Genomic DNA, 1153433 nt, shown 5'->3' with positions numbered 1-1153433 from the left:
AGCCTTAAACTCCCCTTTTTCCACATATAAGTCACCCCTAAGGTATGCCCTAGGTAAACCACAGGGCGGGGTGCTGTGTAGGTAAAAGGTAGGACATTTACTTATGTATTTTACATGTCCTGGTAGTGAAAAACTCCTAAATCTGTTTTTCACTACTGTGAGGCCTGCTCCTCTCATAGACTAGCATTAGAACTGGTCACAAGATGCTTGAATCCTCTTCAGGTGGACCTGGTTTGGCAGTTCGGCTGGACTGCTCCCATTGGGAGCAGGGTCAAGACTGATTTGCATATAGCTGGGTCCGAAATGGGGTGACGTGGCAAGCAAAATAACGATGGATCAAACCCAGATCTGTGATTGGGGTGAGTGTTTGAAATGTTTCAATGCTGCGTCCATCATTTTATTTTATTTTGTGATATTGACTTTTAGAAAGTGGGCATGTCTCTGCACTTACTGCCATCTGTGCCTTACAGCCTGTCTCCAATCCACGTCTGGTCTGTGCTGGTTGACAGCTCCCCTTGTGCATCCCACCCATACAACCATAACCACATGGCACTCAATCACATCTACATTCATCTGCATACTGAGAGGGTCTTCCTGGGCAGGAAGGGTGGAGGGCCTCCCACTTCCATTTCAACGGCCAGTACCTGCCCTTACACAAAGGACTGATAAACCCCTCACAGGGACACTGGCAGACAGGAGTGGGCTGAAAGGGGAACTTGTGCACTTCAAAACCACTCTTTGAAGTCTCCCCCAATTCAAATACATTCTTGGGTATATAAACTGGGTCTCTTACCCCAACAACTCAAACACTTCTGAACCTACACCTGCACCCCGTCAGAGGAGCTCCCTGGCTGCTCAAAGGACTCATCTGAACTGCTTTGCTGAGAAGGCCTGCTGCCCTGTTGTTGCCCTGCAGTCCTGCTGGTCTTTGGCTTTGCTGAGCAGCCTTCCCCCAAAGTGCTCCCCAAGAGTTTGGATTGAGCTTGCCTCCTGTTTATGAAGTCTCAGGGTCAGCAAAGACATCACATTTTCAGAGAAACTCCCTGTGCATCAAAATTCGATGCAACGTCTGCCGAAATCGACCCGTAGCCTGCATTGCGACTGAGTAATCCCCACACAGCTGACCGGCACAATGCAGCCCAACTTTGTGACTGGAAATTTCGATGCAGCACCTGCCTTGCGATTGACAAATTTGATGCATCGCCTACTGGATCAATGCAGCGCCTATGTCTTCGCTCAGCACGTCAAGGATTTTCACGCATCATCCCTGGGCATCAAAATATCCTCGCATCGCAGTGAGGAAACAAGACTGCACACCAAAAAACAATGCAAAGCCATTGCAGTATCAAAAGAAACAACGCATCATCGGTGCAACGTCAGAAAATCAGATGCAACACCTTATTTTTCCACACATCTCCTCCTCTGCAGTCTCCGTGCATTGTTATTTTTTACACACACAAGGTACTGTGTGTAACAAAGAGATAACTGGTTCTTTTTAAAGGTTAAGGTGGTCATTACAACCCTGGCGGTCGGTGTTAAAGCGGCAGTAAAACCGCCAACAGGCCGGCGGAAAAAAAAATGGAATTACAACTGTGGCGGAAATCGCCAACATAGACAGCCACTTTAACACTCCGACCGCCAAGGCGGTAGAAACAAACACCGCAGCGGTAACCGCCAACAGACAGGCGGAGGACAATGTACTGCCCACAGAATTACAGCAGTCCAATCCGCCACCTTTTCCGGGGCGGATTCACCGCGAACAAAAACACAGCGGAAACAGGACTTGGAAGGGAAAAAGCTCACCTCTACACACCCCACGAGGAACCAGGACGCCATGGAGCCGGAACTCCAGATTCTACCTGCCTTTGTCTTCCTGCTCCTCTACCAGGAGCACGAACGCCGGCGGCGAAGACCACGGTGAGTACTGTACCTACGACACAGGGGAGGGAAAAAACAGTGACACACACACGTAACTCGCAAAACCCCAACCCCCACCCTCACCCACGACAACACACACACCAATACATCATGATACATTACAGTTACACCCCAACGCCCCCTGGAAGAATGCAAGGACAAAAGGAAATGAGTCGAATGATTGTAATATATTCAAATACAGTAATCAAAAATATAGCAAGATATAAAGATATGTACACAATAAACAAATATATACACCAAGAATACAAGTCCAAGGTATTCCACCATCATACTCCGTGGACCACTGGGCCCAAAAGGCATGGGCGAAGCCCACACTCAATACCCGATCAAAACGGAGAGAACACTGTTGGGGCATCAGATAGAAAAAAACAGGCACCTCAGGGGGAAGGGAGGGGAAGGGGGGCACGTCAGCCAGATGAGTGCAGGGACGCCAGCTCCACACGGGGGCTCCATGCCCACTGTTCAATCCTGGGAAATGCAAAGCCACAGTCTCACAAGTCTTTACAGTGGGTGGTTTGCCCACTGTTCAATCCTGGGGAGTGCAAAGCCACAGTCTCACAAGTCTTTACAGTGGGTGGTTTGCCCACTGTTCAATCCTGGGGAGTGCAAAGCCACAGTCTCACAAGTCTTTACAGTGGGTGGTTTGCCCACTGTTCAATCCTGGGCAGTGCAAAGCCACAGTCTCTCAAGTCTCTACAGTGGGTGGTTTGCCCACTGTTCAATCCTGGGGAGTGCAAAGCCACAGTCTCACAAGTGGATAACAGTCTCCACGGATTCTGGAGGGGGCATTGTGCCCAGAGTGCTTCATCCTGCCAAGAACAGAGGTAGTGGATGCCTTTCTCCACTGGTTCTGGAGGTGGCTTTGTGCCCAGAGTGCTTCATCCTGCCAAGGACAGAGGTAGTGGATACCTTTCTCCACTGGTTCTGGAGGGGGCACTGTGCCCAGAGTGCTTCATCCTGCCAAGGACAGAGGTAGTGGATGCCTTTCTCCACTGGTTCTGGAGGGGGCATTGTGCCCAGAGTGCTTCATCCTGCCAAGGACAGAGGTAGTGGATGTGAATCTCCACTGGTTCTGGAGTGGACTCTGTGCCAGGAGTGCTTCATCCTGGCCGTGGCGGCCTCAGTAGCGTCAGAATCATTGGCGCTCACTGGCCTACGGTGCTGCTGACGGCGGTGTCCTGGGCAGCGGTTCTGCTGGCGGCGGTGTCCTGGGCAGCGGTTCTCCTAGTGGCGGTGTCCTGGGCAGCGGTTCTGCTGGCAGCGGTGTCCTGGGCAGCGGGGCTGGTGACGGCGGTGTCCTGGGCAGCGGGGCTGCTGGCGGCGGTGTCCTGGGCAGCGGTTCTGCTGGCAGCAGTGTCCTGGGCAGTGGGGCTAGTGGCGGCGGTGTCCTGGGCAGCGATGCTGCTGGCGGTGGTGTCCTGGGCAGAGGTTCTGCTGGCGGCGGTGTCCTGGGCAGCGGGGCTGGTGGCGGCGGTGTCCTGGGCAGCGGTTCTGCTGGCGGCGGTGTCCTGGGCAGCGGGGCTTGTGGCACTGGTGTCCTGGGCAGCGGGCTGGTGGCGGTCTTGTCCGCTGTGCAGATTTTCCCAGCCTTGCCGGTTTTACTGTGCCCCTTCCCCACCTTGGATGGTGGCACAGCTGTCTCCACACTCCCAACTGTACCCCTGGGAGCGGCTTTGGTGGCTGATTTCTTTCCCCTCTACCGCCGGGCACTGGCAAACTTTTTATGCTTTACCAGTGGGGGACTGTCCGTGCTGTGGCTCCTTGCCACACTGGCTGCCCTGCTGCCTGGCACACTCCAGAAGCTGGTTACTACTGGCACCACTAGTCCCGCCGATGTTGTGGCTGAGGTGCTGGGTTGGGACCTGGAGAGTCGGGCCCTAGGAGACTGAAGGGGTGGGGGAGTTGAGGGAAAGAGGTCAAGGCTGGCCAGGAAAAGTTTCTTAGGAACACTGGGACGGGTAGCTGGAGGGGGTTTGGGAGTGGAGGAAGAGGTTGTGGTTGTAGGAGGTGTACGTTTGCTGACTTTGGGTGAAGGTGCATGGGCTGGAGGCTGTCGTGAGATGGATGGCTGTTGGGTGGGTGTGTGGCTGCGTTTGTGTACCTTGGGAGGTGGCCTCACAGACACACTGGGAGAGGACACAGGGGATGTGTGAATGGTAGTGGGGGTGGTGACTGCACGTGAGCGGGGTGTGGTGGTAGGTGTGCTGGTGATGGATGTAGTGGCTGAGGATGTAGTGCATGCAGGTGTGAGTAGAGACGAGACAGGGAGGGAGGAGGAAGACAAGGAGGAGGGGGACACAGTGGAGGCAGTGGATGTTGGTGTGTCTGCATGTGTCTGATGCTTGCATGAGTGCCTGTGGGATGTGTGGTGCTTATGCCAGAGCTTCCCTTGTGTGTTGAGGTGTGTGCATGTTGGTCAGATGGTGTGCTTGGGATAGGCTGAGGTACAGGGGTTTGGGTCTGGGTGGAGGAAGTTGGAGGGGGGAGACTAGAGACAGGGACAATGGCTGCCATCAGTGCTGAGGCCAGAGTCTGAAAAGCTTGCTGATGGGCTGCCTGACCAGAGTGAATGCCCTCCAGGTATGCATTGGTTTGTTGCAACTGCCTCTCTACACCCTGGATGGCATTCAAAATGGTGGACTTCCCAACAGTGAGGGACCTGAGGAGGTCAATGGCCTCCTCACTGAGGGCAGCAGGGGTGGCAGGGGCTGAGGTGCCTGGGGCGAAGGAGATGCCCACCCTCCTGGGTGAGCGGGCACGGGACACACGCTGAGGGGCTGCTGGGAGGGCGGTGCTGGTGGGGGGGTGGCGGCTGTACCTGTAGATGCGGGGGCACAGATGGGCCCGGCCCCGCAATGGAGCTCCCATCAGAGGAGGAGTCCGTCTCGCTGGTGTCAGCTCCTGTCCCTGCCGTGGAGCTCCCCTCGCCCTCCGTCCGACTGGTGAATTCAGACTCCGTAGTGTCGCCCTCCAGGGCCATGTGGGATGCAGCTCCCTCCTGCTCCGGTGCCACTGCTCCTCCGCCTGATGATGCTAATGCACACAGGAACAGGGAGACCACAAAAAGGGGGGAGAAGACAGAAGAAAGACATGTTGAGTGCATGCAATGCCCCCTCCATTGGCGGACACTACAGACACAGAAGCCCCTTGCACTACGCCGCGCACTTGGAGTTCCCTATTCAATCCCAGGGACATGGGTTACAAGGCTATGGCTGATTGCTGCACACATGGATGTCACAGGAGCCTGACTAGGTGTAGTTGGCACTGTACACAGGTGGGGTGGGGTGCCACAGGGCCTGCCTTAAGAAGGGTCCTTGCCTACTATACTCACCCTGGTCTAGGGGAACCCACAGTCCACCTCCCCCACCCAGACACCTCCAATGCGCGCTGAATCAGCAGAATGAGAGTGTACTCACCCCCTGGTGGCTGCTGTGATGCCCTCAAGCGCCCATCCAACTCCGGGTACGCCACCGCCAGGATCCTGAATATCAGGGGGGTCATGGTGCGACGGGCACCCCTCCCACGTTGGGAGGCCATCCCCAGGTGGGCCTCCGCCGTCTTCTTGCTCCAGTGGCGAATGTCCTCCCATCTTTTACGGCATTGGGTGCTCTGTCTGTGGTAGACCCCCAGGGTCCAGACTTCCTTGGCGATGGCACACCAAATGTCCTTCTTCTGGTGGGCGCTGACCTACAGGAATAGTACAGGGGAAAAAAGAGAAGTTATTACCGTCCGCACTGTCACAGTCATTGGCCCGCATCCCTACCCTTGCCATGACGCACATGCACTCACCGTCGTTTCATGCACGCCTCATTCTCACCCACCCCTATCTTTCATCCACACCACTCCAAACAGGCATTGCCCATACAGCATGCTCACAGTATACTTACCTGTTTTTTCTGGAGGACCGTAGAGTAGCGTGTACTGGGGGAGGACCCCATCCACGAGTTTCTCCAACTCCTCCGTGCTGAAGGCAGGGGCCCTTTCCCCAGACACACAAGCCATTGTCTGTTCCAGACTGAGGTCACAGCAGCACTTGCAGTGTAGGTCCTCTCCTGTTGAAGATCAGGTATCAAGTGAGTGAACAGAGAGAAAATGGCGGTTACGTCCGCGGCGGTGCGTACCGTCACTGCCGGCGTACATCGTCATTGGCTCCTGGGACCCATAGGGTCCAATGTTAACCAATTCAGGATTGCGCCGCGGTCTTCGACCGCCTACTTCGACGGTGTACAACGCCAGCGCAGTTACCTCATATCCTCTTGTCCCACTTTACAGGTCAGGCAGCTGACATTTCATGGGTCCACAAGGCATTATTTTGGACTGCATCACACATATCTAGGTCTTGCCTAAACACTCATACAGACATATGTCGATTTGCTAATATTTTCAGAGTAAGCTGTGTTTATGTACCTCAGAGTTGGTTGACTCTCTGCTCGCTGTTCTCCTCCATAGGCACCGTCCGCTGGGGCATGTGAGGATATGGCGGCATCCTCCGGTGTACAGACCACTGGTGGACCTGCTGACAATGGAGGAGCGACATGTGATCATCACCCACAGACTTGATCTTGCCACAATCCAGGAACTGTGTGCCCAGTTGGAGCCAGACCGGATGTCAGCTATCCGCCATCCCACAGGAATCCCCCCTCAAGTGCAGGTGCTGTCATTACTCCATTTCCTAGCAAGTGGGTCATTTCAAACTACAGTAGCCATAGCATCAGGGATGTCCCAGCCTATGTTTTCCAACGTGTTGTCCAGAGTGTTGCCTGCCCTGCTGAAACACATGCGGAGCTACATCGTTTTCCCTCAGGTGAAAGATTTGCCTACAGTGAAAGGTGATTTCTATGCACTGGGATATATCCCCAACATCATTGGTGCCACTGATGGGACACATGTGGCCTTGGTCCCCCCCGCAGGAGTGAATAGGTGTACAGAAACCGGAAGAGTTACCATTCGATGAATGTGCAGATGGTGTGTTTGGCAGACCAGTACATCTCCCATGTGAATGCCAAATTCCCTGGCTCGAGCATGACGCTTACATTTTGAGGAATAGCAGCATCCCTTATGTGATGGGCCAACTACAGAGGCACTGTGTGTGGCTATTAGGTGAGGACATGGACCCAATACAGTGTGAATAGTTGTCTGGGGATGTCCCTATGAGTTAGTGTGTGTCTAACAGTTGTCCCTCGACATTTGCAGGTGACTCTGGTTACCCCAACCTGTCATGGCTACTGACCCCAGTGAGGAATCCCAGGACAAGGGCAGAGGAACGCTACAATGAGGCCCATGGGCAAACTAGGAGGATTATAGAGTGGACCTTCGGCCTCCTGAAGGCCAGGTTCCGGTGCCTCCATATGACAGGTGGTTCCCTATTCTACTCAACAAAGAAAGTGGGCCAGATCATCGTGGCCTGCTGTATGCTTCACAACTTGGCTTTGCGACGACAGGTGCCTTTTCTGCAGGAGGATGGTCCAGATGGAGGTGTTGTGGCAGCTGTGGAGCCTGTGGACAATGAAGACGAGGAAGCAGAAGAAGAGGACATAGACAACCGGAACACAGTGATCCTGCAATACTTCCAGTGAGACACAGGTAAGAAGACAACATGTGATTTAATTCTACTACCTCTCTACTGTCTGGCATTTTCAACCAGTGGATGGTCACTGTGTTGTTACTTTCCCTTACGATTTCACAGATGTGGGTCCCACTGTGTGACATCTGCTTTGTTTCCGCATGGACTAGAGCTGTGTGACATAGGTATGTTGACATTACATTTGACAAAGCATTTTGCCACTGTAATTGCTAATACACAATTTCGAAATCACAGAGACTCCTCATTGTTTTGTGAGTTAAGGCTGTTTATTTAAGTGCTCAATATTGGAGGGTGTTGTAAAATGGTCAGGGGTGATGGTGGAGAAATGTCCATGGCAGAGTCCAGTCTATTAGTCTCACAGGTGCATTGTCCAAAGGGGCCTAGGAAGTGGAGCTGGGGCAGTTTAAGGATGGACAGGGTGACAAAGTGGGACAAAAGGATGACAATCAGGGTGGTCTCATTTCTTGGCGGGGGTCTTGGCACTGTTCTCTGTCTTTGTCCTGGATCTCAGGGACCGTTTGTGGGGTGGTTCTCCATCTGCAGGGGGTGGGGTTCTGGTGTGGTGGTCCTGTGGCGGTGCCTCCTGTCCACTAGCGCCGGCGGAGGTGGTGGGCAGTTCATCATCCAGGCTAGTGTCAGGGGCCCTTTGTTGTGCCACAGTGTCCCTCCTGGTGTTCACGAGTTCCTTCAGCACCCCTACAATGGTGCCCAGGGTGGAATTGATGGATTTGAGTTCCTCCCTGAACCCCAACTAATGTTCCTCCTGCAGCCGCTGGGTCTCCTTAAACTTGGCCAGTACTGTTGCCACTGTCTCCTGGGAATGTTGGTAGGCTCCCATGATGTTGGGAGAGGGCCTCGTGAAGAGTGGGTTTCCTGGGCCTGTCCTCCCCCTGTCGCACAGCAGCCCTCCCAGTTCCCCTGTGTTCCTGTGCCTCTGTCCCCTGAACCGTGTGCCCACTACCACTGCCGCCAGGTCTCTGGTGTTGTTGGGGTGGTGGGTTAGCCTGGGTTCCCTGTAGTGGTGGACACACTGCTGCTTGACGTGTCCTGGGAACAGAGGTATGGGCCCGCTGGGTGGGTGCTGTGCTGGTGTTTCCAAAGGGGGGAAGCTCTGTAGTGGCTTGTGACAGTGTGAGGGGAAATGACTGTCCCGAGGTCCCAGATGGGCCGGGCTGGTCATCTAGATCCAGTTGGACAGAGCTGCTGTCATCACTGTGGGCCTCTTCTGTGGGTGGAGTGGACATATCTGGACTCTCCTGTCCGGTGACGTTGGGTAGGGGCCCTGCAGGGGTGTAAAAGCACGATTATTGCATCTGTGTGTGCCATGGTGTGCAACGGGTGGGTGGCCGTGTACCCCAGTGCTTGCATTCCTGTGTAGGACCTTGTGTGATGATGGGTATGTGCAGTGGCCATGTTTTGGTGATGGGTGTCCATGCTTTGGTGTTACATGCAGGGCTTGGGTTTGGGATGTGTGGTTTGTGATATTGGGACATCTCTGAGGAGTTGGAGTGATGGGGTGAGGGCGAGGGTGGGGGTATGTGATGGCATGCAGGTAGGGTGGGGGATGAAATAGTGAAAGATTTGACTTACCAGAGTCCATTCCTCCAGCTTATCCTGCGAGGCCCTCAGGATGCAGTATAGCAAGACCTGCTCCTCCCATAATGTTAGTTGTGGGGGAGGAGGTAGGGGTCTGCCGCTATTCCTCTGAACCGCAATAGGGTGTCTTGAGACCACAGAATGCACCTTCCCCCGTAGGTTGTTCCACGTCTTCCTGATGTCATCCCTAGTTCTTGGGTGCTGTCCCACTGCGTTGACCCTGTCCACGATTCTTCGCCGTAGCTCTATCTTCCTAGCTATGTTGGTGTGCTGCACCTGTGATCCGAATAGCTGTGGCTCTACCCGGATGATTTCCTCCACCATGACCCTGAGCTCCTCCTCAGAGAACCTGGGGTGTCTTTGCGGGGCCATGGGGTGGTGTGGGTGATATGTGGGGTGGTGTGTGTTGTGACGTGTGTGGTGATATTTAGAGGTGTGTTGTGTGAGGTGCTTGGATGTTGTGTGTGTGATGGTGTTGAGTGCCTGTGAATGCTAGTGTTGTTTTGGTGGTGTCTCTCTCTGGCCTTCAGTCACAATTGTGGTCATAAGTGTTTGTGGGTGATGTGGGTGTGTGTTTTATATTGTATTGGGTGTGTGGGAGCGGTGTGTGTATGTGTATCAGGTGTGTGTATTTCGATTTGTCCAATGTGGTAGTGTTTTGTAAATGTGTGTGTATTTTGAGCGTGGCGGTGTGTACCGCCAATGGAATACTCAGGGTGAAAGACTGCCACGTGGATTCGTGGGTCTTGATAGTGTGGGCATATTCCTGTTGGCGTGACAGTGGAGGTTTTGTTATCGCCAGTTTATCACTGACCTTTGGTGTGGCGGACTTGTGTGGGTGTCTAGATTTTGGCGGATTCCGGGCTGTGGGTCATAATGAACGTGGCGGAATTCCACGGTGGTGTGTTGGCGGTCTTCTGCGCGGTGGTAAGCGGCTTTTACCGCCAATGTTGCAATGACCCCCTAAGACTCTTTTAGACCTTTTAAAAGTGATATTTCAATTTGTGCTTATTGGATTTTTGTCGTTTTGACCCTATGTTATTCAGATAAATAATATCTGTTTTTCTAAATCTGTGTGGTGTATTTTTGTGGTGTGTTCACTGTGTTACTGTATTATTTATTGCACAGATACTTTGCACATTGCCTCCTAAATGAAGCCTGACTGCTCAGTGCCAAGCTACCAGAGGGTGGGCACAGGATAATTTGGATACCCTGGCTAGGAATGTTGGCCCCTACTTGGAGGAAGGTGCATACCTCTGCCAACTAGAGACGCATTTCTAACACTAGCATTGGGTCTGCAGCACTTATTGTGCGCCCACTTAAGTATCCCTTTAAGTATGTCCCAGGCCTGAAATTGCAACCTGTGTGTGTAGGTTTTAAACTGCCATTTCGACCTGGTAAAATAAACCTTTTAATGAATAGCTGGTCCCCAATAGTGATCCAGGCCGAATGCACACACCTTTATAGTTCTTGGGCTTCCTGTGTAAACAGTCTTCAATCCTGATTCTTGAAAAAGATAAACACTTCTTTGATATGGCATTGATGCTTTTCAGTCCTTTAAACACTTTATTGAAGACAAATATCAGTTTCAATCCAAATGTTGCTCCTCACTTGTAGAATAAAAATGTGACAAAGTGACAATCTTTGTACTTACTAACAGTTATATCCAAGACTCAATGCATTTCTGGAAAAACCCTTTGTCAGGGGTAAATATAAAGAAAGTAGGAACATAAAGGTGTTACGCCGATATTCTAAGTGTTTCTCCATGCTTTAAAGCATACTCATTACATTGGTGGCAACAAATGCCCGTGAACCACCTTTTGAACCATAGTGAAAGTGGTACAACAGAAGCAAACAAAACCAAAGGAAAGATGAAGGCTCAAGTGAGATGCCAGTCACCAAATGAAAAAAGAAGTGAAGAATGGTACGGTTCAAAATTTTGTGGAACACACAAATCTGAAAAGTATATCTCCATGCTTTAAAGTGTGCTCATTGGTGGCTTCCATACAGAAAGTACACCTAGCTAATAGCTGTATGATCAACCGTTTAACAAAGTAGTGCAAATCGTAGTGAAAAGTGATTGAACAGAACCCAGTGAAAACTGAACGGCCAAAGAAGGCTTAAATGGAGCGCCCATCAACAAATAGCTATTGCATTCCCAGGAGGTGTGACTGATTGAAGTGTTCTAAGTGATTCAACATGCAGTCCTAAATAAATCCTAAATGCTGTCCTACTCACAAGAACGGCCTAATACAATCTCATCAAGGTGAGTAATTAGCGGGACACTTAGGCCCATATTTATACTTTTTGGCACAAACCTGCGAAACGCAGGCTTGCTTTAAAAAGTATAGCACCGGCTAGCGCCATTCCTAGACTCCGGCTGGGTGCCATATCTATGGAATGTCACTAGCCGGCACTAAGGCCCTGTTACTGTCCTTGGAAAGGACGCTAACAGGGCCGGGGAGGCGTAGGGGGAACCAGGGCTTGTTTAGAGGTAAAATAAATTGCCTCTAAGCAGTGTAGCACCATTTTCTGGCACACAAAACCCATGGACATGGCTCCTGCCTTAGTAAAGACAGGAGCCATGTCCACTACCCCAATGGCCATGCCCAGGGGACAAATGTCCCCTGGGCATGGCCATTGGGGCCAGAGCCTTGCAGGGAGCCCCAAGTCAGGGCCCCCAAGTGGTGTTGGGAATGAAAAAAATATATACTCACCCGGACTTACCTAGGATGGGTCCCCCACCCTTAGGTGTCCTCCTGGTGTGGGTGGAGGTGGGTGGGGGTGTTCCTGGGGCCAGGGAAGGGCACATGTGGGAAATTTCCATGGTCTCTGACCATGGAAATCTGCCTACAGGTCCCCCCTACACCTGCCCAGACCCAGGCGTTAAATAATAGCGATAAGCAAGCTTAGCACCATTATTTAGGGCCTCCGTCCCCCTGTGCTGGATTTTAGCATGGGGGGTGTAAGGAAATGCCTCCTTGGCATGGGCCCTGATGCCAGGGAAGGTTTCTAAGGGCTGCAGCATGTCTTATGCCACCCTGGGAACCCCTCACTCAGCACATACACACTGCTTGCCAGCTTGTGTGTGCTGGTGGGGAGAAAATGACCAAGTCGACATGGCACTCCCCTCAGAGTGCCATGCCAACCTCACACTGCCTGTGGCATAGGTTAGTCACCCCTCTAGCAGGCCTTACAGCCCTTAGGCAGGGTGCACTATACCACAGATGAGGGCATATGTGCATGAGCAATATGCCCCTACAGTATTTAAGCAAAACCTTAGATATTGTAAGTGCAGGTTAGCCATAAGAGTATATGGTCTGGGAGTCTGTCAAACACGAACTCCACAGCACCATAATGGCTACACTGAAAACTGGGAAGTTTGGTATCAAACTTCTCAGCACAATAAATGCACACTGATGCCAGTGTGCACTTTGTTCTAAAATACACCCAGAGGGCATCTTAGAGATGCCCCCTGAACACATACCCAACTTCCAGTGTGGGCTGACTAGTTTTTGCCAGCCTGCCACACACCAGACATGTTGCTGGCCACATGGGGAGAGTGTCTTTGTCACTCTGTGGCCAGGAACAAAGCCTGTACTGGGTGGAGGTGCTTCTCACCTCCCCCTGCAGGAACTGTACCACCTGGCGGTGAGCCTCCAAGGCTCATCCCCTTTGTTACAGCGCCACAGGGCATCCCAGCTAGTGGAGATGCCTGCCCCTCCGGCCACTGCCCCTACTTTTGGTAGCAAGGCTGGAGGAGATAATGAGAAAAACAACGAGGAGTCAACCCCCAGTCAGGACAGCTCCTAAGGTGTCCTGAGCTGAGGTGACTCTTACTTTTAGAAATCCTCCATCTTGTAGAAGGAGGATTCCCCCAATAGGATTAGGGATGTGCCCCCCTCCCCACAGGGAGGAGGCACAAAGAGGGTGTAGCCACCCTCAGGGCCAGTAGCCATTGGCTACTGCCCTCCCAAACCTAAACACACCCCTAAATACAGTATTTAGGGGCTCCCAGAACCGAGGAAGATAGATTCCTGCAACCTAAAGAAGAAGAAGGACTGCTAACCTGAAGCCCTGTGGTGAAGACTGAGACGACAACTGATTTGGTCCCAGCCCCACCGGCCTGTCTCCCTACTTCGAAGAAAACTGCAACAGCGACGCATCCAACAGGGTCCAGCGACCTCTGAAGCCTCAGAGGACTACCCTGCATCTATAAGGACCAAGAAGCTCCTGCGAACAGCAGCCCTGTTCAAGAAACTGCAACTTTCTGCAACAAAGAAGCAACTTTAAAGACCACACGTTTCCCACCAGAAGCGTGAGACTTTCCACTCTGCACCCAACGCCCCTGGCTCGACCTGCGGAAAACTAACACTACATGGAGGACTCTCCGGCGACTGGGAGCCCATAAGTAGCCAGAGTTGACCCCCCTGAACCCCCACAGCGACGCCTGCAGAGGAAATCCAGAGGCTCCCCCTGACCACGACTGCCTGTAACAAGGAACCCGACGCCTGGAACCAGCACTGTACCCGCAGCCCCCAGGACCTAAAGGAACCGAACTCCAGTGCAGGAGCGACCCCCAGACGACCCTCTGCCTAGCCCAGGTGGTGGCTACCCCGAGGAGCCCCCCCTGTGCCTGACTGCATCGTTGAAGAGACCCCCGGGTCTCCCTATTGATTCCTATCTGAAACCCGATGCCTGTTTGCACTCTGCACCCGGCCGCCCCTGTTCCGCTGAGGGTGTACTTTCTGTGCCTGCTTGTGTCCCCCCCGGTGCCCTACAAAACCCCCCTGGTCTGCCCTCCGAGGACGCGGGTACTTTCCTGCTGGCAGACTGGAACCGGGGCACCCCTGTTTCCATTGAAGCCTATGTGTCTTGGGCACCTCTTTGGCCTCTGCAACTGACCGTCCCTGAGCTACTGGTGTGGTAACTTTGGGGTTGCCTTGAACCCCCGACGGTGGGCTACCTTGGACCCATCTCTGAACCCTGTAAGTGTTTTACTTACCTGTGAAATTAACATTTACTTAACTCCCCCAGGAACTGCTGATTTTTGCAGTGTCCACTTTTAAAATAGCTTATTGCCATTTTTGTCAAAACTGTACATGCTATTGTGATTATTCAAAGTTCCTAGAATACCTGAGTGAAGTACCTTTTTTATTTGAAGTATTACTTGCAAATCTTGAACCTGTGGTTCTTAAAATAAACTAAGAAAATATATTTTCCTATATAAAAACCTATTGGCCTGGAATCATTCTTTGTGTGTGTGTTCCTCATTTATTGCCTGTGTGTGTACAACAAATGCCTAACACTACCCTCTGATAAGCCTACTGCTTGACCACACTACCACAAAATAGAGCATTAGAATTATCTATTTATACCACTATCTTACCTCTAAGGGGAACCCTTGGACTCTGTGCACACTATTTCTTACTTTGAAATAGTATATACAGAGCCAACTTCCTACAGGGGATAAATGGAGCAAAAACCATATCGTCCTTTTCCGGACAGGAACGCCTACCTTGCATCTCATTGATGCCAGGTAGGTTTTCCCCTCCAGAAAACGACGTAAACTTCATTACTTTGGCTCTAGACGTGTTTAGCGCCAAAGTATAAATATGGAGTTAGGTTTGCGCTGAATTAGCATAAAATCAAATGCCGCTAACTCAGTGCAAACAGAGTATAAATATGAGCCTTAATGCTGATGTGTCACAAGAAGCTGGGACTTGGTAATTCCCTTACCGTGAATGTCATGCTAAGAAGCGACGCACAGGTCCTGGTGGACAGAGTATCTGTGAGGTGGTTCAAAAGCAATTAAGTAAAAGCCACCACAAACGTGTTTAAAATGTAAAAACAAAATACCTAATTGGCCAGTATCTTGACCCAGCCAAATCCAAAAACGTTACCAAACGTACGTTATAGCGCCATTGTATTTCAGATGGTAAACAGTCGTCCGTGTAGGTGACAACTGATGACAACGATAAAGTGATACTCAGTATTTCAAACTACATAATTAGTGAGACGCGAGGTGACATTTCCCGAAATGTCCATTAACACGCTGCAGAACCAGAACCGACACCTCAAGTGCCTTCTTTTAAATGCGGCTCAACCTTAACCGAACGGTAGTGCTAGTGCAAGATAAATAGAAAACTGACTAACGAATAAGAAATGGAGTGCTAATCATAGGCTAAAGAAACCAATGGGAAGCAACCAAATATCGGGAACACAAAATACACAATTGACAAATAATCCTTAATTGTTCTCAGGCACATTTCAACCAAACTTTTACATATCACGCTCCAAAAACCTCATGCTTAAAATAAACCATCCATTCATTGTTTCAGGTGACGTGCTTTGCCCAATGTAACACAATACCACATCATTTGATGGTGAGTTAATAATTTTGCACTCTTATATATCATAAGAAATGCAAGCACTGTATTCTCACCCACCTGAGTGTGGGGAAGCCCAGGAAGCCCAGGAAGGATCGCGAGAGGAGGGGCGGGCCTCCTTTGACCTAAGTGCGTAAAGCGCTCAGCCGCTTTCCGCTGCTGCTTCCGGGGACTGTATTCTCACCCACCTGAGTGTGGGGAAGCCCTGGAAACCCAGGAAGGATCGCGAGAGGAGGGTCGGGGCCTCCTTTGACCTAAGCACGTAAAGAGCTCAGCCGCCTCCCGCTGCTGCTGCCGGGGACTGTATTCTCACCCACCTGAGTGTGGGGAAGCCCAGGAAGGACCGCGAGAGGAGGGGCGGGGCCTCCTTTGACCTAAGCGCGTAAAGCGCTCTGCCGCCTCCCGCGGCTGCTGCCGGGGACTGTATTCTCACCCACCTAAGTGTGGGGAAGCCCAGGAAGCCCAGGAAGGATCGCGAGAGGAGGGGCGGGGCTCCCTTTGACCTAAGTGCGTAAAGCCGCCTCCCACTGCGCAGGACACGCGCGGGCGCACCCAGGTGAAGCCCGGGCCAAGGGCGGGCCCATCCTGTGCCCATCGGGGACCGGAGGAGGCTGGTCTGGGCCCCGCCACTTACGTCTGCAGCAAAAGAGACTTGCCTCTGTCATTCATGAGACCCCAGATCATTCTACACTGAAGTACAGCATATGGCCACATATGGATACCATTCAATTTGAGTAGTATTGTTCATCCCTTTACAGTTGCTACTAATAGCACACCTCTTTCACAAGCTCCCCTGCTGTTTTACCTGGTGGCTACTATCTGAGGGCTGTATTCAAGCAAGCATCTCACTGACGAGGGGGACGCTGCTACCACCCAGAAGAGGCTTGGCAGGCAGGGCCAAATACTTCAGTTACAGGATATTCAATATACAAGTAAGGGAATTATCTTTTTTCCTTGTGTTTTGTATTTATTGATTCTATGATTACCTGTTATTATGGGGAAAAGAAAGGCCGTAGACATACCTGTGCAAACTAAGGGAACGAAAATAGCGAAAAAACGCCAATGTAGATCTCTGAATCCGGGTCCCTCGAATAGGTCAAACCCACTTGATGAAATAGACCTTCTACTCGAAGAAGTTGAGTCTATACTAGGTACACAAACGACAGGGGTAAACAACCCGAAGAAAGGTCCTCCTAAGGATAGGAAAATCCCGGAGATATTTAAAAAGAAGGGGAAGAAGAACCCTCCAGATGCAACAACAGAGGTCGACGGGAATGGGGGCCAGCATACTTCTAGGAACCCCACTTCAAGCCCTACATGTAGTATAATAAGTCCTTCGGTATCACAGAGGGGTTCCCCACTCGCGTCACATACACTGCCTTTCATTCCGTTAAGTCCGGTGATTAAGATGGCTCCAAGTTTATTGTGTACCATTTGTTTCAAACCATTGTCGGTAATAGAGGAATTGCCCGCGCCCATGAGTGTGCCCAAGCCTGTAGCCGGAATATCCAATCCTAGTGTTACTCCACTGACTTCCCAGCTCGATCCGGAAGGCATTGAACCTGTAGCTAGTACAGCCAACCTGGCTAGAGTTCTCCAGAGAGTAGATAAAGTCAAGGGGTTGGTTCTAGTACTAATTGATCTTATGAAGAGCAATTTTGTGCACCAGCGTGGAAGCAATTGCACCTGTCAAGGGGTTCGCGGGGCTTGTGGGGAGGCCAGGGGAAAAGAAGTATTTTCCTCTACAGTCCCAATTATGGGGGCTGAGGCAAGGGGTAATCTTGATCTCCCCATTAGAGGGGGACAACTTTATCAGGGAGAGAAGACCACCGTTGTGACCCCTCAAAAGATAATCTGAGACACAAAGGGAAGCTTGAAAACGTACCCAGATACAGAGATCGTCAAGGAAATTGGGCAAGCAATTCAAATGGTGACAAAGCCAGAGGTAGGATTAGCGGATCTGACCTTCCGGAAATTGATCTTGAGGATAGTTCCGCGCAATCCTCTAACAGGCCATACAAAACCTCCTATAACGACAAATTTTCCTCCCGTAATAACACTGGGAATATAGTTAACACAGAACAGGATTGGGGCACAAGCTGTGGGACAAATAAAATCTATTTGACTGATGTTCCAAAATTGTCGCCAGGGTCGGTCGAGAACCAAGTCTCTTTGACTAACAAAGTTATACACTGGATACGATCCCGACGAAATTGCCTCTCTGTAATTCGTTCTGATATAACATCGGCCGAGAGAAGTAGTATCCCAGGAACCAATCTTAATACAATCACTATTTAATTTGAAGATAAGACCTTGGTGACTCATTTAATGGATTTTGACTCTCGTACCTGCTCGAACAATGTGACAACCAGGGTGGGGATAAGATCCACACTGGACCCACTTAATCTTAGACCAGATGCGGGATCAGATGGATTGGATGTCTTAACTAACTCCCGTGGAGGCGCCTTATGTATGGCAGCTACCGACCTTTGGTCATTGCCTGATCTTGTGTGACTGGCTATCGAACCAGTGACTCATGTGGTGGCCTGCTCTAAGGTCCCACATTCCTAGGGGAGTGATAAGTTACCATCATTAGACACCCGTAGTAACAATCTGGTTCTGGTGGATGCTGGCTGTTTAACTTTGGCGATTAATCAAGGCAAATGTACGCTGAAATTTGTGTACTGGAACATTGCAGGTTTGGCTAAGAAATTGGACGACAGTGAATGGGCTATTTTTATCAAAGATATAGACATTTGCCTGTTCCATGAAACCTGGGTAGAGGATGTTATGAATATAGATGGATTTCTTTCATTTAGTGTTCCTGCTATACCTCCAGAGAAGGGGTTGGGCCGGGCTAAAGGTGGGCTGCTACTACTTTTAAATAAGAATCTGCAGTGTGACTATCAGCTTTTGGAAATTGACACTGTTGATGTAAAAGCTATGTGCATCACATTCAAACAGGGTTTATCAATTGTTATCGTTAATGCTTATATAGGATCGGTTTCATGCAGTTCTGGGTCCCGCACTTTGGCTATTTTGTCCGAATTTGTAGAAAGCATTCACCCTTCGACTATTTTAATTATAGCTGGAGATTTTAATTGTACATTCAAACCCTCTACCTTTATTAGTGGCCTAACTGACGAAGAAGATGAGCTGTGGGGGATCCCACAATTATCTACTACTCGGCCCTGTAAACATTCTCGTGTGGCCATGCAATTAGCTACACTATGTTTAAAACACGGTCTCAGGGCTTGCAATGGCAGAACACCATCTGATATGAATATTGCACCAATGTTTAAAAGGGGTATGTCTATAAGTACTATTGATTATTTTTTGGTTGATGTCAGGTGGTGGCCTTACCTGGAAGATATGAAAGTAGAAGTGAGTTGCGATAGTGATCACTTCCCCCGCTTCTTACTTTGTCCGGGGAAATGTTCAGGAGAACTCTAAATAATTATGTCACCATGGTTCCGCCACTATGCTGGAACAATAACTTTACCAAGATTACCTGGCCAAAAGTGATGTCCAACCCATATCAGATTAGAGCAATATATCAAACTTTTTTTAAACAGCTTTGCTGAGTATGAAGACCAGGCTGTGGAAAATATTCAGATTCTTAAAATACATGACAACCTGGCTATTCAGCTACAGGGGTTTTTCTACAAAGTGAGACGGTCAAAGTCCTCCGAAGGAAAAAGGGCATGCAAGGGATGGTTTGATGAGAGGCGCTCCAGGGCAAAGTCTAGGCTAAAAGCAGCAGTAATGTCTGCTCTCAGGAGGAGATCAAACAAGCCAGGTCTACATACAAAGGAACCCTGTCCAATGCGAAAAAGCGGTGGGAGGATTCACTGTGGCGGGAACTACTAGATGCCTCTAGAGAGAAGAACAATAAGCATTTTCGGGAACTTTTGTCCAAAAGAGAAAATGGAGGCAAGAACTGCCTAGCAATCATATACAACCTGAAAGCTGGGTAGAGCATTTTTCCAGCCTTTATGCCCTACCATAGGGCCTAACTGACACCAATGTAGTCCATTCTCTACCAATGTTATTGGATCTGAACCCCCGTCTGCCCCCCCAAGAGGGGGTTCAGTGTGCCTTTAAGGGTCATCTTATCTTTAAAATAGAAGAAACCCTTGAGGCTATAAACAGTTTAAAACCTGGCAAAGCACCCGGACCAGATAAACTTCCTGGAGATCTCAATAGATCGGAACCAAATATCTGGTCCTGGTATATCAATGCCATTTCAAACAGTATTGATGCAGGGGGACAAATCCCAGGTACCTGGAAGGGGGCTGAAATTATACCAATCTATAAAAAAGGAAATGCTAATCTTCGAGCTAATTACAGGCCAATTAGCCTTATAGATAACTTACAAAAGATCTTTGCTAAACAAATTTTACAGAGGCTAACTAGCCCCTTTACTATTTACTCTATTTATTAATGAAGTAGTGAAGGCCGTGACCACATGTCAGAACGATGCCCCTTCCTTGAATGCACAAACAATTCCCATTCTCCTCTTCGCAGATGACTCGCTTCTTATTTCAAAGACACCAATGGGGCTGCAAATCCTTGTTGATTGATTTAATCTATTCTGTAGCGATCATGGGTTGGAGGTTAACATCAACAAAACTAAACTGATGGTGCTATCTAAAGGTCCTTGCAAAAGATGTCCTATCCATATTGATGGAGTCCCCCTAAAGGAAGTTAGCTCCATAGACTACCTGGGAGTCAGGCTAACTAGTAAACTATCATGGGAAGAGCAGATCATAAAGAGGGCAGGGCTGTTACAACATAGGGCTTCATCTATGCTGCGCTTTTATCAAAATTCCTTTACAAAAGCTGTATCCCCAGCAATCAAAATCTATAAAGCTAAGGCACAAGGAGCAGCCCTGTATGGAGCGGAAGTATGGGGTTCTTCCAATTGTAACAAGATCTCAGTGGGGGAAAATAATTTTGCAAGGGCCTTGATTGCGTGTCCACACACCACACCCGTGTTCCCATTATTCTCAGACTTGGGGCTAAGTCGAGTAGCAGATTTAGTTACCCTAAGACCCCTCCTTTATTGGATTAGGATATGGACTACCCCTGAATTAGATATATATAAGACTTCACTACTCGACTTACTAAAATGTCAAAATGTTAACACCCTCCCTTGGATTCGACACGTGTCTCACTGGTTTCGTTTGTTGGGTCTGGGTGATTTTTTGGAAAATCCCCATAAACTAGAGAGACTTCATAAAAATGTTTTAAAGTTTACTTATTGGTCTTATGTCAGGGATAACTATATAACTTGTAAAACACATGTTCGTTTAACCAACTCTTTTATTGATTTTAAATGGTTTCCAAAGTTTGAACCCTATCTGGACATCATACCGGATTTGCAGGGTAAAGGTTTATACGCAAGGTTTCGGTTTGGCTCTCTGCCCCTGATGTCATTGATTCACAGTTGGGGGCTGATTAGTCTCTCTGACATATGCCCTGCCTGTGGTGGTATTTCTGAAACCATCGAACACTTTATGTTCTTCTGCCCAGCATATGTGATCCCGCAATCAAAATGGATTCACAATACTTGTAGGGCTATTGGATTTAAAAACTGCTCCTCGGCTTTACGGGTGTTAAAAAGTCATAATTCAGTTGATGTGACTCTTGCAGTAAGATAGTACTTAGTGGCAGCATGGCGCATACTTTGCCATTTCCAAAAAGCAATACAAGGTTCCATATAATTGATCTAGATAGGTTCTTAGAGTTTTATGTGTAAATTTGATCTTACCATCTGTTTTAATGGTTTTAAACTAATTCATAGATGTTATAGATGTTGTATTTAAAAGTGATCGTTCATTTATTTATTATTTATTGTTCTTGTTGCTTTTATGGTCAATTGATCGAATAAAGCTGATGATGATGATGAAATGCAAGCATTGTGCTGTGTACATAAATCCACTGTTGATACCAGGATTGTTGTACTTTTGTAATATCACCTGTTGATACAAAAAGAAATAGCACGACAATCACACATTGCACAAGGTGGTAAACTCCTTGTTACCCGATGTGTATGTATCTTTCAAACCTCTATGGTCAGTGTACCCCAATGTGTCAAATAGTGGGCAAAGAAAAATCAGATGCAAAAGTAGAAGCAAAAAAACTTCAAAAAACATCAGTGTGTGTCTAGCTGATTTCCATGGCCTATGCAGTATGCCCAAATGTATCAAATAATGTGGCAAATAATAGTTTGATACAGCAACAAAACGTCTCTATGATGAAACATACAGTATCTCATTTGTTAATTTTAGTACAGTGTATTTGACGAAAACTAACACCAACATGTGTATATACTAAAAGAAGCTGCTGCAGGGGTGAAAACCCTATGGTATCCACCATGATGAAAAATTGAGAAACAATTATTCTGTATTAGTCTCTGCATGTAGAATCAAAACCATGCCATCCAAACATAGTATTCACTTCACTAAAAGCAGACAATTTCCAGTTTATCGTTTAGGCCCTGAGGTGAAAAAGTATCACATTTCTTGATCTAATAGGTTTCTCGTTGAGATAAAAGTTTATGTACCTTAATTTCAGGATTTGCTTTTATCACCTCCTGAACTTGAAAACGCATTTGTCCTATGTTGTGTATTTGTACAAGCCAGTGTGTGCCCAGACTGGATTTTTTGTTCTTGTTCCTATGATGCTTTTGTGTTCAGTTATGCTTACTTTAATCTTCCTCTCAGTTTTGCCAACGCACTTCAGATCGCAAGGACTTTTGATGCTATATATGACATACTGTGTCTTGCAGTCTGAGGAATGCCTCAGTTTAATGGATTGACTTGTCTTCGGTTGAACACAAATGTCTCCAACTCTCACATTATTAAAGTGCATGCAGTTTTGACATTTTCTAGTCCTGACGTGTGCTGCTGTCTTCAAAGTTTTCCTAGAACCCAGAATCTCCTTTAAATTTTTTGTTCGTTGATAATGCAAAAATGGATTTATGTTGAAACAGCCCATTGAAATACAGCTCAAGATTGCAATAACTCCCTAAGATGGTTGATAATGCGTTTGTTGGCCTGAGATTTGGTGGATAGTTTGGAAATAAATACTGGGCGTGCAAGTTTATCAATAATATTATTTTGCAGGTGACTCATACGACCGTTCCATTTTACACCGTCAGTGAATGTTGAATTGCAATTTGTATTCTTCCATAATCATTGTACAGACCTCATTGTCTGAAGTGGTCCTCTTGATGATAAGAGAAACTGAGAAAATGGTAAGTGCTGTTTCAGTGACTGAGGATGAAAACTATGAAAAAGTAAAGAGTTGTTGTTAAATGCTTATATATTAGGATACTTGTATGATCACATTTGTGTAGAAAAGTGTATTACAACATACTTTTCAAAATAAATTATTTGCAGGCTGGTACCCTCTTTTTAAATACATAGGTCCCCCCTAGGGTAGGCCCTTAACAGCACAGAGTGCAGGGTGTAATTTATTTAAAAAATAGGATGTGTGACTTTACATTTCACATGCAAATTCATTCTTGACTACTGCAAGGTCTGTTTCTCCCTTAGGATATCATTATAGTTATCTTGTTGCCCTTAATAAGCTATAACTTCCAATTGGGAACAGGTAAACATTTCATGTTTGGTGTCTTTGGAATTGTAATGAAAAATCCTATTTTATAGTGGAGCCTGGTTTATGGTTACAAATATGAAAACGCCACATTTACAAAGTTGGCATTTTCCTGCCTTAGCCATTTAGTGCTTGCAGCCTGTTTCTGGGTCACATGACTGAGCGTAGTTGTGTAATCCTCTTAGACAGCCACACTCAATAAAGAGCTTGGGTGTGTGATTCAGCCATACTGACAGGATGAGAGGGCGGAGTTCGGCACATCCATACTTACACCTGAATAGGCTGTGTCCTGATTTCAAACAAAGGATTGCATGGCTCCTGTAGTTAATCTGCAGCCAGGACAAGGAAGGAAGGAAATGTGCATTTCAAATGGAAACCACTAGAAGCTTCTCTTGCTTCAAAGGAGGTACCAGGTATAAATATTGAACATCAGACACCAACCCTTCAGTACACTTCTACAACTATGGAAGACTCTGCCAGGAAGACAGACAGTGGTGCTGCTGAAAAGACAGCCGCTCTGCTGGACTGCTGCCCTGAAGGACTGCTGTTGGCTGTGCTGACCTGCTGCCTTTTGCCCTGGTGCCAGGGTGAGAAGAACTGGACCTGTAACCTAAACCCAGGACCACCAGAGTGACTCTAAGGGCTAGTCTCTTGTAGCCATCACCTGGACTTTGCAACTGTGAGTCCTGCCCTGTCAAGTGGTACCACCCCAGTCCTGGACCCTTGAAAGTGGAACTGGGGTTCTCTGACAGCCCATCTGTGGATCAAGCAGAACCAATGCATCATCTCTGCTGCAACGCTCAAGCACAAATAAAACCGATGCTCTGCTTTTGCTGCAAGGATTTTTCCAGCGCAAGGACACCACATCAAAGTCGCAGCCCACAGCTGCATGGGAACCACCACTGCTCAATGCATCCCTGATTCAGGCCCTCGCAGTGGAACCCTCTCATCGAAAGCCGCCTAAAAAATTATGCAGAACTTCGCATCTCACACTCCTCAGTCCCCTCAGAACCAGCTGGTGCGCAACGCATGCTCGACGCAGGACATCACAACGCAAGCTTCCCACATCAACAGCCTCCTCAACGATAATGCAGGACCTCACTTCACATCCTTGCAGATCCCCAGAACTGATGCATCTCTTTAGCTGCATGACGCAGCCTTGACAAAAGACCTCACAACGGTCCTCAACCAGGATTTAAAATACTTTTGTTCAGCGGCCCTAACTGGGTCTCTGTAGCTGGCCTATGCTCCACTGTGGTCAACCTGAACTTGTGACTTTGCCCCGGTGTGGTGTGACCAAATATCCACAGTTGCCACTTTGTGCTTTTTGGACGTATTTGCACTTACATCTTTAAACCTGCAAATCTCAAAATGTACTGATTAGATTTTTGATCTTGTTTTATTTATTACAATTTAGCCATTTTTTCTAATCTGTTTTGGGATGCATTTTTTGGTGTTTTTTTCACTTTGTTACCTTTTGAAGTGTTGCACATATACTTTATACATTGGCTCTGAGTTAAGCCTGATTGCTCTATGCCAAGCTACCTGAGGGTTGAGCACAGGTTAATCTAGGCTTTGCTTGTGACATCACCCTGACAAGGATTATGGTTCTTGCTTGAGTAGGATTTCACCCACTCCACCATTAATCCACACACACGTACATGCATTTATTTTTTTAAGGCGAGATTGAAGGACCAATCATCGGCCATGGCGAGGAAGTGGCAAATTCAAAGGAAGAGGAAGAAGAGATGAGGCAGAAAGAGAGACAAGTATAGACGAACAAGAAAAGATGACTCGGAGCAACAAAAGATATTGAAAGACAATAAGACAGTTTTGAATTTATCTGACTGTTTATTGGATGAATAAAATGAAAAACAATTGTCACTCGGATTATCATTTTGTGAAATGAACAAATTTGATTATGTACAAAACAGAATAGAGTTTTTTCTCTTTGTGAGAAAATTAGAACTAATGAAGATTCCCAAACGTAAAGGTGAAAAAGCGAAATTGGAAACTAGAGGAGATTTAACTCATGTTGCTTGACGTATACATGAATTACACAATGGAAAGGTGGATGAAATAAAATATAGTGTAATTGATGGAATTAATAAAGACATAAGGGGAGGCAATAGAGAGAAAAATGTAAGAATTTTGGAGTCAAGATACATATTGAAGTTAGACACTAAGAAACCTATGGGTTTAAATAGCAGTGAAGAACTGTATATACATTTATAAATATACAGTTAGGGTGAAAATAAGTAATAATAGTTCAGTGATTGGCAGTATACCATCAACGCTCATGTTAACATTTGTTACCATATCACAATGTAAATGAATTAGTAAATATTGCTGTTAGAAATGGGGTCTTTGGTTGGCAGTCAGGTTACCCCCTATCCAAGCAAGGACCCTCACTCTAGTCAGGGTAAGTCACACACAATCTAAATTATCATGTGCCCGCCCTCTGGTAGCTTGGCACTGAGCAGTCAGGCTTAACTTATCAGGCAATGTGTAAAGTATTTGTGCAATAAGTCATACAATAACACCATATAGCACCACAAAAATACACCACACAGTGTTTAGAAAAATGTATAATATTTATCTGGATACTTGCAGGTCAAAACGATCAAAGATGCAATAAGAAAATGTAAAGATATCACTGAAAAGTAATATAAAGTGTCTTAAGTCTTTTAAAAGCAAACAAAGTCTCTTTCAAGCACAAAGTAGCTGGTTTGAGTGAAAAATCTCCGCAAGGGGCCGCAGAGGGGGAGAAGCGTGGAAACAAAGGGGTGTGCGTCGATTTCTCTGGCAGCACACCGTCGATGCGTCGTTCGGTTTCCACGCAGGGACGGTTGGGAGGCGATTTCTGGCGCTCGGTCGTGGATCCTCTTCGGGTTGCGGGGTTTTCAGACGCCCCGGGGTCTGTGCGTGGAATCCTGGGCTTGTTGACAAGCTCTGCATTGTTCCGGTGGGCGGTGCGGGGAAATTTCTCCCTCACGGCAGGCGCTGCGTCGATTTCTCCTCTGGAAGTTGGGCGGCGTCGTCCCAGGTCCACTGTGCGTCAATCTGGTGGCCCGTGTGTCGAAGTTCTGGTCACACCGCAGGCGCTGCGTCGATCTTTTCCTTGCAAGGTCGAGCGGCGGCGTCCCGGTTCAGCGTGCAGTGAATTTTTCACCACGGAACAGGCTGTGCGATGTTTTTAGCAAGCTGTGCGTCGAATTTTCGCCGCACAAGGAGTCCAGTTGCAAGAGAGAAGTCTTTTTGGTCCTGAGACTTCAGGGAACAGTAGGCAAGCTCTATCCAAGCCCTTTGAGAGCACTTCTTCACCACAGCCAGGGGACAGCAAGGCAGCAGGGCAACAGCAAGGCAGAAGTCCTTCATAGAAAGCAGTCAGGTGAGACCTTTGAGCAGCCAGGCAGTTCTTCTTGGCAGGCTCTGGTTACAAGTTTCTTCTCCAGGAAGTGTCTGAGGTGGTAGGGCAGAGGCCCTGTTTTATACCCAAATGTGCCTTTGAAGTGGAGGAGACTTCAAAGAGTGGCTTAGAAGTGCACCAGGTCCGCTTTCAGTTCAATCCTGTCTGCCAGGGTCCCAGTAGGGGGTGTGGCAGTCCTTTGTGTGAGAGTAGGCCCTCCACCCTCCCAGCCCAAGAAGACCCATTCAAAATGCAGATGTATGCAAGTGAGGCTGAGTACCCTGTGTTTGGGGTGTGTCTGAGTGAATGCACAAGGAGCTGTCAACTAAACCCAGCCAAACGTGAATTGCAAGGCACAGAAAGATTTAAGTGCAGAGAAATGCTCACTTTCTAAAAGTGGCATTTCTAAAATAGTAATATTAAATCCAACTTCACCAGTCAGCAGGATTTTGTATTACCATTCTGGCCATACTAAATATGACCTTCCTACTCCTTTCAGATCAGCAGCTACCACTTCAATAATGTATGAGGGCAGCCCCAATGTTAGCCTATGAAGGGAGCAGGCCTCACAGTAGTGTAAAAATGAATTTAGGAGTTTTACACTACTAGGACATGTAAACTACACAGGTATATGTCCTGCCTTTTATCCACACAGCACCGTGCTGTAGGGGTTACCTAGGGCACATCTTTGGGGTGACTTATATGTAGAAAAAGGGGAGTTTTAGGCTTGGCAAGTACTTTTAAATGCCAAGTCGAAGTGACAGTGAAACTGCACACAGAGGCCTTGCAATGGCAGGCCTGAGACAAGGTTAAGGGGCTACTTAAGTGGGTGGCACAACCAGTGCTGCAGGCCCACTAGTAGCATGTAATCTACAGGACCTGGGCACATACAGTGCCCATTCCTAGGGACTTATAAATATATTAAATAGTCCAATTGGGTATGATTCAATGTTACCATGTTTAATGGGAGAGAGCATATGCATTTTAGCACTGGTTAACAGTGGTAAAGTGCGCAGAATCTAAAAACCAGCAAAAACAGTGTCCAAAAAGTGGAGTGAGGCAGGCAAAAAGTTAGGGGTGACCACCATAAGGCTGTCAGGTCTAACAACGGCGATTAGCCACATAATGAATATAAATTGTGAAAAATGAGTAACCTCAACAAAGAAAATGAGATGTTATGCAAACAATATGGACATTCACCTTGAGGTTATGATTCAACCGATATGTGTATTGGAGCACTATCTGGGTTATTACATTTATGTTTATGTTCGAGTTGAGATGGTGTCATAATGAAATGTAAACCATGGTAATTCCATGAAATAATCGAACTTAGAAGGTACATTGTAAATTGTGGTTATGAGTTAACCGGCAATAGAATTCTATCCATGTCATTATGTTCTATTCGGGATGAATTGGTTTTATAAACGAAATGTTTAAGGTGGCAATTAAATGTAAAAAGCGTGCACATACTGTGAGAATAATCATGAGATTGGGAAGTTTTAAGTAACAATGTTAAACTTAGTTAGTCTGGAATTACAGAAGAATCGTTTGTTACGATGTATGCCTAAACCTAATCATGTGTCATAAATAGTGGTTCCAATATGGTGACCACCAGGTTGAAAAAGGCAGTAATGCCGAAACGCGTTCCTTCATGTGTCGAATAAATGGATGTTTAATTATTTTTCGTCTGTGGAGTGCCGTAACCTTGTGTATCAACGAAGGAAAGTGGACATATATATATATATATATGTTTGTCTGTATATATATATATATATATATATATATATATATATATATATATATATATATATATATATTTGTATGTATATATATATATATATATGTGTGTGTATGTACATTTATATATATTTTTTTACATAGTTTTGGTCACCACTTTGTAGTTTTATTCTTGAACCTCAGATACTTCCTAAAACATTTGAGTGAGGGGGGAGAAATAGAGGGGTCCCAAAATGCATTTTCCCATGTAAATACCCATAGGAATTTCCAGAACTGTGTGAAGAAAATTACACCAGTTTTTTTCAGAAAGCTAATTGTGTGTTTTTTGTAATTTGGTGTAAACCTATTTATTCATTTTTGTGGAATGAAGGTTCAAAAGTTATTGATATTTTTCCTTTCAAAGTTCAAGCTTGAACAACCAACCACTAAGCAACAGGAAGCACCTATGCCGTGGCGGCGGAAACCCTCAGCCCCATGGACGTCTCCGTATACGGAACCGAGGAGTCAAAATATATATGAGACCAAGAGAGTCAGTCGCACCTAATCATTAGAGGCAGACCAAACGACCAGGGAACCACAACCAGACGCTGACTGCCTCGTTGCAGATGCTGAACCAAGATCACAGGTCTTTGCTCAGGTATGAGGGCTGATGTCTCCACAGTGATTCTAATAGGCAAGCTAGAAGCTTAACATGCTGTGCTCTAAATAGAACAAGCAGAGGGAGAGTAGAAACTGTTAGACAATATGATAGCTTTGTTCTTATGTTTTACTCTCCTGGTGACTATTACTATCCTACTGTGTTGTATCGTTCTGGTTATTGCGGCTCACGCCTTAATATCTAAAATACAGTCGTTTTATTAAAAAACATTATATAAAACTTATACTGTCTTTGTCATTTGTATATGAGATCATATTGGAAATAAGAGAGTTGGTTTGGATCTGAGTAACCACGACTTCCCTGAGAAGTTCCAAAGATGTCATGCGCTCGGCTGCCGAATCATTCCTTCCACATGGGAGAAATGAGGCACTGCTAGTTAGCCGGAGCAAAAACCGGATTTAGGGTGACAGAGTTCTTTACACGTGGGTCAGACTCAGTCCCCCACACCGTTATAGATCCTGCTACCTAGAAATCCAGTAGTCTCATTTAGAATAATGAGAGCCCACGCGACATGGCATTGTTTCTGATGAAACGGATTTCTAACGGATTTGCAATATTATACTGTCTATGACGGTTTGTCTAGCTGTAGAATCCAATACTCCTGCAGTACAATAAAGAGAAAAAATGCAGCAATCTGCTTGGTCGAGAGGCATTTTTTTCTGTCTTTGGTATTGTGGAAACAACCCTTCCCACAATATAAAGGAATTTGACTGACTGGCTGCATCAACAGAGATAGTGTGGTCGCAATTACAGGAAACAGGGACTCAGTCCTGTGTCCTGAGATTAATGGAAAAATGACCTAAGTGGAGAGGGTATGCATATCCTGACCCCAGGCCATGTGGGACGATCCCTGAGTTCACTCTAGGGTAAATTAAAAACTTTTCATGCTGTGGGTCCAGAATTACTCTCACTGGACCCAGCAGGACCTGTAAAGTACCATGGTACTCTTGCAGGACACAGCGCAACCCTACTGTGTGCTCTTGTAGGAGTTCTATGGCTAAAAAAAAAGAAAAAAATAGAAAGATGAGGGGCAATTTCCATTGGGGACGTTAGCTACCCTCACGGTGGTTAGGTAGCTGTGAGGGTGTTGGTGCAGGGCCTGGCTGCAGGCCAACCCCATGCCACACACATAGCCAAAGGACGTGGACAACAGGGGGCTGGCCATTGACACGGGGTAGGATGCATGAACTGGCTTTGGGCCAGGCCCCGCAGATAAACCCACACTACACACGGATAAAGGCCAATGTCAGTACACAGCAAGGCTCTGGCCTCCTATGGGGTGTTGTGCACAGGTTCTAGGCGCTGGCCAGGGCCTGCATCCAACCCTCCACTGTGCAGTCAAAGAGGTATGCTTATTGAGAAAGGTAGGTGAATATGATTTAAAAAAACTCCAGAAATTCACTGAAAAAATGGAAGGTTAAAGTGACGTTATGATAATAATATGTAATTAAAAACAAACTGGAAATGCACTTAAAAAAATAACAAAGGTTAAAGTGATAGTAAATTTGGGCCTGGTGATAAAATAAAAACTACTGTTAAAAAAAAAAAAAAAACAATCACCACTCATAGTTTACAGAGCTAGCTATAATTTCGCCCCTGCCATGCATATTCTATTACTTCACATATTACATCAAATATTACATGTTAAATGAATGATGTCATCTCAAATTACATCATTGATTAAATTACTGATGACATGATACAGTCACTGTGACACCATCTAATAGAGTTTTGGCCTTGAAATAATTCTACACCCTACGGGTTTGGACAAATTTCTGTTCACCTTTCAGAGATAACCCACTTCACATTATCCACAATTGTAAGGTAAATGGTTGACAGGTATACATTTGCCAATGCAAACACACGTTTTTCCAAGCCTTATGGAGTACACTACATAATATAGTAAAATACGCTACACAAGTTCCTGAGATGGGCACAGTGGCATACAACTTAAGAGCCATGGTTACAACACCAGTGAGAGATAAAGCAATTCCAAGTGGAGACCCAAACATTCTAAATTATTCACCAATCTCCAACACCTCAAAATCTTCAGGGAAATTCTGGAAATAAACATCCACAGTTTATAAACATCCTCCCTACATAGAAAGTGTCTCTAGCACACATTAAAACAATGTAATATGGTCACATGCCTTTATATACACTCATCAATTATCTATTGTGAAAAGGTTGGCACTTCTCACAGAACTTTTTGAACAGGCTTTGGCTTTAAGCCTCAACCTACAGTCAAACATAGCTCTGCAGCCCAGTTCGAAGTGCTGAGCCTTTATCTTGTTTAACAGGAAGTAATACTTGCACCCTTAACCAAGTGAATTGCAAACGGTACAACACATTCCTTTCAACAGGCATAATTATTTATGCTTGCACTCAGGGCTTACCATTATTTCCATGCTATGGATCCACACATGTACACTCAGTAACTGTATGCTGCATATGCCAATGGTGTTATCAGTGATATCATATATGATGTCATTTGAAATGTCATGAGTGCAGTCATCAATGTCATTTGACATGTCATAAGTGATGTGAAATGCGATGTCATAAGCAGTGCATGGCGGAGGCACATGGTATAGATAGGTCAGTAAGCTATACATGATATATTTCAGTATTTTGTTTTTGTTCTAAAACAATAGTTGTTATATTATTACAAGGCCTAAAATTCTCATAGCCTCCAAAGCTTCCCAATATTCCTTCACACCTTTCTCCTTCTGACCTCCCTTCCTGTTTTCCATCTCTTATTGCAATCCCCTCTCTCAACAGGTGGGTTCAGAGAAGGTCTTTCAACTATGGACCAAATACTCACATTTTTACATATTGTGCATATGTTTAGCCCTGTGAAAAACTGCCTCTCTACATAGGCTTTTTAGATTTCATCTCAAGCACCACCTTTGGAGAAAGTTAACAAATATGGGCAATAATACAGCCCTTCTGCCCTTAATACAACTTTTGTATACTGATACCACCTTGCAAGTCAGACTAACCCAACAAGGGTTTTTCAGTAAAAAAAATCCACATTAGGTATGGAGTAAAGCAAAGGTGTCTGCTGGTCCTGCTCTTGTTCTTCTTGTATATTTTTGATCCTTATGAGGAAGTAAAAATGGCCATGGAGGATATCCCCATGGCAAAAGGTTAGAACCCCCGGAAAACATTACATTAACAAACGTACATGACTGGGAACAGTGTCTGTAATGACTTTAGGGAGATGATCACACTACTCAACCCTCACCACCTGTAACTCCCTTTCACTCTTCCTCCCTGCAGGTATTGTACCACCTCTCACCCTTCCATCTGCAGCTCTCCTCCTATTACCTTTTCTATAGTTTGATGTTCTTCGCCCTTTCGCCTCTCTCCCCACAACGTTTTTCTTCCCATTTCCTTCCACTTCTGGAACTATCTCTTACCCTCTAGCCTCTCCTCCTGCAACTCTTTCCTCCACTTTCGTCTCCCCTTCACCTAGACATCCTCCTCACCTCTCAGCAGAAGCACCTGTTACCACCTTGCCACTTATCTATTGTAGGTTTCTCACTTCCCTGTCACATCTCCCTAATCACTGCCTGCAGTTTCTCAAAGCACTACAGAGCATCTTCTCTAACCAGGCGCTGGTGGGATGGGGGTTTAGACAAATGCTTCAGGTATCCAGGGTGCTGTAGGAGACTACCATATGTGTTTTGAATATGATTAACCTGAATGTTTCCAATTAAAACTTTTAGGGGCATATTTATACTCTGTTTGCGCCGGATTTGCAAAACTAACTCCATATTTATACTTTGGCGTTAGACCCGTCTAGCACCAAAGATCTTGGAGTTTGCGTCATTTTTTTGCGTGGACACCTTCCTTGCGTTAATGATATGCAAGGTAGGCGTTCCCTTCTAAAAAATGACTCCGAGGCATGTGCGCCGTATTTATACTCCCGGGCAAAAATGACGCCCGGGAGTGGGCGGGTCAAAAAAAATGACGTCCAGCCGCTTTTGCGTCATTTCTTAACGCCTGGTCAGGGCAGGCGTTAAGGGACCTGTGGGCTCGGAAGGAGCCCAGAGGTGCCCTCCCATGCCCCCAGGGACACCCCCTACCACCCTTGCCCACCCCAGGAGGACGCCCAAGGATGGAGGGACCCATCCCAGGGAACTTAAGGTAAGTTCAGGTAAGTATTTTTATTTTTTATTTTTTGTGGCATATGGGGCCTGATTTGTGCCCCCCTACATGCCACTATGCCCAATGACCATGCCCAGGGGACAGAAGTCCCCTGGGCATGGCCATTGGGCAAGGGGGCATGACTCCTGTCTTTGCTAAGACAGGAGTCATGTCAATGGAGGGTGGGAGTAAAAAAAAAATGGCGCTAATCGGGTTGAGGAAGATTTTTTGCCTCAGACCGACTTGCCCCATTCTTTGACGCCCAAGCTCCATTTTCCCCTACGCCGGCGCTGCCTGGTGTGGGTCATTTTTTTTGACGCACACCAGTCAGCTCCGCCGGCTAACGTCATTCCATAAATAAGGCACCCGCATGGCGCTTTGGAATGGCGTTGGCCGGCGTTAAATTTTTTGACGCACAACTGCGTTGGCGCAGTTGTTCGCCAAAAAGTATAAATACGGCCCTTAGTTTACTGTTTTTGAGCAAAAATGTATTTGGTCCCACAATGGACAACATCAGGTAAAGGTGTGGCTGTTAACCACGCTCCTGGCAAATACTAAACTTCTTTCCAATCAGAGATGGCCATGTGTAGAAAATTACCATATTTGTGTGATCCAGGCCTGGCCTGGATTTTTGCCCTATCCTTTTTTTCACTGGCTGTAGAACTTTGTTCACTTTCCCACTGCTAACCAGTTGTAACGTTCCCACTTTTAATACGGTTGAATCAATTTGTCCCTAATTAGCAGATTTATCTTGCCAAAAATCACAGATATATGGTACAATGTCCAGGGCCCAGCAGTTTAATGGCAATAGTGTGTCGAAGCACTTGTTGTGCCATCCACTACAATGGAAATGCAAACATGGCTTAAGGCCAACCACTGTAATCTGACTTGTGCAGTGTAAAATCTGCAATTGGAACTGTCAATATGAACCAATTTGACCAGTCTAAACCTTCCTTTTGAATATTATTAGGTCACCCCTAATAGGCCTTGTAGCCACAAAGGCAGGGTGCTTAGGGCACACTTGCCAAGCCAATCCAACAAAGGTGCGTTACCTCTTAGCTGAGGATTCAGGTCTCTCCCACTCAGAATTTCTCCACAGCAGCAAATCCCATTCAGCAGGCCCTCACAGAGAAGGTATCCAGCCTCGGAGAGCCCTCTTCATCTACAACCTGCAGCCTTACCCCACTGAAGGATTCCGAGCTCTGAAAAATCAACTAAGTGTGAACACATAAATCTTGACTGGGTAAAGGCACCAAAAGTATATGGCTGGCAAGAGAACTTCCCAGGATACATAATTCAAATGTCTCTTGCTCTAAGTTTTACCTTCACAAACCAATGACTATTCAGCCTTGTGGAGCCCTCATTGTCTGTTTTGCCATGCTGAAGATTTTGGGATTCTATTTTTGAGACCAAGTCCTAAGGTAAACCTTCTGTCCGGTTTGAGTGTGGTTTCTGTATCTGTTCTGCGCTCCATCGTAGTCGGCCTCAAATTGCACCTACAACGCACTCTACAAGTTGATCATGGTTGTCGCTTCACACTTTCTGATGCTATTGTTATTTAAAACAAAAAAAAACTCATACCCCCATTCACCTTATTGGATGTTTGTTATCATTCTATTTATTATAATTTACTCTGTTTCTCTAATTCTGTTTGGGGTTTTTTATTGTGTTATGTTTTGACTTTATTACTGTTTTTGTACTGCATGCATGCTTGCTTTACATATTGCCCTAATCTAAGCCTGTCTGCTCCATGCCACAGCTACCTGGGTGTTGAGCTCAGGTTAATTTCGTGACATTGAGGGTTGACCCCGACAAGGTTTGTGATTATTGTTCATTATTATTACTGAATCATTGTTGGAACCTGAGGACCCACACTGATTCTGTATTGGAACCTTGAGACCCCGGCCTAAGCAATTTTGTTGATTTGAACTATAAAATTATTCACAAAATAACAGAAACAAGTATTCATCAAACAAGTACACAAATTATTAAGTATGCTATTTAGTTCATAAACAAATATAAAAAAGCAAAATGTTATTTTAATGGGAAGGTTGGAACTTTTCTAAACGACACTGAGGCCACCAATTGTCAATAATCTATTCTGTTTGATGCAATTATACTGCTTCCATATATCAATATGAGGATACCAACTTAAATGTTAGCCTCCTACTCGACAGCTCAGTCATTCAGGGTCGACAAATGGTCCCTCAGAGGCTGCCGGATGTCCTTCAGACGCAAAGCAGGATGCTGCAGAGAGGCATATATCTCACTAGTTATATCGTAGCAAATGAGGCTCTGAAGCCATGCCCACACCGAAGGCAGTGTCTCGGAACCCCAATGTAGAGCTATTTCACGCCGCACCAGTAGACGGGCTCTGGCTGCACAATGTCGAAGAGGTATAGCAATATTCTCCACATATCCCAGCAGCACCATCAGGGGATCAGGGGTAACAGAGGTGCCCACCATCAACGTCACTGTATTGAAAACGTTCCTCCACTTCACCACTTGTCGATGTTAAATGAGCAAAGTCTGCATTTTCTACTTTAGATTTCAGACATGCAGAGGATTCAGAGGGGTCTATTTTTGCTAAGGTACTAGGTGTTACATAAATTCTATGGAGAAATTTATACTGTAAATGTTTGTGTCTATGATTAAAAGATACTTTGCGTGTTTGGAAACAATAGTACCATATTTTATCAGACAGCTGATACCCTAAGTCCACCTCCCATGCCTCCAGCTCCCTCCGATCCTGAACGGGGAGAAGCTCAAGGCATGCGTGATACAACTTGGAAACCATCCAGTGCCGGAATCTGCTGTTATAATTAGTGTGACGGGTGGGAAATCTGAGGGTGCCAATGGGTAAGTAGGCAAAAGTGCCTGTAGTGTGCTCTGCAAACGGTGGAGGACAAAATGATCCATGTACGTGGCGGATTCAAAGCGACTGTCCTCCATTCGCAAGAATATATGATCGTGCGGAAAGAGATCACCCATAGTAGAAATCTGAACAGAGGAAAGCGTATGTTGCACCAGTTTCTCCGCCAGAAGGGGGAGCTAAGGATTGTTACCCAACTGGAATGCCATTGAGTATAGCAAGCTGCAAGACAGTAGGTTCAGTTAGTGGGCGCACGTCTAAAACGTTGTGGTCAACAGATGGACATCTGTAGGATCCAGTGGGTGGGCAGATGGGAGCAGCGACTGTAATCGGATAGGGAACACAGAATCTCTTTCTGGTATCGCATATGATAATCGGACATATGGATGGTACCAACAGTACGCATAGTTGCATGGGGTAGCTAGATAGTATAACTGAAAATGGTGGCCCCCAAAACCCCATCGCTCATACGGGAGTGTCAGTACCTCCCAACGCATGTGGTGCGCTTCCCACCCCAAATTAACCACGTCAAGGAGCTCTGTAGTGTAGTGAAAAATGTACTGGTGAGAGGGATCGGTATGTTGACATATAGATATATAAAATGTGGAAGTACTACCATTTTAATTAATGCAATGCGGCCAGCCATTGATAGGGGAAGGCGGATCCAGCAGTCCATCTGTATATTTAATCTGTCCATTGCAGGACCATAATTTAGTCTAAGTATATGTTCCCTCTCTGGGTGTATAGAGATACCCAGATATTTAAACTGTCCTCATGCCAGGAGAGAGAGAACTCACAGCCCACTGTGGTAGTTACCCCCGTGAGGGGGAAAAGCTTGGACTTATGCCAGTTACTGTACAAAGTCTTTCCTAAATGTGACTCAGGCATTTAGGAGATGCAATTACCACCAACTTGAAATCAGTGGTAAACAGATGCAATTTAAAAAAAAAAACACCCAAAGGTGCTTTTAACCAGGTGTAAGTACTGAGACACTAATGTCTTCAAGTCACACCTTAATGCTGAGATGTAATTACATTCAGTGTCATCGAGTTCAAACCAATGGCACAGTAGATGGGGCCTACATTGAAATCAGCAGCTGATTTTAGCTGTTTTCCTGCAAAATTAAGGCACTGTTCCTGTTTGCATTGTGTCTTTCCAGTATTGGGGGTACATTGATTGTACAGGCATACAGTGCTGGTAATTGTCGTGTTGGAGAAGATTTGTTGTTCTCTAAGGTGGGACTCTGAAGGATGCTGCCTCATGGTCTGCTTGGATCCTCAAGCAGGACACAGACCAAAACCTTTGGTGGTTATAGTCATATGGTGCTCACCTACCCTGAGAAATGGAAGATAGAAAAGTGAGAGCCACGGAGGGGTGCTGCACAAGCATTAGGAATGTTGTGGATGGATGAGTGAATTTCTGGACAGAGTTTGCATTGTCCCGTAGGCTCTCATTATTCTAATGAGACTACTGAATTTGAGCGACAGAATCGTCTGCAGTGTGGGCGACTGAGTCTGAACCCACTACAGGTGACACCTGTTGGTCAAATCCGGGTTTTGCTCCGGCTAACTAGTCAGGCCTCATCGCTACCCAAGAGCAGGGATGATTGGGCAGCTGAGCGCATGACACAATTGACTCCTCAGGGAAATTGTGGTCACTCAGATCGCATCTATTTCTCTCAGTTACATTAGTCTCACGGATACAAGGACAATCAGAGGCTGCATATGTTTCAATAAGGTTTTTAATGAAGCAACTGCATCATAGATACTAAAGCATGTACTGCAATAATTAGAACGATGACGCATGACAGGATTAGAATTGTGACAAGGAGAGTAAAGCATAAAAATAACGCTACCATATTTTCACTAGAGTCATTAAAATAATTCCTACCTAGGCTATATTAGAGCACAACATTTTAAGCTCTAGTTCTGCCTTTCAGGTTCCCCTGGGATGACATCATCCCCCATATCTGAGCAAAGGCCTGAAGTCTGCATAAGCAGATGTAGCAAAGCGTTCAGCAGTCAGCATACAGTGGTGGTCATCTGGCTGGAATCTCCCTCTAACGTGTATGGGACAGAGAAGTGTTTTTATAATAAAACAGCTAATGTTCTGAGAAAATATCCCTACCTAAGGATGTGTATGTTTCTATGAATACCAGAGACAAAGTGTTACAACGTTTACCGGCAATCTAACTTGTAAAAAATGTCTCGTTTAAGAAGGCAGTGCTGGCCTACGCAAAGAACAGCTAGACAGAGAGAAATAAAACAAGACCGCAAATGTGGCTATTGTTAACATAATAAACAAAGCTGAAAAAAATATATATAGGTTAAAGTGCACAGCACCAAGACTAGAGTGCTAAAATAATGTGCATGGAGCTATAACTAAAAGGGCTACACAACAGCATCATTGCATGTTTGATGCATTAGCAGTGTCTACCTTGAAATGGGCTGCTCTCACCTAGATAAAGGAGAAGAGCAATGTCTCAACCAGTGAGTTCTCGGGTCCGGGAAGAAGCTGAGTCACCATGTGAATAAAACATTGCCAGGAAGTTGGTCAGCTGAGAATGGGCTAACATCCCCCCAAGGAAGGAATGAAACCCTCATGAGAACACGGTAGAAATGGTAGCCATTATAAAGTCAGGCTTCCTCATTGCGAGGTCATGCAAGACCAGAGGTGATTTTGAGGAGATCTTGAAGGAAGACTAGTTGAACATTCTTGGAGGCAGGCTGTTCATTACTTTCAATATATGCACAAATATAGGATGTAAGTTAATTAAGCGAGATGGCAGACATCTTAAAGTCAACTTCATGTTTAAGCCCAAACATGAGAAATAAATATTTGAAGGACAATAAAATAATCTTAAAGGAAAGGAAAAAAATATCTATGGGCATTAAAAGGAGTAAATAACATACAAAAAACCTTTGAAAACTTAAGAAACATAGCAAGAAACACACTGCTTGGAATGTCTTAACTGCATGGGAAGCATTTACCGCTGTTTTAGTGTAGTGCATTAGGCGTCAATTCCAGATGCCTGTGTCTTGCAAACGTCAGAGTTCTCAAAGGAATAAATAAATAAGTACATAAATAAATAAATAAATAAATAAATAAGCAGCACCTCACAGGGCAAAGTCAAAGTGGACATGTCAATTAAGAAAGCAAAGCTATCTGGTGAAGGGCACAAACAAACAGCAAAGCTACAACGCACGTCCTGTTATGAAGAAGCTTGCAGCTATCCTGAATGAATGATAGCCATGCCAAGTAAAGTAGTGAAGGGGGCACCCAAACAGCCACTTCGGCAGAAATAGAAGTTACAAAGCCAGAAACTAAGTGCAGGTTAAACTAGCTGCAAAAGTAATTATGGAAGGAAGGGTCGAAAAAGAAGACATCCAGCAAACAAAGTGCTGGCAGGCTGGCTACGTGAACTCATCTCTCCGCATAGGTGATCCACAGAGACAAGACAAATCTGAACCCAGACTGGGCAGGTGTAAATCCTTTGAAGAGCAGTAATTTTCAGTATCATCGAAAAAAAAAGATAAAGAAACTTGAGTTCACAAAGGTGCTAAAATTGTAGTCACAAAGAAACTGGTTCCAAGGGACTATTGCGGTGTATGCCCTTCAGTTGTGACAATCAACGCGACAACTTTATGTGAGTTGTGCCAACCATTGAAGTAGCAAACAATGGGTTCTGTGTGACAGATTGCCATCAGTGGTGACTGAGCAACAAATCAAAGAACATACTTCAAGTAACAGCATGCCATTACACTGTACAAACATACCGGAAGACAGAAGATCGATAAACTTGACTGCCTCCCGTCCAGTGCTTAATTTGTGCTTGTTGTTTCCGGCGCTGAGCACCGGCACTTATTTTTGAGGGCCGGGGCTTTGTCTTTTGCCTCAAGCATTTGCTGCGAGCAAAAGACACACATGGGAAAGACGGAGGAAGGAAAAAAGGAAAAAGCGTCACAATGGGAGAAAGCAGAACGCTGCAAGAGTGAACTGAAGGGCAGGCGGTGGTTTTAAACGAATTAAAGAGGCCCGAGATGGCTTCAGTATTACGCTGCTTCAGTATTCAGTGTTCACACATTTAACTGCAGCAGCCGCGTGCTTCAGAGGAGAGCTCTGAGAACCGCCACTTTTCTACTTACAAATTAAGCACTGCTCCCGTTAAAGTGCAACCCTCAGTCCTGTAGGCCAATACATAGGCTTTGTGGCCCGGAGGCGAGAGGATGACTTTCTGCTTCTGATCGCCGAGCAGAATTTTTTTTACAAAGTTCAAAGGTCATGTACACTTTTCGGTCTTAACATAAAAGTTATGGAGGAATGCTACACAGTGAACGTGGCATGCCAGGAACCGAGTTAATTCATATAAGGTTTTTGGATGGGTTGAAATGTTTAGTACATGCACAAATGAGTTTGTAATTAATTGATAACAAATTTTGTGAGGTTCAAACTCGATAAGCTGTGCAAGTGCGAAGCATCAGACTTTGATGCAAGAAAGAAGTAATATCTCGATCACACTCCAAAAAAACACGAGACCAGGACAAAAAAACAAGGAAGTGTGATGGCATGGAAAGGTCTCAGTCAGTAATGAAATATTAGAGTGGATCACTTGGCACACATTGCGATCATTCAATGATGGTCTCACCAGGAAAGGAGAATGAAAAAGATACCTGGTCATCGAGGGACCATGCTAAAATGTTTTCAAAGAATCCTATGTCACTTGGAAAAACAGTCCTCGGTACAGGTGTTAAAAAAGAGTAGATTCCGTAAAAATGGCATGGACAATAGTTACCCGGCAGAAGAGATGAGGAAACAAGCTGAAGCAGACCTATAAATACAACCAGACTCAGAACACCTATTAAAGGGAAGGGAACAGCGAGGCAGTGTTTAGTCTCACAAAAAAAGAGAACAGAGACAAGGCCTGTGCAACCCAATTAAATAAAGCTCATCATCAATGTCAACACAGGGATGAGGAAGGTCTTTATTTTGTCAGACTTGAGCAGAATTTGCGAGCTTTAAACTGCATTCCTGGTCGATGACACATGTGAATAATTGAAACAAGGAAAATTTCACAACATTTTGCTGGACCAACTGAATAATAATTATATATTCACACCATGTCATGGTCAAGAGAGCCTTCACATAGGAAATCACTTGAAGACACCTCAGACAAAGAACACATTTCACCACAAACTTATTAATCACGAGAATCACTAGTCCCGGCATAGTCAAGAAAGGCACCTGCAGAGATCCACTCATGTCCAGAGAGCATTGTTCTACAAGTTGATGGTTGGGGCAATTTAAACCACGCACGTTAGCACACAACGTCAGTTGGAGCCACACAAAAGCCAGAACTTCACACCATCCCCAGTGAATGTATTAGTTCATCTTACTCATCCAACTCTACCTTCACAGGAACAGATGCATGGAAAGGCACCTAGGGCCATATTTATACTTTTTGGCGCACAACTGCGCCAACGCAGTTGTGCGTCAAAAAATTTAACGCCGGCTAACACCATTCCAAAGCGCCATGCGGGCGCCGTATTTATGGAATGACGTTAGCCGGCGGAGCTGCCTGGTGTGCGTAAAAAAAAATGACTTACACCAGGCAGCGCCGGCGTAGGGGAAAATGGAGCTTGGGCGCCAAAAAATGGGGCAAGTCAGGCTGAGGCAAAATTTTCGCCTCAACCCGATTAGCGCCATTTTTTTTTTACTCCCAACACCCATTGAAATGACTCCTGTCTTAGCAAAGACAGGAGTCATGCCCCCTTGCCCAATGGCCATGCCCAGGGGACTTATGTCCCCTGGGCATGGTCATTGGGCATAGTGGCATGTAGGGGGGCACAAATCAGGCCCCCCTATGCCACAAAAAAAAAAAAAAATACTTACCTGAACTTACCTTAAGTTCCCTGGGATGGGTCCCTCCATCCTTGGGTGTCTTCCTGGGGTGGGCAAGGGTGGCAGGGGGTGTCCCTGGGGGCATGGGAGGGCACCTCTGGGCTCCTTCTGAGCCCACAGGTCCCTTAACGCCTGCCCTGACCAGGCGTTAAAAAATGACGCAAAAACGGCTGGACGTCATTTTTTTTGACCCGCCCACTTCCGGGCGTCATTTTTGCCCGGGAGTGTAAATACGGCGCACATGCCTCGGAGTCATTTTTTAGACGGGAACGCCTACCTTGCATATCATTAACGCAAGGTAGGTGTCCACGCTAAAAAATGACGCAAACTCCAAGATCTTTGCGCTAGACGGGTCTAACGGCAAAGTATAAATATGGAGTTAGTTTTGCGTCGGAATTGCGTCAAAAAAAACTACGCAATTCCGGCGCAAACAGAGTATAAATATGCCCCCTAATGTTTTTCTGTTTTAGTGGGAACAATTTTGTCTCTCTTTAAGAAGAGAGAGATGTCATGCCATGAGAAAGTTACTTAGATCCTGCGGCTTCAAACCCCCAAGGTCCACAGGCACATTTTCAATGGTCCACACACAGACACTCTACATCACTCAGGGATTTGATATTAAGTGTTGGGAGCATGCATTCCCGAACAGGGCTGCACAGGGGAGGCACGAGAAGGACAATTTCCTGCAGTGCAGTGAACTGCAGGAATGAAAGATGAGCCAGGATGAACTCCAAAACTTTATCTCCAACACAATCTACACACCCTTCCCAGGTGGTTCACTGCTGTAGCTCTTCACACAACAGGTAGTACCAACTGCATAATAGAACCAGAACCCTCAGAGGTCCCAAGCTCCTGATTCTTGGCTTCCAAGAACACAACACTTTCTCCTTCCCTAAAAGAAAATGAACTGAACCTTTTCTCCCTCCAACCTATGCCTGTTAAGGACTATACACTTTAAACAAAATATCTCAGAATTGACAACCTGTGAAGCAACCAGCTAAGTAGACTCTGATCATAAAACTAGCATAAAAGGACTTGCAGAGCTGCTCCAAGGTGCCAGCATAATGAAAACTACAAACTGTGCAGCTTTCTTCCACAGAGATGCATGGGTAGGATTTCTCAGCCCCCCACCAAGGACTCAGCAACTCCACCAATAGAAATTAGAAATCCAATTGAACTGCAAGTCATGCAGAACCAGCTGAGCAATATTACACAGAAAGTATTTCTGGTAACTATTAGACCCACATGATTAGTTCAGGAACATAGTGGAACACCAAACCCTCGCATCAATAAACAACTCACTCAAAAAAGCAGCACGAAACAGGAGAGGTTCTTTGAATCTTTTTTTAAAATCCTAATCTAGTGCATACAATCTTAACGTAACTACACAGGATGCAAAGAGATATGCATAAATGCATGGCATGTCCAGTGAAAGCAGCAAGAGCATTTATATATTTATAGTACGGTTAGCAAGTTATTTGCTTTCTAAAACCCTAAAGGTATTTCTGTGCTAAATTGTAGCAGAAACTGTTAATAGCAAGTCCACTGTTCAGAGTTTCCTAAAGTGGATCGCACAGCATAACTCTTTTTATTATGAAAATAGCAACTCAGCTATTATCTACCATAGATGTGCCTGGGAAAGAAAAACAGTGGTAGGCTAAAGGCTACTTTTTTGCACTGCTCCGGGCTCTCTGGGTGAGGCTGGCTGACACTGCAAACTGGTGTGCCCTTTGGCTTGACAGTCCTCACATTAAGTCCAGGGGCAGCTCCTCCGTCAGGGAGGAGGAGGGTTGCACCCCTGCCAGCAGTGGCAGCTGCAAAACGTTTACCAGAAAACAATAATAAACTGAGTTTATTATCGTTTTCTGGTAAAGGGGTGCTGTTTCCCCCTTCACAGCGCATGCATGTTTGGCCAGCCGTCTCGGGCTGGCCAAGCACACATATGCACAGTAGGCTCCCTCCAGCCCAGCAACACAGTTGCCGGGCTGGAGAGAGCCTGCACAGGCTCCCAGTCTGCCTGGGAGCGCCATGGCTGGGCTCTCCCAGCCAATCCGGACTCTGCTCTGAGCAGCGTCAGGATTAGCTGCAGGGCAGGCTGGATGCCTGTGCCTGCAGCCTGTGACGGAGGACAGGAGTGGCACTGCAGTGAGTGAAGGTAAGTGGTTGTTTTAAAGAAAAATTAAATGAATGTTTATTCCCCCGTGCACTGCCCCGCTCCTTCCAAGCCCCGCAAGCCACTACGGATTAAGTACCTCTACCCTTTGATCAAATACATTTTCTAGCATCTGATGGTCAGTTTTATCTTATGTTTATAAAACAAAACAGCAAATGTAGACAAAGCATCAATACGACTAAACCAACATTAAATATGTCAGCCTACATAGTAAGCAGACTTGATGCCAACATTTCTGCATGCCTAAAAACTTCTCAATTTCTAAGGAGAAATACTGTATAAGAAAACGAAAGCAAGCACATGATGAAAATAGAAGTCTTAAATGATAACTGTCACAGAGTTATTGACACATTGTGCTACCCATGTAGGCAAGCACTTCTGCAGCCCACATAGAGATAGTGCCATATAATTTTTTTTTACACTGTAATACAGTAACAACAAAACGTATACTTAACAGAAAGAAATATAACAATAAGAACAAATTTAAGAAAAAAGATATAGGCTAAACTACTATATCTTATTGTACAAGAATGAAGGGGTAAAGCAGAAAATGCTCAAGAACAAATAGTTATAAATTAAATAATGGCAATATGTACTAAGAGATAACGGCAAATCAAAATCACCCTAGGCAACAAAATAATCACTCATTTTCCTCACACATGTAGCCGTACAGCCACTTAGGGGGATTTATTCTCATTATTGGCTAACTCTTCGGGCGAATCTGGTCCTGTTGAGAGACTAGATGATAAAAAATGTTTCTTTCACTTCTGGACTCTGAAACACAGTCATCTGATTCTAAATTCGTTTCCCTGAATGAATCACTCTCAGCATGTTTCCTAACAATATGTTCACCAGGAGAATCAAGTCATGACACTATTTTCAATAATCTCAACAAAGATCTAGTCATAGATGAGCTGTGATTCGCACTGTGAAAACAATTTTTCCAGCTTTGCCAGGATTGCCCCATTCAACCGCAGAATGATTAACATCACTCATTTGGACTACATTTTCCCAAATTTACCCACCTCCAAAGGATCCAAAAATTGATTCTCATCCTTCAACACGCTGTCTGGTTTCTTTACTTTAACCCACTGCCCACACAAATTGAGCTGTGGTACCTGACGATGGTGCATATTTACAAGAAAGTGGCGAATCAGTCCTGATGCACCACTTTTCTTGCGTTGCCCCTGACCCACCTAATGACACCATGGTTGTGTCGTATTTACAATACGGCACACCGTGACAGTGGTTAGTACAACAGCTTCAAAAATGTTATTGCTATTGTGGTGCTTTGCTATGCTAGCATCCCAAAATGTTCACACTAGTGAAGCAAACCACAGGGAGGACCTATGATTAAAATGGGTACATCATTTTAACACCTGCTCTGAGCAGGCATTAAAAATGCAGGAAAAAATGTTGTAAATGACACTGCACAATTTTTTTGGACCTCCCTTTTGTCGAAACACCCCCGCCCCCTTACATACATTATGCCTGCCACAGGCATAATGCGGAGCAAAGGTTTACAAAGTGGCACAACGCTAAAATGACACCACTTTGTAAATATGGTGTGGGAGAAAGGCCTCCTTAATGCTGCCTTAGTGTAAAATAATGATGTTAGGATGGTGCAAGTTGGGGCTAGGGGATGTAAACATGCCCCTATGTTTCTCATCATAGTACTGTTTGTACTTCATGCGTTCCCTTAATTCGGTCCTGCACAACATCCCTTGGCTGTTCTGGACTTCTGCTTTACACACTCACTAGGCTACATTTATTTTTTTTATGATCGTCCCCTCATGACTTCAAAGGAGAAAATCCAATAAAAGTCATCATTTGTTACCCTGTACATCCACACTGTTTTGGCTACATCCCAATTCATATTATGTTTGGAAAGCTAACTGCATAGCATACATTAAGACATGGTTATAACTATCTATAATGCCTTTTCCACTGGGGTGGTTTAAAGAAGTAGTTTTGTGTGCAACACCCACTTTATCCAGATAATTCCTAGCCTTGTGGGTCAAACATTGGACTCTATTATCACTTAAATAAACAGAAGATAATTACTCCGCCATAAATACATTGTTAGCAAAACTAAATCAGAATATGCATTATCCCTGTCATATACACCCGGGTGTAGGAAGGTGGCTTTCTTCTAGCATGGTTACCCCCATTTTCTACCTGTTTGTCAGTGTTTGTCAGTGTGATTTTACTGTCTCACTGGGATCCTGTTAGTCAGGACCCCAGTACTCATAGTTTGTGGCCTATATGTCAGTGTGTTTTACTTTGTTGTCAGTATGCTTGACTGTGTCACTGGAGTCCAGCTAACCAGAACTCCAATGCTTATGCTCTCTCTGTTTCCAAATTTGTCACTATAGTCTAGTGACTCCATATTCCAATCCAGATTGGAACACTGGGCCCCCTTTTAAATCCCTAGTATATGGTACCTAGGTACTCAGGGCATTGGGGTTCAAGGAGATTCTTACGGGTTGCAGCATTTCTATTGCAACCCATGAGGAGCTCATACAAACACTGCTTCAGGACTGCCACTGCAGCCTGAGTGAAATAGTGCACACACTATTTCACAGTCATTTCACTTCACCAGGTAACTTATAAGTCACCTATGTGTCTAACCTTCAGTTACTGAAGGCTAGGTGCAAAGTTACTGTGTGTGTGGGCACCCTTGCACTAGCAAAGGTGTCCCCACATTGTCCAGGACCAATTTCCCAGACTTCGTGAGTGCGGGGACACCATTATAAGTGTGCACTACATCTATGCCAATACATATATGTAGCTTCATAATGGTAACCCCGAATATAGCCATGTGAGGTGTCTAAGATTGAGAAATTGTACCCCTAATCCGATTCTGGTATTAGGGGGCCTATTCCATGAACCCTGGGGGCTCCACCATGGACCCCCAGTACTGCCAAACCAGTTCTCTGAGGTTTCCACTGCATCCCCAGCTGCTGCTACCTCATAGACAGGTTTATGCCCTCCTGGGGATTGAGCAGCTAAATCCCAGAAAGGTAGAGCAATGCATTTCCTTTAGGAGAGGGGTGTTACACCCTCTCCCATAAGAAATAGGTGTCACAGGCATGGGAAGGGTATCCTCCCAGAGCCTCTGGAAATGCTTTGAAGGACACAAACGTGCCCTCCTTTCATAATCCAGTCTACACCAGTCCAGGGACACCCAGTCAGCTGCTCTGTCGCAAAACTGGACAAAGGAAAGGGGAGTGACTACTCCCCTGTCCATCACGACCCCAGGGGTAGTGCCCAGAACTCCTCCAGAGTGTCCTTGGATTCCAAGGTGTGGGGACCCTCTAGGAGCATCTGAGTGGCCAATGTCAGCAGGTGATGCCAGAGACCCCTCCTGATAGGTGCATACCTGGTTAAGTAGCCAATCCCCCTCTCAGGGCTATTTAGGGTCTCTCCTCTGGGTGTTTCCTCAGATTCAGTTTTCTAGACTCCACCAAGACTCCTCTGCATCCTTTGCTTCAGCTTCTGACCGTCAGATCAACCACAGACTGCTCCAGGACCGCTGTAACTTCAACAAAGTATCCAGGAAAGGCTACTGTGACCCTGCAACTTCAGCTCCAGCCAGCAACTGCAACAGTTTCCCGGTTGTTCACGCTCTGAGGACTGCCTGTCTTCATTCTGCACCAGAAGGACCGAAGGAATCTCCCGTGGAGTGACACAATCACTTCCCTGCTTCAGCAGGCACCTCTCTGCAACAACAACCGGTACTCTAGGCCTCCTCTTCTGTTGACGTGCGTGATCCCTGGAACACAGGTGGTACACCGAAGTGACCCTGACTGTCAAAGGTCCAGCTGTCCAGATTTGGTGGAGGTAAGGGCTTGCCTCCGTGGGTGACACAGTATGCCTGTGCACTGCATTTTCTGCAGCTCCTTGGCCTTATGTGCACTTTTTCCAAAAGTCCTTTGTGCACAGCGTAGCCCAGGTCCCCAGCACTCTATCCTGCGACGCTCAGCTCCCTGAGTTGTTCTCCAGCGGCATGGGATCCCTTGGTGTAGTGCAGCGACGACCGCATTCTGCAACTCCTTTGTCCCTATGTTACGGAACTCCTGTGGGTGCTGCCTGGTCATCTGAGGGCTCTCTAAAGTGCTGAGACCCCCTCTGTCTCCTCAGTCTGAGTTGAGGCACCCAGGTGCGTCCTGGACCCAGGTAGCGCCTTTTCCCACCAACTGCGACATTTGCGTGAGCCAAGGCTTGTTGGCGGAATCCAACGATGAAAACCAGCCTGCATCCAACGACTCGACGTGGGACATCTCTTGCACCAAGCAGGAACCTGCAGCTGTCTTCTTTGGTGCTTTTCTGCTCTTTTCTTCTAACCGGAGAATCCACTTTTGCACCTTCATCCGGGTTAGAAGGGGCTTCTGTTCTTCCTGGACTCTCCATTGACTTCTGGACTTGGTCTCCTCTCTCCACAGGTCTTCATGTCCAGGAATCCATCATTGGTGTCTTGCACTCTTGCTTGGTTTTTGCATAATCCTTTATCACGACTCCTAGTGTGTTCTGAGGAATCTTGCTGTACTTTACTCCTGTTTTCCTGGGCTCTGGGGTGTGGTATTTTACTTACCTTTGGTGGTTTCTTACACTCCCAGTACCCCTCTACACATTACACTTGCCTAGGGGAAACCAACATTCGCATTAAACTATTTTAGTATATGGTTTGTGTTGCCCCTAGGCCCATTACAATCGATTGTGTTTTCACTATTTGCACTGTTTTCTGACTGTGTACTTACCTGATTTTGGTTACTAGTGTATATATTGTGTATAATACTTACCTCCAGTAGGAGTATTGCCTCTAAGATGTTTTTGGCCTTGTGTCACTAAAATAAAGTACCTTTATTTTTAGTAACACTGAGTATTGTCTCAGCACTGTGTGACTATCGTGGTATTGCAAGAGCTTTGCATGTCTCCTAGTTCAGCCTTGGATGCTCTACTACAGCTACCCCTAGACAGCCTAAGCTGCTAGGCACTGCCTACATTTCACTAAGGTGGATCACTGGACCTCGTATAAGGTGTAAGTACCTTTGGTACCCATTACAAACCAGGCCAACCTCTCCCACGGGGCCACTGCAAAAATGAACAATTAACATAATAACATAATAAGGAGGAATAGATACAACAATACTGAAAGCAAGCACTCCTACGGATTCTTGAGAACAATCTTTTCAGACGTAGACAGCTTCAAATTTCATGATTTTTCTATCAACCATATGACGGTTCATGCGCTCCACCACTAATCCTTCAATACGAATGTCCCTGTTAGTTGTCACTGTCACAAAATGACTGTCATGACCTAGATCCATAATACGTATCTTCATAGCCTCTGGTGGCAGTTTCTAACCTTGCATTATCATTTGATTCACCCCAGAGGGGGAAGCAGCCTGAAGAACGACACAGGAACAACGAGGATCGTTGTCCACGAAAGCAGAACAATGCTTTCCTGAACAACTAACCTGTTTTCCTCTGCCTTGACCATGCATGTCTCAAACAACGAACAAGCGTGGTTAAGGCAAAGGAAAACAGACTCCGGATCGAAGAGGACGAGGTCAGGTAAGTGGGGCTGGGGTAGGGTTGGATGGGTAGTTATAGGGGTGGGGTTGGGGTAATTTTAGTTTTTAGGGGAAGGGGCGGGGTAGGTGGTTGGGGTAATTTTAGTTTTTAGGGGTGGAGTGGGGGGTCTCTGTAGTTTTAGGAGCTCGGGTTGGGGTAGTTTAGGTTTTAGAGGCGGGGTATATTTAGGGTTGAGGGTGGGGGCTCAGTGTACTTTTAGGTATTAGGGGCGGGGTGGGGATCGCAGTAGTTTTAGGGGCGGGTTGGGATGGTTTTAGGTTTTAGTGGTGGGGTGGGGTGGGGGTCTCAGTAATTTTAAGGGGAGTGTGGGGGGTTGGGGTATTTTTAGGTTTAAGGGGCGGGGTGGGGAGCACGGTAATTTTAGGGGCGGAGATGGGGTGGTTTTAGTTTTTAGGGGCGGGGTGGGGGTTGGGTAGTTTTAGGTTTTAGGGGCGCAGGTTCAGGGTAGTTTTAGGTTTTGGGGGTGGGGTGGGAGTTGGGGTAGTTTAGGTTTTAGGGGTGGGGTAGTTTTAGGTTTTATGGGCGGGGTGGGGTGCCGGGTAGTTTTAGGGGTGGGGGTGGGGGGTCGCAGTAGTTTTGGGGGCGTGGGGGTCAGGGGGTGTCACATGCTGGAACTATGCATGCCATTCCACACATGCCATTCCCAAGAATGCCTTTACAATGAAAAATCATTGTTAAGGCATTTGTGGTAAAGGCATTAATGGTAACAACATGGTCGTTGTTCCGACCATGTTGTTTTAGGCATGCGTGGGTCCAGCATGCATTGTTATGACATACATTCCCCAAGACACAGAGACTTTTTAAGGCAGGGGAAAATAGGGCTCTGGCCCTGGGCCCCCAGACTTACAGGAGGCCCCCTAATAGAGCAGCTAGAGTCGTGCCTTGATAAACCTAACTAATTCTTAACCAGCTCTCCTAAAACACAGTTTTATTTTTAATGTGGGTAATGTGTGAAAGTCCATAACAAACGTTGTGGTGAGAAATATTGTGTTTATGTTTCATGATACATCCATAAAAGTTTCTTTTAGCTCAAAACACGGCTTCACATATGAGAAATTCGAAGGTACCACATAGATTATTTGTGGTAATATTAGTTAGCTGCTGCTTTGTTTCAATATTAAACGAACATGTCATGAAAGAGCTAAAATTGGATCATAAATTCAAAGCTGTTCTGAACAGGTGCCCCAAAAAATATTTAGCCCCTGGCCCCCAAAATCCTTACGATGTCCCTGCCCAGAAAATGCATTCCACACTTCTCAAAAACATTCCTAATGATTTGTTCAAAACCTTCTTACCATGCCAACCTTGAATAATGTATGATAAAATGTCTTGTAACTTTGCTTCCTTCCAATGATCCTCAGCCCAGTCCGCCCTTCTTAATGCAGGATGTCCTGAATCATGTAAACATGTGACAATTGTTCCACCCCTCATTCATACATCATTCTAACTGTATCAAAATCTGCAATTGCACTGCCCTTTCCAGATACTTACACAACTTTGAGATAAATCTTGCAAGTGCAGAGCCATGGCAATTCTTGCAGATGAATGCATTCTCTCTTTGGTCATCAAAATATTCACCAGTGGTTTATGATCACACTATACTGTAAACAGTTTGTCCTACACAAACCCTCTTAAAGTGCTCAAGAGCCAACCAAAGGCCAAGGTCACCGCGCTAAATCATACTTTGCTTTAGTGGGAGACAATGAACATGAAGCATATAGTATGATACAATTCTTTCCACTTTTATCAATCTAGGATAACAGTACCCCAAACCCTTTATCACTTCCATCAGTCGTAATGATACATTTGTCTTCACGATCAAACCTGTTGAAGGCAGCAGCATTTAAAATTGCATCTTTGATATTCTGACACTCATCAAACCACACAAATACAGATTTATACTTCAAAAGCTGTCTAATATTCAACTTTTTGCAGAAAAGCAAGGAACATAATTAGCATAAAATTCAACTATTCCTAAGAACGCCGTCACCTCATCCTTTATCTCAAGCAAAGGTGCTTAAGCAATTGCACACCCAAGAGGTGGTTTAGCTTTAACATTTTCATCACCAATCTTAAGTCCCAAATATACTCAATTTGGAAAACTCAAATGAAAGGCCCTTATTCCCCAGAATGCGTAGTACCATACCCAGTCTTCTGTAGTGCTGAAGAGCTAACACAAACAAGTATGCCATCCTTGAAGAATGTGATACCATTCCTTTTCCAAAGCAATTGAAACATAAGCCTTTCAAATACTGCTGCGACTGACAGATGCTGAGCCAAAAGGCATCCCTACAGTGCTTAATTTGTAGATAAAAAAGTGCCGGTGCTCATAGCCCTTCTCTTAAATACGCGGCTGCTGCAATGAAATGTGCGAACACGGAATACTGAGGCACCGTAATCCCAAAGCCATCTCGGGCCCCTTTAATCCATTTGAAACCACTCCCTGCCTCTTCAGCTCACTCCTGCAGTTTTCTGCTTTCTCTCATTGTGACGCTTTTTCGTTTTTCCCTTCCTCCGGCTTTCCCATATGTGTCTTTTGCTCGCTGCAAATGCTGGAGGCAGAAGACTAAGCCCTGGCCCTCAAAAATAAGTGCCGGTGCTCAGCACCGGAAACAACAAGCACAAATTAAGCACTGCATCCCTATAAATTGACAAAATAACAGCCAGAGTAATGAAAGCAGTGTATTTATTGATGCTTGGATGAAGGGAGAACTTGTGACAAGTGGACGACAAGTCTATTGATCAGGGCCACTTCGCACATTTCATCATGGACTACGTTACAGCAATTTTCAACAATGGAAACCTAGTGACAGTAATGCTGTTGTTGAGGTGTCAAAGATCGACACAACTTCAGTTTGCCATTGCTGTGTCTCACTATAACCAAAAAAGAAGTCTACTCAGAAGCCTCAATTGGTTACATGGTGTCTTACTCTGCAGATATGTCATTCCACAAAAGCATAGGTATGTTCCTGACTTTAAGTACCCTTGGGTTAGTACAGTTATTCAATCTAATTTCAGATTGGCACCCAATCAGTCTTCCAATAGAGCCGCTGAATATGTCAAGAACGTTCTTTAACACACTTGTATCAGTAGTGATACCCTCACATAATTAGAACTTGTTCCCTTCTATTTGGGTCTAAGATGATGTGTAGGTTTCCTTGATCATGCCAACCCCACAATGACCTTTCTTCACTATGTACAAGGTTTTCCATTGCCCATGTGTTTTTAAATTTAAAGACTAATTATTGATATTCCAATATTAATGGAACATACTGGTTTGGTTTTTCAAGTATTCTTGCTACTCATAATCAATACAAAATTCTCTTTCACACTCATGACATGTACACCCACTTACAATTTCTCCTCACACTCCTCACACACTTGTTACTCATCAACACACTTTACTCCTCCTGCATACTTTGGCGAAATATCCAGTAGCACAAAACATGCTATATTGTTGCCTAAATGCTAGCTAAAACTTGCTATGGACTATATGATCCCTGTTGTCACACCTAAAACCTGTGAGTATCCCTAACCTAATGTTTATGTTGTTTCCAACTCTGTGTTAAATTACTTCTTCTACTTTCATTGCTGACAGTAATTTCCCCAATAACATCAACAACATCACATTTAGATTCTTGCAAAATAGCTAAAGAACATCTACTCACAAATGTAGTCTTTCTTTCAATAGCCACAATTCTTTTCAGCCCTGAGCCTGTCTCAATTAATCCATAAAGGTTCTTGAACTGATTGATCATATGCATGGATGAATACTTGGTGCCTTATTAAATCTTCCTGTAACTTAGCAAACTTGCAATCTCAGGTCAACTTTCTATAGGGGGGGTCAAGAAGTCACCATCAGATTCTTTCTATTCCTGCTTCTACTGGAAAAAATTTACCTAGTGGTTCCAATGCATGCTGTGGAGCAAAGTACTTATCAAATCCATTCACAACTCAGTTAAATACTTTTATGTCACCAGTAACCCCACTCTTGGGTGATTGTTTGGACACTTTAACTCCTCTTGGCTTAGAGCTATGTAGAAAAGTTATCTTTTTCTGCTCAAGAGAGATATAATTAGTTTTATCAATTGCTGACAAGTAATTCAAAGAGTAGTTCTTCCATTTTGGTCACTTCTGGCATGGTTTCCCCCCAGCGGGCCAGAAGGCTTGAGATGGACTAATTGTAAAACTTTGTGCACTTAAGCTTGCCAAATTCAGTGGACTTATTTAGTGTCCAAGCTTCTTTTCCTCCCCAGTCTCAGTTCAATAAAAATCGCACCATTTGACGACAAACCATACACACTAGAAGGGAGCTTAGTTATTTCACCACCACCTGCGCAGTACTTTCCATATTAAAATCGATTCACTCAGCACACTGTTAACACAATACTAAAATAAAGAAAACACTCCCTAAATTGAGCTGTAATGTAAGAGAATGGCAATGCTAAACAGAAATGCCTTACTGCAATATAGGAACTAAAACTGACACCCGACTAAAATTGCCATCAGATATCGCACTTTGTTTCCCATACAACACGATCCTTACTTACAAAAAGATGGCAGAAAGTAAGGGCCCGCATCATGACCCTGCTGCTTCCTGAAGTCATGATCACCACCAAAAATGATGACATGCAGCATATCAAGAGTGTATCAGTGTCCTCACACTAGCGGCAGGTTTCCAATCTCAACCCTCAAATCTGGCCAACTTTAGAGATTTTCCTCTACTCTCATACACAGGATACATATGCTGGAGTAAGTAAAAAGCCCAACAGCACTGACACCAGTTTGCTGAGACTGTCAACTGTTTGCCACTTTCTCATAGACTAACAGATGCAAACCATCACACATTGTCCAACGGAGTTCGTGAAAACCTTTTGTCACGTTTGTAGTGTAGTAAGTTACAGGAATTAATCATGAGGCAGGGTGAATTCTTCAAAGTTATTTCCCATACAACCTTCACATCTTCCCCTGCCAGATCACCAATGCAACTTGTTGCACAATGCAACCAACCCAGGTAGAACTAGAATCCCCACTGTGTTCAGGCTCCTAGATTCCCAGTTCCATGTTCCAAGAACACAAACCTCTCCCAAACGTAGAGGAACAATATACAGGCAAGGGGACTAACAATGAGGAATAGACCAGCACCACATCCATTTCAACCGGCTACTACAATACAGAGTTAACACAAGTAGATAGTCTGGTTCTTGCCAGTTCGTTCCTTCAGTTTACATTCTTTTGTCTGATCTTTTGCTCCCTTGCTCTCAGCATATGTCCCATACAAGCTTGACCTTGTCACCTTGACTTGGAATGACCACTGTAGATCATGGTGCCAGCCACTCCCAAAGGCAATGTGTTAGCTGCTTAATCAGGCAGTCTTCACTGGAGGTTTTAGGTGAAGAATTGCTGATGCAACAGCAATGGCTTCTGTTACAGGACAACTGCACCCAAACTGCCTGAGGAAAATTGTTAGGTGATGCAGCCCAAGAGCAGAACCTGCAACCCGAGTACCTTGTACCACGAGGCTCTCAATTCTGATGAACAGAGCTGCTCCTAGCCCAACTGGGATCAGGAGATCCCTAAATGTACTATAAAACATGCAGCAAGTAATCATTCTGGAGGTACTGAGAGAACTGCTGCCTGATTTTCTAGTTAGTGAGTGGCAAGGGTTACAGGAGCTGATGTTGATTGTATGTGTGCATGTGCAAATATGTCAGGATTCAGACAAGACAGTAGAAACAAGGGAGTTGGAAGTTCTGGAAATTGGTCCAATGGAAGCTTGGATGGGCTTGAAACTAGACCACTAATGTCCCTTCTGGCTCATGCACAAATTTCTAATGAACTGTTCAGCTGCATCCTCAGCCCTCCAAGGGAATCCTGGTTAGCTCTGGGTGCACCATCATCTTCTGCTGAACCCAGTAAGCCTTTTTTCATTTGTTATTTGTTCTTTGTTACTTAGCTGTATTTTTTAGAACTGGGATTTCTAACTGGCAGTGGTTTGAACCCCATCAAAGGAGGGACCCTCACTCAGTCAGGATAAGGTGCGACACAGCTAAGATAAACCCTTCTCAGCCCCTTAGTAGCTTGGCCCAGCAGTCAGGTTTATCTCAGAGGCAATGTGTAAAGTATTTGTAGACACACACACACACACAGTAATACACTGAAAATACCACACAAGTACTCCGCACCAGTTTAGAAAAATAGCCAATAATCATCTGAATAAAACAAGGCCAAAACAACAAAATTCCAAAATACACAAGCAAAGATATCACTTATAGGAAGTTGCAAAGAGTCTTAATCCAGAGGACTCAATGATGTTCTCATTTTAACACACAGTACCTGGGATGCGTCAGAAACAAAGACGATGCAGAGCGCAGAGGAGGTGACGTGCCGGAAACCAAAGTGATGCGTTGGTTCCTCACTGTGCAGGGGAGGTGATGTGTCGGTTCCTTACTGACAGGGGAAGTGATGCATTGATTCTCTCCTCGCAGGAGAGGTAATGCATGGGTTCTTTATTGGCAAGGGAGGTGATGTGTTAGTTCCTTACTGACAGGGGAGGCGATGCATCAGTTTTCTCTCTGCAGGAGAGATAGTGCGTTGGTTTCCGGTCCCGCAGCTTCGGTTAAGTGTGTGGCACGGAGTCAATGTGATAATGACACCCAGGGACGATGTGTGGAAAATCCAGACTCACAGTGATGTAAGAGCCACGGTGGAACAGACGCAGAGTCGATCCTAAAGGCGCTGTCTCGATTCTTTCACCACAAAGCAGGCGCTGTATCAATTCTTCTGCTGCAAGCCAGGCAATGCGCTGATTTTCAGCCGTAGCATTCTGATGCTTGGATTTTCTTCATCATGACACCAGTTTCCACTTCCAAGGGCCCAGAGACTGGATTTGGCACCACCTGGCAAGTCAGGACTTTCAGCAGAAGACTCCAGGCACTGGTAGTTGAAGTCAAGGAACAGGAGACAGGCTCAGGTCAAGCCCATGGAGAACCTTGGAAAGCAGGATGTAGAAAGCAAAGTCCAGTCCTTTCACTCCCAGGACAGAAGCAGCAAGCAGCAGGCCAGCAAAACAAAGCAACAGGCAGAGCTGTAGTTCCTCCTACAGCATTTAGCTTTTCTTCCTGGCAGAATGTCCTCAGTCCTAAAGGGTTCTGAAGTTGTGGTCTCAGAGTCCCACTACTCATACTCATTTCTGCCTTTGAAGTAGGCAAACTTCAAAGGAAAGTCTTTGAAGGGCACAGGACCCTGCCTTTCCTGCCCTGACCCCAGACCTACTCCATGGGGCTGGAGACTGCTTGTCTAAAGACAGACACAGCCCTATAAAGGTGAAAGTGTCAGCTCCTCTCACCACTCTAGCCCAGGAAGACCCATCAGGAAATGCAGGACAACACTTCAGCTCCCTGTCTGTGACTGTTTAGAGTGAATTCACAAAGAGCCCAACTGTCGTTCTGACCCAGACATGCAGTCCACAGCCAGGTAGAGGCACAGAATGAGTGAGCAAGAAAAGGCACACTTTCTAAAAGTGGCATTTTCAAACCTACAATTTAAAAGCAACTTCACCAAAATATGTGTTTTTAAATTGTGAGTTCAGAGACCCAAAACTCCATTACCCTTCTGCCTTATCTTCTTGAGTTCTTACGCTAACTGTTAAACCATCATATATACATTATTGTAACCCTAACTAAGCCACATTTCTACCCTGACCAACACAAACCATTAACCTTTAACCATAATCATAAAATACCTTGCATTACACCATCCCTTATTTGAACCATAACCCAAACCAAAGCCCTAAACGTAACTTAATGCTAACATAGGAATGTCATGTCTATGATCTATTGGAGCACTGTAATTTAGGGCTGGAAGAATACAGAATGAGAAGGATCAATCAACAGCTCTGAGTGGCTTTATAAGCACCTGCTTCCGACAAATGATAATACATACATGTGCCACTTTCCTTCCCTCCATAGGAACATTGCTTCTTGCTGCAATTGAGGGCCAGGCTAAGGAAAGATGAGGTAGCAGCAAGGTAGCGGGTCCAGCCGCAAATGACGGAGACTCTTGTGGCCTTCTGCTAGCTGGTGCAGAGAAGAAAGATGAGGTAGAGGTGTTTGTGGCATAGCCGACATCATCAACACCAACCAGCCACCAACCTCTACTGCAGCCCAACCCCTGTTAAATCCCCAGTGTTTCACTTATCTTCACCACTTCAAACCATATTCTGAGGAATATTTCAGACAGACTAGCAAACATTGAGCAAAGACGTTTTATTGTTTATGATAGGTGGCTGTTTGGTGATGGATCAACAGTCATGAGCTGCCAACATACTGGGAACTGTAGAAGCTCCCACCAACTGGGTAGGAGGGCTTAAGATTCAACCAGGTGTGGCGGAGACCACCAATGCCCACCCTTTCAAGAGTCAATATTTGTATATGAGATTAATGAAGATCAGCTAGTGTGCAACCTACTACAATCTATTACCACCCAGCAGCTTGTTCTGAGATGGCCTCATCAACCAGTGAACTTTATTGGAGGTCCTACGTTCCATTAACTGGTAGAGATTCAATAGCATTCTTCCACAAGTGGAGGACCAACTTAAAGGAGGACTACAGGGTGCACCAATTGTGGAGATTGTGCAATCCCATCGAACAGGTGCTACTAATCAAACAGAAGGCATTGTAATCAGTATACTCTTTGGATAGGAATGGGATTAGCTTTAGCAAAACAAGAAGGGATGACCATGGGAAGCAAAATCGAAAATGGACAAGGTGGAGACCTTGTTCATGACTTTTTTGGCCAAAGACTTAACCTGATGCCCCTACCAGGCTTAAACAGAAAATAACAAGATGTCCACATCTTTCTCTAAGCTCTTTTGCTAATCACCCTAGAGAAGAGGGCAGAAAGGCCATAAAACCCCAATGGGTTTGATGGAGCGAATATACTAATATGAGAAATTTCTAATGATTTGCGTATACATACTAATGAGAAATATTGATAAAAGAAACTAATTATTGAAAATACGGTGTAATGAGTAAAATGTGCCCACGGGGAGTGGTCACCATGTGTGTTAACAATGCTAAAATAATGAAAAGTATTAAAAATTATGTATTAATATGTCATATTTGAATGTATAATCTATGTTTTATGATTCTTCATATTCTTAATTAGCCGAACTAGAGGCCTGGTCGGCGCTGGGCCTTGCTTGCTTAAACGCGGAGACGCGATGAGCAGCCGAGGACTGGAAATGGCAAAAAGGACCTTGAACTGCACAGAGTTAAGACGGGCTCTGCTAGAAATTTCTGCAAATGTACCAGAGGACAGGAGATGATGAGAACATATTGATACAATTATGTGTAGAGTAGGCTAAACGTACTTTCCCAGCACTTGAACAATAGAAGCACTGACTAAAAGACTGTGGGCAACAGTTTCGTTACCAGAAGAGCCGGATGATGTTCTCATCGACAGAAGGACCAATCATATTAATGGAACTTGATGCTTGAACCGACGCAAACAAGTGGTAAACAAAAACTATGGGTTAGAATCATAACCCCTGATGAGGTTGACCAATTAGCAATTTGTGGGACGGACTGAGAGACCCTAATAAAAAATCATGACAAGGGAAGGAAAATCAGAGCGGACAGGCGAAAGTTGATGACGTCAGGAGACGCTGTCCGAAGTGCTGATAATTGGGCTTACTCTCTGTGAGCCTGATACTTGCTGATGACGACCTGGAGACGAGACTGACTCGTTGCTGATCTATCTTGGATAGGTAGCTATAACAATGAGACTGACTAACGTGTGCTTTTTCTTCTAGGTACCTACTGGGCTGTTTTACAATGTTTTTCTCTCATAGAAAGATTTTTCCAAATTGATGATTTTTGCCTAAATTGTTTTCGCATGCAGACCCACATGCTGATGCTAATTTGAGTTAGGTAGGCTGACAAGGGTGACTTAACAGTGACGGTTGACTGACTGACTTGCATTGCTGAATTATTTAAAATGTAAAAAACTTGTTGACTTTTGTTGATGCTCGTTTTGTTTATCAATGATTCATGGTGAATAGTTGTTTATGATGCTAATAAAGTTTGATTAACAATAAAGTCGAATAAAGGTTTTTGATTAGAATTGTAACTAATAGGGTATAAAACGATTCATCTTTTTGAGAGTCAGGGTATTTTCTTATTAGATAGGGCTTTCCTTCGTGTTACATTGTTGATTATAATGTCTATTGATGATCCATTGGTTACTGCTTGACTAGGATACTCCATGCGATCCAAAAGGTTAATTGACCTATACGCGTCCCGTTGTAAGTTTACTTACTAAGGACTAGACGCGCTAGCAGTTTTTGGTAGCAGCTTGATGGTTGGTTTCCTTGGGGAACTAGTTAAGTGGTGACTAGTGGTTATGGTAGTAGTTTAAGTTAGGTACAGTTGTTTGAACTTTTTATGAGATTTGAATTTTGTTTTTCTGAAATGGCAATGGTAGCAAAGATGATGTCCCCTTAAACCCAGAAATGACTTTCCCAGATCCTGGATCCCATTGATAAGATTGAGTATGTTCTTGGCGTATTTTAAGAAATTATGAGATTAGTAGGTTGCGCTTGCACAGGCTTAAGCAAATCACAGGTGAATTGTGATGTATGTGAGGTAAAAGTAGGGAGTCTGCGTACACCAGTTAAGGGCTAGTAGGAGTGGGTGTACTCCAAAGTGTGAGAGTAGGGAAGTCGTCGAACTTCATATGTGTGTGCTCAAAAATTGTCCACGTGTTTTTTGGTGATGTACGGACCCTGCGTGGTCTAGGACTCCAGAGTATATTGACAAGTGTAGGAGACACTTGGTTATATGTTGTAAACTGTCTGGTTTAGTAGGTTGATCGGGCATGGTCAACAAGTCGGATTGAATGTTAGACGAGAAAAAGAAGCTTTAACTGAGATTTGGCGAGTCCTATGTGCAACAGGACAGACTCATTGATCAGTTAAGAGTAAAGTTTGCGGGTCGAATTTTACTTGCGAATGTGGGGGACCGAGAAGGAGGAATAGCTAAAAGAGCAAGAAAGAGCCATTTGTGTCCCTTCCTGTAGTAAACCGGCAGGTTTGTTTAGTTATTATTTGGTGAAGGCGCTCACAATAAATTGCATTAGTTGAGTGAAATCGACTTGAATAGGACAAGCTGTAAGACTTTGTCAGCCGCTGTGTGTCAGTGTTACGTGGGATAGGTCGGTTAGTGAGAACAGCTGCAACCGGAATGGCAGCCATCCGTAAGAGGCAATTGGTTGAGCAAACGAGTGAAGGGAATCTTGGGAGTAAAAGTAATTTCATTTATTGAATTAGTAGTACACAAAACAGGCAAAATGAAGTTTTTCAAGGCATTTAACAGTGCAATGAAGGGTGATTCTTACATCAAAGCATCAGTGGGGGAGCCAACCCGCCCAGAGGATACTCCGGCGCATCTTGTGATGACAGAGAAAGGCATAGCTTCGTGTCTTTGGTTAAAGCAATGGAGTAAATTGACTAAGGATCAAGGGACATTAGCTTTTCCGGCGCATGGAACATTTAACTTGAGAATTGTGGACCAGTTTCGTTTATCATTGTAAGACATGAGGCCGTTACCAAAATCGGCACAGTTTGAGGCTTTAGCAGTTTGTGAGCTAGTGGCCAGACAGCAGCAAGAGCTGAAGTTCAATAGAAGGATGAAGAAGGTAGAAAAGAAACTAGCAGAAACTAGATGGGATTGGGATTGGGAGCAGAAGAGATGGAGGATGGCGCTATGAAAGAGATTAAGATGTTTCTAGCAATCACAGAGGGTGATGGCTCAGATAAAGGGGATAGTGCCAAGGAAGAGGAGAGTGAGGAAAAAATGAAAAGGAAGAAGTCTAATGTGGATGATGATGACTCTGATATCGAGGATCTAATTACGCAGTTGCTGAGAGACAGACCTCCACCTATGACGACCTATGCAGGGGGTCCGGGAACTAGTGCTACAGCCCCTCCTGCTACTCCTGGAACATACCAGGGAGTCGAGGGAGCTGGACAAGCAGAAGGAGGACAGTTACCAGGAGCAATACAGAGTACACCTGTCGCAGGAACCAGTGCTGTAGCTCCGGCGCATGCACATACACCTTCAGTAACAAGGGTTTATCCAGATGTGTCAATTTTTGAGACTGTTTCAAATATCGTAGTGCCGAGAGAGCAGGTGCTTCCGAAGCCAATGTTGGTTCAGACAGACCTGACAGCAATGTTATTACCCCCAGCACAGATGCAGGGTATGACGAAGTTTACCCCATTGACAGCGACTTCGGTGGATCTCACACCAGTTATGAATCAGGCAATGGGAGTACCACTCACACAGGGTGCAGGTGCTAGGGCAGCCCCAGATGCAATATCGCTACCAATTACTGTTGGTCCAGCGGTACCTTTATATGCGCAGAAGAAAACAGAAGCAGGGGAACAGGCTGAGATGTCACAGAGTTTGGTTGAGACCTGAAGTTGGGCAGATGATTAAGAATCATTTGATTTGGTGGCAGGCAAAGCCGATTGATGAGGTGCTGCAATATGCTAAATATTGTAGTGATGAGATCGAATTGAAACAAAAGAAGTTGAAAGAAAAAGCAATGGTGATGCAGATTAAGGCAGCACAATCAGGAGTACAAGGAGCCTTAGTGCCACCGATGCCGCCGCAACAGAGAACTGTCATGTTTCAACCTCAAGTGAGGGGTAGAGGACGCGGTATGGATATGATGCGTGGTCCAGATCTAAGCACTGTGGTTGTTCAGAATGACATGCAGGGCATGAAAAGGATGTTGCCATGTCATTTGTGTGGAAACGTGGGACACTGGAAGCGGGAGTGCCCATTGATGGTGCAGGAAGGAATGGTTCAGTCAAGTGATGTTGTTGCAGCTCAAACTGTAACAGAATGAGGGGCATTGTTCTGAATGCTCAAAATCAATGTCAGAATTTCTTGCCTGTACAACAGTTGCAGGTGCCTCGAGCACAATTTACTTCTCTAACACCAGTACATAAGCAGGTTTCTATGGTGCCTAGACAGCAAATGCACATACCCCAAGCACCGATGGAGCAGCACAAGTTATGCTTACTCAACAGGTCACAGGTCAGGGACCAGACAATAGTAACAATACAGATGAGTGACAGTTCAGACGAAGGAGCTTGCATTCTTGCTGCAGCCCTAGAGGTACATCAGAGAGGGCCTTTTGTGAAGGGAAAAGTAATGGGACATAAGGTCTCGTTCTTGGTTGACACTGGAGCCACGCGCTCCACAGTGAGGAGTGTGGAAGTACCGAATTTACCCCTTTCCAGCAGGACAGTTCAGGTCGTGGGAGTGAAGAATAGGCAGTTAACAAACCCTATTACAGAACCAGTGAGAGTTGAAAATTGGAAATTATCTGGGACTGCATAGATTTGTGGTGTGTGACTCAAGTCCTGTGTCCTTGTTAGGCAGAGATTTATTGTGCAAGACCAAATGTTCCATAAATTGTACAGATGCTGGGATAGAAGTCCAAACAAATAGTGATGATGAGGAGGTACAGGCGTCGGCCATGGAGCTTAATAATGCTTATGAAGAATACCCATTGATTGAAATTTTTCCAATGTTCACTATAAAGGAGTTGCATGAAGACCTGCAGGGAACAGTAAAGGAGAAGGTTTGGGATTTGACAGGAAAGGAAGTGGGATTGATCAAAGGAGTGGAACCTATTGAAATCACTTTGAAGCTGAATGTTGAGTTTCCGAAACTTCCACAGTACATCATGGCACAGGATGTGATGATGAAAGTGGCGCAGATAAATGGAGATTTCCTAAAACAGGGAGTTCTAAAGGAAGTGTTGAGCAGCCTATGTAATTCACTGATGATGGGACTGAAAAAGCCATGTGGGATGGTGTGGGTTGTGCAGGACTTGCGAAAAGTGAATGACATGGTGGTTAAGTGCTGTCTGATTGTACCCAATCCAGCAGTGATACTGTGAAAGGAAATGCCTCCTTGGCATGGTTACCCCCTGACATTTTGCCTTTGCTGATGCCAAGTCATGATTTGAAAGTGTGCTGAGGCCTCCTAACCAGGCCCCAGCACCAGTGTTCTTTCCCTAACCTGTACCTTTGTTTCCACAATTAGCACACCCTGGCATCCAGGTAAGTCCCTTGTAACTGGTACCCCTGGTACCAAGGGCCCTGATGCCAGGGAAGGTCTCTAAGGGCTGCAGCATGTCTTATGCCACCCTGGAGACCCCTCACTTAGCACAGACACACTGCTTGCCAGCTTGTGTGTGTTGGTGGGGAGAAAATGACAAAGTCGACATGGCACTCCTCTCATGGTGCCATGCCAACCTCACACTGCCTATAGGCGAGATAAGTCACCCTTCTAGCAGGCCTTACAGCCCTAAGGCAGGGTGCACTATAACATAGGTGAGGGCATAGGTGCATGAGCACTATGCCCCTACAGTGTCTAAGCAAAACCTTAGACATTGTAAGTGCAGGGTAGCCATAAGAATATATGGTCTGGGAGTCTATCATGCATGAACTCCACAGCACCATAATGGCTACACTGAAAACTGGGAAGTTTGTTATCAAACTTCTCAGCACAATAAATGCACACTAATGCCAGTGTACATTTTATTGGGAAATACACCCCAGAGGGCATCTTAGAGATGCCCCCTGAAACCATACCCGACTTCCAGTGTGGGCTGACTAGTTTTAGCAGCCTGCAACACAACAGACATGTTGCTGGCCACATGGGTAGAGTGCCTTTGTCACTCTGTGGCTAGTAACAAAGCCTGTACTGGTTGGAGGTGCTTCTCACATCCCCCTGCAGGAACTGTAACACCTGGCGGCACCCCCTTTGTTACAGCAACCCAGGGTACTGCAGCTAGTGGAGTTGCCCGCCCCCTCCGGCCACGGCCCCACTTTTGGCGCCAAGGCCGGAGGAGATAATGAGAAAAACAAGGAGGAGTCACTGGCCAGTCAGGACAGCCCCTAAGGTGTCCTGAGCTGAGGTGACTCTAACTTTTAGAAATCCTCCATCTTGCAGATGGAGGATTCCCCCAATAGGATTAGGGATGTGCCCCCCTCCCCTCAGGGAGGAGGCACAAAGAGGGTGTAGCCACCCTCAGGGCTAGTAGCCATTGGCTACTAATCCCCAGACCTAAACACACCCCTATATCGAGTATTTAGCGGCTCGCAGAACCTAGGTAACTAGATGCCTGCAACCTAAGACAAAGAAGGACTGCTGATGTGAAAGCCCTGCAGAGAAGACGGAGACACCAACTGCTTTGGCCCCAGCTCTACCGGCCTGTCTCCCCACTTCAAGAAAAACTGCAACAGCGACACGTTCCACAGGGTCCAGCGACCTCTGAAGCCTCAGAAGACTACTCTGCATCTAAAAGGACCAAGAACTCCTGAGGACAGCAGCTCTGCTCCAAAGAAGAAACATCTTTGCAACAAAGAAGCAACTTTTAAAGAACACACGTTTCCCGCCGGAAGCGTGGGACTTTGCACTCTGCACCCGCCGCCCCTGGCTCAACCTGCGGAGAACCAACACTACAGGGAGGACTCCACGGCGACTACAACCCTGTGAGTAGCCAGAGTTGACCCCCCTGAGCTCCCCCAGCGACGCCTGCAGAGGGAATCCAGAGGCTCCCCCTGACCGCGATGCCTGGTAAAGACTCTGCACCTGCAGCCCCCAGGACCTGAAGGATCCGACCTCCAGTGCAGAAGCGACCCCCAGGTGGCCCTCTCCCTTGCCCAGGTGGTGGCTTCCCCGAGTAGCCCCCCCCCCCTTGCCTGCCTGCTTCGCTGAAGAGACCCCTGGGTCTCCCATTTGAATCCTATTGCAAACCCGACACCTGTTTGCACTCTGCACCCGGCCGCCCCCGTGCCGCTGAGGGTGTACTTTTTGTGCTGACTTGTGTCCCCCCCGGTGCCCTACAAAACCCCCCTGGTCTGCCCTCCGAAGACACGGGTACTTACCTGCTGGCAGACTGGAACCGGGGCACCCCCTTCTCCATTGAAGCCTATGTGTTTTGGGCACCACTTTGACCTCTGCACCTGACTGGCCCTGAGCTGCTGGTGTGGTAAATTTGGGGTTGCTCTGAACCCCCAACGGTGGGCTACCTTGGACCCAACTTTGAACCCTGGAGGTGGTTTACTTACCTGCAAAACTAACAAACACTTACCTCCCCCAGGAACAGTTGAAAATTGCAGTGTCCAGTTTTAAAATAGCTTATTGCCATTTGTGTGAAAACTGTATATGCTATTTTGCTAATTCAAAGTTCCTAAAGTTACTAAGTGAAATACCTTTCATTTAAAGTATTGTTTGTAAATCTTGAACCTGTGGATCTTAAAATAAACTAAGAAAATATATTTTTCTATATAAAAACCTATTGGCCTGGAATTGTCATTGAGTGTGTGTTCCTCATTTATTGCCTGTGTGTGTACAACAAATGCTTAACACTACCCTCTGATAAGGCTACTGTTCGACCACACTACCACAAAATAGAGCATTAGAATTATCTCTTTTTGCCACTATCTTACCTCTAAGGTGAACCCTTGGACTCTGTGCATGCTATTTCTTACTTTGAAATACTGCATACAGAGCCATCTTCCTACATTGGTGGATCAGCGGTGGGGTACAAGACTTTGCATTTGCTGGACTACTCAGCCAATACCTGATCACACGACTAAATTTCAAAAATTGTCATTAGAAACTGATTTTTGAAATTTGAGCTATTTTTCTAAAATTTTAAAAGTCCTGCTAGGGCCTTGTGTTAGTCCCTGTTAGCATTTCTTTTAGAGTTGAAACGTTTTGTAAAAGTTTGAATTACGTTCTAGAGATAGTTTTAGATTCTTAAAAAGTATTCCAACTTTTAGAAACATAGGGGGTCATTTTGACCCTATATGACGGAAGCACCGCCAACAGGCTGGCGGTGCTTCCTGGCCTATTACGACCGCGGCGGTATTCCGCCACTTTTGCCCCAGCAGTGATAATCCGCCTGCTGCCCAGGGGATTACGAGTCCCCGACCGCCAGCCTTTTTCTGGCGGTATGAACCGCCAGGAAAAGGCTGGCGGTACGGGGAGTCTTGGGGCCCCTGGGGCAACTGCACCCGTCGCACGGCCGCAACACCGCCGGCTCCATTTGGAGGCTGCTTCCATGTTGCGGCCCACATCCCCGCTGGGCCGGCGGGTGGAAACTTGGTCTCTGCCCGCCGGCCCAGCGAGGATGTCCAAATGGGCACCGCGCCGCGCCGCCCGCCAAAGTTGTAATGACCCCCATAATGTCTAATGCAGAAGAGATAGTGATGGAACTCAACCTCACCCCTTACCTGCATCTTAGGATGTCAGAGTTAAGGTCTCTCTGCAAAATCAAAAAGATTAAAACTGGTTCAAACCCTACCAAAGTACAGCTCCAGGAGCTTTTGGCAGAGTTTGCTAAAAACAACCCCTCTGATGATACCTTCCCAGAGGGGGAAGCTAGTGATGTGGAGGAATTCCCACCTCCAGTCCTAGTTAGGGAGACCAGGGTTTCTCCAACCCTGTCTCCACAAGTGATAGTCAGAGAAGCTGCTTCTCTCACAGGAGAGTCCAGCAACTCTGGAAGCATTGAGGGCAGCCTCAATGAAGAGGACCTCCTGCTAGCCAGGATGGCCAAAAGATTGGCTTTAGAGAGACAGCTCCTAGCCATGGAAAAAGGGAAAGACAAGAGATGGGTTTTGGTCCCATCAATGGTGGCAGCAACATAAATAGGGTCAGAGATTCTCCTGACATGTTGAAAATCCCAAAAGGGATTGTAACTAAATATGAAGATGGTGATGATATCACCAAATGGTTCACAGCTTTTGAGAGGGCTTGTGCAACCAGAAATGTAAACAGATCTCACTGGGGTGCTCTCCTTTGGGAAATGTTCACTGGAAAGTGTAGGGATAGACTCCTCACACTCTCTGGAAAAGATGCAGAATCCAATGACCTCAAGAACGCTACCCTGATTGAGGGCTTTGGATTCTCAACTGAGGAGTACAGGATTAGGTTCAGGGGGGCTCAAAAATCCTCGAGCCAGACCTGGGTTGATTTTGTTGACTACTCAATTAAAACACTGGATGGTTGGATTCATGGCAGTGGTGTAAATGATTATGATGGGCTGTACAATTTATTTGTGAAAGAACACCTGTTAAGTAATTGTTTCAATGATAAACTGCATCAGCATCTGGTAGACCTAGGACCAATTTCTCCCCAAGAATTGGGAAAGAAGGCGGACCATTGGGTCAAGACTAGGGTGACCAAGACTTCCACAGGGGGTGACCAAAATAAAGTAAAGAGTCTTCTATAGGGCCCCAAAAACCTGCTCAGGAGGGAGGGTCCAAAGCCTCTTCACAATCCAATTTTAGGTACAAGGGTAAAAACTTTGATCCCAAAAAGGCATGGTGTCGTAGCTGTAATCAGCAAGGACACCAAACTGGAGACAAGGCCTGTCCCAAGAAAGGTTCCACTTCTAACTCTACTCCAGCTAACACTGGAATGGGCAGTCTCCAAGTGGGATCAACAGTGTGCCCAGAGCAAATCAGGGTTCACACTGAAGCTACATTAGTCTCTGAGGGCGGGGTGGATTTAGCCACACTGGCTGCCTGGCCCCCTAATATGCAAAAATACAGGCAGCAACTCTTAATTAATGGGACAAGTTTAGAAGGCCTGAGGGATACAGGTGCCAGTGTCACCATGGTGACAGAGAAACTGGTTTCCCCTGGTCAATACCTGGCTGGACAAACTTATCCAGTCACCAACGCTGACAATCAGACTAAAGTACATCCCATGGCTATGGTAACTTTAGAATGGGGAGGGGTCAATGGCCTGAAACAGGTAGTGGTCTCCTCAAATATCCCTGTAGACTGCTTGCTTGGAAACGACCTGGAGTCCTCAGCATAGGCTGAGGTAGAACTTAAACCCCATGCAGCCATGCTGGGTATCCCTGGACTGGTGTGTGTCAAGACAAGGGCACAGTGCAAGGCTCAGGGTGAAAAAGTGGTGTTGGAGCCTGGAAAAAGGGTCCAACCTTCCAAGAGAAAAGGAAAGAAGACTGGGGAACCAGCTTCAACACAACAAGAGAAAGAGAACCTCTCTTCCCAAGATGAAGTTCTGCCCTCTGAGGGAACTGAGTCCATGGAGTTAGAACCTTATCAGGTTGAGCTCCTAGGCCCAGGGGGACCCTCAAGGGAACAGTTGTGTAAGGGGCAAGAAACATGTCCCTCTCTTGAAGGCCTTAGGCAGCAAGCTGCTGAAGATTCCAAAGGAAAAATAACAGGAACACATAGAGTCTATTGGGAAGATGGACTCCTTTACACTGAGGCAAGAGATCCCAAACCTGGTGCCACTAAGAGAGTGGTAGTGCCTCAGGAGTTTAGGGAGTTCATTCTGACCTTAGCTCATGATATTCCTCTTGCTGGTCATTTGGGACAGACGAAGACTTGGGAGAGATTAGTCAACCATTTCTATTGGCCCAACATGTCCCAGAAGGTAAAGGAGTTTTGTGTCTCCTGTGCCACCTGTCAAGCCAGTGATAAGACAGGTGGACACCCAAAGGCCCCCCTCATTCCACTTCCAGTGGTGCGGGTCCCATTTGAAAGAGTGAGTGTTGACATAGTGGGTCCACCTGAACCTCCCACAGCCTCAGGGAACCAATACATACTAGTAGTAGTGGATCATGCTACTAGATACCCTGAAGCAATTCCCCTTAGGTCGACTACTGCCCCTGCAGTAGCCAAAGCACTCATTGGTATTTTTACCAGAGTGGGATTTCATAAGGAGGTGGTGTCTGACAGAGGTACCAACTTCATGTCAGCATACCTGAAACATATGTGGAATGAGTGTGGGGTGACTTACAAATTCACCACACCATACCATCCACAAACCAATGGTCTTGTAGAAAGATTTAACAAGACATTGAAAGGCATGATCATGGGGCTCCCTGAAAAACTCAAAAGGAGATGGGATGTCCTCTTGCCATGTCTGTTTTTCGCCTACATAGAGGTGCCTCAGAAGGGAGTAGGGTTTCCCCCTTTGAACTTCTGTTTGGCCATCCGGTAAGGGGACCCCTAGCTCTTGTAAAAGAAGGCTGGGAGAGACCTCTTCCTGAGCCTAAACAAGATATAGTGGACTATGTACTAGGCCTACGTTCAAGGATGGCAGAGTACATGGAAAAGGCAAGTAAAAACCTTGAGGCCAGCCAACAACTCCAGAAGATGTGGTATAACCAAAAGGCTGCTATGGTTGAATTTCAGCCAGGGCAGAAAGTCTGGGTTCTGGAGCCTGTGGCTCCCATGGCACCTCAGGGCAGATGGAGTGGCCCTTACCCAGTGCTAGAGAGGAAGAGTCAGGTCACCTACCTGGTAGACCTAGGCACTAGCAGGACCCCCAAAAGGGTGATCCATGTGAACCGCCTCAAACTCTTCCATGACAGGGCAGATGTGAATCTGTTGATGGTAACAGATGAGGACCTGGAAGCTGAGAGTGAACCTCTCCCTATCTCCTCTCCACAGACCCTAAAGATGGATCAATAGATGGAGTGATCTATTCAGACACCCTCTCTGGCCAACAGCAATCTGACTGCAGGAAGGTCCTGCAACAGTTTGCTGAGCTCTTTTCCCTAACCCCTGGTCAGACACACCTGTGTACCCATGATGTGGACACAGGAGACAGCATGCCTGTCAAAAACAAAATTTCCAGACAGTCTGACCAAGTTAAGGAAAGCATCAAGGTGGAAGTCCACAAGATGCTGGAATTTGGAGTCATTGAGCACTCTGACAGCCCCTGGGCTAGCCCAGTGGTCTTAGTCCCCAAACCTCACACCAAAGATGGAAAGAGAGAGATGAGGTTTTGTGTGGACTACAGAGGACTTACTTCTGTCACCAAGAAAGATGCCCATCCCATTCCAAGAGCAGATGAATTAATTGATAAGCTAGGTGCTTCCAGATACTTAAGTACCTTTGACTTGACAGCAGGGTACTGGCAAATCAAAATGGCACCAGGAGCAAAAGAAAAGAAAGCATTCTCCACACCTGATGGGCATTATCAGTTCACTGTTATGCCCTTTGGTTTAAAGAATGCCCCTGCCACCTTCGAAAGGTTGGTGAATCAAGTCCTTGCTGGCTTGGAGTCCTTTAGTGCAGCTTATCTTGACGATATTGCTGTCTTTAGCTCCAGCTGGCAGGATCACCTGGTCCACCTGAAGAAGGTTTTGAAGGCCCTGCAAGCAGCAGGCCTCTCTATCAAGGCATCCAAATGCCAGATAGGGCAGGGAACTGTGGTTTACTTGGGACACCTTGTAGGTGGAGGCCAAGTTCAGCCACTCCAGCCCAAGTTCCAGACTATTCTGGACTGGGCAGCTCCAAAAACCCAGCCTCAAGTCAGGGCATTCCTTGGCTTGACTGTGTACTACAGGAGGTTTGTGAAGGGATATGGATCCATAGTGACACCCCTCACAGAACTTACCTCCAAGAAAATGCCCAAGAAGGTAAACTGGACTGTAGAATGCCAACAGGCCTTTGACACCCTGAAACAAGCTATGTGCACAGCACCAGTCCTCAAAGCTCCAGATTACTCCAAGCAGTTCATTGTGCAGACTGATGCCTCTGAACATGGGATCGGGGCAGTGTTGTCCCAAACAAATGTCAATGGCCTTGACCAGCCTGTTGCTTTCATTAGCAGGAGGTTACTCCCAGGGAGCAGCGTTGGAGTGCCATTGTGAGGGAGGCCTTTGCTGTGGTTTGGTCCCTGAAGAAGTTGAGACCATACCTCTTTGGTACTCACTTTGTAGTTCAGACTGACCACAGACCTCTCAGATGGCTAATGCAAATGAAAGGTGAAAATCCCAAACTGTTGAGGTGGTCCATCTCCCTACAGGGAATGGACTTATAGTGGAACACAGACCTGGGACTGCCCATGGAAAATGCAGATGGCCTTTTCAGGTTGTTCCACTTAGAAAATGAAGACTCTCTTGGGAAAGGTTAGTCTCATCCTCTTTCGTTTGGGGGGGGGGGGTGCTGTGTAAGGAAATGCCTCCTTGGCATGGTTACCCCCTGACTTTTTGCCTTTGCTGATGCCAAGTTATGATTTGAAAGTGTGCTGAGGCCTGCTAACCAGGCCCAAGCACCAGTGTTCCTTCCCTAACCTGTACCTTTGTTTCCACAATTGGCACACCCTGGCATTCAGGTAAGTCCCTTGTAACTGGTACCCCTGGTACCAAGGGCCCTGATGCCAAGGAAGGTCTCTAAGGGCTGCAGCATGACTTATGCCACCATGGAGACCCCTTGCTCAGCACAGACACACTGCTTGTCAGCTTGTGTGTGTTGGTGGGGAGAAAATGACTAAGTCGACATGGCACTCCCCTCAGGGTGCCATGCCAACCTCACACTACCTATAGGCATAGATAAGTCACCCCTCTAGCAGGCCTTACAGCCCTAAGGCAGGGTGCACTATACCATAGGTGAGGGCATAGGTGCATGAGCACTATGCCCCTACAGTGTCTAAGCAAAACCTTAGACATTGTAAGTGCAGGGTAGCCATAAGAGTATATGGTCTGGGAGTCTGTCATGCACAAACTCCACAGCACCATAATGGCTACACTGAAAACTGGGAAGTTTGGTATCAAACTTCTCAGCACAATAAATGCACACTAATGCCAGTGTACATTTTATTGTGAAATACATCCCAGAGGGCATCTTAGAGATGCCCCCTGAAACCATACCCGACTTCCAGTGTGGGCTGACTAGTTTTAGCAGCCTGCCACACACCAGACATGTTGATGGCCACATGGGGAGAGTGCCTTTGTCACTCTGTGGCTAGTAACAAGGCCTGTACTGGGTGGAGGTGCTTCTCACCTCCCCCTGCAGGAACGGTAACACCTGGCGGTGAGCCTCAAAGGCTCACCCCCTTTGTTACAGCAACCCAGGGCACTCCAGCTAGTGGAGTTGCCCGGCCCCTCCGGCCACGGCCCCACTTTTGGCGGCAAGGCCGGAGGAGATAATGAGAAAAACAAGGAGGAGTCACTGGCCAGTCAGGACAGCCCCTAAAGTGTCCTGAGCTGAGGTGACTCTAACTTTTAGAAATCCTCCATCTTGCAGATGGAGGATTCCCCCAATAGGATTAGGGATGTGCCCCCTCCCCTCGGGGAGGAGGCACAAAGAGGGTGTAGCCATCCTCAGGGCTAGTAGCCATTGGCTACTAACCCCCTAGACCTAAACACACCCCTAAAATTAGTATTTAGGGGCTCCCAGAACCTAGGTAACTAGGGGCCAGATGTAGCAAAATTGCAAATTGCGACTTGCAATTTGGGAGTCCTTCCGACTTGCAAATTGCAAGTCGCAATTTGCAATGCAGAACGGTGTCTCAGACACCGTCTGCGAGTCACTATGGGGTCGCAAAGACCCACCTCATTAATATTAATGAGGTAGGTCGACTTTTGCGACCCCATAGCGACTATGGGCACTCGCAAACATGGAGGCCTGCTGTAGTCAGCAGACCTCCATGTTCGTGACTGCTTTTAAATAAAGCCGTTTTTTTTTTTTTTAAGTGTAGCCCGTTTTCCTTAAAGGAAAACGAGCTGCACTTAAAAAAAAAAATGAAACCTTTAGTTTCGGTATTTTTTCAGGGCAGGTAGTGGTCCCATGGACCACTACCTGCCCTGAAAAAATAATTTGTGGTCCATTCACAAAGGGGAAGGGGTCCCATGTGGACCCCTTCCAATTTGCGAGTGGGTTACCATCCACTTCAAGTGGATGGTAACTGCAACACCATTTGCGACCGCATATGCGGTCGCAAATGGTATTGCATACCACTGCGAATCGCAAATAGGAAGGGAACACCCCTTCCTATTTGCGATTCGGAAATGCATTTCGCGAGTCGGTCCCAACTCGCAAAATGCATTTCTGCATAGGAAACTGCGATTTGCGACTCGCAAATGGCATTTTTTGCCGTTTGCGAGTCGCAAATCGTTTCCTACATCTGGCCCTAGATTCCTCCAACCTAAGATGTAGAAGGACTGCTGACCTGAAAGCCCTGCAGAGAAGACGGAGACACCAACTGCTTTGGCCCCAGCTCTACCGGCCTGTCTCCCCACTTCAAGAAAAACTGCAACAGCAACGCGTTCCACAGGGTCCAGCGACCTCTGAAGCCTCAGAGGACTACCCTGCATCTAAAAGGACCAAGAACTCCCGAGGACAGCAGCTCTGCTCCAAAGAAGAAACATCTTTGCAACAAAGAAGCAACTTTTAAAGAACACACGTTTCCCGCCGGAAGCGTGAGACTTTGCACTCTGCACCCAACGCCCCCGGCTTGACTTGCGGAGAACCAATACTACAGGGAGGACTCCCCGGTGACTACGACCCTGTGAGTAGCCAGAGTTGACCCCCCTGAGCCCCCCCAGCGACGCCTACAGAGGGAATCCAGAGGCTCCCCCTGACCGCGACTGCCTGCTTCAAAGAACCCGACGCCTGGTAAAGACTCTGCACCCGCAGCCCCCAGGACCTGAAGGATCCAACCTCCAGTGCAGAAGCGACCTCCAGGTGGGCATCTCCCTTGCCCAGGTGGTGGCTTCCCCGAGGAGCTCCCCCCTTGCCTGCCTGCTTCGCTGAAGAGACCCCTGGGTCTCCCATTGAATCCTATTGCAAACCCGACGCCTGTTTGCACTCTGCACCCGGCCGCCCGTGCCGCTGAGGGTGTACTTTTTGTGCTGACTTGTGTCCCCCCCGGTGCCCTACAAAACCCCCCTGGTCTGCCCTCCGAAGACGCGGGTACTTACCTGCTGACAGACTGGAACCGGGGCACCCCCTTCTCCATTGAAGCCTATGTGTTTTGGGCACCACTTTGACCTTTGCACCTGACCGGCCCTGAGCTGCTGGTGTGGTAACTTTGGGGTTGCTCTGAACCCCCAACCGTGGGCTACCTTGGACCCAACTTTGAACCCTGTAGGTGGTTTACTTACCTGCAAAACTAACAAACACTTACCTCCCCCAGGAACTGTTGAAAATTGCAGTGTGTCCAGTTTTAAAATAGCTTATTGACATTTGTGTGAAAACTGTATATGCTATTTTGCTAATTTAAAGTTCCTAAGCGAAATGCCTTTCATTTAAAGTATTGTTTGTAAATCATGAGCCTGTGGTTCTTAAAGTAAACTAAGAAAATATATTTTTCAATACAAAAACCTATTGGCCTGGAATTGTCATTGAGTGTGTGTTCCTCATTTATTGCCTGTGTGTGTACAACAAATGCTTAACACTACCCTCTGATAAGCCTACTGCTCGACCACACTACCACAAAATAGAGCATTAGAATTATCTCTTTTTGCTACTATCTTACCTCTGAGGGGAACCCTTGGACTCTGTGCATGCTATTTCTTACTTTGAAATAGTGCATACAGAGCCAACTTCCTACATACTGTTTCAGATTCCTTGTGAGGCAGAGTGGTTCACGGTGATTGACTTGTCACAAGGTTTCTTTTCGGTGCCACTCCATGAGGATAGTCAGTTTCTTTTCAGTTTCAAGTTCCTAGATAAAATCTATAGCTGGTGCAGGCTTCCACAAGGGTATACGGAGTAAACATCTTTGTTCAATCCGATTCTGACGAAGAATTTGGAGTCATTGGAATTACCCTGCCAATCGACTCTTGTGCAGTACATTGACGGCTTATTGATTTCCTCCAGAACAAGGGACGAGTGTAAGCACGACTCGATTGCCCTGTTGAATCATTTGGGAGAGTTTGGACACAAGGTCTCACCTGCGAAATTGAAGTATTGCCAGAAGTCTGTCAAATACTTGGGTCATCAAATTGAGAAAGGGCTGAGAAGAATTTCCCGATAAAGGATTACAATGATTTTGCATAGAAATCCCACAACTTCCCAGAAGGATGTGCGCATGTTTTTGGGATTGGTAGGGTACTGTAGACAATGGATTCCGAATTTTGCTGAGATAGCAAAACCCCTACAGCAGTTGACACACAAAGGAGTTACAGATCCCATTAGCCTAGATGAGGATCAGATGAGGGCTTTCACTGAATTGAGAGAGAGTTTGTGCAGAGCTCCAGCGTTAGGAATGCCTGATTACACAAAGCCTTTCACATTGTTTTGTCATGAACGTGATGCTTGTTCTTTGTCTGTTTTGACGCAGGTCAAAGGAGGTGCTTATCGCCCAGTAGCTTATTTTTCAGCTACCATGGACCTGGTTGCAGCAGCTTTACCAGGTTGTCTGCGAGCAGTAGCCGCAATTGGTCAAAGTCTTTCCCAATGTGAAGGGATGATCATGGGATACCCAGTGACGGTAATGGTACTACATTCTGTTGAGATTTTGCTGACAAAGATGAAAACACAACATTTGATGGGGCTAGACTGACAAGGTATGAGACGAGCATATTGGGAGCTCCAAATGTAACTTTGAAAAGATGTACAGTGTTGAATCCAGCAACATTATTGCCAACTGAGACTGTTGAAATTGAAAAGAAGGAGGATATAGAACATGATTGTCTTGAAATAACTGAGTTATGTACAAAGCCTAGACCTGATATCAGAGATACTCGATTAGAAGAAAATGATCAAATTGTCTTTGTTGATGGTTCATGTCTTAGAGATGGAACGGGCACTTTGAGAGTGGGATATGCTGTATGTACTATTACGGGAACCCTAGAAGCATCTTGGCTTCCTGGTATATATTCAGCACAAGTTGCAGAACTGGTGGCTCTTATTAGAGCTTGTTATGTTTCCACCAGGCTGCGAATGACAATATACCCTGATAGTCAGTACGGATTTGGAATTGTTTATGATTTTGGTCAATTGTGGTCGCAAAGAGGTTTTATGACCTCAAGTGGAAACCCAGTACGAAATGGTGACAGGATAAAAAAATTACTGTATGCAATTCAAATGCCTGACGAGATTGCTGTGGTAAAATGCAGTGCACATCAAAAAGCGCAAGATAAAATTTCCTTGGGAAATGGGTATGCATATCAGGTTGCAAGGTTTTGTGCCCTGAACTCTATATCGTTTAAAGACAAGTGGGAATTGATGCCAGAAGAAGAGACCAGTTGTACAGGTTTTGCATTGAAAATAATCGATACTCTAGAAGAATTAAAAAACATTGCAAGAAAAAGCAGACAAGGAAGAGAAAAAGCTGTGGGCAAAGCTGAAGTGTGTACCGAGACCAGATGAGATCTGGGTATCTGAGGCGGGTCAGGTGGTATTGCCGAAATGGCTGCTGACTCAGATGGCTCGGTATTACCATGGTCAGGCACACATTGGAAGAGATGCCATGAATAGGCTGTTCAAGGTTCATTGGTTCAATCCAAAATGTAGGCAAGCAGCTGAAGCAGTATGTCACAGATGTGTGATTTGTCAGCAGTTAAACGTAGAAAAAGGGACAGTGGTAAATCTGAGCCACATTGGAAGAGCAGGTGGACCATTCAGCAGAATGCAATTGGATTTCATTGAGATGTCCGCATGTGGTGGATTGAAGTACGTGTTGGTGATTGTGTGTGTGTTTAGTTATTGGATTGAAGCATACCCCACAAGCAGAAATGATAGTCTTACAGTTGCAAAGTTGCTACTCAGAGAGTTGATACCAAGGTTCAGATTTCCGATCTCTTTAGAATCAGATAGGGGGACACACTTCAATAACAAAGTGATTTAGCTGTTATGTGCAGCACTAAACATTGAACAGAAGCTCCACTGCAGCTATCATTCAGAGGCGTCAGGACTCGTAGAGCAAATGAATGGTACTCTGAAATCAAGAATTGCCAAAATGTGCGCTGCCACAAATCTGAAATGGCCGGACGCATTGCCTCTAGTGTTGATGTCAATGAGAAATATACCTGATAGAAAGACAGGGCTGTCCCCACATGAGATTCTTATGGGAAGAGCAATGAGGTTGCCAGCAATACCAGCCAATGCTCTTGTCAATATTACAGATGATATGTGCTGGACTACTGCAAGGGTCTAGCTGATGTGGTTCGATCTTTTTCTCAGCAGGTACAAGCCGTTACCCTGCCACCTATCCATGACCCAGGTCGCAATCTAAGAGCAGGAGAATGGGTTGTGATCAAAAAGCATGTGCGAAAGACTTGCCTAGAGCCACGTTGGAGAGGTCCATATCAAGTGCTGCTGACAACTACAACAGCTGTGAAGTGTGCAGGTTTGCCTAACTGGATACATGCGAGCCATACAAAGAAAGTGGTGAGTTCTCAGGATCATGAAGAAGTGTTGTTGAGGACGCCAACAGCAGCAAAACAAATAACTCTACCTGAACCAGAACCGGAGCAGGTCGAGTCGGAATTAGATCCAGACTTGGCAGAAGAAGGATCGATCACCCCAGTAAGAGACGAGGGTGCGGAAATTCAGGAGACAGAACGAGAAATCAACCCGGCAGAAGTGACAAGAGATCCATGCACAGGAGAGGTACTCACAGATGCAAAGAGGGCTGAATCGCAAAGAGACCAAGTGGCTGAGCCTGAGGGGGAAAGAGTTGAGACAGGTCAAAGCCAAAGTGATCTGACTCCTCCTGAACCCATTGCAGGTCCATAAAGAGAAGGCACTACAGATAAGGTGAAGGAGAAGAGTCCGATCTTGAAGAGATTGTTGACAGAAGGGGCAAGAAAAGGAGACCACTGGCCTGAATCTCAAATAGGCAAGAAAAAGGGCTTGGTTATAAATGAGACAATAGAGGAAGAAATAAACACCACAAAGAAAGACAAATTGAGTGATGGAGAACTGACAGGAGAAAGGAGATTGAAAAGAAAGAGAGTAGCAAGTCGAAGATATGCAGGAACAGAGTGGGCATATGCCGCAACAAGTGATAGGCAAAACGAGTTTATGTCTTTTTGCTTTGACAGAGAAGTTCTGAATCAGTATTTTGATGCAACCTGAAGGAGAAAATCAGTAGACTGAGTCCTTGAGCAAAAGAAAAAGAAACTGAGATTATTTATTTTACCGGAAGAACCACTGATAGCCTGATATGACACTTAGAATCCCAGAGATGACTAGCTGCTAACTGATTTTTGACAAAGGAAGAAAAAGGTGTCTTGTTGTGTGAAGCAGAAGCGTGAAAAAGAAGTATATTTTTTATTTTTTTTATTTTTGTGTTGCATATTAATTAAGAGTTAAATTCTGCTTTCTGATTCTTTACAGATATTGGCTAGATTAGATAATAACATTAGGAACATTAGGTATTGTAGATATTTGAGTGTAGGAATGGCGATTGTGTGTGGAATATTTTTTATAATTATTGTGGGAATGTCAGTTCATGAGATGAGAGAAGGTAAATTTACATCTGTACTTGAGACTACTACACTAACAGCTATAGAGAGGTTTAAACTGGATGAGCAATATTTGCATGATAATACTGACGCAAAGGGAGAGCTGTCTTCTAACGTCTTTTATCGTCTATTGAGTGAGTATGTGGAAATAAGGGATGCACAGGATTGTCTTGTGTGTACGCAAATACCTTCCTCTGTGGAAGAAGGGGTCACTTACCATAGTCTACCTCTGACTTACGGTATAACTTGTAGTTTGCTACTAACTCGATTCTATAATCAGGAGTATATACAATATTTTTATTCAAATTATGACGTGGTATTTTCTTTTGTTCCTATAATTAGATATTTGAGTAAGATAGCTAAGGATCATGATATAGCATTAGTTAGAGGATTCTTTGAGCCTACACTGACCTTTGGCACGGCTTATGCGCATCATAACAATTTAAATTGCGTATTAACACCTATGGAAAAGAGCTTTATTGGGCATACTGATGACAGGAGAAAAGCACTAAAATAGAAACTAGAGAAAGGGTTAGAGAAAAGAACTTACAAGAATGATTATGCTTACACTGCTATTAAAACACAAGGGAAATTAGCCTTAGATGCATTGCACGTGGGAAGCTTTGTATATATAGGCCAAAATCATGCACTGACACTTTATTTGTGGGAACGAGTGAATGTAGGCATCTGTTTTTGTTTCAGAGTAAGTGGACATTTATGCTGAATACTGAAGACCCTGTGATTCCTGGAAATTATTATATTTGTGGACCTAATGCTTATTACCGTCTTCCTAGAGGATGGTATGGGACATTTTACTTGGGAATAGTTTTTCCTAAGATTTATCAAATAGATGATTTGAAAAAGATACCGAAATTGACTGAGTTACACCAAATGAGACAAAGGAGAGAGACAGCCTCTGTAAACTTCTGCAGCAAGGCAAGAGTTCAGCAAGGCAGCAGGCCAACAGCAAGGCAGCAGTCCTTTGTAGAAAGCAGTCAGGTGAGTCCTTTGAGCAGCCAGGCAGTTCTTCTTGGCCGGATGCAGGTTCTGGTTCAGGTTTCTTCTCCAGCAAGTGTCTGAGGTGGTAGGGCAGAGGCCCTGTTTTATACAAAAATGTGCCTTTGAAGTGGGGGAGACTTCAAAGAGTGGCTAAGAAGTGCACCAGGTCCCCTTTCAGTTCAATCCTGTCTGCCAGGGTCCCAGTAGGGGGTGTGGCAGTCCTTTGTCAGAGCAGGCCCTCCACCCTCCCAGCCCAGGAAGACCCATTGAAAAAAAAAGATGTATGCAAGTGAGGCTGAGTACCCTGTGTTTGGGGTGTGTCTGAGTGAATGCACAAGGAGCTGTCAACTAATAATTCCTTCTGTAGGAGTTATATTGAATGCAAATCAGATACGAAAACTATCACCAAAGTAGATAATATGTTAGCCAATTTTACAGGTGCTATACTTTTACTAAACACTGAGTTAGCTGCGGACAGAGCTATGACACTTCAAAATAAGCTTGCTTTAGACATAATATTGGCGAAGGACGGAGGAGTCTGTAAAATGATTAATGCAAGTCACTGCTGTTCATATATACCTGAAACCGAGAAAGAGATAAAAGATTTGCTTACAAATTTAACTAATGCAAGTAAGAATTTGAAAGAACTGAAGGAACCAGGAGTTTGGGAAAAGGTTGGAAATGGATTTGTAAATGTGGGAAATTGGTTTAGTCAAATTTGGGGTGGGATTCTGTGGGAAATTGTCCAAGGAATATTAATTGTGATCATTGCTACATTAGGATTGTTAGAAATGGGGTCTTTGGTTGGCAGTCAGGTTACCCCCTGTCCAAGCAAGGACCCTCACTCTAGTCAGGGTAAGTCACACACAATCCAAATTATCCTGTGCCCACCCTCTGGTAGCTTGGCACTGAGCAGTCAGGCTTAATTTAGAAGGCAATGTGTAAAGTATTTGTGCAATAAATCGTACAATAACACAATATAGCACAACAAAAATACTCCACACAGTGTTTAGAAAAATATATAATATTTATCTGGATATTTGCAGGTCAAAAATGATAAAAGATGCAATAAGAAATTGTAGGGATATCACTGAAAAGTGATATAAAGGGCCTGATTCCGACTATGGTGGGCGGCGGAGGCCGCCCGCCATAGTCCCGCCTACAAATGACCGCACCGCGGTCAAAAGACCGCGGCGGCCATTCTTACATTTCCGCTGGGCCGGCGGGCGCTCTCCAAAAGAGCGCCCGCCGGCCCAGCGGAAATGCCCCTGCAACGAGGATGCCGGCTCCGAATGGAGCCGGCGGAGTTGCAGGGGTGCGACGGGTGCAGTTGCACCCGTCGCGTATTTCAGTGTCTGCTTTGCAGACACTGAAATACTTTGCGGGGCCCTCTTACGGGGGCCCCTGCAGTGCCCATGCCATTGGCATGGGCACTGCAGGGGCCCCCAGGGGCCCCGCGGCACCCCCTACTGCCATCCTGTTCCTGGCGGGAGACCCGCCAGGAACAGGATGGCGGTAGGGGGTGTCAGAATCCCCATGGCAGCGGAGCGCGCTCCGCCGCCATGGAGGATTCTCCCGAGCAGCGGAAAGTCGGCGGGAGACCGCCGACTTTCCGTTTCTGACCGCGGCTGAACCGCCTCGGTCAGAATGCTCGAGGGAGCACCGCCAGCCTGTTGGCGGTGCTCCCATGGTCGGTGACCCTGGCGGTCACCGGCCGCCAGGGTCAGAATGACCCCCAAAGTGTCTTAAGTCTTTAAAAAGAAAACAAAGTCTCTTTCAGGCACAAAGTACCTGGGTTGGAGTGGAAAATCTCCGCAGAGGGCCGCAGAGGAGGAGATGCGTGGAAAAATGGTGTGTGCGTCGGTTTCGCCCCTTCACACACGGTCTTGCGTCGTTATTTTCCACGCGGGGAAGACATTACGTCGATTTCCGGCTGGCGGACAGTCTCATCTGTGGGTCGCGGGATTACCAGATGTCCCGGGGTCTGTGCGTGGAATCCGGGGCTTGTTATCCGGCTGCGCGTCATTCCAGTGGGCTGTGCGTGGAATTTTATCCCTCACGGCAGGCGTCGCATCGATTTCCTCTCTGGAAGTCGGGTGACGTTGTCCAGGCGGGACGTGCGTCGAAGTTCCAGTCGCACTGCAGGCGTCGCGTCGATCTTTTCCTTGCGGGTCGAGCGGCGTTTTTCCAGATCCCCGTGCAGTGAACTTTTCACCGCGGAGCAAGCTGTGCGTCAAATTTTTCGCCGCACAAGGAGTCCAGTTGCAAAAGAGAAGGCCCTGTTTTATACAAAAATGTGCCTTTGAAGTGGGGGAGACTTCAAAGAGTGGCTAAGAAGTGCACCAGGTCCCCTTTCAGTTCAATACTGTCTGCCAGGGTCCCAGTAGGGGGGGTGGCAGTCCTTTGTCAGAGCAGGCCCTCCACTCTCCCAGCCCAGGAAGACCCATTGAAAAAAAAAGATGTATGCAAGTGAGGCTGAGTACCCTGTGTTTGGGGTGTGTCTGAGTGAATGCACAAGGAGCTGTCAACTAATCCCAGCCAGACGTGGATTGTAAGGCATAGAAAGATTTAAGTGCAAAGAAATGCTCACTTTCTAAAAGTGGCATTTCTAGAATATTAATATTAAATACAACTTCACCAGTCGGCAGGATTTTGTATTACCATTCTGGCCATACTAAATATGACCTTCCTACTCCTTTCAGATCAGTAGCTACCACTTCAATAATGTATGAGGGCAGCCCCAATGTTAGCCTATGAAGGGAGCAGGCCTCACAGTAGTGCAAAAACGAATTTAGGAGTTTTACACTACCAGGACACATAAACTACACAGGTACATGTCCTGCCTTTTACCCACACAGCACCCTGCTCTAGGGGTTACCTAGGGCACACATTAGGGGTGACTTATATGTAGAAAAAGGGGAGTTTTAGTCTTGACAAGTACTTTTAAATGCCAAGTCGAAGTGGCAGTGAATCTGCACACACAGGCCTTGCAGTGGCAGGCCTGAGACAAGGTAAAGGGGCTACTTAAGTGGGTGGCACAACCAGTGCTGCAGGCCCACTAGTAGCATTTAATCTACAGGCCCTAGGCACATATAGTGCAATCTACTAGGGTCTTACAAGTAAATTAAATAGCCAATCATGGAGAAACCAATCAACAGTACAATTACACAGAGAGCATATGCACTTTAGCACTGGTTAGCAGTGGTAAAGTGCCCAGAGTTAAAAAGCCAACAACAACAGGTCAGAAAAAATAGGAGGAAGGAGGCAAAAAGTTTGGGGATGACCCTGTAAAAAGGCCAGGTCCAACAAGGATTATGGGGGGCACGTAAATTATGGCAGAAAATTAAATTAAATAGGGCTAAATATGATCAGAGGAGGGAAGAACAACCCAGAAGAAGAATCTATAGGGAAAATGTAAGGAGAAGAGATCAAAATGTAGCTGAAAATTATTTGTAAAATGATTGACAAGGGAAAGGTGTGATGACATATTTAGTCATCAGAAGAGGGACTGTTCGAGCGGATATACTAATATGAGAAATATCTAATGATTTGCATATACATACTAATGAGAAATATTGATAAAAAGAAACTAATAATTGAAAATAATGTGTAATGAGTAAAATGTGCCCACGGGGAGTGGTCACTATGTTTGTTAACAATGCTAAAATAATGAAAAGTATTAAAAATGATGTTTTAATATGTCATATTTGAATGTAGAATCTATGTTTTATGATGCTTCTTATTCTTAACTTAGCCGAACTAGAGGCCTGGTCGGCGCTGGGCCTTGCTTGCTTAAACGTGGAGACGCAATGAGCTGCCGAGGACTGGAACTGGAGAAAAGGACCTTGAACTGCACAGAGTTCAGGCGGACTCTGCTAGAAATTTCTGCAAATGTACCAGAGGACAGGAGATGATGAGAACAAATTGATACAATTATATGTAGATTAGGCTAAACGTACTTTCCCAGGACTTGAACAATAGAAAGCACTGACTATAAGACTGTGGGCAACAATTTTGTTACCTGAAGAGCCGGATGATGTTCTCATCGACAGAAGGACCAATCATATTAATGGAACTTGATGCTTGAACCGACGCAAACAAGTGGTAAACAAAAACTATAGTACGATGAGTTTGACCAATTAGCAATTTGTGGGACGGACTGAGAGACCCTAATAAAAAGTCATGACAAGGGAAGGAAAATCAGAGCAGAGAGGCAAAAGTTGATGACGTCAGGCGACGCTGTCCGAAGTGCTGATAATTGGGCTTACTCTCTTTGAGCCTGATACTTGCTGATGACTGATGACCTGGAGACGAAGACTGACTTGTTGCTGATCTATCTTGGATAGGTAGCTATAACAATGAGACTGACTAACGTGTGCTTTTTCTTCTAGGCACCAACTGCGCTGTTTTAAAATGTTTTTCTCTCTTAGATCCCCACATGCTGATGCTAATTTGAGTTAGGTAGGCTGACAAGGGTGACTTAACCGTGACGTTGACTGACTGACTTGTATTGCTGAATTATTCAAAATGTTAAAAATGTGCTGATTTTTGTTGATGCTCATTTTGCTTATCAATAATTCATGGTGAATAGTTGTTTATGATGCAAATAAAAGTTTGATTAACAATAAAGTTGACTAAAGGTGTTTGATTAGAATTGTAAATAATAGGGAATAAAACGATTAATCTTTTTGAGAGTCATGGTATTTTCTTATTAGATAGGGCTTACCTTGGTGTTACATTGGTGATTATAATGTTTATTGATGATCCATTGGTTACCTCTTGACTAGGATACTCTATGCGATCCAAACGGTTCATCGACCTATATGCGTCCCTTTGTAAGTTTACTTACTAAGGACTAGGTGCGCTAGCAGGTTGATAGATGTGAAAACCCTCTGAATCACACATGATTTGACTGAGGCATGCCAAACACTGCCTGAGGGCAGAAAGAGAGCTTAAGGTGCATCAAAGTAATGAGCACAGTAGTGGATACAGACCTGAGCAGCAGGTACAATCATTGTAAGAGAATTCACGTTATTGGTGATGGAAACAAGTGGTGATTCCAACAATTCTGCTTGTTAAAAAATTATTCAGTGTCACAACCTTAAATGAGGATCCTTTCGACAACATGAATCAGCATAATGCTTTTGCACGTCAATGAAAGGGGAAACGTCAGTGGATAGTAAAAACAATTATCATCAAAAGTACACTAAATAATGAACAAAGGAGATGTCTTGCAGAGAAGAAGCTTCCATATTTTCCAAATATAAAAATTGTCTGAGTAATATGAAAACTCAGTTTTGGTGAAAATAGTCAATGTGTCCCAACTCTGCCACATTCCTGGCATGCCACAGAATAGTACACATAGTCAAGACTATCCTTAATGGTTTGCTGTTTGAGGATAGCCCATTGGCAGTAAAACAAACTAGGCGACAATGCAGGTGACTTTGCTGTTTGGCCTTCTCCTAGACAGGTTTGGTGATCTGATTTACATGAATTGGAAGAAGGAATTAGGGAAAATTGTGAGAAAGACGTGGATTTTAGTTGCCTGCATGAGCCAGGAGCATCTTCCATAGAAGGAATAGACTAGCGTATTCAATTGAAGTGTTTATTACTTTCCACTGTTCACACACAATGGACTTAAATAACCTGAAGAGAATCTCAAGAGTTTTATATAAGTGAAAATGTAACATAGGGAATGCATATCATCCCAATATATTAAAGAACAATACTGTCTCTGGAAGAATGTAATCTGATGGATGCACCTTCTCACAGAGGCCCAATTTTAGGAATATTCTCCAGGTACAAAAGTGGACCTGAAACCTTTTTTTCCAGAAATAGGTAATCGGTTTGCTCCAAGCATCTCCATCCATGGCTCTACCCATCAGTTGTGCAATACTGGAGTGTATGACACACAAACCGGAGCATTAGTGTCAGTTACTGTTTTTACACTCAGTATCGATACAATCCAAAGGTGTTTTATCTAAGAATTTCCTCACATTGTTGACAGTGATTAGGTTAAGTGCTTTCTCCTTGGACACTCAATACCACTTAATTTTACTCTATGCCACTCTACTTTATGCCACTCCACATAATACTACCCTATGCCACTCCAATCTATACCACTGTACTCCACTCCACTTCACTCTATGCCACATTGTGTTCTGCACTACTCTATGCCACTGTACTCTACGTCATTCCACTCTAAGACACTCCACTCAACACCACTCTACTCCACTATGCACAACTCCATTAGAGGCTACAAAACTCTACTCTATGCTACTCTACTCTGCGCAACTCTACACCACTCAACTCCACTCCACACAATGCCAGTCCACACTATTCCATTCCATTCTACTCTATGCTACTCCATGCCACACCAATGTATGCCACTCAACTCTACCATGTAACTCTATTTCTCTCAAACCCACTCAATGCCACTCTATTCTATGCCACCCTAATCTATGCCACTCAACTCTTCTCAGTCCCACTCCACTCTAATGTACTCCACTCCATTCACCTCTGTGCCACTCTGCACCACTCCATAAGACTCCACTCTACTCCACTCTGTGCCACTATACTACTTGCCTATTCCATGCCACTCCATTCAACTACATGCCACTCTACTCTACACAGTATCACTGTATGGCACTCTATGCCACTCTACCCCACTCTTCTTTATGCCACTCTTCTGTGTGTCTCTCTACGCCACTCTACTTTACACCACTATACCCTACAACACTCTGCGACACTCAACTCCACACCCTCCGCCCTACTATATGCCAACCCACTCTATGCCATTCTTATCTGTCACTCTGTGCTACGCCATTCTACTCTATGCACTCATGCCACTGTATGCCACTCCATGTCACTCTACACCACTCTATTCCACTGTAGTCTACTCTGTACCAATCTATGCCATTCTATGCTACTCCACTCCATTGTATGTACTGTTTACACCACTCTGCACAACTTGAATCTAAACCTCTCTGCTCGATGCCACTCAACTCTATGCCACTCCACGCTATTCTACACCACTCCATGCCAACGTGCTCGACGCCACTTTAAGTCATTCCGCTCTACTCCATGTCATTCTACTCCAGACCCCTCCACTCCACCCCACTCTATGCCACTCCGCTCTATGCCATTTCACGCCACTGCTCACCACTCTACTCTGTGACACTCTACCCTACTCTACTCTCTGCCACTCCACTCAACAAAAGGCCACTCTAAGCCATGTCACTCTATTTAACTCTATGACACTCTGCTTTATGCCACTCTCCTGCATGCCTCTCGTGTGCCATTCTACTCTAAAACACTGTATGCCACTTTACTCTATGCCACTCTATGTCACAGTACTCTACCTAACTCTTCCCTAAACCACCCCATGTCACTTTACTCTACACCACTCCATGCCACTCTAGCCACCCTACAACACTCCATGGCCTCTACTCCACTCTACCCCACTATATGCCATTCTACTCAACACGCTCCACTCAACTCTACACAATGCCAGTCTACACCACTCCAATCTGCTAAACTCTGTTCCACTCTGAGGCTCTCTACTCTAAGCAACCCCACTCTATGTCACTCTAATATATGCCACTCTACACCCTCCACTATACCCCACTCCACTCTATGCCACTCCACACCACTCTACCGTACACCACTCCACATCACTTTACGTCATTCTATGCCACTCTATGCCACTTTACTCCAATCTATGCCCCTGTACTCACTCTCTACCACTCCATGACACTCTACTCCATGTCACTATATGCCACTTGACCTTACTCCATATGCATCTATTCAACACCATTCTACTTCACTCTATCCCACTGTACACCACTCCACTATACACCACTCTACTGTATGACACTCTAGTCTATCCCTCTCCACTCTACTCTATATCACTCCACTCTACTCCAGTCCACTCTACTCCATGCCATTCTACTACACACCACTCTACTCCATGCCACAGCACACCATGCCCCTCTACTTTACACCAGTCCACCACACACAATGCCACTCTAGGCCACACTATGCCACTCTACTCTATGCCACTCTACTGTATGCCTCTCTATGGCACTACACTCTGTGTCACACTACACTGCTCTATGTCACTCCACTGTACTCCACTCCACTGTATGCCACTCCACGCCACTCTACCCTATGCTATTCCAGGCCACTCTATGCCACTCTAATTGAATCTACTCCACTCTATGCCACTCTACTCCACTCTACACTACGCAATGCCACTCCACTATACTCTATGCCACTCCACACAATGCCACTCTTATCTATGCCATTCCACTCTACGGTACGGCACTCTATGCCACTCTACTCTATGTAGCTCTACTTTATTTCACTCAAATCAACTCTATGTCATTTTATGCCATTCTACTCTACACCACTACATATTATTCCACTGTACTCCACATCATTCTACTCTATGCCACTCTACTCTACGTCACTCCACAACACTACACTTTATGCCACTCTACTTCACTTGATTCTCTGCTGCCCTACTCCACACAATGCCAATCTATTCCACTGTACAGCACTCTACTTTATACCACTCTACTGTAGGCAACTCTACTCTATTGCACTCCATTCTACTCTATGCCATGCTACTCTACACCACTCCATGCCACTCCATCCTGCTCAACTTGACATCACTCCACTCTATACCACTCTACTCTACACAGCTCCACGCCACTTCACTCCACTCTACGCCACTATACTCCACTGTACATCATGCCATTGTACTCCATGCCAATGTATTCCACACAACTCTACAACACTTCACTTGATTCTGCAGCACCCTACTCCACACAGTGGCACTCTATGCCACTCTATTCCAGGCCACTCCACGCTACTCCTTAACACTATATGACACTCCACTGTATGCCACTCCATCCCACTCTATGCCACCCCACTCCATGCCTCCCCAACGTATGCCACTATACTCTATGTCACTGATCTACTCTATGTACCTCTATTCTATACCACTCCACCCTAAGCTACTTTAAACCACTCCACTCCACGCCACTCCCTGCCATCCTACTCTGCTCCATTTTAAGACAGTCTACTTCACTCTATGCCACCTACTCCACTCAGTGCCACTCTATGCCACTCGACTGTACTCTATGCAACTCTACTCCATACCACTACAGTCAGTGCCACTCTGCTCTAGGGGTGGGCAGAACTTATGGAATTGCGGAGTTACATAAATGCCAAATGGAAATAGGCACGTCACTCTGCTCACAGAAGTGATTTAGAGGCAGAAGCGTGTTCTGTGCTGAAAAATCAGCCCAAAAGGCACCACAGGGTGATCTAGAGGTTGCAGCTACTCAAGTTAATTTTGTTACCACTTGAGCAGATTTTCTACTCGAGCAGCAACTTACTGACCGCAAATGGTTGAGACCACCCGCAACCTCCTGCATTAGAAAAATCTCACTGGATGTCCTCCTAGGAACCAGAAATCACAGTAGAGTAGGCCAAATCTTGCTTGCCAACTTATTGTCCTCAAGCCGCACATGATAAAAAATTCTCCCATGTGGCGATTGGTGGATTTTGTCCAGAAGGCTGTGTTAATCACCAAATTTCCACCAATTCCATCGGTGGAATTGGATATTTATCCCATCCCTATTCTGCATTACTCCACTCTACACTATGCGACTCCAGTCTCCTCTACACCACTCTACTCTCCTCCAATCCACTCTACTCCATGTCCCTCTATTTTCATGCCAGTCCACTCATACCAACTGTACACCATTCCACTCCACACAATGCCACTCTATGGCACTCTACACCATGCCACTCTAGGCTACTCTACTGTATGCCACTCACTCTATGCCTCTCTAGGCCACACTAGTCAATGCCACTCTACCCTGCTCTATGTCACTCCACTCTACACCACTCCACACCACTCAACTCTATGAGACTCCATTCCACTATGTGCCACTCCACTCCACTCTATGCCATGCTATGCTACTCTGCTCCACTCTACGCCACTCAATGCTACACCTCTCTACTCTACACCACTCCACTCTATGCCCCTCAACACAGTACCATTGTAGGCCACTCCAATCTACCCTACTATATTCCACTCTATGCCACTCTGCTCTACCCCATTCCACTTACGTGATGTCAATGCTTGTTTTTATAACATATTCAACAAGGAGGAAATAGTGCAATACTGTAAAGCTCTGTTCTGATGCAACACCCACCTTCTTACACCAAGATGGTTTATTCTGGCAATATTATGGTGATTTAATTTGTGGGTGACATCCTCTTGGACTTCAAAGTTGCCCTTGACGTCTATACTGATACAGACACCCCCCACACCCCTTTAGCGGGGAGAATCTATACTACAGCAGAGACTCCCTTCTTAAGGTGGATGTTTTATTCTGATGCAGAGATCCAGCACCAAGCCTACTTTCTCTCTCACAAAAATATCCACACCAGCCACCAGGGCATTATCAAAAGCCCCAAGGACCCCTCATCATCAGATGCCTAAATATTTGGGATTGGGATGGGATGTTGATTGTGATTGGAATGTTGACACACTTAGTACAGTCTTTCTTTTGGATGTGGGGTTTAGCTAAAAGGAAAACTCCAATGGCTCAGGCTTTGAGGTCCACAGGGAAAGAGGGAACCACAGCACAATCCTTCTGCATCCTATGCCATCAACAAAAAGGCAGGAGTGGACAACCGAGCTGTTGTTTCAACATGAAATGTAACACTACTGCCTGAAGGAGATGTGGTGGTCAAATTTACTCTTAATACAAGAGGAGGGACTGGGAGATTGATGGTCCAGTGTACAGTCTCCCGAGACTAACTATAAGATAGAAAGGTACACTGTTCCAAAAAAGATATAAAGTGTGATAAGAATGCAGGGTCGGAATCAGTCAGAGATAACAGTGATATCAGGAGAGCCCTCAAACACCCAATAGGATGACAAGCTTCATCACTGGGCTATCTCCTCGTCAGACCGGTGCTGCAATGTCTGGTGGACCACCCCTAAAATCGGGATGGTGCTAAACCATAGGCAGTTTGCCAAATTAGGGTCCAATAACCAATAACGTTAACTAAAATGATGGACCCTCTTTATCAACCTTATGGCCTTTAAGATCTGGAGCACCAAGATCTACCTTTCATTCCACAGTAGAAATATGTGATGTTGTGAAGCTAGCTGACTCACAGTGTTGCATAGTTTTTTTCAACTACATGAGATTTAGTGCCTGTACAGAAATGCCACTTTTTGCATGTTGAACTCCACATTTTTGGACAAATGCTGCTGGTTTTTCAACTCTGAGAGTCTCACCTGCTAACTAGACCTCAGTGCCAGTGTTCTAACCCCATGCAAAGTCTATTTCGAATTGGATACACACAATCGGCAAGGCCTGACTTACTTATAAGTACCTACTACATGGTGTAGGAAAGTACCATCTTGCCGGGCATGTTACCCCCATTTTTCACTGTATATATGTTGTTTTAGTTGTATGTGTCCCTGGGACCCTGCTAGTCAGGGCCCCAGTGCTCATAAGTGTGCCTGAATGTGTTACCTGTGTTATGACTAACTGGCTCACTGAGGCTCTGCTAACCAGAACCTCAGTGGTTATGCTCTCTCATTTCTTTCAAATTGTCACTAACAGGCTAGTGACCAATTTTACCAATTTACATTGGCTTACTGGAACACCCTTATAATTCCCTAGTATATGGTACTGAGGTACCCAGGGTATTGGGGTTCCAGGAGATCCCTATGGGCTGCAGCATTTCTTTTGCCACCCATAGGGAGCTCTGACAATTCTTACACAGGCCTGCCACTGCAGCCTGAGTGAAATAACGTCCACGTTATTTCACAGCCATTTTACACTGCACTTAAGTAACTTATAAGTCACCTATATGTCTCACCTTTACCTGGTAAAGGTTGGGTGCTAAGTTACTTAGTGTGAGGGCACCCTGGCACTAGCCAAGGTGCCCCCACATTGTTCAGGGCCAATTCCCCGGACTTTGTGAGTGCGGGGACACCATTACACGCGTGCACTACATATAGGTCACTACCTATATGTAGCTTCACAATGGTAACTCCGAATATGGCCATGTAATATGTCTATGATCATGGAATTGCCCCCTCTATACCATCCTGGCATAGTTGGCACAATCCCATGATCCCAGTGGTCTGTAGCACAGACCCTGGTACTGCCAAACTGCCTTTCCCGGGGTTTCACTGCAGCTGCTGCTGCTGCCAACCCCTCAGACAGGCATCTGCCCTCCTGGGGTCCAGCCAGGCCTGGCCCAGGGTGGCAGAGCAAAGGACTTCCTCTGAGAGAGGGTGTTACACCCTCTCCCTTTGGAAAATGGTGTGAAGGCAGGGGAGGAGTAGCCTCCCCCAGCCTCTGGAAATGCTTTCATGGGCACATTTGGTGCCCATTTCTGCGTAAGCCAGTCTACACCGGTTCAGGGACCCCTTAGCCCTGCTCTGGCGCGAAACTGGACAAAGGAAAGGGGAGTGACCACTCCCCTGACCTGTACCTCCCCTGGGAGGTGCCCAGAGCTCCTCCAGTGTGCTCCAGACCTCTGCCATCTTTGAAACAGAGGTGCTGCTGGCACACTGGACTGCTCTGAGTGGCCAGTGCCATCAGGTGACGTCAGAGACTCCTCCTGATAGGCTCCTTCAGGTGTTGCTAGCCTATCCTCTCTCCTAGGTAGCCAAACCCTCTTTTCTGGCTATTTAGGGTCTCTGTCTCTTGGGATTCCTTAGATAACGAATGCAAGAGCTCATCCGAGTTCCTCTGCATCTCTCTCTTCACCTTCTGCCAAGGAATCGACTGCTGACCGCGCTGGAAGCCTGCAAAACTGCAACATAGTAGCAAAGACGACTACTGCAACTCTGTAACGCTGATCCTGCCGCCTTCTCGACTGTTTTCCTGGTGGTGCATGCTGTGGGGGTAGTCTGCCTCCTCTCTGCACTAGAAGCTCCGAAGAAATCTCCCGTGGGTCGACGGAATCGTCCCCCTGCAACCGCAGGCACCAAAGAACTGCATCACCGGTACCTTGGGTCTCCTCTCAGCACAACGAGCGAGGTCCCTTGAATCCAGCAACTCTGTCCAAGTGACTCCCACAGTCCAGTGACTCTTCAGTCCAAGTTTGGTGGAGGTAAGTCCTTGCCTCCCACGCCAGACTGCATTGCTGGAAACCGCGACTTTTGCAGCTACCCCGGCCTCCGTGCACTTCCGGCGGAAATCCTTTGTGCACAGTCCAGCCTGGGTACACGGCACTCTAACCTGCATTGCACGACCTCCTAAGTTGTTCTCCGGCGACGTGGGACTCCTTTGTTCGACTTCGGGTGAGCACCGTTTCACACATCCTCGTAGTGCCTGTTACTGGCACTTCTCTGGGTACTACCTGCTGCTGAGAGGGCTCCTTGTCTAGCTCGACGTCCCCTCTGTCTCCTGACGCAATTTGCGACATCCTGGTCCCTCCTGGGCCACAGCAGCGTCCAAAAACCCTTACCGCATGATTTGCAGCTAGCAAGGCTTGTTGGCGGTCTTTCGGCAGCAAAACACTTCTGCACAACTCTCCACAGCGTGAGGAATCCGTCTTCCAAAGGGGAAGTCTGTAGCCCTTGTCGTTCTTGCAGAAACCTATGCTTCTACTGTCCAGTAGCAGCTCCTTTGCACCCACAGCTGGCATTTCCTGGGCATCTGCCCATCTCCGACTTGCTTGTGACTTTTGGACTTGGTCCCCTTGTTCCACAGGTACCCTCGACTGGAAATCCATTGTTGTTGCATTGTTGGTTTGTGTCTTTCCTGCAGAATTCCCCTATCACGACTTCTATGTCCTTTGGGGAACTTTAGTGCACTTTGCACTCACTTTTCAGGGTCTTGGGGTGGGCTATTTTTCTAACCCTTACTATTTTCTAATAGTCCCAGCAACCCTCTACAAGGTCACATAGGTTTGGGGTCCATTCGTGATTCACATTCCACTTTTGGAGTATATGGTTTGTGTTGCCCCTATCCCTATGTGTCTCCATTGCATCCTATTGTAACTATACATTGTTTGCACTGTTTTCTAATACTATTACTGCATATTTTGGTATTGTGTACATATATCTTGTGTGTATTTGCTATCCTCATACTGAGGGTACTCACTGAGATACTTTTGGCATATTGTCATAAAAATAAAGTACCTTTATTTTTAGTATATCTGTGTATTGTGTTTTCTTATGATATTGTGCATATGACACTAGGTGGTACTGTAGGAGCTTCACTCGTCTCCTAGTTCAGCCTAAGCTGCTCTGCTAAGCTACCATTATCTATCAGCCTATGCTGCTAGACACCCTATACACTAATAAGGGATAACTGGGCCTGGTGCAAGGTGCAAGTACCCCTAGGTACTCACTACAAGCCAGTCCAGCCTCCTACACATGGTACCAGGGCATGTGAGGCAGAGTGTCCACTTAGGGCTATAGGTGACACAAAATGTCTCTCAGCCTGCCACTGCAGACTGGAAGGAAAGTGTTCCCACTGTCCGTTCGACTTTGTCATTTAACCTAATGGGAAAGCCACCCTGCCCCTTAGCCTTATATGCAAGGGTCTTGTAAGGAAGATCTAGAGAGCCCTTTGGCAGGGACCTGTATTTTGCTAAGTTAGACATACATAGTTCAATATATCTCAATAGCAGCACTTCCAAATTGTTCTTTTGCTGTGGGTAAAGATGGTTGCCCTATTGGCTAACTCAGGGTTACTGGGTGGTATCCCCACCTGGCTAACTTTTGACACAGACTACAAAACTGCGTCATGTGAGGTATCAAATTAACTGCATCATTAAATGCTATCAAAATTAATGTCACTATTAATAGTTGGCCACTTTTACAAAGGTGACCACTCTGTGCTGTGGTTGTCCAGCAGCCTCACAAAGCCACACACATACAGACAGCTTTACAACCACCTGGGGAGAGGGGTGAATGTCTCCCAGGCTCAAGGACAAAGGCAGTGCTGCAGTAGCGAGGTGTCACCTCCTCTGCCAGGATGGCCACTCAGGAGATTAGCCTGGAGGCATGTTACATAGGCGAAGCAGCCTCTGATGGGCCACCTAGCCCAACACCCCTGAGCAGGATGCCTTTTGCCCTTGTGGACAGTATGGAGACAGGGCCAGATGTGGGAATCTCACTACAAAACTGGTTCTACCATGGGTGTTTTGTCCCCAGATAGCCACAGCTCTAAGGTGGGTTACCTTGCTCCTCACGACAGAGGAAGTGTTGTGCCATCTTGAAGGGAGCAAGAATGTTGCATTCTGCGATAACTAGATGTCACACATCACAGAAACTTTGTCACTAGAAAAGAGGGTACCCAGTAACCCACTGGCTAGTGACCCTGTGTCCCCCTTAGGGCACTTTCCTGGGATAAATATGGCACATCCGGCATACTGACCCTGGGTACTCATGGACCTGGGAAGAGTAAGAGAAGGAGACCACGCTGCACCTGCTGGAAGAATAAAATGTGAAATTGCGATGCCATATCGACTGCACCTGCTGCACCTCAGGCTAGTGGAATTTGGATCCTGCTATGTATGTTTAGCTTGGGGAAATGCTGTTCCCCAGCCCCAGTCCGAAGTAGAGACTCCGAGGGGCATTTGGCTGGCCCCCCGGAAGAGCACTGGGGACATCAAAGCTGAAGGAACAATCTCTGGTAGCCACTGAAGAAGTCTTGCCGCTACCAGATGCTAGGCACACCCAAGGACAATTCAGAGGTAGCCAAAAGGTCTGCTGGAACTGTGGGCATTGGTTGTGACCAGATTTGTCACTCGTGAACGACCCCAGCCTCCAACAAAGATTTGCACCGTGACCGATGTGTTGCAAAAGTGCAAGGTCTTCATTGGCAGCTCTTGGAGCCACACAAAGAGGACTTTGTGGGAATCTGAAAACTGTGGCTAAAGTCATCCCCACTCACCTGTGGACCAAGACTGGCATCACTTTTGTGGACTGCACAACATTTGGAACATCCTTGAGCATCTTCGAGCCTGCATCCCTCAACATCAGGACCACTTCATTATCGTCTATGGCGGTCATCCTGTGAAGTTTAATTCTTGCTCTAAAAATGCTATGGTGGTGAGGTAACTGTTCACAGTATCCTCTCTTAGCCCATGCACCCCTGTCCTGCTGGGCTTGGTCACCCAACTTGGGCTGGAGTTGCCTAACTAACTTTTCCAACTAGTCAAAAGTTTCTAAAGTTTTTCTTGACCAATGCTTGTTTGCAGTTGATGCTAATGTTATTTATTTCTTTAAAAATCTATATCTTCAGAACTCTCCGGTGTATTTTGATGATCAAGGTCTCTGAAGATTCATAAAAGCTGAATCTATTTTTTGAATCTAGTGTCTTATTTCTTTCATGTTGTGTGACTTTCTTATTCCATTCTTTGATGTTGTTAAATGCTTTAAACTTTTTTCCTTTGCTAAGTCTTACTGCTCGCAGCCACAGTTACCCAGGGTAGAGCTTAAGGTTGAGTAAACGTACCTGACTGGACCCAAGATGGTATTTGTGAGTGTACTGCATGGTAGGGCTATCTAGCCATACCGTATAGTACACCCCAGATCCTCAAAATGACACTTCGTCTGCACAGAGGGCTGTCATTGAAGTGTGTTTATTGGTGCTGCTTGGCTGATGTCCCCTTCCACCACTTTGAGTCCTCAACTCACCAGGTAAAATCCCAATCTGCAAGTATCCATCCACTGAAGCCTTGCATACTTCACTATCCTCCTTCCCTGCTGTACTCTAACTTTGTAGCATTTGCTTACAGTTTTCAAATTTTTAAGGTGATGCATATAATTTTACAGATCCTACTCCAGACTTGATTACATCTAGCCATCTAACTCCAGTCAGCCAAGATAGCATTTAATTCCTATTCTCCTACCTCAAATGTCTAGGCTACTGCAGTAAATTTTATAGCTAGGAAGAAGCCCTAGGATCTCACTAAAATATAAATCTCTACATCGGCTCCCAGCCAGCACTTTGTGTCATTTTTAAGAACATCTACCTCATTCACAAACACGTTAACTTGATGACCCATAATTCCTCAGCAACAAACTACAATTTATCACTGCATACATGTGGCAAATTCTTCTCAGGCTTGCTTTATGGCATTCTCATTATACCTAGGGGTGAGCAGAACTCCTTTGACTCAGCAAAATTCTGCAGAGTTATATTGAAACAGCGCAAGATTCTGTGGAGTTCGTCCAAAAAGCATTAAAAATGCACGCCACGCTGCTCACACTGCAATAATTTAGCTCCGGTAGCGCGAACACTGCTGAAAAACCAGCAAGAATAGCACAATATTCTGCGCAAGAGCACTCAGCCATTCGAGTTGATTTTGCTGCGACTTTAGTAAAAAATATACTCGAGCAGCACCAAATCTACTCGAGAAGCAGGCCTGTAACTGCGACAACTGTTTTTTTAATTATGCAGATGGTGATGATGGTATAAAATGAATCCGAATTTTAGTACTCACTGAAAGCAAGTGTTGGTATATTAACACACTATTGTGGATGCTTCCACCTAGGAACACTGGAATTTTGTGATTCTGCATACCTGGGATTTTTGTGCATAGTTATTTATAGTAATTGCCATTAATTAGTACACCACCACTATATGCATATATATTTTTTTAAAACAGCCCCTCATCCAACAGCAGCCAGCTACTGCCCCCTATTCCACATCCTCACAGAGGCCCTTTTATAGAAGGTCCTATCAGACCAATTGGCCCTAGAAGCTCCAGTGCACAGCTGGAGCCAAATGACCCCTGTAGAATGAGCATTTAAATTGCATGAACAAGTTCCATTAAAAATAAATCAGTCCTCATATCAGTAACAAATAGGAAAAACAAATACCAACATGGTATATAAATGTAACATATGTTTGCAGAAATCTAGAGTGATGGCCATGGCATAGCTTGGCCAGTAAAATTGGCCAAGGGGCGCATGGGGGGAGAGCTTCAGTTTCCCAGCAATCACGATGGTCTATCTTATTAAAACAACTCATATGACAATCAGGATATGTGAGGGGCTTAAGGAGCAGTGGAAACAGATAGGAGGGCGGAATGTTAGGGGCACTAAGACACATTTTTTATTAATCAGCACCTTTAATGACTTTAACACAGAGAGAAGAGAGTTTGTGTGTGTTTGTGTCAGTGTGGGCATCTAAAAATCGTAGGTGAAATCCGACAGACACTACATCACACCGACTGAAAATCTTTGAAGCCAACTATTTACTGCAGAATATTTTTTATGAGGGTGTAACACCCCAAACATCCCTCATGAAGTTACACCCCTGGTGATGGCTTTTGTCTGCGGACAAAGAAAGGTACTAGTCCAAGTTACAAATTGACTGAGGAGAGTGCACACAGAACTGTTAACAGGACTTTACAAAACTCAAGGATTGTATTTGGCATATTGGTTGATTTCCGTGGTAGTACAAATAGCTTTATGCATGCTTGGCAGTGTGGGTTTTGATCCTCTTGGTTCAAACAAGAAGGAGAAATGTGGTAGTTCTCTTCTTGGCTCCCAGGTGGTGTGATAAAGAAGTCATATCCCAGCGTTATGGTCCTAGAATACCGTGGCTTAATTATCATTTACAGAAATATTGCCCAAAGGAGTTAATAATTGAAATTCTAAAACTGGTGAAATTATACTTTTGTAAATGAAATGTAGGACACAGTATTTATATCAGCCAGTATTTCTGTCTACTGCATCCTGACATACAAGTGTTATTTCATCTGTTGCTGAATTGATGTAACGTTTTGTGACCCTCCCCAAGTTCTCATAGGTTCGGATACAGAGGACATGTGTTGATTCTTATTATCTGTGAGGTTTTTGTACATTTGTATCCTCATTCCAATATTGGCCCATGCAAATTAATGTTACATCTAAAGCCTGTCACCAAACCTGGGTGTGACCAGCAAAGCTTGTGTTACAATTAATGCATAAATGTGTAGTGGGAGGGTGTGTGTTTGCTTGTCTGTCTCCCTGATCAAGTTTAATAGTCACTTCCCTCATCCTGCTTTCTCCACCATTGGGTGTGTGATTTCCTGTCCCAGTGTTCTTGTTCATTTTTCTTAGAGCAACCGCTGGTTTCTCTCAGTAGGGGAATCAATGCCCTTTTATCTCCATGTTTGTAATTGGCCGTGTCACAGTGAGCAGATGAAAGTAACCATACCCATGGGAATTTCCTTTTTTCCCTAATTCTAATGGGGCCAGAAACTGCCACTACTGGTTAAATTGAATTAAGAGGTCACTCGTAATGAGGGCCATACTGCCTGTGGATCCCTTGTGCTATGTTCTGGGCATTCCCTGAAACCTGAGCTATGCACTCTCTGTCTCAGTCTCAGTGTGCTCCCTGTCCTGCTGTAGGTGTCTTCCTGGTAGTCCCCTGTAAAGCGAAAGGCATGGCATAGGTATTTCATGGTGCAGTGAAGGATGTCTATGAGAGGGGTCTAGAGAAGGGTAGTTTTGATGCACACTTGGCTGCATTAACAGACTGAATATAAGGTGAAGAAAGGAGGTGGAAGATGCTGGTGGAAATGGAGTCCCCGACTATCTATCATACTTAGACTGCATTCGAACAGTTTTTCCCAGGTTGGATGCGGGCCCCAGGTTGAACTAACAGATCCAATCTCGGTAAAGCAGGGTGTGAGGCAGGGGGTGTGTGCTGGCCCTAACCCTCTTTCTTTTATATGTTAATGATTTGGTTTCCCAGTTCGAGAAATTTGAAGGTGATTCCCAGCGTCCAGTTGGGGTTAATGTCCCGGCCCTACTGTTTGCAGACAACACACTTTTGTTATCTAAATGACCCCTAGGGTTCCAGAAGCTTCTGAACTGCTTTGGGTCCTTCTGCAGGCAGAGGGGGTGGAGATTAACCTCAGCAAGACTAAATACATGGTCTTTAACCCTTGCCTAACATCCCATTCTAACCTAACTCTCAGCGGTGTAGCAATGAAGAAAGTACAAGTGTTTGACTATTTGGGGGTTATGCTCTCTGAACACTTCAACTGGTCACCACATGTTCAGATGTATAGCAGTAGAGCAATACTGTGGGGACAGTTTGAGGGCCCAGTATGGTACTTTTTGTCCGTCTGGTGACTCCTGCCTTACAAATCTATAAATATCAAGCCCTAGCCGCTACTTTGTATTGTGGAGTACTACTGGATTTTCAAGACACTAGACCCTTAGAGATAATAGAAAATCGCTTTATGAGGAGTTTAACCAATCTACCAGCCAGTACCCTGCTTGTCTCGCTATGGTTAGACTACGGTCTTAGATGTATTAACAGCATAGCTGGGTTAAAAATGCTGTTGCATTGGCAGAGACTTTGGGTAGTCCCAGAGCTTATGCCAATTCATAGGGCACTAGAAGATGTTCTGGGGCAGCTCGGAGCTTGTAAGATTGCTTGGCTTCGGACCATCAATGATCAACTGGGTGAGGTTGGGTATGAGGACCTCTGGTCCTCCCCTATGGATGCTATCTTAGACTCCAAGTCAGAGTTAAAAGATGCCTATTGGCACCATAGTGACAACTCAATTCTATACTCTCGAAGGGCTGGATCTCTCACTGAATTCTTCATGGAGTTTAAAGTAGATTACCATCTATAGGCATTCTTTGAAGAGATTGAACCCACCCTTGAGAATTCTTTATATAATAAATTTTGCATGGGGACCATGCCCACTTTCTCCTTCACAGCCTGTTGGAAACATTACCCTTGTGATTATGACACGTTCTGTCCGTTCTGCTCCCTGGTGGCGGAAATGGCTGTGAATGTTGTATTTTTTGTCTGTTACATCAAGGCATTAGATCTTACCAGTCTGCCTCAACATGGGTTTTAGGAATTTTAGAACTGCATAAAGAATATTAAGAAGTGACACTAGGCAATGTATCAACTTTGCTGTCTCTCGATTTTTTATGTGTATGTGGAGGCTTAGGCTGAAAATGATGTCTAGTTGATGGACTGGGTTTTTTTTAGGCTGCCATTTTAAAACTTTTTAACTGTAACTATAGACTGCCCGTTGTTTTAAATTTTGCTAAATTTGTATTGTTATGCTATGCAGCTTTGTATGATAGTTTCTATTAAACTAAATATCTGTATAAATGATTTTATTGTCTTATTTATTTTTGTGTACTGTCTTTTAACATACTCTTTTGTGGCACTGTGCCGAAATAAAGAATATTAAGTAGGTATATTACTTACTGTGCTGCTTCGAACATCAATATTAGGAAACTTCTTGTTGATGTATTTGACTGAAGATTCCATTATCTTCTCTGTGAAGAAAAGAGGTTTGGATTTGAGATCTGAGCATGTCTGAAAAGGAAAAGCAAAAAAAGTTAGTGGTGCCCTATCACTATTCTATGAAGTTGTTTGTTATTGAAATAAATCAAGTCACAAGAGATCAAAGTTAAACGAAGTAGTGAAGAATTATGTGGTGCCAAACAAGGAATCTTAATCGAAATCAAGTCACCAATTTATGACTGAGTGGAAAGTTTCCAATATGTGAGGTAAGTATGAAATCTAGAGAAGAAGCCACGGGAAGAATGTCCTTCACAAGAATATCTCTATGGTGAAAGAAATTGCACCTCAGCATTTTTCTCTAGATGTAGCACTTTTTCCAAGTATTAAAGGATTTTCCATTTTCCTTTAGCACTAGATGAGGGACTGGAGGGATGTTTAGCCCTTATCACAGAAGTCTCAAACACCGTAATCATTTCAGAAATCAGTTGTAATTATGTTGTCATCCTAGAAGGATTAAGGATTGATTGGATCCTTCAGTACTCAAATCTGTCCCCTTGCCTGACACAACCTATCATTTAGTTGATTGGTGCAGACATCTCTGAATCACAACTTCTTTCTGAGTCCATGAAGGCTAGGAAACAATTATTGAGAAAAGACCTTAAACATTTAAACACAGTTATTCATTTCATCATATTTAATTTGCTTGTTTCAGGTGATTGAAATTTCAAAGCTCTCTCATTTCTGGCCAGTGTAAAGATAATTGTCCCTACAAGTGAAGCAACATTTTGCTACCCCTTCCCCTGTGAATAAGTTCATATTTGGCTATTTCATTGTCGACTGGAAAATTGTTGGAGCTTAAAACTGCAGCATGAAGTTTCAGAGTTGAATTGCCAGTGGAAGGAAGGGTCCAAACCTCTCACTCTGACCATCCACTGTATTCATCTCCCACTTACACTCTAATGAAACGGTTATGACTTGGATATACACTGGTGCAAAAACAACTGGATTTTCTTAAACAATGCAAACTCGTGAGGAAGAGATAATTTTCTGTTATGGACCTGCCACCTCAAGAGTAATTTGCTGCTGTTGCATCTGACTGGAGAGGATCGCGAAGACTTGCCATCTTCTTCTGTACCCATTCCCAAGAGTTTTAAAGTAAAAGGCCAGAGAAGTAGAAACAGTAGGTAATAACACTGCTTCAAAAGTGATAATCTATCACAATTTGAAACAGCTGGTACTGTACTGTAGTTGCATTCATACAGCAGTTCATATCGGTGACGAGGAGCTGAGATGCAGTAACAGAAAGGCAGCATGCTGCACCATACAATGTACTTGTTTGGATGCACTTTGAGCTGCAGTGTGGTCCATAAAGTAAGGGCTATGATGTGCGTGATATCGTGATGGTGCCCTTGCCATGCCATTTGTAGATATGCTACGTCGACTATATAAAGAACTTATATCCAGGTTTCCAGTCGACAACACTAGATGTTAGGCTGCATGTTTTGCTTATGAATGTTGTGTTTGTGAGCATTTCAAAATGTATGTGTTGGATTTATTTTCTTTAACATTTATAAACTATACCAAAGGTCTTTATTTTTTTTTAAACGGCATGTTTTAGTCACAGCATGTCTCAAATCTTTATTTTGATTTTGGTGATTCAGTGTAGAGAACACAGATGGGTGAATTTGGTTCCCCAGATGTATGCTATAGATGGTACACGATATGTATTGATGTTTTGATAACATTGAGCTATTTTCAAATACTTAATGTAATTCCACCACTACCAGCTCTTAAAAGAAGAAGCAGAATGTATAGTTTGGATTATGGCATGGGTATTTAAGATCAATTCGTTTGGCTCGGCACGTGGGGATTCCATGTAAATTGGAAACCTTTGTTTTGTATTTTTTTAAATAAAGGTGCTCTGATGACATTATATATATCATACTAAATTCACTCAGGCGACGGTACATTTGCAAATCACAAACAGTATTTACATTTTCATCCAAACGGCATGTTTCAGCAGGGCATCTTTTAGTGGGTAACTGGTATTTAGTTATCAGGAGGATAGCATGCCAAAACTTACAAACGTTTTTTTTTTGGTTGTCTCTTGTCTCCTGTTTTCAGATTGTTGTGTTCTATTGCATGTGAAAGTAAATGGGCTTAGCTGATACTACATTCGGTGTAGATTATTTTTTCATAAAAGCCGCATGTGTCAGTCATGACTTGTCTCTCTATTTTAGTATTTTGGGTAATGTATTTCAGTTGTTGAATAAACAGCATGTCTCAGTTATGGCATGTCTCCAAGATTCAATTTTATTTTGTTTTTGTCGGGAGAGTATGCTGAATCTTGAGTTTGGCTCTCCAGTGGATAGCAGTAGATGTTATGTGGAATGTATTGCTTGTTAATGTTGTACTTCTGTGCATTTAGAAATGCAATGTGTTCAGTTAATGGCATTTGGTAATTTCTTGTGTTATATAATGCGGTATGTAAAGGCTGTAACGATTTATTTTGTTCAATATTTAACTCACAATACAGTGCCACATATTGAGTCTAGCCATTTAAACGCTTAGCTGCTCTCTAAATTCAACATTTGTGCACATTTTTAGGAAGACTTTGATGGTGTTAAGAGACTTTTCATTATAAAAGAGTTTTATTGGTCTATGAGGGCGTTTTCATTGTGGGTGGCGCATTCCCCCATTCCCTACCTGCCCAGAACAAGCAATAAACTAGCTGAAGATGGGGTTTATCAGATTGACGGTCAGGAAGACAAGGGGAGGGATTACGCATACACACTTTCTCTTTTCCAGCATTTTTGTTTACAATTCGTAAGTTTTTAACTTCTCAGCAACGTGCTCGCCCAAACTGGAAAGCTGTTGGACAGTTCCATACAGTTTTTATATCCAAAAAGGGCTGCTTTCACAGCATTACATGTGCCACCAATATACTGATTTAATCGCACGCCTTCCAGTCCTTAAATAAATGTTTAACTTCAACTTTAAATGTGGAATAACTTTGCCATTTGTTTTGAATTGGGTTGGAAAAGGGAGAGTAACACAATTTCCCTTCTCAAACGTTGTAAACTCAGGATGTAAACCAGTTCCACAGTCTGCAACTCTATTCTTTATGTTACATCCACCTTGCCAAACCTTTTGTATTATATTGTACTATGTTGTGGCAACATAGTAAAGCTTGTATTTTGCATCTTGCGTATAAAAAGGCAATCTAAAAAAGAAAGCGTTTTGAAATAATTTAGTGGCTGATGTAAATATTATGTTATTTATGGGCTTGGTCTGTTGTGCTGGGGTTTTGTGACAGCATTGTTAGTTTTGCAGTTATAGCTTATGTTATATTGTTGTGAAAGCAGGAACATATTTCACATAATATAAAAATACGTAACTGAAATGCACCAACGCAAGCTGTAAATAAACCTGAAAGCAGCAACCTATATTTTAAAAGCTGTATGTTGCACCGCTACTGCAATGATGTCATATGTGGCACAGCTACTAGGATGTTCAAAAAAAGGTAAATGGAAGTGCTTTAGTTGTATGCATGGCCACTGAAATTAAAACAAAATTATGAGGCAGGGATGACCAATTTATATGGCAAAAAAGTCAAGTTATGAATTTACAACGTCAATAGCTCTCTCACAAATGCTAGACCTATTGCATTGCAATGCTTGCCTTCCATTTTTCTGCCATTCACTGACTCTAACGTTTTGTTTTTTGTTTTCATTACTTCTGTCAAGATTTTATTTCATTTGTTTTCTAGACACGTGTTATTTTGCTTAGTTAACAAATCTCTCCACTTCTTCTGTGCCATTGGTAGAACCTTTGTTCCATTCAAAGTGTACTGATATCATTCAAGACACGTTCACCAGTTGTAGTATTTTAGCCAACACATCTTTTCTTGCTGTACTTGTAGGCTTAGAGGCAAGACTAGCTGGTGTTCCCTATGACATGGATCTGGCTGGCACATAACAATTATGCATTTTTATTCCTCTGCCATGCACATTTTTCCAGTGCGTTCGTTCTGTCAGCTCTTTATTCCTTACTAGCTTCTCACATTTTCCTATTTCCCTTACGTGTCTAAATGTGGCCAGTGGCTTTATTTGTAGCAGATTTCAGAATATCAGTTTACGTTGGCAGACCTAATACTGACATAACAAAGTCCCCTGCAGCCCCGCAGTGCGGGGGAGGGCTGTGCTCAGGGGGCCTCCTCAACACAGCACCTGGCCTGAGTGAGGTTGGGGGGTGGATTTTATGATCTTTGCAGGGGACCCCCTCCAGTATTCATTACGCCAAAGGTAAAGGTAAGGTTGAAGGAATTCATGGTTTAGGTGTCCTTTCAGCTTTTTTTTCTGAACCAATAACGAACTGCTTTCTGTCAAAGAAAGGAGTGAAGCAGGAAATTGAGCTTCTTGTTGTTTGCATCATGGTGAAACCACAACATTTTGAACTGAACCCATTGTGTAATGCTAAAGTCGGCAAATAACGAACACACAGTTAAATGCAATATGAATATTATCTTTGCATATTTAGATTAATCCTTATTGTTCCTGTGTATTTCAGTAGTGTTATTTTATTTAAATATTGGATAACTAAATTTTATGAGATAGTTAATTAAAACGACTGAAAATAATACAAATGCACACACCATCAACGTATATAAAACAAAACAATTACTAATTCATCGATAAAAGTTGGTAAAAATCTGGGTCTCGATGACAGAAGCCATAAGCAAGTCTCAGGTTTGAGTATAAGTAAATTAAAAGGATAAAAGATTGATACATCTGTCTAGGGGTTGATCAGTGATGATCTAGTTTCTCAGGCCTCTTAACGATAAAGTGCATAGAGTGAAATAATGTTTAAGACAAAACTAAAAGCTAATTCATCTAAGTAAGGGGAAAGTGTTTGGTTACCAAACCTCAATAAAATGAATTTAAAAAGGTTGGTTAAAGCAGAGAGTGCCAAGGTATTCTAAAAGATGCCTGTCAAGGATTGCACAAAAATTACATATAATGCCCTGGGGGCTCAAAAGGATTTTTGTGCCTCTGGGTTACTGCTCTATTACTTACCGGTAATCTTCATTACTCCTGGTCCTGTTGTACTCACTAAGTGGAGATAGCTATCTCTACGAGAAAAAAAGAACATGAGGAATGCTGGGATATCCCCTCCCCAGCCCCTCCCACTGGTAGTACATAAGCTGTACTCGCCCTGCATTCCTCCTGCACTACCAAGCCCCCAACAGAAGGCCTGCAGCACGGGAGAGTGGGAGGGGCGTGATGAATGGGACGAGGACAACAGGACTAGGAGTAGTGAAGATTACCGGTCAGTAATAGAGCATTACCCAGAGGTCCCTCTAGACCTTGTCCCATTCATCAGTAAGTGGAGAATACCCAAGCAGGCAAAACTGGCCTTCTGAAAACCAGACAGAGCCAACACAACACATCAAGGAGGGAAACCAAACAAAACACCACAGGAATCCCAAAAAAAGAGAGACCACAGACCACAGACCGAAGACCAAGGTCAAAACAGAGGCTGAGGGCAAACCAGAAATGGAGCGAACTGGCCACACCCAGGGAGCAGAGGAAGTGCTGCCAGCAGCCCAGCAGAGCACAAGGAGAGGCACAGATGACTGAGCCCGGAAGACTGTAACCAGCCATGGAAATCAACGCAGGAGCAAAATCCCTTACCAGAGGAGGAAGACCAGACACTACAAAAGCACCAAAGCACAGCCAGGAAGAAAAAAAGGCTGACCGAAGACACCCAGAGACTGAGAACCGAAGGCCGGAAAAGGACGCCTCGCAGGCAAAGGAACAAAAAAGAGAAGAGGGGGACCCAAGTCCCAGGAATGCCACGGACCCTCAGCCCCCAAAACGTAGAGAGGGCCAACCAAGAGAGCACTGAAAAGAGAAAAGCGGAACAGCGGTACCCCCCAAAGACACACCATAGCTGAACCAAAAGGCAGGCAGACCAAAACCCCACACAGCAACAGCCAGAACGCAGGGAAGCTCCAAACACTGCAGTGCCTGCCAGACAACGACCAGACGAAGAGCCATCGTGGGAGCAGAGTGAAGGGAAAGGAAAACCGCGAAGGCCACCCACAGGCAACCCAAGGGGACTGAAAAAAAACCTACCGCCGAAGGAAACCATGAACAAACAAATACCACCCTGAGCACATCCCAGATGCAAGGGCAGAAAAAGGGCAACAAGGCCACCTCGGAAAAGTAGCCCAACAGACATCAGGGCCCGGGGGACCGACAGGACCCCCACCCCAAGGAACCCCTGCAGACAAAGGGCAGAAAAGAGAGAGAACAGATAACCAACAGCCCCTGAATGGCCAAAAAGAAACACCGTCACCCAGGAGACCGAGCGAACCACCATGGCCGCACCACCCAAAGAAACCCTCCAAAAAGGGACAATACCAGCCCGAAAACCCAAGCAGTGCGATAAAAGGTAACCAAGAGAAGGCCCAATGAGCCTTTCAAGACAAAGGCCGTTAGGTAACCTCCCCAGACAAGAAACAAGCAACCACAGTGAGAAACAAGGTCTTACCGGACACCAGTAAAACCCTTCACAACAGAAAATCCGAACAGGCATCACAAGACGCCGAAAACAGGTGGAGAGAAAAGAAGAACCCCAATGGGTAAGGAGAAACGAGCCACCAGCTGAAAAAACAAAGTCATTAGGAGGAACAGGACACCAGCCAACAAGACCCCAAGCCAAAGCCCAGAAAGAAGGCCCCAAAAACTGTGTGGAGAACCACAGGACAGCTGGCCACAACCAAAAGCAGTATGAGAACAGGGACCACAAACACCCGGCCCAGGAGCCACACACAGCAACAAGCCAGGGGACCAGATAAGAAGGAGCACCACCAGCAGGACCAACACACCAGGCCACAAATTGAGCAGAGACCGATACCCGAACACTCAAAAAAGCATCCGACCAAGCCACCCCAGTTGGAAAAGCATCCCGGCAAACGGGGAAGGACATTTGCAAGAGTCCCCATCCTGAGAAGACACAGGGTCGACCAGACAGAACAACATAGAATGGTCGACCCACCAGAAGAAAAGAGCAGAACATCCAACCCCAAACCAAGGCAGGAACAAACCAAGAGGAGGGGAATACAGAGAAAAATTAACCCCACGTGGAAAGGGCAGCAAATGATCCCTGGAGGAAGGGCAAAGAGCAAAGCACACCCCAGATGCGTCAGAAGACAACTTGACCCCAACAAACAAAAAGACCAGAGTCAAGTCATGGAACCAACCAGGACAACAATCCACTGCACCAGCCCCAACAGAGGGGCAGTACCCCATCCCGGGTGCGGGAATAAACAGAGAACAGGACACAACCCCAGGGCACACAACAATCACCACCAGTGAGCAGCCCTAACCAGGAGAAGGGAAGGGCAAAAGAAAAAAAGGGGAAGTAACATTCCCAAAAGAACCCGAATGCCCAAAGAGAGACCCAAGAAAAAAAAAAAACATCCAGCAAAAGAGGGCGGGACAGGGATGAGCAAGAGACAGGAGGGATCCCAAAAAATGCCGAGGGACACAAACAGACTAAGGCAAGCATCAGCGGGGATCCAAGGCCGCAACCACCAGGCACGACCAACCCATCCCGCCAAGCGCAGACTGCACCATGCCCAGCACGGGAGACCCAACTGAGGGGCCTGGAAGTAACTAAGGCACCAGCAGAAAGCACAAAAAAGAAGCAGGATATAGAGAGACCAGCAGGAATCCAAAAAAAACAGACCCGAATGTGCGAGCAACAGGAGCCAAGGGCCCCAAGCAACAGGGAACCACCCAAGCCATAGGGAAAAACCAGGCAAAAACCAACAAAACTGGAGGCAGCAGAAACAGGCAGCAGCGTACGGGCAGCAACAGAAAGGCAGAGGACTGTGAAGCACAATAGGGGAAAAAACATGGAACAGAACCCTAACACCACGAGAGAGGGCCGTAGAATGCAAATATCCAGAGCAACAACCGGCAATAGGAAACAGGAAGGAGAGACAGCTCCAGAACAACCAGAGGGAAAGGAGGGGAACAGAGAGAGACCCCTGAATCCCTGTCTCACCCCAATGGTCAAGGAAATGTACAAGAAGGAGCAGGCAAGGGACGCAGCCCAGCCTGCCAAGCTGACACCACACAAGGGGCCTGGCGGCCGGCAGCCTCAGAGGACACAGGGATCCTGACACCGGAGGCCACAGCGCCGAACAAAATGCAGGTCCAACCAGACAGCAATGTGCATCTGGAAACAGCGCGAACGCAGGGACAAAGGAGCGTGTCAGAAGGATACTGTCATGCGAATGGGTGGGCAAGCGATGAGTAGCCCCAAGCCTAGAATAGGGAACAAAGAAAAAGACCCAAACCTGGCTCCACAGCAGCAAAGACTACAGCACCAAACAGAATGCCACCACCGCGCCCTCTGCAGGGGCTGGGCTGCCGAGCCATGTCAAGGGCCCAAAAGGAGGAGAGCCACCACCCGAAGATAGAAATGAAGGAGCACAAGCAGACCAGACCAGGGTGACCGCCGTCCCACCAGTAGAGGTACCCAGACTAGCACTCACAGTGGGGATGGCAACAGATGGCAATTCCCACTTTGCAGAGAACCGGGCCCACAAGCCCAAAAGACACAAAGACACACAACACAGACTCAATCCTGCAAGGGAGGAACCGCAAGCAGAATTAAGACGCTGCTGGAGACAGCACTGCGGAAAAAAGCTAGCCTCCCCCAAAAAACACAGGAGGAGAAGCCCGATGTGGGGAAGCCAGGGCCAGGAGCATGCCGGAGAGGACCCTAATCAGACACAGACCCGATGTGAACAAAGCAAATGGCTGAAACAATCACACCTGCATACAAGGTGTGGGGTCGGAACTCGAGCAGCCCAGGCAGCCTTGTGAAAGAAGAGTGCCAGACACAAATGCCACCGTCCTCCCAGAAGGCAAAATTTGCCAGGGAAGGGGGCACCCCTGTTGCACTTCCATTCAATTAATGTGCAACCCTATCATCTGTTATCGGGGAGGAAGGAGGCCAACTGTGCCTGAGCATAAAATAAGGATTACCGAAAGGAACCACCAAGGTCAGCCTGCCCCCGTCATTCCTTGAGGGCAGATCTCAGGTAATACCACAGCAGCTTACGTAAAAAAATGAAAACAGTGCAAAGAAAATAGAGATACCCCCTGACAGTACTAACTCCAGGAACCGATATCAGCCAGGCCGGAAAGCGCGGTTTCTGCGCATTCACGGCCACACTCATGTCATTAGCCGGAAGTCAGGCAAGCACCATGCCTCCAACTCTCACCACACGTCACCTGGCTGCCCAGCTGGCCAGGAGATGAGGAAATCAGACTGGAACCGGACCCACACCCAACCACAGGCGGGCTCAACAACATGACAACAGCAGCCGAAACAGCCGAAGCGGCAGGAAGGAACCTGCAGGCGCACAAAAAACACCAGCAGCAGAACTGGAAATGTGCGGCAAGCCAGCCCGCCCAGAAACAGAAGACAGGCAAGTCCCTGGAGTCCTGCAGCACAGCACAGCATCCAGCCACCGAGCCGGCCAGGAAACATGCAAAGCTATGCCTCGGGACACTGGAACAAAGGCACGCCCAGAGGCCCCTTTGAGGCATTCAGTAGGCATGATAATGTGAAGGACAGAAGCGACATCTCGTAAAGACCAGCAGACCAGAAGGAAGCAAGTCCATAACAGCGGCGTCCAAGCCCAGCAGGTACAACACCCTCACTTCCACGTCCTGTTGGAAGACAGAAAAAAAGAGCAGGAGGAATGCTGGGTGAGTACAGCCTCACTGGCAGTGGGTCCCTTAAATGTCCAACTGCCCAGTTTATTGTTTTTTTTCTGAAATATTACAATGTTCCTTTTTTAAGCATTTATAATCAAGTAATTGGAGTTGCTATTGTATTCCAGACCATTTAGCAGCATTGTAGTCCAACACCTGTCTTGTTTAATACAACAGTATAATCAACATAATGTTGAATTTGCATTGCCTGTCCACATAATCGTGGTGCACATGATCTATTGTTCCTAAAAGCTGATCTGAAAGCTGCAACACAAAGATTAACAAGCATTTGCAATGCAATAGGTCTTGCATTTTCTTGAGTTAGAGCTATTGGCATTGTAAATTCATAACATTGACTTTTCTTGCCACATAAATTGATCAACCCTGCCTCATAATGTCATCTTTTCCTGCCATATAATTCCAGTTGCCCAGCATTTAACTAAAGCACTTCCATTTACCTTCTTCCTCAGGAGAGAAATCGGATGGGGCAGAAAAAGAGATGCAAAAGGAATACAACAGACAAAAGGAAGAAAGACAAGGGGTCACAAAGAAAAAAAAGAATGAGAAAATGAAAACACAAGAAATAGAGCAAACATGTGAGACAAAAGAAAAAAGGGAAGGAAGCTAGTGACCGAAAGATAAAGAGGAAAAAAATTATGAAAGAAGTGTGAAAATAAAGAGAAAAATTAACATTAGAGAAAAAAAGAACCAGCGCATGTATGTACTGACACATTCCCACGGACACAGAATGGGAAAAACAGTTTAAAACTTCAGGTCCCAACAAGCAACTTGTGGCTTGCACACAGACGGGAAAAAGAGGGATTTATTGCAAAGCGTGAATTAACAGGTAAAGATAAGAAAAAAAACAGAGAAAGGAAGGAAGAAAGATCTAATAAAAAAGTGAAATGACGCATACCAAGTCAAATGAAAGAGCAAATAAAAAAAAGAGAAAGAAAGAATGAAGGGAAGAGGAAAAAATAGTGAAAGAAGAATACCTGAGGAAGACAAAACAGAGGAACGAAACAAAGAAATAAATAACCAAGGTTTTTAGAAGTTTGAAAGAAGAGGCAGGAAGAGGAAGAGGGAAATAAAAAAAGGGAGAGGAGTAGAAATAAACAGTGGAAAGAAAGAACAAAACTGTTAGCATGTGGATTTTAAGAGACGGAAAGAGAAAAGTGGGGAACAAATAAAACATTGAGAATAAACAGAGTAAAGGAAAGAAAGGAGTGAGATAGGTGAAACAAACCCTCTCAAATAAAGACAGCAGCTAAGAATAGATTTATTTGGCTCCCCCCATGTCCTCAAACAGACATCAGAGTGTGGAACAGCAGAGGGCACTGCAAAACTGAAGGAAGTGCATTATCAGAGTTGTATGTGAACCCCAATACAGCAATATTGGGGCACTTCAGTTCAGAATTGGGGGTCTAGACAGAGCTGTGTCCCTGCCCCTGTGCTGCAATAACAGAAAGGCAACGGGTGAGGAATGAGAAATGGAGCGCAGTGTAATTCCGGTATTGGAATAATGGGGCGCTGCAGGTTAGGGTTGAGGTGCACTGCGAGAGTTGTATGTGGGCTGCAGTACTGGAATAGTAAAGGGGAACACAAGGTCAGAAGTGAGGTATGTTAATGGAGCTATGTGGGAAACCTGCCATGCTGCCGAGTGTTAGCCTGGAGTTGCCCTTGGGAAGATGCGAGTGTGTCCCAGTATGGGAGTGGCATTGCCTCTGAACCACAGAAGTGAGGATTCCTGAACAGCGTGTGTGTGAGCCTTAGTACTGAGAAAAAATGTGCAATGAATGTTAGAATTTATGGATTCTGGCAGAGCTGTGGTGGTTCCCATCAACAGTGGTTTTGGATGTTAGACTTAAGGTGCACTGGCTGAGCTGTGTTTTGCACCTTTGGGTCCAGTATTGGCTTGGCACTGGGACTGAATATTAGAATTAAGCTGCTGTAATGTAACTGTATGTGAGCAGGGTCCCAGTATAAGAAAGTAAGTGACCTCGCTGGGGTACAACTGAGGTGTACTAATGGAGCTGCGCCTGAGGTCCCAGTATTGGAACAGCAGTGTGTACTGACTGTAAGAACGGAGGTGCTCTGGCAGACAACGCGTGTGGGGTTCTGGCATGGCTGACGGGCTTGAAGTATGTGAACTGAGGTGCCTTGATGGAGCTGCGCCCGAGGTCCTAGTACTGAAACAGCACTGTGTACTGACTGCAAGAACTGTGGTGCTCTGGCAGACAACGTGTGTGGGGTTCTGGCATGGCTGAGGGGCTTGGAGTGTGTGAACTGAGGTTCACTGATGGAGTTGCGAGTGAGATCCCAGTATGGAGCAAAAGTGGCACTGTCTCTAAGGATTGCAGAGCCCTAGTAGAGCTGGGTGCCTAGGCCACAAGCGATTACAAGTGATCCTCTGCCCTTGCACTCAGCACCAAGAAAATCCAAGCTAAGGAAGGGCAGTAGCCAGGCAGCTGAGGGAGGGTGCAGAGAGCCCACAAAGACCAAATGTGACCTAGATAACAACCTGATTTATAGCCTTGTTTACAGCTAAGTTCAGAGCAAGAATGCTCTGCAAATAAAGCAAGCTTCCCTGGACAGGAGCAGAAATTAAACTAAAAAAAAAAAACACCAAACAGATAAACAGGACAAAGTGTAACTATAAAGTAGTTGGTCCCTGCTCTCACACAAAAGAAGGAAGGACAAAGAGGCATGACTGACCACTAGCAAACAAGGATTTTTAAATGACACTGAAACTAACAATTGAAATAGCTGGAGGCCCACAGAAGAAGTATACTTAAAAGTATACAAGAGGTCGTACGATTACAACTTAAAAAAGAAAGGGGGTTAACATTAGTGGTGGGTGTAACTCACATAATTCCATGTAGCAAAATCATGCAGAATTATCCAAGAACTCCGCAAGATACTGCAGAAGTACGTAAGAAGGACTAATTCTGTGTTTAGCGATATTTCTTAGCGCAAAAAGTGCCACTTGCATCCAATTGGATGTGAGCATGCATTTTGAGCTACTAAATAGTGCTAAATTCAACAGAACACGAGTAGCAAGTGCAAGCAGCCTCTCACTCACACTATAAGTGCTCATGGGATATGATTTTCCCCAATTTACTGCTAGCACTTAGCCCTATTTTCTTAGCAAATGGACCCTTGTATCCAAAATGGACATAAGGCTGCATTTTGCGCTAGGAAACAGTGCTAAATGCAGCAGAACACAAATAGCAAGAAGCCGCTCAAGGCCGCTTAAGGTGCTCTCGCAGTAGGATTTTTTCCCCAAAGTACTCTTACTTACACAAACAGGAGTTATTACACAAGTATTGGTAATTCCATGTCAAGGAGTAATGCAGAATTACCAAAATTACCCCAATTACTCCAGGCTAATCAATATTCTGCCCAGGCCTAGTTAACATACGCCCCTACTTAAGGCCTCTGTCTTTTTTCTGGGATATGGTTGCTATTTCCGAATTTCATGCATTGCTAGGTGTCATGAGGCGATTGCTGACTGGCAACAAGAAGCCTAGTAGGGATTCCCCAAAGATCTAACTTACTCAAAAGCAGATTTCCGTTTATGATATTAAAAACAGACTGGAAGTCAATACAGCGGGCGTAATATGGGAAAAAGTCAGGAGTAGTGTGGATGTCAATCAGAGATGCAAGGTGTATGGTATTATTGATTATTCCCCCATCGTCATTCATCTAAGAAGACTTGAGGTCTTCCAGTAACTATGTAATTTACTATAAGACATTAACATCAATTAATGCTATCATTCAATAGATCTTGGGGTCAGAACAGGATACTTTCTTATAAAAAGGAAGTAAGATGGAGTCTAACCATGATTCTGGAGCAATAACTGTTTTGTAATGGTTGTTGTGCAGAGGCTGGGCACCCAGAAGGGGATGTTATATTTGAAAAGGTTGGATTGAAAACTGTTGGGGCCTGGTGACTCAAAACACCTGCTTTTTTTGCAGCACTGCTAGACAAGCACTGTAGATTCCCCCACAAGATTGTTGCACATGAGTCACTCAGATGCAACAGCGCCAGATCGAATGGCAGCAAGCAGAGCAGAAACTATAACATCAGGAGAAAATTAGGCTTGCAATTTTTGAGCTCATTACTGGTTCCCCTACAGCACTGAAGTCAATAAGCAGGAAAACATATAATCCATTGTTGTATACAATTGCTCCGGATGGTATATTTCCCTTTGGTCATGGAGAGAAGGCAGAGAGTAGATTATGCTAGGGTGAGGAAGCAATGTCTCTCTCGGGGACTAGTGATGTGAAGTTACTTATATTTAGTACGTAACAGATGTATTCATTTTCGAAAGCCCAGGTGTTTACTCGTGGAGTAAATGCCACAAGAAAAATGTTTAGAGGGTGGTTGCCTGGACCGTGAAGTGGCCCAGCGTGGTGATGATGAAAGCACAGGTATGGTTGTAGAAGGTGTGTAGATCTTTGGCTGGTTGTTGGGAGTAATACATTGTGCGGATATTTTTGGGTGTGAAAATCAGGATGTTAAGGTCCTGATTTGTCAACTCTTGGCACCAGTTGAAATACATCAGAAATGATTCAAACCAGCACAAATGTGAATTGGGTTTACTTTGCAGTGGAAAACGTGTATTTATGTTGGAAAAATGCATACAAGTGTACACTGTAGGGCTATGTACTACTTTGCACTAGTTTGCCAGGGTTTCCATCACGTGGACTTTCCCAAGCTACTACCCTTGATTTTTGACACAAAGCATACTACTAAAATTGCAGGTAGAACTTTACACTTAAAAATGTCTCCTTGAGGCAGGCGCAAAAAAGAATAGATTTATTTTCTCCATACTTTTCGAACTTTGCATTCATGGCAAAATGTACATCAGACATACAAAGTTAGAAAAGTTGTAAACTATATCTAAGCATGGCATTTTGTTCTGGAAATATAGACTTCCAGGGAATAGCGTATGCTAGCAAACACCCTTGCACTATGGTGCAAGGAAGCCTAAGCTGTGCCAGCAGAGGGAATGACAGCAGCTGTACCATATCTTTGTAGCCATGGCACTGCCCGGCTGTCTCCTTTTCATGCAACTTGTCATTTCTAAGTAAATCTGGTCCGTATTCTGATGATGTGGTTACTGCAATATTCAAATACAGTTGCCCTATAGCTCTGGCTATACAGCCAAATAAATTCTTGGGCGGTGGTGTTTCGAGGCACAGACTGTTAATTCATGTCTACTACTATAAATCTTTTAATTTACCTGCTAGCATTCTTCCTAGAATATGAATTGTTTCAAACAAAACATCAAAAGCAGATGTCAAAGTATGCAATATATATATATATATATATATATATATATATATATATTTTTTTTTTTCATAAAACAAATCCATTCTTCTACTTCCTTTCAATAAAACATGCATTGGCAAAGCTATAGGTCTCGCATTTGAAAGATGTTAGCAGACCTTTTGGCTTTGTCAATGTTTGTTGCCGATGATGAACAGTATCAGCAAAAAGTAACCAACATTCACACTTTTTCATTTATTTCCTTTTTTTTGCAAACGTATGCAATAGACCATAAACGTGTAAAAGTAAACAATAAATAAAATGTAACTTGCCTGCTGTGGACGTAACGGTTACGACCTGCAACCGTACCTCGGAGGAAGTGCTAGCGCTCCCCGAGGGCCTTCCATCCCCCTCCCCTGGGCAGGGAAGTAAGGCGATCAAGCTGCAGAAATGCCCACAAGACACCAGGGACTTTGTTTACTTGAATTTAAACAATAAAGGGGAGCGACCATTGGGCATGAGTCACTCCCCTGGGGGGGCTTTTTTTATTAGTCCTTTTCTGACCCCCCCGGGACCAGAGTGACCTATTTATTTTAATTAGGCCGGACTGCCCCAAGGGGGGCAGAAGCCACTTGACACCAGGGATCTATTTTTTTTATTTTTTTATTTTTATTTTTTACACACAGATCAGCCTATTTTTTTTAGGCCAATCTGCCCCAAGACGGGGAGAAACCACTAGACACAAGGGATTTTCTTTTAATGTTTTTTACATCAATTTCACGCAAGGGGAGCGACTCCTTATGCAAGGGTCGCTCCCTTGGGGGGGCAACTTTATTCTAGGCCATTTGTGCCTCTCTTGGGGGCAGATCGGCCGATTTTAATTAGGCCAATCTGCCCCCAAGTCAGGGCAGAAACCGCTAGACACCAGGGATTTTTTTGGCACCAATTTCACACAAGGGGAGCTATCCTTTAGGCAAGGGTCGCTCCCCTGGGGGACAAATTTGTTTTAGGCCATTTCTGCCCCCTATTTCTCTTAGGCCGATATGGCCCCGGGGCGCAGAAACCACTTAAGTACTAGAGATTGGTGTGTGCGTGTTTTGTTTGGGGGGCTGCAGCTCCTTGGGCAAGGGTCACTCCCCATGGGGGGACTTTACTGTTGGCCATTTCTGCCCCCCTTGGGAGTAGATCAGCCTATTTTTGTTAGGCTCATCTGCCCAAAGGGAGCAGAAAGCCCACCAGACACCAGGAAACGATATGTTTCGAAAAAAGAGGATGGGGGTATGGCCATACCTCCACCCCAAATAAATGGGGACAAAATTGTCCTGCCCACCAGTGGGCAGATGGGGCAATTACCCACAACCCACCCCCCAGGGGGCAGAAAGCCTACTAGGTGCCAGGAAATTAAAAACAAATATATATATAGTGGAGTGGTGGCTACCAACCAGTATGGGCATGGTTATGCCCCCACCCCAACTGAAGGAGGTAACAGTGTTTCATCTCTCCCCTACCACTAAAAGATCTTATCCCAGAGGCAAGCAAAAGGACATTTGATTATTTTGGGGTTTGATTTTACATTTGGGCCATGAGAGCTTGGCTAACTCTCAAAATTGTCCCACTTGGAATGGTGAGGGCTGCACCTTTTGGACTTTGGGACACTGCCATCTAGAAAAATCTGCGAGACCTCGACACATCTGAAAGCTAAACATCTGGGTGAGTCCAGGGTGGTGTGCTTCACATGCACCGCACCATTTTCTTACCCACAATGTTCTGAAAACCTCCAACTTTGCTTGAAATCACACATTTTTTTCATATTTTTGTGATGGAACCTTCCGGAATCTGCAGGAATCCACAAAATTCCTACCACCCAGCATTGTCGCATCTATACCAATAAAAATTCTGCCCTACTTGTCAGCCCAAAAACGTTTTTTTTTTCAAACTGCCCTTTTGGACCCGCTTTGGTTTCCCCTCAATTTCGACATGCTTTTGGCTCTTCCCTGTCACAGGCACTTGGCCCACCTACACAAGTGAGATATCCTGTTTATTGGGAGACTGAGGGGAACGATGGGTGGTAGGAAATTTGTGACAGTGCAGTGATCCCACAAAGAAATGTGGGGTAAATGTGGTTTTTTTTTTAGCTAAATTTGAGGTTTGCTGAGGATTATGGGTAAGAAAACACAGGGGATCCATGCAAGTCACACCTCCCTGGACTTCCACGAATGTCTAGTTTTCACGAATGTCTGGGTTTGGTAGGATTCCCTTGATGGCTGCAGAGCCCAGGACCAAAAACGCAGGTGCCTCCCCCTGCAAAAACAGGTAGTTTTGTATTTGATAATTTTGATGTGTCCACGTAGTGTTTTGGGACATTTCCTGTGACGGGCACTAGGCCTACCCACACAAGTGAGGTACCATTTTTATCAAGAGTCCTGGGGAATGCTGGGTAGAAGGAAGTTTGTGGCTCCCGTCAGATTCCATAACTTTGCAGCACCAAAATGTGAGGAGAAAGTGTTTTTTTGCCAAATTTGGAGGTTTGCTAAGGATTCTGGGTAACAGGACCTGGTGAGAGCCCCACAAGTCCTCCCGTTCCGAATTCCCATAGGTGTCTAGTTTTAAAAAATGTATAGGTTTGCTAGGTTTCCTTGGGTGTCACCTGAGCTAGAGGCTAAAATCCACAGCTTGGCACTTTCCAAAAAAACAGGTCAGTTTTCTTTGGGAAAATGTGATGTGTCCATGTGGTGTTTTGGGGCATTTCCTGTTGCGGGCACCAGGCCTACCCACACAAGTGAGGTACTATTTTTATCGGGAGACTTGAGGGAATGCTGGGTGAAAGGGACTTTGTGGCTCATCTCAGATTCCAGAACTTTCTATCACCAAAATATGAGGAAAAAGTGTTTTTTTTGCCAAATTTTGAGGTTTGCAAAGGATTCTGGGTAACAGAACCTGGTGAGAGTCCCACAAGTCACCCCATACTGGATTCTCCTAGGTGTCTAGTTTTACAAAATGCACAGGTTTGTTTGGTTTCCCTAGGTGCCGGCTGAGCTTGAGGCCAAAATCCACAGTTAGACACTTTTGAAAAAAACTTCAGATTCCAATGTAAAAATGTGATGTGTCCTTGTTGCATTTCCTGTCGCGGGCATTAAGCCTACCCACACAAGTAAGGTACCATTTTTATCGGAAGACTTGGAGAAACACAGAATAGAAGAACAACTGTTACTGCCCCTTGTCTTTCACTACATTTTTTCCTTCCAAATGTAAGTCAGTGTTTAAAAAGGACGTATATTTGAGAAATGGCCTGTATTGCACATGCTAGTATGGGGACCCCAGAATTCAGAGATGTGCAAATAACCACTGCTTCTCAACACCTTATCTTGTGCCCATTTTGGAAATACAAAGGTTTCCTTGATACCTATTTTTCACTCTTTATATTTCACCAAATGAACTGCTGTATCTCCGATTTACAATGAAAACCCATGGCAAGGTGCAGCTCCTTTTTTGGCTCTGGATACATAAGGTCCTTGATGAACCTACAGGCCTTATATATCCCCACAACCAGAAGAGTCCAGCAGATGTAACGGTATATTGCTTTAAAAAATCTGCCATAGTTGGAAAAAGTTATAGAAGAAAACATGGACAGAAATGTTTTTTTTTTTACCTCAATTTCAATATTTTTTATTTTAGCTGTTACTTTCTGTAGGAAAACCTTGAAGGATCTCCCTTGCTGAATTAAGAATTTTTTCTACTTTTCAGAAATGTTTAGGAGGCTGAAAGCACAAAAAATAGTAAAAATGGGGTAGGACCCAGTAAAATCCCAAATTTTGTTGAAATTGTGGTCTGCCTGTTTCTGAAAGCTTGGAAGATGGTGATTTTAGCACCACAGACCCTTTGTTCATGCCATTTTCAGGGGGAAAAAACATCTTTCTTTTACAGCCCCATTTTCCCATTTTTTAAAGAAACAAAATTTTAGCTGTATTTTGGCTAATTTCTTGGTCTCCTCCAGGGGAACCCAGAAACTCTGGTACCTCTAGAATCCCTAGGATGTTGGATAAAAAGGACGCAATTTTGGCGTGGGTAGTTTATGTGGACAAAGGTTAAGAGGGCCTAAGCGTGAACTGCTCTAAATAGCCAAAAAAAGGCTCGGGCCCTGAGGGAAAAGGCCTGGCAGCGAAGAGGTTAAAGGTGGCATGCATATATTTGCAAGCATAAAGTCAATAAAAAATGACACATTAAAAAAATCAGCCATCACAAAAATAAATAATAAATTAAATGAAAACAGAGATTTCTAGCAGTTTTGGCACTAAAATGGACTGCTTTCTAGGTGTATTTGCACATAATCAAGAACAAGATGCTGTCATTCACTGTGAAGAGAGCCAATGGATAGAGAAGGGTGACCGAAGAGCCCTCTACATATACACATATAATTTTTTTAATGATTTTTTGGGGAACCATAAGGCTGGTGAAACAGCTAAAGCTGTATGTAGGCCAAAACTAAAACAAAATGCTTGTTGCCGATGCTCTTCAGTATCTCAATTATTTTGTATTTTTCATCCACCACCAGTCCTCAACTGAGGGTCAAGATGGGGCGGGGCCACTGCTGCAGCAGGGAGGAGTTGTGGGGTGGCTGTGCTCTTAGGTTTAAAGTGTGTATGTCTCTTTGGCCGGCTGTCTTGCGACAGCCAGCCAGACATGCTTTAAACCTCTTTAACCCAGCTTTCTTAACAGCTACGATAGAGAAAGCACAGGTCTCCAATGCTCTTGGGAGTGTTGAAAGAGGCCATTTCCTCAAATCCTGGTGCTTCTCTCATGCTGGTTACCAGCATCAAAGCAACGCCAGAACTAGTTAGGGGAATTTACTGGAGCCAGTGGAGACAGAGTAGAACAAGGACCGGAGCTAGGAAGATGTCATGCAGCATGCGAGGTAAGTGGTTATTTCTTATTAACACTCACCTTCTATTCATGCACCCACCACACAGTTGTCTGCCCCCCTCCTAGTTGCCAGCTGCCACTGGTGAAAAGAGCTGCCAGTTAACAAATTGCAGATACCGACTCTCCTACACATAAAAATAAAAATGTAGAGGGATAGGGAGCAAAAGAAGAGTGAGGGAGAGTAAGTCAATGCCAAAAGCGACACTTCAGGGAGAGGAGGGGGAGCAGCGGAGGATTTAGAGTGGTTCTGAAAATAAATGCAAGAGGAAAAAATGTGGAACATGGAAGGGTGGGGAAGCAAAGGACATCCTGGTGTAGCAACAAGGAGAACAAAGGTGAGAATATGAGGAAGCAGACAAGCGACATTCAACCACATGTGAACACATAAACATTCATATACTTACGATCAGACACTGATGCACATCAGACACCAACACACACCACTGGCACCTACATATTCTAAAAGAAACCATGCTCCTTACCAGATACTGTGTACACCTTCACTCATGTACATATTCATCTATACATATATATTATCAGATGCTATGCAATCATTAGATACCAGGCACAATATGGTAGAGTTTAGCACCCAATCAGATATCCATGCTTATTGTCAGATTCCCTTCCATGGTATCTCACACCTACACATGTTGTATCTTAATCACTTACACACACCCATCAGGCTACCATTCATGTCATCAACTCCCACACACCTGGATACTATCATATCTAACCAGACATGTTTGCTCAACTGATACCTATGCACACATTCAGACTCCCTTGCACCCGATAAGCATTCACACACACCATGAAACCGATATGAACAGGTGATATAAGGCATGCATGTTTTCAGATTCCTATTCTCGTCATCAGACAGGCAGGATTGCCCAGACAACAGCCAGCAGTTCATATGAAGAAAGAAAATGGGTTGATGCATTTTGAAAATGCAGCCAGCATTTCAGTTTCATTATGCATGCATACTATCATGCACAAACATCATGTAGTTCTACTGTGTATAGACATCAAATAAAACAAGTATTGGCAAAGTAAATTGGTCTGGCCTTTCACATAGCTACAATAACCCAAGTAGTTACTAGATGTCCCTTTTGAGCCAGAAGAGAAAGTAAGACATCTTTAAAAAGACTGCAGTCCTTCAGAACTTTACTAGATGTCCCTTGTGAGTCAGAAGGAACTTGCACTGAAGGTACAAGGAGTGTTGTGCATGTGGTACCTCGGAACTGAACACTTGGCTGCAAAGTTAAAGCAGTCTCTCAGGAACTCACTTCTCTTTCCTTCATGTGTCTCTCTGTCTGCTTGTATCAACTTCATATTTTCTTAAATGGGATAACTCCCATACCTCACTATTCATTTTTAGGTCACGTGTAAGCATTCAACCTCATGTATACTTTTAGTGTACTTCTTACGGCTTAAAAGCAATTTCATGTGTTGTTTGTGGTGTCCTTCAAAAATTCTTGCTCGCTAGTGGTCAGTTCTGCCTTTTTCTCTCTCCTTTTTCTGTTTCAGATCAATGACCAATTCCTGTATTATTTCACTTTGGTTTCTTTATCTATTGCTGTGACAGACTATTTTTGTTGTTTCTTTGGTGCTCCCCTTTCACTGTGGGTGTTTTACACTGGTAGCTGCCTGCGTTTTATTGCAGCATTCTGTTCCTCCCATCTCCTCCCATGTTGCTGCCATTTGATTTGACTTTATTCCAGTGCTGTCCTTGATTACTTCTGGCTCCTGAAATAAGCTTATTTTACAAAAGAAACACCCATTAGTTTAGCTCACTGCTCACGAAAGCCACAATATGCCCTTTCTGGTAGAATGTAGCTAAACCTAGAAGCAATGATGTGAAACTTGCATATTCACACATCGCTTCTCGAGTCTCTCTCTCCAGGGCCCCTCCCTTTCAGCACTCACAACATCACACACAGGGCATTGCTTATCTCCTTTATTGGGGCCATACATCTTCTCAGGCATCTCTGCTTGCAAGGCAAGAATGCTTGCAAGATATTCCATTTTGTTAAAATAAAAAGAAAATACTTTTCCAGCCTTATTTTCCAATTTCTGGTCAGACGATTACACAGCGCAAGGTAGTGCAGTCATCTCATCTGTCCTCAAGTGCTTGTGATTTCTGATGCTCTATCAGCCTTTTTAACAGCACAGTTTGTTGCAAATTTAGCAAAGCGCTACATACAGTTAATATGGTTGATTTTGCCTCAGTATGTTCCAAATTATATTTATGGTGCTTTGTTGCTAGCTGGCACTCTGTGCATGTCCTGGTTTGTTTTTTTATTCCTAAACCTAGATTGATTTTAGTATTACGCACTCGCACCTATAGCATTATTTTTACATGGCCTTTAAATGATTTATGTGCTATAAAATGTATGTGCCTTACTGGCCATTAAGTAATAGCAGATTCTTATGTATAAGTGGTAGAAGTACTTTCCCCGCTTACATTTCACTCATTTTGACTTACTTTACTGGCCCTTGTCAAATGCAATACTACACAATCTAATGCCACACAATTCCACACCACTCAACATAATTCCAGTCCACACAATTCCATTATACACCACACAATTCCAAACCAAACCACATAATTCCACTCCACGACACACAAGTCCACTACACACCACATACATCCAATACACAGCTCAAAATTCAACATCATGCCGTATAATTCAATGCCACGCGACATAAATCCCCTTCACGCCACTCCACAACACATACCACTCTACATAATTACACTTCATGACACACAGTGCCACTCAACATAATTTCACTACACCACAAAACACATGATTCATATCCACATAATTCCTACACACATAGGTCCACTCAGCGCCACACAATTCAAAGCCAAACAATTCCACGCCACACAATTCCAAGCAAACCCACATAATTCCATTCCACACCAAATTGCAATCCACCCAGTATAATTAAATTTCATTACACGTAGTTCCAATCCAAGCCCCTCCACATAAATCCATACCATACAACATAATTACACTCCAGTTCTATTAAATGCCAATGCTCTGAATATCAAGGTTGCATACTCTTGAATCCACTCCTGGCCACTGCCAGTCACTGTGTGCCCCTTTAGCTCTCTTTTGTGAGTTCCTGCTTTCTTTCTTTGTGAGTTTTCTATCTTCACTTCCTTGTCTTTCCCCTTTTTGTGATTTTCCCTCTCTTGCTTGCTGAAAATGTCTGTCCACTGGCAATCAGAGGATCAAATTAAGCACTGGGTGCTGCCCCTCATTCATGAGTTCTGTGCATCCCCAGTGCCTTAAGGTCTCATTCTGATGAGTTGTTAAGTGTGTGTGTGTGTGTGTGTGTATATATATATATATATATATATATAGAGAGAGAGAGAGAGAGAGAGAGAAAGAAAGAAAGAAAGAAAGAAAGAAAGAAAGAAAGAAAGAAAGAAAGAAAGAAAGAAAGAAAGAAAGAAAGAAAGAAAGAAAAGTGAAAGTTAAAATACAATTTAAATCATGGTTACTAAACTACCTAAATTGCAATTTATGGTAGTTGATAAAGTGAAAGTTAATAGCAGAGGAGGGACCAGGGAAAAACAACTACAAATATTAGAATCAAGATATATTCTACATGTTGATACATTGATTCCACAGTGATTAAATTTGGATGAAGAAATGGCAGTTCATTTATACTGTTTAAGTGACATGATGCTATTGTCTTGAATCTTTGATTCATTAGGTAGTTTAGTAATCATGATTTTAACTTGATTTGAACTTTCACTTTTCTTTTTTTTTCCAGATCAACTCTTGGTATTTTGGACAAGCGTAATTCAGAGCCTGCACGTTCTTAAGCCCACTTGGGCGAGGTTATAAATCATTGCCATATTCATAGTTGATATAGGGTACTAAACCCATTACGGCAAGACATTATTGTATTTGCTAATGAAAGTTTATAAATGTTTAATGCATGTTAACTAGAAGATTGTGATGCCTTCTATCTTAGATTAATGCAAAGATTATGCCTAATGATTGTAAGAGTCCAATCACAACCTATGCAAAGATACAAGAGATGTATATTGTGTATTAAGAATAATAAAAATTGATTATAAGGTTACAGTGATTGGTTTTTGGTTGTGAATATTTAAGAAAACTTCCTAAATTTATCATTTTTTGGATGATGCATTATAGTATTTTTAAAAAGAAATTGTTAGGCACAGGCAGTTAGTCATGATGATATGCTTTGGCTGTTTAATCAAAACCACTCAAAGATGGCACCTATGTGAATTGATACTGAACTAGTCCTTTCACTATTTTCACTAGATTTTGTATATATGCATGATGGTCACTTTACTCCTGTTACCAGTGACAAAGGTCTGTTGAGTCTGAAACGCGTCGGGAGAGGCTTCATTAAAAAGCACCTTTACACTCATAAGGAGATTTGGGTGATTCTTTTCTTGCTGGGAAAGTGTGCTTTATATTTTATATATATATATATATATATATATATATATATATATATATATATATGAATATATATATATATATACATGTATTTGTGGTTATGTATATGCCACCATTCAATGTCTTTTTAAGCTCTCTCATGGCTGGAACTTTTTTTTACAGCTGAGAGTAGTTTGTGTTTTAAGGGCCTTGTTTGTAAAGGCATAGAAGTAGGCCTACAAGGCCTGTAAATATGTAAGGCAATACGCCCTCTAGGGGTTACATATATGGTTATACTGCATATCTTTCTGCCATTGTGTTTTTGTGTAGTTAGGCACATTGGGGGCTGACTATATGGTTACATGACCATGATTCCTACAAATGTTATTTTCATAATGGTGCCCTCTAGTGGCTGTTCTTAACATTACAGTCAAGATACTACAATATTTGCTGCACTCGGAAGCATGCCCCATAATGTTTGCGAGGCATTCCTTTTATAAATCATTTTTGCCCATATCTTACCGTGTGGTGCTCCTAGGAGAATTGGAACATGATCTAAATTTTCAGCACAACACACTCTGTCTATGGCATCTCTGGGTCCCTAGACGAGGTTGGGGGGGGCAGCAAAATAATAACCCCCACCCCACCAGTCAGTGTCTTTTTAAGTTCTCTCATGGCTAGAACGTTTGTTTTATATCTGGGCGTAGTTTGTGGTTTAAGGGCCTTGTTTGTAATATTATTCTTGTAGGCCTGCTAGACCTGAAAATTGGTAATGCAAAATGTCCTCAAGGGGCTAAATATATGATTACACTGCATTACATTCTGCCATTCTGTTTTCGTGTGGTTATGCCCTTTAGGGGCTGACTATATGGTTACATGACCATGATTCTTACAAATGTTATTTTTATATTGGTGCCCTCTAGTGGCTGTTCTGAGCATTACAGTCAAGATACTACAATATTCCCTGCACTTAGAAAATCGCCCCATAGTGCTTTGTGGGACATTCCTTTTACAAAACATGTTTGCACATAACTCACTGCACAATGTACTCTGTCTAGGTCATCTCCGGGTCCCCACACTAGATTGGGGGACCCCAAAATAATAATATGCAAAATATGATAAATAATGGCAATATTTTTATTTTTTCCTGAAGATAGAGTAAGAAGGTAAATAGAAGTGCTTTAGTTATATGAAGGGCCACTGGTATTATGTGGCAGAGAGGACCAAATTATGCGTCAGGGTTGACCAATTTATGTGGTAAGAAATGTCCAGTTATGCACGTACAATGCCAATAGCTTTAACTCAATTAAAAATGTGTGATATTGTATTGCAAATGCATGTGTTAATTTGGCTGTGGGTTTCACTAATGTATATATATATATATATATATATATATACAAATTCCTTGAGTTGATAAAGGAGAAACCACACTCCAAAAGTTTCTGTTTTCAAAGCTTCTTTATTTCTGGGCTCTGTTTAAATCAAACTTGACACAATGTTGCCCAACGCGTTTCGCTTAATAGCGACCTTGTTCACTGGCATTTCCGGTGATGAACCCTTTCTTCCGTATTTATATCTACAATTTTACACCCTTAAAACCAAACAAATATTAACTTCACCTCTTCATGTGTGTTTCTAACTAATAAATAACCACGTTATTAACCTACATGACTAATTATAAATTCAAAAGTGAACTAAAATATCGTTATTACCCCAATGTGTGAATTCTGCAGTTATCAAGATGCGAGCAGCGCTTTATTGGAAGAGTGGGGAACACATATCTTGGATTCTTCAAAAGGATAAATTGTTATCTTGATCAAACATGCAGAAATAGCATTAGAAAAATTCCAAAACCAGTTAAAAAAGCCTGGAACAAGAATTGGGATATTTAACATTAACTGAAGAGGAAAGCAAAATTAAAAATAATTTGAGCTTAAAAATACAGAAACATGAGGAAATTGTGATCACACGTAAGCAATTTAAATTTCACATAAATAAACAGGACTATGAGGAAGAACGAATCTTTACATTTGCGAGAAAATTTCAGGGTGCCAAACAGAGAGAACAAATAGTTTTGTCTCAATCGGACAAATTGGAACATTCAAGCATTGAATCCTTATCCACAAACAATGATACAAGTGAAAGCGAAGATGGATGTACAATAACACAAGGACCCACATCTACCCTTTTTCTCCTTTATCAACTCAAAGAATTTGTTTGTGCATTACAATGGCATGTCCTACCGTAAACCTGCACCTCCGTGTAAAGAAGGGCGCTGACACACGGCAACTTGGGACAAGAAATTCAGCAGTTGTAGATCGAGTTATTTCAAGTAACTATGACTCACAGCCTAAGGTAACTATAACTCGCCACCCTGCCATGCACAGTTTTTTCTTCAATAATTTACCTTCTAATGTTTCATTAATATTTTCATTGAAGTTATAAAAGTTGTCATGAGTGCTGTAATATCTGGGGTGGCCCCCTCACTTATATTGCTTTTTGCCCCGGAGAGGTGGAGGTCCCTGGGGCTTCATACAGCCCCAGGAGGGGTGATCCATGTGGCCCCCCTCATTTTTAAGTAAAAGTCCCTGGGAGGTTGTGGTCCCTGGGGCCTGGGGAGTTCGCATGGCACCCCTATATATTTACTTTATATGTAGTCCCGGGGAGGTGGTGGTCCCCGGGGTATAAAAAAGCCCTTGGAGGGGGTCCGGTGTGCCCCCCTCCATTTTTTAAGTGAAATGTGCGCGCCTTCGGGGCCTAACAAGAGCGGGAAACAGCAGTCGTTTTTTTTCCTTTGTAATTCACAGCGAAATTAGTGAATATTAGCAAGTTTCACTGTAAAAAAAATTTAAAATGTTTTTTGCCTTGGCATATTCCCACTGGGACTCCAGGACCAAAGCTAAGGAGTTAGAGTATTCGCACCCTGACCCTTTTTCTTTTTTTTGTTGTATTTTATTTGTGACTCATCCGAAGCCAAGTCCCAAAATGGTTGCCAATGCTTTCTGGTGTGGCAGCCAAAAAGATCTCTGCATGAGATCGGGAGTATTTGTGAATTCATCACAACCCTAGATATGCAAGTTTGGATTTACTCAAATTTCTCAAAAACTACTGAACAGATTTAAACCAAATAACAAAAAGCATGCTTTCTGGACCAAGAGCAACCTTTCTGCCAAATGTGGTGTCATTCTGTTCAGCAGTTCAGGATGTAGTCGTGTTCAAAATCCCTAAGGGAATTAACATGGGAAACACACTCTTTTTTTACCCCCTTTTTCTCAGCCCCGCTTGACAGATCACCCCAAAACCTTCCATGTACGACAAGATCCTAGAGGACACTTTTGTTGGAAAATTTACTGAGATACGTCAAACCGTGTCAAAGATATAGCTAAGTCAATAAACACTTTTCTATGGAAACTAGGTCCTAACTATGTATGTATATATATATATATATGTATATATATATTTATATATTAAAACAACCTGTCATAAATCACACACGGTGCACACAAACTTCCAGTGCTAGTGGTAGGAGGTAGACCAATCCTCCTCAAATTATAATTCCATGGAAAGAAACAAATGCACTCAGTTTCACCAGAAAATTCACAGTGTTTAATTCACGCCAACAAACACCAATGTGTTTATACTCCAAAGAGTCTTGTTCACGGCTGGTGAGTCCTTTTTCAATATTCATTAAATGCTACCACCACAGTGAGCCCATAATGAGGCATTCTAAGACGTAGTTTGACAAATTAAAATACACCCAATAGAGAATCAAGAAAGTTAAACTTAAATGCCATAATAAATCAAACCAACTAGGTGAAAGCATACACCATTCCAATAACACAATCTTTTGCACTATACAATCTAATTAATCAAAATTGCAAAGTATCTTCAGATCCATCAAACCATAAATCAGCCACTTATGTGTCTTGATTAGATATATAGTCCACATTATGTATATATCCTTCTATATGACCATTTATGTGTTCTTGCAATGGAAGCAGCTCTCATTGTAATTTCAGGGGAGCATGCAAAGGCAGTGTGTGCATCTCACACAACATCACTAGCACTCAAACTTAAACATAACTTGTTGTATCACTTACAGCAACAGTGTATTCCACTTCTCCCACAGGTAACCTTGCCAATGTCACCATGGAGAAGATACCAGAGACTGCCACACCCCCTCTGGATGAAGGCCCCAGTGAGGACAACACCCCTGGATGTTTGGACACTGACAACAAAGCTGGCCCATCAGGGACACCTGGTCAGTCAACAGCTGTCAGTCCCACCCTGCCACATTGACTCCTCCCAGCCCTGTAGCTTCAACATCTCAGGAAACAATTCGCCCCTAAACCTGTTTCAGAAGGACTGTTACATCCATTGTGTGCCCCCAGTACAAGTACCTGAGTCTCCTCTTGTCACCCCTGACAATGATGGAACTGCCACCACTGGGAGTGGGCACACTGTGCCAGGGGCACAGGCACGTGGGGGAAGGGTGCGTGGGAGGGATGGTGTGGGCCAGAGGATGGGGACTCAAAGTGACAATAGTGACCAGGAAACCATCTCCCAAGACTTAAGTGCCTACCAAAATTCCCAAGGCATGATTGGCCGGGTACTCAGTATGATGGGGGAAATCCAACAGCTGCAGAAGGACAACCACCAGGAAGCCATGCAGCAGTGGCAGGCACAAAATGCCATATTGGCTTCCATTGCTGGAGTGCTGAGGGACATCAACACTACCCCGAGTAGGTCTGCCACACAACACCAGGCCTCTGCCACTATTAATGAGTCATCAGCCTCTTCTTTAACATCTGCGGCTGCTAGTGGAATGGAGGCACTGCCAGGGGAAGGATATGCCTCAGTCACCCCACCCTCTGTAGCAGAGGAACTCCCCCGCAAAAGTAGACGTCCACCCAGACATCCAGGAGGAGCAGATGCCAAGACCAAACACACTTCCAGGAAGTGAACCTCTCCTGATTGTTGCCCCTTGTGTGCCACAGATACATCCTGTTGACAGATTTTTTACCCAACTCCATTTTCCTATGGTGCAAGGACTTGTGTTTCCAAATGGTGTAACAGCTACCCTGATGATTTCATTCACTATGACTGAACCATTCACTGTTTACTTTCTATTATCTCAGTTTCAATTCACACATATTGTATAGCACTCCCCAATAAATACAACTTACTGTGTAAGTGTCATGTATAAACCATGTACAACTGTCATGTATGACACCTCTTGTCGCGGTCTGTTCCTCTGTAATGTACAACCTTTGTTATGGACATCACATGTGTACTCTGTAACCAGGAGACTCATTACATTGGGATTGTACCATACATATAATCCAAATCAGCTGTATTGTACATCTCCACACATTTATTAGTAGACTGGCAATCAGTAGATAGAGTAGTAGTGCTGGTGACTTCAGAATGTCAGCTTCGGTGTCATGCACTAATAACCCACAGGATACATAAGTTATGGACATGTCAGTCTTTCTACAAGGCAGGAGACAAACAGATTGGTCCTTTGTATCAATGGGTAAACCCCTATCACATACCACAGCTAAGTTTTGTAATATTCATACCCCATGATACAGACAGATATCAGTACTGATGCCCCAGTCCTTTCACTTACCATGGTCAGGTACCTGTTGGCCTGCCACTTGCCTATGTCAGTCCTCAGAGACATGTACATTGGCTGCAAAGTATTAACACACTGATAGCGATGTACAAGGTAGGTCACATACAGCATAAAACATTATGATGGTAGAGGCTCTGGTACAACTTTTTTCATGTGTCAGACACATACGGACACACACATGGTACAATTTGAGCAATTCCAGTACCAGACAGCTAATCTTGTAGGAAAAACACACTTCATCCCAGTGTTCTGACAGTCTGGCCATATACGTGACACTCCACATACTCATGCTAATCAGTACCTGGTTTCATCCATGACCAAATCTAATGTTGCCTTCAAATCCCATCTGCCTTTGACACTGTCTGTGATTTGCCATTGATGATGAACCAAACAGAAACTCTGCAAATCTGTGAATGTCAAAGCTTAGGGATAGGACATAATTGTAAACATACTTCTATTCTGATTAGTCATTTGTACAAGTGTGACTTTGTTTGTGCAGTAACAAGCCATGGCACTGTATATGATACTGTTTAGTTCACAAGAACAACTTACAATCAGCATGCATACCTTATTCATTGGCATTGGAGCAACCACAATGATATGCCAGGCATCAACCACAAAATGGAATCTCACTTTTAAGAACACATCACATGCCTTTAGTCACTTGAAGTACTGATTGATGAGATCTGCCCTGATGTCTCCAGCTTCATCTCCATAAGGTCCATCTTCACTTGGCAAATCTGCATTTCCACCCACAGGTTCAGCTGGCTCCCCCTCATCTGGTATGAATGGTATATGACATCTCAGGGCAAGGTTGTGGGGCATGCAGCAGGCAACAATAATTTGACATACATCTTTGGGTGAGTAGAGCAGGGCTCCTCCGGATTTGTCCAGGCTGCAAAATCTTGCTTCCAGGAGCCCAAAAGTCCGCTCTACGACACGCCTTTTCCTTTTGTGGGCCTAATTAAAGCAGACTTCCCCTGGCATGGTTGGGTACCTCACTGGTGTCAATAACCAAGGACGGTTTGGATAGCCAGAGTCACCTGTAAGGAATAGGTAAAACAACACAAACACATATCTGCGACATGCACATTTGTGATAGCAGGAGAAAAACTTTGCAGGCATGTAATATGTGACTTACCAACGAGTCAGGCCCTCTATGTCTAGAGTCGTGTAATCAGCAGTGGGATATTGCTTTTCCGCATGATGAAGGAATCATGGACTGATCTAGGATACTTAGCACATGCTTGTGAAATGTACTGGTCTGGCAAACACACCACTTGGATGTTGATGGAGGGGTAGTTTTTCCTGTTCCTATATATCTGTTCATTGGCACTGAGGGGAACCAAGGCTACATTCGTGTCATCTTTGGCTCCAACCACATGTGCAATGTGCCCCAAAGCATAATACTCAGCCTTCACATAGGCCAAATCCGCACGTTCAGGAAACCTGATGTAGCTGTCCAGGTGTTTCAACAATGCAAACGGTACAGCCTTCAAAACCAAACTGGATATGGGCTGAGACATCCCTGCAGTTAGGGCCACTGTATTTTGAAAGGACCCAGTGGCCAGGAAGTGTAGCACTAACATGACTTGAACAATGGGAAGTATGCTAATGGGATTGCAAATGGCAGGCATCAGATCTGCCTCCAACTGATGACATAGATCCATGATTGTATGCCTATTCAGGCGATATATTTGTATAATGTGTCTCTCTTCCATGGTGTGCAGGTCTACTAGTGGGCAGGAAACAGGAGGATGTCTCCCTCTCCTCATGCCAGGGTAACTATGTCAGACAGAAAGAGATTTTAGGTGAATTTTACAATGTACACATAATCAATATGCTCATATACAAGTCACGCATATCCCCATATGTCAGATGAAACATATGACATTTGATGTACAGCATATTGCTATGCATTCTGCATCAGTTCCCTTTGATGCAGAATCACTAGAACCTCAAATGTACTTTTCCTGCATATATATGTGACTGGCAGTTTTTGATAGTCCAACCTAGTTTACATCTGAGACATCTTTGTAGTGCCTATACTGCACTGATGTAGCTAATATGCTGTTGGGTATAGATGTTAATTTCCTTTACTAGCCATACCTCTTTTACAATGCTTTTACTACTCACATGCGCATTGAGACTACTAAACATGTAAGCAGCACTTAAAACATGTTCGTACTATATAGGTTTTAGTAAATGATGCACCTTCCATTACTTTCACATACATATAATTGCCTCAAAATGGCAGCTGACTGACCTACTGTACTGGACATGAGGAAGTGAGCTAACTCTGCCGGCGGATGTCGTCATAGGGGTAGGTGGTTACAACTGCAGTAGACATTGCCATTGAGACACATTGCTGCCTTTGGCGGACCTGGGCTAATGGCAACTGCCACCGGCGGTGACGGTCATGTATGTGGCAGATGTGACCGCCATCTTTAGCCGAATCCCTCACTTGACTCCTGACACTGCTGCCAGCAAGCCCTCCACTACCTGAGCTGATGTGTGCTGCCTCTGGGAGCTATCATGCCATGTCCTGCAGGTGATAGGGCCCCAGCCTTCACTCCAAAAGAGTTGGACAAGCTTGTGGATGAGGTCTTATCCCTGTATGAACAGCTATATGGTGCGCCAGAGGAGCTGGTGAGTCCAACGGTATACCAATGTGTGAAAGGGGGAGTGTATGATGGTGTACATGTAATGTGCAGTAGAGACGGATTGGGCACTCATGTGTGGGCTTATTGACATGTGCATATGTGCTTTGAAACACATACAGTAGTGATACATGGTAGATAGTGTGTGATCTAACTGCTTCTATACACAACATAGGTTGTAGCATGTCCAACAATAATGGTGTGAGAAATATTAATAGAGACATACCATCTTATGGAGAATCATGTGACCTGGTCATATGTATCTAGCTAACACCTGGTACTGGTCATGCATGTTGTATGTGTGACTCCACTCACACAAGTGCTGGTTGCAGATGGAAAATTGGGAAGGAGTTTGAACTGAGAGGAAGGGAATGTTTGCTTACTTGCGGTGACAGAAGTGTTCTGACCACTTGTGTAGGTATGGTGCATGTGGACGTAACTTGCTCCTTTTGTCTATGTCATCCATGCAGGTCAAGGCCAATCAAAAAAAGGGAATCTGGCGTGCCATCGCCAAGCAAGTGCGGACCCTGGGGATCCATAGCCGGCGGACCACCTACTGTAGGAAGTGGTGGGAGGACCTGCCCGGAAGACCGCAGAGGCCCAGTTGGGGATGTCCTCCTAATAATTCATGAGTTATGAAGTAGATGTAAAGTTCATGTGAGGGTGTTCTCTCAATTTGATAAATCAATCGGCATACTTGCTACACTTACTCATAGGTGTGAAGAGGTGTCCCCGTTGTTAAGTGTGGACTATACATTGGCAAATGTGATGTTTAATCAGGGTGGACATCCTTCATGAAGAAAAGCAATGTGGTAATTCTACATTCCTAGTGCAAGACATCATTGACATGTGAGTTCAGACTATTTGTACCATGTACATGGTATTGTGAAGGTAAGTAGCTAGCCTGCTATTCCCTTAGCCAATGTATTCTAGGCATGCTATGTAGGGCAGGACATCTCCTATATAGGTGAAATACACACAGTTTTTACCAACATCATGTACGCATTGCTAAATCCTGAATTTCCTTGGATTTGTGATACAAGTTTGGCATTTTAGTATTTTCAAGTTCAGTTTACAGTGACTTCATTGTGTAGCAGGTGTTGTACTTAACATTTACATGTTGGTGGGTTGTAATATGTTATCAGTCAATTTTTTTGGACTCTAGCTGTACGTCTTAATCATGGTTACTTGAGAAGTTGTTGTGTCAGTGTAACTTTACTCCAAAGATATAAGGTTACTCATGTCTGAAGTGCTGATGCTGATGTAGGTATTTTGATATTGTTAAGTTGAGGTTGACACTCATCATGATTAGTATCACTTTATGTGGCCTTCATGCACACAACAGGCCCATTGTATTGTGTTGGCATGCTCCCTGGGGTTGTTTGTGGGTAAATCCTGAGTGCTAAGTAGGCCACTATTGCTGTACATGTTGTTGTTTACTATGTGAGAATGACTAAGATGAGTAGTTGTTATGAACCTTAGCAAAACACTATTGATACATGTGTTGTGGAAATGTGTCAGAAATCGTTTATACTCCAAATTTGGATACTCAAATGGAGTAGGTGCATCTGTGGTCTTTGCCATTGTGAGTGTTATGGACACAGTTACATGTTATGAATGTGATTGCTAAGCAACATGCTGTGTTGTAAAAGGTATGTGATGAGCTAACTTTAATAAAACATGACATCTGGTAATGGACTGAGCAAGAGTAAATTTGGAGTATGTCTGATTTTCAAATCAAAGTTCACACTAACTCCCATTGATGGGCTGTTGTTTCACAGTGGAGAAGTGTGGCTCAATGGTTAGAGCAGCAGACCCTGAAGCAGAGATCTGGCTCAAGACCAGGGTTCAAGTCCTGCTTCGGCAGGTCTTGGGCTCAATTCCCCTTGACCAGATAATTCTCGCCTCGGTGCCTAATCTAATTCATGGGTCCCACTCTGCAATTCTGGGCAATAGCTTGCTTAATCTCCACAACGGCCCCAACAGCACTTGGATGCCTGGCTTCACCCTGGGGGTGCTCAGGAGTGGGCGCCTCACAGGGAAAAGCCAGGAGGGGTTCCATAGCGGTATGAGTACAGCGCCTTGAGACCCTAACGGGTGAGTAGTGCGCTATACAAGTGCTAATTTACATTTACAGTGATGCTCTGTAAAGGGACACACTTTTTATGTTGACAAATCATCTTGTGCAAGAATAGTTTGATTTATTGCTGGACTGATAAGGTGGTGATGTAGTGGTCACATAGTTGGCTTATGTTGTGTATGACATTGTTGTCATATAGGGCTGTGGAAAGTATGTTGTTGTGACATGATGTTGGTTCAAAAAGGAGATGGGGCACAGCCAAGTGGGAAAGCTGCTGGCCACAGGGCTGAAGTCATGATACCACTGACACCGAGGGACCCTCTGGCCAGGAGTTCGAGGGGAGTGCCAAGGGGGAGACAGGATCCAGTTCTTCATCTTCAGAATTCTCCTCCAGTGGACACTCCCTGGCAGTGGCAAACCCATCTGGGACCACTCCAGCACCATCTATGTCTGCCCCCCCTCTTACTACCCTCGCCCTCCCTGTAGCTACCTACCCAGTTGGCCATGCCCGCTCACCCACGAGGGTGGGTGTCTCCTTTGCCGCAGGCACCTCTGCCCCTGTCAGCCCTGCTATTGACCTCCTGAGGTCCATCTCTGTGGGTCAGTCGACCATCGTGAATGCCACCCAGGGACCTGAAACTCAGATCCAACAGAGTAATGCATTCCTGGAGGGCATTCCCGGTGCACTGACTCGCCTACAGAGATCCTTTCAGGCTCTGGCCTACAAACTGATAGCAGCTAGTCACCCTTGTCTACCGTTCCCCCTCCACCTTCCTCTTCCCAAACCCAAACCCCTCTTCCCTGTCCCAGCCAAAGCACAAAGACAGATAGGCATGCATCCACCTCAACATCCAAGGGTAGAACAAACAAACATAACCACCACAAGACACACCACTGGCATGCACACAAGCAACATTCAGATGCACACACAGCAACAGTCAAAACCTGCGCTGACACCCCCACCACCCAAGCATCACTGACAGCACACCTGACACACCTGCAGACACCACACCAACAATCACAGATCCAGCCGTTACCTCAATCCTACGCCGAGACAGTACCACAGCATACCCTCAGACATCCACCCGTCACCACACCCACAGACACACCAACCACTGACACACCTACATGCAGCACATCCACCATACCTTCACTCACCCCACCCCACCAAAACAGACAGTCACCCACCCACCACGGCACCCCAGCACCTCCACCCCCCTCATCCCAAGACACATAAACACCCTCACTCACCCAACAACCACAAACATACCTTGCACAAACATACACCCAACACATCCACACCAACACCTCAGACAACCACTCCCTCCAAACCCTTTTCCCATGACTGTCCCTGTGTAAAAAATATTTTCTTTCAGAGTTTGACCTCTTCCACACTCCTCTCCCACCCTGTTATACCCCTAAACATGCAGTGTCCCTCCCCAAGTCCAGCCCTTCCACCTCCAAGACCTCCCCTGCCCCCCTGCAAGTACCCATGTCTCTCACCCAGCCAAGAACTCTACCCCTCCCAAAAGAAAATCCAACCCTCCTCTGAACCTAAAACAAAGCCAACCCGTGCCCCCAAGCCAGATCACAAAGGCACCCCTCCGAAACCTAAACCCATATCCCCCCTCTGCCATCCACCCCTCTCTGCCACTCACCCCAGATAACCCCTGAGGTGCCTGTTTGCCCCCTTGATACCCCTACCTTTGGAGGTTACATGGCAATCAGGAGTAAAGTTCGGGGCACATATCTGTGCACTGTGTGCATCAAGACTTCAATATATATAATAAATAAGTACCAATCTGTTGTTGGTTTACTACGCACATCTTTGTCATGCATTTCTTTCCCTAGTATGGAGTTATTCCTGGCTGACATTATTTCTGTGCCTTTATTTGTGTGTGTGAGTTTGTGTGTGTGTGGTGCTTGTGCTACCTGTGTTGTTTAGCCAGTATATTGGGGTCTGTGCAGTGCTTTTGTCTAACAGTGGTAGGGTGTGTGTTGTGTGATGGACATTTGTGTGTTCGAGACATTTTGTTGTGTTGATATTGAGTGGTGTTTGTGTTTACATGTGTTTGTTGGTGTTTTGTGTGGCACTGTGTGATTTGACTGTGTGCGTGTTTTGTGCATAGTATGTTGGAAACGATATTCTGGCTAAGTCGATCGGTAAGTAGTATGGTTGTGTGACTGTGGGTGTTTGTTTTCTGTTGGTGGTACGTTGTGATTTATGTGTGGTGTGTCCCTAAGTAGTGTCCAATGTGGGTCCGTGCCAGGAGATTGGAGTTGACGCGGTTGTGTTGTAGTTGTGAGGTGTTGTGGTGTTGTGTGGTACTGTGGGTGGGTGGGTGTCCCGGTGCAGCGTTTCCGTGCGTAAATATGTGTGTTTGTGATGTGTGTGGGTGTGTGTGGTTGCTGTAGCATGATTGTTGCATATGTGTGATTGTGTGTGTGACTGCATGTGAGGGTGTGTGTCAGTGTGATGATACATGTGAGTGTCACCCTTGCACCCCCTTTCCGAATGTATGTTGTGTAAATGTACAAAGATTGACAATATATAACAGTAACAGGTATGTATGTGTACTTATGGTTGCTGTGGTCGTCGCAGATTACGAAGTCTTTGTGTGAGCAGGAGCAGCAGGATGACGTGTAGTTCTGGTTCCATGGCAGCTTGGCATGGTTTCTTGAAGGTGAGTGTCTCCTTTTATGCAGTTCATTTCTGCCTGGGTTTCCGTGGCAGTGCGACTGCAGTGGGAACCTTGGTGGTGTGCAACCTCGTCATCTGTCCGGCAGGAACATGGTCTCTGCCAGCCTGCAGGTGCCTACCATCGTCTGTAACGGCCAGACCGCAGTGGCGGTGCCGGCAGTGCTTTGGCTGTATTCTGTTGTGAATACCGCCATGGTCATAATATGGCGGTCTTCTCCGCCAGCCTACTGGCAGTACGACTGCCACCACCAACATTGCTGTCCTAAGGCTGCAAAAGTCGTTATGAGGCCCTCAGACACTAATGCACCTACTCAAACCCACTCATAGACTCATACATCCACTTTCAGACCCACTCAGGCACCCACTTACACATCCACTAACAGAGATAGGCCGTGTGGCCAACCTACGCTGCATCCAGCCAAAGGCCATTCGTGGTGCGGGGTTGGGTGGTTATAAGGGCTTTGCTGCAAGGCCAGCCCTTAAGACCAAACCTCGCTGCGCACGGCGGGTGTTGGAAGAATGCATAATAATTGAAGTTCCTTTACGTTAAAAAAAATCAAAATTCTCAAAAAAAAACAGGTTATAGGGACGCTATAGTTAGGTTCTGAATTTACTCATACAAAACTACAGAAATTCAGCAGTTATGGTTAAAGTTCTTTTAAGTAACTATAACTTGTGCCCTAAGGTAACTATAACTTGTGCCTTCGTCATGCACAGCTAATTACTCCACATATTATGTCATTGATGAGATCTTGTATGGCATCTTTGATATCACAGCAACGTTTGCAATAACATTATTGATAAGAAAACTGTGCATTGCAAGGCGCAAATTATAGTTACCTTAGGGCATGAGTTATAGGCCCTCAGTACAACCATGGCGGAGGGCGGTAAAGCAGCGGTAATACTGCCAACAGGCCAGCAGAAAAAAAAATTGAATCACGACCATGGCAGAAACCGCCAACATAAACAGCCACTTTAACACTCTGACCACCACGGCGGTAGAAACAAACACTGCGGCGGTAACCGCCAACAGACAGGTGGAGGACAAAGTACCACCCACCATATAACAACAGGCCCATCCGCCACCTTTTCCGGGGGGAACCAACACTATCAAAAGAACGGCGGAAACAGTACACAGAAGGGAAACCACTCACCTCTCGACACCCAACGAGGAACCAGGACGCCATGGAGCCCGAACTACACGTCCTGCCTATACTGGTCTTCCTCCTGCTCTATCAGGAGCAGGACAGACGCCGTCGACGACCACTGTGAGTACTACACCTACAACACAGGGGAGGGGGAAGGGAAAAGAGAGTGACACACACACGCAACACGCAATACCCCCACCCCCCCTCACCCACACCACCATACACACAAATACATGCAGCAACATTACATATACACCCCTCACCCACTTGAAGAACGCAGGGACAAAATTAAATGATTGTAACGATTGTAATCATGAAACATTTGATAGTGAAAGTTCAAAATTCAGTATATACAAATATGTACACCAACTACTCAAGTCCGGATAGTGTACCAATCATTGTCCGTGGACCAGTGTTCCCAAAATGCATGGGCGAAGACCACACAAGATACCAGACTCGAAACGGAGAGAACACTGCAGGGGCATCAGATCAAAAATAAACAGGCACTTCAGGGGGAAGTGAAGGGGGGCACCTCAGCCGGATGAACACACAATGCCACTGCTGCACGAGGAGGTTCCATGCCCATTGCTGTATCCTGGGGAGTGCAAAGCCACAGTCTCTCAAGTATTTCCACTGGGTGGTTTGCCCACTGCTTTATCCTGGGGAGTGCAAAGCCACAGTCTCTCAAGTCTTTCCAGTGGGTGGTTTGCCCACTGCTTTATCCTGGGGAGTGCAAAGCCACAGTCTCTCAAGTGGATAACAGTCTCCACAGGTTCTGGAGGGGCTTTGTGCCCAGAGTGCTTCATCCTGCCAAGGACTGAGGTAGTGGATGTATCTCTCCATCGGTTCTGGAGGGGGCTTTGTGCCCAGAGTGCTTCATCCTGTCAAGGACTGAGGTAGTGGGTGCCTTTCTCTACTGGTTCTGGAGTGGGCATTGTGCCCAGAGTGCTTCATCCTGCCAAGGACTGAGGTAGTGGATGCCTTTCTTCACTGGTTCTGGAGGGGGCCTTGTGCCCAGAGTGCTCCACATGCAGTGTGGCCGGTCCCATTCCCTCACCTGGGTGTGTGTGCCACGAGATTGCCTAGGAACAGGTAGCATGATACGCCATGAAGGCAGAGACATACCCCACACTGCTGCGGCTTCGCCTTCCACCTGCAGGTGCAAACAGTGATGGAAGTCATGGCTCATGGAAGCTGGGCAGGGTCCAGGAAGTCTTCTCCAGCCTCGGACGACTGACCACTGGGGATGGTAGCCATGTCAGCGGTGGTGCCACTGTCCGAGCACGTCGCGGGGCTGGTGGCGGTGCTTGCAGCGGTGTCTGTGGCAGCGGTGCTGGCGGCGGTGCTGGCGGTGGTGCATGTGTCAGCACCTGTTGAGGGACAAAGCAGGACGTCTTCTGCAGCCTCGGATGGCTGCCCACTGGGAAAGATGCTGGGGACTGTTGCTGAGGCTGCAGACGTGCAGGTGGCAGTGCAGGTGGCTGTGCAGGTGGCGGTGCAGGTGGAGGTGCAGGAGGTGGGGCAGGTTGCGGTGTTCACCGCCGTACAGGTTGGTGAAGTCGTGGACAGAAGGGGTGACACTAGTCCCTCAGTCGGTACCACCGTGCCCTGCTCTTCTGGTATTGTCCCTTCCCCACCTTTGATGGTGCCGCAGGTGTCTTGCCACTGTCCCCTTTTGTTTTGGTGGAGCCCGTGGTGGCTGGTAGGTGTGGCTTCTCCCTCTGGGATGTGGGCACCTTCTTCACCTTGGCAGGTGGCGGAATGTCCTTGCCCTCGCTACATGGCACACTGGCAGCCCTGATGGGTGGCGCACTCGATGACCCCGCAGTTGCTGGCACCACTGTGCCTGGGGATTTGGTGGCTGAGGTGCTGGGCTGGGACCTGGAAAGCCTGGCCCTAGGGGGAGGTGAAGGGAAGAGGTCAAAGTTTGCCAGGAAAAGTTTTTGAGACACACTGGGACGGGAAGATGGAGGGGTTTGGGAGTGGAGGAAGAGGTAGTGGTTGTAGGAGGTGTACGTTTGCTGAATTTGGGTGAAGGTGCATGGGCCGGAGGCTGTTGTGAGGTGGTTAGCTGTTAGGTGGGCGTGTGCCTGCGTTTGCGTACATTGGGAGGAGGGCTCACAGACACACTGGGAGAGGACACTGGGAATGTGTGAATGGTAGTGAGGGTGGTGATTGCACGTGAGCAGTGTGTGGTGATGGGCCTGCTGGTGATGGAGGTAGTGGCTGAGGATGTAGTGCATGCAGGTGTGAGTGGAGACGAGACAGGAAGGGTGGAGGAGGATGTGTAGGAGGGGGACACAGTGGAGGCAGTGGATGTTGCTGTGTCTGCATGGGTATGGTGCCTGTGTGAGTGTTTGTGGGATGTGTGGTGCTTATGTTCACTCTTGTCTGTTGATGAGTGTGCATGCTGGTCTGATGGTGTGCTTGGAATAGGCTGAGGTACAGGGGATTGGGTCTGGGTGGAGGAAGTTGGAGGGGGGAGGCTGGACACAGGGACAATGGCTGCCATCAGTGCTGAGGCCAGAGCCTGAAATGCTCTCTGTTGGGCCACCTGTCCAGAATGAATGCCCTCCAGGTATGCATTTGTTTGTTGCAAATGCCTCTCAACACCCTGGGTGGCATTCAAAATGGTAGATTGCCCAACAGTGAGGGATCTCAGGAGGTCAATAGCCTCCTCACTGAGGGCAGCAGGGCTGAATGGGGCAGGGGCTGAGGTGCCTGGGGCGAACGAGATGCCCACCCTCCTGGGTGAGCGGGCACAGGACACATCCTGAGGGGCTGCTGGGAGGGCGGTGCTGGTAGGGCGGGTGGTGGCTGTACCAGTTGATGCAGTGGGCACAGAGGTGCCCGCCACCACAAGGGAGCTCCCATCAGAGGAGGAGTCGCTGTCACTGGTGTATGCTCCTGTCCCCGTCGTAGAGCTACCCTCGCCCTCCGTCCCACTGGTGGCTTCAGACTCCGTAGCTTCACCCTCCAGGGCCAAGTGGGTTGCAGCTCCCTCCTGCTCCGGTGCAACTGCTCCTCCCCCAGATGATGCTATTGCACACAAGAACAGGGAGACAAAACAAAAAAGGGGGGGAAAGACAGAAGAAAAACATGTTCAGTGCATGCAACACCACTACCGTTGGCGGACACAACACACAGGGAGCAGCCCTCTGCACTAAGCCAACACTAACAGTTCCTAGCAAATTCACATGCCCATGGGGTACGAGGCCTAAGCCCAATTGCTGCACACCTGGAAGTCACAGGAGCCTGGCTAGGTGTAGATGGCTATTACCACTACTGGGGTTGGGGTGCCACAGAGCCTGCCTCACAAGGGACCTTGCCTACCAAGTTTGCCCTGGCCTAGGGGAACCCACAGACCACCACCCCCACCCAGACACCTCATAATGCACACAGAGTCAGATGAATGAAAGTGTACTCACCCCCTTGTGGCTGCTGTGATGCCCTCAAGCGCCCATCCAACTCCGGATAGGCCACCGCCAGGATCCGGTACATCAGGGGGGTCATTTTACGACGGGCACCCCTTCCACGTTGGGAGACCATCCGCAGCTGGGCCTCCGCCGTCTTCTTGCTCCAGCGGTGCAGGTCCTCCCACCTTTTACGGCAGTGGGTGCTCCATCTATGGTAGACCCCCAGGGTCCGGACGTCCTTGGCGATCGCCCGCCAAATACCCTTCTTCTGATGGAGGCTGACCTAGAGGAAAGGTACAGGAGGAAAGGAAATTACTCACCCGTCCGGACCGTCATACTCATTGCCCACCAGTTCCCACCCATGCCCTGACGCACATACACTCACCATCTTCACATGCAGGCCTCAGCCCCCGCCCCCATGTATCTTCCATCCACACCACTCAAAACAGGCATTGCCCATGCAGCATGCTCACATTGTACTCACCTGTTTGTCTGGAGGACCGTACAGTTGCGTGTACTGGGGGAGGACCCCATCAACCAGTTTCTCCAACTCCTCCGAAGTGAAGGCAGGGGCCCTTTTCTAAGACACTGTAGCCATCGTCACTTCCAGACACAGGTCACAGCAGAACTTGCAGTGTAGGTCCTCTCCTGTTGAAGGTCAGGTATCAAGTGAGGGAACAGTAAGAAAATGGCGGTCACGTCCACGGCGGTGCGTACCGTCACTGCCGGCGTACATCGTCATTGGCTCCTGGGACCCACAGGGCCCAATGTTAACCAATGCTGAATTGCGCTGCGGTCTTCGACTGCCCACGGCGACGGTGTACAACGCAAGCGCAGTTACCTCATTTCCCCTTGTCCCACCTTACAGGTCAGGCAGCCGCCATTTCAGGGGGCCACATGGGATGGATAAAAACTGCGTCACACCTATCTGGGCCGGGAATACAGACAGATACCGACACATAGCGATTTACCAACGTTTCAGCAAATATCACATTGTGGTACCTCAGTGTTGGATGACCCTCTGCTCACTGTTCTCCTCCATTAGGCACGTCTGCTGGGGCAGGTGATGAGATGGCGGCATCCTCTGGTGTACAGACCCCTGGTGGACCTGTCGACAATGGAAGGGAGACACATCATAATCACATACAGACTTGATCGTGCAACAATCATGGAACTGTGTGCCCAGTTGGAGCCAGACCTGATTTCAGCTATCCGCCATCCCACAGGAATCCCCCCTCTAGTGCAGGTTCTGTCTGTACTCCATATCCCAGCCAATGTTCTCTAATGTGTTGTCCAGAGTGTTATCTGCCCTGCTGAAACACATGCGCAGCTCCATCGTTTTCCCTCAAGTGGAGGATTTTCCCACAGTGAAAGGTGACTTCTATGCCCTGGGACATATCCCCAACATCATTGGTACAATTGATGGTACACATGTGGCATTTGTACCCCCCACAGGAATGAACAGGTGTACAGAAACCGGAAAAGCTACCATTCTATGAATGTGCAGATGGTGTGTTTGGCAGACCAGTACATCTCCCATGTGAATGCTAGGTATCCTGGCTCAGTGCACGATGTTTAAATTTTGAGGAATAGCAGCATCCCTTATGTGATGGGGCAACTCCTGAGGCACCGTGTGTGGCTAATAGGTGAGGCCAAGGTCACAACACAGTTGACATAGGTGTCTGGGTATGGGGTTGTCACTAAGGGTTAGTGTGTGTCTAACAGTTGTCCCTCGACATTTGCAGGTGACTCTGGTTACCCCAACCTGTCATGGCTACTGACCCCAGTGAGGAATCCCAGGACAAGGGCAGAGGAATGCTACAATGAGACACATGGGCGTACTAGGAGGATTATAGAACGCACCTTCGGCCTCCTGAAGGCCAGATTGCAGTGCCTCCATCTGACAGGTGGCTCCCTATACTACTCACCAAAGAAGGTGTGCCAGATAATCGTGGCCTGCTGTATGCTGCACAACCTGGCTTTCCGACGCCAGGTGCCTTTTCTGCAGGAGGATGGGCCAGATGGTGGTCTTGTGGCAGCTGTGGAGCCTGTGGACAGTGAAGAAGAGGAGGCAGAAGACGAAGATGTCGACAACTGAAACAACATCATCATGTAATACTTCCAGTAATACACAGGTAAGAAGATGTAACTGCTTCCCACATCTCATACTATTGTTGGAACTAGCATAAGTCTGTCATTTTCACTCAGTGTATGGACCCTGACTTGTTACTTTGCCTTTCCATGTCACAGATCTGGGTCCCACTTTGTGCCCGCTGCAATGTTTACTGCTGGCCTACAGTTGTGTTATATTGGTATGTGAACAAGTACATTGACATTGCTATATTCCAGAGGTTTTCCAATTACAAATTTGTGAAAGCACAGACAGACTCCAGATTGTTTTGTGATTCAAGTGTGTTTATTTCTGTGCAAATACGTGAAGGGGTGTGTGAAATGGACTAGGGTGATGGTGGAGGAATGTCCATGGCAGAGTCCAGTCTATTTGTTTCACAGGTGCATTGTCCAATGGGGCATGGGAAGTGGAGCAATGGCAATTTAAGGTGGACAGGGTGACATAGTGGGACAGAAGGGTGACATTCGGAGGGGTCTTATTTCCTGGCGGGGGTCTTGGCAATGTTCTCTGTCTTGTTCCAGGATTTCAGGGACTGTTTACGGGGTGGTTCTCCATCTGCAGGGGTGGGGTGCTGGTGGCCTGTTGTTCCTGTGGCGGTGCCTCCTGTCAACTAGCGCCAGCGGAGGTGGAGGGCTGTTCATCGTCCAGGCTAGTGTCAGGGGCCTGTTGGTGTGCCACTGTGTCCCTCCTGGTGTTGAGAAGGTCTGCCAGCACCCCTGCAATGGTGACCAGGGTGGTGTTGATGGACTTCAAGTCCTCCCTGATCCCCAGGTAGTGTTCCTCCTGCAGCCGCTGGGTCTCCTGAAACTTGGCCAGTACCATGCCCATGGTCTCCTGGGAATGGTGGTAAGCTCCCATGATGTTGGAGAGTGCCTTGGGGAGAGTGAGTTCCCTGGGCCTGTCCTCCCCCTGGTGCACAGCAGTCCTCCCAGCTTCCCTGTTATCCTGTGCCTCTGTTCCCTGAACTGTGTGCCCACTGCCACTGCCTCCAGGTCCCTGATCATCCTGTGTTAGTGGGGTTGCCTGGGTTCCCTGTAGTGGTGGACACACTGCTGATTGACTTGTCCTGGGGACAGAGGGATGGGCTCGCTGGGTGGGTGCTGTGGCGGTGTTTCCTGAGGGGGGAGGTTCAGTGGTGGTTTGTGACTGTGTCAGGGGAACCGACTGTCCGAGGTCCCTGATGGGCCGGGCTGGTCATCTTGATCCAGGCATTCAGAGCTGCTGTCGTCACTGTGGGCCTCTTCTGTGGAGGGACTCGATATGTCTGCCACCTCCTGTCCGGTGACGTTGGGTAGGGGTCCTGTTGGGGTGTAAATGCATAGTTATTGTATCTGTGTGTGCCATCTTGTGCAATGGGTGAATGACCCTCTACTCCTGTGCTTGCATTATTGTCGTGGCCCTTGTGTGATTGGTGGAGAAGTGTGGCTCAATGGTTAGAGTGGCAGACCCTGAAGCAGAGATCTGGCTCAAGACCAGGGTTCAAGTCCCGCCTCGGCAGGTCTTGGGCTCAATTCCCCTTGACCAGATAATTCTCGCCTCGGTGCCTAATCTAATTCATGGGTCCCACTCTGCAACTCTGGGCAATAGCTTGCTTAATTTCCACAACGGCCCCAACAGCGCTTGGATGCCTGGCTTCACCCTGGGGGTGCTCAGGAGTGGGCGCCTCACAGGGAAAAGCCAGGAGGGGTTCCATAGCGGTATGAGTACAGCGCCTTGAGACCCTAATGGGTGAGTAGTGCGCTATACAAGTGCTAATTTACATTTACATTTACATTGGTGATTTTGGGGCATGAGTGAGTGTCTCTACTGGACATGCTTTGGTGATGGGTGTCCATGCATCGGTGTTACATGCAGGGCTTGATTTCGCAATGTGTGGGTTGTGTTAGTGGGGTATCTGTGGGTTGTTGGGGTGATGGGTGTGAGGGTTGGAGTATGTGAGGGCATGCAGGTGGGGTGGGGGGGATTTAGTAGTAAAGATTTGCCTTCCCAGACTCCAGTCCTCCTACTACTCCTGCGAGGCCCTCAGGATGCATGATCGCCAAGACTTGCTCCTCCCATGTTGTTAGTTGTGAGGGAGGAGGTGGGAGTCCACCGCCAGTCATCTGTACAGCAATCTGGTATCTGGATACCACGGAACGTACCTTCCCCCGTAGGTCGTTCCACCTCTTCCTGATGTCATCCCGTGTTCTTGGATGCTGTCCCACTGTGTTAACCCTGTCGACAATTCTGCCCCATAGCTCCATCTTCCTTGCAATGGATGTCTGCTGCACCTGTGATCCGAATAGCTGTGGCTCTACCTGGATGATTTCCTCCACCATGACCCTGAGCTCCTCCTCAGTGAACCTGGGGTGTCTTTGAGGTGCCATGATGTGGTGTGGGTGATGTGTGAGGTGGTGTCTGTTGTGATGTGTGAGGGGATGTGTTGGTTTGTGTTGTTTGAGGTGCGTGGATGTTGTATGAGTGATGGTGTTGTGTGTCTGTGGATGCTGGTGTTGTGTTAGGTAGTCTCTCTCTCTGGCCTTCTTTCTGAATTTTGGTTGTAAGGGTCTGTGGGTGATGTGGGTGTGTGTTTTATATTGGATTGGGTGTGTGGGTGTGGTGTGTGTATGTGTATCAGGTGTGTGTATTTTGAATTGTCCAATGTGGTTGTGTTTTGTAAATGTGTGTGTATTTTGAGCGCGGTGGTGTGTTCTGCCAATGGAATACCGCGGTTGAAAGACCGCTGCATTGATTCGTGGGTCGTGATAGTGTGGGCGTTTTCCTGTTGGCGTGACGATGTAGGTTTTGGTATCGCCAGTTTATCCCTGACCTTTGGTGTGGCGGACTTGTGTGGGTGTCTGTATTGTGGAGGATTCCGAGCTGTGAGTCGTAATTCCTGTAGCGAAATTCCGCTGCCGCAACAGTATATTGGCGGTCTTCTGCGCGGCGGAAAGTGGGATTTACCGCCAGGGTTGTAATGAGGGCCATAGTTACTTGAAAGTAACTCTTAACTATAACTGCTGAATTTCTATGGTTTTGTAGGAGTAAGTTCAGAATCTAACTATAATGTCCCTGTACCTTTTGGTATACATATATTCACTGAAAAAAACAAAGTTTAACGTAGCGTTATAGTCAAGTGACATTTTCAGTAATAACGTAACATTTTAAACTTAAAACAAACACTGAAATTCACCAATTTAACTAAAACCTGCGCCGTAAGGTAACTTAACTTAAGGTAACTATACCTCACACACCCACCATGCACTGCTTGGGCTCCAAGGACTGCATCTCCCAGGACAAAATTCTAGAAGGGGGTACCTCTTTGAACCTATCAGGCCCCGGGGACCACATCCCCTAGGGCTGAATTAAGTTATTGAGGGGTAGGGTGGTGTGGCCTCCTCTCTGGGCATTATTAGGCCCCAGGGACTCCATCCCCAAGGGCCAAATGCAATGTTAAAGGGGCCTGCTCACATCCCCCTGGGACACCATTTTCCATTTTTTTTGCTGCAATCCTGCAGTAGTCCCATGGGATTGCTGAAAAACCTGCAGATTTTTTTTCATTTTGCCATTTCTGGCCCTTGGGGATGTCTCCCTGGGGCCTGTAATAGCTCAGGGAGGGGGGGGCATATACCTCCTCCCCTTAATAAATTGATTTGGCCCTGGGGGATTGGATCTCTGGGCCAAAAATTGCCTGGGGAGGGGAACTGTGCACCTCACTCCCCTTAAATATACCCGGCCCCGGGGAATGGGGGTCCCTGGGACCCTAAATGGGCAGGGGAAAGGGGCAGGGGCCCTACTGACGTCCCTAATATATATTTTATAAAATGGCAGCTACTGTTTTTTTTTTATTACAGCCGCAGGGGATGGGGTCCCCGGGGCCTATAAAGGCTCGGAGAGCGGGCCAAGACCCCACCCCCTTTTACTTACATTTTGGCTCCAGGAAGGGGTTCCCAGGGAATAACTAGGCTCAGAAATGGGGGCTGTGCGCCCCTCCCTTCATTAATTAATTGGCCTCGGGATGAGATCGCTGAGTCCTATTAAGGATCAGGGAGGGGGGGTGCATGATCCCTTTGCTTTTTTATTAAATTTGGCCCAGTGGATGTGATACCCAGGGCCCAAAAAGGCTCAGGGGGTTATAAGCCCCCTTCCTCTTTTAAACAAAAAAGCCCCTGGTGATGTGGTCTCCAGGGCCTATTGGATTTGGCCCAGGGGAGGAGTCCCGGGGCCGAACAAGGCTCAGGTAGGAGGGCCACATGCCACCTCTCCCTTTAGATTCTGGCCCAAGGAATGGCTTGGGGCGGGGGCATGCGGCCCTCTCCCCTTTTTATTCTATATGGTCCCTGGGAGTGTGGTCCCCATGGCCTATTAATGCCCAGGGAGGGGGGCCTACGCCCCCTATTAACATATATGTTTTGGCCCTAGGGAATGGAGTACCCAGGGTCTGGAGAGCAATTCCATGCTGCACACTCAAAATACTGTGCGCAGCATGTGGTTGGCAGTCTGCTAGGGGTTAGCCACAGGACGTGGAGGTAGGCCAAGCCCTATGACCAACCCCCTGTTGCGTACCGCCAAAGGACTGGGACTTGACTGCCTTGAAGGAGTAGGAAGCAGGCCTTAGCTTGCAAGACCAAAGGCCACGTGGATCATGGCGTTGGCTGACTCCAGGTGGCTGCCAGCAGGAAGGCCGGACACAGGGCCTCGCTGCAAGCCATGCCCTGCGGCCAACCCCACATGTGTGGTGAAGGCCGTGTGCAGAATGGTGTTGGCTGCCACCAAGTGGGTTGGCCACAATGCCTGTACAACTACCTGTGGTGATGTCATAAATGATGTCATAGAACATGTCATGAGTGACGTAACATGTGACATCATCTGCAGTGCATGGCGCGGGTGCAAGTTATGGGTATCTCTGCTAACTATAACAGTAGAATTTCTGTGTTTTGTTAGTTCAAAACTTTAATGTTATCACTGACATATTCACCTAACTATAACGTTACTTTACCCTTTGTTTATGAACAGAAAAACGATATACTCCTGTTTAATATAGTGTTCTCTTTCAGTTGGTGCTCCTGTCAAAGGCACACCCCACCTCCCAAAATCATGTTGTCTATGTTGTCCAAAAGCATAGCGCAGGATAAAAACTGACATGATTTGACCCTCATGGTCTTAAACACAATATAAATGTTGGTAGATAGGTGCATATCAGGCTTCCAGGGTGAGGTTTTCCTTCTTTGAGGATACCTCTGAGCTCTAAACAAAGGAAAGGTCACACATGGCCACACAGGATGTGTACTGGCATCACACAGTTCAGATATTCCAACATACCACATCTGTTTTCAGGCTTGTCTGTGGTTTAGGCAAGCCTTGTCGCTGGATGCATGGCTGGACTGGGAATAAAAAGCAAAAATGTTCAAAGCAGCCTGTTAGTCCTGGCATCCTTGGTGTGGTTTCTTCTAACTTTTTGCCGTCAGACCTCGTGTTTTTGCTGACTTCATCTTTGCTGGCCTTGTGATTCTGTACACTTTACCACTGCTGACCAGTGTTAAAGTGCTTGTGCTCTTTCCCTACAACTTGGTAACATTGGCTCATCCCCAATTGGCATTTTTAACTTACTTATAAGTCCCAAGTAAAGTTTACTACATGGCCTGTAAATTAAATGTCACCAGTGGGCCTGCAGCACTGATTGTGTCACCCACTCAAGTAACCATTTGAACATGCTCAGGCCTGCCATTGCAGAGCCTGTGTGCAGTTTTGAACTATCATTTTGACCTGGCAAAGTAAACCATTTGCCGGGCCTAAACCATCCTTTTTAATTTAATAGATATAGGTCACCCTTCGGTAGGCCCTAAGCAGCCCAAGGGCAGGGTGCAGTGTTTTTAAAATGTTGGACATGTACTGGTGGTGCAAAACCCTTAAACGTGTTTTTCACCATTGCAAGGCCTATCTCTCCCATAGGTTAACATTGTGATTACCTTCCTCCCTCCCCTCTCTCTAGAGCTTTTGTTTTCCATTAATTTTCAGTCTAGTCTCTCTCTCTATTCTTCCTGTCTGAACTCTCTCTCTCTCCCAACCGAAGCTTCTACTGTGCTCGCTGTAATTAATCTCTGGAGCCGGAGAACGTGAGAGGGCACAAGCAGCCACCATACCCTTTTAAAAATGAGTAGCTTAATATATTTTTCCTAGCTCTACTGACACCTGAAGATAAGCTTTGTGTGGTCTACTTTTCGACAAGTACTTAACAAATTTATGCGTGATTCGTTCAAGCAGTCCTGAAGCCAACCTATTCAACATACGTACAAATGTACTTGAATGACTGATCCCAGAAAGAGACCTAGGGCCATATGTACAAACACATTTTCCCATAGACACAGAATGAGTAAAACCCTTTGGTACATCTGGCCTCTAAAGTATTTGAAGACAAACAAACCTTTTGCTATTAACAATACTCTCTTTACCATAGGTCCTTAAGGTATTCAAAGAGAAGATCGGAAATTGACAACAGCCACCTGAGCAAGGAGGCAGGCCACGGTATTTAAATAAAGTAATTTATCTTTCAAACAGACATGTCACAGGCAGCTGACTGTAAAATGTCAAGATGGAACAGTCATATCTGGTTTCTCATGCTTGCCAGCAGGTTATGCAAATTAAGATTTTAACGACCTCTGACATGGGAAAATGGGGTGAATCAATATTAGGTGATTGGTTGGAAATTGGTAACTATTCAGGACAGTTAACAATAGTTTAACTCAACAGTGTAAATCCATGTATGGTGTTGTTGGCAAAATCAGACACTCCAGTGCAGGCTTCTCCAACGAGTAGGTTGGGAGTTACTGGTAGCTCTCCACCTTCTTGTAAGTAGCTCTCCCGTGTTCGGCCCCACCGAATAAATTCGATGTTTCTCCTTGGTTAAATTAATTTATGGATCACAAAAATAAAAAGTGAAGCCGATATTTGGAGAAAATGGATGTCTTCAATATTTTACAGCTGATATCTGAGTGATAAATCATGCAATTATTACCTTAGTGTGAGGGGCATTACAGCAATGGATGCTATGTATTAACCATGTAGAGGCGTTCCAAATTTTAAAAAGCCTTTTTATGTTACTGATGCCACCCTCCCTAATGCACCAAGGTGATCACTGTTAGTAATGGGGTGGCCACTTATGTAATCTTGTCTGACATGTCACAAATAAAACACTTTTAATATCAGTAGCTCGAGATGATTTTCACTAAACATAAGTCGCTTTCATTATGGAAAAGACTGGAGAGCACTGCTCCAGTATATTTATACTTTATGATTGCAACAACCAAACACACCTGGTGTTTGTCGCAAACTGAATCGTTTTAAACTTTTTTAGGAAATAATGTAAATAAATATGCAAACATTTGTAGTGATATCATTTGGCCCCCTTAAATGTTGAGCACAACACAAATATACTGGCAGAGACGATTTATATTGAGAAACAATCTAACTGCGTGCTTTCAATCAGCAGATGACAACAGAGGTACAGAACTGGTCTTCTGTAATTTTGGTGTCAAGGTATTCTTATTTTAATTCAGCATATTGCCAGACAATTTCCAATTATGTGACACTTTCTTTTCCAAGCCTTATGCAATAACACTTTGAATGAGAAAGCCCGTGCAGCCCTCCTATTCAGATTTAATGTTATTCTTGAAACACCACTTTCAATAGCAGGGCTGCTGACATTTTACACCAATGCAGAGTTCTAGAGACCTTTGGCTCACGATCTGTTATTAGTCACATCAACATGTAATGTTGCCTAACGGATTTCCCTCATGTTAAACATGAATCAGGTCCTACCTTGTATCTTTGATTCTGATCTCAGTGTGAAGTGGTGAGATTGCTACCACACGTGCTGGTTCTGCTGTTGAAGGAGCTCCAGCTGAAAGTGATATGCATGGTGTTGATGCCCTAACGCCACGTCTGTCAGGTCCATTCTCAACTTTGAATGTATTATCATATCAGTCTCATGGGTTTCACACTACTTTTCAATTGGGACACTACTGGCCTGATTTAGAGCTTGGCAGACGGGTACTCAGTTACAAACTTGATGGCTATCCCGTCCACCCATTAAATGTTTCATAAAATATAATACACTTGTGACAAGCTGCAAAGCCCACGTTTGAGATAAAGTAAGCTGTCCGCCAAACTCCAAATCCGGCCCTAAATTTTAGAAGCAATTATCTGTATTCCAGCCTTTGCTGCTATTCATCTATACATTTAGAATTCATAGAATTCATGCAAGCAGGGGCTGAGAGTTCATTACAGCAAGATGATAATGTAAATAAACATACAAATATACATATAAACGCCCAGTTAGATACTACCTTCTGAAGAATAACTCTGAGCTTGTAAATCCTTGTAACTAGGCCCTACAGAAGAAGTCCAAGATTCCCTCTCACTCTCTTTTCGTCTCCACCTTCTTCTCTAATCCACTTACCTTCTTAATATTGTACATACGAATCAAAACACCTTTGCCTCTGTCGTTGAGGATGGTCATCTTTTCCGCCAATTTATGCTGGTAAAACGATGTAAGAGACATTATCGGCTATTTGAAAGACTGCTGTACCATGCATTCACTTCCAAGGCAAACTGAAGGACTCTTGCCGATTCTGAAATCTTTTACTTTGCAGAAATGAGGACGTCCGCCCCAGAAATAGAATAGGCAACTTCCTCCCTGCCACAGTTGGTGGTAGTACACTACTGATGGCGTGGATTGGAGAATAGCACCCCTGCTGCTCAGTGATGTCATTACCTTCGGAGTTTCCAATTGGCTGCCGAAGAGAACGCCAGACCACAAGGGTATCTTCAACTTGCTGCTTCCTTTATAAAAAAGCTTCGCTCAAATGCTGTGCTTGTAACCATGAAAGAGGAAGGGGGCGTCAAACGAACTTCCTTTTTCTGTAGTTTCTGGTTTGTAACTGTAACTTTGTTCTGTCCTTGCGACGTCGGTAATGCATTTCCAGCAAGTGCAACCCTTAGGATGCTTAAACCATAGCTTCTTTCACCAATATATGCAAATTGAGTAGAGTCAAACTAAAAAATAAAAAAGAAATGGTATATATCTTAATGCAGAATACTTATCATGGTGTTTTACGTTATAAACATATAGTGTAAACATTTCTCTAAAACACTATGTTTAAGTCACTGGAGACCCGACTATGACTATTGGAGTTATGAATATACCACTCTAAGCAATCGGCTAAGTGGGCCCAATTTTTCAAGAAGGTGCGTGCTACACTCACCTATTTGACCCCATTATCATCCTTTTACATTATGACCTGCAAAACAAATCAGATAAATAGCAGCAATAGGGGTAACATGAACCATTGTTCAGCATTGGTTTTACATTGGTTCACCTGCATATTTTAAAACGAAAAAGACACTGTCGTTCCCAAAATAACGATTCTGTTTTAACTGTGCCTTTTTAGTTAAACCGAGCCTCAGGAGTAGAGTAGGCTTGCTCTCGATGAAGAGGATGTGAGAGTTTTTCGTACATTTATAAAATTGTACATTATTAACATTGTACAATATGTGGTTTTACACTCGAAGTTACATGTGTACACTTAGTTGATGTTATTGCCTTGAAACAAATTTGTTATTACTTGTTAAAGTGCCTTTTACTGGCGTATGCTAACTTGGCGTCAGCTAGGCCTCAACATCATCCTGTTCAAAATTGATGTCTCCCCCTGCAAATTGAACTATTATTATTTCTGCAGCCCTCAGTCAAGTGAAGGCATGTTTATTGCCGTTGGCGTTGCTATTGCTGTTCTCGTATAAATCTTTCGATCATGGGCTTAACAATTGTTGAGCTCCCTCAAGGTCCATCTGGCTAGCTCACCGCGTTTTATTAATTCACATTAGTTCACTATTGTTCTATAACTAGTCCGTCTATCCATTTCTGGGTGACATTAGCATAGAGAGGTTGAACAATATAGATGTAAAGGGATAGTGCTTAGATGGTAAGGCAATATGACTTTTAAGAAAACTGTGTTCTGATTTGCTAAAATTTTAATTTTTGTGCACACACCATGATGATTTAGCGCTTTCAATGTTAGTCAATGAGAACATTTCCTATATAATCCCTCAAAGTTGGGGGTGAGGCAGATGGCTTTCCGATGGTATTAGGTATGCTGATCCATTTCTAATTGATTTTGCTGTGAATTTGGGACTTTGAATAATTTTTGACTTTTCCTCTGTTTATATAATTTCCCTATTGATAAAAGCCTTCATAACAATGAATTTATGCATCTGCTTTAGAATTGTTTGTACCACCTTTTGGATTTTGTAATAACTCTTCGTAAATTTTCTATTTCTGTACTAGAACTCACTCGTTGAGTCTGTCTTTACCTAGTTGGCTGTATTTTGAAATGCTGTTAGGTGCCTTATCTTGGGACACATTGCCTAATGAAATTGAGGTTGAACAATGCCCCTGATTCATCCACCTTTTGGTGTGTTATTGAGGCAACATTTTCAGGGTGTACAATTTTAGATGTTCACTGTGCATACCAAATTTTAGTGGCAGAGGATGGTTGTGCGAGAAGAACATCTTCTATCTGCTTTAAGGATTTATTTTTGCCCTACGTTTTTGTTGCAGTGGAAAATCCACCTTCCTATTTTCCATCATCCTCTGGATTTTCATAGTGGGTTATTTCCTGGACGGAATGAGTCTTGTAATGGAGAGTGTTCTAGTGTGCTATTAATGTAATAATGCGGTTTGTGTTGAATGATGAATTGTTATGTTACATGTGAGTTGTTTTTTTGGTTATATAATATTGATTCTGGGTTCAATTAATAGTTTAATCACTGGACTTCGATGCATTTGTCTTATTTGTGATTTGTGTTGAAGCAATTTCGTTTTTTGTTCGTTGATTTGGTAATCAGATTTGTTGAAATCCAAGATATTGAGATATTATTATTATTATTGAACCTGTCTGCAGAAAAGATAAAAGGTGCTGCGTTCAGAAAGATTGGGATTTCCTTTTTACAAATTTTCTTTTCAGGTTTTGAGTGTCTAATTTGAATTAATGTTATATATTCTTTGTTGTATGGGACTAAACTACACTAGCTAGAGATTGATTGCCTCTGTTTGGGAGTCTACTTTGGTGTGAATTGCGCTTGACAAGTGGCACGGATGCACTGGTCTAATTTCTATTGAATTTGAGTTTGTTTTTGTTTAAAATACAGGTTTCTTCCTCTTTAGGTGTGTAGTGAATCCTAGTTTGTTTTAATGGGATAACAGGAGTTAGCTTAGCCTTTGGCTTGCAGACTCGTGCCCCCGAGCCCTAGTGACTTTTAACCTACTTAGCTTGCTCTGTCTTAGATCATTTATTTAATTAATTCTTCTAAGATGGCTGCCTTGTTTATAGTTAGACCATTTTGTTTAGATTTATGTTATCAGTGCCACCACGCTAAGGCATCAACTCATGCAACAAAGACAAACAAACTGTAGGTGCTCACATTAGAAATTAGCGTACCAAGCATGCTGTGTTATCTATTGTTTTGGAACAACCTACGTCAGGGGTCCAAGTAGATCTGTATAAATACATCACACTTTAGACAGATAATCAGAGGGATTCCGACCAGATACTATCGCTGCTATCGATGCTGCTCGCCGCCTTGACACTGACCCGGACTTCGTGTTCCATCGGAGTCTGAGCACGAGATCTAATTCCAAGGTAACAAGGGTTCGGGGCTCCTTCCTGGGACATGGCATTGGTAGATTAGGTTTAACATACCCAACTCCCCTCTAGGTAAAAGGTTAGGCCTATTATGGTAGGGTATTAGGACATATCACACACTCAATGTCTTTCTATGTTATTGCAAGATGGTGGGGGTCTTTATAATCATGACCCTTGTTTTTACAATTCTATTTCTTGCACTGTTTATTGTCCTAATCATTGCAGCCCATGCGATTTACCGCAGATTGCAGATTATATTAAATAAAAACTATTGAAACATTACTGCATCTTCGTTATTGCCTGTGTTTGGTTGAGACATGATAGATCTGTGAGAAAGAGGTAATCTCCCTTTAACCATGACACTCCCTGAGATGTCATACTTCTGAGTCCATGCGTAAATGCTGCCACAAATCACCTTTAACTGCTTGGGTTTTTGGTGAGGTACTGCTAGTGAGCTGGAGGGGTTGGGACTACAGTTGCGACTTGTTGTAGGATAGGCATAGTCGCCTACAAACATAAGTACTGTCATCCTTAAACCAGCAGTCTTGCCCAGAGCAAGAGTCCAAACTACGACAGGTTGATTAGACAAGTGTTATTTTGTTTGTGTGGGTTCAGTGAAGAAATGTCTGTGTTTTGTTTTCCCATTCACATAAAAAGCTGGCTTGGGGTTGGGTAACTAACATGAGGAGCCTCAATGGGATAGGTGAGACATCACCACAGGTTTTCGCTATCATTGGTTGGTCGCTGCCGAAGTCACGCCGTGATTGGTTGACCTTTGGCCTAGCCACACTGGGATTGGTTAAGGATTCATTTAGACAGTGGCTAGAGAGCATGTAGGATAATATGGAGAAATGCTAGAGAAAGTATATGGTAGAGAGAGTAAGAGTTTTCCCTGCAATAGTTAAAGAAAGACTAGGCAAAAGAAAACTGATTTGGGCGAGAAAAAGGAGAGCCAAGAATGGGATATAGATAAGAAGTATAACTTTCTAAATGATCTTTTAAACTCCATGATCTTTAAACTCTAGACCTCCTCCATACATTGATATTATACAGAGACAGGTGCAGGTTTCTGCAGTACCTGATATGCATGTAGCATGAGAGGGTAAAAGTGTACGGGCACATAGATGTTCAGTTACTTACCAGTAATCTTCATTACCCTCATTAGGGTTCCTCCTCCCAGTCCTTACCAAATAGGTTTGATCCCTCACAGGCAGCTGTAGCACAGAAATCCATTTTCTATCTTCACCCTTTTTTTATTTAATGACTCCTCCCCCTGCCTCCTCCTCTATGTTACCAAACAGTGCCAACCAAGGTGCAGCCAGGAGCGAGGGAAGGAAAAGGACTGGGACAAGGGGGACCCCTAATCTGGGTAATAAAGATACCGGTAAGGAGATGACCATTACCCCCCATGGGGTATTCCTCAGCCCAGTCTTTACAAACAAGGAAGTAACCAAGCTCAAATAAAACATGGTGGCACCAAAAAGCGGTCTGCAAACAAAGTTTATTCATTGAACTCAAATAGATTCACTTAGAAGTAGTAGGTGAGACAGCAGCACCAAAATGACCATCAAGATTGTCACAAACTGATAGACGGCAGTGGGTAAGGAAAGTATGAGGGGATGACCAAGTGCTTGCCCTGCCAATTTCCAAGAGGGAAACACCCCCAATCTCCGCCCAGGAAGTGGACACCACCCTGGTAGACCTCCCCGGTACATCAGTTGTTCAGGTTGTATGTACCTGCCCTTAGAGTCTTCTGTCTCATCTGCATCATCATCCAACATTTGACGCTTTGCAGGGGCATCCTTCTACTTTCAATCAAACAGGCCAAACCGTCACACACGGACAACCCCTCGTGGAACAAGTAAGCATAACACCATAAAAGTATATCTGAAAGCAATAGTAAAAAAGTTTTAAAAAAATCAGAGTACCTTAATTCGATTCCCTCAGGAGCCAGACGACTAATCCTCAATTCCCAACCCAAGCTACTCGCAACAAATTAGAATCTCATTTAGAGAACCCTGGAAGGGGAAAAGGGAATGGGACAAAAAAGATTGCCTCAGTAGGTTCGCTTCTTCTTTCAGTTTGGACTACGTGACTCTTCTATATTGTCCTTAAGGCAAGATCTAAAGAAATCACAGTTACTAGGGACACATATTCTTCCTTTAACAACTATAATTTTCAACCATTAATTAATGTCTTTCTTCTTTTAAACCTTACACTCTTTACCTGCATATCCTGAGGAATTTGCCTCTCTCTTTCTCTCAACTTAGATGTGAATGAATTTATGGTAAGATTACTTGCAAGGCTTTTGATATCTTTTTGATATATATATATATATATATATATATATATATATATATATATATATATATATATATATATATATGTATATATATAAATGTATATAGTCAGTTTGATGTTTGGTCTTGAAATATTAATGTCTCTGTAGGCAAATAATATTAGTTCATATCTTGCCTTACTTTCCTTTTGTGAGATGGTGTTGCTATATATATAGCAATATATATATATATATATATATATATATATATATATATAGTATTTATTCTGTCATTAAACTTGGAAAACTGGAATTCTTATTACTGTCTCTTTAAACTTCCTTGTATGTCGCAATACTCTTTGAACAAGGCTTTTCTTATTTAGGTTTTCATCAAAACCTTTGAACACGTCCTTTACAAGTTTGTAAAATATTCCTTATAGTGTACAATTCTCAGAATTCAACCAACTAATCTTTTTCCAGACTTCTGCTATTTGCTCCAACTCTTAGTTTGTTGACTCACTTTAAAGCATTTGACTTGCCCTCCTCAAGATTACACCGAAATTCTAAGCGCAATTCTTATTTTTCTGTGAAACACTTAGAAAACATCTCACTGTTGTCACACTGTAATATTAATTTGAGACTTACTTAAAAAATCGTTTCAAATCTTGAACAACAACGTCTTCATCGGCACTTTTTACCTCAGGGGATAAGCACTCCAAAATACTGCTGCCAAACTCCAGTCAGGGCTCAGTTGAAGTGTGCAGCGCTCCAGCAGCTTGCACCTATTCTACTCTTGAGCTTGGCAGAGCAACACTAGAAGGACAACCAATGCCAGCTCAATCTGACGGCCATCTTGGATTCCTCTTTAGCTGCAAAACCTATAATACAACTCAACACAACAGATTCACATGGGGACGATGTCTCTGCCAACGTTGATATTTGCAAAAATACAGATAACTTGCTCTTTTCCTTCTCCTCACTGAAGTCAGGGCACTATAGATTTGGGGGGTCTTGACAGAAAATGAACTAGCATTGTCACCTGCACCATGACAGGAAACAAATCAGGAGGAGGCAGGTGGGAGGAGTCGTAACATTTAAAAAAAGGGTAAAAATAGAAAAAGGTTCTCTGTGCTTTTGCTGTCCGTGAGGGTTCAAACCTCGTTGGTAACGACTGGGATGAGGAGGACCCCATGAGGGGATAATTTACAGTGTTTGCAGTAGTGGGTGCCTCAGCGGGTACCCTCTCAGAGAATATGTTGATAATTTTGCCGATTGCTTGTATAGCTACTACTACAATACCAACTCCGGTTTCTAATGACTTGTCTACTACTGTCTCCTGTTGAGCCTCCTGAAGAGAGGGAGATTAATATTGGACTTTTAATGATTGAATTTTGAGAAATTTTAAAGGAAACAGTTGACTTAAATGGACTTATAATGAAGATGAAATAATGTACCTGGTCAGATAAGCAGCAAGTGTGATGCACATGATAAACTTGAGGAATTAGCTGAGGAATGCGAGGTTGATATCAGCAAAATGAGGAGGGTACAGAGAAATTACAAGATGGATTTGTGTAAAAAGGGGATAGAAGAATGGGTTTTGGTGACTTTATGAGCTCACATTAAGGTTCTATTAAGGAAACTAAAGACTAGAGAGTTTTGCAGAAGTACGGAGAGAAGTGGAAAAATAAATGTATTACTAAAAAGGAAGTAAAGATGATTGATAGTGATTTATAACTAGAGACAGGGTTAGAATTGTGTGAGAGAAACACATGGAAGAAATTGTGTGCATGTGCCTTGGACCAAAGGTGATCTTTATGTCTTCACAATGAAATTTCCAAAACTGAGAAAAGGTTCATGATTGGTGATGATTTTGAAAATGCTTTGGAGTGACCTGTGTATGTCATTTGAGATTATTGCCCCTAGTGATCTATGGACCAAGTGTAAGGTTGTTGTTGCTTGATCAATTGGGGAAACGGCTAGAATTGCACCTAATAATGCTACAGCTGAAGTAATTGCTGACAAATATAGAGTAGTGATGGATCATTTGAAAAAGAAAGTGCCAGAGAAGGAAGTGAACTGGGCATAGATCATGAGCTACACAATAGCCAAAGGAGCCAGCGCATGCCTATTATGTGAGGCTTATTCTGTGACGTAGCAGAAATCAGATGATAGGCTCTGGTTCGGATTTTGTGACAACTGACAATTCCTGAATGAATGTAGTGCATCTCATGCAAGGTGTGAAAATGGGAAATTAGGTGGTGCAGATGCAAAGTCATAGAGCGGTTGTAAATAATTCTAGAATGAATGGATATATCCATTTGCTGAAGAAGAGCACTGCTAGTTATTGCTGGTTATATCTGAGACAAAATTAGACACTGGAAGTGGGTATTTAGGCAGAATCTAGATCAAATCCAGAATGATTTTGTTCCCCAGATGCAGTGGAATAGAAAGCAAATGTAGACACAAATTTCCACAGCCCAACAGAGTCCTCTGTCTCGAGAATGAAAAACCAAGGGCAGTTTGATATGAATATGCCTGTATCTCTGGGTTGCAGCAAAACATAAGAAATGTGTTGCCTTACAATTCATGGTACCAGCAGAATCCCAGAACTGATTATGAATAATGTTTTTCTTCAGGTTTCATGAGAGTCTAATTCGCAATGCCTAAGAGGGGAGGAAGCCTACATGTTTAGTGTTATCTTAGAGGTAGACCAAAGTGGCCCATATGTAGACAGTGATGTGAACAGCAACCCCGTATAACTCTCAATTGATACTGGTGCTACCTGCTCTATAGTGCCTTCTGTGGAGCTTCCAAACCTCCCTTGACTGGGAAAAGAAATCCAAGTTGTAGGCATTAGCAACCAATTGATTGCTAATCAGGTTGTGGCAGATGACCTGCTTAAATAGGGTCAATGGAAAACAATCATCAGTTCATATAGTGCAAGTCAAGTCCTGTGAATCTCCTTGGGAGAGGCTTGCATTGCAAAGATAACCTGTATGATTTATTGCACCCCCGATGGTGTTGCCATTGAAAGTTAAGACGAAGACTCAGTAGTTAAGATTAAGTCACATGATTCAAGAGTTCAATTATTTCCAATTCTTACCAAGGATAGCATACCTTTGGATTAAATTATTTCCAGTTCTTACCAATTATTTCCAGTTCTTACCAAAGATGGCATACCTTTGGATTTAGGGCACTCAGTCAAAGAAGAAGTATTGGATTTTACAGGTAAGGATAGAGGGTTCATAAAAAGTGCCAAACCATTCAGAATTCAGGTTAAACCCAACGCGATTGTTCCTAGAATTTAGCAATACAAACTTTCAAAAGAAGCAGAAGAGGAATAAAGCCTATTGTAGAAAATAATAGAACAAAGTATTCTACAAGAGGTGCTTGGTAGTCCTTGCAACTTTCCAATCAGACTAGTAAAGAATCTTAAGAAAGCAATCCAAATAGTGATCCTATATTTTCCGGTGGTACCAAAACTTGCTGTAATATTGTTTCAGACTCCTGCAGATGCAGAATAGTATACCGTCAATTAATTATGCCAACCGTTCTTCTCTAGTCCTCTGTATGAGGATAGTAAATATATTTTTTGCATTTCAGTCCAAAATAAAGTTCTTGGTTGGTGTTTTGTCCTGGTACAGTCCATTAAAGACCAGCTTGTGGCATCAAAGACAAAGGAGGACTGTAAAACTGGATATGATTGCATTTTCTAATCACCTTGCTGACATCAGTCACAAGGTTTCATTTACAAAGATGCAGTATTGTAAAAAAAAGTATTAACTTGGGCATCATATTGATAAAGGAGTAAGAAAAGCCTCAAAAGAATGTGTTTTTGCAATTCTGAAGATGTTTTCTGTAACTACACAGTGGGAGCTAAGGAGGTTCCTGGGAATAGCTGGCTATTGTCACCAGTGGATTCCAAACTTTTCCTTGACTGTGAAGCCTTTAATGAGGCTAACAGGTATATCTAAGACCATTTGATGACAGGTGTATGAAGGGCTTCTGAGAATTAATAGAAAATGTGTGTAATGTACCTCCTTTCAGAATGCTTGAAATTTGAAAATACAGTTTTCAATTATTGTAAGAAGATTGGATGCTCATTATCTGTCCTTTCTCAAAAACATGGAGGGGTTATAACAAATGGTGCATACTTTTCGGCCATATTAGATCCAGTAGCTGTAGCTCTTCCTGGTTGCCAGAAAGCAGTTGCAGCTGTTTGCATTGCAATTGAACAAAGTGAAGGAATTGTAAGGGATATATGTTAATTGTGTTTTTTCCACATTCAGTGAAATGTCGGTGCCCACACTAGAAATCAGCACATGAAAAACAGCAGTCTGAAAAAGTATGAGCAAGTCATACTAGCTGCTAGAAACATCTCAATCCGAAGGTGTAATTCTCTGTATCCTACCACACTGCTACTTGTTTCAGACAGCAATGAAGACAATCTCAATGATGAAAATGATTATGAACCAGACAATGACTGTGTGAATGTCACATAATTATGTATTAAAGCAAAACTAGACATCAAAGTTGTTTCTCTCAAAATGGCTGATATTATTTTTATGTAGATGATTCATGCCTGAGAGACTATTGTGGAATACTGAAAGCTGCTAATGTAGTTTGTTCCATTTCTGAACTTGTTGTCATATCTGCCTAATATAACTTCAATAAAAGTAGAAGAGCTGATTCCACTGACAGAGCTTGTTGCCTTACAGGTTATTTAAATGCGACAATTTATGTAGCCAGCTAATAAGAATTTGGAGTGGTACATGATTTTAGGCAGTTGTGGTCAGAAATGGGATTAATGACATCCTCTGTTACTCCAATTAGGAATGTTTCCTGTATTCTTGATTTTTTGTGTTAGAAGCAATACAACAACCAAAATGGATTGCAGTAGTCATCATCATCATAACTTTATGTTGCCCACCGGCCATAAAAGTACAATCATCCAGCATCAGAACATTAAAATGATTTAAAACCTCACATAAACATCTAAAAGCCCAAGAGGGCACACAAAGAAAGTTAATAAATCAAAATTCTTAATATAAAATATATAAAAAAGAGCAAAACATATGCATATGTATATAAAAGGGAAATTCCAACCCTAAATTAATCCATCATATCTAAGTTAAAAAAATAAAACAGAAGCATTACATAATAAAGGAAAACCAGATCCGTGCCCATTTAAACATCAGCCAACAGCACGGTACACAAGTAAAACCCTAACCTTGATCTGAAAGTAGATAAACAACCCCTTAAGATCTGTGTCTCCATATCTATGCTAAAAACCGGGAGACAGTAAATACAATTGGATATGCCAGATTTGTTTTAAGTATTCTAAGAGCAGTTCTACAAGCCCTGGTACCCACATTTTGACATATCAGTAGAATCCAGGCCCCCCTATGAGCCAAATACCAGGGAAAAAAATAACAAAATATGTTCTAGGGATTTCTTGGTCTCAGGGTATATGGGCATCTTGTCTCTGATGAAGAGGAAGAGCACTGCTACTTTGCCATAAACGATCGGACTGGCATTATTCCAATCTGGAACTTAATATACAATACTCTAGCAGCCGGAGGCTCAATAGCATCCATATATTCCCCAGTGAGTAGAAGTCCTGGAATTCTAAACAAAACATAGTCAAGGGACCCACTCTTGCATGTCTATATAGTTCTTCATCTATATGTCTCTAGTACATTCCCTTTAGCTAGTCCTCAGATAACATACAAAAAGACTCATAAAGGGTGAACCTTAAGTATTCGAAGGTACTAACCTCTAAATGGACACCATGTAATACTGGGTGAGACCGAGTGGTATAGCAGGGTTTAAAACCATATACTTAGTTTTGCTTAGGTTGATCTCAAGACCCCTCTGTTTGCAGAAGACACCAAACTGATAAAGCAAGTTTTGAATGCCCATACGGGACTTCGATATCAGTAAAGTGTCATCTGCAAACAGTAAGACCTGGACCCTCTTGCCAGCCAGGCTTAGGGCATCATGCCTACATTGTTCCAAAAAGGACACCAGGTCATTAATAAATAGCAAGAATAGGGTAGGGGCTAACACACACCCCTGTCTCACAGCCAAGACACTGGAATGAAGTCAGTCAATTCCCATTACCTCCGGGATCACTCACATGAAGGCCAGAAAAATGTTCCACCCAGGCACAAGCCATTATGTTACAGGATGATGAGGCATTGAATGATTGACTCCTTTTAGCCAAAATATGCCAAGAGGAATAGTGATCATTCCCTTTCACTGCAAAAAGTAAAGCCTCCTAATAGGCCATTTCATATATTTGTTTAGATTTTGCTATTGTAGCCTTATAAGAAGCCCTAGCTGTCTGAATAGAGGCTCTGATAACGCTTTTTAATAGCGGCCATCAGAAAGCACCTAGATGACTTGCAGTCCTTAGTGTACCAACATGGCTCATGAGACATTTTGGGGAGAGACCCGGCCTCTTCCAAAAAAAGGTTCCTTAGGGAGCAAAACAAGACATTGTCAATGGCTTAAACAAATCCCACAAATCTACTCAAAGAGAACTCACTTCCAAGGCCATGACTGCTTCCACAACAACAATAAGAGTTTCATGCAATTGCTTCTGAACAATACAGGAGGAAGCAATGGTACCTCACTTTAGTCTGTGGCAATTGCTAGTTAACAGGAGCCTCCTATTAAAAGGCTCCTGTTCGTATGGAGAAATAAAGGATCCTGCCAAAGTAAGTGACAGAACCAGGGCATTATGATCATTGTCCTGTCTCATCACCACCTTCTTGCCTCCACAGCCTTTTGTTCATCAGAATATAATCTATGCCACTTGTTCCTCCTAGGCGGTTAAAGGTGAACTTGCCATCCTTGTCTGAGGGGTCCTCCCGTTACAGGCTCTCAACCCATTATTAGGAGTAAAAACATAAATTCACAAGGTGGCCACCGACCATTTTCTCACAGAATCAAGCAATAACACAGGAACACTCCACACTTTGGGCCTCATTACAACATTGGCGGTAAAAGCTGCTTACCGCCGTGCAGAAGACCGCCAATACACCGCCGCGGAAATCCGCCACAGCTATTATGACCCATATCTCGGAATCCGCCGAAATTCAGACACCCACACAAGTCCGCCACACCAAAGGTCAATGATAAACTGTCGAAAAAAAAACCTCCACCGTCACGCCAACAGAAACACACCCATGCTATCACGACCCAAGAATCCATTCGGCGGTCTTTCAACCGCGGTATTCCATTGGCGGTACACACCGCTGCGCTCAAAATACACACACATCTCCAAAACACCGCCACATTGGCCAATTCGAAATACACACACCTGATACACATACAAACACCACTCCCACACACCCAACACAATATAAAACACACACCCACATCACCCACAAACCCCTACGACCAAAAATTATTGACGAAGGCCAGAGAGACTGCACAGCATAGACAACCCCACCACACAGAGGCACACAACACCATCACCCACACAACATCCATGCACAAAACACCACACACCACTACACATCACCACACTCATCACCACATACACCACCCCACACATCACCTACACCACCCCATGGCACAGCAAAGACACCCCAGGTTCTCCGAGGAGGAGCTCAGGGTCATGGTGGAGGAAATCATACGGGTAGAGCCACAGCTATTTGGATCACAGGTGCAGCACACCTCCATAGCTAGGAAGATGGAGCTATGGCGAAGAATAGTCGACAGGGTGAACGCAGTGGGACAGCACCCAAGAAATCGGGAGGACATCAGGAAGAGGTGGAACGACCTACGGGGGAAGGTGCGTTCCGTGGTCTCAAGACACAACATCGCGGTACAGTGGACTGGTAGCGGACCCCCACCTCCTCCCCCACAACCAACAACATGGAAGGAGCAGGTCTTGACCATTATGCATCCTGAGGGCCTCGGAGGAGTCGGTGGAGGAATAGACTCTGGTAAGTCAAATCTTAACTATCATATCCCCCACCCTACCTGCATGCTATCACAGACCCCCACCCTCACCCCCTCCCCTATCACTCCAACTCCTCACTAATGTACTAATAACACAAACCACACATCCCAACACCAAGCCCTGCGTGACACAACAAAGCATGGACACCCCTCACTAAAGCATGCCCACTGCACATACCCATACCACCCCCCCAACGATCATCACACAAGCCCCCACACAGGAATGCTAGCACTGGGGTACACGCTCACCCACCCATTGCACACCATGACACACACAGATGCAATAATCATGCTTTTACACCCCTGCAGGACCACTAACCAACGTCACCAGACAGGAGGGTCCAGACATCCCTACCCCACCCACAGAAGAGGCCCACAGTGATGACAGCAGCTCTGGCCAACTGGATCCAGATGTCCAGCCCGGACAATTGTGGGCCTCGGACAGTCGGTTCCCCTCGCACAGGCACAGCCCAACACAGACCTTCCACCCTCTGGAAACACCAGCACAGCACCCACCCAGAGGGCCCATACCTCCGTACCCTGGACACGTCAATCAGCTGTGTGTCCACCACTACAGGGAACCCAGGATAACCCACCACCCCAACAACAACAGGGACCTGGGGGCAGTGGTGGTGGGCACACGGTCCAGGGGACGGAGGCCCAGGAACACAGGGGAACTGGGAGGGCTGCTGTGCGACAGGGGGCGGACAGGCCAAGGGAACCCACTCTCCACGAGGCCCTCTCCTCCATCATGGGAGCATACCACCACTCCCAGGAGACGATGGCTACGGTCCTGGCCAAGTTTCAGGAGACCCAGCGCATGCAGGAGGAACAGTATTTGGGCTTCAGGGAGGAACTCAGAACCATCAGCTCCGCCCTGGGCACCATTGTAGGGGTGCTGAAGGACATACAGAACACCATGAGGTACACCGTGGCACTCCAAGGGGCCCCTGACACTAGCATGGACGATGAACTGCCCACCACCTCCGCCGGCGGTAGTGGACAGGACGCCCCGCCACAGGACCACCACACCAGCACCCCACACCCTGCAGACGGAGAACCACCCCGCAAGCGGTCCCTGAGATCCAGGAACAGGACAGAGCACGATGGCAAGACCCCTGCCAAGAAATGAGACCACCCTGATTGTCATCCCACTGTCCCACTTTGTAACCCTGTCCATATTGGAACTGCCCCAGCTCCACTTCCTATGGCCATATGGGCAGTGCACCTGTGAGACTAATAGACTGGACTCTGCCATGGACATTCCTCCACCATCACCCCTCATCATTTTACCACCCCTCCAATATTTAGCACTTCAATAAACGCCCTTGAAGCACAAAACAATCTGGAGTCAGTCTGTGGTTTTGAAAATGTGTATTAGCGATGACAGTGACAAAATCCGTTCTCAAATGTAATGTCAACATACCTATGTCACACATCACAAGTCCATGAAGAATGCAAGCAGATGACACACGTTGGTAACCACTCCTGTGAAACCGTAATGGAAATGTACAACTCAGTTACCAAATACTGCTTGAAATTGACAGACAGGATAGAGGTAGAAGTGTGAAAGTACTTTTAGTAGGCAAGAAAGTGTTCTCACCTGTGTGTCACTGGAAATATTGCTGGATGACTGAGTCCCTGTTGTCAATGTCTTCTTCCTCTGCTTCATCCTCATCACTGTCCACAGGCTCCACAGCTGCCACAACACAGTCATCTGGACCATCCTCCTGCAGAAAAGGCACCTGGCGTCGCAAAGCAAGATTGTGAAGCATACAGCAGGCGATGATGATCTGGCACACCTTCCTTGGTGAGTAGAATAGGGAACCACCTGTCATATGGAGGCACCTGAACCTGGCCTTCAGGAGGCCGAAGGTGCGTTCGATCACCCTCCTAGTCCGCCCATGTGCCTCATTGTAGCGTTCCTCTGCCCTGGTCCTGGGATTCCTCACTGGGGTCAGTAGCCATGACAGGTTGGGGTAACCAGAATCCCCTAATAGCCACACACGGTGCCTCTGGAGTTGACCCATCACATAAGGGATGCTGCTATTCCGCAGCATGTAGGCGTCATGCACTGAGCCAGGGAACATATCATTTACCTGGGAGATGTACTGGTCTGCGAAACATACCATCTGTACATTCATCGAATGATAACTCTTCCGGTTCCTGTACACCCGTTCACTCCTGTGGGGGGGGGGGGGTCAAAGCCACATGGGTCCCATCAATGGCACCTATGATGTTAGGGATATGTCCAAGGGCATAGAAGTCACCTCTAACAGTAGCCAAATCCTCCACCTGAGGGAAAACAATGTAGTTCCTCATGTGTTTCAGCAGGGCAGACAACACTCTGGACAACACGTTGGAAAACATAGGCTGGTACATCTCTGATGCCATGGCCACTGTTGTTTGAAAAGACCCACTTGCTAGGAAATGGAGCACTGATAGCACCTGCACTTGAGGGGGGATCCCTGTGGGATGGCGGATAGCTGACTTCAGGTCAGGCTCCAACTGGATACACAGTTCCTGGATTGTGGCACGGTCAAACCTGTAGGTGATGATTAAATGTCGCTCCTCCATTGTCAACAGGTCCACCAGCGGTCGGTACACCAGAGGATTCCGCCATCTCCTCACATGTCCCAGCTGACGGAGCCTAGGAAGGACAACAGCGACCACAGAGTCAAGCAACTCAGAGGTATGTGCCCACAGCTACACAGAACACGAAACATAATCCAAAAAGTTGTCTGTATGTGTGTTGAGTCCAGGCCTAGGTATGTGTGACGCAGTTGAAAATGAAGCCATGTGGGCCCCTGAAGTGGCGACTGCCTGACCTCTAAACTGGGACAATGGGATGTGAGGTAACTGCGCTGGCGTTGTACACCGTTGCGGTAGGCGGTCGAAGACCGCTGCGCAATGCTGCATTGGTTAACATTGGACCCTAGGGGTCCCAGGAGCCAATGACGAAGTGCGCCGGCGGTGATGATACGCACCGCCGCGGACGTCACCGCCGCGGACGTCACCGCCATTTTCTATCTGTTGAATCACTCGATACTTGATCTTCGACAGGAGAGGACCTACACTGCAAGTGCTGCTGTGACCTTGGTCTGGAAGAGACAATGGCTCGTCGTCTGGGGAAAGGGCCCCTGCCTTCACTGCACAGGAGTTGGAGAAGCTCATAGACGGGGTCCTCCCCCAGTACACGCTACTCTACGGTCCTCCAGACCAACAGGTGAGTACACTGGGAGCAAGTTGTATGGGCTATGCCTGGGTGGAGAGGGCTGGTTGTAAGAAGGAAGGGGGCAGAGTTTAGGGAGTATGAAGGACTGTGAATGCATGTGTCACATGGCAAGGGTAGGGATGTGGGCCACTCACTTCGATGGTGCAGTTGCTAATGACTTCTCTTCTCCCCCTGTACATGTCATGTAGGTCAGCGCCCACCAGAAGAAGGATATTTGGCGTGCCATCACCAAGGACGTCCGGACCCTGGGGGTCCACCAGAGATGGAGCACCCACTGCCGGAAAAGATGGGAGGACATTCGCCGCTGGAGCAAGAAGACGGCGGAGACTCACCTGGGATGGCCTCCCAACATGGGAGGGGTGCCTATCGAACCATGACACCCCTGATGTTCCGGATCCTGGCGGTGGCCTACCCTGAGTTGGATGGGCACTTGAGGGCATCACAGCAGACACAAGGGGGTGAGTACAACATCATTCAGCTGACTTTGCACGCAGTGAAGGTGTCTGGGTGGGGGAGGAGGGCTGTGGGTTTCCCTAGGCCGGGGCGAGTTCCGTATGCTAGGCCCCTCCGTAATGCAGGCCATGTGGCACTCCACCCCACCTCTGTAGAGTGCCAAGTACAGGTATACATGCCCCTGTGTCATCTATGTGTGCTGATGTCCACCATAGCCATGTAGGCCATATCCCAGGAACTGCATCAGTAGATCCCAACAGCGCGGCGTAGTGCAGGGGGCTGCTGTGTCTGTATTGTCCGCCAACGGTAGCGGTAAGCCATGCACTCAACCTGTCTTTCTTCTGTCGTCCCCCCCCTTTTTGTGCTCTTCCTGTTCTTTTGTGTATCAGCATCATCAGGCGGAGGTACAGTGGCACCGGAGCACAAGGGAGCTGCATCCCACACGGCCATGGAGGGCCACAACACGGACTCTGAATACACCAGTGGGACGGAGGGCGAGGGGAGCTTCACGGCAGGGACAGGATCAGCAACCAGCGACACAGACTCGTCCTCCGATGGGAGCTCCCTTGTGGTGGCGGCAAAATGTGTGCCCCCCACTTCTACAGGTACAGCCGCCACCCCCCCTACCAGCACCGCCCTCCCAGCAGCCCCTCAGCCTTCGCCCTGTGCCCGCTCACCCAGGAGGGTGGGCATCACCTTCGCCCCAGGCACCTCAGCCCCTGCCCCGTCACCTCTGCTGCCCTCAGTGACGAGGCCATTGACCTCCTCAGGTCACTCACTGTTGGGCAGTCTACCATTGTGAATGCCATCCAGGGTGTAAAAAGGGAATTGCAACACAGTAATGCATTCCTGGAGGGCATTCATTCTGGTCAGGCTGCCCTTCATCGAATCCTGCCATCTCTGGCCTCAGCACTGATGGCAGCCATTGTCCCTGTCTCTAGCCTCCCCCCTCCAACTTCCTCCACCCAGACCCAATCCCCTGTACCCTAGCCTATCCCAAGCACACCATCAGACCAGCCTGCACACACGTCAACACACAAGGGAAGCTCAGGCAAACATAAGCACCACACATCCCACAGGCACTCACGCAAGCATCACACACATACAGACACAGCAACATCCACTGCCTCCACTGTGTCCCCCTCCTCCTCGTCTCCCTCCTCCCTCCCAGTGTCGTCTACACTCTCACCTGCATGCACTACCACTACAGTCACTATGTCCCGCACCAGCACACCCACCACCACACCTCGCTCACCTGCACTCACCACCCCCACTACCATTTACACGTCCCCTGTGTCCTCTCCCAGTGTGTCTGTGACGCCCCCTCCCAAAGTACACCACGCGGGCACACACCCACCCAACATCCATCCACCTCAGAACAGCCTCCAGCGCATGCACCTGTACCCAAATCAACAAACGTTACACTTCCTACAACCACCTCCTCTTCCTCCACTCTCAGACCCCCTCCAGCTACCCGTCCCAGTGTTCATCAGAAACTTTTCCTGAGCAACCTTGACCTCTTTACCCCCACCCCCCCTCCAATTCATATGTCCCGTACTAGCACCTCAGCCAAAAAATCTCCGGTACCAGTGGTGCCTGTTAGAGGTATGTGGAGTGCACCGGGCACCAGGGCAGCCAATGTGACACGAAGCCACAGCACAGCCAGTCCCCCCCCTGTGAAGCACCAGAAGTTGGACAGTGCCCGACGGGATAGGGGGAAGACTCCAGCCGGCAAAGCCGCTCACAAGGGTCCCGGGGGGACTGTCCACTCAGCCGTGACTCCTCTCAAGGTGTGGAAGGGGCAGAAGAAAGCGCCAAAGTCTGGGATGAGCAGCACGGCGGAGAAGCCCGCCATCATCCCCGCTGCCCAGGAGGCCACCGCCAGCCCCATCGTCAGTGGCCAGGAGGCCACCACCAGAGTCAGTGCCCAGGAGGGCAGTCCCATCCCCGCTGCCCAGGAGGCCACCGCCAGCCCCATCGTCACTGGCCAGGAGGCCACCTCCAGAGTCAGTGCCCAGGAGGGCAGTCCCATCGTCACTGGCCAGGAGGCCACCGCCAGAGTCAGTGCCCAGGAGGGCCCCGGCAGCCACAGCCCGCTGGGCAATGAGGGACCGCCATGGCAAACACCGCTGCACATGTCAGAGACAGCAAAGTCAAGCACCGCTGAACAGGGCAAGCACCGCTGAACAGGGCAAAGACCGCCATGGCATGCACCGCTGAACAGGTCAGAGACAGCAAAGTCAAGCACCGCTGAACAGGGCAAAGACCGCCATGGCATGCATCGCTGAACAGGTCAGAGACAGCAAAGTCAAGCACCGCAGATCAGGGCAAGCACCGCTGAACACGGCAAAGACCGCCATGGCATGCACCGCTGAACAGGTCAGAGACAGCAAAGACAAGCACCGCTGAACAGGGCAAGCACCGCTGAACAGGGCAAAGACCGCCATGGCAAGCACCGCTGAACAGGGCAAGCACCGCCAACTCAAGCACCGCTAACCCATGTGCGGCAGGGGCAGTGACGGAACTGGGACCGTCACGGGGAGAGTGATGCACTCTGGGCACCAGTCCCACTCCAGAACCAGTGGAGAACAGCATCCACTCCGTCTGTCCTTAACAGGATGAAGCACTCTGGGCACCAGTCCCCCCTCCAGAACCAGTGGAGAACAGCATCCACTCCGTCTGTCCTTAACAGGATGAAGCACTCTGGACACCAGTCCCCCTCCAGAACCAGTGGAGAACAGCTTCCACTCCGTCTGTCCTTAACAGGATGAAGCACTCTGGGCACCAGTCCCCCTCCAGAACCAGTGGAGACTGTTATCGACTTGAGAGACTGTGGCTTTCCACTCCCCAGGATTGAACAGTGGGCAAGCCACTCACTGTAGAGACTTGAGAGACTGTGGATTTGCACTCCCCAGGATTGAACAGTGGGCAACCCACCCACTGTAGAGACTTGAGAGACTCTGGCTTTGCACTCCCCAGGATTGAACAGTGGGAAAGCCACCCACTGTAGAGACTTGAGAGACTGTGGCTTTGCACTCCCCAGGATTGAACAGTGGGCAACCCACCGACTGTAGAGACTTGAGAGACTGTGGCTTTGCACTCCCCAGGATATGGCAGTGGGCAACCCACCCACTGTAGTGACTTGAGAGACTGTGGCTTTGCACTCCCCAGGATACATCAATGGGCATTGAGCCCCCTCGTGGATCTGGCGTGGTGCTGTCATCGGGCTGAGGTGCACCCCCTTCCCTTCCCCCTGAGGTGCCTGTTGTATTTCTATCTGATGCCCCAGCAGTGTTCTCTCCGTTTTGCTCAGGTATCGTGTGTGGGCCTCGCCCATGCATTTTGGGCCCAGTGGTCCACGGACATTGAATGGTGCATTACCTGCACTACTAATCGTGATGTATATTTTGTTTAATGTGTATATATATCTGTATATATTTGGTTACTGTATTTTGATATATTACAATGGTTGCACTCATTTCCTTTTGTGTTTCATTCTTCCGGTGGGTTTGGGGGTTGTTACTGTAATGTTTGGATATGCATTGGTGTGTGTGTTGTGGTGGGTGAGGGTCAGGGTGGGGGTGGGGGTGTTGTGTGTGTGTGTGTCCCTGACTTTTGCCTGCCCCCTCCCTTATGTCGTAGGTGCAGTACTCACCATTGTCTTCGGCGCCGGCGTTGCTGATGATCGTAGAGGAGCAGGAAGACTATCGCAGGGAGTATTTGGAGTTCCGGTTCCATGGTGTCCTCCTTCCTCGTGGAGTGTGTAGAGGTGAGCGTTTTCCCATTGAAATGGCTGTTTCTGCCGTGTTTTTATCCACTGTGAATACGCTCGGAAAAGGTGGCGGATTGGTAGGTTGTGATACTGTGGGCGGTACTTTGTCTCCCACCTGTCTGTTGGCGGTGACCGCGCGCTGTTTGTCTGTACCGCCGTGGCGGTCGGAGTGTTAAAGTGGCTGTCTTTGTTGGCGGTTTCCGCCACGGTCATAATTCCCTTTTTTTTCCGCCGGCCTGTTTGCGGTCTTACCGCCGCTTTAACACCGTCCGCCAGGGTTGTAATGACCACCTTTGTCGTCCTCCTCAGAAAGAGAGAGGGTGTCAGTACCAAGGGGTTCAAAACTACAGCTAAAGACACCGGCCACAACCATGTAAACAACAACAGGAAGAGTTGGAAGGTAGGTTTTAACTGCATCAATAGCAGCTAAACTGGTCTTGCTACCTTTGTGCCTACAATAGACAGTAATTAAACATATTGTAACCCCATCAGGAAACTGCACAGTTGCACACAATATGTCTGGTGAACCATGATCAATGACCTTAGAAGTGCATATCAGAGTGTTTTTTAACAGACTGCAAGGCCCCCCAATGGCCTACTCCTCCAGGATGATAGAGCAGGTTGATCTAAGTGTCAACACCAGAGCAGTACGCGCTCTATTGGCGACAAAAATGCAAAAACCCAGCACTCTCAAAACAACTAAATTTATGCATTGTGCTGATATGTTGTGGTTTAACCTTTTGCATTGCAGAGTTCAATCCTGAAAACTTATTTTTAAAATGCTTACAAATACTGTTCCTTTGCAATGTATTGCTGCAGGTTTTCAGAGTGTGTTAGGGTGTGGCCCCTTTCCAGGGCCTTCCAGAGACTTTCCCTGCAACATGCCTGGGCGTGGTTCTGGGCTGGGCCAAGACTCTATAAAAGAGAGCCAGCCCAACTCCCAGTGCTCATTATTCAGAGGTCCCGGTGCAGAGCAGCAGCTTCTTCCTGAGCTCCTGTCCCGGTGGCCTATTTGGATCTTCCAGTCTTCTGCCCTTCATCCTTCATTGGTGATCATTGTTCCAGGCGGTAAGACGGTGGTTGGGCTGTCCCGACACCGTTATTGAGATTTTTCATATTCTTGGTTTAATTCTTAAATGAGTAACAGATTAATTGCGCGCTACCATTTCTTGACATTTATATGGTAGTTTACAAATAGGCAAGACGCGCGATTTGTTTCATAAACGTTTGACTTTGTTATTCATTGCGTACTACCATTTCTTGACATTGGTATGGTGGCTTAAGAATCGGGAAGACGCGCGATTCGTTTTATGGTGTTTAAACATTGTTGTCCATTGCGCGCTACTATTTCTTGACATTTACATGATGTTTTACGAATTGGCAAGACGCGCAACTCGTTTCATGGGGATTTAACTTTGTTGTTCATTACGCGCTACCATTTCTTGACATTTACATGGTGGCTTAAGAATCAGCAAAAGAAGCGCGATTCGTTTCATTGTACTTTGATCTTGTTATTTATTGTGAGCTGTTATTTATTGACAGTTACATCATGTTTTACGAATTGGCAAGACGCGCAATTCGATTAATGATGATTTGACTTTGATATTCATTGCATGCTACTATTTCTTGGTATTTTACATGGTGACACTCGAATCGGCAAGACGCACGATTCTCTCCTCAAGTTTATTTCATGTTGTTTATTGTATGCCACTATTCTAAGATATTTATTATGTAATATTCGAGTTGACAAGTTATGTGATTTGTTTACTGAATCCATATTGTGTTATTCATGGTGCACAATCCTTTTATGGTGTTTACTATATATATATATATATATATATATCTGCAATATGCACAATTTGTGTTGAAACATTTTAAGAGTACACAGAAGGCCAGAGTTTCTAGATGCAATATTGTATGGTCCTAGTATACATTCTCAAAACAGGATTTATATGACTGGTTTAAAATTTAGTCAGAATGTTTTTCTGATTCTCATGTAAAGGAAAGTACTTGAATAAGAAAGTTTTCATTTAATTAATCTTGATTCCCCTACAGGTATCCAGCCATCTTGAAACTTAGTCATTTTAAACTTAACTCTTAGATTGTTCATGTTTTCAGAGTGACTAGGCTTAGAATCATAGTCTAGTATTGATTTCAGGAGATATAATTTTCATATTGTGTGTTCTAACCTTTTTCTTACTACAGGTCTCCTTCCCAGCTGTTCCCTTCCTAATCCCCTCTTCCCCTCTTAGACTCTCTCAGTCTCTGTGATTTATCTATCAGAGTCTTGGAGCTGTTCAGTGGTGGACGTGTTGGGAACGTGCACAGACCCCGAGGATCTGGTGACTCTGACAGAATAGTGAGCCCACAAATTATTATCCTCCTGGCTTGTGTATGTTCTCAGCATGGCCACGCTAGACGAGTTAGTCAAGGCTATCACCCAGCTCCAAGCAGAGGTGGTATCATCCAAAGAATTGACAACTAGCTTAGCAGAGAGAGTGAGTCAGTTGCAAGAAAAGGTAGAGAAGAAGGAACAAAGTCCCACAGGTGTGTCTTGGCCAGGTACTTCTTCTCAGGCTTCTGGAAGTAATCCGATTTCCCTAAATGTTCCTTCTGCAATTCCATTAGCTTCCCCAGAACGTTTCTCAGGTGACCCTTTGAAAGCGCAATCTTTCCTGGTTCAAGTGGATCTACACTTCACCTGCAGACAAAATACTTTCCCTGATGCCCAGTCCAAAGTAGCTTTCTTGTTATCATATCTGTCTGGGGATGCAGCTACTTGGCCAATTCCTCTTGTGCGTAAAAATAGTCCCTTGTTGTACAAATGGAGACATTTTGTTCGTGAATTTGAGAGAGTTTTTGGTCGTAGAACTGTAACACAGTCAGCAGATCATGAATTATTAGACTTACGTCAAGGGAATCAAGATCTAGTGTCGTATTTAGCCAACTTTAACCGGCTGGTTGCCGAGACATCCTGGCCTGAAGAAAAACAAGCGGTCTTGTTTTACAAGGGACTCAAAGAGGAACTAAAAGATATCTTAGCGCAAATCGACGCACAACCTACAGACTGTCAAGAATTAATAAATCTTGTCTTGAGACTTGATCATCGTTTAGCAGAACTAAAACAAACGCGCAAAAAGATTGAAAAATATTCATGGCGCGTTCACGATAACAGAGACTCAAGAACTCCGAATGAAAGAACGCAGGAACCGATGGAAATTGGAACCATCAGAAGACCTTTGACCAAAGATGAAAAGGACCTACGCAGAAAAAATGGACAATGTCTTTATTGTGGGCGAAAATGTAATTTTGCCAAAGATTGTCCAATCAAACCAAAGAACAAGCAAGGTCCAGTTCAGAAGGTTGCAGCCAATGCACCAGTCGAGTTGGAAAAACTAAAACACCCAAGATGCAGAGGAGGTTTGCTCTTGGGTGTCACCGTGGACCCTTCACGATCTAGACATCTTAAACTGGAAATAAGAGTTCAGGTCAAGAAAAAGATCTATTTAAAAAAAGCTCTAGTCGATTCTGGGGCTACTGGGAACTTTGTTGATGTCCAACTGGTTCGTGCATGGGGGATCCCATGTATTGAAAAGAAGACCCCAGAAATCATCCAGGCAGTCGATGGAAAACTCTTGACTGGAGGTCCGGTAACTCTTCAGACTATCCTCTTATCGATGATTTGTGAAGATAAGAATCAAAGAAAGAAACATAAAGAGAAAATCATCCTTGACGTGATCCATGCTCCCCAATATGGGATTATCCTCAGTTTGCCATGGTTAACTCATCACAATCCGGAGATCAATTGGGCAGAACGAAAAATCGTGTTCTCATCTACGCTATGTAACGAACAATGTCTCCAAAAGATTCAAGTACCAAAAGTTTGCAACTCTTACATAGCTACTGCGGCGGAGAAAGAAATTCAGCTGCCCAAACAGTATTCATCTTACAAAGATGTATTTGATGAGAAAGGAGCAGAGACTCTACCTCCTCACAGATCTTATGACTGTCAAATTGATCTAGCCCCAGGTGCGATTCTTCCCAACTGTCGTGTATATGCCCTGTCAGAACATGAAAATCAACATTTACGAAAATACCTAGATCAATTTTTGGAGAATGGCTTCATTCGCCCCTCTAAGTCTCCTGCAGCTTTGCCTTTGTTTTTTGTTCCAAAGCTAATGGAGAACTTCGAACTTGCATTGACTATAGGGGTTTGAACAAAGTCACCATCAAGAATAAATATCCTTTACCCCTAATTCCGGTCTTATTGGAACAAGTAAAGAGAGCAAAAATCTACACGAAGCTTGACCTTCGAGGTGCTTATCATTTGGTCAGAATGAGAGAGGGTGACGAATGGAAAACAGCGTTCAAGACAAGATATGGCCTTTTTTAATACACCGTCATGCCTTTTGATCTGTGTAATGCTCCAGCAGCATTTCAATTTTTCTTGAATAACGTTCTTAGAGAGTACCTCAACATATTTGCCATAGTCTACATCTATGACATTTTGATCTACTCAGACAATGAAAACGAACATGTCCAACATGTCAAGAAAATTCTTGCAGCCCTTCGAAAACACCATTTATATTGCAAACTAACCAAGTGTGAGTTTCATGTTACCACAGTTGAGTTTTTAGGGGTTATTCCTACCCCTCAAGGTATGGTGATGGCAGAAAAGAAAGTAAAAGCCGTATCTGATTGGCTCACCCCAAAGACTGTTCGTGATGTACAATGTTTCCTGGGGTTTGCAAATTTTTACCGGAGGTTCATAAATCATTTCTCCCAGACAGTGGCTCACATCACTAAGCTACTAAGAAAGAAAGAAAAGTTTGTATGGTCCCCAGAAGCTGATCAAGCCTTCTCGACTTTGAAGAAAGCTTTCTCCACTGCCCCAGTCTTGACTCATCCTGATGCGAATCAACCTTTCATAGTGGAAGCGGATGCTTCAGATGTAGCAATAGGAGCCGTCTTATCACAATGAAATAAAGACACTGGTCAACTTCATCCTCTAGCTTATATGTCTCGGAAGTTGAACGAAGCCGAACAGAACTATGTCATTGCTGAAAAAGAGCTTCTGGCGATTCGGGACGCCTTTAAAGAATGGAGACATCATTTGTTGGGTGCCAAATACACTGTCACAGTATATACTGATCATCGTAATCTTCAATTCATGAGTTCCGCCAGACTTTTGACCCCTTGGCAATTACGCTGGATGCTTTTTTTTGCCGAATTTGATTTTGTAGTAACCTTCCAGCCTGGTAAAGATAATCGCAAGGCTGACGCCTTGTCCCGTCAACAGTCTACCACGTTGCCTTCATTTCAAGCCTCCAGAGCTATCATTGCTCCTGACAAGGTTCTATGTATTATAAAAACTGAAGATTTCTTTGAAGAAATTTGCAACTATTTCACTGTTGAAAAATGGCAAACATGGGCCTAAGCAGATCCCAAAAGGTCAATCAAGCAAGGTTTACCCTTTCATGACTCTCATTTGTTCGTACCCACTACCAAACTTCGCAAAATAGTGTTTCATTGGTTGCCTATTATACCTACGGCAGGTCACCCAGGTACTCCTAAAACTCTTGAACTGATCCAATGCTATTTTTGATGGCCTATCTTAACAAATGATGTAAAAGCAATGGTAAACAACTGTGAAGTAGGGCTCGCATTAAAACAAGTCATTCAAAACCAAAAGGGTTGTTACATCCACTTCCAACCCCAAGTCGTCCATGGGAGCACATTTCTTTAGACTTTATTACCGGTCTGCTAGTGGTTCAACAGCATTCAGTAATTCTGGTGGTAGTAGATAGTCTCACGAAATATGGACATTTCATCGCCTGTAAAAAATTGGCCGCTTCTAGTGAATTGGCAACTATTTTACTGAACAGAGTGGTTCGTTATCATGGACTACCAAAGGTTATCCTCTCCGATTGGGGGTCACAATTTTCCTCCAATTTCTGGAAGACACGGTGTAAAACACTCCAAGTGACATCTACGCTATCTACTAGTCACCATCCTCAAACAGATGGTCAAACGGAGAGACTAAATCAGACTTTGAAACAATAACTACGTGCCTACGCTGAAAAGGCACTTCATTCTTGGACATCTATGCTCTGGTTAGCTGACTTAGCTTACAATAACTCTTTCCACACTTCTATTGGCGTTACACCCTTTTTTGGTTTATTTGGCTATCATCCTGACACCATGCCCATCACAATTCCTCAAGAAAGTTCTCTTACTCCAGCTGTGTCAGAAACCATTCAGCATTTACATCAAACCCAGAAACTGATTCAACAGCATTTAGAAAAAGCCAAACAAAAATATAAAAGGCATTATGACAAGAAACATTGTGAGGGACCGCAATATCAACCAGGTGACAAAGTGTGGCTTTCCACAAAACATATAGGCCCTCATTCCAACCCTGGCGGTCATAGACCGCCAGGGTGGAGGTCGCCGGAAGCACCGCCAACAGGCTGGCGGTGCTTCATCTGGCAGCCGCGGTCGCCCAGCCGGGTCCGACGGTTTCCCGCCGGATTACCCCCGGCTGGGAGAATCCTCCATGGCGGCGCTGCAAGCAGCGCCGCCATGGGGATTCCGACCCCCTTCCCGCCAGCCTGTTTCTGGCGGTTTTCACCGCCTGAAACAGGATGGTGGGAACGGGTGTCGTGGGGCCCCCTAACAGGGCCCCAGCATGATTTTCACTGTCTGCATAGCAGACAGTGAAAATCGCGACGGGTGCAACTGCACCCGTAGCACCCCTGCAACACCGCCGGCTCCATTCGGAGCCGCCTTCAATGTTGCAGGGCCTTTCCTGCTGGGCCGGCGGGCGCTCCCTTGGCGGGAGCCCGCCGGCCCAGCGGGAAAGTCTGAATGGCCTCCGCGGTCTTTTGACCGCGGAGCGGCCAATTGGCGGCGCCCGCCGCCCGCCAATGTCGGAATGACCCCCATAGACTTCAAGAAGAAGCACATGTTTAACCCCAAATTCATAGGTCCTTATACTGTCCTTCAGCAAATCAATCCGGTGACCTATAAACTACAATTGCCCAGATCCTTACGGATTCATCCAGTGTTCCACACTTCCCTCTTGAAAAAGGCAGCCCAAAAGGTCCATCCTCATCCAGCTCCTGTTCTAGTACAAGGGGAAGAATAATACGAAGTCAAGAAAGTGTTGGATTCTAAACTGAGAGGGCGTAATCTATGGTACTTAATCTCATGGAAAGGTTATGGTCCTGAAAGTAACTCATGGGTTTCCGCATCTGATGTTCATGCTCCAGTACTTGTGAGATGCTTTCATCGTCTTAATCCGAGCAAACCAGGCCCTAGAGCGCGTCTGGGAGAGGGGAGTACTGTCAACACCAGAGCAGTACGCGCTCTATTGGCGTCAAAAATGCAAAAACCCAGCACTCTCAAAACAACGTAATTTATGCATTGTGCTGATATGTTGTGGTTTAACCTTTTGCATTGCAGAGTTCAATCCTGAAAACTTATTTTTAAAATGCTTACAAATACTGTTCCTTTGCAATGTATTGCTGCAGGTTTTCAGAGTGTGTTAGGATGTGGCCCCTTTCCAGGGCCTTCCAGAGACTTTCCCTGCAACATGCCTGGGCGTGGTTTTGGGCTGGGCCAAGACTCTATAAAAGAGAGCCAGCCCAACTCCCAGTGCTCACTATTCAGAGGTCCCGGTGCAGAGCAGCAGCTTCTTCCTGAGCTCCTGCCCCGGTGGCCTATTTGGATCTTCCAGGCTTCTGCCCTTCATCCTTCATTGGTGATCATTGTTCCAGGCAGTAAGACGGTGGTTGGGCTGTCCCGACACGTTATTGAGATTTTTCATATTCTTGGTTTAATTCTTAAATGAGTAACAGATTAATTGCGCGCTACCATTTCTTGACATTTATGTGGTAGTTTACAAATAGGCAAGACGCGCAATTTGTTTCATAAAAGTTTGACTTTGTTATTCATTGCGTACTACCATTTCTTGACATTGATATGGTGGCTTAAGAATCGGCAAGACGCGCAATTCGTTTTATGGTGTTTAAACATTGTTGTCCATTGCGCGCTACTATTTCTTGACATTTACATGATGTTTTACGAATTGGCAAGACGCGCAACTCGTTTCATGGGGATTTAACTTTGTTTTTCATTACGCGTTACCATTTCTTGACATTTACATGGTGGCTTAAGAATCGGCAAAAGAAGCGCAATTCGTTTCATTGTACTTTGATCTTGTTATTTATTGTGAGCTGTTATTTCTTGACAAGTACATCGTGTTTTACGAATTGGCAAGAAGCGCGATGTATTAATGATGATTTGACTTTGATATTCATTGCGTGCTACCATTTCTTGGTATTTTACATGGTGACACTCGAATCGGCAAGACGCACGATTCTCTCCTCGAGTTTATTTCATGTTGTTTATTGTATGCCACTATTCTAAGATATTTATTATGTAATATTCGAGTTGACAAATTATGTGATTTGTTTACTGAATCCATATTGTGTTATTCATGGTGCACAATCCTTTTATGGTGTTTACTATATATATATATATATATCTGCAATATGCGCAATTTGTGTTGAAACATTTTAAGAGTACACAGAAGACCAGAGTTTCTAGATGCAATATTGTATGGTCCTAGTATACATTCTCAAAACAGGATTTATATGACTGGTTTAAAATTTAGTCAGAATGTTTTTCTGATTCTCATGTAAAGGAAAGTACTTGAATAAGAAAGTTTTCATGTAATTCATCTTGATTCCCCTACAGGTATCCAGCCATCTTGAAACTTTGTCATTTTAAACTTAACCTCTTAGCTGCTGGGCCTTTTCCCCCCCAGTGCTGAGCCCTTTTTTGGCTATTTGAGGTAGTTCGCGCTTAGGCCTTCATAACTTTTTGTCCACATAAGCTATCAACGCCAAATTTGCTTCCTTTTTTTCCAACATCCTAGGGATTCTAATGGTACCCAGAGTTTGTGGTTTCCCCTGGAGGAGACCAAGAAAATAGCCAAAATACAGTGAAAACTTTGTTTTTTCCCAAAAAATGGGAAAAAAGGGCTGCCGAAGAAGGCTTGTGGTTTTTTCCCTGAAAATGCCATCAACAAAGGGTTTCTGGTGCTGAAATCACTATCTTCCCACCTTTCAGGAACGGGCAGACTTGAATCAGAAAACCACATTTTTCAACACAAATTTGGCATTTTACTGGGACATACCCCATTTTTACAATTTTTGGTGCTTTCAGCCTCATTCCAGTTAGTGACAGGAATGGGTGTGAAACCAATGCTGGATCCCGGAAAGCTAAACATTTCTGAAAACTAGACAAAATTCTGAATTCAGCAAGGGGTCATTTGTGTAGATCCTACAAGGTTTTCCTATAGAAAATAACAGCTGAAATAAAAAAATATTGAAATTGAGCTGAAAACAACAGCCATTTTTCTTTATGTTTTACTCTGTAACTTTTTCCTGCGATGTCAGATTTCGGAAAGCAATATACTGTTTTGTCTGCTGGACTCTTCTGGTTGCGGGGATATAAAGGGCTTGTAGGTTCATCAAGAACCCTAGGTACCCAGAGCCAATAAATTAGCTGCACCCTGCAGTTGGTTTTTATTCTATACTAGGTATACAGCAATTCATTTGCTGAAATATGAAGAGTGAAAAAGAGGTATCAAGAAAACCTTTGCATTTCCAAAATGGGATCAAGATAAGGTTTTGAGGAGCAGTGGTTATTTGCACATCTCTGAATTCCGAGGTGCCCATACTAGCATGTGAATTGCAGGGCATTTCTCAAATAGTCGTCTTTTTTACACACTCTCTTATATTTGGAAGGAAAAAATGTAGAGAAAGATAAGGGGCAATAACACTTGTTTTGCTACTCTATGTTCCCCCAAGTCTCCCGATAAAAATGATACCTCACTTGTGTGAATAGGCCTAGTGCCTGCAACAGGAAATGCCCCAAAACACAACGTGGACACATCCCATTTTTTTATAGAAAACACAGCTGTTTTTTCCAAAGTGCATACCTGTAGATTTTGGCCTCTAGCTCAGCCGGCACATAGTGAAACTTACCAAATATGTGCATTTTTGAAAACTAGAGACCTAGGGGAATCCAAGATGGGGTGACTTGTTGGGCTCTGACCAGGTTATGTTACCCAGAATCCTTTGCAAACCTCAAAAAGTGGCAAAAAAAAAAGGTTTCCTCACATTTCGGTGACAGAAAGTTCTGGAATCTGAGAGGAGCCACAAATTTCCTTCCACCCAGCGGTCCCCCAAGTCTCCCGATAAAAATGATACCTCACTTGTGTGGGTAGGCCTAGCGCCCGTGGCAGGAAATGCCCCAAAACACAACCGTGGACACATCCCATTTTTTGACAAAACACAGAGCTGTTTTTTGCAAAGTACCTACCTGTAGATTTTGGCCTCTAGCTCAGCTGGCACATAGGGAAACCTACCAAACCTGTGCATTTTTTAAAACTAGAGACCTAGGGGAATCCAAGATGGGGTGACTTGTGGGGCTCTGACCAGGTTCTGTTACCCAGAATCCTTTGCAAACCTCAAAAAGTGGCTAAAAAAAAAGGTTTTCCTCACATTTCGGTGACAGAAAGTTCTGGAATCTGAGAGGAGCCACAAATTTCCTTCCACCCAGCCTTCCCCCAAGTCTCCCGATAAAAATGATACCTCACTTGTGTGGGTAGGCCTAGCGCCCGCGACAGGAAATGCCCCAAAACACAACGTGGACACATCCCATTTTTTGACAAAATACAGAGCTGTTTTTTGCAAAGTGCCTACCTGTAGATTTTGGCCTCTAGCTCAGCCGGCACATAGGGAAACCTACCAAACCTGTGCATTTTTTAAAACTAGAGACCTACGGGAATCCAAGATGGGGTGACTTGTGGGGCTCTGACCAGGTTCTGTTTCCCAGAATCCTTTGCAAACCTCAAAAAGTGGCTAAAAAAAATGTTTTCCTCACATTTTGGTGACAGAAAGTTCTGGAATCTGAGAGGAGCCACAAATTTCCTTCCACCCAGCATTCCCCCAAGTCTCCCGATAAAAATGATACCTCACTTGTGTGGGTAGGCCTAGCGCCCGCGACAGGAAATGCCCCAAAACACAACTTGGACACATCACATTTTTTCATAGAAAACAGTGTCCACCTGTGGATTTTGGCCTCTAGCTCAGCCGGCAACTGGGGAAACCTAGCAAACCAGTGCATTTTTGAAAACTAGAAACCCAGGGGAATCCAAGATGAGGTGACTTGTGGGGCTCTGACCAGGTTCTGTTACCCAGAATCCTTTGCAAACCTCAAAATGTGGCTAAAATAACACGTTTTCCTCACATTTCGGTGACAGAAAGTTCTGGAATCTGAGAGGAGCCACAAATTTCCTTCCACCCAGCGTTCCCCCAAGTCTCCCGATAAATATGATACCTCACTTGTGTGGTTAGGCCTGGTGCCCGCGACAGGAATAGATCACACAACGGTCAATGTTGGTCCTTACGTGAGGCAGCTGTTGACCTTGGGGTGATCCATTCCTGACACAGGCACTAGGTGTAGGCAGTCAAGTGGGGTAGTGTTTTTATCAGGACAGGTGAGGAGTCACTGGGTGGTAGGAATGTTGTGGATCCCAGCATATTCCTGTAGTTTGTGTGACAGAAATGCAAGAAAAATTGAGTTTTTTTTCAACATTTCAGCTTTACAGGCTATTCTGGGTAAGAAAACTTTGGGGAATCCACACAAGTCACACCTCTGTGGACTCCCCCGAATGTCTAGCTTCCAGAAATGTTTGGCTTTAGTGTGTTTCTCAATATGGCCGCCGAATCCAGACCAAAAACACAGGTGCCTGCCTTACAAAACCAGTTTGTTTTGCCATAGATAATTTTGATGTCTCCACAATATGATTTGGGGAAACCACACACATATTGACAAAAGTGATATATATATGACAGCCAACCACCTGAAACTCAACTCAAGCAAAACCGAAATAATCCTCTTTGGCCCACACAAAAACACCTGGGACCCCCCATGGTGGCCCACCACGCTAGGCCCTGCACCCACCCCCGCCAACCACGCACGCAACCTCAGCATCATCCTAGACTCCTCCCTCTCGATGACCCAACAAATCAACGCTCTCACCTCCTCATGCTTCAACACACTCCGTATACTGAAAAAAACATTCAAATGGATCCCCACAGAGACCAGAAAAACTGTCACTCACGCACTCATCAGCAGCAGGCTTGATTACGGAAACGCCCTCTACGCCGGCACCACTCTGAAACTCAAGCGCAAACTACACGCATCCAGAACTCAGCAGCACGACTCATCCTCGACCTCCCCAGACACGAACACATCTCTCCACACCTCAAATCCCTCCACTGGCTCCCCATTGACAAAAGGATCACCTTCAAGATCCTCATCCTCGGACACAAATCACTCCACAACACAGGCCTTGCCTACCTCAACGAGAGTCACCTTCCACACCCCCCCGTTTTCAGATGGGGCCGACCCCCCCAAGTGAAATCTCTGGCGTCTAGTGGTGTTTCCTGGCCCCTGATCGCAGCTGTGCTGCGATCGGGGGCCAGGAAACACTTTCAGAAGGCCTCGTAAGAAAGGGGAGACTCTCCCCTTTCTTACGAGGCCTTTTGAAAGTGTTTCCTGGCCCCCCGATCGCAGCTGTGCTGCGATCGGGGGGCCAGGAAACCTGAAAGTGTTTCTTGGCCCCCGATCGCAGCACAGCTGCGACCGGGGGCTAGGAAACACTTTCAGGAAGGCCTCGTAAGAAAGGGGAGACTCTCCCCTTTCTTACGAGGCCTTTCCGAACGTGGGGAAGGCCGTTTTCCCCAACGAAGCAGGAAGCGGCCGCAGACGTCACAAAGGGGCGGGTGGGGGGTGGGGGGGAGACACGGAAGCTTCCGTGTCTCCCGGGAAAAGAAAAAAAAAGAAAAAAAATCCTCGGGTGCAATGCACCCGAGGATTTATTAACACCCTCCCTGGTGTCGGCCACTGGTCGTGACCTGCACCAGGGAGGTAGTGCGGGCGTCGGCCAGTGGCCATCGCCCGCATTTAAGGGGTTAACTCTTAGATTGTTCATGTTTTCAGAGTGACTAGGCTTAGAATCATAGTCTAGTATTGATTTCAGGAGATATCATTTTCATATTGTGTGTTCTAACCTTTTTCTTACTACGGGTCTCCTTCCCAGCTGTTCCCTTCCTAATCCCCTCTTCCCCTCTTGGACTCGTCTTGGAGCTGTTCAGTGGTGGACGTGTTGGGAATGTGCACAGACCCCAAGGATCTGGTGACTCTGACACTAAGCTAGCAAACCTGTGCCGGAAGCGTGGTAAGATGGACCAGGTTTCCTGAAACCTACATACGTCATGTTGATCCACAGAATCAACACTCTCCTGACAAGCTAGTTTATTACTAATTCCTGCAAGATTCCAAGAGACCAACTTAGTTGGACATCCAGCTCCAGGCTCAGGGTCTCTAGTAGTAGATGTACCATGGGACACTATTACATAGGAACAGGAACTAGAAGATGCACGTGAATATAACATATTATCAAGAAGAGCACTAGAAGCATTGAGAATAAAGGAGTCATCATCAACATGAATCACCAAAAAAGCACCCAAACGATCTTCATTTTCTTCTAGGCTGGGTGTTAGGGAGACCCTCTGCTGGACCAAAGGTTGCATGAGTCAATCATTAACATCAAGATCGGAAAGAGGCAGGAATCTGTTGGAGGTGGGAATGGGAGTAGCTCCCAGATTTTTTTACTTTCTAGTCAAAAGACCTCTTTTTTTGCCACGTGGCCACGGGAGTGGAATAGGCCAGGCCTATAAAAATAGCCCAGTGAAACAATGCTCATGGTAAGACCTAAATTAACAGCCCTGAAGGCAGATTTAATCAGATGTTGTGCCAGTTCAGGGGCCCTACAATTAACAACACAATTCCCCTTTAATGACTTTGAAGATCGACCAATCCATCTGGTTCTCCTTACAAAAAGAATATTGTTATACTTCGAAGAATTGAAAGCAGTATTCCTTGAGAGACGATTGTTTTACAATTCCCAACATGTCTCCTTCTAATGGGATGGAGGGGGGGAATACTCCCACCACCACGTATGGTCTAGATTCCGGTAGCAAATCCATAGGGGGAAAGGTTGTAAAGATGGAAGCTGTGGTGGGGATTTGTTTGCAGTATTGACTGCTCTTTGCCTAAACGACTCAACAACTGATAACATCATTGTACAAATTGGACGTGGATCAACTGCCCCAGTGCTGGCAACAACAATTTAACGGTGGAAACAACTGGGGCATTTGCAGAAATAGTCTCCTGGGTTAAATTACAAGAGCTGGACATGGAAGTGGGGCCATTTGTGGGCTTAGACTGTGCATGAGGTTGTGGTTGCGTGATAAGGGCGGGCAATGATAAATGTTCCAGTTGGCAACAAAGAACCCAAAATAGCTCCTTCCAGGGAAGTAATTCTCTCCACGAGTGGTGCAATTGCAGTAGACATTAGACTTTAACATGATCCATTGGGGCCATCCCATGATGTACTAGAATCCAGCCCATCTAGTATTGCCGCCTAGCACACAATGGAGGGGGGAGGAAAAAGAGAGTGACACACACACAGGCAACACACAACACCCCCAACACCATACACACAAACAGATGCAGTAACATAACATATACACCCCGTGCCCCTCAAGAATAGTGCAAGGACAAAAGGAATTGATTAAAGTGTTTGTAATAAGATAAAATACTAGAAAATCGTGCTTAAAAATCAAAACAGTATATACATATATACAAATGAAGGGACACTGCCCAGTCCTCAATGTCCGTGGGCCACAGTGCCACATCACAAAGGCCAAGGCCCCACTTGACTCCTGCAACAACACGGAGAGAACACTGCTACGGCATCAGGTCAAAAATACACAGGCATCTCGGAGGTTCAGGGAATGGGGGTCACCTCAGCCGGAAGATGGTACAACACTACTGGTCCTGTAGTGGACAACATGCCCTCTGCACTGTCCTGGAGAGTGCAAGGCCACAGTCTCTCAAGTGTGTGGTTTAACCACTGCTTGGTCCTGGGGAATGCAAAGCCACAATCTCTCAAGTGGGTGGTTTGCCCACTGCTTGGTCCTGGGGAGTGCAAAGCCACAATCTCTCAAGTGGGTGGTTTGCCCACTGCTTGGTCCTGGGGAGTGCAAAGCCACAGTCTCTCAAGTGGGTGGTTTGCCCACTGCTTGGTCCTGGGGAGTGCAAGGCCACAGTCTCTTTAGTGGGTGGCTTCTTCCACTGGTTCTTGAGGGGGCCTTGTGACGTGTGTACTTCATCCTGGCAAGGATGGGGTGAGTGGATGGCTTCTCCACTGGTTCTGGAGGGGGGCCTTGTGCCCTGTGTGCTTCATCCTGGCAAGGAGGGGGTGAGTGGATGGCATCTCCACTGGTGCTGGAGGGGGCCTTGTGCCCTGTGTGCTTCATCCTGGCAAGGAGGCGTTGAGTGGATGGCTTCTTCGATTGGTTCTGGAGGGGGTCTTGTGCCCTGTGTGCTTCATCCTGGCAGGGAGGGGATGAGTGGATGGCTTCTCCACTGGTTCTGGAAGGGGCATTGTGCCCTGAGTGCAAGGTCACAGTCTCTCACCTGGGTGTCAGACCCACAGGATTTGCAGGGTCCAGGACGCACTACGGCCCATGAAGGTAGGACTACACACTGCCCGCCGGCAGTGACGGCTGCTCAGTGGTGGCAGTGGCGGTGCTGGTGTCAGGGCTGGCAGTGGTGGGGGGAGACGCCAGCCCATCCCCTGCAGCCTCGGACGGCTGCCCACTGGGGCTGCTGCTGCTGGCAATGGTGCTGGTGGCGGTGCAGGCAGTGGTGGGGGGAAGCTCCAGCCCTTACCCTGTAGCCTCAGATGGCTGCCCGCTGGGGTTGCTGCTGCTGGCAGTGGTGCTGGTGGCGGTGCAGGCAGTGGTGGGGGGAGGCTCCAGCCCTTCCCCTGCAGCCTCGGACGGCTGCCCACTAGGGCTGCTGCTGCTGGCAGTGGTGCTGGTGGCGGTGCAGGCAGTGGTGGGGGAAGGCTCCAGCCCTCCCCCTGCAGCCTCAGACGGCTGAACCGCCAGGGTTGGTGGTGGGGGCTCAGAATCAGTTCCAGCACCAGGCCTCCTGTCCGTCCTGCCTCCAGGTTCAGGCCCTTTGCCCTTGGCAGCTGGTGGTGCCTCCTTGCCATTGGCAGCTGGTGGTGCCTCCTTCCCCTTGTCCTTGGCAGCTGGTGGTGCCTCCTTGCCCTTGCCCTTGGCAGATGGTGGTGCCTCCTTGCCCTTCCCTGCAGCTGGTGGTGCCTCCTTGCCCTTCCCCTTCGCAGCTGGTGCAGGCACACTGTCAGCCCTGATGGTTGGTTCCCTGGAGCCCTCCCACCTGCAGTAGCTGCCGACACTACCGTGGCCATGGACTGGATGGCTGAGGTGCTAGCCTGGGTTCTGACCACCCTGGCCCGACGTGAAGGATGGGAGGGTAGGGAAGAGGTCAATGGCAGAGAGGAAAAGCTTCTTAGGGACACTGGGGCGGGAAGAGGGTGAAGGTTTGGGAGTGGGGAAGAGGGAGTGGTTGTTGGAGGTGTATGTCTGCTGTGTTTGGGTGCAGGTGCATGGGCTGGATGCTGTTGTGAGGTGGATGGCTGTTGGGTGTCTGAGTGCTTGCGTTTGTGTACCTTAGGAGGGGGGCACAGACACAGTGGGAGAGGACACTGGGGACATATGCATGGATGTGGGGGTGGTGACTGCCAGTGAAGGGTGTGTAGTGCTAGGCATGATGGTGATGGGGTAGTGGATGAGGATGTAGTGCATGCAGATGTGAGTGGAGATGCTACTGGGAGGGTGGTGGACGAGGAGGAGGAGGGGGACACAGTGGAGGCAGTGGGAGTTGTTATGTCTGCATCTGGATATTGTTTCTGTGAGTGCCTGTGGGATGATGTGTGGTGCTTGTGTTTGCCTGAGCCACTCTTGTGTGTTGTCTTGGGTGCATGCTGGTCTGAATGTGTACTTGGGATAGGTTTGGGTTGAGGGGAATGGGACTGGGCAGAGGAAGTTGGAGGGGGGAGGCTAAAGACAGGGACAATGGCTGCCATCAGGGAGGAGGCCAGAGCCTGGATTGATCTCTTTTGGGCCGCCATGTCAGAGTGAATGCCCTCCAGGAATGCATTTGTTTGTTGCAAATGGGCTGCCAGCCCCTGGATGGCATTCACTATGGTTGACTGCCCCACAGAGATGGATCACAGGAGGTCAATAGCCTTCTCACTCAGGGCAGCAGGGCTAACTGGGGCAGGGCCTGAGGTGCCTGGGCCGAAGGAGATGCCCACCCTCCTGCGTGAGCGGGCACGGGAAACTCGCTGAGGGGCTGCTGGGAGGGCGGTGCTGGTACGGGGGATGGCGGCTGTACCTGTAGCTGGGGTGAGCACAGAGGTGTCCGCCACAACCAGGGAGCTTCCATCGGAGGAGGTATCACTGCCCGAACTATCCCCTCCAGTCTCAGCCGTGGTGCTCCCCTCGGTCCCACTGGTGCCCTCACTGTCAGTGGATTCGGCCTCATGGACCCTGTGGGATGCAGCTCCCTCCGTCGCCACTGCTCCTCCGCTAGATGATGCTAAAGCAAATAAGGACAGGGTGACAAAACAAAAAGGGGGGGAGACAAAGGATACACTTGGTCAATGGCAGCAAAAACACCACCGTTGGTGTACCCGACACACACACACATAGAACAGCCCTGCGCACTAGGCAATGTACCACCAGTCACAATGCTAGTCACCGGCCCATGGACAGGAATACCTAACACCAATAGCAGCATACCTGAGACCCACAGACCTCTGCCCAGTAGTGGATGCCAACTAGCTTGGTTGGAAGTGGTGTTCATCAGCCCCTGCCCAACATGGAACCTACCCTGCAATGTCCAGCCTGGCATAGGGGCATCCACAGACCCACATCCCCCACCCAGATCCCACCCCACCACGCGCAAGTAGTATATTTGGAAACTGTACTCATCCCCTTGTGGCTGCTATGATGCCCTCAAGCGCCCATCCAGGTCCGGATAGGCCACCGCCAGTATGCGGGCCATCAGGGGGGTCAAGGTTCGACGGGCATCCCTTCCTCATTGGGAGGCCATCCCCAGCTGGCCCTCCTCCGTCTTCCTTGCCCAGCGTCTCAGGTCCTCCCACTGTTTGTAACAGTGGGTGCTCTGCCTGTCGTAGACCCCCAGGGTCCACACGTCCTTGGCGATGGCACGTCCTATACCCTTTTTCTGACCGGCAGAAAAAGATACATTGAAAAAGGTATCAGTCATACCGTCCTGCCTGTTACACTCACGGCCCACCATGACCCTCACATCCCCTTGTGCATAGACATTGCCCAACATACATACATGCATCACGCTGCCCAGAACCCTTCCATCAACCCCCCCCTACACAAGGCCTTCACACACACCACTCCATACAATCATGCCCCATGCATCGTGCTCACAGTGTACTCATCTGTTGGTCTGGAGGCCCATACAGCATTCGGTACTGGGGTAGGACCCCATCCACCAGTCTCTCCAACTCCACAGCGGTGAAGGCAGGGGCCCTTCCCCAGTGACACGAGCCATGGTCACTTCCAAACACAGTTTACAGCAGCACTTGCAGTGTAGTTCCTCTCCTGTTGAAGGTCAGGTAGCAAAGGAGTGAACAGATAGAAAATGGCGGTCACATCCACGGCTGTGCGTACTGTCACCGCTGGCGTACATCACCATTGGCCACTGTAACCCATGGGGCCCATAGACAACCAATGAGCTGTTGCACGGCGGTATCCGACTACCTCCTGCAACGGCGCAAAACGTCAGCGGAATTACCTCATTTCCACCTGTCCCTCCAAACAGGACATTTCGGGGGGGCAGGCCATGGCACCTAAGTGCGTCACAATACACTTAGGCACCATTTGGGCCTATCCAACGACATACTATTACAATCACAACATGCAATGCAGTGTAGTGTTTGGAAATGTGGAATACTGACCATCTGCTCCCCGTTTTGCCCCCTAGATTACAACCGCTGCGGATGAATAGGAGATGGAGACATCTCCCCGTGTACAGACCGCTGGTGGACTTGTCAACAATGGAGGACCGTCCTCACCTATAGACTTGACAGGGCCACAATCACAGAGCTGTGTGCCAACTGGAGCCTGACCTGATATCTGCTATCCTTCACCCCACCGGGATCCCCCCTCTTGTGCAAGTCCTATCTGTGCTCCATTTCTTGGGAACTGGCTCCTTCCAAGTGACAGTGGGCTTGGCAGCAGGAACGTCACAGCCAATGTTCTCAATAGTGCTGACTAGAGTGTTGTCTGCCCTGATTAAACACATGCGCAGCTACATAGTTTTCCTCCATGTGGAGGATTTGGCCACTGTGAAAGCTGCAATGGGACATATCCCCAACATTATTGGGGCAATTGATGGTACACAGATTGTATTTGTCCCCCCCTGGAGAAATGAACAGGTGTTCAGAAATCAAAAGAGCTTTCACTCGATGAATGTGCAGATAGTGTGCCTGGCGGACCAGTACATCTCCCATGTCAAGTATCCTGGCTCTGTGCATGATGCCTATATCCTGAGGAATAGCAGCATCCCATATGTGATGGCTCACCTCCAGAGGCACCAGTGGATGTTGGTGTATGGTGTGGGACCTAAGGGTTAGTGTGTGTCTAACAGGTGTCCCTTGATAATTGCAGGTGACTCTGGTTACCCCAACCTCTCATGGCTACTGCACCAGTGAGGAATCCGAGGACAAGGGCAGAGGAATGTTACAATGAGGCACATGGGCGAACACGGAGAATAATTGAGAGGACATTCGGCCTCCTGAAAGCCAGGTTTCGGTGCCTGCATCTAACAGCTGGATCCCTGTGCTACTCACCCAAGAAGGTGTGCCAGATAGAAGTGGCATGCTGCATGTTGCAAAACCTTGCCTTGGGACACCAGGTGCCTTTTCTGCAGGAGGAGGAGGAGGCTGGAGATGGGCGTGTGGCAGTAGTGAACCCTGTGGACAGTGCAGATGAGGAGGCAGAGGATGAGGACAACAGAACAGCTATTATACAACAGTACTTCCAGTGACACACCGCTAAGACACTGTAACTTCACTTTGCATTGACAGTTTTGTATTCGACATTGTATATGGCAGGCAGATTCTCCCACTTCTATAGCCACTTACTGTACCCTTTGGCATCTCTATTTTCAGATATCTGTGCCCCACTCTGGCACCTGGTGTGTTGACTGCAGCCAACTACAGGTCATTCCTATGTATACATTACTGTACAGTTGTATTGCAGTGTATAAACCATGTTAAACGAATACATAGTTCAATCATTTGACATACTCCATACTTTTATTTTTTCAAAGGGTGTTTATTTAAGTGATAAGAGGTTGAAGGGGATGTGCAAGGGGCTGGGGTGATGATGGAGGAAAGTCCAGGATAGAGTCCAGTCTATTTGCATCACAGGTGCATTGTCCAAGGGGGCATAGGAAGGGTAGCAATGGCAGTTCAAGGTGGACAGGGTGACAGAGTGGGACACAATGGTGACAATAAGGAGAGTCTTATTTCCTGGCAGGGGTCTTGGCAATGTTCTCTGGCTTCTGCCTGGATCGCAGGGACCGTTTTCGGGGTGGTTCTCCTTCTGCAGGGGAAGGGGTGCTGGTGGCCTGTTGTTCCTGTGGCGGGCCTCCTGTCCACTAGTGGCAGCGGAGGTGGAGGGCTGTTCATCGGTTTGGCTAGTGTCAGGGGCCTATTGGTGTGCCACTGCCTCCCTCATGGTGTTGGCCTTGTCAGCCAGCACCCCTGCAATGGTGACCAGGGTGGTGTAGATGTTCTTCAGGTCTTCCCTAATCCCCAGGTATTGTCCCTCCTGCAGCCGCTGGGTCTCCTGCAAATTGTACAGTATCTGGCCTATTGTCTCCTGGGAATGGTGGTATGCTCCCAGGATGTTGGTGAGGGCCTCGCGGAGAGTCGGTTCCCTGGGCCTGTGCTCCCCCTGTCGCACAGCAGTTCTCTCAGCTTCCCTGTTGTCCTGTGCCTCTGTCCTCTGAACCGTGTATCCACCGACCCCAGGTCCCTGATCGTCCTGTGTTTGTGGGGTTGCCTGGGGTCCCTGTAGTGGTGGACACACTGCTGATTGATGTGTTTTGGGGTCAGAGGTATGGGCCCGCTGGGTGGGTGCTGTGCTGGTGTTTCCTGAGGGGGGAGGCTCTGTGGTGGTATGGGACTGTTGCTGGGTAACCGACTGTCTGGAGATCCCTGATGGCCAGGTTGATCATCCAGATTCAGGTGTCCAGAGCTGCTGTCATCACTGTGGGCCTGTTCTGTGGGGAGACTGGATGTTGTTGGCACCTCCTCTCCGGTGACGTTGGGTGGGGGGCCTGTGGGGATGTAAATGCAGTGTTATAGTTTCTGCGTGTGACATCTTGTGCATGGGTGTGTTGGCCTGTATGGTTGTGATTGCCCTGTCAGCTTTGCCTTGTGTGAGTAGTGATTTTGTGGGCTAGGTGATTCTCTCTAATGGGCATGCTTTAGTGATGGGTGTCCATGCAGGTCTGGGATGGGGGTCCATGCATTGGTGTTAAATGCAGGGCTTGGTATTGGGATGGGTGGGTTCTGATGGTGGGGTATGTGGAGGTGGTGCAGTGATGGGAGTGAGGGTAGGGGTGGGGGTTTGTGATGGCATGCAGGTAGTGGGGGTGAAAGTAGTAAAGAGTTGGCTTACCAGAGTCCAGTCCTCCTGCTACTCCTGCTAGGCCCTCAGGATGCAGTATTGTCAAGGCTTGCTCCTCCCATGTTGTTAGTTGTGGGGGAAGAGGTTGGGGTCCACCGCCAGTCCTCTGTACAGCTATCTGGTGTCTTGCAACCAAGGAACGCACCTTCCCCCATAGGTCGTTCCACCTCTTCCTGATGTCATCCCTTGTTGTTGGGTGCTGTCCCACGGCGTTGACCCTGTCCACGATTCTCCTCCATAGCTCCACCTTCCTAGCAATGGATGTCTGCTGCACCTGTGATACAAATAGCTGTCGCTCTATCTGGATGATTTCCTCCACCATGACCCTTAGCTCCTCCTCTGAGAACCTGGGGTTCTTTGTGGTGCCATGGGTGTAGTGTGTGTGGTGTGTGTGAGGGTGTCTGGGATGGTGTTTTGGGGTGTGTGCTGTGAGGTACGTGGATGGTGTATGGGTGATGGTGTTCTGTGGCTCTGGTTCTGTGGGTGCTCTTGGTATCTCTCTCCCTCAGTTGTCAATGTTTTTGAGTCGTAAAGGGTTGTGGGTAATATGTGTGTATGTTTTATAGTGGTGTGGGTGTGTGGGTGTGGTGTGTGTATGTGTGTCAGGTGTGTGTAGTTTGAATTGTCCAATGTGGTGTAGTTTTGTATGTGTGTGTGTATTTTGAGCGCGGCAGTATGTACCCCCAATGTTTTACCACGGTTGAATGCCCACCGCAGTGATTTGTGGGTCATAATGCTGTGGGCGTAGTTCTGTTGTAGTAACGGTGTAAGTTTTGGTACCACCAGTTTATCACCGACCTTTGGGATGGCAGACTTGTGTGTGTGTCTGTATAGTGACGGACTGCTACGTGTGTGTCATAATATGGGTAGCAGTAAACCGGCGGCGACGGCGGTATGTTGGCCGCAGCCAGCATGGTGGTAAGCGGTACTTACCGCCAATGTAATAATGAGGGCCTTAGTGTTTACAATACAAATACAACTAATTGAGGGGTAATTATTGAACGTTCTATACTCTTAGCAACATCAATTGTTTCTAAAAGAGCAGGAGTACGTCATGTTAATAAAGGCTCTTGAATCTTTTTTTTTTTAAAGCAATAACAAATAAATTGATCATATATATATATATTTATATATATATATACACATATAATATATATACACCTAAATTTGATCCACTGTTTTGAGCCAGGCCTGTCAGCCTGACAGAGGTGGGCCATATCTCATGGCCTGATGCATGCCTCCACTTCTCACACCTTCTAAAACTGGTGGGAACTTATGAAAGAGAAGCCCTGTGGGTGGGTGTTTGTTATTGTTGGGCTTTCGTGCTGCACTGTCTCGGGATCACAGAATTCAGTGCACAGGTTATAATGCTGCAGGCTGCTTTTGATGCCTTCATTTAATGGTGGATGTTTAAGGGCCGAAAAGACTATGGCTTAGAGCTTTTCTAAAATGTGGCCATCATATTAGCATTGGCCAAGTCCATGCCCTATTTTTTGCCCTAGTTTTATTAATGAAAGGACTGTCAAATCAATTAGGAGTCTTAACAAGGGATTTGATAGTGTAGGATAATACTGGGTTAATTCTCTTAAATTATTGGCATAAAACATCCATCATTTACGTAACACAATTGACTTAGTGGCAATCTGCTGTTATCCTGTGGTGGCTGGTTTCCTGGATGTTGACAAAGCCTCCACCTGGTGAACTTGGAACTTTTATGGCTTGTCTTAGCTCAAAAGGGGTTCTCATTCAATTGACTGTGTTTTTCACAAATGTCTATGAAGGACATAAGGTGATTCTGATCATAAGAAACAGAGGGACTACCTTGATAAATATTACAAGTAGGAAAATTAAATGATGATGATAATCTTTCAATTGTGCTTGACTGCATCACTGAGTTTAGTCAAACATGTGAATTTAAAATAAATATAGAGAAAACTAAGATTTTGTTGTTAAAAGGGAAAGAATTTCTGATTTCAGATGCACTTGGGACAAAATCTATCAATCTCCCTGTCAGATAGCATAGGATTCAGGTGTGTTCCGAAGTTGCAGACCTAAATTATAAGCCCTGTCATTAAAAGTAAATACAATTAGTGACTTGACATCTTAAATGTCTTTCTCTTGCTGGAAGGATTCATTTTGTGTTGACAGTCAGCCTCCCACAATTTCTATACCTCTTTCAATATAGTCCATGCTTTTTTCAAGAAACGTTTCCCAGATTTTGTCACTAGCTAATCTCTTCTATAATGAAATTCATTTAGGCTTGTAAAGTCACAAGAGTAAGTAGATAAGCCTTGTCACTCAGTTTTAGACTGTGGCTTGACCCTCTCTCATCCTCTCCTTATCTTCAGTGAAAAATAAAACCTCGACTTGTTGAAGCCTATGTCACAGGGTATTTTCAAATTATGAGGGGAAATCATAAGCTAAATAAATTGGTTTTTTTCAATTCCAGCTTTCTAATTGTTTTTAAAAAAAAAAGATGCAACATTTTAAAGGATTTGTTCTTTATATGAAATTCTCTTTGGAAACCTGGAAACACACCAGGTTGGCATTTGGAATAATCCCAAACTGCTAGAGGTTTTATGTTTTGAACAGGGGACTACAGAGTTACAAGCAGGTGTCATAATTTTGGATCAGTTTATGGGCCTGATTACAACTTTGGAGGAGGTGTTATTCCGTCCCAAATGTGACAGATATACCACCAGCCGTATTACGAGTTCCATAGGATATAATGGACTCGTAATATGGCTGGTGGTATATCCGTCACTTTACCGTCACTTTTGGGACGGATTAACACCTCCTCCAAAGGTGTAATCAGGCCCTATGTCTTCTGGTCATTTGACATCATTGTTGAAGCTGTAGCATCAGTTCAGAGTCCCCAGGAATTTTTATAAATATTTGCAGCTACATAGTTTGTGAGGTAGTATACTTCAATTAGTCTTGTAACATGTTTGATTATTCATCTAACAGGTTGGGCACCCAAGGCTTTACTACATAATCCTAAAACTACACTCTTCAGGCAACATGGAAATTTTAAGAGCCTGATGAGTTGAATCCAATATAGATTATCAGAAGAGAAATTGAGAGTTTAGCATCTCTTTCTGAAAGGGATAATGAGAAGCACTAATCTTTGCTGAAGTCAATATACCATTATATTGGCCTTTAGGTTGTCTAAAGAGGATGTATCTACAACTGACCAGTCTTTGCTGCTGCTGTAATCAGCTAAGGGTATCTAGGATTATACGTTTTGTGTGCTCAGCTTTGGTCCTATCCAAGCAATGAATTCTTAAGGTTCTTAGTGGAGCTAAGGGAAAGAATGAAGCCTTCCTCCTACTAACAGTATGCCAATGCAGGTATGGATTAGCAGGGCTTGTTGACTGTTGGACTGGGCCCTCTCTGCAGGGTCTCCCTGGATTTTAGTTTTCCTTTGCTGAACCCATTTTCGTTGGCTTTTAAGACTTTGTGTAGTTTTTCCCTGCTAATCATTGTTAAAGTTCTTGTGTTGTCCCTTGAAAAACATGGTACTATTGGCCTACATCTGATTGGTACATTTATTTTATTTGTACACGCCTAGTATATCATACTACATGTACCCAGGGCCTGTAAATTAAATATTACTAGTGAGCAGCGGCACTCACTGTGGCACCCACTAAAAGTAGCCTTTTAAAGCATGTCTCAGGCCTGCCACTGCAGCATATTGTGCAGTTTTAAACTGTCATCTTGATCTAAACCTTCCTTTCTAATACTTTTAAGGTGGGCCCTTGCCACTCATAGGGCAGTATGCATGATATTTAAAAAGTAGGACACATACTCGTGTCATATGTCCTTCCAGAAAACCCAGGAAAGGAGGAAGGTAAGACAAAGGGGGCATCCCCCACTCACAGGCTTGCATTGGGGATAAAAGTGACACCTTCAGAACTTATCATTAGAACAATTCTGGATCTGTGGAAGATTCAGAAGAAAGACTGCCCTCCTGTCTGAAAAAGGAACACTGGATCTGCGTGCTTTGATCTGAATCTCCCCAGAAGGGACTCCAAGTGTCAGTTGTCTGGCCTCCTGTTTGAGCAAGAGGGACAAAACAAGCTTTTAGAGGCTCCTCCTGCACCTACCCAGCTGACCAGCACCAACTGGACCTGCCTGTGCCTTGCTACTGGACTCTGCTGGAGTGCGGCACGATCCCCAGCAAGGTCCATCCAGGTCCTCGAACTTTCCTGGCAACAGAGAGTATTCTTCCTGCCCCAAACCTACATGTTTTGAGTTCAAGACTCGTTGCGACCAAAATAGGCTCCTCGCATCACCTGATGACCATCTGCGATGCCTGTCAATGAAATACTCCAACGACGATCTGCTCTTTGCATCTGTTCTGAAAACCATTGGCAACAGCAACAGTCCACTTTGACCACAAATGCAAAGTTCCAGCAATGGCTGACTCTTCGTACCTCAAAGAGACCTTCCGCAATGTATGATTTGCTCTTCGGGCCAACAACAGTCTCCTTGCAATGACTGCTAACACGAAACTCTGCAGCAGCTCCCCTCGCGGCTATGGACTCAACAAAGGTAAAAATCGAGACCAGAATGAACCTGGTTCCTGTTTCTGATCCACACACCATTGCGATCGGCCTGAAATTGTGACTTTGACCCAGCCCAGCTTGGACAGATATTCACAATTGTCTTTTTGTGCTTTTTGGAACCATTTTCACTGTAAACTTCAGAAATTCATCACTCTGTAAATCTGGTTCTTCTGATTGGATTTTGGTTGATTTGGTATCATTTTATTTACTAAGATTAACTTTATTTATCTAAATTGGTTTGGGATTTTACTTGTGTTGTGTTTTCACTTTATTTCTGGTTGAGTCCTGCATAAATACTTTATCCACAACAACTGGTAGTAAGGAGGGACTAGCAAGGATGAGAGGAAAAACTAGGATACGTCTTCCCATCTAAACATGTCCCACCAAGTGGTATCTTATTATACAGGGTATTGACCCTAACAAGGCTCAATACTTTCTTATGTGTTTGTTAGACCCTCACACACCCTATTGGTATCATGCTTCATCATCGGGTCTCATCCTGGCCCCAGGAGCGACTCCTCTGCTATAGCAGAGGTGTGTCACCCCTCCCCCGACCAGCAGCCACAGCTGCAAACTTTTTAAAATGAAACAATAACAAACAATGTTTATTATCGGTTTTTATCATTTCATTTTAAAGGGGCGGGCCATGGAGGGATTACAGCCATGGAGGGGAGTGTAGAGAACCACTCCCCTCATTAAGCGTGTATGTTTGGCCGTCCGTCTCGGGCCGGCCAAACATACATGCGGACAGGGCTCTCTCAACCAGGCACTGTGTTGCTGGGTTGGAGAGAGGAGGCCCAGGCTCCCGCTCTGCCTTGGAGTACCCAGCCAAGGCGTTCCAGCCAATCATAACCCTGCCCTGAGCAGTGTCATGACTGGTCGCAGGGCAGGCCAGGAGCTTGTGCCTGCACTGCAGCAGAGAGCCGAGGTGTGCTTAAGGTAAGTTTGTTTTAAAAAAATATTTTTATTTTATTTTTGTTTTGTTTCCCCCGCCACTTTGCCAAGCCGCGACTGCCTGGCCCCTAAAAATATGACGGGCCGAACATATTCCAGACGGCAGTTTGGATATTCTCCTGCCCGGGTCTTGGAATAAAAATACCTTGGAACACCTTGGTATCTCTTTATGCTTGATGCTCCTAGTATGATTAAAACATAAACAAAAGGGGGTGCCTATGGAGATAATGATCCTACACTCTGCATAAAAGTTGTCATGTTGCAGCCCTAAAGTAAAATGGCCATAAAATCCACGGCTTTAATCAGGACTGGATGAACTATAGGCCTCATTATGACAATGGCGGCAAATGCCGCCTACCGCCATGGCGATAGCCGCCAACATACCATCGCCGGGGCTACCAACCGTCCATGGAATTATGACCGTAGCTGGAATTCTGCCAGAAGGCTGGCAGAATTCCAGCTACAGTCATGGCGGCAGACGGCAGTAAGGTGGCGCTGCTGCCAGCAGCAGCGTCACGCCAGCAAAACTCCACCTACGGTATCATGTTATATGATATGGCCTGGCAATGTTTTGCTGATGGACGCTGCTGCTGGCAGCAGCGCCGCATCCCGTCTCCTGCCGGAGGACCCCCTGCAAGCAGGTAAATTGGGTTCTCCGACAGGAGAGGGGGTGGGGGGTGTTGGGTTCATGAACTGTGTTTGAATGCGTGCATGCACGTGCACTGCGTGTGTGCATGAGTGGGTGTGTGTGTGTACGTGCATGTTGTGTCGTGTGATACATGTGTGCCTGGATGTATGTTCATGAGTGTTGCTGTGAGTGTGTATGAACGTATGCATGCATGGGTGAATGTGTGTATGGTGTGTGTATGGGTGTGTATTTATGTGCATGTATATGTGTATATGTGGGGGGAGTGGGAGGAGGTGGGGAGGGTGGGGTAGGACTCTGGGGAGGGGCCAGGGGAAACCCCTATCTGCGCCAGGGAAGTAATTCCCTGGCACTGATAGTGCCTACCACCATGGTTTCTGTGGCGGTACAGAAACCACATAAACCATGGTGGTGGGTGGGGTCAAAATGCCATGGGGGGGCCTAGTGACGGCCGCCGGGCTGGAGACTGTAGTCTCCAGCCCGGCGGTCGTTACCGCTGTGGCGTTCGGTGTGTTAACTTGGTGGTTTGGCTTTGGCCAAACTGCCAATGTCATAATAGTGGAGGTATGTACCGCCAGCCTGTTGGCGGTAATACCTCCACTATTACACTCACCGCTGGGGTCGTAATGACCCCCTATATGTCACAGAAAGTTTCATTTAGAGAGGTAATTTAACCTAACACTATTCTGTCAGGAGAAATGCACAACATAGTTCATAAATAGGAGGCAAAAGTCAGAGTTGCCCTTTCACCATGACATTCTCATCCTTGGTCCCTGGGTTCTCAGGATAATATGCTACATAGGAGTGGTGGGGACATGCACATGTAGTCACACATTCATCTAGGGTGTCATGTCACCTGTAGCATCTAGTTGGGTCCCCTCACCTCCCCCATGATCAATCATATTTTTTTCTGTGCTTCATATCGATTCTGTTGGGAATCTGTTGCAGGAAAAGCTGGGTCACTGGGATGGCGCTGATGATGATTCTTATTATTTTTATTACTGCCTAATTTGCACTCCGAAAACAGCACTATTAGCACTCCTTGGAATTGTGTAATAAGATATAACATGTAATGCTTTACAAATATCCATTTTATGTGGAATAACTTTAAATTTTAATTTGCCAACAAATGCCTTTTATTGCCATATGTCTTGTGTTTAGTTAATAGCTATTACGTTGAAGGAAACAGCAGGTTATAACACATGTGCATGTTTAATTTTAAATAAGAGCAATGAAATATGTACTAAGCATCCACTACAGACCTGTGCTCTAGAGGACCTTAAAATATTTGGTCTATCCGTTTTAATGTATTTACATATCATTAATTGTATTGTATTGATTTTTTGTGTTTACGTTGATTGCTTGCTTCTTCCTGTATTCTTGTGTTAGAAAAATAATGTTGATATTATGTATTGGGTAACTAGAGACCATTTATTTTCATCAGCTTTCTATTTAGAAGTTGGTATGTATTCTAGCAAAAGAAATCAATATACAAAAATGGAGGTGTGTTGGACATGATAACGTCTAAATATAACTACAGTTAGAGTGAAGAAAATAAAATATTGACTTCCAAAATATTACATGACACTTCAGCAAATAGCGACACATAATTTCAATGGCCTCATTTAAATTGCAAACTTCAAACAGGACACAGTTGACAATTTCACTGAAAAACTGAATCACATCTCCAACAATTTGGGGTCCAGAGGAAAGGCGCGGGTTATTGGGTCTTAACCGTGGTGGTTAAGGTGCCTGTTTCAGGTGTCCTGGTGCCTGTCGTACTATGTATTTACAAAGACAGCCTAGTACACGTACGCTTCCTGCACTTGACTCTCATGATAGAAAGCAGGCAGAGGTTTCTCAGGAGGTAATTTGGGAGCAGAGACTCAGACCTCCACTGTTAACAAAGACTCAATAACATGCTGTCTAGCCTAGTGCTTGTCTTAGAAAAAAGAAAAACATTTAAATTCCATAGCAACATGAAATACTACATACACAGATGGGTTCCGCTAAGGCATTCTGCAACATTACGGGCAAACACAAATTCTTATAGTTCTCACACCACCAAATTGCCTTGTTGGGTGGTGGTAGTTCCAATCAACACTCCACAAGAAGTAGCACAGCAACTACAGCTCCCACCCTACTATAGTGACCAGTAGTGCAGGAAAACAAAGCGTCAGAATTAGCTAATGTGTGAGTTCTCTACTTGGTTCATGCACGTAATCGCTAAATGCAGGGAGCCATAGGTCAGTTCATTTCATGTCTTGCAATAGAGTTTGTTTCCTCTTCAATATGCAGTTTTAGCACAAGACACGAGACACAGTTTGACAGTTTCTACACATGGCCTCGTATTTTATCTGTCCGCGCAGATGTGGCTCAGTACTACAGTGGTTGCCATGCACCATCCCTGTTAAATGAGCAGTTTTGTTATCAGCAGTGTGAGGGCCCTGCTTCTCAGATCTCAGTGAAGAAAGTAGCCCAGCGGGTTTGGGTCATTTGTCTTGCATCTTCCATGCCGTCATGAGCGGCTCTCCTCCACGATAGTGATGATGAAGTCTCAGCCTATAGCACATTGGCAGTGGACAGAATAGAGTTCTCAGATAATGGCAGAGATGCCAGATTGCATACTGATACTGTGGTATTGTTGCTTCAGCCAGTTCATCAAATTAATCATGGAGGAAGGCCTAGAGACCCCTCCCAGGTGGGCACCCGTCACACTCCTGAATCCAAGTTAGCTTCTGCTAGTCGTACCATATTCCGAAAACATAGCTTGACAGTCTCTCCTCCTGCAGGGCTTCTAAGCATAACCCACAACCACAACTTGTCCAGCAAGTTGTGCAGACATCAAGTGATATCTCTCACCTCTTAGAGTCTAGTTGTCATGCAAACACTTGCCCTTGATCACAGCAGCTCTGCAAATACTCTGTGAATCACTCCCTTTTTTAGTGAAGAAGAAATTATAACTGGAAGAAAATGGGATGATATGGACCCTACCTTTGTACTACTTTTCCCAACAGGGGTGTTCCTCCACTGTCTAAAGTTGTGGAACCAGTTTCTCTTTCAAATGCAGACACAGCTACAATATAGCTCTAAATAATGGATTTGCATTTTGTGATGTTATGTATATTTTGCTCAACTTTGCTGGAATTTCTCGTAATAATGTGAAAGCAAATTATGCAAATTTGACATACCCTTGGAAGTCATGATGCAGGCTCCAAGCAGAAGTTTCTCAAAACATAGACACAGTGAAGTAACAGTTAGGGGAAACAAAAGAGCAGACAATTCCTAGTAAGTTCCTCATCCTTAACAGAATTTGCTAACTCACCCCTCACTCCCCTGCTATCAACTAAATTACATTTCTTAGGAAGTACTAATCAGAACTTCACTGATAAAAGTGTCAAATAGAATTTCAAAAGATAGTCATGTCTTCACCCACCTTCCATTCAGTGTCTGGATATCTTCCCTTCACCTCAAGAAATGCAGGCAATGCACTTCAGTTGTGTCCCATTCTCCACTGTGTGCCATGTCAAACCAGTGGCTTTCCCATATGGATCCCATTGGTCCCAGCACTCAGACTGTTACCAAAACACATAGCATTGCTACTATATACAGCTTGGGCCATAAATCAGCTCTTGGAGAAAGGGTTATACAGTTCATCTACAACTCATTGAAAATCTTTCTGGTTTCAGAAGAAAAAAAAAGAACAGCTCTCAGAGATAAAAGCAGCCTCAGATTTAAACATTTTATTTGTTACAAATAAAAAGCAGGCTCAGATTTAAACATTTTGGGGGTTATTCCAACTTTGGAGGAAGTGGTAATCCGTCCCAAAAGTGACGGTAAAGTGACAGATATACCACCAGCCGTATTACGAGTCCATTATATCCTATGGAACTCGTAATACGGCTGGTGGTAAATCCGTCACATTTGGGACGGATTACCACCTCCTCCAAAGTTGGAATAACCCCCTTTATTTGTTTCAAATAAAAATGAAACCAGAAAAGGTTTGGATGAATTGGATTGCACTGTCACCAGAGCTGATTTTTTAAACATTTTATTTCTACATATGAAACTGAAACCAGTAAGGCTTTTGGTTGAACTTTAGATGACCTCTATAACCCTTTCTCCAAGAGCTGATTTATGGCCCAAGCTATGGGCTCCTCATATTTCCCAAACCAGCAGAGCTTTCTGCAGAGGCCTGTGTAAACAGAAAAACACTTAGTTAAATCAAATGAAATATTGTGCAGCCTTGAATTCACTGGAAACAAACACACAGTTGCATTTCCTCTCCTTTTCTTCACCCACCATGTGCAATGATAAGGCTGTTTTTCAGTGAAATAGAATGCAGCTCTCTCTCTTAACTTTGCTTGGCTGTCCCCAACCAATCAGTGTGAAAGTGTGTTTTACAAAACTGAAAATATGTTGGTATGACTGAGGGATGAGGAATGAAGAGTATGGATGATGGATGAGGAGCAGGAATGATGACTAAGGCATGAGAAGTAGAAATGATGGAAGATGGAAGAGAAGTAGGAATGAGAAGCAGGGATGAGGGATAAGAAGTAGGGATGATGGAAGATAAGTGGGGATGATGGAATAGAAGTAGGGATGATGGAAGAGAAGTAGTGATGAGAAGCAGGGGGGAGGAGTAGGGACGATGGAAGAGAAGCAGGGATGATGGATGAGAAGTAGGGATGATGGAGGAGAAGTAGGGGTGATGGAGGAGAAGTAGGGGTGATGTATGAGAAGTAGGGATGATATATGATGGTGGAGAAGTAGGGATGATGGATGAGAAGTAGGGATGATTTATGATGGATGAGAAGTAGGGATGATGGATCAGAAGCGTGGATGAGAAGTAGGGATGAGAAAATTAGGATGTCCTAAAATGGATGCTGTACAATTGTACTAGCTTCAATAACAACTCTAAGCTTGAGGTCAAACAAACTCCTGGGAATGACTATAGAGCCAAATTACCAACTGGGGATAAAACCCAAAGCCAATTAAAGATTTCAGGGGCTGTGAGGACTTCTCAGTCACACCCAAAATGGCCGTTACAGTCTCTCAATTGGCAGCAACGTTCCCAAGCATTGTAAAATTGAAGCCAAATAGTACGTTCATGGCAATAAATCAAGGGTGGGCAAGACATCAAGTAAGTTAAGAGCGGCAGGTGCCCCTGACCCAAGGGGCCTCCCAGAAGCTCTATTAAAATCTGACCTGTGGTTCTGGATGCCGAGCCCAACATCATTCTTTGTAGAATCTTTCCTCACCAGCATGGCCTCGGGTAGGTGGAGAGGGTCCACCTTGCTCCCAATATATATGAGGGAGGCAGACAGTCTCCTGAAATTGATTGAATGATAGCTTTGTTCGGCATGGAGTGGAAGTGTTTGCCTTTCTTTTAAATGAGGAGCTGGAAGCTTGGGCTAAAGATGAGCAGCTGATCCAACAGTTTCAAACTGGGTTTCAAAAGAATTGTAACATTCAGGATAATTTGGTGACCTTGACCTGTCTAATCAACAAACCCTCTCCCTCTGTCTGCTTCTTTTATTGATTTTAAGAACACATTTGACAACATCCTAGGAGGCCAGCTATTTAATTTTAAAATAGGGCTGCTCAGAATGAGATGCCCAAGCAGCCTGAACCTTTATTTTTTCTTTCAGGGTAACGACAATCAGTGTGCAAGGCATGTCTACATCATTACATTAAAGTGAAAGTAAAACCGGGCAATGGACTTGTTTTACTTTCATAGCATCAGTGCTCGGGGACATATCTCGGCTCCCCGAATATTGACTGGGGTGGGAGGGGCATAGTTGGAAAGTGGAGAATTCCCCATTTCCAGTAATCTCTCTGCAGAGTGGGACACTGCTTGGGGATAGCCATAGGAGAGCAATCCCCAAGCAGGGATAAACCCAGTAGACACCAGTGATATTGGGGGAATAGTCCCTAGGGCAAGGGCTTGTGCTTCCCCCACCCCCATACTGTATCAGTCTTTCTGCCCCCCTGGGGAGACAGGTAGGGGTAATTACCATTGATATGCCCCTTGGGAAGCAGAAAGCCCATTATACGCCAGGGCTGAATAAAAAAGAGATATAGGGATGAGGGGTGGCTATCATGGATAATGGCCATGCTCCCACCCCCAAACAAAATATGTTGGCAGTCTGTCTGCCCTCCCCAGGGATCAGATGGGGGTGATTACCTCCTATCTGCTCCCTGGGGGTAGAAAGCCCACTTTCCACCAGTGGCACATACAACAGGCATTGGTAAAGCCAATAGGCCTCGCCTATGCAAGAGCTATTGGCTTTGGTAATGTGTTCAGCCATGTTGTACACCAGTGTGGCTGCTATGAAGCATGCCTAAAAGTTAGTGGCGTGGAATGGGTTGGGGTGGGGTGAGGTAGATTAGAGTAGGGTGGAGGGGGGTAGAGTGGGGTCAAATGGAGAGGGTGCGTATTGGGTTAGGTTGGCGTGGGTAGATTGGAATGGGATAGATTGGAGTGAGGTAGATTGGAGTGGGGAGTTGTGTAGACTGGCATGGAGATTGGAGTGTGATAGATTGAACTGGGATAGATAGGAGTGGAGTGGGGTAGTTTGGGTTAGATTGGAATGGGATAGATTGCAGTAGGTGGATTGTAGTCGGGAAGGTAGGAGTAGGTTAGATTAGGGTAGATTGGAGTAGACTGGAGTGAGATATATTGAGGACAATTGGAGTGGATTATGGTGGATTGGGGTAGACTGGAGTGGGGTAAAGTGGAGTGGGGCAGATTGGACTGGGGTAGATTGCGTAGATTATATTAAAGTACATTGGAATGGAGTGGGAGTACATAAATTGGGGTAGTTTGGAGTTTAGTAGATTGGAGTGGAATGGGGTGGATTGAGGAGAGTGGGGTAGACTGGAGTGGTGTGTGATAGATTGGGATCGGTGGGGTAGATTAGAGTGGGTTATGTTAGAGTGGAGTAGTTTGGATAGAATTGGAGTGGGGTAGATTGAGTGCAGGAGTGGGGTAGATTGAATTTGGGTAGACTGGGGTGGAGCGAGCTAGATTGGAGTGGAGTTGGGTAGATTGGGGTAAACTGGAGTCAAGTGGGGTATATTGGGTGGAGTAGGATAGACTGGGGTAGAGTAGAGTGGGATGTATTGGGGTAGATTGGAGTGTAGTGGGGTGGTGTTTATTGGGAAAGAGTGGAGTGGATTGGGCTAGGTTGGATTGGAGTGGGGTAGATTGGAGTGCAGTAGGGTAGATTGGAGTGAAGAGGAGTAGACTGAAGTGGAGTGGGGTACATTAGGGTGCAGTGGGGTAGAGTGAAGTTGGGTAGATAAGAGTGAGGTAGATTTGGTGTATTATAGCAGCACAGATTGTAGATTGGAGTAGATTGGGGTAGATTGGAGTGAAATGGGGTAGATTGGGGTGAGGTAGATTTGAGTGGGGTAGACTGGAGTGAAGTGGGGTAGATTTGGTGGAGTGGATTAGATTGTGGCAAAGTGGAATAGGATAGATTGGATGAGAGTAGGGTAGACTGGAATGGAGTGGGGTAAGCGGCGTGGTGGGACATAGAGAGGAGGGGTGTGGAGTGGGGGGCAGTTTGTGTCGTGAAGTGAGTGGCGTAGAGTGGAGTGGAATGTCGTGGAGTGAAGATGAGTGTCATAGAATGGAGTAGAGTGGCATAGAGTGGGGTAGTGTGGAGTATGCATAGTGTGGTTGCTAACTGCCATTACAGACAACACATTTTCCAATAAAATAGCCATTACGTTTGCACCAAAATCAAATTTTACTGTGCACAAATTATGATGTGTTCAAATGTTATCGCCTAATGGGTTGATGTGCTTCATTTGTAATATATTCTGAAACATAAGCACAGTTAATTTTTTGTTGTGTTCTAGAAAAAAACACCCTACACTCTCTCCTCTCACATTGATACTCAGCAGGCTTGTCACATAAATTCTCTCACTTTGAAGTCAGAGAACGAAAAGTACAGACCAAGCTCCCTCAGAAGACAGAGCCTGCTGACATCTGACCTCTATCTTTGAATGTACAGCAAATGTGGCACGATAGGAACAAGATTTAAAGGCCTATTTACAGAGAGCAAGTTTGTGCAAGAATATAGTGAACAAAGTTTGGGCAACGGGAGGGACGAACTGAAGCTTGACAGCCTAAAGAAATAAAGACAGCAAAAAGAGAGGCAGAAAATGTGAGTTATAGATCACAAAAACAAATGGACGGAATACATTTCCAGGGAAGCTTTCTAAATGCCCACATGAAGTTGTAAGCAAACCAGACAACTGCACTGTCTGGTAGGCTTCGACTTAAAAATATATAGAGGTGGGGGCTGCCCGTCAATGGCATTGCCATGCCCCAAGTCCACCAAAAAATATACTGGAAGACTTTCTGCCCCCCTCTGCGGAGCAGATGGGTAATCACCCCCAATCTGCCCCCCAGGAGGCTGAGCAGAAAGCTCACTAAACACCAGGGACATATAAATAAATATTGGGGTGGGCACTGCCCACTATGAGCATGGCCATGTCCCCACCCAACAAGGCAGACTCTCCTTCTGCCCCAGGGCAGAAATCCCACTAGACTCCAAGGATTATTATAATATATACTGCCCTCCAATGGCGTGGCCATGACCCCAACCCCTCAAACAGAATATACCGGCAGTCTCTATGCTCCTTGGGAGGCGGATGGGGATAATTACCCCAATCTGGCCACAAGAGCGGCTGAAAACCCTCTCGACACCAACGAAAATTCTTAAAAATAAAAAAATGTGCTGACAGTCTTTCTGTCCCCCCAGGGGTCAATGGCAATGATTTCCCCTAATTTGCCCTGATGAGTGGGCACAAAACCTATTAGACACCAAGGACTGCAAACAAAAGGAGTGGAGGCCTACTTTGGCATCGAGCCATACCCCCACCCCAGAAGGAGCAATAGGTTATTTCTGCCCCTCTAGGGAGAAGATACGTTTGTCATTCTTGGGGAGGCTGCACCAGATATGTCTACTGTGGGGGGAGTAGAAATTTTGCCTGTAACTGGGGATTTTGCCTTTGGGACAAAAGAAAGTGGTGTGGGCGTTGCACTCCGGCATTGTCCACATCCACATCCCAAAAGGGACAAACCAGTCTTCCCCTCCACACCTTTGCTCCCCCCCCCCCCCCAGGGCAGACAGGAATATTGCCCCCAATGTGCCCCCAAGGGGCCAAAAAGCTCAGTGTCAGGCAGGATTTTTTTTAAAAATAAAATATTAGGGTGGGTCTGCCTCATCCTAACATCAGGCATCACCCTCACCCGTAAAGTGTAATTCTTTTTACTACTCTGGAGACTAAAGAATCCCATCCCAATGGCAAGTAAGGGGACATTTCATACTTTTTGGTGTTGTTGCTACATATGGGCCAGGGGAATGTGCCTAACTCCCAATACTTTTCCACTTGCAATGTTGAATGGTTTTACTTTTTGGGTTTTGGTAGGTGGCCACCTGGGAAAACCTACACGACACAAACAGTTCTGAAAAATAGACACTCTGGAGAGTCCTGGATGGCGTTCTTTGAATGGATCTCAAGACATTTTCTTAATCACAATGCCCTAGAAACCGAAAACATTGATTAAAACACATTCTCCTCACATTTCTGTGAGGAAAACTTCAGTAGCCTGGGAACAGCCACAAACCTCCTACCACTCTGAGTTCCCACATGATTTCCAATGAAAACCGTACCTCCAGAACTATGATGAGAGCTCAGCAATAGAGGTAGCTGCGGGATTTAGGACTGCGCTCAGCCACCGTTCATGGAAAACTACCATCTACAGGCATTTTTGAAAACTAGCCAACTAGAGGATTCCAGGGTAAAGGGCCTTGCTTTAATCCCACAAAGTTTTCTTATCCACAATGCTCTGCAAACCTCAAGCACTGCCTGAAATCATGAATTTTCCTAACATTTGATGGAAAATTTCTACCAACCAGCGTTACCTCGCTTGTGTTGATCAAAATGTTGTGCAACTTGCATGGTTGGGCCTAGTGCCTGTGACAAGAATGGCTCAAACCAAACTCAATAGGAGTCCTCAATACTGCAGCTACCCCGACTGCTTAACTCTTAATGTAGAGCTTTAGGGCTTTTTTGTGTGGTGGTCTTGTGGCCCACGCACACAAATAGGGTATTGTTATTATCGGGTGACAAGAGGGAAATCAGGAAGGTAGAAAATATGCGCCTTCCCACAGATTCCAGAACTTTGCAAGGACTACTGGGTAAAATTATCTAGGGAGAGCCATGCAAGTTATGCACCTGAATACTCAGCTCGTTGTTTAGTTTTCAAAGGTGTACAGGTTTACTAGGTTTCCCTAGGTGTTGGCTGAGCTAACGCCCAAACTCCTCAGCTAGCCACTTTACAAAAAAGGCTCAGCTTTGAGTGGAAAAATCTGTTGTATATGTATTGCATTTTGGGCTCTTTCTTGTTGTGGGCACTAGGCCTACCCACGCAAGTGAGGTACTGTTTTTTATTGGGAGATTTCAGGTAATGCGGGTGGAAGAAGGTATGTGCCCTCGCATATTCCATATCCCTCCAACACATAAATGTGCAGAAAATGTTATTTTTAGTCAAAGTTTGAGGTATGCAAAAGATTGTGGGCAAAAAAACCTGGTGAGAGACACCCCACCTGGTTTCCCCCAGAAGTCTAGTTTTCAAAAATGTGCATGTTTGCTATGTTTCCCTAGGTGCCTGTTGAGCTAGGGCCCAAAATCCACAGCTAACCACTTTTCAAAAAGAGGGTCAGTTTTGAATGGAAACATTTGATGTATCCATGTTGCGTTTTGGACCATTCCCTGTCATGGGCACTAGACCTACCCACACAAGTGAGGTACAATTTTTATTGGGAGACTTGGGGGAATGTTGCTTGGAAGAAAGTTTGTGGCGTCCCGCATATTCCAGAGCTTTACATCACAGAAATTTGAGGAACATGTGTTTTTAGTCAGTGTTTGAGATTTGCAAGGGATTCCGCATAAAAGAAACCTGCTGACAGGCATGCAAGCTACCCCACCCTGGATGCCCCCAGGTGTCTAGTTTTCAAAAATGTTCAAGTACACTAGTTTTCCCTAGAAGCTGGGTGAGCTAGAGCCGAAAATCCACAGCTACCCACTTACAAAAAAGGGTCAGTTTTGATTGGAAAAATGTCCATGTTGCGCTTTGGGACGCTTCCTGTCGCAGGCATTAGACCAACTGACACAAGTGAGGGTCAGCAGTTTAGCTCAACTTAGAGGCAATGTGTGAAGTATTTGTGAAACACTTCAAACAGTAATAAAGTGAAAACACTACACAAAAATTATCCCAACATATGAAAATTGTGTTTTTTAATATATACAACAAGAACAAAATAACAAAAGTCCAATTAGTAAAACCGGATATATGCAAATTTAAAAATTTGGTGAAAGTAGCTCCACAAAACACAAAGCCGTGTTTTTTGTGGTTATCTGGTCATTCTGGTTGGCTACATGGACTCAGTTAGGCCCACTGAATAGAGTACCTTAAATACTTGTTTGCGGAGCACTTTAAGGATCTGCATCAAAGGCACGTAGTGCAGCCGAAGTGATACATTGGTTCTGAGATGCTGCAAAGCTGCAATGCAAGGGCTTGCATCATCATCGAGGATCCCGTTGACAGGGTTTGCGATGTGAAGTCCAGCATGGAGGATGCAGCATGCATTCGGGGCAATGCAACGGCCCTGAAGAGCTGCGAGGCTATGATGCAGCAAAGGATGAGAGGCCCTGCACTAAGGATGCGTCGTGCAGTGGTGGTTCCAATGGGCTGTGGCACCAATGCAGGTCTTTGTGATGGGTTCAATCCATACAGAAGCAGGGATTGCTCCCTGCAGCATAGGAGATGAGCCTACTTCCAAGGGTCCAGGACTAAGGTGGCACGACTTGGCGGGGTAGACTCACAGATGGCAGAGTCCAGGTGCAGAGGTAGTAGAATTGGGTGCCCAGGATGTAACCATTACGTCCTGCAACCGACCCTCGGGGAAGCGCTGTCGCTCCCCCCCAACGGCCTCCCTCCCACCCCCCTGGGCAGGGCTGGAAGGAGGTAAGTTTCTCCTCCGGGGGGGTTTGCTTCAAAAGAGGCATCGGGGGAAAGGAAAGGGCTTTCCTTTCCCTGGAAGCCCCTTTTAGCATTCCTGCGATGCGATCAGGCAGCTGGAATGCCCACTAGGCACCAGGGATTATGTTTGTGTGCATGTGTGTGTGAGTTTTTTATGCAGGTGGGGTGGCCCCTTGGGCAAGGGCCGCTCCCCCAAGGGGGCATAAACTTTTACGCCATTTCTGTCCCCCCCCCCCCACTAAGCACCAGGGATTTTCATTGTGTGTGGTTGTTTTTTGTGCGGGAGTGGCCCCTTGGGCAAGGGCCACTCCCCCAATGGGGCATAATATTTTATGCTCTTTTTTTTTTTAAGCCAATCTGCCCCCGGGTGGGGGGGGGGTAGATGCCACAATGGCACCAGGCATGTTCTGCATTTTTTTTTTTTGTGTGGGGGGTGGTCCCTTGGGCAAGTGTCGCCCCCTAAAGGGGGAGAAACGCTTTTGGGCATTTCTGCCCTCCTTGGGGGCAGATCGGCCTAGTATGTATTTTAAGCCCATCTGCCCTGGAGACCACTAGACACCAGGGAACATTTTTAACTGTTTGGTGGCGGGGTGTTTCTCAACTGGCAAAGTATTTGCATTTGTGATCATAAGTTTATTTCTCTTTTTTGTTCGAGTTCAAAGCTTTTGCTTCTTTTGCTGTGGCTCATTTTGGCAGTGGTTGACCTGCGGTTTGCGTAGTTGCATGTTTTAGGTAAGTAAATTTACTCCAAAGGAGTATTGTTACCATGCATGAATGACATGTTTATAGGTGGTGTACTAAATGCAGGATTGTGTGTGAAAGGGTCCTTAGATTTGTGCACAATCATATTTGTGTTGTCTTATGTCTAATATGCTTTTATTTTTTCTTTTTAGTGGGATATCATTGGTGATTGCTATGTCTGTGCAGATTAGTTGCTGGTGAGTCTAGCTTTTTCATGCAAGTGAGTGGTATAGTTTTTGAGTACATAACTCTTTGTGATCAAGCCACACTTTGTTCACTTTGTTTATTTCTTATTTTAGACAGCGCTGGTTGTTGTTGGCGCATTTCTCACGTTACACTTCTTAGAAAGGATCATGTCTAGCCGCAGAGTGACCGCTCAGCAGGTTGTTGGCACGCCTTTTGAGTCGTCTTCTGAGCATGATTATGAAAAGGACTCTGCATCTGAGGCAGAGGAGAAAGAGAGAGATTCTGGCAGTGAGATTTCTGTCAAAGAGGAGTCTTCTGATGAGGAAGCCACTCTCAGTGCAGGTGAAGGGCCTCTTTTCGAGGAGGACATTGATGTGCCAATGATGCAGCAGCCAGTGGCTGAAAGGCTTCCCATTGGAAGACCTGACACCTGGGCTGCACCAAACATTGAGTAGCCACAGTTGCCTGCCTTTACTAGTCTCCCAGGATGTAGAGTAAATACGGAAAACATTTTGCCTGTCAATTTCTTTGAGATGTTTATGGACGATTTATTTTTGGAAGATTGTTGAGCAGACTAATTTGTATGTGGAGCAGTATTTGAGGGACAATGCTGCAAACATAGACCTCAGTCTAGAGCTACCCATTGGATTCCCACAAATTTGGAAGAGATGAAAAGGTGCTTGGGTTTGACTTTTTTGATGGGGTTGATAAGGAAGCCGTCACTGGCTTCTTAGTGGTCTACTAGTCCCTTGATGGCAACGGCTATATTTCCGGCAACGATGACTCATAATCAGTATTTGCTTCTTCTTTGAATGCTGCATTTTGTTGACAATGCTTTAGCCTCGCCACAAGATCACCCCGACTGTGACCATTTTTTTAAGATTAGGCCTGTGCTTGATCATTTTGAAGATCGGTTTTCAGAGGTCTATGTGTCAGGCAAAGAAATAAGTGTGGATAAGTCTTTGGTCCTGTTCAAGGATCGTTTGGTTTTTAGGCAGTACATTCCAAGCAAGAAGGCACGGTATGGAATTAAATTGTATATGCTATCTGAAAGTATTACAGGATATGTTTATAATTTCCAGTTCTACACTGGTAGGGATTCCAATATTGACCCCCCTGGTTGTTCACCCACTTTTGGATTTAGATAGAAAATTGTGTGGGAGCTTGGTAGACGACTGTTTAACAAAGGTCAACATTTGTATATAGATAACGTCTAAACTGGAGTTCAGTTGTTCAAGGAGTTGTTCAGAGTGGACACTGTTGCGTGTTGCACAATCCGCTCTAACCGGAAAGGCTACCAAGGGAGCTTGTCTGTAAAAAACTTGAGAGGGGACAGTGCAGTGCCTTGCGGATTGATGATCTGCTAGCTCTGAAATTTAAAGACAGGAGGGATGTGTAAATGCTAACTACCATCCATGATGAGAGTACTTCACCTGTGGCTGTTTGGGGTCAAGTTGCTGAAGTGTGCAAACCTGTGTGCATTTCAGATTACAATAAGCACATGGGTGGCATTGATAGAGTAGATCAGAGGTTGGAACCCTAAACTGCTGTTCATAAGTCTTACGTGTGGTATAAAAAGTTGGCTATTCATTTGTTCAATATAGCAACTTTTAATGCTTTCATTGTGTTTAAGGATTGTTCCCCTGAGTCAAGGATGAAATTTGTTAAGTTTCAGGAGTCAGGGATAGAGAGCCTTTTTATGGTGGATCATGCAAGAGTTCCTGGAGTTGTGGAGGATGTGGCTAGATTGAAAGATTGCCACTTTCCTGATCAGATTCCTCCCAGTCCCAAAAAAGACTTTCCCGCTAAGAAATGTAGAGTCTGTGTCCGAAGAAGTATCCGGAGGAAAAGCCGGATTTACTGTCCGGACTGTCCTTCAAAGCCTGGGCTGTGTGTGGCAGGCTGTTTCAGGAGTTACCACACACAGAAGGATTACTGGGAACTACTGTGAGCGCAAACTGCCATTTTATATTTTCATATGTTCAGTTTCACTGTTGGCATTACTGTCATGTATTCAGTTAGAGCTTCTGTGTTTGTAGTTTTGTACTTATAATTAGTTAGTGGTGTCTTTGTTGTTTAAAAACAAAAACAAAAAGTGAAGGCGGTGTGCATGGAGTGGCGCTTGGCCAGCGGTGTGCATAGAGTGTCGCTTGGCTGGCAGTGTGCGTGAGTGGCGCTTGGTTGGCGGTGTGCGTGGAGTGGCACTTGGCTGGCGGTGTCAGCCAAAACGCCAGTCCACACACTCCCATCAGCTGGTGTGATCACTGAATCAGGCATGTGGGCGTATGAAAGTGATGGGCCCTTGAGTGGCGCTGTCTGTTGATGCGAGTGGTGTAATATGCTGGGCTCATGGCTGGTGCCGTGAGTGGTTTTGTGCATGTCATGTATGAAAGGTGTGTGAATGGACTGTAAAGCGGTTGGTGCCTTGTCGTGGCTTTACAGCTCACGAGCTGTGATTAATTGGTTCAGTTTTTTGGCCTTTCTGTTATTAACAGTGCATTTCATTTTTGTGAAATCTCTTGTTAATAAAATTTGATCTACTGAACTATCACTCACCCTCATGCTAAATCCAACCAGTATGTGGGGTAAAAAGGACAAAACTTGCTCTGCTGTAATCAGGCGTCGCAGCACACCCGTGACACGCTAGGTGTCTCGGGTGGGACCCCAATGATGAAGCATGCCACCAAATTGGTTGGTGGGTGAGGGATCTTTTTAACATAACCTAAGTGTGTTTCTTTTCACAATTTAGTGTTTGGAACATCAGAGAAGTACGGGGACACATCAAAATGATCTATTACAAAACTACCTGTGTTTGGGGGGGGGGGGTCACCTATATTTTTGGTCCCAGGTGCGGCCTTCATCTAGGCAAACTTACCAAATACAGAATTTCTTTTTAAACTAGATACCCCAAGCAGTCCAGGGAGGTGTGTTTTGCGTGGATCCCCCAACATTTTCTTACCCACACTCCTCTGCAAACCTCAAAATTTGCTTAAAAAACATATTTATCTCACTTTTCTTTGTGGGATCACTGCTCCGTTACAAATTTCCTACCACCCAGCGTTCCCCTCAGTCTCCCAAGTAAAATGATACATCACTTGTGTGGGTCCCCAAAGCAGAGTCAGCCTAAAGATGTATAAAAGAAAAATATGTGCTTATCTACTCACTGTGCTATCCCCTCAATCTCTACAGGTTTTTGGTATTTTTCTGTTGCAGACACCTGGGACACCTACACAAGTGAGATATAATTTTTATCGGGAGACTTGGGGGACCACTGGGTGGAAGGAAATTTGTGGCTCCTCTCAGATTCCAGAACTTTCTGTCACCGAAATTTGAGGAAAAGGTGTTTTTTTGCCATATTTTGAGGTTTGCAAAGGATTCTGGCTAACAGAACTTGGTAAGAGCCCCACAAGTCACCCCATCTTAGATTCCCTAGGTGTCTAGTTTAAAAAAATTGACAGGTTTGGTAGGTTTCCCTAGGGGCCGGCTGAGCTAGAGGCCAAAATCCACAGTTAGGCACTTTCCAAAAATGGGTAAAATGTGATGTGCCCATGTTACATTTCTTGTCGTGGGTATTAGGCCTAACCACACAAATGAGGTACCATTTTTATTAGGAGACTTGGGGTAACACAGGATAGTAGAACAAGTATTATTGCCCTTTGTGTTTCTCTACATTTTTTCCTCCCTAATGTTAGACGGTGTGTAAAAAAGACATCTATTTGAGAAATGCCCTGTAATTCACATGCTAGTATGGGGTCCCCAGAATTCAGAGATGTGCAAATAACCACTGCTTCTCAACACCTTATCTTGTGCCCATTTTGGAAATAAAAAGGTTTTCTCAATACCTATTTTTCACTCTTTTTATTTCAGCAAATGAATTGCTGTATACCCGGTACAGAATAAAAACCCATTGCGAGGTGCAGCTCATTTATTGGCTATGGGGACCTAGGGTTCTTGAGGAACCTACAAGCCCTATATATCCCAACAACCAGAGGAGTCCAGTAGATGTAACAGTATTTTGCTTTAAAAAATCTGACATCACAGTAAAACGTTAAAGAGTAAAATGTGAAGAAAAATGACTGTTTTTTTCATCTCAATTTCAATATTTATTTATTTCAGATATTATTTTCTGTAGGAAAACCTTGTAGTATCTACACAAATGACCCCTTGGTGAATTCAGAATTCTGTCTACTTTTAGCTTTCCAGGATCCAGGATTGGTTTCAGACCCATTTCTGTCACTAACTGGAAGGAGGCTAAAAGCACAAAAAATAGTAAAAATGGGGTATGTCCCATAAAATGCCACAATTGTGTTGAAAAATGTGGTTTTCTGATTCAAGTCTGCCTGTAACCGAAAGCTAGGAAGCTGGTGATATTAGCACTGCAAACCCTTTGTTGATGCCATTTTCAGGGGAAAAACCACAAGCCTTCTTCTGCAGCCCTTTTTTCCCATTTTAAAAAAAAAAGCAAAGTTCTTGCTTTATTTTGGCTAATTTCTTGGTCTCCTTCAGGGGAACCCACAAACTCTGGGTACCTCTAGAATCCCTAGGATGTTGGGAAAAAGGACGCAAATTTGGCGTGGGTAGCTTATGTGGACAAAAAGTTATGAGGGCCTAAGCGCAAACTGCCCCAAATAGCCCAAAAAAAGGCCTGTCACCTGAGGGGAAAAGGTCTGGCAGCGAAGGGGTTAAGGTGCTACTTACATGGGTGGTACAATCAATGCTGCAGGCCCAGTAGTAGCATTTAATTTACAGGCCCTCGACCCTTATAGAGCCACTTTCCTAGGGAGTTACAAGTAAATTAAATATGGCAATTGGGTAAAAGCCAATCTAGCATGTTTTAAGGAGAGGGCACAAGCACTTTAGCACTGGTTAGCAGTGGTAGAGTGAACACAGTCCTAAGGCCAACAAAAATGTCACTAAAAAAAGAAGGTCTGAAGGTAAAATGTTTGGGGGAACCATGTCAAGGATGCCAGGTCTAACACTTGTCCCCCAGCTAAACTGGGGGAGAACTACCCAACCTCTTGGGTGTTCTTTTCACTAAGTCGATAAAACCTGGTGAGACCATCAACACTGGCATGGTCTGTTGTAGGACAGTATTCCACCATAAAATCCATTTCCTGCAGGAAGATAGACCACCTCATCAGTTTGGGATTCTCCCCTCTCATCATAAAGGGGTCTGTGGTCTATCTGCACCCGGAAGTGAGCACCAAAGAGGTATGGTCTAAACTTCTTCAGTGGAAAAAAGAAAAAAGACTATCGAGGGTCTCTGGTTTGATAAGTAGCCCATCCAGGGAATAATACTTGAATACAAGAAAAAGCAATGAGCTACAATCAATATTCACTTATATCTAGTATAGAACAAAGCTGTAACGAAATTTAAAAAAAATATATTTATTACAAATGTATGTCAAACAACGCCATAAATCAATATTCAAATATACAATTATACAAAGATAAACATGGAAAGACAAAAAAATATTTCCATAAATATTTACACCTATACATAAATTAATAAACGGAGACAACTTAACACATCAGACAAAACAATTAAGATAATCAGACCATGACACTACATAAACATACACATAAATTATCTTACAGTACAGTGGAATACAAATTAAGAATATACAAGTTATTTTTCTGAAGCTGAAAAGATATTCACATGAATGTCATATTGTTATTCAATTCCTAATTATGTCTCCATCTTCTTTGATAAGAGAAAGATTTCTATTTTAACCCCATAACTTCAGGGTTCACACAAAAACCAAACAATAGTAGGAACAAAGCCTACGCGCGTTTCAGCGGAGACCACCAAATTTGAAAAGCCGCCTTCCTCAGGGCCGTTCCTTTTCCATACTTAATACATAATGTCGTAGATTGAATAAGTTTTCATCTTTCCCTTTGAATAAATCCCGGCGATGATGTTGCTGAGTTTCCGCAATTATAGTGCAGACAAGATTCAGTTTTCTAATTTCTACTTCAATTCGCAAATAAGTCCCAAATAATCTTTTAGGTAAGAAAGTTCTCTGGGGGATTCCTCCAAAATGTTCTCACAACTCCTCTGTCTTCAATTTTCACCGATTCTTTAAAAAAAAACAAATTGCAGGCGTCCGATATAAAGCTTCAGTGCCCAGACCACTGCAAAGGCTTTCTTCTCTCTTGCATGTAACTTCTCTTCCCGGAGAAGTAGCCTCCTATTATTGAAGGCTACAGCTTGACCCTGTCCCTCTGTGCTCAGCTGTGAGAGCATGTCCCCTATGGCATGCTCCTAGGCTCTGTCTGTAGAATGAACTTCTTGGAGAAGTCAGGGGCCTTGAGCACGGGTACTATGTACATGGCCTCCTTCAGGATGTCAAAACCGTTCTGGCATGCCTCCGTCCATATCTCCTGTCTGGGCTCAATTCTTTAAAGTCTGCTGTGTCAAGGGCAGTCGCAGCTTGCACGACAGTGAAGGGGCGCTGCTCCTCACCTCTTCCTGCAGGAATAGGCTCCCAGCCTGCCCTGCGCCAATCCTGACACTGCTCAGAGTAGCGTCAGGATTGGCTGGGAGCGTCCAGCCGGGGCACTCCCAGGCAGACTGGGAGTCTGTGCAGGCTCTCTCAAGCCCAGCAACCGTGCTGCTGGGCTAGAGAGAGCCCTGTGTGCATGTGTGTTTGGCCAGCCCGAGAAGGCCGGAAAAACATACATGTGCTCTGAGGGGCAGTGCTGAGCACTCCCCCTCACTGCTCGTGACTCCGTGGCCCCGCCCCTTCCCCCCAAAACAATAATAAACAAAGTTTATTATCGTTTTTGTGGAAAGGTTTTGCAGCTGTCGCTGCTGGCAGTGGGGGCGACACTCCTTTGACCTTATGGAGGAGCCGACCCTGGTCAAGGGTGGAACAATGGTGCCATACACCTTGAAGAATCTCCTATAATGCCCGGCGTCTGGGTCTTGGAGTTGTTCTCGAGCCAGAATGGTGTCAATCTTGGCCCAAGGAGGCTGCACCTTGCCTCCTCCTACTTGGTGTCCCAAAGGGACCACCAAACTCAGCCCTTTCTGGCACTTAATGCCCTTGATAGCCAGACCTGCCCTCTGTAGATTCTAAAGAACCTCCCTGATCTCTGAAATAGTTCTCCCAGCTGAAGCAGAAGACTACAATGTCGACTAGATAGTCAGCAAGGAAGTTCTCCAACCCAGGCAGGACCTGGTTGTCCAATCTTTGGAAAGTAGCAGGGGTGATCTTCAACCCATCGGGCATTACCTGGAACTGGAAGTGCCCTACTGAGGTACAAAATGTAGACCTCTGACAAGGAAATCTGCCAGTACCCAGATGTTAAGTCAAATGTGCTGAGGAACTTGGCAGCTTCTAGCCTATGAGCTTATCAGTTCAGGGAATGGGATATGTTTCAGTCTTGGTAACTATGTTGACCTTCAGTAATCCACACAAACTCTAAGTTCTGGTGTAGCACCTGGAGGGGCATCCTTGGGGACCACCACTGGGATGGACCAAGGGCTGTTTGAGGGCTCAATAAGTTGTAACTCCAGAAACTTGGAGACCTCATCCTTGATGCTGGATCACATGTTATCAGACAACCTGTAAATTTTACTTTTCACAGGTGTGCTGCCCCCGGTGTTGAATTCATGGGCACACCACGTAGTGAGTCTTGGGGTAAGAGACAATAAAGAGGAAAACTGCCCTAACAACTGGCTGCACTTTCTGTTATTCTCTTTGGAGAAACCTTGAGGAATCTACTATGACCCCATTGCTGAATTTGGAATTGTTCCTACTTTTCAGAAATCTATAGCTTTTCTGAGTCACTCATGGGTTTTACACTGGTTTCCACCAAAAACTGGAAGTAGATTGAAAGTACAAAAAAATTGGAAAAATGGCTACATCTTTGAAAAATGCCAAAACTGTGGTTAAATATATGTTTTTGTTTCAGCTCTGCATGTTCCTGAAAGCTGAGGGGCGTGGAGCAGAAGTTAAGGAGTGAAGGGAGCCTCTTGGCAGGCATGCCATTGGCCCATTGTACTTTCCATATCCTTTCTCCCAAATTATCAAATGAAATGCCATCTATTTCCCAGCAGCTTAAGAGGCAACAAACTTGGGAGCAGAACAGGAGACGTTCAGCCTTAAACACTTTGGCGGTCATTACAACATTGGCGGTAAAAGCCGCTCACTGCCGTGCAGAAGACCGCCAGCACACCGCCGCGGAATTCCGCCACAGCTATTATGACCCACATCTCGGAATCCGACAAAATTCAGACACCCACACAAGTCCGCCACACCAAAGGTCAGTGTTAAACTGGCGAAAACAAATCCCCCACCGTCACGCCAACAGAAATACACCCATACTATCACGACACACGAATCCACGCGGTGGTCTTTCAACCGCGGTATTCCATTGGCGGTACACACCGCAGTGCTCAAAATACACACACATCTCCAAAACACCACCACATTGGACAATTCTAAATACACACACCTGATACACATCCACACACCACTCCCACACACTCAATACAATATAAAACACACACCCACATCACCCACAAACCCCTACGACCACAATTACTGAGAGGCCAGAGAGAGACACCACCATCAACAAACTAGCATCCATAGTCCCACAACACCATCTCCCACACAACTTCCACGCACAAAACACCACACCCCACTACATATCACCACACTTATCACCACACACACCACCTCACACATCACCTACACCACCCCATGGCACGGCAAAGACACCCCAGGTTCTCGGAGGAGGAGCTCAGGGTCATGGTGGAGGAAATCGTCCGGGTAGAGCCACAGCTATTTGGATCACAGGTGCAGCACACCTCAATTGCAAGGAAGATGGAGCTATGGCGAAGACTAGTTGACAGGTTCAACGCAGTGGGACAACACCCAAGAAATCGGGAGGACATCAGGCAGAGGTGGAATGACTTACGGGGGAAGGTGCGTTCCGTGGTCTCAAGACACCACCAGGCGGATCAGCGGACTGGAGGCGGACCTACACCTCCTCTCCCACAACTAACAACATGGGAGGAGCAGGTCTTGGCGATTCTGCATCCTGAGGGCCTCACAGGAGTCGGTGGAGGAATGGACTCTGGTAAGTCAAATCTTAACTATTACATCCCCCACCCTACCTGCATGCTATCACATACCCCCACCCTCGCCCCCACCCCTATCACTCCAACTCCTCACAAATGTACCAATATCACAAACCACACATCCCAACACCAAGCCCTGCATGCAACAACAACGCATGGACACCCATCATCAAAGCATGCCCACTGCCCATACCCATACACCCCCCTAAACCATCATCACACAAGCTCACACACAGGAATGCCAGCACTGGGGTACACGGTCACCCACCCATTGCACACCATGACACACACAGATGCAATAATCATGCCTTTCCACCCCTGCAGGACCACTACCCAACGTCACCAGACAGGAGGGTCCAGACATGTCCACTCCACCCACAGAAGAGGCCCACAGTGATGACAGCACCTCTGTCCATCTGGATCTAGATGACCAGCCCGGACCATCGGGGGCCTCGGGACAGTCGGTTCCCCTCACACAGGCACAGGCCACCACAGACCTTCCCCCCTCAGGACACACCAGCACAGTACCCACCCAGCGGGCCCATATCTCCATCCCCAGGACACGTCAATCAGCTGTGTGTCCACCACTACAGGGACCCAGGATAACCCACCACCCCAACAACAACAGGGACCTGGGGGCAGTGGCAGTGGGCACACAGTCCAGGGGACGGAGGCCCAGGAACACAGGGGAACTGGGAGGGCTGCTGTGCGACAGGGGGCGGATAGGCCAAGGGAATCCACTCTCCACGAGGCCCTCTCCTCCATCATGGGAGCATACCACCACTCCCAGGAGACGATGGCAAAGGTACTGGCCAAGTTTCAGGAGACCCAGCGCATGCAGGAGGAACAGTATTTGGGCTTCAGGGAGGAACTCAGAACCATCAGCTCCGCCCTGGGCACCATCGTAGGGGTGCTGAAGGAACTACTCAACACCAGGAGGGACACTGTGGCACTCCAAGGGGCCCCTGACACTAGCATGGACAATGAACTGTCCACCACCTCCGCCGGCGCTAGTGGACAGGAGGCACCGCCACAGGACCACCAAACCAGCACCCCACCCCCTGCAGACGGAGAACCACTCCGCAAACGGTCCCTGAGATCCAGGAACAAGACAGAGCACGATGCCAAAACCCCCACCAAGAAATGAGACCACCCTGATTGTCATCCCACTGTCCCACTTTCTCACCCTGTCCATATTGAAACTGCCCCAGCTCCACTTCCTATGCCCACATGGGCAATGCACCTGTGAGACTAATAGACTGGACTCCTCCGCCATCACCCCTCACCATTTAACTTCCCCCTCCAATATTTTGTATTTAAATAAACACACCTAAAGCACCAAAAGATCTGGAGTCTGTCTGTGATTTCGAAATAGTGTATTTCCAATTACAGTGACAAAATGTTCTTGAAATAGTAATGTCAACATATCTATGTCACACAGCTCTAGTCCATGAGGAATCTAAGCAGATGACACACATTGGGACCCACACCTGTGAAACCGTAAGGGAAAGTGACAACTCAGTGACCATACACTGGGTGAAAACGACAGACAGGATAGAGGTAGAAGTGTAAAAGTACATGTAGTAGTCAGGAATGTATTCTCACCTGTGTTTCACTGGAAATATTGCTGGATCACTGAGTCCCTGTTCTGCATGTCTTCTTCCTCTGCTTCCTCCTCATAACTGTCCACAGGCTCCACAGCTGGCACAACACCGCCATCTGGACCATCCTCCTGCAGAAAAGGCACCTGTTGTCGCAAAGCCAAGTTGTGAAGCAACCAGCAGGCCACGATGATCTGGCACACCTTCTTTGGTGAGTAGAATAGGGATCCACCTGTCATATGCAGGCACCTGAACCTGGCCTTCAGGAGGCCGAAGGTCCACTCGATCACTCTCCTAGTTCGCCCATAGGCCTCATTGTAGCGTTCCTCCGCCCTTGTCCTGGGATTCCTCACTGGGGTCAGTAGCCATGACAGGTTGGGGTAGCCAGAGTCACCTAATAGCCACACACTGTGCCTCTGGAGTTGACCCATCACATAAGGGATGCTGCTATTCCGCAGGATGTAGGCGTCATGCACTGAGCCAGGGAACATGGCATTCACATGGGAGATGTACTGGTCTGCCAAACATACCATCTGTACATTCATGGAATGATAACTCTTCCGGTTCCTGTACACCTGTTCACTCCTGTGGGGGGGGACCAAAGCCACATGGGTCCCTTCAATGGCACCTATGATGTTGGGGATATGTCCAAGGGCATAGAAGTCACATTTTACTGTAGGCAAATCCTCCACCTGAGGGAAAACGATGTAGCTCCGCATGTGTTTCAGCAGGGCAGACAACACTCTGGACAATACGTTGGAAAACATAGGCTGGGACATCCCTGATGCCATGGCCACAGTTGTTTGAAAAGACCCACTTGCAAGGAAATGGAGCACTGATAGAACCTGCACTTGAGGGGGGATTCCTGTGGGATGGCAGATTGCTGACATCAGGTCAGGCTCCAACTGGGTACACAGTTCCTGGATTGTGGCACGGTCAAACCTGTAGGTGATAATCACATTTCTTTCCTCCATTGTCGACAGGTCCACCAGCGGTCGGTACACCGGAGGATTCCGCCATCTCCTCACATGTCCCAGCGGACAGTGCCTATGAAGGACAACAGCGAGCACAGAGTCAAATAACTCAGAGGTATGTACCCACAGTCTACACAGAACACCATTCATACACAAAATGTGGCCTGTATGTGTGTTGAGACTAGGCCTAGGTATGTGTGACGCAGTTGGTAATTAGGCCATGTGGGCCCCTGAAATGGCGGCTACCTGACCTGTAAAGTAGGACAATGGGATGTGAGGTAACTGCGCTGGCATTGTACACCGTCGCGGTTGAAGATCGCGGCGCAATGCTGCATTGGTTAACATTGGACCCTATGGGTCCCAGGAGCCAATGACGATGTACGCCGGCGGTGATGGTGATCTTCGACAGGAGAGGGCCTACACTGCAAGTGCTGCTGTGACCTCGGTCTGGAAGAGACAATGGCTCGTGCGTCTGAGGAAAGGGCCCCTGCCTTCACATCGGAAGAGTTGGAGAAGCTCGTCGATGGGGTCCTCCCCCAGTACACTCTACTCTACGGTCCTCCAGACCAACAGGTAAGTACACAGGGAGCATGTTGTATGGGCTATGCCTGTGTGGAGAGGGCTGGTTGAAAGAAGGAAGGGGGCAGAGTTCTGCGTGCATGAAAGACAGTGGGTGCATTTGCCACATGGCAAGGGTAGGGATGGGGGCCACTCACTTTGACGGCGCAGTTGGTAATGACTTCTCTTCTTCCCCTGTACATTTCATGTAGGTCAGCTCCCCCCAGAAGAAGGATATTTGGCGTGCCATCGCCAAGGCCGTCCGGACCCTGGGGTCCATCACAGACGGAGCACCCACTGCCGGAAAAGATGGGAGGACATTCGTCGCTGGAGCAAGAAGATGGCGGAGGCTCAGCTGGGGGTGGCCTCCCAACGTGGGAGGGGTGCCCGTCGAACCATGACCCCCCTGATGTTCAGGATCCTGGCGGTGGCCTACCCTGAGTTGGATGGGCACTTGAGGGCATCACAGCAGACAGAAGGGGGTGAGTACACTCTCATTCAGCTGACTTTGCGCGCAGTGGAGGTGTCTGGGTGGGGGAGGAGGGCTGTGGGTTTCCCTAGGCCAGGGCGAGTTCCGTAGGCTAGGCCCCTCCGTAAGGCATGGCCCTGTGGCCCCCCACCCCACTTCTGTAGAGCGCCAAGTACAGCTATTCATGCACCTGTGTCATCTATGTGTGCAGATGTCGTCCATAACCTTGTAGGCCATTTCCCAGGAATTGCACTGTAGAGCCCAACAGCGCGACGTAGTGCAGGGGGCTTCTGTGTTTGCCTTGACCGCCAATGATAGCGGTAATCCATGCACTCAACATGTCTTTCTTCTGTTTTCCCCCCCTTTTTTGTGGTTTCCCTGTTCTTGTGTGCATTAGCATCATCAGGCGGAGGAGCAGTGGCACCGGAGCTCGAGGGAGCTGCATCCCACATGGCCATGGAGGGCCACACTACGGACTCAGAATACACCAGTAGTACGGAGGGCGAGGGGAGCACCACAGCGGGGACAGGAGCTGAAACCAGCGACACGTACTCGTCCTCCGATGGGAGCTCCCTTGTGGTGGCGGCAACATCAGTGCCCCCCACATCTACAGGTACAGCCGCCACCCCCCCTACCAGCACCGTCCTCCCAGCAGCCCCTCAGCCTTCGCCCCGTGCCCGCTCACCCAGGAGGGTGGGCATCACCTTCGCCCCAGGCACCTCAGGCCCTGCCCCAGTCACCCCTGCTGCCCTCAGTGAGGAGGCCATTGACCTCCTCAGGTCCCTCACTGTTGGGCAGTCTACCATTTTGAATGCCATCCAGGGTGTAGAAAGGCAGTTATAACAAACTAATGCATTCCTGGAGGGCATTCATTCTGGTCAGGCGGCCCTTCACCGATCCTTTCAAACTCTGGCCTCAGCACTGATGGCAGCCATTGTCCCTGTGTCTAGCCTCCCCCCTCCAACTTCCTCCACCCAGACCCAATCCCCTGTACCTCTGCCTATCCCAAGCACACCATCAGACCAGCCTGCACACACCTCAACACATAAGGGAAGCTCAGGCAAACATAAGCACCACACATCCCACAGGCACTCACACAAGCATCACACACATGCAGACACACCAACATCCACTGCCTCCACTGTGTCCCCCTCCTCCTCGTCTCCCTCCTTCTTCCCAGTCTCGTCTACACTCACACCTGCATGCAATACCTCTACAGCCACTACGTCCCTCACCAGCACACCCACCAGCACACCCACCAGCACACCCACCAGCACACCCCGCTCACATGCAGTCACCACCCCGCTCACATGCAGTCACCACCCCCACTACCACACACACATCCCCTGTGTCCTCTCCCAGTGTGTCTGTGACGCCCCCTCCCAAGCTACACAAATGCAGGCACACACCCACCCAACAGCCATCCACCTCACGACAGCCTCCAGCGCATGCACCTGCACCCAAAGCCACTAAACGTACACCTCCTACAACCACCACCTCTTCCTCCACTCCCAAACCCCCTCCAGCTACCCGTCCCAGTGTGTCCATAAAACTTTTCATGTCCAGCCTTGACCTATTTCCCACCCCCGCCCCGTCCAACTCATAGGTCCCGAAGTAGCACCTCAGCCACAACATCTCCGGGACCAGTGGTGCCGGTTGTCACAAGTATGTGGAGTGCACCGGCCACCAGGACAGCCAGTGTGGCACGGGCCACAGCACAGCCAGTCCCCCCTCTGTGAAGCACCAGAAGTTGGCCAGTGCCCGGCGAGAGAGGGGGAAGACTCCAGCCACCCAAGCCGCTCCCAGGGGTCCCGGTGGGAGTGTGGACTCAGCTGTGACTCCTCCCAAGGTGGGGAAGGGGCACAAGAAACCCAGCAAGTCTGGGAGGAGCAGCACGGTGGAGAAGCCCGCCATCATCCCCGCTGCCCAGGAGGGCCCCGCCAGCCCCATCCTCGCTGCCCAGGAGGGCCCCGCCAGCCCCATCCTCGCTGCCCAGGAGGCCACCGCCAGCCCCATCCTCGCTGCCCAAGAGGGCCCCGCCAGCCACAGCCCAGCTGCCCAGGAGAGCCCCGCCAGGCACAGCCCAGCTGCCCAATGAAGGACCGCCAAATCAAGCACCGCTGAACAGGGCACCGCCAACTCAAGCACCGCTGAACAGGGCACCGCCAAATCAAGCACCGCTGAACAGGGCACCGCCAACTCAAGCACCGCTGAACAGGGCACCGCCAAATCAAGCACCGCTGAACAGGGCACCGCCAACTCAAGCACCACTGAACAGGGCACCGCCAACTCAAGCACCGCTGAACAGGGCACCGCCAAATCAAGCACCGCTGAACAGGGCACCGCCAACTCAAGCACCGCTGAACAGGGCACCGCCAAATCAAGCACCACTGAACAAGGCACCGCCAACTCAAGCACCGCTGAACAAGGCACCTCCAAATCAAGCACCGCTGAACAGGGCACCACCAAATCAAGCACCGCTAGCACATGAGCGGCAGGGGGACTGACGCAACTGGGACCGTCATGGGGTGAGCGATGCACTCTGGGCACCAGTCCCCCTCCAGAACCAGTGGAGACATGCATCCACTCCGTCTCTCCTTCACAGGATGAAGCACTCTGGGCACCAGTCCCCCTCCAGAACCAGTGGAGACATGCATCCACTCCGTCTGTCCTTCACAGGATGAAGCACTCTGGGCACAATGCCCCCTCCAGAACCATTGGAGACATGCATCCACTTGTGGGACTGTGGCTTTGCATTCCCCAGGATTGAACAGTGGGAAAACCACCCACTGTAGAGACTTGAGAGACTGTGGCTTTGCACTCCCCAGGATTGAACAGTGGGCAAACCACCCACTGTAGAGACTTGAGAGACTGTGGCTTTGCACTCCCCAGGATTGAACAGTGGGCAAACCACCCACTGTAGAGACTTGAGAGACTGTGGCTTTGCACTCCCGAGAATACATCAATGGGCATGGAGCCCCCTCATTGATCTGGCTTCGTGCACTCATCCGGCTGAGGTGCCCCCCCTTCCTTTCCCCCTGAGGTGCCTGTTGTATTTCTATCTGATGCCCCTGCAGTGTTCTCTCTGTTTTGATCTGATATTGTGTGTGGGCCTCGCCCATGCATTTTGGGCCCAGTGGTCCACGGACAATGAGTGGTGCAATACCTGGACTACTATTCTTGTTGTATATTTTGTTGCTAGTGTATATATGTATGTTTTTGCGTACTGCATTTTGATATATTACATTGGTTACACTAATTTCCTTTTGTCTTTGCATTCTTCCGGGGGGGTTGGGGATGTAACTATAATGTGTAGATATGTATTAGTGTGTGTGTTGTAGTGGGTGGGGGTGTTGAGTGTGTGTGTCCCTGTTTTTTGCCTCCCCTGTGTCGTAGGTGCAGTACTCACTGTGCTCTTCGCCGCCGGCGTTGGTGCTCCTGGTACAGGAGCAGGAAAACTATTGCAGGTAGGATTTGGAGCTCCAGCTCCATGGTGTCCTCGTTCCTCGTGGAGTGTGTAGAGGTGAGCGTTTTCCCTTTGAAATTCCTGTTTCCGCCGTGTTTTTATCCGCGGTGAATCCGCCCCGGAAAAAATGGCGGATTGGCCTGTCATAATAGTGTGGGCGGTACATTGTCCTCCACCTGTTTGTTGGCAGTGTCCGCCACGCTGTTTGTTTGTACCGCCGTGGCAGTCTGAGTGTTAAAGTGGCTGTCTTTGTTGGCGGTGTCCGCCATGGTCGTAATTGCAAATTTTTTACCGCCGGCCTGTTGGCCGTCTTACTGCCACTTTAACACCATCCACCAGGGATGTAATGACCACCTTTATGTTCCAGCCTTCAGATATAAATTTAGCACTATGCATCTTGGGTTTACTTTGCTGACATAAAGCAAGGGGCTGAACATTGTCCGAGCAGACCGGCGGTTTCTAGTTTAATAGGAAAACCCAGCAGAGGGGGGTGCATCTGTTGTGTGTTAGCAAATAGACATTTTGCACTAAGCACTTTGGGACTCCTGTGCAATAAGGGAAAAGATGAAGTAGGAACTTTCCATGGGTGTTAAAATCAACTTCTAATACATAAAGATCTTGTACTAAGCACCTAGGGGCCTTTGCTTAATATGAGAACGGCTAGACTGATGTCTTTCCTTGCGTGCTAAAAATCAGTTTTTTAATACATAAACACTTTGCATTTTAGGGACCTCTTTGCAATATGGGAGAAGCTGACGGGGTTCTCATTTCAGTATGGCGATCCAGAATTTAACAGGTTAACAACCAGCTTTTAATAATTCCTTTTAAAATGCTGAATATGCTATTAAAGAAAGCAATGGGTAAACGGAAGGGCGGTGGAAATGAACGTATTTACAGTTTTGTACTGATTTTAATTAAATGAACATTAATAAACATCTATCTATCTGCTTATGTGTGACATTTCCAAGTCTTACATGTGACAATTTATCACAAGGATAGTCATCAGTCCAAGATGGGAAATGTTAACAACCAACAAAAGGAATTTCTTCCAGGTGGTATAATCTTCGAAAAATAGTAGAATAATTGTCCTAACAGCAATGGAAATGCCCATGATTCGCACATTGCCTACATTGTTGCTTCTGACCAGATCAGGACTCATCTGCAAGCATAAATTCCCTGAAGGTAAAAGACCACCCCTCAACTGCCTAATAAAACGTTCAAGCTGCCAACCATCCTCCACATCCGACACGCCTGCATGCTTTGATAATACTTTGGACTGACTATATCATCGTACTTCAGGGGAAAGCTTTATTTTGGAAGCCAGAAAGGACTCCAAAAACTAATACGGCTGTATATTCATGTTTTTGGGAAAGCTACCAATATGAACATTGTTAATCGTTGCATTATGGAACTTGTGCACCTAGAACAACAAAACCACAAGCACCAGGAAATTGCAGAACTCACATCTGTCATGACTCATGAGATAACTAAAAATTGCTGCTTCACAATACAACGTTTTTAATTTTGGGGCCTGCATAGTGAATGCACTGAGGCTTTTTCTGTGAAGCAGAACCAATGTGCTCTCTATTTTTCTTAACTTTATTTTTGGAAAAAGTTGAAAGTTTCCAAATAATTAGGCTGAGCTTCTCACAAGGACATCAGTTGCCAATACCCTTGATTTATTTGAATACCTGGAACATTTTTAAAACTAGGAAAGACAGAGCAGGAAATGTATTAAAACTTAACACACTGTGCATCATGTGACCACGCTGAGCATCTAGAAAGCAGCTTACTTTGTGTGCTAATTCATGTAAGTGTGGTAATGTGGGGAAAATAAGTGATTTGCCAGAAATCACAGAATGTTCAGCCTACACCGGAACTCGAAGCTGGTTCCCCTGCTCCAAAGAAGGCAGTTTTGGCCATTAGAGCACATATCCTCCCTATTATTTCTAAGAAATATGCAAGCCCTACAAAGGAGGGGCTATTTGAACTAAAGGGATGCCCAGACAACTCCCAGAGAACTAAAGGGATGCCCGACAACTTTTTGGAGAAGTCTTGTGCTTTTTAGGTTTCAGCTGCACATCGCTTGCACAATCTATTGTATTTAATATAAATCTTAAAAGAGACTTAGATCCCACCCCCTTGCTTTCCTTGCATTCATTGGATCCTGTGCTTGCCACTTACTTTTCCTCTGTTTTTATTGGCTGTTACACTATTTTATTCCATTTACCAATGCTTGTTCCTCATGTGTTTGCTGTTATCGGCATCCCGAGGTCCAAGTACTGTGTTTGTCCGCTTTGGTTTCCGCACTCACCAGACCCCCCAAGGCAACTTGCACTCACCAGTCCCTTGGGGCCAAAGAGTCATAGCCTCTGCCAAGAGTCTCAGTGTCAGCAGGTCCTACCAATGCGCTAATAAGAGTACTCTTGACTGCTATTTGCTGAACAGCAGCATCGCGGAACAGTGACTTTAAGCCACCACCAGCCGTTGTGGCTGAGCTCGGCAATCTGATTTCCGCTTGGACACTTCCTGGTCAGAGCAACAGCATCGTGGAGCAGTGACGTTGAACAGGCAGCAGCCGCTGTGGCTGAGCTCAGCGATCTGATCTCTGATTGGACACTTCCTGGTCAGAGCTTTACCATCAGCTGCAGCAGCATGTCTGAAACGGAGGGGCCTTCCGGGTGAGGAGAAGCCAAGAAGCCCAAACAAGCCCAAACAAGCTCAGACAAGCCCAAACAAGCCCAAAATAATGGCAGCACTTACCGGAGCAGTGGTGAGGAGGAAGCGACCTGCCTGCAAGGATGCAGGGTCAGAGGTCGCTTCTAACCTTGCGCTGCGGCCGGAATAAGAGGGGAGGTGGGAGGGAGTGGCAGCTGGGAGGAGGTAGGGAAACCTCCAATGGGAGTGCGGGGGCGGTGCAGCAGGAGTCAGGAGCGGGAAGAGCTCCGAGGAGGAGGGAGGGGGCGGGGCCTTCCGGGAGAGGAGAAGCCAAGAAGCCCAAACAAGCCCAGACAATCCCAAATAAACCCAAAACAGTGGCAGCACTTACCGGAGCAGTGGTGAGGAGGAAGCGACCTGCCTGCAAGGATGCAGGGTCAGAGGTCGCTTCTAACCTTGCGCTGCGGCCGGCATAAGAGGGGAGGTGGGAGGGAGTGGCAGCTGGGAGGAGGTAGGGAAACCTCCAATGGGAGTGCGGGGGGCGGGGTAGCAGGAGTCAGGAGCGGGAAGAGCTCAGAGGAGGAGGGAGGGGGCGGGGCCTTCTGGGAGAGGAGAAGCCAAGAAGCCCAAACAAGCCCAGACAAGCCCAGACAAGCCCAAATAAGCCCAAAACAATGGCAGCACTTACCGGAGCAGTGGTGAGGAGGAAGAGACCTGCCTGCAAGGATGCAGGGTCAGAGGTCGCTTCTAACCTCGCGCTGCGGCCAGCATAAGAGGGGAGGTGGGAGAGAGTGGCAGCTGGGAGGAGGGAGGGAAACCTCCAATGAGAGTGCGGGGGAATCAGGAGTCAGGAGCGGGAAGAGCTCCGAGGAGTAGGGGGGGGCCCTTCCGGGAGAGGAGAAGCCAAGAAGCCCAGACAAGCCAAACAAGCCCAAAACAATGGCAGCACTAACCGGAGCAGCGGTGAGCAGGAAGCAACCTGCCTGCAAGGATGCCTTAGAGGTAGACTCATTAGCTGTCAGTGCTGGTGAACACTAGGCTGTCAGAGTTGAACCTGCCTCTGACAGCTAGGGCGCTTCTGTAGCCCTAAACTGACCCCTGGAGATTCACCATCACGCTGTGTTTGACAGAACAGGGTCCATTCAGGCCCTGTGCTGTCAATCACATGTACACTATTGTGTGCATTTGTGCAAACACAGGAATAGAGGCTGCCCCACTGACAGTGATAACTAAGAGAGCCATGGGAGGAAATAAGTTTAAAATGGTTTTGATCCCACCTGAGTCTTTTAAACGATGGTCTGCTTATGTATGTGTGTTTGCCTGCTTGTATGTGTTTGTTTTTATGTGAGAGAAAAGCGAATGAAAAAGGGAGAGAATCAGAACACTTTAAGGAGGACTGTTTGGAATGCTTTGTGTGTGCTTGTCTGTTTGTTTCTTTCTGTGTGTGCACGTTCAAGAATATATAGTATTGTGCAAAATGACAGCAAATAACAGTATGGCATTAAGATCAATATAATTGTGTTTCGCTTTTCATTTTGTTAAACGAGTTAGCTTGTTTTGTTTATTCAAACACATTTCTCATGGGCCTTGGTATGTGCTGCAACTGGTATATAAGTCAAAGTATCCTCATGTCTTGCTCTTAGCCATACCCCTAGCCCCACCCAGCACACTAATAGTTCATGTTAATGATTACCTGCACTTATTTTTTCCCCGTTTAACCCCTTCGCTGCCAGGCCTTTTCCCCCTCCTGTGCCGAGCCTTTTTTTGGCTATTTGGGGCAGTTCGCGCTTAGGCCCTCATACCTTTTTCTCCACATAAGTTACCCACCCCAAATTTGCGTCCTTTTTTTCCAACATCGTAGGGATTCTAGAGGTACCCAGACTTTGTGGGTTCCCCTGAAGGAGGCCAAGAAATTAGCCAAAATAGAGTGACAATTTCGTTTTTTTTTAAAAAATGGGAAAAAGTGGCTGCAGAAGAAGGCTTGTGTTTTTCCCCCTGAAAATGGCATCAACAAAGGGTTTGCGGTGCTAGAATCACAAGCTTCTTAGCTTTCAGGAACAGGCAGACTTGAATCAGAAACCCAATTTTTCAACACAAATTTGGCATTTTACTGGGACATACCTCATTTTTACAATTTTTTGTGCTTTCAGCCTCCTTCCAGTCAGTGACAGAAATGGGCGTGAAACCAATGCTGGATCCCATAAACCTAAACATTTCTGAAAAGTAGACACAATTCTGAATTCAGCAAGGGGTCATTTGTGTAGATCCTACAAGGGTTTCCTACAGAAAATGACAACAGAGATGTTTTTTGCAAAGTGCCTACCTGTAGATTTTGGCCTCTAGCTCAGCCGGCACCTAGGGAAACCTACCAAACCTGTGCATTTTTGAAAACTAGAGACCTAGGGGAATCCCAGATGGGGTGACTTGTGGGGATCTGACCAGGTTCTGACACCCAGAATCCTTTGCAAACCTCAAAATTTGGCTAAAGAAACACATTTTCCTCAAATTTTGGTGACAGAAAGTTCTGGAATCAGAGAGGAGCCACAAATTTCCTTCCACCAAGCGTTCCCCCAAGTCTCCCGATAAAAATGATACCTCACTTGTGTGGGTAGGCCTAGCACCCGCGACAGGAAATGCCCCAAAACGCAACGTGGACACATCCCATTTTTTGACAGAAAACAGAGCTGTTTTTTGCAAAGTGCCTACCTGTTGATTTTGGCCTCTAGCTCAGCCGGCACCTAGGGAAAACTACCAAACCTGTGCATTTTTTAAAACTAGAGACCTATGGGAATCCAATATGGGGTGACTTGTGGGGCTCTGACCAGGTTCAGTTGCCCAGAATCCTTTGCAAACCTCAAAATTTGGCTAAAAAAACACGTTTTCCTCACATTTCGGTGATAGAAAGTTCTGGAATCTGAGGGGAGCCACAAATTTCCGACCACACAGCGTTCCCCCAATTCTCCCAATACAAATGATACCTCACTTGTGTGGGTAGGCCTAGCGCCCGTGACAGGAAATGCCCCAAAACACAACGTGGACACATCACATTTTTTGAAAGAAAACAGAGGTGTTTTTTGCAAAGTGCCTACCTGTAGATTTTGGCCTCTAGCTCAGCCAGCACCTATGGAAAACTACCAAACCTGTGCACTTTTGAAAACTAGAGACCTAGGGGAATCTAAGATGGGGTGACTTGTGGGGCTCTGACCAGGTTCTTTTACACAGAATCCTTTGCAAACCTCAAAATTTGGCCAAAAAAAACACATTTTCCTCACATTTCAGTGACAGAAAGTTCTGGAATCTGAGAGGAGCCACAAATTTCCTTCCACCCAGCGTTCCTCCAAGTCTCCCGCTAAAAATGATACCTCACTTGTGTGGGTAGGCCTAGCGCCCGCGACAGGAATTGCCCCAAAGCACAACGTGGACACATCCCATTTTTTGACAGAAAACAGCAAAGTGCCTACCTGTAGATTTTGGCCTCTAGCTCAGCCGGCACCTAGGGAAACCTACCAAACCTGTGCATTTTTTTAAACTAGAGACCTAGGGGAATCCATGATGGGGTGACTTGTGGGGCTCTGACCAGGTTTTGTTACCCAGAATCCTTTGCAAACCTCAAAATTTGGCTAACAAAATACCTTTTTCCTCATATTTTGGTGACCGAAAGTTCTGGAATCAGAGAGGAGCCACAAATTTCCTTCTACCCAGCGTTTCCCCAAGTCTCCCGATAAAAATGATACCTCACTTGTGTGGGTAGGCCTAGCACCCGCGACAGGAAATGCCCCAAAACGCAACATAGACACATCACATTTTTTGAAAGAAAACAGAGGTGTTTTTTGCAAAGTGCCTACCTGTAGATTTTGGCCTCTAGCTCAGCCGGCTCCTAGGGAAACCTACCAAACCTGTGCATTTTTTTAAACTAGAGACCTAGGGGAATCCAAGATGGGGTGACTTGTGGGGCTCTGACCAGGTTCTGTTACCCAGAATCCTTTGCAAACCTCACAATTTGGCTAAAAAAACACATTTTCCTCACATTTTGGTGACAGAAAGTTCTGGAATCTGAGAGGAGCCACAAATTTCCTTCCACCCAGCGTTTCCCCAAGTCTCCTGGTAAAAATTATACCTCACTTGTGTGGGTGGGCCAGGTGCCCGCAACAGGAAATGCCCCAAAGCACAACGTGGACACATCCCATTTTTGACAGAAAACAGAGCTGTTTTTTGCAAAGTGCCTACCTTTAGATTTTGGCCTCTAGCTCAGCCGGCACCTAGGGAAACCTACCAAACCTGTGTATTTTTTAAAACTAGAGACCTAGGGGAATCCAAGATTGGGTGACTTGTGGGGCTCTGACCAGGTTCTGTCACCCAGAATCCTTTGCAAACCTCACAATTTGGCTAAAAAAACACATTTTCCTCACATTTTGGTGACAGAAAGTTCTGGAATCTGAGAGGAGCCACAAATTTCCTTCCACCCAGTGTCCCCCCAAGTCTCCCGATAAAAATGATACCTCACTTGTGTGGGTAGGCCTAGTGCCCGCTACAGGAAATTCCCCAAAGCACAATGTGGACACATCCCATTTTTTGACAGAAAACAGAGCTGTTTTTTGCAAAGTGCCTACCTGTATAATTTGGCCTCTAGCTCAGCCGGCACCTAGGGAAACCTACCAAACCTGTGTATTTTTTAAAACTAGAGACCTAGGGGAATCCAAGATTGGGTGACTTGTAGGGCTCTGACCAGGTTCTGTTATCCAGAATCCTTTGCAAACCTCAAAATTTGGCTAAAAAAACACATTTTCCTCACACCCAGTGTTTCCCCAAGTCTCCCGGTAAAAATGATACCTCATTTGTGTGGGTGGGCCAGGTGCCTGCAACAGAATAAGGCCCAAAACTTGTAGAGATAGAGGGGATAGCACAGCGAGTTTATAAGGACATATTCTTCTTTTATACATCTTTAGGCTGACTCTGCTTTGGGGACCCACATAAGTGAGGTGTCATTTTACTTGGGAGACTGAGGGGAACACTGGGGAGTAGGAATTTTGTGCTGGAGTGGTGATCGTACAAACGAAAGTCAAGAAAATATGCTTTTTTAAGCAAATTCTGAGGTTTGCAGAGGAGTCTGGGTAAGAAAATGTTGGGGGATCCACGAAAGCCACACCTCCCTGGACTCCTTGGGGTGTCTAGTTTAAAAAAATGTCTGGGTTTGGTAGGTTTCCCTAAATGAAGGCCGCACCCAGGACCAAAAACATAGGTGCCCCCTCCCCCCAAACACAGGTAGTTTTGTAATATATCATTGTGATGTGTCCACATACGTCTGTGATGTGCCAAACAATAAAATTGTGAAAAGAAACGCACTTAGGTTATGTGAAAAAGACCCCTCACCCACCAACCAAGTTGGTGGCATGCTTCATCATCGGGGTCCCACCCGAGGCACCTAGCGTGTCACAGGTGTGCTGCGACGCCTGATTACAGCAGAACAGGTTTTGTCATTTTTACCACACATACTGGTTGGATTTGGCACGAGGGTGAGTGATAGTTCAGTAGATCAAATTTTATTAACAAGAGATTTCACAAAAATGAAATGCACTGTTAATAACAGAAAGGCCAAAAAACGGAACCAATTAATCACAGCTCGTGAGCTATAAAGCCACGACAAGGCACCAACCGCTTTACAGTCCATTCACACACCTTTCATACATGACATGCACAAGACCATTCACGGCACCAGCCATGACCCCAGCATATTACACCATTCGCATCAACAGACAGCGCCACTCAAGGGCCCATCACTTTCATACGCCCACATGCCTGATTCAGTGATCACACCAGCTGATGGGAGTGTGTGGACTGGCGTTTTGGCTGACACCGCCAGCCAAGTGCCACTCCACGCACACCGCCAACCAAGCGCCACTCACGCACACCGCCAGCCAAGCGACACTCTATGCACACCGCTGGCCAAGCGCCACTCCATGCACACTGCCATCACTTTTTGTTTTTAAACAACTAAGAAACCACTAACTAATTATAAGTACAAAACTACAAACACAGAAGCTCTAACTGAATACATGACAGTAATGCCAACAGTGAAACTGAACATATGAAAATATAAAATGGCAGTTTGCGCTCACGGTAGTTCCCAGTAATCCTTCTGTGTGTGGTAACTCCTGAAACAGCCTGCCACACACAGCCCAGGCTTTGAAGGACGGTCCGGGCAGTAAATCCGGCTTTTCCTCCGGATACTTCTTCGGGCACAGACTCTACATTTTTTAGCGGGAAAGTCTTTTTTGGGACTGGGAGGAATCTGATCAGGAAAGTGGCAATCTTTCAATCTAGCCACATCCTCACCAACTCCAGGAACTCTTGCATGATCCACCATAAAAAGGCTCTCTATCCCTGACTCCTGAAACTTAACAAATTTCATCCTTGACTCGGGGAACAATCCTTAAACACAATGAAAGCATTAAAAGTTGCTATATTGAACAAATGAACAGCCAACTTTTTATACCACATGTAAGACTTATGAACAGCAGTTTAGGGTTCCAACCTCTGATCTACTCTATCAATGCCACCCATGTGCTTATTGTAATCTGAAATGCACACAGGCTTGCACACTTCAGCAACTTGACCCCAAACAGCCACAGGTGAAGTACTCTCTTCATGGATGGTAGTTAGCATTTACACATCCCTCCTGTCTTTAAATTTCAGAGCTAGCAGATCATCAATCTGCAAGGCACTGCACTGTCCCCTTTCAAGTTTTTTACAGACAAGCTCCCTTGGTAGCCTTTCCGGTTAGAGCGGATTGTGCAACACGCAACAGTGTCCACTCTGAACAACTCCTTGAACAACCGAACTCCAGTGTAGACGTTATCTATATACAAATGTTGACCTTTGTTAAACAGTCGTCTACCAAGCTCCCACACAATTTTCTATCTAAATCCAAAAGTGGGCGAACAACCAGGGGGGTCAATATTGGAATCCCTACCAGTGTAGACCTGGAAATTATAAACATATCCTGTACTACTTTCAGACAGCATATACAATTTAATTCCATACCGTGCCTTCTTGCTTGGAATGTACTGCCTAAAAACCAAACGATCCTTGAACAGGACCACAGACTTATCCACACTTATTTCTTTGCCTGACACATAGGCCTCTGAAAACCGATCTACAAAATGATCAAGCACAGGCCTAATCTTAAAAAGATGGTCACAGTCGGGGTGATCTTGTGGCGATGCTAAAGGATGGTCAACAAAATGCAGCATTCAAAGAAGAAGTAAATACCGATTACGACTCATGGTCGCAGGAAATATAGCTGTTGCCATCAAGGGACTAGTAGACCAATAAGAAGCCAGTGACGGCTTCCTTATCAACCCCATCAAAAAAGTCAAACCCAAAAACTTTTTCATCTCCTCCAAATTTGTGGGAATCCACTGGGTAGCTCTAGAGTGTGGCCTAAGTCTAGCAGCGTTGTCCCTCAAATGCTGCTCCGCATACAAATTAGTCTGCTCAACAATCTCTTCCAAAAACATATCATCCATGAATAACTCAAAGAAATTGACAGGCAAAAAGTTCTCTGTATTGGCGCTACACCCCGGGAGACCAGTAAAGGCAGGCAACTCTGGCTGCTGCGGGTTTGGGGCAACCCAGAGATCTGGGGCCAGATGTAGGTAAGTATGGTTTTGCGAGTTGCAATTTGCGAGTCATAGAGACTCGCAAATTGCAACTCGCAAAACCACATGCAGAAAGGTGTCTCAGACACCTTCTGCGAGTCGGTATGGGGTCGCAATGACCCACCTCATTAATATTAATGAGGTGGGTCGCAAATTGCGGCCCCATACCGACTATGGGCACTCGCAAACATGGAGGCATGCTGTCGTCAGCAGACCTCCATGTTTGCGACTGCTTTTCAATAAAGCAGGTTTTTTTTTTCAAAGTGCAACCCGTTTTCCTTAAAGGAAAACGAGCTGCACTTTGAAAAATAAACCGAAACCTTTTGTTTCGGTATTTTTCAGGGCAGGTAGTGGTCCATTGGACCACTGCCTGCTCTGAAAAATTATTTTTGTGATCATTCACAAAGGGGAAGGGGTCCCATGGGGACCCCTTCCCGTTTGCGAATGAGTTACCATCCACTTCAAGTGGATGGTAACTGCGAGTTGATTTGTGACCGCTTTTGCGGTCACAAATCAACTTACATCGCGGTGCGAGTTGCAAATAGGAAGGGAACACCCCTTCCTATTTGCAAGTCGGAAACACATTTTGCGAGTCGGTTCCGACTCGCAAAATGTGTTTCTGCATCGCGCACAGGCATTAGCGCCTCGCAAACGGCGTTTTTCGCCATTTGCGAGGCGCTAATGCCTTGCTACATCTGGCCCCTGGTCTTATAACGGGAAACCTTTCAGCCCCAGGTTGCTGCACTAATGGCACATCAGTGTCCTCCTCTAAAACAGGCCCTTCATCAGCACTGAGTGTGGCTTCCTCATCAGAAGATTCCTCTCCAACAGAAACATCAGTGCCAGAATCTCTCACTTCCTCCTCTGCCTCAGATGCAGAGTCCGTCTCATAATCATGATCAGACAATGACTCAAAAAGCATACCAACCACCTGCTGAGCGGTCATCCTGCGGCTAGCCATGATCTTTCCTACTAAAATTAACTTGACAAATTCCCCACCAACAACCAGCACTGTGTAAGATAAGTAATAAAGTGTAGCTTTATTAGTAAGAGTTATAAACTCAAAAACTATACCGCTCACTTGCCTGAAAGAGCTTGAATCACCAGCAACTACTCTGCACAGACACAGCAATCACCAACGATATCCCACTAAAAAGAAAGAAAGAAAAGCAAATTAGAAATAAGACAAAACAAATATCATTGTGCACAAATCTAAGGACAATTAAACACACAATCCTGCATTTAGTACACCCCCTACAAACATGTCATGCATGGCAACAATACTCCTTTGGAGTAAATTGTTTTTACTTACCTAAAACATGCAACTATGCAAACCGCAGGTCAACCACCGCCAAAACTGCAAGGAGCCACAGCAAATAAAGCAAAAGCTTTGAACTAGAACAAAAAGGAGGAAAACATTTTTTATCACAAATGCAAATACTTAATCAGTTGACAAACACCCCACCATCAAACATTTAGAAATTGGTGCCTAAGTGGATTCTGCCATAGGGGCAGATGGGCCTACTAAAAAAATAGGCCTATCTGCCCCAAGGAGGGCAGAAAATACCTTTAGTAGTGTGTCCCCATGGGGAGCGACCCTTGCCCAAGAGGACAGCCCCCAAACAAAAAAAACAAAAAAACACACACACACTATCCCTGGTGCCTAAGTGGCTTCTGCCCCCAAGGGGGGCAGATGGGCCTAAAACAATAGGCCAACAGGTCAATGCCCCCCACAAAAATAAACATTAAAAAAATCCCTGGCATTCTAGTGGTTTCTGCCCCCCTTGGGGCAGATCAGCTTAAAACTAATAGGCCGATCTGTCCCCAAGGGGTGCAGAAATGGCCTTGGTACATGTGCCCCCAAAGGGGGGGGGGCGACCCTTTTCCAAAGGGCCACCCCCCCCATCCACTAACACACACACACCCTATCCCTGGTGTCTAAGTGGCTTCTGCCCCCCTTTGGGGAAGATGGGCCTAAAAAAATAGGCCCATCTGCCCCCAAGGGGGGCAGAAATGGCCAACAGGTCAATGCCCCCCTTGGGGGAGCGCCACTTGCCCTAGGGGACGACCCCCACAAAAATAAACATATAAAAAAAAACTCCCTGGCGTTCTAGTGGTTTCTGCCCCCCTTGGGGGCAGATCAGCCTAAAAATAATAGGCCGATCTGTCCCCAAGGGGTGCAGAAATGGCCTTGGTACATGTGCCCCCAAAGGGTGGGGCGACCCTTGCCCAAGGGGCTGCCCCCCCATCCACTAACACACACACACACACTATCCCTGGTGTCTAAGTGGCTTCTGCCCCCCTTGGGGGCAGATGGGCCTAAAAAAATAGGCCCATCTGCCCCAAGGGGGGCAGAAATGGCCAACAGGTCAATACCCCCCTTGGGGGGGCATCCCTTGCCCAAGGGGACGCCCCTCACATAAATAAACAAATAAAAACCATCCCTGGCATTCCTGTGGTTTCTGCCCCCAAGGGGAGCAGATCAGCCTAAAAATAATAGGCTGATCTGCCCCCAAGGGGGGCAGAAATGGCCCTAAAAGACATGCCCCCCAAAGGGGAGCAACCCTTGCCCAAGGGGCCGCCCCCCATCCACTAAACACACAATCCCTGGTGCCTAAGTGGCTTCTGCCCCCCTTGGGGGCAGATGGACCTAAAAACAATAGGCAGATCGAAAAGGCCAACAGTTGTATGTCCCCTTGGGGGGCGCCCCTTGCCCAAGGGGGCACCCCCCCACATAAATAAACAAAAATAAAAACATCCCTGGCGTTCCAGTGGTTTCAATAGTAGGCCAATCTGCCCCCAAGGGGGGCAGATATGGCCGTTAATAACTTGCCCCCAAAAGGGGAGCGACCCTTGCCCAAGGGGCCGCTCCCCGACACATCAAAATAAAAATAAAAAATCCCTGGCGTCTAGTGGGCATTCCTGCTGCCCGATCGCAATGCGATCAGGCAGCAGGAATGCTCAAAGAGACACCGGGGGAAAGGAAAACCCTTTCCTTTCCCTCGGTGCCTCTTTCTTTCAAACCCCCCACCCACCGGGAAGAGAAACTCACCTCTTCCTCGATCGCGTACAGGAAGCAAATGGCTTCCTGCGCAACCGGCACCCTGTAATGAAGTCAGCGCGCGATCGCGCGCTGACGTCATTATGGGGGGTTGGGGGGGCGGGGGTGGAAGGGGAAGGGCTTCCCCTTCCATCCCTGCCTTTGGGGGGAAGCACACAGAGGGAGCGAGAGCGCTCCCTCTGAGCTGTGTGCCGAGGACGTAATGGTTATGTCCTCGGCACAGCAGCACTGTGCCGCAGGACGTAACCGTTACGTCCGCGGCACAGAACCGGTTACGTCTTGCAGTTAGCACAATATGCACATTGGGTGGCGTCTGATTTGGCTGCATTTGTTTTCACCATAAAATCTGATCTTGCTGTTTGCATATAGTTTTGAATTCCAAGCTAATTTCCGTACACAGCCTGTGTTGGGCTCTTAGTTGCAGGGCTCATTAACCATCAATCCTTGACCGTGTAGGTGTGTCTAAACGACAAAGAAAATGCCACTGCTTTTGGGCAGCTTCCTCTTTTTATCGTTAACTGGAAGAGTCAGTACAGGATTTAATCAAATGGTACACACATAAGGTTTTGATGTTAACACAAGGAAAATAAATCTGCTTCCAGTTGTGTGCATTGTGGAGTATGTGTGAATTCACTGTTTTGGTAAACTAGTCAGTTGTTTCTGGTTATGACAAGTAAAGATTCATAACCTGCCATTGTTTTGTGGCTGTGAAAACAACAGTGAATGCTTCTGTCTGGTTCTAATTGGTATGCATGTGCGTGTGGCACCCTTTTTAGTTTTCACCTGCAGGTCAGGGGTCAGTATGTCTCCTGTGTCTTTTGTGGTTCATTCAAATTAGCTGACGCAGGCATCCTAACACAGACGCTTTGTACTGTCGCTGATGCCAGGGTAGTCTGAAGAGGGCTGTCAGGGCTGCATACCTACAGCTGCCTCTGGACAGCACCATTAAAAACAGCTTTAGTTTCAGGTTTTCTTGCTCACATTGTGTTGCTTGAACCCCAATTTACTAGTCACGTTTTGTGGCAAGCTACAACTAACAATAAAAAATGTATATTAATAATCACGTAGGCAAAACCTAAAGCATTTACCAAAGCTTGTCTAGCTGTAAGACATGAGTTTTAGTATTACTACGTCAGTCACATTCTTACTTTATTATATCCCAGCTACACTCTGTTTTAAAAGAGATAGGGCCATATGTATAAAGCGCCGAATTAGCGATTACCAAATAGGGATCTTTACAGAATCGCTATTTGGAAATCGCTAAATGTGATGTAACTTAGGATTCACAAAACTTTTTATGATTACCTAAGATTCGCCATCGCAAGTAGTGATTGCTAAATAGTGAATTGGTAAAATAGCAACACGCTATTTGGTAGTCACAATTTGCAATTTTTGCATTCTGGAGCAGCTTGATGACCTCACAACCAGGAAGTGGGTCAGTCCATGCTGTTTCCAGAAGCCTGAGCCACAGGAGGAGGCACATTAGGGAGCCAGTTTGGAGTGTCACCCAGAAACAAAACACGCCATGGCCACTGAGGGTAATGCAAAGGATGCTGGAGGCAGAAAAAGGAAACTGAAGTTCAGTGAGCAGGAAAGGAGGTGCCATGACAAGCTCTTTGGGAAAACTCACTCCATGTCTCAGAGAGTGAGAAGCGTAAAATATGGAATGACATCCAAGCAAAGATCAGCGCGGTGAGTGTTACTCAACGATCCATTGAGGAGATACGTAAGCGATGGTACAATTTATGTACACATGCGAAAGAGAGAGTAGCTACCAGGCTTGTGAAGGCAAGGAGCACTGGCAGAGGACCATCCACCCAGACACCGTTCACCGCCTTGGAGGACATGCTAGAGGCAACTCTGTAGCCTGAAGCCATCATTGGGATCACTGAAATAGACACCTCAGCCACACCAGGCACCAGCAAAGGTAAGGACAACAATTATTTGAATTACCATATGTGCAGGGAAAATTGTCCGCTAGAGAAAATCAGTGTTAATACTGACTGATAAAAAAAAGTCCATGCCACACATTCCATGCAACAATGCCTTACAGGAGTGGTAGTCCATACTCCAACAGTGAACCAATGTAGGAGGCTGGCCTGGTTTGTAGTGGGTACCTTGGGTACTTACACCTTATACCAGGTCCAGTTATCACTTATTAGTGAAATGTAGTAGTGTTCTAGCAGCTTAGGCTGACAGAGGTAGCTATAGCAGAGCAGCTTAGGCTGAACTAGGAGACATGAAAAGCTCCTGCAATACCACTTATGGTTACACAGTACTTATACACAAATAAAGCCAATACTCAGTGTTACCAAAAATAAAGGTATTTATTTGGGTGATACAGTACCAAAAATATGTTAGCGACAATACTCCTTCTGGAGGTAAGTATTGTACACAATATATGCACTAGACACCAAAATTAGACAAGTAAATAGTCATAGAACAATGCAAACAGTAGGAAATCCTATAGAATGCAATGGGAGGAAATAGGTCTAGGGGCAACACAAACCATATACTAGGAAAGTGGAATGTGAATCACTAATTCATCCCTAGACAAGTGTAGTGTGTGCAGAATCGCTTGGAGAGTAAGAATACAGTAAAGGTAAGTAAATTACCCCACCCAGAGCCTAGAAAAGCAGGAGTAAAGTACTGCAAGTTTCATTAGGACTTACTACACCTCGTTTTGGGGATTTTGCAGCAGCCAACCACGTCTTCAAAGAACAACTGCTGGATTTTTGGACCTGAAGACCTGCAAAGGAAGGGGACAAGCAGTTGAAAGAAGTTCCAGGAAGGACAGGAGCCCCTGCCAACCCAGAAGAGGGTGCAAAAAAAGAATCCCCGGTTAGGCAAAGACTGCAGGAATGCACACTAGGAAGATGCCAGTGGTTCCTGCATGATGCAAAAGATGTTCCATGATGTGAAGATCATTGCAGATGAGATTTCGTGTTGGAAGTCATCAACAAGCCTTGGCTACGACAAAAGTACATTTTGCATCACAATGGCGTTGGATGGAACCAGGAGGGACCTGGGGGCCTCAACTCTGTGTGAGGAGGAAGAGGGGGCTCTCAGCACTTCAGAGAGCCCTCAGGATGCCAGCCAGCATCCCCAGGAGTCACAGGATCTGAGTTCAAAGGAGGTGCAAAACACGGTTGATGCACCACAAGAAAAGAAGGTCCCATATCGCCGGAGAACAACTCAGCGAGTTGAGCGTCACAGGATGGAGTGCTGGGGACCTGGGCCAGGCTGTGCATGAAGGAATTTTGCAAAGAGTGCACAGAGGCCTCAGGAGGCGAAGAAGACACAGTGCAAAGGGGTACCGTCACTCTCGGGGAAGGCAAGGTCTTACCTCCTCCAAATTGCGTCAGCAGGACCTCAGGATAGTCTACGTCGATGATGTCCACCCTTTGTGTCCTTAGGGGCACGCTCGTTGCTGTGAGAGGATTCCCAGGTTACCAGTCGTCGTCCTGGAAGGTGCCTGCTTGGAGCCGGGGAGTGACTCAGTCACTCCATAGGAGATTTCTTTGGTTCTCCTGGTGCAGGATGAAGAAAGGGAGTCCCCAGAGCGTGCACACCGTGGAAACTGTTTCAGTTGCTGACTTGGAGCTGAGGTTGCTGAAGAAAAGTGTTTGTAGACACTTTGTTGCAGCTACAGCATTTCTTGGAGCAGGCTTCGGTTGATACGAGGTCAGAAGTGTCTGAAGTTGTTGCAGAGGATTCCTAAATGAAACTTGCAAGCAGAATCTGAAGAGAACCCACAGGAGAGACCCTAAATAGCCCTGAGAGGGGGACTGGCTACCTTATCAGCTAAGGACCTATCAGGAGTGGTCTCTAATGTCACCTGCTGGCACTGGTCACTCAGGGGCCTCCAGAATGCCCCCCCACCTTGAAAAGTAAGATGGCTGAAGTCTGGGACACACTGGAGGAGCTCTGGGCACCACCCCTGGGGTGGTGATGGACAGGGGTGTGGTCACTCCCCTTTCCTTTGTCCAGTTTCGCACCAGAGCAGGGGAGAAGGGGTCCCTGATCTGGTGTAGACTGGTTTATGCAAGGAGGGCACCATCTGTGCCCTTCAAAGCATTTCCAGAGGCTGGGGAGGCTACCCCTCCCCAGCCTGCAACACCTGTTTCCAAAGGGAGAGGGTGTAACACCCTGCTCTCAGAGGGAATGCTTTGTTCTGCCTTCCCGGGACTGGGCTGCACAGACCCCAGGAGGGCAGAACACTGTCTGTGAGGTGGTAGCAGCTGTAGCTGCAGTGCAAGCCTCAGAGAGCTGGTTTGGCAGTACTGGGAGTCTATGGTGGAGCCCCCAGGATGCATGGAATTGGCTCCTCAATACTAGATTTGGAATGGGGGGACATTTCCATGATCTTAGACATGTTACATGGCCATATTTGGAGTTACCATTGTGAAGCTACATATAGGTATTGACCTATATGTAGTGCACGCGTGTAATGGTGTCCCTGCACTCACAAAGTCCGGGGAAATGGCCATGGACTATGTGGGGACACCTTTGCTAATGCAAGGGTGCCCTCACACTAGTTCCTTTGCACCTAACCTTCAGCAAGTGAAGGTTAGACATATAGGTTAATTAAGCACAGTGAAAATCTCTGTGAAATAACATGTGCGTTATGTCACGCAGGCTGCAATGGCAGGCCTGTGAAAGGGTTTGTCTGAGCTCCCTATGGGTGACAAAAGAAATGCTGCAGCCCATATGGATCTCCTGGAACCCCAATGCCCTGGGTACTTAGGTACCACATACTAGGGACTTATAAGGGGGGTGGTTCAATATGCCAATAGAAAATGGTAAATGAAGTCACTGGCCTACAGAGACAAATTTAAAAGCAGATAGAATACTGGGCACTGAAGTTCTGGTTAGCAGAGCCTCAGTGACACAGTTAGGCACTACACAGGCATACACAATAGGCCATAAATTATGAGCACTGGGGTCCTGACCAGCAGGATCCCAGTGAGACAGGCAAAAACATACTGACATACAGATAAAAATGGGGGTAACATGCCATGGAAGATGGTACTTTCCTACAACCAAGATCAAACATTGCAGCATTGTACATCTCTATACAAACAGACAGGACAAATGACAAGCAGAAACACTATGGGGGTCATTCTGACCCTGGCGGTCGGTGATAAAGCGGCGGCCAACCCGCAAACAGGCCGGCGGTCAAAAAAATGGAATTCTAACCCTGGCGGGAACCGCCAACACAGGCCGCCACTTTCACACTCCGACCGAGAAACAGTGCGGCGGTCACCACCAACAGGCAGGCGGCAGACAATGTACCGCCCACCCTATCACAACTCACCAATCCGCCACCTTTTCCGGGGCGGGAGCCCCGCCGATAAAAACACGGCGGAAACAGACTACGAATGGGAAAACGCTCACCTCTACACACTCCACGAGGAAGGAGGACAGCATGGAGCCCGAATTACACATCCTACCAGCTATTGTCTACCTGCTCATCTACCAGGAGTACGAACGCCGGCGCAGACGACAACGGTGAGTACTGCACCTACGACACAGGCGAGGGGGGAGGAGGAAAGCTTACGGGCACACACATGCGCCATACACCCACCCCCCCACCACAAATACCTACACCCCAATGCCGAGCAACAAGTTAGAGTGACACCACACAAACCCCCCAGAATAATGCAAAGACACAATTTAAATGATCTATAAAATATATGTATAAATAGCTCCATTGAAGGAATGGCAAATATGCCATATAAAAGATACAAAAATAAGGAATGAACATAGTCAACAATATATCCTTGGTCAAAAAGTCCTGCACATTCCGTCAAAGTTCCATAGTCCGTGGGCCAATGTGCACAAACACATGGGCAAAGCCCACACAGGAGACCAGATACCATTGGAGAGAACACTGCAGGGGCATCAGATGATAAAACTACAGGCACCTCAGGGGGAAGGGAAGGGGGGGCACCTCAGCCACATGAGTCCACGACGCCAGATCCACGAGGGGCCTCCATGCCCACTGTCCCATCCTGGGGAGTGTAAAGCCACAGTCTCACAAGTCCCTACAGTGGGAAGCTTGCCCACTGTACCATCCTGGGGATTGCAAAGCCACAGTCTCACAAGTCCCTACAGTGGGAGGCTTGCCCACTGTACCATCCTGGGGAGTGCAAAGCCACAGTCTCACAAGTCCCTACAGTGGGAGGCTTGCCCACTGTACCATCCTGGGGAGTGCAAAGCCACAGTCTCACAAGTCCCTACAGTGGGAGGCTTGCAACACTGTACCATCCTGGGGAGTGCAAAGCCACAGTATCTCAAGTGTCTACAGTGGGAGGCTTGCCCACTGGACCATCCTGGGGAGTGCAAAGCCACAGTCTCTCAAGTGTCTACAGTGGGTGGCTTGCCCACAAGACCATCCTGGGGAGTGCAAAGCCACAGTCCATCAGATGGATTACCAACTCCACTGTTATTGGAGGAGGCATGGTGCCCAGAGTGCTTCCTGAAGCCCTCCTCGACACAGAACCGGCACTGTCAATGGGCCAGCGGTGCTTGAGATGAAGGGCCCAGCGGAGCGGTGCTTGAGACGGCGGGGCCCAGCGGTGCGGTGCTTGAGATGAAGGGCCCAGCAGAGCGGTGCTTGAGACGGCGGGGCCCAGCGGTGCGGTGCTTGAGATGAAGGGCCCAGCGGAGCGGTGCTTGACCGGAAGGGCCCAGCGGAGCGGTGCTTGAGATGAAGGGCCCAGCGGAGCGGTGCTTGAGATGAAGGGCCCAGCGGAGCGGTGCTTGAGACGGCGGGGCCCAGCAGAGCGGTGCTTGAGATGAAGGGCCCAGCAGAGCGGTGCTTGAGATGAAGGGCCCAGCGGAGCGGTGCTTGAGACGGCGGGGCCCAGCGGAGCGGTGCTTGAGATGAAGGGCCCAGCGGAGCGGTGTTTGAGATGAAGGGCCCAGCGGAGCAGTGCTTGACAGGAAGGGCCCAGCGGAGCGGTGCTTGAGATGAAGGGCCCAGCGGAGCGGTGCTTGAGACGGCGGGGCCCAGCGGAGCGGTGCTTGAGATGAAGGGCCCAGCGGAGCGGTGCTTGAGACGGCGGGGCCCAGCGGTGCGGTGCTTGAGATGAAGGGCCCAGCGGAGCGGTGCTTGAGACGGCGGGGCCCAGCGGAGCGGTGCTTGAGATGAAGGTCCCAGCGGAGCGGTGCTTGAGACGGCGGGCCCCAGCGGAGCGGTGCTTGAGATGAAGGGCCCAGCGGAGCGGTGCTTGACAGGAAGGGCCCAGCAGAGCGGTGCTTGAGATGAAGGGCCCAGCGGAGCGGTGCTTGAGACGGCGGGGCCCAGCGGTGCGGTGCTTGAGATGAACGGCCCAGCGGAGCGGTGCTTGAGACGGCGGGGCCCAGCGGAGCGGTGCTTGACAGGAAGGGCCCAGCGCTGCGGTTCTTGTCCCGCCGGGGCCCTGTTCAGCGGTTCTTGTCCCGGCGGGGCCCTGTTCAGCGGTGCTCCTCCCGGCGGGGCCCTGTTCAGCGGTTCTTGTCCCGGCGGGGCCCTGTTCAGCGGTGCTCCTCCCGGCGGGGCCCTGTTCAGTGGTGCTCCTCCCGGCAGGGCCCGTTCAGCGGTTTTTGTCCCGGCGGGGCCCTGTTCAGCGGTGCTCCACCCGGCGGGGCCCGTTCAGCGGCTCTTGTCCCGGCGGGGCCCTGTTCAGCTGTGCTCCTCCCGGCGGGGCCCTGTTCAGCGGTGCTCCTCCTGGCGGGGCCCGTTCAGCGGTTCTTGTCCCGGTGGGGCCCTGTTCAGCGGTGCTCCTCCCGGCGGGGCCCTGTTCAGCGGTGCTTGTCCTGTGTGTCTAGGGAGCCAGACCTGGGCAAGACTTCCCGCTCATTCACCATCCGAACTTGCGGTCGCGGCGCCCTCCTGTGATGGAGTCCTGGGCCCGTGGGTGTCGTCCGTCACACCCGGAATGGGGCTGGTGGGGCACTCCTGGGCAGCTCGCCTGCTGCCTGACTTCTCCGCCCTGCTGCCCTTGCCCTCCTTCGCTGGAGCTCTGTGGCCCTTGACTCCCTTGGATGATGTGGCAGGTGACGGGGCAATGCTACTGTCCTTGGTGGCAGCCGTCTCAGGCTTGTCGCGCCGGGCCTTCTTCTTTTTTGTCCTCTTCCCAGGAGGGGGGCTGGCTGTCCCCTTGCTGCTGGCCGATGTTCCTGCCCTAGGATCTGGTGGACTCCAATAGCCCTGCACTATGGTCACAGTAGATGCAGGGCTGGTGGTGGCTGAGGTGCTTTTTTTACTCTTACCAGATGGAGGGGGTGGGTCAGGGATTGGAATGAGCTCAAGGTTGGAAAGGAAAACGACTTGGGAAGGACAGGGACGGATAGCTGTAGTGGGTATGGGAGTGGAGGAAGAGGATGTGGTTGTAGGAGAGTCAAGTGTGCTGTCTTTGGGTGCAGGTGCCCTGCTGCCCTTGCCCTCCTTCGCTGGAGCTCTGTGGCCCTTGACTCCCTTGGATGATGTGGCAGGTGACGGGGCAATGCTACTGTCCTTGGTGGCAGCCGTCTCAGGCTTGTCGCGCCGGGCCTTCTTCTTTTTTGTCCTCTTCCCAGGGGGGGGGCTGGCTGTCCCCTTGCTGCTGGCCGATGTTCCTGCCCTAGGATCTGGTGGACTCCAATAGCCCTGCACTATGGTCACAGTAGATGCAGGGCTGGTGGTGGCTGAGGTGCTTTTTTTACTCTTACCAGATGGAGGGGGTGGGTCAGGGATTGGAATGAGCTCAAGGTTGGAAAGGAAAACGACTTGGGAAGGACAGGGACGGATAGCTGTAGTGGGTATGGGAGTGGAGGAAGAGGATGTGGTTGTAGGAGAGTCAAGTGTGCTGTCTTTGGGTGCAGGTGCTTGTGACGGAGGCTGTCGTGAGGTGGATGGCTGTTGGGTGGGTGGCTGCCTGCGTTTGTGTGCTTTGGAAGAGGGGGTGACAGACACACTGGGAGAAGACACAGGGGACGTGTAAATGGCAGTGGGGGTGGTGACTGCACGTGTGCGGACTGTAATGGAGGGTGTGCTGGTGATGGAAGTACTGGCTGATGGTGGTGTGCATGCAGGTGTGAGTGGAGACGTCACAGGGAGGGAGGAGGGAGATGAGGAGGTGGGGGACACAGAGGTGGTAGTGACTGTTGGCATGTCTGCATCTGGATGTTGCTTGGGTGAATGCTTGTGGGATCTGTGGTGCTTATGTCTGGATGAGCTGCCCTTGGGTGTAGAGGTGTGTGCAGGCTGGTCTGATGGTGTGGATGGGATAGGCAGAGGAACAGGAGACTGGGACTGGGTGGAGGGAGTCAGAAGAGGGAGGCTGGAGACAGGGACAATGGCTGCCGTCAGTGCTGAGGCCAGAGCGTTGAACGATCGCTGATGGGCAGCCTGACCCAAATGAATGCCCTCCAGGTATGCATTGCTCCAATGCACCTCCCTTTCTACACCCTGGATTGCATTCAAAAGGGTAGACTGCCCAACAATGAGTGTCCTGAGGAGGTCAATGACCTCCTCACTGAGGGCAGCAGGGGTAACTGGGGCAGGGCCTGAGGTGCCTGGGGCGAAGGAGATGCCCGCCTTCCTGGGCGAGCGGGCACGGAGCAAAGGCTGAGGGGCTGCTGGGAGGGCGGGGCTGGTGCGCTGGGTGGCGGCTGTACCTGTTGTGGCGGTGGGCACGGATGTTGCCGCCACCGCTAGGGAGCTCCCTTCCGAGGACATTTCGGTGTTGCTGACGTCTCCACGGGTCCCCGTTGTGGAGCTCCACTCACCCTCCGTCTCACTGGTGTACTCGGAGTCTGTTGTATGGCCCTCCGGGGCCATGTGAGATGCAGCTCCCTCGTGCGCCGATGCCACTTCTCCTCCGCCTGATGATGCTAATGCACACATGAACAGGAAGACAAAGAAAATGGGGGGGGGGAGAAATGAAGACAGGTTGAGTGCATGCATTGGCAACACCGTTGGCGGAGAGGACAGACACAGAAGCCCCCTGAACTAGGCCGCGCAATGGGGGTACACTACTCAGTTATTGTGACTAGGCCTACGGGTCTATGGACGACAAATGCACACATGGGTGGGGCCGGACCATGGCTAGCTGTACTTGGCACCCTACAGAGGTGGGGGCGGGGGCACAGGGCCGTGTCTAACGGAGGGGCCTAGCCTACAGAATGCGCCCTGGCCTGGAGATAGCCACAGCCCTCCTCCCCCACCCAGACACCTTCACTGCGCGCAAAGATAGCAGAATGTGCTGATACTCACCCCCTTGTGTCTGCTGTGATGTACTCACGCGCCCATCCAAATCGGGGTAGGCCACCGCCAGGATCCGGGACATCAGGGGGGTCAATTGCCGGCTGGCACCCCTCCTACGTTGGGAGGCCATCCCCAGCAGAGACTCGGCGGTCTTTCTGGTCCCGCGGCGGATGTCCTCCCACCTCTTTCGGCAGTGGGTGCCCCGTCTGTTGTGGACCCCCAGGGCCCGGACGTCCTTGGCGATGGCACGCCAAATGTCGATCTTCTGATGGGCGCTGACCTATGTGTCATGTACAGGGTGGTAAAGGAAATCGCATCAGTTTTCTGCCTGGTCAATGTGAGTGCCCCCCCCCTCCCCAACCTTGCCATGTGGCACATGCTCTCATCGTTCGTGCGTTGCACTCCTCATTCGCTCCCCTCCCCACCATCTTACATACACCCCACTCAACACAGGCATAGCCCATTCAACGTGCACCCTGTGTACTAACCTGTTGGTCTGGAGGACCGTAGAGTAGCGCATACCGGGGGAGGACCCCATCAACAAGTTTCTCCAATTCTTCGGCAGTGAAGGCAGGGGCCCTTTCCCCAGTCACAGCAGCCATTGTATCTTCCAGATCGAGGTCACAGCAGCACTTGCAGTATAGGTCCTCTCCTGTGGATGATCAGGTCTCGAGTGATTAATCAGATAGAAAATGGCGGCCACGCCCGCGGCGGTGCGTACCGCGACCGCCGGCGCACATCGTCATTGGCTCCTGAGACCCATAGGGTTCAATGTTAACCAATGCTGCTTTGCGCCGTGGTCTTCGACCGCCTACCGCCACGGTGTGCCACGCCAGCGCAGTGACCTCACATCCCACTGTCACACTTCACAGGTCAGGCAGCCGCCATTTCAAGGGCCCACATGGCATGATTTCTACTGCGTCCGAGATGAAAAACATCATTACATAACACCCACAACACCTGCACAACCCAGGCGCAGGGCAACAGTGGCAACACTAGCTGAGTTCAACCTCGAATCTGATGACATGGCACAAGACGTGCATACACCACCTTCAGAGGATATATGCACCACAGATGTCAGTCCCCTTTCCAGTGCCAGTACACTTTCCTCAGGAGATACAGAGTGTATGTCAGGCAGACCTCAGGGGAAGGTGAGGGCCCACCTATGTTTGAAGGTCTGGAGGCATCAATGTTGAAGGAGCAGCGCCTAAAATGTAAGCATATGAAATTAATGCATAGATAGTTGGTGTTTCTGAATCACAACATGTGCCAGCTGAATACACAAGTGCTGGGAGGACAGAAAGCAACAGCAGACAAATTAAGGGAGATGATGAATGCCATTAAAGAACTCAGCAGAGTAATGCAGCAGGACCATGTCACCCACTGCAGGTGTCATCACAAATTGATGGGTAGATTGGATGAGTTTAGCAGATCTATCCATCACCTCACAAATCCAACTGCTTTAATGTCACGATGTGCCATGGGCATGCATGTGGAGATGGCACACTGCAGTGGAGACGTTGCACGGGGATTGGGGCAGATTACCAATGCACTGGAGAACATGCAGACAGCCCGGATCGCTGGGAACTGAGAGCCAGGTGGTGGGGATAGTGAGGAGCTCTTTAGCCTTAGTAGTATGACTGCCTCTTTGATGGAGAATAGGGGTCACAGTTCCAGGCACAGTGCTGTCTCAGAAGCCTCAACAAGTGATGCCACTAAGCCCACGGACAGTTTCAGTGGAGTGCGTGGATGCAAATATTAATGGGGACATGTTCCGATGCTTGTTGTTTTGCGACATTGCAATACCTATGTCATGTTAATGGTGAAGCATTTGATTTAAGTACAGATTGTACTTTTGGACTACCTATGTTGTATGCCCACATATTTGACCTGACGTTAGGGCAATAAATGTGATACATGTAGCAATAAGGAACAATATATGGCCTCTCCATGACTTACATAAAAATTAATGGTGCATAATTTCAGCACAACTCTGTCTGCCTTCTGCTGCTCTTGATCCATCTGCTGGGTGACGGGGTGGTAATGGGTTATCATTCTCATAAGACTCCGTATATGAGGGTTCCAGGGGTATCCCTCTTAATGTTGCGATGTTGTGCAACATAGTACATGTAGCCACAATCTTGCAGCAGGTCTCAAGACCACATTGTAGTGCCCCACCACTTTTGTGCAGGCATCGAAAGCAACCAAATGTCCTCTCTATCACACTTTGCGTCCTCCTATGTGCAGCATTGTAATGCCGTTCACTTGGTGTGGCTGGATTGAGGTATGGTGTGAGGATGAAGGACCATATTGCACACGCACTGTGTCCTACAATACCAGGAGTGAATATTGAGTCATTGTCATCTCTAACTACATCTTTACACTATGCTACATCGTTCTGTGATTATATCTATGTGTAAATTCCACTATGCCTAAATATAAAGGAGTCATGTGACCTACCAGGGAATTTGGCCACTAAATCAGTGATGATGGTTGAGGCATTGCAGATGACCTGTATGTTCAAGGAATGGCTACATTTCCGATTTCTGTATATTTCTGTATATATATATATATATATATATATATATATATATATATATACACACACACACACACAAATATATACAATGGCAGATGGAGGACAGATTGCGACATGTGTCCCATCAATGCAGCCAATGACATGTGGAAATTGGGCTACCTGATAGAAATGCAATTTTGTGAGCTGCAAGTCCTGTGGAGTGTTGGAGAGTTTGATGTGCTCATTTATTTTTGTTAACATTGCATTCAGGATTGCATGGAAGAAGTGTGAGAGCACACTTTGGGACACACCTCCAGCTGTTGCTATTACTGCCTGATAGATTCCTGAGGCTAAAAGGTGCAGGGAACATAACACCTGCACATGAGAGGATATTCCATTGACTCTGTGTGTGTGTGTGTGTCGCTGCATTTGTGTTTGTAAATTTGCTATTAGGTCTTTAGGTTGACCGTTCTACACTGGAAATACGTAGTCTTGGCAAAGCAAACTTTATATGTCGCTTTTGTTGATCTGCGCTCTGCTTTTGATTTGGTCCCAAGAGATAAGCTTTGGGGAGTGTTATACAAAATAGGGACACCACCCGATATTATCCATCTATTGATACGCATCCATGAAGGCACATACGCGCAAGTAAGATGGGGCAATCAAGGTGAATTGACTAACAAATTCCCCATTAAAAGAGGTGTCCGTCAAGGATGTGTGCTTGCACCACTTGTGTTTTCTCTATTCATCAACAAGGTGGTCCAAGAACTAATGACATGCCAGAATGATGCTCCCACCCTAGTCAATCAGAAAATCCCTATTCTCCTTTTTGCGGATGACTCTCTATTGATTTCAAAAACCCCTATGGGTTTGCAAATTCTCGTGGACAGATTTAAATCATTCTGCTGGAATTTTGGTCTAGAGCTGAACTCGAAGAAAACGAAATTGATGGTGCTTCGCTCTGGCCCTTGTAAGAAATGTACTATTAGGTTAGATGGAGCTATTTTGGACCAGGTTAGCTCCATTTGCTACTTGGGTGTGAGACTTACAGATTCACTCCTTTGGGAGGAACAAGTTGGCAAGAGTGCTGGACTTTTGCAACATCGGGCAGCATCCATACTGCGCCTTTATAGGAATACGATCGCTAAAGTTGTGTCTTCAGCAGTAAAGATTTACGTGGCTAAGGCACAGGGTGCTGCTGTTTACGGCGCAGAGATTTGGGGCATGTCAGATAGCAACAGGATAACCAAAATTGAGGATAGCTTTGCACTGGCTTTATGTACTTGTCCTACTAGCACCCCATTATCCCCCTATTTTTAGACCTAGGGTTTAAACGAATGGCTGACCTAATTATCTTACGGCCTCTATTATATTGGGTGAGGCTATGGATAGTCCCCGAACTGGCCGTATATAAGTCTTCTTTATTAGAATTGTTAAAAAGCCCTAACTCTATGTCCATCCCATGGATCAAACACGTATCCAGTTGGCTTTGTACGCTGGGATTGAGGAACTTTTGGGAGAATCCCCAGCGACTTGTGAAGTCCCATGTAAAAGCACTGAAGGGAGCCTACTGGTCCCACATACGTAATAATTACATTTCCCATAAATCGAATGGTCATTTTACTAATTTGTTTATTGATTTCAAATGATATCCAGAGTTCGAACTATATCTAGATATGATACCTGATTTACTAGGCAAAAGTTTGTATGCCAGATTTCAATTCGGAACATTACCTTTGAAGGCCTTGACGAGCAGATGGGGACCTAAGCTAAGCTCTGATATTTGTCCTGCATGCGGCACTTCCTCCGAAACAGTAGAACATTTTATGTTTTTTTGTCCCGCTTACTCAACCCCAAGGTTTAAATGGATTCGCAAAATCTGTCGGGAATTGAAGTTAAGGAAATATGTTTTAGCTTTGAGGATTTTAAAAAGCCATAATTCAAATGTGATAATTTATGCAGTAAGCAAGTTTTTAGTAACGGCATGGCGCATACGCGTCTTTTATTTACAATGATCTGAAATTGTTCTAAGTCGGGCAAACATGGATTTTATTCCCTTTTAAATTTTGTTATGATATTATAATGTTTATTATATTGTATTGTATTGTATTGCTTTGATGGTCTGTTGGCCGAATAAAGCTTATGTGTATGGAAAGAAGCTGAACTCACTAGAGAAGAAAGCCCCGCACTAAAAGACAACAGTGCAGCTTCAGCACTTAAGTGAAAACATTACAGTTACATTATTACAAAACATACCTTTTACTGGAAAAAACTTATGGCCCTTTAAAAAGGGTGACTGGGCACCATTGCCTTCTTGTATGCAGACTTCTACTATTCTATGTGTGAAAGTAAGGCTACCTAGAAGGAAGCACGTCTGGCGTCAGATGAGCTCAGGCTCTGCTGCGCTGTAGAAATTAAGATACATATAGCATAGCAGCTGACTTTTAAAGGCAGTTTCCTACCAATCAGTGAACGGGGGGGGTGCTTGGGGTGTTACACTTCACTAATAAATGCATGTAATGATAAATAGTTGGGGACAGGTGCTTTCATTCAGGTATAGTGAGGTGCCTCACGGATTTCACCAGGAATTTTTACACACACAAAAACTAACACACTGTCTGTCTCCCTCTGTTTGGAAAGACTTTAAAAATTGTGGTTATTTCACAATATAATGTGTTTTTTCTCACTTATTACCCCTACCAATCTGCATTCCTCTCCATTCCCGCTGCCTCTTAAGCCCTTGTTGTGCACCCTGCTTGTCGTGTAAAGTATTTTAACATTACAGTATATGCCAGAATGATTGTTGGGAAATCTGGAGCCCCCCATGCCTCCCCCCCTCCCCCGCCAATCCCACTGACCAAGTTATGTCCCAGTCAGTGATAGTAAGCCACTGTGAGAGTGGCGCATGCTCGTCTAATCCTCACCAATCCAGCTCCAAGGAGAGCGTGGCCTAGGCACATAGCGGCGCAGGTTATCCTCCTAGCCGAGTGCAAGTGCAGCACTCTGTCAAATCGACACTCCTCTGCACCTCCCTCTGTTTATTCGCTGAAATAACTGAATCTGTAATGACATTAGTTTGGATTCAGTAGATTCTTTCTTACTATTATGAACATCTATACAATGATTCCCTACAGAAACTAATCCACACAAGTGTTTTTTTGTCAAATCACACATATTGTTCTCTGTTACACTTTCAACAACAATCACTGAACAAAACCAGTTCCAACTACCTCTTGAGTGGTTTCAGTGGCATTCACATTACAAAACAAACATTGGCAAAATCAATGTGCTTTTGCCATGTTGCACACCAGTGTGGCTGCTGTTCAGCATGGCTAAATGTTGGTGGTGTGGAGTGTTGGTGAGTGGGGTGGGGTAGTAGCATGTTTGAGAGTGTATTTGTTGTAGCAGAGTGTCATAGAGGGGAGTAGAGTGTCATAGAGGTGAGTAGAGGGAAGTAGAGTCCAGTGGTTCAGTGGTAGAGAGTGTTGTAGAGTGCAGTGTTGTGGAGTGGAATAGGGTGGAGTGGGTCAGAGTGGACTGAAATAGTGGGGTGGATTGGATTGAAGTAGAGTGGGGTGAACTGGATTGGGTTAGAGTGGTGTGGATTGAGAGGAGTAAGGTGAATTGGATTAGGAGGACTAGATGGGTGGATTGGATAGGAGTGAGGTGAATTAAAATGGGATGAGATGGTTTGGGGTGGATTAGGGTGGGGTAGATTAAATTTGATTGAGGTAGGTGGATTGAATTCGAGTGATAGGACGGGTGGATTGTAGTGGAGTGGGTTGGTTTGTAGTGGGGTGAACTGAGTGGGGTGGAGTGGGGTGGATTAGATTGGCCTGGAGTGGGGTGGATTAGATTTGGGTGGTGTGGATTGGATTTGCGTGAGGTGGATTGGATTCATTGGAGTGTGGTGGACTGGAGTGGATTGGATTTGAGTGGGGTGGATTGGATTGGACTGGGTCAGATTGGATTGCGGTGGGGTGGGATGGATAGATTGGATTGGAGTGGGTTGGAATGAACTGTGGTGGGTTAGATTGGATTGGGGTAGAGTCAGGTGAATCGGAGTAGATTGGATTAGAGTAGAGTGGGGTGGATTGGATTGAAGTGGGGTGGATTGGAGCAGAGTGGAATGGGTTGGATTGGAGTGGGGTGGATTGAAATGTGGTGGGGTGGATTGGATCAGGGTGTGGTGGGGTGGACTGGTGTGGGGTAGAACAAAGTGAATGGAGTGGGGTGGGTTGGGTTGGATTGGAGTGGGGTGGGGTGTAAAGTAGTGGAGTAGGTTGGATTCCAGTGGGGCAGGTTACATTAGAGGGAGGTGAATTGGTTTGAGTGGGATGGACTGGATTTGGGTGGGGTTGGATGGATTTGGGTGGGGTTGATTGGATTGGATTGGGTGGGATGGATTGGATTAGGCTGGAGTGGGATTGACTGGATAGGAATAGGGTGGGGTTGATTGGACTGGATTGGGGTGTGTGGGTGTGGGGAGGATTGGACTGTTGTTGATTGTGGTGGATTGGAGTGGAGTGGATTGGAATATGATAAACTGAGAATGAGTGGGGTGGATTGGATTGGATTGGGGTGAGATGGATTGGATTGGAGTGGGTTGAATTAGAATGGGACTGGAGTGGGGTGGACGGAAGCGAGGCAGGCTGAAGTGGGGTAGATTGGAGGAAGGCAGATTGTTTTTGATTGGTGTGGGGGAGATTGGTTTGGGGCAGATTGTTTTGGATTGGAGTGGGGGAGATTGGTTTGGGGCACATTGTTTTGGATTGGAGTGGAGCAGAGTGTTTTGGATTGGAGTGGGGTGGAATCTTTTGGATTGGAGAGTGGCGGGATCTTTTGGGTTGGAGCGGGGTGGTATCTTTTGATTGGAGTGGGGTGGAATCTTTTGGATTCGAGAAGGGCAGATTCTTATGGATTTGAGTGTGGTAGATTCTTTAGGATTCAAGTGAAGCAGACTGGAACAGGGTAGATTGTTTTGGATTGGAATGTGGTGGATTGTGGTGAATTGGATTTGAGTTTGGTGGATTGAGTTGCAGTGGACTGGATTGGAGTGTAGTGGGCTTGGTTGGATTTGATTGTATTGGAGTGGACTGAGTTGGATTGGAAGGGGGTGGTGTGGATTGGACTGGAGTGGAGAGGGTTGGATTGAACTGGAGTGGGGTGGATTGGACTGGAGTGGGTGGATTGTGCTGGATTGGGGTGGAGTGGATTGGGATGAGGTGGATCGGATTGCAGTGGTCTGGATTGTGGTAGATTGGATTAGAGTGGGGTGGATTATACTGGGTAGATTGGAATGAGGTAAATTGGTGTTGGGCAGATTGTTTTGGTTTGGAGTGGGACAGACTGGAGTGGGGTAGACTGGAGTAGGGAAGATTGTTTTGGATTGGAGTGGGGTAGATTGTTTTGGATTGGATTGGGGCAGACTGGAGAGGGGCAGATTATTTTGGATTGGAGTGGGGCAGATTGTTTTGGATTTGAGAGGAGCAGAATGTAGTGGAGCAGATTATTTTGGAGTGGGCGGATTGTTTTGGATTGGAGCATGGCAGATTCTTTTGGATTGAAGTGGGGCAGATTTTTTTTGATTGGAGTGGGGTGGATTGGGTAATGTGGACTGGAGTGGGATAGATTGGATTGGGCTGGCTGTGGGTTGAAAGGGATTAATGTGGGTTGGATTGAATTGGTGTGGGTTGGATTGGATTGGCGAGGATTGGATTAGTGTGGGTTGGATTGGAGTGGAGTTGATTGTGGTGAATTAGAATGGGGTGAATTAAGATGGAGTGGGGTGAGTTGGGGTGGGGTGGAGTAGACAGGGGTGAGGTGAATTGAAGTGGGGCAGATTGTTCTGAATTGGAGTTGGGCAGATTGTTTTGATTGCAGAGGGATAGATTAGAGTAGGGCAGACGGTTTTAGATTGGAGTGGGCAGATTGTTTTGGATTGGAGTGGGGCAGATTGAAGTGGGGTGGATTGTTTTTCATTGGAGTGGGGCAGATTGCTGTGGATTGCAGTTGGGTAGATTGTTTTGGATGAAAGTGGGACAGATTTTTTGGATTGGGGCGGATTGGTATGGGGTGGATTGGGAGTATTTGAGTGTGGTGGATTGGATTGGGTGACTGTTTTGAATTGTGTGGTTTGTATTTGGGTGGGGTGGATTGCATTGGTCCGGGTGGACTGGATTGAGTGTGGTGGATTGGACTGAGTGGGTGGATTAGTGTGAGGTGAGATGGGATGGATTTGAGTGGGGAGGACTGCAGTGGGGTGGGTTGGGGTGTAATGCACGATTATGTGCTAAAGCGTAACTTTGTAAATTATCACTCCAATATTTAGAACAAGATAATCATCACCTTCTGAGAACAGCACCCATGGGCAAATACAAAAGAAACATGAATGCAAAGTGAGAAAGAAGACTTGGCAAACTAAAAGAAAAGAGTTGACTGTAGAAAATAAAACTTTACAATTTGTTTCTCATGCTGGGCACATTTTTGCACGTTACACGCCTTCTGTTTGCAGGACACTACAAGTTAAAAAGAACAAAATAGTACCTCAATCATGGCGGGAGCAGCGGACGGGCACTGATTAAGTTGAATCAATCAGTGCTTGACCCCTGCTCCACGGATAAGAACTGATATGATAATATGCCTGCAGTGACGAATTATGAGGTTGTAAAGAAGAGTGCCACGCAGGACATTGAACAGTAAGCAACAGATGGGTTCAAAGCCCTTTTCTGTTTACAGGAGTGTCTCACAAGCAAGACGCATGCACTAGGGCATGCTATTGCAGACTCGACCCTATAAATTGACAGTCAAATATATCTTTCAGTCAAGCTAAACAATCAATCATCAGAGACTTCACTTGTCTTTCTACATGATTGTTGTGACTCATTATCTTTGGCCATCAACAGTTCACTGACCTCTCTAGGCATAACATAAAACAACAATTGATTTGAATCAGCCACATTTAGATTGTAGCATAAAAAAAATCTGCAATTCTTCTATAAATTTTGATTGATGAAGACCAATGGGACATGAATGGTGATTTGACTCTTGTTTCCAAAACTCTGTACTGTTGCATGGAGAAAAGGGCCTTTGCTGTACATGAGAAAAGACATCAGAGCTACCATTGCTTCTGGACCAGGCTACGTTATTGGGTCAGGGCACAAAATCAAGGTCACAAGCCATCAGTAGGGACCAGTCACGGAGAATCCATTGAGATAACTGGACTCCGCACCAATCGCTCCAAACATGTCTCTGAATGGCAATGCATCAATTAGTAGATTGTCACTGGTGGTGGTGGGAAACTGAATGACATGTCAGCATCTCATTTAGTTCTTGCCTTGTTGATCCTCTCATACAGTTGTCTCTGGGAACTTTGGATTCAGGCTATGTCTTGTTCGGAAATGTGAAATAAAGCTGCAGTGGCACAAAAGAGCCTGGGGGATAGCAAATCCCATTTAGAGTGACAAGGGGCCAAAAACTACTACAAGAAGAATGGGGCAATAGACTTGAGCTCAGCAGAAACAGGGCAGTTGAGGACAGTTCAATCCTAAATATAGGTAAACAGGAATGGGTTGTCAAAATTGTTTTGGCCCTTCCGTTCCTGGCTCAAGAATGGATGTCCAAGCCAAGAACAGTTCAACCGCACTAAATTCTAATACCACCTAAGTACACTAAATTAGAGAGTGCAAGTCTAATCACTTACTAATAGAACCACTATGACCCAAAAATGATTGATAACACTGCCATAGCTGGCTTAAGTTTTGTTTTGGTGGTAAGAAGTGAACCACTGTAAACAATCCCACAGCGACATACCACATTCATCTGTTTGTATGGCAGGTCTCAAGATCCAACTGTCGCGTAGGTTTAGATACTATGTACAATTCCACACCATGTGAGGCCTGTCGGCCTAATCCAGGTTTTTCAGCCAACTAGCAGTGCCTCATCTCCACCCGAGAGTGGGAATAACTGTGGCAATTGGGAGCATGACAGAGAAGACTCCTCAGGGGAATCATGGTTGATCAGATCTCATCCCTTTCTCTCAGTTAAATTATTCTAACACAGGAAAAGACAAACAGAAGCAGAGGATAGTTCAATAAGGTATATTGAAGTAACTGTATCTTAGATAAAATGACATGTATTGCAATAACTAGGATGATAAAACACACTAAAAGCAAAATTGTGACAAGGAAAGTGTAGGAAGGTAGCCTCTTTCTAACCTTGTTACCACTACTTTTGGCCTGTTTGTGAGTATATGTTTTTACGGTATCACTGGGATCCTGCTAGCCAGGGCCCACTGCTCATAGTGAAAACCCTATGTTGTCAGTATGTTTGATATGTGCCACTGGGATCCTGCTAGCCAGGACCCCAGTGCTCATAAGTTTGTGCCCTATATGTGTTCCCTGTGGGGTGCCTAACTGTATCACTGAGGCTCTGCTAACCAGAACCTCCATGTTTATGCTCTCTCTGCTTTTAAAATTGTCACTGCAGGCTAGTGACTAATTTTACCAATTCTTATTGGCACACTGGAACACCCTTTTAATTCCCTAGTATATGGTACCTAGGTACCCAGGGTATTGGGGTTCCAGGAGATCCCTATGGGCTGCAGCATTTATTTTGCCACCCATAGGGAGCTCAGACAATTCTTACACAGGACTGCCACTGCAGCCTGAGTGAAATAACATCCACGTTATTTCACAGCCATTTTTCACTGCACTTAACTAAATTATAAGTCACCTATATGTCTAACCCTCACTTAGTGAAGGTTAGGTGCAAAGTAACTTAGTGTGTGGGCACCCTGGCACTAGCCAATGTGCCCCCACATTGTTCAGGGCACATTCCCCGGACTTTGAGAGTGCGGGGACACCATTACACGCGTGCACTACAAATAGGTCAATGCATATATGTAGCGTCACAATGGTAACTCTGAACATGGCCATGTAACATGTCTAGGATCATGGAATTGTCACCCCAATACCATTCTGGTATTGGGGAGACAATTCCATGCATCCCTGGGTCTCCAGCACAGAGCCCGGGTACTGCCAAACTAACTGTCCGGGGTCTCCACTGCAGCTACTGCTGCTGCCAACCCCTCAGACAGGTTTCTGTCCCCCTGGGGCCTGGGCAGCCTGGTCCCAGGAAGGCAAAACAAGGGATTTCCTCTGAGAGAGGGTGTTACTCCCTTTGGAAATAGGTGTGAAGGGCCTGGGAGGAGTAGCCTCCCCCGGCCTCTGGAAATGCTTTGAAGGGCACAGATGGTCTACACCAGTTCAGGGATCTCCCAGCCCTGCTCTGGCAAGAAACTGGGCAAAGGAAAGGGGAATGACCACTCCCCTGACCAGCACCTCTCAGGGGAGGTGCCCAGAGCTCCTCCAGTGTGTCCCAGACCTCTGCCATCTTGGATGCAGAGGTGTGAGGGCACAATGGACAGCTCTGAGTTGCCAGTGCCAGCAGGTGACATCAGAGACCACTCCTGATAGGTGCTTACCTTTCTCTGTAGCCAATCCTCCTCTGTGGGCTATTTAGGGTCTCCCCTGTGGGCATCTCACCAGATAACAAATGCAAGAGCTCACCAGAGTTCCTCTGCACTTCTCTCTTCGACTTCTGCTAGGGATCGACCTGTGTCCCTGTAGGCCTGAGCCTCAACGCCATTTATTGAAACTGTCTGACTGTACTTATCCATTGTAAGGGGACAAGCAGCCAGTGTGGCAAGGCCAATGCCACTAGGTGTGACAGAAACTGTCTTGGTACTGACTACCCCAGTTTATATGATGGACCCATAAGTGAACCCAACTACACCCTTATTTTGACTGTTGCCAGCAGTCCCACCACTATTACCACTACTGCTAGGGGCACTAGAGTTTGATGTATTAGTGGTGGTAGGCTCCGGGGGTTTACCTGGGCAGGTCTTATTCCCTGTCCTATGGCCTTTATTTTTACACACATAGCACCAAGGCTTTTTAATGTGTGTGGGTTGTGCAGAAGAGGAAGAAGCTGATTTATCCCCACCCCCTGAAGAGTGTTTAGGATTTGAAGAAGGATCTTTAGTTTTACCTTTATCCCCATGCTTATCCTGAGATTTCTCACCATCTTTCTTCTTGCCATCCTTGTCACCCCCTGTATGAACTTTTCTGTTCACTCTTGTTCTGACCCATTTGTCTGCCTTCTTTCCCAATTCTTGGGGAGAGGTCAGATCTGAGTCTACCAAGTACTGGTGCAACCAATCAGACACACAATTGTTCAAAATATGCTCTCTCAGGATTAGATTATACAGGCTTTCATAGTCAGTCGCCTTACTGCCATGTAACCAACCCTCCAAGGCCTTCACTGAACAGTCTACAAAGTCTGTCCAGTCTTGAGAGGACTCTTTTCTGGTGTCTCTGAACTTAATCCTGTATTGTTCAGTGGTTAAGCCAAACCCATCCAAGAGTGCATCTTTCAAAACTTTGTAATTATTAGCATCACTTTCTCTGACAGTAAGGAGCTTATCCCTACCCTTACCAGTGAAAGATAGCCACAAGATAACAGCCCACTGCAGTTGATGGACCAACTGTACCATACAGGCCCTTTCAAGTGCAGCAAACCACTTATTAATGTCATTCCACTCCTTGTAAGGGGGGACTATCTTATGCAGGTTTCTGGAATCTTGCGCTCTAACAGGATTACTATCTGAAACACTGCTGCTGCCACCATGGGGAACTAACCCCAATTTCTGTCTTTCCCTCTCTATATCCAGGGATTCCCTGTCTAAGGCCAGCTGCTGCTGTTTAAGCTTCAGTCTGGTCTCTTCCAACCTCAGCTTTCTGAGTCCCCTTTCCATTAAGTTATCCTCAGGGTGGGAGGCTTGGGAATGTTTGGACACAGAGGAGATTTGGGACTTGGCAGAGAGACCTGTCCCTATCTGGCTGGATCCTAGTAACCTGGCCTCTAGGAGTGAAAGATGCCCTACTAATGTGTGACCCCCTAACACTACCAGTGTCACTAGGTGGCCTGCTAGATGGCAGGTCTTTGTAAGAACCCTACCCAGCATCTTCAGGGAACTCCTCTGAGTCTGACTGGGCAGCCTCCCCTTCTACCTCCTCTTTCTGAGATGGGCCAGACTGGTTCTGGTCACTTTCTAAGACCAAGTTAAAGAGAAACTCTTTTGTAGGATTCTTACCAATGCTTAAACCTCTTTCCAGGCAGAGACCCCTCAGACTTTTGTAGTTTAAACTCTCATAGGTTGCTTGAACAATTTTGGGAGTGGGCTCTACTGCAGACATGATAGAAAAGGTTTAAGACAGAGAAAGAAAAGGTTTTAGAACTTTAGAAAGCACAGAGAAAAAAAGTTTTCAAACTTTTTGAAAACTTTTAAAAGTTTTCAGAACTTTTCTGAAACTTAGTAGAAAGTTTTAGAGCAGAACAGTAAACTGTTTTGGTTCAATGTACATATATTGTACTACTTGGTATATGTTTTTCTAATGAAAAGCACCAAATGACAAAGTGGTAAAGCAGTTGCAAGTACTTATCCCACCGCTGCACCACCAATGTAGGAGGCTGGCCTGGCTTATTGTGGGTACCTTGCGGTACTTACACCTTGTGCCAGGTCCAGTTATCGCTTATTCGTAGAATAGATGTGTTCTAGCAGCTTAGGCTGATAGAGGTAGCTATGGCAAAGCAGCTTAGGCTGAACTAGGAGACATGCAAAGCTCCTACTATACCACTTATATGATATAGCACTATATCACAAGAAAACACAATACTCAGAGTTACTAAAAATAAAGGTACTTTATTTTAGTGACAATATGCCAAAAGTATCTCAGAGGATACCCTCCTTTAGGAGGTAAGTAATATACACAAATTATATGTACACAACCCAAAAATAGGTAAGTAACAGTAAGAAAGGTAGTGCAAACAATGTAGAATCACAATAGAATGCAATAGGGAGAAAAAGGCCTAGGGGCAACGCAAACCATATACTCCAAAAGTGGAATGCGAACCACGAATGGACCCAAGGCCTAGTGTAGGTTGCAGAGGGTCGCTGGGACTGTTAGAAACCACTAAGGGTGTCCAAGATACCCAACCCCAAGACCCTGAAAAGTAGGAGTAAAGTTACCCTACTACCCCAGAAAGACAGTATAGTCGAGATAGGGGTTCTGCAAGAACAACAACTGCCAGCAAAACACTGAAGACGGATTCCTAGACCTGAGGACTGTAAAGGAAGGGGACCAAGTCCAAGAGTCATGCAAGTGTCCGGGGGTGCAGGAGCCCACTAAACCCCGGACGAAGGTGCAAAAGGACTGTACCAGGTGGAAGAAGCCAAAGATTCTGCAACAACAGAAAGTGCCATGAACTTCTCCTTTGGTCAGAAGATGTCCCATAGTGTGCTGGAGGATGCAGAGTTGTTTTCACACAGAAAGACCACAAACAAGCCTTGCTAGCTGCAGGAGTTGTAGTTCAGGATTTTGGGCGCTGCTGGGGACCAGGAAGGACCAGGATGTCGCCCCTTGGAGGAGGAGACAGAGGGGGCACTCAGCAACTCAGTGAGCCCCTGCAGAAGTAGGCAGCACCCGCAGAAGTACCAGAACAGGCACTTAGAAGATCTGAGGACAGCGGTTGACTCAGAGTCACAAAGGAGGATCCCACGATGTCAGAGTCCAACTCAGCGAGTTGGGCAATGCAGGACGGAGTGCTGGGGACCCGGCTAGGCTGTGCACAAAGGAATCCTTGGAAAAGTGCACAGAAGCCGGAGAAGCAGCAGATCACGCAGTACACAGGATTACTGTCTGGCGTGGGGAGGCAAGGACTTACCTCCACCAAATTTAGACAGAAGGGCCACTGGACTGAGGGAGACACTTGGACCCAGCTCCTGTGTTCCAGGGACCATGCTCGTCAGGATGAGAGGGGACCCAGAGGACCAGTGATGCAGATGTTTGGTGCCTGCGTTAGCAGGGGGAAGATTCCGTCGACCCACTGGAGATTTCTTCTTGGCTTTTAGTGCAGGGTGAAGGCAGACAGCCCTCAGAGCATGCACCACCAGGAAACAGTCAAGATAGCTGGCAGGATGATGCGCTACAATGTTGCTGGTAGTCGTCTTGCTACTTTGTTGCAGTTTTGCAGGCGTCCTGGAGCAGTCGGGTGGTCGATCCTTGTCAGAAGTCGAAGAGGGAAGTGCAGAGGAACTCTGGTGAGCTTTTGCATTCGTTATCTGAGGAATAGCCCAGAGGAGGGACCCTAAATAGCCCAAAAAGGAGGATCGGCTACTGAGAAAGGTAAGCACCTATCAGAGGGGGACTCTGACGTCACCTGCTGGCACTGGCCACTCAGAGCAGTCCTATGTGCCCCAACACCTCTGAATCCAAAATGGCAGAGGTCTAGGACACACTGGAGGAGCTCTGGGCACCTCCCCTGGGAGGTGCTGGTCAGGGGAGTGGTCACTCCCCTTTCCTTTGTCCAGTTTCGAGCCAGAGCAGGGCTGGGGGATTCCTGAACCGGTGTAGACTTGCTTATGCAGAGATGGGCACCATCTGTGCCCATCAAAGCATTTTCAGAGGCTGGGGGAGGCTACACCTCCCCAGCCCTTCACACCTATTTCCAAAGGAAGAGGGTGTAACACCCTCTCTCAGAGGAAATCCTTTGTTCTGCCTTCCTGGGACCAGACTGCCCAGGCCCCAGGGGGGCGGAAACCTGTCTGAGGGGTTGGCAGCAGCAGTAGCTGCAGTGGAAACCCCAGAAAGGCAGTTTGGCAGTACCCGGGTTCTGTGCTAGAGACCATTCTGGTATTGGGGTGACAATTCCATGCTCCTAGACATGTTACATGGCCATGTTCGGAGTTACCATTGTGACGCTACATATAGGTAGTGACCTATATGTAGTGCACGCGTGTAATGGTGTCCCCCCACTTACAAAGTACGGGGAATTTGCCCTGAACAATGTGGGGGCACCTTGGCTAGTGCCAGGGTGCCCACACACTAAGTAACTTTGTGTAGGAAGGTAGCCGGCAGGATGAGGCGCAACATTGTAGCACCTCATCCTGCCAGCTTTCTCAACTGTTTCCTGGTAGTGCGTGCTTTGAGGGCTGTTTGCCTTCATCTTGCACTGGTAGCCAAGAAGAAATCTCCTGTGGGTTGACAGAATCTTCCCCCGCCAATGCAGCCACCAAACTTTAGCATCACCGGTCCTCTGGGTCCCCTCTCATCCTGACGAGCATGGTCCCTGGAACACAGGAGCTGAGTCCAAGTGTCTTCGACAGTCCAGTGGCCCTTCTGTCCAAATTTGGTGGAGGTAAGTCCTTGCCTCCCCTCGCCAGACAGTAATCCTGTGTACTGCGTGAACTGCAGCTACTCGGGCTTCTGTGCACTTTTGCAAGACTTCCATTGTGCACAGCCTAGCCCAGGTCCCCAGCACTCCGTCCTGCATTGCCCAACTCGCTGAGTTGGACTCGGACGTCGTGGGACCCTCCTTTGTGATTCTGAGTCGACCGCTGTCCTCAGATCTTCTAAGTGCCTGTTCAGGTGCTTCTGTGGGTGCTGCCTGCTTCTGTGTGGGCTCTCCGTGTTGCTGAGCGCTCCCTCTGTCTCCTCCTGCAAGGGGCGACCTCCTGGTCCTTCCTGGGCCCTAGCAGCACCCACAATCCTCAACCGCTACTCTTGTAGCTAACAAGGCTTGTTTGTGGTCTTTCTGTGTGGAAACAACTCTGCATCCTCCAGCACACCGTGGGACATCTTCTGACCTAAGGAGAAGTTCCTGGCACCTTCCGTTGTTGCAGAATCTTCGGCTTCTTCCACCCGGAGGCAGCCCTTTTGCACCTTCATCTGGGGTTTAGTGGGCTCTTGCCCCCCCTTGACACTTGCGTGACTCTTAGACTTGGTCCCCTTCCTTTTCAGGTCCTCAGGTCCAGGAATCCGTCTTCAGTGTTTTGCTGGCAGTTGTTGTTCTTGCAGAATCCCCTATCTCGACTTTATTGTCTTTCTGGGGTAGTAGGATAACTTTACTCCTACTTTTCAGGGTCTTGGGGTGGGATATTTTGGACACCCTTAGTGTTTTCTTACACTCCCAGCAAACCTCTACACACTACACTAGGCCTGGGGTCCATTCGTGGTTCGCATTCCACTTTTGGAGTATGTGGTTTTTGTTGCCCCAGGCCTATTTCTCCCTATTGCATTCTATTGTGATTCTACATTGTTTGCACTACTTTTCTAACTGTTACTTACTTGATTTTGGTGTGTGTGTATATATTTTGTGTATATTACTTACCTCCTAAGGGAGTATATCCTCTGAGATACTTTTGGCATATAGTCACTAAAATAAAGTACCTTTATTTTTAGTAACTCCGAGTATTGTATTTTCTTGTGATATAGGTCCAGATGTATGAAACTTTTTTGCACTCGCAAACGGTGCGAATCGCAAAAATTGGCTGTTTGCAAGTGCAAAAAAGTGGCCTGCGATGCATGAAAGGCATTCGCAGACCAAAAATAGTAAATCGCAAAATTTGCGATTTTTTGCGTTGCAACCTGGTTTTGCGACTCGCAATTTGCGATTCGGTATCTCCAGTAGATAATTGCGAAGCGCAAATTGCGAGTCGCAAAATCCAAGTCGCAAATCGATGCATCAAAAAATCGCAAATTGTGATTTTTTCGCAGAATGGCATTTTGCACATGCAAAATACCATGAACTGAAACCAGGTGGTAACCAGGTGCAACCTATATAAAGAGGCCCAGAATGCCTTAGACTCTTTTCAACAATGGCTGCACTCTACGTCATGACGAGGAGGATGAGGATCTTAGCAGGTTTGAGGAGAGGGAGGAGGGGACAGGAGCGCATTTTCAGACTGCGCATTACACTTTTTAACCTGACAGAGGAGGAAATATATGAGAGGTATAGGTTGAACTCAGCCATGATACTTGATCTGATAGCTGAGCTACAACCCATACTGCCGCGCAGAACACTAAGGACTCACAGCATACCCTCCCATGTGCAGGTATTATGCTCCCTCCACCTACTCGCCTCAGGGAGCTATCAAGGGGTCATAGCAGCAGCTGGAGGGGTCTGACAGAGTACCCTCTCCAGATTTTTCAATGCATTTATCAACGCCATGCTGAGAAAACTAAAAAAGTACATCAGATTCCCCCACGCCCCACAGGAATTACAGCAGACCAAAATAGATTTTTACCAGATAGCACAGTTCCCCCACGTCCTAGGTGCCATAGATGGGACACATGTGGCAATCTGTCCACCATCAGCCACAGCGTATGTGTACCGCAACAGGAAATACCAACATTCCATGAATATACAGGTGATATGCAATGCCTCGTACATCATTACTGATCTCGTGGCCAGGTACCCAGGGAGCACACATGATTTGTACATCTTTCGCCACAGCGGGATTCACACACGACTGCTAGCTGGGGAGTTTGGTGAAGGATATCTACTAGGTATTGTCCCTCTGTACACTGGTGCATTGATGGCGTGCCGATGTCAGATGGCTCAATTACTCATCATACCTCTGTCCCTTCCAGGAGACAGTGCTTACGCAGTGCGCACCTACATGATAACGCCCTACCTCAATACTGCAACACCAGCTGAACGGAGATACAATGCAGCACACAGGGCAACCCGCAATGTGGTGGAGCGCATATTTGGACTGCTGAAGAGTCGCTTCCGGTGCCTCCACAAGAGTGGAGGGGCACTACAGTACAGCCCAGAGACCACATGTAGAATAGTGGCTAGTTGTGCAATATTGCACAATATAGCTACCACCAGGGGCATACCTGTAGAAATATGTGATACTGAATCTGATGAGGATGATGATCCCATACCACCCCTACAGGCAGCAGACAGGACCAGTGCAGCAGAGGGAAGGCAAAGGTGTGCCGACATCACACACAACCATTTCAGACGTGAGTATAAATGACAAACATCCTCTGACAACTGTACCTGTAGTGAAATAAATTTATTACCTTCAGTCAGGTAATGTACGTGTGAGTAATAACAAAAAACAGGTTATGTGAGAAACTCAAAACAATGAAGGACCAGAGTAATGCACTATTACTTCATAGTGTCAACAGAAGACCACTGGCAGCTAGAGTCATTTTTTGTGCCCACGCACACCACTCAGTTGCCCAGTTACATCACTGGCACCTCTATTGTCACCCTCAGTGGCAGTGCTGTGCCTGGCACTGCGCCGTCTGGTGTCCGCTGCTGGTACAGCAACACTGCTGAGGCTGGAACTGTCCTCAGTGTCCCCCAGTGCAAGCTCACTCGGAGTGGCTGACCTTGGTCCCATAATGTGTTCGATCACATTGGTGATCTGCACAAGTCCATTCACAATGTTCCTGCTGCTGTGTGCTGCCTCCACTTGCGCAGCCAATGCACGACGGGCAATTGGCGCTGTTGAATTTGCCACCCCGTTAGACGAACGACAGAAGCTGCCAAACATGTTCCAAAATCTGCGCTCCTGTCTACGCTGGCTCACCCTCTCATGGCGCAGCTCCTGGCAGAGTTCACGGACAGCACTTGTGAGGTCCTTGGTGTCCTGTGATGCCTGCACCTGTCCCTCACGCAGCTGTACAATGTTGTTATTGAGGGAGTCAAGTTGGCGATGCAGGCCCACTATGTTGCGGTTATGTTTGTGCAAGTTCTTATCTAATCCGAGGATCCACTTATTTTGTAGGCGCTGCTGCTGCAACATAGCAGCTTCCAGGCCACCAAATAAGGAGGGACCCTCACCTGCCTCATGCTGCTGTGCCCAGGAATCTGTCGACATCCTGCGTGGTGCTGTGGTCTGATGACACCTGACCTCCTGCATCTGGCTGCGCCTGCCTGTTGCTGATGGGGTACTTGGCCCTTCCTGCTGCTCATCTGAGTCATTGCTGAGCTCTGGCAGTGGCAGTGGCAGTGCCCTGGGCCTGCGTCGGACAGTTGCAATGTTGAGGGACCCACTGGTATTTGAATCGGAGGCCAGATGGGTGTCTGTCTCGCCTACCCTTGCTGATGCTGTGGCTGCTGGGCCTGGCCCACCTGCAACAACAATATGCAGCATGTCAGTTATGTATGTTACATTTACGGTCAGACAATGGTAAGAAAGGTACAGGTACTTCTCTACACTGTGTTGTGTCTGTTGTGTTCCTCTGGGTGTCACTCTACTTAAATACATTGTATGTGCTACTTTCAGTTCTGGGTTGTGGACTGCCACTCCCATAATGCATTGTTGTGCTGCTTCTAAGATGTGGACTGGACTACTTCTCACACTGTATAACATTACTTGCAAATTCCTAAGGGGCTTTTGTTCATACACATATGGGGTTACAAATCAATATTGCACTTACCTTGGCTGGTATTTGGTGTGCCGGAGGTGTCGATCTCTGTGACCCCAGTCACAGCTTCAGGGAGGAGTGTGGACTCGACTAGGTCCTCCAATGGTGTGGATGGTGCCTCTGTGGGTGGACTGCCTCCTGTGCCCCTGGCCTCCGCAAGTCTCCTTGCCACCCTCTCCTTCGCACGGGACCACAGGTCATACCACCTCTTCTTGATCTCTTCAATGGAGCGCTGTGCCACTCTAATTGCGCAGATTTTAGACTGTATGTCTGCCCATAGTCTCCTCTTCTCACTCTCAGGCACCTGGAGTGAGCTTTTTCCAAAAAGGCGGTCATGGCTCCTGACCACCTCCTCAGTCAGCACCTCAAGCTCCTGCTCGCTGAATTTCAGCTTGCGCTTTCTTTCACCCTTCTCCTGTGCTTGGCCTGGGGTATCCATCCTTGCTCAGGTGTGCTGGCTCCTTCTGAGTGCTGCTCTGTGGGGCTGGGCTGCTCTCTCTCAGGATGCTGGTTTGGGTGTGGCACCTGAAACTGCCTGGGATGACTCATTTCCTGTTGGTGATGTCATCAGGCTCCTCCAGGTGTGCTTACTCTAACTTTCTTGCAATTTGCGATTTTTTACCGAATCGCATAAAAATCGCAATTTGTGAAAATGCAAATTGGGATTCGGTAAATGGACCTCGCAAATCACAAATAGCGATTTTTAAGAAATCGCTATTTCCGAATCGCAATATTGTTACATGGCCAATTGCAACTCGGAAATAGCGATTTCTTAAAAATCCCTATTTGCAATTCGCAAGCCACTGTTTTCATACATATGGCCCATAGTGCTATATGGTATGAGTGGTATAGTAGGAGCTTTGCATGTCTCCTAGTTCAGCCTAAGCTGCTCTGCTATAGCTACCTCTATCAGCCTAAGCTGCTAGAACACCTCTATTCTACTAATAAAGGATAACTGGACCTGGCACAAGGTGTAAGTACCACAAGGTACCCACTAAAAGCCAAGCCAGCCTTCTACAGAGAGTGAAACACAAAAAAGCTATGTTAGAGCACAACGTGATAAGCCCCAATCCGCCCTTCAGATTTCACCCCCATGGGAAGACATAATCCTCCATACCTGAGCAAGGAAGCCTGTTATATAGAAAGACACCGTCCCCATATAGGCCAGGGATTCGGTAGTCTAAGCAGGCAGCTGTAACGAAGACATTCAGCAATCTGCATGCAGTCATGGTCATCTGACTGGAATCTCCCTCTAACGTCTATGGGACAGAGAAGTGTTTTATAATAAACCAACTGATGTTCTAAGAAAAGGTCCCCACGTAAGGATATTTATGTTTCTGAGAATGTGGAGACACAGCATACCACTTTTTCCGGCATCCCTAACTGACAGCAGCCTTGAGGAAAGCACAAAGTGCAATGAATGCAGTCATAAGAACGTGATGCTTTCCTAGGCGAAAGAACAACTAGATAGAGAAAATAAAACAGTACGGCAAATGTGGTTAATGCTAGAAAAATAAAGCAATGCTGAATAAAATGTAACTGGGCTAAAGTGCACAACGGCAGGCCTAGTTTACTAAAATAATGTACCTAAAACGGCTAAAATAGCTATACAAACCCTCCCTTTGCCGGTTCAAAGGTGGCTCAAAGCCTAAAATAAAATAAAAGCTACTAAATTCTATTCATAAAGCATATAAACATGAATGTTCATTATGACAAGTCAAAAGACACCTGAGCAGGGGTAAAAAAGGGCAATTTAAAACATCAGCAATGGCACCAATAGAACCAAATTCAAAAGTAATGTCATTTTTAAAATCGCCAATTACATCCGGTACAATAGAAGCCAGGAAATGTTCCACTTCGGCAGGTGATAAAATATCCAGATTTTTTCTAAAGAAAACCATAGAGCACTCATGTTTCAAAGCCTGTGCTCAAGCTGAGGCAGCAGCATTCATTGCTGTGCACAATGTTGAGTTGAGAGCTCCATTATCCACGAAGAGCAACTCATAGGCAGCTTTCCATAGCAAATGCACCCTTAACACGCATGTCTGGTAATGAGCCCTCAGTGAGAACAGATCAGCGTCCGATGAAAGTAAGCGCTATTTAGAAAGACAGACTTTCAGTGCACATTCAAAAAAGCACCAAAGGCATCAAAACACGGGCTGCACACAATCCAAAACAAGTTTATATGACAGAGACCAGTCGCACTCCAGTTCTTTCAGGAGTGGTGCTCCGAAATACTGCATCATGCGTTCACAACACAGTTGCGCTGGTAGAAGCGCTTTCAGTCCTCCTTGCTGTGAAGGGACAGCCATTGCGCAGAAAAAATAGCAACAGCAGAATGCCACCTATCATAGCCAAAGTAATCGGAAATCCCCCAAAAATACTCAAAAATATAAAGTGTATGGCTGAAGGTATTAAGCCAAATATAGAGGAAAAGGTGTGAACGAAATGAGAAACAACAGCCTGAAAGAAATGCATGACCCCAGTAGTACTGGACACATTAAATATTTGCCCCACGAGTTCACCAAAGTGTCTCGGAAAGTTTGTACTTAAAAGGGACTGAATCTCTGCAGATGACCTCGCAACTTGAAGTGCATATGTAAGCACCACATGTTTTTGAAACAATAAAGACTTGAGTCTGCTCAACTTGTCAAAATTCACATCTGAAGTAGCAATAGGAGGCCAAATCTCTGCTACTCCCCTTTGTTGTGTAGGGGAAAAAAGGACATTCCCGCAACAGGTGACAATTTGGGAGACCAAAACGACATAAGCTATTCCGGCTCGCATTCCACAACTACTCTCACTGTCAAGGAGTATATAGCTTCCATTTGCAGATGTAATCAAGATGATTGGAACTTCCTTCAGATGGAACAGGGGTCGAAAAATATCAACCACTCTCATTGGCAATGAGGTCAAGCTATTTTTAGATTCCACTCCACCCTTCTGGAGTGGACAAAGAATGGGTGTTCTGTTCAGTCAAAAACTGAATTAGCAATTAAGATGCCCTTAAATCTTATTCTTTGCTCTGTGATCAGAAACAGAGGTCAAAAGTCAGTTTATCTTCTTGCAGTGCCAATACTTTTATCTATAACTGCAGAGTTCCAGGAGTTTGTAAGGTGAACTGTCTGACCTATTTGAAATTAAAGGCTTTTGGTATCAGGTTTTTCCTAACATACAACATTTATATAACTAACTCAACTTTACAAACATTTCAAAATATATTTCAGTAGCTGTGAAAGACCATTTTCTCTCCTTCTGTGTGATGAAAAAAATATTTTAATAGAATGGAAAAAAGTAGAACACTTTACTTGGTGATGTGCAAATGATAACTTTTTCGTGAAACCCAATTTTCACAGATTATTGTTAATACACTACTTAGTTTTATCAGTAATGCTGCAAATTAGTGGGAAGGTTTCTGGACATTTCTTGGAAATTTACTGTCTGTAAATGACAGTGCGCTAGCACATCATGCTTTAGTAATATATTTATTAAAAGTGAGTGCTTAAACATAAACTGAGAAACACTCCTGCCCTGAAGGCAAAGCTATTAGTAAACTAAGAGGCAAGTCATGCATGGATCATGTGTACCCTATGTGTGGGCAAGATTTATCATACATGGAGCAAATGTTTAGTCTATTTAATCAAATAAAAGAGGATTTTTTTACAGCAGAAATGCTGAACTCACATATTTGAAGGTGCACTCATACATGAGAATGAAGAAAAAGGCGACTGTAAAAGATAATATTTCCCTGGGCTCACACAATTCGAGACCCGTTTCTGGGTCAAGTGCATTACAGTCAGGTCGAGTAGATTATTTAAACTACTCGACCTGCAGGTCTAGTAATATTTTTATGATTTTTCAAGGCCTGCAGCAAGCCCAGTCCGCTGCTGAGGTGTTACATGCCCCATGCAATATCAGCTGCTTACAAACCATAGAATGGCTCACAGAAGTCTTGCATTTACTGCCACTAAGAAAGACCTCTTTCATGCCATGGATACATCTGTACGAAAAGGGAAGCTCCCACACCTCGTGAATATAATTATCTCCCAGCCTTTCTATTTGCCTGCTGGAATATATCTCCAGCATGACGTGAATTGAAGTGTTGAAATAGGCAGATTAATAGCCTTGTGTATTAACCATTCAGCAGATGGTATTTCAGCCACAGTAAAAGGCAACTTTTCTAATTTCTCAATGTTCAGCATGACATAAATCGCCTCCTTCTTAGCCATTATTTGTTGATGTGTGTTAAATTAAATGTTAAAAATATATCCCTTGCACTAACATGTTGCCAGGAAATGCGACCTGCTTTCAACATTTGTAGTATCCAACCTAACTGCGTAATGGACCTTAGCTGACTGTGTCCATGGTGTAAAGATGACATGTCACTCTGTACTATGTCTATTGCAGAAGAGACAATGTTGTTTAAAGTATATCTAGTCGAACAAGGTATTAATACCATTATCTACAATGTCTAATGCTTTCTGTAAATGTTCCTGATCTATTTGCCTTAACCGGGCACAACTTCATGTTGGGAAAGTTTCCAAAATTCATTATATACTGCATACAAGAAGCACTTTCTGCGTTGTCTTCTGGGGCCTAACAAGAAATCCTACAAATCTGTATTGTTAGACAGGAAATTGAGATGTTCCTTAACAGCATCAAGTGAGGAACTTTTCATCCATTGTTGGCATAATTTCCCTACACTATATGCTGTCACTATACCCAAGTGTTCTGATGACATATAGCGAGGGTCAGGCCTATTTGTCCTAAAAATCCTTGTGGAGTTTACAAAACACGTATGGCACACACTGGTGTCTACAGCCACAATAACCACCCACCAGGACGTGAAAGTGATGGGTTAAATGTTCTATTCTGCACCCACTCATCCAGCTCATCTTCAGATGTATTTATGTACTTTTGCCATTTATAAAATTTTGCAGGATGCAGGAATACTGGGCATATTCAAATACTTAATATTTGCCAAGCCTAAACAACTTGTCTGTTGTACAGTTTAATTTAAAAATATCATTTGAATAGGTATCAGGCATGCTCTAAATCAAGGTTCCTTTCACTTTATTTGCCAAGTTTTAGTTCCCCACACACTTTTTAAGTCTACCGACTTCAACCAATATTTATAGCCTTCTATAGCTAACCAGGAAACAAAGGAATCAGAAAAAATAAATTTTGTATCAGTCAATAAAAAATTTTGACTTTGCATTATTGGCAATTTAAAATAATACAACTCAGCATTTTTAAGATTGTGCCCTGAGAAATATGCAAACTTTTCAACATAAGTTTTGGAACTCCCCACTGATGGAGTCAGACAGTGTTCCCACTGAGTATAATTAAAAATAGTCTTTGGGGTACTTGCTCTTTGAATAAAATGATGTCCATAATAATTGTAACAGAACATATCTCCGTAATTTTCTTTGGATTGATAAACATCCTCACTTTCAAATACAGTAACATATTGCAGATCAGTCATCATAGAATCAACTGTCTTTACATCCCAATCACCAGAAACTACTCCTGGTGTTATAAAATCATTCATGGAAAGTTTAAATACATAAGGAATTTGAATGACCTCCGTCGGTCCAAATATATCAAATAATACGTTAGCCCAAACAATCCCATCAGGAACTGGTATAGCGAAAATGTTCACTAGGGTCTCTGTGGAATTTGTAAGAGGAAAAATGTGGCTGTAGGACCTCATCCACCAGTTCAACTGTAGAGCGTTTAGGTAGGTAATGACCATGTATCAGTAAAAGGAAAACAACGACAAACCCAATCCAAAGGACGAAGGCAAACACTGTTAATTAAAGCCACAGATAATTCCATGGAAGAATAAAATGGTTAATTTTGAGCCAAATTATCAGTTTACGTGCTCTTGATAGTTCTGTTGTAGTAGAGGCAGATGAGTCAGTGAAAATATCATTGTTGTCGGCAAAATATCCAGAAGCAGTTTGTGCAAAATCTGGAGCTGTGTTTGGAACAGGAGATCAGCCAGAATTCTCTTGCGGTGGATCATAGTATACTATACCATCTGTATGTGTAGAATTTGAGTAGAATCGATCAATGATGTTGACATTACTTGTCGCAGAAGAGTTTAATGGAACTAATGGAAGATAATTTTCCACCCTCACCAAGCTCCGAGTGGTGTCAGTGTTGCTGTTTAAAACCTGTAGAGGAACATCCTGGTCTGTAGTGAGAGGGATTCAGGTACTACCTAGGAGTCCTCGAGGTCTGCTGTTCAGGATCAGCCAATGGTATAGCTTGACATTGTTGATGGAGACAAAGTGATTTTCGCTAGAACCAGGCAGCGGTGGTAGAATAACAGTTCTGGTACCGTGTATTCCCAGGACTGGAACCGGTACACCATAGGAAGGACCAAACTCCTTTTTCACAGCAATTTTTTCACGCACTAGATCACCAACTTTTGGAATCCAACCAGTAGGTGTCATTGGTGCAACCCTTATTCCCAAGGAGGAGGCACTGGCAAATGCATTGTCGTCACGTAACTGTTGTAAGTTCTGCAAGATAGTGACACATTCATGTATGTCAAAAGGTGTATCGACTGTCTCCGCGCCAGGAACATCAAGATCTGGAACATATATTTGTGTTCCGAACAGGCATTCGTATGAGGTTCATCATCCAATTTCATTCTAGAACGAGTTACTGCAGCAACAGAAGCCGTAGGTAATGCTTATTTGACTGCTTCATCAGCCAAGGTATTGCCTGCAACTTGTATTCCAACACTCTGGTGTCCCAGTGTATGTACAACATGGACATTAGTTAGCGTTTCCTTGAGAACCGCTACTTTCCCCCACAGAAGTCTCTGTTTAATGGTGTTTCCTTTTGAATCTCATTCTGGCTCCAGTAATTCAGACATTCATTGAAGGACTGGACACAATAGTACGAACCACAATCAGCATCAGCTGTTCAGGATCCATGTGTTCCAGTGCCATCACCAGAGCTTTAAACTCTGCCAATTGTGCAGTGCAGTCCCCTCAGGTCTGAGTATAAGTATGCTGTGGATGGAACTCACAATCCTTCATGCAGGCACTCACGACTGAGCAAGCGGAGGAGTATTGATGTTTTGTGCCTATAGCTGGTTGAGCTGAACCATAACTGTGCATAACTGTTTGATATTGTTCAATAGGCAAAGTGTTTGCTGGAACTGGGTACTCAAGTTTGTATTCCAAAAATTCTTGAGTTTGTAATTTTGAATCAAAACATAGTCAACATCAGTGGCCGTCAGAGACATTGCCCATTGGAGATACGAGAATGATACGTTTCCCCTTGCCCAGAGGTTTCTCTTTAATGACAGCCACCAGAACAGCAGTGAGAATTTTCTCAGTGGGAGCAAAGCATTGTTCTGCTGTAGAGTACAAATGTGATTTGTATGCAGTCGGGATGGTCTCACCCTCACTGAACATTACACAGATGAAACCAATGGCAGCAGCAATCACTCTGATGACTAAGGCCCTCATTATGACAATGGTGGTAAATCCCACTTACCGCAATGCTGACTGCCGCCAACATACCGCCGCCGGGGGGGATATCCGCTAACCATATTATGACACTCATACCAATCCATCACTATACAGCCACACACACAAGTCCTCCAGCCTAAAGGTCAGTGATAAAGTGGCAGTATCAAAACCCACACCGTTACACCAACAGAACTAACTGCGCCCACAACATTATGACCCATGAATCACCACAGCGGGCATTCAATGGCAGTAAACCATTGGCGGTACATACCGCTGCGCTCAAAATACACACCCACTAACAAAACAACATCACATTGGACAATCCAAACTACACACACCTGACACACATACACACACCACACCCACACACCCACACCACTATAAAACACACACCCACATCACCCACAACCCTTTACAAATGCAAACCATTGGCACAAGACAGACACCACAACCATAGACAAGACCAGAGCTGCACATCACCTACACCTATACACCACCCACGCACCCCATATAACACACCCCTCACATCACCCTACATACCCTCATCCACACCACTCACACCACACTCATGGCACCACAACGACACCCCAGGTTATCAGAGGAGGAGCTAATGGTCATGGTGGAGGAAATCATCCAGGTAGAGCCACAGCTATTTGCGGAGGATCGTGGATAGGGTCAACACCGTGTGACAGCGCTCCAGAACAAGGGATGACATCCGGACAAGGTGGAACGACTTACGGTGGAAGGTGCGTTCCATAGCAGCAAGACACCAACTCGCTGTACAGAGGACTGGCGGTGGATCCCCACCTCCTCCCCCACAACTAACAACATGGGAGGAGCAAGTCTTGGCAATCATGCATCCTGAGGGCCTGGCAGGAGTAGCAGGAGGACTGGACTCTGGTAAGTCAACTCTCTATTTCTTTCATCCCCCTACCTGCATGCCATCACATACCCCCACCCTCACCCTCACTCCCATCACTCCGCAACCTCCCACACATCCCGCCATCACAACCCACTCATCCCAATGCCAAGCCCTGCATGTTCTACCAATGCATGGACACCACTCACAGACCTGCATGGACACCTATCACCACAGCATGCACACTAGAGAGAATCACTTAGCCAACCAAATAACAACTCACACAAGGCAAAGCTGCCACAGTCTCACACCACCATAGAGCCTCCCCCATCAGGAAACACCACCACAGCACCCACCAAGCAGGCCCATACCTCTGTCCCCAGGACACGTCAATCAGCAGTGTGTCCACCACTACAGCGACCCCAGGCCACCCCACAAACACAGGACAATCAGGGACCTGGGGTCAGTGGCAGTGGGCACACGGTTCAAGGGACAGAGGCACAGGACAACAGTGAAGCTGGGAGGACTGCTGTGCCACAGGGGGAGGACGGGCCCAGGGAACCGATCCTCCAGGAGGCACTCACTGTGATCCTGGGAGCCTACCAACATTCCCAGGTTACGCTGGGCCAGATTCCGTACAAGATGCAGGAGAACATGCGGCTGCAGGAGGGACAGTACCTGGGGATCAGGGAGGACTTGAAGTCCATTAACACCACCCTGGTCTCCACTGCAGGGGTGCTGGCAGACATGGCCAACAGTATGAGGGAGGCAGTGGTACTCAAGCGGGCCCCTGACACTAGCCAGACTAGTGAACAGCCCTCCACCTCCACTGCTGCTAGTGGACCGGAGGCCCTGCCACACGACCAACAGGCCACCAGCATCCTTCCCCCTGCAGAAGGAGAACCACCCACAAACGTTCCCTCTGATACAGGCAGAAGCCAGAGACTATTGCCAAGACCCTCACCAGGAAATAAGACTCTCCTGATTGTCACCCTTGTGTCCCACTTTGTCAACCTGTCCACCTTGAACTGCCATTGCTCCCCTTCCTATGTCCCCTTGGACACTGCACCTGTGATACAAATAGACTGGACTCTAACCTGGACTTTCCTTCATCATCACCCAAGCCCTTTGCACTACCCCCTCTTTTCAGAGCACTGCAATAAACACACTTTGATAAAATACAAGTATGGTGTATGTCAAATGTTTTCAAAATGTATTCGTTTAACCAGGTTCAAGCATTGCAATTCAACTGTACAGTAATGTTTACATAGGAAAGACCTGTAGTTGGCTGCACTGAACACACCAGGAGCAATAGTGGGGCACCAACATCTGCATAAAGAGATGCCAAAGGGTACGGTGAGTGGGCATAGAAGTAGGAATTCACAGCCTGCCAGTGACAAAGTCACACATCAAACTGTCAATTATATGTGAAATAGCACTGTCTTACATGTGTCTCATTGGAAGTATTGACGAATAACTGCACTTCTGTTGTCCTCATCCTCATCCTCTGCCTCCTCATCTTCACTGGCCACAGGGTCCACTGCTGCCACACAGCCATCTCCAGCCTCCTCCTCCTGCAGAAAAGGCACATGGTGGCGCAAGGCAAGGCTGTGCAACATACAGCATGCCACACTGATCTGGCAGACCTTCTTGGGTGAGTAGCACAGGGATCCACCTGTTAGATGGAGGCACTGAAACCTAGCGTTCAGGAGGCCGAAGGTCCTTTCTATAATCCTTCTTGTTCGCCCATGTGCTTCATTGTAACGTTCCTCTACCCTTGTCCTGGGATTCCTCACAGGGGTCAGTAGCTAGGAGAGGTTGGGTAACCAGAGTCACCTGCAAATATTGAGGGACAACTGTTAACCACACACTCACCCTTAGGGCCCACAACATACCCATATACCAACATTCACCGGATGGGAACCAGGGCTCACCTATTAGCCACACCCTGTGCCTCTGGAGTTGGGCCATCACATTAGGGATGCTGATATTCCTCAGGATAAAGGCATCATGCACCTACCCAGGATACTTGACATTGATGTGGGTGATGAACTGGTCTGCCAGGCACACCATCTGGACATTCATGGAGTGAAAACTCTTTTGATTACTGAACACCTGTTCATTTCACCGGGGGGACGGGACAAATGCAATATGTGTTCCATCTACTTCCCCAATGATGTTGGGGATACGTCCCATTGCATAGAAGTCAGCTTTCACTGTGGCCACATCCTCCACCTGGGGGAAAACGATGTAGCTGCACATGTGTTTAATCAGGGCAGACAACAATCTGGTCACCACTATTGAGAACATTGGCAGTAACATTCCTGCTGCCAAGCCCACTGTCACTTGGAAAGAACCAGTTGCCAGGAAATTGAGCACTTAAAGCACTTGAACAAGAGGGGGGATCCCGTGGGGTGCCAGATAGCAGATATTAGGTCAGGCTCCAATTGGGCACACAGCTCAGTTATTTTGGCCCTGTCAAGTCTATAGGTGAGGATAATGTGCCTGTCCTCCATTGTTGCCAAGTCCACCAGGGGTATGTACACGGGGGGATGTCTCCATCTCCTGTTCATCTGCAGTGGTTGCAATCTATGGGGCAAAGGAGTGAGCAGCTGGTCATTATCTGTACATTCTAACCACAACAGTTCAATGCATGTTTTGATTGTAACATTATTTTGGTGGGATATGTCCAAAATTTAAATTTGTGTACTGTGACGCAGTTAGGATCCATGGCCTGCAAACCCCGCTGAAATGACGTCCGCCTGTCCTGTATGGAGGGACAGGTGGAAATGAGGTAATTCTGCTAACGTTTTGTGCCATTGCAGGAGGCAGTGGAGAACTGCCGTGCAACTCCTCATTGGTTATCATTGGGCCATGTGGGGTACAGTGGTCAATGGTGATGTACGCCGGCGGGGACGGTACGCACCGCAGCGGAAGTGAACGCCATTTTCTATCTGTTCACTCACTTACTACCTGACCTTCAACCGGAGAGGACCTACACTGCATGTGCTGCTGTGACCTGTGTCTGGAACCGACCATGGCTTGTGTTACTGGGGAAAGGGCCCCTGCCTTCACCTCGGCGGAGTTGGAGCGAATAGTGGATTGGGTCCTACCCTAGTACCGACTGCTGTATGGGCCTCCAGACCAATAGGTGAGTACACTGTGAGCACGATGCATGGGGCATGAATGCACTGGAGTGATGTGTGTGAAGGCCTCGTGTACAGGGGGGTTGGTGGGTGTCCCCTGGGCGGCGTGCAGCTTGTGTGCTGGGCCCTGTGTGTTCAAATGGCAATGTGAAGGGGTATGGTGGGCCATATGTGTAACAGGCAGGATGGTCTGACTAATACTTTTCCCTGTGTGTATTTCTCTGCAGGTCAGCGCCCATCAAAAGAACGGTATATGGCGTGCTATCGCCAAGGACGTGCGGACCCTGGGGGTCTACGGCAGGTAGAGCATCCACTGCTGCAAACGGTGGGAGGACCTTAGATGCTGGGTACGGAAGATGGCGGAGGGCCTGCTGGGGATGGCCTCCCAACGAGGAATTGGTGCCCATCAAACCCTGACCCCCACTGATGGCCCGCATACTGGGGGTGGCCTACCCGGAGCTGGATGGGCACTTGGGGACATCACAGCAGCAACAAGGCGGTGAGTACTGTGCCCTACATTACAACTTACGCCTGGTGGGGTGGTATCTGGGTGGGGGCCCTGTGGGGGCCCCTAGGCAAGGCCTGGCATTGGAGAGTAGGTCCCATGTTGGGCAGGGTTCTGATGTGAAAGTCCTCCAACCAAGCTAAGAGGCATCCACTACTGGGCAGGGGTCTGTGGGTCTCAAGTATACTGCAAATTGCGTTAGGTGTACCTATCCATGGGCTGGTGACTACCATTGTGACTGGTAGTGCATTGCCTAATGCGTAGGCCTATTCCCTGTGTGTGAGTGTGTTGTGTATGCCAACGGTGGTGTTGGTGCCACCACTGACCAAGTGTATCCTTTGTCTTTTCCCCCCCTTTTTGTTCTGTCACCCTGTCCTTATGTGCATCAGGATCATCTGGCAGAGGAGCAGAGACTCCGGCGATGGAGTGAGCTGCATCCCACAGGACCCAGGAGGCTGAATCCACTGACGGTGAGGGCACCAGTGGGACGGAGGGCGAGGGGAGCACCACAGCGGAGACTGGAGGGGACAGTTCGGACACAGACTAGTCCTCCGATGGAAGCTCCCTGGTGGTGGCGGACACCTCTGTGCCCACCCCAGCTACAGCCGCCACCCCCCTGTACCAGCATCGCCCTCCCAGCAGCCCCTCAGCGAGTTTCCCGTGCTCACTCACCTAGGAGGGTGGGCATCTCCTTCGCCCCAGGCACCTCAGGCCCACCCCAGTTAGCCCTGCTGCCCTGAGTTAGGAGGCTATTGACCTCCTGCAATCTATCTCTGTTGGGCAGTCAACCATTGTGAATGCCATCCAGGGGCTGGCAGCCCAAATGCAAAAGTCCAATGCATTTCTGGTGGGCATTCACACTGGCTTCGCGGTCCAACAGGCCTCAATCCAGGCTCTGGCCTCCTCTCTGATGGCAGCCATTGTCCCTGCTTCCACCCTCCGACTTCCTCTTCCCAATCCCATTCCCCTCAACCCCAACCTATCCCAAGCACACAGTCAGATGAGCAGACACCCAGGACAACACACAAGAGTGGACATGGCAAACACAAGCACGACACTTCATCCCACAGACACTCACACAAACACCATCCAGAAGCAGACATACCAACATACATTGCCTCCACTGTGGCCCCCTCCTCCTCCTCGTCCACTTCCTTCCCAGTAGTGTCTCCACTCACACTTGCATGCACTACATCCTCAGCCACTACCACCATCACCAGCACACCTATCAGTACATACCACTCACTGGCTGTCACAACCCCCACATCCATCCACACGTCCTGTGTCCTCTCCCACTGAGTCTGTGCCCCCTCCTCCCAAAGTACACAAACGCAAGCACTCAGACCCCCAACAGCCATCCACCTCACAACAGCAACCAGCCCATGCACCTACACCCAAACACAGCAGACTGACACCTCCTACCACCACTCCCTGTACCTCCACTCCCATGCCATCTCCCTCTTCCCACCCCAATGTCCCTAAGAAGCTTTTCCTCACCACCATTGACCTCTTCCCTAGCCCTTCCCTCCCCCCCGTCCCTCACGTCAGGCCAGGGTGGTCAAAACCCAGGCAAGCACCTCAGCCACCAGTCCACGGGTACAGTAGTGTCCCCAGCAACTCCAGGTGGAAAAGGATCCTGGCCACCAGCCAGTCAGATAGAAAGGGTGCGTGCACTAAGTGCTTCATGGAAGGGCAAGGAGCCAGTCCCAGCTACAGGAAGAAAGGGCAAGGAGCTAGCCAAGCTGCAGGAAGGAAGGGCAAGGAGCCAGCCCCAGCTGCAGGAAGAAAGCGCAAGGATCCAGCCCCAGCTGCAGGAAGGAAGGGCAAGGTACCAGCCCCAGCTGCAGGAAGGAAGGGCAAGGAGCCAGCCCCAGCTGCAGGAAGGAAGGGCAAGGGGCCTGCAACAGCAGGCAGTAGAGACACAAGGCCTCGTGCTGGGACTCAGTCGTAACCCCCACCACCAACCATGGTGGTGCAGCCATCTGAGGCTGCAGAGGATGGGCTGGAGCCTCCCCCACCACTACCAGCTCCACCAGCAGCACCACCACCAGCACCGCCACCTGCCCTAGTGGGCAGTCGTCCAAGGCTGCAGAGTATGGGCTGGAGCCTCCCCCACACCACTACCAGCTCCACCAGCAGCACCGTTACCAGCACGCCACCTGCTCCAGTGGGCAGCCATCCAAGGCTGCAGGGGATGGGCTGGAGCCTCCCCCCACCACTACAAGTCGCAGCAGCAGCCCCAGTGGGCAGCTGTCTGAGGCTGCAGAGGATTGGCTGGAGCCTCCCCCCACCACTACCAACTCCACCAGCAGCACCGCCACCTGCCCCAGTGGGCAGCCATCCGAGGCTGCAGGGGATGGGCTGGAGCCTCCCCCCACCACTACCAGCAGCAGCCCCAGTGGGCAGCCATCCGAGGCTGCAGGGGATGGGCTGGAGCCTCCTACCACCACTACCAGCCGCAGCAGCAGCCCCAGTGGGCAGCTGTCCGAGGCTGCAGAGGATTGGCTGGAGCCTCCCCCACCACTACCAACTCCACCAGCAGCACCGCCACCTGCCCCAGTGGGCAGCCATCCGAGGCTGCAGGGGATGGGCTGGAGCCTCCCACCACCACTACCAGCAGCAGCACCACCACCATTGCCACCACTGAACAGCCGTCACCGCTGGCGGACAGTGTGTAGTCCTGCGTCCATGGACTGTTGTGCGGCCTGGCCCCTGCAAATCCTGTGGGTATGACACCCAGCTGAGAGACTGTGACCTTGCACTCCCAAAGATCTGCATCACAGGGCACAATGCCTCCTCCAGAACCAGTGGAGAAGACATCCACTCACTCCATCGTCCACAGGATGAAGCTCACTCAGCATGATGCCCCCTCCAGAACCAGTGGAGAAGACATCCACTCACCCCATCCTCCCCAGGATGAAGCTCACTGGGCACAATACCCCCTCCAGAACCAGTGGAGAACACATCCACTCACCCAATCTTCCCCAGGATGAAGCTCACTGGGCATGATGCCACCTCCAGAACCAGTGGAGAAGACATCCACTCACTCCATCTTCCCCAGGATGACGCTCACTGGGCACGATGCCCCCTCCAGAGCCAGTGGGCAAGTCACCCACTTGAGAGACTGTGGCCTTGCACTCCCCAGGACCAAGCACAGGGCATTTTGCCCCCTCCAGAGCCAGTGAGCAAGTCACCGACTTGAGAGACTGTGGCCTTGCACCCCCCAGGACCAAGCACAGGGCATGTTACCCTCTCCAGAGGCAGTAGGCAAGTCACCCACTTGAGAGACTGTGGCCTTGCACTCCCCAGGACCAAGCACAGGGCATGTTGCCCCCTCCAGATCATGTGGGCAAGTCACCCACCTGAGAGACTGTGGCCTTACACTCTCCAGGACCAAGCACAGGGCTTGTTGCCCCCTCCAGAGCCAGTGGGCAAGTCACCCACTTGAGAGACTGTGGCTTTGCACTCCCCAGGAACAAGCACAGGGCATGTTGCTCCCTCCAAGACCAGTGGGGTTTTACCATCTTCTGGCTGAGGTGCCCCCCTGTTCCCCATCCTCCTGAGGTGCCTGGCTATTTTCGACCTGATGCCCCTGCAGTGTTCTCTCTGTGTTGTTGCCGGAGTGAGGAGGGGCCTTGGACTTTGTGATGTGTCCCACAAACATTAAGGACTGGGCAGTGTCCCTTGATTTGTAAAATGTATATACTTGTTGATTTGGATGCACGTATTACTGCTATATTTATTTTATTGCACTCTTTTTACTCTATTGTAGTTGTCCTTGCATAATTACTGAGGGGTACGGGATCAATATGTTATATTACTGCATCTGCTTGTGTGTATGGTGTTGGGGGTGTTGCATGTGTGTGTCACTTATTTTTCCTCCCTCCCTCCCCTGTGTGCTAGGCGGCAGTACTCACCGTGGTCCTCTTCGCCATCATTGGTGTTCCTAGTGGAGCAGCACGTAGAAGAGCATGGGGAAGACATGCAACTCGGGCTCCATGGCGGCGTGGTTCTTCCCAGAGTCTCCACAGGTGAGTTGTTTCCCTTCTGTGCAATGTTTCCGCCAGGCTTTTGATGTCGTTGGTACTGCCCCGGAAAAGGTGGCAGTTTCCTGTCTCATAATACAGTGGGCGGAACATTGTCTTCGCCATGGTGCCTGTTGATTTTGCCCTGGCGGTCAGTGTGTTAAAGTGGCTGTCTGTCTGAGCTGTTCCCGCTATGGTCATAATTTCGCAATTAATACTGCCGGCCTGTTGGCGGTATTATCGCAGCTTTATCACCAACCGCCAGGGTTGTAATGAGGGCCTAAGTGTTTTTTATTGTCCCTTGTGTGTAATTGTTTAGCTGCAATTTTGTCTTGTTGTAATACTCTAAGAATGCATGTGTGTTCGACTGTCCAGTATTTAGTGGAAAAGTCAGGACTTATCAAGTCATATAAAGGTTTACTGCGTTGTGCATAATCTGGAATGTATGTTCTGCCAAAATTTAAAAAGCCCAACACAGACTGGAGCTTTTTTATTGTGTTTGGAGATTGTAATTGTGCACAGTTTTCTAGAAATTGGGGCGCAAGGCTCTTGCCTTCATCTGATAATTTGTATCCTAAGAACAGGACACTAAGAAAGGCAATTTTTTTTTTAATTGAATTTGTAGCCTAATTCGGCAAATCCCACAACAATGCGGGCTACCCGTCTTATATGTTGCATGAGGTTATCGTCCATAAGGTATATATCATCCACGTAAGACAACGCATCAGGATCAATGTCGTGAAAATAAATGTGACACAAGCTGAAAACAGTCCTGGACTGTACTTGTACCCTTGTGGGAGTCTGCAAACATTTTTCTAAGAGCCTAAGGTGCTGAAACTTGTTAAGTCCCTACTTTCAGGTGCTATATTTTGGCAGAAAAACCTGTTGGAAATAGCCAGGGTTGTTTTGTGCAGTATATTGTTCATAAGTGCTGTGCTGTGTGTATTTTTTTAAAGCAAATGTGCGTGTGTGACTGTTTAAATGTCTATAGTCTAAGACTATTCTGTACAAACAGTCTGATTTAGCTACGGGGAACAATGGATTGCTCATTGGTGAGACACACGGTTCAACTATGTCCTGGTACTCTGTGTGAGGATTTCCCTCAAAGGTGCTTTAGCTTCATGTTTTATTGGATACTGAGGTTGAGGTTGGGGTTGGGATTTAATGGGTTTTACATGGTAGGGGGAATCTTTATCCCACCCCACGTGGTTGCAATATAATATAGTTCCTGTGCCACTGCCCAATCAGTGGTGTGAATTTCTACGAGCTTTCTCGGAACAAGGGGCGAGAAAGACTTTTCAATTATTTCTTCCCCATAAGGGAAATTATGGACAAATTCTGGTGGCACTCCTTCCTGTTCAGCAAAATATTATAAATGGTAACTACACGATCCCAAAAGATGACGTTGATTGTGCGTTCAATGTCTCCTTCTAACATTATAGTACTTTATACACAATATCGGGCGTGGAGACATGCGTGTCCGCAGTCCCAATTTGTAAGAATTCATCAGTTGCTTTCACCTCCAGATGCTCTTGAAAAACCCGGCGAACTATTGTGACCTCTGCTCCACTGTCTAGCAGTGCCAGTGCCCACTTCCTGTTCTTCAGTAAAACCCCATTCCTGAGTGGCATGTTGTATTGTAACTGCTGCCACCTTTTTCTTTTGAAATTTTGTTTTTTGTTGGGGACGTTTCTCTTCTTTCTTAACAGAAACTTCAGACGAGTGTTGTGAGTCCTTTCTCAGTTTCACGTACTCTGCTCACTGCTCTCTACCCACCTCTCTCACTGCGTTTTTCAGGTGAGTCCTGAAAGGAACAAGATTGGCGTGTATCAGTATATTGATATCTGTCAAGCGATTTCATACTATCTCTATTTCTAAGATTATAGCGATTTTGAAGGGTCTCCAAATGCGGGGATTCTCCCTTTTCTTTTTTTGGCGTTTTTTTTTTTTTTTATCCCAGCGTTTTCTAGAATCTTCAGGTGCTTGGTCTTTCTTAGATTTACCCTATAATTGTGGCTTAATGGGTCTGGCCCCCAGACAATCTCGACCAATGCTAAAGTAGATCTCAGCAATAATCTTTGGCAGCTCAAGTTCTTGATCCTAAACCACCTAAGCGTAGTTAGGTACTACCTAATTTGCTGAAGAGGAAATCCTCAATACCACGACATCTCCGTATATAGTTTTGAGGTGCTTTTAGCACACAGTGAGACAGAGATACTTAGGAGGATCTGAAAATTAGTGCCTGACCAAGCTTTGGCGGCACCATGTCTCATAGGTTCTCATTATCCTAATAAGACTACTGGATTTGGGCAGCTGAATCACCAGAATTGTGGGTACTGAGTACAATTCCACACCATGTGACTCCTGTCGGCCTAATCCAGGTTTTCCGGCCAACTACTAGTGCTGCATCTCCACCCGAAAGTGGGGATGATTGTGGCAACCTGGCGCATGACAGAGAAGACTCCTCAGCGGAATCGTGGTCGATCAGATCTCATCCTTTTCTCTCAGTTACGTTATTCTCACACAGGCAAAGACAAACAGAAGCAGAGGATAGTTCAATAAGGTTTATTGAAGTAACAGCATCTTAGATAAAATGGCATTTATTGCAATAACTAGGATGATTAAACACACTAAAAGCAAAATTGTGACAAGGAGAGTGAAACACAAAAACAGTGTCACCATACTATCACTGGGAATAATATATACATTTTTTGTAAAAAAAAAATATATATATATATATATTTCCTACCTAAACTATTTTAGAGCACAGCGTGGTAAGCCCTAATCTGCCCTTCAGGTTTCCCCCCTGGGAAGACATTATCCCCCATACCTGAACAAGGAAGCTTGTTGTGTGGAAAGACACCGTCCACATGTAGGCCAGGGATTCAGTAGTCTAAGAAGGCAGCTGTAGCAAAGAAATTCAGCAATCAGTATGCAGTTGTGGTCATCTGGCTGGAATCTCCCTCTAACGTGTATGAGACAAAGAAGTGTTTTATGATAAACCAACTGATGTTCTAAGAAAAGGTCCCCACATAAAGATATGTATGTTTCTGTGAATGTCAGAGACACAGCGTACCACTTTTGCCAGAAACCCTATCTGACTGTAGCCTTGAGGAAAGTATAAAGTGAAATGAATGCAGTGCTAATAACGTGATGCTTTCCTAGGCGAAAGAACAGCTAGATAGAGAAACGCTAGAAAAATTAAGCGATGCTGAATAAAATGTAACTGGGCTAAAGTGCACAACAGCAGGCCTAGTTTGCTAAAATAATGTGTCTAAAACATGGCTCATATCGCTATACAACACAAATTCATTTGTCTTTACCTGTATTACCTACAGGGAGAAAACAGTGCTTGATTTGAACCAGTGACTGCTGCTGGAGCTCATCTTTACTAATTTTTGGGGATTGTCACTTACTTTTCCTCATCAGAAATTAACAGAGTAAGGGAGAAAAAACACAAAAGTGTGAAAGGAGGGAGAAAATATGGACTAATAGTTACAAACAAAGAAAGCAGGGATGAAAAATAACCAGAAAGAGTGACATAGAGGGAGTCTCTCATGGTGGATTCAATAAGCATGAGGTGGAATCAAGACTATGCAGTCTTTGAATCTGGAATCCCTGCCAGTTGGTAGTGCCGGCCGCAACACCTATTCTTTCACATATTATAGATGTTGAGTGACCACAGAGGATCCCCCACATCCTTGAATCACATCACTCAGACTCACTCAGGTCAGGGGTGGTTGTACAATGCCCACTGAAACCTCAAAGCAAATGTATTGGGGAAACTCCAAAATCACAGACCTACGTGCTAGCACTAAGCACCAGAAGGACCAATAACTGGAAAACACTGCTCAATGTAAAACAAGCATTTGCATTGCAATGGGTCTTGTGCTTGATTGAGTTAGAGCTGTTAACATTGTAAATTCCTAACTGGTCTTTTCTTGACACTTAAATTGAAAATGAAAAGTATAACAGTTAACATAAGCGAGCCGATTCAAAGTGCCACGTCCGCCATGAGCATGAGCGCGAATGAGAGACTCAAAAGGAAAAAGAAGTTGGCTCACAGTCAAACGTATCTGCAAACGTGCAATTATCCATGTAACATGGTCGATGTTCAAGGCGGTAACCAAACCGTCCCAAAGGGGGACAAACGTAAAGCATTTCCCAATGATAACAAAGGATTTTTGAAAGGCAAATTCACAAATGAGAGATAGTGATGGGCATGCGGAGGGTGTAGTTAAAAGCCCTTAGATACATTACAACAGGTCAGAGTGCTCGTCCTAAATACAGGGTGTTGAAAAATGGTCTGGTTTGAGTGTCCCATAGAATGGTGCAATATTTATGGCACCCAATAAATTCTAACGCCACAGGGTTCATTACCTATCAGGTTATTTGTAGCACCCATTTGGATACCAAAAATAACATGATTTACCACACATTCCGGAATCCACCAGAGAACTGGTAAGGGCCATTAGGACATACTGTTACCATATTACTTTGTCAGCAGTAACATTGCACACCAGTTGGGTACATTCATTTAACAACTTATTCAATTAATTAACTGTCCTATATTTACTTTAGTGGAACCAAATTGTGTAAACAGTGCTTTAAATGGGCAGGTTCTGTCCAATACTGAGTAGCTGCACTTCTTTAATTTGAAAGGGAGAGCTACTGCACTTCTCTGCACAATTTCAATGCATTTAATGGGAGGGTACCGGCACTTCTCAAAAGTAAATAGGTACTTTAAATAGTGCGTATCCACACTGATATATTTCAATTTCAAACAGTACGTCTAAAGTATCAGATTACTAAACTTTGCAAGAGGAAATACCAAGCCTGGACCATTGTTTTACCGTCGACGCAATATCTTCTGCGAACATTGATTCGTGGTAGAAATATTGGAAAATTTCAACATGTTTTAGCAGAATTAAAATACCAGAATTGGAAGCGCGGTTAAAAAAAACGTCGTTTTACTGATTTTCTCAGGATTTGCGTGCCCCCGTATTAGGGGAAACTCTTCTGTAAGAGAAGATCCCTCCCCCTTGCTCCGCTTTTCAGAAGACGGCTGGAAGAGGCATTTCGTAGCTGCTCTGTAGATTACGGTAAAGGTCCAGCATAATGGGCCGGGTAAAAGAGGCCAGGCAGGGGTTTGACGAGGATCATACCACGTTTGTGAGGAAGGGGAGAAAGGGTTTTGGGCAGAAGAGTTCTCTGCTGGTTGTTGCTTAAGGTGAGCGAAATGTCAGAAAGAAGGAGAGAGACTTCTCCCTTATCCTACCTCGTTTGAGGAATACGTTATATATTTTTTCCATCTATGTCCCTCGTAATTGCAATTACGTTTATGTGAGTCTGCAAGTTAGCGCGGTCTTCTACACGTTGGGGGCTGCGGGTACTTAGCGGACCCACTGTAAAATGCTGACTTAACTTGTGAGGCACTGAAGAGGCGTGCTGTACGGCTGCGAGAGGTAGTTGTTTGTTGAGAACTGGTCGGGGCTGGCTTTAAGGTGCATCCACTTGCTACAAAGGAAACATGGAATGAATGTCTAAGCTGCTCGCTACAATGTTTCCCTGTTCACATACGTTTTGTACGTTAGGGACCGCGTGTTCCAATGTATAATGGAAACAGAACTGTGGTTACTGTATCTCACTAACGTGTCAACAGTGAATAAACAAAAGCAACAGCTTTCAGCTTCGAGCGTATGTTTGGCTCTGTTCTCATCATTTGGTTTTAAGCTATTTACATCGGAAAACTTTTATGCAACAGATTAAGAATTTAATTTAATTTTTTATCAAATAAGCGGCATTAAGCGCGTATGTTCCTAATCTTTTAGGTCGATTCTGCTAGACCGTTCCGAGGCATGGTTTACCAATAACCTACAGGGGCTTGAGTCCGTCCGCTGCTTACCATCGGTTCACTCACCTTGTCATCCTCATTTGCCTGATTATTCGTGTTCTAGCTTGTCAGTCTTGTGTTTTTCCCTGCCTATGGAGCATCTGTTCTTTACCATCCATTTGAGAGTCTGGCATGACTACTTGCTTTTATAGCACTACCTTTTGTGTTTTGTGTGAAGGACTCCATTAGAGTGCATGTTTTTGAGCCACCTTCCTCCTGTATGTGTCTACTCCTGCACTCCGTGTTGCTCAGTTTTTGTCGACAGCTGTTGTTATTACATGTAAAGCTATTATTTTATATTAACCTCTTGTAACTGAGGTTTTTGTAAAGCACTGGTCCTATACTGAATTACTTCAATGTCTTCGCAAGGTAGATGGTTAATGTGCATGGTTCGTAGAAAAATAAAGGAATGGGCCGTGGATTGCACAGTTTGGTCATTTGGGGAAGTCAGGATTTGAATCCTGAATTGCATATTGCGCAGTTCAGAGACTACACCGTTTTTTCCTTCCCTCTTTCATTAACACCAGATCAGTAGTTTGTGTTCAGTTATTCAATTAGTTTTAGTATATGGAGTTGACGTCACATTTATCACACATGAAATCTAACTGAACACACACACACCTTTTCAGAAGATTTAAAGATGTCCTTTTTAGGTCTCATCCTACAAGATAGCACAGCTGGCTTGCTAAAGTCATCTTGGGGACTTTCAGAAAGTTGACCGAGGCATGCATTCCACCCGTTGATTACCTGGCGAAATTAGGTCCCATGCCGGGGTTTCCCCCCCCTTCAGCTCCATGGTACTCAGAGGAACTTAAAAATTGGCAGAGACTATACTGTAGTCAGGACGTAGATGGCAGGCACATAAGACCGTGATGGCGAGAGGCAAATTCAGGGCCTCCCTTGAGAAATATAAATCACCTATCAAAAAAATTAAAACAGAATACTTCTCTCGCAAAATCAGAGTGTACCGGGTGAACTTTTCAAAGTGGTCCGAACCGTAACCCTCCCGCCGCCTCTTCCGGTCTGACAAATTCACCCACCTTCTGCCACAGTCGCTGACTTTTTCAAGAATAAAATTGTCCAGCTGCATGCAAATTTTTGCGCAAGCCCCCCCGCAACGGGATGGAGGCGATTTGGAGGAAATCTCACTCTCAGATTCCAATCCTAAATTGACCAGTTTTTCAGCCTTTTATAGGCCAAAAGAATTACCGAACTGTTGGCAAGAGTCAAGTACGACTCACCGAATGACCCCTGTCCCACGCGGATACTAAAGTTAGTACCGGACTTGGTTTCAGCTGCTTTGGAACCAGTGTATGGTGACATCCTTGGGGAAGGGTGTATTCCCCCCGCCTGGAGGAATCCATTGTGATTCCTCTTACAAAGAAACCAGGCAGGGAATCTAACAATTTAGAAAATCTACCACCAATTTCCCTTTTACCCACCATGGCCAATAATCTGGAAAAACATCTTAATACCGAATTGGCTGACTTTCTACTGACCAATGGAGGATTTGATCCCTCTCAACATGGGTTCCGACAAGCTCATAGCACAAAATCCGCTCTGATATCCTCGGCTGAAATAATTCACAGAAGAGTGAATCAGGGGGAGGGCGCCATCCTTGTCCTACTGGATCTTTCCGCGGCATTCAACACCATATCCCCCGCAACTGCTGATTCAGCGTTTGCATCAGGCCGGAGTTAAAGATAGGACACTTGACATTCTCAAGTCTTTTCTTACAAATAGATCAATCACAGTGTCCTGCGGAGATTACAGGGCTATTTCATTTCAACTACCGTGTGGGGTTCCACATGGGTCCATGCTCACCCCTACTTTGTTTAATTTTTACGTTGCACCACTGGCGCGTTCATTCAGCTTTCAAGTAGTGTCTTACGCGGACGATACTCGGCTGATTATTCCGGTCACTCACTATTGGGAGGAGGTGGCAGACAGATTCTATCAATGCATGAGAGAGATCAGCAGCTGGATGAGCAGCAATTGGCTCAAACTTAATGGGGAAAAGACAGAGATTATTTTTTTCGGCGTAGATACTGAATTATGGAGCCCCCGCTGGTGCCCAGAGTCCTGTAGCGAGTACCCAGCTCCATGCTCCTCGGCAGGAAACCTGGGCATTGTGTTTGACAGATCTTTCATTTGAGCAACAAGTTAACCAGATGGTTAAATGTTGTTACTGGGCATTGAGAATGATTAAGAACATTTTTCCCTTTATTCAGGGAGACCTGAAAATTGTGGTTGTCCTGGCGCTTGTGATGTCTAAACTGGACTACTGCAATGCCTTAATGTTAAATATCAGCAAGTCCGCTCTCCATAGGCTACAGCTTACTCGGAATGTGGCAGCCCGTTTAGTCCTAGATCTACCACACTCCGCATCAGCCAGCAGGAGTGTCACACAACTCCACTGGCTTCCGGTGGAAAAACGTATTAAGTTTAAAACACTCTGCTTAACTTATAAGGCAAACCATCAAGGTGGCTGCGATTATCTTAGTTCGGCTTTGCAGCCCTATCAGCCCGCCCGGCTGCTTAGATCTTCTCTGCAGCTCATCTCTGTGCCTCACTTCCATAGGGTGAGAGGGGGGGGAGAAAGCCTTCTCGGTGGGGACAGCTAGACTCGGGAACGCCCTCCCTCTTGCTATCAGGCAGGTAGAGTCATACTTTCGTTTCAGAAAGCAATTGAAAACTTGGCTGTTCTCCCATTAGGTAGGAGGTGACTAAGGAACAGTTGTGGCAACGGTTTCCTTTCTGTTTTGTATCCTTGTGACTCACCGGTTCTCCTCAGCGCTTCAATGCTACGGCCAGAATGTGCTTTATAAATACCTTACAATACAATACAATCGGCTTTGTTGTTTGTAACTCACACTTTCTGGCTTTCCATTTGCTGGCTTTATTTGCTTTAGGCTCTCCAGATTCAGTTTATCCCTCCCGTGCCTAAATCATGTTGTCTGTATTCTTCCACAAACTCGCCTTCTGTTAACAGGCCTTTAAATATTGTTGTTATCTCATCGCGTTTGCTGTGCATTTAAAGACAGAGGTCGAATGTCAGGTGCTGTCTTCCAAGGGCGCTTGTTTACTTTTTTGTCTCTGACGTCAGAGGATTCATGTTAAAATTTTGGTGGTGTTGGGGGTAGGAAAGAGGCTTGTTTTGCAGCACACTACAATGTTTAAATCAACTGTAAGAATTTCAGGATGTATCAGAACTATGAACACACAAATGAAGCACATTTTTTTGTTATTTCTGAAGTGTTATGGAAACAAATACTATAATATGATCAAAATAAATCATTAAACTAGGTGTATCAATTTCCACACATTTCTTCTGTGCGTTGTAGAGCTGTATGTCATGTAATGGTCATTTCAATTGAAAATGTGTTGTCTATAATGGCAGTGTGCTACCTACCACACCATGAATACTTCACTCTATGCCCCTCTGCTCCACTTTCCACTGCTCCATGCCACTGCAATCTGCACTACTCCACTCTCGGCCACTTCATGCTACACCTCCCTGCTCTATGCTGTACAACTCTCTTCTATGCCAATGCACTCTTTGCCACTCTGTTCTACACTGCTGCACTCTACACAACTCCGGTCTAGGTTGCCAACCTACTCTGCACAACTGTGCTCTACCCCACTGCACTCTACGCCAGTTCCCTTTACTTTGTAACATTCAACTCTGAGCCTGCACACTACGCCAATCCACTTTACCCAAATCTACTGTACTCTGAGCCACTGCAGTCTACTATGTATCACTCAAATCTTTGCTGCTACATTCTATGACGCTGCATTGTATGCCACTCAATTCAATGCTATTGCACAAAATGACACTATACTCTGCAACACTCTATGCCAATGCACTCTACACCACTCCACTTCAAATTTGCACTCCAGTGTATTCCACTGTAAGTGACTCCACACTATACTGCTCCAGTACACAACACTCTCTGCTACTCCACAGATAGCACTCAACTCCTCTCTTTGCCATTCTATGCTACAACACTCCACATCAGTCTCCTCTCTGCCACTGTCTTTTAGCCATGCTGAACAGCACCCAGGCTGGAGAACAGCATGGCTCAAACACATTGGCAATGCCAATAGCTCTTAAATAGGTGAGGCCTGTTGGCTTTGCCAATACTTGTTTACTCTGTGGGGGCTCTGAGATTCCTTTGTTTTTGCTAATTATTTATTTGCGGTCATTGGTATTGTTGAGCCTTTCTTAAAATTGTTCTTCTCAAGTCAGCTGAACCAGCCATAATGTTAACAGAAAACGGCATCTCCTGTTGTCCCTTGCTATGCTGGCTCACCTTTCTTCAGAGACCAATTTTAGGAGAGTGTCAACACCTCAGTGACCACAGTCAAATAATTAACTAAACAAAGTGGCCCTGCAGCTTCCTCGTAGTTTGCTCCTCAAGAGTGAAAAAGCTTCAAGAAGACTTAGTGGCAGACAGAAGACGCCTCGCTCAAGTCAAGCTGCACATCTGTTTACTCACCCGTTCTCACTGACAAAGCTAGGGGAGATTTTGTTCCCTGTTCCCCTCCCCACTCCAAACTTTGGGGGATATATTCCTAATATCCCCTAGAGTTTGTACACCTGTGGTGGAAAGGAAAGGTAAGGTTTCAAGCTCCCGAATGCAAAGGAAAACGAGGAGTGACCAACTCAAGAATTCGGACTGGTGCAAAACTGTCACATTCAAAACTGTTAATAGATATGCATCAGTGAGAAGCCTTAAAACTGTATTGCCTTGAGACCTCTGATCACAGCTGTTCTTACCTAACTCAACGGTACTCGTATTATTGACTTCCTAAGGATGATGGGCTAAGCTGGCTGTATTTGGTGTTGGCATACAGGTGTCTGTAATGGCGAAGCGCCCACACAGAGCTTCTGTTACTGTTTGCTCTTACTGCAGCAGAGTACCAGGAAGCACAGTGAGACAAATATCATTTTGAGGTGTTTGATGTAGTGCAGCAGTACTGCAAAAGAGCTACAGAGGCTTTGGGGACAAAATTACCACTGAAGACACACCTCATATCTCAAGTACTAACAGAATGTTATTATGTCTGGGGTCTATTTAGAGAAACCTGCATGTGTTGGAAACATAATCGGGAGAGCACAAGGTAATTTTTTAATGACACTATGCACATTGACCCTGCATCTATATACTGTACAAGTAATGCAATTGATGTTTTTTTTTTATTTTTATGATTTGTCTTAGTGTAACTGTTTTACTTTGTCATTTTTTTTGTGTATGTTAACTATGATGCTAAGTTGTGCCACCCCTGGCGTGTAAAGCCTCATTCTGACATCTGGCACTTTAAGCAGGGAATCCCCAAGTAGTTTGCTCTCAAAGTTGACATTTTGTATCATTTTGAAGATCAAATCTATACTATTCCATGTTTTGGTTTCTGTTCATGCAAAGCCTCCTTTGTTTCAGTATCTCCACATGACTGTAGTGTTGCGCCAGTGACGCAACTGGGTCGCGAGCACTCCCTCCCCTGAAAGAAGAGCGAGGGGGTTTTGTTTGTAGACCCCTCGATAGATGCACTGTTAGTATTGCCTGTAACCATGTATGTATCTTTAATAAATGTGTGAGGTCAGCAGGAGTGGTCAGGGAGAACCTTGTGACCTGCCTGACGGTCAACAGAAACATATATCCTGTGTCTGAGTATTATTTAGCGTTTGTGCACCTGTCAACCATATCGGCCGACACCACACTGGTGACGAGGGTGGTCTTGCCCATTGTGCAGAGTTCAGCCATTATGGCTGCCCACTGTGTGTAAGCCGGGCGGTGCTCGTGCCACGCAAGGTCTGTCACTGCTGGACTCACTGGGTCCTGGCAAAGTGATCGGAGCCCACCCGATCATCAGCAGCCACTTTAACTGCTGTCGGCGCTGTGGTGTGCAGGAGCCTGTTTTCCCCAGAGGAATGGGAGCAGGCCACCTGCTGCTCGGGGAGAGACACACTTATGCAGAAAGGAGCACCCTGTGCAGTGTGGCCCCGCCCTCCCTCAACACGTGGAGCCAAGGAATGAAGCAGCGTCCAGGATGACTGCCTGGAGCTGTCTGAGCCCTCCACCACCAGTGATAACAGGACTTTTCTACACCGCTGGCAAGATGAGAGGCCCCAGAGAGCAATAAAAGAAAACAAAATTAAACACCATATTCGGCCCAGGACCCCTGAAAAACTCTCAATACTACCAGGGAATTTCAGCACAATGCACTGATTACTTGTGTATGGTCAGTGACTGCAGTGAGATAAATCACTCACTATCATATTACCCTAACACCGCATCGGTGTTAGAAGCGCAAGATACAATTCAAGCCGGAATGGTGGATTCAAGCTTGAGCCTTTGGGAAGAGATTGAAAGTACATCTTCATAATAGCTACCATACCTTCCATTGAGACATTTGTAGTCGAGGGTACTCCGTCTGCTCAAGCTCTCAAATGGAAAGATTGGGTGGAGAGAGAGCTGCTATATTTTGAGGCCACTAAAGTTGAAAATGCTCAGAAGAGAGCTATGATTTTACTTTTAGGGCGCAAGGATATACATGGGATATCTAAAACAATTGTGGAAGCAGCTCCCAAGAGACACCTTTCTCTGATTGCAGCCCTGAATGCTCATTTTGAAGCCATGGGCAACATTGAGTACGAGAGGTTTGTTTAGAGAAGCAAGGCAACAACCCGAAGAGTCCATTGATAAGTTTTACATGCGGCTCAAAAGAACTCGCTAGCATGTGTGGGTTCACGAATGAGAACAAAGAAATCAAGGGTCAAATTATTCAAGGGTGTGCCTCAACAAAACTGCACAGGTTCATTTTGGAAGAGCCTGGGAGATCCCTAGCTGACATCCTGACCATGGGAAGGACCAAGGAGTTATTGAAAGCTTGAGCGTCCCATATGGAATCAGCGTTCCAGAATCCTATCCAAGCTGAGCCAGTCAATGTGATCACACCAGCACCCAACAGACCTAAACCAAGGAAAACAGTGACCACACCCAGAACATGTGGTTACTGTGGAGGACCGCCACACCGGCCTGCAGAATGCCCTGCTAGAGGACAGAGGTGTGTGGGGATGTGTCAAAGTGAATCACTTCATGAAGGTGTGCCGTTCAAACAGGCAGCAACCCTCACACACCACGGGTAATGCCCTAGAAGTACAGTACTGGGTCAATGATGTGGATGATGATGATGAGGAACAGACAGTTCATTTTCACCATTAGCACCACAACCCAAGCTAGCAAAAGACTATCAAAATGCCAGCTATAAATGGGAGAATAACACATAATTGTGATAGGAGACACAAGAGCATCAATTAACATAATATCAACAACTGATTACCAAGAGCTGACACCACCTCCCTGCCTCAAGCTGGCAAAAGTCAGTGTTTGCCTATGGGCAGGTGCGACCACTCCCCATGAACCGGTGATTCAAGACGATCATACGCTAGGGATCAGTCCATTGAAACTCAAGTCTATTGCAGAACAGGGCCAGGGCACTCTGTTAGGGTGCCACGTGGCTGAAGCTCTAGGCATTGTAAAGATTGCCTTTGGTGTATACCTAGAAAACAGACGGCATCCTGAAGGCTTTCCCACAAGTGTTCGAGTGCATAGATTGTTTAAAAAAACAAACTGCACATAGATAAGTCAGTGCATCCAGTTGCTCTATGACATAGGCGCATAGCCTTCCACCTGTGGCCTATAGTAGAACGGAAGCTGGACAAACTTGAATCTTCGAGAGGGTGGAGGGGCCCACATCATGGATGTCCCCTGTTGCAGTAGCCTGAAAAACAAAACAACCGGGTGAGGTGAGAATGTGTGGACATGCATCTGCCTAACGCCGTGATCAAGAGCGAGCGGCACCTCATTCCCAATATTGACCATCTGATTGGAGAGCTGAGTGGAGCCAGTTGATTTTCCAAATTAGACCTGCGGTCGGGATACCACCAACCTGTCCTGGCCAAGGAACCCCACTATATCACCACCTTCTAGACCCGTGTAGGCCTAAGGTGCTACAAGAGATTGAGTTTTGGCATTTCTAGTGCCACTAATCACAAGCCTCTCATTCCTCTGTTCAATGGCACCTCATCAAACCACCTCCACGGATAGAGAAGTGGATGCTTCAACTACAGGAATGTGATGGTTGCGTGGAGTATTGCCCAGGGTCAAACAATATTCATTCTCTCGCTCTCATAATTTTTTTTTCCCTCCTCCCCCCTCAAGTAGCCATGATTGCAGAAAAAGATGATGCCCAGGAAGCAGAGGAATGTGTGAGGTATGTGTCGGACCGGTCTCAACCATTACCAATTTCCTTGGAAACACTTTGGAGAGCAACTGAACAAGATGAGTGCCTTCAGAAGGCTCTTAGAGCAGTTAAAACAAATCAGTGGTATGTGGTACAAAAGCAGTGTCCCTAACTCACCCTGGATGCTCGACGGATCATGGGAAGTCTACCCATGTTTCGCCAGGAACTCGTGGCTGATCCTGTTGGGTGTGTCCTGCGGGGACACCGACTGGTAATCCCCACCAGTCTCACAGATTGGGCTATTCAACTAACAAATGCCGGACACCAGGGCATGATGAAGACCAAGAGCCGGTTACTAACCAAGGTATGGTTTCCCTTGATGAATGAAAAGGTCGAGGCAGCAGTGAGGTCATGCCCCTGTTTTTAAGTGGCTGGTGAGACTAGAGCTCCTGCCCTGATAGAGACAGAGCGAGGACAAACCAGCCCTGGGTCTCAGCCAGTCTTGACTTCAGGAGTCTCCCAGATGGGAGACACCCAATAGTTGTGACTGACAATTATTCAAAATACCTAGAGGTGGAAATAGTTGTTTGGCTCACTGTGAGTCAAATCATTACCAAAACTGTTGGCCATCCATGGCTATATCAAGGGAATCAAAACCGATAATGGCCCCCCCCATTCCAGGGTTTTGAGGTAGCAGAATACCTGAAAACAATGGGAATTTCTCACAGAAAGATCACACCCCAGCAGCCTCAAGTGTACGGGGAGTTGGAGTGGTTTATGAGGACACTGAATAAAGTTATACAAATCTCCTCTGCCCGACCAGGTACCTCTTGAATTACTCATATATTCTTTCTTAAGATATTATCGTCAAACCCCACACTTCACCACCGGGTGAGCTCCCAGCCACATTTCGATGGGGCATGTGATTGCTGACTCCATTCCTCATCCTGGTTCGTGGGCCCCACCACTTTATGAATGATCTCCAGGTGTACCACAAGAGAATAAGTGTGAATGACCAGGCCAGCCACTGCCAACTGGCCAAAATATCAGACTTAAAGGTTGGGGATTTGGGGCCAGATGTAGGAAAATCCGGCATTGCGACTCGCAAACTGCGAGTCTGAGCGACTCGCAATTTGCGAGTCACAATGCCGGATGCAGAATGGAGTCCCTGACAACATCTGCAAGTCGCAAGGGGGTGCCAAAGGCCCACCTCATTAACATTAATAAAGTTGGTCGCAATTTGCGACCCCCTTGCGAGTCGCAGCACTTACAGGGATGGTGGCCTGCTGGAGACAGCAGACCTCCATGTCTGTGACTGCTTTTAAATAAAGCAGTTTTTTTTGTAATGCAGCTCGTTTTCCTTACAGGAAAACGAGATGCATTACAAACGAAAAAATGAAACGTGTCCGTTTCATTTTTTCAAAGCAGGCAGTGGTCCATAGGACCACTGCCTGCTCTCAAAAAAGGTTTTCAGGACCATTCCCAAAGGGGAAGAGGTCCCATGGGGACCCCTTCCCTTTTGCGAATGGGTTACCACCAGTGTGACCCTGGTGGTAACTGCGATTGCTTTGCAACCGCAGTCACAAAGCAATCTTACATTGCGCTGCGACTCACAAATAGGAAGGGGAACACTCCTTCCTATTTATGACTCTCAGCCCCATTTTGCGAGTCGCTAACCAGGTTACAGACCCGCAAAATGGGAATGGGCATCGCGATGTGGCTTTTGCGCCTTGCAAACAGCGATTTTCGCTGTTTGCGATGCATAAAAGCCTTGCTACATCTGGCCCTTGGTTCTCATCAAAGATAGGTTTCCAGGGAGCAAATTCTGGTTACCATTTGAAAGCCACCTGTTGGTCATCTGGAGCCAAGCAACCCTGGTGGTTGCCCAATGAGACGCAGAAGTGGGTCAGAATATTTCAGCTTATTCGAGATTTCACCGCCACCAGACTGAGCCAGAAGGAGTGACTTTCAACAAAAGATGGATGAGTTGACATTCGAGGCTGGACATACTGAGGTGCTGCCACCTTCCGCTCCAACACCTGAACATATTTCTGCAACCCCATGCAAGAACACAGCCGGCACCCCGAATGAATTGCACAGTAACCCATTGCCGTCTATGTGATTGAGAGATCATGTATTATATTTATAACATGTTAGAGTATCATCGAAACTGAGAAAATATATTTCCTGTTGGCATGCTCACTGTGCCTGTGTTTTTTTTTTTTTTTTTTTTTTTTCCTGTTAAAACTTTTGTAGGAATGTACTGTCGTAGTTTTGACTCTTGCTCTAGGCAAGACTGCTGGTTAAAGGATGACAGTACTTTTGCTTGTAGGCGACTATGCCTATCTTACTACAAGTCGCAACTGTTGTCCCAACCCTAGCGGCTCACTAGCAGCACCTCACCAGAAACACAATAGTAAAAGGTGATTTGTGGCAGCCTTTACGCATGGTCTCAATAACAAGACATCTCAGGGAGTGTCGTGGTTAAACGGAGATTACCCCTTTCTCACAGATATATCATGTCTCATACAAAAACAGGCAATGACAAAGATGCAGTTAAGTTTTAATAGTTTTTATTTAACACAACTGCAGTTTGCGATATGTTGCATGGGCTGCAATGATTAGGATAATGAATAATGCAAGAAACAAAATTGTGAAGATGAGTCATTATTACAAAAAACCCCACCATCTTGCAATGCATGTAAAAGACATACAAGATGTAATATACCCTAATGTGATAGGCCTAACCTCCTACCTAAAGGAGAGCTGGGTTTGTTAAACCTAATCTGCCAATGCCAGGTCCATGAGAGGAGCCCCCAACCCTCGTGACCTTGGAATGAGGTCTCGATCTCAGACTCCGCAGGGACACGAAAACTGGGTCCGCGTCAAGATGACGTGGAGCATCGATATCAGAGATGATGGTGATGCCCTCTGGTCGGAATCCCTCTAATTATCTGTCTAAAGTGCAATGTATTTATACAGATCTACCGGGACCCCTGACGTAGGTGTGTTCCCAAACAATAGATAACAGGCATGCTTGGGACAGAAATTATTCTAAACAATCCTTCGAAAGTATAGAGAGGGATAATCCCTCAGAGTGAACACCTACTGTTTGTTTGTCTTTATTGCTTGATCTTGACGCCTTTGCTCAGTGGCACTGATAATGCAAATCATAACAAGTGGCCTAACTATAAAAAAGGCAGCCATCTTAGATGAATTAACTAATTAAATGGGCTAAGCACTTGGCTCTCAGTGATAGCAGTGGTGAGCAGCACCAGGTTCCTAATGGAGAAATCGTGGAGATGCATCAACCTCATTACTTAACATTCACTACAAACCTGTAGCCAGAGCTATAATCTTTGGGAGGGTATGGCCCCTGGAAAAGTCAACATGAAAGGGGTCCGAATGGGTGTGGTATTGTATTCAGAATTATGTTAAAATTATATAGCATTTTTGTAAGATATAAAAGTACATAGTACATTTCGTTGCACATTTGTAATTATTGTGCCCCATGTATTATTTGGGGAACTGAAGTAAATGTATTTTATCACACATTAAGTTTGGAACTCGCTTTAAAACAAAGATTTTTCCAGAGGCAATGGTGACTCTCGCTCCATAGATTTCTGGGAAGTTCATGGCAAATTTAGGGTTGAAAGCAACCAACACCAAAGTGAAGATCTGCTCCTTTTAAGTGGAGGCCACACGTTCTTAATGGGTACAAAATCCTCACCTCTTTTGTTACGTAACGGTTATATAATTCAAACCCCATACCAAGCATATGTGACCTGTAGAACCCAGGGATCTTATCCCACTCCCCTCGCATTAAGGTGAAGCGGTATCAAATTATCAGTGTAAACCCAAGGACTCTGAGGCACTTAAGGAGTATGAGCCCATCCTCACCCTCCTTTCCCATCAAGAGAGGGTAGGTGAATACCTTTGAGAAACTTTATCCTGGAGCCAGACCCCGGTGTACTGCATAGGTCAATAGTGAAGTGCAACACAGATAGAACCTCACTTGTGAAGGGCCAACACTTGTTGCCTGGGAGGAGTGCGGCACAAGGCGACCAGTCCCTCAGGCTACTGGCAGCCACATTGGGTAAAAACCTGGGTGCCAGTGCAGACCAAATGGGTTGATTAGAAGCCAAGATTGATTTTACTTCAGGAAACAAATCTCACTGACGACGTCTTTTAATTTGACCAACCCAGGGGCAACTTTGGATTCAGTCCTGACACTTTGACGAGTTCAGGGATTAATCCTGATATGAAGTGAATAGTAGCAAATCAATACATTATTATATATACGACTAGGAACTGGTCAGTGGCATAACTAAACTTGAGGGGGGGGGCCTCCGAGTTAGTCAGGAGCCCTAGTACAGTGCCGGCTCGTGCATGACTGCATGCTGCAGATTGGATGCCTTGGAACTCAGCTCCTCCGCACTACAGGGGCTATTGTTATGCCTAGGGGACTGGTCCCCGGAGGACGAAGTGACTAGCCCACTTCAAATGATGCATGATGAGTTCAAATACCTAAGTCGCACTGCATCCTTAAATATTCCTGGAAAGGAACATAGATCAGCTGCTCACAGAAATACATGGCGACAATTCCATATGGAGTAAGCTACTCACACATCACTGTGGATGGGCAGCTATCTTCAAAATTATTTCATTGGCAAATCTCAGTGTGATGCAGAAGATTCTCTTTATTATTATTATTATTATTATTATTATTATTATTATGATGATGATGATACTTGTCTTCCTGAGATTAGAGAAGAAGAGTCAGTTGCTGCGGTGGGTCAGAGGAGCGCACCCAGATGGCACTTCATACCATTTGCAGATCTGTCTAAAACTGGGCAGAGGGTATACCTCAGCTGCAGGCATTAAATGACTGGATCAATGCTCTGCTGGATGACCCGCCAATCAGACTGGATAGACCTAGTATGAGGACACCTAGCTCACTGTACTGTTTATATGGAGGGTCTAAGATGAACAAGAACATCCGTGCCTGTGCAGGGGCTGCCCTACTAGCATGAGACAGAGCAATGGCCCATACCAGATGGAAGTGTAAAATCACATTAAACACACCCCTATTGTAGGGAACCATGCTGAAGGAGGTATATAAACTGCAAGAGGAATGCTCGCTGGGCCTTAATAGGCATTGCCAGAGTAAGAAATATGATAGAAGGAGAAGTCATCAAACAGAGCAGTTGCAAGAGGAGCCTAAGCTTTCACAAGAACAACATTACAAATGCACTCAGCTCAAACATGCCTTGCATGCAGAAACCATTGAGTGGGAGGACATGCCTGAAGGCACGCCACTCAAGTGTCATAACTTGAGGGGCCCACGGAGTAGAAGGGCAGTCTCTTTGACAAAACAATAATAAACAACATTCCCAACAATCTTGTGAACCTACGACAACAGTGGGAACAAGACTTTGGAACGCTTGAGGCTATAGACTGGTAGACTGATCAGATGTACCCCTGGGAGGTGGCAATCATAAGTATCTTGATTTATTCTCATCCAGAACACGCTCTTGCATAGAGTATACCTATATGGGGCCAAGCTGCACAGAATGGAGAAACCCCAGACTTGCACATGTCTACTGTGTAACAATGAAGAAGGTTTATTCTATCACACAATTTGGGCGTGTCCTAAAATTCAGAGCTATTGGCACATGGTAATAAAGGAGTTCTGTGACACTGTGATCCCTGTACTCCTAGACCTTCCCCAGAAACAACTTGTCTTCTGTTTGCTTCGCTTACTGGTGGTAAAATGAGACCTGTAGGGGTTTCCCATTATACCGACTAAAGGCAAATGGCTTCCAGGAATGGATATGTGTATGCGAGTGGAAAAGAGTTATAGAGAAGCAGGGGTTTGCCCTCACAAATTTGAGATGGTTTGGGGTCCATTGTAAGACTTCTGTGGACTGGGGCGCAGAGATCTGTGCTCACCCACGTGCATAGTGTTGGACTATTGATCCACATATATCCTTTGCCCAGTCACAGCCAGGGCTCTTGGGGCTCACAGAATAACTTAATTATCATTATTTTAGCATCTGTCTATGGTCAGTGCCATTTGTGTTCTTTGATTTACACCACCAAGTACGCCAGATGAATAACCATAGTGCTTCTTTCTGTAACATACCTCTTAATTGATGCTGTTTTATGTAATAAATCAATATGGAGTGTGTCAGTAGTATGCTCATTGTTATACTTCACAATTGAAAACAACCAAAATAGTTGATTAGAAAAAACATATGTTTCAATATATGCAAAGCAGTATGGTTAAGAAGTATTTGCAATGCATTAGGTCTCGCATTTGCAAAAGTGAGAGGCATTGGTGTTGAAAGCGGTATTTATTTTCTTTTGTTTTTTTGTATGGAGTGGAATGCTGACATTTGCATAGCGCTAGTGCTATTTGTATTACCTTTCTGGGCTGGAGAACTAGATAATGGCAAATAGGTTATGAGGAAGGGTAGACGAGTAATATGATGGCTGTGAAAAAAATAAGTAACAACATCCTGGAAAAAACAAAAACTCATAGAGAGTGTAAGATTAAGTAATGCATGTGAAATGTGAGCAGGAGCAACTTGTTTATGGTAATGTTTTTATACATGTAATATGCTAGTTGCAAAAAGCCTCCAACATTTAATGTTGTAATGCGCACAAAGAAGGGAAAAGGTGCACTACCACAGACTGTCCCTAGGTATCCCTTGGGACCTCTTTTGGCCACAAAGGTACTATGTTACAGTGACGCCAACACAGAAAAAAAGAGTGTTTTCGTTTTCATTGAAATTTAACAACCAAGTGCTTTACTTTGTAAAACACTGTGTTCCTGAAACTGTTAAATCCTAAAAAAACATAACCAGTAGAGTTTATTTGGAAAACTTGAAAAATAAAAACAGCAACTGTTAAAAAAAAAAGCAATTCAGACTTAAACACACATACAACGCAAGCAGGAAGTTCTAAGCACAGCAACATGAGTTGCAAGTTTCAATTGAAGACGCTATGCTACTTGGTTATAAGCCAATCAAAACATACACCGCTTAATGTTAGAGCACAGGCACCGACATCTGGTTAGCAGGTCTCCGTGCACTCTGAGTTGGGGGGGGGGGGGGGGAACAGCGGCCTCAGTCCAAAACGTTGGAGGTAACTATACAAAACAAGCATTGGCAAAGTCAATAGGTTTCGCCTTTGCAAACTCTTGTTTTTTAGATATGTTACACAGCAGTGCTAGCTATTGTGCAGCATGTTTTAAAGTTAACAAAAAAGCAGTATGGCACTGTCAACGCATAGACGTTGCACAGCAGCGCTAGCTGTTGTACTACATGGTTTAAAGTGTTTTTTTTTTTTTTTAAAGAAGCTATGAGGAGGACAGGGTTGACAGTCTCATACTGCTTTTTTTAAACTTTAAGACATGCTGCATAGTTGCTAGTATTGCTATGAAACATGTAAAAAAAAAACATTGACAAAAACATAGATTTTACTGAGGCGAAACCTATTGTTTTTGTCAATGCTTGCATGTGAGAACAAGCACTTAGTTTCCTGCATTAGGCATTTACTGTGAGTAAAGACAAATATGGGATAGGCAGGGGAAGAGAAAGGTGAAAAAAGTATCACAAACTGTGAAAGCCAAAAGCTGCAAAAAGTATTTAAAGAAGCAAGAAGTGGATATAAATGTATTAAAAAGGCCTGAGAACTGCAATTGCTCCAAAGCTGAAAGTCAGCGTGCTGTGTAGACTTATAGGTGGGTCTGGGAAGGGCACACCTTTGCTTTATAAGCTGTGCCTAATTTGAGCTGATGCAGGGAACCAGCACTTCTTTTTCAAGGCTGGAACTTAGTTTTCTGCATCAAGCATTCACTTCCAGCAAAACATGCATAAGGGATAGGGAGGGGAAGAGAAAGACGAAAAAAACAGTGACAAATTAAGACAGCAAACAGCTGCAAAACTGAGGTAAAGGGGCAGGAAGTGGCTGTAAATGGATTAAACATGGCCGAGATGCCTGTGGAATTTCGCTGCCCTGGCATTCTGTGCTCGCACATTTCAGTGAACCAACCGCATGTTTCAAAGGAGAGCTTTGGACAGCAGCAGATTTCTGGTGACAAATTAAGCACTAGGTAAAAAGCATTAATAAAATCAAAATGTTCAAATGTAAGTTTACAATCCGTATTCCATGTAGGACACAGGTGGCAACACAGTGGTTTCCGGTGCTGGGCACCAGTTTTTTTTTTTCTTCTTCAGGGCCGGCACTTAGTTTTCTGTAGTAAGCATTTACTTCAAGCAAAACACACATGGGGTAGGTAGGGAAGAGAAAGTAAAATAAAAAAAAAAAAGAATAGAACTCCATATCCTTGCCCCCCTCCTCCAACCAAAAAAAAGAATATATATATATATCACTTTAACAGGCCACATTATGGCTCACACATGCTTAAAACAAAAGCTCATGCCAGCGCTACCAAGCTGAAAATCATCATGGTGTGTAGGCTTATGGCTGGGCCTGGGATGGGAAAGGCACACTTTTGATTTACTTATAAGCAGTGCTTAGTTTGAGCCGGTGCATTGCACCAGCACTTGTTTTTCAGGATGGGAACTTATTTTTCTGCATTAAGCATTTACTTTGAGCAAAAGACAATTATGGGATAGGCAGGGTAAGAGAAAGACAAAAAAAGCATCAGAAATTGAGAAAGCACAAAGGAGGTAAAGGAGCAGAAAGTGTATATACATGGATTAAAAAGGCCCAAGCCAACTTAAGAATTACACTGCCTCAGCATTCAGTGCTCCCACATTTAAATGCCTTTGTTCATTAAAAGACCAGCTTCTGTTTGTAATAGGCCCACAAAGAAACAGAAAAAAGAGAAAACCGGGTGGCTTGCTGGTTGGCTGTTTAAGCAGTGAAATGTTATCATGTGACCAAGTGAATCACTTGTAAACACTATAAAATGTTCAAGGCAAAAGGAAAAATATTGAGAGAGATTCCCTTCCCTAAAGTGCCATCACCGAGAGAGCGAGAATTGATTCCCAAATGTGCCATCACTCTGACCTCACTAGAAGCAATCCTAAAATGGCTGAACACTGTGATCCATGTCAACTTGCATGATTTCACCACACATCTTTCATCAGTGGTGCTTAAAGTTTTTTTGTTATTAAGCACAATAAAAAATAAGGAGCAATGTGGGAGGGGTGGTGGGGACGGGCAGACAAGAACAGGAAACTCAGGGACAGGTGGGAGGTGCGGGGGGACAGCAGTACGTGCTGAGTAAGAAGAAAAAAAAGTTGTGCATCTGAAACTAATAAAATGGCTAGAAGTGAACTGATCCATGTAACAGGGTCAGTCTTCAAAGCACAACACCTTTGCAGAGGTGACCACTGACTGTTATGGTATTAGTATTAGCATAACAAAACATCCTCAAGCCAGGACCAATGTAAAGCATTTACCAATGAAATGAAGGGATTTTTGAAAGACAGGACCAGGAACAAGTGAAAGTGATGGGCGTGGTTAAAGCCCACAGAATAGAGTACAACAAATCAAAAAGCAGCGCTTGTGTGCTGCTATGCTCATCCTAAAATTCATGCCTGTTAATAATCTCCTGGGCTATGCTAGGCATTTAGGGGGCAAACAATAAGGGCTGGTCAGCCCCCAAGCCCACAATAGCTAACGTCCTGTATATAGTAACTAAGTAATACACGCTATTCTATGCAGATACAAACATCCATTGGCTCGGGCCACTATACCAGAGTTCAAGGTTTCCTTTGCCACCCCGATCCCCTAACTACATATAAGATATTGTACAGCAGGTTTCAGGGCAATGGGGTAGGGCATTTGAGGGCCAGGCCAGCCCATATTCATCTTTGATGAATTCCCCCGCCTCAAAATGACCGAGGCAGCGGTCAAAGTATTTATTGAAAATACAGTTTAAACTCTTTTTTTTTTTTTTTTTTTTTTTTTTTTTTAACAAACTGCATTTATAGTTCAATAAATGCAAACAGTCTAATCAGAATACAAACGGGCTGGAGTTCAGAGGGTGAATCGGCTATAAAAATGCCTTTTTTAATCTAGTTACATTTCTGAGTTAAATGTCCGGCTGTTTCTTCTGGCAAATTGCTCCTTATTCTTCTGATGTGGAGGTGTTTAATTTTCTTTCTGTGACTGCAAAGTCAGGGGATCTTGTAAAGTGAACTATGTGACAATCTCACTTGAGGACAAACGGGGCCACTGGAATTATGCAGCAGAGGGGCCCAGATTATTCAGTAAGGTTAAATTATGTAGCCAGGAAAAACAAATGTGGTAGAATTACTTTATCATTTTGTCATTGTTATGCATATTAGCACTTTCTGAGTAAAGGTTTCAAATCAATATCAGTTTCACATCCAAATACAGCTATAAACAACTGCAGATGACCAGTCAACTTTTGTGAAGGATCTTCCACTGTGCAGAAGCACATTTTGCAACATTTGTATTAACTTTTAATCTGTTTGACCTAGAAATAACATTTTTTTTGGTTAAAATCTGCAGATTATGCAACCGATGATGTTCTGAGAAATACAGCAAATTCCTATTGATGGGGAAAACACATTACATAATTCCAGTACCATACATACAGGGAGTGCGAAAAGAAGTGCTGCAGGATGTCAAATTGTTCCTAGTACACAAAAACACATGTAAACACCTATAAACTCTACAAATATTTCCACATATCTGCAGTTGTGAAAGCACAAATGAAGCACATATGTATTGTAATTGTGAAGGAAACCAAGATTTTAGTAGGACAAAACAAATCATGGTGGTGCAGAAATGTAAATATTATATTGCAGCATTTGTAGAACTCTTTCTACTCCTTTGTGTGGCACTGACGTGCTTCTGTACATCTGCACCGAGCTATGCTACATAGGGTGGCCTGCAGTTGGAAAGGTGTTGTCTTTGTTTTGTAATCCTATGTGGGAAGTGTTTTCATTTTGTGTGTCTACCACGGAGGTGTGGTTATCATGTTATGAGGCACAGCGCGTAGCCATGTGGTGGATGATAAGGTGTTAGAGACACAGACATACAGTTTATGGGCTTCAGTAAGCTGACAGCATTGAACAGCTCTGCAGATCCCTTTATGGTATTTCTTATTATTGTGATCTACTTAGGTTGTTATTGCACTGGGCTGTCCAGTCAGACATTTTGTCTATAGTTGTGAGCCTGAGCTGGCATGGATGGAGGGAAGAGAAGTGGAGAGATCTGTTGGTATGTTCATTGTTATCATCCTGTATCTGATTATCATTGTGGAATGTAAACAAGTAGCCACAGTATGCAGATATTTGTGACCTGCAGTCATGGAATAGATGAAAGTGCTCCAATTGACCCGAAGTGTGTGACAAATCTCTTCAGTTATTCCATGTCTGTTCATTTAGTGATAGCTGGTTTATTGGCCATTCAATACTGGTGATGGACAAACGTCCTAGCCGATATGTCTTATGTGAATCTAAGAGTTGTAAGGGGTGACCACTGACTGTTTTGGTATTAGTATTAGCGTGGGCCAGAAATGTTATGTATGAAATCTCAAAACTATATACTACCCCTGCAAACCACAGGTTACTATTTGCCTGCCTATCAAAAGTAGTTTGCTGGTTGGGTTATTTCCAATCTGTTGACTGTAATCTGAAGATTGTGTTTGAGAGTGTGACTGTCTTTCCTGGTTCTGTCACCAGAATGAGTGATGGTGCAGTTGTCTTAGAAATAGCCATGTTTTCAACTGTCTTCTGAAGTTTATATGTTCCTGGATGCTTGGAATGCTGGCTGAGCATGAGCTCCGGAGATTAGCAGCTTGCCCTCCAAAACCAATAAAAGGCACAAGTCTGGAGCGCAGTGTCCTGTTTTGTTTGCATTGCTTGACTTTAGCTTGTAGGTATAGTGTTTTTTTTTTCCCTTAGAGGATCTGTGGTCAATATAAGGTACCTTGAGTATTGTTCATCTTGCTATGGGTAGCAAGAAGTGATTGTAAGTCTGGAATCCTGTGTTCTCTTAGGTAATGGTGGAGATGAATTCTTGCAGCAGCATTTTGGATGAGTTGTATTTTGCGTATTATAATTGTGGGTGTATTAAAATATAAGCTGCTGTCACAGTCAAGCTGGTAATTTAGAAGTGTGAGGATGGCTTGCAATGTCTGTAGGTATCCAAGGTAAAAGAGGATGTTTTCATTTTGTAGAAGGCGCTGTGTTTGGCAATATTAGCATATGGTATCAAACATAGGCCTGAATCTATGGTTACCCCTAGGTTTCTGATTCCTCTTGATATTGTTGGAGGGGCCTCATTTTGTTTAGGCCACATGGCAGTAGGCTGATATTTTTGCCATTGCCGCAGGTCATAATCACTGTCTTTGCAGTATTTAGCTTTAGATGAGTATTCATCAGGCAGTCATAAAGTTTTTATAAAGTAAAGATCTCTTAGACCAGTCATTTTTAAAATGATTTGGGTGAAATCTGCATAGTGGCAACATGTGAGGTTGAATGATTTAAGTAGTTTTGGTGAGGGGTTGAGGACAGTATTGAATAATAATGGGGATATGATGGAGCTCTGAGAGGTGCCACAGGGTTGTGTGTGTGTGTGTGTGTGTGTGTGTGTGTGTGAGAGGAACTAAAGTGAAAGGTGGTACCAGCACTAGTTCGCGGTCACAGCTTAGAGGCTCACAAATCAGTGGGCATTAGCAGAACTCCTTTCTCACCTTTTACATATGGTACGTCAAATATGAATTCACTCTGTGAAAAGATTACACAACTGTACAGGACACGGAGTCTTGCTGTTCTTAAGCCAGCAACTTCCGTGAACTTTACCATTCCTGCTATAAAAGTGGTTGTCACCAGGAATTCAGAAGAAGTTACCAGTCATCAAATTCCAATATGGCATGGTACTTTAGGTAGCCTATTTTGCTGGGGCAAAACCACCACAAGAGAGGCCCAACTGACCTTTGACTGACATTGCTCCTGCCTACATTGGCCAGTTGTGATATATAGGCTGGTGAGATAACATATCTACTCTAGAGATCATTAGTTTGTTTGCAAGAGAAAGATAGTTTGCTGGGTGAATGTGCCTGCTGCAAAGGGCTGCAAGCACAATGAGCCAGTATAACCTGCAATGTCACAGAGCTGCTATAATGGACTGTTAGAAATGGGGTCCTTGGTTGACAGTCAGGTTACCCCCTGTTCAAGCAAAGACCCTCACTCTAGTCAGGGTAAAAGAGAATCACCCTCAGCTAACCCCTGCTTACCCCCTTGGTAGCTTGGCAGAGCAGTAGGCTTAACCTCAGAGTGCTAGGCGTAAAGTATTTGTACCAACACACACAGTAACTCAATGAAAACACTACAAAATGACACAACACAGGTTTAGAAAAATAGGAAATATTTATCTAAACAAAACAAGACCAAAACGACAAAAATCCACCATACACAAGTCAAGTTATTAATTAAAAATCAAAAAGAGTCTTTAAGTAGTTTTAAAAACACACTAGCGCTGCTAGAGTGAAAATGTACCTGGTGTGCGTCAAAAATAACCCCGCACGGGCGGGCGTGCGTCGAAAAGAACTCCGCACGGCGGTACTCGAGTCAAAAATCCAGCCGCACAATGAGTTGACGATCCAGCCGCGCAGGTTGTGATCTCCCAGCCTCCGTCAGCGATGCTGCGCATCGTTTCTCCTGCTCCGTGCGTCGATTCTTCGGTCGCGTTTCCTGCGAGCGTCGTTTCTCAGCCGCGGAGCTGGCGGCGCGTCGTTTTTCAGCCGTCGATCGGATTTGCGTCGATCTTTTCCCCGCATGGCGCTCTGTGCGTGGATTTTCTTGTCTTTAGGCTGCCAGCTTCTCCTTTCAGGGTCCCAGGACTGGATGGGCACCACAGGGCAGAGTAGGAGTCTCTCCAGAGGCTCCAGGTGCTGGCAGAGAGAAGTCTTTGCTGTCCCTGAGACTTCAAACAACAGGAGGCAAGCTCATAGATCAAGCCCTTGGAGATTTCTTCTCAAGATGGAAGGCACACAAAGTCCAGTCTTTGCCCTCTTACTCTGGCAGAAGCAGCACTGCAGGAAAGCTCCACAAAGCACAGTCACAGGCAGGGCAGCACTTCCTCCTCAGCTAACAGCTCTTCTCCAGGCAGAGGTTCCTCTTGATTCCAGAAGTGTTTCTAAAGTCTGTAGATTTGGGTGCCCTTCTTATACCCATTTTAGTCTTTGAAGTCACCTTTCTTCAAAGGGGACTCACACCTACTTGTGAAATCCTGCCTTGCCCAGGCAAGGCCTCAGACACACACCAGGGGGTTGGAGCCGGCATTGTTAGAGGCAGGCACAGTCCTTTCAGATGAGAGTGACCACTCCACCCCTCCCTCCTAGCAGAGATGGCTAATCAGGAAATGCAGGTTACACCCCAGCTCCCTTTGTGTCACTGTCTGGTGTGAGGTGAAAAACAACCCAACTGTCAACTGACCCAAACAGGGAATCCACAAACAAGGCAGAGTCACAGAATGGTTTAAGCAAGAAAATGCTCACTTTCTAAAAGTGGCATTTTCAAACGCACAATCTTAAAATCAACTTTACTAAAAGATGTATTTTTAAATTGTGAGCTCAGGGACCCCAAACTCCACATGTCCATCTACTCTCTAGGGGAATCTACGCTTTAATCATATTTAAAGGTAGCCCCCATATTATCCTATGAGAGAGACAGTCCTTGCAACAGTGAAAAACGAATTTAGCAGTATTTCACTGTCAGGACATATAAACCACATTACTATATGTCCTACCTTATCCATACACTGCACCCTGCCCTTGGGGCTACCTAGGGCCTACCTTAGGGGTGCCTTACATGTAAGAAAAGGGAAGGTTTAGGCCTGGCAAGTGGGTACACTTGCCAAGTCGAATTTACAGTGTAAAAATACACACACAGACACTGCAGTGGCAGGTCTGAGACATGATTACAGAGCTACTTATGTGGGTGGCACAACCAGTGCTGTAGGTCCACTAGTAGCATTTGATTTACAGGCCCTGGGCACCTCTAGTGCACTTTACTAGGGACTTAACAGTAAAACAAATATGCCAATCATGGAGAACCAATTACGTACATATTTTAAACAGGAGCACTTGCACTTTAGCACTGGTTAGCAGTGGTAAAGTGCCCAGAGTACAAACACAATAAAATCAGAGTCCAACACACATCAACAACCTGGGGAACAGAGGCAAAAAGTTGAGGGAGACCACGCCAAGGATGAAAAGTCTAACATGGACCATTTGTCTTTCAAAAATGGTTTAATCTTTGAATAACCAGGGTTAATGCACTGAGGATCATCTCCTTGAACCAAATAACTTGGAGACTATAGTAAGGTCTCTGCTGCTGGTTTCTCTAAACATCTTTGCAGACCCTCAACTAACATTTTCTGACTTTTATATATTGTGATTTAAAATCTGTGTAGTACAAAGCTGATTTTGGAAATGTGTTGACACATTTGAAATTCTACTTTATCTTTATCTAATTTATGTACAAAGCTAATAAGGTTCTGCGTAATTCATGTTCTAAATGAATATTATTAGGTGAACATTTGGGGTTGAATTTTTAGTGGGAGAAGTGTGGGAACACTGGGTAATGGAAATGTTATGGATTCTCACAGATTCTGAAATTTTCTTTCACAAAAATATGAGATAAATCTGTGATTTGGCCAAAGATTGGTGTTTGAAGGGCATCCTGGACAAGAAAAGATATTGGGATCCATGCAAGCCACATCACTGTAGGAACCTTGTTTTCAGAAATGTCTAGTTACTGGGTGCCAGCCGATCTTTGGCCTAAATATCTGCTACCCCTGTAGCCAGAATGGGTCAATTTGCACAACAAAATCTTGATAATGTTGTGTAGCCATTTTAGCTATAGTTTTATACGTGTTATGTTAGCAAACTAGGCCTGCAGCTGTGCACTTTAACCTAGATATATTTTATTTAGTTTTGTTGTATTATTTTAACATTAGCCACATTTGCGGTCTTGTTTTATTTTCTCCGTCTATCCGTTCTTCACCTAGGTCAGCACTGCGTTCTTAAACGTTTCTTTCACTCTGTGCTTTCCTCGAGGCTGCAGTAAGATAGGTTGCTGGCAAAAGTGGTAGCCTTTGTCTCCAATGTTCACAGAAACTTACACACTCTCATGTGGGGATCCTTTCTTGGAACATCAGATGTTTTGTTATAAAAACACTATGTTGATCAATGTACGTTAGAGGGAGATTCCAGCCAGATGACCATGACTGATTGCTGATCGCTTCGCTACAGCTGCTTATGTAGACTACAGGCCTCTTGCTCAGTTATGAGGGATGATGTCTTCCCAGGGGGAACCTGAAAGGCAGAATTAGACCTTAACATGCTTTGCTCTAACATAGTTTAGGTAGGAACTATCCCTACAAACCTTAGTGACAGTATGGTAGCGTTATTCTCGTGTTTTACTCTCCTTGTCACAATTTTTATTCTCATTGTGCTTCATCGTCCTAGTTATTGCAATACATGCTTTATTATGTAAGATGCAATTACCTCAATGAAACCTTATTGAACTTTACTTTGCCTCTGATTGTCCTTGCATACGTAAGACTAATGTAACTGAGAGAAACGGATGAGATCTGTGTGACCACGATTCCCCTGAGGAGTCATGTATGTCATGCGCCTGGATGCCCCAATCACCCCTGCTCTTGGGTGGAAATGAGGCACTGCTAGTTAGCTGGAACAAACCCGGATTAGGCCAACAGGTGTCACACGGTGCGGGATCAGACTCAGTCCCCCACAGTACAAGTGATTCTGCCACCCAAATCCAGTAGTCTCATTAGGATAATGAGAATCTACACGACATGGCGCCGCCAAAGTTTGGTCAGGCAGTAATTTTTGGGTCCTCCTGAGTATCTCTGTCTCGCTACATTGAAGGACACCTCTGTACTATATACGGAGACATCTGTGATATTGAGGAATGTTTTCCTCCTCAGCTAAGTAGGGAGTACCTAATTAATGCTGTAGGTTGTTCAAGCTTGAACCCTAAAAGGATAATCCCCATTTGTTGTGCTTATCTCTAACAAAATTGAACATTTACCATGGCAAACCCACAGCGGGTAGCAGTTGCAGTCAATGTGCGACTGCCCCTTACTTCACATTTATTGGCACATGGCCTAACGGCCCGGGGGGGGTCCAGTTACATTTGTTGTTGAAGCTCATGCATCATACAGAACTGAATTTTCTATTCTTGGGTCACGTTTCCAGCAGTTGATGGGAACTCAAATACATTTCACCACTCTACACCTGCAAATACACATGCACAGTATAGAGCTTATCCATATTTAGAGATAATCTATCTTATCAAGACCATAATAATTGGCTTGATGGCGCCCTACCACATAAAATCCTACATGTTAGGTCCTCTTAGTAATGATGGTCCTACCTGGCCTTTATTGGCCACATATACACTGCACCCTGATGCAGCAACCATGACTGTAGCTGAGGTTTACCTCTTATATACTGAGCTTACAGCAATTTACAGACTATTAGTACAGTTTGTAATGCAAACATTAAATACAAACCCAGCAAGTGCTGCCCCAGTGCAACCACATGCAGCAACACCAGGCATTAATCCGGCGACTGTACATTCTAACATGGGCAAGGTATCCACCAAACGGGAAGAGATTCCATTTTTGGTTAGCTCAAAAAATTAAATGTACTGGAAGAAGTATTTCCCCATATGGGACCTCAGGATAAGCATAGAATACTAACTAAGTGCTTGCCATTTGAGATGGTTCCCACAGTAGATAACTGCAATACCTGGGGCACGGTATTTGCCATGCTGTATACTACCGCACATGGTACACTGACACTTGCCAATCTTCCGGAAGTGTTAAAACAAATTCAAGATGAATACAAGGCTGCCCCGGCCCTGGACTTGGAGATGCAACTTATGGGCAATTTTGCCACTGTATCCTCCATTATACTAAGTAACCTTAAAGAGGAAGCAGTTGCACTAGCGGTACATATGTTGCTCCAGGATGTTCCTGTACAGGATCAAGAACAGTAGCTGCCAAAGATTATCGCAGAGACCTATTCTAGAATTGGTTGAGATAGTCTGGGGGCCAGACCCATGAAACCACAGTTGCAGGGTAAATCTAATAAAGATTCTACCAAGTGAGCACCTGAGGGTTCTAAAAAACTCTGGGATAAAAACCAACAAACACCTAAAAAAAGAAAGGGGAGAATCTCCGCATTCGGAGACCCCTCAGAATAGATATAATCTCAGAAATAGAGATAATATAAAAATGCCCAACAGATATCAATATACTGCTACACGCCAATCGCGTTCCTTTCAGGACTCACAGGAAAAACGCAGTAAGAGAAGTGGGCGGTCAGAGCGAAGAACTGAGTACATGAAACAGAGACCGCAATCCCAACGCTCTACAGAAGTTTCTGTTAAAAAAGAAGAGAAACTTCCTCAACAAAATCCCAATTTAAAAAGAAAAAAGTGACAGTTGTTGCGATTCGTCATGCCACTCAAGAAGAGGGTTCTATTGAAGGACAAGACTTGGGCAGTAGCTCTGCTAGACAGCGCAGCAGAGTTCACAATAGTTTGCCGCAATCTTCAAGAGCATCTGTAGGTGAAAGCAACTGATGACTTCTTACAAGTTGAAACTGCGGACATGCGTGTCTCCGCACCTCACAGGGTGTACAAAGTAACGATACAGTTAGAAGGAGACATTGAATGCACAACAGACGCAATTTTTTGGGACTGTGTCATCAACATTTATGATATTTTACTGGCCGAAAAGGATTGGCTACCTGACTTTGTCTGTACTTGCCCATAAGGGGAAGAGATTATCAAACCTTCTTTCTCGCCTCTTGTTCCCAACGAGCTTGCAGAGTCCTACGCCATTGATTAGTCATTGGCGCAGGCACCCGCGTTATATCGCAATCACATAGGGTGGGATAAAGATTCCCCCATCATGTAATTTCGATTAAAAATCAACCCCAATACCCAATAAAACATGATGCTAAAGCACCCGTGAGGGAAATCCTCACACAACTAGAGTACCAAGGCGTAATCGAACCCTGTGTCTCACCAAAGAATAATACCTTATTCCCTGTAGCTAAACCAGACCATTCATACAGAATAGTCTTAGACTACAGACACTTAAATAGTCATACACGCACATATGTAATAAAAAAACTCTCATAGCACAGCACTTATGAACAACTTAGTGCACAAAAGAATACAAAACAACATTGGATATTTCCAATGGCTTCTTCTGCCAAAATATAGCGCCTGAGATTAGAGACCTAAAAAGTTTCAGTGCAGTAGGCTTGCAGTAAAAAAATCTGTCATTTACCACAGGGGGTACAAGAACAGTCCAGGAGTGTTCGTGGCTCGTGTAACTTTAATATTGCAAGACATTGACCCTGAAGCATTGTCCTATGTAGATGATATCTACCTTTCAGACAATTAATTACTGCAACATTTAAGACGGGTAGCCCGCATTGTTGTAGAATTTGCCGAATTCGGCTATAAATTCAACTTCAAAAAAACAAAAATAGCCTTCCTTATTGTCTTGTTTCTGGGATACAAATTATCAAGTGTAGGAAAGAGCCTAGCGCCACAATTCTTAGAAAAATGCACACAGTTACAACCTCCAATCACGATTTAAAAAAAAAAAATACTCCAATCTCTATTGGGTTTTCAAAATTTTGGCAGAACATACATTCCAGATTATGTATCACGCATCAAACCCTTATGACTTGATACCGCCAGACTTTTCCAGTAAATTCTGGACAGTCGAACGCACACGCATCCTCAGAGCATTGCAACAAGACATGTTGGCAGCACAACACTTGCACACAAGGGACAATAACAAAAATAATAATCTGGTCATCAGAGTAATTGCTGGTGCTATTGGTTTCACCTATGTAACATTCAGTAAGAGAACGTCCCGATTGCATACAAATTCCATTTGTATTCAACAGCAGAACAACATTTTGCTCCCACTGAGAAAATTCTCACTGCTGTTCAGATGGCTGTCATTAAAAAAGACCATTAGCCCAGGGGAATCGCATTACTGTTGTGTCTCCAGCTCCAGCCTTTGAGGCTGTTATGAAAGCTAGCATTCCAAACGCTGAAGCGTTGCATCCACGTTGGATCCAATGGGCAACGTCTTTGACAGCCACTGATGTTGACTATATTTTTGACCCAAGGTTAAAAACTGAAGAATTTTTACAATATGAACTAGAATACCCAGTTCCGGAAAATACATTACTTATTGAACGATATCAAAGAGTCCTGTACACGGATGGCTCGGAACAACCTGCTAAAGGCACAAAGCATCAGTACTTGCGCAGTCATAAGCAGCTATATGGAGGGTAATAAATTCTATCCATAACATACTTATACGCAAACCCTAGGGGATTGCACTGCACAACTAGCAGAGCTAAAGGCTCTGGTCATGGCACTGGAACATACAGATCCTGAACAGCTAACACTAATTGTCTGTGATTTTGTGCTATTGTGTCCAGTCCTTCAATGAATATCTGTATTATTGGTGCCAGAATGGGTTCAGAGATTCCAAAGGTAACACCATCAAACATAGACTTCTGTGGGGGGGGAGTAGCAGATCTGAAGGAAACGCTACCAAATGTCCATGTAGTACATACACTTGGACACCAGCGCATTGGAATAATGTTGCTGGGAATACACTGGCTGATGAAGCAGGCAAATCAGCTGTAGCTATGGCTAGTAACTCGTTCTGGGATGAAACGGGACGATGAAATACTGGCAGCCGGGAAAGCCTCGGCTGACGGCACATCTTTACCTAAAGGAGAATCCCACTACATATTCCTACTGGATGGGAGGCATGCTTGATGCAGAAGTAAAAATACCAGGCGTGGGAGTTTGAGTGACTCCCAATAAAGACCTAAGACCAGAGTTGATCAAAGCCGCGCACAAGGGAGTTGCTTCTGCCCATGCAGGTGTGGTGGCTACAATATCATTGTTGCAGGATTGTTATTGGTGGCCAGGTGTATACAGACAGACCAAGCACTATGTCCTTTTTTGTGATATCTGCCAAAAAATTAAGGGGTCCACCATTACATGCCCACCACAGACACCCCTCTTAATTCATAACAAACTATTACAATGTTTGTACCTGGACCATTGCGGTCCTTTGACACCTGACAGTGCATACAAATACATTCTAGTTGCTGTTGACTCCTGCTCCAGATTTCTATGGGTATGGCCACAACGCTCGGCTGTCTCTCGGACTGTTATTAAAGTTTTGCAAGTCTTTATCGGCACACATCCAGTTGCGGCTTTCCACTCGGTCCAGGGCTCTGCTTTCGCCTCAAGGGCATTCAGGGGCTCCATGGCTTCGTTAGGGGTCCAACTCAATTACTCCTCTCCATTTCATCCTGAAGGAAATAGTGTTGTGGAGCGCCAAAACTGAGATTTAAAGCAATCCTTAACAGCCAGAGTACTAGGTACGAGTCGTAGTTGGCTTAATCACCTGTATGGCGTCCAGAGAGCACTTAATAATCTGCCTACAATGTCCCTGGGGGGTTGTACTTCATACGAGTGCCTGTTTGGAACTGAAATATATGTTCCAGATCTTGATGGTCCTGGTGTGGAGGAGGCAGAAACACCCTTTGACATAAATGAAAGTGTCACTGTCTTGCAGGAATTAAAACCGTTCCCTGACGACAACGCTGCGTCCTTAGGAATTTGGAATCTAGCCGGTAGATGTTATCGGTACATTCCTAAGGTTGGGGATCTAGTATGTGAAAAAGTTGCTGTGAAAAAAGAGTTTGGTCCTTCTTAGCGTGCACCAGTTCCAGTCCTGGTCATACAGGGTACCAGAACTGTTATTTTCCCACCGCTGCCTGGTTCTAAAGAAAAACGCTTTGTCTCCATTGACAATGTCAACTTACACAATTTAGCCGATCCTGCACAGTAGACCAAGTGCCGAATCCCTCTCAGTACTGGTCAAGATGTCCCTCTACAAATTTTTAAACCGCAACGCTGACAGCACACTGAGCTTGGGGAGGGTGAAAAATTATCTTTCATTATTTCCAGTAGCATCCTTTTACAACAAGCAACACAGAAAATGTTGCTCTATCATTCTCAAAATCTACACAAACGGATGCCATCGTCTATTATGAACCACCGCAGTAGACCACTGTTTTTTCTCCTCTTTAAAATACGGCTCCAGTTTTTGCACGAACTGGTTCTGTATACTTTGCCGACATCACTGACACTTTCTCTGACTCATCTGCCTCTTCTGCATCTGAACTGTCAAAAAAATGAAAGTTGATAATTTGGCTCAAAACAAGTTACTTTGTTTTCCCAGGGAAATATCTGTGGCTTTCCTTGACTATATTCACTTTCTCCTTTGGATTGGCTTTGTTATTATTTTCTTTCTACTAATACAAGGTAATTACCTTCATGAACGATTAACAGTAGAACTGGTGGATGAGGTCCTGAAACCCTATTTCTCTTCTCACAAGGACCACAGAGACCTGTCTTACGTGAACATTTCCGCTTTATCAATTCCTGATGGGATTGTTTGGGATAAAGTCACACTTGATATATATGGCCCGACGGAGGTCATTCAAATACCATATGTGTTTAAACTTTCTATGAATTATGTAATAATACCGAGAGTTGTTTCTGATGGCTGGGTGAGTTGCAGTATTTTACTGTATTTGAAAGTGAGAATGTTTTATCAATCCAAAAGAAAGGTGGCTCACCTCCTTAGGATCCCCACCCTCGCCCACCACCCATGCTCGCAACCTGAGATTCATCTTGGACTGCACACTCGGCATGACTCAGCAGGTCAACGCCATCTCCTCTTCCTGCTACAACACTCTCCGCATGCTCCGCAAAATCTTCAAGTGGATTCCCATAGAAACCAGGAAAACGGTCACCCACGCCCTGGTCAGCAGCTGATTGGTTGTTGTTCCTGCATATAGGGCATTTCCGTAGTCCAAACTCCAAACAAAGCTGCAAAGAATCCAGAACGCATCCGCCAGCCTCATTCTTGATGTCCCACGCCGCAACCACATCTCCCCCCACCTCAGAGACCTACACTGGCTACCATTATCAAAGAGGATCACCTTCAAACTCCTCATCCATGCACACAAAGCCCTCCACAACACAGGTCCAGCCTACCTCAACGACACTCACATTCCACACCTCCACCCGCAATATTCGCTCTGCCAGCCTCGCCCTCGCCTCCATCCGCCGCACCACCGCCGGAGGAAGATCCTTCTCTCACCTACCCGCCAAGACCTGGAACTCCCTACCGCTCCACCTTCGCCAGACCCAAGACCTCTTGACATTCAGGAAACACCTCAAGACATGGCTTTACGACCAGTAGCTTCCCCCCCCCCCCCCCCAGCGCCTTGAGACCCTAACGGGTGAGTAGTGCGCTTTATAAATCCTTTGATTGATTGATTGATTGATTATAATTATATTATGGACACCATTTTATTCACGGAGCAAGTACCTCAAACTATTTTTAATTACACACAATGGGAACATTGTCCAACTCCTCCTCAAGGAAGTTCTATAATATTTTCTGGGAAATTTACATATTTGTTTGGCACAGTGTTAAAAATGCTAAGTCATATTATTTTAAATTGCCATTTATGGAAAATGTACGTATATTATTGACAGATACAAAATACATTTATTCAGATTCCTTTGTTTCCCGGTTCGCTATAGAACGCTATGAATATTGGTTCCAGTCGACTGATTTTAAAAAGTGTGTGGGGAACAAAAAATTGGCAAATAAGGGGAAAGGAAGCTTTATTTAGAGCATGCCTGATAGCTGTTCAAATGATATTTTTGAATTAAACTGTACAACAGACAAGTTGTTTAGGCTTGACAAAAATTAAGGATTTGAATGCGCCCAGTAAACCTGCCCTGCAAAAGTTTACAAATGACAAAAATGTATTAATGCATCAGACGATCAGCTCGATGAATGGGTCCAAAATGACACATTTAATGCTTCACTTTCAGGTACTGGTGGGTTGTTATTGTGGCCAAATAGATACCAATGGGTGTCATTAACGTTTTGTAAACTTAATGGGGGGGTTTTAAAACAAGTAGTCGTGACCCTCGCTATGTTTCATCTGAACACGCAGGTATAGTAACAACATATAGTGTAGGGAAACTATGCCAGCAATGGTTGAAGAGTTTCTCACTAGGTGCTGTTAGAGAACACCTCACTCTCGTGTCTAATAATACTGATTTACAGGATTTCCTGTTAGGCCCCAAAAAACCCAATGCAGAAACGCTTCTCATATGCAGTCTATAATGAAATTTGGAAGCTTTCTCAACAAGAAGCTGCTGCCCGGTTAAGGCAAATAGATCAGGAAAATTTATAGACTGCATTAGCTGTTGTAGATAATGAGATTAAGTCCCTGTCCGACCGAATATACACCTTAAACAACATTGTTTCCTCTGCAATAGACATAGTACAGAGTGAAATGTTCTCTTTACACCATGGACAGAGTCAACTTAGATCCATTATGCAGTTAGGTTGGACACTGCAAACGCTGAAAGCAGGTAATGTTCCCTGGCAACTTGATAGCGAGAGGGACATATTTTCTGTGTTTAATTTAACGTGACAACAACAACTAATGGCTAAGAAGGAAGCGACTTATGTCCTGTTAAATATTGAAAAATTAGAAAAGTTGCCTTTCACTGTGGCTGAAGTACCATCTGCTGAAAGGTTAATACACATGGTCATCAATCTGCCTATTTCAAAACTTCAGTTCACATCCTGCTTAAAACACATTCCAGTGGGCAGATATGAAAGGCTAGGAGATAGTTACATATACGAGGTGTGGCAACTTCCCTTCACATACAAATGTCTCAGTGGCATGAAGGAGGTCTTTCTTAGCGGTAGTGAATGCAAGACTTCTGTCAGCCATTCAGTGGTTTGTAAACAGCTGTCCTTGCACGGGGCATGTACCGCTTCGGCAGCGAACTTGGCTTGTTATCTGAAGGGAGTTCGAGTCCCCTTGATTAGACCTGCGTTCCAGGTGCTCTGTAATGACAGCTATGTGCTCCTTAGTAGTGAGAGCTGTTGTGGGATGTGAGCCGGAATAGTTTGTCGTTTCGGTCTCAAAATTGTTACATGCTGTGGGAATATATTGTTTCCTACTACACGACAGAGGGAATTAGCTGAGATTTGGCCCCATATCACTACTTAAAATGTGAATTTTGACAAGTTTAGCAGACTTAAGGCTTTACTGTTTCAAAAACATGTGGCGCTTACATCTGCATGCGAGACCTATGCGCTTCAGATTACCAGGTCATCTGCAGAGATACAGTCTCTTTTAAGTACTAACTTTCTGAGACACTTCGATGAACTCGTGGGTCGGATATTTAACACGTCCAGTACTACTTGAATCACACATTTCTTTAAGGCTGTTGGTTCTGGTTTCATTCACATCTTTTCATCTATACTTGGCTTAATAGCTTCGGCCATACACTGAATATTTTCGGGGGATATCCGATAACTTTGGCTAAAATAGGTGGCATTTTGCTATTGCTACTTTTTCTGCACAATGGCTGTCCCGTTGCAACAAGGAGAACTGAAAGCACTTCCACTAGCGCAGCTGTGTCGTGAACGTATGATGCAGTACTTTGGAGCACTACTCCTTGAGCGATTGGAGTGTGACTGGTCTCTGTCATTCATACCAGTTTTGCATTGTGTGTAGCCTGTGTTTCAGTGCCTTTGGTGCCCTTTTGAATGTGCACTGACAATTTGTCTTTCTACACAGCGCTTGCTTTCATTGGATGTTGATCTGTTGATGTTCTCGCTGAGGGCTCATTACCAAACGTGCGCGTTGAGGGTGAGTTTGCTACAGGAAGTTGTTTGAGTTGTCCTTTGTGGATAAAGCAGCTCTAAATGCACTGTTGGGCACACCACGGAATGCTGCTGCCTCAGCTGGAGATCAGGCTTTGGAACACAAATGCTCCTTGGTGAGGAACTTCCTACTTTCCTACCTGCTGAAGTAGAAGATTTCTTATCTTCATTTATCCCGGATTCAATTGGCGACTTTAAAACTGAATCTGACTTTTGAAATTCGTCTTTCTCAATGCCACAGTTAATATTTTAAATTGTCCTTTTCATACCTGCTCAGGTGTCTTAACTTGTCATCATTGACATTCCTATTCATATATATATATATATATATATATATATATATATATATATATATATATATATGCTTTAAGATGAATTTTAGTAGTTTTTATATATTAAGTTAGGCTGTGAACCACCCTTAAACCAGCAAGGGAAGGCTGTTGTGTGGCCATTTTAGCTATAGTTTTATACATGTTATTTTAGCAAACTAGGCCTGCCGCTGTGCACTTTAACTTAGATATTTTTGTTTTTAGCTTTGTTATATTATTTTAACATTAGCCACGTTTGCAGTCTAGTTTTATTTTCTCTATCTAGCTGTTCTTAACAAGGCGTTTCTTTCACTCTGTGCTTTCCTCAAGGCTGCAGTAATGCAGGTTGCTGGCAAAAGTGGTACACTTTCTCTCCAATATTCACAGAAACATACACACTCTTACGTGGGGATCCTTTCTTGGAACATCAGATGTTTTATTATAAAAACACTACTTTGACCCATGTACATTAAAGGGAGATTCCAGCCAGATGACCATGACTGAGTGCTGATTGCTTCACTATAGCAGCTTATGTAGACTACAGGCCTCTTGCTTAGGTATGAGGGATTATGTCTTGCCAGGGAGAACCAGAAAGGCAGAATTGGAGTTTAACATGCTGTGCTCTAACATAGTTTAGGTAGGAACTATCCCAATACACCTTAGTGACAGTATGGTAGCGTTATTCTTGTGTTTTACTCTCCTTGTCACAATTTTAATCTTATTGTGCTTCATCGTCCTAGTTGTGGCAATACATGTTTTATTACCTAAGATGCAGTTACTTCAATAAAACCTTATTGAACTTTACTTTGCCTCTGATTGTCCTTGCATACGTGAGACCAATGTAACTGAGAGAAACGGATGAGATCTGAGTGACTACGATTCCCCTGAGGAGTCATGTATGTCATGCGCCCGGTTGCCCCAATCATCCCTTCTCTTGGGTGGAGATGAGACACTGCTAGTTAGCCGGAACAAACCTGGATTAGGCCGACTGGTGTCGCATGGTGCAGATCAGACTCAGTCCCCCGCAGTACAAGTGATTCTGCCACCCGAATGCAGTAGTCTCATTAGGATAATGAGAACCTATGCAACAATACTTCCTTGTGCCTTATGGGGCTTAGGGAGGCTTTCTTCTAATCGGCGATAGACCATTCACATAAATTGGGGTATTATTGTTATTGGGATTAGTGTAGGAATGGTGTGTGGTAAGACATTTCTGGATCCCCGCAGATTCCTTTGTGAGGTCTGCCTTCACTTTTGTTTTGCTGTGTAGTGTTGGCACACACAGCGTGCTGTGCAATACAACATGCAATACAACAAAACAAAAAATCAAACTCCGGACTCATAGGAAGCATTTCCCTTCCATTTCAGTTTTGATTTCAGAACAGAAAATGTTTCTGGTAAATGTTTTACTAGAGAATTTCTTTTTCCAGTACTGTGTGACATCTCGTTGAAGTCCACCTCACTGAGAAGATAATGTGGTGGGCATCACCGGGTCATCGTCTGCCCTAAAGCAGTTAAAACCTGCCAAATCCATTCAGCCTTATGTCCAGTCCAACAAGAATTAAGAAGCTGTAGGGACATGTTTGTCACATTGCGCTAATGTAGGAATTCTTTATTCCCAGGAGCTTATTTATTCATTCCCAGGATGGTAGGCTTCTGGGACTGGGTAACTGTGAAAAGCACAGTGGTAAAAAAAGGATGGCAGGTGCTGCTAATGGCCATGCACAATCGAGAGAATATTTCAGTTCACACATAGTCCACTGAGAAGAGGGCTAGAGGGAGAATAGAAACTATTCAGAAGTACAGAGGAGATAGAAGCGAAAATACGGAGAAGAGGTCCTAGGAAAGGAGAGAAGATTGAGGGTAAGTAAACAGAAACAAGCATTTTCAATGCAACGGGTCTCGCATTTGTTCGAGTTAGAGCTATTAGCGTTGTAAAGCAAAAAAACGCAGTGTGATCGCGCTATGTAAAATGCAGCACGATCGCGCTGCGTGGAAAATAAACAGATAAAGTAGTTCGGACCCCAAGCTGAAAACATCGAGCCTCGTAAAAAGCATGATAGAGGCCAGGAGGGATAGGAATGGGAAGATAGATGCAACAGTAAACAGGAATGGGTAGTGGGGAAGAGATTGAGAGAGGCAGTGGGTACAGAGATTGGCAGACAGGGAGATAATAGAGAAAGTCAGGGAGAGCCTAAAGGAACACAGTAAGAGTTAGATGCATGTGAAGAAATGGTGAATGGAGATTTTAAGAGGAATTTTCGTTATCATGTTTTGGTTAATGCACCTGGCCCAATATAATTTCAGTGCAAATTTTTCACTTATTTTTTTTTAAGGGATCTTAGTTTAAGATCCAAAAATAACTTTCCATAGTGGTCTTTAAAGTATGGGTGGGTGGAGCTCACAGAGTTCTACTCTACGAAATTCCACAGAGTTATCTAAAAAATACTGTGAAATGCCGCAGAGTTTCCGCTTGGGGTGGAATGCCGGCGGATCCTTTTAGTCCAATTAAGGATTTTGCTGCCTCGTCCCGCACCCGGTACAAAATTAGGTGGTTAGAAGATCACTGACAAATTATAGCGTGGAAGCACCTCTGTGTCCGCATGGTAAATAAGGAAGAGGGTCCCCTTATTTAAGATATGTTCCTATCGAGACAGTCACAAGTGTAGCAGCTGTTGCTAAATGGCACTAGCGCAGCAGTAGAGTCCTCTCCACCACCAGTGAAAATGATCACCGTGTTGCCTGTTGGTGGGCAGGGAGCGGGGCTGCTTGAAGATAATCAGGATGACCTGCTGTAGAGTAACGAAAGACAAATCCTTCACAAACGAAGCGTGTTAGGTGATTTCAGTGCGAGGTTTAATCAGGGATCCATGGCGGGCAAAGAAGCGACTGAAACGGATGAAAGTCAGCCTCCAACTGCCCCACAACAGAATACAGAACCTTAACGTAGGAGTTCTATTAAAGGAACGGAATGGAACTAACAGAGTTAAATAGTAACAAAAGGTAAAAGAGAAAAGAGGCAATAAGCACAGGCAAATGCAAACAATACACAAATACAAATAATAATAAATACCAATGCTACATCATCTTCCTCCTTCACAATGCAAAAGAAAAAACATATTAACAATGGAAAGTAAACAGCAGCTAAACAAAGGTACATACAAATAATACCTAAACAGAGGTAAATGCAAACAATGCACGAATACAAATAATTAGCAAATAAATAATAAATATACTAATATAAGCAATAATCACTGTATTTAGACGGAAGTTAAACAATTCTATGGCATAGTGTATATAGAGGTTCTACAGCTGGACCAACCGACGAGGATAAATCAGGAACATCCAGTCCTTCCTGATGACGGGAAACAAAAACTTGATCCTTGGAATTACTTTGCATGGGATTCGTCTTGTCGTCTTTGTTGATAGGTCTGTCTATAAATATGTTGCTAGAAGTAGCCTCCTCCTCACGTCCAGCATAGACTTGTTTAAAAATGTCAGCTTGTAAAGGAGAAATAGGGATAATAGTTTTTATTCCACCACCCCTTCCCCTCTAAAAGTACAGCAGTTTTAGAAACTCTTAAAACCTTTACAGGTAAAGAATATTTGGAAATTCCTTTGGGCACTTTGGAAGGCTTTTTTATCAGGACATAATCATTCACATTAACTAAAATCTCACACACGTTTCTACGAGAATCATAATTACGTTTTTGAATACGTTGTTTCTCAGAGACTCTCTTTTTCAACTCGTTAATATCAACCTTCACCTCCTTGTGAGGGATGGTCATCCATGATGATGTTAATTTAGATCTAGATTCCCTCCCTCTAAGTAATACAAACGGTGAGAGACCTGTGGTGGAATGTGGTGTATTAAGATATGCCCACAGTTTTTCATTCAAAGATTCTTTAACATTGCACTTGGTGGCGATGGCTGTTTGAATCACTTCTTTAAGAATGCGATTAGCTCTCTCCACCAATCCATTAGAGGAAGGACTGTATAAAGCTACGCATGAATGCTTTATGTTGTGTTTAACTAAGAAACCTTCTATTTTACTAGAAATGAATTGCACTCCATTGGCAGTGACAATGTTAGACGGTGGACCTTCTAAATAAAACATAGATGACAGGAATGCAATAACAGATTCTGTGTCAGTATGTTCTACAAAGTCATAATATCTCCATTTGGAAAAATAATCGATGGCAACAATCATGTATCTCATGTTCCTAGGTAAAGCGTTAAAAGGACCAGAAAAATCTACTGCAATACTCTCCCAAGCACCATTGGGAAACTGGATACTTTGCAAGGGTTTAGTCTGGCATTTCCAGTGCTTGTCAGACACCACACAAGAGGTGCACTGATCAACAAAATCCAACACTTGTTTGTCAATACATGGCCAACAGTATTTTTCTTTTAACTTTCTTCAAGTGGCTGAAATGCCTAAATGCCCCTCATGAGCAGCCTTTATAAGCAATGGTCTTAAATCATAGGGAGGAATGCACAGAGAGCCTCTCATGCACACCCCGTTCTCATATGACAATTCAGCAGCCAATTGACAATAGGTGTTGAGTTCCCCACAAAGTTTCTGATGTTTGGGCCAACCATGAGTAATATGAAATTTCACTTTTGACAAAATTGAATCTCTAGTCATCGCAGAATTCCAATCATGATCAGATAAAAAGACCATCAGAGGATGAAGCTACCTCCAATACGCCAATGACACATTCAGTGTCCTCATACTCAGTATCAAACAAAGGTAAAGGCAACCTAGAAAGGCAATCCGCCCTCACATTTTTCCCACCAGGAATGTATTTTACATCTAGATTGAACTCTTGCAACTTGGATAACAGTCTTACTAACCTGAAGAGGCTTTACCTAGCCCATTCCCTCCCATTAAGAAAACAAGTGGCTTGTGATCAGTGTAGAGGGTACAAGCCATACCCCAAATGTAAGTCTTGAACTTATGTACAGCCCAGACACAGGCCAGAGCCTCCCTCTCAATGGTGCTGTAATTGACTTCAGTATCTGAGAGAGATCTAGATGCAAATGCAATAGTGTGTTCACGACCATCCCACCACTGGCCAAAAACTGCCCCTACGCCCTTCATACTGGCATCCACAGCTATAAAGGATTTGGCTGACGATATAAATGGCTTTAATGCCGGAGCAGATAGTACAAGTTTCTTCACAGAATTAAAGGCTTCCATAACTTCTTCACTCCATTCAAACTTGCTACCTTTTTTTAAGAGGTTTCTAAGGGGTTGCACTAACATAGCATAACCATGTACAAATCTTGAGTAGTATTCGCAAAGGCCCAAAAATGAGCGAAGCTCATCTTTATTTGTTGGAGAAGGTGCATTTAAAATGGCATCTAGGTTCCCCTGTTTAGGCTTAATACCATCAGCAGAAATTGAATGGCCTAAATATTCTACGTCCTGGACCAAGAATTTACATTTGTCCTTTTTAATAGTAATCCCATGGTTTCTGAGTATAGTAAACACTTTGTCTAACATAATAGTATGTTCCTCTATGTTCTTGGTGGGTATTAGAATGTCGTCCTGAAAGGCACATACATTATCAAAATCACTAAATAAATAATCCATTAATTTCTGGAAAACACTCGCTGCAGAGGCTAATCCAAAAGGAAGTCTGAGATACTTATAAGCTCCAAAAGGAGTCACAAAAGTAGTGAGTTTCTGAGAGTCTACACTAAGAGCAATCTGATGATATGCTGAATGCATGTCAATAGTGGAGACAAATTTAGAGGTCCCCAAACTAGCAATCATCTCTTGTATACGAGGTAGAGGATGACAATCTACAATTATGTTTTTGTTTAATGATCTTAAGTCCACACATAGCCTTAAGTCCCCATTTTTTTTTTTTTTGTGATAACAACGGGCGAAACCCACTCCGAGGAATCCGTAGGGGTAATTATGCCATCTTTGACTAGTTTCTCTAAAAGATCTTTGAGTTGCCCTCTGACAGAGATAGGGACAGGTCTTACTTTATGAGCCACAGAAATGGCTCCATGCTTAAGCCTAATGCAATGTTCGAAACCTTTTACTACCCCAATCACGTCAGCAAATACTTCAGGGTATTTCATAGTAAAAGATTCCGAAATATTGGTAATGGGCAGGCTGATTTATGATACTTCTAAAGGCATTTCCCCTAAGACTATAGGATTGTCAAATCCAGGATGTAAAGTTATGCCTAATTTAGCAAGATCTTTCCACCCTACGATATTTCTACCATCCACAGCTACATAAATCTTAGTCACTGTGCTCCTACCCAAGATAAATAATGTAGATGAAAAATATCCTAGAAGATTAATGTCATGGTTCCCAAACGCCTTGGGACTAATATCTGCCTCAATTAGTGTTTTATTTAAGGGCCAATGTCTGCGATAAGTGGTTTCTGCAATGATGGTGATGGGTGAACCAGAATCAGCCATAGCAGAAATTTCAATAGAATCAATAACAACCTGACAAATGGGCCCCTTAATACTTCTAACCGTAGTAACATCCACAGTTAGTACAACATTAGATAAAATATTTGTACAGTCATTTACACTACCATCCTCCACCTGGTCACATTTAGCATATACATTACTGACTTTAACTCTGGCATTATAGTTAACAGGTTTGTAATTACGGTTATGTTGCCTACAGACAACCTGAAAGTGGCCAATTTTCTGACATCTCAAGCATTTTTTCCCCAATGCTGGACACAACTGATTGTTGCTTAAATGATTGTGTGACCCACAAACGGAAACGTATTGGTACATTCTTACTAAATTTTGTAGTTCTCTCCTTTATATAATTAATATCCGAATCTGCTGTCATTTGGTTAACCATTATGCCTTCAACATGTCCAGAAACTAATTTGGAAGTAACAATGGATCTCTCAATGGCTTTAGCTATGTCTAATGTCTACTCTAAAGAGGGATTACGACAAGCTAACAACCGTTCCTGAATTTTTTTTGAAGAACAATGAAACACAAACTGGTCTCTAATGTGTGAGTCTACTTGATTGCCAAAATCACATCTGGCAGCTAGCACACGTAAATTAGCCACATACTCTTCCACTGTCTCATCCACAGATTGCTTGTACATTGCAAAATTGAATCTCTCCAAAAGTACATTGTGTTCATCCGAGAACTGCTTCCCAATCCTTTCTTTTGCCTCAATGTAAGTGTTCCATGTTGTATTATCACCACCACTTTCATCAGGTGGAGAGATCATGGGTAGGTTGTCAAAAATCCGTTGACCAGCCACACCAAGGTGATTAAAAAGTAGAGCTAATTTCCTTGAGGGAGAAAAGTCGTTGGCATCAATTGCCACTAAGTAATTCTCGAAAATTCTAATCCATTCTCTCCACTTAATGTCCGGTTTGCCACTCTTGGTTAAAAATGGTGGAGGTTGTACTACCAAATTATTGGATGCCATGAAGAGACAGCAGAATAATGCTGGTAAGATGCTTGTACTGTTGTGACAATGCCAAAGTTTTTTTTTTTTTTTTTTAATTTATTTATTTTAAATTTGCTTGAGTTCGGATTATATTGTTAAAATATGGGATCATGTATCAAATAAATGAAACTTCCAATCTTCCGGCCTCCTGATATCAAATATACACGTGGTGTACGTAATTCGGCAAATCAAACTTCCTAGAAATGTACTGACGCGTCCGTATAAACGGGACGCTTCAAAAATCCTCGCTAGGTGTAGGCACGTCAGTAACCTAGGAGACCACCACAATGCCACGACGTCAGCAGGGTGAACGCGCTAGTATTCTGAAAGAGCGCGCGACGTCAGAAAATGCTGAAGACAGGCGCTGCGCGAGCACGGCCGTTAAAGCTCGTGACAGAAGGCGCGTTTAAAATGCACACAAGTAAGTTTTAATAATGCGCATAAGAAACCGCAAAACGCACACGTTACCAATCACAAAGGTAGAGGGTGAAGTCTATGCCGGTCGGTGAATCCCTGGACAGGCACCAACTCCGTTGTGGAACTGCTCCGCAAATTATCTTGAATGTTGGGTTTTTCTCCACCCCACTCCTGGTACCAAAATATGTAGAGTAACGAAAGACAAATCCTTCACAAACGAAGCGTGTTAGGTGATTTCAGTGCGAGGTTTAATCAGGGATCCACGGCAGGCAAAGAAGCGACAAACGGATGAAAGTCAGCCTCCAACTGCCCCACAACAGAATACAGAACCTTAACGTAGGAGTTCTATTAAAGGAACGGAATGGAACTAACAGAGTTAAATACTAACAAAAGGTAAAAGAGAAAAGAGGCAATAAGCACAGGCAAATGCAAACAATACACGAATACAAATAATAATAAATACCAATGCTACACCTGCTTGCTGGGATCTCTCATAGCTCCTGCGCTGTGTAACTTTCCCTTGTTCTAGCAGCTCAGCTGGTACCCGATTACTGGAAGGTGGGCAACGTAATTGGCCGCAGGCAATGCCACATCAACCATCCCGTGATTTGATCAGGTGACTTCCCCCGACAGGCTTCAATCTCTGAGGAGGTTGGGGTCAGGCTGTAACTGTAAACATAGAAAGCAGACACAGTAGACAAAGTTCTGTCCGACTCAAAACACTGAGCTTGATTGACCTAACTAAACCGCACCTTTGATGCCAGACAAGTGCGTACAACAAGATAAGTACGAGTCCTGAATAGAGCACGTGATTGTTTTGTGTTTCACCGGGTTCATGTTTGACCCATGTTTGAGTATTTAAATGACGAGAGGTTACTGTGTGTCGTGAAAAGTGGGAGGGCAGCGATGAAAGTGAGTATTGTCAAATAAAAGCCAGAACAGGCTCTGCAGCATCGCTGCTCAGGGAAACATCGGCACACACAAGAGGAGAGGGGCCCATTGTCTGTTCCATTCAACACTGCAGGTTTCTCAAAATCGCAAATCCACCCACACAGCCTTCCTAGCAACCCTGCTCTGACCATGTTGACGCAGTTTGCCACTTGGTTGAGAAATCCTAATTAACAGCACGTCTCAAGATGTTATGAATGGAAAGAACACGCCTCCTCCCTTAAACATGTGGGAACGTCTCTGCAAGGAGCGCAGATGTTGCTCTCACATCAAACAGCAAAACATTCCAAACCACCAACTTAAAAGTAGTGGTGATTGAGCGCCAAACTTATATGCACTTTACACACAAATTGCTTATGTTAAGAGTGTAAATCCTTGATTTCTATTAATAAAATGTGAATCTACACTCATCTCAAGTTACATGCTCATGCGTAGTTCTTTGGGTGTGGTGTACATCTAAGGGTGCCCAAATATGCTCAAAAAAGTAAAGATTGGGCATTTATGGTGGGAATGGTATGCACACCGCGCCACCCACGAACACATGTTTATATGTACTGGCATATTTTTGCTGGTCTTGTTCCCACCCTGAATACAGTAAGTGATTTACTCTTGTAAAGGGCAGAAACAAATCCGTATCCAGGGAAGGAAGAGGAAGGAAACACTCCGAAACCTGGGTGCGGGTCGAGGAAGTGTTTTCTTTTTGAGGAAAAATATTTTCCACTTTGAAAACTTTAAGTGAAAAATGTTATGTGCAAATTAACTTTTCAGAACATTTGCAGAGTTTTTTTTTTTTTTTGTCAAACTCTGCACTTCTCTTGGAGCACGGAGTACCAAAACTCTGTCCACTCTGCCAGCTGAGTGGAGTTCGCCTCCCCCTCCCCACTTTAAAGTCCTAATAGGGTCTAACGATTGTTACTTGATCCATATTTTGTTTTGGAAACTGTTTAAGAGTGGCACCCTCTTGTTGGTTGTTAGTATATATCCTTGTTGAAAAATGATGATGGCTACTTTTTAATGCATGTCAACCATGTCTCCATTTGAATGTATAGTCATTGGAAAGTGCATCCTACTTACTTAGATGGCTATTTAAAAAAAAAAAAAGAAAAAAAGTGTTTTGGGTTTTTAACGTACATTTAAATATGGCAGTCTCAACTGTTGTATAACATGAAGTGTGACTTTTATCTGTACCTGTAGTAAATATGCTGAACAATATCTCTGCAAGTAAATATTTTCCATTTCTAGTACACTACAGGCTTAAATGCTTTCTATATTCACCACTCAGAAAAGTGCATGTTCGTCTAAACAATGTTAGCCACATAGAGGATGCCACCTTGAGGATTTGATTCTATGCAAGGAGACTTCTGCATGTGAAAGAATGGGCATGTCCCTAATTCCGAAAGTGGAGGATACTGTACCGCCCAAATGTGAGGTACTATGCAAGTAGGTTTAAAGACAGATATCACAGAGCAGGATCTTATATGCTAGAAGCAAACAATGATTTCATCACTCAGACCTTAGAGGTAATGCTGCCATCCCATCTACGGCTCCTATAACTGGAGGTAGAACTCGTGTTCTCAACTATGCCAGAAGCCTGAAATGGATCTAACCCAGGTTTACACTATTACCTATCCTGTACCATGCCTACCTGCTGCCTGTCAATGTCTAACAAAGGTCTCCTTTTGAACAGCATCTTTCACACACCCTCTAACTATGAGGGTATGTATACACATGTTGGTGCCTGCTTTAAGTCTATGCTATTTTAACTGGTACTTTTGATCGATTGTCCTAGAACTGCCCATCTTTTGTCACAACCTTATAGTGAAATTCATTTTGGCACCTTCCAAACTTTTCCTGTAAAATGACATCTAAATTCTATTTAGTTTTCACCATTGTTGCAGCCCTAGATTATTTAAAACACTGTTTGGCACAAATTTACGAAAATATTCTTAATGGATATGCTCTAAGCTTTCAGTAAAGTAATTTTACATTAATGGTGAGTTAAACTAAAATTTCCCTTACCAAGGTGGGTGGGATTAGAAAACAGCACTTTGCTAAATGGATGACGTTTCCTAATTTTATCCTTTCAACCATCTCAAGTGAAGGTTTCCTGATGCAGAATGTTTCAGGAGGTCATCCTGCAGCAAAATGAGCATTGACACAGCCAATAGCTCCCACCTTTGGACCATATAAGTATTTAGCCACACAGCATATTAAAACTTTGTCAGAAATAAGCTGTGTTTGTGCATTCCTTCATACACCTGCCATTATAGTGTAATGGTCAGAACATCACCTAGAAGGCACCACAATTAAAATACCAGGGTCATGTAACCAAATAGTCAGACTCTAGAAAGCATAACCACATGAAAAGATGAGGGCAGAGAGCATTGCAGTGTATCCATGTACTCAGCCCCTAAAGGGTATAGTGCATTACACATTTTCAAGGTCTAGCAGGCCTGCTAGAATATTATTACAAACAAGGCCCTTTAAACATAAACTACTCCCAGCTGGGAAAAGCTCCAGCCATGAGAGCTTAAAAAGACATTGTCTGGTGGGAAAGGTTATGATTCCCCCTCCTATCCCCAACCTAGTGTCGGTACCCAGAAGATGAGCTGGACAGAAAGGGCATGTTGCGCTGAACATTTTGGTGGAGGTTATATTGTCCTAGGACCACCACAGGCTGAGTTATGGGCACAAATGTGTTGTAAACAGAATGCCCCGCAAAGCATTACAGGGCGAGTTTCCTCGAGTGCAGTGAATATTGTAGTATAGGCTCTCTCGCTGTGCCGGGGAGAGCAGCTTTGAGGGTTTCCCCTTGTGTTTTTTTTTAATGTTTAAAAGGCCCCAGTTTGTATTTTTCCACTGATAAGCTTGGGAAGAATTTAGGAATGGGGCTGCAAATTTAAATGATGCTCATGTAAAGCTCTCCAATCTTTCGGTCGGAGTTTGCGCTATATAAATAAGTAAAAAATAATTCTCCTTCGGCTTCCAGCCTTTGTTGCAAAGAAACTGTGAGATGCCGGGGGAAGAAACAACATACCATATGGAGCGCAAAGCAGAGAGGCAAAAGAAAAAAGTAGTGGGCTGATGACACTAAGGTATATGGCCGATTGTACAATAATCCATGTAACAGGGTCAGTCTCCAAGGAGGTAACAAAACAGCTGCATGTCTGGACAAACCTAAAGCATTTACATAACAAACCAAAGGAACTTTGAAAAGCAGGCCAAGGAACGAATGAAAGTGATGGGCATGGTGAAAGCCCACAAGATAGATTACAGCATGTTGAGAGACAGTGCGTGCGAGCTGCCTAGACTAGACCTAAAAAGAAATTTTGACTGCGGAGGCTGGACATTCAATTCCTGAGTTAAGAGGTACGGGGCGGTGAGGCTCTGAGTTGAGGCTAGCCCTTTTTTTTTTTTTTTCTTTTTTTTTTTTCTTTTTTTTTTTTTTCATTTTTATTTTTTAAAAGGTACTTCATAGGCTTTGAACTTCATAAAACAGTGTAGAAAATGTACACAGTTGTGAGTTACCCTACTTCACACCACTCTACCTTAAATCCCGTCTAAGTGTTAGGATTTAAAGTTGGATTGTGGTTTGTTTAATGTAAATATTTAAGCACACTCAAATCCACATATTACTTCACATAGAATCATATGGTGTGCATGCTGATTATCAAAAGTAGAATGTAGATGGAAAAGAATATCAAGGACCAGGTAACAAATCTAAAAAATTGATAGGTAAGTAAGAATTGCTTTTCTATACTCCAGATATATGTACCTAGCCGATTTATATCTTCAATGTATATAGATGTGGAGTTAGGATTAGTAAATCTATACTTCCCTATTTGCACTTACCTTTCAATAGAAAGCCCTCCATATTCATGCGCCATGATATTTTTGGGGGTAATATTTAAAAGTATAACCAGTATTTGGGGAAGAATGCACTTAAATGGCACAGTCTTAATGTTTGATCATAGCTGAGGGTCATGCCTTCCTAAAACTATACTTTTGGATACGAGTCTGTGTCAGGAACAAGTAGAGTGACAGTAAGCAACATTTTGAGGCATGAACAAAGTGAGCAATTGCCTAGGCCCCAACCTTCCAAGAGGCTCCCTGGTAAAGTAATGGGTCTTTCTCCATAATAACTATGTTCATAAATACTACTTTTGCAGGTGCCTGGAGCAATTGCTTATTTCTGGGCCCTCCACGACAACAGTGGTAGGCAAAAAAAGCACAGTGATTGCACTTTAGACGCCAGGGAATCTCAGGGTAGTGTTGGTGCTATTTCAGAGGGGCCATACCAACCCAAGGGTGGAGAGAGGTCATGTTACACACATACTTCTGCATTACCTAGCTTATTTTTCTGTTTTAATAGCTGAGCACGTTTAACAGAAACTGGGGAAAATGTGCTAATATTTCACATAATGTAGCACCAAAACCAAAGTTATAGTGCTGCATTGTATTTGGAAGATATGGCACTGCTGCTCTCTTGGCTTCTTTGTGTCAAACACCTTTTGAGGGGGTGTGTGTTGTGTTGGTGTGTGTGTGTGAGATAGGTTGTGGACTCGAAGGATACCATTATAGTAAAGAACACTATGCTTAGACTAACTTTAACATTCTTTCCACTTTTTATGTTTGCTGCTGTACATGAATGCCAATTCTTCAAAATGCCAGGGGTAGCGGAAGTGACATTGCATGTAGGAATGTAGGAAGTTGGCTCTGTATTTACTATTTCAAAGTAAGAAATAGCATGCACAGAGTCCAAGGGTTCCCCTTAGAGGTAAGACAGTGGCAAAAAGAGAGAATTCTAATGCTCTATTTTGTGGTAGTGTGGTCGAGCAGTAGGCTTATCAGAGGGTAGTGTAAAGTATTTGTTGTACACACACAGGCAATAAATGAGGAACACACACTCAGAGACAATTCCAGGCCAATAGGTTTTTGTATAGAAAAATATATTTTCATAGTTTATTTTAAGAACCACAGGTTCAAGATTTACAAACTTTAAATGAAAAGTATTTCACTTAGGAACTTTAGGAACTTTGAATTAGCAAAATAGCACATACAGTTTTCACACAAATGGCAATAAGCTATTTTAAAACTGCCGCCAAAAGTTGGGGCGGGGATCTCCACTAGCTGGAGTGCCCTGGGGCATTGTAACACGAAGCCTGAGCCTTTGAGGCTCACTGCTAGGTGTTACAATTCCTGCAGGGGGGAGGTGTGAAGCACCTCCACCCAAAGCAGGCTTTTGTTTCTGTCCTCAGAGAGCACAAAGGCCCTCACCACATGGGGTCAGAAACTCGTCTCTCAGCAGCAGGCTGGCACAGACCAGTCAGTCCTGCACTGAACAATTGGGTAAAATACAGGGGGCATCTCTAAGATGCCCTCTGTGTGCATTTTTTAATAAATCCAACACTGGCATCAGTGTGAGTTTATTATTCTGAGAAGTTTGATACCAAACTTACCAGTATTCAGTGTAGCCATTATGGAGCTGTGGAGTTAGTTTTTGACAGACTCCCAGACCATATACTCTTATGGCTACCCTGCACTTACAAAGTCTAAGGTTTTGCTTAGACACTGTAGGGGCATAGTGCTCATGCACCTATGCCCTCACCTGTGGTATAGTGCACCCTGCCTTAGGGCTGTGAGGCCTGCTAGAGGGGTGACTTACCTATGCCACAGGCAGTGTGAGGTTGACATGGCACCCTGAGGGGAGTGCCATGTCGACTTAGTCATTTTCTCCCCACCAGCACACACAAGCTGGCAAGCAGTGTGTCTGTGCTGAGTGAGGGGTCCCTAGGGTGGCATAAGACATCCTGCAGCCCTTGGAGACCTTCCCTGGCATCAGGGCCCTTGGTACCAGGGGTACCAGTTACAAGGGACTTACCTGGGTGCCAGGGTTGTGCCAGTTGTGGAGACAATGGTACATTTTAGGTGAAAGAACACTGGTGCTGGGGCCTGGTTAGCAGGGTCCAAGCACACTTCTCAGTCAAGTCAGTATCAGGCAAAAAGTGGGGGGTAATTGCAACAGGGAGCCATTTCCTTACACAAGCCCCCCCCTCCCCTCCCCCCCCCCCCCCCCAGCACACAGGCCAGGAGACTCCGCCAAAGCTGGGAGAGTCTTCCTAGTCTGTCAGGCAAGGAAGAGTAGAGGAAATAGGCTGGTTTGTTGCAGGGCCTACTCTGCCTTACATCCTCCTGTTCAGGTCATTCCCTGTGGGGAACTGACCCACTTCCACAGTGATAGGACCTAGTCTGAATTGCCTCTTGTCTGTGCTTTTAATGTCTTCACCCATTCTCTCTATTTTGGGGTTAAAGGTATCCACCTCTGCTAATCTTATTTAGCCAGGGTCAGCCCTAGCTTACCCAAAGAGGTTACCCAGAGCTGGAGTAACCCCACCATGACCAACAGGGTCAGGGGACCTAACTTGCTATTTGGCATGGGGTCAAACCACCATGCCAAGGATAGTGCAGCCATAAAGGCTAACACCCAGCAGAGGCCACTGACAGCTGTCCGTGCCCAGAACCACACCTTTAGCTCTTCACCTGCAAGGGAGGGAGCTAAGTTATAGGCTTCTTTGGGTTCAGGGTGCCTGTCTGCTGTGTAAGAGTGGGGGGGTTACTACATCTTGTAGTAAACACCCTTGTTCCACTCTTTCTTCTGTTAACTGAGGAGCCACCCACTCAGGTTTAACAGTTGCCTGACTAGCCAGGACTTCTTGTGGGTCAGGTTGGACTTTACCAGTGCTATTTTTGGAGTTCTTCACTATTGGAGCAGAATCTCCTTGGCTTCTTCGTACCTTGGCTAAAGGTTGTCCACCTTTCCTACTCTGTTTTCCTTTCTTTTTCTTCTGGGGCCTACTTGCAGTTACTGCAGGGGTAGCACCTCCAGAGTCCTTGGGAGAGGACTGGCACTGGACCAGTTCCTCTCTTGGGCTCTGACTAACCTCTGGGTAGTCATTTCCAAGGAGACAATCAAGGGGGAGGTCTGTACTGACTACCACCCTTCTCCAGCTAAAAGTCCCACCTACTTCTATGGGCACAAAAGCCACAGGTCTATCAGTGACCCTGTCTGGGCTAACTCTTACTCTGGCAGTCTCACCTGGGTTGTACTGGTTGGAGAACAGCAGCCTGTCATGCACAATAGTGTGACTGGCACAAGTGTCTCTCAGGGCAGTGGCGGGGATTCCATTCACCAGTAGGTGGTGGAAGTGTCTACTTCCCTCTGGAATCTCCAACTCACCTGTTGGGCCCTTTTTCCAGTTGAAGGCTATGAAGACCTCCTCATCTGAGGAGTCATCCCCAATGGCTACACTGGTCACCCCTGGGATTTTGCTAGGGGGTTTGTTTTTGGGACAAGAAGTGTTCTTGGTGTGGTGCCCTGTCTGTCTACAGTTATGGCACCATGCCTTAGTGGCATCCCAGTTCTTACCCTGGTACCCACCTTTGTTTTGGGTTGTGTCTTGGGGCCCACCCACCTGGTCTGGTTTTTGGGGGCCTACAGAGGACTCTTTCTCTTTGTTTCTAGTGTCACCCACTTTCTCCTGGGGAGGCTTTGTAACCCCTTTCTTTTGGTCACCCCCAGTGGAAGTTTTGGTTACCCTGGTCTTGACCCAGTGGTCTGCCTTCTTTCACAATTCTTGGGGAGAAATTGGACCTAGGTCTACCAGATACTGATGCAACTTTTCATTGAAGCAGTTACTTAAAATGTGTTCTTTCATAAACAAATTATAAAACCCAACATAGTCATGCACTTCATTTCCAGTTACCCAACCATCCAGTGTTTTAACTGAGTAGTCTACAAAATCAACCCAGGTCTGGCTCAAGGATTTTTGAGCCCCCCTGAACCTAATCCTGTACTCCTCGGTGGAGAATCCAAAGCCCTCAATCAGGGTAGCCTTCATGAGGTCATAAGATTCTGCATCTTTACCAGAGAGTGAGAGGAGTCTATCCCTACACTTTCCAGTGAACATTTCCCAAAGGAGAGCACCCCAGAGAGATCTGTTTACTTTTCTGGTTGCACAAGCCCTCTCAAAAGCTGTGAACCATTTGGTGATGTAATCACCATCTTCATATTTAGTTACAATCCCTTTTGGGATTTTCAACAGGTCAGGATACTCTCTGACCCTATTTATGCTGCTGCCACCATTGATGGGACCAAAACCCATCTCTTGTCTTTCCCTTTCTATGGCTAGGAGCTGTCTCTCTAAAGCCAATCTTTTGACCATCCTGGCTAACAGTAGGTCATCTTCACTGAGGCTATCCTCCGTGATTCCAGAGGTGCTGGACCCTCCTGTGAGAGAAGCAGCATCTCTGACTATCACATTTGGAGTCAGGGTTTGAGGGACCCTGTTCTCCCTAACTAGGACTGGAGGGGGGAAATTCTCCTCCACATCACTAGCTTCCCCCTCTGTGAGGGCATCATCAGAGGGGTTGTTTTCAGCAAACTCTGCCAAGAGCTCCTGGAGCTGTTCTTTGGTAGGGTTTGATCCAGTTTTGATTTTTTTTGATTCTGCAGAGAGTCCTTAACTCTGACATCCTAAGACGCAGGTAAGGTGTGAGGTTGAGCTCCACCACTGTCTCTTCTGCAGTAGACATTATGTTTCTAAAAGTTGGAATACTTTTTAAGAATCTAAAACTATCTCTAGAACTTAATTCAAACTTTCACAAAACTTTTAAACTCCAAAAGAGATGCTAACAGGGACTAACACAAGGCCCTAGCAGGACTTTTAAAAATTTAGAAAAATAGCTCAAATTTCAAAAATCAGTTTCTAATGACAATTTTTGGAATTTAGTTGTGTGATCAGGTATTGGCTGAGTAGTCCAGCAAATGCAAAGTCTTGTACCCCACTGCTGATCCACCAATGTAGTAAGTTGGCTCTGTATGTACTATTTCAAAGTAAGAAATAGCATGCACAGAGTCCAAGGGTTCCCCTTAGAGGTAAGATAGTGGCAAAAAGAGATAATTCTAATGCTCTATTTTGTGGTAGTGTGGTCGAGCAGTAGGCTTATCAGAGGGTAGTGTTAAGCATTTGTTGTGCACACACAGGCAATAAATGAGGAAAAAACACTCTGAGACAATTCCAGGCCAATAGGTTTTTGTATAGAAAAATATATTTTCTTAGTTTATTTTAAGAACCACAGGTTCAATATTTACAAACAATACTTTAAATGGAAGGTATTTCACTTAGGACTTTAGGAAATTCGAATTAGCAAAATAGCATATACAGTTGTCACATAAATGACATATAGCTGTTTTAAAACTAGACAGTGCAATTTTCAAAAGTTCCTGGGGGAGGTAAGTGTTTGTTAGTTTTTGCAGGTAAGCAAACCACCTACGGGGTTCAAGTTTGGGTCCAAGGTAGCCCACCGTTGGGGGTTCAGGGCAACCCCAAAGTTACCACACCAGCAGCTCCGGGCCGGTCCGTTGCAGAGGTCAAAGTGGTGCCCAAAATGCATAGGCTTCAATGGAGAACGGGGTGCCCCGGTTCCAGTCTGCCAGCAGGTAAGTTCCCGCGTCTTCGGAGGGCAGACCAGGGACGTTTTGTAGGGCACCGGGGGGGACACAAGTCGGCACAAAAGGTACACCCTCAGCGGTACGAGGGCGGCCGGGTGCAGTGCGCAAACAAGCGTCGGGTTCGCAATAGGTTTCAATGGGAGACCAAGGGGTCTCTTCAGCGATGCAGGCAAGGGGGGGGGGGCTCCTCTGGGTAGCCACCACCTGGGCAAGGGAGAGGGCCACCTGGGGGTCGTTCCTGCACTGGAGGTCGGATCCTTCAGGTCCTGGGGGCTGCGGATGCAGAGTCTTTACCAGGCGTCGGGTCTTTGAAGCAGGCTGTCGCGGTCAGGGGGAGCCTCGGGATTCCCTCTGCAGGCGTCGCTGTGGGGGCTCAGGGGGGTCAACTCTGGCTACTCACGGTCTCGTATTCACCGGGGAGTCCTCCCTGTGGTGTTTGTTCTCCACAAGTCGAGCCGGGGGCGTCGGGTGCAGAGTGCAAAGTCTCATACTTCCGGCTGGAAACGTGTGTTGTTGCAAAGTTGCAGTCTTTGGGGAACAGAGCCGCTGTCCTCAGGAGTTCTTGGTCCTTCTAGATGCAGGGTAGTCCTCTGAGGCTTCAGAGGTTGCTGGACCCTGGGAACGCGTCGCTGGAGCAGTGTCTTTAGAAGTGGGGAGACAGGCCGGTAGAGCTGGGGCCAAAGCAGTTGGTGTCTCCGTCTTCTCTGCAGGTTTTTCAGTTCAGCAGTCCTCTTCTTCTTAGGTTGCAGGAATCTATCTTGCTGTGTTCTGGGAGCCCCTAAATACTCAATTTAGGGGTGTGTTTAGGTCTGGGGGGTTAGTAGCCAATGGCTACTAGCCCTGAGGGTGGCTACACCCTCTTTGTGCCTCCTCCCTGAGGGGAGGGGGGCACATCCCTAATCCTATTGGGGGAATCCTCCATCTGCAAGATGGAGGATTTCTAAAAGTCAGTGTCACCTCAGCTCAGGACACCTTAGGGGCTGTCCTGACTGGCCAGTGACTCCTCCTTGTTTTTCTCATTATCTCTCCTGGACTTGCCGCCAAAAGTGGGGGCTGTGTCCAGGGGGCGGGCATCTCCACTAGCTGGAGTGCCCTGGGGCATTGTAACACGAAGCCTGAGCCTTTGAGGCTCACTGCTAGGTGTTACAATTCCTGCAGGGGGGAGGTGTGAAGCACCTCCACCCAAAGCAGGCTTTTGTTTCTGTCCTCAGAGAGCACAAAGGCCCTCACCACATGGGGTCAGAAACTCGTCTCTCAGCAGCAGGCTGGCACAGACCAGTCAGTCCTGCACTGAACAATTGGGTAAAATACAGGGGGCATCTCTAAGATGCCCTCTGAGTGCATTTTTTTTATTAAATTCAACACTGGCATCAGTGTGGGTTTATTATTCTGAGAAGTTTGATAACAAACTTCCCAGTATTCAGTGTAGCCATTATGGAGCTGTGGAGTTAGTTTTTGACAGACTCCCAGACCATATACTCTTATGGCTACCCTGCATTTACAATGTCTTAAGGTTTTGCTTAGACACTGTAGGGGCATAGTGCTCCTGCACCTATGCCCTCACCTGTGGTATAGTGCACCCTGCCTTAGGGCTGTAAGGCCTGCTAGAGGGGTGACTTACCTATGCCACAGGCAGTGTGAGGTTGGCATGGCACCCTGAGGGGAGTGCCATGTCGACTTAGTCATTTTCTCCCCACCAGCACACACAAGCTGGCAAGCAGTGTGTCTGTGCTGAGTGAGGGGTCCCTAGGGTGGCATAAGACATGCTGCAGCCCTTAGAGACCTTTCCTGGCATCAGGGCCCTTGGTACCAGTTACAAGGGACGTACCTGGGTGCCAGGGTTGTGCCAATTGTGGGGACAATGGTACATTTTAGGTGAAAGAACACTGGTGCTGGGGCCTGGTTAGCAGGGTCCCAGCACACTTCTCAGTCAAGTCAGCATCAGTATCAGGCAAAAAGTGGGGGGTAATTGCAACAGGGAGCCATTTCCTTACACCATTTGACTATCCCACACACGCTTTTACATATACACTATACTCCTTCACGTAAGACTCCCGCCCACAAGCATGCACACAGCGTACATTTAATAGCATGTTCACTTACCCCAGATGCAAGTGAGGGTCATATTCCAGCTATTGTACTCCATTCTTTATTACACTAATAGTGAATAATCTACTATTCACTATTAGTGTAATAAAACACTGACTGAAAAGAATGAAAATGAAGCTCCAACGGATGTCTACAAGGAGGAGCTGCCCCTGTGCTCCTAGTTCTGATTTTGCCACCTCTGAGGCCAGGGGTCACAAAGGGAGTGCCAGGGGTCACAAGTAACAAGGCAGGGTTTGCAGCTGTGACCCCTGTCAACCCCTAAATGACATCCATGGTGATGTACAATGCCGCATACATGCAAACTGGGGAAGGGCTTGGAGAAACGTTTCTCCTCCAGGAGGTGTATTCTTTTGGACCAAAGTCCTGCCCACATATGTTAGTAGATATGCCTATGCATCAAAAAGCAATGGATGGTAACTCCAAAGCACCTTCTATGGGTTGCCCTGTGTCACAAAATAATCTGGAACTGGGCATAATGCTGTTTTGCATTACTTATAGGCAACTTTCCAGTGAGAATCACGTTTTGTGCTAGAAAGTAAATCCAAATGAACACTTTACATCTGTGTGTGTGTCACTCTTGGAGACTTTGCACCGGCACAGATTGTTGACAAACCTGGCTTTTCATTTGCATGACTGTCCTGTTCCTGCAGTAACTACACACATTCAGGCAATTTTGGGCAATAAAATAGAAAAATGATCTTTCTGTATCATATCTCTCACCTTTTCTACCTTACCCCTGTGTGTTAACTGATCTCTCTCTGTCTGTCTCTACAGTTCTATGTACTTACACTATCTCTCTTCTTCTAGCCAATCTCTAGCTCACCTTTATTTACCTCACCTCTCTCTTAATGTACTCTACTTCACCTTGGTCTATCTTTTGCATGACTCAGCCTCTGTGCCTATCTCTGTATCACTCAGTCCCTTCTCTGAATCTCAACACCCACTGTACTTCTTTCCTTTTTTCTTACCTCACTACTTTTTTTTTTTATCTTCTGACCTCTCTGTAACTCTTTTCCATCGACTTCGATTTCACACAATCCAATCTCTATCTTTCTCTCACCTCTTGACCTGTGTGTGTGTGTGTATAGCTAATAGCTTACCTCTGTCTCTCTCTCTCTCTCTCTCTCGGTCTACATTTGTTTCAGTTATTCTCTCCCAGCCCTTTTTCTACCTCAACTGTCTACCCGATTTCTAACTAACTTCTAACTCACCTCCCCTTTTTTCCTTTACAAACCTTACTCTCTAACTACTTGTCCTCTCACTTTAAGTTGCCATTCGTTCACTACCTTACACACACTTGTATACCCTGAAAAAACCAAAGGATATAGTTAGGTGAACATTACTATGACAACGTTAGGTTTTAATGTAAAAAAATAAAACACTGAAATTCACCACTTATAATTATCTCTAGTAACTATAAACCCGTGCCCTAAAGTAACAACTTGTGCCCCATCATACACAGTCTTGTCATCAATATTGTCATTTCGATGTTGCAGTGTTCTTATCAATGTTGTCATAAATCATGTTGTGAGAGATGTAACATGTGGGCTAGTTAGCAGTGCATGGGGAGTGTGTGAGTTATAGTTACTTTAGACCACAAGATATAGTTACTAGAGATACCTAACTAAACCTTAGTGTTTTTTTTAGCTTACAATATTACATTGTCACTGGAGTTTTCACCCAACTAGAATGTTAATTTAAACTTTGATTTTTTTTTTCAGTGAATTTCTAAGGTTTGTGAGTAGCTGACCCCTCTGTGCACATGGAATTTGCACAGAATGGGATTGGCTGCAGGGCCTGGCTGGCTGCCGGGTTCTGCGTTGACCCCCTCGCAAGCAAACAGCCCCATGCTGTGCCCGTGTGATGGCATGCACAGGGTGTGGTTAGTCTCGCAGACCTTGGCCGCACTTAGTCACAACAATAAACTATAAAAATTGAGCCAATTATCTTTAAGGGGTGAGCATAGCAATATATGTATATAAAGCAGATGTATAATCTTTCTCCAAAAATCACCAATATTTTTAATCAAATGTATAATCTATTCACAATGTAATGTTTATTAATAGTGATTATTATAAAAATGTTTTTTAAGTTTTAATTAAAAAAAGTCTTGAGTCTTTCTATTAAGATATTGCATTTTTATGGGCTGAGAAATTTAAAGGCAAGACACATGGTTTTAATGACCCAAGAAAAATACAGTCTTGATAATTGTTTTTATAATGATACAGCAGCGGCTGCTGCACTACCTGCCGCCCCCCACAATATTAAAAAAAAGAATCAATCACTCAGCAATTTGTATAGCGCTGGTTATCACCCAAAGCCGTGGGGCCTCAAGGCGCTGACAGAGACAGGTCCTGAGGTCCTTCTTGAACTGAATCAGCAAAGGGGCCTGCCTGAGGTGGATAGGTAGCGTGTTCCAGGTAAGTGCTGCGAGGTAGGAGAAGGATCTGCTTCCCACAGTGCTCTTTTTGATTCTAGGGGTGGCAGTGAGGGCAAGTTGAGAAGATCAGAGTTGTGTGGCGGGGGCGTAGAAAGATAGGCGGTGGTTGAGGTAGGCCGGACTGATGTGCAGAGCCTTGTAGGCGTGTGTCAGGAGCTTGAAGGTGATGTGTTTGTTGATGGGGAGCCAGTGCAGGTCTCTAATGTGGGTGGAGATGTGCCAGGGGATGTCTACGATGAGTCTGTCTTCTGCGTTGTGAATTATCTGGAGTCTTGCTTGGAGCTTCTTCTTGATTCCGACTTAGAGAGCATTGCTGTAGTCAAGTTTGCTTCTGACAAGTGCATGGGTGACTGTCCTTCTTGCCTTGGTGGAGATCCACTTGAAGATCTTTCGGAGGAGGCGAAGAGTGTGGAAGTATGAGGATGAGACGGTGTTGACTTAGCGGGTCATGGACAACGTGGAGTCCAGGATGATGCCCAGGGTGCATGCGAGGTCAGTGGGTAGGGGGCACTTTTGAGGGCATCTGGCCACCAGGAGTTATCCCAGGTGGAGGGAGTGGGACCCAGAATGAGGAAGTCAGTCTTGTCCGAGTTGAACTTGAGGCAGCTCCTTTTCATCCAGTCGGCAACTGCTCTCATTCCATTGTGGAAGTTGTTCTTGGCTGTTGATGGTTTGAGAATTAGTTGTGTATCGTCCGCGTAGGAAACTATGTTGAGGCCATGCTGACGATTTTGGTGAGTGGAGTTGTGTAGAAATTGAAGAGGGTTGGGCTCAGGGAGAAGCCTTTGGGTACTTCACAGTGGGTTTCTGTAGGTTCGGAGATTAACTTTAGGAGTCTGACTCTCTAGGTCCTTCCAGTGAGAAAGGTTGGATCCTTTCCAGGGCCTTACCACGGATGCCGGCGTCATGTAGTCTTGTGCATAGGGTGGTGTGGGATATGGTGTCCTAGGCGGCGGTGAAGTAGAGGAGGATGAGGGCAGCTGTGTTTCCGTGGTACAGTATAGTGCAGATGTTATATGTGGCTGCGGGGAGGGCGGTTTCGGTGCTGTGGTTGCTCCTGAAACCGGATTGTGAGGGGTCCAGGATGTGGTTTGCCTCGAGGAATTCCATGATCTGCGTTTTGATGGCCTTTTCAGTTACCTTGGCTGTGAAGGGGAGAGGAGAGATGGGTCTGTAGTTTTTCATGTCCCTACTATCGGTGGTGGGTTTCTTTAGTAGTGGTTTGATCTCGGTGTGCTTCCAGTCATTCAGGAAGGTGGTGGTTTCAATGGAGCAGTTGATTCTTGCACAGCTGTGGGGCGATGGTAGTACTGGCTTGGTTGAAGATGTGGTGTGGGCATGGGTACAAGGGTGCCCCTGATTAGATTGAGTTCACAAGCTTTTGGGTGACTTCTGGGGAGATGGGGGTCCATTGGCTCACAGTCGGCTGTCCGGTGGGGTCTGCGGTGGTGCTGATCCGCAATGAAGGTGGGATTTGGCTCTCGAACCCTTAGTATATGCCCTGCATTTTGCACAGAGATCTTGAGAGGAGGGTGTCCGTGGTGTCCATGCCAGGGTTTATGAATTTCTTGACTATGCTGAAAAGCTCTTTGCTGTTATGTGCGTTGGTGCTGATGTGGTCCTGGATGGCAGCCTTTCTGGAAGCTCTGATGCATTGGTGGTGCGCGGTGACCGCGTCTTTCTATGCTGTGCGTTCTGCCATGTTTTTGCTGTTCCTCCATTTTTGTTCAAGTCATCTGCAAGTGCGTTTAGAATCTTGGAGGTTGGTAGTGAACCCAATGGGTTTCTTGAAGTGCTGGTTTCCGGCTGGTTTTCTTAGGAGGCTACGGTGTTTGCGCAGTTGGCGATCCAGCGGTGGAGGTTGCAAGCTGAGTCGTTTTGAAACCATGGTCTCCGATGGAGGGGAGTGGCTAACTGCATCAGTGAGCTGTGCTTCAATGGCCTTGCTCCAGGTCCTGCAGGGAGGGGCGGGGAGACGAGGTGGCATATGGCTGTCTTGGTGAATGTGAAGTGGACGCAGTGGTGGTTGGTACAGAAGTGTTCAGAATTGTGAGAATGGAGATGTTGTTTCTTGCTGAGAAGACTGGGTCAAGGGTGTGTCCTACTGAGTGAGTGGGGAGGTTGACCAGTTCCTTGAGTCCGAGATTGGTGAGGTTGTCCAGGAGGGATGTGGTGTTTGCGGTATTGCAGTTTTCGAGGTGAAAGTTGTGGCCGCTGAGGAGGATGTGTTCAGTGGAGGCGATGGCGTGGGGCGCAATGAGATCGGCAATGGCTTCGCTGAGCTGGGGACGGGGTCAGGGAGGACTGTAGATGAGGGTGGTGCAGAGAAAGGTGTTTGGGCCAGTCTGGATTTGGATGTGCAGGTGTTCGGCGGTGGTGGTCTGGTCCTTGGTGTTGGTCATAAGGCGGAGTGTGTTCCTGTAGATTATGGCGATGCCTCCTCCTAGTCAGTTGACATGGTCTTTGTGGATGATTTTATAGCCATCTGAGATGGTGGTGGCGATGTCCGGGGCTGAGGTGGGGGTTATCCAGGTCTCCCTGAGGAAGGCGATGTCAGGGGTGATTGAGTTGAGGAGGTCCCATACTTCTACTGTGTGCTTGAAAAAGTCGAGTGTTGAGAAGTAGGCATCTGAGGTGTCCAGCTGGGCTTGGGGTGGGACGCTGTGGCATCCGAAGGCAGGTGAAGGCGGTGTTGTGGCAAGAGAAAGGGCCTAGGTATATTTCAGAGAGGTGTGGTGCCATGCGGTGGAATCTCTGGTGTTGAAGGCGTGTAGGGTGCAGGCGTTGTACCGATGAATGGTGCAGGGGATCAGGGTACGTGGTGATGGGTGAGGTCCAGGCGCTGACGGCCAATGGGCTTGCTTTTAGCATGCCTCAGGTGCACCAGCGGTGTGGCCGCTGCCATTAAGAAGGGGAGAGGGTGAGAGGGGTCCGTCAGCTGGGCCAAGGGAGGGCAGGAAAACACGTTCCAAGGAGTTGGGGGGGGCCGCAGGGGCAGCAGCGCCAGGAAAAACAAAAAGCGTAAACAACAAAAAAGCCAAAAAGAGAAGATTAAAGAGAGGCAGAATAAAGCAGAGAGAGGCAGAAAGTTAGCAAAGATAGACAGATAGCCACCACTAGACCACCAGGGATGAGGTGCAGGTGGGTGCCTGCGGGTGGAGGAGGGCCTCAAACTAGGAGCCAAGCAGGCTCACTCTCGCAAGGCAGCAGCAGCAACAGGTGGTGCTGGGCAGCACAGACATTGGCGATGGTCAGGCTCCATGGTGCCCCTTCCTATTCCTAGGCCACCACCGAGGTAAAAAAAATATAAACTCAAAAATCCTGACAGGACATTATTAGGTGCTCCTTCAAGGAGCAGTGAATAATAAATGAGCAGCTCTTGCCACTTTTCTTTTTCTTTTTAATGATAAATTAGCCGAGACGTGTGTGGACCCCCTCCACGAGCATTTACAGGCCCAGGTGGCCCCATGACCTGGGCCATTTTACTTTTTTATGGTGAGGGGAGTATGCAGCATCCCTCCCTTACCCTTTATGGGCCCCAGGGACTCCACTCCCTGGGGCTCTATTTTTTATTAAGGGGAGGGGCACAGGGTCCCATCCCAAGATCCCAGGGGCACACACAGCAAACAAAGTTGAAGACCACGGGGAGCCCCACAGCTCATGCAACCCTGTCTGCTCCCTGTTTGTACCTATCCTGAGTGCTGCAGTGCTGACATTGTTCTCTACCCTGCGGGAGCAGGTATTTTTCTCTGCACCTGTTGAACAGGAGCAATCTCAGTTCCCTTGCCTGGAAGCAAAAGGGCAGGGAGACAAATGTCTGCCCCCTCCTGGCAGGAGCATTTGTAAAGCTCCCACTGGGTCATAGCACACAAAGACGTCCCATGGGTGGGCTTTCCAAGACTCCACAGGCGAGCCGGCTCCAGAGGATGAGGTCCCCATGACCTTAAGAGGCTTGGTGAAGAGATCTGCACTCCAACTTCCACTCTAAAAACAAAATTGTGGCTGGCCCCAAGGAATGGGCGCCCTGGGGTCATGATCGGCTCAGGAAAAGAGGTGTGCACCCCCCTCCACTTTCAACATTGTGACAGGAATGGGTTGCCAGGGATCCATGCAAGTCCCCTCCCCAATTTATAATATACGTTGACCACCCGGCCCTGGTGGTAGGAGTCCCTTTCAAGGTGTAGGCTGTGGGGGTATCCTTCCCCTGCCCCTTAAATTTGTTTTCACTACTTAGAGGACAGGGGCCAAAGTCCCCGTTGTCCTGTAATGGCTGCTGCACAACAAAAAAATTAATGTTGCAGACATCAAAGTGCTCATGGGAGCGTGTGGCCCCACTGGAAAAATGCCCCCTAGACATATTAGAATGTTCTATTTTATAACTTGATCTCACAGGTCTCCAAGAGTCCTTCAAATCCAACTGCCATGATACACAAATATACTTGTACCTTAATTTCTCAAAAACTACTGAATCAATTTACACCAAATCACAAAAAGCACGCTTTCTGGGTCAAGATCTAGATTCCTTACGAATTTCGTGTAATTCCATTCAGCGTGTTTTTGCAATAGTGCTGTTAAAAAACAAAAAAAAAAAAAGTCTATGGAAAATGCACTTAGCTTTGCGTTTTGCCCCCTTCCCTCTTTTCTTGGCCGCTGTTGACAGATCACGCCTGAAACTTTCTATGAAGAAACGAAGCTCAAAAGAGTACTTATTTTGAAAAGTTTTGTGAAGATTTGCCAAATAGTGCTAAAGTTATTTCCTATTAAAAAACAGACCTAAGTATAACTACCTAGAGGCTGTTGTCGAGTTTAAGTAACTATAACTCACACTCTATTTTAACTCGCTGTTCCAACTCTCCCTGTATAGATTTCTCTACCTCAGTCTCTTTCTCTATCTAACAACTCTGTATAACCTCTGTATCAACCTCGCCTCTATTTCTTTATTTCATGAATGACTCAACTTCTGTTCCTGTTCTATGCCATATTTCTCATTTAATGCTTCACCTCAAGCAGGGGAAGGAAAATTAGGAGGTTTCAAGTTTTAATAAAGGGAATGCTCAAAGCAGCACTTTAATGTTCAGTTTTCTTTCAGCAACAATGAAAGTAATGTAGGTATACATATTTTTGGTTACAAATATCCAGCAACTGAAAATAACATTTCAAGCATTACGTGCATATGTCTTATTTTAATACTGTCCATTAGTCTCCATACCTTTCTTATAATGTGAGTAACCAGCTAGATAGACACTAAGCTACACACAAAATGTTGTTACAAGTAAAACAACTCTAGATCAAACTCAGGAAGAAATTGCTTAATCAATACCTAATCAAGCTTTCTTTTCATATTATTGGGCTTGAGCAGATCTTACTTCAAACTAAGGAGAAACGGTTTGTGATCTTTAGACCATAAACTTGAGCAACCCTTTTGTGCCAGAGAAATTTTATATAAGTTAGGCCTAGGAGAGAGGCGTACTAAAGTATACAAAAAGTTATGGATCAAATGTTTAAATTATTATTCAGCCATTGGTAATTACTTGGGCTGCATCCCAATCTACTGTTGTTTTGCACACCATGTAACCTTAGTCTGGACCCAGCTATATGTAAATCAGTCTTGACCCTGCTCCAATCGTTCATCCCGAACTGCTAAGCCAGGTATTCCATGAACTGGAACACAAGGAACGCAGGACCGGTTTTGCCCTAGTTAGGGCTCGTCAGACAGGTATCACTTGGTTCCAGTGCCAGAGAGCCCAAGACCCACGTCTGCACTTTCTGCCAGGCCACTGTTGCCACTCTAATCTATTCTTCACCACTGCACTCTGTACTACTGTACTCTATGCCATTAAGCTTTATGCCACTACATGCAACTGCACTCGACCCTGCATCTCTCCAGTCTGGGCCACTTCACTCTACTCTGAAACAATAAACTCTACGCTATTGCACTCTACACAACTCTACTCGACCCTGCATCTCTCCACTCTATGCCACTGCACCCTACACCACTCTCCTCTTAACCATTGCAATCCGTACCAATGCATTCTACACAACTGCACTCTGTTCCCTGCATGCCACTGCACTCTACTCTGCATCACTGAACTCTATGCCACTGCTCTCTACACCACTGTACTCCACTGCAGTCCGAAACACTGCACTCTGCCACTGAACTCTATGCCACTCTATGCTGCTCCACGCTACGCCACTGCACTTCATATCACTACACTCTACAACACTATACTCTACTTTGCACCAATCTGTGCATTTCTGCTCTGCACTCTGTTACTTGACTCTACTGTTTCTTTAAAATCTTTATTCAATCTCACAATAGAAGATCATAAAAGCAATCAATAAGATAAACACAATTTGTGTGTGTTTATGTATGTGTGTGTGTGTGTGTGTGTATATATTTATACACACACGTACAAAACTAAAATTTTGATGAGTATAAAAATAGGTAAAAAAGAAATCATGAACACGGAGGTCATACATCTTGAATATCGTAGCTACAACTACAATGCAATACATATTGGTAAAGGTGATTAAACCATCATTGCTTTACGTAAAAGCTAGGCTTTTTGAAAAACTGCATACACCTTTGCATATGGCAGGGTCACCTAGCTGTTGCAAAAAAAGGAACACCACTCTGCACTTACTAAATGTGTTATTGCATAAATGTGGTAATAAGTAACACCTAGTCAAAGGTAAATAACATAAACAGAAGTATATGAAATGTAAAAGGGTCTGGGGAGATTCTGCGTGACAGGGGAAGGTGGAAATGTCAGATTGGGTGACCTGACCCTGCAGAAAGCACAATAGCCATGTAATGGCCCTTCACCTGAAATGAGTTAATAACTCTCTTTCCCTTGAACCAGAGATGAGATTCAGATAGGGAGCCATTTCCAGGGAGGTTTGAATCAGGAGATAATCTCTGAGAGAAGTTTTCACTAGTTCGGAATCCTCCCTTGACTTTTCCTGGTATCAAGAAAACAGTTCTTCAGCCAAGTTTTATCCTTATTGGTCATACAGACTGGGTTGTCCAACAGCTCAGGGCAACCAAGATCATCAGTTACCTTTGTAATGTATTGCATCCAAGGAAAACTGAGCCCTTTGTGAAAGGAGAGACCGTCCTTAATGATGGCCATGTTCAAGTCCGCCTCTTTATTCCTCCACACACACCACACCCTAGCATCAAAGGGGTGTGCTTAACCCCTTAGCTGCTGGGCCTTTTCCCCCCCCAGTGCTTAGCCCTTTTTTGGCTATTTGGGGTAGTTCGCGCTTAGGGCTTCATAACTTTTTGTCCACATAAGCTAACCACGCCAAATTTGCGTCCTTTTTTTCCAACATCCTAGGGATTCTAATGGTACCCAGAGTTTGTGGTTTACCCTGGAGGAGACCAAGAAAATAGCCAAAATACAGTGAAAATTTAGTTTTTTCCAAAAAAATGGGAAAAAAGGCCGCCGAAGAAGGCTTGTGGTTTTTTCCCTGAAAATGCCATCAACAAAAGGTTTCTGGTGCTGAAATCACTATCTCCCCACCTTTCAGGAACGGGCAGACTTGAATCAGAAAACCACATTTTCCAACACAAATTTGGCATTTTACTGGGACATACCCCATTTTTACTATTTTTGGTGCTTTCAACCTCCTTCCAGTTAGTGACAGGAATGGGTGTGAAACCAATGCTGGATCCCGGAAAGCTAAACATTTCTGAAAACTAGACAAAATTCTGAATTGAGCAAGGGGTGATTTGTGTAGATCCTACAAGGTTTTCCTACAGAAAATAACAGCTGAAATAAACAAATATTGAAATTGAGCTGAAAACAACAGCCATTTTTCTTTATGTTTTACTCTGTAACTTTTTCCTGCGATGTCAGATCTCTGAAAGCAATATACCGTTTTGTCTGCTGGACTCTTCTGGTTGCGGGGATATAAAGGGCTTATAGGTTCATCAAGAACCCTAGGTACCCAGAGCCAATAAATGAGGTGCACCCTGCAGTTGGTTTTCATTCTATACTGGGTATACAGCAATTCATTTGCTGAAATATGAGGAGTGAAAAAGAGGTATCAAGAAAACCTTTGCATTTCCAAAATGGGATCAAGATAAGGTTTTGAGGAGCAGTGGTTATTTGCACATCTTTGAATTCCGAGGTGCCCATACTAGCATGTGAATTGCAGGGCATTTCTCAAATAGACGTCTTTTTTACACACTCTCTTATATTTGGAAGGAAAAAATGTAGAGAAAGATAAGGGGCAATAACACTTGTTTTGCTATTCTATGTTCCCCCAAGTCTCCCGAAAAAAATGATACCTCACTTGTGTGGGTAGGCCTAGCGCCCGCGACAGGAAATGCCCCAAAACACAACGTGGACACATCACAGAAAACAGAGCTGTTTTTTGCAAAGTGCCTACCTGTAGATTTTGGCCTCTAGCTCAGCCGGCACCTAGGGAAACCTACCAAACCTGTACATTTTTGAAAACTAGAGACCTAGGGGAATCCAAGATGGGGTGACTCGCGGGGCTCTGACCAGGTTCTGTTACCCAGAATCCTTTGCAAACCTCAAAAAGTGGCTAAAAAAACAAGTTTTCCTCACATTTCGGTGACAGAAAGTTCTGGAATCGGAGAGGAGCCTCAAATTTCCTTCCACCCAGCGTCCCCCCAAGTCTCCCGATAAAAATGATACCTCACTTGTGTGGGTAGGCCTAGCGCCCGCAACAGGAAATGCCCCAAAACACAACGTGGACACATCACAGAAAACAGAGCTGTTTTTTGCAAAGTGCCTACCTGTAGATTTTGGCCTCTAGCTCAGCCGGCACCTAGGGAAACCTACCAAACCTGTACATTTCTGAAAACTAGAGACCTAGGGGAATCCAAGATGGGGTGACTCGCGGGGCTCGGACCAGGTTCTGTTACCCAGAATCCTTTGCAAACCTCAAAAAGTGGCTAAAAAAACAAGTTTTCCTCACATTTCGGTGACAGAAAGTTCTGGAATCTGAGAGGAGCCACAAATTTCCTTCCACCCAGCGTTCCCCCAAGCCTCCCGATAAAAATGATACCTCACTTGTGTGGTTAGGCCTGGTGCCTGCGACAGGAATAGATCACACAACGGTCAATGTTGGTCCTTACGTGAGGCAGCTGTTGACCCTGGGGTGATCCATTCCTGACACAGACACTAGGTGTAGGCACTCAAGTGGGGTAGTGTTTTTATCAGGACAGGTGAGGAGTCACTGGGTGGTAGGAATATTGTGGATCCCAGCATATTCCTGTAGTTTGTGTGACAGAAATGCGAGAAACATTTAGTTTTTTTTCAACATTTCAGCTTTGCAGGGTATTCTGGGTAAGAAAACTTTGGGGAAGCCACACAAGTCACACCTCTGTGGACTCCCCCGAATGTCTAGTTTCCAGAAATGTTTGGGTTTAGTGTGTTTCTCTATATGGCCGCCGAATCCAGGACCAAAAACACAGGTGCCTGCCTTACAAAACCAGTTTGTTTTGCCATGGATAATTTTGATGTCTCCACAATATGATTTGGGTGGTGGAATTTGGGGCTGAACTAAATTGGGGAGCTCCCAAGAGAGCACTCTCTCTCTGCTTGCCGCCACATTCACCTGCTCTCTGGGTTGACCTAACCCACTATTACCCAGTTGCACAAACAGCTTGCGAAGGGACAGCAGGACTGTCCTCATCACCTCCCTCATAATGTACTGGAAGAGGAGTTATCGAATGGGACTCCTCTGACTGAAAAATCACTCCCAGAGTCTGCGCCATTGTCCTATCCCTCAGATGCTGTCTCAGTATCTGATGTCTCAGTCTCTGATCCTATGTCAGAGCGGTCCTCTATAACCCGAGTGTAGGCAGCAGTCATCCATCAAGATGCCATCTCTGCTATTGGCTAAACTGTTGCTCTAAAACACTAGCCTACGTAGACAGTCACAAAATCGATGGTGTGTGAGATACGTGCAACAGTAGAGGCCACCTTACCTGCGCTTCTTCCCTCAATCAGCACGTACTTTCAAGACACTCAAAAAACACCTTGTCACATACCATTCGTCACAGTCTTTAGCACCTCCTGCGCCCAGTCCAACAATCATTATTGGTGCTCCCACTCCCTCCTCCTCGGATTCCCTCATTACCACCCAGCAAAAGTGCCCTTCATCTCTCCATAGACTTTGCTAATGTACTCAGCTATTTACATAAAATACAGATTTGCTCTTTGCAGTAGGCATATAAACCTTCTGCGCTTCTTTATGGCACTAAAACTGCCACTAGACAAGTCGGACCCTTTTCCCCCCAGGGAAACCACACACATATTGACAAAAGTGATATATATATGACAGCCAATCACCTGAAACTCAACTCAAGCAAAACCGAAATAATCCTCTTTGGCCCACACAAAAACACCTGGGACCCCTCATGGTGGCCCACCACGCTAGGCCCTGCACCCACCCCCGCCAACCACGCACGCAACCTCAGCATCATCCTAGACTCCTCCCTCTCGATGACCCAACAAATCAACGCTCTCACCTCCTCATGCTTCAACACACTCCGTATACTGAAAAACATTCAAATGGATCCCCACAGAGACCAGAAAAACTGTCACTCACGCACACAGCAGCAGGCTTGATTACGGAAACGCCCTCTACGCCGGCACCACTCTAAAACTCAAGCACAAACTACACGCATCTAGAACTCAGCAGCACGACTCATCCTCGACCTCCGCCGACACGAACACATCTCTCCACACCTCAAATCCCTCCACTGGCTCCCCATTGACAAAAGGATCACCTTCAAGATCCTCATCCTCGCACACAAATCACTCCACAACACAGGCCCTGCCTACCTCAACGAGAGTCACCTTCCACACCCCCACACAAAACGTCCGCTCAGCTGACCTCTCTCTCGCCTCTGTCCCCCGCATCAAACACACCACCACCGGGGGCAGATCCTTCTCCTACCTTGCACCCAAAACCTGGAACGCCCTCACAACCCACCTTCGCAAGACCCAAAACCTACTTCTTTTCAGGAAGGGCCTCAAAACCTGGCTTTTCGAACAGTGAACCTCCCAGCCCCTTTCCCTCCCCCCGCCCCCCCCCCCAAGCGCCTTGAGACCCTCACAGGTGAGTAGCACACTTTATAAATCTCTTTGGTATATATAGATCTACCTCTATATATATATATATATATATATATATATATATATATATATATATATATATATATATCTATGTACATAGATATATCTATAGATATATCCATGTACATAGATATATCTATCTACATAGATATATAAATATAGATCTATATATAGATCTATTTTTTTTAGTTGTTGTATAGTTTCCTTGGGGGCCAAAATGGCCCCCAGGGAAACCCTACAACATCTAAAAAAAAAATTGCCCCCACAGGGGGTCACCCTGCCGACGGGCGACCCCCTGTCATTTTTTTTTTTTTTTCATTATTTAAAAAAAAAAAAAAAAACAATCCCCTGGGGGGAGGGGGGCGCAATCGCGACCCCCCCCCCCCCAGGGGGCACCTACCTTTTTTTATTTTTATTAATTATGCCCCCGGGGGGGGGCGGCCTGTTTTCCGAGGGGGCCGCCCCCCCAAAGTGAAATCCCTGGCGTCTAGTGGTGTTTCCTGGCCCCCGATCGCAGCACAGCTGCGATCGGGGGCCAGAAACAGTTTGAGAAGGCCTCGTAAGAAAGGGGAGAGTCTCCCCTTTCTTACGAGGCCTTTTCAAAGTGTTTCCTGGCCCCCCGATCGCAGCACAGCTGCGACCGGGGGGCCAGGAAACACGTTCGGGAAGGCCTCGTAAGAAAGGGGAGTGTCTCCGCTTTCTTACGAGGCCTTCCCGAACGTGAGAAAGGCCGTTTTCCCCATCAAAGCAGGAAGCGGCCGCAAGGCTGCTTCCTGCTTTGATGGGGAAAACACCCTTGCAACGTCAGCGCGCCTCGCGGCGCGCTGACGTCACAAAGGGGCGGGTGGGGGGGGCGGGGGGAGACACGGAAGCTTCCGTGTCTCCCGGGGGGGGTTTAAAAAAAATACATAAATCCTCGGGTGCGACGCACCCGAGGATTTATTGATACCCTTCCTGGTGTCGGCCACTGGTCGTGACCCGCACCAGGGAGGGTGTGTGGGCGTCGGCCAGTGGCCGACGCCCGCACCTATCAGGTTAATAGAGTCCTAAACATAGTCTAGATTTTACTCCTGATGTAATACATAGTGAGACTTAGATGCTGGGACCCCAAGAATGCACCTAGAGACTGTATTTTCTTCCAGTTGCATATTGTTGACATTCATATAGCCCCAAATGCCTGCCCCATAAGTCAATACAGTATAGGTAGGCATTTTCTTCTGTAAATTTAAAAAATAGGGGCAATGGATTTCTTCCCTATGGCAGTAGGCAGCGCGATAATGGTACCTACTGCCTGCCTAGTTCTGTTCCTGATGCAAGGGGCCCAATTACATGCATCATCAAACATAATGCCTAGATAAAGGAACTGATGGACCTTCCCTAATGCCCTTCCCTTAATAGCTATGTAAAGGGTATTGGTATTTTTTTAGGCTGCATACCATGATGTAAGTTTTTGAAAAATTTGTTTCCAGTCCAAGTTCTCCCATTGTCTACAAAACAAGAAATCAATAACTCAAGCCGATTTGCTGTCCTTGCGAGCAACACTGCAGTGTCTGCATACAGGTGAACAGACAGGGATTTAACATTCACTGAGGGTACCTCCAGCTCAGCATTCATTAGAACAGCATAAAGATAACTAATGTACAGCAGAAATAGAATTAGGGCTAAAATCGTCCTTGCGTACGCCTCTGTTTGCTGGTAAAGATGAGGTGCACTCTCCATTATACCCAAATCTCACATTGCAGTCAAGTCCCGATGAAGGTGTCTCAAGAGAGTACCAGGTTTGCATCGAGGCCCAAGGAGATTAAAATACCCCACAATTTAGATATTACAACCCAGTCAAGGCACTCGAAGTCCAAGAAGGTAATTTGTAACGAGGCACCCTTGGCAAATTTATACTTTGACACAGGAAGATGAAGATTGAGACATTGTTCAGTTGTGCCAAGGCCTTTCTGGAAGCCATATTGGTCTTGAGAAAGTATATACCTCTCTGATACTCATGACAGCAGTTGATCCAGAATAATTCTCCCAACAACCTTAGTAGAGTTAAGGAGAGAGATGGGCCGATAACACATAGGATCTTGTAAGCTGCCTTTCCTAAAGACTGGAATTATTATAGATTTGCACCAAGATAGAGGAAACCTGGCCTTACATGCAGAATTAATAAGATTAGCAATATGGGGGCCCATAACTCAGGATTCTCCTAATAAACGTCCATAGGGATCCTGTCGGAACTAGGAGCCTTATGGGAAGGGCTGGCATAATTTGCTTCAGAGACCTCCTCCACTGAATAACACTACTGTGCGCCACTCCATTCCACTGCACCCTACGCTACCCTATTCTTAACCACTGCACTCTACACTAATGCACTTTACACAACTGCACTCTACTACACTCTACACCACTGCAGTCTGAAACTGTACTCTGTGACACTGCACTCTCTGCCACTGAACTCAGCCACTTTACTCTGCTTCACTATACGCTAGTCCACTCTACACCAATGCACTTTGTACCACTCACCACACTTGTTTTCAACTGCTCAGATGAAGTATGCCATAGCAATCCCAGTAGGTGAGATTTAATGGGACAATGCGTGCAGACAGGTATACCGAAAATGTTGCATGCAGTAGATGATTAAAGCCAGAGCAAATTACCTTGCCAGTTGTTGGTATTGATGTTAATAGTTTCTGGTATAGTTTGTTGTTATATGGTGGTATTATTAAAAACCAATTATGAAGCCACGCGAGGGTGAGATGCTCACTGCAGTCCTCACTAAGCATGCAAAAAATGCCTGCTGCAGGAAACAAATGTTTTTCGGATACAGCGCCTTTATTGAGATCATTAAATGGGACAAAAAGTGCAATGGTTGAGTGCACTTTCTAGATGTAAAATAGTTCCTGCTCTCTCCATAGGAGGTGGAATAATGTATGTAACAGCATGACGGTGAGAGTCAAAATACTCCTCTGAGCTCATCTAAGTCCTGATTGACAGTGCCTCAAACCAAAGTCTGAATTAAGCTTATCTAAATAAGCCATTGGGGGCTAACCCAAAACCCACTTGATATATTTTCTAAGCAGTATATCTTGTAGACAGCTGTACTTGTTTCACGTTTAATGACAAACTGATTTAGACCACAACAGACATCCACAATATAATAAACGAGTAGTAGTTAATCATTGTTACATCCATTAAAACACAAGCCGATTTCAAGAACCATAAAAACACAAACAAAAAATAAAAAATGCAGCAAGTCATAACTTTTTAAATATCGGAAGAAGACTCCTAAAATATTGAAACTCCAAAAAACAAACTTGTTAATTCGGCGGATGGGCGATAAGTATAGCCATGTAATGTTAAAATGCACAATTAAAGGGCGAATTTATTTTTTTCAAAAGCAGGGCAAAAATGAAGCATATTAAATACATTTTGGGTAGCTATCGTAAAACAATTACAGGTAGCGGAATCCAAACGAGGGTCTCTCCATCTCAGTCAGAGAATTTAGAGGGAGGTTGCCTCCTCAGTGGGGCAAAAGTAAGCATTTCACATTCTGGGTGTTAAAAATTGGGTCTCTAGTTGGCAGAGGCATGCACCCTGCCCAAGTAGAGACCTCAGTCCTAGTCAGAGTAAGTCACCACACAACCTAAATTATCCAGTGCTCACCCTGTGGTAGCTTGGCACAGAACAGGCAGGCTTAACTTAGAAGGCAATGTGTAAAGTATTTGTGAAATAAGTCACACTGAACACAGTGGAAACACCACAAAAAGTACCCCCCACCAATTCAGGAAAATAGATATAATTTTTCTGAATAAAATAACACCAAATCGACAAAATTCCGATATGCACCAGTCAAGATATCACTTTTTAGAGGTTTAAGTAAGTCTTAATCCATGGTAATCAATGGATGTATCTTTTTATCGCAAATACTTGGGAGGCCTAAAAAAAACACCACTGCAGGCCACAGAGGAGGTGAGGCATCAGAAAGTAAAGTGATGCCTCAATTTTTCCAGCGCGGCTGAAGTAATGCGTTTATTCTTTCTTCGCAGGCAAGGTGATGCATTGATTTCTGGACACGCAGCCTTGGTTCCTTAATGTGGTGCAGTGTTTGATGACAGTTTCGATACCCAGGGACGTGCTTGGAAATACAAATGCACTGCGATGATGACAGGCGCTGCATTGATTCTGCAGGTGTTGCATTGATTTTTCTGGCACTTGGATTTTCTCTCTTCGGTGAAGTCTCTGATGGCCCTGAGACTTCTTAACAGAAAGCAAGCTGACAAGCCCTTGGACATCACTTGTGAGGAGCAAGGCCGAGTCCTTCCTGCAGAGTCAGGGAGCAGTAAGCAGCAGGGCAACAAACAGGAGAGCAGCCCTTCCAGAATAGTCCGTTGGGTAGCACTGCAGTCCTTCTGACAGAGTCCAGTTGTATGTCCAGAAGTGTCTGGTTTTAGGTGGTCACAGGCCCAGTATATATACCCAAATGCTCCTTTGAAGTGGAGGAGACTTCAAACAGTGGTTTTAAAGGGCACCAGTTACCCTTTTAACCCAGCCCTGTCTGCCAGGAGATCAGAGGGGTGTTATCAGTCCTTTTTTGGGGGCAGGCCACTATCCTTTGAAGTGTAATTAAGAGCCCTTCCACCCTTCCTTCCCAGGAAGACCCATTAGTATGCAGATGAATTCAGATGCAACTGAGTGTCCTGTGTTTATGGCTGACTGGGTGGAATGCACAAGGGGAGCTGCCAACCAGCACAGACCAGACGTGGATTGAAGATAGGCTGTAAGGCACAGAGAGCAGTAAGTGCAGAGAAATGCCTACTTTTTAAAAGTGGCATTTCTAAAATAGTAATGTTAAAACCAACTTCACCAGTAAGCAGGATTTCTCACCACCATTCCAACCATAGCAAACATGACAATGCCAATTTTTACAGGTCAGAAATTACCACTTACAAGGATATAGGGGAATTTCCAATGCTGGACTATAAGAGGAGAAGGCTTCACAATAGTAAAAACGACTCTGGGTGTTTTTCACTACCAGGACATGTAAAACATACAAGTACATGTCCTGCCTTTTACTTACATATCCCCTTGCAAAATGGGCTACCTAGGGCCTAACTTAGAGGTGTCTTATATGAAAGGGGATTTTAAGGCTTGGCAAGTAGTTGTAAATGCCATGTGGCATTTGCAGTGAAACTGCACACAGAGGCCTTGCAATGGCAGGCATGAGACATTAAGTTAAGGGGCTAATTATGTGGGTCGCACAATCCGTGCTGCAGGCCCATTAATAGCATTTAATTTACAGGTCCTGGGCACATGTAGTGCACTTTACTATGGACATACAAGTAAATTAAATATGACAATTGGGTATGAGAAAATGTTGCCCTATTTTAGGGAGAGAGCACATGCACCTGAGCACTGTTTAGCAGTGGTACAGTGCCCAGAGTCGTAGGGCCAACAAACACGAGGACAGAAAAAGAGGAGGAAGGCAAAACCTTTGGAGTGACCCTTCAGAGAAGGACATTTTCCAATAATGAGAGATTTGATAAGAGGTATGGTTGGGGTCTCAACAAATCAAGTGCTCAATGTAAAACTACTATATGTTATCAGATTACCACAATATTCTACATCACAGGAGACACTTAACCTATCAATTTGGACTTTAAGAAAGTGCAGCAAATGCCCTGAAGTCTTCAATTGTAACAGGCCCCAATTCCAAAGAAAACTCGCCGGAGGAAAAATGTGACATTTCTATAAAAAGTATTTTTTTTTCAGCGGGCCATACTTAAGGAGGACAAAGGCACTTTGTCACCATCAAACTATATGTACAGAAGCTTTAAAAAAAAGTACTAGAGCCTCAGGTAAGGTCTAAGAATTTGCACTGGTATAGCTGAGTTCAGGCTGCAACATTTCCGTTATTTTGTCCTTTTTGTCAGTCACCAGACCCTCTGGGTCTGTGCACATTCCCAACACGTCCACCACTGAACAGCTCCAAGACTCTGATAGATAAATCACAGAGACTGGAGAGTTCAAGAGGGGAAGAGGGGATTAGGAAGGGAACAGCTGGGAAGGAGACCTTTCCCCTGCTACCTTCCCCGAATGCTGGAAACACGCCGAAGTCAACGCCCTACTAAAGAAACCTACGGCTGACCCGAGCGACCTGAAAAACTTCCGCCCCATCTCCCTTCTGCCTTTCCCAGCCAAAGTAATAGAGAAGACCGTCAACAAACAGCTGACCACCTTCCTGGAAGACAACAACCTGCTCGACCCCTCACAGACCGGATTCCGAACCAACCACAGCACTGAAACCGCCCTCATCTCAGTCACAGACGACATCAGAACCCTGATGGACAACGGTGAAACAGTCGCCCTCATTCTTCTCGACCTCTTGGCTGCCTTTGACACCGTCTGTCACCGCACCCTAATCACCCGCCTCCGCTCCACCGGGATCCAAGACCAGGCCCTGGACTGGATCGCCTCCTTCCTCGTAAACCGCTCCCAAAGAGTCTACCTCCCTCCGTTTCGCTCCGAACCCACTGAGATCATCTGCGGCGTACCTCAAGGCTCATCACTCAGCCCGACACTCTTCAATGTCTACATGAGCCCCCTCGCTAACATCGTACGCAAGCACGACATCATCATCACCTCCTACGCCGACGACACCCAACTTATACTCTCCCTCACCAAGGACCCCGCCAGCGCCAAGACCAACCTACAAGAGGGTATGAAGGACGTCGCAGATTGGATGAGGCTCAGCCGCCTAAAGCTGAACTCTGAAAAAACTGAAGTCCTCATCCTCGGCAACACCCCGTCCGCCTGGGACGACTCCTGGTGGCCCACGGCCCTCGGCACCGCACCGACCCCCGCAGACCACGCCCGCAACCTCGGCTTCATCTTGGACCCCCTTCTCACCATGACCAAGCAAGTCAACGCCGTGTCCTCCGCCTGCTTCCTCACCCTCCGCATGCTCCGCAAGATCTTCCGCTGGATCCCTGCCGACACCAGAAAAACCGTGACCCACGCCCTCGTCGCGAGCCGCCTGGACTACGGCAACACCCTCTACGCTGGGACCACCGCCAAACTCCAAAATCGCCTGCAACGCATTCAAAACGCCTCAGCCCGCCTCATCCTCGACGTACCCCGCAACAGCCACATCTCCGCACACCTGAGACACCTGCATTGGCTCCCAGTCAGCAAAAGGATCACCTTCCGACTTCTCACCCACGCACACAAAGCCCTCCATGACAAGGGACCGGAATACCTCAACAGACGGCTCAACTTCTACGTCCCCACCCGCCCCCTCCGCTCCTCTGGCCTCGCACTCGCCGCCGTCCCTCGCATCCAACGCTCCACGGCGGGTGGGAGATCTTTCTCCTTCCTGGCGGCCAAGACCTGGAACTCCCTCCCCACCAGCCTCAGGACCACCCAGGACCACTCCGCTTTCCGGAGACTCCTAAAGACCTGGCTGTTCGAGCAGCGATAACCACCCCCTTTGTCCCTAGCGCCTTGAGACCCGCACGGGTGAGTAGCGCGCTTTATAAATGCTAATGATTTGATTTGATTTGATAGTAAGAAAAAGGTTAGAACACACAATATGAAAATTATATCTCCTGAAATCAATACTAGACTATGATTATAAACCTAGTCACTATGAAACCTGAACAATCTAAGAGTTAAGTTTAAAATGACTAAGTTTCAAGATGGCCGGATACCTGTAGGGGAATCAAGATGAATTAAATGAAAACTTTCTTATTCAAGTACTTTCCTTTACATGAGAATCGGAAAAAACATTCGGACTAAATTTTAAACTAGTCCTATAAACCCTGTTTTGAGAATGTATACTAGGACCATACAATATTGCATCTAGAAACTCTGGCCTTCTGTGTACTCTTAAAATGTTTCAACACAAATTGCGCATATTACAGATATATATATATATATATATATATATATATATTAAACATCATAAAAGGATTGTGCACCATGAATAACACAATAAGGATTCAGGAAACAAATCACATAACTTGTCAACTCAAATATTACATAATAAATATCTTAGAATAGTAGCATACAATAAACAACATGAATTAAACTTGAGAGAGAATCGTGCGTCTTGCCAATTCGAGTGTTACCATGTGAAATACCAAGAAATGGTAGCACGCAATGAATATCAAAGTCAAATCCTCATTAATCGAATCGAGCATCTTGCCGATTCGTAAAACACAATGTAACTGTCAAGGAATAAAAGCTCACAATAAATAACAAGATCAAAGTACAATGAAACGAATCGCGCTTCTTTTGCCGATTCTTAAGCCACCATGTAAAATGTCAAGAAATGGTAGAGCGCAATGAACAACAAAGTTAAATGCTCATGAAACGAGTTGTGCGTCTTGCCAATTCATAAAACATCATGTAAATGTCAAGAAATAGTAGCGCGCAATGGACAACAATGTTTAAACACCATAAACCGAATGCTGCGTCTTGCCGATTCTTAAGCCACCATGTAAATGTCAAGAAATGGTAGCGCGCAATGAATAACAAAGTCAAATCTTTATGAAATAAATTGCGCGTCTTGCCTATTTGTAAACTACCATATAAATGTCAAGAAATTGTAGCGCGCAAGTAATCTGTTACTCATTTAAGAATTTAAACCAAGAATATGAAAATTCTAAATAACGGTGTCGGGACAGTCCAACCACCGTCTTACCGCCTGCAACAATGATCACCAATGAAGGATTAGGGCAGAAGACTGTAAGATCCAACTAGGCCGCCGGGACAGGAGCTCAGGAAGAAGCTGCTGCTCTGCACCGGGACCTCTGAATAGTGAGCACAGGGAGTTGGGCTGGCTCTCTTTTATAGAGTCTTGGCCCAGCCCAGAACCACGCCCAGGCATGTTGCAGGGAAAGTCTCTGGAAGGCCCTAACACACTCTGAAAACCTGCAGCAACACACTGCAAAGGAACAGTATTTGTAAGCATATTAAAAATAAGTTTTCAGGATTGAACTCTGCAATGCAAAAGGTTAAACCAAAACATATTAGCACAATGCATCAATTACTTTGTTTTGAGAGTGCTGGGTTTTTGCATTTTTGTCACCAATAGAGCGCGTACTGCTCTGGTGTTGACACTTTTACATAATTTAGAATCCCAAACTTTTCCCTTCATGTAACTTTGTAAACGGAACCGTTTACACTTCATATAATTTTTAATTGTAAACATTTCCCTTTGTATAATTTAGAAAGGACCAACTAGAAATAGAGGTGTTTTCCATACAGTTGCCAGCCTGGCAACAGAGTTGCCAGGCTGGAGAGAGCCTGTACAGGCTCCCAGTCTGCCTGGGAGCACCCGGTCTTGGCCACAGGGCAGGCTGGGAGCCTGCTGCATGCAGCAGAGGCGCAGCGTGATGCGACACAGGAGGTATTCCCCCCCCCCCCCCATCCCCCGCGCACCACCCCTTTTGCACCCCACCACTGGAAGTAACTGAACAGTGCCAGGGGTTCAACTTGACTAGAACCGTTTTTTGTTTTGCGGGGGTACTAAGTAATCGAGCAGTTGGAGTGGGCCATCTTCAGAACTTAATTGATAAATACTTCTGGGGCTTTCGTTCACTGTTCTGGGCCAATGTGTAAAAGTCGGGCGGGGGGGTCATTTACCTAGACTATATGTAGTGAACAGTGTATTTTAAAGCAAACTGGTGAAACTCAGTGAAACTGCTTGATAACATTTACAGGAGGTGGTGGGATCTCCATTAACGAAAATTAGCACGATGTTTGGCAAATGTTGCATTTTAAAATATTCATCCAATAGACCTGGCAGGATTGAATCTTTCTCCAGTGTCTGGCATTAGCTGTAAAATCATTTTTTTATTCTAAACCACACTAGACCATTCGGATATGACTTTAAAAATGATTGCAAAATATCTGAGTATCCTTCCCTCATGAGTTTTGGAAAACTGGTGACCGGTAGCATAGCTTAGGCAACAACTGCTTACGTATTTTTAATCTGCACTTACATGCATATAATTCCTTCTCACTATTTCCAGGATGGGGTGTTAGTGAAGAGAGAAAATGTTCTTGGTGGTCTGTGGGAAGGATACCTTCCAGTGCATGCAATAGAAGAGGCAGAAAGTGGGATATGTACTCCATGGCCTTAAACAAGAACTCAGTGTTACAGCTTATATCCAGTATTCTTGGTTTGATATTTTTCCCTGCAGCTTTAACTCTTATCCACATGTGAAAAGATATTGTATGAAGAGACATGCATAAAGCACAGAACCAAACTTCCATTGTGCTGTTCCAGCACAGAGTTTATACCCAAATTTACAACATATCCATGGACACTTGTTAAAGCAGAATAATAAATAACAGTACTCTTTGTGGAAATAAGTGGCACCAGTGCTTAAAGTATAATTTGGCTGCCAGCTGCAATTGTTTTTTACATTTGATTTTACAAATGGCGTTGTGAGTGTTTTCTGTTGAATTAGTTTGTGAAGTAAATGGATCATGAAATAGGACCTCTTGGAGAAATGCTCACCAGTAGCATAACACGTCTTGCAGAAGGAGTGGTGGGGAAATCAGATACAAAATCAAGGAAGGTTTTGGATAAATTGGAGCAATCAGTGTGAGGAAAAGAGTGAGTCGTAAAGACATGTAATTTTCAGAGGTAAAGTTTTGAGTAGAAAGCAAGTACTCCAAAACAGTAATTACATGTATTGTCCTTATCCTTTTCATGCACTGCCTGCTAATCTAATTCTTTCCCTTCAGCCACTGTAGATTTGCCTTCCCTAAGCCTCATTATATCTGTCTCAAGTTATCTCTCCCTCAACTGAATAGGTCTATTAAGAAGACTCATTGTGTGTGCCATTTAGACGGTGTATTGCCTCTGAGTTACTTGCTGAAGCCTGCCCTTGAATATTGTGAAAAGCTCAATGTATCTTTCTGTCAAGCGTTGATTCCTCTCTCTGTCACCAAACATGTCTGGCCCATTCCCTCTCTCATTTTGTCCTGCTCTCCTGCCTCCCATTATCTAATTTTTCTTCCTTCTGTGTTGGTCAGGCACCTAATGAAGAATATTTTCTCTGTCCAGTGAGAAACAGGAGAGTTGAGGGATGACCACTCAATTCACAATGTTCCTTCTTCATTCCCTCTATCTTTTCTCATCTTCTCCTGGTCTCTCTGTTCTGGTACTCCTATTTCTTCCACTCTGATTACCACTATTTCCCCATTTACACTCCCATCTCCCCAGGTTCGCTCTCTCTCTCTCTCTCTCTCTCTCTCTCTCTCTCTCTCTCTCTCTCTCTCTCTCTCTCTCTCTCTCTCTACCCTCTCTCTACCTCTACCCTCTCTCTCTCTCTCTGGGTCTCTCACTCTCCTTTGTCTTGGTTTCTCTGTCTCTTTCTATATCTCTTGGTCTCACTAGGTTTGTTTTGGGAAGTATTGAAATGACATGGTTAGCTAGGGGAAGAGATGAGTACCAACAGATTAGGGGAATTTAAGTTCTGAGGGGGCAGTATGAGGAAGGGCTATTTGGCAAAGGATAGGAGGGAAGGTCGAAAGCTGAAGGGTGGAGGGGGGTCAATGAGGAAGTGCTGAGGGAAGAGTAGGGTAATGAGAGGCCCCCCTCCCTGCTCACCCTGCACCCACATAGCCCTTCCTTTCACCTCATCCATCTTCAATTAGCCTGCCTCCGAAGAGTATAGGTGTAGACCCCTCATTTCTTTTCTTCTGCAGATGTACAAAGTTAGCCATTGCTAGTCTTATTGAGAATTATTCTGATTGTGTTAAGTGTTGATGAGAGAACATGCTGTTGAGGTGCAAACTATTAGTCTTTGGTGCATTGATATGTGTGATGACTTCAGAGTGTCCAATGTGTCCATTTGTTGTGGGCAAGGTATGAAGGTAACAATGTGGATGTCTTGCAGAGGTGGCAATGTTTAGCCAACTGTGTGACTCTGGTTTGTGTGTGTGATATGTGCTTTCAAAAAAGAATTACTGACCTAAGAGTTTATAAGTGAGGTAATGTTTACTGTCCAAGACAATTACCAATACTAGAGTACAAGATTGTCCCTTTAAAGAAAATGTGGCCACAATATTAATCCGATAATCATAATGTAATATCTTAAAGCACACACAGAAGCGATTAGGTGATTTTCCCCACCCAAACTGTTTCATAGTTGGTACAAAAAATGCTTGATATTAGAGTACTTTTGGCATACCTTGCTAGTATAAAACTGACAAAGCTTTAAGATACTTACTTTTTCCATGTAGTACATATATACCCAATATAGATCCAGATGAGTAGTTTGAAGAGCCTCTTGGCAAAATGTCTGTCCCTTTCTCATCAGCTTGACATTCTCTCTTTCTTCAATTTTTCCCTGCTCTAGCTCTCTTTTCTCTTACTCTCTTCTCCTGAACCTCTCTGTGTTCGGAGTCTCTTCTCTTCTGCTTTGTGCCCCCTTTTGCTCACTATTGCTTGCCTTCTCTAACCAGTCTGTCTTGCTAAAACTGTTTCTGTATCACTGTTTTCCTTCAAATTCTCCCTCCCCTTTTTTAGTTTGTTTTTACTACTGCTTCTGCCTTACATCTCCCCTTCTCTTCTTTTTTTATTTTCTCTTCGGTCTCTGTCCCACTTTCTCTGGACTTCCGTTCTCATCATTCATCTTTCTTTTCTCTGCCCTTTCCTTCTCTGACTTGTTCTCTCTCCTTTACTCCCTCTCTTACATGTTTTGCATGTCCTCCATATTTTTATCCTTTTGTTCCAGTATTCCTGCTTTCTTGCACCTACAATTTTGTTTCTTGCCTTTCTGCTTTTACCCTCCTCTCTCCAAAATATTCTATGATCTCTCCTTGTCTGATCTTTTCTGTATGCCTTCCTTCTTATTTCTTTCTCACTCATTATTTCGTCACATCCCAGCACTTTCCACACTTTTTCCATCTTTCTCACCATTGTTTAATCATTTCTATGTATCTCTACCTCTTTCTTCTGTCACTCTTTTCTGTTTCTCTTCCTGTTTTTCCTTTCTCCTCTGTTCCATGACTCACAACCACTTTTCTTTCAATCACCACCATTTTCCAGGCTAACCATTTTGAATATAACTCTTAGTAATGGACACATTTTTTAAATGCATTTTATCTGATCTATTTCATTTCTTATGAAACATTTATTTTATTATGTCCGGTGATAGTGTGTGTGTGTGTGTGTGTGTGTGTGTGTGTATATATATATATATATATATATATATATATATATATATATATACTAAAATGTGTGTGTATATAATACACTTACTTGTAGAGGCTTTTTCTCATCATCTACTGGTCAGTTGTTTCATTCTTATATTTTCTGATCACTATAGCAAAGAGCATGAAACAATGGGTCAGCCCACTTTAACCACTGGCTAAGTTCAGTGCGAGCATCGGCCTTGTGCTCTTTCACAGTAGTTCCATTCAGTGCCAAGGATTGCCATGGCGATGTGTTTTTGAGACCCAAACAAATTGGTTAACAGCTAATTTTCTTTAAGCGAGGTGCTGGTCAGGGGAGTGGTCACTCCCCTTTCCTTTGTCCAGTTTCGCGCCAGAGCAGGGCTGGGGGATCCCTGAACCGGTGTAGGCTGGCTTATGCAGAGATGGGCACCATCTGTGCCCATCAAAGCATTTCCAGAGGCTGGGGGAGGCTACTCTTCCCCAGCCCTTCACACCTATTTCCAAAGGGAGAGGGTGTAACACCCTCTCTCAGAGGAAATCCTTTGTTCTGCCTTCCTGGGACTGGGCTGCCCAGGCCCCAGGGGGGCAGAAACCTGTTTGAGGGGTTGGCAGCAGCTGCAGTGGAGACCCCGGAAAGCAAGTGTGGCAGTACCCGGGTTCTGTGCTAGAGACCCAGGGATGCATGGAATTGTCCCCTCAATACCAGAATGCTATTGGGATGACAATTCCATGATCCTAGACATGTTACATGGCCATGTTCAGAGTTACCATGGTGACGCTACATATAGGTATTGACCTATATGTAGTGCACACGTGTAATGGTGTCCCCGCACTCACAAAGTCTGGGGAACTCGTGTGAAGTTCACAACGTTTGTGTTTAAGAAAACTTAACAGAATGTCTTGCCATTTCATGAGTGCAAATGTGTACCTTCTTTGTGCCCACAGGACACTAATTTGAGCATAAAATGTCTTACAGGGAGAGCAAAACGACAGAAGAGGTACATTTTGTTTCTCCAACCAGTCTACAACTTGATTCTCGTGTGTCTCTTTTACACAAAGGCATGGACTTACGCCCAATGTCTACTCAATATAGGGTGCCAACTATATGCAAACATTACTCGCAGTTTGGGGAAAAAATGCAATTGTGTCCACTCCTAAACCATATGTATCATCATAGTATGTGTACTAAGCACAATCCAATCCACAATGTAAAATATATTTTGGACAGTGCAAGTCAAAGTAGTGCCATATATTAATTATGATTGTCCTTGAATGACAAATAAACATGCAGACTACAATTAGGATTTCTTTTCTAATGTGACATGCCCTTTTCTTCATCTTTGGAAAGCAAACCGCTTTTCAGAATATTAGCACTCTCTTTGCCATTATTTCATACGATTGTAGTTTTCCTTTTCTGCTTTTGTTTTAATGGGACATACAATGCATGTTACACAGGCCAGTCCCTGGATGTCTACACCTGCTGTTTTTTTACATTTGGGGGTCACTGCTATTTTAAACCTACCCCCAGGGCACCTTATGTAGCTCAGGTGACTGTTGACTTTTATGAAACCTAAACCAAAAAAATAAGCTAAACAGAGGCCATAAGAGTATAAATGGCTCCTCGGCTTCAAGTAGGATGATGAGAGTGACCTCTGTTGCAGCCCAGCTCCTCTTACGACAGGTGACGAGGGTGGAGTGAGACGGGGGAGGGGGTGGTATTTGCAGGGCTGCAGCCTTTTTAGCCCAGTGGGCCTTCTGATCTGAATTGAGGCAATGTGTAGGGGCCATGTATTAGAATCTCAAATGAGTATTTTAACCCGGGGCTGAGAGGGTCTGCTTGCGTAGATATTTAGCTAGTGATGCTTTTCATATCCGAATGTCTATTTCCTATGTGCAGCCGTTTAACAATGGCTTGAGAAGACTGAAACATATTGTGAGTGTGTGATGCACTGAAAGGCTGGACACCTAGATACGTTTGTAAAATATTAACATTTAATTTATACCTCAACACTCTTATGGAAATTACTCGAGTATCTCAATGACGGCGATTTAAAAAAACAAAAAAAACGTGATGCTAATATAGAGGAAACTGTAATAACTATGCTTTTTCTCTGGAGAAAGCATAACGAGCAGCTCAGTGTGTTGCAGGTCAAGTGCTGTGCTGCACTACTTTAAGAAAAAAGGCATTTTCCACCTAAATACAAAATCTTAAACTTCAGGTCCTTGGAGCAACTAGATCCAGCACCTAGAGCAAAAAGGTACCAACTGTGATGGCCTTTTAAGCACCTAAAACAAGAACACCTGTGTTTCCAACACATGTGACACGTGACCACGCTTCATCTCCCAGTAACACAATTTACAGTCTGTTAATATCTTCATGCATTACCTCGTTAACCTCACAAACACGCAAATGTTGCAACGCAGCAGACCCAGGCACATCCAGCCCTTGCAACATCCCATTCACCCAAACACACTTTGCGCTACTCAGGTCTCACTCTGCCATCATGCAAGCATAGCTGATTTCATCACAAGCTAAGTTCATGCTATTTTACTTAATAAGACCTAGTTCGTACTAGCCCAACCCACACACCAGTGATTTAATCACTGAACACTATAGCATCTAGAAAACAGAGCAGCTGGACTAAAAATGGCATTTTGCTTTCCATCAACATTTGTGGCTTTACTCTGCTTCCACTGCGACCAACCTTTAACTGCTTGAAACAGCTATCCTTTCACTTTAATATATTATCCACTCATCCTCATATTTGACATAAAAGGTCCGAGAGCAGCTAGTCTAAAATTGAACTAAATGAACATCCTCAAATGTATGCAATGCAACTGACCTAGCTGTAAAGATGGAAGCAGAATAAGTGTCCTTTCAATATGTTCTTTTTTTTTTTTTCTTTTTTTTTTTTTAGCCTGAAATGTTATTTATTGTAATAAAAGACAAAGCTTTCTGGGATAAAATTGGGAGATGAAGATGCCTCCTAATTTAAATCAGAAAGAGCAAGGGCCTCTGAAAAATAATTGACTTACCTGGAAGGTTGAAGAATGAAGGATAACAACTGTACTATTGATTCGTTGTTGTGCTGTTGGGGCAACAACCTACCAAGCACTTCATCTCTCATCCTTATATATGCAGGGTGCTGATCTGGTTGGAGTCTGAGCTACAACCTGACTAGGCTTCGCCTGTAGGTGCTTTCCACCTTTGAAAGCTTTAGAATCCAGACAGGGATTTAGGGCATTGACACCTGCTCAGAATGTTGGATTTCTTTAGCGTAGCAGAAGCAGTCGGAATGGAATCTGTGCCTTTTTTAAAGTGTGTAGTTTCTGCTCATATTGCCAGCCTTGATTGCGCCTCTACCCATTTTTTCCATTGAGATGCATTGTTCATTCGGTACACCTGCTTTTAAAAAAAAAAGTGCCTGGCTCTTACATGTCACCAATTCCCGTTCTTGCCAATCTGGCAAGACTTTACTTCTTTTGCATCTCTGTCTTATACATGCTGATATATGGATTGTTTGGCCTTCTGTGATTATCCCTCCTTAACAACCAACTCCACAAAAGGAGAAAGTCAATATCTTTCTTCAAGACTGTTGGTTGGAATTCCTACTCCTATGCAGTCTGGAGGTGGTGACCATCCATGTAGGACAACTTGAAGTGGTGCCCTGTTCCTCTTAGTCCTGCTTGATTTCTCTAATGCTGTTGTTATGGCAACCATTGAACTATATTTAACATCCTCACACACGCAATTGTGATTAATTTAGTGGCTCCCATTGTATCCGAAGACCAGAAGCTAGCTGATCATAAGTTCCTCCACGTTCTAACCCATCACCATTCTTCAGAGATCCTGATCCTTAACAAGAAGCTTGTGGGAGTCGTATTTGTCAAAGTCCAAATCAATCCGTTCGCAGAGCACTCTCAACTCAATCTCAAAGTATCTCCTTGTATTATGCCATTCCTACTTTGGTTATAGGACTTCAGGTTTAGGATGTGTAGGAGACTGAGTGCGATCCACACTCACCTTTAGTAGCTGCTAGCCTAACTCCTGGCTAGCTTGCCTCACCCAACCTGAAATGTTACTGGGTTAAAAGGTGATTATGGCAACCTGAACATGACACTTCAACTCCCCAGGGAAGCTGTGTAAACGGATCACATTCCTTTTGCTCAGCTACTCATCTACTCAGAGGCATTACACAAAGATGCAAGATACTGTTTTAATACATTTATTGAAGCAGTCGCAATCTACCATAGAAAGAGTGAGATGCGACAATTAGGCAGATGAAACAAAGCAAGGTAATAAGCATTACGATCGGGTAAAGAAGATAATCCAACCACAATGTATATGGTTCTAGATGTTCTTGAGATTCCTACCTAACCCTGCGTCTATAACTCAGAGCAGAGTGGTTGTAACCGTCTGCCTGGTCCGATCTGCGAGATGAGTCCCATCCCCATACCTTGATAGAGTATCAGGAATCAGCCTGTGGTGTGGATGGCAATCCTCTCAGAAAGCTGGCAGATCTGCTCCAGCTGAGCTGCGTTTCACACAGCATGTATCCCAAAATCATTGTGACCGGAATGCCCTCTGCCCTCTTTGGATCATTGCACAGCTTAAATACTAAATCATATCACCTCAGGGATATGGTTCTGAGGTAATTTTGTGTCTGAGTGATAGAAGATGTCTCCTGTACAGGCAACACAAGCTAGCATATCATGTACCACGTTCCATAGCCTTGGACAGAAAGTACTGTTTATATACGTTGTGGAAAAAATAAACTAAATGAGCAGCATATCCCTTGCTTCCCTAGCATAAAAGAAAACTGATAAAACGTGTAAAAGCCTTTCCTATAAACAGTCACTCTAACATGCATAAAATATGAAAAAAACATAAATGATGAAACTAAGCTAAAACACATCCTAAACAAGTCCCTACAACATTTGCTTCTTCATCAATTAATCAATCACTCAGTGGAAGGACTTCCTTGCTGTAATCCAAGCTGAGTGTTCAAGGCCCACCTCATATTGAACCCCCGCCAGATTGAAATTTGTGCTCTTTGCCAGTGACTACAACCAAGGGCAAGATTAATTTTCAATCACAGAGCCATGTTGCTGGGATTTTACATTGTACTAGGCAGCAGAGGTTGGTGCCAATGGCAACTAGGTGAAGAGTACTTGGCATCAACTGGCCTTGGTCCAGAATGTAGCCTTTCTTACCACTAAAAGAGGTTAGAACTGCTACTCCACTTCTAGTCCTTTCCTATGTCGATTGAGCCATCGCTTTGTAGCTGACATTCCTGAGAGCCACCTGGTTACACCAAGGAACATTATTCAATCCGGGTATGAAGGAATGTACCATCTTTCTTGGCATGTTACCCCCAATTTTACATGTAAGTCAGTATGTTTTTGCCTGTCTCACTGGGATCCTGCTAGCCAGGACCCCATTGCTCATAGTTTGTGGCCTAAATGTGTATGCCTGTGAAGTGCCTAACTGTGCCACTGAGGCTCTGTTAATCAGAACCTCTGTGCTCATGCTATCTCTGCCTTTAAATTTGTCACTATAGGCAGTGACTACATTTACCAATTTCAATTGGCATACTGGACCCCCCCTTATAAGTCCCTAGTATATGGTACCTAGGTACCCAGGGCATTGGGGTTCCAGGATATCCATATTGGCTGCATTCTTTCTTTTGCCACCCATAGGGAGCTCAGACAAACCCTTAAACAGGGCTGCCATTGCAGCCTGCATGAAATAACGCACACGTTATTTCCCTGCCATTTTCACTGCACGTAAGTAACTTAAGTCACCTATATGTCTAACTTTCACTTGCTGAAGGTTAGGTGCAAAGTTACTAAGTGTGAGGGCACCCTTGCACTAGCAAAGGTGCACCCACATAGTTCAGGGCCACTTCCCCGGACTTTGTGAGTGCAGGAACACCATTACACGCTTGCACTACTTATAGGTCAATACCTTTATGTAGCTTCACAATGGTAACTCCGAATATGGCCATATAATATGTCTAAGATCATAGAATTGTCCCCCCCCATTCCAAATATGGTATTAGGGAGGCAATTCTATGCATGCTGGGGGCTCCACTGTGGACCCCCAGTACTGCCAAGCCAGCTCTTTGGGGTTTTCTCTGCAGCTACAGTTGCTGCCATCCCACAGACAGGGTTCTGCCCTCCTGGGCTCTGGGCAGCCCAGTCCCAGGAAGGCAGAACAAAGCATTTCCTCTGAAAGCATGATGTTACACCCTCTTCCTTTGGAAAAAGGTGTTAAAGCCTGGGGAGGGGTAGCCTCTCCCAGCCTCTCCCAGCCTCTGGAAATGCTTTGAAGGGCACAGGTGGTGCCCTCCTTGCATAAGCCAGTCTACACCGGTTTAGGGAACCCCAGTCCCTGCTCTGGCGCGAAACTGGACAAAGGAAAGGGGAGTGACCTCTCCCTTATCCAACACCACCCCAGGGGTGGTGCCCAGAGCTTCTCCAGTGTGTCTCAGACCTCTGCCATCTTGTTTTCAGAGGTGTGGGGGCACTTTAGAGGCCTCTAAGTGGCCAGTGTCAGCAGGTGATGTCAGAGACCCCTCCTGATAGGTGCATACCTGACTAGGTAGCCAATCCTCCTGTGAGTGCTATTTAGGGTCTCTCCTGTGGGCTTCACATCAGATTATTATTTGCAAGAATCCATCAGGACTCCTCTGCACTTCTCTCTTCGACTTCTTCCAAGGATTGACTGCTCCAGGACGCCTGCAAAACTACAACAAAGTAGCCAGAAGACTACCAGCAACATTGTAGCACCTAATCCTGCCGGCTTTCTCGACTGTTTCCTAGTGGTGCATTCTCTGGGGGCTGCGTGCCTTCACCCTGCACTGGAAGCCACAAAGAAATCTCCTGTGGGTCGGCGGAATCTTCCCCGCGACCAAACTTCAGCTTCACTGGTACTCTGGGTCCCCTCTCATCCTGACCAGCGTGGCCCCGGGAACACAGGTAGTGGACCCAAGTGACCTAGACTGTCCAGAGGTCCAACTGTCTGAATTTGGAGGAGGTAAGTCATTGCCTCCCCTCCCCAGACAGTAATCCTGTGCACCATGTGGTCTGCAGCTACAAGGGCTTCTGTGCACATTATCAAGAAATCCTACATGCACAGCCGAGCCTAGGTCCCCAGCACTCCGTCCTGCGATGCTCAGCTCCCTGAGTTGACCTCCGGCTTCGTGGGACCTCTTTGCTGTGTTGTGACCACCGCCATGTTCAGTCTTCTTGATCCCATGTTCAAGGACTTCTGCGGGTGCTTCATTCCTTTCAGTGGGCTCTCTACGTTGCTGAGGGCCGCCTCTGTCTCCTCTCCTAAGTGGCGACATCCTGGTCCTTCCTGAGCCCGGGCAGCACTCTTTTTCTCCAACTGCGACTCTTGCAGGTAGCAAGGCTTGGTTGTTGTATTTTGCCAAGAAAACAACTCTGCATCCTCCAGCACCCCGTGGGACATCTTCTGCATGAAGAAGTATCTCCTACCTCCTTTTGCTGGTGCAAAACCAGCATCTTCTTCCAACCAGAGGCAGCCATTTTGCACCTTCATCCGGGGTTTAGTGGGCTCCTGCTCCCCCGGACACTTTAGCAACTCTTGGACTTGGTCCCCTTCCTTCGCTGGGCTTCAGGTCCAGGATTCTGTCTTCAGTGCTTTGCAGTCTGTTGTGGTCCTTGCAAAATCCTTTATCAAGACTTTAGTGTGTTTCGGGGGGAAATAGTCGTACTTTCTCCTACTTTCCTGGGTCCTGGGGTGGATCTCCTTTACACCCTTAGTGTTTTCTCACACTCCCAATGACCCTCTACACACTACACTTGCCTAGGGGTGCTTTTGTGGTTCGCATTCCACTTACTTAGGATATGGTTTGTGTTGCCCTTAGGCCGATTGCATCCTGTTGTGTTTTACAATGTTTGCACTAGTTTCTGACTGTTTTACTTGCCTGATTTGGTTAGTTGTGTATAGTTTGTGTATGTTACTTACCTCCTAAGGGAGTATATCCACTGAGATATTTTTTGGCACATTGTCACTAAACTAAAGTACCTTTTTTTTTCTAGTACTATGAGTATCGTCTTTTTTTATGATATATTACCTATATGATATAAGTGGTATTGCTTTGCATGTCTCCTAGTTCAGCCTTGGCTGCTCTGCTATAGCTACCGCTATCAGCCTAAGCTGCTAGAACACTACTACACTTTACTAATAAGGGATAACTGGACCTGTTATAAGGTGTAAGTACCATTGGTACCCACTACAAGCCAGGCCAGCCTCCTACAGGGCAAGCCTCATTGTTGACCTTCACGAGCACAACAGGATCTAGCATGATCACCTTACTCCTTGTCTTTAAGCACACTGTCTCCAGACCAGAACTTTTTTCCTGCAATCATTGGTTTCAAGAGTTAGTCTGTTTAGTTTAATCGAAACAAAGAGGACTACACAAAATGCAGTCGGCTGTCACACAAAAGTTAGGGATTGAAAAGTGTCTGTGTTGGCCTTGAGGAAATTGATCACCCTAAGAGAATTTCACCATCCCTTAGTACTTGACTGGATCCCACATCCTGCCTGAATTACATTAGAGAGTTGCAGTAGCATCTAGAGGCATTCCACTCAAACACCAAATACTAGGCAAGGAAGGGAAAGTGGTGCAGCCACATGAGTTGGAAGATTATGAAACAAAGGAAAGATACAAGATACCAGGCTTGCTTGTGGTATATTGTTTGCCATACAAGTCAGGTTGGCCAGGCTCCATCACTTCCACAAGGAGCAGAAGACCATTTATTAAGCAGTATGTAGGCTGGATCCCTATGAAGCGTTTTCACTGATCTCATCCCTTTTCTTACCATCCCTATAGTCCTTAAAACAACAACTTTCATAGCCCTTACCTCAATTTTCATGTAATGCTCTCTTCAACACCCTCCCCACCAACCTAGTCACTGGAAATCCTCTTTTAATGTTTTATGCCTTCCCTATCCTTCTGCAAAACACACTGAAAAAAGAACATTGATCTGTTGCTTTTCCTTTAAGATTTGAGTTAAAACATAGAAATGCACATAGGAAAAGATCGTTTTTGGACATTTCTAAAGTTCTTTTTGTAGCAGCTGAAGGGAAATTTGGAGAGGAAGGTGAGTGAGTGTCAAACAAAAGCAAGGCATCATTAGTGTGGGAGTGAACCCCAATAATCACCTGAACCTCCAATATTTGATCACTCTGTTTACCCAAAAAAATTGGCAGCAAAATATCTAATTGATCTAATGGTTAGAGACAACAGTACTTATCAGGAATGCATGATTTAGCAGAGTTTGAACAGAATAAAATATTAGACGCATAAAGGACTAAATTCTATATAAAAATTGACAAATTTTATTTTTTTAAGAATAGTCAAAAATACAGTGAAGTGATGAATACAAAATCATAAAACTATATAATCCTTAGGCATAATCTAAGCGAAAGTTTCAAATGTAGACTCATAAAGTGCACCAACAGCATGAGAATTCGCCTATGAGGAAAATGGAAAAATAATACTATGAAAAACAAGATACCAAAGGTTTTATAGACCAATCAGACAAGCTATTGTTGATTTTGCAAATTCAGCATGATATAGTCATGGTTAGGGTTTACATTTTGCAAATCAGAAACAACAATGTAATTCTTTAAAAACTGAGCAATTATTTAGCGCTGTTCACGCTTCCTCAGCAACTGCACACCAGAGATCTATAATAAAAATGAAAAATGTCTTAAACAAAGGGCTCCTAGAACTAACACCAACACATCTCCAGCAGAGAACTTCTAGCGGAAGTACTTTAAAATAATTGTTTGGGTACATCATGGAAGCTTCATTCACAATACATCTTTTATAGTGTGTTGTACTTCACTAGTATGTTGATGTCCTTCACTTAATGCTCCACGGAAGCAAGTGGAGAGATGGCTTTGAAGTGGGACTGTGATTAAAAGGAGGAATGAGCAGAGATTGAACAGAACACTAGAAACTGCATCCATTTTAAAATAAAGGTGTGTTACATGAAAATGTGGCATAACTATATTTATAGTAGCATTTACACTGACTTCAGTAACTCATTTCATGTGTAGCCTCAATACGTTCATCAGTTACAACTCTATGCATCATTAAAACTATAACTATTCAAAAACAATTTTCACCCACTAGTTTAACATTTTTTAAACAAATCTATAACCTAGGATAGTTTTTCATTGAAACCGTGTCAAATCTAACAAGAATGAGAATATTTAAAAACCTTAACCCTTGTTAACAAAGAGCACAGTGGTCGCTGCTAGCCCCTTGTGGCACTGAATAGTGAACTTACTTTGAGGTATGACAGTTTAAAAGTTGTATCAAAGAGTGGTGTTTTTAGAATGTTTGAGCAGAGTTTCTGGTGTAAATGTTAAGTTACGATTAAGTGGATTACAATCTGTTCTGATTTGGCTCAGTTGTGCTTGGAAGCCAACTCTTCGCCATTTCCAAGCACAACCACTTGTGGAGGAGCAAAATGACTCTGAATACTGCTTGTCATGAGTCCGATCCTGGATACTTTCTTTCAGTCAAGGGCCAGAACCTGGATACTTTCTTTCATGGGTCCGAACCTGCATACCGCCTGTCTTGGGTCGGAACCTGGATACCGCTTGTCTTAAATCAGAACCTGGATACTGCCAGCCATGAGTCAGAACCTGGATACTGCCAGCCATGAGTCAGAACCTGGATACTGCCAGCCATGAGTCAGAACCTGGATACTGCCTGTCATGCTTTGAATGGACCTGTTGCTAAGGTACACAGGTTGTCTTGATGATGTCACAATACACGGTGAACAGAGAGATGCAGCTCTGTTGATGGTGAGATTTTAAATGGCTCCTGTAGGATAAGCCAGACATCCTCCAGCAGTTGCTGTAGCTCAGGTTTGTTGCCTCAAAGACGCACGTCTGTTCAAGGATCAGTTCTAATATTGTTGCGGCTTAATTTTCTAAAGAGAACGTTTGTTTTAATTTGTTGTTTAGCTGAAATTTTAGTTAAAGAATTTGGTCGTGGACTGGAGCAAGACACCGGTTTATGTAATTAATTTGAAATGTAGTTAATTGTAAGCAGGCCTTTTGCAACACTTTCAGATGTTGATTACTATAAACCGTCCAGTAAAATACATATGGGTGTTCGCTCTTAGCGTTTCTGTTGCCAATCCTATCTGGATAGGAGGCGCAGAAAGCGAGCTCACATTAGTTAACGATATAGGAAGATTACAACTTGATCCTCGAATGTTTACCTGTACTGGAAGTGTGGGATGTTATGCAATAGAATAAATATTTTACAACGTAATTGAACTTCCAAATAACCACTAGGGTATTTCTGAAAGGTGCCATTCATGAGTGTCACTAGCTTAGTTTCTGGTAAAATGGATACATTTTCCTGTAATAGCTAGTATGTGTCTGGGTGGCCTTCCCAATCTTCGTTTTACATTGTATTTCTATAACCCGTGCAGGACTGAACGTGCTTGGGGTATATGTGTATCGGTGTACTTGATGTAGCTTGCACACTGTCTCTGCTTTGTGAGCGCAACTTATACCTGAAGACAGTTTTCACAGGAACCATCTTAATAATGTTGAAGCTGATTGCAAAATATCTGGGTGCAAACGCTAACACTTGCGAGTTAGTATTTTGGGGTTGTTTGGTGGAGGGGTGGTGAGTAGTTCAAAAGGAAGGTGACTCTTACAAAGTAGTATGCTAATATATCTCCAAAGAGTTCTCATACACCGTTTAATACTCGCTGGATTTCTGAATCGGATTTGGTGAGATGGATTGTTCTGCGCTTTTCTGTGCACTATTGGTGAATAAGCTTTTCTGTGCATAGTTGGTGAGTAAACAACTGGTGTATAATACAGCACCCTTCATTGGGGACGAGGCGAATGCATTGCTACAAGAAATGTTTAACTTTCAGGTGGAACTTGAACATGTCCATTAAACTTTGCTGTCTGGAATCGGACATCTGACAATACAAAAGTGGGAGAAACTCTTATGTAAATGTCTAAATAAATATATTTCTTATGTGCTTGATTTGTACTGTACTTAAGGCCGTTTTGCATACCTAATTGTTGGTCGGATGAGGCATTGAGCTTGGACCAGAGGCTGAAGTACACAGACTATCTGCTTATGAGGATCATCCTGGGTTGTGAGGCCTATTGGAGGCTGGTCTCCTCATAGAGAAGGTGGTCGGTAGGTCATGGAAGTATTGACTGTGATAAAAAAAGCCTTGTTAAAGAAGGAGGTTTTCTAAAGTTAAGTGTGGGTACAAGGAATTTGGAGTTGCCTATTCTGTAATCCCATGATTTACCTCTGGGCAACTTGGTCTTGTATTTGAAATGGCTGATTTAGTTATACACTGGACTCCATCAAAGGAATGTAGCAAGGTTTTAATTTTTGCAGACATGTTGGGCCTTTATCCGTAAAGGCTTGGTGCACAGTTCCTTGAATCCGATACTTTGTCCCAAGGAACCCAGTGGCGATCTTTCATCGCTTAGTTCCAGAATGACGCAGAGTTTTGCTGCTCCGTGCAAAATAGAGGTTTATCATTGGAGAGCTTCCTGTGTCCACATTTTGGAAAACAAAGATCTTACCTACCACCATCTAGTAATGCAACCCCCAAAGGCTACCTTATGTTGTCTTAAGGAGGTGTCAGCCCTGCTGGGGATATAGTGTAAAATGTGTAAGGTTAAGATATACCTTTGCTTCCTTTTTCTGCAGTTTCATTATCCTTTCTGGAAGTGTTGGTATGCACTTTATCACAGTAGTTTGCATGATAATGTGGTGATGGTGGAATCCTTCTGGGTAACTTATGCTGGAAGTTGATTTTCATTTACTACAACATTGCTATTCTGATTAAAAACAATGACAAAATGTTTCTTACTGCCTCTGGTAAAATGGTGATCACCTCCTTCTGTGTTGGACAATCATATGGTGCTTGCTTTTACATTGTCTCGTGTCCCTTTGTCACATAAAAAAATTGGTGGTAGTGCTTATTTATTAAAATGTATTTGTGCCTTTACCACTAATTGATCTGCGTCTACTGCTTTGGGCTGTTACCTAGGCGGATGTGTATCTGAAAACCCACAACTCTTATTTGGATTTGTAGCTTATGGTTTCTGACTAGATCAGCCCAGGACAGTATGCCAGTATTGAATGGTAGCAGTGCAAGAGATTAGCCCTGTGATTGTTTTGGATGTGGTAGTAGTTCTAATGTTATCTTGTTTACATTGGTATGCCAGGAAAAATAAATCAGTCTGTCAATGAGGATGCTAGACATAGTAAGGCTTTCCTCATAATACAAGCCCAGTGTTTTTTTTATAGTTGATGCGATCATAAGAAGCGGTTTAAGTGCAAAGGATAAGATCCATATGATAGGCAGATTAGGCAATGAGTCTTTCTAATGTCCTCCAAGGAAGCCAGAGTGTACAGGTAGCATCTGAAATAACTTTGGTTTCTTTCCTGCTCTGGTGCAGACACTGTGGTCTTGTAAAGGAAGTAATACAATTTTCCTCTTGCTGTTGTGCCTTTATACCTTCACTTTCCATTACTGAAAGCAGCATCTGGTATGTGGTAAGCACCTTCCCTCCTATAAATTCATTCATTGTTGTGGAGGTATTCCAGGCAGTTAGACCAGTACCGGCCTCTTTGTTGTCTTTATGGGTCCTGTTTCAATTGAATAATGAGGTGAAAAATAGTATTGGTATTGTTTGATTAACTCCAGAGGTCGGTTTGCATGCATGGCGTATGAAATGAAGATAGTTTTGGGTTGGGGAGCAATGGCCATTGTAGCCTTTGGCAATGCGCAACTTGATATTGTGAGAGCTAGTAATTTAGGGTAATAGGTGGCAACTGAAATAGCAAAGTGTTTAAATAGCCTCAATCTATGTTGGAAGCAGATAATCTAGCAGGGGTGAAGGAAAGACTGGAACAAATCGTAGGGTAGGCAATTTTGTACAAGTTGGTTCTGGTTTTGTGGTGGGGACTAGGCTAAGGGGATGTGTTTCTCATATAACCATAGGGTATTAGGCATCAGTACGGAATGTTGAGCACATTGCAGGGCCCTCGTGGGCCCCCACAGTGGTGGCACATATAAATACTGACTGTCATGAGGGCACCCGTACCATAGAACTCTGCCACTGAAACGTAGGAGCTGGAGTTATCCTACTTTCACCACAAGGTAAGCTGCATACTGACCTAGTATTTCTCTTTTGTGTTTATCTCTTCGTGCACTGGTATAATAGTAGTTTGTGGTGGGCTGTTTATTGTTCTTTTGACCGTATTAAAATCGGAGTAACCACCCAGCAGAAAGAAATAATTATTTGCAAAACAAACTACCACCTTTAATGAGTTTCATTCAAGCAATGTTTTTTTTGTTTTTGTTTTACACCTTACCAGTCAAAACCATTAAAAACAGCACTCCGGATGAGTTTGCTACCTCTTTACATATATGTTTTAACTATAAATTCCAGACAAATTTTACAGCGGCAGGAAAAATGGTCACCTTAACTATAACCATTGTACTTTTGCTTTTTAGAAGAACCAGGGATTTGAGCTGTTTGCGATTAGTGATGAATCAAGGTGATCATAACGCTCTGTGATAGCACCGGTTCTAAATAATAAACCGCCATCTCACTTCTTTACTTATAACTACCTGCCTAACCAGCTGCTCAGATACTGGTCAAATGCAGCACTGTAAATCAATGTATTGAACCTTGCTAAGGTGTGATTTATTTAATACTTTTAATATGAGATAATTCATAAATGTCTGCAAGTTTATATTTATGAAATCACTTTCTTGTTTAAGATTTAGCATGTATATAAATTTCCGTGGACTGTCAATTGGGTGTATTCATTTAATCAATGAACATATTGTACAGTTGGCTTTCTTTTGGTAGATTGATTGTGCAAAAGCAAGTTATTTACATATAGTTACAAAGCACATGTTGGCCTTTTTTATGTTTCTACTTTGCAGAACAAGTTTGAGGGCATACCCTTTGAAAATGAACTAAATTAATAAACAGTGATTAACTTCAGGAACCTAAATTGAAGATTGTTACCCTTTTAGGGCCTCAATCCTGTTAAATAAAAATGTTATTGTAGTTGTCCAGAATGCAAGTGATGAACTTTTTCAGATCACAAAAATAGACAAAGAAAAACAGGGGTACACCCATATGGCAAAGAGGTATGGCTGAGCTTCTTTTGTATTACATTTTTCCTGCTCAGTACCTCCTTAACCTGCAGCTACAATGGTTTTCGTTCATTCCATGTGCTGAAGATTCACAGCATACCATTCAGTGCAAACTTCCCTTTATAGTGGCAGCTTGTGCCCGCATCCAGTGAAGTCTGAGAATGGGAGCTCTGATCTGGGCTGAACGGCCTCATCCTTTCAGCTAATCATTACATACAACAATGCCCTAACTGGGAAAGATCGACAAATTAATTATATATCCTAAAACAACATAGGTGAAAACAAAAAAAACTATTTATTCATATAAATATATATATTCTTTTATTTACTTATACATAAATATCAATTTAATATATTCATCCTGTATGGACAACCCATCTAGTAAAACAACACACCAAAGGACAGATAGTGTGAGAAAAAGTGCTCGTGATAGATAGATAGAAAGAAAAATACATATTCCAATGAATCAAAAACCTATACAAAAAACATTAATAGTTGGTTGGTTCTTTTCTGTTTGCTGCATTAACTCCATTCCAAATCCTCAGAGTCTAAATCAATCCCTTTAATCCTCCACAGATTTAAATTTTCACCCCTGGGGACCATGTCCCGTGAAATAAAATGGCAGTCACAACTTCCTAGTCAGGTTGTGGTCAGCCAACTACAACGCTTCTTTTCTCACGCGTAATAGTGCAAATTCGTGAATTTTGCAAAATATTCGCAGCCAGAGGTATCCATATCTACTTGCCCTTAAATATCTCCTAAACTACTGAACACATTTACACAAAACAACAAAATGCACAATCTGGTATGAGCAGCTAGCTTTCTGCCAAATTTGATGTATTTCCGTCCAGTGGTTTGAGCTGTAGACTTGTTGACAGGTCCTGTCAGAATTAACATGGGAAAATCAGCATTTATTGAGCCCCCTTTTTCTCGGCCCCCGCTTGACGAATCACTCAAACTTCCCGTGCGCTACAAGAATCAACAGGCCACTTATTAAAAAAAGAAACTAGTGAAGATTTGTCAAACATGCCAAAGATATTGACAAGACCTGCTTGACAAATCTTCACAAAATGTTTGACAGTCACATCAGCTGCTGTCTGGAAAGTTTTGGGGTTATCCATCCAGTGGGGGCTGAGGAAAAAAAAGGGGGGGTCAAAAAAGGAGTGTTTCCCATGTTAATTTCCATAGGACTTTGAACAGAGATAGCGTCTGAACCACTACACTGAATTACTCAAAATTTGGCATAAAAGTAGCTCTTGGTCCAGAAAGAGCCCTTTTTGTTACTTGGTGTATATCCGTTCAATAGTTTTTGAGATTTGTACATATAGAGACATGAAGGATTCGCAACCCCTCCCAATCACGTGCTGACGTCTGATTGGCTGCCAACGCTTCAAAAAGGAACTGTTGGCAGACATGTTGGAACTCTGCTTCAGAGGTGTCCCAGAAAAAAAGTAAAAAAAAAATAAGAAAAGGAACCAGGGTAGAGTCATCCTGACCACTAAGCTCTGATGCTGGGAGTCCCAGAGCCCCCTACACCCCAGAACAAAAAAAAAAAGCTTTAAACAAAAAAAAAAAAGTGTGAGTTTCAGCGGATCCGAGAAATCGCCCGCCCCCTGCCCCCCACACCCTGGGGACCAGCAACTACCTGGGGCACTTATTACAAATTAAATACAGGGGGCCTCTCTGCCCTCCCCAAGCGTCCTCCCCGCCCCCCAACCGGCATCCTGGGGACTGCCACCTCCCTGGGGCACACATTCTATTTCATTGAGGGGGGCTGCTCGCTCTCGCAGCCCCAGTGACTTCCACCTCCCCAGGGCACATATTCTCAGGGAAGCGGAGTTTTCATCTGTCTTCCCTGCATACAAAAATGCGTGAGGGGAAGACAAATGAAAACATTGCTTCCACATGCAAGGAGCTGCTATTGAAAGCCGCTCCCTGCTTGTAGGAGCAATGCTGGCCCCCTCAGGTCATGGGGAGCCGGTCAGGAACATGGGGGCCACCAGGCTCCCCCGCAGTCCTGACACAGACACACACACTTTTAATTTTGTTTAAAAATATATATATATATATATATATATCTCCCTTTCTTCTCTCTCTCTCTCTTTTATTTTTTTTTATCCCATAGTGGGAATCAAGAGAGAGAGACAGTCATTGCAATAGCCTGTCTCCATGCAATGACTAAAAAGCACAGTAGGGAGTCACCTGTGGCATAATGGTGAAGTTCACAGACACTGAAAGTTAAGGGTTCTAGTCCAGGTGGGTCTGTGGTAATTTCCCTACTTTAATTTGTTTTCAGCTTCAAAAAGGTAAGGTTCATAATGAAAGGTGATCTCAGTTGTTTTAATTGATAAGTACATTTTTCTTTTCAATTTGTCCAGAAATATCTCATTCTAAGTATATCATTCACCAAAGCCTAGACCACTCCATCTCTCTCCCTCTTTCTCTCTTGCAATTTCTCTTTTTCAAACTTCCACACACGCACACAGACCCACTCACGCACCGACTCACAGACCCTCATGCACCTAATCACAGATCCACTCAGACACTCACACCTACTCACAGAACAACTAAAACCCTCACATCCACTCATAGACCCAATAAAACCTTCACGCACCCACTCAGACCCACACAGAAACTGATGCATCCACTAAGACACTGATGCACCCACTTTCACACCCAGACACACTCTCCCCCAGATACACCCTCTCACACCTAATCTCACACCCAGAGAGACAGGACATGGCCAAAGAATTAAAAACACCCTAGAAATTCATGTAAAAAAAACAAAAGTTGTGTTAGCATTATAGTTAGGCTCATATTTTAAACGTACCAAACCATAGAAATTCACCTGTCAGAGCTATCTCGAGTAATGATAACTCGCGCCCTCGCCATGCACTAGTTACAGAACTCATGACATTTTTGATAACATCATTGCTAATGTCACTTTAACATCTGCAGTAAAATTATTGATCAGATAACTGTGTGTGGCGGGGGTGCCAGTTATAGTTACCTTAGGCTACGAGTTCTAGATTCTTGAGATAACTCTAACTCCAACAGGTGAATTTCTATCCTTTCGTACATTTAAAATAAGAGCCTAACTATAGCATCCCTGTAAGCTTTGTTTTTTAAAGTGAATATATGTGTGTGTATGTGGTGTGTGTGTGTGTGTGTGTGTGTGTGTATATATATAATATATATATATATATATATAGTTAACAGTTGATAAATACCATTTTATATTAAAGGCATATGCATTGTAATACCTACGTTGTAAAGGCTGTTTCCCAACACATGCATCTTCCTCCAGCACAGGAAGCAGCTTTGTGTTCTGAAGTAATTTCTGTGGAATATACCCATTTCCTGTTCCTTTTGCCTAATTGCACAGGTACATGTTCAAATACCCAGGTATACTTTGTTTTCCGTCTGTTGCTGCTCAGCCACAGAAAACCGGTCATGACTGAAAAGGGATCATATTTGGTGGTTGTGCCACAATTGAGGGTAATATCAAGGCAAACTAGCGTGCTACAAGAAAACTGCTAACAAAACTGAGCCTGTTAGACAGAAGGGCCGGGGCCACAAAAGTGGCAAAACATAAAATCTTCCCACCCTGTGGTCTCGGAGACTTTTGTATCACCTCAGGGGCTTAAGTGGCTTGCATTAAGCCCCTGGGCAGTGAGGCTCGCTGCGCCGCAGTTCAGGGCAAATGGCGAGCGCTTGCCACTCAACTGTCTTTTACTTTGGCTGACCCAGCTTGGCAGTCTCTGGGCACAAAGGCCCATGATTGGGTCTCACTCACAAACTGCACCTAACCTGCACATGAATAATTGCACTTTACTGCAGAGTGAACACGACAAAGCTTCACGGGTGGAAGCCGAAGCATGGTACCTGAAGCATACCTTTCATTGGTGGCTTAAGGTACATACTGCTTTGAAATAACTGGGTCAGTGGCTCTCTGAGAGACCTTTTGACAAGGGCTTCAAAATGAATGGATGGGATACAGCGCTAGGCCGTTCTCATTCATTCGTTCATCTGATGGATCTTTTCTTTGTCGACATGAGAGGTGAAGGGAGTTAACATTAGACAAAGAATTATAATTATCAGGGTGACCTGGTTGGCGACACATTGAGGACTATGAATCGGAAATAAAGTTAAGGAGATTTACTACAACGTGACAGCAGCGTAATATAAACTAATCTCAAAAACATGCTGTACAGATGCAGGATAACCAAATGTCCTAAAGACCTTCAGGCGAATCAGCATAAGGCAAACCAGAAGTTCACTTAATGCAATACAGAAAATTAGCAATACAATCTGATGCTCAGAGACGAGTCTCCAGTCTTCTGTCCTGAATATGAGTAATGTCTAAAATCATCAAGCTTAGTATCTAAATCAATCAAGAGTAACTATTAAGTAAAAATCTCAAAAGTTTGGGAAATGCTATTAAAAGAAAAAGGAAATATACAGAAGGTGTTGAAGATTCTATAGAGAGATAAGAATTATCCTAAGTCACACTCAGCAGAGGGTAAAAATAAGAGGGAAAGCATAGAGGTCTGCACCTCTCAAAGTCAAAAGATTAGTGGCCCATATCAACCAGTAAGAACACCATTTAATACCACAAAAATCTACTAAGTAACACCCCTTGCTCACGTCATCAGGGGTCAATGTCCTCTCTATTCTCATGTTTTAAGCTGTAACATATATGCAGATTCTACTAGAACAGTCTTGAGAACGATGTCAACACCTTTGGTGCCTGCAACTCCTTGATACATTACTGAATGGGGAGAGGACTGTCAGTTGGCGTTCTGGCTCTCCATCTTCTTTGTTAAGGTCCTCTTCTTAGGTTCTCTCTTGCTAGTACAGTGTTGTGTTAGTTCTCAAGCTAACAATCCATGTAAACACACCTGAAAAGTACAGACACACGAGCTGAAATGGAAAATAATAATTCATGTTAAAAGAAATACAGGCCTAGTCATGTCAAGTTGAAACATGTAATTCAATGGTGCACATTTAATGTCATTTGTGCACATAACTACAAATAAATGAAAATGTCAGTACAGCAACTCAGATTAAATTCATGCTGCAATTTTATATAAATGCAATGCAACTTTGAATACATGAATGTAAATCCAACTGAGAACTACACTATAATATTCAAACATAAAAATGTTAGTACACACGTTGACATAAATCCTACTCGTTTCTGAAGTAAATATATTTCAATATAGTAAGGATGCTCTTATCAAATTCTTGAGAACCATATTTCTTTTTAATAAGGGTAAGGCACACAGAATATTTATGTTTCCAGATCTACAGTGAATTTACTTCAGTACTGGGTTCAAGTGCAACATTTTACATTAATAGTTAGTAAATTAATTAATAGTTAGTTATTTAGTGTTATACTTGAACCCACGTTGAATGTTAGAACGTAATGCTAAGTACACATATAGATTGCATATTTAAGGGTGGAGCCAAAATTACACTGCTCTAATCCCCCCCTATGATGGCGAATCAAGCCATCATTTCAAGATATAGGGGGTTATTACAACTTTGGAGGAGGTGTTAATCCGTCCCAAAAGTGACGGTAAAGTGATGGATATACCACCAGCCGTATTACGAGTCCACTATATCCTATGGAACTCGTAATACGGCTGGTGGTATATCCGTCACTTTACCGTCACTTTTGGGACGGATTAACACCTCCTCCAAAGTTGTAATAACCCCCATAGATCTCTTATCAGATGGACCAGTACAAACCTCAGACTTATTCATAAATGCTGGTCTGAACTCCTCCAGATGCTTCTTGTCATCATAATATCTGTTCTGTCAATCTTCAAGTTTTATGTCTGCTCTTTTCCTCTTCAATCCATCCTTCACTTATACTCGTTTCTATTCCTAATAAAGTCCAAACAAGAATAATCAACAAAGAGCAATTATCAATAGGGGTCTGAACTGCTTCCAACAGTTCCACTCCCTACATTTCCAAACCATCTGCCTATAACAGAAAATCCATTCCCTGTTGCTTTCCATGCACTTGTTGCTTTAATTTCCTTCAGAACTTTCTTCAGATCAGTAATGTTCTTAATATCGTTTTTCAAGTTTTTATTTTTATCGAGATTGTAAGTACAGCACTGATGAAGTTTGAATATTCTGCAGGCTCCGCCTTCCTTTGTGAGGAGAACGTCTAACACAAGTCTGTTTTGAAAAACCATAGATGTAGCTGCTGCCATCTCATCATCTATAACTAAAAATGTTTCAGCTGTATTTGTAGACTGCTTATCAACTACATTAGACAACTTTAATTTTAAGAGAATTCAGTATCACTCCTACAGATGGAATAGTTGCATCAAAATGTCTCAAAAAACTACTGCCTCCTTTTTCTCCTAGCTTGTTCTTTCCCTGTTGGGTCATCAAAATGTCTCTCATGATAGATTTAAGGAAAAACTTAACTTCATGTAGCATAAGCATGTTCATACCATCTCCTGGGTAACCGGCAAAAAGCATTTTTCCCACAAACCTAGTAAGCTTCAGGATTAACAGGATCCGCTCCATCTAATTGCAATCATCAATTTCCTTGAACTTCGAAAGTATGGTCACATTCACGCTTGGCCACAAAATTTGTGTCTAATTTAGATTTTCAGGTGTATACACATAATCTCTCATGATGTTACCAATCCAATGCTAAAGCTCCTATATCTCCTACTGCCTTATGTTCAAGCTCCTCCTTAGCCCAGTTTGGTGTACGTGTGTGATTTGCTGCTCTGGCCATTATATTTCTTCTCCTATCTTCTACTAAATCTATACATTTCTTCTCCACATCTGTCAGTATAAAGGTCAAATGGTGCCTGAGCATGAGCAGTATCTAATGTCCTAGTAGATTTAAAGAAGTGTCAACTATTTCCAGTGTTTTAGTATCAGGTTAACAATTCAAATGTTTCAACAAAGGAATCTCTGAGAAAACAAAGTTATAGTTTGAATAATGATATTGTGGATGTCCTTTTCATTGGAATAAGCTCAGCAACAAACGACATGACATACCATTAGTTCGAGGAATATGATGATATGTTGTACCCTCTGTAGTAGATGAAGACAATTCCATACATGCGTAGCAATCCCTAGCCTCCATAGTATCCACATACCTCTAAAGCAATTTAGAATAAACATTCAGTGAATAATCTCCTCTAGATGTATCTACATATAAGTCTTTCTCATCAAATAAAGGAGAACAGTTGTCAGTAGTAAATGGTCTTTCGGAACACCTGTAGGATTAATTCCCTCTACTAGAATGTGTGGGTAGGCTCAACCCTATAAACAAAGCAATTAATACTATAGTTATTTCAACTAACACTTCTGTAAGTATGTATCTACGTCTACCACTATTTTTAGTAGTCCCCATGATTTTTTGGAAGCCCGAAAATTTGGTGAAATGCAGCAGCAGCAAAGACTTCTCAGTTGATTCCCACTTGTGCAAGAGCGGCAAAACAATGTCCATGCAATGACATTGTTATTTACAAAGTTTTTGTAAGTCTTCCTAAGCTGTACTCTGTGTTCCTCTACATGACAACCCTACACTGTTACAGCAGACTCTGGCCTATGTACTCTTCTTTCTTCCGTACAGAGTCTATTTAAATGTCTCTAATGAATGTGCAGTTCCAATTCACTATTAATCACATCCAGGATAAAGTGTCTCAATTTGTTTAGTGGCATTATGATTCCAAAACACAGTTCAGCCACAACGTTCAGTTCAAGGAAGCTCAGTTATATTTGAATTGTTATAACAAAATGTCCCAAATTCTTGTTCCCAGTCATTGGCAGCAATAGATGTCCATTTCTATGACGAGAACGTTCCAAAAGGTACTCATGCTCTCTTTGATCTCCGTACTGGTGGCGCATCATCATCACTACCTCTTACATGAGAATCCTCAGTGTCTTCTAAAATAATGTGTGGTACTCAGACTACAGGCAGGCTCTGTCCTCTTGGCCACTGGTGTCCAGGCACTACTTGCTTTACTGTGGCACCAGGCCCTTTGTCAGATGCAGTCAACACTTCAGGATGCGACCCTCTTGTTCTGACTTCAACTGTTGACTCACTCAGACCTCCCTCTGGCCGAACCTGTGCTGTCCCAAATTCTTGTTGGTCCGAAATAACTTACCTAACCTGCTCCCTTTGTCTCACTGTAACCACCGGCACTTCAGGGAGAGGTGCTGTTACATCATCAAGGTGACACAAAACTCTTAGTATATGTGACGTCCACCCAGTTGGGAAGACCTCCACACTTCACAGCTCTTGTAGTGACCAAGATGACTTGGAAGGGTCCTCTCCACCGAGTTTCCAAGCATGTTCTGCGTGCATGCTTCTTCACCATAACCCATTCGTCGGGACTAAGGTCATGGCACTGCACCAGTTGAAGCAGGGCTGTAGCCTCTTCAACCTGAGACACAGAAAGCACCACATCAGTCAGTCCCTTGCAGTAATCAAGAACCATAATAACTAATGTTCACAAGCACAGCTGGCAATCTCATGGATCTCCCCACAATTATCTCATGACGAGACAGTCCTGTCCTACTATCGGGAGTACTGTGAAGACTCATCAACACAAGGGGCAACACATCAGTCCATTTCAAAGAAGTGGAAGCACACACTTTAGTCAGTCTGAATTTAAGCGTCCCATTGACTTCCACAATGCCTGAGGTGGATAATTGCAATGTAGCCCCTACTCCACTTGCAAACCTGCACACAATAATCTCAGAACCTCATTGTCAAAGTGGGTCCCTTGGTCTGACTCGAGAGGTTGGGAACACAAATCTTGGTATGAGCTCTCTCTCAATAACAATTTAGCTACAGGGGGACTGTAATTTCTCCTGGTCTGGTAGGCTTCAACCGAACGTGAGAAAACACACACAATCAAAAGGACGAAACTCAACCCATTGCACACAGGCATCTTGCTGTACTCTAAATGTATCCTGTTGAAAGGACCTCTTGATCTCCCTATGTGACTCAATGTTATTGCAGTTTTACCTATATTCACCTGCTGACACAGAGCACACCTGTGACCTAAGGCTTCAGCCATCAGTCTGAATTAAACCATGACTGCAGAAGCACTATGGCATCCCTTCCTACATGAGCAAGTCCATGATAGTATCTCACCATCGGGCCAACAAACTATCTGACAACACAGGTTTTCAAGAATCCAATTTATTAATGTTTAGACACTTGTCTTCAAAACGTACAGTTACACCACAATATATTTGGCCAGTTACACCACAATATAACTGGCCAGAGTATACACCGTGTGTACACAGTATACCCAGGGCCAAACCCAAATACTCAACATTAATACATAAACACTTTTCTGCCCATGCACCCCGGCTCAAGATGTCTGACGTACACTGTAGACCAACCCTCTTACGTCATGTATCCAAACATAGGCCCTCCTAAAGACCCTGGCGATGGCTCCCTTATGACCCTACCTGTTGGCTCTCCTTACAACCCTGGCGGTCATAAGGAGAGCCAACATGCCGGCGGTGAAGTCTGCCACATTGAGTGTGGCGGGTTTGCCTCTGCTAACCCGCCACATCCCCACTCATACCGCCTGGGCCATTGGACCCGCTGGGCCGGAGATGAGCAGAAGACAGCCAGCGGTATTTTGAGCTGGCTTTCCACCAGTGTCCATTGCGGTAGCAACACCACAAAAACCCTGTGGGATAGGCTACTGGTGATAGGGAAAATCTCCCCCTCCCCCCCAGTAAGCACAATACCCCCCCAGCTCCCCTCTAGGTAGAGCAGCCCCCACCCCTCCCCACATACATGCACACAGACACCCACACGGACCACACATACTCATTCACCAACACTGACATACAAGCATTCACTCACATACATCCTTACACGCATTCACTGCAACACTCATACACTCATTCACTTCAACATTCATAGTCGCAGACACACACACCCACGCACACACAACACCTCCCACCCCCTTCCTGTAGGAGGCTGGACTGGCTTGTAGTGAGTACCAAGGGGTACTTGCACCTTGCACCAGGCCCAGTTATCCCTTATTAGTGTATAGGGTGTCTAGCAGCTTAGGCTGATAGATAATGGTAGCTTAGCAAAGCAGCTCAGGCTGAACTAGGAGACGTGTGAAGCTACTACAGTACCACTTAGTGTCATATGCACAATATCATAAGAAAACACAATACACAGTTATACTAAAAATAAAGGTACTTTATTTTTATGACAATATGCCAAAGTATCTTAGAGTGTACCCTCAGTGAGAGGATAGGAAATATACACAAGATATATATACACAATAGCAAAAATATGCAGTATAGTCTTAGAAAACAGTGCAAACAATGTATAGTTACAATAGGATGCAATGGGGAAACATAGGGATAGGGGCAACACAAACCATATACTCCAAAAGTGGAATGCGAACCACGAATGGACCCCAAACCTATGTGACCTTGTAGAGGGTCGCTGGGACTATTAGAAAATAGTGAGAGTTAGAAAAATAACCCTCCCCAAGACCCTGAAAAGTGAGTGCAAAGTGCACCAAAGTTCCCCTAAGGACAAAATAGTCGTGTTAGAGGGAAAATGCAAGGAAAACACAAATCAGCAATGCAACAACGATGGATTCCTGACTGAGGGTACCTGTGGAACAAGGGGACCAAGTCCAAAAGTCACAAGCAACTCGGAGATGGGCAGATGCCCAAGAAATGCCAGCGGTTGGTGCAAAGAAGCTCTTACTAGGCTGAAGAACTGTGAATACTGCAGGAACGACAAGGGCTAGAGACTTCCCCTTTGGAGGATGGATCCACCACGCCTTGTAGAGTCGTGCAGAAGTATTTTCCCGCCGGATGGACGCCAACAAGCCTTGCTACACGCAAATCGTGCGTTTGGCGTTTTTGGACGCTGCTGGGGCCCAGGAGGGACCAGGAGGTCGCAAATTGGACCTGCAGAGAGAGGGGACGTCGAGCAAGACAAAGAGCCCTCACTGAAGCAGGTAGCACCCGGAGAAGTGCCAGAAACAGGCACTACGAGGATGCGTGAAACGGTGCTCGCCGAAGTTGCACAAAGGAGTCCCACGTCGCCGGAGACCAACTTAGAAAGTCGTGCAATGCAGGTTAGAGTGCCGTGGACCCAGGCTTGGCTGTGCACACAGGATTTCCGCCGGAAGTGCACAGGGGCCGGAGAAGCTTGCAAAGTCGCGGTTCCCAGCAATGCAGCCCAGCGAGGTGAGGCAAGGACTTACCTCCACCAAACTTGGGCTGAAGAGTCACTGGACTGTGGGGGTCACTTGGACGGTGTCGCTGGATTCGAGGGACCTCGCTCGTCGTGCTGAGAGGAGACCCAAGGGACCGGAGATGCAGCTTTTTGGTGCCTGCGGTTGCAGGGGGAAGATTCCGTCGACCCACGGGAGATTTCTTCGGAGCTTCTGGTGCAGAGAGGAGGCAGACTACCCCCACAGCATGCACAAGCAGGAAAACAGTCGAGAAGGCGGCAGGATCAGCGTTACAGAGTTGCAGTAGTCGTCTTTGCTACTATGTTGCAGGTTTGCAGGCTTCCAGCGCGGTCAGCGGTCGATTCCTTATCAGAAGGTGAAGAGGGAGATGCAGAGGAACTCGGCTGAGCTCATGCATTCATTATCTAAAGTTTCCCCAGAGACAGAGACCCTAAATAGCCAGAAAAGAGGGTTTGGCTACCTAGGAGAGAGGAAAGGCTACTAACACCTGAAGGAGCCTATCAGCAGGAGTCTCTGACGTCACCTGGTGGCACTGGCCACTCAGAGCAGTCCAGTGTGCCAGCAGCACCTCTGTTTCCAAGATGGCAGAGGTCTGGAGCACACTGGAGGAGCTCTGGGCACCTCCCAGGGGAGGTGCAGGTCAGGGGAGTGGTCACTCCCCTTTCCTTTGTCCAGTTTCGCGCCAGAGCAGGGGCTAAGGGGTCCCTGAACCGGTGTAGACTGGCTTATGCAGAATTGGGCACATCTGTGCCCAACAAAGCATTTCCAGAGGCTGGGGGAGGCTACTCCTCCCCTGCCTTCACACCATTTTCCAAAGGGAGAGGGTGTCACACCCTCTCTCAGAGGAAGTTCTTTGTTCTGCCATCCTGGGCCAGGCCTGGCTGGACCCCAGGAGGGCAGCTGCCTGTCTGAGGGGTTGGCAGCAGCAGCAGCTGCAGTGAAACCCCAGGAAGGGCAGTTTGGCAGTACCAGGGTCTGTGCTACAGACCACTGGGATCATGGGATTGTACCAACTATGCCAGGATGGTATAGAGAGGGCAATTCCATGATCATAGACATGTTACATGGCCATATTCGGAGTTACCATGGTGAAGCTACATATAGGTAGTGACCTATATGTAGTGCACGCATGTAATGGTGTCCCCGCACTCACAAAGTTCAGGGAATTGGCTCTGAACAATGTGGGGGCACCTTGGCTAGTGCCAGGGTGCCCTCACACTAAGTAACTTTGCACCTAACCTTTACCAGGTAAAGGTTAGACATATAGGTGACTTATAAGTTACTTAAGTGCAGTGTAAAATGGCTGTGAAATAACGTGGACGTTATTTCACTCAGGCTGCAGTGGCAGGCCTGTGTAAGAATTGTCAGAGCTCCCTATGGGTGGCAAAAGAAATGCTGCAGCCCATAGGGATCTCCTGGAACCCCAATACCCTGGGTACCTCAGTACCATATACTAGGGAATTATAAGGGTGTTCCAGTAAGCCAATGTAAATTGGTAAAAATGGTCACTAGCCTGTCAGTGACAATTTGGAAGTAATGAGAGAGCATAACCACTGAGGTTCTGGTTAGCAGAGCCTCAGTGAGACAGTTAGGCACCACACAGGGAACATATACATGCACACCTATGAGCACTGGGGCCCTGTGTGACAGGGTCCCAGTGACACATACATATAGGCCACAAACCTATGAGCACTGGGGTCCTGACCAGCAGGATCCCAGTGACACATAACAAACATACTGAAAACATAGTGTTTTCACTATGAGCACTGAGGCCTGGCTATCAGGATCCCAGTGAGACAGTGAAAACAGTGACAAACACCCTGACATACACTCACAAACAGGCCAAAAGTGGGGGTAACAAGGCTAGAAAGAGGCTACCTTCTCACACAACCCCCCCCCCCCCAAACGAAGGACAATAAGGCTAACCTTGGCCAGTTGAGACTTTATTGTCTAAGTGGTGATAAGTAGAGAGTAGCTCTGCAATAGACTGGTTACTCCCTTTATCATCCACTATATGGTTACTTCCCTGTGGGGATGTAAACCACCCTGTTTGAAGTTTTTTAGCTAACCAACAATGTGAAGATGTATTTTCAGAGTTTCTATCAGTAAGTTTTAGTTTAGAGCAGTGGGAATTATCCACTGAACCTATTTGTAATGATGGAAATGCCAGACAGGGATGCTGTCTCAGTAAAGCCATAGCTGGGCAAAAACTTTGTCCATTTGGCTGGAAGAGAGAACAGGGATGCTGTTTCTCTTGAGTTGGAGCAGGGCAGGGATGCTGTCCTATGAGCTCCACACTAGGGCAGGGATGCTGTCCTAAGTGTTGTGAGGTAGTGCAGGGTTTCTGCACTAAAGTTTCTCTGGGAGGGTTGGAGGGATGCTCCATGTTAACTAAAATGGTGCTCTTTTTGTCACCAATGTTAGTTATCCCACAGAGAGGTACTTCCACCTCAGGGAGTCCAGCTTTGCCAGCTGATGATTCCCTTGGAACAGGTGCCACCCCAGGAGAGGTTTCTCCCACCACAGGAATAGTATCCTGAATGGTAGGGTGGTTAGGGGATACTGTGATACCCTTTTTACCTGTTGATGGAGAGGGATCCTGAGTTTTCAGGCCTTCTCTCCTTTGCTTTTTCATTTCACTTGAAATGAGAGGGAACAATTCCTCAGGGATGCCCAGCATGGCTGCATGGGCATAAAACTCTACATCAGCCCAACCTGAGGCCTCTAGGTCATTACCTAAGAGACAGTCTACAGGTAAGCTAGGTGATACCACCACCTGCTTAGGGCCAGTAACTCCACCCCAACTAAACTGAATTATAGCTAAGGGAAGAAACTTAGTGGAGTTATGGACATCAATAATCTTATACTGTTGTCCAATGATGTGTTGTTCAGGAGGCACTAGGTTTTCAGTCACCAAAGTGAAACTGGCACCTGTGTCCCTGTAGGCCAAGGCCTCAACACCATTTATTGAAACTGTCTGCCTGTACTTATCCATTGTAAGGGGACAAGCAGCCAGTGTGGCAAGGCCAATGCCACTAGGTGTGACAGAAACTGTCTTGGGACTGATTACATCAGTTTCCACTATGGACCCATAAGTGAACCCAACTACACCCTTTGCTTGACTGTTGCCAGCAGTCCCACCACTAGTACCACTACTGCTAGGGGCACTAGAGCTTGATGTATTAGTGGTGGTAGGCTCAGGGGGTTTACCTGGACAGGACTTATCCCCTGGCCTATGGCCTCTGTTTTTACACACAAAGCACCAAGGCTTTTTAATGTGTGCAGGTTGGGAAGAAGAGGAAGAATTTGTTTTATCCCCACCCTCTGAAGAGTGTTTAAGATTTGAAGTGGGATCTTTGGTTTTACCCTTATCCCCATGCTTATCTTGAGATTTTTCACCATCTTTCTTCTTATTGCCATCTTTGTCACCCCCTGTATGAACTTTTCTGTTCACCCTTGTTCTGACCCATTTGTCTGCCTTCTTTCCCAATTCTTGGGGAGAGGTCAGATCAGAGTCTACCAGGTACTGGTGCAACCAATCAGACACACAATTATTAAGTATATGCTCTCTCAGGATTGTGTTATACAGGCTTTCATAATCAGTAACTTTACTGCCATGTAACCACCCCTCCAAGGCCTTCACTGAATGGTCAATGAAATCAACCCAGTCTTGTGAAGACTCCTTTTTGGTCTCTCTGAACTTTATCCTGTACTGTTCAGTGGTTAAGCCATAACCATCCAGGAGTGCATTCTTAAGAACTTGGAAATTATTAGCATCATTTTCTTTCACAGTAAGGAGCCTATCCCTACCTTTTCCACTAAATGATAGCCATAGGATAGCAGCCCACTGCTTTTGAGGGACATCCTGTACAGCACAGGCCCTCTCAAGTGCAGCAAACCACTTGTTAATGTCATCCCCCTCCTTATAAGGGGGAACTATCTTGTGCAGATTCCTGGAATCATGCTCTTTTGCAGGATGACTATGGGGAATACTGCTGCTGCCACCATGGGTATCTAAACCCAACTTCTGTCTTTCCCTCTCTATTTCTAAAGACTGTCTATCCAAATCCAGCTGTTGCTTCTTGAGCTTCAGTCTGGTTTGTTCCACTCTCAATCTATTGAGCTCCCTTTCTAACAATCTGTCATCAGGGTGGGTGGGAGGGACATTTCTAGATACAGAGGTATGATGGGAATGAACAGAAGGAGACCTGTCCCTTACAGAGGGCACCCTAACAGCTTGGCTACCAGCATAATGTGAGATCACATCCTCAGTATGGTGTGATTCAACCTCTGTACCAACTATGCTAGACTGTCTAGTAATGGGCAGGCTGAGAAGTTTCTTTCCTGAACCTTTTCCTGGGGGAGTCCCTGGATCAGATTGAGAACCATTAGCTACTTTTTCTACAGATTGGGCACTTATGGCCTTATCCTGTACTCTAAGCATATTAATTAACAGTTCTAAGGAAGGATTCTTCCCTACACTCAAACCTCTCTCTATGCAGAGACTCCTTGCTCCTTTCCAGCTAAGGTGATCATATGCAAGTTTGGACAGTTCAACTTTTTGGCCTGTGCCAGACATTTTTTAGAGAGAGTTAAAGTGATAGACAAAGAGAAAAAAGTTTTCAGAACTTTTTGGAAAGACAGAAAAAACTTTTTAAACTTTAAGAACTTTTTGAAAGTTTAGAAGTACTTTTCAGCACTTAGAAAAGAGTGAAAAGAGGAAATGCAAAACTTTTTGGCTATGTGTATATACACTGACCTTGTTTTGTATATTTTTCTCTTATGAAAAGTACAATGACAAGAGTGGTAAGTAGTCTCAAAGCACTTATCCCACCACTGCACAACCAATGTAGGAGGCTGGACTGGCTTGTAGTGAGTACCAAGGGGTACTTGCACCTTGCACCAGGCCCAGTTATCCCTTATTAGTGTATAGGGTGTCTAGCAGCTTAGGCTGATAGATAATGGTAGCTTAGCAAAGCAGCTCAGGCTGAACTAGGAGACGTGTGAAGCTACTACAGTACCACTTAGTGTCATATGCACAATATCATAAGAAAACACAATACACAGTTATACTAAAAATAAAGGTACTTTATTTTTATGACAATATGCCAAAGTATCTTAGAGTGTACCCTCAGTGAGAGGATAGGAAATATACACAAGATATATATACACAATAGCAAAAATATGCAGTATAGTCTTAGAAAACAGTGCAAACAATGTATAGTTACAATAGGATGCAATGGGGAAACATAGGGATAGGGGCAACACAAACCATATACTCCAAAAGTGGAATGCGAACCACGAATGGACCCCAAACCTATGTGACCTTGTAGAGGGTCGCTGGGACTATTAGAAAATAGTGAGAGTTAGAAAAATAACCCTCCCCAAGACCCTGAAAAGTGAGTGCAAAGTGCACCAAAGTTCCCCTAAGGACAAAATAGTCGTGTTAGAGGGAAAATGCAAGGAAAACACAAATCAGCAATGCAACAACGATGGATTCCTGACTGAGGGTACCTGTGGAACAAGGGGACCAAGTCCAAAAGTCACAAGCAACTCGGAGATGGGCAGATGCCCAAGAAATGCCAGCGGTTGGTGCAAAGAAGCTCTTACTAGGCTGAAGAACTGTGAATACTGCAGGAACGACAAGGGCTAGAGACTTCCCCTTTGGAGGATGGATCCACCACGCCTTGTAGAGTCGTGCAGAAGTATTTTCCCGCCGGATGGACGCCAACAAGCCTTGCTACACGCAAATCGTGCGTTTGGCGTTTTTGGACGCTGCTGGGGCCCAGGAGGGACCAGGAGGTCGCAAATTGGACCTGCAGAGAGAGGGGACGTCGAGCAAGACAAAGAGCCCTCACTGAAGCAGGTAGCACCCGGAGAAGTGCCAGAAACAGGCACTACGAGGATGCGTGAAACGGTGCTCGCCGAAGTTGCACAAAGGAGTCCCACGTCGCCGGAGACCAACTTAGAAAGTCGTGCAATGCAGGTTAGAGTGCCGTGGACCCAGGCTTGGCTGTGCACACAGGATTTCCGCCGGAAGTGCACAGGGGCCGGAGAAGCTTGCAAAGTCGCGGTTCCCAGCAATGCAGCCCAGCGAGGTGAGGCAAGGACTTACCTCCACCAAACTTGGGCTGAAGAGTCACTGGACTGTGGGGGTCACTTGGACGGTGTCGCTGGATTCGAGGGACCTCGCTCGTCGTGCTGAGAGGAGACCCAAGGGACCGGAGATGCAGCTTTTTGGTGCCTGCGGTTGCAGGGGGAAGATTCCGTCGACCCACGGGAGATTTCTTCGGAGCTTCTGGTGCAGAGAGGAGGCAGACTACCCCCACAGCATGCACAAGCAGGAAAACAGTCGAGAAGGCGGCAGGATCAGCGTTACAGAGTTGCAGTAGTCGTCTTTGCTACTATGTTGCAGGTTTGCAGGCTTCCAGCGCGGTCAGCGGTCGATTCCTTATCAGAAGGTGAAGAGGGAGATGCAGAGGAACTCGGCTGAGCTCATGCATTCATTATCTAAAGTTTCCCCAGAGACAGAGACCCTAAATAGCCAGAAAAGAGGGTTTGGCTACCTAGGAGAGAGGAAAGGCTACTAACACCTGAAGGAGCCTATCAGCAGGAGTCTCTGACGTCACCTGGTGGCACTGGCCACTCAGAGCAGTCCAGTGTGCCAGCAGCACCTCTGTTTCCAAGATGGCAGAGGTCTGGAGCACACTGGAGGAGCTCTGGGCACCTCCCAGGGGAGGTGCAGGTCAGGGGAGTGGTCACTCCCCTTTCCTTTGTCCAGTTTCGCGCCAGAGCAGGGGCTAAGGGGTCCCTGAACCGGTGTAGACTGGCTTATGCAGAATTGGGCACATCTGTGCCCAACAAAGCATTTCCAGAGGCTGGGGGAGGCTACTCCTCCCCTGCCTTCACACCATTTTCCAAAGGGAGAGGGTGTCACACCCTCTCTCAGAGGAAGTTCTTTGTTCTGCCATCCTGGGCCAGGCCTGGCTGGACCCCAGGAGGGCAGCTGCCTGTCTGAGGGGTTGGCAGCAGCAGCAGCTGCAGTGAAACCCCAGGAAGGGCAGTTTGGCAGTACCAGGGTCTGTGCTACAGACCACTGGGATCATGGGATTGTGCCAACTATGCCAGGATGGTATAGAGAGGGCAATTCCATGATCATAGACATGTTACATGGCCATATTCGGAGTTACCATGGTGAAGCTACATATAGGTAGTGACCTATATGTAGTGCACGCATGTAATGGTGTCCCCGCACTCACAAAGTTCAGGGAATTGGCTCTGAACAATGTGGGGGCACCTTGGCTAGTGCCAGGGTGCCCTCACACTAAGTAACTTTGCACCTAACCTTTACCAGGTAAAGGTTAGACATATAGGTGACTTATAAGTTACTTAAGTGCAGTGTAAAATGGCTGTGAAATAACGTGGACGTTATTTCACTCAGGCTGCAGTGGCAGGCCTGTGTAAGAATTGTCAGAGCTCCCTATGGGTGGCAAAAGAAATGCTGCAGCCCATAGGGATCTCCTGGAACCCCAATACCCTGGGTACCTCAGTACCATATACTAGGGAATTATAAGGGTGTTCCAGTAAGCCAATGTAAATTGGTAAAAATGGTCACTAGCCTGTCAGTGACAATTTGGAAGTAATGAGAGAGCATAACCACTGAGGTTCTGGTTAGCAGAGCCTCAGTGAGACAGTTAGGCACCACACAGGGAACATATACATGCACACCTATGAGCACTGGGGCCCTGTGTGACAGGGTCCCAGTGACACATACATATAGGCCACAAACCTATGAGCACTGGGGTCCTGACCAGCAGGATCCCAGTGACACATAACAAACATACTGAAAACATAGTGTTTTCACTATGAGCACTGAGGCCTGGCTATCAGGATCCCAGTGAGACAGTGAAAACAGTGACAAACACCCTGACATACACTCACAAACAGGCCAAAAGTGGGGGTAACAAGGCTAGAAAGAGGCTACCTTCTCACACTTCCCCCCTCCCCTGTCGGATGTCCGACTTAACTTGTCCGGCGAGGAGGTCGTCCGGCAGGGAACGGGTGCTTTCACCTCCAGCAGCGCCCTGCCATCAGGACACTGCCAGTCCGTATTACAGGTTGTAATACGGTTGACGGAGTCCTTTTGTCGGGGCAGGGCCGGAGGTGGAAGTGCCCATGGCCTCCACCTGCCAGAACGACTACTGCTGGATTTCTGCCCAAAATGTGAGAGAAATCCAGCAATACTCATAATATGGTGGGCGGAAGACTGCCAGCATGGTCGGTCTTCTGGCGACCACGTTTTTGGCAGTCTTTGAAAAAGACTGGCAAAGTCAAAATGAGGGCCATAATTTTAAGAATTTTGCCAGTGCACATACAACATCAAAAAATTCCACGTTTAACAAAAGTGCAAGTGCCTCATCATGCTGATTTATATCATATTTTAAAAATATTTGTTTTTATATCGAATGGTATTAAAATAACAATCAGCAAATGAACATTAAAATTTTGATGGCGCAGACCGCATATGCAATTTTTCTCTGCATCTAAAAAAGCTGCAAATTTTTCAGCTTGTATATAGCTAAAGTTCAGGGCTAGGTGGAGTTTTAATAGTACTAAACGTAGCTAGATGTCCGGGAGTGCTGATAAGTATGGGAATACCCTCCTATGTTCCCAAGAGTCTGCCATATTCTTAGCTGATGGTCTTTTCCCAACATACTTATATTAGTCAGTCTAGACTTTCTTCTATTGGCCATTTTCAGATCAGCTTTCAAAAGATGGGAGGCGTCCGTTATCTTAAATTCTTCCATTTTTAGGCCCCTTCGCAATAACTGCTAGTCTTTTCCTTACCTGCACCTCCCACCTTAACTAACTCCTTACTGTCTCAACAGCACATAAGACTGATATCTTCTGACCCTCTGAGGGCCAAAGTTTGTCTCAACATTTCAGGGTTGCTTTAAAGGCAATGAATTTCTACACCTGCAGGTTCCCATCCAGACTTATTGCCTGGGTAATCGCACTATTTGGGAAGGTGAACAATTTTTTCAGGCACTTATTCTGACATCCCATCTTATCTCCATACTGAACGACAAAACGTCAGCCCGTAGAGACATTGAAAAGGGACCATTGCATTGTAAGCTGTCAAGAGGGGAAACCAGGAGGGACCAACAAAAAGTTTCTTAAAACGGACTAAGCCTCCAACTGTTGCTGACGCCCACATCGCCACCAGTTCTTTATATAGGGCCCAGCTCAGCTGACTTGTGACCATCATCCCAAGGTACTCATAGGACGATACCACCTCAACCCTACTATTCGCTAGCAACTATTTATAGTTAGATTTTTTTTTCCCGCAAAGGCAATTATTTTAGTTTTATTCCAAATTCACTTTAATTTGTTAACCTCACAATAATTATTAAATCCAGTCAATTTTCTTTGTAAACCTACTCTGGTCAAATCCCAAATTGCCAAATTGTCTGCACAGAGTAGGCATGGCACATGTCTACCCTCTATTTTCAATTAGCAAGATTGGGTCACCCCCAAAACCACTGAAAGATTTGCTAGGGACAAGCAAGACGGCGTAGGGGTAAGGCCACAACCCTGCCTTAATCCATTTCCTAAGGCTATTCTTCCTGAAAGGCCCCTTTCCAAATCAAGTTCTACTTGGGCCCAATTTCCAGAATGCAATTCCTGCAGTATTACCAGTAAACATTGGGGACATCCTCTGCTGTCTTAATTTTGCCCGTAAAGTGCTCCTATCTACCAAATCGAAAGCCAAACTAAAATGACCGAAGCAGCAGAATAAACTCCCAGATGTTTCCTTTGCCTTCAGCCCACAGGCTAAACCAATGGTCTATAGTTGAGTGCCCGGACTTAAAGTCCCCCTTGTTCCAAAGGTACAATTCCATTACCTTTTAAAACACAAAAAGAGAGTGTCGGGAGTGGTTCACTCCCACACTTGCTCCTGAATGGATTACAGAATCGTCGAAAGTTACACAACACCCCCCCCCCCACACCTCTAGTGTTTCGACAATAATTCCATTACCCTCTAGCCATTCTTCAATGAACTAATAATGACTGTAGTATACAATTTTGCTCCAACATCCAGCAGACTTATCCAGTGGTAATTGCCTGGTATATTCCTCATCTTTTTTATATAATGGTTTAATTATTGCTCTCTTCCTGTTGGACGGGAATGTACTGGACTTGTTTTTTGCTATAAAAACGTTAAAAAAAATAAATAAATAATAATAATGTGTCCACCACATTGGGTTAGACTTAACCACAATTGCTGGAAGATTATTTGGTCCTGCTGCTTTAGGTAAATTGAGGGAGATGATAAAAGGTGGTAAAGATTGAACAGAGAAGGACTCCAAGGCTTCATCACTCAATTTTACCCAGCTCTCCCTCATAGTTACCCCCCCAGTCAGATTCAGACACCATACATCTTAACGAGGGGGGCCTATTTCCATACCTTCCTTGGACCAATTTCAAAAACTTCCTCGTATCCTTTTCCTGCAGGGTCCTAATCATAATATCCTAATTTGCCTGGAAGTAGGCCTTCTTTGTCTTAACCAAGGCCTCATATTCCCTTTTCTTACTATTATAGGGCTAATTTGCATTTACCAAGTCCATGAAACACCTCAATTTACCTGTTTTCCTTAGCTCCTTCCTAGTGAATACACACTCCTCATAAAACAACTGCTGCTTGGCCAGCTGGCAAGATAAATATTTTAGTTCTTTCTTATTGCATAGCATTACTACTGGAGTCGAGCGATTGACTACCTTATCAATAGTTTTTGAATACCATGTCAGGATTGGTTTACCTACAGCCCTATCACTGTCTATCTCATTAATGATTTGATACGGTCTCAGATGGTCTAAGTATACTTCGTCTACCTTCATTGTCAAACGTTTTTGAAAGTCTACTACCATCGGGACAGCCCGTTTCCTAAATATTGGTGCAACCGCTAGGGACATTTTTAATCCCCAATGATCACTACCCCCTGTTCCTAACAACCTGAACTCTGTGTAGAGATCAAAAACGATGTCTGAATAAATTAATAATCAGGTGGGCACTGCTGGTTCCAATGTATAAATGTTTGAGCTGCTGGCAGATCGTCCTTAAAGCGACCATTTAAACATATAAACCCTAATTCGAAGAGTCATTTTTTATTTCAAACTTTGAGCATATTTTGGGAAAATTGCGGTGGTGATCCCTTAGCTCTCTAACAAATCTATTGCACTAGTGTCGGCCTTTTCTGGGTGAAGACATAGATTAAAGCCTCCTAAAAGGAGAATCAGTGGTTCGTAGAGGGATTTGATCTGTCACTCTCTCTTTTGGCTGTAGCGGGAGAGTTACTTAGGCATCATGATTATACCTCGCCACCCAGGAGACGGACGGGCGTGTTTCTCCCGCGCCCCCTCCCTTCACTAAATTTAGCTGTTCCTTCTTTAAGCTGCATGATTTGCCAACAAGAGAAGTTCAGGGCTGGGAGATTCTACCTCCATTGACCACACTATTCTTAATCCTATTTTGTTTAGAGCTTCTCTAACCTCTAATACCAAGTCTACAAACATAGTAGAAGTAAATCTATTTTTTTTTATTTCTCTACCTGCTTTGGGCTGGGTGAAGGTTATGTACTCAATATCTTTTGGGTCAACCTTCTCCAGTGCCTTACAGGGTGAGAATGCAGTCAGAATACTTGACATATTCAATGACTTCCATTCATTCACGTTCTTTCCTTTTTGGGTCACCTCCCAATGAACAAGTTACTTACCTTTGGTAACTTATTATCTGGTAGACTCTATCTAGCTGCAGGTTACTTACCTTTAAAATTTCCTGGCGTTCGCTTGGAATCTGGAACTTTTGCAGAGCAGTACCCTTGCGTGCGCTGTTGGGTGGCATCGTTCGGATCGTCGTGGTGTTGTTCGAGCCATCTGTGATATCGCAGTCGGCTATAAAGTCACCACCCAGGCGTGCGTAAGTCGGTTCCTTTTCCACACACTTCTATGCCCGAAGCGCAGTGCCATGGACAGAACTAACAATTTGTCTGTGCCAAAAATACTAGGGCTCTGAAAGGGACAATACCTGAACTAGCAGAAGTGTCCACAGAACAGGGAGTCATGGGTTGGTGTAAGGTATCTGCAGTAGATGGTCTCTACCAGATAATACCTTACTGAAGGTAAGTAACTTGTGCATCTGATAGACTTCTAGCTGCAGATTCCTTACCTTTAGAATAGATACCCAAGCCAGAACCTCTGGACTGTGGACATATCTTCTCACACTAAAAAGTCCTATAGGACCGAACGGGCAAAGCACCCGTCTTTACGGACCTGATTGTCCAGGCAGTAATGCCTGGCGAACATGTGCAAGGGCATCTGCATCGCTGCCTGACATATATCCAGGACTGGAATACCCTGTGCTGATACAGTGGTAGCAGCCTTGCCTGTGGTGGAATGAGCTCTGAATACCTCATGAGGCTGCTTCTTGGCCAACGTGTTGCAGATCTTAATGCAGAGAAATACCCAGCACTAAATGGTTATCTTCAGCACTGCCTGACCTTTCTTTGCTCCCACGTACTCTACAAAGAGTTGGTCACTGTAGGAAGTTGGCTCTGTATATACTATATCAAAATGAGGTAGTGTGCACAGAGTCCAGGGGTTTCACAGGGGCTAACGCAGATAATACTAATGCTCCTTTTGTGGTAGTGTGGTCGAGCAGTTAGGCTTTTTAGAGGGTAGTGTATTGTACACACACAGAAAATAGAAGCAGCACACAATCAATGACTTAACTCCAGACCAGTGGTTTTTAAATAGTAAACATATATTTTTCTCAATTTATTTTAAGAACCACAAGATTCAAGTTGCAGGTAAGTACCTTGAAAGTTTTGTATTTCGCACAGGTATCAACAGTACTTTGTTTGAAATAGGTAAGTAATATACAGTGTTTGAAATATTGGAAATAATCTGTTTTAAAAATGGACACAGTGCGATTTCCAGTAACATTTCCTAGGGGAAAGGAATGTTAGGTTGTTTTACAGGTAAGTACAACACTTACAGTTTCAGTCTCTGGATTTTGGGAAGTCCACCGGTTGGGGTTCAAGTTAACCCCACACACCCACCACCACGGGGCCGGACGGGTGCAAAGGTAAAAGTTGAGCAAATTTATCATGGGCTCTTACGGAGACAGGGGGGTACTCAAAATCAGGACTGCCTGCAGGTGAGTATCCGCAGCTTGTAGGGCAGACGGGGGGATTACAAGAGCACTGAAGGGACCACAAGTAGGCACCAAACACACACCCTCAGCAGGCCAGGGCGGCTGGGTGTAGAGTGAAAACAGGATGTCTGGTTTTCAATGCTGTTCTAAGAGGAGACCCGAGGGTCAATCGGAGGCTGCATGTAAGGTCCAGGGGGGTGTCTGGGGCACACCACCAGTCGGACAGGGAGGAGGGCAGCCTGCTGAACGTTTAGGCACCGGGGCCGGTTCCTCCAAGGCCTGGGGGCTGCGGGTGCAGTGTGGTGTTAGGTGTTGAATATCTTTGTCCGGAGCTTTGCGGTCAGGAGGGTTCTCGGGATTCCCTCTGCAGGTGTCCTTGTGAAGGGGTGGAGAGCTCAACCTAGGGTGAGCACTTGCTTGCAATCGCCTGGGGACCCTCTCTTGCTGGGTGGACCACCTGGACACGGGCTGTGGGCGTCTGGTGCACAGGGGTCAAGACTCACGCATCCTGAGTGAGGTGAGAGTCCTTGGTTGTAGGTTTCTTTAGACAGAACCGCCCCCCTTGGGAGTTCTTGGTACTTTTGGGTACAGGGCAGTCCTCTGGAGCTGGCAGAGGTCACATGTGCACACTGGATGTGTCACTGTTCTTTTTGCAGGTTCTTTGAAGCAGGAGACAGGCTGTTGTGGCTGGGGACAAAGCAGTTGTTGTCTTCCCTCTTCTCTGCTTGGGGTTTAAGCTTAGCAGTTCTTCTTCTTGTAGGTCGCTAGGAAACTGGTGAGCCGGGTTCCGGGAAGCCCTTAGATTTAGGGGCGTTTATGGGGGCCAGGGGGCAGTAGCTAATGGCTACTGTCCCTGAGGGTGGCTACACCCTCCTTGTCCCACTCCCTTTAGGAAGGGCGACACATTCCTATCGTTATTGGTTCTTGTCCTCCAAACTAAGATGGAGGATTCTGCAGGGAGGGGGTCACCTCAGCTCTGGACACCTAAGGGGTGGTCCTGGCTGGGGTGGTCACTCCTCCCTGTTTTCCCTAATTTTCCCGCCGGACTTGCCGCCAAAAATGGAGCTTTGTCTGGGGGGCAGGCATCTCCACTAGCTGGAGTGCCCTGGGGCACTGTAACCTGAGGCTTGAGCCGTTCAGGTTCACTGCCAGGTGTTACAGTTCCTGCAGGTGGGAGGTATGACCCATCCAGGGCAGGCTTCTGTTTCTGACCACAGAGTGCACAAAGGCAAACACCCCATATGATCAGAAACTTGTCTGAAAGTGGCAGGATGGCACAGAGCCGTCAGTCCTACACTAGCAGTTTGGCTAACATACAAGGGGCATCTCGAAGATGCCCTCTGTGTGCATTTTTCAGTAAATCCCACACTGGCAACCGTGTGAATTTATTGTGCTGAGAAGTTTGATACCAAGCGTCCCAGTATTCAGTGATGCCATTAGGGTGCTGTGGAGTTCGTAATGACAAACTCCCAGACCATATACCCAAAATGGCTACATTGCACTTAAATTGTCTAAGAATGAACTTAGACACTGTTGGGGTATATTTCTTAGGCAGCTATGCCCTCACTTCTGGTATAGTGCACCCTGTCTTAGGGCTGTAAGGCCTGCTAGAGGGGTGACTTACCCATGTCACAGGTAGTGGTTTGTGGGCATGGCACCCTGAGAGGGGTGCCATGTCGACTTTGTCTTTTTCTTCCCACCAGCACACACAAGCTTCAAGGCAGTGTGCATGTGCTGAGTGAGGGGTCCCCTAGGGTAGCAAAATATATGCTGCAGCCCTTAGAGACCTTCCCTGGCCACAGGGCCCTCTGTACCTTGGGTACCCTTTACAAGGGACTTAACTATGTGCCAGTGCTGTGCCAATTGTGGAAACAAGGATACAGTTTTTTGGAAAGAACACTGGTGTTGAGGCCTGGTTAGCAGGGTCCCAGCACACTTTCAATCAAAGTTGGCATCAACATTAGGAAAAAAGTGGCACTTTCCTACAGTCACCCACCCTGAACTTTTTTTTGTCCGGTCTAGGTAGAACGACAACGCTCGTTTTGGGTCTAGCCAATGGAATTGCTCCTCTTCCATAGAGGGATGCAGTTGAGCAAAGAAGGTTGGCATGGTGATGTTCTGATCCAGGTGAAATGGAGTCACCACCTGGGGAGGGGGGGGGGGGGGGGGAAAGAGGCATGAGTTCTACCACCTTGTCCAGGATCATGGTGAGATGCAGGGGCTTAGATGAGAGATCCTGCATCTCACTCAATCTCCTGGCAGATGTTATTGCCACTAAGAAGACTGTCTTGATGGTGAGCAGCCGGAGGGGATAGTTGTGCAGGTGGCTCCAAAGGAGCACACATGAGAAAAGTGAGGACCAGATTTATGTTGCCCTGAGGCATGAAAAAGGGCATAGGATGATACATATGTACAAGCCCTTCAAGAAATCCATTATTCAAATCTCCAGTTGTACATAAAGGCTGATCATGCAACCGAAGTAACGCCAAAAAGGCTGAAGGATACCCTTTGAGAGTGCCCAATATAGATCCCTGCTGGGCAAGGAACAACACAAAGAGAAGAATGTCCGAGTCAGAAAGGGGTCAGTAGATCTTTCTGTACAATAAAGTACAAAGCGTTTTGAACGGCAGGCATATACCGTCTTAGTGGAGGGATGCCTGGCTGGCAAAATAACTTTACAGACTTCAGGAGTACAGTCAAAGCCTGTCAGCTGCCACTGGTCAAACTCAACGCATGTAGGCGCAGAGTTGACAGGTTTGGGTGGAGAACCTTCCCCTCCTGCTGTTACAGAAGATCTTCCCGAAGGGGCAGCCTGATTGGAGGATTGATGCTCATTTTCAAAAGATTGAGATACCAAACTCTCCATGCCCAGTCCAGAGCAACCAGAATTACTTGTGCCCGGTCGTTCTTGATGTTCTTGAGAACTCTGGTCAGACGTGGTATGGGCGGAAAGGCCTGAGCTCCACTTGCGATGTAAAACGTTACAGAGCGAGTGCGGCTGTGGAAACTCCATTACAAAATACTGCTGACATTGCGTTTTCTCTTTGGAGGTGAACAGAACTAACCAAGGCTCTCCTCACTGCTGAAAAAGTCCTTGTGCCACCTCCGGATAGAGACAACAATTGTGATCTGCTAGGCATCGACGGCTGAGTTAGTCTGCCCTGGCATTCAGAGAACCTGACAGGTGTTGAACCACCAGGGTTAGGTCCTGCTGTTCCAGCCATGTCCAGAGATGCAAGGCCTCTTGACAAAGGGTCCACCACCCCACACCGCCCTTCTTGTTGCAGTACCACATTACGGTGGTGCTGTCCGTGAACACCTGCTTCATCTTCCCTTTGACAACAGGAAGAAATGCCTTCAATGCCAGTCTGATCACCCGAAGCCCCAGTAAGTTTATTTAGAGTCCAGATTCCACCGGGAAACAAAAGCCTCTGATCTCCATCTCTCCCAGATGGCCTCCCCATCCCAGAAGTGACGCATCTGTCACTACTGTGAGATTTGGCTGGGGAAGCGAGAGGAGTCTGCCTCTGACCCAATCGCAGTTCATTAACTACCACTGTAGATATTTTGCAGTTCCCTCCAAGATCTGAACCGTGTCGGTGAGATTTCCCTGATGTTGTGCCCATTGGAACTTCAGGTCTCACTGGAGAGCCCTCATATGCCATCTGGCATGTTTTACTATCAGGATAGAGGAGGCCATGAGGCCCAACAGCATCAGAGCCTGTCTCACTGAAATCCAGGATAGAGGCTAAGACACCAGAATCATAACCTGAATATCCTGAACTTGCTACTTGGGAGGATAGGCCCTAAACTGCACTGTGTCCAGAACAGCTCCAATGGGGATCATCTTAGACTGAGTCAGGTGTGACTTCAGCACATTTATAGTGAACTCCAGTAAATTCAGGAGGTTCGCCATAGTCTGAAGGTTGGTGACAACAGCCTGGAGCGAAGGAGCCTTCAATAGCCAGTCGTCAAGGTAGTGGAAGACCGAAACCCCTAGCCTGCGCAGATGAGATACGACCACAGCCATCACCTTGGAGAACACCTGGGGGGTGCTGGTGAGGCCAAAGGGGAGCTTGGTAAACTGAAGTGCTCGTGGCCCACATTGTACATCGGGTAACTCCTGTGGGCAGGTAGGATGTGGCTATAGAAATATGCATCCTGCAAGTCCAACGCTACAATCCAACAATCCAGTCTCCTTGATCTAGGGCAGACAAGACCTGAGCGAGAGTGAGCATGTTATATTTCTCCTTTTTGAGGAAGACATTGACATCCTGCAAATCCAGAATAGGGCAAAGGCCCTTGTTCTTTTTTGGGTATCAGAAAGTAGCAGGAATAACAACCACTGTCTACTTCTGATATCGCAACTTTTTCTATTGCTCCCTTGGCCAAGAAAGCCGCAACTTCCTCGTGGAGCAAAACCAATTGAGACTCCATCAGCTGTTCTTTTGAGGTAGGCACTGGGGGAGGGAACGACTGGAATGGAAGGGCATAGCCCTTCTGTATGATCTGCAAGACCGCTTTGTCTGATGTTCTGGATCAATATAACGGAGATTAAATTAAATCCACCCTCCTACTGGATGTACATGGTCTTGCAGAATCACACTAGGAGGGCTTGGATGCTGTGAAGGCAGGGGGGCTTGGTTGTGGCTGACTTCTGGCCAGATCCCCTGGGTCGGAAGGCACCACGTCCCTGCACAAGATGTTGGCCTAGCAGAGGACGGTGACTGGTCTGTGGATGGCGTGGTGGCGTGTTCCTTCCAAAGCCTCAAAAGGAGCAAAAGACAGACTGGGTTTGAGGGGTCGCCTTGAGGCTCAAGGTCCTGGCCATAGCCCAGGAGTCCCTGAAGTGCTCCAGCACAGTCTACCTTTTCACCAAAAAGGCTGAAGGGCATGTCCATAAGGTTTGCCTGGACATCCCCCATAAAGCCAGAGGTACGTAGCCAAGCGTGGTGTTTATGGACCAGTGTCGAGGAAATCAGCCTACTCAGCAAGCTTGTCATGTCCAAACCACACTTGATGATAAACATGGCTGCATCTCTCCCATCTTTGAATACCTGTGAGAGTGGCCAGCATGTCCTCCAGGACCTGAGGCAGCACCTGCACCACCGTTTCCCATAAAGTATGGGGAAAATGGCCCAGTATGGGCATGAGATGTTTACCAACCTCAATGCCAGGCTGGAGGAAGAAAACGTATCCTTTCTCAATTGGTCCAGCATCTTGGATTCCCTATCCGGTGGAGCGGAAGGGAAGGCGCCATGGTAAGTGGAGGCCTGGACCCCCAAGCTCCCTGGGGTGGGATGTTGTGTGAGTAAGCTAGGGTCGCCCAAAGCCTGGTGATGGCAGCAGCCATCTGTCCTATTTACAGGTGTCCCTGTGCTGGGTTTGGACCATGTCCCCAGCAGGACATCAGTTAGGGCTTCATTAAAGGAAAACATGGGTTCCAATGTGGAAACCCTTGGCTGAAGTACCTGTCAGTAGGTTGGTCCTGAACAGCACCATAGGCAGATCTAGAGCCAGGACCTCTTGTTCCCTATGCACCACCATTGCATACAATGCACCCTCCTCCATAGCTACAGTAGGAGGTGGGAGCATACCAGTATCTGGAGGGGTGTCCACTCTACTGGCCTCTCCTAGCTCCTCATACCAGTCCAAAGGTTCTAACTGGGATGCTAGAGGGTCCTGAGACCCCTCACATTCCTCGCCAGTGCCTGGCTGTTCTTAGAAATGCTCAGGCAATGATCTGGCACTTGTGGGCGCCGTCGGCGCCAGAGTATGCATTGGCCGACGCCATTCTGGCATCAGTTATAAGAATGGGGCTATTGCCACCGGTGGGCGCTGGTGGTGCCAGGAGTGTCTACGTCAGGAGCGACACTGGAGGAGGTCGACTGTGTGGGCCTCGTGTTCTGGATCCAATATTGTATCCAAGAGATCCCCATCGGTGCGGAGGTCGAAGCCTCCGGAATGGAACCTTACAGGGCCACTGCTGACCTCGCAGGGCCTGAAGGCGCTCCGGCAGGGCTACACCACTCAAATATGAGAGCATGGCCCTGAAAAACTCTTTAAGTTGAGTGGGGGTTGTTTGACCCTTACCCCTTTTCTGGAAGCTCGGAGTCGGCCCTGATAACTGTTACATAGAACCATGCCTAGAGCGTCGACGTTCCTGGCTCTCCTCGTCGGCCGACGGGTAAGGTGAAGTCAAAGTCTGCTTAGACTTCCTCTTTTTGTACCTCTTCCCGGAGTGCCGGAGGACTTTGAGTGGGATGAATAGGACTTGGGGCTCCTGGAGCAGTGCCGCAACCTCATCCTCGACTGGGACTGTGACCTTTGAGGAGTGGCGCCTGCAGATATCGACTGCCAGGCCACCATTAGCTTCAAAGCTTTTGGAGCCATGGCCTGCCAATTCCTTAGAACAATTCAGCTTGGGAACCTTTCCTGCTCTAACAGTAGAGTGGGTATCACCAGTATCAATCAAGAATGATAAGGGGTGGCCGTTCACTTAACCATCCATGAATGGACCACTCTGTTCTACCTCTAAGGTTGCGCTAAGCACGCAATCCTCCTCCCCTCTCAGGCACCGTAATTCTGACAGATCTGAACTGTAATCCCTGTCTGCTTGTATCATAAGGTACTGTTGAGACATACCTCGATTCACAAATGGAATATTATTCACATTGGAGACAGGTTTTAGGTTATATCTGGAATCATTTGCATTCTTTTGTGGCATTGGGGCTTGTGGAACATGCATTGCTGGAAGTTGGTGTACATTAATGTTTTGTGCTCTGTGTCTGTATGTATACTGTGTCTGAATAGGAATATTAGCCTGAGATTATACAAATCTGCCTTGTGTAATGTAACTGGTGCTCATGTAAAGCTCTCCAATACCCTTACATTGTGTTTGCCCTATATAAAACTGCAAACAAATAACTATACTTCAAATTCCATAGCATTTGTCCAGTCTTTTCCAAGGAACTCATCCTAAATTTAGACAAGGAAGTAGATTTGCAAATTTGCAATGAGTAGTTCACATCACATCAAATCAGACAGAATCACGGGAAAGCACAACACATGTTGTGTGATGCACTTCAGTCAAAATTACCTTGGAGTTTCTGGTCCATAGAACATCATAACGCATGACAGGATAAATCATGTCTGGGCCTTGTGAGGTGTCGTAACCTCAGTAACATATCTCTTTACAAGCAAACATACTTGTTCAGTGCAGTGTTATAGAGAGTTTGTGGTAATTGTATTGCTCCTCAGGGAGATGACTTTGTCTTAAGAGGTTGAAACACAGTTTGACCAAAGGCTGTAGCTTCCTGGCTAGGGATGACAATGTTTTGGACTTCTGCTAGAGTAACATAGCCCGGTGTTGATTGATTGAACGCTACTTAAAACTGTATTTTTTATTATTCTTTTTCCATGAGAGTCCCGGAGCGCTTTTTGCCCTGCGCTCTGCTGGTGTGTATCATGGCTTCATAGCGCTTTGTTTATATTTACTTTAAGCCACGTTGTGCAGCAGTCCATGCTGCTGTGCAACACATCTAAAGAAAAAACATTGGCAACGATAATAGTTCTTACATTGGTGAAAGCTATTGGCTTTGCTAAAGCTTGTTATAATGGGGTTTTACAACCATGTTTTTGAATTCCTTGCCTCTAGAATATGAAAATGCATACAATAAGGTTGTTTTTCATATAAAGAGCTCCTTTTCTCCCAGTTAATTCACCCCCATTCCATTGTTCCTTCTAAAATACCTGATAAATTTAGTTTAAGTGAGTGTTTTTATTGTGAATGTCTTAAGCTCTTGGTGATAAGTATTGAAGAATTTCATTGTTTAAGACATTGTGGTCATATCCTCTGCACTGGAGCAGCCCCCTTGTGATGTACTGACATGCAGATCATTCATCTTGTGCCTGATGTTTAATGACCAATCTTTTTGTTCTGTTTTGTCCAGGTTTCCTTTTAGCCCCATGGATTCTGAAGATTTACTCCAGTGTCCATATGACAAAAATCATCTGATCCGGCCAAGCAGGTTCCCTTATCATCTGGTGAAATGCAGAGAGGTATGTTGGAGCCACTGGTGCTACACAAGTAGACATGAAATGATACGACCTGTTCCCTAAAATATATTTGTGTTTGTTCCAAGAAGGTACCACATCTGCAGTAGCCATGGGTAGCTATGTATTTTGGAGTCATCCTGTACTTTCGGAATATGCGCTTGTTGAGTAACCGATTCCCATTTAGACATCCTAGAAATATGTCATTGCTCTGGTCCTCAAGAAATCATGTTGCAAACCTTGCTACAGATGTATTTCCCTTAGCATCAATCAGTACTCTAAGGAGCCCTCTGGTCATTATGTGATGATTAAAGGTATTTTGCAGCATGAACTTTTTCTAGATCCATAAGATGTGCTTTATTCCATCATCTGATGGCTGGACCTGGAAGTTTTTTGATTCAAACTTTTTATTCTATGTGTTGATCAGAGGAGAAGTCTGTGTGACCCACTATGATGTAAAGCATGAACCCTCAAAGCATTGGACTTTGTCTTCCTCTTCAAACTCTTTTTTTTTTTTTCCACTTGTAGGTTTGGAATTGAGCCAAGCTGTGTTTTAACATTCAATCTGAATATTGTTCGGAAAGGAATCTCGCCTGCATGATGTACAGTCTTGTGTCTAATGCCCTGCGTGCCGGAACTTCATGTACCCGTAATCCTCGTTGGGGTGGTGAATCATGCCATGCACTAATCCCATGTGCACATGTTGACCTGTGCTGGGTCTTTGATGATGATAGGTTCTGAACCTTGTCCTGAATGGGGAGGCGGACACCAGATCATAATGATAGAGGACTATCAGCTCTTTTTGTGGGTTTCACGTGTCGAGTTCGGTTGTGACAGCATATCTTGATTGGTGAATTATAATGACTGGCCCTTTTACCTGTGAGACATGAATGCTCACTTATAGGCCCAAAAATCTAACGTTCTGCTGCTCACAATAAGCACAATGAATTTGTACATATGCGTGGGTGCTAATACTGATAGTGCGCCATGCATGAGTGATACAAGCCTGCTAGTTTTATTTTGGAAGCCCACAACCGCGCCCAGCGTCCAAGATGGAGGAGAGGTTGCTTTCCTATATGTGTATTCCTAGTATCTCTTAGAGGAGATGGGGGAATACCGGACGCTATATTAAGGAAACGGTCTTTCTTTAGAAGTGCCAGGTCCCTTCCTGATACATTTGTCTACAAATGACTGACAGCAGCTGAAGTTAGGTAGAAGGCAGGAGGTGCAGGATGAGGCCAGCAAGCAATATATGTTGTTTTAAGAAAGAAGACCTTTGAAAGGGCACAGATTCTTGCCTCTCTTTCTGAACTCTGTAAGGAGGGACCATCAGTAGCTGGGTACAGCCTTATCACTTTACTTTGCATTTCTGTGATGGGCTCATTTTGATTTGTACATCTGTGGTGGGCACTCCACCTGGAGGCTGTGCTACTGGGCAGAGCAGTATTGAAGACAGAGGCCAAGCCTGGAAGGTGGCCTGTCAAAGACAAATAAAAGGGGAACTGACCCAAACGTGTTCCAAGGAAGCAGACCTGGAATAAACATCCTCCGTCTGTGAAGTCATTATAAAGATGGGAGCCCATGATCCTTGGTGTTTATTATTGTGGTCTCTTCTAGCAAGGTGGGTATACTCTGCAGAATACTTGGGGATGATTAGGCAGCAAAGGGTTGGTGTTACACTGAGAACCAACTCGGCAGAGAAAAACGAACATCACCTGTAGTCTGATTTGAAGGAGAAATTACTGGACTGTGTGAGTGCCAAGACATCCTGTCTGTGAGCGAGGGAAGGGAAGTCTAACCCTCATTGAGCAGCTGACCTTGGCAGGGACGGCCGTAATTAACCCTGTCATAGTGTCTGTTCCATAGTGTCTGAATGATTATGGTACTTTGGTACCAGGCAGTGCAGTTTTCATAACTTACGCCTGTTGTGGCTAATAAGTTACCTGAAGCTGTGTTTCCTAGTGATAGGCCTGATTGAAGCCTAGATAAGCACCTGCTAGTGCCCCCTGTGCCACTGGATCAGTACCAGTCTGGTAGACCGAGTGACAAGAGAGGTACCCCTACACTGTCTTGTGAAGAATAGAAGTAGTCGCCTTGAGGCACTGCATGCGAAGATGACACCTGGCTTCCACCATGCCAAAACATTATCACCTGAGATGTGTGGTCATCTTGCTCAAGACGAAAAGCCAAGTATTCCCTAGAGTGTCTGAGTCAGCTATGCCATGAGTCGAGTGCCTACCGGAGTGAGCCACAATCTATAGTCAGCCATGTGGAAGAGGGCCACTGACACAGACCTCTGCATTGAGCAATGCATAGATCCCTGGAAGACTGCTGTGTGGTGCCGTAAAGCTTTGTTACTGGTGGGATCCCTCTTCTGCTAGATGGCTGAACGCTGTCCAGTGCTGCTGCTACGAACTGAGGAAGAGACTGAGCACACCAAGGCCTGAGAGACTAAAGCTGAACAGGAGTGGAAGCACCAGCTGCACCTAAAGACCTTACCTTGAGCTTTGAGCCTGATTGGGGAAGGAGGGATAGTCAGGCAAGGGAGGACCCACGAAGGGAGAGGCGAAAGGGTAACTAGTCATGAGGTGCCCATGAAAGCACAAAGCCTCACACCTGTGAACCAGGTATTCAGGCATTATTGAATATGTAGTGAAATTCTATGATTTTGTGTAATAAATAACTTGCCTTTTCTACAATGATAAGCACTAGGGTGGGCATCAATCTTAAAGAACTGCTGATGGGGCATGATATTGATGCCCTAGTACCCCACACTAGTAGCTAGGGCACGAGAAGCCTGTGACTGCTCATCAAGGCTACCGTACAGTCGAGAACAGGAAAGCTCAGTTTACTTAGATCTAGTAAGACCAGTCCCGGGACAGCATTGGCAGAAGGCTTCAACCCCATGGTGGTGGCCCAGTTGTCTCTGCTTGCCTGTGGCCTACTGAGTAAAGACTAATCTTAGAGGTGCCTCAGTTATCAAAAGAAGTCTCAAAAGATGTGTCAAGGAGTTGAGGGATGGTTGTATCTGGAGAAAAAAACTACTTTTTGTGGAGTTTCAAGGATGAGGGGGTAATGTTCTTCAATGATAGGAAATCCTGGTGAATTTGTTTTTGGGAAGTTAATTTTTTCATGGTGACCTTCAATACTGTTTTGGTTGCATAGAAGATACAAAATATCCCACAACCATAATTAAAAGGGTTGTGCTACATGCTATTTGTTGAACCAAAAATAGAGAGAACAACACTTTGCTGAACACTCTGATGAAGAAGATGGCACAAGAAGAACAGCTTTACATGCCCGATATAGGGTTCGCCGAAGATGAAGGTTTGGAAGTGTAGGTTAACACCATTGGGACATAGGCTAAACAAGTCCAAAACTCCCAATCGAGGATATGACTTTTTAAAATGTAGAGATTCCTGAGACGTCACTAAGGACATTCCTCAGGACAGTAAACATTGGGAAGCTGAAATGCATGCAACTGAATGAGTCTCTTTAAATGCAACACTCTCTGTTTTTGTAAAATTTTAACTTCATTGTATTAAGCACCGCCCCACCCACGCATCAATGAGCCCTGCATGTCACAGATGCAGGTGCAAGTAAGCAGACTTCATGCCCCTAGCCTGGCACTGTCTCATACTACCGAACTTTGGAGAAGAATAATCTGTATCAATGTTAAAATTAGTCCGATCTTAGCCTTTGTGGGATATGTTGCTGAGGTGCCAAAACAGGTGAAGTGCTTGACAGTATTACAAAGGCCACTGTGAGAACGTGGTGCTGCTTGAAACCCCCTCCTTAAAACTACAGGACTGGCTGCGTGATGCAGTTTTCTGTAAGGACACCCTTGAAATACATACATCTCTTCGGCATCCAAGGGCAAATGCCCAAGATGTTGTGAGCCCCTTTAAAGCTTTTTCCTCCACCTAAGGTCAGAAAACTCAGAAACTTATTACAGTTTCTATAATTGGAACGTCCACACACCTCGAGCCTATGCATTATCTTTTCCAGGGTAGTTATGTTGCTTAGCCAGGTGACAAGTCTGACTGACACAAGACGGTTGGTGGTGTGGCCAGCCATTAATTTGTTATGTTCAGTAGAAAGAAGCGTATTATCTCATAGTTACATCTGGTTTTCTTATTGCTGGAACACCTTTTTTTGGTGTTGTAGAATATCTATTAAAAAGAAAAAAAGGGTTCAACGTTAAAATTCTCAACAGTGAAAAAGCTCATCGGAAAAAATCCCTTTTCTTTACAGAAGAAAGATCCCAGTATGGATGAACATACGAAATGCAACTCCACTTAGACAATTAAGGTTGAAAGATGGAAATGGGTGCTCCTCAGCTTCCAAAGAAAAAATCTTAAATTACCCACATAGGTCGAACAGTCCTTAAAGACACTCTCCGTGGAAAAATAACGCTTACTCACAGCAAAAGTAGGAGCTCTTATACAGAAGATGAAAAGTTTCAATGAGGCTTTAAAGATCTTCAAAATACCCAAAAGAATAGGTAACAAATGACCTAGAGAAGAACCAAACGCAGTATAAACCTCTCTGCTGGGGATTATTCTTATCGACTTGAAGCTTTAGAGAAAACCCAGTATGAGAAGCAAGAGGCAAACGTGGCAAAATGCTGAAACATGTTTACCCCAATAGGCTGTAGTATGTTGTGTATCAAGGCTGCTGCTGCATCAATTCATGATTTAGCTGTGTACCATGCAGTGGTGGGCTGCAGACAAAGGTAGTGCAAAAAGAACAGAAGTCCTGCATTTTACTCATGACCCTGATTGCATTTAAGATGGAAAGTCAATTTCTTCCAGACTCCCAAGTGCACATCAGCAAATATGAATATAGAGCTTGAACACAGGACCCTATGTACATAGAGAATCTTGTATAGCCAGACTCCCAGATCGTAGCCACAGCAAGGAAGAGGGGTATTAACTTTTGTATCATCAAGCCAACTCCTGATAAAGACAGTAACAGGCGGGATAGAGTAACATGCACAACATTTCCCTATGGACTATGAGAAGGAAGTAAAGGCATCCAGGAAAGAAAGCTGTCGCAAATGCATAATTAAAATCCTCTCTAGCAGATTGCTTTGCGTCGGTACAGTATGATGAAGACACATATGGCTTTTCATAGCGTAAGAGGATGAGCTGCTGGGAAAAACTATAAGGCCAACGAAGCTGCAACAGCAAGACCAGCATTCAGGCACATGTCTCCTTCATGGAGGTTCATCAAACCAGGGTGAACATCTATATTTGCAAACTCATTTCAAGTCACAGCAGATTAGGGCAGACCTTCTCAATGGCAGCTGTCTAGTCAATCGAGTAGGCTTTAAAAGTTAGAGGTAAAGGGGCAAACCTCAAGTCTTTGCCTAATCCAGCAAATGACGGTGTTGTATTTCCACCAGTGCGTATGGCACCAGCAAGGGGCAGACTGAGAGAATATTGGTTAGAATGGCAGCCAATCATCTCCGACAAATCTGTACTTTGCTTCAAAATGAGAGATTGTGTAAGGAGCTCACAGGCAAACCACCTCCAGTAAAACCCATGAGCAAGAGGGAGAACTCATTCTTATAGTGCAATAAGACTTGGAAGAATTGATGCTCAATGGGATACATGATGTTGCTTATGATGACCATTCGATCCTCCCAGCCATAATACAAAAAGTTAAAATGAAAAACTTGGGACCTCCAAACTTATTTAAAAAATGTATAGCTGCACCTTTCTCTGTTGCTACCATACAATTAAGCATTTCACCAATCGCCGAGCGATCTGGGTCTGAAAATAACATTCTGACATTCTGGAGATTAAATGCCCATGCGTAATACTATAACTCAGGAAGAGTGAGGCCTCCTTTCTCTTTCCTTCTACGCAGTTTCTTCCACGCTATCATAGGGCCATTGTGTGCCCAAATAGATTTTAAAAGAAAATTCAACTTGGGCTGGATTATCATTTTAACCAAATTTACCCTTCCAATTATTGTAAGGGGACGGTGTACCCACCCTAACATTAACTTACTACACTCTGTTACTACAGACCTGATATTAACCTCAGCAATCCGTTCACGTCCTGATGAATTAATAACCCCAAGTACCTCATGGAATTTGTCGTGTGGCAGTTCCCTACCTCCAAATTCCATACCATTATATCTGTTTTTTCTGGATTAACATGATAACCCGAAATCCTCCCAAAGTCATTCGCTAAATCCAATAATGCAGGAAGGGACACTGGTAGATTTGAAGTATAAACCAAAAGATCATCAGCGAATAGGGCAACTTTCTTCGTCCACCCCTTACTACTAAAAGAAGGCATTTTTGGATCCCACCTGATCCTTCTTGCAAAAGGCTGTATATACAATTCAAATAGCAAGGGGGAGAGGGGACAACCGTGTCTAGTACCCCTAGTTATCTCAAAGGAATCAGTAAGCTTACCATTCACAAAAACCCTCACCTCTGGTGCCTGATGATAAATCAATCAAATTGCTCGACAAAATTTAATACCCAAGCAACTCAGCTGGAGAACTAAATATAAGTAATGCCAATTAACTCTATCAAAAGGTTCCATAGCATCCAAAGCTATAACTGCTAGAGGCTCTTGATCTGTAGTCGCCAAGTCGATGGCACAGATAAGAGTAAATGTTTGTTCATACATAAACCTATTCCATATAAAAACTTTCTGATCTGGATGAATTAATTCACCAATCACCCCATTCAACCTATTTGCCAAAATCTTTGCATACATTTAATAATCCCTATTCAACATGGATATTGCTCTATAAGATTCACATCTTACTGGAGGTTTCCCTGGTTTTAAAATAAGAGAAATAGTGGCTTCATGCCAAGAACCTGGCAACAAAACACCCTCCTCAAAAATCTCTGAAAACATTTGGGCTATTGGAGGGATAATACCAAAACCTGATAAAGTTCGACCGGGATACCATCGGGGTCTGGCGCTTTCCTTTTACTACTCTTTTTTTTACGATCACTCTTATTTCGTCCTCTGTGATGGGTTTAATCAAATATGCCTTTTTGTCTTGTCTGAGTCGGGGGAGAAAATCCATATCTAACCAATCCTCAACTGCCTTAACACCTACTTCCCCCTCCTCGCTATAGAGAGATACGAAGAACTTTAGGAAGGCCACATTTATATCATCCGGGGATGTCACCATAGTCCCCGAATAACTATCCATAAGTTCCTCTATATTCCCCCGTACCTGATCTTTCTTGAGTTTCCAGGCGAGTAACTTCCCCATATTATCTCCAGTCATAATTGGGCCTGCTTCCTTGCCTCCCATCTGTTTTCTGTTTTCACTTATAAAACCATTTCTAGTTGCTGCCGCAAGCTCCTTCTCTAGTTATTCAAATACTCCTCATCACCTCCCTTCTCAAATTCTGAATCACATAACTGAATCTCCAGCTTATCATTCTCCCCCTCATTACAGCCTTAAAAGTGTCCTAAACTATACTTATAGGGACTGACCCCTGATTGATCCTAAAGAACTCCTCAGTGTCCTTTTGAAGGTAACCTATAACTTCTTCCTCCAATAACAATACCCTATCCAATGTCCATCTTCCCCCCCCCCCCCCACTTCCTGGGAGCAACTCATTCTCAAAGTCACTGCCGCGTGATCAGACAAATGTAGGGGTGAGTAAACAATATCCTTTACCGAGGCACACACAGAGTTTTCCACTAGGAAATAATCAATTTGTGATGCATTGCCGTACTTCCTGTTACAAAAAGAAAAATCCTGCTCCTCACCTACTCTTAATCTCCACAGATCACATAGCAGACAATCTTTCATCATTAATTGAAGATACTGTTGAGATTTTGGTGTACCCACTGACCTACATCTAGCTGACCTATCCAATTTATTGTCCAAAACCACATTGAAATCCCCCACCATGATAACCGGGTCTGAATACTCCAGGAGACATGCAAAAACCCTTCTCAAAGGATCTAGATCATCACAATTTGGTCCATAGAACCCTACTAGTGTAAATGTCTTCCTTTCCAACAAGAGAATAGCTATAAGTCATCTACCTGGTTTATCTGTTTAACCCGTAACAATGTTGCATTTACCTGCCTCTTAACTAGAATTGCTACCCCTCTAGTATTAAAGTTTTGATCAGTACAAACATAACATTGAATCCATTTGTGATTTGAAAACAAACCTGAAATTTCCTCCTTTGTCAAGTCACTCCTTTCTTTATATCTTCTAATACGTCATCCGCTATGACTGGGTCACTGATATTAGACATTATATTGTTGTACATTACATGAAGAGTTGCATGGAATTTGAGTTGGGCTACTGCACCAAGATTTTTTAATTTTTCCAATCATTTCCCCAACTCCCACTGTCTATTCAATGTCATACTGGAAAGATCAGACCTAATCTCAAATGAAAACTCCTCAATTTGGAAGGGTCCCAGTGCCAACGCTTTCACTAATATTTTCTCTTTCAATTGATATGTATGAAAATTAAGCAAAACCTTCCGCGGCTTTGTCTTATTGGGGCTCCTCCTGAATGGATCTCTATGGCTCCTCTGAATATCTTTCATAATCTCAACTTCAGTCTCCTCCAAAGGCACTACTTTGTTTATAAGAGACTCTACATATTTTTATTTTTTTAATCGTCTCCTTCCACTTCTTCAGGCACTTTTAAAATTGTTAAATTATTCCTCATTGATGAATTTCCAAATGTTCAAATTTCTCTTGTAGATTACATTGACTTTCCTTTAGAACTTTAATTTCCTCATTATTACTAGTTATTTCACCTTTAATGGTCTCCACCGACTCCTCAAGGGCTTGAGTCCTAAGTGCCAAAAGATCAAACTTTTTCTCCAATGGCTCGCACGCCATCCTTATCGCTCCTTGATTAGTCTCTGAGACCGCAAACCCCTTAGATATACTTTTACCAAAACCATAATCAAAAATGTGAGATTGAAGATATTGCAAGATGCAGCAAAATTTTGGTTTGAGTATGGCAAGTAGCTAAGATTCAGTATTATAGTCATTGGGCTTCGGTCTAGGAGTCCCCGGGAACGCCTGAATATCTTACAGATGTATTGGCTTTACCTCTTAAGAGAGCAGGGATTCAAATTTGTGGGGATTTAGTTAGCGATGGCGTGTTATCATCTTGGGAAGAACTTACGGAACAGACAGGAGGAAATCTTGCAAGATTGAAGTATACACAATTGAGCAATTGGTTTCAGAAAACCTTAGTCAGGCTGGGGGTTGAAAATCGGCTGGCAGACAATATAATAAACAATCAAGGTGGCATGAGGAAGGTTTCAAGTTGGTATTTGGGTCTAGTGGACATGCAGGACGGGGATTTTAGCTTACCGCACTCCCTGTTGGGGAGTACAAGGTTGGTGGGAAACTTCAATGCGGGTCGTATACAAGGAAGTCAAATTAGCATCACTATTGAGGAACCATCTTTTTACTTTGGATAGGGTCTTCATTACCCCGAGGAGGTTTTCGAGGATGAGGAGAGGGGAACAAGTTAGCTGGGCAAAGTGTGGTTTGCTGGGAGCATCGGATGTTCATATGTTTTGGGACTGCTTATTGGTACAAAATATTTGGGTAAAAGTTAGTTATTTCAAGTGCTGTGATGCAACTGATTTCACTGAGTCTCCCCTTAGTAATCTCTGGCAGTCCAGAAGAAGGGGAATGTAAGAGTAGGGGGAAGAAGATGTTGTTATGCTATGCGATAATTCTGTCCAGGAGGGAAATGTGTTGAAAATGGACATCTGCTTCTCCCCCCTCATACTCTGATTGGTTTGATGCGCTTATTGGGATCTCAAGGCGGGTTGTGGCAACTAATGATTTATATAGGGGAAGGAGGTTGAATTATGGTTACGGTTATGGAATGATGGAGTATAGTAGATTATTGCTTGATGGGGTGGTGGTGTGTAATCTAAATACTGTCCGATGATCAGAGGCCAGATCAGCTCTATTCTCAAATGTAAACATGCGCGTTGAGGTTAAGTGAGAGAGGTCCGGTCTCCCTGGTGCTATGTATCTCCATATGGGAGCAATTCCTCGTCCTTGCTTGGACGATATGGAGTTGATTTAGCCAGAGGTGTATGAGGACAAAAAAAAAACGTTAAAGTGGCAGACTCTAGAAACTAATGAAAGTGTGAATGTTCACAGACAAGTCTCTCCAATAACAATATCGGATGCATCAAACATAGGTTATTGTGCACATCTAGGCAAACTACAACTTTGAGGTCATTGGGGGGCAGCCAATGGGACCTAACACATTCATGTTTTAAACTAAAGACTGTTTTCTTAGCACTAAAATATTTTCATTCAAAATACGTGGAACAGGCAGACAATACCAAGACAATATTTAACATAAACGACCAATGAGAAATACAATCAATTCAAAACGTGCTCAAAATGTTTGGCACTGGACAACTGAACACAATTCATTGGTGGCAAATCATTTGCCAGGAAAAAAATATAAACCCACATGCTCTAAGCAGACCGTTTGGTTTTTCACATGAGCGAAAATTCGATATGGAGTTGTAGAAGATCTCTTAAGGAACCAGAAAACATCAAACCTAGATATGTTTGCTTCCGCAGAAAAATAAAAATGCTGTAACTTTTATCCATGCTCCCACACCCAGAATGTTCTGTAGCTAAACTGGTTCAGCACATTTCCTTAAATTTCTCTAACAATACCCTCTGGTTATCAACCAGTACAAAGTCTCACATGTGACCATGACACTGCTAGCACAACAGTGGGGTGTGATCTGGTATTCACACCTGATGGCAATGTCCCCCCCCCCCCCCCCAAAAAAAAAAAAAAGTTTAGTTCCTGTCAGTATTCTAACAAAAGCGAAGGTAAATATGTATTACCTGTGGCCCCAAAACGTGACATATTTTTTGTTTTTGTTTTTTTAACTATGGATGCCAAATTCCGAGAATACCAGCACTTCAACATACTGCAGAGGTGTATGAAGACAATGAAGGTTGCAGAACACCTGACGTGTGATGCACAAAAGTGATTGTTTGCTTAATTGGTATAAATGTAGTAGGTCACAACTTGCATTTGAGGCAAATTATTTCTAATAAAATATATTTACAAGCTTGTAAATAATTTATATTTGTTCACAGTACAGTTGTCTGCAACACTGGGATATGTGAGGCATACAGTAGGAAAGAACTATTTGCCATACTAGTAAAGAGCTTTCTGGAAAGAGCAAAAAATATATCCTGGGGAACGTCTACCTTTTAGGAAACTAAATCTGTGGGATCTATGATCCTCCATCTGATTCAATGCTCACAACACCTCATTTAACATTAAAGAAAATGTCTTGAGGGCCATGACCTCTTTCTGTAGTATTAGTAAAAATGTATGCATCAACAATGCCAGAGCCTTATTTACATGTTAATAAGGCTAAGGTTGTAATGAGGATGAACCAAAAAATCATCCTCTGAATTTTCTCCTTTTTGTGTGAATCAACACCAGTCATTTTTCTAACGTCAAAGCACAAATGCAGAATTAACTCTTATTTGTGAAAAGGGTGGGAGGCTCATTATATACTACATGCTGGAGACGAAGACAATCTGAAAAGTACAGAAATTACTTCTGACTTGTGCACCAAGAGTAAAGGGAATGCCAGTTACTAAAATCACTACAGCAAGACAGATTTGTGGACACATTTCAGGTGTACTATTTATTTAGAGACTTGACAACAAAAAAGGAGCTGCCTTTGCAAACATGGGTGATGTCTCAGATTTGTCGTGTCTGATCAACAGCAACCTGGTCACCAATACATAAATTTGTTGAACACTGCTGTGTGGCTGTACAGTTTGGGGTAAAAAGCGCAAGTATGTTAACATTGAAACACTTTTGGTACTACTTGCACTACACAACCTCTTCACAAAGCGGAATACTGTTACATAATCCACACACTGAATGTGATAGAGTAGGATTTTGTTGCAATGGAAACTAGTTAATTAACTTCAAATGTGGAACCTCACACCACCCAACGGTTTGGAGATCTCGGCACAGCCATTTAATATTGGTTGGGAAGAAATCTTCTTAATACAAAGACTCCTTACTTAGCACTGGGGGCTCATGCTTGACATCATTGTAATTCACACTAATGACAGAAAATGGTTTATTTTAATGAGTGTTGAATGTTATTTGGTAGAACATTTTAGTGTTCAGTAAAAAAAAAACCACAAACATTTAGTCTAGTTAGTGGCCAATCCATCCTGAGGGTTAGATCCATATAGTTTTAATTAACTGATGGGGGCTTCAGACCAGACTTCTAGCAAGTTGCTACATTCTACAGGAACACTTTTTTTCATGACTAGAATGTTTAAGAATCACTTGGCCCCTAACAGTGAAGCAAAGCATGAAGAGTGTGCCTGCCGAAAGGTAGATTCATGTCTAGAGATATAGAGCTAAATGAAAAGCAGCATTCTGGGTCACAGGAGCCAATCCTTTTAATTTTATCTATTATGGAATTAGCTAGGATTCCTGTGACTATGGTCTACAGTTTAGTTACTGAGAATATTTTTCAAAACTGATGGATTTGATCCAGTACTCCATTTGCAGTTTAGTTGACTTTGCTGCCTAATATTTAGTCACTATACCTAATATTCCAAAACCCCTAGAATCTTCTCTTTGATTACAGTTTCACTAATGAAAAACAATTATCTTGCGGAGAGCTGAGGAAAGTCATGTTGGTGATTTGAGTAATCTCTAAAAGAACAACCTCCATGTTTTCTAGTATAAGCTGAAACTGACTATGCATCGTCCAGTCATTTATTGCTAGCAAAAACTCCTCAGTATTTGGAGTGATTGTTTGCCAGTGTTCGAACTGGGTACTCATTTGAAATGAACAGTGAGCAGTAATACATAGGCCAAAGAAATGCACTAGGTAAATTTGCTTCTGTAAATTTCAAACAATGTGTAGCAAGTCATTTCATATTGACAGAATGGCAACATATGCGCTAATGCATGGGTAGATTCGAACCCTGGAAATTATCTACCCAAGAATGTTATAAAAAATCTGTCTGTAGTTGTCCTAGAAAAATGTTTTCACTACTTTGACTGACTGTGCTCACTTAATTATTGACCTTTTTTGTCCTCAGTTATATCGTACACGTTGCATAGAGTTCTATAGTACATTCTGAAAGGCATGTTGTATGCATGTTTCCTACAAGTACAATCAATAAGCCAGGGTACTATGAGTTGTGTTTTGTGTTGTCATTGATGGAAAGTGGAAATTAGCGCATACAGCAAAATAGTAGAAAGAGTATATCCAAATAGGGCCAGTGGCCAAACAAACTGTGACTGCCGCTAACAGGCACCATCTTACACACATGCACTACAAGAAACATATTTGGTCAGTGGTTTTGGTCCTTGCTACCATTTCAAATTAAGAAGAAACAAAGGTGAATAAATATCAGCTTGAATGTTGGGAGTAACAGTAGAGCCTGGAGTTCAGAGTTACTGTTTATCCATTCTTTTATTCTATATGACACTCTGCTTGATTCTGTGCCCTACCAGAAGTGTCTATTTTCCCTGACTTTTAAATGCTGAAAGGGCTCAAGAGCGTAGTCCTTGTGCGTAATGCAGAATACTTAGTTTTGGATGGGACCTTCCAATAAAGCATCTTTCTATCCGCTTGTTTGTAAATATTTTTTTCACATTCATTTTTAACCCTTTTAAGTGGGTTGAAGGTGACTAGCTTATTCTCATTTGGCTTTAAGCTGTGGTCAGGGTGATTACAGCACTAGAGTTTACATATCCCCATTCTATTACTCTTATCTCAGCCAGTGGTGATCTTTTACATATTACTTTAGTAAAAAAATGCTATTTTTGCTACAAATGAGGAAGGGGTCTTTGGTAACCAAGCAGTTGTGTAAACTCTTCATGATTGCCCTGAACAGCTGATGTGATTACAGCAATATCTTTATTGAATATTAGTCAGTGCAAGTTATTTTTCAAATATTCTGAAGTGCCACCACCTTACATTGTCTTCTTGGCATCCTCTTACGTATTGTGTGTGTGTGTGTGTGTGTGTGCTTCATCTCTTTGCACAGAACAATCCAAAGGCAGCGAAGGATGTCGCAACCTGCCCATACAATGCTCGGCACCGGGTCCCTAAACAGGAGCTGCAGCTGCACATTTTAAACTGCTTGGATAAAAGCCTAACTGAAAACTTCCAAGGTAGGCAACACTGTGCTGTGCTTGTATACACTAGTTACGCCAGTGTCCCGAGAATTAATATCTATTGCAGAACTTTGACTTTAATATTTTCTTTAAGGAAATAGTAATTTATTGTCAAGATTGCAAAATATTATGGTCCTTGGTAATCTTTGTTTTTATATATTGAAAATATTGAAAACTGAAATACATATCAGAAAAGGTTATGGCACGTATTTTGCTTTGTTTAGCACAATCCTCCCTCACCAAATAACAAGTAAGCTGGGAAACCTAGAGCCATGTTTACCTTACTTTATTTTAATATTGCGGAAATGTGCCTCCCAGCTTGTCGCTCCAAATAGTACTAAACTCTGATTGTGGCATGGATATTAAGCTGGGTTAGATGGCCAACTCCTGGCATCATATCATTCTCTCTGGAAGTAGCTAGCACTTGCGCTAACTTTGTTTATCTCGAGCGCATCTCGGTCACAAATTTATACATGGATAGCTTCAGCTTTTTCTCCTGATAGGTAAGCCGCAAAAATATAACAAGCATAAGCAATGCCAATACATTGCACCTTTGAGACCTATCATCCCAAAGGCGCCAATGCCTTTTGTTCATGCTGCTAATGCCTTTTCTTCATGCTTCCGCAAATGCCTTATGTTCATGCTATACAGCATAAATATAAGAAAGGAAAAGGCACAACGATGAGGTTGCTGGTGGGAATGTCATTTTGTAGGGGCCTGCAGGTGTCACTAGGGCAAAGGGGGGGAGGGAGCGCACAACAGTGGGGTGAAGGGGAAAAGCACACAGGTGAGACCAAGGCAGAGTGTGTAGTAAGAGAAAAGCACGTAGGTAAAAGAGCAACACAGCATCAGAGGGAGAAGCACATGGATGAAAGAGCAACAGGAAGCATGTGAGGGTAGAGAAGCATACAAGGGAGACAACTGGAAAACACATGATCTCTCATGTAGCAAGAAGGCAAAAATAATGAAGTTGTTTTCTAAAAGTGAGAGGTGAAAGGAAAGAAAGAAGCTATTATCCAGTGAAGGGGCAAGCACAAGATGGACTAGGTGGCCATGTAATAAAAAGCAAGCCAAAGACAATGTTAGTAAAGTCAATCATTGGTAAGCAATAGGCAAGCCGTATGTCCCAGTGAAAGATTTTGATACACAGACAGTGACCTTCTCAACCATACATCTTTAACTGCCTAAAAAAGGAATATAAAAACATTTATTTACATATGCTGTAACACACTAGCTTGTGGCAGGAGTCATTTGATTGTGCTATATTACGTTGTCTATAGATTATTGTCACCTTCCCCAGTTGTGGGTATCCATGGTTAACTGAGAAGGATCATAAGATGGATACTAAGTGAAGCGCATCAACAATAGTCAGTACTAAGCTTCTCGGTCCCTTTCCCTTCAGGAGAGGTAGTGTATTGACAAGTTCATCTAACATGAAGTGGAAGGCTATCTGAATAGACATGTTTTCACTTTTTTTCTAGAATACTGCAAGGCAAATGTGGTTGAGATGTGGGCACAGTGGGTTTCAGAGTAAATTTGTGTGAAGGATAGGTTTTCCTACTTGCCAGGTACAGGTAAACTTGACATCCAAAATCAGGGTTGTAGTGCTTCATATATGGTTCTGTATAGGTGCATATGGAGTGAAAATTTCCATTTATCTTTGTGACCCAGATCCTCCTAGGCTTTCAAGGAGCTTTAAATAATTTAAATTGTATTTGCTTTGTTACTGGTAGCGGGGGTCTTTGGTGCTGGTGAGAGGGGGGTCTATTTTTTTTTTAGACCGAGTCCTGCTACCTGATTTTTGTAGGCACAGGTCCTCATTACAAACATGGCGGTTCAGACCGCCATGCTGGCGGTGGCAGAAAATACTGCCACCGGCATGGCGGTCTGAACTGCCATTATGAACAAGGGAGGGCCGCCAGGCAGCCTGACGACGACGGAATACTTTATCCAACAGGGCAACGCTGCCCTGCAGACAAAGAGCCCTTGTTCCTCCAGCCTTTCCCTGGTGGGTTCCTCTGCCAGGGAAAGGTTGGTGGAAGGGGTGCTTCGGGGCCCCCTTGGGGGACCCTGCACTGCCCATGCACTTGGCATGGGCAGTGGAGGAGCCCCCGTGCAGTGCCTCGTCGCGCAGGTCGGGGCAGTGATCTGCGCGACGGGTGCACCCGCCGCACAGCGGCATTGACAACTGCTCCATGTGGAGCCGTCAGCAATGTCCTGGCCCTGCATTCTGCTGGGCCGGTGAGCGGAAACACTGTTTTCGCCCGCCGGCCCAGCAGAATGTACATTATACAGCCGGTGGGGTCCCAAGGGGGCTGGCTGTCTGTGAAAAGACTGCCAGCATGAACACAGTGAGGTTTCCCAGTGTTCATAATGACCCCCTCAGTCATTCTGCAACCGCGCTCCTTTTTTTAAAAAAATTTTTTTAGGTTAAAATGTATTAATTAACTTAATAGAATTTTGAAGATATTTGTGTTGTCTGTAAGAAAATTACAATCAAATATTTTAAATCCTGAACAAAAGAACCAACCTCAATAAATAACAGTAAGTAAAATATAAAGCAAACCATAATCCAGTTAAATACAACAGTTAGCTGGTCAGCAATTTCATTAAGAGTTAAGTGTTTTATAGATGCTTATTAGGGAATGATAGAAAATAGAGAAAAGAAATCAGAACGACAGGAAGTAAAATATAAAAGGTGTCAACATTAATAATGAATATGTATGTCAACAGTCTTTTTCAAAAGAGAACAAATATAAAATCATAACTGCTAAATGTATTAATAAATACCCATACATAAAATAGGCAGTATGGTCATGTCAATCCAATAATAGGGAGGCTTAAAACTGAGATGTTTCTTTTTAATTCCTTTTTAAAATATGAAAGTAATAACATTAGGTCCAGGGTGTTTACTAATGGCCAAACAGTACGGGGAAATACTTGCAAGAGTTAACTTTGAATTATCAAAATACAACATTGTTGCATAGCATTATGACATTAAATCAGAAACAGGAAAAACAACAAATATATGAAGTCAAAGACATTCAGAGCTATTAGGTCCATCCATCAATTCTGCCCTTGGGTGGGCAACAATACCTTGAGGATGAATTTCAGCATTGAAGATGTCTTATTGATAGTAAAGTCCTGCTTAGGCATGCAGAACAAACAAAGTGCATCAGTATGCAGCGAAGAATAACCTCCGAGGAGGCTTTAGCTCCTGGGGTTAAAGGGAGTGATGGCATGGGCCAAGGTGAGGGAGGAGGTAGATGGCATATGTAAGTGTGTTGTATGGGTCGATTGTAGAGCCAAGGGATTTATACAGTGACATGGTTCTATCCTTTGCAGCTTTGAATTTACTAGCGTTTCTCGTTTATCTTTTTAGGTATATTCAATAACCATGTATTCCAACTTAGTTATTTGTACATAGCTGTGTTGTAGTCTCTGTTAGTTTGTCGACTTCTGTTTGCACCCTTTTGTGTAATTCCCTTTTCCATTATTCCCATGTAAGAGGCTCAACATCCTTCTATTTCTGCACCTAGAGTCGTTATGGCTTGTTTGACAGTCAAGTCAACAAACCTGGTCTCTGGGCAAGAAGAACAAGTTACTTACCTTCGGTAACGAGGTATCTGGTCGAGAGTCTATCTAGCTGCAGATTCCTTACCTTAGAATTCCCTGGCGTCCGCTTCGAATCCGGAGTTTTTTCTGAGAAGTACCCTGCGCCTGCTGTCGGGCGGCGTCGTTCAGATCCGTGTGCGTCGACCAGCTCCGCGTGTCGTCAGCATCGTTGGAGCCATCTATGACGTCATGGTTGTCTATATAGACGCCGTCTCGGTGCGTGTACGTCAGTTCTTTTCCACAACTTCACACGCCAGAAGCGCAGAGTCATGGAAGAACCAACCGTTATGGATTTTACCTCTTTGACTGTTTGAAGTAAAAATCCTTTCATGCCTCTAAGAAAGGCAAAAATTTCAAAATCATATGTGTATATATATATATATATATTTTTCTGTATAAAAAAATATCCGCGGAGCGGGGATCTGTATCTAGATAGTCTCTACCAGATACCTAGTTACCGAAGTTAAGTAACTTGTTCATCTGATAGAGACTTCTAGCTGCAGCTTCCTTACCTTAGAATAGATACCCAAGCTATAACCCCTGGCGGTGGGTCTGAAGGAGATTTTTACACTAGGAAGTCCTGCAAAACAGACTAGGCAAAATGCCCCTCTCTTCTCACCTGGCTATCCAGGCAGTAGTGTTTTGCAAACGTGTGCAAAGAAGCCCACGTTGCAGCCTGACAGATGTCCACCACCGGTACGCCACGTGCTAACGCAGTGGTAGCAGCTTTCCCCCTAGTAGAATGAGCTCTCAAGCCCTCGGGAGGCTGCTTCTTTGCCAAAGCGTAGCAGATCTTTATACAGAGAATGACCGAGCACGAAATGCATCGTTTCTGCACCGCCCAACCCTTCTTTGCACCAGCGTACCCCACAAAGAGTTGGTCGTCCACCCGGAACTCTTTAGTGGGGTCACAGTAGAAAGATAATGCTCTTTTTGGGTCCAGCCGATGGAGACGCTCCCCTTCCTTAGAGGGATGCGGTGGTGCAAAGAAGGTGGGCAAGGTGATATTTTGACCCAGATGGAAAGGGGTCACCACCTTGGGGAGGAAAGAGGCACAAATTCTTAACACTACCTTGTCAGGATATATCATGAGATAAGGTGGCTTTGCAGATAAAGCCTGCAGCTCACTCACTCTCCTGGCAGATGTAATTGCCACCAAAAAGGCTGTTTTAATAGGGAGTAGCCAGAGAGGACAGTTATGCAAGGGCTCGAAGGGAGCACACATATGGAAGGTAAGAAGCAAATTAAGATCCCACTGGGGCATAACGAAAGGCACAGGTGGGAACAGATGCACAAGCTCTTTCAAAAAGCTCTGTACTATAGGTGATTTAAACAGAGATGGTTGATCGGGCAACTGAAGAAAAGCAGATAAGGCTGCGAGATAGCCCTTGAGAGTCCCCAAGGAGGAACCCTGCTGGGCGAGAGACCATATAAACAAAAGGATGTTAGACAGAGAAGAAGAAAGAGGCTCAATAGACCTCTGTACAATATGAAACAAAATGTTTCCAACGGCAGGCGTAGATCGACTTTGTAGAGGGACGCCTGGCTGTAAGAATTACATCACAGACCTCGGGAGGGAGGTCATAAACCATCAACTGTCGCCGCTCAATTTCCACCCATGAAGGCGCAGAGTTGACGGGTTCGGGTGGAGAACCTTCCCCTGCTGCTGCAAACGAAGATCCTCCCAAAGAGGCAGCCTGATTGGAGGACCGATGCTCATTTTGAGAAGCTCTGGGTACCAAACTCTCCATGCCCAATCCGGAGCCACTAGGATTAGTTGGGCCCGGTCGTTCTTGATTTTGTTGAGAACTCTGGGCAGAAGTGGTATAGGCAGAAAGGCGTACAGGAGGCCTGAACTCCACTCGCAACAAAAAGCGTCGCCTAGCGATAGCCCCCTTGGAAACTCCAATGTGCAAAACTGCTGACATTGCGCATTCTCTACGGAGGCAAACAGATCTAACCAAGTGTTAGACCTGACAGCCTTAGGGTGGTCACCCCTAACTTTTAGCCTGCCTCCCTCCACTTTTTGGACACTGTTTTTGCTGGCTTTTAGACTCTGCGCACTTTACCACTGCTAACCAGTGCTAAAGTGCATATGCTCTCTCCCTTTAAACATGGTAACCTTGGATCACACCAAATTGGACTATTTGATTTACCTGTAAGTCCCTAGTAGAGTGCACTATATGTGCCCAGGGCCTGTAGATTAAATGCTACTAGTGGGCCTGCAGCACTGGTTGTGCCACCCACTTTAGTAGCCCCTTTACCTTGTCTCAGGCCTGCCATTGCAAGGCCTGTGTGTGCCGTTTCACTGCCACTTCAACTTGGCATTTAAAAGTTCTTGCCAAGCCTAAAGCTTCCCTTTTTCTACATATGACACCCCTAATGTGTGCCCTAGGTAACCCCTAGAGCAGGGTGCTGTGTGGGTAGAAGGCAGGACATGTACCTGTGTAGTTTACATGTCCTGGTAGTGTAAAACTCCTAAATTCATTTTTACACTACTGGGAGGCCTGCTCCCTTCATAGGCTAACATTGGGGCTGCCCTCATACATTATTGAAGTGGTAGCTGCTGATCTGAAAGGAGTAGGAAGGTCATATTTAGTATGGCCAGATTGGTAATATAAAATCCTGCTGACTGGTGAAGTTGGATTTAATATTACTATTTTAGAAATGCCACTTTTAGAAAGTGAGCATTTCTCTGCACTTAAATCTTTCTGTGCCTTACAATCCACGTCTGGCTGGGTTTAGTTGACAGCTCCTTGTGCATTCACTCAGACACACCCCAAACACAGGGAACTCAGCCTCACATGCATACATCTGCATTTTGAATGGGTCTTCCTGGGCTGGGAGGGTGGAGGGCCTGCTCTCACACAAAGGACTGCCACACCCCCTACTGGGACCCTGGCAGACAGGATTGAACTGAAAGGGGACCTGGTGCACTTCTTAGCCACTCTTTCAAGTCTCCCCCACTTCAAAGGCACATTTGGGTATAAAACAGGGCCTCTGCCCTACCACCTCAGACACTTGCTGGAGAAGAAACCTGACCCAGAACCTGCACCCTGACCAGAAGAACTGCCTGGCTGCCTAAAGGACTCCCCTGACTGCTTTCTACGAAGGGCTGTTGCCCTGCTGCCTTGCTGAACTCTTGCCTTGCTGCAGAAGTGCTCTCCAAGGGCTTGGATAGAGGTTGCCTCCTGTTCCCTGAAGTTTCAGGACCAAAAAGACTTCTCTTTTTCAACTGGACTCCTTGTGCGGCGAAAAATTCGACGCACAGCTTGCTCCTCAGTGAAAAATTCACTGCACGCCGGACCGGAAAGACGCCGCTCGACCCGGCGAGGAAAAGATCGACGCGACGCCTGCGGTGCGACCGGAACTTCAACGGCGCCCGACTTTCAGAGGGGAAATCGACAGCGCCTGCCGTGAGGAAGAAAATTCCACACACAGCCCACCGGAACGATGCGCAGCCGGACAACAAGCCCAGGATTAACACGCTCAGACCCCGGGGCGTCCGAAAACCCCGCAACCCACAGAGGAGACTGTCCGCGCGCCGGAAAACAATGCAACGTCTTCCCCGCATGAAAAATAATGACGCAAGTCCGTGTGTGAAGGGGCAAAACCGACGCACACACCATTTTCCACGCATCTCCTCCTTTGCGGCCCTTTACGGAGATTTTTTCACTCCAAACCAGGTACTTTGTGCTTGAAAGAGACTTTGTTTGCTTTTTAAAGACTTAAAACACTTTATATCACTTTCCAGTGATATCTTTACAATCTCTTATTGCATCTTTTATAGTTTTGACCTACAAATATCCAGATAAATATTATATATTTTTCTAAACACTGTGTGGTGTATTTTTGTGGTGCTATATTGTTATTGTATAATTTATTGCACAAATACTTTACACATTGCCTTCTAAGTTAAGTCTGACTACTCAGTGCCAAGCTACCAGAGGGTGGGCACAGGATAATTTGGATTGTGTGTGACTTACCTGACTAGAGTGAGGGTCCTTGCTTGGACAGGGGGTAACCTGACTGCCAACCAAAGACCCCATTTCTAACACCAAGGCTCTCCCCACTGCTGAAAGAGTCCTTGCGCCACCTCTGGATGGAGACACCACTCGTGATTCTCTAAGCATTTTCGGCTGAGCTCGTCTGCCCTGGCGTTCAGAGAATCTGCCAGGTGTTGAACCACCAGGGTCATGCCCTGCTGTTCCAGCCATGTCCAGAGATGTAAAGCCTCTTGACAAAGGGTCCACGACCTCACAACGCCCTGCTTGTTGCAGTAGTGTTGTCCGTGAACACCTGCACCACCTTCCCTTTCACAACAGGAAGAAATGCTTTTAATGGTAGCCGGATCACCCGAAGCTCCAGCAAGTTGATGTGGAGCCCAGATACCGCCGGAGACCAGTGACCTCTGATCTCCACCTCCCCCCAGATGGCCGCCCCATCCCAGAAGTGATGCATCTGTCACTACCGTTCGATCTAGATGGGAAGGGAGAGGAGTCTGCCTTTGACCCAATCGCAGTTCACTAACCACCACTGCAGAACTTTTGCAGACCCCTCCGAGATCTGAACCACGTCGGTAAGATTTCCCTTATGCTGTGCCCATTGGAACTTCAGATCCCACTGCAGAGCCCTCATGCGCCATCTGGCATGCTTGACCAATAGGATGCAGGAAGCCATGAGTCCCAACAGCCTCAGAGTCTGTCTCACCGAAATCCAGGAATGAGGACGAAACATCAGTATCATAACCTGAATATCCTGGACCCGCTGTTCGGGAGGATAAGCCCGATACTGCACTGTTTCCAGAACAGCTCTGATGAAAGTGAGCTTCTGAGAGTGAGTCAGGTGTGACTTTGGCACATTTATAGTGAACCCCAGCGAATGCAGGAGGTCTGGAGGTGGGTGATGAGAGCCTGGGGCGTAGAAGCCTTCAACAACCAATCGTCCAGGTAGGGGAAGACTGAAATCCCTGACCTGCGCAGATGAGCTGCCACCACCGCCATCACCATTGTGAACACCCGAGGGGCACTGGTGAGACCGAAAGGAAGCACGGTAAACTGAAAGTGCTCGTGGCCCACCTTGAACCACAGGTAACGCCTGTGGGCTGGCAGGATAGGAATGTGGAAATACGCATCCTGCAAATCCAACGCTACCATCCAGTCTCCTTGGTCTAGGGCAGACAAAACCCGAGCAAGAGTGAGCATCTTCAATTTCTCCTTCTTGAGGACGAGATTGACGTCCCTTAAATCCAAGATAGGGTGAAGGCCTTTGTTCTTTTTGGGAATCAGAAAGTAGCGGGAATAACAACCACTGCCTACTTCTGATATCGGGATTCTTTCTATGGCTCCCTTGGCCAAGAGAGCCGTAACTTCCTCGCGGAGCAAAGCTAGATGGTCCTCCATCAGCCAGTCCTTTGTCGGAGGGATAGAAGGAGGGAAAGACTGGAAGGGAAGGGAGTAGCCCTTCCGTATGATCTACAGGACCCACTTGTCCATGGTGATGGAAGGCCAGTGAGGGAGATGAAAACAAATCCTCCCGCCAACTGGACAGACGTGATCCCACAGAACCATACTAGGAGGGCTTGGGCGCAGTGGAGTGGGGCTGTGTGGCGGCTGACCTCTGACCAAACCCTCTGGGTCTGATGGTACCACGACCACGTCCACTTCTGGGATGCTGTGAAGCCTGAGGACGGTGGCTGAACTGTGGCTGGCGTGGTACCACGCCACTTCCGAAGCCTCGAAAGGGGCGAAAGATAGACTGCTGGCGCTGAAAGGCCCAAGGATCTGGCCGTGGCTCGAGAATCCTTGAACTGTCAGTCACCTGCTCCTCGGGGTCTGCGCACGTTCCCAACACATCCACCACTGAACAGCTCCAAGACTCTGATAGATAAATCACAGAGGCTAAGAGAGTTCAAGAGGGGAAGAGGGGATTAGGAAGGGAAACAGCTGGGAAGGAGACCTGTAGTAAGAAAAAGGTTAGAACACACAATATGAAAATGATCTCTCCTGAAATCAATACTAGACTATGATTCTAAGCATAGTCATTCTGAAAACATGAACAATCAAAGAATTAAGTTTAAAATGACTAAGTTTCAAGATGGCCGGATACCTGTAAGGGAATCAAGATGGATTAAATGAAAACTTTTATTCAAGTACTTTCCTTTACATGAGAATCAGAAAAACATTCTGACTAAATTTTTAACCAGTCATATGTCCTTTTTTGAGAATGCATACTAGAACCATACAATATTGCATCTAGAAACTGATCTTCTGTGTACTCTTAAAATGTTATAACACAAATTGCGCATATTGTAGATTTATATATATATATATATATATATATATATATATATATATATATATATATATATATATATAATAAACACCATAAAAGGAATGTGCACCATGAATAACACAATATGGATTCGGGAAAACAAATCAAATAACTTGTCAACTCGAATATTACATGATAAATATCTTAGAATAGTGGCATACAATAAACAACATGAATTAAACTCGAGGACAGAATCGTGCGTCTTGCCGATTTGAGTGTCACCATGTAAAATGCCAAGAAATGATAGTACGCAATGAATACCAAAGTCAAAGCATCATTAAACGAATTGCACGTCTTGCCGATTCGTAAACCACAATGTAAATGCCAAGAAATAACAACCCACAATGAACAACAAGATCAAAGTACAATGAAACGAATCGCGGGTCTTTTGACGATTCTTAAACCACCATGCAAATGTCAAGAAATGGTAGCGCGCAATGAACAACAAGATTAAATTATCATGAAACAAAGCGCACGTCTTGCCGATTCGCAAGTCACCCTGCAAATGTCGCAAACACTCAAGCGCATATTTCACACGCACAAAGTACTCTGTCAAATCATAAAAGAATTAGGCCCAAGAACATGAGAGTTCTCGATAACGGCGTCGGGAGGCCAGCCCAACCACCGTCTTACCGCCCAGAAAAAGGATCTCCAAATGAAGAATGAAAGTCAGATGTCTGGAAGATCAAATAGGCCACTGGGACAGGAGCTCAGGAAGTAGCTGCTGCTCTGCACCGGGACCTCTGAATAGTGAGCACTTGGAGCTGGGCTGGCTCCTTTTCATAGAGTCTTGGCCCAGCCCACAACCACACCCAGGCATGTTGCAGGGAAAGTCTCTAGAAGGCCCTGGAAAGGGACCACACCCTAACACACTCTGAAAGCCTGCAGCAATACATTGCAAATGAACAGCATTTGTAAGCATATTAAAAATAAGTCTTCAGGATTGAACTCTGCAATGAAAAGGTTAAACAACAACATATCAGCACAATGCATAAATTACATTGCTTTGAGAGTGCTAGGTTTTTGCATTCTAGTCGCCAATAGAGTGCGCACTGCCCTGGTGTTGACATGAACCTCTCAAGTGCGGAGTCTGACTTTTCGCCAAAAAAGCGAGAGCCATCAAAGGCCATGTCCATCAAGCTGGACTGGACATCCCCTGAGAAACCAGTAGAACGCAGCCAGGCATGGTGATGCAGGGCCACTGGCGATGAAATCGCTCTGCCCATCGAGTCGGTCGTGTCCAGACCACACCGGATCGTAAACTTGGCTGCATCTCTCCCATCCTTGACAGCCTGGGTGAGAGTGTCCCGTACGCCCTCCGGGACCTGGGGCAGCCCCTGTGCCACGGTATCCCATAAAGTATGGGAATAATGGCCCAATAGGCAAGAGGTGTTTACGGACCTCAATGCCAGGCTGGTGGGAGAAAACATCTTCTTCCCAAGCTGATCCAGCCTCTTGGATTCCCTATCCAGGGGAGCGGAATGGAAGGCTCCACGGGAAGTAGAGGCTTGGACAACCAACTCTCAGGAGTGGGGTGTTGTGTCATGAAACTAGGGTCGCTCGGAACGGGTCTATGGTGGCGGCCAACCGCCCTATTCACAGGAGCCCCTGTGCTGGGTTTGGACCACGTACCCAGAGGGACGTCTAAGAGCCTCATTGAAGGGCAACATCGGCTCTGATGTTGTCACCCCCGGCTGAAGCACTTCTGTCAGGATATTCGTCCTGACTGGCACCGTAGGCAAATCTAGGTCCAAGACCTCAGCTGCTTTACGCACCACCATAGCAAAAGAAGCATCCTCCTCCATAGCCACGTTAGGAGGAGAGAGCATACCAGTATCTGGAGACGTGTTCAGTCCACTGGCCTCCCCTAGATGCTCATACCAGTCCTGTTGTAATCCACATTCTAAAGTGTCCTCAGACCCCTCCCATTCCTCCCCTGCGTCTGGCTGATCTAAATAATGCTCAGACCATGATCTGGGCTGAATTGGCTCCGTCAAAGTCGATGCGGCTCCGGATCATCCGGAATAAGGATGGGGCTCCCACCGGTGGGCGCCAGTGCCAGAATCGTCGACGACGGACCCGGCGCCGAAGGAGGTCGACTGTAAGGGACCTGCGCTGGACCAGATCCAGTATCGGATCCTGGGGTCCCCAACAGTGCCGAGGGCAAAGCCGCCGGCGTCGAATCCGAAGGGACCCCTGCTGACCCCAGCAGGACCCAAAGACCCACCCGAGTGTGCAGCCCACTGAAAAATGAAACACATGGCCTCGTAAAACTCTCTTATTTGAGCGGGGGTCGACCCGGTTCCCGGAAACTGGGGAAGACGCTGAGTAGACCCTGGCGACATCCGCAGAACTGTGCTCGGAACGTCGACGTTCCCTTGACGCCTCTTTGGCCGACGGGCGTGGTGAAAACGAAGTCTGCTTGGACTTCTTCTTCTTCTTCTTGTGCCTCTTACCTTCGGATGACCTCGAATGCGAGGAAGAGGACATGGGGCTTCGGGAGCGGTGCTGTGACCTCCTCCTACTGACCTCCGCGGAGTCGCGCCGACCGACTACTAATGTCTGGCCACAAGAAGCTTAAGGGATCTCTCCCTCAAGGCCTTCGCGCCATGGCCCGACAGTCGGACCACGAGGTGGAATCGTGGTCCTTCTCCAGGCACCAAAGACAAACAAGGTGCGGGTCCGTCACCGACATGGTGCAATGACACGCACCACACGGCTTGAACCCTGTCTTTCTCAAAGACATGACTTCAAACAGTCAAAAAAGCGTTGACAAACCGTCGAGGAAGGGTAGCTCTTTCCGGAACGGCGCTTAACAGGCGCGGAAGGAAAAGAACTGACGTACGTGCGCCGAGACGGCGTCTATATAGACAATCATGACATCATAGACTGCTCCAGCGATGCTGACGACGCACGCAGAGTTGGTCAACGCACGTGGATCCGATCGATACCGCCCGACGGCGCACGCAGCGTACTGCTCAGAATAAACTCCGGTTTCGAAGCGGACGCCAGGGAATTCTAAGGTAAGGAAGCTGCAGCTAGAAGTCTATATCAGATACCTGCAATAACATATTGGTATATGTTGGGTACACCTTGTATTGTTTATGTAATGCAGTCCCAAAAAGGTTGTATTTTGATGCATCTCCTGAACATGTGTAGGAGATCTGCTTTGATTGCTTGAGCAACGATCTAGTACAGTGCGAAATATACTGTTTTGTCAGGCAGGGGTTAGTATGTAATATTGATGACATTAAAGTAATTTAAATTGGCCATTTCTTGGTACCAAATGTTTGGCTTTGTAATTGTAATGTGTGTAAAACCTATGTAATCCTCTTGGCCCCACCACTATGGAGCAGTGTTTTTAGCATTGTGTGGGTTGGATGGATGTGGGGTTCAGTGTGTTTTGGCCAGATATTTTACTAGTACTTGATATTGTGTTGAACAGTAGAATTTGCCTTCTAGGAGTGGGCTATTTTAGTTGGTGTGTTTGGGAAGAGTGGCAATCTGTATAATTTTATGTCACCTACGTTAGGGATGCCAACCTCTGCCCAATTTGCCTATCAGCAGTCAATGTTACTTCAACAAGCTTGGGTATACAGCAAAAGGGTGTTGCCAACAGCTACATGCCACCTCTGAGAGAGTGCAGGATGCCAGTTCATAAGCCAGAGTATCAATGATTATAGAAACAAGTGATTTGACTCCCAGGGTCTCGCAGACCTGTGTAGCCTCAGCAGGCAAAAGGTCAATGATAACGTGGGCTGTAAGATAATCATTTTCAAAGTTTGGAATGGCAAAGTCACTCTTGTTGATAGAGCACTGAACTTTACTTATGGCCATGGTCACTCCATATCAGATCTCTCAGTACTATATTGAGTTCTACAAATAAGTGAGTATCAAGGAAAATTGTGGCACTAGAACCATTTTAGCAATGGTAATCATTGCCATCGCTGATAATGGTAGTATTATTTCATGTGTGGCTGTAGATCCAAATTCTCTGCTTACGTCTGGCATCTAGTGTTGGGTCCGCAAGGTTGCAAGTTGTTTTTCTCCAAAACGTTTTTCGATTCACAAGTTATAGTGACTTCTCCTATTGCTCGTAACATGCAAGGGCATAGGCTCCATTGTTAGATTGTTTTCTTCCGCCGTCTGGTTCAGTAGGGTTGTCACCGAACTCTGGTTCAAAATCGTCTCTTAGGCCTCTTCCGTTTGGGGAAACCTCCATACCGTCTGTATTGTCCTTCAAATGCGTATTGCCCATCTTCTGTGTTCCGGGACCAAAGTAGCTAACTGTTGGATCAACACACTTCCGTAGAGGCTGTTTGGGCCGTGCCCCCCAGGTCACCATTTCCTCAATTCCAACTCCCTGAGAAGGTAATCCTAATGGAACAGACTAATTTCTGTTTCTGTCCTAAGTGCCACGCAAAGTTCCCGTGGCCCGACCAGCACCAGGTCTGCAACCTCTGTTTGCCACCGGAACATAGATGGAGGACTGCAAGGCTTTCTGATTGAAGAAGACCCTGAGAGATCAGAGGGCCTGTCATTGCGAAATGCAGTGGCAGGAAATCAATGCCACTGCAGATATTTTCAGACTGCAAGACACCATGTGCAAACCGGAACAGGAGCAGAAGCTTCAACAGGCCTTCGCTGTAGAGGAAGAGGCCTACTCCACTGAGGATTCGGACTCGGAGATTGATACAATCCCTGAAATGCAACAACTTCCTCTGAAAGCCAACCAACCGTGAGTAAAATCCCCCCTTTGCTAATTAAAAAAAATAATTCATTACAGAAGCAAAGGCTTACCTGGCTGCACTGCGGGCCATGGCAGGCACTGAAAAACCCATTCGGATGCCCGGGCATCGAGCTTGGCTCTGAAAAGTCACACTAAGCCTACCCCATTGATTCTGAGCTGAACGCCACCAGTCCTTGGCACCAAAAGCTTGTGCGTCCCACTCTGCACTGGCAGCTTCGGTACCGAAAAAAATTACTGCCTGCCTTGCCAGCTAAAGCTTCAGCATCAAAAATCAAGAGTGCTCGGTGCCGAAAAAAATCAAAACTACAGCCTCAGATCCGACGACTTTCCTCAAGCCTATCCTGCACAAAATGAAGCAATTTCCACTTCGTATTCAACCTTGTGTTGGTCAAAGCTGTCAAAACCACACCAACTAAACAGCAGGGTACTATTGAAGAGGTTTTTGACACACCAGTGCTTCCTACCAAGCACAAAAGAGTGGATACGGACTCAACAGATATTCATCTGACTCTGTCTACATCTCCACCCCCACTCAAGGCCGCCCTCTTGACATTATACCACAGGGCTCACCTCACTCATTTTATGACGCTCAACATACAGGGGATGATAATGTGCCTTTTCCCACCGAAGCAGACCCTTGGTCCATACATAGACACTGATGTCTACCCAGCTAAACCGTCCCCACTGGATGATACTACTTCCTTACAGGAACCTATTGGGAGGGCAGCCGCTTACCACAACTTCCTCTTCATAAAGAACCAGTTGAGGTTACTTTTCATTCCAAAACCCTCATAACATCTCACAGAGGTACTCCATATATTTCCATGCTTCAAGGCATGAAGAAGATATTTTCCAGGATTTTGCTAGGGAACGCACAATCACTCTGTGTGTGCAGAAAAAGTATAAGGCTTCCCCCTCGGATCCAGTCTTCATCAAGGTCAAATATCTGCAAATTCTTGAGTGGTCTCTAACTCCAGAAAAAGGGCCAACTCTCAAGCAGCTCAGAATGCTGCACTTCCTGACATGGAGAGCAAGCACATTGATGTCTCTGGCAAGCATGTTGATGCTCAGGCAGTCAACCATTGCCGTATCGCCAATACACAGGGGCTGCGTGCTAGATATGATTGTGCCCTCCGGTACAAAATGGAGCAACTTCTGGAATACCTCCAAGATGAGCAATGAAAAAGAGGACAAGAGATTGTTAGTGAGGGACACCTAATTTCTAACCATTCTATTTGTTGCACCTTAGACTCTGCAAACACAGCCACTAGAGGCATAAACACTGGTGTCTTCTTATGCCTGCATGTATGGCTATGCATTTACAGGTTTAAACAAGAGGTACAGCAAACAATCTTGAATGCACCTTTTGATAAAGAGCACCTTTTCGGGCCACAGATCAATCAGGCGCTTGAAAAAATGAAAATAATGAAGTGGCCTAGTCTATGGGAGATCTTTAAAAACCAAGCTTCACTTGGTGCCTTTCGTGGGCCACAGTATAAAGCAGCCTCCAAAACATCGGCACCAAAGACTTAATTATCCTATCACAAAGGCCAACCCCATTCATCCTCCCAATAGAGGATTTAAAAGGGCTTCTATAGAGGAAACAACAACAGAAGCAAAGGAAAAAACCCTCCCCTAGAGGCTCCTTTACTGCGACCAAGGAGTGACTCTCTTCACCTACCTTCCAATTATCAAACACCTGTACAAGGACATCTTCAGCTCTTTTTCATCAATGGCAAAAATTACAACAGACCAAGAGATTTGGATATTATCCAACATGAATACTGTCTGGAGCTCAGTTCCATACCTCCAAACATTCTCCCTCTCACTCACAAACCTTTGCAGGAACATATCATTCTGCTCAAACAGGAAATGTAGGCCTTAATAACCAAAGGAGTGATAGAGCTGGTTCCTCTGTCCCTTTCTCATCCCCAAAAAGGACAGCTCTTTAAGAATTAATCTAGATCTCAGACCTTTAAATCATTACATCACATCAGAACATTTTCACACGGTCACATTTAAAGACATAATTCCATGACTTCAACAAGGTGACATTCTATCAGCACTGGATTTAAAAGACGCCCTCTTTCACATTCCTATACACCCAGCACATCACAATTACCTCAGAATTGTGATAGCAGGTCATCATTATCAATTCAAAGTGCTCCCCTTCGGAGTCACAGAAGCACCAAGAGTGTTCACAAAATGGCTTGCAGTTGCTGCAACTCACTTGCGCAGGCAAAAACATTGTCTCTTCCTACCTGGACGCCTGGCTCATCAAAGCCAGTACCCTCAGCCAATGCTTGTTTCATACTCCAGTCACCATAGACTTCCTTCATCAACTCTGTTGCACAATCAGTTTTCAAAAATCACATCTGATTCTGCTTGAAATACAACCCTATCTAGGGGGCATTCTCATCACACAGTTGGGACTAGCCTACCCAAATGCAGCAAGGATGCAAAATTGTCAGACGCAACTTTCTAATTTTTGCCTCAATCAGACAGTAACAGTAAAATGTGTCATGAGGCATCTAGGCATAATGGCCTCTTGTGTTCCCATCCTACTACACTCCGTCTTCACGTGCGCAAGTTGCAGAAATGTCTCTCACAACAATGGTCTCGGGGTCATCTAGGTGATTTAGTGTTGGTAGACAGTTGCACCCATCGCTGTCTGCAGTGGTTGAACAAAACCAATTTTCTGAACGGATGAGCTTTCCTAGACCCTGTTTCACAGATCATTCTCACAACAGATGCCATTCAGACAGGGTGGGTAGAGTGCGTACTTGTGGGATCGCACAGTCCAGGGTCTTTAGGATCACACACAACAAACTTTACACATCAACTGCCTAGAGTTGCTAGCTGTTCAACTAGCGCTCAAAGCATTAATAATTCATCTCATCAACAAAGTAGTCCTCATTTGAACAGACAACATGACAACATGACAACGGCATAAAATGTGCAAAAACGGGGAGTGGGGGTGAGCATTCTCTACAATTGTCTCATCTCACACAGACAGTCTGGCACTGGGCCATTTGCCACAACATTTATCTGTTAGCGGAACACCTCCCAGGAACACAGAACAATTTTGCTGACCCCCTCAGTAGGATGCAGCAACAAGTCCACAAGTGGGAATTTCACCTGCAAGTCCCAATTCCTTACTTCCAAAGGTGGGGGTTTCCAAGCATAGACCTATTTACAACAAAAGAAAACAGACTTCACCTCCAGGTTTCACACCCTCAGCTCAAGGGCAGTGCTCTATGGATTAACTGGTCAGGGATAATTGCCTGCGCTTTTCCACCTCTCCCTCTCCTTCCGTATATGGTTATAAAACTCAGGCAAATATCCCTCATGTTGATACTTGTGGCCCCCAAGTGGGCCAGGCAGAAATGGTTCACCACTCTGCTAGAACTATCAGTAGTTCCTCAGGAGAAGCTTCCTCCCCACCTCGACCTTCTCACTCAGAACCATGATCAAATCAGGCACCCAATTCCCAAGGAGTTGAATCTTGCAGTTTGGCTCTTGAACTCCTACAATTTGGATATCTAAGCCTAGCTCAAGAATGTATGGATATTCTTAAGGAAGAACGTAAACATACTACTAGAACATGCTATGCTGCAAAGTAGAAACACTTTGCCTACTATTGCATGTCCAAAAACTGGGACCCCTTCAAACTCAGTACAAGGTATCATTTTATATCTTCTTCGTTTGCAAAAAAAAAAACTCAGCATACACTTCAAAAACGTTACAATTGGCAGCCATACCTGTTTACCATCAAAACAGACTTCTTTTTTTAAAATCCCAGTCATTAAAGCTTTTATGGAAGGGCTTAAAAGAGTGATTTATCCAAGGTTACCTCCATAACCTTCATGGAACCTCAATAATGCCCTCACTAGACATATGGACCCACCTTTTGAACCTCTACACTCTTCCTTTACAATTCCTGTCTTGGAAAGAGGCCTTTTTAGTTGCAATTCCTTCCCTTAGACGTGCAAGTAAGCTCCAGGCCTTAATCTTATATGAACTTTTTTTATCAAAAACATAAGGATAAAGTAGTTCTTCGCACCAATCTACATTTTTTAGCAAAGGTGGTATCTCAATTTCATCTGAATCAAACTATTGGGTTGCCTGTCTTTTTTCCACACCCTGGTTCTGTTGCTGAAGGAGCCCTCCACAAAAAGGTGTGAAAAGTGTGCTTATGTTAGAAAAACAAACTGCTTTTTGTTGGCTTCTCTCCCTCACATAAAAGCAGTCCTATTACTATATCCAGTATAGGAAGGTGGATTGTCAAATCTATTAAACATTTCTGTGCTAAAGCCTAAAGACTACTTTTTAATCCTCCTAGAGCACTCCACTCATTAAAAAAAAAAAAAAATAAGGAGCATCAATGTTTTTTTTTTTAGGTAACATTCCCATAGTTTATATATGTAAAGCAGCTACATGGGCTACACAAGTCATTTTCACTAAACATTATTGTGTGGATATTTTAGCAAGCCAGCCAGCTAGTGTAGGTAAGGCAGTGCTATGCACTATTTTCTAGAACACAATGACACTCGCAGGTTAGCCACCGCTTTGGAGAGGCACTGCTTTATAGTCTATGCATAGCATGTGTTTCTACAGCCACAAATGCCATCAAACGGAAAATGTTACCTACTCAGTAAGCTTGTGTTTGTGGCATGTAGTGCTGCAGATTCACATGGCCAACCCACCTTCGTGGACACCTGTGGCTGTCAGTCTTTTCTAGATCTTCACACACATGGACATTACATCACTATTACCTTTACACCCCCATGCGGGAAAACAATCTAACAATTGAGTCGATGACCATGTGCATTACTAGCAAGAGGAGGAGTCACTTTGCCTAAAGACTTTTTGAAGAAAAACAACTTGCAACTTTCCGGTCCAAGCCCTAGATGGCAGAAAAATGCAGAGCATGTGAATCTACAGCACTACATGTCACAAACAGATGCTTAACGGGTAAGTAGCATTTTCCATTCTGCAGCATAAACCTTTTTCTGGATTGATTATTATTCTACTATATAATGGTTGGTTCTGGAAAGGTCTCAACCAACATTTTGTGATATGGCCATCCACATGGCATCAGACATGTGCCGCAGAAGTTCCTGTGTGTTGTCACCATCTTAAGATTCTTTTTTCCCCCCCATTGAGTCTCAAAGCAGGGTGAAGGAATTAAGAAAGAATCACCAACAAATCTGTCAGACTGTTGACAAATTATTTAAAAACAACTGTATGATTCCAGTCAAGAACACCAGAGGACATGGGACACCTTGGCAGAGCCATTACCAGTCCCTTTCTTACACCAAGGAAGGCTCGCCTGATCAAAAGAGCATAGCTAGATAATGCAAAGAGGTGAGGCAGTGAGGGAAAATGGAGAATACCCCTTTTAAGTTGTGCTCAAAGTGCTACCCCATGTTTGCACAAAAAGACCTTCACACAATATGCCATCTCTCCTGTGCTCAAGATACTGATGCCTTCACAGAAGAGGAACCTCTACATACCCATCCTTCTGAGCATCTTTGACTAGAGGAGAGGAGGCCTTTTGAGAGCCAGCCACCTTGAGGCTGTGACTCTTCGATTTGAGAAGTACAGATGTTCCTTACAAGGGTTTATCTACATTAAGGCGGATTCAGTCATCGTAGTAACAACAAGGAGCAGATGTAATATCGACACATCAACTGGGCCCCCTCCAGATGAGGAGAGTATGGCCAAGATTGGCAGAAAGACTGAAGGAGCATCATCAAACCCAGTGTAGAATCACATACTCAAATGCCCAACTCAACCACTATGGTCATCAGCAGTGGAACGAGAAAAAAAAAAAGCTTATTTAACAACTCCCAGAGGAGTGTAAGCAAAGGGCAACCAGGGTGGCAGATGCAGGATATGCCTGTGAACATCCCAGAGAAGGAATTAACATCCTTGTCTGTCCAGCAGTAGATAAGGAGCTACAACACATTAAGAAAGACAACGAGAAGGTGAAAGCAATGGGGGAATTGCAGTTTTTAGGGTACTTCAAGAGAGAAACAATGCCAACCAGAAGACCGCCAAGCAGGGAGGGTGTCCAACATGAAGCAGCCCCAAAGCAATCAGAGTTTTACCAGGCAGCAACACAGCAGGCCACAACTAAATAATGGCAGTACCCTCCAAGGGTGCCATTTTGAGGGAGAGGGAGAGGTAGAGGAAGAGAAAGAGGGCAAAATCCAGCCAGTTGGGCCAGCAAATAAGTGACTCCTGCATGCCAGACCCCTAGCACAAAACACCAGTAAGGGGCAGTACAGAGATTGTTCCACAAATGAAGGTCAATCACCTGAGACAAATAGATGCTAAACATAATGAAGCATGACATCTACATCAAACTCAAAAATCCCCTTTGATACTACCAAGGGAGAGAGCACACTCATGGAAAGAATTACGCTAACTACGACAAGCAGTAAAAGAACTCGCCAAAAACAGAAGCAAAATAACTCACCAAAAACAGGCCATAGAAAGAGTTTCCCTGAATCTCATTAAAGGGAATAGTGATCATACTTCCACGTGCCACATCAAGGTTTGACCTTGAGACCAATCCTAGACATCAGACAACTAAACAAATGTAGGCAAAATCAAAGGTTCAAATTTACAAAGTTGCAAGAAGTCAGATTTGCTTTAGATTTGCGTTATGACTAACAACCTTCCACCTAGGTGTAATAACCTACCGTAAAGAAAAACATTTGATCAAAAGAGTTAGCGCTCTTGAAGTAGATTGGATTTATAACCATATTTTGTCCCATATTGAAATGACCACTTAACATTCAAGTCAAATTTCCACATCTAAGCATGGAAAGTCAAAGGTTTAGGAGATAAAGAAATTGTCTTCAGCAATCTACTACTCATTACATAATGCATATAATCCTGTTTGGGAACTTATTCTCATTTGCTACTAATTTAGAATATTTACATTGAATGTTGTAAGCAATTATGTTTGCCTCAAAATATTTTCATAGAATTGAAGAACCTAGTCAAAACCCTTGAATTTCCGTGGAGGCCAACAATAATCTCTGCCATTAACTTTAAAGTACTTATTTGACTAAATGGCAAATCTAAGACATGTCTCATTAATTTGGAGAGCTGATTCCAGAACCAGGGAAAGTACCCTACATGCATTGTTAATTGTAGGTAAAGAAATATTTTAAGTTTATTTAACGTGCAAAGAATCTCTTTAAATGAGAAAAGAGAGAGGAGTGTTTTCTGAAATGTAACTCAGCGAAGGAGATTTGAAACTTGGCCTTTATATCGCCAGAGCCATGTTTGTCACATAGCGAAAACCAAATGATATGAATAACCTTTCACCTTCGTTTTGTTTGAAGCACTTCAATTAACACAATATGTTTCTACTTTTCTTACAGTTCCAGGAGACGGTAGCCAACAAATAATGAATACATTGTAAACCAATGTGTCTAATTCACTTAAAGATGATTTCTATGAAGCTCTATAAGGTGCAGAGCCGCCTCAAAGTGCTGAACCGCAGCGTGATAGTGATTTAGGAGGACACTGAAGTTGGGAAGGAAAGACTAATACAAGGAACTCTAGCCCTAGGTAGTTATTTAATTGGGATCTGATTTGATTCTCAGTCCAAACAGAATATTTCAGAACCAGAAAGGCATGAAATGAGGAGGAAAATCCTTACAATTTAAGGAGCTAAACAAGTGTCTGGGCTGTCTTAGACCATATTGCCAAGGACGCCATGCCTGTAAAGGATTGAGTTCAGTTTCTTCCTGGATTTGAAGGATTCTGCTTGATGCTTGTGTTCAAGGGGGTCATATTATTCCATCATGATCTACAAATGCTCAGCATTTTCCTTCCATCATTTCCTTTGCTGAGTGGTGCCTTGCTAACCCTGTTGCCCAGTGAAGATATAAGGGATGAAGGCTTGTAGCTAGATATCAGTTTCAAAAAGTATTTTATGCCCTGGGACTAGTATGCTCTACGGCTAGGCTAGAGCAACTTGAATGTTATCCTTTGCTTGATGGGAAGCCAATTAAAACGATTGAGATATGGGGTAAGACATATTGTTAGTGTTACAGTGCAGTTAATAACTAATTTGAGTGTAGTAGGTAATTTTTGAGAAGGCAACTAGACATACTATTGGAATAGTCAAGAACATACAAGTGAACATGTGAGGTTTACTTTGTGACATGAGCCTAATATTGGAACTACTTTCCTCAGTACTTTGAAGTGAAAGTGTGCACTCATCATTGTTTTCCATTGGGGAGACATTTAGTGATCCAGTACTGTACCCTGGAGTTCAGTATTGTGTGCTGAAGAGGGAAGCCCTCCTAATAGGGCTGGCCATTTGAAGTGAAAGTGATTCAGATCAAGGTTTTTAATTTTAGAACTTCAGTTTTAGAGCATAAAGTACTTTATCTTATCCACTCTTGAATGGAAATGAGGCATGAGACAATGTCTGTTCTAAAGAAGTTGTTCTCTTGAAGTCTTAGCAGGATCTTAGTGGTCCCCACCTGATCCTTTAATGAAATCTCTACTTTTTTAATGACATTTGACATGGGATGGACTAGAGCAATGAATAGCAACAGTGATAGAGATGAACTCTGAGAAGCCACAAAGAAAGATGTAGTGGAGTCCAATTAGAAAGTAGGTAATCTCTTCTTCTGAACATTATCCAGATTGTTATTATGACTTAATGGGCTGCAGGACAGAAATAGAAAAAAAGTAAGCCCAAGTTTTTTTTTTTTTTTGCGATGTTCCAATCTAGCAAATAATCAGTAAACATAGATTTAAGGGAGAATTTACTCAAAGACAAAGTTATTGAGCTGTCAACCTTTAGAACCCAAAGATTATAAGGGTAAAGACAGCTGGAATGTAAGCTGATCGCTAAGTACAACAATATTATTCATATATCCTGACACATTTCATTCAAGTTGTACATTTAAAAAAAAAAAAATCTTTATCAATAATTCTTAACCCTTAGTAGGGGAGGTTACAACGCTAAAACAAAGGACAGTCCTTTCTGTGTTATGTTTCAAAGACGAGCAAGGGGATGCTATACAAGTTGTAAAAGATGATATGAAAGGTTATAGTAGTGATAATCATAGTACGTCCCGGGGCTGCATTCGGCCTTCTTGACCTTTATATGTGGCCCCCAGGGCAGCAGTAGCACTAGGCTGCTGTTTACTTGACTCATCACTAATATTAAAAAGATGATAAATTAACAGGAACCATTTCATCTTAGTACATTGTATTAAAAAATACTTCACAATGCACTTATATATAGTTATAGGTTTCAAACATAAATTCAGAAACATTCATTCCCCTCCCCCATCCTGATGACAATGTTAGTACTGAACTAAGAGGCAACTCCTTGGGTGGCATGGTTTCCTATTAAACATGAATAACTTCATAGTTTATTTAAACATCATCGGGAGAAGGGCTTGTACAGGGCACATCCTAAAGTCATGCATACAATAATAAAGAAAAAGACGGGAAAGTGAAATAAAACAAATTGCCTAGGATCACACGATTTGGTAAAGTGGGGAATCCGGAATTAATGCCAGGTTTTCTGGTTTCACATTCTACGATTCAGCCAATAGATTTATATGCTCTGCTGCCCCCTATACCCACTATACCTGCACAACCCCTCCCCATCGAGTCCCCACCTCCCTTTGACTGCCACCCTGCTAGCATCAGTGCAGTCCTCAGTCACACCACAGACAAAACTTTGTGGCCCCTGCGAAAATGTTTGCTAGTGCCCATGGGTTATAGGAAGGTGAGCATAAATGCCAGTGACTTGCTGTACAATATTCATGTTGGGCCCACTCACTAGTTACCTTCATGTTACTCTGATGGGCTCATTATGCACCCACCCCAAATCCAGTGCAGGTGCCTCAGTGAGGTACTTATATATACAGGAAGTGGACATCTTGGTGTCTGGAGTAGGGTTGGTGATGGAGGAGCCAGGAGTGTGGGCTAATGAGTATGTGCTGCTGGAACTGGCAGGCATGGGCAGGGAGTAGAGTTGGTACAATGTCGTGCAACTCTGTGTGTTCTACAATGTACTTTCTGTGCAGCACCAGCCAGCTCACCAAGGAAGGGGGTCATTAGCAATTGGAAAATCTGTGTATTGTAGCACTTCAGCCTTTCATTCCCATGTGGCGCGATGAAAGGTAGTACTCCTGTAATATTTGGATTTCTAGAGTGACACTAACACTGCTCGAAACCATTCTGTGCAAAACATACTGTGAACCTTTGGAATGTTCCTCAGTGTGTGTGTGATCTATCTATCTAACTGTCTACCTGTCTATCTATATTATCTCTTGCCACAGTTCAGTTGCCCTTATTACACCTCATTCGTGCAGGGTGTGAACCTTATGAATTCCTCAGCCAAATCTTGTTTTGTCATAAAAAAAAAAACAAGCCCACATACCTTCTCAATGCTGACTGTGAAATATTATTGGCAGCACTACTCCCAAAGCATTTCAGAGATCCAACTGTTCTTCCTCACGGGTCTAGGAGCTGAAACATCCATAATCCCCTATGTACAGTGTTGATAGTACATGAACATGAAAAACTGACTTGTAAACCAAAAGACTCTCAGAATCTTAAAAAAACGGGCACCAATTTAACAGCTCTAGCAACAAGTGCTGGCATTGATTTCCGAGCCAATAAAACATATACATAAGTCAATTAGCAAAAGTTCCAAAGGGGAATAGTTGGGACAAACATTAATTTATACAATATATACTTAATAAATGAAAGTTCCTGTATTGTTAAAGTGCTATTTCCCCAGTTGTGACACATTGCAATACAGATCATAATTAACGGCATTCCAGAGTAATATCTGACTTTAAAAAAAAAAAAAAAAGAACTTTGTGAAGCCAAAGTGGGGGCTTCAGCTTTGCCAATGTGACAGACCCTCAAAATATAGTATCTTAGTCTCTCAAATGAACCCTGTCCTCCTATTTGCCTTCCTGACAAATAATTTCTGAATGGTTACATAAAATTTTGGACTACATACTATGAAGAAAATTCAAAACAAAATGCACCAAAAAGAAAAAGAGCAGGGGACTTTTTTCCAAGAAGGACAAATGTAATTATTGATAACAATTAACATGATAAAAAGATGCATCTTAGCTTTTGTTGCACTGTCACAGTTGAAGCTTCTGTATTCACCCTGTGTAGAAAATAGATAAAAAGATTAAAAACTTGAAATGAGTGCCACTTCTCCAGTGAGAGAAACAGACGCCTAGAACATATAAAAATTATTATTCAAAAGACCCCCAGTTATACACAATGTACATGCTTCCAAATTAAATTGAATAACTCTTAACCTTAAGTGTACAAACAGTTCCTCATGCAAATTCTGACCTTTTGGATGTAGTGTGTTGAAACTTACTATAAATTTAGACTCCAATTTGCTTATTCTAGAGCTCTATTGACTTCTCTGTCACTAAGTTTTATCTTATCCAGTACACAAAATTCTAACTGGTTGACATTGCTTCCTTAACGATGACCCTCATATGTTCTTTCTGGCTGTATGGATGGTGCTACACATGTACATCTTGTTGCAAGAGCAATGTAAACAGTAGATGCAAAAATCAGAATTGTAATATAGGTGTTTCCGGATTTGGAATTTCCTTAATACAGAAGGAAATTTTATTTCCTTTATATGCACCCTGTACCCACAAGTCTTCCAGTTGGCACATTTGAAAAATCCTTGTACCTGATTCTAAACATCGAAAAGGTAGAAAAATTGCTGTTTACTGTGGCTCAAATACCATCTGCTGAATGGTTAATACACGGGGTCATTGATCTGCCTATTTCAACATTACAATTCACGTCCTGTCTAAAACACATTCCGGTAGGCAGATATGAAAGGCTGGGTGATAGTTACACCCTTGAGGTGTGGGAACTGCCCTTCTCGTACAAATGTCTCATTGGCATGAAAGCGGTCTTTCTTAGTGGTAGTGAATGCAAGACTTCTGTCAGCCATTCGATGGTTTGTAAACAGCTGTCCTTGCACAGGGCGTGTAACCCGTCGGCAGCAAACTTGGCTTGTTATCTGAAGGGAGTTCCAGTCCATTTGATTAGACTTACGTTCCGCTTTCAAATGGCAGCTATGTTCTCCTTAATAGTGTTGTGGAATGTGAGCCGGAATAGTTTGTTGTTTCGGTCTCTTATTGTTACATGCTGCGGGAACGCAGTTTTTCCTCCCATTAGACAAAAAGAGGTAGCTGACATTTGGTCCCATATTGCTACTTCAAATGTGAATTTTGACAAGTTGAGCAGACTCAAGGCTTTATTGTTCCAAAAGCATGTTGCGCTCACATCTGCATGCAAGACCTACGCACTTTAGGTGGGAAGGTCATCAGCTGAGATACAGTCCCTTTTAAGTGCCAACTTTCCGAGACACTTTGAACTCGTGGGACAAATATTTAATGCATCCAGTACTACTGGAATTGCAAATTTCTTTAAGGAGTTTGGTTCTGGTTTCGTTCACGCCTTCACCTCCATATTCGGTTTAATACCATAAGCCATCCACTCAATATTCTCCAGTATTTTCGAGGGATTTCCAATAACTCTGGCTATAATAGGTGGCATTTTGCTTTGCTACTTTTTCTGTGCAAGGCTGTCTCGCCTCAACAAGGAGGAATGAAGGTGCTCTCTCCAGCGCAGCTGTGTCGTGAACGCATGATGCAGTACTTTGGAGCAACACTCCTGGAGGAATTGGAGTGTGACTGGTCTGTCATTCAGACCCGTTTTCCATTGTGTGCAGCCCGTGTTTCGGTTCCTCTGGTGCTCTTTCAAACATCCACTGAACGTTTGTGTGTCTACGCAGCGCTTGCTTTCATCGGACGCTGATCTGTTGATGTTCTTGCTGAGGGTTAATTACTGGACTTGCGTGTTGAGGGTGCGTTTGCTACGGGAAGCTGCTTATGAGTTGCCCTTCCTGTAGGATGCAGCTCTGAACTCCTTACCGGGCACACCACGGAACGCTGCTGCCTTGGCTGAGGCTCAGGCTATGGAACACAAATGCTCCTTGGTCCTTCTCGGCGATTAATTTCCTACTTTAACACCTGCTGAAGTGGAAGATCTCCTGTCTTCAATTGTCCCAGACTCAATTGGTAACTTCCAAAATGACTCTCTAACTCTTGAAATCCAGCCTTTTTACCCCACATGTTAACATTTTAAATTGTTCTTTTATATATGCTGAAGTGTCCTTCTATCTTATCATTGTCATTTTTTTGTATGTATCTAAGGTTGAGTTTTAGTAGTTTTTATACATATTTAGGCTTGGAACTACCTTCAACCGACCAGGGGAGGATGTTGTATAGCCATTTTAGTTATTGCTCCATGCACACTATATAATATATATATTTTAGCCAGCATTGTTTATTATTTTAACAATAACCACTTTTGCGGTCTTGTTTTATTTCTCTCTGTCTAGCTGTTCTTCCTTAGGCCAGCACTCTGTTCTCAGACAAGACGTTCTTGTTCACTCAGTGCTTCTTTCAAGGCTGCAGTAAGATAGGTTGCTGGTGAACGTGGTAAAAGTTTTGTCTGTTATTCATAGAAAAACACACATCATTACGTAGGGACATTTTCTCAGAACATCAGCTGTTTTATAATATAAACACTTCCCTGTCCCTTACACATTAGAGAGAGATTCCAGCCAGAGGACCACAACTGTATGGTGATTGCTGAACGCTTCTCTACAGCTGATTATGCAGACTTCAGGCCTTTGCTTAGGTATGGGGGATGGTGTCTTCCCAGGGGGACCTGAAGGGCAGAACTAGAGCTTCACATTCTGTGCTCTATTATAGAATTAGTCTATTGACTCTAGTGACAATATGGTAGTGTTATTCCTGTGCTTCACTCTCCTTGTCTCAATTCTAATTCTGTCATGCTGTAACATCCTGGTTATTGCAGTGCATGCTTTGTTATCTAAGAAGCAGTTGCTTCATTAAAATCTTATTGAAACATATACTGCCTCTGTTTGTCATTGTGTATGTGAGACTAATGTAATTGAGAGAAACGGATGAGACCTGAGTAACCACAATTTCCTTGAAGTTATTTGTCATGCGCTCAGCTGCCCAATCATCCCTGCTTTTGGGTAGAGATGAGGCACTGCTAGTTAGCTGGAGCAAAACTCAGATTAGGGCGACAGGTGTCACCTAAATTAGGTTGACTTAGTCTCCCACACGGCAGGCGATTCTGCCGCTCAAAACCAGTAGTCTCAGAATAATGAGAGCCTACTCCACAGTGGGTTTCTTGAAGGAGAAGTGGATGCAGCCGTGACCTGTCCAGTGGAGTTCGGTGTTGTGGCTGATGGGGATGTGTTTGCTGGAGGAGAAAATAGGGTCGAGTGTGTGTCCTGTGGAGTGGGTCGGTGTCATGACTAGCTGTTTGAGGCTGAGGTTGGAGATGTTGATTAGCAGGGTGGTGGTGTTTTCGTCTGTGTTCTTGAGGTGTGTAGTGCTTTCCTCTTATCTAGTTTCTAAGCACTAACATAACACAACAGAAATGCACTTCTGAGGTCAAAGAAGACTTTTATTGTTGTTATATGAATGACGAATTAGTAGCTTTCCAGTCCGCGTTAATCAAACAAAATATATCAGTTTGCAATATACACAGCAGGTTATATTTATAAGATATTGAATGCAAAGCAAAACAAATACTTCACCGTGTAGGAACTATTTACAGCTACATCTTTCTAAGGTCTGCAAGCTGATGACCCCTGTCAGCCGCGAGAAAGAGTTTCATCTACCCACACGGGATGCTGGCAGCCGGCGCCAAGCTCCAGCACGAGGTCCGGCAGATTCGAATCTCACTCTCTGCAGCCTGTTACATTCGTTACAAAGGTGTGCCCCCTCCTCTCAGACCTGGGAAACTGAGCAAGCCTTTTGGAGACTGGCCAGGTCTCCAAGACTACTCCTGTTCCCAAGCTCAAGCGAGGAAAAACAACGCCCATGTACCCTCTCTTATCAGGTCTAGTCTACTGTGAGAGCAAAACATCTTGGTTCATCTGGTGCAAAAACACAGCTTGGAAAAATACAGCTTGGATTCTCAACTGCAATGTCTAACTCCACGTTAAAGGCAATGGGCAGCTAACCTAAATATCAAATGCAATGTCTAGTGTCATGTCAAAGCCAATAGGCATCTAAGCTGAATACAAAATGCAATGTATAATATCGTGTCAAAGCCCATAGGCAGTTAGGCTGAATACAAAATGTAATATATGATATCATGTCAAAGCCAATAGGCAGCTGAGCTGAATATAAAATGTAATATATGATATCATGTCAAAGCCAATAGGCAGCGGAGCTGAATACAAAATGTAATGTATAATATCATGTCAAAGCCAATAGGCAGTTAAGCTGAATATAAAATGCAATATATAATATCATGTCAAAGCCAATAGGCAGAATATCTAATAGCATGTCAAAGTCAATAGGCAGCTAAACTGAATACATCATGTCAAAGTCAATAGGAATGCAATGTCAAAGCCAATAGGCGGCTAGACTGGATACAGCATGTCAAAGCCAATAGGCAGAATACAGAATGTAATGGCTAATGCAATGTCAAAGCCCATAGGCGGCTCAACTGAATACAGAAAGTAATGGCTAATGCCATGTCAAAGCCAATAGGCGGCTCAACTGAACAAAACATACAATGTGCTACTGGTGAACATTGAGCAACTAATATGCGCAGTGGTGAAACACAAAGTCATTGGTCAAAACAAACTTTATCAAATGGCAGTACAAGGTGGAAGTTTAAGTCCCAAGGATTATGTATTCAGTGGATGCGAGAGCGTGTGCTGATGAAGTCGTGATGAAGTCGCTGAACTGCTGACAGGGGCCAGGGGGCCTGTAGACGATGGCCCTTCAGAGGGTGGTGTTTGGGTTGGCGTGGATCTGGAAGTGCAGGTGTTCGGAGGTGCTCAGGGTGTTTTCGATGCTGGTCGTGATCCTGAGGGTGTTTTTGGTGGACAATGGCAATGCCTCCTCCTGGTTTGTTGGAGCAGGCCCTGTGGGTGATCTTGCTTGTACCCGTCCGGGATGGCTATGGCCATGTCGGGCATTGAGGAAGGGTTCATCCAGGTCTCCGTCAGGAAGGCGACATCTGGGGAAGCTAAGTCGATAAGATTCCATAGTTCTACTGCGTGTTTGTGGATGGAGCGCGTTTTGAGAAGGATACATCTGAGATGGTTGCATCCTGCCTAGGTGGGTTGGTCGTTGGCATGGAGGCTGGTGAAGGACCAGTTGTGGCAGAAGAAGGGTCCGCGAGTGGTCTGCGGGGAAGCTTGAAGGCAGGTGGGAGAGCGGCCAGTGTTGAGGGCGCAGAGGGTGGCGGCATCGTAACGAAGACGTGCGTGGTGGCAGTGGGGGGGACGAGAGCCAGGGGTTCCGGTGCTGGATGCAATGCAGGCACGGACGTGCTTGCCTTTGGTGCACCTTCGGCACAGCCACCGCCATTAGGTAGGGAGGGGGAGGAGAGGACAGCTTGGGAGGCGGGAGCGGGGGCGAAAAATGGCACAAAAGAAAGGGGGGTGGGGCAGCAGCGGCGGGAGAGATAAAGGTTTATATGATAATTGTATTATTTTAATAATCTCACCTTATTTCAATTATGGCCATGATTTAGGCCAACATGATAACTATGACTGTTTGAGCACTCTTGATAATGTTTGGGTGACCCTTCTAGTTTATTTCTCCTCTGTGGCTCTCTTGTGTCTCTTTTTGGGGAATTGTGTTACCCAGCCAGCAACTATGATGGTGGGGTGGTGAAAGTGGTATTCTATTGGAATTAGCATGGCAGATTTAAATGTGGATGCAAAATGGCAACATTTTCATTTTTTGCTGCAGATAGTGGAAGAAGGTAAAGTGAAGTGCTTTAGTTATATGCAGGGCCACTGGAACTATATGGCAGGAAAAGACGAAATTATAAGACAAGTTGGCCAATTTATGTGGCAAAAAGTCCAGTTATGAATTTACAATGCTAATAGCTCTAGCAAATGCAAGACCTATTGCATTGCAAATGCCTGTTAATATCTGTAAGTCAGCCACTAACAAACTCCATTGCAGAGTGTTGCATATAAGACAGTAGAACATGTACCTTTACATGTTCCAAAAGTAAAAACCTGCAATTGTGTTTTAACTGTTGAAAAGGCTAGTTGCACGAGCTGCAAGCTTGACACCTTAGGTTTGCTAACTTCTGAACTGGACTACTAAATTTGATACTGTAAAGTATCAAAGAACTTGTTAAATTATTCCTGACCTGATGTCCATAATAATGTAACTTGTACATTACATTTACAGTTGCTCACTGGGTTTATAACCGAGACAGCTTTCTGCCCTCCTGGGAAGATGTGCAAGTGACTCCCAAGAATGGAAACAAAGCCTGAGCCAACATGTGGATGTTGGCTCAAAAGATGAGCTTCAAAGAAGAAGCAGCCTTTGAAGGTCAAATGATGAACACTTGGGAGAGGAGCTGCTCTATTGTTTAGGTATGCAGTCTGGCAATCGAGAAGGAAAGGGAAAGGAGACTGGACTGTGCCTGCTGTGTTTTGCTCATGAACAAAGTAATTTATCAAGCCCAGCTGAAGCAAGAGGCTCCAAGCATCAGATGGTTGACCTCCTGTTCGAGCACAGGGCCACAACAGGATCTTGAGAGTGATGTGTTGGTAGCCCAGATTTTCTGACCACCACTCCTTGCCAATGTGCAGCGGTAGGGACCAGGACCAGATGCTCAGTTTCCCTCAAGTCTGCCGAACCCAGGACAAATGGAGTGCTTCTTGGTTTCCCAGAAGGCAAGTCATTGTCCAAGGAAGGATTCTGCTGTGAGTGCGATTCCCGGCGACTGGTAGGCCAGTGGAGACTAGACATGTTCAAGGACCAAGAGGACTTCGAAAGAGAGCCTCCTGTGGGCAGGACCACCTCACCAAGCATGTTGCCAAGGAGTAGTTTCAGAAAGTCCTTTATCGACTGCAGCTCATGTTTGAGCATATTCAACATCCTGTTTCCTTTGCATCAGGAGAACTTCAATAGAAGTCTATGGCAAGATGATTTGTGCTTGGAACTGACTGGAGACTTTGGGCCTGATTTACAACTTTGGCGGAGGGGGTTAATCTGTCCCGAATGTGACGGATATCTTGCCCACCGTATTATGAGTTCCATAAGATATAATGGACTCTTAATATGGTGGGCGGGTTATCCGTCACATTTGGGACGGATTAACCACCTCCCCCAAAGTTGCAGGCCCTTTGTCTTCCTTCTAGGTAACTATTTAAAAGGACCTTGCTGGTCCTCCTCATTGGCTGCCTGCTGGAATTAATAACCTAAAGTAACTTCAAGTAACCTCATAAATACTTGCCCAAGCTTTTCTTAATTGTGTTTCTAAGTGTCAAATTAATTGAATTTGTTAATTCTTATTCACAACTGAGTAAAAAGTGCATATTTGCTTTACCTTGTAAACACTGTACCTTCGGAACACTCCAGTGGATCTTTTGCGTTTTGGTGTCTAAAAAATGTATAAAAATAGTCTATTTTCATCATTTGGTGTCAGATTTCTTGAGTGTGTCCTGTATTTCTTCAATTGTTTTAGTGGTGTTTAAGTACTCTGTACTGATTCCTGTGTGTAAGCTTGACTGCTCAGAGCGACAGCTACCCATGGTTGAACTTAGGGTTTGACAAACAAAGCCTAAAGGGGGTGGTAAGTGTATTACATGGTCAAGTCGCCCAACCACACCATATGGTACTTCCCATTTCCTCACACATGCCACATAAAATGACATAACATACTGTACCATATACAGTGATAGCCCATACCATACAAAGGCAGGCCATAGCATCCTCTTGTACAACGACTTGCCGCTACATACCATAATATATGATGGCAGACTCTACCATATTACACAGTGATATGCCACACCATGCCAAACTATACAAACGCAGCCAATACCATACCATACTATTCAATGGCAGGCCATGCCAAACTATACTTTAACAGGCCATCCCATACTATGCATCGACAGACTGTACCATACTATGCAATGACAGACCATAAAATACAAGATTACACGATGAAAGGCCATACCATAACCTATATTGTACGACAGGCCATAGCATACAATAAAAATGACAAGCTATATCATGTTATACCATGCTATACTATAAAATGATAGGCCATACTATACCATACAATGATAAGCAATGCCATACAATAAAAGGACATACCATACAAGGCCAGGCCCTAACATATCGTAGCATACTATACTATACAAGACCAGGTCATACCATACAATGCCATCCTCTACAGTGACAAGCCGTAATAGACTATACAATGACAGTCATACTATACAATGACAGGCTAATCCATACAATAGTATGCATTGTCAGCCCATACTCTACAATATGAGGATAGAGCATACCATACCATACCATAGCATATCATAATATATAATGAGATACCATGCCATACTGAACAATGATGTGCCAAACCATTCCATGCCATCCTGTATAATGCCAGGCCATCTTATACAATGCCAGGCCATGCCATCTTATACAATGCCAGGCCATGCCATCCTATACAATGCCAGGCCATACCATCCTATACAATGACAGACTAATATTCTATAACAGGCTACATCACACCATACTATAAAATGGCAAGTCATTCCAAAATATAAAATGGCAAGTTATTCCATGCTATAAAATGGCAAGTCATTTTATGCTATAAAATGAAAGGCCATACTACGTAATGGCATGCCCATACCATGCTATAAAATGACAGACCATACCATATCATATGATAATGTCCTATACAATGATAGGCCATACCTAACTATACAGTGACATGCCATGCCATATCATATAGAACATGGGTACTCGCAAACATTTTATATAGGGCCAAAATGTTTGCTCTGTGGTGTGTCCAAAGGCCACATTGATGCCAGCAGGGGGACAACAGGTGGGGCGATTGACTGTAAGGTGGTTGTAGGAGAAGTGAAACATGTACATCTAGTGGCTGCATTGTACAATGTGAAACCAGAAAACCTGGGATCAATCCTGTCTTTCCCACTTGACCAAATTGTGTGTTTCTAGGATAGTGTTTTATTTCACTTTCCGTCCATACCATGGCATACCATACTATACAATAACAGTCCATACCATACTGTACAGTGACAGGCTGTACTATACAACAACAGCCTATACCATAGCATACCACACTATACAATACATACAGACCATTCCATACAATTGCTTAGCATAAAATACTATGAAATTCAATTATTGACTATACCATTCCATACAATGACAGTCCATGTTTTGTTGTATGGTGACAGACCACTATATATCATATTGTACAATGGGAGACCATAACATACTATACAGTGACTGCCATATCATTCTATAAAGTAACAGGCTATAACCTACAATGACAAGCCAAACTATACTATACAATGATAGACCATCCCATAATATACAATCACATGCCATATCATACTGTACAATGACAGGCCATATCATACAGTACTATACAATGAGAGGCCATTCCATACTGAACCATACCATACCATACTATACATTGACAGGAAATACCATGCCACACCATACTATTTAATGGCAGACCGTACCTGGCCAATATCATACCATATTATGCAACGAAAGACCATACCATACAATACCATACTATACAATGACAGGACATCCCATCCCATCCCATACCCTAGTATACAATGACAGCCCATGCCATACCACACTCTACAATGATACGCCATACTATACAATGCAATGATAGATCATACCATACCATACATTGAAAGGCCATGCCATAACATACAATGAAAGGCCATTTCATGCCATACAAGGACAGACCATAACACACTATACAATGACTATCCATACCATATTGTACATTGACAGGACATACTGTGCCACCCATACTATATAATCACAGACCATACTGAACAATGACAGTCCACAACACACCATACCACACTATAAAATGAAAGATCATACCATACTATTCAGTATCAGACCATACTACATTATGCAGTAACAGGCCAACCCATATTATACAATACTGCATCAGACCACGCCATAGTATGGAATAACGGGCTGTACAATACCATATTGTGCAATGATAGGCCATAACCTACCATCCTACACAATGACAGGCAATATCATAATATACTATACAATCACAGGCTATACCTTACCATACCGCATGTTGACAGGCGGTACCATACAAGGACAGGCCCAACCAATCTATGCAAGGACATGATGTAAAGTCTCTAAGGTCAGTCTCCATCTTAGCTATGCCCGACTCCATCTTAGCCCATGGACATCGCCATGTTCCCTGTTTTTGTAGAATCATTACAGTGTCCGTATGATAACACCATTGTCGCCTGACCTAACCTTTCCTAAGAAACATGATATTGTCCCGTTCTTTGATCAGTGACCGATACAAACTCTAAGGAGACATTAATCTCAGGCAAGTGTTGATTCCTCCTTAAGTCAAGGATATTTAACACATGATATAGATATTGGATCAAAGGAGTGTAGTCTGAATTGACGTCCTTTTCCTCTATATGACCATAAAATCGTCATGAGCATGCACTTTGATGTCCATCATCTAGCACACACATTGCAATCTCTGAAGATTTAGGAAATAAGGACTGTCATTTGCCCACTTTTAGAGAGGTCCTTCGCCCAGATTATCACCTGAGGTTCTGATAGAGACAATCTCATCTACTGCCAGAACACTTCAGACTGCACAGATGCAGATGACCCATCGTGCTTGCATCAGGGGTGTAGCACAGCTCCAAACTTGTTCATACTCTACATAAATGAATTACTAGGTACTTTATATGACCGTAGAGGTGATTGCCCAAAGCTAGCTGACCAACAAATCCAAGTGCTCCTCTTCGCAGATGACACATTACTAATATCTAAAACACCCATGGGATTAAAGAATATTTTAAACAGATTCTCAAATGCACGTGTCAAATTTGGCCTGGAAATCAGTGTCACTAAAACTAAATGTATGACTTTCAAGACACATAAGACCTTCAAAGGAAAGGTAAGGCTTGGAACTAGCAATAGGCAACAAGTCAAATATTTTGACTTTCTGGGTGTGAGATTAGCTAGTAACCTATCATGGGGAATGCCCCCCCCCCCACCCAAATAATGAAAAGCCAGATGTTCCTGCAGCATGTTGAGGCCGCAGTTATAAAGAAATTGTATAAATCACATTTCGACCAATAACACCTGCCTTTGAAATCTGTCATGCCAAGGTATGGAGTAGAATTATGGGGAGTCAATAAAACTTAGGGCCTATAAAAAGCAGAGAACAGGTTTATTTGATCAATATTGGCCTTGCCTAAAAGTGCCCCACGCACCCTGATGCTTGATCTAGGGTTGAGGTATGTTACACATATTGCTGTTCTTAAACCCCCTGCTTGGTAAAGCTCTGGATGGGCAAGTCCCAGAGTCCGGTGAAACAGGCAGTTGCAGAAGTAAAAGCAATGGATAAGCAACTAGTAATACCATGGCCCAGACATATAAAGGTGTGTATGAGCTAGACCTGCAGGGAATCTGGTAAAATCCGGAAAAACTGACCAGGGGAGTGGCAGCCCAATTGAAGATCAGATACTGGTACTATCTTCAGAGAAGGTGGATATCCTCATCACCACATTGCACTGTAACAAGGCATATTATTGATGTTAAGTATACTCCATTTTTTTTAGCAGTTCTTGAACTGTCTACAACCCCTTCTGGCAAGATCTATATTTTTAAAATTCAGATATGTGGTCCTACCGCTTAATGCATTCAGGAATAGATGTTGTACGAGTATTTGCACACCTATGTGCCAGCATGCATGAATTTGTGGAACATGTTATGTTCTTTTCCCCCACTTATAAAGGCCAAGAGCGTTTCAAATTCCAACTTGTCGGCAGCTGTCCATTACTAGACTCAGATGCTATATGTATATTAAGGTCTGAAAACACTGAATGGATTGTGTTTTCGGTATCCAGGTTCTTTTTTCATTCTTGGCGTATCAAATGCAAAATACTAAATGCTGTCTAAACACCTCTTTGGCTAAAGGTGTGAATTATATGCATTTTATGTTGGATAATTGCTAAGTTTACATGAAGGTCACTGGATGCACGACCCATTGTTTTAGGAACCTGGTAGAGTTTATAAAGTAAATTGTGGTCATGTGTCTGATAAATTATGAATGGCAGATTAATAGCCTCAGTACAGCTAAAGGAACATATAATATGCACTTTATGATAGGTAGAGCTAAGCTTGAATGAATCACGACTTATTGCATAAGAGTTTTGGGAACCTGGGAAGAGCGAGTTCAGATACATGTGTATGTAATAGTATTAGAAATTGAGTTGTGATGTTATTGGATTGGCTCTGGTATGAGTTTTACTGTATTATAATTAATGTTAATGCTATTTTCGTATTGTATGACCTGGAATTGTATGAATTGTTTTGTGTGTAATGTTTTATGGCCAAAATATGACCAAATAAACTACTGCTACTATCTCACCTGAAGTCTGTAGCTGATATAGCCCAGGCCCGGAGGTAGACCAATTGACTGCCAATGCGGTGGGTGTTTGCTCTTTGCATGGAGCACTGTCCTTGCGCCTCCACCACTACCAATAGTTATTGCTGTCAATAAAGTATGCAGTCCTCCTAGGAAAATCTAGATTGCAAGTCTCCTTGCCTTTCAGTATCTCTGGGTATAACACATAGAAAGAGGCAATAGTGTGTTAGAATTTATGCACTATTTTAATGACATTAGTAGTGCTGAAAATGTTCATTTTATTCTTGTAACGTGTTCTTTGGCTGTTTTTAATAATCTGTATGGTTGCTTCGGATTTACTGAGAAACAGATTCCTTTGGTAGTAATAAATAATTTTAACATAAAAACATTTATTCTTAGAACAATGTGCGTGGTGGTATGAATAACGAAATGAGGTTACTGTTTCCACAAAGCCCCTGATCCTTTTATTGGGATTGTTAGTTACCCAAAAACAATACATTTATGTCAGTTGCACAATGAATAGTGTATTGCAGAGCTACAATGAATTGTCCTTCACACTCAGCACTGGTTTGTTGAACTAAGTTCACCAGTATCACCTATGGGTGGGAGGGCACCCTTTGCAGAGTTACGCCAAATTAGCAACTTGCACAACAGACCGGCCCTAGCATACAATATAATACTATACAAACACATCCGACTATACAATGCCATGCTATACAGTGAGAAGCCATTCCATACTGTACCATACTATACCACAACAGGCCTTATCATACTGTACTATACAATGACAGGCCACACAACAGGGGGAGCACAATAAAGGCACATGCTTGGTGTGTAAGGCTTTACTCTCCAAAAAGACTGTCCGTTGTTAACGCAATAGAAGGAAGGTGAAGTAGGCATACATGCAGCACCAAGATTCTACTAAGTCCTCATTTGCTGGAGTGGCTTAGAAGTTGAGTGGTTTGTCTGTTCTATTTCTTTGTTTTCTGATGAGACTGACTCCAGAGATGAGTTGTTCAGCTGCCCCATTGATACCCACACCCTGGAAGGAGCGTGCCTTAATATTTGTGTGCTTGTTACTGAGGTCTGAGCACAACAGCGTGAGCTTTGGAAGGAAAGACAAGGAGGCAATATAGAGAATCTTCTCTCTGAGCATTAACCTCGAAAGGCCACTCAAGCAATGCTAAGGAGCGGCCCTAGGAGCGTCCAGCCACCTTTGAAAAAAGCTGCACAGTCCACACCACCCACTGTTGACACTTTTGAATGCAAAAAGGCACCCTCAGTGTCAGAGGATGAGACATATGGAGATGAGATGACTCTGACAATCAAGCACCAAAATCAACTCCTAAATGCAGCTCCAAATCAAATGATCCACGTGTAGCATGAACAACCATAAATAAGATAGACAACTATTGATATAGATCTTATCAGCACTTTGTTGCTAAACCACCATAAGGTTCCTAAATCTCTGCCACAAAAACCTAGATTACCATTTCAGGAAATCATTTCTGAAGACATCAGGGCATTTTCTGTACCCAAGAAATTTAATTATTACACATGTAAAATCACCTCCTCCCTCTTGACTGCACTCAGACTAATCTGTTCATTTGACTACCATGAAGAGACATTAAATGTGTTGCGGTCTTATGGATGAGTAAGGTATTCTAGATAAAGAAGGCAACATATGGCAAGATTACAGATCATATTCAGGGTAACTCCTCTTTGGCACCTTATCCTGTAAGGCAGGGGTCTGGAACCTTTTCATTAATGAAAGCTACTTCTGATCAGTGAAAATGGCCTGAGCTACTAATGAGTTGGATCGCTGTTGCAGTAGCACCACATCAAATATGGCCACATTAGTGACCACACCTTGCAGCATTATAGTAGTGACCACCAAGATGTTTATCACAATATTGAATGACCGAATACTGTCTGTGAGCAAAAACTTTGTGTACAGGATGCTCATTAAATAATATCTTGAAAGTACATATAACTATGCTTGTGTGTGTGTGTATATTTATTTATATATGTTCAATGGCATGTGAAGCTGCAGATACACATGCTGTGCATTATCCTGCCATCTAGTGTTGGGCTCAGAGTTTTACAAGTTGTTTTTCTTCGAAGAAGTCTTTTCGAGTCACGGGATCGAGGGACTCCTCCCTTTCGGCTCCATTGCGCATGGGCATCAACTCCATCTTAGATTGTTTTCTTTCCGCCATCAGGTTCGGACGTGTTCCTCTTCGCTCCGTAATTCGAATCGGGGAAACTTAGAAAATCATTGAAATTCGTCGGTATTGTTTGTGTTCGGACCGGTTTAGTATCATCACATCGGCACCGACAACAAGACCGCTTCGGCGGCCCTTCGGGGCTTCCGCTTTTAATCAAGGCCTGGTCGGCCCGACCACACCCGTCGACAAAGAACTAATGGACCGGACCCCTTTCCGTTTCTGTCCGAAGTGCCACGCCAAGTATCCTTACACAGACCAACATCGGGTCTGTAACCTGTGTTTATCGCCCGAACACAGAGAGGATACTTGCGAGGCCTGCAGAGCGTTTCGATCCAAGAAGACCTTAGGAGTTCGACGTGCAAGAAGGTTACAGATGGCGTCGAAACAGTCGCAGCATCTCAACGCCGAAGAAGAGATGCGGATATCCATCCAGGGTTCGGACTCGGATGAATCCGACGGGGATCGACCACCGAGGGTGGCACAAAAAGTGAGTACACCTGCCTCGTCCCACACCCAAGGTCAGGTCAAGAAACAAAAGGCCTCGGGGATGCCACTGCCGGAAGGCCATGGCTCAATTCACAGAAAAGACAGTGACCAAGTAACATCGGCACTGAAAAAGGCCAAATCAGTGCCGAAGACTTCAGACTCCGGTCGAGAAACCGGCACCGAAAAGAGTCGACATTGAATCGAGTAAACCTCGAAAAAGCCACTCAGAGCCGAAACCGACAATCTCCATCGGGGTTTCGATACCGAAAAAAAACGGCTCCGGAGCCAAAAAAGGCGTCCTACACGGAAGAGCAGGGGCTCTCTCTACAGCTCAAAGAAAAGCACAGATTTGAGCAGGAACTGGATTTAGAAGAGTATGATCAAACTCAGCAAAGGCTAGAAATCCAGAAACATACAGGGAAGATACAAACTATCCCTCCGCTCAAGTCGAAAAGAAAACTGTCTTTTCACAAGACTGAGATGCAACAAAAGGCCAAAGTGGTTAGAGAAAGATCACCACCCCCACAGTTCTCACCACAAACGTCCCTACTTCAATCTCCACAGTTGTCACCAGTGGGTACACCAATGGCACAGTCACCCACACAAACTGGGATGACTCAAGATGATGCGGACACCTGGGATCTATACGACCCACCAGTTTCGGACAATAGTCCAGAGTGTTATCCGACAAAACCTTCGCCGCCAGAGGACAGTATGTCCTACACGCAGGTACTGGCCAGAGCAGCAACATTTCACAATGTACCGATGCACTCAGAACCAGTGGAAGACAACTTCCTGTTTAACACTCCTGCATCCACGCATGCATCGTATCAAAGCCTGCCAATGTTACCGGGCATGCTTAAACATGCACAACAGGTTTTCCAAGAACCAGTGAAAGGGAGAGCAACAACGCCAAGGGTCGAGAAGAAATATAAACCGCCCCCGTCAGACCCTGTGTTTATTACACAACAGCTCCCTCCGGACTCAGTGGTTGTGGGGGCTGCAAGAAAAAGGGGCTAATTCGCAGTCATCAGGGGATGCGCCACCCCCTGATAAGGAAAGTCGTAAATTTGACGCGGCTGGTAAGAGTGGCATCGCAAGCAGCCAATCAGTGGCGAATTGCCAACTCACAAGCCCTCCTTGCCCGCTATGACCGAGCACACTGGGACGAGATGCAAGACATCATCCAGCACCGCCCCAAAGAGCATCAAAAACGTGCCCAACAAATGGTTGAAGAGGGACAGGCCATATCAAATAACCAGATCCGCTCTGCAATAGACTCTGCTGCTACAGCGGCACGAACTGTAAATACAGCAGTAACAATTAGAAGGCATGCATGGCTGCGAAGTTCTGGGTTTAAACCAGAGATACAGCAAGCGGTATTGAATATGCCGTTTAATCAACATTAACTATTCGGCCCGGAAGTAGATACCGCAATAGAAAAAAATGAAAAAGGACACGGCCAAAGCCATGGGCGCACTCTACTCCTCTCAATACAGGGGAACATTTAGGAAACCACAATTTAGGGGAGGGTTTAGACAGCAACCCTCAGAACCATCCACCTCCCAAACAAACCCCACTTACCAATCTCAGTACCAGAGAGGGGGGTTTCGTGGTTCCTACAGAGGACAGTTCCCAAGAGGAAGAGGGAAATTCCAGCCTGCCAAGCAGACCCCTGGTAGCAAACAGTGACTTCAGTTTCACACTTCCCCAACACATCACCAGTGGGGGGGGAGATTAACAAAATACCACCACAATTGGACACACATTACCACAGACACGTTGGTTCTATCAATTATCCAACATGGTTACTGCATAGAGTTCACAAGATTCCCTCCAGATGTTCCCCCAAGAACACACAGAAGGTAAATACAACACTTAGACCTATTACAAATAGAAGTCCAAGCACTACTAGCAAAAGAAGCCATAGAACTGGTACCTTATCACCAGAGAGGAACAGGGGTTTACTCCCTGTATTTCCTCATCCCAAAGAAAGACAAAACGTTGACGCCTATTTTAGATCTCAGAACACTGAATCTCTTCATCAAATCAGATCATTTCCACATGGTAACTCTACAGGATGTAGTCCCTTTACTAAAACAAGGGGAATACATGACAACACTGGATCTAAAGGATGCGTATTTTCACATACCCATCCATCCATCTCAAAGGAAATACCTCAGGTTTGTAATACAAGGCAAACATTACCAATTCAAAGTGTTGCCATTCGGAATAACAACGGCCCCCAGGGTATTTACAAAATGCCTAGCTGTAGTAGCAGCTCATATAAGGAGAAATCACATGCACGTATTCCCGTATCTAGACGATTGGCTAATAAAAGCCAACACTCAACAACAATGTCAAAATCACACTCAATATGTAATAGATACTCTGCATAAACTAGGGTTTTCTATAAATTACCAAAAATCACATTTACAACCATCCCAAATACAATACTTGGGAGCAACACTCAACAAGCAAAGAGCAATTGCCACTCCAAGTCCACAAAGAGTCCAGTCATTTCAAAATATAAAATCAAGCATGCAATCAAACCAACAATACACGGTCAGGTTTGTGATGAAACTACTAGGCATGATGTCCTCATGCATAGCTATTGTCCCAAATGCAAGACTACACATGCGGCCCTTACAACAGTGCCTAGCAAAACAATGGATGCAGGCACAGGGTCAACCCCAAGATCTAGTGTTGATAGACCGCCAAACACACTCTTCGCTTCAATGGTGGAACCCTGTAAATTTAAACAAAGGGCGGCCTTTTCAAGACCCAGTACCTCACGCCATTATCACAACAGATGCCTCCATGATTGGGTGGAGAGCACACCTCAACAATCACAGCATACAAGGTCAATGGGACAGTCAACAAAAAAACTTCACATAAATCATTTAGGACTGCTAGCAGTCTTTCTAGCACTAAAAGCCTTTCAGCCCCTTCTAGCCCACAAACATATCCTTGATCACCAACAGTCTCACGAATGGGAAATACATCCCCAAATTCTAAAAGATCACTTCTACCGCTGGGGGACACCAAACATAGATCTGTTTGCAACAAAAGAAAACGTAAAATGCCAAAACTTCGCGTCCAGATACCCACACCCTCAGTCCAAGGGCAATGCTCTATGGATCAGCTGGTCAGGGATATTTGCTTACGCTTTTCCCCCTCTCCCACTCATTCCTTTTCTGGTCAACAAACTGAGTCAAAACAAACTCAAAATAATACTCATAGGGCCAACGTGGGCTCGTCAACCGTCGTACACCACACTGTTGGACATCTCGGTAGTACCGCACATCAAACTACCAAACAGACCAGATCTGTTAACACAACACAAACAACAGATCAGGCACCCGAATCCAGCATTGCTCAACCTAGCAATCTGGCTCCTGAAATCTTGGAATTCGGATATCTAAACCTCTCAAAAGAGTGTATGGAGGTCATTAAACAAGCAAGAAAACCCACAACAAGGCATTGTTATGCTAATAAATGGAAAAGGTTTGTTTTCTACTGCCAAGCCAATCAAATTACGCCGCTAAACGCCTCCATACAAAACATTGTAAGTTATTTACTGCACTTACAAAAAGCAAATCTTGCTTTTTCTTCCATTAAAATCCATCTCACTGCAATATCTGCTTATTTGCAGATTACACATACAAAATCGCTTTTTAGAATCCCAGTTATCAAAGCCTTTATGGAGCGACTAAAAAGAATCATACCCCCAAGAACACCACCAGTACCTTCGTGGAATCTTAATATTGTACTAACACGACTCATGGGTCCACCATTTGAACCCATGCATTCTTGTCAAATCCAATTCTTGACTTTGAAAGTAAGCTTTCTAATAGCCATCACTTCTTTACGAAGAGTTAGCGAAATACAGGCATTTACTATCCAAGAACCCTTTATACAGATACATAAACATAAAGTGGTTCTCCGTACAAATCCACAATTTTTACCAAAAGTCATATCACTGTTTCATCTAAACCAAACTGTGGAACTCCCAGTCTTCTTTCCACAACCAGAATCAGTAGCAGAATGGGCACTGCATACATTAGACATTAAAAGAGCACTAATGTATTACATTGACAGAACAAAACAATTTCGAAAAACAAAACAATTATTTGTAGCTTTCCAAAAACCTCATGCGGGTAACCCTATATCCAAACAAGGCATTGCCAGATGGATAGTCAAATGTATTCAGACCTGTTACCTTAAAGCTAAAAGAGAATTACCCATTACTCCAAGGGCACATTCCACTAGGAAAAAAGGCGCCACAATGGCTTTTCTTGGTAATATACCAATGAGAGATTTGTAAGGCAGCCACCTGGTCTACTCCCCATACATTCACTAAGCATTACTGTGTAGATGTGTTAGCAACACAACAAGCCACAGTAGGACAGGCTGTACTGTGAACATTATTTCAGACAACTTCAACTCCTACAGGCCGACCACCGATTTTGGGGAGTTTACTGCTTTGTAGTCTATGCACAACATGTGTATCTGCAGCTACACATGCCATCGAACGGAAAATGTCACTTACCCAGTTTACATCTGTTCGTGGCATGTTGCGCTGCAGATTCACATGCGCCCTCCCACCTCCCCGGGAGCCTGTAGCCGTTAAAGTTGCATGTAAATTGTAAATATGTAAATAAACATTCCTTTAATACACAATATGTACATACATTTCTACTCCATTGCATGGGCACCTCGAGTATCCTTACTTTACCAACTCCTACCTCACCCTTTGCGGGGAAAACAATCTAAGATGGAGTCGACGCCCATGCGCAATGGAGCCGAAAGAGAGGAGCCACTTGGTCCCGTGACTCGAAAAGACTTCTTCGAAGAAAAACAACTTGTAACACTCTGAGCCCAACACTAGATGGCAGGATAATGCACAGCATGTGAATCTGCAGCGCAGCATGCCACGAACAGATGTACACTGGGTAAGTGACATTTTCCATATATATATATATATATATATATATATATATATATATATATACACACCATGATATTTTATGCACAGATTTAAAAGTGTTTTTAAATCATTCGGGTTGCAAACATCAGCATATCACTTTCTCAAAATAAATATTTTTCTATTCAATTGCCCTTCTCATTTTGGGTTAAAACACTCCAAAAATATTCTACCTTTTGCACACATGCTTTACAAATGATAGTCTGAGCCTTGCAAGGTTGCAAGATCTTCATGTGACTTTGCAAAATTGAGTGGAGACAGGTGCTCATGTTGTAAGTCTAGCAGACTTGTCACAATGTGTGCTCGTGTGTAAAGGTGTAGTCCTACAATTGGTTGGCTGCCACAAAAAGGGTCTGGAGATGTAGTGCTGCCTTAGTCAATATGGCTAGACCATTTGAATTCCATCCTGTGCTGGACTGCACTTCTGGGAGCTACTTTCAGGGTACTGGTGAGGTACCAGTAGCTCCAGGCCTACCCGTTGGAAACTTCTGCTAGAAGGGCTTCATCAGATTGCACATCGGCCATCATACTGTCATAATAGGGTTGGTGTACACCAAAAGATAGATTTATACGTGGAGTAAGAAGACTTTCTCATGGAGATGCCTACAAAGATAGAATGTTGTCCGGAGTTCCTCCCAGTCCTGAAGACCATGCTGAAATACTCCAAGGAGAATTAGTGGTGAGAAAAAGTTTAAAACCGCTCACAGGTTTCCATATTTATTTAGTCATGTACCGCTTGACTTTCTTGAGATGCATTCTCCCCACAAGAAATCATTGATGCAAGCAATATGGGATACTTTCCTCACAAGATAAAAAAGAAAGAACATTGATGACCCTGTTTAATGTGTCACTGTGGGAGCAATGACAGAATGGCCCATTGCTGACTCAGCGTCACTGTTCTTGAGGTATGATAGACAGTGTTTGGAGGAGATTGAAAATCTGATGCAACACTTCCCGATAATTAGAAAAAATGTTGTTTGATGGCATGTGTGGCTGTAGACACACGTGTTCTACACACTTCCGCCACCTAGTGTTTGGTCTGGAACATTACAAGTTTTTTTTTTTTTTTTGTCACAATTGTGTGTAGACTCCTCAGTTGCAATGAGCATGGTCTTCGACTCCATCTTCAGATTGTTTTCTTCCGCTGTCGGGTCTGGTTGTGTTCTCTTAGAGCTCCGGTTTAAGACCATAATACATCTCTTCCACTCAGGAAACACTATCCAATTTCTTCGGTACAGTTTAAGATCAAGATTTTTCTCCCATTTTTTTCGTATCGGGATCGAAAAATCTTTAAACCGTTCGGTTTATTTTTCCAACCAAGGCCCCTTGGGCCACGCCCTCGGACGGCCATTTCCTCCACTTCATACATTGGAGATTGAAGGACTGATGGAACAGATGTCATTTCGATTCTGTCTGAAGTCCCATTTCAAATTCCCACGGACTGATCATCACCCGGTCTGTCACCGGTTCATTGAGAGGAAGATTGGGAAGCCTGACAATCTTTCAGAATTCAGAAGACTCTATGCAACAGAAGGGCTCATCGAGGAGAGATGCAGAGACAGGAGATGGAAGGCACATCTGACATTTTGGGAGGCCAAGACCCTATGTCCGGTTCAGAGCAGAAGATGCATGAAGCCTCAGCTGCTGAGGACAAGGCTTTCTCCATACAGAACTCTGATTCAGAAGCAGAGGTATTGTTCAAGATGCACGACATCTTGCTCGGAAAGCAAACTGTAAGTACGCCACCCACTCCTCCACCCCAGAAACTTTCCTTGGAAGATAAAGATATTGAGCTTCCACTGCATTTTAGCCATGACAGGCATAGCAAGACTACTTCAGATGCCCCTCGCTCTGACTCTGCTCCAAAGCCTAAATCAATAATGCTACCTTCCACATCGAGCCGAACACTGTCCACTTCAGTGCTGACACCTACCATCTCCCATTCGGCACCAGTTTCTTCAGCTCTGAAAAAATCCCGTTTTGGCTTGGAGTGCTTCGGCACTGAAAACCTAACCAGCTTCAGCACCGAAAAGACTGTAGTCCGACTCGAGTTCCGAATACACAACACCTGCGGAGCCCATTCTCGATAAAAATGAAGCAAAAGCTACATATTAAGCCATCACAGCTTCATATTCAACGGCAGACTTGGAAGGGTGATGTTGCGAAGACTGTTATATTCACTCCCTCTAAGACAGTTGACTTTTGAGGAGGCTATTAATCCATCTACACCCCTACCCAAACAAAAGAGAATGGAAAGGACACTACGGAGGTTCCAGTACCTGCATCAACCGTTATTACACCACCTCCACACTCCCTCCCCACCATCATCTCATGGTGATGCCTTAGATAACACATCAGATGGGTCACCTCACTCAGTACATGATCCGCAGGACACAGGGGATAATATGCAACACCTACACTCGGATGTTGATCCTTGATGTCAGTATGATATAGATATGTATGCTGATACTGACATAGTTGTACCCAGCCAGACCTTCACCCCCCAACAACACTACTTCTTTTCAAGAATTAGTTGGTAGGGCAACAACTTACCACCAAGTCCCACTACACAAGCATTCTTTAGAGGATGACTTTTTATTTAAAACTCTTTCTGCCTCACACAAATCTAATCAGTATCTCCCTATGCTTAAGGTAATGGAGAGGAGATATTCCAGGATCCAGCTAGATCTAGGGTTATCACAACCAGAGTGGAAAAAAATATAAAGCATTCCCCCCCCCCCTCAGACCCTATCTACATCAAGGGCCCTGCAGATTCTTTGGTTGTCACCAATGCAGGAAAAAGGGTTGGCACCCAAGCCGCCCCAGATGCACCTCCTCCTGACAAGTAACCTTATAGATGCATCAGGCAAACGTGTGGCAGCACAGGCGGCCAATCAATGGTGCATTGTCCACACGCAGGGTGTCCTAGTAAGATATAATGGGGCCCTTTGGGATGAGATGGAGCGGCTGCTCCAATATCTCCTAGAAGAACATACACAGAGGGGACAGGAAATCATCAATGAAGGCCAGCTTATTTCCAACAGCTCCATCTGTTGTGTCCTAGACTCAGCAGACACTGCAGCAAGGAAGATTAATACTAGTATCCGCTTACGTAAGCATGCATGGTTCTGCATCTCTGGTAAGCCATCCTTAACATACCTTTTGATAAGGAACATTTACTTGGGCCACAAGTGGGCCAGGCCCTGTAGAAAATGGAAAAAGACAATGAGGTGGCCAGATCTGTGGAACCTCTTCAGCTTCCCAACTCCTGTGGTATATTTCATAGGCCTACATACATACCCGCCTCAAAATCTCCCTCCGGTGAGGCATCCACATCCTATGCCAAACAACAATCATAACCTCCTCCCACAGAGGTTTTTATAGAGGACCCTATAGGGGAACCAATTATAGATACAGAGGTAAAATCGCCTCTCCAAAAGCCTCTACCACTGTCTCTAAACAGTGACCTTCTACGGCTCCCCTCTGATCACAAGACACCTTTCCGGGGGCGCCTTCAATTCTTCCTTCACAATGGGCAATTAACTACAGCAGATCAATGGGTACTTCATTTACTTTCTCATCCCAAAGAAAGATGGCTCACTCAGACCCATTCTGTACTTAAGGCCATTGAACCATTACATTATATCAGAATACTTTCATATGGTCACCTTAAAAGAAGTAATACCCCCTGTTACAACAGGGGGATTACCTCTCAGCATTGGATTTAAAAGGCACCTATTTTCATATCCCTATACACATCACTCACAGGAAGTATCTCAGAATCATCATAGAAAAGCAGCACTACCTGTTCAGAGTGCTTAGTTTTGGAGTGACCATGGCACCAAGAGTTTTTACCAAATGTCTTGCGATAGTAGTTGCTCATCTCCGCAGACAAAACATGAATGTATAACCTTGTCTAGATGATTGGCTCGTAAAAGCCAGCTCTCTAACACAGTGTCTTAACCATGCTCAAACTACAATAGATTTACTTCACCAGTTAGGGTTCACAATCAACTTTCAGAAATCCCATCTCAGCCCCCTTCAGACTCAGCCTTACTTAGAGGCTATAATAAATACACACCTAGGCATAGCCTACTCAAATCCCCAGAGGATACAGAATTCTCAGCACCATCTTCTCCACTTTTGCCCCAATCAAAGGGTGACAGTGAAGTTAGTCATGAAACTTCTGGGGATAATGACTTCTTGCATCTCAATAATGTCACATTCAAGTCTTCACATGTGTCCATTGCAGGAATGTCTCTCTCACAATGTTCTCAAGCACAGGGTCAGTTAGACGATCTAGTATTGGCAGACAACTGCACTTTTCGCTCTGTGCAGTGGTGGGACATATCCCAGCAACAAGAGAGTGATATTATTGCACAGGTTGCTTCCTCTTTACCATGTGTCATGTCATCCGACAGTGCAAATGATAATGAAAATGCTAGGAATTATATCCTATATTGCTGTTACCTCACATGGAAGGTTACACTCTGGTTTGCTTCAGTAGTGCCTACCCGAGACTATGTTCATAAATGTACGGCAGGATCTAGTGTTGGTAAAGACCAGTGTTAAGCACTAACTGCAGTGGTGGAGCAAGAAAATCACTTTACAGGCCCGATTGTTTATCCATCCTCAGCTGGTCATCACCAGTGACTCATCCATGATTGGGGGGGGGGGGGGGGGGCACACATTTGACACTTGACAAAAAAATCAGGGAAACTAGCCTGCACAGGAATGGAGGGACCTGGTGTTGGTGGAGGCCAGTGTAAAGCATAAACTGCAGTGGTGGAACAAGAAAAACACTTTACTAAGTTGCTTGTTTATCCATCCTGAGCCGGTCATCAACACGGAATCATCCATGATGGGCACGGGTCACACACGTAACTCCCGACTATACATCAGGGACAGTGGTCTGCACAGGAACAACTGGTTCTTATCTATGTATTGGAACAAATGTCAGTGCATATACCCATTCTAACATTTTATACAACAATTTAGTAAAAGTGATCTTGTAAGAGACAATTTAACCACAATGTATAACTTAAAAAAACAGTTCAGGCACAGTCCACAACTGCCCAAACTTGCACATACCCTTTAACATTGGGAATTATTCCATTAGATATACCTTTTGTAATACAACAATTTTGGTGGTCCACTCAGTGGAACACATCAATATATACAGAAGTGAGAGGGGAACACCCAGGTTATTCAGCAGTAGTACCAGCTTTGGAGGACGGCTATGAAAAACTTGTTTGTCACACTCATAATGCAAAATGCCTAAACTTTGCATTAAGGCATCAACGCCCACAGTACCTAGGTAAATCCTTCTGGGTGAATTGACCAGGAATATATGTTAACACTTTTTCCACAGTACCGCGGATTCACTATGTAGTACAGAAAATGCATCAGACACTAATGGAACTAATTCTCATCGCCCTAGAGTGAGCACTCCACACTGGTACATACTACTTCCGGGGATGCCAATTGAGCCTCACGAAAAACTCTGTCCAGACCTTTTAGTTAGGATCACAACAAGCTACAAATCCCACCCTCCAATCAGGAAACCTTGTGATTTGGAACCTGAAATGTCAATTTGACAATTAGGAGTGTATGCAAGTCTTTAAAACATGCAGAACGCCCACGGAGTGGTCATGTTATGTGGCAAAATAGATTTGCAATGAACTCTTACTCTTCAAATAAGCAGTTTACTGAATCCGTTCAGCACATTGTCCGTTACCCATTGCACTTGCAAGGGTCTGGACAAGTCTACTTTTCCACCTGAGTACACCTGGCAGCTATTGCTAGGTATTTAACAAAAAAGACAATACCAACCTGTTTTCAAAATCACGGATATTAAAGCACTGGTAGAGATTCTCAAAGGATAAGCCCAGCAAAACTACCACCAACTCCCTCTTTGAATCTGAACATTTTTCGCATTAGACCCTTCGAGCCTCTAGATTTGTGGCCACTGCAGTTTCTATCTTGGACAGTACTTTTTCTAGTAGACGTTGTTTCTCTTAGAGTTTGTGAAATTCAGGCATCTTCAGTTGAGGAAAACCTTTTTCTTAAGTTCACAAATGGCCTTGGTGGCCAAAGAACCTCCTTTTGTGCCAAAATATGCATCTATTGGGTTACCTTTCCCACAATATCACATGTTGGCGAAAAAATGTTACATAAGGAAAACAAAGCAATGTTTTATTGTCTTTTACAGTCCCATATCGTCACTTCTTTATTGTAGGGAGAGCTGGCGGGCTTACATTCTGTGCCATGTGCACATTTCACTCGCAGAAAGGTTGCCACCAAGGCTTTCTATAGAAATAGTATATATCTATGTAAATCTGTCACATAGAAATCTATTCACATGTTCACTAAATACTGTTGTGTGGATTTGTGTATCTGACAAGAGGCAATAATTGGGCAAACGGAAATGTCTAATACGTTTGCTTGCAATTCACAACTTCAAGAAAGATATTGCATTCTAGTCTAGGCACTGCATGTTAGCTACTGTTACACATGCTACAAATGTAAATCTGTTACTTATAATAATTTTTTGTGCCTTGTAACACTGTAGATTCACAAGCCACCCTTTCCAGCTCTCTGGGGGCAAGCGGTCATGCGTATGGATACGGATGTGATTTAAATCTTGTTACCCGCTTCTCAGATATACTTCATGCTGCTACATAAACATATCTATCCCTGGGGAGAGGTGAAACTATCTAAGGCATGGATTTCAGGGGAGGCACCGCGAGCCACCTCAAAACCGTAACGCCTTTTTTGAAGAAAAGCAAGTTGTAGTGTTCCAAGCCCAATGTTAGCGCACTGCATGTGAGTCTACTGTACTACAAGCTACAGATTGTTATAAATAACACATTTCCACACTGCTAGTAGAATGTGAAGTATAAAACCATGACAATTCTCCTACCGTTATTTTGCCATTGGATGTTTTGTATTAAGACAACATTGTCTTAAATATTTATTTAACTTGTTTGTAGGTCTTTAAATATTTTGTATCTAAACATCATGGATAACTTTATTTTCTTGCTTTCCAGCAATTAATTTAAACACAGAGAAACAGCAACCAGTGCACCAGAGTAATTGGCAGGCTCCTCCATGCCAAGAGAACTGGGAAGATGGTAAGGCAATTTACACTAACTGCAGTCTTAGGAAAAGAGGAATTGAGTGCATTTATATTACGTATAATATTGTTTCTAGTTTTTCATGACAAATCTGTACATCCACTGTACTGTTAGCCTCACTTGGTATTTACATGTCTTTAAATGTAAACTGTTTTGGAATGAGTCAGTCTTTCAGTGCGGCACCTTATACTTGATCAAGGTAATTAACCCAATTCCTCTCTGCAATGTCCTTTTTGACTTGCCTGTGCAATATAGACCAGTCTTCACAATTTTTGCAAGGCTCTTCAATGTTGCATCCTTCTAGGTCGTCAAGAATAATGGTATGGAGTATCGACCCCTACTCTGCTTTTTTAGCCTGAGAGTTTATCTAATGCTTGTTCCTCAAACAGTTGCACCTAGGTGTTGGTTTCATCTGCGCAACCTTGGCTGTGTTGTGCCCTAAGCAGCATGATGCAGTTCTCAAAATTACAACATGATCCATTGGAAGTCTTTTGTAAACCTTCAATGCATATACTAGTATATAAGGAATAATGATTAGCCTACTGGATGATCTTAGAAGACCCATGTGTAAAGACACATTGTTTACGCTCATTTTTGGGTCGAAACATAAGACTTCTTGAGATCATTGTGAAAGCCTTCCTTGAAAATACATTCTGCCCATTGCTTACCATTGGGTTTGCAGTTTGTTTTCACATTTTCTGGTTTTCTATTTGCTGTCTTTATTTGTTTTATGCTGTCCAGCATGTCTTCATCATGCCATTGGAGCAAACCTTGTTCACCATCACTCCTTGTTCTTCCCCAAGTCCAAGCTTTCTGTAAACAGGCCTTTAAATTGTGTTCTTATCTTGTTACATTTGCTGTACGTTCAAAGACAGAGGTCAAATGCCAGACTCTGTCTTCTAAGGGAGCATGGTGTTTACTTTCCTTGTCTGACTTCAAACTGAAAGGATTTATCAGACAATCTTGTTGGGAGCTGGGAAGGAAAAGGGTTTTTCTAGCACACAACAAAATTTTAATGTCTGTAAATGAACTGTGCAAATATTTTAGAATATATCAGAATTGCGAAATAACTTTGTTATTTGGAAATGTACTGGAAACAAATATTTTGATACAATCAGAACAAATCAATACACATTAACATTTGTGCAATGTATAGTTTTATCAGTAAAACCGTATGTGCAAATTTAATTGTAATTTCATTTGAAAATGTGCTGTCTATATTGGCAGTGTCAAACCACACCATGCATACTACACACTGTCAGTCTGCTCCACCCTATCCCCCTCGCACCACTCTACATCACACCACTTTACTCCACTCTGCAAGACTTTACTCCACTCCACACCCCTCCACTATACAACCCTGCACTCTGTCACTCTACCACTCTACCTTACTCAACTCTACACTCCACTCTGTCACTCCACTCTGATACTTTACTGCACTCTATGAAACTCTACTCGACCCTATGCAACTCTACTCCACCTTATGCTGCTCCAGGACGCTCTACTTCAGGACGCTCTGACACTTTATTATACTCTATGCTCCTCCACAACACTCCATGACACTCTTCTTGACTCTTCATCACTCTACTCCACTCATCAACACTTCTCTCTATGCCACTAACTTTTATCTATGCCGAACAGCAACCACACCGATGTACAACATGGGGAAAACACATTGGCAAAGCCAATAGATCTTGCATAGGTGAGGCCTAATGACTTTGCCAATGCTTGTTGAATGTTGCGAGCCATATCTGTGACAAGCTACTTCACTTGGTAGCAACTGCTTTTATTTCAATGTTGCTTAGGAAGATTCAAATTTTTACTATTTCTGCATATATTAGTTTGTGGTTCTGAGAACGGAACTCTGACACTTTATTATACTCTATGCTCCTCCACAACACTCCATGACACTCTTCTTGACTCTTCATCACTCTACTCCACTCATCGACACTTCTCTCTATGCCACTAACTTTTATCTATGCCGAATAGCAACCACACCGATGTACAACATGGGGAAAACACATTGGCAAAGCCAATAGATCTTGCATAGGTGAGGCCTAATGACTTTGCCAATGCTTGTTGAATGTTGCGAGCCATATCTGTGACAAGCTACTTCACTTGGTAGCAACTGCTTTTATTTCAATGTTGCTTAGGAAGATTAAAATTTTTACTATTTCTGCATATATTAGTTTGTGGTTCTGAGAACGGAACTGGTAACAGCTGAGTTGTTTTCACTGTCCTCAATGTACAGTTGTACTCTAACTTCAGTGACAACCTCTCAAGGCATTACCTTTTAGAACAAGACCTTCAGTCTATCTCTCCTAATTAAACTGATATGGGAGCTACAGTTGTAAAAACAATTGTTCCTCTGTACCCTTCACAAACGACAGCATGTTTGAGCACAGTAAAACGGAGTCCTCCTATGTCGTACGTAGTTACACCCCTGGAGTACTAATGGTCTGCTTATGTACCATGCTATATTGCTTGCAGAAGAGTAAAGCTTACTTAATACGACTATAGTTTGTGTAGTGCCCCGCAGCTATGATTTTACTTCTTTGTAGTAACCTTTTAGACCATCCTAATTTATACATCCTGATAATTGACCATTTAAGTGCTCCAGCTCCTAACACTCCATTTCCTTGGAACTACAGGAGAATTGATAGCCACTTGGAATGTCAAGAGAATTGAGGAAGCTTAACACTCCTTTTCTAAGAAGAATGGTGTTTTGCTATTTTAAACCCATCTTCTTAGGCTAAACTGAATTCTGTGAATCCCGTGGTGAAAGAATCTGTTATTTCCATTTGAGATGAACCTAGATGCAACATTGTAATGTTCATAGCATGTGTGGTTGCAGATACACATGCTCTGCACACTCCTGCCCTCCAGTGTTGGACGCAGACATTTGCACTATCACCAAATGTCTTGTGACCCTTCCCTTAGCTCACACTGCAGCAGGACACAACTTCATATTGTTTTTTTTCCTGCTTACGGATTCCGACTTGGATTGAGCTCGGGACTGTCTTTGAATTTCTGTTTACTTCAGCTTCATTTTGTAACTTTTCCTAGACATTGTCGGAATAAGCATCACCAGTGACAGCGGTTTTTAGTTCCATACCAACCGGAGCAGTTCCTTTCCAGGTCTTGGGTCCTATTTAGAATGACTGTTGGGGGAGAGTGGTATGGAGAATACTTTGTTCCAGTTATGTACAAGGTTTAACATAAAATCACCCTGGTTGTTGATCACTGTGTAACTTCTGCCTGTTTCCTAAACACAAGGAGTCCTCCTGCATTGCTGGCCAAGCCTTCGAAAACAAGAAGGCACTTTGATAACGATGTGTTCAATGGTGCACCCACCACATCTTGCAACTTAGGGACTTAACTTATGTGTCAGACCTATTCGCAAAAAGAAGATGGCAAAAGCCCATGGCTCTTGACCCCAGGCCAAAGAAGGGTCAAATGTTGCAAGGGGCCAAGATGGAGAGACACTCGAGGTCTGTAGGTCAGAGGCGCCTCCGAAATAGAGGAAGCAGGAGAAATAATACCGCTAGGACCACTATCCCTCAACTCTCCCGGCCTCCACCCCAAATTCAAGGACAGATCCACACTGTATCAGCATCGAAAAAGGTCTCAGTAGTAGGGAGTGCACTCCTCCAGGGAGTCCTGTGTGTCCCCTTAAAACTGGACCTTCAGGTTTGGTTCCTGGTTCAGAGACCTTGTTGAGGTATCTAATCTAGTGTGTTCTGTGTGGACAGTCACTGTTCTAGAATAGTGTGGTCACTGTGTGTAAATGGCAGTTGGAGGAAGTGAGAAGAAGCTAGGAATGTACCTGTTCTCCAGTAAATCATCTATACAATTTACCTTGGATTACGGATTTTCTTTCTACAAATTGGCGACAAGTTTATCCACCGTGCTGCCTTCAAACCTGTCCACCAATGGCTACTGGAGATCAGGTTACGATGATTGGCTACTGGACATCAACGTATAGGTCACTATGTTGCAGACAACATCCTAAGAATATTTTGGAGATGCAAGATACTTCACCTCATTTAAGTGCTAGTTCAGAGGTAGTGCTAGTGAACTGAGAGTAGTACGTTTTCCGGCAGGGGCCTCGACCCCTGGAGCGCACACGCACTGGGTGCACGCATGCAATCCTATTCGACTCACATAGGGAGTGTGCCAACATTTTCAAGTCAGGCATTGGCGTGTCACTCCGTATCTGTGCCTGGGTGGGCACCATCTTAAGGTCAGGCAATTACACAAGTGCCAATTCGCTATGAATTCTTTGTCAGTGATGTGCACACCTGTGTTCTATGAGTTGGAGACGATTACTAGGAGTCTACATCGGTAATGCACACACCATATACGTATCACTGCGCAGACCTGTGTAAATAACTTTAAGGAGTTACCTCGATGATGCGCACTCCATTTACAAAATTATTTAGCTATTGATATTCGGACAGCACTGTGTTAATTTTTATAACGATTTAAACGGGTAAAGGGAGTGTACCTGTGATTGTGTTGTGGTGTAGGGAACTTTCTTAATGGAATTTCTTCTTGAATGGAAAAAAAAGTAAAAAACGTGTGTGCAAGCATTTTCTCTTACACCTCCTGTACCGTTTCATCCTAGAGCAGGTGAACCTGCAATACATGGATGGATTGTAAAGATTATTTCCTCAACTATATTGCTGCTATTGAAGATGAGTGGGGGAAGAATTTTCGAGCGTCAGAAGAAAACGTATACTTTTGCATAGTTTGGGACTGGAAGGTCAAAGCGTTTATACGCAAATGGAAAAGAAAACAAGACCTAGTGATGATCCTGATGTGTTCAAACACGCCTTAGAAGATTTGGATGCACATTACAAACCTATTGTTTGTGTGGCTGTTGACCGATTTAATTTCTTTCAACGCAAACAAGACAAGGATGAAGCAGTTGATGAGTAGTATGTGCCTGTTCTTAAAAAGCTGGTGATTACTTGCAAGTTTGGGCAACTACACAACAAACTTGTCTACCCCTGCCTGGATGACTGGCTGATCAAGAGTGCTATCTGCCAGCAGTGCCGACACATGCAATTCATGATAAACCTCTTATGCAAGTTAGGCTTTACTATCAAAGCCTCGAAATCCCATCTCCAGTCCCTTCAGATCCAATCCTAACTTTAGGCAATTCTAAACTCTGAGGTTGGCATGGCTTTTCCAAACCCCGCCAGGATCCAGTCTTCTCAGGCACTGATCTCTTTTCCAACCAGGCCTCCAGGTCATGGTCAGGACTGTCATACACCTCCTTGGCATGATGGCCTCCTGTGTTGGCATAGTGCCCCATGCCTGGTTACACATGCATCCGTGGCAAGAATGCCAAGCTCAACAGTGGTCTCAAGCGGAGTGTCATTAGGTCATTCCAGGGTTGAATGGCCACAGAACTTGTCGGTCTCTGCAGTGGTGAACGCCAACAAACTGTTACAGGGGTGGCATTTCCTAGACCCAGTTTCACAGAGGAACATTACAGTGGACACCACCTTTACAGGATTGGGTGCACAGTTACAGGACCTGACTGCCCAAGATCAGTGGGAGCCCAGACACCAGGGCCTCCACATCAATTATCTGGAGCACCTCACCTGTTCACCTAGCGTTGAAGGCCTTCCTACCACACCCGAAAAGCAAGTTTGTTCTCGTCTGGACGGACAATGACAGCCATTTATTACCTTCAGAAACAAACATCATCCAGCCTTCCCAGTTCTCTCAGCCAGCCCAGAGCATTTGGTTGTGGGCTCTCTGCCACAAAATCCATCTACTAGCGGTGTATCTTCAAGGAATGGGAAACAACTTTGCTGACCTCAGCAGGATGCATCAACAAGACCACGCATGGGAACTCTACACGCAAGGCCTCTTCCAATACTTCTGGTGATGTTGCTTTCCAGAGATAATACTATTTGCCACAGCAGAACACACCAAATGCCAACACTTCATGTGCAGGTTCCCACAACCACAATCCAGGGGCAATGCACTATGAATGATTTGGTTAGAGAGATTTGCTTAGGCTTTTCTGCTTCTCCTGCTACTTCAGTTTGTAGTTAGGAGGCTTGGTTCGATGTCTCTCACCATCGTCCTGGTGGCTTGCACATGGGCCTGCCAGCCCAGGTTTGAAATTCTACTCCAACTCTCTCTAATTTGATATGAGAGGCTCCCCCACAGACCAAACCTTCTCATGCAGAAACATGGAGAAAGCAGGCACCAGGACCTCAGTCCCTCAGCCTTGCAATCGGACCCCTGAGGTCCTAGAATTTTGATACCTTAATCTTCCACCTGAATGCATGACCATTCTCAAGGAAGCACACAGACCTGCCGCCTGTGCCTGCTATGTGGCCAAGTGGCAAAGGTTCATGTACTGCTGTCACTCAAAGCACATTGACTCTTTAACAGCCATAGTACAGGACACTGTTTGCTACTTGCTTCACTTGCATGTTTGCAGATTGACCTTCACTTCCGTACAGCTGCATCTGGCTGCTGTGGCTGCCTATCTTCAGAACAGACAACACATCTCTCTCTCAAGAATTCCAATCATTAAGGCTTTAAGGGAGGGTCTCGAGTCATCCCCCTCCCCTCAGATCCCATCATCCCTGACATTGAACCACAACATTGTACTGACAAGACTCATGGGTCCTCCTTTTGACCCCCTCCACTCTTGACCCCCCTCAGTTTCTCTCTTGGACAGTGGCTTTTCTGGTTGGCATCACTTCACTCTGGCATGTCAGTGAGCTACAGGAACTAACCTTAGAACCTTTCTTCCAAGTACATAGGGATAGGGTTGTCCTCCAAACTAACCCCAATTTCCTCCTAAGGTGGTCTCCCAGTTTCACCTTGATCAGACCATTGAACTCCCTGTCTTCTTCCCACAACCTGACTCAGTGTAGAATGGGCACTCCGTACTCAACCGAGCTCTCATGTACTACATACACAGAACTGAACCATTAAGAAACTCATATCAACTCTTTGTTGCTTTTTCCAAATCCCATTAAGGGAAGGCTGGTTCAAAAACAGGCATTACCAGACAGATAGTGAGATACATTCAGATCAGCTATAATAATGCTAAGAGGACGTTTCCTTCTACAGCCCACTCCACTCAGAAAAAAAAATAGCCTGTACGGCCTTCCTGGGGAATGCTCCAATATGCAAAGCAGCTACGTGGTCCACATCACAGACTTAGAAAACATTACTGCATGGATGTGCTAGCCCGCCAGTAAGCTAGTGTTGTCTAGGCGGTAATCCGTACACTGTTCCAATCTACTGCAACATACACAGGCTAGCCACTGCTTTGGAAGGACTGGTGTACAGTCAATGCCCAGCATGTGTATATACAGTCACACATGCCTCAAATGGAAAATGTTACCTTGTAAGCATCTGTTTGTGGCTTGTAGTGCTGTAGATTCACATGTGCCCACTCTATTCCGCAGACACCTGTGGCAGTGTCCTTTGCTATCTCTTTTCCCTCTTTTGCATGGACATATCTCCATTCATCATTTGCTTCACTTTCCAACCTCAACCCGCCGTGCAGGAAAACAATCTAATAATGGAGTTAATGACCATGCACATTACCAACAAAAGGAGGAGTTACTGTACCACATGACTCAAAAGACTTCTTCAAAGAAAAACTATTTGTATGCATCCCCAACCCAACACCAGATGGCAGGAGTATGCACAGCATGTGAATCTACGGTACTGCATGTCACTAACAGATTCTTACAGGGTAAGTAACATTTTCCTTTTCTACTCACCCAAACATCCAGATCGCAGTTAGTGCTTGTCGAATCTGTGGGTCTGGTGGGGCATACCTGGACTGGTAGTTGAAAACTCTGTCCCTGACTGTCCAGTTCTGGGAAGCCAATCTCCAAGCTTTGGTACTCAAAAGAAATTAACATGTTTCTCAATGTATTATTTTCTTTCCCTGATACGACCAGAAGATCTGAAGTTTTTACTACCTTTTACACTAGAGAAACAATAACAAATGGCATTATAGGGTCCTTGATCTAGTCACCAGAAACTCCATGACTAGTGTCATCCTCTTGGAGCAAAGAGGGGGTCTTCTGTCTATTGTGGATCTTTTCAGAAGTGTTTTGGGTAGAAACTAAGGGAATTAATAAACTAGATCGGTGCAGAGACTTGGGCTTTCCACCTGTCGTACCCAAAACTGCTCTTTGAGTAATCATCCCTAAAAAAAAAAAAAAAAAAGCAACTAGATTACACCTAAGAAACAATCAAAATATGTATTTTGTACGCTTTTATGCTGAATTGTATCCAAGAGCAGCAGAGCCTCTTTTTCGTAGCCTCTCATATGGCACCAGGCTATCCGCACCAGTGCAACCACATGTCCTGATAACATTAATTCTGTACATGCTGAGTAAGTTCTCAAGGAGTGTATTACAAAACTGCACATTCACCATGGTCTTGCCCTCACAGGCCTTTTTTCTGCTTGAGGCTGCAAGTGTGGATCTTGCCTTTTTGAACTTTTCCCCATGAATAAACTGTCTGGAGTTTGGCCGGTTTATTTATGGAAGGTGAGCACAGTGGCTTTAGAAGCTTCAAACAAACAGGTGCTATTAACATCATTTGGTTTATGGATCTCACCTGTCCTTACTTGCCCTAACTACCATTTTGCTGCTGTGGAGCTGCTGAGTGTGCTTTTTGTTTCCACGTTTGTATTCCTAGCAGTGAGTACCCAGAGTCCCACACTATGCCTCCAAACAACTAGATGCTCTCCCAAAATGTTAATTCAAGATGTTCTCGCTGGTGTCCTGTGGTGGGGGGGGTTACATGGTAAACAATCAATGGTGTTTAACAAAGGACACAGTCTAGGTTACTGTGGTCTTGAGTCCAGGACTGTAAGTTGTGGATAGTGCCAGTTTAGTGTTCCATTACCTGCTACATGCATGTCCCTTTAGATGTTGCAGTGGTAGGAACCTGTCTCCTGAGGACCACAAGTCCCAGTGACAATTTTATGAGAAGAAGCACCACAAGAGAGACCAGTGGCTACTGCATACTAGCCTGAATGGATGGGTTCTTGACCACAGATATCTCTAGAAACAGCTAGAGATCTTATTTCTAGTAGTTTCAGATTCAGGGCCCTCCAACTGTTAGGTAACCGAGCTACTCAACCCACATGCTGTCATGTTTCTGGTAAGTTGAGACAGCTCTTTGGCTCTAAAGCCACCCTCTGTCTTCAAGATGTCCCCATGCTGGTTCTTCTTGCCACTGTCTTGTCTCTTCTTTCTGGATTAGTTGCTTCTGGCAGGTGCAGACCAACTCATCACAAAGCAGGTGTCTTTCTGTCTTTTTCTGGGTAAGAAGGAAGTCGGGTCCACAGGCGTTCCCGTAGTTGGGACCTGTCGGGTGAGAGAATGACACTCCTGATCTTTGAAGTTTCTCCTTGACTGGTAACCATAGGGCTGTGCACAGGCCTCCTTTTTGTGTTGATTCAGATCAACAAAGTGCTGACTCTGGGAGGGCTCAAAACTTGTACTCCTGGTGGCCAGGGCTATATGCCTTCAGTAAACCAGGGAGTATGCAATTTTCTCTTTGAATGCTCATACTCCTCCAATCCTAAAGAATCGTCTTGTTTTGATGGCCAGTTTTTGCAGGTTGTCTGTCCTAGTGCCTATACTGAGACTAGTCTGGGTTGGCATGGTTAGAGATATGCATACAGGTGTCTGGAATGCTTTAGTTATCAGGGGGAGATGGCTGCAGTGCAGGGAAGTTGGAGAAACTGTAGTAGGAGACACCTAGGTTACACAGGATTTTGACTGAGAAGTTATACTGCTTTTACGAAAGTGGGCAGAAGATGTAGGCATCATGGCTGGCATGTCTTGTAAGATGCAAGGTGGCATTTTCTGTAAGGAAGCCACAAAGTGTGCACAGTGAGCACTACTGTCTTGTACAACATGCACACATGGAAACAATTAGAACCTAGCACTCATCTGTGCAACCACAAATAAAAATCATCAGACCTCACACATTACAGGCATCTTCCACATATGTCCCTGACATGAAAGCCAAGCATTCCAGCTAATGGAAAGTTACAAGAAAACATAGCATGCTTTGAGAGGGTAATGGTGACTTCCACACTATGTCAGGTATACTTTGGGCATCCCCCTGATTTCAGTGTTGAGCTCTATTAACAAATAAACTATAAAAGGGGCTTGCATGATTCATTAGCTTGGGGAATCACTGGGCTAACCCAAAGGATACAAGGGGAGTGCAGCCAGGTCAACCAAACCCATGCCAAGAACATTAGTCCCAACAGCTGTGTAAGCAGAATGCTTCTAAAATTAAGTCCTTAATAATATTTAGAGGTCAACACCTGCTATCCCTGGCTTGCCTGTTATTCCTGGTGCTGTCCATGCAACCCCTGCTCAGAAACATAGCCGGGACTGCCAGTGATGGTGCTGATCTGAGGCTTGGGAGGGCTGAAGACTTCACATCTTCTGCTCAGCAGAGTTGCCTCCTAGGATCAGTTTTGACTTCATGCATGTATTAGACCAGTGCAGTGTGCATTGTACAGTTCGGGGAGTGCTACAGTTTTTTTTTTTTTTTTTTTTTTTTTTTTTTTTTTTTTTTAGTAGGGGTGGGCGAAGAATTCCATTCTCCGGTGGAGTTCCTGGTGTTTTCCCCACTCTGCATTACAACCCTGCGCGGATTTCCAAAAAATTCTGCGAAGAGATGCGTAGTGGAGTTGTTTTCTTTTGCTTGACTCGCCAACGTTAAGTTGGCAAGTGCAAGCGAAAGAAATCGTTAAGTTGGAGAGCAAGATTTCTGAATGTGGGCGGTCACGGCAGGTCGCTACTGGTCATGTTGAGAAGCCGGCTGCTTGCACTGAGTAAGCTGCAGCTGAAGTAGAAAATCTACTTGAGCAGGAGAAAGAAGTTAGCTCCCTCTGGCGCTCCACGTGATGTTGTTCGTGCTGATTTTACAGCACAGGAGAAACCCCTGGGACTGAAAATCAGCGGGAACATTGCGACTTACCCAAACTCCTCCGCTCGCAGAATTCTGTGTAATGCAGTGGAGTTTTTTCATCACTTTGTGGAGTTCCACATAGCTGAACTTCACGAACTCCGCCCAGGCCTAGAGCTGAAAACCTGACCAAAACCTTTCTCCCTTGGTCTGTGCCAGGCAGGTTGCAGAGGCACTGAAATATGTGGTAACTTCAGTGAACGGAGTACATTGTTCTCCGCCTGAGCCCACCAGTGGAAAAATGGAGACTGTCAATATGACACTGGACTTAAGGGCACAGTCTAAGTTGGCAGGGTTTCTAGCAGTGCTTTCGAGGGCGTCGACTGTCCCCATTAAACATCTGAACCGAGTAGTAGATACTGACTAGAGAATGGCTTCACATTGCCAATAATAATGCCCGTCTATTGCTCTTTGCTGCTGACCTGATGCTGTGCTGCATGATTATCAGAGGGATACAGCATAACTACAGTGTAGTCTCAACAAGGAATGGTATTTGTGAGATCCATAACGTCTGATTTTCTCAAAAATGAAATTAAGTATTTACTGTGTGTTGAAACCCCTTCCAGAGGGCCACTGGGCAAGCAAGAGCTACTAGGCCCACCTGTAGGTGTTCAGGTCTATTAGTCCTGATGTCCCCGGGCCAAGCCTATTATGGGTTCTGAATAACTGGGCCAAGTAACCCTTGTGCACTCTGTCAGTTGTAGGCCAAGTTGAACAGTCCAGTGCATCTCGGGAAGGTGGCAGGTATAGGGTGAACACAGGCTCACAATTCAAAATTCATGCAGCACCCCCTAATAATTATTGTCCAGTCAAAAACTTGCTTTTTATGTAAAAAAGAGTATTAATCTATGAATACAAAGTATAATACCGCACACACTACAAATATTCACAGGCGAGGAGAGCTAATTTAATTCGGGTCAGCTCTTGAGTCCTACTTCCAGATACAAGGACCATGGTCCTTCTCCTTTTACTTGAGGTGATATCTAAGCTAGGCCCCACTAATGAGTTCATGTCTTAGAAGTTCCACAATGGCTTTAGGAAAATCAGTGCCCTCGCACCATACCTCATCTGTCAGAGTAAGATCTCCAGTGGCTAGGTGGCCTCTCTCACAGGAGTGTCTGACGGGCTGGCAATGAGCAGAGGACGAGATTCTGCTGCCTAGCCAACAATGTCTACGGTGCTCCTTTGGTCTTTCAGTAAATCTTCCTCCATAGGCACAACCCACTTTTTCTTCAAGGCTGCATAGTGTTTCGGGGTGATATCCTTCTCACTTCACCATGGCCCCCTTCTGGCATACGAGGGTCGCACAAAGCTACACATGGGGGGGGACAGCCACTTCAGGGCACAGCATTGCACAGGGCTACCACCCTCTTCTTATTACAGCAATGCACCAGAGCATTGTCTCTTGGTCAGCACTGCTGTCCCCACCTGGTATACAGGGATCCCAGCAGCACAATAGAGCAATGGCTCTCTTCTGTACAGGGCGAGGGCCCTCCTCTCATCACAGCACTGCACCAGAGTGATGACCCCTACTCTTCACTGCAAGCCACAATTGGTATACAGGTGTCACAGACTACATACATGGGGGAGATGGCTAGTTAGGTTCGGTAGTTCAATCTTCTCCTCAAACCCCACCTGGCATATTGGGATCACCGCAGCACGTGTAGTTAGCCCACCCAATCCTTGCACTTATTACGATTGACCAGAATCTCAAACTTCACATCCTGGGATCTACTCAGCAGGATTCCCCACTGGATCTCCCTCCCTCCAGACAATTTCCTCTTCATCGGCCCATTGGTCTCGAATCTGGCAGACGCTGGTACTCCTGACTGAGAGTTCTTGAATCTCCTGGGTGATGTCTCCTCATCCAGTAGGGAGACTGGCAGACCCCTAATCCCTAGTCAAACAGACAGAAGTCATCCGGAGCTTCTCCACTCTGATCAGCAGCTTCTGTTTGTCAAACAAGAGGTTCAAGCTCCCTTTTTTATAATCTGTTTCCAGACATAAATGTAATTTAGTGTCTGAGTAATTGAAGTTCGTCTTATGGGGGTGACCAGTTTGGAGTGCCCACTCCTGTGTTTTCCTTCCTCCGGAAAGCAGTCTGTTACAGCAGGATTGTCTTCAAACGTGACAGCCCCACAACGGCTGTGGGAGTAACTAGAGACTCGCACCTGTTTTATATCCGCCTCACTGAAATGTTTATCATAAGGTTACAAAGGCTCCTTATGATTCCCTTATCAACCCCATCTCCTTTCTTAGATGTGGCCAGACCTCTTTGACCAGTGACCTCTTTCAGCATCAAAGAGCCCTTTGAAGTTATACTGAAGAGCCTGTTGTTTTCCTTACTCCGGTCTGTGTTCCATCCATCTCTCATGGATGCAGCAATCCACAATTCTGTCTGGGGGGGCATCTCCACTCCCACATGCCCCTCCAATAAGCCCTGGGTCTCCCAAAATGGGTCATAGAGACTTTCATGTATTGTGCCCTTGAAATGCACACATACAACTCTGTGTGCACCCAACACACGTGCAGGATTACATGTACTGCACTACTTCGCAGGCACACATCCATCCCAGCATGCTCACACAGAGATACGCTATCTTCTATGTATGTCACTGCTCATTGGTACACAGACATCCCAGCAAACATGCTACTTTTATCCTAATGTAGGCTGAGAGCGAGTTAAGCACACAGCAGCAAAACACGAGTGAGCCAGTTGGTTCACTCTTGTGACCTAGGTAAAAAGGCCTGTCCACTCTGCTGATCATAATTACTTATAACGTGGTATCCTGCCACCACCACGTTCATGCTACTTAATTCCCAGTGAAAGCGGTAGCCTCAACCACATGAAGGTAGCTCTTTGGGCATGAACCCCTTCAAGCCTAAGCAAGACTGCAATCTGTGAGACAGGCCTAGGTCATGGCTCACACGCATGATCCGTGCTCACCCTTAACCAAAACAGTTACCATGAATGCAGAGCTCCTGGGTCCTTTACTCTTTTTTTTTTTTTTTCCGGCTCACCTCCTCTTGTTCCTCGTGAGTTAGTCTAGTCCTCTCAAACACTGACTTTCTCCTCATGATCAACTTTAGCTTTCTGGAGAGCCAACTTCGAAGTAAGGATCTCCACTAGACTCAACCCATTCAAAGGATTTGCCTTTGGAATTGGTACAGTGGTCACCTAGACATTTGAGATGGCCTGCACATCTGGGGCATCCTAGAAACTAATTGGGGGTGAAGTGTATCTGGAAAACTCTGGAACATACATTAGGAGATACATTCCACATGTGTTTTGGATAGATCTGTGCAAAGGGGACCAGAGAACCTGTCTCCACAGTGCTCTTCTCCTGATTTCCTGACATGGTTACCTCCTAAAAGCCTACCACACCCTGTTCCCTTTCACCAAGTGTTTCAAAATGGTCCCTAATGAATCAGAAAGGACTTTAATTTCCCTACTTCTCAGAACCCTCCGTCCTCTTTTATACATAGATGTTTCTCCTAATCTAAAGCAGTGATACTGCGGCCTTCATCAAACTTTGTTTTCCTTGATTTATAAGTGTAGAATTTGTGCTTCAAAACAGGAGTAGTTTTACTGGTTAAAGTTCAGAATGGCTAAAGCCACATCTGCACCTTGGACTTCTAATTAAGTAAGCATCCTATCTCTTGCCCCCAATTGTCAAAACCCTGTTCAGGCAGCAGTGAGGCAAGCAGGAGTTTCTGGGCCCAACCGTGGGAGTGGAGGCCTTTTAATCCTAATGTCCCGGGCCTGGCCGACTGTAGGTTCTGAGCAACTGGGCCAAGTACCCCTTCAGTACTTGACTCTCAGTAACAAGTCAGGCAGACCAAGTATTCTCTGGGAGGAGGTAGGTGTAGGATGAACCCAGGCTCACAGCTCAAAATACATCCTGCCAACTCAATAATTGATTATTCAGTCAAATACTTGATTCTCTGTAAAAAGGAGTATTTATTGACCAACACAAGGTACAATAGAGCACACTGCAAATAAAATACACATTCTTAATAAGGCAGGCGCGCTAGCTTTACCCAGGTCCACTACTGAGTCCCATATACAGATCTAAGGACCTCAGTTCTTCTCCATTTATGTGGGGCGACGTCCAAGCTATGCCCTGCTAGTAAATTCAAGACTTGGAAGTCCCACAATGGCTTTCAGAAAGTGAGTGTCCACATGTCATGATCATGCCTGCCCATGGCCAAAAATCTTTACTGAGAATCCTGATATCTCCACAGCTGGGGCACTCCTGGCAGGGGCACACATCATTACCTAGCGATGGACTTTTTTGTCCCAACATTGCAGCGTTTGTTCTGTCCTCTAAATGCTTTCTGTATGTATGTCTGTCTTCAGACACTATCTCAAAGTCCTCTCAAGGAATTGTTCCCTTCTCTTCCTTGGTTCATGGCAGTCCTCCTTATCCTGTGCCTGTGCTTATGCTAAACCCCAACTTCCAACAGACATACCAAAGGTGATGGTAGTAATGATTCCAAATAGATTAACCACTGGCAATTACTTGTGGTAGTATTTTTACCCATCAATATTTTCCCGCCATGCAACCTCAGTTTTGAACCTGCCATATACAAATCAGTCTTGACCCCAGTCCAGCCCAAACTGCCAAACCAGGGCCCTCCCTGAACCAGAACACAAGAAATCCAAGACTAGTTTTGCACTGGTTGTGGCTCTTCAGTCAGTTGTAGCTTGGTCACAGTGAACATGTAACACAAGCCTGGGCATAAACCTGGCCACTTAAGGATTGACCTCAAACACACAAGAGGTGATGGACAAATGCTTGCAATAAGTGCATCCACTGGCAATTGCTCGGAGTGGTATTCCACCACATTGTTTTCTTTACCCACCATGCCACCTCCATTGCGACCCAGCCATATGAAAGACTGTCTTGACCCTGCTCCAATTGGAATAGTGAGTCCAAACTGCCATGCCAAGTTCTTCCTGAACCAGAAAACAAGCAACCTATGATCAGTTTTGTCCTTGTTGGGGCTGTTCAGTGGGGTGTTTGGTTCTAGTGGCACACCGAGCACGTAATTAGGTTTTCATAGTCTTTAAATCAACTGTGCATCGATTAAAGCAGCTACTTTGAGCTCAGGACTTGTTTTATTAAGAGATTGTGGAGTGTTGGTCTTTCTTATTATGCATTATAGTTTATCTATAATGGTCTAATTAATGTAGTACACGGTGAAAAGTGTACTTGTGATGTGAGGAAACCTGTTCATCCATTTGTATTCAACGGCCAAAGCAACTCAAGTACACATTATAGCATTCATCACTTTTGTGCATGCACCTTTAACGGCTGGTTGTACATTATATTTTGGAATACAGCAGTGTACTTTCAAAAAGAAGTAATACATGCCAGAGCGTAGAAGAAAATTGATGGTGCTCTGTTCATCATTGTTTATAAACCAGGCAATTTGTTCAAAGTGTATTAGTGTACAATTTTGATCTGCAAAATCAATCATATTTGTTCTGTGATCTCATGCAGTAGATGGTGTTGCTTCTGGTTAAAGTGCCTTTATTTTCCCAAGTAAATTGGACTGGTCGACTTATGTGTCTCTTTATTATATATAATAATAAAAAACACACCTTAGTTGCCGGTGCAGCCAGTTAGTACTGCGACCCTCCAGTCCATACCAAGACTTTAAAAAAGACCTATGACCGAGGTCACTGGCCGCCATTGCCACCAGGCCATGTCCGGTCTTGGAAATCCACTTTGACTGCCTCGACCCCTGGATCAGCAACAAAACCAGCCAAGACTCTACCTCCAGTGTTAGTGTCTACCTCTTCCTCCTCAGTCTGAACATCTTCCACCAAACCTTCTGTACAGAGAACATTGACTCTGAGCTGCCCACATCTGCTGCAGCTTCGGCACTGAAAAAGGGTTACCAACGTGAAACTTTATGTACTGAAAATACAGGAGACTCCTCCTTCGGAGCATCTAGATTCAAGTCAATCCTCCACTACACCACCTCCAATCAAGAAGTTATGGACGCTAAACAGCGCTACCTCCACATTCAGGAAGGGACAGGGCAATATTGTTGCTTCTCCCCCTGTCGCCTTTGAGGAAATTATCATTTCAAGAGGCTTTGGACACTTCACTACCTCCAAAAAAGGCCTCTAAGGACAAGGCCACCACTTCTTTGCCTAGGCCTTTGCCTCCTCCTTTTCCACCTCCTCCTCAACCACTTTCCTCACCACCTCCAGTGGAAACCTCTTCTCGATCACCTTCCCCTCCTCATTCTCCTACCTCTCCTTCTGAAGGATATCTCACCCCTCAGGATTCTCCATTATCTGTCAACTGCACAGAGACCAAAAAGAACAGGATTTTCTATTTGACACTTTTACCACTACCCATAAAGATATTCAGTTCCTTCCAATGCACCTGGGCATGATGTGTCATGCAGATGGTATCTTTAAAGAGCCAGTCCACTCTAGGATTATAACTCCTAGGGTGGACAAAAAGTATAAGCCTGCTTCTTCAGATCTACTATATACCAGGTCTCAGGTCCCTCCAGATTTGATAGTGGCTACCACCACAAGGAAGCATGCCAACAGCCAGGCTAGGGGGGAACTCATGCCCTCCGGAAAAGGAGAGTAAAAGGCTCAATGAAGCAGGCAAAGGAGTTGCTGTATAAGCAGCAAACTGTTGGCGCATTGCTGATTTGCAGGCCTTGCTATCAAGTTACTACTGGGCTCACTGGTATGAGATGAAGTAGCTCCTCCAATATCTTTAAGTTGAGCACCTTAAACATGGTCAACAGATTGTCTCTGAAGGACAGACAATCTCAAACAATTCAATATGCTGTGCATTAGATGCTGCAGACACAGCTGCATGGGTGGTAAATACCAGCATACTGTAAGGCAGAGGTATTCAAGCTTTTTTGCTCTGAGCGCCCCCCAAGCAAAATATTTTGAAGTTGGACCCACTGTTCGATAACAATTATGGCAAGAATAGAGAGAGAGTAGGAGGGGCAGGGTTGAGCTCTGTAACCGTGTTTAGGAGATTATTTCAGGGATATATTTCTGTAGCTCATAGTCCATGCTATATGTGACACTTGTAAAAGTACAAAAATATCAAACCGAAATTGACCAAAAACACTAGGCCTCTCATTTGGGGTGCTGTGAGCCTGGGTGCCAATGGACCTAAAATAAAATAAAAAAAACTCCACACCTTCCCCAAGGCATCTCTCTAAAGAATCTTCTTATATAATTTGTAATCTAAAAAATGACCTCACCCCCCCAATACAGCATCACTTCCTCTGGGCTATTTCTTTGATGCTATTCCTCAATCTCCTGGACTTTGAGGCCCAAGGGGTCTAGAAGATCAGAGTGCTCAGTCTGAACGTGAACCAGCTGACCTCCTCTCTGTCACCCTCTCACGTTGAAGGACATGTGCATGTAAACGGAGGTCAAAGTGGATGGTGTCTAGAGGACCCACATGCCCCATGCTTTATCAATTTTACACAAGCAGTTCCCATACTTTTGTTTAAAAAAACACAACCATCCCTTAACAGTCATTGTGGCCCTTTAAGTGCCACTATGTAGAAGTAAAGGGAGGGTGGAGTTGGAGTAAAGAGTAGTTTTCCTGTGCTGTGACGCTCGGTAGGGACACAGAGCTAAGGAGGAAGAAGGTATTCTCACTAGGATGTCTGCTTCCTGAAAGAATGTAAATGTGTGCAATTGGTTAATCCCCAAGGGGCATATTTACAAGCCATATGGTGCAAGGCAGCGCAGCAGGTGCCTTGCTGCATGCCCTGCACCACCAGGAAAGGGCAGAAATGTGTTGTATCTACAAGAAATGGGGCATTTCTGTCCTCTCTCCCTGCGTCGGCACACAAATAATTGCCATGCACAAACACAGGCACCCTTGCACAATGGTGCAAGGGTGTCTGCATTGTAGAGATGATTGTTTTTGTGCAGGAAGGGACACCTTGCTGCAAAGAAAAACAATCAGTGGAGCACAATGTAGCACACATAGAAAGAAAAAAAACCAGGGAGAAATAATGTTATTTTCCCATGTTGCGCCTCCCTTACGCCACCACTGGGGAGGCATAGGCTTTCGATTCATTGCCAGGTTTACGATTTCTCCTAAATCTGGGAATGTGTGAAATTCCATGGGTGTTACATGGGAACACCCACTGTAACGTCCATGGAATGCCTCACTAACGCAGTGTGAGGCAATGCCCCGACTTGCGCTACCTTGTCTCACGCGGTATCTCCAAGGCCATGAAAAAACACACATGGCCTTGTAGATATGGCTCTGTAGTTTGTGCCACTGAAGCCTCACAAAAGTCACGCTTCCGTGGTGCAGCGGGCGTGTAAATAAAGGCTTCTCAAAGGCCAGTTTAGGCTTTAATTGATGGAGTCACCTGGGGCTTCATGGGGGACCATGAGTTATTCTTTTTGATACATAATGTCAGGGTGTTATAAAGTGTGTTCTAGGAACTGTACTTTTGATAGACAAATGTTTGAAGGCCTCTACTTGAAGACCTCTTCTCTAAGGAGACATGCCTAGTTTAGATACTCCCGCTTCAAGCCAGAAGCGCAACATGCAGTGCTTAATATGCCCTTTGACAAGCAACATCTTTTTGGCCCTCAAGTGGACTCCACACTTGAGAAGCTAAAAAAAATGACACTGACATTATGAAGGCCTTGGGTGCTCTGCAGTCTCAGGCGCATAGAGGCACTTTTCATTGCCCCCCATTTAGAGGCGTTATAAAGTAACAAGCTCTGAATAATCTACCTCCCTCCCAAGAGAACCATCCACCTCTTACTCTAGGGATTTTTTCAGAGGAGTCTACAAAAGCAATAATAAGAGGTTGAGGCAAGAGCTCTGCATCATCCGCTAAACACGGACTACATAAATCTCCCCAAACCCCACATCACAACGGTAGGGGGACGACTTAAAGATTACCACATACAATGGACACACAACCTCAGACCTATGGGTCCTCTCCAGTATCTAAAATGGTTATTTTCTGGAGCTCACTTCCATACCTCCAAACATTCTCCCTTGCTCACACAGGTTATCTTGCGACCATCTCACCCTTCTGAAGGAAGAGGTACAATCCTTTCTCCTCAAGGGTGCCATAGAGTCTGTCCCATTGCAATACCAGGGAACAGGAGTATATTCCCTATACTTCCTCCTCCCCAAAAAGGATGTAACACTCTAACCTCTTCTGGATCTTAGACTGTTTTAACCATTACATTCTCGCTGAACACTTTCTCAGATTCAAGATGTTATTCCACTCCTTCAATAGGGTGATTTCATGACAGCCCTAGATTTAAAGGCCTCCTACTTCCGAATACCAATCCACCCTGCACACCGGACATACCTGAGGTTTGTGGTGGCAGGACAACATTACCAATTCATAGACCTGACTTTTAGAGTCACAAGCGCTCCAAGAGTATTTACTTTACAAAGTGCCTAGCTGTAGTTGCAGCATATCTCAGAAGGCAAAAAATACATGTATTTCCTTACCTAGATGACTGCCTCATCAAAGACTACACTACAACAGTGTCAATCACACACTCAAAGCACAGTAAACTTACTTCACAAGTTAGGGTTCACAATCAACTTTCTCAATCCCACCTACATTCTCCCCAAATTCAACCATATCTGGGAGCCATTCTCAATGCAGAGTTAGGGTTAACATAACCCAACCCAGCATCCATTCACAATTTTCAGCTAATGATTTACCAGTTTCAGAAAGAACACACCTACACACTCAGCACTGTCATGCGTCTCTTAGGGATGATGTCACCCTGTATTGCCATCATTCCTCATGATAGACTTCACATGCTTCCCCTACAGAAGTGTCTGTCTCAGTTACACAGTCACTTTCAGGATCTAGTGTTGGTAGACCGCCATACACACTGCTCTCTGCAATGGTGGAACATCACCAACCTACTAAAAGGGTGGCCTTTTTGTCACCCTCTGTCTCAGCTCATTCTGATCACGGGCGCATCCCTGACGGGTTGGGGTGGGCATCTTCAGGATCTCACAGTGGAGGACCTCTGGGATCTCAATCACCAAACCATGCACATCAATTATCTGGAATTTCAGGCAGTATTACTAGCCCTGAAAGATTTCTTTCCTCACCTGCCAAACAAAGTTGTCTTAGTCCAGACAGACAACATAGCAGCTATGTATTATCTACAAAAGTAGGGGGGGCATGGTCATCCTAGTTGTCCCAACTTGCTCAGAAAATAGGGAAGAGGGCTCTTCACCACCAAATTCACTTAGTGGTATCTCCCAGGAACAGACAGTAACTTTGCAAACCTGCTCAGAAGGATGCATCAAAAAGTCCACAAATGGGAACTCCACCCACTTCCAAAAGTAGGGAGCTCCTTAATTAATCCTTTTCGCCACAGCAGAAAATGCAAAATGCCCAAGCTTCACATCCAGGTACCCAAACTCTCCTTCCCAAGGCAATGCTAAATGGGTGACCTGGTCAGAGATATTTGCTTATGATTTTCCACCTCTCCCTCTTATTCCATTCCTGTTTTGGTAGATGTGATAAACGTCCCTCAGCATGCTCCTTGTAGCTCCCATCTGGGCATGACGGCCATGGTTCACTACACTTTTTTGACCTCTCCATTGCCCCCCACGAGAAGCTTCCCAACAGTCTGGATCGTCTCACTCATGAACAAGGACAGATCAGACATCCCGACCCCAAGTCGCTCAACCTTGCGATATGGCTCCTGAAGTCAGTTTGGTAATATAGAATTACCTTCCAAATGTATGAACATTTTTCAAACAAAACATGTTAAGGCATTGCACTACACAGGGTTTGCATAGAGTAATTAATCATTGGTCAGTCACATTGCTAAACTTTACAACATGGACCATAGCTATACAGGTCTGTACAGTAGTGGTCTTTAACAGTTCTAGTGGGACATATCTTGCGTAACCTTTCAAAACAATTGGCCCAACCATTTCCCCCATATTTTAGTATGTTTACGGGGGCCCCCTCGTGCCTCGTATACCTACTTCTGCTGCGCACACTAGTCTACGCCTTGTCTCCATTACGCCATAGTGGGTGGTTCAGGCTTATACCAGCCTGAAGCAATGTTTCTCTTGGCTACCAACAATGCAGTCCCTCTAAATGAGCTCTTGTACTTCCCGCCTTTTCTATCACTCCCAGTAGCACCAGTTTGGGAGACATCGGAACCTCTCATCCCACTGTTTCAGTAAGTTTCACAGTAATCTTGACGAAGTATCTATTGATGGGTGTGCATGCCGACGTCATATGCTAAAAGTTTGCAGGTTCGTCCCCACATCTAGGGCATGCGGGCTTGGGCTGCAGGCCGGCTTGATGTAAACGAGCTGGGGAAAAGTAGGTTCCATATAGATAATATGTTTGTATCAGCCGGAGGACATGTTGCTAGATCTGGGTGCCATTAGCGCATCACGCCCCTCCCCTTCCCCAGTGCACCCATAAGTGTCTTGGCCTCCAGAGGACTGTGTTCCGGAAGAGTCTCTGTGGTGGTTAGATGGGCATATAGTGCATGTGGGAGTTGGAGGTATTTGTAAAATTGGGTGTGGGAGAGCTGATAGGTCTCCTGAAGTTCCAAGAACAAGCACATGTGTGTACCCTTCCCACACGTCCCGAGGGAGAGTTATGCCCAATTGATCCCAGCGAGCAAAACCTTCCAGTGCAGCTGATTCCTGCACCCATGTGCCTCTCCACAGGTGAGTTTGTTGGGACAGGCAGTTTGTCCAGCAAGTATGATGCAGGCCCCCCCTAGGTGCCATAAGTACCATCTTGATCACGGGTACCATGGTATCAGGGATTGGGGAGCCATATAGCATGTTTAGTATCTGGGGGGAGGCTAAGGGTCGTGAGTTCAAGGCGGCATGCCAGGTCTGACCATACCCCAGCAAACCAATCGTTCAGGACAAGAGGTTGAGTTGCCATGTAGTAGAGATACAGGTTGGTCAGTCTCAGTCCACCATCATATTGTCCTCTTTGACAGTGACTCATCGTCAGTCTGTGTCTACTGCCTTTCCACAGAAAGGATGTTATGGCTCTGTCCAATGTGCGGAACCACAGGCTGTTAAGGCAGTTTATATATTCTGAAAAATATATAGGAACCGTGGGATAATCATAATTTTAAATAGTGCTATTCGACCCATGACATTTAGTGGAAGGGACTGCCAACTTAATAGGTCTGTGTTCGCCTGTCGAGTCAGCGGTTGGAGATTAAGGACCATGTCATTTCGGGGAGGAGTGTCACCCAGATGCCCAGGTACTTGAAACTAAGTTTTTGGATGGGTACTACCTCTTGCCATGCAAAGCTGTCCCGTGATCACGTCAGGGGAACCAGGATGGACTTGGAGGAATTAATTTAAGGCCTCTTTAAAACATTGTAGGAGATGGAGACTGTGCAGGTCCAGAATTGGCTGGGTCTATCAGATAAAGGAGGACATAATTTGCATAAAGCGGTATATGATCCCCTTGGTTTGTGTCCCATCTCCAACACTTGAAGAGGTAGTCTGTTCAAAACAATTGAGCCAGCGGTTCAGTCGCCAGCCCGAAGATAAGTGGAGAAAGGAGGCAACCTTGCCGAGTACCTCAGTAAATTGGGAGGGAGTCAGACAGAACCCGTTAATCTCGACTTGGGCTATGGGTTAATATAGAGTGCTTGGATTAACCTGCAGAATCTCGGGCCTATCCCAGAATGGGTCAGAACCAGTTGCAAATAACGCTTTCTCAAAATCTACCAAGAGTATCACTAGATCTGAAGATAGTCGGAACCAATCGGCTAAGGCAGTCTGAAGCCTGCATATACAATATCACTTAGCTAAATTATCCATGAATCTGCACTGATCTTGGTTGATTCAATAGGACAGTACCTGTTTAAGACGATTAGCTAAGATTGTGACATAGTTTTACATCACAGTTTATAACATAAATGGAGCAGTAGTCCGAACAGGCTTGAGAAAGGGGTTGGGTCTTTGGAATGACCACTATGGTTCGTATGTCCATCCCAAGTGGAAAGTTACCGGTGCGTCCTACTTCGTTGTACAGGGTGAGTAGCCTGGGTGTCAGTATCTCTTTGAAGGCTTTATAGTTTGGCTGGGAAGCCATTGGGCCTGGGGTCTTCCCAGCAGCAAGCAAGGAGATTGTTGATGCTATCTCTGCGTTGGTAGTGGGTTCCTATAGGGACTTTGCCTCTGACTAGGGTAGCTGGGGGAGTGGCGCCTGTTCGCGAAATTGGGCTGATAAGGTGTGGCCAACCATGGGTGATGCGGCTTAGGGTGGTTCATAATATGTGGCAACCTTGCCAGCCACCTCTGTCAGATTGGTAATCTGGCGACCTTGTCCATCAATTATTTCTGGCACGACCCAGGATAATTCTTGAAGGGAGACCAGCCAATACAGTAGTGTCCCATTTTTATCTCCCAGCCATAGACCTGAGCCATGGAAGCTCGCCAGAGGTATTTCGCTGCTTCCATTGATCGGTTACGCAGTTCCTCTCTCAGCATTGCTAGTTGCCAAAAGGCCATTTCTGAGGGCTGTGTTGCCAAGGCCTGCTCAGGTTGCAAGGTTTGAGTCTCTAATTCTGTGATTTGTTTTATGCAGTTGCGCTCTTGAGAGTGTATGAAGCTCTTGGCCTGGCCTCTTATCACTGCCTTAGTGGTGGCCTAGAGGATCCCTGAGGAAGAAACCGAGCCATTGTTGGTGTTGAAGTATGCCTTTAGTTTGGTTTGCAGGTGTTGGATGCATGTTTTGTCTTGTAAGTGCCAGGCATTGAGTTGCCATGTAGGGCGAGTTCCCGCATGGGCCGATACAAGAGTTACAAGTGGGGCATGACCTGATATGCCACAGTCCAGGGCCGGCATCAGGATAAGATCTAGTCTAGATTGGTATGATGCGCAGCTGATGTATGTGTGTGAATTACCTAGCTTTCGGGTGCCAAGTCCTCCGCATATCACATAGCCCCAAGGATATCAACCAGTCTGAAAACTGTCAGGCTACCCCACCTCTAGATGCCGAAGAGGATCCTGATGTGTCTTTCACGGGGTCGAGAACAGCATTAAAATCACCTCCTATCAGTGTCTGCCCATTGGGCAGGCCTAATATGATCTTGGAGAGTGCTTTAAAAAAGGTTTATTAGGCTGCTGGAGGGGAGTGTGCACTAACCAAGCTAAAAGCCTTGCCCTCAAGTGTCCATGTCAATGGCACAAACCTTTCCTGTCCACCCCTCTACCCGATCAACGACCATGGGAAAGGTGTGCTTCAGGAGGATCGCAACCCCTCTGGATCCTCGAGTGAACCCAGCATGGTAGATCCTATCATAACCTCGCGGGGCCAGAAAGGGGCAGTGTTCTTTCATGAGGTGAGTTTCCTGAAGTAGGAGTCCGTCTGGCCAATGATGATGAACAAAGGAAAGCACTGCTGTCCATTTCACTTTATCTAGGAGACCATTAACGTTCAATGACATTATCTTCAAGAGCCCATTGCTAAGTTTGCAAGTCAGTGTATTGTTTCTCAGGAGGGAACCATCTCCCAGGATTGTCCCAACCAGGTATATCAGGCGTGTGTGCTCATATGTATCATCAAGGTGCCAACAGCTTGTGTCTGCCTTCTGTGGGTGCGTGTCTATGCGTATTACAAATGTGTCTATGCCTATTACAAATACAGCAAAATGCTGAGTCATTGCTCTAAAGCAACAAGCGTATAAACAGTACCAAAAACAATTACTTCTCCCCCCCAAGCATCTGTTGCCCCTATATAGAACCCCTTCTATGTAAATAATAACTTCAAATTAGCGGACGTTGGTTGACCCCTCCATAACTTAAGATCTGATTGTCTAATAGGTTGCCCCAACAGCGGAGATGTTCATAATGAGTATTTCATCTTGGCCAGTTCTCGAATATATGAGGCATTTTAAATTACAGGACTCCGGTCCAGGACTTGAGGCCATCCTATCAGGTGAAAGCTTCCCCATTGATACCATTGGTGGGGCCTCTCAAGCCCCTGAAGCCGCACTTGTGCTTTTAGCTGTCTAGTATCATGCGGAGGCCGGTGTGTCAAAGGACTATGATTTATCTCCATCAATCACTCTAATGCGGGCTGGGAACAGGAGTCTGTAGGCTAGCACAAGCGCCCTAAGTTTTTGTTTCACCTCCATGTAGGACCTGTGCTGCTGCTGGACTTATTTTCTGTAGTCCGGTAGAAGTAGGATTTTGCATTCCCACATTGGAGCTCTTCTCTGGTTCGAGCTTCCTGTAAGTCTTCATCTCTGCCGTGAAAGTTGAAGAACCAAGCAATCACTGGTTGGGTAGGGGCACCGGGTAGAGGCCTCCTAGTCAACCCTCGATGGGCTCGCTCGAGTGCAAACCAGAGCAACAGTCTTTCTGAAGGCATCCAGGTTCTAAGCCACTTTTCTAGATAGTCATCGGTTGAATTTCAAGGCCCTTGGGGATGCCTATGAAGCGTACATTGTTTCGTCTTGACTGGTTTTCAGTATCTTCAGCTAGTCAGTGGAGTTCCATTGTGCATGCTACGAGTGTTGAGACCTGCGAGGTAAGATTTTTCACCTCATCCTCGACATCGGAGTCTTGTTTTGGCTTCTGTGAGTCTAGCTGTAATGTTACGGAGGTCTTGGCACACCAGCGCTACATCCACTCTGATCGCTCCGATCTTCATTTCGTCCGCTTCTCTTGAAGCTTGGATTGCTGGAAGGATTATCGCCAGTTCTGTAGATGGCTGGTTCATTTCACCCGGAGTGCTCCCCCTTGTGGGAACTGCTCAAGGGCCAATTGGTCCATCCATGTCTGGGTGGTCAAGGAGTGCTGTGTCTAAATCATAGCACTGGTGCTCAGCCCTCTTGTCACCCTCATGACAGCACGAGCAGCTGAGTCTGGTAGACCAGACCGGCTCTTCAGTGCCTGGGAATGGTAAAGGTACGCTGCGCCGGTTGAGCTCTGGTTGTCTCACCTCATTGAGTCCGGTGAGACCTTTCCTTTCGACTCCTTCCAGGATTAAGGTTGCGCACACACCCTGGAATGGGTGCCCGGAGTGGCGAAGTACCGTTGCACATCAAGGGGGAGGTAGTGGGGTGTCGACACTAGTTGCTGTCATTTCATTGGGCCTTTGCACTTCTGCTTTACTGCTGTCAATTTCCTGGACCTCCCATGCCCTTTGAAACCAGCCCCTGCCAAGAGGTATCGCCTCTGTCCGCACACTCACCACGGTCGCCTTGTACTCTGATCCTCGTCCCCTGGGTGTCTGCCTGGCATTTTCAGGCTGGACCAGCTTCACCGCTGTGGGAGCCCACACCTCTGCCTGGCAGGATCAGATGCAGTGGGTTCAGGCCCAGGCCCTCCTCGATATGGGCTTCCACCTCCCTCTGCTGGTTTCTGGGCCCAGTCCAGGCCCTCTAGCGTGTGCCGCTCACCAGGTGTTGCACGTCTCTCCTCAGAGGGCCCTCTTTGTAGGTGCCTGTCCAGCACTGGGACCCCAGGGGATCCCGACCACACTTCAGGACTTACGTGGCCTTACACCCCTCTTGGGCCACTGACTCTCCCCTTTTTTCCAACTCCGGTTTAGGCCGGCCGGGTCTTCTTGGTCCCAGCTGGCATCTTGCACTCACGTGTCCGTGGGCTGGGAAAATACCACTTGCAACCCGCCACAGCTGCCGCTTTCCCAACTTCAGCGGTGCGGACGGTGGCTCTCTGGGAGTTTAGGGGGCAGGAAGGTGCCCAATTTTCCCTGTTGTGGGACAGCAGAACGAGGCGAAGGACGGAGGGGTTCGGAGCGCACTTAAGGTGCATCTGCCATCTTGATACCTCTGCCACGCCCCGTGAACAGTCATAAGGAAGCTCTTAGAACAACAACTAGAGCATGTTATGGAGCAAAATGGAAATATTTTGTTTGCTACTTTCAGACCAAACACATTAACCCATTAAGGCTTCAGTCCAAGTCATTGTTTGCTATTTGGTTTACTTTCAGAAAGCAAACTTGGCTTACACTTCTATTTGTCTACATATTGCTGCCATAGCTAGATATTTACAAAATAGACAACATATTACCTTGTTCAGAATTCCTATCATTAAAGCCTTCATGGAAGGCCTTAAGAGTCATTCCACCCAGAATACCTCCAGCACCATCTTGGAATCTTAATGTTCGATGGCATCTGTCGCTGTAGATATGCATGTTTTGCAATAGCTCGCCATCTGGTGTTGGGCCGGAGTGTTACAAGTTGTTTTTCTTCGAAGAAGTCTTTCGAGTCACGGGACCGAGTGACTCCTCCTTTTGTCTCCATTGCGCATGGGCGTCGATTCCATCTTCGATTGTTTTTTTTCCGCCATCGGGTTCGGACGTGTTCCTGTCGCTCCGAGTTTCGGAACGGAAAGATAGCTAATTTCGGAAGATTTTTCGTCGGTATTGTTGCGTTCGGGATCGGCGTAGTTCGATTCAACACCGCATCGAAGATCGAAGAGCTCCGGTGCCCTTCGGGGTAGTTTTTCGATCCCCCGTCGGGGCCTGGTCGGCCCGACCGCGTGCTGAAGGACGCCGATGGAACGGACCCCGTTCCGTTTCTGCCCCAAATGCCACAATAAATACCCCTATACAGACCAACACTTGGTCTGTAACCTGTGCCTGTCACCTGAGCACAGTGAAGACACCTGTGAGGCCTGTCGTGCGTTCCGGTCCCGAAAAACACTCCGAGACCGTCGAGCCAGAAGACTTCAGATGGCGTCCGCGCCGACAGCCCACCGAGAGTTCGAGGAACAAGAAGAGGAAGGTACCTTCTCGATCCAAGACTCAGATTCCGAAGGATTCGACGATACACAAACCGTGAGTAAGACGTCGAAAACCACACAGAGGAAGATTTACAAGGCCCAGGGGACGCCACTGCCATCAGGCCATGGCTCCACCCATAAATTCAGTGACCTACCGTCGGCACCGAAAAAGGCCCAAACAGTGCCGAGATCGTCCGACTCCGGTCGGGACACCGGCACGCAGCCTTCTCGGGACCGAGAAAGTGCTGGAGACAAGCCTCGACACCGAGATGCCGGTGTGGACACGGCTCGACGCCGAGACAGCAGCACCGAAGAAGATCGACGCCGAGAGGTTTCGGCCCCGAAAAAGAAAAAAGTCACTTCGGAGCAGAAAAAACACGCAGACAGGGTTTCGGTGCCGAAACAAACTGCAAGCGACCCAGCTTCAGGCTCTTATACAGAAGAGCACTCGCTAACCTCCCAAATGCAAAAGCATAGGTTTGAGGAAGAGCTACAATCAACTGATGTGGACCATACGCAAAAGCGTATTTTCATACAGCAGGGGACAGGAAAAATAAGCACCCTTCCCCCCCATTAGAAGAAAGAGAAGGTTGGAGTTCCAAACTGAACAGACACCACAACCAAAAGTGGTGAAAAGAGTTACCCCACCACCCTCTCCTCCGCCCGTGATTAACGTCTCACCAGCACAAACTCCATCACACTCCCCAGCTCACACCACCATAAGCCAGGGTGACCAAGATCAAGACGCATGGGACCTATACGACGCCCCAGTGTCGGATAACAGTCCGGAGGCATACCCTACGAAGCCATCTCCACCAGAGGACAGCACCGCGTATTCTCAAGTGGTGGCTAGAGCAGCACAATTTCACAACGTAAGCCTCCACTCAGAACAGGTCGAGGATGATTTTTTATTCAACACACTCTCCTCCACCCACAGCTCATACCAAAGCCTGCCTATGCTCCCTGGTATGCTCCGGCACGCAAAAGAAATCTTTAAGGAGCCGGTCAAAAGTAGGGCAATCACACCAAGGGTGGAAAAAAAGTATAAGGCGCCTCCTACAGACCTGGTTTTCATCACTACACAGCTGCCACCAGACTGTCGTTGTAGGAGCAGCTAGGAAAAGGGCCAACTCCCACACATCTGGAGATGCACCACCCCCAGATAAAGAAAGCCGCAAGTTCGATGCAGCTGGTAAGAGAGTCGCAGCACAAGCTGCAAACCAGTGGCGCATCGCGAACTCCCAGGCACTACTTGCGCGCTATGACAGAGCCCACTGGGACGAGATGCAACATCTCATTGAACATCTGCCCAAGGACTTACAAAATAGGGCAAAACAAGTGGTTGAGGAGGGACAGACCATTTCCAACAACCAGATCCGCTCCTCCATGGACGCTGCAGATACAGCTGCACGGACAATTAATACATCTGTAACTATCAGACGGCATGCATGGCTCCGAACGTCTGGATTTAAACCAGAGATTCAACAAGCAGTTCTCAATATGCCTTTTAACGAAAAAGAACTGTTCGGTCCAGAAGTGGACACAGCGATTGAGAAACTCAAAAAAGATACGGACACTGCCAAAGCCATGGGCGCACTCTACTCACCGCAGAGCAGAGGGAATTACAGCACATTCCGTAAAACACCCTTTCGAGGGGGGTTTCGGGGTCAGAGCACACAAGCCAGCACCTCACAAGCAACACCGTCCAGTTACCAGGGACAGTATAGAGGAGGTTTTCGGGGACAATATAGAGGAGGGCAATTCCCTAGGAATAGAGGAAGATTTCAGAGCCCCAAAACCCCTACTACTAAACAGTGACTCACATGTCACTTACCCCCTCCACACAACACCAGTGGGGGGAAGAATAAGTCATTATTACAAAGCATGGGAGGAAATCACTACAGACACTTGGGTTCTAGCAATTATCCAACATAGTTATTGCATAGAATTTCTACAATTCCCTCCAAACATACCACCAAAAGCACAAAATTTGACAACACACCATTCCAATCTCCTGGAGATAGAAGTGCAGGCACTATTGCAAAAGAATGCAATCGAATTAGTGCCAAACACACAAATAAACACAGGAGTTTACTCACTGTACTTTCTGATACCAAAGAAGGACAAAACGCTGAGACCAATCCTAGACCTCAGGGTAGTGAACACTTTCATCAAATCAGACCACTTTCACATGGTCACACTACAAGAAGTATTGCCATTGCTAAAACTACACGACTACATGGCAACTTTAGACCTCAAGGATGCTTATTTCCATATACCAATACACCCATCGCACAGGAAATACCTAAGGTTTGTATTCAAGGGAATACATTACCAATTCAAGGTACTGCCTTTCGGATTAACAACCGCACCAAGAGTCTTTACCAAATGTCTAGCGGTAGTCGCTGCACACATAAGAAGGCAGCAAATACATGTGTTCCCATATCTAGACGATTGGCTAATCAAGGCCCATTCGTTAATAGAGTGCTCAAATCACACAAATCATATCATACAAACCCTCTTCAAACTAGGGTTCACCGTCAATTTCACAAAATCCAAAATTCTGCCGCGCAAGGTACAACAATACCTGGGAGCCATAATAGACACATCAAGAGGAGTAGCCACTCCAAGTCCACAAAGAATTCAAAATTTCAACACCATCATACAACGCATGTATCCAACACAAAGAATACAAGCAAAGATGATATTACAACTCCTAGGCATGATGTCTTCATGCATAGCCATTGTCCCAAACGCAAATCTGCACATGAGGCCCTTACAACAGTTCCTAGCATCACAATGGTCACAAGCACAGGGTCACCTTCTAGATCTGGTGTTAATAGACCGCCAAACTTACCTCTCGCTTCTGTGGTGGAACAGCATAAATTTAAACAAAGGGCGGCCTTTCCAAGACCCAGTGCCACAATACGTAATAACAACAGATGCTTCCATGTCAGGGTGGGGAGCACACCTCGATCAACACAGCATACAAGGACAATGGAACGTTCATCAAACAAAACTGCATATAAATCACCTAGAACTTCTAGCAGTTTTTCAAGCACTAAAAGCTTTCCAACCAATAATAGTTCACAAATACATTCTCGTCAAAACAGACAACATGACAACAATGTATTATCTAAACAAGCAAGGGGGGACGCACTCCACGCAGTTAAGCCTGCTAGCAAAAAAGATTTGGCGTTGGGCAATTCACAACCAAATTCGCCTAATAGCACAATTTATACCAGGGATCCAAAATCAACTCGCAGACAATCTCTCTCGAGATCACCAACAGGTCCACGAATGGGAAATTCACCCCCAAATTCTGAACACTTATTTCAAACTCTAGGGAACACCTCAGATAGACTTGTTTGCGACAAAGGAGAACGCAAAATGCCAAAACTTCGCATCCAGATACCCACACAAACAGTCCCAAGGCAATGCCCTATGGATGAACTGGTCAGGGATATTTGCTTACGCTTTTCCTCCTCTCCCTCTCCTTCCTTACCTGGTAAACAAACTCGGTCAACACAAACTCAAACTCATATTAATAGCGCCAACTTGGGCAAGGCAACCCTGGTACACAACGCTGCTAGACCTATCAGTAGTGCCCTGCATCAAATTGCCCAACAGGACAGATCTGTTGACACAGCACAACCAAAAGATCAGACACCCAGATCCAGCATCGCTGAATCTAGCAATCTGGCTCCTGAAATCCTAGAATTCGGGCACTTACAACTTACCCAAGAATGTATGGAAGTCATAAAGCAAGCCAGAAGGCCATCCACCAGGCACTGCTATGCAAGTAAATGGAAGAGGTTTGTTTGCTACTGCCATATTAATCAAATACAACCATTACACACAACTCCAGAACATGTAGTGGGTTACTTGCTTCACTTACAAAAATCTAACCTGGCTTTCTCTTCCATTAAAATACACCTTGCAGCAATATCTGCATACCTGCAGACTACCTATTCAACTTCCCTATATAAGATACCAGTCATTAAAGCATTCATGGAGGGCCTTAGGAGAATTATACCACCAAGAACACCACCTGTTCCTTCATGGAACCTAAATGTTGTCCTAACTAGACTTATGGGTCCACCTTTTGAACCCATGCACTCCTGCGAAATACAGTTCCTAACCTGGAAGGTGGCATTTCTCATCGCCATTACTTCCCTAAGAAGAGTAAGCGAGATTCAGGCGTTTACAATACAGGAACCTTTTATACAACTACACAAGAATAAGGTCGTCCTAAGGACCAATCCTAAATTTCTGCCAAAGGTTATTTCACCGTTCCATCTAAATCAAACAGTGGAACTTCCAGTGTTCTTTCCACAGCCAGATACCGTAGCTGAAAGGGCACTACATACATTAGATGTCAAAAGAGCATTGATGTATTACATTGACAGAACAAAAAACATCAGAAAGACTAAACAACTATGTTCGATGGCATCTGTCGCTGTAGATACGCATGTTCTGCAATAGCTCGCCATCTGGTGTTGGGCCGGAGTGTTACAAGTTGTTTTTCTTCGAAGAAGTCTTTCGAGTCACGGGACCGAGTGACTCCTCCTTTTGTCTCCATTGCGCATGGGCGTCGACTCTATCCTCGATTGTTTTTTTTCCGCCATCGGGTTCGGACGTGTTCCTGTCGCTCCGAGTTTCGGAACGGACAATTAGCTAATTTCGGAAGATTTTCGTCGGTATTGTTGCGTTCGGGATCGGCGTACTTACATTCAACACCGCATCGAAGATCGAAGAGCTCCGGTGCCCTTCGGGGTAGTTTTTTCGATCCTCCGTCGGGGCCTGGTCGGCCCGACCGCGTGCTGAAGAACGCCGATGGAACGGACCCCGTTTCGTTTCTGCCCCAAATGCCACAATAAATACCCCTACACAGACCAACACTTGGTCTGCAACCTGTGCCTGTCACCTGAGCACAGCGAAGACACCTGCGAGGCCTGTCGTGCGTTCCGGTCCCGAAAAACACTCCGAGACCGTCGAGCCAGAAGACTTCAGATGGCGTCCGCACCGACAGCCCAACGGGAGTTCGAGGAACAGGAAGAGGAAGGTACCTTCTCGATCCAAGACTCCGACTCCGAAGGATTCGACGATACACAAACCGTGAGTAAGACGTCGAAAACCACACAGAGACACATTTACAAGGCCCAGGGGACGCCACTGCCACCAGGCCATGGCTCGACCCATAAATTCGGTGACCGACCATCGGCACCGAAAAAGGCCCAAACAGTGCCGAGATCGTCCGACTCCGGTCGAGACACCGGCACGCAGCCTTCTCGGGACCGAGAAAGTGCTGGAGACAAGCCTCGACACCGAGATGCCGGTGCCGACACGGCTCGACGCCGAGACAGCGGCACCGAAACAGATCGACGCCGAGAGGTTTCGGCCCCGAAAAAGAAAAGAGTCACCTCGGAGCCGAAAAAACACGCAGACAGGGTTTCGATGCCGAAACAAACTGCAGGCGACCCAGCTTCAGGCTCTTATACAGAAGAGCACTCGCTAACCTCCCAAATGCAGAAGCATAGGTTTGAGGAAGAGCTGCAAGCAACTGATGTGGACCATACGCAAAAGCGTATCTTCATACAGCAGGGGACAGGAAAAATAAGCACCCTTCCCCCCATTAGGAGAAAGAGAAGGTTGGAGTTCCAGACGGAACAGACACCACAACCAAAAGTGGTGAAAAGAGTTACCCCACCACCCTCTCCTCCGCCTGTGATTAACGTCTCACCAGCACAAACTCCATCACACTCCCCAGCTCACACCACCATGAGCCAGGGTGACCAAGATCAGGACGCATGGGACCTATACGACGCCCCAGTGTCAGATAACAGTCCGGAGGCATACCCTGCGAAGCCATCTCCACCAGAAGACAGCACCGCGTACTCTCAAGTGGTGGCTAGAGCAGCCCAATTTCACCACGTAAGCCTCCACTCAGAACAGGTCGAGGATGATTTCTTATTCAACACACTCTCCTCCACCCACAGCTCATACCAAAGCCTGCCTATGCTCCCTGGTATGCTCCGCCACGCAAAAGACATCTTTAAGGAGCCGGTTAAAAGTAGGGCAATCACACCAAGGGTAGAAAAAAAGTATAAGCCGCCTCCTACGGACCCGGTTTTCATCACTACACAGCTGCCACCAGACTCTGTCGTTGTAGGAGCAGCTAGAAAAAGGGCCAACTCTCACACATCTGGAGATGCACCACCCCCAGATAAAGAAAGCCGCAAGTTTGATGCAGCTGGTAAAAGAGTCGCAGCACAAGCTGCAAACCAGTGGCGCATCGCGAACTCCCAGGCACTACTTGCGCGCTATGACAGAGCCCACTGGGACGAGATGCAACATCTCATTGAACATCTGCCCAAGGACTTACAAAATAGGGCAAAACAAGTGGTTGAGGAGGGACCGGCCATCTCCAACAACCAGATCCGCTCCTCCATGGACGCTGCAGATACAGCTGCACGGACAATTAATACATCTGTAACTATCAGAAGGCATGCATGGCTCCGAACGTCTGGATTTAAACCAGAGATTCAACAAGCAGTTCTCAATATGCCTTTTAATGAAAAAGAACTGTTCGGTCCAGAAGTGGACACAGCGATTGAGAAACTCAAAAAAGATACGGACACTGCCAAAGCCATGGGCGCACTCTACTCCCCGCAGAGCAGAGGGAATTACAGCTCATTCCGTAAAACGCCCTTTCGAGGGGGGTTTCGGGGTCAAAGCACACAAGCCAGCACCTCACAAGCCACACCGTCCAGTTACCAAGGACAGTATAGAGGAGGTTTTCGGGGACAATATAGAGGAGGGCAATTCCCTAGAAATAGAGGAAGATTCCAAAGCCCCAAAACCCCTACTACTAAACAGTGACTCACATGTCACTCACCCCCTCCACACAACACCAGTGGGGGGACGAATAGGTCATTATTACAGAGCATGGGAGAAAATCACTACAGACACTTGGGTTCTAGCAATTATCCAACATGGTTATTGCATAGAATTTCTACAATTCCCTCCAAACATACCACCAAAAGCACAAAATTTAACAACACACCATTCCAATCTCCTGGAGATAGAAGTGCAGGCACTATTGCAAAAGAATGCAATCGAATTAGTGCCAAACACACAAATAAACACAGGAGTTTACTCACTGTACTTTCTGATACCAAAGAAGGACAAAACACTGAGACCAATCCTAGACCTCAGAGTAGTGAACACTTTCATCAAGTCAGACCACTTCCACATGGTCACACTACAAGAAGTATTGCCATTGCTAAAGCTGCACGACTACATGGCAACTTTAGACCTCAAGGATGCTTATTTCCATATACCAATACACCCATCGCACAGGAAATACCTAAGGTTTGTATTCAAAGGAATACATTACCAATTCAAGGTACTGCCTTTCGGATTAACAACCGCACCAAGAGTCTTTACCAAATGTCTAGCGGTAGTCGCAGCACACATAAGCAGGCAGCAGATACATGTGTTCCCATATCTAGACGACTGGCTAATCAAGGCCCATTCGTTAATAGAGTGCTCAAATCACACAAATCATATCATACAAACCCTCTTCAAACTAGGGTTCACCGTCAATTTCACAAAATCCAAAATTCTGCCACGCAAGGTACAACAATACCTGGGAGCCATAATAGACACATCAAAAGGAGTAGCCACTCCAAGTCCACAAAGAATTCAAAATTTCAACACCATCATACAACGCATGTATCCAACACAAAAGATACAAGCAAAGATGGTATTACAACTCCTAGGCATGATGTCATCATGCATAGCCATTGTCCCAAACGCAAGACTGCACATGAGGCCCTTACAACAATGCCTAGCATCACAGTGGTCTCAAGCACAGGGTCACCTTCTAGATCTGGTGTTAATAGACCGCCAAACTTACCTCTCGCTTCTGTGGTGGAACAACATAAATTTAAACAAGGGGCGGCCTTTCCAAGACCCAGTGCCACAATACGTAATAACAACAGATGCTTCCATGACAGGGTGGGGAGCACACCTCGATCAACACAGCATACAAGGACAATGGAACGTACATCAAACAAAACTGCATATCAATCACCTAGAACTTCTAGCAGTTTTTCAAGCACTAAGAGCTTTCCAACCAATAATAGTTCACAAATACATTCTCGTCAAAACAGACAACATGACAACAATGTATTATCTAAACAAGCAGGGGGGGACGCACTCCACGCAGTTAAGCCTGCTAGCACAAAAAATTTGGCATTGGGCAATTCACAACCAAATTCGCCTAATTGCACAGTTTATACCAGGGATACAAAATCAACTCGCAGACAATCTCTCTCGAGATCACCAACAGGTCCACGAATGGGAAATTCACCCCCAAATTCTGAACACTTATTTCAAACTCTGGGGAACACCTCAGATAGACTTGTTTGCGACAAGGGAGAACGCAAAATGCCAAAACTTCGCATCCAGATACCCACACAAACAATCCCAAGGCAATGCCCTATGGATGAACTGGTCAGGGATATTTGCTTACGCTTTTCCTCCTCTCCCTCTCCTTCCTTACCTGGTAAACAAACTCAGTCAAAGCAAACTCAAACTCATATTGATAGCACCAACTTGGGCAAGGCAACCCTGGTACACAACGCTGCTAGACCTATCAGTGGTACCCTGCATCAAATTGCCCAACAGGCCAGATCTGTTGACACAGCACAACCAAAAGATCAGACACCCAGATCCAGCATCGCTGAATCTAGCAATCTGGCTCCTGAAATCCTAGAATTCGGGCACTTACAACTTACCCAAGAATGTATGGAAGTCATAAAACAAGCCAGAAGGCCATCCACCAGGCACTGCTATGCAAGTAAATGGAAGAGGTTTGTTTGCTACTGCCATATTAATCAAATACAACCATTACACACAACTCCAGAACAGGTAGTGGGTTACTTGCTTCACTTACAAAAATCTAACCTAGCTTTCTCTTCCATTAAAATTCACCTTGCAGCAATATCTGCATACCTGCAAACTACCTATTCAACTTCCCTATATAGGATACCAGTCATTAAAGCATTCATGGAGGGCCTTAGGAGAATTATACCACCAAGAACACCACCTGTTCCTTCATGGAACCTAAATGTTGTCCTAACTAGACTTATGGGTCCACCTTTTGAACCCATGCACTCCTGCGACATACAGTTCCTAACCTGGAAGGTGGCATTTCTCATCGCCATTACTTCCCTAAGAAGAGTAAGCGAGATTCAGGCGTTTACTATACAGGAACCTTTTATACAACTACACAAAAATAAAGTCGTCCTAAGAACCAATCCTAAATTTTTGCCAAAGGTTATTTCACCGTTCCATCTAAATCAAACAGTGGAACTTCCAGTGTTCTTTCCACAGCCAGATACCGTAGCTGAAAGGGCACTACATACATTGGATGTCAAAAGAGCATTAATGTATTACATTGACAGAACAAAAAACATCAGAAAGACTAAACAACTCTTTATTGCATTTCAAAAACCTCACGCAGGAAACCCAATTTCAAAACAAGGTATAGCCAGATGGATAGTTAAATGCATCCAAATCTGCTACCTTAAAGCTAAACGACAGCTGCCCATTACACCAAGGGCACACTCAACCAGAAAGAAAGGTGCTACCATGGCCTTTCTAGGAAACATCCCAATGCAAGAAATATGTAAGGCAGCCACATGGTCTACGCCTCACACATTCACCAAGCACTACTGTGTAGACGTGTTATCCGCACAACAAGCCACAGTAGGTCAAGCCGTATTAAGGACATTATTTCAGACTACTTCCACTCCTACAGGCTGATCCACCGCTTTTGGGGAAATAACTGCTTACTAGTCTATGCAGAACATGCGTATCTACAGCGACAGATGCCATCGAACTGAAAATGTCACTTACCCAGTGTACATCTGTTCGTGGCATCAGTCGCAGTAGATTCGCATGTGCCCACCCGCCTCCCCGGGAGCCTGTAGCAGTTTAGAAGTTACCTTCAATTATTTATATATGTATCATCTCAACCTTAAATAGGTGCATACTTAGTCACTCCATTGCATGGGCACTATTACTACAATTCAACTCCTACCTCACCCTCTGCGGGGAAAAACAATCGAGGATAGAGTCGACGCCCATGCGCAATGGAGACAAAAGGAGGAGTCACTCGGTCCCGTGACTCGAAAGACTTCTTCGAAGAAAAACAACTTGTAACACTCCGGCCCAACACCAGATGGCGAGCTATTGCAGAACATGCAAATCTACTGCGACTGATGCCACGAACAGATGTACACTGGGTAAGTGACATTTTCATTATTGCATTTCAAAAACCTCATGCAGGGAACCCAATATCAAAACAAGGTATAGCCAGATGGATAGTTAAATGCATCCAAATCTGCTACCTTAAAGCTAAATGACAGCTGCCCATTACACCAAGGGCACACTCAACCAGAAAGAAAGGTGCTACCATGGCCTTTCTAGGAAACATCCCAATGCAAGAAATATGTAAGGCAGCCACATGGTCTACGCCTCACACATTCACCAAGCACTACTGTGTAGACGTGTTATCCGCACAACAAGCCACAGTAGGTCAAGCCGTATTAAGAACATTATTTCAGACTACTTCCACTCCTACAGGCTGATCCACCGCTTTTGGGGAGAGAACTGCTTACGAGTCTATGCAAAACATGCCTATCTACAGCGACAGATGCCATCGAACTGAAAATGTCACTTACCCAGTGTACATCTGTTCGTGGCATCAGTCGCAGTAGATTCGCATGTGCCCACCCGCCTCCCCGGGAGCCTGTAGCAGTTTGGAAGTTACCTTCAACTATTTATATATGTATCATCTCAACCTTAAATAGGTGCATACTTAGTCACTCCATTGCATGGGCACTATTACTACAATTCAACTCCTACCTCACCCTCTGCGGGGAAAAACAATCGAGGATAGAGTCGACGCCCATGCGCAATGGAGACAAAAGGAGGAGTCACTCGGTCCCGTGACTCGAAAGACTTCTTCGAAGGAAAACAACTTGTAACACTCCGGCCCAACACCAGATGGCGAGCTATTGCAAAACATGCGAATCTACTGCGACTGATGCCACAAACAGATGTACACTGGGTAAGTGACATTTTCAATCCTGCTCACCAGGCTTGTGGGACCTCTTTTTGAGCTACTTCATTCATGCCCTATTCAGTTTTTCTTGAAAAGTGACATTCTTAGTTGCAATCACATCACTCAGATATGATAGTGGAGTTCCAGGCCTTAATATTTGAAGAACGTTTCTTACAGATACACAAAGACAAAGTGGAATTCCATATCAATCAAACCATTGAGTTACCAGTTTTCTTCCCATAGCCTGACTCAGTTGCAAAAAGAGCCCTCCTCACTTTAAATCTCAAACGGCGCTCATGTACAACATTGACAGGACTGAACACTTCAGGAAAACTAAACAGCTCTTTGTAGCTTTTTGTGGAACTCATAAAGTTAACTTAATATCTAAAAAATGGCATAGCCAGGTGGATAGTTAAATGCATACAAACCTGTTATGCTAAAGTAAAAAGACAGTTGGCAGTAACTCCTAGAGCACATTCTACTAGGAAAAAAAGGAGCCACCATGGCTTTCTTAGGTAACATTCCTTTACCTGACATTTGCAAAGCAGCTGCTTGGTCCCCACCCCATACATTCACAAAACAAAATTGTGTAGATATTCAAGCATGTCAGCAAGCCAATGTAGGGCAGGCTGTACTAAGAACACTTTCTCAAACAACTGTAACTCCCACGGTTTCCACCCCTTTCATGGAGGGACTGCTTTACAATCTAAGCAGAACATGCGTATCTACAACTACACATGCCATTGAACAGAAATGTTATTTACCCAGTAGGTATCTACTCGTGGCATGTAGTGCTGTAGATTCACGTGTACCCACTCTCCTCCCCAGATGCCTGTGGCCCTTCCAGTTGTCTTACATGTGTGTATATATTTGAACATATGTACATACATTTGCATGGGCATCTCTTTCTCTATGCCTTCTTTATTTTCTGTCACCCGCCTGCGGTAAAACAATCTAATAAAGGACTCGATCCACATGTGCAGTATCACTGAGAAGGTGGAGTCACTCGATCTTGTGGCTCAGAAATGCTTCTTTGAAGAAAAACAACTTGTAATACTCAGAACCCAACGCTATTTGTCAGGAGATATGCAGAGCATGGGAATCTACAGCACTACATGCCACGAACAGATGTCTACTGGGTAAGTAGCATTTCCCTTTTTGGGTTGTTGGGTAGGGAAAAGGCACATACGGTTGTGCCCAGTATACGGTGGTGAGCTAAGCGATTAAAGTTTCACTTGGTTGTACCTGGGTAGTTGGTGGCTGCTGTATTGGGATATCATTGCTATACCCATGGAATATTGTGGCAGCACAATAATATATGCATGTTAAATAAACAAGTTGCACCTGCTTTAGCAATGTTTTGTCATTTTAATTTTTTATTTTGCAATGTTTGTACATTTTTTGTTAACTTGAGTGAAGTCATATGGTGCCGTCAGGTTCCAAGCTCATATGACATCACATCCTGTAATGTCATCGGATTGTCAAGAGACCTATGACGTCACTGCAATCCCCCTTGCATCTGGGTGAATTGACACCCATAAGGGAATGTGTTACCTTCAAACAGGGCACAAACTACTTTGCCTCCAAATTTGTAAACCTTTCCAGATTTTCAATATCGATCATACTCCTTTCTGGATTTACATACCTGCAATAGGCAAACCCTTATTTGTGATAGTTTTTTTTTTTTCATGCCATCATTTTGATCATTTATTTTATTTTTATTTTTTTATTTTGGTATAAATGTATTAACCAAAAACCTTTTGATAGTTCTGTTCCTAATTAAAAAGAAAAACGTAGGGCTCACAGAAAATACAAAAAAGGCATCAACCTGGAAATGTACAAAAAAGTGTTCTGCACAAAAATGTGTAATAAAATCACTTATACTTAGAAATGGAGTTTTATTTAGAAAAATCAGTATCTATTTTCTCAAAATAATCTTATACTTCAAGTAAACGGTTGACTGCCACTAGATCTGTGGTCAGTTTGAGGATATGGTGCAGACAGGACATTCCAGGCTGAGCTGTAACAGCTGAGGGCCCATATTGCCCTCTAACAGGCATTGTAAGCAATAAAATGAAACCTTATTTTAAAATGCATTATATGGAGAACTAGACCAAATATTTTATAAAAATGTATTTATGTGAAAACAACTAAAACACTCCCACAGCTATAACATTTGTAAACAATATTAAGATGAACTTATAACTTCTGAATGATAGTGCGCATTCATCGAACAATAGTGACATTAAAGATGAATAATTAAAAATATATGAGCAATTGAAATATTAGAAAAAATAATTTACAGCTAAGCAGAGTTACTGTAAATAAGTAGTCACTAAGACCAAATTGACTCTTTGTTCATAAGATCAAGCCTGGGAGAAGTGTTCCTACGTCACAAGGAATATACTTAAAGACGTGAGATATATTATCATGAAAAAGCAGAATGATAGTGTTTGAATTACACTTTGGGAGCATGTATAGGGATGGCTGTACTGCTGGTAAAAATGGGACAAAGCAATAGAGTGCTATCTTGCAGTCTCTGCTCCACAAGTATAAATACACACTGTAGTACAAGAGCTGAAATACAAAGTAAATGTGTCAACACTGTGCTAATGGAATTTTGAAAGAATTCAGAGCTGTGCCAAATCAGCTTGTGGCATGAAATGCCAAATGCACACAATTTAAAAATTATAAAAATGCCTTTATAATAGTGAATTTCCTGTTCCTTGACAACAGTTCCATAAACCTTTCATACAAACTAAAGGTAAATGATGATAAAGAGCAATGTTTTAGTTTATGCAAATGATAAAGCAGAATGTTCATATTTTCCACAACAACAAATCTGAATATAATGTGGTGTGGACGATGGATGGCACTTTGAAATAATTCCAAACTTTTTAACCATATGTACACCTCTCGAGTTAATTAATAATACACTGCTTGTTTATAGACTATAGATAAATTAATATCCATAAACCATTAATTTGGTATCCAAGAAAAAAATAGAAACTATGCAGTACTCAAAATCATGATTGATTTCTGTGCTGCCAGTGCACCAAAATCATACCTCAACATTCAAGTAGTGGTCTGTGTTTTCACAACCAACTTGGCCTTACTGGACATCTGTCATTTCCCCAGGAGGCTGGAATGGTGGAAACCACTTTGTCACTGGAGGTCCGGTTTTGTAGCAGTGCAGCAGTTTCTTGTATATCCAACAGTTTTCAGGCAATAATAATAACTCTGGTGATTAATGTACCTGCTGGAGTTCTTCTAGTGGCAGTTTTGATTCATCTAAGACAGAGCACAGTGTTAATATGCCTGCTGCAAAGAACGTGTACTATGCGGATCACAGAGCTGTATTTTATGTGCATAGCTCATACTACCTTAGTCACAGAGATTCTTTTGTTACTGTGGAGTTCATAACTTAGTCATAATCCAGCACAGTGAGCTATGAACTGCCATTTAACAGCTGCATGCAGACTGCATGGAACATGTTTGAAAGTTATGTTTTTTTCCCAATCTTTGATTATCCTAATTGTGCTAAAAGAGTGTGTTTGGGTAGAAATAAATTGTTTTTAGTAAAGTAAACCCTAACCACTGTGTTATGTTCTGAATCCTGAGTATATGCTTCCCCAGACCAAGCACTCTTAAAAAAAAAATGCCTACAATCATAGATGACATGTGAATCATATGCTTTGTAGTTCCCTTTGTCTTATGTAACATTTTCTATACACTGATTTACACATGTATGACTCATTGTTACTGTATTTGTGCATGATGTAAAATGCTCCACCCTACGCTGGAAATAGAGGCGCTATAAAACAAATGAAATGCATGTGAGAGAGGGGCTATAGAGGCACTGTTCGGGGGGGATGGTGAGGGAATCATTGAAGAGCCCCAATAAAAATTGCTGTATCCTGTAAAGTCATCTTTTACTATGCTTTAAAAACTAATACAGTTGAATACATGATAAAAAATGTGTTGCACAATGCACTGTTTTTGCCATTTTTCCCCAAATTTTCTTTGAGGGGACCGTCCAAGGCCAATTGTAGTGGTCAGGCTTGGTGGCTATGCACCATACGGGGGCGTGCCTGACAAAATTTGCCAGGGCTGCTTTGGGTTGCTAGTAAGACCCTGTTCACAACAGCCAATTGGTTTGGCTTGAAATCTAAAAATGTCCATGGTGAAAGTGTAAACAGCACATTCCAGCAATTAATAAAAACATAACCATAACCCATGTTTGTGCCCCATCCTAAAGTTGTAGTAGAACACATTGAATTACTGAAAACAAGGAAAGATTGGCTACAACAATTTAGAGAATCTCAGGACAGATCATCTACGTAGATCTAAGCACAGATACCAATCAAATGTGTGGCAGCTAGGTAGGATTGCTAGAAAAGGATGCAATGCAGGAATAGGAAAAATGAACAATGCTGTAGAAACGTGGCAAAACTCATTTCAAGTAACTACTGGCACAGGTTTTCCTAAGGTATGCATTTCTTGGCATGCTGAAGAAAAAGCAAAGTTCTAAATACATTAATCACAATCTTTACCACACATTTTATATCCTGAAGTTTCTGAAAATGCATGGAAATGACTGCCAAAAACACAAATGTAGTTAAAAGCAATTGGAGGTTTATATTACATAACAGTGCCTGCATACTCTTCAGAATATTAAAGTAAAAGAAGTAATACAATTGTATAAATGTCAAAATAAATTACATTTAAATAAATGAAAAATTCTCCAAAAAAAGTTCCAAAGCCCAACAAAAATGTAGCCCTTGCATTTTTTTCTACAAAATACCCAAAACCAATGACAACCACATTAAAAAATAAAACAAAGTAAATTAATATATCACAGTAGTATATTGTAAATTATACTGCAATAATAAACCTCTGCAAAAAATAAAAACACTCAAGAGTACTACATAGAATCAAATCAATACTTTATTGAAAAAAAAAAACAACCAAGATTTAGTAAAATTCGCCACCCTCTCTGCAAAAAAGGGGCAACTATCAGGTGTAATTGGACAGGGATTCTGCCAAACTCCGTTTAATTAAAACAGTACATTAAAAAAAAAAAATGTATTACAAATCTGAAACAAAATTGGCAAGTAAATAGTCAAACATAGAACATAATATTCCAAAGGTGCAAATTAATCAATGGTTTCGATGACCACAGAAAAACTAAATGAGTCACTCATCAGAGGAAAAGTGTGGAGGTGGATTCCCCACATCCCTCCATTCCGTTAGAAGAAAAATCTAAAATTAGTTAACCCAGCATGAAACAAAAACTAGAAAAGTGAATGTTCAAAAAAAGAACACCAAACACTGTTTATGTGAAAGCTAAGTAAATTGAAAATTAAGCCAACACATGAATCCACTGAGGTTTTTATCCAACGTGATAACTTGCCTGTAAGTAAAATGCATTACTTCATAATCTAATGTATTAAGATGTAAAAATCTTAACTAACTCAGATGTACACCAGTAACTCTCTCTGTATCCATCACCTGCAACTGGGAAAATTGCTGCCATGTAACTGCAAGCTACACAGAACAATGTAAAAATGACTGTCCTAAACAATAAAATGCTTTTATTTTTTTAATCGGTAAATGCCTGTGAATAGACAAATTTAAAACATGTTAATTATATTTTATATTTAAAATGTTCAAAAATATATTGCATCCCTATGTATTATTTTATGAAATTGTTTTTTTACTTATACCCTATGTAAATGATTTAACAGTTTTATTTATTATTTAACATATATATTCAATGTTAATTGTTACTAATGTATTCATTTATTGTAACCTTTGTCTATAGATAACCTGATGTATTAATTTCCTTACCTTGTTCATGTTCTATCATTATATTGTATTAACTTTTAAATAAAAGTGTAAATAAATTATTTTAAAAATATATTTATTTTGTGTTGAATTGTACAAAAGACATTAAATTCAATACCGATGGGGGGTGTGGCCGGCAGCCGATGAGGCTGCAAGCTTAGTGCGGAGCTCCGGGGCTGAACCGGGGCCCGGCCGGCATATCTACCGCACTGAATCCAACAATTTAACAGCAGACCACCGTGGGCCCTTCCGGAGCTCGGCTGATCCTAGATGTGCTACTTTTTCTTTAGTATTGCACCCTATTAGAGGAGAGTTTTGTGAAACTCTCGGTCGGCCGGAGAAAGTTTCGCGAAAACAAAATGGCGACCGCGTCCTACGCGGCACCCATGGAAGGCCAGAGAACGAGAGGAAACCCCTGAGCAAACACAGCAACCAGAACCTGAAGCCGGGTCCAAAAAAGTGCAACAGAGAACCCGGTGAGTGAAGAAGGGTGTGTGCAAAAGAGAGCAGTGCAGCGCCGCCGGGGAATGGGGAGAGCGCGGAGGGCCCCAGTCGAAATGGGGGTATGGAAAAGAAAAGAAATAGATGATCCCCGAGACCGGTCTGACACAGGGGAAGACCCGACGAACCACCGCCGCATTTCCAATCTGAAATGAGCGGAGATCACCCATCACTGGCTAGTAGAGGCGGGGTAAAAACCTGAACTATCCCATCGAAGGACCCCTAACAACCGCAAGCAAAGCGGAGACCCTCCATTCCAAGAATAGGACCCACGAACCACTACTCCTGCATGACTCAGTAGATAAAGAAGGGTCAGAGGAGCTAGAATAAAATACCCCCGCTTCGGAACCTGAGCTATAAAGAACCTAAGACTCTACACACCGGGGCGAACCCACGACTCTCACCTGACTCACTGCTCTGATTCAGAACCTTGTGCTAGCTTCGCTGAGAAACAAACACATGAACGAGAGGTGAGGCACAGCAGCGTGTCCCAGTCGCGGCCCTCAGATCCTTCCCTGAAAATTGGAGCCGACCCCCCGGAGGCACACTAGATAACACTAGATAACCGACGAGCCAATGCAAAGGGAGTAATCATTAACAGCAAAGGGTCTACATTGAAAGATCCCAATAGTAAACAGCTATAAAACGCCCGATACACCCCAACCTGCGCCATGAAATCAGACCCCGTACGAACATCCCAAACAGATCGCACAGGGGCACAGAGTGAAAAGCGGAGAAGACCCGAACACTCCTCCTATCGAAGATAGAAACTTGCGATCAGTAGTGATTGGATGGGGAAAAATACAGGCAACCAGAGCTGAAACCGCTAAGTCAAACCCCTGCACTGAAAAATGTGCACAACTCGCCCACTTTATTGCACAATTCCAACCATGGGGAAACCCAAAAAGAGAGACGACCAGGCCCAAACGGAATGTACAAATGTACATCAATCCACCCAGTCCACCAGCCAGAACGCCTCACACGACCCTACCACTCAGGAAGCAACGTTGGACACGATACTCCTGGCTATCAAAGAATCCCGGGAAGCACTCGAGGAGAAAATCGACCACCTCTCATCTGAACTCTCACTACTCAGACGATCACCGCAAATTGAAAGAAAAAGTGGACGCAAGTGAAAAATCGTTCACTAATATCGACCTCAAGCAACAAACTGCATCTAAAGAAATAGCACATTTGACTTCCCGAATTAAGACATTGGAAAGCAGAGGATGCCAAAAACCGTGCACGTAGGAATAACCTTAGACTTATTGGAATACCAGAAGGCATGGAATCCTCAGCAACCAGCATTGAGGCCTTTCTGGAGTAGTGGATTAGAACTAGTATGGCACCAGAGGGCCTGACGGCATACTTCGCAATAGAAAGAGCTCATATGATCCCGAACAAAGCACCACCCCCAGGAGCTAGACCGTGCACAATCATAGCTAAACTGTTGCACTACAAAGACCAAGACCACATCCTCGCCCAGTCAAGACAACTAGGCGAAATACTATGCAACAACCAACGGGTCATGATCTTCCCGGACTTCACAAGAGTGACACAGATGCAGAGGGCTTCCTTCAAGGGACATAAACACACTCTAAGAGACAATGGGATTAAATATGCAATGCTCTTCCCTGCCAAGCTCAGAATAGAACACGAAGGCAAGACACGTTTTTTCTCATCACCACAGCTGGTGGAGGAATGGCTAGAGTCAATGAACCTGACCCCATCGACGATGCCCTCCGGCCCACTCCATAACCTGAAGAAGAAGCGCAGTAGATCATCTAAACGGTTCACGGAGGCAGCTCCCCCTAAGCACTAATCCTTACGGGAAATGCGAGATGCAGTAGAAGCGGCAGCGGCCCTCAGCAAGGGTCCTAATCCTAGACACCAAACATCGAGCAACTTGTCAGATCCTGACTCCAGCGGAGGGGGTACCTCCGTATCCTCTCGAGACACAGCCACAAGACTACCTAGAATAACTCCAGGAACATCTGAAGAAATCATCTGACGCCAACTAGAAGTGGGTTCTCGGATCCGGGAGTACTTTAGAGAAAAACGTATAAACCCTGTTGGGATCCTTGCCCAGCAGTCGGTCCGGGACAATTGTTGATTCTTGGGATAAAAGAGCACACTGCTCTGATCCTGCCATTCTGAGGCCGGGCCCTGGGGAGGGCTCGGGGCGTGCACTCTCGGTCCCTTCCACACCACCCTCCTATAGGATTATAGAACTGAATGCTATCAGTTTGGATGGGAAAAGTTTCTGTAACCGGTCCTGGGGAGTGGGAGTTGGGATTTCTGTTTTTTTCAATTAGTTATAAGGGTACTTCGTGCACTGAGACCTAAAATGAAAGACATATCTAGTCCCAAACTTTTACTAGAAAGTTGTAGCGAAAAAACACCCCTAAAACACACCTACATTATTCACCAACAACTAATGAACCAAATCCATGACTTCAAATTACAAGCTAATAACCTGGAATGTTAGGGGGTTAAATAATATAGCTAAGCGATATAAGGTACACAACTTCATCAAACGCAGAGGGGCACATATTGCTATTTTACAGGAAACCCATTTGATAGAGCAGGAAGTGGCAGCGCTACGGAAAAGGTGGAGAGGCCAAATATTTGCCACTAACTTCTCAGCATTTGCGAGAGGAGTACTAGTTCGGATACGCCCGGGCATCCCTTTTCAAGCATTACATACATACATACATAGATAAAGAAGGCAGATATGTAGTCCTTTCAGGCAGGCTAGATGGGAAAGAAATAACCATTGGAGGCCTCTATGCCCCAAACCAAGACCAGAAGAAATTCTTTGACAAAATGTCCGGGCAACTAAGTCCGATTCCGGCGAATCCGAAAATTATAGGAGGTGACTTTAACTGCATTTCTGATATTACGATAGACAGATCACACCGCTCCCCCCTCACAGACTCAATCGATAAAAGCAGCCAAGGCCGTTTCAGAATGGCAACAAGGCTGGCAAATCAGAGACTGCTGGAGACACCTCTACCCACATAATAGAGAATATTCCTTTTATTCTGTGGTTCATGATCTACACGTAAGATTAGACGCAATACTAGTCTCACTGGAGCTGCAACCTGTTGTAACTTCAGCTGAATACCTGAGCCGTACCATATCAGATCACAACCCCCTATTAATGTCAATTAATTGGCATAAAGAAAAACCAGTAATACCCTCTTGGAGACTCAGTACTGAAATATTAGAGGACGAGGCCTTTAAACATCACCTCAATAGTATCAACGATTATTTTAAACTAAATGCAGGAACTGCATCCTCTAGAGCAATAGAATGGGAAACCTTCAAAATGGTAACTAGGGGTAATTGTATTGGGGAAAGTATCGGAGTGTGCAGATCTATCGAAACAGAGCTTAATAAATTAGAAGACTCCCTAAGAGACATTGAGTGCAAGCTCCCCTCTAACCCTGAACTGTCCTCTCTTTTGAGGGAAACTAAAACGAAAATAACAGAGGAGAACATTAGACTTTCTCGCTTCAACTATAAACAATACTTAAGTAGACAGCATGCAGAAGGAGATAAAGCAAGCACTCTTCTGGCTTGGCTAGCTAAACCCCCCAAACACCAAACTATTATACTTGAAATAGAGACAGATCCAGGGATCAGAGTACTTAGCCAAAAAGAAATTAATAATTGCTTTTTTGAATACTACTCCTCTCTATACGCCCCACCTTCCGAAACAATTAATGGTACCCAAATCACAGAACTGGAGTCACTGAGACTCCCTAAATTGGAAACTACAGAAAGTAGAACCCTAGCAGCCTCTATATCGATTGTAGAAATCAAAACTGCAATACAAAGCATGGCAAAGGTTAAAGTACCAGGAGCAGACGGCCTCCCAACAGAGTTCTATCAGCTATATCAGGACACATTTGCACCCAGACTTTGCAAACTATATACAGAAGCCTGGCAAAATAACAAATTACTGCAATCCACTAATGAGGCCATAATGATTCCCTTATTAAAACCAGACAAACCTGCTACCGATGTCCGCTCATACCGCCCGCTCTCAATGCTGAATTTAGACTATAAAATATTAAGTAGAGTACTAGCTAACAGACTTCTACCACACATGACCTCTTTGATTCACCAGGATCAATCCGGATTTATTCCACTGCGCAGCACAGCGCTAAACATCAGGCGATTTAATATCACTTCTTCATTCCCTACCTGACACCTTACCACAAGCTGCTATAATCTCGATAGACATCGAAAAAGCCTTCGACAGCCTGAGATGGGATTATCTAGAGGAATTCATGCTAAAACTTGGACTGGGAGAGGGCTTCGTCCGCTGGACAAAATTGCTATACACAAACCCCACAACAAGAGTACGTACGGGCAATACCTTCTCTGAGCCATTTATGGTGGGAAGAGGGACTAGACAAGGATGCCCACTCTCCCCTCTTTTATTCGCAATCGCAGTGGAGCCCCTGGCACAAACTGCAAGATCCAAAGGTCACTTTGAAGGCATCTCAATTAACAATTGGACACACCACATCGCGCTATATGCCGATGACATGCTACTATTTCTTAAAAACTTGGTGGCGGATCTCTCTGGGGTGATAGAAATGCTAGACAATTTTGGCTCGGCCTCGGGATTTAGGATTAATTGGAGAAAATCCTCTATTTTCCCAACCTCCAAAGACACCCCAAAACCCCCTGACACTAAGGGCTTACCCTGGGCCTCATCCACCTTCAAATATCTTGGAGTCTATATCTATCATTCAGTAGAAGATTTACTAGAAGGGAACATACAAAGCGCAATCAGGGGAATTAAAGATAGCATGCAATTCTGGAGCACCTTACCCCTTACAGTCGCTGGAAGAATTGCACTGATCAAAATGATAGTACTGCCCAGGCTTCTATACTACTTCTCCACGCTACCCCTAATAATTCCTAACTCGATATTTAAAAGTGCTGAATCATTAATTGCAAGCTTCATTTGGGGTCCCAGTAGACACAGATTAGCACTTCGGACCCTCCAAAGACCTACCTCGGAAGGGGGACTAGCTGCACCTAACTTAGAAATCTATTATTGGGCGGGCAATTGCAATGGTTAGCAAGACTGATCAATAAACCACAAATCGCTGCTGACTTATAAATACCATTAACATGCCCATTAAGCAAAATCCTGCAAATATTACTGATCCCCAGAAAACAGAAAGAACCGCTTCCTATAGAATGGGAATCCATCAGACACTGCTGGGAACAGTACCTCAAACGCTCCCATTTAAAAACACCTTATGGTTCTGAAATCCCTTTGGAGGCTCTGAATTGTTCCCCAAATAAACAAATCTTCAAACACATTAACAAATTGGCCCCGTTCAACATCACAGAAATAGTTGAGCTGTATGGTAATGGGAAACTTCGTCCCTACGTGGAGCTACAGGAACAATTGGATCTCCCTCCTGGATTGTTTCTCACACACACTGCCATTGTAAGAAGCATTAAAAAAATATGGGGCAAGGGAACCTGTGAACCCCCAGCACATAAGGGATGCGAACTCCTATGCTCAATGGGCAAACAGAGGAGGTTAATCTCTGGTATATACAAACTCTTGCAAGGTGACACCCGCACTCCGCTAAATAAACTCAAGATAAAATGGCAAAATGACCTTGACATGATATTAGAAGACAGTCAATGGGACAGAATTACATCCCACATCTACACTATCTCTAGAAATGCAAGATTTAAATTGATAAACTTGTACACTTTCCACAGAGCTTACCTAACTCCTAAAACCTAAAAGGATAGCCAAAATATATAATACAAATAAATCTGATTGCCCACGTTGCTCAGATCCAGCAGCAGACATAATACATATGTTTTGGAAATGCCCCCTCATTAGCGCATACTGGTTGGAAGTATTCGGGAAGCTAACTAACTGCACTGATAAAACGCTATCACCTACCCGGATAGCAGCAATCCTGGGGGACTTCCCACGCCCATCGACACATAAGATGTCAAACAAATTCATAGACCTAGCTTTTATATTAGCGAGGAGAGAAATACCATTACATTGGAAGGACCCAGGTGGCCCACTAATAATTAGATGGCTATGTGCACTGGTATAATGGGCTGAAAGAGAGAGCACAGTATTAATGAGAGAAGCATCCCGAGGCCAAGGACCCAGAGAGAGTGTTACGCAATGGGACTTACTGCTTGAAAACCTAAAACCAACTGATGCCACCTCCTTGGAAGAAGACAGCTCTTTATCGAATTCAGACTCCGAACACGACACTACAACTACTTAATAACAACGCCGGAGCGTTTACCTACCTCAAGACTTTTGAGACTTTTCATCATAAGAAATATATTGAAGGACTCTGTGCACGATGGAGGGCGGAAGGGTTCAAGTTACCGGGGAATTTCACAAAGTGTTTTGATTCATGTTATCACCTTTATAAAAGTAATAAAAGATATATGTAAAAAAAGAAGAATAATCAATACCAATATTACATAAATTATATATGTTTTCACCGCGGTATTTGTATCTAAACGATTTGACTACACTAATTATGTAAACAAAATGTAATGGAGGAATAGTAGATAAATATTTTTGCCATTTCCTATCACAATTTAATTGTAAAATTAGCAACAGAATATTTTCTCACTATAACTTTTTAATTATATTGCAATTAGATGCTTAAATATGCATTTATAGTGACCGAAAATTACAATTGTAAATTAATGAGCCACGAAATGGCAAAAGTTGACTTGTGCATTCAAATTTAGTTTAGAAAAGATACTTTGAAAGTGGACTGGTATGGCAGTTCCTATTCTTGAAGTGCAATATTATAATGCTTGCTTTGCTTAAATAAGCCATTCAGAATCAATGCTATAAAAAACATTGTGTTATCAACATCAACCCCTCCCCACCCTGAGCACATTGAGGTTTTTGCTTAACAGCTTTTGCTATTTAATCGACTGCTCATTATTATTTTGTAATACCTCATTTAATGAGGTCTGTTATTGCTGGTGGCATTACAGCAATGGAAAGGTGCAGAATTTATTGTCGCATAATATCAATATGAATAAAATTTGACAAATGTTCATCAGAAATTTAAACTGCGAGAATACTCTTACTGTAAATTTGCGATTAACATTTGTTAAAACCTATTTGTGTGCTCAACAAGGCAGTTAATTATATATCATTCATATTCATAATATATGAAGCCACAAAAGAACAATTACATAATAAGAATGACAGCAAATAATATTTATGTAGTTACTGACATGCTATGATGCAGCAGAGGTGCTGATCTGATTGTTTACTTTTTAAAATCTTGTTATGCAGAAATGATGTTTCCACTAAAGTGATTGCTAGCAAATCTGCAGTTGTATTTATGAAAGTTGTATTGTTTTTTTCAGATGATGATTGCACTCTTTCAACATGCCCGTTTATCCTTGACCAGGGCAGAAACTCCTTCCTCGAGGAACAAAAAAGGTACAGTAGATTTTTGCATTGTGTTCCAAGCATAACTTCTTGCAAAGCATCCATGTAAAGACTATATCAAAATTTCCCATTTCTTGTTCGTTATTCGATTTTTCAAAAATATTTTAATTTCAAGGCTTGCATCAAGGCTTGCATCAAGGGATCTATCTCGGGGCAAAAATTCTTAATGGTTCCCTTTCTGTTAAAACAATGTTTGTTAGCACAATATACAATTATTCACACTGATAGTGCTGTGAAAGGTGGGGGGGGGGTCTGGACTGCTGAAGATGGCATCTGTTCTTCTGTGAGGCTTCTTCTCCAGCCTGGGATATCTGGAAACATCCACCAGAACCTACGCACACCGAGTGTCAGAAAAAACGTGGTTGTGCTTTACTAGCCGCATTGCGTAGGACAGGCATTTTCAGCGTGGCCCAGTTCTCTAGCGAGAGAGAGCCTGGGTGCCGGAGGATAGGTGTAGCACTTTGGCCTAAGGGGTGCCCCCATCAAAAGGAAGAGTACTTGGCTGCTTGTGTGTGCCCCCCTCTTAGCCCTGAGGTCTGGGAGCTAAACAGGGTAGAGGCCTGAGGTGCCTACAGTGAATGTGGCTGTAAAACACCATGTTCGGCCCTCTGAAATACAGAGGCTGCCTGAGGAGGCCTGGGGCTGCGGTGAGCTGAGTGGAACCTGGAGCAGCAGGCCCCCAACCTTGTGCCCTGTGCAGTGGAGATGTGGCCTGCCCAACTGACACTAAGACACGTGGCGTCCCCCGGGTTAAAATGGAGACTGTGCGCAGGTTCGGCAGACAGGCTAAGGACCCGCAACCAGGAAGAAAGCGAAAAGGTTGGGGCATCCCACTCCCAGGGAAAGATAGACTGGTTTATGACTTTGGGAGCAGGGGTAATGGCTCTTCAGGTGGAAGGCAACCCAGAGACCTAAAGCAACTGAGGGGAAAAATGGGGTTCTCAGCTGAAATTCTCCAAGATATCTGCAAATCACGAGAAGCCCTGAAGGAGCGAAACAACTGAGGTATCCCTCCTGCATCTAGACCTATACAAGGTGACCGATCAAATGACTGGGGTGGAGGCCCAGGTCTCAACACTGGCCGATGAGCTTTGCTTGGTAAAGCATAATTTTATAAAAGTCTAGGAAGTGGCACTGCAACTGGAGAGAAGGATGCAGAGGGCAGGTCTCTTTGAAATAACCTGCACCTTGAGGGACTGAGACCTGATCATTTCCTTGCCACATGGCTCAAATCCTGTGTTCCAAATCAGCAGCAGTCCTCCGGTTTTATCATAGAGCCAACCGATTCATCCTCCCTGCCTTTCACCCATCCATCCCCCCACCCCAGTTATCCTTAGTCTTCTATCCTATGGTAACCCACTCGACAAACAGTACTCCGTGAAGATTGATAGTTCTGGACTATATGATATGGGTCCAGTAACAAACAATCAGGGAGGGCAAGATCAAGCTCTGGGCGATACAAATCAAATGCATGCTTCTGTTATTCAGCTTGTCTAAAAGTGATCCCTCAGGGGTGTATGCACCTTTATGACAAATACCGGGGAGAACATCTGGAGAGGGCCGAAAGGCACAAGAAGCGGACAGCTCTGCCCTGGCCCTAGGCACAAGAGGAGGTGTGGGAGAGCCAGATCAGTTCCAGGGAGATCCCGGCCAGAGAGAGAATCCTCACTGTCAGAAAGCAACAATCATGTTTTCACTACTCCGGCAGGAGCTGAGGAAGGTGGTACTGCTATGATGAATGGAAGCCCCCCGCCAGACTGATGAAGCTTATCGTGAGCGGAACCTGGGGAGGAAACGGATGGCATGCATGCCAGTTGAGACATGATGGTTGTCTTAAGTGGGGGGAGGACATCTCACTTAGGGCCCCAAGACCTATTTTGCGATGAAGAGACTCAAAGCACACAAAAGATAGACAAGTAATAGTAGTGAACTTGACTTGCAGAAACAGCGGTGAAAGGGAGGAAATTGCCTTGTTTGCAATATCTTGTGGGTAGTTTAGGTTCAGAGGTGACAAATACTTCATTTGTAGAAGTGTGGTTTGGGGGTGGAGTTGGCAGGGAGCTGCTTATTGTATTCCTCAGTTGCAGGAGTTTGTCTGATATCCACCCAGGTTGCATGCCAAACTATTGACAGTCTTTGCCCTGTGGAGGAGACAGTGGTGTACCCACCCCTGACCCCATGGAGTGTGAAGTGGATGGTATGAGTCATTACTCATGATACACTGTGACACCCCCACTGGGCACAGTAGAGAGGGTCCCTCGCTGGGAAGGGAGTAATGAAGAAGACTGTCTGCACAGCTGGAAGAGCAAACAACATAGCCAGCGCATTAAGTATTCCTTCTTGTGAGTCGGGTCAATGGACTGTCTTGTAATGGAATGTTAATGGTCTGCTAAATAAGGTTAAATGGGATGGTTTTGCAGTAATTCAGAAGGCAGGCCTGGGACCTGATAATGTTGCAGGAAATCCAGCTAGAGGGCAGTAATGACCCTTGTCTCAACAGGGGGCAGTATGTTATATTGGCCCACTCCATGTATACCAGGGCATCCTGAGGGTTGGTGATATTAGCAAGGAAGAAAGTCCTCCAATTTCAAGTGGAGTGAATGTAGCTTGACCCCTCTGGGAGATTTGTAGGGGTGCTGGGCATTAAAGAGATGAAAACTGTATTCATCATGAACATTTATGTCCCCGCAAACAGCCAGTCCTGCAAGCAGTGGGGCAGGTTCTCCTAGAAGCAAACAGTCCTATATTAGGTAGTAATAGCAACTGGGTGATGGATGCCTCACGCAATAGGTCCTTCAGTGGTGCAGTCCCTTTTGGCACAGCATCACAGCTGGCACAATTCACACATGAATTAGTACAAATCCTCTCTTGGACATTAGTATCATTTTAATTTAAAGGTTTATAAACTCATTGGAGAGAGAGAAAGATGTTGTTGTCAAAGCTCACCTCAATTGATCTTTGCAAAATCATAGCAAGGGTAATATTCAGTGGACCTTGACTGGGTCATGCCACTGGCAAAGATTTATAAAATTATCCACACACACACTCACTAGTAAAGCCTGTTTCTTGCCATTCTTATTTTACTACTTCATTTCGTATGGTAGATTTTAGAAATCGCAGAGCAGAGAGAAAGAATAGATTGGTTGAAGTCTTTGATACTACAGGTACTGGCCCGTATAAACAAAACCAACCTAATCCATCAGTGAAAAGTACTTTTCAGCCTTTTACAAAGAAACATCAAAGTAGTGGAAAGGGGCTTCTTTAAAATAAAATGTAGAAGCGGACCTTATTCCAGTAGGTCTCGGGATTCTTATTTTTCCTCCAACAGAAACTACATCACCTGACAAAATTAAAAAATGGGAGGATAATTTATGCATTCCATTTGATAACCTCACTAGATGACTTACTGACATTGCACAAGAAGATAATGAAATCTTAAGTGAACAGCTTGACAAAAAGGAATAAGGAAGGAAACTCAGGTGAAATTACCAGGAAGAACTCTGAAATCCTTAATAAAGTCATAGAGGAGTATGAAAAAGATATTATTAGGAGAAAGAACAGAAAATTCAGATGAAGCCAAGTTGATTATCAACTGGGAAGTGTTCACACCTTTGGTAAAAAGTACCACAATATTAAACCAGGTAAAACTCAAACTGAAACCACAAATCAGTCAGAAACATCTTTAACATTAGACTTGTAATCCCCAGGGAAGGAAATAAAACAACCCATTAGTAAAACTGCTGTAAATTTATACAGGGAAGTGCGCAGACACCGATTAGGAAATCTAAATGCAGAAGATACCAGGACAAGACCACCAAGTACCGAAACAGCACCTCAGCATCAGGAATACTACAGACATGAGCATGCAAGAAGCCACAGTCCAAAGAAAAGATCACGCCAACCAATTAGTCATTAATTTATCCTCAACTATGATTACGGACACCGATCTGGAGACACTTGAAAAGGGCCTATCCTTTTGCCCCACAGTTAAATGGGATTTAGTACAAATACAAATTGACCTCTACAAATTCAGCTGTAGTCTGAAACTTCAAGCTTTTTTCACAGTTAAACCCCATATTATTAGAATAGGTCCAACACAACCAACAACCAGTAATCCTACGGCAGAAGACCTGGAAGATATTCATCTTCTAACTCCTCTTTCAGAAATGGAGGATGACTTTTCCAACAACCTATCTATGGATGAATGTCTAAAATATGCTGAATTGGGAATAAATGCAATGCATATAATGGAAAGGAAGTTTGCCCATAAAACAACTTTCATACCTACCTTACCCTCAGGAAGTTCCATCAAGTTATTTGATGCAGCAGTACTTCATGATCTGGAGAAAGAACACAAGAAGTACATATCCAGGACTAAATACCTTCCAAAAAAATTGACTTGGGTACAACAGAGGGCATGAGAAAATCTACGTTAGAACCCTGAAATAATAATCAAAGAAACGGACAAAGGAGGATATATAGTTATCTTAAACACTGGAGGCTACCTACATGAAGTTATTTGAGAGCTAGGTGATACTATCAGCAATAAAATATTAACAAGAAATCCTATGTGTCTCACACTCAAAAAATCTGGATAGATGGTACAACAAAGGTTTAATAACACCTGAAAAAAAAACATATCTATATGAAAAACCAAGTAAAGGCAACCACGTATATACTCCTAAAGATGCACAAACCAAGCTTACTACCCCAAGGAAGACCTAATATTGCAGCATGTTACTCAATCTGTTCCAGATTAGCAGGATATATTGATAGCGAACAACAGCTATAAATAAAGAACCTCCCATCGTACATCTGGGACACAAAATATATCCTCAAGAAACTGGACACTATGGATTGGCAACAGGAATATATTATGGCAACTATATATATTGTAATCTTATATACTTTCATTAAACACAGAAGCAATAACCAAAGCATTAGCCACAAGATCAGTACATTTTTTTAGAAATAAATCAAATGCTTTTTGACATTTGGGAGTTTGTCCATGCAAATACTTTTTTCACATTCAATAACATCTAGCTTCAACAACAAGGGACAGCGATGGGAGCTAAATTTAGGCCACCATATTCCTGCATATAATGGGTGAAGTAAAAATAATATTGGCTATAGAACATGGAATCTAAATATCCGAGTTCCAACATCATTTTTTGGGGCAGTCATATCAATGATGTATTACAAATTGGTAGGGTTCACTTCCCTCTTTCAAAGAATACATCAAAGACATATCTATTAATAAATGGGGCGTTACTGTGACATAGACTGTTTCCAAAAGGGAAATCGAATATCTGGATTTAACCATACTTGGAAAATAACCAACTACATAGTAAAATACATTGGAAAACTATGGTATCCAATTCGATCCTACATGCTACAAGTTGCCACCCTAATATTCCCAAAGATGAATTTTTTTGAGCAAGAAAATATTGTAGCAAACGGGCAGACAACGAGGAACAATCTAAAGAAATCATCAGTAGGCTAACCAATAAAGGCTGTAGCCCAGCAGTTCGGACTTAGACCAAACAAGAAGTCAAAATAATAAATAATAGTGCATTTTTGAAAGACACACAAAGAGAAACTAATACAAAACCACTAATAATTTTCATCACACATTATTCTAATTGTCATTATTACATAAGAAACATAAAAGCAAACACTGGTCATTACTGAGTGATAACTCACAAAACCGTGCACACCCCTATCCACAGATGAACTTCCGGAGAGCACCTGACTTATGAAAAAAAAAATATATATGTTGCAAATCCTCCTTCTTTGAGAAAAAAGAAACGGGAGGCACATTCTTGGCAAACCAAAAGGCTTTTACAAATGTTTCAACTGTTCAGTCTGCAAATTTTGAAAAAACAAAACCTTGGAAACCATTACCAACGCTACAAATGTTGTATGAAAGACGTGTGAATGCACCTGTGTCATTGATGCGATCATGTGTTCCTGCAATATCATATATGGCTAGCACTACCTGAACACTCAAACAGAAGATTCAAAAACACTACAGAAATATCCCAAAAAATAGAAAGCAGTCCCTTTGGTTGATCACTATGAACTGTAGCATCATCACCAATGCAGCTTTACTTTTTATAGGACTAAAAAACATAAGAAAAGTCCACATATAGGAAATCGAAAACTGACTCTCCGTAAACGTGAGTTAACTGATATTAAGACTGGCTGTCATTAAATAGGTATATACTTGAGTAAAATGTTTTCACTCTTTCAATCTTTGATGACATATAACTAACTGTAATGTAACACTTGTATATTGCTGTAGAGTATTGCTTGATGTAGTATGTCATGACCACTTTCCAAAAAATTAGAACAAGTGTAAAAACCTTCCACAGTTAAATAAATAATTGGTATTAATCCTCAGTAACGAAGGAATCTGAAGAAGCTGGAGCTGCAAATTCCTATATATTTACATTACAGTAGAAGATAAGAAACAAAACGTAGTGGTTTGCCTGTCTTTACCTTAAAAACATTGGTTTGACAAAAACATTTGCTTGTTCGATCCTGCATGACAATAGCAGACATGTAGACCTTACACAGTATTGTATCATTATTTTGAAACATCCGTAATAATAATTAGAAATATTCTTATAACACTTAATATAGGCTCAGCCCCTAAATAACCTCCCTTTTTATTTTCAGCAATACATGCACTCATGACTATCAGTTACATCATTCCCTAGTATGCGGATTCCATTGCTCAGTCCTTTACTGACCCCCAGCTACAGCCCCTATCTAAGCTCCCTCCCGGAAATGTTATTTAGTACGACTCCTCTCTTGTAATAATTTACTTTCCTTTATCGTTAGAACTAATATGGACCTCTCCCATGTAATATTCATTAATAGACATTGATGTCTACATGTTCTCCAACAACTCAAACGTTATGTCTTCTTATAGATGCTCCCTTCTATTGTATTCCCCGCATTAAAAGGTTCATCTATTAATAAACTGATCCACTATGGTGTTTGGTATTAAGTTTTCATATCTTTATTCTTGTGGCCATTTATTTTAACTGGATCAATTTTGGAAGCTCATCTCCAATTGGACCAGAAAAACTTTGAGGCTAGTAAATATCAATTTCTGCCTATGCTTTCTTATACGTTATTTGAAAAACAAAATTCATATCATTTTGGTCATGTTAGTTTAAGATGGTGCTAGTCTAGGACCTCTCTTCCAATCTCCAGTCATAAACACCAACAAAGGACCAAATAGTTCCTATATGATTTAACAATTGTGCCCGCCTTAGACAGATTAATTCCTAGAAAGGATTACAGAGGTGATGGGCCATAAGGGGAATCATGCCTCTAATTGGTAAGTCCAGTTCTATACATGGCTGTTTTGTCTTAGTTCTATTGTGCTTTTCCCGGAGCACCGATGCTCATGTATCTATTCTTTACTCCGTTCTTAACTAATTCCATAGCGGTTTCAATAATTGGAACTGTTTAGTCTTTACTTTTTCACTGCCGATGCTCATTTAAATATTCTTTGCTCCATTCCTATCTAATTCAACAGTGGTTACAATAATTGCTGTGTGGAGAAGGCACTGCGGTGCACATCCGAGACTAGAGTCCTGACCCGTGCCAACTTGGCCCTGGGGGTCCGGCTGGGCTTGCATTTCCGGCACCTTGCCTGTGGCGTGAGGAGGAAGGAGGAATCCTAGTGAGGGTGGAAGTGAGGCTGCAAGTCGGTAAGACTCTCCCGAATGCTGATATCCCCTCGAGTAATTTGTGATATGCAGTCTAACCTGCCTGGCTAGTCTAGAGCCTACACTTGGATTGTTTCCCACCAACTCGGTGCTCAGTGACCATACAGCACTCTGCTCGCACTTGTTCTCCTTCCACCCTCATACTTCCTGCATGAAATGGACAAAGCCACAGTCGAGAACCCAGAAGGATTTACATTACACCTATTTACTTTATTGGGGGAAACGGAGAAGGAGGAGGGGGGTCAGGCAGCTCGAAGAGTGCCTTCAGTGGACAGCGGCAGTGGAACTGAAAACAGACTAAGTTAGTCATACAAAAGGAAGGATCCAGAGATAAAGGGGTAGGAGCAAGCCGTTGGTAAGTGCATAGGCACTAGGACACACCTCATATGCAAGCAGAGGCAGCCAGCATTAGGCTGGTGAATCTTGTTTGCTGAATAGTCTGCTACCTGTTCGGTGGGAGGCTGCATCCCATGTAGCGTGCTTGTGCTGCTTCTCTTGCGAGTCATTGGACACAGTGTGTACTGTCTGAGAAGTCCAGCAGCGTTACTGTTACTGTCCACCCCATGCTATCCCAGTAACAATTAGCCTGTACGGCACCTGTATAACACGATTATCAGCAGTAAAATCTGGATGCACTGATATGTACTGGGGGAGAACCAACACTTGGAACTGAAGTAAGAAACCCAAAGAAGCCAGCCATTTTTTTCCTCCTGATCCTGATAAGTCCCTCACTTGGGATTGTGAAAGCCAAGAGTCTGCAGCGATGTGTGGTGAAATAGGAAACAAATGCCCAGGAAAAGAGTGATTGAGCACCAGCTCATTAATGTTTGTCGATTATACCCTTCCTGATGTACTTCCTGATGAATTCAGAAAATTCGGTCTTTTTGAGCATCCCAGGTAACAATTTTACCGAGAGTACCCCTTCCAAACCAGAGGTTTTGCAAGTATTCATTATTTCAGAAGCTATGGTCTCTTTAGAATCCTGTCTTCAATTCACTTCCTACTGGAGAAGTCCTTAGGTCGTACTGAACATATAGGATCATTATTGACCTTGTTACTACTTGCCCTAGTGGAACAAGCAAACAATGTGGGTATTACAACCAGTGTAGTTAATGCCCCGCCAAATACTGATACTAAGTGCCCCGAGCAAAACCTATCATAACGAGAGAAAGAGTGAAATAACACCTGGGGCAGCTTCAATAAGGTTAACAGGTGACAGTTTGGAACCTGGGAAGTACTGCATTGTCAACAATCTCTGGCAAAGGTGCAAGCATTACAGAGGGAACTGCAAGTTATTCTAGGTTTACCCTTCTTCCCATAAAGTTAAGCAAGGACCACATTTACCAGTGTACTCCATAAAGTGGCTGTTATCCAATCCAAAGGGGCGTAAAAAGAGAGCTGACCCTAGTTTGGCAAGTCCTGACACAATGGAGAATGTGGTTGCCCAAGACTCAACACACAACTATTCCATCAGATGCACAAATGACTCAAACGACACAGTCACCTAAGAAAAACACAACCTTGCACTGTGAAGAATGTCAGGATTCAGATGACTTCTAAGGAACAGCAAAGCACCAAGTGCATCCTAACAAAAAAAAGGCCACACAAGAAGAAATGTTGACTTATGAGAAGGGCTACCAAGGAAACTGCATTTGAGTGACCAAGTTCGATAGCTCCTACAGCAGGTCTTGGCCGTGCTCAAACTGGATTCCGGGTACTAGTTCCCCAGAGGAATCCAGCCCGCTCTCAGCGTTAATCCTTTTGCCCCAATATTTTTAAGAACAAGAGGAGAAGTGGAAGGTAAAACTGCAAATAACTCTACTTGCTCAGACACTATTTCCATAACTGAGAAAAAAGTAGTCAATTACTGTCTGGAATTTATTGATCCTTTTCTAGACGTAGGGACTACGAATCCAATAAACAGGTCAAGGCTGCTATACTTTTTTATGCGATTAAGGGTGGTGTCTTCCGGACTTATAAAAATAGTAAAGTTGATTACTCAGCAATCAGGACCAGGATCACGTGTGAGCAGTTCCACTCATCTAAAGTTTAGTTCACAGTGCCAGGCATCTAGTGCTTAGACATGTAGTTAATTTTCCTTTTATGGGTGTGGACGTTTTGCTGTATTCTGGCATTTGCCAAGGAGAAACGGGTCTACCAGGGAAATGTTGGCCTTTATAATTATTCCTCACATCTCCCATTTATGTGGGTAGTGAGGAAGTTAATGGAGTAGCCCATGAGAACTTGTGTATTAATACAAGCAACAGAACTAGGATAATCAAGCTCCTAAACGCCAGAACTAAAGTGGCCAAGATAGACTGTAATGATTTGTTGTGGATAGCAACAGCATTGTCTACCAGCAGTAGAGTTACATCTAGATGGGAGTCCCATTGAGTATTGTGGAGCCTTTCTCTCCCCTCTGCTGCTCTGAATTTACATGGAGTACCCAGTGTCAAAGAAACGGGCAGCATTAGCAAATAATGCTTGTACATTGTGTCCTGGATCATTGTAGGTTTGTTTAGTGAAATGGAGGATGAAGAGTGACTAAAGTTTATCGACCAACTTTCCATATGCTGCTTCCAGCAAACTTGGGCCCTCTGTGAAACTAGCTCAGACATTTTTTAGATATAAGCATATACCGGCCACACGCCCCAGAAAGGGCTTCTATCGAGGTGGCTTGCAGTATGGGTGTCATGCAAATTGAAATGTAAGATAGAGCAATTCGAGGCAGCTTATTTATCTCCTTATGTGCTGCATGTGAGGGTCTAGCTTACCGACCCCGAAGGTGGTGTGATTGACAGATTGAATGTCACCTGGATGGTCCCCCCAGGTTCAGTCGGTTTGGGGAAACTTTGTTTCCTGTATCGGATGTATCAAGGAGGATATTGCGATCACAATTTGTTTGAGAAGGGTAAAAGGTGGAAGCATCTGACATTGATTTTCAGTGGTTTTAATACACATCCATCCAACGTCACGGTCAGTACTGAGGTCCTGACAGATTATCATTGCCTTGGCATCTCTTAGACTGCTGTGAGTTGTTTTGAATCAACCAAGAAGGGCGATGTATAATCTGAATTATTGATACATTACCAGCTATGTTACATTAATGGTCGTACTCTCTGATAGTACTGCCAAAGTGACAAATGAAAACGGCAGTAGATAGTCATTAATCAACTTCATTATAGTTAATACTGAGGGTTGGGAGTATGTGTGCAGTCTGATGGTTATCAGAAGACTGATCCTGTGGTTCTCTGTGTGAACTCCAGCAGGGTGAATTATGGCCATGAGATTTATCCAGTTAACAGTGCGAGGAGAATACGATAGAGTAGTGAGAAAGGCCATCACAGACTCCCAATACTTAAATGTACAGTGGCAAAGTATGCAGCTATAATTATGAATATCCCGGCCATTTACAGTGGAAGAATCTTAGCGGCTTTGACCAAAACTATAGGTCCTGTTGGTGGGAGACAGAATAAATGGTATACCTGGTGTGATGATGAATGCTTCTGTATGAAGAGTTGTATCACAAGCTTTGATACAGTGTCATTGTAACCCCTAGAATGAGGTTTTATTTCAAAGTTGCAGGCAAGAGTATAGACCTCTCTTTAAAGCCAAGAAATCACTGCTCCAAAACTCTTTCCGCGCGGAACTGAGAGACCTCTCTTGACAAAAAAAACTAAGAGGTTTTGGGAACTTGTCATGCAGGTGGAGAAATTGGCAGTGAATACTGTAGATCATCATATTGGCTCAACAGTGTGGGTACAACATTTTAGTACTTTGTAAAGTGGTAAACCCTAAGGCCCGTCCAGCCCCCGCTAGTATGTAAGATCTCTACAAGGGTAATTGTGGCAGGGTGTGAGGCCTTTTGACATTCCTCTGGAAGAAAACTCCCCATGGCCAACGAGCATGTCGGCTTGAAATGGAGTGAAGAGCCGCCAATGACACTCCTGACCTCTTCAGACACCAAGACTTTGGGGAGTAACAGCATCCAGAAGCTTCAGTGGCTGAAGAGGAGGCTTTCTCTTCAAGGCCAGCTCAGGATCCTATCTGGAGTTCAAAATCACCAATGTAATCCTGGGGTCTCGCGCAGTGAGTATGCTACCCCCTGAGCCTCGAGCTGAGCATTCAAAAAGACTAATGCCTCCAGATCAAGAGGCCTTTGGCCCACCACTGCCTCTAGGCCATGGTTGGCACAGAGAATCCAGTTTGGACGCCCACCCTTCTGCTCAGCATTGAAACACCATCTGAAACTGAAAACCTCTGTGCCAATGACCTCATCTGTCTCCACACCCTCCATGCTGAGTCAACTGTTAGCATATACAGCTTTGGCGCAGAGTGAATCTTCGGCACTGAAACATAAAGTCGACCGAGAGCTGTAAACTTAGAAGTCAACACCAAAAAAGACGATCAAGGCATCAGTAGAGCCTATCCCCCACAAACTACAAGAAAAGATTAACTCTCTGCAGCAACAGATCCTAATCCAAACAAAAACTGGATGGATTGTAACCAAGCCACGACTTCCTCAGCCACCACCTTAAAAAAAAGACAACTCGCTTTCCAAGAGCCTTTTGTTGTCTTCATTCCACCCAAAGGCAAAAAATGGACAAGGCCACCAGTCCTTTCCCTCACTACCGCCCACACCACCGCTACCAGACATGCCATCTTCCCCGCAGTCTGACATAGATTCCATAGATGCCTCCCCTTTGGGATCCCATGGCAATGGCACCAGTCCCTGATAGTGGGGTGGCTCTTTTCATGTCCCACCAGACTGACACCTGGGACTCTTACGATGTTGTCCCACCGGGCGGCACGGAACCAGACTTGTACCCTGCTCATCACCTCCTGATGACTACACCACATACCAGAACCTCATTGCTAGGGCAGCTACATTTCATGGAGTTCAACTTCATAAGGAATCTCTAAAAGAGGATTTCCTGTTCGAAGTTCTATCCTCTGCACACACAACCTGCCTATGCTCAAGGGGATGTTTCCCCACATGGAGGACATATTCAAGTACCCAGTTAGGGCCTGTATTATTACTCCCTGGGTCCACAAAAAATCTACACCCTCTCCCTCAGACCCTGTCAGCGTCAGAGGGCAAGTCCACCTGGATTCCTTGGTAGTTACCAGTGCTAGTAAAAGGGACAACTCAAGCATCTGGTGATACCCTAACACCCAACAAGAAAAGTAAAAGAATTGATGCAGCGGGGAAAAGGGTTGCATGTCAGTCTGCAAACCAATGGCACATCGCCAATTCTGTGAGTCTCTTAGCTAGATATCATCGTACTCACTGGAATGAGATGGAGTAGCTCCTCCTGCATCTCCCAGATGAGCCCAGGAATAGGGGGACAAGAATTAGTTGCAGAGGGCTAACTGATCTCCAATACATTAATTCGAATTGCCCTTGATTCTGCTGACAATGCAGCCAGGGGTTTTTACACTTGTTTCCTCCTTAGAAGACTCACTTAGCTGTGTATTTCAGGTTTCAAGCCTGATGTCCAACAGAATATTCTCAGTATCCCATTCTACAAAGAACATCTGATCAGCACCGAGGTCAATGAGGCTCGAGAAAAAGATAATGAACAACACTGAAATGGCAAAGTCAAGGGAAGCCCTACAAATTCCTGCATCTAGGTGCTCCTTTCAATGTTCCAGCTATTGCGGAGGCTCAAAAACAACCACTTCAGATGTCTCCACTTCATACCAGCATGAGCAGAGCCAGTACTCCTCCACAAAATCCTACTATATAGGCTCTTCTAAAGGAAACACCAAGAGTATAGGCAAAAGTGCTTCACCACGTGGTGCTACCATTACCAGCAAACAATGACTTGCTTCACTTTCCACTTAATGATACCACACCTGTCAGGGGACGCAAGCAAACATTTTTACCCACCTGGCAACAGATAACAACAAACCAGTAGGTATTGGATATTATTCAACATGGTTATTGTCTGGAGGTCATTACCACACCTCCTAAAATTCAATTTCGCAGTCATCAAACATTTCTTAAACAGGAGGTCCAGGCTCTCCTTCTCAAGGGAGCAATAGAACCTGTCCCTCTCCAACACCCAGGAAGAGGAGTATACTCACTATTCTTCATACCCAGAAAGGATGGTTCTTTACATCCAAGCTTGGATTTAAGGCCTCTGAACAAATATATTCTTTCAGAGAATTTTCACATGGTCACTCTGCAAGATGTGATTCCACTACTTTAACAGGGTGACTTCATAACTAGTTCAGTACTCACTCATATTTTCACATACCAATATACCTTGCCATTTGCAAAATTCTCAGGTTTATGATGGACGGAAAGCACTACCAGCTCAGTTATTCCATTTGGGGTCACAACTGCACCACAGGTTTTCACCAAATGTCTGGCAATGGCCGATCTCCACAGAGAACACAAACCGGTTTCCCTTCCTGAACTATTGACATATAAAAACCACAACCCATCAACAGTGTCACCAGTATACTTGGGTAACAATAGACCTGCTTTATCGCCTGGGATTCACAATCCATGTTTCCAAATCCCATTTACAACCTCTATAGCTACAACCATATCTAGGAGCAAATCTGAACACACAAATCTGCCTAGCCTGTCCCAACTCTGCAACAGTTCAAAATTTTCAGGCTCAATTTCAGCCAAATTCACCAGATAACCGTAAAGACAGTCATACGTCGTCTAGAGATTATGGCCTTCAGCACAGCTATAGTATCCCATGCCAGCTTACACATGCACCCCCTGCAGGAATGTCTTGCTTGTCAGTAGTCTCAGTCACAGGGTCACTTACAGAATCTAGTGTTGGTAGACCACCAAACTTATTGATCTCTTCAGTGGTGAAATTCCAACAACATGGTAAAGGGGTGGCCTCTTCGGAACCCTGTTCCCCACATAACTGTCACAACAGACACCTCACTCATGGGATGAGCTGCTCATCTGAGAGAACCGATGAAACAGGGTGTCCGATGGCATCTGTTGCTGCAGATACACATGTTGTGCACAGTCCGCCATCTGGTGTTGGGTCGGAGTGTTACAAGTTGTTTTTCTTCGAAGAAGTCTCTCGAGTCACGAGACCGAGGGACTCCTCTTTGCTTCCATTGCGCATGGGCGTCGGCTCCATCTTAGATTGTTTTTTTTCCGCCCTCGGGTTCGGACGTGTTCCTTTTCGCTCCGGGTTTCGGGACGGAAAGATAGTCAAAACTTCGAAAAATTACGTCGGTATTGTTTAGCTCGGGATCAGGATAGTTAGAATCGACACCGAATCGTGAAGAGCTCCGGTAGCCCTTTGGGGTAATTTCGATCCCCCGTCGGGGCCTGGTCGGCCCGACCGCGTGTAACATCGACACCGATGGAACGGACCCCGTTCCGATTCTGTCCTAAATGCCACAATAAATATCCATATACGGACCAACATTTGGTCTGTAACTTGTGCCTGTCACCCGAGCACAAAGAAGAAACTTGTGAGGCCTGTCGCGCGTTCCGGTCCCGAAAAACTCTCCGTGACCGTCGAGCCAGAAGACTACAGATGGCATCCACGCCGACAGAACACCGAGAGTTCGAGGAACAAGGAGAAGAGGAGGAAGCCTTCTCCGTCCATGACTCTGACTCGGATGAATTCGACGTCGACGAAACTGTGAGTAAGACGTCGAAAAGCACACAGCACTAGAAAACAGACAAAGGCCAGGGGACGCCACTGCCAACCGGCCATGGCTCAACCCATAAAGGTGCCTGTCCATCGGCACCGAAAAAGGCCGAACTGGTGCCCAGATCGTCCGACTCGGGTCGAGACACAGGCACGCAACATTCTCGGGACCGAGAAAGTGTTGCCGAAAAAGATCGACGCCGAGAAGGCGGAGCCGACGCTGCTCGACGCAGAGACAGCGGCACTGAGGATGATCGACGCCGAGAAGGCTCGACTCCGAAAAAGAAGAGATTCGCCTCGGAGCCGAAAACAAAAAAGGACAGTTTCGGTGCCAAAACAATCGCCAACCGAAACCACTACCGGCTCATATTCAGAGGAACATTCATTGTCCTCTCAAATGCGTAAGCACAGGTTTGAAGAGGAGCTACAGACTACCGATGTAGACCATACACAAAAGAGGATCTTCATCCAGAGTGGAATGGGGAAGATTAGCACTCTTCCACCAATCAAGAGAAAAAGGAGAATAGAGTTCCAAACTGAACTACTAACACCACAAGCAAAGGTGGCAAAGAAAGCAACTCCGCCACCCTCTCCTCCACCTGTAACTCAAATATCACCGGCACAAACTCCGTCACGTTCACCGGCTCACACCACCATGAGCCAAGATGACCAAGATGCTTGGGACCTATACGACGCACCAGTGTCAGACAATAGCCCAGAGTCATACCCTACCAAGCCATCACCACCTGAGGACAGCACAGCGTATGCGCAGGTGGTAGCTAGGGCAGCAGAATTCCACAACGTGTCGTTACACACAGAACCTGTCGAGGATGACTTCCTTTTTAACACCCTCTCCTCCACCCATAGCAACTACCAAAGCCTGCCTATGCTTCCGGGAATGCTAAGGCACGCGAAGCAAATCTTCAAAGACCCCGTCAAGAGTAGAGCAATCACTCCAAGGGTAGAGAAGATATATAAAGCACCTCCCACAGACCCTGCTTTTATCACCTCTCAACTGCCACCAGACTCAGTCGTGGTAGGAGCAGCTCGCAAAAGAGCCAATTCACACACATCGGGCGATGCACCACCCCCGGATAAGGAAAGCTGAAAATTTGACGCAGCTGGGAAAAGAGTCGCTGTACAAGCTGCCAGCCAGTGGCGCATCGCCAACTCTCAGGCGCTCCTAGCGCGCTATGACAGAGCCCATTGGGATGAGATGCAGCATCTCATCGAGCATCTACCCAAGGAATTTCAGAAGCGGGCAAAACAAGTGGTTGAGGAGGGACAAAACATCTCCAATAACCAAATACGCTCCTCTATGGATGCAGCGGACACAGCTGCAAGAACAATAAACACTGCAGTTACCATCAGAAGGCACGCATGGTTGCGCACATCTGGCTTTAAGCCAGAAATACAGCAAGCAGTACTCAATATGCCGTTCAACGAACAACAACTGTTCGGACCAGAGGTTGACACGGCGATTGAGAAGCTGAAAAAGGACACTGACACAGCCAAAGCCATGGGCGCGCTCTACTCCCCGCAGAGCAGAGGCACTTTCGGCACCTTCCGTAAAACAACATTCAGAGGAGGGTTTCGGGGTCAGGCCACACAAGCCAGCACCTCACAATCAACACCGTCTACCTACCAGGGACAGTACCAAAGGGGAGGTTTTCGGGGCAAGTACAGAGGAGGACAATTCCCGAGAAACCGGGGGAAATTTCAAAGCCCCAAAACACCAACAACCAAACAGTGACTTACAGGTCACTCAACCCCTCCACATAACACCAGTGGGGGGAAGACTAAGTCAGTTTTATCAATCATGGGTGAATATAACAACAGACACTTGGGTCTTAGCAATTATCCAACATGGTTATTGCATAGAATTTCTACAGATCCCTCCAAATATCCCACCCAAAACGCAAAAAATGTCAAAACAGCATTTAGACCTCCTAGAAATAGAAGTTCAAGCACTACTGCAAAAAGAAGCAATAGAACTGGTACTTGTACAGAAATAAACACAGGAGTCTATTCCCTGTATTTTCTAATACCCAAAAAGGACAAAACACTGAGGCCAATCTTAGATCTCAGAATACTAAACACCTACATCAAATCAGACCACTTTCACATGGTCACACTACAAGAAGTGTTACCATTGCTAAAGCAACAAGATTACATGACAACCTTAGATCTCAAAGACGCGTATTTCCACATACCGATACATCCTTCGCACAGGAAATACCTAAGGTTTGTATTCAAGGGAATACACTATCAATTCAAAGTCTTACCGTTCGGTATAATAACCTGCACCAAGGGTGTTTACCAAATGCCTAGCAGTAGTAGCTGCACACATCAGAAGACAGCAAATACACGTATTCCCGTATCTAGACGATTGGCTAATCAAGACCAACTCGCTAACAAAGTGTTCACAACACACAGAGTATGTCATACAAACCCTCTACAAACTCGGGTTCTCCCTTAACTACACAAAATCAAACATTGTGCCGTGCAAAATACAGCACTACTTAGGAGCGGTAATCAACACAACAAAAGGATTAGCCACTCCGAGTCCACAAAGGGTTAAACATTTTCACAAGGTCATACAGGCCATGTATCCAACACTAAAAATACAGGCAAAAGTAGGCATGATGTCCTCATGCATAGCCATTGTCCCAAACGCAAGACTGCACATGAGGCCCTTGCAACAGTGCCTAGCATCACAATGGTCAAATGCACAGGGTCACCTTCTAGATCTGGTGTTGATAGACCGCCAAAAATACATCTCGCTTCTCTGGTGGAACAGTACAAATTTAAACAAAGGGCGGCCGTTCCAAGACCCAGTGCCACAATACGTAATAACAACAGATGCTTCCATGACAGGGTGGGGAGCACACCTCGATCACCACAGCATCCAAGGACAATGGGACGTACATCAAACAAAACTGCATATAAATCACCTCGAATTACTAGCAGTATTCCTGGCGCTAAAAGCATTTCAACCCATCATAACCCACAAATATGTTCTTGTCAAAACAGACAACATGACAACAATGTATTACCTAAACAAGCAAGGGGGAACTCACTCGACACAGCTATGTCTCCTAGCACAAAAGATATGGCATTGGGCAATTCACAACCACATTCGCCTAATTGCACAGTTTATTCCAGGGATCCAGAATCAACTAGCAGACCATCTCTCTCGAGATCACCAACAAGTCCACGAATGGGAGATTCACCCCCAAATCCTAAACACTTACTTCAAAATTTGGGGTACACCGCAAATAGACCTATTTGCCACAAAGGAGAACGCAAAATGCCGAGACTTCGCATCCAGGTACCCACACAGGCAGTCTCAAGGCAATGCCCTATGGATGAACTGTCAGGGAAATTTGCATACGCTTTTCCCCCTCTCCCTCTCCTTCCATATCTAGTAAACAAATTGAGTCAAAACAAACTCAAACTCATATTAATAGCACCAACATGGGCAAGACAACCTTGGTACACAACACTACTAGACCTGTCAGTAGTACCTCATGTCAAACTACCCAACAGGCCAGATCTGTTAACACAACACAAACAGCAGATCAGGCATCCAAACCCAGCATCGCTCAGTCTAGCAATCTGGCTCCTGAAATCCTAGAATTCGGACATTTAAACCTCACTCAAGAATGTATGGAAGTCATAAAACAAGCTAGAAGGCCATCCACTAGACACTGCTATGCAAGCAAATGGAAAAGGTTTGTTTGCTACTGCCATAATAATCAAGCTCATCCATTACACGCATCCCCAAAAGATGTAGTGGGATACTTACTACACTCACAAAAGTCAAATCTAGCCTTCTCTTCCATAAAAATACACCTTGCAGCAATATCTGCATACCTGCAGATTACTCATTCGACTTCACTGTTCAGGATACCCGTCATTAAAGCATTTATGGAGGGCCTAAGAAGAATAATACCACCAAGAACACCACCAGTTCCTTCATGGAACCTTAACATCATCTTGACAAGACTCGTGGGACCACCTTTTGAACCCATGCATTCTTGTGAAATACAATTCTTAACCTGGAAAGTTGCATTTCTCATTGCCATCACATCTCTAAGAAGAGTAAGTGAAATTCAGGCATTTACAATACAAGAACCTTTTATCCAAATACACAAAAATAAGGTTGTACTAAGAACCAATCCTAAATTCCTACCAAAGGTTATTTCACCGTTCCACTTAAATCAAACGGTAGAGTTACCAGTGTTCTTCCCACAGCCGGACTCAGTAGCTGAAAGGGCACTACATACAGTAGATGTCAAAAGAGCACTAATGTACTACATTGACAGAACAAAAGAGGTTAGGAAAACAAAACAACTGTTTATTGCATTTCAAAAACCTCATACAGGAAACCCAATATCAAAACAAGGTATAGCCAGATGGATAGTTAAATGCATCCAAACCTGCTATCTTAAAGCAAAGAGACAACTGCCCATTACACCAAGGGCACACTCAACTAGGAAAAAAGGCGCTAGCATGGCATTCCTAGGAAATATTCCAATGCACGAAATATGTAAGGCAGCCACATGGTCCGCGCCTCACACATTTACTCTACACTACTGTGTAGACGTGCTATCCGCACAACAGGCCACAGTAGGTCAAGCCGTACTGAGAACTTTGTTTCAGACTACTTCCACTCCTACAGGCTGAGCCACCGCTTTTGGGGAGATAACTGCTTACTAGTCTATGCACAACATGTGTATCTGCAGCAACAGATGCCATCGAACTGAAAATGTCACTTACCCAGTGTACATCTGTTCGTGGCATTGGTCGCTGCAGATTCACATGTGCCCACCCGCCTCCCCGGGAGCCTGTAGCCGTCGGAAGTTATCTTCAAAGTCTGTACATTTGTATATATATATATATTACTTAACCTTAATTTGTACATACTTATTCATTCCATTGCATGGGCACTATTACTAACACACACAACTCCTACCTCACCCTCTGCGGGGAAAACAATCTAAGATGGAGCCGACGCCCATGCGCAATGGAAGCAAAGAGGAGGAGTCCCTCGGTCTCGTGACTCGAAAGACTTCTTCGAAGAAAAACAACTTGTAACACTCCGACCCAACACCAGATGGCGGACTGTGCACAACATGTGAATCTGCAGCGACCAATGCCACGAACAGATGTACACTGGGTAAGTGACATTTTCAATATGGGACGCCAAGCACTAGGGGTACCTTATCAACTTCTTCACACTGTTTACCTAGCCTTAAAAGGTTTCCTTCCTCACCTCTTTCACAAGGTTGTCATAGTCCGAACAGACAACATGACAGCAATTTATTACCTACAAAAACAGGGGGGACATGGTCTTTACTGCTTTCACAACTGCCAGACCATCTGGAAATGGGCTCTCCACCACAACATTTACCTGCTAACAGACTATCTTCCAGGAACGGACAACGACTTCACCAACCTGCTGAGAAGGATGCAACAACAAGTCCATGAATGGTAACTCCACCCACAAGTCTTATTTCCATACTTCCACAGATGGGAGTTCCCTCAAATAGACCTTTTTTATAACTGCAGAAAAATGCAAAATGCCCAAACTTCGCCTCCAGGTTTGCATTCACACCATCCATGGGCAAAGCCCTATGGATCAGTTGGTCAAGGATATTTGCCTACGCTTTTCCTCCTCTCCCTCTATTTCTAGTTTGGAAGCTCAGGTAAACATCTCTCACAATGATCCTTGTATCTCCTACCTGGTTTACAACACTCCCAGACTTCTTGGTGTTCCCCACGAGGAGCTCCCCAACATGCCAGACCTTCTTACACACAACAATGGAGAAATCAGGCTCTCAGATCCCAAGACTCTCAACCTAGCAGTTTGGCTCCTGAGGTCATAGAATGTGCTCACCTCAATATGCCACCAGATTTATTGGACATTCTTAAAGCAGCCAGTAGACATACCAGTAGAGCTTGCTATACAGCAAAGCGGAAATGCTTTGTCTGCTACTGTCATTCAGAACAAATGGACCCTTTCAAATTCTCTGTACATGACATTGGCCCTCATTACAACATTGGCGGTAAAAGCTGCTTACCGCCGTGCAGAAGACCGCCAACACACCGCTGCGGCAGCAGTATTCCGCCACGGTCATTATGACCCACTGCTCGGAATCCGCCAAAATTCAGACACCCACACAAGTCCACCACACCAAAGGTCAGTGATAAACTGGCGAAAACAAAACCTCCACCGTCACGCCAACAGAAATACGCCCACACTATCACGACCCACGAATCCACGCGCCGGTCTTTCAACCGCGGTATTCCATTGGCGGTACACACCGCTGCGCTTAAAATACACACACCTACAAAACACTACCACATTGGACAAATCTAAATACACACACCTGATACACATACACACACCACTCCCACACACCCATTACAATATAAAACACACACCCACATCACCCACAAACCCCTACGACAAAACTTACTGAGAGAAGGCCAGAGAGAGACACTACTACCAAGCATCCACAGGCACACAATACCATCACCCACATAACTTCCACGCACCTCACACAACACACCACTAAATATCACCCCACTTATCACAACACACACCAACCCACACATCACCCACACCACCCCATGGCATGGCAAAGACACCCCAGGTTCTCTGAGGAGGAGCTCAGGGTCATGGTGGAGGAAATCATCCGGGTAGAGCCACAGCTATTCGGATCACAGGTGCAGCACACCTCCATAGCTATGAAGATGGAGCTATGGCGCAGAATAGTGGACAGGGTCAACTAAGTGGGACAGCACCCAAGAAATAGGGATGACATCAGGATGAGGTGGAACGGCCTACGGTGGAAGGTGTGTTCCGTGGTCTCAAGACACCACCTTGCGGTTCAAGCGGACTGGCGGCGGACCCTCACCTCCTCCCCCACAACTAACAACATGGGAGGAGCAGGTCTTGGCGATTCTGCATCCTGAGGGCCTCGCAGGAGTAGATGGAGGAATGGACTCTGGTAAGGCAAATCTTAACTATTACATCCCCCACCCTACTTGCATGCTATCACATACCCCCACTCCCCATCACTCCAACTCCTCACAAATGATCCAACATCACAAACCACACATCCTAACACCAAGCCCTGCATGCAACAACAAAGCATGGACACCCATCACCGAAGCATGGCCACTGCACATACCCATACACCCCCCTAAACCACCATCACACAAGGACCCACATTGGAATGTAGGCACTGGGGTACACAGTCACCCACCCATTGCACATCATGGCACACACAGATATAATAAACACCCGTTTATACACCTGCAGGACCCCTACCCAATGTCACCGGACAGGAGGGTCCACACATGTCCACACCACCAACAGAAGAGGCCCACAGTGATGACAGCAGCTCTGTCCAACTGGATCTAGAGGACCAGCCCGGCCCATCGGGGACCTCAAGACAGTCGGTTCCCCTGACAGTCACAGGCCACCACAGAGCTTCCCCCCTCTGGAAACACCAGCACAGCACCCACCCAGCGGGCCCATACCTCTGTCCCCAGGACACATCAATCAGCAGTGTGTCCACCACTACAGGGAACCCAGGCTAACCCACCACCCCAACAACAACAGGGACCTGGGGGCAGTGGGTACACGGTCCAGGGGACGGAGGTCCCGGAACACAGGGGAACTGGGAGGGCTGCTGTGCGACAGAGGAATCAGGCCAAGGGAACCCACTCTCCAACATCATGGGAGCCTACCACCATTCCCAGGAGACAATGGCACCAGTACTGGTCAAGTTCCAGGAGACCCAGCACCTGCAGGAGGAACAGTATTTGGGTTTCAGGGAGGAACTCCGATCCATCAATTCCACCCTGGGCACCATCGTAGGGGTGCTGAAGTAAGTCCTCAACACCAGGAGGGACACTGTGGCACAACAAAGGGCCCCTGACACTAGCCTGGATGATGAACTGCCCACCACCTCCGCCGGCGCTAGTGGACAGGAGTCACCACCACAGGACCACCACACCAGCACCCCACCCCCTGCAGAGGGTGAACCACCCCGCAAACGGTCCCTGAGATCCAGGACAAAGACAGAGAACAATGCCAAGACCCCCGCCAATAAATTAGACCACCCTGAATGTCATCCTTCTGTCCCACTTTGTCACCCTGTCCATCCTTAAACTGCCCCAGCTCCAATTCCTATGCCCATTTGGGCAATGCACCTGTGAGACTAATAGACTGGACTCTGCCATGGACATTCCTCCATCATCACCCCTCACCATTTTACAACTCCCTCCACTATGGAGCACTTAAATAAACACCCTTGAAGCACAAAACAATCTGGAGTCAGTCTGTAATTTCGAAATAGTGTATTAGCAATTACAGTGTCAAAATGCTCTTTCAAATGTAATGTCAACATACCTATGTCACACAGCTCTAGTCCATGAGGAAACAAAGCAGATGTCACATAGTGGGACCCACATCTGTGAAATCGTAAGGGAAAGTGACAACTCAGTGACCAAACACTGGGTGAAAACGACAGACAGTTGAGAGGTAGTAGTGTTAAAGTACATGTAGTAGGCAGGTTTGTATTCTTACCTGTGTATCACTGGAAATATTGCAGAATCACCGAGTTCCTGTTGTCAATGTCCTCTTCTGCTTCCTCGTCTTCACTGTCCACAGGCTCCACAGCTGCCACAACACCGCCATCTGGACCGTCCTCCTGCAGAAAAGGCACCTGTTGTCGCAAAGCTAAGTTGTGAAGCATACAGCAGGCCACGATGATTTGGCACACCTTCTTTGGTGAGTAGAATAGGGATCCACCTGTCATATGGAGGCACCTGAACCTGGCCTCCAGGAGGCAGAAGGTCCGCTCTATAATCCACCGAGTTCGCCCATGGGCCTCATTGTAGCGTTCCTCTGCCCTTGTCCTGGGATTCCTCATTGGGGTCAGTAGCCACAACAGGTTGGGGTAACCAGAGTCACCTGCATATGGCGAGGGCAACTGTCAAACACACATTAACCTATAGGGATATCCCCAGACCCAGACAACCATTCCCACTGACTTGCTTCCAGGTGCTCACCTAATAGCCACACACGGTGCCTCTGGAGTTGCCCCATCACATAAGGGATGCTGCTATTCCGCAGAATGTAAGCGTCATGCACTGAACCAGGGAATTTGGCATTCACATGGGAGATGTACTGGTCGGCCAAACACACCATCTGAATATTTATGGAATGATAACTCTTCCGGTTCCTGTACACCTGTTCACTCCTGCGGGGGGGGGTACCAAAGCCACATGTGTCCCATCAATGGCACCTATGGTCCCAGGGCATAGAAATCACCTTTCACTGTAGGCAAATCCTCCACCTGAGGGAAAACGATGTAGCTCTGCATGTGTTTCAGCAGGGCAGACAACACTCTGGACAACACGTTGGAAAACATAGGCTGGGACATCCCTGATGCTATGGCCACTGTTTGAAATGTCCCACTTGCAAGGAAATGGAGCACTGACAGCACCTGCACTTGAGGGGGGGGGTTCCTGTGGGATGGCGGATAGCTGACATCAGGTGGCTCCACCTGGGTACACAGTTCCTGGATTGTGGCACGGTCAAGCCTGTATGTTATTATCACATGTCTTTCCTCCATTGTCGACAGGTCCACCAATGGTCGGTACACTGGAGGATGCCGCAATCTCCTCACATGTCCCAGCGGACGGTGCCTATGAAGGACAACAGCGAGCACAGAGTCAAACAAATCAGAGGTACGTACCCACAGCTTACACAGAACACCATTCATACTCAAAAAGTGGCCTGTGTGTGTGTTGAGTCTAGGCCTAGGTATGCGTGATACAGTTGAAAATGAAGCGATGCGGGCCCCTGAAATGGCAGCTGCCTGACCTGTAAAGTGGGACAATGGGCTGTGAGGTAACTGCACTGGCGTTGTACACCGTCGTGGTAGGCGGTCGAAGACCGCGGCGCAATTCTGCATTGGTTAACATTGGACCCTATTGGTCCCAGGAGCCAATGACGATGTACGCCGGGGATGACGGTACGCACCGACGTGGACGTGACTGCCATTTTCTATCTGTTCAATCACTCTATACCTGATCTTCGACAGGAGAGGACCTACACTGCAAGTGCTGCTGTGACCTCAGTCTGGAATAGACAATGGCTCGTGCGTCTGGGGAAGGGCCCCTGCCTTCACATCGGAGGAGTTGGATAAACTTGTGGATGGGGTCCCCCCCCCAGTACACGCTACTCTACGGTCCTCCAGAAAAACAGGTAAGTACACTGGGAGCATGCTGTATGGACTATGCCTGTGTGGAGTGGGGTGGATGAAAGATTTGGGGGGGTGGGAGATTGAGGCGTGCATGAAACGACGGTGAGTGCATGTGCCACGTGGCAAGTGTAGGGAAGGGGGCCAATGACTGTGATGGTGCAGACAGTTATATCTTCTCCTTTTCCCCTGTACTATTCCTGTAGGTCAGCGCCCACCAGAAGAAGGATATTTGGCGTGTCATCGCCAAGGAAGTCCGGACCCTGTGGTCACCCACTGCTGTAAAAGATGGGAGGACATTCGCCGCCGGAGCAAGAAGACGGCGGAGGCCCAGCTGGGGATGGCCTCCCAACGTAGGAGGGGGGTGCCTGTCGCACCATGACCACCCTAATGTTCAGGATCCTGGCAGTGGCGTACCCGGAGTTGAATGGGCGCTTGAGGGCATCACAGCAGCCACAAGGGGGCGAGTACACTCTCATTCTGCTGATTTTGCGCGCAGTGGTGGAGTCTGGGTGGGGCGATGGGCTGTGTGTTTCCCTAGGCCAGGGCATGTGTGCTAGTTAGGTCCCCTTGTTCTGGCAGACCCTGTGGCACCCCACCCCACCTGTGTACAGTGCCAAGTACACCTAGTCAGGCTCCTGTGACATCCATGTGTGCAGATGTCGGCCATAGCCTTGTAGGCCATGTCCCAGGGATTGAACAGTGGAGCCCAAGTGTGCGGTGTAGTGAAGGGGGCTTCTGTGTCTGTCGTGTCTGCCAACGGTGGCGGTAATGCATGCACTCAACATGACTTTCTTCTGTCCCCCCCCCCCCCCTTTTTGTGGTCTCCCTGTTCTTGTGTGCATTAGCATCATCATGCGGAGGAGCAGTGGCACCGGAGCAGGAGGGAGCTGCATCCCACATGGCCCTGGAGGGCGAGACTACGGACTCTGAATTCATCAGTGGGACGGAGGACGAGGGGAGCTCCACGGCGGGGACAGGAGCTGGCACCAGTGATACGGACTCGTCCTCCGATGGGAGCTCCCTTGTGGTGGTGGCCACATCTGTGCCCCCCGCATCTACAGGTACAGCCGCCACCCCCCTACCAGCACCGCCCTCCCAGCAGCCCCTCAGCCTTTGCCCCATGCCCGCTCACCCAGGAGGGTGGGCATCACCTTCACCCCAGGCACCTCAGGCCCAGCCCCAGTCACCCCTGCTGCCCTCAGTGAGGAGGCCATTGACCTCCTCAGGTCCCTCACTGTTGGGCAGTCTACCATTTTGAATGTCATCCAGGGTGTAGAAAGGCAGTTGCAACAAACAAATGCATTCCTGGAGGGCATTCATTCTGGTCAGGCGGCCCTTCAGTGAGCTTTTCAGACTCTGGCCTCAGCACTGATGGCAGCTATTGTCCCTGTCTCTAGCCTCCCCCCTCCAACTTCTTCCACCCAGACCCAATCCCCTGTACCTCAGCCTATCCCAAGCGCACCTTCAGACCAGCATGCACACATGCCAACACACAGGGGAAGCGCTGGCAAACATAAGCACCACACATCCCACAGGCACTCACGCAAGCATCGCACACATGCCGACACACCAACATCCACTGCCTCCACTGTGTCCTCCTCCTCCTCGTCTCCCTCCTCCCTCCCAGTCTCGTCTCCACTCACACCTGCATGCACTACCTCTGCAGCCACTACTTCCATCACCAGAACACACACACCACCACACCCCGCTCACGTGCACTCACCACCCCACTACCATTCACACGTCCCCTGTGTCCTCTCCCAGTGTGTTTGTGATGCAACCTCCTAAGATACACAAACACAGCCACACACCCACCCAACAGCCATCCACCTCACGACAGCCTACAGCGCATGCACCTTCACCCAAAGTCACTTAATGAACACCTCCTACAACCACAACCTCTTCCTCCACTCCCAAACCCCCTCCAGCTACCCGTCCCAGTGTTCCCAAGAAACTTTTCCTGTCCACCCTTGACCTCTTTCCCTCACTTCCCTCCACCCAGTCAGTCTCCTAGGGCCCGACTCTCCAGGTCCCAACCTAGCACCTCAGCCACATCTCCGGGACCAGTGGTGCCTGTAGTCACAGGAATCTGGAGTACACCGGCCACTAGGGCAGCCAGTGTGGCACGGAGCCACAGCACGGACAGTCCCCCACCTGTCAAGCATCAAAAGTTGGCCAGTGCCTGGCGGGAGAGGGGGAAGACTCCAGCCACGAAAGCTGCTCCCAGGGGTACAGGTGGGAGTGTGGATTCAGCTGCCACACCTTCCAAGTTGGGAAAGGGGCACAGGAACTCAGCCAGTCTAGGAAGAGCAGTACGGCGGAGAAGACCGCCATCATCCCCGCTGCCCAGGAGGCCACCGCCATCATCCCCGCTGCCCAGGAGGCCAGCACCAGCCGTGCTGCCAAGGAGGCCACTGCCAGCATCAGCCCAGCTGCCCAGGACAGGGCCGCCGGTGCCAGCCCAGCTGCCCAGGACAGGGCCGCCGGTGCCAGCCCAGCTGCCCAGGACAGGGCCGCCGGTGCCAGCCCAGCTGCCCAGGACAGGGCCGCCGGTGCCAGCCCAGCTGCCCAGGACAGGGCTGCCGGCGCCAGCCCAGCTGCCCAGGACAGGACCACCAGCACCAGCCCAGCTGCCCAGGACAGGACCACCAGCACCAGCCCAGCTGCCCAGGACAGGACCGCCAGCACCAGCCCAGCTGCCCAGGACAGGACCGCCAGCACCAGCCCAGCTGCCCAGGACCCCTGCCGCCACGAGCACCGCTGCCCAGGACCCCTGCCGCCACGAGCACCGCTGCCCAGGACCCCTGCCGCCACGAGCACCGCTGCCCAGGACCCCTGCCGCCACGAGCACCGCTGCCCAGGACCCCTGCCGCCACGAGCACCGCTGCCCAGGACCCCTGCCGCCACGAGCACCGCTGCCCAGGACACCCGCCGCCACAAGCACCGCTGAACAGGACACCCGCCGCCACAAGCACCGCTGGCCCATGAGCGCAAAGGGCACTGACGCTACTGAGTCCGTCACGAGCAGGATGAAGCACTCTGGGCACAAGGCCCTCTCCAGAACCAGTGGAGAGATACCTCCACTATCTCTGTCCTTGGCAGGACGAAGCACTCTGGGCACAAGGCCCCCTCCAGAACCAGTGGAGAAAGGCATCCACCCGAGAGACTGTGGCTTTGCACTCCCCTGGATGAAGCAGTGGACAACCCACTCACTGTAGAGACTTGAGAGACTGTGGCTTTGCACTCCCCAGGATTCAACAGTGGGCATGTGGCCCCTTCGTTGATTTGGTGTTGTGCACTCATCCGGCTTAGGTGCCCGCCCTTTCCCTTCCCCCTGAGGTGCCTGTTTTATTGCTATCTGATGCCCCTGCAGTGTTCTCTCCGTCATGTTCGGGGATTGAGTGTGGGCCTCGCCCATGCCGTGTGGGCCCAGTGTTCCACTGACTTCAATGGAGCACTACCTGGACTACTATTCTTGGTGTATATATTTGTTAATAGTGTATATATATTTTTGCATCCTGGATTTTAATATATTACAATGGTTACACTCATTTGCCTTTGTCTTTGCATTCTTCCAGTGGGTTTGGGGGTGTAACTGTAATTTATCATGCTGTATTAGTGTGTGTGTTGTAGTGGGTGGGGGTGTTGCGTGTGTGTGTCCCTGTTTTTTTCCCCTCCCCCGTGTCGTAGGTGCAGTACTCACTGTTGTCTTCGCTGCCGGCGTTCTTGCTCCTGGTAGAGGAGCAAGAAGATAAGGGCTGGCAGGATGTGGAGCTCTGGTTCCATTGCATCTGGATTCCTCGTGGGGTGTGTAGAGGTGAGCGTTTTCCCTTCGAAGTCCTGTTTCCGCCGTGTTTTTGTTCACGGTGAATCCGCCCCAGGAAAGGTGGTGGATTGGTAGGTTGTGATCCCGTGGGCGGTACATTGTCCTCCGCCTGTCTGTTGGCGGTGACCGCCAAGCTGTTTCTTTGTACCCCTGTGGCGGTCGGAGTGTTAAAGTGGCTGTCTTTATTGGCAGTTTCCGCCACGGTCGTAATTCCAATTTTTTTACCGCCGGCCTGTTGGCGGTCTTACCGCCACTTTAACACCGACCGCCAGGGTTGTAATGACCACCATTGTCTGCTGCCTGCTTCACTTACAAAAGGCTGGGTTAGCGTTCATATCTATAAAATTACATCTCACTGCAATGGCACCTTTCTTTGTTCAAGGTCACAGTGGTAAAGCCTTCATGGAGGGACTCAAAAGAATTATTCTACCATAGGTTCTACCCCCACCTTCATCAAACCTCAGTAAGGTTCTCACAAGACTCAAACCCCTCTCCCCCCCTCCCCCATTTGAACTTCTACACTCATGCCCTTTCAGTTCCTTTCTTGGAAGGCATCATTTTTAGTCACCATCACTGCACTTGGACGTGTTAGTGAGTTCCAGGATTTAACCTTGGAAGAACTTTTCTTCCACCTACATAGAGACAGAGTGGTTCTGCACACCAACCCTAAATGTCTTGCGAAAGTGGTTTCTCATTTTCAGCTCAACCAATCAATTGAGGTGTAAGTTTTTTCCCCACAACCAGATTCTGTTGCGGAAATAGCTCTTTATATACTAGATGTGAAACAAACTCTTATGTTCTATATTGTTAGAACTAAAACGTTCAGAAAAACGTATTGTTTTATTGCTTTTTCACCTCCACATAAAGGTAACCCTGTATCCAAATCAGGCATAGCCAGATGGATAGTAAAATGCATTCAAACTTATTATGCTAAAGCCAAAAGACCTTTACCTTCTCCCCCAACCTTCCCCCCAGAGCACAATCTACTAGAAAAAAGGGAATATCTATGGCTTTTCTAGGAAACATCACAATAGCTTACATATGTTAGACAGCTACATAGTCCACACAACACGCCTTCACCAAACATTATTGTGTGGATGTTTTAGCACGCCAACAAGTCATTGTAGGTCAGGCAGGGCTATGTACTCTTTTTCAAATAACTGCAACACCCACAGGTTAACCACCACTTCTGAGAGGGACTGCTTTACAGTCTATGTAGAGCATGTGTTTCTACAGCCACACATGCCTAGTATGGAATATATTACTTACTCTGTAAACATCTGTTTCTGGCAGGTAGTGCTGTAGATTCACATTCACCCACCCTCCTCCATGTACATCTGTGGCCATTACAGTTTATTCTACTCTGTTTCACATGGACATCTCATAACTTACACTTACTCTACACTCCATTTTCACCTGCGGGAAAACAGACTACAATGGAGTCGATGCCCATGTGCAGTATCACCAAGAATGAGTCATTCTACCTTGTGACTCAAAAAGGCTTCACTTGAAGAAACAAAATCTGTACACATCAGAACCAAACACTAGATGGCAGGAATATGCAGAGCATGTGAATCTACAGCTCTACATACCATGAACAGATGCTTACGGGGTAAGTAACATATTCCTTCCCGGGGCACCGTCTTCATATAGGGGAATGCGCTACAGACTCTCATAACCACTGCTACCAGGGAGTTAGGAAATGCTCCCATGTCAATGTGACCTCCACTAGATAAGGGAAGCAAGTGGATGGAGATGGTGGGCAGAGCAATAGAGAGAACAGCTGCCATCCAGTGGAGAACTGCCAAGTCCAATGCACTCCTCAACCAATATGGTCACCAACTTTGGGAGGAGATGAAGCAGATAATGCAGCACCTTCCTAAGGAGTATAAGAAGGCAAAGCAATTGTGCAAGAGAGGGAATCCATTCCCAACACCTGCCTGAAATCAGCTCTCAATGCATTAGACACAGCCACCAGATGAGTGTGCATGTGAAGAACCCCGAGAAGGTATGCATGGCTGTTAGTTTCCAGGTTCAAGCCCGAAGTGCAAACCTCATCCCTCAACATAACTTTCACAGGTGACCCCCTTTGTGAACCAGAGATGGATGACACACTGCAACAAATAAAGACCAAGAAATTGCAAAGGCAATGAAGACCCTTGATCTTAAAGTTCTTTCAAAAGGGGGACTATACCAACCGGACACAGGAGGGTTTTCAACATGGAACACTACAACCACACTTCAACTACCCACTAGGTCCACAAGGCACATCACTGCAGTGCAATATCCTCCACAACTGCTCTTTGGTGGGAGAGGCAGGGTAAGAGGACAAGCCTTGAAGACTTCAGGGCCTGTTGCAAAGTGGCTTTCATCACACACTCACAGCACATACCGCCAGTGGGAAAAATCCTCATCAAATGGAAGTCAATCACCTTGGACAAATAGATACTGTACATAATGTAGCACAGGTTTCTCACTGAGAGACAAAAAAAGAACGCACAGTGCTACCAAGGGCAAAGACACACCAGAAAAAAGATACTCCATCTACAAGAGGAAATAAAGATGCTCCTACTAAAACGAGCAATAGAAAAAGTCCCCAGTAACTAACAAAAACAACACTATGGTTACTTCCTCATTCCAAAGCTAGATCTGTCCTTCACGTCAATCTTCGACCTCAAACAACTGCATGAGAGCTCACTGATTCAAAGTGACAACACTACTGGAGATCATATGTCTCCTAAAAAGAGGGGACTAAATGGCCATAGTAGAACTAAAGGATGCTTACCTGCACATACCAATGAATTAAAGCCACAAGAAGTAACCCTGGTTTGTTGTTTAAAAGGTATATTATCAATTCAGTGTTACCTTTCGGATAAAGTCTGCACCAAATGTTTTTAACAAAATGGCTAACAGCAGTAGCTGCACACCTAAGGAGGCAGAGGTATGTTTGTCCCTAGCTGGCAAAGGCAAGCTTACAGCACTAATACAAGGAGAACATTTACATTGTAATGCAAAAACTACACAAGCTGGGGTACGCAATACATGTATACAAGTCCTGCCAGTTACTAGAACAGGAGAATGTGTTCTTGGGGGTAACAATAAATTCAAAGAGGGCAAGGGCATACCCAATTCCCAGGAGAATCTTGGCATTGAAGGTGCAAAGTCGCCTCTACCACAAGGCACAATTTCGGACAGTGAGAATGATAATGAAAATGATGTGAGAAAAAGGCATCCTGCATACCACCTGTCCTACATGCCAGGCTGCATATGTGTCTAATTCATGAATAAATACAGAACACATGGTCACAGGCTACAGGGAGTTAGGAGGATCCTCTGTTTGTCACAGAGAAGATTCAGAGGAAGATAAAATTGTGGAACAAAGATGACATTACTATGGGGGGGACCTTTACAATGCCAATCCCAACAGTGACCATCAGCACAAATGTGTCCAAAATGGGATGAGGGAGTATGGCACATATGACGAACCTCAACATCCGGGGCCATTGGAGCCTGACTGGCGCAGTTAAACACATAGGTATGTTGAAGCACAAGACTGTTTTCCTATCACTAAAGAGTTTCATATCATGCCTACACATAGGGAAAAGCTGGTCTGATCCAAATGTACACTAGGCCACTGTGTCCTATCCAAAATACCAGGGGGGAACACAATCTTACCCTTTGTCCAGACTGGTCCATGACATATGGAAGTGGACCATCCAAAGGGGAGCAACCCTTGCTTCAGTACTCCTGCCGGGTATACAAAATGTACAGGCAGACAAGTGAAGCAGACGCAAGCACATTCCATGAATGGGAGCTTATGCAGAAAGAAGAAAATACAATCTTTTAAAAGCATGGCATACCATAAACATCTATCCAAATGGAATGTCCTATTGACAGAGTGGTCAGGGGCATTTGCTTACCATTTTCCCTCCTTACCATTGGTTCTGATGGTAAAAGTTAAATTCAAACACTCAACCACGGTAGTCATCCTGATAGCTCCACAATAGTTGAGAGATAATTGGTTGTAGAACCTATTGGAGATCTCCTAGAGCGCAATAATAATTCTCCCAGCAGTTCAGGACCTACTCACAGTACAGGGTGGACAGATCTGTCACCAGAAGCTGACTAGCCTCAACCTAGCAGCCTGGCACTTGAATACTTAGAATTTGGCCACCTCATCCTCCCACAAAGACCATGGAGTTCCTTAGGCAAGCTAGGAGAACAAGTACGTGGAGGTGGTACACTGCAAAGTGGAACAGCTATGTTCACTGTTGAGGGAAGCAGGACTCATGGAATTAGGGACACCTCAGTCCTCGCATACCTAACTCACTTTTTGGATGAAAGCTAGACCTATGTTTAATTCAACGTTTATCTGGCGGCCATTGTAGGAGACTCGCAAGAAAAAGCTTCTTTAGCATACCAGCAATAAAAAGCTTTCTGGAAGGAGTAAAAAGGTTGGCCCCCTCCAAAGTTGGCACCCATGTTGAATTGTTAGAAATTGGGCTTCTGGTTTGCTAGGGAATGCACCTCAGCCAGACAGAACCTACCACTCTAGTTAGGGAAAGCCAGTTACACATTGCAAATAACTTGTGCTTATCCCCTGGTAGCTTGGCACAGAGCAGTCAGGCTTATCCTAAGAGGCAATGTGTAAGGCGTTTGCACAGCACACAAACTTCAGTGACACAATAAATACACCACAAAAGAGACCCCACACAGAGTTGTCTAAATCTATATATATATATGTTCGATGGCATGTGTAGCTGCAGATACACATGCTGTGCACATCCTGCCATCTGGTGTTGGGCTCGGAGTGTTACAAGTTGTTTTTCTTCGAAGAAGTCTTTTTTTGAGTCACGAGACCGAGGGACTCCTCCCATTTCGACTCCATTGCGCATGGGCTTCGACTCCATCTTAGATTGTTTTTTTTCCGCCATCGGGTTCTGACGTGTTCCTTTTCGCTCCGTGTTTCGGGTCGGAAAGTTAGATAGAATCTCGGAAAAATCGTCGGTATTGTTTGCGTTCGGTATTGGGTTAGTTACAACAGATCGACACCGAATTAAGAAGAGCTCCGGTGGCCCTTCGGTTTTTTTTTCCGTCCCCGTCGGGGCCTGGTCGGCCCGGCCACGTGTCTCTTCAAGGCTGATGGAACGGACCCCATTCCGCTTCTGTCCAAAATGCCATAACAAGTATCCATATACAGATCAACATCTGGTCTGTAACTTGTGTTTGTCACCAGAACACAAGGAGGATACTTGTGAGGCCTGTCGAGCGTTTCGGTCCAGGAAGACACTCAGGGACCGAAGAGCAAGAAGACTGCAAATGGCGTCGGCGCTGACAGGACAAGAGCGTTTCGAGGAGGAGGAAGAAACATTCTCCACCCAGGAGTCGGACTCTGAGGAGATCGATCCCGAGGAAACGCCTAAAACCGTGAGTAAGACGTCGAAAACAAGAACTCACGAGAAAAGCGCTAAAGCCCAGGAGACGCCACCGCCAACAGGCCATGGCTTAACCCGAAAAATAGGTGACCGTTCATCGGCACCGAAAAAGGGCGAGCTGGTGTCGAAGTCATCCGGCTCCGGTCGAGATACCGGCACACCGCAATCTCGGGCCCGAGGTAGTGGCTCAGAGAAGAAACGGGTCGGCACCGAGAGAGCACGACGCCGAAAGTAAAAAAGGTTTAGTCGGAGCCGAAAAAAGCAGCCGAAAAGGTTTCGGTACCGAAATATCCGGCTTCGGAACCGAAAACAAGTTCCTACACTGAGGAACAAGGACTGTCCACACAAATGAAGACACATAGATTTGGACAGGAATTACAGACAATAAGGCCAGATCACACACAAAGACGGCTCTTTATTCAAAAAGATACAGGGAAGATCAGCACTCTTCCTCCAGTCAAAATGAAACGCAAGCTTGCCTTCCAAGACAAGGACAAACAGCCACATGCAAAGGTGGCTAAACAAGTAACACCGCCACCATCCCCACATCACTCTCCGCAACCATCACCGGTAGCCACTCCACCAATGATGCAATCCCCAACTCATACAGGAATGAGTCAAAATGACCCTGACGCATGGGACCTTTATGACGCACCAGTGTCAGATAATAGTCCAGAATGCTATCCAGCTAAACCATCGCCACCAGAGGATAGTACAGGCTACGCACAGGTGGTGTCAAGAGCAGCGGCATTTCATAATGTCAGCCTTCATTCAGAGCCCATTGAAGACGACTTTCTTTTTAATACACTGTCGTCCACACACAGCCAATATAAGAGTCTTCCTATGCTACCCGGAATGCTAAAACACTCCAAACAAGTGTTTGAGGAGCCTGTTAAAGGGAGAGCCATTACTCCAAGAGTAGATAAAAAAATATAAACCGCCACCAACAGACCCAGTGTACATTACACAACAGCTAACACCAGACTCTGTTGTAGTGGGAGCAGCGCGCAAAAGAGCCAACTCTCATACTTCAGGAGATGCACCACCTCCAGATAAAGAAAGTCGAAAATTCGATGCTGCAGGCAAAAGGGTGGCGGCACAGGCAGCAAACCAGTGGCGTATTGCAAATTCGCAAGCTTTGCTAGCCAGATATGATAGGGCCCATTGGGATGAGATGCAACACCTTATTGAACATTTACCCAAGGAGTTCCAAAAAAGAGCGCAGCAAGTAGTAGAAGGACAGAGTATCTCCAATAATCAGATACGGTCAGCAATGGATGCTGCAGACACAGCTGCTAGAACTGTCAACACAGCAGTAACAATAAGGAGACATGCATGGCTGCGTACATCAGGATTTAAATCAGAGATACATCAAGCTGTGCTGAATATGCCTTTCAACGGACAGCAGTTGTTTGGGCCGGAGGTGGACACTGCGATCGAAAAACTTAAGACTGACACGGCCAAAGCCATGGGCGCACTCTACTCCCCACAGAGCAGAGGCACATTTCGAAAGCCACAATTTCGAGGGGGGTGTCGAGGGCAAACCACAGAAGCCACAACCTCACAAACAAAGCCCACTTACCAGAGCCAGTATCAGCGGGGAGGTTTTCGGGGACAATATAGAGGGGGACAATTTCAAAGGAATAGAGGAAAGTTCCAAAGTCCCAAAACTCCTCCAAACAAGCAGTGACTTCAAGGTCACAAATCCCCAACACATAACACCTGTGGGGGGGAGACTAACCAAGTTTTACAAACATTGGAAGGAAATAACAACAGACACTTGGGTCTTAGCAATTATCCAGCATGGTTATTGCATAGAATTTCTCAAATTCCCTCCAAACATCCCACCGAAAACACACAATATGTCAAAACAACATATAGATCTTCTAGGACTAGAAGTTCAGGCATTGCTACAGAAAGAAGAGAAGAAAGGAGACCTATACTAGATCTCAGAACATTAAATACCTACATCAAATCAGATCACTTTCACATGGTTACATTACAAGACTTAATCCCACTGCTCAAACAACAAGACTACATGACAACACTAGACCTAAAGGATGCATATTTCCATATACCAATACATCCTTCACACAGAAAGTACCTAAGGTTTGTATTCCAAGGGATACATTACCAATTCAAAGTGTTGCCATTCGGAATAACAACTGCACCAAGAGTTTTTACAAAATGCCTAGCAGTAGTAGCTGCACATATCAGAAGGCAGCAAATACATGTGTTCCCGTACCTAGACGATTGGTTAATCAAAACCAACACGCTAAGACGGTGTTCACAACACACAAAATATGTCATAGAAATCCTCCACAAACTAGGTTTCTCAATCAACTACACAAAGTCACACCTTCTGCCGTGTCAAACACAGCAATACTTAGGAGCAACAATCAACACAGCAAAAGGGATTGCCACTCCAAGTCCACAAAGAGTTCACACATTTCACAATGTGATACAGACCATGTATCCAAATCAAAAGATACAAGTCAAACTGGTGATGAAACTACTAGGCATGATGTCTTCATGCATAGCCATTGTCCCAAACGCAAGGTTGCACATGCGGCCCTTACAACAGTGCCTAGCATCACAATGGTCACAAGCACAGGGTCAGCTTCTAGATCTGGTGTTGATAGACTGCCAAACATACATCTCGCTTCAATGGTGGAACAGTATAAATTTAAACCAAGGGCGGCCTTTCCAAGACCCAGTGCCACAATACATAATAACAACAGATGCTTCCATGATAGGGTGGGGAGCACACCTCAATCAACTCAGCATCCAAGGACAATGGGACATACAGCAAAAACAGTTTCACATAAATCACTTAGAACTGTTAGCGGTATTTCTAGCGCTCAAAGCATTTCAACCCATAATAAGCCACAAACACATTCTTGTCAAAACAGACAACATGACAACAATGTATTACCTAAACAAACGGGGAGGCACACACTCGACACAGTTGTGTCTCCTAACACAGAAAATATGGCATTGGGCGATTCACAACCACATTCGCCTAATAGCACAATTTATTCCAGGAATTCAGAACCAGTTAGCAGACAATCTCTCTCGGGATCACCAACAGATCCACGAATGGGAGATTCACCCCCAAATACTAAACACTTACTTCCAAATGTGGGGAACACCACAAATAGATCTATTTGCAACAAAGGAAAACTCAAAATGCCAAAACTTCGCATCCAGGTACCCACAAGATCAGTCTCAGGGCAATGCGTTATGGATGAGCTGGTCAGGGATATTTGCTTACGCTTTTCCCCCTCTCCTTCCATATCTAGTAAACAAATTGAGTCAAAACAAACTCAAACTCATACTAATAGCACCAACATGGGCAAGACAACCTTGGTACACAACACTACTAGACCTCTCAGTAGTACCTCATGTCAAACTACCAAACAGACCAGATCTGTTAACACAACACAAACAACAGATCAGCCATCCAAATCCAGCATCGCTGAATCTAGCAATTTGGCTCCTGAAATCCTCGAATTCTGACACTTAGACCTCACACAAGAATGTATGGAGGTCATAAGACAAGCTGGGAAACCTGCCACTAGACACTGCTATGCAAATAAGTGGAAAAGATTTGTTTATTACTGCCATAATAATCAAATTCAACCCTTACACGCATCTGCCAAAGATATAGTAGGATACTTACTACAATTGCAAAAGTCAAAGCTAGCTTTCTCTTCAATAAAGATACATCTTACCGCAATTTCAGCCTACCTGCAAATTACGCACTCAACTTAATTATTTAGGATACCAGTCATAAAAGCATTTATGGAAGGCCTAAAGAGAATTATACCACCACGAACACCACCAGTTCCTTCATGGAACCTCAATATTGTCTTAACACGACTCATGGGTCCACCTTTTGAGCCCATGCACTCTTGTGAAATGCAATACTTAACATGGAAAGTTGCATTTTTGATTGCCATCACATCTCTAAGAGTGAGTGAGTGAAATTCAAGCATTTACCATACAAGAACCATTTATTCAAATACACAAGCATAAAGTAGTTCTACGGACAAATCCAAAATTTTTACCAAAAGTGATCTCACCGTTCCACTTGAATCAAACGGTAGAATTACCAGTGTTCTTCCCACAGCCAGATTCTGTAGCTGAAAGAGCACTGCATACATTAGACATCAAAAGAGCACTAATGTACTACATTGACAGAACAAAACTAATTCAAAAAACAAAACCACTATTTATTGCTTTCCAAAAACCTCATACAGGGAATCCAATTTCTAAACAAGGCATTGCTAGATGGATAGTTAAGTGTATTCAAACCTGCTATCTTAAAGCAAAGAGAGAGCTGCCTATTACACCAAAGGCACACTCAACCAGAAAAAAAGGTGCTACCATGGCCTTTCTAGGAAATATTCCAATGAACGAAATATGTAAGGCAGCAACATGGTCTACGCCTCATACATTTACCAAACACTACTCTGTAGATGTGTTAACGGCACAACAAGCCACAGTAGGTCAAGCTGTACTACGAACATTATTTCAAACAACTTCAACTCCTACAGGCTGAACCACCGCTTTTGGGGAGATAACTGCTTACTAGTCTATGCACAGCATGTGTATCTGCAGCTACACATGCCATCGAACGGAAAATGTCACTTACCCAGTGTACATCTGTTCGTGGCATTAGTCGCTGCAGATTCACATACGCCCACCCGCCTCCCCGGGGGCCTGTAGCCGTTTAGAAGTTGATCTTGAACATCTGTAAATTTGTAAATATATAACTTTAAACTTCATTATGTACATACGTATTCACTCCATTGCATGGGCACTATTACTAGCATACACAACTCCTACCTCACCCTCTGCGGGGAAAACAATCTAAGATGGAGTCGACGCCCATGCGCAATGGAGTCGAAATGGGAGAAGTCCCTCGGTCTCGTGACTCGAAAAAAGACTTCTTCGAAGAAAAACAACTTGTAACACTCCGAGCCCAACACCAGATGGCGGGTTGTGCACAGCATGTGAGTCTGCAGCGACTAATGCCACGAACAGATGTACACTGGGTAAGTGACATTTTATATATATATATATATATAGTGTGTGTGCGTGTGTGTGTGTGTGTGTATACATGTGTACAACATACACCAACATGTCATAAATCTTGTATATAATAGGCCATCACTTACGTAGCATTAGTTATCCTGAACAATGCAAAAGATAACCACAGAAACTAGTGAATACTTAGGGTCGCTCTAAATCCTGGTTTTGCTCCGGCTAACTAACAGTGCCTCCTCTCTACCAGGGGATAGTGATTGGGCAGCCGAGTGCATGACATATTAAGCTTCTCAGGGAAGTCGTGGTCACTCGGGTCGCATCCGGTTCTCTCATTAACAATTCAGTCTCATATATAAATGACAAACAGAAGCAGTATATATTTTAATGATTCATTTAATAAAACAACTGCATCTTAGATAGCAAAGTGTGAGCTGCAATAACCAGGACACCACAACATGACAGTATTAAAATGGTAACGCGAAGAGTGAAGCTTAAGAATAAAGCTATCATATTGTCACTATGATCGATGGATTATTTCCTATCTAACTCATAATTTGAGCACAGTATGTTAAGCTTCTAATTCTGCCTTTCAGGTTCCCCCGGGGAGACATCAATCCTCATACCTGAGCAAAGACCTGTAGTCTGCGTTAGCATCTGTAGCGAAGCATTCAGCATACAGTTGTGGTTCCCTGGCTGGAATCTCCCTCTTGACGTATAATGGGACTAGGAAGTGTTTTTATAATAACACAGCTGGAGACTAAACTTCTACCACTTTCACCGGCAATGTACCAAACTGTAGCCTTGAATGAAGCACAGAGTGATCAAGAATGTCTTGTTTGAGAACGCAGTGCTGGGCTAAGCAAAACAGTTAGATAGATGAAAAATAAAACAAGACCATAAAAATGGTTATTGTAAAAATAACAATGTGAAGCCGAATAAAATATATCTAGGTTAAGGTGCACAGCGGCCTAGTGTGTTAAAACAATGTGCATAGAGCTATAACTAAAATGGCTACACAAAAGCAGGACCCCCTAAATAAGACCCAACAGGAGGGTGCACACAATACGTCTGGCGGCGGATCAAGGCCCCCACCCAGGTCTCGGGCAAGGTGAAGTAAATACTAGCCCTCACATGGTGATAGTTGGTGAGGGGAATAACCCTTCCTTGGAGAAACCTCCCAAAAAGAGTGCCTTACGGGTCCTGTGAGATCTGCATAAAGGGGTGCCCAGCTGTCCCTGTCTGCAGCGTGGCCCTACCCATCTCCGACTACTCCAGGCGGCCTCACAGCAGAAATCAAAGGCAGGGTTGTCATCTGCTTCTTGGCTCTTTCTAGGTCACGTTACCTTGGTCATGGGCAGGGAGCAGCCATTCAGCAAGTCATGGCTTTGACATCCCAGCACGCCCAGGATCAGGGGAGCGTGTGCTCAGTACACATTTGGTCATCAGGGCACAAGGTGGGGATGTGCACCAAGCAGGGATGTCCGCCCAGGGTAAACGCTTGCGGAGGTATTTTTACTGCAGCACTTAAGGAGACAATTGTGAAGCAAGACACATTGTCCCTTTAAGTGCTCATCCCAACAAACGCCGCTTCTCGGGCTTGCTTTACGAGGTGAGCGCTGTTCCTGCAAGCGCTTGTGCAGACAGGATCACTGTAGACCAGGCATGCTAGGCTGGGGGCAGACTAAGCGCCCACCATGCGCTAGTTCTTGGTACCAGGTGGAAAGTAAAATGGGAGCATGCACCAGCACTAGGCTTCTTTTTAGCACCAGGGTAAATGGAAGTGTTCACACTCAAGTATCTCTTCTCCTTGCGCAAAATAAAAGGGGAATCAAAATGCTGACCACTTATTTCTCCTTGGCCAAGTTGCAATGGGTGGGGGGAGGAGCCGCTCTGGATCCCATTAAACCCCTGGCTACTAAATGAACATGGGTGTGGGGGAAGCAGCCAGCCCTTTGAGAGCGCTGGGGGAACGCATGGGTAACAGTATGCAGGCAGGCCAGCGCGTAAAACAAGTAATGTGGTTCCTTCTGAAACCACCCATAGTACCTTGTAGGCCAAAGTCAGAAGGCAGCAGGATGATCAAACAGAAAAGCAATCCAGGGAGTCCTTGTGCAGTCTATCAGTCCTTCTGCCAGAGGATCAGTTCTAGCTCCAAAGTGCTTTGAAAACATGGGGTTACCACTCCTCTACTCATACTCAAAATGTACAGCTTCTAGAAGGTAGTGAAAGGTTCCAGCCAGATCATACCATTTCTAAGAATTTCCCTTCTCTACCCTGGCACCAGACATCAGTAAGGGGGTGAACGAGCCCTTTGTTAGAGAGCATGACGCAGCCTGCACAAGTGTAAAGTGCACCCTGCTTCCCTTTCTCCCAGCCCAGGAAGACCATCAGTATGCAGATGTAACCCTGTCACACCTAACCCTCCCTGATGGATGACTGTCTGGGGAGTATGCACAAAGTAGAGCTGTCACCCTGCCCCAGACGTGGATTGGATCCATGCTGCAAAGCACCAGAGTTTTAAGCACAGAGAAACGCCCACTTTCTGAAAGTGTCATTTAAAAAAATACTAATGTAAAATCCACCTACACCAGTAAGCAGGATTTCTCACTACAATTTCAAACATACCAAACAAGTGGTTCGACTTGCCAAGTCAGTGTGGCAGTAAACTGTGCATGCAGCCAGGCACGGTAGTGGGAGGCCTGAGACATGTTTTGAAAGGGTATTCCCGTGGGTGGCGCAGTCAGCACCACAGATCCTCTAGTAGCATTTCATTTACAGCCCTGGGTATATGGTATGCTAGTTTACAAGGGACTTGCAGGTAAATAAACAAGCCAAATAGGTGTAATCCAATTATACAAAGTTTTAGAGGGGAGAGCACATGCACTTTAGCATTGATTAGCAGTGGTAAAGTGCCCAGAGTCCTAAAGCCAACAAAAAGCGAGTCAGAAAAAAATAGGAGGAGAAAGGCAAAACGTTTGCGAATAATGCTGCAGAAAAGGTCATTTCCCACAAGAATCTTAATCTAGTGCTCTATCAGCTAATTAAAGTAACAATATATAACAACATAGTGGCCAGGAGGACAAACCCACATTTTCTCCTAAGGTGGTGTTACAGTTTCACGTTAATCAAACTATATAGCTACTAGCATTCTTCCAACAACCTAAGGCATATGCTGAAAGGGATTTGCACATGTTGGACGTCTGGAGAGCAGTTATGTACTTCCTCCACGAAACAACATGTAAGAAAGGGACAGTAGTTATTTGTTTCTTTTTGCATCAAGAAGCAAAGGAACAGCATTGTCCAAAGGGATAATTGCATGATAGATCAACCACTAGATTTTGTAGTAATACCCAGGATGTGACTCCAGAAAACTCTTCAACCTGCAAAACTTCCCATGCAGGTAAGTAACTATTTTTTTTTCTCACTGACAAAGGGTTTATCTATAAAGAAACTAAATAACTCCTTTTGGCAACTTTCCCCCTAAGTACTTAAGTGTCTCTCAGTTAAGCTATATTAACAATACATATTCACTGTTCATTCCTGTTTTTAGGTTAGACGCAATTTTTGAAAATGTATATTTAAAAACGTAAGGGTGTTTCCATACAGTGACTCATTTTCGACTGTCCTGACTTTGCCACACACTTGCAAGGGAAGGATGGCACCATATGGGTCCTGTAGCTTTGCCATTTCAACTAGGAACACAATGCTAGGATGCAGGCCAGTTGCAACCTGAAACTGAAAAGTTGAAGTATGTTTCAAATGGCTTTAGAATTAACCAACTGTCTGCAGGCAACGTGTCATGATCAAGCACCGAGGGGTGTATAAAGTTTTTTAAAAAAGCATAGTTGCGTCTGGGGATTGATGTGGGCAGTAAGGACAATGTCTTGTGAATAGTGCAGGTTCTCCAGCGTCAATGTAATTGAGGATTGGCAAAGCGCATAGGTCTCGATAATCTGGCATTGTTAAAGTTGTTTAGCTATATTTTATAGCAGCATGTCTGAAAGGCATTGATGTCGTCGCATTAAGTGCCATGAACACAGCAGCACTTTTATTAAATTTTTAGATGCACATGGCTACAAGAGAAGCATAGGCAATACCTATAACTAAAAGACGAAGTTCGCACTCAAGTGTTTTTGGCATTCTCTAAAGCTGAAAGCAACATAATTAGCCCTCTCAGATCGATGTGTCCTCCCCCCAACACCAGGAATGGGTGTTTAAACTCTGCAGGAACATTTAGGCTCCTCGATGCTTCAAGAAAAGATGGCAGTGTTGTGACTCTCGACTGCCTTATTAACTCAGAAAGAAGGAGCTGCTGTATCGAATCCAAGCACATATTGCTTGGTGAGCTCTTTTGGGATGTTTAGTGCAGCACTGAAAAGGGCGTGAGGGATTGTAGAAAGCCAAAGGATAAAGCAACCTGGGTGGAACAAACATGAGGGAGGGAGGAGAGGGTAGACAAGATGACCGACAGCAGGAGGAGGGAGGGAGGGAAGGAGCAAGCGACACCCCATGATGGTGAGAAAAGTACAGGGCAAGCAACTTCTTGGCACTGGAGGGAGCAAGCAGAAGGAGGGTGATTGGGGGACAGGACAAGCAAGAATGCGGATTACGGAAAGCAATTTCAAAGATATGCACCCAGGAACAAGGGAAAATGCTTCCAGATCACAGACAAAGCACGAAAGAAGATGGGTGGGAGTGGGGGCTTTGAGTTAACAAAACAGGGAATCAGCAGGTTTGGCTGGTGAAGCAAAGGATGGGGACAGAGGGTAAAACACAAGCACTTATGTGGAGTGTTGGAACTCGCAAACAGATCCAAAAACAAGAGCAGTGGAAGCATACGAGTACGTGGCCCATGTTCCATGGGTGGCCAAACAAAAGAAGGGGAGGTGACACGGGCATGGTATGGCTTGACAAACAAGACTAAAGGAAATGTGAACGACGCAGAAACCAACCAATGAATCCGCTACGGGTGGGCCAGCTGTGTCTTAAAAGAAAATGTCTCGAAGAGAGAACACGTGCGCTGGCTAGCCAAGACCTAAAAAGCATCTTATTTTCTTTAGCCAGGCAATGTTTCGTTCATCTCAGATTTGCCAACAGGTAGGGTGGGCTGCAGGGATCCCTTGCCGTCCGGATGGTCTTGTTTCTCAAAGGCATCTTCCACACAAATCTTAAGTCAGCTAGTTTTCATGTAAGATTTCTTGAGGTCACATGTAGCACCTCCTACTTTCAGGGCAGACTAGCTCCAAGTCACGCAGAGTAACAACAGCAACAAGTTCTATCAAATGAGGTTTGGTCCAAGCCTGAAGGAGGGCAGCTTCAAATTGAGGTTCTTTCCTGGCGTTGCACATGCCCAGCACTGATCTGAAGGATCTTCTCAATCTCCAGATAAATTACTGGCTCAGGCTGGGGATCAGCAGTAATTATTCAAATTCAAATTTGGTGGTGAAGACTGTAAGCATGAGCCACATATTACAAGTTCTTGTCCGAATCAAGCAGGACATTTATTATGTTACATTTGTTGTTTTCACAGACTCTAAAGTTTTAACTCCCCTATGTGAGGATGCGTTATGAGTCCTGACGGAGCCATGCAGTAGCACACCATTGCTACGCACCAGACAAACTCAAATGTGGGTCACCATAGAAGAGAAAACATACATGAGGCAAAGAAAACCGGTGGCACCCTGGACTCACCCAGCAAATTAGACTAATTTCAGTCATGTGGTCCTGAATAAATGAACGTGCCTCCTGCTAAATGTCAGGAGAAATCCCTCATTGTGTGCAAACATGCTCAACTTGCCCAAATGGACACCTCCATTCAGCGTCACAGCAGAGCACTTTGATTCAGCACAGTAGTTGCATGTTCCCCACATAGGGATAAACGAGCAACTCCAGCTACAGTGGCCTAGATGGCCTTTTACAGAATACCTAAACCCTTAACCTGTAATCTCTGCCAGCAGTGGAAGTCATCTGTATTCACGTGAAAACTCATGCTCACAATTTCAATCACAAACATAATCCAACTTCATCAAAGTTATGCATGTTACTTTGTATCCTCCTTCCAGTAAGGTGGTGCTCGATAGTACTGATTCATCACGCTACACCCTTGTCTTGTGTCACAGTTTGCAGATCTATCTAATCCCTTAATGCATGAAGTCCATCTTGAGTGAATATTACAATGTGCTTCAAGTTTTCAAATTATTTTTTATATGCTGTAAATCAGATGTGCCGTACTGTTTAGGTTAAATCCCACATGCATTTTGGTAGGCCTTCAGAGGGCCAGTATATTGATATAATTTCAAAAATGCTGCCCTTAGAAAGGTTGGACCTTTTGCCTATGCCAGCTGCGGCCCTCTTGCCTGGAGAGTGCTGAAGGCAATATTTTGTTACTTCTTCAATTCGACAGAACAGTTGTGTTTTTAGTTTTCAAAGACGTTTCGCGGCTACAGAATTTGTTTGCCATTAATGAAGAGACAGATCTTCATATTTATCCTTATTCTACATGACATTTCTAGTGTGAAAAAACGTTCTCCCTTTTGAACACAGAGGGGTGTGTTGTACAGCTTTTGCACTGTTCAATCCAAATTTACTTTTTAATAGAGAATATGTATCCCTTGCACAATTATAGAAACTATCTTCTGTATGTTGTGTGCAAAAGTTGAATACCGTAGTAGTGTGGACCTGGAGCACCAATGGTAAAGTTACACCTAAACGACAATACTCCCTTGTAACCACTGAATACCCCTGTGCCTCAGAAAATGGTTTTACTTCTCACACAAAAGTAACTTGTCTTCTCGTAATAACTGTAATCTCTATTACCTAGGGTACCATTTGATACTGTGTGCACCATGAATGTAGAGCAGATTAATTCAGCAGTTGATACTTGGATTACCCATTAACACCGATTTTGCACTCAAGGGATGGTATCAAATGATGCGGCATAATAAAGCTCCTGTTCCTACCATGGGGGTATTTAATACAAACATGCCCTAACTCTGCTGCCGCAGGTTGCTATTTTTTATCTTCAAAATAATTTGAACAGCCACCAATGCCTAGCATTGCATGGTAGGATTATGGATTGCATATTAGTAGTTAACATCTATTTCTTAATTTAAATAGTGACCTGTTGCTTTGCCTCTTCTTTCTTTGCTAGCTTTAAAAGAATGGAACAAACCACTAATGGTCTGACTGCTCGAACATCTCCACCCTGGAATGTTAAAAACAGCCCACAGCAACCTGGTAGGTTTTCATATAATGTATGAGAGGCTGTTGAATATGAGAATTTGCTAATGGATGGCTTCAACAATCTTGTCTGGAGGAAGGGTTACACTTGAAGCAATTTTTTCATAAGTAATGTGGTCTTTGGAAGATATTTGGAAATTTCACATTGACTACTGATGAGTTTCTGTGCACTGTTAGCATTTTCTTGACAGGGATTGAAAACTTTTATAGCATTATGTCTGTACAGCATAACTTCAAAGAAAGCAACAGTCTTTCGAGTCACGAGGCTTAGTGTGACTCCTCCCTCAGTAAACAACGCACATGGCCACCATCTGCATGTTAAATTATTTTCTTTCGCCATCAGGTTCTAACGTATACCGACGAGATCTGAGATTCAACATGTCATGCTAAGATGCCCATGTGTTGGAAATAAAACACCTAACATCTGAAGAACCAGTTAGCATTTGTCAGGTTGCTGCTGAAGATCAATGCACAGAAACCTAGTCCAAGTTCACCATGGCCTCCTCACCGTTCAGGGCTATGTGCTGTCTTAATCAACGTTTGAACCAGTGAATGTGGAATCTCAATTGTTGATGGAATGTACTCCTTTACAGAACAGCCCACAGTCCCACTCCAAAGTATCTGTGGTCAGACTGTCATGAGGTTTGTAACTTCTGTCTTTCTTTAGATGATTGGCTACACCTCTTGCAAATCCTGACTCACCTTCCACTCGAAGACCTGGTAGTACCAAAAGGAGGGGCACGCCAAGCTGCACTATGCACCAACAGTTGGCCGCCGATAGCACCGATATCTTTGAGCCAGACGCATTTGGTACCAAGGAAGGAGAGGGTACGTCGCTGGGCTACACCCAACATAAAGGCCATCTCGTCCAGTGTCTTCTAACCTGAGGAAGAAGAAAAAAGCCCTATCTCACCCACACTGTAGCAGCCCTTGAATGAAAATGATGCCCATGGTAGTAAGTACATGCTGCTCTGACTCACTTGAAGCCTATCAAGAGGCCACATGCAGTGGCAGACTATTGTTCTTGATGGTATCTGGTGGCAAGCCCTGTGCACAAAATACTACCACCTCCAGGGCCTCCCCTACACTTGGGCACCAGGAGAAGGCCTCAGATCCAAAGAAAGACTATCCAAGAGCGTTGACTCCTCTTAGATGGCAAGCCCCACCTGGACAAAAGCTGCACACCGCTCCAAGCCGGTACCATCATTTCCAGCGCTGATGCCTCTATTAGCTGCAAAGGCTGCATCAATGCAGAAAGCACCATTCTGCAAAGGCTCCAAGAGGAGCTCTATTCAAGGCAAAAGCACCACTTCATTCATCACATAATCTGCAAATGTTTGGCTAAACTACCTCCACCGAAGCCAGCAGGTATTCTGCCTCGCAAGAAGTGACTTGCCTTTGAGGAGGAACAAGCACTGCAAGTCCTCCCCCCTCCACCTGGACCAGATGGCCAAGAAACAAGAAATCTAACACTCCCTGATATGTTCCACCTCCGCCACTGCGTCCCCCTCCACTGTCTCCTCCACCTCCACTCTTGCCTTCATTGCCAGGCTCACACACACACACACACCACCTTCAGTACCTCCGCCAGAGTCCCTGTGGCTTCTCCACACTGTTTTTCAGTCTGAACTGCTGCTTCGTCTCGCTGATCCCTATGACATGCTGTTTGACTCTGGGCTTACAGATGACCCTTCAAATGATGAAGATGTTGAATGATTGGGTGACCCAGACTTCAATCACTGTGCCGTCAGGGCATACTCTTTAAACTTTCCTTCCCTCTCCAACCAGATAGTACCACAGCATATCATGAAGACATCCAATGGGCAGTCACCTTCCACAGCATGGACATTCACACCCTTCATAAGGAAGGGACCGTCCTCTTAAACAGCTGCAGGAAGCTGGCACTTGTTGCAGTTACCCCCCCCACCCCCCTCCCCCCTCCCCACACTGTTTGCCTGATATTGATGCTGACTTGACAGTGTGCTGAGATCCTGCTAACCAGGCCCCAGCACCAGTTTTCTTTCCCTAAAACTGTACCATTGTTTTCACAATTGGCACACCTCTGGCACACAGATAAGTCCCTTGTAAAAGATACCAGTGGTACCTAGGGCCCTGTGACCAGGGAGGGTCCTTACTGGCTGCAACATGTTTTGTGCAACCCTAAGGGACTCCTCACCTAACACATGCACACTCCCATTGCTGATTTTGTGTGTTGGTGTGGAGAAAAAGGCAAAGTCGACATGGCATCCCCTTCAGGGTGCCATGCTCCCAAAATACTGCTTGCGGCATAGGTAAGTCACCCCTCTAGCAGGCCTTACAGCTCTACGGCAGGGTGCACTATACTACAGGTGAGGGCATAGCTGCATGAGCAATATGCCTCTACAGTATCTAAGTCCATTCTTAGACATTGTAAGTGCAGGGTAGCCATTTAAGTATATGGTCTGAGAGTTTGTCATTACGAACTCCACAGTTCTATAATGACTTCACTGAATACTGGGATGTTTGGGATCAAACTTCTCAGCATAATAAACCCCCATTAATGCCAGTGTGGAATTTATTAAAAAATGCACACAGAGGGCATCCTAGAGATGCCCCCTGTATTTTACCTAATCCTCTAGTGTAGGACTGATTGGTCTGTGCCAGCCTGCCACTAGCAGATGAGTTTCTGACCCCATGGGGTGAGGGCCTTTGTGCTCTCTCAGGCCAGAAACAGTCTGCTCTGGGTGGAGGTGCTACACCCCCCGCAGGATCTGTAACATCTGGCGGTGATCCTCAAAGGCTCAGGCATCGTGTTACAGTTCCCCAGGGAACTCCAGCTAGTGGAGATGCCCGTCCCCTAGACAAGCCCCCACTTTTGGCATCCAGTTCAGTGGGAAACTTAAGAAAAACAAGGAGGAGTGACCACTTCTGGTGGGACCACCCCTAAAGTGTCCAGAGCTGAAGTGACCCCCTCCCTGCAGAATCCTCCATCCTGGTTTGGAGGACAGGGGCCAGGGGGATAGGAATGTGCCCCCCTCCCCAAAGGGAGTGGACACAAGGAGGATGTAGCCACCCTAGGGGACAGTAGCCATTGGCTACTGCCCTCTGACCTATGTAACACCCCTAAATGTTGTATTTAAGGGCTTCCCTGAACCCAGCTCAGCAAGAAGGACTGTTAAGCTGAAACCCTCAACAGAGAAGAAGAAAAACGACAACTGCTTTGCCCCCAGCCTTACCGGCCTGTCTCCTGTTTCAAAGAACCTGCAAAAGACCAGTGACGAGTCCAGCGGGAGCAGCGACCTCTACCCAACTCCAGAAGACTGCCCTGTATCCAAAAGGACCAAGAACTCCGGAAGACAGCAGCTCTGTCTAAGAATACCTACAACCAAGGATTCCCACCTCACTCCGGATGCGAGTATTGACCCCTGTGCACCCGACTCCCAAGGCCCGTGTCCAGGTGGTCCACCCAGCAAGAGACGGTCCCCAGGCGATTGCAAGCAAGTGCCCACCCTAGGTTGAACTCTCCACCCCTCCACGACGACACCTGCAGAGCGAATCCCAGGGACCCCCCGACAGCGAAGCTCCGGACGAAGATATTCGACACCTAAAGAGACACTACACCTGCAGCCCCCAGGCCTTGGAGAACCCAACCCTCGGTGCCTCTACATTTAGCAGGCGGCCCTTCCCCCTGTCTGACTGGTGGTGTGCCGGAGACACACCCTGGACCTCGCCTGGAGCCTCTGAGTGACCCTCGGGGTCTCCTCATAGACAAGCATTAAAAACCCGACGTCCTGTTTGCACCCTGCACCCGGCTGCCCCTGTGCCGCCGAGGGTGTTTGTTTGGTGCCTACTAGTGGCCCCTTCAGTACTCTTATAATCCCCCCTGGTCTGCCCTCCGAGCCGTGGGTACTTAAATGCAGGCAGGCCTGATTCAGAGTACCACTTGTCTCCATAGCAACCACGTTAAATTTGCTCAACTTTGACCTCTGCACCCGACCGGCCCCATGTTGCTGGTGGTGGGTGTTTGGGGTTAACTTGAACCCCAACCGGTAAACTTCCTTAAACCCGGAGACTGAAGCTTTAAGTGTTTTACTTACCTGTAAAATGACCTAGCATTTCTTCCCCCAGGAACTGTTTCAGAAAATTGTAGTGTCCATGTAAGGAAATGCCTCCTTGGCATGGTTACCCACGGAGAGGGCATTCCTTGGCTTGACTGGGTACTATAGGAGGTTTGTGAAGGGATATGGATCAATAGTGACACCCCTTACAGAACTGACCTCCAAGAAAATGCCCAAGAAAGTGAACTGGACCATGGACTGTCAAAAGGCCTTTGACACACTGAAGCAAGCTATGTGTACAGCACCAGTTTTGAAAGCTCCAGATTACTCTAAGCAGTTCATTGTGCAGACAGATGCCTCTGAGGATGGGATAGGAGCAGTCCTGTCCCAAACAAATGATGATAGCCTTGACCAGCCTGTTGCTTTTATTAGCAGGAGGTTACTCCCCAGGGATCAGCTTTGGAGTGCCATTGAGAGGGAGGCCGTTGCTGTGGTCTGGTCCCTGAAGAAGTTGAGACCATACCTTTTTGGTACTCACTTCAGAGTTCAAACTGACCACAGACCTCTCAGATGACGAATGCAAATGAAAGGAGAAAACCCTAAAATGTTGAGGTGGTTCCCTACAGGGAATGGACCTTGTAGTGCAACACAGACCTAGGACTGCCAATGCTGATGGCCTTTCCAGGTTCTTCCACTTAAAAAATGAAGACTCTCTTCGGAAAGGTTAGTCTCATCCTCTTTCATTGGGGGGGCTTGTTGGTAAGGAAATGTCTCCTTGGCATGGTTACCACCTGACTTTTTGCCTTTTGCTGACACCAGTTATGATTGAAAGTGTGCTGGGACCCTACTAACCAGGCCCCAGCACCAGTGTTCTTTCCCTAAACTGTACCTTTGTTCCCAGAATTGGCACAGCCCTGGCACTCAGATAAGTCCCTTGTGACTGGTACCCCTGGTACCAAGGGCCCTGATGCCAGGAAAGGTCTCTATGGGCTGTAGCACGTATTATGCCACCCTGGGGAACCCTCACTCAGCACATGCTCACTGCCTCACAGCTTGTGTGTGCTGGTGGGGAGAAAATGACTGTCGACATGGCACTCCCCTCAGAAAGCCATTCCAACCTCACACTGCCTGTGGCATAGGTAGGTCACCCCTCTAGCAGGCCTTACAGCCATAAGGCAGGGTGCACTATACCACACGTGAGGACATATGTGCATGAGCACTATGCCCCTACAGTGTCTAAGCAAAACCTTAGACATTGTAAGTGCAGGGTAGCCAAAAGAGTATATGGTCTGGGAGTTTGTCAAAGACGAACTCCACAATTCCTTAATGGCTACACTGAAATCTGGGAAGTTTGGTATCAAACGTCTCAGCAAAATAAATGCACACTGATGCCAATGTGGAATTGATTGTAAAATGCACCCAGAGGGCATCTTAGAGATGCCCCCTGAATACCAGTCCAACTACTAGTGCTAGGCTGACCAGTTTCTGCCAGCCTGCCACAACCAGATGAGTTTCTGGCCACATGGAGAGAGTGCCTTTGTCACTCTGTGGCCAGGAACAAAGCCTGTACTGGGTGGAGGTGCTTCTCACCTCCCCCTGCATGAACTGTAACACCTGGCGGTGAGTCTCAAAGGCTCATGCCTTTTGTTACAGCACCCCAGGGCATCCTAGCTAGTGGAGATGCTAGCCCCTCCGGCCACTGCCCCCACTTTTGGCGGCAAGGCTGGAGGAGATAATTAGAAAAACAAGGAGGAGTCACCCACCAGTCAGGACAGCCCCTAAGGTTTCCTGAGCTGAGGTGACCCCTGCCTTTAGAAATCCTCCATATTGAGATTGGAGGATTCCCCCAATAGGATTAGGGATGTGCCTCCCTCCCCTCAGGGAGGAGGCACAAAGAGGGTGTAGCCACCCTCCAGGACAGTAGCCATTGGCTACTGCCCTCCTGACCTAAACACACCCCTAAATTCAGTATTTAGGGGCACCACAGAACCCAGGAAATCAGATTCCTGCAACCTGAAACAAAAAGGACTGATGACCTGAAAGCCCTGCAGAGACGACGGAGACAACTGCTTTGGCCCCAGCCCTACCGGCCTGACTCAAAGAAAACTGCAACAACGACTCATCCGACAGGGACCAGCGACCCCTGAAGCCTCAAAGGACTGCCCTGAACCATAGGACCAAGAAACTTCAGTGAACAGCGGCTCTGTTCAAAAACAGCAACAACGTTGCAACTTTCTTGCAACTTCTAAAGACCTCACTCTTCCCGCCGGAAGCGTGAGACTTCACCCTCTGCACCCGACACCCCCGGCTCAAGCTCCAAAGAACCAACACTACAGGGAGGACTCCCAGGTGACTGCGACCTCGTGGGTAACCAGAGACGACCCCCCTGGACCCCCACAGTGACGCATGCAGAGAGAATCCAGAGGCTCCCCCTGACCCGACTGCCTGTAACAAGGAACCAGATGCCTGGACCAAGCACTGCACCTGCAGCCACCAGGACCGGAAGGAACTGAACTCCAGTGCAGGAGTGACCCCCAGGCAACCCTCTACTTAGCCCAGTCAGTGCCTGGCCCGAGAATCCCCCCTGTGCCCTGTCTGCACCACTAGAGTGACCCCTGGGTCCCTCCATTGAATTCTATTACCAACCCGCCTGCTTTGCACACTGCACCCGGCCGCCCCTGTGCCACTTGAGGGTGTGTTTTGTGTACCTACTTCTGTCCCCCCGCCCCCCCCACCCCACCCCCAGTGCTCTACAAAACCCCCCTGGTCTGCCCTCGGAAGACGCAGGTACTTACCTGTTGGCAGACTGGAACCGGAGCAGCACCCCTGTTCTCCATAGGTGCCTATGTGTTTTGGGCCCCTCTTTGGCCTCTACACCTGACCGGCCCTGAGCTACTGGTGTGGTATCTTTGGGGTTGCCTTGAACCCCCAACGGTGGGCTGCCTATGCCCAGGAACTTAGACTTGTAAGTGTCTTACTTACCTGTCAAACTAACCATTACTTACCTCCCCCAGTAACTGTTGATTTTTTCAGTGTCCACTTTTAAAATAGCTTATATCCATTTTAACCAAAACTGTATATGTTGCTGCTCTAATTCAAAGTTCCTAACTTACCTGTGTGGAGTACCTTGCATTTTATGTATTTACTTCAAACCTTGAACTTGTGGTTCTAAAAAAAAATAAGAAAATACATTTTTCTATATAAAAACGATTGGCCTGGAGTTATGTCTTTGAGTGTGTGTTCCTCATTTATTGCCTGTGTGTGTACAACAAATGCTTAACACTACCCTCTAATAAGCCTACTGCTCGACCACATTACCACAAAATAGATCATTAGAATTATCTAATTTTGCCACTATCTTACCTCTAAGGGGAACCCTTGGACTTCGTGTACAGTATCTCTTACTATTTCAAACAAAGTACTGTTGATCTCTGCGAAGTACGAAAGTTTTAAGGAACTTATCTACAACTTGAATCTTGTGGTTCTAAAAATAAATTAAGAAAATATATTTTTGCTATATAACAACCATTGGTCTGGAGTTAAGTCATTGAGTGTGTGCTTCTTCTATTTTCTGTGTGTACAACAAATACTTTGCACTACCCTCTGATAAGCCTAACTGCTCGACCATACTACTACAAAAGAGAGCATTAGTATTATCTACTTTCACCTCTGTTTAGCCTCTGGGAAACCCCTGGACCAGTACCTGATCGCACAACTAAATTACAAAATTTCCTTTAGAAAACTGATTTTTGAAATTTGCTATTTTTTCCAAACTTTTAAAAGTCCTGCTAGGGCCTTGGTTAAGTCTCTTTAGCATTTCTTTTTAAATTTAAAAGTTATTGTGAGTTGGGGATTTAGTAACTAGAAGTAGTTTTAGTTCTAAAAGTAATCCCCAACTTTAGAAACAAAATGAGTAGCTCAGATGACATGGTGATGGAACTCAACCTCATCCCTTACCTCCATCTTGGGATGAGAGAGTTAAGGAATCTCTGCAGCCTCAAGAAAATCAAAACAAGTTCCAACCCTCCAAGGTCAAGCTCCAGGAGCTCTTGGCAGAGTATACAAGGGACCACCCTGCTGAGGAGGAAAACCTCCCCTCAGATGTGGAAGAAATTAGGGATCAGGATGACCTCCCCCCCCCCTCCTAACCTAACTAGGGAGACCAGGGTTCCAAGAGCCCTGTCTCCAAAGACAGTACTCACAGGATCAGGATCTTCCACAGGGGAGTCCAGCTCCTCTGTGAACATTGAGGGCAGCATCGATGAAGAGGACATCCTTTTAGCAAGGATGGCCAAAAGATTAGCCTTGGAGAAACAACTCTTGGCTATAGAAAGGGAGAGATCAGAAATGGGTTTTGCACCCACTAATGGTGGCAGCAGCATATAAACTAGGGGCAGTGAGTATTTGGAAACCATAAAGCCCCCAAAGCGATTGTCCCCAAATATGAGGATGGTGATGATATCACCAAGTGGTTCACAGCCTTTGAAAGGGCCTGTGGAACCAGAAGATTAAAGTAATCTCATTGGGGAGCTCTCCTTTGGGAATGGTTCACTGGTAAGTATAGGGATAGGCTCCTCTCACTCAGTGGTGCAGGTACAGAATCTAATGACCACATGAAGGCTACCCTGATTGAAGGCTTTCTGTTCACCAATGAGGAGTATAGAATTAGGTTTGGGGGGCTCACAAAACCTTGACCCAGACCTGGGGTGATTTTGTAGACTACTCAGTGAAAACACTGGATGGTTGGGTATCTGGAAATGAAGTGCATGACTATGATGGGCTTCATAACTTGTTTATGAAAGAACACATTTAAAGTAACTGCTTCAATAAAAAGTTGAATCAATATCTGGTAGATCTAGGTCCAATTTCTCCCCAAGAATTGGGAAAGACGGCAGACCACTGGGTCAAGACTAATGTAATCAAGACTTCTACTTGGGGTGACCAAAAGAAAGGGGTTACAAAGCCTCCCCAGGAGAAAGTGGGCGACACTCCTAGAAATAAAGAAAAAGATTCCTCAGTAGGCCCCCAAAACCCTGTCCAGGTGGGTGGGCCCGAGAAGCATCCCAAAACAAATCTGGGTACCAAGGTAAAAACTGGGATGCTACTAAGGCATGGTGCCGCAACTGTAGACAGACAGGGCACCACACCAATGACACTTCCTGTCCCAGAAACAAACCCCCTAGCAAAACCCCTGGGGTGACCAGTGTAGCCATTGGGGATGACTCCTCAGATGAGGAGGTCCTCATAGCCTTCAAATGGAAAATGGACCCTACAGTGGAGTTAGAGATTCCAGAGAGAAGTAGACACTTCTACCACCTACTGGTGAAAGGAATCCCAGCCACTGCCCTGAGAGACACTTGTGCCAGTCACAGTATTGTGCATGACCTGCTGGTGTTCTCAACCCAGTACATCCCGGGTGAGACTGCTAGAGTAAGGGTTGCCCAGAAAGGGTCACTAATAGGCATGCGGCTTTAGTGCCCCTAGAAGTGGGTGGGCCCTTTAGCTGGAGAAGTGTGGTAATCAGTACATACCTCCCCCTTTGATTGTTTCCTTGGAAATGACTATCCATAGGTTAGTCAGAGCCCAAAAGAGGAGCTGTTTCACTACCAGACCTCCTCCAAGGATTCTGGAGGTACTGTCCCTGCAATGTCCAAAGGTAAGCCCCAGAAGAGAAAACAGTGCAGGAAAGGTGGACAACGTATAGCCAAGGTTCTAGTAAGCCAATGAGATTCTTCTCCAGTAGGGGAGAACTCCAACAGTGGCACTGGTAAAGTACAACCCATAGCACAAGAAGTCCTGACTAGTCATGCAACTGTTAAGCATGAGCGGGTGGCTCCTCGGCTAACAAAAGAAAGAGTTGGAAGGAGGATGTTTAGTACAAGATGCAGCAACCCCCCCCCCCCACACACTACCACAGCAGACAGGCATCCTAAACCCAAAAGAAGCCTATAACCCAGCCCCTTCCTTTGTTGATGAAGAGCTAAGAGTGTGGTTCTGGCACTGACAGCTGTTGTCGCCTCTGCTGGGTGTTAGCCTTTATGGCTGCACTGCCCTTGGCATGGTGGTCTGACCCCATGCAAGCAAGATAGGCCCCCTGCCCCTGTTGGTCATGGTGGGGTTACTCCAGCTGTGGGTAACCTATTTGGGTAAGCTGGGGGTGACCCTGGTTAAGATAGGATTAGCAGGGGTGGATAGCTGTAGCCCCAAGATAAAAAAGGTGAGGTGAAGGCACTAAAGATACAGACAAGAAGCAATTCAGACTGGGTCCTGTCACTGTTGAGGTAGGGGCATTCCCCAGAGGGAATGACCTAGACATGAGGATGTAAAGCAGAGTAGGCCCTGCAACCAACATCCTGTTTTCCTACTCTTCCTCGCCTGACATACTAGGAAGACTTTCCTAGGTTTGGCTGAGTCTCCTGGCCTGTGGGCTGTAGGGGGAGTGTGGGGGGGGGGGGGGGGGGGAACTGGCACCTGCTGCAGTTAACCCCCCCCCCCCCCCCCACACACACACACACACACTTTTGTGCCTGATATTGATGCTGACTTGACTGAAAGTGTGCTGGGATCCTGCTAACCAGACCCCAGCACCAGTGTTCTTTCCCTGTAAATGTACCATTGTTTCCAAAATTGGCACACCTCTAGCATACTGATAAGTCCTTTATAAAAGATAACAGTGGTACCAAGGGCCCTGTGACCAGAGAGGGTCCCTATGGGCTGCAGCATGTGTTGTGCCACCCTAAGGGACCCCTCACCTAACACATGCACACTGCCATTGCAGACTGTGTGTGTTGGTGGGGAGAAAAAGGCAAAGTCGACATGGCATCCCCCTTAGGGTGCCATGCCCACGAAACACTGCCTGTGGCATAGGTAAGTCACCCCTCTAGCAGGCCTTACAGCCCTAAGGCAAGATGCACTATACCACAGGTGAGGGCATAGCTGCATGAGCAATATGCACCTACAGTGTCTTAAGTCCATTCTTAGACATTGTAATTGCAGGGTGGCCATATTAAGCATATGGACTGGGAGTTTGTCATTGCGAACTCCACAGTTTCATCATGGCTCCACTGAATGCTGGGAAGTCTGGTATCAAACGTCTCAGCACAATAAACCTCCACTGATGCCAGTGTGGGATTTATTAGAAAATGCACACAGAGGGCATCCTAGAGATGCCCACTGTATTTTACCCAATCCTCTAGTGTAGGACTGACTGGTCTGTGCAGGCCTGCCACTAGCAGGTGAGTTTCTGACCCCATGGGGTGAGGGCCTTTGTGCTCTCTGAGGCCAGAAACAAAGCCTGCTCTGGGTGGAGGTGCTTCACACCTCCCCCTTGCAGTATATGTAACACTTGGCGGTGAGCCTCAAAGACTCAGGCCTCATGTTACAGTGCACCAGGGCACTCCAGCTAGTAGAGATGCCCTCCCCTGGAAAAGCGCCCACTTTTGGCATTGAGTTAAGCAGGAAACTTAAGAAAAACAAGGAAGAGTGACCACTTCAGCTGGGACCACCCCTAAGGTGTCCAGAGCTGGACTGACCCCCCTCCCTGCAGAATACTCCATCTTAGTTTGGAGGACAGGGACCAATGGGGATAGGAATGTGCCCCCCTCCCCAAAGGGAGTGAACACAAGGAGGCTGTAGCCAACCTCGGGGACAGTAGCCATTGGCTACTGCCCTCAGACTCCTGTATCTGTATTTAAGGGCTTCCCTGAACTCAGCTCACCAGATTCCTGGCAACCTAACTAGAAGAAGAAAGACTGCTAAGCTGAAACTCCCAGCAGAGAAGGAAGACTACAACTGCTTTGCCCCCAGCCCTACCGGCTTGTCTCCTGCTTCAAAGAACCTGCAAAAGACCAGCGCCGTGTCCAGAGGGACCAGCGACCTCTGCCCAACTCCAGAGGACTGCCCTGCACCCAAAAGGACCAAGAACTCCAGATGACAGCGGCTCTGTCTAAGAACACCTACAACCAAGGACTCCCACCTCACTCCGGATGCGTGAGTCTTGACCCCTGTGCACCCAACGCCCACGGCCCGTGTCCAGGTGGTCCACCCAGTAAGAGAGGTCCCCAGGCGATTGCGAGCAAGTGCCCACCCAAGGTTGACCTCTCCACCATGTCCACAATGCTGCCTGCAGTGGGAATCCCGAGGACCTCCCCTGACGCAAAAGCTCCGGACTATGATATCCGACACCTAAAGACACACTGCACCCACAGCCCCCAGGCCTTGGAAAACCCAACCCCCCATGCCTTTACGTTCAACAGGTGGCCCTCCTCCCTGTCTGACCAGTGGTGTGCCCGAGACACCCCCCTGGACCTCGCCTGCAGCCTCTGAGTGACCCTTGGGGTCCCCTCATAGACCTATATTGAAAACCTGATGTTCTGTTTGCACCCTGCACCTGGCCGCCCCTGTGCCGTTGAGGGTGTGAGTTTGGTGCCTACTTGTGGCTCCTTCAGTGCTCTTCTAATCCCCCCTGGCCTGCCCTCTGAGCTGTGGATACCTACATGCAGGCAGGCCTGATTCAGAGGATCCCCTTGTCTCCACAGCAGCCCATGTTAAATTTGCTCAACTTTGACCTCTGCACCCGACCGGCCCCGTGTTGCTGGTTGTGGGTGTTTTGGGGTTAACTTGAACCCCAACCAGTGGACTCCTAAAACCAGGAGACTGAGACTGAAACTGTAAGTGTTATACTTACCTGTAAAACAACCTAACATTTCTTCCCCCAGGAACTATTTCTGAAAATTGTACTGTCCATTTTTAAATCTAATTATTGCCAATAATTCAAAAACTGTATTACTTCCCTATTTCAAACAAAGTACGCTTGATACTTGTGTGAAATACGAAACTTTTAAGGTATTTACCTGCAACTTGAATCTTGTGTTTCTAAAAGTAAAGAAAAAATATTTTAGCTCTTCGAAACCATTGGTCTGGAGTTACGTCTTTGAGTGTGTGCTTCTTCTATTGTCTGTGTGTGTACAACAAATGCTTTACACTACCCTCTGATAAGCATAACTGCTTGATCACACTACCACAAAAGAGAGCATTAGTATTCTCAACTTCAGCCTCTGTTAAGTTTCTAGGAAACCCCTGGACTCTGTGCACACTATATCTCTTTTTGACATAGTGTAGGAGGCTGGCCTGGCTTATAGTGGGAACCTTGTGGTACTTGCACCCTGTGCCAGGTCCAGTTATCCCTTATTAGTAGAATAGAGGTGTTTCTAGCAGCTTAGGCTGATAGAGGTAGCTATGGCAAAGCAGCTTAGCCTGAACTAGGAGACATGCAAAGCTCCTACTATACCACCCACTTATATCATATAGCACAATATCATAAGAAAACACAATACTCAGGGTTACTAAAAATAAAGGTACTTTATTTTAGTGACAATATGGCAAAAGTATCTCAGGGGATACCCTCACTGAGGAGGTAAGTAATATACACAAATTATATGTACACCAACCCAAAACAGGTAAGTAACAGTAAGAAAAGTAGTGCCAACAATGTAGAATCACAATAGGATGCAATAGGTAGACATAGGCCTAGGGGCAACACAAACCATATAATCCAAAAGTGAAATGCGAATCACGAATGGACCCCAGGCCTATGGGAAGTTGTAGAGGGTCGCTGGGACTGTAAGAAAACAGTAAGGGTGTCCAAAATAGACCCTGAAAAGTAGGAGTAAAGTTAACCTAATACCCCAGAAAGACACAATGGTCGTGATAGGGGATTCTGCAAGAACCACAAGCACCAGCAAAACATTGAAGATGGATTCCTGGACCTGTAAAGGAAGGGGACCAAGTCCAAGAGTCACGGAAGTGTCAAGGGGGGGGGGCAGGAGCCCACTAAACCCCGGATGAAGGTGCAAAAGGGCTGGTTCCGGGTGTAAGAAGCCGAAGATTTTGCAACAACGAAAAGGGCTAGGAACTTCTCCTTTGGACTGAAGATGTCCCATGGCGTGCTGGAGGCTGCAGAAGTGTTTCCAGGCAGAAATACCGCAAACAAGCCTTGCTAGCTGCAAGGATCTTGGTTGTGGATTTTGGGTGCTGCTGGGGACCAGGAAGGACCAGGATGTTTCCCCTTGGAGGAGGAGACAGAGGGGGCACTCAGGAACTCAGAGTCCCCACAGAAGCAGGCAGCACCCGCAGAAGTACCGGAACAGGCACTTGGAAGATCTGAGGACAGTGGTCGACTCAGAGTCACAAAGGAGGGTCCCACAATGTCGGAGTCCAACTCAGTGAGTTGGGCAATGCAGAACGGAGTGCTGGGGACCCAGGCTAGGCTGTGCACAAAGGAATCCTTGGAGAAGTGCACAGAAGCCGGAGCAGCTTCAAATCACGGAGTACACAGGTTTGCTGTCTGGCGTGGGGAGTCAAGGACCTCCACCAACTTTGGACAGAAGGGCCACTGGACTGTGGGAGACACTTGGACCCAGCTCCTGTGTTCCAGGGATCACGCTAGTCAGGATAAGAGGGGACCCAGAGGACCGGTAATGCGGAAGTTGGGTGCCTGCGTTGGCAGGGGGAAGATTCCTTCGACCCACTGGAGATTTCTTCTTGGCTTCCAGTGCAGGGTGAAGGCAGACAGCCCTCAGAGCATGCACCACCAGGAAACAGTCGAGAATGCCGGCGGGGTGAGGCTCTACAATGTTGCTGGTAGTCGTCTTGCTACTTTGTTGCGGGTTTGCAGGCATCCTGGAGCAGTCCGCTGTCGATCCTTGGCAGAAGTCGAAGAGGGAAGTGCAGAGGAACTCTGGTGAGCTCTTGCATTTGTTATCTGAGGAATAGCCCAGAGGAGAGACCCTAAATAGCCAGAAAAGGAGGTTGGGCTACTAAGAAAGGAGGCTTGGCTACTGAAAGAGGTAAGCACCTATCAGGAGGGGTCTCTGACGTCACCTGTTGGCACTGGCCACTCAGAGCTGTCCATTGTGCCCCAACACCTCTGAATCCAAGATGGCAGAGGCCTGGGACACACTGGAGGAGCTCTGGGCACCTCCCCTGGGTGGTGCAGGTCAGGGGAGTGGTCACTCCCCTTTCCTTTGTCCAGTTTTGTGCCAGAGCAGGGCTGGAGGGATCCCTGAACCGGTGTAGACTGGCTTATGCAGAGATGGGCACCCTCTGGAAATGCTTTGATGGGCACAGAGGCTGGGGGAGCCTACTCCTCCCCAGCCTTTCACACCTATTTCCAAAGGGGGCGGTTGTAACACCCCCTCTCAGAGGAAATCCTTTGTTGTGCCTTCCTGGGACTGGGCTGCCTAGACCCGGGGGGGGGGTGGGCAGAAACCTGTCTGAGGGGTTGGCAGCTGCAGTGGAGACCCCGGAAAGGCAGTTTGCCAGTACCAGGGTTCTGTGCTAAAGACCCGGGGATGCATGAAATTGTCCCCCCAATACCAGAATGGTATTGGGGTGACAATTCCATGATCCTAGACATGTTACATGGCCATGTTTGGAGTTACCATTGTGACGCTACACATAGGTAGTGACCTATGTGTAGTGCACGTGTGTAATGGTGTCCCCACACTCACAAAGTCTAGGGAATTTGCCCTGAACAATGTGGGGGCAACTTGGCTAGTGCCAGGTTGCCCACACACTAAGTAACTTGGCACCTAACCTTCACCAAGTGAGGGTTAGACATATAGCTGACTTATAAGTTACTTATGTGCAGTGAAAAATGGCTGCAAAATAACGTGGACGTTATTTCACTCAGGCTGCAGTGGCAGTCCTGTGTAAGAATTGTCTGAGCTCCCTATGGGTGGCAAAAGAAATGCTGCAGCCCATAGGGATCTCCTGGAACCCCAATACCCTGGGTACCTAGGTACCACATGCAAGGGAATTATAAGGGTGTTCCAGTGTACCAATGAGAATTGGTGAAGAAGGTAACTAGCTTGCAGTGACAATTGTGAGAAGCAGAGAGAGCATAAACACTGAGGTTCTGGTTAGCAGAGCCTCAGTGATACAGTTCTCCACCACACAGGGAACACATATAGGGCATACATTATGAGCACTGAGGTCCTGCCTGGCAGGATCCCAGTGACACATGAGCAAAAACAAACATACATACAGTGAAAATGGGGGTAACATGCCAGGCAAGATGGTACTTTCCTACACATAGTATATAGAGAGCCAGCTTCCTACAGATGCTCTTTAAGTCTAAGCAAAAGGAGCATTCTTGTCAGTGCTTAAAGACATGCTTAAAACTGCACAGGAGACATTTAAAGAGCTCATGAAGACAAGTATATTATCACACAGAGTGGAGTACAACTCTCCCCAAATGGACCTGTCTACATTAGCAGCCATGGTCTTCCCCTGTTTCCTGGTCATCCTTCCCTCCCGAAAAAGGACCTCTGCTCAGGCCACAGACAATACTCCGCTACCTAATAGAGAGCAGTGAGCTGGTGCACAGTGGATAAGAGGGGGTCTATATGGTCAGTTTTCCTCTGGCATGTAGCCACTCTGTTTGGCTTCTCTCCTGCTATGACAAGCCCCAATAGGAAGAAATGGAGGAGCTGCCAAACCTCTCCCTGAGGTATTGAGAAGGAGGGTGGAATAGATTGTGTCCAATGGCAAAACAATCTCCAACTCAAACATCTTTTGAGCTCTCAATGCCACAGACAATGCCTTTTGGGGCTTTAATACGAACATTCTTCGGAGTCACCATTCCTGGTTCTGCATCTCTGGGTACTACAGTATCTCCTTAACCTCCAATTCAGTGTGGAACACATATTTTGGCCACAAGTTGACCAAGATGCTGAAGAGAATCAAGAAGGACACCAACATTGCAAAACCCATGTGTGCCCTCCAAACTCCAGCTGCCAGGGGAGCCTTACAGAGAAAACAGCCAAGAGGAGGAGGAACTAAGGTGACTTCCCTCAATCAGCCACGCTCCATTCAAAGGCAACAGTTCTTCCAGCAGCATGAAGGAAGTGGTTATACCAGGTGCATATACTGGGGCAATAACAACAAGGGTATGGTGGAGGCGGCTCTCTAAAAAGGATAACTTAACACTGACTTGCCCCATCTCAATCCTCTGCTCCCCCTGCCCTCACAATCACACGCAACCTGTTGATTTCCTCTCCTGGGAGGACATTATTTCAAGTCAATGGGATTCATTGGTAGATCAGCAAGGTTATTTAATAGAAGTCCACACAGCCTCCCCTTCATCACATCTCACATGTATACCCTTAGAAGAGAACATCTTTGTCTTCTGCAGGGAGAGGAACCTGTCACTCCTCCACAAGGGGGAAACACAGAAATTGGCAACTCACCACTGGAGCAAGAGTTTCTAATCTCTTTACCTGCTCATTCCCAAGATGGACGGCTTCCTCAGGCAAATCATGGACGTCTGGACACTCGGTGAATACATCCTATCAGAACATTCTTATGTGGCATCCCTGCAGGACATCATTCCTGTGCTCCAACATGGTGATTACATGACAGCGGTATACCTCAAGGTGCCTACTTTAACATCGGCACTCTACCATCGCTTTGTGGTAAGTGGACACTACTAATTCTGTCTTCTGGAGTTACCAGCGCCCTGAGGGTTTTCACAACGTACCTGGTGGTGGCAGCTCATCTAAGAAGTGGCAGAAGTCATAGTGTCTCATACCTTGATGATTGGCTGCTCAACAGTTCAGGCAGCAATGCCTATCACACACTGAAGCTGTAATTTCCATGCGCTACAGCGGGAGATTCACCATAAATGTCACCAATCCCTACAGGCCTAGCTCTTCCTGGGGTCCATTCCAAATCCTGTTACTGACAAAGCCTTCCCCCAACCAACAAAGGGTGTTCACCTTTCAGCAGCTGCTTCCTCTTTCGCAGCTCTGTCAGTTTATGGCCAGGACCGTAATGTGCCTCCTATGAAGATGGCTTCATGCATCAGCTCAGTTGTCACAAGCAGAGGATCACTGTGAAGTTCTTGAGTTGTTAATGGCCAGCGCACATTTCTCTGCAGGCACTGGGCCTGGACATTGTTTGCAAATGTGACTGGGAGTGTTCAGAAAAAAAAAACTTGCAGTCAGAGCTCCATGAAAAATAATCTGTCTCCCTTGAGTCCCGTAGACAGGAAGTGGTGTTATGGGGTACAGTGCGGAGGTCTGCAGGGAGAGCAGAGACCATGTGAGCATCAGCTGTTGAATCTGAGTCCCCCCAGATAAGTGTGTGTTGTGTGAGAGTGCCAAGCCCAGTGGGAAGCAAGGCTAGGCACTTTGTGAAAATACCCGGCTGCTGTTGGTGAGCTAGTTTGCTGCTTGTGCTGGGCCTGGTGTGGGGCTGTGTGTAAGTGCAGAGGAAGTGATTTCACTGTAGATCTACAAGAACCATTAATTCCCCATACATATTTACAGCAACTTTATATGGCAAGTCTGGCCGACTCTTTCCAATTTCTAGACTGTTTTGTTGCATGCACCGCAACATTGATTTGCAGTGCAGCGTTTCAGTGGGTCAAAAAATTTGCTACTACCTACTCTCATCCTGCCAGGTTTCGAAAGGCTGAAGTGTCTTCTTCACCAGCTGAACCTTTTAAGGTCATTGTTGTTATTCAGTCTGAGTATCTTGAAGGGGAAAAGATGATCCTACGCATATAAATAGCCTGTGTTTTACACTGTGTTACTACAGTTCATGGTGTATATTCAGTAGAACGAACCAATGTTTGGAAGGAACGAGTCCTTGACAATGAAATGGAGTCCCAACCTCTTGATTAAAGTATGTTGTCCATAGCAGAGAAAGTTTGGGGGAGGGAGGGGTATGTTTGACATGTTGTGAATTTCGCATAAATTCTGTCACTTTCTAGGATTCCTGATGCAATAAACAAGATAACCTGATCACTTCTAAATAATGCATTTTAAAATGGACCCTACTTCTTATGCAGCGTTGTTACGTATAAAGTGCTTGTTAAATTGCATGGCACCAATTATGGTAGCTTCATCCCCAAGACAGGACTGGGAGGTCGCCCCACATTAGTGGTTTGTTTGACCACTAGAAGGAGGAGTATGGTGATATGTCACAGTAGGTTTCTTATACAGGGAGCCCCTGGTGTCCAGTTTGTATTTGAAGGTACATTGTCTAATGCTTTTAACAAGTCACCTCAGTATATGTTTGCTAGCGTGCCAAGGAGTATAGACTTGTCACTGTGATCCAGGTCTCTATGATCCAGACATTTGTTTTTTAAGACCTTCCTAACAACCCCTTAAAAGCAATAGTTAGACCTGTGTGATCTGCAAACTACGCGTATGGTTGGCTTTATTGAAAAGAAAGAGCAATAACTAAAATGGATAAACCAGAACCGATAAAGTGGCACAGCGCAATAATGGTTTTCTAGGATTGTTTGTTTACTCATTTATTATCAAGCTAAATCTTTCCTTGCTTCTGTTTTATAGAGGCAGAATTTTCAGCTCCAATACCTTTCAGTCCGAGCAAGAGTGAAAACAACTTTCTTCCGAATTCTCAAAAGTAAGACGCTGTAGACTTATTTCTGTTTAAGTGAACACTTGGTTATCTATTTTCTGAATATCTGGATAGTAACCTTCGACAAAACCATTATGAGTAAACATTGCAGCGGATGGGATGGGGAAGAGACCTTTGCTCCTATGTAGCTCATATAAAGAATCTCCACATAGGCCTCCATTTAAACTTCAGTCACTCAAGAGCCCATCCATTAATCTTGATTCTACACCTAATTGAATACAGAATGTTTTCTGCAAGAATTCAGTCACTGTCAGTCATTGCACCTCAGGGCTGATCAATGTGCCCTTCAGTGAAATATCCCTTAAAAGCTCTAGAATCTCATCGTTCCTGCCACTCTCCCTTAGGCCTTTTCTCCCGGCCATAAAGTGTTTAGACTTTACTAGTCCATTTCTTTGATGGAAATAATGGCAAACACTTTCATTAGAGAAGAATTCAAGTATGAAGAGTTGATCCCTAAACTCCAATATATTCTTTGGCTGTATAACTTCTTTTTTGATGCTGCATGGACCCGTCACAATGATTGAAGGAAGCAATTATTTTTAATATTGTTTGATAACCCACATGAAACCTAGATGTTTAACAGCAGTCTTAACATTATAACACATGTTGATGAAAACATGGTCTGTAAGGCACAACTTAGTCCTCTCCATTGACATTTATCACTGTACATAAAACAAGATCATATATTCGTGATTCAGACACCAACTTAAAATTTTACATTTGTGCAACCCCTATCCACTTACACACCTGGTGCACTTTTAAAGTTGACAAGCTCACTTACGCCTTTGTTAGCATGCATATTGTTATGTTAAAGTATTTTCCTGTTTTCTTCACTAGAACCAAAACGGAACAAAAGCTAAATGGTCCGACTGATCGAGTATCGCCTGCCGGGACAACAAAACCTACCCACTGGAAACATGGCAAGTATGGGTGCGAAAGTGGTAGAAATCCATAGATGTAATTGTTTAGTGGTGGATTTAACTCTCTTGTGTACAATCAGTGTTCTACTTCTACTTCTAGGAAATGTACTCTGTACCTACAGAGGTCTACGAGACCTATTCTACCAAAATGGTCTATGGTTGATATGAGACTATTTCACCTTGACAGCCTTCAGGCACTTTTTCCTACTGTTTTAACACTATCAGAGTAACTAGTAACGGGGTGGTTTCCAAAACTTAGCATTTGCTATTGCAAGTCTCAACACGAAGACAAGGGAGCAACATTAAAAAATCTTTTTGAGATGGTGACTAACCTGGGCAGAAGCCACTTCTTCAATATACCGCTCACCTATTTAAACTTCTAAAATAAAGGCCGATTAAGGACGGAACTCCAAAATCACATTGCTCCATAAAATCAGTGAAGAAAAGCCCCTTTTAAAAGGAAAACATAACAGAAATTAGGGAAATGCAGAAATAGAATTATGTTAATTTACGGAACCATTATTTCAATCTTGCAGCACTGCCTTTTTCAGCTTAATGTAAGATGATCCCTCAAAGCTATGCTGTTTTAACGCTTGATATTCAACCTTTTTTTTTTTTTTTACTTAAAAAATGGGCCATCCGGTAAAGAAGAGAAAACTGTTCTTTGCCTAGTTTTTAATTACTATCAATAAGCATTAAGAAATCTTATTGTATTTAATGTCTCCCGGCATTTTGAGACACATTGCAACCTTATTCACACTGACGGACCCTCCATCAAATCAATATTAAATAATTTGCTCTGTAAAGAGATTTTTCAGAGTTGTGTGCTTGTTTTTTCTTTACTTAATGAAGGAAGCATGTGAATATTTGTGAAGTGTCCTACTGCAGAAGAAAGAAGGTAGCATATAATTTCCATGCAATTGTGTAACTTGCCATACAGCTCTGGCACTAAAAGTAGAAAGTTAAAGAAGAAAGTGGAAAACACTGGCACCATTGCTATTGTGAATCCTACTGAACAAATCAAGCTTATCAACATTAGTAAAGGGCATCTTCTTGCCCCTCACTGTTATTACAATCAAAGAGGTTCCATTCAACATCTTCTGATTTACATACCTTGAGCAGCACATCTCAGTGTCTGTTATGCAGGCCAGGTTTCACCACCGATGCCAAGAATTCCTACTTCCGGCCACAGCAGATTCGCCTTTTGTAGGGTCTGTTCTAAATGAAGCCACAGGCAAAACCAATCTTAACCAAGAGGGCAAATGCATTCCAAAAAACAGTTGTCTCTTTTTTGACAGTATGTCCCTTCATGGTAAGGACATTGTTGGGGATGGGTTCATACATTATGATGATAGAGCTCCCGTGGCTACCGATGCTATTAATGCAGGAGTGTCTAGCAAAGCAGTGGCCATAATCACAGTGTCACTGGAATAATCTTGTAGTGGTACATCCCATGATTGTGGGTGGACCTAAAGTTTGGCCACAGTAGGACTACTCTGTCTCCACTGTGGCCAAACGTCTTCGACAGCCCTGGGGCATAAGGACCATCAGATACATAGCTACATGTCCACCTGCCCAATTTAGGTGGACGGACATATAGCCATTTTTACTGTTTCTTATCACCAGGTAAAACCTGCCAGTAAAGAACAGGAAAAGCATTATAATGCCCCACTAGTTATAGGAGAAGACTCCCATGGTGAGTGGAGCATTACTTTTTTTTCTTTTCAAAAAGAAAATCCTGCTTCTGGATTTTCTTTTTTGTAAATTGAAAAACAATACTGTTTGCTACAGGGATGCATCTTTCCTGTGTAGACCCCTAGCAAACAGTAAAATGCATTGGTAGGGACCGCTGTGACGAAGGCTCCTGCCAATGCCTATGTAAATAACTGCCCGCTTGGTGGTTATTTATAAATTAGGTTGATGGCCTCTCCACCATGGGGATGGAATAATTTACTCCGTCCCCATGGCAGACCCACGGGCCATCCACCGTTATTTAAATCAGCCCCTTGTTATAAACATCTGCTTGTTAGTCACTGATAATAGGAGAAATTGCTTTACAGTCTTTCCAAGCAGTTGCACCTATAGCTATGCATGCTACAAACAGAAATGTTACTTACCCTGTAACCAAATGTTAGTAGATGTGGTGCATCCAACCATACCAGGTATCATATTCTCTGACTGCAAGAATCAGAATAAGGCTGCTGGGAATGATGTGCGTTTTTTAACAATGCCTTTCCAACCCATGGTCACAAGCAACTGAAAATTAGGCCAATCCATGTTGGGAATAACCCTATGTTCGTCAGACTATAGTGGTGAAATTAGAATAAAGTTTTACTCAACAGGTTGTTTCTCAACTTAAAACTGCAATTGATCCTGTGTACATACACCTCCCTTATCTGTTGGATAGCACACATCGGTGACCTCCTAATCAAGGGACCATGGTCCACCCAAACAATGCCTCGTGCTCAATAATGTGCAGGAGGCTATGGCAGTACAGTTAGATCTTCGAGCCTTTTTTAAAAGAGAATTCAAAGTGTGGTGCTTCTCATTCAGATGAGCATAATAATTATCATGTATTGCATACAAAAACAGGTGACAAACACTCACTGCTATTGCCAAGCTTTCCTAGGAAATTTGGAATTGGGCTATAGGCCATTAGATATCCTTCTTGGTGAAACAGTGAAGGCATATACAATCTTGTTGCAGTTCAGCTCGGTAGTAGTTCTCAGCACATGCACCAAAATACCAAAACATATTGTCCAGGTACCCTCACTACTGCCCATGGGATATGCTCTGTAAATCAGCTAGTCAGGGACATTTCCATATGCCCTCCCTACTACCAATAATGCAATATTTTATGTAGAAAATGCAGCAAACAACATGGATCTGCTCAAACATCATCAAGAAAAGTTAGTAGAGGCCAACTTTCCTTGATGTTGTTTGAGCAGATCCAAGTTGCATTCAACTCCACAGCTCTCAGTCTTGCAATTTGGCACCCGAAGTTTGAGTTTGAGGATTTACAGCTTTGACACGTATGAAATTTTTAAGAGGCTAGAAATCTTACTACGTATGCATAATGTAGTTGGATGGAAGGGCTTCGTACATTACTGAAACACTCATAATGTACAACCTTCAACAGTCACAGTACACAACATTTGTTGCTACATTTTACACATTAAAAATCAGGTTTAGCTTTTTTTTAATACAGATGTTCTTTGCAATGGAAAGCCACCTTTCTACAAAACTGGGAAAACCAGCATATATTCAGAATTTTTAAAAACTCTTGTGCAAAGTCTTACAAGGGCAATGCCTCCTCGATAACTGCTAATCCCATTATTGGATCTTAATATAGTCCTTACTAAGCTTACAGGGCCTCCATCCGAGCCATGTTAGTAATTGAATGAATGAATGAAGCTGAACTGAAGGTGTCATGGCACTGGAAAATCTTGGCACACCTATAACAGCATCCTAAGGATGAAACCAACCCACCTGGAATAATATTTTGACAAGGGAGCAAGTATGAAAATGCCCGTTCGCTGGGCCTGCAAAGAAAACAATGTAGTGAAGAAAATATGTGTATAACAAGGATTTTAAAGCTTGGGGAATCTCTGATGACTCAGTTGATTTCAGAGGAGTGGCATTTTATTCCATAGCTGACTAGCCATATAGATAAAACAACAGCCACCCCACAAAGCTTTATTTATTTTGTTAACTGATACCAGGTAGGATGCTGCGGATCTCAGATGTCGAACTAGATTGTACCACCTGAGTCGTTTTGCTAGGTAACCAGATTTGACACTGTAAAGCTTTGTAGGCCAAGCACAGTGCTTTAAAAACCACCCGCTTTTTCAGTGGAGCCAGTGGAGGTCTTTTAAAGCATTTTCTGCTGACATAAACTTTGGCACTTTCTTGAGAAGACATGCAGTTTCACTGGATTCAAGCTAGCCTGGCTGATATAAGGTGATACCCTCACACCGGTCCCAGGATGCTTGTTTCCGGTCCAGGGAGGACCTGGCTTGGCAGTTCGGGATGGACTGTTCCCACGAGGAACAGGGTAAAGACTGATTGGCATATGGCTGGGTCCAAACTGGGGTGGCATGGTGAGCAAAAGAACGATGGATTAAATCCGTATCTGTGACTGGGGGTGAGTGTTTGCATTGTTCAGCACTCCGTCCATCATCCTTTTGTGTTGCTAAGGATTTACAAGTCCACCAGAGAAACAGAGCAACTGTTTGTTGCTATTTCACAGTTAAACATTGACAATCCACTTGCATTAGCTGTTTTCACCAGTTTCCTGTGTCTAGGAAACATTCTACAAAAAAGGAAGATGCCACTGGGCAATATCCTGTTAGCAAGTATTGGCAATAGTACTTATCATGCATTTTTCCTAGTCCACCAGCAAATACAGTGTTCTTTTGGATGTCCAAAACATTTTGGAAAGCACAGGCTGATGCCAGTTTACCAACTCAAGCTAAAAAGTCAGACGGACTGTGACCCAAGGTACCTTGGATGGCATATTTGAGGATGATATGTATATGGTAATGGTCAGCCCTGTGAAACTACAGGATGTTTTTATTACGGAGTTCCAGAGCCTCTTTTCCACATGATAAACACTCACAGAAAACTTGCACCATAGATTTAAGAAGTCTCTATTATGGCCTCTTAGCTTGCTGCAAAGGTCTGTACATATTGTTAAAGGTCCGGAACCAGCGGCTCAGTCTTATAATGATGACGCGGGCCTTTAACAACTAGCCTAGCTCAAGGCAGAGTTATTGAAATATTTCACCCACTAAGGTTAAAGTGTTCTCAGTTAAAAAGAGTTGAAACAAACTCATATTGGAATGTTGGAGTCGAAGACTAAAACGAGCCATTATGAATCATGAGCCACTTGATTGTATTCAATCGAGCTACCAACATTCTAACATTTTAATAATAATGAATGCCCTCATCTATTACATTGTTACTGCGAACATACAGTGGCTGTAATTAAACTGGTGATTAAGCTGATTAAGCAATATATAAAAAATAATTGCTATATATTCGATGTTGTGTAGATGGTGTTCAGTAAATTAAGGCAGTGAGAAGTGAAACTAATCTGTGGTAAAAGCCCTGCCTTTCTAACCCATATCTCAATATTTCTTAGAACAAAAGCTCCCATAAGAGTTGGCTAAGCGGCCTCTAACATGCATAACCTTGAATGATAATACAGATGTTTTTGATAAGCGATTGTGCTTTGTGTAAGGCATAGCTTTGGTTTTCAGCCAAGATGCGGATAGCATGTAGCTCTCACTCTAAGTAATCAAGGAAAGCTGAAGATGTCTCTTCTCCATCATATATTCGAATTCGACTTAAGTACCCCTTTCTTGTTTTTACACAATTCATCACAAGGTCTGGCTTTTATGTAATATAAAGATTACAAAGCAAATTCTGTTGCACATTTACTAAAACTTGCTACATGTAATGCGTATTGATACAGGATAGTAAAATAATTTGTGCACTTTCTAGCTAACAAAAAGAAAATGTTATGTGCTAAGCATGCACTATTGATACTAAATGAGATTCATTCTTAAATGAATGTTGTGTATAATGAACGAAATGTAATGAAGTGCTCATAGGCTGAAAAAAACAAAGCATGCATCATTTAAAAAGTGGCCCACTGGTCTCCGATTCCCTCTCATAAGCCACTGCTTTAGGGAACTGCATACTACTTCTCAGTCTGTGCACAGCATGTGATGAACACCAGCACATTCTGCAAACCGACAGCGTTACTTACCTGTAAAGCTAGCAGTACTGTATATTGAATTGCCCTCTGCCCACCTCCCCTGATGCCCGGTCATGATAACACGTGTGGACCTTTGATACCTACATACCAGTTAACACATAGTTACATACCATATTCACACGTTTACTTTCCTTAAGGAAAACCCACAATCTGAGATGGCGTCTGGTGCATTGTAGGTTTCCGGTGAGTCATTGAGTCACCTCAAAACCAAAACTCCTCTTTCAAACAAAACTAACAAATGCAGCATGTCACTTCAGAGCATCATACGCTGCTGCATACAGATTTGCACAGGTAAGTAATGGTTTCCTTGTCAGGTGAATTAGGATTCTGGAATGTGTGCTATCACCATATGTCATACCACAACCAGTTTACTGAGGACCCATTTTACTATGTCAAACCTGCCAGAAAATGTTCCTGCAATTACTTATCGCCATTATGTGAGTGGAAAGTTATCCATCGTAATTCCTGATGCCCTCTGGATGATGTCCTTAGCCTGTGTACAGGAGCTCCTAGGGCTCATCCTCGACTTGATGGCTTAATCGACGAGGCTTGAACTGCACCGCCACAGTGCATGGACATTTTGTTTACATGACTGTATGATGGCGTATAAATGTGTGACCAATGTTATACCACATCACAGGACCAGATGGTTTTACATAAACTCTTGGTTCACTTGTTTATCACTGACCTAAATCGTTCTTTGATTTCCTTCGGTTGTAGATGCAGCTTTTTCAGCACCTACACGTTTGAACTTGAACACAAGCCAAAATGCCTCTCTTCAGAGTAGTCAACGGTAAGGCATTGTGAATATACTTTTACATTACAATTTGCATTTTTGTGTGCCCAGTATGGTTGAACTCTACAGTGTGCGGGACTGGTAATAAACTAATCTCTGAATGGACTGCACCTTAATTTCTCATTAAGTAATGTCAAATCCTTAGCAGTTTCTCCTCCTTGAATCATAGCCTTCTGCTGAATAACATTTCGTACTCTCACTGCATGTCCTTAACTTTTCAGCATGCAGTTTATCAAGCAATTGTGCTTGGTGGTGTTTAAAACCTTTAGAGTGCAAACCAACCCCACGTTAATCATTCCTCTGGTGCCAGATTGTTTTTTGAGTAAATAATCCAAGCATGACTGAGTTATTGAAATCTTATTTTTTAAATTTGTTTCTCAAATAGTTGTATTCCTTTTTTGGTATTGCACACAGGTTGTTCATCCAATTAAAAAACATTTATTTTTTATTAAAATGTGGACAGTACAAGAAAAAAAGTGCCAATAGTCTATAGAAAGGAAAACACAGTTGGATAAAAGCATGGTTTCCAAAGCAAAATGTAACATTCACACTCACGTTCAGTTATCATTGTATATGGATTGAGATCAGGTTTTGATTATAAGGTGAATGAAATTAAAATAAAGTTGTTAAGTGGTAATACCATTTAAAATAGAGCTATAGTTAAGCAAATTTAATTGACTGAATTGGTTCCCTAAGCACTGCCATTTAGTAAGGTTGCTTGATACACACAAAACAAATGATGGCTCACGTAGTGAAATAAATATTATGGACTTGAGAGACTGTATATATGGGATTTATTTGAAAAACTAATTCAGCCAGCAACAAAGTGATATAAAGTGCTCGAATGAATCTCTGTCACAGGTGATCACTCAGTGCACATTCCAGTCCGTTTTTTTACCCATCATGCCACTACAGACTGAGGCCATCCATATATGCAGAATAGTCTTTGTCCTGCTTCAAAAGGGACTTGCCATAATGAACTACCAGGCTAGGTCCTCTACAAACAGAAACACAAGTAATTCTAGGCAGGTTTTGGCATATGTTTACCTCATCAATGAGGTGTAACTTGAGTACTCTTTTACTGTGAGTACAGTGCCCAGGTCTGGATATACTTGTCGTACCTAAGCAGGAGCAACATACAGTACAATTATGTGAAACCGAGAAATAGAGCACCTGTGTTGAGTTTTTAGTTGAGTTATAGTTGTTAAAGAAGAGAGGAATATCCTACTTCAGTAGTACAGGATGACTAGTTTGCGCAAATGAAGGCATTCTGGACCTTCAGTGGGAAACAAGGTTATCTAGAAACAGGTATCCAAGCAACACTGTTTCTCAGAATAATCAATTTGTGGCATTTGTGAAATAAGTTAGCTTATATAGCCAGCCATTTGTTTTTCATTCAGTACATAATTTGACTGGGCAGACGGTGTGGTTCCACTGAAAATGTGCTTGTATTGTTCTCCTATTGTCTGTGCAAAAATATCAATATTTCTTCATAATCAAAGAAACGGATCAGAAAAGAGCCCAAGTAACTTCAAAAGTTGTTCTTTATTGATTGAATAATTCCAGTGCATATTACTCCATAGTCAACATGTTTCGTTCTAAACTAACTCTATCAGGGCTATAAAAGAATACAATACAATAAACATTAGTCCCTTACAAAAACAAGTTAAAAACAAACTGTTTACAGCCATAAAAAAAACTACACAATACCTACAAGCATCCTAACCTGTTACAGTGAACATTTACATCTCATTGAGCACACCTATCTAAGCATCATCACATCTTCTAAATTCATCAACATATTATTCCTCATTTCATAGTCTTAGTATCCCCATGTACAGCAAAAAACCTAAGCATTCATAAAAAATGCCATCTCCGGGTGATCTCAGTGTACAAATTCAAGGTCAATATGTACCTTCATATTACATTGTATACTTCATATTGCATTGTAGAGTCTTCGAAAGATAAAAACCTCCTACCTTGTTTAGTGTGATGGTATGATCAGCAATACCTTCTGAAAATTAGGAGAAAGAACATGTATATGCTGTGACATGGTACCCAGAACTGTATATTTACCATGACAATTCGCACAAAAATAATTAGCCAGGATCAAAAGATATAAAAGTACCACATAATGATGAGTTAAACTTTTTTTAGAATGAAACCCGGTGGCTATGAGAAAATATGCATTGGCACTCTTCTATCAATAAAAAGCACTTCTGGAGTTACTTGGGCTCTATTTTGACCTGTTCCTTTCATTTTGAAGAAATATTGATGTTTCTCATTTTTGTAATACATGAACTTAAGATTGCTGGATCGTATTGATTGCCAAGCTGCAAGTATGGTCAGCTCAGTCTGGTTTATTGTTCTGCAAAGGCACACCACCTCAACTGATTGTCTGACCATCCACGCTTTTGGGACTGGGAGTCAGACAGCACCACAAGATTGACACTCATGCTCATGCTAGCGCACAAAAGCATTAGAAGTAATGACTCATTCATTGTGATCAATCTGATGGTCATACAGGTTACCAAAGCTCTTAGTCATTTATTGTGGTTTACCTTGTGCTTGTGCCCTGAAATCTTTCTTTCCTTTAAATACACTAGACATGTTGCCTGCCCTGCTGCCTAGGAGGCAGTGAAGTAACTTGGAGAAGTAAGTCCCAGCCTGTCCTCCCTGACTTGACGAACGAGCACTTGAGGCTCTCCGTGTACATGTTCTATCAACCCATTCACTGCATCATTGCAGACTTCCATCTCTGCAAAGATTTATCTGGAAAGCCCTCTCAGTTATTCTGTGCAATAGCCCTCCTTGTCAACCTGTAGGAATAGGAGCAGATGCTCCCCTGGGCTGTGTTGTGCTCTCTGTTCACTGTTTGAATGGAATCCTTGGGAGTCAAGGAAGAGAGGTTCCTTCGCCTCTCTGTGTATTGACACCTCACACTACCTGACCCACTAACCTGTTGTGAGCAGTGAAAATAAAAAAAATAATCCCTGGATATGCAGTCCTGGTGCATGAAGCAGGTAGCAGCCCCCATTTTTAATGGGTGCATCATGGGGGCACGGCCAATAGTTGGCAAAATTAGTGGAGCTGCTGCTGTAGGACCAATACTACAAGTCAGGGAAACAGTATCTGCTGTAGAGGGCCTTAGCCAAAAGATTAGAGGCGCAGGGCTGGAGGGAAGAGAGGGTGAGGGTGCCCATTGGGTCGCTGCTTCTGTCAGGGACAGGAGCACAGGTATCTCTGCCACAATTGCCCAGAGCTGCATCCATGATCAGTATTTCCCGGGTTACAGTTTACAGGTGATAGCTGTCTCATCAAAATGGGGTGGACTGTGTGCATGCAGTGATCACTTTGTGTCAACAGAGGTTAGAAACAATATCTCGTAGGTCCTTTAGGTTAGTTGTGTCAGTCAAAATGCTGTCAGGTACCTGAATCAACCTGTATTTTTAATTTTCCTCTTTTCCACTTCCTAGTCTCCCAACTTTCCAAAGACTTTCTACTCCCCACAGCCACTTAACCCAATGTCAATTTTTCCCCTTTCTATCTACCCTTATTCACCCACAATCATTTGTCTCACATTGTCTGTGCCTTGTCTGGTCTGCACCTTTAAGCCTCTTTCTTGTCTCATCGTTTCTCTTTTTGCGCGTGAGCCGAGTGCCTGTGTGAGCGTACGCTGAACAGTGTTTATTTAAAACAGTGAGCATTATGAATATAATGCAGATGAAGCAGTGTTGATTGTTACATGTAGGTTGAGAGTTAAACTTGTGACTGTACAGTAAACAGTGCGCTTGAAGTGCATGGTGAGTACTGTGCATGCGAGTGAAGGGTGAGCACCATGCCTCTGCGAGTGCAGGGTGTGCGCTAATCCAGCAGTGATTATAGAAGTTAGGTGAGACATGCCCATGTGAATATCCACATGCGTTCAGGGGTGTAGGGTTGTGCCATGTGAGTGTAGGAGGAGGGATAGGATTGTGTGAGTGTAGGATGCAGCACATTAAAGCAGACTTATTGGCACTGCCGATGCTTTTGGAATTGCAGGCGGTAGGAGATTTAGTTTCATAAGGGAATTTCTCTTTGATATCTTGTCTCAATGTACAGTCTATTGATCAAGACATGATAGTCAGATGATTAAAAAACAAACAATAAATCTAAATTACCTTTGTGAGTATGTATCTAAAAAGTTACATGTTTGGATGCTTTTATTCCACAAAATATAGTGGTATAAAAACCCATATTTTCCAGCAATCTGTGAAATATTCACCATTCCCTGTAGAACATGGGTTTTTCCATTATAATGACAAGCCACTCCACAGAGCTCATGGTTACTGGGATTATGTGGAAACTCATGTGCTATGCTAATCTTTGTCACAAGAAAAGGCAAATTTTGCACCACTTCACCTCACATTATTATTTTGATCCATTTGAGCTATAACCAGTTAGTGGTGCAATCTGCAAGTTACGTGGCAAATAATGTATTTGATAAAGACTTGTAGTTGCAGATTCCTTACCTTAGAATTTTCCCCCAGGCGTCAGACTGGATCTCGAGATTTTTTCTTTGAGCAATACCCTTGCGCGTTGGTAGGTGGCGTCTGTCGACTCCGTTGGTGTCGTAGTCGCCATGATATTGGGAGTAGTACATAGGCGCTGCCTCAGCGCATTGCCATCAGTTCTTTTCTTTCTGTGCCATGTGCTGATCCAGAGAGAGCTACCCTTGGTAAATGTTTGACTGAGTTCGACTCTTTTGTCGAGTTATTGTGAAGTTTTTGTTGCGTCGAGGGATGCCCTGAAGACTGGCTTCAAACCGTGTGAGGACTGTCATAGCATGCTGTCAGTGAGGATCCACATCGGGTCTATTTGTTGTTCTTAGAGAGCGACCACAACCCAAAGTGGTGCTCTGACTCCCGGGCCATGCACCTGAAGGCCTGGGGGGAGCTGTCCCTCGAGCGTATGATGACCCTGTGCTTGACTCTGCATAGGTCCCAGTCTTGCTCGAGAGCAAGGTCTCGAGACGCGTCGCTGAGCCACCACCACTCATCTTCTTTTGAAGTCTTCTGGTCAATGTAAGAAGAAGAGTAAGTGGTCGAAGAAATCCTGTCATCCTTCAATTTCACCCCGTTGCTCAGCTGATGCGACGCGGAAGGAGCGTCGACGCTCGAGGCCTCAGTCTTCGGAGCCAGCTTTTCGGTCCCCTCCGCGCCTCCTCAAGTTTCCAGGAGACGGGGAGACCCTGCCCAATTGAAGGAATTTTATGAGGACATGCGCCTAATTTTTGGGCAGTCTGACCCCGCTATGGTGCCTTCGGGCCTAAAGGGTTCCATTGGAGGGGGCCTTCGGGTTCCGTGCTGGCAGCTTCAGCTCTGGCCACCGAAATCCCCTCCAGATCCGTACTGGTGCCTATCGTACCATCAAGACCGACCCCGTACCAGTTCGATTGTCAACGCTCTCGACTTCGGTGGTGCCCACCATCGACCTCAACCTGATCCCCCGATAACTTGGAGTCAGACTGGTGTCGGCCGATGCCGCCTCCTTCGATGGGGCCTATTCACCCCAGGTTGGATTCTGACCCTTATTCTTATGGGTTTGAATTCGGGGAAGGATTGGAGGGGTCCCTAGACCCTTATGAACACCAGGTTGGCCCTAACTTGGACTGGGCACAGGAGTTGAGCGAGGCCAATGGTCTGTATACCTCTCCATACTCTCGCATGCTGTCTCCTCCTACCTTGGCTATGGCAGATGGAGCTACTTATTCCATTGTGGTCAGTAGGGCGGCTGAGGTCCTCTGCCTTGAGCTGCCTACTGTTCAGGTGAAGTATAATCTCCTGACCGAGGTGCTTCAACCAGGGGCTTCCACATCGGAGCCTCTTCTTCTATTCAATAAAGCCCGAACCGATGTAATTTTGGGTACTTGGTCCAGACCCAACCGAGGGGCTCCTGTGAACGCGACAATCGCACGCCATTGGCCCACCCCGAACAACCCTAAATTCCTGTCCCAACACCACACCCCTGAAAGCCTTGTTATCCAGGCTTCCTTATCCTCTGGTGCATCTCCTTCCGCACCTCCGGATCAGGAATGAGAAAGTCAGGAACATTTTGAGAAGATGGTTTTTCTTCCTCCAGTTTTGTGCTGCGGTCAGTGAACACTGCATGCCTTTTGGTCAATTATATTCACTCTTTGGGATACGGTTGAGCAAGTTCTGCCGCAGAAACCAGAGGAGGCCCATGCTATCGTCTCCCAAGCTGTCACCGATGGGAGAGACACACCTATGTTCACCATGTGATGTGTGCTGGACACGACCGACTCTCTGGGTAGATCGGTTGCAACGACGGTGGCCTTGAGGCGCCACACCCGGTTACGCACATCTGGTTTCTCAGGGGATGTCCACCAGACTCTTATGGACATGCCCTTTGATGGTGCCTGTCTCTTTGGAGATGAGGCAAACTCTGCACTGGAGAGGTTCAAGGACTCCCATGCTATGGCTCAGTCCCTCGGCTTTTCCACTGCCCGTCCTCCCAAACATCTCTCCATCATTCAGCCATATAACGGAGGATCATTTGGCACTTCTCCGCCAGGAAGTTGCGGCTCTCCTGGCCAAGGGAGCCATAGAGATGGTCCCTGCGCCAGAGGTAGGTTGTGGTTGTTATTCCTGATACTTTCTGGTGCCCAAAAAAGACAAGGACTTATGTCTTATCCTAGACCCTCGGGCTGTCAGTCTGTTCCTCAAGAAGGAGAAATTTAAAATGCTCACCCTGGCACATGTCCGGTCTGCTTTGGAGCCAGGAGACTGGATGGTAGCGTTGGACTTGCAGGATGCTTATTTCAATATTCTGATCCTGCCTGCAGACATTACCTACGATTCATGGTAGGTCACAAGCACTTTCAATTTACCGTGCTCCCTGTATCCAGGTGCCGGAACACCCGGCTACCCATGATAGCATCCTCCAAAGTGGCCGAGACCCCGGGGGCACTGCGGGCCGGAATCGGAAGACACGCCCCTCAGAAATCCGGTCATCCTTTTCTCTTATATACCAACCATGCACCCCTCACCTGGTTGTCTACAAACAAAAATACGAAATCCCGCATTCTGCGGTGGTTCATGGAGCTCCAACCCTTTTCGTTTCAGGTCCATCATATCCCTGGTGACCAGCAATATACGGCAGACTACTTATCCCGTTACCCTTTTGGCACGGAACTCCAACAGTCCCTTTCTAAGGAAGGGAGTTGTAGCCGGGCGCCAGAACACCCGGCTACCCATGATGGCGGCCTCCAGAGCGGCCGAGACCCCGGGGGCACTGCGGGCCAGAATCTGAAGACACGCCCCTCGGGAATCCGGACATCCGGATTCCCGTTGCTGAAAAGACTGGGCGTCCCTGGAAGGAGGAGGACGACGACGCAGAGAAACCCAAAGACGACGCAGATGAACAGAGCAGAGAGGACGACGCAGGAAGAGAAAAGAAGACAGACTCGTGAACCGTGGAATCCAGAGAGCGACGAGGCGAAAAACCCCACAAGGAGCAGAGCCGCCTGGGACAGCTGACTCCTGGACACAGACCCGATGAAGGGCAAAGGAGCCCAGGAGCGCCGAGACTCCACCACATCCCTGGAGGGGCATGGCTCCAGCAGGTACGGTCCTGTTTTCATAACAGGCTAAGCGCTTTGCTGGGGAAAGAGGCAGGGGAGAGAGGGAGGGAAGGGGGTGAGGGAGGAAGAGGGAGAAAGGGAAGAGATCAAGAAGGGGAATAACCAGCAGAGGCTGGTAGAACATATACTTTTACTTTCCTTATTGCTCCATTGGCCCTTATTTTGAGTTTGCTGGGATAAGGGCATTAAATACTAAGTGTGAAAATTTTTGTTGGTTTTCCCTACTATATCTATACTTACCTTGACGACACGGGTGAGTTATATTTGACGGGTCCTCCATAAAACTCTTTTCCCTTCTCCTTCTCTGGCACCCTTTTCTTTGTAGTACACCATACTCCACTCCCTCCCCAGATCCTCTCAATATACTAATACAGTTCAAGAAGTTAAGTACAGAGTCACAACTTATCTTACCTTTCCCGGTTTTCCCTGGCGACGACATTCTCTACGAGACCTTCAGCGGGACCCCGGAGGACTTGAAAGAGAGAAGAGGAGAGAAAAGAATATTATATGGAGAAGGAAGAGACAAATAGACTGACAGGGAGGACTTGTGAATTATCAATAAAACATAAATCTCTCGCAAATCTAAACCCTCTGTAGTCTTGTATGTCCTTACCACTTATCCCGCCGCCACACTCCCCTTCGGCCTTACCGGCACCCCTCAGGTGTTCACGAAAGTGATGGCAGTGGTTGCAGCTCATCTGCAAAGGTTGGGGGTTTCAGTCTTCCCATACCTCAATGGCTGGCTATTGAAGGCGGACTCGCCCCAGAAATTAGTCTCCCACCTTCAGACGATGGCAAACCTCCTGCACAAGCTAGGGTTCACTATAAACGTGCCAAAATCACACCTGACTCCATCTCAGACGCCCCCTTACATCGGAGCTGTTCTGAACACAGTGCAGTTTCGGGCCTATCCAGGATATTCAGGCTGTGACTCTGATCTTTCAGCCTCCGTCTTGGGTTTTGGTGAGACTGACTCTGAGGCTGCTGGGCCTCATGACCACATGCATCCTGCTAGTGACACATGCCAGATGGCATATGCGGGCTCTGCAGGGGGACTTGAAGTTCCATTGGGCGCAGCATCAGGGAAATCTCTCCGACATGGTCCAGATCTCAGAGGGGACTGCAAAAGACCTGCAGTGGTTGCTTTCAAATCAGCAGTGGGTCAATGGCAAATCCCTCTCCATCCCCCAACTAGATCTATCCATAGTGATGGGCGCGTAACTTCTGGGATGGGGTGGCCACATAGGAGAGGTGGAGATCAGAGTCCTCTGGTCTCCGGCGGAGTCTGGGGTCCATATCAGTCTTCTGCGGCTCTGGGTGGTCAGGCTTGTGTTGAAAGCATTGCTTTTCATCTTGAGTAGAACTCCGACCTCCTTTCTGCATATACCACTTCTGTCAGGCGTTATCAAGAACGACCATGCCCATACAATCTTGGTGGCTTCGGACTAGGCATGGAGAGTATGGTATCCAGAGCTATTGAGCATGGCCACCGATCCCCCACTCAGACTGCCTCTTCAGGAGGATCTTCTGTTGCAGCAGCAGGGGATGGTTCTCCACCCGAACCTGGCCAATCTCTGCCTTCATACGTGGCGATTGAGCAGCAGTAGTTTATAGGCTTTTGACCTTCCACCCGATGCCTGTGATGTAATCTTGGTATCCAGGCGTCCCTCCACTAAAATGGTATACGCCTGTCGCTGGCATAAATTTGTGGCATGGTGTACCAACAAATCTGTTGATCCCCTCTCTGCGCCTCTTTCTGAGGTTCTTTTGTTCATTCTTTCTTTGGCCCAGCAGGGCTCTGCTTTGGGCACCCTTAAAGGTTGTTTTTTGGCTATCTTATCCTTTCTTAGGTTGCCTGTTCAGCCTTCACTCTTTAAGTCTCCTATTGTTAGTAGATTCCTTACAGGCCTCACCCATTTGTTTTCTCCCTCTCCATTTATCATGCCTCTGCGGGGATTGTACGACGAAACAACGACTTCAAAAACAACTACTGCTTAAACAACGAGGTCGGAACACCGACCTCGTTGCTACTACTAATGATTTTACCACGAATGCCTTAACAACGATATTTCGTTGTAAAGGCATTCCTGATAAAATCATTAGCAATAGGCACCATTCACCCTACATCTCTCACCCCACCCCCCCAACCCCACCCCAAAACCTAAAACCCCCTGACCCCCACCCACTCCCCAAAACCAAAAACGCCCCAACCCCACCCTAAAACCTAAAACCCCCTGACCCCCCACCCACTCCCCAAAAACGCCCCACCCCCAACCCCACCCTAAAACCTAAAACCCCCTGACCCCCCACCCACTCCCCAAAACCGCCCCACCCCCCAACCCCACCCCAAAACCTAAAAACCCCTGACCCCCACCACCTCCCCAAAACCAAAAACGCCCCACCCCCTCAACCCCACCCTAAAACCCCCTGACCCCCCACCCACTCCCCAAAACCTAAACCCAACCCTTACCTTTGCCAAGTCCCTTCTTTGTACCTTAACCACGCATGTTCGTTGTTCAGAACATACGTAGTTAAGGCACAAAAAACCGGAGTCGTGGTCAAAAAAAGCGTTGTTGCGCTTTCATTAACCACGACTTTCGGGAAAAAAAAAGTCGGAAAAAAGGATGTTTCCCCTCTGCAGGACCTCAATCTTGTCCTTACTTAATATGTATTCCCTTTGAGCCGATGCATAATTGTCCATTACAGCTCCTTACTTTCAAAACGGTTTCTCTTGTTGCCATCACTTCTGCTTGCAAAGTGAATGAGCTTCAGGCTCTATCGTCTAAGCCCCCATTTCTGTCTGTGCACCCTGACGAAGAGGTGTTACGCACTAAGGCTTCCTTCCTTCCCAAAGTCGTTATACCTTTTCATGTAGGCCAGTCCATCACTTTGCCTACTTTTTACGCACCTTCACATCATTCTCATGAGGAGGAGAGGCTCCACCGCCTGGATCCAAAAAGAGTGTTGGCATTCTATCTCAATCGTACTAAAGATTTCTGGGTGGACAATTAAATTTTTGTTGGATATGTGGGTGCGAAGAAAGGGCAGGCGGTGCAAAAATGTACCATTTCTCAATGGGTACTTCTTTGCATCAAAATGTGCTACGCTTTGGGAAAGAAGCAACCCACTGAGGGCTTGTATGCTCATTCCACCAGGGCAACTGCTGCATCCAAGGTGTTAGCATGGGTATTTCCTGTCCTGGATATCTGCCAGGCAGGTACGTGGGCATCCTTATACACGTTTACTAAACATTAGTTCCTGGACAGTCCGATTCGTAGGGACGGCTGCTTTGGCCGTTCGGTCCTGCAGGACTTTCTAGAATGATCTTGGTTCGCAACCCACCCCCCAAGATGCCATTGCTTGGGTATCTATTCTAAGATCAGGAATCTGCAACTAGAAGTCTATCAGATGTACAAGTTACTTACCTTGGGTAATGATGGATCTGGTAGAGACATATTCTAGGTGCAGATTCCTTGCCGCCCACCCATCCTCCCCGCTTGCAAACTGATTTCTGGGGACATGGCTTCCCCATTCAGGGCCTTAGCTCTGGTGCACCAATTTCAGTGTTTCTCACGTCTCTGCGCTTTGGCGTGGAAAGTCGTGAAAAAAAACTGACGTCACTACGTTAAGGCAGCGTCTATGTACTACTCCCGACGTCATCACGATGACTAAAATGGCAACAACACCCACGGAGTCGACCAATGCGCAAGGGTATTGCTCGAAGAAAATAAATCTCTGGACCCAGTCTGATGCTTGGGGAAAAATTCTAATGTAAGGAATCTACAACTAGGATTTCTCTACCAGATATATTGTTACTGGAAGTAAGTAGCTTGTATGTAAAGTATAATGAATCTATTATTATGTGGCAATACAATCACTTAAATTTACTAGCCCCAGTGCACATACCATATGGTATTAGTACTAGGGGATTTCAATCATAAATTGGGTCCACAGAAAAGTTATCCACTTTATACTGTCTGCATATAACATCTGCCTAACATGTTTTCCACAAAATGTATACTCAACGCAAGATGTGATATTACAAACTTTCTAGCACCATTTGGAGTGGTTTGTGTAAACGGCTGTGTTGATTCCGATTGCCCATCGAGGCAAACCTTTCAACATAGAAAGCCGACGTTTCCAATAGATTATGTCTTCGTTTATGGATGGTGATTTTTCAAAGTGAAGAAGTTCAAGGTCTTAAAAGTAGAGAGAAGTGACCATTGGCCCCTGCATCTAGAATTATATAGGGAGATATGAGGTCAAAGGGAGAAAAGTGATCCCCCTGCAAGCGGGATATCCCCGGTGACTCATACTAGAATCACTGAAAATGATTTACAGCTTTTTAGAAATGTTAAACAGCGGCAACCTGTAATCAATGAGAACGAGGTAGCTGATGGTTTTTTAGATTGGCATAATGTTATGACAGGCAAAGTTGTTGACTGTCTAAAGGTTGAACTAAAAGCTAATAGGTGAAGGGGAGAGAGAGCAAATAGTTGGGTGGAAGAGATGTGTATGGTTTGACAGAAATTTTAGATGTCGTAAGAAAATGGGTGAGGAATCTTACGAAATAATTTAATCTGGAGGTAGACAACAACTTGTATAAGGCTTAAAGAGAATATAGGAAGAAGATAAAAGTGAAGAAAAAAGAACATTATGGGAAATACTGATAAAATATGATAGAGGTGATGTGATCGAAACAAAAAACATGAGGAAATTCTGGAAACTAGTATGAGACTCCACAGGAAAGGGTGCCTGAAAAATGAGATGCCTGGTGGCGGAAGGTATCAGGATGGAATACATGGGAATGGCAATGAGAAGGTGCTCACAGAGGAGACTTTTATAGTAGAAGAAGAGATCCTATCATATAATTCTGTTAAAAGGATTGAGGAAACAATACGATTTATAAACTTAACTAAAGCAGCAGGTCCATATAACCTACCAGCGATTATATTTCAAACAAATGTAGGCTGGTGGGCACATTTTTATTATGTGATTTATCACAGTGTCCTAGTGACTGGCTTATTCCCAAATAGTTGGAAAGGAGCAATAATAAGACGTATTCATAAATAGAAGAATGAGGTAGCTCCCAAAAATTACCAACTGATGATGTCTTTTAGATGTAGGGTGGAAAATTGTTCTCAAAACCGCTAATGCAAGTTTTGAAATATTGGGCAAAATTAAATAATATTATCCCTATTAACAAAGAAAGCTTTAAAGAAGGCCACTCAACTTTAGACCACTGCTTTATTCTTTTTTTCTTATTCTTTAATCATAAAAATCATAAGTTGTTAGAACAAAGGGGAAATCATTTTGTTTTTTTGTAGACTTGGCCGACACATTTGATCTGTTTGATCCTAATTTGTTATGGGAAAATCTTAATATGTTTTGAAATTCCAAAGAACTCTGTCTTAATTTTACTAGAACTGCATAGTCAGAACTGGACACAGGTGGTAGCGTATATGGATGGTAGGTTATCTAGGAAAGTATAAATTAATTATGGCTTGTCAGGGCTGTGTTTTGGCCCCCATATTATTTTCCATATTTAAGCAGCTTTGCCCACAATGTTAAAAGATGCTACAGGCTTAAGCCCTAAAATTAATGGCCTGTATGTTCCATGTCTTTTAAATGCAGATGCTTTCAGATAATAGATATGACAGAAATAAGCCTGCAAAGGAAAACAGGTATATTTTACAAGTATTGCCTTAGGAAGAAGCTATCAATATATATAAACAAGACAAAGGTCTTGGCATTGGGAACAAGTAACACACATTATAGCTAGCCTCTTGTCGGAAACAAAATTTAAATGCTCCAAAAATATAAATACCTATGGATGTGGCCTGATAAAAAGCTGAATTGGAAAGAACATGTTGAGCAGCTAAATCAACAAAATTGTCTTCACTATGTGACTTAAAGAAGCTTAATAGCAAATATGGAGGTCCCTCTTTGCGCACCATTCTGTCAGCCTAATGTGCAATGATTCACCTCCAGTATAGAACAGAACCTTTAAGTGGTAAATTAGTTTGGAATCAGGAGGAAAGGATGTCTGCAAAGTGATCGTTATCCTTACCTGTGTCTTCTATGATACAAGCCGTAAGAATGGAAACACAGCTTATCGCAGGAGTCATCTGGCGTATGCAGGCTTGGTAAGGTTTTGGTCTGGACTGACAAGGGAAGGATGTAACAATCTATCTACCTATGTAAACATGAGGTCACGCTGCGAATTGAGTTGGGCAAAAGAAGTCGGGAGGTTATTGGGAGGTATGTAGAAGACTATCATTAAAGTTAAATAGCAAGAATCTGGGAATTAATATTTCCAAGGCAAAGTTGCGTATGTTGGCCAAAAGATGTGCCTGGGAGCAGGATATGCAGTATTTGATGGGGAAAACATCTGTTCTGTTTTTGAGGAAAGCATGAGGAGGAGATGATGGTTCCCATATGCTGAGACATTGCCCAAGGCTTAATCAAGCAGTATTGAGATTTAGATCAGAAATAAACCGATGCTATGGAAATATTACAATAAAATGTGTAATCATAGGTAAGGGGAAATGTAAATGTGGGCTAGAAACGAAATGTGTCATGCATATGTTTTATTAAATTGCCATATGTTTGTACGCAAAAAGATTTTAAAACTTATTTTTATAATGGATGAATTTTAGATCATAAACAAGCACTGGATCTTTTATTAGATATGAAAAACCTAGATGTTATGTGGGCTGTAGAAAGATTTGTAATGGCACTTAAGGGAATTTCAAAAGATGCCCTGTAGGAAGCCGGCTGTGTATATACTATATCAAAATGAGAAATAATGTTCAAAGAGTCCAGGGCTTCCAAAGAGGCTCAACTGAGGCTTAAGTAGATAATACTAATGCTCTCTTTTGTGGTAATGTCATCGAGGATAGTGGAAAACATTTGTTCTACACACACACACAGACAATAGAAGGAGCAAAGACTCAATGACTTTACTCAAGACCAATAGTTTTATATAGCAAAAATATATTTTCTTAATTTATTTTTAGAACCACAAGATTCAAGTTGCAATTAAGTACTTCAATAGATTCGTATTTCATACAAGTATCAACAGTATCTTGAAATTGATCAGTCATACAGTTTTTGAAAATTGGGAATCTGTTTCAAAAATGGACACTGCAATTTTCAGAAACAGTTCCTGGGGAGAAGAACAGTTAGCTAGTTTTACAGGTAAGTACAAGACTTACAGTTCCAGTTTCCAGGGGTTAGGAAGTGCACAGGTTGGGGTTCAAGTTAACTCCAAACACCCACCACCAGCAACACTGGGCCGGCCGGGTGCAGAGGTCAAATTGTAGGCAAAATTAACATGTGCTTCTATGGAGACTGAGGGCCCTCGGTTTCAGATCTGCAGGCAGGTAAGTACCTGTTACTTTGGAGGGCAGACCAGTGAGGTTTAGAGGAGCAAGGGGGGTCACAAGTAAGCACCAAACAAACCCCCACAGCGGCACAGGGGCGTCTGGGTGCAGGGTGCAAAGTGCAAACACAATGTCAGTTCTCCAGTGATTCTCCATGAGGGGACCCCGGGGGGTTACTCAGAGGCTGCAGGCTAGGTCCAGGTGGTCGTCTCTGGTAGGCCACAGGCTGGACAGGGAGGAGGGCTGCCTGCTCAACAGAGCTGCACTGGAGGTCTGGTTCTCCAAGGCCTGGGGGCTGCGGGTGCAGTGGATCTTTAGGCATCGGGTATCTTTGTCCGGAGCTTCGCAGTCAGGGGGGTCCTCGTGATTCCCTCTGCGGGCATCATCGTGGAGGGTTGGGAGAGGTCAACCCAGGGTGGGCACTTGCTCGGAATCACCTGGGGATCCTCCTTAGCTGGGTGGTACACCTGGACATTGGCCGTGGGCGTCTGGTGCAGTGGTCAGGACTCATGCATTCAGAGTGAGGCTGGAGTCCTTAGTTGTTGATTCTTCTTGGACAGAGCCGCTGTCGTCTGGAGTTCTTTGTCCTTTTGGGTGCAGGGCAGTCCTCTGGAGCTTGGCAGAGGTCGCTGGTCCTGCTAGATGCGTTGCTGTTCTTTTGCAGGTTCTTTGAAGCAGGAGACAGGCCAGTAGGGCTGTGGACAAATCAGTTGTTGTCTTCCTTGTTCTCTGCTGGGGGTTTCAGCCATGCAGTCCTTGTTAAGTCGCCAGGAATCTGGTGAGCTGGGTTCAGGGAGGCCCTTAAATCCTAGATTTAGGGGTGTTTTAAGGGTCAGAGGGCAAGAGCCAATGGCTACTGTCCCTGTGGGTGGCTACACCCTCCTTGTGCCCACACCCTCTGGGGAGGGGAGCACAAACATAAGCCTATTGGTCCCTGCCGTCCAAACCAAGATGGAGGATTCTGCAGGGAGGGTGTCACCTCAGCTCTGGACACGTTATGGGGTGGTCGTGGCTGGAGTAGTCACTCCTCCCTGTTTTCCCTAATTTTCCCACTGCACTTCTAGCCAAAAGTGGGGCTTTGTCTGGGGAACGGGCAACTCCACTAGCTGGAGTGCCCTGGGGCACTGTAATCTGAGGCTTGAGCCTTTGAGGCTCACTGCCAGGTGTTAAAGTTTGTGCAGGGGGGAGGTGTGAAGCACCTCCACCCAAGACAGGCTTTGTTTCTGATCACCAAGAGCACAAAGGCTATCTCCCATATGATCAAAAACTTGTCAGTAAGTGGCAGGCTGGCACAGACCAGTCAGTCCTACACTAGCAATTTGGCTAACATGCAGGGGCATCTCTAAGATGCCCACTGTGTGCATTTTTCAAAAATCCCGCACTGGCATCAGTAGGGGCTTATTGTGCTGAGAAGTTTGATATCAAACTTCCCAGTATTCAGTGAAGCTATTATGGGACTGTGAAGTTTGTAATGACAAATTCCCAGACCATATACTCAGTATGGTTACACTGCACTTACAATGTCTAAGAATGGATGTAGACACTGTAGGGGCATATTGCTCATGCAGCTATGGCCTCACTTGTGCTATAGTGCACATTGTGTTAGGGCAGTAAGGCCTGCTAGAGGGGTGACTTACCTATGCCACAGTCAGTGAATTGTGGGCATGGTACCCTGAGAGGGGTGCCATGTCGACTTTCTTTTTCTCGCCACCAGCACTCGCAGGCTGCCTAGGCAGTGTACATGTGCTTGGTGAGGGGTCCCCTAGGGTGGCATAATACATGCTGCAGCCCTTGGACACCTTCCTTGGCCATAGGGCCCTTGGTATCCTGGGTGCCTTTTACAAGGGACTTAACTGTGTGCCAGGGGAGTGCCAATTGTGGAAACAAAGGGTATGTTTTGGGGAAAGAACACTGGTGTCGGGCCTGGTTAGCATGATCCTAGCACACTTTCAATCAAATTTGGCATCAACACTAGGCAAAAGTGGTGGGGGTAACCATGCCAACAGTGGCACTTTCCTACATGCTCTGCATCAGTGAGTCCGACATTTTTTAACATTAGGTAACAGAATTGTACTCTGATTTTAGTGTTATAAAGAAGGGTGATTTTTTTTGTTTTTAACGTGGTGGTGTATTTGAATGGGTTACATTTCATGAGTGCAATAATGTTTTAGAAGTCTCATTTGTCTCAGTTGTAAAATTGATTGTGTATCCTTTTTATGTACCTGTTTAATGTAAGCAAATTGGATTTTTTTAAAGACAATGGTATAAATAAACCTAATATTTGACTGACTGCTGGCTCTGACAATTATCCATTAGCGTAACAACAATAAATTCATAATAGGTAATCAAAACCTAAACCTTCAAATTTTTCTCAATTTTCCCTACATTTTAGGATATTATGTTTCATGTAGATCTATCTGGAGGTGAGAGTGTGAATAAAAGAAACCGATAGAAAAATTATCATTTTCTGTTTTATATTCCATAGGAACCTTTGCTCTACTCTACAACAAAATACACTGAACAGATTTATGCCAAAATGGCACTTCAGATGTGCCTTTGCTGAGATTACAATGAATGTATTCAGTAATTTTTTAAAGGTTTATCCCACTTAAAGGGCCATGTAGGCTTCAAAGGGTAAATTAAATAACTATTGTGACAGATTGTTCGCGTTCCTGGGTTTGTGAACAGTGTGCACATATCAGCAGCTTGAAATCCAGATGTTTTTTGGCTGAGCAGTACCTTGCGTGCGCTGTCGGGTGGTGTCGTTCGGATCCCTGTGGCGTTGTCAGTGTCATTGGAGCTGTCTGTGACATAATGGTCGCATATAAAGACACCACCACGGCACGTGTACGTCAGTTCGTTTCCTTCCGCTCCAAGTAAACGCAGGTCCAGATTCGAGCTCCCCTCTGTTTTTTTTGGCAGGCCTTTTTTGACCTTTTTTGTCAAAGCTTTTTGAAGTCTGTGCGAGGATGACAATGAGGAAGACCGGATTCAAGCCGTGTGGTGCATGCCATTGTGCCATGTCGGTGACCCCATCAGGCATGGCTCTGGTGTCTCGACAGAGACTACGACTTGAAGTTGTGTTGCGACTGCCGGGCCATGGCCCTGAAACCTCTGAGAGAGCGGTCTCTGAAGCTCATGGCGGCCCGGAAGTCGGCTTAGGAGGTCATGTCCTGATCGAGGTGGAGGTCACAGGACCGCTGCAGGAGCTTTACGTCCTCTTCTTTGCACTTGAAGTCCTCCTGGCACTCAGCAGAGATGCACAAAAGAAGAAGTGCAAGCGGACTTCGGCACACCCGTCAGTCAATGTTCCAGATACGGTTCCACAGAACTGATGCCAGGGCCTACTTCAAGCCTCCCCTTCTTTCCAGGAGCCAGAGTGACCCCCGCTCAGCTCAGAGTTTTATGACGCCATGCACCTCGTATGTGATCAAGCCTCCCCACTGACATGCCATCATGCCCCACTGGGTCGGTAGGGGCCCCATCGTATTCCACGCTGGTGACTCCGGCCTCAGCGCCGTTGGGTGCTCCTTGATCCTATGCTGGATCAGGAACGACACCAAGTGTACACAGTCGACCTTCTTTGGCATCGTTCCCGGTGTTGACTCTCCCTGCTCTGCCAGTGCCCATTGGTGGTGCAAGCCCCATCGTCATTTCAGATGATCCGGAGCCAAAACAACATCGTACGATGCCAATTCAGACTTCGACACAGCCGACAGGGGCCTGATCAATGCCTGAGGCTTATTTTGATCAGCCAGGTACAGGGGAAGAATAGGAGGGGGTCTCAGGCCTCTTTAGAATATGGTTTGGAGAATAAAGACTGGTATGAGGAACTAGGAGAAGCCAGTGGACTGGATAATTCTCCAGATACTTGCATGCTCTCACCTCCTACTGTGGCTACAGAGGTGGGAGCTTCATATGCTATGGTGCTGCGTAGGGCAGCTGAGGTCTTGGACCTAGATCTGCCTACGGTGCCAGTCAGGACTAACCTCCTGACCGAGGTGCTTAAGCCGGGGGTTTCCACATCGTAACCGATGTTACTCTCTAACAAAGCTCCCACTGATGTCCTGCTGGGGACATGGTCCAACCCCAGCACAGGGACACCTGAAAATAGGACAATCGTCTGCCGCCATAGACCAGCTCCTAATGATCTTTAGTTTCCTCACCCAAACCTCACCCCGGAAAGCTTGGTGATCCAGGCCTCCACTTCCCATGGTACCTTCCCTTCCACTCCCCTTGATAGGGAATCGAAGAGGCTGGATCAGATTGGTAAGAAAATGTTTTCTTTCTCCAGCCTGACATTGAGGTCTGTAAACACCTCATACCTATTGGGCCATTTTTCCCACACTTTATGGGATACAGTGGCACTCGTGCTGCCACAGGTCCCGGAGGACTTGTTGGGGGATGTCCAGGCAAAACTTATGGACATGCCCGTTGATATGTTGCGCCTATTTGGAGAGAAGGCAGATGCCGTGCTTGAGCGGTTCAAGGACTCTCTGGCTACGGCCAGAACCTAGGGCCTTTCAGTGCTCGCTTGCCAGCAGTCGTCCTTTTGCCCATTTTAAGGTTTCAGAAGGGGTGTGGTACCATGCCACCCACAAATCAGCCTCCGTCAACTCAACATCCAGTGTGAGGATGAGGTTGTGGTACCTTCAGGCCCAGAGGGTCTAGTCAGTGGTCAGCCACCACCCAACCCCCCACTTCCTCTACAGTGCCCAAATCCTCATAGTATGATTCTGCAAGACCACTCGGGTCCAGTTGGCGGGAGGGTTCAATTTCATCTCCCTCACTGGTGTTACATTGGACAAATGGGTCTTGCAGATCATACAGAAGGGCTATTTCCTCCTCTTCCAGTCTTTCCCTCCCTCTATGCCTCCATTAAACGGCAGATGGAGGATCGTTTAATCTTGCTCTGCGAGGAAGTTACGGCTCTCTTGGCCAAGTGAGCCATAGAAAGGGTCCCAATGTCAGAAGTCGGTATTGATTGTTATTCCTGCTACTTTCTGATTCCCAAAAAGAACAATGGTCTTTGGCCCATTCTGGATCTGCGGGACATCCATCTCTTCCTCAAAAAGGAGAAATTCAGGATGCTCACTTTTGCTCAGGTCTTGTCTGCACTAGAGCAGGTATATTGGATGGTAGCGCTGGACTTGCAGGATGTGTATTTTTACATCCCCATCCTGCCTGCTTACAGGCGCTACTTGCGGTTCAAGGTTGGCTACAAGCACTTTCAGTTTGCCCTGCTTCCCTTCAGTCTCACCAGTACCCCTTGGGTGTTCACAAAGGTAATGGCGGTGGTAGCAGCTTATCTGCGCATGTTAGGGATTTCAGTGTTCCCCTACCTCGACAACTGGCTGTTGAAGGCTCTTACACCCTAGGCTCTCATCACTCACCTTCAGACTATGGTGAACCTCCTGCATTCACTGGGGTTCGCAATAAACGTGCTGAAGTCACACCTGACTCCCTCTCAGAAGCTCTCTTTCATCTGAGTTGTTCTGGACACAGTGCAATTTCGTGCTTATCCTCCTGAGAAACGAGTCTAGGATATTTAGTTCATGATACCAATGTTTCAGTCTCTATCCTGGATTTTGATGAGACAGACTCTGAGTCTGCTGGGCCTCATGGCCTCCCGCATCCTGTTAGTCAAATATGCCAGTTGGCATATGAGGGCACTGCTGTGGGACTTGAAGTTCCAGTGGGCAGAGCATCAGAGGAATCCCACCGACACAGTTTAGATCTTGGTGGGAACGGAAAAAGTCCTGCAGTGGTGGGTAGTAAACTGCGATTGGGTCAGAGGCAGACTTCTCTCCCTTCCCCAACCAGATCTTACAGTATTGGCAGATGTATCACTTCTGAGATGGGGCGGCCATCTGGGAGAGGTGGAGATCAGTGGCCTCTGGTCTCCGGCGGAATCCGTACTCCATAGCAACTTACTGGAGCTCTGGCCGATCCCACAGCAATGAAAGCATTTTTTTCTGTTGTAGAAGGAAAGATGGTGCAGGTGTTCACAGACAACACTACCGCAATGTGGTATTGCAACAAGAAGGGTGGTGTGGGGTCGTGGACCCTTTGTCAAGAGACCCAGCATCTCAGCACATGGCTGGAACAGAAGGGCATAACCATGGTGGTTCAACACCTGGCAGGTTCTCTGAATGCCAGGGCGGACAAACTCCACCATCGATGTCTAGCAGATCCCAAATGGTGTCTCCACCCGGAGCTGGTGCAAGGACTCTTTCAGCTGTGGGGAGAGCCTTGGTTAGGTCTATTCCCCTCCACAGGGAACGCACAATGTCAGCAGTATTTGAGTTGGAGTTTCCAAAGTGACAATCACTCTGCTACACTTTTCGTTGCGAGAGGAGTTCAGGCCTCGTGTCTTTCCGCCCATACCACTTCTGCCCAGAGTTCTCAAGAAGATCAAGAACAACTGGGGCCAAGTAATCCTAGTGGCTCTGGACTGGGCACAGAGAGTCTGGTATCCCAAGCTTCTGAAAATGAGCATCGATCTTCCTATCAGGCTGCCCCTTCGGGAGGATCTCCTGACGCAGCAGCCGGGGAAGGATCTCCACCCAAACCTGTCAACTCTTCGCCTTCATCCATGGAGATTAAATGGTGGCAGTTGATGGCTTTTAACTTTACTCCCGAAGTCTGTAAAGTTACTTTGGCAGCCAGGCGTTCCTCCACTAAAACGGTATACGCCTGCTGTTGGTAACGCTTTGTATATTATTGTGCAGAAAGATCTATTGATCCTCTTTCTGATATCCTTCTCTTTATACTATTGCTTGCCCAGCAGGTTTCTGCCTTTGGTAGTCTCCAGGGCCATCCTTCCATCTTGTCTGCATTTCTTCAGCTGCCTGATCACCCTTCACTTTTCAAATCTCCTATTTCTTAAAGGGCTTGTACATATGTTTTCCCCTATGCCCTTTTTTATGCCTAAGTGGGACATAAATCTTGTCCTCATATTTCTCGTGTGCTCCCTTCGAGCCCTTATACAGCTCTCCCCTCCTGCTGCTCACCATCAAGACAGCCTTCTTAGTGGCAATAACATCTGCTACGCACTGGCCAAAATGCAGCCTCTTGAGGGCTCATTCCACCAAGTGCAAGGCTGCTACCACGGCACTAGCACAAGGTGTTCCAGTCCTGGGTATCTGTCAGGTAGCAACGTGGGCATCCTTGCACACATTTGCAAAACACTACTGCCTTGACAGTCTGGTCTGGAGAGACAAACACTTTGCTCGTTCGGTCCTACAGGACTTTCTAGTGTGAGAAAATGTATCCGCATCCCACCACCAGGAGGTTATGGCTTGGGCATCTATTCTAAGGTAATAAATCTACAGCTAGAAGTCTCTATCAGATGAACAAGTTACTTACCTTTAGTAATACATTATCTGGTAGAGACTCTATCTAGCTGCAGATTCCTTACACCCACCCATGCCTCCCGACTCTGCGGATATGCCTAATAGAGTTAGGGTTTATCCCTTTCAGGGCCCAAGTTTTGGAACAGACTAACTGTTGGCTCTATCCATGACTGCGCTTCGGGCGTAGAAGTTCGTGGGTAAAAGTACGGACGTACGTGCGCCGGGATGGTTCCTTTATATGTGACCGTGATGTCACAGACAGCACCACACGGATCAGGACACCACCACCCGACTGCGCACGCAGGTATTGCTCAGCAAAAATAAATTCCAGATCCCAAGCTGAAGCCTGGAAATTCTAAGGTAAGCAATCTGCAGCTAGATATAGTCTCTACCAGATAATGCATTCCCGAAGGTAAGTAACTTGTTCTTTGAAACAAAATCAGTCTCATTGGACAAAGAAGTTTATGTTCCATTGCCCATTTTGGGTTATGGGAACCAGACCAGGATTTGGCAACCCAAATACTCTCATTGACTTGCCACGGCTAGAGAGCTTTTGTTGCTGCTGCCACTGTAGAATGCAGACGTTCTGAAAAATAACAAAAAAAGTCTCACAGGTGGAAGGTTGAACAGACGCTTGCCCTAGCTCTCTGTGCAATAGAAGGGCCCAAAAGGACACCGCATCAGGAACTAAAGAAAGAAACTAACACATGTTTGTAACACAGGGTTTGAGGACTGCTCATCAACGTCTCCAAATGATGTATTCACAAAGGAGTCCTGATTATTCTTTGTCAAATTGAAAACACTTGGGCATTGTTTGGTCAGCTCAATAAAAGTTTTCAGTGGGTGGGTGGAACTAAATTTTGATCCACAAAACCAAGTAGTATTAAGTGGACACTAGCTTCTGCTGGTGGATGGTCCTGTGCAGTGTGGGTCGACCACCCATGGAAACTAGGCTGCAGGATGTGAATAGGGGTAAATGATTCCCCACATCAAGTTGGACACAAACTTTGGTCAAAGGCTCTGCACAATGGGAGTTGAGAAACACAGCTAGACGAATTGCAAAAAAATCTGAATGCGGTATGTCGTCAAAACAGAAAGCCACAACTTCACTGAATGGTTGGGTCATAACAAAACATAAATTTAAACAAGACTACGAAATTCACATAATACAATATAGTTATGGTTACAGATTAAAACTGAATAAAACATGAAATTCTCCAGATAAAACACTGTACAAGCAAAAAGTGAAGCATAGTTAAAAAAACGATTTTGTTTTTGTTTTAACGATCATATATTCACACACCCATCTCATATATCTACTCTGTGTGAGTGTGACCACAATCCCACTACTAAATAAAAGTACACAACAAACTTTAACACCCACAAGCATGCAAAAACAGAAATGGTGTTATACAATGAAAAACTTACCATCATATGCACACACGCACTTCAGTTTCCAATGCCAAAAATGTATAGACTTAAAAACTGTTATATGACCGCAAAGCTAATATCCTACAACAAGAGCTGTATCATTGTATAGCACAACTATACAACCATCCAAAAAGTGTATGCAATAGTTTCTCAAATATTAAGACTATAATCTCTATGCCATGACCAGTGCACAGTGGTGGTTGGCAAGTTGTTTAGTGTATTTAACATTAATAGCTGAATTTCACTTGCATTTAATTTTAACCCCTAACTGTACTTTAGCTCTGTTTAAGTAGAGTTTCAAATATTTTGGTTGTGACAAAAATTAACCATAACATTACTTGGTCTTGTATTCAATGATTATGTGTATGTGCACAAACTGTAATTTTGTTCCAATATTAACCGTGACTCGCAAGGTGTCATGTAGCCCTTCCTTCCTTACAAAATGTTAATAAATAGCTTACTTCTCCCTGTGGATTCACATGTATGGTTCCTATGGAATGGTTATAAACACAGCTATTTAAGCATAGGCCAATGAGGTGAAACAGTGAAGAGGAAGAAAGAAATGGCTCAGAAGGAACACCTCTTCTACATTAATTACATGGGATTTTGCATTTGAACTGTAGTAATTAATGATATGATCTGGGCTTATTTTTTACTTTTGATCCAACTGTTACGTTTTATTGTACCACATATGTTCTCATTGACAAGGCATAAATCTATCTAACTTCTTATTTAGTACCCTGGAGATAGAGTGTACTACCTTTTCCTTAACCTATAAAATGCCAGACCATCAAATGGTCTGTAAATCATGTCAGTAGCATAATTCTTCCCTGAATCGAAACTTGGGTACAGGGAGTAGGACTATCAATAATATAGAGTCTAGGAATTTTGTGAACTTAACTATCCAGGATAGGGGTTCTCTTTCTGCCATAAGTTGTTTTTGGTACACATTACATGCGATTAACCCCATTATTTTCTACAGTGTTGCAAAGAGTAAAACGATATGGTGCTGTTACAGGTATTCATAAGGGCTTCTTAACTTGTGGATGCTAAGTAGATATATTTGAGGTAGACTGAGGCCAATTATCCTTTTAAAATAAAGAACCATTGAGTGAGGAATTCAGAATAATCACAAATTCCAAATGTTTCAGATATTCCCTTGTCTCATTCTGGTTTGTTAGGCAACAGCCTATTCTTTAAGTCAATCATAAAAATGACAAATAGCCAGACAAGTAGACCAGTTCACATTCCTCCTGTATATGACATGGTATGTTCACCACAGTGTTTGGGTTCATAGTGGTTTAAATAGTGCCATGTGATACCTGCTGTCTTCACATTGTAAAAATTACAAAACAGAAGTGGGTTAAACACATGGAATAAAAAGGAATGTGTTGCAGCTGATATTTGTAAATCAATTATTTGTATTGTTAATTGACATTTGTAGAGTGCTCTACATATGACATCCTTATACCAGTGATATGGTACCCATGAAATCATCGCAGCTAGTTAGTCTCCTGTTAACGCCTTATCAAGAGTGTGTCATTGGTCAGGTTCTGTCTTACTTGTGTGAACCCCTGTGTCTGCCATTTCACTCAGTGTTTGGTGAGGGAGGAGAAGATTATCATTCCCCATTCTCTCAAAATCTAGCATCCCACACATGTACTGGTAATACTCCTGTGACTACATACCTCTTTTCTACATGAAGTGCTACGTTCTGTAAGCCCACCCAATTCCCACCTCATTTCTCCAGCACACCATGTTGGGTGCCCTTGCAGACTTCTAGTGTATTGCAAAACCCCTTTTTGCTCAGTGACCGACAGATCTATGAATTTACTGTTCAATGTTTTTCTGTTGGCATATGACATCAAGCCCAGTATGCATGTTTCCGCTTTCTGCAGGCCTGTCCTCTCATATCCTCCTACAAGGCTATCAGTCCATATTCTGTAATAACTGGCACTTGCAGAGCATATGGTAAAACGTTACCTTTGTGTTTTGGTACCTTTGGCAGAAAACAGCCAGGAGTGACTAAATTGTACCTCTTTTGAGAAGTGAGGCAGATTCTGTCCAGTAATGTGAAATGCAGCAGTTTGAAAAATAAATTTCTGGACACCTTAATGGTGTAGCAGAGTACCAATTTCCAATTCATCTCCCTTATCTCTTTCAAATTCCTTAAACCTCTTCCCTCTTAGGTTCTATTTAATCATTTACAAGAGGTCATAATATAGTAATGTTAGCTGCTGCCACCAGATTTCATTTGTCTCTTTCCCAGACCTTTATTATTTTTGCCCAGCCTAGTCATCATCAATCTGGACTAGTTCAAGGAATCGTTTGATCAGTCCAATTTTAAATAACGCTCCAACTGTCCCTACTTCCATGACTGACCACTAGTTCTCCATTGCAACCAAGTAGGTCCCATTAAACTTGACAGTCCTTGTATCGGGGCTCCTGGGGCATATGCCACTGAGTTTGTTCCTTTTTTTAAGCATCTGTTTCAGCATTGCATTGCTAACTTGAACAATTGAGGCAGGTTTCTCAAAAGTTAATCTGGCCAACCAAGAGCGAACAAGTTCACCTTCATAGAGACCCATTTTTAGCATTTCAGGTTCCAGTGACTGCAACACCCTGAAACATCAACACGTACTTAATATTAAATCAATAAGATTCCTAAAGCAGCTTAATGCTCATTGACACCAGAAAATTGGCAAAGTAGTATTGTGGGATGTGGGAGTTCCGCCAGTTTTGCTAGCACTGTCCTGCCCAATAATGACTGGGTCAGGGATCCCCAGGCAGCCTCGAGGAGAAGCAAAAGTCTTCTTGGCAATAGCTACTTCATCAAGTGAGCATGATTCGATTTGTACAAAATATCTTTGCAGGGTCTCAGGCATTCTGTTAATATTCTTACCTATCTGATAAGATATATGCATAATATAGCCCGGTTACCTTTCAGACATGATAATTTCACACCTCTTGTCATTTCAGTTACAGTTGGTATCAGCCTAGTGGCCAAAGCTCTAAGGTTGAGCAGCAGATAATGCACGTACAGTGGTATTGCATGGGTCATCCCTGCTATTCAAATACCTCTGTCTTAAGACTGTGATTGAAAAATATAATATTATGAAACGATGCTCAAAGGAAGCGCTATTGGATGCTTTACTAGCCAGGTAATTGAATATTCAAATTGTGCTCGGATTATGCCTACTGTTGTAATGTGGTTGAGCCTGGTGTAAACTACTGTTCTGAGCATATTTATACCAAACTATATATGGTCTATGCTGTATGCTGCTAACTGCAGTGTTCTCTCCAGCGCCAACATTTCTTGGCATCTGAGGCCATGCCTTCAACCATCTCCAAGGATAAGGTGGCAACAGTTGGCCACAGCATGGGATGATGGTCTTCCACAGAAGGGCAAGAGAGGCCCAGGATCCTTTGCATCATATTCTCTAACGCCCACATTCTCTGGTGCCCAAGGTCACGAGTGTGACCCCATGTAAGGATTAGGTGCTGTCCGCAATGCAGGATGCACCTGGGCCAAAGGTAGTCCAATCAAAAGCTTGCCAGAGGCTGGAGGAGCAAAAGCCCTATCTTTTGGCTTTTCCTCCTGAAATCTATGCAATCGGCTGTATATACACCTGGCCCTCTGTGCCCATAACCTCATTTCTTACTGTGTGTACCAACTGTGTGACAACCCCTCTCTTAAATACCTCCTTTGTAACTTTCAAAGCTTTTCTTAAGCTGTTTGATTACTTTAATACTTTGGTTGACGCTTACATATTTTTGTGAAAGTTTACAGATTTAGCAAAAGGCCAACTTCAGATGACACCAGGAAGAAATGGAAATAGAACTCTAATCAAAAGGGAAAAAACAAACAAGCAAATGGTATCTTGGCTCAGGCACCCCTGTATCCAAACTGTCATAAATTCTCGAAGTAGAATCCTTGCTGGTGGAAGCCTTCCTCAATGGCTCAACCAAGAGGTTTGCAGGCACCCAAAAAGAAGCAAGTAATGCAAAGAACAGTTCAGAGAGGGTGTCTGCTGTATTTGCCATTTTATGCACCAAGTGCTCTATACTAAAACACCGTATTTGCCTACTACATTTGTTAATGGAACGAGGAGAAGCACACACTTTTGTAACACGTATCAAACTGGACGTAAAGCAAGGTTTAACTACTTCTTAACGGCTCATCCACCTTGATTTAATGCTTTGGTTCTAATTTGCCCCTCCTCCCCCATTGTAGGTTACTTTGGGTAAAGTGTGGGTGAATATTGTGCCAACCATTGTATCTGATGTTACATGCTCCAATTAGTTTCTCCATTTGTGGACGTAGTTGAGATAATAAAAGAGCAGCGTAGGACATAGAGCCACCAGCATCAGCAATCATTCTGGCACATTTAAGAAGATTATAAAGGATAGGCTTGGTGGCATCAAAATTTGTAGTGTTGAAATACAGTGACCTGCCTGAAGCAGTCCAACATTTGAGTAGCTGTGCTGAAAGAATGCATGTCAAAGCTATAAGTCAGCAACACACCAGAAGTGATTTCTGGGACAGGCCCCTCTACAGGTTGGCATTTGTATTATGTGAAAGGCTTGCCAACATTGGTGGCTTGGATCCACCTCTCTTGTTGTAACTCAATAGGCAAAGTAATTGCTTCATATACCACCTGTACTCAGAGACAGGGCCCTAGATATGAGGCTCAATATAAGGGGACACTTTACCTACCCCAGCGCCTCTGGCTTCAGAAAACATTGTTTGGCGTAGTGTACTGTCCCTGTTTAGGTGGTAGAGGTGAAAAGGGGATTCATCAGTCTTAATGGTGGAAATCCCCCCAAAATCCTACACAGTTATAAAGAAGATCAAGAGTCCCTGATAAATCAATCAACAGGCACTGCTTTTCAGTTATTAGATTACATATATATTCATCCAAAAGAATCCGCCCACATGAAAATCAATTTGAATTAGGAGGCATGTACTAGGTAAAGGCTTGGGAAATATGGAGTTAAGGTAAGTGCTGGCTCTGGATTGGCACCAAAACCCTAGCAAGGTCCCCAATAAAAAAGGTCATGTCCGCTTACACTACGACATATATTTTGGATATCACTGTCATGCTCCAAGGAATAATAGGTAGCATCTCAGAGCTTTCTCAAATCGACTGACTGCAGCTATTGTGAAAGGTTGAGCAAATTCTGCAAATGGGGCAGAGATATGGGAGCACTTCCCCAATTAATTTAATCACAGTAGCAGACAGCACTAGAAAGGCTACTCCACTGGAATAAAAGGACCCATTTCTCAAATGAAGGTTTGACCGATGGAACATGGGGCCTCTGTCATTAAAAGAATGAGCTATAGAATTGAGTGAACTCATTAAGTATTATTAGATCTGTGTTTTCCTGGATCATGGTCAGTTGCTCCAAATTGTATGCAGAGCTAAACCAACTAACCCATTGGAGCAACAACAAGCTTATGAGGGCAACCATTGGGTTTGACTGTGGTTTAAAGTTATTCTAAACTGCTTAGCCCTCAGAATTCTTACTGTGTGACATCTTAAGCTCACTTTCTTCTCTGACAATGGTATTAATATTGATTGTATACATCCGATGCCTTAAGCATAATGTAGAATCCCCCACTTTAGAAAGATTGCATGTAATCCTTAAGAAAGCCGACCACAATGAAAAAGGAATTTCTTGAAATGTACTAATGGTGGCAGGTGATTTCAATACTACATTTAAGCATTGAGGAGTGTGTATCTCGTATGGAAGGTGAACATAGCTCTGGTGTATCTTCAAAAGTCTCTCGCCTGTGGTCCAATACCTTCAAGGTTTCCTAATACCTTCAAGGTTTCATCAACATCTGGATGCATTAACACCTGTGCATGGTCTCTTTGTCTCCAACTGCAGGTTCAAGTTGGATATTCCTGTACAATTCACTTGAGAAGTCATAACATACATTGAAAGCAGCCTTAAGCCCTTGATTTTGACTTGCAGTTTTACTTTTGCTCTAGTAGGAATAGGCAGTACAGATAAGGCACCAATATCATGCAACTTAAAATTAGCAAATCACTTCCAGAGTCTCAAATGGTCCTTTGCTGTCCAATGAAATGCATTGCTGCAGGTATAGAATAATAATCCCTTTTTGGGGATTTTTTTTTTAGGGTAATCTAGCCCTGAAGTCTTCAGCTAATTTGCATTATAAGTAATATGAAGTTATTTCCATTTGTGACATACTTTACAAAGCTATTGAAAGTGATGCATATAACCCAAATCTGGTATGAAGCAAACTGAAAATGTAAGAAAAATGCTATTGCTTTTGAAACAGGAGGAGGGTATAGGGAAACTATTACCTTGCAGTTGAGAACTTATTAAAAACATCCCAAAACATAAGAAGTTAAACTGGGTTGAACAACAATGTTCTGAATTAATGGAAGCTGCTAAATTAAAAGATTGACATAGTTATGGTATTTAGTTGTGCATAGGAGCAAGTATGTCATTGCAGTCTGGGAATCACACGTGATTGTAGTTGTCAGCATTACATGCTTGTTACACATCCCAATGTTTTACCTGTGTAACAGAGCATGATTTTTTGTACACTTAGTCCATTAGCACAATTCACCTACGAGGAAACCCTTTTGATGATTTTGAGCCAAAGTTAGGAGAGTGACACTGGACCAGATAAAATTATTGTACATTTGTTGAGGTTTTGCTTGGCACTTGGAAGGAAAGCAGTGTGGATGCGAGGCAGCGAGAGAGACATTTGAGGCCGGACAAGGGACAGGCAGAAAACAGTCAGGGATTGGTGCAGAAAGCAGTGGAAAAGCTTTCAGAGAGGAATAAGAGCAACAAGGACCTCAGTGGAGGCAGCTATTTGATGGAGTGGCAACCAGCAAACGAGAGAAACTCTGAAATCTTAATTGAAAGCAGATGTGTAGAGAAAGATGATACTTTTTTTATCCAGGAAATAAATGAAGTTTGGTATTATGATTATTTTATTTCACAACCTATTTCTACTCTTGTGTTTCTCCTTTTTATATTAGGATCTCTTTCATTGAGTTTAGAAATAGATACAAGTACAACATCTACCACCTACAACCAACAGCCAAGGGGACCTTATTAATATATAGGGGAAAGAAAAGGAGTCGCGTGAGGGGTAATACAGGGTAAAGCAATTTTTGACGACTACAGATGGTGGTAGGCTATCTAGCAAGTCCAATGGAAAAAAACAGATGCAATATTTGGGCTAAGTCGTGTGGCATTAATTCCAGAGTCATCTGTCTACTTTGAATTTGTGTCATTGTTGGTCTAGCGGAGTGTGCCTAAGTACAAGGGGCATGTCAATTCCCTAAACTCATCTGAAAGATAACGTACACAGGGTCCCCAGGTCCTGTCAAATAGTGGCACCAAGTCTGTTCCTACTGCTGTCAATTTTTCCATTTCCAATACGTCCCTTAATATATGGGCCAGTCGGCATGTGTGGGAATCATGTGCGAGCTCCAGCAGGATAGCAACCATTGTTTGCCGGCACCAAGTGCCCGTGTAATAGCACAACCTTTAATGAACCTGAAGGGTATGTTTGTGTATTTGAGAGTCCCAGGAGAATGTAGCTGGGGAATCGTGGAATGTTTGTGTCTTAAATTTCATCTATAGCTTGCAAATCAGTACACCAGAAGGAGGTAATTTTGGGACAATGACACAGTAAATGTGTGAGCGTACCTATCTGTCCGCACTGGTGCCAGTACTTGTTTATGAGTACCTGTCCTCCAACTGGTGATCCTCTCTGGGGTATAATAACAGTAACAAGCTATTTTTAGAACTAGTTCTTTAGAATTCATGTTAATCACTGAGACCCGTGCATGTTGAAATACATCTCTCCACTCTGTCTGTGGAAGGGCATTCTCAATCTGTTTCCTATCTACACCACACCAGGGTTTTGGGTAGGTGTGAACAAAAGCGTATATGTCGGAAATTAGTCATTTGTCAGTAATACGTGTAAGCAGCCATCTCTTAAAAGGGGTAAGCGGCCTACTCGCATAGGGAGAGATCAGAGATGAGGACACCCAGTGCCGAACAGCCAGACACTGCCAATATGCTGTTGTGGGGAGTCCATAAACCTCTTGGAGCTGAGAAAAGTCTGTAACTCCACTCTTATCAAAAAGGTCACCAGCACTTTTGCAATTGGATTCTTGCCATGCTCAGATGGAGGGCCCAGTAAGCGCGGATGGGAAGTCCTGGATCCCAATAATTGAGGTTTGTGAAGAATGGGGGTGGACAGACCCTTCCGTGTTTCTGCACCTTCACCCTGACATCCAGCGTAGCTCGCAAAAGGGGGGTGGGAGGGATTCCTACTCCCTGGGTGGACAATGCACCCTTGGTAGCCACTGTATTTTCCAGATGCGCACTCCTGCCACTGCTGGATTGATAAAACACTAGTGTTTCTTGGTGCTTGGGTGGGACCACTCTATCATATAGCGCATGTGGACAGCTTAGTAAAAGCTTAACAAGTGTGGGACTCCCAACCTTCCCTTAGTCTGTGGTAGGTAGGCTTGTGCCTTTGCCATTTTTGCCTTCTTTCCATCCCATATGAACTCCCATATGAGACTTTGTTGTTTGCCCAGTAACCTAGGGGGAGGTTGCAGTGGCAAGGTCTGCATAATGTATAGCGCCTTTGGCAAAAGTGTAATCTTGCCTGCCGCCAAGCGACCCAGCCAATAAAAGGCCATACCCCCTCCCCCCCTGGCCTGGTCCAAACGGGCCTCTCTCAGAAGTGTACTGTAGTTGCACTCTGCTGTAGAGGTCAGTATAGAGTATATCTATAGGCCCAGATATTTCACCCCTTGTGTGGCCCAGGTAAAAGGCAACGTGGCCTCCATCAATGCTCTTTCTGCCTCACTTACTATTAAGCTCAAAATAGATTATTTATATTGATATGTTTTAAATCCAGCACCTGCCGTCAAAAGCCTCCACCTCCTCCACAACATCAGGAGCGAAATCTGTGTCCGGGATAAGCAAAGCAGTACATTGTCTGCATAAAATGCCAATTTATGTTACCTGCTTACCATCGATGTACCAAATATACTGTACGTGGATGCTGGTGTATGCATTCAGCAAATTGTTCCATTTATTGGGCAAACACTGAAGGTGAAGGAGGGCAGCCCTGTTGTGTGCCCCTGGAAATTGGGAATTTCCGGGATAGAGAGCCATTAGCTTGGGGGGGGAAGCGTAATTTCATTGGATCCACTTACAGATCCGTGGGCCCAATCCAAATTAAATTAAAACCGCATGCAGAAATTGCCAGTGCAGTTGATCAAAAGCCTTCTCTGCATCAATAGTGTGAAGCATTTGGGAGCATTGGGCCTTATCCAGGAGATGACTTAGTATTATTGCTGCAGGTTCTTTTGGGGATGAAGCCATCCTGATCCGGATCCACCAGCCCCTGCATACATGGACCCAGCCTATTAGCCTGGATGCTCGTAAATATCTTAGTATCAACATTGAGCACAGTAATAGGTTGATAGAAAGAGCAAAACTGGTAATCTTTCCCGGGTTTGGAAATAACCATAATTGTACCTAGTTGCATTGTCGGGGTGAGGGAGCTGAGGCACTGGAGTCATTATATACCCATGCCAGCACAGCAGCCAATATCGTCCTAAATGTTTTGTAAAAATCTGGTCCATAACCATCATGTCCTGGTCCTTTACCCACTTAAAGGCACTGTATGGTTAAGGGTACCTCCGTAGGGGTGATACATTCATCTAGGTTGGTGCTAGTTATCTGGAGATTTGGGTCAGAGAGACTGACTCCAAGTAAGCCTCTATTGCACCTGAGTCGAGCTCCTCTACAGTATAGAGGCTAGTGTAGAATGATTCAAATTCTCTGAGGATCAACTCTTCCTACAGGTCAGGGTGCCATCAGGCAGTAGTATTTTGTCCACTCTGTCTCACATCTTGGAGCAGAGACAGTGGGCCAGAAGGCATCCCACCTTGTTTCCTCCGACATAATACTTCTGTTTAATCTGTAAAAGGGCGTATTCCACCTGGTTCATGTCCAACGCTCTCAATTGTTCAAGGGTCACTGTGAGGAGTCTCCTCATTGCCAAGGACCCTGTGAGTCTATGTAGTCCCTGGAGGTCCCTCAATATGTCCTCTAGTTGTATGCATTTATTACGCCTAGTTGTGTTAAGGCGCGCAGCAATAGCAATAAACTGCCCCTCACCACTGCTTTGAGAGTATTCCATAGCAGGGTAATGGAGGTCACCTTTGTGTCATTTGTGGCCAAATACGACTCTGTTGTATCCCTAATTTCTGTAAGGATATTGTCATATGTGAGAAGTTTAGTGTTAAGGTGCCAGGATTTCGGACTGGGTCTAAGAGTGGGGAAGGTGAGGCTCCAGGTGATGGGTTAGTGGTCACAGGGAGCGGCCACTCCAATGTCTGTCTGTGTCACTGTTCTAGTAACGCGTGGTGATGTGAGGAAGATGTATGCAGTCATATGTTTGGTGGGCAGCAGAGAAAAAGGTACAATTGCTGTCTGTGGGATGCTTCAGCTGCCATATGTCCGTCAGGCCTACCTCCCTCAACCATTCCGAAAAAAACGTTGAGAGCCCCAGTCCCAGTCTGTCCATGGCGCTTAATTGATCTGTCCACCTGAGAGTCCGGAACATTAAGGTTGCAACCTACAATTGTCAGTGTAGACTTTAGAAGGTCGGTTACGTGGCAGCAAAGTGTCCGGCTATGAGGGTCTATACAATCTGATTTTGAGAGAGCATATTCTTAACAATTGTGTGTCCGAATTATTGCACCAGTACTTGGTAGACTCAGATCTGACTTGTCCCCAAGAATTGGGGGAGAAGGCAGTCAAATGGGTCAGAACAAGGGTAAGTAGAAAAGCTCATATCATATAGGGGGTGACAAGGACAAGAAGGATGGTAAGGGTAGGGACAAAGAGAAAAAGTCAGAGTCTTCATCAGGCCCACAAAATCTTATGGGGTGGGCACAAATCCTCTTCCAAGCAACAGAAAAAGCCTTGGTGTTACCTGTGTGAAAACAATGGCCATCGGGCAAGTGACCCCACTTGTCCCAAGAGGAACACCAAACCTCCCACACCACAACCCCCACTGCTTCCTGTAGTGCCCTAGTTATAGCAGTGATGGTGGGAAAAACACTACAAATAACCAGCCTGAGGGTGCAGCTGGACTTACTTTGGGTAATGTAGTGGGGGTTGGCTTACTTAGGGAAACCACTGAGCCTGTTTTAGTCTCTGATGGTGGCATTGACTTTGCTACCTTTGTTGCTTGTCCCCTTAATATGGATAAGTACAGGACAAGCAACAACCCCTAATCAATGGTGTTCATGTTGAGGCCTACAGGAACACAGATGCCAGTGTCACTATGGTGATAGAGAAACTGGTGCCCCGAGCAACACCTACTAGGTCATTAATACCAAGTGACTGATGCCCATAATAACCCTTTTAGCCATCCCATGGCTGTTGTGAATCTCAACTGTGTGTGTGGGGGTGGAGGGGGGAGTTGGGTGGTTTACTGGTCCAAAGAAGGTTGTGGTATCCACTGACCTACCTGTAGAATGTCTACTAGGCAATGATTTGGAGACTTCAGCTTGGAATTAAGCCCATTTTGAGACCCTCAAAGCCAACTATATTCAGGTTGCAGTCTGCAGATAAGAATGTCCTGTGCTTGGCTTGGAGATGAGGCAGGTCGGCCAGCCCTTTGGGTACGATCAAGTAATATGTCCTGATCCTTGAGTGCCGGGGCCATATGGCGGAAGAGACAGATCACAAAGTCCTCAAGTTTCCCGGTGATCGCCTGCAGTGGTACTACTCTAATGCTGATTTTGTATCTATTGTCCAGGTCGTCCAGATGGTGATTGTAGTTCCTGATTGCATTTCAGCAGGGAGAGTATTTTACTTCCTCCTCGTGGGTGTCATGTGTTTGCTCCATCATATCAACTCGTTGTCCCAAATCCATGATGTCGCTCTTGAGATCTTTGACTTCTGTGGCTATTTCCTGTTTGAGGGTGGCAAAGTCTTACCCAGGGTCCCTGAAAAGTTGTTCAAGGAACGATCCCGTTATTGGGGTATTGTCCATGTCTCAGCTTCTGCAGTCGCACTAGAGTCTGTACTTTTAGCTTTAGGTGGGTCCATCTTCTTTGCTGGGGTCTTGGTAAAGAAATCTTTAAGGGAGCCTACCTTTTTGTACTGGTGTTGCAAGGACATACTAGCCAGTTGAAGGACTCGCTGATATTGGGGGAGCAGTCTCAGATCACAAATAGGGATCGGGCTGTTGTACTCACCAGGGCTCACAGCTTCACCTTCAGGGGCCCTCTTACATGCTCCATGATCCTGCAGGGTCTACAGTTGCAGAGGCGGTCACAATCAGGTAAGGGGGCAGCCGCACCTCATGGGGTATCTTGGTGTCCTTCCACGTGCTGGGGGCCTGGTAATGGCCTACATGCCTTGTGATTTCGGCTTTCGGCTCTACACCCCGTCAGACATCCAATATGCAGCCACACAGCGAGGACCCGCAACAGGTCCAAGGGTAGGCCAGCAACATACACTGGAGAGGCACCAGCCGATCCTAGAGAACCCACTCTGGCAAGTGTCTCTTACTGGTAGCTCTGCGTGTGTGCCGGGCTCATGTAATATTGCAGTGTCAATTACAGTTCATATTCCTGAGGAGCGCCAAACCCGCATTGCCTCCTGTAGGAGGCTGGCCTGGCTTATAGTGGGTACCTTGTGGTACTTACACCCTGTGCCAGGTCCAGTTATCCCTTATTAGTAGAATAGAGGTGGTTCTAGCAGCTTAGGCTGATAGAGGTAGCTATGGCAAAGCTTAGGCTGGACTAGGAGACATGCAAAGCTCCTACTATACCACTTATATCATATAGCACAATATCATAAGAAAACACAATACCCTGAGTTACTAAAAATAAAGGTACTTTATTTTTATGACAATATGCCACAAGTATCTCAGTGAGTACCCTCAGTTAGAAGGTAAGTAATATACGCAAGTTATATGTACACAATCCCAAAACAGGTAAGTAAGAATCAGAAAAGTAATGCAAACAGTGTAGAATTACAATAGGATGCAATAGGCAAACATAGGTCTAGGGGCAACACAAACCATATACTCCAAAAGTGGAATGCGAATCACAAATGGACCCCAGACCTATGGGAGCTTGTAGAGGGTCGCTGGGACTGTAAGAGACCAGTCAGGGTGTCCAAGATACCCCACCCCAAGACCCTGAAAAGTAGGAGTAAAGTACACCTACTACCCCAAAAGGACACAATAGTCGTGATAGGGGGGATTCTGCAAGAACCACAAACACCATCAAAGCACTGGAGACGGATTCCTGGACCTGAGGACCTGCAAGGCAAGGGGACCAAGTCCAAGAGTCGCGATAGTGTCCGGGGGGGCAGGAGCCCAGGAAACCCCGGATGAAGGTGCAGGGAAGCTGCTCCGAATGGAAGAAGCTTAGGATTCTGCAACAATGAAGAGAGCTAGGAACTTCTCCTTTGGATGGAAGATGCCCCACGGCATGCTGAAGGTTGCAGAAGTTCCATAGCAGGCATTGATCAGAAACTGGCAAATCTAAATAATCTGATTAAGAGAGCTCAAAACTTTGCTGAAATTACAATAAATGACTGCACCTGTGAGCCAATAATCAACAAGTTGGCTTCCCTTCCATAAGCTCTAAACTTGTTGATTACAAACCTCAAAGACAATTTAAACATGAGTCCTGATGAACAAACCACAACCGAAGTGCCACCCCTGGATTAGAGGGAGATAAGGGATTCCAGAAACTTGGGAGACGGAGCATATGGGTGCCCAAGGAAACAAACTGACAAAGTGGCGCAAGCCCAGGAGGAATTTAAACGTGATCAGGTTGGAGACCATAAGGTAAATACAGGCCCCTCTATTCTCCCCGAATCAGTAGGGACTCTGTCTCAGCCAGTGAAGTCTCTTACAAAAAGACAAAAGAAACAACGAAGAAAAGCGAGAAATAAAAAAGCAGTCATTCCACCAGGCCCAATGGTAAAACATTTGCATCCCACCCTAAGCCTGGACACAGAAGACGATATGTCCAGGTCAAATGACTGCTCGACAACTATAAAGGGAATATTAACAACCAATAAACCTTTTCCAATATTTAATACCAGAGCCGGCCAAACCACACGTATGACCCAAAACTTAAAAGGAAAAAATGAAAACGCACAATCTTCTACTGTCGGGGATATGATAATTAACGACCAGCAAAATACACTAATATTACCTGAATTAGACCAATCAGAAATGGTTTCTCAGATTACAAATCGATACCAGCAGGAGAATAAAGACAAAAAAAGCCCGACCCCTAAAATAAGCAGGAGGTCTTTTGAAGAAGAGGGCACAATAATCAGGATCACCAACTCAAGACATGCTGCTTCCCAAGGGGCTCAAATTGGAACCCAACCAGCCCAATATCGGGGGAAAAAAAAGAGAAATGTCAAAACTACCTTGGGAGGATGACTACTCAAACAGATTAATAACAAAGCAAATGACCATGAAGTCAAAACGGCCTGACAGAGTAGTAGAAGATCTAAGGCTCGCCCAACTTGGTGAACAGGAGGACGAAATAGGCAGCCCCGACCAAGGTATGTCAAATGACTGTTTACAACTAATATTGGAACCTCAATACCATTCTAGGGGGCGATTTGACATTTTGAACAGGGGAAACATATTGAAGCTACTACAAGTTACTCCAACACTAAAAGATATAAAATCCACTGATATCGTCTCTATAGAGTTCGTCTCAATGGAAAAGACAAATAAAGGAGCCCCTAACGAAGCAACTTTGGTAACCTGGAGGACACCATTTTTGGTAAAAAGAGTGGCTGATGAAAAATGTGCCTTTCTAAAATGGGGAATTAAGCTCAGTACCCCTAAGCAAATTGGTTATCCCGATCCGTTAGAGGAACACAAAAATCCACCAAACCAACAAATATTAAGAGTCTGGTAAACCCTTTTCAGTTCTTAGGTGGGCAATTGGAAAAACAAAGGGTTACCCTCTAGGGGGCACTCCTTTTAATATGTATCATTTAGTACACTCTGAACTAGGCCAGATATCAGATCTAACTTATTTAGAAAAACGTCACTGACTAGTAAGTAGCAGGGTGCATAACATGCTAACAAACCAATATAATACCTTCTTTCAGGTCTGCTCATGGAATATAAATGGGGTCAGACCGAGCACAAACCAAAAAGATCTATCAACCCTACTGAAGAATTTCCATATCATCCTCCTTCAGGAGACTTGGGCTACAAACCCTTTTGAAATTGATGGTCATATTGTTTTTTTTCCCCCAGCAATAAAGGAGAAAAAGTACGGCCATTCAAAGGGGGGCCTTGCTACGTTCATTTCAGCAGGTCTAAAATTATTGTGTACTCGAATATATGTTGAAAACAAAGATTTCCTGGTATTGAAGCTAAACGGGTGGCATGGTGATCATTCAAACCCCCTCCTCCTAATCAATGTTTACATCCACCCAGATGCCCAATCCAAAAAATACATGTAATCGAAATTGATAAATATAATCGTAACTGCCCATCAAGAACTAGGCCCCCTGGAGCTTCTGATAACTGGGGATTTCAATCAAAAATGATTAAATCCATTTGAAAGGGTACACAAACCATTTTGCAAGATCACCTATGGGCTGTTCCACAACAATCTTTGGGGGAAATCGAGAGAGGAAAAGCTGGTACGCCAGCACTCACTCTAGTAAAAGACTTTGAGGCTCTTGGGCTTAGAATTCTAAATGGGAGCTACCCTCAGGACACCGCCAGCTCCTACCTGCAACGCTAACCAAACCCACACAATAATTGACTATACTGTGGTCTCACTATTTCTGCTTACTTTAATTACAAAGTTTTTAATCATAAACTCAGACATGAGTGATCATGGCCAGCAATGCCTGGAAATAGGATATGATCCTCCTACTCATAACTCTACATAAACCATGCCAGGAGACGTCATAACAATAAACTATAAAAAAACTCAGATAGTTCGAAAAACTAAAGGAATCTATAGGGGTCCGATCAAGGGCAATTTTTGCACAATGTAACATGAACATAACCAGGGACCCAATAGAAACTTGGTCGTTCTTCCTAAACAATTTTGTGGTTAGCCTTCTTGTAGATCAACCACAAAAGAGATATCGAAATAAGGCGCGGGTGCAAATACAAACATAAATATAAATTATTCAGCGCATATTATTAAATTAAGGAAAGAAAGAAATAAAGCATTAAAACTATACAATAAAGACCCGCAAATGGCTGTATTAAGGCTGACTCAAAAAATCAAAATAAAGCATATCGGAAACAACTATGGGAATGTAAACACCAGAAACATCAAGACCTCTGGGCAAAAGCCCTATTTCTAAGTAAAAACAAAATACTCACGGTTTTTGGAAAATGGTCACTGATTTTGAATAAGGCCCGAGCACTTTGTTTAGTTCAAATATCCCGGAACCCGTCTGGGTTGACTATTTAAATCAACACTTTGATGAATCCAAGCTAGTTGATAAAATCTTAGAAGTGGCTAAAGAAAAATTAAGTCCAGGGAAAATGATATCAAAATCCTTTTTTGTCCAAAAGGAAAATAAAGAAATAACTTTCTCAGCAACAGAAGTTAGCAATTCAATAAAAATAGTAGAAATGGGGGTGCCCCAATGGTATCCCGAATGATCTGTTTAAACTAGACTCGACTTACTGGGGTGAAAATCTTGCCCATACTTTCAATCACTGTATATTGTCAAGAAGTATTCCCAAATCCTGGAAAGGAGCGATAATTCACCCAATATTTAAAGGAGGTAACAAAACAAAACCTGAGAACTACCGACTAATAACTCTAATAGACGTAGAAGCCAAATACTACGCAGGTCTCTTACTGGAACACCTTCTAAGCTGGGCAACGGAAAATAGTATTATCCCTCCTAATCAGACAGGTTTTGTAAAGGGCCTAGGCACTGCTGCAAACATATTAACCTTATCAATGATTATTGACAAATGCAAACACAATAAACAGCCCCTGTATCTGTGTTTTGTGGACTTTAAATCAGCTTTTGATCTGGTCCGGCGACCTCTCTTATGGGAGAAACTAGCTTCCTGGGGAATACCGGAGACTTTATTAAAAGCCATACGGCAGCTACATACAGACACATGGGTAAGAGTCAAGGTAGGGGACGGCTCCTTCCTTTCAAGGAAAATGATGACAAAGCAGGGATTGAAACAGGGCTGTGTGCTGGCCCCATACCTTTTCAACTTTTCAATCTCTTATCATCTGATTTATCTGTGGAATTAAACAGGGTAAATGGGCACTCTCCAAAGCTCGGCGATATGATTATTTCAAATCTCCTATACGCCGATGATGTGGTTCTCCTGAGCCAAACTAAAGTAGGACTACAGCGACTCATTGTTAAGATATTTGAATACGCAGAGCAGTGTGGAATGGAAGTTAACCAGGATAAAACTAAAGTAATGAGAGTCAGTAAAAAATCCTTAAAAATCAAACGGAACTCACAAAGGGACCCTTTGGAACAAGTAAATCAGTACGGGCACTTTGGTGTACTTTTTGACGAACGCAGCACCTTTTTTTCCCAGAAACATGAGTTGTATAGAAAAGGCCAAGTGCTATTATTCGCTTTCCAAAATTGAAAAAAATTCCTAACCGGCCCTCGCTTTCGGCCCCTGCTTAAAGTCATCGCAACCAAGCTAATTTCAACTCTAGGATATGGAAGCGAAGCTCTTTGTGGGCAAGACGCTACTATCCTAAATAAAATCATTGGAAAAGTTTTTAGGTCCCTATTTCAGCTACTGGGATACACCTCATTAGCACAAATTAGGCTGGAGTTTGGCTATGTAAACCAAAGCATAGACGGAAAAGCCAGCTACATCAAAGCCTGGAAACAGTTACAGCTGGCAAAGGAAAATCCGCTCTGTCGTGCCCTTTGGAAAGAGATCAGCTCAAACACCACAGCCAATGGGCACCAGTACTTAGACCAGTCACTAATCGACCTAGGGGCAGTGGAGTTATGGGACTCCAATATCTCTTACATTTTTTTTTTTTTTTTTTTTTAAATCAGATTGCAAAAAAAAATCACTAATCATGGACAAGGATTTACTAGCTACTAGATCACACTCGTCGATGATCATTAATGATTACTAACTTTTAAAGCTTCAGCCATACCTGGAGGCAGGGTGGACCAAGTCAGATAAAGATATTTTTAATAAATATAGATTTGGGATTATTCCGGGCAATGCCCACCTAGTCCCATGGGAACGCTCTCTAAAAATCCCACAGTGTAGGCTATGTGGTAACGGACATGAAGATATAATTAATTTAGTTTGTATTTGTAACATTTTAAGAACCGAACGCAAACTTCTATTGAAGTCATTATTTAATCAGAGGGGTATACGGTCTTGCCGGCAAGCAGTGATTGCCTGCCTCAAACCCCAGGACATTGTTTTAAATGCTAAATATTTGAAGTTTCTACGCTTGGTATCTCGAAAACTTCTAACGTTAGAGGACAATTAATATAAAAAATCTTTGCACATGAGTGTGGAAACCCTTTTTAGATAACAATAGGTTTTGGTATACTTTTTATCATCTAGATTGTAGAATGTAAAACTGATATTTTGTATTGTATATGTATATTTTTTTTTAGAATAATGTGATGTATCGATGTATTGATTTTTATTAATTACGCATCAAGAATAAACTTGTAACTCCTATTAGAACATTGGAATGCTGGAAGCTCCATTGAAAACAATGGAGTGCTGCAGGCTTTTACTGGCTGGTAAAAGTCCACAGCGCCAACATTCCAATGTTCGCTTTGTTCACAGCAACAGCTGTGAACAAAGCTTCACGGAGCCCGAGGGGATTTTAATCCCCTCGGGCTCCGTGAACATTTATTTGTTTTAATAGAACATTCTGCCCTGTGTGGCAGAATGTTCTAATAGCCTTAGAACCCGCCGTAGCGGGCTCTACCGGCTATTAAAGTCCCTCTCCCTTGTTAAATGCCCTCGCCTTCGGCTCGGGCATTTAACGCGGGGAGCGGGCCTTTAATAGCCGGTAGAGCCCGCCACGGCGGGTTCTAACGCTATATTATACCACTTATATCATAGAGCACAATATCATAAGAACACACAATACTCAGAGTTACTAAAAATAAAGGTACTTTATTTTTATGACAATATGCCACAAGTATCTCAGTGAGTACCCTCAGTTAGAAGGTAAGTAATATGCACAAGTTATATGTACCCAAACCCAAAACAGCTAAGTAAGAATCAGAAAAGTAATGCAAACAGTGTAGAATTACAATAGGATGCAATAGGCAAACATAGGTCTAGGGGCAACACAAACCATATACTCCAAAAGTGGAATGCGAATCACAAATGGACCCCAGACCTATGGGAGCTTGTAGAGGGTCACTGGGACTGTAAGAAACCAGTCAGGGTGTCCAAGATACCCCTCCCCAAGACCCTGAAAAGTAGGAATAAAGTACACCTACTACCCCAAAAGGACACAATAGTCGTGATAGGGGGATTCCGCAAGAACCACAAACACCAGCAAAGCACTGGAGACGGATTCCTGGACCTGAGGACCTGTAAGGCAAGGGGACCAAATTCAAGAGTAGCGATAGTGTCCAGGGGGGCAGGAGTCCAGGAAACCCCGGATGAAGGTGCAGGTAAGCTGCCTCTGGATGGAAGAAGTTTAGGATTCTGCAACAATAAAGAGAGCTAGGAACTTCTCCTTTGGATGGAAGATGCCCCACGGCGTGCCGAAGGTTGCAGAAGTGTTTCCACGCAGAAATACAGCAAACAAGCCTTTCCAGCTGCAAGGGTCGCAGTGGAGGTTTTTGGGTGCTGCTGGGGACCAGGAAGGACTACGATGTTGCCCCTTGGAGGAGGAGACAGAGGGGGCGCTCAGCAACTCAGAGAGGCCCCACAGAAGCAGGCAGCACCCGCATAGGTACCGGAGCAGGCACTTAGAAGATTTGTGAACCGGAGCTGGCTCAGAGTCACAAAGGAGGGTCCCACGACGGAGTCCAACTCAGAGGGTTGAGCACTGCAGGATGGAGTGCTGGGGACCCAGACTAGGCTGTGCACAAAGGAATTCTTGGAGGAGTGCACAGAAGCTGGAGCAGCTGCAAGTCACGCAGTACACAGGTTTGCAGTCTAGCGTGGGGAGGCAAGGACTTACCTCCACCAAACTTGGACTGAAGGATCACTGGACTGTGGGAGTCACTTGGATAGAGTTCCTGTATTCCAGGGGCCACGCTCGTCAGGATGAGAGGGGACCCAGAGGACCGGTGATGCAGTCTTTTTGTGCCTGCATTAGCAGGGGGAAGATTCCATCGAGCCATGGGAGATTTCTTCTTGGCTTCCAGTGCAGGGTGAAGGCAGATGAGCCCCAGAGCATGCACCACCAGAAAACAGTCAAGAAAGCCGGCAGGATTAGGCGCTACAATGTTGCTGGTAGTCGTCCTGCTACTTTGTTGCGGTTTTGCAGGCATCCTGGAGCAGTAAGCGGTCGATCCTTGGCAGAAGTCGAAGAGGGAAGTGCAGAGGAACTCTGGTGAGCTCGTGCATTCGTTATCTGAGGAATACCCCCGAGGAGAGACCCTAAATAGCCAGAAAAGGAGGTTTGGCTACCAAGAAAGGAGGATTGGCTACCAAAAAAGGTAGGAGCCTATCAGAGGGGGTCTCTGATGTCACCTGCTGGTAATGGCCACTCAGAGTATTCCAGTGTGCCTCCAACACCTCTGTTTCCAAGATGGCAGAGGTCTGGGACACACTGGAGGAGCTCTGGGCACCTCCCCTGGGAGGTACTGGTCAGGGGAGTGGTCACTCCCCCTTTCCTTTGTCCAGTTTTGCGCCAGAGCAGGGCTGGGGGATCCCTGAACCGGTGTAGACTGGCTTATGCAGAGATGGGCACCATCTGTGCCCATCAAAGCATTTCCAGAGGCTGGGGGAGGCTACTCCTCCCCAGCCCTTCACACCTATTTCCAAAGGGAGAGGGTGTAACACCCTCTCTCAGAGGAAATCCTTTGTTCTGCCTTCCTGGGCCAGGGCTGCCTAGACCCCAGGAGGGCAGAATCCTGTCTGAGGGGTTGGCAGTAGCAGCAGCTGCAGTGGAAACCCCGGAAAGGCAGTTTGGCAGTACCCAGGTTCTGTGCTAGAGACCCGGGGGATCATGGAGTTGTCCCCCCAATACCAGAATGGTACTGGGGTGACAATTCCATGATCTTAGACATGTTACATGGCCATGTTCGGAGTTACCATTGTGACGCTATACATAGGGTAGTGACCTATGTATAGTGCACGCGTGTAATGGTGTCCCGGCACTCTCAAAGTCCGGGGAAATTGCCCTGAACGATGTGGGGGCACTTTGGTTAGTGCCAGGGTGCCCACGCACTAAGTAACTCGGCACCAAACATTCACTGAGTGAGGGTTAGACATATAGGTGACTTATAAGTTACTTATGGGCAGTGAAAAATGTCTGTGAAATAACGGACGGTATTTCACGCAGGCTGCACTGGCAGGCCTGTGTAAGAATTGTTTGAGCTCCCTATGGGTGACAAAAGAAATGCTGCAGCCCATAGGGATCTCCTGGAACCCCAATACCCTGGGTACCTGAGTACCATATACAAGGGAATTATATGGGTGTACCAGTGTGCCAATGAGAATTGGTAAATTTAGTCACTAGACTGCAGTGACAAATTTAGAAAGCAGAGAGAGCATAAATACTGAGGTTCTGGTTAGCAGAGCCTCAGTGATAGTTAGGCACCACATGGGGAACACATACAGGGCACATACTATGAGCACTGGGGTCCTGCCTAGCAGGATCCCAGTGACCCAAGGGCTAAAACAACATACATACAGTGAAAAATGGGGGTAACATGCCAGGCAAGATGGTACTTTCCTACACCCCCCCACCAGACTCCGACCTCCACAGATAACAAATTGATCCCTCAAGATGCAAGGCCCCTGCTTCCACTAAAGTGTCTGCCGGACCTGTTATGATGCGATGGCTCCATTGGCTGGCAAGAACCCTCAGGCGGGTATGATGCGGCTCAGGTGCAGAGGGGAAAAGCTGCTGGGGCCGTGGCCAGGGTCATGGCTCTCAATGCAGGACCTCCCAGTATAGCTGCTAACTGCTCCACTCACCAGGTTCAGGCGCAGCGGCCTCTGCAGCTTTCGTCCTCAAGGCTGGAGCCCTCTCGCTTCACACGGTCGCCATCTTGAAAACAGTAGAGGGGGTTTGGGCCGGACGTGTTTCTTTGCATTCACACCTACTGCCAGAATTCATTATACTTTGGGGGACCCACCAGTCCCCAAGGTTACAGCCAGCAATGGATTGGCCCAGAGTGCTAAGATGGTAGCTCGATCTGCTCCCAGTCAATCTCAGACAGCGGAGTGCTGGTAAAATGCTCCTACTTGGGCACCATGTTGGCCATGCCACCCTAATTCTCCATTTTAAATGTAATTTGGTTAATATGAATCATACCTTAAGATCAGTCTATAATCACTTTCAAAGACTATAATGCGAAGTTTGTTTTTATGACCTGCTTAAATACTTTATGGAAATATTTAGTCTGCTGTTGCTAGGAGAAGAAGCTATTGTGAATGCAGTGATACCTAACAATATGGTGTATCTGCACTGCTATAGATGCAGAAAAGGTGCCTAGCCCGTTTCCTTCTAGACAATTCACATATTTACAGAGTGCCTTCAACCATCACAATAACCATTTGTTCGATGGCATATGTTGCTGCAGATACACATGTTGAGCACAGTCCGCTGCCTGGTGTTGGGCTCGGAGTATTACAAGTTGTTTTTCTTCGAAGAAGTCTTTTTTGGTCACGGGACTGAAGGACTCCTCCCTCTTCGGCTCCATTGCGCATGGGCGTCGACTCCATCTTAGATTGTTTTTTTCCGCTGTCGGGTTCGGACGTGTTCCTTTTCGCTCCGTGTTTCGGTTCGGAAAGTTAGTCAGAATCTCGGAAGAAAGCGTCGGTATTGTTCCGTTCGGTATCGGGATAGTTAGGTACATCGACACCGTTCATCGGAAGACTTTGGGGTAGCTTCGATCCCCCATCGGGGCCTGGTCGGCCAGACTGCGTGTGACGCAGAAGCCGATGGAACGGACCCCGTTCCGTTTCTGCCCAAAATGTCACAGTAAGTATCCTTATACAGATCAGCACTTGGTCTGTAACTTGTGCTTGTCCCCCGAGCACAAGGAGGATACCTGTGAGGCCTGTCGAGCCTTCCGGTCCAGAAAAACACTCCGGGACCGAAGAGCCAGGCGTCTACAAATGGCGTCCACGCCGACAAAACAACGTTTCGACGACGAAGAGGAAACATTCTCGGTTCCGGACTCAGAATCCGGAGACTCCGACGTCGAACAACAAACAGTGAGTAAGACGTCGAAAATAAAGACCATCGAAAAAACAAAAGCCCAGGGGACGCCACTGCCAACAGGCCATCGCTCGACCCATAAAACCGGCGACCCGTCGAAGGCGCCGAAAAAGGGCACGCCCATAGCGAAGACACCGGACTCCGGTCGAGGGACCGCCATGGAGCAACCTCGGAGCCGAGATAGCGGCTCCGAGAAGCAAAAACAAGATGCCGGCACCGAAAAACATCGGCACCGAGACACACTGCCGAAAGCCACAAAAATTCAGTCGGTACCGAAGCCGAAAAAAGATTCTCTCTCGGCGCCGAAAAGTTCCACACCTCCTTCCTACACAGAGGAACAAGGAATAAGTGGCCAGATGCACACATTTGGACAAGAGCTCCAAAGTGTAGAATCAGACTACACACAAAAGAGACTGTACATCCAACAAGACACAGGGAAGATATCAACCCTTCCCCCAATAATGAGAAAAAGAAGGATCGGATTTCTCAAGGATGACGCACAACCACAAGCCAAAGTGGTTAAAAAAAGTCACGCCTCTGCCCTCTCCACCACAACAGGCATCGCCGGCACAAACTCCGCCACAAATGCACTCACCAGCGCAAACTACTATAAGTCAAGATAATCAGGATCAAGACGCTTGGGACTTATACGACACCCCAGTGCCGGACAATGATCCCGATTCATACCCCACAAAGCCGTCACCGCCAGAGGACAGTACCTCATACTCGCAACTGGTGGCTAGGGCAGCAGAATTCCACAATGTCCAACTGCATTCCGATCCTATAGAGGATGATTTTTTATTTAACACCCTCTCGGCTACACATAGCCAATATCAATGTCTCCCAATGCTACCAGGGATGTTACGGCACGCAAAACAAATTTTTGAAGAGCCCGTAAAATCAAGAGCCATCACCCCAAGGGTGGATAAGAAATATAAACCACCACCCACAGACCCAGTGTTTATTACTTCGCAGTTACCACCTGACTCCGTAGTAGTAGGGGCAGCTCGCAAAAGAGCAAATTCCCATACATCTGGCGACGCCCCACCTCCGGACAAAGAAAGCTGAAAATTTGATGCGGCAGGAAAAAGAGTCGCATCACAGGCAGCCAACCAATGGCGCATCGCAAATTCTCAAGCGCTGCTAGCCCGATATGACCGCGCACACTGGAATGAGATGCAACTTCTCATAGACCATCTTCCCCAGGAATACCAAAAAAGGGCGCAGCAAATAGTTGAAGAGGGACAAACGATCTCGAACAATCAAATCCGCTCTTCAATGGACGCAGCCGATACTGCAGCAAAAACAGTCAACACTGCTGTCGCCATAAGGAGACACGCATGGCTCCGCACTTCAGGGTTCAAACCTGAAATCCAGCAGGCTGTCCTTAATATGCCCTTCAACGAAAAACAACTTTTTGGCCTTGAAGTGGACACAGCCATTGAAAAACTTAAAAAGGACACAGCCACTGCCAAAGCCATGGGCGCACTCTACTCCCCGCAGAGCAGAGGCTCTTTTAGAAAAACTCCATTTAGAGGGGGGTTTCGTGGCCAACCCACAGACACCACCAGCCAACAAACAAGAACCACACCCTATCAGGGTTCATTCCAAAGGGGAGGTTTCAGGGGATATAGAGGGGGTCAATTCCCAAGGAGTAGGGGAAAATTCCAAACTCCAAAAACACCTCCACCTAAACAGTGACTTTCAAGTCACACAACCCCTTCACTCAACACCAGTGGGGGGAAGACTAAGCCAATTCTACCAATCTTGGCAGCAGATTACAACAGACAATTGGGTACTAGCAATAATCCAACATGGCTATTGCATAGAATTACACAAATTCCCACCAAACATCCCTCCAAAAACACGCAAAATGTCACTACAACATTTAGAACTTTTAGGACTAGAAGTTCAAGCACTACTGCAAAAGGATGCAATAGAATTAGTACCAGTACAACAAAAAAACACAGGAGTTTACTCCCTGTACTTTCTAATTCCAAAAAAAGACAAAACATTAAGACCAATATTAGATCTCAGGACACTAAATACCTACATCATATCGGACCACTTTCACATGGTCACACTACAAGACATCATTCCACTGCTCAAACAGCAAGATTACATGACCACATTAGACCTAAAAGATGCGTACTTTCATATACCGATACATCCTTCTCACAGAAAGTACCTAAGGTTCCTATTCAAAGGAATACATTACCAATTCAAGGTGTTGCCATTCGGAATAACAACTGCACCAAGAGTATTCACAAAATGTCTAGCAGTAGTAGCAGCACATATCAGGAGACAACAAATACATGTGTTTCCTTACCTAGACGATTGGCTAATCAAGACCAACACAGTAAGAAAGTGCACAAACAACACCACATATGTCATACAAACCCTCCACAAACTGGGTTTCTCCATCAACTATACAAAGTCACACCTCGAACCGTGTCAGACACAACAATATCTAGGGGCAACCATCAACACATCAAAAGGAATTGCCACTCCAAGTCCACAAAGAGTTCAAGCATTCCACAAGGTAATAAGTGCTATGTTTCCAAACCAAAAGATACAAGAAAAATTTGTGCTAAAACTTCTAGGCATGAGGTCATCATGCATAGCCATTGTCCCAAACGCAAGACTACACATGCGACCCTTACAACAGTGCCTAGCATCACAATGGTCACAAGCACAGGGTCAACTTCTAGATCTGGTGTTGGTAGACCGCCAAACATACCTCTCGCTTCTATGGTGGAACAGCAACAATTTAAACAAAGGGCGGACATTTCAGGACCCAGTGCCTCAATACGTTATAACAGATGCTTCCATGACAGGGTGGGGAGCACACCTCAATCACCACAGCATTCAAGGACAATGGGACGTACACCAAACAAAATTTCATATAAATTATCTAGAACTGTTAGCAGTATTTCTAGCGTTAAAAGCCTTTCAACCCATAATAACACACAAATACATTCTTGTCAAAACAGACAACATGACAACAATGTATTATTTAAACAAACAAGGAGGAACACACTCAACACAATTGTGTCTCCTAACACAAAAAATATGGCAGTGGGCGATTCACAACCACATTCGCCTAATAGCACAATTTATTCCAGGGATCCAAAACCAACTAGCAGACAACCTTTCGCGAGATCACCAACAAGTCCACGAATGGGAAATTCACCCCCAAGTTCTGAACAATTACTTTCAAATTTGGGGAACACCCCAGATAGATTTGTTTGCAACAAAAGAAAACGCAAAATGCCAAAACTTCGCATCCAGGTACCCACACCGCGAATCACAAGGCAATGCTCTATGGATGAGTTGGTCAGGGATATTTGCATACGCTTTTCCCCCCTCTCCCTCTCCTTCCATATCTAGTAAACAAATTGAGTCAAAACCAACTCAAACTCATACTGATAGCACCCACATGGGCAAGACAACCTTGGTATACAACTCTACTAGACCTTTCACTAGTACCGCATGTCAAACTACCCAACAGACCAGATCTGTTAACACAACACAAACAACAGATCAGGCATCCAAACCCAGCATCATTGAATCTAGCAATTTGGCTCCTGAAATCCTAGAATTCGGACACTTAGACCTCACACAAGAATGTATGGAGGTCATAAAACAAGCTAGAAAAGCTTCCACTAGACACTGCTATGCATCTAAGTGGAAAAGATTTGTTTGCTACTGCCATACCAATCAAATCCAACCATTGCATGCCTCTACAAAGGACATAGTGGGATACTTACTACATTTGCAAAAAGCAACCCTCGCTTTTTCATCTATAAAAATACACCTCGCAGCAATATCTGCTTACCTACAAACTACTCATTCATCGTCTCTATTTAGAATACCAGTTATTAAAGCATTCATGGAAGGGCTAAAAAGAATTATACCACCAAGAACACCACCAGTTCCTTCATGGAACCTTAACATCGTCTTAACAAGACTCATGGGTCCACCTTTTGAACCCATGCATTCCTGTGAAATGCAATATTTAACGTGGAAAGTCGCATTTCTCATTGCAATCACATCCCTCAGAAGAGTAAGTGAAATACAGGCATTTACCATACAAGAACCATTTATTCAAATACACAAAAATAAAATAGTTCTAAGAACAAATCCAAAATTTCTACCAAAAGTAATCTCACCATTCCATTTAAATCAAACAGTAGAATTACCAGTGTTCTTCCCACAGCCAGATTCCGTGGCTGAAAGGGCACTACATACATTAGACATCAAAAGAGCACTAATGTACTACATTGACAGAACAAAGTTAATCAGGAAAACAAAACAACTGTTCATAGCTTTTCAAAAACCACACATAGGAAATCCAATCTCTAAACAAGGCATTGCTAGATGGATAGTCAGATGTATTCAAACATGCTATCTTAAAGCCAAGAGAGAATTGCCTATTACACCAAAGGCACACTCAACCAGAAAGAAAGGTGCTACAATGGCTTTTCTAGGAAACATTCCTATGAGCGAAATATGTAAGGCTGCAACCTGGTCTACGCCTCATACATTTACTAAACACTACTGTGTAGATGTACTAAATGCACAACAAGCTACAGTGGGCCAAGCTGTACTAAGAACATTATTCCAAACTACTTCAACTCCTACAGGCTAAACCACCGCTTTTAGGGGAGGTAACTGCTTTATAGTCTATGCTCAACATGTGTATCTGCAGCAACATATGCCATCGAACTGAAAATGTCACTTACCCAGTGTACATCTGTTCGTGGCATTAGTCGCTGCAGATTCACATGTGCCCTCCCGCCTCCCCGGGAAGCCTGTAGCCGTTTAGAAGTAAATCTTAAATCTTAAACATTTGTACATTTGTAAATAATTATTATAAACTTTTTATGTACATACTTATTCACTCCATTGCATGGGCACTATTTATAGCAAACAACTCCAGCCTCACCCTCTGCGGGGAAAACAATCTAAGATGGAGTCGACGCCCATGCGCAATGGAGCCGAAGAGGGAGGAGTCCTTCGGTCCCGTGACCAAAAAAGACTTCTTCTAAGAAAAACAACTTGTAATACTCCGAGCCCAACACCAGGCAGCGGACTGTGCTCAACATGTGAATCTGCAGCGACTAATGCCACGAACAGATGTAAGTGACATTTTCATTCTGCACTTTGATTTTGTTAAGATGAAATTACGTTTATTTATGATGCCTGTTTATAGATAACACTTCACCCTTTAATGTTGTAGAGAAGCTTCACCAAATGTTGTTGATCAAGGTTCTGAAATACAAAATAATGTTATTTATCTCACAGTTTTTCATCGACATCCATATTCTGCTGAAGTATGACCATCCCTCTTTGTCTCTGAATTTCTAGTGCTGAAAATAGTGTGACTGGTCGTACATCACTTGCATGGATGACTAAATCCAACCCCTGGAAACCCGGTAAGTTTTGGTATACAAAATACAAGTTGATGGTCCATAAGATGAATGTTAAGAAGTACATTGCATTGTTTTCATGTAATGACAAATGACTCCGTTTTAAGCCATGTACTGTTCATACTATGGTCCATTGATCATGCTGTATAAATACTTCTAAGACTCTTACTTGTGCATCCCCCTGTAAACTGCATATGTGCTGCTTCTTAAAAACAATTACTCACTTAAAATCTCTGCCTTCGCAATAGCACCCAGTCAGGGGTGGGTGTGCTAATTTTCACAATTATGACTGCAGATAACTTCCTATAAGTGGATGATAGACTGTGACCCAGGGAACACAAAAAACGAAATTACTGCTAAGGCGCTACCTTATAATGAAATGCCATCTGGTGTTGAAATCGGTTGAGCCAATAACAGCAAAATGAGCAGACAAAGAAGGAATGTCACATGAGAGTACAAAGGTTGTCAGTTTACTGGACATCACAATTATCGGAAGACCAGCTCACGGGATGTTATACCTTTTGAGTCTGGAGAAAGTTTTACAACCATTATTGATTTGAAGAACCAAGTAGCTAGCTGTACGTTGGTTGAAAAGAAGAACAAACATGTTTGGAATTCACAATAGGTTAATAACATTAAGGTAATAGACCTCTTTTATTGATATAACACCCATTCCAATTGTATTCATTAAATACTTCTGTGATGTCTGTTAATTTCTGAAGTGAGAGCATACAAATCAACTGTGACTGGACTAAGTATATAGGCACCTTCCTGGTTTTAAAGACAATGCAGTAAAACCACATTGAATACCACCAGAGCTATACTTTCTTGTACGTTGTTGACAACTGGAAGACAGAAAAAGATACCCTCCATCCAGAATAAATTTTTACTGTACTAGATGTTGTGGTATTAAACAATCTTAGTCGCACCTGGTAGACGTGAGAGGTCTTTAAGCAGCTACCTATAGTTGACGGGGGCAAGTTAGACATGTTTTTTATTTTATTTTATACATTTTTTTACACCACACAGTAAGTGCAAGTACATCTAAAACCATTCACTGCGAAATATCCATGATTGTAAATTTAAATCGTCTGTTTAATGGCACGGCTCTGTATCCCTACAGCTATATGACAGATCCATAGGGGTAATGAATAACTCCAGGGTGGCATGTAACAAGACACTGCTACACAATCCAACAGCATCATTATATATTTTGGGGAATTCCATGTGAATTAAGGTGGTCTTAACATGAATAAAGATATGGCCGTATACATTTGTATGGTTTTCAATTATCCCAATGGCTGTTTAACAGATGTGTGTCGGTGTTATGAACTTCAGAATTAAACAAGAGCTAGTGGATCTATGAATATGAATATAGAACAAATCATGGGTTATAGCTATCCACTTTAGAAGGAGGTAGGCTGACCAACTCTCTCGATGTCACCATAGACACTATGGCCCTCATTATGACCCTGGCGGTCGAAAGACTGTGGAGACCGTCATATTATCAGGGTGGTGGGTTGGCTTATGCCAACCCACCACATCCCTACCTGTACTGCCAGGGAGGTTGGACAGCCGGCCGGAGATTAGCATCTCGGACCCGGCGGTCTAATGAAGACCTCTGGCGGTATCAAAAGTTGTCTTTTCACCGGGGTTTTCACTGCGGACTTTCTTTCCTGCCACAAGCAGAACACTCCATGAACTCCCCTCCCCCAATCACAATAGTCATCACCCTCCCTCCCTTCCAGTACAGCAGCCCCCCCTTCCAGTACAGCACCCCCTTCATTGCATACACACACATGCACCCTGCAAATACACGCATTCACTCACACGCATCCATACACTCATTCACTCACACACATCCATACATGCATTTACCAAACATTCCAACACACACTCACTTCAACAATCATACATGCATTCAAACACCCATGCACACTTACATTCACACACGCAGACAACACCCACCCACACATGCACACACAAACCCACTACCCTCCAACCCCCCTCCCAAACGATCTACTTACCATGTCCGGCGGGGAGGTCGTCTGGCAGGGGAAGGGAACAGGCACTTCCACCGCCGACAGCGCCCCACCTTCAGGACACCCCATGGCCGTATTACAGGTTGTAATATGGCTGGTGGAGTCCTTTTGGCGGGACCGGTGGTAGAACCGCCCCTGTGCCTCCGACCGCCAACACAACTACTGAAGGATTTCCGCCCAAATTGTGGCAGAAATCCTTCAGTACTCGTAATATGGTGGTCGGAAGACCGCCAGCACTCTTGTGAAAACACTGCCGAAGTCATAATGAGGGCCTATGTTTCCATTCCACGGCTTTAATATGAGAACGTAATGCTTTCTCTGTGTTAGTTTTTTGACTAGTACACCTGAGGGCAATGATTTGTAAGCAAAAGCCAGTATTAGACAAATGGTACCTATGAATGAGGTAGGCACCTGTGATTTAAGATCACTGATTGGCAGAACTCCCTTGAAATCCATGGCAAAGCCCACTAGTGGTCCTATCATGCATAATTAGGATTGAGTATTTATTTGATAATATAGATCGTTGGTGACCATTTGGGATTTTATCTTGATAAATGTTGCCAGAGAGTAAACCACCCAGCCAACCCTGCATCTTGAGGTACCAAAAATGTGCAAGTTGTAGAGTAAGGCCTTGTGAACATCAATACAGCTAGTCCACGTGTTTTACAATATTATCTACTTATTTTGGAACATCTGGTACCTTCCCAGACCCACCTATAATCCAGGGAAAGCTATATGTAAGCAGATGTATAAATGGGTTAAGCCACTATAAATACAAAAACTAAATCCCAAAAGGAGACCTTTATCTCAAATATTGGGTAGATTTTGAAAACTCTAGGAGTTAAGCAGCTTAAGCATGCTGGAATCAGGCTTCCATCCCCCAGCGGACAAGATGGGACCACATTTCAGGAGCTGAAGTGAAGATTTATTGATACTTCGATGGACAGCTGAAGAAGTAATTCAGGCACCCAGTAGGCGGGGAGAGCTGAGGATGGTGTAGGCTTACTCTCATCAGTGGTGAAGGTGATCAAGCAGCCCCTTGATCAGATGGGGTTATTGGTGGCTAGGCAGATGGCTGGGAATAACCTCAGTTCCTGGGAAGTATGCTCTACACAGGCAACTAACCTGACTGAATGCTGTTCTTAATGGAATAAAATCTACCTAAAGTAGTGTACCTTGGTAATCCACTGCTGCACTCGTTTGCCAAACCTGGACCAAAATATACCCCAGCATGGTTTAAAAAAAAGTTGACACTTAATGAAAGCGATAGAAAGAGCCCCAGATGCTGAGAGTTTGTGGGGCTTCCCATCATTGGAGTGCGCCCCTGAGAGGAGGGAGGCCTGGTGAAGCAAACGGTTCTCAGTCTGTCATAAAACCCACTTGCATGACAGTCAGTGAAACTGTGCTGGTGTGTATAGGCCTCCTTAAAACAAACCTTGCTACTTGAAATGGCAGGAAGGTGTATGTGATAGGGGGTGTACCAGAGCATGAATAAATGTGCCCGTACTGTGTATGTTAAAAATAATGACATGTTTAGCTCAAAGGCAAGAAAGGTTGACATGTTTCATTACCAATAAATTAGCAGCAAATTAATCAGGACCATAGGACTACAAGGTCTATGTAAGATGTCTCAGTAGTGCACCTAGAAAAGAAATAAAACACAAATGTTGCATCCCAAAAACTAACCAGTGTAAATAAGATTGAATATGTCAGTGGCCTTCGGCATTGCAAAGACGTGTTTGTAAATGAACTCACTTTTTTGACTTTCGTATAGAGGCATCTCACTATCACAAAATACATTTAGCTCTCAGCTCTTGTCAACTCATTGTCTTGAATCATAAAACATCCAGAAAACCCATATTCTGTGGCTGATATCTGACATTTAATTAATAGATTAGAAACTTAAGGAGGGAAAGGGCATGTTTTATGTGCTGAGTAAAAAAAGAAATAGTTTTATGTGCAGGTGAAGAAATGCATTTTGCATTGTTAACCTATTCTAGATTAATATGCTTATTACACTTTTTAGAGATTTAGGGCCTGATTGATCTGTGGCATACTCCATTACAGTGGCAACAGACTATGCTTACCACCAACATAGTGGTCCGCCTGCCAAATTTAGATGTGGGTGGCTCCTTGGTTTATTCACAGCAGAATTTTCCATGTTTGTGCCATGATTATTTAACCCTCTATGATGGCCTGGTGGCACAAGGGCCATGAGAGACAGACCTCTAACTCCACCCAACTAATTTAGATTGGCGAAAATAGAGGCCAGTTTTCACTCCCTCAGTAAGGGGCAGTGAAAACTGACAAATGGAGAGGGAAGCATTTTCTTTTTTAGTTAAAAAAAAAAAAAAAATATCTCACTTACAGATTTTCTTTTTGAAAACAAAAAAGAAAACAGATTGGTGCAGGGCCCTGCCATGTTGACAGAGCCATGCACCAAACCACAAAAAGCATTGATAAGAACCGCCACAATGGCAGTTCGTGGTAGTGCTTTAAGAAATGACTGCCTGTTTAGTGGTAATTTCTTAATCTGTCTGAATGTATCTTCTTCAGGGCGACAGAGTAATTTACTCCGCGGCCCTATCGGCGAAACAGGCCATCAGCCAGATTATAAATCTGACCTTAGTTTGGAATTTTCTTGAGGAGAAATGTCTCAATATTGTGTCTTGCCTGTAGATGGATGCAGTAGTACTTGTAACACTAACGTTGATCCTTCTAATAACTTGTGACTGCAAATAGGGCATCTGCAACAAAGGGGTTTCAGCTGAAAGAAGAACCAGAAGATTTGTGTTTCTTCTGCTAACATTTATTCTTCTGCTAAGGAGAAATCAATGTTAACTCATGTTACCTAGAGGGGATCAGCAGAGGAAGCAGATGTTTAGCAATCCAGAACAGCCAGGCCAATGACCTAGAGAATGTAGAATAAATATAGAGCATAGCCAGGATCCTAAATGTAGTAATGTTGAGCCTGATCTCAAAACCAATCCTCATCATCCAGAGCACCAGTTGACAAAGGGAGCTGATGCCTAGTTGTGGTGGGACAGAAGATGGAGAAGGTTGCTATAACATAATGGTGGAGAGCAAACTCCTTAGTATTGTTGAGCAGGTATGGGCACCACCAATGGCAGGTGATGTAGGACATTCTATTCCAGAAGCAAAGACAGATTCAAAACCATTGTTCAAGAGGGAAAAGCCATAACCAGTTATTACATGAAATTATCTTTAGAAGTGTCTGATAAAGCCCAAGTGTAGTTGAATTTACATGATTTACAATGCAAAATTTCAAACAAGATGTACATTCTAATACTATTGATTATACAATGGATGATGAACATTTGTGTTTAACCACAGTTAATAAAAAAAAAAAAATATGAAAAAAGATAAAACCAAAAGGGCTGTTGAATCTAAGAAATGAGGGGTACTTAAAATTAAATGAAAAGGCCTCTGAGGTGACATCTTTATGGGCAGTATGTATAACCAGAAGCAAACCCCAAATTGTACACAAACACCAAAAGACAAGCAACTAATACCAATTGGTAGGGTAACCAAACACAATGGTAACCAAATAGGAGAGGGGAAAATCAGAAAGATTCTACCAATAACGCCAGGCGACAATACCATTCAGCCTCGGACCATCTAACACTGAAGGGCCGGGGAAGACTGAGTGTTACCAACAAAAAGGGTGCAAAAATCAGCTCTGTAAATTTGGATGTAATGGAGAGTTATTTCATAGTCCACCAAATATAAAATTAAGTAAGACGACTATGAAGATAGCTCATGTACCTCTATTTCTAGAGGTGGTAGAATCCTTTCTCTGGAAAAGATAATCAGAGGAAGTACAAAGGGGAGGGGGGAACCAAGAAGTGTGTAGAGTTTATTTCCTGATAAAGTGGACTTCACACAGCGACCAATAGAGTTTTATGACAGAGAATCTTGTACAAAAAAGTACTCGATTATAAATGCCCTACATATTATTTATCATCTCAGTAGATTTTCTGTGAACTCCAATGGGGTGATCATTCTGTAAGCACAATTTTAGGGCACAGTAGTTGTCAAATGATATTCTGACAACAATATTCTGGTACCACACTAGCTATTACTCTACTTATTCTGCTCAACTGCTACGTCAAAAAAGTGTAAAAGACTCCACCTCTTGAACAGAAGAAACATCTATTACATTCTGCCTCAGGTATGCATATTTTCATATTTCTGTGCACCAAGGTCATCAAAAATAGCTGGTTTGTAGTGCAGGAAAAATATCAGTTTACAACTCTAACCTTTGACATAAAATATGCCTCACTGGGGGCAGCATATTTCAAGTAGCAAGTCATGCATTTGTATCAATAACATTGCTACATAGTTTTAATGTTCATTCACAAGGTAGAGATATAATTGCAATGATTGATGGACCTAAAGTGACTTGATAGGATGCACACTGACATCACTAGTCTCTAATGTGCTGAAAAAGAAATAGCTCACGCAGAGGGTAGTAGGAGCATCCCATTAAACTACAGGAGAGCAGGTGTGTTCTGTAGAAGACACAGTGAATCTTGTCATCTTGATAGAAATGAAAATGGTACGCCTAGTGTTGAAATCCTTCCAAAGCCAGACAAAGTGAACAATAATAAATATACAGACAGAGAGGACCCCTATGTTTGAAATCAACTTGGGATGGAAGGGACAAACTTCTACCCGATGTCCTATTTAATAGAGGCGATTTGGAATGGGGTAATTCTGAACACCATTGTATTGGTAGCACACCACCTGCCAGGAAAATAAATCACTGTGGCAAACAATTTAAGTAGAAATACAATAAATTCACACATGTCGGAGATAAATTAAGAAGTGGTGCACAAAATGTTTGAAGTGGGTAACACCTTCTATAGACTCTTTCTCTTCAAACAGAAACATGAAGATTTTGCTTCCATATACCCACATTCTACAGGGGAACGTTCTATCCATCAACCGGAAAAGGAAATCGGCATATGCTTTTCCACCAATTCCACTTCTTCTGGTTTCCTGGAAGTGCATTACTTAAATGTTTATTATAATGAAGCCACAATGGGCAAGACAGTCATGGTATTTCTATCTGATGAATGTCATAATAGAGCTGGAGGAAGATGGCACCAATCACACACTTATTCACAATGAAGAATAGAAGACCGTGGTACAAAGAACCCGAACATTGCTTTTGAGGTTGTAGACTAGTGACTTGCGCCATCCTGTGAAATGTTTAGACATCTTAAAAGGGTAATTGATAGGCACACCTCTTGAGTGCTTTGCTGTTCAAAGGAAAACATGCCTTGCATGAGGTTATACAAAACTATCACAAAAGGGACAAGATTTTGATGGTTCGAGGTACAATACCTTATAAATTTGAAAGATAGCAAGCCTAACTACACATTGATTAATGGTTTATTCATAGGCTGTTTGGGAATGCATGCAGGGACCACAAAGGCTGCCATTTGAATGAATGAATGCTTAGTTTTCCATTGCTACTCATTAAAATATTCTTGAAAAAGTTCAAGATATTGTATCCTCTGGATACAGTAGCAACACAAAACTGGAATCTTACAATTGTTTTAAGCACATTAATTTTTCCACTGTTGGAACCAATGCATAAAGATCTATTAAAGCATTTAATGATTAAAAAATGCATTCTGAGCGTTCCCATATTGGTGCATAGTGAGAGACATTCAGGCATTGGTATTAGAAGAAACCCATCTGAAGATAGAGTAGCCATGAGTGCAAAATCAAACTTTGCTGAAAGATTTATCTGATAATCCTATTAATCTGCTTTCCATGTATCTGCCTATAGCAGAAAGAACACTGTACACATTTGGTATTGGTGGAGCAGTCATGCATTTCATTGAATAGAAAAGAGCAATTATCATGAAAAACCTTGACTGTAAGACCTACAACTTAGTTGATTCAGACAAAAGGAGCTTTCTTAGCTTACATAGAAATTTTTTAGACAATGGTCATTTGTGCAGTTCCAGCATGCTCTTCAGAGCACACATTCACAAGATTCTGTTGCATACATGTCCAATCACAAAAGCAGCTCCAAGTAGGACGGAAGGTGTTCACATTTATTTGCATCTACTCAACCTTCCTGCCCTCCTGATTGAAGGCTAGATGCTGCTTTATAAGGCACACATTCGTTGTAAATCTGTAGTAGGCCCCATCTGCATATTACCTACCTGTAGCAACAGCTAGAAATGCTCAATTAACACTAGGTTAAGGGGTGGTTTCTCCTTTAGAGCTAAGGGGCAGCGCCCCTGAAATTCCTGCACATTTACAATCTTAAATAGATCGATTTGTTTGGTGATACAATCGTATCTCTAAACAAATCGATGTATTTAACTCTGAGCTGTCATTCCTAGGCTGCCTGCCTGCCTACCCTGTTTTGAATTAGGAGACAGAAGCCAGGCAGTAAATCAACTCTTCTGCACGTTGACTCACGATGCAGGGCTTAGCTTTCTAAAGCCCTTCATTTTCATTGCTGTCTATGTAGGTATCCTCTGTAGGCCAGTGGTGCTTTTAGCATCATGATTTCGGGTGTTTGAGTCTTCATCCCTCCGTGAGAGCAGTCATCTGTCATTCCCAGACATAGATCCCACCCTTTCCCATTCGTCACACAGTAGGAGTGAATGCAAACATGTGTAACTTGGTGCCTTGTCTTCGGTAATAGTAAGTGTTAATAATGCTAATTTTGAGTTATTTATATTGAGCTGTGACCCATTGTCACATTAACCTCCCCACTGTGACACCCCAGGCCCCGGCTATTGATCACTAGCCCTTTCATAAGTGAAGCTGCTATATTTGTTCCCCTGCAGAATTTTCCCAAAAGACGAGCAAGGTTCTGTTTTCCCTTGCAAAGTTTATCCAAATATCCCAGTCAAGCTCAAAGTGAGAAATATGTGCTTACAGGAAAGGCAGTTGGTGTTAAAACTGGCCCCTTTCTTCATGCCCTTAACATTAATTTCAAAAACATGGCTTGATTTGCAAACAATAAATGTTAAAAATATTTAGGTTGTGTGTCAATGATTTTGTTCCTCTCTTTTTTCATGTTTTACTTAATGTTGCATTCCCCAAGAGTTAAATGTTTCATCTTGCTGTGTTTCTGTAATTTGTTTTATTCTTCAATAGTGCATACTTTGACTTGTGCCATGGGTTTAGGAAATGCTTTGATTGAGCATGCTTGCGTTGAGGCTGAAGCCAGCAAAGCACAGTTGCCCATCAGTTGTTTGGCGCCTCTGCAGACCACACAGAACAAAGGTCATATATTCCAGTTACAATTGAAATTCAGTGTAAATGTGTGCAAAGAGGTAAACATATTTAGAAGGTGAAAGCAAAAGGAAATAGAGTGCTTAAATGTGTATGAGTGCAGTGTGTTTAAGATGGTAAAATGAGGGTGATGCAAGGAAGTGCATTCAGACGAGAGTGAAAAGAGTGCTGAAAAGGAAAGAAAGGAGGTTGCAAACATGCAGATGGCTGAGATGTGCAGAGAAAAAGGGCATACATATCTAACATAAAGCACACATAACTGAAGGCCTCACTCCTTCCTTAGGCCTCAATGATATTTAATTTGTAGTCTCTCAATTTCAGAATTGAATCATTTCCAATGTTAATTATTTATAACAAACCATTGGGGTTACTCATTTATTTTAAACAGATAACCATTGACAAAGCCCATATGACTGACAAGTTTTAGGTCTATGACCGTTATTGTGTTCTATTTCTGGATGAAATTACGTCACAGAGAGTAACCAGAATACAGGTTGGGTGGCACTCAATTTTATTTATTTATGATTTCGAACTCGATTGAGGTCCGCATAAAAATAAACATTACAGCAATACTTTTGTTGCTGCCTCTCTTTACACCTAAAATCTAGTTGGACACAATTAAAATTTATACAATAGAAGGCTGTGTAAAAATGCTCAGTAATATTTTTCCAAACTTATAGTAACACACTACAATGCTCTTGTCAAAATACAAAAGGTAAAAATAGTGCATTGCTTGCATCAGTGCAATTAGAATATCAGTACATGCAAGTGTTTAGACTATTTAAGCTCATTACCAACCATATTTAACCTAAAAGTGCCGAGTGCCAGAGTATAGATAGAACACTATAAATAAAACAGTGGAATACAATAAATACGGACACGGACAGTCTAAAACACTACCCACCAGACCATAATACTGCAACTATAAAGATGTTCACAGAGGATGAAAATTCATGGGCCAGACTCAATTCTTCCTTACATGCTTCATAACTGAGGTGCTTTGCTTCCTCAGCCACGCATGAGGAGTTATTACATGCAAATTAAAACACCAATTATATTGTTTGACCTTAACATACAACTTGCTAGTCAGCGTATAATCTTAGAATAAATATAAAAAACATATAAAAATTCTAAAACTGAATATTTTATTGGGTGTATCATACAAGGCTCGAAGGAACTCCGGCGCAGACAACAAAGAGAGCTGAAGACAAATTGGTTTTAGCCATTTGCGCCGAAATGAAGCTAATGATGGGCAGACAAATAATATGTGAATTAGATCTTGGGATTCAGTCAGACAAAAATTACACTCTGTGCTACTGGTGAAATGGCACGGAACATTCAAAGGGAGCAAGCCCTGGTGAAGCAGCATCCAAAAACGACTAAGTCTATGTGGAATATTCCATGTAAAATAGGGTTATGATTTTGTTATTGCTAGAGGGTTTGCTAAATTCATGAAATAACTATTTTTTTTTTTTTTTTTTACATCTCTAAAGATCTAAACGAAAACTCAATGCCCAGGTTACCTGCTTCAAATTAACTTTCAAATGTAATGGAGATAATTCCAGGACCAAGCTGCGATCCAGCTCCAACCTTTCAAGAGCATAAAAATGTTTTTACAAAAGGCATATTTGGCCTTACTATTTTCTGAAAAAAGTTATTTAATATTGATCTTAGGATGTTTTCATCACTCTTTATAAGTGAAGTGGCCAAATGAGTAACCCTGCTAATCCTTGAACATACGCACTTCGAAGCCCCATTTCCAACCTTAAGGCCGTCACTGGGAAAGCTGTGTTAACTGACATGAGTTTTCTGAGACTTTTTCCTTCTGACCGGCTCAGGAACCCCCATTTGGAGATCTGTAAATTCCACCCCCATATAGCAGAGATACAGGAATTTTGGCTCGATATGCTGATAAGGTATAGAAAATGCCTTCTCCCAGTGGCTGTATAAAGGGCCCCTAAGCCTGTTACCTGATATTCGGCCTTTGATTTATTTGAGGCATTGTGAGCAACATCACTAAGGTTCCCGCTAACTATTTTCCCTAAAAAGGGGTATGATTTCACAATTTCAATTTTTTGCTTTCCCTATGTCAAATGGAAATCGGGAAAAGTCATATTCCCTCCCCCCCCCCCCCCCCGCCCCAGGAAGTAGAGAACCTTACTTTTTAAGACATTGCTCTTCAAGTAGTGGGAGTCAGAATATTTGGATAAACGCTGAAGGTGATTCTGTAGACCTTTAGGGGTTAAATTGAAAATTATAATGTCAGCGTATAACAGACAATACAGTATATTGGGGACCCACCTAATTGCGGGGGAAATTCCTTGCTCTGAGCCAGGGAGGAGGGAAGGTCTGATATGTATAGGGGAAAAAAAAGCAAGGGCGCCAGTAGGCAACCCTGCTTTAACCCATTTGAGGTTGATATCTTATGGAATAAACCTCTATCACCCCCCAGAAGAATTCTGCAAGTATTGCTATGATTAACTCTAGGAGGGATAGGGGAATCCTCATACTGGTCAGTTTTGCCCATAATAGATCTTTTGCTACTTTATCAAAAGCAGTGGAAAAATCAATGAAGGCGGCGTATACTAATTTGTAACCCGGCGATGTTGTCCAGAGTACTATGATTGCGCCTAAATCCATATTGTTCCAGGGGGATGATGTTGTTGTACTCTGCCCAAGACATAACTCTGGAAAGCAGACATTTGGTGAAAGTTTTTCCCACTGCGTCCAAGAGGGCAATCTGCAGATATTTGGCAGGACAGTTTCAGTTGCCCGTTTTAAATAAGGGTACAATGATACTACCAACCCTGGAGGGAGGTATTTGTCTGGAGAGGTAAAATCTTCTAAAGACCACATATAAGATCTTACTCCAAGAGCTACTGTCTTGTTTTGTTACTGATATGGGAAGTTCATCAGAACCCATTGCAGCAGAGGAGCACATTGAACGAATAGCAAGATGTATCTCTTTTATTGAGGAAGGGAAAAAAGAGCGCGTCCCTGTACTTTCAGGGGTCCGAAATGGTTCAACCCCATTTGAGGCATACAGGAAGGCGATAAATTCAGACCAGCGGGATTCAGCAACAGCAACCGGTCATGGACGGATTCTAGACCTGCAGCCTTCACCCACCAATGCCCAAAAGCGCCTTACCTGGCCCTTAGTTGCTGCTTCCCGGAGTTGAATCCAGAGCCTTTCCCCAGATTCTTTTGCGAGGCGAGCCATCAACTGCCTCTTTCTCCTTTTTATCAGAGCAAACCTAACTTTACTTTTCTCAGAATAAGTTAATACTGGGATCTGACCAAGTTATTTTCCTATTTAGATCATGCAGATTACGGGGAATCGTTTTCCGGGCGTTCTTTTTTTTTTTTTTTTTTGCTCTCCAGACGGGGTGTTAACTAACAACTGCTTCATAAATTTAGAGAAATGTTGCAGTTGCAACCCCTTCCAACTGATCAGATCAGCAACCACAGGTACTAGCATACGGATACGCCTGCAACCCTTTTAAAATTCCACTGAGTCCTCCCTGTCTTTTTATCAAAACTCTGAGTAAACCCACCAGATTTAATGGTATGTTTGTTTCGACAGTAATATAAAGCAGATTATTGTTGCTGTAGGGGTGCTTATAATCCTTAAATCTTCCAATAAACAATAGGAAGAATATCCAAACACAAAGTAATCTAAAATGGCCTTTCCCCAAAAAGATATATGTGTAAAAGAAGCTGGAGAATCAGAAAGAGACCTTCCATTAGCAATAATTCAATAGTTTTTTTCAAGAAGGCTGAGGAGAAGTTTCCCTGTTTTGTTAGTTTTAATTGAAGGGGGAAAACGCAAGCTGGGATTCGAAGAACAGTTTCTCTCTCTGCTTCACGCATTTGACATAAGGCATAGTTGCAAATTTTGCAGGTTACGTCTCCCGCTAGTGCTATAGATGGAGGAAACTTGTTGTTTAGGGCATCCTCGAGAAAGGCAAAAACCATTTGTAACAGAGAATAATAGGCTGCTTCAGGAGGAACATAAGCATTAACTAATAGCAGTGGCGTGGAGCTTCACGCAGTATTATGCAGTTGAAAGGTTAAGGCCATGAAGAGGTTACTGGGGTCTTTACAACAGGTGTAATCCCATTTAAGTGTATTGGACAATAGACAAGCTACCCGCCCCCATTAGCACGCCCCCTAAGCGACGAAGTGGCCTTATAATCGATAACAAAGTAGTCATCCCATAATATGTCTGTATCTGACCAATTTTCCTGAAGACAAATTAAATCCGGATTAAATGAGTTAAAGTAGGAACATTTTTCCCTGCAAAATTTTACCCCTGCTGCATTCCAGGAAATCATTTTTAATCCTCTATTAGGAAGAAGGATGGAGCAGAACCCTGGAGCCCCGCTCTTGGGAAAGGGCACCCGGAAGCCAACCCCAATCCTCCTGAACATTAGTGGCTAATTGATTGGGAACAGATTGTAATTCCTGCAGTAACACTTTCCTATCGTTCCCTGTTAGGGAGACTGTAAGAACCTGTAGTACTATTCTTGATCTAAACGCAGAATGTTCAGTACATTTAAAATGGTCAGTGGATAAGGGCCTATTAAGCTCCTGATTTGCTGCTTTATCCCCACAGAAAACAGTGTGAGACAAAAAAGGAACAACATCAATCCCATGACACCGCAAAACATCTGCATTTAAAAGGACCACGTTTGCCGAGCGCGAGGAATGGAAGGTGATCCTAGCCCTAAATCCTGCATTAGTCGCCAATAGGGAAACTAGGTCAATGTCATGGCTTGAAATAAGTTTCAATGAACTAGATTCCGAGAAACATCTCAGCAGAGTGGATCTATTCAGGATTAAGTCTGCATTAAAGTTAGGTAGAAAGTCTGTTATCAGGGAATCCACATTATGACCTGTTAAAAGAGCTCTTTCCCTGGATGAAGAGATGATATCATTAGGGTCGACCACCAGTCTAGGAGGCAAGTAAGGCGAGGCTGTTGGGTTCAGCACTGGAATGCTAGAAAAGTCCATTTTATGCTCACTTCCATACTCCCTTCTAGAAACACTGGGCCTTCGCTGTGGAAACAAATCAGATGATTTCATATGTGGCTCTATACGTGTTTTGAGGGGGAAGTTATCGCATCAGGAAAGAGTACTTTCCTTCTGCCTTTCTTGCTAATCAGTCAATTTAATTTCTTCAGTCTTTTGGTTCTTTTCCCACCATTAGCATTATTTCCCTTCTTAATTCCATCTCCCAAGGATAATACAGGAGAAAATTCTGTGGGCCCACTCTTTTGGTTAGAAGATTTTTCAAAGATTGAGATTACCTTCAGTGTGGGCTGAATGGACTTTACAAATTGATTGCCCTTCGACGTTGGAGTATCAAAGATAAATAAAATAAAATTCACAGAACTGTCAGGCACTGGGTCCACTGCATTGAGGTTTACCAGCTTGCGTACTCACATCCTCACACGGGCACGCCCTCTGGGGCTTCCTAGAGGTCACGTTAGAGGACCGCTGATCTTTAAAAAGTTGCGGAGAAGCAGCACAAGTCCGAAAAGAGTCTAAGATTACTGCCCCCTTTTTATCTTTGTTTGTGAAAAGGAAGAGGTTTACCCCAAAATACCCAACCTGACCTGCGTAAGGAAACAAATAGAGGTACAAAATTGGTCACAAGGCCAGGAAAAATTACTCCATTTTCTAACAAGAGAAGTGATAAATACTTTCTCTGTAAAATAATTTCTCTGTTTTATTTATTTGTATATATTTATGCAGGACGAAAGGAAACAAACATAGAAACCAATCATTTCAATTACACCAAAATATAATATCACGAGTAACATTTACACAACGTAACCAATTATACAATATGTGTGGATATACAAAACATTCACTACATGTGGTCCAAAATAACAAAAAATACACAGTGTATAAAATGAGAAATTGTCCCAACTAATTTTCCTCTATTAGAGGTGGTGGTATGTAAAATACCTAAAAGACATTATCCACTTAAAAGCGATGGTTGTGGTAAATTCTACCAACAAATGCTGTGCCCAGACCAAATTACTTCCTGGGATTCTTTGCACTTGTATGATGTACTTCTGAAGAATCAAAATATGATTTCTACCCAACCTGGCCACAATCCAAAAGGTGTTGACGCGTTTCGGCCCCTTTAATTCTGGTCCTCATCAGGACTACAAAGGGACAACATTGCCTAGTGATAAAACAAATAGATGTAAGCTAAAGAGCATTTGAAAAGAAGAACAAGTCAAAGGTGTGCAATTCCAACTAGTTGAACACTCAGTGTACGCTCTATGGCTAGATGAAGTCAGAAAACCACCAGCGTGTAAATCTGCTAAAGCATGCTAAGTGTACAGTAAAATTCAGAGTTTTTTAGAATATGTTGTGGCACACGTGCTCAGGGTCTATTCTAACCATGAGGCACACCGGTGAAAATAAGAAATAATGATGTGCCTCGGCCCTTGGGGCGAACAGGTTTTACCTCGACAGTGCCAACATCTTTAGTCAACTCCATTAAAATTGCTGGCACAGAGTTGAGGGTGCAATCTGAGCCGCCTACAAATTTCTCCAGCAGCTTTAAGATTGATGAGAGAAGGTTTTCTAGGTTAAACAAAGAGGCTGAGAGCCTAACCTCTGATTACGTAGGTTGAATAGGCTGAATACCACTTACTTCGAAAACAGGTGTCACCCACAGATGAAAGTTGGGGTATAAAAAAATATTTTAGATAGAGTGTACTATTAAATAGCTGCAAGCCAGTTGACATCAGTAAGTACTTGGTCCTGGAATCCTCAAGAGGAGCCGAGGGATCATTATCCTGGAGACCATATCTCTGATATAAATCTGGATCCAAATCCGGCAGCGTAAAGTCTTTAGGCCCAATAGCTGTGAACGCTGTTGATGAAATGGCACCTCTTTCCTGGGGACTTTTGAGTGCCATGTCAGCTAGTGGATAAGGACTGGCTGACCAGGCGAATGTGGAGGGAGAGGAGGGACAAGGCTGTGGCCCAGACAGATTCTGGGAAATGCGAGCAGGCCGAACATTCTCTACATTCTCCATGGAGGGCATCGAGTAGCCCTGTTCCTGGTCCTTAACTCCTCTTTTCTGGCTTACTTCTGCCTGATCTGATTCTCTTGAGGGCTCCCTTGGAGGCCCCTTAGGAGGCTCTATGTCCGGAGTTGTGACGGAGAGGGCTTCTCTGTTTTGTTTCCTGTGATAAGGTGTTCTCTTTTCCCCAGAAGGTAAATAATTGCTTCTGCATCTGACCCTTCAACAGGAGTACAGGATTTTCCTTGTTCCGTAGAGGATTGGAGTTGGTTTTTGAGCATGATCTCTGTAAGAGCAGGCGGCCTGAACGCAGCTTCTACATGGTCATCGTTAAATTTACTCCCTCTGAGGGCCCGAAAGGAATAACGCAAATGACTTGCAGTTCGGTCAAAGCAAACAAGGTAAATCCCCTTCAGCCACCACCTTCTTCACCAGCTAGCCCAGCCTGATGGAAAAGAGACCTGGCTCCTACTCAATCACTGGCCTCCAAGGGGCTACGCCACACTAAAGACTCCATCGCTACAGTTTTCAGAGCTCCTGGGTTTTTAAACTCCAATTTCTGAAAATACCACCCCTTTTGCTGCCGTCAATCACCACCCCAAATGCCAGGCCACACTTCGGCCCCTATTTCTGGTCTCTTGAAGGGCCAATAGGAGAGGCCAGGACTCCACAAAGGCCCCCCAACTCTGCGGGCCCTCACTGGCTCCACACCTCTGTTTCAGGGCAGTTTTGGGTCACGTCGCATCACAGCGTGCTGGAGAAGACCCCACTACGGCCTTTCCGGCTGATTCGGGACTCTGCCCTCTGTATCGTGGGGGAGACCTCCGTTTTCAGGTTTTCAGCATTTCTGGTGCTTTGAGAATCAAGTTGTGGTGCAATACAGCCACGCCTCCACCTCAGCTCCTCAACCTGGGGAGGGGGGGGCATTCGGGGGAGCACCACCGTCCATGTACAACAACTATTTCTGGGTTGGAGGGCGATTTCCTGATCCAGCTACTCGCACTTGCACAGTTTGAATGCCCGGGCATCAACTGTGCTTCCTCTGTCCGTCACACTCTGACACGCAGCACTATAATCGTCATTCCAGGTAGATGTATAAAGTCAATGAGTTGTGAAGGGTGTCTGTACGATTGTTTAATGAAAGTCGTGAGTTGTTACAGTGTGGCAAAACTAATTTGTCTACCAATGCGTGTACTCCTGGCGCACTAATGGGTTCACAGAAACTTATTTTACATGTCCCTTTTAGAGAGCCCCCACTTTTTTCATCCCACTTAAAGACCTGTCTGCACATCTTTCTGTATGACTGATTGCAACCAGCAGCAGTGGGTGCTTCCCAGTACCTTTTCTTCCAAATTTGATGCCACATGCAGTGCAAGACACTGGACAAGCACACACTTTAAAGGACCTGAAGTTGTCACGCTGTACAATTTGCACATTAAAATAACTGTTGAACTTATTATTGCAGTATGATATTGGGCAGTTTTTAATGTTTTTAATATTTCAATGCTGTACATTTGCACTGCTTTAAAAACCTTGCTTTCTCACTAAATTCATTTGCTTTCAAATACACCACTTGTCCATCTTTTTCCATTTTTTTCTTGGGAGGAGGACCTATCCTGGCACCCACATTGGTCCATTAGGCTTGCTCGCTTCACTCGCTACATAAGTCATACCCAACGTTTATGCCCCACCACTTTCAAATGTCACCAGCCACCACTGCTGGTTTATTAAAATGTACTTGGTCACTTACAACTGTAGAAAGATATGGTGGAAGACCTTTATCAAACCATGCCAAAGACTATAGTCCCGACAAAAATAGGTTTTATTGACAATCTGGTTCCTTAAGTATAAAGACTATAAAATGGTTGATGCTGTATCTCTAGCAACCTCTTGTTTTGATATATATGTTGGTTTCATTAGTTGGTAGGCTTATTCTTATTTGAAGATAGAGCAATTGCTGGATAATGAAGTAATAGAGCTCTTACTATCATGCTACATCTGTTTTTCTACCCTTCCACCTCTTTGTAACCTTGACTGCTCATCTTTGCTAGCCAAGGAGAGTTAAGTGTCTTAACGAGAAAACATGGTTATCTTATTGAAATTAAATATTGGTGCTCTTGGAACACCAGTGTTAATGACAGTATGCAAGCAATTGTAGCATGCTGAATAGTGATGCCTTACTGGTCTTGGGTTTTCCTTCATAATTTCAGTACCTTAACTGGAATCACAAGGGAAACCATGCTTGAACTGAAGCTGTGCCTTGCTAGATCATCACCAAGATCACAGCACCTCAGACTTGGTCACAAAGGTAACCATGGAATATGAAGTCACAGAGTACCAAAGCCAGCCAAATTCAAGAGATACTGCTCTGAGACAACAGCAGAGGACCATGATACACTGGGAATAAATACAGGAGCCATCCAAACTAAAGAGGCTAATGTCCAAAAATTCTGGAAGAGGACTACACAATCACTTTGCTCACCCCACCATGAGACGCAGGCGCTTGACCAGCCCACAGTGGAAGAAAGTCTGAAAAAAGAGAGGCAAATTACCAATCCAACTACCTACAACCCGGAGGCTGTGATCTAGTCTGCTTCCCTAACCGTTTCTCCTCAGGCCAGCAACTCTAGCAGAGACGAAAGCCTCTGGGATATGGATATCACTTTCAGTGTTGGGGCTCCATCTGAAAGAAAGCTTCGGAAGGCCAGCAGAGAATACCAGCTGCCCTTATTTCCTATCCTGTCAACTTCTAGTTTCCAAATACAACCCCCTGATAGCAGGGTCAGTGAACCGAGGCAAGTGCTTGCCACAAAACGTTATTAGGCATCTTATTTTACAGGGAGACACGATAGGCTGTCTCGGAAAAGGATAGTCCGAGTTATTTTCACATTTGAAGTATTCGGGCCTTTGTCTTCCTCCTGAGGGTCAACAGTGATGTTAGAACTAGGATCGTTGGTGCCAGGAGAAAACCAGGTTCTGTAGTCATAGAAGCCTTAATAAATTAGCTTACAGAAGGAAAGCACCCTCTGCTGTTGCTCTTCATGAAACAAACACATCTAGTCAAGAATAAACCTTTCAGAATGAAGGGCCAAGCCAACAAAATACCTTCTTACGTCTAGCTGTTTGAGCCACAGCAACGGCACAGCCCATCCTGCACAAAGCCTCTAGCACTATACTGTGGGTGAACCCCAGAGTTCTGATTGATCTGAAAACCTTTGAAAGCAGTGTGTGGCACTTCTCTTCACGAGAGAAATACAGGTTTATTACTAAGCAGTTACCACCTCTGAAACTATCCTTTATGAGGACCTCAGAAGATCAATGGAGAGATCAAGGTTGGATGAAGAAACATACCAGATAACCCTCTGGGTCAAGCCATTGAGAGAAAACACCAGCCTCCCACCATCCACCTCCACACACAGCCCACATCAACGACCTAAGCTAAAAATGATTGTTTCCAACCACCTCCCAGCTGTAAAATGACAGAGGATGTATTTGCAGTGATTTATTTATGTACTCCCTACTCCGGCACAGGGCTGAGTCCGCCTACATTTGAAACAGACATTGAGGAGCAGGCATTCCTTATTAGTCACAGTACTGCAACTAGCATAGAGCCCTCAGAGCTGCCACTCTGCAGGTCCTATGACCATGTGAAAGCCACACTCTACCTTCATGATGCTTATAACTGAAAGGCCCAACCTGAGAGGTCCTTGAAGAAACCATCCCAAACAGTCCAAGCTGGTATCAAGAGTGGCGAGAGAGACCCGTGCTCAATGATCCAAATATGAAAATAGGAGAGGGTCCTAATTAAATGTGGATGGGTACTGGATTGAAGTTGTACATATGCATGTGGTATTTCTATAGCGCAAACCTAGCCAAAGTGCTTCAGAGCCCTGTACATGGTCAAAGACCAGCCTAAAGTTCACAAGTCGAGAGGGAGCTGGTTTGTGAAAGGGTAATGCATTATGATGTAGCATTCTTTGAAGAGGCAAGTCCAACTGTTTTCTAATTTGGAGCAGTGCAGGGGTTGTCCTGATAAGAGTGCATGTTCTAGTGCATGGGTACTTTAATAGAAATGGTGTCCTGGCTGATGGTGTACTGAGAACCACTAAAGATGGTGAGGTTGTCTGCAAGATAAATTGGGACGCTGGTTGTGATGGCTTTGTAAATGGACTTTATATAGGAGGGCCACTTCTCTAACAATGGTGCACTCAATGTTGGCTGTATATCAGACGTAGGACACACTAACATCACTGGAAATTATAGCCTAGTATGATGTGGTAGGAGGTCCCCCTCACTGTGGTTCTGTTGCGATTTGAGTGCATTGCTTTACTGCAGAGTTATATCTGGCTGCCGAACATCTTTTGTTAACAGGTGGCACATGTCTTCCACAGGCAGCTCCTTCACAATGGCGAAGGAGCATACCCCCAGTGGCTGAGCCAGTAGCTGAAAAATAAAACAATATTTTACTATTGTTTTATTATTCAGCTGCAGGCCCAGCCAGCATGTGCAGGGAGGGGTGGCCTGGGGCCATGAGAGGGGAGAGGAGGAGTAGTGGAGTGAGTGCACTAAGTGCGCGGGTCAGTTTGGCCGGTCGTGTTAGGCTGGCCAGACTGGCAAGCGCACTTAGATTTCTCCAACCCAGGTGTGGTGCAGAGCCGGGTTAGAGAAACTGCACAGACGTCAGGAGTGGTGTAAAATTGCACGGGCGGTGCAATCTTGCAGGACAGAAATAACGCACACCCAGTCTGGTTGATGTCTTAAGGGGAAACTGCGTCAGCGCAGCCCCAACTTTATTTCGAGACCTCGGTTCCGCCATACGTCAGCACGTGCAGAACCTAGTCCCCGCAACAGGAGAGCCCGGGTGGCTCTCTACATCCCTCCCATGTTTTACTTCACACAGAAGGAAAAGGAAAAAAAGAGAAAATGCAAGAAAACTAGAAACACAAACTGAAACAGAAAGGATTTGACACAGAACAACTGCAAAGACCCAAAGTCTCAGAAGCAGCACCTTTCAGGGATCCAGGATACACACAAAGGCTCGAAGCTGACTGTTCGGCACCGGATTGGGGCATAGATGATAGTGTCCTCCTCTGGGAAGTGACTCACCGGGAGAGTGTTGTACACTGGGCGCCGCTACCTGAGCTCCCTCGGCCTGCAACTCCTCAGCCGGCGATTCAAACAACAAGTCATCACTCTCGGCCTCCTCCTCGGATGAGATCGCAACCCCTGCCTTTCTGAAGTGTGATACATTCCTGGTTACCCTCTGCCGGCCTCGAGCAGCTGTTATCATGGTGCCCCGGACACTGACAACCTGCCACGGTTCAGGCTCAAATGGAGTTTGGAATTTCCCACCTGGCCGGCGATTCTTCACTACAACCACATCTCCTTCCTGCAAACCCCTGTATCGACCTCGCCTATGTTCAGTGTCTTTCCGATTGGTGCGTTCTCTGCGCTGCTGAGTGGCTTCAACATCCAGCTCGGTGGTGTCCACTGAGGACCAGACGGGATGTAATCCCGCGGCGGAACTTTAAACATCAGGGCAGCCGGGGCACACCCTGTAGTGCTATGAGGGGTCTTGCGATAAGCACTCAAGAAGTCTTGTAGACATTTCTCACTGTCTTCTCTTTGATCAACTCCTATTCTGAGAGCACAGTTTAGAGTTCGCATAAACCTTTCTACATCCCCATTAGCCTGTGGCCAATAGGGCATGACCCTGCGATGACGAATAGCCAAACTATCAAGATACGACCGAAACTCCTGTCTTTGGAAAGGCGGGCCATTATCTGTTCTAACTTCCTCCGGAAGGCCAAACATGGCAAAAGTTTTCTGAAGCACCGGCCTCACATTCTCAAATGCCGTGGAAGATACGACGTCAACAACAGGAAACTTGGTGCAAGAGTCAATTATGACAACAGACAGCCGGCCATCCGGAAAGGTCCCAAAGTCCATGCTCACTTTTGTCCATGGCTTCACACTAGCTGGCTCAGTGACCACGGGACAGCAGGGTGGCTCCCCTGAGGTGATTACACAGGAATGGCATTTTCCCACCAATTCGTCCACTTCCCTGTCCATGCCAGGGAACCACACCTTGGCCCGCAACCTTGCTTTAGTCTTCACAGTGCCTTGATGGTCTTGATGTGCCAGCTCCACTACTTTAGCCCATAAACTCTGAGGCAGCACAATTCTCCTTCCTCGCAGGATCAGTCCTTGCCCATCTGTAGACAATTCATCTCACACCTTCCACATTCCTTGCATTGCTGCCTTACATTCATGATTAGCCACGTTAGTCTTTTCCAGGAAGAGCTTCCATTTCCTGTGATCCAGTGCTTCTTTGACCTGGGTGAGCGTTGAATCCCCCTTGGTGGCCTCCACAATATCTCCCACACTCAGGGCATTAGGGCATGCCGACTTCACCACCATGTTGACTAATATCTCCGTGTTCTCTTCATCCTTCTCTTGGGCGTCCTCGGGCGTGGTTAGCGACGGGTGACGAGACAAATAATCTGCCGGGTTGTTCACTCCCGAGCGGTAGATGACATTAAACCGGTACGGTTGCAGGAGAACAGTCCATCGTTCTATCCGGGGGGGTGCCAGGCGAGGACAACCTGCAAACAGTGCGACTAAAGGCTTGTGTCGGTCACCACCTGAAATTCTTGGCCATAGAGATACAGGTGAAAATGTTTGCACGCCCACCGAATCGCCAAAGCTTCTCGTTCTATTTGGGCGTATCGTGTTTCAACCGACGACAATGCTCGACTGGCATACGCAACCGGAACCCACTCCTGCGGGTTCTGTTCCTGGAGAAGAACAGCACCCAACCCCACTGGACTCGCATCTACCACTACCTCCGTTCGTCGGCGAGGGTTAAAATACGCCATCGTTGACTTATCCAGTAGAGCATTCTTGATGTCGGCAAACGCCTTGTCTGCCATCGGGCTCCACTCCCACCGATGCCCCGTTTTCGTGAGCTGCCTGAGAGGTTCTGCCATGGTTGCCAGCTGTGGGATAAACCTTCCACAATAGGTTGCCATACCCAGGAAGCTTCTAACTTCTGTGGTGTTCTTCGGAACTGGGGCTTGACGATAGCATCTGCTTTTCGAGGGTCCACCTGTAGACCATCCTTTGAAAACACATAGTCAAAAAACTCTACTGATGTCTGATAAAACGCACACTTCTTCTTGTGGAGTGTTAGTCCAGCCTCTGATAACCTCTGCAGTGTAGCCCTTAGGTGTCGATGGTGTTCTTCACGGGTTTTGGAGTAGATGAGGATATCGTTGCTCAAATTGATCACCCCCTGCAGTCCTGATAGCGTCTCACTAATCACATTTTGGAATACTTCAGCGGCCGAGGATACCCCGAAGCTTAGTCTCTTGTATCACCTAAGTCCCACATGCGTTGAAAAAGTGGTAATGTTTCTACTGTCAGGCTCCAGCTGATGATACCCAGCGTTGAGATCTAACTTCGAGAACCACTAGGCACCATTCAGATCCGCTATGATGTCGTCCATTGTAGGCGTTATGTGCCGCTCTCTTTTAATGGCCTTATTGGGTAAACGCATATTGACGCACATACGGATAGCGCCAGGTTGCTTAGGCTTCGGTGCTATTACCAGCGGCGACACCCATGGTGTGGCCCATCTACCTTCTCAATCACTCCCTGATCTTCCAGCAACTGTAGTTCCTTCTCTACTGCTGGTCGTAGGTGAAACGGAACGCGTCTGTGTCTGACGGCCACGGGCGTAATTCTATGATCTATGTGTAGCTTAACCCTTTTACCTTTGAGTCGCCCCAGGCCTTCAAAGAGCTGCGGAAACTCGTTAACCAGACGTTCAGCGTGGGAGTCATACACTTGTCTAGCAAAGAATACCAATTCGAGCTCTTCCGCAGTATGACAGCCCAACAGTGTGCCTCGATCACCAGCCACCACGTAGAATCTTGCCAGCATTGATGCTTGCCCACTGGACACCGACACCTCCACAGTGCCCTTCAGAGGCAGTGGTTTCCTGCCCCCATAGTTGTAAATTCTAGTGGTAGTTGGGGTAAGCGACGGTGCTGGAGTCAGCTGCCTGAACAGAGTCTCGCCCATCACATTCACTGACGCTCCAGTGTCTATGAGTACTGTTGCCGAACTGCCGTTGATCTGAACGTTGCTCATGGGTGGAGGTTGTTTGTTTTGTTGCCTCCCACCGGTGAACGAGATCACAAAGATGTCTTCATCTTCGTCCTCTTCAAAGACTGGGGTCTTCTGAATGGTGGTGTCATCAGAATCATCAACTTCTTTAGTCACACTTCTGACTTTGGCATCCCTTGCTTTCCGGTTCCCTTGCCATACTTGTCCAGACCGGCATACTTAGGCAAAGTGGTTATCTTTGCCGCATTTACTGCATGTTTGGCACACCATTGATGGTTTGTGATCATATCCACAGCTTCCACAGGTGCGTGCGTTTTGTCTGCCAGAGTTCACCTTTCGTCCCGGAAGTTGATGAGTTTGGATGGCCTCTACCTGCTCCTCCTTCACCTGGACTGGACGCGTATTTGACGCAGCGGCCAGTGATTGTCCTCTAACTGCCGCCATGGCATCTGCGCGCACTGCTGATAATTCGTGTGACCGTGCCAACACCAGGATGTCATCAAGGGGCATGCCTTGCTGGCGTAGAATGAGTTTCCTTAGTGCGTTCGACCTGCATCCTTGAATGATTTGTGCCCTAATCTCTTCCTGTTGATTAAGGCCTACGCACAAGCTTGCTAGCTTTCTCAACCGTGCATAGAACATATCCATTGACTCAGCATCCGTTTGCTGAGCCTGCTGAAGTTTGAAACGTTCAAAGTCTGAGTACAGCTGTGGGTCGAAATGCTTATTCAGTGCTTCCACTGCTGCATTGAAATCCGCCTTATCACCTGTGTTTGGGAGTGCATCAAACAGCTCCTGCAGTGCGTCTCCCCCCATGAGCAACATGAGATCTGCGCACGGCCCTGTCTTTCTCACGAGTGGCGCAAAAGTATTTTTCTAATCGGTTTAGCCACAGCCGCCATCTTGGGGATGCTGTGGCCGGATCCACCAGCTGGCTGAACGGGGGCAGCGCAGTGACTGAGGAGTGAGCACTTGGTCCTGCTTGCGCGGGGCGTTAGGGGTTTTCTTGTGATGGGGCACTCATGATGCCCCTAGGTATGTGGGCGCTGTTGCTGTTGAGTATTCTCTTCCCTGCCTCTTATTTATTTTTTATTTTTATTTTTTCAGGGAGTGGGTTTTTTTTTTTTCTTCAGTGTTCCTGCTTCTGTCTTCCCTCTTTGTTTTACCTTGAGTTCACTTCTCTTTTTTTTTTTTTTTTTCTTCTAGGGGCTTTTTATTTCTCTCATTCTCTGCCCTTTTCTGGCTTTTTTGTTGTTGTCCCTTTTAGACTGCTTTCCCCTCTTTTTTTCCATAAAAGAGAAGAGAAAAAAAAAATCTTTTTTTTTCTTTCATTTTATTTTTTTCTCTCACTTGCCTCTTCTACCAGGGCGCCCTGCCCTTTCTTCTTTCTTCCACGGGGCTCCGGCCCCTCTCGCTCTTCAGCTGCGTTCCCCTCCCTGGGGAGCACAGCCTGAGCGCCACATGGTTGGGCACTGGGGCGCGCGCGTGTGCAAACGCGCTCAGCCCGACTCCACTGTGCCGCCCTCAGCAGAAACGCTGCCTCGCTGTGAGCGCTGGAGGTAGGCTGCCTCTGGGGCTTTTTTTTTTTTTTCTTCTTTTACCTTGATCGCGTCACGCTGTAGGGGCCGCGGCAGGGCTTCACACTTCTTGTGTGGAACGCGGCACGAGACTGCGGGGCGCCGGGGCTTCCCTTTTTTTTTTCCTTTGGTTGGTTGCCGCTCACCTTTCAGGACACGGCAAAGCTCCGTGGGGGAGTCGGGCGGTGTACCTCCAAGTGTTTCGCCTGCCACCGGTCACGGTGTTGCCTTCCTCTTTTTTTTTTTTTTGTTAGTTTGTACCGTGCACACCCTTATTTAGAAGCGAAGCGGAGTATTAATCCTGCTCGTCGCCATTGTAAGATTGCACGGCCGGTGCAATCTTGCAGGACAGAAATAACGCACACGCAGTCTGGTTGATGTCTTAAGGGGAAACTGCGTCAGCGCAGCCCCAACTTTATTTCGAGACCTCGGTTCCGCCATACGTCAGCACGTGCGGAACCTAGTCCCCGTAACAGGAGAGCCCGGGTGGCTCTCTACAAGTGGCAGTCCAAGCCACTCAGACCAATCCGGACGCTGCTTTCATGATAGCTATAGCATGAGAACAGCACCAGGATTGCAAGGGGAGCCTATGTCAGTGTTATAGGGACTTCTGGAAGCCCCACCATTGGAATAGGAGCGAAGCGGTGGCAGGAACAGGTACGTTTTTTTTTTCTGTTTTTTTTTTTTTTTGTAATGTAATCATTTTCTTTCCCCCAACCTGTTTCGCCTCCCCCCTTAGCCCCCCCCCCCCCCCTCCCCTTGAGATTTGCGGCGGCCACCGCTGATGCCTTCTGTCCCTGCTGAGATAGCGCGTTGTGGAATTCCTGTTGACGTCTTAACCGAATCTGCTGTCCCACTCCTACATTCTGCATGATGATCAACCAAAAAAATTAACTTTAGAGAAAATGAAAGGCTTTCTGCGCAAAACCACTAGATGGCAGGGTATGCACAGCGTTGAATCAATATTACTTGTGCTTCTAAACTAATGATAACAAATATAGTTGGAGCTATTCATTCTTACAACCGTGTAATAATGAAAAAAATGAATAAGGAGAGGCGAGTTTGTGGTGCTGGTGATCAGAAATACAATAACAATGTTCTGACAAAGCCTTAAAATAGTTATTTTAGCTGTATTGTCTTACCTACCGGAACATTAAAAATGGTAACTAAACTGTCTTAGTTGTAATATGTCGCCATTCTCTAGTCCCCATTATTTTTAACATTTGCTGCTCTTGACCTAAACGGCCTAGATCTAGAATTACATGCTTTTCTTGGGAAAATATTGGTAAGTGCATTAGAAAACGTAACTTATGCATTGTGGCCATCGATGAAGTCCTAATGACTGATGCGCTTAGGGTTTTGTACATATCCGAGAGGATTCACCGAATTCATCAGCAATGTTTTGTTGATTTGATTACACTTATAGGCAAACTTTCGGAATTTGTACAACTGATTGTTAAAATTATTCGGGTACAGCACGACGTAGTGAGTAAATCAGATTTTCCTTTAAAAATTCATAGCAACAATGATTCCAAGTCTGATTGGTTCAAAAGATGACAGCGCACCTGGAGAGATTTCTTAATTCAGAATTTGAAAGAAAGTATTTTGGTTTTCTACTTTCACCACCCATGTCTTCTCTCGGATGTCTTTGTTTTTCAGAAGCAGCGTCTTCGCCTCCTCCTTTCCCTCAGAACATAAGTGAAAGTCACTCTTTCCGGGACAGCCAACGGTAAGACGCTGATACAGTATTTATTGTTTAGAGAAAGTGGACCTGTCTCTAACTGGAATTAGAAATTAAACCGTGTTGCCAGTATGGCCTGACACATGGGGGTCAACGAAGAGGCACAGACACTTTTACTAGCATTCAAAAGCTTCATGAAGCCATTTCAGTAGCCTCTCATGGCTCCAATTACAGTCCTGTGCAGTAATTTGTAATTTGCTTCCAGTTTTCCAGTTCGTACTTAAATTTTTTGTAAATGGCATTTTGAAGTCCGAATTCGACATACAGCCTGTGTGCAGTCATCTAAAAGCTGGTGACTGAGTTCAGCAATGGTGTGGTCATCAAATCTTAAGCACAAAATCAAATTCCTCACCCTGCCTTCAGGAGATACTTGTTAACTACCAGTCAATCTATTTGCAGTTTTAGAAAGCAGAAACGTGGCCCAAAGGCATTAGTGCTTTACAAGAGAACCATCTTATACAGTACCGTTTTAGGCATTTTTTTAGGGGAGAGCAAGATGCAAGCCTGGTTTCCCACTTCCAAAGATGGCAGCTTTAGCCCATAGGAAGCGTCCCCTCCCATATCCAACAGTGGAGAATCGGTTACTACAGGGTTAGAGGAATCGAGTGTCTCTTCAAATTCCCCAGCTTTTACTGCTACTGCTGGTCATATTCTCGCAACGCTTGAAACCCCTATTATTGTTTCTATTAGTGCGCTCTATGGCTCCCCGTACTAAGCTTGTCTCCTGGAATCTTGCTGGCTAATCGTCTAAACTCTCCTGGCCAGATTGGTACCAGTCCATTGATAGGTTTGTCATTTGTCTTTATCAGGAGACATGGTCCCTGTCTCCGCAGTTCCACTCTGGTTTTGTCAACTTTACTCAGGCCGCAATCTCCTCCGGGAAGAGTTTACCATCTGGAGGCTTAATGTTTGTTTAAAAAACACCTTGCTATATGTGGCCAAAGAGATCAATCTGGGCTCTCCAAACATTGTATTAGTCTGTGGTCCCCTACTAGTGATATTTATTATAAATTCAGTGTTTACTGCAGGGTAGGGGGAAATAGAGGTGAATTACCAATTATTGCCCTGATAGATTCTCACAAGGCAGCCTTGCGTGCTTGATGTTACAGAATTGTGGCGGGTGACTTCAAATGTAACCTTGACCCACTTATTCCAACTTTGAAAGCTTTACATGCGATGAGGATCAAGTCTGGTCAGTTCCTGGGTTTACTCTTCCCCCATAAAGAAATGGAAGAGAATCTAGAGAATGAGCGACCCAGTTAAAAAAAAAAAAATGTACGAAAGAAAAATATGCATAACAAAGCCGTGCAACATTAAAGTAAATGCAACGGGACATAATTGAAAGATAGTTTTACACTTCTCAGACCTTAAATGCGCAGGTATATTTTGTTGGTTGACTAGTTATTTGTTATATTGGAATCGGGATACGCCTGAGCTTTCTACTGCCCGAGCTACTAAGAAATAAACTTATGTGATGATAAATGCATGTGTCAACATAGCTCTGCACACTAAATGTGACACAAAATAGAAGTATAATTGAAAAAAATATGCAGAAATCCAAAAGTATTGCCCTAGTATCAGCCTGACATTTGTCTCTGCTCAGCGACCGATACTAACACCCACTCACCCGTTGGCTGGGCTCTGTTGCGCACTCAGATGCCTTCTCCCTAGGCGCAGACTGACCCAGCTGCATTCTTCAATTGCAGTGCCCTCAGATATTCGTAGCATGAGCCATCATCTTTGTTTACTTTAGATATTAGTCAAGAAACACTAACACAGTCCTAGAACAATATGAGAAGAAATATAAAGGGAAAGTGCATTTAAATACGTTATAGAGCTGTGTTAATAACTCCTGGCTAGTAGTTAAAGTAAACAAAGACAGAAAAGTAATGTAAAACAACTCAAGAAAAAGTTAGGCCATTTGAAGTCCAAGGCCCTGGCACAATATGGGGCTATCTATACAAAACTCTGATCCTAAATAAAAGGACCCTGAGTTCTGTAAAATAACCAAAACAGCGAGTATTTGCTGATAAGCCATGATTGACTGTAAAACATCCTCTCTCCTGCAGAATGCCAGTGAGTGCCTTCCCAACCTCCATAATCACAGAGCAAATGGGGTATGTAGTAGGAGCCCGCCTTCTCTGAACTCTGACCTTGCTGAAGTCCAAAACGCCCTAGAATATCACTAATATTTACAATTGTATGTAGTTTCTCCTTCAATGATGATCTGCTCTTCTCCGTTGGCCGGCTATTGAACTGCCACTGTTTGTCCTGCTCTGCTGCATTTTGCACTGCTTGTTAGGTCGAGCTTTTGCGTTCAGCCTGCTGTATACTAAAGTGTACAATAGAGTGAGTTCCAGCATTTTGATTTGTTAGTTGCAGTGTCCTTCAAAAATCCTTGCTTGCTAGTGGTCAGTTCTCCCTCTTTGTCCTGCCTTTTTTCACTATGGGAGCAGCACAAAGTACTGTGTAATTACGCTATGTCCTGTTTATCTCTTCTGCAAGGGACTTTTTTTTGGCCTTTGCCTGTTTCACCTCAACAGTGTGGGTACTTGTTCAGTTACTCCTCCCCACCAGCTCCGTCTGTAAACATAAACCAACAGCAGAGGGGGGTTTTCCAGGGCCAGCTCGCTCTTGCTCTCTTTATTATGTTATTTTCAGTCTGTCTGGCAATAAAAGTCCAGTCAGTAATTTACAACGCTATGAGCTCTAACTCGAGCAAACACAAGACTATTGCATTCCAAATGCTTTTTGTTTTAGCAGACACCACTTCTGTCTTTACAGTTTCACCCTTATCTTTCTTCATCATCTGCAAGAGCATTCCTGCTGCTCCCTCGGTATTTTTAAATCCCGGTCCTGCTCCGAGGCTTTTCACTTAGTAAATATACCTTCTTCTCCAGAGAACAGAACACAAAATGACGCCTTTCTCGGTCGTAACACCATCACCCTATTTCTCTTATCATTGTTAGAGTGTTCCAGTTGAATCTGCTTTTCTCGTCTCTTCCCTGTGTATTAGCACTCCGCATCGGGAGTGTTCTCTCTCCACAAGCCGTCTCTCTGCAGAAAGGTACCACACCTTTTCCTTCGCAGAACTCTTTCCAGACATGGATGCAGACACGTCGGAATTGGCCAAGGCTGATGCTCTCTCATTGGCCATGGAACACTCGACTCTGGATCATATATTTCCCGAAATGGGTAGCTTAACTTTCCAGACCATGTTTCCGTGTTTAAATGCGCACAATTCGAAAGCATTTTCAACAAACTGCCTTTTATTATTTTGCAAAACACAACAGTCTAACACATACCGAAATATAGGTGCACGCCTGCTGTAAATGACATGACCGTTATCGATCAATTCAAAATCAAAATAACGGCTTGCTATTCATTTCATAAATTGTATCTACTTTGCGTGAGTTAGATGCAAGAAGGAATTCGTGGTCGATAGCGAGTTCTTAGCATGTTTCACATCTCATGAAACGTAGTTTAAAATATAGCCTAACGTAAAATAACTTGAGGTAACTTGACATGAGATTAAGAGCCAGATGTATCAAAGGTTTTTACCCATTCTATGTCTATGGGAAAATGTGTTAATACATACGGCCCCAAATGATAACGGACATAATTTAAAAAGATCCTTTTAGGTGTAACCATGGCCACTAGAATTATGCATTTCTGCTGCTGTGGCGTTTTTCACATAATTATGGATTTGCTGCATTTTTCACCATCCTCAGCATTTTTTATTATCAGCAGCTAAACAAAGGTTTCTAGCCAGATGCTGCATATTAGCATGAAAGCCACCATAGAGGTATTAATCAAATCTGACAAGTATGAGACCGTGTCAGTTGTGTAGACCACTCTCCTGATTGACTATTGATTAAAAAATGCTGACACGTGCTAGGGCAAGTCTTAATCTCCGATGGACAAACTGGTCTTGTCCAACTAGTTGCATTTTTTTCTTGTAAATTGATGTCCTACGTCCCATGTACAATGTTTTCACTCATGCACTAACTATTCCCTGAGGTTGAGGCTTTATCTGCACTTAAGGATGTTGAGAAGGCCTCCACCTCGTATTAGAATAGCCCTTTCTGTTTCAAGTAGGCCTAGGTGAATACTTAATTAGACAAATAGGATTGCAGTACTTGGCTCCTCCTTTCTTCTTTCCTTCTTTTTCTCTTTTTCTTTCTTACCTACTTTCTTTCTCTTTTGACTTCGTTCATTCTTTCTTTCCCTCCTTCTTTGACTAATTTCCTTTTTTGTTCTTTTTGCCTTCTTTCCTTCTTTCAGTCCATTTTTCGTTTTTTGCCTTCTTTCCCTTTTCTTTCCTATCTTTATTTTTCAATATTTGCCTTCTTTCATTTTTCTTTCTTTCCCTCCTTCTTCCTTTTTTCATTTTTCCTCCTTACTTTCTTTTTTTACTTCTTTCGTGTCCTCATTCTTTCTTTACCTTCTTTCTTGTCTTCTTTCTGTCATTTTTAGCTTCTTTTGTTTGGTCCTTTTTTTGGTTCTTTCTTTTTTCATACCTTTTTAGGGTCAAGCGCAAAGCACTCCGCCCCTGGTGTAATCTCTCTCTGGGCTTGTAACCATGTCCATGTCAAGCACATCCATTTGGTTGGTTTGTGGGCTTGCTTTTTAAAATTATCTTGATTTAATTTGCGAAAGGCATGCCTACGTCATTCCTTTTCCGGTGTTTAGCCCGCCTAGAGTGAACCTGTAAACCACTGAAAACATGCGAGGCTCTGTGTTTTCAGTATGGTTTCTGCACTATTTTTTTTCTCTTTATTTCGTAGGTAGTGCGATCTCGCTGGGCAGTAGTAGAGCGCTTTGCATAACATCAACCCTGTTACATGGATAATTGCACTTTTGACGATACGTTTCACTGTGAGCGAAGTTCTGTTTCCTTATGGTGGCTGTCAGATCGCTTATGTGAGACTGTTTTACTTTTCAGTTTAGGTGGCAAGAAAAGTCTGGTTAGGAGTTTGCAAAGGTAATAGCTTTAACTCAAGTACACGCAAGATTCATTGCACTGCAAATGCTTGTTTTTTAAATGCAGCATTGGTGAATGGTTTCCGCTCTCCAGTAAAGCAGGCATAACCTAGCAATGACGTGCATGCTTAGAACTAGTGTCTGAGCGCTGGGTAAAGGCAGGATGTACTTGCACGCATGCATGCTCCCCACAGGGAACACTGGTTACCATAACGCTTTGGATCTAACAGTGTGATCCTTGGGTACTACTATTTCTAACTCTCTCACTAAACCCTTTGATAGAAGGCTTATCCCCACCAATAATCCAGCTAGGCTAAAATTGAGTTTCTTGGCAGAATCCCTCTTAGCTTTGAGGAATATTTGAGGCAGTAAACACAGGTCTAGAAGCTGTGCAGGCTGCCGGGACGTTCCTGAGTCAAACCGATTGCCTGATGAGAACCAGTGCAATACATAACTCTGTTCAGCACCCTAAGGAATATTTTTTTGATGGAGTTCAAGCCTATTACCCAAAGGAAAAAAAGAGGCCCCTTGATATTCTAAATCCTGTCGAATTTCCAGGTGCATACTATCAAAAGCTATTCGAAATCAGGACAGAATTTCATTCCAAGAAGCCAGGCTGTCTTGTAAAGCTGCAATATTAAATGCTAAAATAGGCTGGGAGTATGCAAAGTTGGACTCTGTTATTTGCCATCAAAAGAAAGGGCCAAATTTCTTCTGGTGTATACTTGCCAGTGGTGGCCCTGATGATCTCCACCAACTGATAACGTCTCTGCTGCTGACTGGTTTGATCACTTCTCAAAGCTGTACTCTTGCACCAGAGGACTGGAACATCTGCAGAGTGGAACTACTCAGTTTGCGGACATAGCTCTTGGTTGTGACGCAGGTAGAATTGACCCAGCAGTTTCCAACGCAGACTTGAAGTCCAAGACGCTAGTCATGTCTCCAGTGTCGAAATCAGTAAAGCAATAGACTGGATTACCCCTAACAAAGCTCCTGGGTTGGATAAGATACCTGGAGATCTCTTCAGGGCAGACAAGGATATCTAGTGTCCCTATTTCGCACTGTTTTTTAATGCCATAAGGAGTGATACTCCCATACCTCCTATATGGACTGGGGCAGGGACAATCTTGATTTTTAAAAAGGGTTATAGAGTACTTCCATCCTATTATAGGCTCATCAGCCTCATTAATAGTTCCCCAAAACTTTTTAGCTGGATTATTTGGATAGGTTGCTTTCCTATGTAGCTGACGTTGAAATGTGACTTCATTGCAAGCCGGGTTTAGAGATGGTATTAGCACTGTCGATCAGGTGTTTTGACTCCAGTTGCTTTATTGTAAATATGTTACTCTGTGGGGGTGGGGGGTGTCTGTCTTCCATGTGTGATTTTTGTGGCCCAGCGGGCCTCTTTTGATTTTGTTTCTAGGGAGCCTTTGTCGAAGGTGCTGGAGGAAATTAGGATTTCAATGTACCTCCTGGATGTTATCATCAGGCTGCACACTCACAACTTCGCACAGGTCAGATGTGGGTCTCGAGGCCAGTTGACAGACCCCGTCCGAGTCGAACGGGGCGTGAGGCAAGGGTGTGTCCTAGTCACAACCCTATTTATCTTGTACATCAGTGACTTGGTGATCAATTTTGAGAAGTGTGAGAATGATGCTCTGAGTCTAGCTGATGGTAAGGTTCTGGCCCTTTTGTTTGTAGACGATACACTTCTGATTTCACAAACACGTATTGAGGGTTACATAAGCTGCATGACCAGTTTGGGCTCTTCTGCAAACAGAGGAGTCTAGAGATCAGTGCAGGTAAAACCATGTACATGTTTTTTCTCATTCCTGTTCTTCGATCCAATCTGACTCTCAATGAGTACCGCGGGAGAGAGTTCATGACTATCTAGGGGTTTTGTTCTCAGAACAGTTTGATGGTCACCACATATTCAGAAGTGTAAGCTAAAGTTAGAAAAATATTTAGGGGAAATTGTGAGATTGCAACAAGGTTCCTCATTTAGCCCATTATCTCCAGCCTTTCCAATGTGCAACCTCCAAGCTCTTGGGGTGACCCTATATTGCAGCGAGCTATGGGGTCACAATGATGTCAGATCTCTGGAGAAAGATGAAACTTGTTTTATGTGATTCCTAATCAACCTCCCTGTTAGTACCCCATTGATCTCTTTATGGCTTGATTTTGGCCTTAGTTGTATTGTTGACAAAATTAGTTTGAGACCTGTATTCTATTTGTAGGAAAGTGCTCCTTTTCGATATGGTCACCCCCGTTTTCTGCCTAGTATTTGATGCGTGTTTGAATGACTGTGCTAACCAGGTCCCCAATGCCATATATCTCTTTCCCTAAAACTGTGCAACTTTTCCCCAATTGGCCATGCCTTCGGCTTTCCCTATAAGTCCCCAGTAAATGGTACCCCTGGTACGTAGGTCATGGGTACCAAAGAGGGTCCCCAAGGGCTGCAGCATGTATTGTGCCACCCTCGGGGATCCCTCACCTAGCACACGAAGACTGCCATTACAGGCTGCGTGCCTTGGTGCAGCTAAAAGTGAAAAAACAACATGGCACACAGTTGGTGTGCCATGTCCCCTAAACACTGCATGCAGTAGATCTAAGTCACCCCTACAGCAGGAATTACAGCCCTACGGCAGGGTGTTGTATATTACTTGTGAGGACATATCTGCAAGAGCAGATATGCCCCTGCTATGTCTGTCCATTCTGAGACATAGTGAGCGGACAGGAAAGCCATTTTAAGGACATGTGCTGGATGTAGGAAGCTGGCCTGGTTTGTAGTGGGTAGCTAAGGCACTTTCATCTAATACCAGGCCCAGTTATCCCTTATTAGTGAAATGTATGGAGTGTCTAGAAGCCAGGCTGTCTAGAGGTAACTGTAGGCAGAGAAGCCAAGGCTGAACTAGGAGAAATGTAAAGCTCTTGCAATACCACTGTAGTCACACAGTACTCGCAGTAATCAGTGTTACTAAAAATAAAGGTACTTTACTTTAGTGACACAAGGCCAAAATTATCTTAGCGGCTATACTCCCTTAGGAGATAAGTAATACACATAAGGTATACACTAGTAACCAAAATCAGGTAAGTAAACAGTCTTAAAGTAGTGCAAATAGCGAGCATCAACATAGGTTACAATGGGCCTAGGGGAAACACAAACCATATACTAAAATAGTGGAATGCGAATGTCGGTTCCCCCCTAGGCAAGAGTAGTGTGTAGAGGGGCACTGGGAGTGTAAGAAAACACCAAAGGTAAGTAAAGTACACTGCCCCAGAGCCCAGGAAAGCAGGAGTAAAGTACAGCAACTTTCCTCAGAACACACTAGAAGTCGTGATATTTATGCAAACACCAGGAAGACTGCAAGACACCAACGATGTATACCTGGACCTGAAGACCTGCGGTGAGAGGAGACAAAGTCGAAGAACAGACGAAGAGTCCAGGAAGAACAGGAGCCCCTGCTAACCCGGATGAAGGTGCAAAAGTGGATTCTCCAGTTGGAAGAAAAAGTCAGAGATGCACCAAGGAAGGCAGCTGCTGGTTCCTGCTTGGTGCAAGAGATGTCAAAGGTCGAGTAGAATAGTGCAGGCTAGTTTCCCATGTTGGATTCCACCAACAAGCCTTGGCTCATGCAAAAGACGTGTTTGGCTGGAAAAGGCGCTACCTGGACCCAGGAGGGACCTGGGGGTCTCAACTCGGACTGAGGAGACAGAGGGGGCTCTCAGCACTTAAGAGAGTCCTCAGAAGACCAGGCAGCACCCACAGGAGTCCCAGGACATGGGGACAAAGGAGTTGCAAATCGCGGTCATCACAACACTACACAAAGGGATCCCACGCCACCGGCTAACGACTTTGGGAGCTGAGCATCGCAGGATATAGTGCTGGGGACCTGGGCTACGCTGTGCACAAAGCATTCCTTGGGGAAGTGCATAGAAGCTGTAAACTACGCAATGCACAGGAGTACTGTCTGGCTCTGGGAGGCAAGCTCTTTCCTCCACCAAATTTGGACAGGTGGACCTTTGGACATTCCGGGTCACTTTGGTCCACCACCTGTGTTCCAGGATCCAGGCTCGTCATCAGGAGAGGGCACCCAGAGTACCAGTCGTCGCTGCAGAGAGGTGCCTGCTGAAGTGGGGAAGTGACTCAGTCACTCCTGGGGAGATTCCTTCGGTCCTTCTAGTGCAAGATGAAGACAGGCAGTCTTTGGAGCATGCATGACCTGGAAACTGTTGCAGCTGCTGGCAGAAGCTGAAGTTACACTGTTGCAGTAGCATTCTTGGATACTTTGTTGCTGTTGAAGGTGAAGCAGAGGTAGCAGAGGATTCCTGATGGAGTCTTGCAAAACCGAATCAGCTGAAACACCCAGAGGAGAGAGACTAAATAACCCTGAGAGGGGGATTGGTCATCTAACCAGGTGAGCACCTATCAGGAGGGGTCTCTGACGTCACCTGCTGGCACTGGCTACTCAGATGCTCCCAGAGTTCCCTGACCATCCTGATAAGATGGCAGAACCCAGGGACACTCTGGAGGAACTCTGGACCCACCCCTGGGGTGGTGATGAACAGGGGAGTGGTCACTCCCCTTTCCTTTGTCCAGTTTCATGCCAGAGCAGGGACTGGGGGGGTCCCTGAACTGGTGTAGACTGGATTATGCAAGGAGGGCACCCTCTGTGCCCTTCAAAGCATTTCCAGAGGCTTTGGGAGGATACCCCTCTCCTGCCTCTAACACCTATTTCCAAAGGGAGAGGGTGTAACACCCCTCTCCTAAAGGAAATGTATTGTCCTGCCTTGCTGAGATTGAGCTGCTCAAGCCCCAGGAGGGCAGATGTCTGTCTGTAAAGTGGCAGCAACTGGGGCTGCAGTGGAAAGGAAACCCCAGAGAGCTGGTTTGGCAGTACTGAGTGTCCATGGTGGAGCCCCAGGGTGCATGGACTTCGCCCCCCAATACCAGAATTGGATTGGGGGTACAATTTCCAGTTCTTAGACACCTCACATGGCCATATTCGGGCTTACCATTCTGAAGCTACATATATATATTGACCTATATGTAGTGCACACTTATAATGGCGTCCCCGCACTCACGGAGTTCAAGAAAATGGGCCTGGACGATGTGGGGGCACCTCTGCTAGTGCAGGGGTGCCCTCACACACATGTACTATGCACCTAGCCTTTAGGTCCTGAAGTTTAGATATATAGGTGACTTATAAGTGACCTGATGTAACGAAAATGCGTGTGAAATGCCCTCACACACAGGTACTATGCACCTAGCCTTCAGGGCCTGAAGGTTAGATGTATAGGTGACTTATAAGTGACCTGATGTAGCGAAAATGGGTGTGAAATAGTCCTTACAATATTTCACTCAGGCTGCAATGGCAGTCCTGAAGAAGTGTTTGTATGAACTCCTTATGGGTGGCAAAAGAAATGCTGCAGCCCATAAGGATCTCCTGGAACCCCAATGCCCTAGGTACCCAGGTACCGTATAATAGGGACTTATAAGGGGGAGGGGGCCAGGTTGCCAATCTGGAGTGAACTACGTAGTCACTAGACTATAGTGACAAATTTGGAAACAGAGAGAGCATAAGCACTGGAGTTCTGATTAGCAGGATTCCAGTGACGCAGTCAAGCATGCTGACAAAACAGTAAAACATACAGACATGTACGCCACAAACCATAAGCACTGGGGTCCTGACTAGCAGGATCCCAGTGACAGTCAAAACACAGACAGTCAGGCAAAAATTGGGAGTAACATGCCAACAAGATAGTACTTTCCTACACTGGTCAATATGAATTCTACAGCTACATGATGGCTTTACTGAAAATAGGGATGTTTGGATTCTGATGCCAGTGATGGATTTATTAATACATGCACCCAGAGGGCATGTTAGAGGTGCCTCCTGAAAAACTACCAGTGTTGGGGACTTACTAGTTTTAATCAGCCTGCCAATACCAGAAATGATTCTGTCCCTCTAGAGTGAGAGCCTTTGCTCTTGGGCAGTCAGAAACAAAGCCTGCTCTAGGTGAGGGGTTTGCACACCACACTCAACAGGATGGCCTTCGAATCTGCATTTCAAGGCAGGGGGCTTCAAAGAATGACATTGATATGTAGATCTGGCACCCCTCTAAGGAGAGGATGCTGACCTGTCTCCCCCCCCCCCCCCCCCCCAACCCCCACCCCCCCATTCCCAGGGCCCATTTGACACCTGGACAGACGGGGAAAAAAAGTAGTCAGAGGCGTGCCCACCTCTCAGGTCAGTTCCACACCTAAAGTGAGCTGCCTGATGTGGACAAATCCTCTGCGTGTTGTATTTTTTCTTCCTCCATAGGTTAACATTGCAGTTTTCAAGAATTGCAGTGTTGATTTTTCTATATTGTAAAGATTTTTCTTACAAAACATACTTACCTGAACATATTGATTCTGGTGGCAAAACGTATAGAAAGAAATTTGCTATTTTTCTATATTACTGTGGATCTCATTATTGAGTTGTCTCAATTGACTGTATATTTGCAAATGTCTCGCACTCCTCTGTGATAAGCCTAAGACTTCTCAAGCACACTACCCCCTAAAAAGAGCACCTTGAGATTGCCAGAGCAAGCCCCTGTCCACTGGTGAGGAACCCTCGGAGTCTTTGCAAGGTATACCTCATTTTGGTATATCATATAAAGAGCCAGCTTTCTACTTTGGTGGTGCAGTGGTGGGGTAGAAGTCTTGACATTTGCATTACCCCCAGTTAATAGGTGATACCACTAAGAAATCCAGCTTTGTGTATGGTTTGGAAACATGTTTCCCAATTTTAGATTTTTCTAAATTGTTTAAAAATAGCTGTAGGGTCTTGTGTTAAGTCTCCCAGTCCAAACTATTAAGAATTTAAAACGCTTTGCTAGGCCCTTTGAAGTAAACTTCGATTTGTATTTTTAGTTTTAAAAAACTACTTTAAAACCATGACTGAAGCAACAGGTACCTCCTAGGAGCTCAACCTAGGCCCCTACGAAAACCTTAAGTTGGCCCAACTTAAGGCCCTCTGCCATGCACAGAAACTTACATGGAAACTTGCCATGGGGTCCAAACCAACAACAGTTCATCTGCAGCAGCTGCTTGCAGAAAATGATAGCCATGGCAAGAAGCCACACAGGAGAGTGAGGAGAAGAGGAGGTAGAAGAGTGTGATGAACCCCTTCACACCTCCACTGACAGTAACACCACTTGGAGCACTTCTGATAGTTTCCCAGGAGATGGAGACAGTGAAGACATTGAAGATGGTGAACTCCAGAAGTTGGCTAAGAGGATAGAATTAGAGTCTAAATTCGTAGCTATAGAAAAAAGAAAGCTGAGAATGGCCTGGAAACCATCTCTGGTGGCAGCAACATTTTAAATAGGGTCAAAAGCCTCTTCTTTCGCCCTAAGTTCCCTTGAGGGACTTTCCCCAAATATATAGAAGGTGATGAGATCACCAACTGGTCTATAGCCTTTGAGAGGGCTTGTAAACTGAGGCAACTCAACCAAAAGGATTCTGGCTCTCTACTCTGCGAGCTGTTCTCAGGAAAGTATAAGGATAGCCTCATTACACTGAATGAGGGAGATGCTGAGGCAAATGACCTCATGAAGGATACTGTGATTGAGGGCTTTGGACTCACCACCAAGGAATACAGGATCATGTTCAGGGAGACTGGGAAAACCTCTAGTCAATCTTGAGTGGATATTGTTGACTTCTCAGTCAAAACACTTGGTGGCTTGTTAAAAGGGAACCAGGTTGGGCTTTATAATCTGATAATGAAAGAATGTCTGTTAATTGTGTTTCTGAAAACTTGCTTCTGATGGATACCTCACCTTATGAATTCGATCCTTGCACCAGCATCTGACGGAAAGTCTTCTTCCTAGCTGTCTACGTCGACGAGGACGTCATAATGGCACGGTTCCACGTGACTCCGTCTGACGTCAATGTGCCAATAAGAGGTCCTCGTCGGCGTACTGACGTCAGTTTTTCCTTTTCCCGTGCCTTCGACGCCAACGGTTTTTCTTCCTGGCTCGTTGTTAACTGTAACGATTTTTGAAGGTTACAATGTCCCCTCCGAAGAAGTCCGGTTTCAAGCCGTGTAGAGAATGCGGGGGTCGGATGTTAGTGACCGACCCCCACTCGGACTGTATTTGGTGTCTTAGTTCAGAACATGATGTAGAAGGCTGCTCTTCGTGTCAGAGCATGAATCCAAAAGCTCTGAAGGAGCGCGTGGCGAAGCTCTTCTTAGCTAAAGCAAAGAAGAAAGGGCATAAAAAGGATTCATCCCATGCTTCTCCCAAAAAGCATAAGAAGCTGCGTCATCATGACTCTCGGCGCCGTCATGACTCTCGGCGCCGATCGAGGTCTCGTTCTTCAGAAGACATGGGAGATGAGTCCTACTGTCACGCCTCAGCAGGAGAGTCCGGAGTTGTCTCCGGCGCCTTCAGTTTTTGAGGTCACTCGAAGTAGTCCTCACTTTTCGCCGGCGCCGAGGGATCCAGATGTTCAGCAGACTTCTGCGCAACAGTACCTGGCTTTTCCGACGGCAGGGACGGATCCGGCCGCATTTTTTAATGCGATGTATACCATCTTTCAGTCCATGGCCCCTGCTGGTGCACCAGCGGGTCCCACAGGCCATTGGCATTCAATTTGGGCTCACCGGCGTCATACAGGGCTGCTCCATTCATGGCCTTTTGCCCTACAGAGACTGGCGGTTCGGCGCCTAGGGTCTCCCCTAGCAGGAGTCCTCCACCTGTGACTATGGATCCGCCTGCACGTCAACCGACTCCTTCTCCGCACCATCCGGTGTCGTTGTCTCCATCCAGACCGGCTCCATCACCTTCCGGCCATTCAACTTCGAGAAGGTCATCAGCCGACTTTGTGTCGGCGCCGGTGGAGCCGAAGAGTCTTCCTGGCCCTGTTCGGGGTTCGAGATCGTCGGCGTCGATGGATTCTATGTCGACGCCGGCCTTGGAAACACATCTTAGATCTCGGAGGAAGGCGTTGAGACTTCTGGAGTAGGAGGAATACAGACAGCTTGAGGAAGGCGAGATCGAGCCTTCTGATGACTTCCAGGGTCTGGCCACTGCAAGTGGTTTGGATACTTCCCCGGAGTGGGTCATTGCATCTCCGGGGGAGTTTACTGAAGAGGCCGCTTCCTTCCATGCAGTGGTGAGAAAGGCAGCTGAGTATCTGGATTTGCCTTTGTCCATGGCAGAAGTAAAAAATACCCTGCTCACAGAGGTACTTCATCCCTCTTCGTCCAGTGCTGACCCTTTGCTGCCTTTCAATGAGGCTTTGACTGAGCCCATTTTGGACTTTTGAAAAAAGCCAGTGACATCCTCTGCTGTGAACAGAGCAGTGGCGAGGAGACATAGAAGTGCCCTAGGAGATCCGTTTTTTCTGTCTCGTCATCCGACTCCAGAGAGCAGGCATCATGTTCTGCAAAAACTGCCCCTGGAACATTCCCGGGAGTTCCGACTGATAGGGAATCCAAGAGGATGGAGCAGTCTTCAAAGAAGATTTTTTGATCTTGCAGCATGGCCCTTAAAGCTACTAATTCCACCTGTGTGCTAGGCAGATACATCCATGCCCTAATGGATTCTGCCAAGGAAATAACGAGGGATCTGTCACAGGAGATGCAGAAACCGTTTGGGTCCCTTTTCTTGGATGCTCAAGCTGCTGCACAGCAGATTATACAATCTGGCCTGGATACCTCTGATTCCGTTGCCAGGGCCATGGGAACATCGGTGGCTACAAGGAGGCATGCCTGGTTAAGGTCCTCTGGTTTCTCATCAGACGTGCAATCCACCTTAATGGACCTTCCATTTGATGGGGAAAAGCTGTTTGGGGACAAGGCAGACTCTGCCCTTGAACGGTTTAAGGACTGTCGGGCTACAGCTAAATCCCTGGGATTACAGACCTCTACTACAACACCTTATAGACCGTTTCGTAGGTTCCGAGGGTTCATTCGAGGCTCTGCCTTTCGAAGGTCACAGTCTTACGCCAAGCAACCTGCCAATCCGCCCTATCGTGCCTTTAGAGGGCGGGGTAGGGGTAGGGCTAGAGGTCCAGCCGAGTAGCTCTCTTCTTCTTCATCCTCCTCTGGTGGACAACAGCAGAAGCAGCCCTAGTTTTCCCCACTTTATCATCCATACTTCTCCTGTAGGGGGAAGATTGAGTCTTTTTCTGCAGAAATGGAGGTCAATTACAACAGACTCGTGGGTGCTAGGAATTGTAGAAAAGGGCTATGCTCTCCCCTTTCAGGAGTTCCCTCCTCCCTTCACCCCCGTCCCTCCTTTTGTTCAGAAGACCATCTTCTGTTGTTGCAACAGGAGGTTGTCACCATGTTGGCAAAGGGCGCTATAGAGTTGGTGCCGTTGCAGGAAAGGGGTCAGGGGTGTTATTCAAGAATATTTCCTGATTCCCAAAGTGGACGGTCGGTTGCGGCCGATCCTAGACTTGAGGATTTTGAATTTGTTCCTCAAGTAGGAAAAATTCAAAATGCTGACCCTAGCGCAGGTGCTATTGGCGTTGAACGAGGGAGACTGGATGGTGTCTGACTTGCAGGACGCGTACTTTCATGTTCCCATAATCAAGTCGCACAGGAAGTATCTCCGTTTTGTTGTCGGATCGCAACACTACCAGTTTGCTGTCCTTCCTTTTGGACTTACTTCAGCACCTCGGGTTTTCACGAAGGTGATGTCAGTTGTTGCAGCACATCTCAGAAGGAGGGAGGTAGCAGTTTTTCCCTACCTGGACGATTGGTTGATCAAAGCCAAGTCTCCAGAGCTTGTGTTGTCTCATCTGCGAATGACAACCCAGTTGTTGTTCGATCTGGGTTTTTCTGTATATGTGCCCAAATCTCACCTAGAGCCCTCAACGCCTCCTGTTCATAGGGGCAGTACTGGACACAACAATGTTTCGGGCCTACCCCCTGCCTCAGCGGGTTCGGGACATTCAGGCGCTGATTCCATTGTTTCAAATTGGAGCGGCAGTTCCAGTCCTCAAGGTCTTACGCCTGCTAGGTCTGTTTGCTTCTTGCATTCTGTTGGTCACTCATGCTCGCTGGCATATGAGTGCTCTTCAGTGGTGCCTCCGCAGACAGTGGTTCCAGCACAAGGGGGATCTCAGGGATTCAATAAAGATCTCCAAGGACGCTGTGGCGGATCTTCTCTGGTGGACAGAGGACGGCAACCTTTCCCAAGGAAAACCGTTTTCACTGCCTCCTCCAGTGGCCACAGTGATTTCGGATGCTTCCACTCTAGGGTGGGGAGCTCATCTGGGGGACCTGGAGATCAAGGGTCTTTGGTCTCCAGCGGAACAAATGTTGCATATCAATCTGTTGGAATTGCGGGCAGTACGTTTGGCGCTCAAGGCCTTCCTCCCTTCCCTTCGCGGTCAGTCAGTTCAAATCCTGACGGACAACACTACTGCGATGTGGTATATAAACAAGCAGGGAGGAGTAGGGTCGTACCTTCTCTGCAGAGAAGCCCTGCGACTCTGGTCCTGGGCACAGGACCATCAGATTTGCTTAATAGCAAATCATTTGGCCGGGGTGCTGAATGTACGAGCGGACCGTCTCAGTCGTCACTTCTCATTAGATCACGAGTGGCGTCTCCATCCGGATCTAGTCCTCCACATCTTCGGGGTGTGGGGTACTCCTCAGGTGGATTTATTCGCCACTCGGGAGAACACGCATTGCCCGTTACTCTGCAGCCTCCAGTATCCGATGCAAGGGGCATTGGGGGACGCGTTTCAGATGTCCTGGAGCGGCCAGTTGCTTTACGCGTATCCCCCCATACCCTTGATTCCTCTGGTTTTGAGGAAGATTTGTCAAGACCGGGCCCAAGTCATCTTGGTAGCACCGGACTGGCCGAGAAGGGTATGGTATACAGACCTGCTTCAACTCTCTCAGTGCCCTCCGCTCCGTCTCCCGCTCAGGGCAGACCTCCTCTCGCAGTGGCAGGGGCAGGTTCTACACCCCCACCTCCAGAGCCTGCACCTTCATGCCTGGAGATTGAACAGGGCAACCTGAGTTCCTTTTCTCTCCCACCGGATGTAGTGGATGTTATACTATCGTCCAGGCGACACTCCACTAAATCGATTTATGCCGGTAGGTGGGCAAAATTTGTGCTTTGGTGTGGAGAGAACCAAAAATATCCCTTGAAAGCCCACCTTTCAGATGTACTTTTGTTTGCTCCTAGTCTGGCTAAGAAAGGTTGTGCGATAGATACAGTTAAGGGTTATTTGGCGGCTCTGTCGGCGTTTCTTTGCCTTCCGGACCAGCCATCTTTATTTAAGTCTCCAGTTGTAAACAGGTTCCTTAAGGGTTTGATGAATAGATTTCCTCCTACTCCCTTTCACATGCCTCAGTGGGACTTGAATCTTGTTCTGACATTCTTAATGGGTTCGCCTTTTGAGCCCATGCATTCATGTCCATTGAGATTTTTAGTCTTTAAGACAGTTTTCTTAATAGCAATCACTTCTGCCAGGAGGATTGGAGAGCTTCAGGCACTTTCCGTTAAGCCTCCCTTTACCATGTTTTTCCCTAATAAAGTGGTTCTAAAAACCAGGGCTGCTTTTCTGCTGAAAGTTGTCACCCCTTTTCATATAGGGCAAACTATCACTCTGCCCGCGTTTTACCCTCCTCCCCACCTGTCTAAAGAGGAAGAGAGGCTCCATAGGTTGGACCCTAAGAGGGCCCTGAGTTTTTACCTAGAGAGAACTAAGGACTTTCGCTTAGATGATCAATTGTTTGTTGGGTATGCTGGACAGCGAAAGGGCAGAGCGGTCCAGAAAAGAACACTCTCCAGGTGGGTCATCTTGTGTATTAAGATTTGTTACTCTCTGGCGAAAAAAGTCCCTCCTGAAGGTATCAGGGCCCACTCTACTAGGGCTAAGTCTGCATCTTCTGTCCTAGCGAGAGGAGTTCCGTTAATAGACATATGTAAAGCGGCAACTTGGGCATCCCTCCATACTTTCGTGAAACATTATTGGTTAGACTCTGAAATGAGGAGGGACGGTCATTTTGCTCGCTCAGTATTGCAGGATTTCTTAGTGTAATCAGGCGGGCACCCACCACCGAGTGCGGTACTGCTTGGGACTCTATTCATAAGGTGAGGAATCCACAGGTAGTTGTATCCATCAGAAGAACAAGTTACTTATCTTCGGTAACGCTTTTTCTGGTGGATACACTAACTATCTGTGGATTCCTCACGGTCCCTCCCGCCTCCCCGTTGCCTGCCTGGTTACACTCTTATCTTACAGTTGTTGGATTAATATTTCTTATATTTATATATTTGTATATATTTGTCTATATATTTTGGTATATTCATGTATTTGAGGTGATAATGTGAATATATGGTTTCAATAGACAAGATTTTTGTGTTCGTATATATTTATATATTTCAGTTTTTATGGTCGGTTTACACCTGCTAGCCGTAAAGGCACGAAAAAAGTGAGGTGAAACTGACGTCAGTATGCCGACGAGGACCTCTTATTGACACGTTGAGCAGTGCCATTATGACATCCTCGTCGATGTAGACAGCTAGGAAAAAGACTTTCCGTTGGATGCTGGCGCAAGGATCGAATTCATAAGGTGAGGAATCCACAGGTAGTTAGTGTATCCACCAGAAAAAGCGTTACCGAAGGTAAGTAACTTGTTGATCAGTACCTGGAGGTCCAATTTCTCCCCAAGAATTGGGGAAGAAGGCAGACCACTGGGTCAAGACTACGGTATCCAAAACAACCCATGGTGGGGGAGACCAGAAAGAAGGGGTTGCTAAGCCCCCCCCCCCTCCCAAAGGGAAAGATGGTGACCAGTCTAAAGATAAAAACAAAGTGTCTTCTAAAAGGCCCCCACCTGTTCAGGAAGGTGAGCCCTGAGACAAGACACAGAGCTAGGGTGGGCACCAGGGTGAGAAGTGGGATCCTAAGAAGGCTTGGTGCTTCAGTTGTAAAGCCAATGGGCATTGAACTGGAGACTTTGCCTGTCTCAAAAATATTCCCCTAGTATACCTGCAGCTCCTGCTGCAGCGTTAAGTCTCCAGATGGGATCCGATCCCAGTTGGGCCTTGACCATCTCATAGAGCTCACAGAAGTCACTTTAGTCTCTAAGGGGGGTGGATGTAGTTGCCCTGGCTGTCTAACCCTGTAATCTGGAGTACAGATAACCGCCTCATATTAATGGGATCAGAGTTGAAGCACTGAGAGATAAAGGTACAAGTGTCACCATGTTGACTGAAAAACTGACATCCCAAGGGTAGTATCTGACTGGTGAAACTTTCACAGTCATCAGTGCTGACATCCAAGCTAACTCCATCACATGGCAATGGTGGTCATAGAGTTGGTGGGTTTACCGACCGGAAGAAGGTGGTTGTATCCGCTGCAATTTCTGTAGCCTGTCTGCAAGGAAATGATCTGGAGTCCTCAGCATGGGCTGAGGTTGAAAGGAAGACCCATGCAGCTATGCTGGGTATTACTGAATGGATGCGTGTAAAAACAAGAACATAATGCAAAGTCCACAGTGAAAGAGGTGCTGGACTCTGGAATAACGGCCTAGCCCTCCAAGACCAAAGGTATGGAGTCTGGCCAGCCAGCTTCTGAGCAGCCACCAGCTCAGGTTCCCTCTCCTCAGGGGGAAGGCCTGAGCTGGCCTGTTGGCCCTTGAGGGAACGGCACCCAAGGAATTCTGGCTTTACACACCAGAGCTCTTGGGCCCCTGGCGGCCCATACAGGGAATAGCTGTGCCAGGGACTGAGGACCTGTGCCACTCTTGAAACCCTGAGACAGCAAACTGCTGAGCAGGAAAAGGGAGATGTCAATCTTTCCCACAGACGTTATTGGAAGGAGGGACTCCTGTACACTGAGGTCAAAGACCCCAAACCTGGTGCCACTAGGAGAGTGGTAGTGCCTCAGATGTATAGAGAGTTCCTACTCACTTTAACACAGGACATCCCCTTAGCTGGGCATCTTGGCCTGACCAAAACTTGGAGTAGGTTAGTTCTTCATGTCTACTGGCTGGCATGTCCCAGGCAGTGAAGTAGTTTTGTAACTCCTGGTCACCTGTCAAGTCAGTGGCAAGACAGACGGCCAGGCAAAAACCCCCTTAATTCCACCTCCAGTGGTTGGGGTCCCCTTTAGAAGGGTTGAGGTTGACGTTTTTGGACCCCTGGACCCTCAAACAGCATCCGGAAGCAGATTCATACTGGTGGTAGTGGATAATGCCACCAGGTACCCTGAAGCTATACCCCTTAGAACTACCACTGCTCCTGCAGTTGCTAGTGCCTAGTATTTTTACCAGAGTGGGTTTCCCTAACAAGTTGGTATCAGACAGAGGTAGTAACTTCATGTCTGCATACCTCAAGGCAATGTGGAATGACTGTGGAATGGCATATACGTTCACTGCCCCATTTCACCCACAAGGAAATTATTTAGTTGAGAGATTCAACAAAACCATAAAGGGGCAGTATATCCTGTTACCATGTTTGCTTTTCACCTACAGAGAAGGGCCACAGAAGGGAGTAGTTTTTTTTTTCCCCCTTTGAACTTCTATTTGGACATACTGTAAGGGGACCATTCTGTTTAGTGAGGGAAGGTTGGGAGATACCTCTTAAATAGCCCAAGCAAGACATTGTGGACTATGTGCTTGTCCTGTGTTCTACGATGGCTGAGTACTTGGAGAAAGAATCCACTAACCTTGAGGCCAGCCAAGAGCTCCAGAAGCTCTGGTATGATTAAAAAAAAAAGGCTGCCATGGTGGAGTACCAAGTAGGACAGAAGGTGTGGGTACATGAGCCTGTGTCTCCCTGGGCACTCCAGGATAAACAAAGTGGCCCTTACCTATCCTTGAGAAGAAGAGTGAAGTCACCTATCTGGTTGACCTAGACACTCCTAGAAGCCTTCACAGTGCCATCCATGTGAACCGCCTAAAGCTGTTCCATGACAGGGCTGATGTGGCTTTGCTGATTGTCACTGATGAGGGCTAGGAAGAAGAGGGAGCCTCTCCCTGATCTTCTCTGCCGCAGTCCGAAAGATGGGTCAGTTGATATTGGGTTTTTTCCAGACAGCATACTGGGGTAGGACTTGCCTCCAGTGAGGGTGAGCTCTTTTCCCTACCCCTGGTCAGACTAACTGGTGTGTCCATGATATGGACACCGGTGACCTCCTTCCTGTCAAAAGCAAAAACTACAGACAGTCTGACCAAGTGAAGGGTAGCATCAGAGCTGAAGTAAGCAAGCTGCTTGACTTAGGGGTGATTGAGCCCTCTGACAGTCCCTGGGCCAGCCCAGGGGTCCTAGTCTCTAAGCCTCATCCCAAGAGCTGAAGTTCTGTGTGGACTGTGGCGGTCTCAGTCCTGTCACCAAGACAAATGTCCACCCTATCCCAAGAGCAGATAAACTTATTGACAGGTTAGAGGCAGCCGCTTTTCTCAGTACTTTTGTTTTGGCATCTGGGTACTAGCACATTGGTCAGACCCCTGGAACAAGAGAAAGAACAGAATTTTCAACACCAGATGAACATTACCAGTTCACTGTTGTGCCATTTGGTTTAAATAATGCCCCTGCTACCTTTCAGAGATTGGTGAATAAAGTCCTTGCTGAGTTGGAAGCCTTTAGTGCAGCATATCTTGATGATATTGCTGCCTTTAGCTCCACTTGGCAGGATCACCATGGCAAGGTTCTTGAAACTCTGTGAAGTGCAGGCCTCACTATCAAGGCAAGCAAGTGCCAGAAAGGGCAGGTAAAGGTTGTATACTTGAGTCACCTTATTGGTGGAGGCTAAGTTCAACCACTACAACCCAAGATCCAGACAGTTCTGGACTGGAAAGCTCCAACTGCCCATACACAAGTCGGGGCATGCCTTGGCTTGACTGGGTACTACAGAAGGTTTGTGAAGGGGTATGGTACCATTGTGGCACCCCTCACAGAACTGACTTCCCAAAATCTGCCATAGAAAGTAAATTGGACAGTGTTTCCTTCAGTGTCTCAAAAGCCCTTTGACAGCTCAATGTACCCATTCTAAAATGTCCATATTACTCAAAGCAGTTTATAGTGCAGGCTGAACATGGGATAGGAGTTGTCCTCTCCCAGACCAATGATAATGGCCATGACCAACCTGTTGCTGTCATTAGCAAGAGGTTACCCCCCCCCCCCAGAGAGCAGCATTGGAGTGCCATTGAGAGGGAAGCCTTTGCTGTGGTCTGGTCCCTGAAGAAATTGAGGCCATACCTGTTTGGTTCCCGCTTCCTTCCTCAAACTGACAACAGAAGGCTGATGCAAATGAAAGGTGTAGGAAAGTACCATCTTGCCTGGCATATTACCCCCATGTTCACTGTGTGTATGCTTGTTTTTGCCCTTGTGTCACGGGGATCCTGCTAGGCAGGACCCCAGTGCTCAGTGTATGCCCAGTATGTGTTCCCTGTGTGGTGCCTAACTGTAACACTGAGGCTCTGCTAACCAGAACCTCAGTGTTTATGCTCTCTCTGCTTTCTAAATTTGTCACTGCAGGCTAGTGACAAAAATTACCAATTCTCATTGGCACACTGGTACACCGATTTAATTCCCTTGCATATGGTACTTAAATACCCAGGGTATTGGGGTTCCAGGAGATCCCTATGGGCTGCAGCATTTCTTTTGCCACCTATAGGGAGCTCAGACAATTCTTACAGAGGCCTGCCACTGCAGCCTGAGTGAAATAACGTCCACGTTATTTCACAGCCATTTTTCACTGCACATAAGTAACTTATAAGTCACCTACATGTCTAACCCTCACTTGGTGAAGGTTGGGTGCCAAGTTACTTAGTGTGTGGGCACCCTGGCACTTGCCAAGGTGCCCCCACATAGTTCAGGGCAAATTCCCCGGACTTTGTGAGTGCGGGGACACCATTACACGCGTGCACTATACATAGGTCACTACCTATGTATAGCGTCACAATGGTAACTCCGAACATGGCCATGTAACATGTCTAAGATCATGGAATTGTCACCCCAATACCATTCTGGTATTGGGGGGACAATTCCATGATTCCCCTGGTCTCTAGCACAGAACCCGGGTATTGCCAAACTGCCTTTCCGGGGTTTCCACTGCAGCTGCTGCTGCTGCCAACCCCTCAGACAGGATTCTGCCCTCCTGGGGTCTGGGCAGCCACGGCCCAGGAAGGCAGAACAAAGGATTTCCTCTGAGAGAGGGTGTTATACCCTCTCCCCTTGGAAATAGGTGTGAAGGGCTGGGGAGCAGTACCCTCCCCTAGCCTCTAGAAATGCTTTGATGGGCACAGATGGTGCCCATCTCTGCATAAGCCAGTCTACACTGGTTCAGGGATCCACCAGCCCGCTCTGGCGTGAAACTGGACAAAGGAAAGGGGAGTGACCACTCCCCTGACCAGTACCTCCCAGGGGAGGTGCCCAGAGCTCCTTCAGTGTGTCCCAGACCTCTGCCATCTTGGATTCAGAGGTGTTGGGGGCACACTGGACTGCTCTGAGTGGTCAGTGCCAGCAGGTGACGTCAGAGACACCCTCTCATAGGCTCTTACCTCTCTTGGTAGCCAATCCTCCTTTCTTGGTAGCCAAACCTCCTTTTCTGGCTATTTATGGTCTCTCCTCTGGGGTATTCTTGAGATAATGAATGCAAGAGCTCACCAGAGTTCCTCTGCACTTCCCTCTTCGACTTCTGCCAAGGATCGACCCCTGACTGCTCCAGGACGCATGCAAAACCGCAACAAAGTAGCAAGACGACTACCAGCAACATTGTAGCGCCTAATCCTGCCGGCTTTCTCGACTGCTTCCTGGTGGTGCATGCTCTGAGGGCTGTCTGCCTTCACCCTGCACTGGAAGCCCAGAAGAAATCTCCCGTGGGCCGACGGAATCTTCCCCCTGCTAACGCAGGCACCAAACTTCTGCATCACCAGTCCTCTGGGTCCCCTCTCATCCTGACGAGCGTGGTCCCTGGAACACAGGAGCTGGGTCCAAGTGTCTCCCACAGTCCAGTGGCTATTCTGTCCAAATTTGGTGGAGGTAAGTCCTTGCCTCCCCACGCCAGACAGTAATCCTGTGCACTGTGTGATCTGGAGCTGCTCCGGCTTCTGTGCACTTTTCCAAGGATTCCTTTGTGCACAGCCTAGCCTGGGTCCCCAGCACTCCGGCCTGCATTGCCCAACTCGCTGAGTTGGACGCCGACGTCGTGGGACCCTCCTTTGTGACTCTGAGTTGACCTCTGTCCTCAGGTCTTCTAAGTGCCTGTTCTGGTACTTCTGCAAGTGCTGCCTGCTTCTGTGGGGGCTCTCTGATTCGCTGTGTGCCCCCTCTGTCTCCTTCTCCAAGGGGTGACGTCCTGGTCCTTCCTGGGCCCCAGCAGCACCCAAAAACCTCTACTGCGACCTTTGCAGCTAGCAAGGCTTGTTTGTGGTATTTCTGCGTGGAAACACTTCTGCAACATCCAGCATGCCGTGGGACATCTTCCCTCCAAAGGAGAAGTTCCTAGCCAGAATCATTGGCTTCTTCCACCCAGAAGCAGCCTCCTTGCACCTTCATCTGGGGTTTCCTAGGCTTCTGTCCCCCCCTGGACACTATCGTGACTCTTGGATTTGCTCCCCTTGCCTTACAGGTCCTCAGGTCCAGGAATCCGTCTTCAGTGCTTTGCTGGTGTTTGTGGTTCTTGCAGAATCCCCCTATCATGACTATTGTGTCCTATTGGGGTAGCAGGGGAACTTTACTCCTACTTTTTAGGGTCTTGGGGTGGGGTATCTTGGATACCCTGACTGTTTTCTTACAGTCCCAACGACCCTCTACAAGCTCCCATAGGTCTGGGGCCCATTCGTGATTCACATTCCACTTTTGGAGTATATGGTTTGTGTTGCCCCTAGACCTATGTTCACCTGTTGCATCCTATTGTAATTCTACACTGCATTACTTTTCTTACTATTACTTAACTGTTTTGGGTTTGTGTACATATAACTTGTGTATATTACTTACCTTCTAGCTGAGGGTACTCACTGAGATACTTGTGGCACATTGTCATAAAAATAAAGTACCTTTATTTTTAGTAACTCTGAGTATTGTGTTTTCTTATGATATTGTGCTATATGATATAAGTGGTATAGTAGGAGCTTTGCATGTCTCCTAGTTCAGCCTAAGCTGCTTTGCCATAGCTACCTTCTATCAGCCTAAGCTGCTAGAAACACCTCTACTCTACTAATAAGGGATAACTGGACCTGGCACAGGGTGTAAGTACCACAAGGTACCCACTATAAGCCAGGCCAGCCTCCTACAAAAGGTGAAAACCCTGAACTGTTGAGGTGGTCCATCTCCCTACAGGGAATGGACTTTACAATGGAACATAGACCTGAGACTGACCACGCCAATGCAGATGCCCTTTCCAGGTTTTTCCACTTAGATAACGAAGATTCTCTTTGGATAGGTTAGTCTCATTCTCTTTTGTTTGGCTGGGTTGTGTAGGAAAGTGCCCCTTTTTGACATGGTCATCTCTGCTTTATGCCTGGTATTTGATGCGATTTTTACTGAAAGTGCACTGGGTTCCTGTTAACCAGGTCCCAGTGCCAGATCTCGTTCCCTAAAACTTTGCAAATGTTCCCCAATTAGCCACACCTTTTGCACCACTAAATGCCACTAGAAAATGTTACCCCTGGTTCCTAGGGCATGGGTACCAAAGAGGGTCCCCAAGGGCTGCAGTAAGTGCTGTGCAACCCTCAGAGACCCTTCACCTAGCACCTGCAGACTGCCATTGCAGGCTGCGCGTCTTGGTGCAGCCAAAAGTGAAAACACGACATGGCACACAATATATGTAAGTCACCCCTAAAGCAGGCCTTGCAACCCTGTGGCAGTTTGCATTATATTACGTGAGGACATGTGTAAGAGTAGATATGCCCCTGCTATGTCTTTCAATTCTGACACATAATGAGTGGACAGGGGAGCCATTTTAAGTACATGTGCTGGACACTGGTCAATTCGAGTTCCTCAGCTAAATGATGGCTTCACTGAAACTAGAGATATTTGGTATCCAACATCTTGTATTAATAAACCCTCACTGATGCCAGTGATGGATTTAATAATAGATGCCCCCAGAGGGCACCCTAGAGTGCCCCCTGAAAAACCTACCATTTACCTGTGTGCTGGCTGACTACTTCTAACTGGCCTGCTACAGCCAGACACGTTTGACTGCCAGGGGTGAAAGCCTTTAATCTCGGGGGGACAGAAAGAAAGCCTGCTCTGGCAGGGGTGTTAGCACACCCCTCTCAACAGGATGACCTGCAAATCTGATCCCCAAGGCAGGGGGCTTCAAAGAAGCCCACCACCATTGAAATGTACGTCTGGTTTCCCATCTGCCCCCACACCCCCTTGCCCAGGACACCTGGCACCTGGACAGATGGGAAAATTAATAGTCAGGGGAGGTGTGTCCAGCTCTCAGGTTAGTCCCACCCCTAAGGTGAGCTGCCTGATGTTGACATAACTTTTGAAAGTCTGCCATCTTGGTGGTGGCAGAACTAGGAACTCTGGGAAAGGGTTATGCGCTCTTCCCACAGGAAGTGGTCATATAGGGCGTGTAGTGACCCCAGTGGTAGGTAACAGCTACTACCCTACACTCCCCTAACACCCCTTTATTCGGCATTTAGGAGAGGCTGTGGCACAGGACATAAGATCTTTGCAGACCTAAAGAAGGGCGACACCACAGAGACACAAAAGGCAAGAACTGAAGATCATTGAATGACTCGTCACCAAGCCTGCCTGCTGCCTTCGACAATTGTGTGAAATAACGCTTCTCCCGCCATCTACTAAAACTTCCAAAAGCCTGGGAAGACTGCTAGCCCTCACCCCAGTAGAAGGAACTTCAGTGGAGCAGCAGAGCTCCTTCCCTGCACTTTTGCAGGCACCCATGTTACACTGAAGAAGACTCTGAACCACCAAAACCTGACACTGGACAGCACCACTGCTCCCGTGCCCCCCAGCCCGAGTTGAAATGGGCCTATGGTGCCAACGTGGTCCCCAGTTTCTCCAGAGACAAAGTCCATTGTGGGTTTAACCACTGCAACCTTGCCTGCAGCCTCTTTGTGCAGGCTCCCATCAGCCTCAAGGGACTCTGGTGACGGCAATCTGATGGTCCACTACCCCTCTGCACCCAGATACCTCAGCCCGAGGAGAAGAGGACCACTGGGGTCTCTGGATCCCCTAGGCTCATGAGACTTGAGCCCACTTGTTGGTTTGTCCAGACTGGTCCCTTAGTCCATGCTTGTAGCCCGTTTTTGTGGGGCCCCTCCACCATGATTGTCACCGATGAAGAGAGACCCGCTGGTCCAAGAACCCTCTGCACCCAGATACCCCGGACTAAGGAGAAGAGGACCTCTGGTGTCCCTGTGTTTGAGTATCGCAAGAACCAAACCAAGTCCAGTGGTTCACTCTGATTGGACCCCCAGTCCCAACCTGCAGCCTCTTTTCAACAGGACCAAACACCATTGCCTAGCATTGGGCACCTGATGCTGTACTACACCTCTGCACCCAGCTACCCCGCTGCACCCGGTGTGAACTGTTGGTGTGGCCTTGGAGTTTGCGCCATACTCATTTTAAGTCTTAGAGATTGGTCCAGTAAATCGTTGTACTCTACCTCTATGCCATATTTGTTCTTCCTCCGTAGGATAACATGCAGCTTTGAAGACTTGCACGAAGTGTTGACAACTGTAAAGATTTTTCTTACAAAACTTACTTACCTGAGCGTATTGATTCTGGTGGCAAAACCTATATAAAGATACTTGTTGTTTTTTGTAAATTGGTGTGGATCTCCTTATTGAGTCATGTGTCTCATTTATTGACTGTGTGTTTGCAAATGTCTCCCACTCCGCTCTGATAAGCCTAAGGCTGCTAAAAAGGCCCCTAAAAAGAGCACCTTGACATTGCTAGAGCAAGCCCCTTTTCCATGGACTCTTTGCGTTATATACCTAATTTTGGTTTGCCATATAAAGATCCAGTTTCCTACAGTATTTGTGTACTCTTTGGGTGACTCCCAAACTTTTGCCTTATCAACGGGGTCTGGAGGATGTCTTGGGGCTGCCTGAGGCATCCAAGATCCCTTGGATTAAGTTTATAAAGCATCACCTTCTCCATATCTGATGTGGTAACCTATGGCCTACCCCTATGGAAGTCAGTGGGTTTTCGAAGTAATGTTATAGGTCCTATACTGGCCACATATTGAAGAATCAATTTTAGAACACTCTAGGGCAGGTTCGCTTTCTGCCTCCTTTCTGCCTCATTTCTTGACTTTAAAGATGAATACAGCATAGAAAGCTGCCTGGATGAGATGGAGCCACCCCCAGCTAAAGCACTATATATGGAATTTCAGGTAGGGATTTTGCTGCTTTGTTCCCATTATGGCTAAATGGCAGCGTGCACCTAAAGCGTATGATGGGTTCTGTTCCTTTTGTTTCAAGGTGATTGAAACTATTGAACATGCTGTAATCTCTGTCCAACATATCATGGGTACAGAAGGAAGTGGATTTTTATGTTATGTCATAACCTGGGAATTAGGCACTACAGAGCAGCAATTAGGATCCTGAGAAGCAATTCAGACAGCTGATTGTATTTGTTGTTTCACGGTTCCTGTTGCACATGTGGAAGCTCGGGCAAAAAGGATTGCATTTTGAAGAGTTCTGCTTGCAGTCTGCCTCAGTTTGTCCTAGCTATGAAAGTATGTACTGGTCTTCTGATTGGTGTTACTCTAGGTATTGGTTGTAGGTCGCCTTCGGTGTAGCGGGGTACCATCTAGCCTCACATTGTATTGTACATGAATACATTTGATAATTTTAACTTTTTTTTTTATTGCATTAGTAGCTTATTGATTTTTATGCAGTTTATATATTGTGATGTCTTTGTATGTGTTATGCTTTTATGGCAGTAAAGCCAAATAAAGATTTATGAAAAAAACATTTAACTGCCTTCAAGTTGCAAGCAATGTTATCATTAATACAATTTTTCTTGTGACACTTTCTTCTGTAGCAGTGACTGTCATGCTTTGTCTCGTTTCTGTGACAGAAATACAACAGGCTTAAAGGCAAATGCTGTGAAAGGACAAACAGCACCTTGCTGGACTACTAAATCCAGCCCATGGAAACCTGGTAAGTATTGATGTAATAGTCCAGGTCTGTGGTGTAAGTTAATGGAAGAGATTTCTCCCGGGTGATTATAACTGCTGTCTTGTATCACAAAAGTCTGGGCTTTAAGTGCTTAACACGGTCCGCTGTGATCCGCAAGACATAAAGTACCAAAATTGACTATGCAGGATGCTTGAGTATTTCATTTTGAATACGTTCAAATTATTTTCTGTACCAGTAGTGTTACCAGGAAGTCCTAATAAGTCCCATTACTTTCGATTTTGATGCATAGTTAATGTCATGTTGGAAAACGGAGTATGACACTTGGAATTAAAATGAAATAACACAAGATCACATTTTGAAATGCATTTGGCTCAGTGGATTTCTGGGAGGATCTGTAACTGGAGAAGTCACTATAACTTTTAAGTTACTCTCTTATTCCTATCCTACGGGTATTGGGCCTCCAAGTGACTTGAGCAAAAACTGCATTTCAAATTCCTGTGATGCCAGAACCACACTTGTGCCCATATGAAGTTTGGCAACCTTGCCAGTTCCTCCTTATTCATGGGTAGGGCAGAGAATAGGACAGAGTCGGCAGAATAAAGGAGCAGCTAAATAACAATCAGGGTTCATTTTTGCCGAGTAAAACCATTATAGATAAGACCAACATAAATTATTCTGCTATCTAGGGCTGTGCCCAGATTTGTATCCCAAGTAAAGTTTTACCATTAGGTATAGACCATGTGTGAAGTTGATATGACTTACTATGATCGCCCAGCTATTTAACATCCATCGTCAAAAACTGTTGTTTCTGTCAGTGGGTTTGAAAGCAAATTGCAGGCTGTTGAAACAAGGCTTTTGCTCAGATGAGGAGGGGTGGGGAGAAGACCTGGACAGTGAAAATTACTGAAAATCTTCTGCTGAGAAGGAACCCGATGGTAGTGGACATTGTGTTGTAAAAACATGTTTAATGAGGTCCTATACTTGGTTGGATATTTTAGGTAAGATTATTGCCCTTGTGTCTCTTTGCCATTTAGAATCTCAGATTATTGAAAATTCTCAATTTAAATTAAGTCCTAACTGAAGCAGAAATTATGCAGTGAATGATGAGCTTTTGGTATGCACTATATGCCTACCAAAAGATAGTAATTATGAGGATTTCTAAACTTGTTCCCATTTTAAACACCAAATATTTAAGCTCTGTGAAAAACAAAGATTGTCATACAGGGCAAATTTTAAAATAATGAAAAAGTTTACTGATTTGATGACAGCCCATGTCGGCTCCCTCTAGGCTAAGTATTATTGAAAGAATGAGGGTGAGGAAGATTTAGAGATGATGGAGGAGAAGAAAGATCCTTATAATGTCAAGAGTAGGAATTCTCTTTCTAAACCTAGTGTAATAAACATTGAACCAATCCTAAAGCAACAATGCCTCAGGACACAGAGTGCTGGAACAGAAAAAGACTTAATCAAATTCAAAAATACAAACTTTGACCCCATGGGTCAAAAGCATACACCCTTTGGGGCTAAGAAAGAAACCAGTAAGGACGATCCTACAAAAGTTGACTCGACTTGTAAGGATTATGGAGATCAGAAAAAGGCTTTGGAGATTCAGACTTCCAAATTAAGGCGACTTTCATGGATGTTGATGTCTAAAATATGGCATGGTGCCTCGATGTAAGGGCTTTTGACCTAGAAGTAGCATCTTTATACAAAAGAAGCAATTTTAACACACTTTAGAACAAATCTAGCCATCTACAATTGGTGGAAATAGTGCAGCTAATCCTTTGTTTGCCAGAATATAAACCACTATTTGAGGAATTAACAATTATTTCCTATACTGATTTATAATCTGTACCTAAGGCAGCTCAAACAACAAGTAGGTAGTTTTTATTATGAAGTGCTTGGCTTTGCTTTTTAGGATTCAGGCACAACATGCAGGCAAATGTTAAAGATAATCCATTTGCTGATAAAAAAAAATATTTGGACCAGGCCACAGCACAGGACAAAAGAAAAAAACTGAATTCACAAAAACAACGGGGTACCGTCACAAAACGTTTCAAGTAATAGAAGACAGACAGTTTCCACCTGGAAATTCTAATCCTCATTGAGTCTTAAATCATTACAAGAACATGCTCCGTGGCAACAAGCACCACCACCAAGACAAACCTATCGCACAAGAGGCAGCAACCAATGCACAAAAGGCCACCAAGAGGGTTCACAAAATGTCTTTTAGTGGCAATACATTTGAAATACAAAACTATTCCTATTTATGCCTTACCTAGATGTGGGGTTGGACAGTCAGACCTACTACACTAGTTGGTGATCATAATCCATCTAAAAAGCCTTTACCTGCACAAAAGTGCAGAGCTAAATACAAGTACAACAATGGTGACTCCGAAGCAAAAGATTTTGATGACACTAACACATTTCGCAGTCTCGGGCAGTGAGACATGGGATAAGAAGGTCAAGTTTGATGCTTAACACTCTGGTGTTATCTAAAACATGTTTTCATGACATCAGTTGCAGAATGGTTACACATTTAGTGGTCTAAGTCACATAGGTTAGGAAGAGCTAGTGGTTGTTGCACAAGGTTTGCAGGAATAGTTGAAATTGTGGAATTATAACAACATAACAATAGGAAGGAAATTGACAAGCCTACTCCACACACCTAGCCACAGTCACTATAGATTTTCACAAACAGGATGGGTGCACATCTGGACAAACTTAAAATAAGGATGTAAAAGTCCAGCAAGGATATGGTGAAACACATCAATAGCCTAGAGTTCAAAATAGTATTTTAGGCTTACTTTAGGTTTTAAGGCATTATTAGTTTAAATGTGTTTCAAACCCACACACTGGGGCAAATTGTCCATATTTACATAGACAGTAGAATAGTGTTATATCTAAGCAAGGTGACACCAGGTCTTAACAGATTATCAAGACTTGCACAAAAGAATCAGCTTTGGGCTAAACCCAAGATTTAGAGTGATTGCCAGGCATCATTTACAGAGTGGATAAAATACAAAGGCAGGTGCATTAAGCAGAGATACACAGGGTGTCACATGGGTAACATACACATGGGAGATTAAAACAGAGTTGATAAACTATTGAGTTATGCAGTGAGGGACACCAACGATGTTACCTTCAAGCAAAAACAGAAAATGCCTATACATCACTGACAGGAACAGGTACAGGATATTTCCTTACACTACACTGATTCAGTTACTGGTACACAGGTGCAAGTCATCCAACCTAATCACAATCCTATCCCCCCCCCCCCCCCAGAGGAAGTAAAACAAGCATGTTATTCCTGTCTGTTGACATGTCCCAACAAAGAGTACTTGAACTACCAGTTTCAACAGACAAGTAGCAATGCAGAGAAAAGGTGGACCATCCAGAACCAAGGTTCTTATAGGTAGCAGTGTTGCCCCTGAATCTTCATTTACCACATTTACACAAATGTCACAAAACAAGCAAGAAGGATATCTATGACTGTGTTAAACTGAATATGTTACGAGCAGAAAATGGTGTGTCATAATGGTGATGTAATATTTTTCAGGATAAAATGGAACTGCGATTTGTTCCTGACAAGGCTTTATGAAGCCAACTTTTGAACAGATGACGGCACAACTTTAAACAGCTAATTCTAAAAACAGCATGTGTGCTACAGATCACATACTGTGCACTCTCCAGTCATCTAGTTTTGGTAACTTATAAGTCACCTATATGTCTAACCCTCACTTGGTGACGGTTAGGTGCCAAGTTACTTAGTGTGTGGGCACACTGGCACTAGCCAAGGTACCCCCACATTGTTCAGGGCAAATTCCCCAGGCTTTGTGAGTGTGGGGACACCATTACACACGTGCACTACATATAGGTCACTACCTATATGTAGCGTCACAATGGTAACTCCGAACATGGCCATGTAACATGTCTAGGATCATGGAATTGTCCCCCCATTACCATTCTGGTATTGGGGGGACAATTCCATGCATCCCCAGGTCTCTAGCACAGAACCTGGGTACTGCCAAACTGCCTTTCCGAGGTCTCCACTGCAGCTGCTGCTGCTGCCAACCCCTCAGACAGGTTTCTGCCCCCCTGGGGCCTGGGCAGCCTGGTCCCAGGAAGGCAGAACAAAGGATTTCCTCTGAGAGAGGGTGTTACACCCTCTTCCTTTGGAAATAGGTGTGAAGGGCTGGGGAGGAGTAGCCTCCCCCATCCTCTGGAAATGCTTTGATGGGCACAGATGGTGCCCATCTCTGCATAAGCCAGTCTACACCAGTTCAGGGATCCCCCAGCCCTGCTCTGGCACGAAACTGGACAAAGGAAAAGGGAGTGACCACTCCCCTGACCAGCACCTCCCAGGGGGTGTCCAGAGCTCATCCAGTGTGTCCCAGACCTCTGCCATCTTGGATTCAGAGGTGTTGGGGCACAATGGACAGCTCTGAGTGGGCAGTGCCAGCAGGTGACGTCAGAGACCCCCTCTGATAGGTACTTACCTTTCTCAGTAGCCAATCCTCCTTTTGAGCTATTTAGGGTCTCTCCTCTGGGCTATTCCTCAGATAACGAATACAAGAGCTCACCAGAGTTCCTCTGCACTTCCCTCTTCGACTTCTGCCAAAGATCGACCGCTGACTGCTCCAGGACGCCTGCAAAACCGCAACAAAGTATAATGAAGACTGCCAGCAACATTGTAGCACCTCTTCCTGCCGGCTTTCTCGACTGTTTCCTGGTGGTGCATGCTCTGAGTTCTGTCTGCCTTCACCCCGCACTGGAAGCCAAGAAGAAATCTCCCGTGGGTCGACGGAATCTTCCCCCTGCAAACGCAGGCACCAAACTTCTGCATCACCGATCCTCTGGGTCCCCTTTCATCCTGACGAGCGTGGTCCATGGAACACAGGAGCTGGGTCCAAGTGTCACCCACAGTCCAGTGGCCGTTCTGTCCAAATTTGGTGGAGGTAAGTCATTGCCTCCCCATGCCAGACAGTAATCCTGTGTACTGCGTTATCTGCAGCTGCTCCAGCTTCTGTGCACTTTTCCAAGGATTCCTTTGTGCACATCCTAGCCTGGGTCCCCAGCACTCCGTCCTGCATTGCCCAACTCACTGAGTTGGACTCCGACGTCGTGGGACCCTCCTTTGTGTCTCTGAGTCGACGGCTGTCCTCCAATCTTCGAAGTGCCTGTTCTGGTACTTCTGTGGGTGCTGCCTGCTTCCGTGGGGGCTCTCTGAGTTGCTGAGCACCCCCTCTGTCTCCTCCTCCAAGGGGCGACATCCTGGTCCTTTCTGGTCCCCAGCAGCACCCAAAATCCTCAACCGTGACTCTTGCAGGTAGCAAGGCTTGTTTGTGGTCTTTCTGTGTGGAAATAGTTCTGTGTCCTCCAGCTCCCCGTGGGACATCTTCTGATCAAAGGAGAAGTTCCTTGCACCTTCCGTTGTTGTAGAATCTTTGGCTTCTTCCACCCGGAGGCAGCCCTTTTGCACCTTCATCTGGGGTTTAGTGGGCTCCTGCCTCTTCTCCCCCCCCCCCCCCACCCGGACGCTTGCGTGACTCTTGGACTTGGTCCCCTTCCTTTACAGGTCCTAAGGTCCAGGAATCCGTCTTCAGTGTTTTGCTGGTGGTTGTGGTTCTTTCAGAATCCCCTATCTTGACTATACTGTCTTTCTGGGGTAGTAGGATAACTTTACTCCTACTTTTCAGGGTCTTGGGGTGGGGTATCTTGGACACTCTTACTGTTTTCTCACAGTCCCAGCGACCCTCTACAACCTCCCATAGGCCTGGGGTCCATTCGTGATTCGCATTCCACTTTTGAAGTATATGGTTTGTGTTTCCCCTAGCCCTATGTCAACCTATTGCAACCTATTGTGATTCTACATTGTTTGCACTACTTTTCTTACTGTTACTTACCTGTTTTGGGTTTGTGTAGATATAATTTGTGTATATTACTTATCTCCTAAGTGAGGGTATCCTCTGAGATAATTTTGGCATATTGTCACTAAAATAAAGTACCTTTATTTTTAGTAACTCTTGAGTATTGTGTTTTCTTATGATATTGTGCTATATGATATAAGTGGTATAGTAGGAGCTTTGCATGTCTCCTAGTTCAGCCTAAGCTGCTTTGCCATAACTACCTCTATCAGCCTAAACTGCTAGAAACACCTCTATTCTACTAATAAGGGATAACTTGACCTGGCACAAGGTGTAAGTACTACAAGGTACCCACTATAAGCCAGGCCAGCCTCCTACAAATGTCAAAACTGAAGAACCGAAAATGGATCCCCACTTCTCCAGTGACCATCATAAGACTGCTGACTGCCTGAAAGCAGACACTTGATTGGAAAACCTTATGGTAGATCAAGAAGAATAAAGTATTGGGTTGAGGGCTAAGGAGAACAATTCTTGTGGTCAGATCAATAGAGGGTTTGTAACATTAATCTAGTGGGGGACATCAAGGAAGGGAAATGCTCAACCTGTCAAGCCTTCCAGTGTAATTAACTAGAAGGCACTGTAGATATAGGTAATAGGCTGATTATAGGCTGTAGCTTCTAGGTTCTCCTGAGTCATCAGCTGCGCCCAGCGGCAAGGACATTGAGAAAACTCATTGCAGCCCTCAAAGGGGTGAAGGCTTTGATTCTTTTGGATTGATGAGAAGCAAAGCCATGACTATATCCTCAGCAGACTCTGAATAAAGACAAATACTTTCTCCAGGACACCTAAAAAAAAAAACACACTTAGACCAACAATAGATTCTCGGACTACACATGCAGCACACTTTGTGGATCTTTCCTTTGGGGCTCAACTCTGAAAGAAATTTCAGCGCTAAAGAAAGGATCTTCCTCAAGAGTATCATGCTTCAAGCCAAGAACTAAACACTAAAAAACCACTGCAGTAGGTGCTTCTTTCTGCGCCCAAAATCATTGCTCAACCCCAAAAGTTAAGCTCTATACTAGGAAAGACTTGCAATGTGTTTCCTGGTCCTCGATGCTGAGACACCCAACTTGAGCTCAAGAAACTACTCTGCTTACATCGGAACGGAGTTGAACTTTGAAGGTGACTTCAAAATAAGCATTGGAACTGAGTGAAAATACACCAGAAGATTAGCAACAAGAACCTGGTGTAAGGTAGTGTAAGATATATTTAGGTCGTGTCACAGGCATATCATGGCTAGATCACATTCAGCACAACCAACGCCTCTGAGCAGCCCAGCCCAAAGAAAATAAAGTTCTTTAAGAACTCTAGGCATATCCACACCCTGAACAGATTAAACCCAGGAAGCAAACACCACCACAAACCCAGTCCCCTGCACAGTTTTTTTATCATAAGTACATTATGTATACTCATCAGATCAGGACACTACACACCTTCCTGTGCTTTATGAAGAGTCAATCCCCATTTATGATGGGGATGACCTGTGGCATGATTATCATGTGGACCCACAAGGTGCCCTATCTTTAGAGCCCTTTATGGATAAACCATCACCTCAGATAATACTAACGCTTACCATGCAGTCATCAGAAGGACCCTTGACCACCATAAGTTAAACTTGCATGTTGTTGAGAAAGTGGAAGACTTTCAAATAGAAACTCTTTCAAAAACAGAAAAATCAATCCAGTTCTTGCCTGTGCTAAAACCCATGTTGAAGTGTTCAACAGGATCTAATGAAAGCCAATGTGGTGACTGCCAAAGCTGAAATGAAATCCTATATTCTTTAATGGTTATGTACTTCCTGATTTCCTGGGGTTACCTATGGTGAGGGGGGCTTTCATACAACGGATTGTAGAAAATCCCACTCCTGACAAGGAAAGCAAAATAATTGATGCAGCACGGAAACAAGTAGTTGGGGGCACAAGCCCACAATGGTGTATAGCAGAGATACTCAAAGTACGGCCCGGGGGCTGCATGCAGCCCTCCTGATGTTTAATTGCGGCCCCCTGGTGAACAGTAGCACTGGGCTGCTGTTCACTTGACAGCGCAGGAACAAACAGAAAGCTGTGACACAAACTGGTATACCTTATTTACATGTTAAGTAAAGGAACAGTATAGAAGAAAAGGTGTCCTAGACAACCTCTCATTAGAAACACCTTTAGTTTTAAAGACATCTTGCACTTAACATGCAGAAACATGATCAACTCTGCAAACTTTAAAAAAAGTGTATTTTATCAACATGCATGAGCATTTTACCTTAGAAGATAAGATTACATCACTGCATTAGAGGCATGAGCAGTGATAGTTTTCAAACATGATCTTGGAAACATTCATGCATACATACACTGTATAGCTAACTCTGAGGGGTTGCTATTAAGGAACAACAGATTCCATTGGGGGTAGATGGAGTAACTGGTCAAGCATCTCCCTAAGGCATAAAGAAAGCAAAAGGAGATAGTGCAGAAACATGAGGTAATGTCCGATTTGAATATATGGTGGGTGTTGGCTGCAGCTGACACTACCTTTTAGATAAATGAACACATCAATTCTACTTAAATGGCATTGCACACTTCATCTCAAAATGCCTTTTTATACATCCACATTCACCAGCACACCACTAGTATCTGAGGTTCGTTGTAAATGCCATATATTCCCAAAGTAATGCCTTTTGAGGTGTCCACCACTTTATAAAATATTTTGTGGTGGTAGCTGCACACCTTTGCCGCCATTCATTTCATACCTTTTCATACTTGAATGACTAATTGGTAAAGAGCAACATACAATGACTTTGCATCACTCAGTCACGAAGCAATGTACCTTCTACATAAGTTATGGTTTAGACAATGCCAAAAAGTCCCACCTATCTTCCAAAAAAATGCAACCCTTCTAGAGAGCTATATTTAATGCTTCAACTGGCAAAGGTTATCCAACCTCAAGTGAAGTTATTTCAAAAGCTGCTTCTCATTAACAATCTTCAAATCCTCTTACTGTGAGAGCAATCATACAACTATTAGGAATTATGGCATCATAGTGCCAAATGTACACCTACATATGCACCTACTTTAGGAATGTCTTGCCAGACAATGGTCACAAGCGACTAGGTGGTGGGAGGATTTAGAGTTGGTGGAGTCCATAGTTCCGCGCAAACTGCAGTAGTGTTACTAGTAGGGTGGTTTATCAACCCCCAGCCTAACAAATGCCTCCCTTAAGAGTTATGGAGCGCTTTTGGCCCGACGCCCAGTGCAGGGCTGTCAAAAGCCCCATCAGAGTGCCAGACAAACAGGAGTTACTGGGCCTAATTGTAGGGGTCAAGGCCTTTTACTTCTAATGTCCTGAGGCTCAACCTCCTATGGGTCCTGCTTAGCTGGGCCAACTACAAACCCTTTCACCGATTGACTCTCAGTGGTAGCACAGGTTGAGCAGTCCAGGCTCTTCAAGGGGGGGGGAAGTAGGTGTGAGGCATACACAGGATCAAGACTAGAGAGTACAAACAGTAACTGCAAGGAAGTGATTCTCCAGGCAAACACTTGCTTTTATGAAAAAAAGTCGTATTTTAATATAAGTACACAGGGCATAGAGGGAACACACTAAATAATAGACATCCTCTCTCAAGGTCAGCATGCTAAAGTTGTCCTGGGTGGTATTCCTGAATCCCTCCATCCCTTTCTAATGAGGCTCATGATTCTCCATTTGATATGGAAGGCAACCTTTAGATATGGCTTAGTCATGTCCCCACTCAACAATCTATAAGTTGGGTCTTTAGAGTCAACACTTCAGCAGCACTGCACACTAAGTTTGTGCATGTCCTCGACAGGCCTGCTGACATAGAACAGTATTACCTGATCCAAAGGCATCTGGCAAGTGCAGGAGGACCAGGAGCATCTCTGTAGGCTGCAGCCTCCTGATGCAGAGGGTCAATGACCTCTTGTGGTCTATCCCTGATGATGTGTTGGGTTTCATTCAGTCTCAGTCATTCATTGATGTTGGATGTCCTTCTCTACGTCTCCTCGCAATCTGTACATATTCTTGACAGCAGCCAAGGCACAATGATTCAGGGTAATATCCGGGGGTCATCAATTAGCTCTGCACAGAGGTGACCGCCCCTGTTTTATTGTGGCCCCCACCCAACACATGTTCATCTCTGACATGTTCTGTATAAGGTTGAGGGCCCCTACTTTAGTGAGGCTCCACCTGGCATACAAGAGTCACTGACTGGTTTTGCTCAAGGGTCACACCCCTTATTTCACAATCACCCCTCCAGCAACAAGAAAGTAGCCAACTTAATTCATGTAGCAGTCCAGATCAGATTGGGCGTCTCACAATTCGCTTACCAGGATCCATTGGGCAGGATCCCTGGTGAGCCCTCTTCCCTCCCTGCTCATTCCTCCTCTGCACTGCTAATTACCCCAGATATTACAGCACTCATGACAATTTTTATAACATCAATAAAAATATAAAAAAAACAGCAGTTATTGAAGAAAAATCTGTGCATGGGCGAGTGTGCGAGTGATAACTCTAACTGCTGAATTTCTATGTTTTTTTTTTACAAGTAAATTCAGAACTTAACTATAACGTCCCTGTAACCTTTGTTTTATTTTAAGTGAAAAATAATAATAAAAATATATATATATATATATATATATATATGTTCGATGGCATGTGTAGCTGCAGATACACAAGCTGTGCACTATCCTGCCATCTAGTCTTGGGCTCTGAGTGTTACAAGTTGTTTTTCTTCGAAGAAGTCTTTTCGAGTCACGAGACAGAGGGACTCCTCCCTTTCGGCTCCATTGAGCATGGGCGTCGACTCCATCTTAGATTGTTTTTTTTTTCCGCCATCGGGTTCGGACGTGTTCCTCTTCGCTCCGTTTTTCGGTTCGGAAAAGTTAGTTAACAATCGGAAAATTCAACAGTATTGTTTGTGCTCGGTATCGGGTTAGTGACCGACACCGAAGAAAAGAAGAGCTCCGGCAGCCCTTCGGGGCTTCCACTCCTCGGCAGGGCCTGGTCGGCCCGACCGCGTGCATCTTCAAGGCTCATGGAACGGACCCCATTCCGCATCTGCCCCAAATGCCACGCTAAGTATCCTTATACAGACCAACATTTGGTCTGTAATTTGTGTTTGTCCCCCAAACACAAAGAGGATACGTGCGAGGCCTGTCGGGCATTTCGGTCGAAGAAGACGCTGCAGGACCGGAGAGCTCGAAGACTTCAAATGGCATCGACACCGGCCGGACACCCCGACGTCGAAGAAGAGGAGACATTCTCCATTCCAGATTCAGACTCTGACGAGCCCGAGAGTGAGCAGCCGACGAGGCAACAAACCGTGAGCAAACCAGCCCCGGCAAAAACTCACTCGAAAATCATGAAGGCCCAGGGGACGCCACCGCCAACAGGCCATGGCTTTACCCGAAAGCACGGTGACCAAGCATCGGCACCGAAAAAGGCTTCACAGCAGCCAAAGACATCCGACTCCGGTCGAGATACCGGCTCCGAATATACTCGGCACAGAGATACCGGCTCTGACCAGATCCGGCACCGAGAAATCGGTACCCCGAAAGCCAAAAAGGTTTCTTCGGAGCCGAAAAAGACTACTGAAAAGGTTTTGGTGCCGAAACACCCAGCCTCGGAGCCGAAACAAAGCTCCTATATGGACGAACAGGGCCTTTCCTCACAATTACAAGGCCACAGGTTTGAACAAGAACTGGGGATGGGAGAGCCAGACCATACCCAGAGGAGGCTCCATATACAGAAAGACACGGGGAAAATAAGTACACTTCCCCCAATTAAGATGAAGCAGAAGCTCGCATTCCATGAGGCAGAAATGCAGCCAAAAGCAAAAGTGGCTAAAGAAAAAACACCACAGTTTTCTCCACAGCCATCGCCACCGGCCTCACCACATCTGTGTCCAATAGCAACACCCCCAATGGTGCAGTCACCAACGCACACAGGGATGAGCCAAGATGACCCAGATGCATGGGATCTGTACGATGCACCAGTCTCTGATAATAGTCCGGATTGCTACCCGGCAAGGCCATCACCACCAGAAGACAGTACTGCTTACATGCAGGTGGTTTCCATGTCAGCTACTTTTCATAACGTAGCATTGCATTCAGAACCTATAGAAGAGGACTTCTTGTTCAATAACCAATACCAAAGTTTGCCAATGTTACCAGGCATGTTAAAACATGCCAAACAGGTGTTTCAAGACCCAGTCAAGAGCAGAGCCACCACACCTAGGGTGGAAAAGAAATATAAACCCCCCCCCTACAGACCCTGTATACATTACGCAACAGCTGACTCCTGATTCAGTGGTAGTGGGAGCAGCCCGGAAAAGGGCAAACTCACAAACTTCTGGGGACGCACCACCACCCAACAAAGAAAGTCTGAAATTCGATGCTGCAGGCAAAAGGGTAGCAGCACAGGCAGCCAATCAATGGCGAATTGCCAATTCGCAGGCTCTATTGGCAAGATACGACAGGGCACATAGGGACGAAATGCAACATTTCATGGAACACCTTCCCAAAGAGTTCCAGAAGCGTGCCCAACAGGTTGTAGAGGTGGGCCAAACCATCTCCAACAATCAAATAAGGTCGGCTATGGACTCACAGACACGGCGGCCAGAACAGTAAACACTGCGGGCACCATTCGGAGACCCGTGTGGCTACGTACCTCCGGATTTAAGCCAGAGATCCAGTAGGCTGTGCTGAATATGCCTTTAAACGGACAACAATTGTTTGGGCCGGAGGTGGATACAGCAATAGACAAACTAAAGAAAGACACTGACATGGCCAAAGCCATGGGCACGCTCTACTCCCCACAGAGCAGAGGCACTTTTAGGAAGCCACACTTTAGAGGGCCCAAACCACAGAGCCTTCTACTTCACAGACCAGGGCCAATACCAAAGAGGAGGCTTCCGGGGACAATATAGGGGTGGACAGTTTGCTAAAACAAGAGGGAAATTCCAAAGCCCAAAAACCCCACAAACTAAACAGTGACTCCAACGTCACAAACCCCCAACACACAACACCAGTGGGGGGAGACTCACAGATTATTACCAAAATTGGAAACACATAACTACAGACTTGTGGGTCCTAGCCATTATCCAACATGGTTATTGCATAGAATTCCTACAAATACCGCCAAATGTGCCTCCAAGAGCACACAACATGTCCAAACAGCACTTAGATGTGTTACAACTAGAAGTCCAAGCGTTGTTACAAAAAGAAGCAATAGAACTAGTACCCAATCATCAAAAAGGAACAGGTGTTTACTCCCTGTATTTCCTAATTCCAAAAAAGGACAAAACACTGAGACCCATATTAGACCTCAGAACATCAAATCAGATCACTTTCACATGGTGACATTTCAAGACGTGATTCCCTTGCTCAAACAGGACTACATGTCAACATTAGATCTCAAGGATGCTTACTTCCACATACCCATACATCCTTCTCACAGGAAATACTTAAGGTTTGTAATCCAAGGTGTGCATTACCAATTCAAAGTGTTACCGTTCGGGATAACAGCAGCACCAAGAGTATTCACAAAATGCCTTGCGGTAGTAGCTGCTCATATCAGGAGGCAGCACATGCACGTATTCCCTTACTTAGACGATTGGTTAATAAAAACCAGCATTCAGCAACAGTGTCTTCAACACACAAAATACGTCATAGAAAGCCTTCACAAGCTAGGGTTCTCTATAAACTACCAAAAATCACATCTACAACTGTGTCAAATACAACAATACTTAGGAGCAACAATCAACACAAAAAAAGGGATTGCCACTCCAAGTCCATAAAGGGAAAAAGCATTCCAAAATGTAATACTAAACATGCACCCAAGCCAACACTATCAAGTGAGGTTTTTGATGAAACTTCTAGGCATGATGTCTTCATGCATAGCCATTGTCCCAAATGCAAGACTACACATGCGGCCCTTACAACAGTGCCTAGCAACACCATGGACACAAGCACAGGGTCAACTTCAAGATCTATTGATAGACCGCCAAACACACTCCTCGCTTCAGTGGTGGAATCCTATAAATTTAAACCAAGGGCAGCCATTCCAAGACCGTGTGCCTCAATACTTGATCACTATAGATGCTTCCATGGTAGGGTGGGGAGCACACCTCAACCAGCACAGCATACAGGGACAATGGGGACGCTCAACAAAGCCAACTTCATATAAATCATCTGGAACTGCTAGCAGTATTTCTAGCATTGAAAGCATTTCAACCGTTAATAGCCCACAAACACATTCTTGTCAAAACAGACAACATGACAACAATGTATTACCTAAACAAACAGGGAGGGACACACTAATCACAGCTGTCTCTCTTAGCACAAAAATTTGGCATTGGGCGATTCACAATCACATTCGCTTAATAGCACAATACATCCCAGGAATTCAATATCAGTTAGCCGACAATCTCAGTCGAGATCATCAACAAACCAACAAATGGGAAATTCATCCCCAGATACTACAAACTTACTTTCAAAGCTGGGGAACACCACGAATAGACCTATTCGCAACAAAAGAAAACGCAAAATGCCAAAACTTCGCGTCCAGGTATCCGCACCCTCACTCCAAGGGCAATGTGTTATGGATGAGTTGGTCAGGGATATTTGCTTATGCTTTTCCCCCTCTCCCATTCCTTCTGTATCTAGTAAACAAATTGAGTCAAAACAAACTCAAATTAATACTAATAGCACCAACTTGGGCTCGCCAGCCATGGTACACAACACTACTAGATCTGTCAGTAGTACCTCATATCAAACTACCAAACAGACCAGATCTGTTAACTCAACACAAACAGATCAGACACCCGAATCCAGCATCGCTCAATCTAGCAATCTGGCTCCTGAAATCTTAGAATTTGGACATCTAGACCTTACACAAGAATGTATGGAGGTCATTAAACAAGCAAGACTGCCATAATAATCAAATTCAACCACTACATGCGTCCGCAAAAAACATTGTAAGCTACCTATTACACTTACAAAAATCAAATCTAGCTTTTTCGTCCATTAAAATACATCTCACAGCAATATCTGCAGATTACACATTCAACATCACTCTTTAGAATCCCAGTCATCAAAGCATTTATGGAGGAGGGTCTAAAGAGAATCATACCCCCAAGAACACCACCAGTTCCCTCATGGAACCTGAATATTGTATTAACACGACTCATGGGTCCACCATTTGAACCCATGCACTCTTGTGAAATGCAGTACTTAACCTGGAAAGTAGCCTTCCTAATAGCTATCACATCTCTTAGAAGAGTAAGTGAAATACAAGCATTTACTATACAAGAACCCTTTATACAAATACACAAACATAAAGTGGTTCTACGCACAAATCCAACATTTTTACCAAAAGTTTATATCACCGTTCCACCTAAACCAAACAGTGGAACTCCCGGTCTTTTTTCCACAACCAGACTCAGTAGCCGAAAGAGCCTTACATACATTAGACATCAAAAGAGCACTAATGTATTACATTGATAGAACAAAACAATTTCTCATGACAAAACAATTGTTTGTAGCCTTCCAAAAACCTCATGCAGGAAATCCAATATCCAAACAAGGCATTGCCAGATGGATAGTGAAATATATTCAAGCCTGCTATATCAAAGCAAAGAGAGACCTGCCTATTACCCCAAAGGCAAACTCCACTAGAAAGAAAGGCGCCACAATAGCCTTTCTAGGAAATATACCTATGACAGAAATATGTAAGGCAGCCACATGGTCTACGCCTCATACATTCACAAAACACTACTGTGTAGATGTGTTAACAACACAACAAGACACAGTAGGACAGGCAGTATTACAAACATTATTTCAAACAATTTCAACTCCTACAGGCTAAGCCACCGCTTTTGGGGAGTAACTGCTTACTAGTCTATGCACAGCATGTGTAGCTGCAGCTACACATGCCATCGAACGGAAAATGTCACTTACAGAGTGTACATCTGTTCGTGGCATGAGACGCAGCAGATTCACATGCGCCCTCCTGCCTCCCCGGGAGCCTGTAGCCGTTTTAAGTTGATGAAAACTATATATTATATGTTGATAAAACTTGTACATTTGTAAATATATATCACTTTTAATCACATTATGTACATACATACTTACTCCATTGCATGGGCACCTTTACTATATACACAACTCCTACCTCACCCTCTGCGGGAAAAACAATCTAAGATGGAGTTGACGCCCATGCGCAATGGAGCCGAAAGGGAGGAGTCCCTCGGTCTTGTGACTCGAAAAGATTTCTTCAAAGAAAAACAACTTTTAATACTCCGAGCCCAACTCTAGATGGCAGGATAGTGCACAGCATGTGAATCTGCAGCGTCTCATGCCACGAACAGATGTACACTGGGCAAGTGACATTTTCCATATATATATATATACACACACACATATATATCACAATGTTTTACTCCAACAATACATCACACATTTGTTGTAGACATTAACGCAGGTTGCCTTCTTTATTTATAAAAATAGAAAACTTTCACAACCAACACCTGTTTTGTGGCTTCTGTTGTTTCCTTAGGGCTGTAACACAAAAAACACCAGTATAACCAACAAAGCCATAAGGTGTTCCTCAACACTATACAATTCCACAATTTTATCTTGAAAACTCTAACTTAGATACATATATTAACCCATTCACCTTAGTATGTTGTATACATTTTACTTGGTTGACATCCTTGCTGTGCCATTAAACATTGGATGAGTGGTTCCATTTTTTTGCACCCCCTCTTTTTTCCCCACACCCACTTCCCAAATAAGGGGTTAACCTTTTTAAATCTATAAGCACTTTGTCCCTATTCAATAAGTGTGTCACTTGCAGTGAGCACTTCACCTTAGTTCAAAGGGTCACCATCCCAGCTCTTAGCGCATAATCACCATAGTGTTTGTATCCATCCAAACTGGATATACCTGACAATTTATAATTACCAAACCAGTGTATTTCACTTCTGAATCAAGCGATTTTGGCTTTAAAAAAACCTTGTTCACAATATTTGCCAAAATATTGTGAAATCCATTTATACACAACTACCCATAACATCACCAGTAGATAGGTAAACATAAACAAATGACATAGGTAGAAAAACATAAGTGCCATCTTGTAACATTTTACAACTCTACTATTCAGTACGTGGATTTGACTACATTGAACGTACAAGCAATCCTATATAACAAATTCTTCATGATTAAAAACTTGTATTTCAACAAAATAATTAATACATTCATTTTCATTGTTTTATACAATAAATACTAATATCTTCATTGTGTTTATGACATTATATTCAAAATCTTCAACATGTTGAAGAAAGAATCCCATCTTTCATCAGAGCATCTTAATTTCTTTATCTCTCACCCAAACCATAATTTCTTGGTCTCTCATAATACCCAAGTGGGTAAACCAATCACTCATTCTGGCTTTTTCCTTATACTACCTAAAAAAGATATATAAAACCAAATCAACCAAAAACCAGAACTAATCAATTTTCACAAAAAATGACATCTGCCAGGTTACAGAAGAATGAAAATATCCATAAAAAGGCATATAGCTACATTTAGCCCTTTAGGTTCTTCGCTATCCATTTCTAGTATCAGTCTGGCCTCTAATTTACTCAAATCTAGCTCCTTATCCTTGCTCCTCATGTTCTTGGTTATTTGCCCTATTCTGCTGTACTTAAATACATCTCACCCTTGTTATGTTCTTTGTCAAAAATGATTTGCCACTGAATAAGTTGTGTCTCTGTTCCTTATTTCCCTCACAAGTTGCAGTATTCTTTTATGTAATGGGAAGGTTGTACTTCCAATATACTTCTTTGGGCACGGACATGTTAACATCTAGCCCACAAGACTACTCTTACATGTTATTCCCCCTTTATTTCTCATATTTCTTCTCAAAGATATATAGTATGTACTATTATTCTCTCCATGTCTACAAGCTTTGCATTTGGTGAAACCATCCCAAGACTTCAACCAAGTCCCCTTAGCCGTGTATGTTTTTCCTTCACTGCAGATTAGGTGGTCACACGTGGAACTTGCTCTTCTCAAACTAATCAAGGGATGTTGTCTTACTTTATAACATTTGGATCATTTTTATAAAGATGCCAATGTTTACTCAGAGCTGCTCCCACTTGTAGGTGTTGTTTAAGTGTCATTATAAATTTGATATCCATTCCTTTAGATTTGTAAGTTGTTCGCTATTATACTGATAAGTGCTGTCACTTTCTTGCAATTCCTTGCCCAATCAGATGTTCTGTGCAAAACCCCACTGGAATAGCCTCTGTTTAAATCTTGTGAGCTATTCTGTTTCTATCCTTGAATATTTAAATTCCATGCTGCAGACCCTCCTAGCCCTATATAGTTCTCTAAAGGTATATTCCTAATGAGAGGGGCCAGATGAAAGCTTTGTGCACGCAGGATACTATTTTCTGTTGTGGATCTTTTAAAAAGTGTGGTAAGTACCTGTTTTTCCTGCACTCTAACCAGGACATCCAAAACTCCTATTTCATTGTCAATCTTAGGTTTACATTGTTACTATTTATAATTTCCACAAACTCTAGTGCTCCTGCCTGATTTCCTTTCCATTTTATAAATACGTTGTCAATGAAGCGTACCCATAGTACAATACTACTGGACCATTTCTCCATCTCAGGGCTCCCGGCCACCTGCTCCTCCCACTAGCCCTATGCAAATTGACATAGTTGGGAGTGAAGCAGGTGCCCAAAGCTGTTCCCCTGAGTTGCACAAACACTTCATTATTGAAAGAAAACATGTTCGTAGACAAACAATAATCATTTTCAATAGCATCTTGCTGTGTTTGTAAAATTAATTTGATAGGTCTCACCCTTAGAAACCTTTTAATGGATCCCAGGCCATCCTCATGATGTGTACTGGTAAATAATGAAGTTGCATCCAGTGTAATAAGCAGCATGCCATCCTCCCAGCTGACATGACATCAAAATACTGCACGAAAAATTCTGAAGTGTCTTATGTATGAGGATATACCTGATGCTAAAGGATTTAAAAAGGAGTCTATGTACCTACAGTGGTGTTACAAAGGACCCACCGTGCTGGGGGCCAGAGCTCCAAGGGGCCCCCTCATGCAGTACTCTGTGTACTGGTGGCAGGCCCCTGACTGGGTCGGGGGGGAGGGGCTTGAGGTACTTTTAGGGGGGGCACCAGTTTCATTGCACCACTGTGTAGCAAGATATATTCTCAAACGCATCTGCTTATTCTGCTATAAGAGGGCATCCTGGAGGTGTATCAGCATTCCTTTCGGGTGAGGTAAAATACAGGGAGTCTAGGATGATCTTGTTTTACAAACACATTTTCATCTATATTAATGAGACCCTGGTCCCTCCATTTTCAACTGGTACTCAAATTCATTCAAGGTTTCCTGATATTCAGCCATAGTTATTCTTTTATAGCAATTCAAATTCTCAAGGTGTTTATACGCTTCCAACATATACAATTCTTCAGACCATAAATGTACATTTCCACCCTTATCCAAGCCTCTTACCACCCCATCATTGGCCTTTTGCAATATTTCAGTTGTGTCCATGTTGTGTGTTTATACTACAGTAGTTCTTCCTCTTAATGGATAAATCTCAATATATTGCCTTCAATTCTTTATTGAAGGCCTCTGAGAAATTATCAATATTGTCATGTGGGGTTAGGAGAACAAACATTGATTTGCCCTTAAACATGTTTAGGGGAAACTGGAATAAAGAGAGACAAGACTTTTCTGGCAGGGCAAAAGTAGGTTTAATCACAACGGCTGGGAGACCGGACACCTCCATAGAGCTGAAAAGCTAATCTCAAATGACTGCTTGCCAGCAGCCCTTTATATAGGTGCAAAAATGCTGACTTCATACATCAAATCTTAAAAACCAATAACAAGTCACAGAATAAAAAGTTAATAATATACTTTCACATAAACACCACATCACGAGCGTTCGTAAACTTGTGCCCTGTTCTCTAAATTTCCCTTATCATAATTCTAACAGAGCATCAGTGAAGTCACTGACCATGTCATGAGTGATGTCATATGTGAGGTCATAAGCAGTGCACTGCTGGGGCAGAGGTTGTACTTTGCTCAGGTAACTATAACTGCTGAATTTTTATGATTTTGTGTGTGTAAAATATGAATCTTAACAATAGCGTCCCCATAACCTTTGTTTTTGTCAGTGAACTTATAAGGTTTTCTAATTGTATTTCCTGACTAGAACATCCATGTAACAGGTTTTATTACTATAAACTGTACTACAACTTCACTCATAATTTCAATTTAGTAATGTAAATTTTCACAAGTTTATAAATGTTATTCAGACATTTATTCTTATCATACATATTAGAAGTATCAATTAACAAGTCAAGGTAAGGTAACTTATGTAGTCTTTCTATAAATGCAATACAGGAAGCTTTTCTCTTCTTTTTAAATCATTTTATGGATCTGCCGATCCACCACAGATTTGAGAAGGGAGCCCATATGAGTACTCCATGATTACTAGTTCCTGTGACAAAATTGTGGTAGATCTGCGGATTCATCAGAATATATATATTTTTTTTTATAAGATGTCATATAAAGGATCCTCAAATTTAACATTGACATCAGAGAAACCATATGCATACATTAATATTCGGAAGCCAATCTGTTAAAAAAAAAAAATATTTACAACATTTATTTTTCAAATTTGGCGAATCCTCGGACCTGCCACTGTGTCACCACAGATCTGCTGCAATGCCAGGAACACACCCAAACCTCAACTTCTAATTGGCTACAGTAAGTCCCCACCTATGCACTTTGCAAACCACATCCTAAATCAGTTACTTGGCATTCACTTCTCTCTGAAGAAGATTGAAAACCACAGCTCCAATGTTTCTTTGGCTATCCTCTAAAAGAACACAGTTTGAAAATCAAGATGTTTCCTTCTGAAGATAAAAAAAAAAAAACAAGGGGAGGAGCACGATGAAGACAAAGAAGACTTGCCACCTTTCAAAAAGGCCTCCAACGTGTGGAAACATTTCTGCATCCCATTAGGAGAAAAGAACATTGTTGCTTAAACTGTACAATGCAATATATGCAACAAACGGCTCTCTGGAGGAAGGGGCAGAAATATTCACATGGTACATCCTCCATGTGGAATCATCTCAAAACCATACATACAAGGACATATCCGAGGATGATGAGAGAAGGAGGGTGGCGCAGCATCATTGGCAGCTGGCCCATCTGCTGGACACGTACCACCTGACCAGATGATTACCATCCATGCTATCTCACAGAAACTACAGGGCATGGCTACTTGTGCTACGTTGTGGCAAGTGTTGTATTTTCAGTGATACTAAAAAAGTCTACTATTGCAGACTTCATTGATGCTGTCAACAGCCACACTGGTTAATTTTGTTTTCTCCTCACCATTCAGAATTCCATTCCTGTTAAAGACTAAAGCCAATTGTTTCTTCCAAGTCGCCTTCCCTTACTCCTTTTACTTCCCTTGTTATTTTTGTTCCAAAAGAAAAAAGACAAAAAAAACAACTAGTTTAAAAAAAAAATAATAATAATCCAGCCCACAAAAAAATATTATTTTAGAACTGCTTCATCTTGTCAAAGAAAGAGCTAACTATATGTTTTATATTTTGTGCAATTGTGTATTTAGGTGTTTGTTAGTTTTTCGATGTATACACATATATCATACCCTGTGTAAGTGAAATGATAGTAGCATGTCTGACTACTTTAATATTCACAAAGGGGAATAAACCTATAATGTATTAAAGACACTAGCAAATGTTTTGCAATGTTATCTACAATAGAGAAATGGATTTGTATAAGGGGCTGTATAGGTGTCTCAGTGTATGGGTACATCAGTGCTTGTGTGCGTGGCTCTCTGGGTGTGTGAGTAGCTGTGTGGGTCTATGAATGGGTGTGTAAGTGGTTGTGTGGATGTGGGAATTGGTGTGTGTGTTTGTATGAGTCTGAGTGGGTGTGTGCATGTTTAAATGGGTAGGTGAGTGGCTGCATAGGTGTCAGTAGCTGTGAGCGTGGCTCTGTGGGTGTGATAGTGGGGATGTAAATGTCTGGGTGTGTAAGTTGCTGTGTGTGTAGGACCGGATGTGTGAGTGGCTGTGTGGGGTCTGTGAATGTGTGTGAAAGTGGCCATATGGGAGTGTGAGTAGGTTTGGGGGCGGCTGTGTGTATGTGTCAGTAGCTGTGTGATTGACTGTATAGGTGTGTGAGTTGAATGTATGAGTGTCTGTGTGTGAGTGGGTATCTGAGTTGGCTGTATGCGTTGGTGTTTGAGTGCCTCTATTGGTGTGTTTGTGTGTTTGTAAGTTAGTGTGAGTAGCTTTGTGAGTGTCTGTATGGGTGTACAAGTGGGTATCTGAATGACTGGGTATGTGAGCAGTGAGGGTTTTGGTGGGAGTATGTGAGTGGCTATATCGGACTGTAAGTGGGTGTCTGTGTAAGTGGGTGTACATTGTTTTTAAATTATATTCTGAAACACCCTAACAATGTAATCTAATAAAACTGAACTAATTTGGTAAATCACATTAGTCCACTAGATGGTGCCATTCATCTGTATGAAAAAAGAAAAAAATGAATTAGTATTACCATTTATAAAATTATAAATTAAAGTTAGAAATTTTAGAAATTCGTAATTTTATAATAGCAGTAAATCACTGCTCATTTCCCATGCTCTAAAGCTAGGTTATAAAAAAGATAAACATTTCATGTTACCTTTTGTACTGTTCTCAGGCTTTATGCTCATATAACATAAATAATGTACTGCATAAAGAAACATCCTTGAACAGTAGGAGAAAAGCAATCTGATGGACTGTATAACAAAAACTGCACAGTATGTCACTGCAAATAAGCAACACTGCATTGCATGCACTACAATTTTATAAACCATCATTTTATCTATATTTGCACTACTAATAAAATAAAAGGCTGAAAATGAGAACACCACGAGAAGTGCTACGGTAGCACTACTAGATATATAAGGCACACCCGCATAAGCAAAGACTTATAAAGACATCACTCTTGGTAGGCCACATGATGTCACAAATCCTGATAAGGCATCTACAATACTAGACTATTCCACTCTTACAGCTGTCACCCACCTTTGAATTTTTGTTCCAAAAACAAAAGATGGACATTTGCTAGCAAGGCAATCTTTGTCTGGATTTGATGTTCTTATAATTGCATTATGCCCGTCCACTTCTACTTTTTAGATGGACAGTGTAATAGCCAGGTATTATACTAACTCCTTCATGAACAATTATAGCGACATTAGTGTGTGTTTGTTGGCAATGGCCTTTCTGCAGGGTCACCCCCAAGCTTTTTGTCTTCCTCCTTTTTCTGACCTACTTTTTGCTGGCTTTAGCAATCTGCACACTTTACCACTGCTAATCAGTGCTAAAGTGCATATGCTCTTTCCTTAGAACATGGGGACTTTGGCTCATACCCAGTTGGCTTATTTAAGTTACCTGTAAGTCCCTAGTGAAGTGCACTACATGTGCCCAGGGCCTGTAAATTAAATGCTACTAGTAGGCTGCAGCACTGGTTGTGCCACCCACATAAGTAGCCCCCTAACCATGTCTCAGGCCTGCCTCTGCAGTGCCTGTGTGTGCATTTTCACTGCCAATTGACCTGGCATTTAAAAGCACTTGCCAAGCCTTAAACTCCCATTTTTCTATATATGTCACCCCTAAGTTAGGTCCTAGGTAGCCCATAGGCCAGGGTGCTATGTAGGTAAAAGGCAGGACATGAACATGTGTGTTCTATATGTCCCCGTAGTGTAAAACTCCTAAATTAGTTTTGTTTTTACACTGCTGTGAGGCCTGCTCCTTTTATAGGATATCATTGGGGCCACCCTCATATACTGTTTGAGTGGTAGATCCTGATCTGAAAGGAGTAGCCAGGTCATATTTAGTATGGCCAGAATGGTGAAGTTAGATTTTATATTACTATTTTAGAAATTCTACTTTTAGAAAGTGAGCATTTCTCTATCCTTAAATCCTTCTGTGCCTTCCAATCATGTCTGACTAGGTTTAGTTGACAGCTCCCTTTTGCATTCACTCAGACACACCCCAAATACAGGATACTCAGCCTCACTTGCATACATCTGCATTTTGAATGGGTCTTCCTGGGCTGGGAGGGTGGAGGGCTTGACACTTGCATGTCGAAGGACAGTAGCCTGCCCGCACACAAAGGACTGCCACACCCCCTACAGGGAGACAGGATGGGACTGAAAGGGGACCTTGTGCACTTCTAAGCCACTCTTTGATGTCTCCCCCACTTCAAAGGCACATTTGGGTATTTAAGCAGGGTCTCTGACCCTACCAACTTAGACATTCCTTGACAAGACAATCTTGTCACGGACACTTCCTGGAGAAGAGCAACTGAACCAGAATCTGGAACCTTCCCAGAAGAACTGCCTGGCTGCCCAAAGGAGTCACCTGACTGATTTCTGTGAAGGACTGCTGCCTTGCCGTTGCCCTGCTGCCTGCTGCTCTCTGGCTTTTGTGAGAAGTGCTCTCCAAGGGCTTGGATAGAGCTTGCCTCCTGTTCCCTGAAGTCTCCGGACCAAAAAGACTTCATCTCTCCTTGTGTGGCGCAAATCGACACACAGCCTGCCAGAAACAACGCACAGCCAGCATCACAGTGAAGAATTCACTGCACACCGAACCGGAATGACGCAGTCCGACTTCCCAAAGAGAAGATCGACGCATCGCTAGCGTAGCAACTGGAAATACGACGCACAGCCAACTGGATCGACGCCGAGCCGGAGCGACGCAGCCCGACTTCCAGAAAGTAATCGATACAGTGCCTGCCGTGCAGTAGAAATTTCTACGCAATGCCCACTGGATCGACGCAGCCCCTGTGACTTCGTCCTGTCAGCGCTGGAAATCCACGCATCGTCCCTGGGGTTTCCGAAAACCCCGCAACCCGAAGAGGATCCACGACCGAGCACCGGAAATCAACGCACAGCCGTCCCTGCGTGAAAACTAAACAACGCAGTGCCATGTGCGGCCCGAGCAATTGATGCACACCACCTTTTTTCCACACAGCTCCTCCTCTGTGGTTCTTTGTGGAAATTTTGAACGCAAACCAGGTACTTTGTGCTTGAAAGAGACATTTTTTGCTTTTAAAATACTCAAGACACTTTATATCCCTTTTACAGTAATATCTCAACATATAGTTATTGCATCTTAAATCATTTTGACCTGCATTTTATCAGTTAAATATTATATATTTTTCTAAACACTGTGTGGTGTATTTTTGTGGTGCTATACTGTTATTGTATGATTTATTGAAAAATATTTTACACATTGCCTTCTAAGTTAAGCCTTACTGCTCCGTGCCAAGCTATCAGAGGGTGGGACCAGGATCATTTGGATTGTATGTGACTTACCCAGACTAGAGAGAGGGTCCTTGCTTGGACAGGGGGTAACCTGACTGCCAACCAAATACTCCATTTCTAACAGGGTTTTACCAGAGATAGATATTTGCCCTGCTTTAAAGTTAATAGTCTCAGAATATAATTTACTGCCATCTGCTCTGCATCATTGTAGCATTAACATGACATATTTACCAGTTCTTGCTACACGTAAAATCAACAGAACATCCAGTGTGGACATACATTATTTTGTGTAGCTTTTCTCACTAATCTCTCAAAAGTCACTTTTGGTATCTGGTAATGTTAAATAAGTAAAACGCTCCAATTCCATTTGTGTACTTGATGTGTTTCAGCAATATTCACATTAATGGTGCCACAAGTAACTAGATCCAAAAATATCATTAACAGGTACCTCATCTTCTTCTAAAACAGCAAACATCACCATTAAAAACTAATGTACCTCCTCTTGAGTATTTTGAGTAAACTGTACAGATTCACTACCTATATCTACAGTGTCTCAAATTACTGACGCAGCATGTTTTTATTCTCTCACTATGTAGACAGTTCAACAAACCACATAGTGCAGAACACAATACCTTCTGTAGTTCCTCTTGAATTGCATCTACAACACAAGGTAATGGGGAAAACAAAATTTACCTCAACGTTGGCATGAGTTTGCACAAGTAAGGTTTGACAGTTGGTAACCAACAACATCCCCCTCCTTTTCAATTTTTTGTTTCTGAACAACTTCCTTCTTCTCTTTCATTTCCTTCTTTTCAACACCCTCACTATACTGCTTTCAAACTTTCCACTTTGGACAGATGGAACCTTTCTCATAAACTGGAAACTGTCCTAAATGAGGAGCATACAGATTTCTTAATTGGTTGTATTCTTTAACACAACTTGAGTTTACGTTTACTCAGCTGTCATCAAATGCAACTAGATACAAACCAGACAATGTCCTAACTCGAGACAGAGCTACAAATGACATACCTACCTAAAAAATTGTACTACCAATATTAATAAATGCTGCATCTACGGGGCTTGAAAAAACTACTCGACCACTTGCTTTGGCAAGTCTTACTTGGTCAGATCAAGCTATTTTTAATACTTACTCGTCCCTTCTGGCCAGTTGACACTGAACAGCTGTTTTGTTCAGTTGGAAAGTGAAGGGGCAATAAAAGATGCCTTTAAATCTTGTTCTATTGTCATGTTAGCTCTGTGTTCAGAGAAAGAGGTCAAAAGTCAGTTTTTCTTACAATTAATTTTCCTTCTGACTGCAGAGTTCCAGGACTTTGTAAGGTGAACTGTGTGATCAGCTGCTCAGAGTGTAAAATAAAAGGATATAGAGTGTCAGGATTTTCCTAACACACACCATTTAAATGACTAAGTCAACTGTGCAAAAATTTCAAAATACATATCAGGAGTTGTGAAAGCCCTTTTTATATTTCTGTGTGATGAAAAAATATTTTAATAGGATAAAAACAAATCAGAATACATGTTGATGTACACATAATATGTTTTCTGAAACCCAATTTTCACAGATTGTTAATACACTATATAGTTTTATCAGTAAAGCTGAAAGTTAGTGGAGAGCTTTTTAGACATTTCTTTGAAAGTTACTGTGTGTAGATGACAATATATTACCACATCATGGTTTAGTAACATATTTATTAAAACTGAGGGTTTAAACTAACTGAGAAACACTCTTGCCCTGATGACAATGTTAGTAAACTAAAAGAAGACCTAGGTTATATGGGCTATACTTCATGGGTATGTGGGCTAGATTCCTGTGATGCATACAGAAAACTTTAGTCTACTTAATAAAGAAAATAGGTTTTTTTTTTGGTACTGCAGAAATGCTGAGCTCACATATTTGAAGGTGCAGTCATATGTGAGAATTAAGAAAATGTGACTCTGTAAACTATTTGCTTAGGATCACACAATTTGAGACCCATTTACAGGTCAAGTACATTACAGTTAGGTCGAGTAGATTATTTAAGTTACTCAAACTGCAGGTCTAGTAAAATTTTTATGATTTTTTGATCCCTGACCTAAACTTAAACCTTGTGATTTATGAATAGCAACAGCATATGCCTGAGAACCTGGAAACTGTTTCCTTCAAACATATAAATCTTTCACAAATCTAAAAACGTTTAGTACATTGTCTAATTTGCTTTGCATTGTCAGTTTGATCATATTTATTTAATCAGAGTATTCCACCTCATACCTATTAGGAAAATTAATAAAATCAAAACTTTACCCATGGCATTATTAACTAAACCTTCTTCAACATTTAGACTTCAGTGGAAAATCACCCTACAGTTTTTGCAACATTTCTCCAATCCTACATTTCATGAAACAGATTTTTCTGATGAATCAAGTTTTGCTTGTAACATTTCCTTTAGAAATATAGTGACAACCCAGTGTTCCATTTTATCTATTGCCATTCAGTTACAAAATGTATTCTTTCCACAATTCCAATAATTCATTGTTGAAACATGCACACTTCTCCAATATTACATCAGGCGCACAATATATTGGCCATCTTGTGTCATTAGTTCTGCTGCTGTCTTTATTGTTGGATAATATTTTTAAGACAACTTTGTAGAGCACACCTCCCCTCCTTTGAAAGAACATATACTGTTATATCTTTCAGAATATTACTTATTTAATATCAGATGCATGTTGCATATTCCTGATTAATTCTTTGTATTTTAAATGTAACCAAATATGTAAATTGCAAGTGCTTCCCAAATAATTTCTAGTTTCATCATGCAACAGTGTCTTGAACACAGGCTGTCCCATCATGGGTGTACGTTGTAGTAGATCTCCAATTCAATGAAACGTTTTCTTCCAAATACGGCATCATAATCTGTATTCTCAAATGTACAAAGGCAAGCATTAGGTTTGAGATTATTAAAAGTTTTAACTTTTAACACTATTGAGTTTTCATGACAAGCTTGACCAGATAACTTTTGTTATTCAAGTTTGTTGTCACACAGGCAGCATCACCAGTTGGTGTAAAGTAATACCTGTGATATTGTGTGCAGCTAATTTAATAGGTGTTGTGACAATACATGATAAATTGTAGTCTGTATTCTTCTGTAGAAAAGCATTAAGAACATGTATTCTGAAAATTTTACCACAGTATCGGTTTAAACTTGTACATGCACTCTTCTTTGTCATGAAGCAATCCACGCTCAACCGTAGCCTTCACCGCCATATACATTTCCAATTACTCCTTATTAAGCTGTGCAACTAAATCTATCAAACCATTTGTTTTGTGTCTTGCAATAGCCGCTTCATTTTCAATTATCATCTGTTCGAGTAGGTCCTGACTTTAAGGACCTGAAATTTGAACTCTCCTCAGCTACCTCAGCGGTAACTGTTTCTTCCTTTTGAATTTCAACATTCAGATTTTTCAAGTAGTTTGGAAATACTGAGCACTCAATGCCATCCTTTGCAGCATTGAAAGTCTTAATAGCATCAAACCCTCCTAGTAATTCTGTTTCACATCACAAAGGCTTAAAGAGCCAAATAGGAACATAATTTTCTTTCAGCAGTCTGGCAACTCAGTTTTCTATTGTTAATTATACTGCCTTTGCCAAATACCACCAACACCCATTGCAACACACTACTGCACATTTACCTTTGCCTACATTTTCTATCACATTGTTTCTATATGTGCAGTACTGTAGTATTTCATAGAGACAAACATTTTCAACATGTACACCCCTTTATGGATAGTAAGTGTCCAACATGTTTGTTTTTACAATGTCTGTACTATCTGGCTGACATTCCGCAAGATGTTGAATCTCTGGAAAAATATTTCAAAACTCTGTTTCGAGTCAATGCTAGGCCTAGATTCACCCAAACAATTCCTTTTGACTTAGAATATAAACTAGCAGAACTCGACCTGATGCACCATTCATAGGATTCCCTTTTTCTGTGCAAAATAATGTTCAAACTGAAGCTGTACATTTTTTTTTTAGACTTTTCAGCAGACATCTTTTCTGGTACATCTTTCATCTCGGTCTTCTCAGAGTTTGTTTTCTATGGAGTAACATAACAAGCAACAGCTAAGAGTTGTTCTGCCACAAACTGATTATTCATGTTGGCATTCCAAAATTTCAAAATGATAGGACTTTAGTCATTAATATATTTAAAATCCTCTGTCCTCCTGTAGTTGTTTTTTGGTGATTTAGGAGTACGTATATGTCTCACTGCAAACATGAAACTGTTCACTCTTCCTTTTGAAATAACAGGTCTTGGAAATTCAAAACAATGCTTTTTGTAAAAAAAAATATTTCGCTCTGTATTACCACCATCAATACTTTTTGCATCTATGTGACTGGAAACGCAGTACTTGGTGCTTTAGTTTTTTTTTCCTCCTTGTCTTCTGGAATGGTAGCTATAATATACTGTTCAATGAAAGAGAGTAAAGACTCATCTGTGTCTGTTCCAAATGTAGATGCATCTTTTACCCAAAACCACATGTGAATATGAGGAGCCCCTCTTGCTTGGTACTTCTCGCCAAAAGAAATCAGTAATTTCTCAAAGAGGTGGATTTATTTGTTGAAGATGAAGGACAACACAGCTTGAAATCTGTGGTTAAAAGGATCCAAAGAGCAAAGTTCTCCTGGTGTCATCTATTCAGTACCTTTAATGTTAAAGTTTGCTTCTCTCAAAAACTCATGTAAATCATCCCATGCATACTCTGCAGAACTCAGAGTTACAAACCAATTTAAGGCACCTAAATTTCGCAACATACACTTGAGCTCACCATGACAATAATACCAGTACCCATGGGTCCCATGTTGACATGCCATCAAATTTATCAAATTGTACTCTAGCTTCTCATCCTTTCAGTGAATTTTTTCAACAGTCTTTTGAAGGCATATGTTGTACAATAACTCCTGTTTCTGATGGATAAAACTACCTATGGATTCCTCACCTTATGAATTTTCCCAGTGCACCAGAATTCAACTGAAATTTTCTTCCTAGCTATTTACTTCGATGAGGACATCATAATAGCTACGGCTCTGCACGTGACTCCATCTTATGTCAACTGAGCCATAAGAAATCCTCGCTGGCATGTTGATGTCAGTTTCTTTTTTTCTAACAGTTTTTTCTACCTCTTCGTAGTAAACTGTTTGGAGGGAATTGTTTTGTAGCACTACAATGTCTCCACCGAAAAAATCAGGATTTAAACCTTGTAGCGAGTTCAGAGGCCACATGTCGGTGAAAGATCTGCACAAAAATTGCCTTTGGTGCCTGAGCTCTAATCACGACGTGGAGGGTTGCATCCTGCCAGCGTATGAACCCGAAGGCTTTGAAGGAGAGCGAGGCTAGGCTTTCCTTGGCAAAAGCTAAGAAAGAACAGAGAGGTCGCCGAAGATCGAAAACAAGTGATACTTCATCGTATAGATCCTTGAGGTCTCTTAAGAAGTGGCGCCGACGGCATGAGTACACGGCGTGGGAGGTCAGCCCTACAGTGTCTCCTCAGCCTCAGAGTCTGCAGGCTTCTCCGGTGCCAGCCTTGATTGAGATCTTAGAGTCCCCACCAAACCTAATGGCTCATTTGTCTCCTGCATCCTCTCATGGTCAGGAGTCAGGTGTTCGAGCAACGGATTCAGCTCAGCCACCTCAAGGGAAACCAGGGTTTCCTGCCTTCCCGGCTCTGGGAACGGATCCATCATCATTCCTCAATGCTATGTTTAGCATATTTAACAGGACGATGGTCCCCTCTGGTGCACCTGCTGGTCCCACGGGTCCATTGGCATTGACGCTGGGGTTGCCCGCGCTGTATAACCAGGCCCCATTTGTGCCCTTTCTTCCAGCGACTACTTGTGAAGGTACTGGCTCAGCGCCGATGATGTCACCACCTCTACCCAGAATGATGGCGCCAGTAGTGCCGATGGAGTCGATACCGGTGCCGGATGAATCCCGATCAGCACAGAGTGTGGATTTGCCTCCCTCTCCTCCTCCGCCAGTGCTACCTTCTACTTTGAAGCCTGTGCCTTCGACATCTATTAACTCTCTGTCGACGCCGCGTTTGGAGTCCAGTCTGAGGTAGAGAAGGAGGGCCTTGGGACTTTTGGAGTAGCAACAGTATCAAGAACAGCTATTGGAGGAAGGAGACATTCCGGAGCCTGCAGGTGATTTTCAGGACCTAGATTCTGCTAGTGGGTTAGATACGTCCCCTGAGTGGGAGTTCTTATCCCCTGGAGGTGAACTAACGGCAGAAGCAACAACTTACCACGTGGTGATAAGGAAGGTGCCTACATTTTTAGACTTATCACTTCCTGCATCAGAGTTGAAAACAAATGTTTTGACTGAGATCTTGCATCATCAGCTTCTTCTTCTGAGCCTTTCCTCCCTTTCAGTGATGCTGTCACAGATCCCATATTGGAGATATTGAGGAAACCAGTTACGACACCTGTGGTTTCTAAGACTGTGGCTAGAGGGTACAGGGTTGTTCCAGGTGATCCTCAGTTCCTGTCCCAGCATCCAACACCTGAGAGCTTGGTGGTGCAAGCCTCTTGTCCTGCGCGGTTGGCTCCTGGATCATTCTGTCACGTAGGTTCTCATTATCCTAATGAGACTACTGGATTTGGGCGGCAGATTCACCTGAACAGCGAGGGACTGAGGCTGACCCGCACCATGTGACACCTGTTGGCCTAATCCGGGTTTGTTCCGGCTAACTAGCAGTGCCACATCTCTACCCAAGAGTAGGGATGACTAGTGCAATCGGGCGCATGACTTAAATGGCTCCTCAGGGTATCGTGGTCACTCAGATCTCATCTGTTTCTCTCAGTTACATTAGTCTCACATATGCAAGAACAATCAGAGGCAGAGTAAAGTTCAATAAGGTTTTATTGAAGTGACTGCATCTTAGATAATAAAGCATGTACTGCAATATCTAGGACGATGAAGCACAATAAGATTGAAATTTTGACAAGGAGAGTAAAACACAAGAGTAACGCTACCATATTGTCACTGGAGTTTATAGAGATAGTTCCTACCTAGGCTATGTTAGAGCACAGCATTTTAAGCTCTAATCCTGCCCTTCAGGTTCCCCCTGGGAAGACATCACCCTTCATATCCGAGCAAGAGTCCTGTAGTCTACATACGCACCTGTAGTGAAGCAATCGATAATCAGCATACAGTCGTGATCATCTGGCTGGAATCTGCCTCTAACGTCCATGGGTCAAAGTAGTGTTTTTATAATAAAACAGCTGATGTTTAAAGAAAGGGTCCCCACGTACAAGTGTGTATGTCTCTATGAACATTGGAGACAAAGCGTACCAGTTTTGCCAGCAACCTATCTTACTGCGGCCTTGAGAAAACAGAGTGAAAAATGTCTTGTTTAAGAACGTAGTGCTGACCTAGGCGAAGAACAGCTAGATAGAGAAAATAAAACAAGTCTGCAAATGTGGCTAATAAAACTAAGCCAAATAAAATATATCTAGGTTAAAGTGCACAGCGACAGGCCTAGGATGCTAAAATAACATGTATACAATTGCAGCTAAAATGGCTACACAACACCCTCCCCTTGCCGGTTCTGAGGTGGTTCAAAGCCTAGTTATATATGTAAAAGCTACTAAAATGAATCCTAAGGTGTATATATGGGAATGTCAATAATGATAAGTTTAGACACTTGAGCATGTATTAAAAGGGCAATTTAAAATTTGAATTGTTGCATCTAAAAGGTCGAATTTCAAAAGTCAGTGTCATTTTCAAAGTCGCCAATTGAATCTGGGATAATTGAAGATAGGAAATCTTCCACTTCGGCAGGTGGTAAAGTAGGAAGTTCATCACCAAGGAAAACCAAGGAGCATTCGTGTTCCAAAGCCTGAGCTCCAGGCGAGGCAGCAGCATCCCCTGGTGTGCCCAGCAGTAAGTTTTTAGAGCTGCATAATCCACAAAGGGCAACTCCTCAACAGCTTTCCATAGCAAATGCACCCTCCACCGCATATCTGGTAATGAGCCCTCAGCGAGAACATCAACAGAATAGCGTCTGCGTAGAAAGAAAGACTTTCAGTGCACATTTGGATGGGCACCAGAGGCACTGAAACACGGGCTGCACGCAATGCAAAACCGGTCTGAATGACAGAGACCAGTCACACTCCAGCTGCTCCAAGAGTGGTGCTCCAAAGTACTGCCTCATGCGTTCATGACTCACGTGCGCTGGTGGAAGCGCTTTGTCCTCCTTGTTGTAAAGGGACAGCCATTGTGCAGAATAAGTAGTAACAGCAAAATGCCACCTATTACAGCCAAAGTTAACAGAAATCCCCACAAAATACTGGAAAATATGAAATGGATGACTGAAGGTATTAAGCCAAATATAGAGGAGATAATGTGAATGAAACCAGAACCAACAGCCGTAAAGAAATGTGTGATTCCAGTAGTACTGGACACATTAAATATCTGTCCCACAAGTTCACCAAAGTGTCTCAGAAAATTAGTACTTAAAAGGGACTGTAGCTCTGTGGATGACCTCTCGACCTGAAGCTCATAGGTCTCACGTGCAGATGTAAGCCCCACATGTTTTTGAAACAACAAAGCCTTGAGTCTGCTCAACTTGTCAAAATTAACATTTGAAGTAACGATATGGGGCCATATCTGAGCTACCTCTCTTTGTGGTGTAGGAATTGTGTAGGAAGAAAAAGTACATTCCTGCAGCATGTAATAATTTCGGAGACCAAAGCTGCATAAACTATTCCGGCTCGCATCCCACAACAGCTGTCACTAATAAGGAGCACATAGCTGCTATTCAAGAGCACCTGGAACGCAGGTCTAATCAAGGGGACTGGGACTCCCTTCCGATAGCAAGCCAAGTTCGCTGCCAAAGTGTTGCACGCCCCATGCAAGGACAGCTGTTTACAAACCATCGAATGGCTGGCCGAAGTCTTGCGTTGTTTACAGCTAAGAAATACCTCTTTCATGCCACTGAGACATATGTACAAGAAGTGTAGTTCCCACACCGCGTGTATGGAACTATCTCCTAGCCTTTCTAATCTACCCACTGGAATGTGTGTTAAGCAGGATGTGAATAGAAGTGTTGAAATAGGCTGATTGACCCCAAGTATTAACCACTCAGCAGATGGTATTTCAGCCACAGTAAAAGGCAACTTTTCTAATTTCTCAACATTTAACTTGACATAAGTCACTTCTTTTTTTAGCCATTAGTTGTTGTTGTCGCGTTAAATTTAATGTGGAAAATATGTCCCTTGCGCTGAGGTGTTGCAAGGGAACACAACCTGATTTCAGTGTTTGTAGTGTCCAACCTAACTGCATAATGGAACTTAGTTGACTCTGCCCATGGTGTAAAGAGGACATGTCGCTCTGTACTGTGTCTATTGCAGAAGAAAGGATGTTTAAGTGTATATCCAGTTGGACAGGGTATTAAACCCATTATCTACAACAGCTAATGTCTTCTGTAAATTTTCCTGATGTATTTGCCTTAACAAAGCAGCAGCTTCTTGTTGAGAAAGCTTCCAAATTTCATTATAGACTGCATAGAAGAATCACTTTCTGCATTATTTTCTGGGGCCTAACAGGAAATCCTGTAAGTCTGTATTATTAGACAGGAGACTGAGGTGTTGTTTAACAGAATCAAATGAGGAACCCTTCAACCATTGCTGGCATAGTTTCCCTACACTGTATGTGGTCACTCTACCCGCCTGTTCAGATGACGCATAGCGAGGGTTGGGCCTACTTGTTGTAAAATCCCTTGTGGAGTTTACAAAACGTTTGACACCCATTGGTATCTGTTGGCCACAATAACCACCCACCAGGATGTGAAAGTGAAGCATTAAACATGCCATTTTGGACCATTTCATGGAGCTGACCTTCAGTTTGCATGTATATACTTTTGCCATTTGTAAAATTTGGAGGGGCATGAATACTGGGCGCATTCAAATCCTTAGGTTTTGCTAAGCAAATACAACTTGTCTGTTGTACAGTTTCATTCAAAAATATCATTTGATCTGTCAATAATAGATGTGCGTTTTCCATCAATGGCAATTTGAAATATGACTCAGCATTTTTAACATTGTGCCCAGAAGAATATGCAACATTTTCAGAATATCTATTAGAACTCCCTTGTGGTGGAGTTGGACAATGTTCCCATTGTGTGTAATTAAAATTAGTCTTTGGGGTACTTGCTCTGTAAATGAAATGGTGTCCGTAATAATTATAGCAGAACATGTCACCTTAATTTTCTTTGGATTGATAAACATCCTCACTTTCAAATACAGTACAGTACTGCAACTCGGTGATCATGGAATTAACTTTCACATTCCAGTCATCAGAAACAACTCCAGGTATTATTATGTCATTCATAGAAAGTTTAAACACATATGGTATTTGAATGTATCAAATGTGACTTTATCCCACACGATACCATCAAGAATTGGTATAGCAGAAATGTTCTCTGTGTACTTTGTGAGAAGAAAAATGGGGTTTCAGGACCTCATCCACGAGTTCCACTGTTGATCATTCAGGAAGGTGTAGTTAAATATGTGTTTTGACCCCTGACTTCGGGTTGCACCACTTTGCACCTGGCTTAGCTGTCCAGTGTTCACCAGTTACAGACTCCATTGTGTATTCAGTTTAGCCTTAGCTTCCTTCTGCCTATTGACTTTATCTTAACATTAGTCACCGCCATTTTAAAAGCTGCCAGTGATTTCCCATGTTGTACAATGTGCTCTTTCTTGTTTTCATTCTGACTTTCTTCCCACCAAGGGCTTTGGCTGATAAGAATGTACTCAGACGGCAGGGAATAGCCTTGTTTTGGATTATCACCTTGGGATTGTGGCCAAATCCCAATGTGTTATTTTCAAAGCATACCTAAACTAGCCAGCATGTTTGAATACTTCTTGCGCAAGCAAGAGGGGTTTTTCCATAAAGCTCCTTCATTTTTTTTTTTAACATATAAAAGAGACCCAGATCGACAGTAGGAGATTCAGAAACCTCAGTCAGGATTCAGACTTCAGATGCCTGATAGATATATTTCCCGTGAGGGTAGAGATCTCTCTTTCTCGCAGTCAAACTGGGTCATCGGCTTGCTGTAAGGACAAAGATGAAGCACCTGACAGGCCCTATGGTGGTGCATTTTCAATTCATTATTTGCTTTGCATTATAATATAGATACATATATTTTCTGTCAATATTGCAGTGGAGAATCATTTGTGTATGTTTTCATTTCATCGTTGTGACTATTTTTAAACGTGTGCTTTCAACATGCTAATCTCCTTTTAGGAACCTTGCATAGTGAAATAATAATTGTCTTCTTTGGACTAAGAAGTGCATACCAAGGATTTTTTGTCAGTGCATGAGTATTTCAGCTCGGTCATTAGTGAAAAGCAAAACAGAAGGTAATGACCATGTATCAGTAGAAACAAAGTAATAACAGTTGTTGAGCAGGCTGAATAAGTGGTCAGTTGAAAACCAAATCTTAAATCACCTTCAAGCGGGCTTCAGAGAAAAAATCAGCACAATAGATCAGATATTTCGCTTTATTTCTATCAAATGGAAAGTCGTCGATGTTGACTTAGGCCATCTATATGTAGCATTTGTTGACCTAAAATCGGCCTTTGATCTAGTACCCCGCCACAAACTGTGGGAAGTCTTGTCTAAAACAGGAGTCCCGCGCCCTATCTTAAACATTATTAGAGATCTCTATACTGGCAATTATGGAAGAATCAGATGGGGCCCCCAAGGTGAATTAACTGAAAAATTTCTTACTGCTCGAGGTGTAAGACAAGGCTGCATGCTTGCCCCTACCTTATTCCTCCTTTTCATAAACGCATGCATCCCTTATCTCATGGAGTGTTCCAACGACTCCCCCAAACTAGGAGGGCAGAAGATTCCCTGCCTTCTATTTGCCGATGACACCCTGCTGATATCTCAAACAGCCACAGGCCTCTCAACCTTGCTTTCAAGATTCATGGATTTTTGTAATGATCATGGCCTCGAAATTAATCGATCAAAAACTAAGTGCATGGTGTTTGGAGATAGAAAAGGCAGAATGCGACGATCTATTTATTTAGAGGGCGCTGCGTTGGAAAGAGTCAGCGACTTTGATTATCTAGGCCTGAAAATCGAATACTCGCATAAGTGGCAGTGCCATATTCAGAAGGCCACCCTACGATTGAAACAGCGAGCAAGTGGCATTGTAAGATTCGCAGCTAGATCCCCTAGCTTTGCCGTGACGCCCGCTGTGGAAATCTACAAATTACAAGCAAGAGGGGGAGCAATTTATGGAGCCGAATTGTGGGGCCATTGTTGCTTAGATGATTTGACAAAAGTGGAAAACTCTTTCTTAAGGTCACTGCTAAGAGTTCCTTCCAGCACCCCATTGCTCCCAATACGAATGGACCTAAATCTGCCCTCCATCAGCCAGATCGTCGCACTTAGGCCCCTGTTGTACTGGATTCGCTTATGGTCATTAGATTCTCTCGCCCACTATAGATGTGGGCTAGCTAAATTGATGGCCAATGACACCAGCTCAAAAATCAAGTGGTGTGTATACGTAGAACGGACCTTCTCACTACTTGGCTTGGGGTCTTATTGGAAGGACCCATCATCTATCCCAAAAAATGCAACACAGACATTAAAGGACGCATTTTGGCTCCATGTCCAACTTTCACAACTGTCTGCTGTTTCGCCATCATCCATGACGGGAAATTTTCTACATTTTAAATGCCATTACGAATTTGCACAATATATGGATATAGTTTCTTCTCCGTTCGCTCATGCATTATATATTAGATTTAGGGTGGGCTCTCTTCCTTTGCGCACCCTGACATATAAATGGTCTAATTTTAGTTGCTCTTCTAAGACGTGTCCGATGGGCTGTGCCAGAGAAGAATCAATAACCCACATCCTCTTCCAATGCCCTGCGTACCGCAAACAAAGAGTCCGCTGGATCATTCCTTTATGCAGGATAATGGGTTTTAAAAATTGCTTGCTAGCTCTGAGAATTTTTAAATCTGACTTATCTGTTTTAGTGGTTTGTTGTCTGCCAAAATACTTAGATTCAATCTGGTGTATCAGACTGAACACGCTCAAAAAAGCAGAGGGAAAACCAATAATGAATGTGGGGAGCAGTCATTGATGAATCTATTTTTGTATTCACCTACTACTTCAATTGGTCTAGACGTATCTCCACTCTGCTGTTTTTATTTTGTTCTGTCTTAGATACTTTTATACTTTTAAATAGAAATGCCTTTTTTTTATCTGATATGTTTTGCCAGGTCTGTATTTGATTTTTTAATACCTACGATGTGCTTTTACGTAAATCTATAAGGTGTGATTGTACAGCAGGGAAATGCTTATGTCCAAACACCTTTTCTTTTTTAACCTTTTATGTCTAAAACTGTCTATGTAGCTTGTTGCTCTTTTTTTAAATGTGATGTGCTTTTATGGTATTTATATTTACCGAAATAAAGCTAATGATGATGATGAACAGAGCCAGTCCTAAAGAGGAAAGCTGTTACAGTCAAAAAAAGCCAGAGATGGTTCCATGGGAAAATAAAGTAATTTGTTTTGAGCCAAATTATTAGCTTTCATTTTTGACAATTCAGATGCAGAAGAGGCAGATGAGTCCAAAAAGGTGTCATTGATGTCGCCAGGGTATCCAGAAGCAGTTTGTGCAAAAACTGGAGCCGTATTTGAAGGAGGAGAACTGGTAGAAATCTCCCACGGTGGTTCATAATAAACAACGTCATCCGTTTATGTAGAAGTCAAGTCAAATCGATCAGCAATTTCTGTGTTGCTTGTTGTAAAAACAAATGCTAGTGGAACTAATGAAAAATCATTTTCCACCCTCCCCGAGCTTGGAGAGGTGTCAGCATTGCTGTTTAAAACTTGTAGAGGGACTTCTTGACCAGTAGTGAGAGGGATTCAGTTACTACTGGCTGTTCCTCTTGGTCTGCTGTGCAGGATCGGCCACATTGTGTAACTTGACATTGTCGATGGAGACAAAGCGGTTTTCTTTAGAACCAGACAGCAGTGGTAGTATAACAGTTCTGGTACCATGTATTCCCAGGACTGGAATTGGTGCACAATAGGAAGGACCGAACTCTTTTTGCACAGCAACTTTCACATACTAGATCCCCAACCTTTGAAATCCAGCCGGTAGATGTTATTGGAACATCCTTAATTCCTAAGGAAGCAGCACTGGCTGAAACATTGTCCTCACAGAACTGTTGTAATTTTTGCAAGACAGTGACACGTTCATTTATGTCAAAGGGTGTTTCTGCCACCTCCACGCCAGGACCATCATGATCTGGAACATTCATTTGAGTTCCAAACAGGCACTCAGATGAAGTATGACCCCCGTGGGACCTTCTAGGCAGATTATTAAGTGCTCTCTGGACTCCATACAGGTGATTAAGCCAACTGCGACCCATAACTACTACTCTGGCTGTTAAGGATTGCTTTAGATCTCGGTTTCGTCACTCCATGACACTATTTCCCTTGGGATGAAATGGAGACGAGTAATGAAGTTGGACCCCTAATTAAGCCATGGCGTCCCTGCTTGCCCTTGAGGCGAAAGCAGGGCCCTGGTCCGAGTGGAAAGCCGCATCTGCATATGTGCAGATAAAGACTTCCAAATCTTTAATAACAGTCCGAGCGTCAGCTGAGCATTGTGGCCACACCCATAGAAATCTGGAGCAAGAGTCAACAGCGACTAAGATGTATTTGTATGCACCGTCAAGAGTCAGGGGACCGCAATGGTCCATGTACATACATTGTAATGGTTTGTTATAAATTAGGAGGGGTGTCTGTGGTGGGCGTTAGACGGTGGATCCTTTAATTTGTTGGCAGATATCACAACAAAAGTACATACTGCTTGGTCTGTTTATATAGACCTGGCCACCAATAACGAGCCTGCATTAATGATATTGTAGCCGCCACACCAACATGGGCGCTGGCATATCCCTCATGCGCTGCTTTGCTCAACTCTGGTCTTAGATCTTTATTGGGAATTACTCAAACTCCCATGCCTGGTATTTTTACTTCTGCGTCAAGGAAGCCTCCCATTCGGTAGGAATATTTAGTGGGATATCCGTTAGGTAAAAGTGTGCCTTCAGCCGAAGCTTTCACAGCAGCCAATATTTCATCATCTGGTTTCGTTCTAGAACAAGTTACTGCAGCAACAGAAGCCAAGCTCTTGCTAATTTGGCTGCTTCATCAACCAATGTATTTCCAGAAACGTGCATTCCAACACACTGGTGTCCAAGTGTATGTACAACATGGACATTTCAGATCCGCTACTTCCCCCCCACAGAAGTCTGTGTTTGATGGTGCTACCTTTGGAATTTCCTAACCCATTCTGGCGCCAGTAATGCAGATGTTTATTGAAGGCCTGGACGCAATAGTACAAATCACAGACAGTCAGTGTTAGCTGGTTGGGATCTGTATGTTCCAGTGCCATCACCAGAGGCTTAGTTGTACAGTGCAGTCCCCTTTAGGTTTACGTAAAGGTATGTTGTGGATATAATTTACTACCCTCCATATAGCCACTTACAACTGCGCAAGCAGTGGGGTATTGATGCTCTGTGCCTACAGCAATTTCTGCTGAGCCATCGGTATACATGACTCTTTGATATTGATCAATAGGCAATGATGCAATGTACTTGCTGGAACTGAGTATTCTAGTTCATATTGAAAGAATTCTTGAGTTTCTAACTTTATGTCAAAAATATAGTCTACATCACATTGCCGATTGGATCCAACGTGGATAGAATGCTTTAGCATTTGGAACGCTGGCTTTGGTAACAGCCTCGTGGGCTGGAATTGTAGATACAACAATATTGCATTTTCCCTGGGCTAGTGGTCTTTCTTTAATGACAGCCATCGGAACAGCAGTGAGTATTTTCTCAGTGGGAGCAAAACATTGTTCTGCTGTAGAGTACAAATGTGATTTGTATGCAGTCGGGACTGTATCACCCTCATTGAATGTTACATAACTGAAACCAATGGCATCAGCAATTACTCTGATGACCAGATGTTTTTTATTGTCCCTTGTGTGTAGGTGTTGTGCTGCAAGCATGTCTTGTTGCAATGCTCTGAGGATGTGTGTGTGTTCGTCTGTCCAGAATTTACTGGAAAGGTCAGGGTGTATCAAGTAATATAAGGGTTTGATGCTTGATACATAATCTGAAATGTATGTTCTGCCAAAATTTAGAAAACCCAAAAGTGATTGGCGTTTTTTAATGGTATTTGGAGGTTGTAACGGTGCGCATTTTTCTAAGAATTGTGGAGCTAGGCTCTTTCCTTCACTTGATAATTAATATCCCAGAAACACGACACTAAGGAAGGCTATTTTTTTTTTAAATGTTGAAGTAATAGCTAAATTCAGCAAATCCTATAACAATGCGACTACCCCTCTTAAATGTTGCAGGATTTCATCATCCATAAGGTAGATATTATCTACATAGGACAATGCTTCAGGGTTAGTGTCATCCAATATTGAAGTTACACAAGCTGCAAACAATCCTGGACTGTTCTTATACCCCTGTGGTAAACGACAGAATTTTTCTAGTAGCCTAGTGCACTGAAACTTGTTAGGTCCCTACTTTCAGGTGCCATATTTTGGCAGAAGAAGCCATTGGAAATATCCAATATTGTTTTTTATTTTTTGCACAGTATGGGGCATATTTATACTCTGTTTGCGCCGGAATTGCGTCGTTTTTATTTACGCAATTCCGACGCAAAACTAACTCCATATTTATACTTTGGCGTTAGACGCGTCTAGCGCCAAAGTCCATGGAGTTTGCGTAATTTTTTAGCGTGGACACCTATTGTGCATTCAATGTCTCCTTACTGTATCGTTACTTTGTACACCCTGGCAGGCGTGGAGACACGCATGTCCGCAGTTTCAACTTGTAAGAAGTCATCAGTTGCTTTCACCTCCAGATGCTCTTGAAGATTCTGGCGAACTACTGTGACCTCGGCTGCTCTGTCTAGCAGAGCTAGTGCCCACGTCTTGCGATTCGTCATGCCACTCAAGAAGAGGGCTCTATTGAAGAACAACTGCTGCCACTTTTTGCTTTTTAAATTGGGTTTGTGTTGGGGAAGTTTATCTTCTTTGTTAACAGAAACTTCTGTTGAGCGTTGTGATTCCTGTCTCGGTTTCACATACTCAGTTCTTCGCTCTGACCATCCACCTCTCTCACTGCATTTTTCAAGTGAGTCCTGAAAAGAACGATAATGGCGTCTATCAGTATATTGATAACTGTCAGACGTTTTTATATTATCTCTTTTTCTGAGATTATATCTATTCTGAGGGGTCTCTGAAAGCGGAAATTCTCCCCTTTCTTTTTTAGGTGTTTGTTGTTTCTTATCCCAGTGTTTTTCGGAAGCCTCAGGTGCTTGCTTTGTAGAATCGTTATTAGATTTACCCTGAAACTGTGATTTCATGGGTCTGGCCCCCAGACTATCTCGAACAATACTAGAGTAGCTCTTTGCGATAATCTTTGGCAGCTCGCGTTCTTGATCCTGTGGAGGAACGTCCCGGAGCCGCATACTCCGTGCTAGTGCTACTTCCTCCCCTTTAAGGTTACTTAATATAATTGAAGAAACAGTGGCAAAATTGCCTATTAGTTGCATCCCCAAGTCTAGGGCTGGGACAGCCCCGTATTCATCTTGAATTTGTTTTAAGACTTCCAGAAGATTGGCAAGTGTCGGTGTACTGTGCGGTAGTATAGAGTGTGGCAAATACCGTGTCCCAAGTATTGCAGTTATCTATTGTGGGCACTATACCAAACAGAAAAAAACATAGTTAATATTCTATGCTTATCCTGAGGTACCATATGGGGGGAGGGGGAACTGCTTCCAGCGCATTTACTTTTCGGACTAACCAAAACGGAATCTCTTCCCGTTTGCCAGGTACCTTACCGATAATCAAATGTACAGTTGCAGGATTAATGCCTGGTGTTGCTGCATGTGATTGCACTGGGGCAGCACGTGCTGGGTTTGTGTTTAATTTTTTGCATTACAAACTGTACTAATAGTCTGTATATCGCCGTAAGTTCAGCATGTAACCTCAGCTACCGTCAAGGTTGCTGCATCAGGGTGGGATGTATATGTGGCCAATAAAGGCCAGGTAGGACCATCATTCTTAAGCGGACCTAACATGTAGAATTGTATGGGGGAGGGCGCCATCAAGCAAATTAACAGGGTCTTGATAAGATAGAGGAGTTTCTAAATATGCATATGCTCTATATTGTGCAGGTATGTTTGCAGATGTTCATTGGTGAAATGTATTTGTGTTCCCATCAACTGCTGGAAATGTGACCCAAGAATAGAAGATTTCTGTTCTGTACGCAGCATGAGCTTAAACAACAAATGTAACTAGACCCCCCTGGGTCATTAGGCCATGTGCCAATAAATGTGTGGTTAGGGGCGGTCGCATATTTACTGCAATTGCTACCCATTGCGTGTTTGCCATGGTGAATGGTAAGTTTAGTTCAGAGATAAGCGCACCAAATGGGGATTATCCTTGTAGAGTTGAAGCTTGAACAACCTACAGCACTAGTTAGATACTCCCTACTTAGCTGAGGAGGAAATATCCTCAATACCATGGACATCTCCATAAATAATAATGTCTTTGTATGTAGTGAGACAGTGATACTCAGGAGGACCTGAAAATTAGTGTCTGACCAAACGTTGGCAGCACCATGTTCCTTATGTTCTCATTATCCTAATGAGACTACTGGATTCTGCAGCAAAATTACCTGTACAGCGGAGGACTGAGTTTGACCCCGCACCATGTGACACCTGTTGGCCTAATCTGGGTTTGTGCCACATCTCTACCCAAGAGTAGGGATGACCAGGGTAACTGGGCACATGACATAAATGGCTCCTCAGGGGAATTGTGGTCACTCAGATCTCATCTGTTTCTCTCAGTTACATTAGTCTCACATATGCAAGGACAATCAGAGGCAGAGTAAAGTTCAATAAGGTTTTATTGAAGTGACTGCATCTTAGATAATAAAGCATGTACTGCAATAACTAGGACGATTAAGCGCAATAAGACTGAAATTGTGACAAGAAGAGGAAAACACAAGAAAACGCTACCATATTGTCACTAGAGCTTATAGAGAGAGTTCCTATCTAGGCTCTGTTAGAGCACAGCATGTTAATCTCTAATTATGCCCTTCAGGTTTCATCTGGGAAGACATCACCCTTCATACCTGAGCAAGAGGCCTGTGGTCTACATAAGCAGCTGTAGCGAAGCAATCGATAATCAGCATACAGTCATGGTCATCTGGCTGGAATCTCCCTCTAACGTACATGGGTCAAAGTAATGTTTTTATAATAAAACAGCTGATGTTCTAAGAAAGGATCCCCACGTAAGAGTGTGTATGTTTCTGTGAACATTGGAGACAAAACATTCCACTTTTGCCGGCAACCTATCTTACTGCAACCTTGAGAAAGCACAGAGTGAAAGAAATGTCTTTTTTAAGAACGTAGTGCTGACCTAGGTGAAGAACAGCTAGACAGAGAAAATAAAACAAGACCACAAATGTGGCTAATGTTAAAATAATAAAACAAAGCTGTATAAAATCTATCTAGGTTAAAGTGCACAGCGATAGGCCAAGTATGCTACATTAACATGTGTACAATTATAGCTAAAATGGCTACACAACAGTTCCCTACGACTCCTTCTAATAGGGAGCCGAAACGTATGGAGCAGACTGCTAAGATATGCTTCTTCTCAGGCAGCATGGCCTTAAAATCTCTGAATGCTACATGCGTGCTGGGTAGATATATCTATGCCTTTATGGACACAGCAAAAGCAGTTGTTCCTGAATTGCCACAGGTTGTGCAGGGGCACTTTATTGAACTCTTTCAGGACAGTCAAGTGGCAGCAAAGCGGGCATTTAATCAGGTCTGGACACTGCAGACTCAGTTGCTAGGGCTATGGGTTCTCCTGTTGCAACTAGGAGGCATGCTTGGCTCAGCGGTTCTGGTTTCTCCTCTGATGTTCAGGCTACGTTGATGGACCTCTCTTTTGATGGTGAGAGATTGTTTGGGGCGAAGACGGACTCAGCATTGGAAAGATTTAAAGATCGCAAGGCTACTGCAAGATCTTTGGGTCTTCAGGTTTCATCTTCTGCACCCTTCAGATCTTTTTGGAGATTCAGAGGATTTAGCCGAGGGTCGTCCATTCGTGGAAGGCTACAATCCAATGTCCAGCAGCCTGCCAACTCTCTACAGGTCCTATAGGGGCAGTGGGAGAGTTAGGATGCGAGGAGCCACACAGCAGCCATCCGCTTCATCCTCATCCTCATCCTCTGGTGGAGTCCAACCAGCAAAACAGCCCTAGTATTCACTCCCTATAACAGCATGCCCTACCCATAGGGGAAGGCTGTTTCATTTTCTCTGTGAGTGGGAGTTAATTATTTCCGACTCTTGGGTGCTCAGCATAGTGGGAAAAGGTGATACCCTTCTTTTTCAGGAGTTTCCGCCCCTCTTCCCACCCCATCATTCATTTTACACGGAAGAGCATCTCCTGTTGCTTCAGCAGGAGGTGCATGCCCTTTTGTTAAAAGGTGCAGTGGAGCTGGTTCCGGAGAAGGAAAAGGGTAAGGGATATTTTTCATGGTATTTCCTAATTCCCAAGAAGGCTTGTCATTTGAGGCCTATCCTGGATCTGAGGATTTTGAACTGGTTCCTCAAACAGGAAAAGTTCAAAATGCTGACCCTTGCACAGGTGTTTGTTGCATTGAACAATGAAGACTTGGATGGTGTCTATCGACTTACATGATGCTTATTTTTATAGCCCTATTCTGAAGTCGCACAGGAACCATCTCCGGTTAATGGTAGAGTCGCAACACTACCAGTTTGCAGTCTTTCCTTTTGGTCTTACTTCCGCACCTCAAGTCTTCACGAAGGTGACAGCAGTAGTTGCAGCGGACCCCAGAAGGAAGGGATCTGTATTCTCTTACCTGGACGATTGGCTGATCAAAACCGGGTCCCCAGAGCTCATTCTGCATCATTTGCAGTTGACAACCCAGTTGTTGTTCAACCTGGGTATTACGGTAAATGTGCCCAAGTCTCACCTGGAGCCCTCTCTGCGCCTCCTGTTCATAAGGGCAGTACTGGACACAACATTGAATCAGGCCTATCCTCCTCCCCAGAGGATTCAGGACATTCAGGCGATGATTCCAATGTTTCAAAAGGGAGCGGCTGTTCCAGTCCTCAAGGTCCTATGTCTGCTTGGTCTGTTCGCTTATTGCATTCTGTTGATCACTCATGCACGTTGGCACATGAGGGCCCTCCAGTGGTGCCTCCGCAGGCAGTGGTTTCAACACAAGGGGGATCTCAAGGAGTCAATAATGATCTCCATAGACGCTGCAGTGGATCTGCAATGGTGGACTATAGGCGGCAACTTTTCTCAAGGATGGCCATTTTGTCATCCACCTCCGGTGACTCCGGTCATAACAGATTCTTCCACTCTAGGGTGGGGAGCTCATATGGGGAACCTGGAGATCAAAAGTCTTTGGTCTCCAGTAGAACAGATGTTTCACATCAGTCTGTTAGAACTGCGGGCGATACGTCTGGCTCTCAAGGCCTTCCTCCCGTCCATTTGCGGCCAGTCACTAAAAGTCTTGACAGACAACGCTACTGCAATATGGTACATCAACAAGCAGGGGGGAGTAGGTCGTACCTTCCCTGCAGGGAGGCTCTGTGGCTCTGGTCCTGGGTGCAGGACCATCGGATTTGCATAGTAGCAAACTATCTGGCAGGAGTTCTCAACGTACGTGCAGACACTCTGTCAGCACTTCTTGACCGATCACAATTGGCTTTTCCATCCAGATGTGGTTCTTCACGTCGTCCGGATGTGGGGAGCTCCTGAGATAGATCTGTTTGCCACTCGTGAGAATGCACACTACCCATCGTTCTGCAGCCTCCAGTAACTGGTGCAGGGGACGTTGGGGGACGCATTTCAGCTGTCCTGGTGCGACCAACTGTTTTACACCTTTCCTCCCATACCCGCGATTCCTCGAGTTCTGAGGAAGAGTCGCCAAGATCAGGTACAAGTCTTACTAATGGCCAAGAAGGGTGTGGTACGCAGACCTTCTTCAACTTTCACTGTGCCGTCCGTTCCGTCTCCCTCACAGGGTAGACCTCTCTCTCAGTAGCAGTAGCAGGTTCTACAACCGCACCTCCAGAGCCTGCACCTACATGCCTGGAGATTGAATGGGGCAATCTAAATTCTTTTTCTCTCCCTCCAGAAGTGATGGCTGTTATATTATTGGCCAGGCAAGACTCCACCAAGACTCTCTATGCCGGTAAATGGGCAAAAATTATTACTTGCTGTGGACAGAGACAAATTAATCCCTTAAAGGCCCATTTATCTGATATTTTGCTTTTTGGCCTTTCCTTGGCACAGAAGGGTTGCGCAGTTGCGACAGTGAAAGGTTATTTGTCAGCGCTGTCAGCTTTTCTTTGCCTTCCTGATCTGCCTTCCTTATTTAAGTCCCCTATAGTTCTTAGGTTCTTTAAAGAGTTAACTAACAAGTTTCCCCCCACTCCATTTGTAATGCCTCAGTGGGATTTGAATTTAGTTCTGACCTTTTTGATGGGTTCACCGTTTGAGCCTATGCCTGTTGCGGCATTTAGTTTTAAAGACAGTTTTTCTAACAGCCATCACATCAAATAGACGTGTGAGTGAGCTTCAGGCTCTTAGTGTGAATCCTCCTTTTACTACCTTTCATGCTAACAAGGTGGTGCTGAGATCCAGGGTGGATTTCCTTCTTAAGGTAGTGGCTCCCTTCCTTCTGGGACAATCTATAATGCTGTCATCCTTTTACCCTCCTCCCCGTCCATCAAAGGAGGAGGAAAGACTGCACCGCTTGGATCCAAGAAGTGCCCTGAGCTCCTACATAGAAAGGACGAGAGACTTCAGAATTGATGGCAAAGAGGACTCTTTCGAGGTGGGTTATTCTTTGCATAAAGATTTGTTATTAGCTAGCAAAAAAGGTTCCTCCTGAGGGTATTAGGGCCCATTCCACCAGGGCTAAGTCTGCTACTTCAGCTTTAGCTAGAGGTGTGCAAGTTGTTGATATTTGTACGGCAGCAACTTGGGCTTCCCTACACACTTTCGCAAAGCATTATTGCTTAGACTCGGAAGCTAGGAGGGGTGGCCATTTTGCCTGTTCTGTTTTGCAGGACTCCTTGGTTTGATCAGTCGGGCATCCACCTCCGAGTGCAGGACTGCTTTGGGATTCTATTCATAAGGTGAGGAATCCACAGGTAGTTGTATCCATCAGAAGAACAAGTTACTTACCTTGGGTAACGCTTTTTCTGATACAGTAGCTACCTGTGGATTCCTCACAGACCCACCTGCTGCCCCGTTGCCGGTCTGGTCATACCAAGAGTTCAATTATTGTCATAGATAGTATGTATATTTTAGTTTTTATATGTTTATTTATATAAACAGTTATTGTAATTTATATATTTGTGTGTGTGTGTGTGTGTGTGTGTGTATATATATATATATATGTGTGTGTGTATATATATATATATATATATATCATTGACACCTCCTGCTCCGAATGGGGCCACAGACCCTGCAGGGCGGCCTGGGTTACTGGGGCGAAGCATCCCACAGAAAATATCTCCCAAAAAATATAATATATATATATTTTGGATTGGCACATGTTGTGCTTGTGAGGTCGGTATTCGCCGTTCTCCTCAAAGGCACAGTAAAAAAAAATGGTGAAACTGACGTTAGCACACCGGCGAGGACTTCTGGCTCCGTTGACGTCAAACGGAGTCGCGTGCAGAACCGTTTTATCGTGACGTCCTCATCGACGTAAAGAGCTAGGAAGAAAATGTCCATTGAATGCTGGCGCGCTGGGAGAATGATAAGGTGAGGAATCCACTGGTAGCTACTCTATCCACCAGAAAAAAACTTTACTGAAGGTAAGTAACTTGTTGCTTAAGAATATGGTTAACAGCATATGACATTCCAGACAAATCACTTTCAGATAAGAGATGGAATATTTTGTCAAAATCTAGAGTCCTCTGAGTTTAGTCTTGTTGACCTATACTCAGCTGCAGGTGTCTGCACAAGGCGGTCATCATACTGCCCACCTACTCCAGTTGGAAATAGTTAAGGAAAACATTGAGCCTATACACTCTTCTCCCACATGCTCGTTGGAGATCGTTTAGTTTGTTTAATTTGATACAGTTCAATAGCATCCCCATGACCTCTTTTGATAGCAGTGGATGGATACTGCAGTGCTTATATATTTCTTCAGATCTACTTGTACCCACTTTTTCAAACCGTCCATTTAAAGGCAACATTTCTTCCTCCATGCAGCTTTCATGTGCGAAAAGATTTACACCTTTAAAGTACACATTATTCTCTTTAAGATGCAATGTACCTTTCTTCACCTTTATTTATATCTAGTTCATGCCAGATTTTTTGTTTTTCGTGGGCACACTATTCACTAGAATAACAAGCAGTCCCTCTATATCTCTTTCTTCACCCGGAGTTTCAATATTACATTTAAAATCTAAGGGTAATTAGCAAACTGTATGTTTAAGCCATTTATTGAGCTCAGTGGGAGGTAGTTTCCTAGTTGTTGGTTCCACACAAAATCTGGTCACAAAGGGTGTATAGATTGTATGAGTATTCCTTCATAAACATCCAGATGCCAAATTTCCCATAGAATTTTAACCATCAAAATTATTGTGTATTTCTCTGGCAGGCATATTATTGTCCTCTATTTTGTCATAACAATACACACAATCTGGCTTGTCGACAGATCAACTTTTTCCTCCACAAATAAATATATTGCAAATTCTAGGCACTTTTTTCTGTTTTCTTCTTCAGATTTCAAGGACATCAACATTTCGAATTTGGCCTTTATAGTGGATGCGCCAATAACAAATACAAGCAGAGTTTTGTTTCTCTGTACAAACTGCATTAAGCTTTACTACTTCTCGTCTAAAGTTATGAGTACTAATCCCTCTGTTTTGTTCCTCTACAACTAAATATACAAACTTCTTGTTTTGCCCGGAGTTCCATTCAGCACCAAAGAAATGTAAATTATTATCTTCACAATCAATTTTCAACCTGATGCTGTACCCTACAGAAGTGCGTTGTTCATTTCTCCTAAACACATTGCAGGACTTTGTAAAATGTAAATTCTTGTAGCTAAATTTCGCTTTTTTGAATGATGAACAGCCAACATTCGAAAATGATGAAAAGTACTTTTGCCCACTTTCCTGGTTGGGCATGCCATTGAGTGTTGTTGTAAATAAGAATATTTCCTTACTTTGCATGGACCTAATGCTTGTAACATTGCAATATTCTGCTTCACACTCTAGATTGAAATTTACTCAAAAAAGTTCTTAATGTATAAGTTGATTCCTGGTGAATACTACACTCATTACTATACTCTTATTTATACACAGGGGCATGTCTACACCTTGCATGTACCTCTTCATCAATCTCTTACTCTACCTTTCGGAGTGTATGAGTGGTTGAGTAGATATGTGAGTGAATGTATCAATGTTTATGTGGGTGTGTCACTGGATATGTAAGTAGCTGTGTGGTTGTGTGAGTGCTTGTGTTAGTGACACTATGGGTGTCTAAAAGGGTAAGTGGCTGTATGGATAGGTAACTGGCTGCGTTAGTGGTTGTTTGGTTGTGTAATTGTGTGCAAGTGGCTTGGCTAGTGGTGGATACATAACTGCTGTGTGGGTGTGAGTGTATATATAAGTCCCTCTGTCATTGTGATGGGGTGTGAGTGGCCCTATGGTTTTGTAAATAGGTTTGTGAGTTGCTGGATGGGTGGGTGATGGTGTGTAAGTGCATGTGTAGCTGACTGTTTGAGTTTTGTCTATATGAATGGTTGAACAGGTGTGTGAGTGAGTGTGAGTGCGCCTGCATGGGTTTGAGTGTGTGGCTAAGTGTGTCAGTGACTGTCTATATGATTGGTGAGTATGTACGTGCTTGTAGGAGTGTAAAAGTGTAAGTGCCTGCCTGTGAGTGGGTGCCAATTACATACTATTAATTTCAAGCATTCATTCATTCATACTGGCTAAATAAATTAACTATATTTTCAGTATAGCAATTCCTTTTCCTCCTTTGCTGCTCACTATATTTTTACTTAATATTCTCATCTAACCTCCTACCTCTAACCTTTTTTTTGCCTTTTACTGTAATGTCTAGAAGCCATACATTTCCTTTCAGCTTATATATATACTTAAATGTTTTTTACTATATTTTTTATAGTACAACCTAATTCACATACCTGTAAAATCTCTTTGCTGTTCTCCCGCCAAGTGAGAGCAAACAGTCAGTCTGCTCCCTGTGGGCGTGGGTATGAAAAATGCTCCTGCCTGCTGGGAGTGGAGCTTTCATCTGTTTCACCAGACAGGGAAACAGATGAAAAAATGTCTCCCACACGCAGGGTGTAGTATTTTTGCTGGTCCCTGTGTGTGTGAGTAATTCTGGCTCCTGCTGAAGGTGGCAAGCCAGCTGGGACCGCTCTCCCTGCAGCCCCTAAACACCAGGCACTGTGTGGGACCAGGGCACCCACCATTGACTGGCTGGCCCCGGGGGATGGCCTTCCCCCTCCTCTGCAATAATTGGCTGGGCCCTGAGGGATGGGCATGCCCTGGGCCAAAGTCGGCACAGGCAGGGGTGCTAGGGGCTGCCCTCTTCTTCCGTAATTGGCTGGCCCCGGAAGATGGGACCGATATTGTCCCAGGGAGGGGTAGCTGCATGCCCCCTCCCAATTTAAAAATGGACAGAGCTGCAGGGGATGGGTTCCCCGGGACCAAATTGGCCTGGGGAGGGAGGGCCCCATGTCCTCCTTTCTACCCTCATTTATGACGGCTGGGAGATGAGGCCCCTGGGTCAAAAATCAGCCTGGGGAGGGCCCCAGGGCATGCTGTCCCCAGGGTAGTAATCGGCCTGTGGAAGGGAGTACATTCCCCCCCTCCCAGGTTGCCTGCATGTGGGGGATTAGCCACAGGGCTTGGCTGCAGGCCAGGCCCTGTTGCCAGCCCCCTTCTGAGCACAGCCAAAGGCGTGGTGCAGGATTTGGTGCCTGCTGGGGAGTGCTGCAATCGGACAGAAAGGTTTTGGCTGCCATTTTGTTTCTCGCATTGGATGGGAGGTGGCAAAAACAGTGTAAAAACATATAATGGGTCAGGATACAGGCATCCTGACCACATAAAACACACTAAGAGGTCTCCTAGTTGACCCTGCATTAACAAACAATTTCCCAATTTTGTTTTTGGCCAATTCGAGAGTACATCGCAGGGCTCCGCGCAGCCCTCCAGTGTAAACTTGTGAAGAATCCGCAGATCCCCCTCCAAAAATGGAAATAAAATACACCCACTGCTTCCAACCCCCACCACGCAAGGCTGAAAGCTGTGGAGGGTGGTGGGTGTATTAATGTGTGGTAATTTGATATTACTTTTTGTGGAAAAAAAAACTGAGATTAATTGAACAAAAAACTAAGATTGCAGGGATGTTAAAGTTTGGTTGACGTTTTAACCGTACAAAACCATAAAAATTCTGAAATTATAGCTATACTTATCTGAAGAAACTATAACTCGTGCTGGAAAGTAACGTTAGGCAGTGAGTTATAATTTCTTAACATAAGTATAACTTACTGTTGAAGTTTTATGTTTTTTATGGGTGAAACATCAACCTAACTATAACGTCCCTCTAACCTTTGTATTTTTTGAGTGAAAAAAAATAATATACACTATATATAGATATATGTGTGTGTGTGTGTGTGTGTGTATATAAAAAAGCCCAGTATGACTGCTTATTGACCAGGGAACAAATAATCTTAAAATGGTGGCCATATACTGGTGCATCATTGGATTACCCTAGATGTCATAGTGAACAGTATCTGCTCCACCTATGATGGACACCCAAAGATAAAACTCTTTATTTTAAAGAAAGAAATGGGCTCTTCCACTAAAAGGCAGTTTAATGCACAGTGTACAAATCTAAAAGAGCTTACAACTGTGAATTATTGTTACAGGGTATGTAATTACTTTATTATCCTTCTCCTGCCTACATGCAATTCTTAATTTCCACAGCAAGGTCACTCCTTGAAAGAGAGTAGGCTAAATCTGGCAACTGGCTAAGATCTCTTAGCTTACATTAGCTTTCCCTCATGGGAAAGCTCTCATGATCATACTTTCTGCAGAATTTGTCCAGCATAACTCCAAAGGTACCTTGCAGTTGTCTGACAGGAATAGCCTTGGCTCCAGTGAAATACACATCACAAGATGTCCCCTGCAAATAGTGACAATAATTCTATTGGCTGTCTTCCTATCTGCACCAACATCTCCTGTTGGAATTTCTGAGCTACTCCAGGGAACAGAGTTTTCTGTTCCTCTACATATATGTGAAGTTCTGGAATGGCTTCTTCAATCAAGGAAATGTGATGTCATATTAAGACCATATTGAGGCTTCTCGTGCAGTTGAAATTTTGATATCTCTTTTAGGACAAACAGTAGATGAATTTAAAGCATCCTTTGAGACTGTAGATATTTGGTGTATGATTCTGAAGCATTTGTTGGCTGTATCTCGCTGATGTGATTTACAGAAGTAATCCCAATCAAGAAAGCAGTTTTCTCAGAAAACAGCTTTAGGTTGCACATAACAATTGGGTAAAATGCATTGCATATCATGAACTCCTTGCAGTTTCAGTAATCCCACGGCCTCTTTCTGCAGACCCCAAAGACTGCTAAGTAGTTTGTTCATGTGTCTAACCTTATAACTAATAGCGCAGTCAGTCAGTCAACTTGTACAGAGTAGCTTCTTACCTGCAAGGGTATCCAGGCACAATCAGGGTCCAGGTGATCAGTCAAAGAACCAGGTCTTCGGGGCTCTCTGGAACTCCAGCAGAGATGGAGTGGTCCGGAAATGTAGGGGAAGTTCATTCAAGAGACCTCTGCTATTCAGTCGTCTGTTTCAGCCGGTGTGGGCCATTGAAAGGGAGGCAGAGCGGAGGTGTTTGCAAGTTCAGATGGTGGTTTGTTTAGGTTGGACTGCAGTTGTGCAGAGCCTTGAATGCATGTCAGAAGTTTGAACTGGCATCGTTTCTGGATAGGGAGCCAGTGGAGTTCCCTGAGATGGAGAGGTGGGTGTTGGGTTCATCTAGGGAGGACTAGGACGAGTCTGACAGTTGCATTCTGTATGGTCTGTAGTCTTCAGAGAGGTTGAACTGAGATAATTGTGTAGAGTGTTCCCGTGGTCCAGTCGGCTGGTGATGAGGGCCTAGGTGATCGAGTGCCTGGACCTCATTAGAAGTCATTTGAAGATCTTGCAAAGCAGTTAGAGGATGAAGACAAAAAAGGAGGAGGAGATTGGGTTGATCTGGGCCATAATGGTTAACATGCTGTCCAGGATAATGCCTAGGTTTGTGGCATTCTCAGTGGGAATTGATGTGGGTCCAAGCTCTGTGGGCCACCAGGAGGTATCCCACGTGGAGTTTTTGTTGCTGAAGAGAAGTACCTCTTTCTTATCTTTGTTGGCGATGTCTGTCATGCAGTTGCGAAAGTTTGTCTTAATGGTGTCTTTGGAGAGGGAGTGGTTGAGCTGTGTGTTGTCAGCGTAGGTTGTGATGTTGAGTCCAAGGGTTTTGATGATGCTGACAAGCGCTGTCATGTAAGTGTTGAAGAGTCTGGGGTTGAGCAAGGATCCTTGTCGTCCTCCACAGATGATTTCTTTGGGTTTGGAGGTTAAAGGGGGTAGGCAGACTTTTTGAGTTATTAAAAAAAACATTATGAGTAATGAGATTGTCCATCTGAGAGCGGCTTCCATGGATACCGATGTTGTGCATCCAAGCGATGAGTGTGTGGTGAGAGACTATGGAATGTTGCTGAGATGTCCAGGAGGATCAGCGTTACTGTCTCCCCTTGGTCGAGTAGGAATCAGATGTCATCAGTGGCCGCAATGAGGGCTATCTAAGTACTGTGGTTGCTGCAGAACCTCAGCTGGAAGTCATCATGTACCTTTAATATTTAATACTGGCCATGTAGCATGTGATTGAGTTCATGCCATTGGCAGACTTATCGGACAAGTTGTCCAGTCCGGAAATTCAGCCTGTAGAAAATTTTTCTGGGAGCTAACATAATGTTTAGTTTGTTGGAGGAATGGCCTGTTTATGCAGAAACTTGTTTCTTAGGAATTAAGAGCATACACTGAGCACTTTAGAGTTGAATGAATGTTCCTTCTCCCCTCGCCTGTTCATCGTTCCTTGTGCTTGGGACAACGGTCCTTGTCATTGCTTTGCAAATCTGTGCCAGTCTTCCTTAGTATGATTTTGGGTAGCCCTTTGTGTTTGCTTACCACATCATTCAACAATCATGCATGCCCATGTTGTGGGTGCATTTTAGTTAATCGCTTGGGCACAGTGATGCTTAGTTTAGGCTTGAAGACTGTGCCCTTTTACCCAGTTACCATGCTCTGTTATTTTTATTCATTTTATTTTTCTAATACTTCAGTGGTTTTCTTTTAATTTCATTATCAGCCGCTATTCTGCAAAAGCATCATTATCAATGCTATGGTTGACATACTTTGCGTCATGTTCTTTTTCTCAGAATCACAATAACAGAATGCGAAGCACACAGAATAGTATTTTGTATGGCCGGCTCCAAGAATGCGTAAACAGTGCAGAGCTTGGGTACATTCCCACATTAGGCATAAATATGTTCCCTATAAAAACATTTTGTAGGGCATTAAGTTGGAGCTGTTCATATTCACATTTCTGATTTTCACAGTCCTGATTGTTATTCCTCATTATCCTAAACATTGCAGCTCATGCATTTTATCATAGATTGCAGTCTTTTCAATAAATATATTGAAAACTGTCCTGCATCTCTTTTCTTGCCTACGTGTGTGTAAGAGACTTGTATGTGGAGAGTAAAGGGTAAGGCTTGTTTCCACGACTATTCCCTAAGGGGTTTTCAGAGTCCATGTAAGGCTGCCACAAATCACCTTTACCGGTTGGGTTTTGGTGAGGTTCTGCTAGTGAGCCGGGAGGGTTGGGCCCATGGCTGCCAACTGGTGTGGGGATGACTTAGTCGCCTACAAGGCAGAGGTTCTGCTGGTCCAAATCCAAAGAGTATATCTGTCTCGGACACTAACGTTACTCTAAGTACCATCATACAGAGACATCTGTGGTCTTAGGGGCAACCCTCCTCAGCTAAATAGGGAGAACCTATCTAGACTGTAGGTTGTTCAAGCTTGAGCCATAAAAATACTTTTTTGTCCTTTGGTGTTCCCAACCCTAACACCTATTCTCAAATATGGCAAATCTTGTAAACATCAGGAATAACTGCAGACATCTGCTGATGCAATTTCTCTTAGTCATGGCTTGACAGAAAAGGGCAGGTTTTCACATTCGCCTTGGAATCCCACAATGCATATAGGGCAGAAATATTCTATTCCTGGGTCAACTTTCCTCAAGTATATGCAAGTACACATGCATTTCATGCATTCATAATAGCAAACGTACCACAATAGTACAAAGCTTATAAATACCTCACTCAAAACCTGTTCAGTGGCGCCCTTCCACATGTAACACGTGAGATTAAGTCCTGTAAGCAATGATGGACCAATGTGGAAAACACTGGGCACGTATACCTCACATCCCAATGTGCAGGCTATGCCAGTAGCGGAACTACACACACTTTATAATGAGCTATTAGCAATATATAGATGAATAATACAATTTGCGATGCAGACTTTGAACACCACCCCAGCAAGGGCTGCTCCAGTTGCTCATCAATTGCCTGTTCCAGAAATGAATCCACAAATATTCCACTGAATGGGAAAAGCACCCACAGAGCACTCAATAATGGGAAAGCACCCACAGAGCGGGATTCAATTCCCTTCCGAGAACAAATCCTCTAGACGCAGTTTTTTCCCATACTGGACGACAAGACAAACATAGAATTCTCACCATGTGCTTGCCGTTTGGCATGATTCCCTCAATTAAAGACTGTAACTCTTGGGGTTCAGTCTCTGCCTCAATCTACACTACCACGCATGGAACCCTGCCACATGCCATTTTACCGGAAGTGTTAAAACAAATACAAAATGAACATGAAGCCGTCATGGCCCTGGATTTGGGGATGAAACTGATGTGAAATAACTTCACAGTATCTTCAGTTATTTTAAGTAACATTGAAGGGGAAGCAGCAGCATTGGCCATTCGCCAACGGGTCGGAAAGGTTTCTCAACAGGAACAGGAGTGTAAGCTGCCAAAGATTATTTCCAACACCTATATTAGTGTAGGACGGGATCATCTGGGGGCCAGACCAACTGCACCACAGCTACAGACTACCACCCCTGAGGAAGGTGCCAAGCATGCACAAGAGGGTTCTGAAAAACACTGGGATAAACAAAAACTAAATAAAGATCGAATAAGTCAGGGAGGAGAAGCTCTGCATCCGGAGACCTCAGAGAAGATATAGGCCCTCATTACGACCCTGGCGGTTTGTAACCGCCAGGGCCGCTGGACGCGGAGGCACCGCCGACATGCCGGCGGTGCCCCGCGGGGCATTCTGACCGCGGCGGCTTAGCCGCGGTCAGAGAAGGGAAACCGGTGGTCTCCCGCCGGTTTCCCGCTGCCCCCAAGGAATCCTCCAAGCCGGCGCAGCTTGCTGCGCCGGCTTGGGGATTCAGACTCCCCCACCCGCCATCCAGTTCCTGGCGGTTCTCCCGCCGGGAACCGGATGGCGGGAGGGGGAGTCGCGGGGCCCCTGGGGGCCCCTGCAGTGCCCATGCCAAAGGCATGGGCACTGCAGGGGCCCCCGTAAGAGGGCCCCAAAATGTATTTCACTGTCTGCCTTGCAGACAGTGAAATACGCGACGGGTGCAACAGCACCCGTCGCACCTTCCCACTCCGCCGGCTCTATTACGAGCCGGCATCCTCGTGGGAAGGGAGTTTTTCCCTGGGCTGGCGGGCGGTCTTTTGGAGACCGCCCGCCAGCCCAGGGAAAAACTCATAATACCCTCCGCGGTCTTCTGACCGCAGAGCGGTATTACGGAGGGCGGAATTCTGGCGGGCGGCCTCCGCCGCCCGCCGGAGTCATAATGAGGGCCATTATCTCCGAAATAGAGAAACTTTAAAAACTCCTGATAGAGAGCAATATACTGATACACGTCCCTCTCGTTCCTTTCAGGAAACACCAGACAAACTGAGTGAGAGAGTGGGATGGTCTGAAACATGAAGTGACTACACAAAGTTGAAGAAGGACTTGCAATGTTCCTCAGAAGATTACATTAAAAAAAGAGGACAAATCCCCTCAACAAAAACCCCAATTTAAAAAGAAAAAGGTGGTGATTTCCGTCAATATTGCCAACCATACTGAGAACACTGTTGAAGAACAGGACATGGGCAGCGACTCTGCTAGACAGCATGGCAGAAGTCACGATTTGTCGCAAGAATCTTAGGGCGCGTCTGGATGTAACAGCAACCAACGACTTTCTCATCATCGAGACAGTGGGCAGGCGCTTCTTCCTACCTGCAGGGTTTATGAATTTAATATCTAAATAGAGGGAGTCAAAGAGCGCACTATTGAAGTAATATTTTGGAAAAAATGAAACTGAAATATTCTATTGGCAGAAAACGATTGGCCACCTGAATTTCTCTGCAAGCTCCCACATGGGCAAGATGTTATTTTGCTTTCTTTCTCAGTCCTGGTTCCAGATGCTGTGAAAGAAGTCTATGCCACCAATTGGGCTCTGACCCAGGCTTCCACGCTGTACCACAATCACATGGGGGGGTATAAAGAATCCCCCTACCTTGTAATACCAATTAGATCTGCACCACAGCCTCTACCTCAGTATCCTGTTAAACATGAGGCCAAAGCTCAAGTGAGAGAGATTCTCACACAACTTGGGTACCAGAGAGTAATTGAGCCCTGTGTCACTGCAATGAATAACCCTATATGCCAAACCAGATCATTCATATTGAATAGTCTTAGATTACAGACTTTTAAATGGTCACACACACACTTGTGCAATACAAATCGCACACAGCACTAATTAATAACATAGTGAGGAAAAAATACATAACAACCTTGGATATTTCCAACATTTGTTTCTGCCAAAATCTAGCACCTGAAAGTCTGGATATAAGCGATTTTAGCTCATTAGTCTTGCAGCGTCAGTTTTGCCGATTAACTCAGGGGTATAAGAACGGCCCTGTGTTGTTTTCAGCCCAAGTAACATCAATACTACATGAGATTGATCCTGAGTCTTACATGGATTATATTAATCTCACAGATGACGACCTCAACATATATCTGGCCAGGGTGGATCGGATCATGTTAGGATTCGCTGCCCTGGGCTGCAGATTCCATTTCAGGAAAACTAAATTTGCTTTCTGAAGTGTCCTATTTCTGGGATACGAACTGTCAGATGAAGGCAAGAGCCTGGCCCTGCACTTTCTAGAAAAATGCACTCAACTTGAAACTCCAGATACCATTAAGAAACTGCAGTCATCGCTGGGTTCTTTAAATTTGGCACAACATACATACTTGGTTATGAACAACAGATAAAATCACTTTGATTTAATTTGTCTAGATTTTTCAAGGAAACACTGGACAATAGAACACACACATTCTCAGAGAACTGCAGCAGGACATGCTTTTACATATATGTGACAACAAAACAAACTTGATCATCATAATTGCTGGTGCCATCGGCTTCACCCGTGTCACATTCAATGAAGGTGACATGGTACCCATAGCATGCAAATCACATTTGAATTCCAATGCAGAGCAACGTTTTGCACCATCAGAAAAAATACTGACTGCTGTTCAGATGGCTTTCATCAAGGAGAGGTGACTTGCCCAAGGGGAATGCAAAATTGTTGATACCCCATTGCCGGCTCTTCAGGCCATCACCAAAGCCAGCATTTCAAATTCAAAAGCATTACATCCATGTTGGACTCAATGGGCAACCTCCCCGACTGCCACTGATGTTGATTACGTCTTTGACCCAAATCTTTCGACCCAGGAATTCCTCCATTATGAACAAGAGCAAGAGAACCCACACCTACTAATATATAACCATTAGACCAATACCGAACTATCATTTACACTGATGGTTCAGCACAACCAGCTGTAGGCACCAAACATCAGTACTCAGCCGCTTACGCTGTCGTAAGTGGAGCAATGAGGGATGGTACATTCTACCCTCAGAATACCTTCACACAGACCCTAGGGGACTGCTCTGCACAATTGGTACAGCTTATGGCTCTTGTCCTGACACTGGAACATACAGATCCTGACCAACCAACAATGTCCTGTCCTATAATGACTTCTTAAATCGCTGGCACCTGAATGGCTTCAGAGGTTCTAATCCATCAAACACAAAAACGTATTAGGGAGAGTAGCTGACCTATGGAACAGACTACCTAAAGCTCATGTAGTACATGCATTGGGCCATCAACCTGTAGGAGTACATGTTGTAGGAAACACTTTGGCTGACTAAGCTGCCAAGTCTGCAGTAGCTACCTCTTCTGTTGCTACAATAACTCTCACACAGGCGAGGTTGGATAATGAGGCGCTGGCTGCTGTTAAAGCTTCAGCAGACAGCAAACCTTTACCAAAAGCATTCCATGCAAAATATTTCTACCACCTCAGTGCCCAGAACATTGCACTTGCAGCCATTCCAGGAGTGGGAGACCAGAGGGTAGATCTCATCAAAACAGCGCATGAGGGCGTTGCTTATTCTTGCGCAGATTTAGTGGTTACTATATCTCTATTACAAAAACGCTTTTGGTGGCCAGGTCTTTAGAAGCAGACCAAGCAATATGTCCTTTGTTGTGACATTTGCCAGCAAATTGAAGGGTCCACCATTAAACATCTACCGCAGACATCCCTCCAAATTTCCAAGAAACCACTACAGTGTGTGTATCTGGACCATTGCGGCCCCTTGCAACCTGATGGTGCATACAAATACATCTTAGTTGCTGTTTAATCTTGCTCTAGATTCCTGTTTGACATAAATGAAAGTATTGCTGTTTTACAGGAGCGATAGCAATTTTGTGATGAGAATGTATCCACCTGTGCCGCCTTCTTGGGAATAAGGGTTTTGACAGCAACATCTACAGGCTGTATTCCCATAGTGGGGGATTTAGGATGTGAAAAGATTGCTGTGAAAAAGGAGTTTGCCCCTTCCTACGGAGCACCGGTTCCAGTCCTGGGAATACACTGTACCAGAACTGTCATGCTACCGCTGCTTGGTTCCAGGAAGAACAGATTTGTTTCCATTGACGGTGTCAAATTGCACCATGTGGCCGATCCTGCACAGTAGTCCCAGAGGTCCTTCAGGCAGTACCCGCTCCCCTTTCACTATCCAACAGGAAATACCTATACAGCAGTAAACAACATTTCTGCCAGCACCAATGCTACAATTGCCTCCTCAAGCATGGAAGAATAAGCTGCTTATTCCTGCCACCACTTAATTGGCAAACACTGTCCAAGATGTGGAACACTATTATTCCAATTCCACCCAACCAGATGATATCACATGCTGTGAACCACCATAAATGGTTCCAAACACTAGCTCTGTATTGGCCTGTGTTTGCACAGACTGTTTCCGGTTATTCAATCCACATTGATAACTTTTCTTCTGATTCATCTGTATCTGAGTCAATGCTTAAAGCTGATCAGATTGGAAGAGTGATTTAGGCTAGGAAAGCTGTCCACATCATGGCTACTTTAACAAACAATCTGCACTTGTCCTTTGATGCATGTTTCAAATCAGGGATACTAGTATGGGCCTTATAAGCTTCTGAGAGTGAAGGGGCATGTAGTGATTTAATTTTGAACAAAAAATTGCATAGGTAAGGATTGATGAAAAGGGCATCAGAAAGTCAGACATACAACTTTGATCATAGTTCCATGGTGATAGACCATAAATTTCTGACTTTTGTCCAAATGGATGGTATTGTCGTATGGGGTTGGTGATATTGGCTAAAGGATCTTCAGGAGTTTTTGGGTCTTTTATGAATGCTTCTCCTACCACAGTGGACAAAAAAGGTTTGCTAAAGGAGAGGTTCCAGTACTCAGGAACAAAAGATGGTAACCTAAAAATAGATGTACCAAAACTGAACTCCAAAACACCAAAGACCCCTCTCTAGTGTAGTCAGTGGTGATACCAATAATATCTGCTCAAAGTACATGGTCATACTTGGTGTAGTCACCATTGTCCAGTTACAGACAAAGAACAAAAGGTACTTGATTTCACTGACTGATTAGGACCCCAACCTAGTAAATTATGAAGGAGGTCCAATAGTGCATTCTAGATATTGGGTCTTTATCTAAAAACTTACTGGTCAGGTAACATTATTCCAGTGATGAGCCACCCAAGCACCATGCGAACCCATTCCAGTCACTGGTGGCATGGGTTTATTTGAATTACTTTTCTGTTTAGAAGTCGACTTACCCCACGACTTCATAAGTCCACATCTATGAAACCATGTGGACTAGAAGATGAGTGAAACATTTTTTAAATCAGGAGGAACAGTAAATACTACGGGCACTTGTGGATTGAGGATGGTGCTGGGTAATCTCTTGCAGTAATAGGCATTTATACAGTTTCAAGATGCAAGTAATGAGCTTAGTTTAAATTGGCATGCTGGATAGCGAGAAACTGATCGTGTTCAGTCCATCAAGATATCCTAAAAGCACATCCAGCAGCTGCAGCTGTTGCATTTCTTCCTGCAATCAGGACACTTATTTCTGACAGGCGGCACCACACATGCAAGTACACTGTGATCTCTCCACAGGGCCCAGTAGCTAGGAAACTTCCCAAGCTTTCCTGATTTCAAGTCTTTAGGCAGGACTGTAATTTCAAAGTAGTTTAATTCCTGGTCCTATTGTGTACCCTTCCTTGATGGAATGCACATCTCATCTTCAGTGTCAAGACAACGAGTTGTACTACTTTGGTGGCTAAGGAATAAAGGAGGAGCCAGAAACTGGTTATTGAGCATTCAAAAGCTGAAGCACTCTTCCAATCTTGGAGCAATTAATCGTCTTGTTGCTTGCCACCCTTTACGGTCTTCTGAGGCAAGTGTCCCCTGTCAGGAAAATTTCAGACCTATTCCTACTTGAGTTAGTGGGCAGGATTGTTCAGTAAACTGAACACTTGATGCAGAAATACAGAGTACCTGCCAGTCACAAGCTTAAATCCCAGTTAAGTCAACTAAACTTATTTCCCTTCCACAAGTATCCACACAAACAGTAATTGTTTGTGATCCGACACTTTTATGGGGGATTCCATTCCTGACAGACATGTGGGTCAGTCAGTATTCCATCAGACCTTATCAAGCAGTTTGTGCACCTTCATTTTGGAAATGACAAATGCCATGCTCATCTCAGTATGCATTGTGAAGTAGAGCCAAAGTGATGCCTTTTTCGGTAAGTGGCAGACAGTGAATAGTTAGTTTTGAAGCATGTGTAGCTGTAGGTCACATTCTAAGCACAGTCTTGCGATCTAGAGTTGGGCTTGTAAAGTTGCAAGTTTATCATCAACCGAGTTTGACTTTTGAGGTTACTCGAAGCTCACCTGCAATGCATTAGGACACATGCTGAAACTTTAAAATATCAGTCAATCTGATCCATATGCAATCTAAAAAGTTGGCGACAATACCTAACTTACTGTTATCTCCCGGTACAAATAAATGCCGACTATTCTTGCAGCAAAACTGCATGTGGGGTACAGTGGACACACATACAACCCCAGCTATGTGCATGTGAGATTTTCATAGATTCCATTTTAATATCTCCCCACAAGTATAACGCCACATTGCTGAGATTTATTGGGTCCAATGACAAACCTTTTATGATGTAATACTTAGTATTCTTTAACTCCGAGTCTTTTTATGAAAAATAAGCAATATGCAATTATCGTGATTACTCGCAACTGCAGCATTCTAATATAATTTGTAGCTGGAAGTAGTTATTTCTTTGTGTAACAATGTATAATGTCATGTCTTGATCAGTGTGTGAGTACAAAGGAGACACCCCCCACACTGATCCATGAAGCCCTTAGTTTAACTGACTTGGGTGAGTGCAGTCCATACAGACCGTAGCACACGTTGTGAATCACAGGTATCTCTGTACCAATGCTGCGAACAGACACTATCACATATAGAATTTTGCTAGTGTGTGCAGTGCAGTATTCATATAGTGATGAGTTGTGCTGTTCTAGGTGAGTTCAAACTTAGGGCCTGATTTAGATCTTGGTGGACGGGTTATTCCATCACAAAGATGACTGATTTCCCATCTTCCAAAATATAAATCCCATGGGATATAATGGGATTTATATTTCAGCAGATGGGAAATCCATCACCGTTCTGATGGAGTACAGTGCATAGTCACAGTTTGGTTTGCACCAGGCTTTTCTCTCAGGTACTCAGTTTTTCTAGATGTCTCAATGTGCCAGGGACGTTGAGTTTCTCCTCTTAAATAGTCTCTCCTCCTGCAAGGGCTGGCAGACTCCATCCTTGTCTCTGCAGTCAGTCTTCAATGCACTAGGTAGACCTTCAGTTCCTCCAGCAAACCCCATAGACTTCAGATGATGTCTCCTCTCCTCTGGGAGACTGGCTGTCATGTGACGCCAGAGCTGGTCACACAGCAGTCCTTAGGTTATTCTGCAGAGCACTCACTTCTTTAGTCATTGATCTTAACATTTACACAGATGTTCTGGTCAGTGGTTGTAGGTTAACTCTCTCAAACTTCCAAAGAGGTTTGGGGTGGTTCTTTTTTCAAGTGTTCTTCTCATGGTACTTTCAAAAACAGCCTTTTTATATGTTGATGCTTCTCACAGCATGTAGTATGGAGCTTTCACAAAACTAGTGCAGCAACATCCAACGTACCATAAAGTGTGAGGTTCCTGCAACTGTTTGGTCTCCAGACTCTCTGAAGCAATAATCAGGGATATACAAAGAGCAGGCCTGACCTAGAAACATTCTTACCGTAAACAGAAACGGCAGTCGCACTTCTCATGTCTACCATCAACCAAATGATAGTGCTAATAAGCAGCCCCCTAGCTAACAAACATACTCATGACATTTCTAAATGTAGCCTCTGTCCATTCTAATCACTTAAAAGTCTAGATACCACCCTCATTCATGGTAATGAAGGCAATACACATCGACTGTCTAGGGAATCTGATCTCATCCTCTGTCTTGTGCTGGGCCTAACTAAGGGCATCCAAAATGGATCACACTGGCTTCAGTTTTCAGGCTCACTTGCACACAGTTCTCCTACTGCATGGGCTACATGCATACTACACATATATGCACACTTGACATAAACACAGTGTCAGTGCAAAGTTCTGGTCCTTCACATACTAATGTAATTTGAAAAAGGAGACCCATTGGCCAAACTCTGTGCCACAAGTAAAAAGGTTTGTTCACGCTATCCATCTCAAAACATGGTAAGCTGCCACCACTGCTTTATGCTGTACCCAGGACAGCGACAGTGATCCTCTGTTCAATATGATGGCTTGCTTGGTGCTCTTCGTCACAGGACAGGCCCAGGACCTAGTGTGGGACAGGACAAGTCCAGGACATAGTGGGGACAGGACAATGCATCCGCACCTACGTTTTGGGTAGTGTGACATTAGGTCCAAAAAAGCACAGGGTACCAGATACACAAGCAGTTGTGCACTTAATGCAGAGCATCACGCCCATATACCATGCAGATGGCGATCCCATCAGAACAAGTACATGTTACTTATTTAAAGTTTTACAGTTTTGGTTAACAGTCCCAAGATTTACCGTGCCTCACCCATTCAACTTGTCAACAAATTAGGTTTCACAATCAATGAAAAACAATTGCACCTGTACTTGCAAGTACCGAGCGAGAGTTTTCTGTGGGCCACTCTCAATTCAGCCACAGGGAAAGCTTACACTGGCTGTTAAGGAGAGATTACATTTCAAAGGCTGCATACCCTTTACGAGATGTCACGTTCTCTTACATTGAGAATTATAATGAAGCTGTTGGGCATGATAGTGTGTTATATTGCTCAAGTACCGAATGCTAGGTTACAGCTGCATAGATTATAGCACTGGTTTACCAAATAATGGTCACAGGCAACCGGGCACTGACAGGATTTAGTGTTGATGGAGTCCAATGTACGGCATAAACTATAATGTTTTAAACAAGAAAAACGTGTTACTGGCCAGATTGTTTCTCGACCCACAGCTGCAGGTGACCAACATAGATGTATCGGCCACAGGTTGGGATACTTACATTGGCACCGTCACCATTCAGGGCCCATCGTATATGAAAAAACACCTCATACATCAGAATGTGAACTCATGGCTCTACAACTGGCTCCAAGCTTTTCAAACAAGATTCAAAGTGGTCATGATTAGAAAATACAACATGAGCAAACGTGCACTATGTACAGAAACAAATGGGGACGTGTTGTCCAAGCTGGCGCAATTATTTTCTTTTTGGGTGATGTGTCATCAAATACATTTGACTCTACCAATCAGAGCAGTACGCATCAGGAAATGCATGAATGGGTGATAACATTTCAAATTCTCAACCAGTACTTCTATCTTTGTGGGACCGTAATAGTAAATGGCCACCCATAAAGTGCCAAAACTTCACCTCCAGACTCCCACATTCATGGTCCTCTTGATAAACTTGTCCAGGATATTTCCTTACTCTTTTCCCAGCTACTACTGATACTTTTATAGTGCGGAAGATGTGACTGGCACTAATGATGGTAATTCTCATTGACGCAAGGGCAGCCTTAGGATTGTCTACCATTAAACATGTAACATTTATTCACACGTGAAGCTATTCCTGCTTCCTGACTTGCCCAGTCTAAATCAGGGTTGAATACTGCATGTCAACCTCAAGGCACTGAATCTTGAGATTTGACATCTGAGTTCTTAGAATTCGGGTACATGCATGCATAAGTAGGCACCACAAGAATGGACACAAATCTTAAAGGAAGCTAAAAAGAACTATTACTTGTGCATGCTATGCAACGAAAACAATGCTGCATTTATTGCTCACATCAGCTCCTTCAGCCCTTAACAGCTACATTTAAATAGTTAGTTATTATGCCTGCCAAAACCCCTGTACAACCTTGTACAAGTACACATAGCGGGGAGTATTTGGGTGCTTGCAAAACAGTAATATCTTAAAGGATCATTCCTCCTAGGCTTTCCCGTTCCTTCTTGGGAACTTAACATAGGCCTCACTAGGCTTAGGGGGACACCATGCGAGCCAGATCACTGGTGTCCACTACAATTCCTTTATTGGAAAGCAGTTTTTTCTGGCTATCACTTTACTCTAGAAACTAGGGTAAACATCAGGAATTATCAGTAAATAAACCCCTTAGGCATGTACACAAAGGCAGAGGTTTGCTAAGCACACAACTTAATTTTTCGACAAAACGTTTCTCTTCCTTTTCGCTTGAACTAAACTATAGCAACTAACTTTTCCCACAGTTTCATTCGCTAGAGAAACCGTAGTACGCACTGTAGATGTCTGGGCAGCCATGGTGTACTCTGCCCATACTCTGGATCTAAGAACAAACAGATGTTGTTGTTTTTTTTTTTTTGCGTAGCCACATCTTAGCAACCCTATCTCATTTATGCCAAAGCGAAACTCCTATTGCATTCCATGGGAGCATTACACTCGTACAAAGTGAACCACACCACAACACACACACACACACACACACACACACACACACACACACACACACACACACACACACACACACACACACACACACACACACACACACACACACACACACACACACACACACACACACTCTCTCTCTCTCTCTCTCTCTCTCTCTCTCTCTCTCTCTCTCTCTCTCTCTCTCTCTCTCTCTCCCCTCCTCCTTCTCGCCTCCATCTCTCTCTCTCTCCTCCTTCTCGCCTCCATCTCTCTCTCCTCCTTCTCGCCTCCATCTCTTTCTCACACTTGAGGGGAGCCACGTGATCCTTACTGTAGGGCACTGGGCAGACCGTTGCTAGGCATCGTGCTACATATAGGGCATAGGGTGAATCCTCATTATGGAAACTCATTTGTAGATTATGAAATGATTCTGCTCTCCAGTAAATCCAGCCACACCATTTTGTAGATTATTATGGAACATTTATACCAGAACAGTTCTGAGGTATACACCACAAAACCGCAACTCCTGACTTCAAAATATTTTCCCCAGGATGGAAAGCTGATAATACATTTTCTTTAAACACAATATTTATTTTATTCGAAAAGTACTACATTAGTTGTAGTATGCCCATTGTTGTGCTGTAGAGGTGTACATTTACACAACTACATTGAGCTGACCATCAGAGTTATCAAAATATCATTAGCTAGCATAGCAACAGCAGTAACATACCATCACCTGAAGAACTCTGTGGTCTTCAATCCAGTATTGCGATATTGCATGTTAATAGATATAAATTTTTCAGGAAGCAGTTACATGTGGGGTGGCGGGAAGAGGGGGAAGCTTAATAATTCAAGTACTGTTCCAGAGCATTGCACTTGATCGTTATTGGGCATATAATTGTTTTCACTTCGGATTGTTCAAACTGGTGACTATTTCCGATATTCCAACACTGAGCAAAGACAAGATTCTACATGATGCGCTAACCCATCTTAAAGCAACAGATATAACGGTTGCAAGGCCTTGACTCAAGAGTCCAACACTTGATATAATGGATCTCTTTTAAAATCATAGAAGGCAACTTGAAGTTACATTCAGAAATGTTAGAGGATAAAATTAGTAAAGGAGCCAGGATACTCAGGAAACACAATCCGTTGCTGAACAATTCCTAAGAAGCCATATGCTAGTGAATGCCTAACAATGGCATGGAAAGCAGGATACAAAGCAAGGTGTGGCTCAACAGCAGGATCTCACAGTGGGGGCTAAATGAGAAAGTAGTTAAAATGATTCGGAGGAAGAAATAGCTAAAATGTGGTCAATGAAGAAGGGACATAGGGGGTCAATATGAACCCCCGGCGGTTCAACCTGCCATGCTGGCGGCGGGTGAAAAGACCGCCACTGGCATGGAGGGCTGAACCGTCATATAAAGAACACATGGAGGACCACCACAGGCGGCCCTCCTCCACCGCCAGGGTGCCTCCGACAGGCAGCCTGACAGTGGAGGGAATCATTATCCGACAGGGCATCGCTGCTGCCCCTCCATATGATCCTTACTGCCACCAGCCTTTCCCTGGCAGGAGGGGTGCTCAGGGCCCCCCCGGGTGCCCCTGCACTGCCCATGCACTTGGCATGGGCAGTACAGGGGCCTCTGTGCAGTGCCCCATCGCTCAGGTCACTGCCCGATTACAGGCAGTGATCTGCGTGACAGGTGCAGCTGCACCTGCCGCTACAGAGGCATGGACGGCGGCTCCATGTGGAGATGCCGGCAATGTCCCGGCCATGCATTCTGCTGGGCCGGCGGAAGGCGGAAACAATGTTTCCGCCCGCCGGCCCTGCAGAATGTACATTATACCACTGGTGGTGTCCCAGTTGGGCTGGCGGTCAGTTAAATGACCGCCAGCATGAACACGGTGGTTAACACCGCCGTGTTCATAATGAGGGCCATAGTCTCTACCATGTACAATGCACATGCATGGCAGTGGACGCCCAATGTTTGCATGGAATTGAAAAACTGATAGGATCACTAGCACTTGCTAGTTGTGAACACTGCACTTGCTTCTCCGCAATATAACTCAAAGCACCTCTCCTTGTTTCTCTGTCACCTGCCCTTTCTCTTTTGTCTGCTTAGCACCTTGTTCATGTTTGAAGGTGCTGCTGGTTTAAGGCTGTTAGTTGGGTTTTTCTTGTTATTGAACTACTGACTTGGTTAGGTAAAGTGAGTAGTTATTTACAGTTCTCTTTAATTATGGTAAACTGAAATGTTAATCATCACATAAGGATATGTTCTGCGACAGTAATCCATAGAACAATAAAGGCTTGACTAACATGATTGCCAGTGCAGTGCTCATTTGTGTAGGAAAGTGGAATACTATTTGGTGTGGACAAGTGTCTGCCTCAAAGGATAAAGCCACCTCCTGCTAGATGTCAGACAAATGAAATAAAATAAACTTGTGCTCAGTCCCTGGTAATGAGACAGAAAGCAGTCAGGCTTAAATCAAAGGTAATGTGAAAGTATTTAAGCAATGCATACATAGTAGAAAAAGTCACTAATACACAATAAAATTCCTCCACCAATTTTAGAATTAAGAGAAGATCGTACAAGTAAAGTAAAAGAAAAATGACAACATTTTAGTAAGGCGAACCAGAGGTATGAATCTTTAAAGATTTAAGTGAAAGTGGAGCCACAGAGCACTAATGGTAGTGTACGGAAGTGGTAGACTCTGATTTAGGCATGATTCGAGGACATTCATGTTGGAGCCTTGGTCAGACACAAGTGGATTGGTCCTGCTGAAAGCTTGCAAGTCAAAGTTTCCAAGTCCTGATCCAAAAGGGGACTTCATCTTTTTTTTTTTTTTTAAAGAAAAAAACCTGTAGCATAAATGTGAAATTATAGCTGCAGCCATGAACCTACCACAGGTTGGTCCCACTAAGGCTCTAAATCTCTAGACGTTTTTGCTTCTAAGAGTTTCCAAGCACAAAAACAGAAAGGGCCTCTTATTTTATTTTTTATCAGAGCTGCTGCAGCCTTTCAGGAGAACTAATCTGAAATTAAATCAGATACAGTGTCCTGTTGGTTGGGTACGTTTCGCATTAGGCCCACTTGGCTCTGGGGCTCTAGAGCAAAGGTTTCCAAACTTTTCCCTTGGTGCCCAGGGAGCCACAAGAGTATACTAAGCCGCCAGGACCTCAAGGAGGGGCATCTACAGACTTTCAGGATGCCAGGCAGAATCCATTAGCAGAGTCTCAACCAAGTTCCTGTTGCCAGTGGTCACCATGGAATTGTAGGACAAATGCCTCTTACAGTTTTTTCTATTTCTGTAGCTGTACAGGAGGTCCGACAATAGAGCCTTGTAATCCACTTCTGGGTATAGGGAGGAGCAGGCCAGTTCTTTGGTACTCTCCTTAGGTCACAGTCAGCCGAACCAGTCCTCTTCTGTTCTTCCGCAGGTCAAGAAAGTATTCTGAGGAAGGCTGGGTGAGGGTTGAGTCTGTGGGTAGTTAGACTCCTGAGTACTCCCTAACCTTCGAGTTTCCTTTGGGGCAAACCTACCCACTTTTTGTCAGTAGTTCCAGTTTGCCTTACTGTAAACAGTCCCACAGTGCTTCTTAATCTCAATCCAATTTGGGGAAATCCTTCCCCCCTTGTGCAGAGCCTGTGTGCCTAACCATAGATGTTGCCAAGGTAATGAGCAGTCCCATCCTCTGTGGTCACTCAAAACTAGCTCTGGGAATAACTATCCTCCAACTGAGTTTGGTGCCAGCCTGACTAGTAGAGCAAAAGCTGGGGCTTTTTCCATGTGTTACCTAACATTTACTTGTGAGGTAAATTATGTACCTAGGCACACCCCAGCTGGGGAAGAAAGCACTTCCTCCCCACTCCTAGGCTATTTTCGTTGTGCTCTGAAAGCAGTTTTCATACCACTGAGTAAAAACTGACGTACTCGCGCCTGGGTGGTGCCTTTATAGGCGACCGTAACATCACAGACTGCTCCAACGATACCACGCAGATCATAACGACACCCCCTGATGGCGTGCGCAAGGTACTGCTCAGCAAACCATTCCAGATTCAAAGCTGACGCCAGGAAATTCTAAAGTAAGGAATCTGCAACTAGATAATCTCTACCAGATAATGTGTTATCAAAGGTAGGTAATTTGTTCTTTCATACCACTGTCACTCATAATTGAGGCCATGCACCGGCTCGGTAGTTGCTGAGTAGCTAATGTAAATGAGTCTTCTGCAGCGTCAGTCGGGGTAAAGGTAACTTTCTAAAAGTTATATTTCCCATATATTTAATAGAAATCAAACTTAACAATTATATTGGATTTTTATAACGTATAAAATAAGTCCTTGAATGGTGGCTGTAGCTGGTACAGGTCAAACTTTGTAGATTAAAATGTATGATATATACCTGCACTTTCAGAGCTAGGATATGTTTCTTAAACTAGAATATGTAAATTACATGGACAACTGGTAGGGGTTTTTGCACACTTTATTAAGCCACATACATCTGATGTAATTCTTTGCTGTGGTGTATCTTTTTTTTTTCTAGGTGTAGGGTGGTCTTCCCATTACCATCAGAGTACAAGTGAAGCACACTTACTTGACAAGGATCAATGGTAAGATGATGAGATATTTTGTTGAATCAATGGACATTCCCTTACTATATGTAGTGCAGATGAAAATTGCTTGTAAGTTGCTTTTATTTTTTTCTAAAATTTAACAAGTTACATGTGTCAGATCTTATTGAGGAGGCCACAGGCCAGGATGGGGCTACTGGACCAAATGTTTGGGTGCTGGGGTAGTTTGCCTCCATTGTACCGGGGCCTGTCCTATTGTGGCTCTGCACACTGAGGCAAGAACAACCCTTTCAGCACTTGACTCTCAGTGTTAGTGATGGTGAGCAGACACAAACCTCTCAAGGAGGTTTGTGTGGAGTTACTCAAATACACCTAACTGCCCAGCCCAGTGCTTCCCATTATAAAATAAAAGTGTTTTTTAAACAGAAAGCAGACTAAAACGCACAGCACTAATGACGGAATACCCAATTTATGGGAGTGAATCTCTTATGTTCTAAAGTACCCCATGCCCTCTATTAACACCTTTGCCCCCTTGTCCATTCTCAGGGTTCTTGGGGTTAGAGTGTCATAGCCTCTAGTATGGATGGCCCCTCACTTCTTACAAATACAATCTCAAGGGCTTGGTGCCCATTGCGGTCTCTCACCTGTCTGTGGGGATGTGGCTGGGGGCTGTGTTGAACCTTCTCGCAATGGTGGCTTCCCTGGTGGTGGGCAGGGCATTCTCGCATGGCATAGGGTTCACCTTCTGAGGGTGAGCAGATTCTGTCCACAATGCAATTCTCAGATAGGCTACAGCAGGATTAGCTGCTTCTGGAATAGGCTCTCTTCTGGGCTCCAGTGTTCACTGGGGATGGGCGGATCTAGATGAAACAACAGGTCTGCTTCATCACTTTAGTGAGTCTTTGATCAGTTGTGCTGGGCCTCCCCTGGTGGAGGCACTTGGAATTGGCTGTCCTTGCCATGTGGGAGTGCTCCCGCAATAGCGACACACTTCCAAGCGACATCCTGGGTCGCAGTGTGGTACCCCAAATGGGTGCTGAAGTCCTCGGTGTCACGGCTACCAGGTGCTATCTTCAGCATATTGTGCCATGAGGTGACAGAATCAAATGTTCAAAGTAGGGTTTGCTTCTGGACACATCTAAAGCAGAACCAGGTTCTCTACTGACAGAGATACACCCTGGCCAAGCACCTCCGGACTGCAGTCTATACTTCTTTGAAGTGATCGGGTCTGTACTGCAGAAACTGCCAGTGCCGAAGTCACACCATCTACATTTACTGACACACAGCCAGCACCACAGGCAGCCACCTATTACTTCTTCAGTCGGGCCAGCGAATTAGGCACACAGGCTCCATTGCCTTGATGGCGAGAATGTGAATAGTAAATTGCGACCAGCTGGCACTCTTCAGAAGTGCCATAGTTTCTCCAACAAAGCTGCTCAAATCAATTTGTGCTCTTGACCACATTTATCACTCAGGTTGTGAGTATCTGTTAGATGGCTTTGCACCAGGGTCAAATGCCACAGCCCCTTCCAACTATCTACTTCTCCTGCAGGGTTGGCACTTCCTCTCACTCAGACAGGGCTCCTTGGATTTCAAGACACGTCAGCAGTTCTTCCTTTAGATCGGACTCCTGGTGATGGTCAATCATCTCTGCTGAGCTGGTTTTCAGACAAGACCCCAGTCCATTGTTGCAGAGTAGACTTCTGAGCACTCAGCAGAGTACCACTCGTCAGTTGAAGACAACTTGGAACTAACACAAGTGAGTCAGCTGTTCCCATTTAAATTGAGAGCTGGGAGGCACTCTATGTGCATTCTCAGTCTGCCTCTGCAGAACAGGTTAGAGTCAGTTCCCCGTTCATGTGTCCTTCAGTCTGTCCTCTAGTCTCAGCCTCCATCTTGAAGGATGCTCGTCACAGCAGGATTGTCTCCAGGCTGGAGCACCCACAACAAATGCACAAAGGATATGAGCAGTCTGCACCTTGCCTATCAACAGTTCCATTTGACAGTGATTATGCAGTTTCATCCTTCACCCTTGTCATCCCCCAAATGGAAGTTCCAGGAAGACTAATCAGCAGCCATCTGTAACATAAAGGCCATAACTGAATATCTCAGGATAAGCCTTCCTCCTCTTTCCCCACTTCAGTGTCAGGGTTCCTTCCCTCCAGTCTCAGGAATATCAGCAAAACTCTATCTAGAACAGCAACTTCACCTCCATTTGGCACATTTGACTGGGTCATAGGCTTTTAAAATGGTACCCATTTACCTGGGTGCATTCTTGTTCACACCTCCACCCATGTACTGCACACTTCGATTAGTATACATGAATGTGCCAAAGCGTCTCAGATATTAGCACTAGGATTCTGGGTCTACTGAGAGCAGCAGACTTTGAATGGGCTGGGTCAGTAGACTTTGGCTCGCACCACCCAGGTGAAAGGGCTGGCTCAATTATAAACATGCTATGTGTGTGAAAGGTTTACTTGCTGTGCTGCTTCAGGGACCTCATGTGAATCAGGGGCAGGCCTAAGCCTCTCTGCGCACAATGGATTAGTGTGAGGTTGAGGCAAAAATAAAAAAAACATGCTAACCAATATTCGTAGTTCTGGCATGCAGTGCAGAGGGGACATGACTGAAGACAATGCCAGGACATTCCCATCCCAACATTATGGTATTAAGACTGACCTGGTCCACATTCTAACTTAGGTTACAAACCTTTTTGTAACATCTAAAGCAGCATTTATGTCTCTTCAACCAGCCCCACTCCTGAGGTCCCACAGTTTCAAAGTACAACAGACAATAGCTTTTAAATTACATTGTACTTAGCAGTACCCTTAACAGCAACATTATATATTTTTTGTTTCACTCCTCAAGGGATCATATTTAATGTTTCTATTAGTCTTGGCAGAGTAAATCATTTACTGTGGCATACAAATAAAGACCTATGTTATAAGTAAATGTTTCATTGTTCAATGTAGGTGCCTATTAAAAATATTTTGTGTAACCTCATTGTTTTAAATTATTTTGTAGGCCTACAACAAAAGAGCAAAAGTCAAATGATATGGTGGTCCAAACATGTCCTTCATGCGGACAGAATCTCAACCACAGAATTGGTAGGTAGGTGTGCAAAATGCCACTGGGGTATCTAAAGAAAGAATTGTCTGTAAATGAGTTTAGATCTCCAGTAATTGTGTCCAGTCTAACTGTAATGTTATTCTTTAATGTTCAATTTATGCATTTGAAAAACTAGAGCTTGTGTATATTTTACCACAATTTTGTATTCGATCCCTGCTATTTTACTAGTCATTTTTCCACATTGGATACACTGTTTCCTGCTATCCACACATGGTGTACTCATTGATATCCCATATCTAGAGAATGCCTAGACAATTCTTATTTTTTTCTTTTTGTTTTTTGAAAGTTTTTTTGCCTTCATTATCCAGTCTGAATTAGATATCCACTGGTGTCACTCTATTTTGTATACTTCTGGTATAATCATTGGGTTATTGAACGTGTTAATTTTCTATTATTTAGAAAACACTGTAAATGTTGGGCCAGGAATGTCCCCTGCATGCTGAACAGGCAGGTACGCTGCCCTGTGTGCTAGAATGAATATGAAACTGATATCTTAACTTTTATTTTGGCTCTGGTGTTAGGCTTATCTAACGTGTACAGAGGCCTAGGCTTTCCAAGACAATACAAGGTTGAAGACCTGTCCTATAACCTGAAGATCATCAAGCCTTCCCTCAGTGAGACAGTGGACAAGATCAGTTCTAAGTGTATGGCATAAGGTGATAGTGGCAGGATACCATGTTTTGTGATTTATGGTATGACCGGACCTTTTTCTGTGTCTATTAAAACTTCCACTGTTATGTGAAAACCAGAACCTCATAATGACCTCTCAGATACACGTATATTGTGTGTGGGAATAGTTAGTAAGACTGTGTGAGTCTGAGTACTGAAGTCATCAGGATCCATTTTGGATGCCCATATTTTGGCACAAGTTGGAGGATGATAACTGCTTCCCCAGACAGTGGAAGTGGGTTTCTCTGGCTGGAGGTGGGAGATCTGAGGTGAGTAGAACGGAGCCAGGGTTATCTCTAGAAACTCCATGAAAACGTTGCTTGCAAGGGACTGCTGATTAGTTCTTTGAGCGCTGCCATTCACTTGATGGAAGGAGTGAGGGGTGGGATTGCAGTTTCTGTTGTTCAAGGTCATGAAGTATCTAGGTCTAGCTTGCCCTTTTGTTTGTCCCTGGTTACTACTTTGAGAATGTTGACGACTACCAGGTACAGTGAGCTCATACTTAATTGTTACCATGTTTAGGTACTCCTTGCTTAGAGCCAGACCCTTTAGTTCTTGTGCAAATCATAAATGTACAAAAAGTCCTGTGTCGAGAGAGCATCATGAAATTACATTTGAAAAAGGACCAAATCCAAACAATTTCGGACGCATGAGACAATGGATCCACATCTCCTGTCTGGAAAATGTATATAAAAAGTATGATTCAATCCAAAAACCCTCTTTGTTCTAGCTTCAAGTTCTTCATTATAAAAGAGAGGGATCTGTGAAGTATTTAAATGAATGATCTATGACCAGGGTTTAAAGTCTGAACTTTCTGCTGGAGGAGCAAAGAAGTCTGTCTGAAAATACAAAGGAGTCTGCCTAACCCTGCAGGAGGACAATCTGTCTCGGATGAGAACATAAGTGTGTTCCCGGTGTGAGATGCGCCCATGGAAGGCACACTTCTGAAGAGAATGCAACCAGGAACAACCCATGCTGTGAGTTAGTCTCCAGGGCTCTCTCCATTGTTCCTTCTGAGAACTGTGCCTAAAAGGTTGCACTAACACAATAACCACTGGGTTTGCCTGGCAGCTGCTGTGGGCCACAACCTGATACTGCAGGCGCTGATGGAGCAAGAAGCTGTGTGTCTACCATGGTAGAACCAGTCAGTCTGGGGAGGCTGCGTCTGTAAGAGACACATCCTCTCAGACCTATTGGCCCAGATGGGGGCCACAATTGTCTTGCCATAGGAAAGCATTCCATTGTCCATTGAAGGGCCCCAACTGCCAAAGCCACAATGAAAGCTAGGACAGGACTCACACTGCTTCATTTGTCTGACAAGTCCTTTTCCAGGGTCATCGCAGCACACACCAAAGATGTAGGCTACACCAGACCTTCGCCAACGAACACTGTGGAACCAACGAGCAGGAAATGCGAGTCTCTACCACTGGAAGCAAAAGAGACTATAATGCGCTCATAGGGCTCAACAGAAAGGGCATAAGGCTTTTCTGCACTCCTCAGTAACAAGGCTAACAACGAGTGAACTGACTGCACATCTGAACCTGTGGGGGTCAGCATAAAGTAATCTGCACATGTGCCTAATTCATGCCTGTACCACAAACTACTGGGGACTATAATTAATAGGCTCACCTAGGCAGGAGTGAGTACTGGAAAGGTGCATGCAATGCCTACAGGTGACGGTAACCAGGGTTAGCACTCTCTATTTGCTAATTAAATTGAATTTAGTCCTGTTGTGACAAAGTGTTTTCTTTTACTTAAAAACAAGCAATGGAATCAACATTTTTTAAGCGTGTCTTTATTGAAAGTGGCATATCACAATCCAGGCAGTGTAACATGTAAGCTTTTATCATCAACAGTAATACCACATATTGCCTACAGGTGGTTTGGCATACAATGTACAAACCTGCAGGGTTACCTCACCAAATGGGGGTTAATGGTTGGCACAGCAAACCTGCTGTGTCTGACACACAATTATATTCCCATAAGGCAGCATCTAACTGGCAGCTAGCCAGTCCAGGACAGTATCCCACTGAGACAATTTAAAGAAAGTAAACTAAAGAACAAGCAAAGGCAGCAGCCTAAACCCACAGCAGCATTCTCCCCCATTCCCCCAATCAACTCCCATGGGAGGAGGAGGGGGAAAAGGTAACGGAGGAACTGCAGTCCATCTGGAGGGAGGGAGACAAACACACAGAAAAGTTTGGACTGTGGCTGTAGTGTCCGTAACTCAATCAAGTGACATCCAACCATCTGTGCGGGTTCATGTATTAGGGGTCTTGGAATGAACATTAAGTTACTGTATCTGTTGGTTGGCTTTTGAGTACTGACATTTTACCCCCTTCTGCGTCCTTGGGAAATTTTTGCCTGCCTTTCCTTGCTACCCCTTACCCTGCACGGTTGGGGTCCAGATGCCTCTTTTTACCCTGTGGCCTGCCTTACAGGGTCTGACAATTATATGTTTTAAATGTTAAGTGTCCATGCTTTACAATCTTACAGAGAATTTATTTTTCTGCATGCATTTGTCAGGGCAGGCAGATAGGTTTGGAAACAGCCTTCACGTAGGGCTTGAGTTACCCTTTTAGTTGGTAACTCTGCATGCCAGGGTGGCTAAAGCCTGGAATGGTAGTGAAAACAAAGAAATGGCCCGCATCTTCAAGCAGCAAGTGCCTAGAAGACTGGCTAGAATGGCAGATGGAGCAGATGACAGAATCCAAACTAGAGAAAAGTAGATGGAAAGTTGAAGATTAGATTGATGTTGCTCCACAGGTGCAATCTTGCCAGAAAGAGGCAAAGATGGTGCACAAAGCAAACGAGAGCTGGAGTGAAAGCAGAGGGCAGGGGTAGGACCTGTCACTAAACAAACAGGCCAAAGAGGAGTGGAGCTTCTGTAATACAAGGAGAGTTCAAAGTTGAGAAGAGGTATAAGAAAAGGATAAATTCCTTTTGTATCTGCTAGGAAGAGTACTCGTGTACACTTTTCATGTAGGGAGAATACAGGCTCCTGGAATCTGCAGTCACTGGTTCTCTAGGGTACACCTCTGCTCCATCTACACATTCAGAAAATTTGCCTAGTCTTGCTGTTAAAGACTGCATTCTGGTTACAGCACTATTATACATTTGAAGTGGCATCTGGCCTACATTACCAGCCATGCAAATCTCTCCCAGATATGGGAGGACTGCACCACCTTAGCTGTTATACTCTGAGATCATGAGGGGAGCCAGGATTCTGAATCCAGTCTTTGTACTCAGGAGGTGATGTCCTGTAGCTGTGATGCCCATGTGAACCTGATATTATACCCATCTTCTTGTTTTATTGTGCAAAGCAACATATATCCAGATTTGGAAGAAGTAAAGACTGAAGGGCACATAGTAACCAAGAGCACCAATATTGGTCACTGGTTCCCAAGAATATTCTTCAGCACCATAACCTTTTCAGACCACTACAAATTGCATATTATCCCTGATGATGTAAAAATAACATGTCCAAGTCAATTCATTTTATTGATTATGATATGAAAATTGAGGCAATAATTGGGATAACAATTGTCCTCTAATCAGATATTCGTATATATTTCCACACTCCTCGATATTCAAATTATGAATCAATTTTTTATATACCAAAAGAACCAAAGAATAGGTCCATGTTACTCTCCTAGTTCATTGTGATTGATAGTTAATTAAGCATCCATCCTTCTTATAGATTACTCCTTAATGAAAAGTCCATATTTCATATAACGACCTCACAGCCAACACGTGTTTCGTCACTTGACTTCTTCAGGGCTGAAACTTAATCGCTTCATAGCATGTAAACCTTCCTAGTATAAATAGACACCACTTGTGAAACCTATCTAATCAAAATCATATGTCACCAATAGTGCCAAACATATAATTACCAATATCAAATTGACAAAGACCACCATATTTGTATTAGTAAGTGTGGCAAATGACCAGTTTACTGCCACGCTATGTAAAGAAACCAAAATAAAGGCCAGAATAACTGCCTGCCACACTATACCCAATCGACAAATACCTCCAACGAGTAGTGTGTCTTTCATCTGCAGTAAATATATCCGTTCCAAGAACTACCAGTTGTAGGAAAGTACCATCTTGCCTGGCATGTTACCCCCATTTTTCACTGTATATATGTTGTTTTAGTTGTATGTGTCACTGGGACCCTGGTAACCCAGGGCCCCAGTGCTCATAAGTGTGCCTGAATGTGTTCCCTGTGTAGTGACTAACTGTCTCACTGAGGCTCTGCTAATCAGAACCTCAGTGGTTATGCTCTCTCATTTCTTTCCAAATTGTCACTAACAGGCTAGTGACCAATTTTACCAATTTACATTGGCTTACTGGAACACCCTTATAATTCCCTAGTATATGGTACTGAGGTACCCAGGGTATTGGGGTTCCAGGAGATCCCTATGGGCTGCAGCATTTCTTTTGCCACCCATAGGGAGCTCTGACAATTCTTACACAGGCCTGCCACTGCAGCCTGAGTGAAATAACGCCCACGTTATTTCACAGCCATTTTACACTGCACTTAAGTAACTTATAAGTCACCTATATGTCTAACCTTTACCTGGTAAAGGTTAGGTGCAAAGTTACTTAGTGTGAGGGCACCCTGGCACTAGCCAAGGTGCCCCCACATTGTTCAGGGCCAATTCCCCGGACTTTGTGAGTGCGGGGACACCATTACACGCGTGCACTACATATAGGTCACTACCTATATGTAGCTTCACAATGGTAACTCCGAATATGGCCATGTAACATGTCTATGATCATGGAATTGCCCCCTCTATGCCATCCTGGCATAGTTGGCACAATCCCATGATCCCAGTGGTCTGTAGCACAGACCCTGGTACTGCCAAACTGCCCTTCCTGGGGTTTCACTGCAGCTGCTGCTGCTGCCAACCCCTCAGACAGGCATCTGCCCTCCTGGGGTCCAGCCAGGCCTGGCCCAGGATGGCAGAACAAAGAACTTCCTCTGAGAGAGGGTGTTACACCCTCTCCCTTTGGAAAATGGTGTGAAGGCAGGGGAGGAGTAGCCTCCCCCAGCCTCTGGAAATGCTTTCTTGGGCACAGATGTGCCCAATTCTGCATAAGCCAGTCTACATCGGTTCAGGGGACCCCTTAGCCCTGCTCTGGCGCGAAACTGGACAAAGGAAAGGGGAGTGACCACTCCCCTGACCTGCACCTCCCCTGGGAGGTGTCCAGAGCTCCTCCAGTGTGCTCCAGAACTCTGCCATCTTGGAAACAGAGGTGCTGCTGGCACACTGGACTGCTCTGAGTGGCCAGTGCCACCAGGTGACGTCAGAGACTCCTTCTGATAGGCTCCTTCAGGTGTTGCTAGCCTATCCCCTCTCCTAAGTAGCCAAACCCTCTTTTCTGGCTATTTAGGGTCTCTGTCTCTGGGGAAACTTTAGATAACGAATGCAAGAGCTCATCCGAGTTCCTCTGCATCTCTCTCTTCACCTTCTGCCAAGGAATCGACTGCTGACCGCGCTGGAAGCCTGCAACACTGCAACAAAGTAGCAAAGACGACTACTGCAACTCTGTAACGCTGATCCTGCCGCCTTCTCGACTGTTTTCCTGGTGGTGCATGCTGTGGGGGTAGTCTGCCTCCTCTCTGCACTAGAAGCTCCGAAGAAATCTCCCGTGGGTCGACGGAATCTTCCCCCTGCAACCGCAGGCACCAAAAAGCTGCATTACCGGTCCCTTGGGTCTCCTCTCAGCACGACGAGCGAGGTCCCTCGAATCCAGCAACTCTGTCCAAGTGACTCCCACAATCCAGTGACTCTTCAGTCCAAGTTTGGTGGAGGTAAGTCCTTGCCTCACCTCGCTAGACTGCATTGCTGGGAACCGCGACTTTTGCAGCTACTCCGGCCCCTGTGCACTTCCGGCGGAAATCCTTCATGCACAGCCAAGCCTGGGTCCACGGCACTCTAACCTGCATTGCACGACTTTCTTAGTTGGTCTCTGGCGACGTGGGACTCCTTGGTGTAACTTCGGGTGAGCACTGTTTCATGCATCCTCGTAGTGCCTGTTTCTGGCACTTCTCCGGGTGCTACCTGCTGCTAAGAGGCTCCTTGTCTTGATCGACGTCCCCTCTACCTCCTAGTCCAATTTGCGACCTCCTGGTCCCTCCTGGGCTACAGCAGCGTCCAAAAACGCTAACTGCACGATTTGCAGCTAGCAAGGCTTGTTGGCGTTCTTTCGGCGGGAAAACACTTCTGCACGACTCTCCTCGGCGAGAAAGATCCGTCCACCAAAGGGGAAGTCTCTAGCCCTTTTCGTTCCTGCAGAAACCTCAGCTTCTTCTGTCCAGTAGAAGCTTCTTTGCATCCACAGCTGTCATTTCCTGGGCATATGCCCATCTCAGACTTGCTTGTGACTTTTGGACTTGGTCCCCTTGTTCCACAGGTACCCTAGATTGGAAATCCACAGTTGTTGCATTGTTGGTTTGTGTCTTTCCTGCATTATTCCTCTAACACGACTTCTTTGTCCTTAGGGGAACTTTAGTGCACTTTGCACTCACTTTTCAGGGTCTTGGGGAGGGTTATCTTTCTAACTCTCACTATTTTCTAATAGTCCCAGCGACCCTCTACAAGGTCACATAGGTTTGGGGTCCATTCGTGGTTCGCATTCCACTTTTGGAGTATATGGTTTGTGTTGCCCCTATCCCTATGTTTCCCCATTGCATCCTATTGTAACTATACATTGTTTGCACTGTTTTCTAAGACTATACTGCATATTTTTGCTATTGTGTATATATATCTTGTGTATATTTCCTATCCTCTCACTGAGGGTACACTCTAAGATACTTTGGCATATTGTCATAAAAATAAAGTACCTTTATTTTTAGTATAACTGTGTATTGTGTTTTCTTATGATATTGTGCATATGACACTAAGTGGTACTGTAGTAGCTTCACACGTCTCCTAGTTCAGCCTAAGCTGCTCTGCTAAGCTACCATTATCTATCAGCCTAAGCTGCTAGACACCCTATACACTAATAAGGGATAAATGGGCCTGGTGCAAGGTGCAAGTACCCCTTGGTACTCACTACAAGCCAGTCCAGCCTCCTACACCAGTTACACGGAATCAACAAATTATATTCCGAAGAGAGAGCAGCTCCAGACGTAGCATACCCCTGTAAAGCAAATGTAGTATAATCGTTTTTAAATAAAACCCAAAGCATCTAGATCAAGTTACCTCAAGAGGCTTGTCACGACTTCTCCAAGAGCGCCTGCTTGAAAATTAACAATCTTCCAGAAACGAACTTCAAGCGGACGCACGGACGCTGTAAGCGTCGTGCCCGTGTGCCAGGATTTGAACCTCCGAGGCAGAGCAAACGAAAGCGGACTCCTCTGGCTCGTCCTCAAACAAAATAAAAAATTGATTCATAATTTGAATATCGAGGAGTGTGGAAATATACGAATATCTGATGAGAGGACAATTGTTCAATTGAATCAAAGGAATTATAAATATTGAAATTTTGTATATATTTTTTATTATTAAGATTTTTTTTGTGAAAGAGTGTGTAAAAATTTATCCTGGATGAAATACAAAATCACATATGAGGACTCTGAGGTTTGGAATGTTATTGCTACTGCCTCTCTTTAATTTTGCTAATGTTTAACTATTGTACAGAACTGAAAATTATAGGATCTGCTGCAAATTTTGGTGTTAATTGATACTAGATCGAGTGCCTCAGTATTGTTGTACTTTTAATTGATTGTCTACCCCAATCAATGTAGGGGTTTCAGGGTGTATTCCCCACTGTAGTGCACCTTTGTAGGTTTAGATATTGGACCAATGTAATTCAATACTTGGTGCGCCATCACTCCCTTAAATACACCCTTGTCTGGTAATAATAATTTGGATAAGCCTCTGGACTTTTTAAGAACAGCTTTTAGCCATGGTGTTTTTATTAAATTGTGCTTTGCATTGGCAAGGCAAAGCCTATTCCAAGTCTTCTGGATTGATCACACAAGTGACTAGGAAAAGTACAATGTTGACAGGAGTCAATATACTTAGCCCTTTGAAAAATCAAAGATGTAAATGTGTAGCTAACCAATCTTGTCTATGCTATATTTTAGAGCAGTTTTTCTTAGTGCTCATGCTTTTCACATAGTTTCCTTGTGATTTTTCTCAACATTCGTTTTTTGGCGGCTGTAAGATACATCAGCAGATGTCTCACTTTTCAGAGTATGAATTTGCATATATCATGCATGGTAGGCATACGAACAGAAACGTGGAAAGGTGAATAATGTGGAATACACTGAAATATTGCATGCTAATTCTGGCATTGCTGTATATTATTCCCAAGTGTCTTGTTGCACATCAACATAACCGCTGTATTATGGCAAAGTATAATTGCACTAATTTGTCTGACCATCTATTCTCTGAGTGGTATGAAAAAGGCTGAGTGGGCTGAATTCAGAGTAACCAAGGTTTGTGTTCCAAAGTTTGTATGTTGACTGTGTGTGTTTGAAACTATTTTCTTGGGAATTCCGTAAAGACCGCTCATATGCAACTGGAAAAGATGGGTAAATGTTTTAGTTGTTTACACTGGGAGTAGTGCTTTACAATGAGCCATGTTTGTGGTACAGTCCACCTTTACTAATATAGTGTCATTATCGAATGTTTTTGGATGGTATGTGGTCACTGATTGGATAATTATTGCAGCTGTTCTGTTACTGATCTAGGATGGAGAAGCCCCTTTCTTTGGGAATGCTTGGAAACAGCATATGTGATTGCAAGTGTTGAAGTAATTGCATCACTCTTCTGTTACCAGAAAGTTTTGCTCATAAGAATGTTGTGTATTGTCCACAGTAATCTACACAGTAGTCAGACACCATGGTGTGATTCCTGATGATGCCAGTGGGGATTAGCAGTAATCATTTATGCATAACACATCTTTATTTATAAAGGAATAATTCAAAGGTTTTTGTATTCGTTCCTCTTTGTACTTATTTCTGAAGCTATGATTCAAGTGTGGTTGCATAACAGAAATTGCCTGTTGTGTTTAAAAACAAAAAGGAGTGGTTCAGAATACCAGATAATTCAGCTTCTCATTGATTGTCTTGCCTCCAATACAGGTAAATTAGTAGGTATGTAGAGTATAGGTGAATCTGGCTAAACACTGGTTGGCATATCAGGGTTCTCATGTGTTGTAGGTTGCAGTCATCTATGATGACAGAAATTGTATGGTGAGACCTTTGCATTTGTTAAATGCAGACCTTTTTTGGAAAGTTTATTTTTCCAGTGATATATCATTTATTTTGGCAGGAGAGAGCTTACAAGAGTAGAAGGTAATCATTTGAGTTGTTTTGTGAGAGGATGGGAACAAATAGTTTGTGGTGTACAAGGGCAACTATGGGTATTAGAATAAACTGTAGCTTTTTGTACTTAAGTATTGATGTTTCCTAGTTAATTTAGTTAAAGGCTTCAATTTTATTGAGTGTCTGGTATATTTCTTTGGTAGGGGTTGATAAACTCAATGAACTATTGAGGTTCTCTGATGTTTTTGGGATATGCCCATAGTAGCCTTACCTTTGGTCTTGTCTGAGCATTCCCTCATTTCTGATGGTGTATCCTCACTGCTCCACTTCCTGTTGATGGACTTCTGCCTGTGACTAGGCCACAAGGTTAAAGCCTGACAGTCTCCCAGCTGGTGACATCACCCAGGGAAATACATGACCAGCTTCCCCTAGAGCACCAGTTGCTGCCTTCTTGCCAAGACCAGTAAGCCCTTTGAGAAGGGGGACAGCTCTGGAGGAAGCGAGGCACATTGGAGGATCCCGGCAAGTAGATCCTTGTAGCAAAGTGTGAGGAGAGATGATTTCTGAAACGATCTGGCAGTGTGCAGTGTGCATGTCAGTGACCTCTTAAGCCACATAAGGTCACTGTGAAGTCAACCATGCCGATTGTGGTGTTGCCCATTTCTTGTGTGTAAGTCAGCAACCCTGTATGCCAGAGTGGGCTACTGTGAAGTTAACCATATTAATTGGACCTTTGCCTGTGTGAAGGTCGGCATCCACAACCCTGCTACTGTGCCAGTCAGGCCATTACGCTACTGCAGAGAAGGAGTGGTGACCTTGTATGCCTGAGGGGGAACCAGAAAGGACAAATATTGTAGTCTGGTTGACGCAGTCATTGAGAGTGGAGGCTGATGTGGTTACCCAATGGGGCCCGAGCACTGACTGACGATTGGAAAAAGAACCTGCTGAATTACTCCGTTATCTCTAGGAAGGGTCAAAGAAAACTCAGTCACACTAGAGAAGTACAGAGGACACTCGGGCCCCTGCAGAACTGCAACTGTTACTTACCGAAGGTAGTCTCTGCGGCCACCACTCCCACGAGTGAGACACTCTCTGAGACTATAGTTGTGCAATGCCTGTAGGAGTCTCTAAATAACAATCCATCCAAGATCTTTCTTTCACCGAACTATTAAATTGTGGAAATGCAGAGGTGATATTTTCTGAGCAACCAAATTATAAAGAAAATGCCAGCTGTTACAATTAGGAGAATATAGATGTACCAAAGCATATAACACTCCTTTGAAAAATAACTATCCTTCATGCTTATCAGAATCTAACATTTGGCATCTTGTTGTTTTGTATCAAAATACTCATGCCTTTATATTTTGAATTAAAAGTGAAATAAATAACAATCCCTAATAAACCACATTTCAGCCTCACCACTTTGAGATTCATTACGTTATTTCTGAATAAAGAAAACGTACTTATCACTGTAAAGATCGAAAGTGTTTTTCTTTTTTATCAATGCATTACAGCAGTTAATATTCTAAGGTATAGCATGTTTGGGCTGCTATTCAGAAAGCTTGATCCCTTAAAGAATCTATGGTCAATTTACAGCCAGGTAAAAAGGCCAGACACAAGACAAAGACAGGACAAGAAGAACCTCTAATGTAATATTTTAGCACAGCCGAACATAGCAAATTCTACGATACCACACTTATAAATAATTAGAACTGAATGTTACTCTGTAAAAATGATTACAAAAGAAACAGAGTAGTAACTAATATTGTAAAGATTTCACTTGACATATAACTATACTTTCATTTTTATGTTTTTCTAGAAATGGGTAGTTCATCTTCACATCATTGCCATAAAAAAACAAGTGAACATCATGGTCTTAAGACTGATCAAAGGTAAGATGCTGTGGAAGTACTTCTACTTTTCTCAAGAATAGGTTATTTTCACTGATCAGCATTAGATTAAATTCTCTGGGCTAGTAAATGTGTCATTTTGTCCTGCCTTAATACAACTTTCGAACTAAGTGTTTTGGTTGCTGATAGACTTTGCACCTTTAGCTCCTGGCCAACGTAAAAAAAAAAAATGCTAAGTGTTCGCTTGCAGTTCACTGGACCACCTCTTGTCCACTGATTTTATGATCATTACTTTATAATTCATTAGACATGCAATTCGCCCCCTGTTCCTCATGTAACTTTAGTTCACCTAGATTTCATGCTTGACTCACCACTGCACATGTGGTCTAACACCCTCTTTCATGAAGGTTATCACTAACTAGATGGATCACTTTGTGTCTCCACCCTTAAGTTTATTGTAGGGGGTGAAATCAAGGAAAAATGCACAATGTACCGAAATATAAGGATGAAGAAGGTTGAGTGACTCGAATTAAAACATGATCAGGTAGCGGAAAGGTTTTTAACTGTGATCTTAGGTCAGGTTGGATAATGTGTATGGATGATATTGTTTACTTTATGTATCTTTTATGCCATTTTAATGGGCATGTCCAGATTGCTTAAGTTAAGCCCAAATGTCCACTAAATGTTGCCTTAAACTATGAACATCCAGTGATCCTTATTTAATCTTAAAAGTTTGAATCAGAATAACTTATTCCTGGCATACTTGACAGAGACAGCGATATGAAGAATCTTCCCTCTCCAGAAAACCATATGTCTATGGATGAAATTGGCTCCTCTGAAGAAGAGAGAGCGAGGAATTGGGGGACGCTGAAGGCAAAAATCAATTACTTTCAAAACTCACAGAGATAGCCTTGTAGAATGTTGAGCCTCAAGATTCTGTCCCCCACAAAATTCTTCAGGAACACTGAGTCTATAATGAAATAATTCTAAAGCTGAAAGAAATAACCTTCCAAGTTGTACACTTAATCATCAACAAACCAGACAACGACAAAACATAAAGACAAACCCTTGACAGTGGATCATAAGTCAGTCAAGCAGGATGTTGACAAAGGCCACCAAAATTCGAAAGCCAACCCATATTAAGATTATGATTGAGGCTAAAGTGGGAAAGAGGCATAACAGAAAGATAGTTTGTAGCATGTGCTGCTGCAGACCAAATGCTTTGCGCACTTTTGCCATCTGAGTTGGGTGCAGGCATTTACAAGTTGCTATTATTAAATGAATTCTTCATCATAGATGTCTTGTGTCTCATCTGAATGGACTGGAACAAAGACTTTACTCTAAATTGCTTTTTCGTTTTAATTTTTCTGCCATCACGTTCAGATGTTCATCTCGGGTTCAGCAGTAATTGAGCTTCTACTGTGATCTGTTTGGCTCAGAGCACTGGATTTCCAAAAGAGAGGATCAAAGAGTTCCACTTCAACATCATTACTTGAATTCGACCTGACCCAAAGGTTTTTTTTTTGAGGACCAGTTATGGATTATGGAAAAGTTATCCTTCAGTTTTTCCCTAAATGCAAATCAAACTTTCTGTGGGCACACCATCATCAGGTCTATAACCTCTGTTTACCACTAAACAACACCTCCTGAGGTCTTTCGAATCGAAACATCTCTACTTCGTTCATCCTTTTCGGTGGTTTTCTACCTGCAGTGTCCCTGTATAAGGATCCGACGGGTTGCTTCTGTTTGTTTGGCTTTGATCAGCAATTTTTTGCAACATTGTGCCTCCTTTTGTGTTTTTGAGTCCGGTGTTTAAGATTCTGCCCCACAATGTTTTTTAGGAGTTATCTGGATTTTTCTTTTCTTTGTTTGAGTGATTCTCTCTTGATGTCTACGATTATCTCGGTGCCCAAACCTTCTCCCTCAGCCTCTTCGGCAGTGTTATCCTCATTTGTGGTCGACAGACCCGGGTCTTTTAACTATTGAGTTTGCCTCTGTCCCTGCATGGAGTACTGTGCCTGTCTCTGCTTTTCTCTTGCCTTTAAGGTTTTTGGTTTCAACTCTGCACAGGCTTCGCAGTTGTCATTCCAATGGTCGAGTGGTAGATAGAGGCTGCATACCTGAAGTTGATCTTTCTGCATGAATTTATGGTGGCACTTGGAGCAGAGTTGAAAATGAGTCTCCTCCATCATGCGGAATAGGCGAACCCCTCTCCGGTCGTTCTCCAAACCAACTTCTGTTGTTGACAGGAATCTTCTCCGCTATCTCTATTTGGTGGCCTTCTCCTGATTTTCTTTGACAAACTTTGTCCAAAATTAGAGAGTCTTCAGCTGCATATAACATCAGAGGAGGCTGAATAGTACACCAACAACAACCAAAAGGAAAAAAAAAAGAGAAGGATTGCTACTCTTTTGGAGAATTCGGACCCAACCATTAGATTACAAAATAATGCACATTTCTTCAAGCTGCAAAACTTCTCCTACAGGTAAGAAACCATTTAGCCATATCCAACACTGAGGAAAAATTTGCTATGTCCGCTTCCAGCACAGGAGCCAGACCCTAACCCCTCAAGAAAAGAAGGCTCACCTTTGAAGAGGCTGTTTCCGAGGAGCTATAGGTAAATCGCAATCCCAGAAAAAGAAGCTGTTAGAGACCAGTCCTGCACCAGACACTACTTCCAAGTCCAGTTCGACCCACAGTCCTCACATAGATCACCATCCTCACATATACACAGATATGCAGACTCAGATTGTGAGAAACTAGAATGACATTCAGGATCGATATTATGAGCAGCTTCTGCCACACAAAGGGGATGATCCTTGGGAAGATTATCACATGGATCCTCAGTGTTGTAAATGGCCCTCTCTGCCGGTTTACCCCAAAACCTTTTGCCCTCCACTTTTTTGCTGAAATTTGTTTGTTGGCTTTAGGACTCTGTGCACTTTACCACTACTATCCAGTGTTGAAGCGCTTGTCTCTTTCCTTAAAACATGGTTTAGTTTGTATATACTTAATTGTCATATTTAATTTACTTATATGTCCATAGTAAAGTGCTCTACATGTGCCCAGGCCTCTAAAGTAAGTGCCACCCACTTAAGTAGTGCCTTTAAACATGTCCCAGGCCTGCCATTGTAGCCTGGATGCAGTGTAACACTGCCATGTTGACTTGGCATTTAAAACCCCTTGCCAAGCATTAAATTCCCCTTTTATTACATACATTACCCCTAAGTATGCCTGAGGTAGCACATAGAACAGGGTGCTATGTAATTAAAAAGCAGGACACATACTTTTAAGTTTTACATGCCCTGATAGTGATCACCATAGTTAACTTATCAGCCCCTTTTGGTACACAGGGTTGCTGACTTACACACTAGATATGGGCAGCAACATGATTGGCATGTTTGACTTCATGACAGCCCCCGTGGCATAAGAGGTAACCGACATACACACTGCACACAGGTAACTGCCTGATCGGTGCAGCAGTCCTCTCTCCTTGCACCTTGCTAGAGGGATCTACTTGCCAGGATCCTCCAATGTACCACACTTTCTCCAGGGCTCTCCTCTTCCTCGTAAGGTACACTAGTCTTAGCAAGAAGGAGGTGAATGGTGTTGTAGGGGCAAGTGGTCTTGAATTTCCCTGAGTGATGTCACCAGCAGCGGTTCTGTCACCACAAGTTAGTCTTTTCGCACAGCAAGAATCGCTGCTCATGACCGTGAGGCTCCTGTCTGTCCACCTGCGATGCCTAGCTGGCGCCTTATGTTTTAAGCACTACATTTCAGTTTAGTCTTTAAAAATTCATATCTCAAATTCCATTTCTTGGATTATTGTTGTTTAGGTCTTGTTTTGTTCATTCAAGTATGATCTGGTATATTATAGACTTTTGTTGCAGATTCCTTAACTTTGAATTTTCCCCAGTCATAAGACTGGGCCTGGAGATTTTTGTCAGCAGTACCCCAGCGCGCCATTAGGTGGCGTCAATCACCTCCACGTCCATTGTTGTTCATGCAAGATATGATGTCTTAGTTCCTATAGGTGCCACCCCGGCACGCTGGCATCAGTTCTTTTCTTTCCACCTCAGCAAGCACTGATCCAAAGAGAGATACCCCGCAGTCACCTTATTGACTGGCTTTTTCTAATTTTTGTTGAAGATTTTTTGAGCGTTCCACTCCTGTTGCATTGAGGATGTCATCCAGAAAGACCGGCTTCAAGACCTGTGGATCCTGTCATCCAGTGATGTCCATTACGGATCCTCACTTCATGTGTCTTTGGTGCCTGGAGCATGACCACATCCCAAAGTTGTGCTCGGAGTATTGGGCCACGCATCTGAAGACTTTGAGGGTCCCTAAAGCTGTTGATTGCCCGACACTCGACTCCACGCAAGTCGAGATCTCGGTTGAGAGGAAGGTCTGGGATTGGTTACGGAGTCCTCCATTATCATCATCCCACTTCAAGACTTCAGGGCAATTGGGTAAGTCGAGGCATAAGAAGTCCTATAAGTCAAAGCATTCTTTGAATTTTCCTCATCCGTCCGCCTGGGAACATGGCGAGACATGGAAGCGTTGACATTCTAGACCTCGCTCAGAGGAACCTGCGCCTGGGCCGACACTGCCCGTCCCAGAGTTTCCGGGAGCTGGAGTGACTCCTTCCCAACTCGGAGAGCTTTACTAGGCAATGTGTCTCATTTTTAGGCAGCCTTCAGTCCCACAGAGTTAGAAGGGGCCTTTTTGGGTTCTGCGCCGGCAGCTTTGGCCGAGCCGCCGAGGGGCACCCAAAGATCCAGTCTTGGATCCAGACTGGTATCATTGTACCACCTCCAACCTCAACAATTCTGTCCCGATGCCAATGCTTCTGGTGCTGTCTGCGCCCATGGGCTGCGCCGTCCTCATTGTAGTCTCCAACACAGAGACCGATTCAAGTTGTACAATGCAGACTCAGATGCTGGCAGAAGCCTTGCCTCCTAGATTGGATCCTGAGCCCTTTTATTATGGGTTAGGCCATGGGCATGAATGGGAGGGGTCGCTGGGCTTTTTATAATACCAGCGCGATGGACTTGCGTGAAAACTTGGATGAGGCCAGCGGACTGGATACTTCTTCAGATACTGGCATGCTTTCTCCCCCTGCCATGGCTATAGAGGAGGGAGTGTCTTATGCTATGGTCGTGAGAAAAGCAGCTGAGTTCTTGGAACTTCAACTGCCTTCATTTGCATTCAAGACTAATCTGTAGTTGAAGGGGTGCTGCAACCAGGAATTGCCACCTCAGGACCCCTGGTCCTGTTTAATGAAGCCCTCACAGACATCCTACTTGGGTACCTTGTCCAAACTCAGCGCACGGGTTCATGTGACCAGGATGATTACCTGCTGTCATCGTCCAGCTCTGGCAACCCAAATTTGACGCAACACCCCACCCCTGAGAGCTTGGTGTTCCAGTCCTCTACCTCACAGGGCACGTTCACGCCTGGATAAGGAACCCAAAAGATGTTTTTTTGGGCCATTTTGGGATGTTATTCCCACAGGCTGAGAGACAGGGTTGCGCAAGTGCTGCCACAGGTCCCAGAGGAGGCCCAGACTTTACTCTCACAGGCTGCTGCAGATAAGAGAGACGCAACAAAGTTCACAATCCATTGTTGGCTGGATACGACCGACTCGCTGGGCAGAGCAATTTCATTGATGGTGGCCCTGAGGGGCCACTCCTGGATGAGGAAGTCTGGCTTTTCAGGGGATGTCCAAGCTTCCTTGATGGACATACCCTTTGATGGCATCAGGCTCTTTGGAGACAAGGCAGACTTGGCACTCAAGCTTTTCAAGGATTCTTGGGCTACGGTGAGGTCCTTGGGCATCGCAGTGGTCCCCGATCCCCAGTCTGCCTTTTGCCCCTTTTGTGGCTATGGAAGGGGCCTCCAAACGCATCTATTATTGGCTAGCCATGGAACGCATGCTGCCAAGCTTCTGTGTGGCTGAGGGCGCGGGATCCACTGGCCTCATGGATCAGGTGGCCAGCAGTCTGGACAGACCTCTGCCCACCCCCCCTTTCTGCAGCAGCCTTGAAACCTTCCTAGTCTGACTCTTCCCCACCATGGGCCAGTTGGCGGCAGGCTAGGCTTCGCTGGCAATCAGTAACCACAGACTCATGGGTTTTTGAAGATAGTCTGAAGGGGATACTCCTGCCCCTTTGAGATGACGGAAGATCACTTGTCCCTTGACAAGAGAGCAGTAGAGGGGGTTCCTGTGCCAGAAGTAGGTTGTGGTTGCGGTTGCCACTACTTTCTGATCTTCAAAAAGGACAAGGACCTCCACGCTATCCCAGACCTTTAGTCCCTTAATCTCGTCCTCAAGTAGAAGTTCAAGATGCTCACCTTGGCTCAGATTCTATCTACCCGAGACCCAGGAGATTGGATGGTAGCATTGGACTTCCATGGTGCTTATTTTCATATCCCCACCCTGCCTTCCTACAGACACTACTTGTGATTCACAGAAGGCCATAAGCACTTTCAGTTCTCTGTGCACCCGTTTGGCCTTACCAGCGCCCCTCGGGTGTTCACCAAAGTGATGGTGGTGGTTGCAGCTCATCCGCAGAGATCAGGGTTTTCAGTCATCTGCTTTCTCTACGACTGGCTGTTGAAGGCCGGCTTGCTCCAGGCTGTTTTTGCCAGCCTCCTGACTGCGGCGGACCTCCTGCAATCACTGGGGTTCACCATGAACGTGCCGAAGTCACACCAGATTCCCTCTCAGACTCTCCCTCACATTGGAGCTGATTTGCACAAAGTGCAGTTTTAGGCTTATCATCCTGAATAAGGAGTCCAGGATATTCAGGCTACAATACGAATGTTTCAGCCCCTGTCCTGCATCCTGCTGATGACACATGTTCAGAGGGAACTACAATAGATCTGCAGTGGTGGTTAACAAATTGCAATTGGGTCAGAGGCAGATCTCTCTCCCTTCCCCAACCAGATAGGACGATAGTGACAGATGCATCAATTCTGGGATGAGGTGGCCATCTGGGAGAGGTGGAGATCAGAGGTATCTGGTCTCCGGTGGAATCTGGACTCCACATCAACCTGTTGGAGATCTGTGCAATCCGGCTAGCATCAAAAGCATTTCTTCCCTCTATCAAGGAAAAGATGTTACAGGAGTTCACGGACAACATCACAGCCATGTGGTACTGCAACAAGTATGGCAGGGTGGGGTTGTAGACCCTTTGTCAAGAGGCTCTGTGTCTCTGTGTCGATAGAACAGCAGGGCATATCCCTGGTGGTTCAACATCTGGCAGGATCTCAGAGCACCAGAGCAGACAAACTCAGCCAAAAATGTTTAGTGGATCACAAATCGTGTCTATACCCAGAGGTGGCACAAGGTCTCTTTCAGCAATAGAGAGAGTCTTTGTTAAATCTGTTTGCCTCCTCAGAGAATGTGCAATGCCAGCCGGTTTGTGTGTTGGAGTTTCCAAGGTGGCAGTCGCGCCGAGATTCTTTTAGTCTCGAGTGGAGCTCAGGTCTCAGTACGTCTTTCTGCCCATCCTTGTGGCTTCAGACTGGGCATGGTGAGATGGTATGCAGAGCTGCTGAGCATGTCCAATTATCTTTCGATCAGACTGCCCCTTCGGGGGGAACTTGGGTTGCAGCAGAAGGGGAGGGTTCTACACCCAAACCTGTCCACTCGCCTTTTTGCTTGGAGATTGAGGGGCAACAGTTGACAGCTTTTGACCTTCCCCATGAAGTATGTAATGTAATCTTGGCAGCCAGGCATTCCTCTACCAAAACAGTATATGCATGTCATTGGATGAAATTTGTGGCATGGTGCACAGACAAGTCTGTTGACCCCCTTTGTGCATCTCTCACCGAGATCCTGTTTTTTATCCTTTCCCAGGCCCAGCAGTGTTCTGCTTTAGGCACCTTTAAAGGTGATTTGTCTGCCTTTTCTGCTTTTATGAGGTTGGCCGATAACATCTTTGTTTAAGTCCACTATTGTACACAGGTTCCTCAAAAGTCTTTCACATCTTTTCCCTTCATCCCCAACCATTATGTTCCAATGAGATCTGAATTTGGTTTTGACATTTATGATGTGTGCTCCTTTCGAGCCTCTCCTCCATTGTCCTCTCAGACTTCTCACTTTGAAAACGGCCTTCCTTGTGGCCATTACATCTGCCAGCAGGGTGAGTGTGCTACAGGCATTTTCATCTAAGCCGTCCTACCTTTTCTTCTACCTTGAGAAAATTGTGCTTCGCAATAGGGCCTTCTTTCTGCCAAAAGCAGTTATGGCCTTTCATCCATCACTTTGACTACTTTTTACACACTCCTACGTCCTTCAAGGAAGAGGAGAGACTCCACTGCTTGAACCCAAAAAGAGCATTGGAGGTTATACCTTGATTGTGCAAAAGTGTTCATGATTAATTCTTTGTTTATGGGTAAGAAAAATGGTTGGGCAGTACAGAAGTGGACCATCTCCAGATGTTTTGACTCATTCTCGGGATTACGATCTGCTATTCACTGGCCAGGAAGCAACCCCCTGAGGGTTTGCATGCTTATTCTACCCAAGCTAAAGTTGCGACCACTGCTTTAGCATGCAGAGGTCCAGTCCTTGACATCTGTCAGACAACAACGTGGGCGTCTCTGCATACATTTACCTCTAGCTGAACAGTCAGGTCTGTAGGGATGGGCACCTTGCCTGTTCAGTCCTGCAGGACTTTCTAGTCTGATCTTGGTTTGCATGCCCACCTCCGGGGATGGTATTGCTTAGGTATCTATTCAGAGGTAAGGAATCTGCAACTAGAAGTGTATCAGATGAATAAGTTACTTAACTTTGGTAATGCCTTACTGGTAGAGACAATATCTAACTGCAGATTCCTTACCGACCCACCCATCCTCCCCGCCCTGCGAACTGATTTCTATGGGCAAGAAATCCCCTTTCAGGGACTTAGTTTTTATGCACCAGTAGTCAGTTTCTTTATGGTTCTGCGCTTCTGGCGTAGAAAATCGTGAAAAGAAACTGACAAAAGCGCACCAGGGTGGGCACCTATATAGGAATCAGAACATATCCGGCGTGGACGATGCCGACAACGGAAGCAGAGCTGATCAATGCCAACCGTTGGCACTCACTGTTCACGAAAATGTCCAGATCCAGTCCTTGCGTGTGAGGGAAAAATCAGAGGTAAGGAATGTGCAACTAGATATTGTCTCTACCACATGAGGTTACTAAAGGTAAGTAACTTGTTCTTCTAAACAGGTATGGTATCTTTTTGTGTGGTGTTTACACTGTTTTACTGTTTAAAGTGTTGCACAAATACTTTAAACATTGCCTCTTGAGTTACGCTTGACAGTTCTGTGCCAAGCTACCATGGGAGGAGCACAGGTTAATTTAATGTGTGTGATGACTTACCCTGACTAGGATTGTGGTTCCTACTTGGACAGGGTGTATGCCTCTGCCAATTAGAAACCCAATTTCTAACGCTCAAGATGATCCCATCCGAACTTTGTCCTGTTAATGTGGGTCCCTTCTTGATTCAGCAAGTCATACGGCTTGGAGCGCCATAGCACACCACCCTACATCCCACCACACGATGTCAGTCAGGAAAATCATTAACTTATCAAGACGTGCAAGCTACTCACAGAAAGAGTGCCATCAAATATGTGGCCCAAAGCAATCTGTCACGCAATGTACTCACTTTACTTCACCATTCCCCCCCAGAAATGGTACCCTGCAGCCTATTCTCTACCTCAACCCACTGGTTTCAGGCAACGATTTGATACAACCTGTCAAAGCATTTCAAAATGACAGCCCTGCAGGACGTCCTACATCTGCTTTGCACAGGAAACCCCATGGCAACTCTCAGCATGAAGGACACCCAGGTGCACATCCTCATTCATCCAGCACATCACAGCTACCACAGAAATGTGGTAAGTGGACAAGAGTCCCAATTCAAAGTCCTTCACTTTAGGGTCACATGGGTATTTTCAAATTGTCTACTTTTGGCTCGAACGCATCTTCACTGCACTGCCTCTCATGTTTCCACATCTGAACAATTAGTTGATAAAGAGCAGCAGCCCCAGCAATGCCTAGCTCATACTCAAGAAGTAGTGTCCGTCCTACCCAGGTTAGGAATTGCAGTAAATGTCAAGAAGTCCGATCTCAGTTCAGCCCTTTCTGGAAGCTGTGTTAAATTTGGTGATGAGCAAAGCCTACCCAAATCAAGAGAGGGTGATGGCATTTCAAAGGCTGCTACCTCTTTTGCAAACATCACATCCTCTAGCTGTGAGGTCATTATTTGAATTTTTGGAGATGGTGACCTTCTACACAACCATAGTGCCAGATACTCACCTGCACATGCGCCTGTTACAACAGTGTCTGTCCGGGAAGTGGTACCAAGTCAATGGGAAGATCCAGTGTTGGTGAAGCCCATGGTTTAGCATAGTCTGAAATGGTAAAACAACACAATCTATCACTGGATAGGCATTTGTAGGACCCTTAGCTGTGGATGACAATTACCACAAACAAAACCCTGATGGGGAGCACATCTAAACAACATGAATGTTCAGGGTAACTGGACGCAAGGACATAGAAAATCATACTGATGGTCTCAAACTGACAGAAATAGAGTAAGCCCTGAAAGCATTTTACATGCTTATTTGAAAGAAAACCGTTCTGTTAAAAATGAACATGACCACTGTGCATTACCTGCAACAGCCAGTGGGTTCTCATGTGCATCGGCTATCAACATTTGCCTAAACAGATGGCACTGGGCCATTTGCACTCTGCTCCAACTCTTAGTAGAGCATCTCCTAGGAGTGGACAACAACTTTGTAGACCTGCTAAGCAGCAAATCCCAACAAGTACACAAATGAGAAATGAACCCCCAAGTACTTCAGTACTACTTAAATAACTGAGCTGCACCCATAGTTGATCTTTTCATCACAGCAGATAACACAAAATTCCCACGTTTCATCTCCAGGTATCCTCATCCACAGTCACTGACTATGGATGAGCTGCTCAGTGATATATACTCAGTTTTCTGCCACTTCCTCTCTTTCTGTATTTAGTGAAGAAGCACAAACAAACATCAGTGACTCTTGGTGCTTTGGAAATGTCAGTCTATCTGCACAAGAAGCTGTCCATCAGAGCATACCTTCTAATGCATCATCAGAGGGAGCTGAAACATCCAACCCTAAAGCCTTAAGAAGGCTTCTCCTTCTAAATTAGAAGCTTTTGCTTGGTTGAATTAATAGATCTATACTAAAATTTTGAGTATTTATTCAAGATGAAAATGTATTATTTCCAGAACTCATATGCTTATGTTTGGAGAAAAATGGATGACTTTCCCAAAATGTTTTAAAGCTTATAATTGAGTTATAAATCATGTGGCAGTGGGGAGACTTTCTTTTGTTACCTTGGTGCTGAATGCATTGCATTTATGGCTCTTATGTATTACCCATGTAAATAAAGGCATTCTAAATTGATAAATCCTTTTTATACATTACTACTGACAACCCTGCCTGAAGCACTGAGGTGTTCACTGGAAGTAATCTTGCATATGGTGGCCGCTAATGTAATCTTGTCTGATGTGGTCAGTATTACCAAACTAATATTGGTAGCATTACAAGAGTTAGTGAGTTGCAGGTTTTAACAACCTGTTCAATGGCATGTGTAGCTATAGATACACATGCTGTGCATAAGCTCGCCATCTAGCGTTGGGTTCGGAGTAGTACAATTTGTTTGTCTTCGAAGAAAGTTTTTGTGTCACAGAATCAAGTGACTCTTCTCGGTAATACAGCACATGTGCATTGAGTCCTTTGTTCGATTGCTTCTCTCCGCTGTTGGGTTCGGACATGTGTTCCTCTCGCTGAGAGTTCTCGGCTCCATACAGCCTAAAATGGTATTCTTTCCATCTTACTACCATAGTCGGTATCGTTTCCGATTGCGTATACTTTAATAATTAATCTTTGTTCCATTGCCATACTCTGAATCCAATTTTTCAGCCGTTTTGGGCACAAAGAGGCCCTTTTGGGCCCTCTTTGGGCCTACCTCTTCCATGTGCTATTGAAGCATGTAGCCCTAATGGAACATACTACATTCCTGTTTTGCCCTTGATGCCATTCAAAGTTTCCACACACCGAACAGCATCAGGTGTGTAAATTATATCTTTAACCAGACCACAATGACCAGACCTGCGAAGTGCGTCATGCTTTTTGATCGAAGAACACACTTAGAGATCGAAGAGCTCGGCGGATGGAAATGGCGTCTTGACATCCAGATGATACACCCGACATCTTTGGTGAGCAATAACACTTGGACCAAGAGGGGGCCTTCTCCGTTCAAGATTCGGACTCTGATGTGCAGTCGGACATCGAGAGTCAACCATTATAACCAGCACAAACTAAGTAAAAAGCCCCTTTCCCATCAGAGAGGACAACAACAAAAGAGGTCACTGCTCTGCAACTGCCTTCCAGCCGTGGTCGGAACCGAGAAACATATTCAGATGCCTCGGCACCAAAAGAAGCCGGAGATAAATCTTTGGCATCGACCTCCAGTACCTCCATTTCGGCACCGAAAAAGAGACGACAGTCAACTAGTGTTTCGGCGCGAACATTTTCCATCCACAAAAACCTTCAGAACCGAAACCATCACAAAGCACTTTGTGACTCTGGACAGTCTATAACAATCCCTACATCACAAGTGGAACCAATTTTAGAGGTTATGGATGCTAGACAGCGCCAACTTCAAATTCAAAGAAGGACATGGTGGATTATAACACCACCTCCGCCACCTTAAAAAGGAAATTAACCTTCCAAGAGTCTTGATTCCGCTACACCTCCAAAAAAGACTACCAAAGAAAAGACTTATTTTCATACTCCAACTTCTCCACCTTCACCTACTTCTCCACAACATACTTCCCCACCATATCCCCCTATTTCAGGGTTCACACCACCTAGTTCACCACCTGGTGGGTCTAAAGATATAGAGGCTGCACTAGATGAACAGGAACCATGGGATGAGTACGATCACGATCCCATAATTCTCCAAATGACCCGGATCTTTACCCAGTTAGACCTTTACCACCTGAGGATTCCACCTCATATCTACAGGTTACAGCTTAGAGCAGCAGCATTTTACAATGTAAATATGTACACTGATCCAATAAAGGAAGATTTTTTATTTAACACCCTTGGAACAACACATAAGGAAAGTCAATTCCTTCCATTGCTCCCAGGCATGCTCAGACACACAGAAGAAATATTTAAAGAGCCTGTTAAAGCACGGGTTCGTAATCCCAGAGTTGATTTAAAAAAAAAAAAGTACAAGGCTGCACCCACTGATCCTTTATATATACAAAACACAAATCCCTCCAGACTCTGTTGTTGCCTCTACTGCACGCAAAAGGGCTAATAGCCAATCAACAGGAAACACACCTCTTCCTGATAAAGTAAAAAAATGGATGTGACAAGAAAAATGGTGTCAGCTCAAGCAGCCAATCACTGGCGAATTGCATATTCACAAGCTTTGCTATCCAGATAAGATAGAGCTCACTGGGATGCTAAGGAGGAACTTTTACAATACCTAACAGAAGAACATTGTAAAAGAGGGGTATAAATTGTGAATGAGGGACAAACAATTTCCAACAACTCCATTATATGTGCGCTTGATGCTGCTGATACAGCAGGACACAGTATTAACACAAGTGTCGTCATAAGGCGCAGTGCCTGACTCAGGTGTTCAGGTCTAAACGGGAGGTACAACAGGCAGTTTTAAACATGCCCTTTGAAAAACAGCATTTATTTGGTTCACAAGATGATACCACACTTGAAATATTAAATAAAGATAATCAAACTGCCAAAGCTATGGGAGCCCCACAAGCCAGTTTACACAGGGGTACTTTTCGTTGTGCAGGGTTTCCAAGAGGATTTAGATAATCATTTCAAGTACATTCCACAAATCAAACTAAACGCACCTCTCAGTACACCAGAGGTTACTTTAGAGGGGGGTCATATAGAGAAAACAATAATAAGGGAAGAGGAAAACCATCTCATCTAGAGGTTTCTCATCCGTCACTAAACAATGACTTAAAACAAACACTACCAACACACACCACGCCTGTAGGAGGAAGATTACAACTTTTTACCCCCAATGGACTCATATTACCACAGATCCATGGGTACTTAAAATTTTCCAAAATGGTTACTGTCTGGAGCTCATTTCCACTCCACCAGATATAACCCCTCGTTACTCAGACTCTCACAGATCATCTCACTCTTCTCATAGAGAAAGTACATTGCCTTCTTCTAAAAGGGGCTATAGAACCTGTTTACTCCCTGTATTTTCTAATCCCAGAAAAACGGGTCTCTCAGACCAATATTAGATCTCAAACCCCTAAACCACTACATCCTATCAGAACACTTTCATATGGTCACTCTTTAGGATGTTATTCCCCTATTACAACTAGGCGACTTCATGGCAGTGCCAGACCTAAAGGACTCTTACTTTCACATTTCCATTCATCCTGCGCACTGCAAATATCTAGGATTTGTAGTTGCAGGACAATATTACTAATTCAAAGTATTACCATTTGGAGTCACAACTGCTCCCAGAGTAGTCACAGAATGGCTTGCAATGGTTGCAGCACATCTCAGAAGAAAGGAAATTCATGTTTTCTCCTATGTGGACGACTGGCTCATCAAAGCCAATTCATTCACATAGTGTCAAGAATGCACTCAAACTACAATTGATCTCCTGCACTTTCTGGGGTTCACCATAAACTACATACAATCTCATCTGCAACCTCTCCAAATACAACCTTACCTGGGAGCTTTCCTCAATACACAATTAGGAATAGCATTCCCCAACCTAACCCAAGTCCAAGCTTTTCAGACATTAATTGCTACATTAAAACAGAACCAGACATACACAGTAAGAACTGTTATAAAACTGTTAGGGATGATAGCATCTTGCATTGCCATAGTGCCTCATGCCAGACTTCAAGTGTGTCCTCTTAAACAAAATCCCTCTTGTCATTGGTCTCAGGCACAAGGTCAAATGAAAGATCTAGTGTTGTTAGACTGCCAGACGTATCTCTCTCTACATTTGTGGAATGTCACAAACCCTATGAAAAGGTGGCCCATTGTAGACCCTGTGCCTTCGATCACTCTCTCAACAAGTGCCTCAAATAACGGATGGGGAGCTAATGTCCTCAACCTCACAATTCAGGGGATATGGGACAATACTCGACCGTCTCTTCATATCAATTAGCTGGAACTGTAGCAGTATTCTTGGCAATGAAAGCATTACTTTCACAATTGCAACACAAAACAGTATATGGCAGTCATGTTGTCTGTACATATAAACACTATCTTAAAAAACGGAGGGACACAATCTCATCAACTGTCCCATCTTGCACAAACAACATGGAAATGGGCGATTTATCACCACATTCATAGTGGCTCAATATCTCCAAGAGACAGACAACTACTTAACAGACCTACTAAGCAGGATGCAGCAACAAACACACGAGTGGGAACACCACCCACAAGTCCTTCAACAGTACTTCAGAAACTGGGGAACACCTCAAAAAACTCTGTTCGCAACATATGAAAACAAAAAATGCCACAACTTTGCCTCCGGGTACCCACACCCTTCAGTCCAAGGGCAATGCTCTATGGATGAATTGGTCATGGGTATTTGCTTATGCTTTCCCCCATCTCCCACTTTTACCATTTCTAGTCTGAAAGATAAAGCAATCTTCCCTCAACATGATCTTAGTGGCCCCTACATGGGCATGTCAACTATGGTACACAACACTTTTGGAACTCTGTTGTTCCACATCAAAAACTTCCCAACAGACCTCCTGACACAAAAAAGGGCCAAATAAGACGTCCAATTCTCAAATACACTCAACCCAGCGATATGGCTCCTGAAGTCATAGAACTTGGATATTTACAATTACCACAGAAATGTATGGATATTCTTAAACAAGCATGCAAACCTATAACTAGACAATGCTATGCGGCAAAATAGAAACATTTTGTTAATTATTCTCAAACAAAAAACTTCGACCCTCTCAAACCAACAGTACAAGACATTGTACAATATTTATTACACTTACAAAAAGCTAATTTAGCTTACACATCTATTTGTTTACATTTAGCCGCTATAGCTGCATATCTTCAAAATAGACAACATATTTCTTTGTTTAAAATTTCAGTTATCAAAACATTTATGGAAGGACTAAAAAGAATAATTCCACCAAGAATTCCTCCAGCTCCACCTTGGAATCTTAACATTGTACTCACAAGGCTCATAGCTCCACCGTTTAAGCCACTTCACTCCTGCTCCCTACAATTCCTTTCATGGAAAGTCGTTTTTTTAATCGCTATCACCGCTCTTAGACGTGTCTGTGAGCTGCAGGCTTTAACTCTGGAAGAACTTTTCTTTCAAGTCCATGAAAAAAAAATGATGTTAAGAACAAATCTAAAATTCCTTCCAAAAGTAATTTCACAATTCCATATCAATCAAATAATAGAATTACCAGTGCACACTAGCCACCGCTTTATGGAGGGACTGTTTTACAGTCTATGCACAGCATGTGTATCTACAGCTACACATGCCATCGAACGGAAAATTTTACTTACCAGTAGACATCTGTTTGTGGCATGTAGTGCTATAGATTTACATGCGCCCTCCCTCCTCCCTGGACATGTGTAGACGTTGCAATTTTTGTACATATGAAAATACATAGCGTGGACATCTTTTTTATCCTACTCTCTATTTTTCATTACTTCACTCTCCCACCTGCATAGAAACAATCTAAGGACTCCATGCCCAGGCACAGTATTAGCGAGAGGAGTCGTCACTCGATCCGGTGACTCAAACTTTCTTTGAAGAAAAACAAATTGTACTTCTCCTAATCCAACACTAGATGGTGAGCTTATACATTGCATGTGAATCTACAGCACTACATGCCAAGAACAGATGTCTACTGGTAAGTAACATTTTCCTTCCTTCATGTACACAGGGATAGGGCTGTCTTGAGAACAAATCCCTATTTTCTTCCTATGGTGGTTTTCCCTTTTTATGTAAACCATACCATTGACTTGCTACTTTTTTTTCTTCATCCTCAAGAAACAGTAGCGGAAAGAGTGTTAGAAGAGATGCTAAAAGAGAATTTATGTTTTATATTGACAGAAAAAAGGCCCTCATTATGACATTGGCGGTAATCCCCGCTTACTGCCATGCTGACTGCCACCAACATACTGCGACGGTATACAGCGAACCATATTATGACCCACACATTGAAATCTGTCACTATACAGCCACACACACACAAGTCCACCAGCCCAAAGGTCAGTGATAAAATGGTGGTACCAAAACCCACACCGTTAGGCCAACAGAACTACGCCCACAGCATTATGACCCACCAATCACTGCAGCGGACATTCAACCGCGGTATACCATTAGCGGTATATACCGCCACCCTCAAAATACACGCACACATACAAAATAACACCACATTGGACAATTCAAACTACACACACCTGACACACATACACACACCACACCCACACACCCACACCACACCCATATAAAACACACACACACTACCCACAACCCTTTACGACTACAAAACATTTGACAACTGAGAGACACCAAGACAACCCACAGAACCAGAGTCACAGAACACCATCACCCATACACCATCCACGCACCTCACTGCACATACCCCAAAACATCACCCCACACACCCTCACAAACACCACTCACACTACACCCATGCCACCACAACGACACCCCAGGTTCTCTGAGGAGGAGCTAAGGGTCATGGTGGAGGAAATCATCCGGGTAGAGCCACAGCTATTCGGATCACTGGTACAGCAGACATCCATTGCTAGGAAGGTGGAGCTATGGCGGAGAATTGTGGACAGGGTCAGTGCCGTGGGACTGCACCCAAGACCAAGGGATGATATCAGGAAGAGGTTGAACGAACTACGGGGGAAGGTGCGTCCATGGTTGCAAGACACCAGCTAGCTGTAAAGAGGACTGGCAAGTCTTGACAATACTGCATCCTGAGGGCCTAGCAGGAGTAGCAGGAGGACTGGACTCTGGCAAGTCAAATCTTTACAACTTTCACCCCCTTCTACCTACATGCCATCACAAACCCCCACCCCTACCCTCCCCACCATAATTCCATCACCTCACATACACCCCACTATCACAACCCACTCATCCCAATGCCAAGCCCTGCATGCCCCACCAAAGCATGGACACTCATCACAGACCTGCATGGACAACCATCACCATTGCATGCACACTAGAGACAATTACCCAGCCCACCAAATAACAACTCTCATTAAGGCCAATCTGCCATGGCAATAACAACCATAGAGGGCAACATACCCATGCACAAGATGAGACATGCAGAAACCATAACACTGCATTTACATTCCCACAGGTCCCCCACACAACGTCACCGGAGAGGAGGTTCCTGCAACATCCAGTCCCCTCACAGAAGAGGCCCACAGTGATGACAGCAGCTCTTCACGCCTGGATCAGGATGGCCAAACTGGCCCATCAGGGACCTCCGGAAAGTCGGTTACCAAGCCACAGTCCTATACCACCACAGTCTCCCCCCTCAGGAAACACCAGCACAGCACCCACCCGGTGGCCCCATATCTCTGTCCCCTGGACACATCAATCAACAGTGTGTCCCTGACTACAGGGACCCCAGGACACCCCACAAACACAGGCCGATCAGGGACCTGGGGTCAGTGGCAGTGGGCACACGGTTCAGGGGACAGAGGCACAGGACAACAGGGAAGCTGGGAGGACTGCTGTGCAACAGGGGGAGGACAGGCCCAGGTAACAGACTCCTCACGAGGTGCTCACCAACATCCTGGGAGCATACCACCATTCCTAGGAGACCATGAGCCAGATACTGGCCAAGTTGCAGGAGGCCCAGCGGCTGCAGGAGGGACAATACCTGGGGATAAGGGAGGACCTGAGGGATATACACACCACCCTGGTCACCATTGCAGGGCTGCTGGCAGACATGGCCAACACTATGAGGGAGCTAGTGGCACACCAACAGGCCCCTGGCACTAGCCACACCGATGAACAGCCCTCCACTTCCGCTAACACTAGTGGACAGGAGGCCCGCCACAGGAACAACCGGCCACCAGCACACCACCCTCTGCAGAAGGAGAACCACCACGCAAACGGTCCCTGCGATCCAGGCAGAAGCCAGAGAACATTGCCAAGACCCCCTCCAGGAAATAAGACTCTCCTGATTGTCACCCTTGTGTCCCACTCTGTCACCCTGTCCACCTTGAACTGCCATTGCTCCCCTTCCTATGCCCCATTGGACAATGCACCTGTGATACAAATAGACTGAACTTTATCCTGGACTTCCCTCCATCATCACCTCAGCCCATTGCACATCCCCATTTACTTCTCAGCACTGAAATAAACACCCTCTTAAAAAATATGGAGTTTGTCAAATGATTTAAGGATATATTTGTTTAACAATCTGTAGACATTGCAATTAAACTGTACAGTTATGTATGCATAGGTATGACCTGTAATGTGCTGCAGTCAATACACCAGGAGCCAGAGTAGGGAACAAATATCTGTGAATAGACATGTTAAAGGGTACAGTAAGTGGCCATGGTAGTGGGAACAGCAGCCTGACAGAGAAAAATCACTACACAGAACTGCAATGGAAGGTGAAGTTAGTGTCTTACCTGTCTGTCACTGGTAGTACTGTTGTATGATTGTTGTTCTGTTGTCCACATCCTCATCCTCTGCCTCCTCTTTGTCACTGTCCACAGGCTCCACCCCTGCCACACGCACATCACCAGCCCCATCCTCTTGCAGAAAAGGCACCTGGCGTCCCAAGGCAAGGTTGTGCAACATGCCACGATGATCTGGCACACCTTCTTGGGTGAGAAGCACAGGGATCCACCTGTCGGATGGAGGCACTTGAGCCTGGCCTTCAGGAGGCCAAAGGTGCGCTCAATAATTCTTCTTGTATGCCCATGTGCCTCATTGAAACGTTCCTCTGCCCTTGTCCTGGGATTCCTCACTGAGGTCAGTAGCCATGAGAGGTTTGGGTAACCAGAGCTGCCTGCAAATATCGAGGGATACCTGTTAGCCACACACTCACCCTTAGGTCCAACCCCACACCCATATACCAACATCTACTGGGTGGGGACCAGAGCTCACCTATCAGCCGCACCCTGTGCATCTGGAGTTGAGCCATCACATATGGGATGCTGCTATTCCTCAGGATAAAGGCATCATGCACAGACCCAGGATACTTTGCATTCACATGGGAGATGTACATTCATGGAGTAAAAGCTCTTTCAATTTTTGAACACCTGTTCATTTTTCCTGTGGGGGGGGGGGGGACAAACAAAGGCAATATGTGTACCAACAATTGCTCCATTGATGTTGGGGATATGTCCCATTGCATAGAAATCAGCCTTCACTGTGGCCAGTCCTCCACCTGGGGGAACACAATTTAGCTGCGCATGTGTTTCATCATGGCAGACAACACTCTGGTCAGCACTATTGAGAACATTGGCTGTGACATCCCTGCTGCATTGGCCACTGTCACTTGGAAGGGGCCACTTGCCAAGAAATGTAGCACCGATAGGACTTGCACAAGAGAAGGTAGCCCAGTGGGCTGACGGATAGCTGAGATCAGGTCTGGCTCCAATTGGGCACACAGCTCTTGGATTGTGGCCCTATCAAGGCTGTAGGCGAGGATGATGTGCCGGTCCTTCATTGTTGCCAAGTCCACCAGGGGCCTGTACCCGGGGGTATGTCTCCATCTCCTAATCATCCTCAGCGGTTGTAATCTGGATGGCAAAACGGGGAGCAGCTGGTCATTTTCAAACATATCCTCAGAGCAAAATGCATTGCATGTTGTGAAAGAAACCGTATGTTTACGTGTAGTCGCTAAATGTGCTTATGTCTGCTGTGACGCAGTTATGTGCCATGGCCTGCCCCCCACCCCTGAAATGGTGGACACCTGTCATGTGTGGAGGGACAGGTGAAAATGAGGTAATTCCACAGACGACGTGCACCGTTGCGGGAGGTGGTCGAGAACCGCCATGCAACTCCTCATTGGTTATCATTGGGCCCTATGGGTTACAGTAGCCAATGGTGATGTACGCCGGTGGTGACAGTACGCAGCGCCGCGGACGTGACCGCCATTTTCTATCTGTTCACTCACTTGCTACCTGACCTGCAGTAGAGGACCTATACTGCAAGTGCTGCTGTGACCTGTGTCTGGAAGCGACCATGGCTCGAGTTTATGGGGAAAGGGCCCCAGCCTTCACTTCGGAGGAGTTGGAGAGACTGGTCGATGGGGTCCTACCCCAGTACCAATTGCTTTATGGGCCTCCAGTCCAACAGGTGAGCAAACTGTGTGCACGATGCATGGGGCATGAATGCATGGAGTGCTGTGTGTGAAGGCCTTGTGTATGGGAGGGCTGGTTGAGGGGTTCTGGGCAAAGTGCTGCATGTATGGTGGTCAATGTATGTGCGTAAGTGGATGGGAGGGATATGGTGGGCCATGCGTGTAACAGGCCGGACGGTATGACTGATACCTTTTTTTCTATGTTTATTTGTCTGCAGGTCAGCGCCCATCAGAAAAAGAGTATATGGCGTGCCATCGCCAAGGATGTGCGGACCCTGGGGGTCTACGACAGGCGGAGCACCCACTGTCGCAAACGGTGGGAGGGCCTGAGACGCTGGGCAAGGAAGATAGCGGAGGCCCAGCTGGGGATGGCCTCCCAAAGAGGAAGGGGTGCCCGGCAAACCCTGATGTTCAGCATACTGGTGGTGGCCTATCCGAAGTTGGATGGGCGCTTGAGGGCATCACAGCAGCCACAAGGGGGGTGAGTACAGTTTCCAAATCTGCAAATTGCACGTGGTGGGGTGTTATCTGGGTGGGGAATGGGGGCCTCTGGGTGCCCCTAGGCCAGGTCGAACTTTGCAGGGTGGGTTCCATGTTGGGCAGGGTCTGTTGCACTTCACCCCCAAACATGCTAGTGGGCATCTACTACTGGGCAGGGTTCTGTGGGTCTCAGGTATGCTGCTATTGGCGTTAGCCATTATTCTCCATGGCCTGGTGACTAGCATTGTGATTTGTAGTGCGTCGCCTAGTGCATAGGGCTGTTCCCTGTGTGTTGTGTACGCCAACTGTGGTGTTGTTGCTGGCACTGACCAAGTGTATCCACTGTTTCACCCCCCCTCTTTGTTTTGTCACCCTATCCTTATGTACATTAGCATCATCTGGCGGAGGACCAGAGGTACCAGCGACGGAGGGAGCTGCATCCCACAGGGCCCATGAGGCCGAATCCACCGACTGTGAGGGCACCAGTTAGTGGGGGGCAAGGGGAGCACCACGGCTGAGTCTGGAGGGGACAGTTCTGACAGTGATACCTCCTCCAATGGAAGCTCCCTGCTGGTGGCGGACACCTCTGTGCCCACCTCAACTACAGGTACAGCCGCCACCCCCATACCAGCACCACCCTCCCAGCAGCCCCTCAGCGTGTTTCTGTGCCCCCTCACACAGGAGGGTGGGCATCTCCTTCGCCTCAGGCCCTGTCCTAGTCAGTCCTGCTGCCCTGAGTGAGGAGTCTATTGACCTCCTGCGATCCATCTCTGTTGGGCAGTCAACCTTAGTGAATGCCATCCAGGGGCTGGCAGGGCATTTGCAGCAAACAAATGCATTCCCGGAGTGCATTCACTCTGGCGTGGTGGCCCAACAGAGATCATTCCAGGCTCTGGCCTCCTCCCTGATGGTAGCAATTGTCCCTGTCTCTAGCCTCCCCCCTCCAACTTCCTCTACCCAGTCCCATTCCCCTCAACCCCAGCCTTTCCCAAGCACACCATTAGACCAGCATGCACCCAAGACAACACACAGGAGTGGCTCAGGCAAACACAAGCACCACACATCATCCCACAGGCACTCACACAAACACCATCCGAATGCAGACATGCCAACATCCACTGCCTCCACTGTGTCCCCCCCCTCCTCCTCGTCGTCCACCTCCCTCCCAGTTGCGTCTCCACTCACACCTGCATGCACTACATCCTCATCCACTACCTCCATCACTATCACGCCTTTCACTTCACACCCCTCACTGGCAATCACCACCCCCCACATCCATGCACATGTCCCCTGTGTTCTCTCCCACTGTGTCTGTGCCCCCTCCTCCCAAGGTACACAAACGCAAGCACTCAAACACCCAACAGCCATCCACCTCACAACAGCATCCAGCCGATGCACCTGCACCCAAACACAGCAGACAGACACCTCCAAACACCACTCCCTCTTCCTCCACTCCCAAACCTTCACCCTCTTCCCGCCCCAGTGTCCCTAACAAGCTTTTCCTCTCCACCCTTGACCTCTTCCCTGCCCTTCCCCCGTCCTTTACTTTGGGCCAGGGTGGGCAGAACCCAGGCCAGCACCTCTGTAGTTTCAGCAGCTACTGCAGGTGTGAGCGGCTCCAAGGACACACCCATCAGCTGTGGCAGTGTGCCTGCACCAGCTGCCAAGGGCAAGGCCAAGGAACAACCACCAGCTGCCAAGACCAAGGAGGCACTACCAGCTGCCAAGACCAAGGAGGCACCACCAGCTGCCAAGGAAGCACCACCAGCTGCCAAGGCCAAGAAGGCACCACCAGCTACCAAGGACAAGGATGCACCACCAGCTGCCAAGGGCAAGAAGGCACCACCAGCTGCCAAGGGCAAAGGGCCTTCTCCTGCAGGCAGGATGGACAGGATGCCTGGTGGAGTGACAGGATCTGAGCCCCCACCACCAACCATGCCGCTTCAGCCGTCCAAGGCTGCAGGGGGAAGGGCTAGAGCCTCCCCCTACCACTGGCAGCAGCAGCAGGCCCAGTGGGCAGCCGTCCGAGGGTGCAGGGGAAGGGCTGGAGCATCCCCCCACCACTGGCAGCACCGCCACCAGCACTGCCACCTGCACTGCCACCAGCACCGCCATCAGCACCACTGGCAGCACCGACACAAGCACCCGCACTGCCACCACTGTACAACCGTTGCTGCCGGCGGATGGACTATAGTCCTGGCTCCATGGAGTGTCATGCATCCTGCCCACAACAAATCTTGTGGATCTGACACCCAGGTGAGAGACTGTGACCTTTGCTTCCCCATGTGCTGCATCACAGGGCACAAGGCCCCCTCCAGAACCAGTGGAAGAATGCATCCACTCACCGCATCCTTGCCAGGATGAAGCACACTGGACACAAAGCCCCCTCAAGAACCAGTGGAAGAAGGCATTCACTCACTGCATCCTTGCCAGGAGGAAGCACACTGGGCACAAAGCCCCCTCCAGAACCAGTGGAACAAGGCATCCACTCTCTGCATGCTTGCCAGGATTAAGCACACTGGGCACATAGCCCTCTCCAGAACCACCCACTTGAGAGACTGTGACCTTGTACTCCCCAGGGCCAAGCATTGGGCAAACCACCCACTAGAGAGACTGTGGCCTTGCACTCCCCAGGACCAAGCATTGGGCAAACCACCCCCTTGAGAGACTGTGGCCTTGCACTCCCCAGGACCAAGCAGTGGGCAAACCACCCACTTGAGAGACTGTGGCTTTGCACTCCCCAGGCAATCGCAGAGGGCATGTAGCCCCCTCCAGGAGCAGTGGCGTTGTACCGTCTTCTGGCTGAGGTGCCCTCCTTCTCCTTCCTCCTGAGGTGCCTGTGTATTTTCGACCTGATGCCCCAGCAGTGTTCTCTCCGTATTGAGGCAGGGGTCAAGTGGGGGCTTGGCCTATGTGATATGGCCCTGTGGCCCACGGACATGATGGATTGGGCAGTGTCCCTTCATTTGTATATCTGTAAATACTGTTTTGATTTTTGAGGATGTATTTCTAGTATTTTATATTATTACACTCACTTTCTTAAAATCATTTTTTCCTTGCATTAGTCCTGAGGGGTGGGGGGTGAATATGTAATGTTGTTGCATATGGTTGTGTGTGTTGTTGGGGGTGCAGGGGTTGCGTGTGTGTGCCACTCTCTTTTTCCTCCCCCCTCCCCTGTGTGCTAGGCGGCAGTACTCACCATGGTCGTTGTCGCCGGCGTTGGTATTTCTGGTGTAGGAGGAGGTAGACCACCATGGGAGACACCTGCGGTTCAGGCTCCATGGTGTTGTGGTTTCTCCTTGAGTCTCCAGAGGTGAGTTGTTTCCCTTCTGTGCAGTGTTTCTGCCGTGGTTTTGATGGCATTGATACCGCCCCGGAAAAGGTGGCGGATTGGTGTCTCATAATACAGTGGGCGGAGCCATGTCTTCCGCCTGGCTGTTGGCAGTTACCGCCACAGTGGTTGTTGCTACCGCCGTGGCGGTCGGTGTGCTAAAGTGGCTGTCTGCGTAGATGGTTTCCGCCATGGTCATAATCCAATTTTTTTTTTTTTGCCCCGGCCTGTTAGCGGTATTGCCACCGTTTTATCACCGACCACCAAGGTTGTAATGAGGGCCAAAGTCAATGGGTAAACTAAAGTAACTTTGTTGTGTTTGCAAAACTTCACTTGGAAAAAACCATTTCACAGTTATGCTTGAACTGTGAATAATTAAATATATATGTATTTCAAGGGTACCATTGCCTAAATGATTTTTTTTAATGTGTACTCGATGCCCACACAACAGATCCCCAATGCTCCAGCCAAAGGTAATGTAACAAGTCTGTTATTCAAAAACAAAACAAACTTTTTTATTCTTTACCAAGAGCACATTCTAAGAAAAAGAAAGGTGGTGCAATGGATTTTTTTAGGTAACAGATCATTAGTAAACATTTGTAAGGCTGTAACTTGGTTAACACTGAATACTTTAACAGGACTCATTCACGCTCAGCAAGCGGCTCATGTCAGTGAAAAACAAACTCAGAGTTGTATTTCACACATCTGCCTCATCCTCTTTCTAGGCACCACTGGGGTGAGCTTGTTTATAGTCTATGCAAAGCATGTGATTGAGAGCGGGTCATGCTACAAACAGGACAAAGTTAGCTTCATAAGCACCCTCCCTTATCCCCAGATGTGAGCTCATACTTGAGATGCAACTGTTTTACTTGCACAATGCACATGTACACCTTTACTCTTATAATTTCCTTACTCAACTCACTACATTCACCTGTTTGGGAAGGGATGTGGAGGGTTTGGGGAATACAAGTGGAGGTATAGCCTATGTGCATTGTGGATTTCAAGGACAAGTTGTGAGATGATGAGATTGAAGAAAAACAACTTTCAAACATCTGCACTCAACTTTAAATGGCAGGGATTTGTAAGGCATGTGAATCTACAGCATTATAAGCTATAAACTGACAGTAACAGGGTTAGATAGCATTTGTCTTATGTCAGTACTCACCTATGTTATCAAGGGTTATCTAGCCAAATAAAATGGGGGCTAGGCACCAAAATCTCCACGCTAGTAAAGAACAGTTATTTAAGGAACCTTTACCATTCTATAAAACTTTAAAATCAGGAGTAAAAAGACCTAGTGAAGATATTGGAAGTCTGAAATGGAAAGACACAATAAAGCAATAAATACCTGATGCCAAATACAAAGTGTAACGAGCAGACCGAGATAATTTGTTTATTAAATCAAATACGGAGGAAGAATTAACGCTTCATGACATTCAAGATGAGAAACATTTGGCAAAATACATGTGTTGATTTATCTCTGAAAGAGTTAGATATATAGCCTACTAGAGCATCACCATCAGATGACCTTACAATCTACCACAGTGTTATAAAGAGAGGAGCTGAGACTTACAGGGTTCAGATGTAATAAGGACATGAACAATCATGTTTCCTAATTGAGACTTCAATCCCTCTACAAAGTACAGGAACTAATATTTATGCATGTTACCGAAAATAATTCAACAAAGCAGAGATGTGCTCATGAGACCGACTGTGTCACGGGCTTTTACACCTAGAAAGGGATAAAAATTCAAGTCCTCATCACACGTTTCAGAGTGTTTAAGATCTCCTGTGGACCCCGGTTCCTTAAATCTGACAACAGCAACCTAAAGGGCACAAATATCACGACACAAGGACCACTGCTTGACAGACTGTAAACTCCTGCAGGCAGTTAGTATAATAGTTTTAGACATCAACAATTTGAAGAGATGGGGGAATTTATATAATACCTGCTAGAAGGACATCACACTATACCAAGGCTGTAGTAGAAGAGGAGAAATATAATGTTTGTGGCATGTGTGGCTGTAGATGCAATAGCTCTGCATACTCCTGTTATCTAGTTTAGGGTTTGGACTTGGGCAAGTTGTTTTTATTCAAAGTCTGTCAAGTCCTGATATATAGTGACTCCTCTTATGATGGTAATCTGCATGGGCATCAGCTCTGTTAGATTGTTTTCTTTACGCTGTCCAGTTCAAACGTGCTACCAATCACGCTCTGGGTCGATGCCGTGTGGCGTTCTTTAACAATCTTCTGTGGTCCATCCACTTCCGTTGGCACAAATCTTCGTCTGTGTTCAGTTTACCTTCATTGCTAACTACATTGATCTCTGCACATGAGTTTTCACTCTACACTGCCCTTTGGGGCCCTGCCCCTCACTGGCTCTTGGCCCCCTCTTCCATTTTGTCTCTCCAACAACAAATACTCAGTGGTGGAAAGGACTTCTTTTCGGTATTTCCCTGAGTGTCACTCAAAGTATCCTTGGACTGACTACCACCACAATGTAACTTCTGCCTTTCACTGGAGCATAACAAGGCCACCTGTTCTGCCTGCCTCACGTTCCACTCTAAATAGACCATAAGTTATCAACAACTCGGTGCGGAATGCAGCACCGGGTAGAAGGCGGTACTCCCAACATTTTTGGGGAACAAGACATCAAGGAGGAGCCGGAGCACAGAACCTTGGGAGGCCAGTTTCTCAGTTTCAGTCCTGAATGGAGCTCCCACTCTGAGGAGCACCAAGTCCCAGAGGCACATCAAGGTGGAAAATCTTTAACTGCGAGTACACCCTCCCTTTTACACCATTTGCCCGTTGACAATGTATTTATGCCAAGCACCTCCACAGCAGGGGATGGGATTTAAGCCTCAAAGCCCAACAGCAGGCTTCTGATCCACCAGTGTCTGGAGACCATGATTGGCAGTGGCAGAAGACCTCAAAGTCAATGCCAAGCCACAACCGTTGCACAGCTACAGGTGCCTTTGGCACCAACAGCTCCATCAAAGCTGGCACTGAAATAACCAGCTTTGAAGGCACCTTCAGCTCCAAAGCATCTCTCTGTTCTGAAAGTCACCTTGGCAAGCCAGAAGACTAGAGGATCTGGAGCAGCCTATCCTTCAGTGTCTCCAGGAACAGCTTGATGATCAACATAAGAGACGCTTCATCCACCCGCAGACTGCAAAGATCTCTACCAAACCACCTCCTAAAGTGTAGGGCCCTCTTCTCATGAAGCAAAAAAAATACTTTTTTGAGGAGGAGTTTGCATTACAGCCATTTTCTCTCCCTAAGCATCACAGGGTTCTCCACACTCCTTTTATGGAGTATGCTGTAAATCTGTATACAAGGCCATGTACATTCCTTTACCATAGAGACGAATCGTCAACAACTAGAATGGCAATCTGTCAGGGAAAACGGATCCAGACCTCTACTCAGACGAACCCTCCCCTCCTGATGAAACCACCTCTTACAATGAGGGCATCCACAAAGCTGCCACCTTCCACAAGGGTGATCTATATAGTGTTCTTGATCGAGACACAGTCTACCACTCAACATACTGTGCAGTTTCTACCTTTGCTGAAGGGCTTGCTCAAAACTGTTCTTTCACTTTCAGAGAACCCATAAATGTCAGAGTGGTTACAGAAACGGTTTATTAAAAATACAAACCTATACCCACTGACCCACCCTATTTCCCTGTACTACTTGGTGTTCCAGACTGCATGTAGATGCCCAAAGGACTGGCGATGCCCCTCCGCCAAATAAAGAAAGTAAGCAAATTGACATGGCAGACCAAATGGTTGCACTGCAATCCACCATCCACTGGAGGATTGATAACTCTATTGACTTACTCTCTTACTATGTTCGTGCCCACTGAGGCAAGATGGAGGAACTTCTCCAACTTCTCCTAGGGCGATACAGGCAATGTGGCCACAAGCTTGCATCAAATGGCAAAATCATTTCAAATACCACCATCAGGTGAGCCCTTGATGCAGCTGATACTGCAGCCAGAGGCATCAACTCAAATGTCCTTATCAGGCGTCATGCTTGGTTGCGTGTCTTGGGCAATGAGCTGGAGGTCCAACAGCATCTGCTGAACCTGCGATTTGACTGGGAACACCTCTTCGTACCACAGGTGGATCATATGTTGGAAAAGATCAAGAAGAACACTAATACGGCCAAGTCTATGGGTGCTCTCAAAAAGCCTTCTCCCAGAGGTTCCTTTTGGAGGGCCCAATTTAGAGGGGGTGCCAAGGCCACCTCCTTCAATGCACTAGCCTCTTAAGAGGCAGCAGCAACCTACACATGGCTACTCCAGGAGGAGGGAAGGTGAGGAGGGGGATGCGGCTACGGGAGCTGCCCTGCAAACCAGGGAGACTCTCTTCTCCCTGATCACACTACACCTGTTGAGGGAAGACTGCAGGGGATTCTCCCACTGTGGGAGGAAATCACCTCTGACAAGTGGGTGCTAACCACCATAAGGCTGGGTTACTGTTTAGAACGCACTGCATGCCCACCAAGCATCCTCCTCACAAACACACCCTTGCCCCAGAATCTCAGCGCCTGCTACAGGAGGAGGTATGGATGCTTATTCTTAAAGGAGCAATAGAGTCCATGCCTCCAGTGTGGAAAAGGTGTGTACTCCCTGTGCTTCCTTACTTGTTAAAAAAAAAAAAATGGGTACCTCAGGCCTATACTCAACCTCGGGCCACTCAACAAGGTTATCCTGTCAGAGCACTTCCATATGGTCATGCTACAAGACATCATCCCTCTGCTTCAACAAGATGATTTCATAACTGACATCAATCTGAAAGATGCCTATCTCAACATTGCAATCAATCGTACTTGTCCCCACCACCTGCATTTCGTGGCAAGTGGTCAGCATTTTCCGTTGAAAGTTCTGCCCTTTGGGGTCACTACAGCCCCACAGTGTTTACAAAATGCTTTGCTGTGGTAACTACTCATCTCAAAGGAGGAGGCATACAAGTGTTCCCTTACTTGGATGACTGGCTGATCAAGAGTGCAGGCAGAGCGCCTCACCCACATACAGACCACTATAGACCTCTTTCACAATCTAGGGCTCACCATCAATACTGTCAAGTTTTATCTTTAATCCCTTCGAGTCCAGCCCTTTCTGTTTGCAGTTCTCAAAACTGTTACTGTGAAAGCGTATTCCACCTAGCAAGGGTCCAGCAATTTCAGTTGTTCCCGCTTCTTTTTCAGCCAGATCACCACTTAATAGTCAGAACTGTCATGTGCCTGCTTGGCATGTTAGCCTCCTGTATCGCTACAGCCCCCTCATTCAAGATTACAATTGCATCTGCTACAAGAGTGCCTAGAAGTATAGTGGTCACAAGCGTAGAGTCACTGGAAAGCTGTAGAGTTGCTGTAGACTAGCATACATCTCTCTGCACTGGTGCAACAGCAACAATTTGTTGCAACACTGGTCCTTTCTAGATCCAGCCCCGCAAATGACCATCACAATGAACGCATCCCTCCAAGGGTGAGGGGGCGCAACTGCAAAATGTGACCGTTCAGGGAACGTGGGTGTCCCACCAACACAGCATCCACATCATTTAGTTAGTTACCAGCCATCCAGCTATCACTAAAGACTACCTTCTGTCGCATTCAATACAAGGTAGTCCTCATCAGAATAGATATGACAGCCATTTATTACATTCAGATGCAAGGATGTGTGCACTCTCAGCAGCTGTCAGAGCTAACGAAGAACAGTTGGTGTTGGGCACTCGACCACAACAAACACGTTCTAGCGGAGTATCTTCCAAGAGTGGACAATGATTTTGCAGACCTGCTCAGTACAATGCAGCGTCAAGTTGATGAATGGGAATTCCACCTGGAAGTTCTACTCCCATACTTCTGTCGTCAAGGGTTCCCTGACGAAGACCTCTTTGCAACCTCCAAAAATGACAAACACCAAAGTTTCGCCTCCAGGTTCCCAAACCCACAGTCCAGGTTCAATGCACTGTGGATTAATTGTTCAGAGATATTTGTCTACATTGCTCTGCCTCTGCCAGTCCTTCTGTATGTGGTTACAAAACAAAGGCAAGCATCCCTCACCCTGATGGCTCCCACCCAGGCAAGACAGCCCTAGTTCATGACTCTTCTCAACTTATCTGTAGTTCCCCAAAAGAAATTACCCAACTGGCGGTCCTTTTTACACAGAGTCAAGGCATGGCTTGGCATCCAAACCCCAGGCAGCTCAATCTTGTAATTTGGCCCCTGAGAACCTACAGTTTGGTTACCTCAGAATGCCTCCAGAATGCATACCCATCCTTGAAGAGGCCCCTGGGCCCATCACCAGGCCTGTTATGTGACTAAGTGGGAACGATTTGTCCATTACTACCTTCCCAAGTGTATTGATCCACTGAAACCAGCTGTCCAAGACATAGAGCCTGATTACAACTTTGGAGGACGGTGTTAGTCCGTCCCAAATGTGATGGATATACCACCTACTGTATTACGAGTCCTTTATATTCTATGGAACTCGTAATACGGTAGGTGGTATATCCGTCACATTTGGGATGGATTAACACCATCCTCCAAAGTTGTAATCAGGCCCATAGTGTACTACCTGCTCCATCTTCAAACATCAGGCCTTGCCTACACTTCTGTCTGTCTCCAGTTGGCTACAAATTAGGGAGCACTTATTTATTCAGAGTCCTCGTCATGAAAACTTTCATGGAAGGACTCAAAAGATTTCTGACCTAGGGTGCCCCCAGCCCTGGTTTAGAACCTCCACATAATCCTGACTCAAATCATAGGCCCTCCTTAGGAGCCCCCACCACTCCTGCACTTTCCAATTCCTTCCTGGAAGGTTGCCTTCCTCATTGCCATTAAATCTTTAGGACATGTGAGCGAGCTTCAAGTTCTTGCCTTAGAAGAAACCTTTTTCTTGAAGTCCACAGTGACCAAAATCGTCCTTGGGAGTAACAAAATGTTTATGCCTAAGGTGGTGTCTTCCTTCCACCTTAATCAGACAATTGAGATTCCGGTGTTTTTCGCACAGCCAGACTCCATAGCAAAGAGGGCCTCCACACAATAGATGTCATGCAGGCCTTATGTACTACATTGACAACACCAAGCATTTCAGAAAACTCAACTACTCTTTGTCACTTTCACTAAACCACACAAAGACCACACGCACTCTGAAGCGGGCACAGCCAGATGGCTCATAAAGTGCATTCAGACTTGCTACACTAAAGCCAAAAGGCAATTGCTTGCCCCACCCAGGTCCCACTTTACCTACAAAAAGGTGGTCTTGATGGCCTTCCTTGGCAACATCCCCATAGTTGACCTATGTAAAGTAGCTACGTGGTACACTCTACACATATTCATCAAACACTACTGTGTGGATATTTCAGTACGCCAACAAGCAAAGGTTGGCTAGGCTGTCTTACGTGAGCTTTTTCAGTTTTCTGCAATATCCTCTGACTGGTCATCCCTTAAGAAAAAACTGCTTTACAGTCTATTCAGGATGTGTGTGTACAGCTACACATGCCATAAACAGAATGTTACTTACCTCTTCAGTCTGTTCAAAAAGGGTGACCCTCACTCTAAATATCCTCTCCTATCTTTTCTCCATTCCCTGCCTACCTACCAAAATCCTCATGTTCCTCGCCAAGACATACAGGACCACCATTCAGAATGAGCCAGATGCATTTTGGGTGATTTTTATTTTTTATTTTTTTAGTTAGCAACTCGTCCCCGTTGATGGAAAATGAATTTCCTAAACTGCTATTCTGCGATTATTTGCAGTTAGGAAATCCTTTGTACATAGTGTTGGTGATTCCCTATTTGGAAATCCCTATTTGGGATATCCTATTTAGCAATTTCCACAATGCGATTTCTACTAGATAGAATTTGCATTTTGAACCACCACCAATGCGTTTCGTACATACCAAAATGGCATTTTGCAATTCCTAACAACCTGAAATAGCGATTTGCACTGTTTGGAAATGCAAAATGCTTTTGTACGTATGGCCTTAGATAACAGCAGTAATTGGGAATTATTATAAATGGCGATTGTTATACATACATTTTAGTCACGTTTAAGAAGGTCTTGACAACTGTACCCTGGATGAGCAGTTCTATTTTTTGATGCATGCTATGTAAAAGGCTAAGAATGATGGAGGAACACACTTCTTTGCTAAGCTATGCATAGGCTTCAGCCTTGGTTCATTTACTATCAGCAGATCCTCATTTTCCAAATAGGAACAAACATGTACGGTCATGTAAAGTTGTTTGTACCTGTTTCACACAAGTTTTTCAAATAATTGATTTCAGTCCAGGTTTTCTGGTCAAACTGTGTTCAGTTAGTCCATGCTAGCTAGCAAGCTGGTTCCTTAAATCAGTTGCTCACTACTGAAAATACAATAATCTGCAGGTGAACAGTTTTTAATCATACCAAAGATGACTTAGCCTTTCATCTTTCCTGGGTGAGTAAATTCAGTGCACAAACTAAAAATGGATGATAGTATTATTTGCAGCATTTAAAATGGCAGAAGGGTGATATGAAGAACATGAAGTTGGTACCTCATTCCTCAAGGCAGTTGTCTTTCAAGAGCTAAATTAGTACAAAGTGATCAATCAAATCTCCCAGTAAAATAAACAATACAAATAACTACTTGGCTATCAGAAAATGAGAAATATTACTAGGAATGCTTTAGACAACTGGATGTGTTAGTTACAAAACTACATGGTGTAAAAAAAAGGGCATCAGTGATGTTCACTGTAGACCAAAATGACATGCAAGAAAAGTAGAGCAGTCCATTTATATATTAATTTCACTGTCCTTTCCTGACATAGCACACAGTACTGGTTGTGAAGCCCCCAGTCCAACACCTGATTAATGCCGACAGAATATACTGACTGAAGGTTATCTGGTTGTAGCTTTTCAATAAGACTTTTATGTGGCTGGCGTCTGCCAGACATATTTGAATTTACTTGCCCTGTTTTTTTTAGGCAGAAAGTTTAAAGAATGAAAAACCTTAATGCTGGTATAATTCATTGCCATGAGTGATAGACTTTCATATTATTTGTAAGTTTAGGGATGCATTTATAATTTGCATTTCCCAAACATGTCTGAATAGACTCAGAAAAATTCTGATTGGCAAGTGCGTGCTCCTGTGGAGTGCTGGGTTGGTTGGTTGCACAGGGCGGGCAGCAAGAGGGAGCCGTTTCTGAACTCTGAAACTTTGTCTGCCGTTGAAAGCTGGCTTTGTCCCCAGGCACACTTCTTATGTTGTTGTACATGGTGAATGTCAGAACATGTGCTGTCAGGTTTTCAGGTTGAGCGGCACCCTGCACCTCTGGGTCATTTAAGCAGCTGTGAGAGGCCCTATGGGAGTTGTAGTCTTACCAGGCCACCTGGAAGCATCATAAGCCTGTTGAGTACAACCCCTGTGAGGCACCAATGTCCCTACGCCATACAAAGTGAAAACTTAGCTAGTAGTCTTTATCAGGGCATGACGAGCGGTTTGCATTTCACTGTCGTGGACATGACTTCTGCCCAGTAGGTCTCAGTGTTGGCCCCTCTGGGCTGGACAGGTTCTCGACATCCCTGAATGGGGCCTTGCTGAAGCAGTCAGCTAGGCAAACTGTAGTGAATGTATGTGCTTAATATATGCCATAGTAGACAGTGGTGTTTGGGTCTGAAGCCTGGGTTTAGGCTACACTCAGCTAGTTCAGGGTCGCCATGCTTTTAGAATTCATTGAAATGCTCAAACACTGGATGTCGGGGCAGTTTGCTATTACCATCCGATTTCATCAACCCACCAGTTGCCCACTTACTGCAACCGCCATTCCTCCTTGGTTCAATTATGTCTACACACACTCTTACCTTTACTGCTCCTGCTCCCTACTGACCAGATAGCTAAGACTGGGGACCCGCAGAACACTATTGCATGTATGGCTATATACCTTCAGTTTTTTTTTTAAACCACTCAGTCCACAAAGTTGTTCCTCATTTTGTCTTTTTGATCCCCTCCGTTTCTCTCTTTCGTTTCCTCCTTTTAAATCTTTCTGTCCCCCCTCAGCCCTTTTCAGAGACTCAAGGACAGCATATACAAATGACTACTACACCACCTGAAGGTCCCCTTCAACTTCTAATGTCATAATCTTTCATTTGAAACAAGTTCCGACCTTTTGACTTTTCCAATACTTGTTTAGCTGTTCAGTGTCCAGGTTTGTAAAAATGTATACCATTGTCTTTGCTTTATTTTGCTAGATCTACACGGATGGAACAAAAGTCAAACAGTAGAATAAGCCTAACGTGTGACCAGAAACCAACCTCCTGGAACACTGGTAGGTGTTTTTGAACTATTCCTAGGGATTTAACAAATAATTGATCTAGTATGGATTTATTAGTCAGCAGCATGGAAATGTTGATCACAAATATTGAAGAAGATAATAACGGTACAAAGTATGTTGGACAAATTGTGTAGTTTATGTTTACCAAATGGGACATTAAGGTAGGATGAAAAAGGTGCTTTTTGATTAGTAGTGAAATAAAACACGATACATAGTTGTACTTCAGAATGCATATGAAAAATGCAGGCATTTGTACCCCATTGGGATAGGTATAAATTAGTAGTTACTCTTTGCCTTCAAATCATAGGTATGATAGTTAAGGGTTGCTTTAAACTCTGAGTAAATGCCAATCCTGGATATCAGGTGTCATTGCACACCACTGGCAGGGTCATAAAAAGAAACTTATCTAGATGCAGCAGTTTACCTTGGCTGACATTAGTAAATTTTGCAGGACTTATGCCATTCTCACTTATTGTGCAATATGGTATCATCTAATGTCTTGCTGCAGAAAATATCTTCAGAGTAAGCAAATTTATCTGTCACTGACCACTGGTTGTGGCAATCTGACTACGATGTCGACCACAAGCACACAATATCTCAGTATGTACATTTTCATCTTTTTCAAAGGCCTGTAAGTTTGGAAAAGAGACTGAATGCTATACACTGAAAATGTTTAGTGACCAAGACCACAGAAAGGCTACTGTCACATACTAGATGATTTCTGTGGACATCAAAGCTGCACATAAAAACATTGAGTGCCAAGGTTTTTCTTGGTCTTTGACCTTAGGAGATCCGGGAAAGACAATACATGTTTCTGGGGAGTATATTTTCTCTGAGTCACATATGTGCCATATTGTTAAATTAGATTATGGAATAAATCCCTGTAAAATGTTGTCCAAACCGTCCTAGAAAAATGTCTGCTGTTGACAGGCCCAAGAACGGCCATAGTTGTGAGGTTTGTGTACCATCCTCTTTGTTTAAACCAAAAACAATATAACACTGGGCGAGGCAGAGTGAACTGATGGAAACGGTGGACACAGGATGTAACATATCTTATTGTTAACTTTTATCCTTTTCTTTTGTTACATTGAAAACTAACAAAATATAAAATGTTTTTTTTCTAAAAAGATGAAAAAAGAGGCTGTCTTAGCCAATGCTGAGTACAAGGTTGCCACAAGTTAACACATGCACACTGTGTCACCAGCAATTTGCAAAGGGAAAATATTCAATACAATAATCCACAACTGCTTCAAAAACCACCACAGTGGCAGTAGATAACTGCCCTAACACATTCCTTTGGTGGTAGAGGATCAGTGAAAGGGAGAACACAAATAGCAAATTACCTTCTTGCACTGTCCCAACAGCAGCATAGGAAAATACTAACAAACGGCAGTCCATTGCAACAGACAGGAGCGTTTTAGATGTTTCAGGGATGGTAAAGAAGTCACACACAGTCATACAGAAGCATCTCAAGTACAAAAATGAACTCTTGCCTGCTATTGTTGTCGGAGGTGAATGATTTGCTGCTCAGTAGTACAATAGAATAGTTGGCATGCAAACAGAAAGACAAAGGAGTTCACCTCACCTTATTTTAATACCACAGCTGGACCTCACTTTGACTGATTTGGACTCATGTTTTCTAAATAGCTTTCTATGGCACAGAGCTTTTAAATTCCCATTTCATAATGCCATTCCATTGTTTAAGGAGAAGAACCACTCAACAATTATAGTTTTAAAAGATGCCTACTTTATTACTCTTATTCCAGCATGCACGTAGGAAATAGCTCAGGTATGTGATTGGGGGAGTACAATACCCATTCAAAGTGTTAACGTTAAGTACAGAGTTACAACAATGTTTTTAAAACAAATATGTAGTTTTAGTGGCTGTGCAACTCGAGCCATCAGTCCATTCATGTCATCCCATATACAGATCATTGGATTGGCCAGGGGGGTCGTTCAAGCTACGCCAGGCAAGCATACACTAGTTAGGTCTCCTATATCAGTTGGCATTCATAGTAAAAAAACAAAAATGCCCACCCATTTCATTACAAATCAACGGGGTGGTGTGAATGGCGCTCAATTTGGACATACTGAAGTGATGTCAGAACAGCCAACCAAAGTTAACACTGGTTTTCTTTTAACAGATGTCAGTCTCTGACCGCCAAACCTTAATGAGGTTGTTGGAGATGATGGATCTTGCATTTATCTAAAAAAAAAACTGCACTGCTGCATAGTCAGCCTACAGATGAGTTGTTGAACAGTGTCAAATTGGGAAGATTTAATTCAAATCAAAATGATCAAACCAACATAAATTTTGGATAAAAATAGATTAATAAAAGCAGCAAAAATATAAAAGTAGCATCACACAATATATACAGATATAAAACTTCAAATAAAAAATCCATTACGCATATACATTAGCTGATACCTATTGATATGGAATTTCATACAAAAAGTTAAACACATTGGTCCTTATATTCTCTGCATCTTTTTCTGTAGTTGCTATGCATGCCATATTAAATTAGCCCTGTAAAACTGGAGCCTCCTCATGCTAGCATTTTTATATAAAGTCCTGAATTTCAGAAACAATAGTTGTAGCAGCCTTCTGTTAATCATATTATTTGGAGATTACACACTAGTTTTTGCATTTCACAAGGATTACATTTCCTAGGCACAGTACCTAGCCACACTTCAAATATACGTTTCTTAAATATACATACTAGTAACATTTCATCAATATACAAATCACTCCCTCATGCGAACTTTTAACAGAAATAGAGCCTAAACTAGTTTTCAAAATGTTGATTACCTCAACTCCATTACAATTTTGTATCTTAGTGGGATAATGGAAGTTTGCAGAATGTGTGGGTGTAGATGTGCATGTTCTGTGCCCTCCTGCCATATTGATGTTTGACTGGCACCTTTGCAAGTTGTTTTTCTTCAGAGAAGTTTTTCAAGTCATGAAATGTACTCTGATTCCTTCCTTGTTTCAAAATGCGCATGGGCACCAACTCCATCTTAGATTGTCTTTTTCCTCCATGTAGTTCAGCCGTACACCAAGAGAGCTCAGCATTCGTCCAGTTCTACTCGTTTGTCGAGTCCGTGGTTCTATTGCGACTTTCCTTTGTATCTGATAGAGACTTCTAGCTGCAGATTCCTTATCCTTAAAATTTCCAGACACCAGCTTGGAATCTGAAACTTTTGCTGAGCAATACTTTTGCATGCGCCATCCGTGTGGCATCATTGACGTTGTTGCAGCTGTCTGTGACATCACGGTCAACTATAAAGGTACCACCCAAGCATGTGTATGTCAGTTCTTTTCCTTTTGCGCCGGTTAAGTGCAGATCCAGAACAGAGCTACCCTACTGTCTTTTTTGAAAGCCCTTATTTGACTGTTTTGTGGAGAGCTTTTCGATCTGTTTGAGGATGACCTCGAGGAAGACTGGATTCAAGCTGTGTGGTGCCTGCCATCGCACCAGGTCAGTGACCGATCCTGCCAGGTCTGCCTTTGGTGTCTCGAGCGTGACCATGATTCAAAATTGTACTCAGACTGTCTGGCCATGGCTCCAAAAGGTTTGAGGCAGCTGTCCCTGAAGCTAATGGCGGCTTGACAGTCCACATCTGCCAGCACGACTCCTTGAAAGTCACAGTTGAGGATAAGGTTGCGGGTCTGTTCCAGGAGCCCCAAGTCCTCTTCATCCCACTCCAGGTCCTCCAGGCACTCAGGGAAGAGACAGAAGAAGAAGAAGAAGTAGAAGTCCAAGAGGTCTTTGACTTTGCCTCGCCTGTTGGCCAACGAGGCATCTCATGAGCATTGACATTCCAGGCATGGTTTTGCAGAACCGTTGCCTGGGCTGACTCCATGCCTGCCTCCCTTTCCGTAAGCTAGAGCGACTCCTGCTCAATTAAGAGTTTTATGAGGCCATGTGCCTCGTGTCTGATCGGGCCGGCCCCACCAGAGCGCCTTCGAGCCCCACGGGGTCGGCATAGGTCCCATCAGGTTCTGTGCTGCCAGCTTCGTCCTCTGCTTCAATGGGGCCTTGTGGATCTGATTCTGGAGCATCTCCGGCTTCACACAGTCGTCCTTCTTTGGCTTCTCCCGACGTTGATGACACTGGAGCCACCGGCACCCACCTGTGGTGCGAGTCCCGTTCTTATCACCAGTGCGCTGGAACGGCATTGCCCAGCATCAGTTTTGGTGCCCATAGGTGCCAAATCATTTCCTGAGCATTTACTCAATCAGCCAGACACTGTTGAGGAATGGGAGGGGTCTTTGAAACCTCTGGAAACCCATTTGGAACCCTTGGACTGGTATGAGAAACTAGGAGAAACCATTGGACTGAACACTTCTCCAGGTATTGGCTTGGTCTCCCCTCCTCCAGGTGCATTGGAGGAAGGTTCATCATATGCAATGGTAATGCATAGGGCAGCGGAGGTCCTTTATCTCGAACTGCCCTCAGTGCTGGTCAGGGTTAACTTCCTTACAGAGATGCTTCAGCTGGGGGCTTCCACATCGGAACTGATGTTGCTCTTTAATGAATGCCTCACTGATGTCCTGGGTGGGACTTGGTCCAAACCCTGCACAGGGGCTCCTGTAAACAGGACAATTGGCCGCCGCCAACGCCCAGCACTGGGGGACCCTAGTTTCCTAACACAACACCCCACCCTCGAGAGCTAGGTAGTCCAAGCATCCACTACCCATTGCACCTTTCCTTCCGCACCATGGGAAGAAAATGTTTTCTTCCAACAGTCTGACATTGAGGTCAATAAACTCCTCATGTCTGTTGGGCCATTTTTCCCACACCTTGTGGGATACGGTGGCTCAGGTGCTGCTTCAGGTCCCGGAGGACATGCAAGCCATTCTCTCCCAAGCAGTTAAGGATGGGAGAGATGCAGCAAAGTTTACCATAAGGTGTGGTTTGGACATGACTGACTCGGTGGGTAGAGCAATTTCATCCACAGTGGCCCTTCGATGCCACGCCTGGCTGTGTACATCTGGCTTTTCAGGGGATGTTCAGGCAAACCTCATGGACATGCCCTTCGATGGGTCCCCCCTATTTGGCGAAAAGGCAGACTCGGCACTAGAGTGCTTTAAGGAATCCTGGGCTATGGCCAAGACCCTTGGCCTCTTGGCGACCCTCACCAGCAGTGTGTCTATTGCGCCTTTCGTGGCTTCGGAAGGCACCACCCACAGACCAGCCACCGTCCTGCACCAGGCCAACAGCTTGTGCGGGGATGTGATGGTCGTGCCTTCTCACCCAGAAGGTCTGGCCAGAAGTCACCCAGCCCCCTACCTCTACAGCGTCCAAACTCTCCTAGTGTGATTATGCAAGACCATATACATCCAGTTGGAGGGAGAATTTAATTTCATCTCCCTCACTGGCACTCCATAACATCAGACAGTGGGTCTTGAAGATCATACAGAATGGCTATTCCCTCCCATTCCAGTCTTTCCCTCCCCCAATGCCTCCCTCAAAAGAGCAGCTGATGGAGGATCATTTACTTTTGCTCTGCAAGGACGTTGTGGCTCTCTTGGCCAAGGGAGTCATAGAAAGGGTCCCAATATCAGAAGTAGGCAGTGGTTGTTATTCCTGCTACTTTCTGATACCCAAAAAGAGCAAGGATCTTTGCCCTATTCTGGATTTACGAGAGGTTAACCTCTTCCTCAAAAAGGCGAAATTCAGAGTGCTTACTCAAGCTTGTCTGCCCTAAACCAAGGAGACTGGAAGGTAGTGTTGTACTTGCAGGATGCGTATTTCCATATCCCCATGCTGCCTGCCCACAGGCATTACCTGCGGTTCAGTGTGGGCCATGATCACTTTCAGTTTAGTATGCCTCTCCTTCGGCCTCACCAGCACCCCTCAGGTGTTCACCAAAGTGATGGTGGTGGATTTGTGCAGGTTAGGGGTTTCAGTCTTCCCCTGTCTCGACAATTGGCTGTTGAATGGTCCTTCGCCCCAGGCTGTCGTCATCCACCTTCAGACTACGGTGAATTTTCAGCATTCGCTGGGGTTCTCCATAAACATGAACTCACACCTGACTTCCACTCAGATGCTCCTTTTCATCAGAGCTGTTCTGGACACATGCTGTTTTGGGCCTGTCCTCCTGAACAGCAAGTCCAGGATATTCACGTTGAGTTTCTGATGTATCAGCCTTTATCCTGTTTTTCGGTGTGAGACTCTTAGGCTGTTGATCTTCATGGCCTCCTGTTAATAAAACATGTCAGATGGCATATGTGGGCTCTGCAGTGGTACCTGAAGTTTAAGTGGGCGCAGCATTAGGGAAATCTCTTAACGGTTCAGATCTTGGAGGGAACTGCAAAAGATCTGCAGTGGTGGTTAAAGAACTGTGATTGGGTCAGAAGCAGGCTTATCTCCCTTCCCCTACCAGATTTCACAGTGGTGACAGATGTGTAATTTCTGGAATTGGTAGAGATCAGAGGTCTCTGGTGGAATCTGACTCCATATCAGCTTACTGGAGCTCTGGGCGATTCAGCTAGCATTGAAGGCATTTCTTCCAGTTGTCAAAGGTAAGATAGTACAGGTGTTGACGGACAACACCACCACAATGCAGTACTGCAACAAGCAGGACAGTGTGGGCCATGGGCCCTTTGTCAAGATGCTCTGTGCCTGTGGACGTGGCTGAAACGGCAGGACATACCCCTGGGTGGTTCAACACCTGGCAGGTCTCTGAACGCCAGGGCGGACAAACTCAGTCATCGATGCCTAGCGGATCAGGAGTGGCGTCTATATCTTAAGGTGGCACAAGAACTCTTCAGCAGTGGGGAGAGCCTTGGTTAGATCTATTTGCCTCCCAAGAGAACGCGCAATGTCAGCAGTATTACATGTTGGAGTTTCCAAGGAGGCACTTGCTCAGCGACACTTTTTGTCATGAGTGGAGCTCAGGCCTCCTTGTCGCTTTTTCGCCCATACCACTTCTGCCCAGTGCTCTCAAGAAGATCAGGAACGATAGGACCCAAGTAATCCTGGTGGCTCCGGACTGGGCACAGAGAGTCTGCTATCCCAAGCTTCTGAAAATGAACATCGACCCTCTATCAGACTGCCTCTTCGGAAAGATTTTCTCTCACAGCAAAATGGGAAGGTTCTCCATCTTAACCTGTCAACTCTGCACCTTCATGCATGAAGATTGAGTGGGGGGCAGTTGACAGCCTTAGACCTTCTTCCTGAAGTCTGTAAAGTTATTCTGGCAGCCAGGCGTCCCTCCACCAAGACGGTATATGCCTGTCCTGGGAAACAGAAAGATCGATTGATCCTCTTTCTACCACTCTTTTTGATATCCTTCTCTTTATTTTGTTCCTTGCCCAGCAGGCCTCTGCATTGGGCACACTCAAGGGATATCTTTTTGCCTTATCGGCTTTTCTTCGGCTGTCTGAACAGCCTTCTTTATTCAAATCTCGTATTGTAAATAGATTCCTTAAAGGGCTTGTACATGTTTCCTCCTACGCCCTTTGTTATGCCTCAGTGGGACTTGTATCTAGTTCTCACTTTTCTCAGGTGTGCTCCCTTTAAACCTTTGCACAATGTTCCCCTCTGGCTGCTCACCATCAACACAGCCTTCTTAGTGGCAGTAACATCTGCCAGGAGAGAGTGAGATGCAGGCTCTTTCATCTAAACCTTTGTATTTCACTATGTTTTCGGGCAGAGTAGTGCTACACACTGGTGCCTCTTTTCTCCCTAAGGTGGGGACTCCATTTCACCTGGGTCAGAACATCACCCTGCCCGCCTTATTTGCTTCACTGCATCCCTCTAAGTAAGAGGAGTGACACCATTGACTGGACCCAAACAGAGCATTGCCGTTCTACCTTGACTGCACAAAAGAGTTATGGGTGGATGATCAACTCTTTGTGGGGTATGTAGGAGCAAAAAAAATCAGTCAATGCAGAAACGAACACTGAGTGGTTCTCTCTATAAACATCTGCTACGCTCTGGCCAAAAAAGCATCCTCCTGAGGGCTCATTCCACCAGGGGCAAGGCTGCTACAATTGTGTTAGCAAAAGTTGTACCAGTGCTGCACATATGTCAGGCTGCAACGTGGGCATCTCTGCACATGTTTGCCAAACACTTCTACCTGGACAGTCACGTCTGAGGATTTTGGCACTTTGCCCATTTGGTCCAGCAGGACCTTTTAGTCACAAGTGAAATGTCCACATCCCACCACCAGGAGGTTATGGCTTGGGTATCTATTCTAAAGATAATTCTAAAAGAATCTGCAGCTAGAAAGCTCTATCAGATGCACAAGTTACTTACCTTCGGTAAGGCATTATCTGGTAGAGACTCTATCTAGCTGCAGATTCGTTACACCCACCCTTGCCTCCCAGCTCTGCAGACTCATTTACCAGGGTTAGGGACTGTCCCTTTTAGGACCCTAGTTTTTTCACATAGACAAAACTCAGTTCTGCGCTTCTGGACTGGAAGTTTGTGGAAAAGTTCTGACTTACGCGTGCCTGGGTGGTGCCTTTATAGGCGACTGTGATTGTCAGACTGCTCCAAAGACTCCACGCGGATCCAAATGACACCACTCGACGGCACACCCAAGGGTCCTGCTCAGCAAAAGTTTCAGATTCCAAGCCGACGCCTGGAAATTCTGAAGGTAAGGAATGTAAAGCTAGATTGTCTTACCAGAAAATGCATTACCAAAGGTAAGTAACTTGTTCTTTGTGACCATTGATTCAGCTGTTGCTTTACTGATTAAGGTTTATTTTTTTAGAACTAGCTGTTCAGATCCGGGACCCCTTTCCTTATACACCATAATGCTGTGATCATTAAACCAACTTCATGCAGTATAACGCCTACAACTTTCAGTGTGTCCTGGATGTTGAGCTGGTCCACACAACTATGTTGGAGGTCTTTTCCCTTGTCACGCACTAATATTATCCAGCTGTTGGGGGGGGGGGGGTCTCTATGTTTGTGCGTTATCTTGAGGGCAGTGAGGTAGTTCAACAAACCTCTGCTGGGTGGGCTGACACATGGGATACTCAGTGTCTAAGAAAGGGTTTGGTTAGGGCTCAGCGTATCTGGATTATGGGATAATATGCTATTAGATGTGGACCACTAACTATTACTCTTCATGGGTGCCCTGCAGGGTGGCGTGGGTGGATCAACAATTGGAATATCAAGAATCAAGGGTGAGTCAATCAAATTTATAACTTGTAATGTTAGACAACTGAGTAACCCAGTGAAGCGTTATTGTGTCTTCATTAAACAGACTAGGACTTAAAGAAGAAAGAACGCTGTAGGAACGCAAACCAGTAGAGGGTTCGACCCAGAGGATAAAGGGGCCAGACAAGCTGAATGTCAACGTTTCTCCAGAAATTATTTTATCCAGTCAAGGGCTAACTCTTAATCGCCAGCAGTTCCACACAATGAAGGGGTGTGGGCAAAATCATATCAAAAGTCGCGGAAAGATCGAGAAGAATCAATGCTGCCTCCCCACTCAAACGCAAAGATAGTTTAATGGATTCGGATACTTCCAGCAAAGCAGTCTGTACTATACTTGGTGCGAAATTCTGATGGACCGGGGTGCAACAATGTGTTGGTCTCAAGGTAATTAGACAATGGCCTATTGATCAATTTCTCACAGATCTTAGCAAATGCTGAAAAAGAGATATAGGTCTAAAGTTTGTCAGAACACTTGGATCCACTGAAGGTTTTTTAACAAGGGAATCACTTTCACCTGCGTCCAAACTGATGAAACAGTGGTGGTAGATGCAGACATATTCAAGAGCTTATTCAAAATAGTGGTAACCACCTTCAGTGCCTTAATTAAGAGTCAGTCAGTCATGGGGCAGAGGTCATCAGGAGAACCAGATCTCATTCCCCAATAGCGGCCTCTGATTCTGCAAGAGAGATGGAATTAATGTGAGGCAGTACACATTGCTTAAGAGTGGAGACAGGGCCCATATGGTTTGTGTCATCAGCCAGCACTGGAATCTGAGTGAATGTGGCTTGGAATTTTTAGATTTTATCCTAAAAAAACCTCTCAACAATCTGTCACACGGCTCTTGAGAGGGAGAGCTACCACCACTACAAGAGACAGGTGAAAGTAAGTTCTTGACAATTTTAAATATCTCACATGGGTCATTAAAGGCAGAAGAGATTTTGTAATCAAAGTAGAACATTTTAGCAGATTTAATTGCCAGATGGTACTTTCTTAAAAGTGATCTACATAGATCTTTGACCTCTCAGGGGTAATGTTTATGCCACTGTCTCTCTGCTTTCAGTCAGTCAAATCTTTTATTTCTAAGACATTCTGATAGAAATAATACCAACATAATTTGACACACACAATTACAAATAATCATAAAATCCATACATAAGATTTAAAAACATCTAAATGACCGGCACTTATCAGCCTAAAGTAAAAGCAAACAGTATAAAATTTAGGATTTCTTCAAGTTAAAACTCAATCCAAAGTTATAGCAACATCACATACCTCTTAAGAAAATTGGAGTATCATAAATTAGCCTAGGCATGCAGCTCATTTAGGCAGGTAGAACATTATAAAATGCGATATGCATGGCCATGCTTTCGCAATTCCCAGAGTTTCGTTCCACCTAGTTCCTTACGTGATCAACACCAGCCTACATGAAGGGAACAAAATGTAGTAAGTTCACCGCACATTACCGGACGTATTTAGAATTTTCAGTAGAATAAAGAGTTCCCAAGATATTCAACTCATTTTGGCGAGTAAAATGTTGAAGCGCAAAGTGCAGGGCCAAACTACTGTGAACCCTGGGGTCCCATTCAGTCAACTTTCTGACATGATCGACACCCAACTATTTAGAATGAACAAAACTCAGTAGATGGCTACAGCCCATTACCACATACTCATTAAGAGCAGCTGACAGGGAATAAATTACCCAGGGCAAGCAGCTCTTTAAACCATCTAAGCAATAAAGTGCACCATACAAACCAACCCTATTATAACAAACCTATTATCAGCAATTGGAAAAGGTGGCAGATTGACCAAGTCAAGCATTTCATTTTGCCAACTAACCTTATAAAGTGCAGTGTGCAGGACAACTATCACAGCCCCTGCTCTGCCATCTGATCAACCTCCTAACATGTTTGGTACTGGCCTATCTATTAAGAATAAGTCACTTCCAAACCAGGAAGTTCAAATCCTACCCTTGGTCTAAATCAATTGATAAGATAGAGCCTGGCATAGGAGGTTACAATTTTCCACACAAATTGACCAGTAGCAATAGCTACATCCTGGAACCTAAGGTCACATATCAAGTTAAGGCCCTCATCTCCCCTTTGAATCCCCTATCTTCCTCCTCTCCTCAAGGAAAAGTACACAGTTTATCAAAAGATGGCTCACTGAGTACTTACCACCCCACTGGCAAGTACACTGGCCGAAGTTCTATGTAATTTTTTTTTATTTTTTGTTTTACTTTAGACCAGGCATCCACCATCCAGGGTCAATGCTATTCCTTAAACCCAAAATTTCATACCCCGAAGACTTATGTGGGATTTTAAAAAGGTCCACATTCTCCTGAGAAATAAGGATGGGAGTAATCGAGCTCTGCTTAAGAAAGTACATATCCTCCCTTTGGCTAGTTTCCACAGCACATTGCCCCTGGGCGCATTTTATTCCACTTAATGGTATTACTTTACCTTCCTCCAGGTAGAAATCAGGGACTTCCAAGCGCTCCAACATTACTGACACAGGGACATTCTTGCAAGAAAGAGTTGACATTACCTCAAGAAGGGTTAGAGCAGATAGTTTTTCGCCTTGAACCTAGTTTGTGATCTAAAAGTAAAAGCGCATGCATCTGTATCTGCCAGAGCACTCCAGGCAATGGTACCTGTCTCCTCGTGACAGCTTGAATCATCGCACTTTTGGGAAGGTCGAGGAGCACAGGTTCAAAATACCCCCTTCTAGGCTCTCCATGGGACACGCCTATCTATTGCTAAACCTCAACCCCCTAAAGAGCCTGAGGAATACGTTTGACCTGGATCAACATAAAGGCTCAAAAGTATAACTGCAGAATCTATAGTCAAACCTTTTCAGGTTCTTCACTTCAGCTGATATAACAGTTTCCAAGAGCCCTTGTGTTTATCTCAGCGCAGCTCGTTTGCAAAAATCATACCCAAATCTGCTCCAGTTGTTCATTCCCTAGGAACCAAGTAAAGGTCCTTTTCTTTTTCTTAAAGAACAAAGTTTTTGTTTTATCAACATTAATAGTGACATTTTTTTGATACAGTAGGAGTTCAGAGCATCATGTTTTCTTTAGAGCCCAAGAGGTGGAAGATCTAACTATGAGATCATCTGTGTACAAGAGGAAGCTACACGTCTGGGAAAGTCTGCAATGAGCAGACTGAATAGCTAAGGAGCTAATGCGCACTTCTGTCGTAGACCCTTCTCTACTGGGATTTCCCTTGACAAACTACCTAAACCATCTAGGTCAACCTGAGCCCAGTTATCACTGTCGAGCTTCATCAGCAGACCCAATAGAGCCCAAGAAATATTCCACTGATGAAGATTGTGCCACAGAATACTTCTGTCCACTCTGCTGAAAGCCACTCAGAAGTCAACGGACCAGTAGCACAGGCCATCTGACAGCTCCATTGACCTCCTTGGTACTCTCCACATGGTAAAACAGTGGTCCATTGTGGAATACTTTGCTCTAACACCCACTTGCTCAACAGGGATCAGCCCAGACTCGAAAGCCCAAACAGCTAAATGCTTCAACACAGTTTGAGCAAACAATTTAGAAGTACTATCTAACAAGTTAATCAAGCAATAATTAGCAGGCTGGTCCAATTTGCCTTTTTTGTGACTGGGTTTCACTATGGCTCCCTTTCAAGAAACTGTGCAGCATCCTGAATACGTTACCCACTTAAAGAACACCCTCAAAATTGGACTGCACTACCTAGGATCTTTCTTAAAAATGACATATGGCAGAATGAGGCTGCTTACTATTTAACGCTCTTTTGATCCCACAATATGGAGGGGTCCACCACTGCTCAACCAATCGGTGTTTCCAACTCACTGTTTTTGGGAGTGAGATGGTATATAAGGGTGACAGATGCTTCTGGGGGGAAGTATGGGGTGTGGAGGGAGTTGGGGAGTATGGGAGTTCAGACTTTGCATTAAGGTGTTTGTTCTTGTTAACTGATGTAATTGTTTGTGTTCTTACTCGCCACTGTACAGGGGGTGGTGTCTAAGAAGCTAATTGACAGACCACAGCCACTCACTGGGGTGTGGGCTGGGCGGGACAGAGGGGGAGACCCGGGGGGCGTCAAGGCGGGATTCAGAAGAAACATCACGGTAGACAGAATTATCCACACCAATAGGCCCGACACAGATTATCTCGTGGAATGTTAATGTTCTCCTAGATAAAATTAAGCGAACCGCCGTGTTTGCCTTCATACACCGACAACTCCTAGGGGACCAGTGTCCTTTTTAAGCCTGCAACGGTTTTGACAGAGTATATCATGCAGGGTTCACACTTGAATCACGGGGGTGGCGATACTTCTGCACCGCTCTATTCCCATAACGGTAATCCAGGTGTGGAGGGACCGACAAGGGCATTATGTGGCCATTACTGGGAAGGTTGAGGGCATCATGATCAATGTGATTAGTATTTACGCCCCGTTGACCATGATGCATGGGACTCTCAATGACCTATCTAAATTACTCCTAGACCTGCCCCCGGGTCTTACCACACTGTGGGGTGATTTTAGACCCTGAAACAGATGCGACTGGTCCACCCTCAGCACACAGACAGGCCGTGGCAGCAGGGCTTACTGGGTGGTTGACTTCCGCAGGATTATGCGATGTGTGGAGAGTATGGCACCCGTGGCATCAGCAATTTACGCATACCTCGGCGGCCCATGGCACGCAATTTAGGATTGACCTTGTACCGCTGCCGAGCACAGATTGTAGCCACCTCCCCCATATTGAAATCTTAACGCGTGGAATTTCCGACCATCGCCCCTTCGATTTGTAGTGAGACCTGCCAGGTCATCAGTCCATCCTATGTGGCGACTGAATGCATGGTACCTGCAGGATGGGCCCTATGTTAAGCAGTTGCAGCAGGCACTTCGAGAATACTTTGTTCTTAACGAGGGGTCGGTGACTTCCCCTGTAGTCTTATGGGCTGCAAGCAAGGGGGTCCTGCGGGGCATGGCTAGGGGCCTTGTACGAGCTCTGGAGTGTTCCCAGACAAGCATATTGAGCATTTAGAGGCACAGGCTGCACGCTTAGAAGCTGAACAGGGTGCGCAGCCCAGCGAAGGGGTAGCCAGGCAACTCCTACTGATCCTTGAGGAAATCTGAGACCAATTTTTGAAAGCGGCAAAGCACCTCTGGCGAGCAACCGATGCCAGGGTCTGGGGCTGAGGGGACAAAACCGAGAAGTTGTTATACTGGCTGACATCCCAACAGCAGGCTTCTAGGATTATTCCCGAAATTTATAACAAACAGAAGGTCTGTGTCTCTGGACACTAAGATTTAGCCGACGCTTTTGCCTGGTAATATAGGGCACTCTATCAGGCTTAGGCAACGATTGTTCCTGACCGTGCCCTCCGGTTCTTGGAAGATGTCCCCCTACCGAGGCTGCCCTCGATGGAGGTGCAGCAGCTTGATGAACCTCTCAATGAGAAGGAAATCAGGGAGGCCATCTCTATGCTGGGGACATCTAAGACCCCGGGACCCGATGGTTTTCCCTCAGAATACTATAAGGTGATACGGGAAGACCTTGTACCACTCCTTTTGGCGTTATTTATGGAGGTGGATCGCCAGAGCTCCTTCCCGGAAGGACTGGACGTTGCCACCATTGTGGTGCTTCCTAAAACCCAGCCCCCATCACTACACTGTGCTGAATACAGACCAATATCTCTGATTAATAGTGAGGTTAAAATGTATGCCACATCCTCGTCACCCTTCTCAAAAGGGTGCTGCCGCTGCTGATCCATCCTGAACAGTGTGGTTTTATGGCCACTCGCAGCACAAGACACTGTATCTGTCGATTGACCTTGGCTGAGTGCCGCTGGCTGCCCCAGGACCCCGCCCTCCTATTTATCGACTTTGAGAAGGCCTTTGACACAGTGGACTGGGGGTTTCTCTTTCTAGCACTTCAGCGGGCAGGCTTTGGACTGAGGTTTTGCTGCCTGGACTGGGCTCTGTACACCAACCCCGCGGCATGCGTGAAGATCAATGGTACCCTGTCTTCGATCCTTGCTGTCTGTCGGGGCACGCGAAAGGGCTGCCCTTTGTCCCCCCCTTCTTTTTACTTTGGCTATCAAGCAGCTGGCACATCTGATCAGGATGGATCCACTATACCGCGGCTGGAGATGGTGGCATTTCTCTGAGGAAATGGTGGCCCTGTATTCAGATGACGTCCTGTTTTATATGGAAGAACCCAGTATGTCTGGCCGACGAAGCCTCCATCTTCTAAGATGTTATGAAGAAGCATCAGGGCTCAGAATGAACCCAGCTAAATCAGTGTTGGTGCCCTTAGCCAGTTCACAAGACTGCTTCGATTGGCAGGCTCATTTTTAAATAACTTGGTGTCTGGGTAACCCTTCTTCCTGAACTCACGTGGGCCAGGAACTTGTCCCTGCTCTTAGCCCGCGCTAAGGCAGACTTGCAGAGATGACAAACACTGCCGCTGAACGTGCTGGGCCGTGTAGCCCTGTATAAAATGATGGTACTACCGCGACTTTTATATGTATTCCAGAACTTTCCACTCCCGATCCCACGTCCATGGTCCAGGGCTTTGGAGAACGCCACCACCTTATTTCTTTGGAATGTGGCGAGACATTGGGTGGCTGCACAGCACTGTCGGAGGGGAGTGTACGACGGGGGTTTGGGCACAGCGGATCCCTATTTATGTTATCTGGCGACCCAGCTCCTGGTTATACATGATTGGTTTACTTGGGGGGTGGGCTGACCCGGCCTACCAGGTGGAATTGGAGACGTTGGGTTTCCCCGTATCCTTGATTTGCTTTGACGCGCCCCTCCCCCGAGACATTGAGTCGGTAACTAAAGTGGTCTTCCTTGCTTGGCGCACAGCGCTGTGGCATACCCAATAGAATGCTGTTGTCACTCGACAGACTCCGCTGTGGCAGGGGAGGTGGCTGACTGAATCGGCGGCATTGGACGGGGTCGCTGAGTGGGACCTGCTTGGTATATCACTAGTGGGAGATGTATGGAGAGGTGACGCAATGAAGTTGTTTCAGGAGCTACAAGCTGATTTTCAACTGTCCCGGACGCAGTTTAAGTAACTCCAGCTCTGGCATGCCCTGGATACTCACATGAACCCCTGCTGGCCCGATACCAGAATTCAATCCACTTGAAGACAAGTTGCTCGTGGGCAATCTAGGGAGGAAAGGTGTTTCCCAGATTTAGTAAAATGCTAGTTAACAATGCCCCGGGCAGTTTGGATTAGAATAGGAATAAATGGGAGGCATGGGTGGGAGCGTTTGAAGTACTGATTGGATGGAGGCGCTGATTGCACCTAGAGTGCTGGTGGTGTCGGCGAGGCTTTTTGCATTGCAATTTTATTACTTACACAGGACATATCTAACGCCTGACTGGCTGAATCAGGTGGGGCTTTGCCCCATGGCTCACTGCCCACGATGTGCAGGGGAACCGGACGATTTCTTTCATATGGTGTGGTCCTGTCCGGTGCTACAGGTCTACTGGGGAAAGATAATACGCGAACTGAATGCGGTGCTGGGGCAAGAACAACAGATGTCTGCCAAATTAGTATTATTGGGTGTGATAGAAGAAATGTGGGGCATGCGAGCAAATCGTGCTTTTGTGGGTATAGCCCTGTTGGTCGCTTAGAGAGACATTGCAGCTGCTAGGAACTAATCTACTGGCCTGTCTCTCCAAAAATGGAGACATGGGGTGGACTGGTGCGCAAACCAAGAAAAATTGGTCTGGGAGTTAAGGGGCTATCCCCGGAAACATGAAAAGGTGTGGGGAAGGAGGCTGGGATTGCTTCTGTATACTGATGGGGGGTTGTGGCTCAAGTTATGTTTAGAAATGGACTGGACGTCTGTTGCATGGATTGGTTTAATGTCAATGTACTCTGGATTTGGAACTCACCGTACTCACTTGTGCAAGCTCTTTTGAGTTTTCTTTCTCCACTTGTTTTCCCCTTCTCTTTTCTTTTTCAAAACAATAAAAGTTTGTTTGGGAAAAAAAAATAATCACATATGGCAGACCATCGAGACCACTTACCCTAGAGGGCTTCATATTACTGATTATTTCTGACATAATTGCTGGTGTCTAAGTATTTGTGATTGTCACTACATTAGTTTGGGAACAGGGCGCAATCGCTACCCAGTTCTCAAACTTGCTGCCACTATAAAGTGAGTGAATAAAAGTATGCCAGTCTTCTCACAGATTTGTACCTCAATGGAAGATGGTGATGAAAGGGTTACCAAATTCAAAAGCCTCCACAGTGGCAGCCAGCATTAACATATAAAACTCAGTTTTTTTGAGGGCACGTAGATTTTGATAGGTGGTTTTCTAGGCCACCATGCTTCTCTTAGGCTGGGTTTACTTGGATCTAAAATTCGAGCGCCAGCGATTCCTATTCATCACTCTTCTACCATCCCGACAGTCATCAAACTAGCTATTCCCCTTCACTCTGGTCTCACTGGATTTGTGAGGGCTCCCCATTACCAGCTTGAAATGGGATAGTAGTTGCTTTGTTAATTTGCACTACCAACCCAGCACATCCTTACTTTTTTCCAGAACTACAGGCTCGAAATTGATGAGAGAGTTTGCAAGGCATCTTCAGTGATCACAGCATGACTTCTCCTGTGGTAAACTACCTCTGGGGACAAGGTAAAACGTGCACATAGTAAGATGGTGTCTTTAAACTCCAAGCTAATAGCCAGATGGCCACTTGGCCTTAAATCAGGGGCTCTAAATATTTTCACCGGAAAACACTGATGAATTGGAGCAAAAACATAATCAATGGGCATATTACTGTTTTCAGGTTTAAAGGTTCTGGCCGCAGGGTTAGCGTCACCGCATCGGCCATGGACATTGATCAAATTCAGCTAGGCTAAACAGACTAAAATCCTAACAGCTGACTTTTCATTAAAATCACCTCCCACCACAAACAAAGCATCTGGAAAGTCCAGTAACAGTTTTTTCACATAATTGACCAAATTATGGAATTCACATTCCTGTAGGGGGCGAATTGGCGGAACATATATATTGAGACTTATCATCTGATTTAACCCTGCATCTTCAGTTAGGCAAGGAAGAGCCCATGAAAAGAGAAGTTTGGAGTTTGTTACCTTCCTCCCAAGACGGACGGAGACCAATAATAACAAACTTCCCACTGCTTTACCACTTGTCAAGGCCTTAGCGTTTTGACTTGCAGCAGTGAACCCCTCAACTGCTGAGCACTCCAACAGCCAGGTCTCCTGATGGAACAACATTGGGTAAGTGGTCAAGACGTCGTGATAATTTTCTGCTTCCACAAATTATTTTAACCCATGTACATTCCATATGAAGACATGACCTGGCTGTGGATGCCCTGTCTCCTACCAGTCAATATACTCTGCCCCTCCCCCATTCCTGGTAAAGAAGAAGCAACCTTGCATATCATCAGATAGGTGGAAATCCACTCCCATGGCAAAATATCCCTGCCTCACATGACCCTCACAACTCCTAAACTCATCAAAATCTAGTGGGTGTGGTGACTTTTGGTTTCTCACTTTTGAGGCTCTATCTTTTTAGAATGTGTTAGTAACTATTCTTTCTTGGGACCCATCCCATTTCTACCAACTACTGCCGCCCCAGTTCTCTGACCTATACCGGGTATCTGAAAAGGGTATTTTGCTTGTGTATTACCCCTCCATGTTCAAGTAAGAAAGGGGTTATCTGATGGGAACTACTCTCCCATGGTCTCATGAGGCCTCCCAATTATCCTCAATTCCCTCATAGAGGCAGATTCTGTTCACTGCCAAAGAAGATAGAGTTTCCCACTAGGCTGTTAATCTCCTCAGAAGCAAACAGTACCCAGGTTAGTTCTTCGCCTGCTACGGATTTAAAACCAATCAGTGCTGAGTACTTTGAGGTAATACTCCTTGATATTATTAATGTGCTTAACAACCATGATCTATTCAAGGGTCGACTGAGTGCCATGTTTTCCATTTTTTAGATGGTATCTTTAGGAATAACTTCAACAGCGCCCTTGACTTGGGATCACCTCTTTCTCTGACTGGATGGGGATCTTTCAGACCAGCCTTGGGCTCCCTTCTATCAGGTCAACAACTATGTGCTGCTGATTTGGGAGAAGGTTGTGACAAAAGTAATGAAAGAGCTAAATGAGTGCTTTTCTTGAGCTGACTCTAATAGACTGCCCATGAAAACAATCCAGGAGTCTCAATCTAACCAAGGGAGGGAAAGAATGTTGCTGTGGAAGGTTACAATTGGGTTTACAGATGGATTTCCATCGGGTGGACCCTGAAATGGGGATACCACTTTGCCCCTCAGATAGTCCTCAGTTACCCCTTCTCACTTAGGGTCCATAGCTTGACATTGAGCAAAATCCAAATAGGAACCCAACTGGTCAGTTGTGGAGTGGGATGCATGAGGGGTGGGCACCAAGAGAGAGCTACCTGGAACACCATGCCCAGCTCTGGTTTACTCTTAGCTTATGCCTTTTGATCCCTTACGGTGGATTGGACCATCTACCACATATCCTCTGCCCCTCAACCTTAAAGAACATTCTGATATGTTAAAGTAGCACTGTAATGAAGTAGTATAAATACGTTCTCAGACAACTGCATCACACGGAGACCTGATGAATCAGAGCCTGACTCATCTGACCTCTTCACTAAGTGGAGATAATGGCTGTAATCAATTATGGCAGTAGAGTGACAAGGAGCTCAAATGCTGCAGACAACAGACACTACTGGGCCCTTAAATGACATCAGCCAAGTATACAAGGATCATAGGGAACACAGGAGAATGCAGTGGGAGACCAAGTGCACAAGCCACACCAGCTCTCTAGAGTGGCCTCACCTACACACTGGGCTAAACGTATTGTCCACACCTAGCCCCCCCAGGTTTCTCTCACACTTCCACAGGTCTTTGGTCATACAGCTCATAGTTCTGTTTTGCCACTGCCTACAGGGGCCTTCTAAGTCTTGAGGCATGTATAGGAGTAATCAACCAAAGATCATGGTGTAGTTTCCTCAAAGACGTTACTGAACCAGGAAGTGACAACCTCCTTCCTTCCAGCATGCAAACAACTCCTCTGGATGCTGTGATACAATGCTCTATGAAGAAATATGATGGTGGCTACACTGGGTGTAGGGTGCTGCAAGGGGTGTTGGAATGATGTCTGAGGGGCAATAAGAGGCAATAGAATGTGGTAAGGTTGGGCAAGACGCAAGAGTACTGTGTGCCGGTGTGAGCCCCAAACCTAGGTTTGGGGCCGCTGTGCCTTGTGCACCACAGGTTCAGAGGACGCGTGCTCACCTCAATGCTGCTTTTAATTAAGCTCCTGTGCAGCTTTGCACTACTGCCACTATGCCACCACCCTCCCACCCTGACCGAAAACCCTCCCACCCTGACCGAAACTGAACCGGAAGCAGGAGGGGGGTGAGGGGAGGATGGGGGACACCAAGTTGCTCCTCCAAGGTCGCTACGAACCAATGAGGCGTGGGCAATGGCGGAGCATTGAAGGTCAAATCGTATGCATCGGGCAGACGGGCAGTGCAGGTGGGTTGAGATCTTCAGCCCTCACTTCCGCAGCTGCTCGGGCCCCTCTGACTGCAACTGCCCAGGCTGCTCCAGCTGCCGATTCTGCCTCCTCCAGCACAATGAGTGTGCATCTCTCTCTGACGAGCTGCGTCGCATCTCCCTGAGTGTGTGTCCCTGAGCTCTGTAGCATCTTCCCCGAAATTGGATGAGCTCCAACCTACAATGAAAGAATTCTGATGTGCAAATGAAACTCCCAAGTGCTGGAGGCCAGAGCAGATCCCCTCTTTCTTAAAGACGCACCTTTCCAAAGCCAGAGTAAAGCAAGGGGCAAGAGGGACTGTGGGAGTGAGTTGTGTGGTGCAGTGAGGAGGCCACATTATCAGCATCTGCCTAGAGCCAATTTTTCATGGTCATTACGTTCCACTCAGGGTTGCCCATAAGGGAAGGTACTCATCAGCTGAGTAGATTGCTCAGATCCTCCGATTTTAAATGATTCAATGCCCTCTGGATCTTTTGATAACAGGATACATTTGCACCAGCATTGCTGCAGTATGCAGAAGCTGTGCTTTCAGTATCTGCTGATGGTAGCTTCTTAGAGCAGATATAAAGATGTATTTATCTGTGGTGCCTTGACTTGTTCTCCATTAGTGCTTCAGTTACTTGCAGTTGCATTTCCTCAGCCTGAGGTCCTCTGTGTACCAACTGGCCTGTGTTCGGGCTACTGCGACTGAGTTGCAGTTGAGTTCAACTGCTGAAGTTCCTAATGTCTTTCGGCAAGTGTGCTTGGATAAGTGTTTCTCAGGAGCCCCACATGATCTCACTGTACGCAGAGGATGCTGTGTGATATTTACAAGACTCGAAAACAAGTTTCCTGGACATTTTTGACTTATTGTCTGGATATGGTAATGCTCTGATCTTAAAGCCAATTAGAGTAAGTCTTGTGTGTTTTTGATTCATGAATATAAAGATGCCAAATTGATTGTCACTGGTTTCACAGTTGGGCTGGTCTCCTGATAATTTTAAATGCTTGGGTGTATGGATATACCACGATGACCAAATACTTACCTCTTGAAATATAGGAAAGTCGATAGCGACAATACGATCCTCATTAACATTCTGTAGGAAGCTACTGCTATTCCCACTGGGAAGGGTAACCATTATTAAGACAATAATATTGCCAAAACTTCTTATATTTCTTTCACAAGATCCCTTTAAAGAGGATTTTTTCCAGGAGATAAATAGTATATTATAGATTCAGTTTGGACAGGCATAAGAAAGACTATCCGTGGACAAAGCCATGTTACCCTTGCAGAAAGGTGGAATTTGGGTCCCAAACATGGAAATTTGTTACCTGGCATCTCAATAGATGTAGCCAATGTGTTGACTGAGTACCCCACTAGTATGTGAAGCATACAAGATTAGGGGCAGTTTGAGTGGAACACTGGTGTATTATGTATACTGCGAATTCAAAGATAATAGCTATTTACCCTCAGACAATGCAGATGGCTCAGTATTGCTGGTTTTGACGTGTATGAAGTATGAGGGTGGGGTTCCATATGCCCCGAGTTCCAACTATGGTGTTTCACAAAATTCAATATACTTGCACATCATCATAATGGGAAAATATGGACTGAGGCAGGAATAACAAGTCTGGAACATTTGTTCGCCGTTGGGGTTTACAGGACCATTTATTCTGTTTGTGGAGAGTTTGAGCTCAGCACAGGCCCATTTGTGTCACATGCATCACTGGTGAAGGTGGCAAGGCTAACTTGGCCAGATTGGGCAGATTAATCTGAGCAATCTCCCGTCTTGTCTCACATGTTGACACTTGGAGAATTCGCTCATGCAATTACAGTACTGAGCCCTGCAATGGCCCCTTCTTTTCAGATAGACAACATGTTTATTAAGAATATTTGGGAACACTCACTTTGCCAGGATATTGCTGATGAAAAATGGGGAAAAATACTAGAAAATATAAAACTGTTTACTAAAAATGCTGAGTTTAAGTTCCTTAAAATAATTGGGTCAACTAGACTTAACTGGCCACCCTCCATATCAATAAGGTATACACTGGTGCTGGTGACCAATACCCAAGATGCACACACCCTCAAGCCCATATCCTTCTAATTGTTTGGGACTATAACAAAACACAGACACATTGGGGTAACCTTCTGAAAACCACTAACAAGGCTTCAGGCCTTAACATTGAATTGAACCTTATACAGTGTCTAATGGGACATATTCAGTCAAAAATGCAGATTTGCAGGTTTGGATGTGATAGCAGCCAAATGCAGTATAGCTGTTGATTGGAAGTCCAAGCAGGCGCTTCTATTGCACACATGGTTACAGCATGTTATAAAATGGACCCACAAAGCGATTTCTGTGCCAACCACATTGAGGAGATGAAACACTGTAACAACATATAGCGATGCTTCGGACGTTTAACATTTTGTACTGCTGTTTCTTCTAATCAGAAACCTTTTGGTTTTAGAAGGCTCCCACCTCAGTGGTAATGGTTAGATTGAAGTCAGGGTGTGGTGAGGTTGTGTGTGGGTGTGTTGTTGGGGTTGGCATCAGCATTGTTTACAGTTTTTAGTTAAGTTTCTTTACTGGAAATCCAATTTTTCTGGTATTCACATGTTTTTCCTGACTGATGTATGCAAATAAGGAATTACACAACTTGGTGACCTATGATATGTACCCATGCAAGCATTGTTGGATTGTTTTTCTCCACCACCTGATACGGAAGTGTATTGACATTGCTTCTGGTCTCGGCTTGATCGGTTCTTAATGCCGTGGTCCTGGGTTGCTTCACTTCCCGTCAGTGAAAAGAGTACTGCTTTGACAATCTATTTGCTCTTTCAACTCAACCCTCTATAGACATAGCGTCGAACTCCGGGCCTTGGGGCGCTCTGATGTTTGCGGCCTTGCATCTTTCTTACTCCAGAGAATGAAGTGCCATAGAGGGTGATGGAAGGGGGACCCTCCAAGAGATGACCTCAGTGCTACTCGAAGTTCCTAAAGGCTGGCTGCCACAGAGTCTGTAATCTTTGCCTCTCTCCAGAGTACTACAACATCTGCTGTGATTTCTGCTCAGCTTTCAGGAGTGAGAAAACCCTTAGGCAGTAAGCCCAGAACAAAATGTACTGTTCGTCCTCCAAGATGCCGAACATCTTCTGTGAGGCAGACCCACTCGACTCCAAAAAGGAAGAATACGACAAGCCATCTGTCAGACCGACTCATCAACCCAGCACACAAATCAATACACAAATTCCTCTGGGAGGAAGCAGTAAACAGGAGAAAAAGACACTATTTAACACCTTGCCAATTGAAAAGACCACACACAAAGTCCACGCTGAGACGTGCGAGTATAGTCAACATCCAGACTCCCATAACACATAAGACAGTTACACATCAAGGTTGAGGACCCATTCGCAAACCACCACCTCCAGGTCTTCCACCACCCTCTGGAGCCAAGATGGGATCCAGCCAGTAGCTTAGTTCCTCATAGGCCTTCAAGTCAGAAAGCATGTTAATATTCTGAAATGTCCAAGCATACAACTCTGTCTATGCTGAGGGACAACATCCGCGCTGACGTAAGTGTCATCTCTGAGACCATCCGCAGCCCACTCCGACAAGAGGCCCATCCTTAAGCAGCTTCAACAGGAGCTTTGTGACAGGCAACAATGCATTATCATCCGTTCCCACACTGAAAAGCACTCTGCCTCCTCCCAAAAGACTGCTTAAAACCAGTCGACTTTGTGGACACTTAACAACCAGATGCAACTCTACATCCTGCTCCTGCCCAGAGGACAGGGCTTCCAGCCTTCACCTCCTCCTTCTCATTACCCCCCTTTGCTTCCATACCCTGCTGCGACTTCTTCTCAAGAGTGACAGGAATCTTGCTCTGACTCGGGTAGCCCCAGTTCCTACTCCCCAGCAAAGAACTTTAGAACCCCCATTTACCCTCATCCCATAGAAGATGCTTGGTGAAAACTGTGATGTGGAACCAGACCTGGAACATGTCCCTGTTTAGGCTTCCTAGCAGATGATACATTCACTAACCACAGCTTTACCCTTTGTGCAGCATGCACATAACAGCTGAGGAGGATGACTTCCGGGTGGAGACAATGCTTAGGACAGAAAAATCTTTCCTTTTTCTCACTTGTGCTCTTGTGAGGACTAGAGCATAGTGGCCAGTGGGGCGCTCTCTAGATTTAAGGTTGTGCAGATAAATCCCTGGCACAAGTCCCAGGGGTGGATTGCTGCTGAGTAAAGCTATATGGAAAAGGGTCTTCAGGATCCTCAAAAAAGGAAGAAGAAGATATCATGTTGGTATGGGAGTCTTCTGGCAGCCGCAGACGAAAATATGAGGCCCCCCACCCTACCTGGTTTGGAGATGGATATTTGCCAAGCACAGAGCTGGAGGAGTTATGGCAAGTATCTATGAGCATGCTTTATTGTGTGTTTAAATCTTCTACCCTGAGGAGGAACCATTTTTTTAACCTTACACAGAATCTCTACTGGATTCCGGCAAGGCTGGCTAACATAAGAGAAGAGAGAGACATCAGGGAATCTAAATGCAAGCGCAGTGGTGATAGAGAGGCGGACGATGTCCATATGTTTGCCAGCTGTCCCTCTCTGGAAAGGTTTTGGTTGGAGGTATGGAAGAAGATCTTGGGAGTCCTGGGTCAAAATGTGAAGGTAGGACTCACTTTGATTGTTTGGGATGCAGCATGTAGGGTCCGAAGTGGGAGGCCGCTTGAGACTATAAAGACTGTTCATCTTTTATTTGGTACTACTGGCAAGGAGGGCGATTTGTAAAGTGTGGTGTCAATCTGTGCCCCCAACTTGACAGTATTGGTGGAATTCAGTCAAATATTTCAGGGGTTTGGACAGGAGGAACAACTGGAGTAACAGGGAGGTGGAGAATGGAGCAATTTGGAAATTGGTTAAACACTATGATGTCCAATGATTATACCTCCTGATCAGTCTGGTCGTAAGGTGCTGGTCCTGGTGCCTAGGCTCATGTATTGAGTTTACAACCAATTCTGATATAAGCATGCAAGGTCTCTCAAATCACAAAAGTGTTTATTTGAGGTGATATATGGACTAATAAAAAAACATGTTGAAGAATATGGTAAAATTTGCCCCAGAATTTTTCAGACCTGTAAAATCCTAATAAAGCAAGACCCTTACTTCTTTAAAACAACAGAGTAGGCATGAAAGCAAACCCAAAATACACTTCAAAAGTTAAATCGAAATAAAGCCAATCATACCCTTTATATAATACCGTTCTTCCTGCATCTACTACTCCAACTGAAACTGCATCAAATACTTGGTATGTTGTATACAGCGTGATTGTGTGAATATCTAAACACCGAGAGGCAAAATGCTGTACTTAAAACATTTCCCACCACTTATTCTTCACTTCTTTCTCCACAATGGAAAACACTGCTCTATAATCTATGCACAGCTAGAATAGGTTTGCAGAGCAAAATAAACTAGTTGCTTCCTCATAACAATAGTTGCACCTCTTGGCGCTTTTCTAGATTGACTAGAGACCCTCCCCAGTTGGTACTCACAAAATCTATGGGGAAAAACAAATTTAGATTTTAAAACTCACTGTGTGAGCGCAAATATGGTTGGCATAGAGGAAAAACATCTAAAGATGGTAGTCATTTACTGAGGCATTGTGGGCTTATGTTCTTTTTTTGTAAGAAGCAACACCAATGATGCCCTCAAATAGATTTTTTCAATGATAGTTTTCAGACACATCTCTCAAGGTGATCACTGCACGTTAATCTAGAAAAGTGCCAGCCTGCAAAAATAATGTTACAGATAAGAAACTAGTTGTAGTACCATTTATAAAGCAATTTCTGCCCTGATAAGGTGTTGAAGTGCTTTGCAGATAGGTAGTATGCTACTGTGCCGGATGCTTATGCTGTTGGAGACTTATTCATGTATGTAATCTTGTTCTCATGCAGGTTGTAAGTAGTTTACGAGGCAATTTATCATGTAGTCAGTTATAGAAAGTTTTCTCAAAGTGAAATACAGTAGTCATGCAGTAGATCTTGAGTGCAGGCTGTCATGCTAGCAGTCAGGCCTCTGGTCGTGTGAGTCCTCACACATAAGATTATGTAGGTGCTCGTGTAGAGGTCATGCATAGCAAAATTGATAATTCATAATTAGTGTTTGGGCTGCTTTCTGGAAATATTTTATTGAATTGTGGTAATAATAGGTCTTACCTGGGAGGTGGTCATGGAAGTATCTTAATCTACCACTTGTATATAGTCTGATTTACTAGACAGATAAATTGTGATGCAGTCTGTTTTGTCCAGTTAATGCCAGCCTATGCCGATTTGTGCCCTATTTCCGTCACTGCCGCTCTTTGAGTGACTGTTGAGGGTCTCATATGGATTTGGAGTATTTGCTTTTGGTGCAACCATATCATGTTTATTGAATCTTCTAGGCACTTCATTCTAAGGGCATTTTTGTCTTCATACTTAATTATAAAGCATTGGGTAGTTCCACTTATAATGGCCTCATCCAGGGAAGTCAGATCTTCACAATTTGGCTTCTATTTATGCCAAATGTGTTTTTCTTATCTAGTAGGTGGAAGAGAGACTATAGTTGAAGGGCCACCAGCAGTCTATTGTTATAATTCAGTTTATTGGATGAGTGTGTCACTTCTTTGCTGGTGATTTCGTAGAATCAATCTTTGTATTTCAGTCAAATAAATTGCATAGTAAATTAGCAAATGCAAAACTTAATTTCTAAAAGGAAAAGAGGATTTCAGAGAAGGCCTTTCGTGAATGTGTAAGATTTGATGATAAATATAAACTTTGCTAAGGTCAAACGTAACCTGACAATTGTGTTTTTCATTAACTGCTTAAAAAAAAAAAAGGTTAGAGTTCAGTTCTCTTCTTCATCAAAAGTTCACTTCATGCTAGGAGCCAACAGTTCTAAAAGACTTAAAATAACATCTTTGATTTTTATAATGTAGGTGTTCTTAACAGGAGAAGGTCCCAATTTTGACTCGTCTTGCATTGCTAATGTTTAGACACTGCACTTATCAGCTGGAGAACTAGAATTTGAATGCGTGTCTTCATATGAAAGATATGCTGCTTTACAGTGAATCCAGGCATGGGGAAGTGTCGGCTGCAGTTTTCTCAGTAGGGTAGCTCTAGCATCAAGCATCCATGGTCGGCAATTGTAAAAGGAATGCCTTCAGAGCGAGCTGTTAACGCGTCCCTTTATGTCAATTTATACACATTAGGACTCGTTTTAGGCCAATGAATCTTTTGACCCAGTGGTGAGACACCGTAGGACAAGATAACTGATCAATATATCGAGTAATATGTCAATAATGTCACCAATATTTATCACCACAATACACTTTACTTTGGATAAAAACATTGATCAACCTGTCGGCGCAACCATGACCTTTCAGTCATGAATAACCACACCCTTTGATACAATATTTATGAATTTTATTCCCTATTGATTACAATCTACTAGCAGGAGTGTTAATGTCCAAACCAAGAAGCATAAGAGCCTCGTTACAACATGGCAACCGTTGTAAGATTTCATTAATGCGAGAATCATAAACATAAGAATGTAACACATAGTGAACAAAGATCAGAATACAAGAATTTTACGTAATTCTCATTTCAACATAGTGTAACGTCAGTCTGTGTTTAATTAAGTCAGTCAAAATGATTACCTACCCTAACCACTAATTAGAATCAGCTTGTTGGGCTTCATGCAAAACAATTTAGAACACCAATTTAGAAAACATCTAGCTATGGCCTCTATTCAAAAATACAGCAGTTGGTACCTAGAAAGAAAAGCAAGCAGACAAATTACAATAGCATTGTCATAATTACCCTGCAAGGATTTATTCAGCACACAGGATCAGACTTCGTCTTCAGGTCATCAGTTGAATCTCCTTCAGTCTAGCTTCGTCTAAGAGACAGGGAGCACTTCCCTCATAAGGAGGAGAAGTGTAAGGGCAGTCTATGGGCAGGGATAATTTATTAAGTCCCTGATCACCAAACAGAGTTTCTGGATAAAATCGTCAGCATTCCCTACCTAGTTCTCTCGACCCTTCTGTGACATGAGTTTTTATCCCTTTTCGTATCCCCTTCCCCCAAAATTGTATTGTTCATTTACTATACCCCGCTATCTTTGACCTATCAAATTATACATTAGGTAATCCCAATTGTCACCCCACGATAATTTACAACACTTTGATTGGTCTTCACAATTGACGTCTTCGGAGGTGGCACATCCTGTATTAGTTCATCATTTTGGCACGTTCCTCGGGTCATAAGTTCTTCAATCCCTTGGTTAAATGTCCTTGAATATTTCTTTCAATCTACTTTGTTGCGAATTGTATAATAATCCATACAAAAGCAGCTAGCATGCGGATGGGAACAAAACCATTATGGTTACATGAAATGAAGAAAAGAACAAATGCAGGGTCATGGCCCTTTGTGAGTCAGCACACTGTAAAACAGAGAAAAATGCTTTAATATGAGAGTTTAGGCAGCTAAATCCACAGCTCACGCTAACTTAAGGCCTATGGTTTAATGCAATATTGTAAACGCCAATATAAACTCGATTAATTATCATGCAAGCAATCATTTTCATAATACACATTAGTTTGTGCACGCAATAGTATTTCTACGTTTCATTGACATAATTCAAATTCACATTAAGCAAATTACCATTCATTGTCATTTTCTATGCGGCATTTGTTAGACATTTATATAAGCATTATACTTCTAATAATTAACATATTCAAACTACGCTCTCTCAGAACCGATGGTGGAGATTAAAGTCTGGGAAGATCCAATTCCCAGCCCTGATTAGTAGATAACCACTGTATTAGTCTCAATTGGAATAGGTAATGGTTTTTACTTACCAGATGAAAATTGACTACTTTTGTGATTTACATGCATCTTCAGTTCATTAGAGAGTGATGAAAATTGATGATTGCGAAGGGATTTATAGGATTGCAAGAACATTCTAATTCCAGTTCTTTTGTTTGTGATGTAGTATGTGCTCTTTGAAGAGGCTGCAGAAAGTGGCAACTAAGTTATTCTACATACGTCCATATTCTCTCTGCACAATATTGTTAGACAGCTTCACTTCAGATTAGTTGTACGAAAGCACGGGACATTTTTGCAGCAATGGCTAAGATTTCAGTATTATTAGCCACTGCCAGCAGAGTTTTGTGATCAGGTGGTCTACATGGTCATGTGCTTTTAATATACTCTGTCCTAGAGTTAATTTTCAGTTTGCAATCTGGAGTTAGATATTTATATGTTCAATGGTATGTGTAGCTGCAGATACACATGCTGTGCATTATCCTGCCATCTAGTGTTGGGCTCAGAGTGTTAGAAGTTGTTTTTCTTCGAAGAAGTCTTTTCGAGTCACGAGACCGAGGGACTCCTCCCATTCGGCTCCATTGCGCATGGGCGTCGACTCCATCTTAGATTGTTTTCTTTCCGCCATCGGGTTTGGATGTGTTCCTCTTCACTCCATATTTCAAATCGGGAAAGTTAGCTAAACATCGAAAATTTTACGGTATTGTTCGCGCTCAGTACCGGTTTAGTGTTAGTATATCTACACCGATAGAAGAAGCGCTCTGGCAGCCCTTTAGTGGCTTCCACTCATTAGCGGTGCCTGGTCGGCCCGACTGCGTCCATCGTCGGAACTAATGGACCAGACCCCTTTCTGCTTCTGTTTGACGTGCCACGCAAAGTATCCTTATACAGACCAACACTTGGTCTCTAATCTGTGTCTATCACCGGAACACAGGGAGGATACTTGCGAGGCCTGTCGGGCATTTCGATTGAAAAAGACCTTACGCGATCGAAGAGCCAGAAGACTTCAAGTGGCGTCATCACCGAGAGAACAGATCGGCGTCGAAGAGGAGGAAAGAATCTCCATACAAGGAATGGACTCAGACTCCGAAAGTGAGCTACTGACGACAACGCAGAAAACTGTGAGTAAAACTGCCCCGTCCAAGACTCACTCCAAGATCATAAAGGCCAAGGTGATGCCACCGCCAGCAGGCCATGGCTTAACCCATCGAAAACATGGTGACCAACCATTGGCACCAAAAAAGGCCTCACAACTACCGAAGACATCCGACTCTGGTCGAGATTCCGGCTCCGAACGATCTCGGCACCAAGAGGTCGACACACCCAAGGTGAAAAAAGTTAACTCTGAACCGAAAAAGACTGTTTCAAAACCTTTGGTACCGAAAAAGGCAGCCTCGGAGCCGAAATTAGGCTCTTACACGGAAGAGCACGGACTTTCCAGCAAATGCAAGAACATAGATTTGAGCAGGAAATAAGTATGGGGGAACCAGACCATACCCAAAGGAGGCTGCATATCCAGAAAGAGAATGGTAAAATACAAACTCTTCCTCCAATTAAAATCAAAAGAAAGCTGGCATTTCAGGAGTCAGAAATGCAGCCAAAGGCAAAGGTGGCAAGAGATAAAACACCACCACCAAGGTTTTCGCCACAGCCTTCTCCACTATTTTCACCACAGCTGTCCCCGGTAACAGCACCCCCAATGCAGTCACAGACACACACAGCGATGACACGGATGCATGGGTCTTATATGATGCACCGGTCTCCGACAACAGTCCCGATTGTTACCCAACAAGGCAGTCACCTCCAGAGGACAGCACTGCATATATGCAGGTACTATCAAGGGCAGCTACTTTCCACAATGTAGCAATGCATGCGGAGCCAATGGAGGATGATTTCCTATTTAACACCTTGGCATCCACCCACAGCTCCTACCAAAGTCTTTCAGTGCTCCCAGGCATGCTCAAGCACGCAAAACAGGTCTTCCAGGACCCAGTGAAAGTCAGAGATATCACACCTAGGGTTGAGAAAAAATACAAACCTCCCCCAACGGACCCTGTGTTTATAACACAGCAATTGACTCCAGATTCGGTGGTCGTGGGAGCAGCAAGAAAGAGGGCAAACTCCCAATCATCAGGAGAGGCACCACCGCCTGACAAGGAAAGTCGGAAGTTCGATGCTGCGGGCAAACTAGTGGCAGCACAGGCAGCCAATCAATGGCGGATTGCCAACTTGCAAGCTCTACTGGCTCGCTACGACAGGGCACACTGGGACGAGATGCAACACATTATACAGCACTTGCCCAAGGAACACCAGAAACGTGCCCAACAGGTTGTTGAAGAAGGACAAGCAATTTCCAACAACCAGATAAGGTCTGCATTGGACTCGGCAGACACAGCACCACGGACAGTCAACACTGCGGTAACCATTCGCAGGCATGCATGGTTACAGAGCTCAGGTTTTAAACCTGAAATCCAGCAAGCTGTGTTAAATATGCTGTTTAACCAGGAACAATTGTTTGGACCGGAGGTGGACACGGCAATTGAATAACTAAAAAAGGACACAGACACGACCAAAGCCATGGGTGCACCCTACTCCCCGCAAAGCAGAGGCACTTTTAGAAAGCCACAATTTAGAGGGTGGTTTCGTACTCAAACACCAGAGCCTTCCACCTCACAAACCAGACCCACCTATCAGGGGCAGTACCAGAGAGGAGGGTTTTGAGGCTCATACAGGGGTGGACAATTCCCAAGGGGAAAATTCCAAAGCCCTAAAACAGGTCAAGCCAAACAGTGACTTCAATGTCACAAACCCCCAACACTTAACACCAGTGGGGGGGAGACTTACTGCATACTGCAAAAACTGGACAAACATAACTACGGACGCATGGGTTCTAGCCATTATCCAACATGGTTATTGCATAGAATTCATAAATTTCCCATCAGATGTGCCCCCAAGAGCACACAATATGTCCAAACAACGCTTAGACCGGTTACAACTAGAAGTCCAAGCATTGTTACAAAAACAAGCAATAGAATTAGTACCCAACCATCAAAAAGGAACAGGTTTCTACTCACTATATTTCCTAATTCCAAAGAAGGACAAAACGTTGAGACCCATATTAGACCTCAGAACACTGAATCTCTACATCAAATCAGATCACTTCCACATGGTAACACTTCAAGACGTGATCCCCTTGCTAAAAAAAAACAGGACTACATGTCAACGTTAGATTTCAAGGATGCATATTTTCACATACCCATACATCCTTCGCACAGAAAATACTTAAGGTTTGTAATACACGGCGTGCATTATCAATTGAAGGTGTTACCTTTCGGGATAACAACAGCCCCAAGGGTATTCACAAAATGCCTTGCAGTAGTAGCCGCTCATATAAGGAGACAGCACATGCACATATTCCCATACTTAGACGATTGGTTAATAAAAACCAGCACTCGGCAACAGTGTCTTCTTCACACGCAATACGTTATAGAAACTCTACACAAACTAGGGTTTTCTATAAATTAACAAAAATCACATCTACAACCATCCCAGATACAACAATACTTGGGAGCAACACTCAACACACAAGAAGCGATTGCCACTCCAAGTCCGCAAAGGGTACAAGCATTCCAAAATTTAAAATTAAACATACAGCCAAACCAACACTACCAAGTGAGGTTTGTAATGAAACTTCTAGGCATGATGTCTTCATGCATAGCCATTGTCCCAAACGCAAGATTACACATGCGGCCCTTACAACAGTGCCTAGCAAAGCAATGGCCACAAGCACAGGGTCAACTCCAAGATCTAGTGTTGGTAGACCGCCAGACACACTTCTCACTTCAATGGTGGAACCCTGTAAATTTAAACCAAGGGAGGCCAATCCAAGACCCAGTGCCTCAATACGTGATCACAACAGATGCTTCCATGATGGGGTGGGGAGCACACCTCAACCAGCACAGTATAAAGGGACAATGGGACAATCAACAAAAACAACTGCACATAAATCATTTAGAACTGTTAGCAGTGTTTCTAGCATTGAAAGCATTTCAACCACTGATAGCCCACAAACACGTTCTTGTCAAAACCGACAACATGACGACAATGTATTACCTCAACAAACAAGGAGGGACACACTTGTCACAACTGTGTCTCTTAGCACAGAAAATTTGGCATTGGGCAATTCACAATCACATTTGCCTAATAGCGCAATACATCCCAGGCATTCAAAACCAGTTAGCCGACAATCTCAGTCGAGATCACCAACAAACACACGAATGGGAAATTCATCCCCAGATCCTACAAGGTTACTTTCTACGCTGGGGAACACCAAAAATAGACCTATTCGCAACAAAAGAAAACACAAAATGCCAAAACTTTGCGTCCAGGTACCCACACCCTCAGTCCAAGGGCAATGCGTTATGGATCAGTTGGTCAGGGATATTTGCTTACACTTTTCCCCTCTCCCACTCATTCCTTATCTGGTAAACAAACTGAGTCAAAACAGACTCAAACTAATACTCATAACACCAACCTGGGCTCACCAACCGTGGTACACAACACTGCTGGACCTATCAGTAGTACCTCACGTCAAATTACCAAACAGGCCAGATCTGTTAACTCAACACAAACAACAGATCAGGCACCCGAATCCAACATCGCTCAATCTAGCAATCTGGCTCCTGAAGTCTTAGAATTTGGACACTTAGACCATACACAAGAATGTATGGGGGTCATTAAACAAGCTAGGAAACCTACTACAAGACATTGTTATGCAAACAAATGGAAAAGATTTGTTTACTACTGCCACAATAATCAAATTCAACCACTACATGCTTCCGCAAAGGACATTGTAAGTTACCTATTACACTTACAAAATTCTAAACTAGCATTCTCTTCTATTAAAATGCATCTCACAGCAATATCTGCCTATCTGCAGCTTACACATTCAACATCGCTTTTTAGAATCCCAGTCATCAAAGCATTTATGGAGGGATTAAAAAGAATCATACCTCCGAGAACACCACCAGTACCTTCGTGGAACCTTAATATTGTATTAGCACGACTCATGGGACCACCATTTGAACCCATGCACTCTTGTGAAATGCAATACTTAGCTATGAGAAAGGCTACCTTCCAAGTTATCACATCACTTAGAAGAGTAAGTGAGATACAAGCGTTTACTACACAAGAACCCTTTATACAAATACATAAACATAAAGTGGTTCTCCGTACAAATCCCAAATTCTTCCCAAAGGTTATATCACCATTCCACCTAAACCAAACAGTGGAACTCCCAGTCTTCTTTCCACAACCAGACTCAGTAGCCGAAAGAGCCTTACATACATTAGACATAAAAAGAACACTAATGTATTACATTGACAGAACAAAACAGTTTCGCAAAACAAAACAATTGTTTGTAGCCTTCCAAAAACCTCATGCAGGAAATCCTATATCCAAGCAAGGCATTGCCAGATGGATAGTAAAGTTTATTCAAACTTGCTATATTAAAGCAAAAATAGATTTACCTATTACACCAAGAGTGCATTCCACTAGGAAAAAAGATGCCACAATGGCTTTTTTAGGGAATATACCTATGACAGAAATTTGTAAGGCAGCCACCTGGTCTACCCCTCATACATTCACAAAACATTACTGTGTAGATGTGTTAACAACACAACAAGCCACAGTAGGACAGGCTGTATTACAAACAATATTTCAAACAACTTCAACTCCTACAGGCTAAGCCACCGCTTTTTGGGGAGATTACTGCTTATTAGTCTATGCACAGCATGTGTATCTGCAGCTACACACGCCATCGAACGGAAAATGTCACTTACCCAGTGTGCATCTGTTCGTGGCAAGAGACGCTGCAGATTCACATCACCTCCCCGGGAGCCTGTAGCCGTTAGAAGTTGAATGAAAACTTTAAATTTGTAAATATGTTTAATACACAGTATGTACATACATACTTACTCCCTTGAATGGGCACATTTAGTATATTCACAACTCCTACCTCACCCTCTGCGGGGAAAACAATCTAAGATGGAGTTGACGCCCATGCGCAATGAAGCCGAAAGGGAGGAGTCCCTCGGTCTCGTGACTCAAAAAGACTTCTTCGAAGAAAAACAACTTGTAACACTCCGAGCCCAACACTAGATGACAGGATAATGCACAGCATGTGAATCTGCAGCGTCTCCTGCCATGAACAGATGTACACTGGGTAAGTGACATTTTCCATATATATATATATATATATATATATATATCAGGCAGTTTTTAAGACCTATTTTATTATAAACCTAACATACCTGTATTTGTAAAGCACACATTCACCCTAGCAGGGATATCTCGGCGCTGACTGAAATAAAAGATGTTTGTTACCCAACTCAGTGATACTCATTTATGGACCTTTGAAAGATGAAAGATTGAGTGAGCCCACTGAGATTCAAACCCGTTACGATATGAACAAACAAAGGTACCTGCGGTGGATGCATTGGCCTACTGAGCCACCACACCCAGCTACATTACACAGTGCATTTTTCTCAACATCTTGTTACTTTTATGCAAGTTCTTTTTTTTTTTTTTCTTATTTTGTGTTCCTTTTAAGTGATTTGATCTTTTTTCCTTGTGGTAGTTTAGGAAATAAATGTAGGTTAATGCAAACTATTTTGACTTGGCCATTTTTGGGGGTCTAGCTGACAACTACTTAGTACTTAGTATTCCTCAAATATTTAACTGATGAAGGGGAAGATTGTAACTAGGGTGGTGTCTTTTTCCTACTTAGGAGTTACTTTTGACTAACTTGGTAACTGGCGACCTTGTCTTTCAAATCGATGCACTCGCTTTAGTCAGGCTGCAGTGCTTTCTTGGTCCACGGTAGGTAGTAAACCCGTTCTGCCCCTATTGCAGATATATAAAATTAAGTGCCTCACTGTGTTGCTGAATGGAGCTGCTATATGGCGGTTTTGTAATTGCAGGGTCATCCAAAGAAAGGAGAAACGCTTTTTGTAGGAGGCTGTTGGTTGTGGAACTGATAACGAGTCCCAACCTTGATAATTTAACTCACAAGGGGACTCGTTTTAGGCCGATGAATCTTTTGACAACGTCTGGGGACTTCCCAGAATGAGATATCTGTTTAGCATTGCAATCAACAGATCAATAACTTCATCAATATTCACAATAACTGATCAATCAAACCAATCAATCTCATGCAAGAAGAATCGAACACGCCTTGACCACGCGGTCATGAATAACCACACAAATCTAGTAAGAGTTAGGATATTTTATTCCCTATTAGTTACAATCAAATATCATATTTATTATTCTCAATATCAGTAAACACATCAAAACCACTACAATATGGCAACTCGAGTAAAACTTTAGCAGAGCATAGATCATGAACGTCAACACAAAACACTACGTTAACATAAATCAACTTCAGCAGAGTATCATTATTACGTTATTCAACAAAGCAAGAATTCAGTCATTTGTCTATTTGCATCCGATTATTGGTGAACTCCTTAACTAACCTCTAATTAGCATCAGCATGTAGGGCTTCATGCAAAACAGTTTAGCAACACAAATTTTGAAAACATCGAACTATGGCCTCTATCATAAGAGCAGTTGGTACTTAAAAAGAAAAGGCAAACAGACAATTACAATTAATCATCAGATAGTTACCCATCCAAATGGGTCAGCATACAGCGTCAGGTAAGAAAAGTTACACTTGTTGCTCCAGTCAGTAGTTCCATTGTCTTCCCCTTAGTCCAGGGGACCTTGCACCTGTCGCAAATTACACTGTTGCTTTCGGCAAGAATGTCTCCTTGAGCAAAGTAGAGTCCCATGAGAAAGAATTTACTACAGCTAAACACATCTCTAGCTTCTGGAAAAGTACAGCTTCACGTCCTTCAGGAAAGCAGCACTTTGAACGTTAGAAAAAACACAGTTAATATGAGACCGGGCAGCTAGGCCCAGACCCTTGCTAACTTAGGCCTAGTGATTGATTTAGCAAAACCTTAATACATAATTCTTAATGCTACTATAAAGTCACACATTAGTGCATTGTTAACTCATTATTAGTCAGTTTCAATTATCATCATATACATTGGTGGCCACTCCCCGTGGGCACATTTCAAACGGGTTCATTGTTTCTACATTAAAACATTTCTATGTGGTTTCATTACACATTATATTGCAAGCTTTTCATGTTAATGATTAAATTCTAAAGTCACATTTCAACATGACCATCAAACTCCAAGCTTTTTTTGCATGAGGAAGTTGGGTCTGTATTATGTTGAGTATTGTGTGAAGCTAGGCCCGCTGCTACTATGGATCTCAGTGTGGAGTGGTGGGTGTACAGCCGTGAACAGGGATGTCATTGAGGACTGCCTTGAGGGGTGTGTGTGTGTGTGTGTGTGTGTGTGTGTGTGTGTGTGTGCGCGTTTCTGTGTGCACGGTTGCAAGATCCCATGGTTAAAGTATATTGTCTGCTGCTCAGTCTCTGGGTTGCCCTGATTTGTTCTGTAACCCCTTAGTGCATTAGTATGAAGGATAGGAATCAAGGATTTATTTTTGACTCATGAAAGGGAAGAAATGGAACATGTGGCTCTTGCTAAACTTGTTACACGTTCTTTCTTGCTTTTTAAAATGGTGGCTAGTCCTGAGGCTTACCTTAGCTCTGTTAGACGCCCTTTTAACCATGTTCAGTTTATGTCCATATATATATAAATTGCTGCATAATATGTCTTAAAACAGAACCGGGGCAGAGGTTGCAGGTGTCAAGCAACAAGAGGGAGAACGGTGTGGATCAAAGAATGTGTAGTGGGAGGCGGCGGGCTGGGTTAAAGATAACACCAGTCAGGTGGAGGCTTTAAAAAGAATGGACTGCCTGAGGGTGGTAGGATTAACACCACGAAGGGTGTGGGGTGTGACCCATTGGAGAGTGGGAGGAGAGCAGGGGTGACATTGGAAGTGGGAGGAGAGCGGGAGAAAATGCTAACACTACATAGAGTGGAAGGAGGCTTGGGGTGAAGGAGAGGGACTGCAGAAGCATGCAGTCTATAAGAGTGCATGCCAACCTGCGGTCAGTGGAAGCACACTGGCTACTTGAAGCTCTACTTGAGCCATACTCTAGGGCAAGGATGAATAATGAAGCCCAGGAAGAAGCCGGAGGCAAGAAGGAGGTGCTGACCTACAGGAAGCAAGGAAACTAGAGTGACGTGGGAGGCAACCAATGGTAAGTAAAGATAAGTGACGGGTGGGCTCTAAGCCCCTTTTAAGGTTTTATATTTTCTTTACAAGAGATTTTGAAAATGCTGTGCAGGCAAAACCCAACATAAACTCTAAAAACTGGCTTTTAGTCCACCCATTACTTACTATCCATTGATTAAATTATCACTGTTCTTTGCTGCCTTCTAGTTCGGCAGTGCATTCCAGGCATCACTTACATTTCTTTTGGTGATGTATGCACCAAATGAGTTCTCTTTAATTATTGTCCATCCAGGCTTTCGCTGTGTAGGAAAGTGCCCTTGTTGGCATGGTTACCCCACCTACTTTTTGCCTGACATTGATGCCAACTTGACTGAGTGTGTGCTGGGATCCTGCTAACCAGGCCCCAGCACCAGTGTTTCCTAAAACTGTACCATTTTTCCCCCAATTGGCACATCCCTGGCCCCAGTTAAGCCCCTTGTAAAAGGCACCCATGGTATCTGTGGCCAGGGAAGGTCCCCAAGGGCTGCATCATGTATTATGCCACCCTTGGCGACCCCTCACCAAGCCTATGCACACTGCCATTGCAGCTTGTGTGTGGTGGTGGGAAGAAAGGCAAAGTCGACATGGTACCCCACTCAGGGCATAGGTAAGTCATCCCTCTAGCAGGCCTTACAGCCCTAAGGCTGTGTGCACTATACCACAGGTGAGGGCACAGCTGCATGAGCAATATGCCCCTACCCTGTCTAAGTCCATTCTTAGACATTATAAGTGCAGTGTAGCCATATTGAGTATATGGTCGGGGAGTCTGTCATTACGAACTCCATAGCTCCATAATGGCTTCACTGAATACTGGGAAGTTTGGTATCAGACGTCTCAACACAATAAACCCACACTGATGCTGTGTTTAATTTTTTGAGAAATGCACTCAGAGGGCATCTTAGATATGCCCCTGTATGTTAGCCAAACTGCTAGTGCAGGACAGACTAGTCTGTCCCAACCTGCTACTTTCAGACGCGTTTCTGACCACATGGGGTGAGAGCCTTTGTGTTCTCTGTGGCCAGAAACAAAGCTTGTCCTAGGTGGAGGTGCTACACACCTCTCCTCTACAGGAAATGTAACACCTGGCGGTGAGCCTCAAAGGCTCAGGCCTCCTGTTACAGTGCGCCAGGGCACTCCAGCTAGTGGAGATGCCTGCCTCCTGGACCAAGCCCCACTTTTGGTGGCAAGTCTGGCATGAAAATGAGGGAAACCAAGGAGGAGTGACCACCTCAGCTGGGACCACCCCTAAGCTGACCAGATCGGCTGTGACCACCTCCTTGCAAAATCCTCCATCTTGGTCAGGGACAAATAGGGTTAGGTCTGTGCCCCCATCCCCAAAGGGACTGGACCCAGGAAGGGTGTAGCCACCCTCTGGGGCAATAGCCATTGGCTACTGCCCTCTGACCCCTGTAAAGCCCTTAAATCCAGGGTTTAAGGGCTCCCCGGAACCTAGCTTGTCAGATTCCTGGCAACCTCAGAAGAAGAAAGAAGAAGGACTGCTAAGCTGACCCCAGCAGAGAAGACTGACGATGCAAACTGACTTGGCCCTACTGGCCTGTCTCCAACTTCTACTGCTCTGCTCAAAGAAGGTGACGAGCGACCTCTGAAAAGCATGAAGAGGTCTGCCTGCACTCCAGAGGACCAAGAACTCCCGTGGACAGCGGCCCTGTCAAGAAGAAACTCCATCCAAGGCCTCCAAAACCGCCCCGGATCTGCAAGTCCTACCCCTCTGCACCAGACATCCACGGCCCATGTCCAGGTGGCCCAACCAACTACAGCTGGTCCCCAGGTGAGTCTGAGCAAGTGCCACCCTGGGTTGACCCCTCCTATGCAACGCGACGATGCCTGCAGCCGAAACCCCCCTTGACCGCGACAGAACTGGACGAAGATATCTGTGGCTAAAAGGTACTCTGCACCCTTAGCCCCCTGGCCTTTGGAGATCCGATCTCTGGTGCAGCAACGTCCAACACGCGGCCCTACTCCTTGTCCAGCCCATGGTTTTCCAGAACCGACCACCTGGACCCAGCCTGCAGTATCTATGTGACCTCTGAGGTCCCCCCTATAGGAAAGCATTGGGAGCCTGATGCTGTTTGCACCCTGCACATGGCCGCTCCTATGCTGCTTAGGGTGTGTGTGTTTGGTGCTGAGCTCTGCCACCCCCCCCCACCTCCTCTCCCAGTGGTTCTCTAAGCCCCCCAGGTCTGCCCTCCAAAGACACAGGTACTTACCTGCAAGCAGGCCTGATTCAGAGTGCCCTCAGTGTTAAATCGACCTTATCTTTGACCTCTGCACCCGACCAGTCCTGTGTTGCTGGTGGTGGGTGTTTGGGGTTAACTTGAACCCCGACCAGTGGATTTCCTAACCCACGAGGACTGGAACTGTGAGTCACCTACTTACCTCAAAACTGTACTAACTTTTCTTCCCCCAGAGCTATCTTTGAAAATTGCAGTGTCGGCTTTTAAAACTGATTATTGCTATTTATTCCAAAACCATATAACTTGCCAATTTGATACAAAGTGGTATTGAAACAACTGTTGGATACTTACTTGCAAATGTACTTACCTGCACATGAATCTCATGGTTCTAGAAATAAAGTAAGAAAATATATTTTTCGCTATATCAAAACAATTGGCCTGGAGTTAGTCATTGAGTGTGTGCTTCATTTATTGTCTGTGTGTGTACGACAAATGCTTTGCACTACACTCTGATAAGCCTAACTGCTCTACCACACTACCACAAAAGAGAGCATTAGTATTATCTACTTTAGCCTCTGTTAAAACTCTGGGGCACCCCTGGACTCTGTGCACACCATATCTGATTTTGATGTAGTATATACAGAGCCAGCTTCCTACATGCCGTGTTTGGGGTGGAGTACTATTTTTTTCCATTTTATATAGCCCTACTCTGCTGTATAATGTTTGAATCTGATTATTTCAACCCACAACATTGATACGCCAAATAATAAAGCTATTTGGCTTTGTCAGTGTTTTCTTTGCCATGTTGTACAGCTGGGGAGAACTACTCCCTCCTACACCACCCCCTCCCCCCCCCCCATTTTATTGTGACTCAGAGATATACGAGACCTATTTAAACTGTATGTAATACAATCCTATACAGAAGATTATGACAAGCCTGAGATGCTGACTTGACTGCCATTTATTTTGAGAGGCATGTCGGGCGATCGGTGGTTCAGTGGACTGTGGGAGGGTGTAAGGCTGATAGGAAACACCTCAGAGCGCACAATCACAGCAGTTACTGCCTCGCTTTATATTCAAAATCGGTTTGCTTGATAGGCAGTGATATGCTTAGTGGGGGACACGATCCGACAAGGGATTCTAATATGTACCTCCGGGCTAACGTTTTGTATTATCTTTCTATGATTATCGCAGATTCTGCACTATGCTGTCAGAGTGAAATTATATCTTGTTGAGCCTCTGTATGTCGTAATTGCATTTGATGTAGTTTATCTTTGTATGAAACCAATACATAGAATTTTTAAAAAAACATCTCTTCCGGAATGAGAGTAATTTATATGTAAAATTGTTAGTGCATAAATTAAAGACAAGCCATAGCTGTGGGTGCTAGAGTGACACATCCCAAATTTGCCACACTAACGTGATACTATCGCTTAGAAAGAACTGGTTAAATCCTGTCTAACCACACTATATCACACCATTGTAGACAGGTGGGTGAGTTGTTTACTGCTCTTGCAGCTGTACAGATTGTGCCAACGTAAACCCTGAAAGAGTTTTACAGGAAAAATATATGTTGGCCTTATTGGTCTGCACAAGATTCTGACTTGACTTAAAGACCTCTGTATGATTGGCCCACAGAATTTGACTAGCCCCAAAGGTTATATTTCACATTCATGTTAACAAAGCGTAATTTAACACTTTATTGCACACATCACCTCGTGGGCAGTATGAACGCTGTTGGCATGTGCCCGCTCTAATAAACGTAAGTCTAGCCAGTGATGAGGAAGCTGCGATTTCAACTGCTCCACTGGTCACTATGTATTGCAGTGACGCCGGGTGCATCTTACTGGGCCCCTGAGGTTAATTGCCAGTTACTTAGTTGGGAGTTCTTAATTACAATATGATGGATATTGTTTGTGGGTGGGGTATGTTCATGGGTTGTTTGGGCATCTGTGTTGATGGGAGAGGGAAGGGAATTCATTATTAGCTTGATATGTTCAGTCTACACATTTACACCACATGGTGACTATGATTTCACACCTGTAGACAGGTACATCTGCACTGAGTAATAAAATATGAATAAATGTCCTAACTTCGAATGTCAGCGGTTTAAATAATGCACACAAAATCTACCAACACTTCCCATTTCTAGATAGACCCCACATACAATTGACAGAGCAAAGGTTCACAAGCAGATGTATTGTATACCCGTGTTTGGCATATCATTGAATAGGAGGCTATTGGGACCATAAACCTTCGCATATGATTGACTACCTTGGGAGGATGTTATGCACAGAGGTCTGGTCGCAACTAACTTTGAACTTTGGGAATGCACAAGGAATCCCATAAAGAACGGCTTGTGTGATATTTTGAATGTGTGTTCCTTTCCCTTTGTTTTATGTAAATTTGCTAAAGGAACCTATATGTTACAACTTTCTGTTGCAGTGATGTAGTTAAAATTTCCTTTCGAGTTTGCTCTTAAATGAATATAACTATTTTAAGTAATAAATGTGCTTCCAGCTATATTTACGGGTGTCATTGTGCATTTAGAATAATTTAGTTCATCCCCCCTGATTCATCTAACCTTGTTGTTTTTGTACTGATAGCCCAGGATATGGGGGTTACATGGGCATTACCCTCTCTATTGCGGTCTATAAAACATAAACTGTTCATTTAATGCCCGCAATGCCTTAGATTATTCTCCTGGAGAAATCTAGGTTTGTATCCTCCCAATCAATGACCTATAATTTGCGTACAATAACCCAGGAAGTGGCAGAGTTTCTGGACACCACCAAGGCTTTCAGTTCCATAGAATGGCAATATATGTTCATAGTCATTGGAAGGATTGGATTGGATGTCGCTTTTAAGGTTTGATAGTCTATTGTATGCACAGTCAATGACCTGTATTATAGTCAATAATACACTTAACCAACCACTAAGCATATTCTAGGACATCAGAAAGGGTGGCACCTTAACCTCATACATTTTTGCCTTGGGTATTATTGAACCCCTAGCATGACAACTCTCCCAAACACCATTCCCAGCCTCAATTTCATGGCTCTGTGCATGATTGTATCGCTATACATGGACAAAATTATATTATTTGTGACAGACCCTTCCACCAATTTATCACCCATAAGCAGCATTTTTTACATTTGGAGGGATATCTGGACTCCCTAGTAATTGAGACAAGTCAGCTCCGTTCCACCTTATGCAATGTTTTTTTTTTTTTAAACATTATTTATTGCTTTTATAATAACACAGAAACTGCACTGTTCATATGATACACAGTAGCATCTTAGCATTCCAGACCAAATTTGCAGACAGTGTCCGCAACATGTCCCCAGCAAGAACTGTGGTGACGCCCGAGGCAATACCCATACATAAGACAGAAGATCAGACCAATCGATTTGCCTGCCAAAAAACAGTACGGTATGATATCTTACCAAGCACCACATGACCTGCAACATGGACATCGCGTCAGGGACAACCCAGTGTGCCATACTGTCGATGAGGTAGTGTGAATTTCAGAGTCAGAAGGGTATGTACAAACCTGGGCTAGACCCACCCCGCCTATAAAACATACCACGGAGAAACCGCCCAGCCCCACAACTCCGAGCATCACATACAGTTGGTACCTTATAGGCAGGCGGGGGATGGGGTGGCGCAGTGGGGGGTTGGCTAGGGCTGACCCACCCCCAAATAGCTCCCAACACTCATATAATCCATGCAAAGGTACTTCAGACATAAAATGGTATCACCCAGTCCACCTTATGCAATGTTACATGGAATAGCCACTGATTTAACAATCTGTATTAGTTCCGTATCTTGGACTACAACTCCATTGGGATAGTGAAATAATCCTGAAGGAGAAATATAGGACGGTTATGAAAACCCCTGAAGAGCAAGTAAATTGATGGATCAAACTACCCCTATCGAAGATAGGTAGGTTTGCCTTGATGAAAATGGTGGTGCTAACAAAACTTCTGTACCTATTTCAGAATATTCATCTTGTTAATTCTTTATTACACTACAAACTGTGAAAGCTAGTTTGGGATAGCAAACAAGCCATAAATGGGTGATGCTGTTGAAAAAAAATGTGGGTTGGGTTTGGGTTTTTGTGTGGCAGCGCGTTTCTTCTGTAACTGGTTTCATAAGGTTAATCTTGCGTAATACATTGTGGATGATTTAGCGGACTCCTACAGCTTCCAAGCAGTGCCGAACAATTAGAAAATCCCCAGTTCCAAGGCTGTGTCGGATGAACAACTGTGGCCTGCAAAACACTATGTAAGCGCACAGAGTTTGCAGCACTATATGCTATTAATTAACCAAAAAGCCTTTCTGGTGAATACCATACTCAAAGCTCACCAACCGAGCACCTTAGTAAACACCTGATAGAAACTGGGTAAACACTGGGTAGGTGATATTTTTATGTAACATAAGTTAATGCTGCTAGACGATCGTGTGTAACCAGGCAATAGTTCCACATTAGAAATTTATCTGTAATACAGACGTGAACTGGCCTTAAAGATCACCTTTCATTCATTTCTGCAAGAATCTCTGGCACTACATCATTAGATCATATCACAACTACTAAAAACGGGTCTCGTGTAGTGTTTAGACTGCAAAACCTCACATGCTAGACCGCTGCAATTCATTGTGGATCCGAGATGACTAGGAATAAGACGTAGACCTGCAATTGACTGACACACAATGGAGTTTCTGCTGTCAACAAATATAATCAAATTGAAGACACAGGGCTGTGCATTATACATTCCTTCATATAATTTATTATGCTCCTAAAAAATTGATGGCTAAAGGACTGAGTGAGGAAAGTTTCAAATTGTCACTGATCCAGAATAACTCTTGCTGACTATCCACTTACTGTGACAATTTCCTAGCATAGTCTTACTAGACGGCCATACTGAAAGATCTAGCAGATATAACTCCTTACAGTTAAGACCCATCCATTAATGGGGCTCTTAGCCTATTCATATGAAATACCAAAGAATATTAGGAAATAGGTAGCCATGACATTACTCCTAGCCACGAGACACGTTGTAATGAATTGGGGCCAGAGTCCACTTCCTTCCGCCGAGCGCTGGGTTAATGATCTGTTTACTGTAATGACCAATGTGAAACACACAGCACACTGTTACTGATGCCTTTAAGACACAATAATATCTGCGACCCACTTCACATTTTTCTGTAAAGTAGGGACAGGCAACTGCTACCAATTAGGAGAATACTTGGTGAAGGCAATGTGTTCACTAAAGATTACTAACTTCATGTGTAATTTTACTTCTGATGGATACACCTCCCTGTGGATTCCTCACTAAAAGAATTCTCCCCTCGCGCCAGCTTCGACGGAAATGTTCTTCTAGCTCTGCACGTCGACGATGACGTCACAATTGCCCGACTCCACACGATGCCGTATGACGTGATCCAGGCAATAAGAAGCCCTCGTCGACGTGCAGACATCAGTTCTCTTTTTTCCGTGCCTTCGAATAACGGTTTTTCTTCGAGGCTAACAGGGAGCTACAGTTGTGCTTCTGTAGTTACTATGTCGCAGCCAAGAAAATCTGGCTTTAAACCTTGTAACCAGTGTGGGGGGGTCAGATGTCGGTCACTGACCCCATGAAAATTGTTTATGGTGCCTTAGTTCCGACCATGAGGTCGAGTCATGCGGTTCGTGATCCATCATCGGCTTCTATGCCAGCGCCGACTCCGCAAGGTTATCCGGCTTTCCCGGCACCGGGTACGGATCCTGCTGCATTTTTAAATGCAATGTTCAATATCTTTTCCACCATGGCGACTGGTGGAGGGCATGCAGGCCCGTCAGGCCCTTCGGCTTTTAACTTGGGCGCTCTGGCTCCTTACAAGCCGACACCCTTCATGCCACGTCTGCCTTCTGGAGCCGCTTCGGCACCGAGGCCCTTGGTGTCACCCAGGAGACCTGTGATGCCTACAATGTCTGCTACTCCGGCGACAGTGGATTCTCCACGGATCCAGTCCACAGTTAAGTTGCCTGTGGCGCCAGAGGGTCCGGCGTCGGATGGATCCGAGGATTGGCTCTGGCAAAGATCTTATAGACGCCGGGACTCGAATCCAGGCTCCGATCCAGGAGATTAGCATTATGCCTCCTGGAGGAAAAGGAATATAGCAGACAGCATCTGGAGTAAGGCGAAATCTTGGAGCCTTCCTGTGATTTTCAAGTCTTGGACACAGCAAGTGGCATTGACACTTCCCATGAATAGGATTTGGCTTCCCCAGGGGAGTATACCGAAGAGGCTGCATCTTTTCATGCAGTAATAAGGAAGGCTGCAGACTTTTTAGATCTTCCTCTTCCGGCTGCTTAGATGAAAAGAAACCTTTTGACTGAAGTGCTGCATCCGGCTTCAGTAGTGGCGGAGCCTCTCTTGCCCTTCAATGAGGCTCTCTTGGACCCCATCAAAGATATTTGGAGGAAGCCAGTGACTTCTACAGCTGTCAACAGGGCGGTAGCGAGGCGCTATCGTGCGGCTCCAGGTGACCCGGACTTCCTCTCCAAACAGCCAACTCCATAGAGTTTGGTTGTTCAGGCATCGTGCTCCTCCCGGTCAGCCCCTGGTTCGTTCCCCGGGACCCCTGCGGACAGGGAGTCTAAGAAAATGGACCACGCAGCAAAGAAGGCCTTTTCTTCGTGCAGTATGGCCTTGAAGTCGACCAATGCAACTTGCATTTTGGGGCGTTACATTCATGCCCTTATGGAGGAGGTGAAAGGTCATCCTAACTTGCCACAAGAGGTGTCGCATCTGTTAATAGACGCTCAGGCGGTGGTGACCCAGGTGATTCAGTCTGGGTTGGACACCTCAGACTCTGTGGCAAGGGCTATGGGTACATCCCTAGTGTCGAGGCGTCAGGCTTGGCTGCGTTCATCAGGATTCTCCTCGGATGTGCAAGCTACTCTTCTGGACCTGCCTTTTGATAGGGAAAAAGTCTTTGGGACAAAAGCAGATTCTGACCTTGAACATTTCAAAGAGAGCAGAGACACAGCGAGGTTGTTGGGACTTCAGACAGCCACTTCCTCTACTTTTAGATCATATAGGAAGTTTAGAGGTTTTGGACGTGGCTCCTCCTTTCGTGGCAGGTTCCTGGCACCAAAACAATCTGCAGGTTCCCTGACTTACAGATCCTTCAGAGGCAGGGGCAGAGTATGTACAAGAGGAGCCACCCAGCAGCACTCTGCCTCTTCCTCTTCCTCGGGAGGGGTGCAGCAGGGAAAGCAGCCTTAGTCCTCCACCACTCCCTGTTCACGTGTCTCTGGTAGGTGGGAGACTTGCCCAATTTCTTCCCATGTGGGAGTTTATAACATCAGACTCCTGGGTCATCGACATTGTGAAGAACGGGTACGCTCTTCCCTTTCGGGAGTTCCCTCCCCGCCCATCCTTCTGTTCGGCAGACCATCTTCTGTTACTGCAACAGGAGGTGTTATCCCTATTGTCAAAAGGCGCAGTGGAGTTGGTTCCAGAGCAGGAGAGGGGTCAGGGCTGTTATTCAAGATACTTCCTGATCCCCAAAAAAGATGGTCGGTTGAGACCAATTCTAGACCTGAGGATTTTGAATTGGTTCCTCAAGGAGGAAAAGTTCAAAATGCTGACCCTTTCACAGGTTCTTTTGGCGTTGAACGAAGGAGATTGGATGGTGTCTGTCGATTTGCAGGATGCGTACTTCCATATTCCGATCCTCAAATCGACAGGAAGTATCTCTGCTTTGTGGTGGGGTCGCAGCATTATCAGTTTGCGGTCCTCCCGTTTGGTCTTACTTCAGCACCTCGAGTCTTCACAAAGGTGATGGCGGTGGTTGCGGCAGAGCTCAGAAGAAGAGGGATAGCGGTGTTTCCCTATCTGGATGATTGGTTGATCAAAGCCAAGACTCCAGGGCTTGTGCGGCGTCACCTGCAGTCGACAACTCAGTTGTTGTTTGACCTGGGTTTTTCGATCAAAGTGCCCAAATCTCACCTGGAGTCCTCGCAACGCCTCTGGTTCATAGGGGCAGTACTGGACACAACATTGAATCGGGCCTTTCCTCTGCCCCAGCGGGTTCAGGACATTCAGGCATTGATTCCAATGTTTCGAAATGGAGCGGTAGTTCCAGTCCTCAAGGTCCTTCGTCTGCTCGGTCTGTTTGCTTCTTGCATAGTGATGGTCACTCATGCACGCTGGCACATGAGGGCTCTTCAGTGGTGCATCCGTAGGCAGTGGTTTCAGCACGATCTCCAGAAACACTGCAGTGGATCTTCAGTGGTGGGCTGCGGTCGGCAACCGGTTGCAAGGAAGGCCGTTCTCGCTGCCTCCGCCAGTTGCCACAGTTGTAACGGATGCTTCCACTCTAGGGTTGGGAGCTCATCTGGGGGACCTGGAGGTCAAAGGCCTTTGGTCTCCAGTGGAACAGAGGTTTCACATAAATCTTTTGGAATTGCGGGCAGTACGTCTGGCTCTCAAGGCCTTTCTCCCTTCCATTCGCGGTCAGTCAGTCCAGGTCCTGACGGACACCACTACTGCGATGTGGTATATAAACAAGCAGGGAGGAGTGGGGTCATACCTTCTGGGCAGAGAAGCTCTTCGACTCTGGTCCTGGCTTCAGGACCACAAGATTTGCTTGGTAGCAAATCATTTGGCCGGGGTTCTAAATGTACGTGCGGATGTTCTCAGTTGACGCAGCTCGGTCGACCATGAGTGGCGTCTTCATCCGGATCTGGTTCTTTACATCTTCCAGATGTGGGGGTGTCCGCAGATAGATCTGTTTGCTACTCAGGAGAACGCGCAGTGCCTGTTATTTTGCAGCCTCCAGTATCCGGTGCAAGGAGCTTTGGGCGACGCGTTTCAGATGTCCTGGAAGGGTCAGTTGTTTTACGCGTTTCCTCCCATTCCCCTGATTCCTCGAGTTCTGAGGAAGATCCACCAAGACTGGGCCCAGGTCATCTTGATAGCCCCGGATTGGCCAAGAAGGGTGTGGTACACAGTCCTCCTCCAACTCTCTCTGTGCCCTCCGCTCAGTCTCCCTTACAGGGTGGACCTCCTCTCGCAGTCGCAGGGGAAGATTCTACACCCCCACCTCCAGAGTCTGCACCTTCATGCCTGGAGATTGAACGGGGCAAACTGAGGGTTTTTTCTCTCCCGCCGGAAGTGGTGGATTTTATTTTATCGGCCAGGTGACACTCCACCAAATCGATCTATGCAAGTAGGTGGGCTAGATTTGTACGTTGGTGTGGAGAGAACTGAATTGATCCCATAAAGGCTCACTTGTCTGATATATTATTATTTGCTCTTTCCTTGGCACAGAAGGGTTGTGCAGTTGCCACAGTTAAGGGCTATTTATCAGCACTGTTGGCTTTTCTGTGCCTCCCGGATCAACCTTCCTTGTTTAAATCTCAACTTGTTTTGAGGTTCGATAAGGGTCTCACTAATAGGTTTCCACCCACGCCGTTTCTTATGCCACAGTGGGATCTTAACTTGGTATTAACATTTCTAATGGGATCACCATTTGAACCAATGCATTCTTGTACTTTGCGTTTGCTGGTCTTTAAGACTGTATTTCTGGTAGCCATTACATCGACCAGAAGAGTGAGTGAGCTTCAGGCTCTTAGTGTAGACTCTCCATTCCTTTCCTTCTTTATAGACAAAGTGGTGTTAAGGACCAAGGCGGCTTTCCTCCCGAAGGTTGTTACACCCTTTCACTTGGGGCAGTCTATTACTCTCTCTTCCTTTTACCCTCCACCTCATCCATCTAAGGAGGAAGAGAGGCTCCACTGACTGGATCCACAAAGAGCATTGAGCTTCTTTGTCGACAGGACAAGGGAGTTCAGGCAAGACAATCAGCTCTTTGTTGGATACGTGGGGAAGAGGAAAGGCAGAGCAGTCCACAAGAGAACGCTATCCAGGTGGGTCATTCTCTGTATCAAGCTTTGTTATTCCTTAGCGAAGAAAGACCCACCTGTGGGGCTTCGTGCTCATTCCACCAGAGTCCAGGCTACTTCTTCGGCCTTGGCTAGAGGTGTTCCTGTGGTTGACATCTGCAAGGCGGCAATTTGGGCATCCCTCCATACTTTTGTCAAACATTATTGTTTGGATTCTGGGGTTAGGAAGGATGGCCATTTTGCACACTCAGTGCTGCAGGATTTCTTGGTTTGACCATTCAGGCACCCACCTCCGGAGGTAGTACTGCTTTGGGACTCTATTCTCTTAGTGAGGAATCCACAGGTAGGTGTATCCTTCAGAAGAATAAGTTACTTACCTTCGGTAACGCTTTTTCTGGTGGCTACATTAACTACCTGTGGAGTCCTCACGGTCCCACCCGCCTCCCCGTTGCCTGACTGGTCCTGCCACGAAATCTGTGGGTGAGCACCGTTGTCTTGTGTGTATATATACTTATATATATATATGCTTGGTTCATGTATATAGTTATAGCATGTATATATGTGTTTCTTTCTCTGGTTTTGATAATTCAAGAACACATGATTGAACTTCACTGACATATTTGGTTTCATAGAGAACAGTTATTGCTATTAGTTTCTTTTTATTTTATTGTAATAAATGTTGCGTTTTCACTTTATTTGATGTGATTATGTTCTCTTCAAGGTCAATGTTCACCTGTTCGCCTCTAAGGCAAATAATAAATGGTGATAACTGACATCTGCACGTCGACGAGGGCTTCTTATTGCCTGGATGACGTCATACGGCGTTGCGTGGCATCGGGCAATTGTGACATCATCGTCGACGTGCAGAGCTAGAAGAAGATTTCCGTCGAAGCTGGCGCGAGGGGAGAATTCTTTTAGTGAGGAATCCACAGGTAGTTAATGTATCCACCAGAAAAAGCGTTACCGAAGATAAGTAACTTGTTCTTTTGACCCATACTGCAAAATGAATAACCTACATTTCCTAAAAATTCATTTTTTGTAGCCAATATGTAACAGATGCATGGGAAATGCTTCTGAAAACATTTGCATAAGTTGACTGGCGATATATGTGCAACCCTGTGCATTCCTTTATAAATGTGTTTGTAATGTGGAAGATAGGCCATAAATACCAAGGTCAGAAATCTGTAAAAAAACAAACAAAAAAACAAATGCCAATCTACATGCAAACATATTTTCTTGTAGAAGATGTATTATTCTGAAAACTTGAAATAAAGGCTTTTTTTAATTTATTTTTTATATAAAAGACAAGCCATGGTTATGTTATGCTGTGCTTCAGGCCATTGGATGGAGAGCATAAAACTCTAACTGCATTAGATTATTATCAATAAAATAAAACGTATATCATTTTATTAAAATTGGTTACATTTGACAGGTTTCAGTAACTCATTAGAAATTAATTAAGGAATCTTATCTTGCCCTTGAATAACTAGAAAGTTTGGATGGCGTAAAAGCTATTCAGGGTTCAGTTGTCCACGATCACAGAAGTTCCACAGAATGCTTAGAATTCTCAATCACTAATCAACCTCCTTCTTTACTGGATTGAATTGATTTCCTGCCACATGGTCTGGGATTGATAACATTGTGAGTGTGCTTTGAAATGTCCATTTACCCTTTAAAACTCTATAAGAAACGGTGATTCGATAATTCAAAACACACAATTACCGTCCCAGATACAGAAAACAGATACAGAAGAAGCGGCATAGGATAACCCTCATGCATTGTACTCTTACCAGTCAGCCTCTGAAGCCTCCAAAAATACTCTAGAAGCGCTTCACACGCTTGTAACCATGTGTAAGGAATACTATGCTTTCAATTAAATGGATTTGAATGGGAGTCCTTACCAATGGTAAAACATATACCCTCACCAACAGCAATGCATTAGAATTCACAAGACAGATAGACATTCTCAGCAATCATTTTATACAGGAAAGCACATCAACTGCCAGAAACCATTTATAGTGTTATGTGATGATCGAGACGCACTTTCAAATTATTTTTTTGTTAGCAGCAATTTCATTTCTCATTACTTTAAACATGGACATTCCTAAACGATATGGCCTAATGGGGTAATTCCAAATGTCTCATTTACAAAGAATAAAAAGGTCTCTGTTAAAATAGCAGCACAGGCAATTTAAAATAAAGTGCCCCACCACAGCGTACCTTTAGTTCCACTCTCCTTGCCTTTTTCAGGCTTTCTAGTTAATAATACATTCTAATATACTATAAAGATCTACAAACAAACTATGAATGACGAATCGACTAACACCAAATTTGATCTTGCTCACTGGGTTCGGAACAGCATCCCCTTCAAACAGAAAACCAGATGAAAGAAGCATCCCTTTTCACTTTCAGTTAGCTGTTTTGTTGTCTCTGTGGTGCATCAGTATGCGTGGTGAAAAACGTTTTAATTTCTATCTACCATCTGTTCACACTTAATATTTAATCCAGTTTCAACTTAATTGTAAATGAGCCCTCACCTAACAGCAATGCTTAATTCACCCTGAAAATGCCCGACAACGATTCTCACTTTCACATAATGCCATTAAACTCAATACATTAAAAATCTCCAAACCTTCCCATGAGCATACCCTCCGATTTAAAAATAAATACATAAATAAAAAAATGAGTAGCACACAAACGATAACAAGTCTGTGCCCTGTCGATCATCAACCAGATACTTTCAAATGGGGTTCCGGCATTAATCTCTTGCTATCGCTCTGAATGATAATTACTGCCTCTACTCTCAAGGATTACCATCTGTTCTGACGCCATTTAAAACATGTGTAAACATTTTAATTTTTCTCAGATTTGCATAATTACCGATCGGCTATCTGTAGACAAGTCACACCAGGGCACCATGTGCAAATGAGAAAATTGCCCCAACGATCTTCTCCAATCCTTTAATCTGGTCCTTTTCCTGCCTCATGTGACACAATCTAATATGCACATTTTAGAAATAACACCCTTCCTCTCCTTTCACTTAACCGTCTTAAATTAGACTGTAAAACCCTACTAATTCAGGAAACCGTATTTTGCACATTTTGTTTGTTACAAAACTAATATTTGATAGACCGTTTACCTTATATGTTTTATAGACTTCTTATTGACATTTGCATAGCCTTTACTTCACTTCTCTTTCCTGCTTGCATCTTCTCCTGAGGTTAACCCTTCCCCAGGGCCTAGATTTACTAACCCTAGGGCATTATATACTACAATTTTACTTGGGCAACTCTCTGAAGACTGACGAGCCATACCGTGTAACACAGTTTTGTTTCCGGAGATGAGATTTTTAAAGTATGCAGAGACAAACACCCTAACCAGCTGGTTTGCTTAAGTCAGTGGCCTTCATTAGCCTATCGTTATCATTCATACCTAAAGATGGTGTGAATTACCAGGATCAACATTACCTTTTGGTCAGTAAGAAATCTCTTCATAGTAGACCTAACTCATATGATTTAACACCTTCCTAACCTCATTTTTTTTTCCAGTTCAGTCTTTCACCACCATCCAATAACCACCAATAAACTGCGGGCAGGTAACCAGATGGTTCCTTTCATGGATGAACTGTCTCCATGTTCAGTAATACATTTATATCTCTCTTTCTGATTCAAGCTGATTCTGGGTTTTATGACTTTGAACACAGATGTTTTCGATATGTAACACAATCTTATCCCTTTCTGCCGGGTAGAAGTTGGAACCGTCCTAGTTCTCATGCTCACTTCATCTGTCATGCAGATTCTGTTCAGCAAAACATTTTGTTCTTATACATGTGTCCTGGTTTTTAGAACTGGTTTCCTTATTGTGGTCATTATGCAGTAAAAACAATCCACTGAGCAAAACTCCCTTCGCTGGACCTAATTTTATACTGTAATAGCAGTAGTCGAGCTTTAATCTGCTGTATTCTCCCATTTGTTTAGCACACTGGGATAGTCTTGTTCGAAATACATAACCCCACCCCCACCACTCAAACCAAAAAATCACTATTCGAATATGAACTACTAAGTTCTTGACAAATCTGTTCTCTCTAAAATTTACATTGTTCTCGAAGTGATGCCTTTAGAATGTTTTCGTGAATGTGGTACTTCTATGCATTACAATCATTGTTGTCTGTTACATGATTAAGAGGCACTGTTAGTGGTGGCACATAATTTACATCCCATGCCATATTAGTTTGCTATATTTCTTTGCTACCTGATCTATTGATTTACCAGGAATATTTTGTGTAAACCAAACCAGTAAAGAAATGAAGAGCTGCACAAAGTTGAATGGGCGTGGCAACTAGTTCGTATCTTAATATAGTCATTTAGTCATTGCTTTTCATTTGGGATGCATACACATCTGTTTCAACTAATAGAAGAATGTTGTTTGAGAAGTCCCACAATTGAATACTGTAAAGTATAGCTGAGGCTTTATTAGAATATTAAAATAACACACCCTGTTTTTTTTTTGTTGAAATGCGAGACAAGAACTATGTTGAGTCAATGTTATGCCACTCTTTAGAACCTTGGGAACCACAGCCTCAGTTATTGAAAAGTTGTAGACCAGGGAAACCCAGTTTATATTATAGCCTTAGAACCCGCCGTAGCGGGCTCTACCGGCTATTAAAGGCCCGCTCCCGAGTTAAATGCCCGAGCCGAAGGCGAGGGCATTTAACAAGGGAAAGGGCCTTTAATAGCCGGTAGAGCCCGCTACGGCGGGTTCTAAGGCTATTCGAACATTCTGCCACTCAGGGCAGAATGTTCTCTTAAAAAAAACAAATTGCTCACGGGGCCCGAGGGGATTAGAATCCCCTCGGGCTCCGTGAGGCTTTGTTCACAGCTGCTGCTGTGAACAAAGCCCATTGGAATGTTGGCGCTGCGGGCTTTTACCGGCCAGTAAAAGCCCGCAGCACTCCATTGTTTTCAATGGAGCTGCCAACTTCCAATGTTCTAATGTTAAGTTAGCTCAGTACCAAATAATTTCCCCATGGCTTGAAGCCCATAATTTTGCACTTGCGGATGCTGATACTAGTCCTTTAGAAATACATAACAGCTAGACAGAAGCAACAGTTTTCTTAGGAGCATTCTCAGTGTGTGCCGTTAGTCCTGACGTGGGACTCTCATTGTAGGAACAAGACTGCTGGATTTTGGGAAGCAGCACCACTGACCGTGTGACAGTTGTCTGCCTTGCTCTTTTGGCTACCTAGCAGAACCTCACCAGAACCGAAGAGTAAAGGTGATTTGTTGCAGCCTATCACATGACACTCTAAGGCTCCTCAGGGATGTCGTGGTGAAAGAGCTCTTACCCATTTCACTCAGTTAGACATGTCTCTCACATGCAAAGACAAACAGAAGCAGGATTTGGTTCAATACGTTTATTGAAGCAACTGCATTCTATGTAAGAAGGCATGAATTGCGATAATTAGGATAATGAAACACAATGCATGACTAGAAAAGTGAAACAGAGGAAAAGTCCTACCATACTGTCACAATAGTGATTCTAAAATCCCTACCTGCATTACTAAGATTCTTCATGAGAGCAATAGCCGTGTTAGCCCGAATCTGCCCATCTAGTCCCTGGAAGGAAACTCAATCCCCACACCTGTGCTACAGGTAGAGAAAAGATCTGCTGGGAGTCCTCCCACATGGATGGAGAAAAGGCACAGAGTTTCAGCAGAAACTGCATGGACAAGAAGCAGTATAAGATGGCAGGCTGGCTGGAATATTTCCTCTAAGATGGTGGGGCAGTGTGGTGTTTTACAATAAAACATTGGATGTTCGAAGAACTGCCCATATGACAACACATGTTTTTTGGTGTAGGACTCTTTGTACCAGCAATACTTGGTAAACTATCATGTACAGCCTTCGGCTCAGCAAAGTATGAAAAAAAAAAATGTTGTGCAAAGAAATGAATAACAAATTCTGCATGGAAGCGCAGCTGATAAAAAATAATAAAACATCTCCACTGAAATTATGCTTTGCTAAAATAAAAGGAATAAAAATGGAATGTAACTAGGTGAAAGGGCATAGATCGCAGGCCCACAACTACAACAATGTGCCCATATAAATGCTAAAATAACCTCGCAACAGACCAGTGCTCTCTTTATACAGAAGGCTCGACATAGAGTGGCTGTCAATTCAGACTGATGTCCTTGTTTCTCTGATGAAATGAAAAGATGGTAAATTTGCATTGGAGTTAAAATGCATATCTATCAAACACTTTTAGCAGTAGCAAATTTGGCTGCAAGTTCACACCTTTGTTCTTATCACGTACAGGCTAAACCCCAATTTGCAAAAACATACCTTCAATAAGACCACGGTCAAGCCCAACAGAATGTAAAGTAGAAAGTAATAATGGTTCTGATACAACATTAAAGTCTATTTTGGTCATGAAAAGCAAACTGTATCGGCTCCTACTAGCAAGATATTTCATAACATGGTAGTACACTCTAAAGCTCTGTTCTCTGGTACCAAAACATATGGTGATACAATGGTTTAATCATATGCGTCCGATTCAACCTGGGAGTAAATATTTATCTAAGTTTTCATTTAAGCATCAAGCAACGATATAGAATGATCATCAAACTGGATCATTTTGATACATACTTTTCTTAGAAACCAGTTATCTCTGCATCACACCAGATTAATAGAATTTGGACCAATGTATAATTTCTATTTACAACTCGAGATTGCCATGGGACCCATATTGCAGTGCCTTTAAATATGTTTGATAGATTACTGCCTGATCTGTCTCATGTTTCTAAAATCTACATATTTTAAAGCATATACATCTTTTACCAACACAAGTGCAGAGATGTTAAGTGAGACGGGTCTAAAACATTTGAAAAGTGTTCATTTGTAATAATACGATATAGTTGGCCCCACATGTCGGAGATCTCCATGGTACGTACAATTTGGCCAAATGGCCAAATTTGACAGTATCCAAGATTAGTTTGATAAAATTCTTAAAGTATTTTTGCTGAAGGCCAGTTTTCTTTTGGCGCACCTCCATCTGCAGATTACATCCTTCATGATAACCATTGGATTTTTTTCAATAGCCTAGACAGCCTGCATTTCTAGTTTCCAATGTTTTTTTCCAGTTCCACCATTATTTGAAATATTTGTATACATCTTTCCACAACTCTACCTATCTCTAACGACAATGCCATGGAAGCCAATGCCATGAAAGCAGGGTTAGAATGGCCATTTGTGTCCTAGGGAAATATGAGTTGGCTGGAAGGCAATGTTTTGCAAACAGGTCTTGATTTGCGGAGCGATTCTTAGTCAGCCTTTCTCTGTAAACACTTCAGAGCAAGTGCTGCACCATTTTATTATATTTCATATGTGGTTGGCTGCTATTGACAAACCTGGCACGAGTTGCATCATAAGAACGTATAATGTTTAATGAGTTTCTCTTCAGAGAACATGACAAAATATTTGGAGTTTTAGCACACTTACTTGGAACATTGTGGCAAAAAAATATTTTGTTATGGATATTTAATTTGCGGAATCTTGATCTTTAATTTCCTAGCCACAGATTAGCCCCCTGGAAAACATTTTACATGCAGCAATAGCAGAGGTTGACTCCACCATGGTCACAGATTATTATTGTAAATTTGTTTGTGTGATGCCTTCCCACAAAAACACTGAATGAATTAAGGCATAACCTACAAGTCCATAACGTTCAATTTTCTGCCCCCATTTATGGATCATTTCGACCTCTCGGAACTATGTCCAATGATCATGCAGTTTTTGGATGTAATTTGCTTTTCTTGTTGTCAAGGAGTCTTTTATTCAGTTGTGATAAGAGCAGTACCGATTTTAAATCAATCTTCTTTTATAACCGCAAATGTAGTAAGATCATGTAAATGACCGATAACCATGCCTACCTTGGTGCATGGGTGTTGGCATCTACAGCAGGAAATGCAGAAACTTGATGCTTCGCTGAGCACGAGTTTGAGTGCTTGTTTCTTCGGGGAAAGGAATGGTATATCTGAAAGCACCAGTTTTTCTGATAAATCAAGTGTCTTTCCCGAGGAGTGCGCTCTTTACGAACAGTCATCCTCCGTCTGGTAAACTGAAGAAACATACTAAAATGTTTCTGTTTCCCATAGTCAATCTGGTCTTTCTGAAAAAGCTAGAAAAGATTTAATTTGCTGCACAATAGTAATGAGCTTGAACTCATTCTGGATTTTTTTTTTCTGTTCTTCCCTATGGGTTTCCCTCTGATATTCATAGAAGGTTTAAAATCGCACCACATGAGAGATTTCAGAACACAAATTAAAATACATTTTCAGATTTCCCAGTCCAATCATTAAAAGGAAATATTCTGAAAACATCAGAATCACCTCTTTTATTTGAATTCAATCAGCCAAAATGCAAAAAAACTGGTAAAAACTGCAGCGTTTTAAATAACGCTAATTTAAAACATGAAATGGCGGTCCAGTATACAACAGTTGACATCGTACAGTCAACCCTGCTCTTTTAAGCACCTTGGAAGCCTTACCTATTCCTTTCATGCACAACAGGGTATCTGTTAGGCCGTGTGTCTGTTTACGCTCTGAGAAGAAGATCGTGAATGCAAACCTGCATTAGTTGAATCCATTTATAACACAGATTTTATTTTTGTTTATTGCCTTTATTTGATATCTAAGGACATATCGTGCATCTTACTACCCTTTCTTGGAAAATAGGTGTCTTTTTTTTTTTTTTTTTTTTTTTTTTTTTACACTATCCTTGACGATGTTTCACTTTCTTGTTCTTCTATTCCACTATGCAGGATCTTTTTGATAAATGCCCAGTCTGTGATGTAGAGATATGACATCCGCATTTTTTATGTCGTATGCCTTCCTGAATCTCACTCTATCAAGGTCTGTGAGACTTGTCAGTAAATGGCCTATAAGAGGCTGAAAAACGAGGAAGAGGTCTCCTCTGGGGTAAAATGGGTGCTGTTGCACCCGCTGTGTTCACTTTTATGTCTGAGGGAGAGGGCACCATCCCACATTCTCTTCTTCCCAGGAGGCTGCCTCTGCCTCTTCTAAAGGTGAGTGGGCTGCAACTCAGCAGCAGCACTCCCTGCCATCAAATAGATCGAAGTTGGGGAGCAGAAGCTTAAGATGTAGACAAGTTGACATTTCGGGGCAGATGCTCCATTCACCTTGATTGGCTCTGTTCCATGTCCTGCATGAATACAGTTAATACCCTCATAACTCACAAATGGTCACACATCAGACCTGAGCTCCACTCCTCTGGGGTCTATGTAGGAAGCAGGGTTCTGGTTGCAGCCCTCCCTCCCCCCCCATACACACACACTTTTTGCTTGGTATTTGATGCACTGGGTTCCTACCAACCAAGTCCCCAGTGCCACGGTTCCTTCCCCAAACCAAGACACCTGGTCACTTGATCCTCAAGTGACCAGGCCCTGTAGCACCCTTCTAAGTCCCTAGCAAGTGGTACCTCTACTACCTATAGCCTCAGAGGAGGATGCCGACCCCCCTGCCCCAGGGCCTATATGGCACCTGGACGGACAGGAAAATTAACTATGCAGGAGCAGTGTTGCCCTTCCATGCTGGGCACACCCCTAGGGTGACCAGCCTGAACTGGACCAAGCCTAGGAAATTCCGCCATCTTGTGTGTGGTGGAATTTAGAAACTCTGGACAGGGTGATGGCCACTCCCCACAGGAAGTGGTCATCTAGGAGGTGAGGTGACCCCAAGTGTAAGTACCCCATTGGCTACCACCCTTCACTCCCCTTAGTGCCCTCTAAATTGAGTATTTGGGGGACTCCCTGATATCAAATCTTTGCTGGGCACAAAAAAGAGTGTACAAGAAACCTGCTGGACCGGAGAACCGAGGAGCACAACTGACTTTGTGCCAACCCTGCCTGCCAGCCTGCTGCACCCCAACCCTCGAGGAGCAACTGACCTGTCCTGCTGCTGAAGCCTCCAAGCAACTGGGAGAGCTGCCAGTGCTTCTCAAATCCCCAAAAGAACTCCCTTGGAGTAGGGGAGCTGCTCCCCTGCATCTGCAGGCACCCAAGGAAGAACTGTGAGGATTGGGACCGCCAACAACCCAATGCCGGGCATCACCACTATATCCAAGCTGCCTAGCCTGTGCTGAAGTGGACCAACAGTGTCAGTGTGGTTCCCAGGCCATCCAGAGATGAAGCCTTCCTTCAGTTCACCCACTGGGGACTTCACAAAGGCATCTGCAGCCTGTTTCTGCAGACCCCCCCAGCAACCACGAGTGACCTGAAGACAAAGACCAGAAGATTGAGGACACCTCTGCATTCATCCACAACGGACTGAGAAGAGGAACAAGGGTGTCCCCATATCTCCCAAACTCGTAAAACCCGAACCCACTTGTTGGTTTGGTCGGACTGGACTTCATTCAATGCCTGCAGACTATGGGCCCACAGGGAACTCCAGCACTTAACCGGACATCTGAAGACACTACTGCACCCGCGCCCCAAAGCCAGAGGAGAAGTGAACTGACAGTGTCCTTACGTGCCCGAGGACCACAAGGATTGGTCCCCGCTGTGGGTTCCCCCTGGACTGATCTCTCAGTAAATCCCTGCAGCAACTTTGTGATTGAACCGATCCCCATGGATTTACACAGGTCACCCGACGCTGAACTGCGCCACTGAACCCAAGCGGCTAAGTGCCGCCCGAGGTGACCTTTTGGTGTGGCCTTGGACCTTGCCAGATACTTACCCAAAGTCCAGGAGAGTGGGCCGTAAATCGCTGTACTATACCTATATACCTGTATGCAGTGCTTGTTGTTCCTCCATAGGATGATATATCGTGTCTGACTCTAAAAATTCACAACTCCATAAGTAATCATTTGATTCCAGTGTTCTTGGTATCTAAAATTATATAAAAGAATGTGTTATTTTTATAAATTGGTGTTGAATTTCTTAGAGTTTGTGCCTCACTGTATGAGTGTGTGCCTTACATGCTTAGCACCACCCTCTGATATTCCTAACTGCTCAACCACACTACCCGAAAAGAGAGCATTTGGGATGTAATTTGTGTCTCTGTGATACTTCTGGGGATTGCTTGGACTCTTTGCACAGTGTACCACATTTTGGTCCACTATATAAAGTGCAAGCTTCCTACAGTCTAGGACTGTGCCATAGCTTCTACCATCTTTCAGTACGCCACTGCCCTCTTGCACTGGTTAAAATCAAAACACGGTCCCGGAGGCAAGAAAATACTCTTCCAAGGGCCTCGGCTACCCTCTAGTCTGAGGACATCTGTCAAAGGCCAACTTCGGATCCAAGACCCCCTCTTGATGTCAAGGAATGCCCCATTGTGAAGAGGCTACCATCAGCAGCTCAAAGAAGGGCAGAGGAGGCTCACCGTCCACCTTCTCACAGGCCAGATCTTACCTGTGCCCCTCTTGCCTCACATGTTTAAAAGACACGTTTGTCACCAAATTTATAAAGCAACTGTGAGAACCTTAAGCATTGCTGAAAATAACATTCCTATTTTGGAACATTCTGGTTCTACACAGCATCCTTCAGTTGAAAGGACCGTGCGTAATATTAACCCCTCAGGTGCCAGGCCCTTCCCCCCCTCAGGAGCCAGGCCCTTTCCCCCCCTCAGGTGCCAGGCCCTTTCCCCCCCTCAGGTGCCAGGCCCTTTCCCCCCCTCAGGTGCCAGGCCCTTTCCCCCCCTCAGGTGCCAGGCCCTTTCCCCCCCTCAGGTGCCAGGCCCTTTCCCCCCCCCCTCAGGTGCCAGGCCCTTCCCCCCCCCCCCTCAGGTGCCAGGCCCTTTCCCCCCCCCCTCAGGTGCCAGGCCCTTTCCCCCCCCCCTCAGGTGCCAGGCCCTTCCCCCCCCCCTCAGGTGCCAGGCCCTTTCCCCCCCCCCCCTCAGGTGCCAGGCCCTTCCCCCCCCCTCAGGTGCCAGGCCCTCCCCCCCCCCTCAGGTGCCAGGCCCTCCCCCCCCCCCCTCAGGTGCCAGGCCCTTTCCCCCCCTCAGGTGCCAGGCCCTTTCCCCCCCTCAGGTGCCAGGCCCTTTCCCCCCCTCAGGTGCCAGGCCCTTTCCCCCCCTCAGGTGCCAGGCCCTTTCCCCCCCTCAGGTGCCAGGCCCTTTCCCCCCCTCAGGTGCCAGGCCTTTTCTGGCTATTTGTGGCCTAGGCCCTCATAACCTATTGTCCACATAACTTACCCACGCCAAATTTGAATCCTTTTTTCGAACAAACTGTGGATTCTAGAGGCACCCAGAGTTTGTGGGTTCCCCTGGAGGAGACCAAGAAATTAGCCAAAATACAGCGAAAATTTCATTTACAAATCAAATTAAAAAAATTGAAAAAAAGGGCTGCAGAAGAAGGCTTGTGTTTTTTTTCTCCCTCAAAACAGCATCAACAAAGGGGTTGCAGTGCTAAAATCACCATCTTCCCAGCTTTCAGGAACAGGCAGACTTGAGTCAGAAAACCACATTTTTCAACAAAAGTTTGGCATTTTACAGGGACATACCCCATTTTTACTACTTTTGGTGCTTTTCAGCCTCCTTCCAGTTAGCGACTGAAATGGGTGTGAAACCAATGCTGGATCCCGGACATCTAAACATTTTTAAAAAGTAGACATAATTCTGAATTCAGAAAGGGGTCATTTGTAGATCCTACAAGGTTTCCTACAGAAAATGACAGCTGAAATAAAAAAAATCCCGAAATTGAGGTAAAAAACAGCCATTTTTCTCCACGTTTTATTATGTAACTTTTTCCTGTAATGTCAGATTTTCGAAAGCAATATCCCGCTACGTCTGCTGGACTCTTCTGGTTGCTGGGATATATAGGGTTTGTAGGTTCGTCAACAACTCTAGGTACCCAGAGCCAATAAAGGAGCTGCACCTTGCAATGGGTTTTCATTGTATACCGGGTATACAGCAATTCATTTAGTGAAATATAGAGTGAAAAACAGGTATCAAGGAAACATTTGTATTTCCAAAATGGGCACAAGATAAGGTGTTGAGAAGCAGTTATTTGCACATCTCTGAATTCTGGGGTCCCCATAATAGCATGTGAATTATAGGGCATTTCTCAAACAGACGTCTTTTTTACACACTGTCTTACATTTGGAAGGAAATAATGTAGAGACAGACAAGGGACAATAACACTTGTCCTTCTATTTTGTGTCCCCCCCCCCTAGCCTCCTGATAAAAATGGTACCTCACTTGTGTGGGTAGGCCTAGTGCCCGCGACAGGAAACGCAACATGGACACATCTCATTTTTACATTGAAGTCTGACATGTTTTTTGGAAGGTGCCTAGCTGTGGATTTTGAACTCTAGCTCAGTCGCCACCTAGGGAAACCTACCAAACCTGTGCATTTTTGCAAATTAGACACCTAGTGAAATCCAGGATGGGGTGACTTGTGGTGCTTTCACCAGGTTCTGTTACCCAGAATCATTTGCAAACCTCAGAATTTAGCCAAAAAAAACACTTTTTCCTCACATTTCAGTGATAGAAAGTTCTGGAATCTGAAAGGAGCCACAAATTTCCTTTCACCCAGCATTCCCCCAAGTCTCCTGATAAAAATGGTACCTCACTTGTGTTGGTAGACCTAGTACCCGCATCAGGAAATGCCCCAAAACTCAACATGGACACATCACATTTTCCCAAAGAAAACTGACCTGTTTTGTGCAAAGTGCCTAGCTGTGGATTTTGGCCTCTAGCCCAGCCGACACCTAGGAAACCTAGCAAACCTATACATTTTTTTAAAAGTAGACACCTAGGGGAATTCTGAATGGGGTGACTTGTGGGGCTCTCACTAGGTTCTGTTACCCAGAATCCTTAGCTAACCTCAAAATTTGACAAAAAAACACTTTCTCCTCACATTTCGTTACTGCAAAGTTCTGGAATCTGACAGGAGCCACAAACTTCCTTCTACCCAGCGTTCCACCAGGGCTTCCAATAAAAATGGTACCTCAATTGTCTGGGTAGGCCTAGTGACCACAACAGGAAATGCCCCAAAACACTACGTGGACACATCAAAATTATCAAATACAAAACAAACTGTTTTTGCAGGAGGGGGGATTAGGAGGTGGGCACCAGAGGTTTTGGTCCTGGGTTCAGCAGCCATCTAGGGAAACATCCATCTAGGGAAACATACCAAACCCAGACATTTCTGAAAACTAGAAACCCGAGGGAGTCCAGGGAGGTGTGACGTGTGGATCCCCCAGTGTTCTTTTAACCCAGAATCCTCAGCAAACCTCAAATTTAGCTAAGAAATCATATTTTTCCCACATTTATGTGTGGGATCACCACACAGCACATTTTTTCCTACCACCCAACGTTCCCCTCAGTCTCCCGATAAAAATTATATCTCACTTGTGTAGGTTGGCCAAGTCCCTGTAACAGGGAAGAGCCAAAAACATGTTGAAAATTGAGGTGGAACCAAAGTGGGTGTAAAAGGGCAGTTTGGAAAAAAATGTTTTTAGGCTGACAATTCGGGCAGAATTTTTATCAGTATACAATACAGGTGCAACAAAGCTGGGTGATATGAATTCTGTGGATTCCTGCAGACTCCGGAAGGTTCCATCACAAAAATGTGGGGAAAATGTGTGATTTCAAGCAAACTTGGAGGTTTGCAGTGCATTGTGGATTGGAAAATGGTGTGGGATGCCTGTAAAAAACACAACCCTGGACTCACCCAGATGTTTAGTTTTCAGATCTGTCTAGGTCTCATAGATTTTTCGACATGGTAGTGTCCCATAGTCCAAAAAGTGCAGCCCTCACTATTCCAAGTGGGACGATTTTGAGAGTTAGGCAAGCTCTCATGGCCCAAATGTGTAACCAAAACACAAAATAATCAAATGTTCTCTTGCTTGCCATGGGGTAAGAAGTATTAGTGTGCGGGGGGAGCTGAAAGACTGTTACCCCCTTCAGTTGGAGTGGGGGCATAACCATACCCATACTGGTTGGTAGCCACAGCCCCACTGTTTGTTTATTTATTTATTTTTTAATTCCTTGCCATCTAATAGGTTTTCTGGGGAGTGGACCGTGGGTAATTGCCCCTTCTGCCCATCATTGGGCAGAACAACATTGTTCCCATTTATTTGGGGTGGGGGTATGACCATAACTCCACCCTTTTTTTTCTTTTCTTTCAAAAAAAGATCTTCCCCGGTGGGCTTTCTGCCCCCCTTTGGGGCAGATGGGCCTTACAAAAATAGGCCGATCTGCCCCCAAGGGGGGCAAAATGGGCAACAGTAATGTGCCCCCAAGGGGAGCGACCCTTACTCAAGGGGCTGCCCCCCCCCCATAACAAAACACACACACACAAATTCCTGGTACCTAAGTGGGTCCCCCTGGGGCAGATTGGCGTAATAGAAATAGAATGATGGGGGCAGAAACGGGCTAAAATAAATTTTCCCCCCAGGGGAGCGATCCTTGCCTAAGGGGTCACTCCCCATCAGTTTAAAAAAAAGGGGGTCTCTCACCTTGCGTGAAACTGACGTAAAAAAACAAATCCATGGTGTCTAGTGGTTTCTGCCCCCATTGTGGGCAAATTGGCCTAATTAAAATAGGCTGATCTGCCCCCGGGGGAAGGGAGGTCAGTAATGGCCTAGTAATATATTGCTCCCCTGGGGCGGGACCCTTGCCAAAGGAAGCTGAGCTCTGATGAGGTCAGCGTGCGATTGCGTGCTGATGTCATCATACGTCACTGGGGGGATGGTCGGGGTTGAAGGTGAAGTGATTCTCCTTTCATCCCTGATGGGTGGGGGGGTGGTGTGAACCGGGTGCAGGATAAGCTGTTCCCCTCCTCAGCACACGGTAACTGTGGCCGAGGACGAGACCAGCTTGTACCGGGCACCCAGGGTGTTAAAAGTCAAGAAGAGACAGATCCTCCCTTGTCCTTCTTCCTACGTAATCTTTCCCATAAATCCTTCCACCTTCAGAGGCCCAATTAAAGCTCAAGATTTTCCCCTGCAGTTTGTTTATCCAGGCCTTTTCAAAGGAAGATTGCATTCAAAAGAAAAGTGAGCTTTGAGAGGACTGACATTTTTATCAGATTAGGTCTACCGAGGATGGTTAAAGTGAGGTGAGCACACCTCCTTAGCACTAGCAGTCTACAGACATCTGACTGAACAATTTTACAATTTGTGTCTGCCACCTTGTCTAGATCTTGTGTAATTCTGATCCCTAGAAATCTTAACTGCTTCTTAATTTGCTTACACTCACTCAGGGAGCCCCATACTATTACTTCTGTTTTTGCAGTTTACCAGGTATCCTGACAATTGCTCATGTTCCTCTGTCAATGTTTCAATAGCTGGTAGTGCCTGTTCTAAGTCAGATATATATACTATGAGGTCATCTGTATAAGGAGCTTTCTTCCCCCCAAACCATTGTACCTGAAAGTGGTTATAGCTGACTCCTTTCTGAGTCGACTCACTAGAGGTGCAGTGTAAAGGTTAAATAAGAGTGGGGAAATCGGGCAGCCCTGCCTCATGCCTCTCATAATTATGAACTATGTTGGTAAATCCACATTTAGGAGAATTTTGGCAGTGGGGTCATTATATATATATATATATATATATATATATATATATATATATATATATATATATACTGAACAGCCCTACAGAATCTGCTACCCAGGTTATTTTGATTTAACACTGACCACAAAAACTTCCACTTGACACAGTCAAACACTTGGGAGGCATCCAGTGTTAATACCGCTCAAGGGATATTGAAGTTAGAGGCTTCGTCAGTTACCTCTATCAGGCTGTGGGTTAATTTATGCAGGTACCTCCCTGTCATGAAGCCCTTCTGGTCTTTGATTTAAAAAAGAAAAATAATAATAATGTATTGAGCAGGATGGATAACAAAACAGGGAAAATGTATTTCATGCAACGAATCTGGTGCATAATAAACATACAGCCATCATTGGAAAACATTATCTGGATCCAATTAATACTCTTCCCCACAGATAATAAACCATAGCAGCAAAACCTGGTGTTAAAGTGCAAATCAGCACTGAATAAAGTGCATTTCCTGGTTCAGGTATCATCATGAAACATCAAGAAGATTACAACAAAAAAAAAAGTCAGTGGAAGAGGAGTCTAAGAGCCTCATTATGAGTTTGGCAGTCTGACTGCCAGACTGCTGCAGTGGTGGCCACCAAAAGACCGCCATGTTGGTAGTCATACAGACCCCTTTATTATGAGGTACACAGCCAGCACCACCAAAAGACAGCCAAAATTCCAACACCGCCAGGACCTTGGAGGGCAGGAAAGAGGTGGCCCGATCACTGGCACAGCCAGCCCATCATCAGCCACTGAATCTAAGCAGTCTTGCCATGGCCGTCTCCCAGTGGCAGTGTGGATCTCGGTGGTCCCCACAGTTATACACAAAACCACAATGGATAGATTTGAAAACAACACATTTGGCACACATTCACACTCAACACACCTACCAACCACACTATAAAACACACCCCTCCACACACCACAATCATTTGCATCTTTCATACCAAACACAGAAGTCAGAGCAGCGTCAGAGCAAACCAAACCATAGATTATGAAGCCCACCATCTCACACAAAGCACATTTCACACATCTTCACAACACCCCCAACACACATTCACACGCTATCACACTATTTACCCTGTCACCCTTTCATCACACAGTACCTATAACTTATTTACTTTACTTCTTTACCACCTCCACGTCACCCTAAAAACATTCATGTTTCACATATGAGTTAAGAGTCATGGTGGATGAAATCATTAGACTAGAGCCACATATCGTTGGAGCCCAAGTCCAGCAGACCGCGATCGCTAGGAAAAGGGAAATGTGGCAAAGGATAGTTGACAGAGTGAATTCTGTATGCAACTACCCGCGTGCTGGCCATGGCAATTTCATCAACAGTGCCCTTTGTCGCCATGCCTGGCTTCTTGTGACTGGCTTTTTGGGGGATGTCCTGGCAAACCTGATGGACATGCCCTTCGATGGCTCACACTTTTTTGGAGAAAAGGCAGACTCTGCGCTTGAGCGGCTCAAGGACTACGGCCAGATCCTTGGGCCTTTCGGCACCTGCTCACCAGCAATCTGCCTTTCGCCCCTTTTGAGGCCTCGGAATGGGTGTGGTACAACGCCACCCACAGGTCAGCCACCATCCTTCATCATCTCAGCATCCAGTGCCAGGACGAGGTTGGTGGTACCTACAGAGGGTCTAGCCAGAGGTTGGCCATCACCCAGCCCCCCTCTTCCACAGCACCCAAGTCCTCCTAGTATGATTCTGCAAGACCATGCCCGTTCAGTTCGAGGGAGGGGTTCATTTTAATCTCCCTCACTGGTGGTCCATAACTTTGGACAAATGGGTCTTGCAGATCATACAGAAGGGCTATTCCCTCCCCTTTTAGTCTTACCCTCCCTCTATCCCTCCATTGAAAGAACAGCTGATGAAGGATCATTTAATCTTGCTCCGTGAGGAAGTTACAGCTCTCTTGGCCAAGGGAGCCATAAAAAGGGTCCCAATCTCAGAAGTAGGCAGTGGTTGTCATTCCAGGTACTTTCTGATTCCAAAAAAGAACAAAGGACTTTGCCCTATCTTGGATTTAAGGGACGTCAATCTCTTCCTCAAAAAGGAGAAATTCAAGATGTTCACTCTTCCTCAGGTCTTGTCTGCCCTAGACCAATGAGACTGGATGGTAGCATGGACTTTCAAGATGCGTATTTTCACATCCCAATCCTGCCCTCCCACAGGTGCTACTTGCGGTTGAAGGTGGGCCACAAGCACTTTCAGTTTACCATGCTCCCCTTCAGTCTCACCAGTGCCCCTCGGGTGTTTACCAAGGTGACAGCAGTGGTAGCAGCGCTTCTGCACAGGTTAGGGATGTCATTCTTCCCCTACCTCGGTGACTGGCTGTTGAAGGTTCCTACGCCCCAGGTTCTCATCAACCATCTTCAGATGACGCCGAACCTTCTGCACTCCCTGGGGTTCACTATAAACGTGCCGAAGTCATACCTGACTGAGTCTCAGAAGTCTCCTTTCATCTGAGCTGTTCTGGACACTGCAGTTTCGGGCTTATCCTCCTGAGAAGTGAGTCCAGGATGTTCAGGTTATGAAACTGATGTTTCGGCCTCTATCTTGGATTTGGTGAGACAGACTCAGAGGCTCTTGGGACTCATGGCCTCCTGCATCCTGTTAGTCAAGCATGGCAAATGGGGGCTCTGCAGTGGGACCTGAAGTTCCAGTGGGGCAGCATCGGGGAAATCTAAGCGACACGGTTCAGATTTCGGAGGGAACTGCAAAAGACCTGCAGTGGTGGTTAGTGAACTGCGATTGGGTCAGAGGCAGACTCCTGTCCCTCCCCAATCAGATCTTGCAGTAGTGACACATGTGTCACTTCTGGGATGGGACAGCCATCTGGCAGAGGTGGAGATCAGAGGTCTCTGGTCTCCGGTAGAATCCGGACTCAACTTACTGGAGCTCATGGCTGTCCGACTAGCATTGAAAGCATTTCTTCCTGTTGTAAAAGGGAAGTTAGTGCAGGTGTTCAGACAACACCACCAAAATGTGGTATTGCAACAAGCAGGGCGGTGTGGGATTATGAACCATTTGTCAAGAGGTTCTGCGTGTCTGGACATAACTGGAACAGCAGAGCATAACCCTGATGGTTAAACACCTGGCAGGTTCTCTGAACGCCACGGCGGACAAACTCAGCAATGGGTGCCTAGCGGATCACGGATGGTTTCTCCACCTAGAGGTGGCGCAAGGACTCTTTCAGCAGTGGGGAGAGCCTTGGTTAGATCTGTTTGCCTCCGCAGAGAACGCGCAATGTCAGCAGTATTGTGCATTGGAATTTCCATTGTGGCAATCAATCTGCAACGCTTTTTGTTGTGAGTGGAGTTTATGGCTCCTGTACGCCTTCCGCCCATACCTTTTCTGCCCAGAGTTGTCAAGAAGATCAAGAACGACTGGGCACAAGTAATCCTAGTGGCTCCAGATTGGGCACGGATAGTGTGGTATCCCGAGCTTCTGAAAAAAGAGCATCAATCCTCCAATCAGGTTACTCTTTCTGGGGGATCTTCTGTTGCAGCAGCAGGGGAAGGTTCTCCACTCGAACCAGTCAACTCTGCGTCTACATGCGTGGAGATTGAACAGTTACAGTTGATGGCTTTTGACCTTCCTCCCAAAGTCTGTAAAGCTATTTTGGCAGCTAGGGGTCCCTCCACTAAAACTGTATACACCTGCCGTTGGAAACCCTTTGTATATTATTGTACAGAAAGGTCTATTGATCCTCTTTCTGCTTCTCTTTCTGATATCCTTCTCTTGCCCAGCAGTGTTCTTCCTGGGGTACTTTCAAGGGCTTTCTTTCTGCCTTATCGGTATTCCTTCGGCTGCCTGATCAGCCTTCATTTTTCAAATTTTCCACTGTACATAGATTCCTCAAAGGACTTGTATATATGTTTCCCTGTGCACTCTTTGTTATGGCCCAATGGCACTTAAATCTGGTCCTCACATTTCTTATGTGTGCTTCCTTCGAGCCCTTACACAACTGACCCCTTCGGCTGCCCACCATCAAGACAGCCTTCTTAGTGGCAATAACATCTGCCAGGAGGGTGAGTGAGATGCAAGCTCTGTCATCAAAGCCACCATATCTCACTATCTATCCAGACAAGGTGGTACTCAAAACTTGTGCCTCTACTCCCCAAGGTGGTGACCCCATTTCATCTGCATTTCATCTGGGTCAGAACATCACCTGCCCACCTTATTTGCTCCACCACATCCCTCTAAAGAAGAGGAGCCACTCCACCAGCTGGACCAAAAAAGAGCATTGTCTTTATACCTTGAACGCACAAAAGAGTTCCTGTTGGATGACCAACTCTTTGTAGGAACAAAGAAGGATCGGGCAGTGCAGAAACAAACCATTTTGCGCTGGGTCATTCTCTGCATTAAAGTATGCTACACATTGACCAGGAAGCATCCTTCTACCGTGGGCAAAGCTGCTTCCACTGAACTAGCTCGGGTGTTCTAGTTCTGGATATTTGCCAGATGGCAACATGGGCATCTTTGCACACGTTTGCAAAACATTACTGCCTGGACAATCGGGTACGGAGAGACGGATACGTTGCTTGTTCTGTCCTACAGGACTTTTTAGTGTAGCTGCGGTATCCGCAGCCCACCGCCAGGAGGTCATGGCTTGGGTATCTATTCCAAGGTAAGGAATCTGCAGATAGAAGTCTCTATCAAATTAACAAGTTACTTAACTTCGGTAATGCATTATCTGGTAGAGACTATCAAGCTGCAGATTCCTTACGCCTACCCAAGCCTCACTGATCTGCGGATATGTCTAGTAGGGTTAGGGTTTATCCCTTTCAGGGCCCTGGTTTTGCACAGACAAACTGTTGGTTCTACCCATGACTTTGTGCTTTTGGCGTGGAAGTTTGTGGGTAAAATAACTCATGTGCACGTGCCGGGGTGGTGTCTTTTTAGGCGACCGTGACATCACAAACGTCTCCAGCGACGCTGATGATGCCACCGGAGCTGAACGACGCAGGTGGAGCCGAACGATGCCGTCCAACAGCGATAGGACAGGATATTGCTCAGCAAAAAAATCCAGATTCCAAGCTGACACCATGGAATTTAAAAGTAAGGAATCTGCAGCTAGATAGTCTCTACCAGATGGGACACCGAAGGTAAGTAACTTGTACGATAAGAACGCCATTCTTTTAAAATTTGCAGGTCTTAATGATCTGTATCTTAACTCGCTAAAAAACTGCCATTCTCCCTTCTGGTCTTTGTGTATTAGGAGATCTGCAACCTTTCTTAATATTGTGGCTAAGATAATTGCAAAGATTTTATGGTCATTTAGGAGTGATATCGGCCTGCATCTTCCTGAGTTCTTTTCAGGTGCTAGCACTAAAGTAATTATTGCTTCCCTCCCAGAAGGTGGCTCCTCAAGACTGTTGTCAAAGATCTGAATAAAGAGTCTAGTTCATAGTAGTAATTCTTTATATTGTTTTTTTGTAAACCATAAAAGCAATACATATTAAAAAGAAATTAAAACATTCATCTAGATAAAATACAACATATATGAAGTCTTAATACCAGATTAAAATAAAATGGTACATTTGTTAAAACCTTCAACTAGGAACTAAAATCATGACATAAGTATAGAAAAGTTGCGTAGCTTCTAGTTAATTAATTACCAACACCATGAACCCATACATCAATTAAAGCGTACTTTTATCCCTCGCAATCAGTTTATTTGTTCAGAGCAACTAGCAACACCAAGCACAACATATTCCCTAGTGTCACATCTTAAAATTCTGCTCGGTTTGCTGCTCGTGAGCTTGCAAACCAGGATAATCCACCTCCTGCCAGGCAGGATGTAAGTTGGGCACAAAAATAAATGATTTTCTTTCTCACACCATGTTGAACAAAAGGGCAGTTAGCAGATTCGAACCCCTTTGTATCCCATTTGCTAATAAAGGAAGACAATGGCAAAATGCCAAATCTAAACTGCATATAGAGAGTTTTTGGTTAGGGAGGGCTTAATCTATCCAAGTACTGTTCAAATTTAAAGCTACATTTATGATTTAAAAACTGACCAGTAATACTCCCCAACTTTTGGCCCCAGGTTTGTTGTGGTTTGTAGTCCATGTATGCAGACAATTTCTCGGGGGACCACAAACGCACCCAGCATACCTAGGGCTTTAGAAGCACAGTGTGATCAATTCGTTTTAATGAAAAATCAATTGGAATGGGTAGGAGGGTGGTTCTTAGAAGTTAAAAAGCAATCTGATGAATTTGTTCTCATTCTGTGTAAGCAAAGATACATCAACTCAGTCCCAGAGTCCCGCCCCATATGTTGCCCTTGCAATTGCCATGGACCTATATACTTCAGTGTAGGAGGCTGGCCTGGTTTGTAGTGGTACCAAGGAGTACTTACACTCTGCACCAGGTCCAGTTATCCCTTATTAGTGTAGAAGAGGTGTCTAGCAGCTTAGGCTGATAGAAAAGGGTAGCTTAGCAGAGCAGTTTAGGCTGAACTAGGAGACGTGTAAAGCTCCTACTATACCACTTGTGTCATATGCACAATATCATAAGAAAACACAATACACAGATATACTAAAAATAAAGGTACTTTATTTTTATGACAATATGCCAAAAGTATCTCGGTGAGTACCTTCAGTATGAGGATAGCAAATATTCACAAGATATAGGTACACAATTCCAAAAATATGCAGTAATAGCAATAGAAAGCAATGCAAGTAATGCACAGTCACAATAGATTGCAATGAGAGCACATAGGTATAGGGGCAACACAAAACATATACTCTAGAAGTGGAATGCGAACCACGAATGGACCCCAAACCTATGTGAGCTTGTAGAGGGTCGCTGGGACTGTAAGAGAACAATGAGGGTTAGAAAAATAGCCCACCCCAAGACCCTGAAAAGTGGGCGCAAAGTGCACCTAAGTTCCCCAGAGAGCACAGAAGTCGTGATAGGGGAATTCTGCAAGGAAGACCAACACCAGCAATGCAACAACGATGGATTTCCATATGAGAGTACCTGTGGAACAAGGGGACCAAGTCCAAGAGTCACACTCAGGTCGGGAGTGGGCAGATGCCCAGGAAATGCCAGTTGTGGGTGCAAAGAAGCTGCCACCGGATGGTAGAAGCTGTGGATTCTGCAAGAACGAAGAGGACTAGGAACTTCCCCTTTGGAGGATGGATGTCCCACATCGTGAAGAAGCTTGCAGAGGTGTTTCCGTGCAGAAAGACCGCAAACCAGCCTTGCTAGCTGCAAGGGTCGCGTTTAGGGTTTTTGGATGCTGCTGTGGCCCAGGAGGGACCAGGATGTCGCCAATTGCGTGAGGAGACCGAGGGGGCGTCCATCAAGACAAAGAGCCCACTCAGAAGCAAGCAGCACCCGCAGAAGTGCCGGAACAGGCACTACGAAGAAGAGTGAACCGGAGCTCACCCAAAGTCACAAAAGAAGGTCCCACGACGCCGGAGGACAACTCAGGAGGTCGTGCACTGCAGGTTAGAGTGTCGGGGACCCAGGCTTGGTTGTGCACAAAGGAAATCCTGGAAGAGTGCACAGGAGCCGGAGCAGCTGCAAATCACGCGGTACCTAGCAATGCAATCTAGCGTGGGGAGGCAAGGACTTACCTCCACCAAACTTGGACTGAAGAGTCACTGGACTGTGGGAGTCACTTGGACAGAGTTGCTGAGTTCCAGGGGCCACACTCGTGCTGAGAGGGGACCCAGAGGACCGGAGATGCAGTCTTTTGGTGCCTGCGGTTGCAGGGGGAAGATTCAGTCGACCCACGGTAGATTTCTTTGGAGCTTCTAGTGCAGAGAGGAGGCAGACTACCCCCACAGCATGCACCACCAGGAAAACAGTCGAGAAGGCGGCAGGATCAGCGATACAAGGTTGCAGTAGTCGTCTTTGCTACTTTGTTCCGGTTTTGCAGGCGTCCAGAGCAGTCAGCGGTTGATTCCTTGGCAGAAGGTGAAGGGAGAGATGCAGAGGAACTCTGATGAGCTCTTGCAATCGTTATCTAAAGAATTCCCCAAAGCAGAGACCCTAAATAGCCAGAAAAGGAGGTTTGGCTACTTAGGAAGGAGGATAGGCTAGCAACACAGGTAAGAGCCTATCAGAAGGAGTCTCTGACGTCACCTGCTGGCCCTGGCCACTCAGAGCAGTCCAGTGTGCCAGCAGCACCTCTGTTTCCAAGATGGCAGAGGTCTGGAGCACACTGGAGGAGCTCTGGCACCTCCCAGGGGAGGTGCAGGTCAGGGGAGTGGTCACTCCCCTTTCCTTTGTCCAGTTTCGCGCCAGAGCAGGGCTGGGGGATCCCTGAACCGGTGTAGACTGGCTTATGCAGAGATGGGCACCATCTGTGCCCATCAAAGCATTTCCAGAGGGTGGGGGAGGCTACTCCTCCCCAGTCCTGACACCTTTTTCCAAAGGGAGAGGGTGTAACACCCTCTCTCTCTGAGGAAGTCCTTTGTTCTGCCTTCCTGGGCCAAGCCTGGCTGGACCCCAGGAGGGCAGAAACCTGTCTGAGGGGTTGGCAGCAGCAGCAGCTGCAGTGAAACCCCGGGAAAGGTAGTTTGGCAGTACCCGGGTCTGTGCTAGAGACTCTGGGGATCATGGAATTGTCTCCCCAATGCCAGAATGGCATTGGGTGACAATTCCATGATCTTAGACATGTTACATGGCCATGTTCGGAGTTACCATTGTGACACTATACATATGTAGTGACATATGTATAGTGCACGCGTGTAATGGTGTCCCTGCACTCACAAAGTCCGGGGAATTTGCTCTGAACAATGTGGGGGCACCTTGGCTAGTGCCAGGGTGCCCACACACTAAGTAACTTAGCACCCAACCTTTACCAGGTAAAGGTTAGACATATAGGTGACTTATAAGTTACTTAAGTGCAGTGGTAAATGGCTGTGAAATAACGTGGACATTATTTCACTCAGGCTGCAGTGGCAGGCCTGTGTAAGAATTGTCAGAGCTCCCTATGGGTGGCAAAAGAAATGCTGCAGCCCATATGGATCTCCTGGAACCCCAATACCCTGGGTACCTCAGTACCATATACTAGGGAATTATAAGGGTGTTCCAATATGCCAATGTAAATTGGTGAAATTGGTCTGGAAAGAAATGAGAGAGCATAACCACTGAGGTTCTGGTTAGCCGAGCCTCAGTGATACAGTTAGTCAACACACAGGTAACACATACAGGGCACACTTATGAGCACTGGGGCCCTGGCTGGCAGGGTCCCAGTGACACATACAACTAAAACAACATATATACAGTGAAATATGGGGGTAACATGCCAGGCAAGATGGTACTTTCCTACATTCAGGGACTGGTGTTACAGCACCACTTGAAGTGACCCTATATTTCCTGCCCATGGAAGACCCCCTCTGATAAAGAATCACCCAGGACAAGTTATCGGCCAGTCTTATGCCCCGGTAGTCAAAGTGTCTAAAGTGTTAATTTGGCACCCCATTCAGCATCAATCTGCCTTTAAAGGATAGGTGTGGGTTTAGCGTCAAAAATTTTGATTTCTTGGAATTTACCTGCAAAGCTATCCAACTAAATTTGAGGTTTAGCTGGTGTACTCGATATGAGGAGAGTATCATAAGCAAACGTGAGTTTGGGTAGACTTACGGCCACAGATATAGGAACTTCATGTCTGCATTAGGACAGCCCCATTTATGTGCAAGCTAGACAACTTTGGGGCTATCACACAACCTTGCCAGACACCTCGGTTTATTGGAATCTTCGATGTAAGGTGGCCATCAGAATTCTACCTGACCTGTGCCTTTGTATCTGAATGTAAAAATTTGGAATGCTTAAAAAGTCAGCTAGGGTGCAATATAAATCTGATAGAGAATTCTAGTTGCAGATTCCTTACCTTAGAATTTCCCCCAGGCGTCAAACTGGATTCGGAGATTTGTCTTCGAGCAATACCCTTGCACGTTGGTAGGTGGCTTCGGTCGACTCCGCGGGCATCGTTGTCTGAGTTGCTGTGATAACATCGGGAGTAGTACATAGACGCTGCCTCTGCACAGTGACTTTAGTTCTTTTGTTTTCATGCCACACGCTGATCCGGAGTGAGCTACCCTAGTCATTTTTTACTGCTTTGAACTTTTTTGTGTGTTTTTGTTGAAGTTTTGGAGCATCAAGATGTCCCTGAAGCCCGGATTCAAACCTTGCAAGGACTGTCTCCGCATGATGTCGGTGACAGATCGGTATTGGGTCTGTTTGTGGTGCCTGGAGCATAACCACCACCCGAAGTGGTGCTCTGAATGCGGGCCATGCACCCGAAGGCCTTGAGTAAGCGGTCTCTCAAGCTTATGGCGGCCCGGTGCTTGACTCTGCATCGGTCCCGTTCTCACTTCAGAGGAAGGTCTCAAGACAGTTTGCAGAGCTACCAACATTCTTTGTCCTAGAAGTCATTGGGTCAAGGTAGAAGAAGAAGTCTTCCAGAGCGACCCCTGCCCATTTAAAGGAATTCTATGAGGCCATGCGCCTCATTTTTGGGCAGTCCAACCCCACTACAGCATCTTTCGGCCCAGGGAGTTCTGTTTGAGGGCCTTCGGATGCCGCACCAACGGCTCTGGCTCCGGCCAACGAGGTCCCCATTGGATCAACTCCTGGATCCGTACTGGTGTCGGTTGTACCATCAAGACCTTCTCCGGTGCCGGTTTGATTGTCGACGCTCCCGACGTCGGTGGTGTCCACTGTCGATGTCGACCTAATCCTGATCCCCGGCGACTCAGTGTCAGAACAGTGTCAGCCAACGCCGCCGCCTTTGATAGGGTCTATTCACCCCAGATTGGATTCTGACCCTTATTCTTATGGGCATGAATACGGGGAAGGATTGGAGGGCTCCCTGTACCTTAACGAATACCAGGATGATCCTAACATGGACTGGGCATAGGAGTAGGGTGAGGCCAGTGGTCTGGATACCTCTCCAGACCCTTGCATGCTCTCTCCTTCTACTGTGGCTATGGCAGAGGGAGCTACTTATTCCATGGTGGTCAGTAAGGGTCCTTGGCCTTGAGCTGCCTACTGTTCAGGTCAGGTCAGGTCTAATCTCCTGATGGAGGTCCTTCAACCAGGGGCTTCCACCTCTGAGCCCCTCCTTCAATTCAGTGTAACCCTTACTGATGTCCTTTTGGGTGCTTGGTCCAAACCCAACATGAGGGTTCCTGTGAACAGGACAATCACGCGCTGCCATCGGCCCACCCCAAACGACCCTACATTCCAGGCCCAACACCCCATACCTGAGAGCATTGTTACCTAGGCATCCTCATCCTCTGGCGCATTCCCTTCCGCACCTCTGGATAAGATATCAAAATGACTGGACTAATTTGGAAGAAGATGTTTTCTTCCTGCAGTCTAGTGCTGCGGTCAGTAAACCCCACATGCCTTTTGGGCCGTTATACTCACTCTCTGTGGGATATGGTTGCGCAGGTCTTGCTGCAGATACCGGAGGAGGCCCGTGCTATAGTCTCCCAAGCTGTTACCGATGGGAGAGACGCGGCAAAGTTCACTATCCAATGTGGGCTGGACACGACCAACTCTCTGGGTAGATCGGTTGCGAATACGGGGGCCTGCAGTGCCACACCTGGTTGAGAACATCTGGTTTCTCTGGGGATTTCCAACAGACCCTTATGGAAATGCCCATTGATGGCACCCATCTCTTTGGAGATAAGGCAGACTTGGTGCTTGAGAGGTTCAAGGTCTCCCGGACTTTGGCTTGGTCCCTCGGCCTTTTGACTGCCCCTCATCTCCAACAGTCCACCTTTTGCCCCTTTTGTGGCCACGGAAGGGGCTCCCTGTCGCGCCTTTTTCCCAGCCACCGTACCATGCATGTGGTTCCGCCGATGTGTGGCCGGGAGCTGCAGAATCCCACATGACCGTGGGACAGGGAACTAGATGTCTGCCCAGTCTACCCCTACCCCTGCTGCAGCCTCCAAACCCTCCTAGTCCATCCCCCAACTCCAGACCAGTTGGTGGCATGATTCACCCTCACCTGCTCCACTGGGAATCCATCACTATAGACAGATGGGTTTTGCAGATCTTTCAGAGGGGCTACTCCCTCCCTGTCAAGACTGCCCCACAAGCCATGCCTCCATCATTCAGCAGTATACCGGAGGATCATTTAGTACTTCTCCACCAGGAAGTCGGCACTCTCTTGGCCAAGGGAGCCATAGAGAGGGTCCCTGCGCCAGAAGTAGGTTGTGGTTGTTGTTCCTGCTACTTTCTGGTGCCCAAAAAGACATGGGTTTACGTCCTATCTTAGATCTTGGGGCCCTCAATCTCTTCCTCAAGAAGGAGAATTCAAAATGTTTACCCTGGCTCACGTCCTGTCTGCCTTAGCCCCAGGAGACTGGATGGTAGTGTTGGACTTGCGGGACGCTTATTTCCGTATCCCCGTCTTGCGTGCCCACAGATGTTACCTATGATTCACGGTAGGTACCAAGCACTTTCAATTTACCGTGCTCCTCTTCAGCCTTACCAGCACCCTTCGGGTGCTCACAAAAGTGAGGGCGGTGGTTGCAGCTCATCTGCACAGGTTGGGGGTTTCAGCCTTCCTCTACCTAAACAGCTGGCTGTTGAAGGCAGGCTTGCCCCAGAAAGTCTCTCACCTTCAGACTACGGCGAACCTCCTGCACACACTGTGGTTCATTATAAACATGCTGAAGTAACACCTCACTACCTCTCAGATGCTCCCTTTCATCAGACCTGTTCTGGATACAGTGCAGTTTTGGGCCTATTCTCCCAAAAAGCGAGTCCAGGATATTCAGGCTATGATTCCGATATGTCAGCCTCTATCATGGGTTTCAGTGAGGATGACTCAGAGGATGCTGGGCCTTATGGCCTCCTGCATCCTGCTAGTGACACATGCCAGATGGCATATGCAGGTTCTGCAGTGGGACTTGAAGTGCCAGTGGGTGCAGCATCAGGGAAATCTCTCCGACATGGAGACCTGCAGTTGTGGCTTTCAAATAAGCATTGGGTCAACAACAGACCCCGCTCCCTTCCCCAACCAGATCTGGCCATAGTGACGGACGTGTCACTTCTGGGATGGGGCAGCCACAAGGAAGAGGTGGAGATCAGAGGCCTCTGGTCCCCGGCAGAGTCTGGACTCCATGTCAATCTTTTGGAGCTCCGGCGATCAGGCTTGCATTGAAAGCATTTCTTCCCTCTCTCAAAGGGAAAGTGGTGCAAGTGTTCACGGACAACACTACTGCCATGTGGCACTGCAAAAAACAGGGCGGAGTAGGGTCCTAGACCTTTTGTCAGGAGTCGCTGCACCTCTGGACATGGCTGGCATATCAGGACATAACCCTGGTGGTTCAATATCGGGTAGGCTCTTTCAACACCAGATCAGATGAACTCCGCCGTCGATGCACAGCCAATCGCGAATGGCGTCTCCATCCGGAGGTGGCGCAAGGTCTCTTTCAGCAGTGGGGAGAGCTTGGTTTAGAGCTGTTCGCCTCCGCCGATAACGCGTAAATGTCAGCTGTTTTGCATGTTGGAGTTTCCAAGGCGGCACTTGTTCTGTGACGCTTTTAGTCTCTAGTGGTCCTCCAGCCTCCTTTATGCCTTTCCACCTATACCCCTTCTGTCCAGAGTTCTCAAGAAGATCAAGAACGACCGGGCCCAACTAATTTTGGTGGCTTCGGACTTAGCACAGAGAGTATGGTGTCCAGAGCTACAGAGCATGCTCACCAATCCTCAACTCAGACAGCCCCTCTGGGACGATCTTCTGTCACACCAACAGGGGACAGTTCTCCCCCTGAACCAGACCAATCTCAGCTTCGTGCATGGAGATTGAGCGGTGGCAGTTGACGGCTTTTGGGCTTCCACCCGAAGTCTGTGATGTAATCTTGGCAACCAGGCTTCCCTCCACCAAAACGGTATACACCTGTCGTTGGCATAAATTTGTGGCGTGGTGTACCAACAAATCTGGTGATCCCCTCTTTGCTCCTCTATCTGAGGTTCTTTTGTTCATTCTTTCTTTGGCCCAGCAGGGCTCTGCTTTGGGCACCCTTAAAGGTTATTTATCAGCTATCTCAACCTTTCTTAGGTTGCCGGATCAGCCTTCACTCTTTAAGTCTCATATTGTTAGTAGAGTCTCACCCATTTATTTCCTCCCACCCTGTTTATTATGCCTCAGTGGGACCTCAGTCTTGTCTTTATTTACTTAATGTGTGCTCACTTTGATCTGTTGCACAATTGTTCCTTATGGCTCCTTATTTTCAAAACTGTTTTTCTTGTTGCCATCACATCCACTCACAGAATGAGTGAGCTTCAGGCTCTATATCCTAAGCCCCCATTTTTGTCTGTGCACCCTGACAAAGTGGTATTACACACTAGGGCCTCATTCCTTCCCAAAGTAGTTAGACATTTTCATTGCCAGTCCATCACTTTTCCTACTTTTTACACGCTTCCATATCCTTCTCATGAGGAGGAGAGACTCCACCGCCTGGATCCAAAAAAGAGTGTTGGTATGCTATCTCAATCATACTAAAGATTTACGGGTGGACGATCAACTCTTTGTTGGATATGTGGGTGCGAAGAAAGGGAAGGCAGTGCAAAAACGTACCATCTTGCGATGGGTCATTCTTTGCATCAAGAGACATATTTTAGTTGCAGATTCCTTACCAAGCTACCCATCCTCCCCACTTGCAAACTGATTTCTAGGGATAGGGCTTCTCCATTCAGGGCCTTAGTCTGGCACACCAATTTTAGTGTTCTTCATGGCTCTGCGCTTTGGCGTGGAAAGTCGTGAAAAGAAACTGACGTCACTGCACTGAGGCGGTGTCATTGTACTACTCCCAACGTCATCACGGCAACTGCAACGTCAACAACTCCCACAGCAACTCAGACAACGATGCCCGCGGAGTCGACCGAAGCCACCTACCAACGTGCAAGGGTATTGCTCAAAGAAAAATCTCCGGATCCAGTCTGACTCCTGTGGGAAATTTTAAGGTTACCAAAGTTAAGTAACTTTTACATTAAGGACCTTCCAGAGGTTTAACCCTGGGACCAAATTAATAGTCTAGTTAAAACTAGGATAACCATTTCCCCCAGCACCTCACATATCTCGGAGGATAAACCATCAGGGTTTGCTGCACTCCCTTTTCTGCCACCTTTAAGGGCTGCCAAACTTCACTCTGGTCTCTCTCCCTATAGAACAATGTCAAGCAACTCGAGGACTCTGTCTACGGATATATCTTGGTCCTCATTATAGACTTCCTCGAAGAAGTCCAAAGAAAATCTCCATTTCCCTATTCTTAGAAACTAGATCACCAGTGCCCTGCTTTTCTATTCCTCTGACCAAATTCAGTGTTAAATCTGATTTAGTTTTCCAAGCACTTAACTTGCTAATGTTCTCACCATATTCAATATGTGCTAATTTACTGGCCTCCCACCTCTTCTTTATTCGCTCATCCATTAATCTTACTAATTTGTTTTTAGTTTCCTTGACTTCAGCAGCTATCGCTCCCCTCTGCTTGTTCAAGTTATTCTGGAATATCGTCTATTCTTTTAATTTTCTCATGGCTTCTTCCAGCTGCCCGGACTCAATCTTATATGCACTATTTCTGTGCCATGCATTGCTGTTTAATTTCCCTCCAATATAGTCCTTAAAAGCTTCTCAGACAAGGTTTAGGGGTGTTGAACCTTCATTAAATTAAAAGAAAAATCAGCCACATCTACTCGTAAGATCTCATTGAGCTCACTTTCACGGAGTAGTTTGAGATCCAGTATCCACCTGAATTGCCTCATTCCTTGAGGGCGCTTGAGCTCTAACAATATGGCAGAGTGATCAGATAGGTGTGCTGGCAGATGTGTAATACTATTAACTGCTTCACCCAGTTGATGATCAACTAAAAAAAAGAAAATACTAAAGGCGTGGGCATACTTTTTATTGGAAAATGTGTATTCTCTCTTGTTTCCCATTCTTCTTCTCCAGATGTTGAGCAGCCCAAGCTCAGGCTACATAACTTTAATATGTGATTGCATCTTAGGGGCGTGCAGAAGGTCTCTTCTGGGAGACTTGTCCAGACAGTAATCTAAAAAAGCATTAAAGTCACTGGTAATGACGATGGGAGCAGAGTGTTGCAGTAATTTCAATTGGACATTTTATTATATTGAAATTGTCCCAGTATGGCCTATAATACCCAACTAAAGATTATTTGTTTCCATACATATACATTTTGGAAGTCAACAATACACTGGAGTTATCAGACAAAAAGGCCCAATCCACACCCAGGCTGCAATCTCCCTGCTGCACAGCTGTGGCTTCAGTCAATGCCCAAAGTCACACATGGAGCCACTCCAAATTGAATCACTCCTAGGGTTAGTCCTCAACTCTAGAGTGGCAAAGCCATCCCCAGTCCCCAAAGGGGGCACCGTTCAGTTAAATTTCACACACTAATGTGCCTCCAGGGATTTATGGCTTTGTGCATTCCAATAGTGCCCCATGCCAGACTACACATGCGCTCTGTCTAAAAATGCATGACAAGCACAGGGTCATTTGGATAATCTAGTGTTGGTGAGGGCCACCACACCCTTCTCTCTGGAGTGGTGCAACAGCAAAAAGCAGTTGCATGGCAGGCCTTTTGCAGACCCCGTTCTGCAAGTGACCATCACCATGAATGCATCTCTAGTCCGCTGGGGAGAACAATTCAATGACATGAAAGTCCAGGGTCTGTGGCCTAATCAAAGGGGACTCCACATAAACCACTAGGAATAGTTAGCCATTCGCCTAGCTTCCAAAGCCTTTCTTAAGCATATTCAAGGCAAAGTAGTCTTGGAGCGCATAGACAACATGAACGTCATGTTCTATCTACAAAAGTGAGGATGCACTCGCTCTCCTCAGCTACAGGCCCTAGCACAGTGAATCTGCCCCTGGCAATCCATCACCAAGATCCTTCTCCTGGTGGAGTATCTTCCGGTAGTGGACAACGACTTTGCAGACCTGCTCTGCAGGATGCAGCAACAAGATCACAAGTGGGAACTCCACATTCAAGTCCTCCTCCCTTACTTTCAGGCATGGGGCAACTCAAACATGGACCTTTTTGCCACACACAAAAACACAAAATGCCCAAACTTCGCCTCCGCATTCTGTTTCCCCCCCTCGCGTCATCCTCACAATTCTCTGTGGATAAACTGGACAGGGATCTTTGCGTACGCTTTTTCTCCTCTCACTAATTCCATGAACATTCAGGAATCTCAAGCAAGCATACTACAGTCTCATCCTGCTGGCTCCTACATGGGCAGCACCCCTCCCCCCAATGCCCATCACCTCCAACGAGAATCTTCCCTAAAGGCTGAAATGCCTCACAAAAAACCATGGTAAGGTTAGACACCTGGCCCCCCCATACAACTCAAGATAGCAATTTTGTTTTTGTGGTCCAAGAGTTTGGTTACCTTCGCCTACCTCAAGAGTGCAAGGTCATACTGTGGGAAGTCCGTACATCACCTACACACATCTTCTATGCTACTGAATGGAAGTGTTTTGTCCACTACAATACTCAAAAGCACATAAACCCTCTTGCACCCACGGTGCAAGACCTTATTTGCTATTTCCAGAACATAGTCCGGGATAGACTGCAAATAAAATTGGCTACATGGAGCAGCATTGCTGCATATTTGCAAAACAGAGAATACTCGTCCCTCTTCAAACTACCTGCAATTAAAACTCTTTGTAGAGGGCCTTAATGATGTTAGTCCATCAAAAGTACACCCATCCCCAGTCTGGAATGTCCGTGTTGCCCTCTCCAGACTAATGGTGCCCCGCTTTTAACCACTGCATTAATGCTGTTTGCAGTTTCTCTCTTGGTAGGTTGCTTCCTCATAGCTATAACATCTCTCAGATATATTAGTGAATTACAGGCCCTCACATTGCAGGATCCTTTCTTCCAGGTACATCAGAACAGTTTTTATAACCAATCCAAAATTATTACCCAAGGTGGTCTCCTCATTCCACATTAATCAGACCATCTGTCTCCTAGTGTTCCTTCCACATCCAGACTCCGTAGCTGAAAGGGCACTTCACACATTTGATCTCAAGTGTGTTCTGCTATACTACATTAATGGGACCAAATCCATGTCCTAAACACAACAACTGTTTGTGGCTTTTTCACAGCCTCCTAGAGGCCACGCCATTCTTAAGGCAGGGCTTGCCAGTTGGATTTTCAAATGCATCCAAACTTTTTACGCAATAGCTAAAAGAACCCAGCCTGCAATATACCTATTGCATATACTTGTAATGCTGCCACATGGTCTGCTCTACATTTATTCACAAAGTATTATTGTGTGGATATTCTTACTAGGCAGGAGGTTACAGATGATCAAACAGTTCTGAGGACTGTTTCGCACCTCTACACTGTCCACTGGCAAGCCACCTCTTAGGGGAGTACTGTTTTACAGATGATGCAGAGCATGGGTATCTTGAGCCACACATACTGCAAACCTTGTAAGCATCTGTTTGTTGCATGTAGTTCTATAGATTCACATGCACCCTCCCTGCTCCCCAGAAGCCAGTGTTTGTTAACCCCTTCACCGCCAGGCCTTTTTCCCCCTTAGGTGCCAAGCCTTTTTTTGGCTGTTTGGGGCAGTTCGCGCTTAGGCCCTCATAGCTTTTTGTCCACATAAGCTACCCACTCCAAATTTGCGTCCTTTTTTTCCCAACATCCTAGGGATTACAGAGGTACCCAGACTTTGTGGGTTCCCCTGAAGGAGACCAAGAACTTAACCAAAATACAGCGGAAATGTTGTTTGAAAAAAAAAAAAAGGAAAAAAGGGCGGCAGAAGGCAGCTTGTGGTTTTTACCGTGAAAATATCATCAACAAAAATCACCATGTTTCCAGCTTTCAGGAACAGGCAGACTTGAATCAGAAAACCCCATTTTTCAACACAATTTTGGCATTTTACTGGGACATACCCCATTTTTACTATTTTTTGTGCTTTTAGCCTCCTTCCAGTTAATGACAGAAATGGGTGTGAAACCAATGCTGGATCCCAGCAAGCTAAACGTTTTTGAAAAGTAGACATAATTATGAATTCAGCAAGGGGTAATTTATGTAGATCCTACAAAGTTTTCCTACAAAAAATAACAGCTGAAATAAAAAAAATATTGAAATTGATGTGAAAAAAAAACCCAGCCATTTTTCTCCACGTTTTACTCTGTAACATTTTCTTGCGATGTCAGATTTTTGAAGGCAATATACCGTTACGTCTGCTGGACTCTTCTGGTTGTGGGAATATAGGCTTGTAGGTCCACTAAGAACCCTACGTACCCAGAGCAAATAAATGAGCTGCACCTTGCAATGGGTTTTCATTCTATATTGGGTATACGGCAATTCATTTGCTGAAATATACAGAGTGAAAAATGGGTATCAAGAAAGTCTTTGTATTTACAAAATGGGCACAAGATAAGGTGTTGAGAAGCAGTGGTTATTTGCACATCTCTGAATTCCGGGGTGACCAAACTAGCATGTGAATTATAGGGCATTTCTCATGTGGAAGAAAAAAATATAGAGAAAGACGAGGGGCAATAACACTTGTTTTGCTATTCTGTGTTCCCACAAATCTCCCAATATAAATGGTACCTCACTTGCATGGGTAGGCCTTATACTCACGACTGGAAACGCAACATGGACACATCTTTACATTGAAATCTGAAGTGTATTTTGCAAAGTGCCTAACTGTGGATTTTGGCCCATAGCTCAGCCAGCTCCTAGGGAAACCAACCAAACCTGTGCATTTTTTAAAACTAGACACCTAGGGGAATCCAGGATGGGGTGACTTTTGGGGCTCTCACCAGGTTCGGTTACCCAGAATCCTTTGCAAACCTCAAAATCTGCCTAAAAAAACACTTTTTCCTCACATTTCAGTGACAAAGTTCTGGAATCTGAGAGGAGACACAAATTTCCTTCCACCCAGCGTTCCCTCAAGTCTCCCAATAAAAATGGTACCTCACTTGTGTGGGTAGGCTTAGTGCCCACAACAGGAAATGCCCCAAAACACTATGTGGACCAATCAAAATTATCAAATAATAAACAACCCGTTTTTGCGGGGGTGGGTACCTGCGTTTTTGGTCCAGGGCTCAGCAGCCATATAGGGAAACCTACCAAACCCAAACATTTCTGAAAACAAGAGACCCAAGGGAATCCAGGGAGCTGTGACTTGCGTGGATCCCCTAATGTTTTCATACCCAGAATCCTCAGCAAACCTCAAATTTAGCTAAAAACAAAAAACCCACATTTTTCCCACATTTCTGTGCAGGATCACCGCACCGGGACAAATTTCCTACCATCCAACGTTCCCCTCAGTCGCACGTTAAAAATGATACCTCACTTGTGTAGGTGGGCTAAGTGCCTGTGAAATGGGAAGAGCCAAAATGTTGAAATTGAGAGGGAACCAAAGCGGGTCCAAAGGGGCAGTTTGGAAAAAAAACATTTTTAGGCTGACAAGTGGGGCAGAATTTTTATTGGTATCGATGAGACAATGCTGGGTGGTAAGAATTTTGTGGATTTCTGCAAATTCCTGAAGGTTCCATCACAAAAATGTGGAAAGAATGTGTGATTCCATCAAAGTTGGAGGTTTGCAGGGCATTGTGGGTAAGAAAATGGTGCGGGTGCATGTGAAGCACACCACCATGGACTCACCCAGATGTTTAGTTTACAGATGTGTCTAGGTCTTGTGGATTTTTCTACGTGGCAGCTTCCCAAAGTACAAAAAGTGCAGCCCTTCCCATTCCAAGTTGGATGATTTTGAGAGTTAGCCAAGCTCTCATGGCCCAAATGTAAAACCAATACCCAAACTAATCAAAGTCCTCTTGCTTGCCGTGGGATAAGATGTTTTAGTGTGGGGAGAGACTGTTACCCCTTCCACTTGGGTTGGGGGCATAACCATGCCCATACTGGTTGGTAGCCACAACCCCACTATTTTTTTATTTATTTTTTTATTCCCTGGCATCTAGTAGACTTTCTGCCCCCCTGTGTGTGGATCGTGGTGAATTTCCCCAAGCAGAACAACTTTGGCTCTATTCCCACCCTCCTATTTTGAAAAAAAGATCTTCCCTGGTCTCTGGTGGACTTTCTGCCCACCTTGGGGACAGATGGGCCTTCCAAAAATAAGCCGATCTGCCCCCAAGGGGGGGGGCAGATATGGTCAACAGTAACATGCCCCCATGGGGAGCGACCCTTGCCCAAGGGGCTGCCCCCTAAACAAAACACACACATATACACACACACCAATCCCTGGTGCCTAAGTGATTTCTGCCACAGCCTACCCCCCACTAAAGGCCCCCCCAGGGAGCGACCCTTGCCTAAGGGGTCACTCTCCTTATCAATAAAAAAAAATAAAAAAATCCCTGGTGTCTAGTGGGGACAGATTGGCGTAATTAATATAAGCCAATCTGCCCCGGGGAGCTGGGGGGGGGGGGTGATGGCAGAAAAGGCCTAGTAAAATAAACCCACCCCCCCCGGGAAGCGACCCCTGCCTAAGAGGTTGCTCCCCTTATTAATATAGATAAAAACAACAACAAAAAAACATCCCTGGTGCCTAATGGCTTCTGTACCCCCATGCCTAAGGGGTCGCCCGCCTTATCAATATGAATAAAAAATTTAAAAATCCCTGGTGTCTAGTGGCTTCTGCCCCCTAATTAATAGAGGCTGATCTGCCCCCAGGTGGGGCAGAAAAGGCCTTATTAAAAAAAATTACTCCCCTGGGATCGACCCTAATCAGTATAGTTTTCAAAAAAAATTTTTTTAACTTCCCTGGTGTCTAATGGCTTTTGCCACCTCCCTCCTCCCCCCCTCCGGGGGCAGATCGGCCTAATTAATATAGGCCTATCTGCCCCCTAGGGGAGGGGCGGAAATTGCCTTATAATAAATTGCCCCCTTTAGGGAGCGACCCTTGCCAAAGGGGCCGCACTCCTTCTTTGTTTACATAATGTAAACAAAGTCCCTGGTGTCTAGTGGGCATTTGATCGTGCTGCAGGAATGCACAGAGAGACATGAAAAGGGAAGGAAAAGTCTGTCCTTCCCTTTTCATGCCTCTCTGCCTCCTCTGCCCCCAACCCCCCCATACCCAGGAGAAACAAATCGGGAGTGTTAGCACGCTGAGGTCATAAAACGTCACGGGGTTGGGGCTGGAAGGAGAAGCGATTCCCCTTCCAGCCCTGCCCTGGAGGAGTAGGGGGAGGCCCTCGGGGGGAGCGCTACCCCCAAGGGCCTATACCAGGACGTAGTGGTTACGTCCGTGGCGCCATCGGGCTTAACCACTAAGTCAGTGGGGGGGAATGGGTTAAAGCTATCCTTCACTTAATACTGTGCTCTTGCTCCATGTCTGGTCACTATCCTTTTCTGCTCACTGCTCCATTCCTACTCTCACCAAGAGAGTTTGCAAGAGAAACAGTTTAACAATGGAGTCAGTGCACCTGCACAATCTACAACCAGAGGAGGAGATACCAAGACCTCGCAACTCGAAAGACTTCTTAGATGACAAAATGTAAGAAAGTACCCTCTTTCTTGTCATGGTTACCCACATTTTCTGCCTGTTGTCAGTATGTTTGACTGTGTCTACTGGGTTCCTGTTAACCAGGACCCTAGTAGTTTTGCTGTCTCCTCTAAATTGTACCTTTTTCTTCCCACAATTGGCATACTTGTCCCCCCATGTAAGTCCCTAGTATGTGGTACCCAGGGGATTGGGTTTCAGGGGATCCCTATGGGCTGCAGCAGTTATTCTGCCACCCATAGGAAGCCCATGCAAAGGTGTCAGCAGGCCTGCCATTGCAACCTGTGTGAAACGGGTGCAGGTCACTACAGGCCACTTCACCAGGTCACTATAAGTCACCCCTATAGTAGGCCCTCTCATCCCAGAGGGCAGGGTGCAGGTACCTTGTGTGAGAGCACCCTTGCACTAGCAGAGGTGCCATTACAAACTCCAGATCTATTTTCCTGGACTTTGTGAGTGTGGGGACGCCATTTTACGTGTGTACTGGACATATGTCACTACCTATGTCCAGCTACATACTGGTAACTCCAGACCTGGGCATGTTTGGTATCTCAGACCCCTCCTGATAGGTGCTTACCTGGTTAGGTGACCAATCCCCCTTTCAGGGCTATTTAGGGTCTCTCTCTTGGGTGGGTCCTCAGATTCAGCTTGCAAGATTCCAGCAGGCCTCCTCTGTAACCTCTGCTTCGACTTCTGGCCACTGGAACCGCAACTGGACCCTCCAGGAAAAGACAAACTTTGCTACAATGAAGAAGACTCTTTTGCAACTTTGTTTCCACGTCTCCTGCCAGCTTTGCATCATTTCCCTGGCCGTGCATCCTCAGAAGACTGCAACTTTTCAGCCTGCACAAGAAAAAGGAATCTCCCTTGGAGTGAAGGAGTCACTTCCCTGCAACCACAGGCACCTATAGCAAGCAACAACTGGCTGCGTGGATCTCCTCTCATCTTGAGCTGCGTGGATCCTGCATCACAGGTAGCGGTCCAGAGTAGTCCTCTTGGTCCTATCTGCCAGCTGTCCATCTTTGGTGAAGGTAAGCCCTTGCCTTTCCACGCAGGGCAGTACCACCGTGCACTGCGACTCTTGAAACTGCCAAGACTTGTTTGCATCTCCTCCAATTGATCTTCCAGCGACGTGTAGCTCTACCCGCCAGCACTCCAACCTTCAAAGCACAGCCTCCTGTGTGGTTCTCTTGCAGCGTGGGATCCTCTTTTGTAGTGCTGCGTTGGCCCTTTCTGCTACTCTTGTGTCCCAGTCCTGTTGGACTCCTGTGGATGCTTCCTCTACTCCTGTGGACTCTCTGCAATGCTGAGGGTCCCCTGTGACTCCCCCTGCTGGGTTGAGTCCTCCAGGGGCTTGCTGGTCCCTGGCAGCACCTCTTTTCCACTAACCGCAAGTTTGCTTTGCCAAGGCTTGTTGGGGAATTCCTGCACCAACACCCGTCTGCAATCTTCCTTCCACCGTGGGACTTCATCTGCATCCATCAGGAGCTCTTCTCCAGCTCCAGGGCTGCAGTGCTGACCTGTTCTTTATCACCGTCGAGTAGCAGCTCCTACTCCTCCTGCATTCGACTGTGACTCTTGGACTTGGCACCCTTTCTCCACAAGTCTTCTTTCTTCAGGAATCCACCATTGGTTTTCTTTCAGTCTTGTCTGGGTGTCTTCTTTTTCTTCTTTTCCTCCTTATGGGTGGTTTGGGGAAAATCCAGTGTTTTACTCCTGCATTCATGGCCGCAGGGGGTACTGTGTTACTTACCTATGTGGTTTTCTAATACCCCCAGCTCCCCTCTATACATTTTACTTACCTAGGTGGGGGAGTACCTTATTCGCATTGCTTTTTTTTTTTTATTACATGGGTTGTGCTCCCCCCTGGGTCACTATGGGTTATTGCTATTTGCACTATTTTCTAACCTTTTCTATGCCTCTTTCTGAATACTAGTGTATATGTTTAGTGTATTACTTACCTCCTAAGGGTAAGTTACCTGTCTAGTATTTTCTGGTGATTTATTCCAAAAACAAAGTACCTTTGCTTTTTGTACAACTGAGTGTTTTCTTTCTTGTGTGTAAGTGCTGTGTGACTGCAGTGGTATTGCATGAGCTTTGCATGTCTCCTAGATAAGCCTTGGCTGCTCATCCACAGCTACCTCTAGAGACCCAGGCTTCTAGACACTGCCTGGACTTCACTAAGAGGGGATACCTGACCTGTTATAAGGTGTAAGTACAATAGGTACCCACCACACACCAGGCCAGCTTCCTACAAAAACAAGTTGTAATTGTCTGAGCCAACACTAGATGATAGGAGAGAATCCAAAGCATGTGAATTGATAACAGTTCATGCAACAAGCAGATCCTGAAGTGTAACAGAATACTTTTCCTTCATCGCCTTCTCCACCACAACTAGCGGACAGATTACTTATTTTTTGCACCAAGGAGTTCTTTCAGGAAGGATTATTGTGCTTGTCTGGCTGTCTGCTTGGTCTTCACCTTGTAACAGCATCAAGCTGACTGCATGATGGGTCTCAAAGAAAAGCCTATTGCCTGAGGTGATTTTCTTGGGATTGTCTGGACTTTTTGTCTTTACCCTTAGTTCTGCAGGCAAGCTCTCCCTGAACACTGACAGTCTTGTATGTCAGTAGTTCACAAAGTGTAAAATCAGAAGAGTTCTGTGGTCACTAGTGAAAAAGGGCAAACCTACTTACAGTATAGTGCCCCTTGCCATCCTCAATCCGGAGAATCAATGAGCAGGGCCACTTAGAAAATATGATGGGGCTCAATTAATACTTGTGCCTAATTAGGAGTTACTGCAGCCACCAAGATAATTTTTCCCAAGTCGACACACAATGTTGTAGCCAAGTCACATCCTCAGATTGTTATTTACCATGGTGGAGAACCATGAGGTATATGTAAGGTATGCATGTTCTCCCCTCCTCACCAAACAGAGGGTTAGAAGAGCAAATAATTATCTGACAGGAGTCCACCTAGACAGGACAATGTTTGGGGTACCACCTGCCAGGAGGCCCTAGTTGTGCACCACAGCTACTGTATGCTCCTGCTTCCTGCCCTCCATTCCTGACTTGGTGTGGGACGCTCCCAGACAGCCCTTCTAAAAGACCATGCTCTCTTCAAGACCGGACTTCAGGAGAGGCTCCACCCGCTCTACACCACTCAGGCTGTGCTGCCGAGAAACTGAATGCCAGAGCACAATCTGCTCCCAAAGGCCCTCGGTCCCAAGTCCTCCAGCAGTGCTGCTCTCAGTCAGGTCAAGCCTTGCACTACACTACCACTTATTTGCCGCTCAATGCACCAGTCCCTCGCCTCACAAGCGGAGTACTGTAGACTGCAAAGCACCCCCACTACCCAGGCTAGTTTTAGTTAGCAGGCTTCACCCCTGCTGCAGAATGCAGGGGAGAAAAGGTCCTTGCCAGGTCAAGTCACAGGAAGGTAACAATAGCCATATTTTTGTAATACTGTGATTGAAATCATTTTATCTCTCCCCTTGGTGTTTTGTGCAATAATCCCTACTCCCTTTCAGGACGGGATATTTGCAGGATATCAAGGCTGTTCGCTGGAGTTCGTTCTGGAGGCTATTTTGCTACGTGGCAAAACCATGCCTCAGAAAAAGCAAAACTTACGAACTTTGGAGTTTACATTAAAACAAATGCAGTTTGGTTTGTGATTTACAATTCTTGTCCTTAGAGTGCTGTGCTAGCTTATTCTTTGAAATTCTTTGTTTTGCAGGTTTCTCTTCAGGACCTCCTTCGTCAGTTCAAGGCACCTTTGAGAATGAATCGGCAAACATTGTAAAAAGGTATCTAATTTTCTTCTATATTAATCAGATATGATGAATTGTTGCATAAAAGATTCAATCTGTGTACTTTCATAGAGATTTAAAAGCACGGCCTTCCAATATGTGCATACAGGTTGAATCATGCAGGAATCTTTATTACACATCAGCCACGTGTTCATTTCCTACCTTGTAACTGTACTTGGCAGTCATGAAACCTCCATCCCAGAGCATTCTGTTCAAAACAATCTTAAATGAGTCAGTACGTTTATATTAGAAAATAAAATGCTCCTTTAAACTTACTTTTAAATTAAAACCGGTGTCAGGTAAAACAGTTGTGCATTTTAGATCGAGTGGCACTGTGGATTCTGCATAAAAATCCCCTACTCCTAGAAACAAAGGGTTCTTTATCTCACTGAAAAATAGATGGTTGATGTTAATGATTATGAATACATGTTCAAAAAACTGTAACATAGTAATCTAATTTGACCCACAGCCAATAATTGCTGTGCAAGTATCTATTCACAACCATCCAGGGCCTAGTTCTAAGTCTGGCTGCACAGTGCCTTGTTTTTGTACTCTTACGAAGCTCAAGTGGTACTTAATGACACATTTTAAGCTCATTTGGCAAAGGCTTCAATTAGTGCTTCCAAATGTCTTTCTAGAGGGATTTGTTTTTCTAGGGGGATCATATCAGTAATAAAAAAGAGCACCCTATCATTGCCATATTTTGCTGTACCATATAAAGAGTAGCATTCAAATATACTATTTACAAGGTAAATGATGATCATGAGAATGAACATTATACATTTCACTGAAGGCTGCAATCACATGGATGGTTATTCCTGTCTAGATGTATTTCTTGCCCAGTAAAGAACTCCGGCATGTAAACGGGGCCCTATTGGCTTCTTTAAATGGAGTTGCAGACCTCACAAATCATGTGTCCAATATTTTTGTTCTAATCCTGTTGAAACTTGTCTAATTAACGCATCAGTAGACTGACCAAACATTGGTCGGGCAAGATGCAAATGCTTACCTTTGTTAGAAATGCTGCAAATGATGTAGGAAGGAGAATGACAAACATTCTCCACTGGGAGCGGATCCTTAGAATTCTGGCAAAGGTTGAAGCCTACTTTATTCATATATTTCTAAAGCACACTTTCACCTAGTCATGGTATGATCACTAGGTATGCTGAAATGGACAGGAGTAAGAAACATAACAAATCAGCGAGATTTAAAACAGACATTGGCAAAGCAATAAGTCTTGGTCAATGTGAACGTGTTACACTATTAATGAGGAAATAAGTTACAGCAAGGTAAAAAGGAAACACTTCAGGTAGGGCGAAACTAAGGAAACAATTGTCTACATAATTTAAAACAAACAGATGTCTGTATTTTTAGATGAAAACATTTCTGCGGATTTACTAAAGTCTATTTTATTTAAGGAAAGTGTGCCTTGATACAAAGACTGAGGAGGATAATGGTGGCAAGATAGGAAAGAAGATAAATACTAGTGAAATTGCTCATTCTGTTTTCTTGCCAGTGAAGGTTGATGAGCCTGCATTTGGCTTTGACTGGAGCAGTCATTACAGAACTGTAAACAAAGGTTCGATGGCATGTGTAGCTGCAGATACACATGTGCATAGCCCGCCACCTGGTGTTGGGTCGGAGTGTTACAAGTTGTTTTTCTTCGAAGAAGTCTTTCGAGTCACGAGACCGAGGGACTCCTCCTCTTTTGCTTCCATTGCGCATGGGCGTCGACTCCATCTTCGATTGTTTTCTTTCCGCCATCGGGTTCGGACGTGTTCCTTTTCGGTCCGGGTTCGGAACGGAAAGATAGTTAGAAATTCGGAAAATTACGTCGGTATTGTTGCGTTCGGGATCGGGTTAGATAGAATCGACATCGAATCGTGAAGAGCTCCGGTAGCCCTTCGGGGTAATTTCGATCCCCCGTCGGGGCCTCGTCGGCCCGACCGCGTGTAACATCGAAGCTGATGGAACGGACCCCGTTCCGATTCTGCCCTAAATGCCACAACAAATACCCATATACAGACCAACATTTGGTCTGTAACCTGTGCCTGTCGCCCGAGCACAAGGAAGAAACTTGTGAGGCCTGTCGTGCGTTTTGATCCCAAAAAACGCTCCGTGACCGGCGAGCCAGAAGATTACAGATGGCGTCCACGCCGACAGGACACCGAGAGTTGGAGGAACAAGGAGAAGAAGAGGAAGCCTTCTCTATCCATGAATCGGACTCGGAGGAATTAGACGTCCACGAAACAGTGAGTAAGACGTCGAAGCCAGCACACAAGAAAACAGACAAGGCCCAGGGGACGCCACTGCCAACAGGCCATGGCTCAACCCATAAAGTCGGTGACCGCCCATCGGCACCGAAAAAGGCCGAACTAGTGCCGAGATCGTCCGACTCGGGTCGAGACACAGGCACGCAGCAATCTCGGGACCGAGAAAGTGCTGCTGACAAAGATCGACGCCGAGACATCGGAGCGGAAGCTGCTCGACGCAGAGACAGCGGCACCGAGGAGGATCGACGCCGAGAAGTTTCGACTCCAAAAAAGAGAAAAGTCGCCTCGGAGCCGAAAACGAGTAAGGACATAGTTTCGGTGCCGAAACGACCGGCAACCGAGCCAACTACCAGCTCATATTCAGAGGAGCAATCACTGTCCTCTCAATTGCGCAAACATAGATTCGAGGAAGAGTTACAGTCCACTGAAGTAGACCACACTCAAAAGCGGATCTTCATACAGAGTGGAACAGGGAAGATCAGCACCCTTCCCCCTATTAGGAGAAAAAGGAGACTTGAGTTCCAAATACAGGAACAAGCACCACAAACAAAAGTGGTGAAGAAGGTAACTCCGCCACCCTCTCCTCCACCTGTAACTTACATATCACCGGCACAGACTCCGTCACACTCACCGGCTCACACCACCATGAGCCAAGATGACCAGGACGCTTGGGACCTATACGACGCCCCAGTGTCAGACAACAGTCCGGAGGCGTATCCTACCAAGCCCTCACCACCAGAGGACAGCACAGCGTATTCACAGGTGGGTAGCTAGGGCAGCAGAGTTCCATAACGTGTCGCTACACTCGGAACCTGTCGAGGATGACTTCCTTTTCAACACCCTCTCCTCCACCCAAAGCACCTACCAGAGCCTGCCTATGCTCTCAGGAATGCTAAGGCACGCAAAGCAAATCTTCAAAGAGCCTGTCAAGAGTAGAACAATAACACCAAGGGTGGAAAAGAAATACAAAGCACCGCCCACAGACCCTGCTTTCATCACCTCACAACTGCCACCAGATTTGGTTGTAGTAGGGGCAGCTCGCAAGAGAGCCAACTCTCACACATCAGGCGATGCACCACCTCCGGATAAAGAAAGCCGCAAGTTCGACGCAGCCGGAAAAAGGGTCGCAGTACAAGCTGCAAACCAGTGGCGCATCGCTAACTCTCAAGCGCTCCTAGCGCGATATGATAGAGCCCATTGGGACGAGAGGCAGCACCTCATCGAGCATCTACCCAAGGATTTACAAAAAAGGGCGAAACAGGTGGTTGAGGAGGGACAAAACATCTCCAATAACCAAATACTCTCCTCTATGGATGCAGCTGACACAGCTGCAAGAACAATTAACACAGCAGTAACCATAAGAAGGCACGCGTGGTTACGAACATCTGGCTTTAAACCGGAGATACAGCAAGCGGTGCTCAATATGCCATTCAATGAGCAACAATTGTTCGGACCTGAAGTGGACACGGCAATTGAGAAGCTAAAAAAGGACACTGATACTGCCAAGGCCATGGGCGCACTCTATTCCCCGCAGGGCAGAGGCATTTTCGGCACCTTCCACAAAACAACCTTCAGAGGGGGGTTTCGGGGTCAGGCCACACAAGCCAGTACCTCACATTCAACACCGTCTACCTACCAGGGACAGTACCAAAGGGGAGGCTTTCGGGGCCAGTACAGAGGAGGACAATTCCCTAGAAACAGGGGAAAATTTCAAAGCCCAAAAACACCTGCAACCAAACAGTGACTCACAGGTCACTCATCCCCTCCACACAACACCAGTGGGGGGAAGAATAAGTCAGTATTACCAATCTTGGGAGGAAATAACAACAGACACTTGGGTCTTAGCAATTATCCAACATGGTTATTGCATAGAATTTCTCCAAATCCCTCCAAATATACCACCAAAAACACAGAATATATCAAAACAGCATTCAGACCTTCTGGAAATAGAAGTTCAAGCATTACTGCAAAAGAACGCAATAGAACTGGTACCAGGTACACAAATAAACACAGGAGTTGACTCACTGTACTTTCTAATACCAAAAAAGGACAAAACACTGAGACCAATCCTAGATCTCAGAACACTAAACACCTACATCAAATCAGAACACTTTCACATGGTCACGCTACAAGAAGTGTTACCATTGCTAAAGCAACAAGACTACATGACAACCTTAGATCTCAAAGACGCATATTTCCACATACCGGTACATCCCTCGCACAGGAAATACCTAAGGTTCGTATTCAAAGGAATACATTACCAATTCAAAGTATTGCCGTTCGGTATAACAACCGCACCAAGAGTCTTTACAAAATTCCTAGCAGTAGTAGATGCACACATCAGAAGGCAGCAAATACACGTATTCCCGTATCTGGACGATTGGCTAATCAAGACCAACTCACTGACAAAGTGTTCACACCACACAGATCAGGTCATACAAACCCTCTACAAACTCGGTTTCTCTGTCAACTATGCAAAATCACACATTCTGCCGTGCAAAGTACAGCAATACCTAGGAGCAACAATAGACACAACAAGGGGAATAGCCACTCCAAGTCCACAAAGGGTTCAAAATTTCCAAAAAGTTATACAAACCATGTATCCAACACAAAAAATACAGGCAAAGATGGTATTACAACTCCTAGGCATGATGTCCTCATGCATAGCCATTGTCCCGAACGCAAGACTGCACATGAGGCCCTTACAACAGTGCCTAGCATCACAATGGTCACAAGCACAGAGTCACCTTCTAGATCTGGTGTTAATAGACCGCCAAACATACATCTCACTTCTGTGGTGGAACAGTATAAATTTAAACAAAGGGCGGCCTTTCCAAGACCCAGTGCCACAATACGTGATAACAGATGCTTCCATGACAGGGTGGGGAGCACACCTCAATCAACACAGCATCCAAGGACAATGGAACGTACATCAAACAAAGCTGCATATAAATCACCTTGAACTGCTAGCAGTTTTCCTAGCGTTAAAAGCATTCCAACCCATCATAACCCACAAGTACATTCTTGTCAAAACAGACAACATGACAAGAATGTATTATCTAAACAAACAGGGGGGGACACACTCGACACAGCTGTGCCTCCTGGCACAAAAAATATGGCAATGGGCAATTCACAACCACATTCGCCTAATAGCACAGTTTATTCCAGGGATCCAGAATCAACTTGCAGACAATCTCTCTCGAGATCACCAACAGGTCCACGAATGGGAAATTCACCCCCAAATTCTAAACACTTACTTCAAAATTTGGGGAACACCTCAAATAGACTTATTTGCAACAAAGGAGAACGCAAAATGCCAAAACTTCGCATCCAGATACCCACACAGGCAGTCCCAAGGCAATGCCCTAGGGATGAACTGGTCAGGGATATTTGCGTACGCTTTTCCCCCTCTCCCTCTCCTTCCATATCTAGTAAACAAATTGAGTCAAAACAAACTCAAACTCATACTGATAGCACCAACATGGGCAAGGCAACCTTGGTACACAACACTGCTAGACCTATCAGTAGTACCCCACGTCAAGTTACCCAACAGGCCAGATCTGTTAACACAACACAAACAACAGATCAGGCATCCAAACCCAGCATCGCTGAATCTAGCAATCTGGCTCCTGAAATCCTAGAATTCGGACACTTCAACCTCACCCAAGAATGTATGGAAGTCATAAAGCAAGCTAGAAGACCATCCACTAGACACTGCTATGCAAGCAAATGGAAAAGGTTTGTTTGCTACTGCCATAATAATCAAATTCAACCATTACACGCATCTCCAAAGGATGTAGTGGGTTACTTACTACACTTACAAAAATCGAACCTGGCCTTCTCTTCCATTAAAATACACCTCGCAGCAATATCTGCATACCTGCAGATTACCCATTCAACTTCACTATTTAGGATACCTGTCATTAAAGCGTTTATGGAAGGCCTCAAAAGAATTATACCACCAAGGACACCACCCGTTCCTTCATGGAACCTCAACATCGTCTTAACAAGACTCATGGGTCCACCTTTTGAACCCATGCATTCTTGCGAAATACAATTCCTAACCTGGAAAGTTGCATTTCTCATCGCCATCACATCTCTAAGAAGAGTAAGTGAAATTCAGGCGTTTACAAGACAAGAACCTTATATCCAAATACACAAAAATAAGGTAGTCCTAAGAACCAATCCTACATTTCTACCAAAGGTTATTTCACCGTTCCACTTAAATCAAACGGTAGAACTACCAGTGTTCTTCCCACAGCCAGACTCGGTAACTGAAAGGGCACTACATACATTAGACATCAGAAGAGCACTAATGTACTACATTGACAGAACGAAAGAAATCAGAAAAACAAAACAACTGTTTATTGCATTCCAAAAACCTCATACAGGAAACCCAATATCAAAACAGGGTATAACCAGATGGATAGTTAAATGCATCCAAATCTGCTACCTTAAGGCAAAAAGGGAGCTGCCCATTACACCAAGGGCACACTCAACCCGTAAGAAAGGCGCTAGCATGGCCTTCCTAGGGAATATTCCAATGCACGATATATGTAAGGCAGCTACATGGTCTACGCCTCACACATTTACTAAGCACTACTGTGTAGACGTGCTATCCGCACAACAAGCCACAGTAGGTCAAGCCGTACTAAGAACTCTATTTCAGACTACTTCCACTCCTACAGGCTGAGCCACCGCTTTTTGGGAGATAACTGCTCACTAGTCTATGCACAACATGTGTATCTGCAGCTACACATGCCATCGAACTGAAAATGTCACTTACCCAGTGTACATCTGTTCGTGGCATTAGTCACTGTAGATTCACATGTGCCCACCCGCCTCCCCGGGAGCCTGTAGCCGTTTGGAAGTTATCTTTAACTTTGTACATTTGTAAATATTTTACTTAAACCTTAATTGGTACATACTTATTCACTCAATTGCATGGGCACTATTACTAACACACAACTCCTACCTCACCCTCTGCGGGGAAAACAATCGAAGATGGAGTCGACGCCCATGCGCAATGGAAGCAAAAGAGGAGGAGTCCCTCGGTCTCGTGACTCGAAAGACTTCTTCGAAGAAAAACAACTTGTAACACTCCGACCCAACACCAGATGGCGGGCTATGCACAACATGTGAATCTGCAGCGACTAATGCCACAAACAGATGTACACTGGGTAATGACATTTTCATTCCTGAACAGCAACTGCTGTAGCCCAGCCCCCACAGCTGCTCCCAGGCCTGGACAATTCCAAGGCATGTGCTCAACCTCCACAGCTGCCTGGCTTGATGAACAACATGCCTTGTGGAAGAAGCATAATTGTAAAAGGATTGGTCCTCAGTAAAACATTAAACACCTAGCTGGTATGTGTGACGAGACACAAGTTTGCGTGCTACTCAAAAGGAATGAAAGCCTTCACTGGTCTCTCCTTCGATTCTGATGACATACACCCAGGGACAAATCTGATAATTAGGAAGTGGTTCCCTTAATGTAAAATCCTATGAACCACTGCTGCAGGTTTTCTGAGCCACCTACTCGCCTCAAACACACCCCTGAAATACTCACCAAGTGTATTCGGGCTCATGTTGACGCGCGGAAGTCTGTCACGATGCACTATAAACACCAGCCAGAGGAAGTAAGCGCCACTGACCACAGGCTGGAAACTGAAACAAAAAGCAGTGGTGGTTTTGGGAGGGGAGGTGAGGTACGGCATGTATGGAGCTGGTAAAAGCATGAGCACTCAAGTGGAGTGCTCAAAGACGAACAAAAAAAGGAAGAAGGGTTTTTGGAGGGGTGAGGTTGGGTGGGAGAATACATAGCAGGTAAAAGCACAAGTATGCTTGTGGAGTGCTCAAAAACATAGAAAAAAGTAGCTCCTAAACTGGTGCAGTGGATGGACATTCGTACTTCGTCCAAACTCTTGGGAAGGGCTAAACACAAGAAGAGCCATGACACATGTATGCCATGGACAAATGGGGGCAAAGAATATGAGAATGACGATAGAGGCAAGCAGATGGTAAGCCTGTGGGTGGGCTGAAGCCCACAGATTGACTACAACACCTCTCTTATAGACAGTGCATGCGCTGTCTAGCCAAGACCTAAAAGGTGTTTGGTTCAGTCCATTTGCCATTCATATCCTGTTCAGGATGAATCCTGGATCCTGCTTCTTACGACTGGTGCAAACACACTACTAGGAACCTTCCATGCTGGTTCAGGTGAATAGGGTGCTGTCCTCTCTGTTCCTGATCGACCGAGGCACCAGACGAGGATGCCCTCTTGGCGCTTGTGGAAGAGCCCCCTGGTGAAATGGATCCACAAGACGTTCAGCTGACGGGTATTAAATGGGACCTGGCTTGCGAGGACTGGGTGTCTCTATAGGCGGGCAACATTTTTGGTCTATGTGCTGAGACCAGAGCAATCTATTCCCAGGGTGCTGGTCATACTACGCATTTATGGAGAGGCCTCCGGCTTGCAAGTTCCAATACATCCCAATAGGCAGCCCTCACTCTGCTGTCCCTGCCCATAGGCTCATCACACTGACAGATAGTCCCTTTAAATATCTGGGGATCTACATGTCCAAAGGACGACAACAATCTTGGTACTTTAACAGGTCCTCTTTATTGCTAAATGTGCAATGGTAAGTGACAGCCTGGGATAAATTCCTTTCAATTATGAATCAAGGAGCATTATTCAAGATTTCTTTCTTGCAGTATTACATTGGGAAAATTCTACCCTAAGGTACTGGAGCACTTGGCAAGAGCACCAGTTGCATTGCACAGGGAAACATTCATTTTATTTCAGGCATAGGGAGATTAAGTGATTTGCCCAGGATCACAGTATGTTGTGCTGATGCTGAGCGTCGACTCTGGTTCCCCAGTTCCAAAGTTGGCAGCTCGGACTGTTACACCTCGTCCCTTCCCAAAGATGGTGGCCTTGTCACAATTCTTGTCAATTCTTCAAAACTCTATACCATACATCCCTTCTTCTCCACCAACATCAGTGTCGTACTGGGTGAATTTATTTGGGCCTGTGTACAATGCTGAATCTCTCTGACCAAATGCATATAGGCCCGTTCAATGAAGTGTTGGGCATCCCAGATGTTCACCCGTATTACTAGGCATCACAACTGGTTGTAATCAACAACTGGATATTATGAGACAGGAATGACCTGACCTACCAGCTGGAGCAGAGCTATTGAGAGACAATGTTATATGGCTTATCTGTTTCGAAGGTATTAGTAGAGCTGGCTCGGGGTCTCCCTGGTTCGTTGGCATAATGCCCTTAAATTTATTAAATGGTACAAGTCCATCACTGGGTAAACTCCTCTATAATGGGGCTCCTGGCTCCCCCAGGCTTCAAAACTAGAGGGTTTCAAAACTTGGGACTTGATAGGAATCTCAAAAGTGGGTGGCATCTGGTTAGGCAATCATGTCAAGCCCTTTGGCATTGTGACTGAGAACTTTGAGTTGAATAAAGCCCAATGTTTCCACTACTTACAGCTTCACCATGCCCTAACACAATACAGACTCCTCCTGAAAACTGTACCTGAGTTATATCCGCTTGAACCAAAAGTGATAATGGAATAGGTGAGTGAAAAGGGGCTCTCATGTATATATGTCTCTCATAGTAAACACCCCAGATCCCCTCATGCATCTACGGTACAAGTGGCAACAAGATATCAGTTTATTTGTGCTTGACCATATCAACTAAACATAGACTAATTCAATTCAAATTCTTCCATTAGGTGTGATACGACCCAACTAAGCTATGGCATATTAGTAGAAAAGAATGATAATTGTTCTCCAAGATACCAACATCAGCGCTCTGGTTCTTTGATATGATATGATATGGGATAGCCCTCTCATTACCCAAAACTGGACCAAAATATACTCCGCTCTTAACAGGATCTTGGGTTATATGCTGACGTCGAACCCTAAACATGCCTTCTTGGGTATTAAAGATACAGAGACTGACTCAGTAGGCACACATCATTTATTGTTCAAAGCACTGGGCTGGATTGGTCAATCCTATATGTTTACTACAATGTGCTTGTCGAAACTGTGACAGTAGAAGCCCGTGTATGGCATGCAAAAGGACTTTCAATTTTCTAAAGCAGACATGCTACCCTAACAACCATGCCTTTATAACCATTGGAGCTTCCCAGTTAAGACTTTAGGCTGGCATTGGGTAAACAGGATTTCCACAGCCTAGGCGGGACAAGATCACTGCCCCCATTATTGCTGCTTGTTGTTCCCTATTAATGAAAGGGAGGATCTTTGTTCAACATTCATGTAAAAGAAGCAGCAGAACCAGGACTTGTATATTGAAACTCAGCTCATGTTCAACAATTACTCCTAGATTCTTGGATGGAAGGCCAGGGCTGGGAGAGAACTCATGATGTCTGGCCCGATGCAGGTTGTGCCAACATAGTACCTGTTGGCAACAATCAAGATCTTAGTTCTCCCCCCATTTCAGCTTTAGAAAACCGTTGGTAGTGCAGAAATGAATTGTTGGAAATAATTCCTGGAGACATACTGTAATGCTGTTGTTGCTCAAATTTTTGTAATATTTGAGAGTCATCCTCTTAAAAAGAGTTTTAAATCTCCAGGATCTGATTGCCTCCCCAAGCTTGAAAACACAGATTGAAAAGAAATGGCAATGTGCTGAGCCAAAAGGGAGCCCACAGCCAATTTGATGGCCTTGTTTTCCTAAAACATTTGCTTCTTAGCTTTTGGGTAGGAGCTGACATAGTGGGATCCTCTGTATGATGTTGACTGAAATCTCAGATTGCTTATGTGCATGCCCACAATGCCAGATTAGGTTTTTTTCTGCTACTGGGTGTGGAAGTGCATCAATGAGCTGAATTTTTTGGTGAAGGTTTCCAAAGATTCTTCAAAAACAGCAGAAAGTGTATAGGTGAATCACCAAGATCGATTCTTGAGAGGAGTTTTTTGAGGGGATCGACATTCGAAGAACCTCATCTAGCCAAGGTGGAATCCCTGGGGTTCCTCAAACCCATTTTAGAGTACCATCACACTTCTCAAGTTTTGTCCGAACTGCCATTGAAAATTAGCTTTGAACTATGAACACCCATTATGAATTTTTTGGCTCTCTCAAGACCATAAGTTGGAGGACTGAGTCTCATTCTTGTGCTATCAGAGATGGAAAAGTAGAGAAGGGGTGCTTCGTCAGTGGGGGAGATGGATTTCTCTGACTAAGACAATGAAGAGGCGCAGGCAGTTCAGGGGAACTCCAAGACACCATGCTGAAGGCATACAAGGTCAATAAAGAACAGCACAGAGACCTTAAACCACATTGCCACATGCCCTTAAAAATCTGATTTGCCAAAGGAAAAGGCATCCAAGCTTATGCCCAAGACGCAGAGGCAAGGTATTTCGATCAAGCACATAGTCATACAAAGTTAAGGCCTCAATGCCAAAGAAACACACAGTGAAATGAGCACAAAGAATCCCATTCTACTGGGAAAGAAATGCTCAGCTGTAATGATACATTGAAAGGTGTCATCTTGACTTGCAAGGACAATTGAGGACAGAAAGGGAAGGAGGGACAGTCACCCTCAAAAGAAAAAGGTCCATGGAGAGCCTAAAATACCCAACTACATCAAGAGAAAGAAGAGCGCATTGGAGGAAGAAATAGAGATGTAAGAAAGAAAAAGAAAGCTTCTGAGGACGTCATGACTGAAGAACCAGAACCTTATGGGCCTGGCGGCGCAGGGTACGCCTGAAATCTCCTTGGATTCACCTGCCTCAACTAACAGAGACACGGGACACTCTGTCAGGCGTAAAAGATCAGATTTTATTAGCTGCAGCTAGTACAGTTGTCCAAGAAGTACACAAGGTATGTTCTCAGGAGACTGCCACTTTACTTTGTGGCGCACAATCTTATATACCGTATAAAAACCATTTATTAACTACATACACTCCCAGAACACATAGAAAGGAGCCAGTAAGAATAATGTAAAGATAGAACAGAGCCAATAGAAATGTCGGAAAACAAGACAGCACCAATAGAAGGAATTGGAAAACAAAGTATCAAGTGACTTAAGGTTGCCTCCCCTCCAGCTGTGTTTGTCACCCCTCCCTTGAACTAATTCATTAACCGATCCACAACGAAGTTGCATGTGGTGCGATAAGTTTGTGTGCGTTTGGAGGACAGTTGTGAAATGAGAGAATACTAGCAAAGGACAGCGAAGGCCAGACGATAAGATAAGATCGGCGGAGAATAGTGTCAGCCTACAGATAGTTGAAACAAGGATTAGAAAACCAGACAGGGATTAGTGTACTCGGTCAGACCTTAATACCAGCCTTGTAAAGATAGAGGCAGAAGGCTGTTTTGAACACCATGTTGCAGAATAAGCAGAAAAGGCAGAATGGACTTCGTTCGCTGTGCTGCCTGAGTGAAGGCAACATAAAATGGCGGCGGGCCACAAAATGGCGGGTCGATACGATCGTATTAAAAATCGAATTTCCTCAGACCCTCCTTTTGCCAGAACTCAGGCAAGATACACAAACTCATGTTAATCTGAGTCGATGTCTATGGCCATGAGGTCATCAAGCTGTTGCTGTACCATCATTTTGATATTCTCTGTTCTTTGTGACTTGGGTTTGGGAATACATGCAGTAGCACATAGGTTGCAGATGGCAGGACCGCAGTGCATACAAAGACAACAAGAGAATATAAAAGCTAAAATTACTCCAAAGAATGTCAATACCTTCCAACCCCATTTGGACAGTAATCCCCAAAACCACTCTGAAAAGGACCAATCTCCTTCGTCCTGATGAATCGACTCGGAGATTATGTGTAATTTAGAGATAGCTTGGTATACTGTCGGAGCGTCATTAGGTATGAAAATACAGCAACTTGATCCGATCAATTTGCATACTCCACCACGGTCCGCAAGAACAAAGTCTAAGGCAACACGGTTCTGCAAGGTCATAAGACGATCAGCCTGTAGTTCAGCTGTAATGTTACTTAAAGCTCCTACAGTGATGTCTATGGTGGTTTCTACGACACGAACCAATTGCCTTATATTTCTGCTGTTGGCCATTGGACCCCAGAAGGGAAGAAATCCTTTGAGGAAATCTCCTCCCTCTTGTCCTGCTGTGTCTTTCGAATCCACAATCCCTCTGCCATATCTATTTTTATGATGGTTCGCAGGAGCGGTGTATGTAGGGGGAAGAAGAAAGGCTATATAACAAGTACCAGAAAAATCAGCTGGCAACCATGTATAAGCCCTATCGTGGCAAACGAAGTATGTACCTTGAGATGGTACTAACGGCGGTGAATTCAGGGCTGAATAAACATATGTATGGGAACATAAACTTTCTCTTTGTCCGGTGTTTGGAGTTCTACCATTTATTTGCAGACAGAAATTTCCTTGTTGGGGTATGACCCGTATCGGAGGAGATTTTCCTTGCTTAACCTTATCATTGAGGCTGGAAATGTAATTAGTTATGTTCCAATTGGTATATGCTTTTCTTTCATCTATGGAAGCTTCACTTTTTTCCATGATTTTAGCCATAGCTACCATTCCCTTTATCAATAAACTATGACTGAAATCTGAACCAACACTATGTGAACTGACAGGTTGTTTAATTTTACTTTGATATGCATTATTGAAAATGACAAAATAAGCCCAAGCGGAACCTTCATAGGAGAATGGAAGAACTAAATATGGCATTCTTTTTTCTACCGTATGTGGTATGAGTCCACACACCCAACAGTCAGTTGTATTGATCACTAACTGATGTTGATGTAACAACTGGACGAAGGAATTGTTAAAGTATTCAGTTCTTCTGATGAGTTCATGCTGGGGAAGAGTGTGAAATAAGTGCGGAGAGATAGTAGAAGAAGATGTAGAGGTAAGAGAAGAGACAACTTTTTGCTGCAGAGTAATAATGATCCAGTTTACAGATGCCAAAAGAATACACGACAATATAATGACGCATAGAGCAATACTACAACGACTATATATTTCTTTACAATTATTCTTTACATTTTTACTTTCTCTTTTATCTAATGTAGCCTCCATCTTTCTAAGTGGATGCTCACGGCAATCTTCCTCAATCACTGTAGTCACGATTATCTACCGTCCTATGACACTGTGAGGTCCTGCAGGCCTATTGCCACTTACTCAGGTCGTAACTAAGACTCCTACCGTGACCCTGCAACCGGGATAGAGTACTACATAGGAGAGAAATTTACAAGTTCTTTGGTCTTGGTCTCAAATTATAGCGTTCCTGTCCAGAGGCAGTCTGGTTTTGAAACAATGTTCCTGGATTTGTCGTGTTCAAGCGATGATGCGATGGTATTGCTTCTTGAAGGATGTCGTCGTCCTCTTTCTCAGAAAGTGTTCCAATTAGACGCGCATCACTGAATGGTACAAATTGCGGAACTTTCTCACTTTCAGAGTCACTGATGCCTCTACGGACCCACTGATCGAAAGGCAAGGGCAAAGGCACTTTCTTGCAGTGCACGGCATGCACCCAGTTTTTCTTTCCTTCGACTTTAACTGCTGTTCTTGTGGTCAAAAGAACCAGGCGTGGCTCTCTCCATCTGGGCTCCAAATTTCTCTGTCGTTGGAAATTTTTCGTGCAGACCCAGTCACCTGGTCGGAGGGAATGACCTGGGTCTGTGGAAGCCTCTGGTAGAGCACTCTGAACCTGTTGATGAAGAACACGCAATTTAGTTGTAAGGTCATGCAAGTAGTCAATCAACGTCGGGTATGGCAAGTCTGAGTATTTCTTAGGGCGAGGAACTCCCCATACATTAGCTGGGCGACCAAATATCACTTCGTAAGGGCTAAGCCCCAAACGAGAGTGTACTGCTGTTCTGGTGGACAGAAGAGCCAATGGTAAAGCATCAGGCCAATTAAGTCCTGTGCTAGCTTGCACCTTAGCAATTTTAAGCTTCAAGGTTCCATTGTAGCATTCTACTAAACCAGCCGACTGTGGGTGATTCGCCGCGTGGAACTTCTGTTTTATGCCAAGACCTGCACAAACTTTTTGCATGACTTGACCCACAAATTCGCTCCCATTGTCACTCCAGACAATGCGCGGCAAACCAAACCTAGGGAAGAATTCTTTCAAAAGTATTTTGGCAGTTGATAAAGCAGTATTGTCCTTCAGAGGGTAGGCTTCTACCCATCTAGAAAAAGCACATACTACCACCAGAACATATTTGAGGTTGTTGCATCGTTCCATGTGAATATAATCGATCTGCAACACCTCAAATGGATATGTTGGAGGAGCAAAATGACCTGCTGGAGTTGGGGTTCCCTTTCCCGGATTGTACATCAAGCAAACAATACAATGTTTTACTACATTATTTGCACACTTTGGGATCCCCTCATTTTGCCACACTGGAGCCAGAAGTTTACATATTCCTTTTGCACTTAGGTGAGCTGGACCATGTGCCATAGTAACTACAGGTAGTACATAAGCATCTGGTAACAGCCAACGTTGATGTTCTGATAATTCAACCCAACATCCCATCTCATCTAACATTCCTGTACTTTCCTTCCACTTTTTCAACTCATTCTCCGTAGCCTCTCCTTGAATTGATTTCACACTCTCTACTGTATCTTCACACATTCCCTTTTCTCTTACGCAGTTTGCGGGACCTGCAACATACATTCGACTTGTGTTGTCTCTGGCTGTCTTTTTCGCTACCTCATCTGCAAATGCATTTCCTCGACCAACATCGTCCACAATCTTTTTGTGTGCACTACACTTCACGATCGCTATCTGAGTAGGCATTGTAAGTGACTCAAGAAGTTCAGTCACTAATTGACCATGTTGTATCTTAGTACCATGGGAAGTAAAGAATCCTCTTTCCTTCCATAAGCGCCCAAAGTTAAACGCTACACCAAAAGCGTATTGGCTATCAGTTTACACGTTTACTCTTTTTCCTTTGGATAACACACACGCTCTAGTTAAGGCTATCAATTCAGCTGCCTGAGCTGAATTATGTCTAATGCGTGCTGTCTCCACAATCGTATGCAAAGTAGTAATAGCGTAGGCTGAAACTGTATCTCCATTCGGGAGCTTGAAACAAGAACCATCTACCCATAGTGTTCCATCTGGATTCACTAATAGCGTGTCTTTTAGGTCAATTCTACCCTTAGTCTCTTCTTCAGTACGGAGAAAACAATCATGCTGTTCAGAGACATCTCTCTCTTCTGGAAGAGGCAACAAAGTAGCTGGATTCAGGGTATTACATCGTTTGATGTGTATGTGACTAGCCAAAAGCGTCAGCTCATATCCGGACAACCGAGCACTCGTAAGATGCTGCGTTTTTGTCCTATTTAGTAAAGTATCCACTGCATGTGGCACCATAACAATGAGAGTATTATCTAGCACTACTCCAGCAGACTGTCGAATAGAAATTGCTGCTGCCGCTGTCGCCTTAAGACAACTAGGCAATGCTTTAGCTACTGGATCTAACGTAGCTGAGAAATATGCGCATGGTCGCTGTTGATCTCCAAAACGCTGCGTTAAGCCTGACAATGCACAACCCTCTCTTTCGTGGACATAGAGCGTAAAGGGCTTACTGTAATCAGGAGTACCCAATACAGGAGCAGAACACAAAGCAATACGCAAATCAGTAAAACTCTTCTGACATTCGTCAGTCCACGGAAGAGGCTGAGGCGTATCTTTTAAAGTTAGCGCCAACAGCGGTTTAGCCAATAAAGAGAAACTCGGAATCCACTGTCTACAATAAGAAGTAATGCCCAAAAAGGCACGTACCTCTCTTTGTGTGGATGGCACTGACATTTGTGCAATTGCCTGAATTCGTTCGGGGGTCAATCGTCGTCCCTCCTTTGACAAGAGATGACCCAAATAAGTCACCTCGCGACAGACATATTGTAATTTAGAAGGAGAAACCTTGTGATTCAGATCAAACAAATGACGCAACAGTGCAACGGTCACGTTTTTGCAAATCTCCTCTGAATCAGCGGCAACTAATAAGTCATCCATGTACTGAATGAGAGCGGCACCGGACGGTAAGGAAAAGGCATCAAGATGACATTTTAGAGCTTGACTGTAAATAGAGGGACTTTCACAATAACCTTGAGGTGCGCGTTTAAACCGGAAGCTTCGGCCTCCGAGGGAAAAACCAAAAATATCTCTACTCTCTTCGGCGATGGGAATACTAAAGAAAGAATTCTTTAGATCAATAACTGAAAACCAAGTCGCTGTAGAAGGTATCATCGTCAACAGACCAGTGATATCTGGGACTACAGGAAACTGCGGTACGACAATCTTGTTTACCTCCCGAAGATCAATTACAAAACGATAAACAGGAGGCTGAGAAGGATCAGTGCGTTTAAGAACCGGAAGAACAGGACTGTTACATGTATTTCCTCTCGTTTCCTCAACCACACCCTTCTGAATCAAATCATGGACAATTTCCAGAAGTGCTTTCTCACCTTCAGTAGAGATTCTGTATTGCGGAATACGTGGCATTTCAGCATTGGGCTTAAGAGTAACAACATAAGGTGGGATCTCAAGACAACCAACGTCATTCGGACCCGTAGCCCAAAGCGTTTCGGGAAGAGAAAGCAATTCAGGTGGGAATTGATCTTTTGATAAGTACATTGGACTAGTCATTTTCTGTCCTAGAGTGAGGTATACACCAGAAGGTGAACAATATATCGTAGCATGCATTCTTTTTAATAGATCTAAACCCAACAGATTTTCACCACAACCATTCGTCAGAAGAAGCGGAGCTTCTAAATCATAAGGGCCTATTGAAACAGGCAAAGGGCAAGAAACTGGATTGCGAACAGGGGCGCCAGAAAATCCTACAGATACATTCGTTAAGCCAGACAAAGATGCGCCAGGGAGTTTAGAATGAATGATAGAGCTTCTCATGGCACCAGTATCTAAAAGAAATGGCTCTGAAACACCCATTGTAGTGACATTAACATAAGGTCCATTCTGATCCACTGGAATTGACGTAACCCCCTTACTTTGTCCATGGCTGTCCTATTCAAAATGAAGACTTTCATTCCCTCCTTCAATATACTGATCCTCACTGTAATACTGTGTAAACCTAACATTTTGCTGGTCAAAGTAATTTCCGGAATTTGGAGGAACAAAAGAACGCTGCTCTTGGGTTAACACACCTCGACCTCTACCTCTATTTGCTGACTGAAGACCACCACGACCTCGTGAAGCAGATGTTGCTCCATTACGCTGCAACAATGCCGGACAACTGTTCTTAAAATGACCTTCCCCCCTACAATAAGCACATTGATTGGGACCTAGCAAAGGTCTTGGAATGAATGGTTCAGGCTTTTGATACAACCTCTGAAACTGCGGAGGCTGTTGAAACTGAGGCTGAACATAACGAGGAGGATAAGCCTGTTGCAAGAGAACTTTAGTTTTTAATTCTTTCGTCTTTTTCTCTTGTTTTTCCCTTTCTTCTTTGTCTCTATTTTCATAATATTGTGCAGTAGCCAATATCTGGGCGGAAGAAGAAACTGCCCATGAACTCTCGGAGTCTTTTAGCTTGTGTGATAGTTCAGGAAGCAAGTTATATACGAACTTATCCACAAATAATCGCTGTCCCCCTTCTGTAGCCATATCTTGACCACTGTGATCAATGAATGTCTCCTCGAATCGGGTAAAGAAATCGGAAACACTTTCATCTTTCTTTTGTTTACATGCTGCTAGCTTATCCCAATTAACTCTCAAAGCAGGCATCATTGTTTTCATTAATGTAATAATCCTACCAGGGAGTTCTGAGATCAAAGCGTCGGGCTTTGCACCACCTACTTGACCTCTATCTGCGGCAATAATAGCGTTCCAATCGCCGCCTAATTCTTGAGCGTGATCCTCTCTACGAATTTTAGCCCATATTGTCTGTGGAACTACATTTCCCATCAACATGTCAATATCTGCTAGATTCATAGTACATGCATCAACTGTTTGCGACAACTCTTTATAGTAACCAGCAGGATTTTTGCGTGGATCTGGTAGTGACTGTTTAAGTGCTAAAACTTCAGACCTTTTCCAGGGGACATGTATCCATATGCGCTGAAAATACGCAGGAATAGCTGGATTAGCACCTGCTGCTGCAACTTCTTCCTTCCATATTGGAGAAACCTCTCTCATGGGATAGTTTTTCAGTGCTGTCCTAACTGAAGGATCAGAATCAGGAAAAGTCTGTGAGAACAATAGGGATCTGAAAGAAATAAGTGTTCTGACAGCGTTTTCAACCTTAGGACCCACAATAAGTCCTTTGTCAAAGTCAGCCTGAACATCTAACAGATCCTGTGGGACCGAACCCAAATTCATATCCTCCCATTCTTTAGCGAGAGTATCGCACATAACTTTAAAAACATATCTCTGCGTAGGTGCATTCCATTGCAGAAAGGTGGACATAATATCAGACGTACTATATTGAGGACCCTTCTTGATCCATCTACAAGCAAGTGAGTCCAATTTTTCTCGCTCTTCGGAGTCTGGGAATTGACTACGAGACTGTCTTCGAGAAAAAGCTGGAGACACATTTAAAGCTTCAAAGAAAGGTGATAAGAGACCAGAGACAGTATCTGCAAATCGCTTACGCATAGATGGAGAATTTGACATAAGGATAGGGGACAAGGTATTAGGTGAATTAACTAAAGGAGCATTAGGAATTGCCAAAGGAGCAGAAGGCAAAGGAGTTAAAGGCAAAGCTGGCATAGGCAATACTTGAGGAGGCAAATGTGGAAAAGCTGGAGCAGGCGGAAGCACAACTGGCGGCTGAACAGGCTGTAACATCGGGGGTGCATTAGCACCTTGTACATAGGGCGGAGGCAATTTCAATAAGTGGGACATTAAGGAATCTTCCTCAAAATCTTTTCTCTTATCAAGGGAAGAGATAGGCAACGTCGGATAGCATTTATCTATTGCCATTCGATGCTGTCTGTCTGAAATTTCCATTGCATTATCTATTTCATCATCTTTGAATTGCTGAGCAGCCTGTATAATCGTCATTCCCTGTGTTTTCCTATCTCGTTTCGCTTGTTTAATTTCTCTCTGTTTGGCTTCCTTACGCCAAAGGCGAAAAGAGTCAAACATTGCCGGCCGGGCTTTTCTTTTAAATAACGTTGCTTCTAAATTATCTAGCACATCAGTTTCGAAACTACCATTTTCTGGCCATTTTAAAACACCATCTTTCTTTGTATATCGGGTCCATGTCTTATTAAAGGCAATAGGACCAACACCATGTTTAGAATAGAGCTCATATGTGGGAGTTCCAACCGAAGGAATCGGACAGGAGTCCTCAAGCTGGGAGTCCCTATTACAACCAAAGCAACAAAGTTTTCCAAACTTAGTCAGACCAGACATCTCACGATTTTTACTGGCTGTTCACAAACATCAAGGGGGTAAAACTTTCAGTTTACACAGCACAAATGCACTTACCCCTCGGCTTTGGCCACTGCAATGGCCAAATCTAAGGACCTAAGGACAAGACAAAGACCAAAATTTGTGGGCGCGACCCACCAAATACTTAACTAAGGATGTCTTCTTACACCAACAGAGGCCCGTCTATCGTCTCGCTTTACCATACATCATCAAAGAAAGGGCCAAGGCAGGGCGGCAGTCAGGGCAGCAGTCGTCAGTAGCCGTCAGGAAGGAGTAACCGCGCTGAAAAAGACCTTCGGACCACTTCGACATACAGGGGTCGCTTGACGTGGCTCGCGATTCCTCCAGAATTTTCTTGCGGGGTTCCTCACGACCTTCAGGCAGAACCGGTACCGCTGAAGCCGCCCCACGTTGGGCGCCAGTTGAAGAACCAGAACTTTATGGGCCTGGCGGCGCAGGGTACGCCTGAAATCTCCTTGGATTCACCTGCCTCAACTAACAGAGACACGGGACACTCTGTCAGGCGTAAAAGATCAGATTTTATTAGCTGAAGCTAGTACAGTTGTCCAAGAAGTACACAAGGTATGTTCTCAGGAGACTGCCACTTTACTTTGTGGCGCACAATCTTATATACCGTATAAAAACCATTTATCAACTACATACACTCCCAGAACACATAGAAAGGAGCCAGTAAGAATAATGTAAAGATAGAACAGAGCCAATAGAAATGTCGGAAAACAAGACAGCACCAATAGAAGGAATTGGAAAACAAAGTATCAAGTGACTTAAGGTTGCCTCCCCTCCAGCTGTGTTTGTCACCCCTCCCTTGAACTAATTCATTAACCGATCCACAACGAAGTTGCATGTGGTGCGATAAGTTTGTGTGCGTTTGGAGGACAGTTGTGAAATGAGAGAATACTAGCAAAGGACAGCGAAGGCCAGACGATAAGATAAGATCGGCGGAGAATAGTGTGAGCCTACAGATAGTTGAAACAAGGATTAGAAAACCAGACAGGGATTAGTGTACTCGGTCAGACCTTAATACCAGCCTTGTAAAGATAGAGGCAGAAGGCTGTTTTGAACACCATGTTGCAGAATAAGCAGAAAAGGCAGAATGGACTTCGTTCGCTGTGCTGCCTGAGTGAAGGCAACATAAAATGGCGGCGGGCCACAAAATGGCGGGTCGATACGATCGTATTAAAAATCGAATTTCCTCATGACTCCTCATAAGGAAGCAAGACCATTAGGGGTTAAAAAGTAAACACAGACGTTCATCTCTACAGAGCAGGAAGAAACGCTCCAGCAGTTAAGGACACACACAAGGAGTGTGTTTTCAGCACTGATCCTGAAGGGTTCAACAACTCACAGAAAGAAATGTTGTGGCTAGATGTCAAGGTAGACTCAATTCAGGAGGAGATAGAACCATATCCCTTAAAATAGATTCCTTCAGAGTGGAAATGGAAATGGAGATGGAGAAAGGAAAGAATATACATAGTTTTCTCCTGGAAACACTAAGTTCAGGTTATAAAAAGAACCTGCAATTTTGATGCTCCCCAGCATCATACAGCTGGGTAAGGAAGTTTTCTCGAAGCCGGCAGTGGCAAAAGCAGTTACCATTGCTTAGAAAAGAAATGCAGGGTTTTCACTGAAGACCCAAAGTACATCCAGGGGCATGTTGCGCCAGAATCACTTATTGCTTCCACATAGAGGAAGAGGGCCATGTCTCCTTCATCCATGGGTGCCTGCCAGAAAGAAAACAAAAGGAACATGGAGACAGATGCTGCCACACAGTGGAGAATTGTTAGCTCAAACTCCTTATTAAACTGGGATTCCCGCCAATACTAGAAGGGCATGGAAGAAGTTATTTCACAACACCCAGAAGGATACCACAAAAGAGTAAAAAGTATAATTGAGGGGTAAAACCTTCCTATAGTTGGCCTTTGATGCTGCAGACAAGCAACTAGCTATGCGGATGGTCATGAAGAGGCGAGTGAGGTTGCTTATCTCAAGTTTTAAATTGGAGGTGTAGCCCAGTATTATTGATAAGACCTTCCAATAGAATCCACTTTTGAGACCAGGGGTGGACCAAACTCTGGAAGAAGTGAAAAAGGCAAATGAAACTGAAAAGGCAGTGAGAGCACTCCAAGTTTACAGACCCACATTCAAAACAGGAAACCCTCCAGAGTGAAGTGATCAAGGGAAGCATAGTCTTAGCACCCAAAGACAGAAACCACCAGGGACCAGCCAATTCCTGGGTTACCCAATGGCCTAAGCCCTTTTGTTTGGGGATAGGAGTAAAACAAAAGGCAAACACCCCCTGAGGAACTGTCTCTAGCTCCTTCAAGTGACTCAGACACCTCTTCCTCCACACACACAACAGGCCAGAATGGGGGTGGATAAAGGAGTTTCTGAAAAACTGGGGAACCATTTCCACAGGGTAGTGGGTTGTAAATATTTTTTGTCATGGGTATTCCATGAACTTTATACCTACGCCACTAAAATAGCCCAAAGCATTACTAAAACACCCAGTTACAAGTCCTAGGAAAAAGAAGTGCACTAGCTATTGTCAAAGAATGCAACTTATAAAATGCTGCAAAAGTAAAGAAACACAGGTGTGTACTCAGTCTGCTTCCTAGTGCCAAGGCAAGACCTGACAATGTGGCCTATTCTAGATCTTCACCTTATGGGTACAAAAAGACAGAAATTTTGAATGACATTCTTACAAGATGTTGTCTCCTTGCTAGACAGGGGGGACTTTCAAGCTACTGTAGTCCTCAAAGACACCTACTTCCACATCCCCAGTCACATAGCATGCAAGCAGTATCTTGGGTTTGTAATGAAGAGAACATTACCAATTTAAAGTCTTGCCATTCGGAATAGTCTGCTCCCAAAGCACTGGCAGTGGTCCTAGCACACCTCAGAAAGCAAGCCATACATGATTACCCCTTCTGAGGTGATTGGTTAGTAAAAGCAAACACTCCCATATGCCAAGTCAACATTAAAAAGGTGGTATCACTGCTACACATCCTAAACACAGTAAACTGGGGAAAATCATCTCCCACTCAAGAAACAAGGAAATGTTTTCATGGGTAGAACTCAACAGGCAATTGGCAATGGCATGCCCAACTATATGTAGGGTCCAGTCTATGTTACCCCAGATTTGCCTCTACCAGGCGTCACAATCTGACGGTAAGGGCAGTAATGAAATTCTTTGGGATGATGGCTTCCTGCAACCATCTCCAGATGATGACTTCCTGCATCCAGCTCATTCCCAACTCAAGACTACACATGTGATCAGTAGAAGAGTGGATGAACAATCAGTGGGCTCAGGCAACAGGCACTTAGGAGAATCTAGTGGTTGTAACAGGTAAAGTCAACAAAGAACTGAGGTGGTGGAACATAGTGAACATGCTCAAAAGAAGATCCTTCAAGTCACCATTATCACAAGCCACAAATAACATGGACGCTTCACTAGTAGGTTTTCGGGGGCTCAAATGGAGGCACTAAAGATAGGCAGTGGCGGCTGCCACATAACTCAAGGGGAAGAGGAGAGACGGAGAAGAGGTAAAAATAAATGTAAAAAAGCACTTACCTTGCCTCCGTCCCTACAGCCGTCTTGCGCTTCTCTGGGGCACCAACACAGACTCCCTAGCAATCCTGGCGCTGCTTTCATGCAAAACCTTGCATGAAAGCAGTGTCAGGATTGGTCTGAGTGGCAGTGACTGTCGCTCAGATACAGCCCTTGGATCTGTGCAGTTTCTCCATCCCTGCTTTTAAACACAGCCGGGCTGAAGAAACCTAAGTATGCCAGTGTTTTTGGCCGGCCTCAGACAGCCTGCCAAACACATGTGCACTTAGGTGCACTCTCCCCTCCCCCTCTCACTTTCTGTGGCCCAGCCACACCCCTCCCTGCACTGCTTGGCTGTGCCAGAAGCAGAAAAGCACAACCAGTGGGGCAATGCTTCTTCACCATAGGAAAGGAGCCACCCCTGAAGATAAGGGAGTTGTGGTCAGTACAAGATATGAGAAGACACTTCAACTTTCTAGAATTGAAGACAATCTTCCCAGCACTGAAGGCCTACCAGAGCCAGGTGTGGAGAAAAACTGTACAGATGCTGGTAACACAACAGTGAAGTTTTTTTTAAATAAATAAGCAAGGTGGGAGAGTATCATACACATTGTCACAAATGGCCCACAACATTTGGAAATAGGCCATTTCAAAGGACATTTTGTTAATTGCAAATTATGTCCCAGGAGTGAAAAACATACATGCTGGCAGGCTAAGCAGATTAACAGGTTACACACAGGACTGGGAGGCAAAGCAGTCTATCGTAGACTCACTATTCCAACAGTGGGGACATCCAGAAAATTCAAAATGCCAATAGTTTGCATCCAGTCACTACCATTCTCAATTGTTAGGGAATGCCCCATCTATAAGCTGGTACAGGATATTTGGAGTGGACCCAGCTGTTCTAGAGAAGTTCCAAAGCTCCAACATAACAATGATTCTCACTGCTTCAAAGTGGCTTCGTTAACTATGGTTTTCACACCTACAGCAATCGTCGAAACACCAGTAGGTCCAAATTCCCATGCACAGGGACACTATGCTGCAAGGAAAGGTACTCCAGCTACTTCCTGGTGAAATGCAGTTGAAGGCATGTTTCCTGAAATAGGAGATTTCAAACACTTAAAGCTGCCAAAGGCTATAACATGTACCATTAGGAAAGCATGGAGACCAACCACTAGAAAATGGTACACTTTGAAGAGGAAGAGATACATCACATTGTGTCAAAATAAAAAAATGCAATACATACTCCATCAGGACACAGTCATAGTCAAGTAATGTAAACTTTCCTGTGCTTCACTGAAATGTGTCAGGTTGTCAGCCATTGCTGCTTACATAAAAGGGCTATATGCACAAAGCATTTATTGACTTCCACCGATACACTGATCAAAAGGTTCATGAGGGAGGAGCAAATAGTTTTTTTTCCTGCCAGGGAGGTACCTCCCCTGAAATTTAATCATAGCCTAGTGTTAACAGGGTTAATGAACACACCCTTGCACTCTTACCCATCTCACTTCGAAAATGGTGTTCTTTGTAGCTGTCACATCATTAAAAAGAGTGAGTCAAATACAAGCTCTAATGCTACAAGAATCATACATATCCATAGACAAAGATAAGTAATATAGAGGACACACTGAAAATTCCTATCAAAGGTCACCTCACCTTTTCATATAAACCAAACTACCACTGTATCAGCCTCCAAATGCAGCACAAAGGAACCTACAAACATTGAATGTTAGCAGGACTGTTATGTATTACATGCAGTTAACACACAATATCAGAACATAGTTGTTCTTTATGGGACTTCAGCTCAGGATCTAGGGACAGTCATATATAAGAATACCATTTCTAGGTGCATAGTACGGACTGTTGAGCTGAATTCCACACTAGCAAACAGACCCTTGCTCGCTAACCTAGGGGCATACACCACTAGGAAGAAGGGTGCTACTATGCTTTTAAGTTGAACAAGCTTTACTTGGAAACATTTTTTGCCTCAATTCCTTCTTCTACCCAGCACCACAAGATAGGTAATATCACTACAAAATCTATGTAAAGCGTGTGAATCTAGAAGAGATTTCACGCTGCAAAAGAAAACTTACCTGTAATTTTGATTTTGGAGTTTGAAAGTCTTCTAGATTCACATGGGACAATCCCACTACCCACCTTCCCATTGCAGGACATTAGTGGAAACAAAAGTCCAACAGGGAGGGTATGCACATGGGCATTGGTGGGGGGGGGGATTTACAGCTGACACCATAAAGGGGCTCCTTCTATGATGAATCCTGCTGACTCAACCGCTAAGTAGCAAAATTGTGCAAAGCATATGAATCTAGAAGAATTTCAAGCTTCAAAAATATCAGTACAGGTAAGTAACTAATTTCTTATATGCCTTCCTTCACAAGAGAGTACAGAATGGCAAGAAGTAGGTACATGGCCATCATTGTTTTATCTAACAGAACCATAAAGGTGGGAGTGTAGGATTCTCACATCCATTGTGGACATAATGGAAGGCATTTTATGCTAAAAACTCACTAATGGCTCCCTCAAGATACGGTTCACTGACACAATATCTGGATACAAAATTGTGACAAAAACATTGAGCACAAAAATATAGTTATCCTCTACAAAAATATCAGAGAAAAAATATTTTACAATAATATTGAAAAAACAAAAAAAACAAATCGTTTTTTAAGATCTAGTTAAAAATAGTCAACCTTCAATATATTAACATGTAACAGTAATATAAATTAAGTATATTTAAACATAAATATGTATACTTCTAAATTCATACTTATTTTTATCAAATGCACATACATGTGTGTTTACACATATATAATGTAAAACAATTACTAGAATAATAATTTTATTTCATATTATAATTTACTGTTTTTTCCACATGTAATAGTATAACAAGTAGGTGTGTCTGTGTATATATATATATATATATATATATATATATATATATACGTGTGTGTGTGTATATATATATATATATACACACAAATAAAGTAAACTAGATGTTTTAACAAAAGCATATCAATTTAATTACACCTAAAAAAAAGTAAACAATATAAAATATACATTTTACAATATATTACAAACATTACTAATTACAAAATCTAATTTAAAATACACAGAAATGTAATATAATTTTAAACATTATAAGCATGTAGGAGGCTGGACTGGCTTGTAGTGAGTACCAAGGGGTACTTGCACCTTGCACCAGGCCCAGGTATCCCTTATTAGTGTATAAGGTGTCTAGCAGCTTAGGCTGATAGATAATGGTAGCTTAGCAGAGCAGCTTAGGCTGAACTAGGAGACGAGTGAAGCTCCTACAGTACCACTAGTGTCATATGCACAATATCATAAGAAAACACAATACACAGATATACTAAAAATAAAGGTACTTTATTTTTATGACAATATGCCAAAAGTATTTCAGTGAGTACCCTCAGTATGAGGATAGCAAATATACACAAGATATATGTACACAATACCAAAAATATGCAGTATAGTATTAGAAAACAGTGCAAACAATGTATAGTTACAATAGGATGCAATGGGGGCACATAGGGATAGGGGCAACACAAACCATATACTCCAAAAGTGGAATGCGAACCACGAATGGACTCCAAACCTATGTGACCTTGTAGAGGGTCGCTGGGACTGTAAGAAAACAGTGAGGGTTAGAAAAATAGCCCACCCCAAGACCCTGAAAAGTGAATGCAAAGTGCACTAAAGTTCCCCAAAGAGCACAGAAGTCGTGATAGGGGAATTCTGCAGGAAAGACCAAAACCAGCAATGCAACAACAATGGATTTTCAGACGAGGGTACCTGTAGAACAAGGGGACCAAGTCCAAAAGTCATGAGTCCAAAAGATGCCCAGGAAATGCCAGTTGTGGGAGCAAAGAAGCTGCTACTGGACAGTAGAAGCTGAGGATTCTGCAAGAACGACAAGGGCTAGAAACTTCCCCTTTGGAGGATGGATGTCCCACGCCGTGGAGAGTCGTGCAGAAGTGTTTTCCTGCGGAAAGACCGTAAACAAGCCTTGCTAGCTGCAAAGCTCGCGGTTGGGGTTTTTGGATGCTGCTGTGGGCCAGGAGGGACCAGGATGTCGCTAATTGCGTCAGGGGACAGAGGGGGCGCCCAGCAAGACAAGGAGCCCTCTCAGAAGCAGGCGGCATCCGCAGAAGTGCCGGAACAGGCACTACAAAGTGGAGTGAAATGGTGCTCACCTGAAGTTGCACAAAGGAGTCCCACGCCGCCAGAGGACAACTCAGGAGGTCGTGCAATGCAGGTTAGAGTGCCGTGGACCCAGGCTTGGCTGTGCACAAAGGATTCCCTCGGAAAGTGCACAGGAGCCGGAGTAGCTGCAAAACACGCGGTTCCCAGCAATGCAGTCTGGTGTGGGGAGGCAAGGACTTACCTCCACCAAACTTGGACTGAAGAGTCACTGGACTGTGGGAGTCACTTGGACAGAGTTGCTGGATTCAAGGGACCTCGCTCGTCGTGCTGAGAGGAGACCCAGAGGACCGGTGATGCAGTTTTTGGTGCCTGCGGTTTCAGGGGGACGATTCCGTCGACCCACAGGAGATTTCTTCGGAGCTTCTAGTGCAGAGAGGAGGCAGACTACCCCCACAGCATGCACCACCAGGAAAACAGTCGAGAAGGCGGCAGGATCAGCGTTACAGAGTCGCAGTAGTCGTCTTCGCTACTTTGTTGCAGTTGTGCAGGCTTCCAGCGCGGTCAGCAGTCGATTCCTTGGCAGAAGGTGAAGTGAGAGATGCAGAGGAACTCTGATGAGCTCTTGCATTCGTTATCTAAGGAAATCCCCAAAGCAGAGACCCTAAATAGCCAGAAAAGAGGGTTTGGCTACTTAGGAGAGAAGATAGGCTAGCAACACCTGAAGGAGCCTATCAGAAGGAGTCTCTGACGTCACCTGCTGGCCCTGGCCTTTCAGAGCAGTCCAGTGTGCCAGCAGCACCTCTGTTTCCAAGATGGCAGAGGTCTGGAGGAGCTCTGGGCACCTCCCAGGGGAGGTGCAGGTCAGGGGAGTGGTCACTCCCCTTTCCTTTGTCCAGTTTCGTGCCAGAGCAGGGCTGAGGGGTCCCTGAACCGGTGTAGACTGGCTTATGCAGAAATGGGCACCATGTGTGCCCATAAAAGCATTTCCAGAGGCTGGGGGAGGCTACTCCTCCCCTGCCTTAACACCATTTTCCAAAGGGAGAGGGTGTAACACCCTCTCTCTGAGGAAGTCCTTTGTTCTGCCTTTCTGGGCCAAGCCTGGCTGGACCCCAGGAGGGCAGAAACCTGTCTGAGGGGTTGGCAGCAGCTGCAGTGAAACCCCTGAAAAGGCAGTTTGGCAGTACCCGGGTCTGTGCTAGAGACCCATGGGATCATGGGATTGTGCCAACAATGCCAGGATGGCATAGAGGGGGCAATTCCATGATCTTAGACATGTTACATGGCCATATTCGGAGTTACCATTGTGAAGCTACACATAGGTAGTGACCTACATGTAGTGCACGCGTGTAATGGTGTCCCTGCACTCACAAAGTCTGGGGAATTGGCCCTGAACAATGTGGGGGCACCTTGGCTAGTGCCAGGGTGCCCACACACTAAGTAACTTAGCACCCAACCTTTACCTGGTAAAGGTTAGACATATAGGTGACTTATAAGTTACTTAAGTGCAGTGTAAAATGGCTGTGAAATAACGTGGACGTTATTTCACTCAGGCTGCAGTGGCAGGCCTGTGTAAGAATTGTCAGAGCTCCCTATGGGTGGCAAAAGAAATGCTGCAGCCCATAGGGATCTCCTGGAACCCCAATACCCTGGGTACCTCAGTACCATATGCTAGGGAATTATAAGGGTGTTCCAGTATGCCAATGTAAATTGGTAAAATTGGTCACTAGCCTGTTAGTGACAATTTGAAAGAAATGAGAGAGCATAACCACTGAGGTTCTGATTAGCAGAGCCTCAGTGAGACAGTTAGGCATCACACAGGGAACACATACATGTAGGTCACAAACTTATGAGCACTGGGGTCCTGGCTAGCAGGGACCCAGTGACACATAACAAACATACTGAAAACATAGGGTTTTCACTATGAGCACTGGGCCCTGGCTGGCAGGATCCCAGTGAGACAGTGAAAACACCCTGACATACACTCACAAACAGGCCAAAAGTGGGGGTAACAAGGCTAGAAAGAGGCTACTTTCTCACAAAGCAAAACTGTACATTTCTAAGATTTAATACATATAATATTCCCACTCCAGTCTGTGCAACAGTAGGGAAAGCGTTGGACTCAGGAGAGGTATAATTTACTATTCCCACTCCAGTCAGTGCAACAGTACGGAAAAATCAGGAGAGCTAAAATGTAATGTTCCCACTCCAGTTTATGCAACAGTAGGGAAAGCGGTGGACTCAGGAGGGGTAAAACTTTCTATTCCCACTCCAGTCAGTCCGACAGTAGGGAAAGCATTGGACTCAGGAGGGGTTCGATTTTACTATTCCCAATCGAGTCTCAGCAACAGTTGAGAAAGCGTTTGACTCAGGAGGGGTAAAATGTACCATTCCCACACCAGTTGGTGTAACAGGAGGTGAAGCGTTGGACTCAGGAGTGGGTACATTTGTATTCCCACTCCAGTCAGTGCTACAGTAGGGAAGTCATTGAACTCAGGAAGGGCAACATTTACTATTCCCATTCCAGTTGGTGCAACAGTAAGGAAAGTACTTCACTTCAATCACATACCTTATTTTAATACAGGTATTAATTACATAAAATTATAAAACTATTAACATAAAATTAAATTTATACATTAAAAGAACAATTAAAATGAGCATTTTTTTTAAATAATATAAGAAAGTTATTTAATTCTTTTATTAAATTCCCAAATTATATTAGCACATTAAACATGTCTAAATTTAAAAATTATAATTACACAATTTACATGATTAACAATTAATTATAAAGACATTTATAATTAATCAATTATTTAGTTTGTTCCCCTCATACCTCTACAAACCCAACAACCCGTACCTCAAAAGTAAATAAAAAAAATTGAAAAATCAATTTACATAATTAACAATTGATTAATAATTTCAAAATAATAATGTATTATTTACTATTTAATTAACTTCCCTCCCTATACCCCAACAAACCCAACAACTGGCAGCTACAATATAACTAACTGAAATGCTGATGCCATTTCACCAGTTTGTGATAGAAGATTCCATGGGTAAACACCAGCAGTATATAAATTAATGAGTGCTTTGAAGGCTAGTTAAAGGGATTTAAGGAGTGTCAGAACAAATGAAGGCAGTCAACATGAATGGCATCAAAAGTGTAGGTGTAGGAAAGCAGATCTTTATTTGGGGTTGATTAGTGATCACATCAAAGGGTAAGGCCACCACCTACTATAAATAAAAAATTAAAAAAAACTGTGCTCATTCGCTGGTAATGTAACTAAAAGCAGTCAAGCTTAAATCAAAGGCAATCTGTAAACTACTTAAGCAGTGTATACAGATAGTCATAAAAATTGCAATAAAATAGCAAGAGAAAATTTGAGTAAATAAGATCAAAATGATTGAGGGCCTCAATATGAGTTTGGCAGTCCCATTGCGGGTCACCCAAACTCACCGGGAGGACCCGACCGCCATGGCGGTGATGTCCCCCCCAGAGCATATTACAGTGTTCCTGCCGCGCTGACTGGCAGGAACATTGTAATACACGTTCCCATTGGTCAGTCTGCGGGACCAGTGCTACGATATAGGACTCAGCTCCCTTAAAGGAGGCGAGTCCTATACTGTAGCACAGAGGGAGGAGACCAGCAACCTTGGAATGCGCACTGTATGCAAAGCAAACAATGCCCATTCCAAGGGTGCTGGGTAGGGGGCCCCTGCACTGCCCATCCATGGGCATGTACAGTCAAGAGCACCCCTTGTAGCCCCCAGTGCTGGCTTTCCACCAGCATTTTCATGGCGGGCCCCCACCATGAAAAGGCTGGTGGAAAGTGGGGTTGTAATTAGCTAGGCTGCACATAGCTCTGGCTGGTTACAACCCCAACCGTCAGCACCACGTCAAAAACAATGTTCCTGGTGGGGACAACGGTGGACCTAGGATAGCCAGCTTTGTAATGATGCCTAAAATCCAAAAAGGAGGGGCGTGGCCAAGATGGCGGCGTGAGCGGACGTGTTTGTCCGTGCTCCGCCGCCCAGGCCTCCGACACGGCTCTGCGGCCCCAGTTGGGGTGAAGTTGGGCGGCTTGGGGATCGCGTCTGACGGCCCAGACGGCAGGGTGCCCTAGGGGGCCCGGGGCGCCTGCGGAACCGCCAAGCGGGAGGGTGGAGCCGCGTGGCCAGTGCCGGCGCCTGCAGCAGGCGGGCGCAGCTTGCGGTGGTTCGGGCCGCGTGGCGGCCCTTGTGCCTGACGGCCTTGAGGACAGGTGCGGCAGTGGCCCAGGAGGGCGCCGCGCTGCTGGTGCTCGGCGGGGGCTGTGTTGTGCTACTGACGTGGTGCGGAGCGTTGGAGGGCTGCAGGGCCTAGGCCCCTGGCTGGGGAAACGAGTCTGCCGGTACATTGATGGGCAGCTGGATCGAGGTGAAGAGCGGCCCTTGGTGACGCGGGACCCTGGGTCCATTGATCGGTGGTGCAGGCAGCCCGCGGTGGACCCTGTTGACGCCGAGGCACAAGGAGCGGTGGAGAAGTGATGTACATTGCCAGTGAAAGGAGAGGTTAGTGGTGGCTGGCGACTTCGGTGGGCCTAGGGTGGCCCGACCTGCGGACGTAATTTTGAGGAGGCTTTGAGCTGGACGCACGATGCAGTGAGGGAGCTGGAGTGATGTCGGCCGCTAAAGGCAAGCGGGAACGGACTGTTAGAGACCTGCTCACCGGGGCTCGCCCGGTGACGAGCGGGGCTCCTGAGGGGCCACCTGCTGCAAGATCTCCAGAGGAGAGGGGCGAGGTGGAAGAGGATGAAGGGGCCCCGGTTACGAGGGGCTTTCTTGCCTCCCTGTTCGACTCGCTCCGGAGTGATCTCCAAGAGCTTCGAAGGGACATTTTCCACGAGGTAAAAGAGCAGAAAGCAGAGGTCACCTCCCTAGGCGATCGGGTGGCACAGGTTGAGGATGGTGAAATCTCCTGGGGAGAGGAGGTGGTGGATCTCCAGCAAGAATGCATTCGCTTGCGGGAGCAACAGGATCTCCTTCAGCTTGCGGTGAAGGACCTAGAGAACCGGTCACGCAGGCAAAATATCCGCATTAGAGGAGCACCGTCTGGGGCTGAGAAGGAGGACATCGGAGAGTTCGTGGTGGAGTTATTCCGTTCAGTTCTTGTCGTGGAGGAGTCCTGAGAGATTACGCTTGATAGAGTGCATCGGGTGGGTCGGGCTTGAGGTGATGGGGATCGCCCTCCGGATATCCTGGCTTGCGTCCACAACTATGGGCTCAAGGACAGTATATTGCAACAAGCACGCAATTTGCCACAGATCCAATTTAGAGGGCTCCAGCTTCAATTATTTCAGGACCTTTCGGCACGGACTTTGCAGCGGTGGCGTGAATTTAAGCCTATTACGGAACATTTGCGAGCACAGGATGTGTCATACTCTTGGGGCCACCCATTCCGCCTTATCTTTCGCTGGGAGGCGCAGCTCCATCAAGTGAAGTCCATATCGGAGGTGAACCGGATCCTGGGCCTGGGGGAAGGTGGCCAGGACCTGGGTGCGAAGCCGGGCCCGAGCGGAGAGGACCGTCCGAGCTGGAGGAGAAAGGAGAGAAGGAGGAAACGACAGTGACCTACCGCGTCGGAGCAACTATGGGAGCGGCAGTCGGCAGTGAGCAATGTAGCAGCTGGGACCAACATTTAAGACTGGGGCGTCTGAGGGCGGCTGTTTAGTACTGGGTCGCTTATTTGCTTGCCTATGGGCTGTCAAGGAGGGGCCTGGGCGGCGGGGTGGACGGGCCTAGCTGGTGAACTTGTGGGGATTTCACGGCCCAGTGAGGACTTTTTCCTCTTTGGAGATGCGACTGAGAGGACTTTATGGTTGTGAGCACCTTTTGTGCGCAATGGTTATTTGTTGGTGTGCTTCCCTGGGAGTCCGGTCTAGGAGTGGTGTTGGCGGAGCAGCCCCTTGCTCTTTTCCCCTGGATGACCCTCTCCCTGCGACGATATGACAGTTAAGTGTATAAGTTTGAATGTTCGGGGCTTAACAACCCAACCAAGCGGCTAGCGATCCTGTCAGGTCTAGAGAAATCTGGGAGTCACATTTGCCTATTACAGGAGACCCACTTGTTACACAAAGATACGTTTCGCATGCATTCACGATGGTTCCCTAGGCAGCTTTGGTCCTTGCTGCAGAGTGTGTCAGCGGTGTAGTCGTTTCGGCGTGCGATTGCAGACTATATTGTTTTTAATGATGACGCCAGCACCTCCATGGAGACTGTCTGGGAGGCGTTGAAGGCAGTAGTGCGGGGCGAGGTTATGGCATTGTCTGCGAGGGATAATAGAGCGAGGAGAGAGGTGAGAGAGAAGTTAGAGCAGAGAGTGGCTGTCCTGGAGCGTTCCCATAAATCGACTGGTGCCCCCAGAATCTGGCGAGAGTTAGAGAAGGCAAGGCAGCAGCTGAAGCAACTAGACTGGGCTAGAGCGGAGTACGCAGCAGTACGTCTTAAGCACAAATATTATATTGGGAGCAATAGATGTGGAAAGCTATTAGCGCACCGGTTGCGAGCGCAACGTGCGGCATTGACAGTTAAATTGATTTGTTCCACTTCCGGTGAAGTGGCCTGTGCGAGTGATCAGATTGCTGAGGCCTATGCGGGGTTTTACCGGGGTTTATATGCGGCGGATGAGCGGGACGATGCGGCCCTGGACTCTTACTTAGAGGGCATAGCAATCACTCCTCTTGGGGAGAGGGAGGCGATGTTATTAGACCAGCAGATAAGGCCAGAAGAAGTTATGGCAATTTCCCGCCTGAAGAATGGGAAGTCCCCCGGCCCAGATGGGTTCACGGCGTTGTTTTATAAGACCTTTTGTGTGGAGCTCGCCCCGATACTCACACGACTTTTTAATTCCTTTCGGACGACGGGGATCCTGGCGCCGAGTATGCTGGGCGCTTCTATTGCTGTTATACATAAATCAGGTAAGAATCCAGAGGACTGTGCTTCGTATAGGCCGATCTCGCTTCTGAACATAGATGCCAAATTATTCACAGAGATACTTGCCTTCCGCCTTAATTCTTATATGCTGGGTCTTATTGATCCCGATCAGTCAGGTTTCATTCCAAATTGACAATGCGGCGATAAAACAAAGCGGCTTTTGCATCTGCTAGATAAATCAATAGATCTCATAGAGAGGCACTTTTCCTCTCTATCGACGCTGAAAAGGCATTTGATAGGGTTCATTGGCCATACCTCTTCCGGGTCTTGAAGTGCTTTGGTCTGGGCCTGGGCTTTAGATCTTGGATCCAATGTGCTTATCGCTCCCCTAGAGTGGCGGTTCGAGTCAATGGTGAGCTCTCTGCTTCATTTCTGTTTGGGCGTGGGACTAGACAGGGATGCCCCCTTTCTCCCCTCTTGTTTGCGCTACATATGGAGCCCCTTGCGCAGCGCTTGCGAGACAGCCCCTTGGTTTCTGGTGTGAAATTTGGTGGAGACCACCATCTTATTACCCTATACGCAGACAATGTGATCCTTACGCTTGTGGAGCATGCTACCTCCTTGCCTGTGCTTAAGGAGTTATTAGCTGAGTTTAGCCAGGTTTCGGGATTTAAAGTGAATATGCAGAAGTCTCAGGTCCTTAGTCTGTTTTTGAGCACAGACCATGAGAAAGATTTGAGAGCTCGATATTCCTTTATTTTGTCGTCCTTGCGCCTTTCCTGTCTGGGGGTTGAATTAGCGACGTCTGCCGCAAAAACTGTGAGCCTGAATTACAAGAAGCTGGTAAGCGATATACAGCGGGATCTGGAGTTATGGGGGAAACATAAGCTGTCTTGGCTTGGTTGGGTAGCTGCGGTCAAGATGACAGTTTTGCCAAAAATATTATATATATTTCAGGCGCTCCCATTGATTCCACTCCCCCGGACGATTGCCACCCTACAATCTGCGGTCCTGCGATTTATATGGGAGGGTCGACCGGCGCGTCTATCGTGGCAGGTTTTATACCGCCCCAAGTGCAGTGGGGGACTAGCGATCCCGTGTCTTCTGAGATATTTTCAGCCAGCGCAACTGCGCTTTCTTGTAGAGTGGAGTCGCCCACTCACGGAGAAACACTGGTGTTTTACAGATCAGGCCGTGGCGGGCTCTCATATTTGGAAGGAGCCTTGGCTCTGGCGTAGACATAGGGCTCGAGGTCTTTATACGTCCCCGATTACTGGGACAACGCTGCGGGTATGGGATAGGGTGGCTTGCCGTTTAGGGCTGACTTCTTTCCCCTCCCCGATGACCCTCATAGGTGCGAACCCTGATTTTGAGCCTGGACTCCGTTTGGAGACGTTGGTATGAGGGGGGTTTTAGGAGGATGGGAAGCCTTTTTGACGAACATGGGTTTTATCCTTTGACCAGATGAAAGAGGCCTATGGCTTATTCGAGGTGGATAGGCTGATGTATTATCAGGTCCGGCCCTGGGCTCTCTTGCCGGCGAACAGAGCTTTGATGGATAGGCCTCTCACGCCATTTGAGAAATGGCTGTTCCTAAAGAAGGATGATAGGAGAATTATCTCGGAGCTCTATCGCCTTCTGCAAGGAGTAGGCCACCCCCCTAAGTCAAAGGGTCAGCTGAAATGGGAGAGGGAGCTGGAGAGAGAACTCTCGGATGAGGAATGGGACAGCGTATTCTATAGAATACATCATACAGCATATAGTGCTGCAGGGACAGAGACATCATACAAAGTCGCCTATTACTGGTACTACACTCCAGCGCGATTGCACGCATGGGTTCATGATAAGATAGATCTTTGCTGGAGAGGGTGCGGAGCTACAGGCACACTGGTACACTTGCTTTGGCACTGCCCCAAGTTACATTGTTACTGGGAAAACATTATAGATGATACAGATGCAGCGTTTCAGGTTAAGATCCCGAGATTCCCATTGTACATCCTACTGGGGCTGCCCAATCCTCTTACTTTTCCTTTAAGATCTCTAAAAGGGAGGCAGATGGCCCTAGCACTCAATGCAGCGTTGGAATTGATTCTAGCTCTCTGGGGTACAGATAGGGTCCCGACTCGTGTCTCATGGCTCCAGAAGCTCTGGTTTATTCTTGCAGTGGAGAAACTTACATTAGCCTCCCAGCAACGGGTAGAAGATCTGGGCGCATTGTGCAAGCCGTTTATTCAGCTTCTTTCTGCAGAATTTACTGAGCTGACATGCCCGACCTACCTGAGAGTTTTGAGGCTGATTTGAATCATTGGCTGGAGTGGTGTGGGGGGGTTGCTAGAGGGGGAGTGTGCTTGGATGATGTAGGGGTTAAGGAGGGGAAAGGTAGAAGGATGACACGGTCTCTTGGAGGGAAGCATTGTTGAAATGTTACTTTTTATATGTTTGTGTTTCTCATCTGCGGGACTGACACTCTGGATGACTATTGGACATCGCCAGTGGGCACATGGCTCAGCAAGGAGAAGATTCTCTGAGGGGTCCCTTAGAACGTGGTTTTGGGACTCATGGGAGAGACCTTTGTATGAAGATACGATATTGCTACTGTGCTGATATATTTCATTTCTGTCCTGCGATGAGTGGTGTTTTGTATGTTTATATTTTTATAAAACAATAAACAGATTTGATCCTAAAATCCCAAAAGGCGAACCCGCAATATGATTTTTTTTTTAAACATTTAATTGAAAATAGTACCAAAAAGCACAAAACGTCAGTGATAGTTGATGGAAGTGGTAGACCAGGACCTAGGTGAGATTTGTGGCCAACCACAATTGAGCCCTGATCAGTATAACAAAAGGTCCCGAACATAGACTGGAAGCCAAAAAGAATCTAAACACAGAAAGGGACTTTTCACTTTTTTAGAAGAAAGATCCCCCTGGAGCAACTGCTACTGAAATTGGAGCCGGCCCTGTGGAACAGCACGCCAGGTACTTAAAGCAGGTTGCTCCTACTGGAGCGCTGGAGCTTTAGAGATTTTCTACTGAACATTTAAGTCCATTTGTTTTTTTCTGAAGTACATGGAGCCCTTAGAAAGACAATGCTGAAATGTAATCAGATGAAGTGGAACTGCAGATTTCTTTTGCCACAATTGTTTCAAAGTTTCAAATCTTTCTTCTGGTGCCCAAACAACCCAAAAGAGTACACTTTTAAGGCTGTTAGGACCTCAATGGGAGGACACTTAGGAACTTGACTGGTGTCAGGCAGAGGCTAACAGCAAAGTCTAGTTGTTACTGGGCACCTGGGTACTCCCAGTAAAAGGCATAGTGCGGCTTGTTGTGTGCCAGTGGCCACACAGGAGGTCAGGCTCTTGACCCCCAGAGTCCACTTCTTTGTCCTGGGTAGAAGAGGTAGCAGGTCCACCTTTCTCTCTCTGGTCACAGACAGAAGATAGAGTCCTCTTCTGATCTTTTGCAGGAGCATGATGTGTTCTGAGGAAGGCTGGGTGAGGGTGCAGCTTTGCAGGGCTCACCAGCCTGTAGAAGGGGATACTCTTAGGCACTCCCTAAACAATGGGGTAAAAGTTCCTGGGGGCAGGAAACCATACCCACATTTTTCAGTGGTTTGTTTGCCTTACTGCAAATAATCCCGCAGTGCCCCTCACTCTCAAAATCAAAGATGAGGAACCCTTCTCACTTTGTTCGGAGCCTGTGTGCCCAACCAGCGATATGACCAGGCTAATGAGCAGTTAACTCATCTGTTGTCACTCAAAACCGGCTCTGGGGAAGCTCAAACTGGACTTGGTGCCAGCCTGACTATGGAGACAAAAGCTGTTGCCTTTCTAAGTATCACCTAAAATTCACTTGTGACGAGGAAGGTACTTTTAAAGTAAATTAGGTTACTAGGCCCACCTCAACTGGTCTTTCTGCCAGGGGAAGGAAACACATCCCTACTCCCCGGGCATTGTATTTGCTCTGGGAAAAGTTTTCACACCTCTTTCACATGTAATTGAAGTCCAGCACGGGCTGGGCAGTTCCTGAAGAAATAATTCAAATTAGTCCCCAGCAGCCTCAGGAGGAGTAGAGGTAACTTCCTAACAGAGACATTTCCCATATGTTTAATACAAACCTGACTTTACCATTGGATTGGATTTTTATTAAAGATAAAAGAAAAAAGTATTTGAATCAGTTCTGTAGCTGGTACAGATCAATAATTATAAAGTGCATATTCAATACGTTTACTTTTCCTATGTACCAGCTTCAGCCTGACCAGTGGCCATGTCATTTTGCTTCTATGTACTGAAGGGACATGTCATCCATAATGTTACAGATGCTTGACACTTCAATTTTATGCACCCTACCTAGTAGGCAGAGAGGTCTGCTTAGGATGACTTATTTAATATTTAAAACCAGGTTTTCCTACCTATCAAAAGGGTGATTTTGACAGGTCTGGGAACTTGGGATCAAGCTGCTGCTGTCAGGCTACACAAGGTAGGCCTCAAGTCACGTTTTTGCTGGCACTATAGTGGATGGGACATTAGGTGCTACAGTTCTTTGCATTAACTTTCCTTCAGACACACAAATGACGATGGGAGGAATGCTTGCAACAAGTCTAACTACTGGCAATCACTCCGGGTAGGATTTAAACCCCAAGTTTTTTTGCTCACCATGCCACTTTAGTTTAGGTCCAATCATATGCTAATCAGTCTTGACGTTGCTCCAGTAGAAACTGTGTAGCCCTAAATGCCAGGCCAGAAGCTCCTTGAACCAGAACACAAGTAACCAAACACTGGGTTGTCAGTGATTAGAGCTCTTCAGTCTGGTGTAGCCTGGTTCCTGTGGCTCTGTGAGCAGCAGACTCCTGTCAGGGCATACACCTGGTCAGTTAAGGCATTATATCAAACACACAAAAGGTGATGGGAGGAATGTTTGAAACAGATCTAACCACAGGCAATCACTTGAGGTAGCATTCTAAAAAAAAATTGAAAACAGGAGATGACCATTCAAATAGGGCTCACTTTGCAACAGCAGGTGGACGGCACTGGTTGGTATATCACTACGGAATTCTAGTGCATACATCAAATAACTGGTTTGCACTCAAATAGATAGTATTTGATCTGACTTGAATTGAGACTTTCTATACCTCTTAAAGGTGGTCAGTGTCGCAATTCGCTAAATAATGCTAATGCAACTGTTATGCAGTTCTTTCTGAACAAATAGAACTGCAAAACTCAAAAAAGATTTACCTTGATTTACATATTCTTCCAGCAAAGCTAAACCACTTCATTGTTCTATTTTAATAAAGAAATAAATTGGCTAGCCGAACAGTATGGTTGAAAATAAGCACATTGCTTCATTACCACAGCAGTTTTGATGGTTTGTGTGTTTATTCTTGAGTGGAAGCCTGGTTTTCATAGCTGCTTCTAGACTCTGTATTATCCACTCCCTCTTTTCCTTTCCTAGACTTACACCGGGAGGACAAACGTCAAATGGAATGGCTGGAAGCAGCAGTTCTCTTACTTGGGGACCTAAACCTAACTGCTGGAAAACTGGTAAGTTAGTGTCTTGGTAATACATAAAGAATATATGTCTTACGAAATAAAATAGACCAGTTCCTGTTCTTTATCAAAATTGTGCACAAGACTACCCGATAACTGTAGAAGTAGAACATTCCCTCAAACTGAAATCAGTTTTCTTTTTTAATGACAGTGGGCCACATCTGAGATGTGTATTCACACATTGAGTGCAGTAAATAGATTTAATATTTAAATGTGAAGTAAAACCTGTCAAAGCAGAAGCACTTCATAAAAGCCTTAATAAAACATTTTAATACAAATGTAAGTATAGTATGTAATTACACCAATTCCTATGTTTTATACCCTCAAAGGTATGTCCTTGGTGAAAGGGGAGGAGGGGAGTTAGAAGTTCTTCGGGTTAAACACCAGCTCTATCACCTTCCCCTTTTCAGAACCCTCAGCCATAAAAAGACCAGCGTAAGGTAACCCATAGCATCATGGGTCTCCCTTGTTCCCCATACCCACTTCTCTAGGGGAAGGGCTTTAAGGGTGCTCTTCAGTGACTGAAGGAGACATAATAGGAAACTCTGCATTGTTTACTTTGTGTCTTCCCTACTCCTTTGAAACTTTATGCACCCTCCTCCCACAATCACTGCTACTGGTAGTAGTACAAACAAATACTTTGTTTTAAGTCTTGGGTAGCTAGAGATGTTGTCCTCCCCAAGTGGCCAGGGTATGCCCAGACATGGATTCTTTGCTTGCTGTGCCACTGGATTCAAGCTAGCCTGACTGATGACCGGTGATACCTCGAAACTGGTCCCAGGATGCTTGTATCTGAAGGGGACTTCTAAATGCAGATATCTTACCTTACAATTTCCCCTAAGCATCAGACTGGATCTGGAGAATTTTCTCTGTGCAGTACGTCATTGGCGTTGTGGTCGCTGTGATGAAGTTGCAGTCGTATATAGGCGCAACCCCGGTGCGCTGACGTCCGTTCTTGTCTTTTCACACCAGCCTATATGCAGGTCCAGAGAGAGCTACCCTCAGTCGTTTTTTGACTGACTATTTTGTTGAATTGTTACGCACTTTTTTGGTGCGTTGAGGATGTCACGGAAGACCGTGTTTTAGCTATGTGACTCCTGTCACCGCATGATGTCAGAGGCTGATCCACACCTTGTGTGCTTGTGGTGTCTGGAGCGCGACCACGACCCGAAGTCCTGAGTTCCGGGCTATGAACCCGAACGCTTTGAGGGTGCGGTCCCTAAAGCTCCTGGTGGCCCGGCGCAAGGATCCGCATGGCTCCTGGTCTTGCTCTAGAGGAAAGTCATGAGACGTCTTGAAGAGCGATCCCCATTCTTCTTCATCCCACTTAAAATCCTCTGGACATTCGGGTCACAAGAAGAAGTAATCAAAGAAGTGAAAACTTTCTTCCGCTTAATCATGTCGCTTGGACGATGCAATGCCCTAGACCTCAGTCCTCAGAGCCTGCTTCTGGGTCTGCGCCGTGCCTCCCCAAGTTTCCAGTAGCTGGAGCCACCCCTGCCCAACTCACGGAGTTTTATGAGGCCATGTACCTCATTTGTGGTCAGAACTGACCCTCCTGTGATGCCTTTGGGCCCAGTAGGGTTGGAGAGGCTCCCCTCGGGTTCTGCACCAGCAGCTTCAGCCCTGGCTCCTGGGGGCCCCTAGTCAGTTAGCGGCCTTCATTCCCAGGTTGGATCCTGACCCTTGTTCTTATGGGTACGGGGAAAGTGTGAAGAGGTTGCTGGACCCGTCAGAATTCCAGCTGGAAGACCCGGGGGACTGGGCACAGGAATTGGATGCAGCTAACGGTCTAAATCCCTCTCCTGACTCTTGCATGCTTTTTCCCCCTACCGTGGCTATGGAGGAGGGAGCGTCATGTTCCATGGTGGTGAGAAGGGCGACTGAGGTCCTCGGCCCTGAGCTACCTTCTATGGCAGTCGGGACTAACCTCCTGACTGAGGTGCTTCAGCCTGTGGCCTCCACCTCAGAACCTTTTTACCATTTAACAAAGCCCTCACTGATGGGTACCTGGTCTAGACCCAGCACATGGGCTCCTGTAAACAGGACATCAGCCCGCGCTGATTGACCGTAGATTCCTTTCGCAGCGCCATGTCTGAAAGTCTTATCATCCAGCCTTCTTCTTCATCGGGCGCATTCCCATTCCCACCCCCGGATAGTGAATCAAAAACACTGGATCAAATTGGGAAGAAATTGTTCTCTTCTCCAGTCTGGCATTGCGGTCTGTGAACACTGCATGCCTTTTGGGCTGCTGTTCCCTGGGCCATTGTCTCCCAAGCTGTTGCTGACGGCAGAGATGCAACCAAGTTCACAATACGTTGTGGGCTGGACACGACCAACTCACTAGGCGGATAGGTTGTGTCGACAGTGGCCTTGAGGCCCCACTCTTGGTTGAGAATGTCTGGCTTTTTGGGGGATGTCCAGCAATCGCTTATGGACATGCCCTTTGAAGGCACCTGTCTCTTCAGAGACAAAGCGTTCTCTGCGCTCGAGCGTTCTAAGGAGTCCCGAGCTATTGCTCAGTACCTTGACAGCTGCTCCTTGCCCCCTCAGTACACATTTCGCCCCTTACATGGCTATTACGGAAGGTTTGCCCAACTGTGTCCATTTCCTTCTAGCCACTGTTCCATGCATGCTGCCCAGACTCTGCGTGGATGTGGGTCCAACGTGCCCGTGGATCAGAGAGCCAGCAGTCAGCCCATTCCACTACTGTCCCTGCTGCAGCCTCCAAACCTTTCTAGTCCGTTGCTCCATCACGGACCAGTTGGTGGCAGGATTCACCATCACCTACCCCATTGGGAATCCATCACGATGGACAGGTGGGTTTTGAAAATAGTCAGAAGGGGTTGTCCCTCCCCTTCCAGACTACCCCTACTGCCATGCCACCATCTTACGACCGGATGACGGAGGATCACTTGGCACTTCTTAGTGAGGAAGTTACGGCTCTCTTGGCCAAGGGAGCCATAGATAGGGTCCCTGTGCCAGAAGTAGGTCGTGGTTGTTATCCCGCTAATTTCTGGTGCCCAAAAAGAACAAGGGCCTTCACCCTATCCTAGATCGTTGGTTCCTCAATCTCTTCCTCAAGAAAGGAGAAGTTCAAAATGCTCAATCTGGCCCAGGTCCTATCTGCTCTGGAGACTGGATGGTAGCGTTGGGTTTGCAGGGCACATACTTTCCCATTCTGCCTGTAAACAGACATTACTTGCAGTAGTGACAGATGTATCACTCCTGGGATGGGGTGGCCACATGGGGGAGGGAAAGGCAGAGATCAGAGGCCTCTGGTCTCCGGCAGAGTTTGGGCTCCACATCTGTCTTCTGGAATTCAGGGTGATCAGGCTTGCATTGAAAGCATTCCTTTCCTCTCTCCAAGGGAAAGTGGTGCAGGTGTTCACCGACAACACCACCGCCATGTGATACTGCAACAAGCAAGGCAGAGTGGGGTTGTGGACCCTTTGTCAAGAGGCTCTGCACCTCTGGACATGGCTGGAACGTCACGGCACGTCTTTTGGTGGTTCAACATCTGGCAGGCTCTCTGAATGCCACATCAGGCAAACACAGTCATCGATGCATGGTTGATCACGAATGGCGTTTCCATCCTAAGGTGGGGCAAGGTGTCTTTCAGCAGTGGGAAGAGCCTTGGTTAGATTGGTTTGCCTCCGCAGAGGTCGCGCAATGTCAGCTGTTTTGTGTTGGAATTTCCAAGGTGGCACACGCTCTGCAACGCTTTTTGTCTCGAGTGAACCTCAGGCTTCCTTTATGCCTTCCCACAAGTACCACTTCTGCCTTGAGTTCTGAAGATAATCAAGAATGACTAGGCCCAAGTAATCCTTGTGACTCCGGAATGGACACTAATAGTATGGTATCTCAAGCTTCTGAGCATGGCCATTGATCCCTCGATCAGACTGCACCTTCGGGCGGATCTTCTGTCGCAGCCGAAGGGGGTGGTTCTCTAACCAAACCTTTCCAGTCTCCGCCTTCTTGCATGGAGATTGAGCGGCGGCCATTGACATGCTTTTAATCTTCCACCCGAAGTCTGCAATGTTATCTTAGCAGCCAGGCATCCCTCCACCAAAATGGTATACGCCTGTTGTCGGAATACATTTGTGGCATGGTGTACAGACAAGTTTGTTGTTTCCCCTTTCTGCACCTCTATCTAAGGTACATCCTCTCTCTTGCTCAGCATGGCTCTGCTTTGGGCACCCTTAAAGATTACCTGTCTGTCATCTCTGCATTACTCAGACTGCCAGATCAACCTTCCTTGTTCAAAGCTTCCATTGTTTGGAGGTTTCTCAAGGGACTCACCCACATGTTTGCATCTATGCCGTTTATTATGCCCCAGTGCAATTTGAACCTGGTACTTGCATACCTTTAATTATCGTTTGCAGCTCCTTACGTTGAAAAGTGCATTCCTTATTGCTATCTCCTATGCCCACCGAGTAAGTGAGCTATAAGCTCTTTCTTTGAAGCCACCATTCCTGCCTGTCCATCCTGACAAAGTGGTGCTTTGTACTAATGCCTCTTTCCTCCCAAAATGGTCATGCCCTTTCATGTAGGCCACTCCATCACTTTGCCTACTTTTTATGCCCCCCCTCCAAACCCACATCCTTCTCATGAAGAGAAGAGACTCCACCATCTGGATCCAAAAAGAGGAGTTCTACCTCAATCGTACAAAAGATTTACGGGCGGATGATCAACTCTTTGTAGGTTATGTTGGTGCGAAGAAAGGAAAAGTGGTGCAGAAGCAGACTATCTCTCGATGGGCTGTCCTCTGCATCAAGATGTGCTACTCTTTGGCAAAGAAACAACGCCTTGAGGGTTTGTGTGCTCAGTCCACCAGAGCAACTGCTGCAACCACAGCGTTGACACGTGGAGTTCCGGTCCTGGACATCCACCAGGCAGCGACGTGGACGTCTCTGCACAAGTTCACAAAGCTTTACTGCCTGGACAGTCAGGCCTTCAGAGATGGAAACTTTGTCCGTTCGGTCCTGCAGGACTTTCTAGTCTTATCTTGGTTCACAGCTCAAGGATGGTATTGCTTGGGTACCTATTCTAAGGTAAGGAATCTTCAACTAGAAGTCTCTGTCAGATGCACAAGTTACTTACCTTCAGTAACAGATTATCTGGTAGAGAAATATTCTAGTTGCAGATTCCTTACCAACCCTCCCTGCTCTGCGAACGAATTTTTTTTTTTTAGGGAAAGGGGCTCTCTTTCAGGGCCCTAGTTCTGGCGCACCAGTCTAAGTGATCTTCATGCCTTTGTGCTACTGATGTGGGAAGTTGTGAAAAGAAACTGATGTCAGAGCACCAGGGTGGCACCTATATAAGACTGTGACATCATCACGATGACCATGACACCGGCAACGCACGTGGAGTCAACCAACTCCACCTGACAGCATGCAAGGGTACTGCTTAAAGAAAAATCTCCGGATGCAGTCTGACAACTGGGGGAAATTCTAAGGTAAGGAATCTGCAACTAGAATATGTCTCTCCCAGATAATTTGTTACCAAAGATAAGTAACTTGCTCTTGTGGTCCATGGAGGACCTGGCCTGGCAGTTCGGGCTGGTCTGTTTCCATGGGGAGCAGAGTCAAGACAAATTTGCATATGTCTGGGTACAAACTGGGGAGACATGGTGAGCAATAAAAACAATGGTTTTAACTCAGATCTGTGACTTGGGGTGAGTGTTTGAAAAGTGTCTGCACTCCGTCAATCATCTTTTTGCGTTGCCTCAAGAGATAACTTTTATGGTCTGGAACATTAATAAGTCAATTGATACCTTGAGTAAGGTGCCAACTGAAAGCTGAGGAATTCATAGGAACACGCTAATTTCCTAAACTAAAGGGACGAGGACTCCAATAAGATAGTTTTGATGGTAGAAGTTGCGAAGTAATATGTGGAAACAGGATGCGGTTGTGAAGAAAATATCAATCTTCAATAAACATGAGGAAAAAAATAAGTCTAACAGTATACTTTTTCCGGATATGTTGATAAATCTGAGCCAAGTCTGGAGTAAGTAAGAGACTTTGATAACATGCTTCGAACTGACAGCAGTTGTGCTAGTCTTTGGTATTGGGGTGCCTTCTCTGATGCAATTATACGTTCAAGAGGTTGGGATGAATAAAGGTCTGCTGCATGGCTCTGGACAGCATAGGCCCCTGCTTTGAAATCACTGAAGCAAGTTTTAGCTTATTGATCTCTACCTCTGCACACACTGATTATGCAAGTGCCCTGGAGGTAACGTTTGTAGCAGTAATGGAGACCCAGAGCTGAGCTTTGTAGTCAGAGGAGTACATTATGTGCACCCTCCTTTTGATGAACTAGTGTTGGTTCACTGAGGTGCAGAGGACTAGCAGGGACAGTAGTGAGACTGACATTTTTATCTGTTTTCTTCTAAGAAAAGAGGTATACTGGCCGCTCACACGTTTTTATGTTGGTCTGCTAGTCCCATGATACTGGGTCCTCCATGCATCAATCTGCAGCATTGATGTTACCTGTGTGTACAATACTTGTCTGTGTACTCTGTGTGTGTGTACAGCCTGTAAGACACACATGGCTACTGCCCCACTGGGATTGAGTTTGGGTAGCTACATTTCAGTGGTACCCAAGATGGATGGTTGGATAGATGGTGGGAGAGTGCAGACGGTAAATGTGGATTTCAGAGCTCCACCTTACCCCCAACAGGTTACCAAGTAGGGGAAGCCTCAATTGCCTGTGTGCTTTTGTTGTGGGTTTCTCCTGAAAGGAGAGTCCCAGCTCCACACAGCCCTCCCGCTGACACCTAAGGATAAAGACAGTGGCAGGACCAGTCTGCATGGTATGCTTCAAACCTGCCTATGACCTGAATATTCCAATCCATAAATACAGCCTTAAATGTTTTTATAAAGATGAGACCCAAACTTCCAAACAGTGTCCCAAGATTTCTCTACCAGATTCTAAGGTTGTCACGCCAGTGGCAACAAACAATTCTCTGCGCTTCAGTGTTGGGTTATGCATCTCCAATTCGCTGTGCCAGAATCCATACCGAAAACCTGGGATCTTTGTTTTTGATAGCCAGGAAAGGTTGCTTGGACTCTTCGAGAAGGGGTTGAGCAACTGCTCAGGGACATTGAAGATGTCCTTGCATGAGGTTGCACTGAAGAAATGAGGTTGTGTAGGAGTCAAAGCGAGGATGAGCTGAAAGACGTCTGCTGTGCATGGGATGAATCCGCCCTGGGCTGCTATACAGTAGTGAGGCCCATGTGCACTCAAGTTGCTACTACAGCATGACCAGACCATGCACCCCCACTGATGGGAAGTATACCTTGGAACTCAAGTCTTCTCAAGTTCCCTTGCAAATTCTTTGTGTTGCGAAGACACAAGGCAATAGAAATGGGATGGCAGTCTATGGTCCAATTAAGAGACCCACAAAGTCCCGGGAATGGAACTGGAATACCAGAGGTTGACCCCAGGAGCAGAGTAATTGTAAGGGGTAGACATTTAGCTGTTTGGGTGGTGAGTTTAATTCCATGATCCAAGGAAGACTCCCATCTTTCAGAATTCACCAGGTACTGAGCACCATCATGCCACATCCACTTGGACCGGTACTGCCCCCACTCATCTACAACCTGCGCTGGCAAAATGAATGCAAGTCGCAGACCACTGAGTTGAGCCAGGGTAGGGTCCCTGCTACTGAATGCCGGGCTTCATGCAATGCACACCCACAAGCTTCGCTATTAGCTGAGGTGACCATCCAGTTCCACAAACAACTTGCCAGCAAAAAAGTACTGTGCTCACACGGGGGCCTAAACAGGGCTGAGTGGGGCCCTTATCACTACAAAGGGTGGAATGGCTGGAATGGACCACCACATAGCCTGTCATCCTCTCAGGACTTATACGTCCCATGCAACCAAGGTAACATGAGACTGAGGGGTGACTGTGGCACAAAAGTATTGTATGTAATTGTGCTTTGGGATCCTAGGCTATATCCTGCACTAATCACTGAAGGGTAATCTTATTGCTCACTTTATTTGTTTTTTAAATAGGTACTCTTTTCTTTCAAGGAATGATCTGCTGTTTGGGAATTCCGTTATTGACTTGTGTTGGTTTATTGGGTTCTACATCTCCAACCCCTTATCAGCTCTGTGAACAAGCCTTGAAATGCTCGACTTCTTATTGTAAGGTTCATAAGCAGAAGGGATGTACTTGCTCAAGTTTAGGTCAAATATTGAGGTTCATTCCTAGGACAGTGTTGGTCGATGGCTTGATTAAAACAGTTTTGCCCTATAACCCCAGGCTTCCCTGGGACTCGGTAATAAGTTCCCCATACAAACAATATATTCCTACCATTATGATTCTGTTCCCTTTTTTGCCCCCAAAGTGCCTGCTGGATATGTCAGATCTGGGGTGCTGATGGAGAGCTCTTTAATAGATAGAACATAGCTTTACAATGGGTGTGCTTCTAGTGATCTCACCTGCGACTCCAGCTTCATTGAAATGTGCTGTGGTAAAGGCTTTAGTGCAGGAGTAAGGCAGAGCATCATACGTGGACTAAAACATAGGCAAGGAACATGCCTAACATTGTCCACAATGAAGGATCAGAAGTTAAGCACTGTACTGCGAGTTGATCCCATTCTGAGGAACACTATGGTATAGCAAATTGGGATGTTTGTTATTCTGAGATTGGGTTGCCTGAAGATGAGGTAGCTGAGCTTATATTAGGATTTTGATTGGGTTAAATATGTTTAAAGACGAGGGACAATGAGGTTGTACCCTCATATCTATTTCAGCATTATTCTCCTTATCCTGCCATTTTCACAATGTCGTCCTCTACTTTGGGCCTGAAGCCTCCCACTTCACTTTGAGTTGACATTTATGATAGGGTTATGTACTCTGTGCATGTAGAAATCAAGAATGGATTAATTTTCTACCATCTGGAATAGCTTTCCGGGGTTTCATTTGAGATGTTTGGGATACATCAACTTAAACTTTGGCTCTATTCATGACTGTTTTGACAAAATATACAAGTGTTGTGGAAGACACTGTTCAGGTGGCCAGTCACCTGCTTGTGGATTCGTTTGAGTTGAACTGCCAGTGCTAGCGGAAGTTGTAGTGCCCGTTCCACAATACCCCCTGGGAGTCAAATAAGGTATTCCACTCTGGTTTACTTACCTATGGGTCTATTGATAAAGATAACAATTTGGTCTGTATTTTTTGTATTTTATTTTTTTAATTCTTGTGGAAATTGTTCAAATTGCAAATTGAAGCGCAAGTTGAGGCTTTCAATTACGATCCTTGGATTCCTCAATTCACATTGTTTCATTTGGTCTTGTCTCAGTGAATTGGATTGTTAAAGATATGGCCACTATGGTAATGAGATGCTCTTTATGGCTGATATTGCCCACTGTGTCATGTGCTGCCAGAAATACTGGAAATTCCACTAAATGGTAAAGAGTATTTAGAGACAAAATATTCCACATTTTTAGAAATGCTCAGACTCCAGATGGACAGCTAGTTGTTGGGTTTGTTTGTGTAACCCAAGCCTTTTTGTACAGCACAAAAGTATAGATCATTACCTCTAACTGGTGAGAGGCTTATGCATGTCTTTAGTCAGCATTTTTATTTTTAGAGAGTATCATTTTCAAAAGCAGGGGATCCACTTTCAGCTGTGATTGCTTCAGCAAACTAGGGGTGCAGTTGTTATAAATCCCTTACTCACACACCATGAAGTAGGAAAAATGCCTCCTACCAATGGGAGCTGCTGATTGAAACATATAAATAAATACAAATCTAATTTGCTTTTAATTCATGGAATAACCATTCGAGACCTTTGCAAACCCCATGATAAAAGAACGCAGAAGAGCTTGTGGAGTAGGATGTACAAAGGTTGCAAGGATAGTCTGTAGAAGAGGTGTTAGATATAGATTAGAATATTGGGTGTTTTTCAGATGCTTTTCATCCCAAAAAGAAAACTGGGAAGTTCTGGCATAGATCTCAGTGAAGTCACAAACTATGTGTGGAAATGTGTAAGATGGTGTTTTAGTGCACATTTTAACTGCTCTGAGAGAGAGCACTAAGTGACTTAAACATGGAGGACCTGTATCAAGAAACGGGGAATATCCCAAATCACCTGGGACCAGGGTCATTTAAGCCCTTATATAACAATGGATCCTTGTGGAACTATCAAACCAAGCAACACTACAGAATAATCATCAACAAAGGAACAAATCATGAACAGTTACAAAGAACTGAACTACTTCTAGACTTAATCAAATACTATATTTTTATAGCTTCTGAAAAAGAAAGTGCTCACTTGATCCCACAGTGAGTGATAGAGGAACAGTGCAATGGACTAATGAAAAATTCAGAGGTTTGTACAAATGTTGGGTTCTAATGACTGGGGACACAAACAGATCATAAATATATTTAATTCCCATTGCCCTTGTCGTCAACAGTTCTTTGATCCATTGTGATTAAAGGGTTATCAAGAGGAGATAGAATGTTCATGTGAAGCAAGAACAAAAGCATGTGGAAGAGAAAAAATAGTACCACAGTATTGTGAATAGATCGCTACATGAGTTGGACTTTTTAATGTCTGAAAAGTGATCACCTACTGGATTAGAAGTAAAGAATAAAGTCTGTGAAACATGAAAAAGAGGAAACAAGTTAAAAGGTTTAACATTTTATGAAAAACTATCCATGCAAACCATGTGCACCATCACCTGCTTAACAAGTATAAAAACACTTTCTACCCACTAATAGCATGATAAACTGCTTTGAAAAAGCTAAATAAATGCATTTAATTGAAGAAATCTGAGGGATCAGAGGCAAAAAGAACAAATGATAGACGTAATGCTGTACAAATCAAACACTCATACACAGTCACAGATCAGGGTTTAATCCATTGTATTTTTGCTTACCACACCACCCCAGTTTGGACCCAGCCATATGCAAATCAGTCTTGACTCTAATCCCCATGTGAACCCTCTATCCTGAACTGCCAGGCCAGATCATTCCTGGACCGGAAACAAGCATCCTAGGACTGGTTTTGGGCTATCACCCCTCATAATCCAGGCTAGCTTGAATTCAGTAGCACAGTGAGCACAGGACTCACGTCCTGGGTATACTCGTCCCTCTTAGAGCAACAGAGGCAAAGAGAACAGATGATGGACGAATGCTGAACTAATCAAACATTCCTTTGCTTTTTGCCTTTGTTGCCCTAAGTGGGAACGGTATGCCCAGATGCAGGACCCATGCTCACTGTGCCGCTGGATCCAAGCTAAGTAAGTGATAAGATGCCCGCAAGGAGCATTCCTGGTGTCAAAATGGCCACCTGTCAGGGCGAGGCAATAGACATAAGAAAAAACTGAATCAAATGAACAGAGAGACTTGGTTGTGAATGGATCAAAAAAGATGAAAAGAATAAAAACCATAAAAGAAAATTGTGGTTGGTTTGAAGATTGACAATGAATACTATGGATAATTGAATAATGCATAGTTTAAGAAGGAGCAGATTGCATGTGGGGTGGAGTGATTGCTTTTGTCAGTCACCCAAATAGATGGGAGCTTTTTGGCAAGGATACAACAATTAATGTTCAAAGCACAAGTTACGAATCGTAGACAACAATATATTCATTCATTCAGTCATTCATTAGCTTTATTTCAGTAGTAAAAAAAAACATAAAAGCACATCCCACAGTACACATATCCACGTAGATAAAATCATAAATTGAAACACTACAAGTTAAAACATACTACCTATAAAATGATTGACAAGAAATACAGTATTATTAAAAAATGAAAAGTACAGCTATATTGACAATATCGAGTTTCCTCTATAAAGATAATAGAAAGAAAGCATTTTTATTAGCATCTATACACAAACACTTATTCATGTGGTACCTCCAAACACTTCTTCCTAACCTTGCCAAATTGCATCTAAAAATTTAGCCAACGAGCATACCACTGTACCATGGGTATTAGTTTAGCAAATCCTGAGGGCTAAAAACCCATTGTTAAACCCTATGCATCTACAAAGTGGTATAATCCATTGAATCCGCTGCTTATCGTAAACTGGACAGTGGAATAAAACATGCGCAATACATTCTGGTAAGCCGCAACCCATGGGGCAGGAATTAGGTTGAGAACCCCGTTGAGACCATTACAAGTAAAAGTGCGTAATAGTAACAATCCCAACTTAAACCTGACAAAAAGTGCACGTGCTCGAGGAGATAGGATCAGGTCCATATAATTTTCAAATTCATAATGGCATTTAACTGAAGTAAACTTGTCTGTCAAGCTAAACGAAGACCCCTCAGCCAAGTTGCCTATTTTCACTTTTAGCCAGTATGCCTCCTTAACGATTTGCGCCGCATTTTTGGGAAGACCACGAGGGGCTGACCAAAAGTGGGCCAAACCTAACTTGGTCAAGGTGCCTTCAACATGATTGCACCATTGGATTTTCCTTGTGGCATATTTGCTTAGCAAGGCATTCAACCATATCCTATAGGGGCTAAAAATGTCAGAGGACCAAATCCTAATCCAATACAATATTGGTCTTAAAGCGGCTATTTGCGCAATAGAGTCTAAATTCAGGTCCATCCAGACAGGCAACGTAGGAGAGCTAATAGGTAATTTGAGCAGACCCTTTATAAATGAATTTTCCGTAAGCTCTAGGTCCCCAAGTTACCATGCCCCCATAACTCCGCTCCATACAAGGCACTCCCTCTTGCTTGTATCTTATATATTTCCATTGCAGGAGAGATTGCACATCTAGGGGACCTATTAGCAAATCTCAAAACACCCCCCAAGTTCTGTTTCAATCTCATAAGAGCCTTTAGTAACTTGGCCTGCCACCTATGCATATCCTCTAGTCTAACCCCCAAGTAATCAAAATCAACAACTCTCTCCAATACTTCCCCTAACATTGCAATTGGCTTCCTTAATGTGCATTTGTTATCACCAAAGATCATGTATTTGGTTTTCATCGAATTAACTTCAAGACCATAATCTTTGCAGAAGGACGTAAACATCACAAGTAAGTTTGTAAGACCAGAAGCAGTTTGAGATAATAATAGTGTCGTCGGCAAAAAGTAAACACGGGGTCTTTGCCCCACCTAGCTTGGACGCATCGTTATCACAAGCAAGCAAGGAAGGAATACATGTGTTAATAAATATTAGGAACAATGTCGGAGCCAATACACACCCCTGTCTCACCCCCTTTTAATCGGGATTTCACTTGTTACCTCCTCATTTGCTCCCCAACTAATTTTTGCAAAGCTCTCACTGTAAAAGCTTTTATTTATATTTAATAAGGGACTCCGAAATCCAACTCCATCCAGTACCTCCTACAAATTATTGCGCTTAACCAGTTCAAATGCAGATTTGAGATCCACAAAGGCCACAAAAAGATTCCCTCCATCCAGGTCCACAGACTTCCATTTAATCGTAAGGAACTTGAATATCTGGTCAGTTGTACTAATTTTCTGCCTAAATCCTGCTTGTAAATCACTAAGGACCTGGGACTCACCTAACCATTCCTTGATCCTTGTCAAGACCTGGTAGCAAAATATTTTTGTGAGATTATCCAAGAGACTGATTGGCCTATAATTCGCTGGGACAGCCCTAATCCCCTTTTTATAAATGGGTACAATGATTGCGCCATGCCAGGAACGAGGATAAATTCCACTTGCCAAGACGGCATTTGATACATTATTGACATATAGACCCCATATATCTATATCGGATCAATATAGGTTGGCAGGTATGCCGTCTAGGACAGGCGCTTTTCCTGGTTTTTGGGCCATAATGGCCATTTTAGATTTGTTCAATGTAAACGGTGTAAGGCTATCTTTAGAAGAGAGATCTATTCTAGGAGCCGCGCAATCAGCGGCTTCAACTTCATACAACTTCATAAAGTAGGCCTCCCAGTTTTCCGATGAAATGTGACAGTCCGGTCTAGAGTTTTGATTTCGCCCGTTAGTAGCCACCAGAGACCAGAAGCATTTTGGTTGCTTTTCCTTAACCGCTGCCAGCAGGTCCTGCCAGGACTCTGCTTCCCAATTGTTTTTACAGATCTTTATTGTTCGAGCATACTTGTGTCTAGTGCTAATTATCAGAGATCTATCATTGGATTTAATTGCCTAAATCAAATCGCTCTTGGCCTCCCGGCACGCTTTACCAAACCACCTATGACAGGGGCCCACTAATGGACGTTTGGGTTCTTTAACAGTTCTAAGAAAAAGGTCCCTGGATGCGGAAAAAAGATCCATATGCAAACTCATGACCTTATTAGGGGAATGTAGACAAGGGTCTTCCAGTAGTTGGTGGGTTGATACAAAATCGTACATTGTCCCCCATAATTTTCTTGAATTTTTGAAACGCTCCCATTTCAGGGCGTGCTTATTAGAGGAGACTTCTAAGGGTAGGGAAATTCCCTTACTAAGTTGCACAACTCTTAATTTGACATTAAGGCCATCATATGTGACTAGTATTGGAGCATGGTCACTATTATACTGATTTCCTACACGAATGTCTTGGATAGCGTTCCATATCCTCACGTCTATTACCACGTAATCCAATGTACTACTATAAAGCTTTCTAAAAAACGTAGGTTTAGCAGGGGCATCTGAAGGAAAACGCCCATTCCCTGGGCAAAGGCCATGCATTATCACAAAGTCTGTAATCTTAAGCACCCTAGCGCTGTGTTTAACCTGTTTCTTCAGAGAAGAAAAAGAGGGAATATTCCATAATGCATCTTCTTGCTGCGTTACCTCAGAAAATACGTAATTTGGTCCTAGCGTCACATTTAAGTCCCCAGCAACAAAGATGAAATGTGATGATATATGTTCTGACACCAAGGCATTCAGCACCTGGAAGGTTTTAGACAATTGGTTCAGTGGGCCTGGTCTGTTGTAAACATTAACACACAGCAAAGAAAAACCACCCTTTTGTTGGATAGATAAAGCCAATATATCCTCTGAGCCCACTGGAATCTCTGATCTTTCCCAAAACTGAAATCCTTACCCATATCACCAGCCCCCGGCTGCTCTCCCCACAAATGATGGTCTAGTTGTTTATAATAAGAATTAAGCCCTTGCCCAAAAACATTAGTGGTTGGCCACGTTTCCCGGAAGAAACCTATATCAAATTGGTCAATGTACTCCCCCCAAGTTGGGTCAACTAGTTTGTTACGAATTCCAGCCAAATTCCATGTCAAGAATTCTGGACTTAGACTCCTGCGTTAGAAAAGTCTTCTTCGAAGGAGTCCAACTATGCGGGCTGCCATTAAAATTTCTGGGGGGACAGTTGTAGGAGGCTGGCCTGGCTTGTAGTGGGTACCCAGAGGTACTTAAACCTTGTGCCAGGTCCAGTTATCCCTTATTAGTGGAATGCGAACCACGAATGGACCCAAAACCTATGTGAGCTTGTAGAGGGTCGCTGGGACTGTAAGTAAACAGTGAGAGTTAGAAAAATAGCTCACCCCAAGACCCTGTAAGGTAGGTGTAAAGTGCACCTACAACCCACAGAGAGCACAGAAGTCGTGATAGGGGGATTCTGCTAGGAAAACCAACACCAGCACTGCAACAACAGTGGATTTCCAGACCTGAGTACCTGTAAGACATGGGGACCAAGTCCAAGAGTCCCAACAGTGTCGAGAGTGGGCAGGAGCCCAGGAAATGCCAGCTGAGGGTGCAAGAAAGCTGCCACCAGATAGAAGAAGCTTGGTGTTTTGCAAGAACGAAGAGGACTAGGAACTTCCCCTTTGGAGAATGGATGTCCCACGTCGTGAAGAAGCTTGCAGAGTTGCTCCCACGCAGAAAGACTGCAAACAAGCCTTGCTAGCTGCAAGGGTCGCGGTTAGGGTTTTTGGATGCTGCTGTGGCCCAGGAGGGACCAGGATGTCGCCACTTGGATGAGGAGATAGAGGGGGTGCCCAGCAAGTCAGGGAGCCCTCACAGAAGCAGGCAGCACCCACAGAAGTACCTGAACAGGCACTTGGAAGAAAAGTGAACCAGAGTCCACCAGAAGTCACAAAAGGGAGTCCCACGACGCCGGAGGACAACTCAGAAAGTCGTGCACTGCAGGTTAGAGTGTTGGGGACCCAGGCTTGGCTGTGCACGAAGGAAATCCTGGAAGAGTGCACAGGAGCCGGAGCAGCTGCAAATCACGCGGTACCCAGCAATGCAGTCTAGCGTGGGGAGGCAAGGACTTACCTCCACCAAACTTGGACTGAAGAGTCACTGGCATGTGGGAGTTACTTGGACAGAGTTGCTGAGTTCCAGGGACCATGCTCGTCGTGCTGAGAGCGGACCCAGAGGACCGGTGATGCAGTCTTTTGTTGCCTGCGGTTGCAGGGGGAAGATTCAGTCGATCCACAGGAGATTTCTTCAGAGCTCCTGGTGCAAGAAGGAGACAGGCTACCCCCAGAGCATGCACCACCTGGAAACAGTCGAGAAAGCTGGAAGGATGAAGCGATACAAGGTTGCTAGTAGTCGTCTAGCTACTTTGTTGCGGTTTTGCAGGCGTCCTGAGCAGTCAGTGGTCGATCCTTTGGCAGAAGGTGAAGAGGGAGATGCAGAGGAACTCTGGTGAGCTCTTGCATTCGTTATCTGGTGAGATCCTCAAAGCAGAGACCCTAAATAGCCAGAAAAGGAGGTTTGGCTACCTAGGAAGGAGGATTGGCTACTAAGAGAGGTAAGAGCCTATCAGAAGGAGCCTCTGACGTCACCTGCTGGCACTGGCCACTCAGAGCAGTCCAGTGTGCCGCAAACACCTCTGTTTCCAAGATGGCAGAAGTCTGGGACACAGTGGAGGAGCTCTGGGCACCTCCCCTGGGAGGTGCAGGTCTGGGGAGTGGTCACTCCCCTTTCTTTTGTCCAGTTTCGCGCCAGAGAAGGGCTGGGGGATCCCTGAACCGGTGTGGACTGGCTTATGCAGAGATGGGCACCATCTGTGCCCATCAAAGCATTTCCTGAGGCTGGGGGAGGCTACGCCTCCCCAGCCTTCACACCTATTTCCAAAGGGAGAGGGTGTTACACCCTCTCTCAGAGGAAGTCCTTTGTTTTGCCTTCCTGGGCCAGGGCTGCCTGGACCCTAGGAGGGCAGAAACGTGTCTGAGGGGTTGGCAGCAGCTGCAGTGGAAACCAGGAAAGGCAGTTTGGCAGTACCCGGGTTCTGTGCTAGAGACCCGGGGGATCATGGAATTGTCCCCCAATGCCAGAATGGCATTGGCGTGACAATTCCATGATCTTAGACATGTTACATGCCCATGTTCGGAGTTACCATTGTGACACCGTACATAGTTAGTGACCTATGTACAGTGCACACGTGTAATGGTGTCCCTGCACTCTCAAAATCCGGGGAATTTGCCCTGAATGATGTGGGGGCACCTTGGCTAGTGCTAGGGTGCCCAAACACTAAGTAACTTTGCACCCAACCTTCACCAGGTGAAGGTTAGACATATAGGTGACTTATAAGTTACTTAAGTGCAGTGGTAAATGGCTGTGAAATAACGTGGACGTTATTTCACTCAGGCTGCACTGGCAGGCCTGTGTAAGAATTGTCAGAGCTCCCTATGGGTGGCAAAAGAAATGCTGCAACAATAGGGATCTCCTGGAACCCCAATACCCTGGGTACCTCAGTACCATATACTAGGGAATTATATGGGTGTACCAGTATGCCAATGTAAATTGGTGAAATTGGTCACGAGCCTGTTAGTGACAAATTTGGAAAGCATAGAGAGCATAACCACTGAGGTTCTGGTTAGCAGAGCCTCAGTGAGACATTTAGTCGTCACACAGGGAACTCATACAGGGCACATACTTATGAGCACTGGGGCCCTGCCTCTCAGGGTCCCAGTGACACATAGACTAAAACAACATATATACAGTGAAATATGGGGGTAACATGCCAGGCAAGATGGTACTTTCCAAAAACAGTTGACCGGTGATATATCTATAGTAACCAACGGGGGTCCCTCCATCCCACAGGAGGAAAGCGCTCGATCCAGCATCCCTTCTGTCCGCAAAGTTGTAGTACAAGAGGACCCCCTATTAACCCAATCAAAGGGGAGTCGATCAATTTTGGCAACCACGGACGCTTGTGCATGTCTCCATCGAGTAGACAACACATTCTGGGGGGCACACTCCTGATTGTTAAACACATCCAGGGTTTCCTTTGTAACAGATTAATTTGATCTTAGCGAAGAATCCTCTACCGGCCAGCAGTTTTTAAAACAAATATTTGAACCGTTTGGCAAGGGATTCCGCATTTCCAAGGACAAAAGACCCCTTACCAGCTCTGGAGAAGATAATACTAGCTTTATTGTATTCAAATGGCCCTCAGACTCTGGATAACGCTGTGCAGATAATATGTCTGAGTGTATTACGGAGCCGCATTGTCTGGTATGCCGAATCCAGTGTATGACCTTGTTTATGAGAGACGCCGTATTTTCCTGGGCATTTGGCGCTAGAGATGAGACTCTGCACATAAGAATTGGATACCCCCTACCCCTGGGCTGGTATTGGGTTTGAACAGTTAGAGGTTCCCTTGCATAAACTGCGTGTGGTCGAAAAGATAATGGGGCTCCAGAATCGATTTTTATGCTAGAAGAGCCGTTTGAACCAGTCAGAGGAGCTATACTAACCCGGTCAGGAATGCTATATACACTGGGTGGAGTCTTTTTCCTACATACAGGTTCTTTACAGGAACCAATATTAACATCTGATTCTGGGTTGTTCGTGGTGGAAGTTTCCCTAAGAGTACTTTTGGAATGAAATAGGGACAAAACCTCTGCTAATGATGCCTTTAAATCTTTTACTTCCTCCTTTAACTCTAAGACAAGGGCCCTCAGAGCCTCTTGGGAGCAAGATGTGTTGGAATGACATCTCATAGATTGTGCATTAAGGTGGCCCAGTTCTTCGGGTTGACCCTGGGACTCCAGAGGGGAAAAGCGATTAGAGCAGGGAATATCGTGTATAATCACATTCCCTAGTAGAGTTTTCTCTGTTCTTGCCTGACCTCTGCATGGGTCCCTAATACTAGTATTCTTTCCCTCTGCCTGAGAAGGCAAAGGCCTCGTGGTAACAACACCAATGGCACTAGCAGGGTTTGTTCCCTTGTCACAAGATTTAAGAAAAGATGTAAGAGAGCCATTTTTCAGTTGCTTCTGTGGGTCTTTATCTTTTTTTGACAACAAGGTCTCCACTTCCTCAATTAAGATATCGATTTCATCTGTCACACAACTAGTTGAAGAATGAGATACTTGATGTAGTTTGGGGATTTTGGTCTGGGCAATGCCCCCTTGCGGGCTACTCCTAGCCTTGCGCTTCCCCATTAGAAACAGGACGCTGTGACTTGCAAGAAACTATATATCTAACATCAATGGAAAAATATTTGCACAAGGTTTCAGTATATTAGTTGGGAGCCCCTAATTCAGAGCCAAGAGGGGTTGCCCAGCTCGGCCTCCTGTCAGTCTCTGACGGGCACAGACGGGCCCGGATCGTGTCCCGCGCTGCGGGGAACCACGGCGCGCTTAAGAGCGCCCATGCGTTGTCACTAGCCGCCCCCAGCAGCCCTCAACAGGCGTGATGGATCCTGGGGCCGGGAGTCCCCCCCCCGTAGAGCAGCATAGCAGGAGTAGAAAAGCTGCAGGGCACCGCGGCGCGCTTAAGAGCGCCCACACGTTGTCACTAGCCGCCCCCAGCAGCCCTCAACAGGCGCGATGGATCCTGGGGCCGGGAGTCCCTCCGTAGAGCAGCATAGCAGGAGTAGAAAAGCTGCGGTCACCGCGGCACGCTTAAGAGCGCCCACGCGTTGTCACTAGCCGCCCCCAGCAGCCCTCAACAGGCGCAATGGATCCTGGGGCCGGGAGAACAATATATTCAGAAGTAGTTTTGCCAGAACTGGACAATGAAAATAGCTTGATGATAATTACAATATAATGAAACATTTGTATCTGAACATGGAATATACAAAGCAGGTCACAAAATACCCTTAAGCACTAAGGGCCATATGTACGAACACATTTTCCCATAGACACAGAATGGGCAAAACTGCTTGCTACATCTGGCCCTAAATTCCCAGAGTGTTGGTGATACAGTGGGACTCTTGAATCAGAACATGTGCAAACTGGTTCATTAATAAAGGTTACATGAAAGAATATCAAATGCACTTAGATTTGTATTACCCAATTGCTTCCCCCCAAGGAGTTCAGTCTGTTTATAATCGTATTACATTGTAGGATCCTCTGGCATTCTGCTTTGTTTGTGGAACTTGAAGATCACCTCACCTTGGGTACTTAGGGATTCCTTCAATTAGATGCCAACAAATTTCATTATCTGTGTGATTTCTTTCAACAAAGTGTGCTTCCACGGGGCAGACACGACTCTGTATTTTATTCTGCTGAGGAGGTGGATCAGTCATGTTCTTGTTTGTCTCATTTGTCCTACATAGATGTAAATACAAGGACACCAAATGGCGTAGACAGGATTATTTGTGTTGCAGCACGTATAGTACCTGAGGGTATATGTGATTGCTGTTTGAATTGTTTAGTGTTGAAGGTAGAGTTATACATTATATTATGCAGTTGCCACAAAGATAATGTCCAGAATGTTTTTCAGACCCAGCAAAGTTGAACAGTCCTTGGGTTTCTTTTTTATAAATAGGATATCATCTTTGAAACTTGGAAGTCTGACAAGGTTTATTGGGACTTTTTCAAAGGTTTTTCACCATTGGAGGTCCAAGGTAGTATAGATTGTTTATGTTTTTTTTCTAGCTGTCCCGTTTCATTGATGAACAGGACTCATTTAGATTCTGGCCTTATTGGCAGCATTGTACCATAGGTAAACAAATGTGATGACTGTAGCTTGTTGTGTACCTCTGAATCCTGCATCCACAGAGGCAAACTCTGCAACCTTTAAAAACTAGAGCGGAGAAATGCTTTTTACATGAGGTCATGGCACACTCACCACTTCAAGAGTATTTCCAGTTCTCTGTACAGGTGTTCCATGCACTGGTTTCTGTTAGAATAATGAATGTTCAGATGAAGGGTGCTCAAGGAACAAGAGAAAAAGGTCAAAATTGTGCCAAGCCCCCCACCTATTTTGGAGTCCAAATGGTGTTACTAGTGTAGAGTATTACTAGTATAATGCAAACATAAAAATGTCTACATATAAAATTACAAACAAGATGCACCAAAGAGCATCTCCGAACTTCAGAAATCATTGAAATCCTCAAAAAATCTTGTCATTCAAGGAAAGGTAATCTTCCAGGTAGAAACAATTGAAAGACACAGCAATAAACCTAAAAACAGACTCTCAAGCAGGGCAATCGGACCATGAAGCATATCAAACTTTTAGAGTTCGAGAAGGCTTCAAATGGTTGTCATAAAAACATCAAAAATATTTAACTATTTTGAAATTCAGACATTACAGCCAAAATATGTTTTGATAGTGAGTAAAAGGCATATACTTTACCAAAGACAAGTAGAGGAGGGCTTGAGAGGAAGCAGACGTTGAAGAGGAACATGCTTGATACACCCACCCTGGCATAAGGTTAAAGGGGGCTAGGCACATATGCGTGAATCTTGTTTTGTCAAGGGATATACTTAGCCATGGTATTGATTATGTCATGTTTTTTAGCAATTTTACTTACCTTCTTAGAACAGGAAATGTCTGAGGCTTAAGCCGTAGCAAAAGTGGTTGCAACAATGGTGGACTGAAAATACAGTGAGCATTATCAGGTGACCGATGAAGGTATATTTGGTATGTTGTGAACCTCCAACAAGAGGGATCATACAGTATTGTAGTGCATTTACATTAGTCTAATAAGATTGATCATATGAGGAGACAAAGATGTGCTGCTTATTCCAGCCGCATTATTGCTATACAACATTTGGCTCGCTAAGGATGCTGAGCAGATGGAATCTGGCAACATTATAAGGCATATTTGGTGGCATTGTTAGCTGTGATATATCGAGACACGGCGGTGGTGAAGGCCAGCCTGACATACTCTTTGAGTTTCAAGAGGGATCCCACAGAAGAAATAGGTTACGGCACAAGATAAATGTTACTATGCGACAACCAGTCACGATTATATTACCAACAGTAGGAAACCCATGTATAATTTGAGGTTATAATTGATAAACATGGGTTGGTTAGAGCACATTCTTTAAACATGAACCATCAGAGCAGGGGTCTGTTTCATTTTTATATATTACATACCTGGCAGGTTGACAGTAGTAAGCATACTAATACAAAAGACATTGACTTATAAAGAACAAAGCAGACATGTTCAAGTCTATTTGGGGCATAATTTATGCACACATAAGAACGGGGTGTTTGCATAGATGAACTTTACGTATCTGATAGAGACTTCTAGCTGCAGATTCCTTACCTTTGAATTCCCTGACATCAGCTTTGAATCTGGAATGTTTTGCTGAGCAATACCCTGCACACGCCGTCGGGTGGCATCGTTCGGATCCGCATACGTGGTTCAGCTCCGCTGAGTGTCATCAGCGCCGTTCGAGCCGTCTGTGACCTCACGGTCCTCTATAAAGGCACTACCCTGGCGCACATACGTCCGTTCTTTTTCTTCCTCCCCGGTTAAGCGCAAGTCCGGGATCGAACTACCCTTTGCCTTTTTTGGCAGGCCGTTCTTCTCCTTTTTTGTTGAAGTTTTTTTTTTCATCTGTGCGAGATGTCCTTGAGGAAGATTGGGTTCAAGCCATGTGGTGCACGCCATCGTGCCATATCCGTGATGGACCCCCACCAGGTATGTCTCTGGTGCCTCGACAGAGACCACGACTTGAAGTCGTGTTCCAACTGCCGAGCCAGGGCCCTGAAAGCTTTGAGAGAGCGGTCTCTGAAGCTCATGGCGGCCCGACAGTCGACTTCTGGTTGGCACGACTCCTAAGAGGTCACAGTTCCGCTTGAGGAGGAGGTCGCAGGACTGCTGTAGGAGCCCCAAGTTGTATTCTTCGCACTCAAGGATCTAATGCACTCGAGGAAGAGGCACACGAAGAAGTCCAAGAGGGCTTTGACTTTGGTACACCCGTTGGCCGACGAGGCGATTCTGGAACGTCGACATTCCATGCACGGTTCTGCGAAACCGATTCCCAGGGCCGACTTTGCGTCTTCTCCCCCCATCCAAGAGCTGGAACGACCCCCACTCAATTTAAAGAATTTTACAAAGCCATGCGCCTCGTATTTGAGCGGGCTGCCCCTGCTGGTGAGCCTTTGGGCCCTACAGGGGCCCCATTGGATTCTGCGGTGTCGGCCCAACGCCATTGGGGATCCCAGGATCTAACATCTGATCCGGTTCCACACAGTCGACCTCCTTCGGTGTCGGTCCCGACATCGACGCTCCCCCCCTCCCCCCACTGCCAGAGCACAGTGGTGGTGCGAGCCCCATCCTCATTCCGGATGATCTGGAGCTGGAACAACGTCGTACAATGCCGATTCCGATGGCGCCGAGAAGGCCCAGATCAGTGCCTGAGGCTTATTTTGAACAGCCAGGCACAGGTGAGGAATGTGAGGGGTCTGAGGACCCTTTGGAATATGGATTGAAGCGGGACTGGGTGAGGATCTAGGGTAAGCCAGTTGACTGGATACTTCTCCGGATACTGGCATGCTCTCACCTCCTTCTGTGGCTATGGAGGAGGGAGCTTCATATGCCATGGTGGTGCGTAGAGCAGCCAAGGTATTTGACCTAGAGTTGCCTATGATGTCGGTGAGGACTAACATCCTGACAGAGGTGCTTCAGCCGGGGGTTTCCACATCGGAACCAATGTTACCCTTCAACGAAGCCCTCACTTATGTCCTGCTGGGGACGTGGTCCAAACCCAGCACAGGGGCACCTGTAAATAGGACAATCGACTGCCGCCATCGACCAGTTCCTACTGAGCCTAGTTTCCTCACCCCTCCCCAGAGAGCTTGGTGGTCCAGGCCTTCACATCCCATGGTGCCTTCCCTTCCGCTCCACCGATAGGGAATCCAAGAGGCGGGATCAGCTTGGTAAGAAGATGTTTTCTTCCTCCACCCTCGCATTGAGGTTCATAAACACCTTATGCCTGTTGGGCCGATTTTCCCATACTTTATGGGATATATTGGCACAAGTGCTGCCCCAGGTCCCGGAGGGCGTCTCACTGAATCCGTCAAAGATGGGAGAGATGCATCCAAGTTTACGATTCAGTGTGGTTTGGACATGACTGACCCGTTGGGTAGGGCAGTTTCATCGACAGTGGCCCTTCAATGCCATGCCTGGCTTCGTACTTCTGGCTTTTCGGGGGATGTCTAGACAAACCTTATGGACATGCCCTTCAGTGGTTCATGCCTTTTTGGAGAAAAGGCAACCTCTGAGCTTGAGCAGTTCAAGGACTCCCTGGCTACGGACAGGTCCTTGGGCCTCTTGGCGCCAGCTCGTCAGCAGTCTGCCTTTCACCCCTTCCGAGGCTTCGGAATGGGGGGGGGGTAACACACCACCCTCAAATCAGCCACCATCCTCCATCATCTCAGTATCTAGTGCAGAGGTCTTCAATCTGTGGGTCGCAACCCCCGGGGGGGCCGTGGAGTCCTAGAAAGGGGGTCGCGCATTTCCCCAGCTGATCGTTAAAATGCTTTCGTTGAACTTTAATTGATGAGTCTCTGTGTTGTGAAAGGAAGCTGCAGGGACAGCTAAAGAAGTCATCATGCCAAGGGCCTGCTTCCTGATTGAAATGAAAATGTGAGCTACCAGTTGATCTGCAAATGCAAATGTTAAAATATACAAACGTAAAGGATGCTTTGGAGCCAGTTCTGGCTTTAATTGATGGAATCACTCACAGCTTTGTGGTGACAAAGATTTGTTCTTTTTGAGTGGTAGTGCAAAGAGTAAACAACTGTGCCGTGAAGTGTGTGCTTTTAATTGCAATTGTATTTAAATAGTGCTTACTACCCCTGAGGAGGTGTTGCAGGGACAGCTATTAAAACATTTATTATATATGGTCTGGTATTCACTTACATTTTGGAATCACCATTTTATCTTAAACCTTTCTCTTCATTTTGTAGTGGCCTATCTTATTCTGTGTGTAATGAAAATATAAAACAATGACTTACATTTTCACAGTGCTTTTTGTCACAGGCTGTGACCTCGTGGCACTAAAATACACAAGTCCGTATTCTCCACTGCACCAACCCAGATTTAATTATTTAGCTGTCTGGTTACACACAGACCTCTGCAGTGCATTAACTAATAGAGGTTTCATAATGCACTACACTGCATTTCCCAATGAGTATCCACTTTAAAAATATATATATATATTTTAAGCTGCCTGATATTTTATATGTAGCTACCGGACGATAAAAGACCTATAAAACGTTACAGAATATTGTGGGGCATATTTATGAGAGGCTTGGTGGCACAAGCCTCTCAGTCATACCTAGGAGGCGACGCACAGCCACCCTATGCGACTTTGCATGGCCTCATAGATATGGAGTAAGTTAAAGAAGCGCAAGCCGCTGTGTTGCCTTGCTCTGTTTCAAGGAGGTATTCCATGGATGTTCCATGGGTGTTGCAGTGGGTGTTCCTATGCAACACCCATGGATTTTGACACTGTACCAGATTTACAAAATCACGTAAACTGGAGCAGTGCCAAAACCTTACGCAGGCAAAATGAGGAGAAATATTTTCGTTTCTCCTAATTCTTTTCCTCTTTCCATGTGTGTTGCATTCTGCTGCACACATGGAAAGAGGAAAATACCTCTCAGGATTGTATTTGTTCCGGAAGGTGCCCCTTCCTGCACAAAAGCAATCCTGCCTTTGTTGGCACTAGGCAGCAATTTGTGTGCCAGCGCAGGGGAAAAGGACAGGAATGCACTGTATTTCATAAATATGGTGCATTCCTGCCCTTTTATATTTGGGTAGGGCAGTGTAGCAAGAAGACTTGCGGTGCTGCCCCTCACCAACTCCTCATAAATGAGGACCTTTGTTTTTAGCCAGACCCTTGACCACGCCCCCACACTCACTGACCTTTGGTTTGCTAAACACTGTTTCATATTATTTCCTCATCGTAAAAATGATTTGCCGTGGGAATTGGGGATGCTTATGATTGTCAACGATGACGATTACCAGGTTCTATAATTTTTTTGTCAGGAGGGGTTCCTTACGCCTAAAACACTTTTGAGATGGGGTCACGGCATCAAAAAGTTTGAAGACCTCTGATCTAGTGCGAGGAAGAGGTTGTGTGTTACCTTTAGACCCAGAAGGTCTAGCTAGAGGGCGACAACCACCCAGCCCCCTCTCCTCCGCAGTGCCACAGTCCTTCTAGTGCGATTCTGCAAGACTACACACATCCAGCGGAGGGGGGATTCAAATTAATCTCCCTCACTGGCGGTCCATAACATTGGACAAATGGATCTTACAGATTATCCAGAAGGGCTATTCCCTCCCCTTCCTGTCTTTCCCTCCCTCTATGCCTCCATTAAAAGAACAGCTAATGGAGGATCACTTAATTTTGCTCTTCGAGGAAGGTATTGTTCTCTTGGCCAAGGGAGCTGTAGCAAGGGTCCAGACGTTAGAAGTAGGCAGTGGTTGTTATTCCTGCTACTTTCCGATTCCCAAAAAGAACAAGGGTCTTCACCCCATTCTGGATTTGCTGGACATCAAGCTCTTCCTCAAAAAGGAGAAATTCAAAATGCTCACTCTTGCTCAGGTCTTGTCTGCCCTAGACAGGCGTTATTTGCAGTTCAAGGTGGGCCACAAGCACTTTCAGTTTACCGTGCTCCCCTTTGGTCTCACCAGTGCCCCTAGGGTGTTCACCAAGGGGATAGCGGTGGTAGCAGCTCATCTGCGCAGGTTGGGGGTTTCAGTCTTCCCCTACCTCGACAACTGGATGTTGAAGGCTTCTATGCCCCATGCTCTCGTCACCCACCTTCAGAGTACGGCGGACCTCCTGTATTTGTTGGGGTTCACTATAAACATGCCAAAGTCACACCTGACTCCCTCTCAGAGGTTCCCTTTCATCAGAGCCTTTCTGGACACAGTGCTGTTTCGGGCTTATCCTCCCGAGCAGCGAGTCCAGGATGTTCAGGTTATGATACCGATGCTTCGGGCTCTGTCCTGGGTTTCGTTGAGACAGACCCTGAGCCTGTTGGGACTCATGGCCTCCTGCCTCCTGTTAATGAAGCATCCCAGATGGCATATGAGGGCTCTGCAGTGGGACTTGAAGTTCCAGTGGGTACTGCACCAGGGGAATCTTACAGACATGGTTCAGTTCTCAGAGGGAACTGCAAAAGACCTGCAGTGGTGGTTAGTGAACTGCGATTGGGTCAAATGCAGACTCCTCTCCCTTCCCCAACCAGATCTCTCAGTAGTGACAGATGCGTCACTTCTGGGATGGGGCGGCTACCTGGAGGAGGTGGAGTTCAGAGCTCTCTGGTCTCTGGGGAAATCCGGACTCCATATCAACTTACTGGTGCTCCGGGCAATCCTATGGCATTGAAAGCATTTCTTCCTGTTGTAACAGGGAAGATAGTGTAGGTGTTCACGGACAACACCAAGCAGGGCCCTTGTCAAGAGGCTCTGCATCTCTGGACATGGCTGGATCAGCAGGGCATAGCCCTGGTGATTCAACACCTGTCAGGTTCTCTGAATGCCAGGGTGGAGGAACTCAGCTGTTGATGCATATCGGATCACAAATGGTGTCTCCACCTGGAGGTGATGCAAGGACTCTTTCAGCAGTGGGGAGAGCCTTGGTTAGATCTGTTTGCCTACGCAGAGAACCCGCAATCTCAGCTGTATTGCACGTTGGAGTTTCCAAGGCAGCAATCGATCGGCGAAGCTTTTCATTGCGAGTGGAATTCAAGCCTCCTGTACTCTTTTCTGCCCATACCACTTCTGTCCAGACTTCCAAAAGAAGATCAAGAACAACCGGGCCCAAGTAATCTTAGTGGCTCCGGATTGGGCATGGAAAGTCTTGTATCCCGAGCTTCTGAAATTGAGCATCAATCCTCCGATCAGGCTGCCCCTTCTGGAGGATCTTCTGTCACAGCAGCAGGGAAGGGTTCTTCACCTGAACCTGTCATCTCTGCACCTTCATGCGTGGGGATTGAGCAGTGGCAATGGATTGCTTTTGACCTTCCTCCTGAAGTCTGTAAAGTTATTTTGGTAGCCAGGCATCCCTCCACTAAAACTGTGTATGCCTGCCATTGAAAACGCTTTGTATATTATTGTACAGAAAGGTTTATTGATCCTCTTTCTGCTTCTCTTTCTGATGTCCTTCTCTTTATACTATCCCCTTCCCAGCATGGTTCTGCCTTGGGTATCTCAAGGGACATTTTTCTGCCTTATCTGCGTTCCTTCGGCTGGCAGATCAGCCTTCACTTTTCAGATCTCCCCTTTTATAGAGATTCCTCAAAAGGCTTTTACATATGTTTCCCCGTACGCCCTTTGTTATGACCCAATGGGACTTCAATCTTTCCTCACATTTCTTATGTGTGCTCCCTACGAGCCCTTACACAACCGTCCCCTCCGGCTGCTCACCATCAAGACAGCCTTCTTAGTGGCAATAACATCTGCTAGGAGGGTGAATGAGATGCAGGCTCTTTCATCCAAGCCACTGCATCTCACCATATTTTCAGACAATGTGGTTTTCAGAACTTGTGCCTCTTTCTTCCCCAAGGTGGTGTCTCCATTTCATCTGGGTCAGAACGTCACCCTACCTGCTTTCTCTGCTCCACCGCATCCCTCTAAAGAAGAGGAGTGATTTCACCAGCTGGACCCAGAAAGAACATTGTTGTTCCACCTTGACCACACAAAAGAGATCCGGTGTATGACCAACTCTTTGTGGGGTACATGGGAGCAAAGAAGGGTGGGGCAGTCCTGAAACTAACCATTTCACGCTGGGTCGTTCTCTGCATTAAGATCTGCTAATCATTGTTCAGGAAGCAGCCTCATGAGGGCTCATTCTACCAGGGGCCACGCTGCTACCACTGTGTTAGCTCGGAAATGTATCAGTCCTGGATATCTGTCAGGCAGCAGAGTGGGCATCCTTGCACACGTTTGCAAAACATTATTGCCTGGACAATCAGGCCTGGAGGGATAGACACTTTGCCCATTCGGTGCTACTGGACTTTTTAGTGTAAAGGAGATTTATCTGCAGCCCACCACCAGGAGGTTATGGCTTGGGTATCTATTCAAAGGTAAGGAATCTGCAGCTAGAAGTCTCTATCATATGAACAAGTTACTTACACTTGGTAACACATTATCTGCTAGAGATTCTATCTGGCTGCAGATTTCTTACACCCACCCATGCCTCCCCGCTCTGCGGATATGTCTAGTAGGGTTAGGGTTTATCCCTTTTAGGACCCTAGTTTTGCACAGACAAACTGTTGGTTCTATCCATGATTCTGCGCTTCTGGCGTGGAAGTTCGTGATTTTAAAGAACTGACGTACGCACACTGGGTTGTGCCTTTATAGACAACCATGACGTCACAGACGGCTCCAACGATGCTGATGATGCCACGCATAGCCAAACAATGCACGTGGAGCCGAACAATACCACCCGACGACATGCTCAGGATATTGCTCAGCCTGAAAATTCCAGATTCGAACCTGACGCCAGGGAATTCGAAGGTAAGGAATATGTAGCTAGATGGAGTCTCTACCAGATAATGCCATACCAAAGGTAAGTAACTTGTTCATTAGTCCCCAAGTGGGACTACAGGAAAGCATCCCCTCCTTTGGAGCCAAAGAGATATGAATTGGAATAATTAGGTACAATAGCAGTTTCCCTTGCATGCTTAATAAACACGTATGTTTAATAAACTAGTGGTCATGACTGCTGTGCTGTGTTCCACCGTACTGGAGTGGGTCATCACGAATAAGTGCACTAGTATGTTGTTGTTTTTTGTAAACACAGGCGTGTGTGCTGTGCCCTGTTAACCAGCTTTAATATACCAATGTTTTTGTCTATATTATTTCTGATATTCTACAGGTTCAAGTAGTTGAACAGGCAGGAGAGCCTTATTCCTCCTTTTTTCACCTTTCACCACCCTTTTAGTGAGAGAGTAGACAGGGAGGTTAAGGTACCCTGAAGAAGGCCAGATGACCTGTTAGGCAGTAGGAAATGTTGGCATAATGGAGATACAAGAGCCATCGTGTTCCAGATAGTCATCCAATAGGTTTCTTTTAATGATGGTGAAGGTTTCCATTGAATAAAATCTATTTGGGTTAACCTTCAACCATTTTGACTCTTACTGGACCTCCAGAATTGTCCAGAACTGAATACATGAACAGTCCCAGACATGGTCAAGCCCTCCCTGGTGGTCCTATCCTACCAAGGTGAGAAAAAATGCTGATGATGAAGCATGCCCTGATTTGGTGGGTGAGACTTTTTTTTTTCTTAATATTTTGTTTATATTCCTAAGGAATGAGTACATAAGAGTGCTGGAGCATGATTCCCTGCTGTTCTCATTCTCTGTGTAGATAATGATATATCTGTTCCCATAGAAATGGACTCGTCCATTGTCTTAACTTTGAGGACATTTCCATTAAACAGCCCTCTTAAGGAAGCATGGCCCCATCAGTGGGAGGACAAGAAAGACACAATTCAGTATTTTCAAACTGAAGGTGAAGAAAGTGACATCCGGTGTCAAGAAGGCATATAATTTTGAATATTTGCTTAAGTGGCACTGTGATAAGGAAACATGTTTTGCTCAGAGTCCGTTGGCATCGGACCAGAGGTACAGGCCAGTATTATTAATAATGTATGGTCTTGGGATGAACAAGGACTACATTTTGTTTTTGCCCCAAATGCCATTCAATGTACCCAAGGACAGATCTCTATGTAATCTGTAACCTCTGCTTATCTCCAAACTATCGAGAATATTCCTGCACAGCCTGTCTCACGTTCAGCAATAAAAACAATCTTCAAAACCGGCAAGCTTGTTGCATCACCTCAGCCTCCATGGCACACCCACAGCAAGAGGACGCCTAGGGCAACTAGCGTGACTGCAGACAGTGAAACTGAGGAGCTCTCATCGACCGAGAGTTCTGTCTCTGACATGGAGGACCCCCTCCAGCAATCTACGGTGGTAGCAGTGAGTACCAGCCCCCAACATATACGTATCCTTATCATTTACTTCTTTGGGAGGTGAGAGCCTCAAGCTCCCAAAGTACTCATGAGGCCTCTGGGTCACTACTGCCACAAGGCCATGGTCAGGACCGAGTGGACTGTTTGGACCCAACTCATGCCTATACTTCGGCGCCTCATTCCGCCTCCAAACTTTGCCCATCCACTTCAGGAGCTGTGCTGGCACTGGCCCTCAGAACCAAAGACACCTATTTCGAAACTAAAGCCACCGGACTCCAAAGCAAGTTTAGCGCTATATGGGCCCTGAAAACCTTTTTCTCTGAGGAAGGCACCATCCTAGTGTGCATCATTAAAGAACCTTAAGCACCCAATACTTCAGCATCTACCTGAAGAGCTTAATGTCGGTCACAGTCGAATACACATCGAGCCTGACTTTTTTCAGATCCTGGATAAGTCTCCGGTCAAGCCTAAAGACTTGGCTCCTCTTAAGAGTACATTTACTTTCAAGGAGGCACCAAACTAGCCTTCACAGCCAATTCCCCGGCCCAGAAGCATCAGCATCATGACAAGGGAATCTCCACTCCACCACTGCCTCCTCCTCCCCCCACCTTGTCCTCACCCACCTCCTCCTCCCTTCCTATTTCTCATTATCTCCCTCCTGCAACACTACCCACCTCTCCTTTACCATCTGTGGACCTTATGACACATTCATCACAGGGGATCTCCTCCTTCAGGGGTGGGAAGGTCTCCCTATTGCCTGTATGACTCCTCTTACGAGACACAAATACATGAGGACCACTGGGGTGATCATGACATAGATCCCCTAGCTGATACAGATGCAGAATTTTATGCGGCTGTGCTGTCAGTCCTGTATGACGGCACTTATCATTTCCACCTTCCACAAGGTGCATATGCACAAACAATCTTAGGAGGAAGATGCCCTCATGGAAACGCTTTCCTCCACACATAGGTCATGCAATATTTGCCTGTGCTGAAGGGCATGCTGTGACCTGCACATGCCATCTTCAAGGCCAGTGACGGTGCGTGGTGTCTCCCCTAGGGTGGATAAAAAATACAAAGCCCTTCCTGTCTACCACCCACCTACTCCCCATTGGGACTGTCTGGAGGTACACACCGCACACAAGCTTGCTGATTCACAAGGTACAGGTGATGCTCCCCCTCCAGACCGGGAGAGGAAGAATGTTTGATGCAGCTGGCAAGCATATAGCCTCCCACCCTGCCGCACATTGTCAGATTACCATTCTGTGGACAAGCTGTCTCCTAACAACCACACCCACAGGGACGAAATGGAAGATCTGGTTCAGCATCTTCCTGTGCAAAACATTTTTTCCAACATCAGGTGTACACTAGTTGCAGTGGACATAAGTCAGTACTAGGTCCTTCTCCACAGACATGCATGACTGCACGTTTGGCTTTAAACCAGAGTTTCAACAATATCTCACCTTGCCTTTCGATGGTGAACTCCTCTTTGGGGGCCAGGTTGATGAGATGTTGGAGACAATTGAAAAGGACACAGACAGTCAAAGCAATGGATGCTCTGCAACCACCACCTACCTGCGGCTCGTTTCACTGCACACCATATTGTGGTTGAGTGAAATCCACCACCCCCTACGCCTCTATGTCCTACCCCAAACAACAATAGCAACCACCAACCTGGGGTTATTATAAGAGAGGATGTAGAAGCAGCAATGGTAGAGGCAGAGGAAAGGTTGCAGCCCAAAATGTACTGTACCTGCAAAACAGTGACTCCCTTGCTCCCCCCGACCATCAAACACCTGTCTGGTAAAAATTATAAGAGTTTCTGCCCCACTGGGCAGAGATCACCTCGGATTAGTAGGTTCTAAATATTGTGGCAGAAGGGTATTGCCTAGAACTCACACAAACATCACCAAAAATTCCTCCCAACACACACATGGTCCCCCTGGAACATCAGCACCTCCTCCAATCTATCTCACTTCTTCCATTTGTGGTTCAATGGCTCCAGCAAACATCCCTCACCCTCATTCTAGTAGCCCCAACCTAGGCCAGGCTTTCTCAGTTCACCATACTTCTCGACCCCTCCATAGTGCCTCATGAGAAGCTACCAATCAGACTGTATCTTCCCTCTCGAAATCAGGGCACTCTGAGACATCCCAATCTGAAATAGCACAATTTTTCTCTCTGGCTTCTGAAGTCCTAAAAGGTGGGTGGGTACCTAAAACATTCTGAAAGAGGACTGCAGGCATACTACCACAGCCTGTTATGCTGTCAAATGGAAACAATTTGTACAACACTGTTTCCTTAAAAACACTTACCCTCTCACTCCAACAGTCCACAACATTAAGGGTTGCATTTGCAACAGTCATTCCTAGCATATACTTCTAATAGACTTCGTTTAGCTGTGGTTACAACTTACCTACAAACAGGCAACACATCTTTTTTAGTGTACCTGTAAATTAACTCTTCATGAAAGTGCTCAAATAGGTTATACCTCCACCGTTACACCCTCTCCTCTGTGGAAACTAAATATTGTTCTGACTAGGCTAAGGGGGCCTCCTTTTGAAGCTCTACACGCATGCCCTTTGCAGGTTCTTTCCTAGAAAATTACCTTCCTAGTTGCTATTACTTCCCTTTGCTAGGTAAACAAAATACAAGCACTTACCCTGGAACAGCCTTTTTTCCAAGTACACCATGATAGGGTGGCCCTCAGGACAAACTCTAAATTCTTACCTAAGGTGGTATCTAGCTTCCACCTCTACCAGATCATGGAATTTCCAGTGTCATTTCCACATCCAGAATTGGTAGCAGAACGAGCGCTACACAAAATAGCTGTCCAAAGAGCGCTCATATATTAAATTGACAAAACAAAGCACTTCTGCAAAACACAAATACTTTTTGTCTTTCTCCACAACGCACAAGGGGTGTGCAGTATCCAAAGAAGGTGTAGTACCCCGGATAATCAAATGTATACAGACCTGTTATGCCAAACACTCTGCCTGTCCCTACCAAACCCCACTCAACCCGCAAGGAAGGAGCATCTATGTCGTTCTTTGGTAATATTCCTATGCTTGGCATTTGCAAAGAAGTGACTTAGCTCCCCACACATTCACAAAAAATTATTGCATGGATGTCTTAGCACACCTACAAGCCAAAGCTGGTCAGGCTGTTCTACACACGCTGTTCAAAGTATCTGCAACATTCTCAGGCTAGCCACCGGTTTCGGGAGGACTGCTTTACAATATATACACAGCATGTGTAGTTACAGCTATGTATATTATGAACTGAAAATTTTACTTATCTTGTAAGTATCTGTTTGTGGCATGTAGTGCTGTAGAATCAAATGTGCCAGTCTGCCTTTCATTGCTGCAGATGTTTTTTCTTGAACTTTCATCTATAATCTTTCCCACACATGGTCATCTTTCTGTATCTCTATGTTCCATCTATGTCCTTGCAATGTGTGTGGAAAATACAGTTTAACAATGGAGCTAATGCCCATGCGCATTGCTGGCAATAGATGGAGTCACAGTACCCCATGACTTGAAAAGACTTCTTCAAAGAAAAACAACTTGCACATGTCCGAGCCCAACTCTAGATGGCAGGAATAACCACAGCATATGAATCTTGAGCACTACATGCTACAAACAGACGCTGAACAAGGTAAGTAACAATTTTCTTACTTATAACTACAGTTCGTCAGCATTAACATCTTTCATAGATTCACCTGATTAAATTATTCCCCAACATTAGGCTGGGAACTCTTGGTAAACAATGTTAACTTAGCAGAATTTCAGTCTAGCAATTGACATTGGAAAAATTGAAAGACATTCGTAGGCTGCAAGTAACCCATCCACCTCATTTTCTGACCTGAACTCTAGCCAATCCGATGGAGAGGATCAGGAATTAAACCCTCCTCAGAAGCTCCAGCTGCCATATTTTCGTAGTTTGTTTATTGACTTTGGGTTAGCCCCTGGAATGGGGTGAACAGTGTGCGTATGTGAATCTACGAAAGATGTCTGTGCTATAGAATTGTACTTTGAGGTAACTTTCTTTTCGAGCATTGGATCTTTCATAGATTCAAATGCATGAATTGATATTACCAAAGCAGTACCATCTAGAAACATAGGAGGAAATGAGGCTTACTTCAATTAAAAAGGTTGTGCGGCTTCATCTTATCCACTGCTGTCAACTGGGCATCTGGACAGTAATAAATCACGTAAGTGTAGTTCAAAGACCAAGAAGCTCCTCTGGAAACGTCCAGTGAACAGCACCCCCAGTTAAGAGTGAAGCGACCTTGTGACATAATGGTCAGCCGACTTTGACATGAAGTAGATGATGCATGGTGTAATCCATTGTTATATTCCCTATTTTTACAATGGACAGCCTTTATATGCTTTGCCATATGGAACAACTGGACAGTCTTTCAGATGTTTTTGCTCTATCAGTGTAGAGCTTTAAACACCTCTTGATGTCAAGTGATTGAAGACGTCTTTCAAAGGCTTTTAACACTTGGGGAGAAAATAATTGCAAGTATATTTTTAAGTTCTGATTAAAGGAAGCTGGAAACCCTTGATATAAATAGTAGATTTGTAGACTGTTAGTCACTGTTTATCAAACTTTGTTTATGGTGGTGTAACAGAGATAGGCATGAAACACTCCTTGTCAAAGTTATGGTTAACAAGAAAGCAGTCTGCCATGACCCACATTTGTAGAGATGCTTTAAGTATCCTTAAATAGTCTCGATGTCATCTAGAGGCAAAATGGTAGTGATTTGACCTGTTATAGCTGCTAGAGCTATAAATGCCATGACGTTGTCTTGGTTTATAAATTGTAGCACATCCAGTATCAATCTTATACTGAATCTTTCTTTATAAATGTATTCAGTTGACACCTATCTAGAATGGACCTCCATTCTTTTTCCAGATCAGAAAACACCTTGAGTAGAAATGTAGGTTTCTGGTGCAGCATTGGTTCTGTGGCTTCCTTGAGAAGCAGCTTGTCTATTTCTTGTCCTAGGGCCTCTACAAATTATTTTGCTTCCCTTTAGAAGGTGGTGCTGGTGATTTCTAACGTATGACCATAGTGAATTATGCCTAACACCCTGTGGTCTGATGTTCTCTTTAGCCAGGCTATTATATGTGCCTATTTATTTCCCCCATTGGCATAGACAGCAATTTTTTATTGAGTGGTGGTCTGACTCTGCAGCTAGTAGCCTTGCTTACAGGGTTGGTGAAAGTCGGACACTGCAGCTATTTGAATGGGTCTTCAGCTATATTGCTGTCATTAGTAATAGAAGTAGGGTTTGTCTCCACTGTAGGATTCCAAGTACTATGTCCATGTTAGTGTAGACCTTAATACCTTGCAGAACTTCACCCACATGCTTGCCGAAAAAATGTTGACCATTGAGGGTTATATCAATCACTCTAGACTAGTCTTTTGGGCAGAAAGTTGTGCTACAGAGCCAACTTCATCTTCTTAATACTGCACCCATAGTCATCTGCCTTGAGCCAGTTTTTAAGCCATACAGTGATGTATCCACGAGTGGGATTTCCAGGCCTCATCTTCTCTTATTGTGGACTTAACATGTTCTCGGCAGGCATTGTTATTTTTTCAAGGCACATGTCTATCATTCCTACATATGTATTTCATAAAGCAACAGGGTGTCACTCCTGTTAGCAACTTTAATATCTGTCACTGCAAATATGCAGTGTCTCTTCTCTATTCAGTCAAATTTCATTTCTTTGTCTGTGGAGACCACATACGGAGTCACTGGAATGTCCAGTTAGGCAATATTTACATGGTTCAGAAGGCATGGTGAGTCTGTCTCGTGCACTTTGTATTTTTTCCCCAGAATTGCAGTATGTGAGGATCTCATTGCAGGGCTTCACATCCAGCAAAGGTCCTCTTCCCATATGTAGTCCTGGACTAGAACTCTCCTGTTTGACCTCTTGTTTTTGTCTTTAAAGACAGACATGACTTTTCATAGGCAAATATAATGTTTGATCCTCTCTATCCATCAGTATGTGTAAGCTGAATACGCCACCTGACCAATTGTCTCGTGGGATATCTTCTAGACTTGGTTTTGGGGCACATAGGGGGTCATTCCTACATTGGCGGGCGGCGCGCGCCACCTGCCAAGCGGGAACCGCCACTTGGCCGCTCCGCGGTCAAAAGACCGCGGAGGCCTTTCAGACTTTCCCGCTGGGCCGGCGGGCGCCCGCCAAGGGAGCACCCGCCGGCCCAGCGGGAAAGGCCCTGCAACATTGAAGCCGGCTCCGAATGGAGCCGGTGGTGTTGCAGGGGTGCGACGGGTGCAGTTGCACCCGTCACGATTTTCACTGTCTGCTATGCAGACAGTGAAAACCATGCTGGGGCCCTGTTAGGGGGCCCCTGCACTGCCCATGCCAGTGGCATGGGCAGTGCAGGGGCCCCCAGGGGCCCCACGACACCCATTCCCGCCATCCTGTTTCTGGCGGTGAAAACCGCCAGAAACAGGCTGGCGGGAAGGGGGTCGGAATCAGCCATGGAGGATTCTCCCAGCCGGGGGTAATCTGGCGGGAAACCACCGGACCCGGCTGGGCGACCGGAATGCCATATGAAGCACCGCCAGCCTGTTGGCGGGGCTTCCGGCGACCTCCACCCTGGCGGTCATAGACCGCCAGGGTTGGAATGAGGGCCATAGTCCTCCTGCTCGGGACCTTGAATATCTTCCTGTATGGTATCCCTGCAAAGATCAAGGTGTAAATTGTCTTTATAACCTGGTTTATGGCCTGCATCTCTAATTGGAAATGGAAGCTGGATCCTTTTATCCTGTTTTGGTGTCCCCGGGCGTGGCTTGTCATGAGGCAGTGATGTTTGTCATTTGTTACACAGTCTAATTCAGTGGAGGTGTCTGGAGGTTTCTTACAGCATGTTGTCATCCAAATAATCTGTTCTCTGTCTGATTCTTGAACAGAGAATCCCTCACTTCAAGAGAAGGCTGAAGAGGAATCACTCAGATGATGTGCTGTTGGGTCTGGAGTGATTCTTATGGGCGGCATCAATTGTAAAAGCAGTGTAGAGGCAATAGGTATCTTAGGAAAAGCCAAGGTTATTGTAGTGATGTGAGCGGCTAAGGCAGAAGTGGTCATTATAATAGATGTTGGGGCTGCAGATGCTAGGTCTTTAATTGCCTCAGAAGTTCTAAACACAGACATAGTGAGGCTGCCTTAATCAGCTTACGTGGTTTTGCCTTTGACTGGTACGTTTGTGTTGTTGATGGTAGCAAATTGGTGGTCGACTGAATTCCTTGTTGACTGAATGTGGATAGTCTCTTTATCAATTTTTACATCTTTGTTGATGATAACTTTGCAGGCAATGGAGTTGTGATTGATGACTAGCATTTCTCGCTTACTAATGAAGACTTGCTAGTTGACTTAATTGACAAAGGGAGCATCGTCAAAGACAAGATCGTAGTTCCTAGTATCATTGACCATGTGCTTGTCGATGGTATATCTTCGATGGTTACATGGGTAACAAAATATTACCACTCTAGTAATCGGCAGAGGCACGTTTTTTATTTTTAGTTAGCTCTTATTTTTCTTAGATGGTGAACATCCTGACAAAGTTGGTGCAACTTCCTCATGATAAGTCTGTCACTTCATGCCAGGTACATATTCCATCAAAAGATCAGAATAGCTAAATCTGAGCATAGCTTAAAGGATTCCCTATTGCCTGATTCCAAGTGGCAGTCCCTGCAATAGAATGAGAAGGATGAACTACTTGTGGTAAACAAATATTTTTCCATTTGTTTTTGTCGTTAATTAAAATACTGCTATGTTAGTATCACCTACTGTACCAAGGCAGACATCTGGGTATAATTCTAGCATGTGAATTGATGATATACCTGGTGCTGGGGAGTTAAAGACAATAAACCTAGTATTGAAAGTTTTTTTTTCTAATCCAGATCAAGGGGACAGTGGTGCAGGTTTGGTTGTAATATTTATTGAAACAGTTCTGCGAGTTGGAGTACCCAAGGCAGTCCTTCCTGAGAGACGCCTTTCGCCTTCATTGAGGCTCAAGATTACTGTATGCTTACCCACCCCTACCTTTCCTGCTCAGGGTACTCAAAAAGATAAATAGAGAACAAGCCTAATTCATTCTAATGGCTGTGGACTGGGCAAGCAGAGTGTGGTACCTGGAACTTTTGGCCATGAGCATCAATTTTCCAAGTTGGCTGCCTCATCAGGAAGATCTCCTGTCGCAGAAGCACAGCAAGATCTTGCATCGAAGTCTGCTTAACCTACACCTTCATGCATGGAAATTGAGCAGCAGCAACTGACACCATGCCATTTATCTCCAGAAGTGGTTGGTGTAATATAGGCAGCCAGACATCCTTCTAAAAAACTGTTTAAGGTGGACGTTGGGAAATGTTTGTGGGGAGGTGTTCCTTTTGCCATATTCAACCCTTACAAGCTTCCCTTCTGAAGTCTGTTTGTCATCAGCTTACAAAGGTCTTTCTGCGTGCAAAGTTAAAGGCTATTTAGCTGCCCTGTCAGACTTTTTTGTTTGTTTTTTTTATTTTATTTTTTACATTTTTCAGATCAACCATCTCTCTTCAAATCACCAGTTGAGATGCATTCCTTGAAAGGATTGATCCATGTGTTTCCTGCTGTTCCATTTGCAATGCCACAGTGGGTTTTGAATTTAGTTTTCACCTATCTAATGTGATTGTGCACAAGCTCAAAGGGCAGTCATCCTTTACAATTGCTAACTTTAAAGACCGTATTACTCAAAGCGGTTGCATCTGCTAGATGAGTGAGTGAGCGAGCTTCAGACTTTGCCATCTGTGCCTCCATATGCTTCCTTCTTTCCTGATAAATTGGTCCTTAGAACAAGGGCAGCATTCCTCGCTATTATAGTTATGCCTTTTCATGTAGGGCAGTCCATTACTTTGTCATCCCTCAAAAGTTGAAGAGCAACCGCTTTGTCTAGATCCTAAAAGAGTTCTCAGCTTTCACTTCAAGAGCACCAGAGAATTCAGACAAGATGAGCAACTTTGTCTTGGGTTTTCTGGAGTAAAAAAGGGTAAGACAGTGCAAAAGAGAACCATCTCTATATGGATTGTCTTGTATATTAAGACCCATTATGGGCCAGCCAGAAAATAGACACTAGAAGTATTGAATACGCATTCTACTAGAGCAAAGACAGACACTGTAGCACTAGCTCAAAGTGTGCCAGTCTTGGATATTTGTTAGGCGGGTACATGACCACCCTTGCACACACGTTCAACAAGCACTATTGCCTGGACAATCTGGTCAGGTGGGAGGGGGCCCCTCGCCTGATTTGTCCTGAACATTTCATAGTTTGAGCCATTCCACAGACCCACCCCTTGGGAGGTACCGCTTTGGGGGCTGTTCAAATGGTAAGGATTCTACAATTAGAAATCTGTCAGAAGAAAAAGTTACTTACCTCCGGTAATGCAATTTTTGGTAGAGACTCTATCCAACTGTAGATTCCTCACCTGCTCACAAACCTCCCCATTCTGTGGAGTGGTCTCATAGGATTCAGTATGCAAAACAACTCCAATACTAAAAGTCTGAAGATAAAAATCTTTTGATGATGGCTTTTTAAAGCTCCACGTTTGTTGCATGGATGGAGAACAGAAAGAAACTGACACCACTGCAAGCAGGTGAGGTATATATTTGGGAACCGCCTTCCTGTTTAATATCACATCCACATGAGATGGAGAGGCATGAGGAACCTTGACATCACTTTGCTATGCTATGAGGATTTCTAAAGCGCATAGCTATCCAAAGGCTTCCCAGCGATAAGTGAGTCATAGCGTACAAGCAAACTTCAAGGATTGTATGTGCCTAAGGCTAATGAGGGTATAACCAGGTTTTTAGCATTTCTCTGAAGCTTAACTCATTCATTTTGTTTCTAGGCTCAGTAGGAATGGAATTCCACAGCTTTGGGGTCAAATGCAAGAAGGATCTGCCTCCCTATCTGACCCTTTGGAGCCTTGGCACCTTTAGTAGTTGCACCTTAGTAGATCTCAAGGTCCTGTTAGGGATGTAAGCTACCAAAAGATCCCTTATCCCTTATCAAAGGGGGCACTTTATGGGTAATTCCCCATAGGCAAAATAAAGTGCCTTAAACTTGATCCTCTCCTCCATAGGAAGCCAGTGCAAGGAGGCCAGTGCATTTTTTTCTTTTTTCTTTTTTTTAAGATGATCCTTGCTGCCACGTTTTGGACTAGCTGGAGTCTCTTAATGTATTTGGGTGAGCCCATAAACAAGGAGTTCCCATAGCCCAGGCGGGAAAGAATCAGCTCCTGGCCCACTGTTTTCCAAGATTGTATGGGTAAAAGGTCTAGGATTTTCCATAGTGCTCTAATCATGCCAAAACAGAAAGCTGTTACTTTTCTTTTTTTTACCTGGGCTCCATGGATAAATAGCTATCCAACCACATGTCTAGGCTCTTTATGAGAGAGGAAGGGATGGGTGTACTTCCCAGGCACTCTGACCATCCGATGCTTGTTTGCGGAGTCAGCTTGTTTCCTAAGATCATCAACTCTATTTTATCTCCATTCAGCTTAAGTGAACAATTTACCATTCAACCTGTCGCTTTCTCTAAAAATGGGGCCATTGTGGTTGTGAACCTGTCCCTGGATTAAGGGAAACAACCAGTTGGGTGTTTTCAGCCTAAGAAGTAATCAACACTCCAAATTCCCTCACAATATCTGCCAACGAGTGCAGATTAATGTTACAAAGTGCAGGGCTCAACGCCTTGGCCCTGCATGACCCCACATTTTAAAGGAAAAACCTCTGAATAATATAGAGGTGAATAAATGTGGAGGTTCACTGATTTGAAAGGACCTTTCTTTCAGAATTGAGGCGAGCAAGGTCAGTGCTCCATTTTGTATTCCTATTTTACTCATCCTGTGCATCAGAGATTCATGGCCCACCATGTCAATTGCTGTGCTCAGGTAAAGAAGAATGATGGCTGCAGAATCTCTTTTATCCAGCAATGTTTTCAACTCTTCTGTTATTGCAAGTAGCACTGTTTCCATGATATGTTGTGGGTGATAACCGGTCTGGGTGGAGTTAAGAAGAGATCTCTCCTCCAAACATAGGGAAAGGGTTTGGTTGATATGTTTTTCTAGTTCCTTCCCCATAATTTGGAGCAAGGAGATGAGTCTGTAGTTCCCAGGACCTGAAGGGTTTCCAGTCATGGGGAACTACTCCAGTGGAGAGATATAAATTAAGGTTATCAGGCATTGTGGGGAACATTTCTAGGGCTTGTAGAAAAATGTGTGGTGGTGACTGACCCAAAGGAGATCCTAATTTAACTTTGTCAAATCATTCTGGTAGTGCCTCCATTGTGATTCTGGGAAAGTTTGAGATACATGCCATCTCTTTATGAAAAACCTGTATCTCCGGCGCAGTATACAAGACAAGACCTTTTTGGTCTGATGTAAATGACTATAAATAGCAGAGGATTTGTCTTGAAAGTATGCAGCAAGTTCATTGCTAGACTGTTTTTTCAACTCTTGAAGTTGGTAAGTGACTTGACAATGCAGAAGAGTTTCCTCGGAGCATTGGTTGCTTCCATCATTACGACTTCATAATAAGATGTCTGTGCTTTTTTAATTTCCTGATGGAAATGTCTAATGGCTATCCTATAGGAGACTTTTAGGTTTTCTTCTTAGTTTTTCCTTCATTTTCTTTCTAGTATTTTACGTCCTTTTTTAAAGAGACAAGATGGGCCATGAACCACAGAGCTGATTTCTCTTTCTTTTCCTTCTTTATTATTAGTCGGTATCATTTTGTTGAGTGAGTTCTTGATCCACTCTTCTATTAGGTAGTTTGCTGCTCCAGAATGTTTCCCAGTGTCTGGTTTAGTGAAAGCTAGAGAATTCATCCATGTCACATTATTATTCAATTTTGACCATCTACAGTCCAAACTCGTAGTGGTCCTGTTGTCCAGTGGCGGTGAAACACCCTCCAGTGTGAACAAGATCAGTGCATGATCTGTCCATGCCATTGGATGTGATTTTTTCAAATGTTTTGTTAGTATCATGGCTAAACACTGGAACTAGGAGATCACCTTTATTATGGTGCAGTGCAGCCTTCTACTCTTTGGGTGAGTTGAAGACTGCCTAGATCAGTGCATTGGTTGACTCAGTGGGATTGTGGATCTCATCAAAGTGCACTTGGACATTCCCAAAAAGTGACATTTGTTTTTCCAATAAAAAGATTCAATATGACCTGGGGTAGGGCTTCCACAAACTTAGTACGGTGGCTGGGGGATCTATATACTAAAAGTTCTCAAAAGGAATACGTGGGTGATAGGTTTATAGTGAAAGAGAGCGTTTCACATTCTGGAATGGGCATGGGATTTTATGTGCATCTATATGTATCTTTTAAGATGATAGCAATACCCCCCAACACATTAAAGCATACAGGGCATCATTATGAGTTTGACTGGCGGAAAAGGCTGCCCGACAAACTCTTCCCGCCATCAGGCCACCTGTACGGCCTGAGCCCCGCCGGCCCTATCAGGAGTTCACTGCAGGGCCTTACCATTGAAGTCGGCTCCTAATGGAGCCGGCTGCAATGTGGCGGCGCGGTGGGTGCAGCAGCAGTGGAATGATTGCAGCTGTGCATGGGGGCCCCTGCACAGCCCATGCTAAGTGCAAGGGCAGTGCAGTGGGCCCCAGGGGACACCCGAGTCCCCCATTCCGCCACATTTTCCATGGCGGTGTAAATCGCCATGGACAGGCTGGCGGATGGGGGCTCGTAATACCCAGGGCAGCGCTGCTTGCAGCACTTCCCTGGCGGATTACAACCGCTGGGACCGCCAGGATGCAGGCTGGCAGTGTCAGTGGTTGGACCACAGTGGCTCTGCTTTGATCATAATGTTGCAGTCGGACCGTGACCTGGCGGTCTGGTGATCACCAGGGTCATAATGAGGCCCACAGTCTTTTCTACAAATGTAGTGTCCCGGAAGGAGCGCTTGATTTCTGGTATAGGATAATCTTGTAATCATGTGTTCGATGGCATGTGTAGCTGCAGATACACATGTTGTGCATAGCCCGCCATCTGGTGTTGGGTCGGAGTGTTACAAGTTGTTTTTCTTCGAAGAAGTCTTTCGAGTCACGAGACCGAGGGACTCCTCCTCCTTTGCTTCCATTGCGCATGGGCGTCGACTCCATCTTCGATTGTTTTCTTTCCGCCATCAGGTTCAGACGTGTTCCTTTTCGGTCCGGGTTCGGAACGGAAAGATAGTTAGAAATTCGGAAAATTACGTCGGTATTGTTGCGTTCGGGATCGGATTAGATAGAATCGACATCGAATCGTGAAGAGCTCCGGTAGCCCTTCGGGGTAATTTCGATCCCCCGTCGGGGCCTCGTCGGCCCGACCGCGTGTAACATCGAGGCTGATGGAACGGACCCTGTTCCGATTCTGCCCTAAATGCCACAACAAATACCCATATACAGACCAACATTTGGTCTGTAACCTGTGCCTGTCGCCCGAGCACAAGGAAGAAACTTGTGAGGCCTGTCGTGCGTTTCGATCCCGAAAAACGCTCCGTGACCGGCGAGCCAGAAGATTACGGATGGAGTCCACGCCGACAGGACACCGAGAGTTCGAGGAACAAGGAGAAGAAGAGGAAGCCTTCTCTATCCATGAATCGGACTCGGAGGAATTCGACGTCCACGAAACAGTGAGTAAGACGTCGAAGCCAGCACACAAGAAAACAGACAAGGCCCAGGGGACGCCATTGCCAACAGGCCATGGCTCAACCCATAAAGTCGGTGACCGCCCATCGGCACCGAAAAAGGCCGAACTGGTGCCGAGATCGTCCGACTCGGGTCGAGACACAGGCACGCAGCAATCTCGGGACCGAGAAAGTGCTGCCGACAAAGATCGACGCCGAGACATCGGAGCCGAAGCTGCTCGACGCAGAGACAGCGGCACCGAGGAGGATCGACGCCGAGAAGTTTCGACTCCAAAAAAGAGAAAAGTCGCCTCGGAGCCGAAAACGAGTAAGGACATAGTTTTGGTGCCGAAACGACCGGCAACCGAGCCAACAACCAGCTCATATTCAGAGGAGCAATCACTGTCCTCTCAATTGCGCAAACATAGATTCGAGGAAGAGTTACAGTCCACTGAAGTAGACCACACTCAAAAGTGGATCTTTATACAGAGTGGAACAGGGAAGATCAGCACCCTTCCCCCTATTAGGAGAAAAAGGAGACTTGAGTTCCAAATACAGGAACAAGCACCACAAACAAAAGTGGTGAAGAAGGTAACTCCGCCACCCTCTCCTCCACCTGTAACTTACATATCACCGGCACAGACTCCGTCACACTCACCGGCTCACACCACCATGAGCCAAGATGACCAGGACGCTTGGGACCTATACGACGCCCCAGTGTCAGACAACAGTCCGGAGGCGTATCCTACCAAGCCCTCACCACCAGAGGACAGCACAGCGTATTCACAGGTGGTAGCTAGGGCAGCAGAGTTCCATAACGTGTCGCTACACTCGGAACCTGTCGAGGATGACTTCCTTTTCAACACCCTCTCCTCCACCCATAGCACCTACCAGAGCCTGCCTATGCTCCCAGGAATGCTAAGGCAGGCCAAGCAAATCTTCAAAGAGCCTGTCAAGAGTAGAGCAATAACACCAAGGGTGGAAAAGAAATACAAAGCACCGCCCACAGACCCTGCTTTCATCAACTCACAACTCCCACCAGATTCGGTTGTAGTAGGGGCAGCTCGCAAGAGAGCCAACTCTCACACGTCAGGCGATGCACCACCTCCGGATAAAGAAAGCCGCAAGTTCGACGCAGCCGGAAAAAGGGTCGCAGTACAAGCTGCAAACCAGTGGCGCATCGCTAACTCTCAAGCGCTCCTAGCGCGATATGATAGAGCTCATTGGGACGAGATGCAGCACCTCATCGAGCATCTACCCAAGGATTTACAAAAAAGGGCGAAACAGGTGGTTGAGGAGGGACAGAACATCTCCAATAACCAAATACGCTCCTCTATGGATGCAGCTGACACAGCTGCAAGAACAATTAACACAGCAGTAACCATAAGAAGGCACGCGTGGTTACAAACATCTGGCTTTAAACCGGAGATACAGCAAGCGGTGCTCAATATGCCATTCAATGAGCAACAATTGTTCGGACCTGAAGTGGACACGGCAATTGAGAAGCTAAAAAAGGACACTGACACTGCCAAGGCCATGGGCGCACTCTATTCCCCGCAGGGCAGAGGCACTTTCGGCACCTTCCGCAAAACATCCTTCAGAGGGGGGTTTCGGGGTCAGGCCACACAAGCCAGTACCTCACATTCAACACCGTCTACCTACCAGGGACAGTACCAAAGGGGAGGCTTTCGGGGCCAGTACAGAGGAGGACAATTCCCTAGAAACAGGGGAAAATTTTACAGCCCAAAAACACCTGCAACCAAACAGTGACTCACAGGTCACTCATCCCCTCCACGCAACACCAGTGGGGGGAAGAATAAGTCAGTATTACCAATCTTGGGAGGAAATAACAACAGACACTTGGGTCTTAGCAATTATCCAACATGGTTATTGCATAGAATTTCTCCAAATCCCTCCAAATATACCACCAAAAACACAGAATATATCAAAACAGCATTCAGACCTTCTAGAAATAGAAGTTCAAGCATTACTGCAAAAGAACGCAATAGAACTGGTACCAGGTACACAAATAAACACAGGAGTTTACTCACTGTACTTTCTAATACCAAAAAAGGACAAAACACTGAGACCAATCCTAGATCTCAGAACACTAAACACCTACATCAAATCAGAACACTTTCACATGGTCACGCTACAAGAAGTGTTACCATTGCTAAAGCAACAAGACTACATGACAACCTTAGATCTCAAAGACGCATATTTCCACATACCGGTACATCCCTCGCACAGGAAATACCTAAGGTTCGTATTCAAAGGAATACATTACCAATTCAAAGTATTGCCGTTCGGTATAACCACCGCAGCAAGAGTCTTTACAAAATGCCTAGCAGTAGTAGCTGCACACATCAGAAGGCAGCAAATACACGTATTCCCGTATCTAGACGATTGGCTAATCAAGACCAACTCACTGACAAAGTGTTCACACCACACAGATCAGGTCATACAAACCCTCTACAAACTCGGTTTCTCCGTCAACTATGCGAAATCACGCATTCTGCCGTGCAAAGTACAGCAATACCTAGGAGCAACAATAGACACAACAAGGGGAATAGCCACTCCAAGTCCACAAAGGGTTCAAAATTTCCAAAAAGTTATACAAACCATGTATCCAACACAAAAAATACAGGCAAAGACGGTATTACAACTCCTAGGCATGATGTCCTCATGCATAGCCATTGTCCCGAATGCAAGACTGCACATGAGGCCCTTACAACAGTGCCTAGCATCACAATGGTCACAAGCACAGGGTCACCTTCTAGATCTGGTGTTGATAGACCGCCAAACATACATCTCGCTTCTATGGTGGAACAGTATAAATTTAAACAAAGGGCGGCCTTTCCAAGACCCAGTGCCACAATACGTGATAACAACAGATGCTTCCATGACAGGGTGGGGAGCACACCTCAATCAACACAGCATCCAAGGACAATGGGACGTACATCAAACAAAGCTGCATATAAATCACCTCGAACTGCTAGCAGTTTTCCTAGCGTTAAAAGCATTCCAACCCATCATAACCCACAAGTACATTCTTGTCAAAACAGACAACATGACAACAATGTATTATCTAAACAAACAGGGGGGGACACACTCGACACAGCTGTGCCTCCTGGCACAAAAAATATGGCAATGGGCAATTCACAACCACATTCGCCTAATAGCACAGTTTATTCCAGGGATCCAGAATCAACTTGCAGACAATCTCTCTCGAGATCACCAACAGGTCCACGAATGGGAAATTCACCCCCAAATTCTAAACACTTACTTTCAAATTTGGGGAACACCTCAAATAGACTTATTTGCAACAAAGGAGAACGCAAAATGCCAAAACTTCGCATCCAGATACCGACACAGGCAGTCCCAAGGCAATGCCCTATGGATGAACTGGTCAGGGATATTTGCGTACGCTTTTCCCCCTCTCCCTCTCCTTCCATATCTAGTAAACAAATTGAGTCAAAACAAACTCAAACTCATACTGATAGCACCAACATGGGCGAGGCAACCATGGTACACAACACTGCTAGACCTATCAGTAGTACCCCACGTCAAGTTACCCAACAGGCCAGATCTGTTAACACAACACAAACAACAGATCAGGCATCCAAACCCAGCATCACTGAATCTAGCAATCTGGCTCCTGAAATCCTAGAATTCGGACACTTAAACCTCACCCAAGAATGTATGGAAGTCATAAAGCAAGCTAGAAGACCATCCACTAGACACTGCTATGCAAGCAAATGGAAAAGGTTTGTTTGCTACTGCCATAATAATCAAATTCAACCATTACACGCATCTCCAAAGGATGTAGTGGGTTACTTACTACACTTAAAAAAAATCAAACCTGGCCTTCTCTTCCATTAAAATACACCTCGCAGCAATATCTGCATACCTGCAGATTACCCATTCAACTTCACTATTTAGGATACCTGTCATTAAAGCGTTTATGGAAGGCCTCAAAAGAATTATACCACCAAGGACACCACCCGTTCCTTCATGGAACCTCAACATCGCCTTAACGAGACTCATGGGTCCACCTTTTGAACCCATGCATTCTTGCGAAATACAATTCCTAACCTGGAAAGTTGCATTTCTCATCGCCATTACATCTCTAAGAAGAGTAAGTGAAATTCAGGCGTTTACAATACAAGAACCTTATATCCAAATACACAAAAATAAGGTAGTCCTACGAACCAATCCAAAATTTCTACCAAAGGTTATTTCACCGTTCCACTTAAATCAAACGGTAGAACTACCAGTGTTCTTCCCACAGCCAGACTCGGTAGCTGAAAGGGCACTACATACATTAGACATCAGAAGAGCACTAATGTACTACATTGACAGAACAAAACAAATCAGAAAAACAAAACAACTGTTTATTGCATTCCAAAAACCTCATACAGAAAAACCCAATATCAAAACAGGGTATAGCCAGATGGATAGTTAAATGCATCCAAATCTGCTACCTTAAAGCCAAAAGGGAGCTGCCCATTACACCAAGGGCACACTCAACCCGAAAGAAAGGCGCTAGCATGGCCTTCCTAGGGAATATTCCAATGCACAAGATATGTAAGGCAGCCACATGGTCTACGCCTCACACATTTACTAAGCACTACTGTGTAGACGTGCTATCCGCACAACAAGCCACAGTAGGTCAAGCCGTACTAAGAACTCTATTTCAGACTACTTCCACTCCTACAGGCTGAGCCACCGCTTTTGGGGAGATAACTGCTTACCAGTCTATGCACAACATGTGTATCTTCAGCTACACATGCCATCGAACTGAAAATGTCACTTACCCAGTGTACATCTGTTCGTGGCATTAGTCGCTGCAGATTCACATGTGCCCACCCGCCTCCCCGGGAGCCTGTAGCCGTTTGGAAGTTATCTTCAACTTTGTACATTTTGTAAATATATTACTTAAACCTTAACTGGTACATACTTATTCACTCCATTGCATGGGCACTATTACTAACACACACAACTCCTACCTCACCCTCTGCGGGGAAAACAATCGAAGATGGAGTCCACGCCCATGCGCAATGGAAGCAAAGGAGGAGGAGTCCCTCGGTCTCGTGACTCGAAAGACTTCTTCGAAGAAAAACAACTTGTAACACTCCGACCCAACACCAGATGGCGGGCTATGCACAACATGTGAATCTGCAGCGACTAATGCCACGAACAGATGTACACTGGGTAAGTGACATTTTCATTCTGTTAAAAACAGAACATCCAGCTGTTCGTCTCAATTATTGTGAGTAACTCAAACTTATGGTGATACAGGGATCTAAAGTTAATAAGTGAAAGATTCCAATTTTTAGGCCCAGTCATTTTTATTCTAACTTCCTCGGGGTAGCCCATTGAAAAGTTACAGGTAGGACAGTGCAGGTCCCCATTCCCTCTGCAATAATGGAGGGCAGGAGTGCATGGGACATTTAGGCGTAAGTGAGTATAAGGATTGACCTGAGTAACAACTTCTTTAGGTCCTGTTTGGGTGCAGAATGACACAGATGGGCTTGCCTTAGGCATGCATAGGGTATGGCAGCAGCGCGTCCGCAGCGCACGCCCACTGCATGCCTGCGTTCCTACCACCATTTAAGGCTGTGCAAAAAAAAACTAGATTGCTAACCTGACTGGCTACTTTATGTTCGGCAGAAACTAAAGAGCGATTACAACTCTATCGTCCAGTTCCCCTTGACAATTCACAACAACATTTAAAATTGCACTTCCCACTTTTTAAAGGGTAGTTCAGCAATGTTAAAACAGTTTAAAATGATCCTTAAATAGATTTTAGGCATTAAAATCGAAAAACATGATTGTGGTGCAGCGCTCGACTCACCTGGCCACCATTTAAGATTCTGCAAAAGACACTAGAGTGCCAACCTCACAGACGACTTTATGCTTGGCAAAAACTAAAGTGCCAGTGTACCCCTATGGTCTAATTCCCTCTTCGATACAGTTCCCCTTCACAATTCACAATAACATTTAAAATTGCACTTCCCTCTTTTTAAATGGTAGTTCAGCAAAATCAAAAAAGTTTAAAAGATCCTTGAACAGTTTGACATTAAAATAGAAAAACTCAATCAAGGTGCAGCTCTCAGCTCGCCTGTCGACGCTGAAAGACATTGCTGAGGAAATGTTTCTAGATCCAGTCTGACACCTGGAGTATTGAAAAGGTGAAAAATCTGCAGTTAGACATTCTCTACCTCTCTACCACAAAAGGTGTCACCGAAGGTAAGTACCTTGTTCTTCACCAGATTGCATAAATACAATTCACCAAGAAGCACAGTGAATCAAAATAATGGAATTCAATCACTTATGTCCTAAATTGGTGGCTTGGCTGCTCTCCATGATGGCTGCAACTCTGTGAGCTCCTCTGAGGAGCCCACACATCCTTCATCTACCTTGGCATATGCTCACTGCTCCCCCTCCACCACTGAATCTTACCACCTCATGCTGCATAGACTGGCATTGATGACCTGAACCTAAGGGCACCACCCGGATCTACTCCAGACCTCTGTGGCTGGTGTGCGGGTGGGGTTACCACTCACCTGATGTGCTCCTGAATTTGAGGCAGAAGCTCGTCAGATCTGGGATTGTTAAATCTATGCCTACACTTTGGGATGGAGGGGGCAATTTAAACTCTGGGAATGCTTGTTCACTTCCACCTCTGGTGTTTAAATTAGGTGGGTGTCAGGAGGGCCACTTACTTCCTGGGTCTGAATCAGTAGACTGTGCATGAAAGCTCTGGCTACAGGAGGTGTTGCTGCGCACTGTTGACTTGACCGTCTGACCCAAAGAAGTAGTTGGGGGTTTGACGGTGGCTCACGGGCCTGACCCACAATGTGGGTCTGGGTTAATTTTTCCACCAATGGAGTTACACTCCCAAAACCGCTGAATCTGTCAGTTGTTAAGATGGTGAAGGCAAAGCATGGACCCTCTCTCACCTAAGGGAAGGTAGGCAAATTTGCATAGCCTTTCGATCCTGCAAGTCCCTCAGCCCCATTGTGGGACTAGAAACTCAGGGACATGAGGCAGGCAAAGCTCTAGACTGGGGGGGGGAGAGGGGGAGGGGAATAGAGGTGTCCTTCTTGAAGCAATTTATGAAGACCAACATTAAGAGATGGAGCTTGACATCTCACGTCTACAGCAGGAACTGCAAAGTGCTGTGGATTTAGTGACCAAGATGAAAGGTAAACCTGCAGGAGCATAGGAGGCCATACATGGTCTACAATCAAAAGCTTCACAACTGCAGACGTTCCCCAGAGCTCGCCCTCCTCCTAGACCCTGAAGGAAACATTTGAGGACGCAGAAGGCAGGTCAAGACATAACACAACATTTTTAGGGATTGTGGAATGGGTAGAGGGCTCCAACCTACTTCTCTTTGGCCCAAAAGTCTCCCATCAGAGCTTTGTCTCGACCTCTTATAGTGTGTCTGTGTAATTATGCCAACAAGGATGTGATCCTTAGGGCTGCCTGAGGCAAAGTCACTGTTTACGGGGAAACATCAAACATTTTGGTCTTCCCAGATTACACCATAAGTGCCCACAGGCAAAGGCAATCATACTCCACAATCAAACAAAAATTACTTGCAGTTCCCCTCCAAATTTATAGAGATCAACCAAGGGTAGTCCAACTTCTTCGGATGATGCCTGAAAGTAGCTAGAGACATCGCCCTCCTATCCCCGTTGGCCTAGTTGTGGAATGGAGGCTCGGGATGTGTGCTTCCATGGCACAGGCAATGCCTTGAGGGGCAAGGTTTTAAATGCTGCAGGAGAGGAATGCAGACTCAACAGGTGTCAGGGAAGTGTTGGAGAGATCCACATTGGATGAATATCCGCCCAAAATATTGGGCACATCACCATGCTGTATTGGATAAAGCAACTGCTTGTAGCCAGTGATGGGAGCCTGGCCTAATTCCTGTTACCCTGATGGGAAACCACACTTAACCCTTTTAGGGGCTGACATTTACTGGAGAGGGGCCTTTGCGTGACCCACCTAATCGAAGGCAGAGTTCCATGCCTACCTAAAATGTGTATTTTGTCAAATTTTAGTAGTTTAATATTTTGAATAGGGAGACAAATGCTTCTAGGTGAAGTGTGGTGGGGCGATGAGGTAGAGAGATTTAATTATTGTTCTATGCTCCATTCATACAGTTGGAACTGGGCTCCTTTTCATTAATGGGATGACACATGGCATTAATAAAGTGGTCACAACAAACCTGTATGAAATACTGACATAGAATGTAAATAGGTTTCATAATAAAATTAAATATGAAGCAGTGCTACGGTACATGCAACATCACTCTCTAGACTTACTTCTATACCAGAAAACCCCTCTCTTGCTGCCGTTTGGGGAGACCTGGGTATTCCTACATTTATCATTCAGCTTTACGTTCTCATGCCTAAGACCTTCTCCTTGGTTGTAGTGGATAATCAGTAAAGACTCTCTAGGAAGCTATATCCCGATACCTGGTAGATTAAAAGAGCTGAACTTGACACTGCTTATCATGTACGCCCTTCTTGATAGTACACTACAAGCTCTAATGGCAGAACTCCTTGAGGTCCCAGCTGACCCTTGTAATTGACGGGGATGTCAATGCAGTTATGCACAAACAACTAGACATGTGATGTCTGAGTCATCTGAGTTGCACTGCACACATAGGTTGTGGGATTTGGTCACCTTCTGTATGCCTGGCAGATGCGTGACATTCCTGGCACCCTGGGGTTCAGGGATATTTCTTACTTCCTTTCCACTAAATCGGTCAAGATTAGATTACTTTTTTTAGGCAGCAGTCAATTTCTAAGATGTCATAAAAGTTAAACTATTCCCTCTGGGAATATCTAACTATTCGCCCACTCTGCTTCACTTGGCCACACTATAAAATTGAGGGGGTTAGGGTTGACACTTTAGCTCTTGGTGGCCTTTCAGTAATGACTTTTTGGACTCCTTCAGAGACAGTGTTCAGACTATTTAGGCACCAACATGTTCTTAATAGAGTCATTTAGACTCTGTGAGGTGTTCGCAGTGATGATTAGAGTAGGGCCACCTCCTATTTCACCTGGAAAAACAAGGAGTGCAAACTGAAGTTTGTCACTTTGGAGTCTAAAATAAAAGGCCTGGAGTGCTAAGCTCAGTTTTCCAGAGAGGAGGCCTGGCTGAGACAGCAGGCTTCAGCACATCAGCAGCTCAAGGATTTGACCCCAGACCTAGCTAGATATATTTAGATGGCTACCCAAAGCAGAGCATATCACTTGTGGGGATAAGTCTGGAAAGCTGTTATACTGAATGGCAATCCCAGAGATATCGGTCAGAATAATCTCAAGTCTCCGAGCTATACAAAGGAGCCTAGTCTCCGAGGCAAATAATATAGCTATTGCCTATGCTTACTACTACAGCTCATTGCGCACTAAATGACAATCGTCAGATGCCAAACATCTTAAATCCCTGATTGAAGACCTCCAAGTCATGGCCCCTAGTCTCACTACTCGAGCAGTGGACATGGCGTGCTCTTGCAGGCCGTCACAAGCATGCAACCAGGCAAGACTCCTAGAACAGAGTTCTTAAAAAAAAAAAAAAAAAAAGTTTATTTCTCATCCACCCTTTTCTCATTGTCATTTAACAAAGTGATAAACCCGGCCTTCCTGCAAGAAAACTTGTGGGGAGCTACGCTGGTGGTGGTTACCAAGCAAGGTAACACTCCTGAGCTTCCATCGTCCCTTACTCTGGTCTCCCTTATTAACTCTCATGATTAGAGTGTCTTTAAGCACAGGCATGGAACCAGCCCTCTTCTCAGATGCCCGAGCTAGCCTTGGCTACAAGCGGAGAATTGGAGGGGCTGTGGACTATGTTCCCTATAAGATGCGCACTTGTTCACACGCTATTTACATTTCCTGAGGGCCCATGGGCTCTCTCTGACTGCCCACATCTTTCCCCACACCAAGTTAAAGACTTTAACAGGCGCTCGTTTAGAAATAACATATACATTTAGAAGCACCTGCTGTAGAGTACCTTGTCTCTCCAGTTGTTTTTAGGCAACAATAAAAATGTCAAGATAACTAATGATTATTTGTCCCTAAAGGAGAGAGATCCCAGTTTTATCTAGGGACTGTTTTGACTCAGAAAGTAGAACAGGGGGTTAATATGCCTACTGCAAAGACCGTGTACCCTGCATATCCGGGAACTGTGTTGAATGGCAATAGCTCAGTGTGTTAGTGCTTTTTTCACAGATATCCTTTGGTCACTTGGAGTTCATAAGTTACAATCCTCATTTAGGACAGTGATCTAGGAACTGTCACCAAAGAGATCTGCATGAAATTACATGGTATAGGTTAGAGCATCATGCTATTCCCTCCAGTCTTTCCATTATCATTATCAGTGGTGGCTAGTGACATTTGAAAGTGCTGCGGCAGAAAGGTTGGGTATGACGTTTATGTAGTGAGTGAAGCGAGCAAGCCTAATGGACAGACTAGGGGTCCAGGGAAGGTCCTCCCTCAAAAGAAAAAAATATAAAAAGATGGACAAATGGTGCATTTGAAAGCAAATGAATTTAGTGAGAAAACAAGGTTTATAAAGCAGTGCAAATGTATAGCCTTGAAATATTGAATGCATTAAAAACTGGCCCATATTTTACTGCAATAATATGTTCAACAGTTATTGTAATGTGCAAATTGTACAGCGCACCAACTTCCGGCTCTTTGAAGTGTGTGCTTGCACTGCATGCAGCATCAAATTTGGAAGAAAAGGTTCTAACAGGTATTGGGAAGCACCGCTAGCTGCTGGCTGCAATCAGTCATACTGAAATTTGTGCAGGCAGGTCTTTAAGTGGGATGAAAAAAGTGGGGGCTCTCTAAAAGGGACATGTCAAATAAATTTCTGTAATTCCCTTATTGTGTCACCCGACCTGTATTTTGATTTCTCTCGGAGATTTTACTGTATCCAGAAATATAACAACAACAACTGACATACACCTAAAACTTGTCAGTCCTGTTAACTTTGGCAGTGGTTATCTGTTTAAGATAAATGAGTAACAACAATGATTTGTTATAAATAGTTAACATTGGAAATTTTTCATTTTTGAAATTGTTAGACTATAAATTAAATATCATTGAGGCCTGTGGAAGGAGCATGGCCTTCAGTTATGTGTGCTTTGTTAGATATATATGTCCTTTATCTTTTCACATCTCATCAATCTGCACGTTTTCAACCTCCTCTCTGTCCTCTTCACCTCCCTCTTTTCACTCGCACCTGAATGCACTTCCTCGCAGCTCCCCCATTTTACCATCCCAAACATACACTGCACTCATACACATTTAAGCACTTTATTTCCCTTTGCTTTCATCTTCTAAATATTTTGACTTCGTTGTACAATCTTCACTCATATTTACACTGAATTTCAATTGTAACTGGAATACATGACCATTGTTCTGTGTGCTCTGCAGAAATGCCAACCCACTGTCAGGCACTTTGGTTTTCTGGCATCAGCCTCAGTGCCAGCACTCTCATTGAAAGCACTTCATAAACACCTGGCGCAAATCAGAGTATGCACTATTGAGGAGTAATACGATGCACGAAAAAAATACAGAAACACACCAAGATGAAACAGTTAACACTCTCGGGGAATGCAACATTAAGTAAAATGTGAAAAAAGAGAGGAACAAAATCACTGACACACGTTACCTTAAAGTTTTTAACATTCATTATTTGCAAATCAATCCATGTTTTTGGCATTAATGTTAAGGCACATATGTCTCGCTTTTAACTTGACTCTGATATGTGGATAAACTTCACAGGGGAAATCTGAACCCTGCTCATCTTTTGGAATACTTTAGCGGAGGAAAAATTATAGCAGCTCCATTTCTGAAGGAGCCAGCGATCTGCGGCCTGGGATGTGAAAGTGGGGAAGGTTAAGGTGACAAGGGGTCTCAACACAATATAAATACCCCAAGATTAGCATTATCACAACATTACCAAGGACAAGGAACTAAACCAGACTTGCTTGCATTCACTTTGTGTGGCGAATGGAGACGGGTGGGATCTATGCTTGTGAATGGCAGCTGTCTGCCCTCATGCAGAGATGAAGACTCCAATGCCCGAAACCATGATGCTAAAAGCATCACTGTTCTACAGTGGATACCACAAAAGACCACAATAGAAACAAAGGGCCTTAGCAAGCTAAGCCCTGCTTTGTGAGTCACAGTGCAAAAAAGTTGATTTACTGCCTGGCTTCCGCCTTCTACTTCGAAGCAAGGCGGGGCAGACAGGCAGCCTAGGGATGCCAGCCCAGAGTTAAATAAAATGATTTGTTTGGAGATACAATTGTATCTCCAAACAAATCAATCTATTTAATATTTGTTAATGTAGATGTGCAGGAATTTCAGAGGGGTGCAGCCCTTTAGCCCTAAAGGAGAAACCACCCCTGAATATTATTGCAAAAAAAAAAAAAAGCTTGTTTGGGTAAAAATATATTTTTATTAGTAAAGCCAACCTCAACCACTGTGGAATGTTTTAAATCCTGAAATTGTGCATCTCCAGGCCAACCACTCATAAAATATACTGACAACTAGTATAGATGATAGGATTTCTACACCTTGTAATCCTCACTGTCTCTGTAACAATTCCTATAGACTGATTTCCATAAGTATGATCCACTGTCTCTGTATAAAGTGTGTGTGATGTTAAGCGCTGCCACCCTACATTGGTATCCATAATCATATAAAAATATTAAATGTGTGCAAGAGAGATGAGGGTACCCAGGCTGTACCAGCGCTAAAGTCAGCCCTGCTATAAGGGATGTAGTGGCTGCTCCACATATTGAAAAAAAGTCTCTGGAGAAGGGGCTGGGTAGTGGGAGTGGGCAAGCTTGTATCCTGGGCAACTGGAGGGGCATGTTATGGGAGGGGCATGTTATGTTAGGGGCAGGTCTTACACCGCTGGGTTCACCCATTGCACAGTAAGCTTTTCCTGGGAGTTGGCTCCTAGCAGGCACCCTCGACCACAACATGGCAGGAATCTCTTTGGGAGCATGGGGAGCAGTGAGAGGCAGAGTGCAGTGAAGAGAGATTTATCGGCCTGTCGCTGTGTGCATTCCTCCTTCAATGGTTGATAACCTTCAAATACTTTTTTTGTTTCTGGTTTGCTTCTGTGGCACTGTCAGTGCACCTAACTGTTTGCAGCATTGCAATGGAGATTAGCCTGATAGTTGTCTTTGTTTTCTTAAGTGTTCAATATTATATGATTTCATTTGACTTTCTGGCCTTGCCACTGCAGTCTTGCTAGCAGGGATGTGAGGACTATTATCATGAAAACTGTTATGAGTGAACAAGGTGCACACAACTCAGCTGATGCCACTTGCTATGTACTCCCCTGTAAATAGACAAAAAACAATCACCGGTCCATTTAGAAATGGAACATTGAATGTTCTTATAATGTTAGGGATGTATCTGAAGTACTTCATAAATTCATTGGCATTAAGAACTGGTAGAAAGCCTCCAGTTTTACAATCCTTCACATTTATAGAATAATATATAATATATAAACTTTATTAATCTGCTAATATTAGTTATTTTTCCAAACGGACTGCCCAAGTAGGCTTTGTGGACCCCCCCGATGCCCACAGACCCCAGGATAAGAACCTTTGCCCAACGGAGTAGCTGTCACTCACCAGAATGAGAGAGAGAGATGCAGTCCTGGTCCTTTGTGGCAGGGTGGATGAAGCACGAGGGCAGCCTTCACCTTCTGGCAGTGGGACCAGTTCTGAATGAGTGCCGTTGTTGTTTGTCCCATCAGAATAGCTTATAACCATCAAAAGGTCTGGCAATAATTAATCTGCTGAGGGTTTTATTGCATTTCAGTATCTGTGTCCATTGTTACATAAAAGGAATTAATGGCTCATTGATCCTAGATGGCTGGAGCTGGGAAGAAGAACTATTGTTAAAAACTGCCTAGCCATCTAGCCTCTGAATACCATGTGCCAAAGACTGAAGAAGGCAGGAAAGGTAAGAGGGGAGAAAGAGGTGGATTCCAACAAACAATGGGAAAATCACAGTTGTCCTTCTCTGTACACTTCAAGGATCAAGCATAGATTTTGGGTGTGCTTTATTATTAATGAAATTACTTTGTCTTCTCTGGCACACCATATCTCTGCCTTATTTTATCTGATATGAGCATCTAGCCGTAGATTCATTATTTTAGAATCTTCCCCACGTGCGTGACTCTGTATTGAAGTCATCCACCGGATGGGATGTCAACGGAGTCCACATAACACCCTCACCAATGCGCTGTCAGTTCCTTCTTTTCCGTGCTTGCAATGCAGATCTGGGAAAGGTTTTGGCTGTTTTCAGCCTTCTTCATCATCTTAGCTGACAAAACGGTGTGCTTTTCCCTGTCTGTCTTCAGGGTTAAACGAGGTGTGCCCTGTGCATAACAAATGTTAGGCATGGACCCCCACTCAATTTGTATGTGATGCCTGGGTGAACACCACAAACACCATGGAGTGCAGCTCATGTCTTCTACTATGACCGAAGGCACTGCGGGGGGATGCTATATGAAGCTAATGGCGGTGCAGCTGTCGGAGTCATCTCAGACTGCGCGTTGACCTTGGTTTCCATCTCGTACTCTAGCCTCTGTTTGTAGGCTGGTTCAAGGAGTCATTCTTGTGGACGTCGCTCTCCATCAACTTCACGACGGAAGTTGGCAGAGTTGCTGCAGTTGCCAACTTCACCACTTTCGGCCTCCAACCATTCCTCGGAAGAGGAGTCAAGACCACATCGTATTTCTCTCCCTATCTCAGGACCGGGGTAACTTTGACCTAGATCCATAAGGATTATATTTCCCTTAATGCTATCTTTGGGAAATAACCTCCCCCTGGAGTGCCCGTGGGCCCCAATGAGTTGCAAGATGCCTTGACTGTGTCTCCACCATCGGGTTTGCCCTCCGCTTCAGTTAGAACTTCCGCTTCAGTTGACAAATTCGTTACAGCGCTGGTGCACAGCCCTTCGGGGTTTCCACCTTCGGTGCCTGTATCCGATCAGCCGACTCCGGTGACTCTGCTCGCCGATTGACATTGCATCCCTCTCAATGTCCGACATCCTACTCATCATAATTTGGTAGTACACACTGCTTTGGCCTCCCATGATATTGAATCTCTTCCACATGTCCCACCTGACAAAGATTCCAGGAGTCTTGACACTTGTGGCAGGCATAGTTTTAACTCCACCAGTTGTGCTCTACGCTCTGGTAATACTTCTTGCATTCTTAGATGTTTTTCCCATTCTTTATGGTATTCATTGGCACGCATCTTACCATCACTTCCAGATGACATCCGTGAGTGGTGCCATGACCACCTCCTACTGCGCGACCATGACCACCTCAGGGTCGCGCTGACCAAAGATGACTGTTGGGCTGCCAACAGTTTAAGGGATCTCTCCCTCAAGGCCTTCGGAGCCATGGCCCGACAGTAAGGACACAATGTCGAATCCTGGTCCTTTTTGAGACACCAGAGACACACTGTGAGGATCCTGTCTTTCTTGAAGACATCTCAAGCAATCAAGGAAAAAAGCCTCGAACGTCGAAGAAAAAGGGTAGCTCTTTCCGAATCTGCGCTTAACCAGCGCCGAAGGAAAATAACTGACGTACGCGCGCTGGGGTGGTGCCTATATAGAAGACTGTGAAGTCAGACAGCTCCAACAACGACACGCAGAGTCGGACGACACACGCGGATCCGAACGACGCCACCCAACAGCACGTGCAGGGTACTGCTCAGCAGAAAAACTCCGGATTCCAAGGTAAGGAATCTGCAGCTAGATAGTCTCTACCAGATAATTCATTACCAAAGATAAGTAATTTGTTCTGGCATTCTGTTATCATGGGTCTCCATTGAAACGTAGTCTTTCGGTAGAGGCCATTCACTCTTGTGTATAGAGTATTTAATGTTCTTCACTCTTTAGGGTTCGTTCTGATGCTCTACGTTAATATTTAAGATTTCCTTCTTTTCTGAAGGAATTTACCTTCTCACTGGGTGCTTTTTCTTCTCTATGAGAATGTTCATATTCATTGTACATGAGGGCAATATGTGTTTGCCTCTTCACGTCCACTTTTTGTAGAATACTTTCATTATTTTTTTTAAAAGATTATTGCTCTTCTAGGTGACTCATCATTCAACCGACTCTATTGTCTGACTAATTACTCTGCTGTTTCCTTATATCTGTATATATAAATTTTCTTTTGTTAGTGCATAGAGGTGTACTTAATTTACTCCTATGTCAGTAAATATATTAGGGATATCCTACAGGTATTTGTATTATCTCTAGTTAATTTTCCTAAGGAAAAGATTGCTTATATGCTAATAGTTGCTATTGTTGGGTTTTCCCACAGGTGATGGGCATTCTCAGTTTGTGGAGTAGTTCTGGTTAGAGTATACCTTTCTATGACAAAGAGGTAATGCTCAATGGGAGGACCTGCTGCTCGGTGTTCCAAGAGTGTCGCCCTCGCAGTTTGAATCTGGATATAAGAGCAAATACATTTATCTTCATTAAGCCTTTTGGTGAAATTGTCCTTCTGTTATGAGTAGTGTTTTCCCCATCTTTTCATTGTCTTTATCTTTTATTATTGTGGTCCTTTTCACAGTTCTCATGGGATGATAATACATGAGTTTTGATCCCATTAAGGGTGAGAATAGTTTTGTATTCATATTATTGGTTGGCTGCTGGTGGAGATGGAGCATACTAACATGAATAATTTTGCTCCCATGTTTTGTAGTGTCTTATGACTTTATTTACCTGTGGTTCTGTCTGAGAGTTTTTTGTTGTACAATATATTATTGCTCACCTGAATTATTGTTGAATGTCTGGTCTTTTTATTTTGTTCTAGACTGCTTTTGTTCTCGTGAGAGACTTTTAATGGTCTTGGTCTCGGTCATCGGAGGTGTTATCTCTATTTGCTATGTTTTTGTGACTTTCTCTTGCTGTGGTCCTTCACACAGTTCCTTTAGTAAAGGGTGTGTGATTACTCATACATATTCTTAAGAACACACAATCTATTTCTGTTGTTCTAGACCGGTTTTCTTCTGGTTAGAGACTCTCAATGGAACCAGTTTTCAGACCCTCTTTCTGGGATGGTATGTCTTTGGTGTCTGATTCTAAAGTAAGGAATCTGCAGGTAGATGTGTCTATCAGATGAACAAGTTACTTACCTTTGGTAATGCATTATCTGATAGAGACAGGATCCAGCTGCAGTTTCCTTAACGACCCTTCCATTCTCCCCCCTGTGCGAACTGAGTCCTCTTTGGTCTCAGAGATTTATTTATGGAAATCTGCACCTTGAATTAAGAATACTGTGGTTATTTGACTCAATGGTGTCTTTTATTCTAGCACACTGTTTCAATAGGCAATTTCTGTATTTGGCTCCACGTTTTGAGCTTGGAAAATAGTCAGGGAAGAAACTGACGTCGGTGCGGCGGTGATGGGGGGTTATATGGACACTGTTCACATCACATCCGGTGGACGACGTCGATATGGAGTTGCGCAACACCATCTTCCGACGCGCAGACGTGATATGGAAAATAGTTTCTGGATCTAGTCTTGCACCTAGGGAACATTCTAAAGTAAGGAATCTGTGGCTAGATTCTGTCTCTGCCAGATAAAGTGTTACCGAAGGTAAGTAATTTATTCATCTAATCCAGTACTATCTTTCCATCTTACTCTAGTACCCCTTGCTGGCCTATCCCCTGGGAAACCAAGTTCTCCAGGTGTTTAGGCATCCATCCCCATCAGGTGCTGTATTGCCGCCAATCTCCCACCACAGGTACACTCTTGTCCACCCCAGTTGGTCCCATTTTTTCCCCTAAAGCAGCCTTGACTCGTTCAGTTTTCTTTCATAGCCTTCAGTTATATTCCCGCCCATATAAGTACCTTCAACTTCTCTGTTATTTTCCACCCACAGATGCATTCTACCCTCCTTGTTTTTTTTATTTTTATTCAGCCTTTCCTTGAGACATCTTAGCATATCAAGATATAATCTTCACTATCCCCGTTATGAGTCATGATCTCTCATGTATTCTGGTCTTCTTGACCACACCACTTTGGTGCCTATGTACCTGCCATCCTCCATAAGTTATTTACTTCTGACACACTTTGTTCCTCTTCAGGTTATCTGACCTATGCCTGTGTGCACACATCCTTAGCCTTAAAGTGTGTCCCTCAAAACGTAGTTTATAGTTTTCCCCGCCTCTATCAAAATGTTTCAAGTGACAATTTCCTCTGATTTTGGTAGCTTACTTGCTGTACTTGTTTGTATGTTTTCAGCACACATAACCTTGGGTGCAGTGCACAGAGAGCAGTCATTCCTGGGTACAGAGGGAACAAATTAGAGGGAAAATTAGTTGTGGCCCCTAGCCTTAATTGACTTCCTAAAACTCAGTTTCCTTGCATCCAAGGTGATTTTGGGTACTCTGGGCTGGGCAAAACTATATTGTTCTTTGGTCGTGATTCACCCTGATCCCACTCATAAGTCTGTGTAGACTGTGGGACGATGGTATAGACCAGAGGTAGTTTCTTTATTGTGGCATGGGGTTGTTTCCCCTTGTTTGTTTTGTTGTCCCCAAGTGTTCTTCTCCGTGAGGCCGGTGACTGAGTCACTTGTGCTTGTGGAAAGTGTGAGTGTAGAGAGGGCCTTGGAGTTAGTCATTACAGGGTTTAATGCTGCAGTGATGGACGTTCAGTCAAATTGAAGGTGTGAGTGGTTATCAACATTATATTTTGTGTTCTGTTGTGTTGGTGCTTACTGTTGTTTTCCCTAATATTTCTGCAAATATGGACTACAGTAAACCCAAATTCATGCAGTGCCAGTTTACTATGTATTGTAAAGTAACTACATGTTGTCACCATGTCTTTACTTTTTACATTTGCTCCAGCGAGTTTCAAAAGGCGTAGCTCAGCAGAGAACCACGTTCAGATAGTGGCCTGGTGGTGCCAGATAGAAAAATCGCACCATAGACCTGGAACATGCCATTCAAAATAGCATCAGCAAGATGCAGCCACAGAGTTATTCAAATAACATTCCACAGCGAACACAGGGCCCAGGCAAAAGTGGCCTTCAAACGTATTGGGCAAATATAATTGTTCAGAATGCTGAAAAAGTTTGTGAGGGCATTTGACCTTATTTGGGTTTTTATCTTTAATTCATAAGGGGGACGCGTTGAGTTTCAATGGACCTTTTGACTGTGCTTAGAGTAAATCACACCATAGGACTCAATTTCAGTACAAATCCTTAATATTAATCAACAGTATCAATAATCTTTGGAATCAGTAATCTCACGCACCATGACCCCTTTGGCCATGAATAACCACACCTTTATGTAAAAGTTAGAATGTTTATTTCCCTATATTAACAATGTTAATCTCACGTAGCGTAGGCTCAAAATCAAATGAAATGCATACAAAAACAATGCTGGTTGACCAAACCTTCTAAAGAATCTCAATCTAACCAAAGCATGAATGGTTAGGCACTCTAGAATTACTGTACAAATCAATAGCAAGAACAATTGCACAATAGAAATCATGTGCATCTAGAGTCAGCAACTGAGTAACATCAATTATTCATTTATAGCAACTTATTAGCATATTATGACTTCCTCTGCTAACCTTCTGATTAGCATAGCATGTTTGGGCTTCATGCAAAACAATTTTGTCAACATAAATTTGGAAAAGCATCTAGCTATGGCTTTATCAAAATTGCGATTGGTACCTAGAAACAAAAGTCAAATTACAACAAGAACAATAAAATGTTATTCCTTTTCTCAGTATGGATCAGCAAGATGCGATTATCTTCGTCAATTGGACATCTGTTAGGTCAGCACTAGCAATGGGCCATGAAAGGGCATGGTTCAGAGCTGGGGACTCTTAGATATCTGAACCATACGGAATAAGGGATCAGTCTAAGGGATCAGCATTCAGCATCAGAAGCTTAAGCAAGAAGCCAAAGATAGAAATAAATTCATTAGGAACTGTTCAGCTCCTCAGACAGAATAAACAAGCTCCTCTCGGAAGGATATCAAAGTGGGAAAAAGCCTGCCTTTTCTCAGTTAGTCGGGCTAAGTTAAAATCATCTAAAACACTTCCCACGTTGCCATTGGTCAAAGAATCGTACGTTTACTTTTAGTCCAATGAAGATAGAACTTAAAATCTAAGATATAACTAAACTATCTTTCACATGTCGATGATTGATTGGCTCCTCTCCTCCTGTTCCCGTCATCAGTTTTGTCAGGTATCAATTTTGTATCACTCCGTTCTCCAGTCAGTGCAACAATTATTAGCTCCTGTGAACATCGTTTTCTCACACAATAAACTTTACAAAGTAACAATAACTTTTACAGCACATCCTGGCAAGCAGTTCTCAGAGGAAAAGAAAATATTTGCTAACATTTGGTCAACTCAATGGAAAAGAACAATTTGCATCTTAATTTCTTCAAGTGAACATTTTCTCGCAGCCTTTTCTTAACAATGCAGTTTAAAATGAGGCTGTGCAAACTAGGCCCAAGGCCTCGCTAACTTTAAGGCCTACATTTTAATAAAGCAAATACATAATACATAATCATAAACATAACACACTATTACATTAATTTAAACATAAGCACATCGTCATTTTAATAAGCAATTAATAAGGACACTTCGTGAATACTGACGGCCACTCAAGTAGCCACATTTTCCAAGTCGTGCATTATTTTCTATATTAAGTCAAATTCTATGTAGATTCATAATTCAAACATGTGAATATTTATTAGTAATAATTCAGCATTCACAATCTCATACAATTATGATCCACTTTCTACAAGAAAGGAATCCTTTCCAAATAAATCATCTTAAATGTAGTGAAAAACGACCTGCTGCCAAAATAGTTTCTTAACCATAGTTAATTAAAACTTTTACAGCAGTACTATGCTGATCATCAGAGATGACAGTTGGACTTAATTTGAAAAATAAGAAATATATAGAAAGAAAATGAAATAACATCTAGTCATCTTTTCCTTTTTGGATTCGTGTAGGAGCAGTAAATTATGCATGCTCATGTTTCAAGGAAAGTGGACTGAACATATTTTAGTTCAAATGTTTGCTCCAGAATCGCATATTTTATTTATTTTTTTAACCGGTTGTCCTAGCTCAAGGAGATCATTCTACAGGAGCCAGTACTGCATAAAATGCTAGCAAAATCGCCCAACACATTTGGGTCTTCTTACAATTGAAGTGTCCCTGTGTGATAGTAAAAATTTGTCTTGCACAAAAAAAGTTAGACGCCCCGGCGGACAGAATTTATTGGGTGTCACATAGTCCACCTATTTCACATTTTGGGGAATAACGTGGATTTTGGTACATAGTGCAATAAAACCCATGTTTGCTGGTAAATAAAGGTCCTTTTGCTGTTAAGGTCCAGGAGGTTTGACCTGCCGAAAATGAAAAAGGAGAAAACGTTACTGCATCTCCAATGGCTAAATCTAATATACACCACACTGTTTTAATTACAAACACTGCGCAAATTGAGTGCTTGTGTGTCATGTGGGAATCGGAATTGCAATTTCACAGAACAGTTGTAATCTGGTCCTATGTAGACAGCCACTTGGGAGCCTTTGGCGGGCTACACGCTGTGACGAACGGTGAGTCACTCATGGAAGGTGTGAGCCACGAACACAGTGAAACCCCTTCATGGTCCCTTTGCAGTGCAATCCTACACCTCACTGGATTCACTTCTAAATTTACAGCGGGAATACTCAAAAATCGTGGATGCAGGCTGAGAATAATGGTTGGTTGCAGGAATGCAAAGTGTTTACTGAAACTGCCTAATGGTAATAAAATTCTACAAGATCACAGAAGCTGCAGCAGTACTGACAAACGAAGGCTGTGTTGCACAGCTGGATACAGTAATGATTGTTTCCAGCAACAAGTGACATGATCTTTGCCTTGGTTGATTGCATGTGCTGCTTTGGGGCAGAGGATATAGGAGAGGGTTTTGAACAGCCAGTAGCGGGCTGCGGAAGGGGCGGGGCGGGGAGGCGCGGGAGGGGGGTGGGTGGAATAAACATTTAATTATATTTTTAAAAAATCACTTACCTCCTCCCCCGCTCCTCTGTCCCTCGACACTCCTCACTGAAGGCACAGTCTCCCAGCCTGCCCTGCGCCAATCCTGACGCTGCTCAGCCCAAACGGAGGAGCGGCCACTGTCAACAGCCCAAAGGCACTGATAATTTTCTCCTGCTGTGAGCTGCAATAAACAGGGCTCAGTGTGTCATGATGTACGGTGCATAAAGCTGTGTTTGAAATGCAATATGCTCCAGAGAGAAAACAACCGTTTGTCACATTACCTCCCTGCTCATCCTCTGCACTCTGCTGATGCACTGCTTGTGGTAGTACCCAAAACATGACTGAAATAATGGGGTGGCTCTTCCTTCTTGGCACTGGCCGCTTCTGATTGGAACTCTCTCCCTTGTCACTCTTGCACCATCAAGAATGTGTGTTCCTTTAAACACAGTTTAAAGACCAGGCTATATAATGCTGCCTTTTAATTTCGTTTCTTGGCAGTCTTCAGTGATCACAGTACCTACAGCCCTTAGACACACTCTGAGTAGCTGTGTACTTTATAAGTACCTTTTGATTTCATTTGAAAGCGTAGACCTACTACGGTAACTGACTTGTGATAAAATGAGCGTCCAGGAGAAATAGTGAATTGAGTTTCGAGGCATGTAAATTCAGTATCTGATAGAGACTTCGAGCTGCAGATTCCTTACCTTAGAATTGTCAGCTTGGAATCTGGAATTTTTTGTTGAGCATTACCCTGCGCGCCGTCAGGCGGTGTCATCGGTGTTGTTGAAGCTGTCTGGGACGTCACAGTAGTCTATAAAGGCACCAATCCGGCGTGCCTGCGTCAGTTCTTTTCCTTCCGTGCCAGTTAAGCGTAGGTCCGGATCCGAGCTACCCTCTACCTTTTGGTCGATGCTTTTTCAAGTCTGCAAGAGGATATCATCGAGGAAGATAGGGTTCAAGCCGTGTGGTGAATGCCCGTTGCGCCATGTGACGGACCCTTATCAGGTATGTCTCTGGTGCCTCGACAGAGACCATGACTCAATCGTGTTCCGACTGCCGGGCCATGGCCCCAGAAGTTTTGACAGAGCGGTCTCTGAAGCTCGTGGGAGCCCAGCTGTCGACTTCGGTTGGCGCAACTCCTAGGAGGTCACAGTCCGATCGAGGAGGTGGTCGCAGGACCGCACTAGGAGCCCTAAGTCCTCTTCACCGCACTCGAGGTCCTCCGGGCACTCAGGGAAGAGGCACAAAAAGAAGAAGTCCAAGCAGACTTTGACTTTGGTATGCCCGTCGGCTGACGAGGCGTCTCTGGAACTTCAACGTTCCAAGTAATGTTCCTCGGAACCGATGCCAAGGCCGACTAGTCTCCCCACCTCCCCCCCCCCTTTACCGGGAGCCAGAGTGACCCCACTCAACTCAGGGAGTTTTAGGAAGCCATGCGTCTTGTATTTGGCAGGCCGCCACGATTGTGTGCCTTTGGGCCTCGCGGGGTCGGCAGGGACCCCCATTGGATTCCACACCAGTGGCTTCGGCCTTGGCACCATTGGGGACTCCTGTACCTGATACAGGATCTGAAATGACGCAGAGTGCACAATCATCATCCTCCTCCAGTGTCATTCGTGACATCCACGATCCCTGCTCCGCCAGTGCCCACTGGCTGTGCGAGCCCAATCCTCATCCCAGATGAACCGGAATGACGTTGTACGATGCAGATTCTGACTTCGAGGGCGTCAATAGGGGCTAGATCAGTGCCTGAGGCTTATTTTGATCATCCAGGTACAGGGTAAGAATGGGAGGTGTCCCTTGACCCTTTAGAATATGGTTTGGAGCATATGGACTGGTATGAGGAACTAGGGGATGCCAGTGGACTGGATACTTTTGCAGATATTGGCATGCTCTCACCTCCTACTGTGGCTGTGGAGGAGGGAGCTTCATATGCTATGGTGGTTCGTAAGGCAGATGTAGTCTTTGATCTAGATTTGCCTATGGTGCCAGTCAGGACTAACCTAACTGAGGTACTTCAGCTGGGGGTTTCCACATCAGAACTGATGTTACCCTTTAATGAAGCCCTCACTGATGTCCTGCTGGGGACATGGTCCAAACCCAGCACAGGGGCTCCTGTTAATAGGACAATTGGCCGCCGCCATAGACCAACTCCTAGCGATCCTAGTTTGCACACCTAACACCCCACCCCGGAGAGCTTGGTGGTCCAGGCCTCTACTTCCCATAGTGCCTTTTCTTCTGCTGTCCTGGATAGGGTATCCAAGAGGCTGGACCAACTTGGGAAGAAGACGTTTTTTTCTTCCAGCTTGGCATTGAGATCTGTAAACACCCCGTGCCTATTGGGCCGTTTTTCCCATACTTCATGGGACACGGTGGCACAGCTGCTGCCCCAGGTTCCAGAGGGTGTACGGGTCACTCTCTGACAAGCTATTAAAGATGGGAGGGATGCAGCCAAGCTTACGATTAGGTGTAATTTGAACACCACCGACTTGCTGGGCAAAGCAATTTCATCTACGGTGGCCCTTCAATGCCACGTCTGGCTTCGTACTTCTGGCTTTTCGGGGGATGTCCAGGTGAACCTGATGGACATGCCTCTCAATGGCTTGCGCCTAATTGGAAACAAGGCAGACTCAGCGCTTGAGCAGTTCAAAGACTCTCGGGGCTACGGCCAGATCGTTGGGCCTCTCTGCACCCACTTGCCATCTGTCTGCATTTCGCCCCTTACCACGTTACACACCAGTCAGCCACCATCCTCCGTCAACTCAACATCCAGTATGAGGACGAGGTCCTGGTACCTTCAGAACCAGAGGGTCTAGCCAGAAGTCGGCCACCACCTAGCCCCTTTCCTCCACAGTGCCCAAGTCCTCCTAGTATGATTCTGTAAGACCACTCGAGGCCAGTTGGAGGGAGGGGGTTCAATTTGATTTCCTTCAGTGGCGGTCCATAACATCAGACAAATGGGTCTTGAGGATCATACAGAAGGGCTGTTCCCTCCCCTTCCAGTCTTTTCCTCCCTCTATGCGTCAATTAAAAGAACGGCTGATGGAGGATCATTTACTCTTGCTCTGCAAGGAATATGCTACTCTCTTGGCCAAGGGAGCCATAGAAAGAGTCCCAATGTCAGAAGTAGGCAGTGGTTGTTAGTCCCACTACTTTTTAATTCCCAAAAAGAACAAGGTTCTTCTCCCTATTCTGGGTTTACGGGACGTCAATCTCTTCCTCAAAAAGGAGAAATTCAAGATGCACACTCTTGCTCAGTTCTTGTCTGCGTAGACCAAGGAGCCTGGATGGCAGTGCTGGACTTGCAGGATGCGTATTTTCGTATCCCCATCCTGCCGGCTGACAAGTGTTACAAGTGGTTCAAGGTGGGCCACAAGCACTTTCAGTTTACCGTGCTCCCCCTCGATCTAACCAGTGCCTCTTGGGTGTTCACAAAAGTGATGGCGGTGGTAGCAGCTCATCTGTGCAAGTTAGGGATTTCAGTCTTCCCCTCCCTCAACGACTGGCTGTTGAAGGCTCCTATACCCCAGGCTTTCGTCACCTACCTTCAGACTACTGCAAACCTCCTGCATTTTCTGGGGATCACTATAAACGTTCCGAAGTCACACCTGACTCCCTCTCAGAAGCTCCCTTTCATTGTAACTGTTCTGGACACAGTGCAGTTTCGGGTTTATCCTCCCGAGCAGCGAGTCCAGGATATTCAGGTTATGATACCAGTGTTTTGGCCTCTATCCTGGATTTGAGTGAGACAGACTCTGAGGCTGCTGGGCCTCATGGCCTCCTGCATCCTGTTAGTCAACCATGCCAGATGGCATATGAGAGCTCTGCAGTGGGACCTGAAGTTCCAGTGGGCACACCATCAGAGAACTCTCACCAACACAGTTCAGAGAACTGTAAAAGACCTGCAGTGGTAGTTGGTGAACTGTGACTGGGTCAGAGGCAGACTCCTCCCCCTTCCCCAACCAGATCTCACGGTAGGGACAGATGCCTCACTTTTGTGATGAGGTGAAAATCAGAGGTCTCTGGTCTCCAGCGGAATCCGAACTCCATATCAACTTGACAGAGCTCCGGGTGATCCGACTGACATTAAAAGCAATTCTTCCGATTGTAAAGGGGAAGATGGTGGAGGTGTTCATGGACAGCACTACTGCAATGTGGTACAGCAGCAAGCTGGGCGGTAAGGGGTTATGGAGTCTTTGTCAAGAGTCCCTGTGTCTCTGGACATGGCTGGAACAGCAGGGTATTACCCTGGTGGTTCAACATCTGGCAAGTTCTCTGAACGTCAGGGCGAACTAACTCAGCCGTCATTGCCTATCAGATCACGAATGGTGACTACACCTGGAGGTGACGCAAGGACTCTTTCAGCAGTGGGGAGAGCCTTGTTAGACCTGTTTGCCTCTGCAGAGAACGCGCAATGTCAGCTGTATTGCACATTGGAGTTTCCAAGATGGCAATCGCTCAGCGAGTGGAATTCAGGCCTACTGTACACCTTTCCACCCATACCACTTCTGCAGAGAGTTCTCAAGAAGATCAATAACAACTGGGCCCAAGTAATCATAATGGCTCAGGATTGTGCATGGAGAGTCTGGTATCCCAAGCTTCTGAGAATGAGCATTGATCCTCCGATCAGGTTGCCCCTTCAGGATCTTCTGTGGCAGCAGCAGGGGAAGGTTCTCCACCCAAACCTGTCAACTCTACTCCTTCATGCATGGAGATTTAGCGGTGGCAGTAGATGGCTTTCTGACCATTCTTCTGAAGTCTGTAAAGTTATTCTGGCAGCCAGGCATCCCTCCACTAAAAGGGTATACGCCTGCCATTGGAAACATTTTGTACATTATTGTGCAGAAAGAGCTGTTGATCCTCTTTCTGCTTCTCTTTTTGATATCCTTCTCTTTATACTGTTCCTTGCCCAGCAGGGTTCTGCCTGGGGTACTCTCAAGGGCTATCTTTCTGCCTTACCAGCATTCCTTTCGGCTGCCTGATCAGCCTTCACTGTTCAAATCTCCCATTGTACATAGATTCCTCAAAGGGCTTGTACATATGTTGTCCCCTAAGCCCTTTGTTATGCCTCAGTGGGACTTAAATCTCGTCCTTACTATTCTTATGTGTGCTCCCTTCGAGCCTTTCCACAACTCCAGCTGCTCACTATCAAGACAGCCTTCTTAGTGGCAATAACATTTGCCAGGAGGGTGAGTGAGATGCGAGCTCAGTCATCAAAGCCTACGTATCTCACTATCTATCCAAATAAATTGGTTCCCAGAACATGTGCCTCTTTCCTCCTTAAAGTGGTGACCCCATTTCATCTGGATCAGAACATCACCCTGCCCACCTTCTTTGCTCTTCTTCAACCCTCTAAGAAAGACAACTCCACCGGCTGTAACAAAAAAGAGTGTTGTCGCTCTACCTTGACCGCACAAAAGAGTTCTGGGTGGATGACCAACTCTTTGTCAGGTACGTCGGAGTAAAGAAGAGTCGGACAGTGCAGAAACTAACCATTTTGCACTGGGTCATTTTCTGCATTAAAATCTGCTATGCACTGGCCAAGAAGCAGCCTTCTGAGGCCTTGAGGGCTCATTCCACCAGAGGCAAGGCTTTTCCAATCCTGGATATCTGTCAGGCAGCAATGTGGGCATCCCTGCACATGTTTGCAAAACACTACTGCCTGGACAATCGAGTCCAAAGAGACAGACACTTTGCCGGTTTTGTCCAACAGCACTTTTTAGTGTAAAGGAGTTCTATCCGCAACCCACCGCCAGGAGGTTATGGCTTGGGTATCTATTCTAAGGTAAGAAATCTGCAGCTAGTAGTCTCTATCAGATAAACAAGTTACTTACCTTTGGTAACATATTATCTGGTAGAGACTCTATCTAGCTGCAAATTCCTTACACCCACTCATGTCTCCCGCCTCTGTGGCTTTGTCTAATAGGGTTTATCCCTTTCAGGGCCCTAGTTTTTCACAGACGAACTGTTGGTTCTATCCATTACTCTGCGCATCTGGCATGGAAGTTCATGGGTAAAAGAACTAACGTACATGTGCCGGAGTTGGTGCCTTTATAGACGACTGTGATGTCACAGATGACTCCAACTACATCACACGGATCAGAACGACACCACCCGATGGAGCGCGCAGGGTTCTGTTCAGCAAAAAATTCTGGGTTCCAAGCTGACGCCAGGAAACTCTAAGGTTAGAAATCCGCAGCTCGATAGTCTCTACCACATAATGCGTTACTGAAAGTAAGTAACTTGTTCTTCAGTGCAGGTTGGATTTAATGCAGTGTGTGTGAACACATCACAGATTCCAGTAACAGAACTGCAGCATCCTTAGAAGGAGGAAAATGGCGTTAATTTTTCCTTATGTGCAGGGCGGTGTCCCTTCCTGCACATAAACAATCATCCCTGCAATGCAGGCACCCTTGCACCATGGTGCCAAGGATGCCTGCTTTGGCACTAGGCAGCCAATTGTGCACCAGTGCAGAGGAAAGTACAGGGATGTGTCGTATTGCTGTAAATATGACACACCCCTGCACTTTCCTAACAGCGTAACACGGCGCAGGAAGCTGGCTTGTGACGCCACGCTGCGTCATTTTCTTGTAAATATGGCCCATCATGTTTCTGTGGCCAGAAATTGTCAGTTCCAGACCTTGGCTTTCCAAGCAATCTATACAGTGTTTTGGTAGAGAAATCTTGATTCTCAATAGCCAGTATCTCTTAACATCACAAAGTGCAATATGCGACTATAATTGTTTTAACATTCAATCACTTTAATGACACTTATAGCTAGATACATGCTAAAAGTCTTCACAATCTTTGTCCACTGCTGTTGGCACTGTGCATTGTGCTAAAGAAGTGCTTTATGTATCCCTACCACCATCGACATATCCATCCATCCATTCAACCTTCCTTCGAGAATCTATCTACCCTTCCATTAGGGTTCCATCCATGAGTCCACCTCTTCCATCAACCTGTTCGTCGATCTTGCCACCAAAACTATCAATCCACAAGTCATCTTACCATTCACCAAGTTATCCATCCTTCCAAAACATCTGTTCTTCTATCCAATCCATCCATCCACCTCTTCCTTCCTGCATCTATATATTCACCTCACTCATCCATCCATAACCTAGACATCCATTCATTCACCCATTGCTAATCAGCATATTTGTCCATTCATTCATCCACCCTCAAACACATTCATCCACTCGGCCACCCACCCACCCATCTATCTAGCCACATCATCAGCCATCCATCCAGCCATCCATCCACCCGTCCATCCCTGCATACTTACATCCACCAGCCCACCCATCCACAACTGGCAAATAACACTGATCGGTTGCTGAACAAAAATGTATAAAACTTTAAGGTATTCCATGTCAGCAATTTAGTTTTTGTTTATATTTCACATGTTTTACTTAATCTTGCATTCCTCAAGAGTGCTCACTATTTCCAGGATGGTGTATTTCTGTATTTTTTGTGTTCCAAATTTCTCTTGTACAGTGCATTCTTTGAACTGAGTTGCCTTCAGGCATTTATAACGGGCCACCATTGAGGGCTCTAGAGCAAAGACTGAAGGCAGTGTGAATTTATCACAGTGCTTATCAGTGGGAGATAAAGGTGTTCAGAATATTTGGTCATCCAATCCTTGGCCTCTCTGATAAACATGTTATGGTCCCTTATTCCAGTTGCAAATGTGATTTTGTGCACCTATGTTTGTGGTGGTACACTGGTGCCAAAATATTGAGAAGGCAAAAGTAAATGAAAAGACAGTGCTTACCGGTGAGTCAGTGTGTTGTTTTTGAGGGTTGTGAAGTTCTCTGGTTACACGGACTAAGCAACAACCTACATCCTTATCATATGAAATCTCTTTATTGATGTCATAACCACACTTTCACAATTGCTTTATTAGCCTTCCTTCTCTCTCAAATCTGCTTCAAAACACACCACTTGGCCACTCTTTTTCAAACTTTTCAAGTGGGAGAACCCCGATCTCCCCTTATAACGGTTGGGTTCACTTAAGACGCTCACTTCCCACAGGGCATTCATCCCGAACTTGAACGCCGCACCACTTTGAAATGTCACCACTATAGACTGGTATAGACTCCTAGATGACTCAGAACATGCAGAAAAGATAAAATGACACCAAGATGCTGTCGCTTAGGCTCTCATTATTTTAATGAGACTACTGGATTTTGTGCTGGAGAATCGCCTGCGATGTGTGAGACTGACCCACTACAGGTGACATCTGTCGCTCCAATCCGGGTTTAGCTCCAGCTAACTAGCAGTGCCTCATCTCTACCCAAGGGCAGGGATGATTGGGCAGCTGAGCGCATGACATAACTGGTTTCTCAGGGAAGCCGTGGTCACTCAGGTTTTATCCGTTTCTCTCAGTTACATTAGTCTCATACATACAATGATAAACAGAGGCAGTATATGTTTCTGTAATGCTTTTAAAGAAGCAACTGCATCTTAGATAGCACAGCGTGGGCAGCAATAACCAGGACGATACAGCATGACAAGATTAAAATTGTGACAAGGAGAGTAAAGCATAGAAATAACGCTACCATATTGTCACTACAGTCGAAAGACTAATTCCTACCTAGGCTATAATAGAGCACAGTGTGTTAATCTCAAACTCTGCCCTTCAGGTTCCCCTGGGAAGAAATCATCCCCCATACCTGAGCAAAGGCCTGAAGTCTGCAAAAGCAGCTGTAGCGAAGCACTCGGCAATCAGCATACAGTCGTGATTTTCTGGCTGGAATCTCCCTCCAACGTGTAAGGGACAGGAAAGTGTTTTTATAATACAACAGCTGATGTTCTGAGAAAATGTCCCTACGTAAGGATGTGTGTTTTCTATGAAAGTCAGAAACTAAACTTATACCACGTTCACCGGCAACCTATCTTGCTGCAGCCTTGGAAGAAGCACAGAGTGAGCAAGAATGTCTTCTTTGAGAACAGAGTGCTGGCCTAAGCGAAAACAGTTAGATAGAAATAAATAAAACAAGACCGTAAAAGTGGCTATTGTAACAATAATAAATCAAAGCCGAATAAAATATCTAGGTTAAAGTGCAGAGCGGCAGGCCTAGTATGTTAAAATAACGTGCATGGAGCTATAACTAAAATGGCTACGCAACACATTCCCCTTGTTGGTTGAAGGTGGTTCAAAGCCTAAATACATATATAAACGCTGCTAAAACTAAACCCAAGATATATATGAAAAATGTCAATAATAACAAGTTAAAAGGACAATTGAGCGTATAAAAGGTCAATTTAAAATGTTAACATGTGGCTTAAAAATGACCAAAGTTCAAGAGTCAATTTTAGTATTTCCAATTGATTCCGGGACAATAGAGGACAGGAAATCTTCCACTTCGGCAGGTGTTAAAGTTGGAAAGGCATCGCCGAGAAGGACCAAGGAGCAGTCATGTTCCATAGCCTGAGCCTCAGCCAAGGCGGCATTCCGTAGTGTGCCCAATGATGAGTTAGGAGCCACATCCTCTAGGAAGGGCAACTCATAAGTAGTTTCCCGTAGCAAACGCACCCTCAGCGTGCATGTCTGGCAATGAGCCCTCAGCGAGAACATCAACAGATCAGCGTCCAATGAAAGCAAGCGCTGCGTCAAAAGACAAACTTCCAGTGCTTGTCGAAAGAGCACCAGAGGCACTGAAACACGGGCTGCACACAATGCAAAACTGGTCTCAATGATGATCAGGACGGTCCCACCCTCATAAGGTTACAAGGGTGAGACCAATGGCACCAGCAATTACTCTGATGACCAAATGTTTTTTGTAGTCCATTGAATGTAGATGTTGCACTGCAAGAGATCTGTCTGCAGTTCTCTAAGTATGTGTGTGTGTTCAACTGTCCAAAATGTACTTGAAAAGTCAAGACGTATTAAGTCATATAAAGGTTTTATGTGTGTCGCATAATCTGGAATGCAAGTTATGCCAAAATTTAGGAAACCCAATAGAGATTGAAGTTTTTAAATCGTATTTGGAAGTTGTAACAGTGCACATTTTTCTAAAAATTGTGTTGCTAGGCTCTTTCCTTCACTCGATAGCTCATATCCCAGGAACAGAACGCTGAGGAAGGCATTTTCTTTTTTTTTTAAGTTGAATTTGTAACCAAATTCAGCAAATCCCACAACAATGCAGGCTACCCTTCTTAAATGTTGTAGTAATTCATCATCCGTAAAATAGATATCATCCACATAGGACAATGCTTCAGGGTCAATGTCGTGCAAAATTGCAGTAACACGAGCTGGTCTTGTACCCCTGGGTAAACCACAGACTTTTTTCTGAGAACCCAGTGATCTGAAACTTGTTAGGTCTCTACTCTCAGGTGCTATATTCTGCCAGAAAAAAACATTGGAAATATCCAGTGTTGTTTTGTATTTTTTACGCACTATGTTGTTCATCAGTGCTATGCTATGTGAGTTTTGTATAGCATATGTGTGTATATGACTGTTTAGGTTTCTGTGTCTGTAGTATCAGACTATTCTGTATGAATTATCTGGTTTAGCTACTGGAAATAAAGGATTATTCATTGAGGAGACACAGGGTTCAATTACGCCCTGGTACTCCAGTTGTGTGAGGATTTTTCTCACGGGTGCTTTTGCATCATGTTTTATTGGCGGTTGAGGTTGGGGTTGATTTTTAATAGGAATTACACGGTAAGGGGATTCTTTATCCCATCCTATGTGGTTGCGATATAACGCAGGTGCCCACACAATGCCCAATCGATGGCGTAGGATTCAGTGAGTTCCTCAGGAACAAGGGGCAAGAAAGAAGGTTTAATAAACTCTTCCCCATATGGGCAGGTTCGGACAAATTCAGGTGGCCAATCTTGTTCGGCCAACAAAACATCATATATGTTTACCACACGATCCCAAAAAAATGCCCACTTCCTGTTCAAGAGGACCCTCTTCTTGAGCCGCATGTCGGACTGCAACTGCTGCCACCTTTTTCTTTTTAAATTGTGGTTTTTGTTGGGGATGTGTCTCTTCCTTTTTAACAGAAAGCTCTGATGAGAGTTGCGATTCCTGTCTCGGTTTGACGTACTCTGTTCTTCGCTCTGATCACCCACCTCTCTCACTGCGTTTTCCAATGAGTCCTGAAAGGAACGTGATTTGCATGTATCAGTATATTGATATCTATCAGGCGTTTTTATATTGTCTCTAATTTGGAGATTATATCTATTCTGTGGGGTCTCAGTACGTAGAGATTCTCCCCTTTCTTTTTTTAGCAGTTAGTTGTTTTTTTATCCCAGCATTTCTTGTTGCCCTCAGGAGCTTGCTTGGAAAAATCTTTAATAGATTTGCCCTGAAATAGTGATTTAGTTGGTCTGGCCCATAGACTATCTCGACCAATGCTATAATAGGTCTCTGCGATAATCTTTGGCAGTTCGCGTTCCTGATCCTGTTAAGGAATATCACGGAGCCGCATGTGCATTGCTTGTGCAACTGCTTCCCTTTTAAGATTACTTAAAATAATTGAGGATACTGTGGCAAATTTGCTCATTAATTGCATCCCCAAGTCTAGGGCCGGGGCAGCCCCATATTCATCTTGAAGTTGTTTCAACACTTCCGGCAAGTGTCTGTGTACCGTGTGCGGTAGTGTAGAGCGCAGCAAACACCGTGCCCTATGTATTACAGTTATCCACTGTAGGGACCATCCCAAATGGCAAGCACATCGTTAGAATTCTATGTTTATCCTGAGGTCTCGTATGGGGAAATACTGCTTCAAGCACATTTATTTTTTGAGCTAGCCAAAATTTAATTTCTTCTCGTTTGGCGGGTACTTTGCCCATAATCGAATGTACAATTGCAGGGTTAATACCGGGTGTCACTGCATGTAGTTGTGCTGGAGCAGCTCGTACTGGGTTTGTATTCAATGTTTACATTACAAACTGTACTAATCGTCTGTATATCGCTGTCAGTTCAGTATATAAGCGACAAACCTCAGCTACTGCTAAATTTGCTACTGCAGGCTGAGGTGTATAAGTGGTCAATAAAGGCCAGGCAGGACCGTCATTACTAAGAGGACCTAACCTAGCTGGTAAGATTGTGTGGGGTAGGGCCCCATCAAGCCAATTATGTTCTTGATAAGATAAGGGTATTTCTAAATATGCATATGCTCTGTATTTTCTAGGTACGTTTGCAAGTGTATAGTGATGAAATGTATTTGTGTTCCCATCAGCTGCTGGAAATGTGACCCAAGAATAGAAAGTCTGTTCTATAAACTGGATGGGCGTCCACCACAAATGTAACTGGACCCCCCTGGGCTGTTATACCGTTTGCCAGTAAATGTGCAGTCAGGGGTTTTCTCATATTGACTGCAGTTGCTACCTGTTGCAGACTCGCCATAATAGATGGTAAATTTGTTCAGAGAAGGCAAGCCAAATAGGGATTTTCCTTTTAGAGTTCAAGCTTCCACAACCTCCAGTGTCAGATCCTTGGCTGAGGAGGAAATCCTCAATACCACGGACGTCTCCGTATACAGAGCACTGAGGTGTCTTTGTATATAATGAGACAGGAATAATGAGGACCCAAAAATTAGAGCCTGACCAAACGTTGTCAGTGCCATGTCACATAGGCTCTCATTATTCTAATGAGACTACTTGATTTCGAGCGGCAGAATCGCCTGCGGTGTGGGAGACTGAGTCTGACCCACTACAGGTGACACCTGTCGCTCCAATCCGGGTTTTGCTCTGGCTAACTAGAAGTACCTCATCTCTACCCAAGGGCAGGGATGATTGTGCAGGCGAGCTCATGACTGGTTTCTCAGGGAAGCCGTGGTTACCTAGGTCTTATCCGTTTCTCTGTTGCATTAGTCTCATACATACAATGATAAACAGAGGCAGTATGTTTTAGTAATGCTTTTAATGAAGTGACTGCATCTTAGTTAGCAAAGCGTGGGCTGCAATAACCAGGATGATACAGCATGATAAGATTAAAATTGTGACAAGGAGAGTAAAGCATAGAAATAACGCTACAATATTGTCACTACAGTCAATAGACTAATTCCTACCTAGGCTATAGTAGAGCACAGCGTGTTAAGCTCAAACTCTGCCCTTCAGGTTCTGCTGGGAAGACATCATCCCCCATACCTGAGCAAAGGCCTGAAGTCTGCAAAAGCAGCTGTAGTGAAGCACTTGGCAATCAGCATACAGTCGTGGTTCTCTGGCTGGAATCACCCTTCAACGTGTAAGGGACAGGGAAGTGTTTTTATAATGAAACTGCTGATGTTCTGAGAAAATGTCCCTACTTAATGATGTGTGTTTTCTATGAGACTAAACTTATACCACGTTCACCGGCAACCTATCCTGCTGCAGCCTTGGAAGAAGCACAGAGTGAGTAGGAATGTCTTGTTTGAGAACAGAGTGCTGGCCTAGGCGAAAACAGTTAGATAGAAATAAATAAACAAGACTGTAAAAGTGGCTATTGTAACAATAATAAAGCAAACCAAATAAAATATCTAGGTTAAAGTGCACAGCGGCAGGCCTAGTATCTTAAAAAAAAGTGCATCGAGCTATAACTAAAATGGCTACATTTAGTCAAAAAGTCGAACATCAACCAGCTTAAATATCGCCACAAAAGTTATTTTACTCCTGAGTGACTGTGAATGATGGGGTTGATTGCACTGTAAGTCCACTGGTTCAGTTCTTTATCATAAAGGAGTGGCCTCGCAGCCAACCCTCTGGCCATCAAGTACTGTATATGCTTTCAGTTGCAGGTTGCATGCCTAAAATCTCCTCAGCCAAGACTGCTTTCCTGGGAATACAGGGTGAGCTGTAGGGCACTAGAAGTGCTTGGGCGCTGATAGGCCTGAAATGCCTCGTTTCAAAGAGCAACATTATGCAGAGGTTGGTGAGAAGAGACACCTCCTTCACCATGTGTTTGGTTGAGATGGATAGATCAATCTAAAGCTTTGGAGAGGGAGGTTTTGCAGGGCCCAGGGTTGCCCACATAAACACTCTTGAATTTTGAGGACCTGGGAATGAGGACTTCCAACCTGACATGACCATAACTTTCACTTGATGTCAATTCTGCCTGCAGTATCCATGGGTTGTATCTGGGCTAATCATACTGAATCCGTTTTATAACTTGATGCAGCCCAACGTGGATGGGATTTGGAAATCTGATACTAATTATCTTAGCATGCAACCGTTGAAATAAATATGCCATGCTTATCCTCCCTTCTTATTTGTTCCTTCCATCTTTCTTGTTCCATTCTTGTACTCTGCGGATCCGAAGGTGACTGTACTGTTTTCTGTGTTGTTTCTACCTGCAGTGAAAATCAACAGAAATGTTGTTAAACCTTGTCATGAATCCTTTTGTTCAAATTCCCAGACTATTTTCAAAGTGGACTAGAACATTACTCAAACCTAATCATAGTTGCGAGTTCTCCCATTAACCTAAAATTGGAATGTTTGACTTGTGTACTGTTGGTTGTGATACTCTGAAATTTAGGTTCTCCAGTTTTGGATCTTTCAAAGATTCACATGCTTAAATCATCCCCGTCATCTAGGTGGGAGTCCCACGGTAACCTTAAATACTCGTAAGAGTTTTACACTAGGCCTCATTGGCCTATACAGGCACTGTTATACCCTATCCATGTTCTTTTATTTAAAAAAAAAAAAGAGCCAAATCTGAACTATAGCCAATCAGACGACAGCACCCTCTAGAACACTCCTAACAGATGCTGTTTCCCTCAGATTTTCTACCGTACGTCGTGTGAAGGGAGTCTCCCTGAGCTCTGCTCAGCTTCTTTTTTCTGACAGGAAAATTTCTTTCAGAGTTTTTGGTTTTCCAGTGGACAGGATGTCCCAACAAACTGAAAAAGGACTTTTCAGAAATTGTGACAGTTGTGGGAGAAAAATACTTTATATTGATGACCCTCACAAGAAGTGCATATACTGCCTACATCCAGACCATAAGGGGAGAGATCGCAAGATTTGTCGCACCTTCAGTCATAAAACCCTGAAAGACAGAGAGGGTAGACTTTTGTTATGGCAGCAAAAGCAGAAGGCTATGGAATACCCTTCTTCTGAAGAAAGTGAAGCCTCCTCACAGACTTCTCAGTCCCTAAAAAGGCCTAAAGGAGAAAGAAAAACTTTCTGCAGAACCTCCAAAGAAAGTTTAAAAAAAATCTAAACCCTTTTCTTTAGACAAACAAAAAGGGCAAGGAAGCTCGGCCTCATCATTGTCAGAAACATGGTTAAAAGTCTTCAAAAAGGTTCACTCAGTGCCTACAACACTTTTGGGGGAAAAAGGCATCTCCAAAAAGTGCTTCTCTGTCACCGAGGAGAAAAACTGAAAAATACTCTTCAGACTCTGACAGAAAGGCTTGTTGACAACAATACTGTCGACGACCAAGTCTACAGTAACGATGACGATAACATAGATGTTCACCACGGCAGCGTCGCCTATGATAGTCAAGTCATCGCCACTTTCATCGGTGACGATCATCAGCTAAAATATACAAAAGGGCACCGTCGATGGCTATTCAGCCATCAGATACGCACGTGCAGATGAGGAAATAGTAGACGAGAGACAAACCAACAAAGACTTCGTCGACAACAGACCCATCGACGAGACAAAGTGAAGACCCCGTTGACGAGAGACCTATCGACGAGGGACCCGTTGACGCAACCATCCACAACATGTCCATCCGTGACAGCCTCGTCGATGACACAACCATCGATGAGGGATCATCAAGGAGAAAAATTATCTACAACTGATCTCTCGATGCACACTTCAGGGAAGTCAATGTTTCTTCCTCTCTCTCTTTAATAACTGTAGGAAAAAAGGCATCTCCAATTCTACCAATGCATACCTCCTCAAGCAAGGTGCTGCCGTATCCTCCTCAAAACCTATTAGATGACTACAACGAATCTTCTCAAGATGATGGAATGTTTGGAGTGGCCAACAGTCTGTCACACTTTAACGACAAATGTCAGGACCTGGATGACGATGGTGATGATCGGGACAGCTATTCGTCAGCAGAAGTCCAACCAGATCCGTCGTATTCCAGATATGGGGACGCAGACACCTCTGTCCCTATGACAAGGTCTTTAGTGACAGATCTCCAAAGCATGTTGTAGGACTACTACAGAAGGTTTCCGCCCTCAGTACCAGCAACTCCGACCATGCAGCAGTATAACCTACAAGCAAGACTGCTGACCCCTCTCCCTAGCCATCCAGGGACACCACTCAGACCTGATACGAAAATCCCTTTCGTTCAGTTGCCTCAGGAGGACCCTCAATCCACAAATGAAGAAAGGGAACAGGGATAAATACCTGAAATCACTCCTAGTGAGTGGGACGACTACCTGATTCCTACGCCATCACTACAGGACCGGTGGATTCACCCCCAGAGGACATAGGGGGATTCCATAATTTGATGGTAACCGGCTAAATGTTTTGAACTGCCCATTCTTTCACGAGGAACTGTTTTTTAAGGAGCCATCAAACAAGTCAGTTAGAGCCATACCTATAGATTACTTTATATTGCAGGAAGGATTAAAAGCAATGAAAAACCCAGCTACAGTATCTTCCCAAATCCCACGTTTGGAGAAAAGTATAAATCCCTGGAAGATACACCAGCTTGTTTAATTATGCAACCGAACCCGGATTCCGTGGTATCTCAAGCAGTGCAGTGCTGCTCGGAAAACCCTTCAACATCAATAACATTCCCGCCAGATAGAGAAGGACGTCGTCTGGACGACATGGGGAAAATGTTCTCCTCAGTACCAGCAATATCAGTCAAAGCTGCCAACTCATTAGCCATTCTAGGCAGATATGATCGCCAAATTTGGGCAGACATGTCCTCTTACATTAACCTCTTGCCCAAGGATGCTAAACTAGAGGCAAAGAAAGTGTTGTAGGAAGGAGAGCATATTGCAGCCGAAGTGATTGATTGTGCGATTGATATTTCACTAACTGGATTTAGATTACTGGCTCGGGCAATGGTCTTGCGCAAACAGGGCTCGCTGAAATCTACTTCTTTTAGGCCAGAGGTTCAAAGTAGGATACTTGACATGGCATGTGATAGGGAAAGCCTCTTAGGCAAGCATGTAGATGACAAGTTACAATCCATAAAGGCAGATAGACAGACAAATCCCTAGGTATGTTGCAGTACAAAAAGTAGCCTTTTCGAGGGGCGGGAGGCAGAGGAAGTTACTCCTTTCGTGGTGGCTTCCAAGCATATAGACCACAATACCAAACGGCTCAAGCACGTTTTCGACAGCAGTACGGACACCACCAGCAGCAATATCGATTAGCGCCTACAACTGCCTATAGACAACACACTAGGGGAAGAACCACTGCCCATGGCAGAGACACTGGTAGAAAACCATGGCAATGCTTTCATACCGGCTACCAACCCCACCTGTGTATCAAAGATTGGAGGCCGAATCGCTTACCACATCCCTCAGTGGTCAGGGATAACATCAGACAAGTGGGTACTAGATATAGTATCCAGGGGACATACTGTAGAACTCATTCAGAAATCTTTAAATACCCCTCCATCAGGATCACCACCTCCACGGTTAAAACAGCTTTGCAAGGAAGTATATGGAATGTTATACAACGGGACAATAGAACTTGTTCCAACTCTGCACAGGAACCGGGGATTCTATTCCTGCTTTTTTCTAGTTAAAAAGCCTTTGAGGGATTGGCATCCCATACTAGATTTGAGGTCTTTAAACAAGTTCCTGAAAAAACTAAAGTTTCGTATGGTAACGCTTCTTGACATTCTAAGCCTCTGGAACACAAGAGATCACATGACATCTCTAGACCTCCAGGATGCATACTTCCATATTCAATACATTGAAACTATCAGAAATTTCTCAGGCTCAAGGTAGCTGGAATGCATCTACAGTTATGTGTCCTCTCATTCGAATTAAAATCGGCCCCCAGAATGTTTACCAAAGTGCTACTCCAGCTGGCCATACAAGTCTTTCCATATCTAGACGACTGGCTTATAAAGGCATCCACAAGAACGCCGGTGGTAAACCACACATCTACTTGCCTCCGGTTGTTCAAACCTCTAGGACTTAGTCAATTATCGCAAGTCACACTTCCATCCCACACAGAAGCCGAATTTCCCAGGAGCAATACTGGATACTATCCAAAGCAAAGCATTTCCATCTCAGCACAAGATATCCAGCATTACTCAAATGTTATCAACAAAAAAGTTTGTTTCAGTTCGGAATTACAATCAAATCATTCATGGGAATGATTTCTTCATGTATTAAACTGATCTGAAATTGCCGACTGCACAAATGTGACCTCTACAGCAGCAACTAGACTCTCATTGGTTCCAAGGGAATGGCTCCTTTGACGATCGAATTCTCATCACACTGAAAATGAGAACTGCCATGTCTTGGTGGGGAAAACAGAACAAGTTATCCAAGGGGCTTTCTTTTCTTCAACAAGTGCTGCAATATTTAATAATGACTGATGAGTTGCTCAAGGGTTGGGGTGCCCACCTTCAAGATCTGCGGATAAGTGGCAACTGGACACAAAATGACAAACAGTTTCACATAAATCAACTGGAGCTCAAAGCAATAGATCTAACACTGAAGGCCTTCTTACCAAGAATATGAAACTCAAAAATTCTCATCAGAACAGACAATACCACAAGTATGTTTTACCTGAACAAACAGGGCAGCACAAAGTCATTGCAGCTTTCACATCAAGCTCAGAGCATATGGGAATGGGTAACAGAAAACCTAATTTATCTGAAAGTGGAACACCTCGCAAGGGCAAACCAACCTCCTAGCGGACGCTTTGAGCAGGACTTCATCCTGTATTACAAGTGGGAACCCGATGAACAAGTTCTCAACCAACTTTTCCAGAAGTGGGGAAAGCTGAATCTGGATCTTTTTGCCACATACGAGAACAGGAAATACCCATATTATGCAAGCTGGCATCCCCAAAAAGGGTAGTGGGGAAATGCGCTTTTGATGAGGTGGTCAAGAATCAATACCTACGCTTTTCCCCCAATTCCTCTCATCCCCAGAGTGATCAACACAATGAAAGCAGAGGGATGTTGTCTCCTCCGAGTAGCACCCAGGTGGCCCAGGCAGATCTGGTTCACAGAACTCCTTCTGCATTCGGATCAACCACATGTTCTTCTCAGACAGACTCCAGCCCTACTGACCATCCACCAGGGCAAAGTCAGACATCCAGATCCTTCATCTCTACACTTATTCGCCTGGCTCCTGAATTCCATTAATACTCCACCTGGAACATTCCATCAGAATGTAGAGAAATATTGGCTAAAGCCAGAGCGGACAGCACCAATAGGACATATAAGCTAAAATTGAAGCGTTTCTGTTTGTGTTGTGCACCGAAGGGAGTCCATCCTATCTTGTCACCCTGGAGCAAATACTTCCTTATTAGTTACATTTAGCAAAATCTGGGATTTCGTACTCCTCAATACAAGTACATGTGGTGGCAATTTCAAGATACCGCCGCTGTCAGCACACCTCCTCACTATATTCTGCCAAGATTTTGAAACAATTCCTTAAGGGCCTTTTTAGAGTATTTTCACCGGTGCGGAAACCTCCACCGTGATAGTCCCTAAACATAGTGTTGGGACAACTCACAAAGTCTCCTTTCGAACCAATCCACAGGTCAGAGTTAAAGTTCATATCTTGGAAGGTGTCGTTTTTACTGGTTCTCACATCAGCAAAGAATGAGTGACATACAAGCCTTCACCATCAAATAACCTTTTCTTCAGTTCACTCCAAATGGGGTTATACTGCGAACAAATCCTAAGTATGTACCAAAGGTACTATCAAACTTACAGTTAAATAAGGCAGTGGTCATAAAAATGTTTTTTCCTAACCCACAGACGGTTGCTGAGAAAGAACTGTATACGCTGGATGTAGGGAGATGTTTAAAGTTATATCTTCAAAGAACACAGAGCATTCGGATATTGGACCAGCTATTCATAGCATATGGGATACAAGAAAGGGCTCTGCGATATCTAAGCAGACCATTGCCAGGTGGATGGGACTAGCTATACAATTTTGTCATGCCCAGGCAGGAAAATCGCTCTACAGTTTGGTTAAAGCCCACTCGACCAGAGCAGTAGCCACATCATCGGCGCTTTTCGAGGGAGTACCCCTGCAGCACATTTTGCAGGGCAGCAACATGGTCCAGCCAGCACACATTACAAAGCACTACTGCCTAGATGAGACAAACAAAACTGATAAGGCCGTTGGGCAAGCAGTGCTAAGACATCTATTTTGTTCTTATCATTCTCAATTCATATGTATATTCCTTTCTGATATGCGCATCATTCCTGTTGTTATCGGTGCTAGAATAAATGGTATAACTGCTTACTACTCTAATTCAAGCCTGTGATCTCTGAAAGATCCAATACTGGAGAAGAAAATGAGTTACTTACCTGTAACTGTAGTTCGCCAGTACTGGTATCTTTCATAGATTCACATGCGACCCACCCTCCTCCCCTCAGAGGCTCCCCTTATTTCTAAAGACTATACACTTGTCTGATAAAATCTGAGGGAAACAGCCTCTGTTCGGAGTGTTCTAGAGGGTGCTGTTGACTGATTTCTTTTTTTTTTTTTTTTATAGTTTACATTTGGTTCTTTTTTTTAATAAAAGAACATGTATAGGCTATGCTAACAACAGAGGAGAGGGACCGGGAGTGTTGATGGTCCAGTGTACAGTCTCCCAACACTAGTAACTAAATAAGGGTACACTGTTCCAAAAGAAATGTATATGTGGAAAATAAAGACAGGAGAAACCCGTAATTTCAGGAGCGAGAACCCTCAAGCATCCTAATGGATGACCAGCATCATCATCGGGATTAGCTCCTCACTAGGCTGGCACTGCAATGCCTAGTGGGCACCCCGAGGTGGGGGCTCTCAGCCAAATTTTAAAGACAGTGACTGAAAAAAGTTCAACTGTGCTAAACTAGGGTGCTGTAAGTCACCATCAAAAAAAATGAAAAAAGAGGTTTAAAATTGGTTATTCATCCATTAAACTCCATCATTTAATCAGTCTAATACTACAAGGATGAAGACCAAGGTTAAAAAAAAATTTGAAAGTGCTGGAGAGGATTATGCTCAAAACACCTTACAAAACCTTACAAAAATTGATTGAATATGGTAGAGTTTAGCACAGTTGAACTTTTTTTTAGTCACTGTCTTTAAAATTTGGCTGACCCGGCGGTGAGTGGAAATGTGGCGGTAGTACCGCCAAACAGGCTGGCGGTACATACCGCCACATTATGAGAATGGGGGGTTGGCTGAAAACCATGGCAGTAGGCCCTACCAGTGACAGGGAGTTCCTTCCCTGTTACGGTAGGTGGCTCCTCCACCCCAAAACACACCTGACACCCCTCACCCCCCTCCATCCAAACTCTCCCCTCCGATCCACACACTCCCCCCACCCCTCTGATCCTCACACTCCCCCACCCCCTTTGATCCACACACCCCCTCTGATCCTCACACACCACGCATACACCCTATCACTCACACTGGCATACATACATACATACATGCATACTTCCACACATGCTCGCACACATTCTTACACATTCTTACACACAATCACACAGACGTGCAGACACGCACTCACCACCATTCTTACACACATTCATTCACATGCATACACCTACGCAAACACAACACACATAGATGCATTCACACACACACAAACATTCACACATTCACACTCACACTCAGACACACATCACAACTCCCCCCACCCTCCCACTCCCCTCCTCTGTCAGAAGCCCAACTTACCTTTGTTGAGGAGGTCTTCCGGCAGGGAACGGGAAGGGGCACTGCTACCGCCAGACGAACACAGTCAGGCCATATCACAGGTCATGATACGACTGGCGGCATTCTACTGGCGTGGCAGTGCTAGTGGTAGCAGGGTCAGCTTACCACCATCCACCAGTATGATCACTGCCGGATTTCTGCCCTTCTTGTGGCAGAAGTCCGGCAGTGATCATAATATGGCGGAGGGATGGTAGCCACGGTGATGGTATGTTGGTCGGCCGTAGGCAGTTTTTACCACCATTGGTATAAGACCACCCATGTCTTTTTATTGAAAATTCGGGATCAAAACTCCGACAAAGAATGAGGTACATATTCTGAAAAATAATACTTGTGCGTCCAGCCTCAACAATTTTAAATATTTGTTCAGGGGAGGCCCAAATTAGAATTGTTTGGACTTTCTCAAAGTGCAGGCCTCTCAAACACCACAGTAGATGAAAAATTCTGTATATGGTTTGTGATTCCCCCAAATGAATCGGATGGGTCTGAATTAAGTTGCATTAAAAAAAAGTACTAGTGTTCTAAAAGGAGGGGGGCGCAAGCCATAACAACTTGAAGAATAGTTACTTAAATCCGGTGTGCCCGACTAACCAGCCTAAATAGTAATTGCTCTCACCTCCTTAATATCTTAATTAATACACTATCAGAACTGGGTCACAGGTACTAGAGGTTGGTCAGAAAATATCTGCTAGAATACAAACAAACCAAGGATTAAAACAAGGGTTGCGTCTTGGCATTGCCCGTATTCAACATTTGCGCTGCAGACCTTGGGTGTGCCATATCAACAGCTAATTATTTTCCTCCTAGGATCGGCTCGCAAGCAATTCAGCTAATAGATTATGCAGACGATTTGGTAATACTTGATTATACAAAAATTTGTATACAACATTCGTTGGATTCACTCCATTAATACAACTCATTTTATAAGCTGAAAGTGAATGGCCAAGAAACGAAAGTGTTGGTATTTGGAAAAGTAAAGAATAAACCCAGCCAGCATTGGCACTTAGGGCATCTAAAGATTGAGTACACCCTATCCTACGAGCATATGGGAGTATGACTGGCTAGTACAGGCAGACCGACCATCGACGCGAAGAGCACAAAGAAAGAAGCCAGCGAGCTGACGTTTTCTTTGTGCAAGCTCGATTTGCAGCTTCACGGCTCATCTTTGCAGGCAGTACTGAGAGAAACTAAGGGAAAGCTAATTCCAGCAGTCTCTTATTGCCACCTTGCTGTTCCTTCAAAACTAGCACAGCTATTTGATAGTCTACACTGTATTACATACAGGTATATTTTTCGCCTACCGCAATACACCTCACAAGCACAGATTTGACTAGAATTTGGTCTCCTTAGACAGACTCTGGAGTGTGAATCATCTTGTAACAGGTATCATTATCAAGTTGCAAATGCGAAACCAGACACATTTAGCATGCAAGCAAATTATACCCAGAATTACAATCTATAGTTGAACTACTTGCGCACTGCTATCAGCGATTAGATTATATCAACCACTCTGGCTTAAGCTCATGTTCACCCTTACTAGCTACTTATATCAAGGGATGCAGAAGGGACCAGAATACTTGAAAAGGCACACTTTGAATACATTCTCAGATCTTACGAGAGCTGTATTAAGCTAAGGCTTTGATCATGATGTGCAGAAAAAACATCCTGCAGAGTAACAAGGAGAGCACAACCAACACTCAATAGGTGGTGCAGGTTCTGCAATTACAGAAAAGAACTAATTATACAGCTGCTTTGCTGCTGCCCCAAATTTCTATCTGCGCGCTGTACTTTACTTCAGACAATGTTTTTTAAAAACAGGTATCGCAATCTGTAGAAGCTCCTTCGTTCTATGTTTTACTACTTGTAATGAAACTTGCATGGTTTGGAAAATGTATAAACAAAGTGCGCACGAAAAGGAAAACTTTGCTTATATGTAAAGTGCACGAGGATAACAATAGTTCAAATGTATATGGTTTTAACCAATGAGTTTTACTTTTTCATTTTTTCTACTGTCTTATGTATTTATTGTACCAATTTTAATTAATTGAATCAATAGAGAAATTACATCACTGATGAACATGCACGTCCAAGCTTGTAAAATTCTAACCTCACAGTAGATTGCCTGTTTATTCAGTAATCAACATAGTCTTGGATGTTTCAACATCTGTTTGGGTGTTTATCATATTACGTTGCGTTTATAGCCTATGATCTCTTTTTGCAGTGTAGTGCTCTAGTTAATATTCCCAATTGAATTGAGTAGTAGGGCTTCCATGCACAGTGACTAGGGTTATCTGTGCATCACTGATAATAATTTAAACAAGAATTTGCATTACAATGGGTCTCGCGTTTACTCGAGTTAAAGCTACTAACGTAGTAAACTCCTAACCAAACTTTTCTTGCCACATAAACTGAAAAGCAAAACAGTTTCACATAAGCGAGCCGACAGCCGCCATGAGCGCAAAGCGAACACACAAAAGGAAACAGCAGTTCGCTTGCGGTGAAACGTATGGGCAAAAGTACAATTATCCCTTTAACTGCCAAAAGTGCAGTTATCCATGTAACTGGCAAAAGTGCGAATATACATGTAACAGAGTTGATGTCATGCAGAGCACTCTACTACTGCCCAGCGAGATCGCGCTGCCTGCAAAATAAAGAGAAAAAATAGCGCAGAAACCATACAGAAAACATGGAGCCTCTTATGTTTTCAGTAGTTGGCCGGTGCGCTCGAGGCGGGCTAAACACCGGAGAAGGCATGACGTATGCATGTCTTTCACTAATTAAATCAAGCCAATTTTGAAAGGCAAGCCCACGAACCAACCAAACTGATGGGCTTGACATGGGCGTGGATAAAAGCTCATAGAGAGATTACACCAGGGACGGAGCGCTTTGCGCTCGACCCAAAAAATTGCACCATGCAGCGCACATTCAGCACTAGCAAGAGTATGTTAGGACTTTTTATGTTTTTATTATGCCCTGAGAATTAGCTTTGCCAAAGAGTCGTGCTCTGCTTTTTCATTTCAACTTTTGTAATGGTTTTATTAACTGTATGCAATAAAGAATCTGCACTGTCAAGAGTGGGCACAATGATCGTGTGCCACAGCTAACGGCGGACTGTGCTGAAAGTTCCCCATTAATTCAGAGGGTAGCTTTATGGCTGCCAGGTAATTACTGCAACCAGCCACTAAACATAATGTCCATCACTGCCACAGGAACACCTACACTGCAACATCAAATGTTTTTTCATCTTGCTGAGTGGGGTAATATTGGAAGCTGCTGAGTTTCTGCAGATTAATATTCAAGAACCATGCCAATGTGTGCTATTATGTGTCTTTCTTCTTTTCTACTACTGTACTGCAAAGGGAATGTGAATTGCAGGTTTTGTAGGTGATAGTCACTACACAGTGTTTGTCAAAAGCGGGTAAAGAATGGTCATAGATTTGATGTGAAGCTGGCTTTGTCACATGTTTTCTCGATCAATTGAAGAAAGGTTGGACTAATAGGTTTTTGTGGCATGTTAAAGTTCTTCTAAGAACATTGGTGTTAAAAACAGGAAAAATCTTGATAGTATAATGCAACAGAGTTCTTTGAGAGATCATAAAAGATTCTGGGGGAATAGTTGCACATTCTTGCAGGGACGGAGCTGCCACTATCTCTCCAAGAATGTGGGTTATTGGGGAAATTTGCAAGATAGCCACTTAGTCTCGTATTCCATTGATTGGAAATTATTATTGCCTAGATACTTATGTTACAGATATCTTTGTTTGGCTGATCATTGTAGCTTTGGGTAGCTTATCATACTTTCACACATAGGATAGGGAGCGCACATGGGCACCCTCAAAATAATGGAACTATGGACCACACAGGAATCTGCCAGACACACCACTACCTAGAGCTGGAAACGAGTTTCCAAACACTGAAAGCTTTTCAGAGAAAAGTCCATAACAAGACTGTACAAGTACGAATAGACATCACAGTCGTAATAATGTTCTGCAACAACTGGTGGGAACAGTATCTTATCCACTTTCTGAGCTAGAGTAAGCTTTCTGAAGAGGGGCCATTGCACAGAACATCAAATTCATAGTGAACCATGTCCCACAAATAGAGAACATACATGCAATGAGTTAAACAGTCAAACAAGCTGTACCCATGAGTAATCTTCTGTCAGTCGGGAATGCCACAAATGGACCTTTTCACAACATAAAAAAAATGGAAAATGCTGGATCTCCCCATCTAGACACCATATCCCTCAAGCTCTAGGAGTGCCTAATTGAGTATATTTGTGCAGGTTATTTATGTATGTTTCCCCCAGTACTGCTGACTCCGTTTTGGAAAATTCAGAGCAGCCAACATGACATTGACCTTAATAGGTCCTTATGGCCTTGACAGCCCTGGTTTCACACCCAATGCAATTGACAGCAGCAGTTTTATAAAAAATACCTCTGAACAAGGACACTCTGAACACTCCAGCAGGGCAGGATGTCCCATCCAAATCCAGCAGAACTTTGGCTTATGGCTACACATCAAGGAGGAATGTAGACTATCCGTTAATAAATACATTGCACTAAGGTGTGTTATAGTGGAAAAGCTCTTTATTTTGGTGCCAACCTAGCAAGATAGAAGACAGCATGCATGAGGACATAGTTATACTTAGGAACCTCATCCGCTCAACTGTTTGTAAGCTGTCTTACACCTCACTAACGATATACTTATCAGCTATTTCAGCTTATTGGAAAAATTGCATGCTAAGCAAGTATTCTCAATACCACTAATCAAAAGGTTCAAGGAAGGAGCCAAAGGTTTTTTACTACACAATCAGTACCTCCTCGTCAGTGGGACCACAATCTGGTATTAAGTTTGATGACTGCACCATTTGATGCTATGCACAAGGCTTCATTTAAACATCGCTCTTTAAAGACTGTCTTCTTAGTGGCTACCACACCATTAAAAGGGAAAACAAGCTAAGGCATTAGGAGAGCAACAGCCATACCTAACCATACATAAGGATAAGATGATCATGAGTTCACACCCTAATTTATTTCCAATGGTGGTGTCTCCTTTTCACATTAACCAGTGTATAAACTTACCAACCTTCTTTCAGAAGCCTAAAAGAGCCTTACACAGCTTTGATGCCAAAAGAGCTATTATGTACTACTAGCGGGCTGCTATTAACATCAGGAAAACCAAGCCATTTTTCACAAGATGCTCAATGCATGCCTTATTTACAGTATTAACTAAAAAATGTTACTGCTAGATAGATAATCTGAACAATTGAACTGTGCTACTCGTTAGACAACAAAATGCTAGTAGGCAGACCAAGGGCACATTCAACCAGGGAAAAGGGGGCTATGCTGTCCTTTATAGCCATGCAAGACATCTTTAGGGCATCCATATGGTCCTCAGAGCATACCTTCACAAACCACTACTGAGTAGGCCTAATCCCACAAAGAGGTTGCAGTGGGCAAAACTGTACTGACAGTTCCATTTGAATCCACTCACTCTTTTAACCCTCATCCTCAAAGGAGGTAATACACGCTACATAGTCTGTACAAAACACATTTGACTCTAGAAGACAAACAGTGAAAATAAATCAGCTGCCTGTAAACATGGTTTTGCAGTTAGAAGCTTATTTCAGGGTTGGAAACTAGTTTATAACAATTGTTGGTGAATTCAATAGGTTTCGCCTGTTTCAAACTGTTGATGTAACACCCCCAGACTCTCCTAGCTCCAAGCATGCAGTGTCCACAGCATCACTAAGTACCCAAGCCGGTCCCTGCCTGTCCAGTGTTTCATATTTCACATGTGCACATCTACATTTGGGCACCCTGGGACAAGTAATAAGAGTGATCAGGGGAGGAAAGAGCTGCAACCAACCTAAAATGGCATGGCTCTGGTACAGACAAAGGAGTAGGTGAGAGGGGAGGGAAAGGTCAGGGTCACAGAATGGAGACTGGAGCATCTATTTGCTGACTTAATGGAGAGGGGAAGGCCAAAGAGGCCCCATTGGAAAAAAAAAAAAAGTGATTATGTTGAAACCAGCCACAAAATGTTGTAAACCTTGATCCAAGACTAATATGAATGTAAAATCTGTTTGTGGCTCAAAGTGCTCATGAAATGCCATGTGTCAAACCAATATTGTATTGTATTGTATTTATCACGTGTTCGGTCAGTAAAAACCATTACACGAACAAAAGAGAAAAAGAAAGAAGAAAAGTAAAGAAAAGAAAAAAAACAACAAAAAAACAAAGCATCTCAAAATACAGTAAAAAAATCGATTTGAATTCAAATATTCAGCTGAATTACAGAGTACTCCAACACTGCTTGCGGGCTGATTGTGCGCGTATGTCTCGCTTGATCAGTCTCTTGGAGAAGGCGCCCTAATTTATCCAAGAATTTAGCCAGTCTGCAGCTGAGCTGTACGTCATCCCCTTTAAAGCCTGCCAATATCGCCGGTCTGCACCTACGCAGCCCTTTTGAAGCCAAACTTGTCGTAGGAGCCTGTTACGATCTGTTGTAATGCTTTTGCATAGGCACATCTGATGGATCAGCGTTTCTGGAGCCATTCCACATAGTCGACAGGTGTCCATCGTGTTGCCTCTAGTCCACCTAGGAAGGTGGGCATGTGTTGGAAGGCAGCCCATTCGGTATTTCATAGAGGCTGCTTTAATCCATGAATTGACTGCTGCTCCCAGATATAGTTGTGGAATTAGAGAGCCGTATGATGAGCGAACCAGCCAGGCATGGCTCCCTTTCGATTAAGACTCTTTGTCCTGAAGATGTGAGAGAGGCTTGACTCTTACTTTTGTTGCACATTTGACAAGCTGATGTGAGCTGAATTGGAGTAGTTGATCTACCAGGCTGTAATGTTTTGAGTATTGACCACTGATGTCGTGTCACACTGCTTTGCACTTGGCTTAGCTGCCTATTGGCTTTATCATTGCATTAGACATTACATTTTGTATTCAGCCTAGCTTTGCCTCCACGTTAAAATATTTTTCCGTACAAAACATGTTATGCAATGTGTTTTTCTACTTCTACGTGTTTTTCTTCTCACTGAAGAGCCAGGGCTGGTACACAACATGTAGGTGGTGAGTAGTTAGTACGATAAGGCCCTAACAAGCTAGTGTTTATCATAGACTAGAAAACAATTAGATATCGAAAGGCGTGTCTCGGAACCATGGCCAGCTTCCGACACATTCCTGTCAAGGTTTCCTTAAAGAAGCCAGCATTTTTTTTATAATTCCCCTCTAAGAGGGAGGCCTTTCTAGAAAATTCTCTTGTGATTATTCAAAGATATAAAAATATGACTCTGCTCAGTAGCGATGAATTCCGAGACTTCAGTCAGGAGTGGACGTCAACTGCCTGACCTGTCCCATGAGGGTGAAAAATCTCTTTCTTGCAGTTGAACAGGGGTCATATTGCTGGCATGAGAAAGATGAAGCATTTGACAGGCCCTACTACGGTGATGAATTTTTATTAATTATTTGCTTTGCATTGCATATGAATATATATCTATATATCAATATATAAGTGTTTGTATCCTTGCATGTATATATTTGCTGTTTATAGATTGGAGACTTTTTATTCATAGTCTCACGTTGTGGTTGCACATTTTGGAAGTACACTTTTTACTAATCAAACCTTCCTTCACGAACCTTGCAAAAAGCTATAATAAATGTCTTCTTCAGATTAAGATGTGCGTTCCAGAGAATCTTTTCGACTCCTTTCAGCGTGTATATCTTGGCTCAGTCGAAAGTAAAGCAAAACACAGGCCCAATGGTGTCAGGGAGGACTCGAGGTAGAGACGGAAGGCGGAGGTTGGTTCCAAAATCATTTCCACCCAAATAAGAGAGCTTAGGTAGCCTTCTTTTGCTACCTTAAGCTTATGGCTTAGGTTGATAAATGCCCCTTTCCTTGCTAGAGACTGCCTAACCAGGCCGAATTCTAGGCGAATTTGGGCCAGTGAAACATAATTTGGTAAGCCAAGCACCCTCTTGAAAAGCTTAGTGATAATTTTGTCCAAGTGGTCGACAAATGACTGCCCTTGATTTTGTTTTATGTGAAAAATAGCACGATTGTAACACTTTACCTCAAAATCTCAATGTAAGGAGCAACACAGCAGCAAATCTGGTTGTTGTGTTTTTCACATAGCAGTTTCTCCAGTGGCAGTAAGTACGGTACAGGTTCCCTCTGCGCGAAAAGGGCCAGTAGATTTGAGGGTAGGAATTGTGTCATCATTTAAATCTGTTGAAATAGAATTACCATTAATTTCACAGCTTTATCAACAAAAATGTTTCCACAAGAACACTGATGTCGCAAGCAACTGCCTACTTATCAGTGCCAGTTGTCTAAATCACCTCTCCACATGCTCACAAAATAATACAGTTCGATGGCATGTGTAGCTGCAAATACACATGCTGTGCACTGTTCCTGCCATCTAGTGTTGGGCTCGGAGTGTTACAAGTTGTTTTTCTTCAAAGAAGTCTTTTTGAGTCACAGGACTGACTGACTCCTCCTTTTCTGCTCCATTGCGCATGGGCGTCGACTCCATCTTGGATTATTTTCTTTCCGCCATCGGGTTCGGACGTGTTCCTCTTCACTCTGTAATTTGAATCGGGAAACTTAGAAAATCATCGAAATTCGGCAGTATTGTTTACGTTCAGGACTGGTTTACTTTCATCACATCGCCCGACAACAAGACCGCTTCAAAATAGATGCACACCAGAAGACATTGCAGGAGACAATATGGAAGAGTTACTGTCATAAACAGGAGGTGTAATTGTGATACATTAACCGGTCCTGAGTCCATCAAATGACATTTATCCCTTAAAGCAAATAAACAGAATGTAGCAACCTATAGATAAGTCACCTGCAGAGGCAAGATAAATTACAAGCCAAAGACCTGGAAGCACTCGGAACACTGAAGGAACGGTTTATCAATGACAGAACTAAATGACAGAATACGTCTATACTGGGTCAATTGCTTAAACTTTGTGTTTTTACTTTAGACACTAGAAATGTTTTCATTTGGGAACTACTCAGTTTCTTGATTACCCGTTTGATTATGTGACCTGATCTGATGCACACTTTACAGGTTATGTAAACCATATGTTGTAGTGCCAGATCAGAAAGAAACGAGAGACACAAACGTGCTTGTAACCCGTAAGGAACGGATTGTCAACCAATCAAGCACCATGTCGGCTGCATCCTACGTGAATTACAAAGGCAGCTGCTGCAATGTCCCCTGTATCAATAAATCTGAAGGCTGCAGGCAAAAACCAGGGGCGGAGCTCAGGGCTGACAGCGAGGCTTGAAGAACGATGCGATCCAAGCCTAATGGAAGAAATAAATGTTGAACCGAGTAAGGAACGGATTTTTCACAAATCAAGCACCATACCGGCCGCATCATAAGATAATTACAGAGGCAGCTGCTGCCAAGTTTGTATATTGTGCCCGCAGCCTTCAGCTGTCTCAATATCCCCTGTATCAGTAAATCTGAAAGCTGCAAACAAATATCAGGGGGAGGGCTCAGGGCTGAAAGCAAGGCTTGGAGAACGATGCGTTCCAACCCCTGTGGTAGAAATGTAAGTTGAACCGACTAAGGAATACCTTTTGCACAAATCAAGCACCATGCCGGCTACATCCTACGAGAATTACAGAGGCAGCTGCTGCCAAGTTTGTATATTGTGCACAGTAAATGCCAGCGCTTCAAAAACGAGCACAGTGCAGGAGCTGTGTTAGCAAAACCTTTAAAAGAAAAAGAAAAGAAGAGTTCCAAAAAAGTGGATGGAAACAGTACTTGGTGATGGGACACTGATAACAGAAACACACAATAGAAACAGAGGAAAAGTAAGAGGCATGCACACCTACCAAAGAAAAGTGAGGGTGGGATGTAAGCCCCTTTTAAATTTTATATTAAATACAGCAAATTTCACAAGCAAAGCGCAAGCGCTGTGCAGGCGAAAAATAAAAATTGGTAATGAATAGAGCATGGACTAGAGGTGCTGATGATGCTTAACAGCATTATGTTGAAGTCAATTTGTATAAGAAAAAATCATTTTAATTTCAGAAGACGTACAAACCATGTGAATTTACTTTAATTGCTATAGTCAAGCATTAAATTAAGTATCTAAATAAATGCAATTAGTTTGTCTCAAAGTTGCCCCAGGCTCGCCATAAAACTGAGAAATGCACATTATGAACAGCTTTAGATCTATAAAGTGTCACTCTGCAAAGGTGCTCAGGAGACAGACCACAAACCATGCGGAAGAATTATCTTCTTGTTCTTACAACAGCAAAAGATGGAAAAGTTGAAGAATAAGCATTGAGGATGGTTTCTAGGTATGTGGGCGGACATGTATCTATTACAATCTGATGATAAAAGCTTTAGAATGTTATTTCTGCTGTTGGATAGCATTCTACAGATCAGTCTTATACAGTATATGGTGTAATAGTTAATGGAGAGAATCCCACATGAATAGGAAAGCGTCTTATGGTCACCTTTTCTTTAAATTTGCCCACAGTATTATTTATTATCTATCATGCTATGCATCTGTATACTAAGTGCCTCTTCTAGTGTTAGGGATCTCGGTGCCCAAATATCCTGGAAATTCTGGTATCAGTAGATCAATTTTTGAATACTGTTCTTTCTTATAAATAAATAACAAGTATTTACGGAAAACCAGACCACATTGACATCGAATAGGCTTGCAGAGTGAAAAACAGCTATCCAAGTTTTCCCCCCCGATACCCAAAATTCGATTTGACATAGCCACTGCTCATGACTTTTGGCCTTCTGCAATCAGGACTGGCCAGAGGGCGTGGTCCAGTCGATGTATGATTTTTGCACAGCTGGTTTGGAAGATACACATTGTGAGGTAGCTGTGCGTGACCTTCAACTGTGCTAATCTACCCATAATATCTCAAATACACAGGGGCCTTTGCATTCAGTGTTGGTGTGCAATGGACACTGTGGAATGCACTGATTCATTAATATATAACTTTATTCCTGTGACAGGTTTGCAAAGTGTTCTCGTTTGCATCGGGATCCTGTGGCCCTTTGCAATGCATGGTTGAAACAGAGCGCTGGTAATGGTTTCACCAGAGTAAATATTAGGTGCGATTGGGAGATATGCTCTAGACAGTGTGGGGTCGTCACTCTCCCTAAGTCTGATTGTTGAAGAGAGTGCAGAAGAGGCACATTTGCCCAAGCTGATATCTACTCTTTGTATTAAGACTTTCTTATGTTTGTGGTGCAGTTTGTGGCCCATATTACTTCGAAAGCTAACCAGCTAGCCACCGGAAGCTGAACGGCAGGTGAAATATCACACTGTATATTAATTTAAGAAGTTGTCTTGCAGGAACAATGTGGATTCTCTGTAGTTAATGCATCATGTGGTGAGAGGGTACAAAGTACACACAGCAAACACCAATTGATTAGTCTAGGCAGGAGAGTATTTGATTGAAAAGATAAAAAGCTCACAAGGCTAGGCCAATGTGGGCGTTGACTGTATAGCTGCAGCAAACGGAACGGGATTCCAGTAGATAACTTTGTAACCAAAGAGCTATCTCCAGAGGAGCTAAGAGGCAGTTGGTGCATTAAGGAGCCCCAGTGCTACACAGCATGGGAAGGGCTCAGCTACGTCCTGTAGGAAAGGTTAACAATAACTTTAGGCAAAGGAGTGTTGAAAACAATGCCTCAGGAATACTGCATCTAAAGTGACAAACACCCACACAGCTTCCTTCAAATAAATAAGCAAATTACTCCCTTGACTCGCTGGTCTACCCAGAACCAATCGGGGCATGTTTTTGTAGGGCTTGATATCAACCGTGACCTCACCTAGAGATTGCCGCAACTGTGGTGGGTAGAAGGGTAGCTCAAACTGTGTCAAAGTGAAAACATCCTCTTCCATTCAACAGAACCAGACCCCTAGGTAGACGGATGCAGAATGGCTATTGTCTCTTGGTCTGTCTGAAGTACACTGTCTCACAGGCATTGGATGATAGAGGCTCCAGATGGGTCAGAGATAGTGGAGTTCACCTTCTCTGTCTCTAAGGGTGATGGAGCAGATACCTGACCAGACAATGATTTCGATTGCGATGTAGGGAGACTTTTGTCCCAACACCAACCTGCCATTTACTTACTTAGGACCTAGCCCATTTTGACGACCTGCTGGGCTGTTTCTCCAGACGGTGCCTCACAAAAAGGTTAACTAAGTCGCCATTGGGGTTGGAGTTGGAGAAAGGGAACAGTTTTTTGGACAGACCGCACTGCCCAAACCAGAAGGCTGTGTTACGGATTCTAGAAATTAACCTTGTCTCTCATAATCACACTTAAAATACATACTGGACTAGCCAGCTATCTTGCTTTCTCTACCTTTCTTCTTCTACCTCTAGTTCTGCAATAATCTTGGTGTCTCTTTCCTTCCTTCATTCTTCCTTCTTAGACTGATTATGTGAGTCACTCTTTTGCATCATTGGTCAATATCAGCATTCCAAAATAAGCATTGTCATGCACACTATTGGAAATTCTGTGACTCTTAGTAAGATATTTCACCTGTTAAATGAGCTACTCGTAAGTATCTAGTTCTGCTTTTTTGATACTAAGACATCCTATAAAAAGTTAATATATGTAACATACTCTTTCTCTATTTCCTTCTCACCAGGTTCCTTCAAATAAACATCAGAGGATGCTATGGTCTTTCCTGTTATTTGGCAAACACTTATCAAGGTGTCATTTATCTATACCATCTTTCACACTTAAAAGCCAGTCTATCATTTTAACAATGGGTTATGTACATAAACACGTTTTTATAACTAGGGTTTAGGCTGGGCTTAAGCCAAAAAATGTTATATTTTTAATACATTTTCTTCTAAAATGTTGCTGTTCACTTAATAACTCAATACTTTCTATCCAAATCAGATTCCTTTTATCAACTTTTAAAGATTGTACTTTTTATTCATTTTTAATTCATACGCTGATACACTTAATACTTTTTACCAGAGTAGTACTACATTTTAGGCAGTTTTCACATCAGGGGAGTTTAAAGACCTTTCCAGAAAACCATGTTTTTTCTTCAAATTGTTTGGAATATTTCTCCATAAATGGTCCGAAACTAGAAATATGCAAGGAGGAGCTCTGCTTAAAATATTGTAACCATACATACATTAAATTTAGTTAGAAAATGGTGCCCTTTATCTGGAAAAAGTATAATTCTCGAACACTTTGAGTTCTCTGATATGTCAAGGAAGGTTGACAAGAGGCGATCACATTTGTGTTGTGTGTTCTATGTATTTTATTTCTCACTCTGGCTGTTTGCCATCTTTTCCCGCTTATATTATTTTAAGTAGCATTTCATAACCGAAGAAAAAGCATCCCTACATTTTATCCTTAACATTCTATGTGCTTGTATTTTTGATGCCTCTTGTACCAGATTGAAATTCCCGTTATGGTCCAAAATGTTAACTTATGTTGGTATCCAAATGATATCCCTCAGAAATATTGCTCTTAGAAATTGTTTTGCATCTTTATTTGCATTTTCCATGTGTTTTATATATATTTTAAATCTGCATTGCCGCAAAGACATTTTTATAGAAATGTTTAATTCCCGAGTTCCAACTCAGAGTCCATACAATGTTTTAACCAACCAGGTGATGCCCATTAGACCTCTCACCGATTTGTTTGAGCTGGTGGGTTATACTGAAGGACATGGCTCACAGTCCCCAAAAGATTTATCTTCTGGGTTTTCAAAGCTACCGCTATATAATTATGGAAACATTGCAAGTACACAGATTTCTTTATTGTACGTTGTTGGTTTACAGTCTTTTGGGTTTAGTCCATTTAATGTACAAGAAAATAAGATATAATGTCTTTGATTAAAACTGAAATGTTACATGAATGGGATTATCACAACAATATTATTCCTAGAGATTATGCTTTAAGTGCAGCCTTACATATGTTATGGCAACATTTGATTTTCCACCTTGTGAACAACACTTCTCTGCCTAAATTCTAAAATGCATTCACAACTGTTATGTTAATGTTAATATACGATACCAGGTTTCACACAGCAATTTCCATTTCAGTAAGTCGATCTATTTACCAGAGTTCGCTGTTATGGTCTCTTTGTGATAGTTTCCATCATATTATATGCCTGTCATAAGTAATGCTGTCCCCTAGGTCTTGTTTGATCAGGTAAAATCCGACGGTGGGTGATAGGGTGAAAATCGGATTTGATTGACCAATGGAGTAGTAAATGTCAGTAAAAGACAAAGTGAACCAAAATGTTCCTAAATTGGAGAAACTGATACTTTTAAGCTTATAAATCAATTTGTGTGACTATTAAATTGTGTTGTCTCGTGACATTTTTGTAGTAGATGCAGCATTTTTAAACTAATATATTCACACGTGTTAGATCACTTTTTATTACACTTTTGGGATGGCATGTTTTTAAAGTATGGACTGGTGTAATTTTGTAAACACACCACAATAAAGGTCAATTGTGCACTGTTTATCTAAAAGTACAAGAAATAAATCTGGTTAAACAAACATTTGTTGCAGCTGGGTCTTTTTTGCCACTATATTCCCTGGTACTTATGTGGGACTTTCAGTCCATATTTTTGTAAGAATTTTTCTATGAATTCCTAGAGCAGTGACATGCCATTGGGCAGAATCCTGTACGGAGCCTTATATCTACCACTGGTTTCGGAGGTCTGCCACTTCTACTGCATGCCATTGGATTATCTGGATTACTCTCTGCAGATCTAACTTTTCAGTTTTGGTGAAGTCGCGCACTCTGCGGTGATTGGGGTGATAACCTCAGGTACACCATGACACAGTAAATTAAATTCAAAATCAATGTCAAGCCATTTCTGTATCTTCAAACGAGACTTTTAATGGCAGGTAAGGAGAGAGATCTTTAAAGGTAGGATAAAAATCAAAAGGCAGACTATGCCAGCATCTTCTGAAGTTACCATACGATTCCTAATGTCTTTGTTAGCAGTCTGGCCACTAAATTATTTACAACATTGGCCCCAAGACATTATTGCTTTCTAGGGGGGCCCTCAGATAAGCTTGTAAGACTTGGGACTCAATTTTTTTTTTTTTTTTTTTTTAAATTAACAAAGTCTCTGTCAATGGGACAGATGTATCGGTCACAAGAAATACAGTGTAGCAGGTTGGCTGTGATACAGATGTATCACTGGTCTTGACTATAGGTACCTCAAAGAATTAGCCTGTGGATTGTCCTGCTGAGTGTAAATCTACTCTTCACTTAAGCACAGTCAATGGAGTTTTTTTAGGGTGCCAAGAATCGTGGTGTCCAATTTCTGTGACTACTGAAGATCTGGATCTCACTGGCCAGGGAATGCACCATTCAGAGATCGATTAAGGACCCCGCTGATCTCCATGTGTTCGACTGGGAGCTGCTGTAATATTGATTTAGCACCGACCATGACATCCCCAGAAGATACTCTAGAAGACCTATATGGGGGGGGGGGGTCTATTAGTGATCAAGACTTGATAGTAGCCAGCCACCCTTGATATGGACATACACCCTAGGGAGGGGTAGACGGAACAGGTTCACTATGATTATGCCTGAATGGTCTGTAGCTCCACTGCCCAGACCATACTGTACGGTCATTGCTTTGCTTTTAGTCCATGTGAACTGCAGGCATCCCATCGCTCCTGGATGGACTCAGTTCTTTGAGGTTCTCTATGCAGAGCTTTAGAAAGCTAGATTCATTTGTGCAGGTTTTTCTGTTGCTACTATAGCTTCTCCCCTCACTGGGCTGTCAGGCTCCTGCATTCCCACAGGCCACCTCTGGAATGGCTCTTGCAATACAGACTTGGCCCCTGCCTGAAGGTCAGTTTCCGGCAGGGGTTCTGAACCTGGAAATGTGTCTAACCAACACCAATGTCAATGGTCTATGTCAAGACACTGTTGTGATTTGACTGAAGCTGCAATAATTTATACCTCTCTTGAGCAAGCCAATGTTCAGTTTTTGTTCAAATGAGTCATTCTTCAAATCACTTGTTCACTTGTTTTGTAGGCTATTGGCAGATAGGATAGTTAAAACCAGTCAAGATGGGATGTGTATTTGGCCCAAATGAAGCCTTCCTTACTAGCTGAGAGCCAGCAACAATAAGAGGAGCGAAAGAGGGGTGCTCTGAACATGGGGATGGCAGCCTTCCCTCACTCAACACAAGATCAGGAGGTGTCCAGGATGCAGGGAGGTACAAGCTGTCATGTCCCTATTATGATCCTGTTATATGAGAGGGACTCCTGTCCGTTGAAAAACAATAATGTTAGCTTGTGGCCAGCTTCAGTGAGCAGAATGACATTCGAGTACAAACATGGATCAAGCCAGGATAAAACATCCCACAGGCGCCTAGTAGCAGCCTAACAGCACACTATAGTATACAAATGTGGCTGCACACCAAACAGACAAGGGATGGGTTTTAGTAGGCATGCTATCCATTGAGGACTGGAATTTACAAATGGGTACTCCAGCTGTGATCATTCCTTTGGCGCTGAAAAGGTGTTCTTAAATTGTGGTAGAGAGAGGTCCTTTGAAAATGCTGCTTGACTGCAATTTTTTAAACAAAGAATGATTATTCCTAGGGAACGTGTAGTGTATCCAGACTGCAGCAGCATCTCTGGGTCTGTTCCATTACCTGGCTTTGGTTGAACTTACTACAGTCGATCCTGGAGATCCGGCACTCATAAAGCAGAGATTCAGCCAGTGCTGTGGAGTGGAGTGTGGTGCCCAGAACGCTGCTCAGAAGCCCGCAGCCGGCGATGTTGATATGCCCGATACCAAGGTTTTGTAGTCTATAATCCACCCAGGCCTCTTTAATGCGCTACCAAACACACTTTTCCTCTTATCTCACCCTGCTGGTGTCTGCTATTCCGTATTTCTTTTCACCGTCTTTCCCGGTTGAGTTTTTTCCCCTCTTGCACTCGGGAAATGTATGATGATGAAAAATAAGTGCCATTCGCCCAAAATGATAGTGGGTGGCAACCACTGGCTCAAATTAAGCAATGGATACAGACTTCTCTTAAACAGTCTGCCACCAGTCCTCATTTACAGAAGACAAGAATAGAAACATTCAGTGGAAAGCGTGAAGGGAGTGCATGGCAAATGGGCAACTTGGGCAATAGAGAAGGAGCTATTGGCAGAATGGCGTATGACGCACTCCTTAAGATACTTTTTTATCCAGCAACAAAAGATGGGTAGTTTCAAGGCTATCTTAGATGGAAAGAAAACTTCAAAGAAAATGTTAAGATCTGACAGATCTGGAAAAGTGTTACTGGCTGACCTCACTTGCATTACAGGAAACTTGCTTCAAAGTTCTCGTGTTGCAAGCTCTGAAGAGGAACATTGTTTTTATGGTGGCTTAAACCTTTTTTTTAACTTTCAAAACGTTTTTTTATAGTTGAATGTGAGAAAATGTGTGTCTGCAACATATTCATAGGCTTACGTTGCTCAAAGTAAGTATTTGTGCTGTGTTTTGGGGAAATGGATTGCCTTATTAGTCTTTGTACTTATCACGTCATAGGCACATTTGCACAGCTTCCCAGATTGTGTGCACACACAGTTTGCTTTAAAGTTATAAAACAAAAATCTCCTTCTAAGGGCACCGAGCCAAGGGCAAAAAGAGAACACAGATATCCTCGGAATAATCAAGTTTACATAAGTGACATCTCCTGTCCTGATAAATGATACTTTTTGTACCATCTTCCGGTATAATATCGTTGAAAACTCACTATTAGGATGCAGTCCCACAGTAAAATAACAATGGAGGTAGAACCGAGAATAGTGACCTGCTAATGCTTCCCCATCCTAAGTGTACTTAATCTAAGTTCATCTTCCAAGAAACTGTCCGATTTAGTTATTTTATGCATAAATATTCTAAAGTCCAATTTTGACAGACTCATTTCGCCAGGCTTCATTTATGCCTTTATGCATCTAATCTATAAATCAGTGCTTGATTTCATGGTCACAGTTTTTAATTATAGTAGGACCACTCAGCCTTCAGTCCTTCTAAGGTCGATAAAATGAGCCCTGTTGGCTAAGATAACAACAAACACCTGAGTCCCATTGAGTCGGGTAACAACCACATAAAATCTGTTGTATAGTGCCATACGGTGTATGTGGGATCGTTTTCCAACAGTCTTGAGGCAGTCAGGGGTTACCAGTTGTAACAACGAGTCTTGTGTACTAGGACTTAAGTAGACTACTGTACCCAGATCTGAGCACGAAGTACACCCTATTAACACTTTGTCTTCAGGGCTGTGAAGTTGAGCAGTCAACAGTGCTTACTCAACAGTGGTGGTGAGTGGCAGAAACGTAGAACCCACTAAAACACACAATAGTAGTTACTACATCTGATAGAGACTTCTAGCTGCAGATTCCTTATCTTTAGAATTTCCCTGCGTCAGCTTGGAATCCAGTACTTTTGCAGAGCAATACCCTTGCACGTGCCGTCAGGTGGCATCATTATGATCAGAGTGGTGTAGGAGCAGTCTTTGACATCACGGTCACCTATAAAGGCACCACCCAGGCGCGCATACATCCGCAACGGTTATATTGCAGATCCGGCATTGAGCTACCCTCTTTTTTGACCGGCCTTTTTTTACCTTTTTGTTGAGACTTTTTTGCGTCTGTGCAGGAATGGCTTCTAAGAAGACTGGGTTCAAGGCGTGTGGTGCCTGCCACCGCACCATGGCAGTGACGGACCCTCACCAGGTATGTCTCTGGTGCCTATACCAAGACCACGACTCAAAGTTGTGTTCGGACTGCAGGGCTGTGGCTCCAAAAGCTTTGAGGGAGCAGACCCTGAAGCTCATGGCAGAATGGCAGTCAATGTCGGCTGGCGTGATTCCTCAGAGGTCACAGTCCCGGTCGAGGAGGAGGTTGTGGGACTGCTTCAGAAGCCCTAAGTCCTCTTCATCCCATTTGCGGTCCTCTAGGCACTTTGGGAAAGAGGCGCAAAAAAAGAAGTTGTCCATCTGACTCCAACTTTACCTTGTCCGTTGGCTGACAAGTCAGGAACGTCAACATACCAGGAACAGTTTTGTGGAATCGTTGCCAGGGCTGACTCAAGAGACACCCCCCCTCCCCGTTTTCAGGAGCCAGAGCGACTCCAGCTCAGCGCAGGGAGTTTTATGAGGCCATGGGTCTCATTTGAGTGGGATGGACCCATCGGAGCACCTTTGGGGTTCCGGGGTCAGCAGTGGTCACAACAGGTTCCATGCTGGCGGCTTCGGCGTCAAAGGGGTCTCTTGGATCTGATATCAGATCCGGAAATGACGCCTGGTCCACACAGTCGACCTCCTCCAGCATCGTTTCAGACATCAGCGCTCCCTGTGCACATCTGTGGAGCGAGCCCCATTATAATAACCGATGATTCCGACCCGGAACGGCGTTGCACAACGCCTATTCCTGCGCCAGTGGCGCCCACATGTGCCAAATCATTGCCTGCACATTTTTACGAACAGTCAGGCCCTGGTGAGGAATGGGAGGGGTATCATGACACTCTAGAGTCGAGTTAGAGCCTATGGACTGCTATGAGGAGCTAGGACGGGCCAGTGGGCTTGACACCTCTCCAGATACTGGTATGCTCTCACCTCCTACAGTGGCTACAGAGGAGGTTGCATCGTATGTGTTAGACTTGGTTTCCTTGGCGTGGTCTCCCCCAACTTTTTGCCTCTGTTTCCCAGGTTGTTGATGTGTGCTGGACTCTGTTTTTTCAGTTTTTTCTGTTTTTTTTCACTCTGGGGATTTTACCAGTGCTAAAGTGCAAGTGCTCCTATGTAAAATATAAATGTAATTGGCTCTCTGATTGGCATATTTGATTTACTAGTAACTCCCTAGTACAGTACACTAGAGGTGCCTAGGGCTGGTAAACCAAATGTTACTAGTGGGCCTGCAGCACTGATTGTGCCACCACATAAGTAGCCCTGTAAACATGTCTCAGACCTGCAACTGCATTGACTCCGTCGGACTTTGCATCTGCTGGAACCAGGGCACCGACTTCGCATCTGGCGCCACTTCATCCCCACCTCCCTGTAGTGAGGACCCGATGCCACAGTTCTTCTGCCCCGTGGCACTGGAACAGATGGCGCTTCGGACCCAGCAAGGCCGCTCTCCCCGACTCTGTGCACCGGCCTGTTTTCTACTTGTTTCTTAAGGTACTGTACCTGTGAGTCGAACGACTCCGTAAATGGTGCCATTGGTGTCGCATTGTAGGACTCACACATTTGCATAATACCAACTTGCAGTATTTGTGCCTCAAGGCACTTTTTTCTTGCTTTTGAGTGCTAAATTCGTATTTTTAACTGTATTTTGTGGATTTTTATTGTATTATGTCTGGTTTATTTAGATAAAATATTTAAAATTTTTCTAAACCTGTGTTTTCATTTTGTATTGGTTCACTGTATTGCAGTGCGTGTTTGTACAAATACTTAACACATTGTCTCTGAGTTAAGCCTGCCTGCTCCTGCCACGCTAACAAGGGGGTGAGCAGGGGTTAACTGAGTGTGATTCTCCTTTACCCTGGCTAGAGTGAGGGTCCTTGCTTAGACGGGGGTAACCTGACTGCAACCAAAGACCCCATTTCTAACAGTATGAAATTTTGGTACACAGGACAGCTGAGGTCCTGGACCTTGAGCTTCCTTTGGTGCAGGTTGAGACTAACATCTTGATGAAGGTGCTTCAGCCTGGGTGCTTAGTCATTGGAACTGATGTTGCCCTTTAATGAGGCCCTCACGATGTCCTGCTGGGGATGTGGTCCAAATCCAACAAAGGGGTTCCTGTAAACAGGACAATTGGGCCCCACCATTGCTCAGCTCCTGGTGACACTAGCTTCCTCATGTAACACCCCACCCTGGAGAGCATGATGGTCCAGGTCTCCCCTTCCCATGGCACCTTCCTGTCGATTTCCCCCCCGCCCCCAACCCCCGGATAGTGAATCCTAGAGACAGGACCAATTGGGAGAGATGTTTTCTTTCTCCAGCCTGGCATTGAGGTCGGTAAACCCCTCATGCCAATTGGGCTGTTTTTCCCATACACTATGGGATACGGTGGCGCAGGTGCTGCCTTAGGTCCCAGAGGACCTGCGGGCCACTCTAGAGGCTGTTAAGGATGGGAGAGATGCAGCCAAGATTAACATCAGGTGTGGTTTGAGCACAACGGACTCGCTGGGCCTGGGTGATTTCCTCAACAGTGGCCCTTCGACACCACACCTGGCTACGTACGTCTGGCTTTTTGGGGGATGTCCAGGCAAATCTTATTGACATGCCCTTCAATGGTACCCACCTTTTTGGGGGAAAAGGCAGAATCGGCGCTGGAGTGCTTCAAGGACGCCCAAGCTGTGGCCAAGTCCTTGGGCCTCTTGGCAACCCCTCACCAACAGTCTCTCTATCTTCCCTTTCAAAGCTTCAGAAGGGGTGGGGTACTATGCCATCTGCAGACCAACCACCGTCCTCCACCAGGTCAGCATCCTGTGTGGGGATGAGGTTGTGGTGCCTCAAGACCCAGAGGGTCTGGACAGAAGTTGTCCAGCACCCAGCCCCCCACCTCCACAGCATCGAAGCTATCCTAGTATGATTTTCCAAGACCATGTATATCCAGTTAAAGGAATGATTCAAGTCCATCTTCCTCACTGGTGATCCATAACATCGGACAAATGGGTCTTGCACATCATACAGAAGGGCTATTTCCTCCCCTTCCAGTCTTTTCCTCCCCGAATGCCTCCCTCCAAAAAAATAGCTGATGGAAGATCGCTTGAGTTTGATCCGCAAGGAAGTTACGGCTCTCATGACCAAGGGAGCCATAAAATGGTCCTGTAATCAGAAGTAGGCAGTGGTTGTTATTCCCGCTACTTTCTGATACCTCAAAAGAAAAAGGGTCTTCACCCTATTCTGGATTTGCGGGACGTCAATCTCTTCCTCAAAAAGGAGAAATTGAAAATGCTCACTCTGCCTTAGCTCTTGTCTGCCCTAGAACAAGGAGACTGGATGTTAGCATTGGACTTACAGGATGTGTATTTTTGAATCCCCATCCTGCCTGCCCACAGTCGCTACTTGCGGTTTAAGGTAGGACTCAAGAACTTTCTGTTAACTCTGCTACCCTACAGCCTTACCAGTGCTCCTCTGGTGTTCACCTGTCACGTAGGTTCTCATTAGAATAATGAGGCTATTGGATTTGGGCAGTAGAATCGCCTGGGTAGTGGGTACTGACTAAATTCCACACCAAGTGACGCCTGTTGGCCTAATCCGGGTTTTCCAGCGAACTAGCAGTGCCCCATCTCTGACAGATGATTGTGTCAACCAAGCTCATGGGAAGATAGACTCCCCAGGGAATCGTGGTACATAAGATTGCATCCCGTTCTCTCAGTTACCAAGATCTCATTCAGGCAAAGACAACAAAGGCAGAATATATTCAAATAAGCATTTATTAAAATATCTGCATCTTAGATAAAAGCATATTCATAGCAATAATGAGGATGATAAAAAAAACAATAGGAGCAGGCATGTGAATAAAAATGTAAAACAAAAATGGCCCTACCATGCTGTCTAAACAGGGGGGTGGATCTCTAACCCCTCACCTACTCTAAGTATGAACACAGCATACTAAGGCTAATCTGCCCTTCTGGTTTCCCCCTGGGAGAACATCATCCCTCATACCTGAAAAGAGGCCTGAGGTCTAAAGAGACACCATCCCCATCTGGTTCAGGGCTCGGCTGCCTGATCAAATAGCTGTACTGAAGCTTGCAGTAATCAGCATACAGTTGTGGTCATCTGGCTGAAATCTCCCTCTAACTTGTCAGGGACTAAGTGGTTTTTATATGATAAAACAGCTAACATTCTAAGAAATGGTCCCCATATAGGAGTGTATTTCTGTGAATGCTAGAGACACAGCATACCACGTTTGTTTGGAACCCTATCTGACTGTAGCCGTGGAGAAAGCACAAAGTGAACTACATGTCCTACTAAGAACACAATGCTTTCCTAGGCGAAAGGATAAGAAGATAGAGAGAAAATAAAACAGCACCTCAAATGAAGCTATTGCTAGAAAAATAAAGCAATGCCGGATAACATGTAATAGGGTTAAAGTGCACAACGGCAGGCCTAGTTAGCTAAAACAACGTGTCTAAAACCTGACTAAAATAGCTATACAACACCCTCTCCTTGCTGGTCAAAGGTGGTTTAAAGTTAATGCAGAAATAAGGTATACAAAACCCTAAACTAAAGCATCAATTAATGCGTTAATTCTGGAAACACAAGCCATAGGAAAGGACAATTTCAAATACCACTACATGGCACATGGAACCAAATTTCAAAAGTCAAAGTCAGTTTGGACATTGCCGTTTTTATGCAGGACAATGGAAGCCAGGAGACGGTCAACTTCGGCAGGTGACAAAATATCCAAGTCATGTCCAGGGATGACCACAGATCACTCGTGTTCCAGAGACTGAGCTTCAGCCGAGGCAGCAGCATTCTGTGTCATGCCCACTGTAGAGTTAAGAGACTCCGAATCCACAAAGGGCAATTCATAAACGGCTTCCCGTAGCAAATGCACCCTCAATGTGCATGTCTGATGATGAGACCTCAGCCAGGACATCAATAGATCAGCAGCCAATGAAAGTAAATGTTGCGTAGAAAGACAGACTTCCAGTGCACATTCAAAGAGGCACCAGAGACATTGAAACACTGGCTGCACACAATCCAGAATGAGTCCGAATGACAAAGACCAGTCACACTCCAGCTGTTGCAGGAGAGGTGCTCTGAAATACTGCATCATGCGTTCACGACACAGTTCCGCTGGTGGAGGTGATTTCAGTCCTCCCTGCTGTGAAGGGAGAGCCATTGCACAAAAAACAGCAACAGCAGAATGCCACCAATTAAAACCAAAGTGATCGTGAATCCCCGACATCACTCAAAAAAGTGAATGAATGGCTGAAGGTATTAAACCAAATATAGAGGAGAAGGTGTTAACGAAACCAGAACAAAACAGCCTTAAAACGTGGGTGATTCCACTGGTACTAGACGCATTGAATATTCGTCTCATGAATTCACCATAGTGTCTCAGAAAATTAGTATTTAAAAGGGACTTAATCTCCGCTGATGACCTCGCAAGTTGAAGCACATAGGTCTTGCGGGCTGATGTAAGCGCCACACGTTTTTGGAACAGTAAGGCCTTTAGTCTGCTCAACTTGTCAAAATTAACATCAGAAGTAGCAATATGGGGCATGATGTCTGTTATTCCTTTGAACTGTGTGGGAGGAAAAGGATGACATAGGTATTCCGGCTCGTATTCCATAACAGCTCTCACTGTTAAAGAGCACATAGCTGCCATTGGAGAGCGCCTGGAATACAGGTCTAATCAAGGATTATGGGACTCCCTTCAGATAACAGGCTAAATTTGCTGCGGAGGCATTACATACCCCATGCAAGGACAGCTGTTTACAAACCATTGAATGGCTCACAGAAGTCTTGCATTTGCTGCCGCTAAGAAAGACCTTTTTCATGCCTTTGAAACATTTCTACGAAAAGGGAAGCTCCCACACCTTGTGTATGTAATTATCTCCCAGCCTTTCATGTCTGCCTACGGAATGTGTTTCAAGAAGGATGTGAATTGAAGTGTTGAAATAGGCAGATTAATAACCCCTTGTATTAACCGTTCAGCAGAGGGTACCTCAACCACAGTAAAAGGCAACTTTTAAAATTTCTCTAGTCTCAACATGATATATGTTGCTACCTTCTTAGAAATCATTTGTTGCTATGCGTTAAATTAATGTTGAAAAAAATCTCCCTTGTGCGCACATGTTGCCAGGGGACATGACCTGCCTTCAGTGTTTGTAGTGTTCAACTGAACTGCATGATGGATCGTAGCTGACTTTGTCCATGCCGCAGAAATGACACATCACTCTGTACTATATCTATTGCAGAGGACACAATATAATTTAGGGAGTAAATGCAGTCGTACAAGGTGTTAATTCCATTATCTATGACGGCTAATGCTTTTTGTAAGTTTTCCTGATCTATTTACCTTACCGGGCAGCCGTTTCTTGTTGGGAAAATTTCCAAATGTCGTATGTTTTATATATGAAGCGTTTTCTGTGCTCTCTTCTGGGGCCTTACAGGAAGTCCTGTGGATCCATGTTATCGGACAAGAGACCAAGATGTTCTTTAACAGCATCTAGTGAGGAGACCTTAATCCATTGCCGGCATAGTTTCTCTACACCATATGTTGTCACAATACCCGAGTGCTCTAAGGATATGTAGCGGGGGTCTGGCCTATTGGTTCTAAAGCACCCCCCCCAAGGAGTTTACAAAACACGTATGGCACCCTTTGGTGTCTCCAGTCAACAATAACCACCCATCAGGATGTGATAATGACGTGTTATATGTTCCATTTTGTACCCATTCATTAAGCTGGTCTTCAGATGCATTTATATACTTTGCCATTTGTAAACTTTTGCAGGGACAGGAATAATGGGCGTATTCAATTCTTTAATGTTTGCTAAGCCTAAACAGGTTGTTTGTTGTACTGTTTTATTTAAGGATATCATCTGAACAGGAATCATACAAGCTTGAAATAAAGCTTCTGTACCTCTAATTTGCCAAACTTTTGTTCCCCACACACTTTTAAACTCAATTGAATTAACCCAATGTTCATAACCTTCTATGGCCAATCGAGAAACAAAGGAGTCAGAATATATTATTTTGTATCATATAAGTTAATAATAAATGCAAATCTTCCTTCACTGGCAATTTGAAATAATATGACTCAGCATTCTTGACATTGTGTCTAGAAAAATATGCAAACTTTTCAGTATATGTTTTTTAACTGCCTGTTGGCGGAGTCGGGCAATGTTCCCATAGTGCATATTTTAAAACAGTTTTTGGGGTACTAGCTCTGTAAATAAAATTATGTCCATAATGATTATAACAGAACATAGCTCCAGAATTTCCTTTACATTGGTACACATCATTTTCAAAAACTGTATTATACTGTAGATCAGACATAGTTTCAAGCGTTTTTACATCCCAATCAGGGAAATCACTCTGGGTGTAATTACATCACTCATTGAAAGTTTGAACACACAAGGGATTTGAATGATCTCGGTAGGACCATATATGTTGAATAAGACTTAATCCCATACAATCCCATTGGGAATTGGCACTGCTATAATGTTCATTAGGGACAAGTCTCTGCATATTTTAAGTTAATTAAAATTGTGTTTCAAGACTTCATCCACCAGTTAAACTGTAGAACGATCAGGACGGTAATAACCATGTGTAAGAAGAAAGAAAACAATGACAAACCCAATCCAAAGAAGAAAGGCAACCAGAGTCAGCAATAACCATAAATACTTCCATGGACGAGTGAGCTAGTTAATTTTTAGCCAATGTATTAGCTTACGTGCACTTATCAGTTCAGTCACAGTTGAGGCAGATGGGTCCGAAGAAAAGTCATCTGCATTGATGAAGTAACCATCATCTGTGCAAACAAATGCTGGGGGTGTATTTGGAAGAGGAGAAACTGCTAAAGATTCCCTTGCTGGTGTGTAGTATGTTACAACATCCGTGTGGAATCTGGGGATGGCTGCTCCATAGCAGCAGAAATCAATGAAGTAGTAGTCATTGGAACCAATGAGACACATGGTAGCCCTGTAGGGCCCCGGTCCGAGTGGAAAGCCCCAACAGCATATGTACCGACAAAGACTTGCAAATCTTTAATAACAGTTTGAGCGTCAGTCAAGCATTGTGGCCAGACCCATAGAAATCTGGAGCATGAGTCTACAGTGACTAAAATGTATTTGTTTGCACTTTCTGGTGTCCGGGGACCACAGTGGTCCAAGTACACACACTAAAAAGGTTTGTTGGAAATTAAGAGGGGTGTATGTGGTGGGCGCTTAACACTGGAGCCCTTTACTTGTTGGCAGATGTCGCAACAAAGGACATAATGCTTGGCCTGTTTGTAAAGACCTAGCCACCAATAGCGTGATTGTAATATTGAAACTGTAGCTGCCACACCAGCCTGTGCAGATGCAACTCCCTCATGCGCAGCTTTTACTAACTCTGTTCTCAGATCTTTGCTTGGAATCACCCTGACCCCCACTCCTGGAATTTTTACTTCTGCGTCAAACATGCCTCCCATGTGGTAGGAATATTTAGTGGGGTAGGCTTTGGCATTGGTGTGCCCTCAGCTGTCGCTCCTATAGCTGTTAATGTTTCATCATCCTCTCTTGTTTTAGAGCGTGTTACTGCTGCGACTGAAGCCATTGCTATTGCCGACTTTGCTGATTCATCAGCCAAAATGTTGCCTTCAACGTGTATTCCAACACGTTGATGTCCTGGTGTATGTACTACATGGACATTCAGTAGTTTTTCCTTCAGATCAGCTACCTTCCCCCACAGAAGTCTGTGTTTTATGGTATTACCTTTTGAATCCCTGAACCTATTTTTGTCGTCAGTAATGCAAGTATTCATTGAAGAACTGGTCACAATAGTATGAATCACAGACAATCAGTCATCTACTCAGGATCCGGATGTTCCAGTGCCACCACCAGAGCCCTAAGTTGCGCTGAACAGTCCTCTAGAGTCTGTGTGTATGTTTTTTTCTGGATGGAACTTGCCATCCTTCATATACCCACTCACGACTGCGCAAGCAGCTGAGTTTTGGTGTTTGGTGCCTATAGCGGGTTGTGCTGAACCATCGGTGTACAAGATTGTTTTGTATTGTTCAGTAGGTAGTGTATTTGCTGGAACTGGATAGTCAGGTTCGTATTGTAGGAATTCTTGGGTCTGTAATTTGGTATCAAACACATAATCAACATCAGTGGCCATCAGAGACGTTGCCCACTGAATCCAACATGGATGCAATGCTTTAGCATTCGTAACATTTGCTTTGGTAACAGCCTCAAAGGCTGAGACCGGGAATACGACAATGTGTTTCCCTTCGGCCAGAGGTCTCTCTTTAAGGACCGCCATCTGAACAGTAGTGAGAAGTTTCTCATTGGGAAAAGCAGTGTTCTGCTGTAGAGTATAGGTGTGTTTTATATCAATTTGGACTGTCTCACCCTCATTGAAAGTCACATAGGTGAAACCAGTGGCACCAGCAATTACTATGATGACCAAATACTTTTTGTTGTCACTTGTGTGTAAATGTTTTGCTTCAAGCATTTATTTTTTTAGTGCTTTGAGAATGCGTGTGTTCAACTGTCCAGAATTTGCTGGTAAAGTCAGCACGTAGTAGGTCATATAATGGCTTGATGTGTTGTGCATAGTCTGTAATATACGTTCTCCCAAAATTCAGGAAGCCCAACACTGATTGGAGCTTTTTTATTGTATTTGGTGTTTGTAGTTGTGTGCATTTTTCTAAAAATTGGGGCGCTAGGCTCTTGCCTTCATCCGACAACTCGTATCCCAGAAACAGGACACTGAGAGAGGCTATTTTTGTTTTTTTAAAGTTAAATTTGTAGCCGATTTCGGCAAATCCTACAACAACACAGGTTACCCGACTTAAATGTTCTATGAGGTCATCATTCGTGAGGTAAATATCATCCAGATAGGACAACGCCTCAGGATTTATGTCATATTATATTGATGTCATACGAGCTGAGAATAGTCCAGGACTGTTCTTGTAGCCTTGTGGTAGTCGGACATTTTTTTTCTGAGAGCCTAAAGTATTGAAACTTTTTAAGTCACTACTTTCAGGCACTATGTTTTGGCAGAAAAACCTGTTGGATATATCCAGGGTTGTTTTGTATTTTCTTCGCACAATGTTGTCATTAATGCTGTACTATGTGCGTTTTGTATAGCATATGTTTTTGTGTGACTACTTAAATGCCTACAGTCTAAGACTATTTTATGAGTGGTTGGGTTTAACAACTGGAAATAATGGATTGTTCATTGAGGAGTCTAATGGTTTAGTGACACCCCGGAATTTTAATTGTGTGAGGATTTCCCTCACCGTGGCTTTTGCCTTGTATTTTATTGGATATTGAGGTTGAGATTTTATGGGTATTATGTGGTAGGGAGAATCTTTCTCCCACCCTATATGATTGCGATATAGTGCAGGTGCCTTCACCACTGCCCAATCAATGGTATATTTTTCAATGAGCTCTTTCAGAGAAAGGGGTGAGAAGGATTTTTCAATAATGTCTTCTCCATATGGGAGATCTCTGACAAATACCGATGCCCAATCTTTTTCGGCCAGCAGAATATCATAAATAGAGATGACACGATCCCAAAAGATGGCGTCTATTATGCGTTCAATGTCCCCCCTCTAACTGAATAGTTACTTTATACAGTCTATCTGGAGTGGAGTCTCTACTTGTAGATAGTCATCAGTTGCCTTTAACTCCAGATAGTCTAGAAGATCCTGGCGAACTATTGTGACTTCTGCTGCACTGTCTAGCAGTGCTAGCGCCCACTTCTTGTTCTTTAGTAAAGCCCTCTTCTTGAGTGGCATGTCGTATTGGAACTGCTGCCACTTTTTTCTTTTTAAATTGTTGCTTCTGTTGTGGGAATTTCTCTTCTTTTTTAACAGAAACTTCTGATGAGCGATGTGAGTCCTTTCTCAGTTTCACATACTCGGTCCGCTGATCTGGCCGCCCACCTCTCTCAATTCGCTTTTCCTGTGAGTCCTGAAAGTAATGAGATTGGCGTGTCTGAGTATACTGGTATCTGTCAGGCATTTTAATATTATCCCTAGTTCTAAGGTTGTACCTGTTTTGTGGGGTCTACAAATGCAGAGATTCTCCCCTTTCTTTTCTAGGTGGTGTTGTTTTTTTTATCCCAGCGATTTTTAGAACCCTTAGGTGTTTGTTTGGCAGCATCATTATTGGATCAACCTTGTACTTGTGGCTTAGTTGGTCTGGCTTCCAGACTATCTCGACCTATACAGGAGTATGTTTCAGTGATAATCTTTGGCAGCTCAGGTTTTTGATCCTGTACTGGAACGTCACGGAGCCTCATGTGCACTGTTAGTGCAACTGCTTCCCCTTTAATGGTACCTAATATTATTGAGGAGACAGTGGCAAATGTACCTATTAATTGCATCCCCAAATATAGGGCCAAGGTGGCCCCGTATTCATCTTCAATTTGTTTCAACACCTCCGGAAGATTGGCAAGCATTGGTGTGCCGTGTGCAATTGTGTAGAGTGCAGCAAATACCGTGGCCCATGTTTTGCAGTTTTCAATTGTGGAAACCATCCCAAAAGGCAAGCACATTCTCAAAATTCTATTTTTATTCTGAGGTTCCGTATGGGGAAAGACTGCTTCCAGTGCATTTATTTTTTTAGCTGATCAAAACGCAATCTCTGACGTTTGGCGGGTACTTGACCCATGATCGAATGTACAGTTGAAGGATTTATACCTGGCACTGCTGCATGTGCCTGCGCTGGAGCAGCTCGTGCTGGGTTTGTGTTTAAGGTTTGCATAACAAATTGTACTAGCAATCTATATATTGTTATTATTTCTGTATATAAGCGGCGGAACTCAGCTACCGCCAAGCCTGCTGCATCAAGATGTGGTGTATATGTGGCCAATAAAGGCCAGGTCGGGCCAGGATTACTTAACGGACCTGACCTAAGAGGTAAAATTGTATGGGGTAGAGCACCATCAAGCCAATTATTGTGGTCTTGATATGATAGGGGTATTTCTAAATAAGCATAAGCTCTGTATTGTGCAGGTGGATTTACAGGTGTATAGTTATGAAATGTATTTCTGTTCCCATCTGCTGCTGGAAAGGTGACCCAAGAATAAAGAATTTCTGTTCTTGAGGCTGCATGAGCTTCTACAACAAATTTAACTGGACCTCCCTGGGCCGCTAGGCCACTTGCCAATAAATGTGCAGTAAAGGGGCCTCTCATATTTACTGCTATTGCTACCCGTTGAGGGTTTGCCATATTACTGATTTATGCGTTCAGGGATAAGGATACCAACCGGGGATCAATCCTTTAATGGTTCATGCTTGAACAACCTACAGCTCTGGATAGGTCCCACCTCCCTAGCTGAGGAGGAAATCCTCAATACCACGGACGTCTCCATATATAGTATTGAGGTGTCTTTAGCCTTCAGTGAGACAGAGATACTTAGGAGGATCTGATTTTTCGTGCCTGACCAAACGCTGGTGGTGCCATATCATGTAGGTTCTTATTAGAATAAGAGGCTACTGGATGTGGGTGGTAGGATCGCCTGGGAAGTGAGTACTGAGTGCAGTTCCACACCAGGTGACTCCTGTCGGCCTAATCCGGGGTTTCCGGCTAACTAGCAGCACCCCATCTCCAACCGAGATGATTGTGGCAACCGAGCTCATGGTAAGATAGACTCCCCAGGGAATCGTGGTACATCAGATCACATCCCGTTCTCTCAGTTACCAAGATCTCACTCGGGCAAAGACAACAAAGGCAGAATATATTTAAATAAGCATATATTAAAATATCTGCATATTAGATAAAAGCATATGCTTAACAATAATGAGGATGATAAAAAACAATAGGAGCAGGCATGTGACTAAAAATGTAAAACACCCTAAAACAGTCCTACCTTGCTGTCTAAACAGAGGGATGGATCTATAACCCCTCACCTATGCTAAGTGTGAACACAGCATACTAAGCCTAATCCGCCTTTCGTGTTTTCCCCGGGAGAACATCATCCCTTGTACCTGAAGAAGAAGCCTGAGGTCTAAAGAGACACAGTCCCCATCTGGTTAAGGGCTCAGCCGTCTAAGCAAGTAGCTGTAGCGAAGCTTGCAGCTATCAGCATACATTCAGGGTCATCTGGCTGGAATCTCCCTCTAACGTGACGGGGTCTAAGTGGTGTTAAAATAAAATAAAACAGCTAACATTCTAAGAAATGGTCCCCAAGTATGAGTGTATTTTTGTGAATGCAGGAGACACATAATACCACCTTTGTATGCAACCCTCGCTGATTGTAGACTTGGAGAAAGCATGGAATGAACTACATGTCCGACTAAGAGCACAATGCTTTCCTAGGCGAAAGGAAAAGAAGATAGAGAGAAAATAAAACAGCACCGCAAATGAAGCTATTGCTAGATAAATAAAGCAATGCCATATAAAATCTAATGGGGTTAAAGTGCACAGTGGCAGGCCTAGTTAGCTGAAACAATGTGTCTAAAATCTGACTAAAATAGCTATACAACACACCAAGGAGATGGCGGTGGTTGCAGCTCATCTGCGCAGGCTAGGGGTTTCAGTCTTCCCCTACCTCGAGGACTGGCTGTTAAAGGATTCTTCACCCCAGACTGTTGTCACCCACCTTCATACTACGGCGAACCTCCTGCACTCGTTGTGGTTCACTATAAACATGCCAAAGTCACACCTGACTCCTTCTCAGACGCTCCCTTTCATTGGAGCTGTTCTCGACACAGTGCAGTTTCGGGCCTATCCTCCTGAGAAGCGAGTCTAGTATATTCAGGTTATGATTCGAATGTTTGGGCCTCTATCCTGGATTTCAGTGAGACAGACTCTGAGGTTGTTGGGCCTCATGGCCCCTGCATCCTGTTAGTAAAACATGCCAGATGGCATATGAGGGTTCTGCAGTGGGACCTGAAGTGCCAATGTGCACAGCATCAGGGAAATCTCACAGACACGGTTCAGATCTTAGAGGGGCCTGCAAAATATCTGCGTTGGTGGTTAGTGAACTGAGAATGGGTCAGAGGCAAACTCCTCTCCCTTCCCCAACCAGATCTCACAGTAGTGACAGATGTGTCACTTCTAGGATGGGGCGTGTAAGAAGCTGTGGCCTGGTGTGTGGTGGGTACCTAAGGTGCTTACACCTTATACCAGGTCTAGGTATCCCCTCATAGTGAAGTGTAGGCAGTGCCTAGAAGCCAGGTTCTCTAGAGGCAGCTGAGGATGAGCAGCCAAGGCTTATGTAGGAGACATGCAAAAATCTTGCAATACCAATGTAGTCACACAGCACTTAAAAACATGAAAGAAAACACTCAGTTGTACAAAAATAAAGGTACTTTATTTTTGGAACACAATACCACAAAGTACTAGAAGGGCAACCCACCAGTAGGAGGTAAGTAATACACTAAATATATACATTAGTAATCAGAAACAGGCATAGAAAGGGTTACAAAACAGTGCAAACGGCAATAACCAATAGTGATTCTAGGGGAGCACAAACCATATACAAAAAAAATGGAATGTGAACACAGAAGCCCAACCTAGGTAAGTAAAATGTGTAGAGGGTAGCTGAGAGTACCAGAAAACCACAGAGGTAAGTAACACAGTACCCCCCAGGGACCAGGAAAGCAGGAGTAAATCAATGGATTTTCCCCAAACCACCCAAAAGGAGGAAAAGAAGGAGAAGACACCCAGACACGTTGCAAGGAAACCAGTGGTGGATTCCTGAAGAAAGAAGACCTGTGGAGAGGAGGGACCAAGTCCAACAATCTCAGTGGAATCCAGGGGGAGTAGGAGCTACTACCCACCCAGCTGTATTTGCAGGAGTTGGTCAACAGTGATGAGGAACAGGTAAGCACTGCAGCCCTGGAGCCGGAGAAGAGATCCTGGAGGAGCAAGGAGCAGCAGGGTGTCCCATGCTGGAAGTAGGATTGCAGATGGGCATCGGTGCAGGAATTCCAAGGCAAACTCGCTGTTAGTGGAAAAGTGGTGCTGCCGGGGACCAGCAAAGTCCAGGAGGCCTCAACCTAGGAGAGGGAGTCACAGGGATCCCTCAGCATTGCAGAGAGTCCACAGGAGCAGAGTCAGCACCCACGGGAGTCCCACAGGATGGGGACACAAGTGTTGCAAAAGAAGCCCAGGCAGTCCTACTAAAGGAGATCCCACGCTGCCAGAGGATCACGCAGGAGGCTGTGCTTTGCAGGAACCACTGCTGGGGGCTGGAGTTGCACATCTCCTGAAGATCCCTTGGAGCAGATGCAAACAAGCCTTGGCAGCTTCAGAGATGCAGTGCACAGGGGTAGAGTCCTCTGTGGGAAGGCAAAGGCTTACCTCCACCAAATTTGGACAGCTGGCAGATAGGACCCAAAGGACTACTCCGGACCACCACCACTGATGCAGGATCCATGCAGCTCAACATGAGAGCAGATCCTTGCAGCCAATCGTCGATTACTGTAGGTGCCTGCAGTTGCAGTGGAGTGACTCCTTCACTCCAAGGGAGATTCCTTCTTCTTTCTCTGCAGGCTGAAGAGCTGCAGTCTTCTGAGGATGCACGACCGGGAAAATGTTGCAAAGCTGACAGGAGACATGGAAGCAAAGTTGCAAAAGAGTCTTTTTCGTTGGAGCAAAGTCTGTTGGTTCCTGGAGGGTCCAGTCACGGATCCAGTGGCTAGAAGTCGAAGTGGAGGTTGCAGAGGAATCTTGCCAGCCGAATCTGAGGACCCACTCAAGAGAGACACCCTAAATAGCCTTGTAAGGGGGACTGGTCACCTAACCAGGTAAGCACCTATAAGGAGGGGGCTCTGACGTCACCTGCCTGGACTCGCCACTCAGAGGCTCCCATAGTTCCCTGTCAATGTTGGAAACAAGATGGAAGAACCCAGGGACCCTGTAGAGGAGCTCTGGGCACCACCCCCGAGTGGTCGCTCCCCCTTCCATTGTCCAGTTTTGTGCCAAAGCAGGGACTGGGGGTCCCTGAACCAGTGTGGACTATTTTATGCATGGAGGGCACCAAATGTGCCCTTCAAAGCAAACCAGTGGCTTGGGGAGGCGACCCCTCCCAAGCCAGTCACAACTATTTACAAAGGGAGAGGATGTTGCCTCCCTCTCCCAAAGGAAATCCTTTGTTCTGCCTTCCTGGGCTTGATCAGATCAAGCAGCAGGAGGGCAGAAACCTGTCTGAGGGGTGAAGCAGCTGGGCTGGCCGCAAACCCTGTAAGTCTGGTGGTAGCAATGCTGGGGGTCCTCTTAGGAGCCCCCAGAGTGCATGGAATCATACTTCGAATACTTACAACAGTATTGGGGTATGATTCAGACATGTTAGATACCAAACATGCCTGGGTTCAGAGTTACCATTATGTAGCTTGGCATACGTGGTGACCTATGTCCGGTACACACGTAAAATGGCATCCCCACATTTACAAAGCCCAGGAAAATGGATCAGGAGTTTGTGGGGGCACCTCTGCTAGTGCAGGGGTGCCCTCATACTCTGGTACCTGCACCCTGCCCTCTGGGCTGGGAGCCTACCATAGGGGTGAGTTACAGTGACCTGGTGCAGTGACCTATAGTGAAAACAGGTGCATGCACCCATTTTGTGCAGGCTGCAATGGCAGGCCTGCAGAACCCTTTGCACAAATTTCCTATGGGTGGCAGAGTAACTGCTGTAGCCCATAGGGATCCCCTGGAACCGCATTGCCCTCGGTACCTAGGTAGCATATACTAGGGACTTACATGGGGGGACCAGTATGCCAATTGTGGAAAGAAAAAGATACAAATTTGAGGAGAGAGAAAAACTACTGGGGTCCTGGTTAGCAGGATCCCAGTAGACACAGTCAAACACACTGACAACAGGCAGACAATGGGGGTAACCAAAAAAGAGGGTACTTTCCTACAGGGTGACCATCTGGGAAAGGTGTAGATCAGAGGCCTCTTGTCTCGTGCAGAATCCAAACTCCTTATCAACTTACTGGAGCTCCGGGCGGTCCGACTAGCATTGAAGGCATTTCTTCCTGTTGTCAAAGGGAAGATAGTGCATGTGTTCACTGACAACACTACTGCAATGTGCTACTGCAACAAGCAGGGCAGTGTGGGGTCGTGGACCCATTGTCAAGAGGCCATGCATCTCAGGACATGGCTGGATCAGCAGGACATAGCCCTGGTGGTTCACACCTGGCAGGTTCTCTAAACACCAGGGTTGGTTTACTCAGCTGCGATGCCTAGCAGATCACGAGTGGTGTCTCCACCCGGAGGTGGCACAAGAACTCTTTCAGCAGTGAGGAGAGCCTTAGTTAGATCTATTCGCCGCCGAAGAGAAAGCGCAATGTCAGCAGTATTGTACTTTGGAGTTTCCAAGGCGGCAATCGTTCGGCAATGCTTTTCATCACAAGTGGAGTTCAAACCTCCTGTACGTCTTTCTGCCCATACCACTTCTGCCTAACTTCCTCAAGAAGATCAGGAACGACCGGGTCCAGGCAATTCTGGTACCTCCGGTCTGGGCATGGAGAGTTTGGTATCCCGAGGTTCTGAAAATAAGCATTGATCCTCCATTCAGGCTGCCCCTTTGGGAAGATCTTCTGTCGCAGCAACAGGGGAAGGTTCTCCACCCAAACCCGTCAACTATGCGCCTTCACGCGTGGAGATTGAGCGCGCAGCAGTAGTTGACAGCCTTCGACCTTCTTCCCAAGATCTGTAAGATGGTTCTGACTGCCAGGCGCCCCTCCACCAAGATGGTATATGCCTGCTGTTGGAAACGCTCTGTATATTATTGTACAGAAAGATATATTGATCCTCTTTCTGCTTCTCTCTGACATTCTTCTCTTTTTCTTGTCCCTTGCCCAGCAGGGATCTGCATTGGGCACTCTCAAAGGTTATCTTTCTGCCTTATTGGCATTCCTTTGGCTGTCCAATCAGCCTTCATTATTCAAATCACCTACTGTACATAGAGTTCTCAAAGGGCTTGTACCTATGTATCCTCCTACACCCTTTGTTCTGCTCCAGTGGGACTTAAATCTGGCCCTCACATTTCTCATCTGTGCTCCCTTTGAGCCCTTACACAACTGTCCCCTCTGGCTGCTGACCATCAAGACAGCCTTCTTAGTGGCAGTAACATCTACTAGGAGGGTGAGTGAGATGTAGGCTCTCTCATCTAAGCCGCCGTATCTCACCATGTTCCCGGACAAGGTGGTACTTAGAACTCGTGCCTCTTTCTTCCCAAGGTGGTGACCGCATTTCACCAAGGTCAGAACATCACCGTGCCCATCTTCTTTGCTCCATTGCATCCCTCTAAAGAAGAGGAGCGACTTTACCAGCTGGACCCAGAAAGAGGATTGTCGTTCTACCCTAACCACACAAAAGAGTTCCAGGTGGATGACCAACTCTTTGTGGGGTACGTGGGGGGCAAAGAAAGGTTGGGCAGTGCAGAAGCTAACCATTTTGTGCTGGGTTGTTCTCTGCATTAAGATCTGCTATGCTCTGGCCAAGAAGCAGCCTCCTGAGGGCTTGAGAGCTCATTCTAGCGGGGGCAAGGCTACTACCACTGCATTAGCACAAGGGTTCCAGTGCTGGACATCTGTCAGGCAGCGATGCGGGTGTCCTTGCACACGTGTACCGTTGGTCCTGCAGGACTTTTTTGTGTCAGAAGGTTAGTCCGCAACCCACCGCCTGGAGATTATAGTTTGGGTATCCACTCTAAAGGTAAACAATTTGCAGCTAGAAGTCTCTATCAGATGAACAAGTTACTTACCTTCGGTAACGCATTATCTGGTTGAGACTCTATCTAGCTGTAGATTTCTTAAACCCACCGATGCCGCCGCTCTCTGCGGATACTTCTGCTAGGGGTAGGATTGTCCCTTTCAGGTCCCTAGCTTTTTGGCACAGACAAACTGTTAGTTCTTTCCATGGCTCTGCGCTTCTGGCATGGAAGTTTGTGGGAAAAATAACTGAGGTACATGTGCCTAGGTGGTGCCTCTATAGCTGACCGTGATATCACAGACGGCTCCAGCAATGCTGACGATGCCATGCGGATCCGAACAACACCACCCAATGATTCAAGCAAGGGTTTTGCTCTGCAAAAATTTCAGATTCCAAGCTGACGCCATGACATTTTAAAGGTAAGAAATCTGCGGTTAGATAGTCTACTAGATAATGGGTTACCGAAGGTAAGTAACTTGTTCATCAATGCTCAGACAGTGCAACATAAGATACATGCAGAGTTCAGAGGGAGGAAATATGGTGCACAACAGTCAAGGTATTAGTCATGCTGCAAAATTGGCTGGTATTCAATTAAGCTGCTTACCCAAAGGTTAAGCATTTTATCAAAATGCAGTCAGTTTATTTTACGACACATTTCCGTATGGGGTTATGGGTGGTTATGGTTCCTTGGTGCCTCTCCGGGTTCCCGCAACAACCACCAGAGATCTAGTTGATGCTAGGTTCTTGGTAGCGCACAAAATGTTCCTATCTGCTATGCTATACTGTTTTACTGTACCTTGATTACTAAGTGTATTGACCCCGTTCTGTAAGCAAAGTGTGGGGTAGTGCAGCTTTTGGTGGGTGCAGTTCTGTGCAGCCCACCAGGACCAATTATGCCGCCTCATCTCTAGCCTGGGAGATGCTGCTGTTCTCCCCAGCGACTTGTGCACAGGATCTCACTTCAGCTGATGAGGCAGTTCAGTGCTAGCATAGAAGCAAATGCACCCTTTCTCCTCTAGCACTACTTGGCTTAGAAGGATTTTCAAGGGTAGTTTTTCTTTAGTGCCAACACACAGCCGCCACCCAAACTAAGTGGAGAGCCCACCCTGGGTTACAGTAGTGATCCAACAGCAATCATTAAAACATTTATTTGAGGTAAGGGATGTCTGTGCTGGGCCCACCTTCTCTAGGTGCTTTGACTTTAGTTAATACCACCTTCCTAAGTTCAATCATGGTTCTTTAGGTGCTATTCAGTCACTGGCACCTCGTCCATTCATGTGGAGAGAGTATGATGATATTGCATTTTCGATCTGATAGAGACATCTAGTTGCAGATTCCTCACCTTACAATTACTCCGACGTCAGTATAGATCTGGAGATTTTTCTTGAGCAGTACCCCAGCATGCCCTTAGGTGGTGTCGATCGGCTGTGTGTTCGCACCTGATATAACTTTGTGGTCCCTATATGGGCACCACTGAGGCACGCTGCCATCAGGTCTTTTCTTTGTCCTCCTCAGCCAGTGCTGACCCGAAGACAGAGCTAACCCTGAGTCATTTTTTGTCTGATCTTTTTTCATTTTTTTTTTTTTTTAGTATTCTACTCCGGGTTCATCAAGGGATGTCTTTGCGTAAGGCCAAGTTCCTGCCCTGCGGATCCTGCCATTGGACGATGTCCTTGACAGATCTGCACCTAATGTGCCTTTGGTGTCTAGAGCGCGACCCAAAGTCCTGCTGAGTGCACGGCCATGAATCTGAAGGCTTTGAGGGAGCGTCCATAAAGCTGATGGCGGCCTGGTGCTCAGCTCCATGTAAGTCCCAATCTCTGTCAAGAGGAAGGTTTCGGGATCAGTCGGGCAGCCCCTCTTTTTTGTCCCACTCCAAATCCTCAGGACGTTCGGTAAGTCAGCACAAAAAGGCTAAGTGTTCTGTGACTTCACCTTGTCAATTGACCAATGAGATGAGGGAGCTGGAGCATTGCCGCTCAAGGCCTCCAGCTGCTGATCCTGTGTCTGGACAGTCTTTACCTTTCCCTGAGTTTCTGGGAGCCAGAGCAACTCCTGCCCAGCTTAAAGAGTTTTATGGGGCCTCACGCCTCATTTTTGGCCAGTCTGACTCAGTTGGCATGCCTTCCGGCCACGCAGAGTTGAAAGGAACCCCTTTGGGTTCTGCGCCAGTGGCTTCAGCCTTGGCTCTGAGGTAAAGCCATGGATCCATTCAAGGATCCAAATTGGCGCAGGTCATACCACTACAACCTTCCCTTGCACCGGTTCTGACGTCGACGCACCCTGCACTGCTTGTGCCCCCTGGTGGTGCCGCCCCATCCTCATTGCAGACTCCAACATTGAGCCAGATGGGCGTCTTACGATGCAGACTCCAGCGCCAGCAGGGGTCTTCCCCCTATGTCTGATCATGAGCCTTTTTACTATGGGCTAGGTTATGGCGAGGAAGGGAAGGGGTTGCTGTACCCTTTAGAATACCAGCTCCAAGACCCCATGGACTGGCATGCAGACCTGGGTGAAGCCAGTGGACTGGATGGTGAAGCAAGTGAACTGGATACCTCACCAGATACTGACTTGCTTTTTCCTCCTTCTGTGGTTACAGAGGAGGGAGACTCAATTGTGATGCAAAGAGCAGCCGAGGTCCCGGACCTTGAGCTGCCTTTGGTGTCAGTCAGGACTAACCTCCTGACAGAGGTGTGTCATCCTCTGAAACCCTGCTGCCCTTTAATGAAGCCCTCACGGATGTCCTTCTGGGTACTTGGTCCAAACCCAGCACAGGGGCTCCTGTGAAAAGGACTATTGCCCGCCGCCATTGCCCTGCCCCAGGTGATCCAGGTTTTCCTGATGCAACGCTTGATTATCCAAGCCTCCACTTCCCAGGGCCGTGTTCCTTTCTGCACCCCTGGGTAGAGAATTCAAGAGGCTGGACATACTGGGTAAGAAGATGTTTTCTTCCGCCAGCCTGGCATTTGCATCTGTCAACACTGCATACCTTTTGCACCACTATTCCCACACGCTGTGGGATACAGTTGCACAAATGCTTCCACAAGTCCCGGATGAGGCCCAGACTGTACTTTTCCAAGCAGTTGCTGATGGGAGAGATGCCGCAAAATTCACAATCTATGTGGGCTGGATACCACCGACTCACTGGGCAGAGCGATTGCTTCAACAGTGGCTTTGAGGCATCATGCATGGTTGGGAACATCTGGCTTTTTGGGGGATGTCCAGGCTAATCTTATGCCCTTCGATAGCCCCATCTCTTCACAGAGAAAGCAGACTCAGCAATCAAGCGCTTCAAGGATTCTCATCCTTTGGACAGGTCTTGGGCCTCACGGCGGCCCCTCATCCTCCTCAGTCTGCTTTTGTAGTCAGTTTGCGGCTATGGAAGGGGTGCCCAGCCACGACTGTTCTCCATCCACTGTGCTGTGCATGCTGCCCAGCCTCTGCATGGCTGGGGACGTGGAATCCACTGTCCTTGTGGGTCAGGGAGCCAGTGGTCTGGACAGTCCACTTTCCCCCCACCCTGTCACCACATCCCACCCACCCCCTCTGCAGCTGCCTCTAAACCTTCCTAGTCTGACAATACCCCATCAGGAACCAGTTGAAGGCAAGATCCACCGTCACCTGCTCTGCTGGCAGTCCATCATGTAAGAGAGGTGGGTTTTGCAGCTAGTCCGAAGGGGCTATCCCCTCCTCTTCTAGACTACCGCTCCATCCATGCCACCAGTCTATGATCGGATGACGGAGGATCACTTGGCAGTTCTCCAAGAGGATTTTATGGCTCTCATGGCCAAGGAAGCCATAGAGAAGGTCCCTGTGCCAGAAGTAGGTTGTGGTTGCTATTCCTGCTCAGGTGCCAAAAAAAGGACGAGGGCCTTTGCCCTATCCTTGACCTTCAGTCCCTCAATTTCGTTCTCAGGAAGGAGAAGTTCAAAATGCTCACTCTGGCTCAGGTTGTAACTGCCCTGAAACCAGGAGACTGGTAGTGTTGGACTTGCAGCATGTGTACTTCCATATCCCCGTCCTGCCTGCCCACAGACGTTTCTTCTAGTTCACAGTAGGCCACAACTACTTTCAGGTCACCGTGCTTCCTTTTGGCCTTACCAAGGCCCCTCAGGTGTTCACCAAGGTGATGGCGGTAGATGCAGCTCATCTGCTCAGATCAGGGGTTTCAGCCTTCCCCTAACTCAATGACTGGCTTTTGAAGGTGGGCTCTCCCCAGGCCATCTCCCACCTTCAGACTACGGTGGACCTCCTGCATTCACTGGGTTTCCCTATAAACATGCCAAAGTCTCACCTGAGATACTCCCTTTCATCATAGCTGTTCTGGGCACAGTGCAGTTTCGGGCTTATCTTCCCGGGTGGGGAGTCCAGGATATTCATGCTATAATACCAATGTCTCAGCCTCTGTACTGGATTTCGGTGAGAATGACTGATGTTGCTGGGCCTCATGGCCTCCTGTATCATGTTGGTCCGCATGCCAGATGGCATATGCGGGCTGTGCATTGGGACTTGAAGTTCAAGTGGGCACAGCATCAGGAAACTCTCTCCGACATGGTCCAGATCTCGGAGGGAACTGCACAAGATCTGCAGTGGTGGCTAACAAACCATGATTGGGCCAGAGGCAGATCCTTCTCCCTCCTCCAACCAGATCTTACGGTAGTGACAGATACATCACTCCTGAGTTGGGGGTGGCCTGCTGGAAGAGGCAGGTATCAGAGGTGTCTTGTTTCCAGCGGAGTCCAGACTCCACATCAACTTGTTGGAGCTCTGGGTAATCTGACTAGCATTGAAAGCATTTCTTCTCTCTCTCAAAGGGAAGGTAGTGCAGGTGTTCACAGATAACACCACTGCCATGTAGTACTGCAATAAGCAGGGTAGAGTGGGGTCGTGGATTGTTTGTCAAGAGGCTCTGCGCCTCTGGACGTGGCTGGAGTATCGGGGCATTTTCCTGATGGTTCAACATCTGGCGGGGCTCTCTTAATGCCAGAGCAGACAAACTCAGCTGATAATGCTTAGTCAATCAAGAATGGCATCTCTATCTGGAGGTGACGCAAAGTCTTTCAGCAGTGGGGAGAGTCTTGGTTAGATCTGTTTGCCTCCGCAGATAACGTGCAATATCAGCAGTACTTCATGTTAGAGTTTCCAAGGCGGCACTCACTCTGCAACTCTTTTAGTCTCAAGTAGAAATCAGGCTTCCTGTACACCTTTCCACTCATACCACTTCTGCCTAGAGTTCTCAAGAAGATCACGAACGACTGGGCCCAAGTAATCCTTCTGACTCCAAATTGGGTACAAAGAGTCTGGTATCCTGAGCTATTGAGAATGGCCCAGGAGGATCTTCAGTCGCAGAAATAGGGGAGGGTCCTCCACCTGAACCTGTCCAGTCTCTGCCTTCTGGCGTGGAGACTGAGCGGTGGCAGTTGACAGCTTTTGACCTTACCCTCAAAGTCTGTAATGTTATCTTGGCAGCCAGGTGTCCCTCCACCAAAACGGTCTACTCCTGTCATTGGAAGAAATGTATGGCACAGTGCACAGACAAGTCTGTTGCCCCTCTCTCTTCCCCTCTCTCTGAGGTCTTGTTTATTCTTTATAAGGCCCAGCAGGGCTTTGCTGTGGGCACTTCCAAAGGTTATTTATCTGCTTTCCTTGCATTTCTGAGGTTGTCTGATCAACCTTCTTAAGTCTATTGTTAATAGGTTCCTTAAGGGTATCACCCATATGTTTGCTCCATCCCTATTCATTATGCCCCAGTGGGATTTGAATTTGGTTCAGACATTCCTAATGTGGGCTCCTTTTGAAACTCTTCACAATTGTCCTCTCAGGCTTCTAACATTAAAATAGCCTTCCTTGTTGCCATTACATTTCCCCGCAGGGTGAGTGAGCTGTAGGCATTGTCATCTATGTCTTACCTTTCCATCAAACCTGACAAATTGGTACTTCACACTAGGGCTTCCTTTGTGGCAAAAGTGGTCACACCATTTCATGTAGGCCAATCCATCACATTTATGACTTTTTACGCACCCCCGCTATCTTCTAACGAAGAGGAGAGACTCCACCGCCTGGACACAAAAAGAGCATTGGCATTCTACCTTGATCGTACAAAAGAGTTCAGGGTGGCTGATCAACTTTGTCGATTATGTGGGTGCGAATAAAGGTTGAGTAGTGCAGGGGCGCACCATCTCTTGATGGGTCATACTCTGCATTAAAATGTGCTACACACTGGCTAAGAAGCAACCCCCTGAGGGTTTGTATGCTGATTCTACCAAGGGTAAAACTGCAGCCACTGTGTTAGTATATGCTGTTCCAGTCCTTGATGTCTGGCAGGTTGCAACGTGGACATCTCTGCACACGTTTACCAAACACTACTGCCTGGACAGTCAAGTCCATATGGACAGCCACTTTGCCCGTTCAGTCCTGCAGGACTTTCTAGTATGATCGTAGTTCGCAGACCCACCTTGGTGATGGTGTTGCTTGAGTATGCATTCTAAGGTAAGGAATCTTAACTCCAACCTCAATCATCCTTCTTCAGGTATTGTTTTCTTTGTATACAGGTGCCTACAACACTGCTCCTTCCCTCATGTCTGGTGTAAGGCAGCTCCTCTTGGCAGATTGCAAATTTCCTGTTTTTTTTTCTCACCAAACCTGGTTAAGGGGAGTTAGCAGTCAGCTCCCCATCCCTGGAGCACAGGAGAGTTTCTTAGTTATTCTTGTGTGGGGCCCTGGATTCTGGTTGAGAAATCCTGGTACAGTGGCTGGTAGCTTTTGACACTTCTATTAAGTTTCCACAGAGTTTCTGTATTCTACATGTCCACCTCTAGTATTAGTCATGCCATAGTCTGTCTCAGTTGTCGACAGGAAGGTGGTGTGGAGTTGTGAATCCCCTTCAGGACAAACCAAACCAAAGGCAAAAATGAGAGACTTCCCTAATTAACATTCTCTCAACATGTTGGCAGTAAAGTTTTGAAACAGTCGAGTAGGAAGGGGGTAGGGAGGTTTTCCTGTGGTTTTAGGGTACTCTGTTTCCTACACTTCACTCCCTAGAATCTGGTTAACTACAAAAGGACCCCAGCAATGCTTTGTAGAAGCCTGCAACTAACATAGTTGTCCGGGCTCTCTTCAACCTCCATCTAAGGTACCACTGCAGAGCAGGAAATCATAATGGATTTTGGAAGGTGAGAGGTACAGGTATCATGTGCACTCTGTGCATATCTACAGCACTTATATAAGTTACACACACGCTCGTCATCCATGTCCCAAATGGATTGAGTCAAAAACCCAGTTGTATGTTACGGGAAGGGCCATTTAAAAACACATGAGGCCAGTAGCGAACCCTCCCTACCAGTTGTTGCGTAGAAAGGCCAATGCTGCCACTGTAGTCTGTTGCAGCCATCACTGTCAGCCCTTTACAGCTTGCTGAGCTAACGTTAGTCATTCAAAGAAAAGAAGGGTGCACATGGTCTGACTCTGCCTACCACAAAGCCCAGCCCTAGCTTGCATTTACTGTCACAGGGAATCATTGTCACTCATGCATAATTGTCATGTGTGCTCAGGCAAAAAAAATCTTGATTTGGAGAATTAGAGTACACGTTCTTAGCAGACAGCAAATTAACCCTCTGTGCTACCTTAGATGAGTCAAAACTGCCACTCAACAAAACTCTGATCTCTCTCCAGCAGGTACATTAATCACCAGAGTTATCTTGACACTTCTATTGTTGCCTGTTAACTGTTAGATATACAAGGAGCTTTTAAGCTGCAGCACTGCTACAAAAGAAGCCCTCACCCTTCCAGCCTCCCAAAATGCCCACTTCTGCCATGCACGCAAGGGACTTTTCATTTTTCACATTGTTTTATATTTATGTAGTGACTAACTCAAAAGATGACAGGGTGATGTTCATAATTTACCAGCTATAATGTAGTGGATGACCAGTTGATGTCTGCTGCATTGCCTTCGTAGTGCAGAGGATGTCAGCAGGCTGTCTATGGCATCAAAGCAGAAAAAGCATCTGGTGCACCAGAAGCACTTTCTTTGGGGAAAGGAAAACCAGGACAGAAGAGAAGAGCTTTCCTTTTGCCTTGAGGATCTACCACTTGACGCTAGGACATTGTTTTGGTGGGGAGAGTGCCTCCACCCTCCCCTGGCAGTGGGTAATTCCTCCACAGCAGGGAACAATGGTGCTATGCCATTCCTTGCGGGACAGTAGTTTTTTTTTTTCCCCCAATCAGTCAGAAAGCTCACTAGATACCAGGAACAAGAGCCACAATAGAAAATAAAAGGGTGGGGTGGCCCGCCAAGACATTGGGTCAAGACCTTACCCCAGAATAAGTATAGCTGACTTTATACCCCCTTGCAGGTAGATTGGAGGGTTTACCCCCAAGCTATTCCCTGTAGTGGGGGCAGAAATCCCTCCGGTGACAATGGAAAAAATGTCCACAAATCAAAGGGAGGGGGATGGCCCACCCAGAATGGGTCCAACAGTCTTTCTGCACTCCTTGTGAGGGGCTAGAAAACCCATTAGACACTAATGGAGAAAATGGTTTAAAAAAGGGATGGAAGCAGCCCACCCATGCATTTGGCTCTGCTCAAGAACGGCCCCTCTAGTCTTCCTGCCCTCCCCAGCCCTCTGGGAGCAAAAAGCTAAAGACCCCAGGGAAAAATGGTAAAGAATAACAGTTAGGGGCTTTTGTGCTTCATCCCTGAAAGTATTTTTGCCCCCCAAAGATAGCCCACTGGAAACAAGGGGCAATTTCTTTCTTTTTTTTCTTCTTCAAAGTATGGAATGTGGGGTCAACGGCCCAGGCATCAGGCCTTGCCCCACCCCTAATCCCCCAAAAGCCTGTCTCCCCAGTGCCCCTGTCACCATGGCAAGCAAGAAGAAATTTGGATTCATGTGGGTATAGTTTTTATATGTGGGCCAGCAATAGGTGATGGAGGGGTAAGTAAATCCCAATTTCCCCTCACTTTTCATGATGAATGGCTGCACTGCTTGTGCTGTGGCTCAGCTAGCAAAAAGAATGCCAGGCAAACTTCAAACTTTGGCTAAAATCACACATTTTGGTGGTGCAATCACACATTTTCCTCACTTGGGTGCTTTTATACCAACAGCAGCATACATCATATGCTATCACCAGCATTTTGCCACCAGTGTCCCATAAGCCAATAATTACATCTTATGTGCCAGTATTTTGCCTGGGTTAACCCCAAGACCAAGAATTACCTCCTGCGCTCTTACTCATTCTCATTCATACTCACTCACTCTCTTTAATTCTAATTCTAATATAGCCTCTAATCCTAATTCTAATATAGCCTCAATTATTCTCACTCACTATGACTCACTCATTCTCACTTACACTGTAAGTCACTTTTCATCACACCCGAATGAAAACAACTGTACCCAACTATTTACTAGAGAACACTTTTATTGGGGGGGCCTAGCAGCCAAATATCAATGATGAAGCCACGCCAGTCTTCCTGGCCATCTCTCCCCTTCCTGGGGGCACATTGGGAGAGGGCAAGGTGATAATTAGATTGTTGGGTAGACCAGGCATTGCATAAACTAAAGCGCAAGCACTCAGGGCTGCCTGTACAATGTCACAGTGGTTCATCACTAATGAGGACTCTGTGAGGCATGGCCGGATCTTGAGACCATGGCTAAGACTAGGCTAGCCCTGGTCAAGCTCTCTGATGCTTTCTGCAGTAAGTAATGCTTATACTACAGATGTATCTTGCAGGCCATTACAACTGGGGCATTGCCATGTAGGCAAGTATGACACATGCCGGTTTCTGACACTTTGCTAAGCGTGACCTTACCACACAGGTGTTTTAATTATATTACATAAAGGAATTAATAGAAAGTAAGGGGAGGAAGTGGCTTCAATGGTTTAAGGTGGATAAGGGTAGAGGGTAGTGAGGGTTTAGGATGTTTTCAGGTTTTAGAAACAGTTAAGGTTATGGGTTTGTATTGTTTATTATGGTTCTGTGTATGGTGTAGTAAGGGTTTTATAAGGGTAGGGGCCAGTAAGAGGTTTAAGGGGTTTCAAGAGTACATTACTGGGTAAGGGGATTTTAGGTTTGGGAATGAATAATGGTGTGGAGTAGAAAGGAGCTTAGGGTTTATGGATGGGTAAAGGTACAGGATAGTAAAGGGTTTTAAAGGCTCAGGAATGGGCAAGAGTATGAGGTGGTAAGGGTGGTAAGGGGCTTTAAGGGTAGTAGGAGAGAGATTTAAACTAATTTTGAAAAATGGAGGACCCTAGTAAAGTATATATATATATATATATATATATATATATATATATATGTTTGATGGCATGTGTAGCTGCAGATACACATGCTGTGCATTATCCTGCCATCTAGTGTTAGGCTCGGAGTGTTACAAGTTGTTTTTCTTCGAAGAAGTCTTTTCGAGTCACGAGACCGAGGGACTCCTCCCTTTTTCGGCTCCATTGCGCATGGGCGTCGACTCCATCTTATATTGTTTTTTTTCCGCCATCGGGTTCGGACGTGTTCCTCTTCGCTCCGTGTTTCGGTTCGGAAAAGTTAGTTAACAATCGGAAAATTTGATGGCATTGTTTGCGCTCGGTATCAGGTTAGTGATAGCAAATCGACACCGAAGAAAAGAAGAGCTCCGGCAGCCCTTCGGGGCTTCCACTCCTCGGCGGGGCCTGGTCGGCCCGACCGCATGCGTCTTCAAGGCTCATGGAATGGACCCCATTCCGCTTCTGCCCCAAATGCCACGCTAAGTATCCGTATACAGACCTACATTTGGTCAGTAATTTGTGTTTGTCCCCCGAACACAAAGACAATCCGTGCGAGGCCTGTCGGGCATTTCGGCCGAAGAAGACTCTGCGGGACCGGAGAGCTCGAAGACTTCAAATGGCGTCAACACCGGCCGGACACCCTGAAGTCGAAGAGGAGGAGACATTCTCCATCCCAGATTCGGACTCGGACGAGCCCGAGAGTGAGCAACCGACGAGGCAACAAACCATGAGTAAACCTGCCCCGACAAAAACTCACTCGAAAATCATTAAGGCCAAGGGGACACCACCGCCAACAGGCCATGGCTTTACCCAAAAGCACGGTGACCAAGCATCAGCACCGAAAAAGGCCTCACAGCAGCCGAAGACATCCGACTCCGGTCGAGATACAGGCACTGAATATACTCTGCACCGAGATACCGGCTCCGACCAGATCCGGCACCGAGAAAGCGGCACCCCGAAATCCAAGAAGGTTTCTTCGGAGCCGAAAAAGACTGCTGAAAAGGTTTCGGTGCCGAAACACCCAGCCTCGGAGCCAAAACAAGGTTCCTATACGGACGAACAGGGCCTTTCCTCACAATTACAAGGCCACAGGTTTGAACAAGAACTAGGGATGGGAGAGCCAGAACATACCCAGAGGAGGCTCCATATATAGAAGGACACAGGGAAGATAAGTACTCTTCCCCCAATTAAGATGAAGCGGAAGCTCGCATTCCATGAAGCGGAAATGCAGCCAAAAGCAAAGGTGGCTAAAGAAAAAACACCACCACATTTTTCTTCACAGCCATCACCACCAGCCTCACCACATCTGTCCCCAATAGCAACACCCCCAATAGTGCAGTCACCAACGCACACAGGGATGAGCCTAGATGACCCAGATGCATCGGATCTGTACGATGCACCAGTCTCTGATAATAGTCCGGACTGCTACCCGGCAAGACCGTCACCACCAGAAGACAGTACTGCTTACATGCAGGTGGTTTCCAGGGCAGCTACTTTTCATAACGTAGCATTGCATTCTGAACCTATAGAAGATGACTTCTTATTCAATACCCTGTCATCAACACACAACTAATATCAGAGTTTGCCAATGTTACCAGGCATGTTAAAACACGCCAAACAGGTGTTTCAAGACCCAGTCAAGAGCAGAGCTATCACACCTAGGGTGGAAAAGAAATATAAACCTCCCCCTACGGACCCTGTGTACATTACGCAACAACTGACTCCTGACTCGGTAGTAGTGGGAGTAGCCCGGAAAAGGGCGAACTCACAAACTTCTGGGGACGCACCACCACCCGACAAAGAAAGTCGGAAATTTGATGCGGCAGGCAAAAGGGTGGCAGCACAGGCAGCCAATCAATGGTGAATTGCCAATTCGCAGGCTCTATTGGCAAGATACGACAGGGCACATTGGGACGAAATGCAACATTTCATTGAACACCTTCCAAAAGAGTTCCAAAAGAGTGCCCAACAGATTGTAGAGGAGGGCCAAACCATCTCCAACAATCAAATAAGGTCAGCTGTTGACTCTGCAGACACGGCGGCCAGAACAATAAACACGGCGGTCACCATTCAGAGACACGCGTGGCTACGTACCTCCGGATTTAAGCCAGAGATCCAGCAGGCTGTGCTGAATATGCCTTTCAACGGACAACAATTGTTTGGGCCGGAGGTGGATAAAGCAATAGACAAACTAAAGAAAGAGGCTGACACGGCCAAAGCCATGGGCGCGCTCTACTCCCTGCAGAGCAGAGGCACTTTTAGGAAGCCACACTTTAGAGGGGGGTTTCAGACCCAAAGCACAGAGCCTTCGACCTCACAGGCCGGACCCACACACCAGGGCCAATACCAAAGAGGAGGCTTTCGGGGACAATATAGGGGTGGACAGTTCCCTAAAACAAGAGGGAAATTCCAAAGCCCAAAAACCCCACAAACTAAACAGTGACTCCAATGTCACAAACCCCCAACACACTACACCAGTTGGGGGGAGACTCACACATTATTACCAGAATTGGGAACACATAACTACAGACTCGTGGGTCCTAGCCATTATCCAACATGGTTATTGCATAGAATTCCTACAAATACCACCAAATGTGCCTCCAAGACCACACATGTCCAAACAGCACTTAGATCTGTTACAACTAGAAGTCCAAGCGCTGTAACAAAAAGAAGCAATAGAACTAGTACCCAACCATCAAAAAGGAACAGGTGTTTACTCCCTGTATTTCCTAATTCCAAAAAAGGACAAAACACTGAGACCCATATTAGACCTCAGAACACTAAGGGGGTTATTACAACTTTGGAGGAGGTGTTAATCCGTCCCAAAAGTGACGGCAAAGTGACGGATATACCACCAGCCGTATTGCGAGTCCATTATATCCTATGGAACTCGTAATACGGCTGGTGGTATATCCGTCACTTTACCGTCACTTTTGGGACGGATTAACACCTCCTTCAAAGTTGTAATAACCCCCTAAATCTTTACATTTTCACATGGTGACACTAAAAGACGTGATTCCCTTGCTCAAACAACAGGACTACATATCAACATTAGATCTCAAGGATGCTTACTTCCACATACCCATACATCCTTCCCACAGGAAATACTTAAGGTTTGTAATCCAAGGCGTGCATTACCACTTCAAATTGTTACCGTTCAGAATAACAACAGCACCAAGAGTATTCACAAAATGCCTTGCGGTAGTAGCTGCTCATATCAGGAGGCAGCACATGCACGTATTCCCTTACCTAGACGATTGGTTAATAAAAACCAATACTCAGCAACAATGTCTTCAACACACAAAATACATCATAGAAAGCCTTCACAAGCTAGGGTTCTCTATAAACTACAAAAAATCACATCTACAACCGTGTCAAATACAACAATACTTAGGAGCAACAATCAACACACAAAAGGGGATTGCCACTCCAAGTTCACAAAGGGTACAAGCATTCCAAAATGTAATACTAAACATGCACCCAAACCAACACTATCAAGTGAGGTTTGTGGCATGATATCTTCATGCCTAGCCATTGTCCCAAACGCAAGACTACATATGCGGCCCTTACAACAGTGCCTAGCAACACAATGGACACAAGCACAGGGTCAACTTCAAGATCTAGTGTTGATAGACCGCCAAACATACTCCTCACTTCAATGGTGGAATCCTATCAATGTAAACCAAGGGCAGCCATTCCAAGACCCTGTACCTCAAAACGTGATCACAACAGATGCTTCCATGGTAGGGTGGGGAGCACACCTCAACCAGCACAGCATACAGGGACAATGGGACACTCAACAAAGTCAACTTCATATAAATCATCCGGAACTACTTGCAGTATTTCTAGCATTGAAAGCATTTCAACCGCTAATAGCCCACAAACACATTCTTGTCAAAACAGACATGACAACAATGTATTACCTAAACAAACAGGGAGGGACACACTCATCACAGCTGTGTCTCTTAGCACAAAAGATTTGGCATTGGGCGATTCACAATCATATTCGCCTAATAGCACCGTACATCCCAGGAATTCAAAACCAGTTAGCCGACAATCTCAGTCCAGATCATCCACAAACCCACGAATGGGAAATTCATCCCCAGATACTACAAACTTACTTTCAAACCTGGGGAACACCACAAATAGACCTATTCGCAAAAAAAGAAAACGCAAAATGCCAAAACTTCGCGTCCAGGTACCCACACCCTCACTCCAAGGGCAATGCGTTATGGATGAGTTGGTCAGGGATATTTGCTTACTCTTTTCCCCCTCTCCCACTCCTTCCGTATCTAGTAAACAAATTGAGTCAAAACAAACTCAAACTAATACTAGTAGCACCAACTTGGGCTCGCCAACCATGGTACACAACACTACTAGATCTGTCAGTAGTACCTCATATCAAACTACCAAACAGACCAGATCTGTTAACTCAACACAAACAACAGATCAGACACCCGAATCCAGCATCGCTCAATCTAGCAATCTGGCTCCTGAAGTCTTAGAATTTGGACATTTAGACCTTTCACAAGAATGTATGGAGGTCCTTAAACAAGCTAGGAAACCTACTACAAGACATTGTTACGCAAATAAATGGAAAATATTTGTTTATTACTGCCTTAATAATCAAATTCAACCACTACATGCGTCAGCAAAAAACATTGTAAGCTACTTATTACACTTACAAAAATCAAAGCTAGCTTTTTCCTCCATTAAAATGCATCTCACAGCAATAACTGCCTATCTGCAGATTACACATTCAACATCACTCTTTAGAATCCCAGTCATCAAAGCATTTAGGGAGGGTCTAAAAAGAATCATACCTCTGAGAACACCACCAGTTCCCTCATGGAACCTCAATATTGTATTAACACGACTCATGGGTCCACCATTTGAACCCATGTACTTGTGAGATGCAATACTTAACCTGGAAAGTAGCCTTCCTAATAGCTATCACATCTCTTAGAAGAGTAAGTGAAATACAAGCATTTACTATACAAGAACCCTTTATACAAATACACAAACATAAAGTGGTTCTACGCACAAATCCCAAATTTTTACCAAAAGTTATATCACCGTTCCACCTAAACCAAACAGTGGAACTCCCAGTCTTTTTTCCACAACCAGACTCGGTAGCTGAAAGAGCATTACATACATTAGACATCAAAAGGGCACTAATGTATTACATTGATAGGACAAAACAATTTCACAAGACAAAACAATTGTTTGTAGCCTTCCAAAAACTTCATGCAGGAAACCCAATATCCAAACAAGGCATTGCCAGATGGATAGTGAAATGTATTCAAACTTGCTATGTTAAAGCAAAGAGAGACCTGACTATTAGGCCAAAGGCACACTCCACTAGAAAGAAAGGCGCCACAATGGCCTTTCTAGGAAACATACCTATGACAGAAATCTGTAAGGCAGCCACATGGTCTATGCCTCATACATTCACAAAACACTACTGTGTAGATGTGTTAACAACACAACAAGCCACAGTAGGACAGGCAGTATTACGAACATTATTTCAAACAACTTCCACTCCTACAGGCTAAGCCACCACTTTTGGGGAGTAACTGCTTACTAGTCTATGCACAGCATGTGTATCTGCAGCTACACATGCCATCAAACGGAAAATGTCAGTTACCCAGTGTATATCTGTTCGTGGCATGAGACGCTGCAGATTCACATGCGCCCTCCCGCCTCCCCGGAAGCCTGTAGCCGTTTAAGTTGATAAACTGTATATGATAAGTTGATAAAACTTGTAAATTTGTAAATATATATCACTTTTAATCACATTATGTACATACATACTTACTCCATTGCATGGGCACCTTTACTATATACACAACTCCTACCTCACCCTCTGTGGGAAAAACAATCTAAGATGGAGTCAACGCCCATGCGCAATGGAGCCGAAAGGGAGGAGTCCCTCGGTCTCGTGACTCGAAAAGACTTCTTCGAAGAAAAACAACTTGTAACACTCCAAGCCCAACACTAGATGGCAGGATAATGCACAGCATGTGAATCTGCAGCGTCTCATGCCACGAACAGATGTACACTACGTAAGTGACATTTTCCATATATATATATATATACATATATATATATATATATATATATATATGTATTGAAAAAAACTAATTTAAGTAACGTTATAGTTAGATGAATTTTTCACTGATAACGTGAACCCTTTGAACTAAAAAAAAAAAAAAAAAAAAAAAATTAACCAGTTAGTTATAGTTAGCAGCGTGCCTGCCATGCACTGCTTACCATTTCATATGACATAACGCATGACATGTTCTATGACATAATGTAGGAAGCTGGCTCTGTATACAATATATCTGATAGAGACTTCTAGTTGCAGATTCCTTACCTTAAAATTTTCCCCCAGGCGTCAGACTGGATCCGGATATTTTTCTTCAAGCAATACCTTTGCACGTCTGCAGGTGGCGTCAGTCAAATCCGCGGGCGTCGTTGGCATTGTGGTCGCCGTGATGACGTTGGGAGTAGTATATAGACGCCGCCCTCGGACGCAGTGATGTCAGTTCTTTTCTTTCCGCGCCACGTGCTGATCCGGAGAAGAGCTACCCTGGCTATTTTTGGGCCGAATTCAACCGTTTTGTTGAGTTTTTTTCTGTGTGACATTGGTGCGTCAAGGATGTCCCCGAAGACCGGGTTAAAGCCATGTGAGGACTGTCATCAGACGATTTTGGTGACTGATCCTCATCGGGTTTATCTCTGGTGTCTCGAGCGCGACCACAACCCAAAGTCGTGCTCCGAGTGCCGGGCCATGCCCCCGAAGGCTTTGAGGGGGCGGCCCGGCACTCGACTCAGCGTGGGTCCCACTCTCATTGGAGAGGAAGGTCTTGAGATCGGCCGCGGAGTCATCACCACTTGTCTTCTTTTAAATCCTCAGGTCAAGGTAAGACGAAAAAGATGAAGAAGTCCCATTGCTCTCCGACTTCGCCCCATTGCTCGGCTGCACCGGGAAGAGCGTCCACGCAATAGGCCTCCATCCTCGGAGCCTGCGTCTGGGTCGGCTCCGCGCTTCCCCGAGTTCCCGGGAGCCGGAGCGACCCCCGCCCAACTTAGAGTTTTATGAGGCCATGCACCTCATATTTGGGTGGGCTGACCCAGATACTGCGCCTTCGGGCCCAAGGGGTTCGGCTGGGGGGCCTTCGGGTTCCGTGCCGGCAGCTTCGGCTCCGGCCACCGAGGTCACCTCTCGATCCATGTGCGGATCCGCACCCGCACCTGTCGCACCCTTGAGACCTTCCCTGGAGCTGGGTCGATTATCGACGCTCCTGACATTGGTGGTGCTCACTATCGATGTCGACCCGATTCTTATCCCTGACAACTCTGAGTCGGAGCGGTGTCAACCGACTGCACCTTTGGCTTCGGTGGGGCTTATTCGCCCCAGGTCGGATTCGGACCCTTTTTCTTATGAGTATGAATCATTGGAGGAATTGTAGGGGTCCCTGGACCCTTAAGAATACGAGGATGAGCCTACAGTGTTCTGGGCTTAGAAGTTGGGCGAAGCCAGTGGTCTGGATACTTCTCCTGACGCTGGTATGCGGTCTCCTCCTACTGTGGCTACGGCGGAGGGAGCACCTTAACATATGGTGGTCAATAGGGCAGCTGAGGTCCTTGGTCTCGAGCTTCCCACTGTTGAGGTCAGGTCTAATCTCCTGACGGAGATGCTTCATCCTGGGGCTTCTACTTCAGAACCCCTTTTGCCTTTTAATAGGACTATCACACGCCACCATAGGCCTGCTCCGATCAACCCTAAATTCCTGTCCCAACACCCCATGCCTGAGAGTCTTGTTATCCAGGCTTCCTCTTCTTCAGGCGCATTCCCTTCTGAACCCCCAGATAGGGAATCCAAAAGGCTGGAACAGTTTGGCAAAAAGTTGTTTTCTTCCTCCAGTCTCGCGCTGCGGTCTGTGAACACCGAATGCCTTTTGGGCCACTATACTCACTCTTTGTGGGATACGGTTGCGCAAGTCCTGCTCCAGATACCGGAGGAGGCCTGTGCTATCGCCTCCCAAGGTATGAACGATGGGAGAGATGTGGCAAAGTTCACAATCTGTGGTGGGCTGGACACGACCGACTCTCTGGGCAGATCGGTTGCTACGACAATGGCCTTACGGTGCCACTCCTGGTTACGTACTTCTGTTTTTTCGGGGGATGTCCAACAGTCACTCATGGACATGCCCTTTGATGGCACCCGTCTCTTCGGAGACAAAGCAGACTCTGCCTTGGAGAGATTCCAGGATTCTCGGGATACGGCTCGGTCCCTCGGTCTTTCCTCAGCCCCTCGCCCACCACAGTTCGCTTTTCGTCCCTTTCGTGGCCACGAAAGGGGCTCCCTGTCGCGTCCTCCACACAGCCATCATGCCTCGCACGCTTGTCAGCCAATGCATGACTGAAGATGTGGAATCCCACATGGCTGTGGGACAGGGAACCAGAGGTCTGTCCAGTTCACCCCTGCCCCTGCTGCATCCTCCAAACCCTCCTAGTCCATCCCCTCACTCCCGTCCAGTTGGTGGCAGGATTCACCATCACCTGCCCCACTGGGAACATATCACCACGGACAGGTGGGTTTTGCAGATCGTTTGAAAGGGCTACTCCCTCCTTTTCGAATCTGCTCCACCACCCATACCACCATCCTTCAATCACCTTCCAGAGAATAATTTGGCACTTCTCTACTAGGAAGTCGCAGCTCTCTTGGCCAAGGGAGCTATAGAAAAGGTCCCTGTGCCAGAAGTAGGTTGTGGTTTTTATTCCACTACTTTCTGATACCAAAGAAGGACATCCTAGACCTTTGGGACTTAAACTACTTCCTCAAGAAGGAGAAATTCAAAATGCTGACCCTGGCTCAGGTTGTGTCTGCCTTGTACCCAGGAGACTGGATTGTAGCATTGGACTTGCAGGACGCTTATTTCCACATCCCCATCCAGCCTACCCACAGACGTTACCTACGATTCGTGTTAGGTCACAAGCACTTTCATTTCACCGTGCTCCCCTTCGGCCTTACCAGCGGCCCTTGGGTGTTCACGAAAGTGATGGCAGTGGTTACAGCTCATCTGCTCAGGTTTTAGGGGTTTCAGTCTTCCCCTACCTCGACAACTGGCTGTTGAAGGTGGGCTCTCCCCAGGAAGTCGTCTCCCACCTTCAGACTATGGCAAACCTCCTGCCCCCGCTGGGGTTCACTATCAACGTGCCAAAGTCACATCTGACACCCTCTCAGTAGCTCCCTTTTATCAGAACAGTTCTGAACACAGTTCAGTTTCGGGCTTATCCTCCCGAAAAACGAGTCCAAGACATTCAGGCTATGATTGCGGTCTTTCGGCCTCGGTCTTGAGTTTCTGTGAGACCGACTCTGAGGCTGCTGGGCCTCATGGCCTCCTGCATCCTGCTAGTAACACATGCCAGATGTCATATGTGGGCTCTGCAGTGGGACCTGAAGTTCCAGTGGGTGCAGCATCAGGGGAATCTCTCCGACCTGGTCCAGATATCAGAGGGAACTGCAAAAGACCTGCAGTGGTGGCTTTCAAATCCAAATTGGGTCCACGGCAGATCCCTCTCCCTTCCCCAACCAGATCAGATCTCTCTATAGTGACAGATGCGTCATTTCTGGGTTGGGGTGGCCACAAGGGAGAGGCGGAGATCAGAGGCCTCTGGTCTCTGGTGGAGTCGGGCTCCATATAAATCTGCTGGAGCTCTGGGCAATCAGGCTTGCGTTGAAAGCATTCATTCCCTCTCTCAAAGTGAAAGTAGTGCAGGTGTTCGCAGACAATACTACCGCCATGTGGTACTCCTACAAACAAGGCGGAGTAGGGTCCTGGACCCTTTGTCAGGAGGCACTATGCCTCTGGACATGGCTGGAACATCAGGGCATTACCCTGATGGTTCAACATGTGGCGGGCTCCCTCAACGCCAGAGCGGCCAAACTCAGCTGTTGATGCATAGCCGATCACGAATGGTGTCTCCCTCCGGAGGTGGCGTAAGGTCTCTTTCAGCAGTGGGGAGAGCCTTGGTTAGATCTTTTTGCCTCTGCAGAGAACATGCAATGTCAACTGTTTTGCGCGTTGGAGTTTCCAAGGTGGCACTCACTCTGAGACGCTTTTTGTCTCGAGTGGAACTCCGGCCTCCTTTACGCCTTCCCGCCTATCCCTCTTCTGCCCAAAGTTCTCAAGAAATTCAGGAATGACTGGGCCCAAGTCATCTTGGTGGCTCCGGACTGGGCACGGAGAGTATGATATCCAGAGCTATTGAGCGTGTCCATCGATCCTCCACTCGGACTGCCTCTTCGGGCTGATCTTCTGTCGCAGCAACAGGGGACAGTTCTCCACCCGAACCTGTCCAGCCTTCATGCGTGGAGATTGAGCGGTGCCAATTGACGGCTTTTGCCCTTCCACCCGAGGTCTGCAATGTTATCTTGGCAGCCAAGCGTCCATCCACCAAAACGGTATACGCCTGTCGGAATAAATTTGTGGCATGGTGTACCAGCAAATCTGTTGATCCCCTTTCCGCCCCTCTGTCCGAGGTTCTTCTGTTCATTCTTTCTTTGGCCCAGCAGGACTCTGCTTTGGGCACCCTTAAAGGGTATTTATCTACCATTTCAGCCTTTCTTAGTATACCTGATCAGCCCTCACTCTTTAAATCTAGAGTACATAGATTCCTCAAAGGGCTCACCAATTTATTTTCTCCCACTCCATTTATCATGCCTCAGTGGGACCTTAATCTTGCACTTACTTACTTGATGTGTACCCCCTTTGAGCCAATGCATAATTGTCCCTTGCGGCTCCTCACTTTCAAAACTGTCTTTCTAGTCACTATCACCTCTGCTCGCAGGGTGAGTGAGCTTCAGTCCCTTTCCTTAAAACCTCCATACTTGTCTGTGCACCCTGACAAAGTCGTGTTGCGCCCTATGGCTTCCTTCCTTCCTAAGGTGGTTACACCCTTACATGTAGGCCAGTCCATCACTCTGCCTACTTTTTACGCGCTCCCACATCCTTCCCATGAGGAGGAGAGACTCCACCGTCTGGACCCAAAAAGAGTGTTGCCATTCTACCACAATCATACTAAAGATTTTCAGGTGGACAATCAACTCTTCGTTGGGTATGTAGGTGAAAAAAAAGGGAAGGCGGTGCAAAAGAATCCCATCTTTCGATGGGTGCTTCTTTGCATCAAAATGTGCTACACTTTGGCCAAAAAGCAACCTCCTGAAGGCTTGCGTGCTCATTCCACCAGAGCAACTGTTGCTTCCACTGCGTTAGCACATGGAGTTCCTGTCCTGGATATCTGCCAGGCAGCTACGTGGGCGTCCCTGCACATGTTTGCTAAGCTCTACTACCTGGACAGTCAGGTCCGTCGAGACGGCTATTTTGGTTGTTCGGTCCTGCAGGACTTCCTAGTATGATCTTGGTTCGCAGCCCACCACTGAGGATGGCATTGCTTGGGTATCTATTCTAAGGGAAGGAATCTGCAATTAGAAGTCTATATCAGATGTACAAGTTACTTGTACTAGAATATGTCTCTACCAGATATGTAGTTACCAAAGATAAGTAAATTGTACCTCAAAATGAGATCGAGCGTGCAGAGTCCGGGGGTTCCCCAGGGGCTTAACAGAGGCTAAAGTAGATAAAACTAATGCTCTCTTTGGTGGTAGTGTTGTTGAGCAGCTAGGGTTATCAGAGGGTAGTGCAAAGCATTTGTTGTACACACACAGGCAATAAGCTGAACCCCACACTCAATGACTAACTCCAGGCAAAGGTTTTTTATATAGCAAAAATATATATATATTTTTTTTATTTCTAGAACCACAAGATTCAGGTTATAGATAAGTACATTTGCAAGTAAGTATCCAACATGTGTATCAATACCACTTTGTTTATAATTGGCAAGTTATACGGTTTTTGAGTAAGTAGCAATAATCTGTTTTAAAAGTTGACAGTGCAGTTTTCAGGAACAGTTCTGAGAGGCGGAGAAAAGTTAGTAAGATTTGCAGGTTAGTACAAGATTAACAGTTCCAGTCTCCAGAGGTTAGGATGTCCACAGGTTGGGGTTCAAGTTAACCCCAAACACCCACCACCAGTGACATGGGGCCAGCCAGGGGCAGCGGTCAAAGTTGAGGTTGATTTAACATGTGCCTCTTTAGAGCATGAGGGCACTCTTAATCAGGCCTGCTTGCAGGTAAGTACCCATGTCCTTGGAGGGTAGACCTGGGGGGGTTTAGAGGAGGACCAGGGGTGGGACACATGTCAGCACCAAACACACACCCTCAGAGGTGCGAGGCGGCCAGGTGCAGGGCACAAACACAGCGTCGGACTTCCAATGCATTGCTATGTGGGGATCCCAGGGACCACAAAGATGCTGCAGGTGAAGTCGAAGGGGTGGGTTCCAGGAAAGCCTGGACAAGGAGTGGGGCTGACTGCTGGACATTGCTGTACTGAAGGTCGGATTCCACAAGGCCAGGGGGCTGCAGGTCCAGGGGTACCTTTTGGTGTCAGAAATATTTGCCTGATTCTTTCGCGGTCGGTGGGGTCCTCCGGATTCAGGCTGCAGGCGTCATGGTGGTGGACAGGAGCGGTCAACCCAGGGTGGGGACTTGCTCAGAATAGTCTGGGGACCAGCTCTAATTGGTTGGGCTGCCTGGACACGGGCTGGGGATGTTTGGTGCTGAGTGGACAGGACTTGCTGAACCATGGAGGCTCTGGAGTCCTTGGATGGTGTTTCTTCTTGGACAGGGCCACTGTCCACGAGAGTTCCAGGTCCTCTGTGGTGCAGGCAGTCCTCTAGAGACTTTTCAGAGTTTGCTGGTCCTGCAGGGTGTGTTGCATTCTTTCTGCAGGACTTGTGAAGCTGGAGACAGGCCGGTAAGGCTGGGGTCAAGTCACTTTGCTTCTTCAGGCTTCTCTGCTGGGGATCAGCTTAGCAGTCCTTCTTTTCCTCTTTCTTCTTGTGAGATTGCCAGGAATCAGATGAGCTAGGTTCAGTGGAGGTCCTAAATCCTGGATTTAGGGGCATTGCAGGGTCAGAGGGCAGTAGCCAATGGCTACTGTCCCTGAGGATGGCTACATCCTTCCAGTCTCCACTGCCTTTGGGGAGGGGGACACAGACCTAACCCTATTGGTCCCTGTCCTCCAAACAAAGATGGAGGATTTTGCAAGGAGGTTATCACCTCAGCTCTGGACACCTTAGGGGTGGTCCCAGCTGACGTGGTCACTCCTCCTCGTTTTCCCTAATTTTCCCACTGGACTTGTTACCGAAAGTGGAGCTTTGTCAGTGGGGCGGGCATTTCCACTAGCTAGAGTGCCCTGGATGCACTGTAACAAGAGGCATGAGCCTTTGAGGCTCACTACCAGGTGTTAAGGTTCTTGCAGGGGGGAGGTGTGAAGCACCTCCACCCAGTGCAGTCTTTGTTTCTGGCCACCGAGAGCACGAATTCTCCCATCCCATGTGGTCAGAAACTCATCTCCTAGTGGCACCCTGGCACAGACCAGTTGGTCCTGCACTAAAGGATTGGGTAACCTACAGGGGGCATCAGTGTGGGTTTATTGTGCTGAGCGGTTTGATACCAAACCTCCCAGTATACAGTGAAGCCATTAATGAGCTGTGGAGTTCGTTATGACAAACTCCCAGTCCATATACTCAATATGGCCACACTGCACTAAGAATGTACTTGGACACTCTAGGGGCATAGTGCTCATGCAGCTATGCCCTCACCTGTGGTATAGTGCACTCTGCCTTAGTGCTGTAGGGCCTGCTAGAGGGGTGACTTACCTATGCCACAGTCAGTGGTTTGTGGGCATGGCACCCTACCAGCACACAGAAGCTGCAATGGCAGTGTGCATGTGCTTGATGATGGGTCCCAAAGGGTGGCATAATACATGCTGTAGCCCTTGGGGACCTTCCCTGGCCAAAGGGCCCTTGGTATCATGGGTACTGTTTACAAGAGACTTAACTGTGTGCCAGGGGTGTGCCAATTGTGGAAACAATGGTACAGTTTTGGGAAAGAACACTGGTGCTGGTGCCTGGTTAGGCCCCAGCACTAGTCAAGTTGGCTCAATATCATGCAAAAAGTGGAGGGGTGCTACAAAGAAGGGGCCTGTTTCCTACACCTAATTTATGACATAACTGATGATGTCATCCAATGAGTGTGTTTAGTGTGTTCTACAGTTTAGATAGTGGCAAGTAACTACCATATTTGATAGAGACTTTTAGCTGCAGATTCCTTACCTTTGAATTTCCCAGGGGTCAGACTGGATTCGAAAACCTATATATGCGCAATACCCCTGCATGCCGTTGGGTGGCTTTGTTTGGTTCCACGTGGCAGATGGCCTGCAGAATCCAACAAACTGGACACATTTGGGAAGAACTTGTTTTCTTCTAGTCGGTGCAAGTGTTTCCACAACTCCTGGTGGAGACCCAGGCCATCCTCTCCCAAGCAGTGAAAGACCGGAGGGACACAGTGAAGTTCACCATTAGGCGTGGTCTGGAAATGACCGACTCCTTGGGCAGAGCTGTTTCATCAACGGTGGCCTTATGGCGCCATGCCTGGCTGAAAACATCTGTTTTTTTAGGCATGTCCAGGCAAACCTATGGACATGCCCTTTGACGGGACTCGTTTCTTTAGAGAGAAGGCAGACTCAGTGCTGGAGCGCTCCAAGGACTCGCAGGCTACAGCCAAGTCCTTGGGCCTTTCAATGACAGCTGGCCCCCAGTTTGCCTTTCGCTGTTTCCTGGCTATAGGAGGGGCCTGCCACTGCACCAACCCTATGCTAGCCACTGACCTGCGTAAGCTTCCCAAACTGTGTGAGGACGTGGAAGTGGTGCATTCCGGCCCCATGGATCTGGTAACCAGAAGTCGTCTGCCACCAACTCCCTGGCAACTGCAGCCTCTAAGCCCTCCTAGTTTGGTTCTGCAAGACTATGGGTGCCCAGATGGAGGGAGAATCCAATAACATCTCCTCCACTGGCAGTCAATACCATTGGACAAATGGGTCTTGCAGATCATTCGGAGGGGATACTTCCTCCCTTTCAAATCTTTCCCTTACCCTACATCGCTATCCCAAGAATGACTGGTAGAGGATCGTCTCACCTTGCTCCTACAGGAAGTTACATCTCTCCTGGCCAAGGGGCTACAGAATGGGGTCCGATGTCAGAAGTAGGCAGTGGTGTTCTTCCCACTACTTTGAGATTCAAAAGAAAAACAAGGGTCTTCGCCCTAATCTAGACCTCTGAACCGTTAATCCCTTCCTCAAAAAGCAGAAATTAAGGGTGCTCATTTTGGTTAAGATCTTGTCTGACCTAGACTAAGGATGGTAGTATTGGACTTGCAAGATGCATATCTTCACATTCCCATCCTGCCTGCCCACATGTGTTAACTGCGGTTCAAGGAAGGGCTGAGCACTTTCAGTTCACTGTGCTACCCTTTGACCTTACCAGCGCCCCTCGACGTTCACCAAGGTGATGGCAGTGGTCGCAGCTCATCCGGGCAAGTTAGGGTTTTCAGTCTTCCCCTACCTCCAATGCAGGAAGCTGGCCTGGTGTGTGGTGAGCACCTATGGTGTTATCATCTTAGACCAGGGCCAGGTATCCCCTATTAATGAGGTGTAGTCAGTGTCTACGAAGCCAGGCTCTCTAGAGGTAGCTGTGGATAAGCAGCCAAGACGTATCTAGGAGGCAAGCAAAGCTTATACAATACTACTGTAGTCACACAGAACTTACGCATATGAAAGAACCACACAGTGTTGCAAAAATAAAGGTACTTTATTATGGTAACACAAATACTAAAATACTGTATGCTCTATTAGCAGGTGAGTAAACTCTATAATATACACATTCATAATCAGGAATCCGCATACAAAGAAATAGAAAACAGTGAAATAATAGTAAATAATAGAGACCCTACGGGGAGACCAAACCATATACTAAGTAAATGGAATACGAACAGCAGGCCCTCACCCAAGGAAGAGGAATCTGTAGAGGGGAGCTGGAGGAACTAGGAACCCCAAAAAGTAAGTACCAGAGTGCCTCCCAGTGACCAGGAGAGAAGAGGTAAATACCTCTTTTTTCCCAAACCCACAAGTAAACTTTTTAAAAGGACTGTGCAAGAACCAAACAAGACTGGAAGAAACAGAGGATGAATCCTGACAGAAGAGGACCTTCAAATGAAGGGGACCAAGTCCAGTTCCATTTGGAGTGTCCGGTTGAGGCAGGAGCCACTACCCACCTTTCTGGAGATGCAGGACCAGGTCAACGGTGAAGACCAGGAGTCGGCAGTGCAGCACCAGAGCAGAAGAATAGTTCCAAAATGGATGCAGTTGATGTACCATGTCAGAAGAGAGTTGCAGTCTGTCAGTGGTGTGGAAAAACCACCAACAAGCCTTGACAAAGGCAAGAGTTTCTGAAGAAGAGTTGTAGAGCTGCTAGGGACCAGGAAGGTACGGGGGGACTCAACCCAAGGAAGGGAGTCCCAGACGACCCTCAGCAGTGAGGAGAGCCAGAAGTCGAGGAGGCAGCCCCCACAGGCAACTCACAGGCAGCAGGCACAGAAGTCACAGTGAGGCCTACTCAGCACACTAAGACAGTGTCCGACGTCGCTGGAGCAGCAGGCAGGAGAATGTGCTTTGCAGGGAAGAGTGCTGGAGGGCGGGGCTACCTGGAGCCTGAAGATCCCTTGGAAAAAGAGCCAACAAGCCTTGGTAGCTGCATGAGTCGCAGTGCACAGGGGTACTGTTCTGCAAGGAGAAGCAAAGACTTACCACCTCCCAAGTTGGATATCTGGTAAAGGGGACTACCCCAGACCACCTCCTGTGTTGCCTGATCCACCCAGAGTTGCAGGAGAGAGAATCCACGCTGTCAGTCTTCGATGCAGTTGGTGCCTGCCGATGTTTGGTTCTGTGCCTGGCGTGGTGCAGTGGAATGACTCATTCACTACAAGGAAGATTCCTTCTTGTTTCTTGGTGCAGACTGAAGACTTGCCGCGCTCAGAAGATGCACACCCAGGGAAAAGTTGCAGTTTATGGAAGGAGCCAGAGAAACAATGTTGCAGAGTGAAGTAGTCGCTGGAGCTGCAGATTGTAGGTTCCTGTGAAGTACTGTTGTGGTTCCAGTGGTCAGAAGTCAAAGTAAACGCTGCAGAGGAGTCCTGCTGGAATATTGCATGTCGAATCTGAGGGCCCACCCAAGAGGGGAGACCCTATATAGCCCTAAAAGGGGGATTGGTCACCTAGTAGGGTGACCACCAATCAGGAGGGGGGCACCTGCCTGACCTGGTCACTTAGATGCTCCCAGGGGCCTCTGCCCACCTTGGATTCAAGATGGCAGAATTGAGTGCCACTTGGAGGAGTTCTGGGCACCACCCCTGGGGTGCTGATGGAGAGGGGAGTGGTTACTCCCCTTTCCATTGTCCAATTTCATGCCAAAGCCAGGACCAGGGATCCCTGGACTGGTGCAAACTGGTTTATGCAAGGAAGGCACCAAATGTGCCCTTCAAAGCATACCAGTGGGTTCGGGAGGCTACCCTTTCCAAGCCATGTAACACCTATTTCCAAAAGGGAGAGGGTGTTGCCTCCCTCTCCCAAAGGAAATCCTTTGTTCTGATTCCTGGGATTGAGCTGGTCAAGCAGCAGGAGGGCAGAAACCTGTCTGTAGGATGGCAGCAGCGCAGACAGCCAAGGAAAACACTGCAAATTGGTAGGAGCAAAGCTGGGGGTCCTCTAAGAAGCCCCCAGAGTGTATGGAATCATATGACCAAGGCAACAGTATTGGGGGATGATTCCGACATGTTTGATACCAAACATGCCTAGGTTTAGAGTTACCATTATGTAGCTGGACATAGGTAGTGACCTATGTCCAGTACACAGGTAAAATGGCTTCCCCACACTCACAAAGTCCAGGAAAATGAAGCTGGAGTTCGTAGGGGCACCACTGCTCATGCAGGGATGCCCTCACACACCGGTACTTGCACTCTGGGCAAAGAGGGCCTGCCATAGTTCGGGACCCGGTGCAGTTTTGAGCTTATCCTCCCGAGCAGTGAGTCCAGGATATTCAGGTTATGATACCAAAGTTTCAGTCTTTATCCTGGATTTGGGTGAGAATGACTGAGACTTCTGGGCCTCATAGCCTCCTGCATACTGCTGGGAAATAATACCAGGTGGCATATGTTGGCTCTGCAGTGGGACCTGTAGTTCCAGTGGAGTAGCATCAGGAAAATCTCGCCGCCTTGGTCCAGATCTCAGAGGAAACTGCAAAAGACCTGCAGTGGTGGATTATGAACCGCGATTGGGTCAAAGGCAGACTCCTCTCCGTTCCCGATCAGACCTAATAGTAGTGACCTATCTGTCACTCCTGGGATGGGGCGGCCATCTGGGAGAGGTGGAGATCAGAGGACTCTGGTCTCCGGCAGAATCCGGACTCCACATCAATCTGCTGGAGCTCCCGGTGATCCAGCTAGCACTGCAAACATTTATTCCCTCTGTCAAGGTGAAGTTAGTGCAATTGTTCACGGACAACTCCACCGCTATATGGTACTGCAACAGACAGGTGAAGGTGGGGTCGTGGACCCTTTGTCAAGAGGCTCTACATCTCTAGACATGACTGGAACAGCAGGGCATAACCCCTGGTGGTCCAACACCTGGCAGGTTCTCTGAAAGACCCATCAGGATATGCAGAGCACACCTCAGCTCCCTTTGTGTGACTGCCTAGAGTGAATTCACAAGCAGCCCAACTGTCATCCTGACCCAGACATGTATTCCGCAGCCAGGCAGAGGCACAGAATGGTTCTGCAAGAAAATGCTTGTTTTCTAAAAGTGCCATCTTGAAACTTAACTTGTAAAAATCAACTTCACCAAAAGATGTATGTTTAAATTGTGAGTTTAGAGACCCCAAACTCTGTTTCTCTATCAGCTCCCAATAGGAAATTACACTTAAAAGATATTTCAAGGCAATCCCCATGTTACCCAATGGAGAGATAGTCCTTGCAATAGTGAAAAACTAATTTTGCAATATTTCACTATCGGGACGTGTACAACACACCAGAACATGTCCTACCTTTTAAATACACTGCACACTTCCCAGGAGGCTGCAGTGAACCTACATTAGGGGTGACTTACATGTAGTAAAAAGGAAGGTTTTGGCCAGGCAAGTGGGTGCACTTGCCTGGTTGAAATGGCAGTTTAAAACTGCACACAGGGACACTGCAGTGGCAGGTCTGAGACATATTTACAGGGCTAGACATGTTTTAAGGGCTACGCATGTGGGTGGCACAATCAGTGCTGCAGGCCCACCAGTAGCATTTGATGTACAGGCCCTGTGCACACATAGTGCACTTTACTAGGGACATACGAGTAAATAGAACATACCAATCACGGAGAAACCAAAACAATTTATACAGAGAGTACTTGCACTTTGGCACAGGTCAGCAGTGGTAAAGTGCCCAGAGTCCTAAATCCAGCAAAACTGAAATTCAGCACAGGATCAAAAACAGGAGGTCAGAAGCAAAATGGATGAGGATAACCCAGCAAAAAGGGCCATTTCCAACATTTAACATGGAAGAGTGTGTACACCAGCTACTAACCTGTGTACGCGTGATTGTTTTGCTTCAGAAGAAGGGCTATCTGTAGAGTTTTCACCACAGTATGAAGGGTGCAGGTAGTATAGTCTTTAGCACTTTCAGATCTTGTTTATTTTTTTAGCAAGTAGTGTTTTTTGACAACTGTTGCATAGAATGTACACTGTTCTTAGTAGTTCTCTATACTTCGTGTGTATTTCTCATGAGTTTCAGTGCTGCAAACAGTGTAGTATAGAGAGAACTCTCTCCGTAGGGTAAACACTGTTTACAGTACTCAGCTCTCAACTGATATCAAATTTATTTCATTAATGTAAGTTTGGGGTGTGTCAGGGGTTTGATACAGATAAATGCTATCTGTAGTAGGGCATTTGTTTAGGAATTGACATTCACTATTTTGGCTTTCTCTGAATATTTGAATATAGATTCTACACCGTACTCAGTGAGGGTTTCCCATATATCTGTAGGTGATTGTGAATGTGAACTATAGTATGTGTAAAACCATAGAAATTTATACAGCAATTTGTGGGGAAAACGGAGCTTGGATGTTGCATCAGTGATGTAATCAATGATGTAATTTGAGATGTCATCAGTGATGTCATAGTGTCATAGAATATGTCATGAGTGGTGTCATATGTGAGGTCATGAGCAGTGCATTGTGGAGGCACAAGTAATAGCTTAGGTGAATATCTGTGGTTTTGTTTTTCTTTAAAAACGTTAACACTGTCGCTGAAAAATAAAACGTTACTTTAACCTTAGTTTTTTTCAGTGATTTTCTAAGGTTTTTTAATTGAAAACTCATATTTGTATTGTACCTAACTATAACATTACTTTAACCTTTGTTTTTTCAGTGACATTCTACGGTTTCTTTCAAAAATAAAAATATGTGTAAATAAACAGTTTTCACTATGTACTTCTATTTTTAAGGAGTATGATTACTCCTACGTGAGGCGTGCAGGACACTTGCAAGATCATAGAGTTATACATGATGTTCTAATCTATTATACTGAGTACTTTTTCATCTTGTCAGTTATTACTGAGTGCTAATCTTTAAAATCTGATAGAGACATCTGGCCGCAGATTCCTTAATTTAGAATCTTCCCCAGGTGCGAGACTGGATCCAGAAATGTCTTCCCCAGCACGTCTGCATGTCAGAAGAGAGTCATGTTGAGTCCATATAACCTCCTCTCCGACATCAGTTCCTTCTTTTCCGCACTTGCAATGCAGATCCAGTAACAATTTATCAAGCAGTATTTGGCCTACTTTGACTTTTTTCATCGACTGAACAAATGTCGGCCACTAACCCCTACTCTTTCTGTATGTGTGCCTGTGTGAGCACTATGTCTCCGTAGAATGCAACTTCTGTCATCAACTTCAGCTGAAGGCGCTGTGGGAGCATTGTATAAAGCTTCTGGTGTTGCAGCTATCGGTGCCTTCCCAGGCTCCCTGTCATCCTTGGTCTAATGTCTGTCGGCGGGCCCATTCGAGGAGTTGTTCCCGTGGACGTCATTCTCCATCGACTTCACGCTGTAAGTCATGACACAAATGGTTGAAGTTGTGACATTTCCCGACTCTACCATGTATGGCCTTCACCACGCCTTGGTTGAGGAGTCGAGACCTGCCTCTACCCTGCATTTCCCTCTGTTTCCCAGGACAGTGTGACTCTGACCCAGATGAATGAATTCTATGATTCTCTTCACGCTATCTTTGGGAATCACCTTCTCTTGGAGTGTCTATCGGCCCCAAGGAGGTGCAAGATGCCTTGACTGTGACCACACTGCCGGGTTCACCCTTGGCTTCAAATAGGCTTTCTGCTTCCGATGTCAAAACTGTTACGCCACCCCGTGCACAGCCCTTCAGGGTTTCCACCTTCGGTGCTGGTATCTGATCAGCCGACTCTGGGGACGCCAATCAAAGTCATACTCCACTCCCCTTCTGACATCATGACAACATCCTTTCGGTACCTGTTGACGTAGAGTACAATGCCAATCATGCCATTCACTTACCCTCCATTTTCTGGAGAGTCCCCTCATGTTTGTCCATCAGAGGGACATGGTTTTAAAGGTACTAAGGAGGAGTTGGGGCTTTCTTACGATGCTCAGCCTCCTACAGAGGACTGCTGGCTGACTGACATAGTGGCAGCTAATGGCTTGGACCTTGATTTCCTCTCTAGCTGACATGCTGAGGAAAGTTGCTGTAGTTTTAGATCTGACACTTCTCTCCATGGAATTGACAACTGATCCTCTGATTGGTGTCCTCCATCATGGTCAAACAGGGGTTGAGCTGGTACTTCCTTACAGTGAAGCCCTACATGGCATTTTGTTAGGGACCTGGACTAAACCTAACCCGTTGATCGAGCTATATCTCACAGGCACCGACCAGCCCTGGGTGATCTGACCTGCCTCCTACGGCATCCTCCTCCTTGTAATTTGGTGGTACAGCCTGTTTGCGTATCACGTGATATTGACTTTCTTACTCATGTTCCATCTGACAGATTCCAGAAAGCTTGACACTTGTGGCAGGCGTATTTTCTCCTCCACTAGTTCTGCTCTCCGCTCTCTTAATATGTCTTGCGTTCTTGGAGATTTTTTCCATTCATTGTGGGACTCACCGGAACTCATCTTGGCATTACTGGTGGATGATACACTGAATGATCTTGCCCCTTTGACCTGAGATGGTCAGCAAGCAACTAAATTAATCATTTGTTGTATGGATACCACCGACTCTGTGGGTCAGGCCATTGCCTCTTCAGTGGCACTACTTTGCTGTGCCTGGTTATGTAACTCTGGATATTCAGAGGGTGTTCAAGGCACTTTGATGGTGCCCATTTAGCTGGTGCACATGCTGGCTCTGCTTTGAGGCGCTTTCGTGACTGTCAGGGTGGAACAGCTAATTAGCTCTGTTCCTCTCTGTACTCTGCCTCACCAGTTCCTCCCATACTGGTTTGTATCAGGGATATTTGTCTTTGCTTTTTCTCACAGATAAGCCATGCTTGGGCAGTGCCCGTAAGGTTTTTCTTTCCTGTGCCTGTTCCACCTATTGATACCACCAGCTGTTTATTTCTTTTTTGGCTGATATACAGGTCATACAGTTTTCTTTACTCTGAAGAAGAGCTTCAGCTCAAGAGTTGATACATTCATGGTATGTACCTTACTCTAGGTGGAGTGTTTTGTATGCCTGGTGAGCATTTGTATATATATGTTGAGCCAGGATTGCTCAGCTTGTGAACACTGTTAGGCCCTCATTTGAGGGTACAGAGTTTCACCAACTGTAAAGTGTTATTTTTTCTAACCTACAATGTCATAAATTCATGTGATTTAGTATCCCTTATGGGGAACCTTTGATATTGGCGGCTCCCGGAGAGTCTCAGTATATTATTCTCTTCTGATAAGAGAGTTTATTTAACACACTCCTCTTATTAATCATTTTTTAGGTAGAAGTGTCTCTTATACTTCTATGTGGTATTTGTGTGACCGTATGCTTCAATTATGGGCGTTCCTCCATAGAATGATATTCCACTGAGGGTACTATACAGCCCTGAGGTTGTCTGTCTCATGACATTGTATACGCTTGGTATTACATGTTGGTCATTTGGCAAAATAAGCGTACTGTCATGGGTTAACACTAACCCCATGCTTTCAATATCTTTGTTACTTTTATTACTGTAGTCCTTTCCGCAGTTCTCATGGGGTGAACATATTTGGAATTCGGATCCCAATAAGATTGAGAATAATTTTACATTCATATTGTTGGTTGGCTTCTTTCAAAGATTTGCCTACTAACATGGGTAATCTGATGGCGACATTTAGCTGCAGATTCCTTCCTCAGGGAGGGTCTGGAAACTTTTTTTTCTTATAGGACAAAAGAATAGGGTGTTACGCGTCTGTATTGTTGTCGTCCACCAAATGTGACATCAATAGAGTCTATATAACCCCCTCGCCAACACTCTTATGTAACTTCCTTCTTTTTTATGCTTGCAACGTATATCCGGTAACAGTTAGTCAGGCCGTTTTCAGCCCACTTCGACGTTTTCGGCATTGGAACAGTGTGCTTTTTCCTGTCCATGTCTTCGGGGTTCAAACCCTGTGGACAACAAATATCTATGGACCCCCACTCGATTTGTATGTGGTGCCTGGGTGAGAACCATGATGCTGAAGACTGCGACTTCTGCCGTCAACTTCGGGTGAAAGTTCTGCAAGCATGGTATGAAGCTTCTGATGGTGCAGATATCAGAGCCGTCCCAGCGTCAACCAAGGTCTCCTTCTCATACTGAGGTCCATTTGTGGATCCGTTGAAGGAGTTGTTCTCAATCTCCATGTACTTCACGAGGTAAGTCACGCAATGCCAGCAGTCGAAGTTACGGAAGTTGCAGACTGCACCGGGTATGGCATGCCACCATTCATCGGTTGAGGCATCGATGTCAGAGTCTACCATACGTCTCCCTCCTTTTCCAGGGAACAAGGTGACTCTAAACCAGATGCTTGAGTATTACATTTCCCTCTGTGCTATCTTTGGTGAATCACTTCCCTCTGCAGCTCCTGTGGGGTCCCAAGGATGTGCAAAGTGTCTTGTCTGTGTCCACGCCAGCAGGTTCAGTTAGGCCTTCAGCTTCAGTTGACAAGGTTATTGTGTTGCCGGGACACAGCACTTTGGGGTTTCAACCTTTGGTGCCCATATTCGATAAGCCAACTCTGGTGACTCCGCTGGGGGCACCGATCGAAGTCGAATCCTCCTCTCTGTCTGAAGACAAAATCGGCATTGAGGAATCCCCTTCTTGACACTTGTCGATGTCGGGTATGGTGCCAGTCATGCCAGTCATGCCGGTTATCCCTGTTATCCCTGATCTTCCTCCTCATTCTGGAGAATCCCCTCATGTTTATCCTTCTGACGGACATGGTGGAGAGGCAGTAGAGGAGTTGGATATTCATCAGCCTCATGGAGAGGACAGGTGGCCAGCTAACCTAGCTTGGATTCTTCCCTAGCCTCTGGCCTATTTTCCATCCCTGGACTACCCGGATGAGGTCTTCTCTTGCTGACATGCTGAGAAGGGTTGCTGTAGTTTTGGATCTAATGCTTCCTTCAGTGGAATTAACTTTGAATCCTCTAATTGATGTCCTCCGTCAAGGCCAAACAGGGGTTAAACCAGTGCTTCCTTACAGCCAAGCCCTACATGATGTTTTGTTGGGGGCTTGGGCTAAGCCTTATACAGGGGCCCCTGTTGGTCGGGCTATCTCTCATAGACACCGACCTGCCCCAGGTGATCAGGCTTGTCTCATTAGACATTCTACTCATCATAGTTTGGTGTTACAGGCTATTTTAGCCTCCCATGATATTCAGTCTCTCCCACATGTCCCATCTGACAGAGATTCCAGGAGCCTGGACATTTGTGGCAGGCATATTTTGTTTTCTACAAGTTCTGCTTTACGCTCTGTTAATATGCCTTGCATTCTTGGACATTTCTCACATTCAGTATGGGACTCATTAGCAAGCATCTTGCCTATGCATCCAGATGATATCAGGAACACCCTTGCCCCAATGATTCAAGATTCCAGCTAGTAGCTAAACAAATAATTCAGTGCGAGATATATACTACTGACTCTGTGGATTGGGCCATGGCCTGTTCAGTTGCACTACGTCAGTGTGTGTGGTTACGCACCTCTGGATTTTCAGAGCCAGTATAAGCCACATTGATTGACATGCCTTTTGTTGGTGCCCATTTAGTTCGTGAGCAGGTTGACCTGCTTTAAGGCGTTTTCATGACAGTAAGGGTGGGACCGAAAATTAGCTTGGTTCCTCTCTACCATTTTGCCTAGTTAATACCTCCTGTACTGGATTGAGGGGGTTATTTGTTTTTACTTATTTGACAGATGAGCCATGCTTCGGCATTGCTGTGAGGCTCTTTCAGTTTTATGTCTGTTCCACATAAAGGTGGCACTTGGATGGTGTTCTTGCTTTTGGCAGGTGTTATTGCGCCTTGAGAACCTAAGGGGTGAGTAGTCACGCTTTACAAGAATTGATTGATTGATTACATTTCCTTAAATTGTCAAGGATAGATTTTGGGATGTATATTACCTTGGATCCCTATGGAGGTTTCATGCCTGATGCTTCAAGGCTACTTTTATTATTATTAGTGGTGTAAAAGTGGTAGTTCTCCACTTCAAGTTTGTCAATGACAGCTTCTTAGCTGTTTATTTCTTTTTGATTCTTTACAATACCTGATATAAAGGTAATGTTGTTTATTTTACTCTGAAGAAGGGCTGGTGAGTTGATACCTTCATGGTATTTACCCTACTCTAAGTGGACTATTGCTTTGTATGCCCAGTGAGATATATATATATATAGCCCCATTAATAACATATAGGAAAGCACCTTCGTTAAAAGATCATCTTATTAGTAGTCACTTCATTATAAAAAATCAACAAAATTGGCTGTCAGAACAACAACTTGGATTCATTAAATGCAATAGTTGTAAAGCATGTAAAACTGGTAGATCAACCAAAGAAGTGAAATTTTGGAATGATATGAAATTGAAGATAAAACATCGAATTACTTGTAATACAAAATTTACAGTCTACGTCATTGAGTGTCATTGTGGTTTAAAATACATAGGTAGTACAATTTGCATGCTTAAGAAAAGAATTTTAGAACATATTAGAGCAGTCTTGCATAAGGATTTCACATATGCTATTGCTAAACATTTTCAGCAACATGAAGTGAACAGTTGAAAACAGTTACGGTATTATGGAATTGACCATATTCCTGAACATGAGAGGGGTGGAGATAGAGTAAAGAAACTCCGACAACTTGAATCTAAATATATTATCTTAATGAGGACAAAGAGCCCATTGGGATTGAATAATGATGAGGAACGTTTTGTTCATCTTTAAATTTTGGAATATTGGTATTTATAATGTTAATGATGTTTTTATGAAACTAGAATACTTTAATTTAAGTTAAATGTTAAAATGGGGATTCAAAACATTTTTTGTATACAATTACTGTGGCTAATCCTCATAAGTATTTTTAAATTAATCATGTACATAAGAAGTTGATTACTTTTTGCCTACCTTTCAAAATGATGTAATGGGATAATTATTAATTTATTTAAGTGATTATTGATTCCCTTCTCCATAGTATTTTGTTCAGATATTTTCTTTTTAATCCCAATGCAATTGCTAACTACTGAAAAATTCCTTTTTAGGTTAATTAAGTGAGAGTATACACGGAAAAACTACTCGGACCATAATGCATTGTAATGACTTTGGGAATAAAGCACTATAAATAGTGAGAATGGAGAAAGGACTGTAAAACCAGGAAGAAGACTGTAAAGTCGAAACGCGTTGGTTTTCTCTTTTTGCATCGAATAAACTTGATTTATTTTTTGAGGAGCTGAACGGAGTG

General features: G+C 45.1%; 2 protein-coding genes across 4 annotated transcripts in view; one reads left to right on the top strand and one right to left on the bottom strand.

Annotated features, from left to right (window-relative positions):
- Nucleotides 1-154172, bottom strand: part of NCKAP1L (NCK associated protein 1 like) — a 1641522-nt gene extending 1487350 nt beyond the window's left edge. The window contains exons 1-2 of one of the 2 annotated variants that reach the window (XM_069231027.1): nucleotides 153815-154172; nucleotides 101146-101256 (exon numbers count right to left, since the gene is read on the bottom strand). In XM_069231027.1, coding sequence (XP_069087128.1) covers nucleotides 101146-101256; nucleotides 153815-153916 — 213 coding nt within the window. In that variant the 5' untranslated portion in view covers nucleotides 153917-154172. Of the gene's footprint in view, nucleotides 1-101145; nucleotides 101257-153174; nucleotides 153195-153814 lie in introns of those variants that run through there. The other variant, XM_069231028.1, reaches the window with a different exon arrangement.
- A 143232-nt stretch (nucleotides 154173-297404) lies between these two features.
- Nucleotides 297405-1093383, top strand: GTSF1 (gametocyte specific factor 1). Of its 2 annotated transcripts, none has more exons than XM_069231025.1 (19): nucleotides 297405-297523; nucleotides 427446-427554; nucleotides 441615-441741; nucleotides 494758-494841; nucleotides 548521-548596; nucleotides 595746-595831; nucleotides 615234-615306; nucleotides 616159-616241; nucleotides 622744-622816; nucleotides 675459-675526; nucleotides 703268-703337; nucleotides 732366-732448; nucleotides 805028-805094; nucleotides 808080-808162; nucleotides 819956-820028; nucleotides 855430-855506; nucleotides 949256-949325; nucleotides 990095-990183; nucleotides 1091499-1093383. In XM_069231025.1, exons 2-19 carry the CDS (start codon nucleotides 427462-427464, stop codon nucleotides 1091510-1091512), a joined length of 1389 nt encoding a protein of 462 aa, XP_069087126.1. In that variant the 5' UTR covers nucleotides 297405-297523; nucleotides 427446-427461; the 3' UTR covers nucleotides 1091513-1093383. The 2 variants fall into 2 exon arrangements, with proteins under 2 accessions (XP_069087126.1, XP_069087127.1); XM_069231026.1 differs by lacking the exon at nucleotides 1091499-1093383 and adding an exon at nucleotides 1024707-1024815.
- The last annotated feature ends 60050 nt before the right edge of the window (nucleotides 1093384-1153433 follow it).

The sequence above is a fragment of the Pleurodeles waltl genome, chromosome 4_2 (genome assembly GCF_031143425.1).
Source record: "Pleurodeles waltl isolate 20211129_DDA chromosome 4_2, aPleWal1.hap1.20221129, whole genome shotgun sequence".
NCBI classification, from domain to species: Eukaryota; Metazoa; Chordata; class Amphibia; order Caudata; family Salamandridae; genus Pleurodeles; species Pleurodeles waltl.
Note: the sequence above shows the minus strand (reverse complement) of the source record. Positions and strands in the feature narration are given on the sequence as shown.

What these genes read in the sequence shown, in the direction of transcription:
- GTSF1 (XM_069231025.1), top strand. Translation starts at nt 427,462, where the DNA reads ATGGATTCTGAAGATTTACTCCAGTGTCCATATGACAAAAATCATCTG. An exon ending in TCTCTTCAGAGTAGTCAACG is followed by an intron (nt 622,817 to 675,458) that starts GTAAGGCATTGT and finishes CTGAATTTCTAG; the next exon opens with TGCTGAAAATAGTGTGACTG. An exon ending in TCGGCAAACATTGTAAAAAG is followed by an intron (nt 949,326 to 990,094) that starts GTATCTAATTTT and finishes TTCCTTTCCTAG; the next exon opens with ACTTACACCGGGAGGACAAA.